The 1,153,433-nt window shown below is 43.4% G+C and overlaps 2 protein-coding genes and 2 long non-coding RNA genes across 16 annotated transcripts; 2 read left to right on the top strand and 2 right to left on the bottom strand.

Annotated features, from left to right (window-relative positions):
* Window positions 1–75,060: 75,060 nt before the first annotated feature.
* Window positions 75,061–115,168, bottom strand: LOC146030563 (uncharacterized). Its single transcript, XR_014456059.1, has 5 exons — window positions 115,001–115,168; window positions 109,983–110,202; window positions 98,913–98,953; window positions 98,084–98,196; window positions 75,061–76,250 (listed from the first exon to the last, which is right to left on the bottom strand). It is a non-coding gene; the product is annotated as an uncharacterized LOC146030563 (long non-coding RNA).
* Window positions 115,169–517,407: 402,239 nt separating this feature from the next.
* Window positions 517,408–519,567, bottom strand: LOC146007675 (uncharacterized). Its single transcript, XM_083146199.1, has 2 exons — window positions 518,870–519,567; window positions 517,408–517,953 (listed from the first exon to the last, which is right to left on the bottom strand). The coding sequence occupies exons 1-2, from the start codon at window positions 519,287–519,289 to the stop codon at window positions 517,408–517,410; spliced, it is 966 nt and encodes a 321-aa protein (XP_083002325.1). The 5' UTR covers window positions 519,290–519,567.
* A 54,167-nt stretch (window positions 519,568–573,734) lies between these two features.
* On the top strand, window positions 573,735–1,109,792 carry FBRSL1 (fibrosin like 1). Of its 13 annotated transcripts, none has more exons than XM_083149993.1 (20): window positions 573,735–573,878; window positions 639,952–640,964; window positions 788,737–788,937; window positions 844,773–844,874; window positions 855,521–855,556; window positions 980,224–980,253; window positions 1,061,380–1,061,428; window positions 1,084,743–1,085,139; window positions 1,085,681–1,085,943; window positions 1,087,855–1,088,063; window positions 1,089,035–1,089,085; window positions 1,092,013–1,092,108; window positions 1,095,422–1,095,493; window positions 1,095,875–1,095,904; window positions 1,096,821–1,096,892; window positions 1,100,681–1,100,813; window positions 1,104,831–1,104,914; window positions 1,105,724–1,105,807; window positions 1,106,553–1,106,778; window positions 1,107,848–1,109,792. In XM_083149993.1, the coding sequence occupies exons 2-20, from the start codon at window positions 640,677–640,679 to the stop codon at window positions 1,109,100–1,109,102; spliced, it is 3,678 nt and encodes a 1,225-aa protein (XP_083006119.1). In that variant the 5' UTR covers window positions 573,735–573,878; window positions 639,952–640,676; the 3' UTR covers window positions 1,109,103–1,109,792. The 13 variants fall into 13 exon arrangements, with proteins under 13 accessions (XP_083006119.1, XP_083006113.1, XP_083006100.1 ...); XM_083149987.1 differs by having other exon boundaries at window positions 1,087,855–1,088,084; window positions 1,100,684–1,100,813; window positions 1,104,831–1,104,908; XM_083149974.1 differs by having other exon boundaries at window positions 1,087,855–1,088,084; window positions 1,100,684–1,100,813.
* A 38,494-nt stretch (window positions 1,109,793–1,148,286) lies between these two features.
* LOC146030552 (uncharacterized) lies at window positions 1,148,287–1,152,019 on the top strand. Its single transcript, XR_014456048.1, has 3 exons — window positions 1,148,287–1,150,305; window positions 1,151,577–1,151,664; window positions 1,151,752–1,152,019. It is a non-coding gene; the product is annotated as an uncharacterized LOC146030552 (long non-coding RNA).
* The last annotated feature ends 1,414 nt before the right edge of the window (window positions 1,152,020–1,153,433 follow it).

Raw genomic sequence — 1,153,433 nt, 5'->3', positions numbered from 1 at the left:
CCCTTCTCCTTCTATAGTGAATACGGAGCAAAAGTAATTATTTAGATGATCTGCAATTGCCTTGTCTCCCTCAATGTCTGTCCGCAGTCTTATTATTCCTCCATTTGATTTTCTCCTTTCACTTATATACTTAAAAAAAAGTTTTGTTTCCTTTATCTACTGACTGAGCCATTTTCTCCTCAGCTTGTGCCTTGGCACGCCTGATCACTTTCTTAGCCTCTTTGCGTCTGGCAAGATACACTTCTTTGTCATTATTATTTTGAGTCTGCTTGTATGTCCTAAAGGCCATCTTTTTTGCTTTTACACTAGTTGATACCTCTTTAGTAAACCACACTGGCTTCCTTTTCCTGTTACTTTTCTTAACCCTTTTGATACAAAGGTCTGCTGCCTTTAGTATTGCATTTTTTATTTTTTTCCACCTATCCTGCACTCCTTTCAAGTTCCTCCAATCCGCTAATGAGTCGCTTAAACATCTCCCCATTTTTGCAAAGTCAGCCTTCCTAAAATCCAACACCTTAGTTTTTGTGTGACTGGAGTTGGACCCTGCCTTAATACTAAACCATACTGCTTGATGATCACTGGATCCCAGGTTCTCACCCACATATATGTCTGATATTTTGTCACCATTTGTGAGTATTAAATCTAATATTGAGTCTTTGCGAGTAGGCTCCCTCACCAATTGCTTGAGAGAGGCTCCCTGTAGGGAATTTAGAAATTTGCCACTTATAGATGATCTTGCAAAAGACTCCTCCCAATTCACATCAGGTAGATTAAAGTCTCCCATGATTATGACTTCCCACTTTAAAGCCATTTTAGTGACATCAAGCAATAGGCTCCTGTCCAAATCCTGCCCCTGGCCTGGTGGCCTATAGATGACCCCAGTATGAATAATGTCCTTCTCCCCCATTTCTATGGTCACCCAAATGGCCTCAGTTTTTTCTTCAATGTTTTGTATTAAAGTAGCTTTTATGCTTTTCTTTACATACATTGCTACCCCTCATCCGATTCTTCCCATTCTGTCCTTCCTAAATAAATTGTATCCTGGTATAGCTATGTGCCAGCCATGGTTCTCATTACACCATGTCTCTGTGATAGCCACAATGTCTAGGTCATCCCTTGTCATTATTGCAATTAGATCAGGAATTTTGTCTCCTAGGCTTCTAGCGTTTGCACACATAGTTTTAAAAATTTTGCCTGTGCATCTGTTATTCCTAGCCATATTCATACAGTACAAAATCAAAGTCTAAAGTTGAAATTACCTGTTTGATGATGTTGTTCAATGTCTGTTTTTATTTTTTACTGTTCAGAAAGCTGCAGGTCACTAATTCTAAGAATATAGTGAGTCTGTTCAGGTCAGGCTACACCTGAACACTAATGGCCAAATGGTCAAAGGAGATAATTTGCACTGTGTTTGAGTAGACATCAGGCAGAATGCAACACTAAACTATGCTTCACTGAACAACGTCCCCAAACAAGTAATAACAATTACAATCAATTCATTACATCAGAACTTTTCATACAAGAGTTTGCATAACACAGAAATGAAGAGAGCATATTGGAGATGAATTACATACTCTTGAGGTATCAATGCAGTCCATGTGTGTTGTTGTTGATTTGTAGTAGTTTGCCTTCAGTTTTCCTTCGGTGTAACGCAGTTATAATGCTCGTAGTTATGACATCGTTTTCCCACTTTAAAACGGCCCACTTTAATACACAGCTAAACTATGGCCACAGCCTATCCCTCCACAGCCGTATGCAATGACAACTAATATACTCTAACAATGCCTTGTTCCCAATTTCCAATAATTGGAATCTACACCCTCAGTCCCCACCCCCTGCTATACAGAGCAATAAAAGTGGCTTACAAAAACAGTTCTGGCATTCCAGGATACTATATCTCATTTAGAATAAAAAATACATGCCTCACTACACACAGGCAAGGTACTGTTGTTATTTACACAGATCAGATATTTGGTTGCTTTTACCTATAAGACAATCCCACACACAAGGGATGCAATGTTCTGCAGTGAAGTCACTTGGTTGCAAATGTATCCTGGCAGCTGTGTGCCCATCTACGCCAGGAGAGGTTGTCCCTACCTGAATCACATCCCTATATTATACTATAGCATACTTTCTTTATATACTGTAGCATATATAATCTACAATACATGCAAAGACTTGCACTCAAGAGCTAGCCTTTACCATGTACATATATGCTTGAGTTTTCAGTCTGTGGTTTTCTCTCAGTACATCCATCTAATGAAGACCTGTTTAATATTATATCACCAAACACTGATATAGTATATTTTATAACTTCTTGTGTAACTGAGTGGATGTTAGACTCAGAAATAAAAGCACATAAAGTTACAAGTATTGGCTATAATGACATGTTTACAGTAGAAAGAAGTAAATGAATCCTTTTTGTGATGGCTATAAATTGCAATGATGGAAGCTAAGTGCACATATGCTTGTATAATAACTAAAAATATTCCAAATGCTCCAGTCTTGGCTGTTAAGTTAATCACTGTAAATAGATGAATGCAGAATCATATAAACCCAGTTCTAATTTCCCAAGGGGGTTTTACCAGACAAAACCTGACCCCTCGATCACCTTAGCTTTGCAACTTCCATTTATTTTCATTATCTCTGAGGTTGTATTATGCAGGCTATTGATCTACATGTTTAATGAAGCTTGTAACAAAAGAAGTTTAATGATAAACACAATGGTGCCATTTGAGCTGCATAGAGGAGATGTGGGAGAGGTTCTTGTTATTAGATAAGAGGTTACAGGTGAGGCCACCTTAAATAGCATCATGTGCTCCTCTTGTCAGATTTGTAATTGAGAGTTCTCTACTCTGTTTTATTTAGGAATAAACAGCAGTGTTTACAAGGTAAGCTTAACTCATTGTGCAACAATGTTATAAATAATGGCAAATCCTACAGAGAAGTTTGACTTGTTTTTCAAAGAATCAATGACAAGAATGGAAATACACAGGGCAATATTTCAGATGGTGCAACCCCCAGATCCTCCCTCCTATTGGCATAACTATGGAGGGTGTAGGGCAGGCATGTCCAAAGTCAGGCCCAGGACCAATTGCGTACCGTGCTGTCATTTCAAGCGGCCCGCAGCCTCCAGCTGGAAGCGGGCAGAGCATCAGATGTGGGAAGCACAGCACAGGACACTAAGGGTGGGGCCCGGCGAGCGCAATCGTATATATCACCCTACTCCACAATCACAGTGACAGTAGTGTTTGGGGAGGGGGGCAGCAAGGGGGAAGCTTGCTCCCATAACATGCAGAGTGGAGGAGGGCGGCAGCGGAAGCCCAGGCATCTGCTGTCCTTGCAGTGCCTGCTTTGCCTCTCCTTCCTCTGGCTCACACACGGGGCTGGGAAAAATACAGAGAAAAGAAGGGGGCAGAGTGGGGGATATACAGTGAAGGAGGGTCAGGCTGGGGGACATACAGTGAATGGAGGCAGTGATGGCCATTCAGAGTAGGGGGAGTGTGGGAAGACTGGGGGACATGCAGTGAATGGGGGCAGAGTGGGGTACCTAGTGAATGGGGGTCATACAGTGAATAGGAGTCATACAGTGAATGAGGGTCAGGCTTGGGGACATACAATGAATGGAGGCACTTATGGACATTAAGAGAAGGGGGGCAGGCTGGGGGACAGAGTGAATGGGTGCAGAGTGGGGAACATACAGTGAATGGGGGACATACAGTGAAGGAGGGGCAGGCTGGGGGAAGTACAGTGAAGGGGCAGGCCGGGGGACATAGAGTGAATGGGGGCAGAGTGGAGGACCATTCGGTACTTATGTATTATCTGGGCTCCCATGTTAAATGCACCCCATTTTTTCATACCCCTACTATCCAACTACACATGGAGTTGATTTTATATAGTGTGGCGAGCGCAGCGAGCCACCGTGCCCGAAGCGTGGCGAGGGGACGCAGTCTCATAAGAAAAACGGGAGCCCAGATATTACATAAGTACCGACCATTCTGATGTGATTAATGATTCAAAGAATGTCAGCCTGAATGGTCGTCCCCCACACATTTACACTTCACCAAATCTGGCCCTCGTCGCAAAAAGTTTGGACACCCCTGGTGTAGGGGACGCAGCTGCTATGGGGCCCAAGCCCTTGGGGGGGCCCAGGGACCCTGCATGCAATTTATTTTATCTCTATTTAATTAGTGTTGAATGGGGAGGGTTATGAATAGTTCCCCTTCACCCGAACAGGCAGCGCAGTGTCTGCTGTGCCGTCCCATGCCCCCTCCCCCATTAGCGACAATGATTTTCTTAATGAAGGGGGAGGTGGTCTGGCTGATCCAGCCGCCCTCCTTCACCCCCTCCCCCTCTGATGCTGTCAGGGCTCAACTAAACGTCACTATCAAGTGACCATCCCCAGCGTCAAACCAGCTGCCACCAGCGCTGTGCGGTAGACCCAAAGTTGCCTCCAGAAGGCAGCTGGAGACGGCAGCAGCGGCCAAAACCCAGCGCTGATGAGAGGAAGACCCAGTGCTGATGAGGAAACCCTCCCCCAATGCTGCAGGTATATAGCACCACTTATATTTAGGCGTGATGTGTGTGGGGTAAACAAAGGGCAGCTTGTATTGAGGTGGTGGAGGAGATAGCATGGGATTAGGGCTATAAAGTGATACAGGTCTTTACCATTTTAAACCCTTGCTCTCTGTCGCCACCCCACCTCTCTCTTATTTTTCTCTCTTCCCTGCTCTCTTCCTCCGCAGCCCTCCTCTCTCTCCAATCTCAACCTCTCTCTCTCTCCTCTTTTTCCTCTCTCCATGTCTTCCCCCCATATCTCTCTCTCTCTCTTTCCTGCTCTCTCTCTGTTCCTCCCCAGGCCCCCACTCTCATCCCTCCACTTCTTCTCTCCCCCATATCTCTCCCCTCTCTCTCCTGCACTCCCCCCGACACCCTCTTTGACTGTCCCTTTTTTGTATTTTTTTCTTTCACCCTGAGAGGCAATGTAGTGACACTCGTGGAAGGGGGGGGGGCTATCAAAGAGTTTGCAATGGGGCCCAGAAGATGCTAGTTATGCCCCTGCCCCCTCCCCCCCCCACACCCCCTTCCCCAAAGGAAGGCCATTGAGAATGTGGGCCCAAATGTAATAGGGTGTGAGTATCAGAAAGTGAGAGATTTTAGGAGAGCGCCAATCACTTAAAAAATCAACCTGCTTTAAAAAAATGGTAAAACTCTCCCAAAATCTCTCACTTTCTGATTCTCACGCCCTATTACATTTGGCCTGTGATTTTAAAAACCTTTAAACCTTAACTATACTAATGGCTTTATATATTATAATACACATTATATTGTATTTTTATGTTGTACTGTTAATTTTACAGACTCTTTTAGAAACCTTTTTTTTTCATAATTATGTATTTGTTGTTGCGTATAAATTGATACCTAGAAAATAAATTTTGGACTTGCAGCTTTGATTGTTCTATGATTTTGTTTATGTATTTACCACGTTCTTGTTAAAAAGTTATTTTACACTCATATCACTGATCAGTGGCTCCTTAAATAGAAACAATGGATAGGCTATGATTTATTCGCTTTGTCGGGTTTATATGATTTCTATTTTATGCCTCCTAATAAATTTGAATTATTATGGTACTTAAAACCTAAAGAGTGTCTGTGCTTGATTGAACATTACTGTGTTCTAGGATGTATCTGTTTACAAGTGAATTTATTGCATTCACCATCACCCATCCATTTTAACAAAAGCCATTAATATTATACACAGTATTAGCGCTATTGGGACTCTTTCTGCCTATAGCTTCATTTATAAAGATAAAAGCTTGGGCTGTAAATATATTTTAAGAATTTGACTTTAGTCCAGTAAGTGACAAAAATAGCCAAGATTAAAGAAGAGTCAGTCTTCAGCAGTTCAGTTTCCATGTTGATTTATGACAGTGGGCCCGGTTATATCATATGCGATCCCAGCAAGTGCTACTGGAGGCTGTCCGATGTAGGGACTTTGATCTAATGTGCACTGGACCATACATCAGACGGAACTAAAACACATGCAAATTGCCCGATTTCACCCACTTTCTTGTCCCGATTTGTCAAAATCGTGTAAACTCTTGCCAAATCGCACAAGGCAGTGTGTGGCCACCTTCTGAGCAAATTAAAAGTCTTCAATCTGGAAAAAATATTAAACCATACTGAAGATGTGGTCTCCTGATCCCAACCGTTGTAGTAGTGTTTAAAAACATTTATAGGCTAATGTTCCTGCAACAGACCTGCAAATACACCTACCATCAGACATGGTCACGCGTGTGTCTCACGCATACGCACGTCCCAGTCGCTGGGCGGTGGGACTCTACCCGTCTCCGCTTCGGGGAGACGGGCAGGGTTGGGGGGGGGTCGGGGCGGCGAAGGGGATCGCCGGTGTCGGACGGCGGCAGGGAGCTCCATTGCCACGGGGCGTGCGAGGGTCTAATTTACGTGCGCCCCTTGGCGGGAGCGAGAGGTGCTCCATCTGCAAATAATTGTTTTATTTGGATGTTGGGTGATCTGCCCATCGGTGTGTATTCAGTTTAAGAATCAGAGAAATGGGTTGAAATTAAATGTTACGACTGACACATTGGGAAATTTACTAAGATGGGAGTTCTATTTCACATGGGATGTTGCTATGGGCAGCCAATCAGAATTTACTTCTTCATGTGTATGAAGAGGCAGTGACAGGGGGAGGGAGATGCCTGCGGCCAGAAGCAGCCCCCCTCCCCGAAGGAGGTAGGAGCCGCCACTGCTTCTGACCCTGATTCATCATTGCCCTGATATGATATCAAGCAGCCCACCTAGAACCCTTGTAGGGTAGGGGAGGAGAATATGGGATCCCTGGGTCATTTTATGCTCTCTCCACCCTGCTATCTCTCCTCCAATGGGAATGCTCCATCAGTAGCTCCTTGATACTGATAATCCTGCGTCTCTGCTTGGACTTGCACTGTCGTGCCTGGTTCTGCTGCATAAGAGGGACAGCTAGTGATGTCAGGGTGCTCCAGTCTGGGGTCCCCCTACTAAAGGGCAACCCTGGGTACAGTATGCCCTGTGCTCCTCCCTAATCTGGCTATGATCCGCTGTACACTAAACCACAGGCTACCATAACCATGATGTCAAAACATAAAACCTAGAATGTGGAGGCTGCTGTCACTTGGAAGCAGAGCAGTACCGAGAGCTCTGAACAGCACTGTAGGCCAACTGGGCTAAGCCTGCTCGTCCCCAGGATGCTTCAGGAGGCTCTGCAGTATTGCATGTGCAACATTGCAATCCCCGACACCTTGTGTTCAGGGTGGAAACATCTTAAATTTCTCCTGTTCTTTTCTTTGTAACTAAATTAATTTCTGAAGACTTAAAAATTGGAAGATTGCCAACTAATAATTTTGTGCACATTCCTAATATTAGTATACAAATACAAGTATTTATTTATTAAAGCCATGTATTGGTGTGTAATTTAAAGAACAATTCAAAACTAAAACCAAATGGGTTTGAGCTAAATATTCCGGACAGCTAATGAATAAGGTCATCTTTAATTATAATAATTATCGATTTGACTAAATAATGATTGTTACATTTTTGGCAATCTTAAAAAAATGATTGGCGAAATTAAATAGGATGAGAGATTCAGAAAGTGAGAGATTTGGGAAGAAATCGCCAGGTTTTTTTAAAGCGGCAATCATTTACACTACAAAATCAAACTGATTTTGATTGCAGCTTTAAAAAAAATGGAGATTTCTTCCCAAATCTCTCACTTTCTGAATCTCTCATCCTATTAAATTTCACCCTAGATTGGTAACTTTATATACATATAAAAAAACTATAAAAGCCCTATAACAGGGGAAATCTAAAGCTATCGAGTTTTTCATCCTTCTGTCCATTTCCTAACCCACATGCATAACCATTTTGACCCCACACACCCAGCAAGTGTATCTTACTCCTTTTATTATAGTTGAGTGACAGCATAACAACTGAGCACTCAGTATGTCAAAATTTAAATGTGCTTAATTTAGATATTTTAAAATAAGTTTTCTCATTATTTTATCATAGTTGTGAGAAAATGTATGTAAAATTATTCTAAAGTGCAAAGGAACCCTCCAGAGAACATTACTTCCTTTGATATGTACCAATGACAGAAGGTCAAAAAGAAGAAGGATTCAAGAACAGAAAAGGAAGAAACTGTCCTGTACTATGGTGACAGAATGTGACATTTCCTGCTCTAGAAAGTTGTAATTCTGTATATCATATTGATGTTTTATTGGTGATATTAAGGATAATACTAAAGTACTATATAGATGCAAATATTACAATTATTTAAAAGCAAAAGAAAATTAATAAAGAAAAATAATGAAAATCTTAAGTTTTACATAAAATTTTAAATATCACCTCCATTTAATTTTGATTAACCATGGACTGCATATAAACCTACATATACTACAACAACCTCCTTAAAGTTGCAGCCTGGGTATCCCAGATTTCATAATATATTACAATAAAAAAATAAAATAAAGATATATATCTATATATAAAGATATATATAAATATATATATATATATCTATATCTATATATATATATATATATATCTATATCTATAGATATAGATATATATATATATATATATATATATATATATATATATATATATATATATATATATCCTGGGCCACCAACCTGAGGCACCCCTTCAAAAGCCTTGCAGCACCTCAGGATGCCTAGGCACACAGTTTGGGAACCACTGATATAACGTCTTAAAGTCAAGTATCTAGAAGACTTCCTGAAATAGAAGGTCATTCTGGTGGTGATGTTTATGATTTTAGAGTGAATTTAGTCTCACACAACATATGTTAAAAAATAATTCCTTATAACTATTTTATATTGCATCACACAGTAGCACAATTTTATTCACATTATAACTCATGTAATGCCCTTGATTCATGTAATGCCCACAGTAGTAGCGCCATGTACGCACACAATTCTCACAGTAGTAGTACCCATTACGCACATAATGCACACAGTAGTCCTGCCACTTATGCACATAGGGCCTGATTCAGCTACAGTGGTAGTTTTGCAAGAAAACACTAAAATGGGAATGCTTCACTGCACAATGAAGCACTCGCATAATGAAGCGCTTGCATATCTAGGGGTAGTCCCGTGCCTGTACATTATAGCTGTGAAGGCAGATACCAGGCCACCATGTTTTGGGTCGCAGCGGCTGTGTGTGATGTCATTACGGCGATCATTACTTTAACCATAACCTTTTTCCGTCTTCTATTGTATCAACTTCCTGGGCTCCCGATTCCACAGCATCTATGGTCTCCTAAAGAGACAAAATACAAACCTGAGGCCATCTACAGTAGGGTGACTGAACATTGTGACCCGGGATCTACTTCTAGTTCACGTAATTAGTGGGCATCTACCATTGTCAATGGGTCTGATTCAGAGGTGGCCCATATACTGATATTTGCTCAGTGTTGCTATTCCGCATGCATGAAAGTGCCCGAAAATTCTTACCGGACACACATAAACCTAACTATATGATGGCGTTCATAGTTGCAAATTACATCGCTGCCAGTGTATATGGTGACAGCATATTGTTGTAGATATGAATACATAAGAATCAGATACTGCGCATACAGTACATAGCATCCAGCGTTGAATCAGGCTCACAGGCGCTATGCTTCTTATGCTTCCCACAACAGGTTTTGTTGTGCTAAACGCTCTTACACACATAGAGTTGCTTCAGATTTGCAAGCTCTTATTTCTCCCCCCTACCATACCGTAAACTTGTAATATACTGTATATATTACACAAGAATACAAGGGATTGTTTTATTGAAAAACATAAATAAATGAGGGTGGAGTTTATTAAATACAAATTGTACATTGTACTATGCCTTCTGTGGAAGAGAAATGGGCATTGTTATTGGACCTATTAGTCAGTCTGCAGTTGACAACAAGTACACAAGCATGGTACCACGTACTCAGGGTGGCATATGAACACAGCAGGAGGGGGCTGTGCTTCAGCAGCATCGCCCAACAGCCTCTGTACCACACATATCAGGCAATTAAATCCCACCCACTGTGTCCAGGAGCTGTGAGGAGCCTATGTGCTGGTACAGAATGATACTGTAAGCCCGGTATTACAGTCTGTGGTTGTGGGGCCAGGCTGATATATAGCATCTGCAGAGGACTCTTCACAGCACTCCAGTAACATAATGACATCAGGGGCATGCTGCACTACTGGGAGCTGGCGTTCTGGGACTTCAGATGTCAATTCAAGTGTATTTTTGTTCATTTGGTCATGGTCTACTAGCAGATGCCCCGAGATCTACTGGTAGATCATGATCTACCTTTTGGCCATAAAACAAGCATTCATGAAGATGACCTAGATTCTAGGTCACCTTCATGAATGCTTGTTTTATGGTCATTGTATTCACTACTGCCTTTTTTTTTCTGTTTTAAAGCATATTCAAGGGGATAAGCTTACAGAGGTCCAGGTTTTCAGCTGACATTTCCCATATGTTTAAATCGGCAATAATTTACCTTCGCTAACTCGGACACTATCAAATTTCCCCATAGGTACTGAACTGTGTATTCCACTGGAATCCTTCATATTAAAGTGTTGAAGAAGAACAGTCTGGGGTCAACTAAATAGGATTTCCCAAGAATCTAAAATAAGTAGTTGGATCCCTCTGTAGATGTTTGCATATAACAGGTTAAACATGAAGATCTTCAACTTATTGTATAAATATGCCATTGATGATTTAGGGAGGTATTCAATCTGTGTCGATATTTCCTAACAGGAGAAATCTCGGCACTCTCCTATTCAATGCTGCCATTAATGAATAAATGACAGCTTGGAAGGGTGTCAGATCCAACATTTTTTAAAGTCAGATTTGGTTTGTCTAAAAACGACCATGAATTTGTCCGTTTCTGCATATCCATGGAATTTCCGACACTCAACAGTCTGAACAATAATTTTCAACTGTCAAGTTACTGTCGGATTAAATTAAAATGGCCTGGAATTCTGACTGTCGGGATGTTCCGACAGTAGGAATCTTGGATTTAATACCCCTCTTAGTAAAGGAAAACACTTAAATACCAAGATAAATGTATTTACAAGTGGTAGTAATAATAATAATTAGAAATATTTAAAGTTTAGTCCACAAAGGTCAAGTTATGATGAATTTTGGGGATGGAGATGGTGGTGCACCGACTGATTTATAACTAAAAATAGTGTACAATTACTATGTATTGTAATTCACTACTCTAACATATACAGTATTTGTCATTACTCATTAATGTATGTCTTCCAGCTATTCTGTTATTGTTCAAAGCATTGTATGTGAACATGACTCTTGATGCTTCAATAAAAAAAATATATATATAAAAAAATAAGCTCACAGATAACACAAGTAACAAATATGCACATGCCAAATGGTGAACAAGTCAGCAATGGTTTGCAAGAGATGGTGTCCACTGAGATAGAGCACAGTCCATATGCTTTATAAGGAGATGCCAAAGCGTTTCGAGTTGTGCACTTCAACCTGACAAAAAACTGTCACAGCACAAAATCCATTGAATGCTCCTATTAGTCATGTAAAATTGGGTCCAGAACCATCTAGATTGCAACCCAGGGCTGCTGTTCCCCTTCTATTCTAGGTGCACATGACAAATCCGATAGAATACAAATAACTTTAAAAGAAAACTTGTTCCCAAGGATCCAGTAATAAAACATGTACTGTACAGAAATCTCTGCGTTCTCAGCTGAATTGGGAAATAAACTGAATGTTCTATGCACTGGGAACTCAGCTCCTGGGGTTATTTTGCTAAAAAACACATGGAAGCTGCAAGAAAATAAATATATTAAAGATAGACAAACATTTCCCCAATCATCTCTTGATTCTGTGTGTATTATTTTTGAAACTGGAAGTTTATCTCAACTGGTGCTTCTCTGCGTTCTTTCATGTGCCATCACATTTATTATAGCTAGAGGATGTTTTTGCTCATATTATTTCAGTGGATGAAATTTCAAAGACACAGCATCGGGTTTTCTTTTCTTGCATGTCAGATAATATCACAGAATAATTCCACAGGTAACTCTACACTTCAATCTTTTTCTGTCTCTCCTGACCTGAGGCTCTATTTCTATGGCTACAATTGGCATACAGTGTAACTAATCATTTCTCTCTTGCTGCGTTTTATGTGTTTGGTAGGTCAGTGGAAATCAGAGCTCCCCACTAGTTCGCCTTTAGAAACCTAACATCCGTGGAGAAAAATCTGTTGATAGTTGAAGATATGGCATTAAAACCATGTCTGCTACACGTATTTTCCACTTAAGTTATCAAGTGTTGTGTGATAAAATAATATTCTGTACAGGAAGCCAAAAGGAACATTTTATGGAACCTTTTTAATAATGCAGCCTTTCCTTGGCATTGCTATAATCCATAAAAATTATTTGTATCCATTATTGTTTGTAAATATGTTATTGTTGAAGAGGTTTCTAAAAAGTGATAAATATTCTTGATCAATTTTTTATTTTTTTTTGAATGGGTCTTATCATTTAAAATTATTTACCACATTTTCTCACAATATAAATGGCTAAAGTAGAATGCAAGTTTATCGTTATCAGGCGGATATAGGGAAAAATAATTGGAAGGGATGAATGCAGTAAAAATGTTCTGCAAACAAATGTGGGGGATGCTTTCTCCAAGTTGGTGTAATTTGCAATAGAATTTAAAAAATGTTGTTGAATTGTCGTGATACAGTATTTTTTCACAAATATGATGTACTTTTATTGCTTTATCTGAGGACATATAATTAACACTTAAACTCAGCAAACAAAAAAGTTCTTAAAATATAAATAAAAATTACATTTAAAACAAATAGTTAAGGGCCAGATGTATAGTGATAAAATGGAAAGTGATAAACCACCAGCCAATCAGTTCCTAACTGTCATGTCATAGACTGTGTTTGAAAATGAAAGGTAGGAGGTCATGCCTCCCAACTTTCATTGGTGGCTCAGCGGGACGTGGCCGTGCGGAATTTTGGGGGCGTGGCCTCACAGGAGGGGGCATGGCCTTCAAGTCACATCACTCGTGCGAGGCCATGCCCCCGTTTTGCCGCTGCTACCCCTCTGCCTGTGGGAATAGATGCTTTGTGCATGCGCACAGCGTCTATTCATCGCTGACAAGCGGGTGGCAGCAGGGACACCCAACTGCCCCCACCGCGGGAGCGGAACACTGCTGGTCCCGGGCGGGACGTGGGAAAGTCCTGGTTTTTGGCGGGCGGGGGTGCAATTGGAATTCCCTGCTGACACCCGGTAAACGGGACAGTTGGGAGGTATGGGAGCTGATTGGTTGGTAGTTTATCACTTTTCATTTTATCAATTTTAAGGCTGAGTACATCTCACCCTAAGTTAAATTATACAGTACAGTACATCTGGAGATTATATCCATTGATTTTCACTTCTCACTGTAGGAAACAAAAGCATATTGTAATCACATTTACAAAAAAAATGCTATAATTATACATATGAACTGTGCTCTGCAAAAAAAGTCGCACATAAAAGAAAACATGTTTACTAGTATATTTGGAGTCCGACACAAGATGCATCCAGCTCAAACACAGTAATATGTACCCCCAGAGGCACGGTGTTCCAGGCTTTAAGAGTCGTGTTTACTTCTGCCCTACAGTAAGCATAAAGATACAAGTTGACAGTGTGAGTAGTAAATGTCATATTTCTTTGCTTTTTTTTCTACATTATTTCAAGATAATAAAGTGTAGAGAGAATATGGTCAGTCATTAATAAATACAGCAGAATTTTCCAATATAAAATGTAATTAAGAACTAACACCTCCACATCTGTTGTTTACACCTTTAACAATCCAACGGCAATCTTCTACCCAGCAGCAGTGGTGTAGCATGAAGCTACAGCACCCGGAGCAAGCTCATGTCACGGCGCCCCCACCCCTTTCATATTTTCATGCGTGGTGCCAGCGCCTAGGGGCAAATGCAGGAATTTTATAGGGGAGTTTCCATATGTATGTGTGTAATATATATATATATTATATATATATATATATATATATATATATATATATATATATATATATATATATTACAGAGCAATGATCTGTAGTGGGGAAGACGTGGCTCATAATCCTTCTCAAAGGAGAGAATACAGACAGGGGTCAGGTAAGTATACTCCACTTCCCCCTAAGCAGCCTAACCCTAACCCTCCCCCCTGCAAGCTATCCCTCCCTGCTAGTACTTAACCCTAATGCCCCACTGTCTAATCCCTAGCCCCCCTCTTTTAAGTTGATGAACCCCACTCTCCCCACAGCCTAGATCCAATATCATATTAAATTCTAAAAATTAAAGGGTCATTGTTTTTTGCATAAATCACTTTTTAATAATATCAGGTGCACAACATAATTTATTTATACATACCCAACACACAGCATACATAGATACACACACACACACACACACACACACACAACAAATACATACATACATGCATACATACATACATACATACAGTACATGCATAACACACATACACAACACACCACACATACACACAAGACACACAGCATGATGCATACATGACACATCATACATACACACAACATACATACATACATACACAGCACACATATATGATACACTCAGCATATATACATACATAGCTTACAAATAAGCATACACAAACAACATAAACAAAGCACATACCACCAGCAGATGATGAGGACAGGATGAGGTTTCTGCAGCTGCTACGTAGCTCTCTCCCTGCTGTGTCACCCGGAAATGAACTCACTGCAGAGAGGAGCAGCAGTCAGCTGTTCTCTCGCAGTGTATATGTGCCTCGGAGGTCTCCCCAGCCTGTCTCCGACTCTGGGGGGGGGGGGGGGGGGGGGTTAGAGGAAGGAGGGCTTGGGGTGAGTACCCCCTGGGCTCCCCCTTAATCCATGTCTGGAGGGCAGCCACAGCCAGTGTTATAGACACTGAGATAGCGCTGGCTTTAATCTCAGCTCAACAGGGGAATTCAACTAAGCTCAGCCCGGCTACTGCCTGTCACTGCTCCGCATCAGGTGGTTTGCTAAAGGAAGCCACCTGACGCAGAAGCGCTGAGAGCTGTACAGGCAGTAGCCGGACTTCCACTGTGGGTAAGCTGCGATGACAGCCAGCGCTAGCTCAGTGTCTAGTATAACACTGACTGGCTGCGCTAGGTTTTAAGGGACATAATGGGGCTTTCTTGTGGCTGCAGGCAGCCACAACATTAATTGAAATACCCTGTGTGCGCCAATGCGAGGTGCTGCCGCCCGGAGCACAAGCTCCGCCGGCTCCACCTTAGCTACGCCTCTGCCCAGCAGTAGTTTAAAAAGAAAAGAGTGCAATGCTGATATAATCTCTGCTATAGGTATCAATATAATAAGCTATATACTCCACCTCCCCAACCATCTGGTGCCTAATAATATAGCAGCGTAACAATATCCCTCCAGGTGGTGCCTAACACTCAGCACCGACATCCTCAGAATGTCAACATATCAGTTTTCAACATTGCGAACATGTCTACAATTTGAAGATGTTGACAGTTTGTTCTTTGTAATGTTTACATTATGAGTGTCAAGGGAAATGTGGAAACTGTATGTGAAATAGGGCTATGCACCAAAAGTTTATATAATTAACTATGGAATAACTATGAGCATAAAATTAATTAGGGCACTAAGTCGCTTCACTGCTGTGCTGGGGGCCAGGACAACTAGCAACTAGCATGTAAGACCCCTGGCAATGAGCATGTAACCGCCCTGGCAACAAGCATGTAACTCCTTGGCAGCAAGCATGTAAACCACTGGCAATGAGCATGTAACCTTTGGCAACAAATAAATCACCTGTGCCAAATGGGATTCATCCTAGGGTACTAATGGAATTAAGGGAGGAATTAGCTTCCCCTCTACATTATATCTTTGATAATTCACTATCATCAGGAAAGGTACCAAAAGACTGGAGAATAGCAGAGGTAGTGCCATTATTCAAAAAAGGAAAAAAGGAGGATCCCGCTAATTACAGACCTATAGTGGGTAAACTATTTGAAGGATTTTTAAGAGATGAATATTTAAACCTTCATAGTTTACTCAGTAATAACCAGCATGGGTTCGTTAAAAATCGTTCATGCCAAACTAATCTACTTGGTTTCTATGAAGAGGTTAGCAAAAACCTTGATAATGGAAATGCTGTAGATGTGATTTTCCTAGATTTTGGTAAAGCCTTTGACACAGTACCACAGAAGAGGTTGATAAATAAAATGGAGGACCTGGGATTAGGGGCAAATATCTGCAGATGGGTAGGGAAATGGCTGTGTAATAGAGAACAAAGAGTGGTTGTGAACAGTGCCGTATCTAATATGATACCAGTACTAAGTGGAGTGCCCCAGGGTTCGGTTCTAGGGCCCATTTTATTTAAAAATTGTATTAATGATATTGGGATGGGGTTACTCAGCAATGTATCCATCTTTGCGGACGATACCAAATTAAATCATCAGAAGATGTCACCACGCTTCAAAATGATCTTGACAATCTAGATGAGTGGGCAAAAAAGTGGAAGATGAGGTTCATGCACCTTGGGAGACATAACCAGTATGCTAGTTATAACCTAAGCGGGGAGGAATTGCGTAATTCAGTACTCGAAAAGGATCTAAAAGTCCAAATAGACAACAAACTGGGGTGTAGTGCTCAATGTAATATAGCAACAAAAAAGGCCAACACAATTCTAGCATGTATTAAAAGGGGCATGGAAACTAGAGACTCAAAAGTAATTATGCCTCTGTACAAATCATTGGTTAGACTGCACCTCGAATACAGAGTACAATTCTGGACCCCACACTATAAAAAGGACATCATAGAATTAGAAAAAATCCAAAGAAGATCAACAAAGCTTATTAGGGGAATGGAGAATTTAAGCTAAGAGGAAAGATTAAGCAATTTGGGACTATTTACACTAGAGAAGAGAGGTTTAAGGGGGGACATGCTCAACCTGTATAAATATATTAGGGGCCAATATGAGGAACTGTCAAACACCATTTTTTCTGGTAGAAAGGAATCTAGGACGCGAGGGCACGAGTTTAGATTAGAAGAAAAAATATTTTGTTCATATAGAAGCAAAAATTTCTTTACAGTCAGAGCAGTCAAACTTTGGAACTCTCTTCCTGGAGAAGTGGTGCCGGCAGACACTATAAATACGTTTAAAATAAGGTTGGATAAACCATTGGTTAAAAAGATCCATGGGTACGAATGAGTCTTTAAAATAAAATATCAGAACACACTATACAACTAACACTAACAAGGGATAAACTGTTATAAACATAGGTTGAACTAGATGGACACAAGTCTTTATTCAGCCTCACCTACTATGTAACTGTGTAACGAGCATGTTAACCCTGGCAACGAGCCTGTAACCCCTGGCAATGAACATGTAACCCATGGCAATGAGCAAGAAACCCATGGCAACACGCATGTAACCCCTGGAAATAAGCATGTAACCTGGCAAAGATCATGAAGGTAAGCAGCACTTCAGGGGGAATTATGTGTGCAAGCGGCACTAGTGGGAGCATTATGTGTGTAAGTAGCACTAGTAGGGGCATTATGGTTGTAAGCGGCACTTCAATATGAATTATGTGTTGAATAATCACTAGTGGGGGCATGATGTTTCTAGGTAGCACTTCAGGGGGGCATTATGTGTGTAAGCGACACTTCAGGGGGCAATGTGTGGGAGCGCACTAGTGGTGGCATTATGGGTGTGTAATAGGCACTAGTGAGGGTATTATACATGTAGGCAGCACTAGTGGTTGCATTATGTGTTTAAGTGGCACTACAGCGGGCATTATGTTTAAGTTCCAGTTAAATGCCATGGTAGGGAACAAAGTTTATAATTACGCCATTTTGTGTACAACGTTACCTGGAAGTGCTGGAAAGCTGATGCTACAAGGAGAACATGCAGAAAGTAGCATCTTTTGCAATGCAACCCCTGGCAATGAGTAATTGGAAGCCTTACTGTGGGGTAACATTTCTAAGGGGAATTTTTATGTATGGGACATCAATTGGTGTCAGTGGCATAATATGTAATAGGCATTACAATGTGTGGCATAAAGGTAGGCATACAGTTAAATAAGCATTATGGTGTGTGGCATAATATGTAATGGGCATTATGGTGTTTTGCATAAAGAGAAATAGGCATTACAGCATGTGGCATAATGTGCAATGGGTATATTGTGTGTGGCATAAAGTGAAATACTGTAAGCATTTTTAATGGGCATTAAGGTGTGTGGCTTAATGTGTAATGGGCAATACGGATTGTGTGGGTAATTTAGACCTGACCACTGGCTCCTGATTTGCAGAAGAGCCCTGCGATCAGGTACTGTATACACCTCCCAGACAGAATGAAGTACCGCCCCTTGCAAGTCTGCAATTTGCTCAGCATGGCTAGCACTGCAATTAGCTGCATATCAATTTGCAAGCTCCTCACCATGAAATGATTTTTCCAGTGTGTGCAGTCTTTGCATAGCCCTGGACTTACTCAGCAGCTGCGATAGAAGCAGTCAGATCCGGGCCAGAGCTGACGTCACATGTTTTCCCCTTAAATTTCTAGGTACCACTTTTAGGTGCTGGCATTCTGTCTATCAACTTGCATATGGCCAGCAATAAAAAAAGTAGCAGGATTTTATCGTAGGAAGGCCTGCTTTAAGATATTTCCCGGGCTGGATTTAATTCCCAATCCACCCCGGGAAATATCTTAAAGCAGCCCTAATGGGGGAGGAGGGACCCTTTGTGTGCCGGAGGCACGCCCAATTTTTCAGGGAGTGGCCTAGAAATTGAGGCGTGGTCTATTTCAACGATGCCACGCCCCATTCTCACTGCTGTGGGGGCATGGCTAGTGGCTCTCTGAGCTGCTGGCTATGTCTCCAGCCCCTCAGGCTGCAGATAGGTGCATGCGCATAGCGTCTATTCTGCTGCCTGTGGGGCTGGGGAGATAAAGACAAGGGGTGACAGGGGGACCACCAACTATCATATTCTGAGCACTGCAGTGCTCTCCTCCTACCAGCACATTTCAGCAGGGACCCTGCCTCCTCTTCTGTGCAGCCTGCTCATCACTCCAATCACAGGGCCGCAGGCTGCACTCATCACAGCCATCGTGCAGCTCAGCAGCAATTAATGGCAGCTGTGACTGACGCTGGAAACCGGACGCCGCGGAACTGGGGGAGCTTTCAGAGAGGGGGGCCCGGGCATACTGACCCCTGAAGCCCCCACCTTATTCCGACTCTGGGCAGCAAAGCACTGCGGGAGGAGCTGTGTGTGCCCGCACATGCGCACCAGCCCTCCCGCAGCCATTTTAACTTTGGGAACAGCCGTGGCCATCTTTAATTAGAGCATTTTCCCGCGGCCCAGCCAGGGAGGGGGTGCATCGCTACTCCTCTAAAATTTGCCAACCCACCTGGAAACGGTCCAGTTTCCCGGTGGGCCAATCCGCCCCTGTTCGCGCATGTGTACTAAAAGCTGTACGTGCGGTTGTTCAAATATTGCCCAGCCTGCACATTTGCAGCCCCGTGATCATGACTGATAATCCCCTGTGTGGCATAATATATAATGGCCATTTTGGTTTGTGTGGCATAATGTGAAAGGGGAATTATTAAAACATACCCTTATTCTGGGCACCATGTCACTAAGCTACACCTCAGTCCGTGACATAGACTTTGTAACTTGATGCTGATTTTAAAAAAATCATTAAGCAACTGCTTGAAGAGATGGGGTACTTTAAAAGTTCTAATGACAAAATGCAAATACAATAGTACATCAGCCTTGCCTACCCTCCCACAATCATTGGGAGGCTCACGATTTTTACATGAGCCACCCGCTGCCCCATAAATCTCCCTGTTCTCCCAGTTTTTGGGGTCCTACTATGAAAATCCGGACTGCGCATGCATGTGTCTGGAAAGTCAGGGGCAGAGCCTGCAGGGGATACATCACAGATGGCCACTGCAGGATTGTGGGCAGCGGTGGCCATCCCGCTCTGCGTACTGTTATAGAGGCAGCTTCAGGGCATTATTGGGAGGAGCCTGCTGCCAGGAGTTCCATTCAGTGAGACTGGCCACACCCACCACACTGACAGTGGCTCCATGCAGCAGCCCAGCCCTGCTCTTTCTGCTTCTCTGCCTGCCAAGGCTGTCTCCCACCACCACACTCCGCGGGGGGGCTAGGTTTATGCACTAGGTATGACAGGGCTATGGGGGAAGGTTAGGATTAGACTGCAGGCATGGGGGGAGTGTTTGGGTTAGACTGCAGGAAGGGAGGGGTAGGGGGAGATGTTAAGTATACTTGTCCAGCCTCTTTCAGTGTTCTGTTCAGCAGGATGCCACTGTCTGTCTTCTGACCGTCCGGTGGTCATGCATACTGGGTATACTTGTTGTGATATGGGGAAAGGAGGCTGTGTCTGGTAATCAGGGTTTAAAGCCTAATGAACTTGCTCCGGTGTCTCCACAGAGAAACCCTGATATTTAGCCAACATAGAAAGGTTTTCTATTTGTCTTTGCTTTTAGTACTATAGTTTTCACCTGCCATTGCAGGACACACCCCTGGGTGGCAATGAGAAGGTGGATCTAGACACGCCCTTTGGGTGGAGCTTGACACCAGTGCTCAATTGCACGTGGCATTCATCTAGCACCTGGAATCTCTCTGAAACTGTTTTTAAAAAGTAGGCAAGTATGTAGTACATATGTGAGTCACACGGCCAGGAACTTGACCAGAAACATTCATTTATTTAAACAACTGACTGAGCTAATGAATCAGACTAAACAAATAAAAAATAATTGACAGAAGCTTACCTACAGTAGGCTTTGGAAAGTGAAAGTATTGTCCACCTTTCCTATAAAAGCAATGCATATTGTATATTGTATTACCCATGGGGAAGTGGTGCTGAGAGGGGGGTGTACGTTCTCTATACCTGGGCCTGTTGTATATAACGGGGAGAGAGAAGAGTGACTGCAGCAGCAAGTAAGGTAGCCGTGGAAGCAGTCACTTTTTTCTCCCCTTAGGAATGTGTGTGTGTGTGTGTGGGGGGGGGAGGGGGGGGGGTGTTGCTGATATTGATCACTAACCTGCTGCCTGCACATCTGCTACCTGTACATCGCATGTGGATGCACTTTTTTTTATATTACCTAAGGAGGGGGCTTGCCACACCTCCCTGCTTTGACCGTGCCCATTCCTAGTACCTGGCTGGGCCCAGCTCAGATTGGGTCAAGAGGGGGGGGGGGGGTACTAATTAGTAGTGTCCAGGATTAGTGGAGGGGCAAGGTCTGCTGATGCTTCCTCTCTTCCCCCTTCTGAGCATACGTAGGAGAGGTGATCGCACAACAGCATCTTACCATGAGTTAGGAAGTGGATCTCTCCTCTTTGGCCAGTGCCATCTACCCAGTGATATTCAGGAAGATGGTGCATGTGCACTAGAGAGCAAAGACTCGGGCACAATGTACCTCGATCCTGGCTGGGGTCATGGAATTGGACCTTCTTAACATGCTTAATATCGAGCCGCCGACAGATCACCGTTCATCACAACATTTGCATTTTCAGGTTTATTATATATTATAGTATCTGTTATTTATATAGTGTGCACATATTCTGAAGCAATTTACAGATAAATGTGGCCATTCACATAAATTCCTTTCCCGGAGGAGCTTACAATCTATACTTTCTGTCACATGTTTATTTTTGTCACATGTCTTACCAGAAGCCAAAGCCGACTGGTATGTTTTGGGATTTTGGGAGAAAACTAGCGTTCCCAAATAAAACCCACGCCAATATGGTGATAACATACAAAATCCATATACAGATATCAGCTTGGTGAAAATTGAACCCAAGACCTCAGCTAACCATTGCGCCTCACTGCTGCCATTTTATACGTCAGCACGCAAAACATATTTTAAAATATTACTTTATTATTTATTTATCTGATTATACTGTGTCATACATTTCGAAAATTGAAAAATTCACAAATAATGGACCTATCCTTTTCCTTTAAATCCAAAATGTGAAAGTTTTGAAACAACGTTATACTGTAGGTGTCAAACTATTTAATTTTTTTTCTAAATAGCTGCTTCCTCATCTCCTTGAAGTATCCTTCAATGCTATCACGGGTGCTCCTATTTCTTCCCTAGGCTAAGTATTTTTCTCTTATTATGTATGTGATTTGGCAGCCAGAAGTTCAAAAGTGTTCTCTTGGGTACAGCTCAGTTTAATTTCTGACGGCTTCAATATACAATTATTTCAAAATGAAAGAGGTAAGATTTGAAAAAACTTGCAAGAAGTGACGTGGCTTAATGTGTAATGGATAAGTATGTGCATTAACCAGAAGTTGCTACTTTATATTTGATAGCATAGTTCAACATCATGCAGATATCACTGAAATTTCACAGCAATTTACTAAATATTTTAGCTTTACAGGCAGCAGATTAAGAATCTGACAAAAACTTCAGAGGAATATAAAAAATTAAATGTTGCTTCAATGTCTTTCACAAAAACACATTAAACCGATTTAACCCTACTCAGCGAGTCGAGGAAAGTGAGAAACGTTATAACCATATTTGTTATTTGGTATCATTTTGTGGCATGTCTCCAGTTATTCCCTGACATACTTCTTGTGTTATTTCCTTCAACAGAGAATTGTATATTAAAGAACCTGTTTATTTCCTAAGTTTATAGAAGAGTAGGGGTTCTAGACTCCAATTGTACAACCCGCGGGTCATGTTTTTAGGATTTCATTAATAATGCAGAGATGAGTTCATCTTTTTTGCTACAGTAGATAAGTACTGTTTTCCTTCTGTTTTCAAATACACACATTCAGTAAACATGACATGGTGGTAGCATAAGAGAATTGGAGTTTAAAAACCCTGGTATTGCGTATTTTCCATATAACAAAATAAATGGTTTTGATGTATTGCATTCGGGGCTACATTTAGATTAGCATGCACTTACAATCAAAAGTTGTAAAACACTCAATCAGTGGCGTAACTACTGTAAGGCAGCCCCAGCTGCCGCTTGGGGGAGAAAGCCACAGAGGGGTCTATGTGGGCGCCAGTACCCGCTGGATGCACTGACATGCTGCTGCATGCCACTGCCCACTGGCTGAGCAATGGAGGCGAGTCAGCCACAGCACGGGTGCTGCCATGGCAGAGACTAAAAATCCCACCCACTGATTCAATTGACTGCACACAGAGCCGGCTATTGGCTACTGTGTACAGGATGGGCGTGCTGGGGCAGCCTGGGATGCGTCGGAGCCAAGGGAAGCAGCAGTTTCTGCGGGTTTCTCTTCCTCTATCCTGCTTCAGCTACTCCATTATGCATGTGACGTCATCACGTCACATGCTGGGGAAACACGCTGGAGAGGAGGTTGGGGGGGTGCCACAAACTTTTTGGCGGGGGGGGGCAAAATTTATAGTTACGCCACTGCAATCAATTGAAAGAAAAAAATGAAACAATTATTTTGCAGTGAATAACATAAAAAGGTATAAAAGTAGGGAATAAGCTGATATCGGGTAAAAAAAAAAAAAAATAAGAACTCTTAAAAATAAATAATAATAATAATAATAATAATAATAATAGAAATAGGTTAAGAACTTTCTGCTGTTCTGCAGTAATAAAAAGAGATGCTTACCTGGCCATGAAGCATGATCATTGGACTGCTAAAGACTTGAAAAAGGTCTTATGGTCAAAAAACAAATCTGAAATCTTTGGTTCAAAATGCAGAGTTTATGGGCCTAATTCAGACCTGATATCATGGCTACAAAGCTGCAAGCTGGGCGATTATCGATAAACTGTGGATATGTACTGTACGGCTCACATGCGCAAGGCCATCCTGTGATAAACTCCTCCTACTTTTTTATCTTTAAGTTAATTGACAGAAAGCCAGCATTTGGGGGTGTTAACCAGCCATTTTCTGGGAGTGTCAGGGAAAATGTAGATATGCCCAGCCATTTTAGGGGAAGGCGTGTGACATCAGCAACAGCCTGTTTCTATTGCATCTGCCAAGTAAGTCATCTGCTATGCACAGAAGGCACACACTTGAAAAATCATTCTATGGTATGTGGCCTGCAAATGGATTTGTATCTATTGGCCAATCCAGTTCATTTTAACAAGCCCTGCTAAGCAATTTGCAGGCTTGCACGAGGTGGGATTTTACTGTGGAAGGCAGCTTATACCTGATCTCAGGTCTCCAAAAATGAGAAGATCAGGTCTGAATTAGAACTAATGTATTCTGCCAAATAGGCAATATAAAGTTCCTCACTGTGTGTTATTTATTTACTAAGCAGTACCTTGTAAGACATGCCATGTCTATTGTGTTTAAGCCGAAAATGTAAAAAACCACAATGCTTTTCATTGTTTTGCTTTTCATAGCATTGTCATTTTAAAATGTTGGCTTAAACATGCTAGGAAGCCGCAGTTTTGCAATCCACCACTTTTGAAACTAACCCTCAAAGATGGAAGTGGCAGCATGGTCTGGAGCTATTTTGAATTGCCAACTTGATTGTTCCTCTGAACTAAAAAGGATACCACAACATTTTGCTTTACTATGCAATAACCTGGGATCTAAACCTAGTGGGCCAAGTGTAATAATATAAGATAATTACTCAAATACCTGTATTCTTCAGAACTGGTTTTATATATATATATATATATATATATATATATATATATATATATATATATATATATATATATATATATATATATATATATATAGATACTGACGAACTGGCTGACCGTTTCCAGGACAACAATTGGCCGGGGTGCAATCACCAAATAGGGATGAATAGACAACAGGATAGCGGCACTCCACGGGCTTCACTCAAGTCGGAAAAAATACCAGCACACCAGGTATTTAAATCAAAGCGACGTTTCGGATTTTACTCCTTAATCATGCAAAGAACACCAACCACAGAACAATACAGTTAACTCACCTAAATAGCAGAGGGACACAGCGTCATGCTTACCCGGTCCACCGGCCGAGCGTCCTCTCCCAGTTCCCGCACTTCCGGGTTGTGGTGCGTGCGTCATCACGCCCACCCCGTCCTTCCGTGCGTCTTTGGTTGCTAGGAGACCCCCCGATGCCGGGACTGTGGCGCCGACACTGTGAATCAGAAAACAAACATAAGTGTCAGGGAAAACAATCCGTACCCTACGAGAAAGGATTGCTAATCATCGGACTGCAATTAAGTCGGCTATTCTCAAGAACAATACGGTCCATGAACAACCTGTCGCTCGCCATTTTGTGGTAGCCAAGCACCCGCTGACCAGCCTGCGGTATACTATTATTGACCACGTACCTCTGGACATTCGGGGCGGCGATCGTGCCAGACGTTTGCTCCAACTTGAGAGCCGTTGGATATTCAAGCTAGATACCATGTTCCCTCGCGGACTCAATGAACAGTGGTCCTTAAACATGTTTATGTGATATTGCCATTTACTCTGTGCTTTTTCTATAACTGCATTTTCCAGTATGTTTCACTTTGTTTCTTTCTGACACTTATGTTTGTTTTCTGTTCTGATTCACAGTGTCGGCGCCACAGTCCCGGCATCGGGGGGTCTCCTAGCAACCAAAGACGCACGGAAGGACGGGGTGGGCGTGATGACGCACGCACCACAACCCGGAAGTGCGGGAACTGGGAGAGGACGCTTGGCCGGTGGACCGGGTAAGCATGACGCTGTGTCCCTCTGCTATTTAGGTGAGTTAACTGTATTGTTCTGTGGTTGGTGTTCTTTGCATGATTAAGGAGTAAAATCCGAAACGTCGCTTTGATTTAAATACCTGGTGTGCTGGTATTTTTTCCGACTTGAGTGAAGCCCGTGGAGTGCCGCTATCCTGTTGTCTATATATATATATATATATATATATATATAAATACAGTATAGACTATAAATCATGGAATGGCTAGCAGAGTTTCTAGAACTGGTTTGATGTGGATTGAACAAAAGGGTAAAAATAACTTCTGGGAACATCTGCAAAGGTGTTGAGAAGAACATTTGATTTCTAATGAAGAAACAATGCCACTAGTGTGTCCGGTGTTAAACATGTAGTGTGTCCTAGTGTTAAACATTTAAGTTATACTTTATTAATATGATTTGATAATTTGTTCAATAATTGTTTATTTGTTTGTTGCCTTATGTCAAGTGCCACATGGATGCAGATCACTCTTGCCAGCTATGGTGAGGTGCAAGCTCCTTTTTCCATACTAGGCAGCAGTGCTTGCTTTGGCAAATCCATGGCTTTCGAAGGAGAGTGTCTCACAACAGCTGTCTAGAGATATTTTCATGATGGTGTAAGGTGAAATGACTTGACCAATGACAGTGCACCTCTGGTAAGGTGAGCTGACTAAGCTTGCCTGTGTCTCTCATTTACTGTCAGATCTTCCTACTTTATCTCTATTGGAATATGACCAGGATTTGGTCTGTCTCCATTTTGTCAGTGTTCCTCCCTGTGTTCCAGACTGTTGTGCCTGATGTTCGTGTTTGGGTCTCACACCTCATAATGTTATGATGCCCAGGAATAAACACAATAACAAACAATATCTGGCTGACAAGACTGTTGTGGGTGGATATCAGTCTGCATAGTGCTACTGTGACCAAGGTGTTAAGGCCACAGAGGCACCTGAGCCTACACTAACTCTGTTACCAAACTCTGAAGTTGGTTAGAACCTGCACATTAATGTCTTCGCATATACTAGCTGCCTTTCAAAGGTGAATTAGGTCCATCCCGTACTTGGATGCCACCAGGTTTTGCAGGGTGTCAAGGTACCAACAGAAATAGGGTTAAAGTAAGAGGAAATCTAACAAACAAAAACAAAAGAAACAAAACTAGGCTTAGAAGAATAACGAAAACCAGATATGAGCAGCTCACAGTAACCATCTTTCTGTCTACTTTTGTCTCTCTTACTCACAGTCATCTATTGTTAGTAAGTAACCTGAGCATAGCATGTACTCTGGTCCGGGTTTTTGCTGTTGCAGTGGTGACAGGCTATCTGTTCACAGCAGGAACTCCGGCCCTGGTTTTGGTGCTCACAGTCTGTGATGTCTGAGTGGGGGCGTGGGCAGAACCTGCTTTATAAGTCTTCCTTTCTGGCTAGACAAGTGCTGCTGAATTTGTATCACAGCTTCCAGTCAGTGTTACCTTGAATCTCTGCCAGTTCAGTTAGAATCCTTTCTAGTTAGTCAGGATAGAAACTGTTTAGCCCGTGTGTGTTTGTCTGTCAGTTAAGGTGCCCACAGACGCTACAATTATCGAATGCGTTTTGTACTTTTTAAGCACAAATTGCATCTTATGTACAATTATTGGATGGTGTTTATGTTCCCTGGAGCCCGATATTGTATGTCTAAAAAAGTACGTGCTGCACGTACTTTTTAGACTACATCTGAAATTTAACATTACAAACATGGGTTCATCACATGCATCCAAGTGCACATCTCATAGCAAGCTGGAAGAAAAATTGTATAGAACCATTGTACAGTCAAAAACGCATAGCACAGTACAATTGTAGCGTCTGTGGGCACCTTTAGAATCCTTGCTAGATAGCTAGGATAGAAACTGCTCAGCCTGTGTGTTTGTTTGTGTGCCTCTGGAGTTTGTCTGGTTACAGCTTATGCTGGCCACACATCAGACCAACTTTTCTCCAACCATCCAACTAGTTGGTTGGATGGAACAGAAACCTGGTACTGGATAGGAGCAAATGCAATTTGTAATTAAGTAATTTGTTTCCCAAACCGGAAAACGGACAACAACTGTCACTCAGGCAATGTACTGTAGTTGGACCTATTTGATTTAAACAATTTCACTGAATGTTTTTGTCCATTCTTCTGAGTTTGTGAGCAAATTGCTTACTGGCATTTGCCCCCATACAGTACCAGATTTTCAGTCCAACCAACCATCTAGTTGGATGGTTGGAGGAAAGTTGGTCTGATGTGTGGCCAGCATAAGGCAGGCTGCTGGGATCTGTGGTGTCACCTTACAGACCCAGAGCTTGGCTGTAACTTGGCAGCTCCCACAATAGTCATTTACCTCCTCCAGTGTATTGGGTATTCCACTTAGCCTTTACATTGGAGAGGTCATTGTGTGGCTGTTTCTCCTTAACCCCTTCTGGGCATCAAACAGTATCATTTATTTTGTGAACCACCTTCTGAGTATTGTTACTCCTGTGTATTGCACTTATTAACACCTTGCTACACCATATACATATTGGTACGTCGGCAGTTCATGTGTCGACACCACCACTGTCATAACATCTATTTTTTAACTAGAGTCACTTATTTTGTGCCTCCTGCATTCAGTTATCCAGTCTACTCTGTGAAATTCAGCAGCACCTATTCAGTTAGATCCATGTCAGCATCTTTATCTAATAGTGTTGCATGATAGTAATATCTGGCCACATAGATCCTGCATGAAACCAAGTTTGAAAATAGAAAGTGAAATTTCCTGGCAGAATTCCAGCTATTGATGAGACAGTGGCGTAACTATAAATTTTGCTCCCCCCAGCCAAATTGTTTGTGCTTCCCCCCCCCCCCCCCACCCTTCCCAGGCATAACGGAGAAGCTGAAGCAGGTGAGAGGAAAAGAGACCAGCAGACACTGCTGCTTCCCTTGGCTCCGACACATCCCAGGCCACCCTAGAACGCCCATCCGCGCCCATCCTGTACACAGTAGCCAATAGCCGGCTCTGTGTAAAGTCAATTGAATCAGTGGAGGGATTTGTTGTCTCTGCCATGGCCGCACCCGCGCTGCGACTGACTCGCCTCTGGTGCTCGGCCAGTAGGCAGCAGCATGTCAGTGCATCGAGTGGGTGCCGGCGCCCAAACAGAGCCTGCTGCCACTTGCTCCCCCAAGCGGCAGCTGGGGCTGCCTTACAGTAGTTACGCCACTGTGATGAGAGTAGGATCTTAAAAGTACTATTCACTTTGAAACAACCGGTGCAGTTGAGGATTGCTTTACATACAGTTTGGAGGAAATGGTCTTTACTGAAGCCTCTAGCCCTGGGGTAGCCAACCCTAGTCCTCGAGAGCTACCAACAGTGCATGTTTTGCAGGTCTCCTCACAGAATCACAAGTGAGCTAATTAGCTCCACCTGTGGATCTTTTAAAATGTGTCATTCATTAATGAGTGCAGGTGTGCAGCAGCTAGGTTGTCTGGAAAATGTGAACTGTTGGTAGCTCTCGAGGGCTAGGGTTGGCTACCACTGCTCTAGCCAGATTATATAAGATTTACCTTGGCACCAAATGCACTCACCCTATTTGGATTGACCATTTTACAAATCATCTCATGGTGTCCTCCTTCTTTTGGGCAATGCCTTTAGTATCTGATTCCTTTAGGAGCAGTACCTGCATGTACCTTAAATTAAATCCCCTTATAAAGAATTTTGGAACAACAAACTAAGCATACAGTATACTGGATTCAGTATGAAATCCCGTCGGTCGGGATCCCAGCGTTCAAAATCCTGACGCCGGAATCCCGACCGCCGAAATCCCGACAAGGGGGGGACGTGGATCGCCCCCCCTTGAGGGCTCGCTGCGCTCGCCACGCAGCGGGCCTGGTGCCTCGCTACGCTCGGCACGCTAATTTATTCTCCCTCCAGGGGTGTTGTGGACACCCACGGAGGGAGAAAGTGTCGGGATTTCGGCGGTCGGGATTCCAGCATCGGGATTCTGAACGCCGGGATCCCGACCACTGGGATTAGAACTGCATCCCAGTATACTACCACATAGAACTTGAGACTGCCCAGTTGAAGTAGTGACTGGGAAGATCTCTCCCCAAGACTCTGCTTAGGATGCAATCAATATCCATTTGAAAAAAAAACTTTAAAAGGGGCTTGATCGTCCATTCATGACTTCTTGATGAAGGCAGAAAATGTTTAATGAGGCCACATCTTAACATACAGCATCCTCAACACCTTTAGAATTCTCCAACCAGTCAGGAACCCTCCAGTTATTTTGTGGACATTTAGATTTAGGCACTTGGTACATAAACACTGTATGCTGTATAAATAGTGGTCCTCATAATTTGGTATAAATATGAACCTAGAATTTTTTTATTTTTTTATTTAAGTACAACACAATAGAACATGAAAAAGATCTGTTTAACAAATGTAGATGGATACAAATCATTTTAACAAATACTTGGAAAGCATATTAAAACATATAAAAAAAACATAGATGCCTTTAAAAGGGAACAATATTTAGAAAAGTCAGCACAATTAGCTGGCTTTTAGAGGAACAGAAAATGCCAATTACCGGATCGCAGTAGTGACAAAAATATAACAAGGTGATTATGCTTTAAACATTTTCTTATTTTGTTGACCATCTCTGGTATAAAAATCAAATAGGACGAGGCAAATTCTTTTGATTGATACTGAAACATACAGTAAGGAACATATTAAGCAAAGGTGCCAACAATATTGCACAATAAGCCACAATAAACAAACTGTATGTCAATACACCCAATGTATTGAAAAAAACATATAGATCTAATAAACCTGTAATTTAAACAAAGAAAAGGGAATAAAATAACATGGTGCACTAGTAACCCGAACAATATAAATACAAAATACAGAAGTAGAGATGTAGATGCATCCGCCAGCGTTAAATGAAGGGGTGATTACCATTATAAGGGTAGAGATATGGCCCAGGGACAAGGAATCAGATAAATAATTCATATGTCACAGCAGGGAGACATCAAATGTTCACTTATGTTATTCAGTAGATCTCTAAAGTGAAATCATTTGTGCTTTGCTACAGTACATTGTAAAATAAAAATGGAAATAAATGTAAACCACAAATATATAATATAGACCATACTTGTCTTCTTTTCAAAACTAGAATCAGGAGATTACATCAGGATGAGCCTCGCAAAGTTGTCAAGGGGGCATGTCATACTTTCACAAGGGGCGTGTCTAGCTCCACATATGGGTGTGTCTATGATTAAATGCTTAATGTCTCCATAAGATGAGATCCATAAGATGCGATATTGTACATACAATTAAAAATCTTTTCAATTGTATGTGATCGCATAAGATTGTATGCCTTAATTAAGGCATACAATCTTATGCGATGGGCGCCGTGCTAGGAAACAAGTACCGCCAAATGTCTCAGTGCTGGACCTGGTAGTTGTGTGTACGATAACTGCCTAGCTGTAGTTATACAGTATCTCCCACATCCAGCAATGGGGCTAGGATCTATAATCCCCTACAGTATGGTTTGCCTATTCTGCCTGATCACAGTGAAATCTAATATACTGAAAGTGGTATTCTTACCAAAGGACATTGCATTGTTCAGAATCCTTTTCATTCGCCTCCAGCCCTTTGTCATTTTTTTATTTGAAACAAAGGATACAAATAGAAGAGGAAATTGCTGATAAGGTTCCTTTCAGCACAAATCCATAATTCATCCAGCGATCCTTATCGGAGAATGATTAAGCAAAGGGAAGTCAGGGTTGGCTTGAATTCATTCTCCTCAGGGAAATGTAGGGCTTTAGATTGTAGATTTAACCATTCATTGTCCTTTTCTGACACCATCCTCCTCCCAGGAGGCTCTTAGCTTAACCTGGCAATAATTAATAACATTTTAGACATGTTATAATAAATTGAGATACAGTATGCATGGCTCCCACGTGCTTAGAACTGTTTCCCTATGGTGCACTTTTCATGTCTAAAATTTCACACATATTATTATAGAAGGGTTATAGTATCCACAATATGGGCAACATTGAAAAAATGGTAAATTAACTATATGAAAATGCTAAATAATTGGTAAAGATGAGCATTATTTTACTTTCCTAAAATGTTGTGCAATGTAACCGCAGTTAAAACTATTGTACATTTCATGAAAGAACGCTGTATATGCTTTCTGTAAAACAATGCTCCGGAACAAGTACGAAATACAGTAGTGTGGAACAGTTGATGTAAAGTACCGTAAATACTTAAAAAACGAGTTGTTTCCTACTGGTCTTTCCCATTTCTATATCTTCTGTTTCTACAGAAGTCATGTCATTTTTCTAATGCTAATCTAAAGGAAACAATAAGGATGGTATACCCTTTTCAGTGGGGGCACCATCTTTTCAGCTTGCTATCCCTCTGGGGTTTTTAGCTGAAATGCGCAAATGCGTGGTTAATCCGGACCATAATGAGCATGAGATGTGCAAAAAAATAGATCAATTGATTATTGCTCTACGATCACCCATCATTTTAGATGTAAGATCGGCCATTATATAACAGTTGAATACCACCCTAATTGTACAGTAATTATGGGACTGCTAAAAGGAAATTGTGAATTTGTAAGAATCAATTTAAACAGAAAAGCTGATAGGCATTCTGCACACATAGCAGATGTTTGACAAAGTATACACAAAAGAAGAAACATCTACAGCAGGCATATAGCCAGACACCTAGATAATGCCAGACACCTTAGTATTGCCAAGCAAAAACATGACAATCTATGCAATACAGTCACATCATGATAAACAGTTATATTACTGCCTTTCTCAATGTGCTTAAGTTAAACATTTTAAATGGAATGAATATTAAGTGCCCAGCATAAATTTTATTACCATTCTGTAAAATATCTCATCATTTCAAATATTTTATGGTCATTTGTTATTTAGAACATTCAACATTAAGGAGGGGTTGTATTAAACTTTGCAGAGAGATATAATGTGTATTCACCTATATCACCTGCAGGGACCTGTCTTCCCCGACAGCATTGAACAGGGGATCTTGGCAGAATGAGCCCAACTTCACAAGCAGTCGGGCTCGTTCTCCCGAGAACGGCTGGGAAGTGACGAGCTCCCAGCTGCAGCTCGCCTCAGCTCACGGCCACGCCCCCTTCTCATCCCGCTGCAGGAGAGACATTGAATTCTGCCTGCAAATTCTCAGTCGAGCAGACCGAGAATGGGACAGGGTCACGGCTGTTGGGCCAGCTCGACAGCTGTGACCCAACATTGAATACCCCCCCATAGTGGAGAGATAAAGTACAAGCTAATCAGCTTCTTATTGTTTTTGTAATGGATGTGTTTGAAAAATAACTGATTTGATATTTTATCCCTCTCCACTAGATCTCGCTGCAAGATTTCATACATCTGCAAGATAATGCTTTCCAGCCTAACACAAATAAGTAAATAGTAATCATATGCAGCGGCGACTCCAGAGGTGGGGCTGCAGCACAGTTCAACATTCAAACACGGGAGCAATACCAACTGCCAGTGAGTCAGCTTGGAATGGCAGTTAGTGGGAGTTGCATTTTGAACTGTGTCACTGTCCCTCCTGGTGTAACCACCCCATGTCATATGTATCTCAACTTAATTTGTTCTAAATAAAAATTATTTACAGCTACATATGTGAAATTGTCATAGCAGTGTTGCTATCATTTGTTCCAGAATTTGGGACACATTACAATAAGTAGTACTTTAGTGTATAGAAATATAAAAATATTCCTGGAAAAATATTTAGATCACTTCAATCTGCAGGCAAACATTTTTCTGTCTATAGTAGTTACTATATAGATTTTTAAATTACATTTTAATCATTTGTATTATTTTCATATGTTTAATAAAATAAAAAGTATATTAAAAGCACAGAGTGTAATATTCCTATGCATAATTTGGAAAACAAAGCATTGGTTTTTATATATAAAGATACCATATCTGCCTTAGTTATAAAGGTGCATTGGCTGTGTGCACAGAATAGAAAGGTCCTGTACACTTAGTGCCTGATATCACAAAGGACACACAGTTAATTGCTTCGTAACAGGGAGCGTATTGAAGTATGAAAACAATCTGCCTGGCCTGATAACTATCCCATGTTCACGTATTGAGATATGATTAGTTTTTTATCACTAAATTAAATTCCCCCTATTGCCTGTCGTCTTGTATTAGATCTCTTGAAATCTTAATAGACTTCAAGCTGCAAGTGTAGGAAGAAGATAATTCACTTGTAGACCTGCAACCGACAGAGAGAAATAAAGCCCATTGTGTTTAGCAGATGATACATGTAATCAGTCAGAATTGTCCATACTTACAATATGATGTAAATAGAAACAGTGATTCAATGCTACTGCATTTCATAGACATATCGCCATGTACATATCTAACCTTATGTTTAGCAATGTGGATAGTGGATATGTCTCCATACATCTACCTCTGTAGAATTCTTGAGTTAACTACTAAGCGGTCACTCATTCACTTTCACCTTGATATGGGTCAAGCCCAGGATATTGTAACGTTTGCTACATACAGTAAATTATTTTACTTGGTGCAAGAGCTGACAGCTTTCCAGAGTGGTACTGACACTTTTCTGCCTCTACACCTTTAGGTCCTAGGTGACTTCACTCTTGTTATCTCTTGTCTTACATCCTATAATGTTATTACAGGTCAGTGCTCGAAGACAGTGGAGCGGTTGATGCCTCAAAAAAGTCCAGAAATTTGTAATCTGCTAGATGTCACACCTGGCAACGGGTAGTAAAAAAAACAACAAAAAAAGAAAACCTACAGTAGGAACCGGAGTAACTAAAGTAGAAAATGTGAAAACTTTCCACTATTGTTATTCAAAATGTACACTGAAGGGGAAGACATAGACATACAGAAACAACAGAAGAAAGACAAATGGACGGGCATAGTTATCCAGTGCCTTGGACTTGGTGATGATAACACATTCTCCAGATCAAATCTGAACAAGTCAAGAGTTTAGAGTCAGATCGAGGTCAATTCAAGACAGATAGATCAATACAATCTCTAAATATAGTGCACAGTCTCTGCTTGTCCCTACACTCGCTCCACTTAAACCCCTTCTGAAGTAGAGTGCTTACAGTTTGCAGATTCAAACATGAAGTGTTTATGATGCTTAAGTACAGTAAGAGCCATACAAGTTGAGTATCCCTTATCCAAATATCCATTATCCAAATTATTCCGAAAACCATAGTCTCCAAAATATACTTTTATTTTTATATTTTTTTGCTAAAAACCTACTGGCACTACTTGGGAAATGATATGCAACTGTCAATAAATATGTGCAAGAATATGATTGCTTGGCAGTAAAATTCAGTGTCTGTGATTGTACACAAACTTTGTTTCATATTTTCAAACCTTGTTTCATTCACAAAATAAAATATATTTGTGTGTATTTCATGTGTTTGATGTGTTTGTAAAACATAACTGCAATTTACCTCAAGATACATAATTTAAATATTAAAATATTCCAAAATACTGAATAATCCGTTATCCAAAATTCTTCTGGTCCCAAGCATTTTGGATAAGGGATACTCAACCTGTATAAGGTATAGTGGCATCCGTAAGGTATAAGGTATCATTTATGAGGGAAAATACCTCAGACCAGAGCATCCACAACAGAGGGCACTCCCAGAAAATATGGAAAATAGTTCCAATGCAGCCTCAGTTTCTCCAACAAAATGGAGACGCAGAAGGACAAATTCCGACAAGTCCCATTCATCTTCTTGGAGTGTTTTAGAAAGATATTTTTCCCATGGAAGATGAGCATGTAGCTTCCTTTTCATAAAATGTAACACCAAATATTTGTACCATCTAGATATGCCATCTTTATGGGAAATCAGAGACAGTCTAGAATACAGAAGATTAGGGAAAGAGTCATTCCAAGATAAGTATGTAACCAATGACATCAAAGATGATATTTGTAGAAGTCCTGTTTAGAAACATTACATTTAGTTAGAATATGAGAAAAAGATACAAGTCTACCCTCTTTAAAATGTGCAATTGTGAGAGACCCAGTTAAAGCCACGAGGCTAAATGTGAATCCGGGATACATCTAGCCATGGCCAAAAGGGAAATATTGGAAGAAGGCAGTGAAATACTTGTGTGAGCAAAAACCACCTTGTGCCATATTAATAAAGTGCAGTGGTGCATGCAGGGGGGGTTGGTTATTTTTGTGGGCTGTCAATGGACCTCAGGAAGAGACAGCTTAAGAGCTCTCTGTACTTTGCAAAATACGGCAGGTAGCTAAGGGGAGCAGCAGGCACTGAGCAGTGGCAGTAACTTGGAAGGGGCAGCGGTGGGACGTTGACTATGGCTGCTGCAGAAGGCACTATGCAGTGGAGTGTGAGCTGGGCACTCAAGAAACTGCAGTAGTATCAGGACCTCAGCAGAAAAGGTAGCCAGGCAGCAGCAGCGGCTGAGAGGGGTGGGTGCAGATTATGTAATGTATGTGCAAATGTGAATATGTGAATCTCATTACTTTTAGTATGTCCCCTGTACTAATATATATATATATATATATATATATATATATAGAGAGAGAGAGAGAGAGAGAGAGAGATAGAGAGAGAAGAGATAATCCGGCACTCCACTAAAGAAATAAAAAGGCAGCTTGCTCCGGTGCCTTCCCAGAACCACGCAGGTCCAACACAGGTAAATCAGGCAACAGGCGTCACTCAGAGTCTTGAAGTAAATAAAGTACTTTATTGCATATCAGGTGACCTACACCAGTGTTTCGAGCCAGTGCTCGTCCTCAGGGTACCCTGAGGACGAGCACTGGGCTCGAAACACTGGAGTAGGTCACCTGATATGCAATAAAGTACTTTATTTACTTCAAGACTCTGAGTGACGCCTGTTGCCTGATTTACATATATATATATATATATATATATATATATATATATATATATATATATATATATATACACAGCAGGTAATTCATGGATGCACTCACCAGGACTTCACAAAAGCTTTTTATTTCCCTGGCCGCCGTTCAGTGCTGAGAGGAAGCTGACCATTGAATGTTTTCCCCTGCCTTCGCAAACATTAGTCAGCTGAGGCCAACTTATATTTGTGGCTGCCGGTACGAAGACAGGGCGGGTGACTGACGTCGTGTGGCGACAAGCACCCACCCTCGGCAGGCATTGGCCCACCCACGTACCCAAGGGAATACCCAGCATTGTCATGGGGATGTCCAATAAGTTCCCATGACCCAGCGCCTCCATCGCCACTGACCGCCCTTGACCCTCCACGCTGCAAACTGCCCGGTGAGTGAGCAACTCGTCTGGGCCTTTCACAGTCGAGGATTGCACATGCACAGAAATGACATGAATAAAGGGCTCTACTGTGTATCATAAAGTGAATAAGGGTGTGATGTAATGTGAATCAGTGGCACCATTTGCAGTGCAAATGTGAATAAGTTTGTCTTGTGGCTCATGCCCCTAGTGTATACTGTCTCTTTTATAAAGGTATGGGGGGGGGGGGGTGCAAATTTAAAGTTTGCAAGGGGAGGGCCAATGGATACATTGAGTAAATATATACATACACTAAGTGAGTAGATGGATTCTCACTTGCAGCTGAATTCTAATGTAATACAGAGATGTGTGGAGAGGACAAATTCTTTATATTGCATCATTTACATCAAGTAAAAACAATTTTCAATTTACACTAAAGCAGAAATAAATGTAGAATAATGAAATAATTTGGCGACAAGCTTTTGACACAACATTATTCAGAGTAAATAAAAAGACGTGCAAAGAACCCATAAACAGAATAGTTACCATCAGACATTAACCATGTACTCTGAATGTGTGGCACTGTAATCTTTTAAAATGTCTTATCTGTGATAAGTTTAGTTTTTGTTTCAGCTGCAAATTAAAGCACTTTTAGCAGATTAGATAATGATGTCATTGGATAAAAACAAAGCGCTAAAAATAATAAAATGGTTAAATGCAATACCAATAAATGTTTACAGCTTTTTTTTTTTTTTTTTTTAAGTTTTACAGGAATAGGAGTTTGCTCCAGGTATTATTTTGCCCTAGTGCAGTGGAAAATAGCTAAGGCCAGATGTATCAAGATTAAAAAAGGGATAAAATGGAGAGTGATAAATAGCCAGCCAATCAGCACCTACCTGTCATGTTACAGGCTGGGTTTGAAAAATGACAGCTAGGAGCTGATTGGCTGGCTGTTTATCACTCTCCATTGTATCACAATTAGAAGCTTGATACATCTGGCCCTTACTATGTTGACAGGGTTCAGCGGGTCTCCACATGCTCTGGCTACCACATCTCCTGCTTCAGCTGGAGCTCCGGCGGCTTGTGTGGCTACTTCCAGTAGCGGCTATACGGACTTCCTGTCTCTCCCATCCCTGCAAAACGTTTCTAAAAAAAAAATGTAAACCTTTATTAGTAGTGCATTTAACTATTTTATTATTTTTAGCGCTTTGTTTTTTACCCGTATACTTATTTACAACCTTCAGAGCCGCTGTACACATACTTACCTACTTTCTAAGTCTCCACTTTGGGGGCGGAACTGAATGGTTTCATTGGTAGTCCTCTACAAATGGAAATGCATGTGATTTACTGGTCCGTGGTGAGGGAGTGGAGCTAAATGACTTGATTCTCTTTTGGGTAGGGGGGAAGTTGCCAGTTTAATCGCAATTTTTTTTTAACTTTAAATGGCATTGTGTGCATGGGTACTGTCATTATTACAGATGACAATTTTCCATGTAAAATGTTTTTTACATTGTTGTGAGTTTACCTCAACAGCAAATGTAGAAAATAGAAGAATATTGGGGAGATAACTGGGAGAAATAGGACATAAGGAAGACAGATGATTATGGGAAGACAGAGGAGAAAAATTGGAGGAATAGGAGGAGAGGTAGGTAAGATATGTTAGTAATAATGGGGCAGATGTATTAAGCCTGGTAATGAGATAAACTGGAGATAAAGTGGAAGGCGATAATGCATCATCCAATCGGTTAAGATAAATATCTGTAGATGTGGAGAGAGATGGGAGAAATATGGGGAGAAAAAGAGATATGGTAGAAATAGGGGGGCATGGGGGATAGAGATGGGAGGAATAGGGGGATAAATCTGGGAGGAAAATGATAGATAGAAAAGAGAGATGGGAGCAACATGGGGAGATAGAGGAGATAAATGAAAGGAATAGAGGCAGAGAGAAGGGAGGAATAAGTCAGAGTGTAGAGTAGTAAAAGAGTACAGATGGAAGGAATAAGGGAAAACAGATACTAAAATTGGGGAAGTGAAATGGGAGTAATGATTAGTGGAAGAGAGATATGCGAGGAACAGGGGCATAGAGGAATGGTATGTATACATGAGTTTGTCTGAGCCTGTGTAGACAACTGGTAGAAATAGAGGTAGATTGTGGGAAAAAAAAGGACGAATAGGAGAACAGAGATGGGAAAAATAGCTTGGGGGGGGGGGGGGGAGTTGGCTGAAAGGAATATTTGAAGATGGGAGAGAGAGGTGGAAGGAATATGGGAAGTAAATTAGATTTTAGGAATAGATATATGGGGGGAAATGGGGCGATAAGGAAGATAGATGAGTGGAATAGGATATATGGGTGGGACAGATGAAAACAATAAGAGGAAATGGGGAAAGAGATCCTCAGAGAGAACTAAGGGGAATGCTTCAGTGATCTATTTATGACTCGGGTTGACCCTTTCACACAAGAAAAGGACCGGTGTTAATCAGCAAATTACCGGGTAGAAATGTTGAACCTGGTGATTTGCTTTACTGTGTGAAATGCATAACCTGCTTTGTATATAATAATAATAATAATAATAATAATAATAATAATAAATAAAAAAACAAAACAGCATAAAGGGTACAATAGCATTAGCTTTTGAATTAATGCTCCAAGTTAAGGGTTCCTTTGGCAGTAATGTTAACAAATGAAACTGATACTGTGGCTGAGTTAGTACAGATCGCAATGTATAAACCTTTAGACCTGAGCTCTCCTGCAGGTCTTGCTTCTCAATGGTGTTATAAGCAAGAGTGCAGCCATAAACGAGAACAAACAAAATCTATTTTTCTGTCGCTCCGGGGAAGCCAGTGACCGAACACTCCTAATAAATGTTTCCTTTGCAGCTGTGTGTAAGTAAAAAACAATAACTATAAAAGAATAAAATATGTGAAGCAGTATACAGTGATTGTTACTTTATGGAGGTGATGAGAATAATAATAAAAGTGATTACCGTGTCTTGGGTTCAGATGCATGGAAATTTTAGCATGATCTGTCCTTCACTTTGTAGTGAATAAATGATTAAATCAAAATATGAGCGCTAAAAATGTCTACGGTGGCAGCCATAAGGAAATTGATTAGTAGTTTTGTTTATCGCCCTTTTGGGGTTAATTGGAAGGAGCCAGTACTCAGTGGCGCAGCAATAGCCCCAGCAGACTACACAAGGACTACATGCAGTCTGATCATTCGCATGGAAATATGATAATAATGTCCCTCCAAAAATGGCTATTGTTTTAATGAGCAGCATCCGCAAACACAGAGGTATTTATTTTTTATAACTATAACATTTTAATAATATTTTTGTTATGTACAAAATATGGTAAAATGTCTGTGGAGCAATTCAGCGCAATTAATTAAGTGGGGTGCAGCTATTCAAACAATAGAAGGTACACCACCTTCAAGGGTACAGATTCAAAGAACAGATTTGTTTGAATGGTAGCGCAACAGCCTTAAAAAGATGTGATATACACAATAAACATTTATATATTGATTTATTGTGACAAAAAGTGACAGAATAAGACAGCACAAAAAAGCATAAAAAACAGATAATTACAAATGATCCAAGGGTGGATATTGATTTCCTTTTGGTAACACCAGGCAAATATACAATGAAGACTCTCTCTCACCATAAAATGGAGTTGCGGTGGGCTATGCTCCCATGTGAAGTCCTGCGGCCACACCGCAGATGGCTTACTGTAGGAAAGTCCTCTGGTAAAGTGTTGGTGCGTCCTTCAAAGTGTCTGGTCGTTTTTAAAGTGCAAGATGACAGTGCACTGTGATGGGCAGTCTGTATCCAGAAAAGCTGCAACGCGTTTCGGAGAACTAAGTCCCCTTTTTCAAGCTGTGTAAAGGAAATCAATATCCACCCTTGGATCATTTGTAATTATCTGTTTTATATGCTTTTTTGTGCTGTCTTATTCTGTCACTTTTTGTCACAATAAATCAATATATAAATGTTTATTGTGTATATCACATCTTTTTAAGGGGGTTGCGCTACCATTCAAACAAATCTGTTCTTTGATTATGTACAAAATAGCCATATTCTACATAATACATACTGCAACGGTTCTGAAATAGAAAAAAAATTACAGAACATCATCGATACATTACATTGTCATTAATACATTTCTTTTATAGCTGGGTACACACACAATGTGATAAAGACAAACAATATGCATGATAACAATATCGTTAATGATGTTACCGTGCATATCGTTTAGTTTGTACCCACTGTAAGCCTGATTCAGATCTGAACGCTGCTCTGTGAAATTGCAGAGCCCTGTGACATCATGTCAACCTTTTGACTGTTGACCTTGCCTTTGTCGACCATAGGCTTGTGTCAACATGTTTGCAGTGTCAACTTTAAGGTATGTCAACCCTTTTTTCAGCAATCAACTAGTCACTGTCGACCATTGGTGTTTGACCTTTGTGACCGTCGATCTAGAAATTGTCTATTATCTATAAGGTTATCATGCCCCTTGGGGGCGGGGAAGCAAGAGAAAAAGAGGAGGTCAGGGAAAAAGATAGAGAAAAAGATAGAGGAGTGATGGATGGTCCTTCCTCTCTCTCACTCTTCCTGACTCTTTCCCTGAGGCTGTTGCTCTCTACCTTATGCTCCCTATCCCTGATGCTGTCACTCTCTCTCTCCTTGATGCTTTCCCTCCATCTGTCTCTCCCTGATGCTGTCATATTTTTTCTCCCTGACACTCTCTCTTCTTGACACTGTCACTCTCCCTGATGCTCTCTTTCCCTCTCTCCCTGATGCTCTCCTGCTTACTCTCCCTCACTCTGTCACTCTCTCTCCCTGACTCACTGTCCCTCTCTCCAACCCTCTCTCTCCCTGATTCTCTCTCTACTTGACACTGTCACTCTCTTCCTGATGCTTTCTCTCCGTCTCTCTCACTGACACTCTCCTCAATTATTATATTATTATTATAATTTTATTTATAAGACGCCACAAGTGTTTTGCAGCGCCGTACAAAGGAACAATACAGGGAGACAAAGCTTGGCATAACATTGAATAAATAAAAAAATACAGTACAAATAAAGAGCGCCACAGATCAATACACATTACAGCTTAAATGTAAGTAGTGAGGACTCAATCAACATACAACTAGAGGCTTGAGGCCAATGATGGAGATGAGTATGCAGACGAAGATGGTCACTGAGTGTTGGAGTAAAGGAGAGCTGTGAGTGAAATGTGAAGAGAAGTGGGCTTTGACAACAGGAGGGAAGAGGGCCCTACTCGGAGGAGCTTACTATCTTTTGTATATTACTCAATGTTATTTTTCCCACACTCTATCTCCCTCCTTCCATGACTCTGTCCCTGTCATTGTCACTCTCTCTCTCTCCTTGACGTGGTCACTCACTCTACCTAATGCTCTCTCCCTTGCTCTCTGCCTCCCTGACTCTGTCACTCTCTCTCCCTAATGCACTCTCTCATTGACATCCTTTTTGTATATTACTCTGGTCACTTATTTCTCATGCAGCAGGAAGGGGCTTTCAAGATTTTGCGATGGGGCCAACAAATTCTAGTTATGCCCCTGGAACCTGCCCCTAGCATTAATTGTTATTTCCCATTAAGGAAGCCCCGTATGGTGGAAGGGGCACCATAGCACACATATGCTCCATGTGCCGTGGCAACATGTCTTACCTCTGACTGAAACAGCTGCATTCACTTAAGGCAGTGGTTCCCAAACTTTTTTCTCTCCCGTACCCCTTGATTAGGCTTTTCATTTATAAGTACCCCTCCTCTCAATTTGAAATTTCCACAGTACTGATGAGTGGAAGTCAGCAGTATGCGTGCCCTAATATTAAGGAGTAGAGGTGGACTAGTATATGGTCAGGAATCAGGTCCGTCTTTGTCTGGCCACTGGCTGTGTATTGTCTCCAGAGTTCCCGCTAACGCATGTAGGATTAATGCTTCTTCCACCCATGTCAGTGCAGGGCAGATGTTCACAGGTAGCTCTCAGTGAATTGCTGGTTGGGAAAAAGCACGAGGATACGCTGCAGATAGAACTGGAAATGACACAACGTGGCTTGTTTCCATGTCAATGGTAGACTTCTTTTGCCATTGGGAGACTTTTTCTTCTTCCGCCATTACCAATATTATTTCCAAGTACCCCCAACTGGTCTGCAGAGTACCCCCAGGGGTACTAGTACCCCATGTTGAGAACCACTGACTTAAGGTATTAACCAGGTTTCTCACCGGAGATAAATAGGAGACATCTTTCTACCATCTTGTCCCAGTGTGCAAAGTTTAGACGGTGTCAGGATGGATCCCATACATTCTCAGTTAAGATCTTGGCGGCTATCACTAGAGATTTTGGCAGGAATGCTCAGCAGAGTTTTCTTTGCCCATATTGAGGGATAGGATGTGAAGCCTCCCTGAAGTCTGTGCAGTAGGGAACTTCACTTTAACAGATGCATGGTGCTTTTGGTCTCCTATAGGCCTGCATGTATGGGCTTTGGAAGGCCTGGAGTGTTTCTTTTGCAGCCCCCCTTTCCCCTCAGCATGCTCCACAGTCTTGTACCAGCAATATATATATATATATATATATATATATATATAAGGGAAGAGATATCCTGCACTCATGTGAGTGACAACGTGCCTGGTGCTGCTATTCCTTAGCAAAGGAAAGATATATGAACAATGTTCTGAAGCACTCAGGACTCAAACAACATGACAATTCTCAGAAAGAAAACACCAACACGGTGGTCTTATGCCAACGTTTCGGACAATGAAGTCCTTTATCAAGACATGAAGAGATGAATGAAATAATACTTACATTTATACAGACAAAATGTGAATGAACCCCTGGTGCCCCCTCCACCGATTCGTGACTGCGCCGGGTGCCGGGTGACGTCATGAGAGCGCCGAAGCGCTGGCGGGTCCGGACACCCCCCTGGGCGTGTCACTCGTAGTGCATTACCGTCACCTAGGTGATATAAACAATGATGTAATAAAGTTAAAAGAAACAGACAGAATGCCCCAGCAAACTGGCGCTCACTGTAAGCGTATACAGAGTACATGCAATATTCAGATCATGCTGTAGACTGTAATGTCCAATGCAATAAACGGCAATACTGTGCTTAGGCTATGTACTGAGCGCTGAACAAATCCTGTGAATGAAGGAGTCACGTTACTCAATGGGGAAAAATCCGCAATAATAAAACATAATGTGGAGTAAATAATTACAGAAAGCAAGAGAGAGACAATTGTTCATTAAGACCCAGTGGTTGCACCGTCTGTAGCCGGTGTATCCACCTGGCCTCTAACTGCAACAGAGCCTGTCCTCTGTCACCACCTCGCCTGTTGGGGGGGATATGATCAATGATCTTATATCTGAGCGAAGGTAAAGTGTGGTTGTGCAATTTGAAATGGCGAGCTACGGGCTGGTCTGACCCCTTGCCTTCCAGCGCAGCACGGATGCTCGAGCGATGTAATGCAATGCGCTCTTTAAATTGTCTTATCGTTTTACCGATGTACAATAGACTGCACGGGCATTTGATATAATAGATCACGAATTTAGTACTACAAGTCAATGCATATTTGATTTGTATTTTGTCACCCGTTCTCGGATGAAAAAAATGGTCCCCAATCTCTAGATTGGAACAAGTGGTGCAGCCTAGGCAACGATAGTTGCCTTTCTTGCGTGTCAGAAAATGTGGTGGAGCCGTGTTGCTCATGGCTGAGATGTCATTATGCACAACAATATCTTTTATATTTTTACCTCTGCGGTATGATGGCAATATAGTGTTATTGCGCAGAGAGGGTAAATGATGATCAGTGGTTATTATGGGCCATACCTCTCTAGCTGCTTTCATTAAAGAGCTGCTGCAGTTAGTGAACCTTTGCGTCCACACAATTTTGTTATTCATGTTTTTGAGGTTGGTGGTATTGAGGGCAGTTGTTCTATCAATTGCCAAAACTTTGGCTTTAGTGTTTTTTAACAAACGATATGGGTATCCTCTTACAAGGAAGTCATTTATCATGATGTCAATCTCTTTGATTGCGTCCACATGATTGCTGCAAATCCTCAATGCCCTTAAAAATTGAGAGTATGGCAACCCCCATTTGAGCGAAGGTGGGTGATGGCTGGAGCCTAAGAGTGTGGTGTTTCTGTCGGTGGCTTTTTTAAATAATGTGGTGACCAACTCTCTGTTTTCAGTAATGGTCACACAAACATCCAAAAAACTAATGCTACACGGACTGCAATTGTATGTGAATTTGATTGATTGGTCTGCTTGATTGGCCATTATCATTAATTGATGGAAGTCTTCCTCTGGTCCTGACCAGAGGATGAACACGTCATCAATATAACGAAAAAACGCTTTAATATGCTTAACAATGGTCGAGTTTGAGAAGAAGATGTCTTTTTCAACTTCATGCATAAATATATTAGCCAGGCTCGGGGCGATGCAAGAACCCATTGTGACCCCCGAGCACTGGATGTAAAAGGCATTATCGAAAATAAAGTAATTGCGTGATAGTGCCAAATCAAGCAGCTCAATGAAATACATGGCATCAGGGCCTTGGTACAAATCACTGCTCATAACTGCCCTTTTTACAGACTCAATGCCACGAGCATGCGGAATGCTGGTGTATAGAGAAACTACATCAACAGTGCACAGAAAACATTTAGTTGCTAATGGAGACAGCTTATCAATTTCAATTAGGAAGGTGTTGGTATCCTTTAGGTAAGTAGACTGTTTCTGCACAATAGGTTGTAAAAACATGTCCAAAAACTGCGAGATGGTATAGTATAAAGAATCTCTGGCGGAAATAATCGGCCTTCCCGGGGGATTTACAGGGTCTTTGTGCAATTTCGGAATAGTGTATAACACTGGTATTTTAGGGTAGTCAGTGGTTAGGGCTAATTTGATCTTGGTAGGAATAATCCCAGACTTCACTCCTATTTCTAGGAGAGTGTCAAGTTCAGCTTTGAACCTTACCCCGACCGAAACTGACGTTTTACAAAAAGGGTTATCCTTTATTCCTACAACCATCCCGAATGCGTTTGATGACAAAGTTGACCTTTATAAATTCGGAAGACGTCTGCGACTGAGGGAGCATTTTGGTACCACCACTGCTCCAATACAGCCCACACCTACGATCAACAAGAAAACTACATTCGATCCGCAATCACACAACATTGCGATTAAATCGTTTTTGAATTACATGGATTACAAATTCACTGAGACCAGCAACACCGACAACTCCGTCCACCGCAACCTGTCCGCCGCTGAGACCGAAGCACTGAGCAATTTGGGTTCGTATCAAGATATTGTGGTGCGGGCCGCAGACAAGGGGGGAGGTATAGTTGTGCAAGACTTATCGGCATATAAAAGCGAAATTTACCGCCAACTCAGCGACACTGAGGTATATCGCAAACTTGACATTGACCCTACCAGTAAGTTCAAAGCTGAACTTGACACTCTCCTAGAAATAGGAGTGAAGTCTGGGATTATTCCTACCAAGATCAAATTAGCCCTAACCACTGACTACCCTAAAATACCAGTGTTATACACTATTCCGAAATTGCACAAAGACCCTGTAAATCCCCCGGGAAGGCCGATTATTTCCGCCAGAGATTCTTTATACTATACCATCTCGCAGTTTTTGGACATGTTTTTACAACCTATTGTGCAGAAACAGTCTACTTACCTAAAGGATACCAACACCTTCCTAATTGAAATTGATAAGCTGTCTCCATTAGCAACTAAATGTTTTCTGTGCACTGTTGATGTAGTTTCTCTATACACCAGCATTCCGCATGCTCGTGGCATTGAGTCTGTAAAAAGGGCAGTTATGAGCAGTGATTTGTACCAAGGCCCTGATGCCATGTATTTCATTGAGCTGCTTGATTTGGCACTATCACGCAATTACTTTATTTTCGATAATGCCTTTTACATCCAGTGCTCGGGGGTCGCAATGGGTTCTTGCGTCGCCCCGAGCCTGGCTAATATATTTATGCATGAAGTTGAAAAAGACATCTTCTTCTCAAACTCGACCATTGTTAAGCATATTAAAGCGTTTTTTCGTTATATTGATGACGTGTTCATCCTCTGGTCAGGACCAGAGGAAGACTTCCATCAATTAATGATAATGGCCAATCAAGCAGACCAATCAATCAAATTCACATACAATTGCAGTCCGTGTAGCATTAGTTTTTTGGATGTTTGTGTGACCATTACTGAAAACAGAGAGTTGGTCACCACATTATTTAAAAAAGCCACCGACAGAAACACCACACTCTTAGGCTCCAGCCATCACCCACCTTCGCTCAAATGGGGGTTGCCATACTCTCAATTTTTAAGGGCATTGAGGATTTGCAGCAATCATGTGGACGCAATCAAAGAGATTGACATCATGATAAATGACTTCCTTGTAAGAGGATACCCATATCGTTTGTTAAAAAACACTAAAGCCAAAGTTTTGGCAATTGATAGAACAACTGCCCTCAATACCACCAACCTCAAAAACATGAATAACAAAATTGTGTGGACGCAAAGGTTCACTAACTGCAGCAGCTCTTTAATGAAAGCAGCTAGAGAGGTATGGCCCATAATAACCACTGATCATCATTTACCCTCTCTGCGCAATAACACTATATTGCCATCATACCGCAGAGGTAAAAATATAAAAGATATTGTTGTGCATAATGACATCTCAGCCATGAGCAACACGGCTCCACCACATTTTCTGACACGCAAGAAAGGCAACTATCGTTGCCTAGGCTGCACCACTTGTTCCAATCTAGAGATTGGGGACCATTTTTTTCATCCGAGAACGGGTGACAAAATACAAATCAAATATGCATTGACTTGTAGTACTAAATTCGTGATCTATTATATCAAATGCCCGTGCAGTCTATTGTACATCGGTAAAACGATAAGACAATTTAAAGAGCGCATTGCATTACATCGCTCGAGCATCCGTGCTGCGCTGGAAGGCAAGGGGTCAGACCAGCCCGTAGCTCGCCATTTCAAATTGCACAACCACACTTTACCTTCGCTCAGATATAAGATCATTGATCATATCCCCCCCAACAGGCGAGGTGGTGACAGAGGACAGGCTCTGTTGCAGTTAGAGGCCAGGTGGATACACCGGCTACAGACGGTGCAACCACTGGGTCTTAATGAACAATTGTCTCTCTCTTGCTTTCTGTAATTATTTACTCCACATTATGTTTTATTATTGCGGATTTTTCCCCATTGAGTAACGTGACTCCTTCATTCACAGGATTTGTTCAGCGCTCAGTACATAGCCTAAGCACAGTATTGCCGTTTATTGCATTGGACATTACAGTCTACAGCATGATCTGAATATTGCATGTACTCTGTATACGCTTACAGTGAGCACCAGTTTGCTGGGGCATTCTGTCTGTTTCTTTTAACTTTATTACATCATTGTTTATATCACCTAGGTGACGGTAATGCACTACGAGTGACACGCCCAGGGGGGTGTCCGGACCCGCCAGCGCTTCGGCGCTCTCATGACGTCACCCGGCACCCGGCGCAGTCACGAATCGGTGGAGGGGGCACCAGGGGTTCATTCACATTTTGTCTGTATAAATGTAAGTATTATTTCATTCATCTCTTCATGTCTTGATAAAGGACTTCATTGTCCGAAACGTTGGCATAAGACCACCGTGTTGGTGTTTTCTTTCTGAGAATTGTCATGTTGTTTGAGTCCTGAGTGCTTCAGAACATTGTTCATATATATATATATATATATATATATACATTGCAGGCACAAAACATAGTGAAAGCTCTTGCACAGTGCCAGAGTCACCTTTCAAAATGTGTCATAGGAAAGATTAAGCCACTGTTTGAGTATACATTTCAGGAGTAGCCACAGTGGAGAATTGGTCGGTGCAGGGTGTACATCAACTCGATAATGTAAAAACAAAGTATGTAAATAATCATATTATAAGGATAAAACAGGTTGCTTACCACAATGTCACCCTATAAGCTTAAACAAAGTATCTTCCACCATGTCTGAACTAAAAAATGATGGCAATCATACATTACCAGGGAAGTCCAGGAACAGAGCATTTTCTCCCTCATGGAGAGGGTCAGGTAGGCAACTATGGGGTAGGTATGGGACAATGGGTAGATGTAATAAGCCTGGTAAAGTAATACAGTGGTAAAGGACCTGGATCAGCATGCAAGAGAATCTTCCTTAAGGACTAAATACATGTTTGACTGGGGATCTTTCATTTAAATCATTGTGCTATTTTTTTTTTACCTGTTGCTAAATTAAGAACACATTGTTCTATAGAATCATTTTTTAAAGATATATTTATCAATGACAGTGAAGAAATGTTCATTGTATCCATGACAACGTTCTGAGCCAATCCAAATGAGCTATTTGCGAAACATCCTATTTATTTACAGCACCTTTGAACTTTTCTGAAAGGAGCAATCTGAGGGATCAATCCACAATCAGTACATCTGACAGGCTCCTTGTTCTGACATTAACTCAACATATTCACTATGTAATGATCGCATCAGGTGTCATTAGGAAGATGAAATCTTCTCTGACTCTCAACTTTGTCTTCACACACGCAAGCAATATTCAATCCCCTGTATCTCATTTATATAAATATTTAATAGTATGTCTGTCCTTGCTTTGTTGAACAGAGGAATTGTTTATTACACTCTATGCCTTACAAAGGAGATTTGTGTGATGGAAAAGGTGTTCTCTTCCTACTTCACGTTCTGCACAAACTCTGGTATTAAGGATAATGAGGACAGATGGTTCTGTATAAGTCCTTGTTTGTCATCTTTGAGATGTCACAAAGGATTTAAAGCGGCTTTTAAGTGGTGTGCCAGGCTGTAATTTCATTTATATCAATTTTAGTCCTGTGTTATTCATGTCATCCGTAGCCGTATGTCTGCTTGGCGAATTCCCCAAATACAGCAGTCTACAACATAGATTGGTGGAGGTGCTGCAGCCAGTCAGAACAGAAATCAGACATAGAATCACCACAGCTCTAGGCAGGTTTTCAAATTATATTTTCTTTAATGGAATTCAGACAGATTCATGGGCCACATTCCAGGCACATAGCACACAGCCGAAATGCTGAGGCATAGTAGCTTCAGCTTGTCATTTAATATAAAGGCAAGAAATGGATGTTCAAAGTAAAATAACACCTGCATATGCATATAGACAAAATGCAAATATATTTACATTGTGATGGTCACTCCTTCTGTGCCAGATTATGGAGACATCTGCCTACATAATAAGGAAAGGTAAATAAAAAATAGCAGAATGTTTACATTTGCATTTTCCACGTGACATCATTCTGTAGCGGGACCGTGATGCGAATTGCGGGAGTTGCGGTATGCTGCTGCGTATGTATTGCTAGTCATTTCCCATTAGAATGAATGGGATCCCATTAAAAGGCCAGCATAGCATAGTGTAAGGCCGCTTTGCCGGGACTTGTGTGCTGCGATAAGTAAACATCTGGCACAGCCACAATGTAGTAGGACATGCTTGCAGAGCATTTGAGTCTATGCACACTGTCCATAAAGACTGTTTCTCAGTAAAGTGATTTACAGATTCAGTGGGTCATTGATCAACTTTGTTACTGATCCTCACAGTCTGAACAGAACCTAAGCAGCAAAGCAGCCATGAGAGGGGGATTGTGGGCACTCCAGTCGCAGGCCCGACAGAAAGGGGGCACAGGACTGGAGTCTATAAATTATAATTTGTCATCATTTCACTTGACACAATATACAGTACCTGTGGAGTTTGAGTAGTGCGGCCAGTGCTGCGGACACGGGAGGTCTCACTAGACACGCCAGGGGTTCAACAAGGGGAAGAGGGGACCCTGCCTATTTTGTCATTCCCGGACCCTACAATTTTTGATGGCAGCCATGCTAAACTATATCTAGCCTTCTATAGAGGAAAAGGGGTGCATGTGTCATTAGCAACCAATAATGTTCTAGCTATTATTCTATAGAATGTATTATTCTATAGAATTTGCCGATCCCCACCGACGCTGATATTGGTGGCAGCAGGGGGCCGGCATCGGCAAGTGCATACACACTTGCCGATAGTGGCCACAAGGGGGCAATGGTGGAGGGGGAATGACGGTCATGCTGCAGCTGGAGCTGCAGCATGACCAACATTAATGAGGACTCCCTCGTCTGAACTTAACGATGTACAGTGTACACACTAGGCAATATTGCCTAGTGTTTATGGGGCTTTAATAATGCATGGAAATGGGATGATTAAAGGTACATGCATGTTTCTAGTTATGCAGATGGCGTCGCTCTCATTAGATCGGCTCCTGGTGACTCTATCACCATTCGCCGTCCCCCGCAAGCCACCGGACTCATACTGTGTGGCATAATGGGAATTTTGGCTCATTGTGTGTGGCATAATGTGTAAAGAGCATATTGCACTGGGAGGGGAATATTTTGCCCAGGGTCAGATTTTGCTAGAGCAATGATAAGTGTTAAAAAAGTAGATCCCGGTTTACAAAAGTCCGGCTAACCCCTGTTTTCATACATTATGCTGATTTCTGGGAGCAGCGAGGCTGCCTGGGAATCTGCACTAATGCTGGCAATTGGTGCCTGCAACACTGTACACCCACAGTAGGCAGTGATAGACATGCCCCCTCCAATTGTGCACCCTCTAATAAAATGGGGTGCGCACATCTATACACACACACACACACACATATAGAAAGAATTTGACGGCAGATAAGAAACACTTAGCACATCTAGTCTGCCCCTTTTTTTAAACATGTTACCTCAAACCATATTTGATCCTTCTGTTTTTGTAAGGATATCAATATGCCTAACCCAAGCATGTTTAAATTGTACTACTGTATTTGCGTCTACCACCACTGATGGGAGGCTATTCCACTTATCTACTACTCTTTCTGTGAAGTAATTCTTCCTCACATTTCCCCTGAATCTTCCTCCCTCTAGTTTCAGTGCATGTCCTCGTGTTCTGCTGCTCCTCTTCCTGTGAAGAATGTCTCCCACCTGTACCTTGTTAAAGCCCTTGATATATTTGAAAGTTTCTATCATGTCCCCCCTTTCCCTTCTCTGCTCTAAAGTATACATACAGTATTAAGATATTTTAGTATTTCCTGGTATACAGTATATACCTCAACCATCTTCCTCTCACACACATATACCCAGCTACCTACTTCTCACACACTTATAACCCATCCTTCTGACCACAGGTCAGGATGAGAGTTCTCACTGGAGAACACTGGCCCGGACAGATCACTCAGCACACAGCACTGACACATTGCTGTGCAGAGCTGAGTGCTGAACAGGGGCGGATTGGCCCACCAGGAAACAGGGCCGTTTCCCGGTGGGCCGGCACATTTTTAAGTAGTAGCGGCCGCCCTGCCTCCCTGGCTGGGCCGCGGCACGCCGAACCGCCATCTCCGTGGATACCGGCCGCAGCATTATCCTCTAGTCAAAGATGGCCGCGGCCATGGCTGCGGCTGTGACCACAGTTAATATGGCCGCGGGAGGGCTGGTGCGCATGTGCCGCCGCACGCAGCACCTCCCGCGGTGCTTTCGGCCCGATTCACCTAAAACGGGGGCGTGGCTTTATGGTAGCCGACATTCCATCCTTTTTTGGGAGCACATCTGCCGGGGCCACCAGGAAGTCCCACCTCCAGCCAGGACAATGATGAGAGGTATGATATAAGTACAGGCACATAATGGCACTGTCTGGTATTGCATTATGTTTCACCCGGACTTTGATCAATTACAATTTTCCTGGCAGTACACTTCCTTCATTATTTGAGGGGTCAGGGGATCCAGTGAGTTGTCACTTGTGCGGCTTGCTGTGTTTTTCTCATGTGTCTCCTGAATGGCAGCCTCACCTAGTTACGTGATTAATCATAAACACTTGAAAGAAGCAGTTTCTGAAAATAGGTTACATAGTTACATAGTAGGTAAGGCTGAAAAAAGACTTGCGTCCATCTAGTTCAACCTGGTATAGATATCCATTGCTGATTTGGTAGGTTCTGGTATTTTACAGACAAATTATATTTCTTATTTGTACCCATGGATGTTTTTCTCCAGTAAATGTTTGTCCAACTTTGCCTTGAACGCATTTAATGAGCCAGCCGTTACCACCTCTCTGGGAAGAGAGTTCCAGAGTTTGACTGTTCTGACCGTAAAGAAATTCTTTCTACTAGCTGAATGAAATCTTTTTTCTTCTAATCTATACTCATGCCCTCATGTCCTAGATTCCTTTCTAGTAGAAAAGAGGGTGTGTGACAGTTCCCTATATTGGCCCTTGATATACTTGTACATGTTGAGCATGTCCCCCCTTAAACGTCTCTTTTCTAATGTAAATATATAATGGGCATCACGGTGTGTGGCATATGTATAATGGGCATCACTGTCTCCCCTCCCAGCATCCTCCACCACTTATTGACTCCCCTCCCTGCATCCTCTGCCACTCTGCATTCCCCCTCCTACCCTGCATCCTGTGCCACCATGAGCCCTCACACTCTGCGTCCTGTGCCACCGTGTAAGTCCTCCCTCCCTTCGTTCTCAGCCACCCTGCATCTCCCCTCCCAGCATTGTACGCCACCCTCCGTCCCCCCTCCCTCCCTGCATCCTCTTCCACCCTGCATCCTCTTCCACCCTGCATCCTCTTCCACCCTGCCACTCTACTCTCACCCCTCGTCACCCCCTTCTCACCCTTCATTACCAACCCTTCTCACCCTGCACCAACCCCCTCTCACCCTGTGTCTTCTCATTCCGTTGCATAATGTGAACTTTAGCTTTTTTTCAGCGGCAAAAACTGGGTGTGGCCTCGTTGAAATAGGCCACACCCCCATGCTGATAGGCCACACCTCCCAAAAATCGGGCGCGCCTACGGTGCGCAACAACCCCCTTCCAGTTGGGGCTGCTTCAAGATATTTCCCGGGCTGGTCTTAATTCCCAATCCGCCCCTGGTGCTGAGTGATATGCACAATCTACATTGCTGTCACCCCGTGTGTAGGCCAGTATGGAATCTCCCCCTTTCTCACATATATATACCCAGCCCGGCATCAGCCATCTCCATCTCACACATGCACTGGCATGCATTTAAAGGGGAATGGATTCAAGGGATGCCAATGTGATAGTGCCTCTTTACAAGGCATTGGCGAGACCACACTTGGAATACTGTGTTCACTTCTGGGCACCGCACCTTAAAAAGGACATAAAATTAATTGGAACATGTATAGAGAAGGGCGACTAAGCTAGCAAAAGGTCTCGAATCACTAGAATACAAAGATAGGTTAACCAGGCTCAATATGTTTTCACAGGAGAAATGGAGGCTGAGAGGTGATATAAGTAGTATGTTCAATTCAGGATTGGGAATCATATGGAACTGGGAGATTATTTGATCACTAACAGGCCTATACTTAGGACAAGCGGGTATGTACTGAGGCTCGAGGAAAATAAATTCTGTACTGAATTAAGAACAGGATTCTTTACCATTACAGCAGTAAAGTTCTGTAACTCATTGCCGGTGGGGGTTATTACAGCAACTACTGGTAATGAATTTAAATCAAAGCTGGATGCATTTTTGGCCATTAAGGGAATTCTTAGCCAGGGCTCACCAGAATGACCCAGCTGCCCCATCACCAGCGAAGAGGCAATCCATCTGACAGAACCGCGCAAGTGTCCCACATGCACATCCCAGTTTTCGGACAGCGGGGGTCTCCGCTTCAGGGAGATGTTCAGGGGGTGCGGGGAGGCAGTGGGGCCATGCGGACAGTGACGGGGAGGCGGCAAGGACTGACGGTGAGCTCCGTTAGGAGGGGATGCGCAAGCGTCTACTGCGTGCACGTCCCCTTACGGGGGCTGGTGGATAGTGATCCGACCGCCAGACCCCTGCTGAATGAGAAGGGCTGCATCTACTCAAGTCAGTAGTTACAAGTCAAATGGACTAAGTAACCTCCTTTTTCAGCCTTCATTACTATGTTACTATGGGCCTTATTCTAGTTCACTGTTTCTGACAAAATCCTTCTTAGATGGACAAAACCATGTGCACTGCACGGGGGTAGATGTAAAATGTGCAGAGAAAATTAGATTTGGGTGAGTTATTTCGTTTCTGTGCAGGGAAAATACTGACTGCTTTATTTTTACACTGCAATATAGATGTAATTTTGAAGTAAAACCCCACCCAAATCTAATTCTCTCTGCACAAGTAACATCTGCCCCACCTGCAGTGCACATGGTTTTATCCATCTAAGAAGGATTTTGTCAGAAAGAGTTAACTAGAATAAGGCCCTATGTTACTATATATAGTACAGCTCTGCCCCAACCACCCCTCTTTCACACGTACATATTCCCCAGCCACCCACTATACCTTAGCCCTATCTCACTGTTGTTATCCGGAGTGTGCTACTTGGTCTACCGTGATCCTGCAGACAATGTTGCCTTCTCTCTGACTTATGTTAAACATAATGGTAACATGTGTTCCTGTGTATTTGTTCATTCATATTGTTGTTTTGTTTGTTCTCCTCCATGGTGGTGGCAAGTTCTCATTTGCAGCTGCAGAGGTTAGTACCCTCTCTGTCCAAGCCGGGTACTGCAGTCCTTGTAGTAAACTCTCTAATGGGGGCCCTGCACAGGATCATCACAGGAAAGGGGGCTACTGAGATTCAGTGGCGTAACAATAGATGGTGCAGGGGATGCAGTTGCTATGGGGCCCGGCGGCTGGGGGGACCCTGGGCCAAGCAAACATCCCCTGCACCCTATTAATTTTTTAAGTAATGCTGCTGGCAGTGGCAGGCTGACAGCACCACTGTCCTGTGCCCCAGGGACAGCGCAGCACTGTAAAAGCGGTAGTCCAGATTCCAGCTAGTCTGTCCTGGGGCTCAACGTCACTCCCTAGTAGTGAAAAGCACCAGCGCGACATACAAAAGCACCTGTGCACAGTTTCCGGCACTGATGCGCGGTGTGCAGACCGGCGCGGTGGTGAGGACTCGGGAGACCAAGCGCGTGTGCAGCTCCTGGTTCATGACGCAGAGACCCAGCACGGAGATTATCAGGTGGCGTGCTGTGGAGCCCCGATGCTGCGGAGACCCGGCAGGGTGAAGGGGTGTAGAGGGGGACACACCATGCTGCCAGAGGTACCGTCATCTGTCCTGGGGGGTGGAGCGTACACAGTGGCACCCTTACTGGGTGTGTGTGTGGGGGGGGGGTTAATTACACAGCGGCACCTGTAATTAATGGGGGTAAAGAAGCAGCCATTATATATAGTGCCATCTATGGGGGGGGCCTGTCCTACTTTCTGTCCTGTGCTCGCTCACGATCTTTTCCCCTGCTCTCTTTCCTATTGCACACTTTTCTCTCAGCCCAAACTCTCACCTGTCTCTCTGCCCCTAGTCTTACTCCTCTCTCCTCCCCACGATTCCTCTCTCTCTTTCCTCCATCTCCTCTTTCTCTCTCTCTCTCTCTCTCTCTCTCTCTCTCTAGTAGTCTCCAACCCCTTACCTGTGGTCTCTTTCTAGCCCTATCTTTTCCCGGCACTCTCTCAGTCTTTCTCCCAACTCTACCCAGCACTGTTTCTCTCCTGACACCCTCTCTCACTCTTTCTTCTGGCGCAAGGCCTTGGGGGGGGGGGTGCATCCAAGATTTTGCTATGGGGCCCACATTGTTCTAGTTACACCTCTGCTGAGATTCCAATGAAAGCTAAACAGAAATCAAAAGTAAGTTACACAGTATAATATACTACATAACTTATTTTACATATAGACAGTGAAGCAGAGTCATACATTTGTATAATGCTTTGAAATGCAGAAATAAATCCAGAAAACAATACTGGAAATAAAACCTTGAGAGTATAGTAATGAAAACAATGCAATGCTTATTTATCACACTGAGCAAGATTCAACAATAAAGAATGCTGTAATTGGCTATTCCCAGGGTTACTTTACTACAAACCGTTGCTGTGTTGAACAGGCGGCTCATTAACTTCACCTGCAGCTGCAAAAGTAATGTACGTACTGCCCTGGAAATGGAGTACAGATCTAATTCTCATAGCAACATCTCTGCTACATCATTGCCAGAATTTCCTCGGTTCAGTCTGCAATGCATACATGGCTATGGTGCCTGAGGGACCCACTCAAGCAGCAAAGCATTAATTACCTGAGCCTTATCTACCTAACAAAATGGGGTTCTATGAAGAAAACTGATAAAAGTCTTTCTGCTTCAATACATTGCTGTTGGCAAAAATTTTGTACATTTTACTGAAATTGAAGACAAAAAAGGTTTACTCTACGTAATCTTAATACTAATCTCAATCCGCATATTTGCCATGCATAATAAAATGTATTTACCCCTTACTGCTCCGGTTTCGGTTAAAAAAACAAAAATGATCTTACTCTACTTTTAGTTGTTGTTCTTTGTGACCTTACTTGTTTTTCAACCCATTATAAATAATTACTTTCTAAAGCTCACTGCATGGCATGCTTCTGTTATTCATTATGGTTTACTAACAGCCACTGCACTTAATAGTGAAAGTATGCTTACTCCTTTTGCATCTCCTGCTTAACGATCTCTTAATTTCCAACTGGTCCCTTTAACTGGCCTGTACTGTTCTATGCAACTGTCCGTGCTCCCTAATTTGACCTCTGTAAAACCACATTTCTATTCCCTTTCATCATCCGTTCATGCTCATTCATTCACCCTTCTTCTACTTGTATAAAACTGACTAAAATATTCCCATTCTACAAAAATTCATTACTTATTATTTATTTTATTTATTCTTATATAGCGCACACATATTCCGCAGCGCGTTACAGATATTTGAACATTCACATCAGTCCCTGCCCCAGTGGAGTTTACAATCTATATTCCCTACCACATGTACACGCACACACAGACATTCTAGGGTTAATTTTGTAATTTTGTAAACCCAAGCATATACCAATTCTGCACAGTTAGGCCCATGGTGGGGTTTGAACCCATGACCTCAGCTCTGTGAGGCAGTAATGCTAACCATTACACCGTCCGTGCTGCTTCAGCACTTTTTTGCCTTCCTGTATCTTTTAACTGCATCTAGCCACAGATTACCCAACTCTAATCTCCATACAATTCCCACCAATATCTTATGCTCCTACTTACACTGATTAACTTTCCATTCACTGTGTACAATCAACCGGTTTGCCACAACATCTAATTTACCCACTTCATAGTTTGCTCTCATTTGCTTAACTCTCTTGCCTTTACTGAAACTTTCCTCTCCACCACTGACACTGGTCCCTCTACAGCCACCTCTGCAGTATTTTCCTCATCTCTACCCAGGCTAGGAGATGGGGTTTAATACCTTCCAAGTTAAGCTGGGAACACACTGGAGCAATAGGGGATTTGCTCCAATGTCAGAACGAATCCCTGTAAGCCCAGATCACCCGTACACACTGGAGTGATCACTGTTCCGACCTTCATTAACATACATGGTGTCGCTAGCAATGCCACTAGGTTTCATTTATTATAGGGTCTCACCAATTCCCATCAACAACTTTACTGACACTTACTGTACCTCTAAAGCTTTCTCCTGTGGTCTCTCCCAATAGTCATCTACTACAACATATTGCAATAAATATCCTCAACTTGTCTAACCTTTGTTCCATAGCTAGATTTTTCAACTAGGCACTCCCATTAGGGTAGATGCTAAATTGTAGTGGGCTAAAGGACCTTCCACACCCAGGGGGAGGAGCAAGGCTTGGGGCCTTGCTCCTTCACTATCCACACCACCACTAGTTGCCTTTAGTAATCAGGTGGCGACCGAAGCTGAGCGAGCAACCGTGCCCGAAGCATGGCGAGCAAAGCGAGCCCGCGAGGGTCCGTTTGGGACCCTTCTTCTGACCTTGCTCCTCCTCTCTCCACCCCCTCTCCTCCCTGAGGTCCTTTAGCCCACTACAATTTAGCCCTAACCCTCCCATTAGCCCATTCTATGTTGCCTTGTCTCCAGCACACATCAACACCTAAATTCCTTATGCCTGATCCTCTTCTTACAGTGGTCCAGGTGTACTAAGCTTGAAAAGTGATCATATGGAGAGGGATAAAGCACTAGCCAAATACAGGATTGGGAATCATATGGAACTGGGAGATGAATTGTTCACTAACAGGTCCATACATAGGACATGCGGGTATGTACTGAGGCTTGAGGAAAATAAATTCTGTCCTGAATTAAGAAGAGGATTCTTCACCATTAGAGCAGTAAAATTCTGGAACTCATTGCTGGTGGGGGTGATTACAGCAATTACTGTTATGCCCCTTTCCCACTGCAGCCTTAAAACGGTATATTGCCGATTTTGAGGGCAAAATACTGTTTAAGGCTGCAGTGGGAAAGCGCCAGAGTTGAAATACCGTTTAAAGTTAAACGGTATTTCAACCCGTTTTCCAAGCAGGGTTTTAGCCGGTAATCTACCGTTTAAGAGGCAATGGGAATGCATCTTAAACGGTATTCTTACACACTTGACGATTTTCAGCTGAAAATCGGCTAGTGTGTATGCCTCAGAGATTGCCGACTAGCGATGATGCGCGCTCCCGCATCATCGCTAGCAAAGTGGGCAGTCTAGCAATGATGGCTGGTTTTTCTGCCATCATCGCTAGGTGTGTACGGCCACCGGGCTGAAAGATAAGAGACTTTCAGCCCAGCTGACCGCCCTGCACACTCCCTCCCTCCCCCTGCTCCATACTCAACGCCGCTCACCAGCGCCGCCCCGCTCGTCCGCACCGCCCCGCTCCCTCCCTCTGCCAATACTCACCCGGCCCCGCTCCAACGCTGTTTGCTCTGGCTCACACTGATGCACGGAGAGCAGGCATCTGACAGGACGCCCGGACATGGCACACATCTGACAGGTCGCCCCGCCCCCCGGCTGACTGGCCGCTCCCTCCTCCTCCCTGCTCAGTATCGACACAGCCACTGCCCACCAATGTAATGTATATGCCAGTAATGTATACATTGCTGGCATATGCCAGCAATGTATATATAACTGGCACCACTGCCCACCAACGTTATGTATTAGCCAGTAATGTATACATTGCTGGCACATGCCAGCAATGTATATATAACTGGCACCCCTGCCCACCAATGTATATTTTGTTTCTACCTATGTGCACGGCAGCAAATGAAATCGCAGCCGTGCAGGTGGGTGGGATTTCACTCTGGCGGTGCGGCATGGGGTGGTGTTTACCCAGGGCTGTGCCATACACCGCAGCGCCCCAGGCGTCGGAGAGGTGGCCTCGCTTCTCACCGGGGGAGGGGGGAGAGGTGATGCGGTGGCCACCGCCAAGTCTGGGGGTGGGGGGTGTGAAGAGGCCCCTGCGGGGGCCGAGTCCGGGGGAGGGGGGGGGAACAGAAATGCACTGAATAAAAAGGTGGGTGTGCACCTTTTTAACCCTGAAAAGCCCATTAAAGTCACAGGCACTCATTTGTGCTGTAAAAACGTTTTGAAGAGCTAAAACGTTTTACCTGCAATGGGAATGGTACTTAAATGGCATTTAAAACTGTAATCTGCTGCAGTGGGAATGCTAAATACCGTTTAAGATTACCTGTAACTTAAAACGGGTCTGCAGTGGGAAAGCAGCATTAATTTATTTATTTACAGTTTCTTATATAGCTCAGCAGATTCCAATGCGCTTTACAATAGTAATAGTTAATGACTGTTACTCAAATCATAATCCAATCAGTTCTTGGAAAAGTCAGTCAGGGAACGCCCCGCCCACCCCCACTGGAGCGAAGGGCTCAGCGAGTGTGAAACCCAATGAAGCCGTTCACTCCTGGGGTCTGCATGTGCAGACAGCCCCCCAACAGAACGGGGTCAAATTAGGCCCCCTTTCAAAACAAGCCATTGAAAAGTTACTTTTATTTCCGCTGCTGTTTTCCAAAAAGTGCTGACATCAGCTGCCCACCCAAAGCAAGCATCGGGCCCCCTGCATTCCCAGGAGAACACCCAGCATTTTCATGGGGTTGCCCATAAAATGCTGGGCGTTCCCTTTCTCTGGCCCGGTGTCTGCTCCAGACACCGGGCCAGAGCAAGGGAATGCCCTGCTGAAAAAGAAACCCTGGATCTCCTTTCTTAAGGCCTGAAAGAGGTGGTGTGGAGTCTGATACCTCCCCTATGACTGAAGGTGTAAGCTAAATGTGGGATAGACAGCTGTTTCGCGGAGGTCCCGCTTCCTCAGTATCCTAACCCTGTCTGGCAAGTGCTGGGTTTTATCTAGTGGTCAACCAATGGGACAGTGGGTGCGTAGTGATGACATGTAGTGGGTGTGTCTGTTGCCTAGGTGCTAATGAAGATTAGTAAAAGCCCCGTCACCTTGTCACGTAAAGCATAACTTACTATGTTTTAGCCAGGTGTCCTCCCTTACACTCTGACCGAAACGCCGATGTTTGGCATAGTATCATAGAATCCATTTACATTATCTAGAGTGGTGTCTGTTTTGGCATTTCTAAGTTCTCACATATGCATATGAACCAATTTGTTATCCTATATAGTGGCGCTGAGAGAGGAGGGTTACTATATCCCTAGACTCAGTTCGATGGAGGGGATCATTGAGGTCCCAATTACCTGGTAGCAGCTCCTGCAGCAACTTTTCTAAACCCAGCACAGGGAGGTACTATTTTCTCTTTTATTCTAAGGGTGCATGGCCACGCACCCCATGATTAAGCCACGTCCATGAAAAGTGCCTGGGCCCAGCCATGCTCTCTACTTGGCTGTATATTGTGCCAGTTCTTCATGCCTGCATTCATCTTAGCCATATTGTGTTATATTTATGTATGACCAAACTCTTACATCGATAATAATATATATGTCTGAAGTTTAGGACAACAGATCAAAATATTACTGTAGCTGAATCATTGAATGCAACATAATATACAATGCTCCAATATTTAAAGTCAGTTAAATTAAAAGAACATTTCAATCACCATTGGACAATTAAATAACCATCACTGCATTATTACAGTTTAACGCTACGGTATTATAGATAACGTAGCAGCTTGAAATGTAGCAAAATAGCATAAGCAAAATGAAATTAAACCAATATCAGGTTCCCTAATGGTGCTTCCATGAATATGTGTTAGGTTTGTTCATGTGGGAAGTCTAATGGTACATGGAGTGAGTACAATGAGAACATCAACGTAATTAAATAATATAACTAATAATAATAATAATAATAATAATGAGAACAACATGCGAGCAGCCAGAATTGCTGTAAACAGTAAACCTCCTCAATTCCTTCCTGATTCAGTAGCTACTTTTGGCCTAGGGATTATTTGTATACAATAAAAAAGGATTGAAAAAGGACATCAATATAACACACTTAATTTATCCCCTGCACAATTTACTGCACATATTGATTCATTTCCATTTAGAGCAGTCTCTGCTTCATTATATATTAAGAATGTTCCTTAGATTCCATTGCTTCTGCCAATAATTTATTCAATGCCATAATTGTATACATCGAGCCTGAACTATAATAAATGCCCGTTTTTGTTTTTTATTGGTTTTTAAATGCATAACATTATGTGATATAATGCCAGTTATTACTTCTCTCCTAATAGACTTTTGTCAGTGTTCTTCTTCTGCAGTATTTACGCAGTCAGGGCAGGCGACAGGGGGGGTCAAAGTGGACACCTGTACCAGGCCCCAAGCTTGTGAGGGGCCCCAAAGTTTTGAGTGGCTCAGGGGCTGTAAGCATTGCAGTGCCTAGCAACGGTTTACAAAGGTACCCACCTGGATTCCTGTAAGGGTACTTACCTGGAAACCTTTCCAGTATTAGTGATTATGAATTATGTTTCTTTTGTAACAATAGAAAAACACATTTAATATACAGTATACTAAAAATGTTCTGCTCAAGTGGATGTGGTTAAGGGGGGCCCCCAGATATATCAGTGTACCGGGGCCCAAGATTTCTGTTGCCAGTCCTGCATACAGTCAAACAGGTAATAGCGCTCTTTCTTATTTTGTATTGGTAGTAAGCAGCTACCGACCTGTAGGGTGAAATGTAATAGGATGAGAGCATCAGAAAGTGAGAGATTTGGTAAGAAATCTCCAGTTTTTTTTAAAAGTGGCAATCATTTACACTGCAAAATCAAACTGGTGGTAAAAACCTGGAAATTTCTTACCAAATCTCTCAATTTCTGATTCTCTCACCCTATTACATCCCCCCCAAGTGTCAGTTGGACAGTGCCCACATAGTACTCTCGTAATTTAATTATTTTGATTCATTTAAGAGATACTGCTAATGAGACTGGAAAAAAACACAATGTTTTTTTATTGTATTTGCACAGTGGAACTGATTCAGAATTGATCGCTGATGTGCGAATTTGCAAACCGATCGATTATCAAATGACTGCGCATGCATACTATTGCATGGATGTGCAAGTCAAAATAGCAACAGAAATAGCGAACATATCTAATCGCCATCCCATCACAATTTGACAGACAGGTAGTTGGTGTTGGGGCTGGTAACCGGATGTTTTCTGGGTGTGTCAGCTGAAAGGCAGGTGTGCCTAAGCATTTTATGGGAAGCTTTGTGACATCATCGCCGGCCTTGATTAGCCTGTAGTTGACGCAGAGTTGTGGAAGGGTCAGACTTAGGGCGGTATTCATTCATAAATTCTGGTCTGTTTTCACCCAGCTCAACAAGTATTCAACAGGCGGAATTCAACGTCCCACCTGATTTGACAATCCATGGCCTTTTCAACAAAACAGATCCAGCTGTTTTAAAAGTCAGATCTGTTTTGTCTAATTCCGCCTTCAATGCTGTCGGAAATGGCAGCATAGAATAGGCGGCGGACGCTATTTCCCATATCAGAGATAGCGCCTGGGATTGAATACCCCCCTTACTTACATTTGCACAGACTGGGAAAATCATCAGAGATTGAGTGAATTACGCATAGATGCGTGACAGGATACTGAATTGTTAAATATTTGCAATTCACCTGCAGATTTATACAGTCATCTGCAAATTTGCAGATCAGTGCTCAGGTCCTGTATGTGAACAATCCAAGTGTTTCATGTAATGAAGGCTGCTTCTCTCTGGAACACCATTGCACTCTTCCATTTGGAATCCTTATTGGGCTTCTCTACAGTGTACCGCCAATACCCGGACCAGACCTTGGAACCACTTGAGGTGAACAGAGCCTTCCATTCTTCTTCACTCCAGGGAATCCATTATGCAATCAAGGAATCTTCCATATACAGTAGGATCCTGTCAATCGTGAGTGTTGAGATTGTTTTGGGTTACCCACCTTTCATCAAACACAACTTCCCAATGCAATGGGGACCCCAATACTTTAAGCTCTGAAATATCCCCTGGGTTATTCACCCTTAACCAACCTATCCCCCCCTCCTAAGGTCACCATAGGAATGGGACATTGTCACTGCTTTAAGTGAGTGCTTCTATAAATAAGACTGACATGGTAACCATTGACCATTCCAAAGTTTATTCAGCTAATCAAGCTATCATTGATATTTTATATTGTGTATACTGTATTAATAAATGTTTTAAAATTTTCCATCCCTTGCGTTATTCTTGACATCTCTCCAGAAATCAGCGCTGTTGTGGTGAACCTAATGATTGTAGACTTAGACAGTAGACAACCTTATGACCGCATACCATGTACTGTACTTGCCTTCACTTTTAATATCAGTGCTGCTATAAATTCCAGTGTTCATCACAGCACTTAGTAATGCCCTCCTTTGCCATCTCCAATGTTCTCTACTGAGGCATTATCTGGTCTATGCTCTAGGCAGACCGGGCCCTAGCTAATTTCATGCCTTAGGCAAGATTTTGGTTGGTGCCCCCTTGCACTGTTGCTAGTTCTGCCCCTGACCCATTGCTCATTATTCACATTACACCACATCCTTTTGATCCTTATTCACTCACCTTATTATTCACCTTATTCATATGCTGTGCAATCTTATGACTGTGTGTTTGAGCGCCACAATATTACACGGCTACGTATAGGACTCATCTCCGGATAGACCTTCTATATCCTGCTACCACTGCACATATATATATATGACCGGACAATGCGGGTTATTCAGTCCTAATCACAGCAGTGCAATTTTGCAGAGCCCTGCAAACAGATAGACGACGCCCGGACAGAGTGCAAATCCCACCCCCTGCAAGTCTGTGAATGGCTTGCAAAAATCATGCCGATCGGCTTCCATCTGCATATCCATCACACCTCACTCACCATCTAATTATTTTCCAAGTCTGTGCGATAGAAATAGGCTAATCTATACTTGTGCTGATGTCACACACACTCTCAGAGAATGGCATCTTATTGTCAATTTAAATTGCAAAGGGCTTGCTGTCAGAAAAGCCGCTGAATTTTTTCGCTGAATGGCCTTGCGCTTGTGTGCTACGATCCGTATACATGTGCCGTCATTTTGATAATCGCCCACCTCACTAAAACGCAGGACTGCAATCTGGTCTGAATAACCCCCAGTATGCTATATGGCATGGGTCTTCAAACTGTGGCCCTCCAGATTTTGTGAAACTACAAATCCCAGCATGCCTTGCCACAGTTTTAACACTCCCTTATAGCAAAACTGTGGCAAGGAATGCTGGGATTTGTAGTTTCACAACATCTGGGTGGCCACATTTTGAAGACCCATGCTATATGGCTTGCTTCACCTTCACTACCTGACATTGTGAGTACTACTGTACATCTGCACACCACAATAAACCGAAATCCCTGGTTAAGTCTCAAAGCGTGACCCACTTCATATGCTGATTCCGCTGGTGTCTACTATTAACAACCTGTGCATATCAAAAATAGTACACACGTATGAACAATCACATCATTACTCTACAGCCAGGTAATAAGAAAGGCCACGTTTCCATATTGCAATTCACATGAAACTAAATACTGAGAAGGGCATAAATGAGCATTGACATTAACAATGTCATCTTGGATTCAGGAATTAAAAGCAAAATAGAGTATGTTACATGATCACTGTGTAATATTGATTTTCAGCATTGCTCATTTAAAGGATAATCCTTCTAATTTAAGATATGCAGCTGCTTAAGTTTAATTCTTTGCCCTAGATTCACTATATCCTAAAATAATTATCTCACTACATGATACATTTAACTCTGCAGCATCTATTGTGCACTGCTTTCAGATTGATGTAATCTCTTGTTGAAGAACAGCACAGTATTTTTTAAACTGCATGTTAATATCTGCAAAAACACAATTATCGCACCATCGCTGCTATAAAAAGACATGCTTTCACCAGCTAGTTTGTAACAAACAATGCTGCAGAACAACCAGTAAATACACTCCTGTTGTGATCCTCACATGAAGCACAAACACATATATTTTCCTTCCACTGAGATTTTTAGAGTAGAATTTACAAGCTACGGGAAAATGCCTATGACAGTAGAAAACCAACGATACATTAGTCTCTTACATGACCACAATCACATACATACAGTATCTTACTAAGGAGTAAGACATCATTTTTGTATATCTAATTCTCTCTGCACATTTTACATCTGCCCCCCTGCAGTGCACATGGTTTTGTCCATCTAAGAAGGATTTTGTCAGAAAGAGTGAACTAGAATAATGCCCAGAATGAGGTATATGGTCTTAAGCAACATACACCATTATAGATTATCTCTTTCTGATGCCTAAAGATTTTGTTTATATATAAACTGGCTTTTACTATATCTTATTATTGTATTATTATATTATTATATTTTTATGGCTGTCCGTCTTCCTATACTTTTCTCCTTTTGATTGCTATCTAGTTTGAGATTGCTACTCACTATTATGATGCTTTGAATATGTTCTACATATGTGAAGATCATGTATTGATAAGAAAATACAACTTGAGCGGCTAGAGGTCTGTCCCCCTAAAAACACTATGGAGGAAATTTACTAAGGCAAATACGCCTAAAAAATTTGTATTCGTATTAGTAAATATAAATATTTTAGGCGTATTCTTATTTTTGGCATTTACTGTGCCAAAAATACAACATTTTTATATTCCTATTTATGACATTCGTATTTATGAATACAAATGCATATGTCTTCCACAGAATGGACCTCCGTCCATCCATCCGATGGTCCAGAAGAAATCCATATGGGTACCTGCGGAAGGAATCCATACTCACAGGGGTCCTCTGGCATAGATTGCGTCCTCTTGGTTCCATGTAGGCATCCAGGGGACTTGGCAAAAAATAAACCGACCATCGCGACCCCAAACCGGACTGAGGAGAAGCCGCAAGATGTGTTTGTTAACATCCTGTGGCTCTTCCTCCCGAACACTGCTATTGTCCGTCTAGCAGCCTAGCGACTCCTGATTGGTCACTAGGCAGCCAATTGCGGTATTCGGGAGGAGAATTCCCAGGATGTAAGCATATCCACTGGCTTCTCCTCACAGTCCATTCTGTATGTCGGGTTTTAGGTTTATTTTTTTGCCAAGTCCCCTGGATGCCTACATGGAACCAAAAGGATGTGATCTACGTCGGAGGACCTCCATGAGTATGGATTCCTTCCACAGGTACCCATATGGATATCTTCTGGACTATCGGATGGACGAAATGGAGGTAGACATACCTACGGTGTCAAGATAGGTACGTATCTGTATGAAAGGGCTTTTCTAGTGTGTTTGTGTCTAATTATTTAACTATTGGCTCTGCTGTGGAACTAAGAGTCCCAGCAAGCACATTAATGGGCCACATGTGGGGACTTGTAGTTCTCCAAGGCCCAGTATGTGGGCCAGGCTTGCTGGGACTCATAGTTCCACAGCAGAACCCAATAGTTTATTCTAACTTTTACACAATCATCAGCCCGGTACCCACAGCCCAGCGGTAGCGGGGAGAGCCCCAGGCTTCAGCCTGTGCAGGAAAGTTCTAGAGGGGGGACCCCTTCATTGGGGGAGGCCCCACTACCCCAGGACCCCTGCCCAGGCTGACTGGTCAGTGGTTAAATGCTTTGGCCGTGGGATCTTATATAATAAGTGTTTCCTGGCTGTGGCATTACCCTGCTGGCTGGTTGGACCTGGTGCTGGTTCTTGAAATACGGGGGAACCCCTACTCGTTTTGTCCCCCATATTTTGGACGTTGGGAGTTTTGCTGGTACAGGGAACCCCTACTTGTTTGTTTCCCTGATTTATTAAAACCAGGACCGGCTCTTTGAGCCTGGGGCTAGTTACATCCATGGGGGGGACCCCACACCGTTTTTTAAAAATAATTTATTTTTTTTTCTATTTTTTTTACACTGCAGTCTACACGGATCTGAGTGAATGGTAATTCAGTCTCTCCAGTAATGGGATATGAAATAAATAAAAAAAAACATATAGTGCATAACTTTTATAACATATATGTTTAATAAAGATGTTCACAGTGTGCAGAAGGATAAAAGCATATAAACAAAAACCCAGGGCAATGCAGGTCACAGTGTTGTCCAATGGGATGGCATTGAGATCAAGCCAATCACTATGTATGTGGTATCCATTTGCCCTCCTGAGGCGGCATAAATAGGAACGGGACTCTATATGGTGCTGAACATTTCTTGCCAAGTCCACTCTTATTGATTTATCAATTGTTTTTATGAATATTACATTTTTATATTAATACATTTTTTACTATTACTTTCCTAGCACCACTTTCCTATTTATTTCTTCAGTAGAAAGTCCACATGGGTACCTGTGAAAATAATAATACTTACCATCCATCTGGTGTGATAGGTCCTCTTCTGTCCATGTAGACCTCCAGGAAGTTAAAAATAAGAAAGAGCATAGTTCAGGCTATATAAATACAGGAGGAACCCATGACTTAAATTTTTTTTTTTTTTTGGGGGGGGGGGGGGGGGGGAGATTCATAGCTGAATTCAGCAATATGTTTTTAGAATGAGTCAACCACCATATGCAAACTTGTTTATATATTTATTTACAATTTCTTATATAGGATAGCAGATTCCGTTGCGCTTTACAATTGAAAACAGTCATAGAACAAGCTGGGTAACAACAGACAGACATGGGGGTAGGAGGGCCCTGCTGCTTGCTTACAATCTATCTACAATCATGTCCATATATGGGCCAGTCCTATCGATGGTGTACTCATTTGTACATCCGAATTCAGCTAATCTCAATCCCCGGTCCGGCGCTTCCACATTAAACCCGGACTGCCCATTATAGATAGTGCAACCCAATTTAAACCCTTCTTAAAATGTTTGTCAAGGGTTGGTCGACCCGGGTTATTCAGTGTGTTGCTTTCGCACGACACCTCAACCTGAGTCGACCAGGCAGCAACCCGGCAATTACATGGGTTATGGGTTTTCAATGCAATGTCATATCTCTCGTGAACTCTGACTCCCCCAATCCCCCCCCCCCCCCCCCCCACACACCTCTGGACGGGGCAATCTCCAATATGCAGTGTTGTTCCGCTGTAATTAGGACAGTAGGGAGGTATGTAATGTGAAAGGGGTATAATTCAGTCCTAAGAGCAGTGAAAGGAGGTTCAGTTGGGAGGAATGATACCAGTCAGAAATAGCAAGCACAAATGATTTCATACCATACAGCTTTCTCAGGTCCCCAGCCGGGACTCCTGTGTAGCCTGCCATGTACGGGCCAGAAAAGTGGTGTGGCTTTGTGGGATGCCTGTGATCGGAAGTCACAACACCCTTTTTGCAACTGTGTGGGGCATGGCCAGTTTTGTGTGAGCCTCTGCCTGCCATAAAAATCTATTCACCACTGTGGTCCTACGAAAATTGTGACAGTTGAGAGGAATGTGATTTGCACAGCTCCTTCATGCTATAACAGTGATCTAATATTTATTTGTAGATGTTTCCCTATCATTTATATAAAACCTTTACACATTTCTGCAGTTTCTTTTTACAATATAATTTTTTATTAAGGGTTTTGTTCCATTTCACACGGAAGGGGAGAAGGGTACAGAATAAAGGAGGGGGGAGGGGGTACAATCCAACATACAACAGATTTTTCAATTGCATACATAAGTGCCAGTACTTACAAAAATTACAATGAGATAATAGATCAGAACAATGCAATACCGAGAATTGTTTGGCGGTGGAGTGGAGTGGGTTAGGTAGATTTAGCAATTCATTAGGCCATGTCCTATATTAGTGTTGCCCCTTCTGGAGTGGCCACATATTCCCGCCAACAGGACCATGACACTAGAGGAGAAGATGGTTTTGATGAGGAGACCAGCCCTATAGTTTCCATTTGGAATAAATGGTGGAGTTTCCACATTTCTGCAGTTTCTATATATTATAAGTAAATTATTCACATTATGGGTGGAAATTAAGTCTTGAAAGAGGTAACATGGAGGCACCAACTTATCAGCTTCCCACTGTCATTTTTCTGGGAGAGCCTGTAAAATTACAGTAAAAAGCTCTTTGGTTGGTACTTGATTTCTCTATACTTTATCACTCTGAGTTTTGATAAATATCCCCATATATAATTTTTCCTTATTTGTCAGTTATATCATGAAATACAGTATATTTTCAAGAAATGACAGAAATCTGTAATGTAATTGAAAGTAGTAAACACTAATTTAGTAAATACCCTTACTTATAGTACAGTCAGTCTGCCAACAATGCTTTTAGACATTGCAGCCTATTTGTTCCTGAACACAGTGTGGGTCATTATCTTACAGCATTGTTGCAGAGGGAGGTCAAGCATCATGATTTAGAGCAAGCTGGAACTCTAAACACATGCTTTCTACAAACACCCACTCTGCCCTCTGATCTATTATATACATCCATACAGTATAACTTTTCATTCTTCATTATATGCCCATATTGTCTCTTTATATCCTGTTGGAACCAGTAATGGATTTCTTAGCTAAGTGCAATGCAGCTTAGATACTCATCTGTAAGGGATGCAGTTAATATCCCGGCGGTCGGGATCCCGGCGTTCAGAATCCCGACGCCGGAATCCCGACCGCCGAAATACCGACACATTCTCCCTCCGTGGGTGTCCACGACACCCCTGGAGGGAGAATAAATTAGTGTGCCGAGCGTAGCGAGGCACCGGGCCCGCTGCGTGGCGAGCGCAGCGAGCCCGCAAGGGGGGGCGATCCACGTCCCCCCCTTGTCGGCATTTCGGCTGTCGGGATTCCGGCGTCGGAATTCTGAACGCCGGGATCCCGACCGCCGGGATTCAGTACTGAATCCATCTGTAAACCTCCAGTTCACATCGCCATTGCCTAATCGGTTATAACACATATGCACATCATTTAAAATAATTATAGTAACTAACATCACAGTAAAATAGCATGTATAAGTTGTAAATAATACAGTACAGGGGGGTCTGAGTACCTGGGAATTCCCTGATAGACATTTCTTCTTTCTGAGACTGAGAGGTTTATTGATGATGTGTTGAGTTGTAAATCCAGCACTTCTAAATGTGTTTATGCCCAATATTTCAAAGGTCCTTTCTGAGCGGTAAAAGCATTGCCATTTTAAATTCTGGTCACAAAACCAATCAAAAGAGCCTTGTAATAAATATAAGAAATTCTGATCTCTACACTAGTCCCCATACATACAGGATGTACTGTATGTGCATTATCACTTTAATCCTCCTGCCCTTAAAACACACATTGCCCTTCATGCCATACGTGGGACTCAAACTCTCAACCTCATATACCACAGACAGACACTCAGCACATGAGTTGGAGCTGTTGGCTCCTGCACAAGAAGCCTTCTAATTTTATGATATGACGCTAGATGTAAAGGCCAGCTTAAACTATTGCAGCTAGACTGATCTATGTAGTGTGCAGCCATAGTACACTAAATGCAGACAGATAACTCTGGTCAGTGGCGTAACTATCGCCCCGCAGCCCCCGCAGTGGCGGGGAGGTGCTTGGAAGGTGAGAGCGCCAGGGGGGGGCTGCGGGGCTATTGTTACCCACTGTGTCTGCCCTTTCGCCGGGGAATCAGTCTGCGCTGCGGCTCTCCGGCTCCCTGCTCTCCCGGCTCCTTCTGCAATAAAAAATGTGAAACACAGAAAATGGCTTCCCCCATAATGCAGACCATTTTTGAGGATGCTAGAGGAGGCGGAGGCCTCCTCTAGCATCCTTAAAAATGGTCTGCTGTACGGGGGCAGCCATTTTCTGAGTGACATGTTTTTTATGACAGCAGGAGCCGGGAGAGCAGGGAGACGGAGAGCCACAGCGTAGACTGATTCGCCGGCGGAAGGTCCCGGGGCAGATGCAGCGGCACTATGTGGAGGGGTAAGGATGTCGGGGAGGTCGGGGGGGGGTCGTGCTTGGGGGGGCGCGCAAAAGATTTGTGGCAGGGGGGAGATTTTTTCATAGTTATGCCACTGACTCTGGTTAAGCTCAGTAGTGTAGCAGTAGCTCTCACAGACCACAGGGTGACTTGTCCATGCAATTTTTGCCATCCACATGGCAATCTGCTGAAAATGTCCCTCCAAAAATGTCCACAGCCACTAGTGTCTGTCAGGGAAGCACAGCACATATAGCATTAACTGGAAGAATATAGCATTTGTAATGTAGCAATATCCAGAAATGTTGACATCCCCAGTGAGCATGAAACCCCTGGCACTGCGTATTATTAAACCCCTAACAACAAGCATAAAACCCTTGGCAACAAGCATTAAACCCCTGCAAACAAGCATGACTAGTGGCATCACTAAGGGGATACGTGTAGTGTGGCCCGCACCTGGGAGTCACCCTTCAGTGGGGGCACACCAAAAAGAGATGCACCCCGCCTCTGCTAGTACCATCGGCACACTCCTGCTGACAGTGTCCGCTCAACCCCATCGGCGACGTCTGCTGGCCCCCACTGGCCGCATGCATACACATGTGTGCAAATCCCACTTGCTACGGTCTGCACACACACACACACATACCTCCCAGCACAGCCAGGAAGAGAAGAAGCTCCCCTGCTGGCAGAGTCTGCACACCCCTGCCAGCAGCATCCGCTCATTCTGGCCGGCTACACCTGCACCCCTTCCCCCACTTACCATTGCCAGCATAGGTGCTGATTTATGTTTCCGTTGGTGGGTGCTCAATTCAAAAATATAAGGGAGTGGTTTCATGGGAAAGGGGAGTGGCCACAAAATAATACTGATTTATATTACGCAGCACAGTCTCCAATATTCAAATTATGGCAACAGTGCCAAATACAAAAATTCCCCCACAGTGCAGGTACATAAATGCCCACACAGTACCTGTGCCAGCGACGAGGGAGGGGGAGTGCAGTGGGACACGGGCGAGTGGGCCACTGCTGAGCGGGTGGGTGCTCATCAATTTCCGTGGGTGCTCGAGCCCTCAAGCACCCACAGAATCCGCACCTATGATTGCCAGGAACTAGGCGCTTCACTCTCCTACTTTCTGAGACTGCCCGCTGAAACAGGGGTGTCCCAAGTGGTAAGTTCTACTGTAGATAAAAAGTATAAGCTGCACCAGGGGGGGGATTGTATGTATATGCGACACCACAGGGGTCATTATGTGTATAAGTCGCACCCCAGATGGCATTGTGCATAAAAACAGTGTATGGCAGTGGGGGCAGTGTATGTAGAAGAGATACCACAGGCATTATATGTAGAAGCGGCATCACAAGGGAGAATTGTATGTATGCATGTATGTATAAGAGGCATTGTGTGTATAAGCAGCACCACAGGGGGCATTGTGTGTTTAACCAGCATCACTGAGGCATTATTCGTATAAGCGGCACCACGGGGGAAACAAGCATGTCATTTAAGAGAAATTAGAAGCTTTACTGTAGGTTATATATTATACCACACACAGTTAAGTCAGTGGCATTATGGGCATTATGATGTTTGCATAATGTGTAATGGCCATTACGGTGTGTGGCATAATGTGTAAGGGGCATTATCGTGTGTGGCATAATATATTATAAACATTATGGTGAGTGGCATGATGTGTTTTTTTATAAATGTTGATGGGGTGGGGGCACATTTTAAACTATTCCCACTGGGAGACAAATTGTCTAGAAAAGTCACTGTTTGTTTCACCAAAATGCCAAAAGGTCAGAGTGTTTAGTTAGGCTGTGGGAGGCTGTGTAGATGATATTGTTAAATATATTTTTCATTTTGTTATGTTTATATCACTACTATTGCCATTACATTCAGTGATATACAAGAATTATCATTTACAGGTAAGACTAGTACAAAAATATTACTAAGGATTCTGTGTGGTGTGATATGGGAGGAGGGTCGTGGGGGGATATCATGAGTTACTACACCAGGTGTCACCAATCCTAGTGACGCAACGCCTCTGAGCATGACACCATGAACATGAAATCCCTGACAACAAGCATAAAATCAGTGACAACAAGCGTGAAATCCCTAGCAATGAGCATGTAGGTAAAAGATTCTAATTAATGATTGTGGGAACTTTTATGGCAGGGAGCATAAGCTTATCTGTAATTATTTCAATTGAAAATACAACTTTCTTAGCAAAGTTACATTTATTAGGCTTCCTACATATTTCCATTGTCTTACTGTGGTGAATTTATTTGAGAGTTGGAGTCCTGTGCACAGTATGGTATGAATATTATTGAAGATTACAGCAAATAATTCTTTGATTGGTGGAAGAAGGTCCTAGATTAACTATCAAATAAATTCAAGCTAACCTTCAGACACAAACATCTATAACAAACTCAATGAAAAGGGGATTACATGGTTGGAGGCCAAGTCTGCCCCTCTGCTGATAGAGACAAAATGAAATTTGACTGGAATTGAGAGAATCATCCCTGTTTACAGAATATATATGTAAGCTTTCAGAGAAAAAAATCAACTTCTCTACATTCAAACATGCAGGAGGTTATGTGATGTTTTGAAGCTGCTGTGCTGCATCTGGCACTGGATATATATTGCTGATGCACTGTGGGCCTTATTCAGATCTGAGCTCAGTACAAATTTGTTTGGAAAATGGCCAAACCATGTGCACTGCAGGAGGAGCAGATGTAACCTGTTTAAAGAGAGTTAGATTTGTGTGAATTCCTTTGTTTCTGTGCAGGGTAAATACTGGCTGCATTATTTTTACACTGCAATTTAGATTTTAGTTTCAACACACCACACCCAAATGTAATTATCTTTGCACTGGTTACATCTGCTCCTCCTTCAGTGCAAATGGTTGTGCCCATTTTCCCCAAAAATTTGTACTGAGCTCAGATCTGAATAAGGCCCTGTATGTGTATATGCAATATCTCACATAACCAGGTTTAACCGCACATGCATGAGTCAGTTTATAACCTGCGTTGGGATTGCTGCTAAGTAACACATAGTGCCATCCTCAGATGGTGGTTTGTGTTATGGGAACAAGTGATGACAAGGTCAGTTTTTCTTCATTTAATAAGTGTACACACACACCTCCCTGTGACCAAGCGCATCGCGAAACATACGTCAGGAGGGATTGCCGATCACATGGTGTACTCACGTGATCGGCCGCGCAGGAACTCACTCGGGTGACACGCTACAAAGAGACGTCAGCGGACCTGATACCCGTCCTTCATCTCAGGCTGGTCAGGTCATCAGGTAACCACTGGCTTAGTCCAGTGGAGATCTCTCCCATATATCTCTCTCTCATTAACTATCTGCCCCTAATGGGACCTGTATTATTAGCGCCTGTCAAATATCATAATCTGCCAATTGTTTATTAGATTGTGGCAACATACTGCCCCCTTGTGATATACAAATATATTACAGCACTTAAGAATAACCAAATTCTTGTGCAGTTCCTGCCTGATAGGAGACTACCGTTTTTTAGGAAAAAGGGTCCAATGATTTAAATCCTTATATACCTATACCAATACCATGGTGATAATATAGGACAAATGAGGATCACTAACTCCATAACTACTAAAACCTGGTTTTCTCCTCTCCCCCAAGTGGCAAAGTACTGCCCCCCATTGAGTTATACACAAAGGTGATATTGAATAAGGAACACATATTTTAGAGCATATCCATTAAAGATTTATCATTTTAACTTGTATCAAAAACACTTATAAATAACTGTGACATAAGGGTGCCCCAACCCAGAGTTTTCTTTCTTTCTCCTCCTCTCTTGGCAAGCCCACAAAATATCCTCCATACTCACCAGACCTACTGGCTTCAATCAAGTAAAATCTTTACTCATGGGAACCCATTTTGCATAAGAAAGAGAACGACAGAGCTGCTGAGAGTGGACAGCTAACAATGAAAAATAAGAATGCAGCAGTTAGTGGATGCAAACACAGTACAAGGGAAACAAAGATAAAATGAACTTAAGATAATAAAACAAACTATAGTGTGAGTCTTGTTATTTAATAATCACACCAAAGAAGCAAACTCTATGCCTTTGCCAGTGTAAAAACCCTATTTGAAAACTATTTGTACTTCTCTGGTACTTTCATAGTGATCTTTACTTTATGTTTCCACACACGGACCACCCAAACTGACTGATCCCCATACAGAAGTTTTATTTTATCCAGAAGCGACTGATGAGGCTGAAACATGCAAAGAATAAAGATTCCTGGAGCAGGTCTCGGGAGACTGAGGCCACAGATTCAAATAAAGTAACAAACTTAATAATCTATCTTTGAACAGAAATTGCTGCTTGTACTGTATGTGCCCTGTCACTGCTATTTCTCAGCATCATTTCAGCAAAATCTTTATGTCACTCTGAGGTCTCAAAGCTTCAAATAACTTTCATTACTGTTCCTGCAAGGTTTTATTGGGTCAATGCTCATGTCAAACTTTGTTTAGGTTCATTGATGAGAAGTCAGCTGGAGGGATAAAAGTGCAAACCAAGAAAGCAGTGCATGTTTAATTGAAGGCCTGTCTGCTAAAACAAAGATTTTATATATGTTAGACGTTTTCTGTAAATAATTAATTCTACAATTTAGTGCAGATGTCATCCCTATAGTTCATGCTGAACATTGTGAGTGATGTATATAAAGCGAGAATTGCATTGCATTTAAAAACATAGACGTAAGATAACATTTTAGACTTCAAATAACAGTTCATATACTTTATGTACCATTACTTGGAAATGTAAAGCAGATGATTATTTTTATACTGTATTAGTGGCTTCTAATATTTTATTATTTCATATTAAGGACCAGATGCACTAAGCTTCTTAAAGCTATAGAAGGCAGTCCTCTGCCTGGGCAGTTCTCTAACTGAGAAATCTACTAAGTGGGAAATATACAAAGTGGATTTACTTATAAAGAACAGTTATAAAACAGTTGAAAAACATTGAACAACATCAACCAAGGTAAATACTATACTTATTACACACTTTCTCAAACAATCTCCCCTTTACCTGGTCACCAACAGACAAACTATCACATCATGCTCACCACAATGCTACTTCTCATTTCATTACATGGCATACTTACCAAACTTCAACCATCCTATAATCTCCCTGACACTCACCACTCTGTACACATTGCCTCTTCCATTATTCACTCCCCTCTTCTAAACACTCATGAGCTCTTTAATTACTTCTCTACTTGTACTTTCACATCCACTTCCCATCACCAATACAAAAAACTGCAAACATCCACCTATCTCTATCTCTCCTTTCTAATCTTATTAGCTGGGGACATATCACCTAATCCAGGCCCCAACCACCTGACCCACCCAGATTTAATGGCTTCTAAGCCTAGAAATTCAGCTAATCTCATAAATATCACATGCCTCCCACCACACACCAAACAACTTACATGTGCCCTATTGAATGCACGCTCTGTTTGCAATAAATTAACATCCATCCATGACCTCTTCATCTCCCACAACTTCAATCTGATGGCAATTACAGAAACCTGGCTCACACAATCAGACACGGTCTCGCCTGCAGCACTGTCACATGGTGGTTTCCACTTCACTCACACCTCTAGGCCTGGTAACTGTAAAGGAGGTGGAGTTGGTATATTACTGTCACAAGACTTCACATACTCAGTTCTCCCACCAGTTCCTTCACTCACATTTACATCATTTGAAGTACACTCCATTAGGGTTTTTTCCCCTTTCTCTCTGCGTGTTGCTGCTATCTATCGTCCACCTGGGCTTCCCAAATCTAAATTTCTGGAAGAATTCTCTGCCTGGCTCCCCCATTTCTTATCCTCTGACATCTCCACTATCATCCTGGGTGACTTCAACATTGCTATTGACAGTCCACCATCTCTGCATGCCTCCAAACTCCTCTCTCTAACCTCCTCTCTTGGCCTCTCCCAGTGGTCCGACGCCGCTACTCATGAGGAAGGCCACTGCCTTGACCTCGTTTTCACCAGGCTGTGCTTAGTCTCTGATTTTACTAACACTCCCTTCCCTCTCTCTGATCACAATCTCATTACTCTCTCACTCTCCTCCATTACCTCAAGCTCACTGACACAGAAATCATGCAAGCCTACTCTAACCCGCAGAAATACTAATGCTATTAATTTTCCACAACTTTCCACCTCCCTGCAACAACAGCTCTCACTAATTTCTACATTTACCTCTCCTGACTCTGCTGTTTCCCACCTCTACGAGACTCTTGAAACAGCCCTTGATGAAGTGGCTCCAGCTACCCATTATACCCCACGTAGGCTTAGATGCCAACCGTGGCACTCCAACACAACAAGACAACTACGAAATCAGTCACGTAAAGTTGAACGCCAATGGCGTAAATCTCGTAATATTACTGATTTCCTCACATATAAGACTAGCTACCACTCCTACTGCAATGCTTTGGACACGGCCAAACAAACATACTACCAATCTCTCATCTCTTCTCATGCCACCAACCCTAGGCGACTTTTTAACACATTTAAGTCTCTTCTGTACCCTCCCCCTCCTCCCCCACCGGCTACCATCAGTGCACAAGAACTTGCCTCCTACTTTAAGGACAAGATTGATAACATCCGAGATGAAATGGTATGCTCCACAATCTCTAACCCTCTTTCTGCCACACCTGAACCCTCTGGCACTTTCTCTTCGTTTGAGCCCACAAATGAAAAGGAAGTATCCGCACTCTTCTTATCCTCCTACTCTACTACCTCTCCTCTTGATCCTATACCTGCACAAGTCATAAAAAATCTATCTCCTGTGCTTATTCCAACCTTAACTAAAATCTGCAATCTCTCTCTTGCTACTGGTACTTTTCCGTCTCTGCTCAAACATGCAGCGATTACTCCCATTCTGAAAAAACACAATTCTGACCCTAACTCTCTCTCTAACTATCGTCCTATCTCTCAGCTCCCATGCCTCTCCAAGCTACTTGAGAGACTTGTCTACTCTCGCCTAACAAACTTTCTAAACTCCAACACCCTATTAGACCCGCTTCAGTCAGGCTTTCGCTCTCAACACTCCACTGAGACAGCACTGACTAAAGTGGTTAATGATCTGGTAACAGCTAAGTCTAAAGGCCATTACTCACTGCTTATTCTTCTAGATCTTTCTGCTGCGTTTGACACTGTGGATCACACTCTCCTTTTACAAACACTACACTCCCTAGGTCTTAATGATACAGCCCTTTCCTGGTTCACATCTTACCTATCTGATCGCTCTTTCACTGTTCGCTTCTCTGACTCTACTTCCTCTTCACTACCTCTGTCAGTCGGAGTTCCGCAAGGCTCAGTCTTAGGTCCTCTGCTTTTCTCAATCTATACCTCCTCGCTTGGCAAACTAATCAGCTCCTTCGGATTTCAGTATCACTTATATGCGGATGATACTCAAATCTATCTATCAACCCCAGAGTTGTCACCAGTGGTTTTGGGCCGAGTCTCTGAATGTCTCTCTGCCATCTCACTTTGGATGTCTTCTCGCCAACTCAAACTCAATATTTCCAAAACTGAATTACTTATATTCCCGCCAACTAAGAACAGTTACCATCCTGATATCTCCATCACTGTTGACAACTCGACAATCTACCCTACCCAACAAGCTCGTTGCTTAGGGGTCACCCTCGACTCTGACCTGTCCTTTGTTCCCCACATTCAATCTGTCTCCAAATCATGTTACATGCATCTAAAAAACATATCCAAAATACGACCGTATCTCACACAAGACACTACTAAATCTCTTATCCATGCACTCATTATATCCCGCATTGATTATTGCAATAGTCTCCTAACTGGACTTCCCAAGAACAGACTCTCACCACTGCAATCCATTTTAAATGCTGCTGCTAGGCTGATCTTCCTTGCAAGACGCTCATCGTCTGCTGATCCGCTCTGCCAGTCCCTCCATTGGTTGCCTGTATATTACCGTATTCAATATAAAACACTTCTACTTGCATATAAAGCTATTAACCATACTGCACCAGCATATATCTCTGCACTTATCACACAATATCTCCCATCTCGACCACTCCGCTCTGCACAAGATTTGCGTCTCTCATCTGAGCGGATCACTAGCTCCCATTCACTATTACAGGACTTTCATCGGGCTGCTCCCATCCTATGGAATGCCCTTCCATGCACAATTAGACTCTCCGCTAGCCTCCAAACTTTCAAGCGTTCCCTGAAAACTCACCTCTTCAGGCAAGCCTATCATATTTAAGTTCTACACGCATAACCCTCTGAGGCACTTATGTATTATATAGCTTCCCTTCTGGACTTGTAACTTGTTGGGACTGCTATGCTATTACTGGTGCCTGTCCTTGTGTTTCCCTCCTATATCCCTATAGATTGTAAGCTTGCAGCAGGGCCCTCCTACCTCCATGTCTGTCTGTTGTTACCCAGTTTGTTTTATCACTGTTTACTATTGTAAAGCGCAACGGAATCTGCTGCGCTATATAAGAAACTGCAAATAAATAAATAAATAAATAAATAAAATGGAGAGTGATGAACAGCCAGCCAATCAGCCCTAGGTGCTATGTCACAGACAATTGTCAGGGGTGCCGGATGTAGTCGTGCGCAGCACATTTTATTAGGGGGTGCACCGTCATAGAGGTGTGCCTATCACCACATATTGGGCATGTATAACACCCCCCATTGGGTGTGTCTAACATTGCCAATCAGGAGTGTCTACCATCATCTATTGGTACTCGCTACAATATAAAACGTCTCTCAGTATAATAATACATGCAAATAAAGTAAAAAACATATATGGATACAAGTAACAATGCAAAACACACATAATTGATTGATGGGCGCTTCTTTCAATGGAATACAGTTCTAAAAAGTAAGTCCACTGGTAGGGAGGTGTTCATAAGGGTGGGCACAGCATTAGGGGGTGCCTGTGCACCCATAAGTCTCAATGTGCGCACACCTATGTGGATGAATGCTACAACAGTGGGGATCCCGACAGTCAATATCACTATGTCGGGCAGAGCCGGCCCTAGCCAATCTGGTGCCCTAGGCAAGATAAAGTTTATGTATTTAATTTATGTGCAGGGGTGAAGCTGTTGATAGCAAGGTCCTGTATCCATGACCAATTTCACAACTACACATGAGAGATATATATATTTGTGTAGAAACCTATTAAGTAGTTACACTAAGATTTGGCACAGATGGCATACGTCTGGTTACATGTCAAAAAGGGTTTAGCACAAATTAATATGTTTAACACTGCAATTAATGTATGAATGCAAATTTTTTTTATAATATACCATTTGCAAAAGGTTTAAGAATAACACCTAGGTTTTGTTTAGCTTTTGTACAGGTGTTGCTGTATAATATTGCACCGTAGATATATATTTTAATTAAATATATTCTAAGATTTATACACTGGTTAGTCATCTGTACCATATTTTAGGCAGTGTTTTCCACATTAATTAATTAACTTAATGTTATATAGGGGGAAATGTTTTACCGAAGCTAGGCCGAGGTTGATCAGTATCAATATTAATATGTGGGAAACGCTTGGGGTTAAAAATAGAATGCAAATGTCTATTCTTGTCTCTGTGCCGTGATTATGTTTTACATATACTCAGTTCTCTGTACCCCTGGGTACTCACAAGAATAGCTCCTTCAGTGTGTTGATAATGTCATGTAAGGAGGTGCCTCACTGTCCACCCAAAAAAAATTTTTTCTTCTTTAAAATGTGTGTACATTGAACTTTTGTCAAATATTCTTGTCTATTGTGCAATTCCGCGCTGCCATTGTGTATTGTATGGCACAAGTGACGCACTGTAACGGCATGCAATTTTATCTCTTAAAAATAATAAAAAGTATTGAAACTAAAAATAATAGAGAGAGCAACAGTGGTGTCCATATTGTATAATGCAGATAGTATCACAAACCGCCATATAATAAAGTGAGAATCAGTGGGGGAAATTTACTGACAAAAAAACTTATAAAATAGGCATATTCAAATCCCAAAATACGCCTATTTTATACGTATTCGTATTTTCGTTATTTACTAGCGGCCTAGCGACTCCTGATTGGCCGCTAGTTGGCCAATAGTGCTATTCTGGAGGAGCCGCACAATGTAAACAAACTCATCGTGTGGCTTCTCAGTCCGTGGGTTTCGCGTGTGCCAGGATGTTGTTTTGCCTGGATGCTACATGGACAGAAAAGGACTCAGAGTGCCAAGTCAGAGTGAAAACCTGCCCTGTGCAAGGCAAAAACTAACTGGATCGGGGATTCGCTGCAAGCTGCTCACCATCGAATAACCACATAGCCCAGGACTCAGCGTCTACGGTAGAAGCAGTCGGAATGGGGCCAGAGCTGACATCGACTTCCAAGCCTCGTTTCCCCTGACTGGCCGGTCACCCCCCCCCCCCCCCTTTTCTGTCATCTTTCTGTCAGAATAAACCCCATTGTTACAATTTTGAAATAGGTTTCTTGGTACTTATATGTTAGTTGGGTGCCCACTAGGCTATTTGCTTAGTTTTCTGAGTCCGCTCGCCACGCTTCGGGCTCGGTGGCTCGCTGCGCGCGCTACAATATATAAAATCAACTCCATGCCGAATGGATAGTGAGGGTGTGAGCGTACTAACTATAGTGGGCGCCCAACTAACATATAAGTACCAGTTTCTCTTTATGTATTTACTTAATGGCTGAGCACCATTTGTAGTAAATGTAGGTCACATCACTGTGCAAACCATGATAATTCTCCACCGAGGAATGTATGGGATAACACAAAATTTCCCTGGATTATCTGTATTATCACAATGGTTACATTTTCAGTTCTTGCCACATCTAAATATGCACATACAAATGATTTTCTACTTTCTCTTTCTGCTTTATTAACAATGCTTCCGTAGGCATAAAATAAAAATGTATATGCTGTATCTGCCCGTTAGTATATCTTTAATGAGATATACATGTCAGTTCAAACCTCACTGAGGCCGTCCATAGCCCAAGTCTAATCTAGAAAGACACATATTAAAAAATAATGAGAACATATTATTATCCCAAGTAAGCAATAAATAAAAGATTATTCAAAAATGTACTGTACTGTAAATTAAATGACAGCATCTGAGCTCCCAACTGCTAATGACTCAAGTCAAATGGCCAATCATGGGTGCCACTTTAGGTGTTGCCAATCAACAAAGGGTTTTACATCTTCTGTAATCCTATGCGAGCCTGCAACACATAATTCACACAGCAAACCTTAGAAAGAGTGTGGCCTATTTTACTGACAATTGTGTGGAAGACCCGGCAGTGCTGTAACCTTGCTTGACCCCTTGAGTGGTGGGATTTGCTGGGGCAGGACAAACCTACCAGGGCAGGTTTGTCCTGCCCCAGCAATACTCACCACTCAGTATTTGTAATGTCAACACTATATATGATGAAATGTTCATAATTTCAGCATTAACCAGGTCAACATTCATCACCTCAACACTGATGTAATGCATACTTGCCTACCCTCCCGGAATGACCAGGAGGCTCCCAAAAATCGGGTCACCCTTCCAGTAGGATAAGCACCCAGCGCATCCTCCAAACCTGCCAGTTAAATATCAACATTCATGGTTCGTTGCGGAGGGGGCAGAACTAGAATGCCACAAATTGTAACACTTTAGCCCCACCCTTTCCACCGATATTTCCTGCCTTCTTCTCCTGGTGAGGAAGGTATTTTTGCCAGTATGGTTGACAATGCTCTGTTAGGATAATTATATCCCTAATGCTAACCCTAATCCTAAGCAAAGTATCAACAAAATGACAATGTCAACATTTCATTCTATCAATACTCAATTATGCAGATGTCAACATTAATGTTGTCGTCATTTTAAATATAGACATAATAATTGCATACCCACAAAAGTGATTGTGATCTTGAATTAGAGTCTAAAGCCCCATACACACAGGGTGAAAGGACCTTTGCGCTGATTGATCTAGCTAAGCACAGATCACTCAGCACAGTTTGTGCACCACACCGCACAGCACCAGCGATATGTGCTAAACTGTCACCGGGGCCATACACATGGAACTAACCGTGATTCATTTCTCAGTGATCTAATCAGATTGCTTACAAATGGGGCTAAAATTTCCCAGTGTGTATGCCCCTTAAGACACACAAGCATTAACCTTTTTACCTGATATGTAATGCCCTGCTTCTGAAGATAATTTATTATTGGACGTATCTGTGCTTCAGAGACAGACTGGTCATCTGGCACTTCTGGCAAATGCCAGAAGTGCCGATGGCCTGATAAATCGATCTGGTCGAGAAGTGCAGCCTCACTTAGATCTGTCCGGCTGCTGGGCACATGGAGACGGGGGAAGGCTGTTGCCATACAGAGACATGTGGGCGCCCATAAGCCTGTTACATAGCAAAGTCAGGCACTGCTGTTCAGAATTTCTTACTTTATGAAAATTGTGTTTGTTAAAATTTAAATAAAATAAAGCCCTGGAATAAACGATAGTGAATTAGATGGGATAGTGCTTAGTTGGGTAGTTTATATTGGAAACATGGGATCATGTTGGATTTTCTGCAGCTCTGCACCTGCTGTATTTACTGATCAATATGTTGTGTATATGTTTGTGACGGTTTCTCGGGCACTATTTACTTGCTAACATGCTGTGAGGCTGCAGCACATAATTCTCCTGGAATTGTTTATTTATTGAACAAGGATATTGAGCAAATACTAAAGAATCAATGTATAATTTTTGAAGCTGCAGTTATAAAATGATGTTTCCCTCAGACATCCAGTGGGGGAAGGCTGCTGAGAGGCTGCAGGTTCTGTTAATCAGATTTCAGTCAACATTGTACACTGGGGAATGAAGTGCTGGGGTGACATATTTCTAATCATTACATTCCTCATCCATTGCAACAGTGCATAGTCAATCATTTTATGCAGCCAATACAAATCTAGTTTTAGGTGCCAGGTGCTAAAAGCATCTCACTAAAATGGCTAGTCTACCATTTAATAGGGAAATGTAAAGTCACTATTTAGCAATAAATTGTGGAGGTCATTTACGAAACGCAAAGCAGGTCTGTCAACAATAGTAGACCCTAATTGGTGCTTATGTCTTGCTGCCTTGCACCAAAATGAGCTTATAGATTGCATCTATAGAGGAGACCGAAGCATAGGTTTAATCATATAGAAGAATTACATTTCAGTTTCAAGCAAGGTTACAGCATTGCACTACACCAATAACACGGGTCGACCAACCCGGCATTTCAAGCCGGGATATAAGAAGGGTTAAACCCAGGTTGCCCATTATACTCTCAGGAGGTTATTCTGGTTGATTCGCAAAGTAGCAGTAGGCTTTCTGATTCCCTTACCTCCTTCAAGCGCTCCCTCAAAACCCACTTTTTTCGACTAGCCTATCCCTCCTCCTAACCTCTTTTGATCCTTCTATCCTGCCTCCGTTCCCCTCCGTTCCTACTTATCCTGTTGTTTTTCATCCGTCCACCCACCTATTTTTAGTATGTTAACTCTTATGACTAGGGCCCTCCTTCCTCACATACTCACCCTACCTCTTTACCTCACCTGTGCTCCTGTCCTGTTCTTCTCTTCCTCTACTTCATCTTCAGTCTCCTCGACAATTTTGACACCTACTTCTGAACTGATGCTGATTTTATTTCTATCCCTGTACGTTACCTTGTCATTTGTTTTTTGTTTGCTATGTACGGCGCTGCGGACACTTTGCGGCGCCTTATAAATAAACGTACTACTACTACTACTAGCAAAATTCGCAGCTTTGCGATTCAACCAAATGTCGCCCGCATTACCATCTGTCCCCCCTCGCATGAGGAAATCATTCGATGGTCGCTGACCATTGAATGATTTCTACAGCTCTCACACATGTAAGACACCTCTCTGGTGTCTTACATATGTGAGCACCCTGTGCTGGAAGCGAGGGGGGGGGGGGGGCTGCTGATATCCACTGATGTCACCAGCCCGCCCCCTGCATCCACCTCATGGGCGCATGTACATGGGAATGCCCAGCTTTTCATGGGGAAGCCCTTGAAATGCTGGCCATTCCCATGTGTGCAGCCCCTCGCTACCGCCCCGCTTCTTCCGTCTGCACTGCTAAGTGCGAGCGGGACAGCGAGCAAGCAGGCTGCACATGTGCATAAAGTACGGATTCTTACCCGTTAATACGCTTTCCTCTACTCCACCATGGCAGCTGCACTATGGGTTCTTCCCCTCATTAGGTAGATCTGGAAAGGAAAAAAAGACACAACACTGCCCCTATATAAGGACCGCCCCTACAGAGGCTCAGTGTCTTGATTATCAGCGAATATGCACTCATATAACTTAAATTAACATCTTATATTGCATCATATATCCCAAGGGAGGGAATAATGCTGCCATGGTGGAGTAGAGGAAAGCGTATTAACGGGTAAGAATCCGTACTTTCCTCTACCTCCCCATGGCAGCTGCACTATGGGTGATACCATAGCAGTGTAAAAGGAAAAGAACAATTTTGGGTGGGGCCGAATAAGGGATAATACCTGATGCTGAAGTAGGTTATAGTCACCTACATGTAGGTCCCCTACCTTTCTTCCCCATATTTTGGAGTTTTTATGTTTGTCCTTATATTACTGCGCTCAATATCTTCCTGCCTAGTTTTGCGTCACTGGAGGACTCGATATCCAGACTGTAGTGTTTAGCAAATGTGTGGGCTGATGCCCAGCAGGCTGCTTTACAAAGTTCTTCTAGGGAAGCTGCTCCCTTCCTGGCCCAGGAAGATCCTATGGCTCTGGTGGAATGAGCTTTTAAGCTTTGTGGCACTTCCTTGTTGTTTAGTTTGTAAGCTTCCCCTATACATGTCCTGATCCATCTGGCGATGGTAGTTTTTGAGGCTCCAAGCCCCTTATTCTTGCCTTCTGTTACAACGAAGAGCCTTTTTGTTCTCCTCCAGCTCTCAACCCTTTGTAGGTAAATGGTTAGCGCCCTTTTCACATCTAGCTTGTGAAACCTCCTTTCTTTGTCATTAGTTGGTTTTGCACAAAAAGATGGTAGTACTATTTCTTGGTTGATGTGGAACGATGAGACTACTTTGGGCAGGAAGTGAGGGTTTGTCCTTAGGACAACTTTGTTCTCAAAAAAGTTCAGGAATGGCTCTTCTGCCCAGAGGGCCTGCAACTCCGATACCCGTCTTGTGGATGTTACTGCCACCAGGAATGCCACTTTGGTCGTTAGCCACTTCACCGGCACCTCTTCTAGGGGCTCGAAGGGGCTCTCGGTTAACGTATTTAGCACTAAATTGAGATCCCATGGTGTGGTTGGGCTACGAAATTCTGGCCTTATCCTCTTGGATGCCTGTATGAACCTTTGTACATACTTGTCTTCTGCGATTCTCCTGTCTAGGATGGCGCCTAGCGCAGATACCTGGACTTTTAATGTACTAACTGATAACTTCTTATCCAGTCCCGACTGGAGGAAGTCAAGTACTGTTGGTATGGCCCTATGATCCTTCCTCTGGGTTATACAGAACTGTGTGTATGTCTTCCAGATTCTATAATATGTGCCTGATGTTGAGCTCTTCCTGGCCTTTAGCAAGGTCTTCACTACTTTAGAAGAGAAGCCCCTATTTACCAGGGTTCTGGTTTCAGCAACCATGCCGCTAGGTTCCAGTCTCTGGGTTGATGTTGCGCATATCTTCCCTGCCATAGCAGGTCTTCTTGGTCTGGTAGTTTCCAAGGCTCTGCTACTGCCATCCTGACTAGTTTCTGAAACCAGGCTCTCCTTGGCCATGTGGGCACAATGATTATTACTGTTGCCTTTTCCTTCTGTATTTTGTTCAGTATCCTTGATATAACCGGGAAGGGTGGAAACACATACATCAGGCCTTGTTCCCACTGACACGTCAGTGCGTCCGTGTCCCAGGACCCTTCTTCCCAGTGTCTGGATATGAACTTCTCCACTTTCCTGTTGCTTCTGGTTGCCATGAGATCTATCCTTGGATAGCCCCATCTCTGAGCTATCTTTTCGAATACTCCTTGGGATAATTCCCACTCCCCTGGATTTATCTGCTTTCTGCTCAGGGCATCTGCTTGCTGGTTTTCTCTTCCTGCTATAAAAACTGCTACGAGACTGTTCGTCCAGGCTTCCGCCCAGCTCAGCACCATTGCTGCTGCTGTCATCATCGCTCTGCTCTTCGTACCTCCCTGCTTGTTGAGGTACGCTACTACTACTGCATTGTCTGTTCTGATTATTATGTCTCTGCGATATAGCTGGGATTGGAAGTACTGACACGCCTCCCTCACTGCGTTCATCTCCCTGATGTTCGAGTGAAGTGCTCCTTCTTGCCTTGACCACTGTCCTTGGGCTGTTGCCCCCTCGCATACTGCCCCCCATCCTGCCATGCTGGCATCGGTTGTTATTAGCACCTGTTCTCCTGTGGTGAAGGACTTGCCTTGTCCCAGTCTTCCTCTTGACCCCCACCAGAGCAGGTCTTGCTTGGCTCCTCTTGACAGTGTGATCCTCTGTGTGGTCCTCTTGCTGTCTCCGTTCCACTGAGACAGAAAGCAGTTTTGTATGCCTCTTGTGTGGAACCTTGCCCAGCTTACAGCATCTGAAGCTGCCGACATTAGGCCCAGTAGCCTTAAGCAGTCTGCTGAACTGACTGTTCTTCTTGCTAGGAAGTAGCCTATTTCCTGCTTTAGCTTGGCTATTCTTTCCTGCGTCAGCATAGCCTTCATTGTTCTTGAGTTTATGACAACCCCCAGATATTTCACCGCTGTTGCGGGCTGAAGCTGGCTTTTGTCTAGATTTATGATCCAGCCATGTTCTTGGAGAAATTGCATTACTCTGTGAGTGTGGCTTACTGCTTGATCCTCTGACCGAGCCATTACTAATAGGTCGTCTAAGTATGCCCATACTGTGATGCCTTCTTCTCTTAGCTTTGCTACCAGCACCACCAGGATCTTGGTGAATGTCCTTGGGGATGTTGACAGGCCGAATGGCAGAGCTGTGAACTGGTAGGTTACGCCTGATAAGCGGAATCTTAGGAATTTTTGGTGTTCTAAGTAGATAGGTATGTGAAGGTAGGCATCCCTGAGGTCTATTGTAGCCAAGAATGCGTTTTTCTTTATATCCGGGAGTATCGACCTGAGAGACTCCATCTTGAATTTCCTTGCTACCACGTACGCATTCAGCCTTCTCAGATCTAGAATGGCCCTGAATCCTCCCGATTGTTTCTTGACCACAAAAAACCTTGATTGCCAACCCGTCATCTCTTGTCCTTTTGGGACCTCCACCACTACTCCTTGTGCTACCATGTTTTGTAGACTCTGCTTCAGCGCCCGCCTTTCTTCCCTGTCTTTTGGTATGGGTGATTCTTCCAGCCATACCCCAGGGTCTTGTATGAATTCTATTTTGTATCCTGATGATACTGCTTCCATCACCCACTTGTCTTTGGTAGATTGGGCCCAGACTGAGTGGAATTTTTTTAGTCTGCCCCCTACCTTCTGCTTGGCGTCATTGGGTTTGTCTGTATCCAAACCGTCCATCTCTGCCCCTTTGGCCACGAAAGGAGCTCCGCCCACCGGACCAGGGTCTCCTGTACCCTCTGCCCGGCCTGTATGTTCTTGCCTCCTTGAAGTCTTGGAACTGGGGTCTTTGTGATCTGTTTGGTGGTTTCTTAAACCCTCTGTCTTGAGGAAGCCATGTAGATTTTCCCCCTGTCGTTTTTGATATGATGTCGTCCAAGTCTTTCCCGAATAGGTAATCCCCTTGAAACGGGAGTGAAACCAGTTTGTTTTTGGACTGGGCGTCCGCCAACCATGACTTGAGCCATAGAGCTCTCCTGGTTACTGCGGCATTTGCGTTTGACCTAGCTGCCAGCCTGACCGCGTCTAGTGATGCATCGCATATAAACTCAACGGCGATTTGAACATTCTGTATTATTTTAAGGAGTTCTGACCTCTTCACTCCATCCAGTAAGTCAGACTCTAAGTCCTGGCACCAGGATCTCAATACCCTTGAGGTCACTGCTATCGCCGAGGATGATTTAATGGAGGCCCCTGACGTAATGTGCTGCTTACGCAGGCTCATCTCCATCTTCCTTTCCATTGCGTCTTTAAACGCATTGGCGTCTTCAAGTGGTAGGGTAGTTTTCCTTGCCAGTCTGGCAATGGCTGAATCTACTTTGGGAGCCGTCTCCCATTTCTTCACTTGCTCCGTGTCAAATGGGTACATCTTGTTAACCCTAATCGGTACAGCTATTTTCTTATCTGGATTAGTCCATTCCTCCTCCACTATGTCTTGTAGTGGTTTGGATAGTGGAAAGGACTTGGGCTTTCTCTTCTTATCCTTGAAGAGAAGGTCTTGTAACCTCCCTTCCTCTTGTGGATCTTCAATACTGAGTGACTTGTTTATTAGGGTAAGTAAGTTGTTAAGGAGATCCGGATTAAAATCCAGCTCCGCTCTCTCCTGTGTCACTTCCCCTTCTTCCACTTCCTCTTGTGGATCAATGGCGGGCCCTTCCCCTGGGTCAGAGTCCTCGGAAGGTGGTTCCCTGGGCCTTTTGTGCGACCCCTTCTTCAGATCTTCCTTTGTAACAAAGGTGTCTGCTAGGGAAGTTTTTAGCATGGCTACTAGGTCCGCCATCTGTTCTGGCCTCATTATGGGGGCTTTCTTGCAGCTATCACACACCATGCCCTTGCATTTCTCTGGCAGGGGCGTATCACACACCGAGCATTTGGACGTATGTAATTTTTTATGCTTCTGTTTACACTCCAGTTTATCCTTGCTTGATTCTGACCTGTAAACACATAATCCCTTGCTTAATGGCATTTCACATGCATTCCTTTCATTTTCCTTTAGGCTTACCCCGATTTCCCTTGCTGCTTTTTATCCTCCTCCATAACTGCAATCACTGTAGCACAAGATAAGGTAATCAGAAATATGCCTGATAACATTGCAGTATAGTGCTCCGTTAGCAAGCTAACATTGGAGCCTTACCCGGTGTCAGTCTGGGTTGGTGAGTATCAGCAGCGTTTTCCGGCTGTACGCGGCGCCATTTTAAGTCCTGGCGTTGTTTGTCATAGAGGCGCGCCCTGCGCCTCCTAATGACATCACATTCCCCATAAGACGGCAGTGTGCGCGCGCGTCCTCATGCACCTATTGACGCCAGACGCCGCGTCTGACGTCGCCTCCGGCGCTTCCTGTGCCCGTGCTCCATGTGGGGGAGAGATGCTGCGCAGCATGGCGCGCGAATCCCGCTGTAGCTCCCCTGTGTTCCGGACATGCGGCAGGTATTTTTCCGGGGATTCTTCACATAACCCCCAGCCACTTTCAGCGGAGGGGGGTTCACCAGACAGGGGTCCCAACTACACTGGGTAGCGGGTAGCCTTCTTTGCCTAAACCCCAACTGCACTAGGCAGCGGGGAAGGTAGCAGCATTGTGGGGTAAGCCTCCTCTACCTGGAAAGGAAAAAAAGACACTGAGCCTCTGTAGGGGCGGTCCTTATATAGGGGCAGTGTTGTGTCTTTTTTTCCTTTCCAGATCTACCTAATGAGGGGAAGAACCCATAGTGCAGCTGCCATGGGGAGGTAGAGGAAATGTTTATGCGCAGTTGCTCAACATCGCTCCTCTGCGGGAACACAAATGGGAGGGTATAATACAATCTAACTGTGCCCAGTTTGTGACCTGGAAAACATGAACGAAGGACCAAATACTTCCAAGGTTTTGCTCCATCTTCTGGAACTCCCTCCATCGCTAATCATACTCTCCTCACCATTAAACATATCCTTTTATTAAAGGCTCACCATCCCCACAGAGTAGTTGATACTATTCTCCCTGGAATGCAGTCCCTATGTCAGAATCTTGACAGTAATAATGTCGACAACAAATTGGCAACAGTTATGATGTTGACATGTCAGTCATGGAACATGTCAGCATTTGAATCATTGAACATGTTCGCAATGTCAACATCTGAAATGTCGACTAAGTAATTCTGCAGAATGCAAACATTAGGTTTTTGCTGCTGTGTGTGTATAGGTGGGGGTATAGGTATAGTGGATAGTAATAAATGTCAAAATGATAAATGTCAACAAAACAGAACCCCACTCAATTATACCCCTTCCAAGTGACCCTCCCACTGTTCTCACTGTCTTCAGTGATTTTTACTGTGTCTGCCTAGCCATAAAAGGGGTATAGGATCACTAAACAGTGATTTCTGCATGCTCCTGACAGTTTATTGAGTTGCCCGACCCTGCCCTTGTAATCTGTCCTGCACAGTCCCATTTGTGGTATTACTAGGGTGGTGCGGAGCGCAGTAGGTTTCACAATCTGAGGGCGTGACACCAAAATGTTGGACCAGGGGCTGCACTATGACATGTACAGCACCCAACTCTCACTAAGGAGGAGCTGGCATTGTAGGGAGTGTCTCGGGGGGAAGTCCAGGCTCTGCAACAGTGGCTGCACACCATATTTTGCAGAAGTATGGGTATTACATACCACCCAACATATTGCCTGGCCGAATAGGGACTCCTTTGCTTGCTGCGTGCTCCCGATATTGGGGGTGGCCTCGGCAAAAGGGGTGTGGTGTTGCAGCAATTCTGTAATCACAGGTCACGCCCAATGTTCCCGCTAATTTTACGAAGGCTGTGTGCGGCAAAAGATTTTGGTTGTGCAACTTTGGAAGGAAATTTAAATTTTTGTGCGTCACTTATATATAACTGGAAAATGACGTTCAGCATTTGTGTTAACTTTACTTCAAAATTATATTTAACATTTAAACATTCAAAACACAGCGCACATTGTAGTTAATGGGTGAAACACACATTAATTGAGTCCACAACTGCAAAAAGGGACCACTGCTGCTTTGTGCGCTCTGTTGTAATGTCTGTGCGCGCGCTCGTCAAGTTGTGTGCGCACGCACACGCGCACAGCTTAGAGGGAACACTGGTCACACCATAGTTTGCCGTCTCTATGAGTGCATGGGCAGCACTCTGTGACCTGCTAACCATGCCCTCAGCATCTGTTTTTCCTGTGAGTACCTCTCCTTACAATGTTGTTAAAAATATCCATTTGTCTTATTTTACAGACTGTTCCCTTATCTAATTATATTATATAACTAATATACAGAACAACATTTCCATCCCCACATATATTTTTTTCAGTTCCTTTACTGTAAAAATATTAGATATGTGACACCAAACTTCACCTCCCACCTCAGCAGCACAGTCCTAAAAAAATGGGATGGTTCCCCAATATGAGAACAATTGGGATTAATGGTATTATGATATTATAAAGAATGGCTTATACTTATCTATTGTAACAACATAGATGAAAAAATGTATATATTTGTAAACTTCCCCTTTTTTGTTTGTCTCATTTATTTTGATAAAAAAAGTCTATTATGTCTTTTGAGCTGACTGCATTGTCCGACCTAAACTGATTAGAGGTACAAGGTTACAAGATCTAGGGGTCTATTTACTAAGCCCTGAAGAGAGATAAAGTGGACAGAAATAAAGGGTCCGATTCAGCCCTGTACGCTTGTTTGCAAATTCACAGCCCGAGAAATTACCAAATGAATGCGCATGCACACAGATCGTAGTGGGGATGCGCAAGGTCCCTCTGTGATTATTTTTATCGTTGCCCACTCAGGGAGATTGACAGGTGGCTGGCATTTGGCAATGGCAACCTACCAGTTCCCAGGAAACTGTCCAGTCAAGGAAAAATTACGTCAGCCACTTTCAGCCAGTTTCTTTGCAGCCGCCAAGTAAGTCCTGGGATACACTGCACACACGCTGGCAATCATCCGATGGTGAGTGATTGCGAATGGATTAGCCATTCACAACCTTGCACATGGGCAGGATTTGACTCTGGTGGGGCAGCGGCTAAATGATCGCTGGGCTCTGCTTTTTAGCAGCCCTGCGATCAGGTCTGAATCAGTACTAATACTAACCAATCAGCTCAGCAAGTACAGTATGTACCTCACTTGTTAAAATGATTAATTAACAAAAACAAAACTATTTCTAGGCTTTTTATTCCTGGTTTTGTAAACATACCTTTAAAATATCAGTCCTGTAAGAATATTCCAAACATTCTATTACATTAAAATACACTCAGCCTCGTAGTGGTCACAATAGAACACACTTCACACTTCTTGCAACGCTTTCTCCCCTGCCCACTATCAATTTATCTTAATGTTTACTTCTTTTGCCTTTTGGCAGGCACTTAAACAGATCCAATAAATTTTACATGGCTTTGAAAGACAATCAATACTTCTGCAGACTCTTTGGAGAAAGCTAATTAGTTTTTTTTTCATTGTCATGTACTATGTTCTATTGTAAAATGTTGTTTTGAGAGTTGTGCATGAACCAATGACATACAAGGCTTCAATAGATGTAGGATGTATAGATCCAATATATAGATTGTGTATGTCCTATGTATGGACCATATTACTTAAATTACTATATTGATGTTGATATTAATTAACATAAATGGGTTTATAAAAACAATATGAATAATTGCCCCCAAAACAGAGCTGTCCGTAACCAAGTTGATGCCCTAGCACTGCTGTTAGTTCCGTCTTCGACAATATTGTTCAGTGACAATGCGGGTCGTTGGCTATATGGCCAAAATTGTCCCACAAGTTCAGTAGATGGAAGGGATCATTAACATTGCACGGGGTGCGTGCATCGGTAATGATATTGAGTGTACACTCCACACTAGAGAATATTTTAAAAGATATCGCTCAGAAGGCCATATCTGAGCGATATCTTTTAAAATATCCTCTAGTGTGTGTAGAGGGCTATCAACATTTTGGTGCTCTCCAAAGTGGCCAAATGATTGGTGCTTTAAAAATATGCGCAGACTCATACATAGGGGCCAATTCAGCAGCAGTTGTAGTTTTGATAAAATAGCCATTTTGGGAGAGACATTTTTTATGAGGGCTGATGTGACAAACCTGCAGCTGTGACCAGCATGGTAGAATCCCCTACTACAAGAAGAACATCTGACAACGAGCAGGCCATTTTCAATTGGGGCAGGCACAGAATCCCCTGACAAAGAGCAGGTACCATGGGGAGATGAAGGCACCCACTCCTAAAAACTTTCAGTTTGACCTCGTAGTACCTGCTCATTATCCCCTCACCCCAGCCACCAGGGCCGGACTGGCCATCTGGCACTTCTGGCAAATGCCAGAGGGGTCGATGGCCAGGTGTGCCGATTTCTTGGAGGCTCTGCCTCCTGATCGGTGCACAGAGGGGGGCGCTGGACTCGTGGCGGGTCCAGCAGCTCTCTCTGTGCACTGCTGAGGTCCAGGAGATAGGGGGAATAACACGCCTCTATTCCCCTCTCTCCTGCAAGCCGGGAGAGGCAGTGCATGTGTGCGTGCCACATGCGCACACATGTCAACACTCCACACTGACAAATTGGAAAAATACAAATATTGATAAATAAGGCAGGCATGAAAATAAACACAAAAACGATATATTAATAAATGCAAAAACTAATGTTAGTTTTCGTGTTTATTTTCACGCCTGCCTTAGCGGAGTCAGTACCTTAAACTTGCCTCCAGCTTATGACTGTGTAGGTCATAAGAAGAGACTCCTTGAGTACTGCATGAACTTTTCGTTCAAGCACCTCATGACAAGACATCTAACAGTTAAATTCCTGGATAAACTGAGAATATTTTGTTATCCTTGTGCATGTGTTTGTCATGTTTAATAAATAATTGATTCCTTTGCATTCCAATTTTGTGTCAATCTGCCTAATTAACAATTTGTATAATTGAACCTGGTCATTTTTGACAACATATACAGTAAATGATGATTATTATTTCTACCTCCTATAAAGTTCAGAAATAAATTGCAACCTAGTAGACATAATTTGGGAAATTTAATAGAATGAGAGGTTCAGAAAGTGAGAGATTTGGTAAGAAATCTCCAGGTTTTTTTAAACCAGCAATCGTTTACACTTCAAAATCTGTTTAAATTTGCAGTGTAAATGATTGCCGCTTTAAAAAACTGGAGATTTCTTACCAAATCTCTCAATTTTTGAATCTCTCATCCTATTACATTTCACTCATTGTATTATTAAAAAAATAATGGTTACATAATTCATATGTTGGCAAAATATACATTTTGCTCAATAAACACATTGACATAAAGTTTTGTCTCAAAACGTTTTTTTTTTCCAGTTTAATGTCCTTTAAAAACTAAGTATTACGGTAACTCATCATTTGGATATTATTATGGATGGCCAAGAGAAAACTCATGTATTTACTGTAGCCACATTAATAAACAAAGGAATGTCAAGATGTGTTTTTAATGCTGTGGACACACAGTACAATTTGACATTCGATTTTGACTATATAGTCAAAATCGAATCGTGATCACATAGACATCGAATGGAGATAGAACATGTTTTTAAGCTTTCTATCCAGATTCGATGCCGATGCGAGCTCCCGTTCTGCTGAAATTGAAAAAAGCCGAATAGACAGTGCAGCAATGACTATATAGTGCAGACTGAATGTAGATAGCATGAATTGTATGTAACTAGCACTTGAGTTAGCAAAGATTGCATAGCAATCAAAGCTTGGTTGAATGAATAGCAAAGGAATCTCACCGTGTGTACACACCTTTAGAAGATATACGTTCAGACAGTAAATAGTAATTCGGATGTTTTAAGTCAACCATAATCTTTAGCTAAATGTAATTATTAATACATGCTTTGAATGAGACTGTAGAAAAGGCTGTTCTTTATTAAATGACAGCATTAGTATTCATGTCCTGGAATAGCTCTGTACTGTACCTGTAGAATTAATAAATCCTGCTGCTTATTATAAGATGTTAGATTGTTAGTCACAATAGACCTTTGAGTGCCAAAACCTCTGTGGGCCAGATGTACTAAGCTTCAAAAATAATAAAATGGTGAGTGCTAAGCAGTCAGCTCCTACCTGTCATGTCACAGACACTGTTTGAAAAATGTCAGGCAGGAGCTGATTGGCTGGTTGTTTATCTCTCTCCATTTTATCACTTTTGAAGCTTAGTGCATATGGCCCTGGGAGAGATCTTCAAAATATCTGCTAAAAATGCCATAATCACTCACATTTGTTATATAAAATCAAATAAAAAATGTTGTGTAAAAATAGTTTATAGTTCCTATATAAGGTACACAGTACAGGTCATTATGATGAACACAAATGTTTGCTTGGCAATTTTCACACATATTTTGAAAAATTCGCTTGGCACTCAAAGGGTTAAGCTATATATGCTGCTATTTCCCTGAACCTGCCTGTTGTTAGTCCAAACATTGGGTATCACCTAGACATGTGAAGGACAGACCACACCATCCCCCACCATAGATGTCTATGAGGGATGTGATGCTGCTAGATTTACCAATATCAACCACTCATCACTATTAGGCATATGTGACATCCTGCTATATGGTCACAGTAAATGTATATAGAAATGTACACGTCTGTAAAACACTGGTTGTGTTGTTAACACTATGTTATTAGAAATATGTGACTGCCTAAGTAGAAGGGGAAACTTGTGGTATTAACCGTGTACTGTTCAGAGACTGGAGTAAAGATGGCTGGAGCGTGAAGCTTGGGCTGAACGGCAGCTTGGCGCGGGGAAGGAGATAAGAGGACTGGCCGTTAACTGCTGTGGCTCCGTTCTGCCGGAGAAGTGACACGGAGCAGAGCTGTGCAGCAAAAGGTGAAAGAAAGCGTTGCTGAGTACAGGGAGCCAATACTTACCAAAGTCCTGGTATGTGTTCCTGAGCGTCTGCACGGCAGTGTCCTGGTGGGCGTCTGGCGGAGACACGGAGGCAGAAGATCTGGCGGTTTTATCCGGTGACGGAGTTGAAGTGCTGGAAGGAAGAAGCCGCTGCATCATTGAAGAGGCGGTACGAGGCAGAGCAGACTACATTGAAAGCGCCCTGGGGAGTGGAGAGTGCAAACCCCGCCCCGGCCAGCCTATATGCTCACATCATCCCCTAACATATCCCGTAGCTTGGAGGAACTGTGCTAGGGGAGGGCTAAACCCGGCCTATCTGGTCAGGGGATGCCATAGGGGAGGGTATCTTAACTACGCAGCTTGAGTAACTGTCACAGCGGCCAGTTAAACTCTTGGATGCAGCCAGAGGCATAGGGCTAAACCCGACATGAAATGTCAGGAGACGCCCATTAGTCATCAGAGCTAAATTAAAGGAGCAGCTAGGTTCATAGACATTCTGTTCGTCACCGATAAGAGAAGAAGAGCTAAACCCGGCTCAGAGCCAGGGGACGCTCACAGGGAAAGTAGGATGTCAATATAATCAGCTACCAGGACACGGACGAAAGTTTAAGTTTAGGAGGAGAGTCAGCTATACTGTCATCTACAGCTTCAGGGAGATAGGAGTTAACCGCAGACTGTGCATAACAGGAGGCATAGTGAATGGTATTAGAATCAGCTGTGGCCTCTGCGTCAGCTTCACCAAGGGAGGAACATATTTACAGGGATACAAAGTTGTTACATGATACATTAGACTGAATTGCTGGAACTTAGACAATTTATAGTTTATGTTGATACATTGTGTACACTTACTGTGGAATGTATTGTAGTTGAGTGTAGAGTTGATAAGAGATCTGAAAGATAAAACAAGTAGAGTTTACTCTTTTATTACGATAACCTGCTAATTATTGCGCAATAATATTGTAGCTTTGCAGAACAGATATTGGTGAAAGGCCTATCACTTATTATTATTAGTTAAATAAGAGTATTATTTATACTTGTTCTTGAGCAACTAAGGTAAGATTGATTACTGTTAAATCCTGAAGTATCGAGGAATAGCTGAAGCTTTGTTGCCTTTGTTGTGAAAGTTTAATATTGGCTTTGTATGCCAGCTTATTGTTAATTGTTCTTATATATGATTTACTCTGATACCAGACTGAAAAATAAAGTTTATTAATCAGCATTCACGTGTGTATACCTGCAAAGAAGATAACCTAAACCCACCTTTAGTACGTCTAATACTTACCAGCTCCGGAGAGGGTGACACATACTCATGGAGTGATCCGTGCTTAATAACTAAGCAATCTAGACAGATCGTTTAGAAAATGGGCAATTATAGCCCCATGCGTATGCCCCCTTAAACTATAAGCTCCAGTGGGGCAGCAAACTTAAATAGAATGATGTGAATAATACACTGGCATCAAATGGGGTGATACGAAAGTTCTGGCTTTTCTGCAGTGGAAGGAGTTGGTACTGCAGTGTTATACTCTCCTGCAGCTCTCAGCTCCTGTCACAGATATAGAGATGGCACTGGACACACCCCTGAGTGACAAAAGCAAGGTCTTCATGAGACCACACCCTTTAAAGTAGACTACACATCTTTTTGGGCATCCTTGCCTCCAGCTCAGCGTAGGGTGAAGGTGGTCAGTGCAGAGTGGTGACACCTCTGGAATTATGACAACAATATTGTGTAAAGTATTTCATGTTCACTATGAAAACACAGGTCCAGTGAAATCTGTGTGTTCTCGACCACTGCAGCCCCGTTTTTGTGGAAAACAAGGCTGCTTTTGTGGATTTTGCTTTGTCTGCTTCAGACCAGCAAAACACAATCCCGGATATGCGCTGGCTTACCAGGCCAAATAGGTATCCCTCAGAAATTATCGCATATCGCCCTTGCAGTGGCAAACACAGGTGGGGGGGTTCTAAGTACCCAGAACCCCCCCCCCCAGGAGTCTAAGGGCCCTAGACTGAAATCTGTGGGTCCCCTCTTTCCATGGGTACAAGAATTTTAAATATCGGTTCTGGGGAACCAGAGATATCTGACTTTAAAGCAGTGGTCCCCATCAAAGCCTGTTAATTGCTATTCCCAGTCAGATATTTCAGGTTCTGTCTGACTTAGTTTTTCTGAGGTATATTCCAAAAGCTGGGATTTTCCCCCTTTGACGGACACTAGTAGCTTGTCTCTACTGTGCCCAGAACCAGAGATATCAGCCTTCCAGTAGCTGGTTTCTGCTCCAGCTCCACACACCTGGTATGTAGTTTTATATGCTCACTGGCAGATTGCTCTGCCTCCTGAACTCTGATCCCCTAGTCCCTGGATATATCTGCAGTCAAGCAAGCTGTTCTCCCACCAGAAAATTATGAATAATAAGACCACTCCACTATACACCCCTCCTCCAGTGGCCTTACTACTGTAAGGCAGCCCCAGCTGCCGCTTGGGGGAGCAATTGGCAGCGGGGTCAGTGTGGGCGTCGGCACCCGCTCGTCGCACTGACATGCTGCTGCCTGCCACTGCCCACTGACTGAGCACAAGAGGCAAGTCAGCCGCATCATGGCAGAGATGACAAGTCCCCCCACTGATTCTATAGACTGTGCACAGAGCCAGCTATTGGCTACTGTGTACAGGATGGGTGCGCAGATGGGCATGCTGGGGTGGCCTGGGATGCGTCGGAGACAAGGGAAGCAGCAGTGTCGGCTAGTATTTTTCTTCTGGCAGTATGTGCATGTGCACATATCTGGGAACACGGAGTCTCGCACCTTGTTCCCAGGGACATTTCCAGTGTGCATGCACAAATCACTCAGAAACGGCTGTGGAAGCCATTTTCCTGGAGGTATAATCAATGGGTGCCGTGTGTGTGTATGTGTGTGCGCGGTCTGCTCCCCCTTCACTCATTATAGAAATGCTTATGATCTGTAGTTTTCTTTGTCAAATATTACATCTGCCACTCATTGGAGGTCATTCTGATCTAATCACTCCCCCGCATGTTTGCATGAGGGAGCAATGTTTTGCTACTGCGCATGTGCATAACCATTTATGTGCACGTGTTGGCTCTGTTTGAAATTGGGCGCAGTGACTTGTATAGTTGCCGGCTCGTTCACATGGAGCAGTGCAGGCATGGAGCGTGGGGGCGGGCACCTGATGTCACCGGATGTTAGCTGCCCGCCCTGTTCACGTAGCAGGGCGCCACAAATCTCCAGAGAGTGACTTAGATTTGGAAATCCAAAGAAATAATTCAAATGATTTCGGCCCGCACGCAAGCTGGGGACATTTGCCGTGTGTGTGTGTGTGTGTGTGTGTGTGGGGAGGGGGGGGGTGGCATTCATGCGAGTGGCAAGTGGCGTTTAGTTGGCTCACCAAGCTGCTAAATAAGCAGTTTTGCGAATGAACCAGAATGACCCCCATTTGTTCTTTGTATATTCCCAGTTCGCTCTTGCAGAGTATTGACCCTGTACTCCACAAAATTGACATTTTTCAGTCACTTTTTAAACATTCGCTGGCTACCTGTATCCTTAAACACACATTCTGATTAACTTGCAAGGATCAAAAGAAAACTCACTTATTGATTTCTAATCACTGGTCTCATGGTATTTCTTCTATTTGACAACATCAATGTCAAAAAGTGTTTTCCATTGATTGAACACTGCTCTCTTCCTTCACTTTCTATTTCGTAATTGTTCCTGGGCTTTTGGCTGTTTTTGTGAGATGTTTAATTCTTAGAGGCCTGTTTATCACAAACTGCATCCTCAGATGCGAATGTGATGTGATAATATCATCCCAATGTGCAATGCAATAATTGGGTATATCACATGGCAGTATCAATTATCACATGCACGGACAGAGCTTTCTAGAAAGCTCTCTCCCTAGTATATTTTCATTAAAAAAATAGCTCTGATCCTATCATGCGCATGGGCCACTGCTGACATTGGCGCTACCACCGCCAATAACACCCCCTCCCTGTCGAAATGACCACCCCCTGTGCCACAACCCCCATCACCACCGGTCATCAGGGCTTCCTGCTTCTATTACCCACCTACCTCTAGACGCTGCTGTAATTTACTGTAAGCTGACACTTTGCAGCATCATTTTACTGCAGCAGGGGTCACAGTTGCATCAGGAAAACCCAATGAACGGCAGCCCTCGCCTTAGCACCAAACCAGACTCTGGTTAGGCAAATACATTTTTTTTTAATTTATTCATTTTTACACTGGGGTCAGCTTTTGAGTCCATTGGACACACATAGCTGATCACTCTGGTCCTATCCCTGCACTGCTTGCTCTGACGAGACTGCACAGCCAGGAGGCGGCCCATCATGTGTGAAATATTGTACAAAAATGGTTGTTAGTACTAGAATGATCATGGACTGTACGTACAGGTCTTGCACACCTGGAAAGCCAAATTCTAGTTGTGATTTTGCAGCCAAATGCAAAATGCCTTCAATATTTGATGGGATGGGTCCAAAAGTTTTACTCACCCTAAAAAAACTAAAAAATGCAAATGATAGCATATGTTTAAATGTCTTTCCTAAAAGAAAATCCATAGAAAATTTTCTTAATTCAATTGTTCATTACATACATTTTTTTAAATCTACATATGGTCCACTCTAAACCATAAAATAAGCCCATACCTCTGATCAAACATTGCAGCTAAGCTGGACCATTTCATTTGTGAGATTCTGAACCATGATGCATCTGCTCTTCCCAACTGAGATACCAATTTAGCAATCCACAAATGGGATTTAAGTACTTGCTTTACTAATTAACACTGCTAGATAGTATGACTTTTTTTTTCTAACATATATATATTTCCCAGAAGGACTCGAGCTGTAGCTATCCCACTGTGAGAAACGGAATGTGTTCTGTAGATTTACCAAGTCCTCCCAGTTGAAAATCCAACAGCAACTATCCTGCTTAAAAAATGTAAATGTGATTTGATTCCCATTAAGTGCATTTAACTTGCAAATCTGAGCATCACATTGCAGGCTCTTCTAACCTCAGCTCTGCATTTTGATTAGTCTCAGGCTGTGATGCCTCTGATGAATTAGTAATAGGAGTAAGAGGAGGTAATAAATAAAGGTTAACACTAATTGTGAGAGTCAACTATGCTTTAACCTGTTCACTGCTATCATAGCTCTGAATTTTAGGGGGAGGTTGTATTCCTTTCTGTGTTTTATAAAAACAAAATTCTGAGGTAAAAAATACTTTATTTCATATACAGAAAAAGAACAGATAATCACTGTTACAGGAATATAGGCATACACTTACTATGCTGTGAATGTCAACATATTCTATTAGAGTGTCAATATGTTCATGATGTTGATATGCAATATGCAACATGCTGAAAAGGCCAAAATGTTGACATGTTCAAAATGTCAAACAAGTCAGTATTATGTTATTGTCAATGTCAGTTGTCAACATTGATGCCCTGTTGACATTGTGAATGTTGATGTTGAAACCATATTGTCATTCTCATGTCAACATTCTGAACTTCCAATTTATAAACCACACATATTATACTGCTTTCACATTGCAGAAACGGGTATTGACCCTGTATTCTTAAATGGGACTTTAAAACGGGTCTGAACCTTAAGACCTTTCACATTGCAGGTGAAAACCATTTTAAAAAGCATTTAATACCATTCACACATTTAACCCGTTTAACCCCCAAGGGACACGTTTCAAGCCATAGACATAGAGCCATTCACACTGCCTAAAAAACGGCTTTGAAACGTGTAGGACTCTGCTTTTTAAACATGTTGAAATACCAGTTAACTTTAACCGGTAAATCAATTGTGGCACTTTCACACTGCAGCCTTAAACGTTTTAAAATGGAAAAAAAAAACGGCAATATACCGTTTTAAAAGTGCAGTGTGAAAGGAGTATTAGATATGGGGAAAGTACAGTAATTCATAGGTGTATGCAATTCTGTCTGTGTACAGATCTAATCATATTTAACAAACTGCTCATGCGCTGGGGCCTGTATACTCAATTGAATGCAAGTAAACTGAGGAGAGGTGGGCCACTCAGATCTCTGATGTTTGCTATGGACAAGCTATGAGCATGTAGATCAGGCAACATCATGTAACTCTGGCCTTCAAGCTGCTGTGAAACTACACATCACAGCATGCCTTGACATAATTTTAGCATTCCCTAATAGCAAAACTGTGGTAAGGCCTGATGGGACTTGTAGTTTCACAACAGCTGTAGGACCATAGTTTGGACATGCCTGATGTAGATGGAAGTGTGGCCTATTTACACCCCGTTCTCACTGCCGCAAAAACCCGGGTTTTGCCAGGGCAAGCAGTAATTTCCGGTGTCCTGTCTCAGTGTGAAAGGGTCTTTGTGAAATTCCCGGGTGTTATGCCCTGGGAATTACACACAGGTTTTTTGCAGGGTTTTTTCTGGGTAATACATGGGTGTATGGCAGTGTGAACAGGCTAGACCAGGGTTTTTCTCATAAAATGCAAAAAAGCAAGTTCATTGCATTGCTCAAAGCTGCTTTTTAAACAGCCAATCAAAGATACTAAGGAAGTCCATTTATTTATATATGCAAAGTCTATCTAATTTATTCATTTCGCACGCAACCAATAATTGAATTTCCAGATTTTAATCAATGAATATTATTTATAAGTGTAACCAGATGAAACTGTATCATGGATAATAAATATAACAATACAGGTATTATACATAATGATTATTGCTCCAGCATCCTTTAATAAAGCTAACCTCAGTGATGTATAAATATATAAATGTGAATACAGAGCTGGGGGGGGGGTGGCTATACAGTAGCATGAAAGAGCTTTGATTGTCGGCCATTTTGGCCAGAACACATGTAAATCTGCAGCATGGCATTCCGCCATCTTAGATTCCACTACATAGCAGACAAAGGAACCTTAACAATCTTTTTGCTCAAACAGCTGCCTGGCAATCACACATATACTGCCTGTACTTTCCTTTGTCTTTCCACAACATTTACTCCAAATTAACCTCTAACCTGCATCATGCAATACTCACAATCCTATTATATAACTTGCACATTCATCAAACACACTTAAATGGCACTATACACTTCTAAGGACTAATCATATCATAATCACATCACAAGCTATTACACACACACCATCCGAGCATCATGCTATCAACATTTGTTACATATAAGTTGGTTCTATCCGATAGTTTATCTAGATATTCTCACTGGATATCACACAAAGTATTAACACTCTCCAATAGAAACAACTCAGGGCTAATCCATTCTGGGACGCAGACACACACACTTCAATACAAAGAATCCAGACAATATATTACAGAACTCCATTACAACCACACTAAGACACACATGGGCCAGTCCAAAACTCCAATGTTAACCATTTACCTGCACCAAGGACACACTGCAGGCCGGGCCTGAGCGCATGTCTACAATTGATTCTAGGCCTCATTCTGCTTACATAGTAATAGCATCCACCATGCTCAAATCAGTATAATCACTACAGCTTATCCTTACAAATACCAATCTATATAATCTACCGACTGCTGCTATATGTAGCTATTGTGAACCACAATACAATCCATGATGATAGCACGTGGCTGAGCACATGGCACACAGCCGATAGGCCGTCCACATGTAAACGTACACAGCTATCTCTACTAATTTAAGCATATCCTTGCTCACAAATCATAACAGCTACACATACCCATATATATCAGATTCCAATCCTCACTTTATCTCTAACAGTCACGTTTCACATACCTTCCAATCATTTGACCTTCTCAGACCTTCAACACTCCATACCTGAACCATACTCTCATGAATAAGCTCTATCCCTTATCAATATTCCGAGCCATGCCTGATACACAGAAAATTAAACATTTGTTACTTATCCCTCACTCATGTCCTGGCGAGTCCAGTCCCATGCCTCCTTCCGTCTGCTGCTAAAATCACACACTGAACTATTTGATTTTCTCTTGCTTTCAAGAGAACTCTCGGGGGAGGGGAGAATCCATTCATTCACCTGGTTTCACTAGCCTATAGACACGCCCCTTTGTTTGCTGTATCTTGTATGGCTCACTGGTGTTTGGGAATGCTAATGACTTCATCTCTAATGCTGGTTTTTCAGTGACTAACTTATAATTTGTTATAACATGTGAGTGTGACATGATATAGAATTCTAATAACTGTCATCTGATGGCCATTATAATTCTACACATTCAGAGACTAAACATGACATATATGGGATAAAAGATTATTTATCCCTGACTATTAATGTTATGGGCATGGTTATAATTATAATTATGGAAATTATATGCTGGGAAAAATTAGGCATTGACAATACTTTTTAAACATCCAATCAAAGCAGCTGTTAGATGCCACAAACTTGATGGCAGGCATACCAGGGGAAGCAGTGTGAACGGGGCAGACACAGGAATTTCCCGGGTCTAAGGTGCAGTATGAATGGAGTCTGTAGAGCTGAGATGATCTATGCCCTGCCAAAAACACGGGAACAAAAACTTGGGATTTTGCAGGGGCGGCAATGAGAACGCAGCATTAGAGGTAAGGGTATGATGATATCCATCCGACTTTAGCTGGGTCTCTGGAAACAAGGATAGGAGTGTATACCATTGACCCAGAGGGCATTCCAGGGACCCATGTACATTGCATACCATTTACCACTTATAGATATGCCACTGGCTTTGTAGCTGGAAGGCAAAGTAGGTCAAATCACAGGATTTTGCAGAATATGTTGGTCTACTTTTAAATATACTACATATTTTCATAAATTACATTTTGTGAATCTATACAACATTAAAAATTTCCCTCAACATATTTTGGTTTAGTAACATACTTGCCTACATGTTCAGACTTCATAGGAGACTCCTGTACTCAATGGGGCATGTAGCGATGGGGAAGATGGAGCTGTGGCTCCAGGCCCACCATTAAAATATGCCTTCAGGCTATTTCGAACACTCTGGCTCCTGACGGACGGCGATATCCTGCACGGCCAAAAGCCGTGCCATGCAAAGTAGTTGTCAATGGACACTATTGTGTCCATTCACACGGGATGGCCACGGCCCCACCATCCGGTTGCAGACGGATCCCACCACTGTAAGGGATGGCTGCTGGGCTGTGGCCATCCCCTCCATTCTAAACTTCTTAGTGCGGCACGGCTTCCTGGCCGTACGGGATTTCGCCGTCCGGCAGGAGCCGGAGTGTGTGAAATAGCCCTTCAGGTTTTGCTGTAGACAGGAAAAACATGTTTTTCCTGTTGCAGCCTGTCAGCAGCCATCCTTTCTTCGTCTATTTCCTACGGTTCAAAGCCAAACCCTAAGCATACTGTCACACTGTGACACATACATACACTGTAGCAGCTGCGGCAAAATGGAAGGCTTAACACTAACCATACCTGCATAAAACAAACAACCGCAAGAATAAAAAATAAAAAAGTGTTTCCACACAGAGATGGGTTAGACCAAAAAAACTCTTCCCCTGCTTCTGGACCAGGGAAAAGAGAGTTTACCAGATGACAATAGATAAAAGGTCTTACCATCTCCTGTGTGCCCCTCTTCCACCAACGCATTTCAGGCTGTAAGAAAAGACACCTTGAAAAAGGGCTATATTCTTACAGCCTGAAGCGCATTATTTTTAATTCTTGCTGTTTGTTTTTGTCCTGTCAATATGGAATAAATATTTTTATGATTGACTTTTTGGTGACATAATACGTGCGTGTGGAGGCGGTAGATGTACCCAGGGGTGCCGAGAGAGGGGGGGAGCAGGTACAATTTACCCGGGCCCGGGCCTGTCAGGGGGGCCCTGGTCTGGACACACAGGTTTTTTTTTATTTGCTGGCAAGTACCCCCAACATGACCTATTCCATTATGTACAAAATGCTCTGTTCCTGGACTTCCCTGCCATTGGTAGTTACAGAGGTTGGACTCCAGCACAGTCCAAAATTCAAAGAGGGGCAGTCACATCAACTGCCAGTGAGTCCAGGACAGTAATGCTTGGGGTGTCAGTATATATGACCCCCCCTTTTTGAATATTGGACTGTGCTGCAGGCTCACATCTGTAACTAGGGAAGTCCAGAAACAGAGCATTTTGTACCTAATGGAAGGGGTCATGTTGGAGGGTATGTGTAAATCCTTTGCAAAGAGCATGTAACCCATGGCATGTAAATCAGGGCAGACAGGTTAATCCCTGGCAGAGCAGGTTAACCCCTTAATATGCAATGAGCATTACGGTGTGTGGCATAAAGTGTAATGAGCATTATGGCATGTGGTATAATATGTAATGGGTGTGTGACATGTGTAATAGGCATTACAGTGTAAATTGTTGTACGTGTATCCACCTTGGAAGCAGTGGCGTAACAACGGGTCCGTAGAGTGTGTACGGGAGCTCCGTCCATGGGGGCCCCAGGAAGTTGTTGTACCGGGGCCCAGGATTTCTCTTGGCGGCCCTGGATGTACCACCAAAGAAACCTTATATGAATATTGGGCCCATATAGGAGGTCAGTGCTCTATTGAATTGAGTGGTTTGTAAATCACTTCATCATGATCCTGACCAATGTTGCACAATACCAAAAATCATGGAATTCTTAACATTCTTGATATCACCCTGGATCTGTTTCTGCCTAATGGGGGGGAGGGTAATTAGGTGGCATAGAGAAATGAGTTCCCCCACCTCTGCATGACCACTTTAAGCCCTGAGCATGACATATTAGATCACACTATATCTAGGCACCATCAGGTACATAGTAAAATAAACTAAATTAAGAAGGGGGAGTTAAGATATGCTATATTGACACACAAACGAAAACTAAAAGGCCCACAGAAACATATAGAATAATACTAGGGAATGTAACACGGCCAATTGTGATGGTACAGCAGAGGTGGCAGCATCTGTGGCACGAGGGCAGGTATTGCACTATCGGGGAACTGAATGACAGAGTGGGGCAGAACCTACTGGGTATATTGAGTGCCTGTAGGCCAAGTGCATCACAAATTGAAGTTACAGTAGGTCTTCAAAATCTTTAGGAATATGGAGTCGGCCTTCATGAGTTTACTTCAATGCTTAGCGAAACCCCCATCATATTTCAATGTAATTTAAGTTCATCTGCAACAGGTCAAATAATCTGTTGCTGTTGTAAAGTGCTCCAGGAGATATTTGGCAAGATTTGTGCTGAGTATACATTAAATTCATTGGCCTCCAGATATCTTGCATTCCAATGAAAATCTTCCTTGACAGTGTAATAGTGGACTAGAACAATGGGTTTAGAAAATAATATCATTGTGCATACAGTGGAAGCCCATAAATACCTAGAAGACAGAACACCAGATACAGAATATGTAGGACTCACAATCTCATAAAAAATTGCAAGGTGATGGCCCGAATTTAAGAGGAATAAACAATTTTATTAAAACAAACCTGTAGAAGGAATTTACTAAAATGCAATGCACGGATTCTTCTACCTGTGGATGGGATTTGGATATTGGAATTGGACAAGTCTGTTGCAGTGGTTCCAAGCTGCCCAGCCCGGGACCCCTCTTGTAGTTTCTTACATAGGCCCACCACAACTACCTTTGTTGGGTGAGATTCAGTCTTCCATCCCTCCACTTTCTGCACAGCAATTCTTGTATGCGATTATTTCCAGGCACATGGGTAATTTGATTGCTATACTCCTATTCTACAACATTGTTTGTTTTAATGGAATTGTTTATTCCCCTAAATTCGATTGTAATAGTGGAGACTACAGATGATATCTCTGGGCTGTTCAGATTTGAGACCCCGGGGTCGGAGTGCTTTATGCGCCGTATCAACCATAATCTATGTATCAGGTTCATTATTTATAAGTTCATTAAATATTTTAGAAAGGGCATCTTCAATCCCAGACATACCTTGCACTCGAAGATTATTATGCATCCAGGCGACTGGTACAATTCATTGAATATGTTGACCAGCCAGTATCTCTTTCATTTTATCCAGGCAGCCCACAGTTGATTTCTCTTTCTCTTCTAATGCAACCACTCTATCTGCAATATGAGATAGAACTGTCCGCAGTGACTCTATTAGAGATTGGACTGATTCATCGATGTGTTTTTCCAATTGTTGAAGATCCTGTTAGATATATTTGTCGAAAATGATTTGAGATAAGTTAAATTCAGTTATTAAGCTTAAAATGCCCAAAGATGCAGCCTAGAATGCTGATTATAAGTGTCACCAAACTCCAATATACAAAATGTGCATGAAAGAATACAGTAGGTAAGCACTACCAGATGCTTCTCTCTGCCATTCAGAAGTACAGTATAATGTAAGACAATGAGTTAAAAAAGTCTCAAATGCAAGTGGAGTTCTATGTTGTCATTCCAAGAGGTTTCCAGACCTGTTCACTTACCTGAATTCTCTTTCTCCAAATTCAATTCCATATTTTATAAATTAATTATATGACAAAATTGTCTTTATTTAAATTACAATTTACCTTTTCTTTATTATTTTTTATTTATTGCACTTGTCAATGGTAGTAACCTAACAGAAGAAGAACACCCATGCTCCTGGGAAGATGTAGATAATTCCAAATATAGTATATTTTATTTAATAACATTTGTAAGAATTTTTAAAAATATATATTTGTTGACTGGTACAATAAACATATATTGGTACTACTAGGTGATTCATCTCGCCCTACGGGCACTCTTCACACCGTCGTAAGGGGCTGCGCCCCCTTTATTTGTGAACGTTTGTATTGTGAGAAATATGGTTAGAATTGTATGTAAGATGCCTGTATTGGTGTTATAGGTGAAATGTGTTAAATAGAGAGCATATGATTTGGAAGGGGGTGTGTATTGTTTTGTTTTGTTTAATTAAAAAGCGGTTACAGAGTAAGATGTACATTGATAGTGTGGAGGGTACAGTGACATTTGCGGATGTGGGGGGGGTATGTGTGCGTGTTGTTTAGGTGTGTGTGTGCAATAGTATAGTAGGGTGTTTTTGAGTAAGCGGCTCCCCACTGGCGGAGGTCACGACACAGGAAAACAGGAGGCTGGGTAGTGATAGGGGTGTGTGGGCATACGGGGGCATGAGGGTCCATCGTGGCAGCACAGGAGTACAGGACGGTGCCCCTGAGTCAGTGTCTCCTCCTACTGGGTTGGAGTTAGGGTGCATGAGAGCAGGAGGGTGGGTGGTAAAGCATGAAATTTGAAACTTGATCGGTTCTTTTTTGCCATCGATGTAGGGAAACCATCTGGTCCTCCCACATCGATGGCAAAAGTATTCAACATCGGCCATAAACCATCAATGATTTGAAATCATTGATGGTCGATGGGCATCCCTAGAACTGGTGGGGGACAGGATGCAGCTCCTGGCAGCTGGTGAGCGTCTCCTCCCATTGGGAGGGAGTAAGGGGGTGCATGAGAGCAAGAGGCTGTATAATAGTGGTATATGGGCAATACATTGATAAAAGTTGTGGCGCTGGTGCAGAGGACCGTGGGGACACTTCTGGCAGTGGGGGAACCTGCAGCGCATCAGCCAGGGCCAGATTTCCCACCATGGGGTGGCACCTGCTTGTAGCGGTACCATTCTCACGGGGGTACGTGAAATGCGGGAGCGGGGTCGTGGGGGTCCGCTGGGGGGTAGAATTGCCAAAAGGGGGGCAGGGGGGTCTGCAAATTGCGGGAGGGGGGGTGGCACAGGGGTCCGCGAATTGCGGGAGGGTGTGGGGGTCCGCAAATCGCGGGAGGGGGGGGGTGAATCACGGTAAGGGGATCCGCAAATTGCAGGAGGGGGGTTGTGGGGGTCAGTGAATTGCGGGAGGGGGGTTGCGGGGGTCCGTGAATCGCGGGAGGGGGTGCGAGGGTGGCTTGAATCGCGGGTAGGGCGTGGGGGTGCCGTGAATCAAGGGGGGCGGGGGGTGTTTGGCGCAGGTATCCGCGAATCACGGGAGGGGGTCCACAAAGCGCGGGAGGGGGGCTCGGGGGTGTGTGTTTCGCGAATCACTCGAGGGGGGTTGCGAATCACGGGAGGGCGAGCACGGGGGGTGCTGTGAATCCTGGGAGGGAGGGCGTGAATCGCGAGGGGCGGAGGGTCCGCGAATCGCGGGAGGGGGGGGCGTGAATTGCGGGAATGGGGGGCCGCGAATCGCGGGAGGGGGGGTCGCGGGGGTGCCACGAATCACGGAAGGGGGGGAGGGGTGGCGTGAATTGCGGGAGGGGGGGTTGCGGGGCGTTCTGCGAATTGCCCGGGGGGGCGGTCTGCGAATCGCGGGAGGGGGGGTCGTGGTGGGGGGTGCCGCGAATTGCAGGAGGGGGGGTCTTGGGGGGGTGTGTGTGCCTGGAATCGCCGCGGTGGGGGGGTGGGGTGGGGGGGTGCCGCGAATCGTGGGAGGGGGGTCGCGGGGGGTGTTTGCCACGAATTGCGGGAGGGGGTATTCGGGGGGTGTGCCGTGATTCGCGGGAGGGGGGTGGGTCGTGGGGGGTACCGCGAATCGAGGGAGGGGGTCGCGGGGGTGTGTGTGCCGCGAATCGCGGGAGGGGGGTGCCCCAAATCGCGGGAGGGGGGGTCACGGGGGGGAAGGGGGGCACTCATCTGGTGGCTGTGGAGTAGCAGTGTCTTTGCTGGGCAGCATGGGGAGGCAGAGGCTGTCTGGCACTGTGGGCTCACTGGGCTGGTTCTCTGAGTCAGACGCTCCACCCAGCGTTATAGACACACTCACACAGTCTGAGTGACAGATGTAGCCAAATATATAAGAGATAATGACAGAGAATAAAGCTGGCCAAATACTAGACCAACTTTCATCCAACCATTCAGCAAGATGGTTGGATGGAATAAAAATCTAGTACTGGATGGAAGCAAATGTAATTTGTAATTCAGTAATTAGATCCCAAATTCTGTAAATAGACAAAAACTGTCATAAACAAGGTCCTGTAGCAGAATCTGTTTTAGCTATTGTCCTGGGTTTGTGAGCAACTTGCTGATTGTCATTTGTTCCTATACATTTCCAGATTTTAAATCCATCTAGTTGCATGATTGGATGAAAGTAGGGGTGAAATGTAATAGGATGAGAGAATCATAATGTGAGAGCTTTTGTAAGAAATCTCCAGTTTTTTAAAGCAGCAATCATTTACACTTCCAAATCAAACTGGTTTTGCAGTATAAATGATTGCCGGTTAAAAAAAACTGTAGAATTCTTACCAAATCTCTGACTTTCTTATTCTCTCATCTTATCACATTTCATCTTTGGTCTAGTGTATGACCAGCATAAGAATTTCTACTTAATAATGTATTGAATAAAAAAGTGTGAGTAATTACACTATGCAGGTACTGAAACATATGGACATTTTTAGGAACACTATGGGCAGTATTCAATGACAAAGTTCTCCGTGCATGGAGAGCGTTTTATTTCGCTCTCCATGCACTCTCCGTGTTTTAGCGGAGATTCTTCCTGTTCCGGAGCCTCCTGCTCCCAGTATTCAATGTATTTAAGACTCGCCGCCACTCGCGGCGAGTCTTATCCCCTGCAGCGGACGAGCGTCCGCGGCAGGGAGCTTTCAGGGAGCCGGGGGACGGAAGCAGCCAGAGAGATTAAAGTCTCCCTGGCTGCTCCAGAGGAATGTGGAGGGGAGGGGGCTCCCCGGGACCCAGGCAGCACAAGCTGCCCCCCCCTATAGCCAGCGGGGGACCCAGTATTCACTGCACCCGATCGTGCATATTAACGATCGGGTGCAGTGAATATATGAATATCTAATGAGCGGCTCGAGCGCTCCGGCCCCCTGCTGGCTGCACTGTGTAAAAAAAAATATATATATATATATTTTTTAAATTAAATATATATGCATGTGCTATAAGCACATGAATAAAAATAACATGCCCCTTCACAGAAAAAAAAACCTGATTTTTTGACACCAAAATAAAAAAAAAAAACCTTTTAGTTTAAAAGTTCACATTCCAGATCTCCATCAAAATATGGAGAATTGCTACACGGAGAGAGACGGAGAAAATCACTTAGAAAAACGGAGAATATTTCGCATTGAATAGGGTTGCTCGCTTTTGGAGAGCAAAATGCTCCGTCCAAGGCGAACAAAGCACAAATTTTCCATAAAACACGGAGAACTTTTCTCATTAAATACTGCCCTATGGAGTTTATTCACTAAAATAGGAGTTCTATTGAAGATTAGATGTTGCTATGGGCAACCAACCAGATTCTATATATAATCTTAATCTTGAACTACTCTGGGGTAAATGTATGAAGCAGTTATAAAGGTGAAGAAGTGTGCCAGTGGAAAAGTTGCCCCATGTAAGGATTTCAGAGATATCCTTGCATACTGTTGTATAATATAGTCCCTGTTAGGATTCTGTCTGTTTGCTCAAGTGAATGTTGAGAACCACTGGACCCATTTTTATGTGGATTTTATAATTCTATAGAGCATTTGATGAAGAAGGTTTAGTTGTATGAAATATTAATCTAAAACAAATCCGGGTTCTCCAGAAAGATTGATGTAATCCCTGTTTATTGATACAAAATTTTCGTTTTTCCCTTTTTTTCCATTCCTATTTAATTTATTTGAAAAACGATTATTTTTCCTCAAAACAAAAGATTTTCATGTCCACGTTAGGAGGAAAAACAACTAATATCGTCTATGTCCACGTTAGGAGGAAAAACAACTAATATCGTCTACAATTAAATCTTATAATACCTCAATTAAAAAGCCTACCACCATAAATTCAAAATGGCTCCCAAGCAAGGCAGAGCTGGTTCGCTAATATTAAAATAAATGTTAATCCTGAGTATATTTTATATACTAGTTACTGATGGTTATGTGTACCCCTCAATTTTGAGGTTATAGCAATATTATGCGGTGTGTTACATTGGAGAGACTGAAAGTCATCCATTCACACATAAAGAGAAAGTGTTAATACAGACCCAGCGCTGTGAGTCCGCCAGCAGAAAGTCACTACAAAATATACATGAATGAAAAAGCTGTTCCTCAATAGGCTGCAGTTTGTAAATCCATTTGTGCTTGAAAGTTGTGTCACCACTTCAGTCCAGAGGGGTTTCAGATGTGTTTCTTGCCCTTCTGCCAGCAATGAAGTGAATGTGTATGCCCAAGGCATTCAGGAAATCCTAATGAATAATGAGTTACATGCAAACTCTTCCCAGACCTTGAAGGATACAATAAAATACAGGACATTCTGTGCCTGTTAGTCAGCTGTAGAAAAAGTGCACTTGATGCCTTGCCAGATTAAATGAGCTCTTCCACTCAGCTGTGTAGAGATCTCCATAGCTGAGCCTCAAGGTGCAGAGAAAATCCAGCATATGCAGTGTTTAATTAACCTTTTCTGTGTGCCGCAAATGCAGATATGCATAAAATGCACATTAAACCCTATAAGTGTGTTATTGTTACACATAACTCTGATTGATATGAGGTTAACATTGCAGGGATTATTAAATAAACAGGAATTCTTGGGTGAAATATATGGAAAAAAGTCAGCTAAAAAAGCATTTGGAGAAGCACAAAAAAAAAACCTACAGTATATGGAATCATGAAACATGTATTAAAAAGCCAGACGAGATGTGATAAGCATGAATAATTTCTCTTTATGTTACTGCATGAACTGAGGCTTCAAATGTGGTGAGATTATTATCACAGAGATTTTTCTGTGATAATACAATACTGATATATGGCGCGTTCCCTGATTGTACTAAGTTGAACTCTACAATGCCAGAGAAATCAGAAGCCTATTCCACTGGGGGTTTAATAATTTGGCGGTACTTACATGTTAGTTGGGCACCCACTAAGCTATTTGCTTAGTTTTCCGCGTATTTTCCCTGCACAGAAACAAAATAACTCACCTAAATCTATTGTAACTCTCTCTGCACATGGTTTTCTGCATTTGAGAAGGAATTTGCCTTTGCGATTGATCCAGAATAAAGGCCTATGAGTCAAGAATCAGCTTTGCATGGCTTAGAGGTAAATTTACTAAAATTTCTAATGGGGTATTCAATGATTCCCGTTATTTGCGATCCCCAGAAATAATAGGTTTTGAGTATTTAATGACAGAATTTTTTTCCAGAGAAATGACCTGCAGATGTCTTTGAAATGGTGTGGTATGTGCTTGCCACAGGTTCTATTCTCCATCTATCGACCCCCATGAGCCCATGAGGGAGAAAAGCCCCTGTCAGTCGCGATCCCGACTGTTGAATAGACGGAATGCAAATCTTTTTTTTGGGGGGGGGGGGGGGGAATGGACCTATTTTACCGTTTTGACACAAATTGGCAACATTGAATACCTCCAAAAAAGGTAAAAGTGGGAATGTTGCCCATAGCATCCAATCAGATTCTATCTATCATTTTCTAGGATGCAATAGAAAAATTATATCTAGAATCTCATTGGTTGCTATGGGCAAAATCCCTATTTTAACCTTTTAGAAGCTTTAGTAAATTTACCCTAGGTATGCACTACATCATATGTGTGTTAGATGACTGCCCGACAGTCTGGATTCTGACATCCCGACTGTTTAAATGCCTGACAGTTTTGATCCCGGCCCCCATAAAGGGAGAGTAGAACCTGTGGCGAGCGAGCCTGCAAGGGACTTCTTTGCGTTCGCCCCCCCCCCCCCCCCCCCCCGTAGTAGTACCGGCAATCGGGATTCCAATGTGGGAATACTGACTGTCAGTATCCTGATTGGCGGAGTACCATACCACACCTCATATATGGCATCAGATATTATAGTACTAGACATTATCCAACTACTAGTTCCCATCCCATCAAAATTATGAACATCATAACAGTAACATCTAGTGGCCGCTGACTCATAAAAAAAAGAATTCCCCACATAGGGTGGTATTCAATGCGGCTAGTATGGGGGTTTCTGTGGCGTGAGTGGCTTGTTTTCGGCGAGGATCACCGAAACGAAGCCATCTCACATCTGCTGTATATTACACAGATGCTGTATATTATGTTGTTTTAATTTAAAGACTGATTATGTTACTTACTTATAACCCTGGATATTTTTAGCCAATAAATGATTGTCCAACCTTATTTTGAATGTATTAAATGTGGTCGCTGATACCACCTCGCCGGGAAGAGAGTTCCAGAGTTTGACAGCTCAAACGTAAAGAAAAACTTTTTTCTTCAAGTCTATACTCATGCCCCCGGGTCCTATTTTCCATTCTCGAAGAAAAAAGGGTCTTAGATAGTTCCTTGTATTGGCCCCTAATATATTTATACGGTACTTATGTACTAACTGGGCTGCCGATTTTGAAATCGGGTCCATCGCATCGCATCGCATCCGACCATATCGCATGCGATGCGATGCAATGCGATGCGATGCGATGGACCCGATTTTTCCATAGGATTCAATGTTAAAATGGACTGAGTCCATTTTAACATGGAATTCAATGGGAAAAGGGGTCCTTTTCATACCCCTACTATCCAAGTGGGCATGGAGTTGGATATAAACCTGTGGCGAGTGTAGCGAGCCACCGAGCCCGAAGCGTGGCGAGCGGACACAGAATACCGTCCAGGGCCGGCACTGGCCGCTCAGCAGCTCCTGCAAAGCAGGGAGGCGCCATGGTGAAAAGGCGCACTCTCCCTGCTCTGCTGCTAAAGCTGCCTCAGCCGGCCCCTCGCCTTCACTGCCGCCCGCAGCGCTTGTCTGACAGCGCCGGGCGGCAGTAATATGGAGAGTATAAATACAGAGTGACACAGACTGTAATGAGGAAATGGATGCTGCCTGCTCCAGTCCCTGCGCCGGTTGCGCCCCGCTGTGTGCGCCCCGCTGTTGCGCACACAACACAAACCCTCCAAGTCCGCCTCCGAGTCCTATGTAACCAATAGCAAAGACGTCACTCACGGTGCCTGGCTGTTTCCCCCCTGTCTCCTAGTACAGCCTGCGGCGCAACGCATCGCGCTCGCTCGGCTTCAATGTTTATTTTAATAATAGGCCATGGTGGCTACTAGTACTGACTGCTAGTTAGCTACTGGCTGCCGCAGCCTGTCAAATATTATGACAGGCAGCCAGCGACACCAGTAGCTCCCCTCATTCACCGACACAATGCCTGCAGCCTTGCTTGATGACGTCATCATGGCCGCCCCCGCCCCCTACCCATTGCTCCCCAGGCTGTCAATCAAATGAGCAGCACTGCAGAGCCTTCTGGGTCTATGTGTGGAGTGGCCAGTGTCAGCCATCTACACTCCGCCCCCTCTATCTCCTCCTTCTCTCCCCTCTTTTCGCCCTCAGTCACGAGAGGGGTGTAATGGCATCCTGGTCCTGCCTGCGCAGATAGAAGAGGAGGGACTGGTCTGCAGCCTGCTGCACAAGATTTAAACAGAAGCACTGTAAGTCTTTTATAATACATGTTATAACATATTTTTAATAATTGCATATTTTTTTTATATTCATTTAGAAGGATAAATGATGTACTTAAATGCTCTGCTCCTGGACTTTTCCTGGTAATGTATGATTGCCATCACCTGTGGTGACACCTTTCTTATCAATTACCTAGCTCCCCACAGGTGATGGCAATCATACATTACTAGGGAAGTCCAGGAACAGAGCATGTTCTCCTGCATGGAGAGGGTCAGGTAGGCAAGTATGACTTAAATAATGGGCTGGGCAGGGCCGGCGCTACCCGCTCAGCACAGCCTGCAAAGCAGGTAGGCGCCGGCCCTTAGAGGCGCTTCTTCCCCTCCTCTAACACTGTAGCTGCCGGCTGCTGACAGGCAGTAGCGCCGGCAGCAGGCTTAGCGCATCAGCAGTGGCGTAACTATAGCACCGCAGCCCCCGCAGTCGCGGGGGGGCGCTGTGCATGTGGGGGCGCCGGGGGGCTGCGTTGCTATAGTTAGCACCCTCCCGTCCGCCCATCCACCGCTTGCCGTCCGCCCGCCCATCGCCCGCCAATCCGCCGCCCGCAGCCTTACCTGTCTTCAGTTCTTCTGCTAGTGAGATGGACCACGATAAAATGTCCGCCCCATATAGCAGACTGTTCTCTGAAACTGCTGTATGGGGGCGGACATTTTGTGTTGGTCCGTCTCCATAGCAGAAGAATGAAGCCAGCAAGGGAGCCGGGACCAGCGGCAGCAAGACAGTTAAGGCTGCGGGTAGGGGATGGGGGAGGGTGTTGCTGGGGAGGGGGGGTGCTGTGGAGGAGGGGGAGGGGGCGCCCCCCCATTAATGGCGGGGGGCGCCCAATTCATAGTTACGCACCTGCGCATCAGACAGGCAGCCGGGCTTGAAGCTGATCCAGTCCCGCACTGCTGAGTGGCGCTACCCGCCTCCTGTCTGGCGTACATTTTCGGATCAGTGCTGTGGAGGTGGGGGGGGGGACTCAGGATTCCTTTCTCCCTGTAAAGCCGGGATGGTAACATGATGCTCCCGCCACGCACGTAGTGCGCACACATGCCTGCTGGGGGGCAAGAGCCGGCAGGCGATTTTGTCTGGAGCAAGAATCAGGATGACTTGGAGAGGCACAGAACACACAGCAGGAGGCCACGCTGGCAGGCACTGTTTGTGTGACAGTGTGTACAACAAAGGTGTGTGCCGCTGTAACGGGGGGCCAAAATGGGGGGCCACTATAATAGACACAGGGCCTTCCCCCTTCATGAGGTGAGAGGCACTGTCTGTATTAACACCGACTTGGCAGTGGCACCCTCAAAATTAAGTATATGAAGAAACACTTGCATATTATAGGGATGGAAGGTGCATTGTGTGGGCACAACTCTGAGCATTATATGCAAACAACACTACAGTATCATTGACATTTTGGCTAAGTGGTGCTACTATGGGCATTATGCTTAACCCACTACTCTGGGCATTATTCGTAACACTACTCTGGGAATTATGATTAACTGTCACTACTCTGGGCATTATTCATAACTGTCACTACTCTGGGCATTCTGCATAACTGTCACTACTCTGGGCATCATGCATAAGCAGTGCTACCTTGGCCATTTTATATAAGCAGGGCTACTCTGGGCATTATGTTTACGCGTCTTTACTGCGGGCAGTGCCACTGCTGTGTACATTTGTAGTGTCGCTAGTCTGGTCATTGTGCGCAAGGGGCATGCGAAACCAGTGCTTATCTGGGCATTATGTGAAAGCTGTGTTACTGTGGACATTATTTGTAATCGCACTATTGTTGGCATTATGTTTATGCGGCGCAACTCTTGACATTATGTAAAACGGCACTATTCTGGGCATTATGTTTAAGCAGCACTAGCCTGTGCATTATGTGTAAGTAACATTCTTGTGCATTATGTGTAGGCAGCACTACTGTGGGCAACCTGCATTACTCTGGAAATTATGCATAAGGGGCACTACTGTGTGTGTAAAGGGTACAAATGTCTGACGTAGCATAAATAATGGACTCTACTGTGTTTCGTAATTGGAATAAGGGAAACTGATGTGTAGTATAATGTGAATCAGTGGCACTACATTTGGTATAATGTGAATAAGATTGTGCTACTGTGTGGTGTAATTTGAGAACACATTCCTTGTGAGAACACAACTCCTTTTTTATGGCACATGCCTCTAGTGTGCACTCTTTCATAAGGTATGGGAGGGCGCAAATTTAGAGTTTGCAGGTAGGCGCCGAACACCCTAGCACCGGCCCTGATACCGTCCCTCGCGGGGCTCGCTTCGCTCGCCACACTTCGGGCTCGGTGGCTCGCTACACTCGCCACAGGTTTATATCCAACACCATGCCCACTTGGATAGTAGGGGTATGAAAAGGACCCCTTTTTCCCATTGAATTCCATGTTAAAATGGACTCAGTCCATTTTAACATTGAATCCTATGGAAAAATCGGGTCATCGCATCGCATGCGATATGGTCGTATAAGCTTTGTTGCCCTTCTTTGTATTTTTTCTAATTCAGCGATGTCCTTCTTGTAGTGTGGCGTCCAGAACTGTACTCCATATTTGAGGTGTGGTTTAACCAATGACTTGTACAGGGGCATAATGACTTTGGTGTCCCTAGTTTCCACATCCCTTTTGATGCATGCTAGAATTTTGTTAGCCTTTTTGCTGCTACATTACAATGGGCGCTACACCCCAACTTGGTGTCTATTAGGACTCCAAGATCCTTTTCGAGTTCTGAATTACCCAGTACCTTACCACTAAGGGTATAACTTGCACACTGGTTGTGTCTCCCCAGGTGCATGACCTTACATTTAATTACGTTGAACTTCATTTTCTACTTGTTATCCCATTCCTCTAGGTTATCTAGATCCTTTTGAAGTGTGGTAACATCCTCCAATGACTTGATAACTTTGCTTAGTTTTGTATCGTACAGGCACTTCCTGTGAAGTGCAGACCTGCTGGAAGCATAGAGAGAAGCTCCGTGGAACCTGCCTCCCAGTCTTCATAAACTATACGTGTAGCAGGAAGAGGGACAAGCAGGAGGAATCCTAAAGGCGTATATCTGTGATTGGTTGGAAGTGACCCCTATTCTACGCACTAATTCTTGGCCTGGTGATAGGCCAAAACACGGTACGGGCACATCCTTCTAGAAAACCTCACTTAATAATTGAAATTGTATTGGGAAATCCACACCATGAAATCTTGTTTGTTTTATCTTTGAGGTGGTACGTTTTGGACTAAAGATTTTTGAAGAAAAGGACATTCACATAAGGAAAACATCATTGTAAATTTTAAGATCCCAATAGGATGCGCTGGTTTACCCCTATTTCCTTTGTCTTCTACATTGCTGATTAACCCTATCCCAATATCATTAATAAAAATGTTAAACAAAATGGGCCCCAAGACTGAACCCTGTGGCACTCCACTTAGTACCTGTGTCGTATCTGATACTGCCCTTTTTACCGACACTCTTTGTTCCCTGTTACACAGCCAGTTCCCTACCCATTTGCAAATATTCTCTCCCAAACCCATGGCTTCCATTTTATCTATTATCTTCTTGTGCGGTACCGTATCAAATGCTTTAGCAAAATCTAGGAAAATCACATCCACAGTGTTCCCGTTGTCAAGATTTTTGCTCACCTGCTCATAGAAACATAGTAGATTGGTTTGGCATGAGCGATCTTTTACAAACCCATGCTGGCTCGTACTGAGTAAACGATGAAGGTCTAAATATTCCAGGATACAATCCCTTAAAAATCCTTCAAAAATGTTACCCACTATTGATGTTAAACTAACCGGTCTGTAATTGGCTGGATTCTCCCTTTTTTGAATATTGGCACTACCTCCGCTACTTTCCAGTCTTTGGGCACTATACCTGTTGACAGGGAGTTGCTAAAGATATAATGTAGTGGGGTAGCTAGTTCTTCCCTTAATTCCATTAGTACCCTTGGGTGAATCCCATCTGGCCCTGGTGATTTATTTTTTTAACATTGCTAACACTAACTAAACACTGACAAGAAGAACTAATTTAACAGTATTGCTTTCCCCTTTTCCTCTGTAACTTTTCTACCATTAGTGTCCGTTAGTGGACCTATGTTTTCCTTAATTATACACTTACTATTTATATATTGAAAAAAAATGTTGGGGTTGGATTTACTTTCGGTAGCTATTCATATTTCATATGATCGTTTAGCTGTCTTGATTACCTCTTTACAAGTTTTGTTTGATTCCTTATATTTGGTGAATGCCTCCTCATTTAAGTTACTTTTATAAAGTTTAAATGCTATTGTTTTGTTGCTGATGGCTGACCTTAATTTTTTGTCTAACCATGGCTCTTTTTTTGGTTGAATTTACCCTTATTTACTCTCGGAATGTATTTATTGGTTAGTGGTATGAGTACCTCGTTCAAAGTACTGTATTCCACATCTCTTCTGCATTTTTTCCTGCCATAACTGTTTCCCACCTAATTTCTTTAAGGGCTTCCCTGAATAATTGACAGTTCGCTTTTCTGAAGTTTAGTATTTTTGCCATCCCTTTTTGGTAGATTTTCTTGAAGTTGATTTCCAGGGAAACCATATTATGGTCACTGTTCCCAAGTTGTTCAATTACTTTTGTATTTGAAATTAAATCTATGTTGCTTGTTAATACTAAATCCAAAAGTGCCTCATTACGAGTTGGTGCTTCTACCATGTGTGTAATAAATTGGTCTTTAAGCGTGGTTAAGAACCCAGTGCTTCTAGCTGATTTACATGATTAATTTTCCCAATTAATGTCTGGTAGATTGAAATACCCCATAATTATTACCTGACCTTGGTTTGATGATTGTTTGATTTGATTTAAAAGAAAAGACTCCTCCCGCTCACTTATGTTTGGTGGTCTATAGCATGCCCCTATTATTATCTTGTTATTCAGTTTGTTACTATGGTCTGTTATCTCGACCCACACTGCTTCTGAGTTGTCTTTCTCTGTATCTATGCTCATTTTTAACTCACACGATGATAAGTTATTATTTACATATAGGCACACACCCCCTCCTCTACTATTTTTCGTCTTTTCTGTATAATATAAATCCCTCCATATTTATTGCCCAGTTGTGCGAATCATTACAGCATGTTTCTGTTATACCAATGATGTTGTATTCATCCCTACTAACCACAGATTCTAGCTCTGCGATTTTACCCGATAAGCTTTGTGCATTGGCTAGTAAGCATTTAATTTTGTGTTTAGTTTCAGTGTTTTTATTATTATGTATGATTTTATTACTTGAGTTGTCAGTATTCTTGACAACCTTCCTCTTTCTTACATCCCCCTCTTTAGACTCATTAAAGTTCTCCCCACCTTGATTGTTACTCAACCCATTTGTATTATTGGAACTACCTCCAACATCTATTACTCCATTCTCTAGTCTAATATCTGCGACACAAGAGTCCAGTAATGAGGTATCACATCTAGCATAACATGGCAGTGATGAGTCACCCTTGGAATTAACCCCAATTATACCCTTGTTGACCCCCAGGACATTGCCTATGCCTATCTCCTCCCCCCATTCTCCATCCCCCAGTTGTTTCTTGACCCCATTGAAACTATTCTCTCTACCGGTCCCATAATGACTGGCAAACCCCCCCCCCCCCCCGTTGCCTAGTTTAAAATCTCCTCTAACCATCCTTCCCCTCAGCACCGCAGCCCCCTCCTCATTCAGGTGCAATCCGTCATGACAGAAAAGATGGCGAATCGAATGACCGAGAAGTCCGCCCAGGGTTCCATGAACACGAAGCCCTCTTTCCTACACCAGTCCCTGAGCCACACATTTACCTCCCTGATCTCCCTCTGCCTACCTGGGCTAGCGCTTGGCACAGGAAATATTTCCAAGAAGATTACCCTAGATGTCCTCGTCTTAAATTTCTTACCTAATTCCCTATACTCTTTCTTAAGGACATCCCACCTACCATTAACTTTGTCGTTAGTGCCTATGTGCACCAAGACCGCTGGGTTGTTCCCAGCCCCTCCCAACAATCTGTCTATTCGGTCCGCGATATGCCGCACCCGAGCACCTGGGAGGCAACAGACCGTGCGGCGATCACGGTCCCGTTAGCAGATTGCCCTATCTGTTTTGCTGATGATAGATTCCCCTACCACCAGTAGTGACTTGGTACCTCGCTAGCTGCCGTCCCGTTTGAGCTAGAGGGACCGCTCCTCTGGGTGCTAGAGGGAGCAGACTCCTCCAGCTCCGTCATTTTGTCACTATCATCCTCCGAAACTTCATCCAGTCGGGCTAATTTATTTGGTCATGATAGATCCGAGATGTCATGCCTATCCCTTGTTAATGCCGTTTTAATACAACCAAGAACAATAAGGTAACCAGCGTACCTCTTATACCTAGCTACGTGCGAACGAAACGTAGCGCAGCGTAGCGTACCTTTATCGTGTATTATACACCAAAGAACCAATACCTTAATAAGAGATCCCTTCGCAGTACTCTGTCTCTAATCTGCGAATACACCTTTAAGGACAGTGTCCGTGATATACCTTATCGCTATATGCGAATAACTGACGAGACCACAGTATAGAAGTGAGGAGATAGAAACTCCGTTAATGATGTATTTAAGTCCCTAATGGACTAAAAGGGGGTTACAGAAATAGAAAATAACAGGTATAACAAGTAATACAATCGTCTAACAATGAGTACAATAATCAAGCTCTACTAGGGGAAGAAAAACAGACACAGGATACAATCAGCCAACAATACAATAAAAGTAAGTACAGTGAATGCAACCGTTTACCGTCTCATCAAATATGCGCAGCGCAGTCCGGTCGGAGCTCGCTATGTTCAGGTTTGAACTATAGCCCGGTCAATGGTCAGGGAAAAGAAGATGTGCCGAAGTGACCAAGGCCGCCCTGGGTCACCTATCTTATAGGGTCAGAAGGGGGAGGTCAAAGGCCATTCCTATTGGTCAGGGGTCGTATGTCAAGTCCTCTGTGATTGGGGCATAATGATGCACCTGGTTTGGATAGGTGCAGGGGAGTGAACTTTGGAGTCCTTTGTATGTTGGCATCGTCGTCAGGGGTCGTAAATAGCAGTAAGAACCGGTTACAACTGGATTCTTTTGTTATACACAATTTAACAGAAACAGTCTTGGGAATATGGATTTTGTCCATAACTATCGGACCGTATGAATTGCGATTTATTCGCAATGACCGGAATACTGCGCATAAGAAACGTAACGTAACGGTACTAAACATTATACAGACGGATGTATGTAATGCTAACTAAGCTATGTGTGGTGCTCTAAACCTTTACCTATATTTTATTTAGTGTGAATATGGTATTATGAATTTATGTGTAATAGTATGGCTGCGCTTCTGGTCCACTTTGTCACACAGACTCGGGTATGGATACTTTATTTGCGCAACTCTGCGAACCAAAATGGCGGCCATACTATCCTAAAATGGCGTGTGTGCAACTCGACTTTAACAGTCCACCCTTTGACAGTAAATATAAAACTGTCACAGTACAAACATTTTTCATAACAATACAGAAATTCATAATCCTAACAGAGAAATTGGGATCCGTGAATTAAACATATAAGGGGAGTAAACCATCTGCTCTTTGGCCGATCCAGGATCATGGATAAACGATGGGCCGCATTTATCGAACAATCTACTCAGGGTGACGAAGGATAATGTACAATTTTTGGGATAAAAATAAAAACAAGGGAGGTTACAACATATACACTTTCACAAATATGGTTTCTTTAAAGGGTGGTGGTTTCGATTCTAGGGTCATATACCAAACCCTGGTCTTCCTCTGCATCTCTCGTTCTTACACTCATGATTTCAGTACGTTTTGTCTTTCCCCGGGTCACCACTTTTAAACATTTAAACAATAACACAAAGACTATGATTGCACCACCGATACAGAGGAGGAGTTTTCCGATGTTAGCTATGATTCCTTGCGCCCATTCTCCTAAACCGGAGAACCAGTGCATTGGGTTCAACCAGGAGGTCCATTCACTGACCTTATCACCTATTTCTGCCAGGCTGATATTGTGTTCCCTTCTAAATTCCCATTTAAGCTGAAGAATCTCATCCATCCGATGATCTATGATTTCTTCTGGGTCTTCAGTATTGTTGGTGATGTATGTACAACATTTCACCCCAAACTGTGTGGAGAGGGTGACACAATACCCTCCTGTCATGGCTGTCAGATAGTTCAACACCATCCGATGTTGTACTAGCTCTCTTTTATATGCTTGTAACTCTCTCCCAGTGTATCTGAAGGTGTCATCATAAATCTCAGTGATGTTATCTACCAAGCTTGCTAATGCTTGGATATACTTAAAATTTATGACTCCTCTGGCGGTATGGGTGATATCTAATGCAATGAGGAGTTGGATACCGAATGATTTGTGTATCAATTCAGAAGCTAGGGGTTCTTTCTTGATTGTTAAATCCCTTTTATGGATTTGATCATAATGGGTATGAGTGTAAGGAGGAGGTATACCTCTGTGTATGCTTACCATTTCATCATGTGTAAGGGTCATCACTTCAGGTAACACTCTACCTAAATAACAAATTCCCACGTAGTTCATGGAGAGCCATTTGTACGCCCTTCTACCACAAATATAATAAACATCGTCAGGGAGAAAATAAGGGACAGAGTATTTCATGATTTTGTCACACATTATCCATAAGAACATTCCCGTCCCCTGCTCCCTAACTTGTTCCTCACAGGTCTCTGGCTGTAGGGTCATATTACAATAACCGGCTGATACTCTGCCGGCCATCATTTTACTTTTCTTCACAGTGTAGACATATTTATAGTGTCTCCCACTGGTGCGGATCTTTAACAATAATTCCTTATCAATGGGCTCTCCATCTGGACGCTGGGAGTAAGTTATTGTCTGGTTGTGCCATGTCACTTCCCAAGTACCAATCATTCTGGAACTAGAGAAGTTCATACATACCAGGGACTTGTCCACTTGGTATGGGTGTAATCTAAGACTAGGGGACCTGGTATACAGGTATCTCTTATCCAGGGGCCTCCCTTTATTTAAGACGCTTATCTCTGAGATATTTAGCGGGTATGGGACTAGGCCTACACTACTTCTTTTATGTAGTACTTGTAAACACACCCAGCATTCTGTTTGGTTTAAGACCTTACCCACTAGTGAGTGGTAATCACTCAAGGGATGTCGGCCCGTAGTTGCCTTACTCATCGACTGACATCGCTGGATGCATTCTTCTTCCATTTTCGGCTGACAATATCTACAGACACAGTACTCACCAGACAATAACTCATCACATTGCCCTTGAACTACGTTTTCCTCATACCTTTTACCTTCTCCTGTTATGGGTAAAGTATCAAGCTGGTTTAGGGATTCTACTTCACCCATATCTGGGTCCATTATTACACTGTCAGAACTCCGCTCCGATCGCTCTAGAGTGTGGCAGCCACCGAGTATCCTTGAATGAGGAAGAGGAAATAGGAAGAAAACAAGGAAATAGATATATAACTGTGAACCTGTTGCTTGGAGTCCTTCCATCATCTCTACCAGGGGACTTTTATTTGCTCTGCTCTTTGACCTTCGCTCGCTCAGGTTGCTTGACCTCGGCTGCCTTTCAGTCTTCCCGGAACAATGCTTCTAGCGATACTTCTTCTCTTTCGCTCTCTGCACACGGGAACTCTGGGTTACTGGCTTTCTTGTAGTGGGACGAATGTATCCAAGTCTCTCTCTCTGCGACTTTAATTGATGTAGTGCTGGTCAACAAAACTTGGTACGGTCCTTCCCAACGGTCTATCAAACAACCTGAGCGTAAAAAATTTCGGATCATAACAAAGTCTCCTGGTTTAAGATTATGACAGTTCTCGATAGGCATATCAGGTGTCAATAAATTCAGCTCCTTTTGTTGTTTCCTTAGCTGTTTGTTTAGCTTTAGGATATACTGTACAGTTAGCTCATTATTACACTTGAGATCATCCTGTGGGTCTATCATGACGTGTGGCTGCCGACCAAACAATATCTCGAAGGGGGACAAGTTGAGCGGAGCCCTGGGAGTGGTCCTAATGCTATACAGCACAATAGGCAGTGCCTCTGGCCATAACAACCCTGTTTCAGCCATAACTTTACCCAATTTGTTCTTTATAGTACCATTCATTCTCTCAACTTTGGCGCTCGCCTGGGGTCGGTATGGAGTATGAAGTTTACTATTAATCCCCAGGAGTTTACACATGATTTGGAAGACCTCTCCTGTGAAATGAGTGCCTCTGTCACTCTCAATGACCTTTGGGATACCATATCTACAGACAAACTCTTGACATATTTTCTTTGCTGTAAAGGTAGCAGTGTTGGAGGCAGCGGGGAAAGCCTCCACCCAGCTGGAAAACATGTCAACACATACTAATACATATTTCAAATTTCTACAGGGTGGTAACTGTATGAAGTCGATTTGTATTACCTGGAAAGGGCCTTCTGTAGGAGGGATGTGGGATGGCTCTGTTGGGATGGCTTTTCCAATGTTCTTCCTCAAACAGGTGAGGCATGACATTGCCACTCTACCTGCTTAAGGAGCGAACCCTGGTGCACACCAGTAGGCCTTTACCAGCTAGCACATACCTTCCTTCCCAAGATGTGTCAGCCCATGGGCCGCCTCGGCTAGACTAGGAAGGTATGCCCTTGGGGCCACTGGTTTCCCGTGTCCATCTCTCCAAAGTCCGGTGGACTCTTGGCCACATCCCTTCGACTTCCATACTGCTCTTTCCTGTGGGGAACACAAATTCTGCATGTCTATCAGTTTGGATGTGGATACCATGTTTAGTGTACAGAGGTTTGTAGGATGGGTGGAAATATTTACAGGGCATGCGGCCCTTTTCGCTGCTTCATCAGCGCGGCTGTTACCAAGGGACACCGGGTCCTTCTCTGATGTGTGAGCTTTGCACTTGATAACAGCCACTCTGTCTGGAAGCTGGATAGCTCCCAGAAGTCTTCTAATGTATGTCGCATGCGCCACTGGTGTGCCAGCCGCCGTCATGAAATTTCGGAGGCGCCATAGGGCTCCAAAATCATGTACTACTCTGAAAGCATATCTGGAGTCGGTATATATGTTAACTGATTTTCCTTTGGCCAGTTCGCATGCTCTGGTCAGTGCCACCAGTTCCGCTACTTGTGCTGAGTGAGGTGGTCCTAAGGGTTCAGCTTCCACAATACCTTCTTCATCTACTACCGCGTAGCCTGTGCACAGCTCTCCCGTCTCCGTTTGTCTATGACAGCTACCATCAGTGAATAGGGTTATGTCTACCTCACTTAATGGGCTGTCGCTTATGTCAGGACGTGCTGTAAAGGTCTGATTCAGGTAGGTCATGCAATCATGTTTGTCCCCACCTTCACTAATCTCTTCCTTACCATATTCAGCAACATTCCCATCACCCTCCACCCTTTGTGCCTTGGAGGGCACATGAGGAAGGAATGTGGCTGGGTTTAGTGTGTTGCATCTTTTGATGGTAATATTTACTGGGGCCATCAGCGCCAGTTCCCACTTGGTGAACCATGCTGAGGACACATGACGTGTTTGGGCAGAATTTAGGAGGGCAGAGACAGCATGGGGAGCATGAACAGTTAAATCGTGTCCTACCACCACATCCTCACTCTTGTTTACTAGTTGTGCTATCGCAGCCACACTTCGTAAGCAAGTTGGGAGTGAGCGTGCTACTGTGTCCAGCTGGCCACTGTAGTACGCTACTGGTCGATTAGCATCACCATGCTTTTGAACAAGTACTCCTGCCGCACACCCAGCTGATTCAGCTCCGTACAGTTCAAAGGGTTTCCCATAATCTGGCATTCCCAGTGCTGGGGCCTTTGTTAGGCTCACCTTTAGTTCCTCGAAAGCCAGCTCAGATTCCTCAGTATGAGAGACCCGGTCTGGCTTAGTTGAGGAAACCATCTCTTGTAGTGGTAATGCCAGAATAGAGAATCCTGGGATCCAATTGCGACAGTATCCACACATGCCTAGGAACGTACGGATCTGGTGCTGGGTCTGTGGCAGTACCATGTTTTGAATCGCTTGGATTCGGTCGTCGGTGAGGTGTCTCAGCCCTTGGGTAAGGCAGTGGCCCAGATACTTAACCCTGGTCTGACATAATTGTAGCTTATCCTTTGATACTTTATGTCCTGTCTCTGAGAGATGCATCAGCAGCTGTCTAGTGTCATCCACTGATGACTCCAGTGACTCAGAACACAACAACAAGTCATCGACATATTGTATTAGTATCGAACCACTCATGGGTTGAAAGGATTGTAAACAATCATGCAAGGCCTGGGAGAAGATGCTGGGGCTGTCTATGAATCCCTGAGGGAGTCGAGTCCAGGTATACTGTACTCCTCTGTAGGTAAAGGCGAACAGATACTGGCTGTCAGGGTGTAAAGGGACAAAGAAAAACGCAGAACACAAATCAATGACTGTGAAATGGGTACAGTGAGGTGGTATTTGCATCAGGATGACAGCTGGGTTTGGCACTACGGGGAATTGGCTCTCAACTACTTTGTTTACCCCTCTTAGATCCTGCACTAGTCTGTAGCCCCTCCCCCCGCTCTTTTTCACAGGAAAGATGGGACTATTGGCCGTGCTGGAAGTTCTAACTAGGATTTCTTGTTGGAGCAATCGCTGAATCACTGGGTATACTCCTAGTTCGACTTCAGGTTTTAAAGGGTATTGCGGTATTTTTGGGGCTATCCTGCCTTCTTTTACGCGGATCTCTACTGGAGCTACATTTGCCATCAGCCCAGCATCCTGTCCATCTTTAGTCCAAAGGGAACTCGGTATTTGTGCTGTAATTTCAGCTACCCTAGATGGATTTGACTCTACAACAGTTGAATACAACATTAGCCTCTGAGGACTGTCCAGCATATCTTGCACTTCTTGTGCAAGATCTCTAGGAGTGTCCAGAAATACCCCATCGGGGGTGCAATAGATGACACATCCCATTTTACATAGTAAATCTCTACCCAGGAGGTTAGTCGGGGCCGCTGCAGCCAACAGGAAAGAGTGTTTGGTATGCAGAGGCCCGATTGTAACATCTGCTGGTTTCGTCAGTGGGTAATGTTGTATTTTTCCTGTTACCCCAATTGCTGCTACTGATTGGTCAGTGAAACCCAAGTGAAGAGGAGTGCTGAGAACAGATCTGGCCGCCCCTGTATCAACCAAAAAGGTTTGCCTTACTCCAGCTATATCAACCTTTACCTGAGGTTCCTCTCTAAGGTGTTGAGTTAATCTAACTGGCTGTAGGATACAGGTATGACCTGTTTCCTATTGTCTTACCTGGGTTGCCCTTAGTACAGTGTCAGCCATCAGATGGGGAGGAGGCATGTTGCGTGACCTGTCTGTCTCCTCCCATTGTCTAGGGGCTGGGTATCTCCGTGTCTCATCCTGATGAGATTCCCAGTCTCGCCTATGTGTTCTGTAACTCCTGGGGTTTCCTGATTTGCATTGATTTGCAATGTGTCCCTCTCTATTGCATTTGTAGCAAATTATTGGCTTTCTACCTGTGTCTCTGGTGTTTTGTTGGTATGTGGTCTTGTTAGGGGCCTTACTGAAAGCTTGGATGCTAACCATCATTATTTATCGGTTTGCAGCTCTCTGTGTTTCTTAATGTTACGGTCGTGGTCCATGGCAGATTCCCGTAGGGCATCCACTGTCATTCCACGCCAATTTGGGAAAGATGTTTGGACTCTGGCTCTCAGATTTTCTCTAAGCCCTTCCACTAGCACAGAGACAATCATCTCCCTCAGGTGGGGGTCGTCCTTAGGCTCGGAGACACCAGTGTATTTTGATACCGCTTGCAAGGCCTTAGCGAAATAATCAGCAGCAGATTCACCATCCTTTTGTTTGATGGTGAATATCTTGCTATATTCCACTGCCGCAGGAAAATATACTCCCAATTGTAAGTTGATTAGGCGTATATTTTCCTGGTTGATCTCATCATTTATTTCCTTGTCCCCTCTCAACCCACTATCCTGAATGAATTTCGGGATGTCTATGTGGGTAGGGAGACAGGCCCTCAACATTATTCTCCAATCCTTGTTGGTGGGTTCATCAGAGTTTCCCAGATCCCTTACAAATTTCCGGCTCAATGCCAGCTCTTTCCTAGGATCAAATCTGTAATGATGGACTGCAGCTCTAACCGTGTCCATGGGTTTAGCATGGTCATCTTTCTGGTAGGTATCACACCCTCTCTGTCTGCCTTACCATAGGGAACCTCCAGTGTGCGTACAGGGTATGTTTGTACCACATCCGCATTACTGGGACCTGGTGGGGAGTCGTCTGTGTCTGTGCTGTGTGGTGCTATCTTACCTGAGTCCATGACTATGCTGTTGGCATCAGCCGTCTCCTCTCCCTGTGCAGGGGCCCCAGCAGCGGGTTTAGCCGGTTCAGCTTTTCCCTCAAGCATATTAATTGCATGGGAGACGGCCAGTGCCAACAGCTGCTCGTTTTCTTCTCTGGTTTCCTTATAAGGGGATAAGACAGGGTACAAGTTAGCAACGGTTAAATTTTTACTCATGTCTTGTTTATCAGTTATTAACCCCTTTGGCACATATGGGGGTGGGGGAGCTGTTGCGGTTGCGGCTGCATTCCTATTGTGGCTGATTGTATCTGGTATTGTCAGACATCTAATTCCCCATTGTTCCTGTCCTTCCTTCTGTTACAATTTAAGAATTTATATGTGCTTCACTCTCTTCTTACGACAGGAGAGTAGACATATTTCATCTTTTACTGCCGATAAGATTTCTGGATCAAAGCTACCAACACTGGGAAATTCTAACTTGCTGCCTTGTGTCATCTTTTTCCATTTCTTTTGGTCAACAACTGCTCGTTCACCGTGCTTACAGCACATAATGAAGGCTGCCGACCCTTTAGGTCGACTAGCTTCCTCCCTAACTGACACGTTATCACTGCGTGACCCGTTATTACCCATAATTACAGGAATAAACGTTCACAGCTAGTAGACACCGGTGGGTTGTTTACTTTGAGAGCTCCCCAAACACTCACTTCTCAGCGACCTAGAACACTCCCACAACCAAGTGAGGTGCGAAGGCTACGAGGCAATATACTCAATCACTAAGCTCTCAACTAGTAGCGAACTTCTAGTTGACCTACAAGGTGCGGCCAAATTTTTCCAGGACACAACAAAACTGGTTTTTCCTGTATCCCCAAAAACTGGTTTTTCTAAAGCAGCTGATCGGATCACTGGGTTCCGATTTAGCTTCTTGTACCCTCCTAGTGGATCAAAATAGGTAGTTCCACGGAAGGGGCAGTTCCTATGGGCACGTCGTCACGTGCACCCTGTCCTACACCGGACTGTCCTACACTGGACTACACTGCGCTTGAGTCGTGCCGTCACACACCCGTTCACCTCAGTTTTGTTTCACACTGGGTGCTAGTTACACCTAGGTCTTATGCTTAAACTTGAAATATTTCTGTACAGAAAAATCTTACCAGGTTGGTAGCTTCTCACTAGATACTTATGCAGGTATAAATCCCTTTTATGGCTATAGGAATCTATTAAAATAATGCTTGAGTTGCTTGTTTTTGGAAAAATGAACACTAAAAGAAAAACTGATTTTCTCTTATTAATCACCGCTTTATCCACAGTATGTTACTATACTGTTTTAAATAAAGCTAGTGATCAATACCGTTCACCTTTGAGTTCCTATGTGTGCTGCATGTGCAGTGCCAATGAACAGCCACGTGTGTACGTGCGTTGTTCACAGGCCGCCGATGAATCGGCCACCCACGTGTTCTATAGTGTATTTGCAAGGTTGCGCTCGGGTTTCGCTATACGCAGTAATTGCGCCTAAATGTGGAATAAATCCCTTAACTTAGTCCGAAAGTTACGTATCAAGATGCGAAATAAATCCCGCACTTAATCCGTAAATCACGTACAAAGATGCGAAAATTTCCCGATGTGAGCACGTGCGCGCGCACCTTGCATAATACACAATAGACGCTTTACGTTACTGTAAAAGGCCCAGAACTTATCGCCACGTGGCGGAGTCCCTGGCCCTGCAGTAACTAACGCTAAAAGTTATAGTTTTGCACAGAAGGGATCCTCTATGTACTATAATAAAACACAGGCCTTTGTCTCCACGTGTGCGAACCTTATCGCACGTGGCACATATACTGTAATGAACAAGCAACTCAAGACACTATACCCCGTTAAACTACTTGTAGCAGGCAGAAGTACAGTTTACTAAACACTTAAATATGCTTTAAAACACGTGGCTTAATGTTTCCTTGGATTTCACTTATTGTACTTCGAGTTCAACGCTAGCACCTCTCAAACCCCGCACTGCCGCGGACCTGGCCTATCCAGCAATGGATAATAAATACTTCCACCCTTTTGCTGGTATAGGTCAAGCCGCGCGTTTGGAGTGTGAAACGGCCGGACGCAGCCCCCAATTGTTAATGCCGTTTTAATACAACCAAGAACAATAAGTGAAAAGCGTAGGTTACGTATTATGTCTGTAACCAGCGTACCTCTTATACCTAGCTACGTGCGAACGAAACGTAGCGCAGCGTAGCGTACCTTTATCGTGTATTATACACCAAAGAACCAATACCTTAATAAGAGATCCCTTTGCAGTACTCTGTCTCTAATCTGCGAATACACCTTTAAGGACAGTGTCCGTGATATACCTTATCGCTATATGCGAATAACTGACGAGACCACAGTATAGAAGTGAGGAGATAGAAACTCCGTTAATGATGTATTTAAGTCCCTAATGGACTAAAAGGGGGTTACAGAAATAGAAAATAACAGGTATAACAAGTAATACAATTGTCTAACAATGAGTACAATAATCAAGCTCTACTAGGGGAAGAAAAACAGACACAGGATACAATCAGCCAACAATACAATAAAAGTAAGTACAGTGAATGCAACCGTTTACCGTCTCATCAAATATGCGCAGCGCAGTCCGGTCGGAGCTCGCTATGTTCAGGTTTGAACTATAGCCTGGTCAATGGTCAGGGAAAAGAAGATGTGCCGAAGTGACCAAGGCCGCCCTGGGTCACCTATCTTATAGGGTCAGAAGGGGGAGGTCAAAGGCCATTCCTATTGGTCAGGGGTCATATGTCAAGTCCTCTGTGATTGGGGCATAATGATGCACCTGGTTTGGATAGGTGCAGGGGAGTGAACTTTGGAGTCCTTTGTCTGTTGGCATCGTCGTCAGGGGTCGTAAATAGCAGTAAGAACCGGTTACAACTGGATTCTTTTGTTATACACAATTTAACAGAAACAGTCTTGGGAATATGGATTTTGTCCATAACTATCGGACCGTATGAATTGCGATTTATTCGCAATGACCGGAATACTGCACATAAGAAACGGAACGTAACGGTACTAAACATTATACAGACGGATGTATGTAATGCTAACTAAGCTATGTGTGGTGCTCTAAACCTTTAACTATATTTTATTTAGTGTGAATATGGTATTATGAATTTATGTGTAATAGTATGGCTGCGCTTCTGGTCCACTTTGTCACACAGACTCGGGTATGGATACTTTATTTGTGCAACTCTGCGAACCAAAATGGCGGCCATACTATCCTAAAATGGCGTGTGTGCAACTCGACTTTAACACCCTTCTGACCCTCTTAGGTCTTCTTCTGACAGTGACCCAACTTTCTGCCTGGTTAACCTCATCTTCAAGTGGCCCCCAACTGCAACTCCTCCACCGTTCTATCTAGGCTTGCTCAAGATTGGAAATGTCTCTCAGTCGCTGAATGGCCCGCTCTAGATCAGTGACCTGGGCTTCCAGGGCGGACGTTCGCACGCATTTTATGCAGATATATTCGCACTGGGACTTTTGCTCCAGGTGCGCATACATTTTGCACAACATGCACTGAGTGATGTATTCAATAAGGGCCCCACCCATTTTATCTGTCTCCCTGTGACTAACCCCAAGGACACAGTAAAATAAAATAAAATTACACTGTAATAGAAAAAACTCTCTTTAACTTGAACAAATTAAGATGATACTTATCTGGTCCTGGAGCTCTGGTGTACTCCCGGCGTCCTCACTCCTGACGAGCATTAGCTTTTATTATATAGGATAAGGGTATTGTTACTGAAGACCAGAAGTGTGATTTTTGGATGTGATGAGGAATGAGACTGCTGCGATTTGTGTGAAATACAGTAGGCCTAAAATGTGGTGTCAGTAATGCTGTGAGCTCTCCCCTTTTCAACAATCTCCTACAGAAATAAAATTCAGTTCTGACTGACTATTATTACTGAAGGGAGAGAAATCATTAGATGATCGACCACCCCTGTCCCCTTCGGCCACATGCGAGGGGATGTGCAGTGATGATATAATCACAAAGTGATTGACAGGAAAGGATCATTTTGGTTGATGTCGGGGAGTGGTGGCAAAAGCATAGGTATATTGCGGCCATGATTGTGGCATGTTTCTGCCTTTAGCTGCAATCACACATGCAAAAAACATGGCTGCAGCATTGATGTTTCCAAGGGTAGACTGCATAACCATATACTCAGGGGTCAACGTTCCTTGCTTCTGCATATATGCTGAGCATGTGCATGTAGTTGATGAGGACATTGTGATGGGCCTTTTTTATTTTCTGGGTGGCAGCTTCACCTGTTTTGTTTTGCATGGCCATAGGCTGAAAATCAGAATTTCTTTATTCCCAAATTAAAATGAGGCCCCCAGTTTCTCCAAGCATGCATGCCAGCAGGCTTTTTTCTAACCATTATTGTAATTTTATATAAGGTTAGGTAGTATAATTTCATTCATTGACAGTTTACATGTCTTTTTTATTCACAGAGTCTATAGGATGTGTTGCAGAGCTTTTGGCTTTACAGTATTGAAAGGGGGAACATGACATATGTCCTAGGGGAGTAAGAAATGTAATGTTGTTGCATGTCGCTCTCTGTCTTTCAGAACCCACACTTCCTTTCATTTACAATAATAATGAATTCAAAGGTCATTATGTTTGGCTATAGTGTTTCTAAAGAAAGCATTTTTTCTCCACACAATTAATAATTAAATATGAAATTAATAATATGTGTCCTTTTACCTCACCTCTGTCTTAAATGATGCATCACAGGCAAGATTTTCAGTTGTCAGGCCTCAGTGTGGGCTATCAGTATGGGTTGTAATCTCTTAAAGTGTCACATTCCTTCATGGCGACAGAAACAACCTTGTCCTCAGCTATTCCTAGCTATTAAGATTAGTCTTTACTTTAACTTCAAACGTGACATTGTAACTTATTAAATACGTTGGACCTGGGAATTAGGTGTATAATTGAAATACCCTTCAATATAAGGGAAGTAGAAAAAGCAGTAAGATCAATGGATTACTGGGTTTTAATAATGAAATTGACAGAAATAAAAGGATTGTTCTAATTGAAATGAATAACGCCATCTTACAGCGATGTAAAGTGGTGACAGTCGACATTACACAGTAGCTATGGAGATATTTTTCTTGCTGTCGATCTCACTCTAGTGGTGAGAACATCCCGGCCTGGTAGGGAACATGTAGCAGGAGGATGGGCCTCATTAACCTCTGGAATAGATATATTATGGTGGTGATATGAAAATCTGTGAAGCTTACTAGGACTCCAAGAAAATGGGAGTTTAATGTTAACTTAGCATGTGGTTTCCTTTCATGTTAGAAATATTTCACCATTTCCTGTCACAGAGACAAGCATAATTAATTTTCATTGAGTTAAATGCTGTATAACGTGAAACTGCTAGATTTGTATTCAGAAATATACATTCTAGTTGCAATCAAGGCAGTGCACCCAGCTATATATAATCTATCACAGGAGTGTCTTTATGTGTATTTAATTCTTGCCAGACTTATTGCTAAAATCCATCTTACTCAAGTACTCACTTGATATCAAACAGTAATCAGACCATTGTAGTACATCATTAATCATTGAACATCTTGTTTTAGAATGAACACATGCATTTTGTCACATTGTATTAAAGCACATCAGTGACTTTCAAGTAGTGCTGGGTCAATGTGTATTGACACACAAGACAAAGATACCAAGCGCTACTCCTATCCCATGTTGCACATTGCTTGGTGACCCTATAGTAAGGTTAGAATGATGCCATTTTCAATGTGTGTGTTCTAGAGTATAGAAACTAGTCTGATACAGTGGCAAAGCAGGAAAAGTGAAGTTCTTCCATTGGATCTATGTATTAAAGTGAAAATTGTGCAAAAAATACAGGGTCCGTTTTTATAAAGATTTAAGGGGAAAATTAGGGTCTGGTTAATTGTTCCATTGGGTCCTGCCCTCCCATCTTATATTGGAAGAGGGCAGGGTTATAATGACACCCATAAGTATGATCCCCAGATAACTTACAGCAGGGGTGTCCAAACTTTTTGCGACGAGGGCCAGATTTGGTGAAGTGTAAATGTGTGGGGGCCGACCATTCAGGTCCCACTCGTGCATATGTAATGAGCGAGACCAGTGTAAAGTGAATATATGAATATTTAATGTGCAGCTCCCAGCTCCCAGCTTCCGGACCCCGCTGGCGAATGTGTAAAAAAAATGTAAACTTTTTTTTTTACATTTTGAGGGTGAATCAGATTTTCAAAGATTCACCGCAGGGAGTGAAAACAGCCCGATTCACCCCCAAAAAATGGTGAATCAGGAGCAATGAATACTGCCCAAAGATTGAGCCACATTTGGGTCAAAAGCCACTGGTTGGCCGCTGCTGTGTTTAACCATGCACTATAAACAAATGTGCTTATTAGACAATCGTCAGGACAACCAAAAGCCTAGTTTGGTTATGTTCTTTGAGAATGGATTCCTAGGGGGTTAACAAATAGAGAGATAAGGTCTGTTAAGTGTGCTACAAAACAGACCGTTCCTCTCTATTTGTTGTTGTAGTATATTTGTCTGAGGCTGCACCCCTTAAACAGTTACGGAATATTCACAAGTTAAACTTAGGGATATGATTTAAATATTATATAAATAGGTCCTAATGCTCTAGCTCCCCTCTCGCGATATTCCTTGCATGGCTGTGAATCCGCAGGCCGGGCAATAATAGAACAATTGCGCATACATACAGCTCATAGTACGCATGTGCAAGGCCATCCTGCAGTGAAATCCTGCTTCTTTGTTTATCACTGACCATACGCAAGTTGATTGACAGGAAGCCGGCGTTTGGGGGTGGTTACTGTCCATTGCCTGGAAGTGTCAGGGAAACACAGATGTGTCGATGTGTTTGAAGTAAAGTTTTGCATAGTAAAAAGTTTTGCATAGTAATTCACAGGCTTGCACCTGGTGGGATTTCACTCTGGCTGGGTGGCGATTACCTGATCGCAGGGCTCTGCAAATTAGCAGCCCAGTGATGAGAGGTATGAACCCCCCCCCCCCCCCCCCCCGCATGTTCCAAGGAACATCTAATAGGTAGCTCTGCGGAAAAGTTATGGTAGTCAGTGCAGACAATGATAACAGTGGATGCCGATTATCGGAGGACTGAGCATGCACGCGGTCAGCAGTGTACATGAGCGAGCCCTCCGTGCGGCGATGGCCTGTGTTTGCAGACCATAGATCACCATATGCTGGCTGATTGATAGCCGGATGGCATTTGTGGCAGCACCCATCAGCAAACGCAGGGGGAGTTTTCTGGTTCCCCAATATATATAACAGAGCTGCCACCACATCATGCAGTGTAAGGGACAGAGCAGAGCTGATGCACGTGCCTAGTGTACCAGCTTCTTCTAACACATTTACCTTATGTGAGGATCTGAGTGGTCAAACATTGCTATGGACCAGAGAGTAGCTACCAGGAGGAAGAGACAGGAGCCTTACCATGAAGTGGGAGATTGTGAGCTTAGAAAGTGCAGCACTGGTTCTATTATGTTTGTATATTTACAGTTTTTATTATGACATGTTTAACCTTTTCCTGACCACTTATCTTATTTAAAAGTTTGAAACAGCCTATACTTTAGACCATCTCTACTGTTACATATTAATACTGTATTCCATTCAGTAGCCAGTGTATAATAAAGACCAATTTTCACGGCTGTTACAACTCCCCCAAATTTCTTAAGATGAGTGCCAGATGGCTGTGCCTATGTAACTAACTGATAGAGCCTTCCCATGTTACAAGTATCAGATTGTACATGCCAGTTGTATAACCTTCCTTACATGCAGATGAGCAGTATGAATGGCGAGTCCCTTAGTGCCCATACACATGAGTTTAGCAGCATTACAAGGGGAGCTACATGTGTATTAGCCTAGGGCACCTTGAGCCTTTTATCAGGCCCTGGTGAGTGGTAATGTACTGCAAGTGAGCAGTAAGCAGGTGCATGTTCTGTTAGGTGACACATATTCAGTGCTCAGACTACTGCATTTCTCATCTCTTCAGTGCTGCCATACCTTCACATAGCTTCCTCATTTTCTGTCCTGACACAAATGAATAGCATAGGACATTATATGGGAACGAACAATAGAGACATTCTGTGGATCTGCAGGCATAATAGTGTATATGCCTGTCATGTATTGTTATGTAAGTATGCTTCAATGGCAAGGTCTTTGTGCCAATATTGTGGTGATTTCTATGCTATTCTGATCATTAACTCTATTCTGATCATTTCAGCTCACTTTGCAATGATGACTTTCCAATTTGCATAGTAAATAAGTAATAATGTCCAGTCATGTTTTGTTCAAAATTTCCACAACACCCAAAATTCTGTGGGAAAATGGTTTCATAGTATCTACATATTTCTGAGAAAAATACATTAATGTAATTTATTCTGTCACTGAAAAGTAAAATACTACCACCTTGTGGTTGTAAGCATTGCAACAATCATTTATATCTATATAAACTACAAAATGTCATAGGAAAAGTAAAGCAAAGCAATAGTAATATTTTCACATAAACATTAAGCTAAACATAATGTTATTTGTTTTAAAATGTATGATTAGTGCCAAATTGTGGACTTACGTAGTTGATGAATGGCTTTCAGGATGTAGGGAGGTTTATACACAATTAACAAATCACAAGGCAGATAATAGCATTCTATTATACTTATACCCCTTTCACACAGAGATTTATACCTAGCATATTGCTGACACAAGCTAAGTCAACTTGGGTCCTTTCCCTGCTTTACCTCCTTCACATCGCAAATGACGGGTCGCACCTGGAATATGTACACGGGTCCTTCCTGGGAGCCACCCAGGATTTGCGAGGTGAAACCCCTTCTTTAATCTGGGTCAGATTGCCGGGTTGCTGCACCTGGGATTTTTCAAAAGGCCCTTTCACACCACACAGAGATCTGGGTTGGTGAAAGGGGTATCAGAAAGGGTCTGGTCGTTTCCAAAAAGGCGGATTCTCTACCCTGGTCGCTACCCGTGTTATTCCAGAGTCCAGGTTGCCTGCATGTTGTGACCCAGGTATTTTGACCCGTGTTACCAATCAATGCTGCTGATTAGCTGTGCATCTGGAAGCCTGGGTGCAGACCAGGGTTCAGCGTGAAAGGGGTTGAATTGGGAATAACCCAGGTGCATGGTATAATGGTTATAGAAGCTGTGTTCCATAACCTGGCTATATTCTGTAAGCAGTAATAGAAAATGGAACACTGTACTTAAAAACCCCACTAATACCTCTTACCTAGTAAACGTTTAACCCAGGTTATTGCTGGGGGTAACCAGGGTCAAGGTTCATGTGAAATGGTAACAATGCAGTGCGAACAGAGTCTGACCTGGTTTAGACACAGATCGGAACCGTCAGGTTGGTGGAAAAATTATATAACATTAACCTGAAAAATAATGCCATTTTGAAACAATTACATTTGAATAGCAACATTTGTTAATATTATAATTTCATGTTTATTGTGGTATAATTGACTTATATAGCTGAGCCTGGGGAATTAACTGCATGTAATTAATGTATTAATTTTAGAAAATGTTGTTTTATATTCAGATCTGACTCTAGTTTTATGATGGGCAATTAGTTTAACATGATTTATAGTTTTGTTTTGTAGATTAATTATATGGGTTAGAGGAGAGCGTAGATGCAGTATTTTTTTTTATCATTTGCTAGTTATGTTGGTATATTATTTTTCAGCAACAATAACGAGTCCACACATTAATTATATAAACAACTTTGTTAGGGATTAGTATTTATAATTAAATACAGCAAAGCACCATCAGACCATCAGACCGTTTATAACACCATCAGGTAAATCACCATTATTTTGTGACCAGGACAGCATGCTCTTCTCCATCCAACCAGTGTACCTTACAAAGACGCCACATCTGATTACTGTTATACAACACACAGTCCATCAACTGGTAACTATATACAGTACTGCACATATAATTCTATTATCAATCACAAATTGCACAGTAATACCCCAATTCACATAAACTACACAATGACATCTCCATTGACCTTAAAGGTCAAAATTACACCCCCAGTGTCATATCTATAATGGGTAAAAGAAGTGCAGTGGCAGGCAGCTGGGTCTGGAGGGCCACACCAAATATGCTGCAACCATTGATCTACTTACCTCCTGTCTAACACATGCACACATCTTCTGCAATAGCTTCATAAATATGGCGCAAGTGCAATATTTCTGAAGAAATCAACAAAAAGAAGTTGCCATGTTTTCGAAAATAATGCCAGAAATATGCATTAAGGCAGGAGACCCTGCCATAGTGCCAGAATCTCTCCAAATATTCTCATCCATACATTGTATAGACTTCCCTATTGTCATCCTTACCTGATACAGTGTTTCTTATATGCCAAGGCCACCTACTGGAAAACTGGGAGACGCTACAGTGAGGAAGTAGCCTATGTTTAGCTCTTTGCTTCCCCTCACCTGAAGTACTCTCTGATCTTCTGTTGACCACTACCTCCAGACTGAATGGTACACTTGGTGGTGTCTTGCATGAAATGCCATAACATGAGCATTTTAACAGAGAAGGGAAGCCCACGTGCAGGCTCCAGGTGGGCCGCTCTCTCCACCATTCAGTAGTCTATTGTGCATGCCCAGGTCTCCGGACACATGTCGCCCGCCATGTTCCAGAGACTTCTTTCTCTACTCCAAATGCGCAGTGGCCATTTTGGATCCTGTTTTTGCAGAGGATGCAACACCCGATGCAGAAGTTTTAAAACATGGGTGCAGTGTATGAACCACACATATTGCACTCATTATAAAAATGCCTATGTACCATGAGAAGACAGAGCTATGATGTGGTGAGCCATTAATGACTCATCACGGGTGCATCTAGAAAACATTGGTTAATTACGACTGATCCAGAACTATGTGCAGGGCTGAATAAGCCATATAGTCCGGAATTGGCATGGAGCAGGAGCTCCATTAGCCTCTAAGTTAATTCAGCCCAACTGTAAAGGTGACCATACACCTACAGATTTATCTTCAGATCTGGCTGGTTGGAACAAACACCTTCTAATATCTGAATGACCGTTTGTCAGTTTTCCAGCATTTCCAAGCAAATGGTCAACTGTCATTTGCTCTCATCCATAACCATGTTTTTGTTCCAACCAGCCAGATCTGAAAATAAATCTGTAGGTCTATGGGCAGCTTAAATGTGACACATAATTTACCCAGTAAAAAACAGGTACAGAAAATGCTGTACAAGCATCTGGCAAGTATAGTTGTTAAGTCACTAAAATCTATTTATGTCACTTGTACCCCTTTTACTTCAAATCAATAACTCGGGTTGTTGTCGGGTCAACCAAGGCCAATGCTTGGTGCAAATCGGGTAAAAAAAACCTGGGTCCTGTCCCCGGCAATTCAACCCATGAAATTTTCTGTATTGAACACGGATGAGACCCGGGTTCAGAAGTATCGTAAACGGTAACACGGGTCATCTAACCCGGGATCCTTTTCTACCAATGAGGGAGCCCATATCTCCTGACAGCAGTGTCCTGCGGTTAGTCAGTGTCAGGACTACCATATATGTCATTGTTTGGTCTGCAGTGCCTCTGGTTTGCCAGAGATGCTGCTGTTGTCAAATTCAGCTTGCAGTACCTCTGTGTGGCCAGAGGTGCTGCTGTCATCTCTTTGTTCGTCGGGAGGCTTGCCACCTAGCAACAGCTGGTGGGTTGTAGTGCAAGCCTCCCGACGATCGCTGGAGAAGGAGAAGTGAAAAGAAATTTCACTCACCTTCTCCACAGCCGGGGGAGCGGGCTGATGCCGCCGGAGCCTGTAGGCGCGCGCGCGCACGTAGTAAATGGCTCTGGGGCTACTGCGCATGCGCGCATATCAATAAGGCGCATGCAAATGAGCTCTGTGACGCGCTCACGCTGGCCACGTGAGCGCACAGAGTCTAGCAGCTACCAGCCCGCCCCCTGCTCAGATTTTACCTCAGCGCTGAAGATGGAGGACACTGTGTCTGTCTCTGCTACAGACACTCTCCCTGTGTCCCCTTCAGCCAGCGCTAGGAGCCTCAAACACAGAAAGAGGCTGCCTAGTGACACTTCCTCATCTGAGGACATTATTTTTAAGAGAAGAAAGCTGTTTAACCCTGTCAGGTCTGCAGACACCAGGGACAGCTCTGAGGCAGACAGTACACCTCAGGATAGCGATTCCCCCTCCAGCTCAGCATCGCTACAGGGGAGGAAAAGCACAAGTAAGAGGAGACATGTGAGCAAAAGCTCCAAGAGAGACGCCTGTTCAGGACTAATCGTCTCATTCCCAGGTATTGCCCGAAGTAGGAATACCTCAGCGGTACGCAATAAACCGCAGTCTCCTGCCCACGGGCATACTCCCCGAGCCTCAGAAAAGTATAAGAGGTCTCAGGGCTAGTAAGTAAGCATCGCCCCTTAAGTCCAACTGACTTACAAGATGTACGCAGCCAGGCCTCAGTAGACTGGGAGTCTGAGGAGGTGACTAGAACCTCTGCGTCCTCTAAGAGAGGCGAATATAGTGACCTGCAGATGGCCAGGGTGGCACTAGCAGGAGTCTCACCCCCAAATAAAATGTATTCCTCCCACTGGGCCTTACAGGAAAAGTCCGAAGTCCATAACTTTGCACAGTTAGCCTTCAGGACATCCCTCGTTAAAGAGGATGAGATGGTTCTGCGTAACCATACAGGGATCCCAGATATCCCCGCCCTGTTCGCCCCTGATATTGACCCAGCATTATCTTCACTTATTGGTGATAAGACCCAGAGCGACTCAATTGATAAGCTGCTCAGGAAAATCCAATTAAAGGTTTCCGACGCTGCGGGCCCCCTGCTGTTCGTACTGAACAAGGCGGAGAAAGAGGGCACCGCGAGCAGCTCCTTAGATTCCCTAGTGGCATCAAAGGCAGCGCTCCTGAAGGCAATAAGCAGAGCCACCCTTATGGTTGGGCAGACTTTTGAGTTCATATCCAACACCCGCAGGTCCCGTTGGCTGTCCAGAGCAGGTCTAGCCGACTTAGCGCCCAAACCAGCGGAGGTCCCTAACCTTACTGACTCCGATTTATTCGGCCCTGACTTCATAGATGAAGTCAAAATCCGGTATAAGGCACGCAAGTCGTTTGCGGATCTAAAAAGCCACCAGTCTTCCAAACGGCCCTTTCGTCAGGAGGGTCGTTCTGCCACGGCCAGCAGTGCGACCCGTGACTACCGAGACTATAGAGGCTCCACCCGAGGCCACAGAGGAGGCTACTCCAGGTCCCGGAATTCCAGAAGTGCGGCTCCTTCAACCTCCTTCCCCAGGAGAGACAGAGGAAACGGTGAGTGTACCAGAACCACAGCCGCACCTTGGCCTCTCACAGGCCATACACCAGTGGAGAGAAATTACAACAGACAAGTGGTTGTTAAAAATTATAAAACAAGGTTTATCCCTTCCGCTGCTGAGATTTCCTCGCCAGAGAATCCCATGCACAACAAACGCCAGTCCTCTCTTAGACAAGGTTTTAGTCACAGCCTTGTCTCAGGGAAGGATAGAATTGGCGGACACGTCCAAAACAGGTTGGACAAGTCACCTCTTTCCCGTAAGGAAACAGGACGGCTCCTACAGACCGGTTCTGAACGTCAAATCTCTGAACCAGTACATAAGACATCGTACGTTCAGAATGGAGGGTCTAACAGAGGTACCCTTCATTTTGACACAGAACGACTATTGCATAAAAATAGACCTCAAGGAGGCCTTTCACACTGTACACGTACATCCCAATCACAGAAGGTTCCTGAGGTTCCTCTGGAACGGCTCCCTTTACCAATGGACCGTCATGGTTTTTGGTTTGTCCAATGCCCCTTACACTTTCACACGACTTATGAAGGTGGTGATAACACACCTTCGCCAGAAACAAGTCCGATGCATAATTTATTTGGACGACCTCCTAGTCGTACATTCAGAGCAGGAGACACTACTCTCCCAGAGAGACACAATAATATCACTCCTGCTCGGCCTAGGCTTCTCAATAAATTATCCCAAGTCAGTTTTAACACCTTGCCAATCAATCACATTCCTGGGATTCGTAATAGATTCCCGTTCTTTCTCTATCGCAGTGCCGGCAGAGAAATGGACAGACATCCAAGCCTTTGTCTCCCACATTATAAAACGTCAGCTCAGCCTGAGAGACCTCGCAAAGATCATAGGCAAAATGAGAGCTCTAGACCCCGGGTTCCTTCATGCACCCCTTATTTGCAGACACGCTCAGAACCGTCTAGGATTCCTTATCAGGATAGGCCTTACCTGGTCACACAGGATCAGGCTCACACCGGTAGTTCGCGAAGAGATACAGAGGTGGACAGTGCTACCCATTCCTCCCCCCAGACCCCTGCAGGATCCTACACCGGTTATCATCATAACCTCAGACGCGTCACTCACGGGGTGGGGAGCCTTTACTCGCGACAAAGCCGTGAGGGGCAGGTGGTCCAGGCAGGACTCACAGGCTCATATCAACCTCCTGGAGCTAAGAGCAGCCAGACTAGCCTTAGCGGCCCTAGTTCCCCCGCATGCTCATCATATTCCTATTCAAGTCCGTCTGGACAACAAGACCGCAGTATCTTATATAAACAAGATGGGCGGCACAAGGTCCTTGCCTCTCTGCCAGGAGGCAATAGACATCTGGGAGTGGGCGGTTCGGAGATCCATCCAGTTATACTAAACGAGTTGGCAGACTCTCTCTCCAGAACTCGTCTCACACTAGACAGAGCAACTCTAAGGCCAGAGATCTTTCGCAAGATCGTGACAGCCTTTGGGCAGCCAGGAATAGACCTCTTTGCGACACCATACAACAATCAGGTTCCGACTTTTGTGTCCAGGATATGGTCCCAGGCGGCATTCCAGACAGATGCCATGTCATTCCCCTGGACGGACCTAGTCCTCCCATATGCCTTCCCTCCGCCAGCCTTGCTGTTGAGGGTACTACACAAGATCAAGTTGGACAGGGTACCCCAGATTATACTGGTATACCCGATTTGGCCATCCAGAATTTGGTTCCCCCTAATCAGCCAACTACGGAAGGGCCCCAAGATCCCCTTAGAGATCTCGGGAGAATGTTTTCAGGGTACCCAGGACTTACTACAGAAACTGCCACAATGCATGTGGATGGCGACATTGCTAGGTTGTTAGCACACTCAGATCTCTCAGCATCATCAACCGCGCTAATCAATGCTTCACTGAGACCCAGAACCAAAGCTAGATATAGCGCCATAATTAAAGAGTTTATTTCCTGGCAAAACACCAGACCCAATGCTCGTCCCTCAGCACCAGTGAATTCAGCAATTGATTTCCTATCCCATAAATATGATACAGGCTCAGCCTCAGCCACCATACGTTCGTATGGTTCCGCGCTCACCCTTCTAATCCCAGGGTTTTCAGAGAATAGGTTATACTTACGCTTACTCAAAGGTATCTTCCTATCTAGACCATCACGACCACGTTACTCAACCACCTGGGACATTGAACCCTTTCTCAATCACTTAGCCACCATTCCTTCTACATCCGAAGCCCTTAGCCTATCGAGGAAACTGGCTTCCCTGATGGCTTTAGCTTTCGCGGCAAGAGGTGCCGAATTGTCGTTAATAGACATTTCCGACCCATGGATGACCGCAACCCCAGCGGGTTTCCACATTATACTCAAAGGGCACACAAAGACAAGCTCTATCCTCAGGCCCTTAGTAGAGTTCGACCTAGTTAGAGATCAGTCTGACCCCGCCCTATGCCTGGTAGATTGTTTGTCGGCATATTTAGCCCTGACAGCACCGATAAGAGGTGAACTTTCCCAACTGTTCATTACGTGTCGTAAACCCTTTCGCCCAGCCAGACCGGGAACAATCCGGGGTTGGATTGTGTCGGTCATGCGGGACGCGGGTATAGACACTTCACAATTCAAAGGGCACTCCCTCCGCGGAGCAGCAGTTACCTCTGCGGCAGCCAAGGGTTTGCCATTACAGTGTATTATGCAGGCGGCTAGATGGTCCTCCACGCGTACCTTTGTAAGGCACTATTGGAGACCATCTGATCACCAAAAGGTGGAGTTCCTTAGAGCAACCACCAGGTATGTGGTAGTCTACCCACCAGCTGTTGCTAGGTGGCAAGCCTCCCGACGAACAAACAGTAGTTTGCAGGAATCTATGACCTGCAAACTTTCTTTGTTCTAGGGAATAGGATTGCCACCTAGCAACAGCGACCCACCCTACCCGCCCGATGCCTTGCTAGGTCTGGTGGTTTCTCCTGCTGCAATGCTAACTGTTTCCTTTCTCCTTTGGTTACAGGCGCTCCAAAGAATCAGAGCAAACAGCAGGCGCAGCCAGCTAAGCAACAGAAATGATCCCAAGAAATCCGTTTTGCTTCATCGAAGCACTGCTTGAAGTTTCCATTACTGATCATCGTACCTTATAGTATTCCCGTTGGTTGTCCAGTTACCCTATGGGCTAGATAATTCATCGCGCTCTTGTTGTCGAGCAGCAGTTATTAAACACGTTTATTCAGCATCATTCAGTCTCTTGTCTCTGATTGGGTACAAGTACTAGGTGGTGTTATATTCTATTTCATGTTCTAAGGATTGCCATCCGTAAGCTTCTGTAAAATCTGAGCAGGGGGCGGGCTGGTAGCTGCTAGACTCTGTGCGCTCACGTGGCCAGCGTGAGCGCGTCACAGAGCTCATTTGCATGCGCCTTATTGATATGCGCGCATGCGCAGTAGCCCCAGAGCCGTTTACTACGTGCGCGCGCGCCTACAGGCTCCGGCGGCATCAGCCCGCTCCCCCGGCTGTGGAGAAGGTGAGTGAAATTTCTTTTCACTTCTCCTTCTCCAGCGATCGTCGGGAGGCTTGCACTACAACCCACCAGCTGTTGCTAGGTGGCAATCCTATTCCCTAGAACAAAGAAAGTTTGCAGGTCATAGATTCCTGCAAACTACTGTTTGTCTGTAGTACCTATGCGTGGCCAGAGGTGCTGCTGTTGGGTTCTGCCTGCAGACTTTTCTGAGAACGTTTCTGAGAGAAGTTCCAGCTGGTGTTATCAGCTGGACTGGGCTGTTTTCAGAATACCATTCCCAGCTGCAGCACATATTAATAATTGAGGGGCATGTTGCTGTGTGCTGCAGGGATTGGCTGTTTCTGGTTTTAAAACTGCATTTGCCCTGCTATGGGGCCTGAGCTGATTGAGGATTGAGGAGCCACATCTCCCCCTGCACCCAGTCACTGTCTGCAATGAAGCTCACCGCTGCCACCTCACTGCCACAGCACCCTCTCCTCGGCACCTGAAAGCTGCAGCTGCAGGGGATGTAGCAGGGCCCCATCCCCACCTGAACCTACTAAGGCAAAGTATTTCTCAGCCTGGCTGGCTCTAGTCAGTGCCAGGGTATTTAGAATTCAGAAGGCATTAAGTGTCCGCCCCATCAGATACCTGTGTTGCTGTTCTCAAACTCAAACGGTGCTGTAATAAGATAGTGCTCACTGTTCCTCACCCCTCTCTCTATCCCCCTCTGTCACTCACTCCACCTGTTTCCTATTTCTTTCTATCTCTCTCCCTCCTCACTCCCTACTTTACCTCACTTTCCCCCTCCAACCCCTCTTCCCCTTCCCTCTCTCTCCATCTCTGTCACTCTTACCCCCTCTCCCTCCCTCTCTGTCTCCTCCGCTCTCTCTTCCTCCCCATCTCTGTCTCCCCTTGGCAATCTCTTGCTTTATTCACTCACTCTCCACTGCCTCTCTCTGCATGATTCTGTCTCTTTCACTCTCTCTCTCTCTCTGACTGATACAGTCATGGTCTCTCCCTGACACTGCCTCTCTTCATCTCTCTCTCCCCTGACATTGTCTCCCTCTTTGACAGTGTCTCTTCCACAACCCCTCTCCCTCTTTCTGACACTGTCGGCCTGCATCTCTCTAACCCACTATATCACTCTCCCCCCCCCTCTATCTCTCTCTTATACTTCTGTTCCGTTTCAGAATACCTCCTAACTGTCCCACTTTTCAAGGGAATTTCCCGCTTTTTGGTACATTCCCCCATCCCGCCCAAGCCCAGCAGTTTCCCGCAGTGGGGGGTGGGGTGGGGGGGCAGCTGGGAGTCCCGGACCCCCTTTCACCTGTAAATATGCGCTGTACGCATGCTTCTATTCCTGCAGCCAGAGGGGCTGGGGCATGGCCAGTAGCTCACAGTGGTGCTGGCCATGCCCCCACAGCCGCAAAACCAGTGCATGCCCCTTGCCATTAGGCCATGCCCCCAAAATTCTCTCTGCATGCCTAAGGCGTGCACATTGTCCCTCTTCCCATTAATCCAATGTTAGGAGGTATGCTTTCAGTTACTTCCTTCCCTTACGGAGACCCTCAACACCATTATTTATCCCCTTGATACCTTCAGAGTTAGGTTGCAGGCACCATATTTCTGCAGTAATCACTACAAATATTATGCTGGTGCAATATTTAGAAGCATAATGCTGGATTATTATGCACTGCTCAAGCACAGGGATCAGTTTTCTTTATTCACAGGGGTGGAGGTCCACAAACATGTCCACAGGGGCCTCCTCCAGTCTTAGAATGTCTCTGACTATAAAATACGATCATGCTGTGATTTGTGCACCATATGCTTTCCTTTATTTGCTGTCCCTATTGAATTAAATGTGCTGTTGATGTAGTTGTTGTATAGATATTTATAGTTGGTGACAGCTATATTTCAACATATTCGGTACACTATATTGTTCTTCATCAAGGCCTCAAACCTGAGAATTACCAGCATCTAAATGGATGACCTGAAACATATACCATCTTTCTGATTTGTATGTCTAACCATTTATACTGAGAATCCATGAGAAATTACTAAGGGGGAGATTCTCTAAGAATCTCCGCCCCCCCTTCGCCACCCATCACATTTATAATTATCGCATATGTTCTAACATATGCGATAATTATAGCAAAGGACAGCTCTTGCATTAAGAGCTGTCCTTTGCGGTGAGAGTCGCCGGGTCTCAGCAGGTCCCGGCGGCTCCCCCCTCCCTCACACACCCGGCGCTGCTGCTGCTGCGCCGGGCTCTCCTCCTCCCTGAACCCGGAAGAGGATCAGTGCAGGGAGGAGGTCACAGGTCCAGGCAGCACAGCTCTGTGCTGCCCGGAAACAGGTGAGGGGGGAGGGGGCGATGTGGGGCGGCGGGCGTCCGTGCGGGGCGGCGGGGGGTCATTCTGGCGATGCCCCCCGCCGCGGTAACCCGGTGGGGGATGCTTAAAGCATCCCAAAATGCGGTAAAAACCCGATAACGGGGTTTTTACCGCATTTTTAGCTTAGAGAATCTCCCCCTAAGTCTGTACTTGGATGAGTTAAAAGCACAGATGGTGATACAGAGATGGAAGCAGTGCAGTAGCTGCTACTACTAAATTATACAAATATAGTAGGGAATGTCTTCTGTTAATAAAAGCCTATTGCACGCTTCTGTGATCAACTGTAGATTGGCATCCCGCAGTTTGCGTTGGACGTTCACTCTAGCAGGACCAGGAAGTCTGTGTCTGAAGGTGCCACCATATACTCAAATGGCCGTAGCCTGTCACTGCAGCTCAGGTACACCATTGTAAATTATTGGGTTAATAATATTTATCTTTGAACCAGGCCAACAGTTAGTACTTAACCACTTTGTATCAACAACAGGAAGACAAAAGATTTTTCTTAATTGTCCATTCTTAATGGTCCATTTATATTTTAAATGAGCTGGATTTGCGTACCTCTTTGATGGGACAGTCTAAAATTTGGAGAACTGTGCCATGATTTGGATGGTCATCTTGATTTTGGGGGAGATGGGGTTTTGAGAGGGGTTACACCAAACATCTACTTTATCAGGAGAAACTCAGAGATGAGACACTGCAGGGCACATCATGGGGCAGGGCTGAATGGTCTAGTTATTAGACCCTACCACCGACATAGAGAAACACTTGCAATTTGCAGGTCCACAGCGAGAGGGCAGAGCTAAATGACACAATCCAGTCATTTAGCCCAGCACCTTCCTGTTACTCAGGTGAGTAACATACAATCTAGCCCGCTTCACTAAGGAGCCAGTAGGATGCATGAGAGCAAACTACTCTTCCAGGGCTGTGGAAGATCTCATTCCCAAATGGTGCACATTTTGAGACACTGCTGTAAGTATACCGCTCCCAGTTTCTGAGGGTTGGCAAGTGTGGGATACACTACCGCATGCTCATGACGCAGGTCCTCCAATGGTGTGAGGCTTATAAAATGTCATAACTCTGTAATAAGTATTTGTATTACCTAGGAGACTATAAGCCAGTGATAATAGATACAAATGAGTATTACTATGAACGTACTATACCTATTTTTATCTTCCTTTTTAGAGTAATGCAAGAGAAATGTGCTGTGCTTTGTCCTACACAAATAAAGATCCAGGGTCCATTTATTATTGGGATTTTGGTCCTAATTTTAGAATTGCTTATCAGTGCTACCCTGGTCAATAAGAAATTCTATCTGCTGGCATATACACAGGCCCGCCAAGAGAAATCCTGGGCCCCGGTAAAACAATTTCCTAGGACCCCGACGGACAGAGCTCCCCGCACTGTGCCGGTGCTGCCTCCCCCAAGCCATTGCAGGGTCTGCGTACCTGTTGTTCTGCCCTGCTTCCAAGGCCTATACAGGGACAGTGCGTGCCAAAGGTGCACACCAAAAATATACGCAATAATGCCTATTACACATGTCACGCACCCATTACATATTATACTACATGCCATAATGCCCATTACACCTTATGCCACACACCATAGTGTCCAGTACACATTATGCCATACACCGTAATAGCTAATACATATTTTACCACATGCCATAATGTCCATTACATGTTATTCCATGCACCATAATGCAACACACTGCAACACACTGTAATGTCTATTACATATAATACCACACATTTTATGCCACATAAGTTCCGCTTACCCAAATGCTCGTCGCTATAGGTTTAGTGCTTGACGCCAGGGGTTAACATGTTCTGCCAGGGGTTAACATGCTTGTTGCCATGGGTTTACATGCTTTGCCCGGAGTTACATGCTCTGCCAGGGGTTAACATTCTCTGCCAGGGGTTAACATGCTCATTGTCATGGAGTTACATGCTCTGACATGGGTTACATGCTTTACCAGGGGTTAACATGCTCGTTGCCATGGAGTTACAGTACAGGCACTGTCAGGGGTTACATGCTGACTTCCGGAGTTGGATCTCAGCCCCAGCAGCGTGCAGGGAGGTAGCAGACACAGAGCACCCAGGGCCCCATCTTCCACCTTGGTAAACAGTGACCTGGACATGGGTGGGGAACCAGGTCTGGGACTGCTGGACTGGAGACATGGCACGGGCACTTGCTGCAGCTCAGCTGGCAGCAGCTGGGATGGGAATGTGGGGAGTAGGGCAGGCTTGATGCTATGGAGTGGGCAGTGGCGTAACGAAAAATTTTGGGTACTCTTTACTTAGAAGGGCGCCAGCGATGTAGATCGCGGTCGTCGCGGTTAAAAAAAAATCGGGGGCATCGCGGCCAGTACATTAACGGCCGCGATGCGACCGATGCCCGCGATTTCCCATAGGGTTCAATGTTAAATTTTTTTTTGATCGCGATTTTGCCTTCAATGCTTCAATGGACGCGATTTGGCCATAGGAAACAATGTTAAATGGGCCACAGAGGCCAAATAGACACCCTTACCACTTAAATGTCCCCCACAATTTGTAACGCCACCCCACGATCCACGCGAACCCGAAGCGCGGCGAGCGCAGCGAGCCCGCGAGGGGCGGCGGTACGCGTCCTCCGACCTTTTCATACCCCCACTATCCACGTCGGCGTGGAGTTGAGAATAAATTAGTGTGGCGAGCGCAGCGAGCCACCGAGCCCGAAGCGTGGCGAGCGCACGCGGATACCTTCCCAGATAAACGCGTCCCCTCGCGGGCTTCACAGGTATCCGCGTCCCCTCGCGGGGCTCGCTGCGCTCGCCACGCTTCGGGCTCGGTGGCTCGCTGCGCTCGCCACACTAATTTATTCTCAACTCCACGCCGACGTGGATAGTGGGGGTATGAAAAGGTCGGAGGACGCGTACCGCCGCCCCTCGCGGGCTAGCTGCGCTCGCCACGCTTCGGGTTCGCGTGGATCGTGGGGTGGCGTTACAAATTGTGGGGGACATTTAAGTGGTAAGGGTGTCTATTTGGCCTCTGTGGCCCATTTATCATTGTTTCCTATGGCCAAATCGCGTCCATTGAAGCATTGAAGGCAAAATCGCGATCAAAAAATTTTTTAACATTGAACCCTATGGGAAATCGCGGGCATCGCGTCGGTCGCGTCGCGGCCGTTAATGTACTGGACACGATGCCCGCGATCCCCACGACGGGCACCCTTCTAAGTAAAGAGTACCAAATTTTGCTCCCCCCCGCCGGGACAATTTCGCCGCCCCCCCCGACAATTTAGCCGCTGCCCCCCGTTAAAAGACCCCCCTGGGGAGCTGGCAGGGGGGGGGGTCCGTGCGGCGCGGAGGTACCTGTATTCAGGGAGAGCCTGAAGGTCCCTGCGCCTGCGGCGCTGAGTATGATGTTGCCGGGGTCCCTGCAGTGAAGTGGAAATAATGCGCTATCTCCGGCGGAGATAGCGCGTTATTTCCACTTCACTGCAGGGACCCCGGCGGCGGCAACATCATACTCAGCGGCACAGGGACCTCCAGGCTCTCCCTGAATACAGGTACCTCCGCGCTGCACGGACCCCCCTGCCAGCTCCCCGCTGCACCCACAAGCAGTGGGGAGCTGGCAGAGAAAAAATAGCGCCCGCAGACCCCCGGCGCCTCCCCGCCACCGCGGGGGCTGCGGCCTTATAGTTACGCCAGTGGGAGTGGGCGATACTCCCACAAGAGTTGGCCTCTCTCTGTTCCAGCACCTCCCAGCACCCAGGGACTACATACTACATACCCGAAGTATTTAAGTATCCTCTTGTCGCCGAGCCACGGTAAACTCCCATCACGTGGTGGGCTCTCAACTGGCCCTGGAGCCAGAGAGCAGAATGACCTCTGTAATGCTGCCACCCCCATGCCAGCCCACGTCCGTGCTCCCTCTGCTGCCGCTACACAGCTCTGGCGCACTCGCCACCAAATAAAAAAAAAAAACTGTGTGTGTCCGGACCCGGGCCCACCTGACAGGCCTGGGCCTGGGTGAACTGTGCCTGCTCCCCCCCTTCTCGGCATCCCTGTATATATAGTATAAGGTGTGCCAACTGAAAAGGAGACTTTTGCTTTTGTATTTAATCACAATGGGATAATGCCGATAGATGGCGTGGCGTTTTTCTCAGTTGCGCATGTGTAGTGAACAGCTTCACCTCAGTTCCGTCATTCCTGGGAAGTTGTTTTACGCAGCCGGATGCATAATGGCCCTGGTTTGTTACTGTACACACCAAGCCTGGTCAATCTGACAGGTAAGCAGACCCTATAGAAGGCTTGGGCTGCTTCTGCTGGAAATAGAGGGACCACTGCAGATATGGAAGATATATATGTGTAATATGTGTTGGTATCCTCTGATAAGGGTGTTTTCTGGAGTTACAGTATCTAGCAAATATTATTTATTAAATAGGCTCCTCGAACACATAACATAGTAGGTAATTGTGTATTAGTGGTTTTGCACCTTCCAATATCTGATTGTCCATAAACATGACATACAATACAATGTTTCACCTGGTTGGTTTTGTGTAGTCTCTGTAGTGAAAAATAAGCTGCATTACACAGTGTAGGCACAGCAACCAACCCCCCTAAATGATCCAAATCAATCATCATCAGTGGTTACAAATTTTCAGTGATCTCACCCAAAAGATCAGGAAGTCTTTATAATCTTTCACTGTTATTATTTGATACTTGTTTCCTAGCACGGCACCCATCGGGGTGCATTTAACATTGAAAGCACCCATCAGGGTGCTTGTACAATTAAAAATCACATCGCATGCCGCTATATTGCATGCGATGCAATTGTATAAGATGTACTACAATCAAAAGATTGGACGCCGTGCTAAGAAACAAGTACCGATTATTTTATTTGCAAATAAACATCTACACTTCAAAAGCTGTCAATTCACCTATTAGTTTAACATTGCACGAACACGTGCTGAATCAAAATAAGTCCCAAGCTGTCTGAAACAGCTGTCTGTAGATGTAGCTGTGTAGCTATGATTCTCCAGCATCAATTGCCCGTGTCATGCTTAGAACCATAGCTGACAAAGACAATGATTGTCCTAAATTATGTTCTTGCAAGATGCATAGTATAACTGCGCCTGAGTAAATAAACAATTATACCACTAGGTGGTGCTGTTGTTCTTTCAGCTGAACATTTGCATTGCTGCTACTTGTTATTTCATAAACAAGGACATTTTTTTAAGTGTTTAGAATTGTGTGAACCATGAGCATATGTCAAAGATAGTGACATTATATTCACCTACATTCACCCTAGGGTATATCTTCCAACACCGAGGCTTGTAGAATCATGAAAAATAAGCCCTGCTTCTCATCCTCCAGCCCCCAACCTCTACACACAATCTATTAATTTCATTGACAGATGAGGTTTGCCCTAAAGGGATATATTAGTACCGTGGTTCCCAAACTGTCCCTGGGGTGCCTTGGGACACTTGCAGGGGTGTCCTGGATTGGTGGTCCACAACCAATTAAAATTATTAATGGTTAGCTATTTATGAGCAAACACAGTGCTGTTGGCTGCCAATCATAAAATGTGTACAAACAGAAGCAAATCCTGTTCTTTACCACATAACTGACCCCCTGAGTTAGTTGCAACGTTAACCTGATGGGTGACATTTGATGGGATGAGATATCTCGACTTTTGCGATTTTTAGTAAAACATATTACAATACGAATTTCGATAAAAGTAGCACTTTTTGCCATGATAATCGAACATTCTGACCTTCGATTATTAAACACACTTTGTTACTTATGTAATATCTGGGCTCCCGGTTTTCTTATGAGACCGCTGCTGCGCTCGCCACGCTTCAGGCACGGTGGCTCGCTGCGCTCGCCACACTATATAAAATCAACTCCATGCGTAGTTGGATAGTAGGGGTATGAAAAAATGGGGTGCATTTAACATGGGAGTCCAGATAATACATAAGTACCCACACTTTAATTCCATCCAGGTGTTTTCACATTAAAAAGTATACAACTTGCAAAATGAATAGGTTGCATTTTTGGGAAAACTTTACCAAAATCATAACACAAATAGATCAGGTCCTGGCAGACAAATTTGACAGAACCATGCACAGACCAGTGCGATCTGTGCATAGTTCTGTCCAAAAAAAAACATGCAAATGTAATAAATAATTTAAAAAAACAGCATGGGGTACCCCCTACTGAGCATAACCAGCCCCGGGCTCAAAGAGCCGATCCTGGTTTAAAAAAAATCATGCGGCAAACAAATAGGGGACCCCTGGGTTTTTTAAAACCAGCACCAGGCTCAAGGGCCGGTCCTGGTTCCCAAAATACAGAGGCAAAATGAGTAGGGGTCCCCGATATTTCAAGAACCAGCACCGGGCCCAACCAGCCACCAGGGTAATGCCACAGCCGGGGGGAGACTTTTTATACAAGTCCCCCCGGCCAATGCATTCACCCCCTGACCAGTCAGCCTGGGCAGGGATCCTGGGGAAGTGGGGACCCCCACAATGAAGGGGTCCCCCCTCCAGAATTTATTTGCTCAGGCTGAAGCCTGGAGCTGTCCCCGGTGCCCCGTGTGGTGGGAAAAGAGCGGGTGTTTGTGTAAAAATAGAAAAAACTATTGTGTATTGTTGTGGAACTATGATTCCCAGCAAGCCTGCTCAGCATGCAGGTACTTGGAGAAGCACAAGTCCCAGCATACGGGGCATTAAAGGGCCCACTGGGACTTGTAGTTCCCCAACAGTACAAATAGTGAAATAAAACATGGACATATACCATACTTGCCTACTTTTTGAAACTGCTTTCAGGGAGATTCCATACCTCCCAACTTGTGCATGGTTAAAATTGTGACCCGCCGCGCCAGAGGCGCGGCCGACCCAGAATGGGGGTGGGGCTACAAAAAGTGGGTGTGGTCTCCAGTAAAGTGGGCGTGGTCTAATGTAGAAACACCCATTTTCATCATTTTGGGGGCATGCCTCCTCCCTGCACTGAAGAGATGCCATGCACACAGCATCTCTTCAGCGATTACCGGTGATCTCTGCCCCCCTTAGGTACAGCGGGACAGTCTGCAATTAGCGAGACTGTCCAGCTGTAATTGGGAGGTATGAGATTCTAGAGAGTTTGCGTGGCCCGCAGATGAGGGATCATGTCTTGCACAAAGGGGTCGTGGGCCAGCCTACACTAGCCAAAAAACAAGGGTCACCTGTACAAACACACACACAAAAAAAGGGGATAAATGGAGCTGCTGAGGAAACACTAACCTGCATCCCAGGCACTCCAGCCTCTCCTGTGGGCTCCCAGCTGTCAGCCTCCGCACCAGTTGCTCTCCGTCTCTCACCGTCCTGGATGTCTCCAAGGTGCAGCTCCCACCATGCATGGGTCAGGGCAAGAGGGGAGGATCTTTTGCTACTGCCACTCCCACTGGCGAGAGAAAGCTGTGATGTAAGGTCTCCCCAGTGGCTGGCCGCCAGCAGGCTTTGCTGGCCTGGGCAGCTCTCATGCTAACTACTGCCAGGGGTGCATGGCAGGCCTATTAGGCCTGATCATGCCCCCATGGCGGACAGACTTGCACTGTGCGGTCTGGATTTTTAGATGGGAATTGAGTATTCAGGGGTATTGGGAGGGCTTTGCAGGGAATCCTGCAAAATCCGGGAGTGTCGGCAACCTACTATCAGCCTACACACACACACAGGGGTCACTACCAGCTTACACACACACACACACACAGGGGTCACTACCAGCCTACACACACACACACAGGGGTCACTACCAGCCTTCACACACACACACAGGGGTCACTACCAGCCTACACACACACACAGGGGTCACTACCAGCCTTCACACACACACACACACACACACACACACACACAGGGGTCACTACAAGCCTAGACACACAGGGGTCACTACCAGCCTACACACACACACACACACACGGGTCACTACCAGCCCACACACACACACACACACACACACACGGGTCACTACCAGCCTACACCACACCACACACAGGGGTCACTACCAGCCTACACACACACACACACACACAAGGGTCACTACCAGCCTACACAAACACAGGGGTCACTACCAGCCTACACAACACCACACACAGGGGTCACTACCAGCCTACACAAACACAGGGGTCACTAACAGCCTATACAAACACACACACAGGGGTCACTACCAGCCTATACAAACACACACACAGGGGTCACTACCAGCCTATACAAACACACACACAGGGGTCACTACCAGCCTATACAAACACACACACACAGGAGTCACTACCAGTCCCTGCATATACACACACAGGGGTCACTACCGTCCCACACACACACACACAAACCGGGATCCTACCTACACATGAACAAATGCTCAGTGCCAGCCTAAAATTCATAGGGAACACACACACACACACGCACACAGACAGAACAGTGTTAGGCTATACACACACAGTGCATTCACACACAATGACATGGGTCAGTACCTGACTACACAAACACACACACTGCCAGCTGTAATAGATACAACCATAGGTCACCTAAATACACACATTACGGTCAGTGCCAAGCTAAGTAAACACAAACAGTTACAGTTACAGAGCTGCCTACACACAGTTCCATCCAGTATGGAGCTTCTGTGGCAGAACAACATGCACTAACCTGGGACGGAGCACTAGTCCTGCTCCTCCCCCAGCCTCTCCTCCGAGCTCTCAGCTGGCCTGGTCAGCCAGTCTCCACACAGCTGCTTTCTGTGCAGGTCCCCGTCTCTCCCCCTCCTCTGTCTCTCCAGCGTGCAGCTCCTAGTTGAGGCGGTGAGGGGAAGAGGTCAGAGGGTCGGGCTTCACTGCTGCTGCTCGTAGTCTGAGCCTTCCTGCTTGCTGATTCTGCTAACAGGGCAGGCTCTCTCACGTGCGGCTCTCACACTGATGTTGCGACTTGCACGCGTAGTAGTTCCAAGTCCCGCCCACATCGCGCCGGACTAGCGCATGCGCAGTCCGGTATTTTTAGCTCAGCATTGAAATTCCGGGGGATTGGGGGGGCTTTGCGGGGGACCGGGAGAATGGTGGCCAAAGCGGGAGGCTCCCGCAAAATGCGGGAGAGTCGGCAAGTATGACATATACAAACAGTAAAACTTTATTACATACTACAATCATCCACTCACACATTACCTATGGGTCCACCGATGGCCTGTCCTCTTCTCCATGAAGAATCCATTTGGGTTCCTGTGGAAATAAACCATACTCACCCTCTGTCTTCTGTGCTTCTGTTTACATCTGTGGCTCTGCCCACAGACCGGGAGTTACAGTAGGCCCGCCCACCAGCCAATCATGATCAGAAAATCATCTACATATCATATCAGTTCACTGATTTCACTTAAAGTTTCCAGAAGATTTGTCTTATGATTCATCCTTCTGTCCCTCCAGAATGCACTTAAAAAAATCACTGAAACAGCACTCCTGTCAGCATTGTGGTGTTTTACTGCTTGCACTTATATCTTACATAAGCCTGTAAATGTCATCAATGATCCTAACATAGGGCCTTATTTTGGTTCACTCTTTCTGACAAAATCCTTCTTAGATGGACAAAACCATGTGCACTGCAGGTGGGGCAGATGTTACTTGTGCAGAGAGAGTTAGATTTGGGTGGGGTTTTACTTCACAGTGAGATCTATATTGCAGTGTAAAAATAAAGCAGTCAGTATTTACCCTGCACATAAACAAAATAACTCGCCCAAATCTAATTCTCTCTGCACATTTTACATCTGCCCCCTGCAGTGCACATGGTTTTGTCCATCTAAGAAGGATTTTGTCAGAAAGAGTAAACTAGAATAAGGCCCTTAGTCCACAACCTATACACAAGCTTCCCATTTTCTCCATCATCCTTCTTGCGTCAGTGCATAACTTCCCGAGGCAACTACTTACTATTGTCCTAAATCTCACCCTTGCTCACTTATTGCTCTATACTTAACATATCTTAATTTCTTAATTTATAATATTATCTTAGCTCCGAATGTCCTCTTTTCTATACTTGCTCTTGAGCTCTCCTGGCACGTCTTTTCCACGTTGCAACTGGATGTCTCCTGATATCTACTCTGAACTTCGAAGTCCAGTGCCTAGGGCAGTGTTGCCATCATAAGAATGTATGCACATGGTGGTGTGTATTTATTTTAAGGTGGACTATGCATATAACTACAGTATAGTTGCTTAAATTATGTCATTAATGTCCAGGTTATAAGGATATCCATACATGGGTCCACATGGTTAGATCAAACTGACTGAGATACTGAAGACATCTGTGCTCAACCATGGATATCCTGGTCATGGCCGTTTCTATTGGCGGACAAGCCGTGCAGATCTTCACGGCATGTCCGCCACTGCATGGTACACCGGGATGCCAACTCCCCCGCCACCGCTTCCCTTCAGAGGGGAGAAGAGCGCATCACGCGTCTCTCCTTCCCCTCAATATGTCCCTGTGACTGGGCCATCAGCTTGTGGGCTGGCTCCTGATTGGCTGACAGCCCGCAAACCAATCAGAGCTCGCATGCTGGCAGCCAATCAGGAGCCAGTTCATGAGGTATAATTGGTTGACAGCCCAGTCACAGGGACAGTGGTTGATTTTATATAGTGTAGCGAGCCACCGAGCCCGAAGCGTGGCGAGCGGACGCGGAATACATGTAAAGTAATCCTCGCCCCCTCGTGGGGCTCGCTACGCTCACCACGCTTGGGTCTCGGTGGATTGCTGCACTCACCACACTATATAAAATCAACTCCCACCAATAAATTGTCTAGAAACAGCCCTGATCCTGGTGCACATGGGATGGCCGACGTGGGCTTAGGTTGATATGTCAAGAGGTCGACACTTTTTTATCCCGAATGTCGACACACTCATCATGGACACTAAAAAATTGCACTTCATCCCCTCTCATGGCTCTCTGTGTTTGCCATGTTTCGAGCATGGCACCTTGCTATGCTCGGCACACTATTTTATTCTCCCACCACGCCCTAATGCATGGTAGGGCAAGAAATATCATCTGTCAGCACATGTCGGCTCAAAAAAAAGAGTGAAAAAACCCATATCAATCTTTTGACCTAACCCATGTCGACCTAATGCTTATTTCAACCTAATGACACGGCGACCTAAGCCCACATGGACTTTCCCATGTGTCAACCTTCAGTGGTCGACCCAATGCATGTTGACCTAATGACCATATACACATACAGTATAAGACTATTTAAAATAAGTGAAGGCAATGTGCGATTACACAATTGTACCAAGGACAGACTTGTTTTGTCTACTGGAATAATATGTCTGGTCAGCTGCTGGACCTGTAGATACAACTGTCACTGCTGTAACCATCGCCCTGTTTTTAGTGATCTATTGCACCAGTCCTTCTTGGTGACAGCAGCTGCTGCCACTGCTTGTGTGTGACAAGTGTCCTGGCTCGGTATCCAGCAGCAAGCATGATGCCAAAGTAAAATATCAGTCGCACAGTTAGTCCAAGCTGGCAGATGACCACAGGGAAGTCCACACAGCACAAGAGCAAAAGTATTTTCCAGAACTAGAAGAGGAAAGACATTTGGTTGACACATTATATAGAGAAGGAAGGTCATGGTTGCCAGCAGCTGTCTGGATATTTCTATAGTGACTGCTTTATCTTTCACATCACCACATTCCTCTATGTCTCATCATTGCAACCGGATAACATCACTGGTAGCTGCAAAGCAACATGTCTGTCTCAATAGCTGTTGTAATATTGGTGTGTGAGAATGCTTTTGCATTACAGTTGACACACACAAACTCCCACCAGAAGCATGTTTTCCTTACATTATAAATCAAGCATCCACACATTAGATAGTAAGCTCCTTTAAGAAGTGCTATGTTTACCTTCTGTTTCATGTCACTGTACCCATGATACACTGGGGTTTATCACTGCTCTGGCACTCACTTAAAAATAAATAGAAGGTACTGTATTAACACCTGTAAACTAGGTAGCAAATGCCTTATAACCTCTTCTCCTTCCTGCTAGTCCTGTAGTGTAGTGCATAGTTGTCTACCCTTGTGCATTCTGCAGGAGGCTCCCTAAAATAGGAGCAGTCTCCCTCTCCCCCTGAAGAGTCCCACCTTTTTTTTGGGGGGGGGGGGGGACTTAAGCATCCGCCAACTCCTGGACAGTCTGTGGTGCAACGTGGGGTTAGTGGATGGAGCGAGACATGATGTCCCAATTATGCTCAATTGGATTTAGAGCTGGGGAATGGGTGGGCCAGTCCATAGCATCAATGCCTTCGTCTTGCAGGAACTGCTGACACACTCCAGCCACATGAGGTCTAGGAGGAGCCCAGGGCCAACCGCACCAGCAGGATCTTATATCGGTACCTAATGGTAGTCAGGCTACCTCTGGCGAGCACATGGAGGGCTGTACGACCCCCCAAAGAAATGACACCCCACACCATTACTGACCCACTGCCGAACCGGTCATGATGGAGGATGTTGCAGGCAGCAGAACTTTCTCCTTGGCGTCTCCAGACTCTGTCACGTCTGTCACGTGCTCAGTGTAAACCTGCTTTCATCTGTGAAGAGCACAGGGCGCCAGTGGCGAATTTGCCAATATTGGTGTTCTCTGGCAAATGCCAAATGTCCTGTGGATGTTGGGCCCTCATACCACCCTCATGGAGTCTGTTTTTGACCATTTGAGTAGACACATGCACATTTGTGGCCTGCTGGAGCTCATTTTGCAGGGCTCTGCCAGTGCTCCTCCTGTTCCTCCTTGCACAAAAGCGGAGGTAGCGGTCCTCTTATGGCCTCCTCCGTGTCTCCTGATGTACTGACCTGTCTCCTGGTAGTGCCTCCATGCTCCGGACACTACGCTGACAGACACAGCAAACCTTCTTGCCGCAGCTCGCATTGATGTGCCATCCTGGATGAGCTGCACTACCTGAGCCACTTGTATGGGTTTTAGACTCCGTCTCATGCTACCACTAGAGTGAAATCATCGCCAGCTTTCAAAAGTGACCAAAACATCAGCCGGAAAGCATAGGAGCTGAGAAGTTGTCTGCAGTCCAGTCTTTGGTTAATAGTGTCGGCGGGCGATACTGCCGTGCTGAAATCCCCCCAGCGGGGAGCTGGCGGCACGGGGGGGGCAGCGTTGATTAACGGGCGGGATGGGGGTCGGGGAGGGGAGAGGGAGGATTACAGACTCACCTGCTCCCTGCTCCCTGCTTTCTGGTACCTCTCTATGGTACCTTGGTGGCTCAGTACCACCCTCCAGTGGCCGGCGCCCTAGGCAAATGCCTAGTCCTGCCTAGTAGTGGCGCAGGCCCTGAGTGTCTTGCTAATTGCCTATAATTTTTACCTGTTGTCTATTCCATTTGCACAACAGCATGCAAAATTGATTGTCAATCAGTGTTGCTTCCTAAGTGGACAGTTTGATTCTACAGAAGTGTGATTGACTTGAAGTTACATTGTGCTGTTTAAGTGTTCCCTTATTTTTTTGAACAGTGTATCTAGGCTACTAGCGCTTAATGACGGCCCTTACCAACGAAATCATCACATACAGTCGATGATATACACGCACAGTTTCCATCACTGCTTCTCCTACAGTGGCTGACTGCTCACCTTCCCCACCGCTGCAGAGGTCCCGCAAATTCATAGCGCTCACCTTTTCCACCGCTGGCCACTGCAGAGTGCCTGCTGCTGCATGCGGACATCCCACCGCTGATGCTTTTAAGTGGCCACTGTTGGTCAGTGACTGGTTCACCCATTTGCCATCTGCTGCACTTTGCAATGCACAATAAACTTTGAAAATGAGCCCCCGGGTACTCAGAAGCAGTAGCGGCAGGATGTCGGCCGCCGATAAAAAAACAACAACTTGGCCTTTCAGGGGGGTTTCTGGGAAATGCCAATGAAGAAAGCCCAATGCAGTTGTGCTGTCAGAGGGATCTCCAGTTCGTCTGTTTCATGGTTCCCTCCTACGCTTCCCCCTTCCCCCAGTGAATGCTGTACTGCTGATTGGGCTGCAAGGCAGAGCCCCACACAGCAGCTGCAGAGATTAGCAGCCACTGGGGAAAAGTAAAAAAGCACCTCGCACCTTTCTGTTGGACCCCAGAAAGGAGCAGGCAGCCTCTGGAGGTTCAGATGTACCAATGGGGATAGCTGATGTTCTGGTGTTTTACAAACTCAATTTTTAGAAATGTTAAGAAACAAATGATTAAATAAAATAAATTTGTCTTAAATAGGTGTTTTTGACCTAATTCAATTGTAAAAAAAAAAAAAAAAAAATTTCTTACCACTTTTTGGAAAAAACATAAGCCAGTTAAATAGTTCAGTAACCCTTCATGTTACACCAATACCCTTCAGCTATGAAAAATAAAAAGGAGGTTTACGCAATAATCTTGTTTGCATTTAAGTTCTGTTTATATTAAACGCTATTTACTTATGAAATAAATGTAAAACTGCCTTAACAGCAGTAAACTAGTACAATAAGGATAAATAATAATAATAAAAGCACAATTTATACTCTTAAAACAAGACTGTGTGTTTTCTATTGAAAAGAAACTTAGGGGGGTATTCAATTTCGGGGCACGACAGTCAGGACATCTCGGCAGTCGTGACCCTGACCCACTCTCAGTCCGCTCGCCTGTTATTTTGAACAACAAAAAGGGGGCATGGCCATGGATCGTCGAGATACAGCTGTTATCTCGGCTATCCATGGCTGTTCTTGGCAAAATGGGCCCGATTGCTTTTAAAGTCATGTCCGTTCTGCCAATATGCCTCTTCAATGCTATCGGGAAAGACAGTATTGAATAGGCACCAGCCGCTATTTCCCATCTACTGGGTATTGTGTGCAGTGCGTCACTGTATTGTAGTCATGATAGTGAGGTATGTGTAATCTGTGTATAATGCCTTTTTAGATGGTATCGATATTCCGGTGGTTGAAATCCCAATGTCGGAATCCAGAGAGCGGCATCCCAATGTTCAAAATCCTAAGTGTTTTAACCGTAAACCTCACCCACCCCATCCTCAGCCTAACTATAACTGTTCCCGTTCACAGGCTAATAACCGCCTATCCCCAGTACTGTCAGAATTCTTACTATAGGGATGCTTCCATAGATCTTGTGACATTTGGGATTACAACCATTGGTATTGTGACCACATCCTATAGTTGTTACATTTTGTCAAAATGTGATTCAAGTGCAATGTGGCATGTGTATTGTAAAATAGCAGTTTATAGGGTTTACAAATATATATTTATACAATGAAAAAAAAAGAAAGAAAAGAATAAATAGAAAACAAAACACTGAATGATAAAACAAATACAGGACACATATTGTGCTCTTTTGGTAAAAAAAAAAATTCCCCTCAACATTTCAAAGGGCGAGGCTGCAGCACAACCCAAAATTTAAATAGGGGAGCCAAACCAACTTCCACCCCAAACACTGCCAAACTTCACCGACTGAAAGTCACTAACAGTTGGTATGGCTCCCCTATTGGCTTGGTTGAAAGGTTCAATCACACCCTGAATCCATTTTGAAGAAGTTTGTTGAGACACAGAAAAGGTAGGAGAATCTTCTATCCTATTAAATTGCAGTCAATGGATACTTTGGGCCATACATCCCAACATTTAAATCTTGCCGATTGGGATCCTTTACAGCTCCACCGCACACACCTTAAGAGGGGTTTGGCCTCTGCCAAAGAGGGCATGGTCTCATTAAAAGGCAAGCCATGCCCCCATTTTACTGTCACTATGGGAGCATGACCAGCGCTGTGTGAGCTGCTCGCTTTGCCCCCAGCCCCTCTGTTTCACTTAACAGGCGCTGTACGCATATGCACAGTGCCTATTCTCCGCTGCTTTATGAAACAGAGCAGTGGCAGGGAGGGGGACTCCCAACTGCACCCCCACCGTAGGACACTGCCAGTCAAGGGTGGAATGTGGGACAGCCTAAGAAAAGGGACTGTCCCCTGAAAATCAGGACAGTTGGGAGGTTTGCCCCTTTGAGCTTCTCTATAGGAGAAATCTGTGAGGTTTTCTCAATCTTCATCGAGTAGCATGGGAAAAACAGTAATTAGAGTGATGGCACCTCATTCAATCTTTAATTAAGAGGAGTTAAGATATATACACCTGCTTTTGTGGGTCATTTATGGGAAGAGGTAAGAGGACATACACCTCTAGTCTATATACTGAATCTTGCAGTCTTCAGTCTGCAGTGGTAGTCTGAATCTACCCACTCCACCATCTCTCACATAACACATAGCATTCTGTACAGCACAATAAACCCCTTCGCTTCCAGATGCTCAGCCACATCTGCGATATAGAGGTTAAAGCATCTGAGAGGACAGAGGACCCAGTAGCATATGGTGAAATTGTGGAATCTCAAGAGCCATATGCGTAGACATACAAACCCGCCGCAATGTTACACACTGGAGATAATATCCATGATAAATTATTCACTTAACCAAAATCTCTGTATCAAACCTCAACAGCTGCTGAAACTGGCTTGTTGCCCAGCACATTAAGGAAGTTTGCTTCCCCAAAGCTGTATTGTTCTTCTGGGGATTTAATTATGCATGTTACCATGAAAGCTAATGCTGTACATATGCATTCTGCGTTATTATTAACCTCATCAGGCAGAGGGGGGGGGGATAAGGAGAAAGCAGCTGTTTTGCAAGTATTGTCTGAAGAATGTAGAAGCGTTTGGCGAAGGACACAATGAGATGACCAGATGGCTATTACTTTACCAAAACATTATGGGATTTGAGGCAAATTCTGTGGGCTGGAAAATGTAACAGCGTGTTTGGGGTGAACTATGGATACTGTAGCTCATTAAATTTAGGAAAACTGGAAAAAAAAGAAAATTGGACATATAGAGGCCGATGCAGAGTTTGAACGTAATTGCGCTTCCCAAATCCTAATTCAAATGTGTAAAATATGTTCACTAAAATGAGTGTGATAAAACAGCTACTGAAAATCATGTAACAAAGCTTAAAACAGTATGTGATGCCTGAGGGACTACAAACCTTCACCGTCTCATCTAAGCGGTACTGTATATCTTAATTGAATTTGATTATCTGATCATGTGACACCTTCTATTCTATATGAAAAGACATTTGCTGCAGTATGCCTGTTTGATTCTCACGTGACAGTATCATGCATCTACAAAGGCAAATTTAGTTGGGTTTCCATTTGGCGGGAAACCACCCCTTTGCCGGCACGTCCAGTGGTTTAAATCATTACCACAATATAGCAGTAGTATCTCACACTGAATGATTTTATAAGTGCTGCTGCGGCAGATTAAAGAGATGAAGTAGCAACCAACAAGAATAGAGGGTATGGGTCCACTTGTCGACAGTAAAAAGCTCAACAGTCAATAGGTCGACGACTATTGGTCAACAGGCCAAAAGGTCGACACACCAAAAAGGTTGACATGCATTAGAGTCGCCATAGACAAAAGGTCGACACATGAGTTTTTTAAGAAACAATTGGAAAAACTCATGTCAACCTTTTTAGGTTTACTTTTCCATGTCGACCTTTTGTCTATGCCGACCTAATGCAGATGGTTGACCTTTTTGGTGTGTAGAACTTTGGTCTGTCGACCAATAATGGTCAACCTAATGACTGTCGACCTTATTACTGTTGACCATACGACTGCAATCCATAGAGACAAGCGTCTTAACTTGAGGTGAAAGAATGTGTGCTTAGAAATGTCAGTTCTGTCTCCTACAGGTTATATTAAGTACTAGTAAGCTCGCTCTAAGCAAATGCTTCGAAAGCTAGTCTTCTACCTTGTGATTGACTCTGTGTTTGCGCATGTGTGAGAGAAAGATGTAGTTTTACTCGCTATATATTATTGAAGATTATTGTGATCCTGATTCCTGTTTGAAAGTAAAGCAAATATAAAGCAACTGGACAAAACTGACAAAACCATGCACTGCAGGTGGAGCAGAGATAGCAGGTGTAGAGCGATAGAGAGATTTACTGTATATTTGGGTGGAGTCAAGGCTTACACCACCATTATGCAGATTTAGGTAGCTGCCTATGGACACCAACCACTGGAGGGCACATAACATCTGTTATACCAACAACAACAACAACAAAAAGTCTTCTCTCTCTCTCTCTCTCTTATGCTGTGTACACACTAGTACAATCTGCATAAGATCCAGATGCGATTACAATTTAGACTATCTGCATACAATTTAGACTATCTGCATACAATTTAGACTATATAGTGCAGATCTGCACTATATAGACAGGGCAGCCAAGACTTTCTGGTTAAGATATGGGAGCGCGCATCTTGAACGCATCTGGATCGCTTGGGATAAAACCCATACAATCTGCATGAGATCCAGATAAGATTTTGACTATATAGTCAAAATCTTATCTGGATCTTATGCAGATTGTATCAGTGTGTACACAGCATTACTCTCTCTCTCTCCCTCTCCCCCTCCCTTTCTCTCACATCTGAGCTCAGTTGTTCATATTTAGGTTATAAAAATAAAGTAAATTAAAGAAAAGTATGTTGCAGTATTCCATGGGGCAGGCATACTTTCACCTTACTGTCAGGAAAAGGGACAATTTGTGGGGGGGGGCAATGGACTGAAGTTTTGACTATGGTGCCACTAAACCTTGCACAAGCCCTGGGTGGGGTGCATTCTAGCTGATATCTACAGTATATTGCAGTGTAAATCTAAAATGTGTGGGCTAAGTGCAATAGCGACTAGTATTTACTATGCACAGAGACAATTAAATCAAATCAAATTGAAATCTTTCACCCAGTATTGAATTCACCTCTGTACCTGAGATTGGAAAAATGCATTATTATGGGTCTCTGGGTACAGTGGCTGACCATCTATGGGCATGGGTGTATCGAGGATGGTACCGGTGGAGCATAAGAGGGCACATGAAGGCCACTGCCAGGACCCTAACCCACTGCACAGCTCCCTTGTAGCCTGGCCCGGCCAACGTGGGGCTCTTTACAGATTTGGCTCAGTGTGAACCTACAGTTGGTAGCACGGCAGAGTGATACTAAAGGACACATCACAGCACATAATTCCATCTGCGCAGGAGCAGGCTCAATGGAAGGTGATAGGGCTGAGGAAAGTGATGGGCTAGGTGCTGAGGAAGGTGATGGGGCTGGGGGCTGAGGAAGGTGATGGTACTGAGGAAGGTGATGGGCTTGGAGTGAAGGAATATGATGGGGCTGTGGCTGAGGAAGATGATGGGGCTGTGGCTGAGGAAGATGATGGGGCTGTGGCTGAGGCTGGTGATGAGAGATTGAGCTAATGATTTCATGAGTATGGGGTGGGGCCTTCTAGGATCCTGTTTATGTCGATATAGAGGCATGTTCTTGAGGGAAGCACTACAAGTCACATCACTCTGTGGGCATACCAGCATCCTTGAAGAAGCTGGACTACCCCCTGGAGACTAGAGTCTGCACTGCCGGCTCCTCTTTAGTGACAGCTCCCGGCTTCTGTCACTGTTGAGGAGCCAGCATTGAGACATGTTCCACAAGACCTGTGAATATGTCCTTTAGTATTTGGCACCAAGATGTTAGCAGCAGATCCTTCAAGCTGTAAATTGAGGCCTGCATGTTTTTTTTTTTTTGCAACACATCCCACAGATTCAAGTCAACACCTTAAACTCATTCCTGAACAATGTTCGCAGTATTACTGGATTCCTGCTTCTCTAATATATTTATTATAATTGCAGTCATTGTTTGAAATGGGGCGGTATACAGCAGTAGAGCCCAACGGCACTTCTGCACTGCAGCCTGATATAACAAAGGCGATCAGGACAGAGCAGACTGCCAGTGTAACTAGTACTCTGCAATGGGCAGTGCCAGCTCACCCCATCCCCTCTCTCTGTGTCTACTCCTCCTCCTTTACACAGGTTCTCTAGCCATACCTCCCAACATTGTCCAGCCTTGAAGAGGGACCCGTCGCATGCCGAAGGTGCACGTCCTAGTGGTATGGACGTGGGGCTCTCTGAGCTGCTGGCTATGTCTTCAGCCTCTCAGGTTCCAGAAGAGAAGCATGCACACAGCGTCTGTTCTGCAGCCTGAGGGGCTGGGGAGATAGTGACAGGGGGGACTCCCAAATGCCCCCCCACTGCGGGACACTGCCGGTCCCCAAAAAATGGGACATTCCTATAAAAAGCGGGACAGTTGGGAGATATGCTCTAGCTTACTAAAACCAGGTGAAGCACAAGCTTGAAGTGAGCCAGCAATTAGTATTAAAGGAATGGTATGGTAAGCCTATGTACAGAGAAGGATACAAGTGTAGGTCTTTCCAGGAATGCAAAAGGAGCTTTTAATCTTTTACTTTGGCCTACTTGTTCATAGTGGTATTACATATATTATATTTGAATTTTAGTTTTTTATAGTATTATTATGTGCTATTTTTTATAACACTGGTGTTGCTTGTGTTACTTAGTTATTTTAACCTATGTTCATTACTCTCATGTAAATTTCCCTTCTGTTGTCCATCGTCTGCTGTAATGCAGGCATTGTAAATCTTCCTTGCATGTTATCTATATCCCTTTCAATGCTTTGCATGGTGCTCATTATTCTTTCTATACATTTTATCTTTTGTGCTGAAAAGATATCCCTTCCAATTTCCCTGCCCCATGTACTGTCTGTTCCTTCTTTTATATGTCCTGTCATTTTTCTTCTAATGTTTATCTGTCTGCGCCTTTGTAGCACACTACTGTATGATTGGTTTTCCAATATCCCTGTGTTTTCGGAACCTTATGTTAACACTGTACCGCAACACAGACAGCCTGTCAGTTTTTTTTAAACAAGATTTCCAATTATCAAATCAGGACATATTCAGTATTAGTGTTAATTAGCTGCTGATGTTCTCCATGCGCAGCAGCTTGTGATACAGGGATTGTCATTAGAAAGAATTCTTGAGGATTTATCTACAACATATATAATATAATAGCTAACAGCATTGCATCTGTGACATTATAGGCCTGCCAGCTCTGAGGTGACATACGATAAATACAGTATTTGGCAGCAAATTTGTGCCAGATGTCTGGGAGTTGATTATGTAGCATCAACTATTTCATGCAATTATACTGTACGTAGTGTAGTAATCATCACATCTATTTAAATGAAAATAAATAAAACCCCAGTTTTTAAACATAAAGTAAATGCAGCTTCCCAAACATATGAACCTTATAAATTAACATTGTGGGTGTCATTTACACATTTGCACCTGGCTGCACGCATCATGATAAAGTACCAATTTACGGGTGCTGCAATGTGATACTCTCCAGCAGCACTTGGCTCCTATCACAGAGTAAGAGCCAGCACTACAGCCAGCCCAGTGGCGTAACTAAGTTTTGGCCCAGCCCCCCCCGCCGTTAGGCCAAGCACCCCCAATCCCCCGCCGCCCATGCAAACCCCCCCCCCCCAATCCCCCGCCGCCCCGCCGCCCATGCAAACCCCCCCCCCCCCCAATCCCCTGCAGCCTTACCTATAGCGCTGGTCCCGGCGGCTCCGTTCTTCTTCTGCTGAGGACCACCACAAAATGGCCGCCCCCATACAGCAGACAGTTTCAGAGAACTGTGTGCTATATGGGGGTGGCCATTTTGTGGTGATCCTCAGCAGAAGAACGGAGCCGCCGAGACCAGCGAGATAGGTAAGTCTGCGGGGGATTGGGGGGGGGTGTAACTATAGCACCACAGCCCCTGGCGCCCCCACATGCACAGCGCCCCCCCGCGGTGGCGGGGGCTGCGGTGCTATAGTTACGCCGCTGAGCCAGCCCCATCTCCAGAGGCAGCCAGCATCTACCACTGCATTCCTCCAGTTTGCCCTTCATGCCCCAGTTCTATACTGATAGTGTTACACTCACCAGGGAGTGTTGGTGAACCCTAGCAGGGTTTTCCTGGGGAACGCCTGGAGAGTGACAGAACAGAAAGGGTAGGACCACTATGGATACTGGACTGCAGGTCTTCAGCCGAGGGACCTCTGGACATCTTCTGGGTAGCCACCCAGGACACCCAAGTCTAAGTCCACAGAGCACACAAGACCACAGACCACACCTAACAAAGGGGACACTTATCATCACAGGATCCGGGAGAAAAAGGTAACATCCACCTTTTGGAAAACCTTGGTTCTTTTCACGGCCGGATTGACCAGGTTTCGTGTCTACCTGCCCCTCCCGGATAGCTGTGACCCCTTTTTTGTTAATTTTTTACTCCACGTTACCTTGTTGGGAGGAGTATTTCACGGAATACAGTGAGTACCAGTACGCCATTACTTGAACGTACTTAAAGAAACCTTGATGCATCTGAAAACACCTAACCTGATGTGAGTTAGGTGCGATACAGAAAAGCTACCTCCCTAGATGTTCCCTCACTTACTTTTTAAGTGAGGCAAGATTCCACCAATATGTTCTATAAAGTGATTTTATTCATCCTTTGAACCTAAAACAAATTTAATTCCTTTTATACATCCATCAATTGGGATGAGAGATCGAGTGAGAAAGAATTCCGCCAAGGAGCCCCAGGACCTTAAAGACCACCAGAGCTAAGTATTCCCCAATAGTATCATCTTCCATTTGCACTTGATTGAAAAAGGTGGAACGCCATTCCACTATACGAACCCTTTCTTTTGTTCTCTATAGAAAGTGGAACTGACAACTGTAACGAAAGCCACCTTCAATTCAATAATCCACGACACCTGGGGAGAGCAGAGTAGCCCAGGTGAGGAGGTTGATAAATCTTTCAATGGCAACCATCAGGTCACCCGGAAAGGCTGTAATGTCAACAAGCAGGATGCTGGCGGCCATTGCTAAATGATGGCTACTGGTACTAACCATAATAGCCATGCTTCTTGTGTCTGGTGGTTTTAGAGCACCACACAGAATACGGGCGTATGTATAAATTGCAGGCAAGATGAAGTTACTTGAAAAATATTTTCAAGGGCCACTTTACATTTTCCATCCATAACTGTTACTTCAGTATATAAATAACTGTTACTAATTATGCTAACCTTAATAATGACCAGTCAGGCTTGCATGAAGCATGCACAGTACAAAGCAATATGTTCAACCATTTGGTTAGCTTAAACCACTCCGCTCATCCGCAAAGCAAAAACTGATGAAAAAGAATCTGGTTAATCTTAGGTGCTTTGTGAAACTATGTCTCCTGGATTCTTTGACTTATCATGTTCATCTGCCCAAGTGTAATATTGACCTGCAATTCACCCCTTGTAAATCTAGAAGATTGACTGGAAGCAATAGTTAATATCTATAGAACATGACTGGAACCATTGAACTACAAGTGACCTCCTCCCATTACCCAGTGTCAGTGAATCAAATAGAACTTGTGTAATATTGTTATCCTACTGTAAGAAAAGCAGCTGCAGAACATTTGTTAATATGTGATATGTTAAGTCCTGCATTCAGAGGTGCTGACAACACAATTTTATAGAGGATATAGGTGTAAGGCACAGGTCACAGACTAGTAGTATTCCCTCTAAGCTTCTTTTGCAGGGTGCCGCACCCTGCCCATTTTTAAAACCTCAAAATGCTCCCTTTTGTGTGTGGCACTGTGCACTCTTACGCTGCACCCCCCCCCCCCCCACCACCACCACCGAGTTGACATGCCGCTGAGAGCTTTCGATGTGTGCCATCATGTGTAATGGGCGTTATGGTGTGTGGTATAATGTGTAAGAGGCACTACAGTGTGTGCCATAATGTGTAATTGTCATTATGACAGAATATGTTAAGACATAACAGAGTATAACAATGTTTAATGATGTTTAATGGGTGTTATGGGTGTAATCCTAGTGCAGTGTGCAATTTTTTATATATTTTTTTATTTCTAATGTCAATTTTCAATATAAAATGTGCCATCCCGATTGAAAAAGTGCCCTGCTTGGTGGTCAGCACCCTGCCCTAAACAAATCCTAGAGTGAACAATAGACTAGTGTATATTGAATAGTCTTATTATGTACAAAATAATTGAAAAGAGTGAACAATCAGGCAGATCGTACAAGGGCTCTGAAACAGATGCCATTTTGTACCATTTTAGAAAGAATATCATACCTCCCCCAACATGAGTCATTCCAGGAGGGACAAAATGCTCTCTATCTGGAATTCCTTCATAATATTTGATTTGCATCACCTGTGTTGAACTATTTGATTGGTAAGTAAGGTGTTCTAACACAGGTGGTTGCAATCATAATTTAAAAGGAAAGTCCAGGAACAGAGCATTTTGTCCCTCCTGGAATGGGTCATGTTGGGAGATATGGTATATTGTGGTGGTGACATACATACCTGTGTGAGCCATGTTCCATTCCCCTGAGTGAGTGATATCCCTCCCCTTCCACTTGTGTGAAACATATCCCGCTTACCCATTGAAGTGAGATCCAACTAGTTGTTTAGTTGGTTGAAATGAAAATATGATACAGGATGGGAGAAAATCACAGAAATGTGCTCACAAACCAAGGAAAATATACAAAAACACTCAGTCAAACTTTTTAAATCAAACCGATTCCACTACAGTACCTTATCTAAACAACAGGTTTTGTCCACTTCCAGATTTCAAAAGCAAATTACTGAATAAAACATTAGGTTTGTTTCCATCCAATGCCAGATTTTTATTCCACCTAACGAACTAGTTGAATGGTTGGAGGAAAGTTAATCAGATGTATGGCCAGCATATGTCCAGAGGTAGTCAATACCCCGTTAAAGGTCCAGAGAGACCCATAGTCAAATCCAGAAGTCTAGACTCAGCTCATAGGTCTAGTGAATTCCCAGAATGATTCCAGTTTGGTGCTGAGTAATTCATTTATTTTGATTATTCATGTGCATTCTTATGCTACTATATCTACCATATGGTCTCTCGAGAAACAGCCATCCAAACCTTTTATCCATACTGTATTTCTAAAGCCAAGCTGGTTTTCAGAACTAGTCAGTGTCCACGGCAAGTGTAAAGCTGGGTACACATATATACAACGGTCGTTCAATTGTATAGGTGTGTACGTTTTCCCAACTCCCTCTGTACGAGCGATAAATGGCCAAAAACAGTCTTGTCCGTCCATACTCGGTCGGTCGAAGGTTCAGTGCTGTTTAATTTTCATCCGACAGGACGGACCCATATCGGAAAAACAAAAGTGCAGTGTGTACGCACGTTCGATCGATATGCTGGCCGTTCTTGCGACTATACTGCCAAAGCTGGAACGCCCATGTGGGCGTTCCATAGCTGCATGATGTCTCCTACAGCACAGCATGTAGTCACTCTCTCGATTGTCATTGCATGATGGTTAATACCCCTGCTGCACAGGTACTTGTAGTTCCAATAAAAAAAGGTTAAGTCCGGCAAACCGCTCTGAAGAACGGTGTATCTGGCCGTCTAGAGACAGCCAGCTAACTACATCTAGACACGCACCCCGGCTATTTGCCATATGTCTGTCTCTAGTCACACTGCCGGCTGACTACATCTAGACGCACACACCGGCTATTTGCCGTGTGTCTGTCTCTAGTCACCCTGCCGGCTTTTACGTGGCACTACAATACCTGTGCAACAGGGGTGTTAACATCATGCAATGACAATCGAGAGAGTGTGTACAGTGGTACAATCTTTTTCTTGTGACTGTTTGGATGGGAGTACATCGGCCGTCGCAAGTAAAATTGTACAGGTGTGTACGCGCGTATCGGCTGTTGTTTGTGGACGGTCGGACGCGTCTACGTTAGGTCGAACGGTTGCAATAAAACAGGGATTGTATAGATGTGTACCCAGTTTTAGTAACCTGCTGCATTCTGCACAGAACAATATAAAGGGTTAAACAGCAGCCCAGCTAAACTAGAGGTCTTGCCTTGAATGTCCAACACAGCTGGGAATAGCCGTGTCAGATTATTCCTTTAATGAGGTACACATACGAATTACACAAGTTCTGTTGCTGGCTGACTTCAAGTCTGCATTTCATCTGGTTTAAATCAGCCATATAAGTTTTGTAATTTCTATGCTTCTTTCTTTTACAGGATGATCTGGCAACCCTAACTGGGAATATTTGTCCCATCATCCCCTGCATATACTCTATCTGTGCTTATACACAAGCTACAGTCTCTATCATTATCTTTGTAGAGTATTATTTACATTTTCCTGGCTGAGCATACTGCAGGAACGTGCTCTCCCATAAAAATTTCTGGGCATACCATGGATATGGATAGTATGCAAACTTAAGGGGCACCCTACCCGCCTGTCGCTACCCTACCCCCTGTCGCTTCCCCCCAGTCCTGACTCCCCACCCCAGCTCCCCTGCCGCTGCATCCGCCACCATTCGCAGCAGTGAGCAGCAGGCGCCAGAGACAGGCCCCACTCGGGAAAGTTTGGGGCTGCTTAGGAGTTCAGCCGTTCCGTACATCCGCATAGTCGCTGAGCCGTACGCAACCATCAGGGTGGGCGAGGGGCAGAATGCAACGGGAATGGGGCTCACATATGGGAATGCCCAGCGGTTTATGGGAGTCCCCATGAAAATGTTGGACATTCCCATGGGTATGGCGGGAGAGCCGGTGTCTGCTGGGGCGGGCGGCTGACACCCCATCTTCATCTGGCAACACGTAAATAAAAGTCAGTTTTCACTGACTTCTATTTGCGATGGCAGGAGAAATCATTTGATGGTCGACGACTGATTGGAATCGGCGGCAGGGGGGGTGGGTATGCTGCGGGGCGGCAACTCGGGTGCTTGGTAAGCTGCAATGTTCGCAGCTTACAGAGCAAACCTGAATCAGGCCCCAAATGTGCTGTGCAAATCAACCTGAATCACCCCCTTAGTGTCAGTCATGAAATAACATACAGTAACATCTGTGTATATTTATGTTACTGCAAGTTTGTGGAATGTCTAGGGGTAAGTGTCTCATTCACATTAACATATATTTTAGACAGCTGAATGTTTGACAAGGGATAACATTTGTCAGTTATATACAATCACGTGTCTGTGTAAATGTCACTGTTCCATGCTATACAGTATGTCAGGATAAAATATGGCTAGTAAGTCCCAAGAAAATACAAGGTTTTATAACATATCCAAATTAGCTTTAGGTGATAAAAGTTGTGGTGTCTTCCAAGAATTAGCTTTTTATACAGTATAGTCAGAAGTGTTAAGGCCCCCGTACATTAGGCCGACTTGTCCTAAGGACAAGTCGGACCCAATTCTCCTCCGAGCCGCCCGGCAGCTCCCCGAGAGGCTCACATACAATTTAGGACTTGATTTGCCATTTTTTACATGTGATAAATCGCATGCGATTTATCACATCTAAAAAAAATTACGGGGAGCTGCAGGGCGGTGAGGAGCAGTGGGGGCAGGCGGTGGCGGAGGCTCTCAAGTGAGTGGCCGGCTGGGGAGGAAGCAGTGGGGCCGCAGCGTTAATCAGATCAGTTGTGGTGTCTTCCAAGAATTAGCTTTTTATACAGTATATCATCAGAAGTGTTAAGGCCCCCGTACATTAGGCCGACTTGTCCTAAGGACAAGTCGGACCCAATTCTCCTCCGAGCCGCCCGGCAGCTCCCCGAGAGGCTCACATACAATTTAGGACTTGATTTGCCATTTTTTACATGTGATCAGGTCACCACCGCCAGCCCCAGCACTGATCTGATTACCACCACTGCCCGTGGCAGTGACAGAAAGCTGATGATCACCACCGCGGCTGGACGTCTTCCTCACGGCACTCCCCACGGCGTCACTGCCCGCCCGCTGCAGGAGGTCGGACATGATCGTACATGCTCCTGATCCGGTCCGATGTGCACGGGACCACGCATTGGATCGGATCAAATGTCAAACACATGCGATTTTGGGCCGATTTCACATGATTTATCGGCCCAAGTGCTCAAATTGTGCGGAATCGGTCCAAAATCGCATAGTGTATGGGGCCTTTAGAAATTAAGGATGGACATTTGCAATATCCAACTGCTTTTTATATAAAAATGTTACCTACAGTATGTAAAAAAGAAATTCTACGGTACAATGATTACACATCATATTACATATAATACAACAATACTATTATAGGTATATTTTACTACAATGAGCCTTAAACAGGGAGGTTTTAGGAAACAAATTAAGATTTGTAATTTATTAACAGTAACAGACTGCCGAACTTTAACCCCTTGAGTTATGAGTTTTTTTAGGGCACAGGGCAAATTTGTTTTTGGAGAACGCTCCCTAGAAAACACCTGCGTGTCCTGGGGCTGGGCAGCGCTGCTGTGCCCCGCAACCCAGCTGTATGTAGCATGACGTTAGCAATGTCATGCCGCACAAAACCAAGAGGAAGTTTCCGGCCCAAGGAGGGGAGACAGTGGCAATCCCGGAAATTTTCCAGCAATGCCAGTGTTAGCACTGAAGCATAGCCCAGAAAATTTCTGGGATTACGAGTGAAAGGGTTAAGGCAGTGCCGGTGCAAGTCACCGGAGCGCCCCATGTGGGATGGGGGGGGGGGGCACCATTCGGTCGACACCACTAGGTCGACATGACTTAAGGTTGACATGCAGGAAGGTCAACATGACTTAAGGTCAACATGCAGGAAGGTAGACATGACTGAGGGTCGACATGGCGATTAGGTTGATTTGTGGAAGGTCGACAGTCAAAAGGTCAACATTGTTTTTTTTACAGTTTTTTGAGTGGACATGTGCCGACAGGTGGTATTGCATGCCCTACCATCCACTAGTGCGTGGTGGGAGAATAATATAGTGTGCCGAGTGTAGCAAGGCACCGTGCCCGAAGCAAGGCGAGTGGATGCAGTGTTACGTTTTAGTCTTTATGTTGACTGTGTCGACATTCGTGTAAAAAAACAGTGAAAAAGTGAAAACCCCATGTCGACCTTTTCACTGTCGACAATCCCCATGTTGACTTAATGACCATGTCGACTAATCACCCTGACGACCTAACCCGTGTCAACCTTTAGTCATGTTGACCTTCTTGCATGTCGACCTTAAGTCATGTCGACCTAATGCTTGTCAACCTACTTGCTGGTGACCCAGTGATCCATACCCTGTGGGTAACCCTGCAACTGCCCCTTGGTGTGTCTGTCCCCTGGAGGGTGACCATTTTTTCAGCAAATTCTCTATTGTGCATGAGTAAAACGCCACCACATTGTTTTCCCGGAGATCTGTGCATGAGTATAAAGCACCGTGTACACTGTGAAAAGCTACTCAGTTTTCTCGTCTGCGCACTCCCGCATCGTCGCTGCCGCTCATTTGCTGGTATGGATGAGCGGCTTTGTGGGCGGCTTTCCGTAGCGCTGCAATCTATAAGAGACAAAGTGAGATTGCTCTAAATATGTTTCACAAAAGATCTTATGCCCCCCATACACAGTCCGTTTTTGCGATCCGTTCTGTACTTTTAAAGTACACATCGTATCGGATCGCATCCCTTGTGCAATAGTATTCACTGTATGTTGAGAGAACCGTACTGACATTGGAAAGGTTTTTTTTGTTTGTTTTGTTTAGCAATAGCACTGCAGCAGGGAGGTTGTTGCAACAAACCTTAATTACAAAGGGAATACCAAGTGTAAAGTTGTAGTTGTTACATTGTTGCAATACTGTTTTTCCATAGTAAGTAACTTAATAGTGATAAATTGTTGCCAGTAGTATTATAGTAAATTCTGGATTATAGAGTATAACTTTTTCCTTTCCGAAGAGAGAAGTGAAGCAGAAAAGTCAGACGGATCCAGTACAATAAAACTATTTATTTTCTGTGCGATATTCAGTTCCGAAATTGGTAATGTGATTAATTTGTAAATATTGTGTTCTTGTGCTTAGAGTGTGATTGTTTGAATACCAGTTACTGTATTCTGTAATTATTTGTGAAATGTGACTTCTTGTGCTGCAATTCCTAGAAGTTAACCTGTAATAAAAGAAATTGTTAACAATCAGAAGATTGTGTATTTACCTGATATCTTTACCAATATGAGAATCACACAGAAAATTGAAGATGCCAATTTCCATCAAATATAATTGTAAAATCCCGTATGCCATTAGTTCAAATGGATCTCCCAACATTTAAATACGTGAATCGAAACTCCAGTGCGTGACAAGCCACCCCCCCCAAAAAAAAAATATGGCGTGTGGCATTGGCAAGTGCAGGCTCTTGAGCCATGCCTCTTCTTTTCTCATTGTCGGGCATGCCTTGCTGCTGGAGTGCCCTAAGTCCCTCTGGGTGCCGGACAGTTCCCCGACAGTCATTACCCCGATGTCAGGATCCCGACAGTCAAAACCCTGACACTCGGGGTCCCGACGGCCACCGGCTATTCTCCCTCATGGGGGTCCACAACCCCCATAGAGGGATAATAGAATAGTTTGCAAGCACAGCAAGCCACCGTGCCCGCAAGGGCTTTTTTGCGCTCGCCATGCTGTCTGAGTCCGGCCAGCCTGGATCCTGACATCGGGCTAATGACTGTCCAGACCATATACCACACCCGCCCCTCTGGCCTCCATGAGTAGAAGCTGTGCGCACAGCACATACTGTACTTGGTACTCTGGTTTGAAGGCTCCTTAATATTGGGCAGCCCTCCAGCACCCTGGAAAGGTGGGCAAGTCTACTGCTCCCCCCCCCCCCCCCAAAGACCCGCCACATTTCTATCGGCTGCCCACTTACAGAGCACAAGTGGGCAGACTGAGGGGAACCCAGAACCCAATGACATGATATGCACTGAATCACGTCATCAAAGCCCTTTTACCCTACCACTATCACTTGCAGGGGGTTGAACAGTGCTGGTTGGTAGAGACACTCTACACCAGGGGACAGATCAGGTGACAAGCCGAGTTTAGGGATAGCCATTGACCATTCATGATTCAAAATCATCAATGGTTTATGGCCAATGTCGAATACTTTTGCCTTCAATGGGGGGGAGAACCAGATGGTTTGCCTCCATCGATGACATGGCAGGACCAATTTTTTCCCCCCAAGGTGCCAGGACATGGAGCATAGCTCCGCCCCCTGGTAACCCTGAAGCCCTGCCCTCACATTCTGATTGTCCCAAGGCCCAGTCAGTCAAAGAAAATAGATGACCATCAATAGCTAAAACTACCAATGGTCATCCATGACATAGTTTATTACCATCTAAAACATTGATGGTGATGTACCAATGGCTATCCCTGGCCGGATGTACACTTCAGGACTGCTGTCAGTGACAGCGTCCCTGCTGACTGCAATACCGCTGGGTGCCTCTCTCTCTCTCTCTCTCTCTCTCTCTCTCTATCTATCTATCTTACCATATCTTACCCCTGCGTATCTGTATCTGTCTCTGTCTATTGTTACACACTCTCTCTCTCTCTCTCTCTCTCTTTCTTTCTAGCTAAGCTATCTTTCTATGTAGGGTGTGGTTTCCATGAAATATATATACTTTACAGGTGTCCGGTTAGTATACATACCCTCCCATTGTCACCCCCCAAACCCTAACCTATCTTCCAGAAGCCTAAACCTCCCCCCAGCCTGACCTTATCCTTCCAACCCATGTACCTAAAATCCCACACCTCGCCACCTAAACCTAACCCCCCACCATTCCGCAGCTGTATCCTATCCACCCTTCTAAGCGTCTAACCCTAACTCCCCTCCCTATTGCCTCACCCTAAGTCCCCCACAAGTGCCTAAACTCATCCCCTCCCCATTTCCCGGGCACATACTTCTCGTTTGGCATCCCGGCATTCAGGATTTCAGTCCTAATTGATTTTGTGATTCTGGCGCCAGTCTCCAGGCGGTATGATACCATATGACATCATGATGCCATTGAGATATTGAACACCGGTGTCCTGACCACCAGGATGCTGATTGCATCAAATACTGTATATACATAGACGCCCGCCCCCCCCCCCCCCCCCCATCCCTTATAAATCCTGTGTGTGCCCCTGCCCTGCTATATAGTGCCTGTTTTACAGCTCAGTATAGTGTGGGCAGATGTACAATGACACAATCATTCAGCCACACCCCCAACAGGCTTACATTCCTGTCGCCCATTAAAGTAGGTAAGTATGGCACAGCATCTATTCAATGTGCTGAGCAGAGCAGCAGGGTGACAGGTGGTCTGCCAACTGAACCTTACCACCACCACAGAGGGACACTGCTGCCCATGGATGTGACAGTCAAACACAAAAAATGTAAATGTCCTGCGGAAATTGGGAAACAGTTGGGAGATCTGATTTGTGAACATTGGGGAGGGTGCCTCTTGCTACTTTTGTTATCTTAGAAGACTTCTTTGGTTATTGCTGCTAGTAAGTCATAATTATCAGTCATAATACATGGTTCATTCTTTAGTGTGTTGCTGCCTAACACTGTGGATTGTCTGTTTATTCTGTGAATATTTTCATTGTGATTCCTGATTCACTCCCCTTTCCCTTCCCTTTCTATTTCTTCTGTAACCCCCCTTTTTTTCTTTTTTACACATTCAAATTTCTACATTATTGATAGAAAAAGAACAGGTAAAATTTAATAGGATGAGAGACTCAGAAAGTGAGAGATTTGGTAAGAAATCTCCAGTTTTTTTAAAGCGGCAATCATTTACACTGCAAAACCAGTTTCATTTTGCAGTGTAAATGATTGCTGCTTTAAAAAAACCCTGGAGATTTCTTACCAAATCTCTCACATTCTGAATCTCTCGTCCTATTAAATTTCACCCAACATGTTGAAAGAAACAGTATTGTACTGTATGTATACAGTGCTAGGCTTTTCAAAATCTCCAGCAGGTGGAGCTGTGTATTTATTAATACAATTCATTATCTGAGAATATATTCTATACTGAAAACTCTTTCGCTGCCGCAATAATTTTAGAGTGCATTTGCATGAAGATGTGTGTATTCTGGCACTATACACACACATATTAATGAATAAATAATGTATTATAGATAGCCTTGCGAGTCAACCAAACCCCACCTTGCGAATGGTGGCCTGGCCACCACCCATTCACGAGGGCGATTCCCTTGCAGGGCCTGCGAATATCCACCCACATGATTTGAATGATGGCGAAGGTGGACCCATATAAAGTGACTCTCAAGTCACTTAGATATGCGCGGACGCTCGGGAGGAAGTGGGCGGGTGATGTCAGCTAGCCGCCCCCCAGCACCCGCTTCATCGGGGCATTTGCATGAGAACGCCCAGTGTTCTCATGGGCGTTCCCATATGCAAATGGCCTGGCCTGCCATCCCATGCCCCTACACGACCCCCGCCCACACACTTGGGTGCATGCGCTCAGCGAACACCCTGTTCATTGTCTCCACATGCACCTGGCGTATGCACATGTGCAGAAATGACCCGCCGCCACCATCAGAGCCCCTGCGAATATTTGGGTCCGTGCGGATGGATCAGAATAAGGCCCATAGTGTCCAACTGAATAGGAGGTATACTCGAGATTGGAAACTCAGAGTAGAAATAGGCGCCCTATGGGGTGTGTCGCTAAGCTGCTCCTACTTGAGGGGTGTAAAGCCCTCTTGTGGATACAAAAGTGGGAAAAAAAGGTGGAGCGCTAAATGGATCAATTGGATATCACAAATTTAATATATATAAAATATTAATTAAAAAACTCGTGAGGACCCTTCATTCAGAAGGTATTCAGATCTTCCTCTAGCGAGAAAATTAACCACAGCCTTCATCTATTACTGGGATCAGCGCAACCTAGTGAGGACCCCAATTTTTGGGAACCAGATCATCCTCCAGCGTCTCCTAATACCATCCAGGACGGCAACTTGCCAACCACCAATTCGGTAGTGCACTATCCGGAGAGTAAAAAGCCCCCCTTATTCCAAGGGACACAAAGGCAGCTACGCAGAGACATAAGTATTGTCTTCCTTGTCCTATTTATTATATATGTAATTTCTTATTGTTTTTTGTCACCAACATAATATTATTGTCTTGTTATAATTTGCTTGTTTTTTAATTAATATTTTATATATATTAAATTTGTGATATCCAATTGATCCATTTAGCGCTCCACCTTTTTTTCCCACCATAGTGTCCAACTGCACTCCCCAGCTCATGTGGTCATAGCTTACTCATGCAGCCAAGGGAAGCTCATTTATCTTAAACCTGTGACAGCTGCCCCCTTATTGTTAATTCAGGAATTGTGTTGGTGATTGTCTTACCTTTAAAAGCCATAAGGTATTTGGCAGATGAGCTTTAGATCAGGAAACAAGCACATGTTCATTGTATTCATTATGTAAAAGGGGTTAACCCGTGTCCCTTTACACAGGACTTCTACCCAGGTCCTGACCAGGTTAGAACACGGCAGGACCTGGGTAGAGGGCAGTGTAAACGGCTCCTGTTTACATCAATATGGGAAGCCCAACCTCCGGACCGCAGTGTCCGCAGGTCGGACAGGGGAAGGGTGCACACAGCCTCCCCTGCTGTCTGCTGTACTCTGCAGACAGCAGTGGAGGCAGGGAAAAGGTGAATGGATGCCTGTGTGCAAAATCCATTCACTTAGCGGACGGGGGCTGGGGGGGGGGGGTACAGGGGGTTGGGGGCAGCTCAGCTGCTTACCTTGATGTTGAACTTGCCCCCAGCATAGAGATCCGGGCCCGGCTCAGTGATAGGCGGCCCCGGCGCTTGGGGATGAAGTCATCTCCAAGCGCCTGCTCAGGAACCGCCTCCGTGCAGGAGAAATTTGCCAAAAACTCAGGTGCGACCTGGCGTTTTGGTATAAATTGGGTATTAGCTATGATGTGTAAGCAGTCGCCGGGTTGCTTAAGAGACCAGTTGTTAGTGCCGGACTTGCAGTGAAACGGGGTCCCTTGACCGATGGACAGCAAGCTTAAATGCATTGATCAATTCATGAACCAAAACCCCTTTATTTATTTGATTATATGTACAAGGTGAGTTAGTTTATCATGGTGAGTATTGATCCCTCTGTATCTATCTATCTATCTGGTGGGGGTGGTGGTGGTGGTGGTGGGGGGGGGGGGGTTTTGACACCATGAGTTTCTACACCAGCCCTAGTGATGCCTCTGCATAAGCTGTCCTATTTTCGACACACTTACAGTATGTGGTGTAACTTAGGCTCAACAAAAGAAAACACAAGTATACTGACATAATGAAATGTAATTTCTCTTAGTTATAATACATAAAATGTTTCTCTTCATTAAAGCTGTGTATACCTTACAATAGTGGTTCCAAAACTTTCTTAAATCATGGTGCCCTAAAGAATCAGCACCCTAGCATCCCTAGGATAAAAGTTTTTTATTGATAGATTTGGGAAAAAATATTAGATTAAGTAAATTGAGTCTACATGTCTTCCTTAGGGTCTGTAATGAGGTGGTGTACAGTTGTGCTTCTTATTATGTTATGGCTAGCAGCAACTAGCACTGGTTTTGCTTATCAACTTAACCATAAAGTATTTGATTTGGTCATGGACCACCAACTAGAGGTACTGCTGCAGGAGTCTCGTGACATACTTGTCTACTCTCCCGTATTGGACTGGAGGTTCCCAAAAATTGGGTGGTGCTCCCCAGATTGGTGATCAAGTTTCTCGCTTTCCTTGTCTCCCCGCCTTGGCCATCCACTTACAAAGCATACAAGTGGGCAGTCCGAGGGGACCCACTGACACAATTTGTGCTGAATCGCATCATCATAGCCCCGCCTCCCAATAAACAATACCAGATTTCTCAGCACTGTATAGTAGGGGGCGGAGCCACATGCCCCCTCTGCATCGACCTGGCTGTCCCTTCTCAGAGGAGGGGACAACGAAGTTGGTAACTAGGCCTTACAATGTTTGCTAGCAGGGCACTACAGCATGGTTACATACTGTAATATCTATAAATATCTATGGGTAGGAGCACTAAATGTACTATATAAAGAATTACATTTTTATTATGAAATGGTTTTCAAGAACTTTTTCAATATAATTAGGGGTATATTTACAGGTTTTTAGAAGTGCAGATGTTGCCCATATCAATCAATTAGCATTATCTAGCACTAGAAAAATGCTAGAATCAGATTGGTTGAAATCGGCAACATCTCCACTTCTAAAAACCTGCACTTTAGTACATATGTAATCCCCTAATAGTCTTGAAAATGTCTCTCAAGCTTAAACCCATCAATTAATCTATTTAATATAGGGTGGGGAAAGCTTAAAACCATAAACTCTTCTTGCTGCCTGACAGTATTGCTTGGTAGCTGAGTATCACTCAGTTGCTCTGGTGACAAATTTTTATTAGTAAATTGCGGTGATAACAGATTTTCTATTGCCTTGATAAATGACAATAGAAAATATTGCTATCACTGGATTTTGATAAATAGACCCATAAACTAACAATAAGTAACTTGAGTCTTTCCAGCTGTGCATATCGTAACAGCCAATGATGAGATATTATTGTCTTGACAACTAGACAATGACTGGCATGGAATGTTGGAACATGGAGCTCAGTAGCAGCTGGAGAGACACAAGATACCTGGCTTTGTACCATAGACAACATGCTTCTTGGCTGGTTAAAGCCATATTTGCCTAGTCTACTGGAAGGCTACCGAAGTTGTGGGCATTCCCCGCCACCCCCTAGGCGGTCCTCTCACATCCTAGTGAAGTGGGCACTATAAAGGGGTATAAACATTCCTCTGTGCTTTTCCCTTGCCAGTGTACAATGTATATTTCATTTTGATTGTTCAAATATCTAATACTGCCCATACACTTATGCGATCGGATTCGATGCGACATCGAAGTGGATGTCCATCGACTTTGATCGCATCTTAGGGTGCAAAACTTGCCCCCTTTCAGCACCCAATGTCGCATGCCATCTTGAGATGGCACATTGGCTGCTGGAAGAGGGTAGGCAGAGGGCAGCGGAGTTGTGTAGCACTAGAAGTAGTGCTAGCAGGAGGCAGAGGTCAGCGGTGGGGGCAGAATTGTTTAAACCATTACCAGCCAATCAGAGGGCTGCCCAGTGTTTTAAACAATTCTGCTGCCACTGTTTACCCCCGCCGTCCATTAGCGTTACGCTACCCCTCTGTCCGCCTTCTACTTCCATGCCGCCAGCGACCCCTCCCGCCCCCTCCCCTCAAACCCCACGCTACCACAAGCGTTCCCTCCGCCTCCCCGCCTGCGGATTGCATTTGAGCAATCGCAATTCGCTAGATACTATGTGCAGCACATAACATCTATCAATGCGACATTCAACGGCGTGCCCGCGCATTGCGGTGAATGGTCCCTTAAAAGGCATGCAATCATTCGATTTATCGGGCAGATGTGGTCAAAATCGAATGATTGCATGCAAAATCTCACAAGTGTATGGGCAGCATAAGAAGGATACTGTATGTTGCTTAGGAGCATATTTATTAATATTGTTAATACTAAAAGAATAAATAAATGGTGTTTTCCCTCAGGTAGCCAACTCCATTCTATCTTCTCACAGGCATAGCACAGCCAGGAGCCGGAGCCTTTGATCAGCCATGTGTGTCTAATAAGACTCCAGGCTGGCTGATGATAACCATCACATAAAAAATGTGCTTACTGTACATACCAAGCTGGTGTCGGTGGCTGTGTCATGCCCCAAGAAGTCTGTGGAAATCGGAATAACATGGACGTGAGAGTTTTCTTGCATGCTCCGTCCTTGCTTGCCGTAATGGATATGCATTGCGGATTGGGGCGATGTTATCAGATCTGCATCTCACTTACTGTATATTTCAGATTCAAAATGTACAGATTCGCATATAGGCAAAAGAACATAACAATATGTGTAAAAACAAAGCTACGGTACATGGTACGGCTCCATAGATTTGTCTTTGAAATAATCTCATCTTTAAAAGCTGAAATTCTTTTATTAAATTTTGATTAACTGCACTTCACTGAATAAAATCTCCAATCGCTTGGACTTCAGGGGTGCGGAATACCAAGTCTTTTGTGCGTAGTAAAAGATTTTGGGCTTGATTTAAATGGCAATTTCTGTGCAGCTGAGCAATCCTCGCAGACTCTGCATGTGTCATGCTTAACCTACTGTACATATGTGTTCCTATCTTTAGAAAACATGGTGCTAAACATGGTGATAAAATGATGCAAATCGCGTCATTTTAGCCTCCTCTGAGACCCGTGAATCTAGGTATTTGCAGTACTGGGGCAGGGCTTGATGACATCGAGATCAGGCCCCACCCCTGAAGCTGTGCTTCTCTCGAGAGGAGATTCTAAAAGTAGGTAAGCCTGGTGCATGGCCACACCGTCCGTGATTAGGCCATGTTCCCAGAAAAGTTCCTGGGCCCAGCAAGGCTGTCTACTGCCCTGATCTCTAATTTAAATAATCTGCTTCAAAAGAACAGCACTCAATCTGTATATACTTAGCAAACAATGCTCTAATCTCATCCACTGTTGCAGACATCATTTTTCCATCCATATAGATGTTGTAATCTTGATCTACAGATCTGTGCAAGTCCCCACAGTACTAGGCTCCCGGGTGTGAATCGGATTGTCGACCCGTCCTAGGTCGACAGTCATTAGGTCGACACCGTTGGGTCGACAGGCAACTAGGTCGACAGGGTTCTAGGTCGACATGGGTGAAGGTCGACAGGTGTCTAGGTCGACATGGGACAAGGTGGACATGGGTTTAGGTCGACAAATGCGTTAGTTCGACATGGGTTAGGTCGACAGGTCGACATGGGTTTTTCACTGTTTTTTTACCCGAATGTTGACACAGTCGACATGGAAACAGTAGGAAGTCATCTGCAGCCCCCCGCATTGCTCACTTCACTCGCAATGCTTCGGGCACGGTGCCTCACTGCGCTCAGGACACTATTTTATTCTCCCACCACACCCTAGAGCAGGGCTGGGCAACATCGGCCCTCCAGATGTTAATGAACTGCACATCCCAGGATGCTTTGCATTAGGTTTGCTATGTGGCCATGCTGAAACTGATGCAAGGCATCCTGGGATGTGTAGTTCATTAACATCTGGAGGGCCGGTGTTGCCCAGCCCTGCCCTAGAGGATCGTAGGGCATGAAATACCGCCTGTCAGCTCAAAAAAACTGTGAAAAAACCCATGTCGACCTCACGACCTAACCCAAGTCGACCTGACGCATTTGTCGACCTAAAACCATGTCGACCTTATCCCATGTCGACCTAGACAACTGTCGACCTACATCCCTGTCGACCTTGTTGCCTGTCGACCCAACGGTGTCAACCTAATGACTGTCGACCTAAGTCGGAGCGACAATACGACTGTATCCCAGGCTCACTTGCACAGTAGGTAAGTGACATCACAAAACAGCATTTGTGTTACAGGCTGCCCTTGTGCAAATATCTGATGCTACAGTTGTTTGCAAAGATGCAAAAAGGCAGTCTGTAACACAAATGCTGGTCACTGTTGCTAAATAATTGAAAAGTCTATTTTTAAGATTAGGGTAAAAGAACAAATAATAAAAATAAAAACCTCCTACTGTATATCACAAACTGGCATTGCTGCTGATGTGCCTTGCGATTAGCACTTTTGGAGTACATATTTGGCTACCGTGCTGCAGGTGGGAACACTTGCATTTAGACTGAATTATGTCCAGCACAGCAAAAACCCAAGGGCCCTAGTTTATTATGGTGTCTGTCACTGCAGAAGTGATATTTCTGGGCAGTTGGCCCAGCCCTGGTCAGGATTAGTGAGAGCCTATTAGTTGTTGATGGCTTTCCATTACAATACTGGTTTGAAAGAGCACTAAACAAGAAAGCTGTGTTTTTATGTTCACATTTAATAACCTCCATCAGGGCCATAAATGAGCTCATTACCTGTAGTGGCAGTAATTTGTACAGACAATGGAATTATTATTGCAGTTCCAAATATTATTCTTACCTCATGGGTTTCCAAATAAGTAAATACTTACAGTCAGAGCTGGCCCTAGGCATAGGCATACTAGGCAATTGCCTAGGGCGACAGCCTATGCATAGGGATGGCAGCTTTCCCGGAGGCGAATCTAAGGGCCGGGGTGGTCTGGGGGTGCTGGTGCACCAGACCACCCATTAGACTGCCGGCCACACACAATTTAAAGAAATGACAGCGGGCAGACAGATGTGTCTAATTGTGTGTGCTGTCTGGCTGTATAGTCTAAGCAGGTCCGTCGATATCTTCAGTTTTCCCACTGGACCGCGAGCTCCTATTAGCTCAGGGGGGCCACCAATACCACCAATGCCGCTCCTGATTGGCTGCTGGACCACGAGCTCTTATTGGCTCGTGGTCCAGTGGGAGAATTGAAGATATCGACGGACCTGCTTAGACTATACAGCTGGGTCGCGCACAGCTCTCTGCCCAGCTGTCATTTCTATAATTGTGTTCGGTCAGTGGCTTTTGGACTCGGTTTCACTCCCCCTTGGCAATGAGCAATTCCTTCCCCCTTGGCAATGAGCAATTTACTCCCTCTTGGCAACAAGCATGTATTGCCCCTTGGCAACGAGCAACCCTTCCCCCTGGCAACAAGCATGTATTCCCCCTTGGCAGTGAGCAATTCACTCCCTCTTGACAACAAGAATGTATTCCCCCTTTGATAACGAGCAACCCCCCCCTCTTGGCAACAAGCAATTTCACTCCCCCTTTGCAATGAACATTTAACTCCCCCCCTTGGCAACATTCCACATTGCTGGAAAAACTTAGCTAGGTGGTAACAGCGAGTGGGCGATCAGTTGAATACTTGGAGGTGGTATCATCTGTAAGTGACACTCCCACTGTATAATGCCAGTAATTTCATCAATGAACAGCGGGAGGGATGGGGAAACTTTGGACCTCCAATTGTTGTTGAACTACATATCCCAGCACCAACCAGTTTTGCTATTTGGCCATGCTAAAACTGTTGCAGGGCATACTGGGAGGCATAGTTTAACAATAGCTGGAGGGCCAAGCGTTCCCTATCCCTGTTCTACTGTGTTGTCCTGGACACTTGGCTGTCCTCTCCTCACAGAGAGGGACTTATATTTTAAACTTACTTGCCCCCCAATCAACAATGCTTTGTGTATGGAGCAAACAGCCCCACTAAGCATCCTTTTCCATTATGATCTGGGTGAGCCGATATGCAATGTGTTAAACATCTATTTTCAATATATATATAATATATATATATATATATATATATATATATATATATATATATACGCCGCACAGATAGGGCCAAGGTTAGAATCAAACCCATGGTATATTTGCCCCAGGTTTCTCACCTATGTGTTTAAAAATCCCAGGAAAATTTTGTTGGTTCTCCTGAGAGCTGGATAATAGGTCCTGTGTATATACTGCTGCACCTGTGTGTATAATGCCAGCATGTACCCCTGGGCTCATATATTGTGTACAATCTGGCTCTGGTACTTGCCAGGGACTCCTCAGCCATTTACCTCACCGCTCATCCCTGTCCCTCCCCCTTCCCCTATATCCCAGCATCCTAGGCAACTGCCTAAAGCTGCCTAATGATAGGACCTGGAGCTCTATCTGCCCCATTGGTAATCTGGCCCTGGGTATGGTCATTACTTCATACTTGCCTACCTGACCCTCTCCATGAGGGAGAATGCTCTGTTCCTGGACTTCCCTGGTAATGTATGATTGTCATCACAAGTATGCATTACTTTAATTTTAGCACAAGAGCCAATTAGAACAGAAGCAGTAACAAACAATCTTTAGCGTGAACTAGATTTGTAGCACAAGAACAAGATGACCTAAATGTTTGGTATTTAATTATTTTCTGAAATGATTACTAGAAGACTCAAATCCTTTAGAATAAGCGGTTTCTCTCAGAAGTGCTTAATGAGTAGGGGATAACGACACACAGGCATTTAACATTTTCCGAGGGGCTCTCAGCTCTCACCCTGCCCTAGCTGCTCGTAGAGCCTTCACAAGATGCCTGTGTATTTCTTGGTCCCATCTGCTGAGCTGGCAGCCGCCCACTCAAACTGTCTCCTGCCTGCATCAACTACATCTTTCCCCACTTCTCATGCAGACAAGCAGCCAAAACAAAATGGGTTTGGAAATGTCTGTGAGCAGGGTACAGCAAACAGCAGTAGATCCATCTGGTGCCCACAGCCGTGCAAATAAAGCGTGAAGCTAAAATGAATTGAGTCAATATATCAGAATAAAAAAGAGCAGTGTATCCGTTCTCCAACAACGCACCTTCCGATCAATACAAAATTGTTATTATCGATCCTTTAAATAAATCTGGCCATGCTGCGCTGGATTTAATGTTGCTTTACAGACATCGCCTCTCCATCCGCCCTGTTCATAAATGGTAGTAACCTAGAGTCTCATGCCTGGTTTCCTTATGGGCTGAGGTTAATGAAACATGAGAAATTACTGAGTGCTGCACTTTATTTTCCTTTTCCCGAAGCAGTGATTTGAACAGCCAGGGAGGAGGTCATGTAGAACACTGAACAACATAAAGCAAGGCCCTTGTTCTCAGAGCGCCAGTTGTTCTAGCACTTAATAAGTAGTAGCTCTTCCTGGCTGCTCATATTTCTCTGCCGTTACTAAATAAGTTAATCACTTCACGAATAGGGAAATCTGCAGGTGCCTTTGAGGCTTTGTTAACACAGTGCATAAGCCAGCTCTGCGCTCCCTCCTAATCCTCTCTAAGACAGTATGAGTCAGTGAAGTAAGCTGTAATCAGTTTTTAATGTTGGAAACAATATCCCTACTCAAGCTGGTTGCCTAGAGCAACAGGGCAGGAACGGAACGCCTGAAATAAAATGGGATTGCTGCACTTGGCTTGCGCAATCATCCATACTCGCACAGTTATTTCCCTTGGCTCTACCGCTCGTGGATAAAGTGCTTTTTATCAGCAGGGGGCTCCTTCAGCTTTATGACAGCCAGCAATTGGTTACAGCCCCTGCTATGAAGAAGGCTTCTCATGATAGGAAGATTTAAACCTCACTTAAGTGAGTAAAGGGAAATGATGATCATGAATTTTTATCTTTTCTGCCCTAGGTTATATATAAAAAAAAAAAAAAAAAAAACAATTTTTGTAGCAATATACATTGATTTTACCATGATGAGTCACAAAGAATAGATGTGTAAGGGAAGTCAGATTAGATCGCTGGAGAGATGGAGTACAGCTGCGATGCGGAGCAGGGAAGACGGTTATGCAGAAGTAGCTGCTGACTGAAGTGGATCAGATCTTGGCGTATGGATTATAGAGTTGACACTATGAAGGTGGACAAGCAGGTCTACCACTAGAGGTCGACAGGGCTAAGGTAGACGGGGTTGAAAGCTCAATACAAGCATTAGGTCGACAAACGGCTGACAGTGAAAATGGTCAACATGAGTTTTTCACGTTTTTCCCCCCTGAATTTCAATGTAAGTTGACATGGACAACTACGCTCGCCATGCTTCAGGAAAACTATTACATTCTCCCTCCACGCCCACCCCTAGTGTAGTAAAGGCTAACCTTGATGCTCCAGCTGTTGTTGAACTACGCATGGCCATGCTAAAACTGATGTGGGGCATGCTGGGATCTGTAGTTCAACAACAGCTGGAGTGTCAAGTTTAGCAATCACTGCCCTAGTGGATGGTAGGGTATGAAATACCGCCTGTTTTGGAAAAAATGTGAAAAACTCATGTCGCTCTTTTGACTGTCAACCTTCCGATTGCCGACTTAATGCTTCTGTGAAAGTTGTGACCCTGCCTTCCTATTTCATGTGTCAAAAGAGTTAGATTTGGGTGAGTTATTTTGTTTCTGTGCAGGGTAAATACTGGCTGCATTATTTTTACACTGCAATTTAGATTTCAGTTTCAACACACCCCAACCAAATGTAACTCTCTCTGCACATGTTACATCTGCCCACCTGCAGTGCACATGGTTTTGCCCATTTTCCAAACAAATTTGATCTGCAATCAGATCTGAATAAGGTCCTATGTGAGACTGACCTTGTTACATTTCCATGAGTAGGTTGATTTAATTTATAAATTAGAAAAACTTGTTTACTCAGGGTCGGTGAAGAGTGTGTTCTGGGTACCCTAGAGACTACTCTCTCTTTGAGCCTAATGCAAAGATGGACACCATTTTTTTTTGCCATTACACCTGTGTATAAGGTGCACTGGGTATGTGCATCAATTGTTTTATGACAGTGACTGCAGTGATAATCTCTTTGCAAAGTGATTCACAGATAGATAGATAGATAGATAGATAGATAGATAGATAGATAGATAGATAGATAGATAGATAGATAGTAAAGCTTTTGACACTGTCCCACATCGCAGACTGTTAAATAAACTTGAAAGCTTGGGATTGGATTCTAAGATAGTTGAATGGATAAGAGCGTGGTTGCAGGACAGAAAACAGAGAGTTGTAGTAAACGGAGTACAGTCAAAGGAGGGAAAGGTTACAAGTGGAGTACCCCAGGGATCTGTACTTGGACCAGTGCTTTTTAATATCTTTATTGGTGATATTGCAAATGGAATTGAGGGTAAAATGTGCCTTTTTGCAGATGACACAAAGGTATGCAACAGGGTAGACACATCAGGAGGGGTAAAACAAATGATTGAGGATCTAGGCAGATTAGAGAAATGGTCAAGAGAATGGCAACTACAGTTTAATGCCAAAAAATGCAAAATCATGCACTTGGGTTGCAAAAATCCAAAGACTAAATATAGTATAAATGGCACTATAATGCAAACTACTGAGGAAGAGAGGGATCTAGGTGTCACTATTTCAGGGGACTTAAAGGCAGGTAGGCAATGTAACAAAGCAATGAAGAAGGCAAGTCAGATGCTTGGTTGCATAGGGAGAGGTATCAGCAGTAGAAAGAAAGAAGTAATAATGCCACTGTATAGGTCATTGGTACGACCTCATCTAGAGTATTGTGTTCAGTTCTGGAGGCCATATCTCCAGAAGGATATAAATACATTAGAGACTGTACAAAGAAGAGCAACTAAAATGGTGCATGGCCTACATCACAAAACGTACCAGGAAAGACTAAAAGATCTTAATATGTATACTTTAGAGCAGAGAAGGGAAAGGGGGGACATGATAGAAACTTTCAAATATATCAAGGGCTTTAACAAGGTAAAGGTGGGAGACATTCTTCACAGGAAGAGGAGCAACAGAACACGAGGACATGCACTGAAACTAGAGGGAGGAAGATTCAGGGGAAATGCGAGGAAGAATTTTTTCATAGAAAGAGTAGTAGATAAGTGGAATAGCCTCCCAACAGAGGTGGTAGACGCAAATACAGTAGTACAATTTAAACATGCTTGGGATAAGCATATTGATATCCTTACAAATCTATCTGCGGTGCCGGACTGAATGCGGGGCCGGCGGCGGCGGCGGCATGCGGAGGGGTAAGGTAATTTTTTGGCGGGGGGGCGCCACAATATTAGTTACGCCTCTGGCCAAGCTAGTTATACCGGTCCGCACAGTCCTTCTCACCCTGATGGCCTCATATACAATATGAGAGATTGGTACCAGTATCCCAATCTGCACTTTGTGGTTAATGCTATTTATACAGACGCAACAAATAAAGGTTCAATTGTCGCACTTCTTCATTTTTTAATTCAGGTGCAAAATGCATGTAGACAAAATGCAATACATTTCACAACATAGAGGATGAATATAGCTTTATTGTTTCAAAAACCCACAAAAGTGCCCAAATTGCACTAGTGGATGGGGCCTTTCCAATTAACTGTAAAAACTGAGGGAGATACATGCTGAATTATAAATCATGGGCATATACCAGGGGTTCACAAACTTTTTTGAATCACGGCACCCTAGAGTATCAGAATTTGTTTACGCCACCCCTAGGCCCCCCAAAAGGTAGAAAAATACATAAAAATAATTAGATTGTGTTTATATGTGATCCTGATGTTTAGTTATGTGGTAAAGGGCAGGATTTGCTTCTGTTTGTACACATAGTTTATGATTGGCAGCCACCAGCACTGGTTTTGTCCATAAATAATTTGAATTGATCCAGCACCACCAACCCGTGGCACCCCTGCAAGTGTCCCGAGGCACCCCAGGGAGCCGCGGCACACATTTTGAGAACCACTGGCGTACACAGTACATACATCAAATCTAGCTTACAGTATATGGTGGGACTTGTAGTTACACCACATCTGGACAGGTGCAGGTTGCCTTTCTAGGATGGGGATCACCTGTCTAAAGGCCCCATACACTATGTGACTATGCCCCTTGAACCGCATACACTATATTGTATGCAATCCCATTCCCCTCTGCCGGGAGGCTGTCCGAGTCATAGGTCAGATGTGCAGCAGGTCCGAGCTCCAACTCCATTCTGATGCTCAGGAGAACATGCATCAGATCTGTCAAACACGTGCAATTTGACCACTTTTCACCCAATATCTGTTGGAATCTGGTGAAAATTGGCCAAATCGCACTAATGTATGGCCAGCTTAAGACAAGAACTCTGGCCACATCCTGCTGTCTCCAGTGAACCAACAAGGACTGGGTGAAGGAAGTCTCAGTTTTTCAAGCTCTGCAGTCTGAGACCACCAGTTTCCCCACCTGTAATAGTTGTAGCAGGCACCGTCTGTTCAATGAGGAGCATGCCATGCTAGTAAAGTGAGGAGGGAAGTGAAAGAGAACAGAGGTGGTGGACCGTGTAGTTCTGCCTCAGCTGCAATTACTGAATGTGCCCCTACATTTTTGTGTAAGCATGTGCGGTACAAGACATTTCAGCAACCAAATGGGACATATACTGCTCCACCCTGCATGGGAACATTTGTAAGGTCATTATCTTTATGATTCTCATGTCAGTAGCAGAGCCAAATGGGTTCTTGCTCGGTATTAGCCTCAGATGTTAAGTGAATTAGAAGCAGCAGTAGGTTTGACCATTCCAGGCCAGTGCTCTGAGTATTACAATAGAGGGAAACAGCTGGAGTTCAGAAAACGTTCTACCATTGCTAAGAAATTAGTCTCTCTATATTGAAAGCTTTAAGGTCTGTTATGCATTACATAGATTTTAAAATGAGGTAATATAAGGACGTGTATAAACGGCGTAGGTGGGCCAAGTGCTTCTTATCTGTCATATTACACCGTATTAACATTTTATTATGCCCCACATAACACTAAACAATGCTGCTAGAGAGATCTGGGTTTTACAAGCATTCCATAATACTTCTTGTAACAGCCGTGGGTGATAAGTCAGCAGCACAGCACACAAGTCTTTATACAAACAGTAGCCTATTACAGTGACCCAGAGCGGGAACTAGTAAGGAGGGAAAGATGGTGTTTGGGATACGTTAGATGTAATGGTGTCCTTGTATTCTATGCCATACTTATCAAGTCATCTTTAATTATCTACATAATTGAACAATGTGTGTGTGTGTGTGTGTGTGTGTGTGTGTGTGTGTGTGTGTGTGGAGGTGTTCCACGATAACTCTGGAACACTTTAACTAATCGTCTTTAAACTTTGCAGACTACCTTATCATCTTAAGGGACAATCTAAATTCCAAGATCAGTTTAATTGGAAGAGCCCTTAAGGGTGCTGTCATAAGGGTCCATGCTATTTCTGTTGTTTTCATGCATTGTGATATGTCATTGGAAAGCTTATGACTGAATACAACACAATAAACAGACTCCCGTAAGTGGACCCTAAAAAGACCTATAAGGGTCCATTAAATGAAAAAAAACATTTTCCCTTTACAAAACTTTTCACAAACTGAAATTAACAAGCGGCAGAGTGGTCTGTGAATCGGACACTATAGATATCGTTGTGAAATCTATGTGAGATTGATCCCCAATCAGTTATTTTTTCTCTTCATTGTTTGCTTAGTCATTGAGAGTTTTCAGGATCTTCTGTTCCTGTTGCAGCAGCTTCTGCCCTGCTGTGGTTGGGAAGAGAAGGTGGATAGTTAGAGACCTGTTCTAGCTGCTGCAGAAGTTTCTGCTGTGGTTAGGAAGAGAAGGCTAGTTGGAGACTTCCTGTTGCAGCATCTTCTGCTCTGCTGTGGTAGGGTAGGTGAATAGTTGGAGACCTGCTGTGGCTGCTGCAGCAGCTTTTGCCCTGCTGTGGTTGGAAAGGGTAGGTGAATAAAGAATTGCATAAACTTAAATTTTCACCCATCTGTCAGACAGGACTTAAGAACAGTGTGTTTGGAATGCCTCATCTGGGACAACCTACACTCTTGGAGCACCTTACGATTGCATAAATTGGCCAATTTCTACAGCAAGATCATTGTTGACCAGGTCTGAATCATAATGTTTCATGCTGGATACCTTTAATTTCTCTGTGCCAATAATTATTATAATTATTAATAATAAATATTTTGTTTATATAGTGCTGTCTCTCCAACAGGACCCAACGTGCTTAATTAAAGAAAACAAATGGTATCATCTGTCTGGTGACACACAAGCAAGGCCAGTGTAAGGCTTATTGGCATCATAGTTAAAACTTCAATCCACTGCTGCCCCTTCCCTCCTACACAACACTGCAACCAATACCCATTTACAGCTCCGCGATTGAAAATGTGATGGCGGCTTCCTAAAAGTACCACAGCTGCCACCTGTATTATGTACAACAAGGAGGTATTCCTCATAAGCATCCTTCATTTTTTGATAGGCAGACTGGACGGCAGGAACTCCCCCACACCAGGTCGTTGCACCCTAGGCAGCTGTCTCAAGTTGTCCAATGGTAGAGCAAGCCGTGCACAAAAACCATTGCAAACCATGGCCTACACTACAGTACTTAGATATACAGCCCTCCACCCAATTGTATCATGGAACAGCAACATTGTGGAGGAATAGGATCACATGGTAATGGCCCTACAATTCTTATAAAGGGTACTATTATTTCACCCTTTCCAAGAGCATGTTCTTCTGATATTAGTTGTCAGTGTTAACCCAAATCCTATAATTTTCGAAGTAATTTTTCTCAACGTTTTACATTTCTGTTATTATTTCCAGTAGTACAGTGCTACAGCACTTTCTCCATTCTCTTTCCCTTGTCCTCGTCTGCACTCTTCACATCTCTTCCATTTTGCTGTGATCCGCTCACCTTTTTCCAGAACACAATTTTTTCTCTTTTTATATTTGCTTTGAGTCTACGCCCCCTCCCTTCTCTGCCCACTAAAACTGGAAGAACTGGTTTCCTATTTACCATCCGCATTATAGAGCAATCTTTCTTTCAGTGCACAGCAGGGTCGATGTTAATCTGGCGGAAGCTCTCAGTAGCATTAGTCTTCATCCTCCAAGTACATTCCTCTGCTAACCACAATCGCCACAAAAGCATGTTCATACCTTGCAGATTTAGTCAGCTCTGAAGTGATCTTTTTAACATGTAAATAGCTAAACTAAATGAGAACCCTCAACTTCTTTATTAACACCGCTATGGACGGATAAGAAGAATTGATCGGTTTATCTTTAAAATGATTTTGCAATATAATAAATAAACTGTCGCTCTATTTATCAGCCTCTTCATATTCATAACATTGGCTTTGGGCAAGATTCAGTAAAGCAAAAAAGCAAGTCATTTGTGTCTGGGACAAACCATGCTGGGGGCAAAGACACTTATATTTTTCTGCAGGGTAAATACTGGCAGTTTTTGCATGTAGTTCACAGAAATTAGACTACGTTATTTTTATACTGCAATTTAGTTACTGACCATGTAGTAGAGGGGGGGATCGCTAGGCACATACAGTATATATATACATACATGTGATCATGTATGTATGTATGTATGTATGTATATACATATATATTAAATAAATATCCCCAGGGATCGCCAGCATTGAGAGCACCCTACTCCTATTAATCTGCAGTAGGCACAAAGTTGAAATTCTGTTTCTTTGCTGATTCTTAAAGTGTCTTGTTTTATGTGCATGTTTATCAACATCTACTTTATCCCTGGTGGTTCTACATCAGAGTTGTAGCAGAGCCCAGCCCCTGAAGAAGCACATTATCATGTTGTTACACCCAGGCTGCAGGACCAGTAGGATGTATTGGTACGGGCAGAAGTGCCTGAGGACAGTTGACTCAGTTGACAGTTGACTCAGTTGACATGGACACCGTATAAGTGTACCATATACGTGTAGACCCTATGACCCACACCTGTATGGGCTGTAGGTTGTATTCCCAAAGCATCCACCACTCTGCAGCAGTGCTACTGAATGCAGGGTACTATTGCAATTTGTTAAAAGCCAAATGCAAATGCTGTGGGCACTGGCGCCATGGGTGGAGGTGGCTACTAATTTCCCACACTTGGTGGGACCCCTGTTTGCGGTTACTACCCTTTCCCCCACCTATACTGGTCTGGCTGGTGATATCTTTTCGGCGACACATCGCACCGTATATATATTGAAAGCAATGACTCTGGCTGCACATGCCCCATCTACCCAAATGTAACTGTGGGAAAGATCTGCTTTCCATAGTAAGCAAAGTAGGAAGCAGGTGCCCTCCCCCACACCCCACCTGTCCCATGCTTCCCCACCTATATTAAAATGGCTCTCCCCTGTGGAGCACACAGGGCTGATTTGCAGGACTGCAATTATTATTTATTTAACATATAAATATATTTTACATCAATGTGAACGCGCACCCTTTTTACGCCAAACCTCCATTCATTAACATAACATAATTCGCCTACATGGCTCTCTACACCTCTGGCCTCAGGTGATAGCTGAGGAATAAAATTAAGACCAAATGTATTCCATGCTTGTTAGCTATCACCTGCCCCAGTGTACTGTGTGGGGTAAAGTTCTTAAGAAGATTGCCAGGTGGCTGTGCCAATGTAACTTACTGATGGTACTGTACCATTACTTTATGCACATTGTGCTACAGCACCAGCTGAGCAGCCTAAAGCCAAAGCCTTCTTCACACACCACAAGTGTGTGAAGGAGGCCACAATAGATCCTACATGGCAGTTGTATAACTTTTGTTACACGCAGATGAGTATGTACAGTAATATGAATGGCGAGTCCCTGAGTGCCCACTGCCTATCCAAGGGCAGCCAAATGTGTATTAACCTGGGGCACCTAGAACCCTTAATCAGGCCCTGCATAGATGAGTACAATATCCTCTTTTAGTTATGTGCACACAATTGTCATGACTTGCATGCAACTCTAGATTGGCTGCTTTACAGTACTGTATGTTCTGATTAACTTCAAATGAGAATAGCTGGAATGGCCGCCAGACATGCATATATCTGTACATTTTCTTTATGGGATGTAGTAATGTTTGTTATCCTGCGGCTGTCACTGTTGTTATTACTGCCATATAGATAATTTAGTCATAGATAATAGATCATATGTCTGCTGGATGTACATACATTGTAAGTGTGTTCAGTCAAACTACCATTTTTTTTTAATCCGAAATGTATTTAACAAATTTGTAGTAACCGTTAGTAAAAAAAAAAAAAGTACTTACGGTTGTTCCCTTGGTCCAGTCACAACTGCTCTGGTAAATTGCATAGCCCTGCTATCGGATATATGCCACTCAGTCACAATGGAATCCAATCCTGTTCAAGTCTGCGAATTGCTTAGCATGGTTTAAAGAAATTAGCCGGATTGGGAATAAGTTGTAAATGCACTGCGATAGACACGGTCGGATCAGAACCAGAACTGACATCACACGCATTCCTCTCAAACACCTGGGTACAACTACGTTTTCCCTGACACTCCCAAAAAACAGCTGGTTACCACCCTCATATGTCGGTTCCAGGCAATCAGCTTGCGTACAGCCAGCGATCAAGATCTCAGCAGGATTTTGGGCCTTATTTTGGTTCATTCTTTCTGACAAAATCCTTCTTAGATGGACAAAACCATGTGCACTGCAGGGGGGGCAGATGTAACATGTGCAGAGAGAATTAGATTTGGGTGAGTAATTTTGTTTCTGTGCAGGGAAAATACTGACTGCTTTATTTTTACACTGCAATATAGATCTCACTTTGAAGTAAAACCCCACCCAAATCTAATTCTCTCTGCACATGTTACATCTGCCCCACCTGCAGTGCACATGGTTTTGCCCATCTAAGAAGGATTTTGTCAGAAAGAATGAACCAAAATAAGGCCCTTTATCACAGGAAGGCCTCCCACGTTCGCGTTATAGTCCGTACACGAGCACAGTCATTCTCTAACTGCATGGCCTGTGAATTTGCAGTTGTGCGATCGGATATGAATAAACCCCATTATTCCTGAATTGTCCTTCCCATAAAACTGTAGGTCTGTCCTCAACAAATATTACATGTAGCATGTACTAGCATTCTAATCATGGAGGCTTCAAGCTGCCACAGACTCCACAATGAGCTTGATCTTGTACTAAGACCCAATCGTTGCGGAGGTCCTTCTGGCTGCAGGGGAGAGGAGGAAGCACTGGGGACAACCACTGAAGCCCGGGGATGTGATGGATACTCCCCGCACACCACATCACAGGCCTCCGTCACCGCATTACTATGCTAGTGGTATATGTAAGTACATATGCGATAGCATCGCTGTGGTAGCATGAGGAGGGGCGGCAATGTATTTTATTTCATCCCGTCCACTGAATCAGTAGAGGAGCCAGGATGACTTAAGCCAGTATACACGGGGTTACCCATCGCCCGCACTGAGCGACGGGTTTAAGCATGATAGCTCGGCACACATCGCGGTAAACCCGCGGTGCACCCCACGATACTGTGTGCCAAGCGATCATGTTGAGCTGGGCTTTGCCTATTGTTTATAGGCAAAGCCCCGCAATATAGCTGGAAACAGTGGCGTAACTAGATACATGTGGGCCTGGAAAGCAAGTGACCGCGCACTGCCATTGCTGTAGGGCATGCACACGATCAGTGCTCCATTAATAAGCAATCTAGTCAGATTTTAGCTATTTAGAGACCAGACCCTGGGAGTTACTATAAGTACTTTTTTAATTATTGTTTTACATATTGTAGCTACTCCGCACATTAAAAAATATATGAATTATGAACATGGGCTAAGCTATGTATTAGAATGTTCTTTATGTTTTCTCTATGTTCCCTGTTTGCCCACTGTGAAACATCTACTGCCACTGAAATACCAATACTCCTTAATAGGTACTAACAATAATACTGCAGAAGGGCATCATAGCTACGCAATATATAATAACACCTAGAAATTGTAGTCAAACAAACATTTACAAAGATTAATTATACAGGGGAAATGTGACCATGCTTGGTAGCAAATAGGAGCATAAGTATAGTCAAAAGAGGATGTGGTACAAAATGTAGACATTCAGAATGTATCATAGCAGTGTAGAACATTTCCCCTTGTGGTCACTGGTGAACATCGGCTTTGGGTTTACACCGTCAGTATAGGTACTGCCAAACTGAACTGACAAGACCACAGATCCCGTGACTAGGTTAGTGGTTAATATAACAACACCCACCACTTTCATTATAATGCCACTACCTTTATTAAAGTTCCTCATCCTATTTATGTTTCTTTCTATAATATAATGTCTGTATTCCTTCGTACATTTCACTAATATGAGGCAAAGTGTATACAGTCTGTTCGTAGTGTGTATATATTAGGGATGTGCACCGGCCACTTTTCGGGTTTTGGGTTCTGATTACCTTGAGGTTTTGGGTTCTAATGGGTTTTGCCAAAACACCTCCTAAGTGTTTTGTGTTTGGATTTCTTGGGTTTTGGGTTCTGTTTTTTTTTTTGTTAAAAAAGCATAAAAACTGCTAAAATCACAGAATTTTGGTGTTTATTTTTTGCTCCTACGCTATATTAACCTCAATAACATTCATTTCCACTCATTTCAAGTCTATTCTGAACACCTCACACCTCACAATATTGTTTTTAGGGCAAAAGGTTGCACCGAGGTAGCTGGATAACTATGCTAAGCCACACAAGTGTGCGGCACAAACACGTGGCTCATGTAAGAGTGACACTGTATTTTTTACAGTCCCACACAGCACAAGTATTATTTTTTAATTAAATTAGATATACCTGTAGCAGCCTAGTATGTACTAGGTAGGTACACTAGGTAGGCAGTAGCACTGCCAGTGGCAACAGTGGACTGAGTAACTAAATAATACTGGCAGATTCAGTGCAGGCAGCACCAGTGGACTATATATAATATAATTAATTATTCATATAATATATATTACAGCACAGCACCAGAGGTAGGCCCCAGCACAGAGGAGACAGTAGTACTACAGGTACACAGTTAGACTGTCCTCCTTGCTAGGGAGAGCCCACCCTAAGCAGAGATGAGAACAGAGTACACAGCAGCACTGAGGCCGGGATGTATCAACGCTTACCGTTGCGCTGACATCCCGTTTCCGCATCCGCAGTGCCCTCCCTTAATGTATTAATAAAGTTTCGCAGTTTTGAAGAAAAAAAAACTCAGCCGGTTTTAAGTATCGCAGAGTTTCCGGCGCGGCTAACCTTTGCATTGTGTTCAATGCAAGGTGATGCGCTGTGGAATGTATTAACATTCGTAGCGCAATGATCAGCCCTGGTTTTGTTCGCCAAGTCTTTGTGGCGTTATACACTCTTGTGGCATATTGAAATTAAATATATAAGGTAATTTTATTGTTTATATAATATATTGTTGGGTCGGAGGAGTTGGGAGGCACCAGAAGGTGAGGGGGGAGGCGTAAGATGGTGGGATGGGAGGCACTTTGGGTGGAGGTGGGAGGGGAGAGGCAGTTTTGCTGGAGGTGGGAGGCACCAGAGGGCAAGGTGGGAGGCATGTTAGGGCTTGGTGTGTGGCTTGGTAGAACGAGGTGTGAGGCTTATTATGGTGCAGCGCATGCAATTTTAAAAACAGAAATACATAAATATATTTTAGTATATATTTGTTGAATATTTTTAAAAATATACATGTGCGTCCCCCTGCATCCTTTGTGGATTTATGGATTGCGCATGACAGGAAAATCAAACTACATTGCGCATGTGCAGAAAGGGAAAAAAAAACCCGATAACTATCGCCTATTTCGCAACATATTAGAAAAGTGAAAAAAATCATGCATGACACGGACAACCACGATAAATAAAAGGTAACTGCACCTTACACCCGCAAATATTGATACATCCCGGCCTGAGGGAGACAGCCCCAGCGAATAAAATAATTACAGCACAGCACACCAGAGGTAGACCGCACAGAGGAGACAGTAGTACTACAAGTACACAGTTAGACTACACAGCAGCACTGAGAGACAGCCCCAGCGATTAAAAAATATTGCGTTCAAGGTCAAGCTCAAGTTTAAGCCCCAGCAGCAGCACCCTCTCCCAACCCACTACTAGACTGGAGTGAAGATGGCGGGCACAGCAGCTGCTATTTAAAGCCTTGTGAAATCCGGTGCCGGGAGATGACGTTCTGACCACACGGACCACCCGAGTCAGGCGGGAATCTCTGAGCGCTGCTCGGAACCGGGCTCGGAATGATGACGTTCGTGGGGGCTCGGATCTCTGGAATCCGAGTCTGCACATCTCTAGTATATATATATATATATATATATATATATATATATATATATATATATATATATATCCATCCAGGATAGCTGCTGTGTGTGTGTGTGTGTGTGTATAAGCAAGATCAATGTGACGATGATAGCTGTTTTGTGTGTGAACTTGTGTGACGTGTCAATGCTATTTGTTGTATGTATGTATGTATGCATGCATGTCAACTGTAGCTACTGATCTAATGTGTGTGTCAGGGTAGCTCAAATTTCTAACATCCCACAAGAAAAATACAGGGGGTGTCCAGTTGCCCAGAACACCTCCACCCCCCTCCTCTTGGCAAGTGGCTCACATTATGACAACAATAGCAATGGTATGTAAATCGATTGCTAGAGCTGCCACCACATCATGCAGTGTAAGGGACAGAGCAGAGCTGCTAGACACACGCAGTGGTAGCAGCTTCTTCTACCAAGTTTGCTGTGTATGTGTGGATCTGAGTTCTCAATCAGTGCATGGGACAAGAGAGCAGCTACCAGGAGGAAGAGACAGAAGACTTACCATGAGGTTGGAGAATGTGTGCTTAGAAAGTGCAGTACTGCTTCTATTATGTCTGTGTGTTTATGACCATTTATTTATATTAATTAAATGTTTGATATAGCCTTTACTGTAATGTAGCTTTCACATCACACTTTTAAAACGGTATATTGCCGTTTTTTTGCCTTTTAAAACATTTAAGGCTGCAGTGTGAAAGTGTCATAGTTGAAATACCATTTAAAGTTAACTGGTATTTCAACACATTTAAAAAGCAGAGTCCTACCCATTTTAAAGCCAATTCAGAGCCGTTTTTTGTGCTGTCTGAATGGCACTGAAATGGTATTTAGTAAAAAATAAAGGTTAGAGCACTGTGATAGGCTGTCCCTTGTCTTGTGTCCCTTCCCTGAACCAGGAAATAAGCTGTGGGTAGAAACGTGTTCAGAGGTTAAACGGCTTGACTGGTGATGTGAATGGAACTTAAACGGTATTTTTAAATGGTAATCTGCTGCAATATGAACACTAGACCCGTTTAAAATACCATTTAAAATTACAGTTTTTCAAAACGTTTCAAAATGTTTTATGTGATGTGAAAGCTACAATCATCTATATTGTAAAACACTAATACTGTACTCTATTCCATACAGTATCCAGTTAATAAAAAGACCAATGTTTACCTTAATATCCAGGGTTGTTACTGGGTTCTTCTACCTCTCCCCCAGACTTCTGCTCTTGTTCCAATGTTCCGCAGAGTAGGAGATTGTGGGCTGCATCTGAAATTCCCTTCTAGAAATCCTGCATTTGCCATGACTACATCATTGTGTGTGTGATCACATGCCACTAGAACATATTTCACATAAAACACTATTTTTAAAGTGGTTTCAATAAATTGCATTAATATTACCTTAAATTAGAACAGTTAAACTGAATAGCATCGATTGCCCCTGTCAAGGGGTTTGATATATTAGGCAACAAGTGAACAGTCAATTTATGAATTAGATGTGTTGGAAGCAGGAAAACTGGACAAGCAACTTTAAAAAGGCCCCATTTCTGATGCCTAGAAGACTGGGTTAGAGCATCTATTAAAAGGCAGGACTTATGGGGTGTTCCCAGGAAGCGGTAGTTAGGACCTGCCTAAAGTGGTCCAAGTAAACATGACTTGTATACCGGCAACATGGTCATAATAGCCCAAGAATCACTGCTGTGCATTGGGGAATTAAGACCAGTCCATCTTGTCCAATCCCACAGAAGAGCTATTGTAGCGCAATTTGTTAATGCTGGTTATGATAGACATGTCAGACACAATACATTGCTGCTTATGTAGGCACAGACCAATCAGCTTGGGCATGCTTACCTGTGTCCACCACCCAAAAACTTCCAATGAGAGTAAGAACAGGACCATGGAGCTATGGATGATGGTGGTCTGGTCTGATGAACTCCATTCTCTTTTACACCATGTGATTGGTTGGAGCTTGGGTGTCATTTATCTAGGGAATAGATAGCACCAGGATGCCCTAGAGGAAGAAAGCAATCCAGCAAATGTATTGGGATGCACTGGCTAATGTTCTGCTGGAAAACAATGGGTCCTGCATTCATATGAATGTTACACAATATTAGGCAAGAGGTTTAAATATTATGGCTGATGTCATGTGGTATGGCAGGGTACTATCTATTTTCTCTCCCTCTCTCTCATCTTGTATTGTCTTTTATCCCTCACCTCTCTTTTCTTTGCCTGGTTGTTGTTATTATTATTATTATTACTTGCCTGACTCCATCTTATTAGCAAGCAAAGAACACACAGAGGCTGGGATCTGCGTGAAAGGCCCCAGAGAACCTGCTATAGATGAGGGACTAATGATCTGGGGGGAGGATTTGCAGCAGTGTGTCTCACAGATTTGTATTAGAAGCGTTAGAGAGTAAAGGAGCTCTGCTGGGCTGCGGTATGAAGGATTAGCTGTTCTTTTCTTTCTGCCACACACACAATGAACAAACAGTGAGTGAAATAGAAGAACTGTTTTAGAAAAAATAAATGTGATTGGTTGCAGTGGAAATTTTATTCTTATTGATGCTCAGTATCAATGTTTTCTTCCAGATTGTATTGTCAGCAACACCATGTACACTAAGTTGTAGCAGTGGTGTAATTTCATACCTGTTGCCAGAAAGCAAGATAAATATTGGTGCCCCCCCCCCCCCCCCCCCCCCCCCCCCCCACACACACACACACACACATACACAAACACACCAACTTATATAAATATACTTTGTGTGACGTGTATGGACCTACTAAGAGGGGGAGTCAGCCACATGACTGTTATTGACTGCTTTCAATTAATTGATTCAAACTTGCAGGGGAGGAGAGGTGCCCCCTTAGGAGCAGGAGCCCGGCAGCAGATAACTCCATTGCTCCCCAGTTCTGCCTCTGGCTTGTAGTAATATTTGTGTAGATGGTCAGTATCTCTTGTTAATTCCGTTGGTTCACAACAGCTTCTATTGCATAGTAAATCAGTAGTAGACATTTATAAATGAGGGCTCTGTATTTTAAACCAATTTATTTACAGTTATTTTTCCAATTACAATACTTTGACCATGTGTTAACCTTTTATGTTCCTTTATTTTCTCCTATAACTTGTCCACAAAGTGAACCTTTCCGTTTTCTTACTATGATGTCATTTAAAAAAGTGTTTCATGGATTCCTGGACAAGTTGGACAACTTCCAATACTCCATCCCATTCCGAATGAAATGGGCAAGGATGGGGGCATGATGTTGTCCACCCAACAAACACACACACGCACACAGCCAGGGGAAGAGCAATACTAACTGCTGCCCCGTACCAGCCACGCCCAGGAGCTGCAAGGAAGTTTCAGCCTGGTTGCTCTACAGGCTGCAGGTTGCCTGGCTGGATCATTCTTACAGGTTGTACATGTTACACCTGCCCCACCTGCAGTGCAACATGGCTTAGCCCATGCTTATTTTTTTGCTTTATTTACAAACATGAATTAGGATGGCCCAGTGCATGTGATGCAGATGAGGGAACTTGATAGCTGTTGTGCAATGTGCATGCAGAACACAAAGCTGCAGCAGGCTCCCACAACACAGTCACTCCCACAATGCTGATTAATGACAGTATCTGTCTTATGACAGGATGCTGCAGTTGCTCTGAACTGTGAAACTTAAGCTGCCCATACACTACTGCCATGTACCCCAAACCCCCATTTCACTCAAAGAAAGATCTGGGTACGACCCATCGGATTAGAATCTCCAGAGATAAGCAAACAGGCATACATTCATTTCTGCATATACACAGTAGGCTAAAACTTGCTATTTGTAGCAGTGAAAAGAGCTGCATCCGCCTCAGAATCATGTCCATTGTCTGGAGTTCCCCTTGAAGTCAAATTAGAAACTATTGTTTAAAATAGGCCAACTATGCATACGACACAGTGTTTCCACATGTGATAACTGGCCAGAACTGGAAGTAGTGATTGCGGTGATAGAACATAATAAGAAGGCAATGATTATTTTAGTACTGGCTGATGGCCTTCCATGTGTGATGCGAAATCTTATCAGACAAGAGGATTTCCCATCCTGCCAGAGCAAACACACTCCAATCAGTCTTATTCAGTATTTGTAAGATGAAGAAGCACACTGTGATGTCTAGTCTGATCATAATGGCCAATAATCATAAGGGGGCTACACTGGAATGTGACCCAGCTGATTGGTTTTATTGTGTGTCAGTAGATTAAGACTTTCTGCAGGCCAAGGCTTAAATTGGAGTGTCAGCTTCTGGAGAAATTGGTTTGTTTATCCATGTCTTAAGCATAAAATACCAATCACGTAAAACTTGACCGGCTATGAACACTGCCCAGGGGTACTACCATGCCCCCTGTAAAATAAATATAATTTACTGGTGGTTAGCAGACTGAATGTTTTTAAAATATATATGGGACATGTACTAAGCCATGAAAAGTGATAAAATACCAGCCAACAAGCTCATATCTGCTATATTACAGGCTGGGGCCCTAATTCAGGTTGGCTCCATAAGCTGCAAACATCACAGCTTACCGAGTGCCTGAGGTGCAACCCAGCTGAAAACCCTTCCCCCTCCCGCCGCCGAATCCTCTCGTATGCCTCCGCTAGCAGGAGAAATTATTCGATGGTCTCCGACCATCAAATGATTTCTCCTTCCTTCATAAATAAAAGTCAGTTTCAACTGACTTTTATTTACGACAGCTAGGACACGTTCTGCGATGTTAGTCGTCCACCCCCGGGAGGCATTGGGTCGTTCGCTGATGGGCTTTGCACATACGCAGAAATGCAAACACCGACCATTGGTGCTGATTTCAGATTGCTACAAGCGATCCTGAAATGTCCCCTATGTTTTAAAAATGACACAAAGGAGGCCAGATGCTCTAAGCTTCAAATGTGATAAAATGGAGAGTGATAAACAACCAACCAATCAGCAATTGCCTTACATTTTTCAAACACAGTCTGTGACATAGCAGGTAGGAGCTGATTGGTTAGTTGTTTATCACTCTCCATTTTTTCACTTTTGAAGCTAAGTGCATCTGCCCCAGTATCTGGGTGGTTTCTGGCCCATACTGTAGCAACAGAACTGGAAAGTTAAAATGAGGCTCCAGTTCCACATATGCTCTAGATCCAGTGGTCTGTACAGACAAGCAGAAGCTCCAGAGCAGTAAGTGACCTTGCCATGGCATTAAAATAATGGCGATTTGACTATTAACTGGTGACATTTTTGTCGTGGAATAAATGGAACATCAGTGTGACATTTTGACAGACCATATATTACAGAATCTAGGTTATTTTACCTGAAAGTTCAGCTGTCGACTGTGAAAAACACATCGTTCTAGATGAGAAGTCTGTAACAAAGATTTTCCCATATAACAATAATTATTTTAACAATCTTTCATGTTCTAGCCTCAGGGCATGTACACAGCTACACTCTAGGACAACAACAGCAGTAAAACGCCAGCAACAGAAGAAATAATCACCTCAAAAGGAAAGAAAAAACAGTATCAAGTGTGAGAAAAGGTACTACTGCCAGGTAATAACAGTTATTTACTGTCCATGCGGCTCTAGATGGCTAAAGCCCATGAAGAAATTTCAGCCGAGAGTCATTAATAACTAACATTATTCCCCTAAAATGATAGCAAGCCAAATCCACCCCAAAAAAAGAGCTTTTTCACTGGGTAAATTGATATTTTAATGCTGTCAACTGTCAGGAATAGATTTATTGGCATTAATAATAGTGATTTGCCACATTTCGCTAGTTAAATTACAGTGCTGCATAGTTATTCCCTCAATAAAGGTCTGGAGCTGTGCCAGCCACTTGGGCTGTCTGTGCAGGATATTGGCCTGCTGCCCAACCTGGCATTAAAACCAGAGTCAGAAACATAACAGATGCAAAAACAAAACACAAGGTCGCTCCGGGGATCATACAAAGACGATTAAAGCAAATTACCAGCTATGTTAGAGCTGTGTCGTGAGCAGGGAAGAGCCACGTTACTCTCTTGTAAGATGCTGGAAAGCCAATTAATATACCTGTTTACTCTTAGCACACCTCTCACAAAAGAGTCTCTATTGTATAATGCACAAAGGATTTTAATTGAATGTAGTGAGGTATATTTACTAAGGTATCCAATAGGTTGACAGTGTCTAGGTAGGCATCATATGGTCAACATGGATATGTCAACATGGTCATATAATAGTTGTGGCAATGGCCAACATGTGAAAACGCCGACATAAGCTCTTTAGCCCAAAACATGGCAAGAGAAGAGAGCCTTGCAAGGGGATGTGGTACAATTATCAAGGTATCGATGTGATGAAATCTACAAAGTGACTGTCAGCCCTTTCTACTGTAAACATTTGCTAAGCATTGGGCTTTCAGAATCGATGATGGTTGTCAACAAGACATAAAACTGCAATAATATTGAATGCAAAAATGGGACAAAGTGGAAATGTCGACATCAATCAACATTGACAGTTATGATGTTGACATGGTTAACATTTTTATAATGTCACTAGGTGAAATGTTAATCTTGTCACAAGGTCAGGATTAGATTGTGGGAGGTGGTGGATAGTGTTAGGAACTAGAGGGATGGTTAGGGGAAGGGATACTTCAAAAATACTGTTGACCTGGAGTGATGGTAACATCACTGACATGACCCAGAAGATGACACTGGAGCCACTGCAACCTTCAGGAGAAGGTAAGTCACCGCTGGGCTACCAGGGAGACATGTCAACATTGACAAAATTTACATCATGACCATGTTGACATATGACCATGGTATGGTATGACCATGAGTCTGATTCAGACCTGTTCGTATAGCTGCTAATTTGCAGCGACCAGCCCTGGACTATAAAATCTATTTGCAAGCCGCTCACCATCGATGATTTGCAGTCTCTGTGCAGGCTCTGAGTAGCCCTAGACTTACCTGGCAGCTGTGAGGGAAACAGGCTGAATATGGCCAGAGCTGACGTCACACACCCTCCCCTAAAACACTTGGACACACCTGAGTTTTTTCTGGCACACCAGTTTCTGGTCGGTTTCCGCCCCCAAATTCTGGCTTCTTGTCAATAACTTTGTGAACGGCTTGCTATCAAAAAAAGTAGCAGGATTTCATCGCTGGATGGCATCACGCATGCACATTGCGGCCCAGACGCATGTGCAGTCTATCGATAATCAGCCGCTGTGCGAATTCAGTCGTGCGATCAGGTATGAATCAGGCCCAATGTTCAAAAGCCCATGTTGATGTTTCATACCCAACTGTGCAAAAACAAGTGTGGTCTGCATTCAGTATTATTAACTGCCAAAATTCTGCAGCATTGAAAACCTGCCACTTAGGACCTTATTCTGGTCCATTCACATCGGCCCCTTCATTTGCATGCATGTGCAGACGCAGGGTGCGGGTGGCCACAGCTAACAAACTGTTCCTCGGGTGTTTCATGGGCGTTCCCATGGAAATCATCAGTGATGTGGGTGGCGGGGGGTGGCCAAACTGACATCACCGGATGTCAGCTGCCCGCCCACTTCCTTCAGAATGTTCATGCTCGTCTAAGGTCACTTCAGAGTAACCTTAGATCTGCGTGTGCCTTCAACATAATTCGATAGTCTGCGACCATCGAATGATGTGGGTGTTCTCCTGGGGAAACACACAGACTCAGAATTTTAGGAAAGATAGCAGGTAATCTGCTGCTCACCTTTGCCGAATAACAATCGCACTGGTATTTTTCAACATAGCAGTGCGCGCATCTACGGGTCAGGGAGCGAACAAGGAATGACCAATAGATAGATAGTGTGTCCAGGAGTAATTTAGTAGTTAATAAGTATCCATTAAGCTTATGATTGAAATGGATTTTAACTTAACTGTTTACATGCTGTGGACTCAATTTGTCTGCAAGCTACAGTATTACGCAAAATCATCAGCACCAAAAGAATAAATTATAAAATATAGCAAAATATTGCTGCGATACTACAAACCACATCAGTAATTCAAATAGACACTTAATTGCACGGTACTAGCAATTATTCAAAGTAAATATATTCTCTATAATGAGCTAATTGGTGAAATGTATTTAGATTGCAGTGACACTGTGTGGATATTCCTTACCCAAAATCTGCTTTCTTTTCATCATAGTGTAGCGGTTGAGGGATGAGAAAAAGATAGAAAAGAAGTGAGCCTCCTGCTGCTCTTCATTCTCGTGTTCCCCCGTACTGGTGCTGTTGGAGCATTGCAGTACGTATGGCCATAATCCCGGGAGTGAGGGGGGCACGAGTGTACCTGTCAGCAATGACGTGCACAGTGATTCGTATTGACAGTCCATTCCTAGGAATAGGCCTAAGATGGTAGCGCCCTTCAGACTAACAAGAAGATCCCATTCAGACATCGTTCAGAGCCGGCCTTAGGCATAGGCAAACTAGGCAATTGCCTAGGGCATTTGGAATGCCAAGGGGCATCAGCAGCTTCTGCTGATTAAAATGATATGCAGCATGCCTATACTCTGTGAGTGAGGCTGTATCTGCATATGAAATGGGGACTGCAGACTGATGGGGCAGCCGGAGGCTGCTGGGGTCGGTCCCACGCTCCCGCTCCATTCCTCGGAGCTCCCACCCCTGGAGCCCCCCCTCCCCTTACCGCAAGAGACGGGCGAGCTGCGAGCAGGCAGTGGACCAGGATCCCCCCAGGCAGCAGCGGACCGGGATCCCCCCCGGGCAGTGGCAGTCCGGGCCTAGCAGAGGCCCCACACCTCATCCACCAAGCAGCCCCGGCCAGTGGACCACGGGCACAGCGGCAGAAGAGAACCCCCGTCCACCCCACGACCTACTGTGAGGTGAGGAGGATCTGGCTTGGACACCAGCAGTGCCAATTCATGGCCCCAGGCTCCCTGGCTCACCCCCTCGCAGGCCGGTAGGAGAGGAGGCCTCTGCTCTGGAGGACACCGGCATATGCTACCTTCCCTGCAGGCCCACACCCCGGCCCCCTGCCTCACCTAGGAGATGAGACCCCTGCCCCTGGATGTCTCACCAGCAGCTAACAGCAGGTTCGAAAAGACTATTGGGGCAGCAGCATGGAACTCAGCACCGGGAGGGCCCAACTCCAGCCCCAGGCCTCACTGACTCTCCCCAGGCCTCACTGACTCTCCTCTCCCCTCCCCCACCCCCACCACCGTAAATGGCGCCGCAAATGGCTGCCTCGGATCTGTGCACTCAGCCACATGTAACCTCTTATCCCCTGTCCCCCATGTGATAATTGTACTGTCTCTGCTATAACTGCGATGTCTCTGCTCATACTGTTACCTTCCAGGCTGCTGTAGCGACCAGTGGCGCCGCTGATGGCTGCCTAGGCGCTATGCAGCCTGGCGGGTATATGTTCTGTGTGCCAGTATACTGTCCCTGCTTATATTGTAACCTACCTGGCTGCTGAAGCGACCAGTGGCACCACGGATGGCTGCCTAGGCGCTGTGCAGCTCGGCGGGTATGTGTTCCTTGTGTGATACTGTTCTGTACCTGCTTATACTGCTACCTACCTGACTGGAGCAGCGACCAGTGGCGCCGCTGATGGCTGCCTAGGCGCTGTGCTGCTTGGCGGGTATGTGTTCCCAGCATGTAACGTCTCAATGTAATGTATGTAATCCCCCCCCCCCCCTTCATCCCTGCTTGATGCTGCACTGTATATCCACAAAAAATTCCTAGTGTGCACAAGCACACATGGCCAATAAAGTTGATTCTGATTCTGATTCTGAAATAGTGTATTCATGGAAATCACTGTAACATAGCATTCCGTATGCAGGTACAGCCACGGTTGCACACAGAATATAGGCATGCCGCATATCATTTTACTCATTGGAACCTACTTGTGTGTGCTGGTCATAACAATGCAAATAAGACGAATTTTCAGCAAAAAAGGCATCCAGGAGCTGCATGGCCTATTGAGGCGAGATGTATGAGGAAACATCTGTATCCAAGCAGAGGCAGAGGTCACAGTGGGGGTTATTCTAGTCCATTCTTTCTGACAAAATCCTTCTTAGATGGACAAAACCATGTGCACTGCGGGTGGGGCAGATGTAACTTGTGCAGAGAGAATTAGATTTGGGTGGGGTTTTTCTTCAAAGTGAGATCTATATTGAAGTGTAAAATCATGCAGTCAGTATTTTCCCTGCACAGAAACAAAATAACTCACCCAAATCTAATTCTCTCTGCACATGTTACATCTGCCCCCCTGCAGTGCACATGGTTTTGTCCATCTAAGAAGGATTTTGTCAGAAAGAATGGACTAGAATAAAACCCCGTGTTAGCGACTGTGCGAGTGCTGTCTGCAGGTGGGTTGGTTGTGCAATAGTGTTCTGCATATGTGTAAGGGGCATTATGTGTGTCATGTATAAATGCATTAATAATGTGCGACATATGTGTAACAGGCATTATGTGTGTCATGTGTATAAGGGCATTAATAATGTGCAACATATGTGTAAGGGGCATTATGTGTATGAAGGGCATTAATAAAGGGGCATTATGGTTATAAGGACATTAATCATTGTGTAAGGGGCATTACTGTGTGGTATTAAAAGGGGTGCCGAGAGAAAGGGGTAGGGGGTACAAATTACCCAGGCCAAAGTCTGATGGAAGGGCCCAGTGGGTGCCCCGGGCCCACACCCCTTAAGTGACAGCAGCAGCTGCAGCTCTTCTCCTCTGCCCAGCACACATTGCTTTGTGCTTTGTTGCAGTGTGGCCATGGAGGTGCTTACAATACAATATTTTCTCAGGATTTTTTTCTAACGGTATAATGTGAATAATGTGAGGAGTAATGTATATAAGGTAAAATGGGACACCATCGCATGATATAATGGGAATAAAGTTGCACTACTGTGTTGCATAATTTGAATTGGGGGTACTATTGTCTGGCCATGCCCCTTCCCAGCAAGAACACACCCCTGTTTGGGCTGCACACCGAATGTGTGCGCTGTTTCTATTTAAAATATTGCGGGTAGGAGCACCAAAATGATGACTGCTATGATGAGGGTTGATGGTGCTGGGAAAGGGGAGCAGGGTCAGAGGCGGAACTAGTGGCGGTGCTAGGCTGCACCAGCCAAAATCTTGCCTAGGGCGTCATTTAGGCTAGGGCCGGCTCTGACACCGTTGGTTGTAGCTCTCTGTCTCAAGCATGGGAAAGCAAGGTGCTGTTGGGTGTGGCAGTGAATAAAGCCATGAGTGATTACTCCCGTCTGTCCGCTGTGTCGGCTGGGAGGTTGCTATTAATTAATCATAGCTCTCGGTCCAGGGTCAGAAGATACCAAGTACAAGTGGAAGAAATGTTTCGCCCGATATGGGCTTGATCATACCTCCCAATATGACCCTCTCCAGGAGGGATAATTGCTCTGCATCTGCACTTCCCTGGTAATGTATGATTGCCATCACCTGTAGTGAAGCACCTTTCTTATCAATTGACTTGTTCAACACAGATGAAGGTAATCATGCAATAAGAAGAAAGTCCAGGAGCAGAGTATTGTGTCCCTCCCGGAGCGGGTCATGTTGGGAAGTATGCTTGATCAAATCACAATATTATCACCAAAATGCTCTTCTTCTACCAAGCCTTCTCAAACCCATAGCAACATTAAACGTTATTCATCTCCAGCAATTTTCCACCTCACTGCAACAACCACTGTTACCAATTTCTATAATCACAATTTAACCAAACTCTAAAAAATATCCCTTAATGAAGTGACTACTGCTACACATATACTTATATGTATACCATGACATTCTAAAGTAACAAAGCACCTATGGAAATTCTCACATAAAGTGGAACATCAGTGTCATAAATCTTGTGCCCCATCTCTCATATTAGGTTATCTACTTCTCCTTTTGTAAGGTTCTGGACACATCTCGGCTCAAGCTTCCACATCAAGCATCTTTTTAATACATCTGATTCGCTACGTACCCCTCACACACCAAATCCAGCATCTACTCTTAGTGAAAAAGATCTGGGTATGGGTAAAAACTGGACCAGGACAAGACCCCTGGACCGCCGGACCGGACATCAAAATCTGCAGTCCGGAGCTTGTAGCGGGGGTGTCCTGTCCGGGGGTGTCCTGTCCGGGGGGGCTGCCTGTGACACCTGTCACCAGGGAGAGGAGGAGGGAAAGAAAAGAAGCCTTGACGCGGCTTGGGGGCATAGCATACACCTGCGCAGGTATATGTAACCAATATCTCTGAATTCTATTATCATGTAGTGTTCTAGATTGGTTACTAGCATTGCTCAGTGTGTTGAGGGGAAAAATGTCTTGTTTTACTTACCCAGTAATTAACCCCTCCCTCATGCACCTGGGTAATGCTACTGAACTAATTGAGCATCTACCACTATCTGTATGTATGTTGTTAGAGGCAGAAGGGAGCCCATATTCGGAGGAGATGTGGGTCCTGATATGCCACATGGAGTAGTCCGGGGTTGCTCCAAGGTAGGTAGCTCTTAGTTTGGATATATCAAGTAAGGAGCCATTATCATGTGGCTCCTTGCTGGTTAATCGTAGACCCAATTTAGGGTAACGGTGGTGTGGGGTGCGGTGCTCCTGGACTGGATGGGCTGGGTGGCTTTAGTGCGGCATGCCCTTACATTCTATTAACACTTTTCCTTCACTAACACTATCTCTATCCTATTTTAATTACATTCATTTATCTCTCTCTTTTTATATAGCTTCGGCTTCCTATTACTAATTATTAACACTTAGTATATCACTGGCATGCCGCGCTGGGCTTCCCAGCTTATGATGGTTTTTTGGGGTGCCGCACCCTGCACCTAGATATAGCGCTAGGGACCCCCAATATACAGAGAAGCCTTGACGCGGCTTGGGGGCATAGCATACACCTGCGCAGGTATATGTAACCAATATCTCTGAATTCTATTATCATGTAGTGTTCTAGATTGGTTACTAGCATTGCTCAGTGTGTTGAGGGGAAAAATGTCTTGTTTTACTTACCCAGTAATTAACCCCTCCCTCATGCACCTGGGTAATGCTACTGAACTAATTGAGCATCTACCACTATCTGTATGTATGTTGTTAGAGGCAGAAGGGAGCCCATATTAGGAGGAGATGTGGGTCCTGATATGCCACATGGAGTAGTCCGGGGTTGCTCCAAGGTAGGTAGCTCTTAGTTTGGATATATCAAGTAAGGAGCCATTATCATGTGGCTCCTTGCTGGTTAATCGTAGACCCAATTTAGGGTAACGGTGGTGTGGGGTGCGGTGCTCCTGGACTGGATGGGCTGGGTGGCTTTAGTGCGGCATGCCCTTACATTCTATTAACACTTTTCCTTCACTAACACTATCTCTATCCTATTTTAATTACATTCATTTATCTCTCTCTTTTTATATAGCTTCGGCTTCCTATTACTAATTATTAACACTTAGTATATCACTGGCATGCCGCGCTGGGCTTCCCAGCTTATGATGGTTTTTTGGGGTGCCGCACCCTGCACCTAGATATAGCGCTAGGGACCCCCAATATACAGAGAAGCCTTGACGCGGCTTGGGGGCATAGCATACACCTGCGCAGGTATATGTAACCAATATCTCTGAATTCTATTATCATGTAGTGTTCTAGATTGGTTACTAGCATTGCTCAGTGTGTTGAGGGGAAAAATGTCTTGTTTTACTTACCCAGTAATTAACCCCTCCCTCATGCACCTGGGTAATGCTACTGAACTAATTGAGCATCTACCACTATCTGTATGTATGTTGTTAGAGGCAGAAGGGAGCCCATATTAGGAGGAGATGTGGGTCCTGATATGCCACATGGAGTAGTCCGGGGTTGCTCCAAGGTAGGTAGCTCTTAGTTTGGATATATCAAGTAAGGAGCCATTATCATGTGGCTCCTTGCTGGTTAATCGTAGACCCAATTTAGGGTAACGGTGGTGTGGGGTGCGGTGCTCCTGGACTGGATGGGCTGGGTGGCTTTAGTGCGGCATGCCCTTACATTCTATTAACACTTTTCCTTCACTAACACTATCTCTATCCTATTTTAATTACATTCATTTATCTCTCTCTTTTTATATAGCTTCGGCTTCCTATTACTAATTATTAACACTTAGTATATCACTGGCATGCCGCGCTGGGCTTCCCAGCTTATGATGGTTTTTTGGGGTGCCGCACCCTGCACCTAGATATAGCGCTAGGGACCCCCAATATACAGAGAAGCCTTGACGCGGCTTGGGGGCATAGCATACACCTGCGCAGGTATATGTAACCAATATCTCTGAATTCTATTATCATGTAGTGTTCTAGATTGGTTACTAGCATTGCTCAGTGTGTTGAGGGGAAAAATGTCTTGTTTTACTTACCCAGTAATTAACCCCTCCCTCATGCACCTGGGTAATGCTACTGAACTAATTGAGCATCTACCACTATCTGTATGTATGTTGTTAGAGGCAGAAGGGAGCCCATATTAGGAGGAGATGTGGGTCCTGATATGCCACATGGAATAGTCCGGGGTTGCTCCAAGGTAGGTAGCTCTTAGTTTGGATATATCAAGTAAGGAGCCATTATCATGTGGCTCCTTGCTGGTTAATCGTAGACCCAATTTAGGGTAACGGTGGTGTGGGGTGCGGTGCTCCTGGACTGGATGATCTGGGTGGCTTTAGTGCGGCATGCCCTTACATTCTATTAACAATTTTCCTTCACTAACAATATCTCTATCCTATTTTAATTACATTCATTTATCTCTCTCTTTTTATATAGCTTTGGCTTCCTATTACTAATTATTAACACTTAGTATATCACTGGCATGCCGCGCTGGGCTTCCCAGCTTATGATGGTTTTTTGGGGTGCCGCACCCTGCACCTAGATATAGCGCTAGGGACCCCCAATATACAGAGAAGCCTTGACGCGGCTTGGGGGCATAGCATACACCTGCGCAGGTATATGTAACCAATATCTCTGAATTCTATTATCATGTAGTGTTCTAGATTAGTTACTAGCATTGCTCAGTGTGTTGAGGGGAAAAATGTCTTGTTTTACTTACCCAGTAATTAACCCCTCCCTCATGCACCTGGGTAATGCTACTGAACTAATTGAGCATCTACCACTATCTGTATGAAAGAATAAAGCTTCCCTGTATGGTCCAGGCATGTAGCAGAAAGCAGACGGGACGGACCACACGGGGAGGCTGTAATCTCCCCTTCCCTATGTTCCTGATGATGGCTATTACAGGGACCCCCCCCCCCCTTCCGGATAAGACACCCCCCCCCCTCCCCTCCCCCCGGATGGGACACCCCCTGGACCAGACACTACAAGCTCTGGACTATAGATTTTGCTGTCTAGGCCGGCGATCCAGGGTTTAGTCCGGGTCCGGTTTTTACATAGTCCCAAAAGATCTTGTTTCCTATTTCAAGGGCCAGAGGGTGAGATGTACTAAGCCTTGAAAAGTGATGAAATGGAGAGTGATAAACCACCAACCAACCAGCTCCTACCTGTCATTTTTTTAAACACAGACTGTGACAAGGCAGGTAGGAGTTGATTGCCTGGTGGTTTATCACTCTCCATTTTATCACTTTTCAAGCTTCATACATCTGACCCAGAATGAGAAGTTCCAAATAGAAATGGTATGCTCTTCCTCAGATGAATTCCTCCCCTGACCCCTATGGCACCTTCTCTTTATTTAATCCCATAAATGAAGTGGAAATATCTACAGTACACTTTTCTAACCTTCCTAATCTACTACCTCTCTTCTTGATCCTATCAATTCACACATCTGTAGAGCTCTATCTCCTGTGCTTATCCCAGCCAATAAGTAACCTCTCTCTAGTGGTATTTTTCTAACACTGTTCAAGCATACAGTTAGTTTGTCCTATTCTTAAAACAGAATTCTGTACATATTCTCAGCTCCCATGTTCCTCCAAGGTACTTTAAAGATTTGCCTACACCTGCCTCACACATCTTCTTCGTTCACACAGAGCCGGCCCTAGCCTAAATTATGCCCTAGGCAAGATTTTGGCTGGTGCCCCCTAGCACCGCCACTAGTTCCGCCTCTGACCCTGCTCCCCTTTCCCAGCACCATCAACCCTCATCATAGCAGTCATCATTTTGTTGCTCCTACCTGCAATATTTTAAATAGAAACAGTGCACACATTAGGTGCGCAGCCCAAACAGGGGTGTGTTCTTGCTGGGAAGGGGCATGGCCACATAATAGTAGTGCAACTACTACACAGTAGTGCAATTTTATTCACATTATATCATGCGATGGTGTCCCTTATTCACATTACATCATACAGTAGTACCACTTTACCTTATATACATTACTCCTCACATTATTCACATTATACCCTTTGAACAAAAATCCTGAGAAAATATTGTATTTTAAGCACCTCCATGGCCACACTGCAACCCAGCACAAAGCAGTGTGTGCTGGGCAGAGGAGAAGAGCAACAGCTGCTGCTGTCACTTAAGGGGAGGGGGCCCGGGGCCCCCACTGGGCCCTTCTATCAGACTTTGGCCTGGGTAATTTGTGCCCCCTACCCTTTTCTCTCGGGAACCCCTGTTAATACCACACAGTAATGCCCCTTACACATGACACACATTATTAATGTCCTTATAAACATAAAGCATAATGCTGCGTATCATTTTAATCAGCAGAAGCTGCTGGTGCCCCTAGGCATTCCAAATGCCCTAGGTCAGTGGTAGCCAACCCTAGCCCTCGAGAGCTACCAACAGTTCACATTTTCCAGACAACCTAGCTGCTGCACAGCTGCACTCATTAATCACTGACACATTTTAAAAGATACACAGATGGAGCTAATTAGCTCACTTGTGATTCTGTGAGGAGACCTGCAAAACATGCACTGTTGGTAGCTCTCGAGGACTAGGGTTGGCTACCCCAGCCCTAGGTATTTGCCTAGTTTGCCTATGCCTAGGGCCGGCTCTGCGTTCACACAATTTACTAGACCTACTGCAATAAGTACAATTCAGGTTTTCATTCCCAACACACCACAGAGACAGCACTGACTAAGGTAGTGATTGATCTGGTCATTGCTAATAGGGCCTATATGCTGCTGAGCGTTCTGAGCGATGTTAGATCGCTCAGCAAGTCATGCTGCACCTGCACCTATTGTTAACGATATTCAGTGTACACATTGGGCAATATAGAAAAAGAGACCCTTCTGAGCGATAACTTTTACTACAGTGTATGGGGCTTAAAGGCCATGAAGCACTACTGTACTTTTTCTTCTGGATCTCTCTGCTGCATTTAACACGATGACTCTCTTCTCATACAAACACTTCAATCTCTATGTCTTCAGGTTACAGCCCTATCCTGGTTCTCATCCTATTTATCAAATCGCTATTTAAGTGTTTCTTTGTTTGTTTACCTTTGTTCTACTGAATACATTATAAAATACATGTATGGGGGCTACTATGCAAACTACACTAATATTTATCTTTTCACTTATCTCAAAATATTTTGATCAGCACAAGATCTGCATCCCTCATCCATACTCATTATCTGTTCCCAATCACAGTTACAGAATGCCCTCCACACACAATAAGATATTCCTTTAGTCCCAAAACCTTCAAGAGTTCCACCACGGCTATCCAGAGAAGGGTAGTTGAAGAAGGCTCCATCTGTATGCATGACCCAGGACCTACGTGAGCCAGCAATGTTTTCAACTGTTTTGTCAATGTGCTTGGTCCATCCAGTAGATCTACACCAGCGGTTCTCAAACTCGGTCCTCAGGACCCCACACAGTTCACTTTTTCCAGTTCACCCGACAGGTGCCCTCATGGATCCGATATGATATCCCGGCGGTCGGGATCCCGGCGGTCGGAATCCCGACACTGGAATCCCGACCGCCGAAATCCCGACAAGGGGTGGACATGGATCGCCCCCCCTTGCGGGCTCGCTGCGCTCGCCACGCAGCGGGCCCGGTGCCTCGCTACGCTCGGCACGCTATTATATTCTCCCTCTATGGGTGTCGTGGACACCCACGGAGGGAGAAAGTTTCGGGATTTCGGCGGTCGGGATTCCAGTGTCGGGATTCCGACCGCCGGGATCCCGACCGCCGGGAAATTAACCGCATCCCGCCCTCATTACTCACTGACACATTTTAAAATATCCACAGGTGGAGGTAATTATTTCACTCGGTTCTGTGAAGAAACCTGCAAATCATGCACTGTGTAAGGTCCTGAGGACCAACTTTGAGAACCAGCGATCTACACAATACTTTTTACACAGTCCATCTCACGCTCATACATGCAGAGACTGCTTATAATAGCATTTGCATGTTTTAGCATTTTAGATCTATTTTGTAGCAGAATTAGCATACAAATTGGAATCAGGGCCTGTGACTTAACCGTATGATAATTCCACTATAGACCCGAGGCAGTTCAGCAGGATAACAGCTTTGTAATCACAGATCATGGGCCAAATGAGAATCAGAAAGTGAGAGATTTTGGGAGAGATTTCCCATTTTTTAAAGCAGCAATCATTTACACTGCAAAAAACCGGTTGCTTTTGACATGTAATTGATTGCTGCTTTAAAAAAAGGGAAACATCTCTCACTTTGATTCTCACACCCTATTACATTTGAACCAATACAGGTTGAGTATCCCATATGTGAATATCCGTTATCCGAATTTTTTCCGAAAACCATACATTCCAAAAAGTGAACAAAATAATATTTTTTTGCTAAAAACTTACTGGGGACATGTGTAACACTACTGAGGGAATGATATGTAACTGCCATTATATATGTGCAAGACAAGGATTAATTGGCATTCAAATTCAGTACCTGAGATTGTACACAAACTTTGTTTCATGTTTTGAAACCTTGTTTTATGCACAAATCTCCTATATATTTGGCTACATCTGTCACTCAAAGTGGGTGTCTGTGTCTATAACGCTCTGTTCCTGGACTTTCCTCTTAATGTGTGATTGCCTTCATCTGTGCTGAACACCTTTCTGAGAAATTAACCTGTTTAAAACAGGTGATGGCAATCATACATTAAGGGGAAGTCTAGAAACAGAGCATTGTGTCCCTCCTGGAGAGGGTCATGTTGGGAGGTATGTGACAGAGAACCAGCCCAGTGAGCCCACAGACAGTGCCAGACACCCACTGCCTTCCCATGTTGCCCAGCACTGCTACTCCACAGCCACCAGGTGAGCGCCCCCCTCCCGCGATTTGCGGCAAAACCTCCCCCCCCCGCGCGCCCCCCCCCCTCCCGCGATTCGCGGCAAAAACACCCGCTCCCCCGCGACCCCCCCTACCGCGATTCGCAGCAAAAACACCCCCGCGACCCCCCCTCCCGCGATTCGCTGCAAAAAGAACCCCCCCACGACCCCTCCCGCAATTCGCGGCATAACCACCACCCCGCGACCCCCCCCTCCCGCGAATCGCAGCAAACCCTCCCCCGTGACCCCCCCCCCCCCCCCCCGATTCGCGGAAAAAACACCCCCCCCCCCCCCCGCGACCTCCCTCCCGCGATTCGCTGCAAAAAGAACCCCCCGCGACCCCCCCTTGCACGATTGGCGGCACCCCCCCTGCGACCCCCCTCCCGCGATTCGCGGCACCCCCCCCCTCACAATTCGCAGCAGCCCCAGGATTAAATGGCACATGCAAAACACTGACATGGCTATGGTCGACAATGAAAAAGGTTGACATGAGTTTTTGAAGATTTATTTTTAATTTTTTTAATGGTACTTGTGAGTTATCCGGGCTGCCGATTTTTTCATCGCGCCCGAAATCGGGGGCATCGCGTCGGTCGTGGCCGTTATAAGGAGCCGCGACGCGATGCCCACGATTTCCCATAGACAGTAATGTTAAAAGACGCGATGGACCCGATTTCCGACACGATTTCCCATAGACAGTAATGTTAAAAGACGCGATGGACCCGATTTCCCATAGACAGCAATGTTAAAATAAAATTACAATGTGAAATTGGGCAATATGTTTTTAAAAAAAATGTTTCATGGCCCCCCACCACCGTTAACGCCACCCCGCTATTGACGCCAACCCGAAGCGTGGCGAGCGCAGCGAGCCCGCGAGGGGCAGCGGTACGCGTCCTCCGACCTTTTCATGCCCTACTTTCCACTAGGGCGTGGAGTGAGAATAGAATAGTGTGGCGAGCGCAGCGAGCCACCGAGCCCGAAGCGTGGCGAGCGCAGCTTAAGGACAAAATCGGCAGCCCGGATAACTCACAAGTACCTTTTTAATTTTTTCATATTCATTGTCATGTGTCGACATGGACACCAATGAAGTGGCACACTTATGTCAACATTTACATATGTTGACCTTTCTGTGTTGATTTTTTCTTGTGGCGATTCGCGTCACACCCCCCGCAACCCCCCCTCCCGCGATTCGCGGCACCCCCCGTGACCCCCCCACCTCCCGCAATTCGCGGCAACCCCCCACCGGAACCCCTGTGAACCCCGCCCTCCCGCGATTCGCGGCACCCACCCCCGCGACCCCCCCTCCCGCAATTCGCGGCACCCCCCCCCCGTGATTCGCGGCAGCTCCAGAATTAAATTGCACATGGAAAACACTGACATGGCTATGGTCGACAATGAAAAAGGTTGACATGAGTTTTTGAAGTTTTTTTGTCATTTTTTGAATATTTTCATATTCATTCTCATGTGTCGACATGGACACCAATGAAGTGCCACACTTATGTCAACATTTACATGTGTTGACCTTTCTGTGTTGATTTTTTTTTTGTGGCAATTCGCGTCACACCCCCCCCCACAACCCCCACTCCCGCGATTCACGGCACACACACACACACCTCCCCCGCGATTCTCGGCACCCCACCCCGTGACCCCCCCTCCCGTGATTCACGGCACACCCCCGCGACCCCCCCTCCCATGATTCGCCGCAACCCCCGCCCCGTAACCCCCCCTCCCACGATTCGCGGCACCCACGCGACCCCCCCTCCCGCAATTCGCGGCACCCCCCCGCGATTCGCGGCAGCTCCAGAATTAAATTGCACATGGAAAACACTGACATGGCTATGGTCGACAATGAAAAAGGTTGACATGAGTTTTTGAAGTTTTTTTTTTTCATTTTTTGAATGTTTTCATATTCATTCTCATGTGTCGACATGGACACCAATGAAGTGCCACACTTATGTCAACATTTACATGTGTTGACCTTTCTGTGTTGATTTTTTCTTGTGGCGATTCACGTCACACCCCCCCCCACCCCCGCAACCCCCACTCCCGCGATTCACGGCACCCCGGCACCCCCCTGCAACCCCCCCCCTCCCGCAATTCGCGGCAACCCCCCACCGGAACCCTCATGAACCCTGCTCTCCCGCGATTCGCGGCACCCACCCCCCGCAAACCCCCCCCCTCCCGCAAATCGCGGCACCCCCCCGCGATTCGCGGCAGCCCCAGGATTAAATGGCACATGCAAAACACTGGCACGGCTATGGTCGACAATAAAAAAGGTTGACATGAGTTTTTGAAGATTTATTTCATTTTTTGAATTTTTTCATAATCATTGTCATGTGTCAACATGGACACCAATGAAGTGGCACACTTATGTCAACATTTACATGTGTTGACCTTTCTGTGTTGATTTTTTCTTGTGGCGATTCGCGTCACACCCCCCCGCAACCCCCCCCCCCGCGATTCGCGGCACCCCCCGTGACCCCCCACCTCCCGCAATTCGCGGCAACCCCCCACCGGAACCCCTGTGAACCCCGCCCTCCCGCGATTCGCGGCACCCAACCCCGCGACCCCCCCCTCCCGCAATTCGCGGCACCCCCCGTGATTCGCGGCAGCTCCAGAATTAAATTGCACATGGAAAACACTGACATGGCTATGGTCGACAATGAAAAAGGTTGACATGAGTTTTTTAAGTTTTTTTTTTCATTTTTAGAATATTTTCATATTCATTCTCATGTGTCGACATGGACACCAATGAAGTGCCACACTTATGTCAACATTTACATGTGTTGACCTTTCTGTGTTGATTTTTTCTTGTGGCGATTCACGTCACACACCCCCCCCCACCCCCCCCCGCAACCACAACTCCCGCGATTCACGGCACACACACACCCCCCCCGCGATTCTCGGCACCCCACCCCGTGACCCCCCCTCCCGTGATTCACGGCACACCCCCCGTGACCCCCCCTACCATGATTCGCCGTAACCCCCCTCCCGCGATTTGCGGCAACCCACCCCGCGACCCCCCTCCCGCGATTCTCTGCAATCCCTCCCCTCCCGCGATTCGCAGCATCCAACCCCCCACAACCCCCCCTCCTGTAATTCGCGGCACCCCCCGCGACCCCCCCTCCTGCAATTCGCGGCACCCTCCGCGACCCCCCCTCCCGCGATTCGCGGACACCTAAGTTGCAATACAGGGCATCTTTCATACAATTCTAACCATATTTCTCATATACAAACGTTCACAAATTAAGGGGGCCCAGCCCCTTACGACGGTGTGAAGAGCGCCCGTAGGGCGCGATGAATCACCTAGTAAAATATATTTGTGTTTATTTCATGTGTTTGATGTATATGTACAACATAAATGCAACATACTTCAAGATACATCATTGAAATATTAAAATATTCCGAAATACAGAATAATCCATTATCCAAAATTCTCCTGGTCCCGAGCATTTTGAATAAGGGATACTCAACCTGTATCTGATAATTTGATCACTTTGTTTTAACCAATTAAGGACGACATTCTGTCCATACAACAGAAATAGACACAAAGGGGGAAATTTACTAAAGGAAATTTGTAAAAAAAAAATAGGTGTATTTGTATCCAGAAATACACTTATTTTTGACATTTACTATCCCGAAAATACGGCAATTCGTAGTCTTATTGATGTGGTATCAATACGAATATGAATTGCTGTATTTTCGGGATAGTAAATGTCAAAAATAAGTGTATTTCTGGATAAAAAAATACACCTATTTTTTACAAATTTCCTTTAGTAAATTTCCCCCAAAATAACCAAAAATGGGGGTATTTTTTTTAGGAAGTCTTTTTCACTTATAAATGACTAAATCTGCCAGTCTGTTCAGCGGGACCCTTACCATACGTGGCCAATGCATCATTTATATTATAGTTATTTGTAATATTTTCCATACTTAATAGGAATACTTATACAGTAAGTGAATAATATAGCAAATAATTATGAAAATGAGCACACTTCCTATTTGGTGCCTTCATTAGTAATGTGAATTTTCATATGCTATCATTTTCATGATATAATATTGGGCATAATATGGCATGTCAACATAACACAGGGCCCGATTCAGGATGGATAGCTAATCAGAGAGTTTGCAGTGGACTGCAAGCAGAAAGCTTCTGCCCAGACAGAAAGAAAAGAAGCCCCCCTCCAAAATTTGGAATGTATCACAAATAGCAATGTTTTTTCAGATCCATTCACAATGGGGAATGCGCATTCCATTGCATCGGAACGCACGGAGCGTGTATGGGCACCATAAGTCTAATTTCATAATGATGACACGTTAATATATTAACATTTTATCAGTATTGACATTGTGAATGTTGATGTGTTAAATGATGACATTCGGATTTTTGACACAATGTACACATTTTGAGCAGGATGTACTAACCTATAGTGGTACATTTTGCCACACTGTGCATTTATACTCATTACATTACGTGTGACTCCCGTGGCGATTGGCTTGATCCCATTGTCATGTGGGTGCATCTAATTTGCTCCTGCGGCTCACAGAAACGCATTGAGTGGTGATATCACAGAATGGCAATTCCACACCATAGGTGCAAATTTGGTGAGACAAACAGGAGCGAATGGTGGTGATGGAATAACGATGAGCGCAGCTACTGTACCACTGTATTTACTAATACAGTATATGGGAAGAGTATCACTAAAGGACAGTTCTTTCAAATAGAGCTGCTTTTGTGAAGCTGGAATTTCCATCTTTCAGCCCTAGGAAGTTCCTCTGCACATGAAGCAGCCGCAGGGGGTGCTGGAAGGGATCCAACTGGATCCCATTCATAAAGAAAGCAGAAAGAAGCCTGTGGCACCCATGGGTGACTGAGGTGCTCTTGTTCCAGGGGATTGGGAGGCAATAAATGAATGCAGGCTTGAGCGCAGATATAATTAAACAGGTGCAGTTTTTATTTCTCACCCACTAACAACCACAAGGATAAAGACACAAGAATAAGTAGCAGTAGCACTCGCTCTCAACAATTACATCTAGATCAGAATATCGACTGTGTTCTCTGTATAACCTGCACAGGACTAACCAACAGTATCAATACAATTACCGTAATGGAATGAATTACCCACTGGTTCTACTTAACCTCTCTATGCCTTTAGCTTGAGACTAAACGGTACCGGTACCCACCTATGGTCCCTGGAACCGAGTCTAGGACTCAGCCTGTGCATATGAATTAATGTACAACTCCACAGGGAATGATGTCTCTAATGTACAACCCGGCCTTCCTGCGGATCAGTAGCCTGGGTTCCACTTGAATCAGGCCTTCCTACGAATAACTAGCCTGGGTCTCACTCGAATCAGGCCTTCCTATGGATCAATAGCCTGAGGGGGAAACACTTGAATCAGGCACTTAAGGCCAATGCACCTGTACAGGCTTGGCCCGGCGATGAGGTCACTACTAAAAAGTTAAAGAGTTCCCTAGTGTAGGGACAGCTGTTTCTACATGCTTTCTTCCTATTTGCGGATAAGAGGGAGCGTCTCTTCTATCCTGCCCAGCACTGTCAGGGCCTCCCAAATCCCCCCCCCCTCCTGGAGGTGTGCTATGTGGACACCCAATGGTGGCCACTCAGGCAAAACTCATGGTTCTGCAGGGGTTGTCAGTTGTAGGGCTTCTTGCCCAGGTGGGCCCCAGCCAGCTCCTTCCAGCCACCTCCGTTTTTCTGTATGCTCCAGTCAGCCTGCCCCTCTTCCAGGGGTGGCTGGTATCATGGCTGCTCCCGCCGCACCCTTCTCCAGGGCTCCACGCTGCTCTTCTTCTTCTCGGTCAGTCCTTCCCACGCACCCACCAGTGACCTCTCACCCCCTGCAGCTTCTGGCATCAATCTCCTGTCCTTGGGCCTCAGGCTCCTCCAATCCCTGCTGGGCTCCTTCCCCTGTCCATCACCCAGGGGAGTCCCGCCTCCTGTCCCCTCGGCACCTAGAGAGGGGTTAACCCCATTTTCTGCCGGAGGATTCGTCCTCCCTGCCTCGTCTTAGTGGGACCCGCTGCGGGGTGCCACAAGCCCATAGACATAGAAGAAAGAGTATGCTGAATCCCTCTCGGGAAGAGCTATTAGCACATACCTCCCAACTGTCCCAGCATCTATTCCTGCAACCAGGGGGCCAGGGGCATAGCCAGCAGCTCACAAAGCTGCTGAGCATGCCCCCACGCGGCAAAAACAGGGCCGTGGCCTCATGGTAGGATCGCAAGTGCAGACAATGCCCCCTTTTCATTAGGCCACACCACCAAAAAAGAACTGTCCCTCCTGGCTCCAGGGAAATGTTGGGAGGTATGTAAGTCATACTTGCCTACCCTCCTGGAATGGCCGGGAGGATCCCGCAAATTGGGTCCCCCTCCTGGCCCCCCGGGAAGGTGGGCAAGTCTGCCGCATTGCCCCGCAGCCCCAGCACCCCCCTTACCCGCTGCATCAAATGTCCGATTTTCGTGGGTGCATGGGAGGGGGTGGGGCTAAAATGCTGCATTTAAGTCCCTCCTCCAATCCGCGGGCCCGCAAATTGTCATGCGGCGGAGCTTGATGATTTCAGCCTTGTCCCGCCCCCTGACAAGTAGCCTCGTCCTGCCCCCTTTCACTCCTCTCTGGGCTTCTCCCGGAGAGGAGTGTTCAGAAGTAGGCAGGTATGATGTTAGAATTTATTTAATGCCAGTTATTTATATAGCGAAAATTTTAACATACATATCAGTCCCTGCCCCATTGGAGCTTGCAATCTATATTCCCTACCACATGTACACGCACACACAGACATTCTAGGGTTAATTTGTTGGGAGATGACATTTGTTGGGATCTAATATACGGTATATAATTGAACTAGTTGGTATATAAATGGAAATGTATTTAAGCAATTGACTGGTTTTTCTTTACATATTTGTAGATTTAACGCCTACATATCTAAACACCGAAGCATATCTAGCCACCTGGCACCATACAAAGATAGCTATTCCTCCACAATAATCTGTTGTCAGATGAAGAGACTGCCAAGACTACATCATGTAAGAAGAATGGAAAGTTGTGACATGTAATCACTGTTATGAGATAATGGCAAGAGATTCATGTGATTCACTACAGGGTGCTTTCCCTTTTCCTCCACCTCATGCAAAGTGTCCAGTAGATGGCACTTTTATCTCACATTGTGCTTCATGTCAGACAATGAATAAAGACTGAGCGTGTAACACTACAATGCATGCAGTGTACAATTGACAACAGATGATGGTCACCATTTCAAAACCTGTCTGACCCCTTCATGGCCTTCTTATCATAAACAATATCTATGCTTCTTCTAGTGCTAATTTACACAGTTACCATCAGGGTTGCTATTATTGTAACCCCACTTCATTGTGCAGCTTAGTGCAAGGTACATTTGGAGTCATACCATATCTCCCTATTTTGAAATAATGTCTGTCGGAATAAAATAATAATGTCCGTTGGGACAAAATTTGGGGGTGTTGCCTATGAATCGTGTCAATCCCGAGGTAACGCCCATCCCTTTTGCTGCTGTGGGTGCATGGCCAGAGACTCTGTGAGCTGCCAGCCATGCCCACAGCCCCTCTGCATGCGGGAATAGATGCTGTGCGCCTATTCACCGCTGCTCTGTCGGGTTAGAGGGGTATTCCAACTGCCCCCCCCCACACACACACACACACACACACACTGCGGGACACTGTCAGCAGCCTGCGGGAAGTGGGAATGTCCCCAAAAAAATGGGACAGTTGGCAGTGGGAGGCATGGTACACTATCGCCGGGCGATTAATATTCTGTATGCTGGATACATTTAGTAATATAACCAGACAGGGCCAGGGTTCCCACCAGAGAACACTGGCCCTGACAGATCGCTCAGCACACATCGCTGACACATTGCTATGTACCGAGTAAATTTGCTTCGCTCAGAATGCTCAGCAGATCTCCCTGTGTGTAGGCCCCTTAAGCTTTGGCGGGAGAAAAAGTACACAGAGAAAAAGTACCAGCCAATGAGCTCCTTACTGCCATGATACAGGATCTGGGGCAGGTGCATTAAGCCTGGAGAGGAGATAAAGTGGAAGGTGGTAATGCAACTCCTAATTGTCATTTTTCAAACCCAGCTTGTATCTTGATAGTTAGGTGCTGGTTGGCTGGTGCATTAACATCTTCGACTTTCTTTTCTCTAGGCTTAATACATCTGCCTCTGTGATCGACAAAATGCCAAAGGCTTGTTAGTTGGTAATTTACATCTGTATACTTGGGGGGAAATTTACTAAAGGAAATTTGTAAAAAAAATAGGTGTATTTGTATCCAGAAATACACTTTATTTTGACATTTACTATCCCGAAAATAAGGCAATTCGTAGTCATATTGATGTGCTATCAAAACAAATATGAATTGCCGTATTTTCGGGATAGTTAATGTCAAAAATAAGTGTATTTCTGGATACAAATACACCTATTTTTTACAAATATCCTTTAGTAAATTCCCCCCTTGGGGTGAGATTTAATAGGATGAGAGATTCAGAAAGTGAGAGATTTGGGAAGAAAGATCCAGTTTTTTTAAAGCGGCAATCATTTACACTGTAAATCAGTTTGATTTTGCAGTGTAAATGATTGCCGCTTTAAAAAACTGGCGATTTCTTACCAGATCTCTCACTTTCTGAATCTCTCATCCTATTAAATCTCACCCTTGATCTCTCTCTGGGTTTATTACATAGATCCAATAGACACAGGTATTGCTTAAGCAGCATTAGTTCTTGTTGAATTTATTTAAGTGCTTGACCTCTTGTGAAAATTAGGGGAAAAAAAGTTGTCAAGAATATTTTGAATAAAATGCACATACTGTAATACTCCAGGGGGAGCATGCAGCATGCCATAAATATAGTCAAAGGTGTAACTCCACAGTCCACACCTACTTTAGGACATCAGGCTCAAACAGCCATATGAATCCATTGTGTGATCAGCAATTGGAAAGGTCCAGGAAACACTGGGGTAGATGTACTGTATTTAGCCTGTAGAAGAGATAAAGTGGAGATAAGGTAAAAGGAGAAAAAGCACCAGCCAATCAACTCCCAACTGTCATTTTCAAAAAAACAACAGTTCTCTGGCTGGTGCTTTATCTCCTTTTACCTTATCTCCACTTTATCTCCAGGCTTAATACATCTGCCCCAATGTATGTCATTTTTGTGAGATGCTGCTGTAAGAGGGTAAATCTGTTTGATCCATGGTGAGACCCCTTACTAAATTGTATAGTAACCATTTCATCACACCTTATGCAGGTTAGATGTAACGGAGCATTTGCTTCTCCCAGAGAGGAGTACAAAAAAGAAGGCAAGATGGTGGCAAGTGTCTGTAGCGACATGCAGGGAAAATACAGGGTATATACTCAGGGGCAAACGCAGGATTTTCAGAAAGGGGTTTCCAGAGAGGCGGAGCAATGCACGGAGATGGACACTTAGGTGACCAGTATATGCCGAGTCAGTTAAAGTATTATATATAGACCAAATGTATATGAATAATAATATAAATATATATATATATATATATAAACACACTGGTCCAATCCCTGCAGGGAAATAACGGCACTCAGGAGACGTTTCTTTGATGCAATAAAATTTGTAATGGATGATAGGGGAACGTTTCGGGGGGTTTAATCCCGTCTTCAGCCCCACACCTACAGCCTGAAGACGGGATTAAACCCCCGAAACGTTCCCCTATCATCCATTACAAATTTTATTGCATCAAAGAAACGTCTCCTGAGTGCCGTTATTTCCCTGCGGGGATTGGACCAGTATCTTTTTCACTTTTCTGGCACCTGGGGCAAGTTGATTTTGAATATTGAGTGCCGGCTGCATTGGAATATATATATATATAAACACACACACACACATACACATATATATATATATATATATATATATATAGATATCGATCGGTCAGGCACAACCCATAAGTATCGGCTAAAGTCCCGGTGCCAGCTGTAACCTTACTGAGAAGGCAATTGTATATGATACTCACGCTGCATCCAAGCAGCTGCAGCAGCACACGGAGAGTAGAAGAAGGACACAAGGAGCAGGAACTACTGCAACGTTTCGATTCGATCGTCATCAGGCATAACAAACAACATAAAGCACTCACCTTATATCCCCGTTCACCCGTGTACGCACGGTCGCGTTTCCCACCAGGAGGCACACACACTGCGTCATCAACGTGCGTCCGCCGCGTCATTGTAACCATGGCCACCACCACCAACAAGCGGGGCGCGTCACCATGGAAACCACCACGCCGGCGTGACACGCAGTCACATGACCGCGAGACCATCCTGAACGGGATAACAAGTCCGTGCATAAGCTAAAAGGCTGTCAGGGGAGACAAGGAGCCGGATCCCCGGGCGTATCAATAAGGCAATATGAAAATAAACAATATAATGCAAGTGCAGAGATACATCCCGCATGAAAAATACATATGAGAAAAGAAAAAAAGAAAACAAAAAATCACAATAAACATTACGCAGGTAAAAATACAAAAAGGCATAAATACAGAATGAACAAGACAATAGCAAATAAGTCTATAAAAGACATGTTTATAAAAAGCATTATTACTGTGGAGAAACATAGTGGAATTATAGAAAAGCATGAAATCCTAAATGGTCATTCAGGCCAAAAGGTGTCATAGTCTTCAATCGATGAATCCAACGTGATTAACATTGAAGTAGAGCCAAGGACCTGTTGCCACCTCTCAATCTAGGTGGAATATGGTCAATGATAATATATTGTAGGTTTGCCATGCTGTGGCCTGCCTGTGCGAAGTGCCTCGCAACAGGCTGATCACTCGTCCCCGAACCAATGGCTGCCCGGATGGCCATCCGGTGACCAGCCATCCGCTCACGGAGAGTCCGGTCGGTCTTCCCGACATAATGCATGCCACACGGGCATGAAATAAGATAAACAATATATTTAGTGGTGCAAGTGACCCTATGTCGAATTAAGTATCTTTTGCCACTGAAAGGATGGCTGAAACTATCACTCCTAGTCAGGCTCCTACAAGTGATACAATTTAAGCATTTATAGCAACCATTCTTTCTTCCAAGGAAGGAGGCTTGTGCCGTGACATCAGGGCGAGGGGTGATGTCCGTCCGGACCACCCAATCCCTCACATTTTTGCCACGGGTGTAGCAAGACATCAAATCAGTATTGGCCAATCCCAAGTCTTTATCAGAACTGAGGATAGGCCAATGACGCCTAGCCACAGAACGTATGGTGTCACTCTGGATGTTATAATGATTGACCCAAGGCATCTTAGTTCTACCATGTTGGGTCACTTTAGTTCTGGGCTTTAAAAGATCTGCTCTAGGGACAAGCAATGCTTTGTCCTTAGCTTTAGTAAGAAGCTCAAGATCATAACCACGCACCAGAAAGTTTCTAATCATGAAATCAATCTGGTTAATGGCTTCTGATCTATCACTACAAATACGGCAAGCCCTAAGGAACTGAGAAAACGGCAAACCAAACTTAAGAGGCCTAGGATGGAAGCTAGTGCTGTGCAAAACAGTGTTACGGTCAGTGTCCTTTCTAAACAAAGCTGTCGAAATGACACCATCCGCAAAACTAACGGCCACATCCAAAAAACTGACAGTAGTTGGACTAATCACATAAGTAAGTTTGAGGGGTGACATAGATAGGTTGTGACGGGTCAGCACATCAACAAACTGCTGTTCACTGCCCGTCCACACAAGGAATATGTCATCTATGTATCTGGTATAGAAATGTACCATACCAGATACATAGGGATCTTTGAAGAAAATCTCCTCAGCAGAAAACATGTACGCATTGGCATTGGTACATTTCTATACCAGATACATAGATGACATATTCCTTGTGTGGACGGGCAGTGAACAGCAGTTTGTTGATGTGCTGACCCGTCACAACCTATCTATGTCACCCCTCAAACTTACTTATGTGATTAGTCCAACTACTGTCAGTTTTTTGGATGTGGCCGTTAGTGTTGCGGATGGTGTCATTTCGACAGCTTTGTTTAGAAAGGACACTGACCGTAACACTGTTTTGCACAGCACTAGCTTCCATCCTAGGTCTCTTAAGTTTGGTTTGCCGTTTTCTCAGTTCCTTAGGGCTTGCCGTATTTGTAGTGATAGATCAGAAGCCATTACCCAGATTGATTTCATGATTAGAAACTTTCTGGTGCGTGGTTATGATCTCGAGCTTCTTACTAAAGCTAAGGACAAAGCATTGCTTGTCCCTAGAGCAGATCTTTTAAAGCCCAGAACTAAAGTGACCCAACATGGTAGAACTAAGATGCCTTGGGTCAATCATTATAACATCCAGAGTGACACCATACGTTCTGTGGCTAGGCGTCATTGGCCTATCCTCAGTTCTGATAAAGACTTGGGATTGGCCAATACTGATTTGATGTCTTGCTACACCCGTGGCAAAAATGTGAGGGATTGGGTGGTCCGGACGGACATCACCCCTCGCCCTGATGTCACGGCACAAGCCTCCTTCCTTGGAAGAAAGAATGGTTGCTATAAATGCTTAAATTGTATCACTTGTAGGAGCCTGACTAGGAGTGATAGTTTCAGCCATCCTTTCAGTGGCAAAAGATACTTAATTCGACATAGGGTCACTTGCACCACTAAATATATTGTTTATCTTATTTCATGCCCGTGTGGCATGCATTATGTCGGGAAGACCGACCGGACTCTCCGTGAGCGGATGGCTGGTCACCGGATGGCCATCCGGGCAGCCATTGGTTCGGGGACGAGTGATCAGCCTGTTGCGAGGCACTTCGCACAGGCAGGCCACAGCATGGCAAACCTACAATATATTATCATTGACCATATTCCACCTAGATTGAGAGGTGGCAACAGGTCCTTGGCTCTACTTCAATGTGAATCACGTTGGATTCATCGATTGAAGACTATGACACCTTTTGGCCTGAATGACCATTTAGGATTTCATGCTTTTCTATAATTCCACTATGTTTCTCCACAGTAATAATGCTTTTTATAAACATGTCTTTTATAGACTTATTTGCTATTGTCTTGTTCATTCTGTATTTATGCCTTTTTGTATTTTTACCTGCGTAATGTTTATTGTGATTTTTTGTTTTCTTTTTTTCTTTTCTCATATGTATTTTTCATGCGGGATGTATCTCTGCACTTGCATTATATTGTTTATTTTCATATTGCCTTATTGATACGCCCGGGGATCCGGCTCCTTGTCTCCCCTGACAGCCTTTTAGCTTATGCACGGACTTGTTATCCCGTTCAGGATGGTCTCGCGGTCATGTGACTGCGTGTCACGCCGGCGTGGTGGTTTCCATGGTGACGCGCCCCGCTTGTTGGTGGTGGTGGCCATGGTTACAATGACGCGGCGGACGCACGTTGATGACGCAGTGTGTGTGCCTCCTGGCGGGAAACGCGACCGTGCGTACACGGGTGAACGGGGATATAAGGTGAGTGCTTTATGTTGTTTGTTATGCCTGATGACGATTATTAAAATCGAAACGTTGCAGTAGTTCCTGCTCCTTGTGTCCTTCTTCTACTCTCCGTGTGCTGCTGCAGCTGCTTGGATGCAGCGTGAGTAATATATATATATATATATATATATATATATATATATATATATATATATATATATATATATATATATATATACATACATATACATGCAGGGGCGTCAACAGCAGTGTAGACGCCTGGGCATAGCAATGTATTGGGGGCCCTACTGATCCTCCAGTATTTCTTACTCATATACTAATAACAGCATATAATTAGTGATGTATCTGATTGATAACTGATAATAAAAATATATGTATATATATAAATATACCCCGGGATGGTACTATTCCATTTTTTTATATATATATCTGTGAAGGAATGTCCACTAGAATACCGGTAAGATGCTATCCAAGTGTCTTTGAATGGGGGGAAAGTTTCCCCCATATATTTTTATTATCAGTTATCAATCAGATACATCATTAATGATATGCTGTTATGATTATATGAGTAAGAAATAGGTGGCCACTTTAACTATGTACAAGCAATAGCTTATAATATATTTTTTTTATTTTTTTTTATTGATTCAAATTGTGAAACATGTTTATTGTACTTTGATACTTTTTACAAATTCATTAAAAATAATAATCGATTTAAACTGTGTGAGGCAGTGATTCAGTCATATTGCACTGCATGGTATATTAGCGCAGACATTGGGATGTTTATTTTAGGATCATTGGGTCGACACAAACATTGGATCAGCATTCAGGACAAACATCGCTAAAAACACATGTCTGCCTTTTGTCTGTCTTTGTCTAATGCTTGTGTTGCCAATTTAGCAATTTTTTTGTCCAGTGCATGTACCCCTTTGAATTACCAATGGGGGTCACATTGAGAATTCAGAGAGTTACAGTCATTGTGTATTTCGGTAACACCAAATGCAGGCATGTCTCCGCATGCAGCCGTAACCGAGAGTACAGTTGAAATGGCTCCAACAACTTATGGTGTGTACACACGGGTACAATCAGCATGAGATTTTGACTATATAGTCAAAATGTCATCAGGATCGCATGCAGATCGCATGGGTTTTTAACCCTTGCGATTCCGATGCGATCCTGATGTCCCGAATCGCATCGCATTGTACTCACACCGTGTGTACACACTGATACAGTACCAGTACCTCCAACTGACATTCAAAACAACCATTGATGGTATGATCTATGTGTGACCTGATCATGCATCTTTGCACATAGACAGTGGGCATCTCTGTCCCTGAGCAATTAACCTTTTTCTCAGCTGAGGACCCGAGCCGTGACTGTGCGGTGTGCCTGGAGGTCCTGAACCTGCCGACGAGGACTCTTTGTGGGCATGTGTAAGTCCTGCTGGGGTGATAACTAGGCAGCAACATGGCTGACCTCTGGTACATAGAGGTATATAGTGCTGACCCCATATAGTGCTGATCCCATTTACAGCCGGTGTAACCCCAGCTCTGTCGCAGCTAGCATCACACAGGCTCGTCTTTGTTTTTATAACCACCATTATATCACTTTTATTGACAGGGGCCCCTACAAGTTTGTTGTCCGACACCGGCCCTGCCTACCATTCAACTCAAAGAACATAAAATGCTCTTTTAAAAATGCTCTAAATCTTTTCAAGTTGACATTAAGGGGGTGATTCAGGTTGGTTTGCAAAAGCAAACTCCTTCTTTAATGGACAAAACCATGTGCACTGCAGGTGGGGCTGATGTAACCTGTGCAGAGAGAGTTAGATTTGGGTGTTATTTTGCTTCTGTGCAGCGTAAATACTGACTGCTTTATTATTACGCTGCAATTTAGATTTCAGACCAACTAGAATCATCCCCTAAATTTTGCATAAATCAGAGCTTAGTAAGCAGCAATTAAGGTCCAAAGATATGTATAAAATCTGGTATTGACGTGGCTATGAAGTGACTTCTCAGTATTCAGATGGTGAGCTGAAGAAACATCTAGTGCTGGAAAAATACATGAAAGGTTTCTGCTGCAGACAGCTGTAAGTCTAGCCGGTGTTAACCTATTTTACAAGCACCCTGGTGTGTGTGTTATTTCCAGTGGCCAGTTATTTTAAATATGAGGGTAATTCAGAAAATAAAGATTGTTTGGCTGTTAAAAGAAAAGAAAATGTTTTTTTTTTCCTTTGTATTTGAAACACAAAGTATCTTCATCTATTTCACCACATAATCATCTCCTTCATTTAAGCATTTATAATATCTGTGCATGAGCTTTACACAGTAGAAGATACATTGTTAACAGTATGCACGATAACTTGATCATTAAAAATAAAGTGTTCATATCTAGTGTGTACGTACTTTTGAGTCATAAACAACCCCCACCCCCCCTCCCCATTGTCTGAACACGCAGCTCAATGTCGACTATATCGTCAACGACTGTATGTTTAGCCGGGAGATTTCACTGAACAATATTATCAATGATATCTTTCTATATCTATTGTTTTACCCATAAGTGCCTGTTCCAGGCTAAAATTTGCTTGGCAGACACCTGAAATGGAGCTTCCATTGTGCAAGAGATGAGGAGTGATAACTTCTTAGCTGACTCTACATTGAAATTTGTGCTGAATGCCATAGCGAAGGTGTAAGTGTAAAATGGGTACTTGTTTCCTAGCACGGCGCCCATCACATCGTATACCATAACACTGAATAAGGTATACGATGGTATGCGATGCAATGCGATGCGACACGATGTTGTACAATAAAATATCGCATCGCATCGTATGCCATACAATGGCATAGGATGCGATCGTATACAATTTTTGATTGTACAAGCACCCTGATGGGTCCTTACAATGTGAAATGGCACCCCATAGTCAACGCCACCCCCAGGATCAACGCCAACCTGAAGCGTGGTGAGCGCAGCGAGCCCACGAGGGGCGGCGGTACACATCCTCTGACCTTTTCATACCCCCACTATCCACGTCGGCATGGAGTAGATTTTAGATAGTGTGGCGAACGCAGCAAGGTACCGAGCCTGAAGCGTGGCGAGCGCAGCGAGCCCCGCAAGGGGAAGCGGAATACGAGCCTGAAGCGTGGCGAGCGAACGGGCAATACATGTAAAGTAATCTGTGTCCCCTCGCGGGGCTCGCCACACTATCTAAGATTAACTCCACGCCGATGTGGATAGTGGGGGTATGAAAAGGTCGGAGGACGCGTACCTGTTATTTGCACACAGGACTTAAAGTGGTCCTGGTCCTGCAACTTAATTCCTTCCCCTACCACTATATTTTGTCCACAGCTGTCCACCCCCACAAGTATTTGAGGGAACTTGAGGGAACACCATACCCATACTATACTCAGAGGAGAGGAGAGAAACTGTGAGGTAGTGTACCATACTACACCTTGGCACTCCAAGTACAGTGCATCTGTATAGTATTTCCACATTTTTGTTATGTTACAGCTTTATTCCATAATGGAATAAATACATTTTATCCCTTAAAATTCTACACACAATACACCATAATGACAACGTTAAAAAAGTTTTGGGGAGATTTTTGCAAATTCATTCAAAATAAAAAACTAAGAAATCACATGTACATAAGTATTCACACCCGTTGCCATGAAGTTTAAAATTGAACTCAGGTGCATACTGTTTCCCTAATAATCTTTGAGATGTTCCTACAGTTTAATTGGAGTCCGCCTGTGGTAAATTTAATTGATTGGACATGATTTGGAAAGGCACACACCTGTCTATATAAGGTCCAACACTTCACAGTGCATGCCAGAGCACAAACCAAGCATGAAGTCAAAGGAATTGTCTGTAGACATCCGAGACAGAATTGTCTCAAGGCAGAAATCTGGGGAAGGGAACAGAAGGGTATCTGCTGCTTTGAAGGTCCCAATGAGCACAGTGGCCTGCTCCAGAGTGCTCTTGACATCAGTCTGGGAAGATGGCTCAACCAAGATATCAAAGGAGTGGCTTCAGGACAAATCTGTGAATGTCCATGAGTAGCCCAGACTTGAATCCAATTGAACATTTCTGGTGAGATCTGGAAATGGCTGTACACCAACACTTCCCATCCAATCTGGTGGAGCTTGAGAGGTGCTGCAAGTGGACAAAACTGCCCAAATATAGGTGTGCCAAGCTTGTGGTGTCATATTCAAAAACTTGAGGCTGTAATTTCCAAAGGTGCATCAACAAAGTATTGAGCAAAGGCTGTGAATACTTATGTACAAATCTCCCCAAAACTTTTTTCACGTTGTCATTAGGGTGTATTGTGTGTATAATTTTCTGGGGAAAATGAATTTGGTTCTTATATGTTAATTGGGTGCCCATTACGTAGTTTGTGTAGTGGTGTATTGAGAATACCAATACACCACTATGCTAGTTACGTAAACTACGTAACTTACGTAAACTACTTAAGTTACGTATTTGGAGCTACGTTAATGCATAATGTTTCATATCCCCACTATCCACGTCATACCTCCACTATCCACGTCATACCTCCACTATCCACGAGGCGTGGAGTCAACATTATAAAGTGTGGAAAGCGCAGCGAACCACTGAGCCCAAAGCGTGACAAACGGACGCGTATCCCCTTGCGGATGTATCCGCGTCCCCTCGTGGGGCTCGCCACGCTTCCGGAACTTTATAAAATTAATAGTGGGGGTATGACGTGGATAGTGGGGGTATGACGTGGATAGTGGGGCTATGCTCTCCGTGGGTCCGCCATGACAGTCCCAGCGCTTAGGGATGGCCATCGACCATCAATGTTTACAAAACATTGATGGTTTATGGTCAATGTCAAATAGTTTTTACATCGATGGGGGAGAACCAGATGGTTTCCCACCATCGATGTCACCATCCCTGGATGACCATCGATGTGTAAAAACATCGATGGTCATCCATTGCACTTATACACCATCGATATTCAGTTGCCCGTTTGCCTCCGATGGTAACCATCGATGGCAAAAGCAATGATGGCAATCCCTGGATGACCATCGATGTGTAAAAATATTGATGGTCATCCATTGCATACTTATACACCATCGATGGTCAGTTGCACTTTTGCCATCGATGGCAACTATCGATTGCAAAGGCAACGATGGCCATCCCTGGATGACCATCGATGTGTAAAAACATTGATGGCCATCCATTGCATACTTATACACCATCTATGGTCAGTTGCACTTTTGCAATAGATGGCAACCATCGATGGCAAAGGTGGCTGGGGTACCATCGATGGCAAAGGTGGCTGGCTAGTGCTGCTGGGGGAGCTGGGAAAACATGTGATGCTCCCCCAGCGGCCGTATAGCGTCACCGCCGCCCGCCCACACTCCCACGTCACCGCCGCCTCACCGCCCTCCCTCCCACCTGGTGCCTCACCACCTGCCCACTGCTTAGCCAGAAGCCCGGCAATGGCTACGCTGACAACGTAGCCAAAGCTAAGTTGTCAGTGTAGCGTAGCCGGGCGCCCGGCTAACATATAAGTACCATGAATTTATTCCATTTTGGAATAAGGCTGTAACATAACAAAATGTGCAAAAAGTGAAGCGCCGTGAATACTTTCTAGATGTACTGTAAGCGTCCACAGCACTAGAGGATTCACAACTGGAAGAATTGCAGAGAGGTGCTTTTCAATCATCGTACTCTAATGCTCTTCATGTATTGCTTGTACTATACAGTGCTTAGAGCCAGCAGCTGGCATTACATCTCCACTAGACTGTATTTTTAGCAGCTGGTATTTTACAATTCCTCCATTGTTAACACCATGGGTCCATCATGTAGAATTCTCCATATTGCTATCATTCTCTCAACATGAAACAGCAAGAATCCGTGTTCTTATGATCAGGAAATGTTTTTCCAATTCTCCAGTGCCCAAAATTTGTGTTCCTTAATCATCTGGAATCACCCTTTCTTGTTTTTCACTGACAGTAGCAGAATTCAGTGGGCTTGTCTGCTGTCATGCCCTATTTGAGCGAAGGCTAGATGCTGTGATGTGCCGTTTTCCCAGGGTATGCAGAGCTAGTGCGGGCTCTTTAATAATAATGGTGTAATATGCACTTGGCAAACAGCATTTTCTCACCGCATTAACAAACAATGGGGCAGATGTATTAAGCTTAAACAAGAGATAAATCCAAGGGTGATAAAGAGAGATAAACGTCCAGCCAATCACCTGCTAACTGCCATGTTACAGCCTGTGTTTGAAAAAAGTCAGTAAGGAGCTGATTGGCTAGACGTTTATCTCTCCTTATCATCCTTGCATTTATCTCTTGTTAAGGCTTAATACATCTGCCCAAATGTACGGGAGTGAGCAGTGCCAAACAAGCAAAATCCATTTATTAACATTATTATTAATATGTTCTAGCATATTCCATAACACTTTAATTTACATTTATCCTCACAGAGCATAATAAAACCCTTTAAAGCATCTCTTATGCTATATACTTATAAAAGAATTGATACGCACAATCAGTTATGGTGGGATCACGGATCTAACCCCATGTCCTAGTATATTTAAGTCCCTAATGGACAAAGGTTATAAGAGGGTAACAATCAATATTCAGGAACAATTCTACAATACAAAATATACAATGAATAGGTATTACATAAATGCTTTAAACAAACGCAGTGACTATAGAACACAGGTACCGCTAACAGTGCAACAAACACACATATAAAGATATAAATTACCATCACAGACACAGAAATGCATTTGCATGTGCTCTCCCCCCAGGATCAGGATCCCGGGAATGTGCTCTGTAAGATCACGTGTCCGTCCTTTTATAGGAAAGGGGCTGGAGGGTCAGTCTTGATGAGCATTGGGTGAGACAAGGAGACCAGGTGTCTTCTCATTAGTTCCTCCTTACTTCGGTTTCAGATATCCATCTGGAGTTCTTCATAGCCATGAGTTATAGCTGGTTTAAACCAGCTACATTTACAGCCCTTTGTTACTTGATTGGAATTATTTGCACATGTCTCTATACACATACACATCTATACATACATATCTCTTTGGATTTGTGTATCTATTCGCATTGCTATTAGTTTAATGAACTTGTGTCTGTGATGGTGGTTTCAACAGTACTAAACAATAAAGTATGGATGATCATATTCCAATACTTTGGGGAATACATTATGTGCATATATCGGGAGTACCACAATGAATAGATATTAATGCATCACGTCCGTCCTTGATCGTTTTAAGATTCTTTCGATTTAAACTAGATCTACGCAAATAACGTAGTTAACTGGCATAGAGGGCATTTGCAATACATTAATACCATAGAGGTGCAATTTCGGCTTCCACAGCCTCTAATCGCGAAGGGGCCCTGATGCAACTATTTTTTGAACGATTGAATGTTTTTAGTGTTTTTTATCAAAATGTGTTTATTTTAGAGAATCAGAATTTTAACAAGAAAAATCAGATTTTTAGCACTTGTTTTTATGCACTGTACGGTTATAGCTCGTCACCAGTGACCACTAGGCTGCTAGTACAGCATAGCTGCTATTCCAGCATGCATGTGTGTCGCTTAGTACCACAGGAGATGCTGAGAGCTGTAGTCTAGAGCTGTGATTTGTAATAAACTACAATTTCTATTTGTGACATTTTGCAGTAATGGTGGAGCGGCAAGGCTAGGAAGGAGACTGGGAGCAATGAAAGTTAAGAAGGCATCTAATAAGGTTATTATGCTGGCGCTGAGCATTGTGTGAGGTCAGGTGTTTAATGAAGAGAGAGGGGAGAGAGAGTGCTGTGAGGTGATTAATGAATTGGGGATTCTGTGAGGTGATTACTGAAGGGTGCTGTAGTTAGCAGGGCATAAAGTGGTCATGCAGAGGTGGGGGAACTCATTTCTCTATGCCACCTAATAATACCCCCTCTCCTCCCCCCATTAGGCAGAGACAGGGCCATTGGTAGGGCTTTTGGCATCCCCCTTACAAACTAGAATGCTTTTCTGTGAGAATTACTGTGCAGGGCCAATGTGGAGATTAAAATGTTCCACCTCACCGTTCCACCCTGTTCCCCCTCACTTTAACCCCTGGTTGTTTGGTTTTTATTGAAGGAAGATGAGTGTTGTAAGAGGTGGACATTCGGACCTTATTGAATGTTGCCCTATTGTAGCTGGTTGCAAAGGGACCCCCATAATAGTTCAAGCTTTAGGATCCCAAAAATGTAGGTCCACCACTGACTGCACAGCAGAAATTCCACTTAACTTATGTGTAGATTTCTTCACCTAGAACAGGAAATATTTAATTGAAAGCATTAGTGCTAAAGGAGATATTGCCAACTGCTCCTCTCTGGCACCATATTGTTTTGCTATTTTATAGACACATCTCATTGTACACAGCATCACTGTATTACCCTGCAGCACACAGTGCCCCCTATTACCCAGGGAGCTTCATTATGCTCTATATACAGTGCTACACACAATGCATTCTTAATACCGATCAGAATACAAAACATAATGCCCTACAATATGTATAGCGCCCTTCAATATACCCTCAGTTTTCATAGCAGCCCCCATAATACCCCTATGTATACACATCCATCCACATGTTACCCCCACCCCCAGTATTTCCAGGGCCAATGACACACAAGTAGATAAATCATCTCTCTCTTTCTCTTCAACTTGCACCCCACCCCCCCCCCCCCCCTCCATGGATAATGTTCCTGTCTTCACTCCCTGCTTATGACATTCTTGCATTTATTATGCTATTGTTTAAATATATATGTATTAACAACAAGCTATTGTAGAACATACATGCAGTGTACACACAGGGCAATTCCCAGCACCGCTGAATTTGTAACTATGTTGGTGGTGCCGCGGCAGTCACAATATAGTGCACACATTCCATACCAATAGCAGTAACTACATCGGTCAGTGACATCACCCATCCCCACTCTGTACATGCAGTTGTTAACTAGATTAATCAAGATTGAGCTGCATGTATGGGCGATGGTGAGTGGTTGTTGCACATCGTTAATGGCATTGAGCACGCATACATTGAGCATACACTGGACGATTTCACTATATATTGTTTACAATATTGCAAAGTGGGTACCCAGCATTAGAGTTCCATTTTTTTTTTTAGGGGGGGAGGGGTAAATTGGGCTGCACGCACAGATTGATTGTGCAAAATTGCATAATCGTAGCCCCACACAGTGGTGCAGCGACAGTGCAGCAGTCCCGGGAGCCATTTTTCTGACACTAGGAGTCCCAGCAGCAGGGGCGAATTTAGGGGTCAGGCTGCCCCTAGGCTCAACATTTTTGCCCCCCCCCCCCCCCCCCCCTATTTTAATGTAATCGTTATTAAGATATAAGTCCTATATTTATTTATATATATATATATATATATATATATATATATATATATATATATATATGAACAGGACCTGGTTTTATTTACATATATATATATATATATATATATATATATATATATATAGTTATTTGTAGCTTACATACAAATTTAACTGTAGCCCACCTCAAAAAAATGTAAAGCAGTCTGGACTGCTAACTGTATGGAGGACCCGGAGGGAGGGTGAATTAACTTTATTTGCAGTCTCAGTCAGTCTCTCTCACACTGACTGACTGAGTGCAGCGAGCCAGAGCAATTCAGCTCAGCTCACCCAGTGGCGGAGCCGGACGCACAGGGGGACCGTAGGACCAAGGAGATAGCCGGTGATGTACTGTGCATAGCAGAGCGGGTGGGCAGCGGCAGGTGACGAGCGGCGCTGCCACCAACATATGATGGATCCTGACGGCGGCGGCGCCGCTTGTCACTTGCCGCTGCCCACCCGCTCTGCCATGATGCTATTTAAAATAATGTCAGCCTGCCGTGCCGCCCTTAATTGGTGCTGCCCTGAGGCCCATGCCTCACGGCCTAGGCACAAATCCAGCCCGCACAGCAGTCCCTAACTGATGACAGCCTCAGTGTTGCTATATAATGACTAGTGTAATGGCTACACAGGTGCCGGATGACTACCCGACAGTCAGGATTGTGACTAGCCAGTACTCCGACATTGGAATCCTGACTGTTTAAATTACGACTGATCGGCTATTCTCCACTATGGGGGCCCACGACCCCCAAAGAGGGAAAATAGAAACTGTGGTGAGTGAAGCAAACCACCAAGCCAGCAGCGTGGTGAGCACAGCGAGCCCATAAGGGGCTTCTTTGTGCTTGCCTCCCTATCGGAGCACCAGTAGTCAGGATTCCGATTGTCAGACCGCCCTACACACCCCACTCAGGGCCCAGGCGAGTCGGGGTGGGGGCGCCCCGGTGCGGGGGGGGGTACCTGTCCTGCTGCGGCGCTGTGTATTTAAATCTGGCGGCGGAGGCAGCGGGGGTCCCTGCAGTCCATTAGAAATCACGAGCGCTATCCGCCGGGCTATGCGGAAGCGCTTCTAGTGTGAAAACACTGGCAGCACGCTGATTGGCTGAGATCAGCGTGCGCCGTGCTGCCAGAGTTTTCACACTAGAAGCGCTTCCGCATAGCCCGGCGGATAGCGCTCGTGATTTCTAATGGACTGCAGGGACCCCCGCTGCCTCCGCCGCCAGATTTAAATACACAGCGCCGTAGGACAGGTACCCGGGCGGCACAAAATGCCGCCCTCCAGTGGCCGGCGCCCTAGGCAAATGCCTAGATTTGCCTAGTGGTGGCGCCGGCCCTGACCCCACTGTATAAAGTCTGGAATGGTTGTGCTTCTCAGCTGATTGTGGCACACCCGCATCTTTAACTGGACTTTTCAATCCTGGTTGCATACAAATATTACAGAATATACACCCAGAATATCCACAAAGAAAGACGGATGATGGTAAGAATCAAGGGAAGATCACATGATGGAAGAGGGCCTTGCTTGTGAGAGTTGACAATCTGTAGGGCAGAGTATTGTGCTATCTCACTGTACATGACTAAAATATACTCATTCCTTTTTGTGTGCCAAGGATATTTGCATATGAACACAACATGGTAAACTTGTTGTAATTATTTTAAATAGTCAGGATATAATCACATGTATTCCTTATAAAGCACAATGTACAATATCTACTTCATCCTAGCTATGGTATTAATTTTACTGCAATAAAAACTGCTCCATATATAAGTGTTAATATGGTAAATTAATGTTAATAATAAATACAAGGGCTGAATAGTTTCAATGGATGGGTAATTTAAAATAGTAGTCAGAAATATAATATAATTCATTATTTTAAAATGATAACACTAAAAGCAATCAGATAACCTATTGTCTCTGTCAAGGGAAACCCTAGTGTGTTCTTAGTTTGCATACTGTGAAGTTAAGGTCTGATATTCTAACAGCAGGAACACTGGCTGCCTCTGCTCTGTTATTGTATTATCCTCCACGGCTTCACTGTGACAGAATCCCTGGGACATTTGTGCATATGCTTAGCGTGCCGTTGGCAGATGTCAAGGTACATTCACAGACCTGTCACTCAGAGCTGAAAGTCTCAAACACTTACTTTATGGAATTAATTTCACAGTGAGGCGCTGCCCTGTTGTTCAACCACAGGCATTTTTTTCAACACTACAATTACAGTCTACTTGGTAATACACAATGGGAAACACAGACTAAAGATAAAATAATTTTCTGTGGTTTATTTTGTTTTTGATTCATTTATTATATATAATATGTGTATCTGCATACTGGTATTTGGACCACTAGGCTTTAACAATACAGTTATATTTGTACCATAAATATATGATTTCTGCATAGTTTAATTCATAGCCCGGATTTAATAAAAAAAAAAATTAAAACTAAGGGCTTCAACAAATAACGTGTTTTCCGCCAGACCTGTCACACCACTATGTGTGAAAATGAATGGTGTTCTCAGGACTGCGCCAGAGCTGGAGTCTCCGTGCACATCTCACGATGGTGCCGAGGATTCTGGGGCAGATTTATTAAGCTCAGAGAAGTGCTAATGTTACTGTTGCTTTATCATTGGCCAATCAGCTCCAAGCTGTCATTTTTCAAACCTATTCTGTAACTTAACAGTTAGAAGCTGAATGGACGGTGATAAAGTACCGGCCACTTTATCACTTCATTGAGCTTAATACATCTGCGTCAAATTCACAAATTCAAAGTGCCCTGTCCACCATAAGTGGACAACTGCTGGACATACCCCCTTCCCACACACATGCACGGAAATTAAAGTATTTAATGTGTAACATCTTTTAAATTGCATAACAATAACAATAAAGATTGATGTAGAATAATATCAACAATAAATAAGACTTAAAATAATAGACAAACAAAATATGAACTTTTGATAATTATCACAAAAAAAATTGTTGACAGGCATTCGTTCAAGTAATGACCATAATGCACAATCAAAGGTTAAATAGAAGGATATATAAACAAAACACAAGCTCAAAGAGATAGAACTGATAATCAAATGAAATAACACTGTGGCTTTCTAGTAGCTAAGCAGCAGCATCCGGGTGAAGTCCATACAATAAATCAACATTTTGTGTAGATCTCTGCACGTAAAGCTCCTTCAAACTCCTGATCTTGACTACAGATCACCTGATAAGGGTTCCATGTATCATTTTTTTTAATATCCCTGTTTGTATGTTTAGTGCATCAATAATAGAGATTACCCAGTACAAAAATAAAACCCAAAGTATCTAACTACATGACACATTTTATCTATGGAAAGAAACAGCACATTTTTGTCCTAAGATGTGAAAAAATGTAACTGCACCTATTTGGCATTCTCTTATGTGCTGTTCTACTACTTACAAAATCAGTCAATCAGTTGGTCTGACAGTTTCAGCTAAACTGGGTCTTCTCTGGAATCCATCTGGAGTTTAATTGACTGTGTGGCTTTGTGGTCAGATATATAAAACCTCTTAAATAAACAAAAGGATTAAATTATCATGGTAAAGACAAAGAGGGAAAGACAGGAAGAGATTCTAATATTTGTGTTAATCTAATATTTGCCTGTCTGTGGATTTTTTACTTTGACCTTTAATCATTCTCATTAGCAAGATAAGCATGACAGAGTGCAAGGTTATTAAAGAGATGATGGCATGTTATTCTTACCTCAGTCAGGGAGGGAACAAAGGCCCTCCAGAGAAACTAGATTCTCATCATGGAAGCTTAAATGCCCCCATACACTAGGCAGTGGCATAACTTGAAATATTGCGCCCCCCCCCCCCCCCCCCCCCGCCAAAAGTTTCTGGTGCGCCCCCCCCACCTGCCACCTGCCACCTGCCACCTGCCACATATATACTTACATACTCAGGAGCTGCAGGTGGGAGCTGCGGGTGGGTTGTCACTGCTGTGGGCGAGTTCACTGCGGTGGTCCCGGCTCCCCTCCTGGCTTCATTCGGATGTTATAAAGAACAGACCATCACAAAATGTCTTCCCCCATACAGCAGACAGTTTCAGAGAACTGTCTGCTATATGGGGGTGGACATTTTATGATGGCCCGTTTCCATAGCAGCAGAATGAAGCCAGGAGGGGAGCCGGGACCACCGCAGCAAATACAGGTAAAGCTGCGGGGGATGGGGGGGGCATCACAATAGCACCGCAGCCCCCTGGCACCCGCACTTACACAGTGCCTCCCCACGACCGCAGGGGCGGCGGTGCTATTGTTACGCCACTGACACTAGGCCTCAAAGGTTCATAACAGGTGGCAGGCACGGGGATGTTCTGGGCGGCTCGGGAGGTTTCAGGCGCCCGAAATCCTGAGTCCCCACGAGCTGCACCGAACATCCCTAAGCCTGCCGTCTGCTTACTAGAACTAATGGAGGCGTGGGCAGGGGAGCTTTGGTGTATGATCGTCGGAGAGGTGAGGGGGAATGATGGGAGGGAAGGGGAGAGGAGAGCGGCCACTGGGGGGTGTCTGGACAGATGATGCACACCTTGATATTAGTTATATGTCGGGAAATTTTCCGGGACAGCCCGCTGCAGGAGCACAGCTGAGCCGGGAAAATTTCCGGCCATACCATTTAAGTGGTTAAAGAAGGAATTTGCTTTTACAAACCAACCACAATCACCCCCTGTATGCGGTCATTATGCATATAATGTATCGTGTGCGGTCCCATTCCCTGCCCTGGAATATTATTTATTCTGCTATCATCTTCAGGCGCCCACACACTAAAAAATAATTTGACGATGAGCCGATTATCAACCAATTTTGGATGAAAATGGTCTGATTACAATCAGATGCACGATAAATCTTTTGCTCTTAAGGCCCCCATACACTGCGCGGTTTGGCCCCGATTTCACCCGATTCTGGAGGATTGGGCCGATAAATCGGGTGAAATTGGGTATGACATCTGATCTGATCTGATGCGTGGTCCCGTGCGCATTGGATCAGATCCAGATGTTGGACGGTCTGGACATAAGATAAATCATGTGCAGCCACCTGGGGGAGTGGCAGGAGCAGGCTGGGAGTGGGGACCGGTCCGGGGGAGTGGCACGAGATATAGCGGCAGGCAGGGCGCGGGGACCGTGGCGCAGATGCAGAGCAGAGACCGGGCGCGGCGGGAGAATAGAAACAAATCCTATTCAAAAGACTGGGCGGCCACTGATTGGCTGGGAACTCAGCCAATCAGCGGCTGCCCAGTCTTTTGAATAGGATGGTTTCTATTCTACTATTCTACTGCTCCTGCGGGAGAGCAGGGTCTGGGGGGGGGGCTGCAGGAGAGGGTCCGTGGCAGGGGGCGCCGCGGAGAGTCAGCAGCGGCGGGAGCATAGAAAAAAAATCCTATGCAAAATCTGGGTGCCCGCTAATTGGCTGAGCTCTCAGCCAATCAGCGGCCGCCCAGTCTTTTGAATAGGTTTTTTTCTATTCTCCTGCTCGACGCAGGGTCTGGTGTAGTGGCGAGCGGCGGGGACACTGGTGGGCTGCGATGCTAGATGGGCAGAGGCAGCGTGCAGGGGTACGCTGCGGGGGACAGTGACAGTGACGGAGAGCCGGACAGGGGGAGGTGGGAGCTGTCAGTGCTGAGGGAAAAAAAGCCCATACAACGAATGGGCAGCCTGTGATTGGCTGAGCTCTCTCTCAGCCAATTGCTGACTGGCTAAGAGAGTGCTCAGCCAATCACAGGCTGCTCATTCACTGTATGGGCTTTTTTTTTCCAGCACTGACAGCTCCCGGCTCCCCCTGCCCTGCTCTCTGTTACTGCCGCCTCTGTCCCCCGCAGCATCCGCTGCCTCTGCCCTACTAGCAGCATCCCCCAACATCCGCCCCGCAGCGTCTCAGCCACGTTGCTCCCTCCACCTTCCCGGAGCACAGCTCCCTGCTCCGGCTGCACATAAGATTTAGCAAATCTTATGTGCAGTCGGTCCGACCTCCCGACTCCGATCCGATGTGCACGGGACCACGCATCGGGTTGGACCGGGTGTCTGGACATGCGATTTGGCCCAATTTCCCTGCCCGATCAATCTGAATCGGGTGAAATCGGGACCAAATCGCATAGTGTATGGGGCCTTTAGGAAGGGCTGGCCAAACCGGTCCTCAAGATCTACCAAACTCGCTGGTGCACAGTTTTAGTCATTACTAACTGTAACATTTTTAAACATGCTGCATTCATTCCTACTATGGATCCACAGGTTTCCTGAAATACAAGAACTGTTGGTAGATCTTGAGGGCAGGTTTGGCCACCCCCGCACTAGGGTGACTTCCTTAAAGAGGGAAGTCGCCCGTGATCCCCCTTGAACCTCCCAGACGACAGGACTGCATACGTATGCAGTCCTTTTGCATACAATGTATCATATATGATCCCAGCCAAGCCTGCAGGAGGCATGGCAATGCAATATATCTATAGTGCAGCACATGCAAGCTTCAAGCTCCGATGTGATGCTCATGGGACCAGGCATCGCATCGATCCTGATGTCAAATACGTGCAATTTTGACACTTTTCATCCAATTTCTCGCCCGAAACGGATGAAAAGTGACCAAATCACTGTGGAATCACCCAGGTGTATGGGCACCGTAAGATTTCATAGGTCCACTAGATCCCCCAATGCAGTAGCTAGCCCAAATGTTACATCAAGAGTTCAGTGTAATAGCAGTGGATGGCATAAGAATAAAATAATACACAAAACTTGCTGTTTGCACAGTGTGTTTTGTAGACTATGTACACTACAGTGTACATATACTCTGTTGCCTAGTAATCCACACACACACACAAACCCATTTCTTTCTCAGCTGATATAATTAGCAACCAGAATTTCAATATTAGAGTCTTAAAGTGATGCTTAATTAGTTGACTGAGTGCTCTGCTTTTATCAGTGTTGACAGATCGTAATTAGAGCAAGGCTGCCGAGAACTAGTTTAACAGCTGATACATGCTCCAGCAGCTAGTATATCTCCATCAGGACAGTCAGACACTCAATATGCAAAGTCTGTTAACCTTCGCACTACTCAGAATAAAGGCCGTGGTGAAACATAAGAGGATTATGAAGAAATGGTTAAACGAAGAGAGTGAGAAATCACTCTGACATAGCAATTATAGTTGCAATTTGCAGAGATTGCCCATTCTAAAAATGGAGCTCTCTCACCACAAAAACCAGGGTCTACTTCAGTCCTCATAAGTGTCAGGGTCTAGGTGTACAGTAGCTACATATTCAACGCAGGTAAATTTGCTGAATTTCCATATCCTGTAGTAATCAAAGGATAATTATCCAGACATATTTAATTTTTTGCAAAATGAAGGAAGTGAGAATAAGAGCTATTAGTGAGTAATTATGCCATAATTACTGGGCAATCAGCAGGTATTACACGTGCCCTGTGCGAAAAACGATTCTACTGACCTCCAAATTAAACATGCGTTTCCATATCGGATGCAAAAGGAAGTGCTCTTTAGTTGGAGCATGGAAACAGACAGACACAAATTTCATATTCAGTAATATCTGAAACATAAAAATAAAATGGAGTACTTTCATGTCTTACCAATACTTACTGAAGTCCAACATGTGAGACTAAAAACAGGTCTTCTTACAGTGTATTTGTGCAGCAGTTTTTCAAGTTTTGAAATGGAATAACTGTTGCAGGGCACTCATCTTCCAAGGAACAGAGGAAGTACAAAAAGCAGGCAATGTGCTACAGCATCACGTGCGATGAGGTCTAGTACAAAAGTACAGGCTGCACATACTTTATGTGCTGCACAATAAGATGTGCGCGGGAGCACATCACATCGCTCAAGTAGTTTGGAGGCAAAAGGGAGTAGAGAAATTGGTCAGTAGTTAGAGATGGAGTTTGGATCAAGGTTAGGGTTTTTAAGAAGAGGGGTGATGAGAACATGCTTGAAGGCAGACCGTTTCTGATCAGAGGGAGAGGTTGAGGAGGTGAAAAGATGGGAACAAGTAAAAGGAAAGAGGTAGCACAGGAGGCGGGAGGGGATACAGTCAACTTGGGAGGTGGGTAGAGGATAAACAGATGAGGGCCATGATTTCTTCAGCACATGGAAGAATGATGTCAGATTTGGTAAGAGGGAATGAGAGGGATGGTAAGGGAAAGGAGTTGACCTATTTTTTGGTCTGAAATTATCCCCCCGTCCTGGTTTCCCAAATACGGGGGATGAAAAGTGATGCCTCCACCCCAACCCGCGCATTTAAGAAACCAACAACCGGTTCTTGAACCGATCCTGGTTACAAAAATACGTAGGACAAAATGAGTAGCGGTCCCCCATATTTTGGAACCAGCATTGGGCTCCAACAGCCAGCATTGTAATGCCACAGCTGGGAGACACTCTTTGTATATGGTCCCCCGTCTTTCACATCACCCCCTGGCTGGTCAGCCCTAGATGGGGTCCCTGGGGGATTGAGGACCCACCAATAAAGGGGTCCCCCCTAGGCTTCACCTATCCAGGGCTGAAGTCCAGGGCTGTCTCCGCCACCCCTGGGCGGTGCGTGGCCGGCTGATTTTTGAATTTGTAATGTCAGTGACATCAGTCACAGGCTTTCCTTAAAACCAATCAGAACTGTCTCCATGGACAATTTGTGGAAAACCTAAAACATGAGGTTTGGCCAATTTTTGACCAGAAAACATGTTGACGTTTAAAAATCGCTACCCTGGCCAATATGCAAACGAGAAATGCATCATTACGGCCTCTCCCCAGCAAATCCACTGTGCAATTCACGGCATCACACCCACTGCTTTTCCCATTTCATTAACTAACAGGAAGGATTTAGGAGGGTTACCTGCTTTTGATGTAGCCTGTAGGGAATGCATAAAATTCTGGAGACTCCTGGATGTTCCAGGAAATCAAGTTGCATTGTAAAGCCCCGTACACGGGGCGATTTTCCCTAGCCTGAATGATGAGCAATGCAGTCTAGGCAAAATACCCTTGTGCTTCCCAGTGGCTAGAACGCCCATACATACGTAGAAATGTGTGTATGGGTGATCTGTGCAAAACAGTGTTCTCTAATTAGAACACTGGTTATCTGACTAGATCTTTTTTTTTTTGGACTACTAGAGCAGACAGGGCAGCACCTCTGGACTGATACAGCAGACAGGGCAGTACCCCTGGATATCCGGGTATGCGACCCGTTCACTGCAAAAAAAAACAAAAAACGTGTTAAAAGTGCAGTGAGTACGGGGTTTTAGTAAATTTTCTCCAAGGTGTTGCTCCGCTTATTGCGTCCTTCCACGTCACCTCTCTTCCCCTGTTCACGCTCAACAACAAAAAACACATATTTTTGTCTATGTGGTGTTTGGTGAAGGTTGTTTTTGAGAAACCTTAGTGGGAAGTTTATCAATTGGCAGCTGGGTGCGCAATAGACCCATTATTTTACTCTTGTCTATATTCCTAGCTAGTGACCTTCAAGTTCAGTCCCCGGTGGTCACCTGACGACAAGGTAAGGGGCGTTAACCCCAGGAATGCCAGGTTAGCACAGTGGCACTTTTATATGTACCTAGTAAGGGCAGGGACACACACGAAGCTTGCAGTGGGGTGCCACAGTTAGCCAGAGGTAGATTTATTAAGCTTGGTGAAGTGATAAACTGTCTGGTTTTTATCACCGGCCAATCAGCTCCTACCTGTGAAGTTACAGGCTTGGTTTGAATAATGACAGGTAGGAGCTGATTGGCCGGTGATAAAAACCAGACATTTTATCACTTCACCGAGCTTAATAAATCTACCCCTCAATCTCTTATTTATATAGCCAGATCTGTCAGTCTGTGACTGTGTATATAACGCTGGGCAGAGTAATAGAGTGAAACTCCTCCCAGCGTTATACACACAGATCTGGCCAAATATATAGTAGTTATATATTCTAGGGAGCAGTGGGGCATAGTAGAATGTACAGACAGTAAATAGGTGCCGCTGTGTGCCCAGGATTATGCTACTGCCGCTGACAGTGGGCAGGGAGGTGGCGGTTCCTCCTGCCTGTTATTGGGCAGAGATGGGAAGGTTCACAGATTTTTGATTGGCAGCCGCCCACCTCCCCTGCCTTCTGTCCCTCTTCTGAATCTACTGCCTGCTGGAAGTCAGCACCACACCAGTGTGGCCAGTGGTGCCCGCCGCACCCCCCCCCCCCCCCACACACACACACACACACACACACACACACACACACCCAACAGACCTGCCAAAGCGTGATGAGCGTGGGCAGCAACGACCTTCCACCCCTCCGTCCCCCACCTGCTAGAAGTCAAGTCAGCACCGCACCAGTGGTGGCCAGCACCCCCCCCCCCCCACGTACCAGCGGCAGCGCACTGAATGGGCACCCCACCTGCTGAAATGTACATCCAGCACAGCCACTGCTGCCCAACCACCCTCTCCCCCTACAAATAAACCAGCACCAGCACCAGAGGGGAATCTCATTGTTGAGGCTTTGGGGGTTATTCTGTTTAATTAGCAAGGCTGCGAGTCCACCAGACCCTGCCTGGTTCGCCCACACTGGCTGCGAATAGATGTTTAACATTGCAGGGTAGCGGGAACCACTCCCATCATTCGATGGTCACCAACCGTATAGATCAACATTTCAAACTGTAAAGTGTATGGTTGTGGCTAATTATACAACTTGTCCTATGAGACACTGTAAAGAGATCACTGTTGTATCTTGACATACTGTACTACAATCCCTTTCTCTGATATACTGTAAGACCACTTATGCTAAATTAAGAAAGCCTAACTTTAGCCTTCCTTCAATTTATATTTAGCAGCACCTAAAACTCTCAAGAGCATGTTGGGTAGAAAGTCCACTGTCTATTATCAGAGCTCCGCAGTATGCAATTTCTGAGCTATAAAACCATAATATATGCGAATTCTTTATCTAACCAACTGTTTAATTAAAGATTTTCTTTTACAATTGCAAAAGCCACCCACTCATGAATCTGTCTTACAGTATTGTAGCTTTGATAGATGTTAAATGGAAACATAGTCTAATACTATGGTTTATTTTCACATACTGTACTGCACTGGTAACACTTAGAAAAACATATGGACATTAATTATTCTGCAAATAAAACAAATTTCTCTGAATATTTGCATTTGTTAATGTGATACTTGTCATACATAGTTTGTTGAGATAATCATCGATTGTGGTAGGAACTTTCATAAAAAGTTTTTTTTTTGTTTAGGTTTGAACTAGGGTTCAGCGGGTTTTGGCAGGTACATAAATAACGGGCACACTGTGACAGGAAGGTAGCAGCTAGGAGGCTTCAGAAGCTAAGGGACTAAGTATGAATGTCCGAGTCCAGATGGCTGCAAAGTGGTGACTGCAGCAGATTAGCGAAAACATGAGCGGCAGAGTAGCTGGGCAATGTCCGACGAGCGACTAGGAGGTGGATAGCGCCTGGTGAGCATCTGGTAGATGGACATTGTCCGGTAAGTGGCTGAGAAGCCTTGCAGCATCCAATAAACGGGAGGGAGATGGACAGCGTCTAATAAGCAGCTGGAAAGCCAGACAGCATCTGGTGAGCTTCTGGTAGCTGGACAGTAGCAGGATTCCGGATATGGCTTGGAGGCCAGGTAGGTACAGGTAGCGCTGGTGCGGCTTAGAAACCGAGCAGCGGCAGATGGTAGACACACGCTGGCAGCACATGGGAACCAGGTAACTAGAAAGACTGGAGACCTGAAACAGACGTCTGGATACGAAGACAACGTCTGGTCTTGAATGTTTTTATCAGCTCAGCCAACTATGACCATCTTTTTTTCTTGCTTAGCACCTCGTCCTCTTTGCCAGCTTGTACAAAGATGCAGTGACATTATCTCCTTTCTAGTGCCTGCATTCATCACCTCCGACATCTTTTTTTTTTCATATTGACAATTCCATCTTGCACCTCTATTTTATTTTTCATTATGTGCTATTTGGAGCATTGGCAGCTTGCTTTGTGGGGTAGAAACAAAGTAATAATTTCAGCAACAGTTGTATGGCAGACTCCATGGCTGCAATTATTGGTTTGTTAAAGTGTGCACGTCCTAATTGTACACCATAATGGAGGGCCCAAGGACAATTTCATTTTTGCTCTTTGTTTCTAAACTGCCATCCTGTCTTCCACTGCAGCGCCACTCCTAAATGTGCCTCATGTTTGTGCCTATATCGGAGCAATCTTTTGCCCTTAAAACAATATTGTGAGCTGTGTGGTGTTTAGAATAGGCTGGAAATGAGTGTAAATGAATGCGGGTGAGGTTAATAATACCGTAAGAACAAAATTCTATAACTTTAGCATTTTTGTCACCAAAAAATACAGATCCTAAACTAAAACAAAAACCTGTAAGGGTGGTTTTGGCAAAACCAATCCAGATCCAAAACTACTAACTTATGCATGTGTATTCTTCTTCACATGTGATGTTGCTATAGGCAACCAATCAGAATCTACTTCTTATTTATTTAGTACCCTCTAAGATAGTAGACAGGGTCTGATTGGTTGCCCATTTCAACATCACATGTGAAGTAGAATACACATCTTAGGAAATTTCCCCCAAAAAGTGTATCCCTAGATACAATTGGGACAAAGAGACTTAAGGAATGAAGATAATGCTACAGATTTTAAAACTGTCGGAGTAAAATATCCCTAAGAAATGTATGAGGTACTGTAAGTGCTTACACAAAAAAGGTGCATTACTTTGTTCCCTGGAGTTTAAATACTCAACACCCCTACATTAAAGCACACAAGGAATTTAAATCTATGGCCATATTACACTGGATGCATCAATCATTGCATCTAGAATACAATGCATCCCGCCACTCACCGCATGCATATCCGCATTTATTAACACCATATCCATGAAGATTTTTAGCGAAGGACAGTTCTTGCGGTAAAAGCTGTCCGATGACCCACAGTAATATATACGCATATGTCTAGTGATGCAAGCTCCTCTAGGGGTGCTGGGAGGGATTTGATGGCATCAGTTGACCTGTCCGAGTGGACAGAAGACCATTGCATTCCTGCATTTGATTCATAAGAGGTGAGTGAGCAAACTTCCAAATATTGCATTTTCAGAGATTTGGTGACATTTTTCTCATTGGTGTAAAATCTAAATCAAAATATTCAAGTTTTCTTTTTTGAATGTTTATTTGGAGATTTGCTTGAGACACGCCTTGCAATTAGAAAATTATTCAAGGGCTAATTTATGAGACATTCATTTTAGGTTTTATAAGTCTTGAAGGTAGCTTGGTTAGAGGTCAAGCCGATAGTGAGTCCACATAACCTCTATATACAGAAGACAAATCACGAGGCATCCAGGGAGAGGACCCCTTTTATGGTAATAGAGAGCAGGGACCCAAACTGAGAAGGCTCATACTTATCGCCTACCCAGTGTGGAATGATGACAGGTGAGGGACCCAACACAAGTAAACATTTTAGTTAGGCATCTATAATACATCTCAAGTCCCAGCATGGTGTGAAAGGGTCCCCAAAAAAATAACCCAGGTCCAGTTATCCAGGAATCCAACCAGAAACTTCTGATTGGTACCCAGCATGGCCAAGTTTAATGGGCAATGTGAGCTGGCAGTCTTGGCAGACCAGTTCCATTCGTCAATCCCAACATCGCCGTCCGAGACTCACTAGCCGTTGGTGTGGCTCCCCTATTCGAATTTCGCACTGCAGATCCACCTCTGCAACTGCAGGGTCATTTTAGCAGATTCTATGCTGACGGTCATAACGCATGGAATCTGATACAACCATGCACCCCAGGCTTCCCCCGGCCACCGCTAGGTCTGCAGTACCCCAGCTACACCACTGAAAGATGTAAAAATAGCAAAATCCAATATGGAACTAGGAAAAACACACAGATCCATCTGCGCTCTTGTTGTGTTGGAGAGGGTTAAACTAGAGGTTTTTGAAGAGGGTTAAACTAGAGAAAACATACCGGCCCATCTAATTTGTAGTCTGTTGTTGGAGTGGGTTAAAATATTTTAGTATAAATGAAGTAATTTAAATGTACTGCTACTTACTTTATTGCCCACGTAAAAGTGCTTTCAAGTCCCTTTATTTGTGAAATAATTTAAAAGAATGACTGCAAATGTAACTGTCCTTGCCTCACAATAAGGACTGCAGTGCAATGATACTAGTGTTCTGATAGAAGCAAGGCCTGGTGTGTGAAGAGTGATGGAAAGAACATTGTTAAATTGTCCCTGACAAGTGCAAGCAAATTTTCCAGCAAGCATTTGCTCCGAGTGCCCTTTTTGTCTCACTTGATAAATAACTTACAAAGTGTCTTGCTTGGATTTGAGGCTCGCTAATCTTCTGTAATACAAGGTTGCCTGGGAATAAATCTGCATCAGTTAATCAGGGGATAAAGAGCTGTGATTGAGCAGACAGCTCCTGGGCAATGCTACAGTCGTTTTAAATGATCCCACTAATTGTGTAATCCATTAATCAGACTCAAATATCATGATAACTCAATTGATATTCCACTGAGTTTTCTTTTTGCTAATCTAGGTACTGTCCCATTTGTACTCTAATCACTCAGTGTAGGCAACTAAACACTGATTTTGTATGGATTCTGATTACTTTTTGTTACACAATAAATAGCTCTCTTTTGTTTACCCTTTTTGCTACTATACGCATCCTTGAAACTTTGACTTAAATCAAAATAATCCTGTTAAACAAAAAACATAATTGTTACAATCTTCTAATTAATTCAATGTATTCACTTATGCCAGTCCGGTCCGATGCTGGTCTAGTGTAACTAAACTTTACTAAATGGCCCAGGAAAGACCATTTGGGCTTTACTGCCGGAAGGGCCAAATGTGTCAGTGTAAGGAAGGAAGGTAGGTCATGTCTGGTACACAAATGTACTGCTGATAAATCTAATGGATTGTCAGAAAGATATGTCAGGACAGGCAAAGTCAGATCCAAATGAAGCAGGAAACAGAGCCAAATTAGCAGACATGAATGAGATGTGATAACACTGGAGATCATTAGGGTACAGCAGGGATGGGGAACCTTCGGCCCTCCAGCTGTTGTGGAACTACACATCCCAGCATGCCTTGTTACAGTTTTGCTATGTGGCCATGCAACAACTGTTGCAGGGCATGCTGTGATGTGTCATTCAACTACAGATGGAGGGACGAAGGTTCCCAATCCCTGGGGTACAGATATGCTGGATATTGGAAACTGGAAATGCTGGAGCACAGGAAGTGAGACTAAAGGTGCACTGCATACACACAGTGGGATTTCAGCCTCTGATTTTGAGTATATAGTCAGAATCAGAAGAAAAGTTAGCACAAATCATGCAGTTAGTATACAGCTTGCGATGGGTGTAGCGCACAGGGTTTGGGGGTGTAGCACACAGGGTAGGGGTGGATGCAGTGGAGGAGTGCACTGTGAGCACACAACATCTATCATCAACAAATATACATTTAGAAATGGGTGGGGAAGCGGCACAAAATTATTAAATATATTTATTTTATGGGGTTAGGCAAAATCTTTAAAAATAAATAGGGGAAAAAGTGGGGAGGAACATTTAGTGGTTCGTAATACCTTGCTTTGTGCTTTGTTTTATTTACCTGATCACATCCTCCACACATACTAACAGAGGCGTAATTCTGTGAGGCAATGGAGTCATCTGCTGCCGGGCTCCTGCTCCCCTGCAAGTTTGAATAAGTTAATTGAAAACCATTGACATAGCTTCCTTGGCTGACTCCCCCTCCGACCAGGACCATAGACATCATACTCTCTTTATTTTAAACATAATATCCATAACATACATACACACACATACATATATTTATATAAGGTTGTGTGTGGAGGGGCACCAATATTTATCTTGCCTCCAGGCAACTGGGACAAACTTATGCCACTGCATACTAATATACTGTATATACTAACATCCAATGTCCAAATCATTAGACAATGGTGTCTGGGGCTGGTTCAGACAATGGTCAAGGAGTCGGTGAACAATATGGTGCAGAGCGGTAAATCTCTGATGTGTTTCGCTTTGTCAAGCAGCTTTATCAGAGGTAAATTTCAGCTCTCCATCATGTTTTTTTTTTACCCGTCTAATTAGGAAGATCATCATCACATGACATCAATCCAATCGTCACATAAAATGCGCAAATGAATAAACAGTTAAAACCCATTCCTATTTAGTGGTAAATATATATATATATATATATACGTATACTGTACTGTATATTATGATGTTTAATGGGTATGGGTAATGTGTTTACATTTTTAAGACATTTCATTCAATTGTGCGTATAGGCCCTCATTCAAATGTAGTTGGAGGTGTTGCATGACGTTCATTGGAAAATACCGATTATTTGTACCTTGCGAACGCGCAGGATCCTTTCTGCACATACATGTACGGGTCCTTCAACGACAGATGCAGACTAGTTTGGGGGTGAGTATAGGGCTATAATGGCCTCCGTTTGTTCCAAAACTGCATTTTTTGCATGCTGTACCAGGCTGCAACAAGGAGGATTGGGGTGGGAGCTTTCAAGATTTTGCCATGGGGCCTACAAAGTTCGAGTTACACCTTGCTTGTGTGAACTCCTTGCTGGCAAGTTTTGGCTATAAAAGTGATTTAGAATAATACAAATAATTATAATGTTATTGCTCTAGCGCACTTTCTCAAACAGGATACACAGCATTTTACAGGCAAAAAAATCAAAGCACATAGTACAAAAATGAATACAGTAATACTGAGGTAAAAAGCAAACATATACAGGGTTGGTGTAGACATTTTCTGGTAATAACTACCATGCGCTACATATGGGACGATTCAGACCTGTACCCTCAGGTCCGACTGCTCAATTGAAGAATTTTTCAGTAATGCACATGTGCAGCACCCGTCTGCTAGAGCCTTTGGCCAATTTCTCCCTTGGCAAGATGCTCGCAGCCTTATTGACAAGCGGGGGGAGTGTCTGGGTGGGTGCGCCATAGAAACGCTGGGCAGGCTTGAGCAAACACGTGTTCCTTTGCCCATCGAGTGACTCCTGGGTCATACGGTAGCTGCAAGTGCTGGGGATAGGAGGAAAAAGCCTTCAATGATAAGTAACCATCAAATAATTTCTCTGCTGTGCGGGTGCTAGAGAACAGATTTGTATCCATACACATCCGTTCGCAGCCCTGCAAAGGTCTCATTCGGGTCAATAATCCAACTAAAGGTACTAGGCAAGGCAGCCATCTACTTATGATTACCCTGAGTGGAAAATGTCACATCTACAAGAGATGACTCAAAATAGGGTGATCTAACACCTAGACTGCATTCTCAACATAGCCGTCAGCTACTTTTAAATTCAAGATGATATTTAGAAATTATAATTTGTATAATCTAATAATTTTTATAGTCAAAACTCTTGAGTGTACATGACAGATGAGGCTCCGCCCCGTCAATCCAGACTGCACATCCCTAAATTGCAGCTGTAGCCCTTTGGGATTGTTCTACACAAATTTAAAACAGTGGGGTACTGTAGGTGTATGAATATGCTCTTCTTTTTCCTTACTTGTTGGGTATCACTCCACCACACTGTGAAATGGGTAGTTAGTAGTGTCGATATGGGAGTGCATTATGCCAGAAACAAGGTGACCGCCAGAGGGAAAAATCCACAAGTGGTAGCAGAAACGATAGTCTGACCTGGCATTATCATAAATAGTAACCTACAAACTGGGCGGGAGACAGGGGGAGGGGCATTATGAGTGTTGGATACATACATTTACCACAGCAGAGCTGGATTAAGACTTTGGGTGGCCAGAGGCTGCCTGTGTCACACAGTTCGGTAGTAGAGCAAGGTCTGCTCTCCATGTTCCTCATCTGAACACCCCTCAGGCCTCCTCCACAAGTGACTGTGGATACCACTTTCTTCATACTGTAGCCTGTACTCCAGTGAGTTCCTGGGCCGCAGGCTCCAGATGCTCAGTTCTACAGCCCCGATGGCATGCGGCATCCCTACACTGCGCCCGCGGCTTCCTAATTCATACCCCTGTCACACTGCAGCTATGACACGGTATACAGTTTTTTAAACGGTTCAATATGGTAGCTGCAGTGTGAAAGGGTCAGAGTGAATTTACCTGTTACAAAAACCTGGTATTTGAAACCGTGTTAAAATAAGGATCCTACACATTTCAAAGCCAATCCATTTGCCGTGTGAAAGCCTCAGACCTGGTATTTTGAACACATTATGAGGTGATAGGCTATCTCCCTCCCTGATGACACAATCCTGAATCAGGAAACAAGAGAAATAGCATTGAAAGTAGTGGAGAAGCATTGCTGGCATATTTGTACACTACAGAACATAGTTATAGCAACATAGACTGATGAGGAGAGGGAGATGCTTAGAATAAGAGGGGAGGCAGACCTTGCCAGGCAATTCACTGGCACTGTAAAGGATTCTCTAATATATAACTAAAGGCATTTGTAATTGGTCCAGTACATAATCATCCACAAACAGGCTTATTTTTAGATATAATACAAAAATGTGAACCGTAAAACTCCATTACAAATGACATCCACTGTTTGCTATGGGTGAAAGGTACCAACCCAGTAATATACTGGTAACAACTGTTGATGTGAAAGGGGTTTTACTTGCTCTGAAACATTTCAAATACTGGGTCAAAGCAGGTTTTGCGATGTTAAAGCAGCATCATAAGTGAGGTGCTCAGCGCCACGGATTGCATGTGAAATATAGAGGTTGTATCCGTGGCAGGGGGGACCCTTCCAGACAGGGGAGGGGCCAGGGGTACCAGAGCCCCCCCCCTTAATCTGGCTCTGTACCACAGTGTCTCTGTTTCCTGATTATTCCATAACCTCACAAGACAAAAAGGATTATTATCAGACCAGATTTTTAACACTCACACTCAGATCAGGGAACACATTAACATACTGTATAGGCAGATCTGGCTATGTATTTCATGCATTCCTAGACAATGACTACTGTACACTGCATGGTGTAATGGTGGCAGTTGTAGGTCAGCTTTTCATCTTTATTTATTCAATTTTTTTTGATCTGTACATCTGCAGTCATTGCTGCTCAAGGCAAAATGTGAAAATACCTCAATAAGAACATTGGTTCATACATATAGCTTCCTATGACCTACTGTAATCCCTTTAGGGATATGGGGACTTTCACTCTTTTCCTTAAAGTTAACAATCTTTGTGCAAACCCTGCCACTTCCTATGTCTTTTATATTTTTATGCTTAATAATGAGATTCATCCTAACTTCTTGTGCTCCTTTGCGAATAACAGAAAGACTGGGGAAGCTCCACACAATAGAAGTGTGCCTACAGGCATAAAAATCATAAGAGGCGCTCTATACAAAGTGTCAGTTTCACTTCTGTGGGACTTTTGTACCATCCCTGACAGTAAAATAAGCTTTTCTTTTTACTAAAACACTGGCTAATTTAGCCTTATTTAATGCAGACCTGTAAGTATCCAAAGATACAATAGGGCGGCACTCGGATTTGCAATGAGAAATGTATCTCATTTCTATAATCTTGAAAAATTACATTTATTTTCTGCGCTACTACACAAAGGACACTTCAGTGCTTCTACACTGCAACATCTTCATTCCCCTGCGTCCTTCCATTTTGGCTTTAAAGCTCGGGTTCACTAAGTGTCAGGTTGGTAAGTTGTAAGTTTGTACTACACAACTATTTATATATATATATATATAGATCTCCATTTTGCACCTAAATACAATGTTAGTAAATAGTTTCTAAATTGACTGTCTTGGTTACACTTACCAGCTGTATTCATTTTCTCTGCACAGTCCAGATTTGACGTGATTGTAAATTTTTGCTGACTTGTTAAAAATATATGTCCACGTTTGTGCTGAAATAAGAGATGTGTGGATAGGTTCTCTAGAAATCTGAATTTATTGCATACGTTAGTTTGAAAAGGATAGCTCTACATAACATCTTTTTGCACCAGTGCATTAAGTGCATGGCTGTAAATGAACCAGCATTTTACTCACAAGCAACTGCCATATACAGCTAGCATTTGCAAGTGTTAAAGTTGCTTTTTATTAAAAATAAAAAGGAAAAGGGGGAGCGACACTTTAAAAAAGTGTCACTGTCAGGGCGCTTATAGAACAAAAAAAGGGGATGTTTGTATATATATATATATATATATATATAATCCTGTGTACCGGCTCTCCGTCTAAAGTCAGCTGGTGCGCCGGGTGTCAGCACATAACACTCGTCGGAGCGAGTGTGAAGACAAGGTAGCAGGGGGGGTGCTGCACTCACGGCGTCTTGTTCAAATAAATACAAGCAGTCTTGTTGAACTTACAACGTTTCAATGCCTTTATTCTGGCATTTTCATACCTGACGAAAATGCCAGAATAAAGGCATTGGGTACTTGTGAGTTATCCGGGCGCCCGATGTGGTCATCGCATGCCATTATAATAAGGCATACGATGCGATGCGACGCGTTTTCCCATCGCGTCGCATCGCGTCGCATCGTATGCCTTATTATAATGGCATGCGATGCGACGCGACGCAATGTTAACACTTCCCGCCCATTTTTAAACCCGCCCTCTGGCACATCTGGCAGAAAATCAGTGTGAGGTAGTTTCCAGAGGAGAGAGCAAGTGATTTACAGAGAGAGCAAGTGATTTACAGTGTTGGTGTATATTTGTGAGGTGAATTTTTGGACATTTGCCCCAATATTGCCCCATTTGGCCCCTTACACCTGCCCCATTTTGGCCCTTACACCATAATTCCCAAAATGGCTTTGGTTGATGGCATCTTCAGCCTCCCAAAAACTGAGGAAGAGACAGTCGTATTCCTGCAGGAGAAAGGGCTGCTCCCATCGTCAGCCACATGCCCAAATGGCCACCCTATGCGCCTGTCCCTAAAAGAGCGCAAATGGCGCTGCTACATTAAAAGTTGCAGCAAAAAGCAGAGTCTGCGGGCCTCCCTATTCTACCCTGGGTGCAGGCTGCCGTTCATGACTATCCTGCGCTTCATCTACTGCTGGTGCGATGAACTGACGTCAATAGAGTTCTGTGCTAAGAACTTAAAACTATGTAACAAAAGCACCATATTTTATAACGCATTGATGCGGGAGGCATGCCAATGCGACTTGATGGCACAGCCTCAACGGCAGATTGGAGGACCAGGGCAAATGGTGGAGGTGGACGAAACACTGTTTGTGAAACGCCAAGCCAATGTTGGCAGAGTTCTCCCACAACAGTGGGTGTTCGGAGGAGTGTGCCGGGAGACAGGGGACTGTTTCATGGTCGCAATTGCCAAGCGAGATGCTCCCACTCTCCTCAGTGCAATTGTGGAGCACGTGGCGCCTGGCAGCACCATTGTCAGTGATTGCTGGCGCGCCTACCAAACTCCTGAACTGGAGCGGGCTGGTTACAGCCACTTGCGGGTGAATCATCGGTACAATTTTGTAGACCCAGAGACTGGTGCACACACCCAGAACATTGAGAGACTGTGGGGTTGTGCAAAATGGCGCAACAAACGCCAGCGGGGCACAGCCCGCCATCACCTTGATTCCTACATGCAGGAGTTCGTGTGGCGAAAGTGCCTGGCGGGAGACAGCGCATTTGACCGCATTCTGCATGCGCTCACGTTACTTGATAAATAATGATGTTGATTGATTATTGTGTGCTTTGTGATTGATTGTTATTCTAATTTATTTTGTTAATATGTTAATTACACAGTTATTCCCTTTAATTCAGTTGTCCTTAATGTGTCAGATATGAATGATATTGATGAATGATATTGGATGCTCACAGCCACTCCACTATCAACGTGAACCCGAAGCGTGGCGAGCGCAGCGAGCCCGCGAGGGGCGGCGGTACGCGTCCTCCGACCTTTTCATGCCCTACTATCCACTAGGGCGTGGAGTGAGAATATAATAGTGTGGCGAGCGCAGCGAGCCACCGAGCCCGAAGCGTGGCGAGCGGACACGGATACCTTCACAGGTAAGCGCGTCCCTTCGCGGGCTTCCCAGGTGTCCACGTCGCCGTGGACACCTGGGAAGCCCGCGAAGGGACGCGCTTACCTGTGAAGGTATCCGTGTCCCCTCGCGGGGCTCGCTGCGCTCGCCACGCTTCGGGCTCGGTGGCTCGCTGCGCTCGCCACACTATTATATTCTCACTCCACGCCCTAGTGGATAGTAGGGCATGAAAAGGTCGGAGGACGCGTACCGCCGCCCCTCGCGGGCTCGCTGCGCTCGCCACGCTTCGGGTTCACGTTGATAGTGGAGTGGCGGTAACAATTGGGGATGGGACTGACATTGTGTCACTTTTTGTGACACTTTATGGGGGTTTTGCCCTGCTAAAATCGGGTGCTGTCGCATCGCATCGCATGCCATGTGGTTAACATGCGATGCGACGTGATCACTTTACATGGTACCCGATGTAAAATCGGGTCCGGGTGCTGATCTCGTCGCGTCGCATCGCATGCCATTTGGTTAACATACGATGCCATGCGATGCGACGCGATGCGTATACGACCAAAAATCGGGTTCGGGTGCTGATCTCGTCGCGTCGCATCGCATGCCATTTGGTTAACATACGATGCCATGCGATGCGACGCGATGCGTATACGACCAAAAATCGGGCGCCCGGATAACTCACAAGTACCAGGCATTGAAACGTTGTAAGTTCAACAAGACTGCTTGTATTTATTTGAACAAGACGCCGTGAGTGCAGCACCCCCCCTGCTACCTTATATATATATATATATATATATATATAAATGTTTTGAATAAATTTTCTTTTTAGCTGCAGTTTTTTAGTGTACAAGTGTATGTACACCACAACTAACCTTATCTTGGACCGACGAACGTGTGTCCAATTAGGTAGCTGGAGAAATGCAAAACAGACAGATAGGGAAAAACTGCGCTATTGGTATGGCACCATGTAAGAATACACTTTCACACAGGTTACTTTTTGAAATTATGGTTTTGTATATCATCAAAATTTATTAAAGTATTAAAAAAAATTATTCAGGTGGCCACCTTTAAACACAACAATAGTATACACACTAATGCTGTGTACACACGGGGGAGATATATTGCTCAGCCATATATGGCTGAGCAATATATGGCTGAGCAATATATTGCTCAGTTTCTACTTTACATCAGCGACCAGAGATGGTCGCTGATGAAAAAGAAACTGCCGGGGGGAGCCCGGCAGTGGTAATCAGCTTGTCGCAGGAGCATGTTCCTGCGACCAGCGATCACCACAGGGGCAAAAACGGGAGCGCGCACCCAGCGATATATCGCCGGTGCACACTCCCATTGCGGGCAATATGGTCGCTCAGCGACCATATTTCCCGCGATTTTGCACAAAATCGCCCCTGTGTGTACGCACCTTAAAAGATATTTTCTATACACAATATATCTTTAAAATTACTCCACTTCAAAAGGATTAAATTAGCACCTTGGATAATTATTTGTTAGTAGGACAAATGGTGATAAGTCTTTGTAACTGTATATTTTGCAATAAATGTAGCAGCTGTAGATTGAATATTGCACAGTCTGTTGCAATATCGCAATATCGCCAAATGCGGCGTTTTTCACCTGCGCCTCCGGAGCTTCAGCGCACGGAGGTGCAGGTGAGAAACGCCGCACTTGGCGATATTGCAACAAACAGACTGTGCATTATTCAATCTACAGCTGCTACATTTATTGCAAAATATACAGTTACAAAGACTTATCACAATTTCTCTTACTAACAATTAATTATCCAAGGTGCTCATTTAGGGCCAGATTCTTTAAGCTTCAAAAGTGATAAAATCCAGAGTGATAAACAGCCAGCCAATCATCTCCTACCTGCTATGCACAGGCTGTGTTTGAAAAATGTCAGGTAGGAGATGATTGGCTGGCTGTTTATCACTCTCTATTTTATCACTTTTGAAGCTTAGAGAATCTGGCCCTTAATCCTTTTGAAGTGGAGTAATTTTATATATATTGTGTATAGAAAATATCTTTTAGTGTGTATACTATTGTTGTGTTTAAAGGTGGTCATCTAAATATTTTTTTTTTTTATACTTTAATAAATTTTGATGAAATACAAAACCATCATTTCAAAAAGTAACCTGTGTGAAAGTGTATTCTTACATGGTGCCATACCAATAGCGCAGTTTTTCCCAATCTGTCTTTTTTATTAAAAATATAAGCATAGTGCAAAAAATAATGATAAAAATATATATTTTATCTCACAACAAAGAATACACATTATTGGGAATCCTTATGGAAATTCTGTCATTGTGGGATAAATGGCTGCTATGTCACCTGTTTACCACCAGGAGGCGTCTGTCCTCTACTTATCTAAGTTACTTGGTCATGTGACCAAAATGGAGCTCAGTTCCATTCTTAGACAGAAGGTGCAGTTTCCATGCCAACCAGAGCCCAGGGATGCCATCCTGCTCATACCTGTAACAAATTGCCCTGGTAATTATGCCTATATAGACCGTGGACATGATGCAAATGTGTTAACCACTTTTACATTGCAGTATCTCTTTAACTTTCTATTGATGAGCTGCAAAAGCTTTCCCAGTTCTTTTTAAAAGCCATCTACTATTTTTCTGCTACACTTAGAGATGTCAATAAGTTATATTGTATTTTGTTTATGTATTTCGGTACTTATGTATTATCTGGACTCCCATGTTAAATGCACCCCATTTTTTCATACCTCTACTATCCAACTACGCACGGAGTTGATTTTATATAGTGTGGCGAGCGCAGCGAGCCACCGTTCCCGAAGCGTGGCGAGCGCAGCGGTCTCATAAGAAAAACGGGAGCCCAGATATTACATAAGTACCTGTATTTCTTATCTTCACAAAATGATATATAAAAATCTAATTTTATGTCAAGTGGTTTATATACAGAGTTGATATAGATTCATTGGACAGCTATGTCATGTATAATAAGAAATATTAAGTATTTTTTTAATTATATATAATATTATTTATGAATAAAATGATACAATCTATTTGCTGCAATGCCTGGTACAATGGCACTATCCTATATTGTACCTGTCAAACGTTTTGCAGGTCAGGCTCGGTTAGAGGGGACAGTTCCCAGCAGTTGGTGTTCTTGCCTTGATTCATGATAAGTTTAGAGACCATAATGGGCTGGTGGCACACATAACGGAGGCAGGTGCTTCTGCTGTGTGTAGCAACTTTATGTTTTTAAAGTTAACAAAAGGAAAGTTGTGGGGAACCATGTACTAAAGTAGTGGACCATTTCTACTACATATGTCACATATGTGCCTACTCTCCAAGAATGTCTGGGAGACTCCAGAATTTCTGGAAGTTCTCTCTGACTCCCAGTAGAGTAGATCAGCCTTCTATAGCATGTCAACTTCACTTGAGAAATATAGTCTTATTGGCCCTTATTCTGGTTGGTACGGATATGTCCGCGTGCGTTCGTTCCGCCGCATGTGCGAAAGGGACATACGTCCAAATTCCGCATGAATTGTTTACACTACGAACAGGGGGAGGAGAGGGGTGTGAAGGGCTGTTTGGCCTCATTAACATATGCATACGCCCCACGTTTCATGGGCGTTCACATGAAAACGCTGGGCGTACGTATGGTAATGCGGCCGTGACGCACGTGTAGGGGGCGGACATCTGACATAGCCGGATGTCAGCTTGCCACCCATATCCCTGCTTTTGCACGGAGAAATGCCCGAGTGGTCTGAGCTCGCGGGAGCTGCCTGACCACTGGGTCGGCAACCGACGGAGGATGGGGCAGGTTCCCACAGATGGAGGAAGTGTTCACATGAAACATCCACTCGCGGTCCGTTTGGTCGGTGTCTTACTGCATTCGGAATGTGTGGACGATCCGTACGTAAGTCGGGGCTAAGAACACTCAGTTCCTGTCCGAAAATATGCATTCGTCCGATTCAACTAGAGTAAGGATCGTAGTGTCACTGCAGATATTTATCCTCAAGTATATAACATCTCTCCATTGCAAGTTTACAATATGCCTCCAGTATACAGAATAGAACATGTAACATTATACAGTAAGCCTGCTGTAGAAGAGGGCATATCATTGGTATATTTGTGTGTATTTCATCATGTTATGCCAACCTCTACAACAATGAATGTCCCCCACAGATGCAGCTTATGTTGAATAGCAGAAATGTTTTTTGGCTGCCTTATGGTGGGGTAAAGATTTGTGCTGATGATAAACATAAGCAGGGAAGTATCAATCTCTGTACATGCTGACACAGTAGGACAGGTTCCCCTGCAGTAAGTGGTATGATCTAGTGCTTATCACACAGTCATATATCTTAAATGTGTATAATTTTGGTCTGTTCTATTGATATTGCAAGAACTTGCCGAGGATTGTGTTATCCGATAAACGGCTAATAACGCTCCAGTAATAGCCAGAATCAGATGGTCAAATCTTATGTTCAGGCTTGATTTTTAAAGGTCTGACCAGCTGGTCCCATAGAAGTCCATACACACTGTGCTATGTCTGCACTGTGTGTGCGGTGCATGCAGGCAACTGATGGGTCATGCCGGGGACACACAGAGTGGCTGATTGGGAGAGTTTACCCTTATCAACCTCTGATTTTATACATGTGTACCCACCTAAACACATACACTACCATTCACAAGGTTGAATATTATCTATCTGCATTGTGAAAAGGATTGAAAGCCAGGAGAACATTAGGGGTTAAGCATAGATAGCTAAATCTCGGTGACACATAACTTTCCAGCCAGATTAGCGGAGCAGAGACCTCATTATGCAGTGTACAAGAGGCAGAGAAAACTGAATTATTAAATTCCCTATTAATCCTGTTCTGTGAAATGAAATGTGTAATGATACAGAAACCAGATGCTAGGATGTAGGTTCTGATTTAGGCTAGATGTAAGTCCTACTAAGGGCTGCAAAAATCTGCTATCTACACAGTAAAACAAAATGTTTTATTTAATCTTGCTGTACCTACACCTAAATAAGCATAGCATGGGTATAAAAGATACAATTTACTAAGCTTAGGGCAGCACGGACGGTGTAATGGTTAGCATTATTGCATCACAACACTGAGGTCATGGGTTCAATTCCCACCATGGCCCTAACTGTACGGAGCTTGTATATTCTTCCCGTACTTGCGTGGGTTTCCTCCGGGTACTCCGGTTTCCTCCCACAATCCAAAAAGATACCAATAGGTTAATTGGCTTCCAAAAAAAAAAAAAAAACCAAGAATGAATGTGTGTCCGTGTACATGTGGTAGGGAATATATATATTGTAAGCTCCACTGGGGCAGGGACTGATGTGAATGATCAACTATTCTCTGTAAAGCGCTGCAGAATATGTGTGTGCTATATAAGAAACTAAATAAATAAATATGCAAGTATAACAGAGGCAGACTAGGTGCCTGCCTAGGGCACAGCAGGCCCTGATGGGGACACATAAAGCTATCCTGGGCAACCAAAATGTTGCCAGAGGAGAATTGCGCGACGCTCTTAATGTCATGACATTGCATTGACCTACTCAAAGTCCTTTTGCTAGGATAAAAAATGTTTGGACACACAAAATTATTTCAACCAAGTCAGTTTACTTTACATGTCACATAGGTATTAGGCCTACTTCCAAAAGACTATACAATAGCCTGATTCAGATATATACTCAATGCTGGTGTTCACGCAGCAGAGTATTTATTGGTAGACTGGGCACATGTATAGGTACTCGATCGATGCCACCTGTAATCAGCAGCAAAAATATAGTGCTATGAATTGTTTGAGGGAGGAGGGCCCCACACCAGTATGTTGCCTAGGGCCCCATGATGTCTAAATCTGCCTCTGTATCTATGTGGAGTAGCAAGTGATTTTGTGGCACCCTAAGGCCCGGAGAAAAGTCATGTGCTGATGATAATAAGGATCTTCACTCTTAGAAACTCTTAGAGAATGTGAATCAAGGCAGGGTATGGCTGCTGGATGCTGGGAGTTTGACCACATCATAATAATAATAATAATAATGCATTTTTCAGACTGTATCATGCTACTCCCCAAATTGATAAGTAACCATTTCCAGTTCTATAACCTTGCTATTTACCAGTAGCATTAGTGCAAGAAAGTGAGGTCACCAACAAACCTACAGCCATTGGGCTATGCCAAGCCCGACTGATCATATTTTAGAAGGACCAACAGATCTGGATCCTCCTACCCCAATGTAATGTCATGCAAGCTTGATCAACACATGCCGTAATTCTCCAGCGCAATCAGGCTTCTCCTAATCTGAATTTCAAAGGGGTGTTCCTGGGACACGTGATTGGTCAGTGCCAGGGAATATGCTTACATACAGTATATATCACATTAAACACATTTGTGAAACTGAAGTATAAGCACAATCATGCCTCGCCAATCCATCTGACTTCTTAACGAAGAGCAAGATTCATGGACAGATATACAGAGTATGAATTCTAAGCAAAGATATTGTTAGCTGACAACAAGTGGGTTAATTATTAAACTCCTGCTGTGGAGTCAATGAGGTCTTTTCTTCAGGCTGAAACGAACCCTGGAAGGTGGAAAGGGTTGTGTGTGTGAGCGCTCTGATTGTCCTTAATGTTCCATTAAACACAATTACACCTCAGATTAAACTCTGCCATTTGTTGTTATTGCAAGTGGAAGTGAGGGCAGAAATGAAGAAAAGACTGCAATTAACCCTTCTAGATTGTCGGCTCTCGTAATGCAAGAATTCAAATTAGACTTCATGGTAATTGGATTTTTGCAATTTTTTTCATGTATACACAATTCCCATGGCGAATGCAATGCATTGCTTCAGTGATTTTTGTTTAATTGTTGTGTTAATTATACAAATCATTTACAAAACACATATAATTTATCTACCTTATTTTCACAGATACTGAAATGAGTCTATGAGCCTGATTCAGGCACACATGCATTCACACGTATTTCTAATATTCACATAAATAAGTGATTATTTGCAATTGCATATGCAGAAAAAATTACAGAAAAAACCCGGAGAGCTGCAGACATAGGGCAAAGATGTACTAAGCCTGGAAAAGTGATAAAATGGATGATAAACAACCAATCAGTTCCAACCTGACATTTTTCAAACACAGCCTGTGACATGGCAGTTAGGAGCTGATTGGCTGATGGTTTATTACTCTCCCTTTTATCACTTTTCAAGTTCAGGACATCTGACCCATAGCATGGTCAGACAGAGAACGTGCACCTGTCAGAGGGTTGATGTAATTTTTATTGGTGCAGCCATTGATGCAGGGCCGGTGCAAGCCTCCCCCACCCCAGGCAAATCCCCCAACGCCCGCGTCAGCAGGCAGTACACGCACTCTGGGGGGTTCGGAGACGTTACTGCGCTACGGGGGGTGCGAGCGATTTTGCTGCAGGCACCCGCACCACCCCCACCCCCCCCCCCCCCCCCGGGTCCAGGGGAGTTTAGAGTTGATTGACGGGCGGGATGGGGGGGGGAGAGAGGGAAGCTCACTGTCTCACCTGCTCCCTGCTTTCTATGGTACCTCTATGGTACCTCTCCTCGGCGACTCAGTACCACCCTCCAGTGGCCGGCGCCCTAGTCAAATGCCTAGCACTGCCTAGTGGTGGCGCCGGCCCTGCATTGATGGTACATAAGGATGCAAAATGATGCATGAGCCCTAAACCTGTGAGTCTCAGTCTTTCCACATTTAGCGACACTGATGTAAAATAGAGGAGGAGTTTCTAGGACATTTACACAAACCTGCACCGACAGATTGGTGACCAGCAATACACGCTGTTGCATCCGCATTTGCGTGTGACTCACAATCAGGCCCTCTGAATGGCTGTTTCTGTACATGTATTTTTTGTTGGTGGGGCTCTTATCTTTAATATCAGATTATACTCTTTTTGTTCAATTCTACAGGGAATGTATTCACACTTTCCATTTTACATATGGATTTATTATGGAACCATTGAACAAAATTCCCATTGAACCCATTTAATCATTGTCACCTGAGAAAAAAATAACCTCTTTTTCATCTATAAACTATCTGTGTTTTCCAACCAGTAAATCAGAACTGCACCATACTGTAGCTTAATAGTAAATGTGATTAAGCAATGAAAAATATATAAGAGACTTGTAGTAAAATATGCTACTGCAGCACAGTCCAAGATCAAATAGGGAAGCCACACCAACTGCCACCCCAAATGATTCTAGGCATCCTTGGACAGTTGTTGTGACTCCCCTATTTGAATCTTTGACTGTGCTGCAGCCCCACCTCTGAAACCGCCACTACAAGTAAGCATTTTTCTGCATATAGTATGCCCAGAAAGCAAATGTATGCAAAATCTCACTTTAATTTTACATATAGAAAATATACAGGGCTTATTCATGTACAGTGAATATACAAAATGCACCCTTTGCACACCATCATATTAGTGGATATATGTACAAAAGAAAGCATATAATATGCACAACCCTTACACAGGTGCAAATACAACATGATGATGAGGATGACGATAAAGACTGCCAACAGGACTGATTTGTATTGGGTGATAGCCCAGTTGTCAGCACAGTTGACAACACAGCTATACTTAATCACACCTATATTAGCTGATCTATCATTGGATTTATGGGTGTGGGGGAGGGGGGAGTTCATTAAGTTGATTAGGAAGCGTCCTCATGAGCACATTAGCTCATGCCTGGACCTTTCTCTAATCAAGCATATTTAATTAATAATGATAATAGTAAAATGCTTGATTAAACAGCAATGTCTTGCTGTTTATTTTTGAAGGACAAAAATAAAGGAAATTAACACACGGTTAATTACAGAGCGCTTGTCATGAGATGCTGCCTCAAAGCAGCTGCTGGGAAGGAGTAGTCAGCTCCTTCTATAACAAAAGTACAACAAATAAATCAATTAAAAAAGCAGCGCTGGACAATTAAATGTCTAAACGATTGAATCAATTTAAAAGTTAAATTGAATAACACAATAAAAGATAATAATAATAATAATAAAGCAGCAGAAATCAAGATAAAGATGGACCATGTGCATTGGTGTATACAACCCATTAGGTAGATGGATGACCTGCACTGAACCAAGCCCTTCTGCTCCACGGGAGGTTTCTGTCCTCCCTGAGCTCGCCTTAAGTGTGGAGTCCAGATTTGGTGGTTAGAAGAATGAGCAAGTGATGGAGTCCAAATCCAAAGGCACAAGTTTGGGTTGCACCTACATGTTTCACTGTCAAACTAGCAGCTTTATCGAAGTGTCTCACTGCTGAAAAGGTACTGGTATTTATACCTAGATCCCTTCTTAGATCATTTGTATAATTGATAGATTCGTCGTTTAATTTTCTTAATAACATAAAAGACTACTCAGAGACAGAAAGGTGATAAATCAACCGCATACTCATGTATGTGGTTGATTTATCACCTTTCTGTCTCCCCATATTCCCTGATGTCACTGACGCAGAAATTCTCCCGTGTTTGTGGGTGTGAATGAATAATATAGCACCACTGCAGTGTGGGTAATGTTGCCCATACAATAGTGTGATTTTATCATGTGTTCAGATCTGATTGCAATCAGATGCACGGTCCCATGGACATTTGATCAGAGTCTGAGTTTGCAAGGCCTGCGCTATAGATTTATCGGATCCCGCAGGCTTTGCTGGGATCACATACGATACATCCTATGCAATCCTGCTGCCCGGTTCAATGGGGATTGCATGTGACTACTCCACTTAGATAAGTCATATAGTGTTTGGGGGCTTTTAGCCAATTAGGTTTATTGTCACATAGTGTATAGTGTTGAATTAAAGTTGGTATTAAGCAGGCTGATGACACATGATACCAAGCGTCAACAATGATCTTATGTAGCAAAATAGTCCCAGAATGAGTAACTCACTGTTGTAAATAAGTCTACAAAGAGGTGACTGGCGGTCTTCCCAGTAGGTACGTCAAGGCTTTTTTTGATCAGTTGCACAGGAAGGGAGATGGATATGCAGTTTATTAGGAATTGGCCCCCTCTTGTAGGGATAAACATAGATTGTGGTAAATCTAGGGGTGTGCTACCACCGACAATTATAATGCAATGCTTTTATTGAGAGAAAGAAAAAGGATTGTCATATGGTGGTGCACCATTTATAGAAAATTGAGTCATAAAATATACCTTTTATTAATTTTGTTTTAAAAGAAGGACACGAAATATGACATACGACATAGAACATAAACACGAGTGAAAACAGTGTGTTTTTAAAAGGCACGTGCGGTTTCCAAGAGCAACTACCTTATTAAAGTGTTTTTTATATTATTGATTGACGCCACTATTAAACTCCTTCATAATTTGTTCGAGGAGAGGGGTGTCTATTGGTAATTCAAATCTGTGTTATATGTGTTTTATGTATTTTTCAAACAGCCATATAATTAGCTACCTATAAACAGTTAATTGGTGTATTGTTAGCACTCAATATGTTACAATAAGCTTGTTAATTAAGTATCAGAGTGGTTTGTCACTCCTGTTTGGATACAGAGTAGATATAAGTAGCTAGGTGTTGTCAATCATATATTTGTATCACATTCAACTGTGCTGATATAGAGTAACAGTGAGCGATTCTGACAACACGTAGGTTTGAGTGCTAAGATAGGGGTTTGGTACTGGTTCTATCGTCCTCCTCTGCGCCGTATACCTATTGGTATTAATATCACCGCAGTCGCAGGGGGACACTGGGACCAGGTCTGTACCGATATACCCCGTATTGAGACAGACGCTCTCAAGGAGGGAGATAGCTGTTGTGGTGCAAACTGACGGACGTAGTCAGTCAATCCCCGTGCTGCCGACCTCTCACTCTGGTCGTTCTGCGGCTAACGGGGAGACTGGCTGTGTCCCGTCTGACGGGTAACTGTATGCGCGCTATCCCCGTGCTGCCGACCTCTCACTCTGGTCATTCTGCGGCTAGCGGGGAGACCGCCTGTGTCCCGTCCGGCGGGTAGCTGTATGCGCGCACTCCCTGTGCAGGGACAAGTGCCGCAGTGAGCTCGCCGTGCGTTGGTAGTCCTGCCCTGTGCCACTGTCAGCTCGTGCTGCTGCTGCTGTGGTCTGAGGGTGACTTCTGACGATAGGCTGCTGATTACATTAGAGTCCTAAAAAGGACTGATAAATACATTTCATTAAACACAATAAACAGGTTGGTAGTGCTCGAGGAACGTGCGCACGGCTAGGTCGGCCGGCGTACGCTTCGTAGGTCTTCCTCAGGGCAACCGGTATAGGTGCCCAGGGTAGGTTTATAAGGCTTGTTCTCATTTGAATTGTCCAATGGTGATCCACTGTTTGTCAGTGGTCACGCCCCTGTTCCAGTACACCTATCATTCAGGGATATAAGTTATTTCTGTTGTTAACCTATACAGTGTACCTAATGCATTTATATTATCATTTACCCATGATTGGGATTATGTATTGTTCCTACTGAGTGCCAAGTATGTATCAAATATATTAGTTAGTTATTTGTTATTCACTTGATATTTTATTAGAGTTTAACATTTAGTTGTAAATTGATAAATATTATTTGTTTGCTATCCGATTCCCTATATGAGAAATCCATGATAGCTGAATGCACTGCTGTGTCGAAAAGAGGGTGTATAACGATTAATTTTATATAGTGCAGCGCGGAGCTAGTGCTCGTACTTTCTAGATTACACAGCTCCGTGTGAATGATCGGAGTCTGTGTCCTACTGTTTAATTGTGCTGTGTCGTAAGAGTGTGTGTGTCGACAATAAAAGTGCACATTCCAGGTCGTGAGTAGAACCGATGTGATTGGTCATTGTATATATCGGCATCCACTACAGATGTAGGTATGTCATGGGGGTCCGGATATTTGTGTTAGTGAAGCGAATATCGTATGATAATAGTGACATTATGGTGTATGCCGTGAGTAGTGATTATTGATAGTTGGATAAACCGTGCATTACTAAGTGAAATCTGCTTTGGTGAGGAGTTTGTATTAATACGGGAAAGGGGAAGAGAAACGAAAGGTGAAAAAATCGTGATAAGATAAACTATAAACAAAGGTGCCACTCAGATTGTGTAGGGGGATGTGTACGTGGTTTGACTAATAAATGAATCCTTGAAAGGTTATTGTTTCCTTTCTCCTTATTCACCTACCCACCTATATGTGATGGGATTGTCAGGTGTCTAGCAATTAGAGAATCTTTTGGTATGTAATCAAATTGATCAAAGGTGTCGACATGTCCTGTCGACTTATTGATTCTGTTATTCCTTTTATGATAGTTGTTCTTTTGTATCGAGTTACACCAAAGTAGGTTACTAGGGACACTGTAATGTTACGTATTGGGATTATTATTGTACATATACTTAGTATGCGACTTCTTAATAAATGAGTTTGGCATTTGTATCCTTTTGATATCAGACCAAGAGAGTTGCCTAGCCCAATATTGGGAGAAAGGGAGGTACAGAGATCAATTGTGTGTGGTCTTCTAGTTGTTTTGCTACACTGTTGATCAGATTTCTGGGTATGCTTCAGAGAAAGGCAGCATAGCTCATGTCCTCATTTAATCCATTTGGTGTCATGGTGTTCAGCAAGAATATGAATTTAGTTTCTTGTTGTAGTAGTTCCTTGTCCACATTGCCCCTTCTGATGCCTTTATCCACCTGCATCATGCCGAAGGCTTGTAGCCCTTTGACATTGCCTTGGTGGCATCTGAGAAAATGTTTGGCAATTGGGGTCAATTTCTTCATATTCTGTTTGTCCCTGCTGGCATTTTTAATGCTGGATAAGTGTTCCAGCAATCTGTGTTTGAGAGGCCTGATGGTTTTGCCTATGTAAGTGAGATTACAGGGGCACCGTAGATTGTATACTACCCCTGGGGTAGTGCATGTAATCTTATTTTTAATCTCCCATTGTTTGTCAAACTTGTCCACAAAGGTTGTTGTATTCTTCATATACGGACATGCCTTGCAGGTACCACATTTATAGGAGCCACTTTTCTGTTGGTATCTGTTGTTGGTCTGTGGTTTTTCTAGGTGGCTATGGACAAGTAAATCCTGCAGGTTATTGCTTCTCCTCCAGCTGATCTGGATTTTATTGTCCAGAATTCTTGCTAGATCAACATCTGTTTTCAAGACATTAATGTGTTTGTTAAGGATCTCATGCACTGTCCTCCATTCCCGGCAGAAGGTGCCAATGAATCACACTTTATCATCTGGTACAGAGGTGTCCTTATTTTTTGGGATGAGGAGTTGTTCTCTGTCATGTCTTTTAACTTCTTTGCTGGCTCTGTTGATTGCTCGCTTGCTGTAGCCCCTTTGCGTTAATCTCTCTTCCAATTCCTTAGCTCTTTTTTCATATGTTGCCCCCTCGGAGCAGTTCCTCTTTGTTCTTAGGAACTCCCCTTTGGGTAGGCCCTTAAGGACTGGTGGGAAGTGGAAGCTGTCATGATGAAGAATGGAGTTTGTGGCAGTCTTTTTTCGGTATAGATCAGAGGAGATGTGGCCATCTGATTCTACAGTGAGTTTAAGATCCAAAAAGGTGATTGTCTGCTGGCTGATGTCAAAGGTTAGGCGGAGTTTAAGCTGGTTGTGATTGAGGGTGTTTATGAATTCAATAAACAATTCTTTCTCACCTTCCCAGACGATGAGCAGGTCGTCTATGTAACGCAACCATAGGAGGACATGCTGGGTAAAGATGTCATTGTCCTCACTGAAAACCACCTCACGTTCCCACCACCCCAGGTACAGGTTTGCATAGGTGGGGGCACAGGCACTGCCCATAGCAGTCCCCTGTACCTGGAGGTAGAACTTGCCATCACAGGTAAAGAAGTTCTTGGTGAGTACGAATCGGAGGAGTTTAATCAGAAAATCATTGAATGGGTCCTCTCGTTCCATGCTTAAAAAGTATCTTGCGGCGTTGATGCCATGTTCATGGATGATACTAGTGTATAGGCTTTCAACGTCGCATGTGATCAGCCAGCAGTTTTCGTTCAGAATTATGTCTTGGATTCTGTTGAGCACATCCATTGTATCGCGGATATATGAGGGTAATGTGTACACATATTTACGTAGCCAGTGATCTACGAATTTGCTGGCGTTTTCTGTAAGTCCTCCCACTCCGGAGACTATTGGCCTTCCGGGTGGGTTCACCTCGTCTTTGTGTACCTTTGGCAACAGGTAGAGGGTTGCCACTCTTGGGTGCTCAACTTTTAGAAAATCCATTTGTGTTTTGGTGATAATTCCATTGTTTCTGGCCTCACTGAGAATTATGTTGTATATTTCCAGGAAGTTGTCTAATGGGTTAAATGTCAGCCTATGGTAGTATGATTTATCAAGCAGTTGCTGTTCAAGTTCCAGCAAGTATTTATCATGGTCCCATAGCACTATATTGCCCCCCTTGTCGGAGGGTTTGACAATTGTATCTTCCCATCCTCTTATCTCTTTGAGGGCCTGCCTCTCCTCTTTTGTAAGATTGTCCTGTACGTAGGAGGTTTTGTTTTTTTCCAACCTATCTAGGTCACTGCTAACCAGATCAAGATATGTTTTGACCTGTGGGCAAAGGTGAAAATCTGGATAAAACTGGGATTTCTTTTTGAGAGTCATTGTAGAATCTGTGGCTGTATTACATGTGCTCTCTGGATCATTCTCTTCTCCCAGTTCTTCCAAAATAGAAATAGCTATTTGGTCTTCTCTGGTAAAGAAGTCAGTGAGCAGAGGTTGACCCGGTGGTGGAGACATTGTCTGGGAATTGTCCTCCATTATTGATGAGCTCTCTTTCTTTCGAAAGAATTTTTTTATGAGTAGTTTTCTCCCAAAGAGAATAATGTCTCGTTCTAGATTAAACCGATTAAATGTTTGAGAGGGGCTGAAGGAAAGGCCTTTGCTCAGTAGTTGGCACTGTGCGGGGGTAAGGTGATGATCGGTAAGATTGATGATACGTAAATTGTCCTGTGAATCTAGTATCGGTGTCGTCGGTAATCCCTGTTCTCTTCTCTCCAATCCCTGTTGGACCTTTTTCCTCTTCTTGCCCCTCCTGATCTTTCTGGGGGGCCTCCTATATTGTCTCTCAGTTCTCTTGGGGTAACCCCTAAAAAATCCTGGGGTGTTCTGCGTACATTGGTCTGATCATGAGAGGACTCACTTCCTGATGAATCTATATCTGAAGTGGTATACTGTGTCTGACGGTTTACAGGTGGTCTTTTGTTGATGTGACTCCACCTATAGACAGTATTGGTAGTGAAATCTTGTATATCCCTTTGTCATTTGGATTTTTTTCGGCTGATTGTTTCTCTCTCTACATTGTCAATTTCTGCCTTAAAGCGTTGATACATTTTTTGGAACTTATCTAAGCCCTCAAATTCTTTGAGTTTGGTACTTAAATTGGCTATCTCTAAAGCATGTTGTTCTAGTTTTATCTCTTCATGTTTCGTGAGGATGCCAATTAATTTGAGGGAACAGTTTGTCAGGGTTTGTTCCCATTCTGTTTTAAGGTTTTCAGACGCCAACTCAAAAGAGGGAAAGACTCTGGGACGAAGTCCCCTTGGTGTCACACGTTGTTTGGAATAACTGTCAAACGTCGCTTTATTCCAAAAAGCTTTGGATTGTTTAATGAGCACAAATTTAAGGGAGTGTAGATCATTTACCCAGTCCTCGCTTGTCTGTATTTGAGTCAGATCTTTTGTTAATAAACTGTCCATACAATTCTTCAGTTTGGTCTGTCTTTCTGTTAAGTCACGACTCAGACTGAAAGTAGGTGTGGATATCACAGGGACTTCTGTGTTTGGATTCATGTTGATAATTGAATGTCTATCCTGGATTAACTATCCGGTTTGGAATAGATAGTGTGTTAAAAAGATAATTTATATTCACTCCTCCTGTTTCCGTGCTAACTGATCGAGAAAATGATCATAGATCATATGGGGTAACAGGTACGTCAAGGCTTTTTTTGATCAGTTGCACAGGAAGGGAGATGGATATGCAGTTTATTAGGAATTGGCCCCCTCTTGTAGGGATAAACATAGATTGTGGTAAATCTAGGGGTGTGCTACCACCGACAATTATAATGCAATGCTTTTATTGAGAGAAAGAAAAAGGATTGTCATATGGTGGTGCACCATTTATAGAAAATTGAGTCATAAAATATACCTTTTATTAATTTTGTTTTAAAAGAAGGACACGAAATATGACATACGACATAGAACATAAACACGAGTGAAAACAGTGTGTTTTTAAAAGGCACGTGCGGTTTCCAAGAGCAACTACCTTATTAAAGTGTTTTTTATATTATTGATTGACGCCACTATTAAACTCCTTCATAAAAATAATTTGTTCGAGGAGAGGGGTGTCTATTGGTAATTCAAATCTGTGTTATATGTGTTTTATGTATTTTTCAAACAGCCATATAATTAGCTACCTTTAAACAGTTAATTGGTGTCTTGTTAGCACTCAATATGTTACAATAAGCTTGTTAATTAAGTATCAGAGTGGTTTGTCACTCCTGTTTGGATACAGAGTAGATATAAGTAGCTAGGTGTTGTCAATCATATATTTGTATCACATTCAACTGTGCTCATATAGAGTAACAGTGAGCGATTCTGACAACACTTAGGTTTGAGTGCTAAGATAGGGGTTTGGTACTGGTTCTATCGTCCTCCTCTGCGCCGTATACCTATTGGTATTAATATCACCGCGGTCGCAGGGGGACACTGGGACCAGGTCTGTACCGATATACCCCGTATTGAGACAGACGCTCTCAAGGAGGGAGATAGCTGTTGTGGTGCAAACTGACGGACGTAGTCAGTCAATCCCCGTGCTGCCGACCTCTCACTCTGGTCGTTCTGCGGCTAACGGGGAGACTGGCTGTGTCCCATCTGACGCGTAACTGTATGCGGTCTTCCCAGTAGCACTGGAACAGATGCTGAAGTAATATTGAAATAGGTTTTCTGCAATGGAGCTTGAACTTAGAACTGAAATCTGATGAACAGAACTCAGAACCGACACTGGTCTCTGAACGGGAGCATGAATTCAGAACTGGAATCTGATGCAGGCAAATCAGAACTAAGGAGTAGATGTATGAAGCAGTGATAAGAGAAGTGAACCAGAGGAGAAGTGGCTCATGGCAACCAATCAGCACTGAAGTAAAATCTATAATATGCATAATATAAAATCAGAGCAGCTGGTTGACATGGGCCACTTCTCATTTGGCTCACTTCTCCTGCGTTGTCACTGCTTCAGTTCATATATCTACCACTGACTGTTCTCGAAACTGGAGTCTAAAGCACCCAGGAAAGGAACCACCTACAGAGCACCCTGAACTGGCACTAGCTACAGAATATTCCAAATCAAACTCTCTTCAGAAAAATCCTTAAATTCTATGTTTCTATGTAATTGCCTAATGGTAGCATCAGTCCTGCCCCTGAATATCATAATTTGTTTAAGCCATACATAAATCTAAACAAAGCAGTAGTCTAGTAGAGACATTTTTTAATTGTATTCATTTGAAAGGTGGGTTGCTAATGTGAAGGGTCTTTGATATGACGCTACACTACACCTTATACAGTAAATGTGTTTCCACTAATCTTCACAAGTTTGCAGAAGACTCTCTTGAGTGAAGAGGTTCAAGGGCCTTGGTATGTGGAATGCAGACCATCACAGCACTGTAGTACAAAACCAAGGTGTTCTGTAATGTGTGTCAGCCTAGATATGCCTTGCAAATTACTGTAGACCAGCTGTGATTATTATGTCTTGGTACTATGGCTGACTTTACCTTGCTGTTGTTGATCTGTTTCATAGTAATGCAACACTTTTTATATTAAAGCTGGATATAGCTGCATTTTTATATTCTGAATGCTAGCATAAATGACAATGTAATTATGTAGTCATTTCCTTTTTATCCTTGTACATTGATGCTAGTCGGCCAATATGTACTATTAGAATAATTGACTTGTATAAGGTAGTTATTTAATTTGCTTTATGTTCTGAAATTGGAAAATGATGATCTCCAATCTCCAATGTCAAAGTTGATTTTATTGAAGCCATTAGAGCAATAACCTCTGCATCTCATACAGAGCCTACAGGAAACCCAAAGACAAACATTTCCTTTTCTTTCCGCCTATTAGAAGGTAGTTCTAGCTTTTAGCTTCACAACAGCACAGAAAAAACATAGATGCAATACTCTGGGAGATAATAAATCTAATGGCCCTGAAATAGGACCCGCAAGGATACAAATGTTTTCAGAGCCTATAAAGCAGACGGCAATCTCAATCTGTTCTAGGGCAGTGACAGCTAAAAGGTAATTCTAAGCATTAATGTTATCTTCTTAGATGCCAGCTAGGTACATGTACCAATATAGTGGAAGTCAATGAAATGTAGCTTTTATTATTTAACCCTTGCCTACTATCCAGCAAACAGTGTAGCATTACAGCTCGATGGTTTCAACTTTATTTTGGGCAAAATGACAATTTAAGTTAGAATATTATTTTGTATGCTAGGCTTAACTTTACGTAAAGGGCTCCCCCCCCCCGCCGGCCTCCCCCCCCCCCCCCGGCTGCCGGTGCCCCCCCGTCGCTGCAGGCTTATCTGTCTGCGCGTCTCGGCTCCCCTCCTGGCTTCAATTAATAATTCTATGCAGATGGACCACGATAAAATGGCCTCCCCCATACCGCAGACAGTTTCAGAGAACTGTCTGCTTTATGGGGTGGCCATTTTATTGTGGTCTGTCTCCATAGAATTGATTGAAGCCAGGAGGGGAGCCAGGACGCGCAGACAGGTAAGCCTGCGGGGGATGGGGGCATTACTATAGCACCGCAGCACCCCGGCGCCTCCACAAGCACACCCCCCGGTGCTATAGTTATGCCCCTGGCTCTTACTAACTGCTTTGGGGCTCATCTACATTTGGATATAAGTCATTTTAAAAGATTTCTCTCCGATGAAGCAGTACACACCCACGCTTCTAGGTGCCACATTCACAATCCCTTTTCCCAATCTCTCCATATATGGAGCCCTTTGAGTGGAGCATGACACGCCTCCTCAATGGGGCGCTTTGCAAAATTCTACTACCAACTATAATCTCCCTAAAACTGGTTTTCAAAAGTAGGCAAGTATGATTTGTATACAAAAAGAAGCTCTATGACATATATGCCAGTGTGATAAAAATAAACAACTTTGCTTGATGGTGTACTGTAAATAAAAGTGTGATAAAAATAAACAACTTTGCTTGATGATGTACTGTAAAACAAATGGGATGGGGATCCTTTGGCCCTCTAGCTGTTGTTGAACTACACATGTTTTAGCATTACTTGATGCTGAATGAGTTGTGTGGACTTCATCCTGGCTTCCAGTAGAAGAGGATTACACCTAGTGGTGCCAATGTGGGGGTTTACAAATTGCCTGGGCCTTATTTAGGGGCCCAGGTTCACAGCTTGCCCGCTCACTCACTCCTTACCTGTCAGCTCCCTTTTACGACCAAAGTCTGGAATCCAGTGGCTGCAGGGAGGCTGCTGCTGCCGAGCAGCAGCAACAGTGCTTGTGCAGCAGAAGGGGGGAATCAGCTCCTGGCCGGGGTGCACAGTGATGCCCCCCCTGTAAAGCGCACAGCCATAAATACTTTTTTAACAAATAATAATAATAATTATCTTTATATATGCTTTACTCCCGCAAGACTCAATGTCACTTTACATACATAAAAAATATGGTACATTGTACAAAGGCATTAGAATTCCATCAAACTAAAAAACGTACAGAAATAATTAAGAACAGATAAACCTAGAGAGCGCAATAAGCATTATGCAGGTTGGTGCTGACATATAAGCTAATAACTGCTAGAGGTTATATATTCCACCCATGAAAAGTACCAGGTGAGGCAGCCATCTTGGATGCACTACCTTGGAATACCCTGGGTGTAATATCTCGCACCCAGAAGAGATGACACATAACTGGTAGATCCATGTCTTTTTTTATTCTATCCACGGGCATACCAGGTGAGGCAGCAATGTTTTGCGCAATATGAAGGTTACACTGGGAAATAAGCTATACACAGACCCAAGGTATACATGGCAAACCTGTCATGTGTGTAATAGTATGATATACCCTGTATGAATAGATCCTTATATAGTACATACTGCACAGATGGAAGAACCATCCGACACAGCCATCTGGGACACACTGCATTGGGCCAGTGGCGCAGATGGGGGGCGGGTACTCTTTACCCAGGCCTGTTGGACGAGTCTGACTACCCCTCCAACCGGCCCGGTCACTGCTTCTGCTGGGGAGATTCCCTAGAATCGGTGCACAACCAGTGGAAGTACAGTGTACTGTATAGCATACAGTGGGGACAGAAGTACAAGGTAAAAATCAGTAAACAACAAAGTAATACAGTACATAGCTTTCACCATCTCAAAGACTGAGACAGAGAAAAGGGGAAACAGTGGGGCCTACCGGGGATTTCCCGTGTACCCTGTGTACCATTCCAACCCTGGGAGGAGGTTTCCAAATGTTTGATTTTAGACTGACTGCTGCCAGCCCAAGAAGGATGCATAATTAGCATGAAACAAGCTATAGTCTGCCTCCCTCCCCCCAAAAAAGCAGTTTATGTAATACATAATTTTAGACATATGTAGGCCCCCAATGTTGATGTTAAGCAGCTTAAAGTGTCTTCCATCCCGTCCCCCCCTCTGCATCACTGGCTACGCCCTCCTTGCTGTGCTTGTGCTGCTTCCACATTGAGCTTGCAGTGGGGCATAGCCTGGCAGAGAGGTGCAAAGTGTACTGGACCTAACATACAGATGGAGCTGATCTCTTTAGACGGGGACCTGGCACAACTATAGACAGGGACCTGGTGCAACACGAGCGCCAGGGGCGCTGTCCACTAGGAATGGGGTGCGCGTGCACTAGATGCGTGCACACCCCATTCACGACCATTCAGTGGTACATTTACCAGAGCAGCAGAGCTCTGCCAGCTTTGCTGCACACCTGCACCAGCATCCTGCACCGACCCCCGAAGCCTGCATTGTGACCGCCAAAGCCTGCACCAAGGTACACCCTGCCACCTAGCAATGGGATGCCTGAGCAAGTGAGTCGCTCACTCGTTCCCACCCCCGCCATCCACCAGCTCCACCAGAAACTGCGAATTGGCGAACTGGCAGGCTGGCTTACAGCTGCTCCATCTGTAGGGCCTAATTGAATATAGCGCAAATGCAGGACCCATAATGTGGGTGTTGGGGAGGCGCGAACCATATATCTGCACTTGAGCCCACAATTCGCTTGTTCCGCCTCTGATGCTAGTGACAGCAGTTGTAGTGTTCTTCACGAATCTTCACAAAACTACAACTGAAGGTGAATTAGGCCCATAATTATGTTTTTAGGTCAATCTGATGCAATGTAGAATTATTTTTATTTTTAATGTCGATTGCAAATGACACTACTTAAACAGTTCAAGTTTGTATTTGTTCAATGAGACCATTTCAATTAGCAGATAGCATTTTTTAATATATTAAAAAATGCTAAGCAATCAGTTCAAATTACTGTTTTTATCCCTATAAATACAAGCACATAACAAGCTGGTATGAATGACAGCTTTAAAAATGATACAAGTAAGCTTTGCAGATGGCATAACGGAAATTACAAGAAATGTGACACTAGTAATTTTGTATATCACAGGCTGCACCTGAGCGCTGGAGTTATCCTGTTAAATCATTATGTCTAAATTACATTTGTTCTACTTGTAGGTTGGATGTTCCAGGATACACCTCCCCCTCGCGCATCCTTTTTTCCTGTCTGTGTATTGTGAAATTACACACTCTGATATTGTTACCTGATGCCGGGAAGATGTCTTTGCTGAAATCATCCAGCTGGAGAATAATCTCAGCCGTGGGCGGCATTGATTGTGATGCTACAAAGTACCAGGAAGATAGGTATCCAGGCATGGCACAAACTGATAACTTAATTATCCAGCACTATGATTGTAGCTTTTTCTTATTCCACGGAAGCAGCAAAGAATAAAAGTGCATTATTAAGTGAACAAAATACAAACTACAAAGACAAGCAATGTGCATGATAACCTAAAGCATGTGTATATGTATAGTCTCATTCACTTTTCCACCTAAACATTATAAATAGCTAAAAACTGTAACATGTAACAAAGAAAGAATATAATATATATTTATAAAACAATGATGGTTCTGGCACTAATATGTATGGTCGACTCAGTGATTTATAATTATCATACAAAAGTGTGTATAAATTAGCCACAAATATTCAATGGGAAATGGCCCCTCAGGCTTTTAAGAGGACAATCAAACTGGCAGCAGCAGCCTCCTCTTCTGTGTGTGGCTTTTTCAATACAGTTGGCAGAATATGCTAAGATCCAGATAATAAATACCCCAATTCACAACTTAAGGGGCATACACATGGTAAGATATTGGCCTTGGTCGATTTTGACTATGCGATTTTCCCTTGAAGTGCATGCAAGCGATTTTGTCTATGTGCACTTGCAATTTTGACTATGTTCAAATTGGCCTATGGCCAAAGACACTATAGACTTTATTCAGTTCTGCTCGCAGCAGGGCTGCCTTTGCACGGGGAGTGATGTTGTTTTACTGTGCATGCGCATTTCTGCTGATGTGCATACGCAGGGTAAAAATGCCCAATTCATTGATCATGAAATAATAATCTGTCTAATTTCAATCTCAGCAAAATAGGAGCAAATAATAAAACAACATTGCTTTCTGTGTGAAGGAACTACTGTAATATTACTATTCCAATACCACTGCATCTCTATCAGGTTGAGCCACAGGATTGAAAGAGCCAATCACATTCAGGGCCTTATTCTGAACAGTTCGATCCCCCGTTCACACGGGGTAGCAATGTTTTCCTAATGCGCATTTCTACGCATGTGCATACGCTGAGTGCAAGTGGGCACGGTAAACTACTAGATCGCCGCCCCGTTCACACCCACCAGCGCAGGCAGGTGGCATGAGGTGGCAGCGAGTGGACACCCCCCATGGTTATGTCCAGCTTTTCATGGGTGTTCCTGTTGGGCGTTGCAATGGAAATTTGGGGGTGAGCAGCTGACATCACCTGAGTGTGTCTTAGTTTTGCGTGTACATACCAAATCATTTGATGGTCCCCGCACCCAAGGCAGTGAATGGATGTTTATGAAAAACATCCATTCACAGGCGTGCAGGGAACATGAAAAGGGGGGGGGGCTGCTGGATGAGCGGTGTTAAAATCACACACAGTGCTGCAAAATTTGCAGCACTGCGTGTGAACCAGAATAAGGTCCACAATATCAAACATGTCTGGTTTTGTTTTCAATATAAATGTCCCTTTAAATCTAGCAGCCTAAACTGTGGCAGCTTTGAAAAACAACATAAGTGTAAGCCAAAGAGTTAAAATTGTTATTTTGTAAAATAAGGGAGCTATACAGCCATTTCCCAACCTCCAGTATTTTATTCTTTATTCTTGTGATAAATACCGAAAGTGAAGAAATACTTCCCAGATGAAAAACAGAGAAAGTATTCTTTGAAAACAATGCGTGTGATTAAGGCTTTGTAGCATTGATTTCATCATTGCTGGGAAAATTTCCTAATCAGCTGGAAACCCAGTTCTAGAGCAGCAACTTTGTTTGAAGTGCTCTAGACAGGCTCCTGCTATAGCAAACTCTGGAATCAAGATAGAACGCTGATATAGCAAATAATATATCGGTGTTATTAATTTACTCATATTGTTTAACGAAATAGGGCACCATGGATTTTACGTACTGCTTTTGGTAATAAAAATGTTTTTAGATCTTGTGAAGTTGTACAAACAACACCAGTTCCTTGAAGTCTTACTTTTTTGCATGTTGTTCTATTTTCTGCATATAAGTGTGCAGCTCTCTCTGCAGGTGCTGCACCTCTTGCTCACTCGGGTCCAGCCAAAGATCATAGGTAGGTGGAGAGTATGATATCCCCATATTTATTCTGTTCTGATCAGGTGTATACACATACACAATAGTAGAAGCGTCACTAGGGTGATGCGAACTGCACCCGGGTGTCACTGCAGCAGAAATGCCAAATAGCCTCTTTTAGTGTGAGAGGTCCTATGACTCTACTAGCTTTGGCCATCTTTTTTGCCAAAAATGCATTTTAGTCAAAGGGCAGTATTCAATGAAAAAAATTCTCTGTGCATGGCGAGAGATTTTTTCTCTCGCCATGCACTCTCCGTGTTCCGGAGCCTCCTGCTCCCACTATTCAATGTATTTAAGACTCGCCGCCACTCGCGGCGAGTCTTAACCCCTGCAGCGGACGAGCGTCCGCGGCAGGGAGCTTTCAGGGAGCCGGGGGACGGAAGCAGCCAGAGAGATTAAAGTCTACCTGGCTGCTCCAGAGGAATGTGGAGGGGAGGTGGGCTCCCCGGGACCCAGGCAGCACAGGCTGCCCCCCCTATAGCCAGTGGGGGACCCAGTATTCACTGCACCCGATCGTGCATATTAACGATCGGGTGCAGTGAATATATGAATATCTAATGAGCGGCTCGAGCGCTCCGGCCCCCTGCTGGCTGCACTGTGTAAAAAAAAATATATATATTTTTTTTAAATTAAATATATATTCATGTGCTATAAGCACATGAATAAAAATAACATGCCCCTTCACAGAAAAAAAACCCTGATTTTTTTACACCAAAATTAAAAAAAAAAACCTTTTAGTTTAAAAGTTCACATTCCAGCTCTCCATCAAAAGATGGAGAATTTCTACACGGAGACGGCAAAAATCACTTAGAAAGACGGCGAATATTTCACATTGAATAGGGTGGTTCACTTTTGGAGAGCAAAATGCTCCGTCCAAGGCGAAAAAAGCAAAAATTCTCCATAAAACACGGAGAATTTTTCTCATTGAATACTGCCCAAAGTGTGATACAGATCGGAAGCACCAGAAGACTGAGCTGATTAATGTGATATTAATGTGATATAAGACACTTGTAAATCTGTGTGCGAATGACTCTCTGATTCTCTATACAAGTTGCTGTAATGTAGTAGTGGCATATATTTTCCAATATAAGTTATGTAGTGCTCCATATACAGACTCAGTCACACACAATGGAGGTTATTCTACGTTTGTTCGGATCCTCCGTGTGCATTCACATTTCTGCCCATGTGCTGGGTGCAAGCGGCCATAGTGAACAAAGTGTTCCCCGGGCCTTTTCCCCCTAGTCTGCGGGAGAAGGGGGGTGTAGGGGGGGTCAGGGGATTCGGCCATGGTAAGGCCAAGTGTTTCATGAGCGTTCTCATTTAAATAGCCTGGTGACGCGGGAGTGGGCAGTTGACATCAACACCCTGTTGAGTGTACGCGCAAATTCTAAGCTACCATCGAATGATGTGGGTGTTTCCCTATAGGCTGCGAATGGATGTTTATGTTAAACATCCATTTGCAGATGTACGGGCGAACACGGTGTGCGAGGGGGGGAAGACTTGCGAGCAGCAGGCTGCGTCTGGGGGACTCGCAAGGCTGCAAATGTTGCAGCCTTGCGAGTTAACCAGAATAAGGGCCAATATACAAGAGTTATATATATCACATTAATCAGCACATTGTCCTTGTGTGTCCTAGTCACATCATGTTGCAACACAGAATATGCAAAGAAAAATACATGGTGCAGATGCACACTCCATATTATTAATCAATAAAATAAATTTGTGGTATATTAGTTGGCCAAGAAATATTTGCCCACCAACCAGCTTCACGGTGACCTCATTTCTGGTGGGTCCCTAATACTAAGTTTGAATCTGAGGCGCAGGACCCAAAAAGGGTTGGCATAGATCAGTCACCCCAGGGCAGCACACAAGTGAAAAACTAAGCTAAAAGGGTATTAATATGAAAAGAAGCAGGAGCTAGAGGTTAAAAAGTGAAGTGCTAGAAAGTATAATATATTAGTGGAAAATAAATAGTGCTAAATAAATGTTAGGGTGTGCCACCCCAAGAGCAACTCAGCCACACCAACCCAAGGGGAGTCCTCAGAGCAGCAGCCCTAGCCCAGCCATTCTCACTGGACACTCACACTAGCAATTAGAGCAGCCGGAAGCTTCCCCAGTTGCCTGCTACAGTGCACTGAGGGAGAGGAAGTAGATAAGACCGTGGCTCTGGGCCCAAGGCACTTCAATAATTGAATCTCCAGCAGCATCTCCACTGCAGCACGGGAGCCCGGCCACTTATACTCTCAGGCAGATCAGCCGGTAGCTTCCCCCAGCGGCCAGCTGCAGTGCACCACTCAAAGCCTGGGGAGAGGAGAGGAAGGAGATGGGACTGCAGCGCACGGCAATGAATAGCTGCTGGGGGAGGGGGTGTTTCTGGCCTCTGACAGGGCTGCCGTCCTCCCGATCTACAGCTCCCGGCTCCCTCTCCCAGCCGGTGACTCCTGAGTTGCTGGTGTGTTCCACTTCCCACCATCCCCTCAGCTGTCGCGCTGCTGCCGTCCTCCCGATCTTCCCTTTCCAGCTGGTGACTCGCCCTGCGCTGCCTGCGTGTTCCACTTCCCGCCATCCCCTCCACTGTCTGCTGCCCAGGCCGACCAATCCATGCGGGGCGCGTCCCAGGGGACCCGCCTTTTTAAAAACTGAGTCCCTCAGCATATATGGGTAAAATACACGCTACAGCACGTATTTTCGAACCGACGCCACTGCCCGGCGGCATATGATGTTAGTGTTAGGCCCCGCCCTGCTTTAAAAGTGGGCGGGGTCATAAATCAAAGGGGCCCACTGGGGAATTCCCCCAGTTCCCCGCTGGGCCAGTCCGAGCCTGCCATTGGGCATAATGCAGCTTATCCAACCTGAATGTCCCCATTATTCCTCACAAATAATCAATATTAAAATAAGGTCCACATGTATTAAATGTGGCGCCATATAAATAATGTTTATTATCTGTTTCTATTTGCATAAAAGCGTGTAATTGGAGTATCCCCAGAGAATGTCAATAATTATTTTGTATATGTTTTAGGAATTTGACAATGGCACTAGTTTGTAAGCATTACCAAAAAAGAACACAGCAGGGACTGCCAGATTTATTGAATGCCCACTTTGCTGTACCCCACAGGAGCCATGGCAACGAATTTGACAAGATACCTGCGGAAGAAAATTATACTCACCAGCTCCTCTGGCATGGATCGCATCCTCTTCGTACCAGGAAAAAATGGATAAAAACACTGACCCGAAGCCATGCGCACTGAGAGAAGTCGAGAATGTTATTGTTATATTCTCTGCTCCTCTCCCAAAATGCGTGATTGGCCACCTAGTGGCCAATCAGGAGCCGAGTTTTGCAAAATATACGAATATATGCAGCCTAGCGATCAGGTCTGAATTACCCCCAATGTGAAATATCAGATTGTTAGGGGGAGATTCTCTAAGAATCTCCGCTCCCCCTTCGCCTCTCTTCGCATTTATAATTATCGCATATGTTCTAACATATGCGATAATTATAGCAAAGGACAGCTCTTGCGTTAAGAGCTGTCCTTTGCGGTGAGAGTCGCCGGGTCCCAGCAGGTCCCGGCGGCTCCCCCCTCACTCACAAACCCGGCGCTGCTGCTGCTGCGCCGGGCTCTCCTCCTCCCTGCACCCGGAAGAGGATCAGTGCAGGGAGGAGGTCACAGGTCCGGGCAGCACAGCTCTGTGCTGCCCGGACACAGGTGAGGGGGCGATGCGGGGCGGCGGGGGGTCGGCGCGGGGCGGCGGAGGGTTGCGGTAGAAGCCTATTGGCTTCTATGGGGCATCGCCAGATTTTTCTGGTGATGCCCCCCGCAGTGGTAACCCGGCGGGGGATGCTTACAGCATCCCAAAATGCGGTAAAAACCCCGATAACTGGGTTTTTACCGCATTTTTAGCTTAGAGAATCTCCCCCTTAGTATTTAAAAAAAAGAAAAAAAGAGAGAGAAACCAGTGAGGTATCAGAGTGTTATTATGTTACTATGGGCCTTATTTTAGTTCACTCTTTCTGACAAAATCCTTCTTAGATGGGCAAAACCATGTGCACTGCAGGTGGGGCAGATGTAACTTGTGCAGATATAATTAGATTTGGGTGGGGTTTTACTTCAAAGTGAGATCTATATTGCAGTGTAAAAATAAAGCAGCCAGTATTTTCCCTTCACAGAAACAAAATAACTCACCCAAATCTAATTCTCTCCGCACATTTTACATCTGCCCCCCTGCAGTGCACATGGTTTTGTCCATCTAAGAAGGATTTTGTCAGAAAGAGTGAACCAAAATAAGGCCCTATGTAACTATCAGAGTGTTTGGTAAGTGAAAGTGCCTGCTTAGTGTAATGGGGCCTACGCACGTAGCGATTTTTTCATATTTTCTAAATGATCTGACTAGATCGCTTACAAATTAAGCACAAATCAATGTGTGTGTGTATGCCCCGCAGCGATAGCAATACGCTTCGCTATCGCGGGTTAGATATTTCAAGCAGTCAGTCATTGCCCGTGTTCTCATTATTGAGCACAGATCCCTGAGCACACATCGCTGGTGCAGTGCTACAATATGTGCTGGGGGATCCCAATGATGCTAGATCACTCAGCACAAAGCTCCCGTCGCTAAGAATGTAGGCCCCATTAGAAGTATTGTTTTCCAACACAATATTGTGTAAATGAGAGTTTCTTCTTGTTTTGTCTATCTCAAGAATCTACACAATTAACAGTTAAAATATATATTCAGGAGAAAGTGAATTAGTGAATTGAATCTTTTTATATATACTATTCAGCAATATGTCACTGAATAAACACATTATCTGTTCCATTGCCCTGGCATTATATGACACAAGCAGCTTCCACTGTGATCACACATATCCTAGGAATTTCACGATCGTTATCACAAGAGAATTAACTTCTAAAGCCTTCGCTGTGAGATCAATCTCTCGCTGAGCACATGATCACACTATCAAGGGCAAGAATCTGTCACTAATCCCCTGCTTCAAATGCCTGGGCAAGAGTTTAACACCTGTGAGCTTTTATGTGGCCCCTTGTGTATTTGTGTGTGTGTATATATATATATATATATTAGAGATGTGCAGACTCGGATTCCAGAGATCCGAGCCCCTACGGACGTCATCATTCAGATTCCCGCCTGACTCGGGTCCGTCCCGGCGCCTGATTTCGCGAGGCTTTAAATAGCGGCTGCTGCGCCCGCCATCTTCACTCCAGTCTAGTAGTGGATTAGGAGAGGGTGTGTTGGTGCTGCTGCTGGAGCTTAAACTTGAGCTTGACCTTGAACGCAATATTTTTTATTCGCTGGGGCTGTCTCTCAGTGCTGCTGTGTAGTCTAACTGTGTACTTGTAGTACTACTGTCTCCCCTGTGCGGTCTACATCTGGTGTGCTGTGCTGTAATTATTTTAAATTTTATTTTATTATTCTCTGGGGCTGTCTCCCTCAGTGCTGCTGTGTACTCTGTTCTCCTCTCTGCTTAGGGCGGGCTCTCCCTAGCAAGGAGGACAGTCTGTGTACCTGTAGTACTGTCTCCTCTGTGCTGGGGCCTACCTCTGGTGCTGTGCTGTAATATATATTATATGAATAATTAATTATATTATATATAGTCCACTGGTGCTGCCTGCACTGAATCTGCCAGTATTATTTAGGTACTCAGTCCACTGTTGCCACTGGCAGTGCTACTGCCTACCTAGTGTACCTACCGAGTACATACTAGGCTGCTATATCTAATTTAATTAAAAAATAATACTTGTGCTGTGTGGGACTGTAAAAAATAATTCCATGCTGCTTGTGCACTGACGTGTGCCACTGAGTGCCACTGCCAAGCAGTACCTAATAATAAAATTAATTATTATAAAGTCTGCTGGTGCACATACTAGTATTGCTGACGTATCTACCTGTCTTGTGCCTAGTACTGTCTTATCTACCTGTCTGGTGCCGTATCTACCGCTGCAGTGCCACTCTTACATGAGCCATGTGTTTGTGCTGCACTCTTGTGTGGGTTAGCATAGTTATCCAGCTACCTCGGTGCAACCTTTTGCCCTAAAAACAATATTGTGAGATGCGGGGTGTTTAGAATAGACTAGAAAACTGGAAATGAGTGGAAATTAATGTTATTGAGGTTAATATAGCGTAAGAGCAAAAAAACACCAAAATTCTGTGATTTTAGCAGTTTTTATGCTTTTTTAACAAAAAAATCAGAACCCAAAACCCATTAGAATCCAAAACCTCAAGGTAATCAGAACCCAAAACCCGAAAAGTGGCCGGTGCACATCCCTAATTATATATATATATATTTATATATATACACTAAACATAGCGATAGTGCTAGGACCTGCAGAAAGGTGGGGTCCCGTGACGGGGGCTGCAGGCTTAAATGCATTGATCAATTCATGAACCAAATCTCCACTATTAATTATCAGTTAATTTAGTGTGTGCAGAGCCCCTACAATGTATATATATATATATATATATATATATATATATATATATATATATATATCGTGCAGAGGTCTGGCACTCTGGACAATGAGCCAATTGATTTTCTCAATATACCGTTATATTGATTTTTCACTAAGTCCGACGAGTGCTGCCTTTTTATTCCTGGAAGCATCTAGACCCCAGGGATTATCTGCCTATATATAGATATAGATTTAGATATAGCCAGGACTGCCACCAGAAATAGTGGGGCCCGGGACTGACAAAATAGGCAGGGCCCCCCTTCTGGGTTTTCAATGGGCATTGAAGGAAGCGAGAGAAGAAAGAGAAAGAATGGGTGGCAATGCTAGAGATAACCATTATTCACATAACAATACAATGTAGTACCCATTATGGGACTTAAAAGCAGCCACAGCCTTCTGGTGGGAGAGCTGGGTGGAGAAGTGGAAAGAAACAGCGGCCCGGTGCAAGAGCAGGGAGATGGGAGAGATAGACAGTCGCTATTACACGGACTGATATTGATACATGGACGATAACACGCGTTTCTGACACGCTGGCTCACAAATGGTGACATAAAGATATATGCTGACATATGGACTCTGACACACAGACATGCAGAGAGTTTCTGACACTGACACAGACAGCCACTGACACATGTGCTGGTACACTGACAAATGGCATTTGAATGCTGACACACAGACATACTGACAAACAGATAGGTGCTGACATGCTGCCACACAGACGCTTACACACAGATTCTGCACACTGACATATGCTGAGAGAAGGATGCTGACACTGACACAAACGCTGAATCAGGCAGCAGCTGACACATGGACACTAGCAAATGCTAACATACAGAGATGCTGATGCACAGACACTCACATGCTGACACACAGGTAGACCCTTACAAGCTGACACACAGGTGCTGCAATAGATGCTGAAAAGATACAAACATACACTGACATATAGATGTTGGCACACAGTTATCACAAGGGAGACACAGGGTTACATAGGCTGAGTGCACATTTTCCTTGGCAGCCACTTGCGGCGCCATATTCCTGTAGGAGAACCAGTGTGGGAGGGGGGAGTGAGTCAGTGAGGCCTGGGGAGAGTCAGTGAGGCCTAGGGCTGGAGTTGGGCCCTCCTTAGGCTGGGTTCCACGCCGCTGCCACCTGGGTGCCAGTCGGGTGTCGCCATTTTAGGAGGACATACCGTGGACCGAGATGTGCACCTCTGGCCAGGTCCTGTGCCGCATCCTGAGCTTCTGAGAGAGGGAGCTGGGGGACTGCGGTCATTGTTTCACTGCAGACCGGCCAAGCTTCCTCCTCTGTCCTCTGGTGTGGCCACTGCCGTTGTTTGGCCGCCTGTCACCTGGGGGAGGGGGGAAGCCGCGCCGGAGGCACCCGTTATCCTCCTCCATGCAGGCTGTGCCATTCTGTGCCATTGAGAGGGGAGGGCAGCAGCTGAGACTCGCCACTGGGGGACGCAGCCGTTGTTCTGCTGCCTGTTCCCGGCCAAGGGGCTGCCATGCTGGGGGCATCCACTTCCGTCCTCTCCTCCGCCCTCCGCTCCGACCACTCTTCTTAGAGCTGCCAGCAGGACCTCCAGGCTGACCCGCTGCAGCCAATGCTCCCCCCACGCTGGGCCAATGGTGTCACCCGGCGCCAGGGACTCTCCGTCTCATTCTCCCCCTGTGTCTGTACCACTCTGAGCTCCCCATCGCCCGGGGGGCGGGGGATGGGAGCACAGAGGAAGCATGCAGGAGCTCTTCTGCATGCGACCATCCCTGGCCCACACCGGAAGTAGGTGTAATGATAGTAAATATCATTAGTGAAAATTGCATAAAAAATCGAACAACAAATCCATGAAATATGACAAAAGCATGCATCTGAAGCATACATAACATATATAACTGTAAGAATACAATGACTTCTTGTTTTCTTACACAGATCATAACCAAATTAATATTATATTTCCCTGATTATCTTGATGAAGCTATAATAACAATAGTTCATTTAAGCTATAATCCAATTTAAGCAGGCATTATTTTAGTAGTAACTCATAAAAGCACAGTAGATGTCAAATGTGTTATTTGTTCGTACTTGCCTACCAGAATGGCTGCCATACAACCCTCCTGCAGTTATGGGAAGGCACGGCCATGATTTGCTTTGAATCATGTAATCTGGACCCCGCCCCTTGCATCACAATGCCTGTAATGTCAGCATTGTGTGCCAGGGGCAGGTTCACAATGATGCAAATTTGCAGACACCCCCCAGGTCTGCCCCTTCCAAGCATCACCCCCTCCACTATGCCTACTGACAAGCCCGCTGCATGATGGGCTTCCAGCCCTACTGGGCAGTGGCGTAGCAAATGTAAGGCAGCCCCTGCTGCTGCTTGGGGGAGCGGGCAGCAGCGGGGGCTGTGTGGGCGCCGGGCATGGGCACCCGCCTGGCGCACTGACTGACAAGTAGGGAGCTTGTGCTAAGGGAGCTGGAAAGGCCACAGGGTGTGCAGCACTGCAGTGCATCTCCAGCACTTGCAATCTGCTGCCTGCACTGCCTTCTGTCTCCAGTCATACTGTGCGGTGGTGGTGCCCATCAGTGCTGCACTACTCTCCCTCCAAGTGTCCCAGAATGCTGCTGCAAGTGGCACCTGGCATTCTGGGAATGGCCTTGGGAGAGGAGAGGAAGGACGGAGGAGCACTGTGCAGACAACATCTGAGAATGCGGCAGCAGTGCTTGCTCTTAGGCTGAGCCCGCCCCGGAGGAAAGAGATGAGCTGCTAGTGTCAGGGGGAGTGGACACAGATGTGTGAGGTGTCTTTGAAGTAGTTGTCCATAGGGGAAATGCATACCAGCACCCAAAAAGAGGGGCCCCTTTTTGTCCACTGCACCTATGAATAGACGCTGTGCGCATGCTGTCAGATAGGGGGGGACTCTCAAATTTCAGCGGCTGTTATGGATGTCAGATGAACTTGGAGGTGTTTTTTAAAGGAATTACCCTTGTAAGTGATTACCCCTTTAAAAAAAATGTATATCTGTATGTCAAGGTTGGGGGGAACCTACAGATAGTAGTGTGCCAGGCCCCAATATTTCCGTTGATGGCCCTGCCCATACATGTCACCCTGAGAATCCCCCCGCCACCCAGAATATTCCCACAATCCGCCCCACACATTACTTGCCGCCTCGCTGCTCCCTCCACTGGGACCACAAAGTGGTGCCAGGGGCACAAGAGAGCCATGGCTGGTATTCCCGCTTCTTCATGTTGAAGAAGGCGTCCACCATATTGGACTTGAGACGTCTGAACAAGTTAATACAAGTCAAACCGTTCAAGAAGGAATCGGTCAAATCTATTCTTCCGGACATAAAGCAAGGAGACTACATGACGTCTATTGATGTAAAAGACTCTTACCTGTACATTCCTATCTATTGGGGCCACCAGAAATTTCTTCAGTTTTGGATCCAGGGACTCAACTATCAGTTTACAGCGCTTCCCTTTGGACTGGCAACGTCCCCAAGGACATTTTCAAAGGTACGTGCTCATAGCAAAAATGAGACGGGAAGGCATAAAGTTATGGCTCTACCAGTATGATATCTTGATTGTGGCAGATACAGAGGAAACAGTAAGTTTGCATATGAAGAGAGTTCTTTAATGTTTAAAGGATCATCGGTTACTTGGTTTGTCTACCGCTCCCCCAGACTACCGCATTGCTCCCATGTTGCAAAAAGTGCGAGATTGTGGACTGAATTTGAAAACCTTCCTCTAGAAATCCTGCGTTTGCCACTGATTAGTTGTACAAAATTTTTACACAATTTAAGTGCAGTGCATTGGTGACCATTTAATAAATAATTTGTTTCTTCCCCACCTGAACCCTATGGTACTTTCTCTTCATTTGAGCCCACAAATGAAAAAGAAGTATCCACACTCTTCTTATCTTTGTACTCCACTACCTCTCTCCTTGATCCTATACCTGCTCAAATAATTAAAACTCTATCTCCTGTGCTTATCCCAACCTTAACTAAAATCTGTAATCTTTCTCTTGTTACTGGCACTTTTCCATCTCTGTTCAAACATGCAGTGATTACTCCCATTCTGAAAAAATAAAATTCTGACCCTAACTCTCTCTCTAACTACCGTCATATCTCTCAGCTTCCATGCCTCTCCAAGCTACTTGAGAGACTTGTCTACTCTCGCCTCACACACTTTCTTAACTCTCACACTCTATTAGACCGACTTCAGTCAGGATTTCGTTCCCAACACTTCACTGAGACAGCACTGACTAAAGTGGTGAATGATCTGGTAACTTCCAAGTCTAAAGGCCATTACTCACTAATTATTCTTCTAGATCTTTCTGCTGCATTTGACACTGTTGATCACACTCTTCTCATGCAAACACTGCACTTAATGATACAGCAATTTCCTGGTTCATATCTTACCTATCTGATCGCTCTTTCAGTGTTCGCTTCTCTGACTCTAACTCCTCTTCTCTACCTCTGTCAGTTGGTATTCCGCAAGGCTCAGTCTTAGGTCCTCTGCTTTTCTCAATCTATACCTCATCTCTTGGGAAACTAATCAGCTCTTTCGGATTTCAGTATCACTTGTATGCAGACTATACTCAAACCTACTTATCAACCCCAGAGTTGTCACCAGTGGTCTTGGGTCTCTGAATGCTTCTCTGCCATCTCAACTTGGATGTCTTCTCGCCACCTTAAACTCAATATTTGAAAAATGGAATTACTTATATTCCCACCAGCCAAGAACAGTTACCATCCTGATATCTCCATAACTGTTTACAACTCGACAATCTACCCTACCCCACAAGCTCGTTGTCTAGGAGTCATCCTCGAATCTGAACTGTCCTTTGTTCCGGGATGCGGTCATTTGGTCTACTGCATTATGGTCGACAGTCATTAGGTCAAATCCATTAGGTCGACATGCTAAAAGGTCGACATGACTCTAGGTCGACATGGGAAAAGGTCGACATGATTCTAGTTCGAAAGGTCATTAGTTCGACAGGTCATTAGTTCGACAAGGTCATTAGTTCGACATTGTCTATGTCGACATTCACAAGGTCGACATGGAGTTTTTCACTGTTTTTTGAGCCAACATGTGCCGACAGGCGGTATTTCATGCCCTACCATCCACTAGGGTGTGGTGGGAGAATAAAATAGTGTGCCGAGCGTAGCGAGGCACCGTGCCCGACGCATAGCGAGCGCAGCGAGCGATGCGAGGGGATGCAGTGCACTTTAAACTGTGTCCATGTCGACTGTGTTGACATTCAGGTAAAAAAACAGTGAAAAACCCCATGTCGACCTTGTGAATGTCGACATAGACAATGTCGAACTAATGACCTGTCGAACTAATGACCTTTCGACCTAGAATCATGTCGACCTTTTCCCATGTCGACCTAGAGTCATGTCGACCTTTTAGCATGTCGACCTAATGGATTCGACCTAATGACTTTCGACCATAATGCAATAGACCAAATGATCCCAACCCCTTTGTTCCCCACATTCAGTCGCTCTCCAAATCATGTTACATGCATCTAAAAAACATATCCAAAATACTACCCTATCTCACACAAGACACTACTAAATCTCTTATCCATGCACTCATTATATCCCCCATTGATTTTTGCAATAGTCTTCTAAATGGTCATCCCAAGAACAGACTCTCACCACTGCAATCCATTTTAAATGCTGCTGCTAGGCTGATCTTCCTAGCAAGACGCTCATCATCTGCTGATTCGCTCTGCCAGTCCCTCCATTGGTTGCCTGTATTTTACCGTATTCAATATATAATACTTCTACTCAAAAATAAAGCTATTAACCATACTGCACCAGCATACAGATGGAGCCAGCCTCCCTCTTGCTGGCGAATCGCCAGATTGTCTCCACTGGCGATCCGCCAGCGGCGAGGCACTCCTTCTGACTGAGACGCGCGTGTGTCTCACATGCGCGTCTCAGCTCCCATTCACTATTACAGGACTTTCGTTGTGCTGCTCCCACCCCATGGAATACCCTTCCATACACAATAAGACTCTCTACTAGCCTCCAAACTTTCAAGTGTTCCCTGAAACCTCACCTCTTCAGGCAAGCCTATCATATTTAAGTACCACACGCATAACCCTCTAAGGCATTATGTATTATATAGCTTCCGTTCTGGACCTGCAAATTGGTGGGACTACTATGCTATTACTGGTGCCTGTCCTTGTGTTTCCCTCCTATATCCCTATAGATTGTAAGCTTGCAGCAGGTCCCTTCTACCTCCAAGTCTGTCTGTTGTTACCCAGTTTGTTTTATCACTGTATACAATTGTAAAGTGCAACGAAATCTGCTGCGCTATATAACAAACTGTAAATAAATAAAATAAATAGTGTACAGAAACTGCCTATTCAATAGACACTTACTAGTTCTTAGACACAAAAGAAAGTGGTTTGCAAGCAATATGCAAGGAAACTTAAGTGCTTGGCTTTATGTGTGGCTACATATCTTTTCCTCTGCATCAATGTACATTGATATACACTGATATACTGTACAGTAATGAAAACAAAGGTTGGCAAATTTCTATACACACAGTCAGGGACGTGCAGTGAGGTGAATGGCTCAAGAGTCCCTGGCAAGTACCAGAGCCAGATATGCACACAATATATGAGCCACGGGGTACATGCCAGCATTATACACATGTGCAGCAGTATACACTGCTGGAGATTCGATGAGTTTTGATAAGAGGTGTGCAGAAAAGGTAGCCAGGTGAGGCACTGCCTCACCTGCCGTACACTTTTTACTCCAGAGTTTTGACTATAAAATTGATTTGCAAAATAAAAATAAGACTTTTTTTATATATATATTCTTTGAATTTTTGACATACGTTACAAATTCAAACCACCGGCATATATGCTAGTATGACAGGAAAGGCTGTTCCTCACCTGCCTCACCCCACCACACGCCACTGCACACAGTACATATAGAATGTAAAGTATGCATTGCCACATGCTGCTTATATTTTATATAAATCATTGGAGCTGCTTTACAAGGAGGAGAACTACATCTATATAGATATCACATACTTTGAAGTATATGAAATTAAACACAATGAAGTACTAAGGTCATTCTCTGGTTTGACCAGGGCACAAACTTGTAAGCGAAACTTCCATCTGTCTGCGCGGGTAAAGTTAATTATCTGTAAATGGCTTCCAGAAACCTCAAATCAATTTATGAAAACAAAAATTAACTTTCCGTATAAACATAATTACAGAGAGATGGCAGTGTGCAGGCCAACGCATGTTTTAGAAGCTGGGCAGAGAGTCAAATGAGTTTATTAGGCAATGTAATTAATAACAGTTTCCCTGGCTCCAGGAGGCTGTTAATGTTCAGGGGAGTAAGGATGTAATGGAAAACAATTGACAGGTTGAGAACAGTGTTATGGTGAGAACTTGCCATGGTGACTGGCGGAACGGAAGAGATTACTTTACTTCCTTATTAAAGTGGATAGGACAGCTGACAATGCTGTCATTAAAAGTTACCATCAAAATAATTACAAATGCAAATCAATCTAGAATCAGCAAATAAATAGCAGGACTCGTTTCTCTTCTGCGCAAATAAATAACAACTCTTTGTACCAGAGTATTCTCATTTATACAACTGTGGTTTTTATGTTTGTTTATTTAACATTTTTGTTTGTTCTCTACAAAGGAGGGTGGGACTGGGTTACCATGCATGGAAGAACATGTTTCAGGCCTAGGAAAAAACACATTTTATAGTACAGTAACAGATGGTTGGGCATTGACCAAAACAAGAGACCTTATTTTTCTTGTTTAAAATCTACTCTTTTGCTGTGTCCTATCCGTGTTTTGTTCTTCGTTTCTGCCTCTATGGACAACATATATGACTGTTCCATAATTCTAAAGACAGGATGAGCTCACCGTACATGGTGTACTAATCTCGTGGCATTCTCAGATCTTGGGACTGGAAGTTTAGTGCTTGACATCATAGCCTGTACCATGTTCCCAGTGATATCTTCACTCTGTACCCATTACATACAGTATACACCCATAAAAAAAATGCATTATACCACTCATTCAGTGTTTTTGGCAAATCCAAATAATCAGTGCCTTAGGAAACCATCTAAGTTGACCCTGTAATCATAGTGGCCCTTATTCAGATCTGATCGCAGTACAAATTTGTTCTCAACATGGGCAAAACCATGTGCACTGCAGGTGGGGCAGCTGTAACTTGTATAGAGAGAGTTAGATTTGTGTGTTATTTTGTTTCTGTGCAGGGTAAATACTTGCTGCATTATTTTTGCACTGCAATTTAGATTTCAGTTTCAACACACCCCACCCAAATATAACTCTCTATGCACAGGTTACATCTCACGTTACATCTATGTGAACTCAGGAAGTTCAAACTGCCACAGGAACTCCTGGTGCTCTTCTACTCTGCAATTATACAATCTGTGATCTGTACCTCAATCATAGTCTGGTATGGCTCGGCCTCGGCTTATGACAGAAATAGATTACAGCGAATTGTAAGTGCAGCGGATAAAATCAGAGTATCGGGTCTCCCGGCGATTGAGGACGTGTATAGGTCAATGGTCACAAAACGTGCTGAAAGAATTATGAGTGGCCACTCCCACCCTGCCCATGACTTGAGCAGAAGGCTGCCATCTGGGAGGCGATACAGCTCTCAACTGGCGAAGACAGCCAGACACAGAAACAGTTTTTTTCCCCAAGCTACTTCCATAATAAACTCAAAGGTCAAAGGTCAGCGATTCCACCCCATTGCGCTAATCTCGCCACTCGACACATTACTCTAAATACAACCTTGATGCCTCCCCTTGAAATGATCCTGTTTGTTTTGGTCTGTTATGTATGTACACTGTGTGGGAGCAGTGGTTATCGGAAACAAATTCCCTGTGTATTATGTATGCTGTACATTGATATACTTGACAATAAAGTGATTCTGATTCTGATCTGCCCCACCTACAGTGCACATGGTTTTGACCATTTTGAGAATAAGTTTGTACTGCGATCAGATCTGAATAAGGGCCCGTAGGTTTTCAAGTTATCTGTATCATCCACTCATCCAACCTTTGGTGCATACACACTGGACGAAGTATGCAATAAAAGACATTGGTGACCTAATCCCTTGAACTTCCTGTCCTGGATGAGAGATGTGGGGCATACACACTGAATGATTTGATGAACAATGAACGATCTAGATAGACTCTATAGCTTTTTTCTGAAAGATATCCAAAATTGATCTGTTTGCACAGTTGATGAACAACCTTGATGAACGACCCACGGTTACATGCATCATCGTACGTCTATTTTAGCATATACAATAAACGATATTTTGACCAAAATTGTTCCGAAGGGCTAAAATGAACTATATTGGTCTAAAGTTCATAGAGTGTGTATGCACCTTTAGAGAAATTAAGTTGCAAGAGACTGCTGCAAATTGCAGGAGACTCCTAATGTTTCAGCTAGTCCTGGAAAAACAGGTGGACCACACACTCATCCTCTTCGAATTCTAGTGAAACAGGCAGATCGGGGAGAGATTTCACAGAAATCTCAGCAGATATGGAGGGGCTAGGTTAAATTATGTAAATAATGCAATTTTAGCCCCTTCCCACAGACCTGCGAATCAATCCATTTTAGCATGGTGGGGGCCAGGGATAATGATGTGCAAGCCCAGCCACCTGAAGTAGCCAACACTATCTCCTCTAGATAGATTCATTTAGTGTTTAAAATACTACTGTTAATTGCTTCTATCCTGACGTAGAATTTCAGACCTAGTGCTAATGTAGTTCTGAAAATGCTTTATTATATTTGTGTCGGCACAGTTTCACGTAAGCATTAGGCTAATATATACACACAAGCAAAGCAAAATTGGCAACTCTCCCTTAGACTGGGGCCATACATAGCTGCCAAGTGGGTCCTGTTCAGAGGGACCCACTTGGCTAGAAGGAGCCAGCAAAAGGCTCCTATGCAGCCGCAACCGCTGAGTCCAACCTCAGCATGCTGCAGTTGGACAAGACAGTGGGACGACTGGATTTCAGGGCGAAAACATACATTTGAATGTATGTGTTCACACAGTACAGCTGTTCTGCAGGATACAGCCACAATTATGTGTGTGAGCCCACACGGCCTCCTTCCGGCAAAGCAGGTCCCAGATAGGTTGGCTGCTATGTGTTGCCCCAGCCTTATTGTCAGGGGGCTCTCTATAATAATCTCTCTGTCTTCCCAAAGAGCCTAACAATCTCCCTGATTGCACCTTACCACCATCTCATGTGATCTATTGCATTTTAAATTCATAGGGAGCTGCAGGCAGGGTACAGGATAATTTTAAAAAAGCACTCTCAGCTAATCAGCATCCGCCCATTCTTTTGTATGTTTTTTTTTTTAATGTCCAGCCTTCCGTCTGCTGAACGCTGCCCGCTAGGGATGCAGAGCAGGGGGAGCACTTCCCCGCACTGCAGCTAGGTGTTTGCCAGCGGTGTCGCACTGCTGGCACACACTGAGTTTCAGACTGTATCAGATGCGATATATTACAGGTGCTAAAAAGCACATGCAGCCCGTCCAACCTCTGACGTGGTTGTGAGATGTCATAAACATGCAATTGGGTATACTGAACGGCAGAATTATGATGGCAGCTCCGTCATCCGGCACCATTTTGCAGCTATAACAGCTTCCAGTATTTCTATGAATATTTGTGTCCATTCATTCTGTAGAGCATTTATGAGCTTAGGCACTGATGTTGGATGAGGTCCTTGCTCGCAATCCATTTTATCCCGAAGCCCATAAAAAAGGTTCTCTTATAAACACAACAATAGAGGAAACAGCGTAGCCGGAGTTCTTTCAAAGTATCCTGGGAGTTTGGCAAATCATTTGTGCTGTAGTTAAGATAACTTGAAAATGGATAAAGAAATATCTGAAATGCATTGATTTGGCTGCTGCACAGGAACAGAGACACCTGTCCTTATGAGAAATGCTAATTTTTCCTTTGCAATCACCACGACTGCAGCAACCGTACCATTATTCCTGTCCACCAAACTTAGCAGTTTGCATAATGCAGTCAGCAGGGGCTGGCTGGCAACTTTTAGCCTGGGGGGGCAAGTCCAGAGCATCGGCCCATAAGTAACAGTGCATAGGTAAATTGAGTTTAAAAAAAAAAAAAATGTATTAATAAAAAAAAAAACAATAATAGGAAACCAGGCTGCTCCCCTGTATAATAATAAAGGGACCCCCACAGGCTGCTCCCCCTGTATAATAATAAAGGGACCCCCACAGGCTGCTCCCCCTGTATAATAATGGGACCCCCACAGCCTGCTCCCCCTGTATAATAATAAAGGGACCCCCACAGGCTGCTCCCCCTGTATAATAATAAAGGGACCCCCACAGGCTGCTCCCCCTGTATAATAATGGGACCCCCACAGGCTGCTCCCCCTGTATAATAATAAAGGGACCCCCACAGGCTGCTCCCCCTGTATAATAATGGGACCCCCACAGACTGCTCCCCCTGTATAATAATGGGACCCCCACAGACTGCTCCTACTGTATAATTATAATGGGACCCCCACAGTCAGCTCCCCCAGTATAATAATAATAATAATAATAATAATAATAATAATAATGGGACCCCCACAGTCAGCTCCCCCAGTATAATAATGGGACCCCCACAGCCTGCTCCCCCTGTATAATAATAAAGGGACCCCCACAGGCTGCTCCCCCTGTATAATAATAAAGGGACCCCCACAGGCTGCTCCCCCTGTATAATAATGGGACCCCCACAGGCTGCTCCCCCTGTATAATAATAAAGGGACCCCCACAGGCTGCTCCCCCTGTATAATAATGGGACCCCCACAGTCTGCTCCCCCTGTATAATAATAAGACCCCCACAGACTGCTCCTACTGTATAATTATAATGGGACCCCCACAGTCAGCTCCCCCAGTATAATAATAATAATAATAATAATGGGACCCCCACAGTCAGCTCCCCCAGTATAATAATAATAATAATAATAATAATAATAATAATAATGGGACCCCCACAGGCTGCTCCCCCTGTATAATAATAAAGGGACCCCCACAGGCTGCTCCCCCTGTATAATAATGGGACCCCCACAGACTGCTCCCCCTGTATAATAATGGGACCCTCACAGGCTGCGCCCCTGTATAATAATAATGGGACCCCCACAGTCTGCTCCCCCTGTATAATAATGGGACCCCCACAGACTGCTCCTACTGTATAATTATAATGGGACCCCCACAGTCAGCTCCCCCAGTATAATAATAATAATAATGGGACCTCCACAGGCTGCTCTCCCTGTATAATAACTGGACCCCACAGGCTGCACCCCTGTATAATAATAACAGGACACCACAGGCTACTCCCCTGTATAATAATAGGACCCCCACAGGCTGATCCCCCTGTAAAATAATAATGGGACCCCCACAGGTTGCTCCCCCTGTATAATAATAATGGGACCCCCACAGGCTGCTCCCCCTGTATAATAATAATTCGACCCCCACAGGTTGCTCCCCATGTATAATAATAATGGGACCCCCACAGGCTGATCCCCCTGTATAATTATAACTGGACCCCCACAGGCTGTTTCCCCTGTATAATAATAAAGGGACCCCCAAAGGCTGCTCCCCATAATAATAATAATAACTGGACCCCCACAGGCTGCTCCCCCCTGTATAATAACTGGTCCCCGGCCACAGGCTGCTCTGACTTACCTGATCTTGACACCAGACCGAGGTGGGCTGCCTGCAGCACGGGGATGTAGAAGTGGAACGCACAGGCAGGAAGTAGAACACACAGAGTCTCTCTCCGACTGGTCTCCAGAAACATGGCCGCCGGCCTCCTGCACTAGACATGTCCTCAGTGCAGGAGGCCGGCGGCTATGTTTCTGGTGACCAGTCTGAGACTGGTCAGCCAGCCGTGGCTGCAGCAGCAGCAGCCTAAGAATGAAAGCGGCCGCAAACAAATTGATTGAGCGGCCCGGGGGGCACATGGCAACCTGCCCTTCAGCCCAGCCCGCCCCTGGCAGTCAGATATTCTTCCAGCATCTGCCAAACCCAGACTCCAAAAAGAGAAGCGTAATTCATCACTCCACAGAACATGTTAGCATTACTCCACAGTCCAGTGTCACTTGGCTTTACACCAGCATTGGATGGAGATCCAATGCTTGGTATTGGACTTGACGATGTGAGGTTTTGCATGCCGCTGCTTGGCCATGGAGACCCATTCTATTAAGCGCTTACTGCATAGTTTTTGTGCTTAATTAATGCCAGTGGAATTTCTGAAATCCACCATGGAATAAGCAGAGTATTGGCAACATTCATGCACCATGTGCCTTAGCATTTATTGACCACACTCTGATTTAACGTGGTCATACGCTTTGAGTTGCTGTTGTTCCAAAACACTTTCACGTTCCAATAATATCACTAACACTTGAGTGTGAAGTATCCAGCAGGGATTACATTGCATGCAGTTTCTTATGAGGTTTCTCATGGCCACTTATATGAAACCACTTTTAAAGCATGATACATGAGCAAGGACTAGGAGACAGCCCCAACATTGTTAAGTTTGGGACCCATGTTCACAACAGTGGAGGTAAAATATATATACTACTTTTTGACTCAAACCTACTAGTCCTGGCTGGGTGATACTTAATGACTTGTTGTACAGTAATTATTCACTGCTATCACTCATATTCAAATAAGGAATATCAGTAAATTAAAGAAAACCGGGACACATACATATTGGATGTATCATTAAAAGGAGCAAAGGTTCCCTTTTTTTTGTTTAAATTTGCTGATTATAATGCACAGCCCCGGGAAGTGACCAGTTACATGTTCTACTAGTCTGTCTATTTATTACATATAATTTTAATCTTTTTTTATTACCTGTTAGTATATGTGTTTATTTCTAATAAATTGTCTTTTTATATATAAAATATTGATTTATTTTTCAATTATTAATTTACCACTAAGCGCCCCACGTATTTCTTTTCACGAATGATACATGAGCAAGCCCTGAAATATATAAGTGTATTTTCATCAAGTAGATGTTACAAACCACTTTGGGGTTAATTTGCATATGGATTTAAGCAGTTGTGGCTCTAGGGGTGGGGCTTCAGCACAGTTCAAAATTCAAATTTTGGATTCACACCCACTTCCACCAACTTCCATTCCAAACTGACTCACTGGCACTTGGTGTGCCTCTCCTATTTGAATTTTGAAATGTGCTGCAGCCCCTCCTCTGGAGCGGCCACTGGATGCAAGTCATTTTTATTGCACACCTGCATCTCTCAGATGTAGCGGTCCATGTCCATGCTCATAGGCACTACTTTCAAAATCTCCCAAAGATGCTTTTTCAAAAGTATGATGCAACTTCTGCAGAGCTTATAGTTATGGCTGATGCCATGACAGAAGAATTGTGCTTACAATGCCAGATACTGTACATTCAGACATGTAAGGTGAATAAGCACCAGGCCAAAACATGTGCTTAAGAGAATGCTGCTGTATTCAGAAATCATTTGCTAATCCAATATGTACCTGTCTCTGTACACTATTTGTAGCCTTGTTTCTCTAAACAAATCTCAGAAAGCATCCATGTATTGAGTTTATATATTAGCACCTGAGCTTCAGGGCAAACCCTGAGTGATTTGAAATGCATGAGTGGAGGAAATGTATAGCAATATTATTCCAGATGGGACTGCATAGTGCCTGTAACTACGAAATCTTATTATTACATGTTATAACCTTCAACTTGGCTTTATGGTTACATTATGTATTATTGCAGAGTGAAGGTTGCTGGGATGTACTGTACAGCACAACTGCAGATGCTCATAGGTTTACTTTAATGTAAAAAAAAAAAAGTGCTGAAGGACTAGTAGGGCACTGCTGAAATTACATAAGGACTAATATTATATTAATTGCTTTATGTCATTCAGAGCACCAAAACCAAAAAACACAAAAACAAGTTGAAGCATTGTACTTCTTAATAGATGGAAATTATTGAGACCCGATAAACTGTGCATGCGTAAGGATCATCGGGCGTTATTCTGGGGTTATTCTGGTTCATTCTCTCGGATGAGAATTTGTATACTTGCGAGTCAACCAGAACCCGCCTTGCGAATGGTGGTATGCCGGCCCACAATTCACACAGCGCATACGTTCGCTTGGCATGCGAATGGCTAATTTACATAGACATCCATTGGCATGCCAGTGGGAACCTCCCACATCTTTCAATGGTCATGACCATTGAAAGATGTGGCGCGCACACGCATATATAAAGTGACTCTCGGGTCACTTTTTTCTGCATGTACGTTCTCATGGAAATGGGCGGGCAGCTGACATCCGGTGATGTCAGCTGCCCGCCCCCGGCACCCACGTCACCGGGTGATAACCATGGGAACGCCCATGAAACGCTGGGCATTCCCATGGGCGAGTACCACTGCAGGAAGGTATGCTTTTTTTTTTTACTTACGTAGGGGCCCCATTGCATTGCTGTGCCTAGGGCTCACAATGCTGTTAAGACGGCCCTGAGTTAGGAGCTGATTGGCTGGTTGTTTATCACTCTCCATTTCATCACTTTTGAAGATTAACTTTTGGAGCATGCTGGCATATTCAGGATACTCGGATATTCTAGAATGCTCAGGTGTTTAAGCCATCGGTTATTGGGGCGCTTGGGTGCGCTCAGGCACTCGAGTGTTCAGGCTCCCAGGGAACTGGTGGCGGAGCAGCGGTGGGGGGGAGCGATGTGTGTGTGCAGCGGTGATGACATTGCACACCTACCTGTTAGTGGCATGCCAGTAAATCTTTCGCCACGCCGGCAGCGCAGCTCTGCCAGGAAAATTCCCAGGCATACCACCAAAGGGGTTAAAATTTTTCTAAAATCTTAAGGTAAGTCTTTGGCAAAATGTACTCTTTGCACCAAATCTTTTGTCCAGGACTGACGGAGAGTTCAAGAGAAATCTTTTGATAAATCTCAACATAACAGATCTTTCTAGTTTGTGGGCACCTTAAGGCTTGGAATAAAACATTAGGCAGCTTTAGGATGCTGGAAATGGTGAAGGAATATAAAGGGGGTGCTACTGAGTAGGCTTATAACAAGTATATATATATATATATATATATGAGGAAGACATCCTTGTTGTACTTGTTGGACTTCTAAGACTACGCACTTTGACATGGCTGGAATGTGTATATAATGTGGAATAAGTGAAGCCAGATGCAGTCCGTGAGCCTGCACTGGCTTCACTGTGACTTACAGTGACTTCTTATTGGAAGTCCAACCTGCCAGTCACCCAAGGCAATCCCATTGGAAAGTGTTCCCTCCCTCAGGGATGCCTCTATGTATTGCTTCAGCTGAAGCCCATAGAATCTGGGGTCTGTGCATGCCACGAAGACCAGCAGCGGTGGCAGTGGAGGTGGGGACGGCATTGCGATCAGCGGCAACACTATTTCTGCACTGAGGTAGGAGCTGCTGCTGGTAGTCAGTTTGCTCCACCCATGACCTAGCCCAGTGGTTCATAAACTGTGTGCCGTGCCACCCTGGTGTGCCTTGGGGTACTTACAGGGGTGCCTTGGGTTGGTGGTCCAGGACCGATTCAAGTTATTTATGTCCAATATAATAGTCAAATTGGGGACAGACAGTAGTGAATTCTGTCCATTACCACATAACTGATCCTAAGGATGCGTTATAAAATCAATTTATTTTACTTAATATTTGTTTCTGATTTTCTAAATGATAAACTTTTAGCCTAGGGGTGCCGCAAAAATATTTCTGGTGCTTCGGGGTACCGTGATTCAAAAAGTTTGGGAGCCCCTGACCTAGCCAAAATTTAAGAGGAAGGATTTTTGATCACACCCTATTTAATCTGAGCAGTAAAATGTTCACACCTCTATTTCATAATATTAATACGTGGGAACATGGCACTTGATATAATGGCACAGTCAAGCACTGTAATCCAAAAATAATAACCCTTAAATAGTTCAACACAATGTGCTGGGCCCACACATCGGGCCAGTATGTAGCCAACCTGTTCATGTTCCGTTCACCTTATGTAATGTTAATATTAATGTATGCTCCACTATTTCCATCAACAGAAAGGGGGAACTTTACTAAGATGGGAGTTCTGTATATCACATGAGATGTTGCTATCGGCAACCAATCAGAATCTACTTCTTATTAAGCACGTTCTGAAAGATAATAGATAGTATCTGATTGGTAGCCCATAGTACATCCCATCGGAAATAGGACTTCATCTTAGTCAATTTCCTCCAAAATGTTTAAATGTTTGATAAAATATACTACTACTGTTATATGTTTCTAACGATAATTAAAGCATAACGGCGTTGCTAACATATCTACTATGAAGGCAGTACAAATTGTGTAATGTCTCCATCTGTTTGTCAGGGCTTGTTTACTATTCAGTTGACAGCATAAATTAGAAGTTTGTTAATATTTAGTTTGCTATTGGCACAGTGTAAATGATTAATTCAGTAGGTGACAGGATCCTGCTGTTTGAAAAAAAATGTCCTGTGGTAAGGTTGTCATAGAAACCGTCATGCCTTCTAACCGCACTTTTTAGAAACTAGTCCTGCTTACATTTAACATGTTATGTATTCTGAATATGTTTCTTATTTTTACACTTATACAATAGTCTTTAGCTAGAGCCGACACATACATACATACATACATAAGGAGACACTGGTGGATGCATCATCCAACAACTGACAAAGTTCAACTGTATTTGGTGTCTATGCTTGTGTCTAAGTACCATCCTGCTTGTCATAATTACAAAGCGATACAGTGATAAATGCATAACATTCCCAATAGAAAATAAACAGCAAAATAAATGACATATGACATTACATGACACAAGCAGCATATTTAATGAAGAGCAGTATTGACAGTTGCTGTAATCATAGACAATTATGGTAATGCAGGCACTTGTATGTATGCTTTCTAGGTTTCAAGTTGACATCCTTATTTATCCTGCTAAAATTGCAACTAATATGCTGTAAAGGTCCATACACACTTGGCGATTATGCACAGCGTGTATGGACAGCGATAACCGCTGTCACCGTTGGGGGGAAAGCCAGTCGTGCTTACACACTGAGTAGCGCAGCACTATGCAAAGCCATCCTCAAAGCCACTTATCTGCTGGTAATACCAGCAGATGAGCGGCTTTCCCGATGAAGATGCGAGAGCACACATCACCGCTCACCACTCATTGCCGGGGCATACACAATGGGCGCCTTTAAGCTCAAAACCGCCCAGTGTGTATTGGCCTTTAGGCAATGTTTTCTATATCTTACAAACGTTCACCAAAAGCTTTAGAATGATTTAGGATGACCTTGGTAGTGTTTGGACATACTGCAAGGAGCAGATTTCAGGAAAGCAAAGTGATATGTCCTCACAGCCCCCATTGTAATGGCCTGCAATAAGCCAGGGGTGCGGGATGGTTTGACAATGCCGATATTGTAAAGTGGCAATAATTTACATGGCAAAACCAGACTGTAAGTGCAGTAGGCCCATTAGAGTACAGCGTTGCACACTGCAAGTAACAAAAAGGTGATGTGTAATAGCACCCCTGTGATCATGTAGTGTCATACCTGGCTTCCTAGCTGACGAGCTGGTTCAACTACTCAACAGCCTCTTCATCCAGATGGTAGTCTGTGGCAGAAAGATGGAAACCCCAAGAGAGCACACCTCCACACAATAACTAGCACACAACGTGACGGTGACAACAATATTTATTAGCCAGGGAATTAACTGATCACAGCTGCAAATGAAATGTTGCTTACTACCTATTGCATATATTATGTATCAATGCAGTACTCTGGTTAAATTACATATTGTAATAACTAGCATGGTATATAATCACTGGATAATTGCAATAGTGACGTATATAACATCAACCATACTCATCAAATAACAGCACAATACAAGAATGAGCTTTCTTTGCTAGGAAACATGCAACATCTAAAAGGTCCACAAGATGGTGCTGTGCTTGTTAAGTTCAGTCTGCACACGTCATAAACTGCTCTATGCGTGAATGCCCTACAGAGGGCGCTCTAAGGTAAGCTTGAACTGTGCACAGTATTTATAATCCGACCCAACAGGTGGTGCTGTAGAGTGTATACTTTCCATACATGACATATGCTTCCAATAAATGGTTACATACCAATAGAGGGCACTGTTGAATATCTACTGAATAACTTCCAATGTTAAGCAGAGGCCGCAAATAGAGGGTGCTGTGGAGTAGCTACTTGCAATGTATAGCACCAGCTTCCAATAGGGGTGCAGGGAAGGTTACAGTGGCGTGCGGTGGGGTGAGGCAAGTGAGGCACAGCCTTTCCTGTCATACTAGCGCATATGCCGGCGTTTTGAATTGATAAAGTATGTCAAAAATACAAATAATTTATGAATAAATTCTTATTTTCATTATTATAATCATTTTTATAGTCAAAACACTGGAGTAAAAAGTATATGGCAGGTGAGGCAGTGCCTCACCTGGCTACCTTTTCTTCACATCTCTTAGCAAATACAATCCTATACTTTAAGGAACATGGCACACCTGGCCACACTGTGTAACCTGAAGGCACCAGTAAGGACAATATTTTTTTATTAGAGAGAGCATTCCCCACTAGTTAGGTCACTGAGTACATCCCTCTTCCCCTGTTTCAACTCCTCTCCATCTTCCCCATTTTCTCCTCCTCCTTTCACTATTATACGCCTTCTGTTCTTCTTCTCCTGTCCCTCTACCCCTTGTTGTTGTTCTTCTTCTCCCTCCTACCCTTTTTCCACTTTTCTATGCCACTTCCCCTTTTCTCCTCATCTCACTTTTATCCTTTTTCACATCCTCCACCCCTTCTTCACCTTATTTTTTCAGAAATAACCATCATGATGTTTAACCAACATAAATATATAAATTTCAATGACTTCACCTGAACACTTGAAAGGGACCTGAAGGTACCAGTGAGGACAATATTTTTTTATTTTATTAGGGTAAGCATTGCTTCCACCCCTTGCTATGACACTGGGTACATTATGATGGTGAAAATCTAAGTAAAAACCTTCATCTTGATACATTTCTTCAACTCCTTCTCCTACTCTAACCATTAGGCTGTATATCCTTCTTCGACCTTTACCCTTCTCTATCTCTCTTCCCATTTTATTTTCTCCCACTTTTCCTTCTTCTCCTTACTTGTTTCCAGTTCCCCTTTTATTGTTTGAGAACATTCTGAAAGTATACCTTACACATTGTTTTTTAATGCCAGTAATAATAAAGTCTGAGTTTGCTGGAATAAACCACATCCCTTACACAATATCAATGCGTGCATGGGGGATAATGATTTGGTGACTTATTACAAAAACCTAGAACAGGTTTCATATATAAAATGGGATCTATATTAACAGTTGTGCTTTATTCAGTAGTTACTGTGGTGTGGCCGCAGCCATCACACAATGCACAGATACCCTGGAATGGGGCAAGCTCCCATTGCCAACTGGTCTACTGCTGACACACACAGTCTCCTCTGTGGGAAGAATGTACCCCAGCTAGCTACTGATGATCATCATTTGTCAGTATGAGTCATCTGTCTGGGAACCACCACGGTAACGGAGCTGTCTCAGCGGCAGCCGCGCACTTGATGGGACAGCATTGTTCTGCCGGATTGTCCCACTGAAGACATTCTGAGCATGATCCTGGTGATTCCACTCACACACTGTGTCTGGCCGAACTTGCAGACTACATGGTTATTGGAAAGAGCCAAGGGCATCATGCCTAGTGGAGTCCACTGAGGGATGTTTGGGGTTGCATATGGATTGTTTCCGCTGGCTGCACTCTGCAAACTAAATCTCCATACACACTAGGTGTTATTGTGAACAAGATCACTCAGAAGGGGCTTTTTGAGCAATATTGTTAAAAGGATGTACACTCAATATGGTTAACGATGCATGCTCCTGTGCATTGTTAACAACCCCCTCCCTCATGCTGCATGTTCAGATGAGGGAGGACAAGCTGCAACCTTAACGACAGCCATCCTGCATAACCATCTCTCTCCCCCCCCCCCCCCCACTGCTTCCCCCCTCCCACCATTGCTAGCTTTCCCACTGGCAAATGTGTGGGTACTTGCAGATGCCGTCACCCCGCGGATCCCCACCGCCACCAATATCGGTGTCAGTAGGGAGTCAAATAATGTGTAGGGGGCTTTACTGAATTAAAAGTGTTCACCAATAAGCTCTTCTGTAGCTGGAAAAGACCTGGGAGCTGCAAGGATACAAGGGAAATCCCCATATTGTATACCTTTGGGGCACTACAACTGTGTGTTATAATATGTAAAGGGTGCTGCTACTGTGTAACATATGTAAAAGGCACTACAACTGTGTATATTATATATAAGGGGCACTACTACTGTGTGATACAATATGTAAGGGCCACGACTACTGTGGTCATAGTATCTAAGTGGCACTAATACTGTGTTGCACATGTAAGGAGCACTACTGATATAATGGGATGCAGTTTAAATCCCGGCGGTCGGGATCCCGGCGTTCAGAATCCCGACTCTGGAATCCCGACCGCCGAGATCCCGACACTTTCTCCCTCCGTAGGTGTCCACGACACCCCTGGAGGGAGAATAAATTAGCGTGCCGAGCGCAGCGAGCCCGCAAGGGGGGGCGATCCACGTCCCCCCCCCCTTGTCGGGATTTCGGCGGTCGGGATTCCGGCATCGGGATTTTGAATGCCGGGATCCCGACCGCCGGGATTTCATACTGAATCCGATATAATAAGTAAGGCATTACTACTGCGCGTGGTGGGCAACAGTCCTTTTCCCTGATACAAATGCCCAGTTACACAGACCAGGACAAGCCCCCACCACCTTAAGTGAAATGAAACTCTGCATAGAACAGCTGCTGACAGATCTGTTGGACAAAGTTATGTGCACTGCACTGAGAAAAGCACTTATTCAGCAATACTTGTCAAGTCAGTTCAACCTGAGTTATTACTCATAATTAGGAGCTTTGCTTGTTTTTACTGTTTAGATTTTTAACCCCTTTTTTTACCTCCAGATATGTTTTCAAGCTGTTGCAGTGCTGGACACTTACTGTAATGGTTTTCTTGTGCATATCGTATTTTTTCATTTGCAAGCAGCGCAACCTGTGTCATACTGGGGTATTAAGGCCTCCCTGGGGGAATGCAATGGAGAAGGCCCATGTTTAAGAGGTGTAGTTAGCAACAAGAGGGGGTGAGGACAGCCACCAAAGACACTTTGATAGCCATTAGGTGAATTTTAGTGTCGTTTCTATAGAAGGGAACTAAGCATCCAGGTTTATCAGTGGTCCTGCTTCACCAGTAACTGTAGATTTTGAGCGTACAGCCTGGAACACAATCCTACAGGAGGGTGCTGGGGCTCCCTGGCAGTGAAGCTCACATGGAGTTTCCCTGTACTACTGTGGGCCAGTGTAACCCTGGATGCCACCACGTTCTGTCCAACGCAGAATATGACAGACTTATATGTCAAAATGTGTAGATTTGTATCTGCTCATGCACTCTAATAAACACTTACCATTTGAGTCTGTGCACAGGGATACATCAGACTCATACTACACAAGTAATGCTAATACAGGTATGCCAATAGTATCTATAAATGTTTCTTCTGATGTCATCGTTTGTAATCTACAACAGTGCTTATTATAAAAATATGTGTATTTTTCAGGAATATTGCATCGTCTTCTGAAAATTATGAATATGCCTGCTCTCTCATGTTAAAGGATTACTTGAAACTTAAATACTGTATCCTTATCATTTTCATGTGCCAATGATCACAGTTATGAACTTATTCAAAGGTGGACATCTGCATGTGGATAAGAAGCACCTAGCTCATCAGTGGGCAACCCTGTCATTCATAGGTGTGCGCAGCACATTTCATTAGGGGGTGCACATTTCATTAGGTGGTGTCTTACACGCCCATTGGGTGTGTCTAACACCACCAATCAGATGTGTCTACCATCAGCTATTCGCACTTGCTACAATATAAAACATCTCTCAGTCACACCATAATCTCTGGCCTATTTCAGTTTTAATCTTCTAATTACTCTGTGTAACAGTACATGCAAATAAAATCATTATCATATATGGATGACGCAGGTATGTAGTGATATGGATGACGCAGGTATGTAGTGATATGACAATGGTCTATTACAATTAACAATGCAAAACACACATACTTGATTGATGGGCACTTGTTTTAATGGAATACCAGTTCTAAAAAGCAAAAGTATATAAGGGTGGGCACAGCATTAGGGGGTGCCTGTGCACCCCTAACACTCTATGTGCGCACGCCTATGCTGTCATTATCAATTTCAGAGAGAGCAGGTGGTGGATAGAGGGGTTCCATATATGGAGAGATTGTGAACGTGGCACCTAGAAGCGTGGGTGTGCACTGCTACATCTGAGAGGAATCTTGTAAATCTTTTAAAATGACATATCCAAATGTAGATGATCCCCAAAGCAGTTAGTAAGAGCTACTATGCTAAAGTGCTGGGAAATGGTGCTGATGATTCAATGTAAATGTATCTCTCTCTCATTCCCTTATTCCCCAAAAATGTAACAGTGTAATGTGGGCTAGGCAAAATGAGGGGGATTGCTAGACTAATGAGGGAGAGAGGGAGATTGCTGCTATTTCAGCGAGTCTCCTGCAGAATGCTTAACAATATATATATATATATATATATATATATATATATATATATATATATATATATATATATATATATATATAGAAGCAAAAAAGACCGCACTCTCACTGTCAATATAGTAACGGCAGGGGTGTTCAAAGGGGGTTAGACGTGGATCAACACGTGCCCCAAATATAATCCAAAGGATCCCTCCCTTTTTGGGGGGGAATTGAACACTCGCCTCAATAAAGCAATTGAATAAAGTCACTGGTGTAGGTAACAATAGTACAGATAGTTTATTCCAGAAAAGACATTTCCATCATTGCCCCGACGTTTCGGTCCACATACGGACCTTCCTCAAGGAGCCTAGAATATAACATTTACATACAATAAATATCATCCAGATGTAATGCTAAAACACCAATAGAGCAAAAAACATCCAGGATGGATACAGCAAAATGAGCTTAAATGAAGATAACATACTTTTAAGATGGATCATCGGCGTTTCAATATAGCCAATACCTCAGCCCTGGAGGATCAGGAGACAGCTACACTCCAGTGCTGTCTGGGCCAGGTTTATATACCTAAACGAGTTATCGATAAAGGGGGTTGTTTTGGCGCCGATTTTCAAATCAGCGCGATGCGTCTATGCACTTCCGGTAAAACCGGAAGTGCGTAACCCGGAAGTAACTCCGGTGGAACGCATCAATGAGCCGCACATTAGCCGGAAATATCGGCAATGTGTTGAGGCTCGGAGCTGTATAAGTTAATGGAGCTGTAGAACGAGCAGGCAGCTAGCTGACAAATAACGTGTCAGCTCAAGTGTATTCAATACTGCAATTGTGGAAAGTTTAGCATTATCGTGGCAAATGAATGAAAAAATGGCCGCTAAATGGACCGCAGGTGGAACGCATAGCTTACTAGCGCCACCTGGCTAACACATGCGGTATCTATATTAAAGTCATAATAAGGGGAAAAAAGAATGCACTGATATTAAGCCTACTAAAAATGAGGTGAAGCCTGACCAGGAATCTGACAAAGCAATATAGTCATACCCCACTATCTGAATTAATATTTAATGGGCATAAGTGGCAACATTGATGATTAAAAAACATTATGTGGAAAACATTTTTTTATAAACAATTATTTTATGCTTTTTTTTACTTTTTTTATATATTTTTACTTTTATTAAAAAAAATTTTTTGTTCAAAAAAGTTTAAATATGTAATTTTTGTGGAGATCCATATTAATGACATTATTTATAAAGGCATTATGACCGTGGGGTTGCATATTGGATCTCGTCAGGAAAAGTGTCAAAACGATCGATCACATAGATATGACCTAATGATGTTGGACAGGTCAAACTCAAATTATCAAGCTAGTGGGTGGTAACAAGTATCACGCGTTTGTGGGTGGCTACTTCACAGTAGGTTGGTGAATGGGTCACATGATGAATGGAGCGTGCATGAAAACATTAGATGCAATACATACAGTCAATGACATGCTGGCGTAAGGTTAATGTCCCAGAGAGGGGGCTTAAGCGGACAACAACAGAATGGTGATTAGGGTGTCTTAAGAAAAACGGCTAAAGGGTTATTTTCATTAAGTCCGCGTGGGGACAAGGTTCCCAATTGGTATATCCATCTACATTCAGATTTTCTGAGGAGTAGTCCACGGTCACCTCCCCTGGGTGGGGGGGGGGACCCAATCAATTAAACGGCACCGAAGTGTGGCTATTTGGTGGCCTGCGGCAAGGAAGTGTCTGGGAATTGGAAGTTCGGCCTTTCCTGATTCAATTGCTGTTCTGATGGAGTTCCGATGGTTGGCCATCCTCTCGCGAAACTTCCGTGTCGTCATCCCTACATATGCCAGCCCACATGGGCAGTTTAAAAGGTAAATGACATGGTCCATCTGGCAATGTAGGCGATAACGTATTTTAATGGCTCTTCCTGAATGGGGGTGTGGAAAAGTGGGGCCTTGGACCATACTGCTGCAAGTTGTACAGCCCGCACATTTGAAGCAACCTGGACGTTTAGTATGAAGCCAAGTGGTTTTCTGTTCGGCATTGGGATTGAGAGTAGGCCGCATTAATATCTGTTTCAGGTTAGGGCCTTTCTTATAAGCTAACATGGGTGCCCTCTGATGCTGTAGTTTCAATGCTGGATCAGAGGCCACTATCGGCCAATGCCTCTTGATGCTTCCATGAATAGCCTTTGATGTATGATTGAAAGTATTCACGTAGATCATCTTTTGATCGGTTTTAGGTCTGGTGTCTTGGTTAGCTGATATCTGTTTCACACGGATGTTTTTTCTGGCCTTTTGGAGACAACGTTTAAGAGTGATGGTTGCATATCCTCTCTCCATGAATCGTGTGGTCATTTCTTGTATTTGTTGCTCCATGGTTATCTGGTTGGAATTATTTCTGATGACCCTCATGTATTGCGATATGGGCAAATTTTCTTTTAATGCAGGGGGATGTTGGCTTGTAGTGACCAACAGTGTGTTCCGGTCTGTCTCTTTCCGGAATAGACATATTTCAATTTTGTTGTTAAGTAAGGATACTTTAATGTCGAGAAAGTTGACACTATGAGTATATATATATATATATAGCAAACATATGAATATAGACTGCAGTTTTAAAGGCACATGTGCTTTAAAGTTGTGCCAAAGACAGAGCTGGAAAGACTAACAATATACATCTAGATAAAAAACCAATCAGGATTTCATTTAACCACTTTGTGTTTCAGAATTGGGCCAATTACCATGACTGTAGAAATCAACAGCTTATTTCACTTTGAGAACAAGGGACATTTGATTCTATTTTCAAGATGTAAGTGTATGTTTCTATGTTTAAGTGTGCAGAAGGGACTTTCATTTATTGCTCTGTTGTAGAGAGCAGGTTTAATTATTAAAGAACTCACGTTGGCCAAAGGCCAGGAAACAGTATAAATAGACATAGTAAATAATTAAGATGTTGTCTCTTTAACTGTGACCTTCCTTTAGTAATCTCTTCACAGACCTCATGGCTCTTGTGTGGCCTTTATATAGGAAGATCTCTAGACTATTATTAGCTGTGTTATTTAATCTTGCCAAGAAAAGCCACCATCACACAAATGAATGAATGATAACACTCCCTGCGTTATGTAGGGTACACACCAGGACGACCCGCTCACGATGCACATCATGAGCGGGTCGTCAGTGGCTCGTCCGACCCGCTCACGGTGACGCGGGGGGGCACGACCCGCTCACGATGTGCACCGTGAGCGGGTCCGATCCGATGGCGACCCGCACCCGGCTGTATGGTCGTCATTGAGATCCTACCTGCAGCAGGTAGGATCTCAATAACGACCGACCGACCCGCGGGACCGCGCATCGGATCGGTATCGGTCCACACCAGGTCAGAAAAGGGCCCAATCAGCACACAATCTACATCCAATTGATCGGAATTGGATCTAGATTGTGGGGATCGGGCCCTAGTCGTCCTGGTGTGTACCCAGCATAACACTCACTGAATATTATTTTTATTATAAGATATAGGCCAGGATGTGATAAACCCAGAAAAATGCTAATTTCAGGGTTTAGCCCACATTTTCTAAATGTACGATGCGACACATTCCAAAGCTTGGTCTTGTGGGTAACCTAATCATTGGGTGCCTTTATCCAATAGAAGCCCAATGGCTTCTTTTTGTGACTCCCCCTGGGAGGGATCCAATGGGATCTGACATCATGTGATGTGCATGTAACTTATACTTTCCTACCTGACCCTCTCATTGAGGGAGAAAATGCTCTGTTCCTTGACTTCCCTGGTAATGCATGGTTACCATCACCTGTGGTGAAATGCCTTTCTTATCAATTACTTCGCTCCCTACAGGTGATGGCAATCATACATTATCAGGGAAGTCCAGGAACAGAGCATTTTCTTCCTGAAGGAGAGGGTCAGGTAGACAAGTATGCCCTGCCCCGCAGAGATATACGTTATTTTTTATAATAGGTTTTATTAGAATTTCAATTTCAATGGAATGGAGAAAAAAGGAAAAGCAGGAGGAGGTTAAGGTACATGTATAGCTGACTGTGAAAAAAAATAATACAAAAATCTGTCACGCCACACAAAAAGAAAAATATGAGTTGCATTCATTTTCCATGAGTTACATTAGATAGATATTAAATTATTGGTACTTGTTTCCTAGCAGGGCGCCCAGATTTCTTACGTACGCAAACGTAGTGAAATCGCATCTCATCGCATGTTTTTACCATGCAATGTGTGCGATGCGATGCAATATTTGATTGTACAAGCACCCATGCCATGAGATGTGATGAGTGCTTACAATGAGATGTGATGCTGCATAGTATGTGATGTGATGGGTGCTTACAATTGTAAGCACTTGCACCTACGCCATTGTTTAGCGTCAACCCCAGTATCCACGCCACCCCGAAGCATAGCGAGTGGCAGTGGAACGTGTCCTCCGACCTTTTCATACCCCCACTATCCACGTCAGCACGGAGTTGAACTTAGATAGTGTGGCGAGCGCAGCGAGCCCCTCAAGGGGACGTGGAATACATGTAAAGTTATTCGCTGCACTCGCCACGCTTCGGGTTCGGTAGCTCGCTGCGCTCGCCACACTATCTAAAATCAACTCCACGCCGATGTGGATAGTGGGGGTACGAAAAGGTCGGAGGACATGTTCCGCCGCCGCTCTCCACGCTTCGGGGTGGCGTGGCTACTGGGGTTGATGCTAAACAATGGCGTAGGTGCAGGTGCTTACAATTGAAAGCACCCATCACATACTATGCACACATCACATAGCATCACATCTCATTGTAAGTACTCATCACATCTCATGGCATCAGTGGCGGATTAAAGCAGGGGCGATAGGGGTGGTCGCCCCGGGCCCCCACACATCAGGGGCCCCCCCGTTCGCCCATGCCCCCCTTGTGCCATGGCCGCCTTACCCCTCCGCTTAGCAGGGACCCGCACATCTTCTCTGTGGTGCGGTCCAGGCTCCCCCCTTGCCTACAGCTGCTTTGGAAATGGACTATCATAAAATGTCCGCCCCATACAGCAGACAGTCTGCTGTCTGCTGTTTGGGGGCGGACATTTTGTGATGGACCATTTACATAGCAGAAGCAGGAGGGGAGCCGGGACCGCACAGAGAAGATCTGCAGGTCCCTGCTGAGCGGAGGGGTAAGGCGGCACGAGGGAGGCATGGGCTGACTGGGGGAGGGTAGCTAGCTAACTGGGGGGGGCGCGCGTGGCATCGTCGGCATGATCTGGGGGCGTGCGTGGCATCGTCGGCATGATCTGGGGGGGCACACGGCATCGTCGGCATGATCTGGGGGGGGCCCCCACAAATTTGTTGTCCAGGGCCCCCACAGACCTTAATCCGGCCCTGCATGGCATGTACAATCAAATATCGAATCGCATTTGGTGCCATGCGATCCTATGCAATATTTCATTGTATAAGCACTCCTGTGCAGTTAACATGGACATCGCATCGCACATATCGCACAGCACTATAGATGGTATGCGATGCAATGCGATTTCCCTACGCAGAGTAGCACACTGAGGGGTGAATTTATTAAGCTTGGAGAAGTGTTATCTATCCCCATAAAGAACGTTATGAGCAAGGTGATAATGGTTCAGCCAATCAGCTACAATATGTAAATTGACAGGTAAGAGCTGATTGGCTGAACCATTATCACTTTGCTCATAACGTTCTTTATGGGGATAGATAACACTTCTCCAAGCTTCATAAATTCACCCCTGAGCTATTTGCTTAGTGGGCGCCCTGCAAGTAAACAAGTACCAAATTATTACATATCTAGCCACAAATCACTGCATGCAATGAACATGAGACCTGTCAGGGCTTGAAAGATATCAAATATTTAAATTGCTTAAAAAAATGATGCAGTACTGTGATGTCTGTGAGGCAGCATGAAAGAAGAGTCCAGATATTTTGCCACTGTCCAAAATGTCATCGATAAAATGTTGACATGCAGAGGGGGGAAATTTCTATTATTTGTGCAGCTATCAATGATAGATTGACTCCAATTCAAATTACTAAAAAAAAATGCCCCAGGATTGGTATCCCGAGTTGCAGCTAATATTCCAGTGGTTGCAGCTTTAGTAGGAGGTTGCAGCATAGCCAGATTAAAGGCCCCCATACACTAGCCGATTTTGGTCCGATTTCGGCCAGATCAGTCGGATCTGGCCGAAATCGGACCAAAATCGGCTAGTTTTGATGTCCCCTCAGATCCGATGCGCGGTCCCGTGCGCATCGTATCTGCGTCGGGTGGTCGGACCTGCTGCACGTCCGACCACCCGACTTGGGACCTAGTGGGGCGGCGCGGCGGTGGAGGGAGTAGGGGGGGCTGGGGACGCTGCGGGGGACACAGGCGGCATAGAGCCGGGCAGGGGGAGCCGGCCGGGAGCTGTCAGTAATGAATAAAAAAAAAAAGCCCATACAATGAATGGGCGGCCTGTGATTGGCTGAGCGCTCTCTCAGCCAGTCAGCAATTGGCTGAGAGAGCGCTCAGCAGCCAATCACAGGCTGCCCATTCATTGTATAGGCTTTTTTTTTCTAGCACTGACAGCTCCCGGCTCTATGCCGCCTGTGTCCCCCGCAGCGTCCCCAGCCCCCCTGCTCCCACCAGCAGCCCTGCTCGGTAGCCCCCCCCCCCCCCCCCACTCCCCGGGTTTCTTAAATGTGATAAATCGAGACGATTTATCACATGTAAAAAATGGCACATCAAGTGCCAATCTAATCAAGCTCCCCCGGGGAGCAGCAGGGGAAGCTCAGGGGGAAGTCGGGGGCGACTTGTCCTAAGGACAGGTCGCCCTAGTGTATGGGGGCCTTTAGGGTGGGAATCAGGGGATAATGTACCCCAGTCCCCTATCTCTCAAGGACCCCCTGCCAGAGCACAGTAAGTAGCACTAGCTCTCTTAATTCTTATACCAGGGTGTAAGTAGTCCCTCCCAACATCCCACACATGTGCAAATGAACTCTGGTTTTTAAACACAATTGTTGGGATTGTCCCCCGCTCCCCCATTACAGTGGGCACCACTTTTTCATTATGCGGAGGTACTTTTAGCGCCACTGCATGTCCCACGAAGGGGGCTTAATGATGCAATTACATACTATTAGTGTCATTGTTTTAGCCAATCACAGAAGATTATGCACTTGGGGTGGGGCCTAATGGCACATTTAGCCTGGTCCCATCCCATCACCACCCATTTGCTTCTCCTCTTCCGGAGAGGAAGAAAATAATGTAGGCAAGTATGCCTAGGTCTCATAATAATAATCCTCATCCAGTTGTTCATCCTCATACAATGTATGATTGGAGTTCCGTTAAAATTTTGTACATAATTATCTTGAACCAGTCATTTAAATGTGTGCTGTATATTGTGTGTGACCTCATTGACTGGACATCCTGTTTAACAACAGAGATTCGTGTAGTTGAAAAATGATACTACAATGAGCTGTGACCGGTACAAAGAAAATAAATGTGATTACAAAATGAATGTTGGAACAGACTAGACGGATTACATTTCATGAAGCATAATTGCTTTGAAGTATTCATAGACCTGAGGACTGAGCAGCTCTCTTGCCTGCAGCAAATCATTTGGGGAATTTAGCTAGTGATGTGTCTGCAGACATTCTTCCAGTCTGAACTACACCTGACCTACACAGCCACTTCAGCTCCCTGGCTGACCTTTCTTCTAGACAACAGCTGTACACAGTTTGATTTTTTTATTTTTTTTTAAGATTTAAACATTTGGGAGACCTATAATTTTGTGTGTTTTTAACTTGACAGATTTGTCTGCGAGCAAAGTGTTGCACCTCAGGTGTGTGTATCTGCACAGTGCTGCAAATGTTCTGGAAGATATGAACTTTTTTATTTTATCATTATACCCCTTTTCCACTATGCAAGCTGGGTCGCACGCAAGATATTGTTCCCAGGCATAAAGCCGGGCAGGTGACGTCACTGGGAGGCGGGGCGGTGTTGGGAGATGAGAGCGGCATTTACATTGCAGGAAATGGGACTCAGACAGCATCAACCCGGTTTACTCGTTTCCACTGCCCCTGGACTAGGCTTACCTACCCTCCCGGAATGGCTGGGTCCACCTCCCAGCCCACTTTCTGCACAGAGCCCCCCACACCCCCATTGCCCACTGATTTTAATTACTCACATTTGCGGTTCCGCGGAGAGAGAGGACGGGTCTAAAACGACGTACAGTAAGTAGCCGCATTTGAAGTCATTTAAGCCCTAGCCCCTCCCTACGGGCCCGTGAATCACAGCATTTTGTTGCTGTGGGGGGGGTGGGGCCATAGATGTCACCACCACATCCCCCCGTCCCCCCCAACAATAAAAGTAGACAAGTATTCCCTGGAACTGGGACCATCCCTGGTCCAACCCAGTTAACTACCCAATTTGGAGTCCCGTGTCAGTCGACCTAGGATTTTGCCTTGGGACGCGTTTCCACTAGTAAAAAAACCCAGGTCGATGTGCAGCCCTGCACAAAATCCCAAGTTATTTTTGCTAGTGGGAAAGGGGTATTATTAACCTTTCTGTGTTACACTCTGACCAACTTTCATTTATTTAATATTTTAATTGCAACAATGACCATAATAATACGACTGATACAGAGGTGGGTACATCTCACATTTTTTTTTTCCGCTGCAGTAATAATTTAGACCTGATTTCAGGATAATTTTGATCTCAAAGGGGCCAAAAACCATGTGCACTGCAGGTGGGGCAAATGTAACGTGCAGAGAGACTGAGATTTGGGTGGGGTATTTTAAAACAGAAATCTAAAGGCGACACACTGGGCAACACTCTGGGCAACTCTGAGCTGCTTTCAGCTCCAAAGCCGCCCACTGCAAACATCGGCATTGCATCAACCTCTAGGTCCAATACTCAGTGACAACACCCAATTTTTGTGGCAGCCCCCACAGCCCCTGGAAACTAAACAACTCCCACATCCTGCCACTTCCTAGTGAAGCAGGGCATATGGTGTGACCTTTTACCTGTGATTGCTGGGCAACTGGAATTGGGCGTGCCTAATTTATGAATGGTGTTATTTGGCTCTGCCTCCTCATGATGGAGATGGACCAGTAAATTGTTGCTGTTTTTCTGTGTTGGCGGTGGGGCTTATAATGAGCCACCACCAGTGGGCTTCTCTTTTATATTTTATTGTATAACTCTGTAAAGTATAAAATGTTGCGCACATCTTAAAGTAATGCAGCGCTGCCTCAGTGGAAGCTCCAGCAGACAGTGCATCACTGTTAATATAGAACATGATGTCCCATAGTGCTTAGCCAATCAATTGAGGTGACACACAGAATGACTAATGGAGAATGCAGGGGAATTTAACAGTTTAGCTGAGCTGCGGTTTGATGTGCATTATTTCTGTGTATGTGTGAGGAGTATCTGAGCTAATGCTCCAAGCTGATTAATCACTTGCCACATCTCCGCTAACAAAACAATATCTTAGCACCTCTAACAGACAGCACTGTAAATTTACTGTAGTCTTAAATAAACCTAATGTACAGCAATAAAACTAAATACAGTTTGTTGCTATGTCAGTTTACACTACAGTTATCTAACACTGGCATTAATTATCAATTAGTTTTTTTATGCTAATGTTGCTTCAGAAGTTAAAATTAATTAGAATTGTTAATGTACTGTATGCAGCACTGTGCAGAGTGAGCGATACCAAATGGACATTATAACAAACATTTTCACTAACATTTACATAAATAGGGCACAATATTAATGACATCTCTGATCAGAGTACATACAGTAGTATAGTGAAATAGGAAAAGGGATAGAAACAAATGTTAAATGATCATGTGGACAGATGAGACATGTAAAGCAAAGTGAATGGAGCTAATTAACGATCATTATGATCTGTTCAGACATCGTTACTGTAAAAGTGTTTAAATGGCTAATAAATGGCATTGTGTTCAACTTCAGATTTATAACCTTCCCCCGGCCAGTAGGCTTGAGGGTAAAAATGGCACGGGGTTCAACATATTTTCCAATAACCAGCACCAAGCTTAACTACTTGACTGGGACTGCAATTCCCTGTAATTGGGGACTCCCTAATACTCCACACCATCCCTTCGCCCCCTTCAAGGACAACCTGTATTTGGTTGAAACCCCAGGGCCTCTTTCTGCACCATGTGCTTTGTGTGCAGAGGTAATCCAAATTGAAGAGTTAAATATTATTGTTTTTTACACATGGACTATAGGCAAAAACACAAAAGAGTGGCACTTTCAGTTTGATTAAATTAAAATATGACTGGATCAATTGAAAACAATCTAATTAATTACATATAAAATTATTACTAAAAGCATTAGGACAATAAAATAAAGACGCATTATGCAGTTGGAGGATATCAATGAATTGTTGGATGCTTTTTGTTACTAGAGTGCTCAGTTCTCACAGAAAACTGTAAAGGGGCCCCAAAATTGAGCTCATCCACTTTAAAGGTTATACTGTACATCACCAATTTGATCCGGGCTGTTGTCTGGAACCCAAGCAAGGGTAGGTGACTGGATATTTGTAGTGGATTGTTGGAAAGCTGAGCTGGTTATAGCTGGATAAGGAAGTTTAGCATTTCGTTGGACACAGGCAACTTTTTGAAAAAGTAAAGCTGCCCATAAATCTACAGATTTATTGTCAGATCTGTCTGGAAAGAACCTGGTAATATCTGAATAACTATTTTTGTCAGTTCACCAGCATTTCGAAGCAAATGGTCAACTGTCATTTTCTCTCCTCCATTACCAGGTTTTTGTTCAGACCAGCCAGATCGGACAATAAATCTGTAAATGTTTGGCCATCTTAAGCGGGAGATGTAGTATGCTTTTAGAGAGTGAAAAAGTGGTGAGAGATAAAGTACCAGCCAACCAGGTCATAACCGCCATGTTACAGACAGTGTTTGGAAAGGACAGTTAGGAGCTGATTGGTTGGAAATTTATCTCTCAACACTTTATCACTCTCCAAGGCTTAGAACAGTATATATTTTCTCATAGATTGATAAAACACAAAGTGGTTATCAGCAGTGAAGAGAGTGGAGAGTGGAAACATTCCCCACAGCAACCAATCAGCTTCAAGTAGCTACTGATTGGTTGTCATGGACAATTTTTCACTGGTCTACTCTTTTCAGTGCTTGATGCAACAGCCCCATAAAATAATAATAATAATAATAATAATGATATTTATATAGCGCTTTTCTCCCAATAGGGCTCAAAGTGCTTCACCATTGTCTTTACAGCTCGAAATACAAAACAAGCTTAACAGTGGATGTCAGTGAAATGCTTGAGTAAATACGTACGTCTTTAGTCTATTTTTAAAGGATTCTACAGTGGGCGCTTCTCCCACTGTGCGAGGAAGAGAGTTCCACAGAGTTGTTGCAACAAAGTTGAAAACTCAACCCCAAATGAATTCAGGGAAATTCTGGGAACTGTTAGAAGTCCTTCTTCAGTGGATCGTAGTAATCGAGTAGGACAGTAAGGAATCAGAAGCTGCTGCAGGTACCTTGGGCTCGGGGCATGTAGGGCCTTGAAAGTGAGTAAGCCAATCTTGAAAACGATTTGCCATTTTACAGGTAGCCAGTGAAGGGAGTAGAGAATAGGAGTTATGTGGCTGGAGCGGGGCTGGTTAGTTAATAGTACAACAAGTAGTGGTAAATATATCCATCTTCTAAATACGCTAATTTGAACCAAGTGGAAATCTTTAAAATACCTTCTCAGTTCAAAAAGAACTTTATTGGTCCACATCGGGACTTCATCACCGTACGGCACAAATAGGACGGATCCTATTAACATTTCTTATACAGTGGCGTTCACTGAGGGCCTTGAGCTTTTACCATATATTTTATTGTTCATTTTGTCATTATATTGTTTTTTATATATGTTTAATAAATTTTTATATTGATATTCCTCATTTGCAAGCGCTACTTTATCTCTCCTTTTCCCAATATTTACTTTTTGGGGACCTACTCAGTCCCTTTAAGTAGCAGTTGCACTTGACACACACCCCACTAACAGCGCCCTCTGACCGCCTTTGGGCAGTCTCTTTCTTGCATCCCTGGTTAGTTAATAGTCTGGCGGCTGCATTTTGTACCAGCTGCAAGCGGTGCAATTCTTTTGCTGGAAGACCCAGGTAGAGAGCATTGCAGTAGTCTAGTCATGATGATATAAATGCATGTATGACTTTAGGCAGGTCTTCTGAGGGAATTAAGTGCTTGATTCTGGCTATGTTTCTCAGGTGAAAGAATGAGGATTTGATTGTGGCTGACACCTGATGTTTAAGTGTCAGGCCATTATCCAGGACAACACCAAGATTCCGCACATGATCAGAGTTTTTTAGTGCTGTGCCCCTTAGCTTAAGACCTGTCAGTTGGCTATGCTGCCGTCTTATCCTGTGATTTATCATCAGGACTTCTGTTTTATCTGGGTTCAGTCTCAGCCAACTGGCACTCATCCACTCCTGGAGCTCAGCTAGGCAGCCATTTAAGGTTGTTATTGTGTTATTGGTGCCTGGAGCAAAGGACAGGTACAGATGGGTATCATCTGCATAGCAGTGGTAGACCAGGCCATGGCGTCTGATTATGTCACCAAGTGGAAGCATGTATACTGCAAAAAGCATGGGAGATAGTATAGAACCTTGTGGGACACCACAAGACAACGGCACTGGTGGTGAAGAGTATACTCCTGATGAAACTCTCTGTGATTTGCCAGCAAGAAATGATTTGAACCAGCTAAGGACTGTGCCACCCAGGCCACAGAAATTCTTCAGGCGCTCAATTAGAATCCCATGGTCAATGGTGTAAAATGCTGCAGAGAGGTCCAGAAGGATTAGGATTGAACAGTCTCCTCTATCCCTTGCATTTAGAAGATCATTGAGCACACATACCAGAGCTGTTTCTGTGCTATGTCTTCTCCTGAATCCTGACTGGAATGGATCATCAATGTCATGGGTTGACAGGTGGGTCTCTAGTTGAGTTGCAACCACTTTCTCAATAACCTTTCCTAGAAAAGGAAGATTTGATACTGGCCTGTAGTTGGTCATGCAGTCAGGGTCTAAATTAGATTTTTTAAGAAGTGGTCTGACTATTGCTTCCTTTAGTGGTTCGGGAAAAACGTCTGTCTGCAAAGAGCATTAAACTATTTTTGCGAATGCAGGGCTGATTATTTCCATACACCCTAAAAATGACAACATAGGTTTGTGATCATTGTCATTTTACGTGATACAGCACATAAAAAATTGATAAACACCTTCCAGTTTCTGAGAACACGGTTTTAGTGCATCCATTTGTTATCACAATTTTATAGCTTGAACAGGGGCAATAATAAAGTTTATCCCTTTAAATAACAGCCACATGAGATCTGCACAAAAGCACAAAACCTGTCCTTATTCCTTAAAGATAATGATTGACAATTCTCAGCAATTTGGCAAATGTACTTACATACAGTAATCACCTTTTAGCTGACAGTGTAATCATTACACATTATGCAGCAATCAAATTGAAAATAAAAAAAATCAATAGTAAAAATGCTTAAAAGGCTCAATTTCTTATGATTAAGCTTTTTAATCCTCACACACTGCTAAAAATGAATGTACATTTCACAAATGGTTAGACATTTTAAGTCAATGTAAATAAATGTGTAGCCTTTCTCTCAAATTATTTTCTTTTTGTATTGTTGGCAGTGTTCATGTGGATAAAAAGGGAAAATATGCATTAAGGATATTATACACTTTCTCCTCCTATATGGAATGCAGTTAACCAGTGGTGTAGCTTGGTGCTACGGTTCCTGAAGCAAGGGCATGTTTATAGTAGGTGACGCTCTTGCGCAGCGAAAAGGAGGCGCGGCCTAACATTATACCACACACCATAATGCCCAATGCACATTTTAGCGAACTGTGTAATACCCATTACACATAAAGCAACATGCCGCAATGCCAATTGCACGTAAGACCACACATGATGCCCATTACATACTATATAACAAACCGTAATGCCCATTACATACTATATAACAAACTGTAATGCCCATTACACATTTGACACATAAAAGCAATTTACCTTCATGCTCGATGCCAGGGCCAAGGGGGACTTAAATAGCTTGTTGCCAAGGGGGACTTAAATAGCTTGTTGCCAAGGGGGACTTAAATTGCTCATTGCCAAGGGGTAATGCTGTCCTGCTCCCCTCTGTGCCCGGCTGAGCCAGAACTCAAGGGTCCCGCTGGACCACTAGCCAATAGGCGCTCACAGTCCAATGCTGCTTTTGATTGGCTGCTGGACTGTAAGTGCCTATTGGCCCCATAAAGAATGTTATGTCCCACACAGTATGGCCTGGGCCTGATACCATTTTATGCCCTCACAGTTATTATCCTGTATTTATATTATGCCCCACTACTTCTTACTAATTATACTACACTGCCACAATGCCTGTTCATTATCAGGAGGCTGCTGCTGCCATGGTAAATGCTGTGTGACTTTTGGGGAAACATCAGACATTTCATAAAAGGATACCAAAATCCGTTCCCATTATACAGTATCCTGGCCCATGTTTTCAGAAAGTAGCATTGAGGACCTATTGAACTCAAACACTTTTCCCAAAAAAAAAAAAACATTTCCTCTCTTCATTTCTGGTTACAATAACTCTCAACACATCATACTCCTTCAGCGCAGTGTTTGTATGTGGAACGTGAAGATAATTTCCTTTTTGGAAAACAGAAATTGCAACAGTTGGCGAGTTAAAGCTACTAACACTTTATCCCCATTTTCATTTCATTTATCCCCATTTACTTTTGTGTAGAAGCTCATGGGGGGGGGGGGGGGGGGGGATACAGTATTTGCCCAAATCTCCCTCCACCCAGTCCCTACACCCATATTTATATGGGTGTAGCAAACAGAAGGAAATCCTGTCCATTGCCAAATAACTACGATTGAGATACAATCACAATTTATTTTTTAGATTTATCTTAATATTTCTTTCTGAGAAACCTTTAGCATTTCTGATGCTTTGGGTCCCATGATTAAAAACTTTGGGAACCCCTGTACTAAGGTAAAAATATGGTTTCTGGGGTTTTACCGCATATTCAAATTCACCAAAACCCAGCCGCCCCATCTTCGTACAGGCTATTCTGCTTCATTCAGTCCTCCGTGCGCACAGAGAACTGAGGTTTCCTTTGTTCGCATGTACATGCGCCGCAGGTGGTGGAGTGTGTGGTGGCGGACTGGGGTGTTCCCATGCAAATCGCCCGGTGATGCAGGACCTTTTGTTGTTGGAGGAAGGCTAGGGGGGTGGGGTGATTTTATGTGGACACCTGATAGCAGCCCTACTTATAGTGAGTGCTAGGCTGCTAAGCCAAGGCTGCTCTCAGATTCTAAGTGATCCGTTCAAAGTGATATTACAACTCTTCTGCTAAGGACCGCATTCATCTACCTACTTGCTCTGTATCCCCTTCTGACTATATCATCCACTCGCGCGTCTGGACCACCTTGCTCCATTATTGCTACAAAGATCATCTGCTGCTCCCTGAAACATGTGAAATCTAATTTTTATTGACCTTACCACTGTCTTAATACTGCCTTTTATGCCACTGTAGTATTCTCTTACATTTTATTCCTGTTACCCAGCACCGCGTGCTGCACCTCTGCTGTGCACAGCCTGCCAGCAGCGGTCTACACTGTGTGCCCCATGTCCGTGTCCCCCATCAGAATACATCTAGCATATATCTGTATGTGTACTATATCTGTACTGTTTTACTTGTCTTACTATCTGGCTGGTGCAATCACCATGTGGCGCAGCTGAATGGCTGCCTGGGTGCTGTACAGCACAGTAATTATAAGTTGTCCATGTCCCTCATCTAGGGCGGGATGTATTAAAATACATCGCCGCCCTTCGCCGCCCCCCGCCGCGATGCTGCCGCAAATGTACTAACATATGCAGCTGGCATCGCGGTGCGGTGACGGAGGCCCCCCGCGATACCTGTACACTGGTGTGCGGGGGGTCTCCGTCATCTCCCTGCCACCACGCTCTCCCCTCATGCCGGGGACAGCTAAGCATGCTGTCCCCGGCGCTTCCTCCTCCCCCCTGCAGCCGGAAGGATGTCCGGCTGCTTCACTAGGGGGAGGCAGGGCTTACCTTCCGGGGTCCAGGAGGATCCTTCAGGAAGGTAAGCCAGAGGGGGGGTCGGCGAGGCGGCGGGTTTACGTCGGCGGGCGGCGAAAAGAAGCCCATAGGCTTCTATAGGGTATCGCCACCCTTCAGTGCGGTATCATTTTTGATACATTGGAAAATGCGGTAAAACCGGGGTTTTACCGCATTTTCCATTTGATACATCTCGCCCCTAGTGCATATAGTGTGATGTATATCTGTACTGCCATTGTTGCTCGTTCTGACAACCCTTTGTATTACAGTATGTGCACTGTTATTTTTAATGTCTGTAAAGCGCCTTGAGTCCTGTTGGAGAAAGTGCGCTATATAAATAAAACTTACTTAATCTGACATCACCCTATGTCAGATGCCTGCCCAGTTCCTGTCGAGTGTGCACGCAAATCTACTTGACCTGAAAGTCACATATATATGCATGCACATTCCAAATCATTCGATGGTAGTGGGTGTTTCCCCATAGGCGGCGAATGGATGTTTATGTTAAGCTTCCATTCATAGCTGTGTGGGCAATCTCAGCGTGCGAGGTGGGCAGGCGGACCGTCTGGAGGACTCACAAGGCTGCAAATGTAGCAAACTTGTGAGTCCACCAGAATAAGGGCCACTATCCAGAGGTGAAATTATTAATTATAATGTACTATAGTAAACTCAATTTATAATAAAAAGATGATAACCTCTTTCGGGTCATTTACACTGCATGGGTGCTATGCAGTGGGTGGCAAAGAAGGTAGACGGCGAACAGCCGAACACCTGAATAGTCAAGCTGGTCCGAGGAGGGGACACACGGAGCTCCCAGACCCAGGTAACCACGAACCCTGACCCCGGATGCCCATGCGAACACTGCACCCACCGCCTACCTCCGTGCAACACCCTGGACTGCCGGCCAGGACCCGCCACCCACCACATAGCACCCATCAGCTGCAATCCGGACCCTACATACCATCAAAGAGCAGCTCCACAACGCAGGCAACCGGGACGCCGCACCTGTGCCCACCGGTAACTTACCATTCCCACCCCCCTAAACTTCCACTCCGGACCCCACACCCAGCCATACCTTGGAATCCCCTTACCCGGAACAATCGACCCCCCCATCAACCAAGTGCACAGAATGTGCACCTTGGCGTACACCTATTCATTTATTTTATTATTGTCAAATGTCTCCCTATATATGTATGTTTACTGTTTAACTGTACCGTACAATTTGTACATGTAAACCCTTGTAATTTTTGCACTGTTTATAGTAAAGCTTTTTGAACTATCACACCTGCCTATCATTTACATTACCACACATAACACCAAAGGGGCAGAGCGCTGCACTCAAATCTACCTTAACCAAGATTTATAATTAGGCTGCAGGGAAGGGACCACATAAGGCACTAGGAAAGTGGTTCCCAATCTCGGTCCTCAAATACCCCCAACAGTTTATATTTTCAGGGTCACCCGGCAGGTACACACATTTTAAAAGATCGGAAAAAACTAGGAGGAAAAAGAAACTCAGGTGGGGTGCACGCTTAAACACCAATAAAGTTGTAATACTAATAAATCTTCGGTTATCTTCTATTAACCCCTTCCCGACATTTGACGTACATTTACGTCATGGTCGGGAAGCACTTCCCGACACATGGCGTAAATGTACGTCATGGATTTAAACTGTCACCGCGTCTATAGACGCGGTGACAGTTTCAACATGTCTGCTGTCCCTGACAGCAGACATGTCCGTGCATGCCCAGGGGGGGCTGCGATGCCGCCCCCCCCCGTCGGCGATCGCTGTGATTGGCTGTTCAGTGTGAACAGTAAAAGATTGGGGGATGTTCTGTACAGTTGCGCAAAGTAAAGCAGCTCAGACAAATGATAATGAAGTAAACACCAAACTTCAACACAATATACAGTCCAAGAAAAATCAAATGTCTTAAGCGCTAAATACAATGGAGTAGGTCGGTAAGATCACACTTACACTAAATTGTGTGGAAAAGTCCCAAGTAGTTCCTATTGTTATTTAACACGATGTTCAGTGTGAACAGCCATTCACAGCGTTTTCCTGTGTCACCGGCGAATAACGTTCGCCGGTGACACGGGATCGGAGGTGATTGGTGCTGTAAAGTACAGCACCAATCACCGCGGGGTGTAAGGGTGACACTGGTGTCACCCCACCTCACCCCGCCCGCCCCCAAAGGCCGTGATTGGTCCGTCGGACCGACGGACCAATCACAGCCATGGAGGGGGGTTTAAACTAACGGTGACTGCACTGCAGACGCCATTCCGGTCTGGAATTGCGTGCAGTGCGGTCACCGTGCCTAGCTGCCGCGATATACTGACCAGAACCTTGCTCCATACTTACCTGATCACTGCTTCATCACTGCTTGATCACTGCTTGATCTGTGCTTGTAGTGTGCTGGATGCTTCCTGGATCCTGTTGCTACTTGTGCCTTCCTGTGCTGTGAAATTGTGCTGCTGCAGTGTAATAGCTAGATAGAGAGATAGATAGAGAGAGATAGAGAGAGATAGAGAGAGATAGAGAGAGATACTGTGCTGTGAAATTGTGCTGCTGCAGTGTAATAGCTAGATAGAGAGATAGATAGAGAGAGATAGAGAGAGATAGAGAGAGATAGAGAGAGATACTGTGCTGTGAAATTGTGCTGCTGCAGTGTAATAGCTAGATAGAGAGATAGATAGAGATAGATAGAGAGAGATAGAGAGAGATAGAGAGAGATAGAGAGAGATAGAGAGAGATAGAGAGAGAGATAGTGTCAGAGAGTGCTATATTTTGTGCTGCTGCAGTGTGATATAGTTATAGATAGAGAGAGAGAGATAGAGAGATAGAGAGAGATAGAGAGAGAGAGATAGATAGAGAGGCCTAGTGACAGAGTGCTATATTTTGTGCTGCTGCAGTGTGATAGTTATAGAGAGATAGAGAGAGATAGAGAGAGATAGAGAGAGATAGTGACAGATTGTGCTATATATTTTTTATATAACTGACTGCTGCCCCCTCCTTTTGTGCTGATCAGTATAAATTAACTGATCAGCAACTTTTTGGGGGCGCAGGTTTTTTTTTATATATAGATATACCTGTCAGTGCTGCTGCTGCAGTGTCATAGAGTGATAGATAGTGAGAGATAGAGAGATAGAGAGAGATAGTGACAGAGAGTGATAGAGAGTGCTAAATTTTGTGTCTGCTGCCCCCGCCTTTTGTGCTGATCACTATATCTGAGGTGATCAGCAACTTTTTTGGGGGTACAGAGGTTTTGTTTTTTTTATATATACCTGTCAGTTGCACCAAAGGTTGTGCACCTGCTGCCCCTCACTGGTAATCAGTGTCGCATCACTGATCACCTTTTTTTTTTTTGTGGGTGCTGTGTGGTCTTTTTGAATTTTTTTTTTACACACACTGTGATTTTGTGGGTGTCCTGTGGCCACTGTGCGCTGATCAGTGACGTACATCACTGATCAGCTTTTTCGGCACAGGGTTGATCTATTTTTTTTTTTTTTATCAAATTCCTGTTGCCTTTGAGCGCTGTTCAGTGACAGACGTTACTGACCAACATCTGTGCTCAATTTTTGGCGCAGGACCTTTTTTTTTTTAACCCCTTCAATTTTTTTTTTTTAACCCCTTCAATTTTTTTTTTTTTTAACCCCTTCAATTTTCTTTTTTGGTATAAAGTATTTTTTTTTTCTGCACTACATACACATTACACACTACATTCCCCCCAGGTTGAAATAAAGTTTGTACCCCCCCCTACACTATACACGTGTTGAAACATTTCACTACCAGTAACACAAAAATAAAAATGGCATCCCAAATGTCCTCCCAAATGTCCTCCCAAATGTCCTCCCAGTCATCCAGGAGAATGTATTCAGTGGAGGAGGCATATGCCATGCTTGCTTCTGACTCTGACACAGCCAGTGATGCAAGCGGGGAATTTGAAGGATTCGTCTTAAGCTCCTCTTCCTCCTCTGGTGATGAGGGACCCCCTCAAAGACGCCCCCGTAGAGCAGCTGAGACCCCCCCCCCCAACAATTGATCTCGTATGGACCCCACCACCAGACAATTTTGAGCCCCAGGTTCCTGAGTTTTTGGCCATGCCAGGAATCCAATTTGATTCCACAGGTCTCAGAGAAATTGACTTTTTCAAATTATTTTTCTCTGATGATTTTATAAATTTAATGGTGGACCAAACTAATTTATATGCCCAGCAGTTTATTGCTCAAAACCCCACGTCATCATTTGCTAGGTGGACCCCTGTAGATGCAGTAGAGATGATGACGTTTTGGGGTCTGGTGTTTCATATGGGCATAGTAAAAAAGCCAGAAATTAGGCAATATTGGAGTACAGATGTTCTGTACAGTACTCCATTTTACCGTATGGCCATGACCCGGACTCGATTTGAGACAATTCTTAAATTTATACATTACACCGATAATGCACAGTGCCCACCCAGAGATGATCCCACCTTTGACCGGCTATTCAAAGTCAGGCCGGTCATTGATCATTTCAGTGCCAAATTTGAAGAGGTGTACATCCCTGAAAAATTTATTTGTATCGACGAGTCCCTTATACATTTTAAAGGAAGGGTTAAATTCCGCCAGTACCTTCCCAGTAAGAGGGCAAGGTATGGCATAAAAATGTATAAACTGTGTGAAAGCACCTCAGGGTACACCCACAGGTTTAGGGTTTATGAAGGGAAGGATTCAAGAATTGAACCGCCAGAATGCCCCCCCTCCCTCGTAGGTGTTAGTGGGAAAATTGTCTGGGATTTAGTGCACCCCTTCCTGGATAAAGGTTATCACCTCTATGTGGATAACTTTTACACTAGCATCCCCCTGTTTAAGGCCCTTGGTTCAAGAGGTACAGCAGCTTGCGGTACTGTGCGCAAGAACCAAAGAGGCCTCCCAAAAACGCACATTGCCCAAGTAATGAGAAGGGGTGAAAGCAGGGGAATATGCAACGAAAATATGTTGTTGGTCAAATATAAGGACAAGAGGGATGTCCTTATACTGACAACAATTCACGGAGACAGTACCACCTCCGTCCCTGTACGAGGTACCAGTACCCACACCTCAAAACCTAATTGTATCCTGGATTACAATAGGTACATGGGCGGAGTGGATCTTTCAGATCAGGTACTGAAGCCGTACAGTGCCCTGCGGAAAACAAAAATCTGGTACAAGAAGGTGGCCGTGTATATCATCCAGATGGCACTGTATAACGCTTACGTGCTATTCCGTTCTACCGGCCAGAGGGGGACATTTATGCACTTTCAAGAGGAAGTCATAAAGGGCCTAATATTTGGGAACCAGCAGGCAGAGGGCCCCAGTACTTCTAGTACTGGCCCCCGTATTGTACCAGGGCAGCATTTTCCTGATGAAATCCCCTCCACTGGAAAAAAGGGCAGGACACAAAAAAGGTGCAAAGTTTGCTATAAAAAGGGAATAAGAAAGCAAACTATTTTCCAGTGTGACACTTGCCCCGACAAACCCGGCCTATGTATAAAGGAGTGTTTTAAAATATACCACACATCTATGGAATATTAGGTTCATAATTTCACCGTGCTTCGGGGGTCTTGCTAATGCCACATAGCACCCACCATTCATTCCACCAGAATCTGAGCCGCAAAATCCAAAAATCACTCCTTCCCTTCTGAGTCCTGCCATGCACCCAACTGGTATTTTTTGGTCACATGTGAGGCATTGCCGTACTCGGGAGAAATTGGGGCACAGATTTTGGGGTGCTTTTTCTCCTTCATTCCTTGTGAAAATGAAAAATTTTGAGCCAGAACTGCATTTTTGTGTAAAAAAATGTAATTTTTCATGTTCACTGCCCAGTTTTATCAAAATTGGTGAAACCCCTGGGGGTTTGAAATGTACACTATACCCCTAGATGAATTCCCTGAGGGGTGTAGTTTGCAAAATGGGGTCACTTGTGGGGGGGTTCCACTGTATTGGTGCTTTGGGGGTCTTGCTAATGCGACATAGCACCCACCATCATTCCACCAGAATTTGTGCTGCAAACTCCAAATATCACTCCTTCCCTTCTGAGTCCTGCCACTTTTTGGTCACACATGAGGCATTGCCGTACTCGGGAGAAATTGGGGCACAGATTTTGGGGTGCTTTTTCTCCTTCATTCCTTGTGAAAATGAAAAATTTTGAGCCAGAACTGCATTTTTGTGTAAAAAAATGTAATTTTTCATGTTCACTGCCCAGTTTTATCAAAATTGGTGAAACCCCTGGGGGTTTGAAATGTACACTATACCCCTAGATGAATTCCCTGAGGGGTGTACTTCGCAAAATGGGGTGACTTGTGGGGGGGTTCCACTGTATTGGTGCAACATAGCACCCACCATTCATTCCACCAAAATCTGTGCTGCAAAATCCAAAAATCACTCCTTCCCTTCTGAGTCCTGCCATGCACCCAACTGGTATTTTTTGTTCACATGTGAGGCATTGCCGTACTCTGGAGAAATTGGGGCACAGATTTTGGGGTGCTTTTTCTCCTTCATACCTTCTGAAAATGAAAAATTTTGAGCCAGAACTGCATTTTTTTGTAAAAAAATGTAATTTTTCATGTTCACTGCCCACTTGTATCAAAATTGGTGAAACCCCTGGGGGTTTGAAATGTACACTATACCCCTAGATGAATTCCCTGAGGGGTGTAGTTTGCAAAATGGGGTCACTTGTGGGGGGGTTCCACTGTCTTGGTGCTTGGGGGGTCTTGCTAATGCGACATAGCACCCACCAAAATTCCACCAGAATCTGAGCTGCAAAATCCAAAAATCACTCCTTCCCTTCTGAGTCCTGCCATGCACCCAACTGGTATTTTTTGGTCACATGTGAGGCATTGCCGTACTCGGGAGAAATTGGGGCACAGATTTTGGGGTGCTTTTTCTCCTTCATACCTTCTGAAAATGAAAAATTTTGAGCCAGAACTGCATTTTTGTGTAAAAAAATGTAATTTTTCATGTTCACTGCCCACTTGTATCAAAATTGGTGAAACCCCTGGGGGTTTGAAATGTACACTATACCCCTAGATGAATTCCCTGAGGGGTGTAGTTTGCAAAATGGGGTCACTTGTGGGGGGGTTCCACTGTATTGGTGCTTTGGGGGTCTTGCTAATGCGACATAGCACCCACCAAAATTCCACCAGAATCTGAGCTGCAAAATCCAAAAATCACTCCTTCCCTTCTGAGTCCTGCCATGCACCCAACTGGTATTTTTTGGTCACATGTGAGGCATTGCCGTACTCGAGAGAAATTGGGGCACAGATTTTGGGGTGCTTTTTCTCCTTCATACCTTCTGAAAATGAAAAATTTTGAGCCAGAACTGCATTTTTGTGTAAAAAAATGTAATTTTTCATTTTCACTGCCCACTTGTATCAAAATTGGTGAAACCCCTGGGGGTTTGAAATGTACACTATACCCCTAGATGAATTCCCTGAGGGGTGTACTTTGCAAAATGGGGTGACTTGTTGGGGGGTTCCACTGTATTGGTGCAACATAGCACCCACCATTCATTCCACCAAAATCTGTGCTGCAAAATCCAAAAATCACTCCTTCCCTTCTGAGTCCTGCCATGCACCCAACTGGTATTTTTTGTTCACATGTGAGGCATTGCCGTACTCGGGAGAAATTGGGGCACAGATTTTGGGGTGCTTTTTCTCCTTCATACCTTCTGAAAATGAAAAATTTTGAGCCAGAGCTGCATTTTTGTGTAAAAAAATGTAATTTTTCATTTTCACTGCCCACTTGTATCAAAATTGGTGAAACCCCTGGGGGTTTGAAATGTACACTATACCCCTAGATGAATTCCCTGAGGGGTGTAGTTTGCAAAATGGGGTCACTTGTGGGGGGGTTCCACTGTATTGGTGCTTTGGGGGTCTTGCTAATGCGACATAGCACCCACCAAAATTCCACCAGAATCTGAGCTGCAAAATCCAAAAATCACTCCTTCCCTTCTGAGTCCTGCCATGCACCCAACTGGTATTTTTTGGTCACATGTGAGGCATTGCCGTACTCGGGAGAAATTGGGGCACAGATTTTGGGGTGCTTTTTCTCCTTCATACCTTCTGAAAATGAAAAATTTTGAGCCAGAACTGCATTTTTGTGTAAAAAAATGTAATTTTTCATTTTCACTGCCCACTTGTATCAAAATTGGTGAAACCCCTGGGGGTTTGAAATGTACACTATACCCCTAGATGAATTCCCTGAGGGGTGTACTTTGCAAAATGGGGTGACTTGTGGGGGGGTTCCACTGTATTGGTGCAACATAGCACCCACCATTCATTCCACCAAAATCTGTGCTGCAAAATCCAAAAATCACTCCTTCCCTTCTGAGTCCTGCCATGCACCCAACTGGTATTTTTTGTTCACATGTGAGGCATTGCCGTACTCGGGAGAAATTGGGGCACAGATTTTGGGGTGCTTTTTCTCCTTCATACCTTCTGAAAATGAAAAATTTTGAGCCAGAACTGCATTTTTGTGTAAAAAAATGTAATTTTTCATTTTCACTGCCCACTTGTATCAAAATTGGTGAAACCCCTGGGGGTTTGAAATGTACACTATACCCCTAGATGAATTCCCTGAGGGGTGTAGTTTGCAAAATGGGGTCACTTGTGGGGGGGTTCCACTGTATTGGTGCTTGGGGGGTCTTGCTAATGCGACATAGCACCCACCAAAATTCCACCAGAATCTGAGCTGCAAAATCCAAAAATCACTCCTTCCCTTCTGAGTCCTGCCATGCACCCAACTGGTATTTTTTGGTCACATGTGAGGCATTGCGGTACTCGGAAGAAATTGGGGCACAGATTTTGGGGTGCTTTGTCTCCTTCATTCCTTGTGAAAATGAAAAATTTTGAGCCAGAACTGCATTTTTGTGTAAAAAATGTAATTTTTCATTTTCACTGCCCAGTTGTACCACAATTGGTGAAACCCCTGGGGGTTTGAAATGTACACTATACCCCTAGATGAATTCCCTGAGGGGTGTAGTTTGCAAAATGGGGTAACTTGTGGGGGGGTTCCTAAATTTTAGCATCTTATGGTGCCTAGAAACCTACATGGTGCCTAAAAAATAATCTCATAAAAAGGAGGCTCCAAAATCAAGTAGGTGCTCCTTCTATTATGAAGCCTGTGGTTTGGTCAACGTGCACACTAGGGCCACATATAGGATATTTTTGAAAACAAAAGAATTGGGGGAATCAATTTTTAGTCACATTTCTCTAGTAAAATGTACTGTGTTCCTTAGAAAAATGTATTAAAATTGCAAATCTGCAAAAAAAATGAAATTTTGAAATTTCACCTACACTTTGTTTTAATTCCTGTGAAACACCTAAAGGGTTAACAAACTTCCAAAATGCTGTTTTGAATACTGTGAGGGGTGCAGTTTTTGAAATGGCATCATTTATGGGGGTGTCTCACATACAAGTCCCTCAAAGTCATATCAGAACTGAACTGGTCCCTAAAAAAATCAGTGTTTGAAATTTTCTTGAAAATTTGAGAATTTGCTATTCATATTGTAAGCCTCCTAGTGTCCAAAAAAATTAAAAGAAAGTTGAAATAATGATGGAAACATAAAGTATACATATGGTCTATGTTAGTTATTAACTATTTTGAGTGGTATGATTATTTGTCTCACAAGCAGAAAATTTAACATTTTGCAAATCGCTAAATTTTCCATTTTTTCACGACATTTTGGTATTTTTCACAAAAAAACACAGACTGTATCGACCCAAATTTACCACTAATTTGAAGTACAATGTGTCACGAAAAAACAATCTCAAAATCACTGGGATAAGTAAAAGCAAAAAAAAGTTATCCCCACTTAAGTGAGACATGTCAGATTTGAAAAAAATGGCTCTGTCAGGAACGCAAAAACTAGCTCTGTCAGGAAGGGGTTAAATCTAAGTGAGTTTTAATGTAACCCTAAATCATTTAATTAAAGTGCCCTAATAGCCTGCAAATATTCATTGCATCATATTGATTGTACCAACAGAATTAATGAATAAGTAAATGGTATAGTTGTTGACCATCATATCTCCTCATTATCGATATACCATCAATGTTATAGATTTTTCACTCCGAATTGGGTCAGTGATAAGGATATCAAATATTGGTCAAATGAAACCATAAATAAATAAAAGTATGTACATTTTTTTATGTGTGAACCTGTATGTCCCTCCAATTAGGCCTTTTATCTTTTTCTCCCTATAATAAATTATATGGGAAGGCTGATGATGCCTGTAATTGTGCATCTGTGTCTATGTTATCCTTTAGCTCAGTGGTTCCCAAACTTTTTTGAATCACTGCTCCCTATAGTATCAGAAATGTTGTCGTGGCACCCCTAGGCCAAAAAAATGTTATGGAGTAATTTAGAAAATATATTATATTAAGTAAATTGTGTTTAGATGCAGGGCAGGTGGGGAGGTTTAGATGCAGGGCCGTCGCTCACCCGCTCCGTGGGCGAAGGGTGTTGGGTTGGTGGAGGGAGATGCGGCCACAGCTTCTCGCTCCACGGGCGGGGGGGGGCTAGAGATGTTTCAATGGGGGGGGATCCAGGTGGGCTCCAGTGGGGTCAGTGCGGCTGCCGCTGCTACGCTCCATCGGTGGGGGGGGGGTTTGCTGGAGGGAGATGCGGCCACAGAGTCTTGCTCCATGGGGAGGGGGGTGTTAGAGATGCGGTGATGGTCGCAACTCCAGGAGGGTTACTGGGGGGGGTCAGTGCAGGTGCTATCCAGGGGCGAGGGTATGGCTCACTCACCTTCTCCCAGCTGCTTTCATCCTGCTCTCCTCGGCGCAGGCGGAAGCTTTGCTTCTGCTGCTCAGTACCACCATCGGTACTCTTTACTTAGAAGGGCGCCCACGATTTTGATCGTGGGCATCGTTCGTAAAAAATCTCGGGCATTGAATGCACTAAAAAATCGGGTGCGATCAACCGACGAGATGCCCGAGATTTCCCATAGGGAACAATGTTAAATGTCTCAATTGACCCAATTTTCCTGTTCAATGCCTCAATTGACCCGATTTTTCCATAGGAAACAATGTTAAATGGGCCACAGAGGCCAAATAGGCACCCTGAAGTGTATAATGGCCACCCAAATTGTTAACGCCACCCCACGATCAACGTCAACCCGATGCGTGGCGAGCGCAGCGAGCCCGCGAGGGGCGGCGGTACGTGTCCTACGACCTTTTCATACCCCCACTATCCACGTCGGCGTGGAGTTGAGAATAGAAAGTGTGGCGAGCGCAGCGAGCCACCGAGCCCGAAGCGTGGCGAGCGCAGCGAGCCCCGCAAGGGTACGCGGACAGCTGTGAAGCCCGCGAGGGGACGCGGATACCTGTGAAGGTATCCGCGGGGCTCGCTACGCTCGCCACGCTTCGGGCGCGGTGGCTCGCTGCGCTCGCCACACTTTCTATTCTCAACTCCACGCCGACGTGGATAGTGGGGGTATGAAAAGGTCGTAGGACGCGTACCGCCGCCCCTCGCAGGCTCGCTGCGCTCGCCACGCATCGGGTTGACGTTGATCGTGGGGTGGCGTTAACAATTCGGGTGGCCATTATACACTTCAGGGTGCCTATTTGGCCTCTGTGGCCCATTTAACATTGTTTCCTATGGAAAAATCGGGTCAATTGAGGCATTGAACAGGAAAATCGGGTCAATTGAGACATTTAACATTGTTCCCTATGGGAAATCTCGGGCATCTCGTCTGTCGCATCGCACCTGATTTTTTAGTGCATTCAATGCCCGAGATGGCCGAGATGGGCGCCCTTCTAAGTAAAGAGTACCCCACCCTCCAGTGGCTGGCACCCTAGGCAAATGCCTAAAGCTGCCTAGTGGTGGCGCCCTGTTTAGATGTCATCCTTAGGGTCAGGTGTGTGGTCAGTGACAGGATTTGCTTCTGTTTGTCCACATATATTATGATTGGCAGCCACCAGCACTGGCTTTGCCTATTACATTGACCATAAATAATTTTTAATTGGTCCTGGACCACCAAGCCAGGGCACCCCTGCAGGTGTTCTGAGGCACCCCAGGGTGCCACGGCACACAGTTTGGGAACCACTGCTTTAGCTTACAAAGTGTAACATATCTGCAACAATGTAATGCTGATAAGTAGCAAACAGATTTTTTACAATGTAACATTTAGGTTAGTGAATTATTGCAGACCAATTTATCTCAAAACTGCTCTTAACTAGTTATACAGCAGTGTAATACTTATAGGTGACAATGATTCAGAATATCACATTATCACACTTGGGTGCATAATTCTCTAAACACACCAGCTGTTGTGTTTTATCAGCATGTAGTGAGTTAATGCAAGACAAAAACTGCTCTCACCAGTAGATGCCTCGGAGGTGACGGAGACACCACAGTACAGGTATCGCGGGGGGCCTCAGTCACCAGGATGCCAGCTGCATATGTGAGTACATATGCGCTGGCATCACGGCGGCCGGGCGGCAAAGGGCGACGAAGTATATTAATACATCGCACCCTATATCCTTATCACTGACCCAATTTGGGGTGAAAAAGGACATATAATGGTCAACAACTATACCATTTACTTCAGTGGTCAGGGAACTTGGTCCTCATTACCCCACACAGTGCATGTTTTGCTGGTAACCCAGCAGGTGCACAGGTGTACTAATTACTCACAGACACATATTATAAGGTCATTAATAGTTAATTATTTCACTTGTGATTCTGTGAGGAGACCTGCAAAACATGCACTGCGTGGGGTAAGGAGGACCGAGTTCCCTGACCACTTGTTTACTAATTAATTAATTCTGTTGGTACAATCAATATGATGCAATTAATATTTGCAGGCTATTAGGGCACTTTAATTAAAAGATTTAGGATTACATTAAAACTCACTCAGATTTAATAGAAGATAACCGAAGATTTATTAGTATTAACTTACAACTTTATTGGGGTTAAGTGTGCACCCCACCTGAGTTTCTTTTTCCTCCTAGTTTTTTCCAATATCAACACGCTATAACTCAGGGGTGCACCAGTGACATCACTAAGCAATTAAAGGAGCTAGGGGTTAAGATTGCACAGTGATGCAAAATAGAGGATTCCTCCATAATAATAGTCAGTTATGACCTCATTTCTTAAAAAAAAAAAAAAAAAGAACATCAAATCCTGACTAATAGTGCGGATTCCCCCCCAAAATATTTATTCTCTACATTTTAAAAGATCCACAGGTGTGAATCTGTGTGGAGACATGGAAAAGTGAATTGTTAGGGTACTTGATTACCGAGGTTGGGAACCACTGCACTAGGAGGAGGGTCAGAATAGGCACCCAAACTACTGCTGCATCAGAAGTGACTGTCACATGATCACTGCGACTCTGAATATGCATGTGACCCACTACATTACATTAATAACAACAAATATGGGAGGTAGATTCCTTTGTCTGCCTCCTGCAGACTTGTGTGTCTTGTGGGTAGCTTGGACCTGTCTCACGAGTACAGAAGTATAGGAGAAAAGGTTTTCTGCATGGAGGGGAAAGGAGGAGATAAGAGCAGATGGGAAGAACAGGAAAAAGGAAAGGAGTGCCTCTGTGAGACCATCAGGGAGGAGGAACAGATCATTGTCCTTAATGGCTGTGCACTCTGTCAGCTTAGGTATGAACGCAATTAGGCATACAAGGTAAGTGGTTCGGCCACCTAAGGCATCTACATTTGGCTTGTAAGATACCTGAAACAGCCAACTTTAACCTGTAGAGCCATGGATGATCTGGGCAGTTTCCATGCAGCCTGCACAGCAGCTCAGACTTTCCTTAGAAGCTCTGGACACTCTTCCTGAAGCTTGTAGAGCAGAACAGGGATATACTTTCAATACTCAAGACTCTATTCTGCCCTGGGACACACTGTCAATAGCACAGTATTCAATGCAGGACTTCAAAGATAGGGCGGGTCCCTTAGATCCCATGACTGGCCACGTGGCTCTATTGTTCTTTGAAGGGTTCTTTTTAACTTATGTATAGAGAAGATCAATTATTAACACTCTAACACACTTGGGCAGCGCACTATTCTTCAAAAAGTCCATATATTGTGTCAAAATCTTACTAATAATAAATTAATATATTTAATCAATGAAAGAGACACTTATCACCACGCTATAACAGACAGAAATCACAACAGAAGAGGGAAAAAAGGTGGGAGTCACAAGTGAATGCCCAATGCTAGCTGTTGCCCATTACTGGGGTAGATACAAATGTATAGGAAAGCTAGCAAATATGTTTTAAGGCCAATTTCCCCGGTTTATCCGTTGGTGATACTTCTAATAAACTGTGTTTGTTTGCTGATGATGTTTTATTGTTTGTAACTGACCCAGAGACCTCATTAATTTATTTTCATAACATACTGGATAGCTTTAGTGCTGCTTCATTTTATAAACTGAATACCACTAAGTCAGATGCCCTCCCCATTAATATCCCTCCTCAGACCGCAAGGGCCTTGAAATCACGCTTTCCATTTAACTGGAAAGATACTTCCCTGCTCTACTTAGGTATTTCTATTCCCTCCAATATTCAAAATGTTCATACAGTTAACTATACTCCCTTGCTGACTACCTTAGCTGAGTCCTGGATGAACCACGAGGTCTCTTAGTTAGGCTGATTAGCGGCATATAAAATTATGATACTTCCGAAATGAATGTATGTATTCCGTGACATTCCTTATGCTGTCCCCAGTACACTGTTGATTCAGATGAGAAGATTGATGCTGACATATGTGTGGAAACGTAAGCCTACCCGATTTAGCTTATACTCGTATGACCCGCTCTCGGCCACAAGGGGGTCTCTCCCTTCCTGATTTGAATAGATATTATGAAGCAGCCTTACTTTCCCAATTATGTGATATGTCTCTTTTACCTCACTCTAAGCCTTGGGTTGACCTGGAACGTGCCCTCTATCATGGTTTTCCTCTCGCTGATCTTCTGTGGTTACCCCAACTTTGACCTCATTCCCCTCTGTCCCCTGCTCCTGTTCTTGACACCTTGAGAGTATGGGACCTTAGACACTCTAGCCATTTTGATTGTACCCTCCCTACTAGGAATGTATCCCTTAGGGCAGGGGTTCCCAATCTTTTTGAATCACGGCACCCCTAGAGTATCAGAATTTTTTTCATGGCACCCCTAGGCCAAAGAAAGAAAAGCAGAATAAATATAACATTAAGTAGATAGGGTTTCTATGTGATCCTTTTGGTCAGTTATGTGGTAAAGGGCAGGAGTTGCTTCTGTTTGTACACATTGTATGATTGGCAGCCACTAGCACTGGATTTGCCCATAAACAATTAACCATAAAAAATTTGAATTGGTCCTGGACCACCAACCTGGGGCACCCTTGCAAGTGTCCTGAGGCACCCCTGGGAGCCACGGCACACAGTTTGGGAACCACTGCCTTAGGGCCTTAGATATGTTATTGCCTCATCATATCTCCTATTGGGAAAGCCTTGGTATTGACTCCCTCACAGGCCTCTTTTCACAATCCTCTCTTCTATCAATCTCTGACCTTAGAGAAAAGTTTCCCTTGGGCCCTTCAGCTTGGTTTTATTACTCCCAACTTAAACGTTGGGTAGAAAAGGTGGGTGGAGCTCCGAAGTCTTTCCATGCCCCCCGTCCATATTTTGAAGAGATTAAATACAGATTCATCACATGGTGCCATATCATATTGATATGGCATTCACTAGTTAAGTCCCCTGCTCAACTGAATTGGGAGAATGACCTCCACCGCACCTTTACTCTGAAACAATGGGAAACTCTCCACCGGTCTTTTTACCTCTCTAAATGTACCAATCATGCTGAAATGCATGTTAAATTACTCCATAATTTGTACTTTAACCACTATCATTGCATCCACAGCAGGCACGCTTGGCGTTCCATGCAATGGGTGCGATTTATTACATTGGGCTGCAACTAGCCCATGACCAGTGCTTTCCTTTGGAGGTGGGTGCATGCACACTAGTTTCTTAGTACATGGGCACACCTGCCACAATTAGGACACTGAGCACAGCTACATCTAGAGTTGTCTACCAAGTTACCAAAAGTGACCAAACAACAACTGGGTATACAGTAGTTCATTGAATGGCTTAAATGGAGATACATCCAATGTTTTGTAGCACATATGGACAACTTATCTTTACCCATTTTCAACAGATGCTATACATGCACCACTAGACATGTTTTTTTCATACTGAAATGGTGCTGGTTATGTTGTCTGCTCTGATTGCTTTTACTGTAAAACCCTTCAATTAGAATGATGTGCCACTGTAACATCTGAAATTGGCCATTATTACACACAGCTCTCTCACACACAGGCCCTTATTCTAGTTGACTCGGACGGGTGCGTGTTTTCAGATAGCCACCGAGTGTTTTTAGCCCCGCCTACCGCACGGATCGCTCACACATCCAAATGCGGTAAAACGCCAAACGAATGGACCACGAGTGGATGTTTCATGTGAACACCTCCCCATCTGTGGGAACCACCCCCACTCTCTGATGGTCGCTGACCATCGAATGATAGACAAAGCGGTCAGGCAGTCCCGAGTGCTCCATATCACTTTGACATTTTTCCGTGTGAAAGCAGGGATATGGGTGGGCAGCTGACATCCAGCTATGTCAGCTGTCCGCTCCCCACATGTGCGTCACGGCCGCATTACCATATGTATGCCCAGCATTTTCAAGGGAACGCCCATGAAACGCGGGGCGTACGCATATATTAATGAGCCCAAACAGCCCTTCACGTCCCTCTCCACCCCCTGCTCAGATGGTTCCGACCGATCAATTTCTGCTCAGAATTCATGCCGTGTTCGGACATGCGAGGCATTCGCACATGCGCAGAAACGCCTCTGCACATGCACAAACACAATACATCAGACTTACATTTTTGTAAGTCTACAGATGTGTTCACATAGATCTAACCTACGTGCACTACAACACATGGGGTGAAATTTAATAGGATGAGAGATTCATAAAGTGAGAGATTTGGTAAGAATTCTCCAGTTTTTTAAAGTGGCAATCATTTACACTGCAAAATCAAACTGGTTTTTGCAGTGTAAATGATTGCCGCTTCTTACCAAATCTCTCACTTTCTTAATCTCTCATCCTATTAAATTTCATCCATGAGCTCTACAAGTCCCAGTGGGCCCACTAAAGCCCTGCATGCTGAGACTTGTGGTTCTCCAAGTCTCAGCATGTGGGGGAAGCTTGCTAGGACTTATAGTTGCACTGCATAATCCAATGTCCCTTTTGAAATCTATTTTTTGCACCAAAACCATCAGCACGCCACCCATCGCCAAGGGGTAGCTGGGACAGCCCCAGGCCTCATCCCTGGAAGGGTTAAGTCTGGGGGGATCCTTTTATTGGGGGTATTCCCACTGCCCCAGGTACCCCAGCCAGGGTGTTCATATTCAAATACTGATTTGGTTGCAGGTATCTATAAATATAAGCTTAATTGTTTTGATCATTTACATTTTTAATACTTTGAGTGGTTGTGTAGGTAGTGGCCCCACCGCACTGCTTTGACAGGGGGGCCCATAATGCTTCTAAAATGCTAAAATGGCCCTGACAACAAGAAGAGTGTAACTGTATATAGGAGAATATATACATTTGTTCTATGCACATGGGGCCATGCACATGGCTTTACATAATGGACGATGTTCACACAACAAAGTGATTACTGTCAGACTGCGCATGTGCTGCCATCACAATGTGCAGGCATCAAGGTGCAGCTCCACTGGGGCAGGGACTGATGTAAATGTTCAACTATACTCTGTAAAGCACTGCGGAATATGTATGCGCTATATAAGAAACTGTTAATTAATTAATTAATTAATAAATAAATAAATAAATAATACACCAATCCCTAGCGCCGTGAGGACTTTATGGAAAAGTGTCTGACAGAAAGTGAACATTTGGAGGTGTTAATGGTAAGTTTACAGGAAGTGTTGTGATGGCTGTTTTCAGGATGTATATCTCTGCAAGCTTGTGCATACAAAAACATGGCATCTTAGTCGCTACTGCTGATGGCTTCAGTGGGTGTCTTTTTTTCTCATTTCTGTCCTGTAGCTTCACTTGCCAACATGAGCTCCATAGTCAAGAAGCTCGCAGTTGCAATTGCATGTGTGTACAAACATGAATTAGGCCCACAATATAGGAATACACAACCAAATTTATCTGCAAAAAACTGTTGCCGATTTATTGCAAGTTTGCAACAAGTTTTATTTTCTAATTATTATCACTTTGTTCTGAGTCAAGCTTTTGAAAAGTCTTCTTTTGGCCCTGATAGCTAACCTTCAGGATTATTTTTTTATGTCTTGAACCAATGACATGTCTCATGAAATATAGGACCTTATTCTGGTCCACACGCAACACTGCGAATTTCCCAGCATTTCCTCCCACCACACCACCCAGCACCTGCACAGCCGCCATACTTGCCTACTTTTGAAAACTAGTTTCAGGGAGCTTATAGTTGGTAGTAGAATTTTGCACAGCACTCATTGAGGGGGCGTGTCATGCTCCACCCAAAGGGCTTGTTTAGCTCCATATATGAAGAGATTGTGAAAAGAGATTGTGAACGTGGCACCTAGAAGCGTGGGTGTGTACTGCTACATCTGAGAGGAATATTTTAAAATTAATTATATACAAATGTAGATGATCCCCAAAGCAGTTAGTTAGAGCTACTATACTTGGTAAAGTGCTGGGAAATGGTGCTGATGATTCAATGTAAATGGATCTATCTCTCATCCCTTTTTTCCTCAAACATGTAACAGTGTTATGTGGGCTAGGTGAAATGAGGGAGATTGGTAGACTAATGAGGGAGAGAGGGAGATTGCTGTTATTTCAGGGAAGCTATGCAGGGAAACAATTAAACCAGAATAACCCCCATAGTGGGAACCAGTCACCCCAAAAGTGCAGTAGAGTCACAGACCACATTGCCCAAAAAAACCCTGTCCCCTTGTATTCCTGTTATCTCATGCTGGCTGACTCCTGTCAGCTAAATATAATGAGCTCCATAATAATCCTATACAAAAAGTTAAAAACCTTGGCATGTTTATTGACCTGCACAAATTATAGTCTATGAAATGCATAACACTATAGTCGATTTATTGCACTGATAAACATAGCCTGAATTGCCTGCATTATATTACACCTGGAGGAATAAGTTGAACAATTCTAGATTTACCAATGTCTTCTTCAGATGTGTTTTCTTGATCCTGACACTGATGAATTCAAAGGAAAGCATCTGTCTGCAGGCAACTAGATTAATGGCAAGCCTTCTCTATAATGTACTTTGACAAGATGGTCACAGGATAATGCAAACTCTAATTCATAAATGCATACCTGCGATTCTACATCTTCTGTGCAGGTCGTGTTGAAGTGACCTGAGTTTATTTGTTAAATGACAGCCACACAATCAGGAGCAGATGAATTGTTTTGCAATAATAGCCCTGCTTGGCCAAGCCTACTGAACAAACTAAATCTGTCACTCCGATGGAAAGTACTGACAGACAAATTTATTACCTTTCATGCATCCAAACAGCAACTCAATTTCCATTACTCCTACTGGCAGCACTACTGACAGCCCAATACAATGCTTCTGCTAGAAAGCAAATATAGAACATTTTTAACCCGTTCTCTGCCACAAGTCAGAGGACTGAGCGTCAGAAATTGCTGTCCTCTTGGGAGCATTATGATTGACACTTGCAGTACTGTAAAACAATGTTTCTTTAAAATATAAAAGCTGCTTCTAGTTTGGTTTTACCAAGGCCTGTTTAATAAGAATTGCAGAAGTAGTTCTCCAGTTATATCCATCTCAGGATGGCAACAGTTAAAGAAAAATCGAAGAAATGTATTTAGTGTTAAATGATTATTAATGAGTATTTAATATTTTTAAACAGCTTATTGTAATTTTCTTTTCATCCATTAAATGGAAATTCATTTTCTTTGGGCTCTGAGTTACATTGTGCATGCAAAAACCAGTTAGTTGGTCAATCGTGGACATGTTGCCTCAGCAGGGCCTGATTAAGGGTTCCAGGTGCCCTAGGACACAGGTTCTCAAAGTGGCTCCTCAGGACCCCACCCAGTGCATGTTTTGCAGGTCTCCTCACAGAATCAAGTGAAATAATTAGCTCCAACTGTGGATCTTTTAAAATGTAAGTAAAACAAGACATTTTTTCCCTCAGCACACTGAGTAATGTTAGTAACCAATCTAGAACACTACATGATAATAGAATTCAGAGATATTGGTTACATATACCTGCGCAGGTGTATGCTATGCCCCCAAGCCGCGTCAAGGCTTCTCTGTATATTGGGGGTCCCTAGCGCTATATCTAGGTGCAGGGTGCGGCACCCCAAAAACCATCATAAGCTGGGAAGCCCAGTGCGGCATGCCAGTGATATACTAAGTGTTAATAATTAGTGATAGGAAGCCGAAGCTATATATAAAGAGAGAGATAAATGAAATGTAATTAAAATAGGAGAGAGATAGTGTTAGTGAGGGAAAAGTGTTAATAGAATGCAAGGGCATGCCGCACTAAAGCCACCCAGCCCATCCAGTCCAGGAGCACCGCACCCCACCCCACACCACCGTTACCCTAAATTGGGTCTACGATTAACCAGCAAGGAGCCACATGATAATGGCTCCTTATTTGATATATCCAAACTAAGAGCTACCTACCTTGGAGCAACCCCAGACTACTCCATGTGGCATATCAGGACCCACATCTCCTCCTAATATGGGCTCCCTTCTGCCTCTAACAACATACATACAGATAGTGGTAGATGCTCAATTAGTTCAGTAGCATTACCCAGGTGCATGAGGGAGGGGTTAAATACTGGGTAAGTAAAACAAGAAATTTTTTCCCTCAGCACACTGAGTAATGTTAGTAACCAATCTAGAACACTACATGATAATAGAATTCAGATATATTGGTTACATATACCTGTGCAGGTGTATGCTAATACAAGCTCCCTTCTGCCTCTAACCAGGGCCGGTGCAAGGCACCGGAGCGCCCCAGGCGAGTCGGGCTGGGGGCGCCCCGGTGCCGGGGGGGGGGGGGTACCTGTCGTTCGGCGCTGTCTATTTAAATCTGGCGGCGGAGGCAGCGGGGGTCCCTGCAGTCCATTAAAAATCACGAGCGCTATCCGCCGGGCTATGCGGAAGCGCTTCTAGTGTGAAAACACTGGCAGCACGCTGATTGGCTGAGATCAGCGTGCGCCATGCTGCCAGAGTTTTCACACTAGAAGCGCTTCCGCATAGCCCGGCGGATAGCGCTCGTGATTTTTTAATGGACTGCAGGGACCCCCGCTGCCTCCGCCGCCAGATTTAAATAGATAGCGCCGTAGGACAGGTACCCGGGCGCCACAAAATGCCGCCCTCCAGTGGCCGGCGCCCTAGGCAAATGCCTAGATTTGCCTAGTGGTGGCGCCGGCCCTGCCTCTAACAATATACAAACAGATAGTGGTAGATGCTCAAATTAGTTCAGTAATACCATTCAGGTGCATGCAAGGGAGGGGTTAATACTGAGTAGTCTGGAGTTGCTCCATGGAGTACATGGTAGTCTGGGGTAGTACAGTAGTCTGGGGTTGCTTGACGCGGCTTGGGGGCATAGCATACACCTGCGCAGGTATATGTAACCAATATCTCTGAATTCTATTATCATGTAGTGTTCTAGATTGGTTACTAACATTAAGCAGCCCATACACGTCCCGATGCGGGCGTGCGTTGTGGGCTTGAATAGCACGGATCACATTGCATTGCATTGCATGTGCATCCGTTGTGCATGCAATGCGATGCAATTTGATGAAACCTAAGTACAAAAAGTATGTGCAAGCACATACTTTTTGTACTGTGCGATGAGGTGCCGTCATGTTGGGAGGTATGTGTTAAACACATTTGTATGAGCACTCAGGGATTCACCAGTCATATTGTCCATGTGGCACAGCAATCTGGCAGTCACCTTAAGAACTTTGCCCCCACTGTACATAGTAAACAAATATGGAATAATTATGCCTTCATTTTATTTCTCGGCTGTCACTTGCAATGAGGCTTCCATTATGCAATGCCCTTGTTTGACTTTCCACTATGCAAAGACCCTGTTTTTAAAGTGACTTGCCATCCTCCTTTAGGGAGGACAGCCCTTCTTTTGTAAATTCTATCCTCCCTCTTAAATGTCCCCCTTTTTAATATTGCTCTTAATAACATTGCTGCTAACATGAACCTTTCAAAGTACTGCTGCTTTGGTTCCATCTGGTCCCCAGACTGTCAAGTGGGAGATAATTGATTTGTGTCCCCCTTTATATTGTTAAAAAGTTGGTCACCTTACTGGTTTTCCCTTTCACTATGCAAGGCCCCTGTTTTGCCTTCCACTATGCGTGACCCTGTTTTGCCTTCCACTATGCGAAGCCCCTGTTTTGCCTTCCGCTATGCGAGGCCCGTTTTGCCTTCCGCTATGCGTGACCCTGTTTTGCCTTCCACTATGCAAGGCCCCTGTTTGGCCTTCCACTATGCAAGGCCCCTGTTTTGCCTTCCACTATGCAAGGCCCCTGTTTTGCCTTCCACTATGCAAGGCCCCTGTTTTGTTTTCCACTATTCCAGCCTCTGCTTTGCCTTCCACTATGCCAGCCTCTGCTTTGCCTTCCACTATGCCAGCCGCTGTTTTGTTTTCCACTATTCCAGCCTCTGTTTTGCCTTTGTGCGCATTAAAGAAAGTAAAAGCACTGTAAAAAAGTTTAAAAAGTGCAGCTTTGATGTTGCTTGTTCAGTGTATAATTTACAATTTGCCCACAGGCAAGGAATAACCCCAAATATAGTTAAATAATTATACTGTGTAATCTGTATAATAATGTATAGTTAATTATAAGGATAAAACATATGTTACTGAAATTTGCTGATAAAATTTCCATGTCATTCAACATTAAGGCCCTGGAGAATATGATCCCTAATTTAAATTTAGCGCAATGCACAATGCAAATATTGGTATCATATGCACCAAGTGTAGAGGAAGAATTACTTTGTGGTAGCAGTAATAATTATAGGCCACGTACCCTTAAATCTCTCCCACATCTACAATGCAATTAGACCTACATAACTTGTATGTGATTATTTAATTTGAGCATATTTATGTCACTTCCCAACATCTAAACACATGACAAGTTTATCGGAGACAGGGGCGCTGGAACGTTTTTAGGTTGGGGGGGGCAAGATATAATCTCATTTTGGCGCCCCCTAAATTGCTATATGTTACCCCCGGGCACTATACACACTGGCAGCGGCATATACACGTGGGCATTATACACAGGGCAGCGGCATATATGCATGGGCATTATACACAGGGCAGCGGCATATATGCGTGGGCATTATACACAAGGCAGCGGCATTTACGCATGGGCATTATACACAGGGCAGCGGCATTTACGCATGGGCATTATACACAGGGCAGCGGCATATACACGTGGGCATTATACACCGGGCAGCGGCATATACATGTGGCCAGAGACACCAGGACTGACATTAATCCAGGGGTTGTCATTTACTCGTAAAAAGTGGAAAAAGTGGCAGTGTCACCCCCAAACAGATTTATGTGATTATGTCTGATTATGATAATCAGACATAATTACATAAACCTGTTTGGGTGTGAATCCAGGGGTAAATGACAACCCCTGGATCTGTCAGTCACTGGGGAAGGGAGGGTGAGAGTATCAGCATTTACCTTTAAGTTTTAGTTGTGGCAGCACAGCGTGATGGCTGCTGCTGCTGTAGGATGCTCCCGCGGCTCCCGCCCATGCACTGATCCACGCGACCAGTCTCCCTCCCTACGGCCCGCATCACGCCCGCCAATCACTGTGGACGCATCACATCCACAGCCACTGTGATTGGCGGGCGCTGGTTCTCAACATCTCCCCGCAGCAGTCATCCATGTGGGCGGACGGCTGCGAATAGGAATCGGATTCTTGCTCGGCGGGCGGCTGCGATTAATCAGTAATATAGGCGGACGGGCGGGAGGCTGGATCAAGCTTAATCAGCCCAACGCCCGCCCGCCTATATTACTGATTAATCAGCCGCCCGCCCGCACAGCTATATTACTGCAGTAATATAGCCAGGCGGGCGGGGGCGGGCGGCTGTTAAACAATAAAATATGCAGCTGGACGGGCGGGCCGGACAAGCACCCCTGCTTTAGCGCTAGGGTGACCAACTTTACAATGGGCCAACCCGGGACAGGTGGTCTGAGTCTGGTTCACGGACACCCCTGGTATATATACAGTATATATATATATATATATATATATATATATATATATATATATAGGGAAGCCTTGCATTGGTGGCAGTGGTCATATATATATATATATAAATTGGGAAGCCTTGCATTGGTGGGGCCGTGGGCACTTTGGAGCGGGCACCTGGAAGCACTTTGCAGAGAAGGACAAGTGTGAGTATCAGGTGGTGACACTGACAGCGGGGAGTCGGGACCAGGGAGTGAGCTGCAATGATGGCATACAGTAACACAGTAATTAACTTTTTTTTTCTCACCCGGCCCGGTCATCCATTTAGCATACGCTTGTTGTGTCCAGTCCAGATGCCGGGGAGACAGTGGCGCACGTTGAGTCGTCAGGCCAGCCGCCGCGCCAATGCTGCCCTGACTGGCGCCTGCCCACCCTGCACTGCATTACTGGGAGTGTGGGAGGGGACGCGGTCACGCGGCGGCCACACTAACCAATGGTGGGGAGGCGCCGAGGTGGGCGCTCCACACCATTATCATTAGGGATATAAAGCAATATACAAAAATATCCTTTTTCAAAATGGAGTGCAGGAGGACTCGTACCCTATATTCTGGTCTACTAGTAGGTAGACCAAACAGGCTTTGGGGGGGAGCGGTTCTTTTTACCGACAGATCCACAGGTGTTCAATTTCGCTTCCACATGTAAAACAATTAATACACTGGCATTGGAGCTAGAGCCATTGGAGCTAGAGGGGGACATACACAAGACCTTCACCGGGAAAAGGCCACAGGGACGCCTGGTTTAACCATCTGCCTACTTTGTCTGCATGCTTTGTGGACATTTGGAATCGCTTTTCTTCTCTTTTATATACATCACTGGTTGTGAAATCTGGATGAGGTCCGACGGTGACTAACCACTCCCCCCCCAAAGAAATTGAGGTCTGCCGTGAAAAGTAGACCAAAATATAGGGTACGAGGCTGCTTGTTCACTGTGTAAAAATATTTTATTGTACCAAAACGATATCACACCATGCCAGTGTATTAATTGTTTTACATGTGGAAGCGAAATTGAACACCTGTGGATCTGTCGGTAAAAAGAACCGCTCCCCCCCAAAGCCTGTTTGGTCTACCTACTAGTAGACCAGAATATAGGGTACGAGTCCTCCTGCACTCCATTTTGAAAAAGGATATTTTTGTATATTGCTTTATATCCCTAATGATAATGCACTATTGTGTTTTTACTTCTGTGTTTTGGGTACCTACCTGCTGAAAGACACATATAGGATCAGCGCTCAAGAACATTGTCGGTACTCCCTTTCCTTCACAAATTGTTTCTTGTATGTAAGGTGATACATACTGTCTGACAATAATCTAGAGCAGCGATCTTAGCGCAAGGTTAATCCAAAAAACTATTTCTCTCTTCTGCTCCACACCATTGGTTAGTGCGGCTACCGCGTCCCCTCCCACAGTCCCAGTAATGCCGTGCGCAGCAGTGTTGAGCTGCAGAGCAGAGCTGGCCAGCCCTAAAACCGGGACTTTCCGCGTCCCGGGATGGGTATGCCCGGGACGCGGGATGTTAGGGCTACAAAACGGGTCACCCTATTTAGCGCCTCAGTAATTTTGGGGAGGGCAAGCTGCCCCCTCGCCCCCCCCCGTTCCGGCGCCACTGATCGGAGATGCATGCTGTTATGTTGCCACGCTCACAGTTATTCTTTTATTGATTTTATTAACAGTTTCTTAGGTACTCTTTACCTAGAACGGCGCCCGCGATTGGAATCGCGGGCGTCGGGGGTAAAAAATCGCGGCCATCGCGGGCATCGCGGTCATCGTATGCACATAAAAAAACGGGTGCGACGCGATGCCCGCGATTTTCCCATAGGGATCAATGTTAAAAGTCAGATTGGACGCGATTTTAGTGTTAAATGCCTCAATGGCCGCGATTTTTACATAGGAAACAATGTTAAATGGGCCACAGAGCCCTAATAGTCCCCCTGAAATCTTAAATGGCCCCCACAATTTTTAACGCCACCCCACGATCAACGTGAACCCGAAGCGTGGCAAGCGCAGCGAGCCCGCGAGGGGCGGCGGTACGCGTCCTCCGACCTTTTCATACCCCCACTATCCACGTCGGCGTGGAGTTGAGAATAGAATAGTGTGGCGAGCGCAGCGAGCCACCGAGCCCGAAGCGTGGCGGGCGCAGCAAGCCCCGCGAGGGGACGCGGATACCTGTGAAGCCCGCGAAGGGACGCGTTTACCTGTGAAGGTATCCGCGTGCGCTCGCCACGCTTCGGGCTCGGTGGCTCGCTGCGCTCGCCACACTATTCTATTCTCAACTTCACGCCGACGTGGATAGTGGGGGTATGAAAAGGTCGGAGGACGCGTACCGCCGCCCCTCGCGGGCTTGCTGCGCTCGCCACGCTTCGGGTTGACGTTGATCGTGGGGTGGCGTTAACAATTGTGGGGGCCATTTCAGACTTTAGGGTGACTATTTGGGCTCTGTGGCCCATTTAACATTGTTTCCTATGGAAAAATCGCGGGCATTGAGGCATTGAACACTAAAATCGCGTCCAATCTGACTTTTAACATTGATCCCTATGGGAAATCGCGGCCATCGCGGGCATCGCAGCGCACCCGTTTTTTAGTGCATACGATGGTCGCGATGGTCGCGATGGGCGCCGTTCTAGGTAAAGAGTACCGTTTCTTATATACAGTAGCGCACACATATTCTGCAGCGCTTTATAGATAATTTTTGAACATTCACATCAGTCCCTGCCCCAGTGGAGCTTACAATCTATACTCCCTACCACATGTACACGCACACACAGATATTCTAGAGTTAATTTGTTGAGAGCCAATCATAGGCGTGCGCAGCCCATTTTCTTAGGGGGTGCACCAATAGAGGGGCGTGTCTATCACCGCCTACTGGGTGTGTCCATCAACGCATCAATGCAAACTTAATAGAAGGTGACTTATTTATATCTATGCCATTCAGAATAAATCACCCCCACCACACACACATATCAGAAACAGGGACAGTGCGCGCCTTAGGCGCACTGCAAAAATTTCCACTGTAATGCCCATTACACATAATTCCACACACTGTAATGCCCATTACACATAATGCTACGCATAGTAATGCCCATTACACATAATGCTACGCATAGTAATGCCCATTACACATAATGCTACGCATAGTAATGCCCATTACACATAATGCTACGCATAGTAATGCCCATCACACATACAGTAATGCCCATTCCACATAATGCCTCACACCATAATGCCCATTACACAATATGCCAGGGCTTAACAATTTAAAAAAATATGAACAGCTGGTACAGTGCGTACCAAAGACACGCGCCAAAAATTTACACCACAATGCCTCACACTGTGATGCCCATTAAACATTGCACCACACACTGATGCCCATTGCACCACACATGTGATGCCCATTACACATTATGCGACACACTGTGATACCCATTATATATTATGCCAAACACTGATGCCAATTACACATTATGCCACACTGTGATGCCCATTACACATTGCGCCTCACATGTGATGCCCATTACATGTGCCTCAAGTAATTACCCTGACACATAATTCCCCAGTAGGGCCCCTTACAGATTTCACATATTAGTGCAGGAGAGGAGAGAAGAGGGAAGAAGAGCGCTCACCATCACGGTGTGGTGTGTGCTCAGCTCCTGTGCTGCTGAGCGGCTCATACCAGCGCTGGCGGACATTTGATATATGGTGCTGGAGAGCCAATTGCTATCTCTGGCTGGCGATTCTTGAGCTCTGACAGGCTGGTAGACAGACACCATATTTCAAATGTTCATCAGTGCCAGTGAGTGCAGCTCAGCGGGCATGGAGCTGAGCAGGCACCAGACAGGGCCATGGCGATGGGCGGTGGTGGGTGAAGAGTAGCCAAGCACTCCTTCCCAGGACCCAGCGTTCTAGGCTGTATCCTGCTCAGACTGTTGATTTATCAGGCACCTTACTAGTTTTATTAGCATTCAACAACCACCTCCTTGTGGTTCTGTTATTAAAATTTTGGCAACCCCCCCCCCCCCCATAGATAACTTAGTTCTTCTGATATTAATGTGCCCTTAAATTAGTTTATTGTACCTACATTATTGCACTGGTTTAGACTTGCTGCTTCTGGCATCACGGTCATTTATGACTTGGGCTCCTCATACTGCTCAGGTCACTCGTGCCTGAGAGCGGCTGAGGGCTGAGTGAGTGCAGTGTCTTGTCTTCTGGCCCGCCCCCCAATCAGCCTCACGATGCTAGCCGGAAGCTATGGCGACTGAGAGGAGGAGGAACTACTACAGCCGCGTCTGTCAGTGTCCTCTTAATTTTCAGGTATCCCGCAGCGTGCAAACTGCAAACCGCGGTAACTGCACAGTGAACGGCGTGCAAACTGCACCATAGTTAGTTCCGCCCGTGGCGGCTGCCAGCCTCAGCACTGGTCAGCAGCCATCCCGGCCGAGCCGCATCTTCAATGCCGCTGCCGGAAGGTGCTGCAAACGTTCGGTGCGGTGGGGGTGCCTGTCATTAGGAGGTGCCTGTGCACTTCTTGCACCCCCCGTGCGCACGCCTATGGAGCCAATTAACCTACTAGTATATTTTTGGATTGTGGGAGGAAACCGGAGTACCCGGAGGAAACCCACGCAACCACAGTGATGACATACAAACCCCTGCAAAGTTTGAGCCATGGTGGCAATCAATCTCACAATCTAGTACTGTGAGGCAGTAATGCTGAACATTAAGGCGAAGTGAAAAAAATGAAATTGAGATATTTCAAATCGGCTAGTGTGGAAAAGTGGTGACTTGACCTGAATAAGAAACTTGCAAAAGCGTTTTGCTCTAAGTCAATATTTTCTGTTCCGGCAACACACCTAAAGTTTTGCTTTTTATATGAAAATAACAAAACGTATGGAGAAGCTCCGATCTAGTTAAAATTATGTCAGGACGTCTTAGAGTGGTTCATTAATATATTTTAGCATAGTAAAAAAAGAGTACAAGCTTATCCTAGTGCAAAGTTATCCCTGATAACTGACCCGTTTTCATGGTCACAATTGTGAATATTGTGTGTTTTTACCTGAAAGTGTTTTTTTGGGGGGGTTTTTTGGAGAGGATACTCTGTAATTGAAGTGACCAAGAAAAAACTTGTTCCCGCCATCTTTCCGAGTCCAAATCGAGGCTAAAACGTCATCATCCCACGTCGGATTCTCGCGAGACCTGGGGATATATAGTTCCCGGTGGTCTGCGCCATTTTCAAACAGGCTGGTGATTTCAGACAGCACGGATGTGTCCGTGCCGTCTGCTGAGAGGGGTGATGGGGGAAACCTGCTGGGGGGGGGGGGGATTATTAATGCATAGAGGGGGCTGCTAGTGCTTCAGAGGGGGCTGCATTATTTTAATGATTTTTTTTTTAATTACTGCTGCCAGTGCCCAGTATAAGTCCAGGGATGCTGCATCAGTCCAGGGGTGCCCGCATGTGTACTGTATTCATCCAGGGGTGCCCACATGTGTGCTGTATTTGTCCAGGGGTGCCCACATGTGTGCTGTATCAGTCCAGGGGTGCCCGCATGTGTGCTGTATCCATCCACATCCAGGGGTGGCCCCATGTGTCCCGTATCAGACCAGGGGAGCTGCCCTTTTTTTTTTTTTTATAAAAATAAGGTGTTTTTATTTATTTTTTACTGCAATGGCTGTTAAATGCGCTGTAGTCCAGGGGTAAGCCAAGAGTGCTGTATAATTCATGGGGTGTTGCTAAGTCTGCCATATAATTCCAGGTGTGCTGCTCTTTTTTATAATTAAAAGAATACAATTTTTTTTTTTTTACTGCATGAATTTGTCTGCCATATAATTCCATGCCTGCCGCCATGTGTGGCGTATCAGTCCGGGGGTGCCGCCATCTGTGCCGTATAATTCCATGTGTGCTGTATCAGGTCAGGGATGCCCACATGTGTGAAGCATAATTCCTGGGGTGAGCCAAGTGTGTCATATAATTCATGGGTTGCTGCAAAGTCTGCTGTATAATTCATGGGGTGATGCTAAGTGTTCAGTCACAGTCCAGGGGTGATGCTAAGTGTGCTGTATCAGTCCAGGGGTGAGCCAAGTGTGCTGTATAATTTATGGGGTGCTGCTAAGTCTGCTTTATCAATCCAGGGGTGCTGCCATTTTTTTATTAAAAGAATAACTGGTACTTTTGTCTTATCACGGCGCCCACTAAGCTATTGGCTTAGTGGGCTATTCTGCGTAGGAAAATCACATCGCATCTCATGGGCCATTGTAAGTGGCGATGCGATTTTCCTATGCAATTAATTCAGTGCTCTTTTATTTATATTGTATAGGGTGTACAATGCCATTAGGTATACAATAATGAAATACAATGAGGTTTTAGGCACCCCCCCCCCCCCACTATCCACGCCACCCCGCAGCGAGTCCCGCGAGGGGCGGCGGAACGCGTCCTCCGAACTTTTCATACCCCTACTATCCACGTCGGCGTGGAGTTGATTCTATATAGTGTGGCGAGCGCAGCGAGCCACCGAGCCCGAAGCGTGGTGAGCCCCACAAGGGGACGCAGAAAACATGTAAAGTAATCCGTGTCCGCTCGCCACGCTTCGGGCTCGGTGGCTCGCTTTGCTCGCCATACTATATACAATCAACTCCACTCTGATGTGAATAGTAGGGGTATGAAAAGGTCGGACGACGCATTCCGTCACCCCTTGCCAAGCTTTGGGGTGGTGTGGATAGTGGGGGGGTGCCTAAAACCTCATTGTATGTCATTATTGTATACCTAATGGCATTATACAGGTGCGATGCAATGCAATGTGATGCAATTCCCCGGGGCTAAGAGAGCAGTGAATAAATTACATAGGAAAATCGCATTGCATCGCACGGCCATTATAATGGCCCATGCGATGCGATTTTCCTACGGTGCCGTACGTAAGAAAGTTGGGCGCCATGATAATACACAAGTACTGAATAACACTTTTTACTGCAGGAGTGTCACTATCTGTGCCGTATGATTCCATGTGTGCTGTATCAGGTCAGGGGTGCCACCATCTGTGCTGTATAATTTCTGGGGTAAGCCAAGTCTGCCGTATAATTTATGGGGTGCTGTATTAGTCCAGGGGTGATGCTAAGTGTGCCATATCAGTCCAGGGGTGAGCCATGTCTGACAAATAATTCCTGGGGTGAGACAAGTCTGCCGTATAATTCAAGGGGTGTTGCCAAGTGTGCTGTATTAGTCCAGGGGTGATGCTAAGTGTGCCATATGAGTCCAGGGGTGATGCTAAGTGTGCCATATCAGTCCAGGGGCCCACTTGTGTCGCTTATCATAGTTATCCAACTACTTCTGTGCAACCTTTTAGCCTAAAAACAATATTGTGAGGTGTTCAGAATAGGTTGGAAATGAGCGGAGATGAATGCTATTGAGGTTAATAATAGCGTAGGAGGAAAAAACACCTAAATTCTGTGATTTTAGTGTTTTTTATGCTTTAAAAAAAAAAACAGAACCCAAAACTCAAAAAACAAAACGTTGAGGGGGTGTTTTGGCAAAACCCAGTAGAACCCAAAACCTGAAGGTAATCAGAACCCAAAAAGTGAAAAGTGGCCGGTTCACATCCCTAGTGTGTATAGACCGGCTATGAGCGGTGATGCGCGCTCCCGCATCATCGCTGGGAAAGCCGTTCATCTGTTGGCCGTTCAGCTGTTCATCCGCATAATCGCCCAGTGGGTACAGACTATATTCTTTCTATCAGTGGTGTCCAGCAGTACAAACAAGATATGCCAATCACTGTGTTAATTACTAGGCAGGATTAATAAACAATACTTTATTTCCTTTTTGTGTGCTTACTGACCCAATTTAACAGTCTAATAGTGGACAACCTGTTATTTTTAATCAATGTTGTTGATTTTATTTTTCTAAACATTAGATTTGTTTATTACAGCATAATGCACTTTAAGGTATTTAACTGATAATATATTGGCTAATCTTTTGCTTATGCTGTAATGCAGCCCAATCATGTTCCCAGCATAGGGGATGCAAAACAGTTTTTCAGACCAATTCATGGTTAAAATAAACTTGGTTAAAGACAATAAACAGAAGTGTTTCAAATACTGTACCTAAATAACAGAGCATAATGCATTGTTTACTGAACTTACTGTAGCCTTCAGTAAAGAGTTGGACATTAGAAGACACAGAGGTGCACTATTCTATTAAGGGCAAACAAACTGGATTTACCCTGATTTATTGCCCCAAGTTTTTTTTCTTGGTCACTTCAATTACAGAGCTTCCACTCCCAAAAATAAAAATAAAAAACACTTTCGGGTGAAAACACAATATTCACAATTGTGACCATGAAAATAGGTCAGTTATCAGAGATTTTTTTTCTCCTGCCAAAGTCAGTAACTTTGCACTAGGACAAGCTTGTACTCTTTTTTACTATGCTAAAGTATATTAATGAGCTCTAAGATGTCGTGACAAATTTTAACGTAACGGAGCTTCTCCATACGCTTCATTAATTTCAGCTAAAAATCAAAAATTTAGGTGTCTTGCCGGAAGAGAAGATAATTGACCTAGAGCAATATTCAGGTCAAGTCACAACTTTTCCACACTAGCCAATTTTGAATATTTCAATTTAAACTTTTTCACTCCGCCCTACTAAACATTACACAATCCATACTGCGCCATCCATACTGTTATCAGAGACTGCTGAGATGCTGGTCCAGGCCTGCGCTGAATCATCCTCAGGAACTTGAACCAGAACCAGATTCTGCAAGTGTATTGTGATGGCAGGCTGCCTGTCACAGTGGATTCTTTCACCACCATACTGAGATCACAGGCAGCGGTTCTCAGTGTCCAGATAAACTCCTGCTAGGTCTGCGATGGCAACAAGGCCAATATCTTCTCCAGGATCCTCCAGCACCTGACAAACTGCAGGCTAGAATCTGAAGGGAAATATATAACCAGGAAGGTGACTCTTGGGGTGTCCAGGTCCATGAGGGCCAGATGTATCAAACTTCAAAAAGTGATAAATTGGACCGTGATAAACAACCTTACAATCAGCTCCTACCTGCCTTGTCACAGGCTGGGTTTGAAAAACGCCAGATAGGAGCTGTTTGCCTGGTTGTTTATCACTCTTCACTTTTTGAAACTTGATACGGTACTTATGTAATATCTGGGCTCCCGTTTTTCTTATGAGACCGCGTCCGCTCGCCACGCTTCGGGCACGGTGGCTCGCTACGCTCGCCACACTATATAAAATCAACTCCATGCGTAGTTGGATAGTAGGGGTATGAAAAAATGGGGTGCATTTAACATGGGAGCCCAGATAATACATTAGTACCCTTGATACATCTAACCTTGAGGGTGAAGCCTTTATCCAGCAGATTGGGATATCTTTTACGACTGAATTTCTTTAAAATGAGGCCACCAGAAGTCTCCTGTTTTGTAATATAATTAAGCAGCAATCAGGACCCTGTAACTTCTTTATGGGGGTTATTCTAGTTCACTCTTTCTGACAAAACCCTTGGGCAAAACCATGTGCACATCAGGGAGAATTCGATTTGGGTGAGTTATTTTGTTTCTGTGCAGGGTAAATACTGACTGCTTTATTTCTACACTGCAATATAGATCTCACTTTGAGATCTTGTCCATCTAAGAAGGATTTTGTCAGAAAGAGTGAAATAGAATAAGGCCCTATGGGGCAGATGTATTAAGCCTTAACAAGAGATAAATGCAAGGGTGATAAAGAGATAAACATCCAGCCAATCACATCCTACCTGCCATGTCACAGGCTGTGTTTGAAAAAAGTCAGTAAGGAGCTGATTGGCTGGACATTTATCTCTCTTTATCACCCTTGCATTTATCTCTTGTTAAGGCTTAATACATCTGCCCCTATGTTCCTAATTGTAATGCCGCTATATAGTATGGTGGTGTTATATAGGTTAATATCATGTAACTTGATGCCTCGTGTCATATGGTTAATTATTTGTAGGCGATTGTACACACCTTATGTAATTAATTACAATTATCAGCAGTGCCAGATGTATTTGTGCCAATTTGCCAATAAAATATATGGCATACTTGCAGTCGGCAAGTATGATACATGGATAGTAAGATGTTTTTCTATGTTAGTTGTACTAAATACTGTAGCTGGCTACACGGAATTGTTGAATGTTGGGGATTGTTGTTTCTTGTCTTCAGTTTATCCCTCCTAAGTAAGGTCATAGCTGTCCCAAAAGCACTGCAATAAAAAGCCACTGTCTAGTAATAGAACACAGCCCATTCCCATGTTGTTCAAAATCTCTTTATGAAAGCAGCTTACGTGCCTGTGATTCATCACTGACACAAGGTTGATATGCAGTTCAAAAGGAGTTTACCAAGTTCCAGCACATAAAATAACAGAATGAAGAGCTTTAGAAACAACAGCTGTCTGGCAGTCAAGGTCAGAATCGTGATGTAAACCTCGGAATGTGATTTTAATTGGGCTAGAAATTATAATATGCAATTGTGGAAAAGTGAACATGCACTGTGCGTGTATAAACAACCAGAATCAGGTATTAATGGCTGCTATCCATGTACCCAGGTGTATTGATATCCACCAATACTGATACTGAATGTATTATGTTACTTGTTGCTGTCAGGTATATGGCACTAATGCAAATACTTAACACAGAAACTGTGGACATGCTACCGTGACAAGAATGTCTACTATGTTGGGACCACACAGCCAGATAGGGTTATTTACTAACAATGCCCAGGGCTGGATAAAGGATTGGGGGCCCAGGGGCACTAAACCAGGGGAGCCCAGGGAAAGGGGGTATATTAGGTTGTGCAAACTTCCTAACCTGGTGCATTACAGGTGGGACAAGTGCTCTCTAGCTGGACTTTCCTCTGAATATATGATTGCCATTACTTGTGTTCAACTATTTAATTGATAAAAAAGACATTTGGGATATGTTTAGGGATGCCACCTAGGGGGGGGGGATCTCCAGGAATCGATGATGAGTGAGATGGCAACCCCAGACATATTGGAAAGTATGGATTTTGTATATTCAATTTAAACCACTGGAGTATATTAGATTAAAGGTAATAGTTTAATAATGCCTCCACCTAACAGAGGGACTAATGTTTTATAAAATAGAAAAAAAAAACAAAAAACTGCCATATCATCTATTTTGTCACATGAAAGAATATGAGCAGTCCGTGCAGTATTTCAGTATTCCCTGCAGTGAAATGGCAACAAATCATTTTTCTCATTATTACATTTATATACAAGGTATTTACTTGAACAAGAATTTATTATGTTATTATTGTGGTTTTGCCAAGCAATAAAGGTATACTTGTCTACTCTCAAATAACTAAGGATTGTCCAGAATTTATCTGAGCTTATGGTGACCATACACATACGCGATCGGAAACAATGCATGGTGCTCAAGTGCTTTTTTTTTCAGCACCCAATGTCGCATGCCACCCCAGGTGCTGGAAGAAGCCTGGCATACCTCCCAACTGTCCCGTTTTTCGCGGGACCGTCCCGCTTTTTTGGGACGGTCCCGCGTCCCTCTTAGGGGCGGCAGTGTCCCGCGGCGAGGAGGGGCAGTTGGGAGTCCCCCCAGCCTAATGAATAGATGCTGTGCGCATGCGCACAGCGTCTATTCAGCACCGCAGATGGAGAAAATGGGGGCATGGCCTATTCACAGCTTTTCATCTATTGCTGGAGATGATCTTATTTCCTTTCAGATTAAGAAAATTTAAATGTATATCACAGCAAGCAGTGATATTGCTAGTGCTTTGAATTACCTTATGGTCAGTTGATTCACTTAGCACTCCCTAGCACTTACTCCAATATCCCTAGTCCCATACCTTCGTTACAAACACTGGCTTTAAAAGCCAGAGGAGGATTATATGTACTAACAAAACTGTGCTCCCACTTTCTCCTAGCATTTTAAAAGCAACTTGAGACTCGTGATATCCTCACTGATCTAATTAGGAGTTTTTTTACAGTTATTTCTAGACTTGCAGAGCCGCCTCTGACCAGGTTAATCTATGTTCTATATTGCTCTGAGAGCATCAAATACACAGAGACTATTCAACAGCAACATTTTGTAAAACAGCTTTGGAATTGTTCACGCGGCTGCTTTTCAAAACCTCTTACAGTTTAAACACATAATGCTATGCATAACATGTCCACTATAGCCATGTTTTAAAACCTATTTGCTTTTTAAATGTGCAATAAACTAAAATAATTTTGTAAGTATAAGTTATGTCTGATGCTCCCTATGCATGAAGGGGAGGATTAGCGATATGCAAGCATTCTTCTACGGCGTTACTTAAGGTCGACACACACTGGGCATTTTTGCCCAGTGTGTATGGATAATGATTATGGGGAAAATCGCTATCCTGATAAAGCAGCACTCCCTCGGTCATCTGCTGGTAATACCAGCAGATATGCGCCCGGGCCAGCGATGGTGCAGCAGCATGGATCACCGCTCATTGATTCCCCGTACACACTCAAACTAGTAAATTGAGCGGCTTTCAGCTGAAAATCACGGCTTTCAGCTGAAAATCGCCCAGTGGGCCTTTAAGATTCCTTAACCAAGCTTCCTTAACCAAGATGGCCACCAGGGATGTTGTGTGCGGCGGGCTCTGTGCACCGGACAAGGCAGGTTGCTTAGCAACCAGGCCGGCGCACAGTTTCCGGGAGTTCAGGAACTAAGCAACTGTAGACAGCATTGTGGCTTGTCCTGACTGTTACTAAGCAGCCAGGACGCCGCTCTCTATTGTCGCACAGCCGCCCTCAATTAATTATTAGTGGGCAGGGCTGTAGTGGTGGATCCCATTGGTGAGGGACTCCTTTTAAGGAGTCCAGACAGGAAGATCCACGCTGGTGATAGTCATCCTGTGCCTTATGCAGGATAGGTCCTGAGACGTGCTGCTACTACCTTCCTTCCTGTGTGAGCCTGCGGACTTGCTACATCTGAGACAACCATTCTCCATCTTATTGTCCGATGTCGTGAGTAGGCTCTGAGCCGCAGTTTGGTGGTTTATAGCTGCATGTCAATTGCCCTAGCGGAGGTCGGACATTATTCCTCTTGTTTGGTTGGTTTGGGGTTCTACCCCTTGGAAGTTGTGAAAGGAACAACTTCTTGCTTTGCGACGAGGTCGCTTGGTTATGGTTTTGGTTGCGACAGAGTCGCTATATTAACTTTACCGGTTTCGGTGTTTATTTACCCATACAAGTGTACCGCCAGGATTTATATGTTAGCGTTATCCTTTGTAGCTGGGGTTCCATAGTTTAGTTAGATCTTTCTCTTGGACTCATCCTCGGCAGTCATCGTGGACTTGTCACCGGAGCTTGGGCAGGCCTAACTCGCCCTTTCAGCTGTGGCGGCTACAGGCGAAGCCTAGCATCCTGAAGTCCACAGCCACCTGCCATAGGGAGCCAATAGAGTCAGCCTTAAGGATAGCTCCATTAGTCCAAGTGAGTTGGCACTCAGGTATCGAAGTTACTCCCTGGATCGTAACACTATGCATACTATGTGCAAGCGCCAAAAAAAATAAAAAATCACTCTCCTGCAAGTACACGGATTGTAAGACTGCTCAGATGGTAGAGCTATGGGTAGCCATTCTCTCTTAAAAGGTCTGCTTTGTCTTACTTACATAGTGACAGCAAAGGGATAGTTAATGAAATAAATGACAAAGGGCCAGATGCACTCAGCTTCAAAAGGGATAAAATGGAGAGTGATAAACAACCAACCCATCAGCTCCTACCTGACATTTTTCAAACCCAGCCTGTGACATAGCAGGTAGGAGCTGATGGGCTGGTGGTTTATCACTCTCCATTTTATCACTTTTGAAGCTTAGTGCATCTTGTCCAAAGTGATTAGTACAGGTCACTCTATGACAGTGGTTCTCAAACTCAGTCCTCAGTACAAGCACAAGTCATTCAGTCACATTGCACAGGTCACCTAGACACATTATACACACCCAACATCAATGGCATATCATTAAACTGAAAAAAGGTAGCTGTATTAATACTGATTATCTGATAGTGTTATCTGTACTAGGCAAGATGATCCAGGCCTAAAAGATTAGAGCCAACAATTTATTACCAGAGATTTGTACAGGCTAGCCTGCAGAGAAGACCAGGCAATTTACCAGGGACCACCATTTAGAAATGGTGGGGGACACAAGCTAGTCAAGCAACTGCTGAATAATATATTATATTTGCTGACTAACAAATGAAAAAAAAAAAATAGATCTGAGATGCCAGAAAAAGTTAGTACCACAGAAAGGGACAGGGGATAGCAGTTCCAAAGTTGTAAATTAAGTTCAATTGTTAACTCACTGGGTACACAGAATATCCTTGCTCCCACAGCAGCTTACATACATCTATGCAATACCTCATAAATAAGAATCAGGTCAATTATATCTATAATATAGGTTATGCATTACTGTTCCACTACATAAAAATAATGAATGCATAGATCTTATTCTTTCATATAAATGGACAATTCAACAAACATATAATGGGCGAAATGTAATAGGGTGCAATTTTTTTGAAAAATCGCACCTTTAAAAATCGTGTTTTTTGCCGCGAATTCGCAAATGTAATGAGATGCGAATTTGCGGCAAAAAAGTGCGATATGGTGCGATTTCGGGCGATTTGTAAGTCCTGAAAATGTGCGATTTTCAGTCATGAAAATCGGCACATTTTCAGTACTGTGCGCTGTGTTGAAAAAAAAAAAAAAAAACGGCGTGCGGTCCCCCTCCTAAGCATAACCAGCCCCGGGCTCAAAAAGCCGGTGCTGGTATCATAAAATCAGAGGGACAAACAAATAGGGGTTCCCTTGATTTAATGAAACCAGCACCAGGCTCAAGGTCCAGCGCTGGTTCCCAAAATACGGGGGACAAAATGACTAGGGGTCCCCCGTATTTTAAGAACCAGCACCAGACCCAACCAGCCAGCAGGGTAATGCCACAGCCGGGGGACACTTATTATATAAGGTCCCGCGGCCAAAGCATTATCCCCGTGGCTGGTCAGCATGGGCAGGGGTGCTGGGGAAGTGGGGACCCCCCCAATGAAGGGGTCCCCCCCCTCCAGGACTTACCAGCCCATGCTGAAAGTCCGGGGCTGTCCCCGATGCCCCTGGGCGGTGGGCATCGGGCTGATGAAAAGTGTAAAAAAAAGATTAAAAACTATTGTCTTCTACTGTAGAACTATGAGTCCCAGCAAGCCTACCCCACATGCTGGCACTTGGAGAACCACAAGTCCCAGCATGCGGGGCATTAAAGGGCCCGCTGGCACTTGTAGTTCTACAGTACAAAAAATAGTTAAATAAAACACACTGACACCCTGAAAAATAAAAGTTTAATACATACATAACACACATACTGATACTTACCTACCTTGAGCCCGTAGGTCGGTCCCTGGATCCTGAGTCCGGGGTCCGGGGCTCCAGGGCTGAAGAGTCCGGTTCCGGGGCCTTGATCCTGGGTCCGGGCTCCAGGGCTGATGTCTCTGGGGTCCAGGATCCGAAGTAATCCAAAAGGGGTACCTAAGGAAGGAAATCCTACTCACCTGGTCCCCGGTGACGACCCCGGCATCTTCTCCGGCAGACGCACTGCTCCCGGCTGGTACCCGCTCACGGACTGGAGAGGCGCAGAGATGTTTCATCTTCTGCGCCTCTCCTCAGACTGATTCTATTGGCCGCCTAGCGGCCAATCAGGAGCCGACTTTCTCGGCTCCTGATTGGCTGCTAGGCGGCCAATAGAATCAGTATGTATTAAACTTTTATTTTTCAGGGTGTCAGTGTGTTTTATTTAACTATTTTTTGTACTGTAGAACTACAAGTGCCAGCGGGCCCTTTAATGCCCCGCATGCTGGGACTTGTGGTTCTCCAAGTCCCAGCATGCGGGGTAGGCTTGCTGGGACTCATAGTTCTACAGTATAAGACAATAGTTTTTATTCTTTTTTTTACACTTTTCATCAGCCCGATGCCCACTGCCCAGGGGCATCGGGGACAGCCCCGGACTTTCAGCATGGGCTGGTAAGTCCTGGAGGGGGGGGACCCCTTCATTGGGGGGGTCCCCACTTTCCCAGGACCCCTGCCCATGCTGACCAGCCACGGGGATAATGCTTTGGCCATGGGACCTTATATAATAAGTGTCCCCCCGGCTGTGGCATTACCCTGCTGGCTGGTTGGGTCTGGTGCTGGTTCTTAAAATACGGGGGACCCCTAGTCATTTTGTCCCCCGTATTTTGGGAACCAGCGCTGGACCTTGAGCCTGGTGCTGGTTTCATTAAATCAAGGGAACCCCTATTTGTTTGTCCCTCTGATTTTATGATACCAGCACCGGCTTTTTGAGCCCGGGGCTGGTTATGCTTAGGAGGGGGACCGCACGCCGTTTTTTTTTCTTTTTTTTTTGTTTTAACTATTTTTTTACAACAGAACCATGCACAGATCTCAATGATCTGTGCATGTTTCTGATAAAATCACCAGGCAGAACCTGGTCTATTTTTTTTGCGATTTTTAGTAACCTTTACTAAAAATCGCAACCCATTAATTATGCGAGTTCTATCCTTTTTAATGGGAAAACATCTGGATGCGATTTTTAGTCTAACTAAAAATCGCACCTTTAAAAAATGTGATTTTTGACGCAAATCGCACCCTATAAAATATGCGATTTTCGGGAAATGCCCGAAAACGGCATATTTTGCGGAAAAAATTGCAAAAAAAAAAAAAAACGCCTCCCATTACATTTCGCCCATAATTTCTACAAATAGTGTGGTTAGACTAGGCCTCACTGGTTGGCAATGAGGCATATAACAATCTAAATATCACTATGATCCTCCGATTCCCAATTTATCTATTAACCTCATTAGAAGCTAAAACAGCTACATAAGATGTACTCGCATTATACTGTCCATGCAAACCAGCCAAGTGTAAAATACTCCAATAGTAATGTACTGGATTACCTTTCCCTGACGGCTGAATTAGGAGGATTAGCCATCCACACAGAAGCCATGTCCTCTCAAAAGCCATTCAAAAATAGTTACATTTCATAAGAAAGCAACCACAACAAAAACACAATGGGCCCGATTCACATGCGGTTGCAAGATCAATGGTGTTGAAACTGAGCATTTATAGGAAGAGTGGGCATGCATCACCCCAAGGTCGCAGAGTGATTGACATTGAGAGGACATTTGGGAAAGGCAACAGGGAGTGTCTGCAAAAACACTCTTGACCATTTTTGGGACATGGGGGGGGGGATTCAATCCCGAATACGACAGTAAGGATGTTCCCGACAGTCGGATTCTCGGCCATTCTTGACCCGATCCAACTGTAACTCAACAGTCTGTATTCAATGTTCTGACTGTCGAGCGTCAGAATGGCCTCGTTTTGTCAGAAACAGACACTAAAATGTTGGTAGGCCACGGCTATGATGCAAAGCCATGGATGCACTCAGAGAGTCACCAGTCCTCGCATTTTTGCCACAATTACGATGAAGTATGTAGTTGCTGAGCATGTTATGGCTTTGGTGGGTTCCTCTGTTCTGTTGAACTTGTGATGCTTCACAGTTATGCTGCGGAGGAGTCAGGGTAGAAATGTCCAACATGAAAGTGAAAAGTTTACAAACATTTAAAAAATTGGGCCTGATTCAGAGTGGATCGCTGATCAGAGAATTTTTAGTACTTATGTATTATCTGGGCTCCCATGTTAAATGCACCCCATTTTTTCATACCCCTACTATCCAACTACGCATGGAGTTGATTTTATATAGTGTGGCAAGCGCAGCGAGCCACCGTGCCCGAAGTGTGGCGTGCGGACGCAGTCTCATAAGAAAAAAACGGGAGCCCAGATATTACATAAGTACCGAATTTTAAAATTGATTATTGAATAACTGCACATGCATTCTGTATGTATTGTGCATGCGCAAGGCCAAATAGCGACAGAAAATGTGCATGGATCATAATGCAATGTAGCCGAAGTTGACTGACTGGAAGCCGGCGTTTAAGAAATGGAAACTTGCCATTATCTGGGTGTGTCAGAAAAAATACAGGTGTGTGACATCAGGGACGGCCTCAATCAGCCTGTCTTAGGGCCTTATTCTAGTTCACTTTTTTGACAAAATCCTTCTTAGATGGACAAAACCATGTGCACTGCAGGTGAGGCAGATGTAACTTGTGCAGAGAGAATTAGATTTGGGTGGGGTTTTACTTCAAAGTGAGATCTATATTGCAGTGTAAAAATAAAGCAGCCAGTATTTACCCTGCACAGAAACAAAATAACTCACCCAAATCTAATTATCTCTGCACATTTTACAGCTGCCCCCCTGCAGTGCACATTGTTTTGTCCATCTAAGAAGGATTTTGTCAGAAAGAGTGAACTAGAATAAGGCCCTTAGTCACAGAATTGTGGAAGAGACTGAGCTATTGAAATTTGCACAGACTGGAAAAAAAAAAAACATTTGATGGTTTGGGAATTGCATATGGATTGTGAGTGGATAGAAATCTGCAATAGTTTTGCAATTCTCTTCCAAATTTACATGGGACGGGTTTACTTTCTGTCTGGGCGACAGGTATCTACTTGCAGTCATCTGAAACTTTGCACAATAGTGGTCAGGTTTGAATCAGACCTATTGTCCAATATTGTTCCCTCGCATATAACTATTAGAAAGCCATATAACATGGTCTTCAGATGTGACCAGTTTTCTTCCGATAAAACATGAGAGATGCATACAAACTCAAGATATTTCATGAACTGGTTGGGGATAGCAAGAACTGTTTGTTTGTATAGGTGTGTTCCCACACAGCTTTAGAATGTTACACATGGTGCACTTTGTACAGTATATCAATGTGAAATGCTATTTATCTTCAATTCTGCTCCCCTTCTAGACCCATAATTAAGAAGTTGGGCGAAAACCCTATCACAGGGGAGACCAAACTGGTCGTGGAGATCTACCAACAGTTAATGATTTCAATACCACCTGTGGATCTGTAGAATGTGTAGGCTAGGAAGGAATGCAGCACATCTTTGAAAATGTAACTTAGTAATGACTACACCTGTGCACCAGCTAGGTGGCGTGGAAACTGTGAATTATTGGTATATTTTGACGACCGGTTTGGCCAGCCCTGCCTTATTATATTGCTAAACAGGTTAAGGTGGGAACTGGAGCCAAGTTAGGAATTTAGAGATTACAGGGAATTGAAAGATTACATAACAAGAATGTCACAAAGATTACGCAACATAAATGTTACTGTCCAGATATATTTATATACCCCACCTTATATACAAAATGAACATAATGAGAAGCAGCCGCAGGGCAAGCAAGGACACAGTGCCATAGCAGGATGCAAAGGTGCCTAGGGCTGACACTCTTGCACCCAACACAGATGACTTCAATTTGGTACAGAACGAGCATCAGATTCGGGAAGATGAGTACCAAGCATGTCATAAGAATGCCTTTCTATGTAGCTGGCTGCCTCTACAGGCATGCATGGCCAAGGACCATTGATGATTCAAAACCATTGATGATTTCTGGTCAATGTAAAATACTTTTGCTATCAATGATGACAACCAGATGGTTTTCCCTACATGGATATCACAGAATAACCAAATAGTTTTTTTGTTGTTTTATTATCCTCAAGAAGCCGGAACATGAAGCATAGCTGCACCACCGACACACATGAAGACCCGACCACAAATTCTGATTGGCCCAAGGGCCAGTTTGTAAAAAAAAAACATAGGATGATCATTGATGTGTAAAAAATGGTCACATACAGTATTACCTGGTATCTTGCCATCGATTGCTGCTTACATTATCGCCATTGATGATGACCATCAATAGCAGCCGCACAGAATAATAGAAATCTATTTAGGAATCTTTAAAACTGATTGGGTCCAATTCAGAGGTGGCTGCAGCTACAGCATCGGACGCGAGCAGCCAATGTTTTGAGTCTGCAAAGTTGATCGATTTGCGCTGTACATGATCCTCGATAGTTACTGCACTGGGATGCAGATCAAAATAACATGCAAATTGATGCAATTTCAAATCAGCATTTCTGGGTGCTAACTGGGGTGGTGGCTAGCCAGTCGCAGACGTGCTGCGATCAGCGACTGCATCTATAGACACAGTTACCCTTAACTGACAGTCAGTTCTAGATGAAGATTCTGGGATGATAATGCATGTCTGTGCGGGCAATGGCAGATAAGCATCTCAGTAGGGCGACCAATGGCTGCTGCATTAGCATAAAGATGCGGGATGGGCTGCAGCAAAGGACTGCAATAGCGTTCACCATTTAATCGGACCTATGGTCTATTACATCTATGCTTCATACTCTCATATACTGTATAAGCAATAATGGGTTAACAGAATATCCAGAGATTGGAGTGTATTAAGTTTCTCTGTTGTACTGAAATCCTGTCTTCTATGGTCCTTAACCACTTGACACTATAAGAAAAGCTCTCTAGCTCAGTGCAATTTGCAAGGATTATAATAATGGAACACGTTACACCCACGCCTGCTGAATTTAAGATTCGATTTGAGATGTGTTCAGTTCATTATGTCACAAACCCACTTCTGATAATGTTTCACTTCACAAGCACAAAGGTTCTGAATTCTAATATCAAAATATGTATAACGCATGTAGATCTAGTGTAATCCATACAGTGATATATTATATATGTAGTGTAGATTTGTCATGTCACTGGAATATCACACTTTTCACCCAGCACAAATGTTCCGCTCCCGAATTATTTATTAAGTACTGTATTTGGTTACTTCGATATTTGTAAATATTGGGGGGAATTTAAAAGGATGAAAGATTCAGAAAGTGAGAGATTTGGTAAGAAATCTCCAGGTTTTTTTAAAGTGGCAATCATTTACACTGCAAAACCAGTTTGATTTTGAAGTGTAAGTGATTGCTGCTTTAAAAAAACTGGAAAATATCTCACTTTCTGAATCCTATAAAATTTCCCCCATAATTTCATTACTAGAAGTTTGTCCAGATAACTGTAGTAGCAAATGAAGTTGAAAGTGTAGAAGCAAAGCATTTTGTTACCGGTGGAAGAGTTCTTGTTGGAAAAATGTGCAATATGTTTTCCTCATGCTCAAGTTAATTTGTGCCAGGGGTCAAAGTGGGTCGGAACATGGTGGACCTGCATTCCATCAGTTGTATATGGAGGTGGAACGTGTTCTGTCTTCACCGACCCACCTTGCCCTGGCTTCAAAGCAGGGATAATGGTTCTGGAGAGATGCAGGGAATAACGCTTGAGCGATGTAAGAGGATGTTGTTTCCCTGATGCTAAGAAACCGCTATATAGGTTTAAAAAAAGGACTCAAGCATTCATACATAGGGGTTACAAAAAAGTAACTTAAAAACTTTTGATCTATGTCCTCAGATATAAAAAAGGGGGAGGCCAAGGTGTGAGGTGCCTCACACCTCACTGGTAAAGTCAGATTTTGCACCAGTTGCTGTCAATTCATCACTAAATTAAGCATCACTCAAAGGAAATGTTCCAAGCCATAATCAAATATAGACTGTTTGTTTTTATTCATATGGAGCAGCCAGAGCCTGTGGGACATGAGCACCAACATCTTGTCTGACATCAGCTGACCACTGCTCAACCAGGTTGCCCTACACAAGTCACTCACTCCCTAGCCACTACAACTTCTGTTATATCCAGCCTACTAATTCCTGGGTGCAGTATCCAGAGTTTGGCTTCACATTTTAGTTTGTTCAGCTGCTGTATATTCCTCCAGAACTAGCAGTGTTGCTGAGTGCTATCCATAATCCTGCTTTACAGTATGTTCCAGACAGTCCTGTTTAATACTATTTGGACTCCTGTGTAAGCTGTGTGTTTCTCCAGCGCTAGCAACTTCTTCTGAGTGCTACACAGTGGGGTTATTCTGGTTGACTCTCTTGGATGCGAATTCGCACCCTTGCGAGCCCAACAGAACCACCCCTGCGAATGGTAGGCCGCCTGCCCCCCACTCTCATGCTGTGCACATTCGCATGGCCTGTGAATGGATACATAAACATACACTCGCAGGCCGGGGGAAACTCCCACATCTTTCGATGGTCGCCAACCATCAAAAGATGCGGTGCATGGACGCATATATAAAATGACTCTCAGGTCACTTATATATATGCATGCACATTTGGGGCAGCTGCCCGCCCCCGTCACCCAAGTCACTTGGCGATTTCCATGGGAACACCCATGAAATGCTGACCATTCCCATGGGGCGAGTACCGCGGACCGCCACCCCATGGCCGCCCACAATGTTGGCCCAGCGAATAGTCTGTTCGCCGTGGCTGCACGCACCCAGTGCATGCACATGCGCAGAAATGCTCATGTGCATTGCAAAAACATCAAATGCATACCCACGGCCGAAAGGACCTGAAGAAGGTTCAGGGAGTATTTAATTCAAACACACTATTGAATGAGTTCCCAGAGCTATTCAATTAGCCAAACCGTCCTGTAGTGTGAGCAGAAATTTTATTAAACTAATGTCATTACATGAGTTGCAGGCACATAAGTCAGAGATGCCATTTACTGTGCCTAAATGGCATTCTTTAGGTGCAGTAATCTGCATGTCCTGGCTTAAGTGCTATACTCAATGCGGCTAATTGAATAGCTCTGGTCACTCATTCTCAGCGCTATTCCACATAACATCTCTTATATATTTGGCTACATCTGTCACTCAAAGTGTGTGAGTGTGTGTATAACAGGAGGGACACATTGCTCTGTTTCTGGACTTCTCCCTTAATTAATGATTGCCAGCACCTTTCTAATCAATTAATACCATGTGTGAAACAGGTGATGGCAATCATACATTATGAGGGAAGTCCAGAAACAGAGCAATGTGTCCCTCCTGGAGAGGGTCATGTTGGGAGGTATGTGACTGACTCACATAACAGAGAACCAGCCCAGTGAGCCCACAGTGCCAGACATCCTCTGCCTCCCCATGTTGCCCAGCAAAGACACTGCACCAGGTGAGCGCCGCCCCACCCACGATTCACGCCCTGTGACCCCCCTCCCGCAATTCGCGGCACCCCCCCGCGACCCCCCCTCCCGCGATTCTCGGCAAAACACCCCCCCCCCTGCAACCCCCCTCCCGCTATTCGCGGCACCCCCCGCGCCCCCCCTCCCGCGGTTCGCGCCAACCCCCCCCCGCGCGCGCGATTCGCGGCAAAAAAAACCCGCAATTCACGGCACCCCCGCGACCCCCCCCTCCCGCGATTTGGGCAAACCCCCCCCATGGCTATGGTCGACAATGAAAAAAGTTGACATGAGATTTTGAGATTTAATTTTTATTTTTTGAATGTTCTCATATTCATTCTCATGTGTCGACATGGACACCAATGAAATGCCACACTTATGTCAACATTTACATGTGTTGACTTTTCTGTGTTGATTTTTTCGTTTGGCGATTCGCGGGACTCCCCCCCCGCGACCCCTCCCGCGATTCACGGCACCCCCCCTGCGACCACCCCCTCCCGTGATTCGCGGCTCCACCCCACCCTGTGACCCCCCCTCCCGCGATTCGCCGCCAACCCCCCCTCCCACGATTCGCGGCAACCCCCGCGACCCACCCCTCCCGCAATTCGCGGCAACCCCCCCCCCCGCCCTCCCTCCTGCGATTTGCGGCAACCCCCCCTCCTGCAATTCGCTGCAACCCCCCGCGCCCCCCTCCCGCGATTCGCGGCCCCCACCCCCAACCCCGTGACCCCCCCTCCCGCAATTCACGGCACCCCCGCGACCCCCCCTCCCGCAATTCGCAACCCCCCCTTGCGCGATTCACGCCCCACTCCTGCGCTTTGCGGACCCCCGCCCCCTCCCGAGATTCACTGACACCTGCGCCCCCCCCCTCCCGCAATTCTGCCCCCTCCCTCGATTCACGGCACACCCCGCGCCCCTCCCAAAATTCACGGCACCCCTGCTCCCCTCTTTAGTCCCCCGTATGCCCACACACCCCTATCACTACCCAGCTTCCTGCTCTCCTGAACCATAACTTCCACCACTGGGGAGTCGCTGACGCTGTGTTGCATACATACCCCTATCATGCCTCATAGCCCAGCCTCCTGCTCTCATGCACCCTAACTCCCACCCAGTAGGAGGAGACACTGACTCAGAGCCACCGTCCTGTACTCCTGTACTGCCACGCTGGACCCTCACCCACTGGCAGAAGCTGCACTGTGTCTCCCACCCTCCTCTTTAGTCCCCCTTATGCCCACACACCCCTATCACTACCCAGCCTCCTGTTTTCCTGTGTTGTGACCTCCGCCAGTGGGGAGCCGCTGACTCAAAAACACCCTACTATACTATTGCACACACACACACACACACCCACAAATGTCACTGTACCATCCACACTATCAATGTACATATTACTCTAACTGCTTTTTAATTAAACAAAACAATACACACCCCCTTCCAAATCATATGCTCTCTATTTAACACATTTCACCTATAACTCAAGTTGCAATACAGGCATCTTTCATACAATTCTAACCATATTTCTCACAATAGAAACGTTCACAAATTAAGGGGGCGCAGCCCCTTACGACGTTGTGAAGAGCGCCCGTAGGGTGCGATTAATCACCTAGTTTAATAGAATCCTCTACATCAAATCATGGCTATTTGACTTTCGAACAAGATTTGCGGCCTCCTCAAATCATAAATTCTGGAACTGGGATGTTGCTTCTATGAAACAAACCCCCTGTCCTGCCACAGTGTCACAGGGCTAGGGCATCCAGTCATTAGGTCTACAATTTCTAAGTCGACAGTCAAAAGATTGACCACTATTGGTCGACAGTCAGAATGTAGACATGGACAAAAGGTCATCATGAATAAGCTTGATATGAAAAAAGGTTGACATGAGTTATTCATGATACTTAAAAAAAAATAAACCATTCATACTTTATCATCCATATGGGCATAGAGTTAGATTATAATAGTGTGCGGTACACTTATACAGTGTACATGTCATCCTATGTTGACATAGACACAAAGTAAACATAAAAACTCATGCTGACCAAATTCCATGTTGGCTATTTCATGTCGACCTTTTTGATTGTGTCAACCTTTTTCCATGTCGACCTAATGTATGTAGACCCAGGGCTGGGTGGCAGGTCTCCCTGGTTTTTAGAGCACTGGCCAGAGCATCGTAACAAGGCTCTGAGCAGCACTACAGGTTGCAGGGTATCTGCATGCTGAGGTGCAAAGAGAATGCTTCTTCCAGGGACCAGAAACCGGTCTGACAGCACTGCCCACACACGGCCTTAAATTATATTACACTAATGGGGCCTACACACAGGGGGACGTGCTGCTGAGCATTCTGAGCGATGCTAGATTACTCAGAATGCTAAGCATCACTCAGCACACAGCTCTGCATAGCGATGTGCTGCTGAGCCATCTGTCAGGAGAACTGGAGAACACTGGCCCTGACATCAGCGATTATAGATTGATCCAGCGTGCTGGATATTAATCGCTGTGCAACGCTATCGCTATGGCTTCTACACACACAGTAATGTAGGGGCATTTTCTGAGCAATCTAGTTAAATTAAGTAATGGCCTGAAATACCTACGTGTGTAGGCCCCATAACAGATTCTCTATATCCCAATCTAAAAGGATGCATGTAATAATTTAGGTCAGTGTTGCTTTAAAGGTAGGTGTGCATCCTTCAGTTACTTTGGGGGAAATTTACTAAAGGAAATTTGTAAAAAATAGGTGTATTTGTATCCAGAAATACACTTATTTTTGACATTTACTATCCCGAAAATACGGCAATTCGTATTGGTATTGATAGCACATCAATACGACTCCGAATTGCCGTATTTTCGGGATAGTAAATGTCAAAAATAAGTGTATTTCTGGATACAAATACACCTATTTTTTTTACAAATATCCTTTAGTAAATTTCCCCCTTTATCTACAAGGAAAGGTGTACAGCTCACATCCTGCTGTGTCATTCTGCTACTCCAGAGACACTCTAATAATGAGCCATTCCACCGGATACAAAATGCTCTGCTACCGAATTTCTTATTTATTATCTGCAGTTTCCTGGGCCTAATTAACTGACATTTAACAATATACTCATCAATTAATTAATAGGCACTGAAAAACAACTTTTACACAGTTGCGCACGTACTCTGAACAAAGCGGTATCTCAACCACAGATAAAACATAAGGAACTCTATTGACTGGCTTAAGGCCCATACACACTAGTAGACTTTCATTTCAAAAGACTTTGACAAAATCTTTGAAAGATATATCTGTCACTAGTGCGTACACACTGGACTGTTTTCCTCAAAGAGCAAGAGATTTTCAGGAGGCGAAAGACTTTGCTGAAAATCTTTCAAATAAAAGGCTATTTACATAATGGGCTGGGTTTGAATTCCAAGGGTGGGGGCAGCGACCATTTTAATCAGTGCATTCCTGTTCTTGGTGCCTGATTCAGAACTGATTGCTGGGCTGCATATATTCGAAGCCCAGCAATCAGTAAAACTCCACCCCGTGCCGCCCTGACTGGGCAAAATCCCACCCGTGTGCAGGGTAAACTATTCATTTGTAGCCGTGCACGTAGGGAGAAACATATACATTGCTGGTCTGCAAAAAGTTTAAGGGATGGCTTTGTGGGACAGGGGACTAAACACACCATAATGCCCATTACACATTATACCACATACTATAATACCCATTACACAATATGCCACACACCATTAGGTGATGGGCAGTGGGTGATAGTGATGGATAGTGGGTGGCGTCATCAGTGTGAGGGTGATGAGCAGTGAGTGATTGTAATGGATAGTGGGTGACAGCAGCATAAGGGTGGTGGATGAGGGTGATGGGCAGTGGGTGACAGCAGCGTGAGGGTGACGGGCAGTGGGTGATAGTGATGGATAGTGGGTGACAGCAGCGTGAGGGTGATGGGCAGTGGGTGAATAGTGATGGATAGTGGGTGACAGCAGCGTGAGGGTGATGGGCAGTGGGTGATAGTGACGGATTGTGGGTGACGGCAGCGTGAGGGTGGCCCGGTGATGGTGACGGATAGTGTACTGGCTCGGGGGGCACATGCCATCTTGCCCCCCGACACAGTCCGCCACTGGAACTTGGGCCCCTAGGATTATGGGGCCCTAGGGCAACTGCCCATCAAGCCCTTGCATTAAGACGGCCCTGAATATACAGATGTAGCCGGCCACATCTTTGCAGGGGATGGCGATTCTATCGCCAGCCCCCACCAGTGGCCTGCTACCACCAGGGGCGTGTGCGCATGAGACGCTTGCGCGCCCTGTGGCAACGGAGCTTGGCGGGGGTCCCTGCTGCCCCCCCCCGCCGTCGCCGCCGGTCCCACTTGCCGCCACGACCCCCCCCCCCCTGAACTGGGCAGCGTCTCCCTGAAGCGGAGATGGGCAGGGAGACGCTGCCCAGCCGCCGCGATACTGGGACGCACATGCATGTGAGACGCACACGCGTCCCAGTCCCTAACACCGGTGCTCGCCAGTGAAAGTGATCTGGCGGGCACCGGCCAAGGATGAGCGGCGCTACATCTGTATACATTGCTGGCCTGTGCCAGCAATGTATATATTACTAGCTAATACATAATCATTGGTGCCCAGTGGTACCAATAATATATACATTGCTGGTCTGTGCCAGCAATGTATATATTACTGGCTTATTAATAACATTGGTGCCCAGTCGTACCAGTAATATATACATTGCTGGCATGTGCCAGCAATGTATATATGACTGCATTATAAACATTATTGGTGGCCAGTGGTGCCATCAATATATACATTGCTGGCATGTGCCAGCAATGTATATATGAATGGCTTGTTAATAACATTGGTGCCCAGTTGTGCCAGTAATATATACATTGCTGGCCTGTGCCAGGAATGTATATATTACTGGCTTATTAATAACATTGGTGCCCAGTGGTGACAGTAATATATACATTGCTGGCATGTGCCAGCAATGTATATATTACTGCATAAACATTATTGGTGGTCAGTGGTGCCATCAATATATACATTGCTGGCATGTGCCAGCAATGCATATATTAATGGTTTGTTAATAACATTGGTGCCCAGTTGTGCCAGTAATATATACATTGCTGGCCTGTGCCAGCAATGTATATATTACTGGCTTATTAATAACATTGGTGCCCAGTGGTGCCAGTAATATATACATTGCTGGCATGTGCCAGCAATGTATATATTACTGCATAAACATTATTGGTGGCCAGTGGTGCCATCAATATATACATTGCTGGCATGTGCCAGCAATGCATATATTAATGGTTTGTTAATAACATTGGTGCCCAGTGGTGCCAGTAATATATACATTGCTGGCCTGTGCCAGCAATGTATATATTACTCCCTTTAAACATTGGTGGTCAGCGGCTGTGTGTGCATACACAGTACACACTGTGGAGCACGGGAGGATGCAGCCAGTGAGTCGGGGGCGGGGCGTTCAGCTGGGGGCGGGGCGCTCCGGCGTGCTGTGTAGCCGGGAGGGGGAGAGGAGGATGTGCTGCCTGCAGGTCTGCAGCGTGTGACCCGGACAGCGTGGGAGCGAGGAGGGGTGAGTATAAGCAGGGGGAGGGAGCGGGCGGTCAGCTGGGCTGAAAGTCTGTCATCTTTCAGCCCGGCTGCCGTACACATTTAGCGATGATGGCTAAAAAACCAGCCATCATCGCTAGATGTGCTGGTAAAACCAGCAGACTGCCCACCTCGGTAGCGATGATGCGGGAGCGCGCATCATCGCTAGTCGGGGATCTCTGGCCCATACACACTAGGCGATTTTCAGCCGAAAATCGGTCAAAACGCCCGTTTTGACCGATTTTCAGCTGAAAATCGTCAAGTGTGTATGGGCCTTTAGATTTGTCAAAAGCAATTGGGTATAAAATAATGTGAAATGGAAAATGAAACAAACATGGTTTAAATAGTTTAAACCATTGCAATAGATAACTATAGCTACAGATGTTAAAAAGTTAATATACACTGTAACACTGTAAAGGAACTGGATGCCTTTTCCTGGGGGTAGAAGGCAGCAAGCAGCAGCTGAGAAATCATACAATTCCAGTCTTTGGGGTGCAACTGGCCACAACCAGTTTTATTCAGCAGAAAATAAAAATAAACAACAAAAGAAAATACCTTGGGGGAGATTCTCTAAGAATCTCCGCCCCCCTTCGCCACCCATCGCATTTATAATTATTGCATATGTTCTAACATATGCGATAATTATAGCAAAGAACAGCTCTTGCGTTAAGAGCTGTCCTTTGCGGTGAGAGTCGCCGGGTCCCAGCAGGTACCGGCGGCTCCCCCCTCCCTCCCACACCCAGTGCTGCTGCTGCTGCGCCGGGCTCTCCTCCTCCCTGCACCCGGAAGAGGATCAGTGCAGGAAGGAGGTCACAGGTCCGGGCAGCACAGCTCTGTGCTGCCCGGACACAGGTGAGGGGGGAGGAGGCGATGCGGGGCGGTGCGGGTCCGTGCGGGGCGGCGGGGGGTCGTTGCGGGGCGGTGATGGGTTTGCGTTAGAAGCCCATTGGCTTCTATGGGGCATCGCCAGATTTTTATGGCGATGCCCCCCGCCGCGGTAACCCGGTGGGGGATGCTTACTGCATCCCAAAATGCGGTTTTACCCTGATAACGGGGTTTTTACCGCATTTTTAGATTAGAGAATCTCCCCCCTTGCCTGTCCGGCACTAACTAAACACAGGATATTCCTAACTATCGCTAAACAAAACACCAAGTTTTCCAGTCCCTGGATAGCTTACTTGCATCAGAAAGCTTGTTCCTCTCACAGAGATTCTGCAGCCTCCCCAGGCAGTCTGCACACACTGATCAGTCCAGCAGCTCTACATGGTCCTTGCACAACTGCAAGTGCTGATTAGCCCTCTGTGGGGCCAAACACCTGAGCTGGACCTTTACTCAGCTTTAACAAAAAAGAAACATTCTCATGGAAGTTTTCCTGTTTCTAAAAGGTGTAAGACAAGATCCTGGGACAAATATACCTTCCCTCAAACACTATTCCAGTGTTCTTGTCACAACAAATATAAATATAAATTCTACACTGCCAGTATCTGCCATCCAAGGCAGTGTGGTGAAGACTGCTGGTAACCAGGGAATCAAAATACACCACCCACTATGATCTCCAGTTTACAAGCTATAATATTAACAGGTTTAGTCTCAGTTTAAAAACCCCTGTAAAGTGGTGCACAGAGTAGAGGTCTGAATGGTGTACCCAATATCTCCTACACATTATTTGTCTGTCTATTTTTCGCAGATATATTTCTGAAGATTCCCCAGTGTAAAATAGAAGAGTTTCTAAGCTCTGTAAAACAGACATAGGAGCTGTAGAGAATCAGAGGCTTGTCCTTGATAGCCCTCACCGAGAAGGCTAGGAAGACATCAACATTTTTCAGTTTTATTAAAACCACATGGGCTCCAGTTTATTCATTTATTCATTAAGACATCCCACTTTTTACTGAAAATATATGTCTTCTCAACTGCACTGAATTACAGGGGATGTATTTCACTGCTGTCTGGATGCAATTATACAAAAGCCAAAGACTCCATCTCTTTTGGGAGGGTAGGACAGGTTTGGATCATAATTTTAAACTTTCCTTTCATGCAAAGTGTTCTTAGTAAATCATTACTCATTCATTGCAGGCCATAATTCCTGCTCCTCTGGCACGGCACTAGACAGAAGCTTCTTTTTAAAGGCAAAAGGGCAACAGCAGAGAATTCTTCATACATCCAGCAGATAATTCCAGTAGGTTTTCCTCCATGTGGCTCACATTAAAATGCCTTTCATTCCCCAGTGTGTGAGGAGCCACATCTCAATGCATTAGCAGGCATGCCGTGCTGTTGAAACTTTCTCCACCAGAGGGGATTCCAACATACTGCAAAACACATGGAAATCAGTCACCTTCCTCCTTCCATTAATGGGGATCCATGTAGAGAAAATGCAGGGATTGTATATTCTAATGTCATTTCAGAGGAACAACTAACCAAGATTTGTTACCCATAGGTGCATATGTAAAACTCCTGCAATAATCTGTGATGTCATTCTTCTCGAGTAAACAATATTAAATCTTGAGCTGCGACTATGACTTCAGTTATTCTAAACTCTGCTTAATAATCATTTTTAAATTAATTTGGGGTTTCATACCTCCCATGAAAGATCCATTTATCCATCCATATAACCATGGAACTCTATGCTAATTCATTCTAATCAAATAGTTAGAATATAATTTCACCCTATGGTGCATATTTATCAAAAATATATGCAAGATATCCCCAAATACACCTGTTTTCAAGTGCTACTTGCAAATACTAATTTAAGTAGTAGGTTAATTTAAGAGGAACCACAATAGGTATTGGAGATATCTGCTTCTATCTGCCTCTTCAGGTGGCATTGACCACTGTAGCCTATGGGCTACAGGTTCCAAAAGTTTCTGGGAGAAGTTTCTGCAGGATTCATCCACAGCAATGGCTGCTTACACAATCTGATAACAATACATGATAATGGCATGACCAGGTATCAAACCATGTAGTCAAGTGACATCTAGCCATCTGCATGTGCAATACAGCTGTGGCGACATACAGTTCAGCCCAACTGGCAACACCAACATCACAGCTCGCCCTTCACTAATGGAAGGGGATTCTACATACTGGTCATACCTGGTGGCAGAGTCTTGTCCTTTTCTAAGCAACGACGGTCTTGACTCATCTGCATGCAATCCAGCATCCAATCCAGGGGAACGTCTCCACCCCAGAAAATCCCGGTGGCACCAGCCAGCAGTGAGGTGAGAGAAAAGGGTGCATTAGAAGGAGAGGGAGAGTGAAGCTGCCCACACACAGTAAGATTTTTACACAATATGGTCATTTCCGACCAATAGGAACAACCAATTGTTTAAAAACTTCTCGTGTGTGGGCATGATCATGATCCAATGTCGGTAACCACTTGTTGTTGTTCACCTAGCTCGGTGATCCCTGCATGCATGATTTGTGTAGGCCTGATGAACAATGTGGCAATGATGTGTTATATGATTTGCAGTTATTCAACGACCCATCTACCCTCTGATCGTTTACTCAATCGTTCTGTGTGTGCATGATATTGTTTGGCCAGGAGTGTTCTGGATTCTGGATTCCAAGGGAAATGGTGTTAGAGATTGAATTGATCATAAAATCTATCCATGTGTGGGCAGGTGACCCTTTGAGATGCAGCAAAAGATAAGTGATTGGGGAGATGTTCCTGCAGCAGGTGCCAGTGGCAACTTACTTTTTTTTTAGGGACAGATCTCCACTCTCTTATTTAAAGGCTGCAAGCAATATACAGCATATAGACATAAAAACACATGGGGCGGAGGCAGGACTTGGGGAGAGAGTGCAAATGGGTATATTGCCCAAGTGGCCATAATCCAATAGTGCCCCATATGTTTCCTTTTATTTCCTGTTAACTGCTACATACATGCCATACAAGCCAACTATATGGCATACTCCATGGGAAGGGAGGTACTGTACATGCTCTGGACGCTATGTCTACAAGCAACACCTTTGTTGCTACCATACATTTTTATATAAATAGGATGATAATTCAATTAAAAAATCCACAAAGGTAAGTCAGGCTTACTAAAAAGAGATTTACCAATAATTAATAAATATACCCCAGAAAACATTTCGTCATTTATGTCAGTCCCGGGCATGGTGGAGCAGACAGTTTATGTGATCTACCACATGTATATACACACAGACACAGACACACACACACAGACACAGACACACACACACATAAAAATAGTAATTTAGGGTAGCTTGTGAATGGTAAAGAAAGTCAGAGCAGATGTGGGTATTACATTGGTGGAAAATGTGTGGGATGAGGGTATCAGGGTGGATGTGGAGAGAACTGTGCCATCTGTTACAGGCCTCCTGATTGATTCCCTGTAAAGGGAACAATGGATTTTGTCTTTTTGCTACAATACAACATAACAAAAAAAAGCTGTTCATTCGGTGTAATCATGGATTGACACATTTGACATTTCTTAGTGACTTGTTAAACTAAACACAAAAGGGTTTCATTAGTAACATAAAGCGACGATGCATTTTCATTAAACGTCTATGTGTACATAATTACAATAATAAAGAATCAATCCTCTGTAACAATGTCTCGGTGACTGCATGCGCTTATTAAATAAAATTTGCTGAATGTCTAGTCAATTAGAAGCACAGAGGCATTTTGCTTCATATAGTGAAATTAACACCTGGTTTTAACCCATTTGTGTTGGCAAATAGTGGCATGCATTGTGTCGGCAAACTTGCCATGCTGTTACCTTGTCTTTTAGAATAACCATTGTATTATTTCATAATTAGCCAACATGTATTTAAAAGGGTTTTCCAACCACACACATATGAAATGGGGGGTAGCAAAGATTTATTACAGTAAATCAGTGTATGTGCTGAAAGACTAGCCCTTACCAACTGAAATAACATACATACATACTAGCAGCACCGTAATAAGAGTGAACAAAAGATATGTTAACATTTGGTAGCTGATGTAGAGTGAGAACTATGTAAGTTTGTTTATTATAATATACATAAGCACCAGTACTACAAGAATATACTGAATGGTAACATATAGGGGTCAGACCTATGTCAGCCTGCGGTCAGGGCCGCCGACAGGGGGTTGCCAGGGGTATAGCTGTCCCGTGCCCTGGGCTCTGGAGGGGCCCGGGCAGCTGCCCACAGTGGCACGGCACCACCCCCCACACAATGCATTCCCCCACCCAACGCCGACAGCCAGGCACGCACAATACACAGTGCAGTCTGCAGAGCGCCGAGCCTAGGATACAGAGGGGCTCGGCGCTCTGCAGGCTGCACTGTGCAGTGAGTGATGATCCGAGTCCCAACTCCCGGAGTGAGAAGATGCTGTGCTGCCGTCTGCCGCTGGTAAGGAATAGCAATGGGGGGGGGTGCCAGTGCGAGAAGAAGCAAAATTGACTTGTATGTTCAGCAGACAGCAAGGCTCAATAACGACGCATAGGAGCCTGCATTGTTAACGATATTTAATGTACACACTAGACGATATTGTGAAAGATATAGTTTCTGAGCGATATCTTTCACAATGTCCTCTAGTGTGTATGGTAGATGGATGTAGATAGGGCCGTTGTATTATAATTAGTAATTTAGTAGAAATGTGATACTTTATAGTAGGCAGTACTTCCATTTAACATGTTTTTTACAAACGCAATTCTAAAAAATAACATTGGTATTGCACCACTGTATCTGCAATGGAACACACGTGGGTGCATTAGCAGGCACAAATTATGCTCTGCTCATCTACAATAAATTAGCCAAAAAGTGCTTCTCTCTGTAATAAGTCAATGAACAATAACGAACGGAAAACGGGTTGGTATGCTTGGATTGAATAGTTTGAGAAGATTGAAGTGACATTGAATGATTGATTTACCTATGCTGTAGGATGAGTAAGTGCCATGGTGTGTACATAACACACTAGATCTCTAAGATCCAAAGACTTAAAAGAGAATCAACGTCAGTAACTGCTCCTTGGATGATAGTAGTGATTTTATTTCATCAAAGCGCGGTTAGAATCTGTTTTTGTCTCTATTAAAGGACATGTCTTATTCAGAACTGGAGATGAAACACATTTTATAAAAGCTTTCTTGCTCCCCCGAACAAATGAAAAATTAACGCTGCTCAATTAGTCACTGTGAAGCCTAAATCATTTTGGTAATATTTTAATGTTTCTTCCGTTAGGATCTCTGTTTTATTGTATTGTATATTACTTAGGTTATCATGATTTTATCCACAACAGTTTCTTAGAAGGAAATACTTGATAGACAAAACTTTTTAATGTATTATTATATCATAATTCGATGCTTTGTAATGGAGCTGATGCTGTTGATAAGACAGTATCAAGTGTTAAAGCGTTTACTGCTTTATTTTACACTATCGACACTTACACAGCTGTGATCCACCTATCCCAATCAATTGTATGGGTTTTTTAATGCGATAATTAGCATATAGCATAGCGAGTGGGAAACGAATGGCCAAGGACAGGCAAATAGCTTTGTTAAGAACCTTTGTGTGATTTAAAGGGTAAGACTAATCATTACTCCAGCACTTCAGGGACAATTGTTCATGTCGAATAACACGGGCATATTTTGTCATTACAAGGTGAAGATTTAAAAAAAATGCAGTTGGTTAAATCCTCTGAAAACACCCCGGGTGTATGAATGGGGGACCATGGCAGATATCGGATATATATAAGCTGCAGGCCCACACTTTGGAGGTTATTCTGATCGTAGCGGCCAAACGTGCGTACGTTCGCTATTAACGTACGCTATCCGTACGCGGCCGTTGGGGTTAAGTCCACCCACAAATCAGCCGCATACGTACGGGCAGAAACACCGTCGAAGGGGAGTGGCGTACAATTGAGCGTACGCCAACGTACACGGACGGACCAGCCCTTACACTCCGACAACTGGCGTACAATTGAGCGTACGCCACCGTTTACGGACGTCTCTCGTCCGTCTTCCCACCGACTTCTTGCGGCTATCTGAGCGTACGCCAGCTTGCACGGACGGGTCCCTATTGTTTTCAATAGAAAACTCAGCTTATGTCACCGCTCGTGAGAGTGAGCGTACGTCCGTGTACGCTGGCATACCCTTCACATATATGGACCTGCAAATCTTGCCTTTCAACTATAATTAGGAAAATTAATTAATTGATTGAATTAATTAATGTGCAAAATAGTGGGCATGGGCTTAAAACATTGCTGAAACATCCTTTGTAGGTGTTAGATGCGGTTTATGTTATTGTATCATAAATACAAAACCTATGTTTGTATTAGAGTGAACACGTTGACACATGTCGACTTGTGTAGATTGAGTCTAACTGTTTAACAAATACCTACCTTAGCATATATAAGCAGGTCTTAAAAAGATTCTTGCCTTAAATTAAACAAACCTTTAAATGTAGAGAAGTATAGAAAGAGAAGCTTCCAATGTGTTTGAGTGCTGTGTGTGGCTTGCAGGTAGTGAAATCATGGTTTTGACTTAATAGACTGCAGCATTGCTTATTACATTCAGGTGTATGTGGTTGAGTAGTAATCAGCGTAAATTAGCAAACCCAGGCGCACGCAGGCATGCGGTATCTGTAGGGGTGGTCTGAGCTGGCGGTTGGCGGCCGCCTGTTTGGTGTCCGAAATGAACGGTGCTTTAGGCGATCGTGCGGTAGTAGCACCGCTCATTTTTGGTGCACACCCCCGTGTACGCCCATGTTTACGCCCATTTTCCCTCATTATTTCGGCCGCTCCCCTCAACACGCCCCTATGCCGCCCCCAATGCCCGTACACTCGCGTACAGGTTTTTTCGCACGGAGAGACCCGTCCGTAAGCGTTGTGGAGTGTTCGCGCCTGCGCATTAGCGAATGTACGCATGCGCAGATCAAGAAAAACCCCGGAACGTACGCATACGTCCCGGCCGCACCAACCAGAATAAGGCCCTTTATCACAAAAGCACCCATATTGCTTTTCTTTGGAGGGCTGGTAAAATGCCGAATTAGCCAATCTCCAGAATGCAAACCGATGACGTAATGGGAAAACAAAATACCCTATTTGTGTTCCTGGTGGCACACACAGACACTTTTTTTAATGTCCTATATCCAGGTGTCCCAGAAAGCAAAGTTCATAATTTCAGAATTTATTCGCACTAGAAAAAAAGTCAGTGTCTCATATGTGTGCTCCACAGTATATGACAGGTGACATGCATTTTTCTATACCTCCTGGTATAAATTGCACCAAATGTTGCATAAACTCATCTCCGAATCAGCACATTTTATTGGCAAAAGGCAGACACAGCAAATATTTGACTTAGACTTATCTTATGTTCATTCACTTTGCTTTTTGGCAATTGATTAAAATAAACTATTAACATATTAATGTAGAGAACAGTCAGGATGTATGGGAGTACGGAGCAGTGGGTGTGGTGGAACAGAAATGATCAATGTTCTTAAATAGCACTTACTATTAGACAAGCAGCCATAGAGATACATACAGTGCCAAAGGCATTTGAAATTTAGTATCAGCTAATAGGAGCTGGGGGTCCCGCAGCCAATCAGGATCATCTCCAAGTGGCTGCTGGCAGGTGCTACATTTAAATGTCACTGGCCTTGTCTGGGTGTCTGTCAGACATCGCAGTGCGCATCTACAACCCCATCTGCATCCCTTACCGATGTACTGGTGCGTCCTTCGACGCAAGTCCCTGCTCAGCACTGCCCCCCAGTCATTCTCTGTGGCATGATGTGCAAGATGATTACATGGGGCCTAGTCGGTGTCCCACGCTGATCCTAAGCTGGTTCCATCCTGCATGAGCGCTGCCATGACACTGCAGTCACATGTGAGATTAATCCAATGAATTGTGACCTTGTTACTCTGACCTGTGCACTTGAACATGTGATCAAAGGGTGCACTCTGGCACTTCCTTCTTGCCTTGAACAACTTGTCTGATCCCATAGTACTCCCCAGAAGTCAGCATTCTAGGGTCCAGGTTCCCTGTTCCAGAGTTACCTGTGAAGTGCACCTGCGATCTGCTGCAGCTGCTCCTGCTATAGCTTCCAGGAGAAGAGGTCTGAGCTTTCCAGCTTCCACCAGCAGAGATCACTATTGGCTCCCTAGTCGACCCAGGCTGTCGACATCCCTCTCGGCTCCCAGGCCATCGACATCTCTCTTGGCTTCCATGGCCGTTGACATCCTCCTCTTGCTCCCAGGCCATCGACAAGCATCCCCGGCTCCCAGGCCTTCAACATCTCTCTCCTCCCGAGCTGACACAGTCCACAGCCCCCTTGCCGACACTTCAACAGTTCCCAAGACAACTCAGTCCATGGCTTCCAAGTCAAGAATAAACCACAGACTCTAGTTCACCAGCACTCAGCCGTCACGACCCATCCCTCAGTGATTGGCCAGTTAGGTGTGGGAACACTGTCAGAGGGCCGCGACCTGACCACCAAACGCAGCAAAGCCCAAACATCCTTGCGGGGTTCACTGGTGAAAAACCATCAGTGGGGTTACACTCCACGCCTCCGTTCCGAGTCACATCAACTCTCTCACCTAGCTGTGTTCTCAGTGCCCAGTGTTCTATGAACTGTCTGTATCTCAAACCTTCTGTGTTTCAGTTCCCTGACCCTTCCACTGGCTCACTACTGCCACAGCCAGGGACACCAGATACCCGAGCCCTAACAGTGTCTATGGCTACCCACCTAACCACCACAGACACTAGTGCCACCCGGGCTGTACAGTTAGGGAATGTCTTTGTCAAGTACTGGCACAAATGCACATGCAGGGCCGGTGTAAGGCTTTGCGTCACTCCAGGCAAAACTACAACCTACAACCTCTCTCCCCAACCACACACTGTCACCTATACCCACTTTTGAGCCCCTCATTTGAACGTGTGCAGGTAGCATTTTATTAGTTCCACAGCCAACACCTGCATAAAGTATAACATGGATATCTTCCTCATGGACATCCTAATTTTGTGATCAGCAGACTCTGTCACACCCCCTAGACCCCAACGCCCTAGGCAGCTGCCTAAAGCTGTCAAATGGTAGAGCGGACCCTGTGCGTATGCGCAACCTAATCTCATGAATCTCAGGTTTGGAGGCTCCAATCCTGGGATTCAAATAACAGCATTTTGGGGTCAAAATACTGGGATCCTGACAATTCCAGGACAGGCTTCCATGGTTTTTATCCTAATTAGCTTTAAAAAAAAGTTTTGTCCAGGATGAAACACGTCACTCAACTGCATCCATGGTTTATCTAGGAGTCAGAGCTGATACTGCTTTTTATAACTTCTCTTCGTGGCAGGAGGAGGTTTCAGGCAATTTTTGAGTTAAATATGCAATTGTAGGTTACAATTCCCACCATTCAGGTTAATAAAACATGAAGTTAAATTATCCAATCTCTGATATATGAGCTGTGTCTGTTTTGCCTATCTACTCGTCTACCTAAGGACATAAAATAGTACTTTCCTGGACCCTTTCCAAAACACAGAGGAGCTTGGTCTCATAGTATAAATACCATTAATAATAATAAAAAAATGCATTCAGTGCAGTCTATTAAGCAATGCCCCCAAAGTTCATGGTTGCTTTGTTGATTTAAGGGTGGATGAACATGCATAAAAAATAGGGATGTGCAACTTCGGATTGGGGGAATCTGGACACCCCCAATCTGAACCGCTTTCCAAGCCTGTTCGGGATTTCCCTCCCAGGCTCAGAGCGGAGGTCTCGGGACTTCGCCAGATCCCACCATCAGATCTCGTGAGATCCAGGCTCATTAAAAGGGCTGCCAGGTGCCATCTTTCACTCCAGTTTCGGTGAGTGAAGGAGAGGAAGTGTCCTCTCTGCCTGCCTGCTGTCCAGTCCAGTGATAGCCGTCCAGTGATAGTGCTAAAAGTCCAATGCAGTGATAGTGCTTATAGTCCAGTCCAGTGATAGTGCTTATAGTCCAGTGATTTCTTTATAGTTTAGTCCAGTGATAGAGCTGTTCAGTCCAGTCCAGTGGCACTGATGTTAAAGTCCATTGGTACTGTTGCATAAGTCCAGTAATGAGCCAAGTGTACCGTATAATTCACGGGATGCTACTATGTCTGCCGTATCAGTCCAGGGGAGCTGTCCTTTTTTTTATTAAAAGTATTTAAAATATTTTTTTTACTGCAGGAATGTCACGTATCTGCAGTATAATTCCAGGGTTGACCCATGTGTACCATATCAGTCCAGCAGTGCCGCCATGTGCGCTGTATAGTTCCAGGGGTGCCGCCATCTGTCAGGTGTAATTCCAGGGGTGAGCTAAGTGTACCGTATAATTCATGGGGTGCTGCTAAATCTGCCATATTAGTCCAGGGGAGCTGTCCTTTTATATTAATATAATAAAACAGTTTTTTTCTTTTTTTTAACTGCGAGTGCTGCCATCTGTGCTGTATAATTCCATGTGTGCCATATCAGTCCAGGGGTGCCACCATCTGTTCCATATAATTCTATGTGTGCTGCCATGTGTGCTATATCAGGTCAGGAGTGCCACCATCTGTGCCATATAATTCCTGGGGTGAGCCAAATCTGCTGTATAATTTATGGGGTGCTCCTAAGTGTGCCATATCAGTCCAGGCTGCCCACTCGGTGCAACCTTTTGGCCTAAAAACAACATTTTGAGGTGTGAGGTATAGACTGGAAATGAGTGGAAATTAATGTTATTGAGGCTAATAATAGCTTAGGAGCAAAAAAACACAAATTCGGCGATTTGTTTAACGATTTTTATGTTTTGAAAAAAGTTCATATCCAAAACACTAAACACTGAAGGGTGGTGTTTTGTAACTGATCCAGATCCAAAACACTGCCAGAGATACAGATCCAAAACACATTTCACGAAACACTAAAAGTGTCCGGTACACATCCCTAGTATAAACCAGGCGTAAACTATATTTAGTACTACTATTCTCCTCAGGAGTACAACAGGCATCATGCTACCCTTGGCAAGGAAGACACATCTTGCCTATCTAGCAGCTCAGAAAGTTAACAAATTGTACTTTTTCTGTGGCATGTTTTTTGCTTGCAAGTTAGTTCACGTGTAAATGCATTTTTGCATCAGCCCAGCTACCAAAGAATTGCATTCTGGGCTGTACTGACTAAGGAGTGGGTTAAATGCAGGTAGAAAATCTAATCTATCTTCGTTTCTAGTTTTTTCTATAAAGAGAAGCAGTTGCTTCTGCTTTTAACATGAGCTCAGTATTTAAAATGATAGTCAGAGAATAAAGGATACATTTGCACTTGTACCTGGCCAATTAGTTATTTGAAGGAGTGAAGATTGAGCTTGTGCCTCTCTCCACCCTGTAACATAATCATTGTATTTTACATCTCTGTAGGAAAATAATAAAATAAAAGGTACTTTCCAAGGACACTATCTGACTCCGGGTCGTACATCACACAAAATACATTGTAATTCATGTCAAGAGGGATGATCAAGGTCTCCCTGTTTTATCACCGATTAGGCTGGAGAGGAAGAAAGGCTTGGCAGTGAGCTAGATATTCTTTCAATTTCCATATAAGTGAAGTAGCAGGAGCAAGTGCAGCTCTCTATAGGACATTGTTACTAGATCATTATAATTGTTCTTTTATTTATAACTTTTATTTACAAAATTACATATGTACAGTATCTCATGGACACGCCAGTCATACTACCCATGTGCATATAATGAAAGATCTACAACTGGCATGTAGGATCTCATGCTTGAGCGTGCAAAGGAGATTTTGGCTTTAGGCTCCATATACTGGAGAGTACAATGTGGCTTATTGTTAACTTGAGGCAGAGGCAAAGACAGAGCCATGCCAGGCCCTGTTAAAGACCTAAAAAGTGGGCATGACGATGCCCCTTAATATTAATAATTTAAAAAATAAAATAATTGCATGGATGATTGGGGGATGTGGGGGAGGGCACCCACTTCCTACCTTACTTGTTCGGGAAGAGGGTCCCTCATCACAATCTTCCAGTGATAGGAAAGATGACACTGGCTTTGCCCTTGGATATGGATACTACTAGATCAAAAAAGAACATAAACAACAACCTTAACACAAAAATAATAATGAATGATGTTCTAAAACCTAAAGGCCCATACACACTAGGAGATTATCTTTCCAATCTGGGTGGTTGGAATGAAAATCTAGAAATTTCTGGGAACAAATTACCGTTTGCTTCCAAATGATGGAAAATGGATAAAAGCAGTCATCTGCATAAAGGCCCATACACAAAAGAATATATTGGCATCAATATTGTTCAGAAAGGGACTGGCAATATCTTCTAGTGTGTATGCCTAATATATTTAACACCTTCCTTTCTTCCGAACATGCAGGTCAATCTGCCAATATTGTTCAAGCAGTTTTCACCCATCGTTCGGTGTGGATGCACAATATCTTTCATAATCAGCTCAAGGGAAATTTTCACCAATATCCTTAATCTTTTATATCTTTTAGTGCAGGCATTCCCAACCACTGTCCTCAAGGCACACCAATAGTGCAGGTTTTAGTGATATCCAGGCTTCAGCACAGATGGTTTAATCAGAATCCCTCAGATACAAATTAAGTCACCTGTGCTCAAACCTGGATATCTACAAAACCTGCACTGTTGGTGTACCTTGAGGACCGTGGTTGGGAATGCCTGTTCTAGTGTGTACGGGCCTTAAATTAACCAATTTATCTGTAGGACCAATTTGTGTGTTTTCCATGTTTATGAGGAAATGGTCAATTGTCATTTGCTACCAAAAATTTCCAGTTTTTCATTCCAACCAGCCAGATTGGAAAGATAATCTTCTAGTGTGTATGGGTCTTTAAAGTCTCTTGCAGAATATATTTTACAAATAACACATGTTATCAACAAATTTATTTGTAACATTAAAATTAAGTGTGGAATGTTCTTTTATCAAGTGTAGCCACTTTCTCACACTGATATTGGAGAATTTTACACTTCTGTTTTGTTTTACCTTTGGGTTATTGGAAGCCATGGCCATATTTGGTGTTACTCCTTCTGAATGTATAAAATACAATCATGTAACTTTAAAATTAACTGTGGGCAAAGCTGAATAAGAACATGTAAATAGAACTTAAAGAGGTACTCTTTACCTAGAACGGCGCCCGCGATCAGAATCGCGGGCGTCGGGGGTAAAAAATCGCGGGCATCGCGGGTAAATCGCGGGTACATCAAAATCGTGTACCCGCGATCACCGCGATTTTCCCATAGGGAACAATGTTAAAAAGCCTAATTGATCGCGATTTTAATGTTAAATGCCTCAATGCCCGCGATTTTCCCATAGGAATCAATGTTAAATGGGCTACAGAGCCCAAATAGACCCAATTAACCCTTAAATGTCACCCCAATTTTTTTACGCCACCCCACGATCCACGCCAACCCGAAGCGTGGCGAGCGCAGCGAGCCCGCGAGGGGCGGCGGTACGCGTCCTCCGACCTTTTCATGCCCTACTATCCACGTCGGCGTGGAGTTGAGAATAGAATAGTGTGGCGAGCGCAGCGAGCCACCGAGCCCGAAGCGTGGCGAGCGCAGCGAGCCCCGCGAGGGGACGCGGATACCTTCACAGGTAAACGCGTCCCTTCGCGGGCTTCACAGGTGTCGGCGTCGCCACGGACACCTGTGAAGTCCGCGAGGGGACGCGTATAACTGTGAAGGTATCCGCGTCCCCTCGCGGGGCTCGCTGCGCTCGCCACGCTTCGGGCTCGGTGGCTCGCTGCGCTCGCCACACTATTCTATTCTCAACTCCACGCCGACGTGGATAGTAGGGCATGAAAAGGTCGGAGGACGCGTACCGCCGCCCCTCGCGGGCTCGCTGCGCTCGCCACGCTTCGGGTTGGCGTGGATCGTGGGGTGGCGTCAAAAAATTGGGGTGACATTTAAGGGTTAATTGAGCCTATTTGGGCTCTGTAGCCCATTTAACATTGATTCCTATGGTAAAATCGCGGGCATTGAGGCATTGAATGCAAAATCGCGGTCAATCTGACTTTTTAACATTGTTCCCTATGGGAAAATCGCGGTGATCGCGGGCATCGCGTCGCGGCCGTTTATGTACTGCCCGCGATCCCGCGATCACCCCGATGGGCGCCGTTCTAGGTAAAGAGTACCCTTAAAGACTTATATGATTCAATTTAAAGAACCACAGAACCTAAAATTCAAATATATTAGTGAAAAGTTACCTTTACAATTGTAAATGCATTATTGATCCTGAAACTCATCTTGATCCCATATAATAATAATTATTATTACTTTGTTATTTAAACAATCCTTAAAACAAAACATTTTTAATAGGTACTTACTTCAACAATTATGGCAAAATGAACTGTTATTGCTGGAGTAGTCTCTAGGAATTCCTCTGCAGACATTCTCTTACAGCGTTCCAATGATCCATGGCCATCATCTTCGCTTATTACCAAATCCCAGCCCCTCCTAAGGTGTTGCTCATATGCAAATATTTTCTTGAAGAATACACTTGAATGCATTGCCTTTTCCATTCAGAATACCCCTAAGATTCAAGTTGCAGCCTGAAAGAATGCCTCACCAGGGAATCTTTTTCAAATTCCCCAAGTACTCTGTTAATATTATGGTTTTTTTAAATTGAGATATTTCTGAACGGCGGTACATGTGGATACGGAGCCAATTTCAACATATGAGTTTGTCATTAAAGCATGTATATGCATTGTTTACATAAGAAATGTGACAACATGAGAAATATTAAATTACATGCATTAGATAATACATATTACTATTATTAATTTCTATAATTATAAAGAGGAATCATTAAGTATAAAATAAATCCATAACGACAGAGAAACAGAGGAAAAATGCATTTGCTTTATATGCCTTAACTTATTTAGTATGCTTCAATGTACGCTTGTCATGTATTACATAACATAGAAACATGGAATTTGACGGCAGATATGGACCTCTTGGCCCATCGAGTTGGGCCCTTTAAATACACACACACACATATATATATATATATATATATATATATATATATATATATATATATATATTTACATATACCTACAACATATAAACTATTCATACTGCTAAAACTATAACCACCTATATTTGCCACCAACAACTGAATGTTGGAACTAATGCATTTTTTAGCTGATGTATAACATTGCATTGTCTATGACGAAATGTAACTGTTCTCCCTGATATGGTGTAAGGTGCTGCAGACTATGTTGATGCAATAAAGAACAATAGGCGTAAGTACATCTTGGACATGTAGCTGGTTTTCTTCCACAGTACAAATGGTCTGTCAGTTTTCCCTGTCCTTCAAACAAAAGCGCTCTCCCGTCACTAATTAGCTCCGCTGTTAGAGTTGTTCAGATGAGCAGTGTCAAGCGACATTGTCTGTAATATTTACTTGCCGTCTCCACTGTGCCATATAAATCATCCCTGTCTGTATGGACAACACAGACATTGTATAGCCTACATTATTATACCTGGGGGTCAATTGCTTCATGTTACATTTTGAACATTAAAGGTCCTCAGCTTGACAAGCTCTTTCTGCTGTGTAGAGATTCAATTCTCCAACATGGTCTAGTTACCAGAGGTGTAGCTAGTTGGCATGGTGCCTTGAGCAAGGGTATGTTTCAGCCCCACCCTCCTAGTCATTTTTCCTTCTTTTATTAATGCCTTTTAATCATAATGCCATACATCGATATGCCCATTACACATTATTACACACACCATAATGCTCATCACACATTATGCCACACATCAATATGCCCTTTATACATTATTCGAAACAGTGAATACAGAGAATTGGAGATATCCGCATGAACATGGTGCCCGTGCTTTGTTTCCGGGGATATCTATCAGAGTCTACTCGCTGCCGGAGAGGAAGGGGCTTGCAACAGAGGCTGCAAGCAAATCTTCTCGCCTCCTAAGATGCCCCTAAGTATACAGTATGTTGGTTCCAGTGTAAGGCACCCCAGCGCCCCAGGCAGGGGTACCCCGTTGCTCCACCCGCTGCTCCACCCGCTCCAGGGTTGGGGGTTTGTGGGCGCCACCAATGGCGGGGATGCTACACAGGGGAGCGGGCTGTGGCCGCCGCTGACCAGTCTCACGGGGAGGGGCAGCCATATTGCTACACAGGGGGGTCGGGTCTGTGGCTGCCTCTGACCGCCGCTGACCCGTTCTATGGGGGGAATGGGGTGCATGTGGCTATATCGTGTTAATGGCGATATAATATGACCAGAGAGACAATAAGTGAAAAGCGTTGGTTACGTAATAAGTCCGCAACCAACGTACCCTTTATACCTAACTACGTGCGAACAAAGCGTAGCGCAGCGTAGCGTACCTTTTATTGTATTATGTACACCAAGAACCAATACCTTAATCAGAGATTCCTTCGCAGTACTTTGTCTCTAATCTGCGAATATACCTTTATGGACAGTGTCCGTAATATACCTTTATCGCTAAATGTGAATAACAGACACAAACCACAGTATAGAAGTAAGGAGATAAGAACTCCATAAAGAGGTTGTATTTAAGTCCCTAATGGACAAAAGGGGGGTTACAGGAATAGAAAATACAGGTATAACAAGTTATACAATAGTCTAACAAAGTATATACTATACAGGCTCTACTAAGGGAAGAAAAACAGATACAAGACACAATCAGCCAATCAATACAATAAGAATAAATACCGTTAATGCAACCGTTACCGTTCTCATCAAATATGCGAAGCGCAGTCCGGTCAGAGCTCACTATCGTTCAGGGATGAACTATAGTCCGGTGGAAAGTCAGGGAAAGGTAGATGTGCCGAAGAGAGCTTTTGCTGCTCTGGGTCGCCTATCTTATAGGGTCAGAAAGGGGAGGTCAAAGGCCGTTCTCATTGGTCAGAGGTCGTATGTCAGGTCAGCTGTGATTGGGGGGTAAGATGATAAACCTGGTTTGGCTAGGTCCAGGGGAGTGAACTTTAAGAGTCCTTTGTCTGATGGTTTCGGCGTCAGCAGTGATAAGAACCGGTTTCATCTAGATTCCTTTGTTACATACTTTCAACAGAAACTGTCCCTGGAATATGGATTATGTCCATAACTATCGAGCCGTGTATATTGCGAAATATTCGCAATGACCGGAATACTACGCATAAGAAACGGAACGAAACGATACTAAACATGATACAGACAGATGTGTGCAGGGCTAACTAAGCTATGTGTGGCGTTCTAAACCTTTAACTATATTTCATTTAGTGTAAGTGTGTTATTATGAATTTATGTGTGATAGTATGGCTACTCTTCTGGTCCACTTTGTCACACATACTCGGGTATGGAAACTTTATTTGCGCAACTCTGCGAACCAAAATGGCGGCCATACTATCCTAAAATGGCGTGTGTGTAACTCGACTTCCATAGTCCACCCTTTAACAGTAAATATAAAACTGTTACATTAAAAAAAAACATTTTACACGACAATACAGAAATTCATAATCCTAACAAAGAAATTGGGATCCATGAAATAAACATATAAGTGGAGTAAACCATCTGCTCTCGGCCGATCCAGGATCACGGATAAACGATGGGCCGCATTTATCGAACAATCTACTCAGGGTCACGAAGGATAATGTACAATTTTGGGATAAAAATAAAAACAAGGGAGGTTACGACATATACACGTTTTTCAGATATGGCATCCTTTGGTAGGTATTGTTTGTGACAACAGACCCTTGAACTCTTTGTTGTCTCTCTTTTTGGTATGCTTTTAAGTATGATGGTATTATCACTATCAAACATCCGGTCCTGGGTAATGTGTCAAGTTTATAGATTCTACCTTGACCTAAACTGGGACGGGTAACACACTCTCAGAACTCTGTATCGTCCGTCCAATGCCTGGCAGCAGTGCGGCGGCGGTATCCTTGATTTTGAAGATAAGAACGGATAGTGGGGGGGGAGACAAGAATAGGGCCCACAACAATAGAGAAAACTGAGAAAGGAAAAGATTTTTGTTAGTGATCCTTCCAACCTGTTACCAGTGGGGTGTGTCACAGTCCCTTTTGTAGCTTGTACAGGTTGCTTGACCTTAGCTGCTCTCCAGTCCTCCCGAAATGCGATTTCTTTCTTTCGCCCTCGAGTGTAAGGACCTTTTGGCTTTCTGTTCCTTTGGCAGTAGGACGAACGTACCCGAATCTCTCTCTCTGCGACTTTGTTATTGAGGTAGTGCTGGTCAACAAGATTTGGGGTGGTTCTTTCCAAAGGTCTATCAAGCAACCTGTATATGGCAAAGCAGGGGAAACAACAACATCTCCTGGTTCATGGTTATGACAGTTCACAACAGGTGTCAACAAAGTCCTTTTGCTGCAGTTTTCCAGGTGTGGATACATCACTTGCATTTGTGGTCTAGGATCTCCTTGTGGGATTACCATAACCTGTGGCTGCCCGCCAAGCAATGTTTCGATGGGGACAAATGAGGTGGAGTTCTGAGAGTGATTCTACTACTACAAAAAGAGATTATGGGATGTACCATGAGTCCCTAAAGGTTCACACCTGACTTAAACCTTTCATATATATATACTTGCATACTCAAGGGTGCTTCTGGGCTGCCATATCTATACACACAAACGTCAACACATATATATATATATATAAAAAAAAAAATAACTAGAATGCTTCTAGAGTGGACTGTACAAAGCCAATTTTTTTTTTTTTCTGTATTACCTGCAGAGGATCCTGCTGGAGGAGGGATATGGAGATGGCTCTGTGGGAACAGCCGTTGCAGTTTCTTTCCCCCAGACAAGTAAGGCATGATCCTGTCGTCTTACCTATCTGTGGGCACACCAGTAATTTCGGACTAATTTTCCACATACCTTCCCTGTCAAGACAAGTCAGGCCATGGGCTATCTCTGTCCTGACAGTTTGGCATGTTCTCAGAGTCACTGGTTTTCCTTGTCCATCTTTCTATTCCTTTCCACATCCCTTCGGCTTCCAGACTGCTTCTCCTGCAGGGGACACAAATCTTGTATTTCTATGTGAATATACTGACATTTACAGGGGGAACACAAACATTATCCGCAGAGCGCATGGCTCACCCAGCTGCCTTGCCAGCATGTTCATCATCAAGTGACACTGAATCCTCATTGAAGATGTGGGCTTTACACTTGATAACAGCCACTCTGTCCGGCAGCTGTGTGACTGTCAGGAATCTTTTAAACTTACAACGCTTGCGCCACTGGAGTGCCAGCTACTGAAACAAAACATCTGAGGCGCCATTGGGCCTAAGATCTTCTGCATTACCCCAACAAACGTACTTGGAGTCGGCATGAATATTGGCTGTTTTTTTTTTTCTCTCAGCCCGCAGTACTACTAATGAGACTGCTGTTGCTGAGTGAGACGTCCAATGGGTTCAGCCTCTACTATGCCTTTTCCATCTATTACGGTATAGCCAGTGTACAATTTTCCCCTCTCGGTGTTGTGGAAAAAACGAGGGAGAGAAAAAAAAAATGACTTACCTCTTCCAATGGGTTGTTACCACCCTTTGGGGGCATGCTGCAAAGGTCTGATTCAAACATGTCATGCAATCATATTCGTCTCGGCTCCCACTAAACTCTACCATTCCAGCAACCTCAGCACCAATCCACCCTTTGTGCCTTTGGCGGGCACACCTGGTAAGAGTGTTGCTGGGTTTACAATATTACCCATTTTACTGGTAACATCAATGCAAGTTCCCATTTAGTGAACTTGGCTGATGAATATTTTTCACATGTTTAGGCAGAATTTTAGGAGTGTCCAGACTATATGAGGAGCATAAACAGTTAAAACACACCCCAACACCACATTCTCAGTTTTGTTTACCAGTAGTGCTATGGCAACTACACTGTGTAGACAAGTATGAAGTGCACACTGCAGTAGGACATTGGTCAGGCTGGCATCACCAGGTTTCTTACGTCACTATATCTGTCGCCCCCTCAGCAGGTCTAATATTCTAAATCACATGATCTCTTGTGTCAGTCATACCCATGTCAAAGGCTGTAATCAGGCCTGTTTCTCCTTCTTTATTATCCACATCTGTCTGTGAAGACATGGGTATTGTGATTGCACCTATTTATATGTAAATGCGTTTTACAACCCTTTTCATTCTTTGTAGAAGGGGGATGCTTGTGCATTACTTGGACTGCTTTTCACAAGATGGTGGCTGTGGTTGCCCTGGGTAACATTAGGAGCAATGCTCAAAGTTACTGGGACTTTGTTCAAGATTTACTGGAAAAATATATATTTTGACTACTCGCTTTATGGGGTATTTCTCTGCTGGGAGTGCGACAGATCTTTCAAACTATTTTTCTATGATTTGTGGGTTTATGGTTACTAATGTGTCCCAGATTTCCCCCCCCTCCCCCTCTTTCTTGTTCAGGCGCAACCGCAATCCGTCCTGAGATACCTTATGTCCTGCCTCAGGAGGATACACCAGAAGTTGTCTATCGCCAACTGCTGTTGCTGTGGATGAGGAAAGGACATAACAATAGATCATTAACCCATTGTATTGGTATTTACCCATTTGTGGGCCGTAAGGACAGTGTGCGATCTTGCAAGACCCGGGGGAGGGCTTGGTGGCTCTCTGAGGTTTCTGGAACAGAAGAGTAGGGGAAGGAGAAAAAATTGGAAAAAGAGAGAGAGAAAAACTAAAAAAAAATAGAAAATATTTATGACAGTAATGTGTACATTTATTTTCAACTGGAAATTTTTCTTTTATTATTTTTTTTTATGACACCAGGATTTAGCACTATGGGGGAATTGGCTCTCAACTATTTGGTTCTTACCCTTTTCAACTCCTGTTCTGATTTGTAAGCCCTCCCTTTATTTCTGTTTCCCAGTGTGGTTGTGACTATGGGCTGTGTCTAGGGGTATTTAGTTAAAAGTTCTCTTTTGGGAACCTTGTTATTTCACTGGGTATTTTTCCAGCTCAACCTCAGATTTCAAATGGTGAAGCTGTACTTTGGGGCGCTATACTTTCTGTTTTTAACAGGGTTTCTATTGAAGCTATGGTTGCCATTGATCCTGTGTCCTTCCCATCTTTAGTTCAAAGGGAACTCGGTATTTGTGCTGTAGTTTTTAGCTACCTTAGATGGATTTGACTCTATGACAGTGGAATACAACATTAGCCTCTGAGGACTGTCCAGCATATCTTGCACTTCTTGTGTAAGATTTCTAGGAGTGTCCAGAAATACCCCATCAGGGGTGCAATAGATGACACATCCCATTTTACATAGTAAATCTCTACCCAGGAGGTTAGTCGGGGCCGCTGCAGCCAACAGAAAAGAGTGTTTGGTATGCAGAGGCCCGCTTGTAACATCTGCTGGTTTCGTCAGTGGGTAATGCTGTATTTTTCCTGTTACCCCAATTGCTGCTACTAATTGCTTGGCACAACCTAGATCAGGAGGGAATGTTGTTAACGGGTTTGATACAAAAAAAAAACTTTATATTTAAACTATTCCACTTACCCATATCTGGGGCTCCTCCCTCAGATATTGTCTTATGTTACCTGGATGTGGGGTGTATGTGTGTCCTACTCCCTGTTTGCATATATGTGTCATGCTTAGGGCGGCGTTGGCTACTAGGTGGGGCTATGGCTATGTGTTGAGACCTACCTGTCTTCTCCCATTGTGTCTCCCAGTTACTTACATATGTGTTACGTTTCCTATGGTTACTTACCCTGCAATGTCTGGCTATGTGTCCTTTGTTTCCACATTTGAAACATACCGTTTGGTTTTGTCTTTCTGTCCTAAATCGTTTGTCCAGATCAACAGCAGATTTCTTTAAAGTGTGTATTGACATTTGTCTGCAGTTGGGTTCTATGTTGGTTCTCAGATTTTCCCTAAGACCTTGTATCAGCACAGAGACAATCCCTCCCTTAAGATGTATGTTGTCCCTGGGGCTGGGGATACCAGAGTGTTTTGGCAATGCCTGTAAAGCACGGTTGAAATATCCGTTGGTGGACTCACCATCTTTCTGTGTGATGGTGAACCCTAGGGTATTTTCAACTGTCGCTGGGAAATATACACCCAATTGTATATTTATTAGGCGTATATTTTCCTGGTTGCCCTGTTCAGTTAAAATCTTATCGCCCTCCACACCACTGTCTCGAATGAACTTCTGGACATCTATGTGTGGAGGGAGGCAAGCTCTCAACATGTATCGCCAATCCTTATTGGTGGGCTCATCTGAATTTCCTCGCTCCCTTACAAATTTCTGACACTTTGCCAGATCTTTGCTGGGATCAGGGAAATTTTTGATGATTGAATGACGTTCCAATCGTGTCCATGTATTGTGCATGTCACTATCCTTTACAGGCATTACCTCATCCCCGCCTCCCCGTCCACAAGGAGGTTCCACTGTGTGCAGAGGGTGGATCTGTATCCCCCCTGCACCATTGGACAACATCCCAGGAGCAACTATCTCTGTGCTGTGTTGTGTGTACTTACCTGTGTCTCCAATTGTGTTCCTGGCATCAGCCATCTCCTCGACCAGAATGGCAGCAGCAGCTTGGGCTGTCTCAGCCTCTCTCTCCTTTCTGCTAGCTTCGCAAGGGATGGCTGATGTCAGGAATCTCCCTTCTGGATCTGTATCTTGCTTATAGGGGGTAAAAACAGCGTACAAGTTAGCAATGGATACATTATTACTCATGTTTTTTTTATGAGTCATTAACCCCTTCGGCACATATGGGGGTGGGGGAGCTGATTCTATTGTGGCAGCGGTTGCATTTTTATTGTGGCTGATTGCATCTGGTATTGTCAGACCTCTGATTCCCCATTGTTCCTGTCCTTCCTTCTGCCACAATTTAAGAATATCTATATGCTTCACTCTCTCCTTACGACTGGAGAGCAGGCATATTTCATCTTTTACTGCCGATAAGATTTCTGGATCAAAGCTACCAAAGCTGGGAAATTCTAACTTGCTGCCTTGTGTCATTCTTCTCCATTTATTTTGATAAACAACTGCAAGTTCACCGTGCTTCCTGCACATAATGAAAGCCGCCGACCCTTTGGGTCGACTAGATTCCTCCCTAACTGACTCGGTATCCCTGTGTGACCCGTTATTACCCATAATTACAGGAATAAACGTTCACAGCTAGCAGAAACCGGAGGGCCGTTTATCAGTGAGTCACTCCCAAATCACTCCTTCTCCACAAAATGGCACTATTCCGCAATCAAGCGTGAAGCCCACTATGCGAGGTAATGTACTCAATCACCAAGTCTTTCAACTAGTAGCGAACTGCTAGCCAACTTGCAAGGTGCGGCAGTTTTTCCAGGGCACAGCAAAACTTGTTTTTCCTGTACCCCCAAAAACTGGTATTTCTAAAGTAGCTAATCGGATCACTGGGTTCCGATGTATCTCTTGTACCCTCCCAGTGGATCAAAATAGGTAGTTCCACGGAAGGGGCAGTTCCTATGGGCACGTCGTCACGTGAACCCGGTCCTAACTGGACTGTCCTACACTGGCTACACTGCGCTTGAGTCGTGTCGTCACACACCCGTTCGCCTCAGTTATTTTTCACACTGGGCGCTGGTTACACCTTGGTCTTATGCATATATTTGAAATATTTCTGTACAGAAAATCTTCCCAGGCTGGTAGCTTTTCACTAGATACTTATGCAGGTATAAATCCCTTATAATACGCTATAGGAATCTATTAAAATAATGCTTGAGTTGCTTGCTTAATGAGAAAATGAACAAAAAGAAAAAAAACTTATTTTCTCTTTATTTAATCACCACCTTATCCACAGTATATTGCTATACTGTTTAAATAAAGCTAGTGGTTCAATACTGTTCACCTTTGAGTTCCTATGTGTGCTGCATGTGCAGTACCAATGAACAGCCACGTGTGTACATGCGTTGTTCACAGGCCGCCGATGAATCGGCCACCCACGTGTTCTATAGTGTATTTGCAAGGTTGCACTCGGGTTTCGCTATACGCAGTAATTGCGCCTAAATGTGGAATAAATCCCTTAACTCCGTCCGAAAGTTACGTATCAAGATGCGAAATAAATCCCGCACTTAATCCGTAAATCACGTACAAAGATGCGAAAATTTCCCGATATGGGCACGTGCGCGCGCACCTTGCGTAATACACAATAGACGCTTTACGTTACTGCAAAAGGCCCAGGACTTGTCGCCACGTGGCGGAGTCCCTGTTTTTGCAGTAACTAACAATAAACAGTTATAGTTTTGCACAGAGGGGATCCTCTATGTACTATAATAAACACAGACTCCACGTGTGCGAACCTTATCGCACGTGGTACATATACTGTAATGAACAAGCAACTCAAGACACTATACCCCGTTAAACTACTTGTGGCAGGCAGAAGTACAGTTTACTAAACACTTAATATATGCTTTAAAACACGTGGCTTTCACTTATTGTACTCCGGGTTCAGCGCTAGCACTTCCCGAACCCCGCACCGCCGCGGACCCGGCCTATCCAGCAATGGAAACAATAAATACTTCCACCCTTTTGCTGGTATAGGTCAGGTCGCACGCCTGGTACTGAGTTCTGGAATGTGGAGCGGACGGACGAGCCCTCAATTGTTAATGGCGATATAATATGACCAGAGAGACAATAAGTGAAAAGCGTTGGTTACGTAATAAGTCCGCAACCAACGTACCCTTTATACCTAACTACGTGCGAACAAAGCGTAGCGCAGCGTAGCGTACCTTTTATTGTATTATGTACACCAAGAACCAATACCTTAATCAGAGATTCCTTCACAGTACTTTGTCTCTAATCTGCGAATATACCTTTATGGACAGTGTCCGTAATATACCTTTATCGCTAAATGCGAATAACAGACACAAACCACAGTATAGAAGTAAGGAGATAAGAACTCCATAAAGAGGTTGTATTTAAGTCCCTAATGGACAAAAGGGGGTTACAGGAATAGAAAATACAGGTATAACAAGTTATACAATAGTCTAACAAAGTATATACTATACAGGCTCTACTAAGGGAAGAAAAACAGATACAAGACACAATCAGCCAATCAATACAATAAGAATAAATACCGTTAATGCAACCGTTACCGTTCTCATCAAATATGCGAAGCGCAGTCCGGTCAGAGCTCACTATCGTTCAGGGATGAACTATAGTCCGGTGGAAAGTCAGGGAAAGGTAGATGTGCCGAAGAGAGCTTTTGCTGCTCTGGGTCGCCTATCTTATAGGGTCAGAAAGGGGAGGTCAAAGGCCGTTCTCATTGGTCAGAGGTCGTATGTCAGGTCAGCTGTGATTGGGGGGTAAGATGATAAACCTGGTTTGGCTAGGTCCAGGGGAGTGAACTTTAAGAGTCCTTTGTCTGATGGTTTCGGCGTCAGCAGTGATAAGAACCGGTTTCATCTAGATTCCTTTGTTACATACTTTCAACAGAAACTGTCCCTGGAATATGGATTATGTCCATAACTATCGAGCCGTGTATATTGCGAAATATTCGCAATGACCGGAATACTACGCATAAGAAACGGAACGAAACGATACTAAACATGATACAGACAGATGTGTGCAGGGCTAACTAAGCTATGTGTGGCGTTCTAAACCTTTAACTATATTTCATTTAGTGTAAGTGTGTTATTATGAATTTATGTGTGATAGTATGGCTACTCTTCTGGTCCACTTTGTCACACATACTCGGGTATGGAAACTTTATTTGCGCAACTCTGCGAACCAAAATGGCGGCCATACTATCCTAAAATGGCGTGTGTGTAACTCGACTTCCATAATCGCTATACAGCAGCCTCCAACCTGCTGCAGGGGAAGGAAGGGGGTTTACAGTGCCGCTCACCTGGCTGCTTCACAGGGGAAGGGGGGTGCGGAAGCCCCACCACTCACCCGCCGCTGACTTGCTCCAGGTCCATGGGGGTGCCACTCACCAGGCTCCACTGAGGGGGGGTGGCTGCTCCCAAGTTCCACCTTCAAGTGGGCGGCACCCCATGCAAATGCCTAAAGCTGCCTAGTGGTGGCGCTGACCCTGCAGTATGTGTGTGCTATATAAATATCTGGTAATAAAAAAAAATAACAATAATTAATTACTGTTTTTTAGCAGCAGGAACTGGTAGACTAGTCAGGATAGAAGGATATATGAATGCAGCAGTGTACAGAGACATCCTGGATGAAAATCTTCTTGAACTCAGACTGTGGTGACGGATTCCCAGCAGGACAATGACCCTAAACCCACAGCCAAGATATCAAAGGAGTGGCTTCAGGACAACTCTGTGGATGTTCTTGAGTGGACCAGCCAGAGCACAGACTTGAATCCGATTGAACATTTCTGGACAGATCTGAAAATAGCTGTACACTTCCAATCCAACCTGATGGAGCTTGAGAGGTGCCGCAAAGAGAAATGGGCAAAACTGCACAGAGATAGGTGTGCCAAGCTTGTGGCATCAAATTATAAAAGACTTGAGGCTGTAACTGCTGCCAATGGTGCATCAAGTATAGATCAAAGGCTGTGAATACTTATGTACATGTGATTTCTTAGTTTTTTATTTATAATAAGTTTGCAAATATCTCCCAAAAACGTTTTTCAAGTTGTCATTATGGGGTATTGTGTGTATTCCATTTTTGAATAAGGCTGTTACATAAAAATGTGGAAAGAGTAAAGCATTGTGAATATTTTCCAGATGTACTGTAGGAGCTACCGGGTTTCTGAAAGTCCTGCTGCTGGGAGTCGGGGCTCTGCCATGTTTAGCACGTGTGTATGTGTGTATATTGTTTTATTTATCACATATATATATATATATATATATATATATATATATAAACAAGTCTGTTTGGAGGCGCGGTACTCACAGCAGGAAGTATATTTCAAAGGCAAAGCATGTTCATATGTCTGTTGGAGGAACCATATACACATACATACATATATACATACATACACACTGTATAGCTGTGATTGGCAGGTTATAATGATGCTGCACTATATATACCAGTACTGATATAAGCTTACCAGTTCCTTCCCAGCTCATGGCCAGTCTGGGAGAAGAGAAAGCCGGTAGCCACCAGCAGTTGTCCTGATGGGTCTGCACATGGCTCGTGCAGGGTGTGGGAGGGGCGAGCACAGGTCCTTACTGCTCTATCAGCATATACAGAGTTAGCAAAAAATAAGTTACCCACTTCAGAGGGCTCTTGAGTGTGTTGTACTGCTCTGAATGAGACAAATTTAAACTACAGATAATGCAAATGATGCGCTAGTCCTTTGTTAAATAAAAATATTTATTTAATAAATTCACATAAAGGTGGCGCTATAGCACACAAGTGAATGTTCGATAGGCTTATACATTGTAATGTCCAATAACCTACACATAAATGTGTAATATTCTTGCTTCAGGACATCACTTTCATGCAGGATGTCACACCTCCCCATATTGCTTGTATTAAAAATGTATGTGTATTATCTGTAGTTTACATTTTGTATAATTCGGGAAGCAGTAGCATGCACTCCAGAGTCCTCTGAAGTGCGTAACTTATTTTTTACTATCCCTGTATACAAAGCATCTGAACATGTTATCTGCTTCCTCCTCACCTGCATCACCTTCTCACACTGACCACAGTCCTTACAAGGCATGGGTTTTCCCTTGTAAATTATTTCTGCTTAAAAAAAAACAAGTTCAGCTGACATCCCACCAATTCAGTGAATTTGAATGCTATTACACCCCGCCAATGATTATAGTGATTGACATCAGCACCCTCTCTCCATATGCAGCAACTGTGAAATAGATGAACATTTGTAAATTATTAGCAGTAAGCTGTAACCAGGGCCAGCTCTACCATTAGACAGGTGGTACCCCTTTGTCTTACAATCACAAAATTAAGGATAACTGAGAGAGGAATCCTCATTGAACTTTCTGCAAACGGCAGGTGTTGAATTAAGTCGCCACCTCTACACTTTCACCTGAAGTTCGGGAAATCGGGTATTGCTGTGAATGTGTGTTGGGAGCAGTAAGCTGAAGTTTTGCCTAGGGTGCTGAATAATTTGCATTAGTGCTGGCTGTAAAATCTCCATGCATTATGCCTTTCAGCTGTGACACAAAAGGAGTCATTTGGTCCATTGGGCGTCCTCTAGTGGTTGCCAACACAAATAACAAGGTAAGGAGCAGCCTTAGGACCAGATTCTCTAAGCTTCAAAAGTGATAAAATAGAGAGTGATAAACAGCCAGCCAATCAGCTCCCGTCTGACATTTTTTAAACACAGCCTGTGACATGGCAGGTAGGAGCTGATTGGCTGGCTGTTTATCACTCTCCATTTTATCACTTTTAAAGCTTAGAGAATCTGTCCCAGAACCTTTTATTATATAGGATCGTGAAGTAACTCTCCAAAGAAGCAAGAAACCCACTCATTTCTTCCATACAGGGTCTCTCTGGATAGTAATGAGACTAAAACCAGGAAAAGCAATTTATTGAACTTACAGATACATATGGTTAATAATATTCAAAGTATGACCCTTGAGCAGTAATACAACATTGCCAGGGTGTCTGCCAAGCTTGGTATGCCTCCTGGAAGGCATTGACAGGAATGACCTTGAGTGTCCTCGTCACGGCAGTATCCACTTTGTCTATGGTCTGAAAACAGTGTCCTTTTAGGCCTTGTTTGATCCGGGTGAACAAAAGAAGTCAGCCGGGGCCAGATCCGGATTGTAGGGTGGTTGAGGCAGTGATGTCACGTTGTGCTGGCCATAAACTCCCTCAATTGCAGCGATGTGTGACTTGGCGTATTTTTATGATGGACCCGGGTAGTGGCAATATCCTTGCGGATGCGGAAAACCTTGTTTCTCACGTGATTGAGCACTCCCATGTAAAATGCACCATTGACAGTTTAGCTGATAGGTAGAAATTCCTTGTGCATTACACCCTTCATGTCGAAAAAGACAATGAGCATCAATCTGGTCTTTTTGGGGCGGGTCGACGATGGTGTGTGCAACTCACTTTTACCTTTTGGTTTCTCGTTCATACTCAAAGATCCAAGTTTTGTCACCTGTTTTCACTCTATCAAAAAAATAAGGCTCACTATGCACACTCTCCAAAAGTTTGCAGGAAATCACCACAAGCTTGTCTCTTTGATCATAAGTCTAAACCTTGGGAACCAATCGGGCACACACCTTTCGCATTGCTAATTTGTTTGTCACAATCTCATGCACAGTAGTTTATGGAAATTCCAACCTTTCTTCTACCATTCTAACACTCAAACTATGGTCAATGGCCCTTATTCAGATCTGATCGCAGTACAACTTTGTTCTCAAAATGGGCAAAACCATGTGCACTGCAGGTGGGGCAGATGTAACATGTGCAGAGATACTGTAGTTAAATTTGGTTGGGGTGTGTTGAAAATGAAATCTAAATTGCAGAGTAAAAATAATGCAGCCAGTATTTACCCTGCACAGAAACAAAATAACTCACACAAATATAACTCTCTCCATACATGTTATATCTACCCCACCTGCAGGGCACATGGTTTTGCAAATCTTGAGAACAAATTTGTACTGCGATCGGATCTCAATAAGGGCCAATGTTCAAAACATTGCGCACTTTGTCCACATTTTGCTCATTTTGGCTTGTTGAAGATCATCCAGAATGTGGTTTATCCTTATTGTCTTCTCTGCCCTCCTCATAGAATTTAAACCAGCGGTAAACTTGTGCATTGGACAAGGATTCCTCCCTGAAAGCCTTTTGGAGCATGGCAAGTGTCTCAGTACCAGATGTAACACAAAACTTGATTGCATATCTTTGTTCGATGTTAAGCCCCATCTCAAACCTTGACCGAGGTAAAAAAAAAAAAGAACAGGTTGTTTACAGCTCAATCCATAAACTGTAAAGGCTCACAGGAAAAGTGCCACTGACGGAAATGTGTAGCTAAAACACCCCTTCACCCATCCTGCCCTACAGCGCATCTCAATTGCTGGACAGACCATGTATTAACCCCTTCCTGACAGAGCCAGTTTTTGCGTTCCTGACAGAGCCCTTTTTTTCAAATCTGACATGTCTCACTTAAGTGGGGATAACTTTTTTTTGCTTTTACTTATCCCAGTGATTTTGAGATTGTTTTTTCGTGACACATTGTACTTCAAGTTAGTGGTAAATTTTCGTCGATACGGTCTGTGTTTTTTTGTGAAAAATACCAAAATATCGTGAAAAAATGGAAAATTTAGCGATTTGCAAAATGTTAAATTTTCTGCTTGTGAGACAAATAATCTTACCACTCAAAATAGTGAATAACTAACATAGACCATATGTCTACTTTATGTTGACATCATTATTTCAACTTCCTTTTAATTTTTTTGGACACTAGGAGGCTTACAATATGAATAGCAAATTCTCAATTTTTCAAGAAAATTTCAAACACTGATTTTTTTAGGGACCAGTTCAGTTCTGATGTGACTTTGAGGGACTTGTATGTGAGACACCCCCATAAATGATGCCATTTCAAAAACTGCACCCCTCACAGTATTCAAAACAGCATTTTGGAAGTTTGTTAACCCTTTAGGTGTTTCACAGGAATTAAAACAAAGTGTAGGTGAAATTTCAAAATTTCTTTTTTTTTGCAGATTTGCAATTTTAATACATTTTTCTAAGGAACACAGTACATTTTACTAGAGAAATGTGACTAAAAATTGATTCCCCCAATTCTTTTGTTTTCATAAATATCCTATATGTGGCCCTAGTGTGCACGGTGACCAAACCACAGGCTTCATAATAGAAGGAGCACCTACTTGATTTTGGAGCCTCCTTTTTATGAGATTATTTTTTAGGCACCATGTAGGTTTCTAGGCACCATAACATGCTAAAAGTTAGGAACCCCCCCACAAGTGACCCCATTTTGCAAACTACACCCCTCAGGGAATTCATCTAGGGGTATAGTGTACATTTCAAACCCGCAGGGGTTTCACCAATTGTGGTACAACTGGGCAGTGAAAATGAAAAATTATTTTTTTTACACAAAAATGCAGTTCTGGCTCCAAATTTGTCATTTTCAGAAGGTATGAAGGAGACAAAGCACCCCAAAATCTGTGCCCCAATTTCTCCCGAGTACGGCAATGCCTCACATGTGACCAAAAAATACCAGTTGGGTGCATGGCAGGACTCAAAAGGGAAGGAGTGATTTTTGGATTTTGCAGCTCAGATTCTGGTGGAATTTTGGTGGGTGCTATGTCGCATTAGCAAGACCCCCCAAGCACCAATACAGTGGAACCCCCCCACAAGTCACCCCATTTTGAAAACTACACCCCTCAGGGAATTCATCTAGGGGTATAGTGTACATTTCAAACCCCCAGGGGTTTCACCAATTTTGATACAAGTGGGCAGTGAAAATGAAAAATTACATTTTTTTACACAAAAATGCAGTTCTGGCTCAAAATTTTTCATTTTCAGAAGGTATGAAGGAGAAAAAGCACCCCAAAATCTGTGCCCCAATTTCTCCCGAGTACGGCAATGCCTCACATGTGACCAAAAAATACCAGTTGGGTGCATGGCAGGACTCAGAAGGGAAGGAGTGATTTTTGGATTTTGCAGCACAGATTCTGGTGGAATGAATGGTGGGTGCTATGTTGCACCAATACAGTGGAACCCCCCCACAAGTCACCCCATTTTGCAAACTACACCCCTCAGGGAATTCATCTAGGGGTATAGTGTACATTTCAAACCCCCAGGGGTTTCACCAATTTTGATACAAGTGGGCAGTGAAAATGAAAAATTACATTTTTTTACACAAAAATGCAGTTCTGGCTCACAATTTTTCATTTTCAGAAGGTATGAAGGAGAAAAAGCACCCCAAAATATGTGCCCCAATTTCTTCCGAGTACGGCAATGCCTCACATGTGACCAAAAAATACCAGTTGGGTGCATGGCAGGACTCAGAACGGAAGGAGTGATTTTTGGATTTTGCGGCTCAGATTCTGGTGGAATTTTGGTGGGTGCTATGTCGCATTAGCAAGACCCCCCAAGCACCAATACAGTGGAACCCCCCCACAAGTCACCCCATTTTGCAAACTACACCCCTCAGGGAATTCATCTAGGGGTATAGTGTACATTTAAAACCCCCAGGGGTTTCACCAATTTTGATACAAGTGGGCAGTGAAAAAGAAAAATTACATTTTTTACACAAAAATGCAGTTCTGGCTCAAAATTTTTCATTTTCAGAAGGTATGAAGGAGAAAAAGCACCCCAAAATCTGTGCCCCAATTTCTCCCGAGTACGGCAATGCCTCACATGTGACCAAAAAATACCAGTTGGGTGCATGGCAGGACTCAGAAGGGAAGGAGTGATTTTTGGATTTTGCAGCTCAGATTCTGGTGGAATTTTGGTGGGTGCTATGTCGCATTAGCAAGACCCCCCAAGCACCAATACAGTGGAACCCCCCCACAAGTCACCCCATTTTGCAAACTACACCCCTCAGGGAATTCATCTAGGGGTATAGTGTACATTTCAAACCCCCAGGGGTTTCACCAATTTTGATACAACTGGGCAGTGAAAATGAAAAATTACATTTTTTTACACAAAAATGCAGTTCTGGCTCAAAATTTTTCATTTTCAGAAGGTATGAAGGAGAAAAAGCACCCCAAAATCTGTGCCCCAATTTCTCCCGAGTACGGCAATGCCTCACATGTGACCAAAAAATACCAGTTGGGTGCATGGCAGGACTCAGAACGGAAGGAGTGATTTTTGGATTTTGCAGCACACATTCTGGTGGAATGAATGGTGGGTGCTATGTTGCACCAATACAGTGGAACCCCCCCACAAGTCACCCCATTTTGCAAAGTACACCCCTCAGGGAATTCATCTAGGGGTATAGTGTACATTTCAAACCCCCAGGGGTTTCACCAATTTTGATACAAGTGGGCAGTGAAAATGAAAAATTACATTTTTTTACACAAAAATGCAGTTCTGGCTCACAATTTTTCATTTTCAGAAGGTATGAAGGAGAAAAAGCACCCCAAAATATGTGCCCCAATTTCTTCCGAGTACGGCAATGCCTCACATGTGACCAAAAAATACCAGTTGGGTGCATGGCAGGACTCAGAACGGAAGGAGTGATTTTTGGATTTTGCGGCTCAGATTCTGGTGGAATTTTGGTGGGTGCTATGTCGCATTAGCAAGACCCCCCAAGCACCAATACAGTGGAACCCCCCCACAAGTCACCCCATTTTGCAAACTACACCCCTCAGGGAATTCATCTAGGGGTATAGTGTACATTTAAAACCCCCAGGGGTTTCACCAATTTTGATACAAGTGGGCAGTGAACATGAAAAATTACATTTTTTACACAAAAATGCAGTTCTGGCTCAAAATTTTTCATTTTCAGAAGATATGAAGGAGAAAAAGCACCCCAAAATCTGTGCCCCAATTTCTCCCGAGTACGGCAATGCCTCACATGTGACCAAAAAATACCAGTTGGGTGCATGGCAGGACTCAAAAGGGAAGGAGTGATTTTTGGATTTTGCAGCTCAGATTCTGGTGGAATTTTGGTGGGTGCTATGTCGCATTAGCAAGACCCCCCAAGCACCAATACAGTAGAACCCCCCCACAAGTGACCCCATTTTGCAAACTACACCCCTCAGGGAATTCATCTAGGGGTATAGTGTACATTTCAAACCCCCAGGGGTTTCACCAATTTTGATACAAGTGGGCAGTGAAAAAGAAAAATTACATTTTTTACACAAAAATGCAGTTCTGGCTCAAAATTTTTCATTTTCAGAAGGTATGAAGGAGAAAAAGCACCCCAAAATCTGTGCCCCAATTTCTCCCGAGTACGGCAATGCCTCACATGTGACCAAAAAATACCAGTTGGGTGCATGGCAGGACTCAGAAGGGAAGGAGTGATTTTTGGATTTTGCAGCACAGATTCTGGTGGAATGAATGGTGGGTGCTATGTTGCACCAATACAGTGGAACCCCCCCACAAGTCACCCCATTTTGCAAACTACACCCCTCAGGGAATTCATCTAGGGGTATAGTGTACATTTCAAACCCCCAGGGGTTTCACCAATTTTGATACAAGTGGGCAGTGAAAATGAAAAATTACATTTTTTTACACAAAAATGCAGTTCTGGCTCAAAATATTTCATTTTCAGAAGGTATGAAGGAGAAAAAGCACCCCAAAATCTGTGCCCCAATTTCTCCCGAGTACGGCAATGCCTCATGTGTGACCAAAAAGTGGCAGGACTCAGAAGGGAAGGAGTGATATTTGGAGTTTGCAGCACAAATTCTGGTGGAATGATGGTGGGTGCTATGTCGCATTAGCAAGACCCCCCAAGCACCAATACAGTGGACCCCCCCCACAAGTGACCCCATTTTGCAAACTACACCCCTCAGGGAATTCATCTAGGGGTATAGTGTACATTTCAAACCCCCAGGGGTTTCACCAATTTTGATAAAACTGGGCAGTGAACATGAAAAATTACATTTTTTTACACAAAAATGCAGTTCTGGCTCAAAATTTTTCATTTTCACAAGGAATGAAGGAGAAAAAGCACCCCAAAATCTGTGCCCCAATATCTCCCGAGTACGGCAATGCCTCACATGTGACCAAAAAATACCAGTTGGGTGCATGGCAGGACTCAGAAGGGAAGGAGTGATTTTTGGATTTTGCGGCTCAGATTCTGGTGGAATGAATGGTGGGTGCTATGTGGCATTAGCAAGACCCCCGAAGCACGGTGAAATGATGAACCTAATATTCCATAGATGTGTGGTATATTTTAAAACACTCCTTTATACATAGGCCGGGTTTGTCGGGGCAAGTGTCACACTGGAAAATAGTTTGCTTTCTTATTCCCTTTTTATAGCAAACTTTGCACCTTTTTTGTGTCCTGCCCTTTTTTCCAGTGGAGGGGATTTCATCAGGAAAATGCTGCCCTGGTACAATACGGGGACCAGTACTAGAAGTACTGGGGCCCTCTGCCTGCTGGTTCCCAAATATTAGGCCCTTTATGACTTCCTCTTGAAAGTGCATAAATGTCCCCCTCTGGCCGGTAGAACGGAATAGCACGTAAGCGTTATACAGTGCCATCTGGATGATATACACGGCCACCTTCTTGTACCAGATTTTTGTTTTCCGCAGGGCACTGTACGGCTTCAGTACCTGATCAGAAAGATCCACTCCGCCCATGTACCTATTGTAATCCAGGATACAATTAGGTTTGGAGGTGTGGGTACTGGTACCTCGTACAGGGACGGAGGTGGTACTGTCTCCGTGAATTGTTGTCAGTATAAGGACATCCCTCTTGTCCTTATATTTGACCAACAACATATTTTCGGTGCATATTCCCCTGCTTTCACCCCTTCTCATTATTTGGGCAATGTGCGTTTTTGGGAGGCCTCTTTGGTTCTTGCGCACAGTACCGCAAGCTGCTGTACCTCTTGAACCAAGGGCCTTAAACAGGGGGATGCTAGTGTAAAAGTTATCCACATAGAGGTGATAACCTTTATCCAGGAAGGGGTGCACTAAATCCCAGACAATTTTCCCACTAACACCTACGAGGGAGGGGGGGCATTCTGGCGGTTGAATTCTTGAATCCTTCCCTTCATAAACCCTAAACCTGTGGGTGTACCCTGAGGTGCTTTCACACAGCTTATACATTTTTATGCCATACCTTGCCCTCTTACTGGGAAGGTACTGGCGGAATTTAACCCTTCCTTTAAAATGTATAAGGGACTCGTCGATACAAATAAATTTTTCAGGGATGTACACCTCTTCAAATTTGGCACTGAAATGATCAATGACCGGCCTGACTTTGAATAGCCGGTCAAAGGTGGGATCATCTCTGGGTGGGCACTGTGCATTATCGGTGTAATGTATAAATTTAAGAATTGTCTCAAATCGAGTCCGGGGCATGGCCATACGGTAAAATGGAGTACTGTACAGAACATCTGTACTCCAATATTGCCTAATTTCTGGCTTTTTTACTATGCCCATATGAAACACCAGACCCCAAAACGTCATCATCTCTACTGCATCTACAGGGGTCCACCTAGCAAATGATGACGTGGGGTTTTGAGCAATAAACTGCTGGGCATATAAATTAGTTTGGTCCACCATTAAATTTATAAAATCATCAGAGAAAAATAATTTGAAAAAGTCAATTTCTCTGAGACCTGTGGAATCAAATTGGATTCCTGGCATGGCCAAAAACTCAGGAACCTGGGGCTCAAAATTGTCTGGTGGTGGGGTCCATACTAGATCAATTATTGGGGGGGGAATCTCAGCTGATCTACGGGGGCGTCTTTGAGGGGGTCCCTCATCAGCAGAGGAGGAAGAGGAGCTTAAGGCAAATCCTTCAAATTCCCCGCTTGCATCACTGCCTGTGTCAGAGTCAGAAGCAAGCATGGCATATGCCTCCTCCACTGAATACATTCTCCTGGATGATTGGGAGGACATTTGGGAGGACATTTGGGAGGACATTTGGGATGCCATTTTTATTTTTGTGTTACCGGTAGTGAAATGTTTCAACACGTGTATAGTGTAGGGGGGGGCACAAACTTTATTTCAATCCGGGGGGTATGTAGTGTGTAGTGTGTATGTGGTGCAGAAAAAAAAAAAATGCTTTATACCAATAAAAAAAAAAAAAATGAAGGGGTTAAAAAAAAAAAAAAATGAAGGGGTTAAAAAAAAAAAAAAAAGGAAGGGGTTAAAAAAAAAAAAGGTCCTGCGCCAAAAATTGAGCACAGATGTTGGTCAGTAACGTCTGTCACTGAACAGCGCTCAAAGGCAACAGGAATTTGATCAAAAAAAAAAAAAAAATAGATCAACCCTGTGCCGAAAAAGATGATCAGTGATGTACGTCACTGATCAGCGCACAGCGGCCACAGGACACCCACAAAATCACAGTGTGTGTAAAAAAAAAAATTAAAAAAATACCCCACAGCACACACACAAAAAAAAAAGGTGATCAGTGATGCGACACTGATTACCAGTGAGGTGCAGCAGGTGCACAACCTTTGGTGCAACTGACAGGTATATATAAAAAAAAAAAAACCTCTGTACCCCCAAAAAAGTTGCTGATCACCTCAGATATAGTGATCAGCACAAAAGGCGGGGACAGCAGACACAAAATTTAGCACTCTCTATCACTATCTCTCTCTATCTCTCTATCTCTCACTATCTAACACTATCTAACACTCTATGACACTGCAGCAGCAGCACTCACAGGTATATCTATATATAAAAAAAAACCTGCGCCCCCAAAAAGTTACTGATCAGTTAATTTATACTGATCAGCACAAAAGGAGGGGGCAGCAGTCAGTTATATAAAAAATATATAGCACAATCTGTCACTATCTCTCTCTATCTCTCTCTCTCTCTCTATCTCTCTATAACTATCACACTGCAGCAGCACAAAATATAGCACTCTGTCAGTAGGCCTCTCTCTCTATCTCTCTCTCTCTATCTCTCTCTCTCTATCTATAACTATATCACACTGCAGCAGCACAAAATATAGCACTCTCTGACACTATCTCTCTCTCTATCTCTCTCTATCTCTCTCTATCTCTCTCTATCTCTCTCTATCTCTCTCTTTCTATCTCTCTCTATCTCTCTCTATCTATCTCTATCTATCTCTCTATCTATCTAGCTAATACTAATACAGTGCAGCAGCAGCACAATATCACAGTATGGCACAATTATTGCACAGGATCCAGGAAGCAATCAGCAGCGATCAGGTAAGTATTGCAGCAAGTATTTCTGGTCAGTATGGCGGCAGGGGGGTACGGTGACCGCACTGCACGCTTTCCAGACCGGAATGGCGTCTGCAGTGCAGTCACCGTTAGTTTAAATCTCCCTCCTTGGCTGTGATTGGTCCGTCGGTCCGACGGACCAATCACGGCCTTTGGGGGCGGGCGGGGTGAGGTGGGGTGACACCAGTGTCACCCTTACACCCCGCGGTGATTGGTGCTGTACTTTACAGCACCAATCACCTCTGATCCCGTGTCACCGGCGAACGTTATTCGCCGGTGACACAGGAAAACGCTGTGAATGGCTGTTCACACTGAACAGCCAATCACAGCGATCGCCGACGGGGGGGCGGCATCGCAGCCCCCCCGGGGCATGCACGGACATGTCTGCTGTCAGGGACAGCAGACATGTTGAAACTGTCACCGCGTCTATAGACGCGGTGACAGTTTAAATCCATGACGTACATTTACGCCATGTGTCGGGAAGTGCTTCCCGACCATGACGTAAATGTACGTCAAATGTCGGGAAGGGGTTAAAAAAATAATTCTAAAATCAAAAGCCAAAATACCAGCATTTACACTAAGATGTATTTCATTTAGTTAAGCTATAAATTGTATCCTGCCATTTACTGTATTAATTTTTTATCAAGATATGAGGTTCCATTATTGAGCAGTGTTTAATATTACCAGCAGAGAGCTTGAACACTGCTGTATGTTCAGAGCACATTCAGGAAAAGTCTGTTCTCTGACTGCCTTCTGAAGTGGACTCTTGCCAAGACTGTGTTCACAAAGCCTCACTTTGTACCTTGACAGGATGCATCTAAGTGGGGCAGGAAATGAAGCCATCACTTTAGGGGAATGAGCTGTGGTCCAGAGGAACTCTACAAACTGAATGTTCTTTGCACTTTACAGAAATGCAGGCACAGGCCTGCTGAATGTCCATTCTGCTGCTGAGAGGCCCGACAAAGCCCTGCCAAGTAACAATGCTCAGAAACTCCATTTCGCACACCACAATCTATTATCACTGATCTCATCCAGACCAAAGTTACCGAACAGCTAAAGTATTTGTGTCTACAAAATAAATACAATAGCCTCTGACTGCAAGTTTTGGTTCTCAGTTATTTGTTAATTCACATTAACACAATTTTTTTCTCGTATATACAGGCACTCACATAAGGATATCAATGCTAGCTATTAGTTAGCTGCATGAAACCCGAGTGTTCCTATGAAAGCACACCTCTTGGAAAGTGGAACTGATTCATACTTGCCTACTTTTATAGTTGTCTCTCCAGAAGAAGCCCGGAGAGGCAACACGTCGAGTGGGCGGGGATGAGGCAACGTCACTAAGCTCCACCCCCATGCCATAGAAACATTGTATAAACAATACAAAATTATGCTAGACATTTTAGCCCTTGTCCTGTCTTTGTCGACCCGCAAATTTTGGTATTTGAGTCAGCAAGGAAGGGGGTGTGGGGGCTCTGGGAAGCAAGCGAGAGGCTTGCCCACCTTCCTGGGGGCCAGGAGGCACACCCAATTTCAGGAGCCTCCCAGCCATTCTGGGAGGGTAGGGATTGGTTCTGCACATTAAATTAGTATTCGTATAGCTGAATCAACTTGACAGTAAATACATATAACACATATTTAAAGTTACATTTTTATTTGAAAAATTGTCTAATATATCCACTGCAGTGGTAATTCTAAAAATGAAAGTCATTAAAGGATGTTTATATGCATGCAGAATGTGCTAATGAAGTTATTAATCATACAAATTGTGATAAAACACTAACATTACCTAAAGGCCACATATATTATTAATCAGGCTCCTAGGAGTCCATAGATAAAGAGTGCTGTATATAAATTATAATAGTAGTCCAATTGAAAATTGTATGTTTTACCAATATTAATAGTGGAGGTTCACAATTTATGAAGTACTCCCCCGCAGTTCCAGAAGAGTAGACGGTACTTCCTAGTGAAGCCAGCAGGATTGTGTGATAATCACTGTCAATCGCCGTGTTCATGGGAAGGGGCAGGGCTAAATGACCAGATAACAACATTCAGCTCTGTGGCTGCACAGTGGACCCATGAATTTTGGGTGTTTCCCTGTGCTGTGGGCAGGGCCTTATGGTGAGTCCCACAGTGACAGTAATGGTGTGGAGGGGATGGGACTTTAAAGATTTTGCTATGGGGCCCACAAAATCCTAGTTACGCTCCTGAGAACACTGACAGATCGCATAGCGGCACATAGCTGTGTGCTGAGCGATCTGAGCGTTCTGAGCGAAATAGCTCAGAATGCTCATCTTCCCATGTGTAGGCCCCATTAGAGACCGACCAGATTAGAGTTAATCTATTTTGCTACATCAGTAATTAACTATCAGACCTACTTACTCAGACAGAAAATAGCACCTGTTGGAGATATATGACTGCATGGTTACATGTTGATTGTTCAGATAAGTGGAGCTGAATGGATTGGAGTTTCAACCCTTTGAGTGCCAACATCTCTGTGAGAGTTATGCAAAATATCCACTAAAAATGCCAGCGTCGCTCACATTTGTTATTTAAATTCAAATAAAAAATTATGTGGAAAAAAATTATATTTCCTGTATACTGTAAGGTAAACTTTACATTATGATGAATACAAATATTTGCTTGACAATTTTCACACCTATTTTGATCTGAAACTTTAATGAACATCTATGGAGAATACACATTTTAGAGGGTGTTTCCAATTTTTAAGGTGTAGAGCAGGCCTGCCCTACCTTTGGCTCTCCAGATATTGTGAAACTACATATACCAGCATGCCATGCAATAGTTTTAGCATTACCTAATAGCAAAGCTGTGGCAGTGCATGCTGGGATTTGTAGTTCCACAACAGCTGGAGAGCCACAGATTGACAAGGATTGTTGTAGAGAGCTTTTCCAGTCCCACAGCACATAAAGGGCTGATTCAGACTCACACACAGCAATGTCTTTCTGTGAATGTGTATCACTTCTCCGCCACCTTTCTGATACCATCTGAATTAATCGCAGCAACACTTCTTTACTCTGTAATTTATGTAATTAATGCATTAATTACACTGTACTGTGTAATTAATGCATGATGCAATGTAGGGTTTTTCAAAAATGTGCGCATGACCAGTTAAACACTCAACTATATGAACAACGGCATTGTAAGCGAACTGCATGCGGCTTTAAATCAGGTGCCAGATGAGATTATAGCTTATATATTTATATTAGGTAATTTCGTTTAGGTTCATTTTAGAAGGGAAAGAACAATAATGTTTGTTAAAATCTATGGTGATTAAACAATAAAATTAAGTTTTAAAAGTACAAATATTACACATGGGGGATTATTCTGGTCCGTTTGGTCAGACCCCTTCGTTCGCAAAGGGTCCGATGGTGGGCGTCTGCGCATGTGCAGAGGCAGGGTGCATGAGGCCACGGCGAACAATCTGTTCGCTGAGTGCATGCACCCAACATTGTGTGCGGGGAGTGGGGCAGCGGCAGATAGTCTCACCCATGGGCGTTCCCATGAAAACGCTGGGCGTTCCCATGGAAATCGTCCGGGGACATTAGCATCACAGGATGTCAGTTGTCCACCCACTTCCTTCCAAGTGACCACGCACATCTAAGGTTACTTGAGAGTAACCTTAGATGTGAGTGTGCCTTCAATATCATTTGATGGTCAGCGACCATTGAATGATGTGATTGTTCCTCCTAGCCTGATAATGGATGTTTATGTTAAACATCCATTCGCATCTCTTGCGAACGAGCATGGTGTGCCAAGGAGGGGCGGGCGACCCGGCATTCACAGGGCGGCGTCTGGTGGACTCACAAGGCTGCAAATTCACAGCCTTGCCAATCAACCAGAATAAGGTCAATGGAACAAAGACAGTGCCAACATCCCCTTACTATCATCATCTATAGAAGATATAATGTAAATTGGGCTTCTTTGAGCAGCATATTATAAGGAAAAGGGAGAGTTGTAATTAATGTACAGGTGGTACAAAAGTGATTCAGTCACCATGTTAACAGTCATAATGATGACATCCCAATGTCGACAGTTATAATGCCAACAATATTCATGGAAGGAACATGTTTATATCCGCAGAATGTCAACATGTTCAATATATCTACATCTGAAATGTTGACATTTGTTTGCTGACATTAGGGTGCTGGAGCAGAGAGTTATGGTTAGGTAGTAGGAGGAGGGTTAGGTTGTGGCAGGGGCAACCAGGGGGGTTCCACATACATCCATTTTTTCACGGGGCATGACCACGCCCCTATGAAAGCCAAACCCCATCCATAGGCCATGCCCCCCATTTTACTAGGGCCCGGCTGACCTGTCGGTGTCCCTGGCTGCTGGCACAGAAGAGGGGGAGTGGGTGGAGGAGGGTGCACACAAACCTCCTCCTCTCTCAAAAGGCCCAGCGTGGCAGGACAGTTGGGGGTACTTGTGTATTATCATGGCGCCCAAGATTTCCATTGTAGGGCATCGTATTTGTCGCATGCGATCGCATGCAATCGCATGCGATTTCACCCGATTTTTAATTGTACAGGCACCCTGATGGGTGATTACTATGTTAAATGCACCCCCATTGTTAACGCCACCCCCACTATCAATGCCAACCCAAAGCATGGCGAGCGCAGCGAGCCTGTAAGGGGTGGCGGTACGTGTCCTCCGACCTTTTCATACCCCCATTATCCACGTCGGCGTGGAGTTGATTATATATAGTGTGGCAGCTCAGCAAGCCACTGAGCCCGAAGTGTGGCGAGCCCCGCTAGGGGACGCGGACTACTTCACATGTATTCCACGTCCCCTTGCCACGCTTCGGGGTGCTTGTACAATTAAAAATCGCATCGCATGCCATTTTAATGGCATGCGATGTGATGCGATGCAATATTTTATTGTACAGTGCGGGTCTTTGGACCCGAAAATCGGGTCCCATCGCACACCTTAATTAGTGGTATGCGATGCGATGTGATGGGCGCCGTGATAATACACAAGTACCCAGTTGGGCAAATAATGTATGTTACCCAACCACATTCTTGGTTAGTCCTGAAATGACCTTAAGTATAAATCACACAGTACATTATAAATGTGATAGGTCTCAGTGCTGTAAGGCACTGAGCGCACATTGTTTTCCTTTCCTGTAATAGTCTCCATTCTTCTGATATACCTTCACATGACGGGTATTAAATGCAAGATTAGTGAAAGTGCTTAACCAGCAATTCTCTTTAATCTCTTGGCACTCATGGTAAGCTAAATACCAAAGGCTTGTGGGGACTTTATGAATTAAATATAAACCATTTCCTATTCCCTCACTTACCTCTTCTTACAATGCAGGTATATGATATAAAAAATCTTCCACAAAGTATATATATACAGGAACATTTATTAGAGCAAAATAGTAAGAACAAGATATTGCATAATATGTCACATTGGAACTGTTATCAAAAGACTACGCTGCCTTAATTAGTAACTGATGACAGAATGTTGTATCATAAACCCTGAGGCCCTTATTCAGATCTGATCTCAGTGCAAATTTGTTCTTAAAATGGGCAAAACCATGTGCACTGCAGGTGGGGCAGATGTAACATGTACAGAGAGAGTTAGATTTGGGTGGGGTGTGTTGAATCTGAAATCTAAATTGCAGTGTAAACATAATGCAGCCAGTATTTACTCTGCACAGAAACAAAATAACTCACACTTTGTTGACCTAATGACCCTGTCGACCTAACCCATGTCGACATTAAGTCATGTCAACCTCCCTACATGTCGACCTTCAGTCATGTCGACTTTCATGCATGTCAACCTACTGTAGTGGTTTCGACCTCATGAATGTAGTGGTTTCGACCTCATGAATTTAGACCTAGTGACCGTATCCCCATACAAATACCAGGAAAAGTAAGACTTGTGAATAAATACTTATGAATGTCTTGTAGCAAATATATAAATGGTAAACATGTTTCACTATACACTTAAGGGTCTATTTAGTGTGCTGTGAATAGTGCCGGGAGGGAGCACCCAGAGCTATTCAATTCAGCACGCTGTTATGTCAGAGAATGCTGCTGCTTGCGGGTGCTTAGCAGGGCAGGCAACAGAAACTTTGGGGCCCCATACATTGTTATCTCTCAGGGCCCCCCTCAAACACTATCACCCCCTTGCCCCCCCCCCCCTTTGCTGGGACATAAACTGGAAGCGCATGCCCACTACTGGGGTGTGCTCTATCACATTGATGCGCTCCCTCACCACGCAGCTCTTGCTCTCATACTTATGCACTCCCTCATGCCCCGGCCTGTGCTCTCTCCTGACTAGTGCCAACCCTGGTATGCTGTAATCTAACCCTTACCCCCCCCCCCCCCCCCAGGGGCGGATTTAGGGATGAGGGCGCCCCTAGGCACAACAATAATGTTTACTAAGTAGGACAGTTTATAGGGGCAGTATCTGCATGTCCCATACATTTACACTCTATTTAAGATGGAATATAGTACAGTACAGTGGATATTTTGCAGTTATTGATACATTTTGGGCTGACAGTACTATCACAGGCATCCAAGTGCCGCCCCTAGGCCGGTGCCTCACGTGCCTAATGGGAAATTCGGCTCTGCCCCCCCTCCCCCCCAAACCCTAACCGTAACCCACCCCACATATTTGCACACACCACTTACAGTACACTTACCTCAGAAACACCAGCAGGGTGCAGTCTTACTGGCGGGGTGTCCCTGCCTGGAAGTTCCTGGAACTGCAGCAGCCTTTCTTCCTGGTTCCTGTTCAGGCAACAGCAGCAAGTACAACTGTGTGAGTGCCCTGTAGCTCTGCCCCCATTGAGCCCTGTGTAGCTCCGCCCCATTGAGCCCCGTGTAGCCACACCCCCATTAAGCTCCTTGTAGCTCAGTCCCTCAGGCTCGGAGTGGGGGGGGGCTAGGGCTGGAGGGCTGGAGGGGACTGTCGAGCCACACATGTGTGGCTAGCTGAGCTGATTGAGCAGGCTGCAAGATGCTGCGGGGATCTAAGCTGTCGGACGGCTGGGGGGGGGACAGCTCTGGGGCCCCTCAAATGGTCGGGCCCTGGTCAGCTGTCTCCTTTGACCCCCCCTGTCGCCGAGCCTGGTGCTTAGTCACGAGAACCGGCATTCACTTTCCTCTTTCCTACCACAATGCGGTTTGTGCTGCGCTAGGGCACAGAACACCATCATCGACCTAGATTTGTGAGGTTGCTGCACGTACCCCTGGAGGAAAGCCACTAATGGAACTTAGCAGCAAGCTGATCTGAATAGCCCCAGGAGCACTATTCACTGCGCGCAGAATAGAATCGACCCCCTAGAATTCTAAAAGCTCATTTTGGTTATTGCTATGAATTCAAAATAATTTATTAATTAAGACCTTGTGTTTTTCTCTGTACACATCCCAGCTTCTCTCTCTCTCTGTGCATCCGATGTCATAAACGGTTACGGTATAGCGGGTCAACAGGGTTTGTATTGACCATGGTATGGTCCACCACCCTTAGTCACTCTAGCAGCCGCTGACTATAATTGCGCATCTAACTAAGCCGGGCCTACTAAGGGTGGTCGACCATGCCATGATCAATCTAAACCCTGTTGACCCGGCGTCTGGATAATGTCATAAGCACATGCGTCATAATGGGTTATGCGCACAATACTGCATGGTAGGCGATAAAGGTGTGCGCTGGAGCCTGTCTAAATCCGTAACAGAAGCAGAGGTGGATTTTCCACAAAGCAACTTCGGCATCTGCCTAGGGCCCAGCAGGTCCTAATGGGCCCCATAAAGATATCATGGCCATCCAAAACATTTCCAGAGGAGCATAAAACTACTACCACATGATGCCATGACATCACATAGACCCGCCCACACTCCCAAAGTGCCTTTGATGTTCTTTGATAGGATAAACAATGCTTGGACACAAAAAATTGTTTAATTCACTGTATGGGGGCAGTCAGTTTACGTTAATTGTGACACAAGGGATAGTAAGCCTACTGTACTTCCAAAAGACCTAGAGCCTGAGATTTGTCGCAATGCCGATGTTCATACAGCTGAGCATTTTTTAGTAGACTGTGCTTACGTCAAGGTACTCTATCAATGCCACCTGCAATCAGCAGAAATGCTATGGATTATTTGGGCAATGAGGACCCTAAACCAGTATATTGCTTAGGAACCCATGAGGTCTAAATCTGCCCCTAAAGGAGGCCACATGACAATATATCAAGTGGATCCTATGCTGCGTGTTCTCCTTTATAGTGTCCATGGGTCATTCTGTCAAATCTAGGGAAGAGTGGTGTCTTTTTTGCTGAGATCACATGCTCATTGTCACATGATCATTGTGCCGCTACCAGTCTAGGCTTTGAGCACTATTGATGGTAACACTTTTGAGTGTCAAAGCTGATGCTGCTTTCCCACTGCAGACCACTTTAAAGTACTGGTAATCTTAAATGGTATTTAAAACGGTATTAGCATTCCCACTGCAGCAGATTACCGTTTTAAATACCATTTAAGTACCATTCCCATTGCAGTGAACTGTGTAAAATGTAGAATGCCTACCCCCCCCCCCCCAGTGTAAAGAGTGCCTAATCCCTCCCCCCCAGTGTAAAGAGTGCCTAACCCCCGTACCTGCCCTGTGCCCCCACCTCCCCTCCCCTTGTACTTACCTGAACAGGGATGCAGGGCAGTGGGGAGGCAGCGGGGGTCCATGCAGGGTACAGGCAGTCCCAGTGCCTGGTGAGAACTAGTAGTTCTCACTTTGCGCATATGTAATGAGTGCATGTGCATAATCATGAGCCGCTTATTACATATGCGCATATGTAATGAGTGGCTCTTTAATAGGCACGTGCACTCATTACACATGCACAAAGTGAGAACTACTAGGTCTCATCAGGCACTGGGACTGCATGGAGGCTAAATAACGTTTAAGAGGCATTCCCTCTGCCTCTTAAACGTTATTTTAAAGTGTAGGACTCTGCTTTAAAAACGGGTTGAAATACCATTTAGCTTTAAACGGTATTTCAACTCTGGCACTTTCCCACTGCAGCCTTAAAACAGTAAATTGTGCTGAAAATCAGCAATTTACCGTTTTTTAGCTGCAGTGGGAAAGGGGCATAAAATTTTTTATTTGTTTTTCTTTTAGTCAAGGTGATTGCAGTGATCTTTTGTATCACAACCTCTAAATTTTGCTGTTTTTTGTATGTTTTTGAAACTTGTATATTTGACATCTGGCAACTTTTACTGAGATCAATGAGGAAATTAGAGATAGATAGATAGATAGATAGATAGATAGATAGATAGATAGATAGATAGAAGGTGGTAAGCAAATAAGAAGTAGATTCTGACTAGTTGACCATAGCAACATCCCATTTTCAATAGAACTTCCATAAATAAAGCTCTATGGGTGACATTCTATGGGATGAGATTTTTAGACTTTTGCGAATTTTTTCGCAAAAACGGCCGAAATCGCATTTTTTCCATTTTCGCATATTTAATGAGCTCCGAAAATGTGAAAAAAATGCGATTTTTACCAACAAGTTGGACACACTGGAAATGCGATGGCTGCTTTTCGCAGCACATCGCATCCAGATGTTTTCACATGGAAAAGTATATAAATCGCATATTTAATGGTATGTGATTTGTATAAAGTGTGACTATAATTCGCCCAAAAATCAGACCAGGTTCTGATGGGCGAATTAGCCAGAACCCTGCACAGATCGCAATGTTCTGTGCAGGTTTCTGGTGAAAAAAATAAAATAAACAGTTAAAATAAAAAAAAAACGAGCGCGGGGTCCTCCGCCAGAGCAAAACCAGCCCCGGGCTCATTGAGCTGGTGCTGGTGACATAAAATCAGGGTCCCCAACAAATAGGGGTCCTCTTGATTTAATGAAACCAGCACCAGGCTCAAGGTCCGGCGCTGGTTCCCAAAATACGAGGAACAAAATGACTAGGGGTCCCCCGTATTTTAAGAACCAGCTAGGCGGCCAATAGAATCATCCGGAGGAAAGGCGCAGAAGATGAAAATCTCTTTGCCTCTTCAGTCCGAGAGCGGGTACCACAGCAGCCGGGAGCAGCGCGTCTGCCGGAGAGGATGCCGATGTCGTCGCCGGGGACCAGGTGAGTAGGATTTCCTTCCTCAGGTACCCCTGTGGACTTCATCGGATCCTGGACCCCGGACCAGCCCCGGAACCCCAGGACCAGCCCCGGAACCGGACTCTTCAGCCCTGGAGCCCCGGAGCCCGGACCCAGGATCCAGGGACCGACCTACGGGCTCAAGGTAGGTAAGTATCAGTATGTGTGTGTTATGTGTGTATTAAACTTTTATTTTTCAGGGTGTCAGTGTGTTTTATTTCACTATTTTTTGTACTGTAGAACTACAAGTGCCAGTGGGCCCTTTAATGCCCCGCATGCTGGGACTTGTGGTTCTCCAAGTCCCAGCATGCGGGGGAGGCTTGCTGGGACTCATAGTTCGCCAGTAGAAAACAATAGTTTATCTTCTTTTTTTTACACAATCCATCAGCCCGATGCCCACCGCCCAGGGGCATCGGGGACAGCCCCGGACTTTCAGCATGGGCTGGTAAGTCCTGGAGGGGGGGACCCCTTCATTGGGGGGGTCCCCACTTCCCCAGGACCCCTGCCCATGCTGACCAGCCACGGGGATAATGCTTTGGCCGCGGGACCTTATATAATAAGTGTCCCCCGGCTGTGGCATTACCCTGCTGGCTGGTTGGGTCCGGTGCCGGATTCTTAAAATACGGGGGACCCTAGTCATTTTGTCCCCCGTATTTTGGGAACCAGCGCCGGACCTTGAGCCTGGTGCTGGTTTCATTAAATCAAGGGGACCCCTATTTGTCGGGGACCCTGATTTTATGTCACCAGCACCGGCTCAATGAGCCCGGGGCTGGTTATGCTCTGGCGGGGGACCCCGCGCTCGTTTTTTTTTTATTTATTTGCGCTTTCCTGCAAACGTACGATTTTCAGACATGAAAATCGCACATTTTCAGGACTAAAGACATCGCACCACCTCGCACCATTTGGCCCGTTTTTCGCATCTCATTAAATATGCGAAAAACGGCCCAATCTTGCGATTTGAAAAAGGGCAAAGTGGTGCGATAAAAAAAACGCGCATTTATCTCATCCCATAGAATGTCACCCCATGTGTGTAGGTTATGAGGTTGCAGGAAAATTAAAATACATTTTCTGTTAAAGTGTTTTTTTTGTTTTTGTTTTTTAAACTCTTTATTTTCTAAGAGAATCAATACAAAGTATAATCACATTAGATAAGAGGAAAATATCATTCTCTTTTTTCCCATATTTATTTATTTATTATTTATTAACAGTTTCTTATATAGCGCAGCATATTCCGTTGTGCTTTACAAAGGAGACAGTGATACAACAAACAGGGTATTTACAGACAGTCAAAGGTATGAGAGCCCTGCTCGCAAGCTTACATTCTATAGGAAAATAGGCATTGAAACATAAGGATAGATACAGTATTCTTTATTGCATATTAAAACTAGAATAAATAAGAAAGTAACCATGAGGGAGGACGCAGACAGGGAATGGGAAGAGCAGAGGCGTAACTCTGGGAGGCAATGGAGTTGTTTGCCACTGGGCTCCTGCTCCCAACGGGGCACCTCTCCTCCCCTGCAAATTTAAATAAGTTAATTGAAAGCCTTCAATATCGCAATATACTTTTATATATATATATATATATATATATATATATAGATAGTAGGCCCATAGACTTTACACTCTTTTTATTTGAAATATAACATACATATACACATACTTACACACAGTGGCGTAACTAATAATTCTGCGCCCCCCCCCCCGCCGAAATTGCAGGAGTAAACAAATCCCCCCCCGCCCGCCACCCCCATGCGGCCGTTACCTCAGCCGCGATTGTGCTGCTAGTGTAGGGGAGCCAGGGAGCGCGGAGGGGAGCCGGGGTGCGGGGGGTGTGCGGCAGAAGGGGGGGGGTTTACCTCCTGCCGCATCCGACCGTCTGCGCCTGGTCCAGGTTCTCCCGGCTGCTGCTGCTACTGAGAAGTGACACTTGGAAAATGGCTGCCCCCATACAGCAGACAAAAAACTGGGACCCGGCACAGGCAGAAGGCAGTGAGTAACTAATATTAGTCCCACAGCCCCCCCGGCGCCCACAAACCCTCAGCGCCTCCCCGCCACCACGGGGGCTGCGGGGCATTAGTTACGCCACTGCTTACACACATGCATATGTATATTTATATAAGGTGCTGTGTGTGTGTGTGGGGGGGGGGCACCAATATTTATCTTGCCTCCGGGCAACTGGAGCAAACTTGTGCCACTGGGGAAGAGTAGGGAAGGGGAAATTACTGTAGGGTGCATCATTCTACATCATCTAACCATTGTAGACACAAAATCTTACAGTATGTCCTGATATTAATTGTTTCTAGGTTAGAATGTACCTCCTGGGGGATCTAACAAAGGGTTAAATTCCCCCTCACGACTAAGGTACCCTCAACAAAAAGTCTCCAAAATGGATCCCAGACATGAAATATGGTTTTCATTCCGAAAATAAATGTTGGCAAATGTGTAGGTTTTCTGAACAAATTATTGGCTTTAACAAATGTAAAAAGGCCATCTGCGTCCTGGCACACGCCACCTTCTTAAAAAAGAACATTTTCATTCATAACAATGCAAGTACCTCCGGATTTATTGCTAATATAATTGCAGTAATTGACTCTTGGATATTCATAACAATGGGGTTCTGCGTAATAAAAAGTGTCTGTGGGTGGGGGGAAGGTTTGTAGGAATTTTTATATTCACTGACTACAAATAATGACTGTACGCTCTTTCTTAGCATTTTAGTCCATTGACTTTCAGTGATTAAAGTCAGAAATTCACTTTACCAGCTGTCAAGTAGCATATGGGCATTTTCATGAACAGACAGGAGTAAGAGGCTGCAATTGTCAGAGTAGGATGGAAGGGCAAGAAGTAAAAATTGATGGAAACACATACATTTTCACATCATATCATTGGACACAGATACCACAGTTCGTTCACTTATAGCTGTATCAGAAAAACAGGTGCGTAGACATGGGCAGGCTAGATAGGCCAAGTAGTTGTTATCTGCCATTAAATTCTGTGGGGTTAATTTAATTAAGATGGGAGTTATATTATAGTATCTATTATCTTCTAGAAGTTGCTAAAATAAAATAAGTAGCTTCTGATTGGTTGCCAATAGCAACATGGTTGAAAATACAGTAGATCCTATGCAGTAAATGTTTCTGCTTTTGGGACATACCATATGAGGCGGGAGAGCAAGGGGAGCCTGAATTTGCCAAGAGGACACCCAAAGTGTACTCCCGCTGGCTCACTTCGCTCACCACACCTCGGGCCCTGTGGCTTGCTTGCCACTCTTCACTAGAAGGAGTAGATGGTGGCGTGGATAATCAAATTGGTGTTCCACCAACCTTACTGCTGCAACTGCACATGGTATCTTCCATCAGTCACGTGGTCCAAAGGTACATCCACAGCCTGGGAACTAGCTGCTACTAATGGAAAAAAATCACATCTTCAATAGAACTCCAATCTTAGTAAATAAACCCCCATGTTTCTATGTTTGGTATTTAATGATCCTGAAAACTCCTCCACTGTTACTGAAAATAATTATGAACCTATAAATGAACAAAGAGTTTTTACAGAAACAGATCTAAGAATACTCTGAGCATTCTTTTGAAGGCATACGGGCAAACTCCCCTTATTTGACATCAATTTGCAAACTCTATTAAAGAGAACTTCAAGCCAGAAAGATGGGTAGATATTAGGAGAATTCATTCTAAATCAATAAGTCAATATGAAGATTTAGCTTTGGTTTTGAGGCACCACTTCTATAGATGTCAGTCTCTAAAATACTTTTCTCTCAAGCTTACTGGCTTGTTTTTTATTTCAGGTTCTGCAAAGTGAGAGTGAAATTCATGCAGCATTAGACTATACATCTTAATGTTCCTCCATAGAGTAATATAAAGCTGTACCTATAGAAGCACTTTCAAATCTTCCCTGAAGGCTGGAGATTTGAAAATAAACGTATTAGGGGGGTATTTAATCTAGGATCATGGCTGTCGATCCCTGCCATCAGCCATGCTCCTGGCCCGTTTGTGGTCAGCCCGACAGCTGAACGACAGGCGGGATTCAATGTCCCACCTGCCGATCAGCGCAAAGGGGGTGTGGCTGCGAAAACTGCCGTGGATTGGCGATCTGCGGCCGGAATAGCGACAATCTCCAGCCGTTATTGGCAGAACGGGCCCTACAACTTCTAAAGTCAGGCCCATTCTGCCGTGATCCCACATCAATGTTGTCATTAAAGACAGCATTGAATAGGGTTCCACCACTATTACCCCATCGGAAATAGCGGTGGCACATTGAATACCCCTATCGGAAATAGCGGCGGCACATTGAATACCCCTTAGTCTTCTGATACATTCCTGTTTATCCTTTGGGCAGAACACCATTATAAGAGAGGCAATGACCTGCGTAGAATAACTTCCTTCTCTAGATTAGTTGGTCACAGTAGTGGTTTGAGGTTCCAGGTGTATTACAAATGACCAGTCATCTCTGCTTACATTTTTTTAAATACTTGATTTAAATTAGAAACACTAAAATGAAAGACCAGATTAAAATGTACATTAAAGATGTACAATTATCCAAATGCAATTACATTTTACCTTTTGTGGTCTACTTTTCAGTTTTTAACACAGGAGTGAAAATTTCATGACAGCCTGAGAGATACAGGTCACTGCATAACTGCAATTAATATTTTGTGCAGTGAGCAACAGGCTAATTTAACAACCTGCAGTAGGATAATGTTACTAATGAACTAAAGCAACATTGTACTGGACAGGTGGATTAACAGCCAATTACTCTTAATGAGTACAGTAGCAAGCACCTGATGCTCATTAATCATCCTACAGACTTGTGAACACTGCAGTTCACTCAAGGAAAGATGATTGTTGAGTTTTCCTGTTGCTGCCGAAATCCATATCCTTGACTAAGCTTCAAGGCCGGCAGTTGTCTAAGGTACCAATATTTCAGCGCTTACTGGGCAGCTGCCCTAGGGCCCCACAATTCTAGGGGCCTTCAAGCAGGGTTTTGCTGGTGCCTCTGGAGTTTCTTGTGAGGCTAGTAGAGATTGCTGCTTGGTTGCATTGGTTGTGAATTACACAAAATTAGAGCTGCCGGGAAATATTCTCTACCGGCCTGCAGCCAAACAGTTAATGGCTTTAACCACTTGAGTTGTATGCCCGGAAATTTCCGGGCTCAGCTGCACTGCCGCAGCGGGCTGTCCCGGAAAATTTCCTGGAATACCACTAAAATGAGGGTGTGTGTCAGTGGTGTCCAGGTGTGCACCACTGGCACATCACCTGTTCGGGCACCCCCCCAGTGGCCACTCTGCTGTCCCCTCCCATCAATCCCCCTCACCTCTCAGCTCAGAAAGGAAAGCCTCTTTCTTATGGATGTCTTGCACCTAGCATATACAATAAGGTGCAAGTGCATGTACTAATGTGGTGGCAGGTGGAAAACCAATGGCCACACAGTTTTCTGCTTGCAGACCTACAGAATATAGCATTAGCTATAAGATAGTAAATCTTGGGCAGTACGGACGGTGTAATGGTTAGTATTTCTGCCTCACAGCACTGAGGTCATGGGTTCGATTCCCATCATGGCTCTAACTGTGCAGAGTTTGTATATTCTCCCCGTACTTGTGTGGGTTTCTTCCGGGTACTCCGGTTTCCTCCAACAATCCAAAAATATACTGGTAGGTTAATTGGCTCCTAACAAAATTAACCCTAGCATGTCTGTGTGTGCATGTACATGTGGTAGGGAATATAGATTGTAAGCTCCACTGGGGCAGGGACTGATGTGAAAGTTCAAATATTCTCTGCACAGCACTGCGTAATATGTGTGTGCTATATTCGAAACTTTTATTATTATTATTAATAATAATAATAAATTTGGTTTCCTAGGCTTTCCAACGCTTTGTATCCGGGCCAATTCAGAATCAGCCCCTTTGTGTGCACTAACATAAATATAATATAATATACAACTGCAGATACAGCAGTTGCGCATATACATTTCTGCAACTGCACCATGAAGGCAGTGATTTCTAATTTCAGGAAGCTACAGTAGTTTTTGGGCACAGTAATATTATCCTTTGTGTGAATGTGTGAGAACAGACCACAGTTCACTGTTCCATTTGACAGCATATAGTAATGTAGGCAATTAGAGGCTGAAGCAATGGGAATGTGCTTTTATACAGTTACCCTCACAAATAGCATAATTGTGGCAGAACCTCTCTATGGCTGCTCCTAGTGCTCTGTGCGCAGGGTGAGATGTTTGCCTACAGTTATGTATGAGTCATTAATGGCCCAGAGCTGTTACAATGAGGAAAGCTTTTAGTGCTGGATTTTTCATAGTGAACATTTCTATGAATTGCTTCCTTTAGCTCAAGCAGATGTAAGTATTAATTGGCTGGAAATGAGAAGCCCAGCGCCCTATTAATAACAGTACATTCATTATATGATTGAAGTTTGTTTACTCTTATTCATGCATTTCAATGGCTTGTGTTCTCTAGTTTTGGAAACATACTTGTTGGACTCATTTCTGTTTTTAATGATGGTAAAACACATGTCAAAGCACATCCAAACATTACTATTGGGAAAGCTTGGAAAGGGAATAATACAAAGACTACATGGGATACTATTAAAAGTAGTAGAAATAAATAAATGTTACGATCCACCTCCAGCGGGTCGGTGCAACTCTGCAGTTTATTCATATTCTGTTTGTAGTTTATATGTTTCCCCTGGATCAGTACTTCGGGTTTTGCTAATCCACCTTGCCTGGGTTTCATGCACACCTTGTTCTTGGGTGTGACTGCCTGCTAGGCCTCTGGGTATTTAGGTATCCTCCCAGCATTCAGACCCGGCCGCTTATTTTTCTGCTTAAGTCTTGTCAGAGTTTTGTTTTAGCCTTGTCTGAGTCTGGTTAAAGCCATGTCAGAGTCCTGTCATAATTCTGTATATTCCAGCAAGCACTCCTGCCGGGTGTCCTGTGAAGTCCTGCCTGTGCCTGTGAACCATTGCTGCAGTCTGAGAGTCCCTGTATGAACACAGACCCTGTCTGACAGAGATAAGTGCTGGTTTTTCCACCTTCAGTATTTCAGCTGATCCATGTTAGAGTTTAGCTGTGTGGAGTATATGTCCTCTCTTATTAGGGGTTTTGCCATCCAGCTTCACACAGGTTATATATTGTTTATTATTAACATCTTCATGCATTGTTGCATTTATGCCATTAACCAGGACATACTGGGGGACATTTACTAAAGGAAATTTGTAAAAAAAAGGCGTATTTGTATCCAGAAATACACTTATTTTTGACATTACTATCCCAAAAATACATACAACAATTCGTATTCATATTGATAGCACATCAATACGACTACGAATTGCCGTATTTTCGGGATAGTGAATGCCAAAAATAAGTGTATTTCTGGATACAAATACACCTATTTTTTTACAAATTTCCTTTAGTAAATTTCCCCCAGTGTGTTTACATCCTGCTGTGTCTCTGTAGTTATAAGTGGGGGTGTGTGGAATTTTTTATTTGCATAACATCTTCTTGCATTGTTGTATTCCTTGGAGTTCCCTGGAGGATTGCTCCCATACACTTCCACTCAACTTACTACCACTCATTATAAAATGTACCATTGTCTGTTTGTTTGTTTGCACGGGTTTTAGTCAGTAATCCTTTTGTCCATATCTCAGTTTCGGTTGATGCATTGTCCTACATAAGACTTGTGGGCATCAGGGTTGGAGTTGGCCTAACCCGCTCCTTCGGACGCGGCTGCTATAGGTGAAGTCTAGCACTGCATGCATCAATCGACCACTGGGAGAGACAACAAAGTCAGGTGTTATGCGTGGTCAGTCTCCTTCCGTAATTGCACATGGGGACTCCCAAGAGTCCTAACAATAATCTACCCATTTACTAACTTATATCTCATTCCCTCACTTCTTATTAGTTTTATCCCCTCTTGTAAACTGTTCCCATTGTCCTATGAGGCAGTTAAAAATAGCAGTTGTAACAATTACAATTAAAAAAAAAAACATGGTTGATGTAGAAATAGAAGTAATATGGGAGTAAGGAAGTAAAGGAGTAAAACAATTTAAAAACTCCTGCATGAAATTAAAGTACACGTAGTATGTGTACGCTCTTGCATAGGCAGCATTTGTGGCTATATTCCTTAAAGGCGTCATCATCACCTTCCTATAGCAAGTACAAAAGATACTCCTCCCATGTGGTGGCCTTTGTAAATATATTCAGGTCTGCTTGGCTCACGTGTGTGTGTGTGTGTGTGTGTGTGTGTGTGTACAGACCCCACTGAACTGTGGCTATGTTAGATCACCTCTTCCAATCCCAGTTCTACCTCTCTCATAAGTGTCAAAGTGGGCAAATCAATTACAACTTTCCGCTCATTCTCTTTGCATTGCTACAGCCAATTAAATACTACACAAACAAACATGCATTCATCTTGCATAAACCCAAATGCCTACAATTACCATCTGAAATACAACAATATAACCTTACACTACTGTGCCAGAGCTGTTGCCCTCTTGGGGCATCACACTGAATATCAATGGGAAGTTCACATCACAGAGGAAGATGGACCTGCTTGCTGGTACAGGGTAAGATGTGGGGCTGTAGGGGGGAGAACTGCTCTGAGGAGGGTACATTGAATTTGGGCCCCTTTGGGTGTGAATATAAACCTGGGTTGAGTGCTCACATAAAGTCAATGCTACAATATTGTAACTGGTGGCCAAAGGACACAACAACCAAAAAAGGTACTGAACTGTTGGATTTAATAAAAGAACAATAGTTTAGTTTTCAGCAAGTTGGATTTCTGTTGGACAAGTATTCAGCACATTGCTTCATTCTGCCATTGTCACATTCTGGAGATTGGAATGACATTTCTTACAACTGCGGTGTGGGTCCAGGCTGGTGCTGAGGTCCTCTCAAGCTGCAGTCACACATTGATCCCGGCTTGCACTGACTGTATAGCGCTCTAAAGGCCCCCATACACTATGCGATTTTGGGCCGATTTCACCCGATTTTGGCACTTTTGGCCGATAAATCGGGTAAAATCGGCACAAAATCGGATGTTTGTGACATCTGATCCGATCTGATGCGCGTTCCCGTGCGCATCGGATTGGATCAGGTGGTCGCACCTGCTGAACATAAGATACATCGGAATCTGACCCATCATGGGCACATCGTGGGTGCTTTTTAGCACCCACGATGTTTCAGATCCGATATATCTATGTGAAGAACTCCGGGTACCTCTTTCCGGTGTTCTGCAGCAGCAGCAGCCGGAACACACATCACCGGAAGCTGCATGCACTTCACTATGGCCCTTATTCTGGTTGGTGCGGCCGGAGCCGCACACGGTGCTCCGGCCGCACAAACCAATCCCCGCCCACGAGACGGATCGCCACGGCCGTCCGTACACGGACGGCTGGCGATCCGCATAAAAATGGTGGGGCGTACGCCTCCACCATGGTGGGAGCTGCCCCCTGCATTCGATGGTCGTCGACCATCGAAGGCAGGGCCGCACGCCACAGCAGCTCCCGCAAGCTGAGACCACACGGACAATCGTCCGTGTGATAGCTTGTATGGGGGCTGAGAGCTGACATCCGGCGACGTCAGCTTTCCGCCCCCATCAGTGACGTCATACCCTGATTAGCATGCATACGCCCCGCGTTTGCATGGGAACGCCCATGAAACGCGGGGCGTATACATAGGGAAATGAGGGTATGAAGCCCCTCACGCCCCTATACGCCCCCTTTGCGGCGGACGAAATACGTCTGCGGCGAATGGGGCTGCACATGCGCAGATTGACCTCTGCGCATGTGCAGACTAAAAACATCGGCGGTACGGCCGCACGCGGGCCGTACCGTCCGAATCAGAATAAGGGCCTATGAGAGAAGAGGAAGCAGTGAGACTCTTCCCTGCTGCTGCTGGAGTTCGTGCGACGGTACCAGAGCCCGGCCCCCCTCCCCTGCTGCTGGAGTTCAGGAGACAGCAGCAGAGCCAGGCCCCCCTCCCCTCCTGCTGGAGGTCAGCAGAGTCAGACACCCGTCTCTCCCCTGCTGCTGGAGGTCGAAGTCGGCACGGACAGCAGAGCCCAAACCCCCCCCCCCCCCCTGCTGCTGGACGTCACTAGGAGTGTCTTCCCCTAACTTTTATTATGTACTTTATGTGGCTGGGATCTGGAAGTAGTATTTTCTTCAGAACTGCAGGCTAATCTTCTGGACATCAATAGGCTGCAGGGGGGAGCCGTGTGTGTTAAATGCTCTGTCTTCTTTGCACCATTAACCCCTTCCATAGTGGAGCATAGAGGCAAGGAAATCCAGGCAGGCAGGGGGTTAATTACAAATAAAAAAATGAATTTAATGAGAAATGTATTTTTTTTTGTTTTAAAAGCTCAATTATACACACACATATACGAATGTAGCGCCGCTCATTCATTCGGGATGCAGTTAATATCCCGGCGGTCGGGATCCCGGCATTCAGAATCCCGACGCCGGAATCCCGACCGCCGAAATGCCGACACATTCTCCCTCCTGGGGTGTCCACGCCACCCCTGGAGGGAGAATAAATTAGTGTGCCGAGCGTAGCGAGGCACCGTGCCCGCTGCGTGGCGAGCGCAGCGAGCCCGCAAGGGGGGGCGATCCACGTCCCCCCCTTGTCGGCATTTCAGCTGTCGGGATTCTGTACGCCGGGATCCCGACCGCCGGGATTCAATACTGAATCCATTCATTCCCGTGCCCGCCAGATCCCTTTAACTGGCGAGCACCGGCGATAGGGACGCGCGTGCATCGCACACGTGTCCCGGTATCGCGGGGGGGGGGGGGTGGCAAAGGGGACTGACGGGGAGGCAGCGGGGACCCCCGCCAAGCTCCATTGCCACAGGGCGCGCAAGCGCCCCTGGTGGTAGCCGGCCGCTGTCACAAAGATGTGATTGTGTGTGTGTGTGTGTGTGTAATTACATCAGCAGCGGTGCAAATCTTTAGGCTAAAGAGTCCCAGGGGTATAGCCAATATACAGTACTTTCTTGAAAAGAGCCCTCACCAGTCTTCAAAATATAGCCAATCAGTGAAAAATCTTTAATACATCACCATGTCAACTGAATCGCATGTCGACGTTTTGGGCTGATGTCAGCCCTTTGTCAAGACCACACACAGTGAAGGGAACACCACTACTGCCTGCTACTGTGGTGTTCCCTTCACTGTGTGTGGTCTTGACAAAGAGCTGACATCAGCCCGAAATGTCGACATGCGATTCAGTTGACATGGTGATGTATTAAAGATTTTTCACTGATTGGCTATATTTTGAAGACTGGGGAGTGCTCTTTTCAAGAAAGATAGATAGATAGATATTTGGATTACATCCAATTTGCATCAGATAAATCATGTGATTTATCTGACGCAAATTGGATGTAAAAAATGGCACATCAAGTGACAAATTGTATGTAGGCCTCCTGGGAAGCTGCCGGGGAAGTTCAAGGGAAATCAGATGCAATTTTACAGGTCAGATAAATCTCATAGTGTATGGGGGCCTTAAGTGGCTAGGTGCGGACCTTGGATGTGTCTTTGCATAGTGTTTTGGTCTTTTTGCACTCCTTCAGTATGCTGGCGCACTGGCTCCATGCCCGACTTCCCTCCAAAACCACAGAATTCCATCACCTGATTATTTCCAGCCACTCTGAGTACTGCTCTCTATCAGCTGACTGCAGCATCCAATGAGGGGACACAGGTGTCTATAAAGGGATACTCACAAACAGGGGTACATTTATTAAATCTTCTAGAAATGAAAAGAGTTGGTGTTACCCATAGCAACCAGATTCTATAATTTTTTAGGATGCAAATGAGTAATGATAGACAGAATGTAACTGATAGCTATGGGACCTCTTTTATTTTAGAAGCTTTAGTGAATTCACCCATTCATTTCTATATGGGTTTAGTTTGTCCAAACGCAGTTCAAGTTACTGGTTACTATTAGTCTCTGCTTTACCACAGTTTTCCTCCACCAGTTTTCCACCTGCAGTCTGTGCACTTCTTCAGTTCCAGTCCAGTCACAACCATTGCTAGAACACCAATGAATCTCTTTATGTCTACTAAACAAGAATTCCTACTGCCCCAGCTCTATGTGTAACAGTTGGATCAAGCCTCCCCAATTCATTCAGGCTCCATCAAAACCCACACACACCTACCCATTCTAGACCTAACACATGTACATGCAGTGGCAAACGCAGGATTTTCAAAAGGGGGTTTCCAGAGGGGTGGAGCAAAGCACGGAGATGGACACTTAGGTGACCCAGTATATGCCGGGTCAGTTAAAGTATTATAGATAGACCAAATATATATAAATAGTAATAATAAAAAAATTATATATATATATATATATATATATTTACATACATACATACATACACATACATACATACAGGGGCGTCAACAGCAGTGTAGACCCCTGGGCATAGCAATGTATTGGGGCCCTACCGATCCTCCAGCGGTAGGGGAAGCTTTGATGTCCCCCGGGTGGTAGGGGGTATTATATCAACCACTCTGCATGTAGGGCCTGGATCAGTAATTTCCACTAATTACCCCTTTACTGCACATTGGGCTGAATGATGGGGCCCTGATACATAACTTCCAGGGTGGTAGAGGATGTTTAATATAGTGGAGTGGGCTCATTATTCATAATTTTCTGGTGGGAGGACAGCTTGCTTGACTGCAGATATCTCCAGTTCCCGGAAATAGATTTCTTCGATTTTAATGGAAAAACTAGAGAATACCACCTACCAAATGGTATTGGGGACTAGGGGATCAGAGTTCAGGAGGCAGAGCAATCCGCCAACGAGTATATAAAACTACATACCAGGTGTGTGGAGCTGGAGCAGTAACCAGTTGCTGGAAGGCTGATATCTCTGGTTCTGGGAACAGTAGAGACAAGCTACTAGTGTCCTTCAAAGAGGAAGAGTCCCAGATTTTGGAATATATGCTCAGAAAAACTCTAAGTCAGACAGAACCTGAAATATCTGACTGGGAATAACAATTAACAGGCTTGGATAGGGACCACTGCTTTGAAGTCAGATATCTCCGGTTCCCAGTGTCCGATTTTTACAATTCTTATACCCATGGAAAGAGGGGACCTTCAGCTTTCAGCTGAGGGTCCTTAGACTCCTGGGGGGGTTTCTGGGTACTCAAAAACCCCCCCTGCGTGCGCTACTGGTTTGCATGGGCGGCAGCGGGGCGGCGGGGCAGGGGGGGTAGGGGTGCTTAGCGGGGCGGGGGGGCGCCCAAAACATAGCTACGCCACTGTAGGAAACGTATGTATATAGTATAGCAGTAGTATGCAAAAGACAGTGGTGTCTTCAAAGACTATAGTAAAGCAAAATTACTTCTTCTGCTTCAAACAAAGTCCTGATTATTCCATCTGCCCCTAATTTATGAGGTAGCCTGGATAGATTATTAATAGATAGGGACATTTATAGTTATGCTGGGTATACACCAGAACGATTTGGCCTCAATTCCGGCAATTTTGATAGAATCTCAACCGATTGTATATAATTTGGGCATGTTTTGGCATGTTTTAGATCCAATTTGATGGGCATCCCCACTGGTCGTTGGGTTGTTTTGCAGATCCTATCTGCTGCAGTAAGGATATGAAAATGACCCCTTCAACTGGGTACAAATCGGGATTGGATGTAGATCATGAGCAGATTGGGGCAGATGTATGAACCAGCGTTAAGTGCAAAAATGCACTTAACGCGGGTTAACTGGGGGGATTATGATTTCCCTAATGTATCACTAGCGCACCTAACGTGCACTAGTGACAGCCCGCAGAGTTATGCTCGGCGGGGCTGTCCCCTGCAATCCCCCCAGGGATTAACGGCCGGGGCGATGTATTAACAACCTTCAAGGCGTTAATTTACCCCGGCCGCTTCGCCAGCTCAGGGTTAGAGTTGTCCTATCCCCCACTGTGGGGACAACACTAGCTCTGCGTCTGGCTTGGGCTGCGCTGGAGTTCTTGCGGTTTTAGCGAGATCTTGCGCATGCCCAGAAAGCCTGCCAGGGGGGGGGGGACTGCGAGTGCGCATGTGCGGGGCGGCAAATGCGCCGATAAGGAGAGCCGTTTAGTTAAACTAAATTCCATACTGAGTATTCAATGGATGCAATATGGGCGATTTTAGGAAAAGTAAGAAACGGCTTAAGATGTACAAGTAGACAATTCTATGGCAATGATTAAAATACTGCCTGTTAGTAATCACTACAAATCATAACCTATGATGGGAGACATGACGAATGTTCCACACTAGCATGCTGTAGTTGATACTTATTTTCCATTATTTAATATACCAGACACTCACTCTTTTCTAGTGTCTGGTATAGTGTGAGATGATATAAAGCCCTATGCAGTTAATTGGCCACAAATAATTTCTAGCTGGCATAGATTTCCTTGGGAAATAAACGGAGCTTGACTCTGCAGCACAGACCAGCCAGCCGCCTGTTTCTGATCACAGTTGTCTGCAGCATGCCCACTGCTTGACAACTCTTTCTGCTGTCAACGCTGACATACTGTAGTACAGATTATCTGATTTGGATACCAATCTTGCTCTCTGACCTTGATACAAGTCTTACCTACCCTCGGTTACCTCCAGCCTGCTAACTGTCTAGTCTTGTCTTCACCTCGTTTGTTGGCAGCAATTTGCACCTAAATCTATGTGCAAAAAGCCTAGGGGTAACAGAATACAACATATTGGCAGAACCTATTGGTATGCAGGTGGTACACAATGCAGGCATGCAACAAATATAGCATTAGTTATGCAGTATGTCCAGGAGATCCATCCAGGAGTTAACAAGGTTAATGTCGGTGGTGTGCATATGGTGCAGAACACACCAGTATATAGAACTACAGTGATGATATAATAGCGTACACTGTAATGCACAGTCTCTGTTAGAAAGGGGCATATGTACTATAATGGAGGAAGGAAGAGAGAAGACAGGTGGAAGAAAGTCACATGTCCCTAGCGCACTTCAGTTGGGGTTGGAGCTCATTTCTGTGATGCTTCTCCTTCAGGTTCTGGATATTTTAGAGACCTGGTGAATGAGAGCAGAGAGTAGCGCAGAGTGCACCCCCCTCTCAACACAGCAAGCATTCTTATTTAGCAAGAAATGGGGCTACTACGGGTTAAGAATAACAATATCCTGGTGGGTGTATATGATAAGATTTGGGTTGCCAGGCATTATACCTTGTTGCTACCCACACCATCAAGTTATACAAACAATTGGAGTAGGAGGAGCAGCAGATTAGGATTAGGCTACATTTAGGTAAGGAAGAGAGCAGTGATGGCTAAACTGGCAAATGTCTAGGGGCCTACAAGGTGAAGGGGGCACACTTTTCTCCGGCTTCTCGTTAGGCCCAAAGCCGCGGCCTGGATTTCTGGACTCCCATATCATCATCTGCCACGACCATGCTGATACTGCTGTCTGTTTGTCCCACCTAACTGACCTCTTACTACTGCCTAATACCTGAGGAGGCTCTCCTGTTGTTGGGGCCTTCTTGAGGAGGTTGCTATCCCTGTGAGTACCCTGTGGCTGCCCATTAGTGTATCCTGGGAGTGCCTCTGACCAGCATTCTGCACAGATTGGCCTTCTCTGCTGTTCCCTTTTTGGCTCCATTAGTAGATACACAGCTGAAGCTGCACACGTATGCTTAAAGGTTTTAGGAGGCCCAACTTTAGAGTTTGCCAGGGCCCACCAAGCCTCTAGTTAAGCCAATGTTAGAAAACATTTATTAAGTTATACTTTCCTATATGTCCTAATTATGAGGGACTTTCCTGTTGTCCACGAAGCCAGGATTTTTTGGGGAGGTACTGTATGAAACAGGGCATTCCAGGCACTCTGCAAGTCAAATACATAAAAAAATATGTTTTTCACATCTGAAGTATCTTTTTCAATAATAGAATTCTCCTAGTAAAGTGAAAATTTCAGTATGCAGAAATAACAACTGAACAAGACAGCAGCCATGTCTTCCTGCGAGATAATCATCACTGTACTTGATTTCTTATGCTGCCTAGGGCCTTTAGTAAGCTTCTATCCAAACAGATTGGGAAAAATCTCACGAGTTTGTGAACCAACAAACGAAACAACTAAATAGAAAGATATAGGGGTAAATATAAAAGCCTATGAACTGCAAACAAAGGTGGATTCCCAGTGAGTCTGCATGGTTTGGTTTTTCTTTTAAAATCTTTCTACTTTAAAACATTGGCACACTGGAACGACAAATACCTGCAGTCAGTATTATATTACATTTACCCCATAGAAAGCTATTTTATTTATTTTCATTTTCAAGAGATGTGAACTTGTGTCCCTTTATTACAAGACTGGTAACTGTTTGTATGCCTGTATTACACAGACAGGGGAGGATTGGCCCACCGGGAAATCGGGCCATTTCCCGGTGGGACAGCCCAAAACGCTTAAAAAAGGGTCCGACCTTAAAGGAAAAATTGAATCTTTCCACGAAACACCATTTTTTGTACATTCAAATTAGGCACTTTATTTCAAGCATGCCCAAAGCATTCGAGACGATAGGATCACAAGACCCAATTGAAAGCTTGATCGCCTTAACCCGCACTGTTCCCTTTAAGGTAAAATATTATTACAGCTACGTTAATAAGCCTCCTGTCCACAAAATATGGGGAAGATCATACAGGGCCTGGAAAGAAGACATCCCTGACCTCAATAGCATAGAAGATATGCTTAGATTTATAAATAAGGGCACAAAGGCTTTGTTTTCTGCATCGTTACAGGAAACATATGTTAAAATGCTAAACAGAGCCTTTGTGTCGCAGGCCCAGAGGGCACACATGGTGCAGGATGCCACGCAGAGTTGCCCAAAATGCAAAATAAAGATAGCGAATTTTTTCCATAATGTGTGGAAATGTGGCAAAGTAGCCCTTTTTTGTAACAAAGTGATTCAATTCATCAATAAAACCTTTCACATTTCTCTGGTGAGGCTCCCTCAGGCATGTTTGTTACTCAACTTTAAAGGGTGGGACTTGGGTCCCAGACAGAAAGAAATTGAAAGGGTACTGCCACTCATTTTAGTGGTTGCTCAAAAATGTATACTACTTCATTGGATTAACAAGTCTACCCCTAGGCTATCTGACCTAACGAATATGATATTGAGAATAATCTATTACGAGAGGCAAGCCATTATGCCAGATGTTGAAAGCGGGGTTATTACCTTTTACAAAAAGTGGGGAATATATTTAGAATCACTAGATGAATCCGTCCGACAACATATCCTACGCCTTTTTGATAACACCACTTGGGCCCTTCTACGTAAAAGTAACACTGGCAAATAGGAGAAACTTCTGAGATGCGGTACTTACTAATTCTGGCTTACGATGCCAAACCATGTGATAGGATGGCTGGCACACGACACATCTATCATATATGTTAAATGTATGTTTCATGATTTTTACGTCTTATACAACATGTGTAATTAAGCTCTCTCATAATGTAATATAACACTAGTATGAAGATCAAGATGTAACACTTCGGGGCTGTGCCCCCCCCCTCCCCCCCTCCCCCCCCCCCCTATAGGTTATTGTCTCTTCCCTTTGTCATGTTTTGTCGTATTGCATTGTAAACGTACTTACGTACACAGGTTTTTGCAAGTTTGACAGTAGAAATATTACTGTACACTCCATATCTCAATTTTGTATTTCTGCCGATTATATATGGTTGCAAGACTTTGGAAAACTCTTATTACGCCATGAGAAACTCAAGATATCGCTATCTCTGTAACTGTCTGTTCCCACCTAAGATGTTTATACAATCATTGTACGCAAAATGATATGGAATTATTGTATACTTCTAACAAAAAATTCTTAATAAACAGTTATTGAAAAAAAAAAAAAAAAGGGTCCGGCAGCACTCGCCCCTGGGCTGGCTGGGCCGTGGGAAGCGGCCACAGCACTTTGCCCAAATCAAACATGGCCGCGGGAGGGCTGCTGCGCACAGCACCCCCCCCCCACTTCCTGATTCAAGATCCCCGCCGGCCGCCTCAGTGACGCCTCTATCACCGCCTAGCCGGGACCAGAGCGAGCGGCGGAGACAGCCCTCACCAAAGTCCAGATGCCGGGATGAAGCTGCCCCTGGTGAGCTGTCCCCCTAATCCCCCCTCCGGGCGCGGTATCACCATCGCCGCTTCATCACCTACTGAAACATGTAAGTGGTTGAATGAATTATATTCTCAACAATGCTTGGTTGCAATACGTGCTCATTGCTGACAACTATTAGATCACAACATCTGCCATTTTCCTGAGCACACCAATGGAGCTGTGAATTAAAATTAAAGATGCAACGGTTGCGCTGTACCACCATTATGAACATTCCGCTGGCACATAAATAACATTAACCTAACAAATATTTTAATGGCAGTTTGCAAATGCTTAAAACCAAAATTAAGAAATAAGTCAATAAAAAGAATGTACACTCATTGCAGCGCCAGAGGAAGCCTCACCTTGTTCTTGGGGCTAGCACTCATTTATAAGAACAAGCTTGTACCAGGGTATGAGTGTCAGTCCCTCCAGAAGAGTATACACTGACAGATTGCACAGTCAATTTACCCTGAAAAGTGCTGCTGTGCAAACCAGCCTGATGTTTAGTAGCTGACATCTGATGTGTCACTGTTCAGAAGGATACTTGAAGGAGTCATAATACTGCAGGCAGCAAACTAAACAATTCTTTTTTTATTCCTACTAGCTGAGCTAAATTACAAACAGCTGGTGTCGCATTTGAAGATTTCTGTAACGTATCTCTGAGGTATTTTGACTGCCTTTAGAAAACACACAAATCTATAAATAGTGAGCTCTAGTCATCCAGACACACTCCATCAAAGACGACAAGTAAAAACAACAACATATTAGAGAAAACTGCAGTTATCCAGCATGTTAAGCATGCCGCTTTGAAGAGGACGCTCTATATAAATTGAAATCAGAATCACTTACTTAAGGACTTTGGTTGTTATTTATCTAATCCTTGCCCAGAACAGGTGCAAGCAGAATTGATAGACAGACAATATGTCCGCCGGCCCCATGAGATTTACTAGGGCTAGTAAATTTTTTTGCACTTAAGGTGCTAGTGTGACACCCCCAAACCAGCAGCATTTTCCCCAGCATGGAAGGGTTTAAAGGCCAGGAGTCAGGACCCTCCAGATGGGACAGCGTCCCTCCTCCTATACATACAGATCAACTTTTCTAGGTCTGACTAGATTGCTTAGAAATGGAGCACTGATCGTGTATGTGCCCTGCAGCAATGGCGATGCCCGGTTCCACCAGTCACTATCGCCTACAGGGAAAGCCAGCACTTGCACTGGCTTTGCCTAGATAGTGAGGCTTTTCCTATTAAACATAGGCAAAACCCCGCTCAGGACAATTGCTCGGCACACAGCATCTGGCTCACCGCAGTGTGTGCTGAGCAGTGGTGGCTGTTACCCTTTTGGAGGAGGGGGGGTGCCACAATGCGCCCCCCCCCCCCACTGCCACACCCGCAGGTGCACTCCCCATAACTGCCGTCCCCTTGCAGTAACTTCATACATACTGTGCATGTGCTGGCCCAAGCCTCCATGGGCTGCCTTTGCAGCAGCCCCCAGAGGCTTAATCAGGTTCCCAAGTCCGGCGCATGCGCAGTATCATCCGCGGTACTACACATGCGCAGAACCTGTTTTGGGGCTGCCGCGCATATGCGCACAGAGAGGCATCCCGGAGGGAAGCAACACCTCCCAATAGGAATGCCTTGAGTGACTAGCAGTTCGGACTTAGGAAGTCACTGCCAGTCACAGTGAAGCCAGAGCAGTCTCACAGCCTGCATCTGGCTTCACTTTAGGCAGAGACAGCGGATTTTACCTGGGGGGGGGGGCTGCAGCCCTGCAGCCCATAGATACAAAACGGCACTGGTGCTGAGCGATTTTGTTGAAAAGGGTTGCTCAGCCAAAAAGCTGGGCTGCCACATCTGTATGCCCCTTTACATATAGTGCTTTTATACTATTATTCACCTGATCTGCTCCCTTTTTGTATCGTATAACAAACACAAATTCAACTCCAACAAGTCACACATTGTACATACTGCAAATCAAAACAAACTACCTTTACTGTACATCCTGTAATTTTAGTTTCATTACCTTTAAATACTAAAGAAGTGAAGTTGTGTGTGGCCTCTGACCATGAACATAGAAAACCACTTGTGCAGATGTACTCAGTTGTACATTCGGAAACCCTGCTGAGATGAGGTCGTGAGAACATGTTCTGCATTTTTTCAGCTGCAAGAGCGAGCCACATAATGCTCAATTCCCCATACCAAGTACTTTAGTCCCTAGCTATATGTTATTCCACATTCGCTGACCAATGTCCACCACTACTATACATACTTGGTGGACTTTCGTGGCCCATGGGACCAGCTGTAAACAACTGTCTAACATACTTTCAGTTCTCTTATTGACATATAGAAGATCCTCGGACATGTTTGCTCAGCCATATCCCATCGGCAATAGCAGCGTAGTTTACTCATTTCTGCGGTTTACATCTATGTGACATTGAAGTGTTGAGAAAACAATCACATTGTGGTCATCACACAGAGAATGAATAGTGTGTCACATGGAGAAACATTCAGCTATTGAACTGAACAAAGGTTCTGCCACCTAAAGTAAAATATATCTACGGTATGTATATATGTTTGTAAATTCATCATGGGGAAATGATTAACTCACTGTTATGGTTATATTAAGGTGAAAAGACAGTGAGGGCATTAGGGTCATGTCAACATTACATCAGTGTTGACATACTGAATGACATCAATGTCAACATTATGAACAATTCGACATGTTCAATATTGACATGACATTATTTACAATTAATGTTTACAATTAATGTTCACATTATTTTCTAGATGTAGACAGCATAGCACTATGGGACAGGGATGGAGAATATTGTACCACTGGAGAAATTAGCAGGATTACTGTGCATGGGGCTTGTTTGGAACTTAACAAGATAAGAAATACCAGTCCCAGGATAACCCATCACAGTGGTTAATTTAACTCCTACTATAAATACTTCCAGGCCCAGACAAGGCGGTCAGTCATTAGTGCTTTGATGCTCCGCCCACCATCATAGTGGGGGTGTCTCATGCAAGTTTAGGCTGGTAACTGGCCTGGACAAGTTTTTTCATGTACATACAGCTGCCTGCGGCATCACACGGGGGGTCACTCTTCAGTGAGATGACGCCAATCAGAGCCGCACTCATACCTGCACTCCCGCCTCCATGCCAGAGCCGGATTAAGTTGTGGGTCAGTAACCCCCCCCCCCCCCCATCTGAAAGGACACCCCTGCTACCTGCCGCGGATTGAATCTCTAGTACTGATCCGCGGTGCTGTGGCTGCGCTCCCTACACTGACTGACAGCTGTCGGCGATGCAGAGGTTTGAGGAACAGTGGAGCGACGCTCATCTGTCCAGTGAAATGAGAAATGAGAAACTGCGGCTTGCGTCTCAATAACTGGCTGGAGCACAAGCTGCAGGGAGAAAGAGATACTCAGCATCGTGCGTAGACTGGAGGTGGATGTACTGCTACCAGCTAGGGATGGACATCAAAAGCCCACCATCAAATGATGGCTGGGCTTCCGCCATCCAATCATTCAATGCGATGGTCACTGGTGCTGACCGTGCTGCGAAGGTTGTGCGCAAATCAAATGATTTTTGCTTTCTATGTTATACTTTTGATGCCTAAGCCCAGCCATCATTTGACGGTTGGCTACCAATGTCCATCCCTACTCAATCCCTACTGCTAAGCTCTGACTGGTTGTGTGACAAATCACACAGGGCGGGATGTATTAAAATACATCCCCGCCCCTCACACCGATATTGATCACATATGTACTAATATATGCGATCAACATCACAATGCGGTGCATCCGTCACCGCATTGCGATGTTGTCATCTCCCTGGGCTCACCTCAATCCACCAACACCGGGAAGCCTAAGCAGGCTGCCCCCAGCGCCGCCTCCTCCCCCCCAAACCCGGATGGGTCCAGGCATGCTGGAGGAAGGTATGCCAGGGGGGATGGGGTCTGTATCTGTGGCGGAGGTGGCAGGATGCGGTGGCCGGCGAAAAGAAGCCCCTAGGCTTCTATAGGGTATCGCCATCCAATGGTGGCGATACCCTGGGCGGCAGAAATGCAGCTGGGACATTTGAAATTGCGGTAAAACCCCTGAAACCGGGGTTTTTAACACATTTTGCCCTTAGTATATCTCGCTGAAAGTCACTCTGCCAATCAGAGCACAGACCCCAACCCACATACACTAACTGTGGGGATAAGAGGAAACAAGAAATTGCAATATGCAGGCACAAAAACTGCAGGATTCAGAGCATGGAAAAAAGTGTCAATGTAATACACAGTGAGGGAAATTTACTAAGATGTGTATTTTACTTCACATGTGATGTTGCTATCTGCAACCAATCAGATCCTGTCTACTATCTTTAAGAGGGTGCAAAATAAATAATAAGTAGATTCTGATTGGTTGCCCATAGCAACATCACATGTGAAGTAGAATCCACATCTTAATCATAAATTTCCCCAGTGTGTGTGAAAAAGTGAGGAACAGTATGTATGTGTGTGTGACAGTCAGTAAGAGAGGCACAGTGTGTGTGTGTGTGTGTGTGTGTGTGTGTGTGTGTGTGTGTGTGTGTGTGTGTGTGTGTGTGTGTGTGTGAGAGAGGCACAGAAAGACTGTAGAAGCCAGCTTGTCTGGCTGAAAACAGCATAAACTCACCTGGCTATTGGCAGGAATCCTTAGCTCACACACTTGATCTGGGCCCGGGGGTTCGGCTTATCTTGATTGACGGGTTGGCTGATTTGAATGACGGTTCAGGATAGGCTGGTTGAGGTCAGAGGTGGAGATTGATGGGGTGATGTTCTTGCTTCCAGAAGATTCTGTCTCTTGCTTCAGGAAACGTTGAGGAGGACTGTTGAGTACAAAGACATTATTATTAATAACTGTTACTGATATTCTATATTTCCTTTTTATTTCTCTCCTAATCTTTCTATATTCTCTCTACCCATTTCTTTTCTCTTTCACCCCAGTTATCTATACTATCACTGCTAAACTATATTCACCACTTTAAATTCCTTTCCCTTTTTCTATATCTATCCTAACATGTCACCAAGGCCTAAGCGCACTGCGGGGGCTCCCGCTAGATACGCTGCGCTTGGTGACCCTGTACAAGCGAGTAGGCCTAGAGCCAGGCCTCCGTCTAGGGGCGGTGAGAGGGGACTATCCCCTTCTCCCAGACGGAGGGCTGCCGGAGCGCAGGCGCGACCGCCCGCTCCGGCGGTTAACAGCAGTGTGCAGGGCAGGACAGGGCGGCGTGGCGGTGCTGCCGGAGGCTCAGGAATCCCTCCGGCAACCCGCTCACGCCAGTCACGCGCGGGGGGGCGGGCGGCTAGAGGTGATGTGCCGGCACCCGTCCCCGCCGTGTCGCACAGCATCGCGCGGCGGAGCTCAGGCGCTAGGCCTGAGGCATCCGCCGCATCAGATAAGAGGGATGCGGGCGCCAGGAGTCAATCCGGCCCCGCATCCGCACATAAGGCAGGCAGGGTATCAAAGTCAAGGCGCGACGGTCGGGGGACCGGAGCGCCAAATAAAGGCAGAAACGGGGGTGCAGTGATGGATGCGGGTGCCAGGAGTCAATCCGGACCCGCATCCGCAGGTCAGGCAGGAAAGTCAAGGCGCAACGGTCGGGGGACCGGAGCGCCAAATAAAAGAAAAAAGGGGGGTGCAGTGCCTATGAGCACTGGGCATGTAATGGCCGTCAGAGCTAGAAATGGCCGCAGGGGTGCAGCAGGAGATGCTGCTGAGGGTGTTGCAGGCATTTCTATGCCTGGAGCGCCCTCTGCTGGAGGAAGGGGGAATAGCAGGAGGTCCCATAACAAAGGAAACAATAGGAATGTGGCAGCAGCGCCATCTAGTGGTATTAATTATAATGGCAACCCCAAAGGGAAATTTATTGAGGATATGAGGCATAAGTTAACTGATGCCGAATTTGAAATGTTTAAAGCGGCCGTAGCAGTGTGGCAGGATAATAGCGAGGATTCGGCAGAATCCGTAGCCTCAAGCACTAACTCCGGTGAGGCGGATTCGCAAAGCAGCGAATCAGGTTCACAAGGGCAAACTCCCTTTGCTGTCTCAAGCGGAGAAGGCGAGGGTAGCGACGGGGACCAACAAAGTGATTCTGAAAGGAATCCTGTAGAGGGGGTTAGATATTCTAACGCCAGATCTAGACGGGCAGCAAGGAGAAGGTTGGTCGCGGAGAAGGCTAGGGAGACCAATATGGCGGCACAGGGGGCCAGGACGCAACCCGGTCGCTCATATGCGGACGCGGTTGCAGGAAGGAACACAGAGGGTAACACTGTGTCATTAGACACATCGGCGCTTACATCTATATGCGCAGCGGTGGTGTCGGCAGTGGCTCCTCTGTTAACCACCGGGACAGGTGGACAGGGGGAAACTGCCCCTTCGGCTACTTTGGAGTCAGTATCTGACCTCATAGCCAAGGCGATAGCTCCGACTATTACGGCGGCGCGAGGGGGAAATGCCATTTCCTCTGCTGAAAGGGTATCGCCGAATGTCCCACCTGTGATGGGGGTTGTTAACGAACCTCTATTGACAGGTCAAGATTCCGCGGAACAAGCCATGGAAGGCCCATCGTCAAGTCGAGGAGGCGGTGAACGTAGAAGAAGAAGGGCAGCATCATCTGATACTGGTGAGTCCACGAATGATCCTGACTGGACAAATGATGATAATGCAGGGTCTAGCAGTGGGGGGTCAGAGGATTCATCTGTAGAGAAGAAAGCTAAGCGGAAAAGATCTGCAAAGTCTCGGAAGAGACGGCGCAGAAATGAAACCTCGGATTCCTCATTGGCATCGACGTCTTCTGAAGATAAGTCATCTTCAGACGGCGTCGTGAGGAAACGAAGGCGGAAGAGACGTAGGGAATATAGGTCCCATAGCTCCGGGTCCTCCAATGTGTCGGTGGAGTCTGATGCGGTGCAGTGCGCGAACACCGCTGTTAAGCGGGGTTTGCGCCCTAGGGCTAGGGATAGGATCAGAAAAGGGCGCTATGTAGATATCTTTGCTTTAACAAGCAAAGATAGGCGGGCCCTTCTAGCCGCAAGGAAGAAAGGACCCGCTAGTGAGGATGCCTTTCGCACTTATAACAACTGGGTAAGAGGCATACTTATTTTTGCGGCCTGTTATTTAGAGACACATCCAGATGAATATGTGAACCTGGTGAGATACCAGTTCCTTATTCATAAACTCTACACCTCTTACGACGGTCCCGGTTGGCGGGTCTATGACGAAGAGTTTAGGAGGAAACAGCATGGCCGGGAGGTGTATGATTTTGGTAAGAAAGACGTAGAGTTATACGGCGAAGTTGCCGAATCAGCTACACCTATTAGGGCTCCTGAGAATAAGGGGTGGGTAAGGCAGTATGGGAGTAGGCCTTACAATAATATTAATAAGGGAAGTAATACGAAGCATGCCCATGGTAGGTGCTATTCATTTAATAATGGGCAATGCAGCCTGGGAAATCGGTGTCGTTTTCGCCACCTTTGTATCAGATGCGGAGGTTCACACGCAATCAAGGATTGCACAAAACCTCCAACTGGTGGGGGAGGTGGGGCTCAGTCCACGACAAAACAAAGCCGCGGTCCAGCGGCACCTGTCGTTGGATAGAGCCCCAACTCCAATAGTATTGGTCAGGATGTTACCATGGCTGGAACGGTATCCAGACAGAGAGGGAGCAAGATTTTTGCAGTCCGGATTTTCAGAAGGTTTTCAATTACCTGTTTCCGCTCCAATTAGTACGGGAACTAAGGGAAACTTACGCTCCGCCATGGAACACCCTGACATAATATCTCAAAAAGTTGAAGCCGAGGTAAAACTAGGTCGCATGGCAGGCCCGTTTACAACACCACCAGTTGAGGGACTAATTTTGTCCCCTATTGGGGTGGTTCCGAAAAAAGTTAAAGGGAAGTTCAGGCTGATTCAGCATCTTTCTTGTCCTAGAGGGTCGTCTGTCAACGACGCCATCAATGACGATTTGTGCACAGTGAATTATTGTTTATTTGAGGATGCTATAGACATCATTCGAAAAATTGGGCTTGGTGCCCTCATGTGCAAATTGGATGTTGAATCATCTTTTAGACTATTACCTTTACATAAGAACGCATTTCAGTACATGGGATTTAAATTGAATGGGGGTTTTTACATAGATAAATGTTTGCCCATGGGTTGCTCCATTTCATGTGCTTATTTTGAGCGCTTTAGCACATTTTTGCAGTGGTGCCTGCAGGAAGTGTCGGGAGCTGACAGCATTACTCATTATTTGGATGACTTTCTTTTAGTTGGTCCTCCAAATTCTGACCTGTGCCTTAAGTTACTAGAAGCAGCACTTGATTTATTTAGAGATTTCGGGGTTCCCGTGGCAGGGGAAAAAACCGAGGGACCTACTACTGATTTGGTGTACCTCGGAATTGAAATTGATTCCGAGCTAGGTCTGTGTAAGCTTCCTCTAGATAAAGTACGCCGGTTGCATGACGAAATACGTTATGCCATCGCGGCTGCTAAGTTAACGCTTAGACAGGCTCAATCTTTATTGGGCCTGTTTAATTTCGCATGTAGAGTTATACCCATGGGCAAAATATTCTGTAGAAAACTTCAGCGAGCGACCGTCGGGATTCGCAAACCCCACCATTTTCTACGTCTATCTTCAGAAATGAAGAGGGACCTGAAAGTGTGGGAGATGTTTCTGGATAATTTCAACGGCATATGCATATGGCAAGCTCCAGCCGTTGTAAATGCGGAGTTGGAATTATATACAGATGCGGCAGGATCTTCCGGATTCGGCGCATTTTATGCGGGACGTTGGTGCGCAGAGGCCTGGCCCGAATCTTGGGCACGAGACGGCATGACCAAGAATATGCTGTTATTGGAAATATTTCCAATAATGGTCGCCTTAGAGCTTTGGGGCGCAGAATTGGGAAACAGGGAGGTTGTCTTTTGGTGTGATAATCTAGGGGTGGTCCAATCCATTGCACAACTGAGGTCAACCTCTCTCCCAGTTTTGCGTATTTTAGCACGGATGGTGATGATGTGCTTGGCGAACAACATTACGTTGCGAGCCAAGCACGTCCCAGGCGTTCTTAATGAAGTAGCGGATGCATTGTCCCGTTTCGAATGGGTAAGATTCAGGCAACTTGTGCCTTTAGCCCAGAAGTATGGTGAACAATGTCCATCTTTTTTATGGCAGGTGCCTCTGGAGGGGTAGAGGAGCTGGCCCTGCGGTCGCTAGCGCCAGCTACATTTAGAGCTTATCTGGCCTCATGGGAGCGCTGGAGCGAGTTCATGCTCGAACAGGGTGGCACAGGTAAGAGCTCTAAGCGTCTTATTAATGCCCATGTATGGAACCTGTACACAGAGGGTAAGTCCAGAAGTTTTGTTGGACGCTCTCTGGCAGGCATATCATTCTTTTTGCGTCTTGGGGGGAAGAGAGACATCACCAAGTCTTTCATGCTTTCCAGGATGCTAAAGGGATGGGCCAGAGCCAGGCCGGTTTTGTCCGACAGGCGACGGCCGATTGATGCCGGCCTGTTGCGTCGAATCTCGAGGTCCCTAAGAGTAATTTGCTCAAACGATTACGAGGTTCGACTTTTCAGGCTGGCTTTTGCCATGGCTTTCCATGGGGCGTTCAGAGTAGGCGAACTGGTGTCCGCGACCAGGGCATCTCCCTCGCCTATGCTGTTCGCCCATGTCGACGTACACCACGACGGTTTATGGTGTAAGATACAGCGCTCAAAGACTGATGTAGTGGGCAGGGGGCAGTGGGTCCATTTGGGTCAGAGTGGCGACCGCCGGATCTGTCCGGTGGCGGCGGCTCTGGCTTACGTGGAGTTGCGGCCCCAACTGCCCGGGGCCTGGCTGATGCACATCGACGGGTCCCCCCTTACTAACTTCCAGTTCAGGTCGGTTTTCAGGCGCTGTATATTGCATCAGGGTCTTTCTCCAGCCGACTTTGGGACACACTCTTTCCGTATCGGCGCCGCTTCGGCAGCCGCTGCGGCGGGTTGGTCTCAGGTCGACATACGAGCACTCGGAAGATGGCGGTCTGGTGCATTTAAGCGATACATCAGGCCGACATAGTCCAGTGAGCCCATTTGAGGAGTAGCCGCTCGCCCAAACACGCTTTAGTGTTTGAGGGGCCTTGAGGAATTTTTTGTGTTATCACCAGTCTTAAATTGGGCTCTAGCCAACTGGTGGAAGATTTGTGTTTTTTGCCTCAAGTCAAATCGGGTGACCCCCCCCCCCCCCCACCATAGAATAAGAAACAACAGGAAGAGATTATACATTAATTCAAGCGGGTCAAATAATCAATTAGTCTTAAATAGATCACCCAAATCACATTCCTATTAGTTATCAACAATTTAATATAGAACTGCAAAATCACCTTTAAGGGAATCTCCCGGGCCCCCCTTTAAAATTTTGCCAGATGTTTGCCATTATTTCAAATTTTCTAACGGTATATATCACTTCAACTTACAGGTCAACGCTTGGACATCAATATGATTTGGATGGTGGGGCATTCATTTATTTATTGGTTGTCCTTGTCCCAGGTAACCACGGATACGGAACGTTTCCCTGAGACGCGATTTATCCGCTGGCTGGGGCGTAGAGGTATGAGGTGGTCCGCGTTGAGGGGTCTCTTGGATGAGTCAGTTAGGGCGTTTGGCTACCCAATCTTTGTCATCATCCACTTGGGGGGCAACGACCTCACGCATAATTCCGGTCTCAATATTCGTTTTGAGATTAGGAATTTATTGCTGGACCTGATCAGAGAATGGAGATTTTGCCGTTTCTTCTGGTCAGAGATTATACCTAGGAGGGTTTGGAGAGATGCACTCAATCCGGGTGCCATTGATTTGGTACGTAGGCGGATCAATTCCGTAGTCGGCAGGGCTATAGTAACGGAGGGCGGAGTGGTCGTCAGGCACGAGGCCATATCCTTTAGAAACGAGACCCTGTACAGGCCGGATGGGGTGCATCTCTCTTTAGTCGGGATGGATTTGTTTTTTCAGAATCTAATAGACGCATTGAGAAGTGTAGAGGTTTAGCTGAGGGAGTATTTGTAATTAGGTTGGTGGCGGGTCAGTTCAAGTTGAACTGATATGGCGGAAAGAACGGTAGTTAAATTAGAGCTGTATTTACACTTAGCTGGTGGTTGATGTCGAGATGTGGGCATCACCGATCCAGGTGGGCCCGCATCTGGACCTTAACGATCATCTACTTCGGATAGCGAAAATTCTTGCGGACATTTGTAGTTGAGGGCAGGTGGCCCAATTTTTTGATGACTCGGGCAGAGTGGTGAGCTCTGCCTTAGTGATATTTGCGAGGTCAGGGGCAGAAGCAGAAGGTCAACCCCCTGACCTTAAGGGCAATTGGCCCCTTTTGAAAAGTCCGCTTCATAATTGAGCCGTTGTCTTGGACGCTGGCAGGTGGCCGGTCCTTGGCAATTAAGGGCAGGTGGCCCTTAGATCCGGAGTTTGTTATTTTTATTACTTTGTTATTTTCCAGCAATGTTATTTATCTTGCATGCCGTTCTTTGCCCGCCACCTTAGTTAGAGCAGGGACATAAATTTTAGTTAGATTCAAATAGGCCGCCCCTGCTCAAAATAAATAAGCCGTCCCCTTTAAGCCCATTCAGTTGTACGCGTCTTTATTTCTTAGATAAGTGGGGTGAGTGTGGATGAAAGCCTATGTCTGTGTGGAGTTTAAGACTGTAGAAGCCAGCTTGTCTGGCTGAAAACAGCATAAACTCACCTGGCTATTGGCAGGAATCCTTAGCTCACACACTTGATCTGGGCCCGGGGGTTCGGCTTATCTTGATTGACGGGTTGGCTGATTTGAATGACGGTTCAGGATAGGCTGGTTGAGGTCAGAGGTGGAGATTGATGGGGTGATGTTCTTGCTTCCAGAAGATTCTGTCTCTTGCTTCAGGAAACGTTGCCCTCCCGCCCGCCCCATTTATTAGTTAGAATTAGTTTTTGAGAAGTCGTTTGCATTTAGTTGTTTAGTTGTTGTCGGCTTATTTTGTCTTGGCGGAAAGAACGGTAGTTAAATTAGAGCTGTATTTACACTTAGCTGGTGGTTGATGTCGAGATGTGGGCATCACCGATCCAGGTGGGCCCGCATCTGGACCTTAACGATCATCTACTTCGGATAGCGAAAATTCTTGCGGACATTTGTAGTTGAGGGCAGGTGGCCCAATTTTTTGATGACTCGGGCAGAGTGGTGAGCTCTGCCTTAGTGATATTTGCGAGGTCAGGGGCAGAAGCAGAAGGTCAACCCCCTGACCTTAAGGGCAATTGGCCCCTTTTGAAAAGTCTGCTTCATAATTGAGCCGTTGTCTTGGACGCTGGCAGGTGGCCGGTCCTTGGCAATTAAGGGCAGGTGGCCCTTAGATCCGGAGTTTGTTATTTTTATTACTTTGTTATTTTCCAGCAACGTTATTTATCTTGCATGCCGTTCTTTGCCCGCCACCTTAGTTAGAGCAGGGACATAAATTTTAGTTAGATTCAAATAGGCCGCCCCTGCTCAAAATAAATAAGCCGTCCCCTTTAAGCCCATTCAGTTGTACGCGTCTTTATTTCTTAGATAAGTGGGGTGAGTGTGGATGAATGCCTATGTCTGTGTGGAGTTTAAGCATTATTGATTGTAAGGGGCGTATGTTCATGTATATGAGAGGACCAGAGTATCCATCAGTATGTGAGAGAGAGAGACCTTCAGTGGGCCAGTGCAGATGTATTTTCCAGGGGATGCTCTTAATGCTTCAGTCTGTCACTGCATATTAGCCATTGGGGGAAATTCACGAAGATGGGAATAAGACTTCACATGTGATGTTGCTAAGGGCAACCAATCAGATCCTGTCTACTATCTTCTAGAGGGTGCTAAATAAATAAGAAGTAGATTCTGATTGGTTGCCCATAGCAACAACACATGAAGTCTTATTTCCATCTTAGTAAATTTCCCCCATTAAGTTTTGATACGTAGGTTCCCTACTATTTTATTAAGAGCTGCCGGGTTCTTAGAGGATTTCCAATAGTAGTATGGAGCACCAGTAACCTTTGATCCATAAATTAAGTTTATAGTTCTATGTCCTGACCTTGTCACATAGCCTATGGGCCAGATGCACTAAGCCTCAAAAATGATAAAATGGAGAGTGATAAACAACCAGCCAACCAGCTCCTACCTGCCATGTCACAGACTGTGTTTTGAAAAATGTCAGGCAGGAGATAATTGGCTGTTGTTTAACACTCTCCATGTTATCATTTTTGAAGCTTAGTACATCAGGTTTGGGAATCCCTGCACACATAGCTTTCTGCAGAGCACTTTCAGACTTACAAACCTCCCAATGTTGGCAGTGTGATGGTACACTTGAAACATGAATGTCCCCAATGGCATTTCCCCTTTCACTTACACAGTACAGTACCTAATAAAAAGTACTGTCAACTTGAATGATTTTCATTGCTGCATATGTCTAGAGGTGTGTTCTTCATGGTACTAGGATGACATGCACAGAATGTATCTGTACATTGGAGTGACTAGTTTATGTCATTGATCTATCAGATCATATGAGTGACTGGGTAGATGATGTAGGGCATTAATTAGTATAAAACAAAACTAGGGGGAAAAGTTAATTTGACATTAATTCAGCCACTTACCTCTTAACATGGTCCGTTTCACCTGGGAAGACTAACCACAGTTTCAGGGGAAAATACATAAGGAACATTTACAATATTCACTCCCTGGAAACAAGGTAAGTAATACCTTAATTACACTCTCAGTACCATAATATAGTTACATTACACAGTCTGTTAATTTCAGAAAATTTGGAAACCAATTTAGTTGCACTTAAAGTAAAGGACTTAAAACACTCTACATAAATTACTTCATTTAATACAGGTTAACTCAACTGAAATAAAGTAGGAAAACATAAGCAGAGCAATGATTGCTGGGTAAGAATTTACCATGAGCCTGCCGCATATTCCACATGAGAGCCCACAATCACAGCAGTGTGAGTGGTAGTTAATGTACAGATATAGCCACGCTCATTGTGGCTGCAACTAAGCACGAGTGTGACACATTTGTCATGGTGCGCACGCATGTTTGTTGCAACCGCAGCCATTAAGTTTACATTAGCCGGAGTTAATTGCAGTCCGGGACACGGGTATGACTAGGCTTGCCAGACATGTCTGTGCAACCGCATCAGAGCCATGATGAGCATGCTACATCCAGTGGTGGAACTTCCCCCCCCCCACCTCCACTTTAACCCCAGTTCACAATATGCAGCACAGTAGTGGGTGACAGGGAGAGGCAGAGATTGACAGTATAAGGCAGGGGGAGGGTGACAGTGGAAAGCAGGGGTTTAAAATGGGCAGGGGAACTATTGGGTGACAGAGAGAGGCAGAGGGTAACAGCATAAGGCAGTGGGAGGCAAAGGGGAGCAGGGGGGGTCCTGGGTGGCAGGGATAGGTGACCGCATATTGTAGGAAAAGGTTGACATATAGAAGAAGATAGTGACAATAAAAGGCAAGAGGGGACAGGGACAGGGTGACAGCAGCAAGCAAAGGAGGCAATAGGTGACAGGGAGAGGTTGACAGGGAAAGGCAGCTGGTGGAAGGGGTACAAGCACCATTATATGTTATTATGCCTGACTAGAAAATGTTTGCTTGCACCCCTCCTGAGGTGCTGCTTCACTACTATGATTGTGTGATTACCAAAATACCCCTGCTCCACTAGGATTGTGGCCTTGGACAGCTGCTCAGTGTGCTATTAAGTGGCCCTGTTTATGCTCTACCCCCTGTGACACAGTGTGCTTTTCACAGAATCATAAAAAGGGAATAATACCAAGATGATGCGATGCTCTGAGACATGTTATTATTAATGGGAATAGTGACCTATGCTAGCTGGACTCTGTGGAGACTTCACAAAATGTGTGAGTCCGAAGATAGTCCAGGAGAGTAGGTAAATATGCATATATGCATAATACCTGTTATACTTCAAATGATATAAAATATTTTTAAATAAATTTTGATATATTTGTAAAATCTGAGTCAGCGCTATCACTAATTTTTTCTTTTAAATATGCATAATAGTCTGGAAACCCACAGTTATGAAAACAGAGGGCATTTTATAAAAAAAAGAAAAAAAATTGGGTTTAGGAGCAGCAACAAGGAAAGAAATGGTACAGAGAAATAGAAGACCAGCATCTGCTTAAATCCTGCCTTGGTGCAAATTTATGAGCCATCCATAAATTAATTACACAAATAATTAGATGTAAGTTAATAAGCTATCTGACCTCATATTGGGAACCGCAGGATTTGAGTTATTGAGTTAACATAGAGCAATAATTCCCCACATGATATCAATTATCCTCCCTTAAGGGATGGGTTGGCTGCTTGGGCTGCTGCTGTTTCTCCTTGAGTCTTCGCCATTAACCCTTTGCATCTAAAACATACAAACCTATAATTTAGTGGTTCTTTATTGCCTCCGTACCACAGTTCATGTTTTCTGTATTTCTGCACCAAAAACTTTTGATAATAAATTGTCCATGCATATTATTTCAGCTGCATCAGTTTCTAGATAATGAGTAATTACAGCAAAAATAAGACTCTGCCCTTTACATAAAATTGTAGTTCCCAGCAGCCACAGTAACCCAGCGGGTTGTCGGCATCGAAAAGTTCATACACACTTGGCTATGCTGACAGGCTACAAACGATGGTGGCGTCATATTGCGTCATATTTGTCAAATGTATACACATTCCACACACCCCTACTATTAGAAGGCCATTCTCTGAACAACAACACCTAGATCATTTTGAAAACCAAAAGGTCTGAGAGGTTATTTTGGTTCACTCTTTCTGGCAAATTCCTTCTTAGATGGACAAAACTATGGGGGTTATTTTGGTTCACTCTTTCTGACAAATTCCTTTTTAGAAGGACAAAACCATGTGCACTGCAGGTGGGGCAGATGTTACTTGTGCAGAGAGAATTAGATTTGGGTGGGGTTTTACTTCAAAGTGAGCTCTATATTGCAGTGTAAAAATAAAGCAGCCTGTATTTACCCTGCACAGAAGCAAAATAACTGCATGGGGGCAGATATAAAATGTGCAGAGAGAATTAGATTTGGGTGAGTTATTTTGTTTCTGTGCAGGGAAAATACTGACTGCTTTATTTTTACTGCAATATACTGTAGATATCACTTTGAAGTAAAACCCCACCCAAATCTAACTCTATCTGCACAAGTAACATCTACCCCACCTGCAGTGCACATGGTTTTGTCCATCTAAGAAGGAATTTACCAGAAGGAGTGAACCAAAATAACCCCCTGAAATCCAGATGCCTTGTAAAATTGCTATAGCATACTTATTTCTGATTTCCTTATGTAATAATAATATAAGTTTTCATTATTTGAGTGAGAAAGATCAAATGTATTGTTCTCTGTCTTTGCAGAACTCTTGCTATTCCAAAAGTTTAGGTGAATTAACTAGTTAAGGTGCGTACACACGGGGGGAGATATATTGCTAGCAATATATTGCTTGCAATATATTGCTGAGCAATATATTGCTCAGTGTCTCCTTTTCAACAAGCGACCAGAGATGGTCGCTGTTGAAAACGAACCTCTGCTTGGGGTGCCGCAGAGGTAATTAGCTGGTCGCAGGAGCAAGCTCCTGCGACCAGCGATTACAATGGGGCAGAAAACGGGAGCGCGCACCCGGCGATTTATCGCCGGGGCACACTCCCAATCACTGGCAATATGGTCGCCTGCGACCATATTCCCAGCGATTATAGCCCCTATCTCCCCCGTGTGTACACAGCATTACTTGTAAATTCAAAAAGATCAATATATATCTTGCTTGATAATTCACCTGTGTTTTTTTTATAATCAGGCACTGGCAAATTGAGGCTGACGAGAACAAGGTTAAAAACAATTTGCATAAAAGAGATATTCTAAAAAAGGGTTTAAGCAAATTAAAATAACGATAATGGAAGTTTCACAACAATGTCAATCAAAAGATAACAATAAACATATGATTATTAGTATATGGCCCGAAATAAAGAAACAACTGACTGAAACAATGGGGTTTATACTAGTTCATTATTTCTGACAAAATCCTTCTTAGATGGACAAAACCATGTGCACTGCAGGGGGGCAGATGTAACATGTGCAGAGAGAATTAGATTTGGGTGAGTTTTTTTGTTTCTGTGCAGGGAAAATACTGACTGCATGATTTTACACTGCAATATAGATCTCACTTTGAAGAAAAACCCCACCCAAATCTAATTCTCTCTGCACATGTTACATCTACCCCACCCGCAGTGCACATGGTTTTGTCCATCTAAGAAGGATTTTGTCAGAAAGAATGAACTAGAATAACCCCCAATATGTGGTTATGTCTTAGGGTGTGTACACACGGCAGATCCTGCCTTAAGATGCGAGTCCCCATGCGATCAGATCGCATGGGGACTCGCATCGCACGGCATGCATGAGTGGCACAATTTACACTATATAGTGCAGATCTGCACTATATAGTCTTGCCTGCCCTTTCTATCTGGCTGCCGATTTGCGCTCACACGGGAGCACGCATCGGCAGCGCATCGAGATCGCAAGCCCTAAAAAAAGCATGCGATTTGCATGCGATATGGCTTCTGATGTTCACTATATCGGGAACATCAGAAGCCAAATCTTACCATGTGTACACACTATTAGCTTAGCAGGAATCAGAGGAAAACTTGGAAAAGCTGATGCTCTGCAATAATGTCAATGTTAAGCTACACAAAAACTGGAAATTAAAAAAACAGATAGCTTTAGGTGAAGCACATTTTAAATATATAATTCACCGGAAGAATATTTATTTTTACATTAAAATAAGTAGTACTTGCAGAATGTATTCTATAGATTATTTACCATAGTCCAGTTAACTCGTTCTGCTGCCCCTCCCCCTAAACACATGATGTGATGATGTCATGCCTAGGGGTGGGGATACTGATCTGGACCTGGAAAGTAGAGTTCTGACACAGCTCCAGAGTATTCGGACAGCGACCTGTGCTCATGAGTCTATGTAAAGAGTGATCCCATTCAAATGGAGCCACAGCGCCGAGCTCCCAGAATGAGACACAAGATCGTCCTCCCACTTGTCCCCATAGCCTGTCATAAATAGCAAGGTGAGATGCATAGGTGGAACCTATAGGGTTGCTATCTCCATAGTTGTTGGCTCCCATGAAGCCCCTGCTGACATTCAGTGGCCATTTTGTTAACCCCATTTGTGCTTGAGTCTGGCCAGCTCGTACTGTATGTCATTTCTGCTGTAACATAAATCTCTGTTCAATCAGTGTAGTGCAATGTGACGCACGGACGTCAATGCCCTTACACAAGTGGAACCTATACCATAGTTTTGGGCTCCCATGAAGCCCTGGCTGACACCCGGAAGCCATTTTGTTTACCCCCTCAGCAGGGGCGTAACTATAGCACCGCAGCCCCCGCGACCGCGGGGGGGCGCTATGCATGTGCGGGCGCCGGGGGCTGCAGTGCTATAGTTACGTTACACCCCGCCGCCCGCCGCACCATCCTCAGTCTTTACCTGTGCAGGTGGGGGGGACGCTGCGAGGCAGCTGGGGGGACGGACGCTGCGGGGTCCACAGCTGCGGCAATTACTTACAGCTGAGCCGGGCAGGGGGAGCCGGGAGCTGTCTGTACTGAAGAAGAAAAAAAAAGCCCATACAATGAATGGGCAGCCTGTGATTGGCTGCTGAGCGCTCTCTCAGCCAATTGCTGACTGGCTGAGAGAGCGCTCAGCCAATCACAGGCTGCCGATTCATTGTATGGGCTTTTTTTTTTTCTTCCGTACTGACAGTGACAGCTCCCGGCTCAGCTGTAAGTAATTGCCGCCTCTGTGTCCCCCAGCCGCCTCGCAGCGTCCCCCCCACCTGCATTGACGGCTACCTGGGGGAGCGGCAGGCGGCGCAGATGGAGACCGGGGGCGCTGCGGGAGAATATAAAGAAATCTTATTCAAAAGACCGGGCGGCCGCTGATTGGCTGAGAGCTCAGCCAATCAGCGGCCGCCCGGTCTTTTGAATAGGATTTCTTCCTATTCTCTCCCCGCGCCCCCGGTCTCCATCTGCGCCGCCTGCGGTCCTCGCCTGCCGCTCCCCCAGGTACCCACTTATATATCGGATCTGAATCTAGACTGCGGGGGTTGGTGCGGCGGGCGGAGGGGCGGGTGAGTGGCTGGGCGCCCTCCCTTTAACGGCGGGGGGGGGCGCCCAAAATGTAGTTACACCACTGCCCCTCAGTGCTCAATTCTGCTCTGCTTGTACTGTGTGACATTCCTACTGTAGTGGAAATCTATTTAGCCAGTGTAGTGTAATGAGATGCACGGACAGCAGTGCCTTTACAAAAGAGGAACCTATACCATTGCTAGCTCCATAGTTGTGGGCTCACATGAAGCCCTGTCAGACACATAATAGCCATTTTCTTAACCCCCTCAGCTTTCGAGTCTGGCCTGCTCATTCTGTATGACATTCCTATTGTAACTTAAATCTATTTACCGGTGTAGCAGTGCCCTTACACAAGTGGAACCTATACCGTTGCGAGCTCCATAGTTGTGGGCTCCCATGAAGCCCTGGCACACACCCGGTAGCCATTCTGTTAACCCCCTCTGTGCTTAAGTGTGGCCTGCTTGTGCTGTATGTCAATTCTGCTGTAGCGCAAATCTGTGTTCAACCGGTGTAGCATAATGGCACACATGGGCAGTAGTGCCCTTACACATGTGAAACCTATATATTGTTGCTTGCTTCATACTGTAGGCTATCTTTTGTGCCGCATCAACCCATCTTGGTGTACCGTTTGCTGGGAATAGAATGCACGAGCATCTCACACGTACGTGCATTCTCGGGGAACAAACTGTATACTAGCTAACTTATTCCCATAGCCTTTCTAAATAGCATAATGAGATGCACATCTATGCATTTAAATTTTCTAAGAACATTTTTTGCTACAGTGCATTTGAATGGACACTTCACGAACGCCCAATATAAATTATTTCGCTATACAGTAGCAGCTGTGTATTAGCTATCCAAGGCATGTGCAGTGGTGATTTTAAAAAGTGACATCTGGTGGATGATCACTGGTATTGCACTCATGCGGTAATGCCATTCGCCAAACAACAAGTGAGCGACTTATTGCACTGCAGCGCGACTAGGTGCGTGTGGCAAGTTGGCAAGCCAAAGGCCATAGGCAGGCTAAATGAGCATGGCTCCATCTGTATTTGCAAGTGCAATAAGTCTTGATTGCCCAGAGATGTAATAAATAAATCTGTAGCCTAGGAGTCGGCCAAAAGTGCATTATCAGTCAAAGTAGGACTTATGGAGGATACCTACCTACCCAGGGCCATAGTTGGGACGTGGATATGGGACCCTCCAACAAGCCCAGACTCCGGTATAGTCTATCCGCTCTCTCTCTCTCTCTCTCTCTCTCTCTCTCTCTCTCTCTCTCTCTCTCTCCTCCCCCATGCTGCTAAAAGAAATTGCACTAGTATCTACTTTATCCCAAAGGAAATGCCCTAGGTTCCCCTGTAACTGCACCACAGTTCATCATGATTAAATAAAACCTCTTACATTTATTTAAACCAAAAAAAAATGTTCTAAAAATAGTTTTTCCATGTGGCGTATACATTTACTTTTGTAAGACTGTAGAGAGCATTTCTTCTTGTAGGAAATACATATCATTTCATCACTAAGTGCAATACACAGAAATATGCCGTTTCTTCTATTGCTACTGAAGTAAGATAGTGTTCTACTGCTTAACAAATGGGATTAACTATGGAATTATCCTCGTTCATTATCTAGATGTAAAATAGAAATGATGAATAGTCATTTGTTCCCACAAAATAACTAAATAGATCAATATGATAGATGAGCAAATGCTTCATGAAGCGCTTGGTGGGGTGTAAATATGTTATTTACATGGAACAGATCACAGTGTTTATAAGACTGTTTTTCCTACTGGAACATTTGTGCTCACTACCCAGTGTAATTATAGATTTCCAAGCACGAAGAGCTTTGTAGAATTGATTAGTCTGAGTACAACTGGTACGTTAGATAAGAAGAAAAAAACGCTTAACAATCAGTATATGAATGACCCTTTCACCCCATTAGGTGATATTGCCAAATGACATAGAATACATGACCAAAGGCAATGAGTAGACATTAAAACATCATTATTTTTATTGACTGATGTTGTCAGTTGACTTATGCACAAAAATAAAAAGAGGCAAGCTGCTTTAATCCAGTAAGGCAAGTGCTCATGAGGTGGAGCAAATCAGCATACACTGGACCAGAAGTAGGGCCGGATTAAGTCTCTTTATAAAGAGGGGCCCCCTCCTCATACGTGTCATTACTGGCCGCAAACTGCGTAATATTACACTGTCAAAACACAGAGTAAAGGCAGTATAAACTTGGTCAATGGGTAACTGCAGGGGGGGGATAATATATATATTGTGGGGTTTTAGCATCAAACGGGTAGGCACAGGTGAGGATTTGGCACAGACTTAGACAGTGACATCACGGCTTGGGTCCAAAACAGGGCTTGCCTGAGTTTTATTGCAGCACTCAGAGCAAGAAACTAACAACAGCCTTTACACTTCAGGCAAAACAGAAAACAAAAACCTGCTCGTCTGAGCTCTAACTAAACAGAATAAACGTCCCTCTCTATACCAGGGCCACACTATGTGACACTGGACACACACAGCAGATATAGATCAAGTAATGCAGTACTTACAGCCTTGTCTCTCTCTAGCAGCAGCTTACTGCCTCCAGCACCCAGGGAGAGAGAGAGAGAGAGCCCTAAGGAGAGGGCTGACTCCTTTTTAAAGAATCAGGTGTTCTCCTGATTACCAGCCCAGGACAGAACACCCTTTGTAAGCCGGAGCTTACCACACAGATTGAAATAGCCTGCAGTCTATATGCCATAAGACAGGATTCTAGGGGAAAAGTACCTGCCGTCTATGACTTTCCCTGCCACTGTCTTACATACCCTCCCCCTCTGTTCGAACCTGTGGGGTCGGACACTGTCTGCCAACTGGCAGTATGTTCGGGATAGGGCATCGGCATTACCCTGAAGCCTTCCTGCTCTGTGTTCCACTGTAAATTTGAAATTTTGCAAATTGAGAAACCATCTCATGACCCTTGCATTTCTCTCTTTGGCTTGGTACATCCATGTAAGTGGGGAGTGGTCAGTGATTAATCTAAAGGAGCGTCCTAAGAGATAGTACTTTAGGGATTCAAGGGCCCACTTGATTGCTAAGCACTCCCGCTCGACTATACTGTAGTTTCTCTCCGTAGGTGTGAGCTTCCTGCTCAAATATGTTACCGGGTGTTCCTCTCCACCAACTTCTTGGGAGAGGACAGCACCTAGTCCCACATCAGAAGCATCAGTCTGTACGACAAACTCTTTTTTAAAATCTGGAGTGATCAGGACTGGTTGATTACAAAGGGCCACTTTTAATTCTTGGAATGCCCTTTCAGCCTCTGGGTTCCAGCTGACCATAACTGCCCTACCTCCTTTGGTAAGATCGGTTAGGGGCGCTGCTATGGTTGCAAACTGGGGAATGAACCTACGGTAATACCCCAGAATTCCCAAAAAAGCCCTGACTTGTTTTTTTGTCGAAGGACGAGGCCAGTCTTGGATAGCCTCCACTTTATTTATTTGTGGCTTTATTATACCTCTCCCGATAACATACCCCAGGTCTAACATTTTCTGGACCTCCCCAGATATGGCCTGTCTACGCGCTTCTGGTACTCTATAGGGTTTTAAGCGTACCCGAACTCCAGGTTCGGTGACAATGTCATGTTTTATGGCTGTGGTGCGCCCTGGAAGTTCTGTGAACACATCATAATTCCTTTGTACTAACTCTTTGTCAGCATTGGGGTATTGGGGCTCACCATTTATGACTTTAGGATTTTCCCTAGCTCTTAATAAGGTGGGATCTCTAAGTTGAGCAGTCCCAAAATTATCACGTGACATCTCTAGCTCAGGCATGTCACATGCTTCTTCCTGCTCCTCAGCTTCACCTGCAAGAACAGCTAGGGGAAAACGGTCAGATTCAATAGTGGTCACCCCTACCGTTTGAACCTCAGTATCCTGATCAAAAGGCTCAGGACTAATCACAGGGCACACATTCTCATTATTAACAGCATTTCTAGTGCAGTGTACATTCTGTTTCCACAAGTCCCAGAACAATGGGAAGTCTCTTCCCAGGATCACACTATGCATCAGGGTCTCTACCACGCCCACTTCATGGGACACAGTTCCACAAGTACTCTTTAGCTGGACTAAAGCTGTGGGATACTCCTTGGTGTCCCCATGTATGCAGAAGACCCCTATGTAACGTCCTGTGAGTGTCCCAGGGTCTACCAAGCTGGCATGGACGAGAGTAACTAAACTCCCAGAGTCCAGTAGAGCCCTCCCGGGATAACCATCCACCTTTACATGACATATTTGCTGTCCAGTTTCTGACACAGTCTCAGCAGAGAAAACAGAACGTGCATATAAAGAGCTTCGCCAGGCTGTATCACACTCCATTGGCTCAGAAGTAAGGGGGCAATTGGCAGCAATATGCCCAGGTCCATGACAACGCCAACACTGTATGCGGCCCCAGTCTTTTTGCGACCCAGGTTTGGACCCCACTGTCCCTTGGGAACGCCTCTCCACTGTTTGTTCCCCATCTAACAAGAAAACCAAGAGAGCGCACTGTGTTGATCCTTTTAGTATATGTTTTTACTTAGATATATTCATTTAATACAATTAAATACATTTAAAATCAAAAAATTCACAATAATAGTAATGATAAAATTCATGCAAAGAAAGCACTATAAAACTTTGTTTAATATATATTCCTGATAAAGACATCTTCTGAGGAAACCGTCAGTGACCCATAGACGGAGAAACGCGTCAAGATTCTCATCTCATCCGACTTTGTCTGCCTCTCCAATATTCCATATTGCCGCATACCCCACTACCTATCAAGCTCTGGACCGTCCCGGATCCCTGCATTAACTTCTTGCAAATTTACGGCTAAGGTGCGGTAACAGACGTCCACCCACATCGAGACGTCTGGGGTACATTCCATCTTCACCCAGCCTGTCAGCTCCCAGCGCCAGCTCTTAATCCATCGGAGCTACGCTGGTTGGTAGCCGACAAGCAGTTACCCGGACCACAAAGTCTGCTCCCGGTACCGGCTCCAATACCATCTGGAGCAACACCGGTAGAAGCGGACACCTGTGTTTAACGGAGTACACCACCACCGCATCTTTTCAACTGTCACCTGATCCGCAACGTCTGCTCCCGGTACCGGCTCTATCACCATCAGGAGCAACACCGGTAGAAGCGGACATCTGTGTTCGTCAGGAGACCAACATTGCCGCATCTTTTCTATCTTCTCATCAGCCGGTAATATACCTATTTATTTTTATCCGGAGCCTTATCCATAAAATAGTCGGTTTGACTAAACTTTTATTATATAAAGGAACTGCTATTCTTTATAACATCGGTCCAGAACTGTATCATATGGAACTGAGACATAACTAAATTCTTTGGCATAAATTAAAGGAGACACAGTCGGATGTTTATCAGGAATATATATTAAACAAAGTTTTATAGTGCTTTCTTTGCATGAATTTTATCATTACTATTATTGTGAATTTTTTGATTTTAAATGTATTTAATTGTATTAAATGAATATATCTAAGTAAAAACATATACTAAAAGGATCAACACAGTGCGCTCTCTTGGTTTTCTTGTTTTTTGGTTTATCTTTGGAAAAGGCTTTGTCCTTTTTTCTTTGGGAGCGGCAATCAATGCTGTGGACCTATTAATAATTGATTATAATTGAGTATAATTTAATTTCTATATAACCTTTTGCGCCTGATTTACTCTCTTGGGTTTTTTTCTTTATTTTGTTCCCCATCTAGGCCACCTCCCTTTACAACATTATTCACCCCTCTAGTAAACGGAACAGTCTTACCAGATGATCCGGCCGCTTTGCTGTTCTTGAGGGTGGAATGTCCAGGAGGCACTTCTTGGAGTAGATTTTCAGTAGCTCTGTACCTCTCAACCAAGTTGACAAGCCCCTCGGCATCATTAGGGTCGCCCTGACCGACCCAGCGCTGAACCTTTGGAGGTAAGGAACAACGATACTTGTCCAGCACGACTCTCTCCACGATCTGCGCTGGTGTAGACTCCTCTGGCTGTAGCCATTTCTTTACCAGGTGGACCAGGTCATACATTTGGGACCGCGCAGGTAACTGTTCAGAAAAAGTCCAGTTATGCACCTTCCGGGCACGTACACTCATGTTTACGCCTAAGCGAGCAAGGATCTCTCCCTTGAGTTTCGCGTAGTCCTTAGCATCCTGCTCACTCAGATCAAAATACGCCTTTTGTGGTTCTCCAGTTAGAAAAGGTGCTACCACACCTGCCCATTGATCCACGGGTAACTGTTCACGCTCTGCTACACGTTCAAACACCGCAAGAAAGGCCTCTACATCATCCGTGAGAGTCATCTTTTGCAGAGATTTCTGTACTGCAGCCCGTGTGGTTGGAAGCAAGGGTTGGGGTGTTTGCACACTCTGCGCCACACTCTTAGCCACATTCTGTATTTGCTCTTGTAATTGCAGATTAATTTGCTGCTGTTCCTTTAAGGCTAGTCTGTTGGATTCAAGCAGCAAGACATTGGTTTCAGCCTGGGCACGCATGGCCTCCTCATGCACCTTTTGCTGACATGCGTTTGCCTGCACCAAGTGTTTTAAAAGGTCCTCCATTTTAACAGTCTCCTGTTGCAGTGTTACAGCAGCCTTTAGCCAGGACATGCAAGTATCAGTGCACTCCAGACACTCACTTGTGGCTGGTTGCCTTTAGCAACAACTTCCAGCTTGCTGTAGCAAAAGTCCTATAGTTCGATGTATGTCTCTTTAAGTGAGATGCTTGCTCGCATTCTCCACCATATGTGGGGTTTTAGCATCAAACGGGTAGGCACAGGTGAGGATTTGGCACAGACTTAGACAGTGACATCACGGCTTGGGTCCAAAACAGGGCTTGCCTGAGTTTTATTGCAGCACTCAGAGCAAGAAACTAACAACAGCCTTTACACTTCAGGCAAAACAGAAAACAAAAACCTGCTCGTCTGAGCTCTAACTAAACAGAATAAACGTCCCTCTCTATACCAGGGCCACACTATGTGACACTGGACACACACAGCAGATATAGATCAAGTAATGCAGTACTTACAGCCTTGTCTCTCTCTAGCAGCAGCTTACTGCCTCCAGCACCCAGGGAGAGAGAGAGAGAGAGAGCCCTAAGGAGAGGGCTGACTCCTTTTTAAAGAATCAGGTGTTCTCCTGATTACCAGCCCAGGACAGAACACCCTTTGTAAGCCGGAGCTTACCACACAGATTGAAATAGCCTGCAGTCTATATGCCATAAGACAGGATTCTAGGGGAAAAGTACCTGCCGTCTATAGAGAGAGAGAGAGAGAGAGAGAGAGAGAGAGAGAGAGAGAAAGCTTGCGGCTCGGCACTCCAACTTTATGCAGCAAATTCCCAGGTGCCCTCCAGGTCCAATAGGTAGCGTGGCTGTACCTGAGTACAATCAAACAGCGGCACTCAGTGGGTTTTTCAAAGCGTGTATTGAAACTCTCAAGAGTTTCAATACACACTTTGAAAAACCCACTAAGTGCCGCTGTTTGATTGTACTCAGGTACAGCAACGCTAGTATAAGTATAATCAGTATCAACAACTGAACAATTACACGACACATCCAGTGGACAGTTATTGGATTTGTTCTTAAAGGGGAACCGTTATGGATCTGCTATATGAGAGAATGTTTCACGGGCAGAGGGACTAGAATGCAGCAAAGGATAAATATTTGTTCAATCCCCGAGGGGCTAATACATCCATACGATGTATCCACTCTGCTTCGCGCTTTAATAACGCTCTATTACGGTCTGCCCCCCCCCCCCCCCGTATAGGTTTCTCTACCTGATCGATTATACGATATCTGAGACTAGAGAGGGTATGTTGTTTATTCACAAAATGACGGGCCACCGGTTGATCACTGCTATCAGCCGCCAATGCTGCTCTGATAGTGGACCGGTGACCCGCCATTCTCTCTTTGAACTTACGTTGTGTCTTACCTATATAGGTAAGACCGCAAGGGCATAATAATTGGTATATCACGAACATGCTATTACACGTTAAGTGCTGTTTAATCAAGATTTTCTTCCCTGAATGGGGATGGTTAAAGCTGATACCACTTAGCATGAACTGACAGGTGACGCATGCGCATCTAAAACAACCTGGTTTTTTGTAATAAAAAATGTTTGTCGCTCTTATATCTCGTGACGTCAGATTTTACCAATACATCATGGAGATTGGGCCCTCTCTTTTAACAGGGCATAATTACAGTGTCCTTTAATGGCAAAGATGCGTCAGTTCTCATTATGGGCCATTGCTGTTTAATGATTTTACTCACTTGGTCGGAACTGGTGGTGTATCCGTTTACCCAAGGTAAACGCTCGCTCTTGGTCGTGCTATTATCAGATTTTTTCTTTAGTAAGTCATTGCGATCCATTTTTATTACTTTATTCTTGGTGTTAATGAGAAACTGTTTCTCATACCCCCGTTCAATTAACTTCTCTACTAGGTCGTCTAGCTGTACCTCTGCTTCCACACTCTCAGAATTGATCCGTCTCACTCGGATCATCTGAGAGTATGGAAGCCCCATTTTCAAAGATTTGGGGTGACAGCTGTTGATATGGAGACCTGTATTGCGGTCTGTCGGCTTGTAAAAGACTTTAGTAGACAAGCCTGCTGTACTGCGTGTTATAGCAACATCGAGAAAATCAATCTGGCTTTGGTTCATACGGACAGTAAACTTTATGGGGCAGCAAGTGGAATTATGGGCATCAATAAGTTGTAATAATTGACTATCATCCCTGGACCATACGAAAAATACATCATCTATATATCTCACGTATGATGATATATTAGCTGCCAACTTAGGTTGGTCAAAAAATATTTTTTGCTCCATCTGGAACATATATATGTTCGCCATTGCCAGTGCCACTGCTGCGCCCATAGAGCAACCCCTGCCCTGAAGATAAAATTTGCCGTTAAACATGAAAAAAAATTTGGTAAGCACAAAATCTAATAACATTAAACAAAATTCAATGTATGATAATTCAAATTTGCCACTGTCAATCATAAATGCTTTAACGGCCGCGCACCCATCTGAGTGTGGTATTACAGTGTATAAGCTGACTATGTCAGCACATACCAGCCAGGAGTCTTCTGTCATCACATCGATGGTGGCCAGATGTTTCAGGAACGCTGTAGTGTCCAATAAATGATATTTGTGTTGCTGGACCAACGGCTGCAACACAGTGTCCAAGTATATAGAAATCAGTTGTAACAACGATCCTCTCGATGACGTTATAGGTCGGCCAGGAGGGGGTAGTGTCCCTTTATGAACTTTTGGTAATGTATATAATAAAGGTATTATGGGATGTTCCGGGCACAATGACTTGGCGAGGTCCTCGGTTATCACCCTCATGTCCACACCAATTTGTAAGAGATTTTTTAATTCACTTTTAAATGTTAAAGTTGGGTCTCTCTCCAGCGGTATATAAGTTTCAGTATCGCTCAACTGCCACATAATTTCCTCGATGTAATCGTGGCGATCTAGGAGCACTATCACCCCGCCCTTATCTGCGGGGCGTATTATCAAGTTGTCATTCTGTGATAGATTCTTCAGTGCTATCCGCTCGTCGACAGTGAGATTATGATGACAATCAGGAGGTTCTTTAGTACATTTGCTGACTTCTTGATCAATGCATCTCATAAATGTTCTGAGACTGGGATTAGTCGACACGGGGTCGAAAGTTGACTTCGGGAGCAATTTGCGGATTTTTTGTGGTACCGCTATACTCTCTGCAGACACACACTTGGGTTCAGGTTTCTTATTCTCAGATTTGTTAAAAAACTCTTTGAGTTTTAAGTTCCGCTGTAATCTAAATTTGTCTACCTGCCACTCAAATTCTTTAAAGGGGCAGCTCGGGATAAATGAAAGTCCTTTATTAAGGATACTGATTTCAGATTTTCTCAGTTCATATGAAGATAAATTCAATATTACTTCTTTGTCTTGGGGACGGGTGGTTTCCTGCCTCTTTCCTTTTGGACAGTCTTTTGTTTTGTCCACTGCGTCTCGTCCGTCCACGTGAGGGGCTGGGTGCTTTGATCTAGTTGTAACCCCTGTCTGAGAGTTTTTTCGGTACTCGTTGTCACTCTCAGTGCTGTTAAATTCTGTGGAGGAATCAGTGTCAAGTTTATTGCCTCTATGAGGAAAGAATGGTCTCCTCTTATCATATGTGGTCTTGTTGGTGCCCGACAGCCACTGGTAGACATTGTTTTGGTCATAATCTGCTGTCACTTTGTTTAATTTTTTTTTCTTGAATTTCAACAGGTCTCTTTTATATGTGCTCAGCTGTTCATCTAGCTTAGCAATCCAATCAACCTGTTTGTCGGTGCTGAGTGCTGTCAGGTGTTTAGATTCCAATGCAGTGATTTTTTCTTTAGCAATTTTAGAGTCCTTTTTAGCTTGTTCTATGACTAACAGCATACAGTCAAATGAACACTTATTTAGGATGCCGATCCACTTTTTGCAAAACAGTGGATCGTACCTCCCTATAGTTGGACAGTTTTTCATGCGGAATCCGCGTGGAATCATCTTAGAACGGTAATAATCACTGAGGCATATACTGTGTAACTGAAAGTTAATATCTTGCTTTTTTAAGCGTAATAAATCCCTATAGACAATGTCATATACATACATACATACCACATGAAAAGCCTCTGTTTGTTCCTCTGTACCTCACAGGCTCAGCGCTGCCTCTGATTTAAAACCCCTCCCATGACGAGGCTGCTGCTGCTGTTCTCTGTGGGCCTGAGAAGCATTTAATGAGCTCCACCAATCAGAGCTCAGCACAAACCACTCTCTGCCCTCTCTTGCAAAGTGCTAGTAATGCACTGCATACTTGTGCAGTCAGTGGTCCTTGGCTCCCGATGGTCAGCAACATTAATCATTGTCACATTGGCAGATATGCGAAGCTGCAGAACTACCCCACTCCGATGCACAAAACCTTTAGCTAAAACCAAATTTTTTAAATATATATTTTTTGAAAATATGTGCAGACCACATGGGGCCCCTAGCTAGAGAGGAGCCATGCGATTTAGCAGCCGATTTGCAGCCGATTTCGCGGGCGCCGTGGTAATACACAAGTACCATAAAAATAAAGTAAGGTAAAATAAATAAGGTATAATAAATTAATAAGTAGAAATAACTAAATAAGATAAAAATAAAGTCTCCTCTCTGCACAGCGGATACGGTCAATGGGTCGAACATAAGATGGTCGACAGTAATTAGGTCGACACTGTTGGGTCGACATGCTTGAAGATCGACAGGTGTCTAGGTCAACATGGCAGAAGGTCGACATGAGTCTAGGTCGAGAGGGGACAAGGTTGACAGCTGTCTAGGTCCACACATGGGTCAGGTCGACATGGGGTTTTTCACAGTTTTTTGCGCGGACATGTGCAGACAGACAGTATTTCATGCCCTACCATCCACCAGGGCGCGATGGGAGAATAAAAAACACTGGGGCAGATGTATTAAGCCTTAACAAGAGATAAATGCAAGTGTGATAAGGAGAGATAAACGTCCAGCCAATCACCTCCTAACTGACTTTTTTCAAACACAGCCTGTAACATGGCAGTTAGCAAGTGATTGGCTGAATGTTTATCTCTCTTTATCACCCTGGCATTTATCTCTTGTTAAGGCTTAATACATCTGCCCCACTGTCAGTGGCGTAACTATATATTTTGCGCCCCCCAGCCAAATTTTTTCGGCGCCCCCCCCCCCCCCCACACACACACCCCACACCCCACACCTAGCCAGGTAAATACCTGGACGCTGTGATCTCCCTCACAGCAGTAGCCGAGCACAAGCGCAGTGAGGGGACCCCTGGGAAGAGGACTACATGCCCCATGAGCCTCCGGGAGCGGGGTAGAGGGGGAACGGAGAGCGCGAAAAAGGGAGGAGTGGAGGATCTGACCTGCCGCATCTGCGTCACTGTCCCGTCACTCGCTCCCGGCGCCGGCTCCTGCTGATAATGAAAAGTGACTCTTAGAAAATGGCTGCCAAAACTGTCTGCAATACGGGGGCAGCCATTTTCTAAGTGTCACTTTTCATTATCAGCAGGAGTCGGCGACGGGAGCGAGTGACGGGCAGTGACCGCAGATGCGGCCGGGCAGCAACGCAGCGGGTATCTATAGCACCGCAGCCCCCCAGGCGCCCATAGTTACTCTGCGCCTCCCCGCCATGGTGGGGGCTGCGGTAGCTTAGTTACGCCAGTGCCCACTGTGCCCAAAGCATGGCAAGCGCAGCGAGCCATTTGAGGGGACGCGGTGCACTTAAAACAGTGTCCATGTCGACTGTGTCGACATTCGGGGGGGGAAGTGAAAAACCCCACGTCGACCTAGACACCTGTCGACCTTGTCCCATGTCGACCTAGACTTTTTGAAAAATATTTTACAAAATAAACAAACCAACATTTTTCAATACTAACTAGTGATGTCTTTACATTTTTATTTTAAATCATTGAGGGAAGGTTGGATGGCAGTTTATCAGTACTAAAATGGACATTTTTTATGTCATCCACAGGGAAAAGCAATTTACCGTGTTTTAGCTGTAATGTGAAAGGGGTATCGTTCAGCTTGCTATGCTCTGGACTGCACAACAATGAACGTGATATATAGAGGAAGAAGAAAGCCTTGGGATCAAAGTGCAAACAGTAATTGGCTAACTGCAGAGCAGACAATAAAGCTTGTCATGAAGTCCATTTGGTAGACATACAGTACCGTGTTCTATTAAAGATTGTCTGTTTTCTAGAAGCAGTCAGATTTGCACACACGTGCACACTTGAAGGTGGCAGGTAAAACAATGGAGGCAATTCCTTTACTTGTAATGTTGGGCCACAATATGTGGCTGCATCTCTCAGAATTTGGTAAATCCCCATTGCAGATTTTCCTGTCCATCTCTATAGGGTGGCTAAAAGAAATACTGATTTAGAGCAGAAAATTAATCAGTGTAGGTTGTAATTATTGTTAATGTTTGCTCATGTCAGAAGTATTATGGGGTCTATGTACTAAACCGTGCAGAGAGATAAAGTAGATACAAATAAAGCACCAGCCAGTCAGTTTCCAACAGTCATGTTGCCGTCTGTGCTTGAGAATTGGAGCTGATTCTCCATTCAATTTATCTCTCTCCAATGGACAAAAAAACAACAAAGAAAATCAGAGTTAAGTTGAATACAACTTTGTGAAATGTACTAAAGGGATTTACCTGTCTTTTATCTGCAGTGGATACAGGAGGGTATTGAGGTCTCTTTGATGCAGGCTTGAAGTCTGCAGGCGCTAAGTGCAGGGGAACTCTCCAGCAGTGAGTGACAGCGGGGCTCTCCCTCCGATGGGGTAGACAGCGGGGCTCAGGACATGCTGCTGACTGTTCAAAAAAGGTGCACTGCATGATGGGTTAAGTGCGCTGTCAGTCTGAGATGTGATAGCCTGCGTGGACGCTGGGGCCACCTACCACTGACAATGGTGGCCACAAGGGGACAAAACAGCCTGCTGAAACAGCTGCTGGAATGGACATGGGACAGGTGCAAAGCGCACCTTACTAACATTGGTGCCCTTGGGTGCCGTGTGGGGAAGAGGGTAAATAAAAACTGCAGTCCTTAACGCGTTTCATCACTCAGTGACCTTAGGTAATATATACATCCATTTCTTTATATACTTTTGGTACTTGTTTCCTATCTGGGCGCCCACGATTTTAATCGCGGGCATCGGGGGTAAAATCGGGGCCATCGCGGGCATCGCTGTCGATAAAAAATCGGGTGCGATGGGCCAGACGCGATGCCCGCGATTTTCCCATAGAGAACAATGTTAAATGCCTCAATTTACCCGCGATGACCACGATTTACCATAGGAAACAATGTTAAATGGATCAATTTACCCAAATCAGCATAGGAACAATAGTAAATGGGCTAAAAACACCCCTGAACATTGAAATGTCCCCCCAAAAGTAGTTGACGCCACCCCGCCATCAACGTGAACCCGAAGCGTGGCGAGCGCAGCGAGGCCGCGAGGGGCGGCGGTACGCGTCCTCCGACCTTTTCATGCCCTACTATCCACTAGGGCGTGGAGTGAGAATAGAATAGTGTGGCGAGCGTAGCGAGCCACCGAACCCGAAGCGTGGCGAGGGGACGCGGATACCTTCACAGGTAAACGCTTCCCTTCGCGGGCTTCCCAGGTGTCTGCGTCGCCATGGACACCTGGGAAGTACCATACTTTTCTAATTGAGATATACTGTATATGTGTATATATATATATATATATATATATATATACATATATTTATTTATTAACAGTTTCTTATATAGCGCAGCAGATTCTGTTGCGCTTTACAATAGTAGACAGTGATAAAACAAACTGGGTAACAACAGACAGACTTGGAGGTAGGAGAGCCCTGCTGCAAGCTTACAATCTAAAGGGATATAGGAGGGAAACGCACGGACAGGCATCAGTAATAGCATAGCAGTCCCACCAAGTTACAAGTCTAGAAGGGAAGCTATATAATCAGTGGCGTAAGTTCGCCCATGATGCCCGGAGGCAAGATAAAAGTTGGTGCCCCCCTAGATAGATAGCTAGAGAGAGGGAGAATAAGAGATGGGGGGGGGGGGAGAGCGATAGAAAAAGAGAGAAACAAGCATGTCAGAGAGAAAGCATGTCAGAGAGAGGGATGAGGTGAGAGTGGGAACAGACAGAAAGAGGGGTGAGGTGAGAGGGGGATCGGCAGAGAGGGATGAGGTGAGAGGGGGTCAGGCAGATAGAGATGGGTAAGGGTGGGATCAGGCAGAGAGAGGGATGAGGTGAGAGGGGGGTGAGGCAGAGAGAGAGGGATGAGGTGACAGGGGGATCAGGCAAAGAGAGGGATGAGGTCAGAGTGGGATCAGGCAGGGAGAGGGATGAGGTGAGAGGGGGGTGAGGCAGAGAGAGGGATGAGGTGACAGGGGGATAAGGCAGAGAGAGGGATGAGGTCAGAGTGGGATCAGGCAGAGAGAGGGATGAGGTGAGAGGGGGATAAGGCAGAGAGAGGGATGGGGTGACAGTGGATCAGGCAGAGAGAGTGATGATATGACAGGGGGTTAGGCAGATAGAGATGGGTAAGAGTGGGATCAGGCAGAAAGAGGGATGAGGTGAGAGGGGGATCAGGCAGAGAGAGGGATGAGGTGAGAGGGGGTCAGGCAGATAGAGATGGGTAAGGGTGGGATCAGGCAGAGAGAGGGATGAGGTGAGAGGGGAGTCAGGCAGAGAGATTGGGGGGTCAGGCAGAGATAGATAAATGAGAGAGTGGTAAAAATCAGCCTGGTGCTGCTAAAGCCTGGATGCAGGCATTTAGAGCTAGAGTGGGAGGTGGACTGCTGCACCGATGCTGCATGAGCCCCACGGTGCTGCTCCCTTCTGGGCCACGCACACAAAGAGGGGCCACCTGGGTGTGAGGTGACTGGGAGGGATGAGGGGGTGACAGGTACCTTCTAGCCCGATGTCCTTGGGCTCGCTGAGCTGCTGCTCCCCGGGCTTCTCCTGAGTCCGGATGGTGGTTCATGTTCCGTGGTTCAGCCTTGATCAGTCCTGCGGGTCTGGCTGAGTGGGAGGGAGGCCTCTGCAGTGCCTGCGTAACAGCTGCAGTCTGGTCCTTTCCTGCAGGCTGTCTGAGTTGAGCTGCTGGGGAGGGACCGGAGGGGGCTGGCGGAGGCGATATTTGCAGTTTGGACACGCTAGTCGGGGGAAAGAGCGGTGGGGATGCTGGGGCTGGGACTGGCTGCTTCAGGACGCCGGGAGCTTGTATGCAGTGCTCCCTGAGTGGCACCCGTCCACATGGCTGCTGACGGTCTCCTGCTGCTGCGGCCTGCCCGACTCCCGGCTCCTCGTCACTGTGCTGGCTGGCTCTCATTTGCTCAGGCCGCTGTCACTCAGTGAGTGCAGCGGCGGCCAACCAAGTGACAGGGAGGACTGAGGGGGGGGCATCGCCGCTGGAGGGGGCATCGCTGTCGCATACATTAGGGTACTGCCGGGCAGCACCTCAAATGAGTGGAACACCAGGGGCAATGGAGTCAGTGCCCCCTTTGAGGCTGGCGCCCGGCGGCAGATGACTCCATTGCCTCCGGGAGTTCCGCCACTGTATATAATAAATAAGTGCCTCAGAGGGTTATGCATGTAGAATTTAAATATGATAGGCTTGCCTGAAAAGGTGAGTTTTCAGGGAACGCTTGAAAGTTTGGAGGCTAGTGGAGGATCTTATTGTGCGTGTAAGGGCATTCCATAGGATGGGAGCAGCCCTATGAAAGTCCTGTAATAGTGAATGGGAGCTAGTGATCCATGCAGAAGAGAGACGCAGATCTTGTGCAGAGGAAAGTGGTCGAGATGGAAGATATTTTGTGATAAGTAGAGAGATATAGGGCCAGATTCTCTAAGCTTCAAAAGTGATAAAATAGAGAGTGATAAACAGCCAGCCAATCAGCTCCTGCCTGACATTTTTCAAACACAATCTGTGACATGGCAGGTAAGAGCTGATTGGCTGCATTTTTATCACTCTCTATTTTATCACTTTTGAAGCTTAGAGAATCTGGCCCATATGCTGGTGCAGTATGGTTAATAGCTTTATATGCTAGTAGAAGTGTTTTATATTGAATACGGTAAGATACAGGTAACCAATGGAGGGACTGGCAGAGCAGATCAGCAGACGATGAGCGTCTTGCAAGGAAGATCAGCCTAGCAGCAGCATTTAAAATGGATTGTAGTGGTGAGAGTCTGTTCTTGGGAAGACCAGTTAGGTGACTATTGCAATAATCAATACGGGATATAATGAGTGCATGGATAAGAGATTTGGTAGTGTCTTGTGTGAGATACGGTCGGATTTTGGATATGTTTTTTAGATGCCCGTCACATGATTTGGAGACAGATTGAATGAGGGTAGAAAGGACTAGTCAGAGTTGAGGTTGACCCCTAAGCAACGAGCTTGTGGGGTAGGGTAAATTGTCGAGTTGGTAACTGTTCTTAGTTGGTGGGAATATAAGTAATTCTGTTTTGGAAATATTGAGTTTGAGTTGGTGAGAAGACATCCAAAATGAGATGGCAGAGAGACATTCAGAGACTCGACCCAAAACCACTGGTGACAACTCTGTTGATAGATAGATAGATTTGAGTATCATCTGCATATAAGTGATACTCAAATCCGAAAGAGCTGATTAGTTTGCCAAGTGAGGAAGTATAGATGGAGAAAAGCAGAGGACCTAAGACTGAGCCTTGCGGAACTCCGACTGACAGAGGTGGTGAAGAGGAAGTAGAGTCAGAGAAGCAAACTCTGAAAGAGCAATCAGATAGGTAAGATGTGAACCAGGAAAGGGCTGTATAATCAAGACCTAGGGTGTGTAGTGTTTGTAAAAGAAGAGTGTGATCCACAGTGTCAAACGCAGCAGAAAGATCTAGAAGAATAAGTAGTGAGTAATCGCCTTTAGACTTAGCAGTTACCAGATCATTCACCACTTTAGTCAGTGCTGTCTTAGTGGAGTGTTGAGAGCGAAAGCCTGACTGAAGCGGGTCTAATAGGGTGTGAGAGTTAACAAAGTTTGTGAGGCGAGAGTAGACAAGTCTCTCCAGTAGCTTGGAGAGGCATGGGAGCTGAGAGATAGGACGATAGTTAGAATATATATATATATATATATATATATATATATATATATATATAGTTACGGTGTCTGCATATATGCAGTGTGCAGTCATTTTCATCAATATGTTTGTTACTGTTTTTTACTAATTATGTTCATCTTTTTTTTTAGTTTTTTTTTATATTTATATATATTTATACAGAGTTTGAACATTCACCTGCTGGCGCAGCCCATCCAATTTGTCTTATTCACAGGCTTAATCTCAGCCAAAGCATGGATCCTGCTCATACTGTATGATCACATCATCAAATAGGAAGACAACAAGCCCTATGAAAGGACTTCCTGGAGCACCAGCCAGTTGCTAGTGAAATACTGACCTTCCACGTGCCAACCTGGTCTCTTGTGGTCTGCGGACTACTGAGTTGCTTCTGCCTACTTCCTGCAGTCGCCATTCCTGTTTCAGACTAACTCAACATTACGGTTCAGTCATCTGCTTCCAGTTCAGCTCAGCATTACAGCTCCAGTCGGTTTCAGTAATCTGGTTTTAGTCCAGCTCAGTATCCAGGTTTCAGACCAGTTCAATCCATCCACTTCCTGAGCAGTTCTTTTGTAAACCATGCTGGCTTTCTATTCCTGGTGCATTTCCTAACCCTTTTGATACAAGAGTATGCTGCTTTTCCTATTGCATATTATAGTATGGTAAGCCTAGTTAGATGTGGACTTAATAAATCAAAGTATTGCAGTCATAAATCACCTGGGCTCAGCACTGAGGGGGACTTTATGACCTCTGAAGGTCTTTTTCAGCAAGATGTCAGTGTTCAGATAGGAAAGCTTCTCTTGCAAAGATCTTAGTGGCAAATCTGAAGTAGGCTTTGTTTAAAAACTGTTGGAGGTTTGAGCAGATTGTTTCATGCATTATAATCCCAAAAATCACCTTACATGTTTCTTACAGTATAATAAATTACTGGGTCATTCCACTGAGTTATAATCTGACGAATCTTGTGGCTGGCAAAAGAGTATGCTTTCGGTAGACTGTAGTAAAATCGCTGTAGCAGCTTTTTTAGTGTGTTAGCTGCTTTGAAAGATAGTTATGTGTTTATCTGACCTTTAAGAGCATCATGGGGAAAGATCTGACTTATTCAGCATCAAAAGAATGATTAATTGTCCCTTGAGGGAGGTGATTACCCATGTGACCAGTTTTTAGGCAGATAGAACAATGCTACTAAACTGTCAATTTTTTTTAACTATGCTAAAAGTTGAACTGCCTAAGATAGGAGTGCTTGTGAGCCCCTCGAGAGTAATGAGGCCTGTCTAGAATTAGTTTTATAACAATGTTAACCCCTTCCCGCCGCAGCCTGTTTTTGCCTTCCTGACAGAGCCCTTTTTTTCAAATCTGACATGTATCACTTAAGTGGGGATAACTTTTTTTTGCTTTTACTTATCCCAGTGATTTTGAGATTGTTTTCTCGTGACACATTGTACTTCAAATTAGTGGTAAATTTGGGTCGATAAAGTCTGTGTTTTTTTGTGAAAAATACCAAAATGTCGTGAAAAAATGGAAAATTTAGCAATTTTCAAAATGTTAAATTTTCTGCTTGTGAGACAAATAATCATACCACTCAAAATAGTTAATAACTAACATAGACCATATGTCTACTTTATGTTTCCATCATTATTTCAACTTCCTTTTAAATTTTTTGGACACTAGGAGGCTTAAAATATGAATAGCAAATTCTCAAATTTTCAAGAAAATTTCAAACACTGATTTTTTTAGGGACCAGTTCAGTTCTGATGTGACTTTGAGGGACTTGTATGTGAGACACCCCCATAAATGATGCCATTTCAAAAACTGCACCCCTCACAGTATTCAAAACAGCATTTTGGAAGTTTGTTAACCCTTTAGGTGTTTCACAGGAATTAAAACAAAGTGTAGGTGAAATTTCAAAATTTCATTTTTTTTGCAGATTTGCAATTTTAATACATTTTTCTAAGGAACACAGTAGATTTTACTAGAGAAATGTGACTAAAAATTGATTCCCCCAATTCTTTTGTTTTCATAAATATCCTATATGTGGCCCTAGTGTGCACGTTGACCAAACCACAGGCTTCATAATAAAAGGAGCACCTACTTGGTTTTGGAGACTCCTTTTTATGAGATTATTTTTTAGGCACCATGTAGGTTTCTAGGCACCATAAGATGCTAAAAGTTAGGAACCCCCCCACAAGTGACCCCATTTTGCAAACTACACCCCTCAGGGAATTCATCTAGGGGTATAGTGTACATTTCAAACCCCCAGGGGTTTCACCAATTGTGGTACAACTGGGCAGTGAAAATGAAAAATTACATTTTTTACACAAAAATACAGTTCTGGCTCAAAATTTTTCATTTTCACAAGGAATGAAGGAGACAAAGCACCCCAAAATCTGTGCCCCAATTTCTCCCGAGTACGACAATGCCTCACATGTGACCAAAAAATACCATTTGGGTGCATGGCAGGACTCAGAAGGGAAGGAGTGATTTTTGGATTTTGCAGCTCAGATTCTGGTGGAATGTTGGTGGGTGCTGTGTCGCATTAGCAAGACCCCCGAAGCACCAATACAGTGGAACCCCCCCACAAGTGACCCCATTTTGCAAACTACACCCCTCAGGGAATTCATCTAGGGGTATAGTGTACATTTCAAACCCCCAGGGGTTTCACCAATTTTGATACAACTGGGCTGTGCAAATGAAAAATTACATTTTTTACACAAAAATGCAGTTCTGGCTCCAAATTTTTTCATTTTCACAAGGAATGAAGGAGACAAAGCACCCCAAAATCTGTGCCCCAATTTCTCCCGAGTACGGCAATGCCTCACATGTGACCAAAAAATACCATTTGGGTGCATGGCAGGACTCAGAAGGGAAGGAGTGATTTTTGGATTTTGCAGCTCAGATTCTGGTGGAATGTTGGTGGGTGCTATGTCGCATTAGCAAGACCCCCGAAGCACCAATACAGTGGAACCCCCCCACAAGTGACCCCATTTTGCAAACTACACCCCTCAGGGAATTCATCTAGGGGTATAGTGTACATTTCAAACCCCCAGGGGTTTCACCAATTTTGATACAACTGGGCTGTGCAAATGAAAAATTACATTTTTTACACAAAAATGCAGTTCTGGCTCAAAATTTTTCATTTTCACAAGGAATGAAGGAGACAAAGCACCCCAAAATCTGTGCCCCAATTTCTCCCGAGTACGGCAATGCCTCACATGTGACCAAAAAATACCATTTGGGTGCATGGCAGGACTCAGAAGGGAAGGAGTGATTTTTGGATTTTGCAGCTCAGATTCTGGTGGAATGTTGGTGGGTGCTATGTCGCATTAGCAAGACCCCCGAAGCACCAATACAGTGGAACCCCCAAACAAGTGACCCCATTTTGCAAACTACACCCCTCAGGGAATTCATCTAGGGGTATAGTGTACATTTCAAACCCCCACCAATTTTGGTACAACTGGGCTGTGAAAATGAAAAATTACATTTTTTTACACAAAAATGCAGTTCTGGCTCAAAATTTTTCATTTTCCCAAGGAATGAAGGAGACAAAGCACCCCAAAATCTGTGCCCCAATTTCTCCCGAGTACGGCAATGCCTCACATGTGACCAAAAAATACCATTTGGGTGCATGGCAGGACTCAGAAGGGAAGGAGTGATTTTTGGATTTTGCAGCTCAGATTCTGGTGGAATGTTGGTGGGTGCTATGTCGCATTAGCAAGACCCCCGAAGCACCAATACAGTGGAACCCCCCCACAAGTGACCCCATTTTGCAAACTACACCCCTCAGGGAATTCATCTAGGGGTATAGTGTACATTTCAAACCCCCAGGGGTTTCACCAATTGTGGTACAACTGGGCAGTGAAAATGAAAAATTAAATTTTTTACACAAAAATGCAGTTCTGGCTCAAAATTTTTCATTTTCACAAGGAATGAAGGAGACAAAGCACCCCAAAATCTGTGCCCCAATTTCTCCCGAGTACGGCAATGCCTCATGTGTGACCAAAAAATGGCAGGACTCAGAAGGGAAGGAGTGATATTTGGATTTTGCAGCACAGATTCTGGTGGAATGTTGGTGGGTGCTATGTCGCATTAGCAAGACCCCCAAAGCACCAATACAGTGGAACCCCCCCACAAGTGACCCCATTTTGCAAACTACACCCCTCAGGGAATTCATCTAGGGGTATAGTGTACATTTCAAACCCCCAGGGGTTTCACCAATTTTGATACAACTGGGCAGTGAAAATGAAAAATTACATTTTTTTACACAAAAATGCAGTTCTGGCTCAAAATTTTTCATTTTCATAAGGTATGAAGGAGAAAAAGCACCCGAAAATCTATGCCCCAATTTCTCCCGAGTATGGCAATGCCTCATATGTGACCAAAAAATACCAGTTGGGTGCATGGCAGGACTCAGAAGGGAAGGAGTGATTTTTGGATTTTGCAGCTCAGATTCTGGTGGAATGAATGGTGGGTGCTATGTGGCATTAGCAAGACCCCCGAAGCACGGTGAAATGATGAACCTAATAATCCATAGATGTGTGGTATATTTTAAAACACTCCTTTATACATAGGCCGGGTTTGTCGGGGCAAGTTTCACAGTGGAAAATAGTATCCTTTCTTATTCCCTTTTTATAGCAAACTTTGCACCTTTTTTGTGTCCTGCCCTTTCTTGCAGTGGAGGGGATTTCGTTTGGAAAATGCTGCCCTGGTACAATACGGGGGCCAGTACTAGAAGTACTGGGGCCCTCTGCCTGCTGGTTCCCAAATATTAGGCCCTTTATGACTTCCTCTTGAAAGTGCATAAATGTCCCCCTCTGGCTGGTAGAACGGAATAGCACGTAAGCGTTATACAGTGCCATCTGGATGATATACACGGCCAGCTTCTTGTACCAGATTTTTGTTTTCCGCAGGGCACTGTACGGCTTCAGTACCTGATCTGAAAGATCCACTCCGCCCATGTACCTATTGTTATCTAGGATACAATTAGGTTTTGAGGTGTGGGTACTGGTACCTCGTACAGGGACGGAGGTGGTACTGTCTCCATGAATTGTTGTCAGTATAAGGACATCCCTCTTGTCCTTATATTTGACCAACAACATATTTTCGGTGCATATTCCCCTGCTTTCACCCCTTCTCAGTACTTGGGCAATGTGCATTTTTGGGAGGCCTCTTTGGTTCTTGCGCACAGTACCGCAAGCTGCTGTACCTCTTGAACCAAGGGCCTTAAACAGGGGGATGCTAGTGTAAAAGTTATCCACATAGAGGTAATAACCTTTATCCAGGAAGGGGTGCACTAAATCCCAGACAATTTTTCCACTAACACCTACGAGGGAGGGGGGGCATTCTGCCGGTTCAATTGTTGAATCCTTCCCTTCATATACCCTAAACCTGTGGGTGTACCCTGAGGTGCTTTCACACAGCTTATACATTTTTATGCCATACCTTGCCCTCTTACTGGGAAGGTACTGGCGGAATTTAACCCTTCCTTTAAAATGTATAAGGGACTCGTCGATACAAATAAATTTTTCAGGGATGTACATCTCTGCAAATTTGGCACTGAAATGATCAATGACCGGCCTGACTTTGAATAGCCGGTCAAAGGTGGGATCATCTCTGGGTGGGCACTGTGCATTATCAGTGTAATGTAAAAATTTAAGGATTATCTCAAAACGAGTCCGAGTCATGGCTATACGGTAAAGTGGGGTGCTGTACAGAACATCTGTACTCCAATATTGCCTAATTTCTGGATTTTTTACTATGCCCATATGTAACACCAGACCCCAAAACGTCATCATCTCTACTGCATCTACAGGGGTCCACCTAGCAAATGATGACGTGGGGTTTTGAGCAATAAACTGCTGGGCATATAAATTACTTTGGTCCACCATTAAATTTATAAAATCATCAGAGAAAAATAATTTGAAAAAGTCAATTTCTCTGAGACCTGTTGAATCAAATTGGATTCCTGAGATGGCCAAAAACTCAGGAACCTGGGGCTCAAAATTGTCTGGTGGTGGGGTCCATACGGGATCAATCATTTGGGGGGGGTCTCAGCTGCTCTACGGGGGCGTCTTTGAGGGGGTCCCTCATCACCAGAGGAGGAAGAGGAGCTTAAGACGAATCCTTCAAATTCCCCGCTTGCATCACTGGCTGTGTCAGAGTCAGAGGCAAGCATGGCATATGCCTCCTCCGCTGAATACATTCTTTTGGATGACTGGGATGACATTTGGGATGACATTTGGGATGCCATTTTTATTTTTGTGTTTCTGTAAGTGTAATGTTTCAACATGTGTATAGTGTAGGGGGGGTACAAACTTTATTTCAACACGGGGGGTATGTAGTGTGTAGTGTGTATGTAGTGCAGAAAAAAAAAATACTTTATACAGGAATTTGATCCCAATAAAAAAAAAAAAAATTGAAGGGGTTAAAAAAAAAAAAAAAGCACAGATGTTGGTCAGTAACGTACGTCACTGAACAGCACTCAAAGGCAACAGGACACCCACAAAAGCAACGTAGGTGTAAAAACAAAAAAAAACAATTTAAAAAAACTGCAGAAAAAAAATGATATCAACCCTGTGCCAAAAATGCTGTTCAGTGATTGTACGTCACTGATCAGCGCTCAGCGGCCACAGGACACCCACAAAAGCAACGTGGGTGTAAAAACAAAACCCCACAGCACTCTCCAAAAAAAAAACAATTTAAAAAAACTGCAGAAAAAAAATGATATCAACCCTGTGCCAAAAATGCTGTTCAGTGATTGTACGTCACTGATCAGCGCTCAGCGGCCACAGGACACCCACAAAAGCAACGTGGGTGTAAAAACAAAACCCCACTGCACTCTCCAAAAAAAACCTGCAGATCTGTGATGCAGTGATGCAACACTGATTAGCAGTGAGGGGCAGCAGGCACACAACTGTGGGTGCAACCTGACAGGGTATATATAAAAAAAAAACCCTGGACCCCCAAAAAGTTGCTGATTAATTAATTTAAACTGATCAGCACAAAAGGGGGGGCAGCAGGGGGGGCAGCAGTCAGTTGCACATGCAGCACAACCTTTGGTGCAACTGACAGGTATATATATTTAAAAAAAAACTCTGCACCCCCAAAAAGTTGCTGATCAGCTCAGATATAGTGATCAGCACAAAAGGGGGTGCAGCAGACACAAAATATAGCACTCTCTATCACTCTCTGTCACTATCTCTCACTATCTCTGACTATCTCTGACTATCTATCACTATCTGTGACTCTATGACACTGCAGCAGCAGCACACAGGAAGTCACAAGATCCAGGAAGCATCCAGCTGCTGGCAGCACGCTACCAGCGGTGATCAGCGGTGATCAGGTAAGTATAAGGCAAGGTTCAGGTATGTATAGCAGGACAGAGTGGCCGGTGACCGCTCTGCACGCAATTCCAGACCGGAATGGCGTCTGCAGCGCAGTCACCGTTAGTTTAAATGGCGCGCCATGGCTGTGATTGGTCCGTCGGTCCGACGGACCAATCACAGCCTTGGGGGCAGGTGGGGTGAGGTGTCGTCGTCACCGATGACCCCCTCATGCCCCCTCACACCCGGCGGTGATTGACACCTGTGTTACCGAGCGTCTGATTCGCCGGTAACACAGGAAAACGCTGCGAATGGCTGTTCACATTGAACAGCCAATCACAGCGATCGCCGACGGGGGGGCGGCATCGCCGCCCCCGCTGGGCATGCAGGGACATGTCTGCTGTCAGGGACAGCAGACATCGTCCCTCTGTCACTGCGTCTCTAGACGCAGTGGCACTTTGAATTCATGACGTATATATACGTCATGTGTCGGGAAGTACATCCCGGCCATGACGTATATATATGTCAAATGTCGGGAAGGGGTTAAAATCGCATTCCATTATTAGATAGTTCTATGTAACCTGCTCAATGTGCTGTAATAATTTTGTAAAGAAATAAACCTATCCATGATTGGGCATGTTGATTGCAGCTACAGAAACTGTAACCAAACTAATTCTGCCTCTCAGGGTCAAAAAGCAATCCCTCAGATTTGAGAACAAGTTTTGTTATGTATTAAAAATTGCTTGTCTTTATTTTTCTGTCTGCAGTGATGGAAAAAGTTTAAGAATAATATTTGTATTGAGGTTGGATCACACCTTACAGTTGGTGTGTCTTTTAAACCGCTTTCACATCTAAATCCCATCTGATCCGGGATCATCAAAATGGGTTCAAGCTGTGTTGATTCCCATTTAAGACCCCTTCACACTGAGGCAAGGACCCGGAATATAGATCTGATATGATTGCCAGTGTAACCCCCGGTTTTGTGTCGATGTGAATATGGTCAACCCAGGGTAAAGTTACATTAACGAAACCCGGGTAGAGTAACCCAGGTGGCAAATTTAACACGATAGCCTACCCAGATTGGTCCCAGGTTCGACCCTGGTCTTGACTAGGGTAGAGGACATAGAATACACAAGAAGCAGACAATCCATTTTTTTCCCAGCAAGGTGTTGAGGTTACATAGTTACATAGTAGGTGAGGCTGAATAAAGAATTGCGTCCATCTAGTTCAACCTATGTTTATAGTAGCTTATCCCTTGTTGTATAGTATGTTATGATTTTTTAAAGAAAGATTTTGTTACTTATTCGTACCCATGGATGTTTTTAACCAATAAATGTTTATCCAACCTTATTTTAAACATATTTATTGTGTCTGCCGACACCACTTCTCCAGGAAGAGAGTTCCAAAGTTTGACTGCTCTGACTGTAAAGAAATGTTTTCTTATAGATGAACAAAATCTTTTTTCTTCTAATCTAAACACGTGCCCTCGCGTCCTAGATTCCTTTCTAGTGGAAAAAAGGGTGTTTGACAGTTCCTTATATTGGCCCCTAATATATTTATATATGTTGAGCATATCCCCCCTTAAACGTCTTTTCTCTAGTGTAAATAGTCCCAAATTGTTTAATCTTTTCTCATAGTTTAAATTCTCCATTCCCCTAATAAGCTTTGTTGCTCTTCTTTGGATTTTTTCTAATTCTATGATGTCCTTTTTATAGTGCGGGGCCCAGAACTGCACTGCGTATTCGAGGTGCGGTCTAACCAATGATTTGTACAGAGGCATAATTACTTTTGAGTCCCTAGTTTCCATGCCCCTTTTAATACATGTGAGAATTTTGTTGGCCTTTTTTGTTGCTATATTACATTGAGCACTACACCCCAGTTTGTTGTCTATTTGGACTACTAGATCCTTTTCGAGTACTGATTTACCCAATTCATCCCCACTTAGGTAATAACTAGCACACTGGTTATGTCTCCCAAGGTGCATGACCTTGCATTTGTTCACATTGAACCTCATCTTCCACTTTTTTGCCCACTCATCTAGATTGTCAAGATCATTTTGAAGCGTGGTGACATCTTCTGATGATTTAATAACTCTGCTCAGTTTTGTATCGTCCGCAAAGATGGATACATTGCTGAGTAACCCCATCCAAATATCGTTAATAAAAATGGGCCCAAGAACCGAACCCTGTGGCACTCCACTTAGTACTGGTATCATATTAGATATGGCACTGTTCATGACCACTCTTTGTTCTCTATTACACAGCCAGTTCCCTACCCATCTACAGATATTTGCCCCTAATCCCATGTCCTCCATTGTATTTATCAACCTCTTGTGTGGTACTTTGTCGAAGGCTTTAGCAAAATCTAGGAAAATCTCATCTACAGCGTTTCCATTATCAAGGTTTTTGCTAACCTCTTCATAGAAACCAAGTAGATTAGTTTGGCATGAACGATTTTTCACGAACCCATGCTGGTTATTACTGAGTAAACTATGAAGGTCTAGATCCATGTTCCCTAGTCCATTTTTATAACAGGGCTGTGACAGAGGCACTGGATACTATAGCCCCAGTGCGTATTCGACCCTGCAAACCACAGCATCAAGCTCCCTGGTTTGACAACAGTATTCGTGAGCTAAAGAAAAGGGGTCGTATACTTGAAAGACGATGGAGGAAGACAAACCTGGCAGAGGATAAATTAAATCTAATCAAACACATTGGAATATACCAATCAATAATCACCCTCAAGAAAACAGAGTTCCTTTCAAATGAGATCATGACAGCAAAAAATAGGCCCGCTCTGCTTTTCCGTACAGTGGAGATGCTTTGCAAACCAGCATGCCTGCAGCCTGATGTAACCCTCTCGCAGTAAAGATGCAATGAGTTTGCTAAATTCTTTGCAGATAAAGTATCTGCCAGTGTAAGACACCTGCCTTCATGGGCCTTCTTTGACCAAGTGGATGTACAATACATTGCTGGAATTTCCAGACTGTTGCGTCCCTCCTCCTGTGATCTGGACCCTGCCCCATCCAAGCTTCTTTTAGGGTGTATGGAAATAATCGGCCCTGTATTTGCAAAAATAGTTCAATGCTCTTTGCAGACAGGCGTTTTTCTCGAACCACTAAAGGAAGCAATAGTCAGACCACTCCTTAAAAAATCTAATTTAGACCCTGACTGCTTGACCAACTACAGGCCAGTATCAAATCTTCCTTTTCTAGGAAAGGTTATTGAGAAAGTGGTTGCAACTCAACTAGAGACCCACCTGTCAACCCATGACATTGATGATCCATTCCAGTCAGGATTCAGGAGAAGACATAGCACAGAAACAGCTCTGGTATGTGTGCTCAATGATCTTCTAAATGCAAGGGATAAAGGAGACTGTTCAATCCTAATCCTTCTGGACCTCTCTGCAGCATTTGACACCATTGACCATGGGATTCTAATTGAGCGCCTGAAGAATTTCTGTGGCCTGGATGGCACAGTCCTTAGCTGGTTCAAATCATTTCTCGCAGGCAGGTCACAGAGAGTTTCATTGGGAGTATACTCTTCACCACCAGTGCCGTTGTCTTGTGGTGTCCCACAGGGCTCTATACTATCTCCCATGCTTTTTGCAGTATACATGCTTCCACTTGGTGATATAATCAGACGTCATGGCCTGGTCTACCACTGCTATGCAGATGATACCCAACTGTACCTGTCCTTTGCTTCAGGCACCGATAACTCAATAACAACCTTAAATGGCTGCCTAGCTGAGCTCCAGGAGTGGATGAGTGCCAGTTGGCTGAGACTGAACCCAGATAAAACAGAAGTCCTGATGATAAATCACAGGACAAGACAGCAGCATAGCCAACTGACAGGTCTTACACTGGGGGGCACAGCACTAAAAAACTCTGATCATGTGCGGAATCTTGGTGTTGTCCTGGATAATGGCCTGACACTTAAACATCAGGTGTCAGCCACAATCAAATCCTCATTCTTTCATCTGAGAAACATAGCCAGAATCAAGCATTTAATTCCCTCAAAAGACCTGCCTAAAGTCATTCATGCATTTATATCATCAAGACTAGACTACTGCAATGCCCTCTACCTGGGTCTTCCAGCAAAAGAATTGCACCGCTTGCAGCTGGTACAAAATGCAGCTGCCAGACTATTAACTAACCAGCCCCGCTCCAGCGACATAACTCCCATTCTCTACGCCCTTCACTGGCTACCTGTAAAATGGCAAATCGTTTTCAAGATTGGCTTACTCACTTTCAAGGCCCTACATGACCAGGGCCCAAGGTTCCTGCAGCTGCTGCTGAACCCTTACTGTCCTACTCGATTACTACGATCCACTGAAGAAGGACTACTAACAGTACCCAGAATCTCCCTGAATTCATCTGGGGGTTGAGCTTTCAACTTTGTTGCTCCAACTCTGTGGAACTCTCTTCCTCGCACAGTGCGAGAAGCCTCCACTGTAGATTCCTTTAAAAATAGACTAAAGACATACTTATTTACTCAGCATTTCACTGACATCTACTGTTAAGCTTGTTTTGTATTTTGAGCTGTAAAGACAATGGTGAAGCACTTTGAGTCCTATTGGGAGAAAAGCGCTATATAAATATCATTATTATTATTATTATTATTATTAAATATTCCTGGATACCATCTCTTAAAAATCCTTTAAATATTGATGTTAAACTAACAGGTCTGTAATTAGCGGGATCCTCCTTTTTTCCTTTTTTGAATAATGGCACTACCTCTGCTATTCTCCAGTCTTTTGGTACCTTTCCTAATGATGGTGAATTATCAATGATATAATGTAGAGGGGAAGCTAATTCCTCCCTTAATTCCATTAGTACCCTAGGATGAATCCCATCTGGCCCAGGTGATTTATTTGTTTTGATTTTGCTGAGCCTCAATATTATTTCCTTAGTAGAGAATTCAATATTGAGGTCTGGCTTGTTCATTCCCATGTGGAAGGGGTGTTACAAAAAGATAATGTTACAAAAAACATATAACTTACAGCTTTTCCTTACATACAGGGTTACCATCAAAGGGGGACTTGACAATTGTCCCAGGACCAGACATAGCGAGGGGTCTATAATTGTTACTGTATCTGCTAGACATTAGAGTCAGCTGCCTATCAACTTGCTTCTGGGCTTCTCTATCGCCTCTTCCAGCCTTCCCCCTGCCTTATACTCAACCCAGCTGTGTGCACCCGCTCCCTGCCCGACCGCCCCCACCGGCGTCGCAGTGCTGCGGAGCCGAGGAGCGCCGGGAATGCTCCAGCATGTTGTCGCCTCCAGCCCCACTGATGCTGAAGCCTCAATATACGTGCCCCCCCCCCCTCCAAAACTGACGGATGCTCTGGTGCAGCAGCTGAGGCTCCTCCACTCTGCCTGCACTCCCTCAGTACAAAGGTGATGAGGTTGAGCTCTAGGTGAACCGCTGACGAACCTGCTCCCTGCAGAGACACATCCAGCAGTGCTGCTTATCTTTCTACGGACCTGCACAGCAACTTACAGAGCCACTGGTCAGGCCCCCACAGTGGCGAAAAGGGGGGAGTGACTTTGCGTGAATGATATGGTTTGCAGGCCACACCCCTTGCTGCTAAGTCACGCCCCTTAATTTCGGGCACACACAGCTGTCCCTCTTCACTTGAAAGGACAGTGTTGAATCTGTTAAATTGTTGCCGCTACCAATGGTATGGAAACCTTGGTTTAGGGCAGGACACCTCTCTCTAAAAGGTGGATGGCGTGGGGTAGAAGGGAACAGTTGATCAGGAAGAGGCAGGGCAGTTGGATGTTCTGCAGAAAGCTTGGTGTGCCTAACCATTTTTTTTTTTGTATACAGATGTAGCAGGCTTCATCCTTGGCTGGCGCCCGCCAGATCCCTTTCACTGAGCGCCGGCGATAGGGACTGGGACTCACATGCGTCTCACGCGCACGCGCGTCCCAGTAACACGGCGGCTGGGCAGCATCTCCCTGCCCGTCTCCACTTAAGGGAGACGCTGCCCAGTTTGGGGGGGTTCGGGCCGGCGAGGGGGACCGGTGGCGACGGCGGGGAAGGCAGCGGGGACCGGGGGCGCGCGACCGTCACGAGGCGTGCGCGCCCCCCGGCGGTAGCCGGACGCTGGCAGGGGCTGTCGATAGAATCGGCAGCCCCTGCACAGATGTAGCCTGCTACATCTGTATGTAAAAGTTTGATTAATATTGTTCATAACAAATTGCTTCAATGGGAAGATGCTGTTTATTTTGTTAGTTCTGGGTCCCCAAAATTTCTGATGGCAGCCTTGCTTACAAATTTTTTTGTTAAGAACAGTTGCAATTTTAAGCACATCCTTTATTTCGTTTAAGATATCTTGGATTAATATTTTTTACATTCATGCCTAATGTATAAATTACATTAATTAACTCTTACAATTATACAGGGATACTTCACATTGTGGACTATGTTTGCCACAAATTACATTCTCAATGCTTAATACATTGCGAAAACGATAAAAAACAAAACCAACCTATTATACATCTGTATGATCAGTGAATAACAAATAGTGTAACAAGCAGAATGGTCTCCTTTGTGTGAATGATGACATGTGGCTGGGAGGTAAATAGTAGACAGTCAGCACACTGGATTAATTATGGAGAATGACATCATAGTAGCGCAGACTCCTTCTGCAAACAGCGTTGTAAATCATTTTGTTAACATCATAAAATCATCTCTGCTGTAAAGCACAGGCCAGGCTGTGGTGTCCAGGCCAAGGAGGATTTGTGGGAGTGAAAGAAGCATCAAAGGAGTTGACTGGGAACAGCAGGATCTGTAATCATTTAAGGAATATTTGCGAGAAAACATAAAACACAGAAAACTTTGGGTTGTGTAAAAATTTTGTATAATACATCAGAGTGTGACTTCAATGCTGGATCTATATAAGGAATTTGTGTGCCTATAAATAAGCCAGGTTTGTCATTTATGAATCACCATCAATTTAGATAGTACGAATTCATAAGAAGCTTTTTTTAAGTATTCAGTGAAGAATTCTATATCCCTCTCAAAATAAGTAAATTATTTGGGACATGGGGCCCGATTCAGATGTGATCCCTGGGCTGTGAATAAGTTGACTGATCCCTCTCAATAGTGGATACAGTACATTGGGGTAATAACCTAAATGAACTGAGCATAATAGGAACAAAGCGGGAGCATACTATATGTTGATTTAATATGCTAATAGTAATGTCATTTTAAATAAACGACATTGTGTTTTATACTATATCCAACTGATCCAATTGTTATTAGCGCTCCACCAATTTTTCATGAAGATAAATACAGCAATATAACAGGATGTGTTCATTTCCTAATGCGAATATTATATTTATATTTGTAATGGATATTGTAACTTAAAGAAAGATTAAATGTTATTGACAAACAAACAATGGTAATTAGCTAAAGAAATGTACATTAAATTAGTAATTCCATACAAAAGATTCCTCTGGGGACAGTTTGGATCAGTGTGCCACACACTTGTGAACTGGACACACTGGACACACTGGAGGAATTATATCCAACCAAATCTCACATATATTCTAAGGGAGATGGATATTTTTCACCGGGACAGAAACTACCTTCTCCTCAATAGCCTACTTACAGTATTATTATTTCTATATCTATATATTTCTATTATCTATATCGGATAGGCAGCACGGAAGGTGTAATGGTTAGCATTACTGCCTCACAGCACAGAGGTCATGGGTTCAAATCCCACTGTGGCCCTAACTGTGTGGAGTTTGGATATTCTCCTTGTGCTTGCATGGGTTTCCTCCCAAAATCCAAAAATATACTGGTAAGTTAATTGGCGCCCAACAAAATTAACCCTAGCATATATTGTAAGCTCCACTGGGGCAGGGACTGATGTGAGTGTTCAAAATATACTCTGTAAAGTGCTGCGGAATATGTGTGCGCTATATAAGAAACTGTTAATAAATAAATAAGAGGCCTCTAAATTCTTCCTATAACTGTATGACGGCAACCTTCTAAAGACAATTATGTCTATTATGGAAGAATAAATCCCACAACAAACATTGGGATAGTTAGATCAAGAATTACTTTCTTGTATTAGGAAGCCATCAAGATAGAACTCCATCACATCAGTTATTATTGAGGATAACTTATATTTCAGACCTCTCTAATATTTATAAGAGATCTATGTACCCTAATGAAGTCTCTTATTGAGACGCGTTGGGTATGCTACATTTGGGATTACAAACAACATTTAACATAGAGATTCATTCCAACCACAAGAAGCCATCATAATATTTATTATATTTTTACAAATAAATATTTTAATATGTCTAATCTATTGAATTTTGTCTATTTGTAAATAAGGAATGATTCCTATTGAATATTGGGCACTGTTAACACTATTGTACTTGTGAGATATAGATAGATAGATAGATAGATAGATAGAATTTATTTTATTTATTTTTTATTAACAGTCTCTTATATAGTGCAGCCTATTCCGTTGCGCTTTATAATAGGATATTACAGACAGAACCCCTGTTTCCCGCTAAACTCTTTGACTAAACGATTGTGGCTGCTTAACCTACAAAATACCGTTTGGAGAGGGGATAACAAAATCATACACAATAGTTGTAGAATGGTAAAAAAAAGAAAAAGAAAGTGGCACTGGTTAGATGAAAAGATCATACAAATATTTAATAACAATTAAGAAAACATGACATAAAATATTGCAACAATCAGTTAAAAATGGTGATTGATATCTGGACCGGAGGCTGAATGGAGTAGGACCAATGAATAAAAAGATAAAAAGTCTTAGCAGGTGAGAATGCAACTGATATCTGAAATAAGTCAAGGTGCCCGTTGAGTTGATAGTTTCCACAAGGTTACAATTGATCCAATCCTGAGTGATAAATTGCAGAGTTGTCCTCAGATGAATGCGACAATGGGGCCACAGTTGGTCGGGACCCAAATGATGTGATGGGGCTGGGTGTTGATTCAGCCACAGGTTTCTCACGTCGCTAGAGGCTCCAATCTCAGGGATGGCATGTAGCAGCAGGTGTCCTCAGGGTTGGTGGGGTTTGTAGGACCAAATGGTCAGTGATTTCAAAGTATCGTGACCAACCTTGATTCCTGCATGGAAGGTAAACCGGCGTGGTAACAGGGATGGTGAACCGCAATTGCGGAGATGAAGGATGAATAGATTTATCTCTCTAGGTTGAGAGTGAGCGGCCAAGGGCACTAAAAAGTCCAGATAGTAGGGGTCCATTATCGGTCACCTAGTCCGGTCTAGGCTGTACTCCTAAGGACGAAAGCTCAGGGCGTTGCAACGTCGCCGATGCCCACCAGCCGGAAACAGAGGTAAGCTGGACGGGCGGCGGCTAACAGAGACTTCACTGGGGGTTTTCAGAAATATTTTATGATGGTTTCACATAATAAGTATATTAACAGCCACTTTGAAGCATACAATGTACAGGTTCAGAAGGCTAAGGAAGACCTGCTTCACTATGGAGATGTGATCCTGGGTCAAGCATGTTTCTGGAAACTAATATATAAGGCTTTTTAGGTCTAGATTTAAGACCACAATAAGAGGCACTATCCTACAACTGTGTATGTATATATATATTATATATGCACCTGTCAAGAGATTGTTAACAAACAACATAATGTACTTCTTCATTCAGAATCTTTAGTAATCAAGTCTTTTTTTTTCATTTCTGAGGTGCAGAACAGCAATTCTAAAGGGGGTATTTCTATAATACAGTAGTTTGTTGGAGTGAATTCTTTTTACAGGAGCAGGCGTTGTACATCTAATATAATGGGTATGAAGAAAACATACCTGCTGTGCATCAATTTTATTTATTTATTTCAGCGCATGCCCCCAAAAAAAGAATGTAGCTCTTTTATTCTATTGATAAAGAAGCTTGCTGCTAATATGATTCTGCTGCTTAACATTGTGCACAATACAAAGACTCCCTGATGCCAGTAAACCAGCTGGAAAGTCAGTTCTGAAATGTCAGCCTACCATCTCCACACTGCAACTGTATATTGCAACATCTGGGGCCATTGTGCCAGGATTATATCTGTTGAGTATATTTCTGGTACAGAAGTCATAGAGGGCAAAGTCAAGACTTTTCTAGAAAAGGGTACAGTTCAACAACAGTTTTACCATAACCATGTGTAGGGACGCCAAACACAGGAACAGAAGTGATGAGTGCGAAGCATGGGACTGAAGGGACTATACTGAATATAACATTGTATAGACAGAGGTTATCTCACCATGGGCCTTATTCTAGTTCACTCTTTCTGACAAAATCCTTCTTAGATGGACAAAACCATGTGCACTGCAAGGGGGCAGTTGTAAGGCCTCGTACACACCAGAACGATCACGATTGTGCGTCGATTGTGAACCGATTTGCTGTGAACTTCTCGGGAGCGCTCCCCCGGGCCCAGACTCACGATTTGCATAAGATGGTGTATTTTTGTACTTACGATCGTCAAACGATCGCGAGTCGTTTGCGATGGTCGTCCGACTGTCGTTTTGGTGCATCGTGTGTGCACAGTGACTGTCGTTTTTGAAATTTAAATAATGGGCAGGACTAGTTGTGGGGGACAAATAACAGCAGCCATTTTAGATCTGTGCATTTGTGCTTTGTGACTAGTGAGGCTTGGTGTATACCTGCTGAACGCTGTACATAGCTGTTTGCTCTGCTTTGTTTTTGCCTGGCATTACAAAGTGTGCTTTTCCTGTGTCCATTATGCAGTCTGCAGTGATGGATTCTTACCAGCAAGATTTTCTGCTTTCCTATGCTGTGCTCAGGGTGAGGCAGCTGAGGGCCCAGCGTAGAAGAGCTAGGTCATGCTGGACCAAGCAGTGGCTGCTGAGCCGTCAGGCTCGTTCTCACATGCCACTGCTCCTGGAAATTCGTGAGAATAATCCCAATGATTATAGGAATTTCTTACGTTTGGATGATGCCACCTTCCATGAGTTGCTGCGTCTCGTCACCCCCCACATCCAGAAGCAAGATACCAAGTATCGCATAACTATACCTGCTGAGGAGCGGCTGGTGGTGACCCTGAGGTTTCTGGCTACAGGACGGTCTCTGGCTGACCTGAAGTTTGGATCCCTCATCTCCCCGCAAGCTTTGGGCCTCATCATCCCCGAGACCTGCAAAGCAATCGTGAAGGTACTGCAGCACGAGTATTGCAAGGTAAGGAAAAATACACCACACACTTGTAGTGAAAACATATAATGTTTTATTAAAATAAATCAAACTTTGACATCCACACATTTTTAGTTTTCCTTTTTTTTTTGGATTAAATACAAATGGTACAAAAATAGAACGCATTGATACGCATAACTGCAAACTGTTCCAAAGTGCAATAACATGTCCAAAAATATATAAAACTTTTCACTTTTCTGCCTTGAGGTACGGAGCAGTAGAACACACAGTGCTTGTGGCGCAGATAATCAAAGTACCTTCATGCACACGCGGTGCATAGTGCAGAAGCAGTGGTCCCGGCCCCATTGCTCCGCACCATGCGCCACGTGAGCATGGGCTTTATCTGTGCCACAAGCATCATGTGTCATACTGCTCCATGCATGTGCAAATGGCAAAAGTGTCATTTTAGAAACATTAGGTACGCATAATATAAAAATAGACCAAAGTGCTATAACAAGTCAAAAAATTTGTAACAAACTGAACTTTAAAACCTACTGCCGCACTCACTTGAGGTACGGAGCAGTAGAACACACAGTGCTTGTGGCGCAGATAATCAAAGTACCTTCATGCACACGCGGTGCATAGTGCAGAAGCAGTGGTCCCGGCCCCATTGCTCCGCACCATGCGCCACGTGTGCATCGGCTTTATCTGCGCCTCATGCATCATGTGTCATACTGCTCCATACCAACAGGGCAAGAATTGGTTTTACAATTCGCGTAAAACCGGAGGGTCCTGCTCTCCTGTGAACTCAGGCAATAATGAGGTGTACAGGTGGGTATAGCGGGCTGGAGTTGAAGGTTGTGCGGAGGATGCTTGGACAGGTGGAGATTGATTTGGCAAAGTGGAAGGGACTGGTAAGGGTGCTGGGGGAGTAGGCCCTGGTGGTTGTTGGCAAGGAAGAAGGCCAGCTATGTTGCATTCAATTGTAAGGCGGTCTAAACGGCCAAAAAACAATAGCTCGCTGCTTATGCGTTCAAAGGCCATTTGCTGGGTAGGACTCAGCTGGCGTAAGCCGTCAGACAAATATTTCCCGAAAGCATCAAATCGGTCGGGAGGCCTACGTAGAACCTGGTCGGCCCGTATCAGTAATTCCTCCTCTGGGTTGTCTATTTTCTTTTCCTTGCGGCGCGATTTTTTACAGGCCTGTTGTGGCGGTGTGGGTGTAGTGGATATTCCTTGCGATGTTCCTGGAGACTCCGACAATCCAGACAGGTCCAGGGTCGGTGAATGTTCTGTCTCTGCACTGTGTTGCTGTGGAAACAAATACAAAGTTCAATTTATTAATCAAGTTTATTTATTATTTCTACAGTTCCCTACCAGCGTGAAGGATTGGCAAAACATCGCTGCAGAGTTTGAAGAGACATGGAATTTCCCAAATTGTGGAGGAGCCATTGATGGCAAACACGTCCGCATCAACCAGCCTGCACAGAGTGGTTCCTACTACTTCAATTACAAGGGATACTTTAGTATCGTTCTAATGGCTGTGGTTAATGCGAACTACGAGTTCATCTTCCTGGATGTTGGCAGGAATGGGCGTGCTTCGGATGGTGGAACTTTGAAGGATACCAAGTTCTACCAGAGGCTCACCTCCAACACTCTTCACTTGCCGTCGGTCCAGGAAACCAAACATGGGCTCAATTTTGTGTTCGTGGCAGACGAGGCATTTGCCCTTCATGAGCACATCATGAAGCCATATGCCAAAAGGGGCCTGGACCACGACAAAAGAATTTTCAACTACAGGCTTTCCAGGGCACGGCGGCTTGTGGAGAGTGCGTTTGGTATCCTGGCAAGCCGTTTCCGCATTTTCCATACTGCCATCAACCTGAGGGTGGACAAAATAGACTGGGTCGTCATGGCGTGCTGTGTCCTGCACAATTTACTGCGCCGCAAGGAAAGACCACAAAGGCCTACAGGACCAGCACCACCAGAGGTCCCAGAGGAGCCAAAGGAGGTAGTGCAGATATCCTCTGTGGAAACGCCGGCGCAACAGTATAGGGGGACTACACGTGCCATGCAGGTTAGAGACCAGTACAAGGACTATTTTAATGGAGTGGGTGCTGTCCATTGGCAGGAGAACCACATTTAAGACATGTGTGGACTGAACCTATTCTCCGGGCCCAAAAAAATAATGAGGAAGGACATGTGTCAATACCGGGTCTGTACTTACCGACAATGGTTGGGAACTTTCATCCACAGTCTGCAACACCTCATCCCCCTCACTCTCCACCATGAGGTACAGTCCGGTCCTCTGTGCCTCCTGACTCAGGGTGAAGGTTAAGAGATTGTAGTACCACAAGGAGGTCTCATACACGTCGCCGGCTCCGGCACCAGATCTCTTGGTGGTCTGCATTTTCTTATGCTCTTTTAGGAACACAGTGCGGAGATTTTGGATTTTTTTCCGCACCCACTCCGCATTGGCTTCAGGGTGATATGAACGGCTGAAATTGGCCAACTCATCCAGGGCATTTGCTCTTTTAATTTTGTTACTGTAGTCTTTGGACTTCGTCTTCCAAAGACATTCGTACTCCCTGTATTTGTCGATAAATGCTTCGACGAAGTCACGCTCCTTTGCCAGAGCCTGAGACATGTCTATAAGAAAATAGATAAAAAAATTTATTTTTTTCAAAATCCTATGATTATATTTTATATATTGTTAAGACACTTCTTTTATTTCAGGTTCACTTTTGTTAATATCACAATAAAGTTTAAAGTTTCACCAACCAGTTTCCTTTTTATTGTAAACAAGGTGATAGTGTACACAGCTTCATCTATTCCAGTGTTGGCCAACCTTGACACTCCTGCTTTAGTTGAACTACACATTCCAGCATGACCTGCTGTGGTTTTGCTATTTACCATTTACTAGGGTTACCACCTAGTCCCTTTAATTCCGGACACATGTTAATTACACAGGTTCTGTGGCAGTTTAAAATCAGGTGAAGTGGAGTCTTGAAGTCAGCCAGCCACAGAACCTGTGTAATTAATATGTGTCCGGAATTAAAGGGACTAGGTGGTAACCCTACCATTTACACACACAGATATATCACTGCACTGCATTGGTGGGCATCAAATGCACTGGGGGGTAATTGGTGCGCAGCTAATGCATTGGTGGGCAGCGGTGGGCAGCTAATGCATTGGTGGGCAGCTAATGCATTGGTGGGCAGCTAATGCATTGGTGGCCAGCGGTGGGCAGCGGTGGGCAGCTAATGCATTGGTGGCCAGCGGTGGGCAGCTAATGCATTGGTGGGCAGCGGTGGGCAGCTAATGCATTGGTGGGCAGCGGTGGGCAGCTAATGCATTGGTGGGCAGCGGTGGGCAGCTAATGCATTGGTGGGCAGCTAATGCATTGGTGGGCAGCGGTGGGCAGCTAATGCATTGGTGGGCAGCGGTGGGCAGCTAATGCATTGGTGGGCAGCGGTGGGCAGCTAATGCATTGGTGGCCAGCGGTGGGCAGCTAATGCATTGGTGGGCAGCGGTGGGCAGCTAATGCATTGGTGGCCAGCGGTGGGCAGCTAATGCATTGGTGGCCAGCGGTGGGCAGCTAATGCATTGGTGGCCAGCGGTGGGCAGCTAATGCATTGGTGGCCAGCGGTGGGCAGCTAATGCATTGGTGGGCAGCTAATGCATTGGTGGGTAGGGAAGGTCCAAATACCTGTCTTCAATTTGGCTGTGATCCAGGATCCTCTGTCACTGCTATCCTGTACCATCCACGAGTCTCACAAAATGGCTGCAGAGGGAGTGACCAGGAAATGAGTATAAACAAGCAGGATCTGACGACGGTCTGACGAGGCAAGTGCACACGATCATCTCGTAATCTGCATACAATCAGCCCCCAATCTGAGGTCGGATTGACAGATCTTTACTGCAGTAGGTAGGATCTTCAATCCGACCTACGACCGGCGGGTACGCGCATCGGATCGGAATTGTGGGCTTAAAACAAACAATTTTGCACCAATTCATAGAAAACGCTCGTACGACCCATCGAAATCGGCGGTTTTTATGCCAAATCGTCCTGGTGTGTACGGCCCCTAACTTGTGCAGAGATAATTCGATTTGGGTGAGTTATTTTGTTTCTGTGCAGGGTAAATAATGACTGCTTTATTTTTACACTGCAATATAGATCTCACTTTGAAGTAAAACCCCACCCAAATCTAATTCTCTCTGCACAAGTTACATCTGTCCCACCTGCAGTGCACATGGTTTTGTCCATCTAAGAAGGAATTTGTCAGAAAGAGTGAACTAGAATAACCCCCCATGAGTCAACCTATAACTCCATACTGTGCATGTTGTTTTCCAAATGGCATATGTCTCCTTTATATGAGATAGTTGTACTGCTGGTGGGTCCCACTCTTCTGTAGCATGTAATATATATTTCACAGCATATGTCGGACCTAAGTTATTGCTGAGTTGGAGATGTTTCAACACAGTTCAAGGTATGGTGTGAAAGCACCAAAGTTTATAGCTTGGCTCGACCAACCCGGCAATTCGACTCAGTTTATAGGAAGGTTGAAACCTGTTTTAATGTGAAAGTGCTGGACCGGCTCGGACCCGAGATCGAGATTGGGTCTGACTCAACTTTACAATGTGAAAGTGATATGACTCACATGTTTAGGCATTTCACCCTGCCAGAGCCGGAGGACGGCTCACCGATCTTATGCCCTGAAAACATTTGATTTTAAATCACTCCTGATGCGTGGCCCAGCGGCATCGAAATCAAATAGAAAGTACACTGTGCAGGCAAGACTAGTACAGATCTGTACTATATAGTCCAAATCGGATGCGTTTGCCTTGCCGTGTGTTTCGATCCAGATTTGATCCTGATTCAATTCTGAACGAATCAGGATTGAAAAGCAAGGCAATCGCACCATGTGTACAAGAGCTTTAGAGCTAAGTTAAGATAGATTTAAAAGTTATAGGATACAGTGGTGGCTCCTGCCTTTAGACTTAAGGGGGGCTGCAATTTCCTGGGTAGTGCTCGTTGCAAACAATCATTAATTATTTGCAGGTTATTAGTTATTAGCGCTGTACTAGTGTTTGTATGCATGTACTATAAATACATGATGTACTCATATGCACACAAATACAGGTACAGAGCAAAATACACACTTTTAATAACTTTAATATTAATTAAAGTACACAAAATTATACTCTTTATAAAAAACTACACACAAATATGATTAAAATAAAATAGACTTCCATGCACCTCTCTGGTGCAATGCATAGCTTCCTTCAGCTGCATCACACTGAGTGACTCACTGAAGTCTGGGCATGCTCACTGCAGAGAATTGCTTCTGGGCTGCACAGATAGCAGCCCATAGAAGCACTGTAGCTCTGGCGATCTGCACAGAATGGCTTCCTGTTGGCAGCTATTGCTGTCATTACTCCATGTACTGACAGCCCAAGAGGTGGAGGAGTTTCCAGCTATGTGTATGATGAGCAGTAGCAGCTTCCAATAGGAATCTACTAAATGCTGAACTCCTACCCACATGGTTGGGCTGTTGCTGTGTCTGCCCTGCTGCTTCATGGAGCCTGGTGAGAGGAGGTTACCAGCGTGTCAGAGACACAGACAGTCAGCACCAGAGCTGCGGAGGTGATCGGGGGGGGCATCGGAGCACTGGTGCTGTCTGTCTGTGTCTCTGGTGTTGTGATTTTAACTGGAGGGGCTGCAGTCCTATGGCAGGAGCCGCCACAGATAGGATTTCAACAATGTTCAATATGTAGCAAAATCATCAGACTGTGGGCCTGATTCACAGTTGATCGCTGATCTGCAAAGTTGCAGATGACTTTGAGTAGGTAGCCTATGACCAGACAGAAAGAAAACCAGCCCTGTATAAATTTGCAAGAGAATTGCAAATCCATCACTATTTACTCTCCAGCAGTGACCATTCTTACGTCTTGTATATATGTAATTTTGCTTGGCTAGAATTTCATAGCTTCTCCTAAGAGGCCTTGGCAATTTCTAGCATTGTAATCAAATGTTTTCTGCATCGCTACTACTTTGAACTTTCTCAAGGACCCATGATTCGTGGGATTTAACATGACCAGTGTGGGTCTCAATAATGTTGATGCTTGACCCTGCCCTTTGACGTGCCCAGCAACTTCTCCTCTCTGAGAGAAACCTTGGACAGGAGTATAAAAAGTTGATAAGTATGCTTAAATCACAGCACTTCGACAACAGCCTGGTAGGGTAACTGAACAAAGTGGATGGATTATAGATGGATTTGCTACTGTGAGCTATGAATTGCTGAAGATGAAAACTTACTCAAAGTGAAAATATTTTCAATTGACACTTATTGCAAAGACAGGACTAATTCTACTGTATCAATGCAAGTTTGCCAGGGCAACATAGAGATGCTGACTGGCAGTAATAAAAGAACTCTTTGCAAGCCAGTCTCGGGGGTAGATTTACTTTTGTGCGGGTTCGGTTTTACTCGGTTCTCAAAGCAGGATCTTATTGGCCATTGGCTGTCACATGTTTTGGATAGCCAATAAGATCCCGCTTTGAGAAGTAAATCTGGATAAAACTGATCCCGGATACCCAGCAATCACTGTCATCTGCTAAGAGTCTGATAACAGATACAGAATCCCTATTTTTAAAGGATTTAGGGCTTTTCTCTCTACCATAAATAGTTTCCTAAGGCCTGATTCAGATATTCTCAGAAACAGACAATATATTTTTGTGCTAAACAACCAACCAATCAGCTCCTGCCTGACATGGAATCTGTGACATGGAAGTTAGGAGTTGATTGGCTGGCTGTTTATCACTCTTCATTTTATAATTTTTGAAGCTTAGTGCATCTTGCCCTGGGTCTGTAGAATTGAGTGGCCATTTCGGGGAAGGAAGCATGGTGGTCCAAAATCATGTCCGATAGGGCTTTGCAAGTTTCAATAGTGCGTCAAAAAAAGGAACTGCACTGCTGCAAGGAGCTCCAAGTCGCAGCAGCATCTGCATGTGACCCGGAATCAGTACTCTATTCTGTATTGTCATCAGGGCCCGACTTTTCAAAGTACACTGTTCCTCCTTGTAGCAAGACTGGTTTATGAGCATGTACATAACTACAGCTGTGAGGTAATTGCAATCTCTACTTTGAATGAGGCAATGTAATGTGTTGACAGTGTGGTATCCAAGTGTAATGTGATGATAGGGAGATATGATGCAATAAATAGCAATATTGCAAGTTAATATGTTAGCCCTATACATACCTATATCAGGTATATAGATGTTTTCAATGAGTAAGTGTTCAGCACTGTGTACACTGTGAATGCTGTAGGCATTTTGGTTATTAGGTTACAGCCCATTACACACCTCCCTGGATTGCACTATTGCTTCCAATCCAAACACAAATGCCTAATATTATAAGGCGGCAACTGAGCCTTTAGGATATCTAGTAACAGGAAGGGATTAGAGGTTCCTGCACTTACTGATCGGATTGGTTTACTAATGTCAGCAAGGCGAGAAAGGGAGCTGGAGCTCGCTCTCTTCTACTGGAGGACTGAGCAAAGGCTCTGGCTGCAGAAAGCTGACTGCCAAAGTCAACAGCACTTATTCCCAGGGGGCAGAGCTGGAGAAGGGGAGGGATGCTGAAGCCCAGATAAATGCAAACCATGCTGTTTAAAGCTGCAGTCACACCTAGGGAGTGAGCTTATATTAAAGTAAAAGCAAAATGCTACAAATTGTTCACCTCAGTTAACCCTTGTAGCAGTGAAAAGGTCTTTCTAAAGGGCCCCTTACACTTGTGAGATTTTGTGAGATTTGATCCAATTTGAGTCAATTTATCTGACAAGATCTGATGTGCCTGTCTGACAAAATCTTATGTGCCTGATGTGTAGGACACAATCCACAATCCTGTGCCATTGGGTATATTCAAGAGATTGAAAGAGATTGATCCTCCTGCACATAGGATAAATCAGGTTCAATTTGTTGAACAATAAGTTGAACAAGTGTAAGGGGGCCTTAACACATTTGTTTTGTTGGCCAAGTCTAATCCATTTAAAAGACAATGTCATTCTGAATCTCTATAGATCTGCTAACGTTCCTTTCTTAACAAAACTTTGTATGGATAAGTTACTGCCTAACCTTTGGCACTATTGTAGCATCCACCTTATTATCTGGATGTTTGGGCTGTAGCCCAGGGTATGGACCAGGTAAATACCCAGAATTCACCATGTATTCCAGTGACAGTGGGCACGTGTTCCTGCTATTCATTTCAGATTATGTCGATTTGTTGCCTCGTATATAATAGATAATGAACATTAAATGGAGACTTTGCAGTGTTTTATTGGAAATGTGTAAAAACTAGCACATATATGCTTATCAGTCACAGGCGAGGTGTACTATTACGCCTTGAAAAGTGATAAAGTGTAGAGGATAAAGTACCAGCCGATTAGCTCCTAACTGCTGGGTTTACAAAATGACAGGAGCTGATTTGATCACTTAGTACATCTGTCCCAGAGTCAGATAGAATATTGTACCTGCCATAGGGCTGCCATAGGGCTTTTGAAAGTTTCAATAGTGCATTGAATAACAGGGATGCACTGCTGCAAGGAGTTCTAAGTCGCAGCTGCATGTGACCCTGAATCAGGCCTCAATCCTGTATTGTCATAAGGGCCCTTATTCTGGTCGGTGCGGATATATCCGCGTGCGTTCGGCCCGCCGATGTTTTGTGTCTGCGCATGTGCGAGCGGGGCGTACGGCCAAATCCCACATGATCTGTGAACACTCCGAACAGGGGGTGGAGAGGGGCGTGAAGGGCTATTTGGGCTCATTACCATATGCATACGCCCCGCGTTTCATGGGCGTTCCCATGCAAACGCAGGGCGTACGTATGGTAATGCAGTCGTGACGCACGTGTAGGGGGCGGACATATGACATCGCCGGATGTCAGCTGCCCGCCCAGATCCCTGCTTTTGCACGGAAACATGTCCGTGTGGTCTGAGGTTGCGGGAGCTGGTGGAGCATTCGGTCCTGCATTCGATGGTCTGCGACCATCAAATGATGGGGGAGGTTCCCTTAGATGGAGGAGGCGTATTCCGTGAAAAATACACGTGCGGTCCGTTCGGACAGCTTCTTACCGCATACGGACGGAGTTGGCGATCCGTATGGAAGGCGGGGTTTCGCACGCACGGTCCTGGCCGCATATTCGGCTCCGGCCGCACCGATCAGAATAAGGGCCTAGGTACTGAAATGCACATACATATATATGCACATGCAGATATATGCATATATGTAATTATTAGTTACATGGAGTACTATTAATATCTATGTACTAATAATCAGTGGTCGAAGTGGGGCGGTATACGGGGGTATGGCATACCCCCACTTTAATCTGAAGATTTAAAAAAAAAAGTTTTTTTTCCCCCTCAGGATGCTCTCTGATCACTCAGCAGCACATATTGTGCTTTTGTAATACCCCTGTACAACGGGGCAGTCTGGCAGGGGACGTTGATGGACAGGGGGGTGTCCGAAGGTGCGCACTATATTCACTCTTTACTTTTCCATACCCCCACTTCAAAATTTCCACTTCGACCACTGCTAATAATAATAATAATACTATTATTTATGTAGTACACTTTCTCCAATAGGCCTAAAGATAGAATGGCCATAATACAGTACAGAGACAATGAAATAAAGAAAAGCCTTTTATCAAATACAGAGGGGGAAATTTACTAAAGGAAATTTGTAAAAAATAGGTGTATTTGTATCCAGAAATACACTTATTTTTGACATTTACTATCCCGAAAATACGGCAATTTCTATTCCTATTGATAGCACATCAATACGAATACGAATTGCCGTATTTTCGGCATAGTAAATGTCAAAAATAATTGTATTTCTGGATACAAATACACCTATTTTTGACAAATTTCCTTTAGTAAATTTCCCCCAGAGTATGAAGATACTAAAAGGACATTGAGGAAATACTTGAGTAATACAGAGAATGGTCAGTATTGGACTAAAAGGTCAGTGGCTCCATCATTTCACTTTACAGAACTTGTTCATAAACTATTAAAATGGAATTTTGACAGTGGAAATACAAAGAATCAAATGTTATCATAGAAGATAGGACTAACAGATATTCTTATGGGACACTTTGGTTTGTGGGATATCATGTAAACAGAGGTTCTCTACCATTAAATGAAATGACATTACTCAACTGTCTTGGCCGGTTGGCACAATATGAAAACTTGGATAATTATTGTACATGTTGGTAAACCTGGTAGGAATATGACCTCTGTTTTGCTTGTTTGTGTAATCATCTTCTGACCACACCTGCAGGCTCCGATGGCAACAGAAGAGAGCTGTCTGCCAATCAGTGAAATATCATACCCCTTTCGGATCACTTTCTTATAACCCAGGTCAAATGACCTGGTTTGACGACACCGCACTTTGAACCGGGTCAACATGTCACAAGCCCAGCAACTACCTGTGTCTGAGGTGCAGTGTGAAAGGGGTATTAGTTATCTTGGCTCATACAACCGTGGCTACACTGAGCTCTCACCACTTCGAGGAAATGTATTTGGCCAGTTTAACTTTTGTAAATGTATTTATTTTGTTAAAGATATAGCCATACAGTACATTATGAATTGCTGTAACTCTGCTCATGTGCATTTATTCTGATGATCCATAGAGAATAGAGTGTGAGCCAGCAAAACTATTTTGTCACAGCAAATATGCTAATAATTTATATTGTGCTGGGTCACCTTACTCTTTCTATCTTGTGACCTCAGCTAATGTATGTGAAAGAGCTCAACACTACAGTACAATGATGCTGTGACAGCAGAAGCTCCTTGATACCTCTGTAGCTATTCATCAGAGGCTATAAAGAGGACTTTCATGGACTGTTAAGCACTACTAATAAAAGTGTTTTGGGCCTCCTACTTCAGGTGACTGTTTTTTTTATGTAAATGTCTTTTGCTACAATCTAATAGTCAAAGCGATATGATGTCAAAAAATCATAAAAGTAAGAACTGTCTTAATCATTGTGCAGAAATACAAGCATGGTCTCTGAGTAAGGATGGACATCGCTTTGCGATGTATCTCGATTCTCAACCATCAATTTATTTTGTTTTCCATACGACAGTAGTGGCTTACTATTCGATAGTGGCATTCAGATGTTTGCCACCATCAAATGGTAAACATTCAATGGTGTTCGGATACTTACAGTGGGTCCTACCCCCCAGTCCCATCCGCGGTTGACCATACTGCATAGGCTTTGCGCAGGATCAAACTTTTTTTCGCACACGTGCAATTAAAATTTTCATTTTTTTCTATGGAATTCTTTTGATGTGATGGTTAGTTTGGTACCATCAAATTGAAAAATTAGATGGTGAAAGCCAGGCCATTTGATGACTGCACATGCATTGTAGCACTTTTTCATGCAACTGGAGGTGACATGAAAATGGAACCCCATGAACAGCTCTATCTGTACATACAATCTACATAACAATGTGGGGAAAGAAAGTAGTTATAGACAAACCAGTATACTGCAGGGGCCCACTGCTTGACCCTCAGATACACTCTTAACTCATAACTCTTTGGGCCTGATTTTGATTGACATGCTCCCTTGCATGTACTCGCACGGGAGCAATGTTTGACTAATGCGTATGCGCATTTCCGTGCATGTGCTGGGTGAGAACAGACACGGCAATGCCCAGCATTTCATGAGTGTTCCGGCTGCCGGGGGACGGGCAGCTGACATCACTGGATGGCAGCTGCCCGCCCTGTCCTCACACAGGACGCACGCAAAGCTAAGATACCTGAGAGTGTCTTAGTTTTCTGTGCATGTTCCACATCATTTAATGGTCAGTGAATTCACCATGCAAAGGGGGACGGGCGGCAATGCGAGCGGCTTAAAAGCACACTCAGCGCTGTGAACTTTGCAGCACTGCGTGTGAACCAGAATTAGGTCCATTATCTCTTTAGGCTTCTCCTCTCTGGGCTTGTCATATTTTTGACCCTCTCCATGGCGAAATGCCTCGAATAGTGTGTCTGTGGGGAAGAGGTGGGGCTAAAATGATGCTATTCCCAGTATTCTCTCCTCATTAGTAGTGAATTGGGCAGGATTCAGGCTATCCGCCCACTCTTCTGGGGTTCTGAGAGATTATATGAAAATCAGGAGTTTCTGGCATCTATTGGGGGAGTTAATTACCATTATTATTATTATTATTATTATCCTTTATGTATATGATGCCAGCGCATTCAGTCCTTTATAAAGTACTGAAACAGTTTGAACTAAACATTAAAAAAGTGACTTATGTTGGATACACAGTATAACATTATCTTTCCAATCTGACTATATGGAATGCAAATCTGCTCATTTCAGGGAGCAAATGACAATGTACCGTTTGCTTCCAAACATGGAAAACAGACAAAAGTGGTTAGACAAATTGATTAAATCCTTTTGATTCAACCAATTTATGCAAATTACTGTTTTTGTCCATTTTTCAGCTTTCGGTAGAAAATAGTTGATTGTAATTTGTCATTAAAAAGATTTTTGTTCCAACCAGACAGATTGGAAATATAATCCTATAGTGTGTATCCAGCTTCACAGTATAGAACAATGTTGGACATAAAAATGGTTTGTAAAGATTGCTACATCAGCAGCCCTAATGCCCAAAAAGCTATAGGGTGGCAAAAATCAAAGGCCAAGAGCCGTTGTAGGCAATTGGCAGAATATAAGTGAGAGAGGGAAGACCACCTGAAGGAACAAGACATATTTAATTAAAAAAATACACTTTACCTTAAAAACACATGAGCAGCCATTTTAAACAAATGTTACAAGTAATCTTACCAGTTCTTACAGTAATCTAGAGAGTGCAGATGGGAGCTCAGAATGTCACAGACTCTCCTTGTTACCCCCCACTGTTCTTTACATTTAATAGAGAAGGTGCTTTATCTGGACAATGGCAAATGCAACATCAAGTTCGGATGAATTAACTATTTGCCACAGTATAAAGACAGCCAACATGGCTGAAATGGTATTGACTAGTAGACCCATGTGTTAGACAAATACCACCAGTACTTGCCAACAAGTACTTTTTTATATAAATGGCATGGTTACATACCTCAGGCACCACTGATGGTTTAATGCCATGAATTATAGCCTATCCTTTATTTAAAATTTTCTGGCTACACTTTATCTTGCCCCCCATCTCTTCAATATGTAAAGGTCCATACACACTGGGCGTTTTTGGCCAGCGTCTATGGATAACGATGATGGGGAACATTTCTGGGCTGAAAACCTCTCAGTGCATATACAATGAGCGTTTTTTGGCCGTTTTATCAATTTTACCGGGGGTGGACGACTTTTTCATAGCAGGACGCTATGGAAAGCCATCCACTTCGCCACTCATCTGCTGGCAATGCCAGCAGATGAGTGACCGGGCCAGCGATGGTTCGGGAACGCGCATCAGCACTCACTGCTCAGATGAGTAAACTGTCGGCTTTCAGCTCAAAGTCGCCCAGTGTGCATGGGCCTTAATTTAATTCTAGTCAGCTATTTTGCCAGGTGCTCATTAATTGCTATGCTTGGATATTGTTCTCTCTCTCTTTAAGCCATTGCGCTAGCATACCTTGGGGTATATTTACTATTGTTTGAACTGTTATTGGAATCTAAGGTCAATTTAACTCAAATCAAGATTTCAAAATCAAATTCAGTGTGTGTTCATTTTGACTTATGATTTATTATTCAGTTTTGTCAACTTGATCAAATTAATGGCCAGCAGCATGGCAACCTAAATAGAGGTAACAGAGGCACAATGCTTGAATATGGATTCATAAGCGCATACAGCACCATGTACCAAAAACGCCCACAACATGATTGAGGGTTTTTTTGCTACTGCACATAAATGTTCCCAGTCCTTGCGGCGTGCCTGATTGTCAATCACTGTGTGTAATGGTAAGCACTGCAAACAGCATCACTATTAGACTTTGGCACACTGTGCAGCGCACAGCATATGCATGCACAATTTTCCAATAATAGCTCATTGCCAAAAACCTTGCCAAGGTGTCCGTCATCTCTACTTTTATAGGCATCATAATGAAGGTTAGAGAATAGAGGGCATGATTCGAATTCATTTGGGGCGGTATTCAATGTGAATACCGGCGACGTGCAGCGAATCCTGTTTAGGATTCGCTGTACATTCGCCACTGCTCGCCGCGTTCCGGAGCCTCGCCGGCTCCGGTATTCAACGAGTCAGGGGCTCGCTGCCCCTGACCGGCGAATTTGAGCTCCTGCGGCGAACGCCGCAGGGAGCCTGAGGACGGTGGCAGGCAGGGAGATGAAAGTCTCCCTGCCTGCCCCAGAACGTTTGTGGGGGGGAGGTGGGCTCCCCGGGTGCCAGGCAGCACAGGCTGCCCCCCGGGGGTGCCAGCAGGGGGCCGCGTATATTCCCTACACCCGATCATGAATATGTAATGATCGGGTGAAGTGAATATATGAATATCTAATGAGCGGCTCGGCTCCGGCCCCCTGCTGGCTGCTCTGTGTAAAAAAAAAAGAATAAAAAAAAAACTATTTTTTTTAAATTAAATATATATTCATGTGCTTACAGCACATGAATAAAAATAGCATGCCCCTCCTCAGAATAAAATTCCAGATTTTTTGACACCAATTGTAAAAAACAAAACACTTTATTTTAAAAGTTCACATTCCACTTCACCATAAAAAGATAGCGATTGCTACTCGGTGAATCATGGCGAAAAAAACCTTGAAATGTATTTGCCATCTGGTCATTGAATAGGGTGATTCACCGTTTTAGTCAGAAATTCGCCTTACAGCACAAAATCGCCATAAAAACCTGGCGAATCAGCCTCATTGAATACTGCCCTTGGTCTTCAGCATATTCACAATGGGGACCAATGTTTCTGTACTGCGCATGCACATAAAAGCATATGCGCATGTGCAGTATTTCTGTGCGGGCACCTTCGGCAAACTTGCACAGTCACTGAGGTGATCGTAAGGGGAGGTGGGATGGAGGCCACAAAAACGCTGGGTGCGACCAGGACACCGCCGGGCATCCCGATGTAAAAGCAGGTGTGCAGCCGTTTGCCGGGGGTGGGCAGCTGACGTCACAGGATGTCAGTGGCCCGCCCCATTCTCGGACCAAACAATGCAAGTCTAAGCCAGCCCAGACTGACTTAGATTTGCGAAGATGGTAAAAATCATTCGATGTTCGATGACCATCAAATGATTTTGGCCCTGTATGCTACCATGTAAATGATTGTTTATGCAAAACATCCATTCGCAAATCTGCAGGGATGTGTGGACTGTGACGGGGGCATTCACACGGCTAGCGTTAGTTGGCTCGCTAAGCAGTGAAGTTACACTGCTTAGCAAGTCAACCCGAATCACCCCTAGAATGTTGTCCAGAGGCTTCAATCACCTGTCTGCTGTTACTATATTATTTGGGGGATTTGTATGTCAATATTATTATCAATGGATCCTTTATTTATGTGTTTAGCTAAAAGTACCAATGTTTTGCCGATGTTCGTAGTCTAAAAATGTACCAAAATGTTTTTTAGTCTGCAGATCACATTTCTTGTACTTATAATGGGAAATGCAATCTGGACAAATTTACACTCAAAACACAGGGCTCACATATGAATTCTAGATTCTGCCGAGCTTTCTCGGCCCCTAGAAAGAAATCAGTGCAGGAATGGGGTAAGACTGATCAGCTGTGTGTATACGATGGACACACACTGTGTAAAATAAAAAATGAGCACAAATAAAATAATATAAACCCATGACAGGTACAGAATTGTATCACAGGATTGTTTCTGTGTGCGGTAATTGATACAGCCATGAAATGTCATAATTTATGATATTGGGAGTTGGTCCAATGTTACCACAGCACATCCGCATCTGATGATTCGGATGTTAATAAATCAGCCCCTTTGTGAGTGCAAAGCATGTACGATATATATATTTTTTAAATGGTGTGGTCTCATAAGTAAGGATGCAGATAGTTGAGTGCCATTGACTAAAGCCTATTGTAGATGGCACACATGCGATGCACAAGCAGTGTGTGCTGAGTGATCTGTGGAGACCAGTGTTCTCACCATGAGAACACTGTAAATCTAACTAGATTTAGTAAGTAAGTTTCATTTTCATTTCACTTTCTCCAACAGGAATCAAGGCACTTTACAGACATTAAAGAACAATGCACATAATACAGAGGATGTTGGTAGTACAGTAACAGATTTATGCATGCAGTATAAATCTAGTCAGGTGATTGCTACGTACTGGACCATGCATCCACTGGACCGTGCATCAACCTTGCAGGGGGTTACAAATACTGAGCAATCTGTGCTTAATTTCTAAGCAACCTAATCATATCACTTAGAAAAGTCCCAAATAGCCCAATGTATATTTATTTATTAACAGTTAACATTATAGCGCACACATATTCCACAGCGCTTTACAGAGAATATTTGAATACTCACATCAGTCCCTGCCCCAGTGGAGCTTACAATGTATATTCCCAACCACATGCACACGTACACTCAGACATTCTAGGGCTAATATTTGTTGGGAGCCAAATAACCTACCAGTATATTTTGGGATTGTGGGGGGGGGGGACCGGAGTAAACCCGGTTTACTCCGGGTAAACCACAGGGAGAATATACAAACTGCACAGTTAGGTCCTTGGTGGGAATCGAACCCATGACCTCAGCGCTGTGAGGCAGGATTGCTAACCATTACACCATCCATGCTGCCCCATAAGGGTAAAATTATTTCAGTAGTCTCCAAGTAACAGAGCAGCACAATTACAGTTGGGGCAATTATCAGGCCAGATTTCCTATTTCTATAGCAAATACCGGGTGTGGCAGAAAAAAATGTAACACACCTGTAATTATCTGGATATATCACAAAATAGCTGGCGTGTTGCCAACTCTGCACACTTTCCATAAAATAACATTGCCACTAGAAGTGATCCTTCTTCATTTTGGAGTCTGTTTAAGTGACATGTTCATCACAATAGTAATCACATTGTGAAATTACGTCTCTCCATGGGGTTTTTTAGCACAGTAAACTTTGAGCCTCTGGGTGGTTTCAGGTTGCATATATTAAAATAGCATTTGATTTTTTCATCAGGCGGTACAGTGAGGAAGCCACAAGTACTTCTCAAAAAAAATATATATATATATATATATATATTTTAAATAAAGGCAGGACTAACTGGAAACAGAAGTAGACTACTTAAAAGTGTCATAGGTTATTGCTGAGGATGATTTATATAAGCGTTACAAAATGGTGTAATTATAGTTTACTTATGTAAAGCTACAATATTACACAGTGGTGTTCAAAAAATATTTGTCATTTACAAAATGCTCTAACCCACTGGGAAAATGCAAAACAGATAGATGCAGTTGAATTTGTCACACACCGGACTGTCTGTCCCCGTTATCTTACATGGCACTGCTGCTTTCTTATTGTACATCTGCTACCTAGATGCTCCTCACGCCATGAAACTTGAGGGAGGTAGGTCCATAGGAAACCTGAGGAAAGGGTAGTAGAGAAGTGGAATAGCCTCCCATCATAGGTGGTAGAGGCTAAGTTGAGCAGTTTAAAGATACTTGGGATAGACATAAGATATAAGAAAGGGTACTCTTTACCTAGCACGGCGCCCACGATTTTGATCGTGGGCATCGCAGGTAAAAAAATCGCGGGCATCGCGGCCATTGAATGCACTAAAAATCGGGTGCGACGCGACCGACGCGATGCCCGCGATTTCCCATAGGGAACAATGTTAAATGTCTCAATTGACCCGATTTTTCCATAGGAAACAATGTTAAATGGCCCACAGAGGCCAAATAGCCACCCAGAAGTGTGAAATGGCCCCCACAATTGTTAACGCCACCCCCACGATCAACGGCAACCCGAAGCGTGGCGAGCCCGCCAGGGGCGGCGGTACGCGTCCTACGACCTTTTCATACCCCCACTATCCACGTCGGCGTGGAGTTGAGAATAGAATAGTGTGGCGAGCGTAGCGAGCCCCGCGTTTACCTGTGAAGGTATCCGCTGCGCTCGCCACGCTTCGGGCTCAGTGGCTCGCTGCGCTCGCCACACTATTCTATTCTAAACTCCACGCCGACGTGGATAGTGGGGGTATGAAAAGGTCGTAGGACGCGTACCGCTGCGCTTGCCACGCTTCGGGTTCACATTGATCGTGGGGTGGCGTTAACAATTGTGGGGGCCATTTCACACTTCAGGGTGCCTATTTGGCCTCTATGGAAAAATCGGGTCAATTGAGGCATTGAACAGGAAAATCGGGTCAATTGAGACATTTAACATTGTTCCCTATGGGAAATCGCGGGCATCGCGTCGCACCCAATTTTTTAGTGCATTCAATGCCCGCGATGGGCGCCGTGATAAGTAAAGAGTACCGGAATTTGTTTAAGTGCCCCATACACTAGGCTGAGGAAGCACATGCTAGCCTTGCATGCCGTACCCCGGCAATTCACCAGCAGCTGGATCGCATGCGATACATCATATGCAATCATTTTGCATTAGAGATACACTTTTCACACACTATATCCACCTGAAATAGAAATCATACTAGTGTATTGCCACCTTTGGACACATGGAAAATCCTTCCTAACTTCCCATACTGGCCCGCGATTTCCCATATGGAACAATGTTAAATGTCTCAATTGACCCGATTTTCATGTTCAATGCCTCAATTGACCCGATTTTTCCATAGGAAACAATGTTAAATGGCCCACAGAGGCCAATTAGCCACCCTGAAGTGTGAAATGGTCCCCACAATTGTTATCGCCACCCCACGATCAACGTCAACCCGAAGCGTGGCGAGCGCAACGAGCCCGCGAGGGGCGGCGGTACGCGTCCTACGACCTTTTCATACCCCCACTATCCACGTCGGCGTGGAGTTGAGAATAGAATAGTGTGGCGAGCGCAGCGAGCCACTGAGCCCGAAGCGTGGCGAGCCCCGCGAGGGGACGCGGATACCTTCACAGGTAAACGCGTCCCTTCGCGGGCTTCACAGGTATCCGCGTCCCCTCGTGGGGCGCTCTGCACTCGCCACGCTTCGGGCACGGTGGCTCGCTGCGCTCGCCACACTATTCTATTCTCAACTCCACGCCGACGTGGATAGTGGGGGTATGAAAAGGTCGTAGGACGCGTACCGCCGCCCCTCGCTGGCTCTCTGCGCTCGCCACGCTTCGGGTTCACGTTGATCGTGGGGTGGCGTTAACAATTGGGGGGGCCATTTCACACTTCAGGGTGCCTATTTGGCCTCTGTGGGCCATTTAACATTGTTTCCTATGGAAAAATCGGGTCAATTGAGGCATTGAACAGGAAAATCGGGTCAATTGAGACATTTAACATTGTTCCCTATGGGAAATCGCGGGCATCGCGTCGGTCGCGTCGCACCCGATTTTTTAGTGCATTCAATGCCCGCGATGGCCGCGATGGGCGCCGTGATAAGTAAAGAGTACCTAAGAAAGAAATAGGGTTAATTGCATAAGATATAAAAAAGGGGCAGACTAGATGGGCCAAGTGGTTCTTATCTGCCATCACATTCGATTTTTCATGCTGCTGCCCTGCATTGCCTGACTCCACAAAGGGATCCCGCCAACTCCATGGTATGGGTGACAACATCTTAGTATCAGTCAGCTGAATCCTTTCCGTACAATTCTACGCCAATTATCTGCATATTACTTCAGCAGTCTACTACCTTATTTAAACTCCTGACCGTCACTCCTTGCTAGCACAACTTCTCTTCCAGTGCTTGTCTTTTCCCTGGGTTTGGAAACCTCAAACTCCAGTGCACTTTACTCTCAGCTTAGCTCATTCCCAGCACCAGTTACTATATCTAGACACTGTCCTAATGTTGTACTATACCTGCTGCTGCTGTGCACATTCCCAGTGACAGTTACCAATACTGGCCATTCTCCATCTCAGTGTTCTATTCCCACTGCTGTGTACAACCTAAGGCTGGGGCCACACATAGTGGTGCAGCGGTTCCTGTTCAGTGGGACCAACTGCGCCGCAAAGAGTCTCCACACAGGCTCCTATGCAGCCAACCACATATTAGTATCAAACACCAAAGTAACTGAACCTCTGGGCATCAGCGACCATGATATGGTTTCGCTAGAAATTAGCTTTCAAAGCAGAGCAATTCACAGCAATATAAGTGATCATCAAAAATACTAAACTTCAGGAAAGCAAACATTGAAGTGCTTGGATTCCTTAAAAGAAATAGACTGGGATGCTGTATTCGAAGGGAAAAACGCTGATGATATGTGGGAAGCTTTTAAAAATTTGTTAGATAGACTTACCAACAAATTTATCCTGAAAGGTAATAAGAGGAATAACAATGGGTCAAAGCCATTATGGTTAAGCAAGAAAGTAAAGGAAACAATGAAAAATAAAAAGAGAGTGTTTAAATTAATTTATAAGGCCAACAGGGATGAGGACGTATTACATACATATATATATATAAGGTGTTAAACAAAAAAATTTAAATGGGAAATCAAAACAGCCAAATGGAAAACGAAAAGATTATAGAATTAGAGAGCAAAGCCTATCCAATATTTTTTTTTATAAATACATCAATAGTAAAAGATTAAAAAGGACAACATAGGCTTCATAACAGATGGGGATGGTAAAAGCATTACAGAGGATAAGAAAAGGTGGAGGCATTAAACACATTTTTTTTCTTCAGTTTTTACTAGAGAGAACCAAATATGCGAAACCACAGGCATCACAAATGGGGGAGAGGGGCACGGCACGGTATAATTAAATATAGTATTCGCCGCAGAAGAGGTCCTTAACCCTTTGAGTGCCAATGTTGCTAATTTTTTTGTTGGGAGCAATTTAACCCACCGGTATATTTTGGATTGTGGGTGGAAACCGGAATACCTAGAGGAGAGTTAGGAGTATCAGAAATGGAAAAGAACCTAGGATTGCAAATTGATTATAAACTTGGGTGCGCTACTCAAATCGAAGCAGCAGCAAATATGGCCAATAGGATAATAGCATGTATAAAAAGGGGGAAAAGAATCAAGGGATGACAATGTACTTGTGCCACTCAAAGTCATTAGTTACGCCTCATATTGATAATTCTGGGCCCCGCACTACAAAAAAAAAGACATGATTGAACTGGAAAAGGTTCAGGGAAAGGCAACTAAGATAATTAGAAGGATATAGTACATGTGTTACGGAGACAGATTAGCTGAACTAGGAATGTTCATTTGAAAAAAGATGTTTAAGAGAAGACATTCTTAACATGTATAAATATAGTAAGGGGTGAGTACTTGATGGATAATAAGATTCAGAACTATTAGCAGCAAGTTATGGTATGGTGGGAATCAGCGGGTTAAAGGTGGACAATCCAACAAACTAGTTAAGTTGAAGAAGGAGTCAAAGGGGGAAATTTACTAAGATGGGAGCTCTATTTCACTTGGGATGTTGCTATGCACAACCAATCAGAATCTACTTCTTATTTATTTAGCACCTTCTAGAAGATAATAAAAAGTATCTGATTGGTTGCCCATAGCATCATCCCATGTGAAATAGAACTGTCATCTTAGTAGCTTTGCCCCAAAGTGTATAATCATGGGGGAAGATATCACATTCTGTTGAGTATGCACTGTGGTGGCACTGTGGAGGCACTGTGGTGGCACTGTGGAGGCACTGTGGTGGCACTGTGGAGGCACTGTGGTGGCACTGTGGTGGCAGTGCATACTCAACAGAAAAATCACTGGGAACATGGTGCTTGTACCATGTTCCAGTAGACCTGCACATGCACAGTAAACTCTATCTTCTCATCTGCAGAAAGAAAGTAGGGGGCCGATACACAGAGACGTCACCGGGTGTGGTCACATACAATACACACTATGCATTACCACCCCCACCCCCACTATGCCAGAGGGCAACCACCCAAAAAAAGGGCATGTGACCTAATTAAAAGGGGGGGGCTTGCAAGACCCTGTTTTCATCACTCCGGGGGTGTGTCCATCATCCCTGGAGATGCTGGATGCCCCCCATAGACAAGGCTGTTTTTAGTGTGAGCACTTTGGTGTCACTCCTTTTAAGGGTGACACCAATCGGACCCCACACATAGAAAGTGATGCCACTGCCGTAGTGAAACTACACACGGGCCCCCACGAACCGGACTGAGGGGCTGCCTATTTTGATGCTCCCGTGCCCCACAATTTCTAATGGCGGCCCTGGTCCCTGGATATGGCCATGGTCGGGTATCAAACGCATGATCCCAGCAGTAAGTAATACTATCCCACGTGTCACTATGCTAGCCATGATTTAACTAAGATTGACAGATTAGTCAACTGACAGGAAATACATTGGTTAGTATAGCTGGTATACTTAGCGGCTTTGCTGGCTGCAGCTAATTTGAAGAAATGGAGTTATACTTAAAATTTAGTAATCACTATTTGCGGCATATCCTCAAATAACACACATTTTCAGAGGAAATACCACAAATATTGATTAATAAGTAGGCCTTTTCATTTTGAACTGAAGCAGATAAGAGGAGGATTACCATGCGAGAAGAATGACTACATGCAATCTTTACAGGGAATTTCTGTACTATACCGTGTCTGATCTGAAAATAGCAGAGGTAACCCTGGGGTTCTGCCATTACACTTTCCCTTACATTCTTCTCACGTGGCTGGGATAAAATGCAGCACTGTAAGCAAAGTAATGGGAGCTGACAGCTAAAATTTAAAGGAAAGCATGCTTATTTTCAGATCAGTTCATTCAGCAGTTAGTCAGCTAGAAATGTGTGTGCTGAGAGAGAGAGACAGAGAGAGGGGGGGGGGGGGAGCGTTACAGAACTCCAAAGCTACAGATTTGTTCTATTCTCGGCTTTCTGCATGCTGCAATACAAGTTAACCCCCTGCATTGTGGAGAAGCATTACATAACAAACCAGTGATCATTAAGAAAACTGTTTTGTACAATGTTTATTGCATTAAATACAACTGGTAAACATGACAATTTATTAGGTTTGAAACAAATTTAATACTTGGATGCAGAAGAAGCGTTAATTCTGTCTTTTTTCAGTTAAACATTTTGAAATAACGCAAGACATACACTCACCTAGGGAGAGATTTAACTTTAATGTTCACCAGCTTATCGGATTTGAATTTGTCTCTCGCCTGCTCAATTGAAGGTGGATAAACGGGGCCTGTTTTTCACTTTCACAAATGGCTGAACAGGTGAGAGGTACTATCTGATACAGGGAAAATACAAGCAGAAGGCTTTAGCAAATACCTCAGAGACAATTCATCTCCATGGAGAAATACAAATACAGTGCACATAGCCATAAAGTTACCTAAGGACATGATGATGGAGGAAAATAGGACATGTTCTCCCTTTCCCTGTCCTTGCTCTGCCATCTGCTTTGGTGCATCAGCTATTTGCACCCTTGCAGTATCTCTCTGTAGAGAATGTTCTCTTTGTGAGCTAAGCCTCCCTTCTGTTCACCCCTGACAAAATGGAAGGGTATTTAAGGGGATGAAGATGTAAGAGAAGGTCATTTAAATAGAAAAACTCCTTCAGCACACGCTCCTAACCTTGACCTAATTTTTTATATATAAAAAGGTACAAGTTGCATTAGCCACATTTATACAACGGTAGCTTGGGTCCAGTTTTTACACTTACATTAGTTCGGAAAATAAAGCTTTTGACTTTAGAAACATGAAAGAACAAGTAACCAGTATCTCACACAGACTAATTCCAATTATTAGTATAGAAAATAAAGCCCATTCTTGCAGCAAATGATAATGTAGAGCAGAGATGACCATTATACCACAAAGAGCCATAGGGCAGTATTCAATGATAAATCTCGCCGTGTGCAGCGAATCCTGTTTAGGATTCGCTGCACACTCGCTGCGTTCCGGAGGGCTGGCTGCCACTCGCTCTCGCCGTATTCAATGTCAGAGGGGCGAGTAGCCCCTCGCGGCGAATCTTTAACCCCTGCAGCGGACGAGCGTCCGCGGCAGGGAGCCGTGGGACGGTGTCAGGCAGGGAGATTGAAGTCTCCCTGCCCCAGAACGTATGTGGGGGGGGAGGTGGGCTCCCCGGGACCCAGGCAGCACAAGCTGCCCCCCCCCCCCGAACCAGCAGGGGACCGGGTATAGTCACTGCTCCCGATCATGCATATGTAATGATCGGGTGCAGTGAATATATGAATATCTAGTGAGCGGCTCGGCTCCCGGACCCCTGCTGGCTGCTCAGTGTAAAAAAAATATATATATATTTTTTTTTAAATTAAAATATATATTCATGTGCTATAAGCACATGAATAAAAATAGCATGCCCTTTCTCAGAATAAAATTCCTGATTTTTTACACTAAAATTAAAACAAAAAAAACTTTTATTTAAAAAGTGCACATTCCACTTCTCCATTAAAAGATGGAGAATTGCTACACGGAGAGACACGGCGAAAATCACTCAGAAAGACGGCGAGAAGTGCACATTGAATAGGGTTGTTCACTTTTGGAGAGCAAAAGTCTCCGTCCAACGCGAGAAAAGCACAAATTCGCCATAAAACATGGCAAATTTTTCTCATTGAATACTGCCCATAGAGACAACATTATATAAATAACAGCCTATTCTGGTAACTAGTATTTCACACCCTCCGGGTTAAATTTACTAAGATGGGAGTTCTATTGAAGATGGGATATTTCCCATAGCAACCAATCAGATTCTACAGTACTTCTTATTTATTTAGCATCTTCTGGAAGATAATAGATAGCGGGTAAGAAAAAAACATTGTTTCCTTCCAGCACATTGAATGGTATTAGTCGCCAGTCTTGAACACTACATGATAACAGAATTCAGAGATATTGGTCACATATATTTGCATAAATGTATGATTTATGCCCTCAAGCCTTCGTCAAGGCTTCACTGTATGGGGGTCCCTAGCGCTATATCCAGGTGCAGTGTGTGGAAGGAATGTTTTTTTCTTACCGTATCACCCCTTACTTTAATGCACATGAGTGGTATTACTAAACGAATTCAGCATCTGCCCCTATACAGTCGTCGAAGTGGGGGTATGGAAAAGTGAAGGCTGCATAAATGCACGCTCTGAAAAGGGGGTGTGGCCACTCAAAAAGGGGCATGTCCTGTACCACGCCATATACCCCATATACACATTATGCAACACAATAGTATATCCCTTATACTAGCGAGTGTCTCTTTTACATTATGCCACACAGAATGAGCCAAATTCATATGGATTGAGACAAAATTAACATTATGCCACATAGAATAAACCAAATTTCACATGGGAATGAGCCAAAAATCACATTATGACACGCAATGAGGCAGGGACTGGGAGAGAGATCCCATCCTGCGTGCCTCATTACCATTAGAATGCCCATGAAACACTGAGCATTCCCATATGGCAGTGGTTCCCAAACTGTGTGCCTAGGCTCCCTGGGGTGCCTTGGAGCACTTGCAGGGGTGCCTCAGGTTGGTGGTCCAGAACCAATTCAAGTTATTTTTGGCCAGTAAAATAGGCAAAATCAGTGCTTGTGGCTTCCAATTAAAAATATGTGGGTAAACAGAAGTGAATTGTGTTTCTCACCACATAAGAGGACCTAAGGAAAACATTTAAATCACAACTAATTTAATATTTTTCCTGAAATTAGTAACCAACTTTTGGCCTAGGGGTGCCGTGATAAATAGTCTAATACTTTAGGGTGCCATGATTCAAAAAGTTTGGGAACCACTGCCATATGGTGATGGGGCAGGCCAGAAAGGTTGCTTGCGTGCGCCAGGCGAACAATCTGTTCGCTGTGGCCACACACAACAAGCTCATGTGCAATAAAAAACCATTGGTCCCCGTGCAAACGACGGGACCTTCCAAACAGACCTGAATAAGGTCCCTGATGTATTGTATGCTGTCCAGCCACTGGGAAGCCTGGCGGCCAGTTGCTGAGGTATCGCATGCAAGGCTGCATGCTTTATCTTGGATAAGTGTATGGCCACCTTCACACTGGACCTGGACTATAGAGGAGTCCTAATGTAGATAGCTCCATGTAACCATTTGTGTAGGAGCAGAAATCCCATAGAGTAGATGAGAAAATCTCTGGCAAAATGTCCCTGTAGAGTGACCATATACTGAAAGGGTAGAGCACAGATTCTGAGTGAGGGACGCTACTTGTAATTACCCAGTATTGTATGGATTAATCCCTGCTGTGACAATTATGTGTACACATGAGAGAAAAGTATATATTTCCAACTGTAAGGAATGTCATGCTGGTGAAGTCGGCTACACAATGCTATTAACCATCTGCTAAAGGAAGTTGGTAAATTGTGCATGTAACTCCCATCAAGTCCCAGCAGTGAAAGGGTTGAGTGGAGAGACAGCTTCTGAGAGGAAAGAAACGAAAAGTCCTGGCAACCTGCGCTGTTCAAGACAATATTTCACAGTGGAGCTCTTGATCTCATGAGAGCAGTAAACAGCTAAGAGACAGGCGGTCACAAGGCACCAAAAATACTAGTAAATGGCTCATGCCATGAGAGCAAAGCAGAGCAAAAATCTCACGATAATAGAGTAGCTGGAGAGTAATGTTGACTGCTAGCTAGAAGCTGGATATGGGCATCTAACACTTAGTATATACACGGTACAAGAGATATAGGGGGCAATTCAATTATTTTAGCACAGCTGCTACAGTCCCCAATGCACAGCATTTGTTGCTGCTGAGAGGTGCATATGCCACATTAACCTATATTTCTGCTCGCACCCTTCCAAGGTGGCAAAAGAAATTGTTGACATGTATGTTTGGAAGCCCTATCCAATACGTTAGACAGGTTTAGCTTTATGCAGCAAAACAAGTACAGTGTGACCAGATACTGCAGGGAGGAACTACTTAGCACATATAAACATACATCTTATTGTGTATGTAATATAGCTGCTTACTGGTTCCCCTCATGGATCGGGTTGCACGGCAGCCGGGAATTGGGATGAGGTTTCTCATGATGGCTATGCACTTGGACGACTTCTCAGAGGGGAGAAGTTGCCAACGCTACCCCTTGAACCGCCCGGGAGGGACTGCATACAATACACAATATGCATTTGATGTATCGTGTGTGATCCCAGCCAAGCCTGCCAGAGGCATTGTCTCCACACAATACAAAAAGGAAGTATATCTTATTCCATTCATACATTTATATATTTGTATATGCATACACATAGGGCCTGATTCAGATGCGCTCACTAGTCAGCGTAACATTCTCTGCCTAGTGAGTGTGAAAGTGCTGCCCAATGCCCCGACGAACGCCCCCCCCCTCTAGCAGTGCCGGCGTCCCATCGGTAACCAGCGAGGGGATGTGTTCGAGAACACATCCCCTCACATTGCAGCCAAAGGGTACATAAATGACCGCCAGCCATATTACGATTTCTCTCCTCTTCGGAAATAAAAGTCGGTGAAAACTGGCTTTTATTTCAGCTAGAGATGGCCAAATACGCCAGTGACATCAGCCGCCCACCCCAAGCAGGCATTGACGTACCTGCATTTTCATGGGGACGCCCATGAATTTGGCCCCTTACGATCGGGTCTGAATTAGGCCCGTAATACTTTTGATTTTGATTTTCATCTTCTTGTTTTTGTATTATGTTTGGTGGGTATGATGAGGCCCTTTCATGAATAATAAAAAGCTCACATTGGCTGTTCTTGCACAAATTCTCCGTTTGTGTTATCACTGTTTCCTATTGTAAAGCGCAACGCAATTTGCTGCGCTGTAAAAGAAACTGTAATTAAATAATAAAGAAATCTACAAAAAAAATGATTTGTCCACTTGCTCTTGGACTATGGGAGGAAACCTACTCAAATGGGGTTGGTAAATGCTACAAACTACACACAGATTCAGCCTTGGTCAGGAATGCTAACCACTATGCCATCATGGCATAGGCAGCACGGGCGGTGTAATGGTTAGCATTACTGCCTGACAGCGCTGAGGTCATGGGTTCTATTACACAGCCCTCTTCTTGCATTTCAATTACAGCTCTCTTACTACCATCTATACCCGCTTGTTTTATCACTTGTCTTCATTCATCGCTACCACTAACAACTTGCCCCTGGTAACATGCAGACGGCTCCTCTGCTTCCCTACATCTCAGCTGTTCTGTGTACTAAGAATTGTGCTGCTAATTGGTACCTGAGCTCTGTTATAAGGAGCCCATACATGCTCCATTCTGTACTATGAGATGCACGCTCCCGCGCATCTCATAGAACAGTACAAAAAGTATGTGCTGCACATACTTTTTGTACTAGCTTTACATCGTATCGCATCGCATTGCAGGTCAGTGACGCCCCGAGGAAGACGTGAAACTCACCGAAGCCGTTCTCTCCCTGGGTTTGCACATGTGCATGAGCAAACCCCAAAATTCGGGGAAGGGGCAAATTCGGCCCGCTACGAGTGAGTCGGCCCCATAGAATGCAAGCTCCACTAGTGTCTGTAAAGTACGGCGAAATCTGTGTGTGCTATATAAATAACTGATAATTAATCAATAATGCTTATTATCGGTTGTACCATTAGGAAGCTATAATGTATGCAGTTTTATTTGAGGGGCGTGGGTCATTAGGTCAACATGGATTAGGTCGACCACTGAAGGTCAACATGACTTATGCCCCTTTCCCACTGCAGGCTTTACACGGTAAAATGCCGTTTTTTTAGCCTTTTTAAACGGCTAGAGCTGCAGTGGGAAAGCTCCAGGTTGCTTTACCCGGGTAACAAATACCGGTATTTGTTAACCGGGTAAAAAGCAGTGTTTTACCCGCGTAAGAGCCGTTTTTTTGGCAATGGGAAAGGGTTTTAAACGGTATTTAGAAATAATAATAAAGGTTAAGAACATGATTGGTGCATGTGATGTTTTTAATGACAGGCAAGGTTTACTAGAGAGTTTAAACGTGTTGCTTTGTGGTTTACACGGGTAAGTGTGAATGGGACATTTACTGCTTTTAAACGGTAATTTACCGTTTAAAAGCTGCAGTGGGAAAGGGTCTTTGTGGCTCCTACCCGGGTAAAGACCCATTTTAAAAAAACGGGTCTTTACCCGGGTAGGCAGTGGGAAAGCAGCATTAGTTCCAAACATGAAATAGGTTGACTTGACTAAGGTCAACAGGGTTGGAAGTATCGACATAAGCATTAAAAGGTTGAACATGGCAAGGTCAACAGCCAAAGGGTCGAGATGAGTTTGTCACTTTTTTAGTCCCGAGTGTCGACACACCGTCAAAGTGTACAGTAGCTGTACAGTAGCCCCTCACATTGTTCGCCGCGCTCGCTTCGGGCACACTATTCTATTCTCCCTCCATGCCCTAGTTGTTGGTAGTGCATGAAATACCGCCTGTCGGCGACAAATGTCAGCTTAAAAAACCGTGAAAAACGCATGTAGACATAGAAACATAGAATTTGACAGCAGATAAGAACCACTTGGCCCATCTAGTCTAGTCTGGCCCTTAAACCTGAGGACTGTCAACCTAATACTTGTGTCAACTTCCATCCCTGTGGACCTGTGCCTTTTCAACTTTTTTCATGTGTCCACCTAAGCCATCTCGACCTTCAGTAGTCAAATCAATGCAAGTTGAACTAATATGTGTCAACCTAATGGCCGTATTCCTATTTGAGAGTCTGCTTCAAAGTGAGAACAGTTGGTCCTTTTCCTTGTATGCATCATACGCTGTGAAAACACGCTCCGATTCCGGGTAATGAACAATTGTAACTTTCCAATTTCTATCCTATTTTGACTATGTGATTTTGGCTAATTCCACTTGCGATTTTGACTTTCTTGCTATTTGGCCCTAAACAAAAAATGTGGTAAAAACCATGCCCCGCGGCCTAGAGCATCTCTGCGCATGCGCAGCTGGACTTCCCTGTCAGAAAAGAAGTCCAAGCAGCGGCATTGATCGCAAAGGGCAGATCTTATTGGGAGAGCTGCCCTTTGCGTTGCTCACCACATATGTTAGCACATGGGAGGCGGGATGTACCGCCGCTTCTTGGTACATCCCACCCTGAAAGTTTTTAGGCAACTTCAGGGAATAAAAAAAATATATAAAAATATATAAATATAAACATATAAATGCAAGTAAGCGTATAAGTATAAGCCCAAAAAAACATATATAAATGTTGGTGGCATAGTGTTCCCCCCAAACATATTTAAGCATTGGTGGCACAGTGGGGAAAAATAAAAAATAAATACTTACCAATTCCGGAGTCTTCTCCCACTGCTCCCGCCTGCTATGCTGGCGATGTTCTGAGCGAGTGCTCTGAATTAACCAGCGGGGCTGTTATTAATCGCAGGGCTGCGAGGACGCGCTTATGAATTGCTGTGTGTGCCACACATATAGCAATTCTTTGACATTTTCTGAGCAATTAATTTAAAATATGTAGAATCGCTCAGAAAATGGCTTCATATAGCCCTGTGTGTGGGGCCCTATAATCAAAATAGATTTGCAGCACAGTCTATTCTCCCTTGCGATACCAATGCTGTCGGGCTGCGCATCAGTATCGCAAGCCTCCTAAACACTGTGTGATTTTGGCTAACTTACTATCCTATTTCTATCGATTTATAAAAATCGCATTGTGTGTACACACCACTAATCCATACATTTTATCCAAGTAAATAAAAAATCAATGTGCCCATTCAATGTGTAAAAAAAAAAAAATGCTCAACGTGATGTGATTTTACTGCTGTAACAAAAAAACAAAAAAAGCTTTCTTTCTCAAAAAGACCAGTTTGACAACAGCCAGACATTCATAGATCAACTGCAATTGTACACATTGTCAGAATGCTAAATAATGAAATCGTTTTTTTATCTCAGTAACAGGACTGCTGGATAGACAAAGCCATCTCTGTTTAATATGAACACATTATAATCACTGTGAGATATGGATTAGCAGAATTGGTCATAATCTGTGATATAGTAGATGTAAATGCTGATCTCAACAGGGAGGTCAATAATACCCCTTTTACACCGCCGCAAAAACCCGGGTTATCGGGGGGGTCAGACCCTGGTCAGTGGCTTTGTAAATGGGTCACACCGTGTCCCTTTATACGGTAAAGAACACAGCTAGGACATGGGTAGAGGGTGGTGTAAACGGGTACGCCGGGTCATCCGACCCAACTCCCGTTTACATGAATGGGGGACGTCCAACCTGCGGGTAGGCACCGCAGTGTAAATGGGGTAAATCCCGGAACCGACACGGCTTGGATCCATGTTCCAAATGCCGGGTGGGATCCGGGATTTTTGGTGTAAAAGGGGTATAATAAATCACTCAGTCCATAAATCACTTTTATCTTCATATTGTTTATTTATCACTAATTATGTCCCATCCTAAAAAAAAAAGTCCCTACTTCCCACGTTCACATAGTTATTACTGTTTTAAGATTTCATTATTTCTCTTGGTGCTTCTCATACAGGGGCATAGTCATACGCTCCATCTGCCCTTAGTTCTTTGCTATCGAACTCACTTAAAAACTCCCTGGGTGTCATCTGCATAAGTATAATTGAATGATATTTATGTGTTTGTGTGTTTGTTTGTGTGTGTGTGTGTGTGTGTGTGTGTGTGTATGTGTGTGCGTGAGTTTGTGTATGGATGTTCTACGATAACTCTGGAACACTTTAACAAATTGTCCTCAAATTTAGCACACTACGTTATCATCTTAAGGGACAATCTACGTTTCGAGATGGGTTTAATCAGACAACCCCTTAAGGTGCTGTCCTAAGGGTCCATGTTATTTCTGTTGTTTTCATGCATTGGGAAAAGTTGTAAGGCGTGGTCCATGGAAAGGGCATGGCCAACAGGAGGGGCCTTGCCATGCCCCTATAAAAAAAAAACACATTTGCAAGGGTTGTGGGCTGTGTGCCGACGCACAGGATGAGGCTGCAACTGCCTCTCTCCCACGCTCAGCACACAACACTGAGCAGCGTGTGCTGAGCAAGAGAGAGAGGCAATGTTGCTGCAGCAGCCTCTGCTCTCCACTACTACAGCCCGGTCTCTGCAGCAGAGGAGGGTGGGGTGGGGGACCTGGGCCCCTCCAACAGGCCCGGGTAAAAAAATTAACTGCCCCACCTTCCCCCCGCAATCGCACTAAATACAACACAATAAACATATTCTCTTCAGTGGGTCCTTAACCCCTTGAGTGGTGGGTTTTCCTGGGGTGGGAGAAACCTACCAGGGCAAATTTGTCCTGCCCCAGAAATACTTACCACAGAAGGGGCAGCTGCTGACTTCTGCAGCAGCCCCTGCTACCCTGGGGCTGCTGCCAGGTGTTTGTGGCTGCTTGGAGAAGTTCGGGGCCACTTGGGGGGACTCGGGAGCACTCGGGCACTCATCCATTTGTCTTTTTTGGGCATTCCCGTATCTGGATGCCCACACAAATGGCTGAGCATGGCTGAATCTCCCCGAGCTGTCCTGATCCTCCATGAGTGGCCCCGATCCTCCACAAATGGCGACGGGAAGGATCGGTAACGGCTGTGGCTATGGGTTTGGATCGGCAATATGTTGACTATCAGCAACAGGGGGGTTGGTGGTGCGCCAGTGGTTCACCACTGGAGGCACCACTAGTGCACCCTTTCTTTACAGTGGCTTGCACAGAACTTTCTCGGAAGAGCCCGCACCTGCAGCGCAGCTCAACCCGAGAAATTTCCGGACCACTGAAAGGATTAAAGGCCTATGAAAATGAAACACATTTTCACTTTAAAAAACTTTGAGAATTGCATAAGCATAAACTTTTGCCCGTCCGTTGGTCAGGCCTTAAGACTAGTGTACAATATGTAACCAATTCCAGATTGCTCTGGTGCAGGGACAGCTGCTCTGACAAGAATCTGTCCCCTCAAGCCCTGTTATGCCAATAATTAGTATTGGTGTAACATGATACCATTCAAGCGCAAACATGACCTGAGTTCCCACCATACTTGCCAACTCTTCATGAATGTCAGGGGGACTCCCTGAACTATTCTGCCAATCTTCCTGATGCTAAACTGGTAGTCAAAACAATGGATGGAAATAGTGGAATGGAATGGAGGAAATAGTTGGGAGAAAAATGAGTAGGATGTGTGCTTCGAAAATAAAATGGCCACTGCTCTGTCATTTCACTGCTTTGAGGCTCATTTACAGATGGACATAACCATAAGTGGTTAATAGTATGGCATACGGCTAAGTTTGGAGAAGTTCATACATTTCGCCCAAGTTTGAGAAGAGGGCCAGCAAGGTTGAAAGCGTGACATCATGCAGTGATATCTCCTGCGTTACAAGCTGGATGAATTTCACTAACTGAATAGGAACAGTAAAAATACATATTTATGTTGTGATGAACGTGCCCCACAATGTGAAATGGATACCATTTCCTTTAATCGTTTACTTTACTCTAGGCTACATATTGCTTCTTCAACATTTTATTTCCCTGTTCAGATGGAATTGTGCAAATCCCTCTACCTTTCCTAAGTTTATATGGTGTATATTCTTTGTGCAACTCTTCTATGTGTTTTATATGATCCCTTGAAGCAAGAGCACATCAACACTGCTTTGATTAAAAACTGACATAGTTATAGTTGAAAAAGATACAGATCAAGCTCAACCATACATAAATTCTAAATGTATTGATCCAGTAAGAGGAGGTGAATCAAATCTCCAGTGTGACAGGTTCATAGTGGGAAAAATAATTTCCCGACTTCAAAGATGGCAGTTGAACAAATGCCCTGGATAAGTCATCCCATAAATCCCATAAGTCTGTATTATGCTACTGTATTTCTCCAGCGCAATATCGAGGGTGGTGGAAGTGGTGCTGCCACAGAGCCCACACTACTGAGGGGATGGCATGGTCACTCTCCTGGCTGTACCAGTCACCTGCTTGTTGGGTGCATGGAAAGTTATTTTCTGACATTTTGACATATGTTGGGGGGGGGTAGCAACAGGTGGTGGCCCAGGGTGCAGAAGTCCCCCAGTACAGCACTGCATTTTTCACTAAAAAGATATTCAATCCATTTTTAATACTTGGAGTGAATTTTAGCATCATCGCTGGTCGCAGTACAGTAAGAAAAATTCCTAAGTAAAATGAATAGCTGCAGAAAGGCCTGTGTCATGTTCTGTGTACCATTTCTACCCATAACATATCATATCAATTATATATTGGGTCTTGCATCCAGGTAAGCCACAGATGCTGTGAAACAAATGCAGATCTTTGCCTATAATTACAGTTCGAGTAATATTTGGGGCTACTTTGTCCCAATACATCAGCTTGTGAAACTAACAATCATCACTATAGTATATCAGCCCTATATCTAGCACAAGAAATTAAGAAATTAGATTGTTCCCTGCATATGTTCACAATAGCCCACAATATCATGCACTGCTCTCAGGATAATGACCATCCCTAAAAACACCCAGGTACTGCCCAGTCACACACACTCAACTGGATGTGGAGATGCATATGACTATGATCAACGTAATTGTTAACAGCTGAGTATCCTTGGCTATATTGCAAGCACAGTGTGAACAATCGCAAGAACAGACTCTGTTCAACACTGAAACTCCCCTATTATGTCCCACAAAATGAAACCTTGTTCTACCAGTTTAAAAGCATAGACCATGCTACAGAGGTGAAGACCGCTGCTCCCATCCACCCCATAAAACGTTTGCTCACTCTGACGGTACAGTTCTGTCAAAACCATAAACAATGTGTGTGATGTGTTTGCTCTGCCTGTGTCCTAGAAATTATAATGTTTAGAAGTAGAAAATCCATTGTCATTGCCAGTGTAGGAAGATTTACTATGACAACCTATGACACCTGACATTACATTTCTAGAATGAACTTCTAGAACCAGGCTAATAATGGTCTTCGTTTTAGACCCCCAGGTGTTGTGCAGACAGTAGTAAAGGTTTAAGGGGCACATACATCAGGCAGAAATCATTCTGCAGACACCAGAGAAAGATGGCTGCTGTCTGTATTACAAATGCTAGCACAGATAATATTGTAAACACAATGGCAACAGCTATGATGATGATCCAGGTGTTGACAGACCTAGCAAACATAAAAGCTGGCCATACATCAGGATGACCAACATCAGATATGAGTCATCTAACGTTTTCCCAGGCAACTTCCCAGACACACGATGTTGCTTATGTCTGTAATTTCACATAAGCGCTATCAGAAGATCTGCAGCTGCCAGCATACTGATCATTAGCAGCATGTTCATATCTAATGCTGGGTACACACCAGGACGACAAGGGTCCGATCCCATCAATCTAGATCCAATTCTGACCAATTGGATGTAGATTGTGTGGTGATTGGGCCCTTTTCTGTCCTGTTCTGATCCGATTCCGATCGAATGCTCGGCCCCGCGGGTCGGTCAGTCAAATTCAGATCCTACCTGCAGCAGGTAGGATCTGGAAACGACCATACACCCGGGTGCAGGTCGCCATCGGATCGGAACCCGCTCATGGTGCACATCGTGAACGGGTCGTGCGCTCCGCATGATCATGAGCGGGTCGGACGAGACACTAATGATTTGCTCACGATGTGCACCGTAAGCAGGTCGTCCCGGTGTGTACCCCGCATTACATGCAGCACATAAGATCTGAGTATTGGCCTCACAACCCGCGGGACCGAGCATCATTCCAAAACACCTCACGATGTGCACTCAAAACACATACAATGCATTGCATGACATATCAAACTTGTGCGTTCAAGCCTGAAATCATTCTGATGTATGGCCACCATGTACCATCCAAAAATAATAATATGGTCCATGCATCCTCCAGTCACAAGAGTCCAGGCTAAGGTCAGAACAAATAGCAAATAAGATTGGCCATGGTCCATGCAGAGTTCCGGATTACAAGCAATAGAATCAAGGCTTCTATCCAGGCAGAGATCAGGTGACAAAACATTGTTGGTCCAAAATGAAGCAAGTAACAAACAACCAGGAACGTACAAGATATATAACGTACAGAGAGTTACTGTGTACACATGCCTGCACTAATGAAGGTATACGCAGCCTCAGCAGGAGGCAAGCCCTCACATAGCTGATTTTATTGGTCTTATGTTAAAGGTGTAGCATTATGAACACATTTTTAACATTTTTGCTTTAAATATAGTGGTGGTTATTCATATTTCAAAAGAAAATGTAAAAGTATCATTCATCTCTGTTTTATTGATTTGTAGTCACTGTGTGTTGCAGGATTTTAGTATTTCTACTAGAAACATGAATAAAGCTAGTTCTCCCCTTCTGATACCTTTTGTTCCAGTTAGTCATATTAGTCAGTCAGTCGGTTAGTTAGTAATGTAACCTACATACATTATTATTATTATTATTATTATTATTATTTTTTTTATTATTATTACACAACTTATAATATTAAGTGGACAGTATTGGCTTGGGGACATAAGAGATGGGAAGTATGGGGTTAATGTACTAAGATGGGAGTTCTGTATGAGATGGGATGGTGCCCCTATCAATCAATCAGATGCTACATCTTATTTATTTAGAAGATAATAGAAACAATCTGAATGGTTGCCCATAACGACATCCCATCTTCAACAAAACTAAAAGTAGTATGTAAATTTACCCCTATGAAAGGTCCCAGCTCCAACACCACAATTCAGAGAAAAAGCAAAACACTTATTACCCATACAGTTTTAGGTTTAGGCATCAACTAAGCATTGTAGTATTTATTTCATAGATAAAAAAAGGTCACTTACAACATTAATAAAAAAGTAAGATATGTTGCATAAACTAGACTCAATTTGAAGTGTTGTATCATTTTCAGATACTACTCCATAATTGCTACAGGTATTCAGGGAGTCACATACCTCCACTCATAAAAGAGAAGATTGTCTGAATTTAAGGGAATCTGGGCGAAAGCCCTTAACCTCTTATACAGGATTGTATTGGTTCAGTTCCCCTTTCATCCATGAATTGTTCGACTTAATAAGGTTCTCTACTTAATCTAAGGAAAAGCCCACCACATGTCAGCTAGGATTTTACTGGTTCAGTTACCCTTTCATCTATTGATTGTTCTACTTAATAGGCATATAGAAGAGTTAACAAGGGGTAAGGGCTATAATTGCACCTGATCTGCATTGCTGTTAGGAGGTGATGCACAGTTAAATGTATGCCTGTATCTTGCGTGTTGTTATATGGTGCATCCTCACGTATTAATTGTAAGCAAATATCATACACAATAGTGTTCATTCTAGCACCCGCCATCCTTGAAAACCCATGCAGTTCCTCTTCCCTGCCTGGGGTGTCGCTGTCTGCTCTGGTGTTTCTAGTACAGGTTTGGTTTGCATATCAGTGCTGACATACGGACCACACTGCTAGAAGCACTACAGCAGACAGCGACACCCCAGGCAGGGAAGAGAAACTGCATGGGTGTTCAAAGATGGTGGGTGCTAGAATGAACACTACACAATTCAATCACATCTCAATGGATTAGAGCAGAAGAGCTGTAACTGACCTGTAACAAGGTCCTGTCTTACAGGCACGGCTTAGTGAGGGTGTTTGGATGCAACTGCAGCCCAGATAGGGTTGGGTGAAAATATAAATACTCACGTTATCAGGATTTTCATTGCAACAAATATAGGGCTGGTGCAAATTTCACACTGATGATCATAACTAGTATATGGATAAGGTATGCAGGGGTGGATCCAGTGTCTCTCTTTTCATTCCCCACCGCCTAGCATCTCTCTATCCAATCCCTACCACTCCTGCATCTCTATTACTTCTCTACTGCCTTGTGTCTATCACCACCACAATTCAGCACTTGTGTGGTACACCGACGCGTTTCGTTGCACTAGCAACTTTATCAAGCGTGTCGGTGTACCACACAAGTGACCTTTTATATCGCAGTCACCATCAAGCTATTTCAGTGTCCGGACCAGCCTCAGCATCACAAAAAAATGGTTCTCCTGGGTGACTATCCGGTCGAGACCCTCATCTGCTTTCAAGGGAGCCAGTGCTACAAACATCCCAGGCTAAACAAACATAGGAGGCTGCTTCCTCCATAAAACAATTTTTAACAACCTTTAACCTGCTTCCAGGATCAAGCTATACCAACCAGGCACAACTAGGAACGGACACTCAGTTACAACAGGTCATTTGACCTATCGGTGACTATACACATATATAGACCACTTCAGCAATTGGTCACTTATCGTTATTGTTTTTACCCTGTTGTATGTATATTTTCATCCATTTTATTTTTTATTAAAATGGTGCTGTATATAATTAATAAGGTATTCACTTACTCATTGTCACCAACCCACATAGCGCAGTTATACCCCCCCCCCCCTTTCTCATTACATGTATATACGGGACTGACAACCCCGTTTTATATAACTGCAGCTTAGCACAGCAGCCCACTATTCAGCGCCCCACCAGATACTTGTTATCTGCTTCCATCCTAATGTCCACATGAGCCTGGACCTGAGATTTATGAAGGGAAAATGGAGTCTAACAATCGCTACAGCATTGTAAATAGCGATGCTAGTGTAATCTTCATGGGGTGAGCGTGAATGGAGGGTATGGCTAGACTATAAGAAAATGTGTTTTGATTTTTTTGGGTGGCAGCTGTGAACTATGTATCTACCCTTTCTTGAGTGCTAGAATAGTTTAGATTAATAATGCCCCTTTCCCACCGCACCTCAATTGCAGGCAGGGCTACCTGCCGACATCACACCTACATTGCTCGGCAGGGTTACACACCGACATCATACCTACATTGCACAGCAAAGTTACTAAACTACTTCACACCTACATAACACAGCAGGGCTGTCAGAAATAATGGCGCACGTTCGCATCTGCAACCGCATCCGTGTTCCTTACCCGCACGCAAGTACGTCCTGAGTCGCAAGTCCCTGCACTGAGCTGGCCCCAAGTGTTCTCCGTGGCAAGATCTGCATGGCATTTCCCTGGGCCCTAGTCAGTGTCCCATGCTGATCCCAAGCCGGTCCCACGCTGCATGGGCGCCGCCATGACACCTTTATTCACATGACTGAATCTCCCAATAGTTTTCCTGTGAACCTGACACTCTGACCTGTGCACTGAGGCTGCAACTTGCAGCCAATCACAGACAGGCAGGGGAGAAATAGCTTAAGCCTCTGGCCCTTCCCCCCTTGCGTTGAACAACTAGTCTGATCCCTGAGTACCTCCAGAAGTCAGCGTTCTAAGGCTCCAGGTTCCCTGTTCCAGAGTTCCCTGGTTAAAATCCACATGCCAGGTTACCTTCCAAGCTGCTTAACATCTACAGCTCCCAGGGGAAGAGGTCAGAGCATTCCAGCATCCCTCAGCAGAGATTGCTATTGGCTCCCAAAGCCATTACCATCATCAACTCCCTAGTCACCACAGGCTCCCAGGCCATCAACATCCCATGTTGGCTCCCAGGACGGCAACACCTGTGTCGGCTCCCAAGCTGTCAACACCCCTGTTGGGTCCCAGGCCATCAACAACCCTGTCGTCTCCCAGGCCGCCGACATCCCTCCGGCTCCCAGGCCGAGGCCGTCCATATATACAAATCATCAGCAGTTCCTAGTTCATCCGGTCCAAGTCCCAAGTAACAATGTCTAAAGTATACAAGCACTAATCACTTACCATCTCCTGTGATTGGCCAGTTAGGTGTGGGAACTCGGTCAGAGGGCCACGACCTCGTCACCGAATGCAACAGAGTACAAACCTCCTTGTGCGTGTCCTTGTTGAAAACCGTTGGTGGTGTTAGACTCCGCACCTCTGATTAGAGTCTCATCAACTCCCACACCTAGCTGTGCCCGCAGTGCCCAGTGTATATGAACTACCACTACCTGAGACCTCCTTTGTTCCTGTTCCCAGAACCCACCACTGGCTGCCACAGCCGGGAACACTAGAAACCCGAGCCCTGACAAGGGCTACACACCAACATCACACCAACATTGCGCGGCAGGGTTACACATGGACATCACATCTACATTACGCAGCAGGGTTGCACACCGACATCACATCTACATTACGCAGCAGGGTTACACACCGACTTCACATCTACATTACCCAGCAGGGTTGCAAACCGACATCACAACTACATTATGCAGCAGGGATACACACCGACATCACACCTACATTATGCAGCAGGGTTAAACACCGACAGCAGTGATCCTGGCAGCAGTGGTTGTGGCGCTATTTGCCGGGCAGTGGGGAAGAAAGCGCTGCTGAATTTGAAAACATATTGAAGAGACTGTCCGAATGCTAATTGGCTGAATTCTCTCAGCCAATCAACATCCAGCCAGTCTTTTCCGGCTTCCTCAGGAGCAATGTTTGACTGTGAGCAAATTAGTAAGGGGTTTAACACCATGCGCTGTTAAGTGGATGTAGCACTCTGAGAAAGAACATACATTTTATATAAAGTAGTATATGATTATTTAATCATGAATAAATCATCTAAAAATATAGAAAACAAATATAAATATAAAAATAACAATACATTGAAATAGCACGTTTGCAAAGGGAGCTCTGTATGCAGGTCAGGGAAATACGGTTAATTGGGGGTTAAGTCCAGTCACTGATAGAAGTTAGTAATAACAGGTTTGAAAGCCAAGCAGGTTGTTTAGGGTGGAAGAAGCCGATAACACACACAGAGCCAATGAGCGTGGAAGCAGTACACGCATAGAGCAGTTAGTTTGGCAGTGGTACAGTCAAAAAAGAGGAATTTGGTACTTACCGATAATTCTGTTTCTCAGAGGACACTACAGTCTGGTTGACTGGTAGGGGAAATACCAAATCTTTTACTCCGGGGTGGGGAGCGGAGGGACAATACAGAGTCTATCTTCACTACATATGGTTAGCTGTTACATCTATGGACTTACCATCTCTGTGTCTTTCAGGACTTTTCCATATTGATGCCATTCAACACCTAACCGCATTTATTGTTTACCACTGTATCCGAGGAACTCTTATTGCATTTATAACACTTCGATCATCATCTGATGGGAACTTGGTTATATCATCTTCCTTTGTAAATACCTGAACTGCACACTTAATAAATTATTTTAAACGGTTATTTCTTTGATGTTGTGCGTTCGGGCGCATGTACAATATTTATGTTGCATGTCCAAGAATCCCATAATACCTTCCAGGTTTACTTACACATCTGCCCATATGTCTGAGGCTTCCCCAGTTCAGCCTCAACCCTCAGGTTTGACAATTCGTTACTTTGTATACAAATTAGTTTACAATTCCTGTGTGAACTAATATTATGTTTATTGTGTAACTGTGTATTTGGAAATACATTTAGTATTAAAGTAACCATAGCTGACGGAACACATTTAAACCAGGTAAACATGGCAGGAATGTGGCGTTCTCTGCCAGCACCACCAAAAATATATTTATTGCCTGGAGAAAATGGGTCTGTGGGTGATGTTTCACTTTCCAATCTACCACAATGGTCACAGTGGTGGCTCTTCCATGTATTTTATAATCTGTTTTTGTAATAACAAAACCAAAGACAGCTTATCAAAAGAAAAGATACACATTACATTCAAAAGTAGATACATAAAGAGAAAGAAAATACAATACCAATAAAAAAAGAAGGGTGGGATTCGGCTTCCAACGCTGGTAAATCAGTTCCGTATATATATATATATATATATATATATATATATATATATATATATATATATACATATATATATATATATATATATATATATGGTGGCAACAATAAAGAACCGATTATAAAGACTGACGAGTGCCGCATCTTCCTTACACTATATATATATATATATATATTCATATATATATATATATATATATATATATATATATAGTTCCAGGGTCTGATCCATAAAAATCAACCAAGCGTGCACACTCCAAAATTCCAGCAGTGACAATTTTATTATGTCACTTCTGGAATTTTGGAGTGTGCACGCTTGGTTGATTTTTATGGATCAGCCCCTGGAACTATATTTTGGTACACTAGTGGTACTTTAAGTGGAGCACCCCACTGATGCTGTCCTGATCTGGAGTGCGGATATCTCTCTGCTATATATATATATATATATATATATATATATATATATATATATATATATATATATATATATATATATATATATATATATATATATATATATATATATATATAGCAATCCAATGCTGCCGGCACTCAAAGTTACTCAGTGTCAATTGCTCCAGGTGCCAGAGATGCAGATAAATAACAGTCCAAGAAGTCCCACGGTGGTGGGAATGAACGGCACTCGCAGAGTCTTGGTAAATGCAAATCAAGTGTATTAAAAATACAGGTACATGAGGGACGTTTCGGGGTATCAGCCCCGTCCTCAGCCCCAAACCTACTGGCTGTAGGTTTGGGGCTGAGGACGGGGCTGATACCCCGTAAACGTCCCCCATGTACCTGTATTTTTAATACACTTGATTTGCATTTACCAAGACTCCGCGAGTGCCGTTCATTCCCACCACGGTGGGACTTCTTGGACTGTTATATATATATATATGTATGTATGAAGTAACTAGACAGTGAAAATGACAAATAGGAGGCAAATCTGCCCTTATTCTTCGTTAGATATTAATAGCAAAGCTCAGCTCTGTGTAGAATCTAAATATATTTCTATACAATAACAAAGTCTTAAACAATATAATAAGATATGTCATCCATTTAAACATAGACCTACTAAGTAGAACATATACAAGGGGAAGACACATTACTTGACAAGGGAGTACAGGGGAACACAAAAAAATTGTATAAAAAGAAGAATATTCAATAGTCTTAAGGTGCCCATACACGTTATAATTAAAGTATACAATATCGCATCTCATCGAATCTCGGTTTTGCGATAAGATGAGATCTAGTACAAAAAGTATGTGCTGCACATACTTTTTGTACTAGATCTCATCTCATCTGATCTCATCGCAAAACCGATATGCAATGAGATGCGATATTGTATACAATATTGTATACAATAATTGTAACGTGTATGGGCACCTTTAGACCTATAATGTTGATATCTAAAAGTCTTGATAAATACATTTAACAAGTATAGCTATTTGGTTATACTAAAAGAGATAAAACAACTATTCATTAATTTAAGACTCATGATGGTATAGGTCAGAAGGCAACTATTAAGCAATTTAATGGTCTATCAAAATATATATCAGGAAATAGGTTCAAATATATGTAATATTTGAGTTCTATATACAGTTCTATATACAAGCCCCATCGTCTGTGTAAATGAATAACACCTTTTTCAATATATGGTAATGAGGACCGTCTATCATAGTATAACATTTATAGAAGCAATTGTTGAACCGAGATGAGGAGATTTGGGGATGCGCTAGTCCATTGTACTAAGATTCATTTTCTAGCCGCCATCAGTATAATAGTGGAATAATTAATTTATGATTTGGTCCCAAATTCCAATTTGTATAATGAAGACATTTCAAGGGAATATCATCAATATTCCCTTGAGTCTCCACACTCCATACCATTATCCAAGCCAGGAGTAAAGAGTGGGTCCCACAAAAAGTATATAAATATAGGGGTCTCCCAAATAGTTGGGTGGATATTTGTTGTCGGAGTATGGAGCAGTGCAGACAATGAATATGGGCTCACTAGTCCTGTTTCCACTGGAAGTGAGGTGTGTTCACAGAGCGCTGTGAAAGCTAATCAGAGATATATCAAAAGAAAATAGACTGGGAGAATATCTTCAGATCAGTAACATCCAACCCTCCCCTGTTTTGTGGTAAAGTGAGTCTAGTCATGGAAATCCTAGGTTTACTATGGTTCCAAATAAATTTGGTAAAAACCTTCTGTAATGCTATTATATCATGTTTCTGTATGACAATTGGTATCATCTGCATGGGGTAAGACATTTTTGGAAAAATAACGCTTTTTAATATGGCAATTCTGCACATAATGGATAGTGGTAGGGAAAGCCAGCCTTCCAACATCTTAGGTATTGCTTGTAATAGTAAGGAAAAGTTTACACAATATAAATCCCTAAGATCAGAGGGGATATATAGGCTCAAATATTTCAACGTATATCTAGCAAGGCGTAATTGAGAAAACATAGGAATAGCTTGAAAGGCAGAAAAAGAACCAGAGAGAGGTAAGAATTCTGACTTGGAGATGTTCACCCTATATCCTGCAAAGGACCCAAATAGCTCTATAATGCGCATCACCTCTGGTGCAGTGGATTCCGGGTTGGACATAAAGAGGAACTTATCATCCGCAAATAATGCAACTTTAAGTTTTAAATCTCCAACCCGGATCCCTCTAAAATTTGACTGTCATAAGAATATAGCAAGTGGTTAACGGGCAACTTTAAATAAAAGTGGAGATAATGGACAGCCTTGCCTAGTACCTCTTTGTATAGGAAATGGATCTGAAATATACCCATTACAAGCATTCTGGGACATAGAAAATGAATAAAGGGTGGTTAATATATTTAGAAATGTAGGGGGGAATCCAAATGTCTTCAGCGTATAAAATAAGTGGTCCCATGACAATAGGGGCAGTATTCAATGAGAAAAATTCTCCGTGTTTTATGGCGAGTTTGTGCTTTTCTCGCCTTGGACGGAGACTTTTGCTCTCAAACAGCGAGCAACCCTATTCAACGTGCACTTCTCGCCGTCTTTCTAAGTGATTTTCGACGTGTCTCTCCGTGTAGCAATTCTCCATCTTTTCATGGAGAAGTGGAATATGAACTTTTACAATAAAAGGTTTTTTGTTTTAATTTTGGTGTAAAAAAAATCAGGAATTTTAATCTGTGAAGGGGCATGCTATTTTAATTCATGTGCTTATAGCACATGAATATATATTTAATTTAAAAAAAATTAAATACAGAGCAGAGCAGCCAGCAGGGGGCCGGGAGCCAAGCCGCTCATTAGATATTCATATATTCACTGCACCCGATCATTACATATGCACGATCGGGTGCAGTGAATACCCGGCCCCCTGTTGGCTCTCCGGGGGGCAGCCCACCTCCCCCCCACATACGTTCTGGGGCAGGCAGGGAGACTTCCTTCTCCCTGCCTGCCGCCGTCCTCATGCTCCCTGCGGCGTCACCTCATACGCTGGATTGGCTGATACTCGCCGCGAGGGGCGGCGAGTATCAGTCACATTGAATACTATCTAAAGTGCCGTGGCGGAGAATCTCCAAACATGGAGAATCTCCGCAAAAACACGGCGAGTGCATGGCGAGCGGAAAAAAACGCTCGCCATGCACGGAGAATATTTTCATTGAATACGACCCTAGGTCAAAGGACTTTTCTGCGTCGAGCGAAAGAATAGTAATTAAATCAGATGATGGAATGGCCCTTGTAGGATGTATTGCCGCGAAAGCCCTGCAAATGTTTTCTGTAAAGTGTCGTTCCCATATGAAACCAGTTTGATCTTAATGTATAAATGTCGGTATGGCTAGTTTTACCCAATCTGCCAGTATCTTCATAATAATTTTATAATCAACCTTAAGTAGTGAAATTGGTCTATAAGAACCAGCAGCTTCCGGGTCTTTATCAGACTTAGGTAAGAGCTTAAGGATTTCTGCATTGAAATGTGGTGGTAGGGAGTTAGCCGTAACTATTGAGTTACGACTAGCATAGGGCTCACAGCCTCCCTAATGGCTTGTACAATCTTTCCATATGTAATAAAGTCATCAGAATTACCTGCATGTCTTGATCCACAACTTACAGCAGAAGCTGAGGTGGTATTTAACGAGTCACTGGAGAAAGAGGCTGGTGTGGCAGAGCTGCATCATTCTGGTGCTGTATGCAGCTGCCGCTAGGTCTGGTATGGGATCTTGTAGTTGTGGCCACCATCTTAGATTTTTTTTCCTGCAGCCGGTTTTGCTGTTTTTCCCTGGCATACAGGCTCGTACTGGCCCAGCAGGGGACCGGGGGATTACCCGATAAGCTCCGGTAATGTTTTTGTCCCCACCCATTTTTTGAGGTGGGCAGGGTCTGGCTGAAACTTGGTCGCCTGGTCCCCTGCTGGGTAAGTGGTACACACATGCTGAGCCGGGAGCAGCCACAGGCACCTGGCCTGGAGACTGAGCAGGGGAGCGGCAGCAAAGCTGGAGTGAGAGAGCCGGGGAGGAGGCAGAGTTAGAGGGAGCCGAGAGCAGCAGCACGATTGCTGGGAGCGGGGGGAGAAGAGCCCCCACGGGTCAGCCATGACATCACATGTTGGACCCGCCTCCTAATTGTGACATCATCCGTTGGACACCCCCCACCCCCTGGTGGGCCCTTACCCCTCCAGTCCAATACTGCTGGCATATGTGGCAATAGGTACCTCTCCACACAGGTACTGAAGCACTGGGGTACAGAGCCACTGGCGCTGTGAAGGTCACGTGGTCGGCCTTAAAGCAGTGACAGCCCAGCATAACAGCAACGCTGCAGACAGACGCGGGCAAGCCAGGACCCAATGGGAGCCACTGACTCACCACAAAGGACAGCTCTTAACGGAAGAGCTGTCCTTTGCCATAATTATCGCATATGTTAGAGCATATGCGATAATTATGTATGCAATGGGCGGCGAAGGGGGGCGGAGCTGGGCTGCGGATGTTAGAACACCCCGCCCATTGAGGCAATGATTTGGGGATGATCTATAGTGTGCTATACTATCTAGTGATATAGTTATGTTTGTTATTAGTAGTGCTGAAGCATATTTTGTGCTGTCTAACCCAAAAAGAGACAGGAAACTTTTTTTGTCTGTTGAAGTCTCTCTTTTAGATTAAACCAGGCATGTCCAAAGTCCGGCCCCGGGGCCAATTGTGGCCCGTGATGTCACTTCAAGCAGCCTGCAGCCTTCAGCCAGAAGCGGGCGGCTGGAGGCTGATGTGGGACGCACAGCACAGGACTCTAGAGGTGGGACCCCAGCGAGCACGCCTTTACCTTGCTGGCTTGCTGGCTGCATTGGTGAGGGGGTGCTAGCTGCCACTGTGAGACATGTTTGCCATTTTTCAGATGAGTATGTGTCCAACTCATGCTGCTGCAATTATATATCACCCTCCACCACGATCACAGTGACAGCAGTGTGCAGGGAGGGGGGGGGGAGCAGCAAAGGGGAAGCTGCGGAGTGGAGAAGGGCAGCGGTGGGAGCCCAAGCATTTGTCTCCTGCAGGGGAATATACAGTGAAGGGAGGCAGTATGTGGTACATTCAGAGAAGGGTGGGCAGAGTGGGGGGCATACAGTGAATGGGGTACATACAGTGAAGGAGGGGCAGTTTATGGGAATATACAGTGAAAGGGGCAGAGTGGGGGACATACAGTGAATGGGGGCAGGCTGGGGGACATACAGTGAATGGGGGCAGACTGGGGGACATACAATGAAGGTGGGACAGACTGGGGGACATAAAGTGAAGGAGGTGCACGCTGGGGGACATACAGTGAAGGAGGGGCACGCTGGGGGACATACAGTGAATGGGGGCATAGTGGGGGACATACAGTGAATGGGGGCATGCTGGGGGACATACAGTGAATGGGGCATGCTGGGGGACATACAGTGAATGGGGGCAGGCTGGGGGAAATACAGAGAAAGGGGGTCAGGCAAAGGAATATACAGTGAAGGAGGGGCATGCTGAGGGACATACAGTGAATGGGGACAGAGTGGGGGACATACAGTGAATGGTGCAGAGTGGGGGACATACAGTGAATGGGGGCAGAGTAGGGGACATACAGTAAATGGGGCAGAGTGGGGGACATACAATAAATGGTGCAGAGTGGGGGACATACAGTGAATGGGGCAGAGTGGGGGGCATACAGTGAATGGGCCAGAGTGGGGGACATACAGTGAATGGGGCTGAGTGGGAGCATACAGTAAATGGAGCAGAGTGGGGGACATACAGTCAATGGGGGCAGAGTGGGAGATATAAAATGGTACATGGTCTACATCACAAAACGTACCAGGAAAGACTAAAAGATCTTAATATGTATACTTTGGAGCAGATAAGGGAAAGGGGGGACATGATAGAAACTTTCAAATATATCAAGAGCTTTAACAAGGTACAGGTGGGAGACATTCTTCACAAGAAGAGGAGCAACAGAACACGAGGACATGCACTGAAACTAGAGGGAGGAAGATTCAGGGGAAATTTGAGGAAAAGTTACTTCACAGAAAGAGTAGTAGATAAGTGGAATAGCCTCCCATCAGAGGTGGTAGAGGCAAATACAGTAGTACAGTTTAAACATGCTTGGGATAGGCATATTGATATCCTTACAAAAACAGAAGGATCAAATATGGTTTTAGGTAACATGTTTAAAAAAGGGGCAGACTAGATGGGACCTGCCATCAAATTCTGTGTTTCTATAAAGTGAATGGGGGCAGGCTGGGGGAAATACAGAGAAGGGGGGGGTTCAGGCGGGGAATATACAGTGAAGCAGAGGCGTAACTCTGGGAGGCAATGGAATCATTTTCCGCCGGGCTCCTGCTCTCAAGGGGGCAGTGACGTGCGGCGAGGTTTGTGGCTGGTGAGGCACCGGCTTGGTGGAGCCAGTGCCGCCAGGCTCTGTGGGAAGCATTGGGTTCGGGATGTTTCTGCGCTGACAGGCAGGTGCGGTAACTGCCCCCTGCATAAGCAGCAGAAACCTGCCAGAGCAGATTCTGCCTGTCGGCGCAGAAGCAACCTGGACCCAGCGCTTGCCACAGACCCATCGTTGCTGGCTCCACTAAGCCACCATGGGGTCTGTCCACATACCTCTTCACTTAAAAAAACAACAACACATGCAGCCAAATGTACTAACTAGCCTCTTTGGGACAGACTTGTGTATTTGTGTTGTGACAGAGGTGTGTATTTGTGTAAAGTGACAGAGGTGTGTGTTTGTGTAAAGTGACAGAGGTGTGTACGGTTTCTGTGTGTTTGTGTAAAAGAAGTATATTTTTTAAATGAAGTATACACTATTGGCCCAATCTACTGGCGTCTGAGTTCAGTGGCTGTGTGGGGTGACGGCCAAACTCTGAGGTTTTTTTTAAAAGGGCAATCATTTAAAATGCATGGTTTTGCCTTGTAAATGTCTGCCTCTTTAAAAGAACCTCTGAGTTCAGCCAGCACCCCACACAGCCAGTGAACTCAGAGGCCAGTACATTGGGCCAATATACTTAATTTAAAAAACAAACAGAAACAGTACACACCTGTCACATTACACAAACACACACCTGTCACTTTACACAAATACAGATACACACCTCTGTCACAACAACACAAACACACATGTCTGTCTGTCCCTTAACACAAACACACATGCCTGTCTGTCACAACAATACAAACACACATGCCTGTCTGTCCCTTAACATAAATAAACACCTACAATATGCCACTTTAAAAAAAACACAGCCCCCACCCTCCACAAATTACCTTTTAGCCCAGGCACCGCTTACATGGATGCCGAGGCAGCAGGCAGCCTGGCAGCAGGGAACGCAGCGTCCCGGGACAGGCACCCAGACATGGAACAATAGCGCCGGGCGGGAAGGAGAATAGAGACCACGGACAGTAAGGGGAGCAGACTGTGCCGGTGCCTGTTGGCCAGATAACAGCGGGAGCTGGCGGCTGAACGGCTTGGCACAGCTCCGCCCCCCACCCCCGGCAATACAAGTAAGCAGACGAGATGTGCTGCGGGTGCACGGCTCGTCCACCTTTAAAAACTAAACTGTGCTATAAGCGGCACCTCACCTTTAGAAGTGCCATCACTCAGGGACGCGCTTTCTGCCTTTATGAAAGCTTCCCCTGTCACTGAGACATCACCACTGTGTCCAATCACTTCTGCCTCAGTGACAAGGGGGTGCTTTTATATAGGCAGAAAAGCACATCCCTGTCACCAAAGCACCGCTATAGGTGCCGCCTATACACAGTTTTTGAATGAGCTTTTACAGCTCAGTTTTCAGCCCTGCCCACTGCCCGCCCCTGTGTCTTTTACTTTAATATGGACAGCGGGAGGCACCGCTCTTGGTGCCTCCTTAGCTGATAAAAAAAAAAAGTTAAAATGATTCTAATAATACAAAGCATATACTTATGCACGTCGTCCCTGCAAGGGGCCCCTCTCCTCTCCTGCAAGTTTGAATCAGTTAATTGAAATCCATTGATATCGATTCTATGGCGGACTCCCCCTCCTAATATAAGTTTTGCAAGTGTCACACCCTGTATTAGAATCCATGACCTGTGTTACTAGAGACAGATACCTTACTGATTGAGCTATTTAGGGTCACCAATATTTATCTTGCCTCCAGACAACTGGGACAAACTTACGCCACTGCAGTGAAGGGGCACGCTGGGTGACATACAGTGAGTGGGGGCACGCTGGGGGACATACAGTGAGTGTGGGCACGCTGGGGGACATACAGTGAGTGGGGGACCATTCTGATGTAATTAATGGTTCAAAGAATGTCAGGCTGAATGGTCGGCCCCCACACATTTTCACGTCACCATATCTGTCCCTCTTTGAAAAGAAGTTTGGACACCCCTGGATTAAACACATCAGCATTCACTACTGTACCTGTACTTATCCTAAGGACAGATAAGCACTCTGCTATTTATTTTATTTTATTTGTTTTGTATGGTATGTATGCTTCTTTCTATTATGTCTATATTGTTCTAAAAAAAAACCAATTCAGCTCTTAAGAGTTATACCTTTGTGGGAAATGATATCCCTAATTGTGGCTAAGTAAGGTTTTTAATATTACTTAATGCACTAGAATTGTATTAATCAGTGTACACTATGGGCCTTATTCAGATCTGATTGCAGAACAAATTTGTTCTCAAAATGAGCAAACCATGTGCACTGCAGGTGGGGCAGATGTAACATGTGCAGAGAGAGTTAAATTTGAGTGGGGTGTGTTGAAACTGAAATCTAAATTGCAGTGTAAAAATAATGCAGCCAGTATTTACCCTGCACAGAAACAAAATAACTCACACAAATCTAACTCTCTGCATGTGTTACATCTGACCCCCCCCCCCCCCTGCAGTGCACATGGTTTTGACTATTTTGAGAACAAATTTGTACTGCGATCAGATCTGAATAAGGGCCTATGTTCAGCAAAACAATATAGAATTTTAAAAAAATGGGCAATATGGTATAATGGTGTGTACACACGGTCAGATATGCCGTGCTATGCGAGTCCTGATACGATCAGATCGTATCGGGACTGCATGCAGTGGCACAATTTAGACTATATAGTGCAGATCTGCACTATATAGTCTTGGCTGCCCTCTCTATTTGACGGCCGAGTTACACTCACACGGGAGCACGCATCGGCAGCTCATCGTGCTCGCAAGCCCTAAAAAAGCATGCGATATGGCTTCCGATGTTTACTATATCGGCAACATCAGAAGCCAAATCGCCCCCATGTGTACACACTATAAATCTCAGACAAACTCTATAGTGAACAATGTGTCATCATCCTCCTCTCTAGCAACAATGTTTCACTGAACCTTGGCTGTCCAGGTCAATCTAACCTTGTTGGCTTTTCTATAATTCTGCTTTCCCTGCTTATTTCTGTATTTGACTGAACCTTGGAAGTCCAGGTCAAACTGACGTACATCCTATTAGTCATTTTTTCGAAATTCTGTGCCTTTTCTTTACATCTTGGAAGTCCAGTGGAGAATCTGCCCAAAGGGGAATTCTTACGATTACGGAGGAACTGCTCTGATAATAAGATCTTCAAAGAACAGAGTCAAGACTTAACTATCAGATTAATGGAAAGGGGATACAGTAAGAGGTCTATAAAAAAGGCCAAGAAAGCAGTAACCCAAGTCAACCGGGAAACCCTGATCTTCTCGAAAAAGAAGACTAAGGAAGACACCAATAAAATCAGATTTGTAGGAAACTACTGCAGAGAATGGAGGAATATACAGCAAATCATCCAACAACACTGGCCAGTCCTACTACTAGATGAGGACCTTTCCAAAGTACTTGACCCCAGAGTAGCCATGAGTTGGCGCCGTTCTAAAAATCTACGGGACGAATTAGTCCATAGCCACTACAAAAAAACTCAAAAACCAGATATTGCACAGGGATCCTTTGCTTGTGGGAGCTGTAAAGCATGTGAATATATGCATAAATGTGGAGAAGTGGAAGACAAATATGGCAACAAGATTCAAATCCAACAATTCATTAATTGCAACTCAACAGGGGTTATATATTGTATTATATGCCCCTGCAAAATGAAATATGTAGGTATGACAACCAGAGCTCTGAAACAAAGAATATTAGAACACGTGGGGACAGTACGGAATTCCATCTCTGACATAGCTAAATTTAAGAAATTGACATCAGTGGCACGCCATTATCACCGCCATCACAAAAACTCATTCAAGGGAACTCAGGTTATAGGCCTGGAGCGAATAAAACTGGGAATTAGAGGGGGAGATCTCCAGAAGAACCTCTTACAGCGAGAAAGTGAGTGGACATTTAAACTAGATGCCCTCTCACCGTCAGGATTAAATGAATACATAAACTATCAAGTATTCCTGTAAATACCTCTGTTAACAACTGACAATATATCAAAGTTCACATTGTATAAGCTGTTAAAAATATAATAATGGATGGATAATTATCAAACATAAAAAATCTGATCAGTAGGCAAACTTATAACAAATCACTAGAGGGGTACTCTTTATACCTCCAAGCACCCTCTTTTCACCGAATAATTTCTTTAAAAATATTTATATCACCTATCTCGTTATAGAGATATGCACTATCACTAGGAGGCTCAGATTAGTGGAACATTAAAATTCCACACATCTACGCTTCACATTCCAATTCTCAACACATTCTTAATGGTTGTGTATCAAAAACACTTTTTTTGTAACAAATCCGTTATAGGTCGGATTGAATATGGATAGACTTTCTCTCTATTTTTATCTTTATTTATTTTACACTTCACCCCTTTTTTTATATTATTTTTCACATTGATTTCACGTTGATTCACATTTCTTTACCCTCATATAAATATTTTTACTTTCTTAATTTCAATATATTTCTGTATGAAATAATTTTTCTGGATATATTGTTTCGACACTGGTCCAATATTTAATTAAATTAAATCCATTATAATTATCATTACTATAGAGTGCTACTATATAACGAGATAATCATGTAATGTGCTCTTATTAATATGATATAAATTAGCATGGATATAAACAGCTCTGACTTAGAAATCAGTCCGAACAGGGTATTATAGACTACTTGAATGACATAATTATATCCGCAAAAGGTAGAGGCTGGGAGAACTCACTGTAGTAAGTCCCCTTCTATTTTAGAACCAACTGAGTTAGATCGTTTTCCAGGCAACTATATCTATTATTAGGTTGCCCTTCACATAACTTTAAGTAGCGCGAATATGCAAACACTTGTCATAATGAAAGAACTATGTACAATGCCCGATAGTAAAACATTAGCCATGAATGAAACCTGCTTGATAGGGGAGGAACAAACACGTCAGAGCACCTACGTGTCTGAACGACAGCCCACTATGCAGGGACGCCGTCCGTTGCCAGGATACTGACGGAGACGTGATACACATGGATGAGGAAAGGCTATGCGTATCAGCTGATGACGCACTCACGTGTCTGAATGATAGCTGATTACGCGGGGACGCCATCCGTTGCCATAGTACCGACGGAGACGCAATATACACAGAGGGGGAGTGGCTGTGCGTCTCAGCTGCAGACGGGACCGCAGCCCAATAGAATCTATTTCTATATTGAGTGACATTTAAAGCGGCAAATAGAATAGCCGCTGGGATAGAGGCAAAGAGCCAATCAAACGGGAGGTGTAAATACCCGCGAAAGAGTGGTAGTATAAGTACACGCTATTCAGCCATTATTATGTACTGGTGAACAAGCCTCCAGGCGAAACGCGCGTCCAGTATCGGGGCTTTATGTCACAGATGGGAAATCTGGTGCAAGAAGGATGATCCAGCGAATATGTCTAAGTATCAAAAAACTCTTTTTTACTTTGATTTTCTTTTGCTTTGATTTCTCCTATTATCGCTTGAGTTAAGTTGCTGAAATCAAATCCAGCTTGTGATGTGTTGGATACAATGTATTGGTGGATTGGTCTCTTATGCCAGAGCAGATGCATTATAGCTTTGATTTTTTCTTACTATCGCTGGAGCTAAGTTGCTGAAATTAATCCAGCTCATGATATGCTGGACACAATGTATTAATGGATTGGTCTCACATGCCAGAGCAGATGAATTGTAGCAACTGACTCCTATGCCAGAGCAGATATTTTGTAGCAACTGACTCCATTATATATGTGGCTGTGATATAATATATCTATTGAGAGGAAAAATTCATTGTTTAAATGGAGGATGCATTATTAATAGAGACAAGTCGCAGAACTACCCAATTTATTGTGTGATGGATACAATGCATAGATAGGCTGATCTTTGATGCCAGAGCATATACATTGTAGCGATTGACTCCAACATACCTGTGGCTAGGATGCAATATGCCTACTAAGAAATAAATACATATAATTAATTTTCGTGCATAAGTGAAGGGCACATTATATGGTGTATAATATTGGTAATAACTAGGTGTATGATATCTCCTTTACCTAAGGGACTCTCATTGGTCCCGGTGACAGGGTGATCCTCTGCACTGGTTGAACTATCAGGGGTGAAACTGGATCCGGTTTCCAACAGCAGATCCCTATACCCCTTATCTTCTTCCTTCACTGATCCAACCACAGGTCTCCACATAATCCATTCCTCATCTGGTCCGTTCACTGTCCTTGAGACACACGGCCAGAAAGTAGGCAAGATTGGAGACTAAGGGAAATCAGCTAAAATTTCTATCTATTGATATCTTTCTCTGGCTAAACCCTCATGAATTAAAGCACCATTAAATTTTAGGTATTTACCTTTATATATCACAGAACTATATGCTGTGGTAATCCCTCTGTGACAAAGCACCTGACAAACAGATATTTCGCCGTTTTTTATTATTTTTTAATTCACGATAATCAATAATTGATTACACATTATTATATTTGCACTTATATTAAATTTCAGTATTGTCACTTCATCAAAAAATCAGCCAGGCCATCTGATGCCTCACGGGATGATATCCCTTTATTGAGACCATGAAGTGATCAAGGCTGATACATTCACATTAATTTGTGAATTTGTGATAAAGAATACAATTGAAAATTGTTATATACTCACGTACACTATCACTGCATCCAAAAAAGAAAAAACTATAAAAAAATTTTCCTTGTAATAGTCTCTCCCCATTGTATATGACAATAAGGTGAAGTCAGTAAATTTTGAAAGAATTATATTAAGTAGTGCCCCGACAAAAAGAGTCACCCCTTTTTTCTTCCTTTGCGATATATAGTAAATTGTGACTCAAGGGAGCACCACCAACAAATAAATTATTAGGGACATTAGATCCAGTGACTTATAATATGTTGGTTCTAAAATTTGTAATGTGATATATCCTACCGGGAGTCTGTGCTAGTCCCTCCTATCTTCTCTCAAGTCCAGGTTAAACCCATTCCAGTTAAATGTACTATTTGAATGAATAACCATCATATATACACCCTATTATGAGGAAAACCTACCTATTTAAGATTATTGCTCAAAATGATTACAATAAATAAATAAATATATATATATATATATATATATATATATATATATATGTATATATATATATATATGTATATATATAAAACTTTGACCATGTGCCCACATTGTTATCTGGTTTCATGCCCTAACCCAATTAGGGCATGAGGGCAGAGTTAAAGTAGCCGCTAATCAGCTCCTAATTGTCATGTTACAGCCTGTGTGTGAAAAAAAAATGACAGTAAAGGCTGGTTGGCTGGTACTTTATCTCTCTCCGAGACTAAAGGCTAGTTGGCTGGTAGTTAGGGCTGGTTGGCTGGTACTTTATCTCTCAAACACGGTGCGATAGCAATGTGCAATGCAATGTTTTTGTACTGTCTGCGGCAGTGGTCGAAGTGGAAATTTTGAAGTGGGGGTATGGAAATTTTGAAGTGGGGGTATGGAAAAGTAAAGAGTGAATATAGTGCGCACCTTCGGACACCCCCCTGTCCATCAACGTCCCCTGCCAGACTGCCCCGTTGTACAGGGGTATTACAAAAGCACAATATGTGCTGCTGAGTGATCAGAGAGCATCCTGAGGGGGAAAAAAACTTTTTTTTTTTATCTTGAGATTAAAGTGGGGGTATGCCATACCCCCGTATACCGCCCCACTTCGACCACTGGTCTGCGGTCAATGTGGCAGATGTATTAATGCTGTGTACACACGGCAGCGATAGGGGCTGAAATCGCTGGGAATATGGTCGCTGAGCGACCATATTGCCAGTGATTGGAGTGTGCACCAGCGATAAATCGCCGGGTGCGCGCTCCCGTTTTCAGCCCCTGAATCGTCGCTTGTCGGAGGAGCATGCTCCTCCGACCAGCGACATCCCCTGCCTCTTCACTCAACAGTGTTTAAATTTTCATCTGCGACCATCTCTGGTCGCAGATGAAAACGGGACACGGGGCAATATGATTGCTGAGCAATATATTGCTAGCAATATATTGCCAGCGATCATATTGCCCAGTGTGTATGCACCTTAAGCCTTAACAAGAGATAAATGCAAGTGTGATAAGGAGAGATAGTCCAGCCAATCACCTGCCAACTGCCATGTTACAGGCTGTGTTTGAAAAAAGTCAGTAAGGAGCTGATTGGCTGGACGTTTATCTCTCTTTATTATCCTTGCATTTATCTCTTGTTAAGGTTTAATACATCTGCCCCATTATTACGATCCAACACATGCGATGCGATGCAATGCGGTGTATGGGCACCTTTAGTACATAGACCCCCAAAGTTTTCGTAATATAAAGCTTGAATATTAGTTAACAGCGAATAAGGAGCTGTCCGAATAAGAAGTGAACCACCAAATAACATGAGCTGTAATCCTCTGAACCCGAGCACTGCTCTCCCTCCTTCCTTATTAACAAACTTATAGTTCTGCTTGCGCTGGCTGAGGACTCTCCCTCTGATAACACTGTAATTCCCTCTCCCTCCTCCTCCTTCTCCAGTGCTCGCACAATCAAGAAGCCTGAACGTGGGACTTCTTTCTGAGCCTGGTGCCGCGGAGTAATTCGACTGCCTTGTATCTTGCGGAGGTATCCCTTCCGTGCTTTCCTGTAAGCTTGTGCCCATAGAGACCTCCCGGAGCCGCCGCTGCCGTGCAGTTAAGTGACCGATTTTGTGTCTATGTAATGTGGCCTGTCCCCTGTCCTGCCCGGGGGCCTGGGGGGAGTGCGGGCTAGGGGATCTGAGAGGGGGGAGCCTCTTTAGGATCACAGCTCCAGGGTTGGGGGAGGGGATGCAGTCTTATTATTAACACACACAGGCACACTGATAGCACTGTGTTCTATGTATCATGTCATACTGTGCTAGGGTGGTGACACAGTGTGATTACAGCCTGCTCGGGAACTAATGGCTAATGTCTGCTTTGTTTTGTTTGTGTTATATATATATAATGTATGTATGTATGTGCATGCATGTATATACACTTTGAAGTAGATAACCAATTAACTAATTAGTCAGCTTTGACAGGTTTAATTACTGTCATTGATAACTTGTAAACTAAGCTGATGTGAGACTGGCATAGATCTGGTGTGCATATGGCATATGTGTATTATATATGTATGTGTGCATAGTTGTGTACCTGGTGCGCAGTACTGCATGATTCTGCTATTTAAACCCAATGTACTCTAGTTTCCTGTGCTTTTGAGATATATGTGTGTGTGTGTGTGTGTGTGTGTGTGTGTGTAAGTAGTACAGTACTTAGTGTAGAATATAATATAGATTTGACAGCTGAATTTTTTTTAAATGTCTATTGAGGTATCTTGTACACCATGAGTAGAAAACATATTTCGCAGGTCATATCATTACGAATAATACATGCTGTCATTTATTGTAAATTGTAATATGGTTTGTAATAATCGGGACTACAAGTGGTATCCAATGACCTGCAATTGTTGATCGTGGTAAAATCTTTGACCTGTGGTAAAATCTTTGACCTGTACAATCCAATTAGCCCCTATAAACTGTTGTGAAATGTGGGTTATTGGGGATTTTGCTTCACCTGCCTCATTCAGGTGAAACCAAATCCCCAAAAGCAGAAACGTTTTCACTAGACCTGTGTGTTTTTGTGGCCTAAAGAAAAAAAAAAAAAGATCCGCTCCTGATGTTTCTTTGTAAGTTATTGCATATCCCCCTGTATATGACAGACTGCAAAAAAAATAAAATAATAATATTCAACTAATAGTTTTATGCTTGAAATTGACAATTAATGTTGGAAATATAAAGCAAAGAATTGAATTCTGAAAGTGACGTTTAAATGTTGTTTATCTTTTTCTATTGATAAACAAATACTCTAAAATTACTTATTTTGCATTGTTACTGATGGAGAAACAGACACTAAAAATGAAAATCCACTTAAGGTGCCCATACACGGTACAATTGCTGGGTGCGATGAGATGCGCGCTCCTGCAAACATCTCATTGAACAGCTCACATAGTGGGGGACATTTACTAAAGGAAATTTGTAAAAAATAGGTGGATTTTTATCTAGAAATACACTTATTTTTGACATTTACTATCCCGAAAATACAGCAATTCGTAGTCGTATTGATGTGCTATCAATACGAATATGAATTGCCGTATTTTCGGAATAGTAAATGTCAAAAATAAGTGTATTTCTGGATACAAATACACCTATTTTTAACAAATTTCCATTAGTAAAGGTCCCCCAGTATGTGCTCCACATACTTTTTGTACTAGATTCTATCTCATTGCATTGCAAAATGTATGCGATGCGATCTAGTCCAAATTGCATACAATAATTGTACCATGTATGGGCACCTAAAGTGGTAATGATGTGTGCTATACCTGCCTTTGGAACTTTTGCTACCTGCAACAATCAGACAGCCCTAGTTTCTGTGTTGGATGCCTATCTAAAGGCCCGCATACACTAGTCCAACTTGTCCTGAGGACTTTCCCCTAAACTCCCCCGGCAGTTTCCAGGAAGAGCTCACTTATGATTTGGCACTTGATGTGCCATTTTTTACATAGGATAAATTGCATGCAATTTATTCCATGTAAATTCCTGGGGAGCTGCGGGGGCAGGAGAGTAATATAAAAAAAAAAACCTGGTACTTGTGTAGTTTCACGGCGCCAGCATGGCGCCGTGCGTCTGAGTCTCCTTGCGGGGCTCCCTACGCTCCCCACGCGATCTAAAATCAACTCCATGCCAACATGGATAGTGGGGGGTATGAACTATCCATGTTGGCACCCAAGTACCAAAAACCTTGGTCAGCGGCGAGGTCCTGGCTTTGTTGAGTGCCCAGGGGGTGTGGGTGCAGTGGCGGGGCGGGCAGTCTGCATTGTGCGAGAAGTGTTGAACGGACCTGCAGTGGCAGAATACATTTTTTTTATAAGACAGTCAGTCTGCTGATTGTGATAGTCCTCCCTCTCTGCCAATCAGTGGTGGAGGCAGCTAGGTTGTTGATTGAGAGCACTCTCAGTCAATCATTCATTTTTAGTTATTCTTTTATTCTGCCACCGCAGTTCCGCTCAGCACTTCCCGGACACTGCGAACTGCCCGCAGCACTGCGATGCTGCACCCACACCCCCCGGGTGCTCAGCGCAACCTGGAATCCGCTGCTGCCCGCCCCTTCACATAGGTGTGTGCCAAATACTGTTCAGACCCAAGACATCGTGGGTGCTAAAAAGCACCCACGATATGCCGCTGATGGGTCCGAACCGATAGATTGAACCTGCAGCAGGTTCAATCTGTAGGGTCCAACCCCATTTACACGGGACCGCGAATCGGGTCTGGTGGAATGACACACACACATCCGATTTGTGTTGATTTTTCGGGATGGGGCAAAATCGACCCAAATCAGGTAAGTGTAAGAGCACCTTAAGCATGGCATACATTATGCAAATTATTGACCCGATCCAGTGATGTTTACAGCAATAATCGCATCATGTATGGATCCTCCAAGCATGCATTCAAATATCAATAGTTCACATCTGTCATTGTGTGCATCGGTGCTGCTATACAGTATGTGCTGGGTGTCAGATAAAGTGCTAAATGTAATAGCCTACAAGTTGACAAGACCCATTTGTTCCCAAAAAGGGGAGAAGGTACAAATGTCTCTATCTTCCCCACCATACAACATAGAGAAACAAAGGCACCCTCTTTCAAATGGTGTGACCACATAAAGGCTAATATGTGGTGATCATACTGATCAACACATGGTAACCCCCCCCCCCCCCCCCCCCTGCACCATATGCCCTATAATAAGCCATAGCGACCAACTTTCAAGTGTGATTACCAGACAATATTGCCCTTCACTACGGAAACAGAACTTTTCCTTATATAGGCGGGATGGTATATGATTATGATTACACCTGTAAATGTGATGCCCTCATGTTTGAAAGAGGTGAGTCTCCTTTTTCAATTTATGTGGCCTCCTAAAAAGCTCCTTTCTGGTGATTACCGTAAATGGGCCTGTTTCAGACCTGAACGCATGTAGATTCCCAATTCTATTTTGTTGAATGAGCCCTGTGATCCCCTCTGTATGATTGATTGACTGGGTGGGGAAGGGTCAGGGGAGCTCTGCATTCCCAGAAATGGGGGCTTGTCATTCCCACCTTCTGGGCCGGGAGAGCCAGACAGACTTCCTGGCCTCGCTGTCCTGCCTCTTTCGGGCATTTGCATGGAACATCGCAATCCCAGCTTGCATGGTTGGTTGCAGTACTGGAATCACAGCTGCATGCAGGAGACGTGTCTTCTACTGAGACCTCTCTGGCATGCCCCTTCTAGCGATTGGATGGAAATACATTGCTGATTGCATGCAACTTTGCATTTTCTACTATATCTGTTGAAAAAACAAAATATGTTCAATAGATTGTAGAAAGGCACAGTCTTCCTACACAACAATCTAAAAAAAGTGCAGTTTTTTTTTTTCTAAATCTACAAAGAATCCTGCTTTCTGTGGTTTTGCCAAGGTGGATTATTGGTTAAACAAGACCCACAAAGTAATTCTTTATGCTGTTTTTATGAGACAAAACAAAATGATGTTTGGTTTTGGTTACCTTTCTTGACGTTTCAATAAAAACACTTTTTTGGGGGGCCATTTGAGTAACTTTTTTTTATTTCCTTTTTGTGAAAATACAAACTTATCAAAGGTATAATAATTAAACAAAATCAGTGATATTGGTGTTGGAATGTGATGAGAGTAAATTACCTCAAGGGTTAAGAGAACCATCAGTACGAAGGGATTAAACAATTTTTAAAATGCTTAAAGATGACATAAGTTTGAAATGGTCTCCTTAATATCCATGCTCTGAAATGATTTGCGTTGCTCATATTCAAGATGAATATAGACCATAAAAAATGTCTCACTGACATCCAACCATTACTAATGGCTAGTATTTATCATGTGATCTGGTCACTTAAGTGAACATTTTAACCACAGGGCATTTATCGGCAACCTACTATGCTGAGGAAATGAGGACATTGCTCTAAAGCTGGCCATTCATCTACAGATAGATTGTCAGATTGGGCTGGTTGGGACAAAAACTTGGTAATAACTGAATGACAGATTTTCGCAGTTTTCCAGCATTTCAAAGCAAATATTCAACTGTCATTTGCTCTTATCCATTACAAGGTTTTTGTTCCAACCAGTCAGATCTGACAATAAATCTGTAGATGTATGGCCAGCTTTATACAGAGGCTAATCATTTCAAAGTGGTGTGTGGAATTTGCGTTTTTTTTTATGGTGATTTTCAGATAAAGGTATTTTTTGTTCGTCTGGATTTTGCAAGATGATGGCGATGTATCTCTCTGAATATCAACATTGAACCGGTTTCTATCTATCCTGTGATCACATAAATATCAACGTTTGCTTAATAAGATGTAATGTTAAAGTTTAAATTTCCCAGAAGGTAGTATAAATGCAACAACTCTATAAGGAAAACAGGCAAATATGTACTGCAAATGTAATGAAAGCTGAAATGGTTTCCTTGGGGATTACATCAGTACTGTGGGGTCTAGAAAAGATAAATTAGACGCCTTCTCATATTCCCGGAGGTGAGAGTCCCGTGAGGTGCCTGCAAAGGCTTTCTCTAGAGAATCCCAGCCTTACCACTGAAAACACAATTGCAGGCCTCTCTCTGGCTTGCTTGCTTGGGCTACAAAGGAGGCTTTTGTTTATATAAGAATGAAAGAGACCCTGGAGCTGATGTTTGCCTTTTTTTTTTCTTTATCACATGTCACCGTGCTTGTTAGCATTAGCAAAAGCAAGTGGTTTGTTTTTGACAGTAAATAGAATGATTCATTACTCATTTTATAAATAACTAAGGGGGATTTCAGTTGAGGCCTGTGACTTTATCGAATACTTTTTTGTTTAATAGATTCCTCCAATTCTTATAATTTGCTGGATTTCAGAGATTCAAGGATGGCAAGTTAATTGCTAGTTACTTCACTATTCTGAAAAAAAATCTTGCATATGGTGGAGAATTTAACAGCAATAAGTAGAACAAACCTTCAGCCTGCATTCGTGAACAGCAGCCCCAGTCTAGTTAGCATTCCGGCTGATAACCTCTGGAAAGGGAGGATGCCCTGTATTGCTGAAAATTACCCAGTCTATCTAGACTAGAGTGAAAGGAAGGCACTGTGTATTTTCTGATTACTGATGGCAAGTGCACTTGCAAAAATGCTTCTCCAATGAGCATTAAAATAAAAGGATATTTTTCTTCTTTTAAGGGCCAGATACACTAAGGGGGATATTCAATCTCCGTCGAGCACCTCCCATCGGGGAGATGACCGCCGGGCCCTATTCAATGCTGTCTTCCCCGACAGCATTGAGCAGGGTATCTCGGCAGAACGAGCCCGACATCACTAGCTGTTGGGCTCGTTCTGCCGAGAACAGCCGGGTAGTGACGAGCTGCCGGCTGCAGCTCGCCTCTTCCCGGCCGCAACTCGCGGCCACGCCCCCTTTTCGCTCCCCGGCAGGCGGGACATTGAATCCCGCCTGCGTGTTCTCGGTCGAGCTGACCGAGAACGGGACTGGGTCACGGCGGTTGTGCAAGCTCGACTGCCGTGACCCTGACATTGAATACCCCCCTAAGCTTCAAAAGTGATAAAATGGAGAATGATAAACAGCCAGCCAATCAGCTCCTACCAGACTTTCAAACACAGCCTGTGACATGGCAGTTAGGAGGTGATTGGCTAGCTGTTTATCACTCTCCATTTTATCACATTTGAAGCTTAGTACATCTGGCCCTAAATATAGGCAGCAATTTGAAATTGGGATCACTGTTGAGGTCATTTTCATGTTTGATTGAAATTTGCTGAAATATATACATTTCAGCTAAACCTTTACCAATTTGCATAGAACAGAATTTCTAGGACCTGATAGGGTTTAATTCAATTAGAATCGAGGGGCTGTGGCACCTGGGATGAGTACCATTCAGAGCAATTCAATTAGCTGCGTTGTAAATCCATGACTAATGGTTTTCCGCTCACACCCACCTGAGGTGCAAGAAAAGTCTGCACTAAATAGTGCTTCAGGCTAGTTGTACTGTAACAGCACTGGGCCCAACACATTTGCCATTAGTTGCCGTAAATTGCATTGGAGCAGCACGGATGGTGTAATTGTTAGCATTACTGCCTCACAGCGCTGAGGTCATGGGTTGGATTGCCACCATGGCTCTAACTGTGCAGAGTTTGTATATTCTCCCTGTACTTGTGTGGGTTTCCTCCGGGTACTCCAGTTTCCTCCCACAATCCAAAAATATACTGGTAGGCTAATTGGCTCTCAACAAATTAACCCCAGAACATCTGTGTATGCGTGTACATGTGGTAGGGAATATAGTTTGTAAGCGCTGCATAATATATGTGTGCTATATAAGAAACTGTTAATAAATAAAAATGACATTTCCTGACTGAAGTGTTGTCTGCAATGCTGTGAACTGAATAGCCCTGACAGCAAGTTCCTGATTGGCTGTGACAGTTGTCTTTTTAATCGGGAGGAAGCTGTCATTTGAAGTGTCTAATCTCTCTCTAGCTTTAATTTTCTAGCAGCTTTTTTTGCTGAAGTACAATAGTATTCTCTGGGCAGCAATGATCAAGTTGAGGAAAATCTACCAATGTACTTCTGACAGTATGGGCTTCTGTTGCCACCTTGTCCTCTCATGTTTATCTGTGGTTTTACAGATTCATTTTGGGGTTCCATTTTAGCATCAGTAACTTTAGGCCCCCATACACTATGCAATTTTGGGCCGATTTCATCCGATTTCGGCACTTTGGGCCGATAACCGGACCAAAATCACAGGTGTGTGACATCTGATCCGATGCCGTGCACATTGGACTGGATCAGGGAGGTCGGACGGTCACGTCTGACCTCCCTGTATATATGCCTGACCGGGGGAGCAGTGGGGCGGGCGGTCATCATCATCTGCGGGACGCCGGGGCATGCAACGGGCGGGAAGTCCTGACCTGGCAGGGAGGTGAACTCAGATATCATCAGTGGGATGGGCAGTGCAGTGGCGGGCATTAGATTATTAAAATAACCTGTGAAATGACTGGCCGTTCTCTGATTGGCTAAGAACGGTCAGTCATTTGACAGGTTATTTAAAAATTCTAATGCCCGCCACTGCACTTCCTGTCCCGCTGATGATATCTGCGTTCACCGCCCGGCGTGGTCAGGACTCGCCACCCGCTAGTGAAAGCACTCGCCGCCCGCTGCATGCCCCAGCGTCCCACAGATGATGATGATGACCGCCCGCCCCCTGCTCCTCACCACCCACTGCAGCTCCCCATTGCATGTGATAAATCGCATGTAACAAATGGCCCATCAAGTGCAAAATTGTATGTGAGCCTCCCGGGGAGCTCCTAAGGACAAGTCGGCCTAATTTATGGGGGCCTTTACTCTTACTGATCTCGATACTTGTTTCCTAGCACGGCGCCCACGATTTTGATCGAAGTGCATTTATGCAATCGCATCGCATGCAATATAGCGGCATGTGATGCGATTTTTAATTGTACAAGCACCCTAATGGCTACAGTGTTAAATGCACCCCCATTGTCAACGCCACCCCCACTATCAACGCCAACCCGAAGCGTGGCGAGTGCAGCAGTACACGTCCTCCGACCTTTTCATACCCCCACTATCCACGTCAGCATGGAGTTGATTTTAGATAGTGTGGCGAGCGCAGCGAGCGGACACGGATTACTTTACATGTATTCCGCGTCCCCTCGTGGGGTTCGCCACACTTCGGGCTCGTATTTCACTTCCGCTTGCCACGCTTCGGGCTCGGTGGCTCGCGCTCGCCACACTATCTAAAATCAACTCCACGGACGTGAATAGGGGGGTTATGAAAAGGTCGGAGGACACGTACCGCCGCCCCTTGCTAACTCGCTGCAATCGCCTCGCTTCGGGTTGGCGTTGGTAATGGGGATGGCTTTGACATTGGGGATGCATTTAACATTGCAAGCACCCATCAGGGTGCTTGTACAATTAAAAATCACATTGCATCGCATGCTATTTGCTAGCATGCAATGCTATGCGATATTTCATTGTACAAGCACTCCTGTTAATTTAACGGGAAGATCGCATCGCACACCACTAAATACGGTATGCGATGGGCGTCGTGCTCGGAAACAAGTACCCTGATTTCTCCTGGTGTTGCTTAGCCACCTACTGTAAATGCCAACTGTTCACTAGTTGTAGGAGAGGAGTAGCTTAGAAATGGATTAGAAGGTTATCTGTAGGTCCGTGAATTACAGGTAGCAATAGGTGTCATGCAAGATCTTGTAGGAAGACTAGTGCTTATAGCTTAAAAATGTTCCTTACGAGCACTGTAAAGGTGGCAATACATTGCTGTGATGTCTCACAGCAGTGTTCGGCCATCCAATACCCCACGAGCCGCCCGGGTGTGATAGATCGCATGCTTCCCTGTTCCTGGCTTGTTGCCGGAAGGGAGGTCCCAGGTCTGGAAGTCGTCCAGCAGGACCTGAGGGGACATCAAACTGACCCGATTTGGGACAATTTGATGGCCTCATTCGTTGGAATCGGGCCAAATCGGCTCAGTGCATGGGGGCCTTAACACATCAATATGGTAGTGATCAGTTTTACCTACAGATGTGTCCTCATACATCTAGCCTCAGTATGCCATGCAGTGCGGGATGCCTGGCAAGGTCCCATGCTGCTCTTCTAATGTCGAGTGACACTTTTTTTGGCTGAAAATGCATCTTAATTTGAACACAGTGCTAGGACACACGAGGAGGCTGCTATTTCATTTGATATGATACTTTTCATATTGTGTGTGACTAACTCTGTATATAGAGCTGAACAGGACTTGTATTGGAAAAAAGCTGTGGCTGCCTAGTCACAACGCATTGCTGTTAACACACATTCTAGGCAAAGAAAGACCTGTTGCTGCAGCAAAACGTTGAGGAAACATCTGTAGATCTACACAATGATACACACTTTACATTGGAATCTTCTGCCTATTTATATACAGTTTCAACTCTCATACTAGGAAGGAAAGATCTAGTCTCCTGCCTGCCCCTTTAATTGATTGTCATATTTTGCATGGAAATCATTCTGGAAGTTCTCACATGTGCTAACAAATGTGGCATGGAGCTTTGTTCTTCTACCAGGGATGGGGAACCTTTGGCCCTCCAGATGTAGAACTACTACACATCCCAGCATGCCCGGCAACATTTTTACTATTTGCCCATGCTAAACTGTTGCAGGGCATGTTGGAATGTGTAGTTCAACAACAGCTGGTGGGCCAGAGGTTCCCCAGCCCTATTCTAGATCAGCCCACTATTCGCCTCTTCACTCTGTTGACACTACAAGTGGAGTTCAAATTGCGACACCTCTGGACTCACAGAATTTTATTTTTTTTAAATTATGGGATCCTGACCGTCAAGAGATCAACAGTGAATTCCCAATAGCCACAAACAAGACACATCCTGGAAGTGAATACAAGTGTTGCAGTCTGTACAGTATCCAATCAGTCTGGTGGGAACAAAAATCTGATAATGTATTGCAGCATGTGACAATCAACCATTGGCTCCCAGATGCTGAAAAATAGATGGAAATGATTGTTCGGATACATTTGGATTTAACCAATTCACCCGAATGACCATTGATTGTTTTCCAGTGTTTAGGTGCAAATGATCTGCTCCCGTACATTACCAGATTTTTGTTCCCACCAGATAGATTGATAAGATCAATCTTTAGGTGTGTACCCTACATTCGGTTGTGTGATGGGGTGGTCAGGGTTAGGCTGTGGAAACAGTGGGGTAGGAAGACAATACATTCTGGCCGTCAGGATCCCACTGTTGGTTTTCCCATTGGGATTTCTTACCCAACCTGATACAGTGGTTAGCATTCTTGCTGTAAGTGCAAGCTCCAGTAGGACAGTGGCTGATCATTATGTTATGTATGTATTGCACTATGTGATGATTGCTACTGGGTACATAAACAACAATCATTTTAGTATAAATGTAGAAAATGAAAGCAGCAGCGCCACATACAAAATGTTATAACCTTCCTTAACACCCTTCAGCTTTTAAATCATCAGTTGTAAAGCCCGCAAGAAATCGTATCTCTCCCCATCACCTGTACCATAGTACATACCAGGTATGGACATGGAAAATGTAGATATACAGTACCTTTTTTCCCCCCATGCTCCAATGTCTTTGACGACATCTAATCATCATTCACACAATCAGCAGCTCACCTGCATGCAGCCACTCGGGATTATATTCTTTTCTGCTGGAGATCAGCGTCAGGAAATGTTTACAGATGCTGCTTATAACAGCTCATTCTAAGTACGGAGAACATGCTAGCAATGCAACTGGACAGGATGTGGTAATTGCTAACTATACCATTAATTACATTTTTTTTATTTTCTTATGTTTCAATTCCTCTGATCCTATAAATGCATAGATGCTTTTTCCAGGGTGTCTGTGGTTTCTAATTGTTAGTACATTGCAACAAACAAGAGCAGCATTAACATACCACATGTGTCAGCTATGGTAATGGGGTTAGTGTTTTTAGAACCATCGGTCTGCACAAAGCACATTCTGCAGAGAAGATTTTGTCCTACAATGTCGCACAGATCTGTAAAATCCTGTGTTCACACACATGCTTCCTGCTATGAAGGTGTTCTAAGGGAAAGTTATTTGCCAGATATTTTATTTCAGTAGAACACTACTAGGGAATATGGTTGATTTATTCCTTAATATATTCCCTCTCTGGTCTAGAAAGGGGTTAAGCAAGAAAATAATGACTTCAGTCCAGAAAAGGGAGTACATAGCCAGCCATTACTAAGGAAAAATTCATTGTACAAAGGCTTCTAGCATTCACAGGGAGATAACCTTTATTGTTAGCAGTGTAATGTAGAAGCAAAAATATACATTACCTGACATTAAAGTTAGAACCCCGGGGACTTAAATTGTATAATAAAAAGGTACAGTAAGAATGTTTTATTACTAGAAGAAAATCTGAATTATTCTTAGCAGTGGGAAAGATTGAAGACTTATTTAGAAGTCTGTTTAAATTGCCTGATAACTGTAAGTAATTTGAACAATAATCACTGTTGGAGAAAGGTCTATTTTCCTATTCTGTCAAGTGCCAGTAGTTGAGATCTGAAGAATAATTATTGAAAAGTTAATTTCTTCCAGTTCTTAATGTATCATAGTAAATATGCACATGAACTAAAGGAGTATTTTGAATCCAATCGTTTTAGGCTGGTACCCATTTAACTGCGGTAATTTACTGCAGCTAACGGATTCGGCCAGGGCTATCCAATTAGCCGTGATACACTTATTGGTGTCTGTGTTTTAGGGGGATCATGCCTTCAGCAGCATGGGGGGGGGAGGGGGGGTTTATTAGGCTAGGATTTCACAACTCAGTTGAATACTTCCAAAAAGAGTTTAAAGGTGTGTACACACTAGGTGATTTGTGCCACAAGAGTTTAAAGGTGTGTACACACTAGGTGATTTGTGCCACCACCAATATAGGTAACTAGTGTTCATTCTAGCACCCGCCATATTTGATAACCCATGCAGTTCCTCTTCCCTACCTGGGGTGTTGCTGTCTGCTGTGGTGCTTCTAGCATAGGTCTGGCTTGCATATCAGTGGCGACATACAGACCACACTGTGCTAGAAGCCCTACGGCAGACAGCGACACCCCAGGCAGGGAAGAGGAACTGCACAGGTTTTTAAATATGGCGGGTGCTAGAATGAACAATATTAACTATATCGGTGGTGCCGTGGGCCGAACGATATAGTGCTAAACTTTGTACATTATCATTTAGTCTTGTCATCGGGAACCCCCACCAGGCATGCAGTCACTGACAATATTGTCAGACTGAACTCCATGCATAGACGATGGGGGATTGGACTTTAACGACCTGCAGGAGCGCATTTTGTTCGTCATTTGGAGCATACACACTGGTTGATATTATGTATGATATGGCTCAGAGGACATCCCTCAAAATGAGCAGTCATTCAATGTATCGCCCAGTGTGTGCATACCTTTAGAAGTTGCTCCTCCATCCATCTCTATGTTCCATACAATGTAAGAAGTAGGTAGTGCAGCAGCAGAGGGGCAGGAACCCTGTGCCAGAAGCCCTGAATTAAATACATCCCCAGAGGGCAGATAGACAAAGAAGCTTTTCTTTTTTTACATTTTCTATACATTTTTATAGCTGTGACCAAAATTTGTTATTTCACTAACGTCCTTGATGGGATACTGGGAATGGTCTTAAGACATTGGGTATTAGAGGGTATCCGCAGGAGACAGGCACATCTATAACTTTGAAGCTGGGTGTACTGGCTCCTCCCCTCTGATTCCCCACCCAGGAACCAGTTTAGAAAAATGTGCCCTCAGGAGAGGATGCACACTGCTGAAGCTCCAGAGAGTTTGTCTTCAGTTTATTTTCTTTTATTATTTTGGGGTTACTGTGTTGGACTTCACAGTATCCCTGCTTCGAGGGAGTCAGTTGAGGAGGGTTCAGCTGCAGGCCTCTTAAGGTACCGAGCTGTCCCTGCTGCAGGACCACTGTCCTGAGAGGGTGTTTGTACTCACGGGCATTGCGCTGCAGTGATACTCACCCCCAGCATGCCGCACACTCCTGACACAGTCCGAAGACGTCTGTGGTGAGCAGAAACCGGGGTCCCCACAGTGGGGTACCCCGGCTCATTGTGCGGCAAGATGGCGGCGGCGGCAGACGCGGTACCCTGCACAGGGGCTGCGCAGACCCCCTGTCACAAACTGGCTGCGGGTGACAGTCCCTGGGCTACCAGGGCAGATCCCACAATAAAACGCTGTTCAGTGTAAGGGCGCCATTAAAACTGACAGCCAGCGCCAGTATAAAGATCAGTGAAGCCCCTGCGCCATCACAGGGGGGCGGGGCTTCAGCGGAGCGAGGCCAGAGCTCTGAGCGCGCATTCACTACTTCCTGCTTCTCCCTGGGCGCCATTACTGCCTCCAGATCACTCCTCAGCGGTGAGGTGTTGGACAGAGGAAATCTGCAGAAAACAGCAAGTGTATTATAGCGCTAAAATCGCTTAATTGATCACTAACTGTACTGTGTTTGTGTGTTGTACCAACTCCTAAATAGGAGTTCAGGTTGTACAGGGTGTGCTGGTCTCCTCAGTGTAATCTGAGCGCTCCCCCACGTGCTTGTTAAGCTACACACTTCCAGTGATAGAGCTCACACATATATAGCTGCTATACACTGCACTTTGATTTTATATATCTTTATTTCATTGTGATTGTGGTGTGTTTGTGGATAAAAGGTTACTCTTTCCTTCAACATGGTGAGGAAGTTAACCTGTCTCATTTGCAGCAACAAGTTTGTGCCTAAGTCCACCTCACAGATTACCTGTGAGGAATGTATGACCACTCAGACAGGGGTTTCACCCCAGATCAGTGGTACTCCCCAATCAGACTCACAAGAGCCTGAGTGGGCTGCAGGCATTAAAACCATGCTGCAGGCAGTGTCAACGCAATTGGCTGCAAATACAATGCAGACCAAACAGGTGCAGCAGGACTTAACAGTTCTGGCCGCACGGGTGGATAATATGAACACCACCACGGGCCAGTCACGGAAGCGTGCTGCGGCCGCCATGTTGCCTGATTCAGATGATGATCTGCAGGCGGGTGACGACATGGATGATAACGTGGATGACGGGGCTCTGATCCCTGATTCACAGTCATCTCTTAGGGGCCCGGAACCTCTTATTATAGCAATAAGAGAAGTTTTAGACCTTCCCTTAGCAGACATGCAGGAAGGTGACCCGTTTTTTGGGTCCCAAAGGAAACAGCAAATTGTTTATCCTGAACAAGTTGACCTTGATGAGACGTTTAAGGAGGCTTGGAAACAACCTGAAAAGCGTTTCCAACTATCTAAAAGGTTTAAGTCCAACTTTCCCTTTGATCCCGCCACTAGAGAGGTGTGGGAAGAGCCTCCGGTTGTGGATGCATCAGTGTCCAGACTGTCCAAGAAGGTGGTTCTCCCTGTTCCAGGGGCTGCAACACTGAAGGATAGTACAGACAAGAAACTGGATACTACCCTTAAGTCCATGTACACTGCGAGTGGGGCGTCTCAGAGACCTGTCCTCGCCAGTTGTTGGATGGCAAAGTCCATTTATACATGGGCTTCTCAGATCCAGGAAGGCATGCTGGCCGATATGTCACTGGCGCAAGTTGGAGAGAGACTTCGCCATATCCAGGACACTGCAAAGATCCTGTGTGACACTCAAAAGGAGCTTGGAGCTATAAATGCTCGTTCCTCCGCAGTTTCGGGCCGCAGGGCCCTCTGGTTAAGACAGTGGGTAGCTGATCCAGAGTCAAAGCGTAGTGTGGAAAGTTTGCCTTTTAAGGGAGAAAAGTTGTTTGGTAGCGAACTTGACGACCTTATATCCAAGGCTACAGCCGGCAAGTCGACTTTTCTGCCGACAGCTTCCACTCACGTTAAACGTCCCTTTCAGGGGCATACGTCCCAGTCCTTTCAGGCGTCTCAGTCCTTTAGGCCTTCCAGGCCCAGGCAGAGGGCGAAAGGCTCCAGCTCGGCCGCCAGAAGGGGCCGTGGTAGGTTCAGAAAGCCCGCCAGCACAGGATCTCAGGATTGTGCCGCTAATGCCACCGCCTTTTAGCCTGCAGCATGACTCGGGTTCCGACCCTGGAGTCACTTGCGAGGTGGGGGGTCGCCTGTCAGCTTTCAGCCACGTGTGGTCAGTCTCTCACCTGGATTCCTGGGTGAGAGATCTTATTACCAACGGCTACAGGCTGGAATTCGAAATACCTCCTCCTCACAGGTTCTTCAAATCAGGTCTCCCGGCCCTACAGGCAGACCGGGTGAACCTGCAACAGGCAATACAACGCCTACTGACGTCACGGGTTATCACACCTGTCCCATTGGAGGAACAAGGAAGGGGTTACTACTCCAATCTGTTCCTCGTGCCGAAGCCGGACGGCTCGGTCCGCCCCATTTTAAATTTAAAGTCACTAAACCCTTTTTTAAGGTTTCACAAGTTCAAAATGGAGTCCCTCAGGGCAGTAATAGCAACCCTGGAGGAAGGAGAGTTCTTAGCATCGTTAGATGTGAAAGACGCCTATCTCCACATACCAATTTGGGGTCCACATCAGGCTTTCCTGAGGTTTGCGCTGAAAGAGTTACACTTTCAGTTCAGAGCGCTGCCATTCGGCCTGTCATCAGCGCCGCGTGTGTTCACGAAGGTGATGGCAGAAATGATGGTACTGCTCAGGAGGTCGGGGGTCAATATTATCCCCTACCTGGACGACTTGCTGATCAAAGCAAGGTCGGAACAGGTCCTGCTACAGGATATAGCAAGAACCAGACAGGTTTTATCCGAGCATGGGTGGATCCTGAATATCCCCAAGTCCTCTCTGACGCCGTCGCGGCGTATCCTCTTTCTGGTAATGTTCCTGGACACAGAGGTGAAAAGGATTTTCCTCCCCCGGGAGAAGATGGAAGCCATACAATCCCTGGTGATGGTGATTTTGGCAAAACCTCAGGTGACGGTTCACCAATGCATCCAGTTATTGGGCAAAATGGTGGCCACCTTCGAGGCCATTCAGTTCGGACGCTTTCACACCAGGGTGTTCCAACTGAATCTGTTGTCAAAATGGTCGGGCTCCCATCTTCTGATGTACAAGAGGATTTCTCTGTCGCATCAGTCCCGCCAGTCCCTTCTATGGTGGACTCAGGAGTCGAACCTGCTGGCAGGTCGGAGATTTGGCATCCAGGATTGGGTGCGACTCACGACAGATGCGAGTCTGCTGGGATGGGGTGCTGTGACCATGGACAGAACCTTTCAGGGTCAGTGGACTCGGTGGGAAGCGAGACTCCACATCAATATCCTGGAGCTGAGAGCTGTATACTATGCAGTATTGCAGGCCCAGGATCTTCTCCAAGGTCGGGCGCTCCAGATACAGTCCGACAACGCCACAACTGTGGCCTACATAAATCGCCAGGGAGGCACGAAAAGCAGGACTTGCATGAAGGAGGCTTCCAAGATCCTGACCTGGGCGGAAATGTACGTGGTGGCTCAGTCGGCCATCTTTATCCCGGGTGTGGACAATTGGGAGGCAGACTTTCTGAGCCGTCACGCCCTCCACCCCGGGGAATGGAGCCTGAATTCACAGGTGTTTGCAGCAATTGTGGACCGTTGGGGCCAGCCATCGATAGATCTGATGGCATCCCGGTTAAACCACAAGGTCCCCATGTACTGCACAAGGACCAGGGATCCCTGCGCAGTGGCAATAGACGCCCTGACAATTCCATGGGTGTTTCCCTTGGTGTACCTGTTTCCACCCATACCACTACTGACAAGAGTACTAAAAAGGGTTCGAAGTCAGGGAGTGGAAGCCATTCTGGTGGCTCCGGACTGGCCAAGAAGGGCTTGGTTCTCGGATCTACAGAGCCTGCTGATCGAGGATCCTTGGCCCCTGCCTCTAAGGAGAGATCTACTCACACAGGGCCCTTGCGTCTTCCAAGATTTAGGGCGACTACGTTTGTCGGCGTGGAGGCTGAGCGGAAAATCTTAGCTCAGAAGGGTCTGCATTCATCAGTTATCACCACGATGATTCAGGCCAGAAAGCCGGTAACAAACACCCACTACTACAAGATCTGGAGAAAGTACGTGGGTTGGTGTGAGGAGCAGAAGGTCCCCCCAGCGAAGTTTAACCTGAACAGGTTATTGTGCTTCTTACAAGCGGGATTGGATTTGGGTCTCCGTCTGGGCTCACTAAAGGTCCAGATTTCGGCCCTGTCCATATTCTTCCAAAGGAAATTGGCTACCATCCCGGAAGTACAAACATTCCTTCAGGGAGTGCTTCACATCCAGCCTCCCTTTGTACCTCCTACACCTCCTTGGAGTTTGGACGTTGTTCTTAATTTTCTTCAATCCTCCTGGTTTGAACCGTTGGAGTCGATAGATTTGCGGTATATCACCTGGAAGGCGGTGGTCCTTTTGGCCCTAGCCTCGGCTAGAAGAGTGTCCGAATTGGGAGCCCTTTCCTGTAAGAGCCCCTATCTAATTTTTCACTCTGACAGAGCGGAGTTGAGAACAAACCCGCGATTTCTTCCTAAGGTGATCTCTTCCTTTCACCTTAATCAGCCAATTGTAGTCCCGTCTGCGTCTAGTTCACCGGATATTCCGGTATCCCTGGATGTGGTGCGTGTCTTGCGTGTGTATGTCCAGAGGACTTCAAGAATCAGGAAGACAGATTGTCTATTCATTCTGTATGACGCACAAAAGAAAGGACACCCTGCATCTAAGCAATCCATTGCTAGATGGATTAGGACTACAATCCAACAAGCCTATGTGACGGCAGGCATGCCGACACCTCCGGTTTTAAAGGCTCATTCCACCAGATCGGTGGGCGCATCCTGGGCGGCTGCTCGGGGTGTGTCAGCTCTGCAGCTCTGTAGAGCTGCTACATGGTCGGGGCAACACACCTTTGTAAAATTTTACAAGTTTGATGCCTTGGCCAAAGAAGATACCCAGTTTGGGCAGGCAGTACTGCAGCAGTCTCCGCACGTACCCTCCCGTTCTGGAAGCTTTGGGACATCCCCAATGTCTTAAGACCATTCCCAGTATCCCATCAAGGACGTTAGTGAAAATAGGAATTTAATACCTACCGGTAATTCCTTTTCACGTAGTCCTTATGGGATACTGGGCGCCCGCCCTGTGCGGGGGTCTGGCTGCAGCTTTATTCTGCTTATAAAGTTCAGAAGTTAACTTATTGTCTTCTGGTTCTAAGGTCTAGTTCAGTGACCTTTGTTAAAGAAAATCCACCCAGTTGGTGGTATTATAGTTATTTTTTATTTTGATGAATGCGGGTGTGCTGGCATGAATCTCACCACACTATTCACACTTATGTTTACATAGGTGACATATAAGTTATTCCTCTCATATGTACATTCTCCTTCGGGCACAGTTTTTCCATTAACTGGTTCCTGGGTGGGGAATCAGAGGGGAGGAGCCAGTACACCCAGCTTCAAAGTTATAGATGTGCCTGTCTCCTGCGGATACCCTCTAATACCCAATGTCTTAAGACCATTCCCAGTATCCCATAAGGACTACGTGAAAAGGAATTACCGGTAGGTATTAAATTCCTATTTTCTTAGCATGAAGCTTCTTTCAATGTCAACTGATGCCTTGAGAGTAAATTCATTGCTATGTCTGTTCTGTCGCTTTCTTTTTTATTTTTCTATAATAATGACATTAAACTGAATGTAGCCCTGTTTTGTTAGTACTAGTTAATTATATGGGTGGATCTGGTTATGGGGATAACATGTTGGGCTACAATGGCTGAAATTTGGTGCGCTAATAATGTGGAGTTGATACCACAAAATACACCTTTATACATTTACATTCGCTATTGACCAAAAAAAAAAAAAAAGCCGTAAGGTGCATACATTCTTGAAATCTTGACTATATTTACTTTATATTTTGACTGTATACAGAAGCTGAAATTGCACCGTGTGTATACAACTTCAATGTGTGCATACATGTGGTAAGTAATATATGAGCATTGTAAACTCACAGCGGACTGAAGTGAATAGCCAAATAGTCTCTATAAAGCGCTGCTGAATATGTGCCATAGAATTAACTGGTCATAAATAAATAATGATGCTTTCATGCTATAGTTACAGTATGAACTGGGCTAATTGGGCATGTATGTTATTGCTTACAGTGGTCTGACCTCAAATATTCTGTACCATGTCATTTTGTTTTATAACACACACACACACACACACACACACACACACACACACACACACACACACACACACACACACCCATATTGTATTTACCCTGCACAGAAACCAAATAACTCACACAAATCTAACTCTCTCTATACATGTTATGTCTGCCCCACCTGCAGTGCACATGGTTTTGCCCATTTTACAAACAAATTTGTACTGAGCTCAGATCTGAATAAGGCCCTATATGTACTAGCATGCCCTGCCACAGTTTGCCTGTTAGGGCATTCTAAAACTGTGGACGGGCACACAGTTGTAGTTCCACAGCAGTTGGCTGGAGTGACAGAGTGACTCCTCATGCTGAAAGGTGCATACACACAGTACGATTTAGCTAACAATTTTGACTGTATTGGAGGACAGGTTGGCACTAATCACACAGTGTATGTGTATACAGCTTGCGATGCCAGTGCTCGCCCCCCGTGAGATCGGAATCGCAAGGAAAAAATAGACTGCAAAATTTGATGATATTGTATATACAGTCTAGTGTTCTAGTATAGTCAAAATCTCAAGTAAATATAGTCAAGATTTTATGGTTCCGTGCTCCTGGGAGTTCAAGAAAAATCTCATAGTCAAAACGTACACATCCATAATCTCACTGTGTGCACGCACCTTAACCCTGACTTATCAGTTAGGTCAATTTAGGTAATGGGATTTATGGTATCAGAACCTCAATTTGCAGAAAGCACAATCAGAGGCTTTCTTTTCTTTATGGTTCCATAAATGTAAGTTCTTATGTAATGAGTGTTCTCTGTATTCTTTTCGGTGTAAAAAAAGATATAGCATGGATTTTTTCTTTTAATAATGACAGGATGTACTTAAATCGAACAATTGATGATGGATAATTTGTTCTTCGTTGTTTGCTATGTAAGAAAATTCCCTGACTATTTATGAGCCCTTTGACAGTATTAATGCATATAGTAACCTCAGAAATCCGATCTATTTGATTGCTTTGATTTAAAAAAATGTTTTAAAAATCCTGTAATAATACAATATCCAATCTTAAATCAATAAAGATTACAGTGCAGTTTTAAAGAAGAGATTAGGAACAAAATCATTATGTTACTGATGACCTCTTTACTCTAGCTGGCGGCCTGTTGGTGAGGTTTTCTTTCAGTGGCAGTCGCCTTTTGTGAACAGGAGGTTTTCATTTACATGAATAGCTGCTGCTGCTGCTACATGACGTTCCAGCATTCCTGCTTAGCAGAGTTCATGTCTGAGTTTGCTCCAGACAACAAATAAATGTAACATCAGGGCTTGGACTTTATCCCATATCTGTTCACAATAAAAGATTGAGTCCTGCTCCTCCTACTCGCTCAAGCCTCTGAAAAAGATTTACTTTGGTGTTCATGAGCCAAAGAGCTTTGCTTGTACTGTAGTCCACAAGGAGCTTGGCTGTTTGCAAATCAGAGTTTGTTTTTGCCACAGAGCGATTACTAGACATAAGCAAGCGTCGGGTCCATGTTTGGTGTGGCGCGGAGGATAGCAGTGGGAGCAGCAGCTGGCAGTGTTGACATGTGGGAGGGGTTGCTAATAATCAGTGGTTGGAGGCGTGATGGAACAGAGTGTAACTGAGCACCCTGCTGACTTCATTATCCATACATTTTATTTTTATCTCTTTCTCTACAATATACAATTGATCTCTTCCAGTCAATGCATTTGTAAAAGGAACTCTCCCTTTATTGCCAGAGGAACTGACAAACACCTGGTTGTATTGGTGAACGTAGATCTACAATTAAGTATTTTGTAATGCAGTGATACTTTTAAAAGCTTTACTAGAATTCATATTGATAGCACGCTCCACACGTGCAGAACTTTCATACCTTAATCTCTCGTTCATGTCCTTTGTCACTGGATTTCCCTTCAGGTCAGTCAAAATACTTGACATAATATGCCAGTCTATAAGTTTAAAGAAAGGGAGCCCGTTTCTCTTTTTGTTAAAAGGAATTGAAGTATTTTGCAATGCAGTATAATAAATGTATTTAACCATTTAAATGCCAAAATCTGTGAGAGATGTTTGAAGTATCTGCTAAAAATGCCAGCACCAGTCACATTTGTTATTTAAATTCAAATAAAAAAAATGTTGATTTAGGAATATCGATGTGAGTTTTTCCCAATTTATTTCCAAAACGGGTAGTATTTCATACCCTACCATCCAGTAGGGCAGGGCTGGGCAATTGCTGCCCTCCAGATGTTGAGGAACTACACATCCCAGGATGCTTTGCATTAGTTTTGCTATGTGGCCATGCTGAAACTGATGCAAGGCATGCTGGGATGTGTAGTTCCTCAACATCTGGAGGGCCGCAATTGCCCAGCCCTGCAGTAGGGTGTGGATGGAGAATATAATAGTGCCCGAAGCATGGCAAGCACAATGAGCCATGCGAGGGAATACGGTACACTGATGCGGTGTCCATGTCGACTTTCATTGATATTTGGGACAAAAAATTGTGAAAAACTCATGTCGATTTCCCATTGTCGACCTTATACTTGTGTTGGGCTTCCAACCTTGTCAACCATATCCATGTCGACCTAAGCCTTGGTGACTTTTAGTGGTCAACCTAAAGTATGTCAACCTTCATATTGTCGACCCCATGCCCGTTAACAGTTGCCAGATACACACCTCTCTAGCACCTCTGTGATTGGTGGTAGATTATCTTCCAGCAGCCCCCACTCTATGTGTCTGATTGGTTGCATTGTTTGCGACCATTTCAGATAATACAAAACTGGAGTGGTTGCCAAATATGTGACCATGCCAGGCAAGTGGTTAAGGGGCGCATAAATGGGCAATCACAAAAAAAATTCTGTGATTTTTTTTTTTATTATTTTTTTACTCCCAAATTTAAAGATTTTATAATCTGCATCATTTCATTACAGATATTTTTCTGTGATTTGCAAATAATTTTCTGCAAGTGCAGATCTGCCAGTCCTGAAATGCTCATAATTATATTAGTAACGGTCTCCAAATATGATGATTGTTACCATACACTAACAATCTATTTGAGTGAAATATAACCTGCTGAACAGCCTGATTTTACCAATTCTAATTCACTCTTTGGTTGGAATCTTTGATTTGTGATACATGTAGTACATTGCAGATTTCTTTTTTACACAGCCATCTGCAAGATGCCAACTGGCCCCAGTTCATGGTCCATTTTTCAGCAGTTTTGTTACGTTGCTCAGCAAGGCACATGTAAAAAAAAAAAAGATCAGGCATTACTCATGAGAAAGGGGCATTTGACTGTACTTATAACAGTTTTTACAAATTGTAGACCAATTCTAGATGCAAAAAGCTGCGTCCATAATCCTGGAAGAACATTTTGACAAAATGTGCAGCGATTACAGCCCTTGTGCTTGTAATAATGATCAATAGATTATTTTGACAAGTTCTGCCACAATGTTTACTTTCCAGTGAGCTCAGTGTAGAATAACTGACAGCAGCTCTACACCCGCCAGGGAGTACAAACCTTTTGAGAGCCATAATCATGTCAGCCCACAGTCAGCAAAACTTGATTTAAGTCAGTGTAAAATACTTGTTTGTCATTTTAAAAGCATGAATGGAAACCTCTTGTTTGGGGATTTAAAGAAATTGTTTTAGATATATATTTTTTTTCTTTTTAAACAAGTGTGTGATAGAAGGTAAATGAATTGGACAAGCATAAAATCCAGGCAAAGAAGAGTGAGATAGAGAAAACAAGGCTTTTGCTATCCAGTCAAATGAGTATTAAATGTTTTTTTGTTCTTGCATTGACACAGAAAATTGATTCTTTGCTATATTATACTGGTAGTCAGGGCTATTTTTCAGCAGGCTCCAGCAGGAACTGAGGCCCTTCAAGTTCACTCTTTCTGACAAAATATTTCTTAGATGGACAAAACCATGTGCACTGCAGGTGAGGCAGGTGTAAAACCTCACCCAAATCTAACTATCTCTGCACAAGTAACACCTGCCTCACCTGCAGTGCACATGGGAGGTTATTCTGGTTGGTGCGTAACTTTCCGAATTCTTTCGGAGCGGACCGCACGCCACGCTGTGCGGACATTGTAAGAACAAACGCACACAGGTCCTCCGCATTCGGACAGACTCGCTCTCTAAGAAGAGGGTGTGTTTTCGGGCAGCATCCAAACCGTGCGTGTGCGGTGGCCACACAAAGATTCTGCATGGTCTTACAGCGTCAGAACGGACGGGAAGCTGGCCGTACGCACCAATGCGGTGTATTTCTGCAAAACTCACGACTATTATCTGAACTGATAAATCTGTCACATGACACACTTATGCAATTAGGCTACCTCATAAAAAAGGGATTGTTTGTAATTGTAATCAATTAAATCCTATTTGATACTTAAACACATTACTACCACTTTACATTAACCCTTACATCATGTGAAGTGCTATTCAATCATTGTTACCCCTTTAAGTAATGGTCCCTTTAGGCAGCAATGCTTCCAATTGAAGCAATGAAAAGAGTGTAATTAATGAGTAATGAGTAGAGGAGTGGATTGTATTGTGTTCAGCTGACAGTGCTTCAGGTGCTGGCGTACTAATTGGGCGAACCGAATGCCTAGCACATGAACAAGTGGTCTCCGCAAAGTGAAACTTGCTTATGAAGACCGCATATTTCATGCATGTTGGTTTGTTTGCAGTCGGTGTGCTGTCCGAATGCACGCCTACCAGAGTTTGTGCACTCCCTCGTGTACGCCCATATTTACGCCCAGTTTTTCCCACTTTGAAACCAGGCCCTTGTGTAAGTCCAAATGACGCCCAAAAACGCCCATATTTTCCGAGTCCATTCGGTGGACATTTCTGTACGGTATTAGTGAGAACGAGTACGGAGACCATGTGTGGCACATGCGCATAGCATTGCCTACGCATGCGCAGACGGCTAAAAAGCGCCCTCCGAAAGAATTCGGAAATTACCGCACCAAGCAGAATAAGGCCCATGGTTTTGTCCATCTAAGAAATAGAAAGAGTGAACTAGAATAAGGGCCTCAGTTCCTGCTGGAGCCTGCTGAAAAATAGCCCTGCTGGTAGTATCTCTGTAGCCTGAGACATAATCCAGGCTTCTGTGAGAATTCTTTACCCGATGTACATGGAAGAATATGAGGCATTGATGTTAGATCATTTTGGAAATATGAAACAATGTGAACGCTGTTTTACAAGATTAGCAGATAATACATGGATTTGCAAAGTCAAGGAATACAGATCTGTCACTTTATAGTTTCTTTTCATTTTGCCTTCTCAGTATTTTTTTGTATACATCTGTACAGTATGTAGCTGGGCAACAAAGCTTGCACTTAGTGGCCCCACATCCAAAGATGTTTCTCAACTTCCTTACTGCATAGTTAGAATATTGGCACCAAAAGAGATAAGCTTTTATTTAACTGTAAAAAGACATTTTAGAATGCACGTTAAAATTCCTGGGTGATTTAGTAGCCGGTTAGCACCACGAAAATATGTAACATACCATTTATATGGGTGATAAAACAGAGATAATTGTTCCGAATTGTCTAGCTCTGTTTTCTCGGGCAAAACATCCCCTCCCACACAAAATCACATTTCCTCCGCACAGACAATATTTTATTGCAGCTCCTTGTTCATCAGAATTTTAAATACATTTTGTCATGTAATATTCATGTGTGTGGTTTTCATGGAGCCAGTAAGGACAAGTGATGATAAAATTGCTTTAGTGATGAGCTTTGCATCATGTATAAGGTATTTAAAACTTTTTAGGGGACTGCAACAATGGAATCTTTTGAGTTCTAACTTAAATGAATGTCTGCATTGTTTCCTTTTGACTTGTTAAATATTTAACTAGAAAAAATAAAAAGTACATCCCGTGTATCACATATACTGTCATATTGCTTAATGGGCCAATAAAAGGGAGCTATTCTGTAATTAAAAGCACTGTGGGGGGAAATAGCTCATATATTGATCTGTTTGTGTGTTCATTCACCTACCAGCATCTATAAAGCCTCTATCCTCTGAGGGCAAAAGGGATCATTTAAGTCAACCTACACCTCATCTGTTCTCTATCGCTTTTAGGGCTTATTCTATTAGTACACAAATGAAAAGTCAGAATCGTGATAACTTTAATCCAAAGAGCTAAGTCATTTCCATGTGTTTTACCTTTGCTTTATTCTTGCTTTGCATTGCAGCTACAGTACTGTCACAATTTACTATTTTAATATTGTATTCCAAATTCATCAATAAATTATTTTATGCTAGGGGTGCCCTGATAAAATCTGATATGCCAGGGTGCCGAGATTTTAAAACGTTTGGGAACCACTGGTATAAGCACAAGACGTTTTACTACTGCTACACTGCTTTGCAGGCTGGTTACTCACCTGTGGGTAATTGAGGCATTGCTCTTTTTGAGAGAGTTTTTATTTGGCCCAAAATTGGACAAATAGATCTTTCAGTGGACAGCCTCTACTTCACCAGCACCCCATAAACCTTATGTGGGTCCTTCCTTCCTTTCGAGTCCCATCCAGGTGTCAAGGTGGGAGCTCAGCTTTTCTCATTCCAGGAAGCTTGAATACAGACCTCTTCTGATGCCTCAGTCCTGATCCTAGTCACCTTGGGCTACTCTCAAATAATTTTTGGTCAATTATATTGACCATAGCAGAACTGTAGTGGTAGAGTATGAGTTTAAAATGTAGAAAATCATTACAGTAGCTGCAGTGCATCTCACAGGAGGTAGCCAAGTTTGGGCAAGCAGTAAGCATTGCATCTCCACAGACATAGCTTGGGCAGATGACAGACCTGTATATATCCAGGGACATAGCTGGGGCAAGTGGCAGACAGCACATCGACAGAGGTTTAGACATGTGACAAACTGTACATCTCCAGAGACACACCTGCGGTCGGGGCAGGTAGCAGGTGCAAGATTTTTCTATTTTTTTTGTGTGCAAGTCACATCAACTGATATAGGGGCAGATGTATTAAGCCTTAACAAGAGATAAATCCAAGGGTGATAAGGAGCCAATCAACTCCTTACTGACTTTTTTCAAACACTGGCTGTAACATGGCAGTTAGCAGGTGATTGGCCGGGCGTTTATCTCTCCTTATCACCCTTGCATAACTCTTGTTAAAGCTTAATACATCTGCCCCATTGTATGTGTCTCCATTATACTTCACACCATTTAGGGCAAACAAATTGAATGTCATCAAATATTTTTTGATTCATGGCAGGATTTGGCTCTTTGTAAGCTTTTAGGTAGAACACAGGAATTTGATTATAGATCCTTAAGGTATTTGTGTGGTTTGACCACTAGAGATGCTGCTTTTTCAGATAATAAAATACACCTGCACTGTATGACAGGCATTTTAAAATTTCTAGAGCCATGTGACTAGGTGTCCCTGCACATACTGGGGAATTGTTTTCTCCATATGCATTCAGTAGGTCCAGACCAAAGTTTGTGATCTTATCATATCCGTCTATAGTCAGTAAAACATTCTGCAATTTTAGATATCTATATATTGCATGAACTGCAAGCCACAGCCCAGTTCTGCTGCAATAAATTTTGTTGTGGTTGGGTTATGATATCCCTTTCATAACAAATAAAAATGTTCTCTTTGCCACCCAGTTCAATTAAATAGTATGGATAGTTGTTTGTGTGGAAGGCTCTATATCAATGGGTCAGAAAATGACTCGTGTGCCACCTGAAGTACCTGACACTCCACCTAAAAGCCCTCATGTTTTAGTAATGCTATCTTCTTTGAGGTTTCAATTAGTGCTCTCTTCTTTTAAGTTCATAACTGTCACTCTTTCCTTATGAATAACAACTGTCATGAGCATCACTTTGCCATAACCACCCTTTATAGTGTTCCCGCTAGGCTGTTTTAGCGGGGCACTGCGCCCTGCCCGATTTTTACAGGGCAAAATGCACCCTGCCCTGCTAGCAGCGCCCCGCTAAAACAGCGTGGTGCCTGCCCTGGCTGTGTGCACGGGGAAGCGCAGCGCCGCCTTAGACGGCGCTTACCCGGCAGCACAGTAACTTCGGCGGTGCCGGCCCCGCCTCCTTTAGTGACGGAGCCGGCCGGGACCGCCCACAATTGTGACGTCGGCGGGCCCGGTCTGCCCCCCTTGCGCTTCGGCGCCCTGCCCGCCCTCATTTCTAGAGGGAACACTATTTTATAAGTAGCGAGTTAAAAGTCAAACTTTTCTCTCATGCTGTTTGCTTACCCAGTGGGATGTACAGTTGTCCTTTGCTAATTGCTTTTATATATTTTTTTTTTTTAAAGAAAACCAGCAATGATTTATTTCCAGTCATCTCTCTCTGGTAGGTTTGGTTGTATGGCTGCTTTGCATGATTTATTTCCAGTCATCTCTCTCTGGTAGGTTTGGTTGTCCTGCACAGCCCAATGACCTGCATCATATACCTGAATCTTCAGCAATATACATGTTTCTTCTGTGTCTCACTCGCCAAAATCTGGGGCATCTGCTACATGATTTTAGAAATTGATTTATTTTTTTCATAAATCCTGCAAATCTGTCCCATCCTCTCTGTACATCTGCAACCAATACATTTCTTCTCACCTATTTTATCTTCATGCTTTCTTTTGCTGCTCTGTTTCCTCTTCTGTAACTTCTTTCTTTTTTATTACCATGCATTCTCCATAGCTTTCTTTTCCCTAATAGGTCCCATGTTAGAGAAAAAAAACTAATTATCAATATCACAAGATGTGACTGCAGTTTGGAGTGTATGAAATCTGAGACTAAGTAGCTTCAGCAGCAGTGTAAGTAGCTGCATGATGTCAGCAGTAACTGAGATGCCACAAGTGTGCAACTAAGCATAGTCCCAAAGGTCATTTACATTATTGCAGCTGATTATATATGAAAGTTGTATCCTTTTTCAAATTCACAACATATTTTCACCAGTTGCAATATTTTTAGAAAGCCTAAATGTGTTTTTTTCTTTAAATCTTGCCATTGTTTTTCACCAGTCATACAAGGAATCATTTGTTCAATGTGGCTTATATCTCATGAGCTGGCTAGAATTTCTCTATAATAAATTTCCTTGTATTTAATTATATACACATACTCATCCAGATTAGGGATATCTTTTGTACACATTTGTTCTGTGTTGGTGTCTTTGAGACATACGGGAGACATAGTGGTGGTATTTTCTATTAGGCACTAAAGACAAGTGCCTACGGGTTACACTTGCTGGTAGAGGTGAGGTTAGTGTTGCTTTGTAAATCATTAAGCCCTAACATAAGGCAGGCAATGACATGATGAGGAAGGCTGATAATGCTGTGCCTATAATAATGGTAAAATCATTCCCCAGTAACGCTAAGCACACAAAATAAAATAACAGCTCTAAAATGTATACATTGTAATACAATAAAAAAAGTCCACAGCCTCACAAAGTTTGAAATCAGTCCAGTATCTAGTTGATAGATCTGTCTAGTTTGACAGTCAATATGTCAACATGCAAAAGGTCTACATGAAGAAGATAGACACATGAAAAGGTTGACATGAGTTTTTTTTTTTATTCCATTTTTTTTCCAATTTTTCTGGACTTCTTAATCCATGTGCACTCAGATTGGGATTGGTAAAGTGTGCCAAGTGCAGTGAGGAACCATGAAAGAACATGGGCTACACTAATTGGGGATCCATGTCCACATTTGTCAACATTGACACACAAATATTTTCATGTCAAACTTTTGCTTTCATCAACATTTTGTCAATGTCAACCTTTTAGTGTTGACCTATTAATTGTCTACGTAGACACTATAGAACAGGGCTAGTCAAACCGGTCCTCGAGATCTACCAATGGTCCACATTTTCAAAAGCACCTAGCTGTTGGGGTATGGGTCATTGGGTCGACAATAGGAAATCGACATGCATTAGGTTGATGACTGAAGGCATGCGTCAAGGTTGACAGGGTCATTAGGTCGACACAATCATTAGGTTGACGTAGGGAAGGTCGACAGTCAAAATGTTGAAATGGAGTTTTTCACCTTTATCCCGAATGTTGACACAGTCGACATGGGCCTCGTATGGCTGACTGTGCTCACCATGCTACGGGCACACTATATTATTTCCCCTTCATGCTCTATTGGATGGTAGGGAATGAAATTCCGCCTGTCGGCACATGTCGTCTCAAAAAGAAGTGAAAAATCCCATGTCAACCTTTTGACTGTCGAACTTCCCCATGTTGACCTAATGCATGTGTACACCTAATGACCCTGCCGATCTTCAGACATGTCAACCTTCAGTGGTCGACCCAATGCATGTTGACCTTCCTCTTGTTGACCCAGTGACCATATACCAGCTGGTGCACAGCTGTAATCATTACGAATGGTCACATTTTCAAACATGCTGCATTCATTCCTACTGTACTGTAGATCCACAGGTTGCCTCAAAAACAAGAACTTTTGGTAGATCTTGATGACAGGTTTAGTCACTCCTGCTGTAGACATTTCTATCCACACCCAGCAGTCCAGTATAAATATATGGAGCTAATGCTGGTGGTGTCTGTTCCTTATATCATCCCGTATGTTAGTAAACAGTCAATAACCAGTATTTCTAAAAATTAGTTATTTTCTCATGCAACAACAATAGTTACCACCCTCAGCAGGATGTGGACTATTTACACTTGAAGATTCCAAATGACTGGTTCAGGCACCATTCAATATATCATTCGTGCATTATGATTGCCCACTGCAATCTCATCTATGTGTGGGAGTTATATATCTAATGTGCTGCCAACTGGATTGACTTGGCTCGGGTCCAGACAGGTCTTGCATTAAATATATATCTCTCTCTTAAAGAAAATTACTTGGGAGATAAGAACTCATCCCCTCCTACTTGGCTGGAATCTGTTTATGTAGGGAGCCTGAGGGACACCAATATAGAGGATCACACGAATACCCCTTTTACACCGCCGAAAAACCCCGGGTCTTTGGCGGGTCAGACCTGGGTCAGCGGCAGTGTAAATGGGACATGCCGTGCCCCTTTACACTGGACTTCTACCCAGGTCCTGACCTGGGTAGAACACGGCTAGGTCCTGGGTAGAGGGCGGTGTAAATGGATATGCTGGGTCATCTGACCCAACTCCCATTCACATCAATGGGGGACGTGCAACCTGCGGACCGCAGCGTCCGCAGGTTGGATGGAGAGCACAGACATCCTGCGCTGCCTGACCCTGGCCTCTTTTAATTTTGCTCAACAGCATATTGCCAGGTGGGATTCAATGTCCTGTTTGGCGATCAGTGAGATTCGGCCATGATCGCGACAATTCAATGCTGTCAGACAAGGCAGCATTGAATAGGCACCTACCGCTATTTCTCCCGTCGGAAACAGCGGCGGGGATTGAATACCCCCTATATCGTTAACCCTATTATCTTGCATATTTTTCAGTATATATGAATGATAACTCCTGTGGGTCTTTTCTGTACATGTAGTAAAAAGTTGCCTATGTCATTTATGACCAGGTGTATATTGTTCAGTGTGTACGAATGATAAAGGTACATTTTTCATAAAACAAGATGGTCAGTGCTAAAGCAAATAATCTATCTTTATCGTTTTAAATCGTTCAGCTTCTATGCACTCTATTGTTCATTCTGTAGCTCTGAGTTCAATGGAAATAGTTACCTATTTTGTTGTTTGCCTTTATCACATAGATGTATAAAGCTTCAGGATCAGATCTGTTCTGCTTGGTTCTAATATGGTCCATCAGACTATTTTCCTCATCTACTTTTGAGATTTTTCAGTTTCTAACTTGATCGTCCCTTGTTACTGCATTACACGTCTGGTTCTGACCTGTGGAAGACAACCACACTAGGGCTGCAACCAGAGGGCCTGCGTATCGGATGCAGTAAATCCCAATGCCCTTGCAGGGCTGTACCACCGGACTAAAGGTGGCCATACATCAGAAAGATATTGTACCCAATCATACAATCTCAATTAATTGTAAGATGGATTGTATGCAGATTGTGTGCACATCTTGTGTACACAATCATACAATCAATCATAAGATTTATTGTATGACTGATTGTATGATGGATTGTGTGCCCATCTTGTGTACACATCTTGTGTACACAATCATGCAGCAGATGGATTGTATGACTGATTGTATGATGGATTGTGTGCACATCTTGTGTACACAATCATGCAGCAGATGGATTGTATGACTGATTGTATGACTGATTGTATGATGGATTGTGTGCACATCTTGTGTACACAATCATGCAGCAGATGGATTGTATGACTGATTGTATGATGGATTGTGTGTAGATTGTGTGTCCAAAAACCACCAAGGACTGCCGGGGATTTCAAGGGAAATTGTACACAATCATGAGCACAATCGATCTTGAGATCGATCTTTCTGATGTATGGCCAGCCTAACAGATTTTTGATCACATTTAAATAGACCCTGAGGGTTAAGATCAGGATATGAGGGTGGTGGATTTGGGAGTAGTTTACACACTGCTGCAACAGCAACTCATCCCCATCATTAGTAATTTAATTGAGAATATTGTGTTGTTAATATATCATTTCCATAATCTTCTGATGCTTGTTTGAAATTGGAAAGGGGCATTGGGGGAAAACAGCAAAGCTGCACATTAATTAAACTGGATCCCAAGTTAACAAGTCTGTGTAAGTTTTGACTGTTTATAAACTACATGCCCTGTGTACTTTGTAAACCTGTAATAATAATTTTGTATTTAGTAAATTGACTTAATATTGACTGTGTGCTTTGAACCAGAAATGAAGGGTTAGCTGATGGTAACACAAGGCCATGAGAGAGTTAAATAGATAAAATGATAAATGATTACGCTTCAGTAGCCAGAGGAATACAGCTGTAGTTTTGGTAATCAGATCTTCACATAGCGGTTGGCGTTAGGATTTATCAGTTTATTGCTAGCATGATATGACTTTGGGTTGATCTAAAAACAATTTGCAGTGTGCCTTGGCTGTGACATTTGGAGAGTGTAATAAGTGTCAGTTTGTATGACAGTACTGTGATCTGTGGTGTCTTCTCGTAATTCTACCAGTCTGCAGCATATGCTGTGCAGAGAGGAATTATCTTGACAAGATCACGTTTGTTTTGATAACACACTTGATAAGGTCACAATTTGACTGTAGCACAGGAACTTGCATAAATATTGGGACAGTTGTTTTTTTTTCCGATTAAATATGCTAAGTATATTGCAGACCTTTGTGTTAAATGTGTAAATGCTGTGACTAAAAATTCAAGAGGAGACCAACTTCCTTATGCTTTTTAACATTTGCCTTCATGGCCAAGTAAACAGCTTAAAATATGAAGAAAGCTTCGACTTCAACAGCCAGAAAGCTGATTAGCTCTGTTCCAGGGTTTAAACACTGAGCTCCGTGGGATATATTGAGATGTCAGTCTGTTATCATTCTGAAATAAGTTACCCCTGAAGAAGAGTATTTGAAGCCAAGGCCATTGAAGTCTGACTGATACTGTATCTTTGCAGGGAAAATATGAGGTTTTCCGAAATATATATTTTTTAAATTCATTCACGTGGTTTACAATTAGGAAGCTTGCCCAAAGCATGGCACACCAATTAGTGGTACACTAAGTGGGGGTCCATGAGCTAAAAGTTTAAGATTTGACACCCAGAAACCAGTGCTCGAAGTGGGCCTGTATACAAAGGTATGGCATACCGACACTTCAAGCAATGCACTCTCTCTTCTCTTTTTTCCTTTTCTTTACTTAGAACAGCTTTTTTCCAATCACCGTGACCAGCAGTGATCGGGCAGCCAGCGGCAACCCACTCTTCCACACTCGGCGTGCAGCCAGCTGCACATCCCCACCTTTTCAGCGGGCGGCTCGCAGCACTCGGCAGTGTTCCGTGGCAGCCCCTTCTGAAGTCAGCGGGCAACCCAGCTCTCATCCACATGGCCTCTGGAGTCTGACGGGCACCACTGGTCCCCTCAAAGCCATGTTGGAGTCTGCTGGGTACCTACACCCGCCTCCCAGTTCTCCTCCATGCAGATGCTGGAACTCTGTGTCTATCAAGTCTGGTAGATCTGCTGTGTCCCTGCTGTGACTTTCTGATTTACGGGTAGTTCCACCTAAAGTGCCAAAAGGAATGCCTTCTTAATTTACTGAATTCCATACAGATAGTGGTAGATGCTCAATTAGTTCAGTAATACTAAGGTGCATGAGGGAGGGGTTAATACTTAGTAAGTAAAAAAAGACATAGTTCCCCCAGCACTCTGAATAGTATTAGTAACCAATCTTGAACACTACGTGATAATAGAATTCAGAGATATTGGTTACATATACCTGCGCAGGTGTATGATATGCCCCCAAGCCACATCAAGGCTTCTCTGTATATTGGGGGTCCCTAGCACTATATCTAGGTGCAGGGTGTGGCACCCCAAAAACTATCATAAGCTAGAAAGCCCAGTGCGGCACGCCAATGAGATACTATAGTGTTAATAAATATTAGTGATAGGAAGCCGAAGCTATATATAAAGAGAGATAAAATATTTTTTTTAACTTAACTAAAAAGAAGAGAGATAGTGTTAGTGAGTGAAAAGTGTTGGTACTTATGTACTAGTTGGGCACCCACTATAGTCAGTACGCTCATACACCCACTATCCATGTCGGCATGGAGTTGATTATATATAGTGTGGCGAGTGCAGCGAGCCACCGAGCCCGAAGCGTGGCAGGTGGATGCGTAAAACTAAGCAAATAGCTTAGTGGGCGCCCAACTAACATATAAGTACCAAAGTGTTAATAGTATGTAAGGGCATGCCGCACTAAAGCCACCCAGCTCAACCAGTCCAGGGGCACCACACCCCACACCAACGTTACCCTAAATTGGGTCTACGATTAACCAGCAAGTAAACACATGATAATGGCTCCTTACTTGATATATCTGAACTTGGAGCAACCCCAGACTACTCCATGTGGCATTTACTGGATTCCATCAAGTGGCCCCTATTAATCGATCCAATTTGATTGCTCTTATTTCATGAATTTTATCAATAAATCTGTATCTTAATTTCTGTGTATTTTCCAAATTGGTTAATGCTTGTCAAGAATGAGAAGCCCCACAACAGGGCTGAACAGCAGTAATTAGCACCAACATTTGCAGTGATGTATGACTAAAAGTAATGGATGGTACATCGCACTGACAGTACACTCACAGGGTGGCCGGGACAGTAGCCCATAGACGGCTGTCACATGACAAAAGATTTTTTTTTTTTAGTCAACTGGTTTAAGCATCTTCAATACAGCAGGTCTTGTGGGGTGTTCCTGGTATGCAGTGTTTAGTAACTAAGAAAAGTGGTCCAAGAAAGGACAACTGGTGACAGGTTGATGGGTGTCCAAGGCTTTTTGATGCATGTGGGAAGCAAAGGCTAGCCTATCTGGTCTAATGCTACAGAAGAGTTAACGTGACCCAAAATGCAGACAAGCTAGAGTGCCCATGCTGATCCCTGTCTACTGCCGAAAGCACCTATAATTGCCACATGTACATCAGAACTGACTGCACCATGGAGCAATGGAAGAAGGTGGTCTGATTTGATGAATCGCGTATGGCCTCTGGGTAATGTTCTACTGGGAAATTGTGGCTCCTGGCATTCATGTGGCTAGTACTTTGACACACCACCAAAACATTTTTATTCCAGGTTACATTTGGTTACTCTATTTTCCTCCCACAGTCCAAAAATATGGTAATAGTAGAAGCGATTGTGATTAAAGAAAAATTAACCCTAGTTTATATGTATGTGGTAGGGAATATAAATTGGAAGCTCCACTGGGCCAGGGACCAATGTGAATGATTCAATATTTTATGTAAACGACCGGAGCCAGTGAGTGATTTACGCTGATGGCGGTTTCAGTACTTCTACTGTGACCGGTTATGTCAAAAGGGTAGTTATTGCCTTCTTGAAGTCCGTTGTTTGCAGCATTGCAGCACTGCTTTGGTGATTAATATACTAACAGAGTAATTATTGAAAGAAAACATGTTTGCAACAGCATAATATGCCTAGAATATAAAGTTTAGACCAGAGTATTAATGTTTTATACCTTGCTTTAGTTAGTCTGTTATAATGGGTTTTGTCTTTATTTTTAAATTTGTACCAATATTTGGGCGCAAAAGTACAAGATCGACACCATATGGTTGACAGGGAAACATGACAACGGTGAACACGTGAACTTTTAGTTTTTCTTTATTGTTTGGACTTTTTCTTACTTTGCCTTTCATGTGGACTCATTTATAGTAGTAGGTCACTATTTTGCAGCACTGTAAAAAATGTGTCGGTTTTCTGAGACCTCGGGTGAGAGAGCAGCTGCTGCAACAACAAGGAAATCGTAAAGAGGACATTTACATGCGAAAGTTTACCCCCTCCCCTCCTCCCCTTGCAACATTGTCTGCTTGTAAAAGTCCACAAAACTGTTGCTCACTTTGGCTGGCAGCATGAAACAGAAAAGGCGTCCCACATAGCTGTAGTGTCTGGCTGTTTATGTCCTAATACACTAGAAAAATCCTCCCAAGTGATATTGACTGAATGCAGTTTAGAATGTGTCCTTGGTGACAGTATTTCTGTTGGTGTACTTTGGTTTAGACAGTTTCACCTTATTTGCCTGCCATAAGCTCAGGTTGTGGTAGTGATGAAGGACTAGTTACAACCTACATAATGAAGGCTCCAGATAACTCACAGGGGGGCAGATGATTTAAGCCTTAACAAGAGAGTCTTGTTCAAGAGAGGTTTTTTCAAACACAGCCTGTAACATGGCAGTTAGCAGGTGATTGGCTGGACGTTTATCTCTCCTTATCACCCTTGCATTTATCTCTTGTTCGTGCTTAATACATCTGCCCCAGTGTTTCCTTTTGGTTTGGCTTTCTGCCATTTACCACGCTGTAATATCAGCAATTCACTAATATTAACAGTTTTCAGCAGCTCAAGTACCACCGTAGTGCCTCTTATAGGGCAGTTTCCACTTTCATTACAGTATTCTTAAAGATGTGCATTATTACTGCCCCTGGCCTCCTTTTCTGCACTGCCTTATGGGACATACACACTGGAAGATTTAAGCTTAATCTCTGCGCAGTCTAGCTAGATCGCTTATAGGGCCTACATACGTAGTGATTTTTGCCTATTTTCTAAGGGAATGAAAAAATCTCTTTTGTCATGTGTTAGAATGTGTTTTTGGATAAATGTGTGCCCCAATCCTTCAGCGCTCTGTTATGCAGGTCTTTGCAACCACTGAGCCTAGGCAGTAACAATTGGTGAGAGACTGTCCGAAGCTGCCTTGCTCGGTTTGGCTTCCATGTCCATCGCTATAAAGTCAGCGGCTATAATCTATACGAGATGCAGTTAGGAAAGGTCCTGTATATGGACATGTGTAACATATTGCCAAATGCTTCTTATACTAAGAAGAAGCAAAACTATGATTAAACCTTTTTAAATTAGTTCCAATTAATAAAAATGATCATGCACTTTTTTATAATAAATTAAAATGAAGTGATAGAATTTCGGGACCTTTGCATAACAATGTTGAATACTTGAATATTCTAATACTGTCGGATGAGCTCCTTGTACACTGTAATCTGATTTGGCTTCTCTGTAATTCATGTACTTGTATTTATTGTGCAGTAAATCTTGTTTTTAAAGTTTCTAGTGCAGTTCAATAGAATTGCTGCAGTGGTCTCAAGAACTAGTATATATTTCCAGGGGATTATATGTGGTGAAATCAATCAGCCACTGCAGGCAAGAGCAATGTGTGCCTGTAGTGTTCTTATTCCTAAAGCTAACTATTGTGTTTACTGTCTGTGTCCCATGAGAATCGTGTTGTCACATTTTCTTCTTTAGCTATCAACACTTCATTTATTCTCATTTGCCTCTAAGCCCAACTGGAGAAGGTGTGATCACAGTTCAGTCAGATATCTCTGAACACTGAGCGAGGCATATAATGCGCCATTACTAACTCGGTACAAGAACTGCTCAGAGGAACGGTGCCACCGAGCTAAGTCACATCACAAGCATTTAATGTCACAGGACGGTAGCTCCACTAATTTCTAGTACCCTTTTATAAATCATGTTTTCTTGGGCATTGTAACTTAATAAAAACTGTATTCATATCCCAATATTGTGCACTGCCTAAAGGCCCACATGTACGGGGCAATTACCGGGCTATTTCTAATACCCCTTTTACACCAACGAAAAACCCAGGTCGGACCCAGGTCGGACCCAGGTCAGTGTTGGTGTAAATGGGACCAACCCAGGTCCATTGACACTGGTCTCCTACCCAGGTCCTGACCAGGGTTGAACACTGGTCGAACCTGGGTCGTGAGCGGTGTAAATGGTCCCAACCCAGGTCGGGACATCTGGGTAGTGCTGAAAGGATACCAGAAGCATGGGACGCCTTTCCGTAAGTCCGTACCATGCGTTCCACAGTGCATTGCAGCAGCAGAAGACAGCAACCCGTGCGGACAGTGCACACAGGCTGATACCTGGCACTCCACAGGTGGACCTGCCACAACCCTATCTGGCACTAGGATGCAGCGCTGTCAGGCAGTAGTGGGACCAAGAGCTTAAAGGAGAAGTGTGCGTGATGTGCCTCCCACTCCAGTGACTCCATTTTTTAAGGGATATATACTCTACCTACAGAAATCATTTATGTTTGTTTTGGGGGGGCTGGGGGGAGGGGTATGGATTGTATGGTCGACCTAAAGATTGTCGACAGTCATAAGGTCGACAGGTGTCTAGGTCGACATGGGATAAGATTGACAGGTCATCAGGTCGACACAAGCATTAGGTCGACATGGTCTAGGTCGACAGTCAAAAGGTCAACATGGGGGTTTTCACTGTGGTTTTTTTTTTTACCTGAATGTCGACATAGTCGACATGGACACAGTTTTAAGTGTCCATACACTCGGCACACTATTTTATTCTCCCACAATGCCCCAGTGCAGTGATGGCTAACCTTGACACTCCAGCTGTTGTTGAACTACACATCCCAGCATGCCCTGCATCAGTTTTAGCATGGCCAAATAGTAAAACTGTAGCAGGGCATGCTGGGATGTGTAGTTCAATAACAGCTGCAGTGTCAAGGTTAGCCATCACTGCCCTAGTGGATATTAGGGCATGAAATACCGCCTGTCGGTATATGTCGGCTCATTAAACAGTGAAAAATCCTATGCCGACCTAATGCTTGTGTCGACCTGTTGACCTTGTCCCATGTGGACCTTGCAGTATGTCGACCTAGTGGTGTTGACCTAATGACTGTCGACCATCTTTAGGTTGACCAACTGAATGCTGCTGCATCACTGAATATAAATTTTTGACAAAATATTTTGCTAAATAAACCAACCAACATTTTTCAATGCTAACTTTTCATGTCTTTTAATTTTTTATTTAAATCACTGAGGGAAGGTTGGCTGGCAGTTTATCAGTCCTAAAATTGACATTTATGATGTCATCCATAGGGAAAAGCAGGGCTGACCCAGGTTCAGTGTAAATGGTGCAGACCCAGGTCCGACCCAGGTTGAAGTGCTGTGTAAATGGGGTATGAAGCAGGGTCCGACCCTGGAAACTTCCGTGTTCAAAGATAAGGGTCCGACCAGGGATTTTGGTGTAAAAGGGGTATAAGCGATCTCTCTTAGAAATTCACAGATCCCTCCATGTGTATACTTCCCAGCGACCGAACGCCCCCATTGCTTGACTAGATTTTGACTGCATGCATTCAAAATCTAGTCATATAACCAGTGTTCTCACCAGAGAATACTGGTCCGCACACATTGCTGGTGCATTGTATGTGTGCCAGCTATGTTTGCTGAGCGATCTGTGCTTTAAGTACGTCGCTTAGCATGGGGATGAAGTCGCCCAGTGTGTACGAGGCTTTAGAAGTAATTACAATCTTTCTGTACATATGTTAGGAATTAAGTCATGTGGCTTTATCCTAGACACCATGAGGATTCATAATAGAAAATATGATGGCCATCTAGTTGCATAAGTACATAAAGTGCCTCTTTAATCTATGCAAGCACTTTAAGTATCACTTGTTGATTTACAAGGATTCAATGTTTTTAAGGAATACATAGAAAGCTTCCAGATTAGTAGTAATAAATGTTGCGGAGTGGCACCAATAGCAGTTGCGTAGCGCAGACCTCTTGGGGTTGATGCTGAGTTGGACGTAGGTCTGTTTGCATGATTCTTCCTCCTGAACTGTGAGCAAGCAGGTACGGGCAGTGCAGTGTTGTACAAGCTTGTGACTGAATAGGCATATATAGGCTTTGTAAATGGTGTGGGCAAAGCTGAAAGGGGAAATGTTGATGGAACTGTGGGCTATGCAGCGTTGGATAAATAGCTGTTTCCGGGAATACATCCTGCACCTTTTGATAGGTTATATGCACACTAATGACTAGTAGCAAATCTAGTATACAGAGAGAGGACAGTCAAACAGCAAGACGCATACAAGTCTGTGAACAGACAAATATGCACATTTTGCATTTTTATTCTCCTCAAATATGCCAATATTGATTAGACTTAAATACACTATATGAGTTTCAATGAACACAAAGAGATCATGTATCCATAGCCACAGGAACATTTTCCTTCACTGTGGTCTACACATAAAACACACAAAGGGAAACCGCAGAAGATAGAAACAGCCATGGTGATTGTGTGTGTTTAACACAGCAGCCATGGAAAATGGGCCATATGTGACATTGTAAGCTTGTGAACTAGCCCCTGGTATTTTTTGTTATTGGGCGATGTGACCTACAGATGTGTCCTTATACAACTTTGCTGCCAAACAGACCCTTTTGGAAAACTAGGACGTGTAAGGATGTTTTAGTAAAAAATGCATCTTATTCATGACTAGGACGCAGCAGGAGACTCTGCTGATTAATTGAAATGACACTTGTATATTGTGTGTAACTGAGTCTCTGAATCTGTGAGCGAAGTGCTGCAATGTAGCAGAAGCTGCAGGATTTTTCCAATAGTTCTGTTCTCATCAATATAAAGACTCAGTTGCACTGATATGCAAGTGTATTACTTTAATCAACATAGTGCTTGTGCATCCTAGTGGCAATGGGTCATGACTAAGACACTCTTTCATCAAAAAAAACCTCCCACTTTAGCGCTGCACAGGACCTGGTTGCTCACCTACTGAGCTGTCTGGCACATTGAGGATAAATATATATATTGACGCACAATAAAGATAAAAATATATATATTTTTGTGACCATCTTGTTTCCGGGAAAAATGTATTTTTATATTCATATGAATAGTGTGTACAAATGATAAAGATAGTCATAAACGACAAAGGCACAACAAAATTTGACTGCATGTACAGATGACAGGAAAGGTCGATGGTGACTTGTGGAAGCACGCATCGTAAATTATAAAGATGGAACACACTAGACAATATGTATAATATAATTAGCAATATCGATATTGTGCATATCTCTCGTAGTGTGTACCCAGCTTTAGACTTATGCCGGCCATACATTAGACCAACTTTCATCCAACTAGTTGATTGGTTATACTAAAAATCAGAAAGTTACTCACAAACCCAGGAAAATGGACAGACACATTCAGTCAAATTGTTTAAATCAAACCGCACCTTGTCTGACCAACACTTTTTATTGGTTTCCAGATTTTTTAAGAAAATTACTGAATTACAAATGGCATTTGGTCCCATCCATTACCAGATTTTTATTCCACCCATCCAAATGGATGGTTGGAGGAAATTTTGGGTCTGATGTATGGCCAGCATTAGAGGATGAAATAATGTAAAAGTCATATGCAAGTCAGTCAAAGTAAGGAGCAACTACTGTAGAAACCTTTTTAGGAGTCAGGAGAGATTTACATCCAGTGATATAAAATTGTAGTAGTAGTATTAGTAGTAGTGGTAGTAGGTAGTTGTAGTAAGTAGTAGTTCATTAAGGATGTTGCCTACCTGCCTCCTGGGATTTATCCTTCCCTGCTCTAAGATGGTCACCAAAAAGCCCCTCTTCATTGCTTTTAGCTCAATTGTTGTGGAGAGATTTGTACATTTGTGTTACAGTCTACACACAATGGTGCAGAGGGGGGGACGTGTGTGCTTTACCCGGACCTGGGTCTGTTGAAGGGACCCAGTGGTGATCAAGTTCCTGTTACCTCCTTTCCCCGTTGCAGAGAGCCAGACAGTGAAAGAGAGAACAGATTGCTGCTGCAGGGAGAAGCCCGGAGAGGAGACTCCCTCTGGCACTTCCAGGGGTGGAGGCAGAACTGGTAATCTTTAAGCCACACCCATCACGGTAAATGGCGTAATTCACGGGTCTTCATGGAGGGGGCGGAGCTACAAGCCACGATTTGTGTCATTTTAACCCTGACCCTTCCCTGAAGAGCCCCAATGCAGGTATTTTATTGGCAGAGGAGGGGGCTGATGCGGTGGTCAGGGATGGAGGAGGCTTACCTACCCTTCCACGGGGCCAGGAGGATGACCCGATTTTTGGGACATTCCTGGTCATTCCAGGAGGGTAGGTAAGTATGCTTGTAATAGGCCTTCAATCTCTTCACTACTCATTTGCATTATACATAATGATTGTGTAATAATGATTTTATTTTAGTTTTTCATTTTTATTTTAAAATCCCTTCACTTTTAGAGTTAACTTTTTTTTACCACATTCACAGCGTTAATTGCTAAAAACCATCACTTCCCATGGCTCCTGGCTGTCCGCTTCCTGGAAACCTTTTGAGGAATGACAATGTTTGTCTCTACTCTGTCTGGCTATGACTGTGCCAGTACAATATACTGAACTGTGGAGCCTCTTATAATTTGCTGTAGTTCCACAGAAACTGTTTCTAACTCCCCACAATATTGCAGTAGCAGACACAAGTGTACCAGAGCAATCCATATTGATTACAGGACAGCTACTCTTCCATGCCCTCCTTTCATCTCTAACTAGCAGCCTCAACAGTTTACACTGCTGGGTACAGACTAGGCAATTTATTTGAATGATTGCTAATTTTCTGATGGATCTGAACAACAAATTATTCACATCGTCCAGTGTATACACGCTATCGCGCTCTAGTGAGTTTGTCACATCTTCAGATTGGTTGTGTATGCATGTCAATCTGGTGATATCGTCATTGATCTTTAGAAAGTCCTGCAGTGTGTATGCACTACCTGATGCATTGTTAATGACCAAACTACCAAACGACTCAATATATTGTTTAATTGTTTGTAATATTGCACACTGTGGTATGGAATAAATGAACAGCTGTGGCGCAAAACCATAAAAAGATTTCATAAAATTTAAGTTGAAGAAGAACAGTTATTTATTAAAACATACAAATTCAAATGAAATAAAATGCTGGATTACCAGGACCATACATACAATTCATGCAGGATAATGACACCGGGTTTAAAAACAGTAATACCTCACCCTGAATGTGAGCTGCGGTGCGCTATGCTTGTATCCAAGTCTGCGGCACCGCCGCAGAGAGCTCAAGGTGTCTGGCTCCCGGTCAAAAGTGCTTGTGCATGAAGGTGCTGGGTCCTTTAAAGTGCATCAGTGTCCAAAGATAGCAACGCGTTTCGGAGAGGTCCACTCTCCTTCCTCAGGCAACACAGAGATATAAATCCGGTGCATTAAACAGTGTATTATGGATTTTACCAATAAAATATCCCATCTGCTCAGTTTAGATAATTATTTGATCAGGCCAGCCAAGTCATATAGTGCAAACCTATATAACAATGACAGGCCAATTTATAGCATCAAATTGGCTGCCGAAGTCATTGTGTGTATAGTCAGCTTAAGGCCAAACAGAATGACGTAGCAGAGTGTTTTGTTCTCTGATTCGGGTGCAAATGAGGGATCAGAGAGGAACTCTGGCTGGATATCTGTCGTGTGGTGTTTGAGCTGCTCACATGGTTCCCTGTCACTAGCTCGACCATGTTCTGATGGTTATCTAGATTATGTACAGACTTGGAGCAGTAATTCACTGTGTCTGACATGCTGGCTTTCTAAGCCCCTGGATAAATAATCATCCCTCTGATACTAAGCCTGCTGTCAGAAGTGCCTTTCTGCCTGTAAGTCAGACAAAGTGTACAGCTGAGTTTCAGGTAATAACCTCTTTATAGGTCTATGTGGGTGTAAAATAACAATGTTGTCAAATTAACTGCATATTTTCAGGAATAGGTGGTATTGCAGAGCTGTGTATTGCTGAAACAGTTATTCATGAAAGGTAATGACTTGAATTGCATGTCTGTCTGTCGTGTAATATCATCCATTTATACACAACATCAGAGAAGAGGTTGAAAGATAGAAGTAGGACATATAATCCAAGCCAAAAAGACCCCCCCCCCCTTGCTATAATTAGAATGGCAACAGTTAAAACCCAGTGGGCAGTATTCAATGACGCTGATTCGCCTTGTTCTACGGCGAATGTGTGCTATTTTCGTGCTGTAAGGTGAATCTTTTTAGTGAAAAAGTGATTTGCCCTATTCAACCTTCACTATTCGCCTATGGCGAACAGTGAATGACGGACAATTCGCCGTCTAATAGTCACCGGGTTTTTCAATGTGAATCGCCGTGATTCGCCCTGAGTGTATTCAATGATCAGATGGCAAATTAATTTCAAGGTTATTTTCGCTGTGCTTCACCGTGTAGCAGTCGCCATCTTTTTAAGGTGAACTGGAATGTGTAAAAAAAGCAGGAATTTTCTTATGTGGCATGCTATTTGTATTCATGTTCTTACAGCACAGAAATATATATTTAGCTTCCTTTTTTTTTTTTTTTTTTACACATAAGCCAGCAGGACTGGGAGCCACTCATTATATATTCACACTGCTCCTGCTCATTACATATGCACAAGCGGGAGCAGTGCAGCGGCTTCCAGCTTCTGATGTCTGTGTCCCCGGGGGACTTGTTCCTGGCATACTTGTTCCTGGCACTGTGGGGGCAATGCGGGGGCACTGTGGGGGCATTGCAGGCACTGTGGGGGCATTGCAGTCACTGTGGGGGCATACCTACCACCATAGGGGTCATACCTGGCACCGTGGGGGTATTCCTGTTTCTGGCTCTGTGGGGGCATACTAGGCACTGTGGGAACATATTTGTATCCGGCACTATTGGGGGCATATGTGTATCATACCCCCATTTTTATTTGACGCACCCCATGTGGCTACACCCATTTTTTGGCATGCGCACACAGTACGGTATGTGGCATAATGTGTCAGGGGCATTACAGTGTGTGATATAATGTGTAAAATGCATTATTTGGTTATTAGGCAGATTTTTTTTCTTTTAAATTTTAGTAGCTCTTTGGGTGGTTTATTTTGCTGCTTACACCCCAAAAACGGTAGGAGACCACTAGTCTAGTGTGTATGCAGTGTGTTAATGACCCGCCTTCCCGCGGGTCATTAACAAAATCTTAACATGCAGTGAAATGTTTACTATATCATCAAAGACTGCATGTGCAGGTGATGTCAAGGTGCCCACACACGCACCGATCCCGGCGGTGCGATGCTGTACGATGGGGTGCGCGCTCCCGCGGCACCTCATCGCACAGTACAAAAAGTATGTGCTGCACATACTTTTTGTACTAGCTTTTTCTAGCATAGCATCGCATCGCATGCACATCGTATGCAAAAGGCATACGATGCGATGCTATGTGTGCTAGTTAAGCCCACAATGCACGCCGGGATCGGTGCGTGTGTGGGCACCTTCACTGAACTATATCCTTCCCCAGGTATCCTTAATGATCATCGGGGAGCGAATAGTATAGTGCAGTGGTAGCCAACCCTAGCCCTCGAGAGCTACCAACAGTGCACATTTTCCAGACAACCTAGCTGCTGCACAGCTGCAATCATTAATCACTGACACGTTTTAAAAGATACAGATGGAGCTAATTAGCTCACTTGTGATTCTGTGAGGAGACCTGCAAAACATGCACTGTTGGTAGCTCTCGAGGACTAGGGTTGGCTACCCCAGGTATAGTGTGTATGCACCTTAAGAATAAAAAAAAAAAACATAAGTGTATTACCCTAAATAAGAAAATTAAAAAAAAAAATTTTAAGTTTTAAAAAATTGTAACTTAAATCCGTAGTTACCAAACTTTTTGAATCACGGCACCCTACAGTATGAGAGTATTTTTCTTGGCACCCCAGGTTACATTTTAACCTTAGGTCCATTTATATGGTGAGGAACATGATTCACTTCTGTTTACCCACATATTTTATAATGGGAAGCCATAAGCACTGATTTTGCCTATTTTCATTGACCATAAATAATTTGAATTGGCTCTGGACCACCAACTTGAGGCACCCCTGCAAGTGCTCCGAGGCACCCCAGGGAGCCTAGGTGCACAGTTTGGGAACCACTGGCTTAAATGAAGATCTCTTTTTCTCAAGCTTCAACCCCATCTTCCAGTAATTATGGATTGAATACTCTTACTTGGCAAATGCATGTTACATGCTTATCATCAAGACTTTACAATGAATGCATCACATCTTCATGATGTCATGCAAAGGATGCTAATAACACAGCTACTGTGACTTTGTACACAACAGCGGTGCAGGAGACATCTTAAGTAACATGATGCCTACTGCAGGCTTTAGTAATCGCCTTTTGCATCCGAAGATGCAGCATTGCATTATCTTCACAAACATTAGACATCCGAGTAACCCTGAGGTTACTCAGGATCTTTGGGGAAACTAAAGCTGCCACAGACATTGAAGCTGGAACATGGTCTATCGCCACCTTCAAATGCCGGCAACATGTCAATCAATCTTTTTGTGCCACTGCAAGGTACAATACAGGCCCAGAGCTGCAAATGCACAGTTTCTAAAACATTGATGTTTCGCGTAAACCGCCTAGTGTGTACGCACCATTACACTTAAAAACTTAAAGAAAAAAAAAAGATTCAAAGTAAAGTCCACACTATAGAAGTTGGGCAGCCTAGTAGAATTGCTGAGGAAGTGGACGGTTATAGTTTGTGCTTTAGTTTGAACTGCTGCAACCTGTGCTCATACTGTGGATACGATTCCCAGCTCCCCTATTACCTACCAGTCCATTTCTCTGTATGTGCCTCGTCCCCTGCCCTTTTCCAGTTCAATTAACGTCTCCCTCATTCTCCTCCATGCTTTGCGTGCACATTCTTACCATCTGCCCTGTGCCATATTCCATGCCACTGTGCCTTCACTGTGTTGGCTTGCTCCCTGGTTCCATTACAGTCCACTATTCTCCATCAAATTTTCTGTGGTGTATCGGTCTAGCACTAAGGGAACATAGGTGGAAGTTCTAGGAGGAAGACCTTCCCCACAGCTCTAGGGGTCTTACACAATTGTACCGGCACCCCAAACAACCACCATAATAATTCTCCTAGCTTTTATGTGCAATGTCTTTTAAGGAAAATGTCCCGTATACTTAGGGTTCATACTAGTGTTGTTGAGAAATATGCATTCAACTGAGCAGTGAGCGGTGATGATTTTGATGGGCTTTGAACTAGTTGATTCTAATAACCATCAGGTGTTCCTGTAACTCTTCTTCACTGAATAACCCTACTGGAGAAGCACTGTTTCACCAGTGTTATAGCTGCAGCCATGTTTTACGTCTCTTCTGATCCACTTGTTGTTTATTTTTCTTATTTGGTTTATAAATGTTATAAAAGAATATCTTTATATCAAAACCAATTTAAAAAGACATTCTAATATATCCCCTTGCATCATAACTTATCTTAGAGAGACATAAATGAATACAGGTGATAACTATAGTGTATTGGTTGAAAAGAATATATAATAATTAATAATGAATATTTAGGACATGTCGGGGCAGAGCCGCTAGCTATTGTGTTTCAGCTTTCACTGCTCTGTGCATCAGTGCATACTAGCTGTGAGGGAAGGATGGGGCTTCTCTCCAGTTTATCCCTAGCAGCCAGTGAGAGCTGTGAGGGGGTGTGCTGTTCTTCAGCTTTCATTTTCATTCTTTTTGATACCGGTGTATGCCAGTGTGACTGGGGAACGGGTCCCCCCATTAGCTTATCCCTAGCAACCAGTGGGGTCTGTGAGGGGGATTGGACAACCACTACTGGGCTAGACAGTCACTTAAGCACATTATACAATAGGGGCCTGATTCAGATCCATAAGCAGGGTTGCAAATACACAGCCCTGACTATTATCGATAGACCACGCATGTGCACGGTGTGCATGCACGGAGTCCCCTTGCGAATGGACTATGCAGTGGTTAGCCTTTACTGCCCACTTGCAAGGTGATTGACAGGGGTTGGGGGGGGGGGAAGCTCAGCGGAGCGGTGTTTACCTGCTCACTGGGTTCATCATACTTGCAGCCCAGCGAGTAGGTCTGAATCGGGCCCAATAGATCTGGTCTGTTCACTCATATGGATGTCTACATAAAAGTTAAAAAAATTAGGGATACGGTCACTAGACAGACAAGCATTAGGTCGACACCACAAGGTTGACATGACTGAAGGTCAAAATGGGGTTAGGTTGACATTGGGAAGGTCGAAAGTCCAAAGGTCGACATGGTTTTTTTTTTTGAGCCAACGTGCTGACAGGCGGTATTTCATGCCCTACCATCCACTAGGGCAGGCATGTCCAAACTATGGCCCTCCAGCTGTTGTGAAACTACATGTCCCATCATGCCTTGCCACCGTTTTGCTATTAGGGAATGCTAAAACTATGGTGGCATGCTGGGATGTGTAGTTTCACAACAGTTGGAATGCCACAGTTTGGAAATTCCTGCACTATGGCGTGGTTGGAGAATACGCGCGGCACTGTACCCGAAGCATGGCAAGAGGACGCGGTTCTACGTTTCAGTGTCCATATCGACTGTGTTGAAATTCAGGACAAAAAAAGAAAAACCCCATGTCGACCTTCCCCATGTCAACCTAATGACCCTGTGGACCAAATGACTGTCAATCTAACCCCATGTTGACCTTTAGTCATGGTGACCTTGAGGCATGTCGACCTTGTGGTGTCGACTTAGTGACTGTCGACCTAATTCTTGTCAATGATCCCATTCCAAAATTTGGATGGCACCCACCACGGCCATCCAGTCTTAGACGACCTGTCATTACTGCCACTCTCACTGTGACTTTTGTTTACTTAATGTGATTAAAAAAGTGTACTTTGTTGCATTTTAAATACTGTTTTAAATAAGTTTTAACTTCTGAAGCATAGACCACAAAATGAAGCATTACTTTAAATGCGGGAAAAATAGTAATTTATTTTGCAGTTTGTTTGCTGCTGAAAAACAACAATTTAAACCTGGGACTTGAATTAGTACAGTTGGTAACAATGTATGAATACACTGTGGCCATTACTCTTCTGTATGAGTTACCAGTAAAATGACAGTTGCTATGTAAACAGTTTCTTGCCATAGGCTATAAACACGTCTGTTCAAAATAATCACACAACGCACAAATAATCCTCCCGATGGATGAGATGTGCACAGTGCAGGCATATCCTACTAGACGTGAGCTTCAGCTGACTCTCAGGGGTTCTAACATAGAAGGGCTTGGTGCTGGATGGCATGTTCTGTAATTAGTAATGCTAAAGAATACAATTGTTCTAGTAAGAAGCACTACATTAGCAATGAGATCACATACCAATATCTAATAACATGGCTACAGATCATCTACTTCCCAAAGCTATTACAGTGTTTATTTTAGAAGAGCGCTCTTTAAACACCAGATGGATGATGAGTTTGCTTATATTATTATTGTTCACAGCTATGCAGATGCGTCAAGAGCGCTTCTCTTTATTGAGGCAATGAGACAAGTGCAGAAGGGAAAGCGCTGAGAAATGATGTGACATATGTCTGACCCAGGCATGCCCAGCAGTCTATAGCAAATCAGCGTTCTTTAGCAGTAATAAAAGGTGCAGCACATTTACAAACTAGATGTATAGTGAGCTGTGCGCTCTCTCATCACTGCTAAGGGGCAGATTCAGATTTTAGCTGTGCTAACATACAGAAAAGCAACAGCAGGCATCTGTAGTAGACACATGCTCACGATACACAGTCACTAGGTTGACCTTGAAAAGGTCGACATGCGTTAGGTCGGCCACTGAAGGTCAACAGGCCTTAGGCTGACACTCAAAAGGTCGACATGGTCATTAAGTCGACATGGGTTTTTCATGTTTTTTTCTGTGCTGCCATCCACTAGTGTGTGGAGGCAGAATAGAATAGCGTACCGAGGCTCCGTGCCTGAAGCATGGCGAGTGCAGCACACCAATACCTTGTCAATGCCGACTGTGTTGACATTTGGGACAAAAAAAATTGAAAATCCCATGTCAACCTTATGCTTGTGTTGACCTAAAGCCAGGTCAAACTTTTGAGTGCCGACCTAAGGCCTGTTGACCTTCAGTGGTCAACATAATGCATGTCGACCTTCCTGTGGCCAACCTAATGATCCACACCCATGCTCACTATGTGCTTATGTGAAGGCTGCTCGGTGGGTAAGACACAGCATCAGATCATCTGAATGAGCATCTGTCCTCTGAGTTAAGGCCCCCATACACTTGTCCAAGTCAGACCAGTTCGCCCTTGAGAGTCCCTCTGCAGCTCCCCGAAAGCTCACTTCCGATTTGGCAATTGATGTGCCAAATTTACATGCAATAATTGCATGTAATATCCCCCCAGCAGCTGGCAGCGGAGTCCATGTGGTGCATGGCGGGCAGTGGGGTCTGTGCAGCGCTGGGCAGGAAGCGGGGTCTGTGCGGCGGCTGAGAACTAGTAGCGATTATATTCCAGGGGGCGGGACGGTAAGTGGATGCTAAATGGGATACAATATTTTGAAAAGACTGACCGGCTGTTGATTGGCTGAGAGAATTCTCTCAGCCAATCAGCGGCTTCCCATCTGTCAGTCAGTATACTAATATGCCTATACTAATATAATCAATTTATATCAGTCACAATCTATAGAGAAAAATTATATTTACATAAAAAGACACTTTAGATGATTGCTCCATCAAATGCTGCTCCCAGTGAGTATTGGATTCCTCAAAAGCACAATGAACCATTATTATAATGCTGAATACTGTTTATTCGGTCTACACTATCCTGACAACATCATCTACATAATTAGTATTATAAGAAAAATATGCTGCTGCGTATATAACTGTAAAATTATTATTTCCACAAACCAGTTTTTGAAATACCTCTATTTGCAAGTGGTTCGTCTGTATCTATATAAGAGTCAGTCTGTTACTGGAAGAGTACACATTTAGAAAGTATCTTATAGCACTGTAACAAAACGGTTACTGTTTCTAGTTTTCTTAATCCCTTCGTCAGAATTCACTTTGTGTATTCTGATTTCTTGCTTTCACACATTTACTCATATGACCACTTGCAGCAATACAGACTGATCGGGAAATGCAATGTGTATGACATTATGCATCCTAATACTCGAGAATGTTTCCCTACATACATAAAGACAATACAAAGTCCTCAATATGAAGTCAGTACAAATTGATTTGATATGTGGCACATACTGATTATAAATGGTTTTAATGAATAAATAATGAAGTTACATGTGACATCATTCAAATGACTCAATCTAGTTTGTGGTGATTTTCTTTTGCAATCTAGTTTTTATTGTGCTTTATCATGATTATTAAGTTCACTAGAGACTTGTGGTTTGTGTACATTTCAACAGCCAATATGTTTGTTCATTATGCCCATACATAGCTTTAAATGTGCCCAGTTTAGTTTCTTGTTCTTTGTCCTATACAAAACAAAACAAGCTTAGATGAACATGAAATGACTGGAAGGATACCGTTATGATGTGTCCCTATTCTTCAGATATGGTCTACAAATGAATGGAGAATGGCTGTTCTGATGGTTTACTGTTTTGCCAGCAGTGGCGGAGGTTCCATTGTTTTCAGTTTATTTATTTTTTGTGTATGCACTATAGCTGGGGTAGCCAGCTACCAACAGTGCATGTTTTGCAGGTCTCCTCACAGAATCACAAGTGAGCTAATTAGCTCCATCTGTGTATCTTTTAAAATGTGTCAGTGATTAATGAGTGCAGCTGTGCAGCAGCTAGGTTGTCTGGAAAATGGGAACTGTTGGTAGCTCTCGAGGGCTAGGGTTGGCTACCACTGCACTATAGAGTTCTCCCGTGTCACCACCAATATAGTTAATAATATCAGTAGTTCCGGGAATAGCTTAGTGTGTAACCAGCATTCGTCTCACTCCCATATTGCTGCACTAAGTTCCACCCCCAAACCTGATTGACCCATGCCCCACAGCAAGAATAACCATTCAGAGTGCAAATCCGTGGCTTGCTGTGGGTTAATCATCGACTGATGCCTTACCCTAGATGAAAGGCAACAATATTATCTCTTGATATACTATAAACAAATCCACAAAGCAGTATTAGCTACTATGTACAAGTTTTTTTTTCATAATTGTGTATCATGTAATTAATATTATGTAAGTGAAGCTGTCTACATCATTTTGACATGACATTTGTATGGCTGAACAGTGATTATGGTGGCAGCATAGACTGAAACAGTTTTACATTTTTGCTTACTGCAGATTATTTATTGAAACTATCGGTGACTCCGCATGTATGATGGACTTTGGAATCTTTTTCTTAGTAAACAAGAGGTATATACGAAACAGGCAATGCAGCTCGCCACACTTTACAATATATCATCATTTTTAGATTGATTTAGTTCCACTGGTTTTAACTTAGTGACCAACTAAACTAGGACTGGCAAACCTGTGACTCTCCAGCTGTTGTGAAACTATACGTCATAGCATGGCCTGGAGGGTCTATGGTGAAGGCCCACCAGTGCTGTCTGTGAACACACGGGAATCCATAAAATGCTGGGCGAGCCCTGGTTTTGGCCCTGTCTGCCCCCAGCCCTCCCTCCCTCCCTGCATTGAACGGCCCACTGAGTGTGTAACTCGCCAAAGCCATTTGCTGTTGGCGTTTGCACATGCGCATTTGCAACCCCCGTCCATCAGGGCTGGGGACTATTTCTGGTGTGATCCTGAATCGCCCCTGTATTCCACATTATGGGGTCAATCCAATTCTATGCAGTGATCTTGCGGGTGCAAGTCATGGCGTCAGCGGCCGTACTTTGCAGCTGCATTAACTCGCACAAAAGTGCTCACTGCCCCATAGGGCTCTGAGCAATTTGAGCAAATTCCAGCTTCAGCTCGTGAAGGGTGCTGCTGCTGCTGGCATTCAAATGCTGTGTCAATGGCACATTGAACCCTTGGCACGTAATTGAATTAACAATTTTAACTGAAGATAGGCAAAATGTAAGGCTCGTACTGTATGTAGTTGTACAGAGTATAGCTTTATTTCTGGAACAATCCACAGGGGCTCCAGGTGTCATATTATAGAGTAGTCCTAATAAGAAACAGATTAGATTGTATCTTTTTTTGGTACTTGTTTCCAAGCACGGCGCTCCCGATTTTGATTGTATTACATCTTATACAATCGTATTGCATCGCATGCAATATAGTTGCATGCAATGCGATCCGATTTTTAATTGTACAAGCACCCTGATGGGTGCTTTTAATGTTAAATGCACCCCCATTGGCAACGCCACCCCCACTATCAACGCCAACCCGAAGCGTGGCGAGCGGCGGCGGTACGTGTCCTCCGACCTTTTCATACCCCCATTATCCTCGTCGGCGTGGAGTTGATTTTAGATAGTGTGGCGAGCACACACGGATTACTTTACATGTATTGCGCGTCCCCTCACGGGGCTCGCTTCGCTCGTATTCCGTGTCGCGCACCACGCTTCGGGGTCGGTGGCTCGCTGCGCTCGCCACACTATCTAATGTCAACTCCACGCCGACGTGGATAGTGGGCTTATGAAACGGTCGGAGGACGTGTACCGTCACCCCTCGCGGGCTCGCTGCGCTAGCCACGCTTCGGGTTGGCATTGATCCTGGGGGTGGTGTTGACTATGGGGGGCCATTTAACATTGTAAGGACCCATCAGGGTGCTTGTACAATCAAAAATTGTATACGATCGTATGCCATTGTATGGCATACGATGCGATGCAATATTTTATTGTACAATATCACGTCGCATCGCATTACATCGCATACCATTGTATACCTTAGTTAGTGTAATGGTATACGATGCGATGGGCGCCGTGCTAGGAAACAAGTACCCTTTTTTTTTCTAAAATCTTTGATAGATGGTTTTACTTAGCCAATCATCTGTTGACCATCTTATAGCATGTTTTAGCTTTGTCATATTGACAGAAATACTTTTTAGCATTACCTGTCCTGAAAAATAGGGGATGAAATATGTTGAAAAATATATAAAAGTATTTTTTTTTAATCAAAAGGTAACAAGAAATTGTAGGTCAGAAGAGAGACACTTTTGTAACTTGTGGATGTATAATGCATTGTAAACCAGCGCAAATTGCATTGCTAACTGTTCCCCTGGCATCAGTAGTAATCTCAGTGCTTCTCAGTGCTAGAGGCTTGCATCCCTTATCATGCATCTCATTTTACAGCCTGTGATCACTTAGCATTTGCATAGAATTGTAATGCATAATGAACATAACTGTGGAAAGCCATTGGATGCAGAATCTAACCCCAGATGTACTTTCTATTGATTTGGCAAGGGAAAATGTACATTTGATTCTTACAATCAATGTCTAATGGAACATTATTGTTTTTCCTGTGTTCTTTGCAAATTGCTTATTATTTATGTTTCAATTATGATTTTCAATCCATTAAATATAATAGGTGTGAATGCAACACATTTGCCTTTGACTCAAATATTTTTTTTTCTTCTCATAACAGAGATTTTAGTGCTGTCTACTGACCATGACTGATTTAACAATACATTAAATCCGACAAAAACTGAGGAAATCTAAGCTGTATTATATCAATTCAAAAGTGTTCCAGTTGTTTTAATTAGAACAATTTAAGTGATTAAGGATTAGAAATGATTAAAAACATTTCCGCTTTGAATCATGCAAGTGTGTTAAAGCTGTGAAGGGTTCAATGAGATTACCTTTTTCACACTAACATTGTATTCTCTTAAAGGTGTTACTATTCATTCTAATGCATAGAGATTCCTGCTAAAATTGCATTGTTTCTCCTTGTATTAAGGGGAATTGAGCTAACTCAGTGGCACCCAAACTATGGGCCTTATTCTACTTCACTCTTTCTGACAAAATCCTTCTTAGATGGAGAAACCATGTGCACTGCAGGCGGCAGATGTAAAATGTGCAGACAGAATTAGATTTGGGTGAGTTATTTTGTTTCTGTGCAGGGTAAATACTGGCTGCTTTTTTTTTTACACTGCAATATAGATCTCACTTTGAAGTAAAACCCCACCCAAATCTAATTCTCTCTGCACAAGTTACATCTGCCCCACCTGCAGTGCACATGGTTTTGTCCATCTCAGAAGGAATTTGTCAGAAAGAGTGAACTAGAATAACCCCCAATGTGCCTTGGAACCATGGGGTTGCCACAAGGCTGCCTTGTGTTGTGGTCTAGGACCAAATTAAAGTATTTATGGTCAAAGTGAAATCAGTGCTAGTGGCTGCCAATCATAAAGCACATGGACAATCAGATGCACAACTGTACTCCACCACATAACTGTATCTAAAGCTGTGCACACACGGTCATTTATCGCTGGCAATATGGTCGCTGAGCGACCATATTGCCAGCGATTGGAGTGTGCACTGGGTGCGCTCTCCCGTCTTCAGCCCCCTAATGGTCGCTGGTCGGAGGAGCATGCTCCTCCAACCAGCAACTTCCCCTGCCTCTTCTCCTGGCAATGCCATTTTCATTAGCGACCATTGCTAGCGATCATATTGCTCCGTGTGTACACAGCTTTAGGCACAATACACATTGCGACCACAGGTAGGCACAATACACTTCATTTTATATTTTTGGGTACTTGTTTCCTAGCACGGCAAAGGGAAAATCGCGGGCATCGCGTCGATCGCGACCATTAACATTGGCCCCGACGCGATGCCCGCGATTTTGCCATAGGCTTCAATGTTAAAATATTTTTTAACATTGAAATCGGGAGCATCGCGTCGGTCTTGTGCCATTATAATGGCACAAGATGAGATGGACTTGATTAAGTCCATCTCACATAGTAAAAAATGTGAAATGGGCCAATATGACCCATTTCACATTATATATATCCCCGTCGTCACCCCACAATTGACGTGAACCCAAAGCGTGGCGAGCGCAGCGGTGCGCGTCCTCAGACCTTATTATTCCCCTACTATCCACGTCGGCGTGGAGTTGAGAATATAAAGTGTGGCGAGCGCAGCGAGCCTGAATCGTGGCGAGCGGACGCGTATACCTGTGAATTTATATGCGCCCCCTCGCGGGGCTCGCTACACTTTATATCTTCAACTCCACGCCGACGTGGATAGTAGGAGAATGAAGAGGTCGGAGGACGCGCACCGCCGCCCCTCGCGGGCTCGCTGCGCTCGCCACGCTTCGGGTTGGCGGCAATCGTGGGGTGGGGTTTACGGTGTAAAATTGGGGGTCTAGGGAATATTTTACATTGAATCCAATGTAATATCGGGTCCCAGGGACCCTATTCACATTTCATTCAATTAAAAAATCTGGTCGGTCGCGTCGGTCGCATCGCATGCGACCAAATCGCATGCGATGCGACCGACGCAATTTTTCCGACACGACCACCCCGATGGAAATCGGTGTGGCCGTGCTAGGAAACAAGTACCTATTTTTGTACAAATGTATCAGTTAAACACTTTTATCATGTGTAAATATGGAAAATTGGGCAGAGTTTCGGGCGTTTCGTCCGGTCTTATGCTGCCTCAACCTCACCAAATAAGGACTATTCCTTTAATTCCCAAACAGATAATCAAAAAGAAATGGTTGGTGGGGAGATGGCACTAGACTGGGAAAATCATAGAATAATTAAATACTTATCCAGTGATGGTCTTTTTTTCTCGATGTGCTTTTCTCTTAACTTTATTGCCACTGTCATGTTGGGTCTGGCGCATAAAGCTGTTTAACCATTTATTTTCTACTTTTATCATGTGGGTGCCGTGAAAGAATGCTGATACTGTAGGGTGCTGTGAATCAAGAGTTTGGGAAATGCTGTTCTAATGGTGTCCATACACACATATGCGATGCGACATTTCAATGCAATGTTCCATCGCATCCGATCACATCGTGGTGCCCAATTGTGTTTTTTCCAGAACCCAATGTCACATGCCATCTGTGATGCCACATCGGGTGTGTGAAGGAACTATCAGCGGCGGGGCTCAGCGGCAGAATAAAAAATAAAAATAAAAATAAACAATTTGAAAAACACTGGGTGGCCCTTATGATTAGCTGAATACGCGTCCTCCGACCTTTTCTTACCCCCACTATCCACGTCGGCGTGGAGTTGAGAATAGAAAGTGTGGCGAGCGGACGCGGATACCTTCACAGGTATCCGCGTCCGCTCGCCACGCTTCGGGCTTTCTATTCTCAACTCCAAGGTCGGAAAAAGGTCGGAGGACGCGTACCGCTGCGCTCGCCACGCTTCGGGTTCACGTTTATAGTGGGGGGGGGGGGGGGGGGTGTGGATTTAACATTGTAAGCACCCATTAGGGTGCTTATACAATGTTTAATCGCATCGCATTGTATGGCATTGTATGCCATATACAATGTCATACAATTTTAAAATTGTATGGCATTGTACAATATCCCACGATATCGCGTCGCATCGCATACCATCGTATGCCTTATATACCATAAGGCATACGATGGTATGCGATGCGACGCGATATCGTGGGATATTGTACAATGCCATACAATTTTAAAATTGTATGACATTGTATATGGCATACAATGCCATACAATGCGATGCGATTAAACATTGTATAAGCACCCTAATGGGTGCTTACAATGTTAAATCCACCCCCCCCCCCCCCACTATAAACGTGAACCCGAAGCGTGGCGAGCGCAGCGGTACGCGTCCTCCGACCTTTTTCCGACCTTGGAGTTGAGAATAGAAAGCCCGAAGCGTGGCGAGCGGACGCGGATACCTGCGATGCGATGGGCGCCGCCAAACTACACAAGTACCAAATAGTTTAAGGACCCCTGTTCTATAGCCTCACACATGTCTTGAAAGCATGGCTTATTCCACCTATGTAGTGTGCCCAGGATAGCTGCCTTCCATTGTACCTTCTTCAACTGATGACCTAAAATTGCTGTCTCACCTCTGTATTATGTTCTTAGTGCCTGTATGTTTTGCAAATGGTTTCTCTTAAAGTATCAGGGATTCATTTGAGAAATAAAGCTATGTAAATCAATGTATTATTATTATTATTATTATTATTATTGTAGTTTATAGACAAAATCCAAAATCCCCCCCCAGAAAATAAAACCTAAACATTAAATGTGCAATACTTAAATTCCAATAAAGGTACATTTTTAAAAGCTCTAGCAGTGCCACTAGACCGTGTTCCATGCTTTGGGATTTGTGGTGGCTAAAACTTGTACTTGTAATATCACAAATGTGTAAATGAAAGGGGCAGCAATTGGGTAGATACAAGCCCCAAATTGATCCCCACCTCCCGCACTGAAAATTTTCACCTTACACACCCCTCCCTTGTCCCTTCATTGTACTAAATTAAATATGGGCCAGCTGCTGTAATGGAACAGGGAGAGAGGGAAGTCTGCTGTGGTGCCCTATGGCATGTGACTCGTGTCTAGATGGAAATTCCCCACAGTGATGTAATTTGCATAGACATAAAAAGACTATTTGTAGTAGAGGCTGGAATTAAGTGTAGGTAGAACATCAAGTTGGTTCCCCTCTGTTGGGACATATTTAGTACTCACTGCCATAAAAAAAAATTGGACACTCATTGAATGCAACGAGGTCTTGTGTCATAAAGTTTAAGGGGGGTATTCAATCCCAGATTCTGACTGTCGGAACATCCCGACAGTTGGAATCCTGGACCTTTCCCCCCCCGTTCGACAGATATTCAACAGGCGGAATTCAATGTGGAGTGCTGAAAAGTGGGCCACGTATTGTCGGAAAACAGCAGTGAATTCAACAATCCACGTCCATTTCAGACAAAACAGATCCAACTTGTTCTAAATTCTGATCTGCTTTGTCGGAAACTGCATTCAATGGTGTTGGAAATGGCGGAAATAGGGGCCAAGATTAAATACCCCCCTAATACTGTTACTGTGAACACCCCAAGTTGTCACTTGCCATGAAAGGATAGTGTCTGAATTACATGGTTGTTTCATTGCACCATACCAAACTGAATATGTACTCACAAAAAGTCCATGTCTTTCTTCATTAGCATGACTCCCTATACAAGAGGCTTCTGTCTTGGGTTATCTAATGAATGGCAAGTTATTTCATTGTGGCCACGTGCTGATACATGACTCTGAGAATGTACTATGCAGAGAGAACAAAATCCACCAGAATAAACACTGCTATAACTGAAAGGATTACACAATGTAAAACAGGCAATTAACCAAACACACGTTTTAGCTAACAAATGACATAATTAATACAAACTGTAAAAAAATATAGAAAATTGGATATCTAAAATGAAAATATCTTTTGCCTGATAGCATCATCTAAAATTAAATGGTGGCCAGCAATGTCATAGTTACCCTTTTATATAAGCAGCTAGAACTAGCAATAGCTCAGGCGACCAAACGCCGCCCGATTCCCTGCATTAGCATGCAAGGGGTTGTGTATGCTAAAACACCCTCTCTCATTCCAACGCACGAGTGAAAAAACATTAGATGGTCGACCATCGAATCATTTTTTCCCCCCTGTTCACAGATAAGTCCGTCTGAACTGATTTTTATCTTGGCCGAATTTCGGGGCGGGTGCTTAAGTTGTGCGACGTCAGCCGACCTGTCCTGAGCAGGAATGGACATGCCTGCTTTTGTGGGGGAACGCCCAGCGATTTACGGGCCCGCCAATAAACTGCTGGGCATTCCCCCTGCTCCAGCCCCTTCCCTCCCCTCACAGTGTGAGCGCCTTGACGAGTGTGATACTAGCCAAAGGCGTGCGCACAGGGCGTTTGCACATGCGCATATTCACGCCTGCTCAGACCACCACCATCGAAAAAAGGGCCCAAATTCACTGATCGCCTATCTGGTCTGAATCGGGCCCGCAGTTCCTTTCGTATAAGCTGCAGGCAGTTCCTAAGGCTAAAAGATGTTGGTGGATAAAGCAATGGGACACTAGCCCAAGGGCTTGTTTTACATGTAAGCATTAAAACCACATGTGAAATGCGCTATTATTGGGACTTGAAGACTGTAAACGCTGCTGCAGTAATATGTATATTAATACATGTTATGCTGGGCTGCATTTACAGGAGAAGGAGACCATACGTTTATGGCAAATTTGCCAAGCTTAGAGTAGATACAAACTTGTACTAAGATTTACCTTTATATGAAATGCAAATTCAATGTCCTCTTCTGAGGCCCTCTTTATTATTACATTTATTTATATAGTGCCATCATATTCCGCTCCCCCTGTAGCCTTATTCAGCCCTGATGGTAAGGCTGTGAATTTGCAGCCCTGGCGATTATCGGACTACCGCGCATGTGCGAGCTGTCTCTGCAAACAAAGCCAGCATTTTCTGGGAGTGCCCTGGAAAACGCAGGCATTTACCGGCCATTGGGAGGGAGGGCCGCTTAAGACAGCAGCGGCCTCCTTCTCCTCTTTGCAGTGTAGACTTACTCAGCAGCTACACACAGGGAAAACCATTTGCTGGTGTGTTATTGCAAACGTATTCACTGGTCATGCATAGGGGCGTGGAGACACTCTGGTGGGGTAGTGTTTATCTGATCATTGGGCTCTGGAGATTCAGGTTTGAATCAGGCTTATTCTCTCCATTTTTCTAATACTTTTCCAGTGGCGGTAGGAGCGCTGGAAAAAATTAAGCGGCAAACATTTTTCTGGCGATCTGCACATGCACAGTGGAGAATGAGTGCACTTATGCACTTGTGTGTATTTGGCCATATGCCATAGCCCAAATACACACAGATGTGTGGCTAGTCAAAATGTACTTTCTTGCACTGTCTTTATCGCCGGTGATAGCGGGGCTGCGAATCGCTAATACACAGTGTGCATACGGTGCGATTCTGGATAACCTTCTAGGTGATTTTAACTAGTAAAAAATCACCTGGCCATATGGCACCGTGTGTACAGGGCTTTATGCTTAATCTAGTGCTCCCACTAGGCCTTTTCAGCCTAATGTAATTAAACACCCTCAATTTTTCAGTGGACCCTGTAGTATTTAATATCCTCGAACCCAGGGGTCAGGGAACTTTTGTATCTTTTACCCCAAAATATATTTATTTATTATTTATTTATTTATTAACAGTTTCTTATATAGCGCACACAAATTACGCAGCGCTTTACAGAGCATAGTTATAATCAAAAACACATAACAAATTACAGTACAAGACAGTTTAGGACAAGTACATGGTTAATATGGATAGTTGCATCAGGGGACAGGACACTGAAGCAATCATCAGGGTGGCAGTGGTTTATATATTCTAAGAAAGGCACATGAGGAGAGAGGGCCCTGCTCGTGAGAGCTTACATTCAAAAGGGGAGGGTGGGAAGAGGTCAGCTTAGTCTTTAATATTTTTAGTCTAAAAAAGCGCTGGGTCATCCAAGAGTAGACAGCAGAGAGACAGTTGGAGATATGAGTGAGGATAGAGGGAGAGAGATCAGGAGAGGAGAGGTAGATTTCAGTGTTATCAGCATAGATGTGATAGTGGAAGTCGAGTGAGCACATAAGCTCACCCAGAGAGGACGTATAGAGAAAGAGAAGAAGAGGGCCAAGAATAAAATGTTGGGGGACACCTACTATCAATGGAAGAGCAGGAGAGGTGAGGTCATTAGAGCATACTTGCCGACTTTGGCATACTCCTTTCCGGGAGAAGCCCGGATAAGAGTGAAAGGGGGCGGGTAGAGGCTTCGTTTTGGTGGCGGGGCACGGGTGATGTCATCAAGCCCCGCCCCCATGACGGGCTGAAGCCCCAATTTGCGGGTCTGTGGGTGGGGGGAGGGGCTAAAAATGCAGCGAATTGCGTCCCCACCCCCTACAACACATAGCAATAAAAGTAGCTTAGTAAAACAAAACTAGCATTCCAGGATACTATATATCACAGAATAAAAATAAATTCCTCCCTACACACAGGCTATGTACTGTTGTGAATTACACAGAGGAGATGTTCAGGGTTTTAGTTACGCTGACGTGACCTCCTTGATTTGAAAGGAAGGAATCATATAATTGTAATACACACTGTACTCCCAGAAATTGATGATATATCCTGCTAGTACGGTACATAGACTGGCAGCAATTGATGATGATTATAATGATTACCATGTATGGCTGTGTGTGGTACAAATACATAGTCATCATCATCATCAATGGCTGCCAGGCTGTGTGTGATATAGCCATTGATAATGTGACATCCAGGCAACTATAGCGTCATATGGGTATACCTTGACAGGAGCCTATAACCTCAGCGGCAGTACAGACTGCGTGCTGTCAAGATGGCGCAGCAACTATTCGACTCTACTGAAGAAGCGGGTGGACTTGGAGGCAGCGAGCCACCGAGCCCGAAGCGTGGCGAGCGCAGCGGATACCTTCACAGGTATCCGCGTCCCCTCGCGGGCTTCACAGGTATCCGCGTCCCCTCGCGGGCTTCACAGGTATCCGCGTGCGCTCGCCACACTTTATATTCTCAACTCCACGCCGACGTGGATAGTGGGGTATAAAAAGGTCATAGGACGCGTACCGCCACCCCTCGCGGGCTCGCTGCGCTCACAACGCTTCGGGTTCACGTTTATTGTGGGGGGGTGGGGGTGGCGGGGGGGTGCATTTAACATTGTAAGCACCCATTAGGGTGCTTATACAATTTTTAATCGCATTGTATGGCATTGTATGCCATATACAATGTCATACAATTTTAAAATTGTATGACATTGTACAACATCGCGCGATATCGCATCGTATGCCTTATGGTATACGATGCGATGGGCGCCGCTATAATACACAAGTACCGGCCTTTTTTCACCAGCACACTGCATAGATTTTATCACGGCTATTACAACATTTAATAAAATAATAATAATAAGGACAAGACATTTATGTTTTTATGTACATATTTTATTCATATGTACATTTAAAGTGATTTTCACTATATACATACTTGTACATAGATAAACAATTTGTATATCACATGATTACATCCCCCAATCAGCTTGTTTTTTGGCATCATGTGTGAAAAAACAGGTCTGTGCTGTTCATACTGCTGTACACCCGTGTATTAACCAGGAAAAACCCTGCAAAAAACCCGTGTCTAATTCCCAGGGCATAACACCCGGGAATTTCACAAAGACCCTTTCACACTGAGACAGGAGACGGGAAATTACTGCTTGCCCTGGCAAAAACCCGGGTTTTTGCGGCAGTGAGAACGAGGTATTAATTAACCTGTTCAAAAACAGGTGATAGCAATCATACATTAAGAGGAAAGTCCAGCAGCAGAGTGGTTTGTCCCTCCTGGCATGGATCATGTTGGGAGGTATGCAGTTCCGTGACACTCCCGCACATGCCCATAAACTAGAACAGGGGTAGCCAACTCCAGTCCTCGAGAGCTACCAACAGTTAAAATTTTCCAGGTCTCCTCACAGAATCACAAGTGAAGTAAATAGCTCCACCTGTGGATATTTTAAAATGTCAGTCAGTAATGAGTGCACCTGTGCACCTGCAAGGTGAGCTGGAAAACGTGAACTGTTGGTAGCTCTCGAGGACTGGAGTTGGCTACCCCTGAACTAGACCATCTATGCATCTCTTTAGCCACCTACCAGTTACGGCACAGGAACACCTTTTAAACCAGGCATGTCCAACGTTGGCCCTCCAGATGTGAAACTACACATCCCAGCATGCTTTGCCACAGTTTTGCTATTAGAGAATGCTAAAACTATTGCAAAGCATGCTGGGATGTGTATTTTCAAAACATCTGGAGGGCCAACGTTGGACATGCCTGCCTTAAACCCTTGATCGCTAACCTTGACACTCCAGATATTTTTAAACTACACATCCCAGCATGCTCTGCTTCAGATTACCTATTTTGGCCATGCTAAATCTGATGCAGAGCATGCTGGGATGTGTAGTTTATAAAACATCTGGAGTGTCAAGGTTAGCCAGCAAACCTAAACCATTTCTGAAACCGTGCTGTACAATTGCACAAAATGAATGTACCAGGCTTCAGCACAGATGGTTAAATCAAAATAACTCTGGTACTAATTAAGTCTTCTGTGCTCAAGCTTGGATATCACTTAAGCAGGGATGGGGAACCTTTGGCCCTCCTGCTGTTGTTGAACTACACATCCCAGCATGCCCTGCTACAGCTTTGCTATATGGCCATGCTAGAACTGTAGCAGGGCATGCTGGGATGCGTAGTACAACAACAGCTGAAGGGCCAAAGGTTCCCCGTCCCTGCATCAAAGGAGCGTTTTGAGCTTGCAGTATGATGCGTGCACATCACATCTCATAGAACAAAGAAGTATGTGCAGCCTGTACTTTTTGAACTAGATCGTATCGCATCTAGTAAAAAACGCATGCGGCTTTGCATGCGTTTTTTTTTTACTATATGCGATGCGATCTAGTCATACTGTGTGGATGGCCACCTTATAACCTGCACTGCTAGTGTGCCTTGAGGGCCGTGGTTGGGAATGCCGGCTGTAGAGGGTAACTACTGGTGGCTTATTTTTAGACTGCAATTTAGATTTTAGTTAGAACACGCACCATCCAAATCTAACTCTCTCCGCACGTTACATTTACCCTGCCTGCAGGGAACATGGTTTTGCCCATTTGAGAGAGATTTTGTTTTTGTGATCAAGTCTGAAACAGGCCCAAAGTCGGCAGATGTAGAATGACAAAAAATATTGAATGATATTTAGTCACGGTAAACAGCATTCTCCACTTCACGTGGGAGGAGTGATGTTGTAAGCCTGCAACTCACATCGCGCACTAGAGATGCGCAGCTATTCGATTTTCCGAAACTGCTAAAACCCATGTATTAATTACCAGAGGTTGCACTTTTCCTTGCAGCCACCATCAGGAGCTACAAGGAAAAGACAATCTTATTATGGTCTTCCCTGAACATTACACAGTATATTATTTTTTAAATATTTTTTTACAGAGTCTGTGTGATGGTTTAAAGTTCAAATCATTAAATAAACACAGGTTGGTTTTGCATTTTAAATGACTGCTACTTTTAAGCTGTGTACACATGGGGCAATTTGAAACACATATCGCTGGCAAATATGGTCGATGAGCAATCATATTGCCAGTGATTTGTATGTGCTGTGGGCGATAAATCGCTGGGTGCATGCTCCCGTGTTCAGCCCCTAATGGTTGCTGATCGCAGGAGCTATTTCTCCCTGCGGCTCTCCCAGCAGAGTCTCCTTTTCATCAGCGACCATCTCTGGTCACTGATGAAAAGGGGACACTGGCAATATATTGCACCGTGTGTACACAGCTTTACATTTCAGCCAGACTTGCTGGAAGTCCATCATCAGGCTGCTGGCCAGATACAGTAAGTGATAAACAGCCAGTCAATCAGCTCATACCTGCCATGTCACAGACTGTGTTTGAAAAAAGTCAAGCAGGAGCTGATTAGTTGGTTGTTTATCACTCTCCATTTTATCACTTTTGAAGCTTAGTGCATGTGGCTCTGTTTCATTTAACCCTCAGAATGTCAATAGTATTAATGTTCTGAATGTTGATGTTCAGGGTGTAGAGCAGTGGTGTCAACTGTGGGTCCCGACCTTCTCAGCATGGGGTTGCGACTCCATGTTGCTGACCATCAAGCTGATTACTTTTCTAATCTCAGTCATACCCCTTTCAGATATACGGCAAAATCTGTCTATCTGAAAGGCTCTACCCGGGATTTAAATCCCGGGTCCTGCGCACCTGCAATGGACCCGGGATTTTTAACAACCCGGGTTTGAACCGGGTCTAAAATCCCGGGTAGTATGTCTGAAAGGGATATCAGTGATTCAAGGAGTCTAAAAGATCTGTTGAATTGTCTGTTATGGCTCCTCACATCATTTTGTGCCCCCATAATGCTGCCATGTATGTGCTGTCTGCTGACTACACGCGATGTGATGACCTGCAGTAACTTTCTGGGGTCCCATAATTATTTTTATTGTCTGATGGGGTCCCAGAGCTAAATAGTTTGAGGACCCCTGCAGTAGGTGATATATGTTGGCCATTAGCGGGTCGCTGTGTGTGTGTGTGTGTTGCGTGCATGCTTAGGAAAATGATAATGTCAGTACATGCTGCAATATACTTCAGAACAAATGATATCTAGCTGTCCTAAGTTTATTTTGGGGGGGCTGGAGGTGATCTTCCACCATTATCATCCACAGATACACCTACCAAAATCTTGTCCCCAGCAGTGATTTCTTGTCATCTGTCCAGCTCTGTCTGGTGTAAAGGTCTGATCTCCACCATAATCCCCCGAATGTGCAAACCTATACTGTGCCTGTGCATTGTATTGCAGCTGCCTATGTCCCCCCATACTAGCTAGTGGTGACCCTGTGTATGAGGGCGCCCCGATACAGCTTTTATATCTTCCTGAAATAACATATGAGCACTAGTTTTAATTTTCTTTTATATTTGACTCAATCACTAGCATTAGATAATGAATGATGTGGGCGATATTTAGTGCTGCCACAACGATCACGATTGTGTGGCAATATCACGAGCCAGGCTGAGTGGGCAGCGGGTGGGCTCTGCCCTCGGTTTCCGACACTCACGGGTTAAGCCGGGAGCAGCAGAATGTAAACTCCAATAAAGTGGCTGCTGACTTCCTCTGGTAATTACGGGCTGGCGGAAGTACGTCAGTTATCTGCTTTGGGCTTTTTTTTCTGCTGCACTGTACTGAATTCAGTGAGGAGAACATTTGCTCCCCCTCCGATCGCTCATCTAACATCTCCCCCATCTGCTTACAGGACCGGAGGATCGGTGACCCGGAGGAGGTCCAGCCGCCAGGAGGAGAGACGGAGAGAGAATGGCAGCATCGGCGGTGGTGGTGGCAGCAGCGGCACAGTGGAGGCAGGGGATCGGCAGCAGTCAGCGTCTGTGATTCCTGCTCTGTTTCTCCTCTCTCCCCGCTCCCCGCTCCCTGCTCTGCTGCAGCAGCAGCTCATACACCCCGGTACCGGGGCCGGGAGACACCGGGGTTCCTGTGTGTGTGTGGAGGGGGGTGCTGCCCTGACTTACCTCCCACTACCAGCACCATAGCACCACATGAGGGATTTCTGACCCCCCTCCTTCTCCTTCTTCACCAGGATGCTGCTGCCTTTAAAGGATCTTGGTCAGGGTCTGAGCCGAGCAAATGGGAAATATTGTGGCAATTTAATGGCACGGAAAAGTTGCAATGCAAGTGGTCACTAAGCAGGATTGTCACCGAGTGCGGGGATATTACCTACAGAGCAGCAGTCTGTATTGCTGAAAGACCATCCGTGGGATACTAAAACAAAGTGCAGTTCTTTACTGGATTATATATTTATAAATATATATATACTTACATATTACATAAACCTTTCCTTTTACCCAAGTAACCATTGCATCCAGTATCAGTTGTGGTTAGTAATTGGATTTGTGTATTCAAGGTCACTCATTGGAATTTCCTTGTGGATTTATAATTCGCATTTTTTTTCTGTATTGAAAGAAGATGGATGTCAAAATAAAACAGCAAAGCAGGAGATCTAGGTCTCAAAGGGACAGGGTGAGGAGAAGAGACCCATCTGTCAGGGATCCCCGAAACCAGAGCCCCTCCTCTGGCTCCGAAGCCGAAAGGGGCCTGGGAAAGGAGAATTCAAATCAGAATGGTAAAAATCCAGCTGCTTCAGCCAGAAATGCCAGACCGCCCAGACGTAAGAGGAGAGAATCCAGCTCTCAGGAGGAGGATATAATTGATGGGTTTGCAATTGCCAGCTTCAATACCCTAGAAGCCTTAGAGGTAAGAATGGGTCCTGTCATCTTATTTATGGTTGATGTGCTGGTTATCTGCGTTTAAGTTGATGGTAATCCTTGTGGTTTCTGGGTTAATGTATCGCCCTGTCTATTTTTTATTAAAGCCTAATATTCTAATGTTCCTATTACAATGTTTTATGCGCTCCTGATGATACACTAACATGCATTACTGTTTAAATCATGTTCTGTGTACATCAGGGAATGAATGTGTTGTGTTCTTTGTGTTTTCATTTGCTTCAGTGGCTTTGCATGTTAGCAGTCTCTTTACTTGTACAGGATTGTTTCCTTACAACAGTAAATATAAGCTTTTGTGGAAATATTCATTGTTAAATGGATGAAACACTATATAAAGAAGACATGCATTTATTATACCTAGTCTATAGGAAATGTCACTTTAACTGTCCATTTACTTTACTGGTTTTTCCTATTTTAGACAAAGCATAATTGTGGATATTTGGTCAGTTACATGGCTAATATACTAGGTAATGGTGACAAGTGTGTGTCTGTGTATTTCTAGAGGGTATGTATCAAAGCTCAGAGAGAAAATTGTGAGAGATAAAGAACCAGCTGATTGGTTCCTGTCATTTTGTAAACATCGACAGAAGCTGGTTTGTACTGTATCACAATTTTATCTCTCTCCAGACTTTGATAAATACTCCCCTAAGTGCTTATATAGATATATTTTCAATGGTATGTATAGGAAATGATACATCATCTTGTGTGGTGACTGGATTGCAATATCTGTAATATAACTCAAAGGATTTTAATTATTAAATTAGAAAAAATGGAAGTTTCTGTATATGTGACTTTCACATTGCACTCCTTAACAACATTGTCATAAGCAATCTTTTAGTATGGTAGAACCTTGTATTACCAGTTTTTAATACCGTATGGTTTTATTCACAGAATTTATGATGTAATTAACTGATAGTGTATGAGTAAAGCATAATACTCTTGGTGGCATATCTGTGTAGTGGCCATGTCTTTAGAGAGAGATAGGTACTTCTGTCATAATGTTTAGGATATCACTCTCTCCTAGCAATCTCTACCCTACTACAGTGTATCTGGAATGTTAATGGCTAATGATATGTGATCCAAACCAGGAAACTGTGTACAATAGAGTATCCTGGGTGTTTGTTGTTTCATTATTATGTTTTGCTAACTGTAAATGGTGTTTCTCAGATTGGATTATTATTAATGATGTCTTCTAATGGTGTGTGTGCACACAGTACAATCCAGCATACAATTTTGACTATATAGTCAGAAGCGCATCAGGTATGAGGGCCCTGCTCGCAAGCTTACAATCTATAGGGAATGTGGCATTGATCCACAAGGATAGATATTCTTTATTGCATAAAGTCCACCAGATTGCAAAGTTTCCTGGTGTTGCTGTAAGACACGGTGACCCAGCAGTTTGGCTATGCCATGCGATTGGCTATGCCATGCGATTCGATCCCAATGCGATCTGATCGCATCGGGATCGATTAGCAAGCCTAATTGACCGTGTGTACACACCATAACACTGGAATACAGTATGAACCATGAGATTATTAATGTACATGTATACACAAAATCTTCAAAATTCGTAATACCTTTTTTGTTTCACAGATAAAACTTTGCAAAATGTAATTATTCTGTTTCAAACATCATTGCATTTATGTATTATTCTGCCATCAGTGTGGGTTTTTTCTTTTTATTGTTTTTATTTTGCAATGCTGGTAAGCAGTTGCATACTTATCTGTAATCTTTCCGCATGGGAAACTTATGACTGGTATATGACATTTATCACTTATTCAGTTTTATTTTTAGTAAGGGGAAATATTTACAGTTAATGACATGATTAACAGTAACAGGCATTGTATATATCACATGTGCGTTGTAAACCTACTTTCTGACAGACCTAAATCTTTAAGTCCCATATTTATACTTGACACCTGCTGACTCTACCTAATTGTTGCGGCCTGTGCTGATTTTTCCACAATCGTAGTGGCAAATGATAGGAAGAGACATGCAGCCATGATTTTATTCAAATAAAATTGCTCCCTCCCCTGTCATAAAATCTGTTTGTTCAATCAGTTGCTGTAAAGCAGTGTGTCAGTGGGGCTTTACATAACTGCAGCAATGATCAATCGTCCAGATATCTGCTTAATAAAGTAGGACATACTTGTTCTTTTTAACTAGAGCCTTCAGCCATGATGCAGAGCTTACCTGAGTGCTTAGTAATGTTAGGCAAGTCACTGCTACTTAAGTAAACAGCATTTGCTAAGTAAACAGTACTTGCCTCTACAAAGTAGAGGGGAGTGTTTATTTTTATTAAACCTTTTCTGCTGTAGGCTACAAGCAACGATTTCTTTTTCACATTAATCCTTCTATTTCCTCAACATCATACTCCTAATATACAAACTCTGTGTATGTTTTGTCACCCCTTTAACGTGTATTTGCAAAGACCTAAATCATCTCCTTATTATCTGCTTAGCTGGAAACATGGGTTGTTGCATTCTTACTATAGAGCTCCTCAGCTAATAGCACTCTGTTAAGTGGAGTCAAACAATGTTCACCAAATTTGTCGATTGGTTGTCACTGATGTTGTTGGTCATTATGGGGTGGATTTTTAAATTTGGCGCTTGCTACGTCTGAGAATTTGGGTATTTGTGACATGCACCGCGCTAGGGCACAGAACGGCATTGTATACCAGTTTTGTAAGATTTCTGCTCTCACTCCGGTAGGGGCGCTATGAGCAATACACTAGGTGGACTTAAGAACACACTGAACTAAATAGATCTGGGAGCCCCTTCCCAGTGTTATGCAGCGACCTCTGAATTGAATAATCCTCTGTTTTGCACTTGTGATTGCATAGAATAATGCTGCACGAGATATGAACAGCTAACATGGCAAATACACTGATATTAAATGCTGCTGTTATCTAACTGGAGGGAGGGCCCTAGCGGTTAACTAGGCTATATGGTCAGTACTAAAAGTTAATTTATTTCTTATCACTGTATACCAGTTGGACTCATTATTGACATTCCAGGTATTGAGTTCCATACAAAATCCGTTCCTTTTCGTCCTTGAAAATTCAGTTTTCTGATGTAAAACACTTCAATGTGCCTTACACATTGATTATTCACATCCTAAGACTTAATAATACTGATCCTGTGGTTTATTTGATTCTTTTTGCTCTGAGCGGTTGATTTTGTAGTATATGAAATTAGCATGGTTCCTCCTTTTTACAGTCTGAATACTTTGCATCCTTTCTTGGCTATAAGTGCCTGGCTATCAGAAGTACTCCTCTCAATGAGTGATTGCAGAAGTCTTTCAAGCTGTTGTGAATATACCCTTAGTATCAGAGTGATGAAAAGTAACTAGGCCTAGAGTCCTGTGGCACATTCCTCTTCAGCCCATAAATAAATATGAGCATAACCTGGGGAAAAACTGCTCTGCACCACAGTTTCATTTGGTGATGATAATATGAGGGGGGAGAACACTTGCGCATCGGATACAGATATAAGCACAGCTGAGACTGTTTAGTAAAAATTCTTGTTTACTTTGCAGTGTATATCGCAAACCTGCTGGAGAATAGGGTCATTGGCAAGCCTTGGCATTCTTAATGTACCCATTAAAAGCGCTTAAACAGCCAGTCTTGTTTTCCTGGCCAATTCCAGCGTTCCTGTTCTGCCTTCTATTTTTATTTTTAATTGCAGACTTAGGAAAAACATCTAGTTGGGAGTTGTAACCACTCCGTTGTTTCTTTGCTTCAAGTAGTTCTCCTTTTGTACTCCATTCACTTTTACAGCAGTCAATGATTAGGAGAAATTGGCCTTCTCTGCTCTGTCTTTCTTGTAGTAATTAAACACAATAAAAGACCCTTTTTGGGGTTTTAGAGGAGGATAGTGAAACACAAAAGCATCTTCAAGACAGGAGCATATTATTCTTTATTAAGTCTCTTGTTCTGTCACAGAAAAAAAAAATGTAAATAATAGACTGCAGCAATAACTCACACTTGTGATGAGCTGAGCCCCCGTCTCTCATTTCAAAGAATTCTTCCTGTTTAACACCTTAATTGTCGCTTTTGTTTTTCATCAATTTTAAGCTTCATACAGCTCTTAATTCACAAACACAATGGGAATTCTGTGCACTAGGTAATATGCAGTGCCACAGTACAAGTCATTCCTGCACAGTGTCATAAATCTCCTCTTGACACAATGCATTCATATACCATTCCTTTTCATCCATGTGTCTTAATGAATTGTATTTGGCCCTCTCTAGAAGTCTGTACCTATTAAGTGGGCAAGGAGAACACTGTCTAAATGTCACTGGCAAACAGCAGTGATGATGGTATTACCTGGATTCTCAAGCTTCCTGAGCATGTTATTAGATTGATATGTTATTTATAGTGATTTAACGGTTCTACATGCTTTTTTTCTATTTACCTTTATGGGATGTATTCAATCCTGGTCCCTATTTCTACCAGGCTAAAATGGCAGCCTTCATTATTCAATCATGGACAGAATCAGCCAGGCCTCCCCTATGCAGGTGAATCTGTATTGTCTGAAAAGGTCGCTGGATTGTCAAATCCGCAACCGGGATTGAATACTTACTAAAACAAGTAAAATGTTTATATTCCCAGAGAGTATGCTTTGGTCCCATTCCCCTAATAGTGTGTACACACAGTGCGATATGGCTTCCGATGTTGCCGATATAGGGAACATCAGGATGCCATATCGCATACTGATTGTGTGCTCTTTTAGGGCTTGCGTGTGTACACACCTTAACAGACACCACCTTGATATTTTTTTTTGCCGTTTATACTCACCCCTGATTGGAGGTCCCAAACTGTTGTAAATAAATGACCTGCGGTCAATGTAACATAAAATGCACTGGCAATGTTTTTATTAGCTGGGTTATATATATGTTCAAACCTGCTGGCACTCACATTAGAATATTCAGCCAGCCCTGGTGCCCGAAGAGAAATAATAGACTCCACAAATAACGGCACTCAGGAGGCGGTTTAAACAAGCTGTAGGTTTTGTGTCCTGATGACGGGGTCACACCCCGAAAGCTTGTTTCAATACACACCTTTTATTTTTTTCAGCTAAAAAAAGCCTATTGAGTGCAGTTATTTGTGGAAAAAATATATATCCAGATGGCAACAGAATCTGCTGCGCTATATAAGAAACTGTAAATAAATAGATTACCAAATTGGACTCATTGGCCCTTAAAGGGCTCACTGAGTTTTAGGCCTGCAATGTTATCTTTAAAATGTTTTTGGTGAGTTTTCTTCATTTGACTTATCCTTACTATTAGTATGTCCTTAAAGATACTGTTGTTTTAAGTTGTTCTCCTACCTTATCCTATGCCTAATGATGTGGCATAGATTTTGTCCTAGGGATACTGCTTTATATAATGATACTCTTTGGTTTGTGACATATTCAATGCGTTGTTGCATTTTTTTTATCTGTGTTTATACTTTATGTGCATCTGCATTTATTGTGTTTGTATTATGTTATTTTAATGTATTTTGCTTTATTTAGTGTGTTATATTTTGATCAGCTGTTGGATGATGTCACCCCCATTGGATTTGTGCTGGAAATGGGAGGTGCTGTGAATGAGATCATTTAATACCGCTATTTAACTAGGTCTTATTGTGTTTCGTACTATGACTTGACAAAAACCCCAATAAAGGAGTTGAAACGTTGCATTGAAAAGACCGGAGTGACACTGATTATACATACCTATGATAGAGCACACTCCACGTGCTCATTTCAGAAGGCATCCAGCAAGTACGCAACTTTGGAAAAAGGACAGAGATACAGCAATACATCCAGCTCCTTTTCCCATACGTGGATGTATTGCTGTACCTTTGGATGTTTATATATAGATACATACGTGCACATGCAAAAAAGTATTTGGTGAGGCAATTACAGCAACAATGGGCCCGCTATTGTCCAAGGCAGTGGCGGACATTACTGCACAACTGCAGCACCTCACCCACAGAGTTGAGGTGACAGAACATAGGGTCGGGGAAATCTTCCACGATGTATCCCGACTTAAGCAGGAAGTACCACGGTTGGACAAAAGCAACTACCAACTCTGGAACAAGGTTGACGACCTCGAAAATCGGTCCCGGAGAAATAACATCCGCCTGGTGGGCCTACCCGAAACAGTTAAAGGACCAGCGCTGGCTCATTTCGTCCGAAACACCCTACCCGCCCTCTTGAACATTGAATCAGACTGCCGAGATATGATAATTGAAAGGGTACACAGAGTGGGCCAGACTACACCTTCTGCATCCAACCGCCCTCGCGTTGTGCTTTTTCGATGCCTCAATTATCTTCATAAACAAGCCATCTGGTCCGCCTCGCGGAACAAAAAAGAAATACTATGGGAATCGTCCAAATTATATTTGTTCCAGGACTTTTCAGCAGAACTGTCCCGCGCCCGAAAAGCCTTTTCTCCAATATGCTCCCGTTTAGTGACAGAACAAAAGAAATTTGCACTGATTTATCCTGCCCGGCTAAGAATCTTTAATGGCACGTCTTATAAGGACTTCAACACCCCGGCTGATGCTGAAGCATTTCTGAGAGAGGAACGAGGTCATGCCAATTTCTCCTCCGACATTTCGGATCCCCCCTGAGTTTCAAGTGGTATCTTTTGATTTTATATACGTCTAGTTAACCAATTTATCTCCCTTGTTAGATAAAATTTGTTCATCGGAAATCTTTCCGGAGATAGATTGTAGAAACCATCCTATATATTTCAGTTTACTAGTTAAATATATTAACATGTTAAAATACAAGTTTTCTTACAAAGTACTTTAGGATCGTCCTTACCTATGCATAAAATAGGGAAAATATTCACGGCCAGAGCGTGTTAGATAATTAGATTATTAGAGAGATTATTGTTTTCATTAAGTGACTAGGGTAGAGGTTTACTTCTTAGAACCTGGCCAGTGAACTAGTACTGTCTAGATTTATGACAATAACCGGTTTTTCTTATCGCTTATGTAATATGTTACAGAATTTTATGATTAGAGTCTTGTTATATTTGCTAATTTCTTCCAATTATGTGTCGTCTGACCCTTGTCTGTCTGTACGTCCCTTCCCCCCCGTTCTACCCTCCCCCCCTCCCAGTGAATTAGGGACTGATGGTTCTTACATCTTGAATATCTATTGGCACTCATACAACCCACCCATTACTTAAATGGGTATAAAGATTGGGACATGGAACGTGGGAGGGATTAACTCCCCGGCCAAAAGAAGGAAACTTCTCACCTACCTCACCAAGTTGGGGTTGGACGTAGTCTGCCTCCAGGAGACTCATTTAACAGCTTCTGAGACTCTTAAATTGCAAATGATGGGTTGGAAGTTATTGGCGGCGGCTCAGTTTAACTCCAAATCTCGTGGAGTAGTAATACTAGTAAGACGGAACCTAAATATCTCTATTACAAGCACGGAGGTTGATCCTGAGGGGAGATTTCTTATAGCTGATGTGATTCTGGATAGCCTACCATATGTCCTCTGCACAGTATATGCCCCTAATGTCTACAAAAAAATATTTTTCTCTACCTTGATAACTAAATTACTGTCTTATAACCTGTCCTCTTTAATCCTACTAGGAGATCTTAATTTAATCTCCTCCCCTACTCTAGATAGATCATCCCCACCAAAAACCCCCATAACACTGCCAAAACTAGGTGTCCCGGCCCTATCTAAACAACTTCAATTAATAGACGTATGGAGAGCCATCAACCCAATAGAAAAAGACTATACTTGTCTTTCCGCTGCCCATCAAACTCTGTCAAGGATTGACTATATCCTTTTAGCCACCCCACTTTTCCCTAATGTACAAAAAATTGTAATTGAACCAATATGCCTGTCAGACCACGCGTTAGTGTGGATGACGCTCCAAACAAATATACAAAAAGGGCCATCTAGAATGTGGAAATTTCCAAACTATCTTTCACAATCCATATCCTTCCGTAATAAATTAGATGCGGCCTGGATGGATTTTAAACATACGAACTCAGATAGCGCGGAGTCAAACCCAGCTCTGTTTTGGCAGACAGGGAAAGCAGTAATGCGAGGAGTCATTATTTCCTACGTCGCAGCGGAAAATAAAAAAATGGCTGATATCTACCTTGAATTACAAACAGCATTAACTAACTCATATAATGCTTTCAAGGATTCTCCATCTGCAAATAACAAAATAATATATAATACTGCAAAAATTCATTTTGATGAGTACCTAAAAACTAAAAGTGAGCGCTATCTGTTTTCTTCTAATTTTAAATTTCATCGATTCGGAAACAAAACGGGTAAACTACTAACCAATATATTACGGGGTTCACAACCCCCTACATTAGTGCACCCATTACGTAAGTCCGATGGGACCATGGCAACGTCGAGCGGCCAGATCACTGACATCATGAGGAACTTCTACGCCCAGATATACACAGAACCTACCCAGGAAACTCACACCCCCCTGGAAAATACGTCTCCCTCGACCCCTTGGGAATTCCCCCCTCTCCCTCAATACCCTGAGGAATATGCTGATGGGCTGGAGGCCCCTATCACCCTAGAAGAGGTTACTAGAGTAATTCAACAGTCAAAGCCTTCAAAGTCCCCTGGTCCGGATGGCCTGTCCGCGGAATTCTACAAAATACTCTTGCCACGGTTGGGAGATAATCTAGTGGCCTTTTACAATCATATTATCACTACTCAATCTATTCCGTTGTATTTTAACTCTGCTACTATTAAACTACTCCCTAAGCCGGGCAAAGACTTATCGTTGCCAGGATCTTATAGACCTATTTCACTGCTGAATTTTGACTATAAAGTACTCACTAAAATCCTGGCAGACCGCTTGAAATATCATCTTCCGCGGATAGTTCATCCGGACCAGACAGGCTTCATTATAGGGCGCCACTCTGTAACAAATGTGAGGAAACTACTGGGAGCAATTTATCACACATCCCGTTCTTCAGATAACACCCCTAAGCTGATAGTCTCCTTTGATGCCGAGAAGGCGTTTGATCTGGTGAGGTGGGATTATCTTTTCACAGCGATGCGCCTTTTTGGCTTTACACCCGGCTTTATTAACATATTACACACCCTCTATAGCGTCCCTATGTCTCAAATATCATGTAATGGCTCCACCTCCCCACCCTTTGTGATCACCAGGGGCACCAGGCAGGGATGTCCTTTATCCCCTCTCCTATTCGCGATTGCTATGGAACCCTTGGCGATTGCTATACGTAATTCAACTTTAATAGAAGGTATTAAGATTCAAACCAAAACACTTAAAATATCTCTATACGCAGATGATATGATATTATTTCTCTCCAACCCGGTCACCACTCTTCCCGCTGTTCTCGATTTGATTTCTGCATTCGGCTCTATCTCCGGATATAGAGTCAATCTGAGCAAATCAGAGATCCTCCCAATACAAGGCCCATCAGCATACTTCTCTTCATCACCAGTACTCCAACCTTTTCATATCTCATCCACAGCTATTAAATATTTAGGTATTCAAATTCCCTCAGACCTTACTAACTTATATAAACTAAATTTCACCCCAATCATCGACAAAATTAAGAACTATCTAGATAATTGGATGTCCCTGCCTATTTCACTCTTGGGAAGATTAGCAGCCATAAAAAGTGTGTTGTTCCCAAAAATATTCTATGTAATGCAGATGCTACCAGTGGGAATCTCACCCAAGGATTTGAAGCGGCTAAACGCTATGTTCTCACGCTTCCTATGGCAGGGGAAACGCCCACGAATAGCTCTTGCCAGATTGAAACTACCCCGCAAAAAAGGAGGGCTGAGTTTTCCGGACCTAGCTCAATACTCTAATGCAATATTCTTCAGGTATGTCAGTGACTGGCTGCTCGACAATAGTTCCTATACTGATACACAACTGGATGCTGCATTATTTGCTCCATATTCCCCTAATGGCCTACTCCACACCAAATGGACTGATATCCCAACAGATATTAAAGAACATCCCCTGTTCAGAGACACCTACCGTGCTTGGCTAACCGTCACCAAGAAATTCCACTATAACCCGCTCTATTCTCCATATATCTCACTTTGGGGGAATCCTGCTTTTACCCCGTCACTATCCAACTCTACTTTTTCCCAATGGAAAGAGAAAGGCTTGGCCTCTATTTCCAAAGTATATGATCCTGGAGGCAGACTACTCTCATTCGCGGATCTTCAGTCTCAATACCAACTCCCCTCTCAAAACTTCTACATGTATCTTCAAGTTAGACACTACATTCAATCCCTGCCCAAACCCAACACCACCGATACCACACCAAATCTTTTACTATCCCTCCTTAAACTTATTCCCTCGGCCCCATACAGAGTTAGCACCCTATATATACCATTAACATCCCTAACGGCCGACACGAGCTGGGCACCTACTTTACAAAGATGGACATCGGATACCCCTAATATCACCTTATTGCCTGACCTATTATCACAATACGACTCCTCCCTTAAATATCTACAGTCCTCCTACCTTCAGGAAGTTCATATTAGAATGATCCACAGGGCATATATCTCGCCCGCTCAGAGGAAACATATGACGAGCTCTGAAACGGGTGCCTGTGTCAAGTGCTCTGTATCTCATGCTGATTTCTTCCATTGTATATGGGGGTGTAGGAAAATACGGAAATTCTGGCACAAAGTAGTTCAATTCATTAACTCTATGCTTTCCCTGCGCCTAACCCCTGACCCACTAGCATGTATCTGTGGGAATTTCAGGAACTGGAACCTAGGCCCTGATAAACAGTATAAAATACGGCTATTAGTCACATTAACCACTGTCGCCAAGAAAATTATTTTGATACATTGGACGAGTCGTTCCGCCCCGTCTCTCGTGGAAGTAAAACAAAAAATGGTGCAGATTCTGTACTGTGACAGGAGATCCACTATACCAGATGTGGAGATGGGTGTTGAAAAATTCTACAAAAAATGGGAATACTTTATTAATACCCTTGACAACCAGTCTCAAATCCATATAATGAAGTTATTTGAAAACACCTCCTGGAACCTGTTGCGCCAGGTAGCGGCTGGAAACTGAGGTGTATAAATGATTGTCCAATAACTACAATAATGTATTTATTCTTTTATAGCGGACCGGAAGCCCCTTCTAGTCCAAGGCACTCCCCTTTTATAGCTTCCCTCATGTGTGTCCCCTTCCCCCCCCCCCCCCGAACACTTGGATGCAATCTCCTCCAATGACATCATCACATAGTACTTCAAAACTACAGGTGCACTGGCACCTTTCATTCTTTCCATAAATGTATACTGAAGTTAGTTAGAACTGTATTTTTAGGAATTTTTGTAAAAATTATTCTTTATCATCTCCAAGGTACCAGGAAATGTCTGGTTTCGGATTCTATTTGTCATGCGAGATGTACTGTTTGTCAATCTTCTCTTTTGAAAATCGCAATAAAAATATATTTAAAAAAAAAAAAAAAAAACACACATTATATATCATCATTATATATGAAAAATGTAATCTAATTTGTGTAAAATGTTTCTTACTATTTTGTATACATTAATAAAGAATACATTCTGAACACTATATAATAAAAAAAAAAAAAAAAAAAAAGTATTTGGACCGCCATCAATTGTGAGAGGTTTGTAATTGCCATTATAGGTACACTTCAACTGCGAGAGACAGAATGTTGAAAAGAATAAAAAAAATAAAAACAGGAAATCACATTGTATGATTTTTAAACAATTTATTGTTATATTCTTGCACAAAATAAATATTTGGACAATCAAAAAGTTAAACTCAATACTTTGTAATATAACCTCGGTTGCCAATTACAGATGGTTAAACGTTTCCTGTAGTTCTTGGCCAGGTTTGCACACACTGTAGCAGATATTTTGTCCTACTCTTCCATGCAGATCTTCTCTAGATCTGTCATGTTTTGGGGCTGTTGCCGGGCAACACGGACTTTCAACTCCCTCCACAGATATTCGATTGGGTTGAGGTCTGGAGACTGGCTAGTCCACTCTAGGACCTTGATTTGCTTCTTACGGCGTCGCTCCTTAATTTCCCGAGTGGTGCGTTTGTGTTCATTGTCATGCTGGAAGACCCAGCCACATTCCATGAGGGAAGGAGGTGTTTGGCTAATACCTCACAGCCCCATTCATCCTCTCCTTAATATGGATAAGTCGTCCAGTTCCCTTTGCAGAAAAGCAGCCCCAAAGCATGACGTTTCCACAACCATGCTTCACAGTGGGTATTTTGTTTTCACTCTTCTCCCTCCAGACACAGTGAGTGGAGTTTATACCAAAAAGTTATATTTTGACCTCATCTGGTTCATTCAGATGGTTATTGTCAAACTTTAGATAGGCCTGGACATGTGCTGGCTTAAGCAGGCGGGCGCTGCAGTATTTGAATCCATGACGACATAGTCTGTTACTAATGGTAACATTTGTGACTGTGGTCCCTGCTCTCTTGAGGTCACTGACCAGGTCCCCCCCCCATGTAATTCTTTGCTGATTCCTCACCGTTCTCAAGATCATTGATACCCCACGAGGTGAGATCTTACATGGAGTCCCAGGTTGAGGGAGATCGTTAGTGATCTTTTATTTCTTTCATGTTTTAATAATTGCGCCAACAGTTGATCTCTTCTCACCAAGCTGCTTTTGCATACTGTCACGTAGCCCATCCCAGCCTTGTGCAGCTCTACAATTTTGTTCTTGGTGTCCTTAGACAGCTCTCTGGTCTTGCAGTCTGACTGTGAGGGTGTGGACAGGTGTCTTTTATACAGATAACCAGTTCAAACAGGTGCCATAATACAGGTCCCGAGTGGAGGATAGAAGGGCTTCTTAAAGCAGTAACAGGTCTGTGAGAGACAGAAATCTCGCTGGTTGGTAGGTGTCCAAATATTTATTTTCCACAAGAATATCCAAATAAATTGCTTAAAAATCATACAATGTGATCATCCTGTTCAGCACGTAGTGACCCAGAGTCACATCACACAGCACGGAGGCCCTAGGCATGACAAATGCCCTAGCAATTGCCTAGTTCGCCTATGCATAGGGCCGGCTCTGCATGTAGACGTGGAATTAAATGGTGGTCCACCAAACACAGATATGCTGCAGAGATTTAGGGGGCCTCCCTTCGCCGCCCATCGCATATTTAATTATTGCATATGCTGTAACATATGCGATAATTAAGGCAAAGGACAGCTCTTGCGTTAAGAGCTGTCCTTTGCGGTGAGAGTCGCCGGGTCCCCAGCAGGTCCCGGCGGCTCTCCCCTCCCTCCCACACCCGGCGCTGCTGCGCCGGGCTCTCCTCCTCCCTGCACCCGGAAGAGGATCAGTGCAGGGAGGAGGTCACAGGTCCGGGCAGCACTGCGCTGTGCTGCCCGGACACAGGTGAGGGGGGAGAGGGCGATGCGGGGGGTCGGCGCGGGGCGGCGGAGGGTTGCGATAGAAGCCCATTGGCTTCTATGGGGCATCGCCAGATTTTTCTGGCGATGCCCCCCACCGCAGTAACCCGGCGGGGGATGCTTACAGCATCCCAAAATGTGGTAAAACCCCGATAACGGGGGTTTTACCGCATTTTTAGCTTAGAGAATCTCCCCCTTAGTAACTAACATAATTACTGGTCATCAACTGCAGTCAAGCATCCTGAACTAGGACATTGCCAACAGCATGTTCCCTTGTGCAATACTACACACAGCAGCCAATGCAGTATATATGTCCCTACTCCCCACACAAAAAAAAAAGAATATATAATTATATATAACAAAGAATTATGAGGACACTCACCAGTCTTCTTTAAACTTCTTTTTTACTCCATCCCACCAATTCAGTCTAAAGTGCAATGTGCATGACAGTGATTTATTTATTATATCGGCAGCCAGATAGAGAGGGCAGGCAGCACTATATAGTGCAGATCTGCACTATATAGTGTAAATTGTGCCCCTCTGGCATGCCGAGAGATGCGAGATCTGATGGCATCAGGACTCTCATCTCACGGCATATCCTGCCGTGTGTACACACCTTAAATGCCATTGGCTATGTGCAGGTGAATGTGCAATCACAATTCTCCTTCAATGACCAGAGAGAGGTCATCTTTGCTATTCATATTATAGCACAGATAATAGTAATATAATTTCAGTGATTGACTTGCTGCTTATATCCCAACAGGAAATGTGTGACCAGGATCTGTATTAGGCTTGTTTGCTGACCAGAAGGTTTAGGTGTGATAAGTGAACATTAATGCAAATTATGCAATGGATAGTGTTCATTCTAGCACCCGCTATCTTTGAAAACCCATGCAGTTCCTGTTCCCTGCCTGGGGTGTCGCTGTCTGCTCTTGTGCTTCAAGCCCAGTGTGGTCTGTATATCAGCACTGATATGCAAACCAGACCTGTGCTAGAAACACCACAGCAGACAGCGACACCCCAGGCAGGGAAGGGGAACAGCATGGGTTTTCAAAGATAGCGGGTACTAGAATGAACACTGAATGGATATGTACTTGTTTGAGTAGATCATTAAAATAACTTTGTTTTTTTTTTCTTAGTATACTATTTTAGCTATTGAAATATTTCAACAGGGATGTACAGTATGTGGCCTAAAAAGTGTAGTCTATTTCAGCATTAGAAGTTGTGTAGTGAGGATGAGTGACTGACTCATGATGTGGTGTTTGATGCAGTAAATGAAAGTATTTAGTGTTGGGGAGATGACTGTGTAGAGTGTTAGACAAGACTGACTTCTGTGGTAAGTGCAGTACTATATGATGAATCTGAAATGACACCTTAATTAGCAACCACATTTGAAAGCTGATGAGGCATTACAAGACACTAACTTTTGTGCATACACCATATTCATTATATTCAGCTGAAATTAATAATCGTTCTTGACAATGTCTGAGTCACCGTGATCCACAATGAGATAAAACGATGGTATTTAAGTCATGTTTGATCTTGTGTGCCACATTCAAGTATTGAATGTGCACTAGGGTGGTCAGTTGCAGCAGTAAATGAGATTTCCCCGCATTATAGTGTCATTTTCATACAGTAGGTAAGAGAAAGATGCAAAGTGAGTTTGATCATAAAAATTACCAGGTACTTCTGGGCCTATGAATGATTGTTGCTTATGAAGATGTGCAACTAATGAGAATGATTCCCTTTATCTGTGGCAAGATCTGAATTACCTGGGGCAGCCGCACATGAAAAGTTGAGTAACAGCTTGAGGCTTTGTGAGTGCTTGCAGCTGTTTGATGTTGGCGTGTGCTTGCATAGTGATTAGAGCGTTACAAACCAGTATTCTTTCCTAGGTATGTGTAATCTGTCTGATCATTTCCACTCTATCTGTTTTGTTCATTCTATGACGAAAAATATTCACTGTTTTGCTATGTGACCGTGTACAAAAAGCCAGGCATTTGTCTCTTGTGATCTCACAGTACAGAATGTATAACAGTCTTTAAAATTACATCGTTAAAGCGCCGAACACATAACAGTTCATAGTCCATTTGAATGGTAACATATGAAAACTGTAAAAAAATAATAATAAAACAACCTTTGTGGACCTCATGTGTCGACCATTAGTGTCAGCACATTTTCCATTTCAACCTAATTCATCTCGACTGAAAAGTTTGGATCCCTCTTGTTCAGAACCTGCATTTTGGAGAAAGGGTTGTAAAGTGCCAATTTTTTTTGGTACTCTTTACTTAGAACGGCGCCCACGATTTTGATCGTGGGCATCGTTAGTAAAAAATCTCGGGCATTGAATGCACTAAAAAATCGGGTGAGATGCGAACGACGAGATGCCCGCGATTTCCCATAGGGAACAATGTTAAATGTCTCAATTGACCCAATTTTCCTGTTCAATGCCTCAATTGACCCGATTTTTCCATAGGAAACAATGTTAAATGGGCCACAGAGGCCAAATAGGCACCCTGAAGTGTATAATGGCCACCCGAATTGTTAACGCCACCCCACGATCAACGTCAACCCGAAGCGTGGCGAGCGCAGCGGTATGCGTCCTACGACCTTTTCATACCCCCACTATCCACGTCGGCGTGGAGTTGAGAATAGAAAGTGTGGCACGCGGACAGCTGTGAAGCCCGCGAGGGGACGCGGATACCTGTGAAGGTATCCGCGTCCCCTCGCGGGGCGCGCTGCGCTCGCCACGCTTCGGGCTCGGTGGCTCGCTACGCTCGCCACACTTTCTATTCTCAACTCCACGCCGTCGTGGATAGTGGGGGTATGAAAAGGTCGTAGGACGCGTACCGCTGCCCCTCGCGGGCTCGCTGCGCTCGCCACGCTTCGGGTTGACGTTGATCGTGGGGTGGCGTTAACAATTCGGGTGGCTTTTATACACTTCAGGGTGCCTATTTGGCCTCTGTGGCCCATTTAACATTGTTTCCTATGGAAAAATTGGGTCAATTGAGGCATTGAACAGGAAAATCGGGTCAATTGAGACATTTAACAGTGTTCCCTATGGGAAATCTCGGGCATCTCGTCGGTCGCATCGCACCCGATTTTTTAGTGCATTCAATGCCCGAGATGGCCATGATGGGCGCCCTTCTAAGTAAAGAGTACCTTTTTTTTTTTTCTCTTCAGCTGATGCATGCAATGTAACAGCTAGCACTTATTAAAAAAAAAAAAAAAATACTTTAACATTTTAAATAAAATAATGACAGTACTTATTTCTACTACAACTTAATTCATTATATATGACTGCACACATTTGTCATATATGTCCGTTCCAACATTTGAAGTTTTCCTTTTCACAACTATTGGATGCGAAGGAAAGCTTGTGATGCCAGTGGCAGTGACATGCCGTTCTGGAAAGGAATTCACCCATGGAGTCTCCAGGGATGCGGTCATCTATTAGAATGAACTTAAGCTGGCCATACATCAGAAAGATCGATCTTAAGATCGATTGCACTCATGATTGTGTACAATTTCCCTTGAAATTCCCAGCAGTCCTTGGTGGTTTTTGGACACACAATCTACACACAATCCATCATACAATCAGTCATACAATCCATCTGCTTCATGATTTTGTACACAAGATGTGCACACAATCTGCATACAATCCATCTTACAATCAATCATACAATCCATCTTATGATTGATTGTATGATTGTGTACACAAGATGTGCACACAATCTGCATACAATCCATCTTACAATCAATTGAGATTGTATAATTGGGTACAATATCTTTCTGATGTATGGCCAGCTTTAGGTCTACAGTTATTAGGTCGACCCCACTAGGTCGACTGAGAGGAAGGTCGACCTGACTTAAGGCTGACATGGGCCAAGGTCGACATGACTTAAGGTCGAATTTGCATGAAGGTCGACATGAGGAAGGTCGACTGGTCATAAGGTCGACATGGGTTTTTCACTGTTTTTTGAGCCGACATGTGCCGACAGGCGGTATTTCATGCCCTACCATCCACTAGGGCGTGGTGGGAGAATAAAATAGTGTGCCGAGCGCAGCGAGGCACCGTGCCCAAAGCATTGCGAGCGATGCGAGGGTCCGATTCTCATTGCCAACTGTGTCCATGTCGACTGTGTCGACATTCGGATCAAAAAACGGTACTTGTTTCCTAGCACGGCCACAATCGCATTGATCTTGTGCCCTTAATAGTGGTATGCGATGGCCCCCGACGCGATGGACCCGATTTCCCATTGAAATGCATTGAAAAGTAAAAAAATCGTGTCGGTCGCGTTGCATGCGGCTAAATAAGCATTAAATGGTCCCGACGCGATGCCCCCGATTTCCCATAGGGAACAATGTTAAATGCCTCAATTTACCCAAATGAACAGGGAACAATGTTAAATGGTCCAGAAACAACCAAAAACACCCCAGAACAGTGAAATGGCCCCCCAAAATTAGTTAACGCCACCCCACGATCAACGTGAACCCGAAGCGTGGCGAGCACAGCGGTACGCGTCCTCCGACCTTTTCATACCCCCACTATCCACGTCGGCGTGGAGTTGAGAATAGAATAGTGTGGCGAGCGCAGCGAGCCACCGATCCCGAAGCGTGGCGAGGGGACGCGGATACCTTCACAGGTAAACGCGTCCCCTCGCGGGCTTCACAGGTAAACGCGTCGCCACGGACACCTATGAAGCCCGCGAGGGGACGCGTATAACTGTGAAGGTATCCGCGGGGCTCGCCACGCTTCGGGCTCGGTGGCTCGCTGCGCTCGCCACACTATTCTCAACTCCACGCCGACGTGTATAGTGGGGGTATGAAAAGGTCGGAGGACGCGTACCGCCGCCCCTCACGGGCTCGCTGCGCTCGCCACGCTCCGGGTTCACGTTGATCGTGGGGTGGCGTTAACTAATTTTGGGGGGCCATTTCACTGTTCTGGGGTGTTTTGGGGGGTTTCTGGACCATTTAACATTGTTCCCTGTTCATTTGGGTAAATTGAGGCATTTAACATTGTTCCCAATGGGAAATCGGGGGCATCGCGTCGGGACCATCGCATGCGATTTTTAGCACGCATGCGATCGATTAGATTTTTTTACCTGCGATGCCCCAGATTAGAATCGGTGTGGCCGTGCTAGGAAACAAGTACCCAAAAAACAGTGAAAAACCCATGTCGACCTTATGATCAGTCGACCTCCATGTCGACCTTTATGCAAATTCGACCTTAAATCATGTCGACCTTAAGTCAGGTCGACCTTCCTGCCAGTCGACCTAGTGGGGTCGACCTAATGACTGTAGACCTAAGTTCATTCTGACAGATGTACCGATTCCGTCTCCAGTAGTTAGTCATCTTTATGTCTTGAAAAGACTTATTTCCCATTAACAATGTGGTTGTCAGGCCTCTTCCCAATTATATTATGACTAAGAAGCTTCCGATTCAGGACAGAAAGGGGTATTTCACACAGCATCCTCGACCTGGGTTTTTGTCAGGTTGATGATGTATTAACCCGGGTCTAGGTGCAGTGTGACAGCCCCATTTTAATTTCCTGGGTCCAGGAACCCAGCATTCCGACCTGGGTTAAAAGAAGTTCGGAGCCAGGTTACTGTGCAGTGTAAACAAGTACCCCAAGCTCTGCACCTGATGACACTCCGCCCCATCTGACATTAGAGACCCAGCTTATTACCGGGTTGCTGTTTGGGTCTAAACATTGCAGATCCCGGGATGGACCCGTTTCCAAATCCGGGATGTGACCTGGTGTTTGTGAAGTCAAAGGGTGTATTTAAATGTTCTGAAGATGTACAGGTCAGTTTTAAGTTTAAACTTGACCCTACAGGCCCCCATACACTAGTGAACTATGGTCAGATTTGACCCGATTCCGATAAATTGGACTGAATCTGAGTGGGTTTACTCTGGGTACTCTGGTTTTTTTTTTTTTTGCAGCTCGGCTAATCTTTATCTCTCTTCAAGCCTTAGTAACTAGCCTCAGTCACTGAAGGAGCCTACACACTGGGCGACACTGCTGAATGATCTGAACAATATAGATCGCTTTGCCAGATCGCTCAGCACACAGTGCTACACAGCAATGTGTCAGCACTGTGTGCTGAGTGATCTGTCAGGCCCAATGGTAAATTGGAAATATTAAATTATTTATTAAGCATGCTGGCTATTAATTGCCAGATGTTTGGGGCTGCACATCGCTCTGGACCCTAGACACGGAGCCATGTAGGGGCAGATTCTAAGCGATCTAGTCAAATTGCATAGAAAATACCCTGTGTAATCTAACCAGGTGTGGGCCCCTTAAGACCGTACAGCTCCGAATTACTAATGTCATGAACAACCGTGTTTTCAAGGAGCCATAGCACATAGGTAATCCATATATTAAATTGGGATGCGGTCATCTATTAGAATAAACTTAGGTCTACAGTCATTAGGTCGACCCCACTAGGTCGACTGGCAGGAAGGTCGACCTGACTTAAGGTCGACATGGGCCAATGTCGACATGACTTAAGGTCGACATGAGGAAGGTCGACTGGTCATAAGGTCGACATGGTTTTTTTTACTGTGTTTTGAGCCGACATGTGCCGACACGCGGTATTTCATGCCCTACCATCCACTAGAGCGCGGAGGAGGTTATTAAAGCTGTGGCGAGCGAAGCGAGCCACCGAGCCCGAAGCATTGCGAGCGAAGCGAGGGTCCGATTTTCATTGCCAACTGTGTCCATGCCGACTGTGTCGACATTCGGATAAAAAAAAAACAGTGAAAACCCCAGGTCGACCTCATGACCAGTCGACCTTCCTCATGTCGACCTTTATGCAAATTCGACCTTAAGTCACGTCGACCTTCCTGCCAGTCGACCTAGTGGGGTCGACCTAATGACTGTAGACCTAAGTTCATTCTGACAGATGTACCGATTCCATTAAATCAGTGGTCAGGGAACTCTGTCCTCATTACCCCACGCAGTGCATGTTTTGCAGGTCTCTTCAGAGAGGCCGATGTATTACGCCTTAAAAAGAGATAAATGCCAGAGTGATAAAGAGAGATAAATGTCCAGCCAATCACCTGCCAAATGCCATGTTACAGGCTGTGTTGGAAAAAAGTCACCCATGTATTTATCTCTTGTTAAGGCTTAATACATCTGCCCCAGAATCACAAGTGAAATAATTAACTCCACCTGCGGACCTTATAATATGTCTGTGAGTAATTAGTACACCTGCTGGGTTACCAGCAAAACATGCAATGTGTGGGGTAATGAGGACCGAGTTCCCTGACCACTGTATTAAGTCATATGTTTGGTCATCTGATCTGAACTTAAATAAAAATTTATTAGATGTTTTGTAACAATTCTGAGACTGTTTTACCTCACACTGTATATGTATTCTGTGAGTTGCCGAAAAGATGGTAGTTTTTTTACATGCATTGATCTGAAATGGAAATATATTCAATCCTAGCTGTTTTTTTTTCCGGCAGGTTGAAATGTTCTGACCTGCCAAAAACCAGGTGAATTGACTAATCCATCTGGTTTTCCTGGAAACCTGGTCAAAAATGCCAGATTGAGTTAGGGATGACTGCACCGGGTGAGCAACAGCAGCTTACACTGCACCCGCACCCTCCCTCACCCTCTGGCCGTCACCAGTGCCCGGTCTGTTGCACTCACCTGTCCCGCCGCTGGGCTGGGTGAGAGCAGTTCACCCAGCCCCATTCTGCTTCCTGTCGCTGCGCTCACCCTATCCCAGCGCCGGCCAGGTGAGCATCACTCAGCGGGCAAAACCGACATCCGGATTTGGCAGCTGATTGAATAATGGATGCCTCATCCATTCCGGCAAAAGATCGTCGGAATGGATCCAGCATCAATTGAATATACCCCATAGGGTTTAGTGTTCATTCTAGAACCCGCCATCTTTTAACCCCATGCAGTTCCTGTTCCCTGCCTGGGGTGTCACTGTCTGCTGTGGTGTTTCTAGCACAGGTTTTGTTTGCATATCAGTGCTGATATACAGCCCACACTGTGTTAGAAGTATTACAGTAGACAGTGACACCCCAGGCAGGAAAGAGGAACTGCATGGGTTTTAAAAGATGGCGGATGCTAGAATGAACACAAGGGTTCAGCTGAATGACAGTTGCCTATACTATACACCATTCCACACCATATAGACCCCGTGCTGTCTGCACATGATGGCACAATGCCCTTTTTAGCGACTTTGACTTTGTAGGGCCACGTTTACAAAGCACATTTCTAATCCTTGCTTTTGCAGGGGGTGGGGATGAATGGAGTGATCAAATTAAAATTGTGGTTTATAGTTCAGAGGAGGTGCTTTCTAGCTCATCTCTAATTGCAGTGTTAAAGTAAAAGCTTGCAGTAATTGTGTACTATGGTGAGTATTTTCACTGCTGGATTCTCTCCTCTCTAAAGAGAAGACCCTTTAATGACCTTTTAAAAACCAATTTGTGAACTGTAGCTACTGTATGTTTATAAGGCTATAGCACTTCCTGCTACAACTGTCTAATTATTTAACCATTTAATGTCCTTTAAAATCACACCTTAAGTAAATCTTAGATTATTCATAAAAGGAAATTCTGTTCATGTTTAAGAACGTGTATTAGTAGCCTCACATGATATAATAGAATCTTCCTGATAGTGTGTACGCACGGTACAATTTGCCTTCCGATGTTGACGATATAGTCAACATCGGATCAGCATTGGATGCAGATCGCAAGGGTTTTAACCCTTGCGATCCCGATGCACGGTCACGTATCGCAAGCCAGAAAGTCTTGGCTGCCTTGACTATATAGTGCAGATCTGCAACCCGAAGCGTATGCGTCCTCCGACCTTTTCATACCCCCACTATCCACGTCGGCGTGGAGTTGATTTTATATAGTGTGGCGAGCCAACGAGCCCGAAGCGTGGCGAGCGGACGTGGAATACATGTGACGTAGTCCTGGGGCTCGCCACGCTTCGGGCTTGGTGGCTCGCTGCGCTCGCCACACTATATAAAATCAACTCCACGCTGACGTGGATAGTGGGGGTATGAAAAGGTCGGAGGACGCGTGCTGCCGCCCCTGGCCGGCTCGCTGCGCTCGCCACGCTTCGGGTTGGTGTTGATAGATCTTTTATCTTATGGCATCTTATGGATCTTATGCATCTTATGGATGCATAAGATCCATAAGATGCGATAGTGTACATACAATTAAAAATCTTTTCAATTGTATTTGATCGCATAAGATTGTATGCCTTAATTAAGACATACAATCTTATGCGATGGGCGCCGTGCTAGGAAACAAGTACCCATTAAATTGTTTAATCTGTGTCCATAACACCTTTCACTTTAGATGGGTTAATAAGCAATTATTTGCGCACCCATTGTGTTGTTGTGCTGATCGCACCCTGCAGTGCCACGTTACACTGCGTAAAATGGTTGAACCCTGCAAAGGTGTGCTAAAAATGCTGTATGAGCACGCAAATGGGTCACTTTTCCCCACATTTTCTTCTCATCTTGACGGGGCGCTGCAAGCAAAAATTCTGTGCCGCCAGCTATTTGCAAACAAATGGAGGAACAATTAGGGGTAATTCTATGGTCGTTTACTGCAACCTCCAAAATACACATTTTAGCTTGCAGCTCCATAAGGTGAAATGAGTCAATGTAACCCATTTGAATAACAGAACAACACTATTTGCGGCACACCCTGCACTGTGGTGGGTTTTAACTAGGATCTCCCATCACTTTAGATCAGGCATGTCCAACGTTGGCCATCCAGATGTTTTGAAACTACACATCCCAGCAAGCTTTGCAATAGTTTTAGCATTCTCTAATAGCAAAACTGTGGCAAAGCATGCTGGGATGTGTAGTTTCACAACATCTGGAGGGCCAACGTTGGACATGCCTGCTTTAGATGGTAGATTTGGTGTGCAAAACAATTTAATTCCTCCCTTTGGTTTCACTATATATTAATCTTTCTTATAAATGTAACCTGTGTCGGATGGTTTGTTTTTATAAGAAATATATGTGGAAAGCGATAAAGTACCAGTAAGCTCCTAACTGCCATATAGGCTGTGTTTGAAAAAGGTGAAGTACATCTAGATATCCCAAGGATCAGTGCAACCTTATTATCCTTTAGATCAGTGGTTCTCAACCTCTGTCCAACAGTTTACGTTTTCTAGGTCTCCACACAGAATCACAAGTGAAGTTATTAGCCCCACCTGGGATCTTTTAAAATGTGTCAGTAAATAATGAGTGCACCTGTAGGGTGATCTGGAAAACATGAACTGTTGGGGGGTCCTGAGGACCGAGGTTGCGAACCACTGCTTTAGAGAATGCTTATTATACTTTGAATAATGAATAATTTGCTTTAAGTTTATTTGATGAACTACATACTAGAGCTGCAAATATATTTAGGGTTTAAAGTGCAACTAAAATATAAGTACCAATATAAAAATGAATTGCCAGCTTAAAGTTCTGTAGCCTGACATTTGCCCTAGAATAAGTAGCGATCACAGTCCGTGTAAGCTCCCCACCCTGGAGTAAATCTTAGGCCAAGCTGCCAGGTCACTCCTAGGATTATCAGTCAGTTGGAAGAAGACCCAGACATGAAGACCGGTACTAGTTATCTCCCAGTTGCATCTACTAACGTGTCTGACATGGCCCTATCGCTTTTGGAGCCAAACACCTGTCTTCATTGGGCAAAATGCCTAATGCCATCCAATATCACAGCGTGTTTTGTAACTAGAAGGGCTAAGTAATAACGGATGGTCAAATGACTGTAACATTCAGGAGCTAGTCATTCATATCTAGGAGCTAGCCGGCTCTTTAAAGGAGCCAGTGGAGGTGCGCATCCTCTCGCATCAATAGATGTAACCTGACAAAAGTGTTTATCTGTGGCAAAATGGATTCCTGGCTCCTGGAACTTGTCGATTTCTGGTTATCTGCTCTGACATATGACTGTTTCTGTACATACAGTATAAAACATTTGGATTTGTAGAAAGAATCAATTTTCAATAATCTTTCTTTCTACAAACACCTGTGTAATACTTGTACTGTGTGTACTAAATACGTAATGCTAAATAATTAGCCACTGGAACACTCTGCCTTCTTCATGCATAATTTCTATTTAGGCTTGCATACAAAACATGTATTGTCCTGAATTGGCGAGAGTAATTTATGAAGAATGAAGTGTCAAGGCACAAGAATGACAACAATGGCGTGTGTGTGTTTTTCAGTTGTTTTCAGAAAACGTATAAATAACAATAGCATGTGTAACTCATTCATTCATTAACCCGTTTTTAAGCCCAACTGCTAAGCTTTCTGATGACGTTTCCATAACTAAAAAACAAATATAAAAATGTGACCTCTCATGCGCTCCACATTAAGATGTTATGTTTCCATACAAGTTTTTTTTGGTACTTGTTTCCTAGAACGGCGCCCATTATACATCGCATGCCATTATAATGGAATGCGATGCGATGTCCGCGATTTTACATAAAAATGCATGGTAAAATGTAAATCGCGTCAGTCGCATCGCATGTGGCCAAAAAATCGCATGCGATGCAACCGGCGCAATTACTGATTTTACATAGGGAACAATGTTAAATGGCCCAATTGACCCGATTTCACATAGGGAACAATGTTAAATGGCCCACAGACCCCAAATAGCCACCCTGAAGTGTGAAATGGCCCCCCCAATTGTTAACGCCACCCCACGATCGACGTCAACCCGAAGCGTGGCGAGCGCAGCGGTATGCGTCCTCCGACCTTTTCATACCCCCACTATCCACGATGGCGTGGAGTCGAGAATAGAAAGTGTGGCGAGCGCAGCGGATACCTGTGAAGCCCGCGAGGGGACGCATATAGCTGTGAAGGTATCCGCGTCCCCTCGTGGGGCTCGCTGCGCTCGCCACGCTTTCTATTCTCAACTCCACGCCGACGTGGATAGTGGGGGTATGAAAAGGTCGGTGGACGCGTACCGACGCCCCTCGCGGGCACGCTGCGCTCGCCATGCTTCGGGTTGACGTTGATCGTGGGGTGGCGTTAACAATTGGGGGGCCATTTCACACTTCAGGGTGGGTATTTGGGGTCTGTGGGCCATTTAACATTGTTCCCTATGTGAAATCGGGTCAATTGGGCCATTTAACATTGTTCCCTATGTAAAATCGCGGTAATCGCGTCGGTCGCATCGCATGCGATCCGACCGGCGCAATTTTTTTCCTTGCGATGCCGAAGATCAAAATTGTGGGCGCCGTTCTAGGAAACAAGTACCGTTTTTTTTACTGCACCTGATGAATAATGTATGTCGGTGTACTTGAAAGAAATTACTGGCTGTGTCTTGATTTGCGTATAAAGATTTTGACCGTTTCCAGGGTAAAAAATGAAGGCAGACTACTTTCTTAGTTCAGCACAGAATATGCTGCTAATAGCTGAGAAACATTATTGTAATACATGTGTTCAGCACTTGTAAGGCATTATCTGTAACCTCATCCAGCTGTTGCCAAAAGGAAATCTCTGTAATTATTGTATACATTTTTTTTTTTTTTGACTATGCTCAGAAAATCTTTTTTTTATAGTTTTGATTTCTTAACATTTTGGTTAAAGCGCATCATGTACGAAGTTACCTAAGAGACCTATAAAAAAGAGTTGAGCAGTATTTATGAATGAGTTTGGTTCGAGGACCAAATAAAGATAGGTGTGTGTTCACTGTAGGTACAGGGAGCTGATTAGTGAGAAGGTCTTATTTTAATTGTAAAAGTGCCTGATTGTAGACGTATCACTACAGCTACTCTAGTTTTGCATGTGCTGTTATGTGCTTGAAAATGACAACGTAGCCTCCTCATTAAACCGCATCCTGTACCTACAGTGACCACTAGTATAGTAAATGTTAGGCTTTGGAGGTGCAGTCTGTGGTCCTCGTCACCTGTGTGTCTGTGCCTGTAGCCTAGTATCGCATCACAATGGTCTAATGATCAGAAAATAAAGTTTTATCATGACACCATGGGCCCTTTCATCCAAATGACATAGCATGGGCATGGCCAAACTGTTGTAAAACTACACATCCCATCATGCCTTGTATTCCCTCATAGAAAACTGTGGCAAGGCATGATGGGACTTGGTGTTAGTTTCACAAAGGATGGAGGGCCATAGTTTAGCCATACCTGACATAGGAAGAGACTTATACATATGGGATCTATGGTCACATGCCATGAACTATTTCTTACATGACAACAATGTGTGGTCACAGCCAAAGCAACTGCACAAACCTTTGTAGTCAAAGCCATACATATACAATACATTTGGGACCATTTAATTATTTTTGGGGTGTGTGTAAGTAATGGGCACCTGACATGACCATATGAAGACCATACATTTGGCCAGAGTGTCAGTCATTAATTGCAATATTTTGCCTTTTTTATTAGCCAAAACGGCATTGGAGCGGATAGGATATGACACTAGAGTTAATATGTGATGCTAACAATTCCATGCACATATGAAATGAAATAGCCGCATGCTAGGATTGGGTTATACCAGTACCTTTCTCAAGTTTTTCCATAAACCCTGTCTTGCATGACCTATTGTACATGGGTTTTTACGCATCTTATTAACATACTGATTTTTCTCTAAACCCACTTAGATGGAAAAATTAGCGTAACAAAACCCAATATTCTTTTTTACAAATTCAGAAAAAAAACTGCTTGTGATTTACACATTTTGCAGATTGTTGCACAGGAGTAAACTCCCAGTTTTTGATGGTATTAATATCACCTGTCACAACCTGAAACTAATGACAGTGCTAAAGACTTTCCTTTACAGAAGTTCCAGTCAAAACATCCTGCTACTTTGAAATCATTGGCTGTTGTGTGAGCAGCTGAAGATACTTTGTAATGTAAATGTGTGAGAGTGTTCCATGAGTGCCAGGTCTGCAGAATACTTTGCATCTCTCTTATTAATGCCTTCATATAGGTTCACAGCCACTTCTGTGCTAAACAAATGATTTATAGCAGTTTAAGAAACCTATAAAATGAATACAGCTACTCACACATATGATCTTGTCTCAAAATGTCTTTATTATCAGGTCTTTTGTTTTACCTGCTGTTTGGTGTTACTTGTCGTCTGGCTGTAGATATAAATGTAACAAGTCAGTATATTACATAATGTCAAAGGACATGCCAGTTTCTTAATCCAATTATGAATACGTTTCCAGATTTGTCTGGTACCATAAAATAGATTACTGGTTTGCTGGCAATTTCTCTCAGCTCACAAATATTCCCTGCCACTGTGGCGGTCTGAGTTGTTTCCCGCTGTATACTGAATGTTGCGGGTGCTTCATATGAAATATTGATAATTGCTTGCTGCGAAATGCACATTGAATTCATAGCAATCCGTCCATGACTGAAATAAATAGTACTAAAATAGGGGTCATAATCTGTTTGTGTATCAGTATGGCTGCACTGTGAACTACTAACAAAATTCAGTTGGGATTCGGTAACTGAATGCAAGCAGTGTGAGTATGCAGTAAACTGCACAGTGTCAGCTACTGTTATTTTTTTATGTAGGTTATTTGTGTAGTGCATTGATTCCCAAACGGTGTGCCCTCCAGCTGTTGCTAAACCGCATATCCCAGCATGCCCTGCAACAGTTTTAGCATGGCCAAATAGCAAAACTGGAGCAGGGCATCCTGGGATGTCTAGTTCAACAACAGCTGGAGGGCCAAAGGTTCCCCATCCCTGGTCTAAGTGATGGGCAAAACCAGTGCTGATGGCTGCAAATCATTAAACATGTGCTCTAACAGAAGCACAGTTGTACACCCCATACCTGTCTCTAAGGATGACAGGCAAGCACCTTTACTTTATTTATTTTATTTATTTATTTAAAATTTATCAATAAGAACTTTTATCCGAGGGGTTCCATTAAAAAAAATTCTGATACTCTTGGGAGCTATGATTCAAGAAAGTTTGGGGATCACTTTCTTATGGTGTGTACACACGGCAGGATATGTCGTGAGATGCGAGTCCCCATGCGATCAGATCACATGGGGACTCCCACACACAGCATGCTAGAAGGGCACAATTTACACTATATAGTGCAGATCTGCACTATATAGTCTTGCCTGCCCTCTATCTGGCTGCAGATTTGCGCTCACTCGGGAGCACGCATCGGCAGCGCATCGGGCTCTCAAGCCCTAAAAAAGCATGCAATTTGGCTTCTGATGTTCCCTATATCGGGAACATCGGAAGCCAAATCTTACCGTGTGTACACACCATAGCACTTTCTTAAAGACTAAGAAAAAATGGGTAACTTTTGATCTGCATTACCATTTGACCGCTAATGCCACTTTTTTACACTGACCTGAAAATACCAGGGTTTTTTTTTTTACAGGAACTTCCACCTACCCAGAATTTTTGTTAGTGGAAATGGCTACAAGTAAAAAAAAAAAATAATAATCTCTGTTAATGTGACCTCGCAACGGCTCCTAAGGTGCATTACCACAGTGCGATTTGAGGTTCCGATTTTGACTATATCGGAAATTAGCACAAATTCTACAGTGTGTGTATGCAGCTTGCAATGCCGATGCTCACCAAAGTGGGATTAGCATCGCAAGAAAATAAAAATGTGCAAGTCAATTTTGACTATATTGTATAAAGTCTTAATGTGTAGGCAAAATGGGGTGTTCACATGGAGCGATCCTTCTAAGCGATTTTAACTAGATAGTTAAAATTGCTTAGATTCAGAAGGTAATACCCCTTTCACATCGCACTTTTAAAACGGTAAATTGCCGATTTTTTTTTTCATTTTAAAACGTTTAAGCCTGCACTGTGAATGCACCAGAGCCGATTTACCGTTTAAAGTTAACTGGTATTTCGAACCGTGTAAAAAGCAGAGTCCTACACGGTTCCTTGCCGTTTTTTGAGCAATGTGAATGTGTACAATGTGTCTGAAACGGTATTTCAGGCAAACAACACAAGCTACAGAGCAGTGATAGGCTGTCCCCTTTAAAATGACAGGCAATGTTGACACTCTGGCTTGAAACGTGTTCGGGTTGAAACGGTTTGACTGCTATGTTGAATGAGACTTAACCGGTATTTAAAACGGTAATCTGCGGCAATGTTAAGGCTCTGACCCGTTTTAATTACCGTTTTAAAATACCGTTTTTTAAAACGTGTCGGCGATGTGAAAGGGGTATTAGTAAAGATAGTTGTCAAGGTTAGAAAATCACCTTATAATATCGCTTCGTAAAAAAGAGTTGCCATGCAAGGATATTTTGACTAGATCGCTGGCTGTCTAGTCAAAATCACTGGTATTCACTGCTGAGGGTGATATTCACTATGTATCTGCAATTAAATACCAAGGAAGTGTGTTAATTCTAGTATAGACAAAATCGCTTAGTCAAAGTCGCTCACTAGCAAAAATCGCTCCTGGTGTACCACCCTTTAGTGAAATCATGAGCAAATTTAGTCAAGGTTGTATGGTTCTAGGTTCAGGGAAGTTCAAGGGAAATTCCTAGTCAAGATATTACACAGCCAGAATATCACTGTGTATGTACCTGTACCTGGGAATTTCTATAAAGCAACTGATTGGTTCCTCCTGGGCTCTGCAGCTGATGTCCTCACCCAGGGATCAGAGAAGAGGCTGTTTTCATGCTGGGTGTCATACCTTGGTATATATAGTGCAATGGAAACTGGGACATTGGAGAGCGAGAACCGACAGAATCCCAGGTCTGACCCAGGATTTTGTCAGAAAATAAATAACATTTCATCTTTTTTTTCTGTGAAAATCTGAACCACAGCTTTTCATAGATATTGATGCATTATTATTATTATAAACTAGCTTGCTTTTGAGGGCACCATCGCTACCACATGTTTTTTGTTATTACCAATTTTATTTTTTAATCTTCATAGACGTCTGAATAACCTTTTTAATAATCACTTTCACAGAGTTTTATAATGTGTGTTAATTTTTTGGTTCTCTGTCCTATGTATATATCCATGCAGTTGCAAAGCTGTAATGTAGTTGACAGGTTGTTCATATATTATAATTCAGTTTGGAGACTAAATATATTGCTTTGTTTTTAGAGCTGGTGCTGGTGGCGGGCATTGTTATCTGCTGAATGAACAAGTTTCATAATGTTCCTATCATTGCAGTGGGCAAGGAAATGCATCAGGGTAGCATTCTACCCTCCTACTCCTAGATAGGTGTCTCCTCTTCAGCCTGGACCAGTCTAGATAATTTTAATTTGAATGAGCTGACCATGAATTATTCTTTCATCATATTAAGGATATACTGTAGCACAACAATCATGAGTTTGGTATAATATATATATATATAGATAGAGAGAGAGATAGATAGATATAGATATATATATATATATATATATATATATAGAGATATATATAGAGATATATATAGATATATATAGATATATATATATAGATAGATAGATAGTGTGGAATGGCGCACTTCTAAACTTCAGTCCATAATATATTAATCCAAGTCCATAACTTAGTGTTGTTCTCTTTATTAAAAGTCTTTTAAGACAAAACGTGCTGTTTTTATCAGACGTGTTTCGCCCAACAAGGGGCTTTCTCAGGGGTATCTGCTTTTATAGCATAACATTGTAGTAAAACTACAAACAAGGTGGAAAGTGTGTGATTCTTTCCTCTAAGCCGAAAGGAGGGCACCCAGCCTATGCTACTTTCTCAATCAGTTGATAACTGGCCCGAAATGGCCCTGCCTCTGGGAGTAAGAGTTGTTTTGGGGTAATAAATGCGGGCATTCAAGTGGATCGCCCATACAATTGGTCACCTGGATACGTGTTCACTTGTCTGGCTCAGCAAGAATTTTTGTGAAGAATTTTGGAAACAGGCAGCAAACTAATAATCTTTCAGAAATTAGCGTGAAAAAGAAGGGGTTTGGTTTATGTATGTATGTATGTATGTATGTATGTATGTAATGATTTTAAAGTTCTCTGCAATGCATATTAGTGTAATGAAATGGCTCTGCATTGCATTGTGGTTATCAGAAGAGGCTCAGCATTGCATGGTGGTCAGACTGGGCTGTTTTCTGCCGGATCAGTCATTTATTCCCCAAGTATTTAACTTGGCTGTGGAAATTTATACCCACATTAGCCAATCCAGCATGTAGTGTTTTGGTAAGGCCTATTTTTCATTGCTATTGCCTACACCAGTTGTTTGTGACCCAGTTACTCCCTAAAACCGTAGACTTATGAACACTGTAATGTTCTTCTGTACAACATCTCTCCACTCATAGATTGACGCATGTTGTTCTAAGAAGTGCTTTTGTCACTACTTGGTATGTTAATTCAGTTCTAGTGACTTAAACTGTGTGTCACAGATGACATTTGTGTGACGCTTCTATTTATTAGATTAGCCAATGATGGTGTGACATAATCTAGCTTTGTTTTCTCTGATGTTATATTTGTTCTATGTGTGCTGTCCATAATCATCAATTAAAGAAAAAACGTAAGAACAAAACACAAATGTACTGTTATCTTTTAGCCCGAGATTGTGAACGCAGTCTTTTTGGTGTAAGTGTCCTATGTAGCTTTGTTTAGGGTCTCTAGAGCACAGTCTGACTGGAAATAAAATGTTCCGCTATTCAGCACATACAGAAGATGGGTCTCGCACAGCAGCCACCAGACATGTAAAATTTTCTAATAAGATCCCAGAGGACGTTGAACTGATCTCAACATTATTATTGGTTTTTAGATAACTCTTTTATCCAAACAACTTCCAACCTCTCAGCTGTATCTGTGAATGTCTTCAGCCTGCAGTTATGAGCTTCGCACACAGTTTGGAAGGTTATCACAAATATTTACAGTTCCTTCACTCTAAATTATGTTCCTGTGGCTTGCTATCAACCACAGGAACACAATTTATCTTTATATGTGTGTGTTTATGTATGTATATAGGCGCACAGTAGCAATGTTTAATGTGTAATACATCGTCTTCAGACACATTAGACACAGAACACATATCAAATCCTAACTTATTTCCCCGAAGAGGCACACATGTGAAACGAGTGTGATTTATTCATTAGACTGGGTGTATCAGTGAATGTAATCTGGTGATACTTTTTGTATTTTCTAAACCAAAATGGTTTTCTGCAAACTAGGCTCAATCCAGCAGCTGTCATTACCTACTCTAATAGGGGTCAATTATATTCAAGACGGTGTGAAAAGCGTCAAGAGGGAGCTCCCAGAACTATTGTAAACAGCTCGCTGCTTTGTTGGAGAATGCCGTTACATGTGGCTGTTGAGTTGTGAGTACTGACATTTTCTGACTTGAGTACCCCACAGTGATTCTGTCTGCGCCCCACTAGGGAGTACCCCACAGGGATTCTGTCTGCTCCCCACTACGGCACAAAACTGCATCGTCATCCTAGTTTTGTCATATTTCTGCTCACACCCCAGGACAGGTGCGAGCAGAAATCTCCTAGTCGGCAGTAGCATCACCCTGATTAGAATAGCCCGGGAGCTTCCATCTGGTGCTTTTCATGTTTTGAATATAATCGACCCCATAGTGTAGAAGTTTAAACTGAGAGTAGTATGGTGAAGCTAGGTACACCCTATACAACCGTAGGGATTTGCTGCACCAAGGCCAGAAGCCTTTAGAATGGTCTTCCAATGTAGTGTGTGCTGCACCCTTTGACATTCATATAGTTTTTACATTGTTCGGCAAATGTATTGTGTACAGAGATTGGCCTGATTTCTGCATATTGTTGTATGCAGACACTGATAGGCACGATGGTTTGGAATCAAAGCGATTTATTGGGTAGTGTGTACACTGTGTATGAGCTATTTCTGCATTATTTTGTCTGTCATTATAGGTCTACCAGTTATCCTCTCTTGTCAAATGTTATTGGAAGTTTGTTGACTGCCATTTTGAATAGTGCATGGAATGACTTCTATTTTATTGTCCATGTATCATGGGTGAAATTTAATCGGATGAGAAATTCAGAAAGTGAGAGATTTGGTAAGAAATCTCCAGTTTTTTTAAAGCTGCAATCATTTACACTGCAAAACCAGTTTGATTTTGCAGTGTATATGATTGCTACTTTAAAAAAAACTGGAGATTTCTTACCAAATCTCCTCTCACTTTCTGAATCTCTCATCTGATTAAATTTCACCCCTTGTCTGGCATTTAAGTTGGGAGATGCAGTTTACCAGTCTACTTGCACCTCAAGAGGGTATGCGCAGAAATTCCCTAGTCATGGCTCATACCGCTGCCAGTTGAATTCTTTGCAGTTATTCAACATCACATTAAATAGAATTTCCTCCATGGTATGTAGCAAGATTAACTCTTTGAGGGCCAAGCCAACGTTGCTGTGATCGATCCTCAAAATATCCACTAAAATTGCCTGTGTCGCTCACAGCGACTGTTCTTTTTTTTGGGTGCAATATTTAACTAAACTTCAATTAAGTGATTTGGCTGTGTTTGTTTTATTTATACTAAAAGAATAGTCGCTTTGAGCGACGCTGGCATTTTTAGGATCTCACAGCAACATTGTCGCTCAAAGGGTTAAGTCCTTGTATAATAAAAAAAACAGAACTCTTATCTACAGTATTTACTTTTATAAAGATGGAATTATCCATTAAAACTTGTATGAACACATCACACTTAATTAAGTCACTAATAACAGCATAACATCCAGTGTGTGTGTGTGTGTGTGTGCGTGCATGTGTGCATGATTCTTGTGTTTAGCATTGCTGTAGTATGAATGTGCCATTGTGAGTTTGATAAACTGTTTGCTGACACATCATGTACTACATTGTATTCCGCCTCAAGACATAATTTACCCTGGAAGTGCTTCATTTAAATCTAGTACTTAAAGATATTAGAGTAAGCTCCTGTCTTTGAGATACAGATGTGTATGGAAGATGCAGATCTGTTTGCTGCAGCTGTACTTTACCATACTGGACAGCACAGGAAACCCATGTGCATCAATCCTTGCCTTTTCATACCGTCCTCCTACGTGAGGGTGGGCAGCAGGTAAATCTACCCAGGTTCCTCAGATGCTGTCTGCCCACAGTCATCACCAGGAAGAGAATAATGAGGGCTGCCATGGCTATTATGGCCCCCATACATAGAGCCGACTTGTCCTAAGGACAAGTCGGACCCAATTCTCCTCCGAGCCGCCCGGCAGCTCCCCGGGAGGCTCACATACGATTTAGGACTTGATGTGCCATTTTTTACATGTGATAAATCGCATGCAAAAAAAATAACAGGGAGCTGCAGGGCGGTGAGGAGCAGTGGGGGTGGGCGTCGACTCTGAAATGAGTGGCCGGCTAGGGAGGAAGCAGTGGGGCAGCAGCGTTAATCAGATCAGTCGGGGCGGGCGGCGGTGACAATCAGTCTCCACTGTCCAGCGCTGTAGCGGGCGGGCAGTGGTGGCGGCTATTACATCTTTAAAATAATGTGTCAAATGACTCTCCGGCTTTTGATTGGCTGAGAGTGCTCTATCTCAGCCAATCATTAGCCGGGCAGTCAATTGACATGTTATTTTAAAGTTGTAATTGCCGCAGCTGCGGTGCCCGCCCGCTACGGCGCTGGACAGTGGAGACTGATGGTCACCGCCGCCCGCCCCAGCACTGATCTGATTACCACCACCACCCGCTGCAGTGCACATAGAAACATCGCAGGTACGAAAAAGCATCTGCGATATTTCACTGATGTGTCCGTTTGCAACACATCTTATGTCCCGCCGGTCCGACCCCTGGGGCCGGGTCCGATACGCACCGGACCACGCATTGGACCCGACACCATGTCATGAAGAACCGATTTGGTTCGATTTATCTGGCAGATTGATCGCAATCAGCCGAAATCGGTCCAAATCGGCTCGATGTATGCCCACCTTTACACCTGCAAAGATTCATGTCCAGCAGCCTGTAGTAGGGTTATGTTATAGTCTTTTGTTTTATGTTGTCTTTTTTTCATTTTTTTTTTTTACTTCTAATAACTGGGTGACTGTTATGTTGTGGAGAGGGTTATTTACATATTTATAATTCCTGCTTTATGAGGCTGTAACACTTGCTTTTAATAAAGGGGGGGGGAGGGGGTGCTTCTACAATTTAACAAGGAGAAGTAATTAGAGTACCAATTCTGCTACAAACATGGGTAATCTATTGTATCCCAGGGCGAAATTCAAAAGCATTTCCTTTTACCATTCATTCATCAGCACGGATCCTGTTGTATAATTAATTTTACTCCAAGAATATGGCTATGCAAGCATCTGTGCAAACAAGTCACAAGTGTTGATTTGACAGGCATATAAAATTCAGTAATTACTTTGTTGGAATTGTGAAAAATGAATGTAATTTGTGTAGGATATTTTGATGGGCAAGTTGCAGCAGTTCTTGACTGGCTGGAGATATTATAATCGTATAAAGTATTCTTAAAGTAGATTTAATCAAGATATAAGGCTGGAATTGTAGAGGTTGTATGCTCCCCTCTCTTAGTATAGACCAGTATTGAATTACTAGAGAGGAGTCCATCATTGTGACCGGCAGCCAAGATTTGATGTTGTACAATAAACTCCTCTCACAACGCTGTTGGTTCTGTTTTATTTTTTGCTCCTGTTCCTATCACAGCTAATTGCTTTGCTGTTCCCTGCCAGGGATAAATGTGGCTCCCGCTGTACTTAAGTGGGGGCTGTGGAAGAAATGGATGCAATCAGAAAACTGAATGTGTCCTCTCCACCTTCATAATTTACAGGCTCCTATAATTACAAGCACATATTCCATTCGGATATTATTATCCAAGCCCTGCAAGAATCACAGGTCGGTCAGAAGAGAGTAATTTATCTTGCTGCTACAGGCCAGGTCCTCTGTTGGCTAAATTGTGTTCTAAATGAAATGCATAGGGACAGCAGGATGGAACTTCCAGGAACCTCACACAATGCACGTCCTTCATATGATAAACAATCACGTGCAGCTGACTTATTACTGTGCAGCTCCTGTGGTTGATCATTAACCTCTTTTTATGATTACTTCAAAGGGAGGGTAGACAAAGCATGGAGTAGGTAACCCTTGCTTTTACGGGCTGTTGCTCAGTTCTGTGGTGTCAGATCTTCTGGCAACTGTGAGCGTTCACATGCACAGTTGCAATTATGCAAATAGATGTGTGTGTATTGCAACTTGTCATGAAATAGATGCGCAAATATATATAGTGGGAAGCGCTTTAGAACAATACAGAAATACCTGTGTGTTTTCAGCTCCCACTCTGTCCTTTACACAAATATACTCCCCCCCCCCCCCCCCCCCCCCCCCAACTTTGTGCCATTAAAACACAGATGACTGGGATAAAGGTTTTTTTTAATATATATAAAAAAATATATATAAACTATATTTCTGACGTTTAATTGGCACACTGAGATTAATATTCTAATGTATTTGGTAAGAACCACAAAATGAGTACATGAAGAAGACCTAAAAACAAATGTAGTAAACCAAATAAATACAATAATTGTAAGAGCATGCATAGCAAAGAACCAGTGGGCAGAAGGCTTTCAAAGGATGCTGTACATTTTACCAGTATTAATGGTAAAGTGTTGTGTTGTGAAGGCTGGGAGAAAGTCATGGTTGTTGAGGGAGTGCGTTCTGCTGGAAGAAGCTCAGCAGGAGAGGTGGGCATATGAGCAAGTGACCCAGGTGGGCATTCGAGTAGTCAAAGTGACAATATTTAAATAAGGAACAATGGTCGGCAACAATGAATTGTCAACCTGAGAGTGCTTTTCAGGGGTTGCCTACTTACACCAGCAGCTGCTTGAAGGGGAGGGTCAGTCCCCAATTGGAATACAAGAAAAAAACAGACAAAAGAAGCAGCGCTCACAATGAATAATAGGTGAATCAATTGGTATTAAAAATAATTGATTATTTAATTATAGGACACTTTATAAAACACAATTAAAAGACATATATTAAATTAAACATTGATTTCCAGATCATGGGGGGGGGGTCGGGGTCCAATGTGACAGCAAATTGGCCGGTGACTTACAATAGTTAGGGACCCAGTGGTCAGATGAATGAGCAGGAAAAGGATTTCTTCAATATTCTCCCCGGATCTGGAATCAATAAGCACCACCCAATTGAATCACCTATCATTCATTGTGAGCGCTACAATATTTAAATAAAGCTGGTTTCACATTGCAAACCTGCTTTCAACCCATTTTTGTAAACGTGTCTTAAAACGGGTCAAAAGCCAGTTAAACCCCTTTCATATTGCATGTTGTAAACGGTATATGCAGTTTAAATACAGTTTTTGTACCTTTCAGATTCAACCCGTCTCATAGAAAGCCATACAATGTCATTTTAAATGTCCTTTTCCTGCTTGTGGGCGGGGATCATGCAGGGAGATAACCGATCACCCTTGTGTGATTATCATTTGTAGCAAATACCGTTTCTGAGCTGTTCAGACTGCAGGGAAAACGGCTCAGAAACGTGTAGGATCCTGCTTTTGACACGTTTCAAAATACCGGTATTCTGTAATCGGTAAGTTGACAATGGAGCTTTCACACTGCAGCTGTACCCGTTTTAAAATGGTAAAAAAACGGCAATATGCCGTGTTAAAGCTGCAATGTGAAAGGGGTATAAATGTCAAAGAATTAACTTCAGATTATTTGCTGGCAATAACTAAAATGATCCATTTTCCTCAACTACGACCCTGCCGGATATTTGGCACATATCTCACAGCAACCAAGTTGGCACTCAAAGGATTAAAGTAGAATCGGCACCTCAAGCCAAACATTTTTATTGAAAAAGTTAGAAAAAAATAAATGAATTTGGGTTGGTGTCACTTTTTGCCTCTGGAGGGCTGCAAACAAAAATGTTGGTGTCGGCTGATGGTCACACCCTAACGGAGAGAAAGTAAATTGCTTTGTTGGGGGTTCATCACTGATAACCACCAGCACAAATAATGGGTCTAAATTCCATGAAATACATGGGAGATCTGTAAACTGGAATGAGCAGCCACCTAGGTCAGTATTGTAGGTCTCTGGTCTGTCAAAAATGAAGTATTTTCTAAATCTTACACTTCCTTAAAATACTTGTTGACTTGTACAACAGAATAGAGTTTGACAGGTTGTTAAATGTCTAACAGTACAGATAAGAGGCCAGTGTTCAAGGAAAGTGCTCTGTAAACCTGAGCCAAACATTACAAAACCCCTATCCTTATCTTATAGCAGTGGTTATGCTTTAAAGGTGCATTCAGTGACAAAAGTGTTGGTATTGAGCGCCCAATAAAATCATTTATGACCTGTGCCAGACTTGTCACTTGCAATGGACAGATGTGTAATAAACTGTAGAGAGAGCTGAGCTGTAAAGCCGTAGAACAGTGACTTATTGTGGTTTACAAGGAGCTGTGAGCCTGTAAATAATCATCCTTCCACACCCAATTTTTTTCCCTGTTTTTCTGCTATTTATTGCTAGATCTTGATAACTTAGGCTTGCTCTATGTAATTATTCACCTTGCAAAAGTGGAAATACTTATTAGTTCCCAGCTTAGAGTTTGCTTCAAGCTTGACATATATCAGACCAACCTACTCCAAGCATCCAACTGACCAATCACCCAACTTTTCTGTCCAACTAAAGTGCGTCCCCACATACTTTTTTTTATTGATTTTTTTTTTTAATTATTTGAGGCATGTTATTTCACATTACAATTTACCATAATGTCAAAAGCATACATTACAATGTTTAACACTTGCTCCATAACAATGAAAATAAAGGTATAATATTACTTTAACCGTGAACCATTTCTGAGTGGTTACTATTACATTCAAACACAAACTATGATGTATTTTTTTTTTTTTGTTCTATGTTCGTTTGTCTATGTCTTGCTAGCAGAGTTATCATACTATTTCACAATATTGGTGCAGAAATCATTTCGTCCCCACATACTTATCTAACGTTATTCATTAGACTTCATATCACAGAAGTTGGTGAACAGTGTCTGCCTGCTTCTGCATAATTTGAGAAATGATTTGGTTTTCCATTCTTTCCTACTGACATGGCCAGCACCCCTCTCCCTCCCATGGCCAGCACCCCTTCCCTCCCATGGCCAGCGCCCCTCTTTCCTCAGATGCTAGCTGTACGTACTCCCAGCTCTGGGCTTCCCACTGCCTCTGGGCCACTGCATATTAGCTGCAGTTAGCTCTCGCGTTGCCAACTGTCCTTCACCCAGATGCAGAACACTTGTACCTGTTAGTTCCTGTACCCAGAAGCAGTCTCCTGGCAGCCTGACGTCCGCTCACAACAGCCCACAACTGCCCTCCCCCTCTCACTTACCCTTCCTAAGGGTGTGTCTAGGCCAGGATCCAGACAGTGCAGCTTCCTCGTGGGTGGGTAGAGGACGAGAGTGCCTGACAGGCATGGGGTCACAGTCCTCTACCTACCACGCTATCTCCATCTACCCTTCTTACACACTGGGTTAAGGGACAGAGGGGATATGCTACAAAAACAAAAATACTGAGACACTGGTTAGTGTATCCTGTCCCTTTGCATGACTTCACTTGCCATGCTTCAGGTCCGGCACCTTGCTCCGCTACCGCTGTGCTCAGCACCCTTTGCCATTCCCAATTGGACTTTACATGGATGTATGGATAAAGTATGAAAAAGTTCCAAAAATTAAATACGCTGGTCAGCAGTTTCCATGTTGACTTCATCCATGTCGCCTTTTTGTATGTCAACCTGTACATTATAAGCCATCCGGATACTGCTGCAGAGTTAGCAATGCAAATAAACCAGTAGAAACCAGTGACATTCCCATTACATGAATGTGCCCCATTGTACTTTGACTGCTGTCTGACAGCTTAGCCCAATTTATCTCATCAACATTAGTCCACACTGCAATATAGCAGCACACCGGTATATCGCTCACAAGAAGGAATCCTCTTCTTACCTGGCCCACACCGCTGCAGTGTTCTACACATAATCTGATTATTTGTTATAAGAAATGACTTCCGTAATAGCCTGAGGGTGGTGGGAACTAGTGTGCTTCCAGCGATTTTAGAGGCAGCAGCTATGCTCTCTACTACCGCACCCGCGTCAGGCCCTTAATCTTCAAATGACAGATGTGACTAGGTGCACACTCCAAAATCCTGATATTCATGTTAGCGACTGCAGATTGTAATATGTGGTGTGAGCTTCCAGTTTCATAAGAAAGGAAAAAGTCTGGCAAGAACCCCACAGATCGGGTTAGTAAAGGGCAGTTTCCATTAAAAAGGAAGACCCAAGACAAGGTCGAGATGAGTTTTTCATGTTTTTTTTAAGCGGCCTAGTTGTTACTTTACTATCCCATGTGGACCTTTTGGGCACCAATGTGAAAGGTACAAAAACAGTAATTAAACTGTAATATACAACATGCTACTGTATGTGAAAGGGGTTTAACTTGCTCTGACACGTTTTGAGAAACGATTTAAATACAGGGTCTAAGCAGGTTTTGCAGTGTGAAAGCAGCATCAATTTTTATCCCATATATATCAAAATAAACAGATCTGATGTTTCTGGTTAAAATGAGTCAATTATAATGCTTAATAAGAAACCGCAGGCATGGTAAGTCGTAAAAGCTTATGTGGCCGATATTATGAAAACAGGTACTTTTCCAATCTGTTTTTGTCTCTCTTTCTTTTTTTTTCTACTTCAGACTTCTTCAAGGGTGTGTGTGTGTGTGTGTGTGTGTGTGTATATATATGTATATATATATATATATATATATATATATATATATATATATATATATATATATATATATATGCATCTATGTGTAATTTTACAATAAAACACCTTTTTTTTTATTTATTTTTTTTACCTGTTATTTGGTGGCATTTTTAAGTTATATAGCTCTAGCATATTCTGCTGTGCTTTTACAATTGGGAATAAATCAGTAATATCATCATACTGAGTAATAACCTAGAGGTGAGAAGGTGTTATTAACCAGTACTTACCTTTTAAAGCGATTTGTGATGTGCTGCTGATTTTGTCCCCTTTTGCACAGACACTCTTACAGAGGTAAAACTTTGCTATTTAGAGGGAGAAATGCGATTTCATTCAGCTTATATTGCCAGTACAATGTCACACCATATGATTATTACTAGCTTAATGAAATACTACTGTGCGCGCTACGCTGGCATTTTGTCACAGCTCGTATCACTGTCGGTTTTCAATAAAACATGATTATCTGATCAGTCAGCGTGGTTACAAAGGGTGCTGATTGATTTATTTTCCCCCTCCCTCTCTCCTGCTTAAACGTTGTTTCCTGTCAAAGTGATATTAAGCTGTGACTGATTTTATCCCTGCCAGATTTGTGCTACTGATTTTCATCTACCCTATTTCTATTATATTGTAAACCTTTCACTTAGTGGGCAATAATGCCACCATCTTTTGTGTCTGCAGCAAACCTTTTGTACGATGTATCTGTATCTTAACTGTTAAAAAATATTAGTCCGGATTCAAATGTGTGATTGCGCCTGATCTCCCATCTAAAGTTACTGGAGATTGCTTCAAGAATCTTCTGGATTGAATATAGTGTGCTTGGAGTGATCTCATGGCTGTATACTCTCCCCGACCTTGCAAAGCTTCAAACGGGCACTGAAAACTCACCTATTCATCAAAGCGTACCCTTCCACTGCATAAACCAGCTGGTTCTCCGACCCCTTGCCTGTTTACATCCTGCTATCTAACCACCACCCCCTCGCTTGCACCTCTTGTAATCTGTCTGTCTCCCCTTCCTACTAGATTGTAAGCTCCTCCGAGTAGGGCCCTCTTCCCTCCTGTTGTCAAAGCCCACTTCTCTTCACATTTCACTCACAGCTCTCCTATACTCCAACACTCAGTGACCATCTTCATACTCATCTCCATCATTGGCCTCTAGTTGTATGTTGATTGGGTCCTCACTACTTACATTTAAGCTGTAATGTGTATTGAACTGTGGTGCTCTTTATTTGTACTGTATTTTTGTTATTTATTCAATGTTATGCCAAGTTTTGTCTCCCTGTACTGTTCCTTTGTACGGCGCTGCAAAACACTTGTGGCGCCTTATAAATAAAATTATAATAATAAAAATAATAATATTCCAGGACCAGTGATCTTTATTGTATACTACATGCACATTGCCATTGGGATGCTTGGTAGGTCAAAGTGTTTGTCTCACAAATCATTCCAACACTCTGTTCTGCTGTGCTGTCTTGTTAATGCAGTTTGTCTCTAAATTGTTATTTTTACAGGGCCAGACATTGGTAACTTTTTTTTTTTTTCTCTCCGCACTTAGTGCTCCCACCACCAACACTTTAATGATTTTCTTAAATGTTAAACCTAATACACACCGTTACCATCATTGAGCTGCACCTACAAACAGATCTGGATATAAGTATCCACCATTAGAGGTGTTTCCTAAAGAGCTACCTAAAGAGCAATATTGTTAAATTTAAATATGGCTTCCTTAAAATAGAAAATATTGGTGAGTTCGGTTTTGTCATGGTCAAGGTTTTCATACATTTATAGATCTGTGCCTATGTCTTGACAAATGTTTGCATCAAAAAAAGTATACAGCCATTAATAATTCTGGAGCTTAGTGTATGCATAGTGTTCATTCTAGCACCTGCCATCTTTGAAAACCCATGCAGTTCCTCTTCCCTGCCTGGGGTGTCACTGTCTGCTGTGGTGCTTCTAGCCCAGTGTGGTCTGTATATCAGCTCTGATATGCAAACCAGACCTGTGCTAGAAACACCACAGCAGATAGTGACACCCCAGGCAGGGAAGAGGAACTGCATGGGTTTTTAAAGATAGCGGGTGCTAGAATGAACACTATATGTACCTTCAATGAGCCTGTTAATCTTTCGAGATGTGTACACCAGACCTTATTCCCATACTGTAAGCCAGACATTCCCAACCACGGTCCTCAAGGCACACCAACAGTGCCGGTTTTAGTGATATCCAGGTTTCAGCACAGATGGTTTAATCAGAATCCCTCAGATACTAATTAGGTCACCTGTGCTCAAGCCTGGACATCTACAAAACCTGCACTGTTGGTGTGCCTCGAGGACCGTGGTTGGGAATGCCTGCTGTAAAACATCAACTGTTGTATGAATATTTAATCTAATATCCTATTAACTGTAGACAGCCATGAGGTGAACAGGGGATCTGTACTGAAAAATCTTGTCTTTATAACTTTTGCAGATAGTTAATCTGTAATTAGACAAATATGAAATTTTCCTGTTTCTCCTACCGCAGCAGGGGACACTGCAGTACTGACGTATGAGATAGAGTGGGTGCGTAGGAGGAGTCGGCACTTAAGTGAAATTTTGTCTGTGGCTGGCTCCTCCCCCCTCTATCTCCCTCCAGACCCCAGTCTTAAAAAAGTGCCCGGAGGAGTCGGTCTCCTGGGCAAGGTCTCCTCAGGGAGACGAGGTTTTTTTATTTTTTTTATTTTTTTAGTGTGTTTTCACAGGCAGTCCCTGAATAGGGTGCCTGCTTCGTGGGAGGCTCTGGTCGACACTGCGCGCAGTTCCCTTCCAGTACCCAGCCTCCGGAGCATCGGCTCCGGGGACCCGCCGCAGCTGCTTGCAGCTCGCGTTACAGGTCCACGGCTATATCCCCCTCAGTCCAGAGCAAAAGAGGCGCGATGCGCCATGTACAGGGGGCGGCCAGAGTAGAGCGCTGGCCAGGCAGTATCGCCGCAGCGTCTGCGCGGCGGTGACGTCATCATTCTCCAGCGGGCGCGGGAAGAAGTGGCTTGTGGGAGGTACTTCACCCGCACGGACGCCATCACTGAAGGAGAGGTGACTACTGCTACAGAGGTCCGCAGGCTGTTTCTACTTTCCTGCGCAGTCCTCAGTGAGCGCTATCTTCCGAATCTACAGGGTACTGTAAGTGACGGAGGATATTTTACACACACACACACGCATTGGGAGGGTTGTGGCTCCTCTCTCCCTATTGACACCCAGGCCCTAGGCTTTTTCTCTCACTCTGAGAGAGTGTTTCATTAAGGGGTGTTTAGTGTTTGTGTGTGTGTGAGTGTGAGCCTGCGTTGTCCCTTGTGAAATTATCTGTGGGACACCTGTGCAGTTATGGCTGGAAAGGGTACTTCTTCTAAGGCAGCTGTTAAGCTGTATGCTTGTAAGAGCTGCAAGGGGCAGTATACCCAGCACATGAAGGGTGTTTCACTTTGTGCTCCTTGTTATGATTTATCAAAGGCTGCTACGCCGGTACTTTCCCCTCAAGCTCCACAGCCACCTGTGGATCCTATTCACAGTGTGTTAGCAAATTTAACTGCTGAATTGGTGGCCTCTAGGAAGGACAGGGAGTTGATGCAGTCTCAGCTCTCCAGCATGGCTTCAGCAGAGCCAGTTTGGGCCAAGACACTTATTTCCTCTGTGGATTCCCTATCACAGTCATTGGCAGGTACATCTCAGAGGAAGCCTCCTTCACCGGTAGCTTCCAAATGGAAGGCAAGGGTGTCTTTGTCTTTCCCTCATCATTCAGATGATGATGACGGGCTAGATGTCTTAGAGGACGGTGAGTATGTAACAGAGCAGGTTCAGGATCTCCCTCAGGAGATTTTAGATGAGGAGGACGCACAAGGTGTGGACGGCCTAATTAGAGCCGTTAGGTCTACCTTAAACTTAGAAGAAACAAGGGCTCCGCCTCAGGTTTCTATCTTTGGGCGTATTCAGAAGACGCCGGTGTATTTTCCAGACTCTGCAGAAATGGATAACCGCTGTTAGATATCTGGAAGGTTCCTGACAAGAAATTTCAAATTTCTTCTCGTATTAAGTTTCTCTATCCGTTTTCCCCTGAATCCAGGGAAAAATGGGAAGCTCCGCCTACTCCGGATGTTTCTCTGTCTAGGCTTTCAAAGAAGACGACTCTTCCAGTTCCAGGGGCGGTCGCCCTTAAAGAGGCGCCAGACCGACGGCTAGATACTACCTTAAAAACTATCTAAACCACAGCGGGGGTTTTGTTAAGACCCGCGTTGGCCTCCGCCTGGGTGGCTCGGGCCATGGAGGTGTGGGCCTCTCAGCTTGTGTCTGGCTTAGAGCAGGACAGTCCTAAGGAGGATTTTTTGTCCTTAGCTGAATTCATCAGAGATGCATCCACTTATATAGGGGAGGCATCTGCGGACGTGGCATCCCTGGGAGCAAAGGTTTCGGCTTCAGTTGTCGTGGCCAGGCGTGCCGTTTGGCTGCGGCCATGGCAGGCTGAGGCTGAAATTAAGAAGGCAGTTGAAGCCCTGCCTTTTTCAGGTGATATGTTGTTCGGTTCGGAATTGGACAAGCTCATCGCGCAGGCTACGGGGGGTAAATCAGCTTTTTTACCCTCTTCAGCTCTGGCTCCCAAGCGCCAGTTTATGGCGCCTTCCTTTCGGGCCTTTCGTGGCTCCTCAGGTTTCAGAGGGAGATCGAGAGGAGGTTTCTCATCATTCAGAGGCCGTAGAGGAAGAGGTGCCAGAGTGGCCCCAACTGCCGCCGCCACTGCCCGCAGACCAGATCCCAAGGCCACTGACAAGCCAGTGGCATGACGGTCTCGCAGCTCACGTGGGGGATCCCATAGTGGGCGCGCGCCTGTTGCAGTTTGTAGGAATCTGGAGGTCCCATTGCAGGGATGCATGGGTTCTGGACATCAGGGATACAAACTGCAATTTACGTCGCTTCCCCCCTCAAGATTTTTTCCGATAGGTCTTCCAAGGAAAGTGGAAGAAAGACAGGCCCTGTGCGGATCCATCCAGGGTCTTTTAGAGGCAAGAGTAGTGGTCCCGGTCCCTGCATCACAGCAGGGCAGAGGGTTCTATTCCAGCGTCTTTGTGGTGCCCAAGCCGGACGGCTCGGTGCGCCCTATTCTAAACCTAAAGGACTTAAACCTTCATGTTTGTTATCAGAGGTTTAAGATGGAATCCATTCGGTCCGTTGTGGCGTCTCTAGAAAAGGGAGAATTTTTGATGTCTTTAGACATAAAAGATGCTTACCTGCACGTACCAATTTGGGAACCCCATCAGTGTTTTCTGAGGTTTGCAATAGACGACTGCCATTACCAGTTTCGGGCTCTTCCGTTTGGCCTGTCATCGGCCCCCAGGGTTTTTACAAAAATTATGGCATGCATGATTGCAGTGCTCAGACTCCAAGGAGTAACAATAATTCCGTATTTGGACGATTTGCTGATCAAGGCGCCAAGTCGGGAGAAGCTGGTAGATCATGCCACGGTGACTTGCAAATTTTTGGTAGACCATGGCTGGATTCTTAATTTCAAAAAGTCACATTTGACACCGTCAAGGAAACTAAAGTTCCTGGGACTCATTTTGGACAAAGAAAACGAGACTCTCTCGCTTCCCATGGACAAGGTGCAAGCCATTCAAAAGATGGTGCGACACGTTTTGTCTTTGCGAAGAGTATCAGCACACACATGCACGCGATTACTGGGAATGATGGTAGCCTCTTTCGAGGCTCTACCGTATGGGTGTTTTCACACAAGAACTTTCCAAGAAAACCTCCTGTCCCAGTGGTCGGGATCCCACTTGCAGATTCACAAGAGAATTCTTCTATCAAGGGAAGCGCGTCTGTCTCTGAACTGGTGGCTGTCAACTTCTCATCTTTTGAAAGGCCGCAGCTTCAGACCCTGCACTTGGACTATTCTTACGTCGGATGCCAGCCTGAGAGGTTGGGGAGCTGTGACCCAAAATTACACCTTTCAGGGTCGTTGGTCTGTTCAACAGCTATCGATGAATATTCTGGAGTTCAGGGCCAACAGGCTAGCACTCCTTCAGGCCCAAGACCTGCTCAAGGGTCTGCCAATAATGGTCCAGTCGGACAATGCAACCGCGGTTGCTTATATAAACAGTCAGGGCGGGACGAAGAGCAGGGCGGCGATGAAAGAAGTCCGCCCAATTCTGCAGTTGGCAGAAGCTTATGCGTCCAATTTCACGGCAGTGTTCCTCCCGGGGGTGGAGAACTGGCAAGCAGATTACCTAAGCCGCCAGGATTTCCATCCAGGAGAATGGACCCTAAATCCGGAGGTTTTCCATCTCATCACGCGTCGGTGGGGGACTCCTCAGATCGACATGATGGCATCCAGACTAAATCACCAACTTCCTCTTTACTGTGCCAGGTCGAGAGATCCGGAAGCCTGGGCGGTGGATGCGTTGTCAATTCCTTGGAATTTCGACCTCATCTACATCTTCCCTCCATTTCCCTTGTTAGCACAAGTACTCAAACGGATAAAGGGAGGGTCAGCTTCAGTGATATTAATAGCCCCGGATTGGCCGAGAAGGGCTTGGTATTCGGACTTGAAGCTTCTTCAGGCCGATGTTCCGTGGCGTCTTCCTCTCAGGGAAGACCTTCTACAGCAAGGACCGTTCGCCTACCCAGGCTTGACGCAGCTACGTTTGACGGCGTGGCTGTTGAGGCCGATTTGTTAAGGAGGCGGGGTGTTCCAGTGTCAGTAATCCCCACCATGCTCCAGGCTAGAAAGGCTGTAACCTCGAAGCATTATCATCGTATTTGGAAGTCTTACGTGGCATGGTGTCAGAGGAAGAAGGTGGAGAGAGCGGTTTTTCAGCTGCCTCGCCTCTTGGAATTTCTTCAGTCGGGTTTGGACAAGGGTCTTCGTTTGGGATCTATTAATGTCCAAATTTCCGCCTTGTCTGTATTTTTCAACAGAAAATTGGCACTTATTTCGGAAGTGCAAACTTTTCTTAAAGGAGCTTTACGTTTGCAGTCTCCGTTTGTCCCACCAACTGAACCATGGGATTTGGGACTCCTGCTGGAGTTTCTCCATTCTGATTCTTTTGAACCTCTGGATTCAGTGGACTTAAAATGGTTAACATGGAAGACTCTGATGCTCCTGGCGCTGGCTTCGGCCAGGAGAGTTTCTGAACTGGGGGCTCTGCTATGTCGTCCTCCTTTCCTGGTTTTTCACAGAGACCGTGCAGAGCTAAGGAGTCATCCTAAATTCCTTCCCAAGGTGGTTTCTTCGTTCCACGTGAACCAACCGATTGTGGTTCCGGCCCTGTCTGGGTCTTCAGGAACGTTGGATGTCGTAAGAGCATTACGCATCTATGTGGATAGAACCGCTTCTTTTCGGAAGACGGAATCTTTATTTATTTTGTTTGGGGCAGAAAAGAAGGGATGGCCAGCGTCAAAGCAGACTCTGGCCAGGTGGTTGTGCCTTACTATTAAGGAAGCGTATGCGAGAGCCCACGTTCAGGTTCCTCCAAATATCTCTGCCCATTCTACTAGATCGGTCAGTACTTCCTGGGCGGCTGCCAGGGGAGTGTCGTTAACGCAGGTTTGTAGAGCTGCCATGTGGGTAGGCTCCAACACCTTCGCCAAGTTTTACAAGTTTGATAGGTTTGCCAGGGAAGATTCTTCTTTCGGCAGAGCTGTCTTAAAGGATCCTCAGCGCTCGCCGTCCCGGGTGTAGTGGCTTTGGTATCATCTCATACGTCAGTACTGCAGTGTCCCCTGCTGCGGTAGGAGAAACAAGGAATTTGGTACTTACCGATAATTCCCTTTCTCCGAGGCAGCAGGGGACACTGCACGCCCACCCAGCGCTTTTGTTCCTATTCAGCAGTCCCGCTCCTGCCATGATTGTTCAGCGGTCCTGCTAGTTCTGTAATTTTGCAGAATGTTTTACTTATCTGTTGGTTTGAATGATTGCCTGTCAGTTAGTTGGGGTTTTTATTCACTATTCTTTGTTTCTAGTCTGTGGTTCCGCTTTGCCTGTCCCCTTCCTCTCTCGGACATGTTTTTTAAGACTGGGGTCTGGAGGGAGATAGAGGGGGGAGGAGCCAGCCACAGACAAAATTTCACTTAAGTGCCGACTCCTCCTACGCACCCACTCTATCTCATACGTCAGTACTGCAGTGTCCCCTGCTGCCTCGGAGAAAGGGAATTATCGGTAAGTACCAAATTCCTTGTTTTACATGTATAGGTCATATGATGATATTCAGCTGATCTGTCTGTTCATATGTTCCCTGTAAACTGATCTTGATAGTCTGTGATGTCTGCCTTTAATACAACAAAGGGTACACCCTTCCACTAGATGAACATAACTTTCTAGTAGTAGCATGTTTATCTTTACACCATTATTCTGTTTGGGAACTTCTGTACTATTTTTTTTTTTTTGCATTATATTACTCATACTGCTTTTACATCGCAAACCCTGCTTTGGTTATTTCCAGGTTGGTGCCTTTCACACTGAACCCGATTCTCCCATAGAAAACAGTGTAATGTAATTTGTAATGGACTTTTATAGCTCACATATTTGTATTATAGCTAAAAATAAACCTATTTGTTGATATACTGTACCAATTACAAAGGTTATGTTATTAGAGAATTTTTTACAACAGGGGTAGCCAACTCCAGTTAATGTTTTCCAGGTCCCACACATCATCACAAGTGAAGTAATTGGCTCCACCTGTGGATCATTTAAAACCTGTCAGTGAGTAAAAACTACACCTGTGCAGCTGCTAGGTGGCCTGGAAAACATGAACTGTAGCTCTCGAGGACTGGAGTTGGCTACCCTGCTTTACACCAGTGATTTCCCTGGCAATGTCTGCCTCCCCTCTTTTTCTAAGCAACTCCCTCCCCTCCTCATCAGTCTATGCTGAGACAGCCTATCACCTTCTTTTGTAGAGTCATGTGTTAAAAAAACCAGGTCTGAGTCTTTCACGCTGCAAAATGAATTGCCTTTGAACGTGTAGCATTCTTCTTTTAACGTAGTTTGAATTATTGGGTTCTTTTTACCCGGTATTTTGACTATGGAGCTTTCGCACTGTACCTAGAACCGGATTGACACGATTAAAAATCGGAAAATATACTTTGTTATAGCTGCGGTATGAAAGGAGTATGAGTCAGAAGAAAATCCATAATTGATAATTTGTAATTAATAATTCATGCAGGAGAAACAATATTGTGTAGTTACAATATTTGCGTTTGGAATGTATAACACAGAGTGTTTTTTTTTGTCTCTACTTATTAAAATAAGGGTTTTATTCCTTCACCTTCTAATTGAGCTGCTGTACTCATCAGGCTATATTTAAATCTGGTTTAGCTGCATTTAACTCCTTCCCCTGAGATTGACTGCAGAATGCGTCTCTGTAATATAACAGGAGTCTCCTGAGTAAGTACAGGCACTGATATAAGGCTTGACGTTGAACATGAAGTGCCACAAGGTCTCGAGGGCTGCCAGAGTGTGTTTGTAAAGCAGATGGGAAGCCTTTCTTTTTCAAACCCTCTTCAAAGCTGTCTCCGAATCTAAGAGCAAAGAAAAACTTCTTGCAAACACAGTAGAACAGAGCAAACTCAAAGGAGGAGAACATCAAGCAACATCTTAAAAGCAACAGCAGCAGTATATTAATTTGCTGGAAGAATACAATTACCAGGGAAAGCTAGGTGCCCACATATGAAGAAAAAAGCACAACCTGGATTTCCAGGTCCCGTGTTCCTCAACATTAGATGTATTATTGGTCCATTTAAATGTGACAACATGATCTATTTCTAGGTTGACAGAACATGTTTCTAAAGTGACCATATGACAGTCCCTCTCCTATGTAGCATATGACCTACTTACCTTGGAATGATTTAGCCAAATTCATATCCTTTCATGTTTAGTAAGAGACGCACCCTCCTGTCTTTTGTAACCTTTTTGCTTTGTCTTTATAACCCTGTATGTGCATTATTCATAATTTGGAATTACTTCCTCAACCAGTAACCAGTTTTTCTGTCTTCTGGAGTGGTATTTACACCTAACTCTATTTTGTATACTAGAGCAACTTAGGTGCTGAGTATAATCCCTAAAGTTTTCACCTTGACTTAGAAAGCAGGCAACCTGTCCCTGCTGTTTAATGCAGCCAGTTTTCAAGGTACTACAGTAGTGGCTGACTCCAGTTACCATTCCAATTTTCTGAGTGTTTTTGATGATTCCTCAGTGATGTGTATACAGTTGGAATGCTTCTGCCAGTGAGTGATGGATAGTACAAGCTGCAATAGCGAATACTGCACTATTTTTATTTAGTCCAAAGTTTGTCACACAATGTTTGTTTTGGGAAACAAAATTCCGATATATACTGAAGATGGCCACATTGCGCACCTCTGATTTTGGATTTTTGTTTAAATGGCCCTCTGACACAGAGTGGTATACATCCCAGTTGAATAATGATTCATTCATAGGTACTTTATTAGTACCTATGAATGAACTTTAGGTACTTTAGGTATTTATTAGTGAGCGATTTCGAGCAGACATGATGATCATTTTAATTGCCCACATCAGTGTGTCTGAAACAACAATGTTATCCAATTAGGGCGTAATTCAATTGTTCCACCAACTACCCCAAGATGATTCCCAATCCAAATTTGTTCTGGTGGAACAAGCATGCAGCAAGACGACACATATTCGCTCGCAGTTTGAGCTGAAATGTGTGATAAATTAGCACTTGTCGCACCAAGCAGTTATGAAGATGGGTATGCACACGTGGCATGTGTGCCCAAGTGGGGGATCAATACAGTTGCTCCCGTGGGTGCCCACAAAACCAAGGAAGTGCTACCACCTCCAGAATCTTACTGTATGTCAGCTATTTAATCCAGTTGTCTTTTTTTCTACCAATTTGCAAGTAAATTCTGTGGCATTGAATTGGTTGGTTTTGCATATGCTGGTAAAACACATTAGGTTGAAGTAATGGAAATGAACTCTCCTTATGATGGTGGCAATTTCAGAGTACAAGTTGCCATGGAGTAATGCCCAATGTGTAGAGTTAAAGACTCCAACATAAAAGGGATAGCTTGCAATGTACCTAAGTGAATGTCTTCCTTTCACTGTAAATGTACCCTTTTTGATCAATATACTCTTTCATTCCCTTATAGAAGGGGTAGGCAATTAATAAAAAGTGTTAGTTTTGATGCTGAAACTTATACTACATTCCTTAAAATGTTAGTATAAGTTCCAGCACCAAAATAATCTAGACCAGGAGTGGCCGGACTTTTGTAGCCCGGGATCTACTTTTTGTACTCTAACCAGCGGTGATCTACCGGCATCTATAAAATATTCCCTTCTCAGTGCAATACGCCCAGTTCATATTATGACAAAATTCACATTATGTCACACAGTGAGCCAAAATCCACAGTATGCCACATGCACCGCAGTATGTGCCAAAATTTACAGTATGCCAAAATTCCATCCCATTCATCTGAGATAAGCTACAGTACTACTTTGGAGAGACCCCCATTCCCCTCCCACTGCTCAGCAGCCATTAAATAACCCAATACTCCCACCATATATAAAATCTTACAGGGAGTTGGCTGTCATGATCCCCGCTGCTCCCTCCTGCCGGGTCCTCATGTCGTCGCTGCTTCCTCCTGCCGCCACATCTCCTGCTGGGCCTTCCTGTCGGCACTGCGCCCTCCTGTCGCTCCCACTGGGCCTTCCTGCCATCACACAGACTTCTCGCCAGCACTGAGGCAGCCTCACCGCATAGCGCTGACTGAGCTCCTCACTAGCGGCGCGTGGTGAGGTCACCCGCGCACCAGCCGCAATACATCACTGGGACCACGGCTGATAGTTTCAGGAGTTAGACGGTCCACTTTTCTGTCTTTTGCGGATCAGAGGTGGACCTCAGTCCGCCAGTTGCCTACCGTTGCCTTTATAGTCTGAGATATTTAAATATTTTGCCACCTTTTTTACAACATATTTATTTATTAACAGTTTCTTATATAGCGCATACATATTACGCAGCGCTTTACATACATTCAGTTCATCAAAATCAATAAAATTCTGCTTGGTATTCAAACAAATAAAATGCAGGCAGAGAAGTGCTGATATTTTCCTTGATTCACAACTGCATATGTTACCCATAAATTGGATGGCAACTTTCCTATAACTACTTTAGTGTCATTGGGCCTTATTCTAGTTCACTCTTTCTGACAAAATCCTTCTTAGATGGACAAAACCATGTGCACTGCAGGTGGGGCAGATGAAACTTGTGCAGAGAGAATTAGATTTGGGTGGGGTTTTACTTCAAAGTGAGATCTATATTGCAGTGTAAAAATAAAGCAGTCAGTATTTACCCTGCACAGAAATAAAATTACTCACCCAAATCTAATTCTCTGCACATTTTACATCTCTCCCCCCCCCCCCCCCACATGGTTTTGTCCATCTAAGAAGGATTTTGTCAGAGTGAACTAGAATAAGGCCCATTGACGGGTCCTGTCGGTCCCTGAGTCATTGCTAGCTTTTGCCATAGAGAAATCGGATTTAAATGATTATACCTTGCATACTATTTATTTGAATGGACATTTATTACAGCAATTTGTCTACTGTTTGTTTTTTTCTAGGATTTAATTAACTTTTTACCTGGAGGCTTTTAAACCTTGACTAGGGCTATCTGCTAAACAGTCTGCTTAGCACACCAAAATAATCTGTCAATTAAAAATTGTTTGCCTGCAAAGGAAAATAAACAATATTTTAGGCATTTCCAGTTCTGAAAGACCTCTTTAGAAGAGTCTGACACCAGCGTTGTGAGCTCTTTTTTCAGTCCTTGTTGTCTGGAGCAGTTCCCAGTCCCAGAACTAGGCTGACAAACTGGAGTCTCCTTTTATTGCTTCTAATGGAAGCCCCGCTAATGAGTAAAATAAGGAGTGTGAATGTGTTGTACCTGGTGATGAGGGCTGAGTTTCCTAGCAACTCGGGCAGACTGAGCACCAGACAGCTTTTCTTCATCTGTCTGTACAGTCTGCTTGTATCGTTATGTAGTTTAATGTTTTCCAGCTAGTGATTGCTGCACTTTGCATTGCTGGAGACTGTGTGGAGTGTAATATTTGTCATTCTCCAAGTGTTTTGCTTTCTTCTTTATATACAGTGAGGTATGCATGTATTTTCTGGTTGATTATCCCATTCACTTAATAGTGTTTCAGCAATAAATGAGTGGAGTCTTTAGTTTATCATTATTACCCTATGTACTTATGGTGCCCAAAGTGCTTTTTTCCAGCACCCAATGTCGCATGCCATCTGTGATGCCACATTGGGTGCTGGAAGAGGGCGGGCGATGGAGGGTCAGCAGTGTTGGAAGAATTTGAATAAACCATTGAAAACACCGGGGCGGCCCTCTTATTGGCTGAGAGAGCTCTCAGCCAATCAGAGGCCTCACATAGAGGCGGCCCATAATTGGCTGAGAGACTTCTGCTGCAGCTGACCCCCAGTGCCTGCGTCTGGTGACTAATTTCATGAGTATTTGCTTCAATTAAGAACTACTATATGCAGATAAAGTACTGACACTCCTAATTGCTTACATTGATGAGACTTACTTGAAACTTCACTAACTGCGATGTCTGCCTAATTTTGTAAATATTCTAAACTCTAGTGAAATGAGAACGGGGTTTCATTATTCTCTGAAATTTTCATCAGTAGACAACAATCATCTTTCATTTGTTTATGTACCCGAGTTGTACGGAGAAGAAAATATTTAAAAGAAAATATCAAAACCATCTATCCCTCTTTTCGAAATCAAGAGAAGTGATGTCAATTTTTCATATGTTTTATATCCTTGGCTGCTTTCATGACATAATGGTTCAATATTTATAATATATATAACCATGCATATGGATCAGCAATCCTTAAGGTGCATACACACTGGGTGCTTTTGCCCAGCATGTATGCCCAGCGATGAAGGGGGAAATTGCTGTTCTGAAAATGGCTCCATGCATAAATACTAAGCGATTTTTTTTTTTTCACCCGTCCAAGCGATTTATCCATGGGGTGGATGACTTTCCACACTATGGAAAGCCGTCCACCCCACTGCTTATCTGCTAGTATCTGCAGCAGGGTCCGGCAATGATATGGGAGCGTGCATCAGCGATCATCACCGGGCCAAACACACTAGGCCGCTTTTAAGCTTAACACCTTGAGTCAGGATTGTCCTGCCCCAGGAAAATGTAGCACTCAAGCTGCAGCCACTATCTTCTGCAGGTAGTGTTGCAGCCAGAACAGCAGCAGCCCCGATAGGCCACTCTGCAAAGTTAGGGGCTGCGGCGTGGAGAGGCCTGACCGCAGCAGTGAGTGCTGGGGGGGGGGGGGGGGGGGGGGCAGGAGATGATGTACAATGTTTAGATCTGATTGCAGTACAAATTTGTTTGGAAAATGGGCAAAACCATGTGCACTACAGGTGGGGCAGATGTAACATGTGCAGAGAGAGTTAGATTTGTGTGAGGTATTTTGTTTCGGTGCAGGGTAAATACTGGCTGCATTATTTTTACACTGCAATTTAGATTTCAGTTTCAACACACACCACCCAAATTTAACTCTATCTGCACATGTTACATCTGCCCCACCTGCAGTGCACATGGTTTTTCCCATTTTCCAAACAAATCTGTACTTCAATCAAATCAGAATAAGGGCCAATATGTAGGTATGCACCAGTGCTGGAAGCACCACTAGCACACACCTACATACTGTATGGTGCTATGCCCGGAAATTTTCTGGGACAGCCTGCTGCGGCTGTGCAGCGGAGCCTGGAAAATTTCCGGGCATGCCACCAAAGCGGTTAAAGCAGCTCCAATGGTTAAAGTGAGCTGCTTTATCACCCAGTGTGTATGGGACTTTAGTCTTGCAATGGTCTACAATAGCACTGGTTGGAGAAACTCCTATAAGAAGGCAATGGAATGTGGTCATCAAACAAGTGATGTTAATGTTCTGTTTACTCAAATTAATGTAGGACAAAGTGAATATTGAATGTAGTTGTCTTTTGCATTTGCTTTGTTCTGGGCTGATTGCTGTTTAGTCAGTGAAGGATTGCCCTGTTTGACAACCCAGTTCTGTGCAGCCATCTGATAGTTTAACCCTGCTGGAATTAATGTGGCTAAGCTCTATAATTCTCCTTGTCCCTGGGGCTGCACATTCTTTCCTCATACTGACTGCAGCATATCAGGCTCTCAAAATATTCACAATCTTTCACTTAAACTTCTGTTTCTAATTTTATTCCTAGCTACGCGCAGGCTAGCTTCTGAACTGGTTCCAAAGCTAATTTCCTATTTTCAATCAGGAAATTGCTTTGCCTTATTTTTCCTTAACCACAAAATTCCAGAAAGAAGGATCCCTGAATATTTGAGACTGTAGGAGGGTTTTCCATAAGGTGCACAGATTACCGAATGCTAGTCCCAGAGAGGAATTTGCTTATTATGGCTCTGCAACAAAGCAGACCTGCATAAAATGCCAGAAACACTGCTTTATCATTAGTGAAATTAAATCCTTTCAGGAGGGTTAAAGCAGGGTTAAACTATCACAGGGGTTCTCAAACTGTGGGTCCTAACCTTCTGATCCTGGGGTCGCGACTCCATGTTGCGGACCAACAGGCTGGTGACTTTTCTAATCTCAGTCAGTGATTCAAGAAGACTGAAAAATCTGTTGAATTGTCTGTTATTTTACACTCCTCACATTAATTTGTGCCTCCACAATGCTGCCATGTATGTGCTGTCTGCTGACCACACATGTGATGTGATGACCTTCTGCAGTAACTTGCTGGGGTCCTGTCATTATTTTTATTGTCTGATGGGGTCCCAGAGCAAATTAGTTTCGGAACCACTGAACTATCAGATGGCTGCACAGGAACTGGGTTGTCAACATTTGGTTAATTCATAAGGAAGGTAGGTTCCACAAGAAATGGTTAGATATTTTTAGCCGTTTTATGTTCTGTTGAGGAGTTCTGTTCCTTTTTAATTTTGTCTTAATAACGATAATAGAAATTTGGCAGGGAAATCAAGAAAGATGTCTCAGAGAATGAAACACACCTTTGAAACACAAAGACCTTTTGTATACAAGCAAAAAAAAAAATAGTGCGACACCACAAATTCTCTTCTCTTCTACTTTTACCTCCCCTAAAATGTATTTTATTACTGCTGTCGAACATGCCTGTAGGTGTTTACACATTGATGTAAGTAACAGGATTAAACAGCTTTTCTACTAATCCCTTCCAAATAGCAGAAATTTCCATCCATATTGATGGCGTTTATGTAGAAGGGGAACAGTATTCAACCGCAGGGGAGTTGTGTTGAATGCACAGACTGCTCAAGAGTCAGACAATCGAATAAAAGCAGTCAAAATATGCCTCTCCAAAGCCGTTTAAATCATAATAATACACAATGTGAATTTATTATTAATCTCTCCTGCTCAGGGGACGTTCAGCAAAGAAACATAAGAAAAAGGGTTTGCATTAAACAATAAAACAGTAAAGGTTTCCTGCAGATCGTTATTGAGTGGTGTCTAGAGTCTGAGCTTGCTGTACGCTTGACACACACCTCACCTGAGGCTCGGTCTTGCTGTAGTAGTGATGTCAACTTGCAGCACATTTTAGAGTAAAGGGTATCTCTACACAGAACCATAATTTAGAACAAAAAGAAACAACTTTCTTGTAAGTTTAGCTCTAAACTGTCTTTTATAGTTTCAGATAGAGTTACATGAAATTTTATATATATATTTTTTGTTGTTTTGTTATTGTGTATTAGGTATTATGTCAGTTTTCATGATTTATGTTACAGGTTTGCAAGCTATGGGGTCAGTTCAGTCTGGCGCATAGTGAATAGCGGTGGGAGCTCTCTCCATTCTAATTAGCATGCCGCTAGCTCCAACTAGGGCATTTCTGCTTGCATCCGTCCTGGGTGCGAGCAGAAATCTGCCAAAACTAGAACAGCAATGGTGTTTTAAGCCCTAGTGTGGCCCACACAGCATCACTGCAGGGCACTTAAGTCGGAAAATGCAACCCGCGAGTATCGGCATTCTCCATCTTAGCAGGGCACTGATTAAAAAAGCTCCGTGCTCCTCCCAGCGCTCCATATTGATTCCAACCCTATGAGTCCCTGCACAATGTATTAATCCGAATGAACAATTTTGCCCATTTACCCTCTTATGGGAGGAAATGGTTGGTTGTCATTTGCTCCCATACATTACCAGATTTTCTCTCCATCCAGAAAGATTGGACAGATTATCTTGTAGTATGTATTTAACAGTATCATCCTCATGAGTAGGGCCCTCTTCCTTCAAACTTTACTAGCACTTTATCTGCCACTAGTTTGCATCCCCAGTCTCCTTTTATCCCAGCCGATGACTGATCCCATGCGCGTACATGAAAGGCACAGTGTGTAAACACAGAGCCACAGTAGCAATTTAGATGTATCTGTGTGTGAAATGTATTGGGAGATATCTATTCAGATGCATTTTGTTATCAGCATGTTAAGTATGTTTTGTATAACTGGTTGCAAACTCAGCCGCTTAACACTTTTATTGGAGACCATACTCTCATGGAGACTCTATACCTAGTATAGAACTAGTGTGACAAACATTGTATCTAATACCCCTTTCACATCGCACAAGATTACTAAACGGGAATTACAGTACTAAACCGGACTAAACTGTTTAACAGTCCCGGTGTGACCCTGCATGTGCGGTCTGATAGCAGAATAAGTACAAACTGGATGGCTCAGGAAAGGCTTAACCTGGGAGTGAAAACCTTGAGATCCTCCTCTGTGAGTCTCTCTAGCCTACCTGTTTTTTTTTTATTTTTAGGGTTATCCTATTTATGTAGAATTATACCTTAGAAAATAACCATAATTAGTGTCCAGAGTAGCCAAAATATTGCAGAAGTTGATTTACCTTCTGTGTGTCTATGAAGATGTGAAAGATCTTTGTGGTCGCTGTAGAGATACAACCCACGTGTGTTGTTTATTGCTTTTTGTTTGTGGCTGCTTCACACTGCTCTGAACACAAATAACTTCTAGTTTTCTGGTAATGAAGTCCTGACTGTGGCACTGAGAACCATCTGTCTGACATGCCTCCTTTAGCAGGGTAGCTGCTACTAAAATTGATTAATATGTACAATACATTACAGATTGTAGAGAAGTTGTATCAAGCCTTGAAGCCATATAAGACATAAACCAAAGCTACGAATCGGCTCCGATTTCTATAGCACAGTGGGGCAGATGAAATCGTGTTCTGAGGGAGAAGGGTTATCAGCGTACGTTATGTGTGCTGATACCGCTTCTCCCCCACGTATGCAGGCGCCGCTGGTTGGTAAATATTGGGGCACTATGCACCTCTGTCCGTATCAGCAGTGATATCTAAAAGCTAGCGGGCCGATATGAAGGACAAATGTATGATGTCAGCAGCGCTGACAGTACCGCATCCTGTATCTATAGACTATTGACCACTGCAGCATGACAATGCCCTATACCCACAGCAGGGACAACTTTTGTCACTAGCGACATCTCGTGCATATCCAGAAGAGTGGGCTGGCCAGGCAGAAACATGCTGTCCACTGCCACTGATGCGCTGTCTGCTCAAGGGGACATTGCCAGAGGGGGAGGTTTTCATTCCCCCACTTTGGCGGACATGATGTTCATACATCTGGTCCGTGTCCATTCCTGCTTTGCCTCAGTAATGCGGCAAAGCAGGAAGTGTTCTAGCCGAGCGATACACACCACTGTAATACATCTGACCCAGTGTTTGAAATGTAAGGGAGGATTCATTTATCTGTAGCGGTGGCTGTCCATGTTGAGATGAATTATGTTATTGCTCTGCGAAAAGCAACCTGTTTTGGCCAAACAAATGTGGTTGTTTTTTTTTTTTTTTTAGTTACACTCAGCGCTTTAGTATGTTTATAGCTCCAAGGATTGATACATCTCCCGCTCTGAGAGAAGTAAGTACACTCAGAGATGGATGAAATAAAAAAAAAAAAAAAAGAAGTTCATGTTAATCATTAGTCTTTCATATTAATTGTAACTAAATCTGAATCGTAATACAAAATGTAAAATGCAGAATTCACTTTTCACATACATACATACATACATACATACATACAGTACATGCATGCATACAAACACAGAGTTCAGCCTTAGCACTGGGCATAAAGATTTTGAATAAAAACCATCTTTTTTTTAGTATATTGGTCTTTTTTTTAAAGACGTAGCAGCACTCTGCTATTACATAGTAATAATAAAAACCAAGGTGGTTTAAGTCCGCGCACGTGCACTGGTAGAACTGTATTCGTATTGCTGTTCATTCTCACGTGTATCACCGTTTTACGACACCTTGCATATATCTCTAATTTTCCCTCAATCCATTTTTTGTTATTGCTAAAACTAGTAATAATATCATCAAACGTCAGTTTGTCCTATCACTGCTAAATAGAAGGTGGTGGAACCTTTGTGTGTGAGTTCTGCAGAATACCGTTGTCATTATTGTGAAGGCTCCTGTTTCATTAGAAAAGAACATGGCGTATCTCTGTGCTGCCACTCAAATCTACAACGTTTCAATTACATCTCCCAACGCAGGGGAAAATCGCTTCTAACAACAGGACTGGGCACAGTTCAGTTGAGGCCATTCCTATGGCTCTTCTCCAAGCTGTAATCCTACCACATAGATCAGTGGCTTAACACCTCAAACGAAAAAGTCAAACACAAAGCACACTTTGTATTTAAAATAATAGATGAAAGCAGCAGTTTATCTTTCTTTTTGTCATAATCATCTGTTGTGTGCATCTAAATGCGAATGAGGTATGTGTTATAGAATATGAATGTATTATTTTCAATAAAGTAAGGGATGCAGCATGGAGAGATAGACTTGGGCTGTGAGCAATGGATTAGAGCCTATTATTCACACTAAGATTAGTCCATCAGATACTGTGTATTGTCTGGAAAAGCGTAAAACACTTTTGTAATAAAAAAGGCACAAGTGATTTAAAAGTGATGCACTTTAATAGCTGCAAATTGAATAGGAAAATACTGCAAGCGTTAATGTCTTAGTGAACACATAATCACTCTTCATTTATGTGGTGGCTTAGGGGGTTATTCAATGTCAGGGGAATGGCTGTTGAGCAAGCTCGACAGCCGTGCCCCTGTGCCGTTCTCGCTTTGCTCGACTGGAACTCGACGGTCGGGATTCAATGTCCCGGCCGCCGAGCGGCGAGAAGGGGGCGTGGCCGCGAGTTGAGGATGGAAATAGATGAGCTCCGGCCGGGAGCTCGCCTATTTCTGGCTTTTCTCGGCAGAACGAGCCCGACAGCTTGTAATGTCGGGCTCGTTCTGCGGAGAAACCCTGTTCAATGCTGTCGGGGAAGACAGCATTGTATAGGGCCCGCAGCCATCTCCCCCGTCGGGAGATGGCTGCGGGAGGACGACAAGGAATGAATACCCCCCTTAAACTGAGTACACAACATATGATCTATCGGAAGATCTATAGCTCTGGTGCAGGTTGAAATATCACACACATCGTATATATTGTGTACCCCAATCTGTCTGTCTTAACCGCTGCTCATTAAATCGTTCCTTTGGATGTGTAGCACATACAATGATACTGTTCCGTGGCCCATAGAGTGTTACATGCAGTATATAAAGATACATCACACCATTGTACAGCAGATTTTTTAGACTGCAGGCATGTCCAAACTGTGGCTCTCCAGCTGTTGTGAAACTACACATCCCAGCATGCCTTGCCATAGTTGTAGCATTCACTAGTAGCAAAACTGTGGCAAGGCATGACGGGACTTGTAGTTTCACAACAGCTGGAAGGCCATAGTTTGGACATTCCTGGTTTAGAGTGTATGGGGGATGCAATATATTAAATCGCATCACAGGGTCACACTGTTGGTCGGTATTGGTAATCCAATGAATAACATGCTGCCTATGTAGTGGTATTCGCTAAGAATTACTTGACAAATTAGTCCAAAAACTCTGTCCCAAGGACCCCAAATAGCTTATGTTTTCCAGGTTTCCTCACAGAATAACATGTGAAACAATTGGCTCCATCTGTGGTTCTTTTAAAAGGTGTCTGTGACAGTATTATCACTGAGTGAATCCCGGGAGCTGTCTGCACACACCTAAAGGGGTGACACCAAAATGTCAGCTCCTCCTCATTGACAGTAGCTGGGTGCTGCACTGTGATATTACATGGAGCATTTGGCTCCTTCAACCGTGTAGAAGCTGTCTGTGCAGCCACAGCAATGTCCATGGAGTAGCCCAGCATTTTCTAAATTGTGAGGAAAATGTGAGGTCATGCCTCTTTCCAATGACGCCAAACCCTATTTTTTGGTAGGACACAAGTTCATGGAGACTTATAGCTCACAGGTCTAGTGACGTCCCTGGTCAATGAGTAATTAATTCACCTGAGCTCCTGCTTGGTGACTTGAATACTTAAATTCAGTCCTTAGGGCCACAAACAGTTTGAGAACAAATGGAATCACATATACCAGCAAACAGGTATTTTATAATAGTACTCTATCCAATTGTTCAATATAATAGCATTCGCTTGTTTTACATTATACTTTACATCACTTTTCTAGTATAGAGGTCACGGATTCATTTTTTTAGCTACAGCAAACTCTAAAAATCTGTCTATAAAGAATGTTTTTAAAAATTAGAGATTTTCTGAAGTACAGATTGTGATTCATTTGTCTCAGCAGGAGTTAACAACTTTCCTTATTCTTTTAATTCAGGCTGTATACCTTTAATAAAGAAAAGTGATGTAGGAACATACTGTACCCTTTAACAATTTGCTGCACAAATAAGTCCTTAACAAGCAGACCTGGCAGCTAATCAGGGAGCGCCTTGCTCAGAAAGCTTTTTGTTTTCGATAATGATACTCTATCCTTTGCTTCCCTTTACTGGTTATGTGACCTAAGAGTTAGTGTTCCTGTCTAGAGACCCTTAAAATACACGGAATGGGTGAGCTTAGGAAGGTGTTAACGCCATTACTGTGGAGAATGGAGGGAAATGTATGATCAAGAAACTATGGTCTGTCAGGAAGGTCAGAACATTACTGTTTTAAACCGTGCTGATTCTGCCTCCTACACACAGAGATGATTGCATGAACATATCGGAAACTAGGCAAACCAAGCGCATTATCTAAATGCTGAACAACAGTTTTATCACTGAAATTTAGTGCTTCAGGAGATCCCCATTGTCTGTGTTGGCGAGTTGATCACTAGTGGTGAATGGCATGTGTTTGTAAGTAATGCTTCCGGTCATTGATCAGAGGATACAACTGACCTCCTGTAATAAATGCAAAAAAAAAAAAAAAAATCTACAATACGAACACTTTCAACTGCAAGTGTGTATGGGGTTACAGCAGCCACTGTATTCCAGTTTTTAACCGTTTAAACATTTTTACTTTATTGGAAAATCAATGCTCCTAAAAAGATTGATTTGTGTTGGCAATGGGTAAAGGACCGTAATATCCAAAAGTTTAGGTGGCGATGTACATTGTTTTCTCAATTTGAAAAGTTAATATTTTATTTATGTAAAGTAAATGAGTTGTACAAAAAAGCATAGTTACCTGAATGACCAATATGGAAACATCAAAAGTGTAAAACTGGCTATTTTAGGACCCTGTTTGGCTTCAGGAAGATGATAGCCATAAAGATTATACAGTGTACTTATAGAATGTGTGTGTTGCGGGTATCTTAAGGGGTGATTTTAGTTAGTTTTATAACGAACTATCTAGTCAGGCAATGGCCGAGCATTGGATGTGGGGGCCTTGCAAACAAGAATGCAAGAAAAGACTGATTTAATCTTTTTGGGGCACTCTTTTATTATCAAATTTGTGTATATATTATTGTAATTTAAGAATTAACTTTTATTTGGTATGCCTTAAAATAGAACGTGCTTTATAGTATAAGATTAATCTTTGTTTAAATTGGTGCAGATAGGCACACAGATCAATCTTTGTTTTAAAAGATACAAGTATACAAAACCATGTTTACCCAGTTTATACAGAGTTAATGAATCATATCTATAATAGATTTCATATTAATCAATGATTTCCAGTTTGGCGAAAAATAAATCAAAAGCATACATAAATATTAAGTATACTTCTGAGACCCCAAATCCATATTTAGGGTCCTCACTGCTTTCCTCTACAATGACACACCCCTTTGCTTGACTCTTGTATAAATGTATAATTAAATCACCAAGTTTCAATCTATGGAGTCTGGGGTTTGTGCCTCAGCACTATCACTCCTAGAGAAAGTTATTTAGGAATGTCAAACACACATCTGAAACTGTTGCAAGATAGACCTCTAATGGGAGTGTTCTTGATACATTGTTTCTGTTATTGTTTATAAGAACAGGGAAAAGTTGCACTTCCTCTTATACCAGGTTTATTCTGCTTTCCAGTATCATGTAACTACATCAGATACTGGGTGAGAGTAATGCTGTGTACACACTGATACAATCTGCATAATGCTGTGTACACACTAGTACAATCTGCATAAGATCCAGATGAGATTTTGACTATATAGTCAAAATCTTATCTGGATCTCATGCAGATTGTATGGGTTTTATCCCAAGCGATCCAGATGCGTTCAAGATGCGCGCTCCCATATCTTAACCAGAAAGTCTTGGCTGCCCTGTCTATATAGTGCAGATCTGCACTGTATAGTCTAAATTGAATGCAGATAGTGTAAATTGTATGCAGATAGTCTAAATTGTAATCGCATCTGGATCTTATGCAGATTGTACTAGTGTGTAAATAAAGGCATAAAGTAGTGTTCACCTCTATTGGTCAAGAAAAATCTGCTCAGATTGTCTCTGTTGCGGTATTGCAGTGCAGAGAATACAAACGGCTGATTTGACCTAGAAGGGTCTCACTGAACCTCGGTTTCGCAGAGGAGTTCAACAGAGATTGCGGTGCACCTCATAGAGAAAAAAGGGGGTCTGGAGTGTTCACACATGCCCTTATTCTGCTGTCTGGCATCTGACCTTCCGGACATAGAATGGCAGATGAGAGATAGTGGTAGGTGTCACCCAGACAGAAGGACATAGGTAGTGATCTTCTGCTGTTCTGAAAACAAAAGCCAGCACTAGTCCTGATGCTTTCGCATTTGCAGGGCATGTGTGTTCAATTGCCAGAATGAGAGAGACCCCTGAGTGGATAGATTAGTTAAGCTTACAAATGATTGGGTTTGACCATTCATAACTTCTTAAAAAAAACATTTATCGCCTGAAATGACACAATTTTTCAAATGCTATCTACACAGTGGTCGACATGTAAATAAATGTTGACTGAACAGTAAATCAAGCAGTCATATATTTATTAATTCTGAAATAACTTGATTTTCAATGCTGTCTACACAGTGGTCGACATGTGAATAGAGAGCGGGATCCCTGGCCTCTGCATAAATTTCTAAAGCCTTAAGGTTTACTTTGTCGGTAACTGTTTTGCAATCACAATTATAGGGGTGCACAGGTTCTAGTCACAAGCAGTCATGGAGAAACAATTTATTCTCACAGCTCGCACAGAAAAGAATTTATCTTTGTGCACGGGATTCAGAGAAACATCCAGTTTAGACAAATGTTATGTGTAGTTTTAAAATCACATAGCCTCTGCAGTCACACATTCCTTATGTCCTACACACCCGTTAATTACTGCCGTATATAAATTGGCTTATAGTTCCAAAAATAATTCTATAGATAGGCGTGCTGCACAAAGAACATGAATAGTTACTGTGTTGAATCCTTTTAACGTATACAGCCGTAGTGGATGTGAAAATTACCGTGCGGCAAACAGTTTGATGCAAACAGACAATAAGACAAAAAGAATTTAGGGATCACCGCAGCCACACCGTCCTCTGTGTAGCGATACACTAGGCTGTGCTGCTGCACACTCACAGACCGGCTCTCAGTTCAGTCTCGGCGGGTATGGAGTGGCGTGCTGGGGAAAGCAGTGTAGTCCGTGGCTCACCTCTCCGGTAAGCGCCCGGACCGGAAGTGATGCGCGTTTCGCTCTGGGAGCTTGGTCACACTGGGGTTCTGACAGATAAAAGTAAAACGCTTATAAGCATTTTTTGTGTGCGGACTCTTTCACATCTATCCTAGAATGGCCGAGCATTGCCTGACTAGATCTTGACTACAGTTAGTCAAGATCTAGTCAAATTGCCGGCCTGCGCTAACCAGAAGAGATCGGCCATGCGCACATCGCTACGTGTGTATGGGCTATCAGGTGATGTCGTCCTTCCCTAGATCGCTCAGCGCAGAGGGGCATACACATCTAAACATGTTACCTGCCCTTTACTGAATCTAGCTATATTCTTTCAACCCCAGAGCATGCACAGCTGATCAGTACTTTCAGTAGTTAATTATTTGAGTTCTAAACAAACGTTTGCGGCTAGGTTCAGAGACAAATGTTAATATTCCTAAAGAGAAAACAGTAAATAGTAGTTTTTATTTAGATTTAAATCTATCGCCTGGCATATTCACTGGATCAAACTGAAAGGTCAGCATTTATTTTTCATGAACTAAGAAACGGATATATGGTCCGTTTCTTTTGTTTGTGCACACTTAGGACTAATCTGAGAAGTATTTTGTTTTTAGAAATCGCAAAAGTTATGTGCCGATAGTAAAAGCAGTTGTCCTTTTAAATATCATGCATAAATGTGAGCAGAATCGCTGGGTTTTTACAACTAGATGCTTCGTAAACAAATTACGTGTACCCCTTTCACACCACTCAAATAACCTGGGTCCGACACCTGTCTCTGCGGTGTGCAAGCACATTCCGCTCCAGGTTAAAAGCGAATTGCTGGATCGTTGAGGCAAGTGCCAGGTCGCTCCCGGGATGGATCTGTGTCCAATACCCAGGTGCGACAGCATGTAAACGGCCTGTTAGACTGAATTTGGTAATTTATAAGAATCTAATGGAAATTAATTGCAGAGAGGAGGTGGTGGTTGGAATAGTCGGTGCAGGAGATAGAGTTCAACGTATGAAAAAGTTTCCTAGTTGTATGAAACATGATTTGTGTATAGACTAAACTTGGAGAACAAAGATATATGGCAAAACTGCTTGGATTACTGCCAATACTTTATGAAGAGTTTGCATACTCTTAAAAGACCTCTTAACAACTCTTGCCCTGCATAAAACACTGACAATTCATATGGGGAAATATTGCGATTCAATCGGTTTCCCACGTGGCTGGCACTAGTGGTTCCCCGAAAGATCAATTGAATTGCTCTGTTCGGGCACATTTCTGCTTGCAGCCTTAGAGGTGGTACGCATATATGTGAAAAGATCCATAGGTTGGGCATCCTAAACAAGCTTTTAGATGGGTTTAGCCACTATACATGGCTTGAGCCTGTGTAATGGTGCGCGACAAGCATGATAATGGGTGCCTGGGAGAATATCATGGTGTAAAAATGTACACCATAATATCCATTACATGTTAAGCCACACACCATAATGCCTATTGAGCACCTTAACTGTGCCTGGGAAATATTTAGTTTATTTCCTCTGACTAGCTGCGTAGCCCGACTTGTAGGATCATATTTTCTTGGAATGTTTTGCTGTGTTCCTGGTGTATCCCTTCAATATGCACATCCAAATGTGATTTAATATGATTTCCAGGTGACAAAAAAAATAAGCAATTTTGATACTATTAAAACCAATTCCTGCGAGAATCAGCCTAATAGGGCATACTTGCCATCATTGCACTGACAAGCTGTAGTTGACAATACTATTATGCAGTTTGGTTGCATGGGAGATGCTCCAACTGGGGTTAGCATACACATTTTGTGTTGCAGCCAATACGTGACATTTTTACCTTGAAATATCAAAGCATAGACGATTATCATTATGTCTTGAACTAAAGAACTCCTATGACAGGGGTGTCCAAACTTTTTGCGCCGAGGGCCAGATTTGGTGAAGTGTAAATGTGTGGGGGCCGACCATTCAGCCTGACATTCTTTGAATCATTAATCACATCAGAATGGTCCCCCACTCTGCCCCCATTCACTCTGTCCCCCAGCCTGCCCCTTCACTGTATTTCCCCCAGCCTGCCCCTCCTTCACTGTATGTTCCCCACTCTGCACCCATTCACTCTGTCCCCCAGCCTGCCCCCCTTCTCTTAATGTCCATGAGTGCCTCCATTCATTGTATGTCCCCAAGCCTGACCCTCCTTCACTGTATGACATCCATTCACTATGTACCCCCCTCTGCCCCCATTCACTGTATGTCCCCCAGCCTGCCCCTGCTCCCCCTTCTCTGAATGGCCATCACTGCCTCCATTCACTGTATGTCCCCCAGCCTGACCCTCCTTCACTGTATGTCCCTCACTTTGCCCCCTCCCCTCTCTGTCTGTTTCCCAGCCCCTTGTGTGAGCCAGAGGAAGGAGAAGCAAAGCAGGCACTGCAAGGACAAGAGATGCTTGGGCTCCCGCTGCCGCCCTCCTCCGCTCTGCATGTTACGGAAGCAAGCTTCCCCCTTGCTGCTCCCCTCCCCAAACACTGCTGTCACTGTGATTGTGGAGTAGGGTAATTATACGATTGCAGCAGCAGGGGTAGGACGCCAAACACATCTGACTGTGGCAGCCAGCATCTCCTCACTGCAGCAGACAGCAAGGTAAAGGCACGCTCACCGGGGCCCCACCTTTAGTGTCCTGTGCTGCGCTGGAGGCTGCGGGCCACTTGAAATTACAGCACAGGCCGCAATTGGCCCCCAGGCCTGACTTTGGACATGCCTGTCCTATGATGTGATTTAAAAATGTATAAATGTATCCCCCTTTCACTACAAATCAATTAAGATAGCAAGTTCAATAATTTCAGTAATTGTATGTAGTTAAATGTAATTTTTTTCACATAACTCTCATGTGACATGGCAACAGATGCAGGCCTGGAAAGGTTATATAACAGACGTCGGTCTTTCAGTAATTATTGTGGTGAAAATATTTTGCCTTAATGGCCAGCAGAATGTGGTTATAACTGATCCATGTGTTCTGACCTACATAGCAACAATATCCCACAGAAACTCGCTGCCTAATTCCCACAGCTGTACGCTTACTGAAATGGCTGTAATCTTTTCTAAACACTGGGAGATTTTCTGTTTATCTAGTCTGTTCCTTTTTTTTTTGTTAGATTGCGACACCATCTTAATTTAGGCTATATATATTAGGTCAGTCACACATAATTCCTCCTTTATTCTCCAGACAAGCAACAGAACAGACTGCAGAATGTATTTATACCACATTTTGCATAGATCTGGTCAGCCACAGTGCTTTCCATCATTGCTAATTTGTTTCTTTTCTTAGCGCCTCTGCCCTCTATATTCTCATAGAATAATTGAATTGTATCATTTTTTTTTTTCATACAGAAATGTTATATTTCATTAAAGCCAATAGAACCATATATATTTCCTATATTTGGTGGGGGTAATTTTTTTTTTTTTTTCAATTTTTTTTTAGATGTTTATCATTATTTCTAGCAGTGATACCATCCAATACTCCAAGTCTGCTGAGTATCAGGAGACTTGTCTGATATATTGCATTCACTCTGTGTTCACTACATCGGCCAGGGTGTACTGGCAATGTGCGCACTCCCGCTGGCCTATGCGATGGTCTCAGGTTTGTAGTGCTCCACATAAAATCTGATAATATTGCTAGCAACACCATGCATCCTAATGGAGGGCAGGCAGTGCTCATTCCATCCTTTTTCAACATTGCTTCAGTGTGTAGAAGCAATCTGTGCTCCAGTGTCGGAACAAATCCCTGTCGTCCAGTGTGTACCCAGTGTAACTCTTTGGTTTTGTTTCGGGTTCTAGAACAGCGGCTGATACAGAATTGAACAAAATTCTGCTGCAATTGCACCTGCATTGTTTGTGAGTGTGGTATAGCGCACTAAAAATGTCAAGGGCGACCATAACATTTGACAAATGGAGAAGATTGACACAAGCACTTGAACCGTGCAATAAGTGTACCGCGTCACTCTCCATGCTTTGCTCTGCCACACTCATCACACATAACTGATACCAATAGTGGTCCATGTGGATGTAAAGTTTGAAACCCTTTAAAAAAAAAAAATTAAAACATTGTCTGTCAGCCACTGGATACCATTGCTTGCATGGGCAAAAATGTGATATGGCTGTATGCAGAGTTCTATAAATCTATGCGACTGCACTGCCCATAAAGTGTGCTTGGTTTCATAGCCATCATTTCCGTGTTCACTTGTACCTGCCCTTTCATTAATGCAAAGGATTAGTCCCGAAAACATTTTCTGCTTATCCACAGTTCTGCAGTACCCTCTAAATTCCCTCTGTGTACTTAGCCAGCGCCCCCTTACCAGCCCGTTATGCTAATTCAAAGGCAAATTCAGATTCTACGTCATAACATACTTAAGGCCCCCATACACTTATCCGACGATTTTACACGATTCCGTCGGATCGTGGCAAGAAATTAGCCCAAATCAGATGTGTTTGACACCTCATCCAAACCGATGCGTGGTCCCGTGGGCATCAGGTCGACCATACAGATTGAACCTGCTGCAGGTTCAATCTGTCGGATTGGACCCATCAGCAGCACATCCGGTCCGATTCCGAGGTGTGTGTGTGTGCCAGCTGTACCACACCACTAACACACACCTTTCTGCTTGTCCTACCTTTAGGCGGTGGGTGGTGAGAGGCAGCGGGCAGTGAGGAGCAGTGGGCTGGGTGTTGATCAGGTATTAGATTTATTTATTTTTTTAAATGTCAAATGACTAGCCGGCCTCTAATTGGCTGAGCGTACTCGCTCTCACTCAATCAGAGGCCGGCCAGTTGTTTCACACGGGTTTTTTTTTTTACATGTGATAAATTGCACATCAAGTGCCAAATCTTATGTATGCCTCCTGGGGAGCTGCCAGGGGGCTCACAGGAGAATTGGGTCTGGCGTAATTTAGGGGGCCTTTACTCTGAATTGCCCATATAGAAGCTCTGATGCAGGGTGGCACTGACACGTGTATTTAGCGTGCAGGATGCCTTCAATACACATCCATGTTCAATTGTCATATCATGCCTGATCTTCTAACTAAAGCAACAGGAGATAAAACAGGTGACTTTTCACGGATTTCGCCCCCTTTCTTGGTCCTGATGTCCCCCATTTTCGTTCTGTGCCCATACAGATGTTATCCTCCAACACTTTGGCTTCAGTCACTCAAAACAGTCGTTCTTGTAGCTCCGGGTCCCATATGACACAGCCACGCCAAGCATCTTTCTTGCTATACAAAAAAAAAAGCCGACCTAACAAAAATACTTTTGTTCGCTTACAGTGATCAGTTTGATTCTAAATCTGTGTGCCAATGAAAAAATAAAATCATCATTTATGTTGGGTGCTTGTGACACTCAAATATTAGAGGGACTATAGTACGCAGTTTCAGCGCAAACTCTCATCTAGACATTTTCTTGATACATGTGTGCCATTGAGCCTGGGTCTGTACAAGAAGTGCTACAATGCAGCAGCTGTGGCTTTTTTTATACAAAGTCCTGTTGTGCATCTAAAATTAATTCCTGTCCATTTAATATCTCAGCCAGTGTCTGTAGTACACAGAGTGGTGGTTTGCTGCATCTCGCTTGTGAAAAATTTGAATAAGAAGTTGTCGCTGCAGCTCAGTAGCCCTGCAGGGTGTATAGGTGTATAGGTGCTAGGTGCATAGAGACCCATCTGTATGCTCCATGTGAAACACTGAGGATCAATCCATAAAACAATCGTTGTTCCGCTCTGCATCAGTGCTTTAGGGCTAATGTGGTTCTATGCATAAAGAGTTGCCCTTGATTGCGAAGTCTGGTGAAAAACCTAAACATTCCGTTGTGGTTTGATATTGGAAGCCCCTTCTTATTTAAGCAAAGAGCATTCATGTACAAATCACCTTTTTTAATTGCAGCCAGCATTCTTTTACATAACAAGAGACTGAATAATTAAACCTCACATTAAGATTTCTTATTAGCCTTATGCAGATATCTCCTTAGTGATCTGTGTTGGCCAACCATCCTGCCCACACAGAACCCGTCATCATAACAGCCTCCAAAGAGATTGTTGCAAACTTGTTTGTTCTCATCAGAGTAGACCTAATCCTTTGCTTATCCTAGACTATGAGTGTATAGTGTTCTGTTATTTATGACTTTATCCGTGGTAGAAAATCAATGGGTCTGGACAAATACATAAGGGACATTAAGCAGTGATATCCATATCTATATACAGATTTCCTAGTGAGATGTTAATTTATTTTGATTCTGAGAGCTAATACTGTGAGTATAATACTGCTGTTTTGTTAAGGCTAAAGGAGCCCATACACGCTCCGTTTTGCGGCTCCGTTATGTACTTTTAAAGTACACATCGTATCGGATCGCATGCACTGTGATCTGATACGATGTGTAGCTAGTACAAAAAGTATGTGCAGCACATACTTTTTGTACCGTACTATGTGATGGTGCTGGAGCGCGCATCACATAGTACAGAACGGAGCCGGTCCACAACGGAGCGTGTATGGGCTCCTTAACATTGCATTACTCATACTAGATGCTGCTTCTCATTTTAACAGATTTCACTTTAACCCTAGTTAGGTACTCTCCAAGTCCTGTAATGCTGAAGCTCAATCCATGACTTTCACTTAAGAGATTTATAGGCTGAAAACGAATGGTCTAGGAGTTAGATTTTTTTTTTTTTTTAAATACTGTGCTTTATATTTATTATTTATTTTATCAACAGTTTCTTATATAGCGCATACATATTCCGCAGCGCTGTACAGAGAATAATTGAACATTCACATCAGTCCCTGTCCCAGTAGAGCTTACAATCTATATTCCCTGCCACATGTACACACGCACACAGACATTCTAGGGTTAATTTTGTTGGAAGCCAATTAGCCTACCTGTATATTTTTGGATTGTGGGAGGAAACCTACCTGTATATTTTTGGATTGTGGGAGGAAACCGGAGTACCCAGAGGAAACCCACGCAAGTACGGGGAGAACATACACACTACATTTAAAGATGAACATCCGAAAAAATGCACTTTAGTTCCTGAGCAGGTGAACAGATATTATACGTGTTGCATGGATAATTTCCAATAAAGATATTTTATAAAAAATTATCATTTGCAAGTGTGTGTGGCTCTTATTGGTTCTTTGTATAGTAGAGCTTGAGAGCATCACACTAGTCTGTTCCTTATTCACGATACATGTGTATAATAAAGTATTTCTAATTCTTGGGCTGCAAAATCCAATAAGGAAACGAGTAAAACAGGCCTAATCAGTGAATACATTATATTGTGTCTCTCATATCCTCACATACCGTTAACCTTGGGGGCCATGACATGTCGCTATCTAGAAAATCAATTGCTTAATTGCCTTTTACAGGTGTGGTCATGGGTAAGGCAAGCTGGCCGTATAATTTTCATGGTATTTTCGAACATTTTCTGAATATAGGACTAAAGCCCCGTACACACGGGGGAGATATATTGCTCAGTTTCTCCTTTTCATCAGCGACCAGAGATGGTCGCTGATGAAAAAGAAACTGCCGTGGGAGCCCGGCAGTGGTAATCAGCTGGTCGCAGGAGCATGTTCCTGCGACCAGCGATCACCACAGGGGTAAAAACGGGAGCGCGCGGTGCACACTCCCATCGCTTAGCGACCATTTTTCCCGCGATATTACACAAAATCGCCCCCGTGTGTACGCACCTTTAGTATCACTGTCCAGGCTTGATATTACGGTTTCCCATTTCTTATAAAAATGAGCCACACCTTGTTCTATATTCAGTGTGGCTTGCCTTAGAATTTTTTTTTTTGTTAATGGCTTTGAGTATATGGTAGTATCCTGGTAGAGCAGTTCTTGCTGAATAACTGGCCAGTATGGGAAGTTAGGAAGGATTTTCCATGTGTCCAAAGGTGGCAATACACTAGTATGATTTCTATTTCAGGTGGATATAGTGTGTGAAAAGTGTATCTCTAATGCAAAATCATTGCATATGATGTATCGCATGCGATCCAGCTGCTGGTGAATTGCCGGGGTACGGCATGCGGGGCTAGCATGTGATACCTCAGCCTAGTGTATGGGGCACTTAAACAAATCCCTCCTAGATCATGGCTCTTTAGGCAGGATATGTATACCAGAATATGCATTGTTCCTTCACATACAATGGATAGTAATCCTTGATGGAACACAGGGCATTTGTCCTAGAAATGAGAAACCTTGTACATGAAATTGGCAGTGGGTAAGTGATCCTCTTGGGTGAATAAGTTGAGAGAATTGTTCTCCTGAAAGCAATGAATGAGTTCTGTACTAGATAATTCAATAATCATAAAATGATAGTGTATGAGCTGCAAATCCAGTATTTCTTTGTAAGAATTCATCATACTTGACCAGGTAGGCAAGTTTAATTTAAAACTAACCCTGTATAATAGTTTCTTGATTGGACCTGGGTGCATTAATTGTCTCTTTGCTCTGCCCAGCCCTGCTACAATGGCCTATTTCCAATGTTAACAGCACATTAGACATCCCACCAAGAAGCTCCGCATGACTCTGCAGACTGATTCAGACACGGAGCAATTAGTACCACTGAGGAATGCAGGAGCGCACTGGCTTCTCAAGTATTTCAGATGCCTAACGAGGATCATTTTCACAGACCTGTGAACTCTGTGTGGTTTGTGCAGTAATCCTGAATGAAATCAGAAACTTGCTCCTCCTCATATGGATTAAATTACACTCTGTCCCATTACACTTGGAATGTTCTTTCTGCCTCCTGGAAAACAATAATGTTTTCCATTGCACTTGCGTACAGGACATGCTCTGTTTGTGATTAAAATTACATTGCAAGGGTTCTCGTTTGGCACTCGAGAAGTAACATCTGTAAGTGAAACTGGAGCAGACAAATCTCCTGATATCATGCAGTCGGATTGTCACCTGGTATCACCTCGCCCAGCACATGCAGCCATGGAGTCTGGCCTCACCAGGAGTTTTCATGAATAAATGAGAATTTCTGTCTTAAGGGATTTAATAACAGAGCTTAAAGTTCACATATTGAGTAAGTGCTTCAGATATTCTTGATGGGGGGGGGGGGGGGGGGAAACAGCTTCTCGGTCTTGTGTTTATAGTAAATTACAATGTAGTTAAAAAAATAAATAGAAAAACTACATCAATGTTTAGAACCAGAATTTTTTTTTAAATTTATTCTAAAGAGTTCCTGTACTACATTTATAGTATGAACAGCGTTGATTGGCTGTTATGAATAAAACCAAAAGGTTAAGTTTTATTAATTATCAAGTCTAAACATTGAATGTGCCGTGTCACCTTTGTCGTCTACTGCCCCCTCACTCCATCCCAGCTTATTACTTACCCCCCCCCCCCCACACCCTTTTTTTTAAGTCTGCAGACGGATTTTTTTAGGGCAGGGCAGCCAGAGGTGAGCAACAGCTGAAGTGGAGTTCAGCAATCAGCTCAGCATCGGAGACGGTGGCAATCCCAAGAATTTTCTGGGTTTGCCAGCAGTCTGGGCACTGAAGCACTGGAAAATTCTCGGGAGTGCCAGGGAAGGGGTTTAATTTCCCCGTGTGTATGCTTCTTCATACACAGCCACAATGGTAAGGATTTGCTGGAAAATGGATCTCAAAGTACATCAATGAGAAAAATCACCAGAGCAGCCATTTCGGCTACATAACCAGACTTTATGTCTTTATGACTTTATGTGAGGATTAAAAGGTCTATAGGGTCTAGGTTGACCCCAAAAGGCACTAATGTGAGAAAGGGTCAACCTGTTCTTTGTTGACATTGACAAAAGCTTGGTCGACAGACAAAAGGTTGAAATGAGTTTTGACCAATTTTTGTTGTTCATGTCGACCTAATTGAAGGGAATTAACGTTAATTTGCCACCTGTGATATTGGTTATGGGTGTGGTTTACAAGGTAGCTAGTCAAAAGGTCACTATTGCTAAACAGGGGAAAAAACTGAAAATGGTTGACCTGCAATAGTTTGACGAATAAAAAAGTTGATATGTTTTTTCATGTGTTTTTGGTGTCTGTCGGCATATGTTGACATGGACCCCCAATTAGTGTGACTCGTCCCATCGCATGCTTTGTGTCCCATCATTATCAGTACACTTTTATTTCCTCCCTCTATAAAAAAAGTAAGAATGAATCCTTAAAAAATAATAATAATTGAAACTCATGTCGACCTTTTGACATCAACCTATTGCCTGTCGACAAGTAGCGGTGGCCAATTTACAGATTCACAACCTATCGACCACGTTACTGGCACTTTTGTATTCCAAAAAACAGTTTGCTTTTTTTCTTGGATTCATTTCAGTTAAAGCTCCCACTGCATTAGGACTGTAATCAGTCACCGTTCAGATTCATTTTCCCGCTATTGCTGTGATGTGCATATGTGGTTTCTCAGTGCACATTTGCAGAATTAATTTATCCATTCCCCATGTCCTTGCCCCCTGCTCCCTCGACTAGGTTTGTTGGTAATTAAATCCATAGACTTGCACCATTTGGTATGTGATCTGTAATGGAGATTTGAGACTGACAACAAGAGCTATTAATGTGTGGAACATCTCTCACACTTGCTGAGGTGGTATACCAAGCCTTTTAAGGGGGGGGGGGGGGATTCATTTGTTTTTTTTTGGGTGCCCAAACAAGCTATACAATTGTTCCCGGTACCGTAGTACCAGGTTTATCCGTGCATATTGTTTTCCCCCATCTAACTCCAGGTTAGGGCTTAACCCATTGTGTTTTTGCATATTTTACTTGACAACTCAGGAGGCTGTGAGGTAAAATATTTCCCCCTGCTGCATGCAAGCAACAATCGAATGGCTTTGTTTGGCACCATAGAGTGGCAGCTGGTGCGATCAACATGAATTGCACCCATTGTGTCTAAAGGAGCCCACACACGCACCGATTCCGGCGTGCGTTGTGGGCTTAACTAACACACATAGCATCGCATCGTATGCCTTGTGCATACGATGTGCATGCGATGCGATGCTATGCTAGAAAAAGCTAGTACAAAAAGTACTAAAATTATTATTTCTCCTTCATCCTATAGGGGACACTGAAGTCTCTTTATACATTTAGGGATATAGTTGGCATCCAGACTCCAGTCTTCGAAAAGTGCCCAGAGGAGTCAGTCCCCAAGTAGTAGACCTAGCCCAGGGATCCTAGTTTAGCTTTTTTAAAAGTGAGGGCAGGCAGACAGTGGAAGACAGCTTTACTGACCCAAGCCACCAGCGCACCCACGCAGGGGCACTGCTGCATGCGGCTTGCATTACAGGACTGCAGGGCCTCCATAGGAGCTGCTGTACATAGCGTGCGCAGGGGCAGCCCACGCTGCAGTCCTTCTCTCTATGGCTGGGTGCTCCTAAGACCAGAAAAGTGAAAGCGCTTCCTCTCTCAGGGATACGGTCATTGGGTCTACAGCAAGTTGGTCGACAAGTAATGGGTCGACAACGTTAGGTTGACCGGTCATTAGGTCGACACAAGCATTAGTTCGACGGTGTCTAGGTTGACAGTCAAAAGGGTTTTTTTGTGCTGACGTGTGCCGGCAGGCAGTATTTCATGCCCTACCATCCACTAGGGCAGGGCTGGGCAATTGCGGCCCTCCAGATGTTGAGGAACTACACATCCCAGGGTGCTTTGCATTAGTTTTGCTATGTGTCCATGCTGAAACTGATGCAAGGCATGCTGGGATGTGTAGTTCCTCAACATCTGGAGGGCCGCAATTGCCCAGCTCTGTACTAGGGCGTGGTGGGAGAATAAAATAGTGTCCCGAGTGCAGTGAGGTACCGTGCCCAAAGTGTAGAAAGTCAAGCAAGGGGATGCGGTGCATTGGAAACTGTGTCCGTGTCAACTGTCGACATTCTGGTAAAAAAAAAGCGAAGAAAAAAAAAACCCATGTCAACCTTTTGACTGTCGACCTAGACCCATGTCGACCTAACGGTGTCGTAATGCTTGTCGACCAAAGAATCCCAACCCCTCTGCAGAGAGTGTATGGGTATACCTGTGTTTGTGTGTGTGTGTGTGTTTCTGTAAAATGGCAGCTCATGCCATAGGAGGTGTTTCCTTGTAAACAATGCAATTCACACAGCACGTCCCTTTGAAGCTTGTTATAAGATGCCTGAGAATCGTATTGATTTTAAAGGAAGCTGTTTGGAGGCTACTTTAAAGAACATTTAAACCACTGCAGGGGTACTATTATGTCTGGCTTTTTTGTTAGCTCGTGGGTTACCAAATGGGTGGTGTAACTCAAGGAGGGCCTTGAAAATAATCACCCTAGATCAATGTTGATTTCATTGGCAGAACATATAAAATAATCTACACTATATTTAGGTGAACTTCCAAGGACACAGCAGACTTGGGTTCTAGGATTTGTGATTTACTGTATCTTTCACAGCCAAGACGTTCACTATGGCTCAGGTCTTGGCAGGATGAGGCGGAGATCAAAAGGCGATGGAGGCTGTTCCGTATACGGGCGATGTCAGTCCTCTTTCTCAACCTTAACAGCCATCACCACAGATCAGGAGGCTAAGCTTGTTGACAAGCTAGTGGCATGACAGGATTTCAGCCCACCTGTAGGACCCCAGAGTGGGAGCTTGCTTGCTAGACTTCTAAGATAGGTGGGTAATCTCTTGCAAGGCAGTTTGCATTGCTTCCTCCAAAGGTTCTTCACAACAGGGTTTCCTGTTCTATGTTCAAAGCAAGAAGTTATCTTGTCAGCGGTAGAGAAACTATTGACGGCAGCGGTAATAACCCAGCTAACTTTGGAACAAAGCAGACAAGGATTCTTTTGCAATCTTTTCATAGTATGCATACCTACATGTGCCCATCTGGGAACCTCATCTGAGGTTTGAAATTAAAGATCACCAGTATTAATTCACAGCACCACCATTCGGCCTGTCTTTAACATTGTGGGTGTAGAAGTTAATGGTTGCTATGATTTCGGCACGACCCATACAAGGGATAACGATTATCTCATACCTGGACAACCTTCTGCTGAATGCATCTTCCCTGGACTGCCTGCTCCAAGATGCTCAGAACGTATTACTTCCTACTTCAACACAGCTGGGTCTTGATTCCCTGGTCTCTATCTCCTCTCGGACAAAGTTTTCAAAGACTTGAGTCTGGTAGAGGGATAGAGGGGTAAGAGCCTGATTATTTATATATATATATATATATATATATATATATATAAATAATGTGTGTGTGTGTGTGTGTGTGTGTGTGTGTGTGTATATATATATATATATATATATATATATATATATATATATGTGTGTGTGTGTGTGTGTGTGTATTGTGTATATATATACCTCTCAATATTATATAATAAGTTAATTGTCTGAACACATTTTAGTTGTGTCTATTAAAGCTTATAAATAATTGCTTCCACAAGAACCATTCAGAAGAAAGTCCATTTGTGGCGTACCGCTCTTCTCACTTGCCCTAAAGTTACAGGTTATCCTCGATCACTAAACAGTTAAACAAAATTGTCATGATGTTATCATCACAAGCTGCAGGTTATGTTTTCCTCATTATCATGTAAATCATATTCCTTCCTTCCCCTGTGTGTGTGTTTCTCTCCAGGCTGCCTTCCTCTGCTCCTTTTCATATCATTTATCGGCGGCCGCTGCAAACCCCTTGTGCTGGCATAAAGCATTACAAGGATCACACGCTTCCACAAGGTATAGCTGCTCCCTTCAGCACAGTCCTTTCACAGCAAACAGGATAAGAAGCAGGCAGTGCTCTGATGTGTCTGGTGTCTCTGGTGAATACTATGAACTTTGCTGCTGAAATTAGCACTTTGATTTATTGCAGCGAACCAATCCCTCTACTGTCCGTTTTGTTATTTAAAAAAAATAAAGAAATCTGATCTATTTTGTACACCATCAACACTTGCTATAATTGTCACCGCTGCTCAGGGTGTGTGTGTGTGTGTGATTCGTCTCTGGGTTGATGTGAAAGGCAGAAACCAAACCGTTGGAAGAGTGAGACCAAAATGTTGACCGCTTCGAAGTGACAGTGCTGCAGATACATTATCCTGTATCACCCAATTTCCATCACTGAAAGATTGCAGCAGTACTTAGAGTCTCCATCCAGAGTGTAACTACCATAGGTGCAAGGGGTGCAGCTGCTATGGGGCCCACAGCTGAAGGAGGCCCATCATTACTGTCTAAGTAATAGGTTTTACAAACATTTATCACCATCAGTTGCTAAATAGGGAGCCCTTACAATCTTTTGCTATGGGGCCCCATGAATATTTAGTTATGCCCCTGGACTCCAGGGCTGCCCGCACTTCCTCAGAGTAAGTTTATCGGACCCAAACAGGTTGTATCCATATGGTGGGGGCATGTTATGGTAAGTATAGAATAAATCCTATATTTATTCTTCCTATGATCTTGTTTTCTGCCTTGGCTGCATATATCAGTTATACTGTGTATATACTAATCCTGAGTTTTTCTGCCATGCTGATACTTATGTCACTGTTGTCTGCTGGTGCAGCTTTGTTTATGTACCCTGTACTTGTCCTCTACTATACTCATCTCTAAATCACTGTCTTACTTATTCACTTATGCACTCTGTAATTGGGCACTGCAAACCTGTGACCCTGGCTCATTACTATAGGATTTGGAAGCCTTAGATGTTTTGGTTTGAGTGACATCAGCTTCCTCCCATGTCTTTGCAACTCGGGACACCTTCTTAAAGGTTTGGAGGCGGGGTTGTGTCTAGAATCCCTGAAAGTGTAGGAATCTGCCCTTTCCATGTTCTTTCAACGCCGTATTTTCTGCAATCTACATTAACCAATCTATTGTGGTTCCGGTTTTCATTGCTAATTCTACAACATCTTGTTTTTTTTGTATGTGGCATTGGCCCTTCTTAACTATGTAGATAGGATGGTTCTCCTGCTCAAAACGGACTTCCTCTTTGTTCTGTATGGTTGGCTTGCTTTCAAGCAGTCATTCGTGTGCCGGATTTGGTTATCTATCTGCCTTGCATATTCTTCTTCTTCGCAAATTCTGCCATCTTTCATTTTGGCTCATTCCATCCATTTTGCTGGGTTCCTCTTGGGCAGCTGCTAGAGGAGTTTCTGTGTTAGAACTTTGTTGAGCTGCTACTTGGTTGCTTTGTCATATGTTTGGCAATTTTTTTTTAAGTCTGACACCTTGCAGAGTCTCAGTTTGGATTCTCTGATTGCAGGGTTTACAGTACTCTTCTGCCCATGTTTGGAGCTCTGGTATATCCCCCTCGTGAGGACTCTCCATTGTTTCCTATGGAATTATAGAAAGGGATTTATTGCTAAGTACCGATTTCTGTACTAACCAATAAATCGTTATGTTCCTAATTCTTGTATTTGGTGAAGGTTTGAGGGATGAATTTTGGCACATACACCTATTGGCTGCCCTTTCATTTACTCTACTGATTTGCACACAGATTGTGTTCTGCAAGTTACCAATAAATAGCTCTCCGATTCCATAGAGGACACTAGAAATTTGGGAACCACTACCCTAGTTCTTAATTAGTTAAGAGTAGCATAAAGTATACATTTCTCTACCGTCCAATGGGATACTGGGCTTCACTACTATGGGGATTGAGACCTCCGCAGGAGAGACAGGCACATAAAAGAACTTTCAGTGTGGGTGCACTGGCTCCTCCCCTCAATCTCCCTCCACTAGTCAGTTTTGAAAAATGTGCCTCAGGAGAGGCAGTGCTTCTGGATGCTCCAGAGTTTTTCTACATTTATTTTTAAAGTTTGTTATTTTGGGGCGCTGTGGTGACCACACAGCTGTCCTGCTTCGTGGGTGTCAGGGGAAGGGTCAGTCCCCGACCTCTTCAGGTGCAGAGCTGACCCTGCTACAGGACAATTCGGTCCTGCGTGGGACTTGTCACCGCACAGCATTGCGCTGTGGCGAGCAAGTCTCCTAGCCGCCGCACACCCCTGACAGGTCTGAAGACTTCAGTGGTGAGTACAGGCTGGGGGTCCCACAAGGGGTCCCCGCAGCCATTTCTGGTGCCGCAAGACGACGGCTAGTAATGGCGGCTCTCCAGCAGGGACCGCGTGAACACCGCGTTCTGGTAACTGGCATAGGGGTGCTGCCGCTGGACCACCAGGGACACCCCTCAGGTTATAATGTATTATATATATATATATATATATTTTACACCTTTCTTAATGTCAGTATAAATATATAGAAGCGCCAGCTCCGTGTACAGGGGGCGGGGCCAAGCTCTGCTGGGCGCGCGCTGTCACTTCCTGCTTCTTCAACACGCTGCCAGACTCCATTGCAGAGGGCTCCTCACTGGCGTGGTGGATCTGGGTACTTGCAGCACGGCAGAGACAGCAGGTTTTTCATAGCGATTTAGCGCTGCTGCGCTATCTGGCTTATTAGACACTGTGTTGTTCATATCACTGTGTAAGCGTTACCAGCTCACCCAGATCTGTGAGTTCAGGTTAAGGGTGTACTTGGCTCCCCAATTGCTCTGTTTTTTCCCCACTGATTAGTTACAGAACACAGCATAAAACAAGCACATAGTCTGTTTTTCATATCCAGTGGTGCGGTGTGTGCACGTGTGTGACTGCGTGGGGGTTGTGTTGTACTGCAGATTGTACAGCAGACATTGTTAGTACTGTCTCATCATGGTGAAAAAGTTCACTTGCATGGTGTGTAGCACCAAGTTTGTGCCCAAGTCAGTCACAGGTTACTTGTGAGGCTTGTATGTCACCTCAGCCCAGCAGTGCTGACACCCAGATCAGTGGGGTGCCCCCACAGCTTGTGGGGCCGTCGCAGGCAGACGAGCAGGAGCCTGCTTGGGCCTCCAACATAAAGACCTTGTTGGATTCTGTGGCTTCACAGCTTTCCACTAACACTCAGCAAACACAGAGGGTTCAGAGGGAATTGTCCATGTTAGCTGCCAGGGTGGATATTCTTCATACCCTTAATGTACCTCCTCCTCCCGCACAGCCTCAAAAGAGGCAGGCTACTGCAATGGATCCTGACACAGATGATGACGATGAGGACATATTGGAGGAGGGTGAGGAGCAGGGTCTGCAGGAACCAGCTCCTGAGGCGGCAGTGCATGGTCCCGAGCCACTTATCAGGGCCATTAGGGATGTTTTAGATCTCCCAGTGGAGGCATCCGCAGAAGGAGATCCTTTCTTTATGACTCAGAGGAAACAGCCAGTATACTTCCCTGAGCAGGCGGAGTTAGAAACTGTTTTCAGGGCTGCATGGCAAAACCCTGATAAGAGGTTTACCCTTTCAAAGCGGTTCACAAATGCTTATCCTTTTGAACCTTTGGGCAGAAAGAAGTGGGAGGAGCCACCGGTAGTGGACTCCTCTGTCTCCCGCCTTTCTAAAAAGGTGTTGTTACCAGTCCCAGGGGTATCCACCCTTAAGGACGGGGCGGACAGAAGGCTGGAAGCTACTCTCAAGTCCATATATACGGCTAGTGGGGCATCCCAGCGTCCAGTTTTAGCCAGCTGCTGGATGGCCAAGGCTATTCATACCTGGTCAACCCAGATTCAGGAAGGGTTGTTGGGTGACATGACTGTGGCCCAGATAGGGGACAGCCTGCGTCACATTCAGGATACCGCAAAAATCCTGTGCGAGGCACAAAAGGAATTGGGCGCAATAAACGCGCGCAATTCAGCCATGGCGGTTTCAGCCAGACGGGCCTTGTGGCTGCGTCAGTGGTCTGCAGATGTAGACTCAAAGAAGAGTGTAGAGGGTATTCCCTTTACAGGAGAATGGCTGTTTGGCAGTGAATTAGACGGTTGGATTTCCAAAGCCACGGCAGGAAAATCTACCTTCCTTCCATCAGCCCCCACGGTTGCAAAGCGTACCTTCACAGGTGCTTCCCAGCAGTCCTTTCGTGGGAACAGGTTTCGCCCCAAGGCTAGGGGCGCCTCCAATGCCAGCAGGGGCACGAGAGGCAAGTTTAGGAAGCCTAACACCTCCAACACCCAGGACCGTCCAAATGCCGCGACTTCCTCTAAGCCTGCAGCATGACGGGGTTTTCCCGCCACGAGACTCTCTCGCGGTGGGAGCGCGATTGTTGCATTTCAGCCATGTGTGGGACGCCTCGGGTCTGGATTCCTGGGCCAGGGGTCTCATTTCTCTAGGTTACAGGCTGGAATTCGACAAACCCCCTCCCAGACGATACTTCAGGTCGGCACTTCCAGCATCCCAGGAAGATCAGGTGCTCCTTCAGGGGGCCATTACCAGGCTGCTTCAGTCTCAGGTAATTGTACCAGTGCCAGACACGGAGCAGGGCCAGGGATATTATTCCAACTTATTCCTGGTACCGAAGCCAGACGGCTCAGTAAGACCCATCCTGAATCTAAAGTCACTGAACCCCTTCCTGCGCGTGTTCAAGTTCAGGATGGAGTCCTTGCGCTCTGTGATCGCCAGCCTAGAAAGAGGGGAGTTCCTGGCCTCTATAGACGTCAAAGACGCCTATCTACACATTCCTATCTGGCCCCCACACCAAATCTATCTCAGGTTTGCCTTGGGGAACGACCATTACCAATTCCGGGCGTTACCTTTCGGCCTGTCGACAGCCCCGCGGGTTTTCACAAAGGTAATGGCGGAAATGATGTCACTACTCAGGCTCCGAAGGGTGAATGTAGTGCCATACCTGGACGACCTGCTAATAAAAGCAGGGTCAGCGGAGGCTTTAAGCAGTGCTCTCAATCTGTCCATACAGGTTCTAAGAGACCACGGGTGGATCCTGAACATGCCCAAATCATCGCTGGTTCCGACCCAGAGGATGGTTTTCTTGGGCATGATCCTGGATACATCGGAACAAAAAGTCTTTCTGCCGATGGAAAAGGTCACTGCAATACAACAGCTGGTCAGGGAGGTCCTACAGTCACCTCTGGTACAGATCCATCTTTGCCTCCGGCTTCTAGGCAAGATGGTGGCTTCATTCGAAGCAATACAATTTGGCCGCTTCCATTCCAGGACTTTTCAATTGGATATTCTGACAAAATGGTCCGGCTCCCCCCTGCAGATGCGCAGAAGGATTGGCCTTGCAACAAGAACCAGGATCTCGCTACAGTGGTGGCTAGATTCATCCAATTTGTTGGCAGGCAGACGGTTCCAGATCCAGGACTGGATTCTGGTAACCACGGACGCCAGCCTGAGGGGCTGGGGAGCTGTGACACAGGGAGTCCGCCTACAGGGTCGATGGTCTCCACTGGAGTCGGGCCTTCATATCAACAAGCTGGAGTTGAGGGCGGTCTACTATGCCCTGTTACAGGCAGCTCCATTGTTACAGGGCAAGGCGATCCAGGTCCAGTCGGACAATGCCACCACTGTGGCCTATATAAATCGGCAGGGTGGTACCAAGAGCATGCCTTGCATGAGAGAAGCGTCAAAGATTCTTTCCTGGGCGGAACAGAATGTCCAGGCCCTGTCTGCCATTTTTATCCCGGGGGTCGACAATTGGGAGGCGGACTTCCTGAGTCGTCACGATCTTCACCCGGGAGAGTGGGGCCTTCACACTCAAGTGTTCGATGCCATAGTGGATCTGTGGGGGCTCCCTCAGATCGACCTGATGGCTTCACGATTGAACCACAAGGTAGCAATGTACTGTGCACGGACCAGAGACCCAGGGGCGATAGCGGTGGACGCTCTCACCTGGACCTGGGATTTCCAATTGGTGTACCTCTTCCCACCTCTCCCATTGTTGGCTCGGGTGCTAAAGCGGCTCCGGCATCAGGGGACGGAGGCCATACTGGTGGCACCAGACTGGCCAAGAAGGGCCTGGTACGGGGACATTCAGGCCATGCTAGTGGAAGACCCGTGGCGTCTGCCCCTAAGAGAAGACCTGCTCCTCCAGGGCCCGTTCGTCTTCCAGGACTTACAGCGGCTACGTTTAACGGCCTGGAGGTTGAGCGGCAGATCTTAGTCCACAAGGGTCTCCATCCCTCTGTCGTCACTACAATGATAAAAGCCAGGAAGCCGGTGACGGCGTCTCATTATCATGTAATATGGCGCAGATATATTGCCTGGTGTGAGAAGAATGACTTGTCTCCGGCCAGTTTTCGATTAAACAGTCTGCTACGTTTCCTTCAGGCTGGCTTGGATAAGGGACTCAGATTGGGTTCCTTAAAGGTCCAAATCTCCGCACTATCTGTGTTTTTCCAGAAAAAGATTGCGGCCTTGCCGGAAGTGCAAACCTTCTTACAGGGGGTGCTGAGGATTCAGCCCCCCTTTGTGCCTCCCACTGCACCATGGGATTTGGAAGTAGTTCTTACTGTCTTAAAATCAGCCCGGTTTGTTCCACTGGAGGAGTCTGAGCTGCGACACCTCACTTGGAAGACTGTTGTTCTGCTGGCTCTAGCTTCGGCCAGGAGGGTGTCCGAGCTCGGGGCCTTATCTTGTCGGAGCCCTTACCTTGTGTTCCACAACGATAGGGCGGAACTCAGGACTAGACCACAATTCCTTCCAAAGGTGGTGTCAGGGTTCCACCTAAACCAACCTATTGTGGTTCCTTCTAGCGCGACACACCCAGATATACCAGATACCTTGGATGTGGTCCTCACCCTTAAGGGGTATGTCAAGCGCACAGCTAGGATCCGTAAGACGGACAGCCTGTTTGTGCTTTATGATGCGCAGAAGAAGGGTTTACCTGCTTCAACGCGTACCATTGCCAGGTGGATAAGATGTACTATCCAGCAGGCTTATGCATCAGCTGGTTTGTCGCTTCCTTTTTCAGTAAAGGCTCATTCAACCAGGTCTGTAGGTACCTCTTGGGCGGCTGCTCGAGGGGTGTCGGCAATGCAGCTCTGCAGGGCCGCAACTTGGTCAGGGCAACACACATTTGTGAAGTTCTACAAGTTTGACACCCTGGCCAGGGAGGATTCCCAGTTCGGGAATGCGGTTCTACAGCAGAATCCGCACGTTCCCACCCGTTCTGGTAGCTTTGGGACCTCCCCATAGTAGTGAAGCCCAGTATCCCATTGGACGGTAGAGAAAATAGGATTTTGGGTACCTACCGGTAAATCCTTTTCTCGTAGTCCATATGGGATACTGGGAGCCCACCTCAGTGCGGCTTTTTCTGCTGTCAGATCCTACTTCATTGTTAGGCTTATTGCCTTGTTTTCTATAGGATTAATATGACTATAGATTTGTTCTAGTTACAGGTGTCCTCTTAAATTGTTAGGATTCACCTCTTTTATATGTTTTTTGTTCGTTTGGGTGTGCTGGATGAATCTCACCACAATACATTATCACATACTCCTCACATGCTCTCCTTCGGCACAGTTTTTGCATTAACTGACTAGTGGAGGGAGATTGAGGGGAGGAGCCAGTGCACCCACACTGAAAGTTCTTTTATGTGCCTGTCTCACCTGCGGAGGTCTCAATCCCCATAGTAGTGAAGCCCAGTATCCCATATGGACTACGAGAAAAGGATTTACCGGTAGGTACCCAAAATCCTATTTTTTAAACAGTTTATTATTTTACATGTGCTTCTGCTCATATTTATTATTTAATTTGCCACAACAAATCCAAAGCTGGGTACTTGCATATATCAGTTGCAATCTGCAATGGATCTCAACAACCTTGGTACAGTGTGTGTTTACATCAAATCCACTCAAGGCATCATTTGTCCTCATCATCCCATTGCATGTTCTTTACGTGCAATGGAAATGTCACAGATTACATCGTTCTGTTACAGGAATCTTGTAATGATGTATCGAGTCATTGAGGAATGTTTAGTATTTAAGGTGATGCAATATGTTCTTGCATAGCGATGTCTTGACATTGGGTTGCACGGTCATTTCTTTTTGTACTCAGTTTGTCACTGATTTGTATTTTTTTCTGCTTTCTATAAGAGCAGTGTTTCACTGAGGGTAATGATCATCACAGGCTCCAGCTAAATTAAATTGATACAAAGCTACAAACAGGCTCTCCCACTTCTTCATCAAAGCCTACCAGCTGTCATCCTAATCCACTGCTCCATGCTCCTTGTGTGTGTGTGTGTGTATGTATGTATGTATGTATGTATGTATATATATGTATGTTTCTATATAGGTTGTGTTCCCCAGTCCGTAGATTGGAGATGTGGGGCACTCTCCACAATCAACACTTATCCAAAGTGTGTTGTCAAGTACATAGTCCAAAGGAAATCCAAAGGGTCAAACTCAGCACAATAGACAATTTATTTTTAATCCAAAAACTAATGCCCCGACGTTTCGGTCCGTATCATAAGGACCTTTCTCAAGTAACTAGTGTGGAGTCAATATACAGCATCAGGCTAATAAACGGGAGTAGACACCTCATCCTGGAGGGGACAGTCCTTTGGACTATGTACTTGACAACACACTTTGGATAAGTGTTGATTGTGGAGAGTGCCCCACATCTCCAATCTACGGACTGGGGAACACAACCTATATTTTGGGTATACATTCCCTTTTTAGGGCACCCCAACTTTGTTACATCCTTCAGTGCGAGTGCGGTCTCTCCCCCCCACCCTATGTTTCTATATATGTATATATAAAATCCACAATGAGACAGTATTCCTCAATTGGTTTACAGTAGCGTGGGGTTCAAGGTGCTCCAGGTCAGGAACCCAATATACACCCACCACAACTCACTCTTAGTCGGCCGTCATAGTTGACGTTTCAAAGCGTATTTATTCATGCTTCTTCATCAGAACAAACCTGATTAAGCGTGAATAAATAAGCTGTGAAAAATATATTCTAGTCATGACACTCTTCCCTCCGTGCTTTTTTTTTTTTTATTTGCTTATTCCATTATCTTCTCCACGCTGCCTGCAACAGCACTAAACTGCTGGGTTCAGCCCCACGCTATTTGTTTAGTATGACTGCCGATTTAGAAGTGTTTTTGAAAATCTTGTAGTTCATCATCTGCAATGTTTTATACTGGAAGCCTTCTTGCTTTGTTAATATTATTTTATTTTTTTTCTAAAGCACAGTGGAACCCTTATGGCACCATAGAAATAAAGGATAATAATAAGTTGTTGTTGTTGACGACCATGCTAAACAAGCACACGTTGAGGGGGGTCCCAGGGACAAATCCTTAATCATTTTCTTTTTTGGGGGGAGGGATTTATCAAATTGTTTAGTGGGAAATTCCCTCTTTAGTTCATACTGGAAACAGCGATGATGATCAGCTGCTCCCCTTTTTTGAGTTGAATACACGATGATCGTATGAGAGTTGCCACAGCATAGCTTAAAGATCTGTTGTGAATGTTCACTCATGACATTTTATATCTCCTACAAGTAATCCCTGTGATTATTCCTATATTCTCTACACCTACAATATGCTACCATTCTAATTTGTAAAGCAATCCATTCAACCTCATATATACGTGTATATAGATATAGATAGAGGAAACAATGGACAGCACCCACAGAGACATACAACGTCTATTTTGTACGTGTCCATGGGTGCTGTCCATTGTTTCCCTCATACATTGGACTGGGCACAGTCTTTTGGACGGGCATCGGAGCCAGTTATTGAGAAGACAGGAGTGCTACCCTTACTTGTCCCATTTCTGTTTGTAATACGGGATGGATATGTCATAATTCTACTTGGCATAAGTATTCATGGATGAGTCAAAGCTGATTTGCCTCGTATACATAGTGAGCAGCCCAGAAACTACAGCTCTGCCCACAGCTTCACCCATCAGTGGGTTTCACATAAGCTGTCAAAATGATATTCTTGGAAAAATACTCCTTTGTTTTGTTAAGAAATTAAGTTCAGTTCAACCCTTACTACTGCAAAACTGGCAGGATTACGTCCTCCTTTACTAAACCCTATCTGAGCCATGGAAAGTATATCTTTTTTTAAACGTTTTATTGGTTCAATGCATGAAAGAAAAACAAATGCACATAACATACAATGTTCTTAACAATTCACTGTGGGTTAGGTGTTGCATACAATTTGTATAGGGACATACATTTACAGGTCATGTTACATTTAAGTGATACATACTTTTTCTCAGATATATACACATTGTCATATGTTAACGTAAGGCCATTCTCTCAGAAGGGGGGTGCACCGTTTGCTACCATCTCCAAATCGTACCAAGTTGTTGACTTGAGGCTATTTCTTAGGGCATCTTTTAGCATTTGATTTAAAGTTAGTATGTAGGATAACCATGAGCCAACGCGGAAAGTATATCTTAATGAATTCTTACTTACAGGAGTTGTCCATCCACTTACAGTACACAGCCGTTGTATAGGGGCAATACATCTGCCCTAAATATGAAACCTTTTCTTTACTCCTCAAATGAAGTGAGCTGATTGCTAATAAAATAAAACTTTAACTAGCCTTAGCTTTACGTGGCTAAACCCCAAACTGTGAGCCACCTAAAAAGGCTAATGGCTGTCTGATCGGAGCAACAATTGAATAGGGGGCAGCAAAGTTTAATTCCTCCCCCCCCCCCATCATATACTTTTAGTTTTATCTTAAAATCGTATGAGACTCTGTGGATGAGGAGTGCATCCTAGCAAAACTGATTTTCTTTTTTTCTTTGCTTTTTGAGACCTAAAACAAGTTGCCCCTGTATCCATAAGCAAAACCAGAAATGTTTTCACATATCTCTTTCAAGGATGTATGCTTCAGAAAACAGTTTTATTAAATTCATTTCTACAGATGTCTTTAATTGTTCTGTAATGTGCCCATTACCTGGAGAGTTACAGTACAGATTGCATGCTTAGGTGGTGACCATTCCTTGGTAGGAACAGTACCTATGTTGCCATGGAGATAAGTAGATATTTCTTTCACTGTGATGGCTTTTTGTATCAATTAAAATTTGTCACACAGATTTCCAAGGATGTCTAAACAAACAGAGCAACAATAAATTGCCATATCATGTGTTCTGGAATATTTGTATACATTTGAATTGCATTAATCAAATGAACACTTAAATTTACATTGTACATTATGCAATGGTCCAAAGTATTCTGAAATACAAAGGCGGCAATTCAATTCAGCTCAGTGTTAATAACGCTGGGAAGAAGGTTCCAGAGCTAATCAATTATGAATGTCGCTCCCTGAACTTAGTTGAGAGAGGCTAGTTTCCACGCCTTAAACTGGGTGTTTTGCTGCGATAAGCAGCATTCTTAAGTACTTGCCAAAGTGCTGCATTGCTGCACTAGTGGGTGTGGTATGCCTGGTCGACAGCCTGGACTCCGACGGTTAGTATACAGACATCGCAATCCCAATACATTGGGGAATAGAGGTCATCCGACAGGAGACAGGCATATACATTTCTACAACCAGGGTGTGCTGGCTCTTCCCCTCTAGCTCCTCCTACCAGCCAGTTTTAGAAAATGTGCCCTCCGGAGAGGATGCACACTCCTGGAGCTCCAGAGAGTTTTTCTTCAATTTCCAGGGGGGACACAAGGGGTGCATTTTCAAGCGAAGTGGAATCCTTTGGAAGCGCAGCTCCATATCAACATCTTGGAGCGGAGAACGGTCTATTACACTCTATTACAGGCTCATTCCCTCTTGGAACATCGGGCGATCCAGGTCCAATCGGACAACGCAACAACAGTTGCTTACATAAATCGGCAAGGAGGCACAAAGAGCAGGGCCTGCATGAGGGAAGCCTCCAAGATCCTTGCCTGGACAGAGCTTCATGCAGTAGCGATTTCAGCTATCTTCATCCCCGGGGTGGACAACTGGGAAGCAGACTTTCTCAGCCGCCCCGACCTTCACCCCGGTGAATGGGGGCTACATCCCCAGGTGTTCGCAAGCTTTTTAAATATGTGGGGAGTACCACAGATAGACCTGATGGCCTCCAGAGTCAACAAGAACGAGAGATCCCCACACAGAGGCAGTGGAAGCTCTGACTACGATGTCGGTGTGCGATCTGGTGTACCTGTACCCCCCTCTCTCGTTGTTGGGAAGAGTGTTACAAAGCATCCAAAGCCAAAGGGTTGGGGCAATTCTAATAGCCCCAGGCTGGCTTTGGAGGGTGTGGTACGCAAGTTTGCAAAACATGCTAGTGGAAGATCTGTGGCGACTGCCTCTCAGAAGGGATCTTCTGGTTAAAGGCCCCTTTGTCAAGCAGGACTTAGGGCAGCTTCTTTTAACGGCCTGGAGGTTGAGTGGCAGATCTTATCTCAAAAGGGGTTTTATTCCTCTGTCATTGCTACTATGACCCAGGCCAGGAAATCGGTGACTGCGTCACTCTACCACATGATTTGGCGTAGATACGTGGAATGGTGTGAAAAAGCGTTTTCTACCAGCCGACTTCAAACTGGAACGGTTTCTGCATTTTTTGCAGGTGGGCCTAGACTTGGGCCTCCGTCTGGGGTCCTTAAAAGTTCAGGTGTCAGCCCTTTCTATCTTCTTCCAGAAGAAGTTGGCTGCGTTTCCAGAAGTCCAGACATTCTTACAAGGTGCCCTATATAGCCTCCATTTGTGCCCCCAACGGCACCTTGGAACCTGGATGTGGTTCTTGAGTACCTGCAATCATCGTGGTTTGAACCATGGGATGCTACAGAATTGAAGCACCTCACCTGGAAGATGGTAACGTTGTTAGCTCTGGCTTCGGTCAGAAGGTGTCGGAGCTGAGCACTCTTTCATGTAAGAGCCCCTATCTGATTTATCCTCAGGATAGGGCGCTGGAGCTTAGGACAAGACAACAGTTCCTGCCGATTAGTGGTGTTCCACGTGAACCAGCTGATTGTGGTACCTTCCAGCTTGGGACATACCAGAATCCTTAGATGTGGTCAGAGCTCTGCAGGTTTACGTCAAGAGGACTTCACGTGTTCGTAAGACAGAGTGTCTTTTTGTGCTTTATGATGCACAAAAGAAAGGCTGCCTGGCTTCAAAGCAATCAATTGCTAGGTGGATCCGATCCACCATACAACATGCTTATGTGGCAGCACAATTGCCTGTGCCGGCTTCTGTGAGAGCTCACTCCACAAGAGCAGTGGGTGCATCCTGGGCGGCTGCTCGGGGTGTTTCTGCATTGCAGCTTTGTAGAGCTGCCACTTGGTCAGGTCAACATACCTTTGTCAAAGTTTGACACTGTTTTGACACTGTGGCCAAGGATGATACCCAGTTTAGGCAGGCGATGTTGCAACAGGCTCCGCATGTTCCCGCCCTTTCTGGAAGCTTTGGGACATGCCCAATGTATTGAGATCTCAGTATCCCATGGAGTTCATATGGGATACTGAGCACCCGCCTCAGTGCGGTGCTCTTATTGCAATTAGTGTAATCTTGTTCCAGCTGTCCTTGCAGGTTGCGAGACAGTGGCTTTAGTACGCTGTGGTACCTTACAGATCTGTTGACCTGAGGTGGAGCATCTGAGCTTTGGTGACTTTTTGCTCCCTACAAATCACTTTTGTGATTTTCAAAGGTTATAATGTTATTATGACACAATAATTGGGTTAACAAAATTTAGTTGAGTGTTGTATTTGTTGTGGTGTGCTGGTGCAAATCTCACCACATTACTTGTCCATGTTAAATCCTTCCTCACATACGTTATCCTTCCTTCGGGCACAGTTTCTTAACTCGCTAGTAAGGGGAAGTAGAGGGGAGGAGCCAGCACACCCTGGTTGAAGAAATTTATGTGCCTGTCTCCTGTCGGATGACCTGTATTCCCCAATGTATTGAGACCTCAGTATCCCATATGAACTCAGTGAAAAGGATTTACCGGTAGGTATTAAAATCCTATTTTTTGACAGGGGGCAAGCGCAATGAAGCCCCTTGTGAGCTTGCTACTTTTTATATTCTTCCTTTATGAGGGTCACTGACCCCCATGAGGAAGAATAAGCCCAGTAAGTCAGGATCCCGACTATCAGGCATTTTTAACAGTCAGGATTCCAATGTCGGTATACTGACCATTGGAATCCCGACTGTAGGGAGGTTATTTAGCACCTGCAGTAGTTTAGTCAGATCAGCTCATACCTCAGCAGGGGGTAAGAGGAAATCCTCACGTCTGGCTTAACAGTGTTTAAATTGTTCCATGACCTCCTTCCAGGCTCTATTAACATTGCCCTGAAATAACATCACCCTTAAAGAGTTGTGAAAGAGGGTTGGACAAGTACATAGGGCCTAATTTAGCCCCGGATGCAGTCCTGATTCTGTTACAAATGTCAGATTCCGGACTGTGCAAGTGCCGCGATGTTGCTGTGACATCGGGCCAGTTCGCTGTATGGCGGAGCTTAGTTGACCCAGGTGCAGGCATTTGGGAGTGGGGAAAGGGGCCCTTGCTCAAAACGGTGGTGTTGCCTGTGTTTTGGGAGAATACTGCAGCCAAGATCTGCATCTTAATATACAAATTTACTGCCTTTACCAACTTAGCTCTGGCAGACATTCTTATTTCAAGGAGCAAGCTTCAGCTACCATTAAGGACTGGTGCAGGAATGTGCTCCTTGCTATTTACTGTCCTGTACACACAAAAAAAGATGATCTGGTCACTCGGTGACCATTCAGCCAGCGATACTGGCTTATGTTCTGTTGTGCTTCATATACAGACTCAGTCGCACACAGGTAGACACGTATTGCATATCAAATGAATCAGCACAGTCTATTGGTGCCACCAAGTAATGTTTAAGGTACGTGGCTTGCAAAAGAAACCTAACACTAACATATTTACACAGGACCAGTCAGCTCACTCATACCAGACATATCCAGCATTGTGGTGTATTGAGGTTAGATTTATGAAAGCACATCTGTATATAAAAACATTTTATATAAAAATACAATCCAGCTATACAAGTATTGATTTTCTGTGTTCTGTGCTATCTGTATTGGTTTTTTGCAGTATTACATCCTCTGTGCACAGTGACCTCCCTTTCACTTGTTGTTATTGCCAAGAGCTTTTCCATTTTCCCTTCTCACACTGGGATTTTCCAGCTTATACTTTACTTTTCAGGGACTATCTTTTTTCCTTTTAACGTATTTTTGTAAATGTTCTGTTTTGGGCTAGTAATAGAACCGCTCGCTTTTTATGGTGTGAATAAATCTTCCAGTTTTTTTGACCTGTAGTCCAGCACACATGTAGTAGAGCTTAAGGTGCCCATACACTGTACAATTATTGTATGCAATTTGGACTAGATTGCATCGCATTGCAAAACATATGCAATGCAATGCAATCTAGTTTAAATTGCATACAATAATTGTTCCGTGTATGGGCACCTATAGATTTACTTGTGACTGAACATGCCCTGATTCCCAGTGTTTTATACTGATCTGTTTCTGCTTGTTTGAATTTGTGTTTCCTTATGTTTCCCCCATATATCCCTATAGATTGTAAGCTTGCAGCAGGGCCCTCCTACCTCCGAGTCTGTCTGTTGTTACCCAGTTTGTCTTATCACTGTCTACTATTGTAAAGCGCAACGGAATCTGCTGCGCTATATAAGAAACTGTAAATAAATAAATAAATAAATAAATTTGTAAACTGTTTGCTTCCCTTTATGGCCCTTTAAGCACCAGCAACATCTGGGAGGTAACATTTGGAACAAGTGAGAAAAACTATCTTTACTTATTGATATCCCATGCATGCAATATATCAGGCTGCACATTTTCAATGTTTATTGTAATTGGGCCTATTTAAAGCCTCATTTTTTTATATTTTTAATGTTATTAATTGTCTTTTGTTTTTTTAAAGTGAAACAATAATCTTTATAATAAATTAATTGTGATACCCAATTGGTCACTTCTTGATATTTTCTGAGCGCTCCACCACCCCTATCTTGTGTTTGTTCTTCTCTTTTTGGGGGTTGACCTCCCCTTGGTGGTAGCAGCTTGCCAAACAACTCAATCTCAAAGCGCCTGTAATATTGTTCCACCTAGGTGGCACAATAATTCTTAAGCACCAGCAAAGGCTGTGATTGTAGAATTGATGTAAGCGGGTAATATTTTATATTTTTATACCTTTTGAAAGCCTTATAACCTCAATGGGTTTAAATATATTTTGTTAAAATGAAGACATACCATAGTCTCTTCCCATGTGGTGTAGCTTGCGTTACTAGGTATAAGGGTGTTTGCACTTTGCTGTTATGTTACGTTAAGCTTTGAACAAATAAAGTATCTTTTTAAAGTAAAGCTATGTGTTCAATGGAGCGATCTTCTCTTTTGTTTGTAGGCATAATAGAAAGCTTAAGTCAGTATGTGTAGATGTGAGGATCCATTTTTTCCCTCCCCTGTATTATGGCCTGGAGGAAAGCCATTGTATCACATTGGTAAAAGATGTTTAAAACCCAAGTGTTTCATGTTCATGTATTCCTCTAGCTCTCCACAGTTGCGGAGTGCCATTTAGAAGTAGCAGAAATGTTGTAAGCTTCTGTAAAGACTCATACACGTCGTGATGTGTATCAGCCCGGTGTGCTGAGCGATCCAGTCTAGTCAGGTTGCTCAGCACACAGGACTTGCTAGATCGCACGCACATGCATAGCGTTTTTATATACTGTATGTCGCCATTCTAATCTAAAATGCATAAAAAAATATATGTATGGGGCATTACAACCCACAATCTATAAATATTTTAGTGCTTATACTCCCCCCCAAAAAATCATGTACACTATCTAACTTTTATAGGGGGGATTCTTGGTGATGCACAGGACAGCTACACAAATTCAAGAGACAAGGACTGATGTGACTGACTGAAAATTATCTGTAAAAGTCCATGAGAATATGGGTCAGACAATAACGAGATCTATTCTTAGCACTCGTTACTAATAATAAATGTCAGCTCCTGTCATGTGTTTTGAAAACTTTAAGTTAGGAGCTGATTGGCTAGAGCACAATTTATCATTCTGGAGAGTGATAACTAGAATATCACTTGTTAAAAGCTCTAGCTGGATCTTGAGATGGGGATCCTGAAAGCACAAACTCCAAGTTTGATCAACATACGCCTTTTTATATTTTGTTTTTCACATTAAAAACTAGAAATGTCAGGTAGGCCCATTTTCATGTGAATTGATTTGTCCAGTATTTTTTTCTCTTATATTGTGCAGCTGTGACTTTAGGACACACATAAGCAGCATCAGGTCAGATAAGCTGATGGGAGTCTGCTGACATCTTCCAAACAGGAGGGGCTGATGTTATACGTGACCTTGTGTGAGGTAGGATAACCATAGGCTGGCAGAACAGTGACCCTGCCTTTCACTTTCTATACTGGAAACTTTTCTTCTGTTGCTTAGCAATGAGTTGCTGCTGCTCCAAACAGGCTTAAACAATGTGAAAACTACACTTAAGAAATAATTTATTTCTCGTATGTAACAAACTCCCTACTCCAATCAGTCTCCACAGTGCCCTTACCTCATTAATCCCTTTCTGAAGGTAGTTCTTGATTTATTTTATTCTAGAAATAATAAGCATGCATTATTTGACATCTTTTGCTGGTTGGTATTTTTTAGAAGTCAGTCACATTGTCACATCACATCTGCAGTGAATATATCCTACATTAGAAGAAACGTAAGGGTTAAGCATTTAAAATACAACTCCTATGTGTTATCCAGGTATTGAGCAGTGTTTGACAAGTTAACCCCTGTGAAAAATGGATTTTAGTGTAAATCCAGATGTCGCTACAGAGGTTCCCCAAATCAGTCCTCAAGGTTCAGAAAAGGTCCAGGTTTGAACCCTTTGCATGCCAACGCTGCGCTGCAAGTGATGGGCAAAAAATATCCGCTAAAAATGCCAGGGCCATGGTTGAGAATTATGAATCACTTAGTTATCGCCGCAAATGATCTGAAGTCAATTAATTGAAGTTTAGTTAAATATTGCAGCCCCAAAAAAACAGTCGCTGTGAGGGAGGCTGGCATTTTAAGTGGATATTTTGCACATCTCACAGCAATGTTGACACTCGACTGAGGTACTAGTCACCTGTGGCCAAGCATGGATATACTTAAAACCTGGGCAGTTGGGGTGCCTTTAGGACCATGTTTGGGAGTCTCTGAGATATGTGATTATATAAAACTAATACGAGGCTGGATTGAAAAGTAATGAACGTATTCCCCATCCCTTTTCACGCATGTGCGCCAATGCTTGATGAGTCGGGCAAACACGTCGGAGAAGAAAGCTGGTGGTTGTTGTCATCACGAACGACCGACAGTTTTCGCCTCTTTGTCAGAGATGTAGTGTGGACACTTAAGGGTGCTCTTTCCTCTTTTGGGAAGAAGGGTGCAAGGGTACAAGGTCGGGGCTGCATGACTGGTGTGGCAGCACCTCCTTGAACTGCAGGTACTGCAACCCTCTTTGCAAGGATGAAAGAGCACCTTCTGGGTCAACACTTCAACTCTGACAACGAGGTGAAAGCTGCTGTTAGTCCTGATGTCGACACTGCTCAGTCACTCAGCTCAGGCAATAACAGGGCACTGTATGGCAGACTAACTCGAAGATTGAATGAAACAGCAGAGTATATCAAAATCAGTATTGGTACAGAGGTTGACACCAAATGGTCAACATGCAAATGGTTTACAGACTAAGGGGGGTATTCAATCGCTGTCATGCTCCCGCAGCCATCTCCGGGAACCCCAGCATTGAACAGGGGTTCTTTGCAGAACGAGCCCGACTTCAGAAGCTGTCGGGCTCGTTCTGCCGAGAAAAGCCGGAAATAGTCAAGCTCCCGGCTGGAGCTCGAGTATTTCTGGCCTCAGCTCGCGGCCACGCCCCCTTCTCGCCGGCCAGGACATTGAATCCCGACTGCCGAGCTCCAGTCAAGCAAAGCGAGACCGGGACAGGGGCACGGCTGTCACGCTAGCTCGACAGCCGTGCCCCTGACATTGATTACCCCCCTAAAAGGGCAACATGGAATGGTCGACATGAGTTTTGGTGTCAATTTCTAGATTTCATTATATGGACCCCAAGTTGATGATGTACCGCATCTCCTGGCATGGCTCACTGTGTTTCAGGCCAGGTGTCTCAGTCAGTGCGCACTTGGCACACTTTACCATTCCCAATCAGTGTCTACATGGATGGTAAAGCATATAAAATGTTAAGAGAGATAAAATCCCCCCAAAAACACATCAACCATTTCTTGTGCTGACCAGTGACATCTCGACCTTTTATCTGTTGGCTTTGTCTGAATCAACCATATGGTGTTGACTTATAGACCAGATATGCCAAAATCTTCAATACTATATTTAATATACAGTACTGTCATAATTTTCCTCCAAGTACAAACAAACAGTGAAAGCAGCTCACCTTAAGTAACCCAGGGTTGCCTTGTATAAACTTACAGGAGCTGCGTCATAAGTGTAGATGGCGCCCGGCACTGAGCTCTCATTGAATGAATTCACTATCCCCTGGGCAACCAGACCATGCACAATTCAGATCGTCTGTCCAGTCCATTGTGTACAGGTTGCCAAGGCAATGTGACGAATGTAAGCAGTAATGTGAAAATATGAACAACGCTCGTGACAAAGCATAGACATAAGTGCAGTACAAACAGATAATAATATTATTGATCCAAATCTCAGTGTAGGGGCACCCATATCAAATAGGACTTACAACCCTAACATCTTAATGTGCCAGTATCACCCACAGCAAACAGCCCAAACCTATATATATTCTAATATGATAGAACAAACTGGGTAATAACAGACATACATGGCGGTAAGAGGGCCCTGCTGCAAGCTTACAATCTATAGGGACATAGTAGGGAAACACAAGGACAGGCACCAATAATAGCATAGCAGTCCCACCAAGTTGCAAATTCATAAGGGAAGCTATAATATAAATAACTGCTCAGGGGGTTATGTGTGTAGAACTTAAATATGATAGACCTGCCTGCATTTTCAGGGAACGCAGGCAGGTGATAGACCTGCCTGCATTTTCAGGGAACGCAGGCAGGTGATAGACCTGCCTGCGTTTTCAGGGAACGCTTGAAAGTTAGGAGGCTAGTAGAGAGTCTTATTGTGTATGGAAGGGCATTCCATAGGGTAGGAGCAGCCTACTGAAAGTCATGTAATAGTGAATGTGAGCTAGTAATCCGTGCAGAAGAGAGACGCAGATCTTGTGCAGAGTGGAGTGGTTGAGTTTTGGAGATATTTTGGAGCAGCCAGGCTCGCCATCTGACTGAGACGCGCGTCTCAGTGTCCGTGCGCCGGGGCAACTGGACCCTGTCCGTCTCTGCTTCAGGGAGACAGACAGGGTTAGGGGGGGTGCGGGGAGGCGGTGGGGACCCCGGGTGACCGCCGACAAGCCGGCGGGGGGGAAGCCGTCGGAAGGGGACGCGCCGCATCTCGTGCACGCGCGTCCCCTTTTGCAAATACAGATGGCGGATGGCATCGCCATCCCCTGCAAAGAAGAGCCCGGCTCCATCTGTATGCTTGTGCAGTATAGTTAATAGCTTTATATGGGAGAAGAAGTAAATACAGGCAACCAATGGAGGGACTGGCACAGCTGATCAGCAGACGATGAGCACCTTGCAATGAAGATCAGAGTAGCAGCAGCATTTACAATGGATTGCAGTGGTGACAGTCTGTTCTTGGGAAGACCAGTTAGGACACTATTGCAATAGTCAAGGCGGGATATAAGGAGTGCATGGATAAGAGATTTAGTAGTGTTTGTGTAAGATAGGGTCGTATTTTGGATCTTTTTTTAGATGCATGTAACATGATTTGGAGACAGATTGAATTTGGGGAACAAAGGATCATTCAGAGTTGAGGATGACCCCTAGGCAACGAGCTTGTGGGGTAGGGTAAATTGTCAACAGTTATGGAGATATCAGGATGGTAACTGTTCTTGGCTGGTGGGAATATAATTAATTCCGTTTTGGAAATATTGAGTTTGAGGTGGCGAGAAGACATCCAAGATGAGATGGCAGAGAGGCATTCAGAGACTCGACCCAAAACCACTGGTGACAACTCTGGGGTTGATAGACAGATTTGAGTATCGTCTGCATACAAGTGATACTGAAATACGAAAGAGCTCTATACAACTAAACAAAAAAAAAAAAAACGCTCAAAGCATAACAAAAGATAGTTAGTATATTTTAATTAGGGGATATCTAGGAAGCATAAAAATTGCATAAATATTCTAATATATGTGGAATATGTATGCGCTATATAAGAAACTGTTTGAGGATAGCATTTAAAATGTAAGTTGGATAGGTTTCTAAGCTGCACTGCAGTGGTCACCTGATATGTTCTTATAAACAGTGGTTATAAACTGGTGTGCGTGGAGTGCTGAGGAATAAGCATATAATTTCACACACTGCTGTGATACATGTTTCCAGGTTTGCAGATGGTTTTCCCCTCACACCCGTCATTATCCTTTGTGTGTTTTCCCTCCCCTGTTCCTCCCTGTCTCCCTTGGCCATAGAATTCAGAGGTTTTGTGTGAGGCAGCAGTACTCAATGTTTGAAGTAATCTGTCATTAATTTAGATAAATCACACCGCTATAACAAGACTCTAGCAAGACTAACAACTACAATCAATTAGGAGTTACAAAATTGGCTCATAGCAGATGAAGATAAATGACCACATGGCATTTTTCTTAAATTATGTTTTTTCCCCTTATATACACACTAAAAGGGGCATTCAGTGTTGGAACATTGGCCAATCTTCCGATAATTCAACAGTCGACATTCAATTTTCCGACTATCAGAAACGTGCCAGCAGTTGGAATACACATGGATTGACGAATCAGTGTGTATTTTGTCAAAAACGGGTGCAGATTTCACAAGCCAGCAGCCATTTTCGACAATGCAGATTCCACTTTTTAAGTGGAACCTGCATGGGCTTCAGTGCAGTTGGAAGAGGCTTCATTGAATAGATGTGTGCCAATATTTCCTACCTTTTTAATTTTTGCAAACCGGATCGCTCCCGTCATGGTGTCATATCGTAGCTCTTTTGTTTTGTGAGAGGATTATTTCATGTGGGGATTTACAGGATAAAGAATGACTGTGTCCTTTGGTAGGTTTACAAGGAGGATTTGTAGATGTTCGTTCATTCATTCATTTATTTTTTAGGCTATTATTTAAAGGCTGGCTGATGAAATATTATAGCATTCCATATTACAGTTAGATACAGCATTGTCACTATATCATTGTCTAATTTATATGTCGTCATGCAGGCATTAGTATGGCTTTTATTGTATTTACCAGTATTTTATTGGTGTTCACAGTACAATGCATAGTGTGCATCTCAAAGCATGGTTTGCGTGCGCCAGTCGTTGAAATACGTTCTGCAGGATCCATTTTGGCATACCGTTGCTATGAATGATACCGGAGCAAAAGAAAGGACATGATGCCATAAAGAGTGGAGTGTGCTGGTCTGAAGTGTGAACAGAGGGTAGGAAATTAACCCCTTCCCGACATTTGACGTATATATACGTCATGGCCGGGAAGTACTTCCCGACACATGACGTATATATACGTCATGACTTCAAACTGTCACTGCGTCTAGAGACGCAGTGACAGAGGGACGATGTCTGCTGTCCCTGACAGCAGACATGTCCCTGCATGCCCAGGGGGGGCTGCGATGCCGCCCCCCCGTCGGCGATCGCTGTGATTGGCTGTTCAGTGTGAACAGCCATTCACAGCGTTTTCTGTGTCACCGGCGAATAACGTTCGCCGGTGACACGGGATCGGAGGTGATTGGTGCTGTAAAGTACAGCACCAATCACCGCGGGGTGTAAGGGTGACACTGGTGTCACCCAACCTCACCCCGCCCGCCCCCAAAGGCCGTGATTGGTTCGTCGGACCGACGGACCAATCACAGCCATGGAGGGGGGTTTAAACTAACGGTGACTGCACTGCAGACGCCATTCCGGTCTGGAATAGCGTGCAGTGCGGTCACCGTGCCCAGCTGCCGCCATTTACTGACCAGAACCTTGCTAAATACTTACCTGATCACTGCCTGGATCTTGCTTCTTCTTGTGACATCCTGTGCTGTGTTGTGCTGTGTTGTGCTGCTGCGAGTTATTAGATAGAGAGATAGAGAGGCCTAGTGACAGAGAGTGCTATATTTTGTGCTGCTGCAGTGTAATAGAGTTATAGATAGAGAGATAGAGAGAGATAGAGAGATAGTGACAGATTGTGCTATATATTTTTTATATAACTGACTGCTGCCCCCCCTTTTGTGCTGATCAGTATAAATTAACTGATCAGCAACTTTTTGGGGGCGCAGGTTTTTTTTTATATATATATATACCTGTCAGTGCTGCTGCTGCAGTGTTATAGAGTGATAGATAGTGAGAGATAGAGAGATAGAGAGAGATAGTGACAGAGAGTGATAGAGACTGCTATATTTTGTGTCTGCTGCCCCCATTTTGTGCACCCCCAGCAACTTTTTGGGGGTGCAGGGGTTATTTTTCATATATATAACTGTCAGTGCTGCTGCTGCAGTGTCATAGAGTGATAGATAGTGAGAGATAGAGAGATAGAGAGAGATAGTGACAGAGAGTGATAGAGAGTGCTACATTTTATGTCTGCTGCCCCCGCCCTTTTGTGCTGATCACTATATCTGAGGTGATCAGCAACTTTTTGGGGGTGCAGAGGTTTTTTTTTTTATATATATACCTGCCAGTTGCACTGTCAGTTGCACCAAAGGTTGTGCACCTGCTGCCCCTCACTGGTAATCAGTGTCGCATCACTGATCACCTTTTTTTTTTTGTGGGTGCTGTGGGGTCTTTTTTTTATTTTATTTTTACACACACTGTGATTTTGTGGGTGTCCTGTGGCCACTGTGCGCTGATCAGTGACGTACATCACTGATCATCTTTTTCGGCACAGGGTTGATCTATTTTTTTTTTTTTTATCAAATTCCTGTTGCCTTTGAGCGCTGTTCAGTGACGGACGTTACTGACCAACATCTGTGCTAAATTTTTGGCGCAGGACCTTTTTTTTTTTTTTTTTTTAACCCCTTCAATTTTTTTTTTTTTAACCCCTTCAATTTTTTTTTTTTTTAACCCCTTCAATTTTTTTTTTTTTTAACCCCTTCAATTTTTTTTTTTTTTGTATAAAGTATGCACTACATACACACTACACACTACATACCCCCCGGGTTGAAATAAAGTTTGTACCCCCCCCTACACTATACACGTGTTGAAACATTTCACTACCAGTAACACAAAAATAAAAATGTCATCCCAAATGTCATCCCAAATGTCATCCCAGTCATCCAGAAGAATGTATTCAGCGGAGGAGGCATATGCCATGCTTGCCTCTGACTCTGACACAGCCAGTGATGCAAGCGGGGAATTTGAAGGATTCGTCTTAAGCTCCTCTTCCTCCTCTGGTGATGAGGGACCCCCTCAAAGACGCCCCCGTAGAGCAGCTGAGACCCACCCCCCAATAATTGATCTCGTATGGACCCCACCACCAGACAATTTTGAGCCCCAGGTTCCTGAGTTTTTGGCCATGCCAGGAATCCAATTTGATTCCACAGGTCTCAGAGAAATTGACTTTTTCAAATTATTTTTCTCTGATGATTTTATAAATTTTATGGTGGACCAAACTAATTTATATGCCCAGCAGTTTATTGCTCAAAACCCCACGTCATCATTTGCTAGGTGGACCCCTGTAGATGCAGTAGAGATGATGACGTTTTGGGGTCTGGTGTTTCATATGGGCATAGTAAAAAAGCCAGAAATTAGGCAATATTGGAGTACAGATGTTCTGTACAGCACCCCATTTTACCGTATGGCCATGCCCCGGGCTCGATTTGAGACGATCCTTAAATTTTTGCATTACAACGATAATGCACAGTGCCCACCCAGAGATGATCCCACCTTTGACCGGCTATTCAAAGTCAGGCCGGTCATTGATCATTTCAGTGCCAAATTTGAAGAGATGTACATCCCAGATAAATTCATTTGCATAGACGAGTCCCTTATACATTTTAAAGGAAGGGTTAAATTCCGCCAGTACCTTCCCAGTAAGAGGGCAAGGTATGGCATAAAAATGTATAAGCTGTGTGAAAGCACCTCAGGGTACACTCACAGGTTTAGGGTATATGAAGGGAAGGATTCAAGAATTGAACCACCAGAATGCCCCCCCTCCCTCGTAGGTGTTAGTGGAAAAATTGTCTGGGATTTAGTGCACCCCTTCCTGGATAAAGGTTATCACCTCTATGTGGATAACTTTTACACTAGCATCCCCCTGTTTAAGGCCCTTGGTTCAAGAGGTACAGCAGCTTGCGGTACTGTGCGCAAGAACCAAAGAGGCCTCCCAAAAACGCACATTGCCCAAGTAATGAGAAGGGGTGAAAGCAGGGGAATATGCACCGAAAATATGTTGTTGGTCAAATATAAGGACAAGAGGGATGTCCTTATACTGACAACAATTCACGGAGACAGTACCACCTCCGTCCCTGTAAGAGGTACCAGTACCCACACCTCAAAACCTAATTGTATCCTGGATTACAATAGGTACATGGGCGGAGTGGATCTTTCAGATCAGGTACTGAAGCCGTACAGTGCCCTGCGGAAAACAAAAATCTGGTACAAGAAGCTGGCCGTGTATATCATCCAGATGGCACTGTATAACGCTTACGTGCTATTCCGTTCTACCGGCCAGAGGGGGACATTTATGCACTTTCAAGAGGAAGTCATAAAGGGCCTAGTATTTGGGAACCAGCAGGCAGAGGGCCCCAGTACTTCTAGTACTGGCCCCCGTATTGTACCAGGGCAGCATTTTCCGAACAAAATCCCCTCCACTGCAAGAAAGGGCAGGACACAAAAAAGGTGCAAAGTTTGCTATAAAAAGGGAATAAGAAAGGAAACTATTTTCCACTGTGAAACTTGCCCCGACAAACCCGGCCTATGTATAAAGGAGTGTTTTAAAATATACCACACATCTATGGATTATTAGGTTCATCATTTCACCGTGCTTCGGGGGTCTTGCTAATGCCACATAGCACCCACCAACATTCCACCAGAATCTGAGCTGCAAAATCCAAAAATCACTCCTTCCCTTCTGAGTCCTGCCATGCACCCAACTGGTATTTTTTGGTCACACATGAGGCATTGCCGTACTCGGGAGAAATTGGGGCACAGATTTTGGGGTGCTTTTTCTCCTTCATACCTTCTGAAAATGAAAAATTTTGAGCCAGAACTGCATTTTTGTGTAAAAAAATGTAATTTTTCATTTTCACTGCCCAGTTGTATCAAAATTGGTGAAACCCCTGGGGGTTTGAAATGTACACTATACCCCTAGATGAATTCCCTGAGGGGTGTAGTTTGCAAAATGGGGTCACTTGTGGGGTGGTTCCACTGTATTGGTGCTTTGGGGGTCTTGCTAATGCGACATAGCACCCACCAACATTCCACCAGAATTTGTGCTGCAAAATCCAAATATCACTCCTTCCCTTCTGAGTCCTGACACTTTTTGGTCACACATGAGGCATTGCCGTACTCGGGAGAAATTGGGGCACAGATTTTGGGGTGCTTTTTCTCCTTCATACCTTATGAAAATGAAAAATTTTGAGCCAGAACTGCATTTTTGTGTAAAAAAATGTAATTTTTCATTTTCACTGCCCAGTTGTATCAAAATTGGTGAAACCCCTGGGGGTTTGAAATGTACACTATACCCCTAGATGAATTCCCTGAGGGGTGTAGTTTGCAAAATGGGGTCACTTGTGGGGGGGTTCCACTGTATTGGTGCTTGGGGGGTCTTGGTAATGCGACATAGCACCCACCAAAATTCCACCAGAATCTGAGCTGCAAAATCCAAAAATCACTCCTTCCCTTCTGAGTCCTGCCATGCACCCAAATGGTATTTTTTGGTCACATGTGAGGCATTGCCGTACTCGGGAGAAATTGGGGCACAGATTTTGGGGTGCTTTTTCTCCTTCATACCTTCTGAAAATGAAAAATTTTGAGCCAGAACTGCATTTTTGTGTACAAAAATGTAATTTTTCATTTTCACTGCCCAGTTGTATCAAAATTGGTGAAACCCCTGGGGGTTTGAAATGTACACTATACCCCTAGTTGAATTCCCTGAGGGGTGTAGTTTGCAAAATGGGGTCACTTGTGGGGGGGTTCCACTGTATTGGTGCTTTGGGGGTCTTGCTAATGCGACATAGCACCCACCAACATTCCACCACCAAAAATCACTCCTTCCCTTCTGAGTCCTGCCATGCACCCAACTGGTATTTTTTGGTCACATATGAGGCATTGCCATACTCGGGAGAAATTGGGGCACAGATTTTGGGGTGCTTTTTCTCCTTCATACCTTATGAAAATGAAAAATTTTGAGCCAGAACTGCATTTTTGTGTAAAAAATTTAATTTTTAATTTTCACTGCCCAGTTGTACCACAATTGGTGAAACCCCTGGGGGTTTGAAATGTACACTATACCCCTAGATGAATTCCCTGAGGGGTGTAGTTTGCAAAATGGGGTCACTTGTGGGGGGGTTCCTAACTTTTAGCATCTTATGGTGCCTAGAAACCTACATGGTGCCTAAAAAATAATCTCATAAAAAGGAGGCTCCAAAATCAAGTAGGTGCTCCTTCTATTATGAAGCATGTGGTTTGGTCAACGTGCACACTAGGGCCACATATAGGATATTTATGAAAACAAAAGAATTGGGGGAATCAATTTTTAGTCACATTTCTCTAGTAAAATGTACTGTGTTCCTTAGAAAAATGTATTAAAATTGCAAATCTGCAAAAAAAAAAAAAATTTTGAAATTTCACCTACACTTTGTTTTAATTCCTGTGAAACACCTAAAGGGTTAACAAACTTCCAAAATGCTGTTTTGAATACTGTGAGGGGTGCAGTTTTTGAAATGGCATCATTTATGGGGGTGTCTCACATACAAGTCCCTCAAAGTCACATCAGAACTGAACTGGTCCCTAAAAAAATCAGTGTTTGAAATTTTCTTGAAAAATTGAGAATTTGCTATTCATATTGTAAGCCTCCTAGTGTCCAAAAAAATTAAAAGGAAGTTGAAATAATGATGGAAACATAAAGTAGACATATGGTCTATGTTAGTTATTAACTATTTTGAGTGGTATGATTATTTGTCTCACAAGCAGAAAATTTAACATTTTGCAAATTGCTAAATTTTCCATTTTTTTACGACATTTTGGTATTTTTCACAAAAAAACAGACTGTATCGACCCAAATTTACCACTAATTTGAAGTACAATGTGTCACGAAAAAACAATCTCAAAATCACTGGGATAAGTAAAAGCAAAAAAAAGTTATCCCCACTTAAGTGATACATGTCAGATTTGAAAAAAAGGGCTCTGTCAGGAACGCAAAAACTGGCTCTGTCAGGAAGGGGTTAAAAAGGAATTGGTAACCTTGTTAGAGAACTGCATCAGCAGGGCAAAACACACTTACTATGTGTTCCTAAAGCTCAGTACCACTGGACAGTCCTTAATAAGAAATTATATTAAAACAGGTTTATATATAAAACAGATGTTAGAGAGGGAGGCAGTGACTCTGGGGAAAATAGTGAATACAGTTACTTGATGCATTTCCTTATCCTTCAGAGTAACCTTGGGAATACAACTGTTCTGCGTGCATAAATGATTAATGGACGGACATTGAGCAATTTAATTATCACACTTCTTGCACCTAAGAGCACTGGGTGTTTTATATGCATTTTTCATGGACTTTTTCATATATATCTGCTCACCACTTGTGGAAGTTTAGAGCAGAAATCTGGGTGTCCCTGGCACTTGCCACTGATCAGAGCAACAATGGAATTAATTTGTCAGTACCCCAAAAAATAATGGAATTCCCTCATTAAATATTTTTCAAACTCTCATCTTCAGTCTAATAATTTCCATACAACTTTATATTTATTGTCTGATCTGGCTGGTTAGAACAAAAATCTGGTAATATCCGAATTACCTTTTTTGTCAATTTTCCAGCATTTCAAACTGTCATTTGCTCCCATAAGTTACCATATTTTGATTCCAACAAGCCAGATCTGACAAATCTTATAGATGTACGGCCAGCTTAAAGTGACAGAAGATCGCGGGGCGACATTCTATTGATGCTGGATATTGCGCTCATTATGGTTTGTTTTAGACCAGTGGTAGCCAACTGCTTGTAGTCCTCGAGGACTGGAGTTGGCTACCCCAGGTTTAGACATAACCTGAAAAGTCCCATATAGTCACATTCCACCTATGTCTGCTTGCCACCCTCAAGTGGACACTGTCCGCTATGGATTATCGGAGCCTCTATTGCTATGACGTGCCCCCAGAGACCAGGATACAGACAATGCCGTCTTTTAGTTACACCACCTCTTTCTCTCTATTCTCTTCTCTCTCCTTGACACTTGTTTCCCCTTCGTCTTGCAAACTTCTTTCTTCCCAACACCCTCTCCCTGGTACCTCCCTGTCTGTCACTGACTCTCTCTTTCTCTCCCTGATACCTCCCCATCTGTCACTGACTTGCGCTCTCTCTCTCTCTCTCTCTCTCTAGCTCTCTCTCTGATACCTCCATGCCTGTCACTGACTCTATCTCCGATACCTCCCTGCATGTGACTGACTCTCCTCTCTCCCAGACACCCTCTCCCCTGTCTCTCTCTCTCTCTCTACACCAGGGGTCTTCAACCTTTAAGACAGCGTGGGCCACCTAAAAAAATCCAGTGAAGCCCGAGGGCCACTAAAATTGCCTACGGAATTTCGGACAGCCCCATAGAATCACAGCTCCCCTATAACGTCAGCACAGTTCTTCATAGATAGTTGGCACAGCCGCCCATACTCAGCACATAACCCCACACACACACACACACACCCTAACAGTAAAATATGTGCCCCCCCCCCCCCCCCATATAATTTGATATTGAATAAATTGCACGCGCCGTAGGCGCGCTCCCAAAACCGGGTGTGACCTAATTATAAGGGGCGTGGTCTAATTATAACGAGTGTGAACTAGCAGGAAAACAATTACCTGACACCTCTTTTGCAACCTGCATGACCAGACATTGGTTACCGCAGGAATGGTCGTTGTCCTCACACGCTTAAGTTGACTGAAGGCTGCACAATGACATATAAACATGAAGGCCCACACAGTGAAATAGTATGCCTCACAGATCAAACCCAAACAATGAAAGGCTATTTAAATCAATATACACTGTTACACTGTTTATCCGTAATGCCCATTACACATTGTGCATCACACCATAGTGTCCATTAGACATTATGCCACACACCGTAATACCTGTTGTACATTATGTCATACACCATAATGCCCATTACACATTATGCCGCACCATGATGCCCATTACACATTATAACACAAAAAATTATGCCCATTGCACATTATGCCCCACACTGACGCCCATTATGCTACAGACCATAATGCCAGCAGTACGCCTGCTTATACATATGATGCCCCAGCAGTGCCCCTCACCTAATGCCCCAGCAGTGCCCCTCATACAATGCTCCAGCAGTGCCCCTCAGACAATGCCCCAGCAGTGCCCCTCACACACAATGCCCCAGCAGTGCCCCTCACACACAATGCCCCAGCAGTGCCCCTCACACACAATGCCCCAGCAGTGCCCCTCACACACAATGCCCCAGCAGTGCCCCTCACACACAATGCCCCAGCAGTGCCCCTCACACACAATGCCCCAGCAGTGCCCCTCACACACAATGCCCCAGCAGTGCCCCTCACACACAATGCCCCAGCAGTGCCCCTCACACACAATGCCCCCAGTAGTGCCCCACACACAATGCCCCCAGTAATGCCTGCAGCTTTGCCAGGTCCCCTGCTCCCGCCAGATGTACCTCCTCATCCTGCAGCTTTGACGGGTCACCTGCTTCCACCATCCATGCCTCCTCCTGCAGGTTCGCTGGGTCCCCTCCGCCAGCTGTGCCTCCTCCTCCTGCAGTTCCAGTACCAGGTCCCCTGCTCCCGCCAGCTGCGTCTCCTCCTCCCGCAGCTTCGCCGGGTCCCAACTCCCCAGCTTGTGACCAGACGTGCCTCCTCCTCCCTCAGCCGCGCTGGATCCACTCCTCTGCCCTGCCTGCAGCCAATGGAAATCGGGTAGGCGGCACCCAAGGGGACTCCATTACACTGCCTCCCTCGGCAGTATTTTCTTTTACTTAAAAAAATAAAATCCTGTGCATGGCGGGCAGGGGGCCACTGAGATCAGCTCCGCGGGCCACGAGTGGCCCGCGGGCCATGGGTTGAAGACCCCTGCTCTACACCCTTTCCTCTTTTTATTGGAGAGGGGGCTACCTTGGCTACATCACAGCTTAGTTAGGGCCCCCACCATCCCTAATCTGGCCCTGACAAAACTGTAGACATTGTGTACTCCACTTTAAAGCAGTCGTTACCCTTTCTATTCAACACATTTTGACCATGTACAAATTTGCACACTAGGCTGGATTTGCTCCTAACTGAGGCTCTGGTGTGCTGACAATGCATTTATCATAGCAATGAATGACCCAGTCAAAGGAACAAGTGCAGTGGGAATGCTAATGTGTACATACCCTTATTTAAGCTTGCACAACGCTTGCTAATTAAGACCAATTAGCATTTGATTAGGAGCTGTCACAGTAATTCCCACCTAGGATGTAGATATTGCCCAGAGCTGGCTCATTTTAAGTGTGGCATAATTTCAGTAAAGTTGGAGACAAGTTGATCTTGTGGCTTTCAGTTCATATAGGTTTTGATGATTGCTGGCAGAGCACTGTGGTGTTTCTCCTGGCAGTTGGTACATAATGGTTAACAGTCCAAGCATTGATATGCCGTGTGGCGGCCTCCCGCACACTTGACATGGAGAGGCCTCTTTGTGCTTCTAACTCCCGTGTGAGCAGCAGATCAGCCAGTGAGCGGAGTGCGAATGAGAAGCTCTTGTGTCTCCTATCCTGCTCAGAAACAGCATGCAAAGCTCATCCAGGGAGTTAGACAGGAATCCTAAATGTCGCTGTAATGTCACCCACATAGTGTATACAGCGGAATACAAAGCTGTGCAATGTTGACAGAGCTAGAGTTACTAGAACATAAGCTTGCCTAATTATGCCTCAATTTTAAGTGTTTAAAATGGATTTGAGGATTAGTATTACATTGTCAATTGTATATGTTAAAGGTAGATGTGCATTTAATTTGTATTAAGGGTTTGTTGTACAAAATTAAACCTTTCTACTGCTATGGCACACAGGCTGAATAGGAGAGGAGAAACAATTCCTGTGTGAGCAGGGATTGTGTCGCACATTTGTGTGCAGCCTATCATCGTCACCTTTATGCTTCATAATGCAGAGCGAGACTAGATATCAGTGAGATCGTTTCTCCAGCTCTTAATACAGTCTTCAGCTATTTAAGGCTTTCTTTTTGCATCAGATTCTTTTATCTTTTTCATGATTTTGTCAGAATGTGAGCCTGAGATCTGTTCAATTGTAGTCAAACAGCAGTTATTCTCCAATCACATTTACCAGTATGACAGATAATTATCCAGTGTCAATTGGATTATCATCACGCATTGGGCTCCTTTTGTAAAGAACTTTAGCATGTGTATTTGAGCGGTATTTCTAGCTCTTTAATGTGACACAACTACTTGTTACAGTTTATTGGTTCTTATACACCATTTTATTTGCTCCCCTAAAATGTTATACTTAATATGAAGTGATTGGAATACCACACCATAGAACTAGCATGCAGTCCTGGCTGTTGACCTCTACCCAGCTAGATGTTGGAGCTAATTCTGACTTGGAAAGATCTCTTAGCATGGGCGCAAATAGCGAGTTTTAGCATATCGCCATGCACTAAAAGGATTATATGTATTTCTCTAACATCCAGCAGGGGACACTGGCAATCTACTGTGGGTAATTAGAGCTGGCTTGCTGGGAGCTGGCACACTATAACTTTAAGAAGCCGGCTCCTCCCCTCTAATACCCCACAATCCCCAGTTAGAAAAATTGTGCCAAGGGAGCTGGACACGCAGGGGCATTGCTCTTGCTCTATTTCTCCTTAGGTCTTTTCTAGCTTTGTTTTGTTAGTGCAGCTCCTTATAGCTATTCTAATAGTCTGTGGAGCTGGGCGCCACTGGTACTTTCCAGCTGTCTGTCAGGGCCTCTGTCAAAGGCACCTGCCCAGACCTTCAGTGTGCCTGCGGTCTCCCACCAAAGGGACCGTCATACACTGCCAGCTTGCCTACACCAGCCGGTGAGTACTCATCCCCCAGCGCGGCGTTCTGAGCGGGGCCGCGTGCGCTAATAGCAGGCATTGCTGCATGGCCGTCGCCTCCCGCCGGGGGCTCAGCTGATTGTACACCTGGCGCGGGTCAGGGGCAGCTTGTGGGCCTAGTGTCTGTGCGGCGCCGGCGGCAGCTTGAGTGCGGTAGCGCTCATGTGGCGGGTGCCATGTTTGATGTTTAAATGTAGCGCCGGACTCTGATAGCAACATTGTTTCGAGTCTGGAGTCTGGTGGCCACTGGGGGGAGTTTAAAGGGAAGGAGATATATATATATATATATATATATATATGTAATTGAAAGACTGTGCTTAGCTGTTAGTCCCTCAGGGTGCCAGTATAGAAAGTCCCTTATATATCACGAAGGGATGGGGTACACCAAAGTCCAGTTTTCTAAGGACCTGCAAGCTCTTCTTTCTCTGGAGGCACAATGCTCTGGAATCCACAGAGCCAAAAGATATCTAGAAATGGGCAGAAAGAAGGCGCTTCATGGTGTAATATTTCAAAGTATGAAATTTATTAAAAATATATTCCCGGATGTAGGCAAGATAAGACTCGAAGTGACGAAGTCCACTAGTGACGAAACGCGTCAGGGCGTGGCTTACGACGCTCCAGCTGCCCTGGTCACCGGTGTCCCCGACGTGCTGTGAATCTCTGCGCTTCCCTGCAATCCAGCTCTGCGGCGTTTGAGTCCAAGCAAGGTCCTGGTCCTGGTACAGTGTGAGCAGCTTATGCCATTGGTTTTAAAACCCATGCTTTGTGGTACCCAGTCCACAGTGTTTTTATATGTGGTACGAGTCTTATCTTGCCTACATCCGGGAATATATTTTTAATAAATTTCATACTTTGAAATATTACACCATGAAGCGCCTTCTTTCTGCCCATTTCTAGATATATATATATAATTATATATATATATATATATATATATATATATATATATATATATATATATAGCACAGAGCGCCAAGCACTTCCTCCGTAAATGTTGCTGTGTGGGTGCCCGCACTGGGGGGTACCTTGGCTACATCACAGCTTAGTTAGGGCCCCCACCAACATGTTATATTCCTGACGGCTTTTATGTTTTGTTATTGTTGCTTCCATGGTTACCGGTGATGTAATGCTCACTGTGTCAGTGGGGGTGTGTCGGAGATAGACGCTGACGCTGTCTTTGGACATGTTTGGCGCGAGTTTCCTGCACGCACCTCCAGCTGACACAGATTTCACTGTCTATTTAAAGTGTCTGTTTCATGATGTATTTTAACCTGATGACAATATCGACTAGATATTGAAGCTTATTTTCAGATGATTTTGACTGGAGTGCTGCACATCTTGATCGACTATCTATATATATATATATATATATATATATATATATATATATATATATATATATATATGTCTCAGCTAAGTAACAATCAGCGGCACTCCAACGGACTTCAAAACAGCAAACTTTTAATGCACAATAGTGATCACTATTGTGCATTAAAAGTTTGCTGTTTTGAAGTCCGTTGGAGTGCCGCTGATTGTTACTTAGCGGAGACCTGCATTTCCCCCTGCCAGAGGGCACCCACGGCAGATGTACCAGCACGCCGGGAGTGCCATGCTGACACCTTGAGTATATATATATATATATATATATATATATATATATATAAGATGCACGTCACTCCGGGTCTGGTGTCAATCACAAAAAAGTTTACTGCGCAATGTCTACGCCGTTTCAGGCTGAGCCCGTCTTTGTTTTAGGAGTGTACAGCTGATTGTGTGGAGACGGTTTACCCCTTCAGGTCCTCCAGTGCAGGGGACTTTGCTTTCACTGTGTGACAGTGTTAAGGGTGAAGGGGATTTAATTGAGGGGTTCGGGCTTAGTCTTCCCTCTGGTACCCTACCGTCTCCAGTGCCCATCACGTCTGTTGTTGTGTGAGTGGGTTTGGGTGGCTACCCCTGGTTGTGGGATTTTCTATACTGTGTGCCTTACGATGACTGGCAAGGCAGCTTCCACCAAGTCATGTGGGTCTAAATTTTCAGATGTCGCCTGAGGGTAAGGCCACCGCCTGTGATACCTGTCTCGCGGCGTCCCAGGTGCAGTCTGGCCCTTTGGCGGTTACCCCGCCGTGGGCAGATATGTTGGTTGGGGCCATGTCGAAGTTGTCCTCTGAGCTGGCGGAGACCCGCTCAGCTCACCCTTGCTAGGTCCATGGACACCTTGGTCAATTCTATGGTGGCCCCTGGGGCCCAGCCAGTGCGTCATAAGCGTACCTTGGCCCAGTTACATGATTCAGATGATGACGACCCTGCTGATCCAGACAAGGATCTGGATCAGGGAATGGACTTGGATGATGATGATGATGATGATGCTCCTCCACCAGAGGCGGAGCATCAGGCGTCTACGGTTGGAGTGGATGCCCTCATTGTAGCGGTTCAACAGGTCCTTAATTTTCCAGATGAACTGGAAACGGTTTCGCAGGAGCTTGTCCTGATAAGAGATTTCAGGTTCCAAAACGGTTCCTTTCGGTCTACCCTTTTCAACCATCTGCTTTGACGAAGTGGGTAACTCCGCCTCCGGTGGATGCTTCGGTTTCAAGACTGTCCAAGAAGACCACTCTTCCAGTCCCGGGAGCTTCCACGCTAAAGGATCCGTCCGACAGGAAGCTTGAGAACACCCTTAAAGCTATTTATGTGGCTGCGGGCACTCAATTGCGGCCGGCAGTTGTTTCAGCTTGGGTGATTAAGGCCATCTCCAAATGGTCTGCTCAGCTTATTCAAGGTTTGGATGATGGTACTCCTCGTCAGGATCTTTGTTTACTAGCAGAACACATTCATGAGTCGGCTGAATTCTTAGCAGATACCTCTAAGGATATCACTATGTTTGCTACGCGCATTTCCGCCAATTCCATTGCTGCACATCGGTCACTGTGGTTACGCTCCTGGCAGGCTGATGTGGAATCCAAAAAGGCGGTGGAGGCTCTGCCGTTTACATGCTATTTGGTCCGGAACTGGACAAGTGGATTTCCCAAGCAACGGGTGGTAAATCGACATTTTTGTCGTCAGCACCCCCTCCAGCCAGACGTCAATATACGGGTCCGTCTTTCCAGTCCTTTTGTCCGCAGCAGTCCTTTCGTGGCCATGGTAGAAGCTCGGCCTTCTCCATTCAAGGCGGCAGAGGCAGAGCGAGAGGTCAGGCTGCTGCAAGACCCCAGCAGCCTAAGCCTCAGGATAAACCAGCAGCGTGGCTATCCTCCAGCGATGCTGGGAAGTTCTCAGGTCAGGGCCCGGTTACTGGATTTCCGAGAGCAGTGGCTGTTCACGACTTTGGATTCCTGGACTCGACTTCTCATTTCGGAGGGTTACAAGATCCAGTTTTCAGGCCGATCTCCTTCCAGGTTCTTCAGGACCGGACTTCCGCACGCTCCAGAAAAGAGGATGCATCTTCAGCAGGCGATCCAGAAGCTCTTGCGGTGTCAGGTGATTACTCCAGTTCCGTACGAACAAAGAGGACAGTGCCCAAGCCAGACAGATCGGTCAGGCCAATCCTCAATCTCAAGGCCCTCAACTTGTTCGTACAGTATGAGCGGTTCAAGATGGAGTCTATTCACTCTGTGATAGCCTCCCTGGAGCCGCAAGAGTTTTTGGTATCCCTCGAAATAAAGGATGCTTACCTTCATCTTCCCATTTGGATTTATCATCAGTCTTTTCTCAGGTTTGCAGTGGGTCACGAACACTTCCAGTTTCGGGCCCTCCCGTTTGGCTTATCAGCCCCTCGTGTAAACAATGGACCTTTATCAAGGAGCGTTTTAGGTGAGTAAAGTAGAGAACATCAAAGCCATAGGTGCGCTGCATGCAAACCAGCATGGAGCAGTGGTGGATACACGTCTGGTTTGCATGCAGCGCAACTATGGCTTTGATGTTCTCAATTTTACTCACCTAAAACGCTCCTTGATAAAGGTCCTTTGTTTACGGACCGAAACGTCGGAGTATGGTGATGTTATCCCTTTGACCTACTGGCTTATTTGAATAATAAATAACATTTGATTTTTATCAAAAACCTGACTGTTTTTGGATAAAGTGGCGAGTGCCTGTGTCTCTGTCTCAGAGAAACCACTTTCTGTAAATTGGAGTTCGGAGTACACTCTGCACCCCTTCACAGGACACCCCACCGTTGACTTTTGTCTTCCCCAGTGAGAGTGCGGTCTACACCTACAATATTATATATATATATATATATATCAGTGTTGCTCATATTTATCTATATAACTAACCCATACCTCCCAACAATGCTCTGTTTCTGGACTTCCCTCTTAATGTGTTATTGCAATCACCTGTTTCAAACCGGTTAATTGATAAGAAAGGTGTTTCACCACAGGTGATAGCAATCATTCATTAAGGGAGAAGACCAAAAACAGAGCATTGTGTCCTTCCTGGAGAGGGTCATGTTTAGAGGTATGCTATCACAAAAGGGCTGAAGTGCATAGCCCCTCGCTCCTTAGTTCCGTCTTCCTCCTCAGGCATGCGGATTTGCTTCCTCTGCTGTTGCTGTGGAGCAGCAACCAACAAGAATAGAATACTGTGATCAGCAATAGTTAGTGTTTTTGGGCTAGGGTGGAGGTAATTGGTGGAGTATGTGCGCTTCAGTGCTGCTTGAGTAATTGTAATGTAGGTGGTGGTGTTATTTGGGTGTTTGTAGTGAATGTGAGCCCGGTAGATCCAACAACTATCTTGCCTCCGGTCTACTGTTATGAATTCATGCCCCCGGCAAGGACAGTGTAACGGTCTAGTCCAGCAGATGAACAGGACTGGTATTCCAGAACATAAGTGAAATAACCCTGTAATTGGTCTAATATTCCTTGGCACCTCCTTGCCGTTTTCCACTTTCCCCCCCATAAACATCTAACAATGATTTGCCTCCAATATTATTAATTGAAGCAATAGGAATTAAAGCGAAACGTTCTGACACTTTCTGTTAATGCCTGTGATTTCTCTTTCCTATTTTCCTACTTAAAACCAAATTGATGTGTTCAAATATTTGTCAAGTTGATTCTGTCATAAACAGAACATTTTCTTCCAGTTACTACTTGTTTCTCGCGTAAGATAAGAGGCACAAGCTGTCTTCACTACGACTAATGTTTTCCCTTTAACTGTGTAGATTGTCAGTGACAATAGAAACTGTCAGTACATGGAGAGAGGAATAGATAACAATGAGCATGTGTAGTGCGCTCTGGGTAACGTCAACTTAATATGCAAAATCAGGTCAACACTGGTGATGTAGAATGATATTAATCCTTTTTAATGCAATCAATACTTTATAATCGTTTTGTGGCAGAGAATATACCTGGTGGTGTTTTTAATAAGGTAGTTTCGAGGGTTCTGTTATAGCGGTAGCAATTAATAAATCCTGGTGATCTATCGCGTTTTATCAGTGGGGTCTTATGACAATGTGTCCTTAGATGACAGCTGAATACAGATATTCAGGCTGTTGTAAAGATGTCATCAAGTATAACTTGATTACGGAGAACAGAGCTAGTTTTGCTACCTCTGCAGCAAATACAATAGACTGTTCAAATAACATATGCTAGTTACACTACGAATGCCAAGTCCGCTGTCCCCTGGATAAATGTGTAACCTTTGATCTGTTTCTTATGGCTGTTGAATGTGGCAGCCGCCCATTGTTTGGAGAGGATTAAGAAAACGTGTCGCAGCTCTTACAGCCAACTTTGATTTCTGCAAATTACTCAACTGTAAGTAGCATGCGTTGGCTGTGCATATGCTTCTGGATGTATTTTCTTTTGGGAAAACGTGTCCAGATTCACTCGGCTTCATTTATTCATCCTCGGCCCCTGCAGCTCAGTGTAGTTATTGAAAATCCTTTATTTTTTGGACAATATTTTTTACTCTTGTGCTGCTCATACATTTTTCTCAATGATTTGAGTGTTCGAAACTTTTGACACATGACGGACCAAATTATTCCTTTCTGTGCTAAAAGATGTCATGACAGAAAGTGAAAGCAATTTTTGCAGGGACACCAATCTGTTTCAAACATGTTGGATATGGAGAGAGGGAGCTGTAAAGACAGATTGGAGATAGGTAGGAAACTGTCCGTATTCAATCCTGTCCGAAAACTAGCGCAACTCTCCTATGCAGAGTCAAAACCGGGTGCAGATCTCCAGTGTCGGCGGTCGTTTCCTCTGATGAATGTACTTTCCAACTGTTGGATATTTTTAAAACAGTCGAAGATACAGATCTGAAATTGAATAGTTCAAATGAACATTCAACCTATTCTTGTAAAAAACAATTTTCAACCTGGCGGTAATGTTGCCCGAGATTGAATGCCCCTAAGAGGGGCATTCAATGCTGGTCGATTTTCCTGTACTCTGAAATTTCATCTGTATTCAGACAAGATACACCTTTTGCAGATTCAGGAATTTGTAAAAACGAATCTGCATTCACGTAAAATGGCCACTTTATTTGCGGATTAGCGCCCGATTCCACGAAAAAAAGATGTGGATTCACAGATCAACGACTTTGCCGACATTTGGAATGTTTCTGAAAGTCTGAAATAAAAGTACATTGAACAGATCAAGGACCTTATTCTGGTCCACACGCAAAGCTACGAAACTCGCAGCGATGCATGTGGATGTAATGGCGCCCACCCACATGCCCCCCCCCCCCTCGCACGCAGAGTTCCCCCACAGGCATGCAAATGTACTCAGCTTGCATACAGGGAAGAAATCAATCGATGATCGCCAATCATCAAATGATTTATATAGTACTCGCAGATGTAAGACACCTCTGGTGTTCTGCATCTGCGGGCGCCCTGCGCCGGAAGTGGGCAGCTGACATCCGCTGACCGGCGCATTTACATGGGAACACCCATAAAACACTGGGTGTCCCCTTGGGCATGTCCCCTCGCACTGTGCCCCACTAAGGTGTGAACTGGATGGCGAACTAGCGTGTAAATTAGAATAACCCCCAAATGCTAATTCGATCTATTCTACACAAAAATGGCTGATATTCTGAGGATAGGAATTATCTGCTGGGATTAAATACCCCTTTATGTGGTAAGGTATTAGTAATAGAATTAATATACACTGCTCAAAAAAATAAAGGGAACACTAACATAACACGTCGTAGATCTGAAATATTCTTATTAAATACTTTGTTCTTTACATAGTTGAATGTGCTGACAACAAAATCACACAAAAATGATCAATGGAAATCAAATTTATTAACCCATGGAGGTCTGGATTTGGAGTAACACTGAAAATTGAAGTGGAAAAACACACTACAGGCTGATCCAACTTTGATGTAATGTCCTTAAAACAAGTCAAAATAAGGCTTAGTAGTGTGTGTGTGGCCACCACGTGCCTGTATGACCTCCCTACAATGCCTGGGCATGCTCCTGATGAGGTGGCGGATAGTCTCCTGAGGGATCTCCTCCCAGACTTGGACTAAAGCATCCGCCAACTCCTGGACAGTCTGTGGTGCAACGTGGCATTGGTGGATGGAGCAAGACATGATGTTTAAGATGTGCTGAATTGGATTCAGGTCTGGGGAACGGGCGGGACAGTTCATAGTATCAATGTCTTCGTCTTGCAGGAACTGCTGACACACTCCAGCCACATTAGGTCTAGCACTGTCTTGCATTAGGTGGCACTCAGTGCCAACCGTACCAGCATATGGTCTCACAAGGGATCTGAGGATCTCATCTCGGTACCTAATGGCAGTCAGGCTACCTCTGGTGAGCACATGGAGGGCTGTGAGGCCCCCCAATAGAAATGCCACCCCACACTATTACTGACCCACTGCTAAATCGGTCATGCTGGAGGATGTTGCAGGCAGCAGAACATTGTCCTTGAGTTCTCCAGACTCTGTCACGTCTGTCACGTGCTCAGTTTAACCTGCTTTCATCTGTGAAGAGCACAGGGCGTCAGTGTTGAATTTGCCAATCTTGGTGTTCTCTGGCAAATGCCAAACATCCTGCACGGTGTTGGGCTGTGAGCACAACCCCCACCTGTGGACGTCGGGCCCTCCTACCACCCTCATGGAGTCTGTTTCTGACCGTTTGAGTAGACTCATGCACATTTGTGGCCTGCTAGAGGTCATTTTGCAGGGCACTGGCAGTGCTCCTCCTGTTCCTCCTTGCACAAAGGAGGTCCTGCTGCTTGGTTGTTGCCCTCCTACGGCCTCCACGTCTCCTGCTGTACTGGCCTGTCTCCTGGTAGTGCCTTCATGCTCTGGACACTAGGCTGACAGACAAAGCAAACCACCTTGCCACAGCTTCCATTGATGTTCCATCCTGAATGAGCTGCACTACCTGAGCCACTTGTATGGGTTGTAGACTCCATCTCATGCTACCACTAGAGTGAAAGCACCGCCAGCTTTAAAAAGTGACCAAAACATCAACCGGAAAGCATAGGAGCTGAGAAGTGGTCTGTGGTCACCATCTGCAGAACAACACCTAAGTATTTCACATTTACACAGAGCTACTGAGATTCTATGATAGCCCTAACAGAAAATCGGGGTTGGGGCAACGAGCAGGTCTTATCAGAGGACCTAGAGCCTGACTGGTGTGAATTTGCAATCTGTTTGATCATCGAATGACTGTGCATGCATACAGATCGTTGAGTGCATGCACAAGCCTAGCGTCCAATATAGCGAAAGCCTCTATCTGCAATCCCCTCGCAATTTGACCCAAGAAGTTGCTCTTTTCTGGGAGTGTGCCTGGTGTTTTATGGGAAGATGTGTGACATCAGCTCTGGCCTCGATCAGCCTGTCGCTTTGCAGAGTTGTGGAAGGGGCGACTTACTCACATTTGCACAGACCAGGAAAATCGTTTGATGGCTTGTGAATTGCGTATTGATGTGTGACATGATACCGTATAGAGATATTTTCGCAAATTCACCTTCAGATTTGCACAGGGTGGGTTTTCTTCCTTGCAACTTTGCAGATGCGCAATCAGGTCTGAATCAGGACCATAATCCTGTTTTTCTACTTGCAAAGCCCCCTCATCTGTCCCCACTTCCACAATTTTATGTTCCTTAACAAAATGAATTTGTTTCCGTTATACAGAACATTCAGCGTACAGTGAGAAACATCTGTACATCCCTGGTAAAAGGAAAACCATTCTGATAATTACAAGCATACAATTCCGCAAATTAGTCTTGTAGTGTGAGGCAAGCAGAGGCCATAACCTTTCCTGCCTTGTCACTTACAATACAAGTTGTAAAACCAGTCGGTCTGAAGTACAGAACATAAGCAGCTATAGCTAGCTGTGCAGCGAACACTGCTTTCTGTGGCACAACATTATGTAACCTGTACTGTTCAGACTGTCCCTGAGGGCGAAACATGGTTACTTAACAAAGAAAAGTGCTCTGCACAAGGACTGTTTTATGCTCAGCTGACCCTGCTTATTGTGTGCACATCTTGTATGCTATGATACTGCTCTTACTGCATTCTGAATGCTCACCTTGTAAAACCTTACAGACCATACTCTGGAGCATAATTTGTCAATGAACGAGATGAACTTCAAAGTTCACAAATGAAATATAAATAAAATAAATATAGAATATAATAAAATACAATGTACATGTTCAGTAATATATTGTTAGATTTTTTTTCCCCAGAATTATTATATATATATATATATATATATATATATATATATATATATACAGGTACAGAAGATCGGCACTGCTGCTGACAGGATTAACTGCCCGTGGTGCCTTCCTTAAGGTAATGATACTACTGGGTCCCCTTGTAACTGACGGCGCAGCTCCAATGAGGTAGGCGGCACTCCAACGGTTAAAGTCAAATAGAAACGAAGTTTATTTCAGTGAGCCATTTGCCTACGTTTCAAGACTTTCGTCTTATCATCAGGGCGTGTAGCTGAAAAAATAAAGTGCTGTGCTGTGATTCTGCACAGCACTTTATTTTTTCAGCTACACGCCCTGATGATAAGACGAAAGTCTTGAAACGTAGGCAAATGGCTCACTGAAATAAACTTCGTTTCTATTTGACTTTAACCGTTGGAGTGCCGCCTACCTCATTGGAGCTGCGCCGTCAGTTACAAGGGGACCCAGTGGTATATATATATATATATATATATATATATATATATATATATATATATATACATACAGTCAACATTTTTACAGGATTACTTTTTTCAAAATGCTCAGTGCACTTGTAGAAGAAAAGGAAACTGCTATCCATTCCTTCAGCAGCTGGTGACCATAAAGATGACTGACTGTGCCTAGAATGCTACATTACATGACATAATAATTGCCATGGGCACTGCAAATTAAACTGGCCATACATGCTCAGACTTGTACTTAATCACCAGCCAATCAGCTCCTGACTGTCCCTTTTTAAACCCAGCCTGTAACTTAACAGTCAGGAGCTGATTGGCCGGTGATAAAGTACCAGGCACTTTCATTTCTCCTCCCTTATCACTGCTTCATAAATCTACCCCTGAGTGGGCAAATTGAGCCACATGCACAGACAGGGGGATGTTTGAGAATGACTTGCAGAAAAATTCATCATCCCATCATCCCAAATGAGCAATATAATTTAAAAAAAAAAAACGGCCAGTGTGTATGTACCTTTTAGTTTTCTCAAAGTAAATAGAGATTTGGCAAAGCTTCTTATTTTTTTCTGATCTAAAACACCTCACTGTGAACAAACTATGCTATGCATTATATGCCTTCTCAGTTATTCTAATTTATTACCCTACCAATGCATGTGCATTTCACTTGCTGGAGAGCTGCCATATCAGTCCTGGTTTCTTTCAGGCCTTGCAGTTAGAGGACGGGTTAAGAGCAGCTGCTCCTGCCAAGAGGCCAGTGCTGTGGTCAGTAAATCACCCAGGGGATGCTGCTGTGGCTGAGGGCTCCCAAATCAGCCTTTTGTTCCTGTCACACAGTGGGGTCTGGAAAGGAGCCAAACCTGCAGGCGCTCTTTGTGTGCCGTGCCTGGCACATCTGCGCTGGAGGAGGCCGGCGTGTCGGCTGTCTACAGAAAGACACACAGCTAGATTTTGTGAGAGGCTGGTGGAAAGTAGGCTTTAAGTATTGTACAAAGGCATTGCATCAGAGTGCCTTATTCAGATTTAGCTATTTGTAGCATCCACGCACTGATGAAAAATACGCTATATTAGTTTTAACCCTTTGAGTGCCAACAATGCTGTAAGTGATCCTCAAAATATCCCCGAAAAATGCCAGCATGGCTCTCAGCGACTGTTCTGTTAGTATAAATAAATACAAATGCACTGAGCGATGCTGGCATATTTCACATATATTTTACGGGTCTCACAGTAACAGAGGCAGAACTCTGGGAGGCAACGGAGTCATCTGCCGCTGGGCTCCTGCTCCCAAGGGGGCACCTCTCCTCCACTGTGAGTTTAAATCCGTTAATTGAAAGCCATTTATATCACTTATGTGGCTGTCTTCTCATCCTAGCAGGACCATAGATGCCACACTCTTTATTCTAAACATAATATCCATTACCTACCTACATACATGTATACATATATTTATATAAGGTGATGTGTGTTTTGGGGGGGGGGGGGGGGGCGGGGGCACCAATATTTATCTTGCCTCCGGGCAACTGGGACGAACTTATGCCACTGCACAGTAACGTTGGCACTCAAAGGTTAAGTGCAATTATTATACTTCAAAACCTTATACCATGATCCTCTTATATTGCACAGACAGGAATAATGCCATAGCTCATTCCAGTGTGAAATAGTGGTACATAATATGTGCTTGAAACTATAGCTACAATGTTACTGTCCATAGAATTGCAGGAGTGGAGTATTTTTCCACTTCACACAGGTATGTTTTTCTGCTTTGTATAGGATGACCTGTTGTAAATTAGTGTAATGGTGGGTACCCACTTTTTACAAAATTGTTGAAAATAGACTGGTCAAAATGACAAAATCTTAATATTGTATCGAATGTATGCTCTGTCGCTGACTATGCTCCCGCGCAACATGCAGTACAATGGCTAACATTGCAAGTGAGTGCCATGCCCCAGCCGCGTTGCTGTCGGCATTGGGGAGTGTGTATGCACCCTATCACTAACAACATCGTGCTGTGATTTTTTACCCAGCTTAAATGGAACCAGTGACCTGTAATCACATATATGAAACCTACATACCAGTATTATTCTGAAATTGATCACCCATATCTCAGATGGAAAAATGTTATCTACACTTTTATGTTGTCAGTTTATCTACCATGTGCACACAAGCACTTCAGGCATTCTAAGAATCAAATGATAGGATAGAAGACACAAAAACAAGGATACAATCTATGATACAAACAGCCCTCGCAGCCTGACACATGCACCTTTCCCAACAATTCACAGGCTCAATTTGTTGCTATTGCTTCTCAAAATACAGGCAATCTGCAGACACTCCAATACAGTGGAGTCTGTTGCATCTAATCTATAATTTATGATATGAGATACCAGTGAGGGAATATATCATAGTGTTTGTCAATAAAATGTGCTAAAGTTCTGTATATTCGTTATTGGGAAATATTGCTATCCACTTCTATGTACGGCCATCATTTCACCCACAGTAATAGGTCTCTGTAATGACATGATCCAGATGCTCAGTTCCGCGTGTCAATGGCTGGGACTTCTCTAATGAGGATATCTTTGTGTCTGGACAAACTGGGCACTGACCCTGTCACTTGGTATTCCTGTATATGAGGCGCTCCAATGCATATTTTGTATTTACTTGTAGTGAGATCTTGTATATTTTCTGATGCTGCTAGTTGTGACAATCCTATTATTGCAGCCACACTTTCGCTGTCTATTCATGTCCCAGCTTGTTCATGACAATGTGCTGCTGTCTAATAAGTGTACTTAGTGCCCTCAGTGAGGTGCTAGCAGCTGTGACTCTGCTTTTGTGCAGCTGTTTAGCACATTGGGTCACGTACAGTAGGATTAACACCAATGTGGGGTTCTAATAGAAGAGCTCTGTGTGAATGGACTTTAGGACAAAACAAAGGGCTCATAAATTGAATCCTGTGTAGCTGCTAGTGCCTTCATTGTGTGCGGTTTACTCAAATGTATACTTTCCACAATAAGGCACTTCATACTGCATAGTTTTGGTGTCTGCAGTGGATACTTTTTATAATAGAAATGAAATACATTTTTTTATGGTAACATTATTCATGTACAAGTGTAATTGTTACAAGTGTTTTGTAAAACTGTGTTTGTTACATTTATGTTAACAATTCTGTTATAGATAGCACCTCTGTCCCGGGTTATTGCCATGTTGGCGGTAGACCAGAATGAAGGTACGGTGTGAAAACACCACAGTTTATAACCCGGGTTGACCAACCTGGCAATTTCACCTGGATTAGGAGAAGGGTTAATTAGGTATAAGCGCCAGACTTGGGATAGTGACCCTGGGTCGGTGCTGGGTTGAACTCGGGATCGCGATCCCGGGTCCGATTTGACTTTGCCTTGTGAAAGGGGTAATAGAAGTAGATCTCAGCATGCCCTGAATTACATACCATTCGATGTTTTCATTGACAACAATATAAATGTTGAGGACTTGATTTACTTTTAGAACCTGTAGTCCATAGGATACATCATACATCCGTACAGTGTAGTGTCATTTCGCAAACTGTTGATGTATAAACTAGAGCACAATAAAGTTGTTAGATGTATAGCAGCTGATATATATTCAGTATTGAGATGTAGGGGTAAATATACTATAGCTCCTATAAATGCTGCCCCATAACAAGCAATCAGATTCTGTCTATCATTTTCTAGGATGCAAAATAGAAATGATAGCTAGAATTTGATATTGTGGTCAGCACTAACATATTTCATTTTGAGAAGCTTAAGTAAATCTACCTATTATATAATCAAATTTCCCAATGCATACAAGACCTGTGAAATCCACTGGGGAAAGTTCCTTTTTTTTTTTACTAAACTAGTGGGCGCAATGCCAATTGTTCCACCCATAAAAAAAAAAAATCCTCTTATATGACACTATAAAAATCTGTAGGTGTGTGGGTTTTTTTTTTTAGTGGTTATTATACTTTATGCTGACAAGTTAAATTCTAGCTCTTTCTCTTATCTGTTCATAAAACAATACTGTTCTTTGGAGTTGAGGGGAATTATCAAGTATAAGTTTAGTTTTTATCGTGCATATGTCTTGGCTTGTCATTATATATATATATATATATATATATATATATATATATATATATATAGGCGGGGGGTATAGCGCGGCACTCAGGGCGGAATGAAATCAAACAACAGGAGCCATACCTTGCGGTTGACGTTTCAGCCTTTCGGCTTTTATCAAAACAGCTAATGCTATGTTAGCTGTTTTGATAAAAGCCGAAAGGCTGAAACGTCAACCGCAAGGTATGGCTCCTGTTGTTTGATTTCATTCCGCCCTGAGTGCCGCGCTATACCCCCCGCCTGCATCCAGCGTCCAGCGCAGCTGCCCGCTCAGCGAAGGCACCAGGCACCTAAGACGCAAGAGGACTGGAGTGCCGGCATCGCCCTGTACCTATATATATATATATATATATATATATATATATATATATATATATATATATATATATATATAATGACACTTTGTGATATTGTGTTGGGTGTAATTGAAACTTTTTTCCTTTTTTTTACCTTAAAAAGGCACTTCGATATTTTATCCTTTTGAAAGGAAAAAAACAAAAACACTTAATAGCCACGGCTGTTAAAGCGCGAGGCTACCATTTTTCACCCGTGAAATCTTTATATGGCTAATTGAATTCCCGTAATATAAAAGTTACAAGAAAGACGAAAATAAAACGTTACTATTATATTTTTTTTTTTTTAACTCTGCTCTAATATACAACGCTATATAATCAATACATATAAATAATTTTGTCATTTTGTTTTCATTGTGACATTTAGGTGATTTTTATTTGTGTATCATTTATATGGTACATAAACCGAATTAACCATAGTTAAGTCTGTTCTGAGTTAACTCAATTAAACCGATTCTTCATACAACCATCACTATTTTGTTTGGTCTATATTGAAAATAAGAGGTACTTGTTTCCTATCTGGGCGCCCGTCGCGGGCATCGCGGGTACATTTATGTATGGCCGCGACGCGACCGACGCGATGCCCGCGATTTCCCATTGAAACCAATGTTAAACTTGGAAATCGTGTCGGTCGCGTCGCGGCCGGCCATAAATGTACCCGCGATGCCCGCGACGCGATGCTCACGATTTCCCATAGGAATCAATGTTAAAAGCCGCGATGGACCCGATTTTACTGTTAAATGCCTCAATCCACCCGATTTGGCCATAGGAATCAATGTTAAATGGGCCACAGAGCCCATTAACCCTTAAATGTCCCCCCAAATTTTTGACGCCACCCCACGATCGACGCCAACCCGAAGCGTGGCGAGCGCAGCGAGCCCGCGAGGGGCGGCGGTACGCGTCCTCCGACCTTTTCATGCCCTACTATCCACTAGGGCGTGGTGTGAGAATATAATAGTGTGGCGAGCGCAGCGAGCCACCGAGCCCGAAGCGTGGCGAGCGGACGCGGATACCTTCACAATTATGCGCGTCCCCTCGCGGCCTTCACAGTGAAGGTATCCGCGTCCCCTCGCGGGGCTCGCTGCGCTCGCCACGCTTCGGGCTCGGTGGCTCGCTGCGCTCGCCACACTATTATATTCTCACACCACGCCCTAGTGGATAGTAGGGCATGAAAAGGTCGGAGGACGCGTACCGCCGCCCCTCGCGGGCTCGCTGCGCTCGCCACGCTTCGGGTTGGCGTCGATCGTGGGGTGGCGTCAAAAATTTGGGGGGACATTTAAGGGTTAATTGGGCCTAATTCAGGGTTAATATGGCCAAATCGGGTCAATTGAGCCATTTTACAGTGAAATCGCGGTCAATCAGCCTTTTTAACATTGTTCCCTATGGGAAAATCGCGGTGATCGCGGTCATCGCGGGCATCGCGACCATCCAATTTTACCCGCGATGACCGCGATCACCGCGATTTTTACCCCCGATGACCGCGATTTTGATCGTGGGCGCCCAGATAGGAAACAAGTACCAGATAAGATAATTTATAGATAATCATGCTCGCACTCAAGGGAAGTAAGCCGTAAATTAAAACTTAATTGTTTGCCAATTGGTGTAATGTTGCTGGTCACCTGGGCCAGTCCCTTGTTTCGACCCTCATGACATCACTGTAAGATCACAGCTATATAGGGCTGCTTGTTCGTTGTAATAATGCAGATGTTCGTTATATGTTATTCTGGCTTAAGGATATTTTATTGGTATTGCTCTCCTCTAGCTGTCCCTATCATTCGATCAGCTGAACTCCACAATGGTATCCCTGTATCTTGGCACTTTTGTGAATAGCAATGATGTAAACATACTGTTACCATGTTGTGCTTGGCTGTCAAATAATAAGTTCAATATAATCAGCTGAGTTAAGAACCATGTGTCCATGTCCAAACTACTTTTATAATATACTGCAAATAGCCAGATTTATAAGGGAAAAAGTAAAATCTGAAGAAGCCTAGAAAACCTTGGCAGAAAACTGCACTTACCTTTCCAAAAAGTAGTTTTGCATAATCACATTAGTGTGCAGTGTTTCCCTCAGTTTGTCATCCATTATTCTGAGGGCTGGCGCTGGATCGTGCACTCTTTGGACTTTGTGACATTTGTAGGGAAGACGGTTTTCCACAGCCAGTGTTATATCACACTGCTAATGTGTGTCTGATCATGCCACCGAGCAATATAGAACTCTGCCTGGTTCCCCATCTTACCCAAAATGTAATGTATATAATATAATATCAGTCCAGTTATGTACATGTAAAGATTAATAAAAAATAAACATTATAGCATGTTGTGTGGTCTGCAGTAGGGGGGGGGGCTTCTGGTATTAACTGAAGCCTTAGAATACAGATCTCCAATGTATATGGTCAAACAAGTATTAGGTGAACAGGATTTAAAGGTCAACAGGTACAATGTAGACAGTGACCTGACAAAAGTTGACTCAGATTGTAAAAACACTTTTTGGGGGGGGGGGGTTTCACATATTTTAAACAGTGAATACTGCTGGAGCTACTCTGATAAGCACACTGCTAAATAGGAGAATGCCGGTAATCGTAGTTGTTTAGTCACTGCTCCCGGCATTTTCAGGCTTAAGTACCCCTCACGGAGATGCTGTTTGCACTGCGCTAGGGCTAAAAACCACTCTGGATTTGTTGGATATCTGCTCGCACCCCTATTTAGAGTTAGCGGTGTGCTGATTAGTATAGCTGTGAGCGCTCCTTCCCAGCGCTATTTACTGTGCCCTGTATTCAATCGACCCTAGTGTAGACTGTGATTTGCTTCAGCACGTTCTAGAAAATGAGACCATGAGGTATGAGGCATTTGTGACTTATACTTCATACGTGACAGTAATTATATTATATAAGTATTAGTTTGTTGAAGGTCATTGCTTAATCTATCTCTTACGTTCTTTTTCTTTGTCTGTTTAGCTGTGTGCGCTGTGGAAAATGTACATGTGCCCATAGCCTTCAGCGTAGCATCAGTGTGGCGATTGTTCTGCTGGTCTATTCTTTTACATACAGCTCCGTTCCAGAAAATAGGGGTGATCAGCTTGAAGCTACTTTGTTATTATAAGATGCTGAACTTGCCTTCGCTGCCATGGATTGGTTTATCCTGACTGCATACACGAGTTGGGGAAATACTCCACTAAGAAACTGCATGCCAATTCCTTGTATCAATTACTGTATCACCCGCAGGGAATCCTTTCTTTATGGGAAATATAAACTCAAGTACTACCACATGTGGGAAAAAAGCTATAAAGATGATGGGAATAATGTGAGTGGTTCTGTGCTCACAGTGATTTATTGAAGTGCCTGGTTCCTATTGTCTGTCACTGGAGAGTAATGAGCTATGTTCAGGAGGGAGTCTGCAGGGCAGTGCTCATAAAAGCACCGCCTTCATGGCATCCGCTGGCCCGTTAGGATTAGACTGCACCCAGGATATGCATTCATGTGTTCACTTGTGGTATTGTATGGTGATTATGTTGCTTCACTGTCTGTCTGGGCAAGATTAGAAGTCATTAAAATTAGCAGAATATATTCGCAGCTTTCACTGGATTTGTGTTTGACCTTGTTCACTACAGGCAAAGCACATTTCTCCTACCAGCAGCAGGGGACACTGCAGTATTCACGTGTGGGATAGAGTGGGTGCATTGGTGGAGTCGGCACTTTAAGTGAAAATTTGAATGTGGCTGGCTCCTCCCCCCTCTATTCCCACCCGGACCCCAGTCTTAGAAAAAGTGCCGGAGGAGTCGGTACTCCAGGCACTGTCTCCTGTGGAGACTAGGTTTTTGTTTATTTTATTTTTGTTTTCTACAAGTTTGTGTAGTAGCACAGGCAGCACCGCGGATAGGGTCTGCCTGTGTCGAGTAGGAGCTCTGGAGAGGCTGGTCGACACTGCTTGCAGTGTTCCTCCAGTTCTCAGCCACCGGAGCGTCGGCTCCGGGGACCCGCCGCAGCTGCTTGCGGCTTGCGTTACGGGTCCACGGCAGTTCCCCCCGTTCCAGAGCGGTGTTGGAGGCGCTAGGCGCCGGGAGAGGGGGCGGCCAGGTTGGCGCGCTGGCTGAGCAGCTCGCGCCGGATTTTCGTGTGCGATGACGTCACCGCTCCCCGCCGGCAGCGCGCTGAAGACGCGAGTGGCTTGTGGGAGGATCTTTTCTGCACAGACGCCATTGCTGTCGGCGTGCTGGTGAGCGGTGCTGCTGCAAGGAGGAGAGTCTGCAGACCCGGTTCTCTGGTTCCTGCGAGGCTACTGAGCGCTACCTTCCTACGCTACAGGGGTACTGTAAGTTGTGGAAGGGTTGTTTAACACACACACACACATATCGGGAGGGTTGTGGCTGCTCCCTCCCTGTGGACACCCGGGCCCTGGGCTGCAAATTGGTGTATTCAGGGCTATTTTGTGTCTGATTTGAACTGGTGTGTGGGTGTGTTTGAGTGTCCTAATTTGTTGCTATTTGGTACACATTATAGGACTGTGGGCAGTTATGGCTGGAAAAGCTTCTTCCAAGGCTGCAGTTAAATTGTATTCTTGTAAAACCTGCAAGGGGCAATACACCCAGCATGTGAAGGGTGTCTCTCTCTGTGAGCAGTGTTATGCTGTGGCAAAATCTTCTGCTCCTGTTTTGTCCCCTCAGCCTCCGCAGATTGCTGTGGATCCTTTTCAAAATGTATTAGCAGGTTTGACTGCTGAATTGATGGCGTCTAGAAAGGATAGGGAGTTGTTACAAACTCAGCTCACTAAGCTTGCTTCGTCTGAACCAAGTTGGGCAAAGACGCTTATCAATTCGGTAGATTCTCTGTCACAGTCCTTAGCGGACTCTGTACAGAAAAAGGTTCCTTCACCAGCCGTGGTTAAGAGAAGGGCACCGGCTGCTTTATATTTGCCTCAGCATGAGGATGAGGATGAAGGGTTTGAATTTCTTGAGGAGGGGGAGGTGCTTGCAACTCAGGACCCTCCAGAGACTGATCTTGATGAAGAGGAGGCTCAGGGAGTGGATGGTCTCATTAGGGCTGTTAGAACTACCCTTAATCTAGAAGAGACACAAGTCCCTCCCCAGGTGTCTATCTTTGGACGGACTCAAAAGAAGCCTCTGTATTTTCCAGATTCTGCGGAGCTGGACAACCCGTTGCTTGATATTTGGAAGGTTCCAGACAAGAAATTTCAGATTTCTTCACGGATTAAGTCGTTGTATCCGTTTGATCCAGTGTCCAGGGGAAGGTGGGAGATTCCCCCGTCTCCTGATGTTTCTCTGTCTAGACTATCTAAGAAGACCACGCTTCCGGTTCCAGGGGCGGTTTCCCTTAAGGAGGCTCCGGATCGCAGGTTGGACACTACTTTAAAAGCTATTTTCACTACTGCTGGGGTATTACTGAGACCGGCGATGGCTTCCGCCTGGGTGGCTAGGGCCATGGAGGTGTGGGCTACTCAGCTTATCTCAGGCCTGGAGCAGGACTCTCCTAGGGAGGATTTGTTATCCTTGGCGGAGTGCATCAAGGATGCATCGACGTATATCGGAGAGGCATCTTCGGATGTTGCGTCTCTAGGTGCTAGAGTTTCTGCCTCAGCTGTGGTGGCCAGGCGTACAGTTTGGTTGAGGTCTTGGCAAGCAGAAGCGGAGACCAAGAAAGCGGTGGAAGCGTTGCCATTTGCAGGGGAGACGTTGTTCGGGTCTGAGCTGGATAAGCTCATATCTCAGGCCACAGGGGGTAAATCAGCTTTTTTACCATCCTCTGCTCCGGCACCAAAGAGGCAGTTCATGGGGCCTTCCTTTCGGGCCTTTCGTGGCTCCTCCAGTGGTCGAGGTAGATCCAGAGGAGGTTTTTCCTCTTTCAGAGGGCGCAGGGGTAGAGGGGCAAGAGTTGCTCCAGCCGCCTCTGCCGCTGTTAGAAGACAGGATCCCAAGCCCACGGACAAGCCAGTGGCATGACGGGCTCGCAGCTCACGTGGGGAGTCCCACTGTGGGTGCGCGTCTGCTGCTGTTTGTCGAAATGTGGAAAACCCATTGCAGAGATGCGTGGGTATTGGACATAATATCGCAAGGATACAAGCTGCAGTTCGCTTCTCTTCCCCCGTCAAGATTCTTTCCAATTGGCCTTCCCAAACTCGAGGAAACAAAACAGGCTCTTTTTGGAGCAGTTCAAGGTCTTCTGGATTCAGGAGTAGTTATTCCAGTTCCGGCTCACGAGCAGGGAAGGGGATTCTACTCAAGCGTATTTGTGGTGCCCAAGCCGGACGGCTCGGTGCGACCAATTTTGAACTTAAAAGATCTAAATCTGTACATTTGCTACCAGAGATTCAAGATGGAGTCCATTCGGTCAGTAGTGGCGTCCCTGGAGGGAGGAGAATTTTTGATGTCGCTAGATATAAAGGACGCATATCTGCATGTTCCCATATGGGTCCCGCACCAGAGGTTTTTGAGGTTCGCAATAAACGATTGCCATTACCAATTCAGGGCTCTGCCGTTTGGCCTGTCATCGGCGCCCAGAGTGTTTACCAAGATTATGGCTTGCATGGTTGCAGCTCTCAGACTCAGGGGTATTACAATTATCCCGTACTTAGACGACTTGTTGATCAAGGCTACAAGCCGGGAAAGGTTGGTCGAGGATGCTTTGGTCACATGCAGATTCTTGACAGATCTTGGTTGGGTCCTAAATTTCAGGAAATCACATCTAACTCCGTCCAAAAGATTAAAGTTCCTGGGACTCATCTTGGATACAGAGAACGAGACTGTTTCGCTTCCCATGGAGAAGATCACAGCCATACAAAAGATGGTTCGTCAGGTCCTCGCTACTCGCAGAGTGTCGGCTCACGTTTGCACTCGTTTACTGGGCATGATGGTGGCCGCGTTCGAGGCTCTACCCTATGGTCGGTTTCATACCAGAACTTTCCAAGGAAACCTTCTGTCCCAGTGGTCAGGGTCCCATTTGCAGATCCACAAGAGGATTCTTTTGTCCAGGGAAGCACGGCTGTCTCTAAATTGGTGGCTGTCCACTCAACATCTGTTGAGGGGCCGCAGTTTCAAGCCCTGCGACTGGACCATTCTATCGACGGATGCCAGCCTGACAGGTTGGGGGGCGGTGACCCTAAACCATACCTTTCAAGGAAGGTGGTCCATGCAAGAGGCGAAGTTGTCCATAAATGTGTTGGAGCTCAGGGCCATCAGACTGGCGTTGTTCCAGGCCCACGACTTGATCAGGGGCCGTTCGATTATGGTACAATCGGACAATGCGACGGCTGTTGCATATATAAACCGCCAGGGGGGAACCAAGAGCAGGGCAGCAATGAAGGAGGTTCGGCCAATTCTGGAATGGGCGGAGGCCTTTGCCCTCAATTTCTCAGCAGTGTTCATTTCGGGGGTGGAGAACTGGCAGGCGGACTATCTCAGTCGCCAGGATTTTCACCCAGGAGAATGGGCCTTGAATCCGGAGGTTTTCGATATGATAACTCGGAGATGGGGCACTCCCCAGATGGACATGATGGCATCCAGGCTGAATCACAGACTTCCCCTCTACTGTGCCAGGTCGAGGGATCCAGCAGCGGTGGCGGTGGACGCCTTATCAATCCCTTGGGATTTCGAGCTGATCTATGTATTTCCCCCGTTTCCTTTGATACCGAGGGTTCTCAAGCAGATAAAAAAGGGATCAGCGTCTGTAATAATGATAGCTCCAGATTGGCCGAGACGGGCCTGGTACTCGGATCTGAAGGGTCTACAGGCAGATGTTCCGTGGCGTCTACCTCTCAGGGAAGATCTGTTGCAGCAAGGACCATTCGCCTACCCAGGCTTGATGCAGCTGCGTTTGACGGCGTGGCTATTGAGGCCGACCTGTTAAAAAGGAGGGGAATCCCGTCGTCGGTGGTTCCCACCATGCTAAAGGCTAGGAAGGAGGTCACCTCTGCGCATTATCACAGGATCTGGAGGGCTTATGTGGCATGGTGCCAACAGAAGAAGGTGGAAAGAGCGGTCTTTCGGCTTTCTCGGTTTTTGGAGTTCCTCCAGTCGGGTTTGGACAAGGGGCTGCGTTGGAGCTCTCTTAAGGTCCAGATTTCGGCATTATCGATCTTCTTTAACCGTAAATTGGCACTTATTCCAGAAGTGCAGACCTTTTTGAAGGGGGTCCTGCGGCTGCAGTCCCCTTTCATTCCACCGTTTGAGCCTTGGGACCTGGATTTGATCCTGAAGTTCCTGAAGTCTGACTTATTTGAGCCTCTCGAGGGAGCGGATCTCAAGTATTTATCTTGGAAGACGGTTATGCTTCTGGCCCTTGCTTCGGCTAGGAGGGTTTCAGAACTGGGGGCGTTGCTTTGTCACCCTCCGTTTCTGGTCTTTCATAGAGACAGAGCAGAACTTAGGACTAGACCTAATTTCCTTCCGAAGGTGGTCTCAAGGTTCCATGTGAATCAGCCGATTGTGGTCCCGGTTCTGTCAGGCTCCGCGGAGTCATTGGACGTTGTAAGGGCGTTACGTGTCTATGTGGACAGAACGGCGTCTTTCAGGAAGACTGAGAGTTTGTTTGTTCTCTACGGTGCAGAAAGGAAGGGATGGCCGGCATCTAAACAATCTTTGGCCAGGTGGTTGTGCTTGACTATTAAGGAGGCGTACGCAAGGGCTCGTATGCAGGTTCCGTCACGCATTTCTGCACACTCTACTAGATCGGTCAGCACCTCGTGGGCGGCAGCCCGAGGGGTATCTATTTCGCAGGTTTGCAGAGCTGCCACCTGGGTGGGCTCCAACACCTTTGCGAAGTTTTACAGATTTGACAGGTTTGCCAGAGAGGAGTCATCTTTTGGCAGAGCTGTTTTGCAGGATCCTCAGCGCTCGCCCTCCCGGGTGTAGTGCTCTGGTATTATCCCACACGTGAATACTGCAGTGTCCCCTGCTGCTGGTAGGAGAAATAAGGAATTTGGTACTTACCGGTAATTCCCTTTCTCCGAAGCAGCAGGGGACACTGCACGCCCTCCCAGCGCTGAGTTTTGGGTTTTGTTTTTTTCCTGCCGTAGCTGTTCAGCAGTCCTGTTTAATTTCAGTTTTTAGCGGTATTGCTAAATTTAAGTCTGTTGACAGGTTTATGTGTTGTGAATTGAATGATTGTTGTCATTAATGTTGGGTTTGTTGTAAGTAGGTTCCTTCGGTGGTCTACCTCTAACTCTCTCGGACACGGTTTTTCTAAGACTGGGGTCCGGGTGGGAATAGAGGGGGGAGGAGCCAGCCACATTCAAATTTTCACTTAAAGTGCCGACTCCACCAATGCACCCACTCTATCCCACACGTGAATACTGCAGTGTCCCCTGCTGCTTCGGAGAAAGGGAATTACCGGTAAGTACCAAATTCCTTATTTAAGCTATATGCGAAATGGAGCACACCCATTGATGGCTAGTTAGTAAAGGGAAAAGTTGGTGTTCCCCGTCACAATCAATCAATTTGTCTCTATTGCTGTTGAGAAAATGAAGGCAAAGCTTCAGAAGTGACCTAAATCGTCTGCCGTTTGTGGGCACACAGTCTGACAGAAATCTACTTGCAGAATCAATAGGGGTTATCTAATGCAGGAGAAATGCATTAGTAAAAAGTCACTGTAAAAGGAGTTTACGTTAAAAAGTTCTTGTTGCTGCGGTTCAACTCAGCTATACTATTTTTTTTTAATTATGTTTTATTTATCATCTGCTCTTTTTATTCGAAGGCAATTACATGACCAGTACCAGGTATACTTTTTGTTCATCAGCTCAGAAGAGAGAGTTCCCACAGAGATGGAGAGTGTGGAATTTAATAGTCACTGGGCTGTATTTAATTGCTGCCATCTGTCCCTACTCGCTTGCAAGTATACCTGCTGGTGGTATTCAATTGTATCTGCTGTATCTGAGTTGAGAACAGAATTTCAGCTTGCTACCCCCAGGGGTGGCAAACTGAAATGCATGAACAGTCACTTGTTTGAGTGCACCAATTCGTTTAGTTGGGTTTAGCCTCTATTCACAGCTCAACCTGGCCATAATGAGCACTATATGTGCGAATAAAATAATCAATCAATTGAATATCGCCCTGCGATCTTCCGTCACTTTTAGATGGGAGATTGGGCGAAATGCAACAATGCGGCCCAATTAAAAGGCCTACCGGCTCCTACATTCGATTAAGTCTAAAAGCTATGAACACACAGTAATAGGTCTCTTGTTGGATACCTGGATGTTTTCCAAGCCCTCCACTGCTGTATATACACTGACTCGAGAGATTATTTGGTTATATTGCTCCTTAACAATGTATGCAGCTGCTGAGCGTTCAGAAACATGCACCTGCTTCCTGTACATGGCACAGGGCTTCTGGCATCCACTGCTTGCTAGTTTAACAGTAGGAAAGTAATATGCAAATTGTTGTAACAAAGCAACATTTTTAATTACCCGAGCCCTGGATTAGACACGTCTCGGTGTGCGTGAGTTACCATCAACTCTCGCTGTAGTCGGCAGCTCTGGCAAACATGTCTCTTCACATTTGATTAGCTGTCTGACTGTCAGAGCTTTCATTTGCATCTAAAAATAGGATCTAGCGTTTGGTGTAAGTGCATCCTCCTAATTATTGCACTCCTTTTTTCTACTAATGTGAGTGATTGAGAAATTTCTGCAAAGCCTAAAGGTGCCCATACACGTTACAATTATTGTATGCAATATTGTATACAATATCGCATCTCATCACGTCTCGGTTTTGCGATGAGATGAGATCTAGTTCAAAAAGTATGTGCAGCACATACTTTTTGTACTAGATCTCATCTTATCGGAAAACCGAGATGCGATGACATGCGATATTGTATACAATATTGCATACAATATTTGTAACATGTATGGGCACCTTTAGTACTTTTATCTCTCTGTAAACAACAGTTTATATTGTACTAGATGAGGTACCCATTGCTGAGGTTTGGTTGTGCAATTAGCAGTACTTGAACTTTTATCCTTTTGTTTTAAGCTCAACAGGTCGCCATGCCCATGGTGTGACAGGTATACACCTGTCTGTGTTGGGCTCCCAGATGTGACCACAGGTTTTTTGTTTTTTTTTCAAAACCCCATGTCCTTTACCCCTTTATGTTATGCAACTCTGCCATATCTTGCATCCCTGACCCACTTTGAGTATTGGCCAGACCCATTTTTGGGCCCCCATGACCCCCATGGAGGAGCTCGGGGTGACATACAATCTGGCAAAAAATACTCCAAGGGTAAGTCATATGTGTACCAAGTTTGGTGTAAATTGCTCCAGGCATTCCAGAGTTACGGATTTTGGTTATATTTCCACATTGGTTTCTGGCTATACGGTTATCGGTGTGATGATCACACATGCTGCTTGTGTTGCAGTCACTACATTGCTGATTATGAATATTTTTTGCGTCCATACTATTTAGCAGATAAAATGAGAAATATTGTTCTGTAATATGCATGCTATGCCATGTAAATAGTGAGGAGGTTTTCATTTTTCACATCATTCACCTGTTTCTGCTCTAATTTCACACTTTAAAGGCTCTCACATCTCAAATCTTCCTGCATTTGCCCTCTGATCCAAACAGACCAAGTGCAAGGAACTAATCGCAAGAAAGCAATTTCTGACATCAAAAATTCTTTAATAATTCAAAGCATGTGCTGTGTTGGTATAGAAAAGCGATGTTGCAGCACCGCAAATGGTAGTACAGTACTAGGGAGTATCCTTTAACCAATTTCTAAAGCGGTCATCTGACCATAGAGCTTTAGATGCTAAGAACTGGTCAAGTATAACAACCTTGATTTAATATGTATATGAAGTTGTTGAACTATGGGATTCAGACCTGTGCGTGGGATGATGCTTGTTATGAGTGAGGGTGTACACTAGGATATGCTATATTGTCCTAAAACGTGGTAACTGAACTTAACCAAAACAGATTTCACTTACCTTTAAATCAACATAAGTTATGTCTTTATATATATGTGTGTGTGTGTGTATGTGTTTATAGTGTTCCTTCTATGGCGGGCAGGGCGGGAGGGGGTCGGACCGGGCCCGCCGACGTCACTGTTTTGGGCGTGCCCGGGCCGCCAACGTCACAAAAGAGGCGTGCCCGGGCTGCGCTGTGACGAAAAGGGTGCGGGCCCGGTCGACGGCGTCACGTAAAGGGGCGGGCCTGGCCGGCGGCGTCACGCAGAGGGGCGGGACCGGCTGGCGACGTCACGCACAGGGGGCGCTTCCTGGCCACCCGGACGGCTGTACACTGCCGGGGAAGTGCCGGGCATCGCTAAGTACAGCGATGCCGGGCTTCCCCGGTCACAACAGAGGGGACAATGCAGGCTGTTTTAGCGGGGCGCTGCCAGAGGGGCAGGGCGCATTTTGCACTTTAAAAATCGGGCAGGGCGCAGCGCCTCGCTAAAACAGCCTAGCGGGAACACTATGTATATATATAATAGTCTGCAATGGCTGCACTCAGCACAAAAATAAGCAGGAGAGAGTATCTTTGTTGACATTCTGTCAAAAAGGCATTAAAACATTAACATTGATCAACAATGATACTGTCTCCTGCTTGTTGTTTGTGCTGAGTGCTACCGATGCAGATTTTTTTTTTATTGAGGACCGCCGGGGTATCAGGACTCCGTGTGTGTGAAGTGCCAGTCATTGCACATATATATATATATATATATATATATATATATATATATATATATATATATATATATACAGATATAGATACAGATATAGATAGATAAATCTATCTATCCATATATATGTATGTGTGTAACCATTAACAAGACTCTGTATGTATGTATGTATGTATGTATGTATGTATAAATACACCAATCAAAACCGTGAGTGCATTGGATATATAAAGATATGTGTATGTGTGTATATAGTGTTCATTCTAGCACCCGCCATTTTTGAAAACCCATGTAGTTCCTCTTCCCTGCCTGGGATGTCGCTGTCTGCTGTAGTGCTTCTAGCACACGGTGGTCTGTATATCAGCACTGATATGCAAACCAGACCTGTGCTAGAAACACTACAGCAAACAGCGACACCCCTGGCAGGGAACAGGAACTGTACGGGTTATCAAAATGGCGGGTGCTAGAATGAAATAAATATATATATATATGTGCACTTAAGTCACTGTGCATGGATATGGTCATCCTACAAGTATCTTAAGTAAAGAGAAAATGTTTCTTGTTTTATAGATCTATGTTTTCTGTGGCTAAATGTGCCTTATATATCTATTCATATATCAATTATATATCCAAGCACTTATTTAAAACTGTCTGTTCTCCTGGCTATCGTCTTTTAGCAGCACTTTCCACACTTGTCCTGAATGATTTAAAAAAACAAACATATGAGCCAGTTAGTAGTATTCTATATAACCACTTCTGTTTCCTGAAATAGAGAGGCTGCAGCTCTTGTAGTCATGCCAGAGGTTGAACAGAATTTGTCCCTTTTCATTACCGTGTTGGCCTTGACATAAAGCATTCTCTATTCCTCAGAGCATAGGCTTCCTGTTTTGATCTCTTCCTCTAAGCTTTGATGTAATCCAGTTTTCTGCACTCCATAAATAATCCCATTCTTACAAAGTAAATATTGTTTAGTGTCCGTTCGGTCTGTTCCATAATCTCCACTCCGAGCTCCTCCTCTCCTACTACCCCGCAGCCAGTCGGTGTTCCCCAAGGGTCTGTCCTTGGCCCTCTCCTCTTCTCTCTCTACACCACCTCTCTGGGCACTCTCATCAGCTCCTATGGTTTTCATTACCACCTTTATGCTGATGATACCCTAATCTATCTCTCTTCCCCCGATCTATCCCCATCACTCCTGTCCAAGGTCTCTGAATGCCTCACAGCCATCTCAGCCTGGATGACCCAACGCTTCCTGAAGCTAAACATGGCTAAAACTGAACTTCTAATCTTCCATCCCCCGAACATCCCCTCTTCTCCCACTATCTCCATCAGTATTGGTGAAACCGAGATCACCTCCACCGACCAAACGCGCTGCCTTGGTGTCATCATTGACTCCTCCCTCTCTTTCACCCCCCACATTCGTGCTCTCTCACAGTCTTGCCGCTTTCACCTACGCAACATCTCACGCATCAGACCATTCCTCTCCACTGACGCGACCAAAATTCTCATTCACTCTCTTGTCATCTCCCGCCTTGACTACTGCAACATCCTTCTCTCCGGGCTACCTCTCACCCGCCTCGCACCTCTCCAATCCATTCTTAACGCTGCTGCTAGGCTCATCTTCCTCTCCCGCCGCTCTACCTCCGCCTCCCCCCTCTGTCTATCTCTTCACTGGCTCCCCATTCCTTTCCGAGTTCTCTTTAAACTCCTCACCACCACCTACAAAGCTCTCTCCTCCTCCACCGCTCCTTACCTCTCTTCACTGATCTCTATCCACACTCCCTCCCGTCCTCTTCGCTCCATCGCTGACCGCCGACTGACCTCTCACCTAATCACCTCCTCCCACTCCCGTGTCCAAGACTTCTCTCGCGCTGCCCCCCTGCACTGGAACAACCTCCCGCCACCCATCAGGCTTTCTGATTCCCTTACCTCCTTCAAGCGCTCCCTCAAAACCCACTTTTTTCGACTAGCCTATCCCTCCTCCTAACCTCTTTTGATCCTCTTATCCTGCCTCCGTTCCCCTCCGTTCCTACTTATCCTATTGTTTTTCGTTCGTCCACCCACCTATTTTTAGTATGTTAACTCTTATGAGTAGGGCCCTCCTTCCTCACGTACTCACCCTACCTCTTTACCTCACCTGTGCTCCTGTCCTGTTCTTCCCTTCCTCTACTTCATCTTTAGTCTCCTTGACAATTTTGACACCTACTTCTGAACTGATGCTGATTTTAGTTCTACCAGCTATACCCCCATTTATACTGTATTTTTCAACACACCCTGTACGTTACCTCGTCATTTTTTTTGTTTGCTATGTACGGCGCTGCGGACACTTTGCGGCGCCCTATAAATAAACGTACTACTACTACTACTACATAAGGCTGTCGGTTATGTAGAACTCTGTCCTTCAAGTCAGGACTCATGTTGTGATGACGTAAGGGGGTGTGTGTGTGTACCCATGATGGTATTCTAGAAAGATGGCAGTTTCTGCATGTTTTCTTAAATCCCGTCCATTCTTAACCAATGCCCTATAGAATCTGGCACCTATTTAATGTTTATAACACAGGTTCTCAAACTCCGTTCTCAGGACCCCAAACAGTGCATGTTTTTCAGTCACAAGTGAAATAATTTGCTCCACCTTTTGGACTTTCAAAAATCAGTACACCCCCCCCCCCCCCCCCACCTACAGCATGTGCTGAAAGCATGAGAGCTCATGCTGAGCCTGCTGTCAGCACAGCACATGCTGAAGGTGCGTGCTGCCGCTGAGGTGGGGGGCGGCAATAACACTCCCTCCCTCGACTCTAGAGTGTTTTGTCAACCACTGTTAACATTTTGGGGGCATGGCCTAATCGCCTCCAGTGATTAGGCCAAGCCCCCAGATTTTACTGGGCCCTGCTTGCGTGCACAGGAGAAGTAGCGAGATGAACACAATTCAAGATGTAATCTTTTGATTTTTCCTAGCCAGTTCTGATCTTTACGGTTATTAAAACCTCATAAATGTAATAATATGTAAAATGTTAAAGCTGTTTCAAGAGCACAAGTAATACTTGCCAACTACCCTAATACATACAGATTACCGTCTCCCCCCCCCTCATTAAATGCAGCCTTAGGGGGCATAGGCATGGGGTGATCTTTCCTTTATTTTCTATGTGACCTGTCTAGATCATTTAGATATTAAGCACACATCGCCCTGTGTGTATGCCCCATAGCCCATTCAGATCTTTAGCACATGCAGCCTAGATCTAGATCGATTGCCTGGATATGGCTAAAGAACACAGTGGTTAGCAGAGATTGCTTAGCACACATCGTTATGTGTGTATGGGGGATCTAGCTAATCGGGAAATCGCCTACACTACATTGCTTAGCACACACATCGTTATGTGTGTATGGGGAGATCTAGCTAATCAGGAAATCGCCTACACTACATTGCTTAGCACACATCGTTATGTGTGTATGGGGGATCTAGCTAATCAGGAAATCGCCTACACTACATTGCTTAGCACACATCGTTATGTGTGTATGGGGGATCTAGCTAATTGGAAATCGCCTACACTACATTGCTTAGCACACACATCGTTATATGTGTATGGGGAGATCTAGCTAATCGGGAAATCGCCTACACTACATTGCTTAGCACACATCGTTATGTGTGTATGGGGGATCTAGCTAATCGGGAAATCGCCTACACTACATTGCTTAGCACACATCGTTATGTGTGTATGGGGGATCTAGCTAATCGGGAAATCGCCTACACTACATTGCTTAGCACACATCGTTAAGCAGAATTGCCCTGTGTGTACAGGTCCTAACACTCCTCATTAGCGCCTAACCCCAACCTTTCTACCCCACAGCCTGAACCTAATCCTCTCTTCTCTCAGCTTCACCTTAACCTCCCCCTTCCCTCTTGGCTGCCTGCTTTCTTCTGCTCTGTTTCCTTCTCTTCTGTATCTTTTTTTCTTTGTATCTCCATGCTTTCTCTGTAGCTGTCTTTCTCCTAATAGGTCCCATGTTACGTTTTGAAGACCGTAATAGGGCTCTTAGAGAAAAAAATAGCAATATCACAAGATGTGACTGCAGTTTGGAGTGTACGAAATCTGAAACTCCATAGATTCAGCAGCTGAATATGTATTATGTAGTTATTAACAATTTGTTATATATTTATTTATAGTGTCTTATATAGCGCATCATATTCCATTGCGCTTTACAATTGTAGACAGTGATAGAATAAACTGGGTAACAACAAGTAGGCATTGCGGTAGGAGGGCCCTGCTGCAAGCTTACAATCTACAGCACAGCAAATTCCATAGCGCTTTACAGTTGCACACAGATGAAACAAAACTGCATAATAAACCGTAATAGAGTAGGAAGGAAGGTATGTAGCTGCTTAATGTCAGAATTAGCTGAATAGATAAGCTCCAGTAGCTCAGACTAGCATTCCTGCATAATAAATTGGGCGTTCCCCTGATGGCACCCCCTTCCTCCCCTGCCAATGCAAACACCTCAGCGAGTGTGATACTCCCGCACAGTGGTCTGCACATATATGCACATGAGCTGACCCCCCACCATCGAAAATGGGTCAGAATTTGGACCTGTACGAATGGGTCTGTATGACCGGTCTTCTGTGTTTGTAATTCTGTTCATGCTGATGGTTTTCTGATGTCACCTTTGCTTTGCTTAGATGACTTTCTCTTTGAACGAGGTTGAGAACCACTGATCTAGATGAATTATAGGCCTAATTCTGTTTTGGAAGTAAAGCAAAAAAAAAAAAAAAACAACAAACCGTAACTGCACATAGGAAAAGCTTTGTTTCACTGCAGATGAGGCAGAGAGAGTAAGATTTGGGTGAGGTGTTCCCAAACAATGTTGTATAAAATTTCATACAAACATCCCAGGAGTTTGCCTGCTCTGACCCAGGTGTTTCACTGCTCAATAGTCTGTGAAAGAGTGTCTTGACTGAAAACACAACTGTGCCTGAAACCTGGGAAATTACCAAGTTTACCCATTCAGACAATCTCCTGGTGTTCCCTGGCACTTTACAAACCAGGCGGCTCTCATTCTTCACACACACACACACACACACACACACACACACACACACACACACACACACACACACACACACACACACACACACACACACACACACACACTCATACATACACACATACATGATATTCATGTCACACACACATATACATGTCACATTGTATACACATACATGTCATATACACATGCAGGTCATATACACCAGCCACCAGACATCACCACAATGGGCGTCTGTTGCTAGGCTGCATTGGCTACTTTTACTACACACTACAAGAACCAAAGCGGGATTCACACCACCTTTAGGCGGGTGCTGGATAGCTCCCCGTCATTACTCTGATGTCGGAATCCCGACTGCTCCCTCGTGGGGGTCCACGACCCCCATAGAGGGAGAATACCGTGCCCGCAGCGTGGCGAGCAAAGCGAGCCCGCAATGGGCTTCATTGCGCTCCCCCCGTTGTGCCGTTGGGATTCCGACGTCGGAGAAATGACTGTCGCAATCCCGACTGTCGGTGTGTCATACCACAGCCCTTCAGGCAGCCCTAAACTCCAATCAGATGCTTCTAGGTTCAGACCTGCTGGGATACTCGGGGATTGTCACTGAGAACCACTGCCGTAATAAAAGTAATGGCCTGTATTGTGTTATGAAAGGCGGATTTTCGAAACCAGAACTGGTTTTAATGTTTCACTATAGCCCCCCCCCCCCCCAGTCATATTTTAAACAATATAGCTAATTTTAGTCCTTTTGAGCAATATCGCTTGTACCATAGACTAGTGTGTACTCTCAATATTGCTAATGATGCGTGCCCCTGTGGGTCGTTAACGATGTCCTCCATCACATGCAGCTCAATTTGACTATATAGTCAAAGGCTGCATGTACTGAGCAGGGACAGGATTAATTTTTAAATGATCCCTTCCTTTTCTATAATGAAGTGTTTGATGTAATTTGTGGATGAGCTGGATAGAAGATCACAAATTAGGGCAGAATCGAATGTTGTCAGGCAGATTTGCCAACACTGCTGTCCTGCCAGAAAAACTCTAGGCCAATAAAAATATGTTCCTTTAACCCCTATGTCCTCTGCTATTGGATATGCCCCCAATGAAGTCGTAAGATGAAATGCATTGGGTATTTTGACCAAATAACATCTAAATTCAATATGGAATTTGTATTATATTTGTAAACATGCAATGTATTTTGCATTGGATATTCAGATAACTGGTCTCCGTGTTTTTTTTTTTTTTTTGTTCTTAATTGTGCAACTTATTATTAAATGATCTTATTGTACTTGTTTCATGTAAAAAAATCTTATTAAGGTATATAGACCTACACACACTGAATATTCTGGATGGCCCACTACCCCAGTACTGTGCCCTCTGGTAACTTCACATCAGTTTTTCTCTGTACCCCTCAATAACAGGAGGGATTTACTAGATGTGCTGCCTTTTCCAACTCCCCCACATAGCGCATTTATATATGTATATAATTACACATTATATAAGTATATATTTTCTATAGATTGTAAACTTGCGAGCAGGGCCCTCCTGTTTGTTTTATCACTTTTTCCAATTGTAAAGCATTTAAAATATATTGACTAGTAAGCCAGCTCAAAGCAAATCCTTCAAAAGATTGCCTCTGTGTATGTGTGCGAGAAAGAGATGTAGTTTAACTCGCTGCTAATAGATGGCAGTGTTTCACAGACACAATCAAATACTAAAAGACATAGATGATCAATCTAATTCGGTTGTTTTTTCTGTGTAGAAGCTGCAAATGCTGAGGTGCCCTCCTCCAATAAATATATTCAAACCATTGTATTGTTGCAACAGCGTTGTTGTATCCAAGCAAAGACTAGGCAGCATTCCACTTAGTAAATATTGTCTTAAAGTTGCTTAAAGATTTAAAGCCATATAATATACATATGTCAATGTTTCAAGGTAGGATGCCTATACATCAGGATGGATGACACTTGAAGCCACTTCCTATGCATTTCATCCCAATTGGACTTTGTCACCTCCTGATAAGGTCCAATCGGGATGAAAGGCATTGAGCTTGGCTTATTGTATGTGCAGCATGTCCAACCACGACTTAATGCGCACAGGACGTCAAACATGTGCGATGTGGCCACTTTTCAACTGATGTTTTGGGCCCAATCCGTTGGTATCGGGTGAATAGTTGCCAGTTCACTCTACTGTATGGGAACCTTTACCCTATTGTTCCATAATGTTGTGTCACATTCATATGTTCATCTCTATATAAATGTTATCACGTTCTACTGGGCTACTACAGTATAATGACTGCTAATTGCGTATAATTTATTACTTTTCTCAGTGCTGTTTTTTTCTTCCTTTTACAGAAAGATCTGGCTTTGAAACCGCCGGAACGAAAAGAGAAATGGGAAAGACATCCTGCAAAGAAAGCCAGAGAATCTGGGAAATATATCTGTGCAGAGCCAAGTGAGAATGGGCACATCCATGATGCAGGAAGCTCAGAGAGAGAAATGGAGAGAGGGAAAGAACGCGACAAGAAGAAATTCCCTCTGAAAGCGTTCAATCAGGTAATTCATTCCTTTTAATAAGCCAATGGATTCAAATGTACACAACATATATGTGTTGAAGGTATTAAAACAATGACAGTGTTTGTTCTAAACCCTGGGAAAAGAGTCAACCTTTTATATGGTCCAGGTAGTCAGACTATTTAGCGATTGGCTCACCTGAAACCTTAACTTGCAATGGTAGGGAAGGTGCATTGATGATAGCTTTACTGTGAGGGCACAAGTGCACTAGAATTAAGATGCCTACGCAGCAGGATAACACACTAGATGACCCACATGGGTGGGCAAATTCAGCATACACACTGAGTGATATCAGTAAACCATAACGTTCCATAACGTCACAGAGACCCACTGCACATGTGGGTCAGTGTCTATGTAGCCAAAATCTAACAGCATGTTTAGACGAATGGAGCAATTTTTAATGCTGTGCAGGAGCGTGCCTCCTTAACTATATCTATTGTGTACACTATACTTTTTTTAGTTTTAATAGATATCAGTCAGAAGGGCCCTTCTGAGGAATATCTTTTAAGTCATCTAGTGTATATGGGGCTTTATCTGTGTGTCCTGCATAATGTCGTATAGGTCTAGTACCTGAGGTGGAGTTAGACATATGCCTGTTTGCGGAGCGTATTTTGCAGCTTTGTGCGCGTGCAAACATATGCAAATATGGGTTATACAGAGTCCGGCATTGTTCATGGAGAGCATGCTGACAGAGTTGCAGGCTCTGCAGAACTGGATTTATGCATAGGTATGCATGATTTTAGATGTATAATATGCACCTAATGTAGGGCTGGGGCAAGCTCGGACTGATGATTATGACCTTATAACATACCAGTTATACAGATAGAGGGCACATTACCAGTTGCTTACAATTCAGCATCTGGGTGAATATACATTTTGGCTTTCCATGTATGCAGTGCTGGAGCTGGAAACACCCCACCTCCATACAATCTACATCCAGACCCCTAATGTGCACTGGCATGTTGTGTACTGCATGTGAAACCCTTGTTCTGATACATTCCTTAAGCTTTGATATTGTGTGTGCATAGATGTGTATATGATGTTAGCAGCTCTTTCACATAAACCATTTTATATAGAGCATTATATTCAAGTTTTGCGTATTCACCTTTTTGCACTTTGCCTGCTTTACTAGCTTTTTATGACTTTGCAGACATTACCTGCCTAACATATAGTCTGTACATTATTCATTAAAGAAAATGGGTTTTCCATAGAAACTGTAAATGCCTCTCTACAAGAAGCCAGCATACGCTCAGTTGTCTCTTGTATACAAATGTCCTTGTTTGCTTATGTCAGTAGATTCACACCTAATGAGCAAGTCTTGCAAAAGTAAAGCGAACACATTGCACCTCAGCGCTGTCAGGATGGTGAATTATTTGTGTCAGTGTTAGGGGAGAGTGAGGGGCTGCAAAGCCTTGTGGAAAGAGGGCACAGATGGCTGTCTATTCTACTGCAACAATAATCTGTGACTGCATCAAATTCACAGCTGCTAACCCAAACCACCTGGGGATCCCCCCAGCCCAGAGTGCAGAGAAGGGAAGCTTCAGGATGTATAACTGGATTCCACTCATCCCTGCCTAGAACATAGAATAGTGCAGCTCTTCCACAGGGAGAATTTACTGTCATTGTCCACTTCCCTGTTTACATCTTTACTGCCAATAATATTGGCTGCAAAAGTATTCAACTGTACCACTAACTGGGCTATGCTTTTTCTGAAGTGATTTACACTTGGGTTGATGTCAACCCACCAGGAATAACCTTTTGTAGCCTGATATTGTTAGGCGGAATGTTTGGAAATTCTTGTACATTGACAGCAAGTGATCGGCAAATCGCTGTGTTTATCAGTCACATGCCACTGTCTCCTAGTCCAATAATCCCTTAGTCTTTCTCTGTGGGAGCGGACAGAGAGAACTACTTTCTTCAGTAAAATATTCCACTGTTAGTAGATAAATGTAATATGCTGTAAATGTGTATTGACCTTTATACATCTAGAATGAATGAATATATATATATATATATATATATATATATATATACACATATATATATATATATATATATATATATATATAATATATATATATAGCTATAGCAGTCTGGGTCTCCCCTCCAGAAATGAAAAAGAGACCGCACGTCACTGCAGCAAATGAATTCTTTATTCCAGCCTCAACGGCTCGTTTCGGGGCATCAGCCCCTTTCTCAAGAAGCGGAATACAACAGGAAGCAGACGGACAAAACACTCCTGCACCAGTGCCTTTTTAAGTGTTCAAATTCGCGCCATCTCCGCCCCTCAACGTCTCTGTACGCTCAGCTGTTGCGAGTCAGCAGACGGAGAGTGACGTGACGCGACTCCCACCCGCGTCTCCGGCAACCCGACTCACACCCCCGGCCGTCATCGACAAGCGCCGCTCGCACCAGCGCTGTCATGACAACCGGACGCTAGCTGAACGTCAGATAGTAACGCTGGTAGATCATACATATGCATTCATAGACCAGGGTTTCTCATCTACAATCACAGCTAGAGCGGCTCTCACCCGCCCAGAAGGATTGCAAATCGATTAACCCCCCTACAGAGAGTGCATACGATCTTAACTGGAGGGATATATTTACATAAAAAATATAGCAAAGGCACTGTCTGCATTAATTACACTTATCACATATGTGTAAACACATTGAATACATACAAAACATATATTCATAGAGTTCACACAATACATACAAATACAAAAAATACATGAAAAATGTCAAGAAAAATCACGAAAAATAGCAAAAAGATGCATATCAGGACTGGATAATATATTTCTAAGTAAACAAGGAAGTCAATTTTAAATACCTACTCATCTTACATGAAACTGCTCCACACAATACGCTCATTAAGACCGTATGGGGCTACAGTATTTAAACGATAAATCCAGTTAGCTTCAAGTCTAAGTAATTTTTTCACTCTATCCCAACCTCGGTTTGACTGGGGTATCTGGTCTATGACTTGATAGCGTAATGAGGCTAAAGTATGTCCACACTCTTCAAAATGAATAGCTACAGGTTGATCTGCTTTTTTGCCACCCAGGGCCGCCTTGATTGACGACCGATGCATGGCCATTCTTTCCTTGAATTTTCTGCTTGTCATGTCTATGTAAAAAAGGCCACAAGGACAAACAATTCTGTAAACAATGAACTGCGATTCACATGTTAACACATGTTTGATGTGGTGTGTTTTGGATGTGTGTGGATCTTTAAATTCACTACCAGTGATCATGAAATTACATGTCACGCACCGGGGACATTTGTAACATCCTGGTTTCTTATACACGGTATTAGTGTTTACATCACTATAAAATCCAGTGATATCAGTGTGAACTAGAATGTCACGTAGGTTCCGACCTCGAGAATAGCAGGTCAGAGGCCTCACCTTTCTAAAAACTGGTAAGCTGACATCAGTAGCTACTATGGGCCACAAAGCTTTGGTAGCAATGGGGACCACAGAGCTAGATGTGTCAAACTTAGTAATGAAGGGGAATACTTGGGTTTGTGTTTTAACAGCTGGATTAAGAAGATCTTCTCTTTTTAATAATAATGCTTTATTTTTGGCTTTAATGAGCTGCCCATAAGAGTATCCTCTTTGACGAAATTTGTCTATAATAAGCTCTAATTCAGAGTACATTCTAGAAGGGGCACTGCATATCCGCACCGCTCTCACATCTGCGAATACGGCAGGCTCTTCTTTAATGCAGGGGGGTGATGGCTACTAGCATGTAGCATGGTGTTGCGGTCTGTAGGCTTTCTGAACAGCTCCGTACTAACAACCCTGTCCGTAACCTTTACAGACACGTCCAGAAAGTCTATACAAGACTTGATGGTTTTGAATGTAAATTTAATGGGCGTATCTGCCTCATTAATTTCATTCATCATGTCCGTAAACAGTTCTTCCGCACCATTCCAAAACATAAACAAATCATCTATGTATCTGCAGAACGTCCGGATATGTTGGCCAAGTCTGTGTTGGAAAAACATTTCTTGCTCAAATTTGAACATGAAAACATTGGCGTATGCCGGAGCTACCGCCACTCCCATTGCACACCCGGACGTCTGCAGATACATACCTCCATCAAACAAAAAGTAATTTTTAGTGAGTACCAGTTCAAGCAGTCTGTACCTTAAACTGCTTGAACTGGTACTCACTAAAAATTACTTTTTGTTTGATGGAGGTATGTATCTGCAGACGTCCGGGTGTGCAATGGGAGCGGCGGTAGCTCCGGCATACGCCAATGTTTTCATGTTCAAATTTGAGCAAGAAATGTTTTTCCAACACAGACTTGGCCAACATATCCGGACGTTCTGCAGATACATAGATGATTTGTTTATGTTTTGGAATGGTGCGGAAGAACTGTTTACGGACATGATGAATGAAATTAGTGAGGCAGATACGCCCATTAAATTTACATTCAAAACCAGCAAGTCTTGTATAGACTTTCTGGACGTGTCTGTAAAGGTGACGGACAGGGTTGTTAGTACGGAGCTGTTCAGAAAGCCTACAGACCGCAACACCCTGCTACATGCTAGTAGCCATCAACCCCCTGCATTAAAGAAGGGCCTGCCGTATTCGCAGATGGTGAGAGCGGTGCGGATATGCAGTGACCCTTCTAGAATGTACTCTGAATTAGAGCTTATTATAGACAAATTTCGTCAAAGAGGATACTCTTATGGGCAGCTCATTAAAGCCAAAACTGAAGCATTATTATTAAAAAGAGAAGATCTTCGTAATCCAGCTGTTAAAACACAAACCCAAGTATTCCCCTTCATTACTAAGTTTGACACATCTAGCTCTGTGGTCCCCATTGCTACCAAAGCTTTGTGGCCCATAGTAGCTACTGATGTCAGCTTACCAGTTTTTAGAAAGGTGAGGCCTCTGACCTGCTATTCTCGAGGTCGGAACCTACGTGACATTCTAGTTCACACTGATATCACTGGATTTTATAGTGATGTAAACACTAATACCGTGTATAAGAAACCAGGATGTTACAAATGTCCCCGGTGCGTGACATGTAATTTCATGATCACTGGTAGTGAATTTAAAGATCCACACACATCCAAAACACACCACATCAAACATGTGTTAACATGTGAATCGCAGTTCATTGTTTACAGAATTGTTTGTCCTTGTGGCCTTTTTTACATAGACATGACAAGCAGAAAATTCAACGAAAGAATGGCCATGCATCAGTCGTCAATCAAGGTGGCCCTGGGTGGCAAAAAAGCAGATCAACCTGTAGCTATTCATTTTAAAGAGTGTGGACATACTTTAGCCTCATTACGCTATCAAGTCATAGACCAGATACCCCAGTCAAACCGAGGTTGGGATAGAGTGAAAAAATTACTTAGACTTGAAGCTCACTGGATTTATCGTTTAAATACTGTAGCCCCATACGGTCTTAATGAGCGTATTGTGTGGAGCAGTTTCATGTAAGATGAGTAGGTATTTAAAATTGACTTCCTTGTTTACTTAGAAATATATTATCCAGTCCTGACTGGCGCGAATTTGAACACTTAAAAAGGCACTGGTGCAGGAGTGTTTTGTCCGTCTGCTTCCTGTTGTATTCTGCTTCTTGAGAAAGGGGCTGATGCCCCGAAACGAGCCGTTGAGGCTGGAATAAAGAATTAATTTGCTGCAGTGACGTGCTGTCTCTTTTTTTTCATTTCTGGAGGGGAGACCCAGACTGCTATTTACCCCAGCAAAGGCACGCAGCTTCATTACTTATTTGAGGAGAGTGCTGGTCCGAATACCTGTGTATATATTACCGGTCTGTATGGAATCCATCTTCAGCAATTCAAAATAAAGTGCAATGTCTATTAAAGTGGGCCATGGTCCAACGTTTCGGTCTGCCTCCAGACCTTTATCAAGGCCACCACTATCTCCTCCTAAATATATATATATATACATTAGCGATTAGCGTATAAGATAGCATTTTAAATTCCTGTATGTTATAATAGTGTTTCTGGGGATAATAAACGAACTGTGGTAAATTAATTCAGGAAAGAAATGAAATCTTCCTAGATTTCCTCAACTTTGCTGTCATTGTTTTCAACTCTTTGAGAGAAAGCCGCCAGGGAAGTAATGAGATCAATTGTTCTCTTTGCTGTGCCGGGATTACAGTGATACAATTATTCCTGCATCATTGTCTCATGCTTTGCGATGTTTATCATGGCTGTTACCTTGTCGCACTGCATAAGGTTCATTTGATCTCTATGCTATACTGTGTCCCCAATGGATTACTTGCTTACGCAACATATCAAAAGCTTTGACTGATACCAGCTATATTTTAGATCATGGTACCCAATATTAGTGTAAATGGTGTTCATTTGGACAGAAATATATGATCACGGTCTTAGACCTATGTACATTATGCCAATGACATGTTTAGTACCAATTAGCTGCATTTTACAGATTAAGCACTGGCACCAGGGGGTAGGAGATGGAAGTGCAGGTGCCAGCAGACAATTGTGCTCCAACTGAGAAACAAGTGAATAGTTTTGCTGGGTGCCATCTGGGCAAAAAAAATTCATCCCCCCATATGTTTGAGTTTGTTTTACAAGACTAGATAGGAAAAAAGTAAAGTGAGTTATTTTATTAGTTCTGTTTATTTCCCTTTTCAAAATACATTCATAATTATGTCATTTTTATTTAAATATTCTATGTAGTACTTGTGTTTTGTGGTTCTGTAAATTGTTGTGTGCCATGAGAAATATTTTGTTTGCAGAATGCAAAATGACCACACTTGCAAAATAATTCTCACAAAGTGGACGGGTTTTGGGTCTTTTTTGTGGTCTGCAAATGTAAAATGTACTTACATATATAAAAGTGTTGGGGGGGATCTCAGATGAATAAAAAAAAAGTCTCTGTGAAAATAAAAGTGGCAGTGTAAGTGCGCTACTGGCCAGTATATTCTCCATTCACCTACAATGCACCAGCCTGTGCACTGTTCTCTATATGAAGCACAATTCTGTGGCTCCTTCTCCCTCTCATGTCATATACCAGCCTCAATTCCAACATCTGTAAATTATCACAGCTGGTCTGCGGTGTGTCCGGTTTGCATTTGCAGTGTTTTTTAAGTGCTGTTATTGTGGTAAGTGCTACACTCCAACAGTGATACTCTGATTGATGAAGTCTCTGGGCACAGCAATTGCACATTGTAATGAAATGCTGTTTTTAGACACTCCAAACTCTGGTACCATTGCTGAGAGTACCCTGCCAATGGAACAAAAGAGCAGACTACAGTATCCTGTTCTGGACTATAGATTGCACACAGAACTGAAGACCATTCACAGCTTCTAGAATGCTCCGAAAAACATCCATCAAATAATATTCCCTCAAGCACCAATGCTACAGTAGGAAAATATAAATCCTTTTAAGCGCCACAAAGACAGCTTGTAAGTTCCTGGCTTTTATTGCCCTCTACCAGCATTTTAGTGGTTTCCATCTATGTACAATACTTCCTCCCTAGTGAATATAATGTGTATCAGTTCCAGTTCTAAGCACCCAGCTGTATAATGCAGGAAGTGTGCAGCCAGACAATGAGAGCAGGAAACAAACTCTTGTAGAGGTCACAGGAAAAGGGGTAAATCAAGTCCTTCATAACAAAGTGAGTGCTCTTTTGTCATAACATGAAAAGATAGTGTCTTTCTTGGTAGTAAAGTGGTCATCATACATTTCACTGCAGCTCATGTCTACTGTAGTGACAAGGTTAGAGCAACAAATGAATTGATTTTGATGGTATAAATTACCTTTTTAAGGAGGAATTTTATTGAATACACCTCCATTCCCCTCTGAGTTTTTGGGGATCAGAAGAGGTGATGAGTGTTTGGATCCAAGTGTCCAGGCAACACCATGTATTGCAGATTATTATTATTTTTTTTTGCTTTTGCATTCAGTAGTCTGACATTTACCTAGCGCACACAGTGTAATTACATTGTTAACCTGCAATTTGTCTTTGTCAAAACCTCAGTCATCCAAAAAAAGTATATATTTATATTGGTGATTTCTGCACTGAAAATGTGTTAAATAATATTTCAGCAGGAATCCTGAAAATAAACTAAATTTCCACTGTGAAAATTTGTGAGGTTTTGGTCCGCTCCTAAATATGTAGACGTAAGGCACATCTCATGTCTCTGCAATTATGCCATTAAATTATCATTAATAGCCTATAAAATGGCTGCCTCTCCTGAGAAGGTGGTGGGTACATGTCGTCATATATTCACCTCATTTTCAGGAATTAACACCCTGTAGAATATAGCCGTGCTTCAGTCAGTGATGTGGGAGTACATTAATTTTGTTAATTGATGACACAAGCCACGCCTTTGTTGTCCTTTGTCAGTTGTGTTTTAGTAGTGACTAGAACCAGGTTCCGTGTTGCCTAACCCTCACACTTGTTATACAGCACTGCACATTCCTGTAGAACGTGTGCCTATTTGTAAGTTCGTAAAAGAAAAAGAAAGCTTTGATGGCCGACTTGTGTATCAAACTAACCATTTTTGTATTCGAATAGCATTACACTATAGTAGTAGCACAGCATGCCGGAAGCATACAATTCCTATACTAAATAATATAATAATAAGTAATGTGACAGGTTATTAATACTGCTTTCACATTGCAGAAATGGGTAATGACACGGTATTCTTAAATAAGACTTTAAAACGGGTCTGAGCCTTGAGACCTTTCACATTGCAGGTGAAAACCGTTTTAAAAATCATTTAATACCATTCAAAATTCAACCCGTTTAACCCCCAAGGGACACGTTTCAAGCCATTGAAATAGAGCCATTCACACTGCCTAAAAAACGGCTTTAAAACATGTAGGACTCTGCTTTTTAACCGTGTTGAAATACCGGTTATCTTTAACCGGTAAATCAACTTTGGCACTTTCACATTGCAGCCTTAAACGTTTTAAAATGGGAAAAAAACGGCAATATACCGTTTTAAAAGTGCAATGTTAAAGGGGTATAAATGGAGGATAACTATATGCTCTGCAGAACGCTATATAAATATATAAATAAACATGGCTTATTTCCACCAAGCACGTAGCTTGGGAATATGTTGCAGTATGTCTGCCGTGTAATAGAAGTGTGCTTTGGCCAGAAATAGGTTGCAGTTCAGAGGAACAGGTGCAGCAGACTTTCTCTGGCCTTAAACAAAGAGCGATATTTCTCGGTGAAATGCAGTCTGGCAACTGAGGTCACCAGAGAGAGCTTTGGCCTTAAGCACAGCCCCTGGCAGCCGGCCGCCATGCAGTAAAGATGTGCAGACTGCTGCTGTTTATTGATGCACACTGTGAACATCCTGGATTCCTTTTGTTTTCATTTTACCCTTTCCTCACCTTATTTAGTTGAGAATTCTGCTGGGATTTGTTTCTAGAGGCACTCTATTGATCAGCTCTGTGAAGTCATTTGATTCTGCTTTCTCTGGTGATGCCAAATTGATTCTCTATAACTTGGTCAAAAGTATTAGCAGTTTTTACAGTACTTTGATCTGTCATATCTTTCAATCAGCATTGAGCATTAAACTAACCATGTGTCTAAGAACAGAAGATAAACTAATTGCATGTGGGTTATGAATATTAAGATGAGATGCTTTGGCTTTGCTTTCTCCCCACAAGAATCTTCAGCTAAATGAATATTTTGAGAATTGTAGTTGAACCCCATGCTTTAGCTTTAATGCCTGCAGTTATGAAGCTATCAGTGTATGAATGGTCATGTGACAACTGATGGGTGTGTCTTCTCATCCCCCAACCAGCGGTGTATATACTGCATGCACAATGCTACGTTCTTACACAGCAGGTCATATTGACCACCCCCTCATTGAATGGACACTTTATGTTTTTTTAACATTGGTTTACATTCTAATTAATACTAAAGTACACTGTTACGTGTTCATGTAAGTGTAGAATGCATTCAACTGTACTGCTTAAACCTGCTATGTAAACACTGCCGTAAATTCTGTGTTAATTGCATAAGAAACCTTTTTTATTTGAGGAATAGATGGGAAAAAATGTTTAATTACAATTTGTTAACAAATAGTTATATATAATTTCCTGTGACACATTAGTCCTTAAAATTATAATTTTTTTTTATTGCCTTTTAAGCGCCATCACAGCGCACACACACACACACACACACACACACACACACACACACACACACTCTAGCGAACCTGGGCCTTTTCTCAGCGATCTCACTAGCTCCCTTAGAAAATGCCCCTTCATTGCTCTGTGTGTATGGGCACAGCAATAGCGATGTGCGACCCTGCGTGTCGCTGTCTCCCGGCAATTAATATCCAGCACGCTGGATAAATGTAGTTAATCGCTGGAGTCAGGGCCAGTCCTGACCAATTTCTCAGCAGCACATCGATATGCAGCGTTGTGCGCTGAGCGATCTAGCATCACTCAGCACGCTCCTCTCCCTGCCTCACCCCTTGTGTATGCCGCATAACTCCCTATAACCAGCTAACCCCTACTGGGGAGAGAATGCTAACATTAAATCAGAACTTGGATATACTAGGAGCTGCTTACTTCATCCAATTTCTTGGTCCAATCTGTTGAAAAGGGCCCCAATTGCACTAGTGTTTAGGCACCTTTATGATATTCCACATGCGTGTTTTTTAAATCAAGGCTGGGATCCAGGGCAGTCATGTCGATATTTCTTTCTCCCTAAAATAACTACGGGACTATTACTATTCCCCGACCTAAATTATTACGGGTATAGGAGGTGAGGATTCGATAGACTAATGGGGATGTTCAACTGGCGGCTCTCCAGGTGTTAGGCTTCATATCCCAGCATGCCCTGATGCAGTTTTTAGCATTCTCTAGTTGCGGCACTGTAGTATGACATGCTAGGATGTGTGCTTCCGTGGCTGGAAGGCGACGTGTTGCTCAAAGGCATTGAGAACCAGCAATACTATAAATAATAACCCTTTGGCTTAGTCAAATTTGAGCAGACCTACAAAGTTTAGACAGACTTTGGCCGTCACCGGGGGCTATACATACGGAGCAATCCGTGCTTCATTTCTAAGCAATCTAGTCAGAACGCTTGAAAATGGGGCTATAATTACCCTATCTGTATACAATTAGTCAGTGGAGCTGAGATAGTGGGGTTAACTGTGAGCCATAGAATAGAGATGCAAATGCTGATTGGTCTATAGTGGAAGAGTAGTGATCCTCCAGTTTAAACAATGATATATCTACTGACTAAAGGAATAACCAGCACATTTAAAGCTAATACTTTCATCTAAAGAAATGTGTGTTATTTAATAAGTTTGGAATGTTGGAGTGAATCACTGTTCTCTGTCTGCTAGTGTAACATCTACTCTGTAGAACACTGGCTTACTGACACATTGTGTGTAACTACAGCAGCTTACATTCATAACACTGGTTTACTGACACATTATATATACCTATTGCAGCCTACGTGGTATAGCCTTACCTGCCTTAATGATACATTGTAACTATACAATACAATACCAGCAGATGAGCAGCCAGGCCAGCGTTCACCACTGCCCCTTACACGCTGGATGGTTTTCGAGCTAAAAGACGAGAAACTGAGCTGCTTTCAGCTCAAAGTCACTTAAAGTGTATGGGCCTTAACTGATACCTTGTAACTATAGCAGTCTATGCTATATAGCCAGGGCCGGTGCTAGGGTGTCCGGCACCCTCCTGCAAACCATAAAATTTGCGCCCTCTTACAAATACTGATGTGGTCAGTCTCATCTGCATTGTGCTTGTGCCTAGCCGTGGTCTGTTCATGGGAGCATACTCACCATGTGATCTTATGAATTGTGGGTGCATGGGTGTGCTTATCGAGGCAAAAGAGTCAGGTTTGCTGTAATAAGCATTTAAGCTGAGAAGGGGAGAGGGAGAAAGGGGTGACAGGCAGTCAGGGGGTGAGAAGAGAAAGAAGAGAAGGGGAGAGAATCAGCAGTTTACAGGAGAGAGAGGTGACAGAGTGGGTGAGAGGGACACAGTCAGCAGGTGACAGGAGAGAGATAGAGGTGACAGGGAGAGAGTCAGCAGGTGACAGGTGAGAGAGGTCAAATGGAGAGAGTCAGCTCATCACAGGAGAGAGGTGAAAGGGAGATAGTCAGCGGGTGACAGGAGGGAGATGTAAAAGGGAGAGCCAGTAGGAGACAGGATAGAGGTCATTGGGTGACAAACAGAGCTATGCCCCCCCCCCCTCCCCAACAAAAAAAAAATAGCAATATAACATTGACTCCCCCACACATTGTTAGTATGGCATTACCCTTCTTCCTCCTCCCTGTTTATTTGCAGAACTGACCTGAGGCATGACCTGACCTGAGGCATTGCTAAGCAGCTACTGTTCTGTGTGCAGGTGGTGTGGGAGCTCCTGCTGCAGGCTGCTACGCTGTCCGGGCTGCTCAGCTCCCCTAATGCCTGCCTGCTGGTTCCTCCAGTACAGTCATGTGACTTCCTGTTCTCATCTCACCAGGAAGCACAGAACACGCAGCACAGCATTAGGACAAGAGGAGCTGCCCGGTGTCTGCTGTTAGAGCATACAGCTGCATAGGGCTTCAAAAGAGGTAGAGTAGTCACAGCTTCCCCTCCCCCCTCACCAATCTGCCACTGATGGGATGGGTGGGGGGGCGGTGCTGCGGTGCTGCTGCCCATTTTGTAGTTTGACAGGAAAGCAGGGTGGGTATGGAGCAAAGGAAAGCGGAGGACACAGCCAGATATCGGACTAAAGAAGCCTTCATGCTGTCTGTCACAGTGTACCAGGCGCAGCAGCAGGGATGCAGAGGGAGAGGCGCCTCTAGGGCCCGGCGCCTACCTGCTTTGCAGGTCTTGCTGAGCGGGTAGCGCCGGCCATGTATATAGCACTGACTTACTGACACATTGTGTGTACCTGTAGCAGCGGATTCAGTATAGAATCCCGGCGGTCGGGATCCCGGCGTTCAGAATCCCGACGCCGGAATCCCGACAGCCGAAATGCCGACAAGGGGGGGACGTGGATCGCCCCCCCTTGCGGGCTCGCTGCGCTCGCCACGCAGCGGGCCCGGTGCCTCGCTACGCTCGGCACACTAATTTATTCTCCCTCCAGGGGTGTCGTGGACACCCCAGGAGGGAGAAAGTGTCGGCATTTTGGCGGTCGGATTCCGGCGTCGGGATTCTGAACGCCGGGATCCCGACCGCCGGGATCTTAACTGCATCCCGTAGCAGCCTACCCTGTATAGCGCTGGCTTGGTGACATATTGTAACTATTGCAGCCTAAACATAACTGGTGCCCATTGGAGGTATTCAACTGTCTGCACACTTGGTAGGCGTCCCCCATATGTTTGCCCTTTAGTACTAGATGTAGACACACAAAACGGCTAAACCCATCTAAAGTCCTGATAAAGCTGCTCATCGAGCTGTGTGTAAAATGTCACCCTTCCCCCTCCCTATCCCCGACTGCATCCTTGTCAGAACAGAGCAACAATTGAATTACTCTTTTTGGCGCCATCTAGTGACGGCCAGAACAATCCATAATTGATCCAGCACCTATATTTCTATGTATGTTTATGTTGACTGTGCTGTTTATTATGATAGCATTAACACCGTTGTATCCGCAGTTTGCAAACACATTAGTATTGTGAGGATAAGTCTTATGGAGCCCACACACACACCGATCCCGGCGTGCGTTGTGGGCTTAACTAGCACACATAGCATCGCAATGTATGCCTTGTGCATACGATGTGCATGCGATGCGATGCTATGCTAGAAAAAGCTAGTACAAAAAGTATGTGCAGCACATACTTTTTGTACCATGGTCCTCAAGACACACCAACAGTGCAGGTTTTGTAGATATCCAGGCTTGAGCACAGGTGACTTAATTAGTTTCTGAGGGATTCTGATTAAACCATCTGTGCTGAAGCCTGGATATCACTAAAACCTGCACTGTTGGAGTGCCTTGAGGACCGTGGTTGGAAATGCCTGCTCTACACAGTTAGGGCCATGGTGGAAATCAAGCCCATGAGCTCAGTGCTGTGAGGCAGTAATGATAACCATTACACCATCCGTACTGAGGAGGCAAATATGCCATACTTGCCTACTCTTCTGGGAGGTATAAAGTTGCATTTTCGTACTCTCAGACCCCGAAAAGAATGTCCAGGTCTCCTGGAGTCACTCACACTCAGTCATCCACTTGTTAGGAGAAGTAGGTAAAGCCAGAGTGCCAGCCAGTAAGTCTGAAAGTGTCTATCATTTCTACTCACGCTCCCAAAATACACTGGTATGGTAATTGTATAATAACAAGGCACTTAATACATATATGTATTTAAAAAGATAATGGATATTCTTAAATGGATTTACCCAGGTAAAACGGATTGGCCCATGAAAAATAGAATTATGTTAACACAAATCTGTGAATTACGTGCCGCTCTGGAAGTCTTGGCTGATGCAGGGGCTAAGAGACCTGTTTTAGGAAACGGCAGTACTGTTGAACTGACACATGACAACATCCAGCAATGAGAGGGAGTAGTGAGGAATGTGCTACCACACAATCTGCAGGGAAAGTATTACGTGTTTATTCCAGGGCAGTGCATTGCATCAATGATGGCTCAATGTACATTCTGACACCACACATCCAAGTAACACATTCAACCAAACAAAAATGTCAAATATTCAGGTTTTTTATTTTTTTAAGCCAATTTTAATTAAGTTATCGATGATGGTTAATTAAAACTTTGACAAATTCCCATCTATGCTGTTTTTGCTAATATTTTTTTTCACAAGTGATAGGATAAAACTATCTGTGAAACTAATGTGCTTTTTCTAGATGTTTCTAATGTGCGTGTTTGTTTATATTTTTAGTTAAAACCCTGCTCCAGTGGATCTTACCATCTATATTTTGTGTATAGGGATTGTTTCAGAAGTGTATTGACCTGATATGTATGTCTTTGTGATGTGCAAGGAGATGGAGCTTCTGAGAAAATGTATTTAAACACCCTTGACACGTGCCACCCTTCATGAGCAGCACTCAACATCTGCTGGCATCATAATTTTTTTGCTCCCAAAAGAGGTGCTTTGGAAAACTGGATTATGTGTCCGCAGCTATGCAACATGGTAGCAGATTGTGAAAAATTGAGGCACGCCCTCTCCTAAAAGTGATACATATTTTCCCCCCATAATTTTCTAACTTATGAGGCATGTAAAATACATAGATAAAGAATTTATTTGCCAGCAGAATTGCTCCTTAGCTTATTCTTAAACATGCACTTTCATTTTTCATTGCCTTATTAATTAGGCCTTCATATCTACCTACTGTGGACCCATAAGAGAACCTATCCTTCATTTTATTTCTAGTGAAACAGCACCACCTGTGTTTTAGCAAAGAATTGTGCTCGTTTATAACACAGAGATGTCTGCCTGACATTGCTGCGTCATTAGTGCCCTCTAGTGGACATTTACTTAAATCATTGGAGAAGATTAGTATGGTATTACAGACAGAACTGCCTGCAGATGTTTTGTTTAAATGATTGCTCTGTAAATTCTTCTTGGAAACTATTGTAAAGTTCTCTCAAATGTTATTTTTCTTTTAACAGCATCATCATCGGTGTATTATTTATGATGTTTTATGAAAATAAATCATATATTTTATTTACATTTCAAGTAGCGGTACATGCCCTGTAATATATGTAACGGAATGAAATGACTGGAACAAGATATGTGTGCTGTGCAAGTTGATCATCTTGAGTTTAACTACGGCACAAAGTATCAAGTGCATAGAAGGCATTGAAACTCCATTGTGTTGAGTTGGCTCTTGTTCATAGAAGTCACCCATCTCAAGTGCATTCTGGAGTCATTTCACTGTCTGGAGAACTTGATACAGTGTCTAATCCAAAGGATAGTAATTTATGACCTTGAGGTAAACCCTCATTCGTTATGCAGTAATCGCTCTGTATGTTCTCATTACTTACTGTTTGCAGCTGCTGACAGTGAGAAATATTTGTACAGATATAGGTCACAATCCCTTTATATTGTATTTCATCCCTTTAATTCAGAGTACTCTTCTGTCCTAGCATAAAAAGCTACCTTAAAGTTGTGCTAAATAAATCTGTAATTTGTAAGTCCCTGAGTGATGTCCTCAGTCTCCGTCTGCTCTGGAAGGCATAGACATTCAGTGTAAGTTGTTAACTGACAGATCTGTTGCTGCCTGCGGCACTTGTATGACTACAGAATGACGGTCAAGGATTTGTCAGTTCAGTACAGTTAACAATCCTTGACAATCCATGAACTGTGAGCAAAATGCAATAAAAGAAGCGATGAAAACACGTTCTCCCTCTGGAGACAGAGATTTGTGATGCAGCAAGAGGCATAAAACTGAAGAGACATCCCATTGTAATCTTGCTCCCTGTCTTCAGACTTGCGCTGAAATACCGGGTACGAAGGGGTATATCGAACATTATTTGTTGCTTAGTTACAGATAAGATTCCTGATGCCATATAAATATGACATCACAGAAATGCTTCTTGTAATCTGAAGTCTAATCTATTGTAAGCGCGACTTGTACAATGCTCCATGTAAGAGTAGCCGGTTAACAGGTTTTTTTTCTTTCTTAAAGTGCATTTAATAGTGGAACAACCTCTGCATAAGAGATGTGACACTGCGTCTGGTGTAAGCTACTAAATAAAGCATATGCTCACATCACTCAGGATGAATGACAGCTTTACTCCGTGTCTCCAGCAGGGTGTGATGGTAACAAATCATCATCTATATTAGCGTCATAATCATCAATTTACTAACATAACAGCTCTCATTACAGTCTGCTTAAGCAAGCTGTGATTCGTCAGGTGTTTTGAAAATGCAGATCCCATGCTTAATAAAAGAAAACGGTTAAGGCAGATATGCTTTTTTACATCCATCCATACACACACACACACACACACACACGTTATTGCTTGATATGGAAAATGTAGTAGTAGGCCTGTGTCATATTTGCCTTTGCAGCACATGGGTGACATGGACACCACAATCTGTGCAGCAGATGTCACATTCTTATTTTGTAAATATTTTCGTTCTTAATATGATTTTATTTGTAGCATAACCTGTATGCATATACTTAGACATTCACAAGTACATGAAGGAATATAAACCATATTTCAAAACAGATTATACGCATATAGTTTCATGCAATGACATGAATGTTTAACTAAATATATATTCATATCTCTCTCATAAAATTATACATACACACATATACAACAATTAAAATGATCTGTCGGGCCTCAACTAGTGGCCACTACTGTGCAAAACACTTGAATTTACCCATAGGGGTGAGGAGGAGCAGCACCATTGTCCTTTTATTATATCGGATATGAAAGTATATAGTATCTGCAGTATGTATTATTCCATTTCCCACAGTAGTACTGTAGGTAGCAATGCTAACAGCACGTCCTGCTGGACAGTGGTTACATGCCACAAGGAGTCTACTGTCTTTACACAAACAGTCCATTATTGCTACATTACTAGATAGGAATGAACAAAGTTCTGGGCTTCTGACATTCTGTAATCAGACTCTTTGCTAGCAAAGATTAAAAGGGGTTGGGCCCATGGATTGGTCTGGTTAATGTTACACACAGAGAGATAAGATAGCAGATACAAATGTCCCTGAATTCTACTACCTTATCACTTGTGCCTCATTAATACTTAATTGTTGTTCAATTTAATAACCGCCGTTTTCCAAGATAAGTTTCTTCTCAGTGTGGAGTAATCATCTTGTGAGTTACACCTTCTTTTGCAAACAAGCACTTTATAAAACCGGTAAGTATTTATTATTGTCTGTGTGAGAGAACTTCAGTTTTTTTTGTTATTTACTGATTAAGAGGCATTTCTAGTTAGGGTGTCCTTGATGTTTGCGGTTTTTATAGGTACAGGACCCTGCTGGCATAAGCTTGTTATCACATAAAACAAATCCTCTGTTAATTGTGCAGGTTAGTAGGTATATCATGCTATGGGATTTAATTTGTCAATTTGCAAAGCTAGACTTGGCAGTGGACGTGCGTGTTTGACCTGAGTAAGACTTTCCCCAAGTTTAGTTTGTTTACCTTGCTTTCATTGCAAAGCTGCAATATCTCTGAAAAGGGTTGTGTACCCTAGGTAACGATGTAAAACTTTATTACATTCACAGATTGTAAAAGTGACAGATAACAGGTGTGGATCAATCGTCAGATAATGTCCCTGATTTTACAATACAGATGGCTCATTGCTGCAATACTCTAGGGCAGGTTTAGGCAAAATGACAGTCTGTGTACAGAGTGTACAGTTCCTCACTGGTGGTTCCAGTTATGTTGTCAGACATAGCATAAATGCCAAAGTAGTTACAGTGGTTCCCAAACGGTTTGCCTTGGCAACCTTTATGACTCTGTACACTTGCAGGGGTCCCTTGGGTTGGTGGTCCAGTATCAATTAAATCTATTTATGGTCAATGTTATGGAGAACAGAAGCTAGTCTTGTCATTCACCGCATAATTAAATCTAAGGATAACATATAAAATCAATCTACATTATTTAATATTTGTCCTGAGTTTTTCAACAAGTAACATATATCCTGTTGATGCCATGTTGATGACATTTTTGATACTCTACTCTTCCTTGCTGTGACTTAAAAAAAGCAGTGTACATGTATTGCTTTAGCACCCTTTTAATGTAATGTCACACAGGACTACATAATACAATCATTTTGTAGTTAAACAATGTATATCTGTATTCCACCCACTTTTATTTGTATAGGTTGTTTTAATCTTGCCAGCCAACAATGTAGCCTAGTATCTCTATCAGTGTATTGCAGCTTTACATAGGCAGCAATGGAGAGGTAAATATGGTATACATAGCTGGCAAACCCCATTTTCTTGCTCTGTGTAACATTAACCGAGACTGCAGTAAGGTTATGGCATAACTACTTCATATAAAGCAATATTTATTATTTCAGTGCAGCAACTTGGTACTAGTAAAAAGGGCTGAGGCTTTTAAGATTGGGTTAATAATACATTGTTACAATTTAAAAATAGTATATACTGTAGTTGCAATAGATCAAAGGTTCTGTAAGCCTGCTCCCGTTGCCTTTAAATACAGTAAAGGCCTTTTAGCCGAGCAGTAAATATCCGCATACTCAGATCACTGTCAGCCACCAGTACTCTGTTCCAAGACAGAGTTGAATTTTGTGCCATTTGAGTAAAGAATAACCGATCTATCAGCAATGTACACTGCCAGGGCAGCAGTAAAGTCAGGCATTATTGCTTTCTTATCATACAAGGATGTGTTTACAAGTTCACAGAGCTACAAGTGCATTGCATTAGAACTCAGTGAGATAACGTATTTCACACAAAGGCTGCACAGTATCCCATGCCCCATGTTAATCTCTGCTGTGAGTGGCTGGAGAGTGGCAACCTCTTATGTGAAGGGTTAGAGAAGGGCGTTGAAGGTGAACTCTCGTTTCTTTCCTCACGTGGCACACAAACAACTAAATTGTTAATCATTCTGCTTCAGTTCCAATGTCCTGAAAGAGTTGTTGGAAAATATATCGAGGCTGTTGCAGAGTGTAATTTGTCCTCAACTGTGTGCAGGGAACAAAATGCAAATACTCTCCCAGACCACCCCAATCTGTACTCTTGATTTAATAATCATCATCATCATCACCACCACCACCACCACCACCACACTTAAACCAGACATATACCTGGTGATAACAAGCATAGTTATGCCTGTGCACAGCTAAACATATTCCACATACCATCTGGGAACTAGACCTACAGTATATGAAAACGCCATGTTACAGCCCATTTCATAGCATGTGGAGGTGCTGTCCGCTTGCATAAGAATCTGCTTTACCCATAGTTGTGTGTGCGCATGGTTCCCGGGCGTGCACAGTGTGAAAAGAGAAGTTCCACAAACTTAATTGTGCTCTAATCTGTGTATTTTAAATGAAGAAACAGTGAGCTCATTGGATTGAGTTTGGTGGTTCTGGTCGTCTCTTATAGGAACAGACAATGAGGTCTACAATAAGCAAGAGCTATAGTGACCAGCACTCCATGGCAGCTACAGAACCCAGAGAGGCCTTTCACACACCAGTGCACAAATGTCACAGAGGTTGCATGTTTGTGATTAAATCGGATCATCTTTAGATCACAGTCCTGGGGGCTTATGTAAGCTGTGTAGGAATTCTGACCAATATACCAGTATTTTTAAGCAGCAATAATTTACAAGACAAAACACACCTGTAAATGATTGCTGCTTTTAAAATGCAGGCATATTGCCACAATGCCTGCACTTGGCAGCCCTTTACATAAGCCCTTGATGTAAGTTATAACAAGATGTCACACCTGTCTGTACCTAGCATTATTCTGTGCTTACAATGAGAGCAGAACCAGTACACAATATAAAGACCTGTAAAACATTAATCTGTTTTACTGCTAGAAGTAACAACTCTTTTTTTTCTATTGTATTGTTATTACCTCATAATCTTTAACAAGAGGTCAGTGTAATGGCTCCATTGTTTAAGAAAATATATGCTGCTAAGGGTAGCTGCTGTGTAACATGGAGGATGTTAGGCTTGTGTTTTATAGTATGCAATATTTTCAGGCTAATTACTGAGGTTTATTGCAACTTTATTACTCTGACTGTGTTTTAAGAAGTGACCTGCAATCATTCAAGCTTCACCACCTTTTGAAACAATGTAAAGTAAATAAAGTTTCCATGATCCAACAAGGCAAGAAAAATTTCCACGGTTCAATAGTGAGCATTTTGTTATATTGCTCCGCAAAGCAACTTGCTCTGTGACCATATCATGATTTTCCATTGTTTCAGGCTGACTTTTGGTTTTATTTTTATATGATTTACATAAATGTGCTGAGTGGTAGGCAATAATTTAGGGTGGATTGTTTAAAAGAGTTATTACAACCAGGCTGACTTAAGGTCCCCAGCTACTTCTGTTATCGCTTTTATGCTTGTTCGTTGGAACCCTTTTCTTAAATTCCTGCTGGTATGATGACACAGATCCCCATCTCTTTCTTTTAATAAATGTGTTGATTGAATTGTTTACTGAGATTACATGTATTCTGTGGTCCTTTTGATAGTTAAAGGACAGTTTAATACTGTTCCTGAAGGTTATGATGTCCATCACTGATTTTAGGTATTGATACGTTACCGAAGACATTTGGCAGGTTGTAATAGTCTGGACTCAAGCCACATAAACACTCCCCAAATTTTGAAAAGACATCCAGCTGGGCCAACCTGTGACTCTCCTGCTGTTGTGAAACTACAAGTCCCTATAACGGTAACTACAGTAGAGGAAAATATATATGGTACGAATGTGTAATGGTTAGCATTACTGCCTCACAGCGCTGAGATCATGGGTTCAATTCCAACCATAGGCCTAACTGTGTGGAGTTTGTATTCTCCCCGTACTTGTGTGGGTTTCCTCCGGGTACTCCGGTTTCCTCCCGCAATCCAATATACTGATAGGTTAACTGTCTCACAACAAATTAACCCTAGAATGTCTGTGTGTGCATGTATATGTGGTAGGGAATATAGATGGTAAGCTCCACTGGGGCAGGGACTGATGTGAATGTTCAAATATTCTCTGTAAAGCGCTGCGGAATATATAAGAAACTGTTAATACGTAATAATAAATACATGTGTAGTTTCACAAGAGCTGTAGAGCCAAAGGTTGGCCAGGCCTGGTCTAGTGTGTACAGGGCTTTAGAGACTTGATCACTTTTATTTTTGAAAGTCGCCTAAAACAGCAGGTTTAAGCGGCTTTCAACTCAAAGCCGCCCAGTGTGTATGGCCCGGCGATGAGCAACATAGCCGGTAAAGCCGGTTATATCAGCAGATGAGCGGCTTTGCATAGCGCTCCGCTATGCAACACCATCCACCCACCCTCCGTCAGTGCAGAGCAGGGGGAAAGCTGCTCAGTGTGTATGCACTAAGTGGGTCTCCCCGCAACGATGAATGCGATCATCGCGGTCCATACACGCTGGGCATAGTCGCCCAGTGTGTATGGACCTTTACTCTGGAGCCTATGTGACCATTTGGATATATTACCATGTGAATATGTGACCATTTTGCTTATTCCGTATTTTACATTCAACAAATCTATTTCATTCACCATTTTAAATTAACACTGGACAATTAATGAGATTAAGCTTGTCATGAGGGATTGCAACTTTCTCTGGGTAGGTGAAGGGACAGGACACCTAAAGGGGTGTACACACGGACACAGGCACAGATGATTTTGACTAGGCTGATTTGGCCATAGGCTAAATACTGTATGCTGCAAGTCCATGTATCGCTATAACATGGTGCGATTCTGGCTAAATTGCTAGACTATTTTGACTACTTTAGCCAAAATCGCTTGGCCAAATCACAGTGAGTAGACTGCTTTAGTCCAAACTTTGTTAATGTTCTGTAAAAGAACGTGTTCAACTTGATTTATTATTCTATTTTCATAACTTCCTTATTATGTTAAGAAACAATCTGCACTATCTTGGGAATTGGTGGGTTAGAGGGGAAGGGTCTTTAAACTGTTCTCACGGGTTAGGATGTGTTGTTCAGCTTTAATTGCCGAAACTGCCCTGAAAGGCTTATCTGCTGCTGTTTCAGTGATTGTTTGTTTTAGATAAGCACTGGAGAGTGATAAAAATGTGATAACATTCTGCAGATAACCACTCTTTTGAAACTGCTAGCAGCAGATAGGTTCAACATTCCCTGTGGAGTTACTCAAGTGGTCTTTAATACCTGTTGTCTTTTTTTGTTTGTTTTTTTTCTTCCTGTTTTTGTGTCTTAGTATAACCTTCAATTGAGACCGTATTTACAGGGGTATTTATCAAATCTGGGAGAGAGGTAAAAATTTGAGAGAAAAAGTGCCTGCCAATAAGCTTCTGCATTATAATTTACAGGCTATTCTTGAAAAATTACTTGATGGTTGGTACTTTATCTCTCAATTTTATCTCTTTCTGGGCTTCTATAAATACCCAGTGTTCTATTAAAACATTGACCTTTTTGCCATTGACCTTGTTTACTGTATATAAATTGGTACTATGTGAAACTTAAGGCCCCCACACACTAGAACGAATTTTTGGCTGATTGTCCAATTTCCGACCGATCGTCCGACCGATCGTCCGATATATCGACCAATTTTTTACAGATAATCGGCCAATAAATCGTTCTAGTGTGTGGGGGCCTTTAGTTTAGTGATATCATGTGCTTTTAATTTATGCCAGTGTACCAATAATTGTGTCTACATGCCAGTCATAGGAGCTGGGCCAACAGGTGGCTGTAATTTATTAAGCATGGAGTATTGCAAAGTGAAATGATTAAAATTGGTTAAGGGCAATTCCAACGTAACAGATGTAACTCTCAGATACAATATTTGTGGTAAACATCTAGATTGCTACAAATTTAAAATGCACACAAAGACGCAAATGTTACCACAATTGTATCTACCACTGGTAAATAAAAATATGAAGTGTGAACAAGCCTCACCATTGTTGTCTGCTATAAATCAATTCATTGTTTATATGTTACGGATGTAACCAGGCTAGGATATGGTAATTTCTGAAATAAAATACATGTCTGATTTTTCTGAAACTACAACAAATATTTATTCCATGCTTTTTAACAATAAAGCATACACCACACAGATTGTTTTAGTAAAATTTTCAGGAAAGTTTTTCTTATTACCTTGACAATATTTAAAGGAATGTATGCGTAACGGATGTAACCATCAAATACATTAATCAGAAAATGAAAAAAGGCCCCTTGCATTAACTGGTACCGGGTAATTTACCTTTCTAACAATGTTTGCAGATGGGTATTATATCTCATCATCTTGTTTTGGCCATAACCACCCACCTCTGGCTGGATGCATCACACGAACACAGAACTTTCCATTCTCATTTATATCAGTGACAGTCCTACAAAAAAAGTGAACATGGTTCATGAAAAAAATAAAAATAAATTGGGGCTATTCAAAGTATGAATTTCCCAGTCCATCAGTCATAGTGGGTTATGCAATCATCCGCCGCTTTTTCCGACAGGGGAATTAGCGGAGGGGCCTTATTCAATGCTGTCTTTACCAACAGCATTGAAGAGGGTTCATGGCAGAATGAGCCCAACTTTAAAAGCGGTCGGGCATGTTCCTGCGATATCGGCCGTGGATTGTCACGATTCCGAACGTTAGATCAACATCACGGCCATTTTTGCGACCACGCTCCCTTTCGCCAATTAGCAGGCGGGACATTGAATCCGATCTGCCGATTTGCTGTTGGGCAAACGGAAAACGGACTAGGATCACGGATGTCGGGAAGGATCGAGAGCCGTGATCCTGGATTGCATACCCCCCATAGTCTATAGTTCTAGTCTATAGTAATTTTTTAAAAATCGGTCGGTAACAGTGTGTCACATGACATGCTGCCATTTTGTCTTCTTCCAGTAATGGTTATCAGGCAGAGACTGATTGTGACCACTGATTATCTATTGTGGTTTTCTGAAAACAAGGGTAAGAAACTTGGATTATTGTAGTATATAACACAAGTTGAGGACATGTACTGTCAGAAATTATATGTTGATAATCTGTATATCATGTGGTTTTAATATGCAAGATAGAAATACAAAGAAGGAAGCTATGACATCTGCAGAGTGTCCATCAAATGTACTGTTTGTGAGGCTTTTACTGTTTTTGTTAAGCAGCTAATAATGGAAGGATTGTGGTGGCACAAGTGATTTTGAGGGACTGTTGTCAATTAATGCCTCATGATTAACACCTTCTCTTTTGCGTTTCACATTTCTGTCATTCTGTTTCTTGATTTGAATGCTTCTGCTTGCCTTCTGGCACGAGTCTGGTCTTTTGGATTTTTTTCTTTATTTCTGCAGCCTTTTCTGTGTTCAGTCTGGCTCTGTATTTTCTCATTCTTTCTGCAGGTGTAATAGCTTCCTTCTTTGTATTTCTCTCTTGCATATTGTCCATCTGGGATAAGCAAGCTAACTTGTAATAACAGCTAACGGCCATAAGTTGTTAATGTAACACATGTAACATAAACTATGTTACATCCGTTACGTTAAGCATGTTACATAGGTTACAGTACAGAATTGCCAAAGGTAATGAATTGTGAACAAATGTCAAAGGAATTTGTAATCCTATCATAAACCATTAGAGATATGGTACAGATCATGCATTTACTCATCTTTTTAACCAAAATATGGAAAATAACAAAAAATGTAACCGATGTAACACTTAATATGTGCCACATGTACTCTTTGACTAACCTAAAACCACATGAAATACTGATTATCAACATATAGTTTCTTACAGTACATGTCCTCAACTTGTGTTATATACTACAATAATCCAAGTTTCTTACCCTTGTTTTCAGAAAACAGCAATAGATAATCAGTGGTCACAATCAGTGTCTGTAACCATTACAGAAATAAGACAAAATGGCAGCATGTCATGTAACACACTGTTACCGACCGTTTAAAAAACAAATACTATAGACTATGACTGATGCACTGGGATATTCATATTTTGAATGTCTCAACAATTTTTTTTCATGACCCATGTCCACTTTTTGTTGGAATTGCCCTTAAATGTTCTGCAAGGGGACCATTTGCAATGGTTGTTCTGTACTCTCAAGCAAGTAAACTGCTATTTTCACTCCACAGATGCTTTTTGATTTCTGCATTATCTGAAAGCTAATGGAAATGAAGTCTCATCTTCCATTTTAAGTTGCAACTTTCACTTGCACTTTAGGGGTATATTCAATGCTCTTTAGCGAGCTGTGATGGTGAGCAGTGCTGATTGTTTGCCGACACAGCTTGTGGGTCAGTATTCAACTGACCCCCCTGCACCCGACGTGGAAACGTTGTGTGCGGCCGCCAAAATGGTGAGGCTCACAGCTCCTGCATTAGCCACGAACCTCGCAATTTTTAATAGGCAAATCCCTGCGATCTAGGGAAAGCCATTGCAATCACTGCAGGGCATTTCTACGCAATCTAGTCAGATTGCAGAAAAGGGTGCTGAAATCACCCTGTGTGTATGCTCCTTTCTGTGGGATCAAGACATTAACAATGTGATGTGTATTCACTGTGATAAATAAATAGGTTATAGTGTGTCTGTGACCCCATGATTAAGTACAAATACATGAATAAAGAATAGTATTTACAGTGACATGATTGTACTTTTAGTTTACAATCTGATTTTTCCTTAACTTGTTAAAATCAGTATACATTGGAGGAAAAAATCCAGCAGATACTGAAGGCAGAATCTAGTGTACATTCATACAAGGAATGCAGATGTGTTCTGTTCAGTGGTAGATGGTAGTGGTATTACAAGGGTTAAGACCTCTGTGAAACAGAGCCTGTGACAGGACACCCAGCTGGTGAATTCTAATCAGTGGCAGATGTGCAGCAGAATCCATCCCATCGCTGGCAACATTTACACAGAGATAAATAGGTTTTAATCATCTATAAATAACAGCGTGTCATGTCTAAGGATCACTAACCTTCTGTGCATCTCCCTTGGGACCAAGGGCAAGGCTTAATTACTGTAGCCTAATGCAAAGGAACAAGTAATCAGGATATCAGCAGCTAGGAGGGAAGAAAGAGGGAGTCTCTCAGCCAATCTTGGTAATGATACACATGGTGAGATTTCAGTTTGATTAGCCACACTCCCAGTATCTGCTGGCAGCCCCAGCTTTGTGTCTCTCTCGGAGGATGCTTGTGCTTATTGTGCATATAAGTATGGATGCTAGAGGAATCAAAAACCAATTAAGATGTCTTAGCACCTCTATGTATCTCATCCGGTTCCTCTTCCTGCATGCAGATGGTGGGCACAGGCTGATGCAGGTAGAATATTTATGCGTGTTTGCACATCTTGATGGTGCATTGGTGCCACACTGTGGGGAAAGTGTATAACAATTCAATAGTCAATGTTTTATGTTTACATTGCATGCATTGAAAAGTGATTAAGGGGCATATGTATTAATAATTGTGGAACTGCTGAGGCTATTAACACTCATTTCTTAATGAAAATATCCCCACTATGTACGTAGGGAAACCCCATAGAAACAGCTGTAGTGTTTACTGCTGTCACAGCCAGTCTCTGCCCAGGGAAACAGCGCACACATGGAGGCTGTTGCCCATGCCTTTTTTTTATTTATTTTTTTTGTCGAAAATGGCATAAGCGAAAACAAACCCAAAATTGAGTAAAAATTAACCCTCAAATTTGACAATAGGTGGATCACCGGCACTTTTGCTGATTCACGTGGTTTGCGTCTGTGACTTTAAAAAAAAAAAAAGAGAATGGTAGAACAAATCTAATCCGCCTGTTGAAAAATTCAGAACGGACTGAATCTTTCTTTACCTTTTATCATTCAATACATTGTGATTATTTATGTTTTTCATATGTCAGAAAGTCTGCTCATTTGAAGTAAAGACAAAATTTATTGAAATCTGCCCATCTGGTGGTAACAACGAAGACTGTAATGATCATACAATGCAAAATAGTGCACATTTGGGCTGACATAGTTCTAACTTCTGTCTTTCTGTGGCTGCCCACAACTACAGCCACTTTGAACAGTGGAACTTATTTGGCTGAGCTGCACAGCTCCTAAGCAGTCATTATCGACGCCATCTTGGTCATTGTTTCTTTCAGGTCAGCAGCAGGGCCTGAGCAGGCCATTTTTTCTTATTCAGGGGTTTATGGCTGAGTCCCGATCTACTGGGAAATTGAGGTTTTCCCAGTGTGTTGGGGACGCGGCTGAGGGGTGGGCCAGGGTGCAGGGAGGGAGGTGAGGAAAGGGGCAGAGGCTGGGTCTTCGTTGGGTTCCAGACCCATCTCCTTACCTCCTCCTCTGGTGGTTCTACCCATGGGCCATTCTGTATCTGTCCAGGGGATCCTGCAGGCAGGGGTGCTCCCCCACTGGAATCACGGTCGGGGATAACGTCTCCCCGCCGAGCTGGCAGATCCTCCAGGCCACGAGACTCGTTGTATCCACTGCTAGGGGTTGCGGCTGGGATCCCATCGCCAAGGGAGCATTGTGGCATCATCAGGGCCACCAGAGTGGACGAGCATTCACTACCCATCTCCAGCTGCTGAGATTTCTGTGAAGAAGCAGTTTATATGTGTGGTAAGCTAGACAAGGTTTCACCAGCCCTAACAATCCAGTATACACACACTTTTTAAAATGCAAAAAGTATATTAAAAAATGTGTGAAATGGTCATTACAGTAACATGAGTAACAGTAACATGAGTAACTGGAGACATCATTTGGAATAACACTATAATATGATAGTCTGTAAAATGCCTCCTGTGGCTTGCATGAGAAGTTGTGCACCTCCCCCTTATCCCAGCTGTCACTGTTGTCTTCTTCTTTGGTACTAAATCAACATTTCACACAGAGTTACAACTATGGTCATATGGCAACAGCCCAACAGCAATATGAGAGCTGTGTCTGGATATTAGAGTGAGGAATAAGACAGAAGGGTTTCCCTTGAGGGAGGTCAAGAATGTTACTGGTGTCTGGGGTGACATCAGAGTTCCAATCCTTCTGTCTGTGTCTAAAGCCAGGCTTTGTATCAAGAATAAATTATATTATATGTATATAGAGAGGAAGAGCCTGCAGACATCAGAGGAATACTTCATTCACATATGTATGCTGTTACCGTTTTAAATCCATGTCATACGTCTTAGTACATGCTTTAACAGTGGAACATTGGTATAGTAAGAAGTTATTTCCTGCTGTGCATTCTAGGATGGCCTTTTATAAGCCTGCACAAACCCATCTACGTGTAGTCTGCAGCTGTCCCCCATGGTCATTCTGTCCACTATCAGGACTATCTGTATAAGTAGTGTTTGGCCTTCCAGCAGTGAACAGGTAAACACTACTGAACTTTAAATGCTTCCATATGCATTAGAATGGCTGCACGCAACACTCAGACAAATGTTTGTGTATGGCTTGTAAATTCATTTGTCTTTCCTTTCAGTGTCTGATGTTCCCAGCACCTGGGACAACATGCAGCTAATTGAATAAAGATGCCATCACAAATGACTGCAGGCAGTTCCAGATTGTTACTGTAATTTAATGGCCATTCTGAATTTTGTATTGTCGAATTAGGTTGTGTTCTTTTGTTACCAAGAAGTAAAATTGACATCACCATGTAATCCATTGGGCAGTGGCTGGCACAATATGAGAGATTACTGATCACTGTAGATAGATGCCTGGGCAGTACTTTCCATTGTGCTAGCTAGATGGATGACACCCCAGGGACAGGAGAATAATAGAACAGGCTTTACCTTCCCCTGTCAGTCATCTGTGTCTCCATAGCAAACAGTATTGGCCTTTTATCACTATTTTTCAAAGGTACCTAGATAGGTTTGCTTATTGTAATATTGCATACATACCAGGGACCTTTCTGTTGAATACTCACAGGTTGAAAGCCATATTTTCCTACAACAATCATTGTGGGGAATTCAATTGTTTTATTGCACCAGATCTCCCATCTAAAAATGACAAGGCAATATTCAATTGTTTTTTCTGGTGGGCGTTTCTAACATCAGATTTCATTCATGTTGCGCCCAAATGGAGCCGGTTTAGATGTGAAAATCTACGAAAACCATTGAGTGTACTGATTGTTTTTTTGCACATTTCTATTCCCTAGCTCAGGAGAGTGCAAGCTGAAATAATGGGTGCCTGCAGCAATTCCCTCCCTTTATGTAACGAATAGCAAGACTACATTGTTTCTTTATTAACTGTTATATATATATAGTGCGCACATATTATTTATCAAAGCGTGAGTGTTAAAGTACTGGCCAATCAGCTTCTACCTTACATTTTAAAAGCTGTCTGAAAAATGACAGGAGGTGATCGGTATTGTCTCTCTCTCTCTCTCTCTCTCTCTCTCTCTCTCTCTCTCTCTCTCTCTCTCTCTCTCTCAGCTTTGAGCTTTTTGTGGTTCTGGCAAACAAAGATTCCAAATGTTCTGTACTCTTCTCACCTTTAATCTGCTAAATATTTGCCTGCTAAAAACATATTTTCCTGTTGGAAAAGCCTATGGTGCATGGAAAGCAAAGCAGCATATTTCTGTTGCTGTAGGCCCGTCTGCTGCCTTTCTTTTAATCTGTTACAGCACATTCCCCAACTACAATTAAAATGTTGACACCTGGCTCGTCTGGGCCGATTAGGCTTTGATTCTCTGTAATTATACGTTATCGCTCACATCCAGTGGCAATATTACCTTCTGTACAGTAGGATAACACTTATTAATTCAATAAAAGAAATCAATTCACAGGCAATTTTAGATGTAACACCTTGGAAACCGTGCATTAACCAATATCCGTATGCATCAGAAGGCCTTTCTTGTCATTTAATCAGGATGGGCTGATTACAAAGCTGAGCCGTGTCGGAAGCTAATTAAGAATAGCAGATTCCAAGCCTTGCAGCTTCTGCTGCTGTTATTGTGCGAGTGTTCTGAGGACTTTGAGGTTAATGTATCTTCTGCTGTAGCTATAGTAAGTCCCGTTTTTTTGCCAAATACATCTAGGTCCTAATTCAGACCAGATCGCAGGGCAAATTTGTTTTCAAAATGGGCAAAACCATGTGCACTGCAGGTGTGGCAGATGTTGTAACATTTGCAGATAGACTTAAGGGGTATTCACACAGGGCGATTTGGCCAAGCAATTTTGACTAGCTAGTCAAAATCGTCGAGAAGTTTAGCCAGAATTGCCCCGTGTATACACTGTTGCTATCGCCCGGCCACATAGGTTGTGCAGGCAAGTCAATTTTGACTAGCCGTCGCACACTGTATTTGGCTGCACACACGGGCTGAAGTGGCAGGGGTTGTCAGCCTTCTGTTTGGCGGCTTCATCTTAATTTTGATTAAGACAAAAATTTGCCAAAAATCACAGAGCCTGAGCCCTTTAAATTAAGGAGAGTTATTTTATTTCCGTGCAGGGTGAATACTGGCTGCTTTAGTTTTACTCTACGATTTAGATTTCAGTTTGAACACACACCACCCAAATCTAACTCTCTGCACATGTTATATCTTAACCACCTGCACTGCGCATAGTTTTACCCATTTTGAGTACAAATTTGTCCTGCGATCAAGTCTGATTTAAGGCCCTAGTCTCCAGTTGGGCATATTTCTTCTCCATAGCTCTGTTGGTGAAGACTTGACTAACTGAGACCCCCTTTTTGGTCAGTACAGGTACAAATCAAACCTGTTGTATGATCCAATGATTCCATGTTGGCTTTGATCGTATCATAGAAATGCTGTTACTGTTGTCACTTCTGGTTCATCTGTTTATTTCACATGTTTACTGCACTAAGCCATTTTTTAAGATTTGTTTTTGGCATAATTCATGGGGTGCTCTGGTTTTGTTATTGGCACTTACTGTACATATCTGTGATTTTATAGACTTTACAGATGAACCCTATTTCCGCTCATTTTTACTGTATCTTTGTGGCGTTGCGTAGTATTTGTGCTTAATGGTATAAACTGGTCATTCTCGCATAATGTATCCTGACTGGAGAGGAGAAATGGCTAGATAGCAAAGTAAAGAGGCAATCACTAGTCCGTGATCAGCTTTCACAAGTGATGGGGCCAATTGACCAACTATTTGCCTGACTTGCTTGAATTGAGTTTCCATTGAAACCAATTATATGGGTAATTACTTTTTTGTTCACACAAAGGTCTGTATTTCAACTGAAAATGTAGCAGGTAGCATGTCCCATTTTTAGCTCTATAAATACATGTTAAAAATTTGGTAGTATTCTAACTAGATGCAGACACACATTTCAAAGACCCATTTTCACATAGTATTTATTCTATTCTTAAATAGCCAAGTTAAGTATTCATCTGGTATTGTTTATTTTGTTTTATTGGCTGTCCTACAAATCATTATTTCTTATCAAAGTCTCTCTGGAGAGCAATCAAATATGGCTGCCAATAAATGAATTCTTCTGTACTGAGATAGACACACAGTTCTCTATGTAGAATGTTATAGCATGGGGTGTGGGAGGAAGGTGGAGGTTGTTACGCTGCAGCCTGAGCTTAGAAGGGTACTCCAAAGCTTCTCTGTATCATCATTTGCCATTTCACTGTTTTTTAGCCATTGTAGTCAACTTGTTAATCACAAACTGGAGAGAACAAAAGAGGGTAATGGTAAATGCCAACTTTCTTGTTCTAGCACGCAAGTGATTTATGTGCTGTAACTGAAATCTTTTCATTTTTTGTTTATGATTTTTGCTTTAGATAATTTTGCTTCATACATCCCTATAATCTCTCTTATCTGTATATTATCTTTCCAACACCAAAGTGTTAAACTTTACCTGACAAATTAAAAAAGTGACAAGTGTCACGTATTTTTCCCAATACGGTTTAGTACTTCACACTTTCTTTTATTATTGGCTTCAGCAGTGAGTACATAAAGTGCCACTGAAGCTTTTAAAGTACAGATGGTGTCCCATAATCCCAAGTGTAAGAACAGACTTCACTTTTCCAACTTGGATTGTGTTATTTTTTTCCACTTTTCTGGTTCATGGCAGCCTTTGACAGATCAGAAAAAAAATTTCACAGCTTGATGCTGCTGGATTCCTCTCTTGCATGAAAGAGAAACATCTGGAGTAAAAACAGTGAATTTACCAAAGGCTCCAGCAAAGTGTTCTTGCATCTGTTGCGGTGCCACTCATCCCACTGCAAACTTTGCTTGTAAATACTTTGCTTCTAGAGATTGCTGCCAAATCTGCAAACAGTTAGTGAAAAATCATTGACTTTTTTAAATAATCTGATGAGGTATAAACCATCACTTCACATATTTGCTATGAATTGTGTTTGCCACACTGGGCATGACTGAGATACATGAGGGTTTCAGGATAAAACACGAGGAATCATGTTTGACCTGAATTGTGTTTTCAGTTGTTATATGTAAGTGCTTAGTTGCGTGCAACTTAAAATCATATGTGGGGGAGTTCAATTCAACCACAAAAGTGCGCAAGATGGCAATTCAATTATTTTTACGTTCGGGCACCCAGCAGCCACCAAGGTCACGTGTGCAAACTGCAATTTGAGCATCCAAACAGTAGTTTGGATGGGTTTAGCTGTTTTGCGCCGCTAAACCAAATTGAATTGTAACAATTGTTTGGACATCTAAACAGTCCTTTTTAGACAGGAAAATGAAACACCCAAACAATTGAATACTCCTATGGTGTCCAAATTTAATAGACCTTCCTATAAGCGTCCTGTTTTGCTGAAGGCTGCACAGGTCAGTGTGATCTCTGCATTGCTTCTGTATGTTAAGGTGTAAATAATTTGTTTTCCCTTACCCTGAACATATAACCAGCTTGGGGACAAGAACAGGGAAAAAATGTATTGTAATAAGGGTGGTGGGTGATGTCATAGTACACATCACGGGGACCCCCTCCCAAAGCATTAACTGTCCCCAGCTAGCCCAACCAACCTGGGGATTCTGTAGGTAGTATTCCCAGGTCTTCTCCAGGCCTGAAGCCCAGGATGATCACCTGCAACGCTCTGTGGTGAGTGCGAGTCTGATAGCCATCAAAATGAGACATAATAACCACAAATGCCAGCATGTCAGGGCATTAAGGACCCACTGGCACCTTTAATGAATAGGGTAGTACTTTAATGCACACTGGCACTTGCTGGAAGAAGCCCATCAATAGCTGCTTGAACAGCATCTTTTAGTCATTCGTTTTACCCTTTACCCCATCATTGGCAGAAATACTGGCTTCATCCCATTCACTCTCCACTGCTTACATTTTTCTTCCACCAACTACTCACCAATAATTGGCTGAACTGCTTGTGTCCTTTTCACTAACGTCCTTGATGGGATACTGGGAATGGTCTTAAGACATTGGGTATTAGAGGGTATCCGCAGGAGACAGGCACATCTATAACTTTGAAGCTGGGTGTACTGGCTCCTCCCCTCTGATTCCCCTCCCAGGAACCAGTTTAGAAAAATGTGCCCTCAGGAGAGGATGCACACTGCTGGAGCTCCAGAGAGTTTGTCTACAGTTTATTTTCTTTTATTATTTTGGGGTTACTGTGTTGGACTTCACAGTCTCCCTGCTTCGAGGGAGTCAGTTGAGGAGGGTTCAGCTGCAGGCCTCTTAAGGTACCGAGCTGTCCCTGCTGCAGGACCACTGTCCTGAGAGGGTGTTTGTACTCACGGGCATTGCGCTGCAGTGATACTCACCCCCAGCATGCCGCACACTCCTGGCACAGTCCGAAGACGTCTGTGGTGAGTAAAAACCGGGGTCCCCACAGTGGGGTACCCCGGCTCATCGTGCGGCAAGATGGCGGCGGCGGCAGACGCGGTACCCTTCACAGGGGCTGCGCAGACCCCCGTCACAGACTGGCTGCGGGTGACAGTCCCTGGGCTACCAGGGCAGATCCCACCTTTAAACGCTGTACAGTATAAAGGGCGCCATTAAAACTGACAGCCAGCGCCAGTATAAAGATCAGTGAAGCCCCTGCGCCATCACAGGGGGCGGGGCTTCAGCGGAGCGAGGCCAGAGCTCTGAGCGCGCATACACTACTTCCTGCTTCTCCCTGGGCGCCATTACTGCCTCCAGATCACTCCTCAGCGGTGAGGTGTTGGACAGAGGAAATCTGCAGAAAACAGCAAGTGTATTTAGCGCTAAAATCGCTTACTTGATCACACTGTACTGTGTTTATGCGTGTTACCAACTCCTAAATAGGAGTTCAGGTTGTACAGGGTGTGCTGGTCTCCTCAGTGTAATCTGAGTGCTCCCCCACGTGCTTGTTAAGCTACACACTTCCAGTGATAGAGCTCACACATAGCTACTAGACACTGCACATTGATTATATATATCTTTATTTCATTGTGATTGTGGTGTGTTTGTGGAAGCAAGGTTACTTATTCCTCCAACATGGTGAGGAAGTTAACCTGTCTCATTTGCAGCAGCAAGTTTGTGCCTAAGTCCACCTCACAGATTACCTGTGAGGAATGTATGTCCACTCAAACGAGTGGGGCTGGGGTTTCACCACAGATCAGTGGTACTCCTCAATCAGACTCACAAGAGCCTGAGTGGGCGGCAGGCATTAAAACCATGCTGCAGGCAGTGTCAACACAATTGGCTGCAAATACAGTGCAGACCAAACAGGTGCAGCAGGACTTAACAGTTCTAGCCGCACGGGTGGATAATATAAGCACCACCACGGGCCAGTCACGGAAGCGTGCTGCGACCGCCATGTTGCCTGATTCAGATGATGATCTACAGGCGGGTGACGACACAGATGATAATGTGGACGACGGGGCTCTGATCCCTGATTCACAGTCATCTCTTAGAGGCCCAGAACCTCTTATTACAGCAATAAGAGAAGTGTTAGACCTTCCCTTAGCAGACATGCAGGAAGGTGACCCGTTCTTTGGGTCCCAAAGGAAACAGCAAATTGTTTATCCTGAACAAGTTGACCTTGATGAGACGTTTAAGGAGGCATGGAAACAACCTGAAAAGCGTTTCCAACTTTCTAAAAGGTTTAAGTCCAACTTTCCCTTTGATCCCGCCACTAGAGCGGTGTGGGAAAAGCCTCCGGTTGTGGATGCATCAGTGTCCAGACTGTCCAAGAAGGTGGTTCTCCCCGTTCCAGGGGCAGCAACACTAAAGGATAGTACAGACAAAAAACTGGATACTACCCTTAAGTCCATGTACACGGCGAGTGGGGCGTCTCAGAGACCTGTCCTCGCCAGTTGTTGGATGGCTAAGTCCATTTATACATGGGCTTCTCAAATCCAGGAAGGCATGCTGGCCGATATGTCAATGGCGCAGGTCGGAGAGAGACTTCGCCATATCCAGGATACTGCAAAGATCCTATGTGACACCCAAAAGGAGCTTGGAGCTATAAATGCTCGCTCTTCCGCAATGGCGGTTTCGGGCCGCAGGGCCCTCTGGTTAAGACAATGGGTAGCTGATCCAGAGTCCAAACGTAGTGTGGAAAGTTTGCCTTTTAAGGGAGAAAAGTTATTTGGTAGCGAACTTGACGACCTTATATCCAAGGCTACAGCCGGCAAGTCGACTTTTCTGCCGACGGCTTCCACTCACGCTAAACGTCCCTTTCAGGGCCATACGTCCCAGTCCTTTCAGGCTTCTCAGTCCTTTCGGCCTTCCAGGCCCAGGCAGAGGGCGAGAGGCTCCAGCTCGGCCGCCAGAGGGGGCCGTGGCAGGTTCAGGAAGCCCGCCAGCACAGGATCTCAGGATCGTGCCGCTAACGCCTCCGCCTCTAAGCCGGCAGCATGACTCGGGTTCCGACCCTGGAGTCACTTGCGAGGTGGGGGGTCGCCTGTCAGCTTTCAGCCAAGTATGGTCAGTCTCTCACCTGGATTCCTGGGTGAGAGATCTTATTACCAACGGCTACAGGTTGGAATTCGAAAAACCTCCCCCTCACAGGTTCTTCAAATCAGGTCTGCCGTCTCTACAAGCAGACCGAGTGAACCTGCAGCAGGCAATACAACGCCTGCTGACGTCACAGGTTATCACACCTGTCCCATTGGAGGAACAAGGAAGGGGTTACTACTCCAATCTGTTCCTCGTGCCGAAGCCGGACGGCTCGGTGCGCCCCATTTTAAATTTAAAGTCACTAAACCCTTTTTTAAGGGTTTACAAATTCAAAATGGAGTCCCTCCGGGCAGTAATAGCAAGCCTGGAGGAGGGAGAGTTCTTAGCATCGCTGGATGTAAAGGACGCCTACCTCCACATACCAATTTGGGGTCCACATCAGGCTTTCCTGAGGTTTGCGCTGAAAGATCTGCACTTTCAATTCAGAGCGCTGCCATTCGGCCTGTCATCAGCGCCGCGTGTGTTCACGAAGGTGATGGCAGAAATGATGGTACTGCTCAGGAGGTCGGGTGTCAACATTATCCCTTACCTGGACGGCTTGCTGATCAAAGCAAGGTCGGAACAGGTCCTGCTGCAGGATATAGCAAAGACCAGGCAGATTTTATCCGAGCATGGGTGGATCCTAAATATCCCCAAGTCCTCCCTGACGCCGTCGCGTCGTATCCTCTTTCTAGGAATGTTCCTGGATACAGAGTTGAAAAGGATTTTCCTCCCTCGGGAGAAGATGGAAGCCATACAATCCCGTGTGATGGTGATTTTGGCAAAGCCTCAGGTGTCGGTTCACCAATGCATCCAGCTATTGGGCAGGATGGTGGCCACATTCGAGGCCATTCAGTTCGGACGCTTTCACACCAGGGTGTTTCAACTGGATCTGTTGGCAAAATGGTCGGGCTCTCATCTCCTGATGTACAAGAGGATTTCTCTGTCGCATCAGTCCCGGCAGTCCCTTCTATGGTGGACTCAGGAGTCGAACCTGCTTGCAGGTCGGAGATTTGGCATCCAGGATTGGGTGCGACTCACGACAGATGCGAGTCTGCAGGGATGGGGTGCTGTGACCATGGACAGAACCTTTCAAGGTCAGTGGACTCGGTGGGAAGCGAGGCTCCACATCAATATCCTGGAGCTGAGAGCTGTACACTATGCAGTGTTACAAGCCCAGGACCTCCTCCAAGGTCGGGCGCTCCAGATACAGTCCGACAATGCCACAACTGTGGCCTACATAAATCGCCAGGGAGGCACGAAAAGCAGGTCTTGCATGAAGGAAGCTTCCAAGATCCTGGCGTGGGCGGAAATGTACGTGGTGGCTCTGTCGGCCATCTTTATCCCGGGTGTGGACAATTGGGAGGCGGACTTTCTGAGCCGTCACGCCCTCCACCCCGGGGAATGGAGCCTGCATCCACAGGTTTTTGCAGCAATTGTGGACCGTTGGGGCCAGCCATCGATAGATCTGATGGCATCCCGGTTAAACCACAAGGTCCCCAGGTACTGCACACGGACCAGGGATCCCGGCGCAGTGGCGATAGACGCCCTGACAATTCCATGGGTGTTTCCCTTGGTGTACCTGTTTCCACCCATACCACTACTGACAAGAGTTCTAAAAAGGGTTCGAAGTCAGGGAGTGGAAGCCATTCTTGTGGCTCCGGACTGGCCAAGAAGGGCTTGGTTCTCGGACCTACAGAGCCTGCTGATCGAGGATCCTTGGCCTCTGCCTCTAAGGAGAGATCTTCTCACACAGGGCCCTTGCGTCTTCCAAGATTTAGGGCGGCTACGTTTGTCGGCGTGAAGGCTGAGCGGAAAATCTTAGCTCAGAAGGGTCTGCATTCATCAGTTATCACCACGATGATTCAGGCCAGAAAGCCGGTAACAAACACCCACTACTACAAGATCTGGAGAAAGTACGTGGGTTGGTGTGAAGAACAGAAGGTTCCCCCGGCAAAGTTTAACCTGAACAGGTTATTGTGCTTCTTACAAGCGGGATTGGATTTGGGTCTCCATCTGGGCTCACTAAAAGTCCAGATTTCGGCCCTGTCCATATTCTTCCAAAGGAAATTGGCTACCATCCCGGAAGTACAAACATTCCTTCAGGGAGTGCTTCACATCCAGCCTCCCTTTGTACCTCCCACACCTCCTTGGAGTTTGGACGTTGTTCTTAATTTTCTTCAATCCTCCTGGTTTGAACCGTTGGAGTCGATAGATTTGAGGTATATCACCTGGAAGGCGGTGGTCCTTTTGGCCCTAGCCTCGGCGAGAAGAGTGTCCGAATTGGGTGCCCTTTCCTGTAAGAGCCCCTATCTAATTTTTCACTCAGACAGAGCGGAGTTGAGAACAAACCCGCGATTTCTTCCCAAGGTGATCTCTTCATTTCACCTTAATCAGCCAATTGTAGTCCCGTCTGCGTCTAGTTCACCGGATATTCCGGTATCCCTGGATGTGGTCTTGCGTGTGTATGTCCAGAGGACGTCAAGAATCAGGAAGACAGATTGTCTATTCATTCTGTATGACGCACAAAAGAAAGGACACCCTGCATCTAAGCAATCCATTGCTAGATGGATTAGGGCTACAATCCAACAAGCCTATGTGACGGCAGGCATGCCGACACCTCCGGTTTTAAAGGCTCACTCCACCAGATCGGTGGGCGCATCCTGGGCGGCTGCTCGGGGTGTGTCAGCTCTGCAACTCTGTAGAGCTGCTACATGGTCGGGGCAACACACCTTTGTAAAATTTTACAAGTTTGATGCCTTGGCCAATGAGGATACCCAGTTTGGGCAGGCAGTACTGCAGCAGTCTCCGCACGTACCCTCCCTTTCTGGAAGCTTTGGGACATCCCCAATGTCTTAAGACCATTCCCAGTATTCCATCAAGGACGTTAGTGAAAATAGGAATTTAATACCTACCGGTAATTCCTTTTCACGTAGTCCTTATGGGATACTGGGCGCCCGCCCTGTGCGGGGGTCTGGCTGCAGCTTTATTTCTGCTGATTAAAGTTCAGAAGTTCACTTGTTGTCTTCTGGTTCTAAGATCTAGTTCAGTGACCTTTGTTAAAGAAAATCCACCCAGTTGGTGGTATTATAGTTGTTATTTTTGATGAATGCGGGTGTGCTGGCATGAATCTCACCACACTATTCACACCTATGTTTACATAGGTGACATATAAAGTATTCCTCTCATATGTACATTCTCCTTCGGGCACAGTTTTTCCATTAACTGGTTCCTGGGAGGGGAATCAGAGGGGAGGAGCCAGTACACCCAGCTTCAAAGTTATAGATGTGCCTGTCTCCTGCGGATACCCTCTAATACCCAATGTCTTAAGACCATTCCCAGTATCCCATAAGGACTACGTGAAAAGGAATTACCGGTAGGTATTAAATTCCTATTATTCCATTCACTCCTCTCTACTTAATTGGTGCTTGATGTGCTCAACTCCTCATCACACCATATAGCGTATATAGGGGGATTTTATTGAACATCTACAGAATAATACAATTTGAATTGTATTATCTCTGAGTATCTTTCTGATTGTAAAAGATTTTGTTTAGTGATCAATCTAATTATTACTATACACAGCAACAGTCTAAACACATGAAACAACTCCCAAGGAAAAGTAATAGTAAAGTTTCCATACAATTCCAGCACTGTATCTTGTCCCTATAGGGCTACTTAGGTGTTTCCCATACTGTTTGGACAAAAAAAATTCATAAAGGTAGTGTACATATGTTTGCTGTCCTTTCCCATAACATAGTGTTGATATGTGGGTTTCACCAATACACCCATTAGTGACTTGTCTAGATATTTCTCTGATTTGCCTGCGTCTCCTCCAATCTCAGCAGCATATTGCAGTTTCTTTGTTTATATAAAAGGTTTGGGAATAAGAAGGTTTAAATAAAATGTATTCAATGATCATACAGATATGTATAAAAACTGTATTTATTCTGATTTTTTACAAAGACAGAATTCAATAAAGACAAAATTCAATAAAAACTTTGTACATGATTCGATAGGTAATGCCACATTAAAATGCAATTTGTTCAGGTAAATGTCAATTGATCCAGCATCAAAGAGCAATTTTCTTTGGTTTAGTCCATTGAGACTTCATCAGGGGTAGATATGGATCCAATATGAATAGTACCGTAGGAATAAATTTCTCCCAACAATAGTTTTAAAAAAATCGCTGACCACGTCAGTCTTAGTACAACCTCTGTCGCTGACCACATCAGTCTTCGTACAACCTCTGTCCTGCAGAAGTGTAGGACTTCAATAAGCCCGGAATTCTGCCGATTATCGCTTAAAACAGCAAAAATAACTGCTCAAAACAGGGGTCTCTTCAGTGCATGTGCTGTTTATACATACGATTTGGAAGAGCTATAAATCATACTCCTGTGGGTGTGCAGCGACACCCACAGGATTGCAATAATTGGAGGAAGCACATAAGAGGACGGAACCACAAGCTATACAGGATCAGTACCTTTGGGCCCAAAAGGAAGGGACATTGCACCAGATTGAGGTGATAAGAACTTTTTATTTTTATTAACACTTTTTTTCAATATATTACCCTGGATTCAGCTTGCCCATCTTTTTTTTAAATATTCCAGGCTCAACCATTTGAGCTCAAATTTTATCTGTAATGGTACCCAAAACACCTTTTTTATGAAAAAAAATTTTTATTATATGTATTAATAAATCCACACTTCATTATACCATATAAAGTTTATTATTTAAATATTTAGCACAACCACACCCCCATTCTTTTTGCTGTTATAAAACATTTTCATACTTCTGTGCCAATGGATTGATTTAATTGGAAACGGTTTATACCTTCTCTAAAAGATCTGATGTTATATAAATACTGAAACACATCTATGTATCTATTGTGTTCCAGTGAGCCTAGTGTCAGTACATTGTACTGCTGTAATAAAACCTCAAACTGCCCAGCATAACAAATCAGAGTGGAGCATACTACATGATTACAGAGGATCTAGGGGAATAGGTAATCTCCAAGGTGCCAAGCTCTGGTCAGTCTGCGATAACACAAAGAAGCTGGATATTTCTCCCAGTTGATCTAATTAGAAGCTATGTCTGGGACAGAGCGATGCTCCTGGAATGCATTATAACTCCCACTCTCGGAAAACAAGGACACACTATAAATGAACTCCGCTCTGCATTCTGCTCCTCTCAGGAAAGACCTAGTACTTTTCTGAGCCAGGTCTCAGAGTGATATGATGCTTATTCAGTTCAAACTACAGAACATGCTGATTTCTCAGAACTAGCAATAAAGATACATCTCCCGAGTGCCTTTATGATGAACAACTTTTCCGCAACAACAGGAGGACAGTAGCATTGGCTAGATAGTCATTTTCTTAGGATTGTTTTGGTCACAATTAAACAGTAATTAAATTCTGAAGTAGTGTTCCTTAACACTAGTATATGAATAAGAATATTTTGCACATTCTTTCTTTTATTTTTATTACATGAATATGAGAATCCTGTTAATAGATAATAAGGTAGTTGGAGGTCAAGGTGGGGCTGTAGAGCTATCAGGGAGAGCAGTGTGAGAGGAGAAGGGTACAGTCATCACCTCTCATACCCCATTCACACCAGCCTAAATTCCCGGGTTGAGTCCGGGAACAGCCCGGTACTACCTCTGGTGTGAAAGGTACCCGGGACAAATTACCGGGCTAATTTGCCGGCAATCCAACCCGGCTAGGTAGCAGGGTTGTTCCCGGGTTCAACCCGGGGACCTGGCTGGTGTGAAAGGTACAGGGTATACTTACCCGGGTTGCCGTGTCCTGTCCGACGGGAATTAATGCAGGCGGCGGGTGCAAATGACGGGACAGCCGGTGGATGGTGAGGACGCCGGAGAGCTGCGTCCTCTTCATCCGCCGCCTGTCCCGTCATTTGCACCACCGCCTGTGTGGATTCCTGGCCTGTGCGGAGGACCAGCAACCGGGGTGAGTATTCTCCCCACGTCCTGTCCACCTCCGCCGCCATCCCGCCGACTGCCCACCTCCTCCCCACCTCCTGCCCGCCTCCTCCCCACCTCCTGCCGGCCTCCTTTCCGCCCCCTTCACACACCAGAAAATGCAGGGACATTTCTGGTGTGAATGGGTCCAAACCCGGGAATGTCCCTGCTTGTCCCGGAAACTGAATTCCCGGGTTTGTCCCTGCATTTCTGGTGTGAAAGGGGTATCGGAGGCTATGTGCTTCAGTAATAGGCCATCTCTGCTTGGGCCCTCCTCTTTCTCACTGACTGCTCAGCAGCTCCTGCCTCTCATAAAGATAGTGCTTTCTACTCCTGAACACAGTACCACAACAGGTGAGTTAGTTTAAAGGATAATAGATTATGGGAGGTAATTATATGAATGTGACTGTAAGGGGCTTTTGCGTTAATGTGGTTAATTAAAATAGTCAGGCTTTTCTTATGAGACCAGTGGCTCCATTTATGAAGAAACCACATGTCCTCTATTCAGTGTTTAACAAATCTTAGTAAGTTTACTTTACTGCGGTTTGTGACCACTTAGAACTTGATTACACAGCAGTCCATCATTGGCAGGGATAGGCTGTGTAGGCTAAAGATGCTCAAGAGGAACGGTACACTTTGGGACTGCACTGCAGTGGTAATTAATGTCTGCCCTGAGTTAGCAGGCAGAAGAGTGGGTGCCATGAGCAAAGGTGACAGCCACTGCTAGACAAGCACATGATGCACACCTCCCCTTTCCACCACTTTTCAGACCAGCTCCGTTGTGAAGTGCCAAAAGCTCACTGTAAAGTTGGGCTTTGGTGGTAGTGCACCTGGCTGTCCTGTCTCCTGCTTGGAATCGCTTCTGTTAGGCTTCTGAGTCCTGGCAGGCTAGGCTCAGTGTTGTGGCACAGGAAAGTGAGGTATCATTCACATGTAGAGGAGCAGTCTGAGCCCATAACCAGCAGTACAGGTCGCAGGGAGATCAGAAGAGAAGTAAAGAGGGAAAAAAATTAAAGAAACAGGTAAGTAAAGAGAGAGGACCACAAAGTCAGTAATATACTGTATATTATGCATATACACACATAGTTGGATAGAGGTGTTATCGACCAATGGTGTCACGTGTAATATAAAATAGATAATTGATATGATTAAGAGCTACTAATCACTGGCCTTTGCAACCATCCCAGAATTGCACAATGTGAACCTAGCTTTATTGTGCTGTACCCAATTGATTTAACTATATAAGCTGAATCCACATGCAAAACACTGCCAAAATTGGGTTCTAAAAGATTATAAAGGCATGCAGAACTCTGTCAGCAGATTGTATTTGTGTGGCCAATTTTTCTGGAGAATGACAAATGAGCGTTGTCAGGCTGAATATTGTAACTTTTAGGTCTCGTCTACTCCGGAAGTCGTTCCCTATGTCAAGTGAGCTAAGCTACCACTCCTGGTGCATGAGCAGTACTTATAATGCATATTCCAGTCTGCAATGATCTTCATGCTGCCAAATCTAATGGCCACTACTCTCTACTTATTCTTCTTTACCATTCTGCTACTTTTGACAATGTTGACCACCCCTCCTCCTCCAAATCCTTAACTCCCTTGGTCTGCGTGATTCTGCTCTCTCTTGGCTATTTTCCTACCTCTATGACCGCTCCTTCTCTGTCTCTTGTCACGACTCCACCTCCCCTGCACTTCCACTGTCAGTAGGTGTCCCTCAAGGCTCTGTTCTTGGTCTTCTCCTTTTCTCTCTCTATACGTCATCGCTGGGTGAGCTCGTTCAGTCACTTGACTTCCAATATCACCTTTATGCTGATGATACTCAAATCTACCTCTCCTCTCCTGACATCTCTCCTGATCTCCTCATTCGTATTTAGTAGTAGTACGTTTATTTATAAGGCGCCACAAAGTGTCCGTAGCGCCGTACATAGCAAACAAAACACAAATTACAAGGTAACGTACAGGGTGTGTTGATAAAATACAGCATAAATAGGGGTATAGCTGGTAGAACTAAAATCAGCATCAGTTCTGAAGTAGGTGTTGAAATTGTCGAGGAGACTGAAGATGAAGTAGAGGAAGGGAAGGACAAGACAGGAGCACAGGTGAGGTAAAGAGGTAGGTCGAGTATGTGAGAAAGGAGGGCCCTACTCATAAGAGTTAACATACAAAAAGGAGGTGGGTGGACAAACGAAAAACAATAGGATAAGTAGGAACGGATGGGAACGGAGGCAGGATAGGAGGATCAAAAGAGGTTAGGATAGGATAGGCTAGTCGAAAAAAGTGGGTTCCGAGGGAGCGCTTAAAGGAGGCAAGGGAATCAGAAAGCCTGATGGGTGGTGGGAGGTTGTTCCAGTGCAGGGGGCAGCGCGAGAGAAGTCTTGGACACGGGAGTGGGAGGAGGTGATTGTGAGAGGTCAGTCGGTGGTCAGCGACGGAGCGAAGAGGACGGGAGGGAGTGTGGATAGAGATCAGCGAAGGAGCGGTGGAGGAGGAGAGAGCCTTGTAGGTGGTGGTGAGGAGTTTAAAGAGAACTCTGAAAGGAATGGGGAGCCAGTGAAGAGATAGACAGAGGGGGTGGCGGAGGTAGAGCGTCGGGAGAGGAAGATGAGCCTTGCAGCAGCATTAAGAATGGATTGGAGAGGTGCGAGGTGGGTGAGAGGTAGCCCAGAGAGAAGGATGTTGCAGTAGTCAAGGCGGGAGATGACAAGAGTGAATGAGAATCTTGGTCGCGTCAGTGGAGAGGAATGGTCTGATGCGCGAGATGTTGCATAGGCGAAAGCGGCAAGACTGTGAGAGAGCACGAATGTGGGGGGTGAAAGAGGGAGGAGTCAATGATGACACAGAGGCATCGCGTTTGGTCGGTAGAGGTGATCTCGGTTTCACCAATGCTGATGGAGATAGTGGGAGAAGAGGGGATGTTCGGGGGATGGAAGATTAGAAGTTCAGTTTTAGCCATGTTTAGTTTCAGGAAGCGTTGGGTCATCCAGGCTGAGATGGCCGTGAGGCATTCGGAGACCTCGGACAGAAGTGATGGGTTTAGGTCAGGGGGAGGAGAGATAGATTAGGGTATCATCAGCATAAAGGTGTTAATGGAAACCATAGGAGCGGATGAGGGTGCCCAGAGAGGTGGTGTAGAGGGAGAAGAGGAGAGGGCCAAGGACTGACCCTTGGGGAACACCGACTGGCTGCGGGGCAGTAGGAGAGGAGGAGCTCGGAGTGGAGACAGAGAAGGAGTGATCGGAGAGGTATGAAGTGAACCAGGAGAAGACCGTGCCAGTGATGCCAAAGGAGTGGAGGGTGTTGAGCAGGAGGGGGTGGTCAACAGTGTCAAAGGCAGCCGACAGATCAAGCTGGATTTAGCCGATAGTAGATCGTTGGTGACTTTGGTCAGGGCAGATTCAGTGGAATGTAAAGGGCAGATCTCGGATTGGAGGGGGTCTAGAGTTAGCAGTAAGGTGGCTTAGGAGACGATTATACGTCAGAGGGAGATGGGCCTGTAGTTGGATGGAGAGTTGGGGTCCGGATTTGTTTTTTTGAGAATTTTGAGACAAGAGCGTGTTTGAAGGGGGAAGGGAAGATTGAAGAGGTGAGCCAGGTGAGAGCAGACTGACGGACTGAGACGACGGATAATATTGGAGGGGATAGGAGAGCGGGCAGGTGGAGGGAGAAGTGGATTGAAGGATAGAGTGGACTTCAGCGGCAGTGGTGGGGTAAAAAGTGGACAGGGGTGGGAAGGAGGGGAGTGGAGATGTAGGAGGGGAGGACGGAGAGGGTGAGGTCATGGCAGCAGTGATGGAAGTCCTGAGAGAGGAGATTTTGGTTGAAAAGTAGGTAGCAAAATCAGCGGCTACGATGGAGGACGGAAGAGCTGGAGGAGGGGGGTGATCAAGGAGTTGAAGGTGGCGAAGAGCCTGCGGGGGTTGGATGATTTGGGAAAGGATGAGGGACTTAAAGTAGGATTCCTTGGCCAGAGCTGAAGGAGGAAAGAATGAATTTGAAATGGAGATAATCCGAGAGGGAGCGTGATTTCTTCCAGAAGCGCTCAGCAGTGCGAGAGCACTTTTTAAGGAATCGGGTGATAGGCGAGTGCCAAGGTTGGGGGTTGGAGCATCGAAGGGGATAGAGGCTGGAGGCCAGGCAGGGTCTAATGCCCAAGAAGAAGGGTTTCATTATAGAGGGAGGCGGCGAGGTTCGGGCAGGACATGATGGTGTTTGGGGCGAGAAGAGGACACAGCGTGTTTGAGAAGGCAGCAAGATCAAGTGTGTTGACGTTATGCTGTGAGACAATGGGAGGGGGGTGGGAGAGGGGGAAGCAGTGAGGAAGAAGGAGATGAGGTGATGTTCAGAAAGAGGAAAAGCCGAGATAGTGTAGTCAGTAAGGGAACAAGAGCGAGAGAAGACTAGATCGAGGGAGTGTCCTTGGATGTGGGTGGGAGAGGTAGTCCACTGAGATAGGCCAAGAGAGGAGCAGAGAGAGGATGTTTGGAGTTGCCAGGATCAGCGGGGGTTATCCAAGGGGATGTTAAAGTTACCAAGAATGACAGATGGCAGGTCAGAGGAGAGGAAGTGTAGAAGCCAGGCGGCGAAGTTGTCAAGAAATTGGGAGATAGGGCCAGAGGGGCGGTAGATTGCAGCGACACGGAGGTGGTAGGGGTAGTACAGACTGATGGATTGAGACTCAAAGGAGGAGAAAAGGAGTGAGGGTTCAGGGTGAATGACACTGTAGGTGCAGGAGGCTGAGAGGAGAAAACCCACGCCGCCACCATGGCGACCGTCAGGCCTGGGGGGTGTGAGAGAAAGAGAGGCCACCGTGGGAGAGAGCAGCTGGAGAGACAGAATCAGAGGTGTAGAGCCAGGTCTCAGTGATAGCAAGGAGGTGGAATGCGCTAGAGATGAATAGCTTATGGATTGCAGGTGGATCTTGCGTTCCATAGGGCACAGGAAAGAGGGGGGGGGGTGGGTTGTTTATTTATGTGGATAAGGTTTTTGAGATTGCAGAAGCGAGGGGGACATCCTCTCTGCTATCTCTTCTTGGATGTCCCAGCGCTTTCTTAAACTAAACATGTCTAAGACTGAGCTGATCATCTTCCCGCCCTCCCACATTACCTCACCTTCCACAATTTCACAGATTTTCAGAATCAGACCCTATCTCACCCAGGATGCTACAAAGAGCCTCATCCACTCACTAGTTATATCCAGATTGGACTACTGTAATCTCCTACTTTCTGGCCTCCCAGTAAAACACCTCTCTCCACTCCAATCTATCCTCAATGCTGCTGCACGTCTTATCTTCCTCTCCAAACGTACTATGTCCACCTCCCCTTTCTTACAAGCCATGCAATGGCTCCCCTTTCCCTTCACAATACAATTCAAGCTCCTTACACTCACTTACAAAGGCATCACCCATTCTTCTCCCACCTACATTTCTGACCTTGTCTCTCTTTACACTCCCAGCCGCCCTCTCTGCTCCACAAATGCACGTCGCCTCTCCTGCAAACCGGTTACTTCCTCCCATTCCCGCCTCCAGGACTTTGGCTGTTGTTCACCGTATCTCTGGAATTCTCTACCCCTCCCTATTAGACTTGCCACCTACAAAACTTTAAATGGGCACCCTAAGACCCACTTCTTCATTAAATACAACCATCTCTCATCCTAACCCTGTTTGATTGCTTATATACCAGCTGTGTCACCCCAGTTTGTCTGCCCCGTACCTTTAGAATGTAAGCTCTAAGGAGCTCTCTTCTCATGTGCTTTTCTTCGAATATATCTCTGTCACTGTTACAATTGCCTCAGTGTCCGCTGTTGCAACTGTCTTTTTTATTTACCATTTACTTGTCCTAATTTGCATTTGTACTGTAAATCGCAATCTTTCTTGTATTGTTCTTTGCTCATCTATGTATTGTCAGGTGCTGCGGAACCCTTGTGGGGCCATATAAATAAACAATAATAATAATATCCTTTTTATTTACATAGTACTACTGTTTGATAAATGCGGAATCAAAAATACAGATGTCATGTAACCTTTTAAAACCATAATTTTCATATTGGTGTATATACATAGGGTCAGAAGCACCCACAGCTGCGCCGTTGGCAGTTGCTTGTCTGAGACTTTGTGCAGATACTGCTACAAAGTCCTTCCTTTGGGTACATCCATGCATGGCAATGTTCAAGGACTGAGATGTCCACTTTTTACGCCTGTAGGAGCTGAAGTACCGAATGGTATGTCTTTAGATGCTCCTTCAGTCACACCATTGAAACCTGCACCTTAGGCATGAACAGCTTTTCTATTCGAGTATGGCCTATGTGAGCAACTGCACACAACCACTTTCACTATTCACCCATGATATATGCAAAATACCGACCTTTCTCTCAATATGTTTTGCCACCTACTTGTCTTAGCAAAGGAATACTCCACAACATATTTAAATATGCAAACCTTTTGAGTAATCCTATGGCTGCGCATCATGGCAGTTAGCACTAAGACACCAAAGCCATTGTAACTGCTTACTGATTCACAGCGGCTAGCTGTGACATGCCCCTAAACCGGTCAGGACATGCGTGTGTTTGCCATGCCCAGGTTATATGCCACAAACATCCCCCGCCTGTTACTCACGGTGATCATTACCGCATGGCTATTAAGGCCCATGCTCATAAGAGGCAACAAATCAATCCACAGTGTACAACATTGACATTGCATGCTGTACACCTGTGAACTATATAATATACATTGTTTTGGTAGATCTGTTTCTGACTTAATTGTTTTATATTGTAAAACAATTAAATAATGTTTTATATATGTTTATTTATTTTCATAATTATATTTAATTTGCTGCTCTGTCTTCAAATGATCTGGAAATATCTAATATCTGGAATTTGAAGCAATTTTATCTCTATGTAACAGTACTTCTTTTTTTATTTCGGTCTAATATATTTGTAATTAAAATGTCCATTTGTATTTATTAGGTGGTAAATTGGCTCATAACAGAGCCGATGGTCATTAAAGGTAATTTAGTGAGGAAATAATGGAAGGAAAGTATTCGCTATGTTGCTTCCAATCATTCTAATAGAGAGGTTGTGTCCTTGGCCTGCAGTTCATGTAGAGGTGGATTGTTTCAGAGAAGGAAATTGTGCCCACTTGCGCACCAAAAGCTACACAGCAGCTAATAATAGTGCTTACTATAGCTGATACTTGGACCCCAATTGCTTCTTTTCATAGGCCCTTATAAGTGATAAATGCCTATATATGTGAATAATAGATAAATGAAAAATGCTTTGGCACTGTGAAACTACAGAAACTTCAATAATACAGTAGAAACAACTGTGTCTTGTGTGCACCCATAAAACAACAAAAAAAAGCATAGTATGTTTGAACGATCATTAACTCTGCACAGTCCATGGAAATTTCTTAAAACTGCGAATCACTAGCGGTGCTTTAGTATCTGTCTTTTCCCATCATCTAAAAAAAGGGAAAAGATAACAAGGTTATCTTAGTGGAGGCGCAGAAGATTGAGCTGTGTGGTCAAGCAGCAGCACAATAAATAGTGGGTGTCACTCCCCAATATATAAACAAGCAAAGTAATAGGGGGGTGACTGTGCTAATAAACAAAGTATAACATGGTGCTCATAGCAATGGCAATATATTTAATAAACAAAATGTAACGCATACACTGTATAATAAAAATATACCATTAATGGTTTAAAAAAAATTTGGGGTATAAAAATGGGGGGGGGGGGGGTTAAGGTGGGGCATCAAGTGGTGACTTGACTCTTTTGAGAGTCCATACAGGACCGTATTTATGAGCCAGCTGAATAAGTTGTAGTCCTTTTCCGTTTGTGATAACTCCTCACTGTTGTCTGATGGTGTTGGTGGCTCCAAGTAAACCCCATGGGCTGTCTCGGTGGAGGGTGCAAAGTCTCATGCGATTTTTGTAGCCCAATAGGATAGTACTGGGTACCTCTGGGTGGTTGAAAAAGCTCCCTATAGGAGCGAAATGTGTTCGTGAATCATCTGAGGCTGACTGATCAGAGCCATTTTTAAAGCTTCCTACCTGCTGCTAAACAACCATTTAGCCTCTGAAGAAACATTGGTTTGCTGGACTCAATCCTTCCTGGGATCCACAACCACCCAGAGGTACCCAGTACTATCTATTTGGCTACAAAATTATATTGCCATTGCTATGAGCACCATGGTATACTTTGTTTGTTAGCGCAGTCACCCCCCTATTTTCTTTCCCATCATGTACCTGCTCCGGATCACCGGCCAGTAATACATTTTTCACTTGCATACATGTGCCTTTTTCATAATTGTGAATCTGTTTGCAGTAGATTGAGCATGGCCTCATCCTTTGTTAGAACACAGCAGTATCTCTCTTCAGGGGACTTGGGGTCAGCAATATGCAAATCTACGTAAATACACATATTGCACTTTTTTTTGTGCATGCTTCGAGTGATTACACACAAGATATACGCCACCAGCTGGTCTACTCTAAGTCAGGCTCTATATTTTTGATAGTTGATATATTGCAGAGTATGTATTGTAGTTCTATATGTAAATCTAAGTTGTCAATATAGCTCTGTCCTGTCCCTTTCCCATTGTATTAAATAACCCTTCCCTTAAGGTCTGTCCTTATCACTTTCTGCAGTGGGAGCCATTGGCAGGGCCGCCGAGAGGGGGTGCTGTGGGTACAGCGGTTACAGGCCCCGGCCTCTGGAAGGGCCCGGGCAGCTCAATTTGCCCACCGCAACTGCCTCCTCTGTGCTACCTGCGCTGCGCTCAGTGCACTGAATGAAGCACAGGCTTCTTCAATGCAGGATGCCGGCAGCCAATTAAAATGCTGGACTGGCTTATGAGCCAATCAGAGCTTGTGCACCTTTAGTTAATCAGAGCAGCTGCTGGTACATGAGCTCTGATTGGCTCACCAGCTGGTGCTGCATTTTAATTAGCCGCAGGCATCCTGCATTGAAGAAGCCTGTGCTTCGGGACCTGCTGCAGCAGGAGGGGATGAGGGAGCAGGAGTTGGGCGGTAAGTGAAGGGAGGGGGAGATGAGAGTTGGGGTGGGGCCCAGAGGGGCCCATACTGGAAATCAGTCCTGGGCCCCAAAATTCCTAGTTGCAGCCCTAGCCGTTGGTGTAGGTTATGTCAGTGATGGAGCTACAACAGACCTTTCAGTGCAGCGGCACTCAGCACGTCTTAAAGAATATATGCAATCATTCTCGTCTTATAGGTCAAAGTTTCAAACGTTTAATAATTACAGAATAGGACATAAAGTATACCTTAATTAAGTCATCAGACACCCCTGATTTCCCTACATCCATCTACACAAGACACTGCAGGAATGACGTCATAACAGCTAAGTGAAAACCCTTCACCAAGAGATACACACATCCGTAGACGGGAAGTGTGTGTGTGTGTGTGTGTGTGTATATATGTATGTATGGATGTATGTAGAAGACGAGCACCCAGCACTCACTCACAAAAATAATCTTCAAAAGCTCATGTTTGCATTTGCAATGTTTCGGGTCCCTTTATTAGGCCCGTCATCAGGCAGTACAGTATCAAGAAAAACATTTACACAACATACCTTTTATACCAGGTGAGTCTATTGTCTCCACACTTTCCAGGTCCCTGGTTTCCGCCCCTCAACCGGAAGTGTGGAGGATTATCCACTCCCTCTCTCACCTGAACTTTGTTGCATTGTCAAGGTATATGTGTATATATATGTGTGTGTGTGTGTGTGTGTGTGTGTGTGTGTATATGACATATGCTACGGTCCAATATGCTATAAAAAAACATATACTTTCTTTATTTTTTTTGTTTATTTTCTATTTTTAAAATTTCCATTCCTTATATTGTTTAAATCCAATGGCTTACAAAATGTTTTCTGTAAAGAAACATGGTAGCTATAATACCTTATATGGCACAGCAGGAAAAGGTTAAAATGAAAATACCAATAGTGACACTTGCACCTTTAGCAGAGAGCAAAACCAGCCGGCTAGATAAATAAATAAACGTTCTGCCTGTTTGCAGCAGCTGTAGCTGTGGTTCGTGCGAAAAATGAAGGCAGATGATTCAATTTGGCCTGTGCCCCGAGTACATTTCCAAATGCTTCTGTGTGTGCGCAAGATAATGAACAAATATATTGAGATGGCACAAGATCAATGTGAGTTTATCGCTGCAAAAGCATCTACCTCTCCCCCCCAGTGGGGGCCAGCGAACTCTGCTGGGTTAATGGGGGTGAGGGTCCCTTCGCTTGCCACCTTTCAGTACGACTTAAGAAAAGAATTTGTCTCCTTTTGCCCCAGGCTCCCCGTTGTGCTCAAAGGCAGCGTTTGATAAATGGAAGTGTATTTATTAATAATGAGCTGGGGCCTTCTGTCTGTGATCTGAAAAGTGATGCTTATCAGACACTGTGTTCCTGTGGCATTCCAAGGCTCCAAGCACTATGAGGTATTGTAGATGTGCAGTGAGGCAAAAGCTCTCACCCAATTAACACCCTTGCTCTGATTTGTTATGTATTTTTTCATCTACAATTGTAATGTGTTTGTATGAAAAATTAACACTTTTGCCATCCGGTACTTTCTCACTTATTTGAACATGACAAATGTTTTTGTGACAATCTATACTGTTGGTTGGTCAACTAATTGCGCATTTTGTCTCAAATGTTATGCTTGAACATGTTAAACATTTGAATCCTTTTTTTATCATGCACATTAAGGTCGGATTTATGCGCACATAACGACAAACCTCAACAAAACTAATGGTCATGCAACAGCAAAATTGAAACAGGTGACTTTTGCCACCCAGAGGGGGTGTGGGCTGAAATGCCGGCAGCCATATTTATCCGAACAAAACTACATTTGAATAGCTCCCTTGGGCACCCTCTAGTGACTGCTGGCAAGGAACGTTTGAATTTACCCCATGGATTTGTTGGTATTTTTAGCCATGTGTAATGCTACTTTGTAGCTGGGCTGTCTGTGCATATGACTACTATGTATACCAAGTAGTGATATTAGGGTAATTGATGATGACGTTAGGCAGGTGTCTTTCTCAGTCACAGCCAGCAGTTGTAAATGAACATGATCTGTCACAGCCAGCAAATCTTAATTCCCTGCAACAAATAGGCCACTATACAGCTAAAAAGTCATATAAACTCAGGAAGGTTAATGACGGCACTGGTAATGGATGGAAATTTATTGATAATATTAAGGATACATTACCAGGGTTAGATCCTTTAAAATATTGGAATGTCCAATGAATTTAGGTACTGTTGGCAACGATGGGATTTTATTACTCAACTTGATAAGGCCATTAATTTAAATGTCCAGGTAACAATTGCAAAGGCAACAATCAAGGATCTTACAGCTTGGCAGATGGTTTAATTCTGAATGTGGGCTAGATAGGTATTAAGAGGAGGGCTGCCATCCGAAATTGTACTCTTACCCATGTACATGTATCCAGTAAAAATACATCTAAAAAGCAGGTCTGCATAAAGTACAATGACAAAGCCGTATCTTAATATAACACACCAGCTCCCCTCATGTGTCACTACAGCCCCCCCCCCCCCCCCAATGTCATTAAATCCACCTCTTGTTTCACTCCAGCTCCTGTGCCTCTGCGCCAGTCCTCCTAATGTGCCCATCCATCCAGCTTCCCCTTGTGTCATTCCAGCTAGCTAGCCCATCATGTGCCTTCCAGTCATCCCCCCATGTGCTACTCCAGCCAGTTCCCCCTTTCATGTTTCATTCCAGCCAGAAACCTTGCCCCCCCCAATCCATGTACTTCTGCAGCCAGCTCCCACTTGTGTGTCACTCCAGCCATCATGCATGTCATCCTCTTTGATTTTTATTCTTCTGGATGTGCACCAGCTTTTCTCTCTGTCAGTGACATTATGGGGTAAATACACTAGGGTGAGAGAATCAAAAAGTGAGAGATTTGGTAAGAAATCTCCAGTTTTTTTAATGCAGCCATCCTTTACACTGCAAAACCAGTTTGATTTGGCAGTGTAAATGATAGCCGCTTAAAATAAACTAGATTTCTTAACAAATCTCTCACTTTCTGATTCTCTCATCCTATTACATTTCACCCTAGATGTTCATGTGGCAGTAAACGCACCTGGCAGGCTTTAAGCAGTTATTTCTAGGCAGTTTTTGTTTTTTAAAAAGGAGGTTATTCATACTTTGCTATCTAACTGGGCATAGAGTGGGAATACAACAGTGTATCGAGCGCAGACATTGTCTATCATTCATACCATAACCCAATTACCTGCCGTCCCCACTTGATGTTGGCCCTGATTTAAGAGGATGTTGTTACAGATACAAAGTTTTTTGTTTGTTTTTTATCTTATTTATAGCTATGTCCCTAATAATATTACAAAATATAATTGCGGTCATTTGAATGGGATCCATTAGAAATCCCCAGTTAGTTGGTGAAAAAGAGAAACAAAATCCAATAGCCTAAAATGTCAAATGTACCGAAGATAAATTATTTGGAGGGACAAATATGCATCCCCTTGCTTGTGTAAATTATTGAAAACATGGTATTTAGACATAAACCTCAGTCTGTGCCAGCCAGGCGGTAACCTCAGTCTGTGCCAGCCAGGCGGTAACCTCAGTCTGTGCCAGCCAGGCGGTAACCTCAGTCTGTGCCAGCCAGGCGGTAACCTCAGTCTGTGCCAGCCAGGCGGTAACCTCAGTCTTTGCCAGCCAGGCGGTAACCTCAGTCTGTGCCAGCCAGGCGGTAACCTCAGTCTGTGCCAGCCAGGCGGTAACCTCAGTCTGTGCCAGCCAGGCGGTAACCTCAGTCTGTGCCAGCCAGGCGGTAACCTCAGTCTGTGCCAGCCAGGCGGTAACCTCAGTCTGTGCCAGCCAGGCGGTAACCTCAGTCTGTGCCAGCCAGGCGGTAACCTCAGTCTGTGCCAGCCAGGCGGTAACCTCAGTCTGTGCCAGCCAGGCGGTAACCTCAGTCTGTGCCAGCCAGGCGGTAACCTCAGTCTGTGCCAGCCAGGCGGTAACCTCAGTCTGTGCCAGCCAGGCGGTAACCTCAGTCTGTGCCAGCCAGGCGGTAACCTCAGTCTGTGCCAGCCAGGCGGTAACCTCAGTCTGTGCCAGCCAGGCGGTAACCTCAGTCTGTGCCAGCCAGGCGTTAACCTCAGTCTGTGCCAGCCAGGCGGTAACCTCAGTCTGTGCCTGTGATTCCGCTCCAGATCAGGGTGCCTGTGATTCCGCTCCAGATCAGGGTGCCTGTGATTCCGCTCCAGATCAGGGTGCCTGTGATTCCGCTCCAGATCAGGGTGCCTGTGATTCCGCTCCAGATCAGGGTGCCTGTGATTCCGCTCCAGATCAGGGTTCCTGTGATCCCAGTCTCCTACAATAGGGTTAGCATGTCTCTAGAATTTTATGGATCAGAAATGATTCTTAGATGGGATGATCTCCAATGCCATATTTCTTAATTTTCTAGGTCAAACTGTCCAGGAACAGAAATGGCAGAAATGATGAAGATAACAGCATCAAGGAAGCCATGAGTTCCCAGCGCAGCAGCTCCCATGATCGCCTCAGTGATGTAAGTCTTTGCTGTGCAACATTCCAACATGCTTCCATCAATAACTGTAGGGGTCGCCTCTCACCAGGCACTTTTGGAGACTTCAGACAAAAAAAAAAATCAAAACAGGGTAGACCAAATAAATGCAGGCATGAAAGTAAAGAAGAGGGGAAAGACCTGCTCAATAGATTTAATATTCTAATAGCCATACTTTTCCCAGTTGCACCTTTTGCCTGAGAGGTGCATTGCGGTAGCTGTGAGGGTAAAAATTGTATGGCAGTATGGTAAACTCTAATAAGGGGATTGGTTTATACATTTTACAGCGGTGGGACAGACTGATCAAGCACGCTAGGGAATCCATAATCAAGTTGAGGTACTGGATCTAGGTCCTTACAGAGCTACCTACCCTGATGTTTCTTCTTACTCACCTAACCTGCTGACCGATCATAACTCAGACCATTTTTGTAATTATATAATATGGAGCATTCCAAGATCAGGCTGTTGGCCGTTGTTCACACTAGATCATAATGTAGATCAGTGGATCATAATGACCTATTATTATTATCTCATATCTTTCCTTTTATACCGTTGCCTAGCCCAGGGCTTGACAAATTTGAAAAAAAATGTAGGAGCCAGAAAAAAAATAGTGACAGTGTGCGCCAAAAAGGAACACCATAATGCCTATTACACATGTCACATACCCATTACACGTACCCACATGCCACAATGCCCATTACACATTATGCCACACCGAAAAACCTTTTGCATACTATACCACACACAATAATGCCCATTACATAGACCACACACACCGTAATGCCCATTACACGGTAAATCAAACACCGTAATGCCCATTACATATAATACCACACGCCCTAATGCCCATGGCATATTATGCCACAGTGGTGCTTACCTACATGCTCATTGATATGGATTTCTGGCTTGATGCCAGGCAGGGGCAGACTGAGAAAAAAATGACAGGGAAAAGGGGGGCACCATTACAGAGAGCCTCTGGTGTCTCTGCGTAAGCAGTGGGTCCCCATGGCTGGTTATCCTATCAGCACTTACAGCAGCCTCAGGTGCCCCTGTTAAAACAGAGACACATAAGCAGATGGCCTCGTGGTGGGTTATAATGTTCAATACAACAAATACAACAGCCAGCGTAGTGGAAGCCCGTGCACAACTCTCCCGGCTGCTGCTGTATCAGAGCAGGTCAGCAGCATGCCTATTTCAAAACTCAAGCACGGAGCTGCAGTGGTAGCTCCCGATTAGCTCGTGAGCCACCTTGACTTATGTAATAGGAGCGCCGCCGACCTGCTCTGATGCAGCGGCAGCCAGTAGAGTTGTGCACCTCTCTGCTGGGCTGCCGTACTGAACATAATAACCCACGCGGTGCCATCATGCGTGTCTGATAACGGGCACCCGAGGCTGCTGTAAGTGCTGATAGGATTTCCAGCCACGGGGAACCGCTGCTTACGCAGAGGCTGCTGCCATCTCCCTGCCTCTCCCTGTCCATCTCCTGGCAGCCGGGACAGTTGTGCACTGCTCTGCCGGCTGCTGCCGCGCTGGCTCTTACCGTATATCTAAGAGTATAACCTACAGCGGGGCCCACTGCTGCCAAGCTACCACTCTGCCCAGGGGTTCTGCTTCCTGGCAAATCTGGTCGCCAGGAAGCAGAATCGCCATGGCGACCTGGCCCCCAGGTTTTGTAGAGCCCTGGCCTAGCCCACTGGGCAGTTTTAATAAGCGCTTACTTTAGATGTTCTCCAAATGAAGGAGAGATGCACCCAGATATTTTATCTTAACAGCATGAAACCCATCAGATATTGTTGCCATATACTGAGATATCTGCCAGTATATGGATACAAAAGTGCATTCCTCCTGCGAAGAAAGGAGACCTCTCCCCATTCCTCCTCTACCAACCAATAATCAGTTGGGTATTTTGGAAGATACTCCTTTTCCCATCCAGCCAACCTTTGCTGATCAGTTGCAACCATAAACTATGCAGTTATCTTCCCAATCTGTCGGTAATCTGCAGTTCGTGCCAATAATTGCATAATGTATGCCCGGATTTACAATACAGTAATCTACACCTTGCTTTGTGTATTGCTCTACTGTAGCCTCAGCAATGTTTTATTACTCAACCCCAATGAACGCTGCAGTGATAACACAAAGTGCATTGTATATAGCAAAAAAGGGGATGTTAATAAGTGTAAAAACTTGTGTAAATAACTGTATAAAAAGTTAACTCCAATGCCATGGTCTACAATTGGGGATTTTGATGTCGTCATGCTTCAATGTTTTTAGTAAAAATTCTCAGTGTGCTTTACAAAAATTTGTGTAATGTAAATTTAGTACACACAATAATTTAACCTGCTTATAAGCACTCAGTCGTGTGTTTTTATATGGTCACAGAACTGCGATTTACAATATTTATGGTAGGCATTTCTTTACTCAAACAACTATTGTCATGTGTGCATTATGTAATGGTTGCTGGTACTGTTTAGCAACACTGCAAAACTTAACATACAGTAGTGTACCACCTACACATGGCTTGCACATTTCTGATAGCACCAGTCAGAGCTGGCCTTAGGCATGGGCAATGCACAGTGACAGTGCCCCAAGCTGCTGATGAATCTAGTACCCAATATAGTGTGACCCCCCCCGGCTCTGGGGTCATAACCAAAAAGAATGTGCTGCCATCATGTAGAGAACTAGGCCGATCTTCTATAGTTGACACCTATTGCTTGACAAAACCGACCCTTTTTTCCTCTTTAACATGCTCTCTTCCCATCCATAGGACCCAGCTAACCCCGTTAAACACACTCTCTCTTTTTACTACACTATCTCCCGTCCATATGACCATGTCAGCACCCTTCAGCCCTGAGCAGGGTCTGCTCTCGCCAAGCCAGTGGAACAAGCCCTGCACACTATTTTCCTTTGCCCATACACGCTGCCTTCACCTATACCCCGCTATGTCCTGGCAGGATGACTAGGCCACACCCCCTTCTTCACCTCCGCCAATCTCCACTTACCCTCTATCATACTTTGTCCCAGGCCAGAGGTTCAGTCCCTGAACCCTTCTTCCCTTCTATCTATCTCTGCTTTAGGCCGGAAGACCAACCCCATGCCTCTTCATGCCCTTTACCAGTTGAATCTTTCACTCTACCATGCACTGTCCGGGTTGGAGACCCAAGCCCCGCCCCCTTCTTCCCCTTAACCAGTCCCCACTTTCTGTCTTCCTTGCATTGTCCTGGCTGGAGAACCAAGATCTGTTATACCCAAATCTCCAGGGACCTTACCTCCTCCATCCAGTCTACCATGTTGCAGGGTCACCTTTGTTCTTCTCTGAAACTCTGGTTGACCGGTATTAGACTTCTTCATCATGGGACGATCATGTGGCTCACAGATGTGTTGATGTTATTAATGCATTGCAGTTATGTATTACAGCATATAGGATGCAGGATCTGTAGTGAGTTAGGGGCAGATTTATTAAGCTTGGAGAAGAGATAAACTGGAGATAAAGCGGAGAAAATGTAAAAGGAGATAAAGCACCAGCCAATCAACTCCCAACTGTCTTTTTCAAACACAGCTGATTGGCTGGTGCTTTATCTCCTTTTACCTTTTCTCCGCTTTATCTCCAGTTTATCTCTTCTCCAAGCTTAATAAATCTGCCCCTCTGTGCTGCATATAGGGGGAAATGTAGTGATGTACATTCCTGGTATATAAAAAGGAATGTAGTGTAGTGATATAGAGCTGCATAGAGGGGAGATATGGTGCAGTAATAATCTGTGGTTATGTGTCTTTTGCTGGTAGACCTGTGCTTGCTCAGGGGTGGAACTTAGGGTGGCGCTATGAGGCACCAACCAAAATCTTTTCTAGGGCATCAAATTGGTTAGTGTCAAAAATTAATCTGGTATGAAAAAAAAGATTTTTCACAATGATTAACCAAAAATTTGCAGGTAAACACACAGATCAGAGAAACCTGTGAGTTCTCATGTTTGCGTCCTCCAAAAAACTGGTACTTATTGAGGATTTTGTTTCACCTGAATGAGACATTTAAAACAAAACCCCGGATGAGCTGTGGCTTACATTACCATTAATAACATTACCCATTATAAATTACCCCAAGTAATTGGATACCCGCCATACTGTAGTCTCTATTTACAGGACATATTTGAATACCATCTTATTTGATCGTACCAGAACAATAAGCAAGTTTATATGGGGCAGCACGGATGGTATAATGGTTAGCATTACTGCCTCACAGCGCTGCGGTCATGGGTTCAATACCCACCATGGCCCTAACTGTGTGGGGTATATTCTCCCTGTACTTGCGTGGGTTTCCTCTCACAATCCAAAAATATACTGGTAGGTCAATTGGCTTCCAACAAAAATTAACCCTAGAATGTCTGTATGTCTACATGTGGTAGGGAATATAGATTTTAAGCTCCACTGGGGCAGGGACCGATGTGAATGTTGAACTATACTCTGTAAAGCGCTGCGGAATATGTATGTGCTATATAAGAAACTAATAATGGTACTTGTTTCCTATCTGGGCGCCCAGGTTTTCTACGTACGGCACCGTAATGAAATCGCATCGCATCGTACACATACACGATATTGAACGATGCGATGCGATGCGATCCGATTCGATTTCCCATAGGAAACAATGTGAAATGGCTCAATTTAGCCAAATTATCATAGGAACAATAGTAAATGGGCCAAAAACACCCCTGAACATTGAAATGCCCGAAGCGTGGCGAGCGGACGCGGACACCTGGGAAGCCCGCGAAGGGACGCGTTTACCTGTGAATGTATCCGCGTCCCCTCGCGGGGCTCGCTGCGCTCGCCACGCTTCGGGCTCGGTGGCTCGATGTGCTCGCCACACTATTCTATTCTCACTCCACGCCCTAGTGGATAGTAGGGCATGAAAAGGTCGGAGGACGCGTACCGCCGCCCCTCGCGGGCTCGCTGCGCTCGCCACGCTTCGGGTTCACGTTGATGGCGGGGTGGCGTCAACTACTTTTGGGGGGACATTCCACTGCTCTGTAGTTTTTTTGGGGGTTTCTGGCCCATTTACCATTCTTCCCTATGCTGATTTGGGTAAATTGATCCATTTAACATTGTTTCCTATGGGAAATCGAATCGGATCGCATCGTTCAATATCGTGTATGTGTACGATGCGATGCGATCCGATTTCTCTACGGAGAATAGCATGGTGCGCAATTAACTTAGCGGGCGCCCAGATAGGAAACAAGTACCCTAATAATAATAATGAATAATATATAAATCATTATATTGGAGAAGGTGTACATTTTGTGAAGGTTTCAGACAAAATAATTACTTGTGAGTGACTTTCTTAAAGCAGCCAGCGGATGAGGCCACCAAACACTTGGTTAATGTTGAGATCTATTAATATAAAATATGCTGTCAAGAGAAAAGCTTTGTGCCAGCCAGATTCACCTGGGCATCTGATTGATATGTTTGGGAATATAAAGTGGTGGGTGTGTAAGTGGCAGTAAAACAGTAGCATTTTGTATAAGCCATCTCAAATGTGGCCCTCAAGACACCCTAACCGGTATCCGGACTATTTGTCTACAACAAGAAGATAGACAGCCATTAGTTCGACAGCCATTAGTTCGACAACTCATTAGGTTGACACTGCCATTAGGTTGACACTGCCATTAGGTTGACACTGCCATTAGGTTGACACTGCCATTAGGTTGACACTGCCATTAGGTTGACACTGCCATTAGGTTGACACTGCCATTAGGTTGACACTGCCATTAGGTTGACACTGCCATTAGGTTGACACTGCCATTAGGTTGACACTGCCATTAGGTTGACACTGCCATTAGGTTGACACTGCCATTAGGTTGACACTGCCATTAGGTCGACAGTGTCTAGGTCGACAGTGTCTAGGTTGACAGTCAAAAGGTTGACATGGTTTTTTTTACTGTTTTTTGAGCCGACATGTGCCGACAGGCGGTATTTCATGCCCTACCATCCACTACGGCGTGGAGTTAGATTATAATAGTGTGCCGAGCGCAGCGAGGCACCGTGCCCGAAGCATAGCGAGCGGCTGCCGTTCACTTCAAACTCGACTGTGTCGACATTTGGGTAAAAAAACTGTGAAAAAAACCATGTTGACCTTTTGACTGTCAACCCAATGGCAGTGTTGACCCAATGACAGTGTCGACCTAATGGCTGTCTAACTTCTTGTTGTAGACAAATGGTCCCGCATCCCCCTAACCACCCTAAATATGTATCCATGCTTGGCCACAGGTGACCTTATTATCACCTCAGACAATTTGATTTAAAATCTGTGGAGACCTATAGACAGCTGTAAATCCTGGACCATTGGGTTAGCTTGAGGACTGCTTTGATCACCTCTTCGCTATACGGTCATCGTTTAACTCCCCACATACAGTACCTGTCAGCCAAAACGAGGATAATTTGCAATACAATCAATTTAAATTTATCCTTGGAGCTTCAGCGTTTCATTCAATCTGATATTTATATTTTTTATTTTAGGAAGGGTTAATGCATCTTTACTTTTCAGAGATAGAGGAAGAGTTACCAGGAATCTACTACATAGTGTATCTGTACTTTTGCTCTCCCAGATTATGTTTAATGACTTTAAAATCCTATGGATAAATATGTGCACAATGGTAACATTTGAGACTGTGTAAAGTTTAAATGGTTTGAAGGATTTTGGAGATATTGTAATGTGTGGCTATACTCTTTATCACTTTACACTGCAGCACAATCATTTACTGTTCAGAAGAAGTTGGTTACAACACTATTTTCTGCTTTTAGTCTCCCTGCTTTTATTCTGAAGGGAAGGAGAGGGAGTGTGGGGGGAGGCGGGAAAGGAGATCTCTGCTGCAAATGTGTTTAAGAGCTGAAAGTATTTATTAAAAATGTCAGGAGAAAAGTGCTCCTGGCAGATTAAAGCTGTATTTGAGTTGACAGCTTTGACAGGCAAAAGTGATGGGAGGGGAAGGAAGAAAAGGGGCGGGGGACATTAGCTGCACATTTTCCTATTGTGCAGAATCGTAGGACTAGATTCTGGTTATGAATCAGATGGGATGTTAATTGAGATTTCAGCCATTCTAGAGTGGACTGATTTCAATGCTGTGAGACGAGCCCTTGTTTTCAGCTGACATTTTGTATAAAATTTCAGCAAGGGTGTGCATAGAACAGAAAACTTTGATTTTCCAGTTTTTGAGCAAAATCCCCCCTTTTTCCTTTCGTTGGTTGAGAAATGGAACGTCTTAAAGAGCTGTTTGAGTGAGGAGGCAAAGAGTGTTTCTATGGCAACAGCCTGAACCTATCAGAGTATTACGTAATAATGTGCTCAAATGAGGCTTGCCAAGTGGGGCCTTTTGATTGGTGGCAGTAATATTTCATTAGGCAAAGTTGCCAATAAGAATTTCTCATGTCGTCTGTGAGAGAAGCAACGGTGTGTCCAAAGGACAGGAGGTGTATTATTCAGTATGATAGCTCTATGTCCTTTTACAATTATGCATTTTTTTTTTCTGCTTAAATAGCAGATTTGAATTCTTTTCAGGTTAGTCCTCCTGTATTCCTTGTCTCCAATGTCAGACATGTAAATATTTCTTAATGTCCCTGTGTAATTGTTCCCTTAATCTTTTGTGGCGATGTGACCCGTGTTAAAATCCATACATGGCCCAGCATAATGGCTTTAAAACCAGCTTAAGAGCTGCCTGTGTTTTAATGGATTTTCTCCCTCGCTCATATGAATGGATTGTCCCTCATTATCATTTAAATAGAAGCCTCAGTCCCTGTGAACATGGAAAATTTGAATGTGGTTGTAAAGCTGCGATAATGTGAAATATTCTGAAGGTGAATGAAGGGTGGTGGGGGAAGGGAGACGGGAAAAGAGAAATAACTCAATATAATTGTCGTAGGTTCTTGATTTCCCTTACACCACCCACTACATGATGGGAAAATAGACTAATAATTGTCTCTGTGGCCTTGCCAAACTGGCTGCCCTAGTTAGCTGAAGCTAACACTCTAATTGTCAAGTGTGACCCCCCCAGATGAATGAAGATGTATTCAGGGCACAGCAAGGGCTAAACATGAGTGATACCAAGAGGCAAAGATTAAATTGGCAATTATTGGCTTAGCAGGAAAGGTTGGCAGGTGCACCATGCTCCTCTGAGTCACCAGGGAAAAATAGGATATGCAGCTGCATTATTCACATGAATGCTGAGGTTAACTATTTCACTGCTGTAGTCCCCTTCAGTCCGGTGAATGTGTCTCCAAATGGCTTTATCTTTTTGAAAGCGCGGGTTGCACCTTTACGAATAGCATTTTATTAAGCTGTTTTGCCTTTAACATTCTAGAAACACTCCACCTATGCTTATCAATAAATTATATTGAAGTAAACATCTAGCTTACATAATAATCTATGCTTCCATATATAACCATCTAAAGTTTTTCATTAGTTTCCATTGCCCAGTTGGGAAACTCTTATATACCTTCTCCACCAAAGTCCCGGGTGTGACCTGGGATTTGGAACCGTCGCTACTGTTTTTGGACTACTGAGCAAAAAACCCTGGTTGGTATGCATTCATGTGCAAAAACCTGTGTTTTTCAAGGCAGTGGAAAAAGGCTAATAGTAAGTTGTATGTCACAAATTACCACGGGAATGCATGAAATGCAACCACCTTGCACTTTACCCCTGCAACTACTGTAAAAACTACTGTCTATATAAGGCTGGGAACACACATAAAGATACTGTATATCTACAGATAGATTGGGAAGCGTGTTCTGCATACAAGCTACCTGATCAGTTGTGACTGCCCTCATGCAACCCGCCAAGTTGCTCTGTTAATCACTGCTGGCTTGATCAGTGGGTGAACGGGGGGTCGGCAGATTGCCTGTACAAACAGCAGGATTCACCAATATATCTTTAGATAGAGCCGACGCAATAGGTCTGAACAATGTTCCTCACAGACATATTGCCAGTACACAATAGCCGACAAACCGGCAATAATCGGCCATTCAATTTAAGGACGAGGAGGGCGATTTTTGGAAGCAGGGGCAATTTAGAGTAAGAATAATCAAGAACACTTGGGTATATTGTTTGATTGCTAGTTATGATTTTAACAATCTGGGGGACAATGGGTATTATATCAATATAGTATACCCCCATGCCTACCCAAAAATAATATTTAAAAGAAAGTTGGTTTTGTAGCAAGAAAAGGCTTGCAGCATTCTGTGAGACAACCCATGAAACCTGGTGCAAACCAACAGTTCATCATTTAAGAGGGTGCTTTAAACTATGTAGCTTGTAGAGCTGCAATACGAAATTATTTCTTTGTGTGCTTTTAGCCAGATCTATAGGGTACTGTGGTAAGCAAGTCAAATTATTTTTTATTTATTTTTTTTATTCCCTCTCATTTGTTAAAATTCCAAACTAGTTTTGTTTTGTGTGGCATAACCACTGACTTTGACAGCACTCAGATAGAGAGCATGTATTTGGTTGTTAGGTTAGTGGCTCATGGCACGGAACACTCACTATAAAATATATGTTGTTGTTTGCTTATACCAGAGGTTCCAAAATGTGGTTTTTAAGGCACAATAATGGTCCAGGTTTTAAGGATTTTGTCACAGGTGTCTTAATTAGGACCTCATTAAATCTGATTTCAGCCATGGATATCTGTAAAACCTGGGCTGTTGAAGATTTTAGTTTGTGAACCTCTGACGTAAGCCTCATACACACTAGACAAGAAAATAAAAGAGGTCACTCAGAAGGGCCCTTCTGAGCGATCTCTCTTACTAGCTCTTCTAGTGTGTACATACAATATCGGTAACAATGTGCTGCTCCACGCATTAACGATCCCCTCCGTCATCTGAACATGTATAGGCGAGGGAGGTCCCTTGCCGCATCCCTCACCATTGCTCATTCCCAGCCGGCATTGGCAAGTGTATTTGTCCCCGCAGCCAGTATCTGCATTGGCGAGGATAGTTTCAGGTGTATGGGATATTACATTAAACAGGTTTTTTACAATTTTTATATCAATGTTGTATGTAAGACAGAATATTTTCTCACAGCATACAGTGTGTCAGTGGTGTGTATAAATAAATAAGGATGATAATACTATAACCTAACTAATATTTATTTAACTACAGATATGAAATAATGATGCAGATGGGAGAAGAACAAATATTGGTCATCTCAGTCAGAATTGTATTTATGTATTCTTACTGTTGTACATTGCTGTTGTCCCATACCATAACACATCTCAGCTTGCCAAAAATCTTTGCATGTTCTTCTGGTTCCTTGTGTACTTCCATTAAACTTTGCGATGTAATGAGGACCTGTGTAATTAATATTTCGGTATTGTGCAGCCTTGAGCAAACAGGTTGTGCTGTGGCATGGTGTGTAAAATATGCACGGTTTTTACTATTTCTGCATTTGATGTCAATATAAAGACAAAACACGTGTTCTGGTATATTACGGTGAAAGAATGAACTTTTCTTCTGTATTCTCTGCAAAGATGTCTGCTAAAAGTTGATGTGACTTGGGCTCCTTGCAATACATTGGTAAAAAATAAGTGTATGTTTGGCCACTAGAAATACAGAGACTTTCTTTGTGTATCTTTGCTGACCTTGCTCTCTTTCCTCCACAGAGCTCAGCCCAGTCACTTTCTGGACGCGGCTACTCAGTAAGTCCTTTCTTTTCTTGCTGTAACTGCTAGTCATTGAGTGAAATCTTTGCTCTTGTGAGTAAGGGACTACTCTAGCACCAAGTGGTCCAGAATCCTGCAGAAAGAGTGCTTAGGCCTTGAGGGGCGATACTTGGTACCATTGCTGTACCACACTGCCTATAGTCCTAGGTCAGTCTCAACCATTAGAATCAATGTGCTACTCTTGAGTGCAGTTATATACTTGGGTCCAGTTTTATAACTGAAAACAGCCACTGTATTGTTTTTCTAACATGATATCATGGTTATGAGATTTTTTTTTCTCTTAAACCATTTTTAAAATATTTTATATACTTATGTACTGTCAATGAACGACATTTTAGTAGAGATGTAGCTACCAAGGTAGTTGTGAAAAGCTCTCACAAAATGAAAGCAAAAAATGTACTTCCACAAAAACTTTACCACCACTCCGGTTCTACTGGGCAATCTGTGATCTGCCCTTACGCAGGCAAAATATTTGTTTTAAAAACAAACAAAAACCTGTAATTGGTCCAGAGGCGTGAAGTTCTATAAATGGAGTTGCAGAAGCATCTGTCATATAATCAGTGGTAAGGCCCGATTATCCCAATATGACCAGCTTAAGTTGTATATTCAATTCAATATTGTATACTATGTAACATTCTTTAAAACCGCTAGGATTAATGAGAGTTTTAGTGTAGCATCCAGCAGATTCCTGTGACTGCCTAACATTATATTACTCTAGCCAGTATAATTGTGCATGTTAATCGCATGAATTGTGCTAGTTCTGTAATGAACTTCTGTTATTCTTGTTTGTACTGTTATACCACATGATCTGTTATACTTGCTTGGACAGGTACAATGTTAAACCACATGATCTGTTATTGCTGTTTTCCTAAACTGTGTAATCTTTGACTTGAATGTGCAAAGGTTTGCTGTTACTTATTACTATGTCAGTTTTGCTGTTATGGTTTTTTTTCTTCCTTTCGTTGCACTAAATGCACATTTGAATATGATAGTGATTTATAATGGGTTACTAAACTTCTTTACCCATGTTATGTCTGCTAGGACTTAGCTCCTCTTCCCTGATTTACTCCTATATCCATGTTGTTGTGGTCTGAGCTTTTTCCTTACCAATGCACTCCCTCCTTTGTCACCAGACATATGCTTTTCTGTGCGTTTGGCAGTAGGAATTGCCATTGGCCTGATTTTCACATAGCGGGCAGTGGTCTCGACATGTAATAGGCCCCAGTATAGCGCAAAGACTTGAAATCAGGAGCTAATGAGAAGCAGAAACCCGTAGATGGATCAAGCAGTGTGGAGTGTAAAAAAATCTCCTTCCTTGGCAATTGTTCCTCTGCTCATACGTAAGAGGTACAAAGTAAACCTGTATTCTTCACCTCTCATCAGTGATAGAGGGCTTTTGTATTACAATCCTTGAAGTTGTGGGGAGATCTGAAAGAAGAAACGCAAGACATGGGAAATGCGCGTACAGCATAATGAATCCTGCACAGCTCTCTGCGGTTTGTAGTCATTTTAATGGTCACATTTCTTCATTCTTCACTGGGAACAAAGGACATACATATAGATGCTTTGTGTTAAAAAATTGTATGTTTTACCGACATGAGCCTATTCACTCTTGGCAGCATTTGTTAATACCTTGGGTTATAAACTGCAAACTTCAATCAGGAGGGAATTGGGCGTCTCCCATGTGTTCAGTATCCTTGCAGCTTTGTCAATTCATCTGTTTGATAGAAAACATGGACAATATCCTGCTAAGCCTATTAATATGTTTGTCAATTGTTAGTGAATAATTAGCTCTTGGAGACGCTGTGGTGCCTCTACATCTTAATGTTAAAATATGGGTAACGGTTCCCATATTACAAGTTTTGTAGTTTACTATTTTAAGCTTTTAGTGGTCCATGGCCACATTTTCATTTTCATTTTTTAATGGGACACCGCTACCTCCTTTCGGGAAAAAAAATAATAAAAAAAATGAGGAACTAAAATGCAGAAATGATATAATGTTACTATTTCATGGCTCTATCTCTTCCTTAGTAGTCTTCCTGCTTCTAGAGATGTCAGTACCTGGTCTCTGTCCCATAATTCCTTTCTCCACACCAATTATTTTTGTACATTTGATTCATATCTATACACACTACACACTATACAATATAGCTAATGATATGCACGATAACCATCATTAACGATACTTTGATGCCTATATCTAGTGTGTACGCACTGTATAGTTAAGGAAGCGTGCTCCCATGGGTCATCTGCATATATTAAATAATACTTCTGTATCTGCAATTTCTGGTCGACATTCTGACTCAACAGATCAGACCAAATGGAAAAAGTCTTCTCTTTATTTTGTCAGAAGCAAACCTTTTCACTGCTAACAAGATTGTATAAAGAAGGCTAGCAGCCGTGAGGTATTTGGCTAGGGGTATTAGATTGGCATCAGGGCCATTACATTGCACAGTAGACTAGCCTACAAAGTGTCATGTCTTACTACTCTTTTAAATCATCCCAACTCAAGAGAGGCTGTAGTGACATGTGCGTCTTCTGTGATCAGCGGCTAAACCCTCAGAGAAAGTGATATCCAGTGGGATCCCATTTCCTTCGTGTGTTACAAATACCTTAAAGAATAAATACTCTAAGCTGTCTCTTTGAAGCGCTGTCACATGGGATAAGCACGCTTACCGGATCTTCACTTTGTGGCGGTAGAGGAATAAACAGCCGTAAATAATCCGCCACTTGTCTACAGAGATGTGAAAATTGAGTACAGGGGGATTTGGCTTCTGTGCAGGTGCTGGAAGGGGAGGGAGGAGAGGTTATGATCTAAGCTGGGATGCAGGCTGGAGAGATAACTGGATTTCACTCTGACACATCGATTTACGTGGCAGGATTTTTACTCCACATAAACAGTAGAAAGAATAAGAATCATTCCTGAATAGGATGTATGAATGCATGTACACATCAGGTTTCCTGCTCATGCCAGTTACTTGCACCCATGGTGTGTGATCAGTCTGTTTTCTAAATGTTATCTCTGTACATCAGCTTATCAGCTTTGTGTTTTTTTTCTATCAGACCCGTACAATGTTTTTTCTGTAAAAATGTGGTACTCCTATTGCTGTGATACAGCTGACAAACAGCAGTGATTTTTGTGCTGGGTATGCATGTGAACCCTGGTTACAGTTTCCATTATATTTAACATTGTATTTAACTACTATAACCTATATAATAAAAGGCGAGCACTGTGACTCGCTTTCAAGTGTTTGGCATCGGCAGCCACTAGATGAGCCCAATGGAGCAATTCAAGTGCTGCTCCGTTCGGGCGCGCACAGCCAATGACATTTCTGTTATGATGATCCGTCATTTTGATGGGCTGGTAAACTAGTTTGTTATACTACACAGTAATCTCTTAGCATTGGATGCTGGCCCTAAGCACATTTTATAAAGTGTTGAAAGTAAAAATATCTAGACTGTTCATCAGAAGGTAATAGCGTTCTATTAAGCCCCCATACACACTAGACGATATATCGTTCAAGGAGGTCATCAGCTAGCTTCTAGTTTGTATGAAGCTTCCGTGGTGGCTGATTTAGCCTAATTCCTTCCACCCCACCCTTAATATTAAAGTGAGTGGTAATTTGTTATTATTTCCTTATGATAGTAAAACCAGAGCAGATAAATGCAACATCATTTACGCCTTTATATATTTTCAATAGTAATTAATAGTCTAATATTAAATGTACCCATTCCATAGCATTAGCTGCTGAGGGTGTGGTTATTATGCCTTGTTTACTGGTTGAAATATAGTATAAACACCTTCACAGTGTACTGAATATTTTGGGAGTCATTTTGTTTAACCCATTAGATATAGGTGTAGTTGGTGTCAAGCTGAAGTATAATACTGTATGTTATTGTTGAGCAGAGGATTGTGATTTGCAGTTAACAGCTATGGTAATTTTTTATTCATCCCATTAACACTTGGGAGGTTTAACCCAGTGACATGAAAACTGTCAGCTAGTAGTAAGAAGTGTGTTGGTGTGACTGAGACTTCACAAGAATTTCAACGGCTTGTCAGAAACTGCAATAGAAAAAATGTATTCAGATGTATTCTTGGTGTGAGAATAAACAGTGAATGTTAATACTGCTTTCTTGGGTTCCTGATGGAGAAAAGGAAAAAATACCCTGAGAAATGCTTACAACCAATGGTTGGAAATATCAATCATTGGCGTGTGAAATATAGCAAGGTGTACATGTATGTATGTATGTATGTATGTATGTATGAATGTGTGTATCTATCTAGTGTGTGTATATAGTATCACTAATATTTCTGTACCATCAGGATGCCATGTTCATATTATTCCCCTAGTTTTGGCCCTTTATGCCATCTGTTGTTGCCTAATTCAACGCACATAACAGCCAGTAGAATTGTTAATGTGAAGGTTTTGGCAAGTCGGACGGCTTCTGCAGTTTGACCAATCTGCCTTCATCAACACCTAAGCTTTTTCCAAAGTCTCCTTTTGATTTAAGGGTTCCCTGTGGATCCACCAGTTGGCTGGGGAGCTTTTAGTCAAATAATTATGATGACAGGTGTTTTCTTTGTTATCATTAAATTGTCTTTTAATAATTTTGTTAAATCTATTTGTATAAAAAAAAAAGTACTTATTTATTGCTGGATGATTGGGAATATTCACAGTCAGCTAGAGAATGCACTGTACAATTAGTCGGTTTTACACTGTTGACAGGATATAGTTATAGCCATCAACAAATCACCCCTAACTAAAGGTACTGATGGGGCAATGATCGTTACTCTCTGAGTGATAGAGGCCCAGAAACATATTAGAAGGTTAATTGGATTTTTACAAAAATGCACCCATGTTTTTGTAATTAACACCTTCTGAGTGTCCTCAAGCAAGCGGTCTCACTCTGTAAAGGGGTGTACACATGGGCCACTAGCTGGTAAATTTTTATTAATTTTGAATTAATCAAAATCTACTCGCACAATAGTGATGCATAGGACCGTGCATCGCCTTTGCCGGGCGCCATATTCAGATCGCTTAGTAATGGAGCTGAAATCACCCTTTGTGTATGTCCCTTATTTGCCCCACCAGCCAGTGGAGCATGGTTGTGTCCATTTGGAATAAAGGGGGCTTTGCGATCAAGCACCCTTTTAAGTTACTGTTTACTTGTTACCTACCTGGCTATTCCACAGCAATGCAAAACACGTTCCTAGTGTATGCAAGTATACCTGGCCAATAAAGATGATTCTGATCAGGTCTGAATTAGGCTCTTTTTTACTGTACAATTGTGTGGCTGTCGGACAAGCAAATGCCTAATTTTCTTCTTGTTTGATATGCATGTATGCAAATGCAAGGCTTCTGCACAGAATAGACATAGGCCCTGATTCTTGATAATTTGGATCGGGCAAATTTGGGACGATATTTGGGGGGGCCGCGCAAGCGCGTATTTGCGCATGTGCAGATCCTGCCAATGAACCACTTCGGAGAGTTACACAATCGCCTGGCTGTTCGTTGCGGGGAGGAAGGGCATAAAAGCGCTGGTAACCCATGGTTACACGGGCGGGCGGCTTATGACAGACATCAGCCGTCCATCCGTGCAGAGGAAATGAGTCCGTTAATTTCAGAAGGCGGGAGAAATCATTGGATGGTCGCCGTGTTGGCAAACACATCCCCTCGCATGGTTCCGAGGGGATTTGGGGGGGGGGGGGAGGTTGGTTGGTTGGCGACGTTTCAGCGCTCGGTAAGCAGCGAGCTTCACTTCCTATAGCTATACAGGGGCTGTAGTTTACCATTTTTTTTTTCATGTGCAGCAAGCAAGCATTACTTAAAATATGAAAGATTCTCTTATCTGATTCCTCAATATACTAGCAGACAGCAGATCTGTGCAAAGGATCTATTGCTGCTATCTGTGGTCAGACTCCCATTGAGTTTTTGGCTGACCGGTCTCAAATTTGTTGCAGATAATCATCTAACACTCCCACCTGATGAAGCTCAGCCCTGAAAAGAGATGGTAGTAGAGCCCCAGGCTTTCTCACTGTGGTTTCCCCCACGCAGTGTAGCGGAACAGCTTAGGCTTGCTGAGACGGAAATCACTCGGTTATCTGACGGCCACCATGGATTCAGATAAAATCAGCCAAGCACACTTTTTTTTTTTTTACTGAGAAGACTGAAAGAAAAAAGAAGCCACTTATTATCTGTAACCTCTAGATAAGGTGTGAAAGTCAAGTGCATTTGAATGTTAAAGCTGTAATTTAAAGTTTGTGGTTTTCCTGCTGATACAACGTTGTACTTTTTACAACAAAATATTTCTATAATTGAAATCCCCCCCCCCCCCGGCAAACTATGTAATAGGCAACCTGATGCACTACAGGGGCTCCATGATTAGCCCTCTAAGTTAAGGGGCTGCACATTTCCTGTGTTCTGTAAAATTCATCAACACATTTAATCAAAGAAAGACCTACCAAATGGCATTATATGCACAAACTGTGCCAGTCACCAGTGGTAGTTGGGATGTCTGTGTCGGTATAGTGACCGCATGCATTCTGACCGACAGGATGCTGAACGCGCCTGGATACAATTTATAACAAACATTTGATGAGCAGGAAGGCTAGAGCCATCAGTTGCCCTGTGCCTTATGCCATCCTTAGAACAGTTGTTTGTATTGTTCAATATTTTCTTATTTTCTTCTACACGTAAAGAAAGAGCGGGATGCAGTCAGTATGCTGGCGGTCAGGCTGCTGGCATTTAGTGTACCAGTGCCAGCATCCCAATAGCTGATAGAACTTTAAAGGTTTGGGCAGCGTTGTACAGGTTTGGGGGGGGGGGGGGGGGTATAGATTACAAGCAGGGAAGGTTATGGGAGATGGGGGAGAGTGATAGCTTCTTACGGAGCCCCTGTCTGAATTCACTGTATTAGGTTGCTGGAGTGATTTTTTTTTTTACCTTTGGCATCCCCACATAGTATGTATCTCTACAGAGCATGTGCTAAACCCGTCATACGTTTTTTTGAAAACAGACACAAGCTGCACAGTGCAGACCGCATAGTGCCATTCTCCCAATTAATGAAGCACTGTTTAGCTTATAGGCCAGTCTGAATGCTGACTCTGGGCTCTAAGGCCTGTGAAATCCATGGAAGAGGCAAACAAATGTTATTCATGCTCCAGAGCGGCAGTAATTCTCCTGCAGGCAGTGCGTTAATATGCATGTGCCAGGCAATTACATATCTGTAAAATAATACCCTAGCAACAGAGGAGAGAAAAAACTCTATTTCTATTGCATCTTAATCTCCTTCAATAAATATAGGTTAAAGGTGAAATAATGCAATTAATGCAATCCATGGTCTAGTAAAGTGATATGCAGCTGTGATTTAATAGACATTTCCTTTTGCACTTGTGTCCTATACAACAGCTACTTTTTATTAATTGTTATCTTTACAGATTTTAATCCACAAATGTACTCAGTCTTAACACAGTACACATGCCAACCATAATCGGTGCGGCCATGCCCCTTCCAAAGAAAATAGAAAAAAAATGTTGTGTCCCCACAACAACTGTTCTCTCCACCAACAGTCACAGATAAAGAATAACACCCCCAAATACATGGTTATCACATAACACAAGGCTGCTGTCTGGAGGACTCATAGGAGGCATTCATTGGTACCATGCTGGCAGCACTATACTTCCACATGACCAAAGGTAAAATCTCCACGTTCCCAGTGCCCTCATCCTTTAGGTGCTTGGTGTGGAAGGAGTACACTTCATTGTTGCTGCTGTTTTGACAAAGGCCCCCAAGGGGACCAAAACATTAACCATCTTTGATGTAAGCAAATGTACGTGATTAAAACTTTATTCACCGAATTGGTGAGTATATCTGTGTATATGTGTGTGTGTGTGTGTGTGTGTGTGTGTGTATATATATATATATATATATATATATATATATATATATATATATATATACATACATACATCTGTGTGTGTATACATGGACACAGTGGACATCTGGAAAATGAGTTATTCCCACAATGCACAGCGAGATCTCTTGCAGGTGTTCACGCAGCTCAGCCTCTTACATCCACCACAAATTAGTAACAGAAGCTAATGGCCCAGCATGAGCCCATCAAACAACTGACAATTCCAGTCTTTTTAAAGGGCCCCTTATGTCAAAACCTCCCAGTGAGACCTGTCCAGCTGAAAAGCTTATTTGTCTGTTCTTGTGTGGGGACCTGCATCAGCAAGGCACCCTGCTGCTGGACCCCATGCTGCGGTCATGGTTGTTGCTGCTAGCAACAGAAAAGAATCACTGCTAACTGCTTTGGGGGTGACAGTACACCAGTCGTGGTCAGAATAAAGGCATTGGTCTTTAGTCCCTGCTTTATTGCTTGCTAAATCATTTCCAGTGGTTGAGCATACTATGGAGTAGGCTGGGTAATTTAGTTAAGAAGAATTAATTTGAGAACCTTTGATTCCATCCCCCATTTCCCACTCACATGGACTAAAGACTTTTGTTATCAGATACTAGTCTGTTCAGAAATGAATGAATTCGTTTATACAGCAGAATGACCAAGTATTTGACAGTATAATAGTGCTGTTTACTATATTTTGTGAATTGATTTCACACATTTTGGAGTGTTACATTGTTGATCTATAACAAGTTATTAGTTATTTTCAAAGTCCATGAGTATTGACGTTTTTGGGAGGGTTTTTTTTCTGCACATAATACACGCATAAACTCTTTCCTTTATGTGTATTCCCTGAAGTTTAACATAATTTGTCATATGCGCCAGTTGCTGTTTGAGAATATACCATGAGCAGAATAACTTATACCAGAATTAGAAATAAACATATGTTTGAATTGATTGTTTGAATTTACAGCTAGCAAAGATCTAGGCTGTATAGTTTATGGCATAGGTTCTGAAACTCGGTCATCAGTACCCCCAACAGTGCATGTTTTCCAGATTCCTCACAGTATCACAAGTGAAATAATAAGCTCCACCTGTGGAACTTTTAAGATGTGTCAGTGAGTAATAAATGTTCTGTACCAGTGCACATGCTAGCTGACATAGAAAACATAAGGCATTCTGATGATCGAGTTTCGGAACCTATGGTTTATGATGTTCCCTAGTTCCCCAACTGTAACATTTCTGGGTCAATTCATCTACTGTAGGTGTGCAAGTCCGCTCCCCAGCAAGGAAGTGCTGCTAAATACATTCAGTGTTTTGTTCACACCCTCATAGTACTGCTTAATAAAGTCCATGAGACCAGAGTAAAAGATTGGGGTGAAACTGAGCGATGTCCGCTCCTTCTGCCTTTAATTGAACTGATCCTTTAAACCGCATCTATTCAGTGATATCATTACATGCATTGCTACATTCATCACTTTGAATTTTCCAGTAAATTATGTATAAAAGTGCTATATAGTTGGGACAATAATATCTATATTCTATAGTCCTCTATTACTTGTGGATTTGGAAGGGGGTGTGTGGGGGGGTTATTGTTGGTTTAATACTTTACATGGTAAAATACCAGTAATTTTTCATGTGCTGTAATGACCTTAAGGCCATTTCATTGGCTTTAACGCTTGGACCAATAGCCATATCCTAGGGAAACCAGATCAGATTGCTGTTGTATGGTTACATCAAAATCTGACGGATTCCATGCACTAGGGAATGGGAGTTTCTGGTAACCTAGGCGTTTGGATGCCCAGATCATTTCATGTGTTGGTACCATAAGTTAGTAGTTACTACAAAGGTTTTTTTTTTACAAATAAAGTAGTAGATGATACAGACAACAAAAACATTTGTGCTCTGAATTATACAAAGTCTTTGTTTAATGCTGTGACATATCACAATGAGTGTGTATTTTCTGCTACTCACAGAAAGTAAGAGCTGCATATCTCGCTGTATTGATATGGAGCCATAATATTCACTCAACCTTAAAAATGAGCCTGTAGCAGAAGTATGGTTTGCGACGCCATGGCAAAGGACAGGTTAATAGCTGGTTGAAGCAGTACGTTTACCTAAGGAGGAGGGGGAACAAATTCTATTAATCATATTAATGCCTGTGGCTGGTAATTGTAAAGCAATTCTTTACTTTTGACAAGGACACAATATCTATTTTTTTGCCGTCACAGAGTAGCCTGTACCCAGATCCCTGCTCAGACACACAGCCCCCTCCCATTTGGCAGTAACAAAGCATAAAACAAGAAACCCAAAGGCACAGGCTCATCCTTTGATCCCTCCTCATGACTTTATTTCATTAGCCCTAAAGTATAAGGAGGAAAGTTAATGACATCATAAAAGCTAGGACTCCATAAAAGATGTTTCTGCTGATTTACTGCCCGTGTATGCACAGCGGGTCGTATAACTGCCCATTAAAGATGCTGGGCCCTGCCTTGCCTGCAGCGCTCCTTATCTGCAGTCTTTTATTTATGGCCAGAATATTGAGACTGGTTGTGTACTATAAATCATAAAACCTATTTTATTGCCTGTGTAATTAACCCCTCAATTATACGCCTCTGCAAAGAAGCTGGCGTCCTTCTCCAGGTCTTTATTAAAGGCTGCAAACTGTAAGCCGTTATTGTCTTTGTGACTAGTGCAGTCCTCCTTGCCTGCATATGTATTGTAGTTACAATAAAGTAGCAGCAATCATCGCCAGAATAGTCTGTAATTCTAGATTAGGTTACATTCTGTGGGGATTTTTCTTTTCTTTCTTAACCCTAAAAGATAGCAGAATTCACATTGTATACACTTACCATATCCTTAAAGCCTCCTACACACTAGGCCTGGGCTGGGCAACACCGGCCCTCCAGATGTTAATGAACTACACATCCCAGGATGCTTTGCATTAGTTTTGCTATGTGGCCATGCTGAAACTGATGCAAGGCATGCTGGGATGTGTAGTTCATCAACATCTGGAGGGCCGGTGTTGCCCAGCCCTACACTAGGCAATATAGTAAAATAGGCCCCTTCTGAGCAATCTCTTTTACTTTATCGCATAGGGTACTTGTGTATTTTGGCGGCGCCCATCGCATACCATAACGCATACGATGGTATGCGATGTGACGCGATTTCGTTCGATAGTGTACGATGGCATACAATTTTCAAATTGTATGGCATTGTACATGGCATACAATGCCATGCGATGCGATTAAACATTGTATAAGCACCCTAATGGGTGCTTGTACAATGTTAAGCACCCTAATGGGTGCTTACAATGTTAAATGCACCCCCACGCCACCCCCCCCCCCCCCCACTATAAACGCGAACCCGAAGCGTGGCGAGCGGCGGCAGTACGCGTCCTACGACCTTTTCATACCCCCACTATCCACGTCGGCGTGGAGTTGAGAATAGAATAGTGTGGCGAGCCACCGAGCCCGAAGCGTGGCGAGCGGACGCGGATACCTGTGAAGCCCGCGAAGGGATGCGTTTACCTGTGAAGGTATCCGCGTCCCCTCGCGGGGCTCGCCACGCTTCGGGCTCGGTGGCTCGCTGCGCTCCCCACACTATTCTATTCTCAACTCCACGCCGACGTGGATAGTGGGAGTATGAAAATATAGTGGGGGGGGTGGCGTGGGGGTGCATTTAACATTGTAAGCACCCATTAGGGTGCTTATACGATTTTTCATCGTATAGGGAGTCAAAATCGCGTCGCATCGCATGCCATCCGGTACATGGCATGCGATGCGTTCATCGTACGATGTACATCGGGGGCGCCGCTATAATACACAAGTACCTCGCATAGTGTCGATCTCCTCCCTCTTCTGAACATGTTCAAATGAGGGAGATTCTCATTAATGATGGCCATGCTGCAGCTGCAACATGGCTGCTGCTCCCCACCGTCACTACCCCATACACAGTAGACAAAAAGGTAAGATATCGCTCAGAAGGGCTTTTCTGAGCGATATCTTTTACTTTCTCATCCAGTGTGTACATTCAGTATAGTTAACTATGCGCTCTCCCATGCATTGCTTATCTAAGCCATCTCTCGTACCGACGAGGGAGACCTTCACTATCGAGGTCCATGATAAATGCTTTCCTTGATTCAGTCACTCCGAACAGGTGTCATGTAGAACACACTTTCCCCTCCCCAACATACAGGGTGCAGCCAGTGAAGCTGATCTCTGCACCAATTGAGACATTGAACAGGAAAATTGGGACATTTAACATTGTTCCCTATGGGAAATCGCGGGCATCGCGTCGGTCGCATCGCATGCGATTTTTTAGTGCCGCGATGGGCGCCCTTCTAGGTAAAAAGTACCATTTTATTTTTTTCAAGCTCAACGTGTAAATGTATTTGAGAAGCATCTTCTTGCATTCACATTAAGGATATTAGTTTTCAGATGCTGATTTGTGAGTCCGACACACTAATGGAACCCGAAGTTTGAAACTTGCGGACAACACATTTTAAATGTGTATAGAACATTAATGTGTTTTCTCCTACCAGCAGCAGGGGACACTGCAGTATTCACGTGTGGGATAGAGTGGGTGCATTGGTGGAGTCGGCACTTTAAGTGAAAATTTGAATGTGGCTGGCTCCTCCCCCCTCTATTCCCACCCGGACCCCAGTCTTAGAAAAAGTGCCGGAGGAGTCGGTACTCCAGGCACTGTCTCCTGAGGAGACTAGGTTTTTGTTTATTTTATTTTGTTTTCTACAAGTTTGTGTAGTAGCACAGGCAGCACCGCGGATAGGGTCTGCCTGTGTCGAGTAGGAGCTCTGGAGAGGCTGGTCGACACTGCTTGCAGTGTTCCTCCAGTTCTCAGCCACCGGAGCGTCGGCTCCGGGGACCCGCCGCAGCTGCTTGCGGCTTGCGTTACGGGTCCACGGCAGTTCCCCCCGTTCCAGAGCGGTGTTGAAGGCGCTAGGCGCCGGGAGAGGGGGCGGCCAGGTTGGCGCGCTGGCTGAGCAGCTCGCGCCGGATTTTCGTGTGCGATGACGTCACCGCTCCCCGCCGGCAGCGCGCTGAAGACGCGAGTGGCTTGTGGGAGGAACTTTTCTGCACAGACGCCATTGCTGTCGGCGTGCTGGTGAGCGGTGCTGCTGCAAGGAGGAGAGTCTGCAGACCCGGTTCTCTGGTTCCTGCGAGGCTACTGAGCGCTACCTTCCTACGCTACAGGGGTACTGTAAGTTGTGGAAGGGTTGTTTAACACACACACACACATATCGGGAGGGTTGTGGCTGCTCCCTCCCTGTGGACACCCGGGCCCTGGGCTGCAAATTGGTATATTCAGGGCTATCTTGTGTCTGATTTGAACTGGTGTGTGGGTGTGTTTGAGTGTCCTAATTTGTTGCTATTTGGTACACATTATAGGACTGTGGGCAGTTATGGCTGGAAAAACTTCTTCCAAGGCTGCAGTTAAATTGTATTCTTGTAAAACCTGCAAGGGGCAATACACCCAGCATGTGAAGGGTGTCTCTCTCTGTGAGCAGTGTTATGCTGTGGCAAAATCTTCTGCTCCTGTTTTGTCCCCTCAGCCTCCGCAGATTGCTGTGGATCCTTTTCAAAATGTATTAGCAGGTTTGACTGCTGAATTGATGGCGTCTAGAAAGGATAGGGAGTTGTTACAGACTCAGCTCACTAAGCTTGCTTCGTCTGAACCAAGTTGGGCAAAGACGCTTATCAATTCGGTAGATTCTCTGTCACAGTCCTTAGCGGACTCTGTACAGAAAAAGATTCCTTCGCCAGCCGTGGTTAAAAGAAAGGCACCGGCTGCTTTATATTTGCCTCAGCATGAGGATGAGGATGAAGGGTTTGAATTTCTTGAGGAGGGAGAGGTGCTTGCAACTCAGGACCCTCCAGAGACTGATCTTGATGAAGAGGAGGCTCAGGGAGTGGATGGTCTCATTAGGGCTGTTAGAACTACCCTTAATCTAGAAGAGACACAAGTCCCTCCCCAGGTGTCTATCTTTGGACGGACTCAAAAGAAGCCTCTGTATTTTCCAGATTCTGCGGAGCTGGACAACCCGTTGCTTGATATTTGGAAAGTTCCAGACAAGAAATTTCAGATTTCTTCACGGATTAAGTCGTTGTATCCGTTTGATCCAGAGTCCAGGGGAAGGTGGGAGATTCCCCCGTCTCCTGATGTTTCTCTGTCTAGGCTCTCTAAGAAGACCACGCTTCCGGTTCCAGGGGCGGTTTCCCTTAAGGAGGCTCCGGATCGCAGGTTGGACACTACTTTAAAAGCTATTTTCACTACTGCTGGGGTATTACTGAGACCGGCGATGGCTTCCGCCTGGGTGGCTAGGGCCATGGAGGTGTGGGCTACTCAGCTTATCTCAGGCCTGGAGCAGGACTCTCCTAGGGAGGATTTGTTATCCTTGGCGGAGTGCATCAAGGATGCATCGACGTATATCGGAGAGGCATCTTCGGATGTTGCGTCTCTAGGTGCTAGAGTTTCTGCCTCAGCTGTGGTGGCCAGGCGTACAGTTTGGTTGAGGTCTTGGCAAGCAGAAGCGGAGACCAAGAAAGCGGTGGAAGCGTTGCCATTTGCAGGGGAGACGTTGTTCGGGTCTGAGCTGGATAAGCTCATATCTCAGGCCACAGGGGGTAAATCAGCTTTTTTACCATCCTCTGCTCCGGCACCAAAGAGGCAGTTCATGGGGCCTTCCTTTCGGGCCTTTCGTGGCTCCTCCAGTGGTCGAGGTAGATCCAGAGGAGGTTTTTCCTCTTTCAGAGGGCGCAGGGGTAGAGGGGCAAGAGTTGCTCCAGCCGCCTCTGCCGCTGTTAGAAGACAGGATCCCAAGCCCACGGACAAGCCAGTGGCATGACGGGCTCGCAGCTCACGTGGGGAGTCCCACTGTGGGTGCGCGTCTGCTGCTGTTTGTCGAAATGTGGAAAACCCATTGCAGAGATGCGTGGGTATTGGACATAATATCGCAAGGATACAAGCTGCAGTTCGCTTCTCTCCCCCCGTCAAGATTCTTTCCAATTGGCCTTCCCAAACTCGAGGAAACAAAACAGGCTCTTTTTGGAGCAGTTCAAGGTCTTCTGGATTCAGGAGTAGTTATTCCAGTTCCGGCTCACGAGCAGGGAAGGGGATTCTACTCAAGCGTATTTGTGGTGCCCAAGCCGGACGGCTCGGTGCGACCAATTTTGAATTTAAAAGATCTAAATCTGTACATTTGCTATCAGAGATTCAAGATGGAGTCCATTCGGTCAGTAGTGGCGTCCCTGGAGGGAGGAGAATTTTTGATGTCGCTAGATATAAAGGACGCATATCTGCACGTTCCCATATGGGTCCCGCACCAGAGGTTTTTGAGGTTCGCAATAAACGATTGCCATTACCAATTCAGGGCTCTGCCGTTTGGCCTGTCATCGGCGCCCAGAGTGTTTACCAAGATTATGGCTTGCATGGTTGCAGCTCTCAGACTCAGGGGTATTACAATTATCCCGTACTTAGACGACTTGTTGATCAAGGCTACAAGCCGGGAAAAGTTGGTCGAGGATGCTTTGGTCACATGCAGATTCTTGACAGATCTTGGTTGGGTCCTAAATTTCAGGAAATCACATCTAACTCCGTCCAAAAGATTAAAGTTCCTGGGACTCATCTTGGATACAGAGAACGAGACTGTTTCGCTTCCCATGGAGAAGATCACAGCCATACAAAAGATGGTTCGTCAGATCCTCGCTACTCGCAGAGTGTCGGCTCACGTTTGCACTCGTTTACTGGGCATGATGGTGGCCGCGTTCGAGGCTCTACCCTATGGTCGGTTTCATACCAGAACTTTCCAAGGAAACCTTCTGTCCCAGTGGTCAGGGTCCCATTTGCAGATCCACAAGAGGATTCTTTTGTCCAGGGAAGCACGGCTGTCTCTAAAATTGGTGGCTGTCCACTCAACATCTGTTGAGGGGCCGCAGTTTCAAGCCCTGCGACTGGACCATTCTATCGACGGATGCCAGCCTGACAGGTTGGGGGGCGGTGACCCTAAACCATACCTTTCAAGGAAGGTGGTCCATGCAAGAGGCGAAGTTGTCCATAAATGTGTTGGAGCTCAGGGCCATCAGACTGGCGTTGTTCCAGGCCCACGACTTGATCAGGGGCCGTTCGATTATGGTACAATCGGACAATGCAACGGCTGTTGCATATATAAACTGCCAGGGGGGAACCAAGAGCAGGGCAGCAATGAAGGAGGTTCGGCCAATTCTGGAATGGGCGGAGGCCTTTGCCCTCAATTTCTCAGCAGTGTTCATTCCGGGGGTGGAGAACTGGCAGGCGGACTATCTCAGTCGCCAGGATTTTCACCCAGGAGAATGGGCCTTGAATCCGGAGGTTTTCGATATGATAACTCGGAGATGGGGCACTCCCCAGATGGACATGATGGCATCCAGGCTGAATCACAGACTTCCCCTCTACTGTGCCAGGTCGAGGGATCCAGCAGCGGTGGCGGTGGACGCCTTATCAATCCCTTGGGATTTCGAGCTGATCTATGTATTTCCCCCGTTTCCTTTGATACCGAGGGTTCTCAAGCAGATAAAAAAGGGATCAGCGTCTGTAATAATGATAGCTCCAGATTGGCCGAGACGGGCCTGGTACTCGGATCTGAAGGGTCTACAGGCAGACGTTCCGTGGCGTCTACCTCTCAGGGAAGATCTGTTGCAGCAAGGACCGTTCGCCTACCCAGGCTTGATGCAGCTGCGTTTGACGGCGTGGCTATTGAGGCCGACCTGTTAAAAAGGAGGGGAATCCCGTCGTCGGTGGTTCCCACCATGCTAAAGGCTAGGAAGGAGGTCACCTCTGCGCATTATCACAGGATTTGGAGGGCTTATGTGGCATGGTGCCAACAGAAGAAGGTGGAAAGAGCGGTCTTTCGGCTTTCTCGGTTGTTGGAGTTCCTCCAGTCGGGTTTGGACAAGGGGCTGCGTTGGAGCTCTCTTAAGGTCCAGATTTCGGCATTATCGATCTTCTTTAACCGTAAATTGGCACTTATTCCAGAAGTGCAGACCTTTTTGAAGGGGGTCCTGCGGCTGCAGTCCCCTTTCATTCCACCGTTTGAGCCTTGGGACCTGAATTTGATCTTGAAGTTCCTGAAGTCTGACTTATTTGAGCCTCTCGAGGGAGCGGATCTCAAGTATTTATCTTGGAAGACGGTTATGCTTCTGGCCCTTGCTTCGGCCAGGAGGGTTTCAGAACTGGGGGCGTTGCTTTGTCACCCTCCGTTTCTGGTCTTTCATAGAGACCGAGCAGAACTTAGGACTAGACCTAATTTCCTTCCGAAGGTGGTCTCAAGGTTCCATGTGAATCAGCCGATTGTGGTCCCGGTTCTGTCAGGCTCCGCGGAGTCATTGGACGTTGTAAGGGCGTTACGTGTCTATGTGGACAGAACGGCGTCTTTCAGGAAGACTGAGAGTTTGTTTGTTCTCTACGGTGCAGAAAGGAAGGGATGGCCGGCATCTAAACAATCTTTGGCCAGGTGGTTGTGCTTGACTATTAAGGAGGCGTACGCAAGGGCTCGTATGCAGGTTCCGTCACGCATTTCTGCACACTCTACTAGATCGGTCAGCACCTCGTGGGCGGCAGCCCGAGGGGTATCTATTTCGCAGGTTTGCAGAGCTGCCACCTGGGTGGGCTCCAACACCTTTGCGAAGTTTTACAGATTTGACAGGTTTGCCAGAGAGGAGTCATCTTTTGGCAGAGCTGTTTTGCAGGAGCCTCAGCGCTCGCCCTCCCGGGTGTAGTGCTTTGGTATTATCCCACACGTGAATACTGCAGTGTCCCCTGCTGCTGGTAGGAGAAATAAGGAATTTGGTACTTACCGGTAATTCCCTTTCTCCGAAGCAGCAGGGGACACTGCACGCCCTCCCAGCGCTGAGTTTTGGGTTTTGTTTTTTTCCTGCCGTAGCTGTTCAGCAGTCCTGTTTAATTTCAGTTTTTAGCGGTCTTGCTAAATTTAAGTCTGTTGACAGATTTATGTGTTGTGAATTGAATGATTGTTGTCATTAATGTTGGGTTTGTTGTAAGTAGGTTCCTTCGGTGGTCTACCTCTAACTCTCTCGGACACGGTTTTTCTAAGACTGGGGTCCGGGTGGGAATAGAGGGGGGAGGAGCCAGCCACATTCAAATTTTCACTTAAAGTGCCGACTCCACCAATGCACCCACTCTATCCCACACGTGAATACTGCAGTGTCCCCTGCTGCTTCGGAGAAAGGGAATTACCGGTAAGTACCAAATTCCTTATTTCTTTGTGATGGTTACTGGTTTGCAGTCATCCTGACAAATAAAACTGTAGTCATCATGTACTTCCACTACACAGCTTCTTTAGCACAATAGTGGTAGTAATGTCTTTCATTCCTTTTCCCTCTTACAGGAAATGGAAAGTCAGTTTTTGAATGTTTTGTAGTCCTGTTTTGCCCATGCAGTTTCACAAACTCATAATTTAGCACTCACAGAGGAAGGACTATACACTGGTGAAAACCGCAGTCACTTACAGGTCCTGTTTAGTAATCTTACTAAGAGAAAAATAATGTATGGAATCTAGTTCCTATGGATACACACATTTGAAAAATACCTTTTGGCATATTTGTAATACTGAACTACTGTGTTGGACTATTCACCTAATGCAATAGGAACAGAAGCCACATATTACTACTTTTGATAAACCAGTTCAAAGTTTTTCCACCAATAAAGATCACCTGAAGAAGTCTCTTTGAAGATTAAACATGTAGTATATCAAAACAGAAGCCACATGTAGAAACCAACAGTGAAAGCCCATTTGTGCAAAACTATGGATATTCCTCTATGGAAAAGGATAAACAAACTCAGATCTGTCATTCTTTATTTTATTGTCAAATGTGATTTTAAATTAAAGATGATATTGTTTAATCCAAGACCATTTGTATATGGGTCTATACTAGGGTTGTAACCTCATGCATAATTGATTCCTGGAGATACATTCCACCACCACCACCATGGTACATTAAGTGTAGCGCCTTCTCAACCAATTTGTAATTTATAGAAATACTTTTGTCTCACTAACAGGACATATTGAAAGGAGCAACTCCAACCTTCTTAAATTCTCTATGGAAGGCACAAATAAAAAGGTTATTTTGTAACTATATATATATATATATATATATATATATATATATATATTTCTTATATATATATATATATATTTCTTATATATATATTTCTGACTAGTCCTCCTGCTGACCATCTAAGCCTCAGCCTACCTCCCACTGAATCCTAATTGTTGAATCCAGATGTCTCAAGATTGAAAGAGGTGCCGTAAAATTCTTGATGGCCCACTGCTTCCTTAAGTCCAACATGTCGAAGACTGAGCTGATCATCTTCCCACCCTCCCGCACTACATCACCGTGCACATTTTTATTATTTTTTGTTGGCACATCTCTAGTCTCCAAGTGTGCCATCTTGCAGTTATCCATGACTATTCCCTCTCTGTCAAACCACGCATTCAGTACCTCTAACAAACCTTCCATTTTTCATCTAAAAAAATATTTCCAGGGTCAGATTTTTTCTCACCCAGGATCTCATTGGTCATCTTCAGACTGGACTTTAATCTCCTCCTATGTGGCATCCCTGACATTTACACTCCAACCATCCTCATCTTCCTCACAACGCACTAAGGGCCTGATTCTGAGCCAATCGCTCATATGCAAATATGCATATGACTGCGAGTAAATAATTGCCGCCCAGTCAGAATGAGAAGACACCACTTGCAAATCTGTGAAAATATCGCTAGTCGCTATCCTTTCTCAAATCCTCACGCAATTCACACTTGAATTTTTTCTCAAACTCCCAGAAAGCGGCATGTTTCCACCCCAAACGCCGGCTCTCTGCCAGTTTTATTGGGATAGCGATGACAATGATTGGGCTTGCACAGGAGCAATATGATCTTTACACACATGCAGTCAATAGGTTTTCACACATCAACTCTAAATCAGGTCCTATGTCCACTTTCCATCTCTTATAAGACCTTGATGGGCTTCCTTTCCCTTTAAGGATCCAATTCAAGCTTCTCACACTTACAAAGTTCTCACCCACTCAACTCACATTTACATCTCCGACCTTCTCTCCCTTTAGACCCCCACCCATTCTCATCTCTCCGCTAATGCATGCCGCCTCTCCTGCCAACTGGTTACTTCCTACGCCACTCCTGCCTTAAAGATTTTTCTGCTCCCTATCAGACTCTCCACCTCTCTACAAAACTGTAACTAGGCTCTCAAGACCCACATGTTCACCAAACCCAACTTTTATTCTAACCCACTGTTACATGCTCACTGTCTACCCCATCGCTGTCACCCCTGTCTCTCCTATAGTATACATGCTCTCACATACAGGGCCCTCTTCCCTCATGTTCCTTGCCTTATCTTACCTTAACCGTCTTCTACTCCATACTCCCTTCGACGGCATCTAATCCCTCGGTTTTATGGCACTTTATTACTTATGTCAGTATTGTCTGCCGAATCTGATATGTTTATATACCCTGTAATTGTTCTATATGGTCTTGAACTGTAAGTCACTGTTTTCTTGTTTTGCTTATTGGTTTATGTACTTTATGTGGGCACTGCACTGAAATATAAAATAGTTCAAGCATAGAGCTGCATGAACTTCAGATAATACGGTTTAAACAGAAGTATGTGGAATTGTGGGATACGGGTCAAGCAGATTTATGTGGAGAATACGGATAAGCAACCTATGTTGAGGGATAGAGCAATTTGGCTTAAGAGATCTATGCGGGATTGTAAGGGGAACACAGGTCAAGAAAACCTGAAAGGGCAACCTGTTATAAGCGTACAACTTGTTAAATGTGTTGACATGAACATTTTTCTGCATCTTGGCACGGGCACCTGTTTCTTACTCTCTGGCTCTCCTGCACAGACAAGTTGTCCTTGGAAGAGAGAAGCAATGTAAATATCTGCCGTCTGTTAGTCGGGCAGGATCCAGTTCCCACATGTGAGCAGACATTTGACTTCCAGCAGCAACAAGGGAAAGACTTTGACAAAAAGAAAACTTTCAATGTGATGTCTGTTTAAATTGTCAATATCCCAGCCATCATCCCAGGAGAGGAAATATTACTGCGAGAACTTGCAGGTGCAGAACTCCTTGGAGGGAATAGGGTTTTCTAATGGCTTTTTTAAAGGGGAAATAGCAGGATAAAGTATAAAAGTACATTGTTTAGTATGTGTATATATATATACATATATATATATATATATATATATATATATATATATATATAATATATATATATATATAATTGTGTATAATATAGTTGTGTATAATTTCCAACGTTTCGGGGACAAGCCCCTTTATCAAGGTGCATATATATATATATATATATATATATATATATATATATATATGAGTTATTAAATCCTTTGACACTGCATCAAATGACAATCCAGTTGCATGTTACCACTTAAACACGCACGTAAATTTAACAAGACATACATATAAAGCCCATATTACCAGCATATAACACAGCAACTGGCTGTTGTTACTTTTGCAATACAGTATGTGATCTATGTACAGTACATGGCCTGTATTGTCTCTAGTGGCACCTCTAGTTTTTTTCAGCACTTCTATATATTGTTGATGTGGGAATGCATAAGAATTGTGGAGGTGCAAATCATCTACCCCACCCGCAGTGCACATGATTTTGTCCATTAGAGAGAATATGCTTTTGCAAGTGAACCAGAATCTGTTTAGTTTCTTGTACGACAGGAGGCCCTGTTCTGCATGTGTTTAAAGATATTCTTGCAAATGTGAAAATGAATACCTGTTGCAAAAGTTTAGGGTATGGCAGAGAGACAGTGGGTGAAAGAGAGGAGGCAGGTAGTGAAAGAGGATGACGGGGAGGCAAAGGGTGGTAGGCAATGTCTGGCAGGTAGAGGCAGAGAGTGACTGTGGGAGAAAGGCTAAGGCATTGACTATCAGGAAGTTACAGACGGTTACGGGGAGGAGAATGGTGACAAGGTGGTTAGGGGGGAGGCAAAGGGTGACTCAGGGGAGGCAGAAGGTTACTAGGGAGGATCAGAGGGAGGCATGTGAAAATAGCAGGTAATGAGGCTTGCAGTAGGTTGCAGTAAGATGCAGAGGGGGACATTGGAAGAGAGGGTGGAACAGTGTCTGCATGTAGAGGCAGAGGGTGACTGGGATGGCAAAGGATGACTAGGTAAAAGCCGAGGGTGATGGGGAGGCATAGGTTGACAGGAGGATGTAAGTATGTGACAGTAGGACAGTGGAAATGGAAGAGAGTGACAGGATGGCTCATTCTCTCCGGCTGCTGCTTCCTGGACCCCCCACCCACACACCTTTGGCACCTTGAGATGAACCACCCTATGCTTCACTTACTTACAAGATGTTCTTCACAAACTCAGTCCTGAGCTGCTGGCTGCCTGTTTCACCTGCACGTTTCCAACAACTCAGATGTAAATTGCTCCATGCATTCCAGAGTATAAACATACAGTAAAGGGATGTTGGATTGGAAGTTGTGATACATAATGAATCATTTCTTGTATATACTGCAGCCCTTTCCACTAATTTTAAGTACCATATATACTCGAGTATAAGCCTACTTTTTAAGAACAGTTTTTCTGCTGAAAAATCCCCCCTCGGCTTATACTCGAGTGAGGGTCCCACTAGAGTCAATAAGTTTTCCCAGTTTTTTGTTGTAAAATTAGGTGCCTGGGCTTATATTCGGGTCAACTTATACTCGAGTATATACGGTATATGCTCCTTTCAGATAATTAACTTGTAATGCCCTAAAATGACATGTAACTTTAGCTGCATCGGGTGTGGTATGACTGCCCAACAGCGGGGATCCCGACAATCAGTATTCCAAATGTCGGATTCCCGACTGCCGGTGCTCCGACAGGGGGGGGGGGGGGGGCGTCCGCAACGCAATGAAGTCCCTTGCAGGTTCGCTGCGCTCATCACGCTGCAGGCTTAGTGGCTCGCATCACTCGCCACAGGTTGTATTCTCCCTCTGTGTGGAGAATAGCCCCCGTCAGAGCACTGGCAGTCGGGATTCCGACCGTCTGAATTCCGACCATCGGGATCCCCTCTTTCGGGCAGTCATCTGGCACCCAGCCACATCTGATCCCTTGTGTGAAATGATTGAATAACCCCTGTGATATCAACAGTATGTAGTGCAAAAGACTGTAATTTTAGAGTATTATTTTATACACATTTATAAAATGGTACACATTTATAAAAATGGTACTCTTTACTTAGAACGGCGCCCACGATTTTGATCGTGGGCATCGTTAGTAAAAAATCTTGGGCATCTCGGGCATTGAATGCACTAAAAAATCGGGTGCGATGCGACCGACGAGATGCCCGCGATTTCCCATAGAAAGCAATGTTAAATGTCTCAATTGACCCAATTTTCCTGTTCAATGCCTCAATTGACCCGATTTTTCCATAGGAAACAATGTTAAATGGGCCACAGAGGCCAAATAGGCATCCTGAAGTGTATAATGGCCACCCGAATTGTTAACGCCACCCCACGATCAACGTCAACCCGAAGCGTGGCGAGCGGCGGCGGTACGCGTCCTACGAACTTTTCATACCCCCACTATCCACGTCGCCGTGGAGTTGAGAATAGAAAGTGTGGCGAGCCACCGTGCCCGAAGCGTGGCGAGCGGACGCGGACAGCTGTGAAGCCCGCGAGGGGACGCGGATACCTGTGAAGGTATCTGCGTCCCCTCGCGGGGCTCGCTGCGCTCGCCACGCTTCGGGCTCGGTGGCTCGCTGCGCTCGCCACACTTTCTATTCTCAACTCCACGCCGACGTGGATAGTGGGGGTATGAAAAGGTCGTAGGACGCGTACCGCCACCCTTCGCGGGCTCGCTGCGCTCGCCACGCTCGCCACGCTTCGGGTTGACGTTGATCGTGGGGTGGCGTTAACAATTCGGGTGGCTTTTATACACTTCAGGGTGCCTATTTGGCCTCTGTGGCCCATTTAACATTGTTTCCTATGGAAAAATTGGGTCAATTGAGGCATTGAACAGGAAAATCGGGTCAATTGAGACATTTAACATTGTTCCCTATGGGAAATCTCTGGCATCTCGTCGGTCGCATCGCACCCGATTTTTTTAGTGCATTCAATGCCCGAGATGGCCATGATGGGCGCCCTTCTAAGTAAAGAGTACCCACAAAATGGTCTTGGCTGACTCCTCAGTCATTGGGCAGCTGTATATATAGCTGTGTCTATCAATTTCATCCAATGTAAACTTCCAAACAAATATGGGGGAACGTTACAGTACCTTCTTTGTTATATAGTATTATTTATCAATTCTAGTGAGCGAGAGGCTCCTCTTTAACTCCACTTTAGTATACACATAGTTGAGTATCTATATACAGATAAGCACACAACCATAGATTCTCTTTGCTTACTGTCCATTATGTACATACTGTCTGCCAAGCTACGAGCTGAAACTCACTGGTGTCTCCTGTTCCTGTTTTGGGCTATTTCCGTAGTGCTGATAAAATCATGTAGTGATGTTGTGCGGTGGGAGCCTTTTATGTGCTACAAATCCATCATGCTTATTAGAAAATTCTGGTGTTCAGCTGCGTCCTTCAACAGACAGACTGTCAACATGTCTTCCTTCTGCAGGATCCCATCTACTACACAGAAGCTGTGCTCCTCCATGTCTAGTCTCTCTGTTCCTGCTGGGTGACATTACAGAGCTCCAGGCATCATTAGCTTAGACAAGTGGAATCCCAGCGCCACTACTGCATCATTTAGACCATTTAAATAGTCTAAATGTTGTCTTGATGTCTTGGGAGAATGGAAAAAACATTTCTCTAATGTGTGTACAGTCATTTAAATATGTAGCTAATAAGGGATATCAGGCAATGAGGTGCATTGCCAGTTATAATGAATAATAAAAAAACACCTTAAAAACGTGATGGTTATCTATCTTGTGAGTTAAGCAGACCATAAATGTTTGAAAATACATTTGTTGTATTTTCTATTGCACCATGAAATGAAGCCATTAAATACAAATATAAAATTATCATACAGTACATGAAAGATGTTTAGTCTTAGCCGCACTTTAATTTTTAACAAAGCTCCAGTACAAAGGGCAGTATGTTTTTTCAACATACATAACCACAAAAACTCATTACACTCTCTCATTTAAAAGGATGCTTCTTATGTTCAAACACTTTAAATAACAGTTTCCCAAATTCAGCTTTTACAGTCAAGGTAAGGATATGCTTGACATCAGGTGTCTTCGTTTGTACCTCAGTCATTTTTAATTTAACCTTCTTGGCTCACGCACGGATATCCTTAAAACTTGGACTGTAATGCCAGGGTTTTACTAAAACTTTTGCAGAGCAAATCTACTATTTTATGCTGTCACATTCTGCCTTAAATGTGGATCCACTTATCTATGCAGAACCTTTATGTTGAGCAGGAGACTCTAAAGCTGGGTACACACCTACTGTATTGGCCCATTCTCCCAATAATGGGTGATTGGGCAGATCAATCACCAATTGGCTGTACGGCTGCAGGATCCTTAGCCAATATACAGACTTTAATACTCCTGCTGTGGCGGAGATCGAGAGGTCCCATCTGACGTACAGCTTAATATTTGTCTGACCAACCTTCCGTTTCCATTGAAGTACAAGCACACAGCCGGAAAGGTTGTCACGCTGGGGGCACACTGCTCTGGCGAACAGGAGTGTTCACCAGATCAGCAGTTCTCCTAAGTGTGTACCCATGTTTAGTCCTTCACTCAGGCTTGTGCTACTCCAGATTTTAAAAGTTATAAATAGATCATATATAAATGTGCATAATGGAGGGGGGCTGGAATGCGTTTTAATATTCTAATTATTTTTGATTTGTTACAAAATATTAATATCCTAATTATCCTGTTTAGTTGATTGTAACTCCTACTCCAATCAGTTTTGTTGTTACTATTCTCCTCATTTACATTTGAGAGATATACCCCTTTTATACTGCAGCCATAGCCCGAGTCACTGCCAGGTCGATCCAGGTTGCGACTCAGTGTGAAAGCATCCCTAAAAAAACAACCCGGGTTTAGCTGGAGAACTCAATGCGAGCAAGGTTAAAAAGGCAGTGTAGACAGGGGACCCGGGTCGTTCCACATACAAGCTTGACTCATCAGTGCTAGGCGGTTATATCTTTGGCAAGCAACGGCATCCGGAAGCCCTGGCAATAACCCGTTTACAGCCTATTGTGTGAATAGGGTTTCAAGCTGCTGTGACACAACCTGGTCTGGAACCGAATTGGCAGTTTGATAGGTATGTTATTGACCTCATGTCACTATGGTGCTCATCTATACATTTTATATGCAAAATGTGAAAATTGCTTAAAATGTATAAAGTGCACGCAGAGCTGTTTCACCGCACCAACCAAATGTATGGGCACAGAATATAGATCATTGAGCTTGATAACATTGCACTTCCTCAACTCACATTTTAATTCACGGTAATGTGAGGTGTCCCAAGAACGGAGCATGGCCAGGTCATGATCACCTACTCCTATTACAGTGGGTGTAAGCAATGGAAAAAATACAGCTCTCCAATGGGCTGTATGTATACATACCTACCTACATACATACATACATACATACATACATACCAACCTACATACATACACAGCCTGAGACCCTGTATAGCAGTTTTTCCCAACTCCATTCACCAAATAGCACTTTACAGTGCAAGTTTGCCAGATAGGTGTATTTATTACTGATTTCTACATAGACACAACTAATTGTATTTTATTTGTGATTCTGTGAGGAGACCTGGAAACCGTGGACTGTTAGGTTTTCCATGAGTGCTGGAGTTGTGAAATGCTGCTGTATTATCCGCAGTCATCTTTTTATCTCATAGAATTCTGGTGCAGCAGTCTGTTGATAGTTTGGAATGTGTATCTATCCCATGATCTGCCCAACAGTGCATCGGCTGGGTATATGCCCATGTACTTTGGCACGTCTGTATTTGGGCACACAATGTTTATCATGAGTACTGTGCACATTGACTGCAGGGCCTGAGTTATGGATCACTTAAGCCTTGATCATTATGCTAATTCCACAACTCCCTGAATTTAAATCTATGGTTTTTAATTACTATTAATATTTTTATACATTTGTATACATTGCAAAAGCTTTTCAATACAATATAAACCAGTGGTCAGGGAACTCAGTCCTCATTACCCCACGCAGTGCATGTTTTACAGGTCTCCTCACAGAATCACAAGTGAAATAATTAACTCCACCTGCGGACCTTATAATATGTGTCTGTGAGTAATTAGTGCACCTGTGCACCTGCTGGGTTACCAGCAAAACCTGTACTGTGTGGGGTAATGAGGACCGAGTTCCCTGACCACTGATATAAGGATTTCAAGTACTTTATTTAGTTTAGTGTATTTTGTCTCTAATATGGCCATAGACTTTTGCGAGAAATAGAAAAGTATATCCAACATCCCTTGTAGCAGTCCGAGTGCTCAGATCTATATTTTACAGTAGATATGGCAATTTCTGCTCTTCTATTATAGTTTTTAGAAAACCATGTTCTGCATAGAGGGAGTTTTATGCAAATGCACCCATAGAAATGCTGTAAGTTTTTATCTTAAAGATAAAATACCATACTCTATATGATGAAACAGGCAACTATTATTATCAAATGCAAATATGGCGTCAGATAATGTTAGTTATTTGAAAATGAATAGAGAAATGACTTTTACAGTTATGTTTACCTTTTATAGTCCTTCTGGAAGAATATCAACATGTGATACTTTGTTCGCTCTCTTTCATCTTTCAGCCATGGATACCATAACTGTTCTATGAGAAATGAATAGCAATGTATTTGATCACGTATACTGTTCTCTTGCTCAAACACTTGCTGCCATAGGTTAGGTGTAAATGAATCAGATTCATATTCAGAGATAAGAGATTTGTGTACCTGACATTTGTACCAACACCACCCTAGTTTTCTTCATTGTACCCCATTGTAAGCAGTAACATGCCTTCCAGCGTTTCCTGTGAGCTTTCATTAGGAACGCAGAAACATTCCATTCTACCGTTCATAAGACTTTCATTATTCACACCACTGCCTTCATTAAGTTAAAGTGTCTGCATTAGTATAGCTGAAACGGTAATATGACTTGGGGGACAATAATACATCTCCTTTAGTTTCTTGAAATTCCAGTGTCTATTTGGTTGAATACCTTTAGTGGCACGTAATGCGGTTTGGCTCATTGTCCCTATGCAATAGGCATGCTTTGGTACTTACGCATTTTCTGCACGTCTCAAGGTCGCCCAAAATATTAAGACTGCTCAGCCCTACCAGTTTTATTGTGACTGGTTTCACTTACTCCTTACTGAAATGAAAATAACTCCATTATCTCTGACTATTTTTCATACATTTATTTCTGCGATTAACTATTTTAATCCAGAGGTCAGCTAGCATACATCACCCCGTGTGTAGGCCCTATGCTTTGCGTCAGATCTTAAAGCAGACACATAGAAGATCATGGTCCCAACATAGAACTAAGACACCCTACAGCATATTATTTAAGTTGGACAGCAGAGTTAGTACTAATGGTTACTGCCTCACAGCACTATGGTCTTGGGTGTAATTCCCACCACTGCAAGTGTAGAGTTTGTATATTCTTCCCATATTTGCTTGGGTTTTCTCCAAGTACTCTTGTTTCTTACTACAGTCTAAACATATGTTGGTAAAAACTGGCGCTCCCCCCCCCCCCCCCCCCCCCAAATATTTTTTTTCTTACATGCAGTTGCGTCAGAAGGAGGGTGCAGGTCGCACCCAGGAGCCAGGTGCTGCAATGTCATAGAGAAGGAGCTGCCAGATGCTGGGTTGCCACAGAGTGATTTAATCAGGATTCATGTCATGTCCCTTTAACTTAAACCAGGTTTCCTTTTTGGAAACACACATTGTGCAAAACCAGAACCCCCCTGGTTGACGCCTCTGAAAACATATGGTAAGAAATATATAACTTTTTTGCAGGTTGTTGATCAAAACTCAGAAAATCACAAACAGTTGAATGCAATACCTGAATTAGGCTCATTGATTTTGCTGGCACAGAGATTGGTGTAACTGGCCAAATATTCTCTGTCACTCACTGAGGTTGAGGTATGCTATCCAAAAATAAGTGGTATGTGATCGATAATAACATTACTACCTACTGTACTGGTTGGTACCTTCTGTAACGGTTTGATTGTTTAGAGCTGTCTGGTATTTAAATATGAATACAGGTCCATACATTTTATACATGTTTTTGTATTATTTTGCACAACTTATTTTTAACTGGCCAGTTTATAAATAATAGCATGATAAATCAGACCACCACATAGATCAAATGAGGCCATATATTTTTGGGGTGCAGTTTACCATTTAGTAGTACATAATGTTTTGTAGTTATTCAGAAACCAAGCATCAGTGAAGAATTGCTGCTTGGTTTCGCACTGTCGCACTGTTAGCGGTAGTGGAAAAAAAACAAGTGAAATGGCAGCCTGTGTAAGCAAAGTGTCCACAGAAGATGGTGTGAAAACGTTATTGTCACGCACGTCTCTATTGGAAACCTCATACTTTACTGGAATTGACTGATAGCATCTAGTGAGGTTAGCCACATAAGACATGTCTGTAGAACTGATGTGTATCTACAGAATAGACTCATTCTTGCACTTACAGTACTGTATATGAGCCTCTGGTTGACATGCTGCCAGATCTGGTTATAGAATTTCACCGCCCCTTTGAAGCTCTTAACTGTCTCAAGGCACTGCCATCTGAATACATAAAACATGGCAGAACAGGGGAGATTCATAGCGAAATGGGGTTGGAGGCACTCACAGGACTTATGAGAAATAGAAAACACACAGACACAAAGTCTGGTAGCAACGTTTCGGTCAATTTATTGATCTTTGTATATGTGTGTGTATACACACCTCCTGACTAGTAATGTGGGCAATTCAATAACTCCGGTATCTCTTTCCTGGGCAATATTCTTCCTTTTGAATTGATTCAACCTCTGTGTTAATGAATTTCAGCACTTTGAAGCTTGGTCATTAATGAGTGATATTCAATTCCTCGGCGAGGGGTTTTCTACAGTGACGATGGCTTTTTTTGGGTGAGGAAAAGCCATCCTCACCATCAAACCTCCACACCGTATTCAGTGTTAGGGAGAAATCCTCTGTTCGCCACAAATGCAGTGAGACAGAGGCATTTTGTGTCAAGCCCCGCCGTTTTAATGGCCATACTCGCTGTTTCCACCTCACTGAAAAGAACCAGCGAGGTGGAAACGATGAGTGAAGGGGAGGCAGTTGAATACTCTGGCGGTGAGCTAACGGCGTTACTTGACATCATAGCTTGAATACCCCTCAATATGTGCAATTTATAATGTTATTATACTGACTACTTACTTTTCTCTCATATTCTTGTTGTTATTAAATATTCGGTACTTGTTTAGTTTCACGGCGGCCGATATATCGGATGCGATATCGGAAGATCCGATGCGATTTATTACCTGTTCATAACCCCACTATCCACTACACATGGAGTTGATTTTATATAGTGTGGCGAGCACAGGAAACCACCAAGCCCGAAGCGTGGTGAGCGGACGCGGATTATTGCGCTCGCCACACTATATAAAATAAACTCCATGCGTAATGGATCGTGGGGTTATGAACAGGTAAAAAATCTAATCGGATCGGCCGATATATCGGCCGCCGTGAAACTAAACAAGTACCAAATATTATTTTTAATGAGTATGATTTATTTTATTTTGTGTGTGTGTGTATAGTGTACATATATTGAATGTGGTGCAGCTCTGGGAAGCCTTGAAATTTGTAACCTACATTATCTCTGATTTAAAGGAGCATTACAATTAACAGCTTCCTTTTTGACAAATAATAACTGATAGCCGGTGCATTCTTGGTTTATTAAATATATCTTGAGGTTGTTGAATGCTTCAATCAAATCTTACTGAAGACCCACACTTGATTTTAACTTTTGTTTTGCAACTGTAGACATGGTTGTAATCCATGCTTAAAGTGGTTCTGGAGAGGTGGTGAACCTTATTTTTTCCTGTCTACTTACCACCCCTCTCCCCCCATTTGGGCAGAGCATGGGCTAGGATTTTCTGAACCCCCATACAACTGTAAATGTGTGCTCTACTTTCCATACTTTTTAAAGCGACAATGGTCTCACAAGGTAGGGGCTGGGTACCCCCAATTTAAATTATGCCACACACAATTTTCATTAAACTGCATGTAGTGCCCCTGATTCATATTGCACCACATAGAAGCGCCCCTTATTCATAATACGACTTACAGTAGTGCCCCTTATTTATGTTACATCACTCAGTAGTCAGGGGCGAATTTAGGGGTCAGGCCGCCCCTAGGCACAATTTTTGCGCGCCCCCCCCCCCATATGTATGTATATGTGCACCCACATATATATATATATATATATATATATATATATATATATATATATAATCACAGTAAACACAATGATTGGTACACACTTGGGTGCACACACTTAACATGGCAATTTCTTAGCACTTACTGTTTCATAGCAGGGATGCAAACAGTTAAAGTGCTTCAGAGACATTCCTTTAGCTCCGTGTAGCAGCAGCATGAGAGGACGGAGGGCTCCGTAACCTGAGAGCACTGCAGGGTAGTGTTAGCTTGTGTGGACGGGCGCTGGATGCTGTCAGTGTGCGAGCAGGGCAGGCATGTTGCCTGTATGCTCTGCTGGAAAGGAGGGAGGGAGGAACGGACGGGACTTCAGGCTGCCAGCGCTGCTGTCCAGAGAGGGACAGGGAAAGGTACAGTGGCAGCCGACAGCAGCGCTGAGCGCACAGGCACACAGCTGTGGGGATGCAGGGAGGCTAGAGAGATCCTCCCTGCACTAACGAGCAGCGGCGAGCGACCGCTCTGTAAAACAGAGTGACGACATGCCTGCCAGCTGCCGCCCTTGACAGGTGCCGCCCCTAGGCCCGTGCCTCACGGGCCTAGTGACAAATCCGGCCCTGTCAGTAGTGCCCCTGTCCCCTAAACTATGGCTGACCTTGCCTTGACCTTGCTTTTGGAAACTGATTTGTGGCTTTGTAAATATGGTTTCTGTTGAACCTGGTCTTGCTATCTGTGCATGTTCCATGTGGTTTCTTATATCTGTTTTCTGGATTCCCTTGTCCAAACAGTACTACTCTATTGAGACCCATGATTTTAGGAAAAACTCAGAGGTTCCCAAACATGCCTCAAGGCACCCCAACGGTCCAGGTATTAAGTATATCCATGCTTGGCGACCGGTGAATTAACTAGTACCTCAGTCAGTTTGATTTATTCATCTGTGCTGAGCCATAGATATACTTAAAACCTGGTCTGTTGGGGGTGTTTTGAGGACTGCATTTGGGAACCTTTGGAATATCTCTCCTTGTGAGGTGAGCAATTAAGTGATATGCTGTGAATTGCATACTTATGGCCCCACAGCACAATGCTACGAGTCTCTGTATAATTATATTTCTACTATAAAATATCCTAAAGGCTTATCCTATGAAACACTACTGTAAGAGATCATATCTATATCAATAGCATTGGATTAAAGCACATTTCTTTCACTTGCTCTATAGTTTAGTCTCCATGTTTTGTTTGCAACTCAACTTTCCGTGCCCATGCATTTTTGTGTGGAGGAAATTACACTGCTGTACAAATATTGGGGAATACCCTCAACACTGTGAAGCCTGCAATTGAGCCTATTACAAGCCACCTATGTGTGAACTCTTGATGCTGCAGGAAAGAGATGTGACTGACATACGTACAACTCTGAATTGCGTGTAGCTTTGTATGCTCAGCCATGGAGCATGTGCGGTGCTAAAAAGCTGTAGATCTGCCCCAGTCTGAGTTGGGTGACTCTGAAGCCTCCCTCTGTCCCTTATGCTTTAGCCAACCTTGCATGCCATTTCATTACATAGCAGGGCTGGCATGAATAGACAGCTAGCAGTGCTTATCGTTTCTAAATTTGTGATGACATGCACTTCATTCTCCTAGTAAGGTTTAGCAGCCGCAGGTCACAGATTGGCATTGCTCCTTTGTGAATGTGCCACACTGTTCCCCAGGAACTACTGGCCAGCGTTAGCTCTGAAATAAAGTTTACTGTCCAAATGTCACAATATGGAACACTGGTTGCTTTCATTTTCTGATCGTGGTTGCAGTGGCCTTCTAGGATGTGCTTTCTGGAACCTGGTTAGGAGTCTGGTCTCTCAGTGCATACATGAGTAGCAGCACTCATCTTATCGGCAGCAACTTGCTATGCCATTAGCAGTGGGGTGAGGCACAGCCTTTCCTGTCATACTAGAGCAAATGCCGGTGTTTTGAATTGATAAAGTATGTTAAAAATATAAATAATTTATAAAAAAAAAAATATATATATTATTCTAATCATTTTTATAGTCAAAACACTGTAGTAAAAAGTCTATGGCAGGTGAGGCAGTGCCTCACCTGGCTACCTTTTCTGCACATCTCTTATCAAAACTCAGTGAATCTCCAGCAGTACACACTGCTGCCCATGTGTATAATGCTGGTATGTACCCCATGGCTCATATATTGTGTGCATACCTGGCTCTGGTACTTGGCAGGGACTCTTGAGCCATTTACCTCACTGCACCTTCATGGCCATTAGACAATGTAATGTCTATGGGCTGTGTGTGCACTTATTCGCCCGTGCACACTACCCATGCAAAATGAATCCCAGGTGTAACTATTCACACGCCGGGTGAGGGTTACATCTGTACATTACCTGATACAATTCTAATGTAGGATAGTAAGAGTTTCCTTCTGAAAAACTCATTTTTGGTAATATATTACAGACTCTTCAGTCTAAAACTGAAGTAGAAGTGCAGTATTGTGATAGGTTGTTTTTAGCCTACTGGTCCCTTATAATGCTCATTACAGTATTTCATATATTGGTTATCTGATCTATATGTGGATATTAGTCTTTGTTATACTTCTCCAGAAGTCTGAACATACAAGGTAAATGTTTTACCTGTACATTATGCTCTTGCTGTTTAAAGGGTTAATGGTGGCATGTTGTGTATACAGATTTTTCATGTACCTATCTAGATCTACAGTATTATACAGACAATCACCCCGCACCGAGAATGCTAATATTTACAATAGTCATTTATTTTGTCCATTCATGCTGTAATATTGCTGCTGGTAATAGGTAATTGGGCCAGTAATACAGAATGTGTGGTCCGAGAACTGCTGAGTTGCAGGGAGCAGTGTGATGGCCCCGGCACTGTTGAGATAAGGGTGCTGTCTACTTTGACAGAATGAATCAAGTTTGGCACTGACAGCGGTTTTCTTTCTGGGCTATTCTATTGGGTTAAGATCATTTGGTCTACAGCATGATGGTCGACACCATTAGGTCGACATGGGTCTAGGTCGGCATGGGAAAAGGTCAAAAGGCCATTAGTTCGACTATGTCAACAGTCAAAAGTCGACATGAGGGTTGTCACTGTTTTTTTTTTACCTGAATGTCAACACAGTCGACATGGACACAGTTTCAAGTGCACCACATTCCAGTCGGGCACGGTGCATCGCTGTGCTCGGCACACTATTTTTTTTTTCCACCACGCCCTAGTGTAGTGGTTCCCAACCCTGGTCCTCAAGTACCCCCAACAGTGCACGTTTTCCAGGTCACCTTGGAGGTGCCCTCATTATTTAGACATATTTAAATAGATCCACAGGTGGAGCTAATCATTTTGCCTGTGATTCTGTGTGGAGACCTGGAAAATGTGCACTGTTGGGGGTACTTGAGGACCAGGGTTGGGAACCACTGCACTAGTGGATGGTAGGGCATGAAATACCGCCTGACGGCACATGTCGGCTCAAAAAACTGTGAAAAACCCCATGTCGACCTTTTGACTGTCGACTTAGACTTTGTAGAACTAACGACCTGTCGACCTAGAACCATGTCGAGCTTTTCCTATGTCGACCTATAACCATGTTGATATTTTTCCATGTCGACCTAATGGTGTTGCCCTAATGACTGTCGACCATCATGCTGTAGACCAAATGACCGCATCCCATTCATTTATACTTACTTTGCACTAGGCTTTCTGCTAGACCTATCTCATCCAATGCAATGATCCTGTGCCCCCAACTGGGACAATAAGTACTGTGGTGGTGGCTGCCATTACAGTACACAGTTGGCTGCATCAGGACCAGTAGAGTACCGCTGGTATAAGTTGTGCATGTGTGATGGTATACATGTGTACAGCTAAACATACTAGCAATGCAATTTGTGCTGCTAGCCCTGATTTCAGTTTCTTGCGTTGCTGTGTATATATTGTACTTGCCATCGTCGTGCTATGCATTTTCCTGTTTGACACTAGTCCTACTTGTCACTGTTTACTGTGTTCTAATTTCTCTCACTTTGTCTTCTTTATACTCTAAGTTTCTTCCCTATAAAAGTAGAAATAAATTTCAGTTGGAAATATGGAGGGAGAAGGTGTTTCTAAAAATGTGAAATGCAGAGGGTGCATCAAAGTTTTGTTTTGTTCAGATGCCGTCCTTTCTTGTTACAGCTCATTGTTACATGCAGCTATAAGATGACTGCTGTCACCCTGTGTGCACAATCGTCTTTTTATCTTGTTAGCAAGCTCCACTGACACCAGAAAATATTCCACCCAAGAGCCAAACAGCTGGGTCTCATCCATCTTGGCTACTGATGTGTAGTCAAATGAAAACAGATCCTTTCGCTTGGAACTGGCAAATGATTGGACCCTGTAGCCAGCTTTATCCGGAGGGCCTAATCTGCATAGACAACTGTGACAAGGGTTGCATTATGGGGATTGAGGCTTTGATCTTTGCTACTCCACTTTGTTTCACAATTGTTGACTATAGATGGCATGGATTGAAGGATAGGGACAGCAGGTTCTGTGAGTGATCAGTGAAAGTGGAAAGGCTGTGCACAGCAATGACGCTGCACTGCATCCCCTTTATCTCCTTTCTATAGTAATGTAGGGTACACACCACGACGACCCGATCACGATGTACATTTTTAGCGGGTCGTCAGTGTTTCTTCAGACCCGCTCACAAAGATGCGGGGGGGGCACGACCCGCTCACGATGTGCACCGTGAGCGGGTCCGATCCAATTGCGACCCGCACCCGGCAGTATGGTCGTTATTCAGATCCTACCTGCAGCAGGTAGGATCTGAATAACGACCGACCCGCGGGACCGCGCATCGGATCGGTATCGGTCCACACCAGGACAGAAAAGGGCCCAATCACCACACAATCTACATCCAATTTGTCGGAATTGGATCTAGATTGAGGGGATCGGGCCCTAGTCGTCCTGGTGTGTACCAGGCATAATACTTCACAAGGCGGTGTCTCATTTTTCCACTGCTGTGTAAAACTAGGGGCACTATGGCCCTTATTCAGATCTGATCGCAGTACAAATTTGTTCTCAAAATGGGCAAAAACCATGTGCACTGCAGGTGGGGCAGATGTAACAGGTGCAGAGAGAGTTAAATTTGGGTGGAATGTGTTGGAACTGAAATCTAAATTGCAGTGTAAAAATAATGCAGTCAGTATTTATTCTGCACAGAAACAAATCTAACTTTCTCTATACATGTTACATCTGCCCTACCTGCAGTGCACATGGTTTTACCCATTTTGAGAACAAATTTGTACTGCAATCAGATCTGAATAAGCGCCTATGTTCCTTGTGTGGAGTCTGCCCATCTGCAAGCAGCACCACCTTTCCTTGCAAGCTTATATGTGGTGTGTGAATTGTAGGCGTACCTTGGTGGCTATACACTACTGCGATGTATCGCAGCAATATATGGCCATCCAATCCCCTGCGAGCGGATCTTTCACGGGTCCTTTGACATCTGATGCATCACATGCGGCCCCTGTTTCCCGCAGCCATGAGGGGGATCAGAGTCAGAGGTCAGACCTGCATGCCTATTCCAACCTCTGACTCGGGTCCGAAGCGCATGGGTCCCGAGGGGACATCAGAGGCATGCGATTTGGGCCAATTTCTTGGCACGATCTGTCAGGAACGGGTGAAATCGGCCCAAATCTCTGTAGTGTAGCCTTTTAAAGGATTCAACACTATCAAATGATTTTGAGGTCTGGGGGTTAAGCTACACTATTTATTTGTGTGGTTGAATGAAATTGGCCAATGAAATGACGCTGTTATCATTGAATGTAACATCCTGCAGGTCACTTGGGGCTGGTTCTGTGCATAATCTGGGGCAGTTTCTGTACATCATTTGCGGCAATGGGTTTGCGGCTTTCTGACCTTGATAATGACATTTTTATCTCCAATAGCCGTTTCTTCACTTGTCACTGAAAACATATGTTGCACAGCGCATCCCAGGGGAGAAGTACCAATAATTTCTGAAATGTAAATGTAATCTTCTCTACCTGCAGTATTAGACAGGGACAGGGATCTTGGGAAGGGGCAAAGAAATATCATCTTTATGCTAACATAAGATGGTAAGAGAGCATCCTTGAAAGCAGAATGGAGTCTTATGATGGAGTATCTGCTGCTTCACTCCTCTAAATCCATAGAGGAATCTTAATCGGGGGCTGAGAGGATAAATGTATCATTATTACACATAGTCTCTCTCTGGAAGAAGAAAGAATTAAAAGCTGTATTCTGCACTGGGAGTCAATAATTATTCTCTTTGAAGTCTTCCTGCCAATGTTTTTTTTTTTTCCCTTCAGAATTAAATGAACTCAGGGTGTTTGTCATTTTGACCTGGTTTTATAGAGCACACTCACGAGCCATTTAATTTAGTAAAGATTAATTCACAATAAATTACCAGGTTTTTTTTGTTCACTCAGCTTTGCTCTTGCTGACATTCTTGTGCTACGGCCAAACAAGGGAGCAGAGCTTATTAATTCATGATCAGACTTTGTGAAATTACTTTTATTTCATCAGATTTTGTGTTTGAATATAAGTATATCGGGACAATTATAAAAAAAAGTGTTTATTGCCTTATATGGCTATTGCTGTCAGCTGAAGGCATATTGAGGTTCTCAGTGAGCAACTCTATTTTTAGGAAAAGCACCTCTCACGAGCTTTTATAGTAACAATTGATTTTGTCACTTTTAATGACAGTATAAAAGGGGGGTTCTTTAAGTGCTAGGTGGGAGGTTTTGTTCATGTGAGAAAGAACATTCACATCAGTCTCTGCCCCAGTGGAGCTTACAATCTATATTCCCTACCACATGTACACACACACACACAGACATTCTAGAGTTAATTTGTTGGGAGCCAATTGACCTACCAGTATATGTTTGGATTGTGGGAGGAAACCGGAGTACCCGGAGGAAACCCACGCAAGTACGGGGAGAATATACAAACTCCGCACAGTTAGGGCCATGGTGGGGATCGAGCCCATGACCTCAGCGCTGTGAGGCAGTAATGCTAACCATTACACCATCCATACATTGCCATCAGGTGAGTGACTATGCAGAATGCACCTTCTCTTCATCTCATTTCTAGCCTCTTGTACTTTTATTGTTAAGTTGTCCAGCACTTTCCTGTGAATATGGAATAATTACATTGTTCCATGCACTATTGGCGATCACAGGGGCTAATTTAGCATGTGTCATTATTGTGAGAATTTGTAGTGGATTGAAAGAAAAAAGCTGCTGCCCAGACAGACTGAGTAACAACTTCTTGCTAAATTGTCAGAGAATTGCGAATGGATCACTAATCCCAATCCACTTGAAAATCCATACACCATTCCTGAATCATCGAAAGGATTTTACTGTGTGCGCAAATCTGAGGCTTCAACTAATCTGAGACTGAGAGAAGCTGGAAGTGGTCATCGTTGACGTCACAGACCTTCCCCCATAATGCGTGGGGATGCCCAAGTTTTTTCTGCCACTCTCAGAAAACTGCAGGTTACCAATCCCACTCGCCGTCTTCCTGTCAGTCATATTGCGAAGGGTTTGTTGTTATGATCCATATGTTATTCCCCTCGGGCATGCGTGATTCATATGGTACGCATGCGCAGTCAATCCATAATCGCTTGATTTGCGAGTTCGTTGATTAGCGACCCAAGCTGAATTATCCCCACTGTCTGAATTTCCAATCACACAAACACACACTCTCACTTGTAAAAATGTTGCCAGAAGACAATTAAGTTACCAGCAGGTTTGACTCTGGAATTAGGGCAGAGGACACAGAGGGATCCATAGCATATAGGGCTCTTATTTAATTAGAAGTAAGGTGGGCGAGTTTCCATGCACCGGCAGCTGAGCTTGCCCCCCCCCCCAGTATGCCATTGACTCTTGTACACAATTCTGTGAGGCTGTGAACAAAAAGTGGTACCATATGTTGCGGTGCAGCATAGCCGCTCCTGATGGAAGTGCCCGAACAGACCCCAGACATATAAGGCCATTGCTCCATCTGCCTGATGGGATTTGAAGACTTGCTCTAGTGGTGCAGTAACATTTGCAATCCATCACTGTATGCAGAACTTACAACAACCAACTGATGGCGATAAATAGATGATGTGATATATTAGATCTCCTGTACTCCCACTTATGTATTACTAGACAACTGAAAGAATCCACAGTACCTGGCTGTTAACAAAAAGCAAGGAATACTAAATTGGTCATGCTAAATGAATGTACTGTTTATTTCTAGGGAGAGTTTACAATGTGTTTTGCTTACCAGTAAATATAATGTATACACAGAGCGCTAACGTGTAATTGATGTGTGAAAGCTTTGCTTCTCTCTAAGGTATGAGTCGCAGCCTGGTTAATTTCCATGATGTAATCTGCCCTTCCAGGATATAATTACCTGATTTACTTGATTGCCTTGTGGGATTTTTTTTCTTCTTATTTCTATATTCACCTCCACTGCCAAATGAACTTAAAATTGTTTATACCGTTGCAGTCTGGTAATTTCATTAAGCCTTTGCCTTCTATGTTGAAGTTATCTATTTATTCAAAGGTGGGAAATGCTGCAAGATAGACTTTATATTTAAGAAAGCTGGTTTTGGGCAAAGCCTTAAAATTACTTACAATAAAGTAATATTGTAATTATAATCATGGGAACGTATCCACACTTGCCAATGCAGGCTGGTGATGAACGACCGTGGGGGTGGGGGGTTAAGAAGTGGCCATGCTGTGGTCTGCAGCATGGCCCTCATTAATGATCTGCTCTGTAGTAACAATAGAGTGTATCTACACCTTGTGGTGACGCGCATTGGTATAGCAAGCCCCATGTCGCTGCGATTTTAAACTTCGCCTACTTTTTCAGAACCGTTTTTATGCTGATAAAGCCCCTCTCAGCTTATACTCGAGTGAGGGTCCCACTTGAGCCAATAAGTTTTCCCAGTTTTTTTGTTGTAAAATTAGGTGCCTCTGCTTATATTCGGGTCGACTTATACTCGAGTATATACGGTATATAGTCCAGATCGTAAGGTAAGCTAAGCAAAGCACCATAAAAATGTTTTTTTTTTGGGTACTTATGTAGTATCTGGGCTGCCGATTTTTTGATTGTATGCCTTAAGTTAAGGCATACAATCAGATGCGATGCGATGCGATATCGCATCGCATCGCATCACATCGCATGCGACCATCGGATGCGATGACCCGATTTTTCCATAGGAATCAATGTTAAAATGGACTGAGTCCATTTTAACATGGAATTCAATGGGAAAAAGGGGTCCTTTTCATACCCCTACTATCCAAGTGGGCATGGAGTTGGATATAAACCTGTGGCGAGCGCAGCGAGCCACCGAGCCCGAAGCGTGGCGAGCGAAGCGAGCCCCGCGAGGGGACGGTATTCTGTGTCCCCTCGCGGGGCTCGCTACGCTCGCCACGCTTCGGGCTCGGTGGCTCGCTACGCTCGCCACAGGTTTATATCCAACTCCATGCCCACTTGGATAGTAGGGGTATGAAAAGGACCCCTTTTTCCCATTGAATTCCATGTTAAAATGGACTCAGTCCATTTTAACATTGATTCCTATGGAAAAATCGGGTCATCGCATCGCATCGCATCCGATGGTCGCATGCGATGCGATGCGATGTACCCGATTTAGAAATCGGCAGCCCAGATACTACATAAGTACCTTTTTTTGTTGTTGTTTGTTTGTTTTTGTGGTTACTTTGTGATATGCTGTTGTAGAATGCCAAACAAGCATTCTCTAATTTGTAGTTCAATGCCCCAGATGTTTGTACCTTTCTATGGGTTCATGCACATGGGCAAGGGCGTAACTACTATAGGTGCAAGGGATGCCGCTGCTATGGGGCCCAGAGTTGAAGGGGGCCCATCTTTACTGTATAAGGAATATGTTTACATACATTTATCACCATCAGTCGCTAAATAGGGGGCCCTTACAAACTTTTGCTATGGGGCCTATGAATATCTAGTTACGCCCCTGCACATGGGAATAGGAAGTAACAGAGCTATCTATGCGAAATGCGGTTTGTTCGGCTTTAATAACACCTATTAAATATGTAAATATTTACCTGTGTCATAGTGGGTTCTAATTCAGAGCAGCTTACTATAACTTCGTTTTGTTGTTGTTGGCGGGTTACTATACACAGATCCTCTTCTATGCTATGAAATGTACAAAGAGGCTCAGTATGTGCTTTTATCCACAAATGTTTATCTTCAAAAATTGTCCTCTTTGGAGACTATTTTGCAAATTCCTACGTTACACTCTTAAATGTGTCTCCAGCAGATGAAATGACACACTATAAGGCATGGGTCCTCAAACTGCGGCCCTCCAGATGTTGTGAAACTACAAATCCCAGCATGCCTTGCCACAGTTTTGCTATATGGGAGAGTTAAAACTGTGGCAAGGCATGCTGGGATTGTAGTTTCACAACATCTGGAGGGCCGCAGTTTGAGGACCCATGCTATAAGGCATTATAATAGAAATGTACATTTTGAAAACTCATGAAAAAGCCATGCAGGGTAGCAAGTACTTATTAGCATGTGCTATAATGCAAGCTCAAATGGAGACTAGTGAAAGCAAGTTCAAAGCCAGGTTGGGCTAAAGGCTTCCAGCAGGCAAGCTTCCAACTGTGGCGAGATCTGGCACTGAGAGATGAGGAATAATGTTTGTTTCCCTGCTTCCTTTTAGCACCTTTCTAGTCCCACATCACACAGCTGTGAATGCATACAATTAAGGAAGAGATAACAAACGGTTTCGGCTGCCATTTTTGTTTGGACAAATTTGGATGTTTTATTGATGTGCTGCCTTTCTTGCTGCATGATAAAATTCGATATGCAAGTAGCGGATCTTGCTTCATAAAAATCTGAAAGAATATGAATAAGAAAAGTTTACCACTTTATAATCAATACATACAACTGCCTGTGCTACATTGCCATTTAAAGAGAACTGTCACTACATTGCTATAACAACATTAGCATTTTGGGGGCATAAAGCAGATTTATACAATATTGGAGATGTTGTAGTTGGGCTCCATACAGTAATAGCTCTGTGAGCTCATTGCTTCTTCCATCCATTATTTTTTTTGTTTATTTACAGTTTCTTATATAGCGCAGCAGATTCCGTTGTGCTTTATAATAGTAGACAGTGATAAAACAAACTGGGTAACAACAGACAGACTTGGAGGTAGGAGAGCCCTGCTGCAAGCTTACAATCTATAGGGACATAGGAGGGAAACACAAGGACGGGCACCAGTAATAGCATAGCAGTCCTACCAAGTTGCAAGTCCAGAAGGGAGGCTATATAATACATCAGTGCCTCAGAGGGTTATGTGTGTGGTACTTAAATATGATAGGCTTGCCTGAACCATTGACAATTCATGGGGAAAAAAATGGTAATTTATCTCTCCCAGTGTGTAGTTGTTCCTACCTATACATTATAGGAAGGCTGTTAGTGTTCACTCTAGGAGTGACAGCAGGCGGGGCGCACCGGGCACGCTGGCGTCACAGCTGGGTGCGTGCCCGGGCCGCCAACGTCATGAAAGGGGCATGTCCGGCCCGCCGACATCATGAAAGGGGCATGCCCGGGCCGCCGCTGTCATGAAAGGGGCGGCCCCGGCCCCTCCGAAGCCACTGTGCTGCCAGGGAAGCGCCGGGCATCGCCGTCTGCGGCGATGCTGGGCTTCCCCGTGAGGCTTTTTTAGCGGGGCGCTCCGAGAGGGGCAGGGCGCATTTTGCCCTTTAAAAATCGGGCAGGGCGCAGCGCCCCGCTAAAACAGCCTAGCGGGAACACTAGGCTGTTAAGGGACCTACACACAGGAGGATTTGCTTAACGTTCTGAGCGATGCTAGATCGCTCAGGGCCCAGCAATGTGTCAGCGCTGTGTGCTGAGTGATCTGTCAATGGCCACTGTTCTCAGGTGAGTTCACTGGCCCTGACTGGCGATTAACTAGATTTATCCAGCGTGCTGGATATTAATCTCCGGGGGATAGCGACGCATGGGCCGCACATTCCCATGACCCCTACCCAAGGAACTATGTAGGGGCATTTTCTAAGCAATCTAGTTAAATTGCCCTGTGTATAGGCCCCAATATCTGTTTTCCTGTATTATGTAGCAGGTCTCAGCAGTTACTGGGTCTGATATCATTGTTCTTTGCTATGTCCATCCACCTGCTGTAGTGTGTGGCACAATTCTGGCCGCTTACAGATATTTAATGCCTCTTTATCCAGGATTCAAATTTGCAGAACGTTTTATTGAACAATATTGCTGACAACACCTCCATGATTTACACAAACCTATACGTTGTATGCAGTCAGCCAATACATTTAGTGGGAAGCACCCGACATGGCAGCTTTAAATTAGTTTGGGTTGTAGTCTTTCATTCTGTGCAAACATCTATATATACACATACACACACACACACACACACACACACATACATACATACATACATACATACATACATACATACATACACACACACACACACACACACACACACACACACACACACACACGGCTTATACTTTATAAGTTATCCGGAATGTTTCTCCATTTCTCTCTTCCTTCTCCTGATCTTCACTTTCTGCCACCTTCCTTTACCACAGTCTTTGTCTGACCGCTCTGCTAGCATGTTTCCTCCTGTTTAATTTGTCAGCAGCAATCTGTTACTATCAAGCTACAGCTCTCAGAGGCCATTAGCACCAGATGAGTGTGGATTGACACGTCAGCATTGGGATGGAGAGTGATGGTTATATGTTAGATGCTACCATGGCTTTGTTTGCTGGACTGTGTCTTAATAAAAGGGTTTCCTTTTCCCTTAGCTGCAATATTCTCACGAATGTGTGAAAAGGACATGAAGGGGACATGATAGAGACAAGTCGAGCAGGCCAAGAAATAATTATTTTAAGATACATTTTTGTCACCTATTTTTGTTCCTATTCAACTTTCATCAAAAAATTATAAAACATCTACCATACAGCAGCCAGTACAGTCCAAAAACCAAAGGTTACACTGCTTATTAATGGGTCATTTACCCAGATAACATGTAAATGAGCCATTGTCTGGTGTTAACACCTGGGATCTGTGAGAAGTTCCCAAATCCATGTGTTACCAGCCGAAAAACAAATCTGCTCAGAATCCCAATAAGTGCCGGCTTATTAAACAGCCCTTGGGGGCAGTGGCGTCACTAGCCAGGTGGGACCTGTGCCTGGTTTTCACCCTCAAAAGCTGCAGTGGCAGGATCTGGGTGCTGCAGTGTGATGCTCTCCTGCAGCACTCTGCTCCGGCACTACAGACCACTCCATCTTTGGAGATGCTGGACACATCTCCTGAGTGCATCAAACTGGCTCCCATGCTGCATTTTGCCTCTGGCATTGAGTCAGTGTGGTAATGCAGAGTGCGCACAAGGGGGTAAGTTTACTAAGATTTACCACCTTCTTTGAAGATCGGATGGGCAACATCCGATCTTCAAAGTTCTCTTGAAGATCAGATGTTGCCCATAGCAACCAATTAGATTCTATCTATTATCATCTAGAAGGGTTGCTATGGGCAACATCCCATCTTCAACAGAAGTACCATCTTAGTAAATTTACCCCCAGGTGTCCCCAAACACCAGTGACTCCTCTGCTGGGAGGCTCAATTCGCTGCGGTAATTTAGCGCAGCTAATGGCATGTAGCCCAATGTCTTAATGAACTTACATTGGTATTAATAGGATGTCACTACTGTCAAAGTTTGAAACCTGTGGGGTCCTGGGTTTGGCCAGATTTCTCTCACTGTTCTGTAACATGTATGAAAATAACTTCAGAACATGTGTTTTGTTTTTGCTGTCATCTCTCCATTGGGCTTATATTGGTATTATGCTAACTTTAAAGCACACCTCTGTCAGCCATGTCTAGAAGAAAACTTGTTGGAGAGAGGCATCTGCAGAGTTTGCCGTAGCGCTCATAATATTGCTGAGTTCCAAGGGATGCTCTGCACATTTACATGTCATTGAGATTCAGCGTGGGCAGCTCCAAACGGTTTGAATTTTTATAGAGCAGAAAGGTAGTTTTGATATCAATTCAGAGATGGAATCCGTAAGGTGACCTCTGAAATGAGACTGGCAAATCTCCCGGTGTCTCATAAAGTTCTGTGGGGAGGCAGACACATGCACTGTAAGATGAAAATAATTGCTGGATCTTAGCAGTAGGAAATCTTTTAATATCAATCCATCATTTATCAAAACGACAACTGTTCCTTCAGTTCGTTGGTCGTAATTCTGTGGAAGAGCTGATGTTCAAAACAAAACTTTTACTTTCAATTCTTTAGCAAAAGTGTTCCCAGAGAACAAATGTAAGTTAACTTGACTTTTCACAGCGTAACAAAAATAGCCTGTTGCTTTTTATACATCGGGTAGGGTTTAAAGTGTGTGAAGTTGTCTTAGGCTGCTGATCCCTGTCATAGCCATTTTCCCTCCAGTCTCCCTCTATATGCTGGGAAGTCCTACCTTCTCCACTGAAAACTTTGTGTGACCAATTCAGTTGGTTCCAAAGATCGATGCAGTGTTTAAGTTGACCCCAGACGGTCACCATGCACAAGGCCAACCTGTGGGAAAAAATATAAAAAAATTTGGCACAATGAAAAGTTCAACCAGGAAATGGTTTACTCATTAAAATGTCAACACTAGTTTTTTGTTGTTGGTGTAAAATTGTATGTTTCAGCATAAGATATTCCAATTAGTGTACCATGCCCCCTCACATGGCTTATTTCACTTGCCATGCTTCAAGCAATATGCAATTTCCCAGTCGTAGTCCATGTGTATAACCCCGTTCTCACTGCAGGCAAATTCCTGGGTCTAGCATATCGACCTGGAAATTTGCCTTCAAACACGTTTTTTTTTGCGATGTGAACGGGTCGCATACCCGGATCTCATACACAGGTAAAACCCTTCTTCTTACCTGTTTGAGATCCAGGTATGCAAACACGGGTTGACCCATTATCACTGCATAAAAACCCGTGTTAAAAGGCAAATTATCGGGTAAAACTTCTTCACCCGGGAAGTTGCCTAGCAGTGAGAACGGGGGTCCATCGCTGCAGTCCCCGGCATTTTAATGCCGGGTAAAAGTGAGAACACGGTATATGGTAAAGTAGGAAGAAGATGAAAAATCCAGAACAATTCCATGTCATGTTGCCCATTTAAACCCATCGACCATGTCGACTATATGCATGTTGACCTATCCAGATACTGTGTAGTAAATAGACACTTTTATCATCTCATCGCTATTCATGTATCAGAAATCACTAGAAGGTTGCAATAGTGCAAAGCAGGCTGTTAAAATATTTCTTACCTAGGCCATGAAATTGGTTTAGGGCCTGCTCTGTACCTACCTACATACACCACACAGACACTCAACATGTATTCCATGTGTACCTTGCCATACAATGCATGTTAAGGAGTAACTTGTATCCAGTGAAGTTCTTTTGTCTAAAAAGTGTGTAATAAGATACGGTCAGTAATGGTTAACTGGTACATTCTCCATGACTGCCTGCCAAACACACAGACCACTCTGGTAGCTCATTATAGCAACATGGCTACTGAATGAATCCACCCCTAAAAAAACACGGGAGCGCGCATTGGGATCTAATGTACATCAAATGTAGAATTTCCATTCAATGCACAATCGCTTTTACTATTAGATTTTGCTTCTATAAGCAAAATCGAATAGAAAAGTAGTGCATTTCTCAATGTGTGTACCCACTATTAAGTAGAGATTTCTCTGTGCTGTGTGTTTTGTACTTCAAAGTGCCGTGCTATTTTGCCACTTGTAGGGGATGTGATGCGATGTACTGTGCGGGTGCGATGCGATTTTAGCCTTTTTTTTCTTAAAGTTAATTGTCACCTAATGGACATCACATTGCATCGCGCATACTACAAAAGTGATGCGATGCAGAACCAAAAGTACTGTACTGCCTGCACATACTTTTTGTGCTATACTATATTGTACCCGCGGGGACGAGCATCGCATCGCCGCAGCTACACGGTGCGATACTAACCAATGCGATGCGTTTTGAACTTTAAATGTTCAAAATGCATGATAAAATCGCAACATGTATGGGCTCCTTTAGAGTTGTTATTATTATTTATTTTTTCATTCATTTATTTAAACAAGACAATTCTTATTTTGGTTTTCTATTGACATATGTTCTATAAACAGTTGTTAATGCCTGTGTATTTTACCATTCCCCCTCCTTCGGCCTCCATGCATTAAGAATGTGCTACTGCCTATATATGTTGATATTTGTACGTATTGACTGTTATTACTTCGTTACTCTATTCTTAGATTCACTAAATGAATTTTGCCTGAGCCATCTATAAAGAACAGCGCGTTGGCTTTCTTGCTTTTCATGTCTTTATTCTTAAGAGGTTGTAAGTCAGTGCTCTACTGATTGGGCCAGAAAGGGGTCACCTATCATGAAATCAGCCTGCCACGGACCTGAGCAAGTGAAGTGCTCCAGCCATTGACCTTGGTCCACCTCAATATTTCCACTGAGAGGTACTGACAGTTCATACTCACTACAGCCAGCTGCACTGCCTAATAAGGCTTGTATCATTCTGATATAACAGCCTAGCTCTGTTGTACTATTAAAGGTTTAAAATATTAATGCTTATTAATGCTGTCATTCAGCCACTTTATATGATTAGTTTTAAGCCTCTCTTGGGCCAAAAAGAAGGGGAATTTTTAATGAAATGTTCCCTGCACATCTGACCTGCTGTATTACTACACGAATGCCATTTTTATGAGGCAGGTTTATAGGATTCATTACTCTGCTCTTTCAGCCACTTAATGGCTGCTGTAATTTTTTAAGAAGAGATAAAAATAAGTCAGTTCATTCCTTGCAGTCACACTCTACATTCTGGCTTTGACCTTTAAGCTGTCATGCATGGATTAAACACATTTCTTGTGGAGATTGTTTTAGGCTTAATACAAGCTGCTCAGTGATTAGCTGACTTGCCTTTGCCCGCCTTGTGTAAGGGAGGTTTGTCAGCTATGACAGGAACCATGTTTTCTCCACTGCCTCTACCTCTTTGCCCTTTGACATCCGTTATCTTCTGTTTGAGGTTACAAATCACTCTCCTAGAGCAAGTCATTGTGCATGCACTCAGAGCTTGCTGTATATTTCTGCACTATGACCACCGTATAGATTGTTTAACCCTTTGTGTGCCCAGTGGATTTGACAAAATAGGTGTGACCTTTTTATTCATCATAATGACCTGGAATATTTTCCTTTATATATGAAATATAATCTGTCTTTACACAGAGGGCAGACTGCAATTATAAGTTATCTTTATTGTTAAATAGCATTTAAAAGGGTATCCCTACTATTCCTAAAACACTATTATTTCCATTTCCCACATGCACATATTTGCTATCCATTGCCCTGCACTGCATTAATCAATATAGCGATCACTATTTTGACAAGTTTTGTGCATTCACTAGGTGAATAAAGAACGTATAATAAAGGTAACTGGTACATAAGCCACCTATAAATAGCAGTGTGAGTAGGAGACTCAATCAGAAGCAATTGCGGCTTCTGATTGGTCCTGTGATGTGTATGGAGCCCTGGGGGGTGGTCTGTGCAGCAGTGTATCCTAATGATTCTGATATGAGGAGCCTGTACTGCACGGGAAGCCTCTTTTAAAGTAGACCTATCTCATAATTGATAAAACCATATTATTAACGATAAAGGACACTTTAGAAGCACATAGCGGTAAATTCCTATTTATATCACACGACATAGGCCCTATAGCTTTAACACGGCAATAAGCAGTGCAAGCTTTAATTGAATCCATCACCCCAACAAATTCATTGGAATTGCAGGGTTTGATTTATTTTTCTATTCAGATGTAAATATTGATTACAATGGAAAAAAAAGTTGTGGTGTACACAACTGTATAAAATCTTTTTTTCTCAAAAACAATAAACAAGAGGAAACCTAACATTAGCTGAAACAAAAAGTACTTAAATTAAATGTGTTAAGAGAGAAAAAGAGATAAATATGGCATACCCAGAGTGTGATGAGAGTACTGAGAGCAGCGGAGAAAGTTGTGTGGTATGTGTGGGTTTCATAAAGTGTATCCCCCTAACTTATTTGTGCTTCTAGACAGTGATGTTTCAGTCACTGCTGCCAAGTAGTTATATACTGTAAGATTCACATGGATATGCTTAGAAAAAGGAGACAGAAGTCTACTAGGACTAGAACAGTATTCTAGCCTTCGCTGCTTGTGATATGGGAGTGGTTTGCCTATATGGGCAGGTTGACTGCCAATTTCATTATTTTTTATAGTTTTCCAATTTAAGTGCAAGTTGTATTACTGTTATTGCTGATATTTTGATATTTAGTATCATCCATACAGTATCTCATCAACTGATTTTACACCAGTTTGTCACATGGATTAGTGCTGCAAATCTGGGCATTTATTAGTTGACTATGGCACCCCACTATTGCTGTAACTATATAAATAGTTTAGCCAGTGAACGGTTAATACATTAGCCCAGTGGTTGTCAAAATTTCATAATTCAGACTGACAAAAAGTAACAGTATTTTTTCACAGCACCATTAGACAAAAGTTTTTCATTGAGATATTAAAAAAATATATATTCAATTTAGTAATTTGTGCTGATCTGTAATCCTTAAGGTCCATACACACTGCCTACACACTGAGCGGTTTTTCACAGCCCCGCACTGTCAGTGGGGTCGGACGGGTTTCCATAGCACAGCGCTATGCAAAGCTGTCCACAAAACCACTCATCTGCTGGTAATACCAGAAGATGAACGGCTTTCCTGGCGATGATGCGGGAGCGTGCATAACTTTTTTGAAGCTTGATATCTCTGGGCCATTGTAGATTGTCTGCCACCGACACTGGTTTTACCTAATTGCCCATGAAATATTTTTAGATGGTACTGTATTACCACTGCCTTTTTGTGAACATGGAAAAAGATGCATTTAAGTAGTGAGCTATTTTGAAAATCTTCTGTTTGCATTTCAAAATATTTTCTCTGTTTTCCTGCCTCATTAGTGGACTTACGGAAGTTAAGTGCTATTGTAGTACTGTAATAAGGAGTCTGTTAACGTGTTTGGTAGTTTGCCCTCAAATCTTTTTAAGTATAAACAGGCAAAGTATACTACTGTATAAACCATTTATAGACATTCTGTATCTAATTTATTTTTGCATACTAGAAAATGATAGAATCTCCTATTTATATTTTTAAAATTTTTGCGTATTTAACCCCTGGCCTCAGGGGACATCCAGCCTACAAATACTATGTCATCACATACAGTAGATGGATGTGTCTTGTAGCTGCACAGCAAATCAAAATGGCAGATTCAGTGGAAAATGAAGCTTGCTAAGGTGAAATTTGTCCCTGACAAACACAGTTTACAGTACATTTTGGATGTAAAGGTGCTTACACACTGGGCATTTTTGGCCAGTGTGTATGAAGAGCGATGATGCCGAAAATAGCTGGGCTGTGCATAAACACTGAGCGATTTTTCCCAGGGGTGGACGGCTTTCCATAGCAGGAAACTATGTAAAGCCATCCACCCCGTCACTCATCTGCTGGTGATAATGCGGGACCGCACATCAGTGCCCATCTCTGGGCCGTATACACTGGGCGTCTTTTGTGCAAAATTGAGCTGCTTTCAGCTCAAAATCAGCCAGTGTGTATGGGCCTTTAGGGTGTCCAATTTAGGGTCAAGTCATAAAACCAGGTAATAATATTTGGATACTATTGTCAGATTGCTATTGGAGTTTGCTTTAATCCATAGATTAGGTCAAATATACTTCACAAGTTTAGCTTTTGTCCCAATTAATATTTACACCACAGGTAAAAACACTTTAACCATTGTTCCACTTACTTTTTACTTACTTTTCTACTTGTACTTTCACATCCGAAATTCAGTTACTGTAACCTCATAAATATCACATGCCTCCCACCACCCACCAAGCAACTTCAATGCGTCCTTTTGAATGCATTCTCTGTTTGCAACAAAATAACATTTATCCACAACCTCTTCATCTCTTACAACTTCAACCTGCTGGCCATTATAGAAACTTGGCTAACACAATCACACAGCCTCACTTGCAGCACTGTCACATGGTGGTTTCCACTTCACTCACACCTCCAGGCCTGGTAATTCTAAAGGAGGTGGGGTAGGTAAATTATCCTGGGTGACTTCAATATCGCTATTGACAGTCCACAATCTCAGTAAACTTCCAAATTCCTCTCTAACCTCCTCTCTCGGCTTCTCCCAGAGGTCTGACTCTTCTACTCATGAGGAATGCCACAGTATTGATCTTGTTTTCACCAGGCTGTGCTCAGTCTCTGATTTTACCAACACTCTCCCTCTCTCTGATCACAATCTTATTACCCCAAGCTCACTGACACTGAAATCATGCAAGCCTAATCCGCAGAAATACGAATGCTATTCATTTCCCACAACTTTCCACCTCTGCAACAACAAATCTCTCACCAATTTTCTACATTTATCTTTTCTGACTGTTTCTCACCTGTACCAGACTCTTGAAACAGCCCTTGATGAAGTGGCTCCAGCTTCCCACTATACGCCCCGCACTGGCTTAGACGCCAGCTGTGGCACTCCAAAATAACAAGACAACTACGAAATCGGTCACATAAAGTAGAACGCCAATGGTGTAAATCTTGTAATCTGAGTGATTTTTTCACATGTAAGACTATCCACCTCTCCTACTGCAATGCTTTGGACACTGTCAAGCAAACATACTTCCAATCTCTCATCCCTTCTCATGCCACCAACCTTAAACTACTTTTTAACACATTTAACTCTCTTCTGTAACCTCCCCCACCAGCTGCCATCAGTGAACAAGTACTTGCCTCCTACTTTAAGGACAAGATTGATTACATCTGAGATTAAATGGTATGCTCTTCTGCAGCCTCTAACCTACTTACTTGCCCACCGGAAACCTCTGGCACTTTCTCTTCATTTGAGCCCACAACAGAAAAAGAAGTATCCACACTCTTCATATCCTTCTTAACTACCTCTCATATTGATCCTATACCTGCTCCAGTAATTAAAACTCTCTCTCCTTTGCTAATCCCAACCTTAATTAGAATTTGCAATCTCTCTCTTGCTACTGGTACTTTTCCTTCTCTCTTCAAACATGCAGTGATTACTCCCATTGTGATAAAGCACAATTCTGACCCTAACTCTCTCCCTAACTACTATCCTATCTCTCAGCTTCCATGCCTCTCCAAGCTACTCAAGAGACTCATCTACTCTTGCCTCACACACTTTCTTAACTCTCACATACTATTAGACCTACTTCAGTCATGCTTTCATTCCCAACACCCGACTGAAACAGCACTGACTAAAGTGGTGAATGATCTGGTCACTGCTAAGTCCAAAGGCCATTGCTCACTACTCATTCTTCTGGATCTTTCTGCTGCATTTGACATGGTTGATCACACTCTTCACATACATACATACATACATACATACATACATACATACATACATACATACATACATACAAACAAACACTACACTCCCTAGGTCTTAATGATACAGCCCTTTTCTGGTTCTTCTCTTACCTATCTCATCGCTCTTTCAGTGTTCTCTTCCCTGTGCCTCCTCTTCACTGCCTCTGTCAGTCAGAGTTCCGCAAGGCTCGGTTTCATGTCCTCTGCTTTTCTCAATCTATACCTCATCTCTTGGCAAACTCATCAGCTTTTTCGGATTTCAGCATCACTTGTATGTGGACGATACTCAAATCTTTCTATCAACCCCAAAGTTGTCACCAGTGGTTTTGGGCCAAGTCTCTGAATGCCTCTCTGCTATCTCATCTTGGGTGTCTTCTCCCACCTCAAACTCCATATTTCCAAAACGGAATTAATTATATTCCCACCAGCCAAGAACTGATACCATTCTTATATTTCCTTAACTGTTGACAACTCTACAACCTACCCTACCCCACAAGCTCATTACCTAGGGGTCATCCTCAACTCTGAACTGTCCTGTGCTCCCCACATTCAATCTGTCTCCAAATCATGTTATATGCATCTAAAAAAACATCCAGAATATAACCCCATCTTACGCATGTCACTACTAAATCCCTTATCTATGCACTCATTAAAGCCTGCATTGACTATTGCAATAGTCTCCTAATTGATTTTCCCAAGAACAGACTCTTGCCACTGCAATCCATTCTAAATGCTGCTGCTAGGCTGATCTTTCTAGCAAGACCCTCATCATCTGCTGATCCGCTCTGCCAGTCCCTCCATTGGTTGCCTGTATTTTACAGTATTCAATATAAAATACTTCTACTCACATATAAAGCTTTAACCATACTACACCAGCATATGTCTCATACTTATCTCAAAATATATCCCAACTTGACCACTCCTCTCTGCATAAGATCTGCATCTCTCTTCTACACTGATCACCAGCTCCCATTCACTATTACAGGACTGTCATCAGGCTGCTCCCATCCTATGGAATACCCTTCCGTGCACAATAAGACTCTCCACTAGCCTCCAAACCTTTAAGTGTTTCTTGAAAACTCACCTCTTGAGGCAAGCCTGTCATATTTAAGTACCACACACACAACCCTCTGAGGCACTTGTGTATCTTAAAGCTTTTCTTCTGGACTTGCAACTTGGTGGGACTTCTATACTATTACTGGTGCCTGTCCTTGTGTTTCCCTCCTATGTCCCTATAGATTGTAAACTTGCAGCAGGGCCCTCTTACCTTCATCTGTATGTTGTTACCCAGTTTGTTCTATCACTGTCTACAATTGTAAAGCGCAACGGAATCTGCTGCACTATATAAGAAACTGTAAGTAAATACCTGATGGGATTGAAACATCTGTCCCCCCAACCAGCACAGGTTTATATGCAAACTTGTCAGCTACTCATTTATCTATAGAATCTGGGTGTGCAGGTATTACTTTCATCTTGCACAGTGACAATGTCTCAAACATGCGTTTGGGACATTGTCACTCCTGGAATCCTTACCAATCCTGGTATACATACAGTTCTGGTGCTTCCACGAAGGGATCCTAGGCAGATGCAGGAGGTCTATAGTCTTAGGGGGTGAGGGCTCTCTTTCAGAGGGGCCAGAGCCACGCTTAAGGCACCCACATAGCTCTCAATGACCCAGTATAAATTAGTGTTCATTCTAGCACCCGCTATCTTTGAAAACCCATGCAGTTCCTCTTCCCTGCCTGGGGTGTCGCTGTCTGCTGTGGTGTTTCTAGCACATGTCTGGATTGCAGATCAATGCTGATATACAGATCACACTGTGCTAGAAGCACTACAACAGACAGTGACACCCCAGGCAGGGAAGAGGAACTGCATGGGTTTTCAAAGATAGCGGGTGCTAGAATAAACACTATAAATACTGACTTAAGTTGGCCCATTTAGCATTGCAAGCTAAATGCAATGTTGTCAGAATCTGTACGTTTTCTGGACTCGGAGCAGGACCCAACTGTGGAGCCATCTTTAGAACAGGAAGCTAGAAAGAATGATCCAGAAGATGATGGCCCTTATTCTGGTTCACTATCAAAGGCAATTCCATCTTAAATGGACAAAACCATATGTACTTTAGGTGGGGCAGAGAGTTAATCTTACTTTAAAGTAAAACCCCACCCAAATCTAATTCTCTCTGCACAAGTTACATATGCTTCCCCTGCAGTGCACATGGTTTTGTCTATTTGAGAAGGAATTTGCCTTTGCGATCGAACCAGAATAAGCGTAGATGTTCTGGTTAGGGAAGGACTTATAAAGGGTGCCTTTTCTTCTGATAAATCAGTGGAGTAATGTGCAAGGAATCAGGTTTGTTATTGGTTGATAAGCGACCTGCTCACTGCTTGCAGGCTGGTGACACACATGTCCCGGCAGGCTCTATGGGTAATTTTAAGTCATTTTTTCCACCAACACATAGCTGAAGACATCTTGACAACTTGAAAGAAATATACAATGCCATGAATTGACAACAACAGATACATTAATGTCCGCTATGTTACGCAATATAAAGTTTTCATTTCTTATAGAATTGTCTACATTACATTTCTTATCTAAACATACTTTTTCATCATGCTGGTATATTGTGGCAGTAATTTTGTTATTCCATATCAACATTAAACTTTTATAGCATGGTTGCTTTAAAGCAGGCACAATATGAAGAGGATGCTCTGCCTATCCTTATTGTGGTTGGGAGATCTGTCTGCTGATTTATGTCACCGGTTTACACAATCTTGCTCCAATGGTAGCACCTAACTCATGGAGCATAATATTTGTTTGCATGCACCAAGATTATCAAGTAAACAGGAGAATTTGTGCATCCCCTTAGGCGTAAAGACTTTTGACATTTCATGAGTTGGTGATCAGAGAAAGCAAATAAAGTAGAAAACAAAGAAATGCCAGAGTCAGGCCCCAAGCTAAAATAAAACCCTATACAGGATATTTTATTATCCATAGATCTGCCTGTAATCATGTAGCTACAGTACATACTGATATTTGTAATGATGTTTTTTTGTCGGACCTAGCAAATTTCTACACGTTCATATACATTGCTGAGTTTGTGAACCCAATCAGGAAGCAGAAAGCCTGGTGCAAACATGATCATATATGCGCCTTGCTCCTAGTCCGTTTCTTTTTCAGCAGGTTCAGGAGCCACACAGTTTAGCTGTTTGTGAAGAGCGCCTACTGTGACTTGTCATATTATTAGCAGTTTCTTTTTGAACCCCCCTAAGGTTCCTTGCATCACTAAATTGCAACTTTCTTAGGAAAATGCTAATTGCTATATTTACAGATCAGCTGTGCAGAACATGGAACACACACACGTGTAGCCTGTGCACAGCGTTATCCCATCTATTTGGAAAATTGGTATTTTGTTTGTTTTGTTAATTGTAAGCCTTCCTGACACATCCATATTGTGATCACGTCTCCTGCGCAGATCTTTCCAAGTCGTAGCAATCCCTTCGGTTATGGTATAAATGGTAGACCATGTCTATGTTGACAGTCACGAAGTCGACCACCAATGGTCCACAGTGACTAGGTCGACACCTTGAAATGGTTGACATACCCTAGGTCAACATTGGCAAAAGGTCAACACATGCGTTTTTCACTGGGTTTTTTTTTATCTGTCAACCGTATAAGTGTACTGCGTCCCCTTGCGTATTGACTGTCTACCTGGATATTGTTTACCCCGTGACCACATACCAATCCCTTCTCATGCTCTTTTTCTCATTATCTACTATAAAACCTTTATTTTCTTATTCCTTTTGTGCAATATGTAGATAAAAGGTCATCACTTCCTATATTCTGTTATTGGCTTCTCATTGTGGTGATTGGGTGTTTACATGCATCCTGTATGCATAGTATTTGAACTCTTCTCTGTTATATGTATACTTTCATTGGCTTCTAGCCTTCCTCCAGTTCTCAGCACCGAGGGCTTTGTCCACCCCGCAGTGCCACCCACTATTAATAGAAGGTTACAAAAACATGACCCCTTGTCTGTCCGTTTCCGGGATTTTATAAAAACAAGGAAGTTAAACAAAGCCATGTAAAAAAGGGGCTACAAAGTCTATATAAATATACTTATCAGTGTTTCATCCATGCAGATCTATTACAGAGGTGGACTGTCTGAGTCCTGTCATCTGTTTAAGCCTAAGTGCGTTTGTGTGTGTATTTCACAGCATTAGTGTGGTGTGCGATTGCTTGTATATCCTTTCTTTGCCTTATTTAGTTCCTCCTCTAAAATAATGCAGTTTTTTTTTTTATTATGATCAACCTTAAAACATGTGAATATTTAAAGAGTTCCATTTGATGTTTCCGTTTTGGTGCAATGCTATGTTTGTATGCATGCCTGCTCCCTGCTTTATATATTGGGGTTATGGCCAGGTTAATTCTGAGCTGAGATGATTAAGTATTCACACTGCGGCAGCCGCTTTGTGCAGTAAATATTCAATTGATTTAATTGATCTAAATTTGAATTTAATTATACACTAATACCTTGGAAGAAGCATCCACTAACTGTAAATAGAATAGCCTGCAATTTTATTTATTATACTATAATACCTGCAAAAAAGACTGATTTTATTTATTTTTAGTCTAATATCTTCATAAAAGGTAAATCTTTCTGGAATGTATGTAGTCTTTCTGGAATGTATGTAGTTTGCCTGTTACCGGACGCAACTTGTGTGAACCAAATTTTTATGTTTTTATAAAAAATATATTTCGTTTTTGTTTTCATGTTTGGCATCTTGTTTTGAAATATGCTTTTAGCAATGGCTAAAATTTACATGGAACAGAAAAAAATCACAGCTCTTGAAATATTTCTGTCCTATGTGGGTATAAAAGATAATATAGTTTAGTAAATATATATTTTAAGAGGATTTATTTATACCAATTTTTCCTGGATAGAATGTCTGGAGTTCTGCAAACGGATTAGGATCTAAAAACTACAAATAATAATTATTTTGTAAATGATAAAACATGTCATAACCTGACAGAAAGATCTATGGAATGAGTGCAAGCTCACCTGCAAATTCTATTCAGCGCTGGTATAGGGCTCATGACAATTTTTTTTTCATACAGCTAGCTTTTGTACTTACTTCCATAGTGCTTGTTTAATTACAGCTCCAGGAACATAAAGTCTGTTATTATTTTAATGGAAGGAGCTGAGATTGAAATAAAACTAAGCTGGGACCATGTCTTTTCCTGGCAACCAGCAATTTCACGGATGAAAAAAACACCTGTTCAGAACTGAAAATCCTTATCATTATCTTTTTATATTTGTCTATTAATTTATTTTTCAATCCCTGAGGAGCCTGAAACGAGCAATCTTCTTGTGTGAAGTTACCCCTCATAACATTCGGATTTAATAGGCAGTTATAGCACACAGTCTTATTTTTTTTTTACAAATTCACGTTCCGTTTTAGTTTTTATGTCAGACCATCATTGAAGCTCTTTGTAGAGGTCAAATCTAAATAGTTGGCTTTTTTTTCTGAATATACCCAGAGATTCCTCAATCTCTGTAATGTAAAGCATCGTTCTGATTTACAATGTACCATGCCACAGGGTCCTGAAAACACAAGCCAAAGATGTTGGTCACATGGGAGGTGGTTACATTGCTCTCTTCCTAAAGTGAAAATATAGAACATCAGTATCTCTTGACCTTCCTCAAAAACTGTTGCAAGCTATGTACGTGCTACTGTATGTGAAGGCTTCAAGCAGAACAGTCAGACACGAACTGTGCAGTGTTTATGGATATGTTTATTAATCACAACTTATAAGCAAAACCAGAAGAATGAAGATAACGATGGGAGACTTGGCGGAGAAACAAAATAGCTTGGGAGCACAGTAAAGATACCAAGCAGAACTGGCATTTTGATAGCTTGAAAGGATAAGAACAATAGGTTTATTTTATATATAATCCACAGTTGTACCATTTACAGAATTTGATGCCTTCAAAGTGTAGTGCCTGCTACTTTTTTCCTGGCTCAGCAGGAGGGGTGGCAGAAGGTGCTGAGAGGTCACCCATTTTCAAGTGTTTCATGAAATATCTCCTATTTCGTGGAATCAAAGCATACTTCCTGTTCTGATCATTTTTACTCTTAAAAAAATAAGTTAATATAGTACATAATGAATAATACCATAAAAAGTCCTTACAGAAGTTCTCCTACTCATAATGACTTTCTGTTGGAATTGTGACAGAGCACGTACCTGATTGATTGTTTGATTAAGTAGCTAGTAATAATCCTGGTAGCTGGTAATAATCCTTCAAATATTTTGTCTATAAGGTTTGCTACTTATTAATGGGAGCATTAGTCCCACAGGCGTGCACATGTCATCAGTCAAAAGTCTTTTAAAATTCCTGCCGCTTAATATAACCTTATGCCCATCAGACCACTCAAAAATGCCCCTTATATCTACCCACATGACAATAAGCCTCTGGGGCCCCCATATCCCTTTAATGTGATCAATGTAACTGTAATGTTTAATCTCTGTACTTTGGACAACCAGGCTTCATTATTAGTTCCGTATTTATCCATATGAACACAGTTGCCGTTTCAAATACTACAACCTGTTCTGCATCTTTGGACTTCCCAGGTTGATTCCTCTTTTCTGGATATTTTTCCACAACTTTGGCTTCTTTCATCGGATTGTTTCCCAGCAGTGTTTTTAGAACATATTTCGAACATATTTTGAACATATTTGAAGTAATGACTCACTGTTGTGCCTTCTTGTACCAAGACAGTCAAAGAAAACAGTTAACAAGTCTTTGAATTTGTATTTGCTTTGACATGCTTACTTCATTCTTGTTGGTGATTGTGTTTTCCAGTGCATAGACTGCTAATTCATCTCAGGATCATAGTTGAAGATCCAAGTGTCATATTTTATCACAATTGATATCGATGGGCACTGTCAAAGTTGCTTTTTTAAAGGGAAGTGTGGGGGACACTATCATAGATACAAAAAAATGGAAGCATGTGGGAGCAGCACTGGGTTTCACTCATACTTTAGTGAAACCCAGCGCTGCTCCCACATTCTTCTTTGTCGCTGTTGGTTTACCAATTTTGCTATTATTCTGCTGCTGAGTCGAAGGTCAATACAAACAATTTTTGATTGTTTTTGAGCAGGGTTGGCTGGTTTTTTTTTTTTTTTTTTCTTGTTAAACACTTTTTTTCTATTATGCTGTGGCTACATTAAAAAAAATCCTATTGTATGGAATCCCTGGTATTAGTTAACATTCTTGTGATCTTCATTTAAGTAAGCTGAACCAATGCAGTAAATCACGCACACAACAAAGATATACAGTAGGGAGGTGAATCAGATAAGAGAGGTGTTATATCTGCCTAGCATCAATCAGTGTTAACAATCACAATCTTGAGAAGTAAAGCAGGGTGCACACTTTTCAGATTCCCGGCTGAATGGGTAAACTCTCCTGATAACCAGGCTCTTTGTTTATCGAACTGTGACACTCTTTGACCCTTATGAGGTGAGGGAAGCAGGAGGCTGTTAGAGGCTCATTCTATGGGGATCAGAAGGTCCTGTGTGCAGCACATAAGGTGCGACCTCCTGGTTCCAACTGATGCAGGAGTGCTAGAAGTCATTTATCGTTTGGCGCTTCTGCATCGGCACTACATACACACCCATACAATCCAACGGCTGTTCACCTAATATCGGGAGAAATGGGCAAGAATTGTATAGGTATGTACCCAGCTTAAAACACCACCAACACATAATCAAAGTGCACAATTGTCACCTTAAAATGTAAATATTGTATGACTATCTAGCAGGCCTATTTGGAAATAGTGACAAGGTTGGTATTCTGTCCTGTAAGAGCTTTTGGGCACAGTCCTAAGTTGCTTCACTGGGAAATAACACTATAAAAACATAAGGGTAATGTCATAGAAGTAATTTTGGGTTTATTTTCTTTAACCATTATCAGAATATCTATTTTTAGCTTTCCTCCACCCTTGAAGTTGCCGTGCACAGCAGTTCGCTGGAAGTTTTTGCTATCGACTTGCATAGCTATGCAAATATGCCCTCATGCAGCATTGCGAACAGCCCTTTTCTTCAGCTCACTAGGTCCAGTGTCATTCTGCTGCTACTTTTAGCCAGGTACACCCTGGATTGACCACCAATCGTTTCAACTTTGCTAACTATTTCCCTTAAGCTCAGAACTAGCCAAATTGAACTTACACACACTGCAATCTTGCTAACGACCGAACAATATATCACATAATTTGGTCTAACGGGATATATTGTTGCTCATGTGCACATTAAAGCAACTTGTATTCCACTCCATTCTAGGGAGTGACATGAAGGTGATGTCAGATCATTCCAACGTAATACTGTATCTGTTATCCAGTTTGTCATACACAGGCACAAAGGGGTAGATTTATTAAGCTCAGTGAAGTAATAAACTGTCTGGTTTTCTCCTCCGACCCAAAACACGGTCCCGTGCGCATCAGGTCGGACCCTACAGATTGAACCTGCTGCACCGCTGGCACACTCCTAATGTGCAGGGAAGGCGGGGTCTGGGCATCAACGGGGAGCTGGTGGTAGCGGCAGGTGCCGGGGGTGGGAAGTGGCCGCTGAATTAAAGATAAAATATTTTTAAAAGACTGTCCGGCCACTGATTGGCTGTAAGAACTCATCCAATCAGCAGCTGGCCAGTCTTTTGAAAATATATATTTTTTAATTCAGCTGCCGCTTCCCGCATCACCGCCCAGCACCTGCTGCTACCAGCTCCCCGCCGTAGCCTGGATGCCACCACTATTCACCCCACAAATAACTGCTACCCAGCTCTACTACAGATCCCAGGGAGTTTACATGCAATAAATTGGCATATCAAGTGCCAAATCATAAGTGAGCTGCCGGGGGAGCTCAAGGGCAATTTGGTCACAATCAGACTCGTGTATGGGAGCCTTAAGGTAAATTTTCAAGTGATAATCTCACCAGGCATAGCAGCTCTCACAACAGGCATCTTGTTACCTGTCATATTGAGAGTAGTTGTATGAGAGCACATCTGTACAAATTTTACTTTCACTTCTGAAAAATAGTATGTTATACTACCATGCTGTATACCACTTTTAAATTATTATTTTTTTTTTAATCAATTAATTGACCTGTGAAAGCTTAGTAAATTGTTACATAAACATTCCAACAAGCAGTCTGGGTTTTTCCAATAATGTGTTATTTTTATATTTGATATAAACTTATTATTTCATATATTGAAAGCTTCCAGGTTTTAAATCTTGTTCTATTAGACCAGAATAATTACAACCCAAATCAGAGTTCAGTCAAACCAGAGCCTTATATTTTCCAAGTTCTTTTGGATCTAAACGCTCACGTCCCCCTTGTCTTCTAGTTTCAGTCGGCAGCATGGAGATAGACAAGCCTTTATCACAGTTTAAACAAATGTTTCCATGAAACACATGAAAGGATCACTGGACCAAGAAAGAGTTGAATGTTTTGATGATCGAGCCCCTAAGCTTTAGGGGGAAAAAAAAAGAAAGTAAAAAGAAATTCAGCCTGGTGGACATGTATGGCACAGACAGATGCTTTGCATAACTATTTATTTAGCTTGTAAACAAGCCACCAAAAACATTTCTCATAATGACAAGGAGACCGCAATTACATTGTTGTGGGGATTTAGAAAGGATTTGGCACACTGCTCGCTTTCAGAGAGCAGAAATCTTTTATTCCCTGTGACTGTTGAGCAAGATGCTCCGTGTGCCCTGGGAATCTGAGGCGTGCAAATAGACCACAGCTTAAAATGCACACAAGCATAGGCTTTAATTTTACTTTATCTATAGCTCCTGTTTAAGATGGTATTCCATGTAGAAGGCTTGTTATTTTATCTGTGTGTACAGTGGCTGTGCCTCTTTTTTGTTTTTTTGGATTACATTAATCTTCACAACATTTTCAATGATATTCCTATACAAAGAGGAAGACCGTATTGTAACTTTGTTTATATATACACACCCAAAATCTAATTTCTCTGCAACTGTATTATTGATAGTATGTTGTCACCAGCACACACACACACACATGTACTTACTCCATATAATAATATTCACTCCTGTACACAGACAAATCTCTCTGCAACTTGACAGGTTGACATTTCCTCAGCCGTTGTAGACCTAGGCCCCTAATCTCTAAACCATGGGTCTTCAAACTGTGGCCCTCCAGATGTTGTGAAGATACAAATCCCAGCATGCCTTGACACAGTTTTGCTATAAGGGAGTGTTAAAACTGTGGCAAGGCATGCTGGGATTTGTAGTTTCACAACATCTGGAGGGCCACAGTTTGAAGACCCATGCTCTAAACAATCAAGTAAAAAAAAAAGTGTTCAGCATACATACTGTACATGAATAGTTCATAGTTAAAGCGCACTCAATAAAAAATGCACCATATAAATATATTTTCAACAACAGCACCCATAAACCTGAAGATACTGATGTATAAAAAAAAAAGTTACCATATATACTCGAGTATAAGCCTACTTTTTCAGAACTTTTTTTTATGCTGAAAAAGCCCCCCTCGACTTATACTCGAATGAGGGTCCCACTTGAGTCAATACGTTTTCCCAGTTTTTTGTTGTAAAATTAGGTGCCTCGGCTTATATTCCGGTCGACTTATATTCGAGTATATACGGTACCAGCAATCAGATTTATGCATTTATGGAAATTGCTCAACGGGCCCATGGCTAAGTTTTAAGCCGGACACAAAGGCAGCACAGTACACTATTTAGACATATACTGTACAGTATGTATCCCATGGAGATCCGTTTGTAATGGTTAGCATTACTGCCTCACAGCACTGAAGTCATGGGCTTGATTCCCACCATGGCCCGAACTGGTAGATTAATTGGATTCAAACAAAATGAACCCTCGAATAAATGTGCGTTAATTTGCAGGTGGTAGAGAATGTGGATTGCAAGCTCCACTGGGGGCAGGGACTGATGTGAATATTCAAATTTTCTCTAAAGCACTACAGTAAGAGTGTGTGCTATATAAATAACTGGTAATAATCCAATGTACAGTATATCCCCACCCTAACCTGTACAAGGTACATGTCTTACAACCCAATAGCGGACATGTCTATGATGATTTGGCAGTTGGGAAGTGTCTCCTGTTTACTACTGATCACTAAACAGGTGCAATGAAAGGGTATTTGGAGGGGAGGTGACCAAGGGAAAGCCAACAGGCCACATTCTTATCATGAGCGTGCCCTCTGTCCTAATTCCTGGACCTGATATAATATAGCAGTGATGTTATGCTATGCAGATCACAGAAGTCCCTTCCCAACTTCAAATTAATTATGGACTTATCTGCTATATATAGCAGTGTATAGGACCCAAAAGAGTCCAGTAAGGGCACTCATCGATATAACGAAAAATAAATGTAATAGTGGTACATCATCGCAGTTTCATGATGGTCAATCCATTTAATTAACATAGTCAACGTTTTAGCCAGTTAATGGCCTTTGCAAAACACAGCAGCTTGGAAAACCACACAGCACCAGAGATCAGGATAAGCAGGATGAGCTCCAGAGATTATCCTGATCTCTGGTGCTGTGTGGTTGTCCAAGTTGATGCGTTTTTTCAAAGGTCATCTTCTGCCCGAAATGTCGACTGTGTTAATAAAATGAATTGACCATCGTGGATCTGCGGTGATGTACCACTGTTACTTTTATTTTTTTCTTTATGTTGGTGAGTGCCCTTACTGCTATTAATGGGACATGAACTATGGTGCCTTATAAGGAGCACCCCTGGGATGATTTACACTGGTCATGAGTGCGGATTTCCCTACACATGTTTATATACATCACACACACACCCTTGTATAATCCGAACTCATGTAATTACTGACTGAGATGTACAGCACTCTGGTAAATCTGTGTTCTCCTCTGTCTCTAGTAGTGTCCACTCCTAGTTTTTGTTACATGCAGCTAACCACACACCACTTCTAATTGTGGTCTCTGAAATTGAGACCACTCATGTTGGAAGAAATACAGAATTCAGACTGTATAGCCTGTTTTTATCCTCTTCTAAAGCCTCCAGCTGCTAAGGCTGTATTATCCAACCTACCCTTATTTAGGACATTTGGTAGCAGTCCTTGTAAGAACAAACACTAAAGCTAAACTTAACCCTAAGATTTGTATTATTAATGTTATGTTGAATGTCAACACTGTAACCCTGTTTACATGGTAAAATACAGTATAGACTGATGTACAGCCCACCATATACTGTATTTTCTTCACATAGAAATGTACTTGCAGTTGTTTCTGTTCAGTTGCGTGTCTCATAAATGTGCACTTGCGATTCGGAAGTCAAGCCAGAGGCATTCACATATGCACCCAGTGCAGTAAGATTATGGAAATGCAAATATGCCCCTTACATAGGTGTCTGATTTTTACTTTCTTAAAGATCTTTGCACATATAGATGTGTCCCCATACTACTTTGACTGTTTTTGCTTAATTTGGCACAAAATGCTCAGCATGCCGAAGACGTTTCACCGGGAGTAGTGATTGTATGGATTCCCAAGCTTTTGGCCTTAAAAAAATTGTATAAAATAGCAGATAATTAAAAAATGATAAGGTGTGGCTAGGTTGCTGATTAAATGGCATGGCTAATTTGGGAACATCTGTATGTATGTATGTGTGTATATATATATATATATATATCACATGTGCCTTTCCAAAGATGATGGACACATTTAAGCCACAGACACATCTGTATTTGGATTTAAACTCTCCTAATTTACTATACCATTTGTTTGCAGTTTCCCTACATATGAAATCTAATGAAAGCTCTAAAAACGTTGTAGCCCTGGGCCATTAAAGAGGACTTTAATTCATTCTGCCAGTCTCATTCCACTGAGAGTCATTGCACTGACTTGCTGAATTTGGACAGAGCCCGCTTTCCTGCGGCTGTCCTGGAGCCTCTCCTACACTTGTCGGCTTGATAAAGAGAAGCAGTCAAACCCTTTCTTTCACCCCATGCACCTTCCCCAAAGCGGTTTTAAAAGGTATCCTGAGGTGGTTTATACAGAGCTCCCTTCTCTAGAACTGATTGAATCCAGATGACACAGACCCCAAAACACAGTTCCTTTGTTAACGAAAACAAAGGCTCCGGTAATTGGATTCACATTTAGGGAGGCACTTAAAACAGTCCAGTAACAAGAACAGTCTGCGGGGTTATGTCATAACTGCCAGAGATGGTGTCGTGTTGTTTTAAAAGAGCATAACAGACTGCTTTTTATGAGCTTAGTCTGGTGTATTGCAGAGGGAGATTAAATAATAATAATAAAACAAGATCCAGGCTTGCAGTGTACACGTTATGTGAATGTAAAGCAGGAGCATATTGGACACATTTGCTTTTGATGCTTTTTTTTTGTTTTGTTTAGTCCATTTTTATTTTTTGTAAGCTGTAACATCAGTGTTGATTAAATATGTACAATTAAACCCTGATAATAAATGTTAATCTAATAACCATTTGGAATACAACGTTTATGAAAGATTCCTATGATCTATGAGAACAATAAGGTGTAATTGTTTCCATCAAATACCTATATTGAGGAGGACTGTGAGTAGTGTATTAGGTGAAATGTACCATTAGTGGTTTGCACAGCACAACCTTTGTCATAAATATTTCCAGTGCAACAATACTGGGGAATGATAATAACAAATATCTTCTAGCTTGGTCATTACATCCAATGCATCATTAACCATATGGTTTTAGAGCTAGAGATTTTTGCATCTTTATTCCAGAAAAGTATTGTTGAGGGCCTTCAGGATTTGCTCCACCTCTGTATTCATCTTTTCATTCATCTGGTATTTTAATACATACTGGTTTGTTTCTCAGTGATACATATTAGGTTACCTTTAAACATGCTGTATCGGAATATTTGCTGCACAACTTGCTACACGTTGTTGCATTAGGCTATACTGCTTCAACAGCTTTTAGAAGGGGAAGGGTAGCGATGTTGGGCATCTTCAAATGCACCGAATATCTGTCAGCTTCATCAGTGAGTACCACAGCATTCGCAGGAGTCAACCTCAGATAGCGTAAGGCAAGACAAAACATTGGTGACATAATTGCCACTAAACTCTACTAAAACGCCGCTTCCAGTCTTCAATCCAAGCCGCTCAGACATGGGAAAGCCTGGAAGGCAGTGAACAAGTAGCTTAACATTCTTTGTCATTGCTACACTTCATTATAGCATGCATTCTAACACACACCACACTCACAGACAGCCAAACAAGTAAAACTTGTATATATCACATCATCATAACCGGGTATAAATAAGAACATCAATTCTGTGGTAATTCCCCACCTATCCTGAAGAAGTCCAGTTCCTAGTTACTTGTAGTGACTTGATGTAGTCATTTAAATATAAACAATTAGAAGAGGAGTAAAGCAGACTTGGCACAGTGCATCTCAAAATGAATGCAAGCCTTTGCTGTGCTGATTTGCGTCCTGTGTTCCTGTTCCGGCCCAACACCTGTCTTGGCAGACATCAAGTTTCCACTGGGCTGCCTGTCTCGTTTAGCATGTTATGCTGTGTAACTATGCAAGTCCTTTTCTTTATTTACTGCTCTCCCACTGACCCATCGGCTCCCTACCCAATGAACAAGAGGGGGGGGGGGGGCGAATTGGCTAGAACATACTGGAAGTAGATTTGTAGCGGTTATCCGTTAATTTCTCTTGCCATGTCTAGCAATTTGTAGTAGGGGATTAAGTATCCTGCTGAGCCTAATTGGACCAGCAAAAAAAAAAATTCTATCCCAACCTATCACTCATTTTAAAGCCTAATTTGTTGTGCTGCAGTATAAACGTCTTAGCTTCCAGTTGGCTTTACCACCAGTTTTCCATTTGTGCAGCCGCCCTGGACAAATCAGTTGGGTATCAGGCTGTTGCTGAGTGTGCTGGAGCCTCCTGTAAGTGCTTAACCTCTCTCCTGCCAGAGCAACAGCGGAGCTAAGGACAGCTAATAAATTCCAGTCTTGGCAGGAGATTTAAGTGAACAGATGGTCATTATGTGAAAGTGTTTCCAGCACTTGGAAAAAGTCTGTTTCATGGAATTTAGCACTGAAATGTGGGGACATTTTTAAAACCCCCCTGTGTCATGGTTATCTAAGGCTTTGCAGGGGTAACATTTACCCTCAGATAATTTGCAGCCAGTGGATTTGTTCTTTAAACCTTATTTTGCAGACTCCACTAAGACCCTTTCATACATGTATTTAGTGGATTTGTGCATTGCTTTGCTTTTGGCAGCTGTGCAAATTTTTATTATACATATTTGAAATATGTGCTCAGGGAGCCAGGGAAAGGCGCTGCCATTAGTATTGAAACACTATAGTTTGATGCTTCTTAAGCCCCTTAAGCTGTTCACTTTTATCTTGACTATTTGTTCCAGTCTACTTAAAGGGGCAGCGTCAGCTGAGTTTGTTGTAAAAGCAACAGCTAGAAAAAAAAAAAAATTAAACTAACTATACTTCTTACTCTTAATTTAAGTAAATCACTATCTGATTTGAAGTGGAGTGCTGTAGACCTGTAAGGGAAACGTTGCGCACTTTTGCATTATGTATATTCCAGAATGTGTGTATACAAGTACCGGTGAGGCAGAACTGTTTGCATAACATTCACATCTAGACTTAATATCAAGGACGTGTAACTGGCTATAATGCAGGCAAAACTTCATTTTGGGCTTGTTATTGAAGCAGGCAGGGCTAACCGGTGTAGCATCCTATCATCCTGTCCATAGACACATTACTGATTGCTGCATCTACCCCCAGCACACAAACTACTGTCTAGGCCAGTGGTTCCCAAACTTTTTTGAATCATGGCACCCTGTAAGTATCAGATTTTTTTCAAGGCACCCCTGGGATTTGAGATTTTTTTTTAAAATTAAGTAAATTGTGTTAATATGTCATCTTTAGGTTTAATTATGTGGTAAGGGACTGAATTCACTTCTGCTTGTCCACATAGTTTATGATTGGCAGCTACCAGCAGTGGTTTTGCCTATTACAATGACCATTAATAATTTGCATTGGCTCTGGACCCCAAACCCGAGGCACCCCTGCAAAGGTCCCGAGGCACCCCAGGGTGCCACGGCACACAGTTTGGGAACCACTGGTCTAGGCTGTCCTTCCAGCCCAGCAATGCAGGCATGCTTACTCATTTTAGTTAATGTGTTTTATGTAAATATAACTCTGTAACGTTATATTAAGTCATATAGCAATAGATCTATATAATTACAGAAAATAAAAACAAGTGGACCTTAAACTTAGATAGCATTGGGTAAAAGATTCAGTTCTGGGGACAAGTCTGGAAACCTGTGGCCTATCCATGGAAATGGGAGACTTTTTTTAAGCTATGCCTATTAGGCTAAAAACAGTGATAGTGAACGTCATGAGGCTGTGATGTGATACTGCATACATCCACGATGTGCTGGGCACAAACATCTACGGCTGTAAGCGAGAGCTGACTTGCTGTTCTGTGATAGCCTGTGCTATCGATGCGTTGGTAGGTATCGTCCATTCAGTTGTGCATTTTGGGGATTATAATTGTTAATAGTTTATTTTTTTTGTGTCTGGACTTTAGAAGTTCCTACAACTCATTAGCATCAATGCCAGACCTAATACTAATGACACTGCTGTGTTGTACACATTCAGGAATTGATGGTTACAGGCACAGATGCAGGCCAGTTGTGCTGCTAAATCAGAGAACGATCTTCAGAATGCCTTCTAGGAAGAAAGAAATGTAACCGTTTTATTGTCACGCTCTTGCCTAGCCCCGACCTGTGAAACACTAAAAGATGAATGTGATGTGTTCGTCATCGATCAACAACACCCCAGTGTTTCTAGATGCTGCTGGTCCTGCTGGCAGCACTGTCTTAGTGCAGACACTCTTACAACAACAACACTGGCTTCCCTGATTACTTGTCTAAAACTAAAATTCAATTATAAAATGCAGGCAGGCTTTGCTGTGACACAGAGGGTTAGAAATTAATGTTAACACTGTTTCTGGTTAGGACTTTTTGTGTTTATAAATAATTCATGAGGCAGTTAGCTCTTTGAATCTTGACAACACAAGAATATATTAATACAGTAGACACCGTGAAAGGTCAGCAGCATACAGTGAAGCATCAGAGGCATCTTTTATTCATTTTCTGACACGGACTCATTAATTATTAGCGCATTTGAAGGTCTACATGGGAAATGTGCTAATGAGAAAAAGAATATTGCATTCAAAATCTGACACTCGCCTCTATAACAGCTTAAACAAAAATCAGATTCTCATTATCTCCCAGGTACTTTCCTAAGTTCTTTTATGACCAGATCAGCCCATATTTTCTCTTGTGCGCCATATGGCAAAGGTAAGAAGAAAGGATGTGCTGTCGCACTTTTTACCTGAATGAATTTACACCTTCACCTTTCTGTGTATATAAGCTGTTATTCTAGAATGTATTCATATTTCCAACGCTGACTACAACTTGGTTATCATAAGAAGCACACATGCAGAACTATATACAGATACATTTACCACCATGTAAATTACAGAGCAGACAATGCAAATGTAAGATTACTAACTACCTCCCCAAGGAACACTATGTATTAATCATTTCCTCAGGTAGGAATAGCAGTTCCTCTGTGGTTATGGGGGGGATGAGCTTTGTGTGAGGCAGATAGTCAAGTACTATAGCTTGTATGGTTAATGGGTATTGTAGTGACAGCAGCTTGTGTCCTACAGGAAAGCTGGCTGGCTTGCTGGCTGTGCCGCTGCGTTACTGTTCCACATAATCCAGACAAGCATTTTGCAAAAAGCAGCAATTTTTGCCAGTTAGGAAAATGAGGGCAGCCAACCATTTAACACAAACAGAACACTATGCACAGTGAAGAGTCCATCCACAACAATAGAATGCACCTACACCTAGCTCTTACTCCTAAATGCTTTGGGGCAATCGAATTAAGCATTGTAAAATCACATATTAATTTATACCTATGTGACGATTGTATACGGTTTACTCCTCCGGTCATGTGAAAAATGTCAGTCCTGTACAAATAAACATTTAGATCAGCTCCCTCTAAGGGCCTTATACAGGTTGTCTCATAAAAAGCAAGATCTCTCTCTAATGGGCAAAACTATGTGTACTGCAGTTGGGGCAGATGTAACATGTGCAGAGAGAGTTACATTTGAGTGGGGTGTGTTCAAACTGAAATCTAAATGGAAGTGTAAAAATAATGCAGCCGATACAGGTATTTAGTCTGCACTGATACAAAATAGCTCACTGAAATGTAACTCTCTCTGCACAGGTTACATCTGCCCCACCTGCAGTGCACATGGTTTTGTACATCAAAGAAGAGTTTACTTTTGCAAACCAACCTGAATTACCCTCTAAGTCCACAATCCCTTTTTATCAAATGCAAATTGCGGTTGCTTTCAGGAGTGCTCCCTGTTGGGAAGTCCTGATATAACTTGCTTCTAGTCTGTAATGAAAGATGTGGGGGTGTTTGCATACATTGTCGTGTAACGTGCCTGAGCTCCCCCAGTCAAGCTCTCTGCAGAGTGAAGAGAGAAAAAGCCAGGGCTTAATGGAACATCTCTGGGTATGTCGTGCTTGCTACAGCTGTGTATAAATTTGTTTAATGGGTCTCTAACTCACCATCAAGCTCATAAAGGCAGCCACTGTACAGGCTATTAGGCTGCAGTAACTTAATTGCTCGTTAATTGGGTAATTAGTGCTTTGTTTTGCTTTAAAGCCTAAACACTCATAAAAAGTGAATTAGCTGAGTAAACAAGAATGGGATTTTCATGATATGCAGTCCCAGATACAGTGCATAATTAATCAACCTTTTATTATGAGGCCCCCCCTTCATCTCCTTAATTATTTGATTGGGGGTGAATATTGAAACGAAAGGATTCTCGGTACACGTATACATGTCATTAGAACTTTTCCATAAACCTGTATTTTATGTATGCCGCTTTCTATAGTGACTTTGATTACATTTTGGGAAACATTGCTTGTGGCTATTTGTTTGTAATGTTGTGTAACTTGATTGTCTTGCATACCACAATAAGACTAGCCAACCAGTTCATTTGCTTTCACATAACAAAGTAATGAGATTTTCTTTTTTTTCCTGTAAAAGATTTTCTGCACCTGTAATCAGTACACCGTAGCATGCTCAGGGACAGTGTACAGCACCAAATAATATTTGCCCTGATCTGTCTTCACCAAAGGGATTAAAATGTGGGTTCTTGTGTAGTTTCACGGCGCCAGCACGTGCTACTTCCGGGTTGGGTACGCTCACCAAACTATCTAAAATAAAGTAACTTAACTCCATGCCAACGTGGATAGTTCATACCCCCACTATCCACGTTGGCATGGAGTTGATTTTAGATAGCGTGGCGAGCCACCGAGCCCGCAGCGTTGGCGAGCGAAGCGAGCCCCGCAAGGGGACTCAGACACACGGCGCCATGCTGGCACTGTGAAACTACACAAGTACCAAAATATGTGTAAGGCATTTTCTGTGCTCACAATGCTAATTCCAAATACGTTATTTGCCAAATATGCGACAGGTCTTCCTAGAACATTTCATTTACTTTGAGTTCTTAAGTCCCATACACACTAGATGTGTGAAATGAAATGAAATGAAAATGAAAAGCTATCTCTCAGATGGGCCCTTATGGGCAATGTTCAATGTACATTCAACATCATTAATGGTGCACCCTATCATGCATCTTAACAACCCTCTCTTCTGAGCATGTTGGTTAATTCTGGCTATATAACCAATGACCCATAAGTTCATTGGATCCCAGTTTTATCACAGAATGATATCGTTTACCAATATTGTTCAGTGTGTACACTGGATATAGCTTGTCTGGGTGTTAAGGAGGAAACACTGCCGATATTGCTCTAAGAATATCAGCTAGTGTGTATGGGGCTTAAGTGTGATACTAATAGTTTATTGAGCTTTGTAATAGAAACATAGAAACATAGAATTTGACGGCAGATAAGAACCACTTGGCCCATCTAGTCTGCCCCTTTTTTAAACATGTTACCTCAAACCATATTTGATCCTTATTTTTTTGTAAGGATATCAATATGCTTATCCCAAGCATGTTTAAATTGTACTACTGTATTTGCGTCTACCACCTCTGTTGGGAGGCTATTCCACTTATCTACTACTGCATGAATCCTGGGAGGGAGGGCGATGCTTTACATCAATTTCCCTACTACTGATGTAAGGCTAACTGGTCGATAGTTGCTTACCTCTTCCTTGCTTCTTAGCTACAGTCACTTTGCTTTAGGCCACGGTCCTTCAACCTGTGGCCCTCCAGATGTTGTGGAACTACATGTCCCAGAATGCCCTGACAGTTTTGGCATGTTCTCTTACAGGAAAAAATGTGGCAATGCATGTTGGAACATGTAGTTTCACAACATCTGGAGGGCCACAGGTTGAAGACCCATGCTTTAGGCACTCTAGAATCAGTGAAGTTATTAGCATTCATTTAGATAGAATACTGTAGTCACAATACTGCTGTTGGTATTTTTATCTGTATTATATGATCTCCTTACCTATCTGTAAAAATTAATGTGAGATTACAACTATATCCTAAAAATGCAGTTTAAGAGGTGGGTGACTTAGCAATAATGAACAGCTGAAATCCAGATCTTCTCATGATTTGAACTCAAAATTAATGCATCTATCTAGATAGATTTGTGCACCCCATCCTTTCCCAGATCACACTTACCCGTCCATCTTACAGACGCTGACATCTTTTTCTCCTGTATCTGGAGATGAATTCATGTCCCTCACCCAGTACCCGCAGTCCACTTCCAACCTTGACACGGGTTCCATTTTTCCCTTCATTTAAATCTTTCATCTGACTGTTCCCTGTGCATTCATACATGCCCTTGTTTCACATTCTCAGAATCCTACCCTTAATCCTAACACTTTCTCAAAATACCTACCCAAGGCTTTACTCAAATTTTCCTCCAAACTCCTCTTGAGCATATGATCAACAGCCTTTTTTATACTCACAAGTCAGCAATGACCCCTTTGCTGCCAAATACAAAGGACACTACACACTGCTCATTCTTCTTGTGCTGTCTGCCACTTGTGACATTTTGGCCCCCCCTTTTTTACTTCTGCAAATGCAGCACACCCATGGTCTGCACGATTTGCCCACTTCTGACTGTCCTTCTACCAATCTCACCATTCTTTCTAAGACTCCACTCCACCCCCCCCCCCACACACACACTTCTACTAATTCATTTATGAACAGTTTCTTATATAGCACAGCAAATTCCATTGCACTTTACAATTAGTGCTAGGCGTCCTCCAAGGTTCTAGACAGAGACCACCTATTCTTTCTCTTTACAGTGAGGACACCTGTAAAACATTAACTGTTTTATTTGTCTAGTTTTGTTAAAACTGTTACATTTCATGGTTTGGCTTTAAGAAATATCACTCTACAAAATATTCGAATAAAAAAAAAAAAAAAAATTGACACCGTGATCGAACACGGGTCTCCTTCATGAAGACGGGCGCAGCTACCCACTACACTACGCAACACAGTGATGTCTATGGTCGGTAGAGTGCTGATATAATAATCTGTGGGGCCTGCTGCCCAGTGGCGAAACCCGAGCCCCAGCAGCGTCTGAGACGGACCAGCGTCTGAGACGGCCCGCCCCTTCGCGGATTAGCGCTGCAGGAGATGGTGTAGTGTGATGTCCTGGAATGTATTTCAGGTCAATTCAACCCCCTCCTCCCCTGGGGGGAGGGGGGGGGAGGGGAGGAGGCGGTTGACCTCAGCTGCATACAGTATACTGTAGTACACATTACTCCGTGGAAGAGACAATAGTGCAATGGTACTGTAGCCAAATCAAGTCCTCTTACTCTACAGTACCAACACTTCATGAACACCTACAGTAGCTGTGGCACAGGTGTACTCGTTACTGACTGACACATTATAAATGATCCACAGGTGGAGCTAATTACCTCACTTACAGTATGATTCTGTGAGGACACCTGTAAAACATTAACTGTTTTATTTGTCTAGTTTTGTTAAAACTGTTACATTTCATGGTTTGGCTTTAAGAAATATCACTCTACAAAATATTCGAATAAAAAAAAAAAAAAAATTGACACCGTGATCGAACACGGGTCTCCTGCATGAAGACGCGCGCAGCTACCCACTACACTACGCAACACAGTGATGTCTATGGTCGGTAGAGTGCTGATATAATAATCTGTGGCGTCTGCAGCCCCATTGGCGAAACCCGAGTCCCGACAGCGTCTGAGACGGTCCTTTAAAGAATTAGCGCTGTAATGTACTGTACTGTATTTAAGGTCAAGTCAACCCCCTCCTCCCCTGGAAAGGGAGGAGGCGATTGACATACACATTATGCACAGTACCAACAGTTCAAAATATTCAGCATCGGCTACGTGAACGTGAAGGTAAATGCTTGTATACTGTAGGATCATGACACTACAGTACACGGCCCTTTTGCGCGCTTCGATGTTCACGAGCGACTCATTTGCACGAGCGTCTCATTTCCTATGAGCAGCTCATCGTGCACGAGCGTCTCATACAGCAAGCGCGCTCCGTACGGCGAATGGCGGGTTTCCATTGGCACATTGCAGTATAGCACTCCGACTCTAGCTTGATGGAGCATTAGCCACCCAGTGGTGGCGGATTGTATTGCATGGCGTGAACCCACGCCCCTTGGCGGACGCTGGCGCAAGAAGAATTTCGGAGCGCCAGAACCTCCGCCATGGCGGCCTGGCGGCAAGGATGGGACCTGCCCTATCTGTATGTCTTCTCTAGGCAAGCTCATCAGTTCTTTTAGTCTCAAGTATATTCTGTATGCTGTTCTACTTTTTCCTTCCCTCAGATCTATATTTTCTCCCCTGACCTTCTCCTCACTCGCATCTCCAACTGTCTATTCTGTTTCTTTAAGGATGACCCAGCACTTTCTGACTAATCTGATAAAATATTACCACCCTCCCACAAAACCTCCTACTTTTTTGTTCTCTATTACCAGCACAACCACTTTCAAACCACAAATGCAGTACCTTTCACAGTCCTGACAATTTCTGTAGCAGAAATATCTTTAAGGTGCCCATACACGCACCGATCCCGGCATGCGTTCTGGGCTAAAATAGCATTGCATGCAATGCGATGAAAAAGTAAGTACAAAAAGTATGTGCAGCACATACTTTTTGTACTGTGCGATGAGGTGCCGGGGGATCGCACACTTCAAAGCACAGATCCCACCACCGGGATTGGTGCTCGTTTGGTGTCCGCACCTTTTAGGATCAGAACCTTTCTCATACAGGATGCAATACAAGCCATCATCCAATCACTTGTCTTTTCTAGTCTGGACTACTGTAACCTACCCCTTTCACATCGCACAAAAAGCCCAGGTCCGACCCAGTGTTTTGCCTGGTCGACCCGGGTCTATGTGTGGTGTGAAAACACCATTTTCAAAAACCTGGGTCCAGCAACCCGGTATTCCGACCTGGGTTAAAAGAAGGGTTTTATCCGGGTCTGAGCCGAGTTGTTGGGCTGTCTGAACAGGTAACCACCGTTGAGCAACCCGGGTCCCGTTAAGTGCTATGGAGGAGACAACAGTGTCACTTCAGTGCTTCCTCCTCCTCAGGATGCGCTAAAATCCCCCCCCCCCCAGCAATAAGCTGGGATGATGACCGCAACAGCTAGCGCAAATGCCGGGTTGCCCCCGGGATGGACTCGTGTCCAAATCCCGGGTGCAACCCGGCATTTAAGCTCTAAAAGTGGTATTATTTGGCCTCCCTCTGAGCCCACGTCAAATGGTCATGTATGCTGCTGCCTGGCTCATCTTCCTCTTCTGTTGCAGCAATGTTTATAAACCATGTCATTGTTTTGTACTTTATGGTTATCTTGTTTTGTTCATTTGTCTATTTGCTTTGTAAGGTGTTGTAGAACCCTTATGGTGCCATATAAATGAAGGATGGTAATATATCCTTTTCTACTTTTGTACAAAGGTATGACCATTCATCAACAAGAAATAGATGGATATTTTAAAAATTAGTAGCAGTAATGTTTTGTAGCTTCTAATAGTTGGTATGGAATCGAATGGTACCCAAAATGCATTCGATTTGACTATATAATCCAGATCTGTACTATAAAGACCTGCCTGACAAGGAGCAGAATGAAGAAGCTGGGAGGATGATCCCAGGGAAATGCACTGAGCCTACTATTTTCCTTGCATTACTACCATAGAAGGTCATTATATGGACATCAAAGTCTCCTAAACAAGGATTTCCATTATTTATATCAAGACTAGTACACATCCATGCATCATAATCACTCTGTCTTCTAATCAACAATAAAGATTGCACATAGCTGAAAGATAAGGTTAATGATTTTATCAATTGCTCTGGAGAGAAGAGCTGATTTGTATCAGGATCTATTGTTTCCTCATAAACAATGATTATGCCCAGTAATTCAGGTTTATGAAACCCATTTTAAATGCCATTACCTATAATCATCTAATACCCATATTATACATACTGAGAAACCAGAGATTTGCGGGACACTACAAAACTACTGTACCCTGGTCGGATAATGTCTGAAAGGGTCCTTCCCAGAGTGACAGTCCCGGGTTCGTGCCCCTTCATTTATTCAGGATTATACCCAGGTTTGTTCCCCATCGTATGTCTGAATGTTGCAACCTGGGTTTCTCGCTGATTGGTTTTCTGGGGCTGCCTCCCTACTGTAGCTGTAACAGTCTCACAGGCAGGACTCGAGGGGTATTTAAAGCCCCTGACAGCGAGCAGTGCCCATAGCTCGCTGTCAGATTATGCAACGCCCTCCTTCACTCGCTGTTTTCACCTTTAATGGTTCCATTCACACTGACGCAATTATAACAGCGGCAGAGATATATTCTTAGAAAAGCACACGAGGAGAGGGGGCATCACCCCAATGTTCTGTCCTTGTCCACTTATCTTCTCCCTATCACTTCTTCCCTTAGTGAGCTTATCAGCTCCTTCACCCTTCGATACCACAAACTTACCTTTCTTCAGTTTGGCACTATCCTTCCAACCTATTCTGTGTCACCAGATCTCTTTCAATGACCATTGCTTCCTTACACTAAATATGTCTAGAATGAAAGTCATTGTTTTTGTTCCCCATTCGATCTACTGATTCGCACCTATTTAATCTATCATCAATACTTCTGCTTAAATGTCCTTGCTCATTAGGACACATTTGCTACTGTTTCTAGGCCCTACACTTGCATTCTGTTCTATCCAGCATCAAGCAGAATCTACTGTCGCACTCTTGAAAAAGCCTCCACCTGTCTTTCCCTCCCTACAGTTACATCATCATTTTTAAAAACTGTCCCTTCCATCCACTTCACTCTATCAGTAATCAGAATCCGCTTTATTGGCCATGTTTGCTTGCATGTACTAGGAATTAGATTTGGATTGCTGTGCAACAGCCAGGGATGGAACAAGTAAACGGTTACAGTAAAGTTATATCACACGTATAGATATGCAATAGACTTATCCTGATTAGGAACATGGACATGGGGAACATATATTTACTGAGCTGTGCAGAAACCAGGCACATTTAGTTGTGTTCTATCTTTTTTGTCCAGGGTGCTATGGACAATGCTATATAATGCTATGGCATTCTATAAATAAAAGATGATAATTTCACTTATTACATTGTTTAGTAGAAAGCAAGAGACTCTACTTAATTATAATCCCTTCATGACTGGCATATAAACCAAGACCTTTTCAAGTTAGAGAATTACTGAAAATGTATTTTAGTAAGTGACACCCTTTTTTGTAAGTATATATATATATATATATATATATATATATATATATATATATATATATATATATATATACACGGTGGAATTATTTCTGGGCCTTCAAGTCCATCACACCTTACCAGTGCGTGTATGATAGTATCCCTGTTCCCTTGTCTCTTATTCCTTATCCATTATAAAAAAAAAACTTCCTTCTGTTTGAATAGATCTAATTTACAGGACAAGGGTAGGTGTAAAAGGATGAGAAATGACCTTTTCAGCATGACTCTAGATATTAAAATGATCTTACAATCTTATTATCATGAGAACATTTCTCAAAGTATTAAGCTCAATAAATTACCTTTTCCCCAAGCTGCTAACCCACCATCCCTGCGGGCTGCGGGAGGAGCTCCACTGATTCATGGCCTCCTTTATTTTAGCTGAATTGCTTAATTGGTATGTGTTCTACATCCCCAATTGAGTATTTGGAGCACAAATGAAGGTTAGAACCTTTGCGCTAGTTATCGACTGAAAGAAAATTGATTTGAGCTGAAGAGTGCAGGAGAGAAAAGCATGGATTTCTCCTAGGACATAGGGATTTTTTTTTTCTATCTTCGTTATTAATGTACAGAATGTAAAATTCTTCAGTCATCAAAACACAAGTTATCTATTGCATCGGATGTGAAGCTAAATTGCAGATGCAATTTTTGTTATTACATTGAACTTGATTTCTCATCTATGTTTTATTATGGAGCAACTCATAGGGTAGTTATAAAAGATCTGATGCAGGTTTTCAGTATATCATTATTTCTGCCTTAGTCCAGTACATGTTCATGGAAAACACACATTATATTGAACGAACATATGCGTATAGAGTAATGAGCAACACTTAGGGTACCAGTGATCAGACTTTTTTGAAAGCCATTAAAATTATAAATATTATATGTCAGCAATTGTGTATAATTCCAGCTTTCGATCCATTATGTCCATATGTAGATTGCTTTATTTAATTGTTCTATAGTGATTGAGCTCCAAAAATTATATTTGTAGTCTGCTGTACAATATTTATTTCCCTCCTTTCTTCCCCTTCTCCCTCTCTGTCCTTTACCTTGCTACCCACTAAATATCTCAAATTTGAACTGTCACAGCCCATCTTACCCTCGTCATCCCATCCTTTTGTTTTCCAGCCTGCTCATCTTCCCCATCCATTTGATCAACTCTGACATAAAGGGGTATTCAATGTGTGCCGATATTTGCAACTGTTGTACACATCTATTCAATGCTAACGTTTTCGGCCAAACTGAAGCCATGTAGCTTTGACTTTTTAAAAATGTGTATCTGCCTTGTTGAAAACGGATTCTAAATGGTCAAATCCACTGCCGTTTTCCACAATCCACAGCCGTTCTGACTGTCGGAACTTTTATGCCAGAATATTGAATACTGACTGCAGAATTGGCCAGTGTTTCCAACTGTCAGAAACGACATTGAATACCCACCTAAGTCATAGCTCTAATCCAGTCCAAGCTCCATTCCACCTCCACCCTTTATCCTATCCCCTACCTGCTCCTCCGCTTTCAACCTCTTGTTGTCTTTCCAACCTAGCTTATCTCTTCAATCTTTCCCTCTCATCAGTCACTGTCCCATCTGCCTTCAAGTATGCACCCTCGAAACATTGTCTAACTACCTATAACATCTCTATCCTCACCTTTACCTCCAATTTACTTGAGCGTGTTGTCTACAACAACCTCGCCACATTACTTTGGTCCCACTCTCTGCTTGACTAAGTTCAGTATAGCTTTTGTCCAGTTCTCATGAACGGCAACACCTTGCTGTCAAATCTAATGGCCAGTACTCTCTGGTCATTATATTGAACTTCTCTGCTGCTTTTGATAGTGAACTGTAGCAATAGCTTAATACCACATATAATTGCTCTGCTGAAGTTAATAGTCTTGAAAAATATATGTTTATATTACTATTTTTTGTTATCATGCTGTCTATTTCTGAAGCACAAAAAAAGCTCTTTTTGCATTAAACAGGGCTTTTCTGCACTTTGTGCTACTCCTAGGCCCTGATTCTGGTTTGATCGCTCCCCTGCGCGTTCGTACAGTGGAGTGATACAATAAGGGTGAGTAGAGTAATAAACAGGCGCAATTCTTGGAGCTGCCGGGTGGTACTCGTTTTCCTGGGTCCCTCACAAAACCCTTCACCGTCACCACAAAAACAAAGATACAAACGTGACCTCTCAGGCGCTCCACTTAAAGGTAACCAGGGTTTCTCTCCCCAACATAGTTCACATGAAAAGAGGAAATAAAAGATGCAATGGTGAAGCAAGTTTTAGCAAGCTTCCCTCCCCTTTTAATGAATGAAATGCATAACGAAAACCATATCATAAAAACAATTTCATAAAAGCAATTCTACAGAAACTAAATCCACAAAAATTGACAAAGTGCTGTGTGCAGTCACGGATTCAAATATCCGAACGGGGACACGGATGAGATAATAACCAGGTTTGTTGGGAACTGGTTGTTAGACAGTTCCTTTCAGCGCATGCAACACAATTTGACAGTGGTGTTGACACTGGGTTCCTGGCACCTGCTCCCCGGTCCTCCGTTCACCGTCTGCCACCAGCAATGATGTGTGAAACAGCCACAGTTCACCAACGCGTTTCTTCCTATTAATAGGACTTTTTCAAGGTGTACTTGACCATAGGCACTATTCACACTTATATACCCTGTTTGCGCATGCCGGCAGGACCCTAATCAGTGTAATTCCTACAAGTCCCATGGTCCTTAGCCGACATACGCACTTCCGGCCCGCAAACCAATGCGGGCCGGGTTACCATGGAGATGCTGACGTCCTGACGCAGCAGGACGTCCGGTCCCAATACCTAGCTTCCGGGATTCTCTATAACGGTGCGTCACTTCCGGGTTGCCAGGGTGATGTTTAGACACGCTATAGTGGTCATCCTTCCCCGGATCTTGGCTTGTTTTCAGTTGCCAAGGTGATGTAGTATTGCAATACGTCACTTCCGGGTTACCATAGTAATGTTGGACGCGCTGTCACATTCTCATCCCTCCAGATTCTGGCATGTTGTCTATTGCCAAGGTGACGCCCATTGTAAATATTTTGTTCTCATACGCCCTTATAGAAGCGATATAATAAATAAACATTAGTAAACCATATAAAACAGATAACCATTATAAAAACAGACCATATCCCATTGCCACCATAAAGTGCATAATGTTTAGCTATTGCGCATGTGCATAAACTTTAAATTAATTTGATTATTTGCATTAGGGCAATGGCCACGGGTAGTGCCCATGGGAACACCAAGCGTTTTATGGGCATTCCCATGAAAATACTGGATGTTCCCTTGGAAATTTGCCAGTGAAGCGGGTGCCGAGGGCAGCAGGATGTCCGCTTCCTTCCCACTTCCCATATAGGGGTACCAAAGACTATCTTAGATCTGTGATTGCTAGAGAAATCATTTGATGGTCGCTGACCATCAAATGATTTCTGCTCCGCATGCAAGCAAGGTGAAATCTGCATGCAGGAAGCAGGCAAACCTTTGTGCGTGCAGCATTTAAATGACCCGCAAAGCTGTGAATGTCGCTGCTTTGCGGGTCAATCAGAATGAGGACCATAGAGGGGGTTATTGTGGAGAAGTTCCGGACCTCTCCATTGGCACCCCTGTTCTGCACCTGAATCATTGAATGCGATGCATGAAGGAATGGAAAGCCCTAATTTCTGCTTCCCCAGAATGTTAAGAGTATACCATAAAGATGTTGTAATGTGCAGTGCGGGAATGGCATGGAAGTGTAATGCTTCCCTGCTCTCTGCCCGGGATCTGTCCTTGCTTCACCCACTATCGAATCCTTAAAGAAACCCAGAGACGTAATGCAATTTTCTGTGAATTGTGTCATTGCATGGCGCAGCAGAGTGTGGAGTGGGGATTATGTATCTGGAATGAGCAGAATATCCATTATACATGGCACAAAAATCTCATCAGCTATACCAACTGTGTTCGGAAGTTCATGTGGCAAACTGGTGAAGACCTTTTCTAAAATCACTTGATTAGGAATTTAGATCGTTAAGCTACTTGACTACATCTGTGTCTTTCATTTTGAATTTCCTTTCCTTTGCCAAACCTCTGCAGAAGTGTTGTTCACGCAATAATACCATACTACATCCGTAACCGTTATCTGTAAAACAAACTTATTTGTATTTAAGATCATGTTTTTGTTAAGAAAAAAACTACCCATTTCCATTATTGTCATGATTCTAATTATGTTGTCTCTTTATTGCACTCGGGACACTTTGTAGTGTGATATAAATAGATGGAAGATCATAATTGCAATTGGAAAGCTCAACGAAATCTGCTGCGCTATATAAGAAACTGTAAATAATGGAATTTTGAGCTATCACTAAACCAAGTATAGTCAGTTTATCAAAGGACTACCAAACCTGAACTGCATGTGGGCTTATGTAAGATCAACTAACTCTCCCTGATGCAGAGCCTGGCGTGTGAAGCCCAATCATTATGTCACCACACTCCGCCTATCATGGTGGAGCTACAGGGAAGAAAAGTGAGGAGGATGTGTGATGCATAAAAATGGTCACCGCACAACGATAGCTGCATGAGTGGTTGTGTGCCCAAGAATGCATGATGGATTGCAGCTGATTTTGTACCCAAGGTAGTGCGCTAATTACCGGAGATGTGTTCTCCTTTACAGAGCTAGTGGGGGTAATGTAAGGTGCAGCAAATATCCATTTTATGACACTCCTCTGTCTGTGCAGCACTGTACATGACTCCAGCCGCTTTTCCATTCCTTCTGAAATATGTGAGGTTTGGTCATGCTTATGTTACCAGATACCTTTTTCACATAGAAATAATTTAGCGTTGTATTAGTTCATGAACCATATAGAAAAAGTGCTACAATTAGCATTCGCATAAGATACATTAGAAATGATACCATACAGCTCACCAGTGTTAAGATGCAGTTGTCTGCGTTAGAAAGGTGTGTGTGTCTGCAAGTGTTTCTACAGACTGGAGCCACATTACTTTGTAGTGCATTGCTTTTCTTTCTCCTTTGCCACCTACCCTCCCTTGCCTATTATCTGATTTTGCTTGGAAGACATGCTATGTCTATAGTAATCATCTCTTTCATGAAACACTGCGGTAATAGAGAAATTCTCTTCTTTATTGACCTTTGTAGCACGCTGCTTATACCGATCAATACAGAGGCGAGCAGTGGGAAGCAGTGCAACATTAGCCGTTCAGGCAGTAAACAACCCGTAGCGTTTACACGCCTCGCTCTCTGCATGCTCCTGCTGCAATCAGTTTGGCAATTCTCATCTTGCCTAACAAATAGCATTTAACCCCTTGCATGCTGGAGGCTGTGTACTTGAGTATTTAGAATAGATTGCGGGAGTTTTCTTCCTATGATTGCAGAACAAGCACACCACATTTGTTTGATCTGTTACCTTCGGAGTTATGTGAATGATATTTATAAGACTACAGTAGATGCTGGCTCATAGGCCAGGCTGAGGCATTGATGGTGGTGCCCGGAAGTCATCCTCATTTCCTGTTACTGCATTGTAAGCTTTAGGAGATCTCATCACAACAATCCTCAGTCTAGACATTTCCTGCTGTTTTATCACTAATGTCCCATTCACCTGACTGGAATCATGCAGAATTAATCAAGAGCATTTTCATCGGGAAAGTTAATAGAATCTGCTAGTAGCCGTCTGGAAAGAGAATTTTAGTTAAAGTGACAACTAGTAATAAGGATTTTTATGAAGATAGCTATGTTTTTTGTTTTTTTACGTCCAGCCTAATTGCAAGCTTAGGGTAAAGAATCTCCTTAATGTGAACCCGAAATGTAATGCAGAAATTCAAGAAGGCTTTTTTTTTTTCTAAAAGGAAAGGGATTTAGGGCTACAGAGTCGTTTCACACTAAAAACAGGCACGTTCATACTATATTGAATGGAAAACAAAGTATGCTACAGTACATGGCGAAAAGTTTGTACGCACCCTAACATTACACGCTCGCACACACACACACACACACACACACACACACTGAACTTTTAAATTCAAAACAATGGGCCTCAATATGGAATTGGTCCTGCTTAGATATTGAAACATGGATGTGGGGATTTGAATCCATTCAACCTCAAGAACGTTACTGATGTTGAGTACTTATGTTGGTAGATGAAGCCTGGTTAGTAGTCAGTGGTCTAATTCATCATTCCAAGGGTTGTCAAAGAGATGTCATTGGCGCCTTCTGAAGTATTTTTAAGTTCTTCCACACTAAAGTCTTTGGGCCTGGCTTTGTACATTTCGACATGGTCATTCTGAAACAGAAAAAAGTAACTTCTTCAAACTGTTGGCACAAAGACCCTTACAGTGGGGAGCAAACGTTTGGGCACCCCAGGCAAAAATTCATTTTAATGTGTAAAAAGAAGCCAAGGAAAGATGGAAAAATCTCCAAAACGCATCAAATTACAGATTAGACATTCTTATAACATGTCAAAGTTTGATTTTATTTCCATCATTTACACTTTCAAAATAACAGAAAACAAGATATGGCATCTGCAAAAGTTTGGGCATTCTGCAGAGTTTATAGCATGCACCGCCGCCTTTGGACAGCTGAGACCTGTCAGTGTCATGGATTGTTCTCAATCATCCTCTGGAAAGACCAGGTGATGTCAATCTCAAAGGTTTTAAAAGCCCAGACTCCTCTGACCTTGCCCCAACAATCCGCACCATGAGCTCCTCTAAGCAGTTGTGTAGAACACTGAAAATGAGAATAGTTGACGTTCACAAAGCAGGAGAAGGCTATAAAAAGATAGCAAATCGTTATCAGATGCCCATATCCTCTGTTTGGAATGTAATTAAGAAATGGCAGTCATGAGTAACAATGGAAGTTAAAGCAAGATCTGGAAGACCAAGAAAAATATCAGACAGAACAGCTCGCAGGATTGTGAGAAAAGCAAGTCAAAATCCACTTTTGATTGCACGATACCTCCAGGAAGATCTGGCAGACACTGGAGTTGTGGTACACTATTCCACTATAAAGAGATACTTGTACAAATATGGTCTTCATGGAAGAGTAATCAGAAGAAAACCTCTACCACAAAAATCAGCATTTGAATTTTGCAAATGAACATATAGATAAGCCTGATGCATTTTAGAATCAAGTTCTGTGGACTGATGAGTTTAAAATAGAACTTTTTGGCCGGAATTAGCAAAGGTACGTTTGGAGAAGGAAGGGCACAGAATTTAATGAAAAGAACCTCTGTCCAACTGTTAAGCATGGGGGTGGAACAATTATGCTTTGGGGTTGTAGTGCAGCCAATGTCCCAGGGAACATTTCACAAGTAGAAGGAAGAATGGGTTCAATAAGATTCCAGCAAATGTTGGACTCTAACTTGATGCCATCTGTGAAAAAGCTGAAGTTAAAGAGAAGCTAGCTTCTACAAATGTATAATGATCCTAAACACACCTCAAAATCCACGGTGGATTACATCAAGAGGTGTAAACTGAAGGTTTTGCCATGGCCTTCACAATCTCCTGACCTCAACATAATTGAAAATCTATGGGTAGACCTTAAAAGACCAGTGCGTCAGACAGCCCAGGAATCTTAAAGAACTGGAAGACTTTTTTTAAGGAAGAATGGGCTAAGATACCTCAAACAAGAATTGAAAGACTCTTGGCTGGCTAAAAAAAAAAAACGTTTACAATCTATGATACTTGCCAAAAGAGGCAGTATAAGGTTTTAACTCTGCAGGGTGCCCCAACTTTTGCAGATGCCATTTTTGCTTTTGGAGATTTTTCCATCTTTCCTTGGGTTCTTTTTGCACATTAAAATAAATTTTTGCCTGGGGTGCCCAAACTTTCGATCCCCAATGTATGTAATAGCTTTCAAAATGCTGGCACAGATGCCATTCAGGAGAGTTAAGTATGTATTCTTAAAAGAAATAAGTTAAAAGGCAAAACCAACATTTGGCAGGAAGCATGCTACTTGCCTCTTCCAAAGTGAATCTCTCCTGTCAGACTGCCAGAAGGTGAAGCATAATTCATCAGGGTCAGTCCAGAGATATTCTCTATTTATTTATTTATTTATTAACAGCTTCTTATATTGGGCACACATATTCCGCGGCACTTTACATAGAATATTTGAACACATCGGTCCCTGCCCTTGTGGAGCTTACAATCTATATTCTAGGGTTAAATTTGTTGAAAGCCAATTAATCTACCAGTATATTTTTGGATTGTGGGAGGAATCCGGAGTACCCGGAAGAAACCCACACAAGCATAGGGAGAATATACAAACTCCGCACAGTTAGGGCCATGGTGGCAATCAAACCCATGACCTCAGTGCTGTGGTGCAGTAATTCTAACCATTACACTGTCCGTGCTGTCTCATACTGCTTCAGAATCCAATGGCAGAGAACTTTACATGACTCCAGCTGAAACTGGGGATTGTGTGGTGCTGCTCGGCCATGGAAACTTAAGCAGTGAACCTCCATCCTGGTTTTGATTCCTCAGGCATTGGGTTTGAGTGTTGTATCTGAGGGCTCACAATTCATACAAACTTCAGTACTCCATAGACTCTTTCTGAGCTTGTGCATCTTACCATTGCATTGCTGTGCAAATATTGCTCCTAAACATTTCCACTTCACAATAACATCATTAACAGTTGACTGTGGCAACTGCAGCTTGGATGGAATTTGACAAACTGACTTGATGGAAAAGTGGCATCCTATAACACAGTCATGTCGTAGGTCACTGAGAACTTCAATATAAGCCATTCAGCTGCTGTTTCACACTGTAGAGTGTATGGCTGTTTGTTTGGTGGTTTTATGCATCTGGTAAGCAGGGAATGTAGCTGAAATGAACATGCTGTCCATATACATTATGTAGTGTAATGTAGCATACAAAGAGGGCGACGGAGCCTCCGTGCTGAGTGACGTAGTGTAACACAGTTCGCTCAGCACACAAGCTATGCACCAGCAATATGTGCTGAGCGATCTGGCATAGTCAGTGTTCTCTTGTGAGAAGAACACTGGTGATTACTAGAGTTATGCTGCCCATACATATGTGAGAGATTGCATGCAATCATTCGATTTCGGACACATCTGGCCGATAAATCGAATGATTGCATGCATTTTGAAGGAGACATTCGACGCAATGTGCAGGCACGCCGTCGAATGTCGCATCGATAGATACTATGTGCTGCATATAATATTTATTGAATTACATGAGCAATCGCATGTGGCTTTTAACCACATGCGATTGCTCAAATGCAATCAGCGTGGGGACCGGAGGTTGTGGCGGCGAAGGACAGGAGCGCTGGTGGGGAGCGGGGTACATACCTGGCTGGGGATCGGAGTTGTCAGGTGGTGGGGCTCAGCAGTGGCAGCATATGACTTTAAAACACTGGATGGCCCTCTGGCTGAGGCCGCTGAAAGAGAGCTCTCTCAGACAATCAGCGGCCGCCTGAATGTGAGGCCACTGATTGGCTGAGAATGCTCTCAGTCTCAGCAGCCTCGGCCAATTAGAGGGCCGTCCAGTGTTTCAAAAGTCCTGCTGAGTCCCGCCGCCTTCCTGACAGCTCCACCGCTTTGGTCCCCAGCCAGGTACGTACCCCGCTCCTTGCCAGCGCTCCACACAGCCACTTCCAGCACCCGATGTTTGGCATGCGACATCAGGAAGCCATGAGAGTAGACAACATTTCAGTTGTATTAAATAACTTTTGTCAAGTCTTACAGTTGTAAGACTTAACAAAAGTTGTTTAATACAACTGAAACGTTGTCTACTCTCATGGCTTCCTGAGTATTTATTAATTTCATCAGTTCCGAGTGCGGCACCTTTCCATGCGTGCTCTCTCTATCTCTATCTATATTGTACAAATATACGAGCTAATCAGTGCAAGCTGTCAATGCTGTTTTGTAGCGCCAAATTGTTTCAGTTATATGAATAAGGTGAACATTTTAAACTAGAAAGATGTGTGGTACGGCCAAGTTACATGTAACCTGGTGTGTTAGGAATGGCTATTTTGTAGCGGTTTAAGTGACATTAAGGAAGGAATTCTCTGTACAAAATCTTCAACTCTAATGTCATATAGATCAGCATTGATCTTATTTTGTGTGCCATCTTTCCAAATTTGAGGCATAGTTCGGAGGTTTATATTTTTTTCATAATATTTTACAATATTACATAGAAACATAGAATTTGACGGCAGATAAGAACCACTTGGCCCATCTAGTCTGCCCCTTTTTTTAAACATGTTACCTCAAACCATATTTGATCCTTATTTTTATGTAAGGATATCAATATGCTTATCCCAAGCATGTTTCAATTGTACTACTGTATTTGCGTCTACCACCTCTGTTGGGAGGCTATTCCACTTATCTACTACTCTTTCTGTGAAAAAATTCTTCCTCACATTTCCCCTGAATCTTCCTCCCTCTAGTTTCAGTGCATGTCCTCGTGTTCTGTTGCTCCTCTTCCTGTGAAGAATGTCTCCCACCTGTACCTTGTTAAAACCCTTGATATATTTGAAAGTTTCTATAATGTCCCCCCTTTCCCTTCTCTGCTCTAAAGTATACATATTAAGATATTTTAGTCTTTCCTGGTACGTTTTGTGATGTAGGCCATGCACCATTTTAGTTGCTCTTCTTTGTACAGTCTCTAATGTATTTATATCCTTCTGGAGATATGGCCTCCAGAACTGAACACAATACTCTAGGTGAGGTCGTACAATGACCTATACAGTGGCATTATTACTTCTTTATTTCTTCTGCTGATACCTCTCCCTATGCAACCAAGCATCTGACTTGCTTTCTTCATTGCTTTGTTACATTGCCTACCTGCTTTTAAGTCCCCTGAAATAGTGACACCTAGATCCCTCTGTTCCTCAGTAGTTTCCATTATAGTGCCATTTATACTATATTTAGTCTTTGGATTTCTGAGACCCAAGTGCATGATTTTGCATTTTTTGTCATTAAACTGTAGTTGCCATTCTCTTGACCATTTCTCTAATCTACCTAGATCCTCAATCATTTGTTTTACCCCTCCTGGTGTGTCTACCCTGTTGCATACCTTTGTGTCATCTGCAAAAAGGCACATTTTACCCTCAATTCCAATTGCAATATCACCAATAAAGATATTAAAAAGCACCGGTCCAAGTACAGATCCCTGGGGTACTCCACTTGTAACCTTTCACTCCTTTGACTGTACTCCGTTTATTACAACTCTGTTTTCTGTCCTGCAACCACGCTCTTATCCATTCAACTATCTTAGAATCCAATCCCAAGCATTCAAGTTTATTTAACAGTCTGCGATGTGGGACAGTGTCAAAAGCTTTACTAAAGTCTAGATAAGCTACATCTACAGCCCCACCTTGATCTATTACTTTAGTCACCAAAGTCAAAAAAGTCAATAAGATTTGTTTGACATGATCTTCCCCCAGTAAACCCATGCTGTTTTGGATCCTGTAAATTGCCGGTTTTGAGATATTCTACAACTCTTTGTTTTAAGAGTGTTTCCATCAATTTCCCTACTACTGATGTAAGGCTCACTGGTCGATAGTTGCTTACCTCTTCCTTGCTTCCACTTTTGTGCAGTGGGACTACATTCCTTATTAATACAATAAGAAAAGAGAAGACTGATGATTCCTTTATAGGCATAGGAGGAGATTCAGTGAGCATTTGCAAATCTAACAAGTACTGGCAAACCTCTTTGCATAATTGTATTTTAGGTCAACATTTATAGGTATAAATACTCCCCTAAATGCCCCAGCTGTGTTTGCCATGTCCTAACAAAGTCTGTGGACACGTTTACATAGTGTTCATTCTAGCACCCGCTAACTTTGAAAACCCATGCAGTTCCTCTTCCCTGCCTGGGGTGACACTGTCTGCTGTAGTGTTTCTAGCACAGTGTGGTCTGTATATCAGCAGTGATATGCTAACCAGACCTGTGCTAGAAACACCACAGCAGACCCCAGGCAGGGAACAGGAACTACACGGGTTTTCAAAGATAGCGGGTGCTAGAATGAACACTATTTACATCTATTAAGATTACTGGAGCATCATGTTACTAATTTGTTAATTTTTTATTGGTGTATTGATGCCATATGATGTCTTACCAATTTTTATATATGTTATCCTTTAATGTAAGTAACAAGTGTAGTTGGCCATCTTCCATGCCAAATCCCTGCTGACTAATTAAGTTAAGTGAGGTGAAACAAAAGTTGATGAGCATGTGTTTCTGATCTGGACTGAGGGCTTGCACGCTTGACATGATACTACTGCATGAATCCTGGGAGGGAGGGCGGTGCTTTACATCAGCTGCTACATATGTGAATAAGTGCCTATTGTAATAGTTTCCAAGTAAATCTCCATGTGTCAGACATTTTTATATGTGTGGGAACAGAAAAATGTAAAACACACATGCACTTTCAGAGCTTGCTTAGTTCGTTTTTTTTCTTTTTTGTAATACTAATCAATTTCGTGCTTATAAATTACTTTATTATTAGAAGTGTAGTACATCCTGTATGTAGAGGTACATGTGTGTAATACAACTCTATGTACCATAAAGTCACATTCTCCATCCAACATCCAGTAAACAGTAATCCAAACAAGAATAGACAGACCTAACAGAAGAAAGGCACGGATACATAACGAGTTTAATAATAGTCTGGAAACAATACAGTAATGAGTGATAACAGTACAGGAAATATATTTTTACTTAATTAATTTAGCATGTGATTGCACATGATATGTGTTTTTCATGACTTTTGAACACGTAGGGTGACATCCAATAAAGTCCTGAGCTGAGATGGATTTGCCCAGGGCTATTCAATTAGGGCCTATCCTAATGCTGGCCATACATCAGACCAACTTTTCTCCAACCATCCAACTAGTTGGTTGGATGGAATAAAAATATGGTACTGGATGGGAGCAAATGTAAAATTTACTTCAGAACTTTGCTGGAAAAGGACAAAAACTGTCACTCAGACACAGTACAGTAGTTGAACATGTTTGATTTAAACAATTTGACTGAATGTTTTTGTCCATTTTCCTGGGTGTGTGAGCACATTTCTGATAGTCCTTTGCGCCCATTCAGTACCATATTTTTATTCCATCCAAGCAACTAGTTGGAGGAAAGTTGGTCTGATGTGTGGCCAGCATTAGGCACTCAAAGCATACCCTGACAAGCAGCCTGCGGATCCACGATAACACATGGTTCCAGGAAGTTATCTTGGATCTTATGTGTTTTTGCCTGAAAATGGGACCTTTTTTCATCTGAAAAAATAAATAAAAACTTTGATAGCACAATAATGATGATCGGTCATATCGTTACCTTTGAATTAAACACCCTCAAGGGCAATGAAAACTGCCATGCCTTTACATGATATGCCAAAATGTTTACATGTGCCCAAAGTGTTTTTGATTGAGTAAATGTACACTAGTTTCAGCAGGATGTGGGCAATTTAAATCTGTGTTGATCAGATGTATATATGGATAACTAGCTTGGCACGATAATCCTGAAAAGCAAATGACACTATGACTGGTGTGAACGATAACTCTTCGGTATATGGTACTGGATGATGGTAGTCACAGCCGGAGGAACAGTCTGGATCATCTGGTTTCATTTACAGATCTGTCTGATCAAAACGACCATAGTTCAGCGAACTGTAGTGATAGAGGTGCTTTGATTATCGGGCAGTCATTATTGCCCTCTTCCCTGTGCACTATGTATAACCAGCTTAACACATTACCATTATTTACTTGTTTGTTATCAAGACAAGATCTTAAGTAGGAGATGTTTTATGCATTCAGCAAACTATGAAACAAGCTATTGTACAAGTATTCTGTTCTCTGCAGTAGAAAAAATGACTATTATGAAATCTAGTTTAGCTCCGAGCCATTTGGCTGACAGTTTTCCCTTAGTGAGCATTTGAAATGTCCTCTCTAAAGTCTGCTCTCACTTCCCTTTTCACCTTGTCTGTGCAGCTCCCTTAGGCCCTTTATGGATAATCATAAATTCCAACAAGAACTTTTCAATTCTTTTTATCCTTGCTTAATATCCTGCTCTGTTACCGATCCCCATGGAGCTTCTCCTGAGACCTGTTACAGGCTGATTACAAGGTACTGTATACTATAAGGCACTGCATAGCAGGAAGTGCCATTAAATCCCCACACCTGTAAATTGTGTTAGAGGCATAACACGAAAAGATGCAAAAGTCACAATGCTGAAGAAGACAAATGCCGAGCCAGGAAGAGGCCACATTTGTTTTTGATTCCACCCAATCCAGATATTCGTTGTTCATATTCTTTTTCGCAAATAAATTATTAGACTTTATTCAGATTTCTATGCAAACCTGATGATTTACGTACAAATCTGATGTTTGGGAACTGCGCATGTGTAGAACTCGTCCTGAGTGATCATTCACAGTTTCCCCTTAGCCGTGGCAATTTTAACATGCTGCAGCAGCATTTGGGGTGCGGAGCAGGGCTGGCGACTAGGACCATTCTATAAAACGTGGCCACTTCTTTCCTGTTTTTATAGGCATGCTGAGATTAAGGTCTGTGTCATCAGATGTAGACTTCCTGGACCTGGTTGTCGAATTAAGTTGGCTGGGAACTTCGATGCACTGGTGTCCCGAGCCACCTTCAGATGGCAAATGCCTGCAGATTCGCACAGCCACCTCCCTGTAGCTATGCAAATACCATACCGGAAATAGGCCATTGGTCGCAAAATACAGTGATTACCTGTTTTTGTCGTTTCATGTTCATTATAGTATATGGCCAACCAAATCTTATTCAAATCATCCAATTTGAGAGCTGAAATGTTTATAGCAACAGTCTAAGAACCCAGCTTTAATAAAGATATCATTGTATTGCATAACTAAGGAGATGTGAACTGTTGGTTGCTATATTTTTAAACCAAAAGGATAGTTAGCTGTCATCTTGAAACAAAGTTAATATTTACCTGGAATTAAACTTAGTCAAACAAGTAACAAAGTGTTGAAGAGTAATACAATGCAATCATCTATACTGCCAGCTCCCCTTCGGCTAAGTAATAGCAATTCCCCAAGAAAGGTATATAACAGCGTCCGTATTCTCGAATGGATTCCCATTATGCTGTGTGAGAGTTAATTTCCAATCTCGCTAATGATTTCCTGATTTGAAGTAAGTCTCATTTCCAGTTGCTTTTAATTTGGTAAGTTTATTACAGATTCTTTATAATAACCTTAACTTACCCTTCAGTTATACAATTATAGAGCAGATGGATTCCCAGTGCTGGAAAAAAATCTCCGGAGCTCTGTTTGGAAGCTTTCGCAGACTAGTTGGCTGGGAATGGTGGAGTGTGTGGTGCATCCAACCCTTGTGGTATATATCTTGTAATAATCTACCATTTGAAACACATTGAAGGGTGTTTATGAAGAGTAGCGAACAGAGATTTGTGCAAAAGTGTGTTAGCATACCAAATAATTACACATTTGACTTAATTTTTCTAAACTGCTTTAAAAGGTGCTTTGTACTTTAGTTAGCAGTATTGTATCCAATGTAGCTGGGTGCCTCTGTGCGCTGTTCTGGCACCCTACAATCCTCACACAGCAAGCAAGCAAGCTCGGGTAGGAAGATGTTGTCTCACCAAACAGCCAGCAGGCTACTTCTTCATGGTGGTGTTGGCCTGTCTCACCCGTGCACCCTGGCCAGTGGTACTGGTTGCACACCCCTCATAACAGCCATGCTGTGTACCATAGCAATTGAATTGTCATGTCTGAAAGTAGGTGCGTATGTTGTCAACCTTCAGATGTATCACCTTTCAGAAGTATCCTCCATTTAGTCAGGTTTCTGCTAATAATCAGAAATAGCTTCTGTAACTTACAGTACACATAAGATTAACAGAAATAGCCAATGGGGAAATATGTAAGAGCCAAGTAAATATCAAAATACTGTCACCTCCGTCATTAACAGCTCTTTAAACATAATACAAACCCAATAAACCAAGAAGTGAGTTTTACATAATTCCCTCCAGTAAACCCACATTCATGGAACCACCACACCAGATTTAGGCGCTGAGGGCTGTGTGGGATTTTTTTGTACTGTCAGCCATTGGTGAATGAGTAATATCTGAGCTTTGGCTTATTTCTACCACAATGATGTCTGTTCTTCTCCGTTCTACCAAGAAACAGTTAATATCACTTCGGTCACAGTGGAACCACATATGACTCAGATTGAAAGTGATTGAGGAGGGCAGAAATGATACAGCGTATGAGGAAGTGGGTCAGATGAAATGACACTACATGAGCTTAAGGTCTTTGCACTGCAGAAGTATGGCCAGGACATTGCCTTTGCGGGAACTGATTTTACTGTAGTGTACTCTGTGTTTCTTCTGCTTCTTTTCTGATGGCTCCTGAGAAATATGGCTGAGGTAAGTCCGACGCTATTCACCATTGCCTGAAAGTCAGCCCTTTTTGTGAAACATGACCGATGTATATAAATAACACCTGCAGTTTGTTCTTAAATGACTTATAGGATTACAAATATCTATACATTGCATATGTTTTCTAAAATATTTACATATGACGTTTGGAGTATTGTCTGTAGCAATTTACACGTTGTTCACATCTGTGCTTTTCGTTACTTGGGTCATTTTCATTTGCTTACAGTGGATATTCAGTTAGGATTTCAGAACGCAATGGTGTGCGCTTTATCACTGAGGGAAAACTGTCATACCTTTTACTTTCTATGCATTAAATAGTACAGCAAATACCCCATTGTAAATAGTACAGCGAATATACCATTGAAAACACTTTGCTATATGAAAACCCTCATGTAACTTTCATTTAAAGGTTAAGGTCACGACAGTGAGATATTAAGAATACTAGTTTTGAAATTCTTTCACTTTGGTGTATGCCATATTTTACCCATTAAACCCAGTCAGCCCCTGAAAGATCGAGTCACATATTCTGGTAATCGCAAAAGTGGAGAATTTGCCTGACAACTTCTTGATGTAATTATTGTATTCATAACAAAATGGTAAACTGATGTACTCATTAAGAAAAAGAGATGTGTCCTCGTACATTATTACAGCTGTCACACGAAACCGCTCCAGTTGCTGCACTAGGGGCCTGATTCTGGTTGGCTCGGTAACCTGCGATGATCACAGTTTACTGAGCGTCAGAGAGCCCGTTTCGCGGAATGATGCACACCCCCCCAATGGTCGCCGACCATCAAATGATTTCTCATGGCTTCGCAAATAAGTCAGTAGAAACTTGCGTTTCTTCTTCAGGATTCCTGGGCCCACGGGGTTAACATAGGGGTTGTAGGCAGATCCAGAGGAGGACCAGGCACCAATTCTCGAGAGCTTTGATGCTTCCCATCATGCCTGGCTCCTCTCAGCTATAACCCCACCTCCATGCTAGGTCACCTGCAGGGAAGTGTGTTCACCAGTGTTTTCTCCTGGGATTGCCTGGAGCAATCCCAAGCTTTTTCAATTTTGACTTTATTTTTTCTTCTACTTTTTACACTGAGTACTGTAGCGCTAGTAGTCATGGCAACTACAGTACCGGCGTCCATCACCTCCTGTCACCCCCAGGGGCATACACGGGCAGAGTGGACTATAGGCTTACAATAGGCTCCATTATACCGGTGGGGGAAGTCCAGCTTATGGAAAGGCGGCGCTTGGCTGCAGCTCCTCCCCCCAGCTTTAGGCACTTAGTGCTGTGCGCCTACTAGCTGCTGATTTTCGTTATTAACTCCCCTCAGAGATGCTGGCAGCCATCTTCAATCCCTGTGCAGACTCCTGAAACACTGGGCCCAGTCTCCCCTGTAAAAACATCACTCGCTGACAGGTTTTTACAGCACTCCCTGTCCTACCCTAGCTCTGGCTCATGGTGTACTGGACATAGTTCCATTTATAGTAGTTTTTTGGGCTATTTTTTGCTGATAATCTACTGTATCCTTGTGTGACTAAATGTGCTGCATTTCTACTGTATTTCTCCTGTGGATAACTATATATACTGTTTATCAAGTCCTTGAAAAAGTCCTTATGAAAAGAAAGAAACGCGTTGGTAAACTGGGCAACTGAATTCCTCACTGGTTGGTGGACGGAGAGAAGCCGGGAGACGCTGTGGTAAAGTTTGGACACTGTCACATGCGCATTTGGGACTGTGCAATAACCAGTTCCCACAACAGCTGGTAATTCTTCGTCTATACCTTTATTGAGGATTATTTATGCACTTAAAGCACTTTACTCGGTGTTGCATAAGAAGCTTGTATTTTATGAAATTTTTAAATTGTTTTATTTTTTATTGTGTATGTGCATTAAAATAGAAGTGTGGATTTAAACGTACTTCACTATTGCACATTTCATTTTTTTTCTTGCATGAATTCTATCCGTCTGGAAGACTATCTGCAAAAGGAAGGAGTGGAGCGCCTGATTATTGTGGTTTCTATTTTTGTATTTTGGTGTTGGTGAAGGGTTTTTGAGGGACCCATTGAAACTGCGTGTATCGGCAGCTCCCATTGCGCCGCTTGATCTTTATATCCATTTCAGTTATATATTGTGGACAAAACATACCTTCCCAAGCTTTATGTTCCTCAAATTTGTCCAACAAAGAGATCTTTGGATGTTGTACGGGCTCTTAAAATTTATGTGCATTGTACAAAATATATATATATATTTTGTGCTGTATAGTTTCCGCAAAAGAGGATGGCCTGCTCACAAGCAGTCTTTGGCTCGCTGGATCAGAATTGTCATCATTACACATGTCTATGAGAAGGCTGAACTGCCTTTGCCTTCGTCAATTTCTGTATACTAGACTAGGTCTGTTGGTCCTTTGTGGGCTGCTGTCGTGATTGGCGCTTCTGCTGAACAGCTGTGCAAGGCGGTAATGTGGTCCTCGGTCAATATGTTTCTGAGGTTCTATGCCTTTGACACTTTTGCTTCCCAAGATGGTGCATTTGAGCACCAAGTTCTGTTGGCCCCTCAGGCATCTACCCGCCCTCAAAATACTGCTTTCGGACATCCCAGATGTTAAACCTGTGGAACCCAGGAACCCTGAAGAAGAAACCGGAGTTATGGTAAAACCTACCTTCGGTTAACTCCCTTTCTGCAAGGTTCTTGGGCCCACAAGGCACCCATCCTGGTATGCCTGATATACGAGGATTATGTGACCTTGGTCGCCGGTCCCCTTTCCTCTTGTATGAATGAATATATACTGTGCCTGTATTCTGTCTTCTGTCCTTCTCTGCTTCCTGCTGGGACTTGTTAACTAAACTGAGTGACCTAGCATGGAGGCGGGGTTATAGGGGAGAGGAGCCAGGCATGATGGGAAGCTTCAAAGCTTTGGAGAACCCCAATGTTAACCTCATGTGACCAAGAACCTCAAAGAAAGGGATTTAACCAAAGGTAGGTTTTACCATAACTCATGTTTTTATTTGTGAGTGCCGAGAAGACCTGTACCAAGGGCGTGTGGCTGACATCACAGGTCTTTGCTCTGCCCACGTCACAATGGAAACAACCACCATTTCATGTGGGTCATCTCATGGGTGAAACCCATTTCCGTCGCCATCCCCCACCGCTCCGATCCCTGCGAATGGCTCGGCGACTATGCAAATTACTGAAGCTGTTCTCAAAGGGGACCAGCACATGCGCATCAGACAATGCGAATGTGCGGTTCCACAACCATCGGGGAATGCAAGATTAGATCACCCCCCCCCCCCTTAGGTCCTGTGCAACTCCGCTATTTCTGGCGCATTTTAGTCTGACGGTATTATCATGCTATCCAATTATAGCCCATTTTTACCGTGTGGTAAATGAACAGTCTTTGGGCAATAATGCATGGGATCTGGGATAAGTTTTCAGACAATGTGTTATTCTGGATAAAGAGAGCTGATAGGGCTGGTTATCTGGGTTTCTGCTTCATGTGTCTGAAGCACACAAAGCATAATCCCCGATAAATGCTGGCAGGGCTAATTGGATATTCTAAAGGGATTTCATTAGTCGTGATAATTTACTGCTGTTAATAAGATACTGTACCTCTGTTTGTTGTATCAGGAGACTATGTTGATTAATTTGGTATGCAACACTTGTATATCGGTGCACCATATACAAAGTACAAAAGAGAGTACCATGCAGTTTATTTTGTGGTAGTAATTTATCCTTTTGTTAAGCACCAAAAAGTGGGTCCAGATTTGGGGTGATAACTTAATTAACACCTTTGACACTTCTAATAAACTTATTAAAGATATTTGGAAGAAATCGTTGTTTTGACACCTTCTCTTAACTAAAAAATTTACATAAAAACCTGAGAGGGGTGATGGACACCCCCTGGTTGAACTAACATGGACTAACCCAGAGGATTGCTTTGTTGATTTTTAGCTGCATGCTCGTGCTCAAGTATTATGTGTGTACTTGTATAATTATTTCAGTTTTCTATCTTCAGTGATTTTTTTATAAGGGAGCAGAATGAACAGTGTGAAAAGAGCATAACTGACAGCTCTTACATGGACATGCTTCAAATGGCGGTTCAGTAGAGTGTCAACATGTTAATGCGATTGCATACAGGCAGAGTATGAAAAAGGACATATTCACTTATTACTAAAAAAGGGGCGGAAAAACGTATTGAATGCCACTAAAATACATACATGATTGCATGGTGCTGTATGAGTATTTTAAATTACAAGCATTATAATCGGGTTTCATTATTGTATGATACAGTCCTTTAAAATATTTGTCTTAGAGCATTTATTAAAACCTATGCACAGATAATTGCAAAAACATACCATAACCTCATTTTTATAGTAAGTCTGCTTGCAAAGATTTTCATAATTGCAGACTATTATTATTTTATATACAACCCACTCCTCCCAAATGTCCTAGGGATGCATATTTTTGCTGCTTCTGCTTCTAAACTGCATATTGTTTGTCAGCTTTAGACAAACAAACACAAATCTTAAGCCTCAGACACACTAGACAAGAAAGTTAAAGATATTGCTCAAAAGGGCCCTACTGAGGAATACGTTCTCTTCTAGTTTGTACACTAAAATAGTTAGCAATGCATGCTTCTGTGCATCATTAACTACCCCCTTCTTTGTCTGTGTTGTACGGACGAGGGTGGTCCACGTTAAAGAGGCCATGGTGCAACTGCTGCATGGCTGTGTCTACCACCCACTGGCATCGGCAAATCTGTATGCTATTGCCAATGCTGGCACCCTGCCTGGTGTCTAGAGCTTTACAAAATTGTTTTAGAGGATATATCAGTGGCCGCCTATTCAGTGCTATCGTTTCCGACAAAACGGATCCGACTTTAAAACCAGTCAGGTCTGTGTTGTCGAAAATGGCCATGGATTGTCAAATTCACGGCCGGATCTATACAATCCTTGCCCGTTTTTTGCCGACATGCCCCCTTTTCAAAAATGGACTGGCAGAACACTGAATTCCACCTGTTTATACACTGTCGAGCCGGGTAAAAACGGGCCAGGATTCCAACTGTCATACAAAAGTTGCGACAGTTGGAATCCAGGATTGAATACCCCCCTAAATCTTACAGAAGTGGTAACCTTTTTTTTTGCTTGTGGTGGCAAATATAAGACATCGAAAAATGTTTTTAAAATAGGTTGGAGACTTTTTAAAGTTGTGAGGTGGAGAAGAGGATTGTGGTGAGCGGCACTTGGGTTAACCGCTATTTTTGATGATTTAAATATTATAACAAAGAATGGAGAGATGTTTCTTTCAGAAAGCTGTGGTGTCTATGCTTGTATATGATTCTTGATCAAATTGTCAGACAGTTGGAATGGATTGTCTCCAACACATTAGACAATCAAAATGGTATTGCAATTGATGCTCCAGCACAGAAAATCCATGAAGCCAGAAACGTCAAGCTGTGTGCATTTGCTCTGCCTCCTGACTGACTGAGTGACCAGATCTATAGCTGTAACTTGTGTGGTTGAATTAGGGACAGATTTGCAAGATTGGCAGACAGATCGAAGGACTGGCTCTAATTAAGTTGTCACATGTGCCTCTTCAATAAATTTGTAAAACCACAAGATTTAGTCAATCTCTATGTCAACCAGCCAGGCTGGGTTTGAACCTGTGTCCTATCCAAATTTGTAAAAAGTATTTGTTTCAGCTCATTTACTATTGTGTGCCTCACAAAACAAACGGTCACTAAGGGGGCATACACACATGGTAGTTTTAGCCCTATTTCTAAGCAATCTGTCTAGATCACTTAGAAATTAAGCATGGATCACTCTGTGTGTATGCCCCAAAGTGACGGCCATCACTTTACTAGGTCTTGACTACATGTGATCATGATCTAGTCAGATTGCCATTGTACTAACCATAGAACACTGGTTAGCACAGATCACCCAAGTGTACACACGGTGCTATTCAGGCTATCGATTTTGATTATATAGTCAAAATTGATAGAGGGTTAGAGCAACACACACCATGTTTTGCCACACCAGATCCCGATTCAATCCCGATGCGCTTCCCCGCGGCATCAGAAATGAGAGTAGAATTAGCAATTCAAATTATTTATGGTTTATGTAATCGGCCAAATCATTGCTTGTGGCTTCCCATAGTAAAGTATGTTGACAAACAAAAGTGAATCCAGACCCCCACCACATAACTGAACTATGGATGACATAGAAACACAGAGGGTTATTCTAATTGCTTCGGGGGAACGATGTTGGCCGTATTCTCATGCGCAGGTGCTTTTCTAAGCATGTGCATAGGCCAGGTACGTGCGGCCATGGCGAACATGGTGTTCACCGGGTGCACGCACCTAACACTGCAGGCAGGGGGCCGCGCGGCGGCGTGTAGTCATGCCCATGGGAATGCCCAGCATTTCATGGGCGTTGCCATGAAAACGCTGGGTTTTCCCATGGAAATCACTGTGACTTGGGTGGGCAGCTGACATCACAGAAAGTTAGCTGCCCACCAACTTCCTTTCAAGTGTCCACGCATATCTAAGGTTACCCGAGAGTAACCTTAGATATGCGTGCACTCACCACATCATTCGATGATTGGTGACCATTGAATGATGTGGGTGTTCCCACACAGCCTGCAAATGGATGTTTATGTTAAACATCTATTCGCAGCATGTGGAAATGTACACGGTATGGGAGGGGGGTGGGCGGCGCCTGGGGGACTTGCAAGGCTGCGAATTTGCAGCCTTGAAAATCATCCAGAATAACCCCCACAATTTTCTTCATTTAATATGTTTCTGAATCTGAAAATACATTTTTGGCCTATTTTCAAAAGAATTCTGATACTCTAGGGCTACCTGATTCAAAACTGTTTGAGAACAACTGGTCTACATGTTCAATGTCAGCATAAAGTTCCATACACACTAGGTGATTTTTTTTCCAGCGTGTATGGATAATGACGATGGGGTAAATCGCTGGTTTGAAAAACCCTCCGTGCGTAAATATGGAGCATTTTTCCCCCGTTTTGCAGATTTTCCCGGCTATGGATGCTATGAAAAGACGACCACTCCTTCATTTATCAGCAGGTGGGCCATTTATTTATTTATTTATTAACAGTTTCTTATATAGCACAGCATATTCCGTTGCGCTTTACATAGGGGACAGTGATACAACAAAACAGGGTATTTACAGACAGTCGAAATGTAGGAGGGCCCTGCTCGCAAGCTTACAATCTATAGATGCGGGAGGGTGCATCACCGCTCACTGCTGCCCCGTACACATTTTTCAGCTCAAAGTTGCCCAGTGTGTTGACCTTTATAACAACCTAACGAATGTCCTCATAATTTACTACATTTGTCCAGTAATTATTTTGGTAGTAAGGTCTTAAAAGTGCTGTATTCTTTACACAGGAAGTGCTTGCATATCTTACCTTAAATCTGTAAGACATAGGTATTTTATGATTTTATTTTTTTTGTGGTTGCTTTGTACACATATCACAGTTGGGCCAGTTCATTATGCATATCCACATCCTGTGTTTGCGAATTGATGGTGTTGAGAATACCACCAACTTCATGCCTTCCATTCTCTCTGATCTCATAATGTATGACATACAAGAAGCCATCTGATGGTTGCTCTGTCATAACGGATGCTGGTTTCACTCTCAGTAGATGCTTATGACTCACTTTATGAGAATTGTTGGTTGGTCAGTCATTTCATTAATTGAAACCCCACTTAGGTTAAAGTTATCTGTAAAACATGTAGTATGACTTTTTACATGTGAGAAACAAATAAGGTATGTAATTAGGGTGTCACCTGGAGACATATTGCTGGAAATTTACTAAGAAAGTCGATTACGGCCGACCCTGTGCACAAACGGGATCGGCTGTAATCGGGACAAAAAATGTGAACTGAGAATAATGCTAATTTACAAAGCTGCTGTATTCTCTGGATTCTTATTTTCCGATGGTGAAGTGACTCTTACTTGGCTGCTGAGTATCTTGGCAGCCAAATAAGGACGAGCAGATCTGCACTATGCTTCTGAGCATAACCAGCCCTGGGCTCATTGAGCTGGTCCTGCGTGCAGAAATATCCAAACCCACAGAATGTAGGGTTCATGGTCAGTGTGGAAATATGCCTTCTGAGACCTTGTCACTCCTTACAGAGGAACGCATTCAGTGTAACCACTATATTCTGTCAGTATTTTAGTGACTCTTATTGTTTCCAAGCTAATAATTATGTATAAAATAATAACTAATGCTTATTTCAATTTACAGAACCTATTTCTTTCATTGGCCAGTATTCAATGTTCGGGATTCACAGCTTTTTTCAGCGAAACGGTGAATCTTTTCACTGAAAATGATATTCACTGCATTTAATGTTCACTGTTCGCCAAAAGCGAACAGTGAATGCCGGCCAGTTCTCCGTTTCATTCTCGCTGCAATTCGCTGGTGTATTTCAGTGGGGTTTTCACTGTGATTCGCCGTGAGTGTATTCAATTCTAGGATGGAGAACTGCTTTCACCGTCACTTTTGCTGAGATTCACCATTTTGCATTCAACATCTTTTTAAGGTGAACTGGAATATGTTCTTTTAAAATAAAGGTTTTCTTTTTTTTGGTGTAAAAAAATCAGTTATTTTATTATTTGAAGGGTCTTGCTATTTGGATTCATGTACTTGCAGCACATGAATATATATCATTTTTTTTGTTTACATGACATCAGGGGGGCGGGGTCCCGCTCATTGATATTCACTGCGCTTGGTCCCGCTCAGTACATATGCATGAGCGGGACCAGCACAGCGCTCCCTGCACCTCCCCGCCTGCTCAGTCTCCTCAGGCGGCAGCTTCTGCTGCCTGTGTCCCTGCCAGCCTTCCTTCTCCCCCCTGCTGCTGTGTGCAGTGTCCGGCACAGGCAGGGAGGCTTCCATCCTCCCAGCTCCATAGGGCATTCGCCAAGGAGGGTTAAAATTCACCGTCCCAGTGAGCCCCTGGCGCATTTAATAGTGGGAGAGGGAGGGCTGGTTGCGAATTCTCCAGCCCTCCGGATGCCAGCGAATGTGCAACAAATCCTAAACAGGATTCACTGCACATAGTGAACGCCAGCATTGAATAGTGGCCAATAGCAAAACAACCACAGTGAAGCTTATTGGTCTTCCACCCAGAGATCACCTTCCTTCAACCAGTGCACTAATGGTAGAATAGATGAGCCTGCACTTCATAGGCCCTGCTTGGGTAACTGCAGCAGGCAGCAGTGACCAGCACTTCCATGGATGGTGCAACTCATTCTCCAGGGGGGATAATAATCTAGTCCCAAGAAAAATGTTATAAAAATATGGCTTTTATACAGGTTCTAATATTGAAATGCCAAATGATGCTTTAGAATTGAAACGGCAATTTACAAGCAGAGCTTTTTACCAGCAATCCTAATGGGCAGCAGGAAGCAGACACCACATTCCTAGTCTGTGTATTCCTCACATGCTGCAGCACCTGTGTGACTGTCCGACATCTTGTGAAGGTCGCTTTGCTCATTTATTCAAAATGGGATAAAATCAAAGACGGCTATTCCCTCTCCTCCCCTGTCTCTGATTAATTGTCTCATTCAATTTTGACTTTATTGCAGTCAAACATTAATTCAGCAGAACCTAATAGCGTATTCTGTTATGATCTTATGCATTAATGACAAAGCTGGGTCATTTTTTTTCTTTATTGCAAAGGATGTGTGCAAGGCATTATTTGAACCTATTTATGTAGTCAAATAATTTGCTAATTAAGTTGCTTTGAACAGAACTAAAATAGAAAATGAGTTCAACATCTACAGTATGAATCGGTTTCTCCATTGAATATTGCACTGTCATATTTTAAAAGTTTTTTTTTTTTTTCCTAACTATTAGCAAAATATGAATGAAGGGTCCCTACTGGAATTCTTCCACTTTAGTCTAGTGGGGAAAACTCTGTAGATCTCTGAATTAAGCCTTTTATTATTATTATTATTATTATTATAATTTTATTTATAAGGCGCCACAAGTGTTTCGCAGCGCCGTACAAAGGAACAATACAGGGAGACAAAACTTGGCATAACATTGAATAAATAACAAAAATACAGTACAAATAAAGAGCACCACAGTTCAATACACATTACAGCTTAAATGTAAGTAGTGAGGACCCAATCAACATACAACTAGAGGCTTGAGGCCAATGATGGAGATGAGTATGAAGATGGTCACTGAGTGTTGGAGTAAAGGAGAGCTGTGAGTGAAATGTGAAGAGAAGTGGGCTTTGACAACAGGAGGGAAGAGGGCCCTACTCGGAGGAGCTTACAATCTAGTAGTAAGTTATTGTGTTTTGAGGGTACAAACCAGACGGTATAATGCAAATAGAAAGCACAGTACCACATAATAATATACAAACTAGAGGGAAATGTATAAACCCAAAGACTAAAAAGTATAGCTGGTGACTCAAGAGACCAGCCCAGGACAAACTGTATATTCACTATAACATAAATTAATAAACACTGGTTGTAAATACACATTACTGATGAAAAACAAGTAGCAAATTGTGTCTCTTTGACTGCATGCACGTACTTTCATTTTTTATTACAGGCAGCCTGTGTGCAAAGGAATCTGGGGTGGAGGTTGGAGGGGGCGTGTTGCTGAAATTTGGCCAAAGATGGCCAACAAAAGAAGCTCAAATGTGCTTTTTTTGGAGTAACACGACTTGTGGATACTAAAACCATTTTGCAAATTACCCGCTGCTGATGCTGATGAGTACAGCAGCATTTAATTCTAAGCTGGGTACACATGAGAGGAGTGCCAAACTACCAAGCCTGACAATGTAAGCCACCTATCTTCATGGACCAGCTTTGACCCAATGGACATAAAGGAAATAGCTGAAATTACCTGGATTTTGCATCCCAATACCTGTTATTTAAACCCTACCTCAACCAAGCTCCTAATAGGGTGAATGGATATAATTGGCCATTTTTTTTTATATATAGAATTGTTCAATGCTCCTTGCAGACAGGCATTTTTCCTGAACCCCTAAAGGAATCCATTTTAAGACCTCTGCTTAACAAAAAAACCTAGTTTAGATCTGGACTGCATGACCAACCTTATACCAGTATCAACCCTTCCTTTCCTAGGAAAGGTCATTAAGAAAGTAACTGGAAACCCGCCTGACTACCCATGATATGTATGATCCATTGCAGTCAGGATTCAGGAGAAGACAGCCCTGGTATACTGTATGTGCTAAATGATTTTCAGATAGAAAGAGACAGAGGTGAATGTTTAACCTTAATCCGTCTGGATTTCTCTGCAGCATTCAATACTGTGGACCATGCGATTCTGATTGAGCACCTGAAATATTTCTGTGGACTGGATGGCACAGTACTAAGCTGGTTCAAATCATTTCTCATTGGCAGGTCACAGAGAGTGTCATCTGGAGTATACTCCTCTTCATCAGTGCCACTGCCATGTGGTGTCCCACAGGGTTCTATACTATCCCCCATGCTTTTTGCAGTGTACGTGCTGCCATAAGGTGAAATAAGTAGGCACCATGGACTTGTCTACCACTGCTATGCAGATGATACACAACTGTTCTTTTCCTTTGCTCCAGGCACTGAGAACCCAATAACAACCCTAAATGGCTGTCTAGCTGAACTCCAGGAATGGATGAGTGCCAGTTGGCTGAGACTGAATCCTGATAAAACACAGGATTTGATATCAAGATCAAAAAACAAGACTGCAGCAAACCAACTGGTCTGACATTTGGAAGTACAGAATTGCTAAACTCTGATCGTGTGCGGAATCTTGGCGTGGTACTGGATGGTGACTTGATACTTAAACATCAGATATCAGCCACAATCAAATCCTCATTCTTTCATCTGAGGAACAGGAATCAAAAACTTAATTCCATCTGAAGATCTGGCAAAAGTCATATATGCATTTGCATCCTCTCGATTAGATTACTTCAATGCCCTCTACCTTGGTCTCCCAGCAAAATAATTGCACCAATTACAGCTGGTACAAAACACAGCTGCCAGGCTGTTAACCAACCAGCCCCGTTCTAGACACATAACACCCATTTTCTATTCCCGACACTAGCCGCCTATAAAATGGCGAATCATCCTTAAGATGAACTTACTGGGTTTCAAAGCCGTACATGACCAAGGCCCAAGTTACCGGAGGCAGCTTATGATTTCATACTGTTCCACCTGAGTACTGGAATCTGTAGATGAAGGACTTTTAGCAGTACCTAGAATCTCCCAATGTTCTTCTGGGCATCAAGCTTTTAGCCAAGCGGCTCTGACACTGGAACTCTCTTCCCCACACAGTTCAAGAGGTGCCCACTCTAGAATAATTCAAAAACAAACTAGACTTTTCTGGTTACTCAAGCATTCCCATAATTCCCTTAAGTATCGTTATGCTGTAGTTTATAAAAATATTTTCTGTCCTTCATTGTTCCTGTACTATATTACATTCATTCTATCTGTTAAGTGCCTTAAAACCTATTGGAGAAAGAGCACTATCTAAATAAAATGGTAACTATTATTATTATACTGGACAATGTTGTGATCCTCCAATGGATTGCAACAACCATCATTAATGTGTACCCTCAAATCCACCCAATTCATCTTTGGTAAATTGGGTGTTTGTGTTCTGCACCTCCAGTGGAACAAAGCCACAGATGACTCGACATTGTTACATGAAGCATGTAATTATATATCATATATTTGTACTAAGCATCTCTTAGTGTGTATGGCGGAGCATTATATAGTTATATAACATCGTGGGATGCCCCAACGTTTAGGTGTGTACCCAGTTTAAGACATACCTATTCATATGAATTCAGTTAAACTGCTCAAACTGTGATTTTTGTGTTCTGAATACAGTTTTCAAAAAGAAAGTATGTTTAATTATTTGGGAAGTAAACACTGCTCCTATACTTATATTCTTAAAATTAAAAATGTATATCTTGAGTTCTGTGATTTTCAACTTATCATTGACTCCTGGTCAAGCTATACCTCGTATGGCTACTTTTGTTATTTGCAGAGATTGTTTAATCTTGAATTTACTGCCATTATACATTTCTGTCCAATTCTAGAGGAGGTTACTAATGTCCTAGTCTGCTTTTGAGCATTTGTGAGCACTGCAGACTTAACATTCATTCTATGCAGTACTTTTGTAAGCCTTTGTAGAAAATGGTTAATAAACAAATTGAACCACAGAAGAAATAGTGGAGTAAACCTAAAATATATTCCTCTTTGTTGGAGTATTGGTTAGCATTACTGCCTCACAGCACTGAGGTCATGTCCCTAACTGTGCAGCGTTTGTATATTCTCCCTGTACTTGCGTGGGTTTCCTCTGGGTACTCTGGTTTCCTCCCACATTCCAAAAATATACTGGTAGGTTATTTGGCTCCCAACAAAAGTAACCCTAGAATGAATATGGGTGTGTGTACATGTGGTATGGAATATAGAGTGTAAGCTCCACTGGGGCAGGGACTGATGTGAATGTTCAAATATTCTCCGTAAAGTGTTGCGGAATATGTTTGCGCTATAGAAGAACCTGTTAATAAATAATAAAAATAAATAAATGAAAGTACAACATGGCTACTAATAATAAAACATTGAAACCATACCATTTAAAATACTCAATTTGACTTCATCTTTCTACTAGTTGTCTTGAGGTGTCATTGAAGACTTCTATATTTTACTGTGCGTAATTTTCATAATTTTCATTATAATTTTATGCACAAGAAGCTGTTATTATGGGGAGCAGAAAAGGGCATACAGTACTATATTTTTTTCACTGGAAACCAGTTTGTTGCAATAACACAGGTATTAAATGAATGTTTATTAACATATTTGAGTATTATAGCAGCTATCTTTTCCTTTAATTAAGGTATACTAGCAGGGACCCATATAAAAGGCCATAGAAGGCAAAAAAACATAAATAAGGGTAATGAAAATGGGAAAACCTTTTATTTAATTTTTTTTTTTCTACCAACAAAAGACCTGTCCCAGAGCCCTCACATCATTACTGTGTGGAAAAAAATGTACAGCCCTCTTAATAACAATTATTAACGAAGATCCTTTGTAGAATGTTTCACACTAATTAGAAGGTTTGCTTTGTTGTGGCTTTCTTTTTGTTGGATTCCTTTCATTAATTGTCTGTTTCTTGGTGCTTAAATATGGCTTCCAGTGCATAAGCCCTTCATGCTATTGTTTAAACGCACCGCTCCTATGCACAAATTCCTAGCTTTACGAAAGCTGCCTTCTTAGTTCAAGAGCATGTCAGGCCCTACCCCCTTCACACCAGTGCCACCTTTTCAACACATCTATACTTTGTCTGCAGAAACCCAAGTTTATGTGCACATAATAACCCAGTTCTTAATGATTACTTGTTATTCATTATATCTCAACTGCACATTGCTTTCTTTCCAGTCCCTGCTCAATATCAAGATGTGTGCTTTCTAATTTAAATATGCAAAATACACGTTCAATAAGACTTTTGTAAATAGTCATATTAGATTGGGTTTGCCAGGTTAAACATCACTTGAAATGTACTGTGCTGTTCTAGATAATGATAGAATTCATTTATATTGCTTTTACCCCACATTTTGTATAACATTATTCTAGTGTTACCCCTGTTTGAGGGACTGATCTATAAATCCTGGCGCGTTAGGAATAATGTGTTTATTCCTAACGCGTTATTTACAATAACCTGCATCTTTATAAATGTCAGTCTCTGAAACATAGTCCTAATAGACCCAATGACAGCTTGAAACTAGGATAATTAACTAGTTTATTTACCTTACATTATACTAACTGTATTGGGGAAAAGGAAATACATTTTCTCATTCCTTGGATGCAATGACAAAATATGGCCCACCGTGTATACCATACTTGTTTATTAAATGGCCATGTAACATTAAAAGTTTCTGTGAAATTTCCAGTTGTTTGAATTTGTGTTCAGTGTACATGATGCAAGAGTGATGTCAAGGAGCAATCTAATATTGAGGATGGTGAATACAATGTAGTGTGCCATGTAATGTGCCCAGGAACTGCTTTGTATACTGAAAGGTCAGAATCCACATGAACTAGAAGGATATTTTAGGATTTCAATAATATCACTTTTACACCAAAACTGTCGAGTTGCACCCAGGTTTTTGGACTCGGCTCCAACCCAGATATGACCCTGCAGTTGTCCCCCTTTACACTGGCCTCCACCGGCATTATGCCAGGCCGGTGACGCCGGCGAAGGTGGGCCCTTAGCCAGCGCTTGGAGATGACATCATCTCCAAGCGCCGGGAAACCCGACAGCCGGGACCCCCACGTCACCAACAGACACACTGCGGGCAAGCCCCGCAACCGGGAAAGCTGCTGGGCTGACCCCAGCCTCTATGTGCACCCAGCCTCTGTCCGTGAGGTGAATGGATGCCGCACACAGGCATCCATTCACCTCCTCCCAGGCTTCGCTGCTGTCTGCATAGCACAGCAGACAGCAGCAGCGGCTGTACACAGCCCCTGCCCAACCTCCGGACTGACCACAGGACGCTGCGGTCTAGAGGTATGGGCTCTCCTATTTGTGGAAATGGACCCCCAGTTGGATGACCTGGATTTAACATTAACATGGCCCCTGACTCCGGGTATTCCCTGTGTCCGACTCTGAACATTTGCAGGGTCGGATTCCCAGACAGGACCTGGGTAATTTGGTTTTTTTTAACCCCATTTACACCGAGCCCTGGAGTAACCGCAATAACCCAGGTCGAGGCTCTGGTGTAAAAGGAGGTAGAAGGATTGTGCATCCCTTTAAATAAACTAAAGGAAATAGTTTGTTATTGGGGGAAAGCTACAAGAGCAATTGAGTAATAACTAGTATAACAAAGTAAGAGCATATTGAAACTGTTTTTTTTTCAAGCTTTTCAGTTCTTTTTTTAATACTGGCCTTCATTTGTAGAATGTATGGAAGGCTACAGTCTTTTATTGGGTTTTCCCAGACTCCTGGCAGAGTAGGCAACCTGGATCCTACCAGTGTTGTGGGTGGTACTGATGGTGTTACAATTTGCAGAGAATTGCATTATTAAGGTCTAATCCAGTGGTTCCCAAACTGTGTGCCTAGGCACCCTGGGGTGCCCAGAGATACTAGCAGGGGTGCCTTGAGTTGATGGTCCAAGACCATTTCAAATTATTTATATTCAATGTAACAGGTAAAACCAGTGCTTGTGGCTATCAATATGGACAAATAGAAGCAAATCCTGTTCCTTACCACATAACTGACCAAAAGGATGACATATAAACAAGTTTTACTTTTAATATTTAATATTTGTGTATGTATTTAGTCATAGAAAACATTTGACCTAGGGGTGCCTTGAAAAAATGTTGATGCTCTAGGGTGCCGGGAGTCAAAAAAGATTGGGAACCACTGGTCTAATCTATAGTCTCCAGTCGTTCCCACTAGGACCTCTCCCTGAGGTAAAACATACAATCAGTTCTCAAAGTGGTGCAGTGGATATGACTTCCCACTTAGAGCACAGTAGCACTGGATAGAGTTTGTGGTGCCAGCAGAACAGCAACAGTGGCAGAGATGTTACCTGCTGGGGACAGATCTGATAGAGCCCTGGTGGTAGTTTAATCTTTGACAACAGACCGCTAATCTGCAACTCAGTTGCGACTTGTACCTCAGCAGCCAATCAGAAGCAGAGAGCTGGCCCATAGCTGCCAGTCCTGCTTCCATTGGGGAGCTGCTCTGCAGTGGGTGAAAAAGAAAATTAGGGAGAGGGGTTAAGGAGGAAGCAGCTAGTTAGAGGCACATGGAATGAGAGCAAAGCAGGCAGTGAGAAGTGCAGGGTTGACTTGTGAAAAGATAGCAGGAGAGTTTCATAGAGGTAAGTAGAGAGACAGAGGTGGTCAAACACAATGGAGACCATGTTGAAGCATGCTTGCTCAGATAACATTGCTGCCTTTTACAGGGGGAAGTAAAGAATAGCATACTTGCTTAGATAACATTGCTGCCACTTGCAAGAGGCGAAGTACAGTACAGCATGATTTCTTAGATAACATGGCTGCCTCTTGCAGGGAAGGGAAGCACAGCACGATTGCTTAGATAACATGGCTGCCTCTTGCAGGGAAGGGAAGCACAGCACGATTGCTTAGATAACATGGCTGCCTCTTGCAGGGAAGGGAAGTACAGCATGATTGCTTAGATAACATGGCTGCCTCTTGTAAGTGTGAAGTACAGCATTAAATATAAATACTCCAATTGAAATTATGTATTTCAGGTCACTAATAGACTTATGAAATATTTATGAAGATTGTCTACCATATGTAAGGGTAGTGTAGATGTTCTGACATTTTTTATATAAATCGGTTAACTATAAGCATATCTCTCTCTTTATTTACTTGCTATGTTACTATGCCATAGATTTGTTTCCACATTTTTGAGCCCAAATAGTAATAGCTGTTTCAGGATGCAGCATGAGCAGTCATTGCATCATTTTCTGCAAAAAATTATAATTTCCAAGAATGTTAGCGTAGATTAGGTTGACATGGACTTCATCACAAGGAGATAATGATATGCCTTGGAAAGAGTGACATTTAAGTCAAAATTATTCTGTTCCAGTTGAGAGGTTTGATCGACTACAGAGGAAATGGCAGTGGCATGGGATGGTGCATCTCTAATCAGCTTCTGTTTAATTTATTTTTTTTATTCTTAAATACAACTTCGTTTGGTGGAGCATATTTCATTTATATCCATGTTACAGCTTCACTACTACTTATGGAGATTGTTTTTCTTTTTACCCTTATCCTGTGCTCTGATAGTTCTGCAATAGGTAGTTAGATCTTTGAAAACAGATCTGGATAGATCAATGAAAAGCTGTAATCTCCTAACTACAGCTTGTTGTCCTTCTCAGCGCTCTGGTAGCCTTCTAGTTTTTGAGTAAGGATGTAAGAGCATTGGAGCTTTGATAAGAACGACTCTGAATGTGGAGAGAGGCACATTAGTAAAATCTATTTAATTGATGGATTGTATAGCTTTAATTGGTGCATTCTTTGTTTGTTTTCTGAAGTGGTTTAAGCGCCATCTTTGTTTCTTCCCCTTCCAAGTAGTCTCCATCCATATGGTAATTTTGCATCATACATTTATACTTATTAGACACTCCGATCCCATTTGGAAGCAACCTTACTGAGAGAAATGTAATGGTATTTTTTATTGCGTTTCTGTGGTAAGTCACATTATTTTCTCCAGTGCCCACCTGGCAGGTGAACCAGAAGTGTTCCTTAATGAAACACTTATGTCTTCTGTCCTGCTAGTTGTAATTGTGAGGACTCGGCAGAAATCAGGAGATAATTAGGCCAAGAACTAGAAATCTGTGTTGAATGAAGGTTTCCATGGGTGCCCTGTGCCGTTCCTGTACCTACTTGGCACAGCCTCTAACTCTTTGAAGTTAGCCTTGCGGCTGGGCTGTGCTCCATAATGAAGCGACCCTGCCAATCAATGTAGTCTGTTTTATATTACTTATTACTAAATTGAAAAGGGTGTTTTACAGCTTCAATAAAGAGCTGATACGGCATGAGGTACATTTTTTATACAACTGTATGAACTTTGTCATTGAAAACATTATAGCCTTGAATGTGAGAGCACAGAGGAAAGCAATATAATTTGATTACCTATATTAATCAAGTGGAGTACAACATATAAAACTGGTAATGCGAATGTCTGACTGGAGCCAGATAACAGTCTTCTGCATCTTACAAAGATTTATTTTCTGTAATATAATTTATTTGACATGAATGTATCATCATAATTGTGGTTGCTATGCAGTTTTTTTTTTCTTTTTGAGGATCTGCCTGTTGGTACTGAAGCATCGCCGACTAGAAATTAAAAACAAAGATTTGTGCGGGATAATTGTTCTATGTTTTCATTAAATGTCTGTGCTGGCAGAATAATTCTGTCTTAAATGGCGTATAGATGTAGAAAGGCATTCCGGGGCTTGTTTATGGAAACACAGCAGATGAACGTGGAAGAGGAATTTAAATTAAAGGGAAATCTAGCTGAAGGATAATATTTTTATAAAGGTTTATGCAGCTTTGGAAAAATACAATTATCTGTATATTTGATTTCTTATCTAATTTCTTTAGAGTTTTTCGAGATTTTTCAGTGTTCATTTAAAATAGTGTCACAGATGGTGTAATTTGCATTTGGTTAGAATGATCTCATGTAGATGAGGTTCTAAGAGTTACATACTGCAGTTGTATAAAAAAATGTGTATTATAGAGCTACAGTATCTTATGCGCCTAGTGCAGTGGTTCCCAAACTGTGTGCTGTGGGTCCCCTGGGGTGCCTTCGGACACTTGCAGGGGTACCCCCGGTTGGTGGTCCAAGACCAATTCAAATTATTAATGGTTCATTATTTATAGGCAAAACCAGTGCTGTGACTGGCAATCATAAAATGTGTACAAACCGAAGCAAATCCTGCCCTTTACCACATACAGTCAGGTCCATAGATATTGGGACAGTAACACAATTCTCATATTTTGGGCTCTGTACAATGGATTTGAAAAGAACAAACAAGGTGTGCTTTAACTGCAGACTTTCAACTTTAATTTGAGGGTTTTTACATCCAAATCAAGTGACTGGTGTAGGAATTATACCTGTTTCTATATGTGCATCCCACTTCTTAAGGGTCCAAAAGTAATGGGCCAGTCGACTCGAAACTATTTCATGGACAGGTGTGGGCTAATTCCTCATTATTTCATTATCAATTAAGCAGGTAAAAGGTCTGGAGTTGATTACATTTGTATTTGGAATCTGTTGCTGTTGACTCTCAATATGAGATCCAAAGACACTGTCACTATCGATGAAGCAAGCCATCATTAGGCTGAAAAATCAAAACAAATCCATCAGTGAGATAGCAAAAAACATTCAGTGTGGCCAAATCAACTGTGTGGAACATTCTTAAAAGAATGCAGTGGAGAGTTCAGCAACACCAAAAGACCCAGTAGACCAAGGAAAACAACTGGGCTGGATGACTGAAAATTACTTCCCTGGTGAAGAAAAACCCCTTCACAACGGTTGGCCAGATCAAGAACACTCTCCAGGAGGTACTGTAGGTGTACATGTGTCAAAGTCAACAATCAAGAGAAGACTTTACAAGAGTGAATATAGAGGGTTCACCACAAGAAGCAAACCATTGCTGAGCCTCAAAAACAGGAAGACCATATTAGAGTTTGCCAAACATCTAAAAAAGCCTTTACAGTTCTGGAACAACATCCTATGGATAGATGAAACAAAGATCATCTTGTACCAAAGTGATGGGAAGAAAAAAGTATGGAGAAGGAAATGAATTGCTCATGATCCAAAACATCATCAGTGAAGCATGGTGGTGGTAGTGTCATGTCGTGGGAATGTATGCAGGGTTTGCAAAAATGCGCTATAGCACGTATTTTACTCTAAATTGGTCACTGTAAAACTGAAGGGGTCCCCAAGGATGCGCTGTGCTGCACCTGTGAGCCGCCCAATCACTGCAGCGGCCGCCAAAACCCAACCATTATGCAGTGGCCGCCCGGAAGCCAATCACTGCAGGTGTTACAGGTTGCTGCGCATCCTATAGCCACACGCCCTGCCTTTTTAGCAGGTTTCACTGTGCACCCTTCTGCCACCCCCTGCCATGTAAGTCCAGTCTGCCCATGAGACTGAACGGGATGCGTAACATGTAACAGCGGCTGTAACAGCTGACTGCTGCTCTCAACAGAAGAGGTGAGAAGGCGGTCAGCGCTGCGGGGGAGTGGATTTGGCTGGAAGAGCTGACACGCTGCTCAAGTCAGAGCAGCACGTCTGCTGAGCGGCATGTCCTCTTTTTCAGCCCCCTCTGTGGCAACCAGCATAATATGCCCCACTCCGTGGCAACCAGCATAATATGCCCCCCTCCGTGGCAACCAGCATAATATGCTCCCCTATGGCAACCAGCATAAAATTGCCCCCCCTCTTTGGCAACCAGCATAAAATTGCCCCCCCCCCCCCTGCAGCAACCAACATGTAACCCCTGCAAGGAGCATATAACAGCAGCACTTATGTGTTATAATGTATAATGGGCATTACGTTGTGTGCCATAATATATACTGAGCATTACAGTGTGTGTTTTATAATGTGTACTGGGCATAACGGTGTGTGCTATAATGTGTACTGGGCATAACGATGTGTGCTATAATGTGTACTGGGCATAACGGTGTGTGCTATAATGTGTGTTGGGCATTACGGTGTGTGGTGTAATGTGAATTGGTACAATTATGTGGCCACACCACTTCCTAAAAAATCCATGGCCTGTCCCTGTTTTCAGAATTATATATTTTCTAGTATATATGTCTATATGCGAGTGGGCCAATTGATACTTCCCCCCGACCCACATGTGCCATGCTGGGGAGAAGAGGAGAGAAGGCTTTATTCAGTTGGGACTCAGAAAATGTCATGTATGACCCCAATTTTGGGGGTTTTCGCTATCACTGATGTATGGCTGCCATTGCAACTGGTTCCCTTGTATTTATTGATAATGTGACTGCTGACAAAAGCAGCAAGATTACTTCTGAAGTGTTTCAGGCAATATTATTTGCTCATATTCAGTCAAATGCTTCAGAACTCATTGGATGGCGCTATGGCCTGGCAGAGCAGATTGCTTCCATACTAGAAAATATCTTGCACAAATTAATGTAATCACAAAAAATGAATGCTTTAATTTTGATTACATTGGATGTCTTTATATTCATTAGTACTTTTGAGATCACCCTAGTAGGACTGTCCATAGGTTTGTGTTATGGCAACTGGGCATTGATGGGATGGAAATAGATGTAGAATTGCAGGTAGTCCATTTATATCTGCCGCATTTGTCCTTCTTGGACAGGCTGAGACAGAAAGACTTCATGAGGCTATTACTCCTTAGTAGTCTTTTCTGTATTCTCTGGGTACTGCAAAAAATCCACTTCTTGATTGCTACTTCACAACAGGGGCTCCTGAGAGCACACAGCAAACAGACCAGAAGATGCTTCATTGCCTCTCGAAATGAGTTCTGCCGCTCAGGGCAGTCGGGAGATGACAGAACTAATACTTGTGTTTCTCTGTTGTTTTCCTCCTAACTTCCTATCATACCTTCTTAGTTCCCAAAAGCTGTTGCTATAAACCCAGAGGCAAATTTAAGGCTTTTATTGGAAAAGTTATGCCAAAACCAATTTATCATAATATATGTTTATTAAGAGTGATTATGAATATGTAAAAACTGTTCGCACTTTTCGAACTTAAGGGGGTGTCATAAAGGCCCGTATTCAATGCGGCTGGCGAGGGTGTTAAACAGCAGGGATTGCCGAAAACAAGCGACCCTCACCGTTTAACCCCCACGCCGGCCACTTACCCAATTCTATGCTCCAGGGGAATCCTCGCTGTCAGAGGATAGCAAGGATTCCCCCAAACAACGCGGCTCGCGACTAATGCAGGGAGCCTGCTGCATTTAGCCACGAGCCTCGCAGTTTTAACGGCCGCACACGACATTTCCCCGTCGCTGCAAAAACCTAGCGATGGGGAAACGGTGTTTGCACTGCTCGTGGTCACAGCTCGCAAAAACCATTGAATATACCCCTAAGTGGTTTTGAGCAGAGAAAGTACCTTGTGCTAAGTATATATCTTGGAATTTCAGATTTCCCTTTAATGTGGAACACCATGTTTATTATAATACATACAATTAAAAATCACGTACTTTAGTCCTCATGAACTTATTTAGCAGTGCTCTTAGTAGTGTTTGCAAGGAATCCCATGGTGATTAATCCCATAATGTCACTTTTTTTTGCTATATACTATATATAACTATTTGGCAGCACGGACATGTAATGGTTAGCATTACTGCGTCATAGCACTGAGGTCATGGGGATGATTCCCACCATTGCCCTAACTGTGCAGAGTTTTTATATTCTCCCCATGCTTGGGTGGGTTTACTCTGGGTACTCTGGTTTCCTCCCACAATCCAAAAATATACTGGTGGGTTAATTGGCTCCCACCAAAAATTAACCCTAGAATGTCTGTTTGAGCGTGTACATTTTGTAGGGACTAAAGATTGTAACACAATTGCCAATCCCAACAAATTTTTGTTCAGAATCAGGGATCTCCAATATGTTGAATTTCACCAATTAGCCAGCATCAGTAGAACAAGCATTTCTGGCAATACATTGCAGATGTATGGGCCCACTATCTCTCATATGTGAAGCTTAAAAAACAATTCTAGCTAAAGGTTAGCATATTTTTCCCTCCCCTCATGTGATTCTAAAGCACAGGATATCCTTCTGCCCACTGTTCTTTAGCTGCATTAAATATGTAAGTTACTACCCACTGCATTGCAAGTCATTTTCCTGGGATTGAGATGTGGGCACATTCCCGTGCGCCTCGTAGACGCAGATCCTACGGGCTGCAATGAATATTTATTGGAGCTTGTAGCCCTTGCTGGGATCGCATACGATACATTGTATTGATACATATGATACAATGTATTGTATGCTATCATGCCACCTGGTACCGCATGCGACAACTCTCCTTAGTTGATGGGGCATTATGTAAAGTAAATAAAGCACACAACTGAGCAAAGCCATGCTTTGCAGGTGGGGCAGATGTAATGTCTATTGTAATATGTAGATTTGGGTGTGTTTATATTTTTTTCTGGTTAGGAAAAATACTGGCAGCTGGTTGCACTCACTCATTCACACTTAACACACACCCTGCCGCAATTGTGGCTGCAATGAGCGACAAAAAGTTGTCAGGGGGGGTTCAAGGAAAAACAAGGAAATAGAGAGAGAGTGTTATTGAGAAAGATAAAGGAATGAGGGAGAGTGAGGGTGTTAGATTGAAGTAAGAGAGGGAGGGGATCAAGAAAGTTAGTATGTCAGGGACGGAGTGAGAAAGCGAAAGAGAAAAAGAGAGAAATAGGGAGAGAGATGTGAGTGTGTGTCAAGCGGGAGAAGGATTGTATGTCACAGAAAGAGAGACAGTGTCTGGGAGAGAAGGAGAGAGATAGTGTCATGAAGTGAAAGAGACCGTGTCAGGGAGGGAGAGCGAAAGTGTCAAAGAGAGAGAGATAGAGGGAAGAGCAGTCACTAGAGGTGATCTGTGACAAAAGGATAATTGGTGCCGCTCTATCCCATATTAACAATTAAGGTACGCAACTTAGGGATGTGTCACAAATATAGGACTTCATTTAGAAGGGGCATGATGCCAGGCAGAGCCCCCTGATACGCATGACACAAGGCAGACCCCCTTTGTATGGTGAAAAATAGTGGTAGAGGCCACTAATTACGGCCGACAGTGAGAACACGGAAGCAGTGTGACGTTATCTTACATAATCCTCACCCACCTGAAGGCATGGTTAGTGCTTGGACCAGCCCATCTGGCCATAGGCCGCCTTGCATTTGCCTGACTCGCCAGATTAAGTTTCATCTGTTTGAAGCACGTTATATAAATGCAGTGTTGGTAAAGAAGTCCTAATCTGACTGCAGAAGCAGCACCTCCCAAATATGGCAATTTGGTGTAGAGTAGTGAGAGAGCATTATGGCATGCAATATATTTATAGATGGTCTATTTATTGCATGTGTATTAATCAATTTAGTAATTGTTAAAATGTGAAACTGCTTATGCTCTGGAGTCGATCCTGCTGTCCGGGTGCCATTCCAACGCGTTTAAACATTGGCAACGGTACCTGAATTAAGACAATCTCGCACCCTTCGCTGGGCAGAATTCACCTAAAAATGCTTGCAATCCTATGGTGGTGCCAACGCTTTTAGGAAAATTATGTCCACTTTGCACCGGGTGCCGTGATGATTCACACTCGTGGAACATCCGCACCTAGTAGGATAACTATAGAGTTTCTTTTTTGTTTCGCCTTTTTAAATGCGAAGATCGTAGCTTACTGAGCGCCAGAGTGGCCACCCCGCCGAATACCTGCCCTGTCAAATGCTTTTCCTGCCTTTGCAAATAAGACAGTCTGAACTGACGTTTATTTGCATGTGCCTACCCAAAGATTGGGCGGGCCGTCCGGCTGACATCCTGTGACGTACCCATGAGGATACCCTTATAAGTCTGGTCAATCCCTGTCCACGCCGCCAACCACCACCGGCCCTCTCTCCCCTCTACGGACAGCCCAGCGAGTGTTTAACTCGCTGCACCTATTCGCTGTCGGGTTTGCACATACGCAAACCCTGACCATCAGGGCAGGGGCCGAATTCAGATGATTGCATGTGATCCAGAACCATCACCCTTAGTGTCCTAAAGTCTTTAGGCTATGACCACCATTGACAGCTGATATAAATAATGACTCATGATGATTTTTTTCTTGTTTTTCAGAAAAGCATTGGTTTGTGTTAATATCTGTCTATTACTAGTTGTACAGTATTTTAGCATGCCGTACTATAAATCTATTTCAAAACTGTATGGTGGATATGCTTTTGATCAAATAAAAAACCTTTACATTACTTGTTTATTATTATATTGATCTGGAATTGCAGTAGTTAAAATGTGTACTCGTTTTTTCCTGAATGCTGCGGCATTAAGTGTTTCTTGGCAATATCTCTTCTGTAATACTAGCATATGGATTGTTTTGACACTGCAAAAGCATGTTCTTTATATTTGTTCTGATCCTTAGCATATCACATTATGTTTTTTGCTATACAATGTAAAATCTCGTAGAGATAGAAGAAGAAACAATTGTAGACCTCTATTCTAAGAATAGATAATACAACTGCTGGAAAATTGTAAATCTCCTACCTATATTTAAAAGTGAATAGCATCCCACACAAATCTGCATTGAAATATGTTTTAGAACGTTTTCATGACAATTCCTGTAAATTGTACATTCAGTAAGTTAGGTTTTATTGCCCAGCTCATGACTATAAACACCAAAGATGAAATAAAATAATAATAAAAAAACATAAGGGCTGCCTAAGGCTCAATCTGTTCCTCATCGCTTCAGCCTTGCTCTCCTCAGTCCGTCTGCTGAATGGCCGCAGGGAGGACTGGACTCATTTTATCAAACTGTCAAGGAACCGCTAGAGCTAAGAGAAGCCCTCTCGTGCCTGGGGCAAGATCGAGACAGCATTCAATTTCCAGCCCCATTTCATTTCCGTGTTGCTGCCGGGCAGCTTTGGATCTGAACTCGGTGGCTCTGCGCCATCCAGAAATGGCTTGTGGGACCCTCCAAAGGATAGAGTGCTGAAATTGCTGCTATAAATCAGCATCCCCTCCTGACTTGGCAGGAGCTGGAAGTTCTGGCACTGTGGCTCTGCGGCTGCTTGGAGTCCCATTAGCAGGTTTTGCTGTCAGCTTGGCTCCGGATAAAACCCTCCTCTCCTATCATCGTCTAGTACCCCTGCAGACATGAAATCTGTGCCAGGCTGAGCAAGCCATCCCACCCCTCTATGACTCAATGCAAAACTCAAGAGGAGTGAGATCCGGCAGGAGTGGAGGAGAATGTGGGGGGAGTGCCTTAATTCAGAAAATACAAAACAAAGAATGCTAATTACTTTTTTCTATCCTTTTAATGAGGCAAGAGCTCTGTAAATTGCAATTGAATCTATAGAGCTAAAAAGTAAATCCCATGGAGATGATGTTCTTTACCTATTCCCTGTACTGGAATATTTAGTTTAACGTCTTTGGGAAAAAAAAAAAAACCTCTAAACAGGTTTTTGTTGATTCTCTGGCCGGTGCAAATAGTTCTACCTTGACTGGTGGAGAGTTTTATGTAGCAGATAAGTCCAGATTGGGTCTCCCAAGAGTCATGTGCAGAAGCCAGAGTTCAGTGTCTTATTTAGAGCATACAGGAACACATCCGTATTACTTGCACTGTAACGCATACTACTGCAACAGAGTGGTGTTCTCTTCCTCTAACAGGAGGCAAAAAAATAAATGATGTTCAAAATCTATATCGTCAAGAGATAAGACACTATGCCGTGTAAGACACAATTAGTTGAAATGTTGCTTATACTGTAGGTGTACAGCAGCTACCATGATCAGTGGCAACTTTAATTGCGGTCCCCTAATTTTTTGAACTGGTCACATCTGATAGCAGACTGGCCAGCTTCCAGGTAGGCAGACTAGTCCATAAATTCCCAGCAACTACAAATATATTTCTACTGTTCTGTACTGTAAAAATGTCCTATCTATACACACATTATTTAGGATGGAGTGCGGTACAGTTGAAATATTTTGTAGTTACTAGGCTATTTCTGTACCAAAAAAAAGCACATCCACGTGCCACCCCTAGGAATGTATCTCACATGAGAAATGGGAAATTCACCACTGGTCATGTGTAAGTTACAGTACAAAAACATCTGGCAGCGCCATGTTCCTTTCTATCTTTACAGGACATTCAGACTGCAACTCCGCAAGCAGCTTCTCTATGGCAACCATCACTGGGTATCACTAATTGCTATTACGTTTAGATAGTGACACCCTGATTTAGACCTACGGTATATGCCTTCCATAGTGATGCCACATACATTGAACAGTTATTGCAATTTCGGGTCACCGATAATTCCGCAGCTCTTTGTAGAGAACTTGGGATTTAGCCAAAGTTCTGCTTCTCAGCAGCACATCTTCTATATAAACTTGTGAGGTCTCAAGTAATATTTTGCTTATGCTTTATTAGACATTGTATCCAACTTACAAAACACCTTCATGCGTGCCTGTCATGTTACAAGCACAAAGTGTCCCAACTTGAACCTGCCAAGACAGGGGTTTATTTACAAAATGAGGGGGCAATTAGGCTGTGGTTTACAAACATTCTTGGTGGAATTAAAAGGCAATTGGCACAACGAAGCAAGTAATCCCTTAACAAGCTTTTCTGAAGGAGGCCCACTGGGCTGTTTACTGTTTAGTTTCTCCTCTGGGAGTGTTAACAGGGCCCTTTGGAAACTCCAGGTAATTGAGGCTCTTGTCTTTCACTGAGCGCTCCCAGAGCTGTCATCAGTTGCTATTCTGTACATTTCTTTACCTCGATATTTTGACAAGGGCTTTTGTCCTGATGACAACAGCTGCGTGGGAGGCAGAGCTAAAGGACTTTTTTCATCTTCTTTGTGCAGGTCTCTTTCTCTGTTGTTGACATTCCTCCAAGCAAAGCCTGTGTGCAAACTCGTTTTGTGACTTGTATTGTGTTCCTTTAGCTTTTTTTGTCTTTTGAGGAAGAACAAGAATCTTCCCTTGTTTTCTTTCCAATAGCGTTTTCCAAAAGCAGTCTATGGGAAACCCATGCAGGTCAGCTTGAAAGGATGGCTCTATCTTCATGGGTAGAATTCCTACTATGCTAAAAGCTGTTTGCACTGCCTTGCACACTGCTTACCCCAGTGATGGGCACTCCGAAGGCCACACATGCATCCCTTTAATCTTCAAAAAGGACACACTTAATCTGGGGGATTAATTTTAAACAATACATTTAATTGAAGATACAATGCTCTTATCTCATACCAGCAGGTTTTGGGCATGTGTGTTTATATAAGCTAAGGTATCACAAATATAAGAAACATCTGATAGTTCAATGAGACTTTTGGATTATATTTTGAAAGTCTGCACACTTGTTTTTTTTAATATGCTCCATGATATAAATGTCTGTTCATATGTGTAAGTGGGGCCAAAATAGACAACTATGCAGCACACTATTGATTTATAACAGTGCCCTAAATATGTTGTACCTTGATTTAAGTAAATAGGGATAATAGGTCTTTCCTACAGAGGAGATCAAGTTGTGCAAACTGCAAGTCTCTCCTCCTCTTGGGATGCAGTTAAAATCCCGGCGGTCGCGATCCCGGCGTTCAGAATCCCGACGCCGGAATCCCGACCGACGAAATGCCGACACATTCTCCCTCCTGGGGTGTCCACGACACCCCTGGAGGGAGAATAAATTAGTGTGCCGAGCGTAGCGAGGCACCGGGCCCGCTACGTGGCAAGCGCAGCGAGCCCGCAAGGGGGGGCGATCCACATCCCCCCCTTGTCGGCATTTCGGCTGTCGGGATTCCGGCGTCGGGATTCTGAACGCCGGGATCCCGACCGCCGGGATTCAATACTGAATCCCTCCTCTGATGTCAGCTAAGGTGCTGCCACATGTCCACTCTGTGTTGTGTGCAGGTGATCATGTGATGCAAAAACTACATCCATATAAGGCTGTTTTTTTTATTTTTGGTTTTACAACATATGGAATTTCACCATCTTTCAGTAAAGGTATAGAGAATACACATTCATATACACACACACACACACACATATATATTATAGAGTGAGATGTTATTGAAAGCTATTTCCATCTAAATAGCTTTGTTCGCAAATTTGGATTAAAATGGATGTGTAAATGTAATGACTCTGTATGCATTTTGTCAATGCAAGATTATCAATACTGTCATCCTAATTCTTCCCTTTTTTCCCCATTCTCTACAGTGTGACAGTGAAAGTGATATAGACGATAAGGTAAGAATTAATATTCATCTTTGTTTTTTAAAAGTCATACAATGTATTTCTCTGTTGTAGACTAGACCGTGATCAGAAAGCATTTCCATTGAAGCAAAAAGTTAATGGTAGCCTTTGTTACGAACACACGATTTTGCAATCGATTGTGTGCACATTGTGAGGTATATCGGTGCGCCGTCCCGCGGGTCAAGAGGTCACTCCACCGATCATATGTGCTTTATAGCACATACGATCGCTCGTTCTTTCCATCTATCATATGACCTGCATCGTATGCAGGTGGTTCTAATATATGGCCAACTTTACCTGTCTACTTCCACTATAGCCCAAAACACAGCCTAATGTTCCAATGCCATGCCTGTTGTAACAGTCATGCTAAAGGTTGCTGGTTCATACTCCTGTTTGACAGGGTGTAGGAGTATATTGCTAGGGCCAAGACTAATGGTGTGTACACACTTGTACAATGTGCATGAGATTTTGACTATATAGTCCAAATCTCATCTGGATCCCATGCAGATTGTATGGGTTTTAACCCTTGCGATCCTGATGCGCGCTCCCGTATCGCAAGAAAGTCTTGGCTGCATAGACTATATAGTGCAGATCTGCACTATATCGTCTAAATTGTATGCAGATAGTCTAAATTGTATACATAATCTAAATTGTAATATAGTCTACATTGTACAAGTGTGTAAACACCTTTAAGTAGTTTAGTTCCTAGCCCTTCCCTCCTCCAGACTTCTTGCACACATTACTCAAAATCAGTACTACAGGTCTGATTCAGATTAAGTACTAGACCAGTTGGTGTTGAATACCTTGTTTGAATTAACTCTGCACAGAAAAATGGGTGTATGCGCCTCGAGAGGTGAGTAGATGGCATGCTAATTTAAGAATGTACATAATGCATGCTTGCCTATTTACAACATACTGAGATTGAGGCACAGACACATACTGTATATGCCTGAGATATATGGATGGCCAAGGGTTACTATGAATAGAGGGTAATGATTGGATACACCGCAATAGTGAGCAACTTATGATTGGCTGTTTGCAGATGCACCCCTGATGCTGATTGGTGCTTTTTCTTACCTTTGTTGTTAGAATTTGTTTGAATTTTTTTATGATTTGTATTTATTAGAGGCTGATATGAAACTTAGGGGTAGATGTATGAAGCAGTGATAAGGGAGGAGAAGTGAGCCAGATTTGAAGTGGCCCATGGCCAGTGGTGTAGCTAGGTTCCACGGTGGTCGGAGCAAGGGTATGTTTTGTGACCCCCCCCCCCCGATTTGTAGTAGGCGGGGCTCTTGCACGGAAAAAAGGGGTGCGGTCTAACATTATACCACACACCGTAATGCCCATTGCACACTTTAGCGAACTTTGTAATACCCATTACACATAAAGCCACATTCCGTAATGCCAATTACACATAAGGCCAAACATGATGCCCATTACATACTATATAACAAACCATAAGGCCCATTACACATTTGACACATAAGTGCCACTTACCTACATGTTCATTGCTGGGAACTTAATGCTCTATGCCAAGGGGGACTGACATTGCTCGTTGCCAAGGGGGACTGACATTGCTCGTTGCCAAGGGGGACTGACATTGCTCGTTGCCAAGGGGGACTGACATTGCGCGTTGCCAAGGGGGACTGACATTGCGCGTTGCCAAGGGGGACTGACATTGCGCGTTGCCAAGGGGGACTGACATTGCGCGTTGCCAAGGGGGACTGACATTGCGTGTTGCCAAGGGGGACTGACATTGCGCGTTGCCAAGGGGGACTGACATTGCGCGTTGCCAAGGGGGACTGACATTGCGCGTTGCCAAGGGGGACTGACATTGCGCGTTGCCAAGGGGGACTGACATTGCGCGTTGCCAAGGGGGACTGACATTGCGCGTTGCCAAGGGGGACTGACATTGTGCGTTGCCAAGGGGACTGAAATTGATCGTTGCCAAGGGGGAATGCAGCCTGCTTCCCTGGCCACCCAGCTCTCTAGCTCCCTGCTGTGCCCGGCTGAGCCAGAGCTCAAGTCTCCCGCTGGCCCGCTAGCCAAATGGCGCTCGCAGTCCAGCCAATGCTGCTTCTGATTGGCTGCTGGACCGCAAGCGCCTATAGGCGAGCGGTCCAGCGGGTGACTTTTAATTGAAAATAGCGGCGGACTCAGACGCCGGGCGCAACTGGGAACGGGGGAGCCGGTGGCAAAGTGCACGTATCTGGTGCCCTTGCTACGACCCTGCCCATGGCAACCAATCCACACTAAACCAACATCTATAATTTACATAATATCAAATTATACAGAGCAGCTGATTGGTTGCCATGGGCCACTTCTCCTCTGGCTCACTTCTCCCTTATCACTGCTTCATACATTTACCCCTTAATGCTTAAGAGCAAATATATATTTTTCAAACAAAACAATTTAGGCATAGATATACGCCTTGTGTAAGCAAAATTGTTTTTGGCTGCATATATAATGTGATAGGTGTGCCTTTTTTTTTTTTTGCACACAATTGCAGACCACTCTTCATCAGGTCAGCTGTTAAATGTGGTATCAAAACTTTGGGCAAACCTACAATTGAAAGGATAGCACCATGCAGAATATGTACATTACCAGCCCCGAAGTAGCAGAGCCACCTTTCTGATGTCCATTACTCTTGGTGCAATAATTCTTTTACCAGATTGGGTATAATAATGCCAGTGTACCAACTTTCTGGGGTTGTGAGTAAGCAGCTATATCATTTGCTCTTAATATACAGTATATTTAGTTTCTCCCATCCATACCACAGATATCACCATAATACTGAATAAAATAGGCAGTGTCAGTGTTTATATGCTGTGGATAATCCTCCAAGGGTGGTATGTAATACCAGTCGTAATAAGGATTGACAGCTTCTGGATAATAAGAATTGGCAATTATTGTTTTCATTTAGTCTTGAAGACGTAGCCTATACTACATCTCTAAAACCACTCTTTTACATAATGCTTGAAATTAATCCAGTAGAAAAAGGGGCATTGACCATTGGACCACTGGTGCACAGAAAATAATGAACACATAACCCTTTATAGTCTACATAGAATTGTAATGTATATGAAGGACCCTTGTTTGTTTTTGTTTTGTAGTGATGTTAAGAGCGGATGGGGCCAAATGGAAAAGAATTGCATTTTTGTAACTACCTCAATTCAGTAAAATGTACATGTGGCACCCCCTCTCTTTATACCTCCTGGGGTTAAAACCTTTCTTTACAATCGAATAGACTAAAAGCAATTGCACAGAAGGCTGTTTAAAAGATCTGCCTGTCAGAGTTGAGATGAAGTTGTAAGTGGCATGTAGTTTTATAATGCAGCTCTGCTATTAATGATTGTCTAAATTACAGCGGCAGGCCCAGCCAGCTGCATTACATAGGAGACTGACGTCCGCTAGATTAGGTTTGACTTCACCTTGTAGTGGAGAAATTGAAATCTGAACAACATTGATTAGCTTTCAGAATGTGAGATCGGAGGTTACCTTCAGGGGAGGCTGCATTGTGTGTGACTGGTAAGTTAGTGTCACAAGCAGAGCACAAGGTAATAGAATTCCATATTGTGATTACTCTATTTCCTTGCCGCTGTACAATTGTAGACTTTTTTTTTTCACCCTAGCAATATATCAGTCCTGTATCATGCTATGCTGCATTTTTAAAGTGTTGCTTCTTTTTGTGTTACATTATATCAAATATAAATATGCACTTAGACATTAATATACCATAACTGTCTACCCAAATTTTGGGATCGGAAACAAAAACTTGTGAAAGAACACTAAAAAATGTTTAATTAAGATAATTCCCATACAGGGAGCCCGATTCAGAGCTGCATACAAAGTATACCTGAAAATAGTCCTATTTACAGTCTTTGTGGCTGTGCTCAACTGCTCTTGTAGATCTGCTTAAAACATAGCAGCCTGTTATGACTGTCCACGCAGTTTGGCACCTGCCATCTCTCGTGTGCAATAGCTGTACCTGAAATTGCTGCGTTGTTGCATATACTACCCTCCAAGTAGGTCGCAATTCTGCTCATCCATGACACACCCACAGCAAATGCCGTCCACAACCAAATGCCATGAGTGAAGGTTTGACTTCCGTGCTACTCCGGATAGCACAACAGATCTTCCATGAGACACATGTTCGCCTTGGAAGCATGTGAAAAATCACAGCGCTATAGTTTCTACATGTATGTCTCAGCTTTTGACAACTGCGAGTTATAGCTTTGTACAGCTCAACAACTTTACCAACTGCTTTACTTTTTCTTTCTCTTCCGTCTGTGCTTTTTACCGTGGCCTTTTTTGTCTACCAGGCACATGTGTACATTTGTATTGCCTTTGCATACAAAAGTTCAGATTTATTCCATGCATGTGATACAGCACTGTCCTATTGTGCCAGCGATAGACAGCAACGCGGTGTTGGGTAGGTGTCAGCACAGTATTGGGGGGGCACAGTCTGGACAATGGAGGCATGTTCGGATTGTTTGCGGGGCGGGTCACATGCAGCTGCTGCAAAACATGGTATTGTGGCACCAGGTCCAGGGGCTAGCCTTAAGATGTGAGAGCTTCGCTGTACAGGGAAGTGTTCGTATCTGTGTGATATGATTACAAAATCATATCGCCTGGAGGGACCTGGCGTGCAGGACAGCCTTGACCTGTGTATACGTGTAAAATATTCTTGTGTGTGTGACTTTGCATCTATAACATTGGACAGAGGGAGTAGGTGCTACATCTACAGAGAAGGCTGCAGGAAATATCTCCCCCAGCTGTATTGTGATTCGTCTGCCATTTTGGCCCCATACACTCTCAACATCACTACAGAAAATATATACTTCCTTTAACAGCAACAACAGCATTAACAGACAGCAATTACCCTTCATTTTCTGGAACGATAAAGTCTCCATTAATTGAAGATTTATGTAGTTATAGCATTTAGCTCAGAAATAACACCGCCGAGAATTGGGTTATACACATGTAATGAGAGAGCTTATGGCATACTTTAGTGAGCATTAACATAATAGAGTAATATAAACCATCAACACTTCCACTTATTGTCTGATACCTGCTTCAGGATGGCAGAGGCGAGCACACTGAAAGTATTCCCCTTAACAATTTCCTCCAGTGATCGAGAGCTGTACTTGGCAGGATGTATAGGTATGGTCTTACTTTTGAATAAGGAGCACTACACACTAAAATCAGCTCTAATGTACATTTTTAGCTTGTTCCTTTTTATCACCTACTTTTAAGAACTGATGAACAATGTACACATTGCACAATGTGTACCCTGCAATAGCGATGGAAAGCCGGCATTGGCAAGCACATAAAAACTTGTCGACACAGTTGAGCGGAGTGGGTTTTTCACTGGTGTGGGGGGCATGCAGCATGGCATCCCTAGTGACCTACCCTAATGGAGCAGCATGTTCAGTTGACAGGGATCCTGCTAGCAATCTGTGTGAACATGTATCGCCAATGATGCGGTCAGTACACACGGGAGGATATTAAGAAATTATCATAATGATCTATTGTCAGCAAATTCTTTTAAAATGTCATCTAGTGTGTACCACAATTTAAACGTGAAGGGCATTTACCTGATTGGGTTTAGGGGCTCAGCACTGATTAGCATTGGGTGCTGTCTGCTCCCTTTTCTTGTGCATAGATATCAAGCAAAGAGAGCTGAAGCTATTCTTTCTTTTGCATTATGAAAAAAAGAACAAAAAGTTTGTCACCAAAACTTGGAAGCGTGGCTTTACAAACCCAGTGTCATTTGTTATTATATGATCTCAGATGAGGTACAACTGAAAACTTCTTACCCCCATCTGACTAGGATACAATGTACAAATCCAGGGGGTCACTGATATTTAACACACAAGCAAACACTTAAATATACTTACCCTTAGCTGTCCCCCCCTCAGTTATTGGGGGTCTTTGTCGAAATTGACACCACAAACAAGAAAAAATCATGTCTACCTTTTCATATATCTAGCTTTTTCATGTCGACATTTAGACCCTGTTGAACTATTCCATGTCGACCTTTTGGGGTAGACCTACTGACTGTCTATCTAGACACTGTAGATCTATCAACCGGAACCAGTATTAAATAGCAGCACCTCTAAGAAACGTGCAATGGCCTTTATTCAGATCTGATCGCAGTACAAATTTGTTTGGAAAATGGGCAAAACCATGTGCACTGCAGGTGGGGCAGATGTAACTTGCAGAGAGAGTTAGATTTGTGTGAGTTATTTTGTTTCTGTGCAGGGTAAATACTGGCTGCATTATTTTTATGCTGCAATTTAGATTTCAGTTTCAACACACCCCATCCACATTTAACTCTCTCTGCACTGCAGGTGGGGCAGATGTAACATGGTCTGGTCTGGTCTGGTGTTGGGGATGTTTGCTTAAGTGTGAAGGGCCTTTAGTAACCTGCCAAATTCCCCCTGTTTTTTTAAGTGAATGGGGTTAAGATGAGAGGGTAGATGCAGATCCAAGTACTACAGACACTTGCACCAACAGTCTGCAATACATGGGCCCTTATTCTGGTTGGTGCGGCCGGAGCCGCACACGGTGCCCCGGCCGCACAAACCAAGCACCGCCCACGAGACGGATCGCCACGGCCGTCCGTACACGGACGGCTGGCGATCCGCATAAAAATGGTGGAGGCGTACGCCTCCACCATGGTGGGAGCTGCCCCCTGCATTCGATGGTCGTCGACCATCGAAGGCAGGTCCGCACGCCCCAGCAGCTCCCGCAAGCTGAGACCACACGGACAATCGTCCGTGTGGTAGCTTGTATGGGGGCTGAGAGCTGACATCCGGCGACGTCAGCTTTCCGCCCCCATGAGTTGCGTCATGCCCTCATTACCATGCATACGCCCCGCGTTTGCATGGGAACGCCCATGAAACGCGGGGCGTACACATAGGGAAATGAGGGCATGAAGCCCCTCACGCCCCTATACGCCCCCTTTGCGGCGGACGAAATCCGTCTGCGGCGAAGGGGGCTGCACATGCGCAGATTGACCTCTGCGCATGTGCAGTGTCAAAACATCGGCGGTACGGCCGCACGCGGGCCGTACCGCATAGATTAGAATAAGGGCCATTGTACTCTGACTAATAATACCCCGTTCTCACCGCAAGTCAAGTTACCGGTCCTAGCATGTCGACCCGATAATTTGCCTTTTAGCACAGGTTTTTTTGCATTGTGAACATACCTGGATCTCATACATGGGTAAAACCCTTCTTTTTACACGTGTTTGAGATCCGGGTATGCAGACACGGGTTGACCCATTCACATAGCAAAAAAGAAACCTGTGTTAAAAGGAAAATTACTGGGTAGAACTGCTTAACCCGGGAATTTGCCTAGCAGTGAGAACAGGGGTCCGTCGCCGCCGCTCCCGGCATTTAAATGCTATGTAAATGCTGTGTAGATCACACACGCAGTGTGAACACTGCATAACTGATAACTGATTATTCAGTGGAATTCATTGGACAGAGTCAATTGTCCCCTGCATACAAAACAAGCATCATTTTATACCCAGCTTTTAGTAGTATTATCATGGAGTAACTGGGGCATCATGCCTCATTCTTCATGTAGTAATACTAAGCAGACAGTTTAGTAGAGATGGCAATTTATGTCTCTATACAAGTAATACCCCTTTCACATTGCACCTAATTGCTGGTTTCTTGCCGGTTCGACTCGGTAGTTGGTGTTATGTGAAAGGGATTACTGGTTACAGCAAACCGGTGGCAATACGAACCAATTAAAAAGAAAGTTTTTAACCGGTTCGTTGCCGTTTTGCTTTGCGGGTTAATCGGGTCGAGTAACCCATCTCCCGTTCACTTTATGGAGGAAGCAGGGCTTGGATCATCGCTAGCTCAAAGCGCTGCCTCCTCCTCTGCCCCTGATGTTGCTCTGCGGCACCCCCGAATGACGTCAGCGAACCGGCAGCAATAATTTATATATATTTTGGCCCATATGAGAGATAAATTGGAAAATTTATGATTTGCGGGTGGGGGGGGGGGGGATTTGTAAAACCCATTCTTAGCAAGCACCTATGACCTAAGGATGAGCTGCCCTGCCAAGTTTCAAGATTGTAGCTCTTGCAGTTTAAGAGATTTCATGATGAGTCAGTCTTGGTTTTTGCCTTTTATATATGTATATAGATTGGGTCCTTATCTTTTGACATTCAACTAAAGATCTGAGTAACCTGTTCCTCCTGTGATTAATGTATGTACATTAGAAATATGAATACCTAGATATGTACAGATGGTGAGGAAGGTGTGTTGACACACTTGAACTAGGATGGTGAAGTACTTCTGATCTTTAGGCTCTGCAGTGTGCATGACTCTGCTCGTTAGATTGGTGTCCATACAATCTGTTTCGCATATATCCAAAATGCTACATTTTGAGGGTAATTTTGCTTTAAATGATGACTTCAACTGCTAGTCATCTGAACGTTTGATAAATGATCTTGATGCTTTCACAGTTGTCCATAAAGCACTGGGGTGAGAAACGCAGGTCAGAATATGCATCAAACTGTTGTATAAAAGAACTCTTAAGGTTGTTCATAATAATGATGGTCAGTACTTGTCATACATCACCATACCTCCCAACATAACCCGCCCCAGGAGGGACACAATGCTCTGTTCCTGGACTTCCCTATTAATTGATGATTGCCATCAGCTGTGGAGAAACACCTTTCTTATCAACTAAACAGACTCAACACAGGTGATGGCAATCATACATTCCTGGGGAAGTCCAGGAACAGAACATTGTGTCCCTGCTGGATAGGGTCATGTTGAAGCCCTGTACACACGCTTCGATTTGCTTTATATTTGATGCTAGATTCTATTTTCTATTAGATCTGGCATTAGATCATCCCATTCGATTTGGCATTAGATCTGTACTTTTGCATTCAATTCGATTTCACAGTGTAGGCACAATGTACTCATTCGATTTACTGGATCGAATTCGAGATTTCCTTGGCTGCACAGTAGATTTTTCTATTCGATTTTGAGAAAACGGGAGCGCGCATCTAATCGAATGCGGATCGAAAGTGTCCTAAAAACCATTCGATGTGGATTCGATTTCGCTTCTATAAGCAAAATCGAATCGAAAACAGGGAAAAATCTAAGCATGTGTACACAGCTTGAGAGGTATGCATCACACGGATTTATGCCTACTTAGTAGTAGTAGTAGTAGTAGGAACTATCCAGCTTTTATGAACAACATTTTTATGCATGGCTATTTTAATCAAACCCAGCTCCACCTGTATGGAGATTCCCTTAATGTGAGAGATTGACTTCAGTTGTGGCGGTGAGTGTTATGAAGAAGTTAACTCCCACCGTCTGCTGGAAGGTTTCCTCTAAATCGCTGTGCTTCAACATTTGACAGCAGCTCTACGATGTGCTCTAGTGATCCCGACAGCTGACGGGGGAAGCAAAGCGAGGCCTTCATGTGCAATAATAAAGAGCCCACCCGCAGACGCCATGACAGGTTTAATGGCTTTTCATAGAGAAACGGACAGACTTAATGTTTGGACCGTAGCGATCATTCGTCCTGATCTTCTTAATGAAATTAGATTAGGCGCACCTGGGAAATTGCTGAGACGGCACATTGCTTTCATCACCTTCTTTAATTTAAAAGCAATTTGCAGGGAAAATATTCTCTGAAGTAAAGAGACGTGGAGAGAGAGAAAATGTGATGCAGAGGAGAGAGGCAGGGAGTAAACAGAGGGCGGAACAAGGGAGGGAAATGCAGAACAAGAACAAGTGCAGCATAAACTACCGGTAGCGATCGTACTAAAAAGGCCATATAAAGAACACGCCATAACAAGGCATTGTGCTCTGACTGTCTGGCCACCATTATGTGAATGCAAGCACTGCGGTTTTATGCGGCTTATGCTGCTCAAGTTAAAGGAGCCAGATCTTGATGCACTGGTAATGCTGACAGAAAATTACATCACCCACATGGGGTGAGATATTGCAGGCGTTGATGCTTTTGCGGGTATTATGACTGTATGCTCCCACTGTTACATGGCTCTGATGCCTTTCTGTGCACTGGGAAAGGTGGGTGGGGAGTGGAATCAGGACGAGCAGCAAGCTATGTGCCAGAGCAGGAGTTCAGCGAGAGTGCAGGCTTATTGAGGAACATTAATGCTAATTAGAAACAGCCCGTGGAAATTAAGTGCTGCTGCGATTAGCCACCAAATTTATGCTTCTGTGCATCTCCAGATCTCATCACTGCTTAAAATGATTTTAATTGTGCCTGCAGAGCTGCAGCAAACCAGGAGATGATTTCATGATTATTTTCTGCTGGTGTCTTGTCCTGAAACCCACAAAGAGGCACATTGGTCAGCACCCGACTAGAACTCCTTTCTCCTTAGGTTGGGGATAGTCTACCTTATTGTAGTGAATATTAATACAGAATTACAATGTTGTTATTAGCATCATAGTTCTCATCTAATGCAAGAAATATAGGTACTTATGTAGTATCTGGGCTGCCGATTTTTTGATTGTATGCCTTAAGTTAAGGCATACAATCAGATGCGATGCGATGCGATATCGCATCGCATCGCATCCGATATCGGATGCGATGACCCGATTTTTCCATAGGAATCAATGTTAAAATGATTCCTATGGAAAAATGGGTCCTTTTCATACCCCTACTATCCAAGTGGGCATGGAGTTGGATATAAACCTGTGGCGAGCGTAGCGAGCCACCGAGCCCGAAGCGTGGCGAGCGAAGCGAGCCCCGCGAGGGGACGGTATTCGTCCCCTCGCGGGGCTCGCTTCGCTCGCCACGCTTCGGGCTCGGTGGCTCGCTACGCTCGCCACAGGTTTATATCCAACTCCATGCCCACTTGGATAGTAGGGGTATGAAAAGGACCCATTTTTCCCATTGAATTCCATGTTAAAATGGACTCAGTCCATTTTAACATTGATTCCTATGGAAAAATCGGGTCATCGCATCGCATCGCATCGAATCGCATGGTCGCATGCGATGCGATGCGATCTCCCGATCCGACCCGATTTAGAAATCGGCAGCCCAGATACTACATAAGTACCGAAATATATTTACAATAAAATACATGGGCTGTTTCCTCTCACTGCAGTGGTGCTGCCTCCAAGTTCAGTGCAAACACTGCATTTTGCTGTGTCTTTTAACGCATGAAAATTAGCATATAAACGGAGTTGTTTGTTTATGTATTTGAATACATTTCCAAATGTGTTTCATTTGTATATATTTGTTCCAGCCAATCACATATAGAAACACACATCTGTAGGACGGATAAAACCTGGTCACATTGAAATTAGTGTTCTACCATCAATGTCAATGTGCGTACACACTGTAAGATTGTTTGACCAAATATAATTAATTTTAGCCCTTCTGAATGATATTGGTCAAAATATTGTTCAGTGTGTATGCTACAAACTGCATGTACCCACAGGTTTTTCATCAACTGTGCAGGCAGGTACATTTCGGATATCTTTCATAAAAATCTATGGATTCTATGTAGATCGTTCGTCGTTGGTCGCAATGTGTATGCACCACACATTTGTCCAGGACACTGGGGAAGTTTAATGTGGGGTACACACCAAGACAACCCGCTCACGATGCACATTGTGAGCGGGTCGTCAGTGTTTCCTCAGACCCGCTCACGATGATGCGGGGGGGCACGACCCGCTCACGATGTGCACCGAGAGTGGGTCTGATCCGATGGCGACCCGCACCTGGCTGTATGGTCGTTCTTCAGATCCTACCTGCTGCAGGTAGGATCTGAATAACGACCAACCGACCTGCGGGACCGCGCATCGGATCGGTCCACACCAGGACAGAAAAGGGCCCAATCACCACACAATCTACATCCAATTGGTCGGAATTGGATCTAGATTGATGGGTTCGGGCCCTAGTCGTCATGGTGTGTACCAGGCATTAGGGAAATTGGTTACCAATGTCTTTCAGTGCATACATTCTCCAGTGTGTTTGCACCTAAAGGTGCATACACACTAGGGGCCAAATGTAATAGGGTGAGAGTTTCAGAAAGTGAGAGATTTTGGGAGAGTTTTACCCTTTTTTTTAAAGCAGCAATCAATTACACTGCAAAACCAGGTTGATTTTGCCATGTAATTGATTGCTGCTTTAAAAAACATGGGAAAACTCTCCCAAAATCTCTCACTTTCTGAAACTCTCACCCTATTACATTTGGCCCTAGGTGTTTTTACGCAGCATGTGTGCTCAGCGATGATGGGAAAATCGTTAGGCTGAAACTAGCTCCGTGCATACACACTGAGCGATTTTTGTCCCTCTAAGCGATTTTCCCAGGGGTGACGGGACAGCTTTCCAAAGCAGGATGCTATGGACAGCTGTCCGCCCCATCGCTCATCTGAGTGCATCAGTCCTCAGTGCTTATCGCCAGGCCATACACACTTGGCAGCACTTGCCAAATGGCATCTAATTGTAATTTTACAGGCTGTGTTTCAAAAATGACAGAAGCTGATTGTGCTTTTTTCACTCTTAATAGATCATGAGCTGCACGGTATAAAGAATAGCACAGTGTAATGCATAGTGCAAGTTTCATGTGAGGTTCTAGAAGAGGAGTAAGGGCACTGCATAATTATTTTGCTTCTCAGCCATACTCCATTTATATCAGGGGTGGGCAATTATTTCAGCTGGGGGGGGGGGGGGCGCACTTAAAAGTTCCAATGGATATATGAGGGCTGCACTCCAGAAATAGGGGGTGTGGTCACTCAAAAGTGGGTGTGTCTTTGGATGTATTGTAGCACACCATATACTCCTTTTACACATCATGCAACACAAAAGTAGGCCCCTTATACTTACCCCTTACATTTGTAATTCCACACACCAGGTCCCCCTTAGGTATTCCACACACCTGCCCCCATTAGTAATGCCACACACCTGCCCCTCTAGATATTCCAAACACCTGCGCGCCAGCTTTGAAAAATTATGCCAATTGCAGACCCATGCAGTCACGGCAACTCACCCATCCTCAGAAGCAGCACTGCGGCTGTAGTGACATCAGGGGGGGGGGGGGGGGGGGCAGATGGCACGGTGCTGCTGTATGTGTGTCCGATGGCAGCTGTGTGTGCGCGCAGTGTACTCCTGCGCCCTTTCGCGCACGCACAGGCTGAGTGTTAGCTAGCTACTCAGGACTACGCCGCGCGCACACACAGCCGCCAGCGGACACACCTACCGCAGCGGCGGTCCAGTCAGGAGCACACTTGGCCCACTGGCCACCTTTTGCCCACCCCTGGTTTATATAGTGCTGGGGTAGCCAACTCCAGTCCTCGAGAGCTACCAACAGTTAATGTTTTCCAGATCGCCTCACAGAATCACAAGTGAAGTAATTAGCGCCACCTGTGGATCTTTAAAAATGTTTCAGCTAGTAATGAGTGCACCTGTGCAGCAGCTAGGTTGTCTGGAAAATGTGAACTGTTGGTAGCTCTCGAGGACCATAGTTGGCTACCACTGATATAGTGTGATGCTCTTTATGTGACTATCAAAAGTATAATCAAACTAATGTCTTCTAAAGATTTCAGTTGCTCTGACGTTCAATGAAAGGCATGGCAGTTCAATATCTCAACTATTTTATTTTTTTATGTTTAATTCCACTTTAAGAAAATTATTCTTTTGGCATTATAGCACAATCCAGAGAACTTCATGGCCCAAAAGCCTGCCAGAAAGCATTCTTCATTCAAGACTTAATGTTTGTGGGGCCCGGCTCAATGTTTTTATAATTACTGTGGATATTATATGCACATGTAGCATATTTTAAATGCAGGAGTTGGCCCAGACAGCTCTGGTGGGGTCTGGTTTCCACCATCTCCACAATATGTCTAATTAGACAATGATTAAATAAAAAACCAAGAACGAAGTATTCACCCAATAGTTCTGTGTCTCTGGCAGATGTAATCCACATGGGGACGAGAGTGAGAGGGTTGCTAATTGTTAATTTCTAGCTTCTAGCATGTTATCAAGTAATTATAAAATACACCAGCTAACAGTACTTTGTCCAGCCTTTATAGTCCTAGCACTAATTGTTTTCAGGTTTGTTGAGAGGGCAATAAAACGCAGATTTGTTTATTTTGCTTTTTTAGGAGGGGGGGGGGGGGGGGGGGCAGATTTCCTGCTTTTACTGTACAGTATGTACTACATCTACCATTGTGATTTGTATGCACAACACTGGTGAAATGAAATGGCTTTTTGGTAAGGACTAGAAAAAGATTACGGAGTTTCACCCATGAAGGTGGATGAAGGGCATATTTAATCTACACTGCAAGATATAAAACATTAATAACATGATGATGTTCCTTGTATTACTCTCCCAGGCTTGCGGAAATACCCATGTAGCATTGTAATGCACTATATGCATCTTTTACATTCCCTATATGAACACCATATAAAATACACAGGGAAGGAACATGGCAGTTCAACAGGGATTACTTTGCAAAGTGGTCATTTATGTTAACCCCACACTGGCAAATTCGGAGAAGAGGAACGGTACCCTCTATTAATGGATGCACAATTTCTCTTCCTTTCCCACCTGTGGCACTTTTTCCTTTACCGTATTTATCTCTGTGCTTGGTTTGCCCCTATCTGTATTCTTGAAACAATAGGTGTGTAAGCAGCTCCTCCTAAAATGTTTAATTAAAGAACTATTTCTACCACTGTAAAAAAAATAGGCTGTCAAGCATTGTCGCTGGAGTGTGTAAAACTAAATTAGTTGCTGTTCATAAGAGATTCTGTTTAATTGCTGCAACACTTGATTCCTTTAAACCTTCCACAGTAGAGGTGTAAAGTGATTTAAACAGTGGTGCTTGAAATGATGGTTAAGAAAACAACCCTTACCCCAGCCGTTTTCTTTTGTCACCAAATTACTATTGACTATGTAAACAAAAACAAACCATCTGTAATTTTGTGTTGGTCACACTGTAGGGAACTTCCTTGACAGCAACTGTGAATATAGCCTGAAGCACTGTTCTTGTTTGTTTGTGGAACATGACCCCCGGCATTGACCTTTCTCCTGCCTATCAGTCAAATCCCTGTTACCCGGCTCCCAGCAAGTTTGTCTAGTCAGCTACTGTGGAAAAGCTCCCACAAACAAGGCCTTTCTTCTCACAACTTTGCATTTATATTCCAGCATGAACTCCTTCCTCTGTACAGTACTGGGGAGAATAGCTTTGTGTTAGAAATAATGTCCAAATAATAGCGTGGTCCTTTGGAATTTTAGGAACTGGGAATGGCATACAGAAATCCATCTGCTCTTATAAATCTATACATTTGTTTTTCTTTGATTACAAACCACTCCAGTGAAAATCATTAGCAGACCAAAGCATTGGTCATATTTACTTGGCAATTGGCAAACTGAATCAGGGGATTCAGGTCGGAATCCCGGTGGTCGAAATACAGACGGCGGAATCCTGACTGACGAAATACCGACAAGGAGGGGCTGTGGATCCCCCCCCTCCCCCTTGTGGGCTTGCTGCGCTCGCCACATGGCGGGCCCGGTGCCTCGCTTCGCTCGCCACATTATTTTATTCTCCATGGGTGAACACGTGGACACCCATAGAGGGAGAAATTGCCGGCAATGCAGCGGTCGGGATTCGAGCGTCGGTATTTCGACCACCAAGATTTTGACTCCATCCGGAATCAATACCAGATAACGTGAGAGCATTGTGTTTCTCACATAGGTGTATGAGAATATAAATTCCTAACTGTATACTTGGAACAGATTGATCATCACTATAGATCATACAGTACTTTATTCTCAAAGTTGTTACACTTATGTAACTATGGGGTAGATTTATTAAGCTCGGTAAAGTGATAAAGTGTCTGGTTTTATCACCAGCCAATCAGCTCCAACCTGTCATTTTTCAAACCAAGCCTTTAACTTCACAGTTAGGAGCTGATTGGCCGGTAATAAAAACCACGCACTTTATCACTTCACCGAGCGTAATAAATCTGCCCTTTTAAGAGGCAAAGTTTTGACATGACATTCACCTTTAGAACTCTCAACTTTCCTTTTATATGTGATTGCCACAGAGGGATGCAGTGTAAATCCCGGCGTTCAAAATCCCGACACTTTCTCCCTCCGTGGGTGTCCACGTCACCCTCGGAGGGAGAATAAATTAGTGTGCCGAGCGTAGCGAGGCACTGGGCCTGCTGCGTGGCGAGCGCAGCGAGCCCGCAAGGGGGGGGGCGATCCACGTCCCCCCCCCCCCTTGTCGGGATTTCGGCGGTCGGGATTTTGAACGCCGGGATCCTGACCGCCGGGATTTAATACTGAATCCGCCACAGAGCTAGCTGTGAAATCCAGAGGTTAATCAGGTGCAGAATTCATTGCTAGAGATTTATCCAGCCACTGGATTAAAAGAGTACCTAGAAGTTGACAGGCATTTATGGCAAATATTCAACGTATACCCTAGAGCAGCGGTCCTCAAACTGTGGGTCCTGACATTGTTACATGGGGTCACAACTCATCACACTAATGTGTCTGTGGAGGAAGGACAGGGTATAACTCAATAGGTAAACAACGCTGCTTCCCTCTTCCATCCCCCTGTCGCCCTTTTCCACCCTCCCCCCCCCCCCCCCCCCCCCCCCCATTACCCACTGCCTCCCTGTCACAAAAGTGGTCACTTCTTCACTCCACTGACCACCACTCATGTGTCGGCCATTTAGTAGTAACTTGCTGGGGTCTTGTAATCATTTTTACTGCCTTATGGGGTCCCAGAGCAAAATAGTTTGAGCACCGCTGATCTAGAGTAATATGATTTTTTTCTCACTGCACCCCAAGGCCTGTATTTCTTATTGTGAAATCCCCCCCCCCCCCCCAAATAAAATAATTGAATACATTTAAATAAAGTACATTGTGCTTACCTGTCATCCTTAGGTTCAGTAATGTTGTGGTGGTGGTGGTGGACAGAGTTGCAGTTCTGTTTGTCCACATTTTTTTTTTCCCAAAATATATTTTATTGAAACTCAAGTACCCTGGTCAAAAACAAAGCTTGTCCACATATTTTATTATTAGCAGCCACCAACACTGATTTTGCCTATAACATGACTGAACATATGTACTATGATTTGAACCAACACCCATTGCACCCGTGCATGTTACTTAAGGGGCCTATACATGTAGAGATTTTCAGTGCCCAAATGTATTATTTATGAACAGTTTCTTATATAGTGCACACATATTGCGCACAACCTCATCGCTGTGAGGTAGTAATGCTAACCATTTCACAAGTATACTGTAGAAACCAGAATGCCTGGAAATACCAGGTATAACACATGCACTACATTTTTCCGTCCGATTCCATGCAATTCTGATATATATTAATGTTGCAGTACAAGCGGTCTAGTGGCTCCGGATCTAATGGAAACCACATACGATATGCCATTTTAAAAAAAGATATATCAGCCTGAAAGGTCATAATTTAATGAATTTGTGCAAAATCGTTGTAGTGTTAACAGAAGCTGGACAGACGTATGAATACAACACATTTTGTATTCCTTTTCTGTAACTTCCTGTGTACTGTTATAGCAAAACTTGTCATAGTGATCAGTGTATTACATGCGTTCAAACTGCACTTGCCTTCTGGTTAACGTATCGAGCTTAATAGACTGCCGCCTGCAATATATCAGGCCGATCCTGCTCCTCTGGGCTACAGCTGGTTAACTAGCAGGATTACTGTCCCATTTGTTGCACATACATGGGCGTGCGTACACTTCTTCTTATACTTCTTATCTTTCCAGTTGTAGTTGGGTCATGGCCACTTCACTATTGAGCCAGTTAACATTGGCTGCGATGTTGTAAGGGGTAAAGCCAGTATTTACAGACTGTTCCAATTATGTACTATAACAGAATAACTGAGTTTTAAATGGTAGCATTAGAAGAATCATTAGTACTCTGATATGCAAGAAATGTTTTATTTACCCACTCCTTGTAAATTATTGTTTGGACCCAATGACCCTTTTGTCAAGTCATATAAACACTTGCTTATGTTTGGTGTGTAATGCTGTACGTGGAGTAGTACAGTATGCTCCTCCCTCAGCATGACATCATGTTGAGCACACAGCAAAGTAGCGCTCAGTCAGGGGAGGCAAGAGGCAGTGCAGCGGGTGTGGGAGCCACATCTCATTAAAAAAAGAGCCACATTTGGCTCAGGAGCCATAGATTGGCCACCTCTGAACTAGTACTTTGTCATTTTCTATAGGTATAAAGAAGATGTCTGGATAGACCATACACTGCGCATTACTTTCATGTTTTTGTTTTTTTTGTTCTGGGTGGCTGTTTTCTTCACAGAGCATATCTGGTATCTTCAATGGCTGCTTCCATTAATGATTGCATTTATTTCAGTTGCTGTTGATCATCGTCATTCATTTTATTCTATCAGTTTAATCAGTTTCTGCTAAAATATAATATTGCATGCAAATGCATAAACACAATTTCTTTCTTTTGTTTAACGATCAATTATTTTTATATCATAATTAATAAGGGTCCTCCTTTTAATATAGTACAGATGACTGCATTCACAATGTGCCTCTCCTTTCCCTTCAGCTGCTTATAACCGAGGCCCAAAAGTAATCTGCAGTTATACACTCCCAGCCCCCTCCCTACACCATTTCTCTCTCCAGCCCTCCTTCCAATTCCTGTTCTCTCCAAAGAGTTGTCAGAAAATTCGTTCCACATCTGTAGAGAGAAAGAGAGGTGTAAACTGCCAAGAAGTGTTTTTAATGATGGCTGGAGATAAAAGCTGCCAGATGGCAGGCACTGCTGGGGCTGCGGTTGGTATTTAACTGCTTTTTTATTGGAAAAATATGGGGTGAAAAATTGTGTGGGACTCATTAGGCAGCCTGCTGTGATTGTGATCAGCCCTGCCAATCTGTTCCGAATGGCACCATTCCAAGCAGCCACACATTTTAGCAGTGTCTTATAATCGACAACTTGGAGCTGAATACGTCTCTCCCCCTCCCCCTCTGATTTTCTCTCTTCCTTGAAGTCACATGCGCTGCTCCATTTCTACCTCACTTGTAGCTGCCAATCAGTGAGGAAGCAGAGACATATGTGCTCATTCTGTGGCACTATACACTGTATTATTCTACCTATTTCCAGGGAAGGTTTGTGCAATAGGAAATGTTCCTATTTCTGCATTCTTTCTCTTTCCATCATTTCCTTTTACAAGGTTGATCAGTCCTTATGCTGCTCAAGGGGGGAAAAAAGCAGGTATCCATTCTCTTTGATGTAAATGGCAGCTCTGGTCTTTACCAGGCTCATTTTGTATACATGCGGCTGTTTGTTGCGTATGTGCTGCACATTTATCCAATAAATATGCATGTTCAGAGCCGGGTAGGTCCGTATAAATAAGAGAGTGAGGCACAGCAGGCTGTGTCATTGAAATGTGCAATTTCCAACCCGGGAACAACTCCTCCCGCCTGCCGCGGGCATCCCAGGAGAGCGCTAAGATTATGAAGGAATTCTCCGAGGCCATTACTGGGAAGAGGGAAAAAGGCTTCGCTACAGACAGCTTAATGGACTAATTTGTAACTCGAAGAGCAGGAGAAATGAGTTGCTGGCTGCGTTTTAATTTGACAGCGAGAGGCAGAACGAATGTGAAATGGATTGTCAGAGCAGGAGGATCTCAGAGAGGAAGCACCAGCGTGGCATGGGGGCAGGGCGGCTTCTATACCAGGCTTACTGCACACGGGTTAACCCATTCCATCCTACACCATGGCAAATGGGGTATTATGAAATGTCAAACACATTATGTAGACAAGAATATGGTGGCAGATTGGTCAAATCCTAATATTAATGTGTTTAACTAATCTAAGGTAGATTTGAATATTTCTTTGCATTGAAATTTCCTTTTCATACCATGCTGTTTGTACCCAATTCTGAAATGATGATTTTTATGTTGCTGTTCAACAAACGAATTCCATGCCTCAAATGTAACCGTGACATGGATGAAAGATAGACAGGTTTCCTATGCTCAGTTGTGAGTTTTAAGCCGATACTTCTTAATAAATCCATTGTACTGATATAGTTGGGGCTCTAGTTTATTACAGGGTGACAGAATTTCACATCGAGGCAGTGGTGGGATTCAAATAAATTAACAGGTTCTATGTCCTAATGACCATTTTAAGTATACCAAAAGATAGTCCGAAAGGTAATTTCATGCATTAAATACTCATATAAGAACAATAAAAGAGGTACACAAAACTAGATTGTTACATATTATTCCACATGCTGTAATGCCCATTACACAGTATTGCACATGCTGTGATGCCTACACATATTATGTTATGCACCGTAATGCTAATACCCATTACACATAAAGCCACACACCATAATGCCCATTACACATAGTGCTACACACCATGATGCCTGTTACACATTAAGCTAGGCACGGTAATGCTCATCACACATATATCACACACATCGTGATGCCCATCACACATTATATGACACAACATGATGCCCATGCTCTGCTACGGCAGCTTGTCTTCTCTCCTCCTCAGGGAGGCTCAGTCAGGGTGGCTGCAGTGCAGGGTTGGAGGCCAGCCCACTCCCATCACAGAGCTCTCCTCTCCTTTACCTGCTCCCGGCATGTACAACACCAGGAAGTGCTTCCGGGTTCGCGCAGCTGCAGGTGAGCTGCGCAATGGGATTGGGTGGAGTGGGGGGGAACCAAGGAGAGCAGCAATGCAATTTAATTTCCATCGAATAGGTTTAATGCAGTATTTTAGTTTATGGAATAGAAATCAGTGGTTGGATTCAGCCTCTCCCCGGGCGACGGCACGCTCATTAGCAAACGGTTCTGCAGAACCGATATTACATTATGTATTGGTTCTGCAGAACCGGTGCAAACCGGCTGAATCCCACTACTGAATGGAGGGGAAATTTACCAAGATGGGATTTCAATCTCAGATGGGCTGTTGCTATGTGCAACCAATCAGATACTATCTATTATCTTGTAGAAGGTGCTAAATAAATAAGATTTTGATTGGTTGCCCATCCCATGTAAAATAGAATTCCCATCTTAGTAAATTTCCCCCTATTTTACATGGGATGTTTATATAGGCAGCCAATCAAAATCTTCTTATTTATAAAGCACCTTCTACAAGATAATAGATAGTATCTGATTGGTTGCCCATAGCAACATCACATATCACATATGAAATAGAATTCTCATCTTAGCAAAGATTTGTCACAGTAGAATGTCATATTACTTGTCATTGCTTCTAATGCTAACCTAATATCCTAAACGGACTTCCATTCAATGTATTGTTCAGCCAATTAAATGGCTATAATATGTAGTGTTCTCGGGCCGCCACCATCACTAAAGGGGGCGTGCCCGGGCAGCCGCTACGCTAAAGGGGGCGGGCCCTGGCAGCCGCTTCACAAAAGGGGGGTGTGCCCGGGCCGCCACTGTCGCGCAAGGGGTGGGGCGGACCTGGCCCTGCCGAAGTCCCTGAGCTGCCGGGGAAGCCTAGCACCGCTGAGATTGTGATGCCTGGAGCTTTCCCGGGCACACCAGCAAGACAGACAGCAGTTTCTTTTAGCAGGCGCTGCTGGAGGGGGCATTTTGCCCTTTAAAAATCAGGCAGGGTGCAGCGTCCCGCTAAAACAGTATAGCGGAAACACTAATATGGTTGAATGTTACATTACAAGTAACCAATACTTTCATATCTAGCACACATCTTTATTAAAACCCTACTATGAAGTGAACCAATACTCCTTTTGCTCCATCCTGTATTCCCGGGTTGGCCACGACGAGCGCTGGTATGCAAGGTTCCTGGGAATTTAATCCTGCTAGATAGCAGGGTTGCTCCCAGGATCCAACCCGGAAAACGGGTTGCTTCCATCTGGGCAGCGGGGTCCGGGTGGCGAAGTCCAGACTGCGGGGATCCGGCAGAGGCGGCTGGGCGTTTGTAGCGCTATTTGTCGGGTAACGGGCGGGAAGAGCTGCTGTATTTGAAAAGACTGGCTGGACGCTCTTAGCCAATCAGTATCTTGACAGTCTTTTCAAAATTATTTCAAATTCTCCCGCCCCGCTGCCCGGCAAATAGCGCCACAAGCACTCAGCTGCCAAATCCCCGCAGTCTGGACCCCAGACCCCACCACCCGCTGCCTGGACCCCACTGCCCCCTCACACCACAAAATGCAGGGACTAGGCTGGTGTGAAAGGGGCCAGCCGGGAATGTCCTTGCATGATGAAGCCCCTGCATTTTCTAGTGTGAAATGGGTATAAATATAGCTGTGTATCTGGGATATAATGATGACCCATCTAGGTGGGAAAGCTGCTTCTGAAAAGGAAAACCCCATTGGAGGGTTTTGCTCATACACCAATATTACTACTCTAATATTCCCCATGTAAATATTTGTCTTCTAAATAGTAAAAGTCTGAAGTAAATTTGACTATTATGCCTTATTTATAATGTGGAATGAACAAACAGACTTTATTCATGATCACATAAGCAGTACTGAGAGAGACCAAAAAGGCTGTCTGTATATTCCTTGGTGCATTTCATGGTTACATAGTGTATCCCCAATCTGTGGTCATATTAATCCAAATAAACTTAAAAATTATGCGATCATCCCTACCACCAGCCTTCTCCGTTAGCATTTTGTTCACCTTGTCAAATGTCCTCTATGTAGACATGGACTACATAGATAACATTTATGTAGACCGTCTAATTCTTCCATGGTCACCATGGCAACTTACTGAAAAGCTTTACAATTTTAAATTGAAAGGAAAATGACAATGAAGCATGAGTTCAATATGCTGGATGTAGTGAAATGTTTAGTAAGGTTATCAGACCTCAAGCAAGGGTGCACATAATAAAATAGCCATTCTTGTGTGTTTAAAGCAATGATGCACTAAAGGTATATAAAGAGTTTGTTTTTCTGAAGATTTTAACTGTTGTAGTGTGCCTTATTAGAGAACAATACAGAAGAACATGGCAATGAACAGCAAAAAAACGAACAAAGTATATAGGATATATGGTGTCAACCTTGTCTAATAGGTGCTCATTTTTAATATGTAGGCTTGGTACATGATCTTGCATAATTAAGGAGACTTTGGATTAAATTTAGTGTGCAGCACCTTTGGTGGCTCAAATGGGCAATAATTTTAGATACAAAACAGGCAGATCTGATTTTATAGTGCATATTATGGCATCCAACCACCGAAGTGACTGCTTTTATAAGCGCTGCATAGTAAATCTACCGGTTTGACTCTTTGCATGTTAACTATGTATTGTTGGTGTTGGATCTCATTGGTTTCCAGAACTAATCAATGTAAACTAGTATCACTGTGTAGACACCTGTCACAGGACAATGATGAAGTGGCCTGTGGCACAAAAGTGTGAATGACTCTAAAGGGGCATACACATGGGGAGATGAGTGTTCTGAGCAATGCTAGATCGCTCAGCACGCAGCGCTGCACAGCAATGTGCTGCTGAGCAATCTGTCAGGGACAGTGGCCCTGACACTGTCAGTTATAGATTTATCCAGCGTGCTGGAAGTTAATCGCAGGGGCAATAGCATATGCTTGGCAGCGCATCGCTATCGCTGTGCCCCTACACAGTGATGTAGGGGCATTTTCTATGTGATCTAGTGAGATTACTAAGGAAATGACCAGGAATGGCTATGTGTGTAGGCCTTATTAGCCATCCATGTAAATCTCTGCACTCAAAGTTCAAGTAACAATAACAGTAAAATTCTTAGCAGAAAGTCTTTATTCAAACACACTGCTGACAACGGTCACACACAGAACAAAAGCATGATGGGGACAAGTGGATTCTCTTTAAAGTTGTTTATTTTTTTTTCCCCCTTCCTTTGTTCACCTCCTACCCCTAGGGTTCTTTGCTTCATCTTGTGTGTGTATGTTATGTCTAAATCCTTCATACAAATTGGTGATCTCCAGGAAGTCCCAGTGGGGCCCATTACTGCCTGCAGGGTAGGAAAGATCATTAATAGCACTGTCAGCCAAGGCCGCCGGTTAAATTAATCCATCTCCTTCATTAGCAGTGCCGGGTGGGGCGGCTTTGTCTGAAAGTAAGTAGAGCAGGGAAGTCTGGAAACGTGAGTTGGGGTGGAGCATTCACCCTTTAAGTTCTGCAGGGTCCTGTTATGTTCTATATTATGCATACACAATGCCTGCTATCAGTATATATATTTTTTTATCTAAAATATCTAAAGACATTTTTTATTCTATATAGAATAGAATCAACTTTATTGGCCATGTATGCTTGCGCAGGAATTTTTTGTGGATTACAGTGCAGCATCAAACAGGGGTAAGGAGGGGGGAGACATTACATACATTACATTAAGACATTACATGCATTCCATTTCTAGCTATGACTATGGTGGACAGGTTGCTAAGTAGGGTCACATTGTTTGGCTGTTAATATTGGGATTGCATTCGCTTTGATTGGATTGTTCAGATGATGGACGGCTAACGGAAAGAAGCTTCTTGCGGATCTGGACGGTTTGGCGGGGACAGACCTGAACTGTCTTTCGGATGGTAGGATGTTGAACAGGTTATGACCGGGATGCAGCTTGTCCTTCGCGATCTTCTCAGCGCGTTTCCTTACCCTGGCTGAGAAAAGATCCCTTATCGGGGGAGATTGGTCCCTATGATCCTTTCCGCAGTCTTCACTACCCTCTGCAGTTTTTGTTGGTCATTCTCGCTTGCGCCACTGTACAAGATTGTGATCGAGGAACATAAGACAGACTCCACAATGGCGGTGTAGAATACACACAGCAGCTCCTGTGGGACATGAATTTCCTGAGTTGCCTCAGGAAGAACAGGCGCTGTTGGGCCGTTTGATATTTATGGTTATGTTTAATCCCCATCTTAGGTCGCTGGACATGGTTGTTCCTAGGAATTTGAAGGATTCAACCCTTGTCCCCACTGTGTTGGCTATTGTTAGCGGGACCAGTGCATTTAGTTTTTTCCTGTAGTCGACCACCATCTCAACTGTTTTGGTGGGGTTTAGATCAAGGATGTTGCTGCTGCACCACTGTGTCAGCTTCTCCACTACACGCCTGTACGTGGTTTCGTCACCATCCTTGATTAGGCCGATGATAGTGGTGTCGTCTGCGAATTTGATGATTTTCACTGACTGCTCAGCTAAAGTGCAGTCATTCGTGTAGAGAGAGAAGAGCAGAGGGGAGAGGATGCATCCTTGGGGGGCTCTAGCACTTATTGTTCAGGTGCTGGAGTAGAAGGTGCCGGCTTTGACCGTTCCCTTGCCGTTAGAAAGTCCACTATCCATGAGTATGTTGATCCTGGGACTCCTAATGAGAGGAGTTTTAGCTGCAGGATGCCGGGGATGATAGTGTTTAATGCTGAGCTGAAGTCCACGAATAGGACTCTCGCATAGGTGCCTGGGTGGTCGAGGTGTTGTAAAATATGGTGCAGCCCGAGGTTGACTGCATCCTCTACACTTCTGTTTGCCCGCTAGGTTGTACTTTAAAGCAGTGATAGGCATCCAGGTTTAAAGTCCAGGGTCCAGGGGTCAGCAGGATTTTTAAGGAAAGATGTTCAACCAGTGACTTCCAGCAGTATTTTTGTTAGATTCACTTGACTGCCAGGGCTATGAGTTTTGTCTAGCCTTGCAAAATAAATCACATACATTTCAGATTATCTGTGAATATCAATCTGTGCAAGTGCTTCTAGGGTCATATTTCAGTGGTTTAGATTACAGATTACGTTTTTTCTCTCCATAGACTTCATGCAAATGTTTAACTTTAATCATAATGGAATGTACCCAAACACATTGGACTCCATAAATTGAAGTGTAAACGATGGTAAACTGTTATCTTGCCTTTCATTGAATCTTAAGGGCTCTAGTTATCAGGATTTCTACACATATTTTTAACCAATAAGCAACATTTTCTTGGGAATAGTATGTTTTCAAGATAAACTATTACATTCACCTTTAGGAAAACAATGCATTACCTATAATGCCGTTTTGCCCATTGATGTTGAGGAAAGGCAGATGACACGGTTGTCCAGATGCGAATGCATTTGACATGAAGTGGTAAGCAGCATTTGCAGTAATAGGGATTCGTCAGTGGAGGAACTTCCAGTGGAGGAATCTCTAAAAACAAAACAAAAAAAGCCAACACAACTGTTCCCAAATGTTCTTGGGTACGATGTATTTATCTGTTACACCACACTGATTTTACATATGTCCGCCAATAAGGAGGATAACATAGTCACTAAAAACATGGAAAATATTATACGATTCTGGATTTCCCACACAATGCAAGATATCAGGAGATTGAGGCCAACCTATCCTATAATCAAAGGTGTGTGTTAGTGCCCATGATTTTTTCACTATATCTTCCGCCACTGCTGTATGTGTGTCCGATGGCGGCTGTGTGTTCACGCGGAATAGTCCTGTGTAGCGAAAGGCTGCAGGACTATGCCACGGACACACAACCGCCATAGGACACACATACAGCAGCTCCGAGCCGCCCGCCCCCCGCATGTCACTACAGCCACAGCACCGCCGCCGAATGGGTGAGTCGCTGTGACTGCATGGGGCTGAAATTGGTGCCATTTTTCAAGGCTGGCACGCAGGTGTTTGGAGTATCTAAAGAGGGGCAGGTGTGTGGCATTACTAATGGGGGCAGGTGTGTGGAAATATGAGGGACATGAAATTATGTGAGTGGCAAGTATAAGGGGCCTACTATTGTGTTGTATGATGTGTAAAAGGGGTATATGGTGTGCTACAATACATTCAAAGACACCCCCCCTCCCCTTTCGAGTGACCCCACCCCCTGTTTCTGGAGTGCGGCCCTCAAATATCTGCTGGAAGTATTAAGTGGCCCACCAGCTGAAATAGTTGCCCAACTGTGTTCTAGGCATTGGAAATTCTTATGGAAGTTGTCGAGGAGTCTTGGAAAGATCCACTAAGCTTTGGGGCCACCAGTGCAGCCCTGAACAGTGATGTCATTTTCCATATTAAAAATAGTAGTACGTCTTGACTTGATGTTTTTATAGGGAAATATATTGTAACATAAAAATAATACAACAAAGGTGCCTAGAAAAAGCAATCAATTATTTTTGATTGTCTGTGTTGATGTGTTAAGAGAAATATGTATGTTAAATTGCAGGAAGGGTTGTGCCTACATAACATGTGTTGAATGCTGTTCTACATCAAAGTGTATGCCTCCCTGACCTCATTTCCCCCAAACCACGCAGGCTTGTCTCCTTTCCCTCCCCAAGACCTGCTATAAACAAGTAATTGTTTTCCTGAAGGAAGTGAGATAAAATGCACAGCTTTATATCTGAGCCAAATCCTCAGCAGGAGGAAATGCATATACACATTTATCCGCAGAAAGTCATGCCTCTGTCTGACCGACTGTTCACACGGCGTATAGAAGTGCTTTCACTAGTGCCAACAGACAGAAATGTGTACCCCATATGTGCGGAGACTAAAAACAGACACGGACCATTAAAAAGTAATTGTTATTTTTCAATGTCGTTTTCTTAAGATTGTTGATTCAATAAGTTTTATATTAACCAACAAATATTGGAAATTTACTCCATTTTCCATCATTTCCAGAAAATATAAGTATGTCTGCTAAAATAGTTACTGATACTGTAATAATTGGGTTTGTGCTCTGGCTGCTCTGGATAATCTAAATTGCCTAACAGCCTTTTCCCTTGTTATATGGCAGTCAGCAAGAACCATGTAATGTTCAGTTAGTGCAAATAAATAGCTTATACCTATCACCGTGACTGATCTGTAAACTAACAGAGATTGTAGTTTTAGTATATCGTCATCACTGCAGCCCTATTCATTTTGTGGACTCTTAATAATGGGTCATCATGTCTCGTTCATAAAGTGTTCTGTACGCTGAACATAGCGCAGCCTTTGTTTCAAATGTCACAAACCTTTATGCATTGTAGGATGAAAGCAAGACATAGCACCAGATTAAAAAGTTGCCCAAAGGGGTTACCATTAAGAATACCAGCTACTACTGGAAACATCAACACATTGCAGAAATGTGGTAATGTTAATTTATGAAGGTGCAGAAAATCTACAGCTCTAAAAGGGTTACTGTATTTGTTTTTGACAAGCAGTATAAACACTGTAGCTAGAACCCAGGCTTTCAGCACTGCCTACTAATGATGTGCATTTGGCTGACATATGGTTTACTAAAGAATATTTGTATTTATTCATTATTAGAAACTGACACAGTTTAATGGCTGCTTGAACCTGTATCATAGTTGCATTGTTTGTTGTAACAAAATAAATCAGTAGAGTAAATGGCAAACAAAGGCTGTCTCGTCTGTAGTAAGATTTGGAGGCCATGCAGCAGTGAAGGCCTAAAAACCCTATTGCTAGATTCACACTACATCCCCTGCTCTCCAGATGTGTAGAAAAAAAAGCAGGCATCAAAATGAGAGCCATATGGATGCTTAGAAGTTATAGTTTTACCATTGTTAACACCAGAAGCTTGTCCTTCCTGTCTGCTTAGTGGAGGAAGGATACAAAATTGGTCCCACAACATATCCAGACCAAACGTGTCTGAGAGATAGGACCTTCATTTATTTAAGTAAGGAAATAGTGGAAGATTTATTATTAGCCTCTAGTGACTTAAATAACCCTAGTGATTTCCATATGTGACCTAGAGATCAACTATCCTTTGGCCAAGTAGACTTCAAACTTTGCTGACCTTGTTGGTTTTAGCTACACACCAGGATAATTTCCAGAGGCAGGTCTTGTAAAAATAACAAGACAAAGATATATGTAGTACTTGTGCTACAACACGTGTAACCTTACCCTTGACACCACCCCCCTTCTTCTGGACATAGCAGACTATAGATTCAACTCAGTCACTGCTTTTGCCTTTTGTGTTCCAGAATATCCAAATGAATTATATTCACTTTTAGTAATATGAAAATGGGGTTATGAAATCATACCTCCCAACTTTTGTCTTGAAGAGATAGGGGGCGGGGCGTATGCAAATGAGGTCGCGGCTTATGCTAATTAGCCGCAACCTCATTTTCATACGAGAATAGACGCAGTGCGCATGCGCACAGCGTCTATTCTACTAGATTGGGGGGTCTCCCAACTGTCACCCCCCGCAGCGGGACAATGCCTGCCGCGGGTGGGACAGAGGGACAGGACCCGAAAATCGGGACTGTCCCTCTAAAATCGTGACAGTTGGGAGGTATGTGAAATAGAAATTTCATAATTCTTGCTTGGCCCTCTTTCTTGAAAGCCGGCATATATACTTGTCGTTTTCAAGGTTTATAACACGTAGTAGGGAAGATAAATTGTAATCTCCACTCAGGTAGGGATGTTTTAAAAGATTAAGTATTCATTGTAAAGTGCTTCACGATATGTTGGTGCTATATAAAAGTAATCCCATTTGTATAGATGCTGTAAGCATGCGTGCTTGTGCAGCCTTAGCTGAATCTATGGCTTCTGCAAACAGGGGGATCCCCCACATTCACTTCCTGTGCACTGATGGAAGTGAAAACTGATGAAAGTTGCTGTTGAGTGTGAGAAAACCCATATAATTGACTAGAGTGCCCTATATAACTATAATGATTATTGTATTTTGTTCCTGGTTTAAAGAAATTGTACTCGCTGTATAAATTGCATTTTCTTACAATAGCTGAAGTGAGGGAATAGACAAAAATAAATAAATAATCTTAGACACATTTCTAAAGGTTCTTACTATACATGCAAACATGTTAACCCTGCCATGAAGTAAAATTGATGTTCTCATTTTAAATATGCACTCTACAGAAATGCTAAATAGTTTTTATCTATTACCTGTGACATCAAAACAAGCAATACAAACTCCTTGGTAGAGTTGCAGATGTGTCACCTGTTTGTAGAGAGAAAGGAATATATATGCTTTTATGTATAAGAGAGAAAAATGTAATTTAATGCTGTAGCTGTCCTTTATTTAGTGATTACCATTTACGTATTCCTTGGTGCTTTACAGAGAATATTTTCACATCAGTAGATCCTACAATCTAGGTTCCCTACCACATTTATGCACACACATTCACACTTTTTTTGTGGGAGCCAATTAACCTAGCAGTATATTTTCAGGTTGTGGGAGGAAAATCATGGGAATTTGGGGAGAATATACAACATCACACAATTCAGGGCAGGAATCTGTACCCAATGGCTCATTGATGTGAGGCCATGGTGCTAACCAGTACAGGATGCATATTTTCAACCAATGGAAAAAGAACTATTTGAACAGCAAGAACATTGGGGGTTTCTCTGCCTGTTTCTTGCGAGCCCTCAAGTCTTTCAAACAATATTCTTTCCCCTCTATCTCCTCTTTCGCTCCCAGCATCTAATCAGATTTCACTCCTTGCCGACTGTATTGATCTTCAGCTCTAGAAGATGCAAATTACCCCAGCTGCCAGGATTCAGGGTGTTTTATCATCAATGCAGAGTAATTATCTTTGTCTGCACTGATATTGGATTGTTAAGCCCCGGGATAATGCACCAGGTAAAGACATTTAGAAAGCAGCCCACCAAGGGGATTTGTGTAAATTTGATGGATGGACTGAGAGAAGTGTTGCTGACGTGCAAGCCCTGGGGAATGCAGAAGGCTTCAAAGGGGTACACTCATGCCTTATAGAGACACATAAAGAACGCAGAGGCGATGAGCCTGATCATTTTCACCATGTGTACTTCATCTTTATAGTAACTGTATTCATTATTTCTACTTGTGGCAGTAACTTGAGTTTTGACCGTCATCATTGTGGTACATTTGGCGTCTATACAATTAGGAATGTGATGTGCAGTGAGCAAAAGAGCTGTATATGGTAAGCCTCTATTTGTGCATTTCCTGTGCACCCCTCTGTCAAATATTAGATATTAATATGTTCTGGCCATTCCTACTCTAGATATCCCTCAGACATGAAATGTTATCATCACCATTCTTGTTGTCTGGCTTGAGGCTCGGCTGTACACTGGTTTTTAAAAGCATTAGACACTGCAGGAAATACCTGACACAAGTTCTGAAAACTCTATTGGGTACTTCCTCATATTTGCGGCCATCGCTTATGCTACGGAACTTACGTAGTGCATCATCGTCCCCTTGCCACACTTTGGGCTCAGTGGCTCACTACGCTCTGCTTCGCTCGCCACAACTTTACTAAAGGTAATAGATGGTGGCGTGGACCCAGTGTGGTGGCCTGGTTTGTAACCATTCCCTCGCCAAAAATCCTTATGTTATGGTTAAGTAGCAGCTAACGTAACTGGCGTAGCGGTGGCTGCAAAGATGAGCCACCATATTTAGAAGTGGGTTGAAAGTGGGTTGTGACCACACTGAACAAAGCAAACCTGGATACCATGTGCTGTAAAACTATTACTAAGTCCCAGCATGCCAAGTCCATGGCTGCTGGTAAGGTATGCTGTGACATGACACTGCACAGCACCACCATGGTTTGTCAAGGCCCATCATAAATGGGAAAAATATAGTTACAATGACACCCCATCCCTTTTGCACCCCAGAATACATATGATGAATTCAGTGAATAAACTCCTTTATATTTATACAATGTGTATGGTTTATACAATAGTGGGTACTTCCTCATCTTTGCAGCCACCGTAGCGTAAGCGGTGGCCCCAAAGATGAGGAAGTACCAAACATTGCATAATAACATTTATGCCAAAGTATACATTGACTGTAAAGATTGTAATGTTCCCATGTTTTAGATGCTTGGTTTATATGACAAAAAAGTGACCCAATAAAACATATTGCCCATTGAGTAAGACTATAGTCTCAGATGTCGATGCTGAAACATTATAATAGTATCTTGCAAAACTGGATCTCACCTGCTTTGCCCAACTACTGCTGTATTGGGGAGTGCTCTGTTCACTCTTGTGACTAGTTCAGTATAGACCTCGGTCCTATATTACAGAAATATTCCATTAATGTAGGCATTCTTCTCCAGCATCAAGTAAGCGATCAAAAACATCTCCAATGTCTAGTTAATTTATCTTTCCAACACATGAGGGACATGGATATAATTGGCCCTAACTTTGCAAAAAAAATTATTATTTGCAGACAGGAATTTTTCCTCAACCCCTAAAAGAAGCAATTGTTAGACCTCTACTTAAAAAAAACTAATTATAGCACTGAAACAGCCCTGGTATACTGTATGTGCTAAATGATCTTCAGATAGCAAGACAGAGGTGACTGTTAAATCTTAATCTTTCTGGATCTCTCTGTAGCATTCAATACTGTGGACCATGGGCTTCTGATTGAGCACCTGAAAAATGTATGTGGACTGGATGGCACAGTACTAAGCTGGTTCAAATAATTTCTCAATGGCAGGTCACAAAGTGTCATCTGGAGTATACTCATCCTCAACAGTGCCACTGCCATGTGGTGTCACACAAGGTTCTATACTATCCCCCATGCTTTTTGTTCCGGGCACTGAGAACCCAATAACAACCCTAAATTGCTGTCTAGCTGAGCTCCAGGAATGGATGAGTGCCAGTTGGCTGAGGCGGAATCCTGATAAAACAGAGGCCCTTTACAATAGGGCCTCACCATCAAAGGACAAGACTGCAGCATTGCCATCCAACTGGGCTGACACTTGGGAGTACAGATTTACAAACTCTGATCATGTGGTAATATCTGATGTTTAAGTGTCAAGCCACCATCCAGCACCATCCATGCCAAGATTCTGCACATGATCAGAGTTTTGTAAATCTGTACTGTATCTGTAAGTGTCAGCCCAGTTGGTTTGACTCCTAAGTGTTTGATAGTTTCATCTGAGGAACATAGCCAGAATCAAACAATTCTGGTTAACTTGCAAAGTAGTGAATTTTGCTGCTTTGCAAGTCAACTAATGCCGCCCCCCCCCCCCCCCCCCCCCCCCCCCGCTGGACAGCGAATGTCCCCGCAGGGGTGCGAATGGATATTTTGCATAAACATCCATTCGCAGCCTTGCGTGTGGGCCTGATTGATTTCTATAGCACTCTCAAATCTAAGTCACTCTCTGGAGACTCATATTATTGGTGCCCTGCTACATGAACAGGCTGGGCAGCTGACATCCGGTAAAGTCAGCTCCCCAACCCACGGAAGGCAGTAAGCCATCCCTATTCACATGGGGACTCCATGCGGTTTCCTGGGCACACCCAACCTTTTCATCGATGCAATAGGGAGAATCAACTAGAATGTACTCCTTAATTCCCTCTGAAGATCTGCCAAAAGTCATACATGCATTTGTATAATCTCTATTAGATTACTGCAATGCCCCCAACCTTGGTCTGCCAGCAAAATATTTGCACCTTTTACAGCTGGTACAAAACACAGCTGCCAGACTTAACCAACCAACCCCGTCCTAGCCACATAACTCCTATTCTCTACTCCTACCACTAGCTGCCTATAAGATGGCAAATCATCTTCAAGATTAACTTACTGAGTTTTCAAAGCCCTACATGACCAAGACCCAAGGTTCCTGAAGCAGCTTCTGATTCCATACTGTCCCAGCCGACAACTGCGATCTGTAGATGAAGGACTTTTACCAGTACTTTGAATCTTCTGTAATGCATCTGTGGGTCGAGCTTTTAGCTAAGCGGCTCGGATTCTATGGAACTCACTTCCACACACAGTTCAAGAGACCCCCACTCTATAATCCTTCAAAAACAGACTGAAGACTTTGCTGATTACTCAAGCATTTCTGTAATTCCTTTAGATATAGTTTATGAAAAGCATTTATATACTTCATTGTTCCTGTACTGTATTACATTCACTCTATCTGTTAAGCGCCTTGTGTTCTATTGGAGAAAGATTACAGCCAATCAGCAGCCGCCCAGTGTAGAATAGGATTTTTTCTATTCTCCCGCTCGCCGTGGGGAACGGAGAGCAGGAGACCAGAAAAAATCTCGCCCAGTTTTTTGAATAGGATTCTTTTCTATTATCTTACCGCATGCCACTCCCCCCCCCCCCCCCCCCCCCCCCCCGCCTCGACTTCCACTACATCTCCTGCAGCTCCCCCAGACTGGACCCTGCTCTCTGGTCCCCGCTACCCCGGACCTCAATCTCAGAATCTGGTGAAATCGTAGTGTATGGGGCCTTTACTCTTGATGATTGAATAGTTGGCATAATAGAAAACAATCAAATGGAAATATGAACGAGAATAAATTCTGATAAGGTAATCAATAGTGTAAAAATATATCAAAATGGAGAAATCCTACCTTCTGTAATATCATGGACATTCTAGACAAATAGCAAAAACTGTATGTTGTCAAAATTGTAGCATATTTTCATTGCCATTGTTAGAATATTTTCCAGCCTCTCTACAGACCATGAAACAGTTAAGGCTGACAGATCTTCCCAGGCACCCAGTAGCACTATAACACAAATGAACACTGATGCTGTGAAATGACAGGCGAGAAAGGCCACAGCTAATGCATTCAAGAGACAATGACGTGATTTGATTCCCCAGGATCCATACATACTGCTGTTATTTAGAAGGCTTTTGCTGCCCCAGGCAAAAGCAATCAAACTGGAGGCAGCGCCCTCCCAGATCCTTGTTCCCTTTAATTGGAGACACAGCCCGGGATGCCCGCAGGCAACTGACAGTGTTTAAATGCTGCGTGCGCTGCGGAGGAATGTTCTAGAGAACAAAGCCGTGCACGCTCCTTTGTGTTCTTGTTTTATTAGATTTTTTTTCTCCCTTCAGTAGTGTGTGAAGGAGGATGAAAGGGTGCTAGACTCATTATTACAGTGACATGTAAGAGGATCAGTCGCTTTTTCTCCTTTTTCTGTGTGTACATATGTTCATACATGCAGCGTAGCGTGTGATATTTGTGTCAGCGAATAGTACATCCGCCTCAGACCTCTCACACATATAACACCTTAAGCATTATGTCTGCCTTTTCCCTCCCACTCCTATGGTTGTGTATAACTTTGGTTAAAATTGTAGTGTACATACATGCTGGTAGTAAATAGTCCACTTAAATACATGCTATTGTTCATATGTTCATAGTATTGTATCTGTGAAATGAATTATATATATTACAGATGAAGTGTATCTTCGTTAGGCATAGAAAGCATGCATCTGTATTTGAGGTAAGATGTTCCGGTCTTCCTTACATTAGTACAACCATTCTGTAGTAACTAAATTTGGTTTGTTTATGCCCCATTACTTGTGCTTTCTAATTAAATAAGAGGTGCATACCAATAACTGTCACGTCGAGAGCTCCACACCCACCTAGCATACAGTGCAGGTTATAAAGAGATGTATTCATCGCTATATACTGTACATTTGTGAATACAAGACTGTATTCTTTCATTGCTGTGCAGAATATTCTATGTGGGATCAGAGAATGAGACTGTAACAACATAGAGGAAGTAATAGCAATGTAACTAGCATGGTGCGACATGTACCAACACACAGGGCACCACAAGCAGGGCCATGTTAATGTATGGGCTTAATGGCCAGCTGTCCAAAAGGCCCATAATTCTAGGGTCCTTTGAGCTGGGGCAGATTGCGTTATGGGCATCTGCCTCTTGAGCTTCTTGGGAGGCAGTAGAGAATGCAGCCTGGTCACATTTTTCCCAGTGAATAGGTGTGGAGGGGCCCCAAATGCAATGCTGTTAAGACGGCACTGACCACAAAGCAGGGGGCACTGTTCTGTAGCACCTGTCAATTGTCTGTTTTAATCAATCGCGCATGTAAATTTGTCCTGTCTATACCCTGGCATCACCTAGCAGACCGTATTTTCCCCTCCCTGAGTGCATTCAGTCTCACACTTCTTAATTCAAGGAACACATTTCTAAATACACTCATACTTTCCATACAGGCCCAAATAGCTCCAAGAGTAAGGCCTCTTACTGTAATATGGAAGGTCATGAAAGTATTTTGATATGCGTGCTTTATATAAAGGAAGATGTGACTGTACACCCCTTTCGTTTTCATATCCAGGACCTTCACACGGGCTGGATTTTGTCTTAGCTATTTTTCGAAGTCAAAATCGTGATGTCGCTGCTGGAGATAAGCCGGCGGCCATACCAAGCAGCAACCCATGTGAACAGCCAAATAGACACTGCAGTGTCAAAATATTCTTGCCTGCAGTGTCTATTTGGCTAGGTGATAGCAATGCTGCGGGTCCGCACATCACTATCGATGCCTTGATGAATATGATAACTACTCAGTTTTTGGATCATATTCAGCTTGGTCTCATACTATTACAAAATATGGGAATTTCCAATCATTGGCGCAAAAAGAAGTGAATAAAAAAGTCTCTATCTTCTTGTATTCTTTTTCCTCAAAGCAATCTTCAAAAGTTGTTGCTCCGCCAATATGTGGGAGGAGTTTTAAAGAAGAATAGTAGCGATTAGATGTAATTATCACAAATGCTAGAGGTAGATATATCCAAAATAAGAATTTGGGCGTACCCCACTTACGGTGAGTAGGGCAATGTATAGGCTCGTAGCGGTTTCTTTATATTCTTCTGGTATTGTCCTTTTCAAGGTGAGTTTTTCCTCGACGTGGATGGATGTGCAAAAAAAATATATATACACAGCGTCAATGCATAGATATATACTACATTGATTATATCTCTTCAAATATCTCCCCGTGAGTTCAATGACTGGTAGGTGCTAGTGTCGAGTCGTACCTTACTCACCAAGACATAGAGTAAGGTGCATCTATAAAGGTTTCTTTTAACTGTGGTGTGTGAAGATCAACAATGGGTAAACGTACCCCAACTCACGTGGCAAGAAGTTCTCTTTAAACACGTAGCGGGTTCTTTGGATGGATTCAACTATTGTCAGTGGACCATTGTTTTTCTCCCGAATTTTGGTGGTGAATAAAACAAATATACAAATAATGTGTCAGATGCTTAACAAAATATTGATAAGCCTACTTTCTTTTAAAGTAGACCCCGTGCATTCATTGGTAAGTAAATAGTGATATCGAATCGTACCTCACTCACCAAAAGATGGAGTAAGGTACGTATATAAAGGTTTCTTTTTGATTCTAGGTGATTAAGAAGTATGGAGATCAACAATGGGTACACGTACCCCAACTCACGTGGAAAGAGGTTATCCTTAAGCACGTAGCGAGTTCTTTAGATGGATCGAATTATGCTCAGTAGACCATTGTTTCCTCCCATAACTCACACTTAGAAGTGCAGATAAACACCCATAAAGGTATCTTTTTAGGAATAGATTCCCTCCACCATGTGGTAATTGACTGAGAGAAGGCTCAATACCAGGAGATTTTTATGATCTTCAGAATTTGCGTACCCTACTCACAATTCTATTAATGTTACACCGCCCATCAAGGTATCTTTGTCTTTAGATAGAGATCTCTTGTGGTTTAAAAAATTTTCTTCAAGATACTCCAGCAATGATTTCTTCAAAAGTTTATATTTTATTATACGATAGAAAACAAGTAAAAATCCTCCATCCCAACAATGGAAGGATCCCAATATATTCAATATAATACAAGTCCCAAAAAATTTAAAAATAGTGAAAAAAACAGATAAAAAAATATTTTTAAAAAAATACTAAAAATACATACATTGAGTCCAAAAAGTATCCAAGGGAAAAGGGTGATGGCTGCTCACTCTTCACAGTGCTTGTCAACGCGTTTCGGTGTGTCAGACACCTTTTTCAAGACATGACTGTGAAGGGTGAGTGTCCATCTTTTATAGTGAGAGCAGCCTATCAGAATACACAGGAAATGAGCATAACAGGTCATGTATAGTACCTCATTCAAAAGTGTATATCCAGCCTTTAAATATATGATTCATACATAAAAAGTCCATCCACTTAGTGGAAATGTACAAAATTCATGTCCAGAGTCCATATATAACATGTAGAACATCTCCGATCCACAGTCGGCATAAACGGTCGCCATGGCAACCAACATATGGTATGGTCTTATACTGTCATTAAACAGAGGACTGGTGTGCATGGGAAATATTTTCTTTCCAATAAAGACTTACAGGAAAGGAAATCTTCAGTTCTACACATATTTGTGGCATTGGTGATATACTTTTATGCTCTAGTGGACCTTTAATGTGCCCAGAACATTGTATACTGTTTTATTCTGAAATCACCAGATCCCATGATTTTTCTACAATGCTTGGGGCTGTACAAGGTGTAGTAATAAAGTACAGATCTACATACTGAGATTACAAAGTAAAAACACCATCTGGAGGACTAATTGTTAGTTCAGTACACACCTTGATAACCCCAAAGCAAACAAATCCAGGCCTGCTGATCTTTATCTGTACAAAGATAAAAACACCTTAATCTGACTGCCAAAGTCTCACAGCTGTGTATTGCAGGTATTCTGTCTTCACTGGAAACTGGAGTATGTGTGAGTGGAGGAAACACTGGATCTAGGGCTTTCAGTTTGGGGTGTGTTTGGGTTCCCTGTAACAAATAACAAGACTTGGAGTCACTGAACGTGGCAGTTTAAACCTTTTAACACATAGTAAAACAGAAAAGCATCTGTTGCAGACAGATAATCTTATAAATAATTTTTACATGTATTAAGTGCTCATACCATGAGGAAACTGGTCTGTAAGTAGGGTATGGGTAAAAACCGGACACGTACAAGACCCCAGAATGCCAGAAGGACATCAAACTCTGCATTCCGGAGCTTGTAGTGTCTGGTCCAGGGGTGTCCTGTCCGGGGGGCTGCTTGTGAAAGCTGTCACCAGGGAGAGGAGAAGGGGCAGAATAAAGCCTCCTGAAAAGTCTGGACCACACAGGGAGGCTGTAATCTCCCCTAACCCATGTCCCTGGTGAAATCTATTACAGGCATCCCCCCGGTCAAGAGACCCCCCAGACCGGACACTACAAGCTCCGGAGCGCAGAGATTGGTGTCTGGTCCGGCGTTTCGGGGTCTGGTCCGGGTCTGGTTTTTACTTAGTGCCCTGTTAGTATTGGGGTTACTTTTTTCCTAGTACGGCGCCAGCGATTTTAATTGTAGGCATCGGGTCGGAAAATCGGGTCGATCGCATCGCATGCAACCAAATCGCATGCGATGCGACCGACCCAATTTTTTTACATTGGAACCAATGTTAAATGGTCCCTGAGACCCGATTTTACATTGGCCCCAATATTAAATGCCCCCCAGACCCCAATTTTCATTGTATACCCACCCTGATGGGTCAAATGCCCCCCCATTGTTAACGCCACCCTACGATGAACGTCAACCCGAAGCGTGGCGAGCACAGTGGTACGCGTCCTCCGACCTTTTCATACCCCCACTATCCACGTCGGCATGGAGTTGATTTTATATAGTGTGGCAAGTGCAGTGAGGCGAGCAGACGCGCATTACTTCACAGGTATTACGCGGGGCTCGCCACGCTTGGGGCTTGGTGGCTCGCTGCGCTCGCCACACTATATAAAATCAACTCTACGCCGACGTGGATAGTGGGAGTCGTAGGACGCGTACCGCTGCCCCTTGCGGGCTCGCTGCGCTCGCCACGCTTCGGGTTGGCGTTCATTGTGGGGTGGTAACAATGTGGGGGTATTTCACATACAAATTACCCATCAGGGTGGGTATACAATGAAAAATCAGGTATGGTGGGCCATTTAACATTGGTTCCTATGTAAATCGGGTCGGTCGCATTGTATGCCATTATAATGGCATACAATGGACCCGATTTTACATAGGAATTTAACATTGAATACAATGCTTACAATGTAAAATCGGGTTGTCGCATCGCATGCCATTATAATGGCATGTGATGGACCCGATTTTACATTTGTCGGGAAAGCTTAAAAAAAGCCCGAAATCGGGTCGGTCGGGTCCCATTGCATACCTTAACTTAAGGTATGCGATGGGACCCGATGGGCGCCGTTCTAGGGAACAAGTACCGTATTGAGTTTCTATGAATCCAGCTATGATAAAGACGTGGACAGCAAAAGGCACACACGTGTCTATGTAAACCTGTTCACTTTAGATCAGTTTTTAATCAGGGTTGCCTACCTGACCATCTCCTTCAGGGAAAAAATGCTCTGCTCCTGGACTTCTCTGGTAATGTATGATTGCCATTACCTGTGGTGAGCTAGTTAATACCCTGGGGGGGGGGGGGGGGGGGGTGTGAAGCTGGGTCCAAAAACCTGGGTGCAAAAGGGGTATAATTGATAAGAAAGGTGTTTCACCTCAGGTGATGGCAATCGTACATTTTCTCTGAAGGAGAGGGTCGGATAGGCAACCCTGGTTTTAACTATTTTTCAAATACTACCACTGTTGGTGGCAGAGGCGTAACTCTGGGAGGAAATGGAATCATCTGCCGCTGGGCTCCTGCTCCCAATTGGGCACCTCTCCTCCCCTGTGAGTTTGAATCAGTTAATTGAATGCTTTCAATTTTACTTGTGTGGCTGACTTCTCCTGCCTAACATCATTTTGACAATTCTCACCCTGTATTAGAAGAACCCATGACCTGTCTTACTGGAGACACCTTAATGATTGAGCTATTAGGGGAGGCACCAATATTGATCTTCCCTCCGGGCAACTGGGACGAACTTACGCCACTGGTTGGTGGTATTTGTAGAATATTGTCTTACTTATCAGGAAGGCAATGATTGTGGCATAATGGAAAAAGGTGTTACTTAAACATAGCACTTTTCCCCCCTGTATTTTCTCCTATATTGTTTTTTAAACTTTGGTTATTTTATTGGGGAGCTCAGGCTCCCAGTGTAGATATAGTAAAGTTACCTGCAACTAAACATTGTAGGAAGGACCACAAGGGGACTGGACAGACTACTAGCAGTCATTGGAGGTTGGTACCCAACATTCTCCGGAGAGAAGTTATAAAACCTATCCTCTTCTCTTCTTGTATAGATGAGCCAGGTATCAATCCTCATAGACGTTTATGGGGACAGCGGATAAATGGTGAAAATATCAAGCATTTCTCTGCTGTTTTCCATTTGGTTAATGGTGAGAGATCAGCCCATCTCCTCATAAACGGACCATATTTTATGCAGCTACAGAACGTTTATACGCAATGGTGCAATATTCCCGGCTTTCTACCTCGGCCACGTCCAGTCACCCGCTTTTACTATTCGTGCTGTGTGACATGGTGGTGGATGGAAACGATATTACATTTGTAGTGTACACTGTATAATGCATGTGAAAGATGTGCCCCCGGGTAAGGAGACAGGCTGTGATCCTGGGCGCATCCAGTTCCCACATCACACAGGCTGCTCAAACCAGCACGCAAGCGGTTAAATTCTCCAAGTCAGAGACAGCCTTTGAGACTGCTCATGCCTGCCTGTAGTGTTCAATCGCGTTATCTGGGCTGGATTGCTCAGGCCTGGAACAGTTGCTGCTGCTATAACATAGTAGCAGCTCTCAGTCAGCAGCAGTAGCAGCAGCTCCGTCCGCCGCCGCCTGACACCGTGCATTGGGCGCCGCTCCCTCTCCGGGCCGCCGGCATCATGGACCCCAGAACGTAAGAGCGTGATCCCTGCGGGAAGCTGCTGGATTTCTGTCGTGGTTACTGGGGTGTCTCTGCGCTCTCTGGCTGTACTTGTTGCCATGGAATATGTGTAGTGCATGTGGCACTAGGCTGACAGGGGCCACTCGCTTCCCCTGAGCTCCCGGCTGGGGAGCCGCCGCTGGATGTGCAGCGCAGCCGGATTACACGGGCAGGAGGGCAGGGAGTGTGCGCCGCTCTGTGCCCGCTGTGTGTGAGTGCCTCTGCCCGCTGTGCCCTCTCGGATTATCGCCTCCAGTGTCTCCGCCTGACTCTCTGGATTCCTTTGTGGATTATTGCTGCCGCCTGCGACCTGCCCGCGCCGGGCTGTGCGGGTGAGTAGGACGCCCGGATACCGGAGAGGGGCGCCCTCGGCCCCTGCCATGCCCAGGGGTGTTACACTGGCTGTGCCGCCGCTGTACATTGCGCCAGGTGTCAGTGTGCGTGTCACCGTGCTGCCTGCAGCCCTTCTATGGCAATGTTAGGAAGCAGCAGATACGGATTGCCCGCGGCATGTGTGCTGCCAGGTCCGCGGCTCTTGTAGGACGGGTTTTACACGAAGTTGCCTGCAGTTATCAGTCGCCAGAGCCCTGGTTTAGTGGCTGGTCTGCAGTAGACCAGGAATGTCCTTGAGTGCCTCCCACACCCTTCACTGCCCGGAGGCCCATGGATTACAAGGTGCTACTGCAGCGCACGGGGGTAATTAACCCCTGCTTTGCATGATAGGGCGTTTCTCTGCAGACGATGTCAAATCTCACCCTGAGAGTATTGTACACCACTATATCCAGCATCTCCCATTAGTCTGTCCGTTTTTGGGGACATAAAGGCTACACATGCACCTAAAGCACAAGGACCACACAGTACATTTGCCTTTGAGGCTCCTTACCGACCTGTAGCCTCACACGAGATAAGGGTCCATGTTTGTTTCCTCTTCTGCGCCATATGAATATGTAGTCACTGAGTGAATATCACAACAACATTACTAGCCTTTCCACTGCAGGTTACTAGTTATTCTCAAAATGAATTCATTTTGTGATGGACTGCGTTGTATAGGCACCGCTACACTTCCATGTTTGATTTTAAAGTGGTGCTGCCTTTTCATACTAAAATTATAATTTCTGCATTTTATTAATGGAAATACAGAATTGCAGTTGTGGCTTCCTGTTGTGTCAGTATCTTGCTGCATGTGTAATTCACAGGGCATTAATAGGTACATATATACATTTATCCTGCTTAAATATTGCTTAGTATTACTGTATTTTATTGATTAGCATTATGACTGTACACATGGTACAAATCCTAGTCTTGATTAACATTATTTGAAAAGGAAATTGTTGGTTTGGCATGCGAACCATCTCCGCATCTTGGGTCTTATGGTTATTTTTGGTTTATACCTCACTTTTCTTGCAGATGTGAGGTATACAAAAACACCTTGTGGATGTTACTAATTTATTCCGATCCTGTTGACCGACAAGACACTCCCTGGCTGTGTTCCAGAGGGTTAGTGGATTGGCAGAACTGGAACAGCCCTGTGTCATTTTTCAAGATGAAGAGAGCAACACTGCTTTGGCACATTGTCTGCTAGATTAACTCTTTATAGCACAAAGTTGTCTACTATCAACTGGTCTGTTAAACTATATCTCAGGCTTATTCTTGTTTGACAGGTCTTTATTTACTTACCATGTCACGTTGGTTATGAATTAAATGTATTTTATGTTTGGACGCAGAACACATGTAGGAATATTTGTGGTGTTCTATTAGCAGAAGCAGTATGTGTCTGCGTAGTTGGCTGCTATTAAGTGGTCCCGCTGGCTTAGTGAGCTTAGATATCGGATATAGTGACACCTCTCACCTTCCTCCCCAAAAGCTGCATGAGCGCAAAATTTTATACCTCTACATGAGATTGAAATCCAATCCTCTCAGGCTCCCACATATGAGCATTACATACTCTGTGTGGTATGTAAGCTGTTATATTCTTACCTCTCCTGGAATCTTATTTATTTGCAAATACTGCTTTGTTGAAAAGGATTTAAATCTAATTTATTACAAAATTACTGCTGGCAGAATTGCCGGTGACCCAGATTATTGGTCTTTTTTTACATTTTTGTTTTGTTTTTGGAAATAATACATTCTAAACATAGAATGTAACATTAATGTAAAGATTCTGAAACCTATCATTCATTCCCACATTGATACCTACTGTATACAGTTTGAGTATCCCTTATCCAAAATCAGGACCAGAAGAATTTTGGATAATGGATTATTCTGTATTTTGGGATATTTTTATATTTGAATGAGGTATCTTGCATTTATGTTGTATAAACACATCAAACACACACAAATATATTTTTATTTGTGCATGAAACAAGGTTTTAAAACATGAGACAAAGTTTGTACGATCTCAGGCACTGAATTTGAATGCTAAACAATCATTCTCTTGCACATTTAGTGGCAGTTACATATCATGTCCTCAGTAGTGCCAGTTACAGATGTATCCAGTAGGTTTTTAGCAAAAGAAAAGTACATTTTGGAGATAAATTTTTGGGCAATAATGTTGATATTTGGATAAGGGATACTCAACCTGTACTAATGGAATCCTTGGTGGATATACAGCATGTCTATTATTAAAAGTCAGAGGCACAGAACAGGAAAACTCTGGGGGTCATGTAACTAGTATGTTTGTAAACCCTAAAACTGTAAATTAGTTATTTTAACCATCTGTCGCCTTCTTTTGAGGTCTGTGTGACCTGCCAAAGCTGAGAAACATCTCAAATAGCAAACTGTTAACATGTTTGCGGAAAGTCTTATCACTGTATTTTAAAAGCATATAAAATAATTTATGGTTATCGCTGAGCAAGTTAACCATTAAACCTTGTTATCTGAATGGGGGAATGCTCGCTATGTTAGTAGTAGCTCCTCTGTGAAAGACGTATATAGCCTCAAGTTCAATAGCTCTAACTAGGTAAGACTTGTTTTCTAAGAGAAGTAAAACAAAAACGCTTATGGAATGTAAACTTGTGTCTTTATACATGTTGTCTTTTTTTATTTATTTTGTAATCATCAATGCAAAGGCCAGCATGTAATGGTTTGCAGGTTGCAGAAATAAACATTCAGTATAAGCAAATCATTTTTTTCGGTTAAGATAACGAATGGTCATCTGTATATCGTGTTAGTATGTCCGTTCCTGCTATTTGCTCAGTAAATCAGGCTGCAGAAATAAACAGGTGTAAGATTTGGATGTTTAAATCCTTTTAGGCATCATAGGGGTTAAATTGATCCTCTTTTAGCCAGCATTGCTAATCCCTTTATATCCCCTCTCCTGTGCAGATTACCCAGCAAGGAATAATTAGCAGTTTACAGTTCACCTGTCACAGGCAATAACTCAAGCCTTGATTTACTGACAGATCTGACATGCAGGGTGATCATCTTTCTCCAACCCTCTTTTAAAGACCTTTGAGGGACTGACTCCTCTGGGCACCTAACAGGCTCCCACAATGCAAATAAAAAAATAGATCTGGCTTTTTAACATGCTCATGTTTTTATACAAAGTACCGACAAACATCAAGTGTTGTCTTACAACCAGGATTGATCATTGTTAACCTTGGCTCCAGTTTAAACCCTTTGGCCATTATCGTCATTATACTGCACAAAATGCTTCTGTAGAAGGGTTATTGTAAAACACTTAAGTCAAGAGAAACGACAATTTCCTGTATTCTGGGGATTTATATAGAAAGCCTTTTTGTTCTATTTTTCATAAAGTATTGTAGGGTAATTAAAGGAGAGAAACGGCAGTCTTCCTATTAACCGCAAGCTCATTTCTTGTGTCTGCTGCTGTAATGATTTGGACAGCTGCTTGGCATGGCAGATAAGCCTTGAAATATCTCTAGGTTGTTTGTGAAAAGTAAAAATCAGATGTGAGCTACCGAGAAGCTGACAAGTCTGGGAGGGAAGTGCAGAACCGCAATGTGTTAACCCTTCAAGCCTTCGATGCAAGTCTTCCAGATTTTACTGCACTAGCACTTTAGCCTGGCCTTCGTTTATCCATACATGCTATTGATAAGATGTAATTTTCATCTCTCCACCATGCCGTCTCCCTAATGGTCAGTACTAAAGCACTATATCCCATATGCTGGAGAGAAAATAATGGCTTGGTATTGTGCCTTCACTAATGAGAACACACAAAGTGAATCCCATGCTCCCCAGGCTCTGGCACATATGTTTGATGTTTGGGGGAAATAGCTGATTTGTAATGGTTGTTCAGGGCTCCTAATAACACAGTGCACACATAAGCGCTCCGTAATGCACACATGCTCTTCCCCTGCTCCACATGATCTTATTGCTGTGGTATGTGAAATTGGTCTCTTTGCATGGCGTGATTGATATCTGAAAATAAAGAAAGGTTGAAAAAAAATAGTGAAATAATGGAGATATATTTCTAAACTGTTGGAGATTGTGGTATACAGTATTGGCTTTCTTTATATGTGAAGGATACTGTTGAGTTAACAAAGAAAAAAGTCCATCTCAAATGTAGATCAATTAATATTTATTGCCCTCTAAGCAGGAATAAATGTTACGGCGGTAGAGAAATTCCTGGGTAATATACCAAGTGCATCTCTTAACGATCTATAAATACATACCCTCAAGCCCCCTTTGATCTTGAGTGACTTCAGAGCATGCACTAGTCATAAAAAGTTACACGTTTTGTTACCGATTGATCAAAAAAATAACTTGAGTAATTTTTTTAAATTGTTTAGTGTCCTCCATTGTGGTCCACATCTGTTTCCATTTTCAGAGCATCCTCTATAGCAGATCATAAGATTTCAGGTGGAATAGTATGCAAGTTTACATCCAATGCAATCTTTCAGGGCATGGTATGAAATACTTCCCAAAATACCTTGTTCTAGAGCAGTGGTTCCCAACCCTGGTCTTCAAGTACCCCCAACAGTGCACGTTTTCCAGGTCTCCACACAGAATCACATGTGCTATAATTAGCTCCACCTGTGGATCTTTTCAAATGTGCCTGAATAATGAGTGCACCTGCCGGGTGACCTGGAAAACGTGCACTGTTGGGGGGTACTTGAGGACCAGGGTTGGGAACCACTGCTGTACAGTGACCTCTTATGCGCACTCTCGCATAATCACTGGTGAAACCAAAGGGCTGACTGAACCATTGATTTAATAAGTGTTCTGTACAAGGGATTTGTGCATACACACTTGGTAATCAGCCATCCAACATGCTTGGCAATAGAAACTAGTATGGGTTGGTCAGCAAATTACCAGTACACACAGGCAGATGTACTGATATATCTACCTCTGCCATACCGCTCAACCAACAAGATGATTATAAACCGTGTAGGCATCGGCTGTACACACAAGCACTTGGTAATATATCATTTGTTGGCTCTAAAAACAAAATTGCATAGCGTGTACCCGACCGGATTCAGTATTGAATCCCGGCGGTCGGGATCCCGGCGTTCAGAATCCCGACGCCGGAATCCCGACAGCCGAAATGCCGACAAGGGGGGGACGTGGATCGCCCCCCCTTGCGGGCTCGCTGCGCTCGCCACGCAGCGGGCCCGGTGCCTCGCTACGCTCGGCACACTAATTTATTCTCCCTCCAGGGGTGTCGTGGACACCCACGGAGGGAGAAAGTGTCGGCATTTCGGCGGTCGGGATTCCGGCGTCGGGATTCTGAACGCCGGGATCCCGACCGCCGGGATGGTAACTGCATCCCTACCCGACCTTATAGAACCTTGTAGCATATTTAGTCACACTTTATAGTTTTCATGCTTTTATAAATGAATTGATGCATATTCTAATTTGCTATCCCATGGAGCATAGTTCTTCAAATATGTTAAAAGATAGGAAAGCCCGATACTCTTTCATTTTGAATGTTGCAAATTGTACCTTTTGTAAGGGGTGGCACATACTGCTATGTCTGCCTGCAGGATAAGGTAGAGTGTCAAGCTGTTAAAAAATAATGCACATTTAGGTGTACTACCTGCTACATTTTCACTACCCCCCCACACACACACACACACCAAAAAAAATGCTGACGTGAAGGTAGCTTTCATTCACAAACCAATAACTGTTGTTTTAATATAGTTCAATTTAAGTGAATCTTGAAGATATTTTGTGTGTTGTTCATAATTGTTTTAAAGATATTACGCAAATCTAGTTAATTGTTGATGGCAAAAAGGTAACCCGTGTAGAATTGGATGATTTTTGGGCCTAGTCATGAAACATCTCAGACCTGGCTTTACATTTCATGCTGCAAACAATTTAGAACATCCCGATCACTTCCTAAAATAGAATGCATGTTTGCTTTATGTCATTTACTCCTTCCCTTCATTTAAATCTTCTCCCAGGGGACAGAGAGCCAGGTACACTGAAATATGGGCTGCTTAAAATGCGGGGACTTTTACAAGGATTTAATGTCCTTGGGAGCTGAGGTGTAGCAGTTTTATAGCTCAGTGTTGTGTTCTGGCAGACTCTGAGAGCCTCTAAGTCACTTAGAAATGATGTGCAGTAAAATAACTGCTTCATAGGATTCATAGAAGATGTCATTTTATTCAGTTTTTTTTTTTCCTTGTGCATGTTATTGCAAATATATTATGCAGCAAGGGCAGAAACCTTGTGTAGTATGTTAGTTTTATATAGAATTTACCCATATGTTTCTATGTTAATAGTGCTGGGAGAGCGCCCCCAGAGCTATCCTAATCTGAGCGCTGCTACCTCCGACTACTGGATTTCTGCTCACAATCCTCCAGGGATGCGAGCAGAAATCTGACAAAACTAGGGTCGCGATGCGGTTTTGCCCTAGCGTGGCGCAAACGGCATCGCCATGGGGCACTTAAGTCCGAAATTGCTGGTATTTGTGACTAAATTCCTGTGAGTACCGCATTCTTTAATTCCTTCCTGGCGCTATTCACTACATGTTCAATAGATTTGACCCAATAGACGTCGGTGGCAGCGTCACTTGGCCCTTCTAGTCTGCCCTAAATCCATGTACATGCTTTTACACTAAGGTCATTCATTGGTTCTCAACAAAAACTAACCAATCAGTATATTTTTGGATTGTGGGAGGAAATCCACGAAAGCACAGGGAGATTGTGTAAACTCCACACAAATAGGGGAATTGAGCCAATGAGATCAGCACTGTAAGGCAGTAATGCTTACCAATAGAACATCTGTGCTGCCCTGATGTTGCTGGAACTGGTGTTCTGTCAGATGTGAAAATCCTTGCCTTCTCACTTTACTGGGCTTAGCATTTTTGTTTTTTCCTTTTTTATTCATTTTAGGTAATCGTTCTGTGAACTTTTACTGAAATGTCACCAGAGGCTACCTGTGCATGTTCTTCTAGTCTGGTGAATGATCAATGTTATGTTCATTCCTGGAATAAAATTGGCTGCAGGGGCATGACCTGGAAGTGTTATGTGGCCTCAAGTCTTTGATTTCCCCTTTTGAAATGCATAGGCCAGATCACATTTCTTATTGTTAGCAAAAAAATAGTTTTTTTGTGAACATTTATATTTATACAAATGGTATAACATGTTTAGCATAGGATTGACAGAGGATACTAGCTAATGCTTTTTCCATATATACTGGCCAAGAGTAGACTAGACCTCAAACCTACTCTCCTAAAGTCACTGAACATATAGTTAAGTATTTTTTTTTCTCTCATTCTATAATGAACAAGAAAACCTCCACTTCATGGTTCACCCAGACTTGTTTATACAAAATTTTGCTGTCTCGCAGTGGCAGCACTTTCTCATCTTGTGTTGTTAGTCTGTATGCAAAGAACCCACCAGCATGTGTTACAAGTGGCAGTAACATTGTACATTTGACTCAGTTGACCTTTTTTACATTGAAGAGCAATTTAATGAATTCTCTGCAATAAGAGAGCAAGTCTTCTCCATCATTCCATAGCTGTAGCATTACATCTAAAGTGGATTGGTCATTGTATTTATCTGCTAGGAGGAGGGGAGGGTAATTAAATATTTAGGGGCCTATTCAAATTCCTCCTCATATTTAAGTAACTGGCCCATTGATTACTATGGACCCAGTGGGTCTCCTTGGTTTTCTGCATTGCCTGCAGGTACCTTCATTATTCTCAGATGGCTTTGAGTAATGGTGCCTCACTACTACTTATAAAGGATCAAGTTCAAGGTTTCAAAGAGGGATCAGCATGGATCCCTCAGCCATGCACAGTGTAGTCGGCCAAGCTCTCCATAGTAAGTAACTTTGCTACCAGTAGCCGTGTTGATCACTGCAGGGGGCAGCGGATTCTCATAACAGCCGACCCTGCACTGGGTTATTGGAATTACTCCAGTAAATAAGTCTCCACCACTGACTCACCTATTCAATGCCAATTTTTCCCTTTGACATATCTCTCCTATCTTTCTATAATTTGTTTAGTTGGTCGTGCCTAGTTAAAATGAGAGATTCTAAAGATAATAAAATACTACCAACTGGTGGACTTATTAGTAAGAATTAGTGCTTGCTATGCATAGCACATATTAGTGGACAATGCTATGTGTAATACCTTGTTATAATGCCTTAGTATGTACTATTTAATAATTAAATGACAGTACTCCCAATTACTACTCATACCAGTCGATTCTATTCAAAACTATGACTAGCACTGGGAGGGAGCTCTGTCACTATTCTAATCAGCGCACTTCTACCGATGACTAGTAGATTTATGCTAGCACCCAAAACTATGGTGTAGATACTGGTTTGTGCCCTAGCGTGGTACAAACCTCATCACTGTGGGGCACTGAAGTAAGAAAATGCTGGTACTTGCAACTAAACACCTGCAAGTACCGGCATCCTCCTACTTAGTGCACTGATTGGAATAGCGCAGGGAGCTCCCCACTGTCCCTATACACATAGTTTTGAATATAATCAACTCCATAGAGATGTATTCAAATGTTAGCACCCGTCCCTGCGCCCACTGGCGATATTTATTGTTATCGCTATTTAAGCTCCCTACCTCTGGGGGTGGTGAGATGAAGTGCTTGAAAAGTCACCTTTTTGAGTGCTCAAACAGGACTTTTAACATTGAACCAATTCGTTTTTTTTCGGGTTTAGCCTCTATGCACTGCAAACCCCAACCATAATGAGTACGATAAAAACTATCGTGTGACTATCGCCCCGTGATCTCCTGTCACTTTAGACAGAAGATCGGGCATCATTAACCACTTGAATATGCCCCATTGTGTCAAATGCGTGACTCGTGATTTAGTGACGTTGGAAATTTAAATATTATATGCAATATAGTGAGTTCAACAACATTTTGCTTCAGAGAAAATAGCAGGTGATAGGCAAGGGTGGTTTTATGCATGATGATCGCATAAAGAGAGAGTTACAAATGTCAGTCCAGGGCTTATGTTACTTGCGGTTGTTTTACTTATGAAGAAACTGTTCCATGAGCAGTATAAAAATAAGGCACTGACAGACTTCTGCAGCTTTGTATAATATGTGCTGTTTGTTTGTTATGTTTTGCAATGTTAAGCATTATAGCTAGATCTCCTGGTAACACCATCTGGTGGTTAGAAGTCTTTGCATAGACCTCAAGAGAGCTATCTTTGTCGTTAGTCACACGTGCTACAAGGTGACAATCCATTTAATCTGTTCACTGCAACTCAAGAGCAAGATGGAGTGTCGATGTTTCGCACACCTGTCGCATTGCCTGTATAGTACAGAGCTGGAACACAAACTGTTTAGGCAGCACATGCCACACATCTCTGGCATTCAGTCTGAAGTTTCTTTACTGGTCTGTCCAAGAAACTCAGTCCATTAAACACTGTGCACATTGACACACAAAGATTAACAAGCTTTTTTTTTTTTAAATTCAATGATTTTTATTGAAAGTTTTTTGTTTTTTACACATTACAAACAGACAGTACAAATAAAAAACAAAGATGGAAAATAACGTAAGAGTTACACGTTATCTGTGGCTACATACTAAGCAAGTTTACATGTTACAAATACAGATAGTATGATATATGCGTACACTATATGAATCAATACATTCTGAGTAAAAGGTGTTGCGAGCTCACTTTTACTGCAGACTCCAGTCCTAAATAAATATAAATATATATATATATATATATATATATATAGCCAAAATATAGTGAGGAGATCCAATATATACACTTGCAAAGTGTTTATTCTTTTTTTACTTTATTATTTTTTCCTTTTGTGGGGGTGGGGTGTTCATTCCTGAGCTATATTTTCAATAGTTGGAAATATTGGCCAGTTCCTATTCATTCCCGACCAGTGTCATCCAGGACTCACCACTGCAGATTTTACTATTTTGAATTTCGAATCTGCATTGTTGGAAACAGACCTAATGTCAATTGCACGCAATTTGGCCACGTTTCATGTAATTGATCACCGCAATCGCATGAAAAGTGTTCAAATTGCATGTAAATTGCCCTAGTGCAGAGGTTCCCAATCTTTTTTGATTCACGGCACCCTAGAGTATCAGAATTTTTTTCACGGCACCCCTAGGCCCCCAAATAAATAATTAGATTGAGTTTATATGTGATTCTTAAGGTCAGTTATGTGGTAAAGGGCAGGATTTGCTTCTGTTTGTACACATTTTATGATTGAAAGCCACCAGAACCGGTTTTGCTCATAAATATTTAACCATTAATAATTTGAATTGGTCCTTGACCACCAACCCAGGGCACCCCTGCATGTGTCCCGAGGCACCCCAGGGAGCCACAGCACACAGTTTGGGAACCACTGCCCTAGTGTATTATCAAGGTGACCTATCCAGTGGCCACTTGGTATGTGTGTATAATTACCTGAATTGGCCTCTCGGGTGGTGCAAAAGCCAAGTGGCCCTCAAGTTGCCCATGTGTGCTTCCAGCTTTGCTTTCATTCTTAGGGGGGGAATTTAATAAGGTCACTGTGTGAAACTTTAGTTTATTTATCTAGACTTTGTGTTTTTTTATTTTGTTGTTTTTTAATGAAACACCGCTAGTAAATTTTATATGCGTTTGGTCTGAGGATTACCGTAAATATTTTATGTTTCTTCATTTATTACTTTTGTGCACTAATAAAGGTCTAGAGAGATAATACATCAGAGAGGCCCACTGTAGTAATAAGCTCAAGTGTTCTACTGTCTTACCCCCTCCATCAAACCTACCTATTCCTCCTAGTTTTGTTATCGGGAAATCTTTCTGCTATGAACTGAAAGTCATTATCACTGGGGAAAAGCTATTGTCCGTGCACTTGATCGCAACATAGAATTTGACACATCTTTACCACAAAGATGGTTCTCATGTCTCCTAAACAGTGCGCGGCAGTGATTTAGTGCGCCCGGGTCTCAATAGTCACACCAGCGAATGCTATGGATCTTAGCTGCAAATATTGGCATGTGCCTGCAGAACAGTTATACCTGTGAATAATTGCGGGTGTGATGAGAATGCATACATTTGTATCCTTTTTGTTTAGTTTCTGTGTATTTTTTTAATGTCCTATGCTGATACTGCCACCTACTGTCTTGCCATACTGCCACATCCTGGACACCACCTCACCTGTTCTTTGTCTTTCCCACTGCTTGTTACACTTCTATGAATTGCTCACCCTGCCCCCTGTAACCTTTGTAGTGCGCCCTGGATGGCTGCCTCACCTGTTACTGTCAAGGCTAATATGAGCAGCACACGGAGCTATTCATGAAGCTGGTATCCTGGTACTTTACAGTTTATTTTATCTATATATTGCTTATATCCATGTAGTACTTAATCCCAGGTTATAACCAGTGTAGTGGTCCCAATGATGTTCTGTAGAATGTAAATACGTGGTCTGGATGAACTTTCAAAGTATGTGTTATCGGTTGCAAGCATTGCTTATTCTGACCACTGTAATCCGCTCTGTTATGTTCATACTATCTGTTCAGTGCTTTTAGTTCTGTTGGAGAAGGCACTATATAAATGTACTATTAGAACTTATTGTGATGCCACTTATTTTTGTTTTTTACAATTCTGATTCTTTAAGAGAGTTAACGGAAAAGTCAAACATTATCCTATTCAGGAATTGTTGCATTATTGAAATGACAATTTGCCTCAGAAAGCAGATTTTCTGTTTATTGGCTTCACTTTAGGAAGAAATCTTTATTAAATGACAGTTGACCTGTAGTAAATATAATTATGAAGCAAGTCAAGTCTTGCTTTGTAAGCCTGAGTGTTGGGCTCGTAAGAACTGAGTGACACTGGAAACTGCAGTCATAAGAAGCTCTGTACCTCAACCGTTCACCACCACTTACACTTCAGCACAGTTATCCCTTAGCTGGCATTAAAGATACATGAAGACAGAGGAGATAATAGGTTTTATGTGTCCTCTGTCACTATGGTGCAGCTCTGTGAACCTTGATCCATGTCTCCATTGCAAAACATTCTCTTCTCTTATGTAGTTTCCGTATCCATATTCAAGTTCATAGTTTTAGGCTTGGCATAAGTCTTATAGTCAGTGTATTGATGAGGTTTTTATATTCAATAAAGTTTTGTGGAATGTATGATTATATCCTCCATATACAGTAGGTGTGGTCAGATCTACAATAATGAGTATAATGGTACACCTTTGCTGTGCTGTTAGCTATGCTTTTTTAAGATGCCCATATAACCTGCCCAAATTGTTTTTAAGTTAAATATGTTCGCCTTCTGCCTAAGTGAGAAACGGGGAACCATCTGTTTTATTTTACCTATCTGTGGTTCTAAATTACTAGATGATTGATATATAGAAAAAAATAGGTATTTAGGGAATAAAACAGTTTCTTTATAAGTCAGGCATTGACAATGTTAAATAGCTAGCAATACATTTGTCTCCCTGAAAAACTACACGTTCCCCCAATGTGATTATACTTGTCACTGCTAAATAAGCTATACCTTTCATTAGGTAAAATAAAGCGGATCCTAATGAGGGTCCACAACTGTGTTAACTGAGAGTTGGCAGGTTCTAAGAATAGGCATTAGTAGATTAAGGTAAATCCGTTCCATTGGGATCAGATACTTCCCCAGTGTCTGCAATTTGCTTACATATTATTCATTAGTAAAAGTATTTTAAAAGACCAGTGAAGATGATTTGGTTTACCTCTTGTTAGCTGATACTCCCAAAGTGTGTGTGCGTGCATCCATTGGCTGATTTGAAAATGCAATTCCATGCAAAGGGTGCATTGTGTCAGTGCCACAGCATTTTAAAGGATCCCATACACTTAGCAGATTTGGGCTGATTTGTCCCGACCCTGACTGATTGGGTTGAGAAATCAACCTAAATCAGATGTGTTTGACATCCTTCTGACCTGATGCACGGTCCAGTGCACAGTGGATCGGAGTGGGGAGATCAGTCTGGGATCGGCTGGTGAATTTAAATATTTTGAAAAGACTAGCCAGATCAGGTGGGCGGTCGCTGATCTGCATGTAAAAATGGCACATCAAGTAAGCCAAGGCTCGACAAAATCAGGAGGCCACGGCAACCAGAATCTGCTTCCTGGTGACCAGCTTTGCCAGGAAGCAGTTCTCCCCGGGCAGAGAGTGGTTGCTTGTGATAATGGCAGCAGAGCAGCTAGGCAGAGCAGTGAACAACTCACTCGGCTACTGCTGTATCAGAGCAGGTCCACGGCGCGGTGGTTCAGCAGCCAATCAGGAGTGAGTCGTGTTGAGTATCTGTGTCGCGGACCTGCTCTGATATAGCAGCAGCAGTCGTGTGAGTGGTCCACCGCTCTGTCGGGACCTCCTGCTCTAGGCTTGGACAGAAGGAGGGGAGGGGTTGCGGCGCGAAGCAGCCCAGGCTGATTTGTGGAGAGGGGGGGGGTCTTTCTTTGATGCCGCTCTACAAGGCCATTTCCCAGCGCAGTACTGCTACTACTGATCCGGCAGCATATCCTCCAGCCTCTTACAGTAAGAATGAGATCTTCCCATGTGCTTATATTTTGAAAAGGGGGAAAGTTCCGAGGAACACTGTCATAGGTGTACTGGCAGTGTATACAGTGATGCAGGTCTCTCTCCGTGCTCCTCTCTCTTCCTTCCACTATTCTCTCTTCCCTCTTCTGCTCTCATTCTCACTTTCTCCCCTCTGCACTTCTGTCCCCCTCTCTGCACTCCTCCCTCTCCCTGGCATCACTAAAAACCCCTTTGCCCTATAATGTCATTTTTCTTTTTTTTCTGGATCTGCCCTACTAGGGATGGCCATCTTTGCCGTTGCCATCGATAGTGTTAAACTATGCAATGGATGACCATCAATATTTTTACCTGTTGATAGTCATCCATTGTATTTGACTGATTGGGCTGTGGGCCAATCAAAACAGTGGCTGGGCTTTGTGGGGGGCGGAGCTATGCTCCATGCTCTGGCACTTTGGGGGGGGGGGAAGCAAAACATAGTTTTGCTGTGCCATCGATGGAGGGAAACCATCTGGTTCTCCCCATCGATGGCAAAAGCATTCAGCATCAGCCATAAACCATCAATTATTTTGAAACATCGATGGTCGTTGGCCATCCCTAGCACCTACCTGACATCAAGCAAGAAAACCATACCATCGAGCACTTAGGTAAGAAGCACTTAAGTGTCATAATATGTAATAGGCATTACAGTGTGTGGTATTATATGTAATGGGCATTACGTGTTTGGTATAACATGTAATGGGCTTTGTAGCATGTGGTATAATATGCAATAGGTATTACGGTGTGTGATATAGCGTGTAAACGGCAGTGTGGTGTAAAACTTTGGCGTGCACCTTCAGCTCGCAACGTGCCTGTTTTAAGTTTGTCTTGCTCCTACACTTTCACCCTGGCTCCTAGATTTTGAAGAAATTTGTCGAGCCCTGAAGTAAGCGAGCCACCGGGAGAGCTCAAGGACATGGTCCTTAGAACAAGTCGGACTAAAGTATGGGGGCCTTAACACTGGCAACAGCACCTGAATTCCCACCCTTTGGACGCTGAAAGCCCTTCTTTGCTCAAAATGTTCAGAGCCCTATGGGGCAGCAAACACTTTTGTGCGTGTTTCCCTGAGTTCATTGCGTAGAATAGGATTGACCCCATTGTGGCGGTCATGTCATGTTATAGACATGTGCCAAGTCTGTTCTTTTTCTTACCTTTTATGTGACCATACAAGTAATTGTAGGTGCTCTACTTTTGCAGTATGTTTTTTAGCCACATACATACTAAACGGCAATATTAACAATAGCAGCTGTGGGTCCCAATATTATGTGTAAACACTGAACGATATTGGTAACTAGGACTTACTCCAAGGATTCTAGTTAAAACAGTTTGAACTTGATGGATGGTCTTTATTCAACCTTACCTACTATATTACTATATTACTAAAGTAAATATCGTTGAGTGATGTCACTGGGACCCACTGAACAGACAGGTCATTTGGCTATATAGCCAAATTGACCTGCATGTTCAGAAGACATCAATCATCATTTACGGCATGCGGGAGCGTGCATCATTAATGATATTTAGTGTACACACTAGACGATATTGTGAACAATATCGCTGAGAAGGCATTTTCTGAGCAATATTGTGAACTATATCTTCTATTGTGTTTGGGACTTTAGTCTTACCATGCTCATTGAGCAACTTGTATGAGGAGTTTATTGGGCCCTCAAGGATTAGTTATGGTATTACTGCTTGGATGGTGGTGGTTGCATGTTTCCCTTGGGTTTCCTCTTGGCACTACAACAATGCTTACATATTTGTGCCCCATTTAGCTTGCATGTTTGTGGTAGGGAAACTAGAGTGAAAGCAACACTGGTTCAGGTACTTATATGCCTGAATTACCTTTACATTGTATATACATATTCATAAATACTATGTTTTAGACTATGTTGACATTTTATACTACATTTCATTAATCTAAATGATTACAATACTAGAAGTCACCAAAGATTTTAACAATAACCTAAAGTAGTGGTTCTCAACCTCGATCCTCAAGTACTCCCAACAGTGCAGGTTTTCCAGGTCACCCGGAAGGTGCACTCATTACTCACTGACACATATTAAAAGATCCACAGGTAGAGCTAATTATTTAACTTGTGATTCGGTGTGGAGACCTGGAAAACATGCATTGTTGTGGGTACTTGAGAACCAAGGTTGAGAACCACTGACCTGACCTAAAGGCATAATGCTTTAAAGGTGCATACACACGGTGCAGTCCTCACCACTGTGGATATAGGCAGCAGTGGGGACCCTGCAGGGTTGCGGCATCGGCAAATGCATACACACTTGCAGATGGGGGGAAGCATGGGCCATTCAGCATGGCCTTTGTCAACGATATGCATGCACAGACAACGGAGGGGGTCAAAAACCATTCGTGGGAGCGCTCATCAGCCGTCGGGGGGCAGCAGTGTGGAACTGGGTGATAAAATGAGCAATATCACTCATAAGGAAATAAGCGAGAAATCTAATTTTATCGCACCATGTGTATGCACCTTTACATAGGTCACAATGAGCTGAGTGACTGTGATATCCATATTTAGCAATAATATTACTACTCATTTTTTTTTATATAGGGCTATCCTAGTAAACTGATCTTTCCAGCGGATATTGAGTTAGTGATTTGCATTTGCTTATTGTATAAGGACCAGATGCACTAAGATTCACAAAGTGATAAAATTGAGTGTGATAAGTCACCAGCCAATCAGCTCCTACTTGCCATGTCACAGGCTGGGTTTGAAAAAAGTCAGACAGTAGCTGATTGGTTGGTTGTTTATCACTTTCCATTTTATCACTTTTTGAAGCTTAGTGCATCTGGCCCAATATCCCAAACCGTACTGGCAGTGGCCTGTGTTTCATTGGAATGGCCAATGTTGTCAGCAATAGAGATATGCAATGGGAAGAGGGGTAATAAACTGAATGTCTACAGTTTTCTGAATGTGTCCAATTAATCAGCATTCGTTTGTCCTATTAATGAGAGTTTTTGCAGATCTTCCTGTGTAATGTGATTTTTCACAATGACTTTCCTGATGTTGCTGGATTTGTAGCCCTGAATAAGGCAGCACTGAATTATAGCATTTCATTGGCTCCCTCTTTTCTTTGTCTTGGGGAAATCTACTGGAACAAACAATTTTCAAATGGAAAGGAGATCATTACCCAGGCCGCAGGGTACCTGGCAAATAGCCATAATTTACTTCTCCGTACCCTGAAGGTTATAGTCCATCTGGACCAACATCCTTCCCAATATAAGCACATCTGAATTTTTTTGTTTAGAAAAAAAAATGATATATATATATATATATATATATATATATATATATATATATATATATATATATATATATATATATATATATATATATATATATATATATATATATATATATATATATATATATATATATATATACATACATACATACATACATACATACATACATACATACATACATACATACATACATACATACATACATACATACATACATACATACATACATACATACATACATACATACATACTGGGCTTGACAAATTTTTACAAAATCTAGGAGCCAGGATGAAGGTGTAGGAGCCAGCCATACTAGGAGAGGTGACTGGGCAAAATTGGGTGAGACAACAGGAGGGAGTGAGGTAAGAAATGGTCAGGTGATGGGGCAAAAGGGGGTTAGGAGACAGGAGGAGTTGATGGGCAGATGCTAGGAGGAAAGCGAGAGGGTGGCGAAAGGGTGTAAGGTGATGGAAGAAAATGGGTGAGGTTGAAATGGTCACTTGAAATGTGACAGGATGAGGGGACGACAGGTGGTTAGGTGGGAGAGGATGCAGGCATCCTTCTTACCAGCAGGCCTCCCATTCACTGGTGGCAGGCTATCCATACCCCAGTGCTGCCCACCACGCCTGATCCCTGACATAGGCCACTGCTTCTCCATGCTGGTGCCTTGGGTTGGATTGGAAAGAGGACTCAGGACAGAACTTTTAAAAGTCCTGCCAGTCCTCAAACTGAGAGGGGGGAGGGGGTTTGGCACCACTTCCAGCAGGAGGGGGGTCAGGTGCTGGTGCCAGTTAGGAGGTGGGGGGTGACTTCCAGCAAGAGAGGGGGTCAGGTGCAGGTACCAGTGCTGCTGACTTCCAGCATGAGGGAGGTCAGACACCACTGCCCTGCACTGCTGACTTCCAGGTTTTAGCAGGAGGGGGGAGAGAGGGGTCGGGCACTGGAGACTGCGCTGCCACTGGTCATTTAGGAGGCGGGGTCAGGCACCAGTGCCTGCGCTGCTGGCGGTCTGTTAGGAGGTGGAGAGGGGGACTGGCGCCGGTGCCTGCGCTGCTGGTTGTTATTTAGGAGAGGGTGGGGAGACAGCTGCGCACGCCGCTGACTTCCAGCAGAATGGGGAGAGGGTTGGGCGCCGGTGCCTGCGCTGCTGGTTGTCTGCCAGGAGGGGGGGACTTCCAGCAGCAGGTGGATCTGGAAACGCTGCACGCGCTGCTGCTGACCTACCCACGACCAAAATTCTGCTTCCTCCCTTCCTGTAAAAAATCTGGTCACCAGGAAGCAGAATCTGGTCGCCATGGCGACCGGTATTTGTCGAGCCCTGATATATAATATATATTTAACTTCCTGCTCTTGTGTTTTGAGAGACATTGCATATGTATATAGGTTTGAAAGATAGTGGCTGAGGTTGGTGATTAGGGCTGGTTGAGCAGAGCTACAGGTCTGCTCAGTCAATAAATTCAGTCTATATTCTGTCTGTGTCACTATGAAAACGTTTATCTGTGCTTGGATCTGCATGATTGGCTGGTTAAATTATATATTAGTGTTCATTCTAGCACCCGCTATCTTTGAAGATCCACGCAGTTCCTCTTCCCTGTCTGGGGTGTCGCTGTCTGCTGTAGTGCTTTTAGCACAGCGTGGTCTGTATATCAGCACTTATATGCAAACCAGACCTGTGCTAGAAACACCTCAGCAGATAGTGACACCCCAGGCGGAGAACAGGAACTGCATGGGTTTTCAAAGATAGCTGGTGCTAGAATGAAATATATATATATATATATATATATATATATATATACACACACACACACACACACACACACACACACACACACACACACACACACACACACACACAGGTAGCTGCTAAACCTGTTTAATATCCTGTTTAGTGCACCCGAACCATAGACCTATGACCACTTTACTTTTTGCCACCTCAGCAGGCTGCAGGAAGAAAGGTGTCACAATGCTGCATTTGCGCCTATATGGAACAATTGAAATTCCCCATCGTGTACCCAGTAGATGGCTAAGAGGGGCAAGAAATGAATTGCACCTAGAAGCCATTGTCCTTTTTATAAAGACTTAGGGGGATATTCAATCTTCAGGTCACGGCAGGCGAGCTTGCTCGCCCGTCCTGACCCAGTCCCGTTCTCGGTCAGCTCGACCGAGAACACGCAGGCGGGATTCAATGTCCCGCCTGCCGGGGAGCGAAAAGGGGGCGTGGCCGCGAGTTGCGGCCGGGAAGTGACGAGATGCAGCCGGCAGCTCGTCACTCCCCGGCTGTTCTCGGCAGAACGAGCCCGACAGCTAGAGATGTCGGGCTCGTTCTGCCAGGAAACCCTGTTCAATGCTGTCGGGGAAGACAGCATTGAATAGGGCCCGTCGAGCATCTCCCCCACGGGAGATGCTCGACGGAGATTGAATATCCCCCTTAGTGTTTTGTCTTCCATTAGAACATGATGGAACAGTTTGTCAGCAACCAAACAACCAAATGTGGTTGCTGTTGGCTCCTAGACTTTGTCCAGTTATGATTTCATTTATTTGTATTTGCTAAAAGAGCACACATTTTCACCTATAGTCATAGGTTTTATCTCTGGTCATTGGTCATTGGTTTTTAGATGGACAAGGAAGTGTTGTAAACAAAAAAACCACAGCAGCCCAGCATTAGTAAACTTCATATTAGCAGATAACCACTATCTGCTCCATATTAGAGCAATTCTCACCAGTACAGATTGTTGAACATCTGTGCAGTTTAACTTTGTGAGTACATCATGCAGATTAAGCAAGGGTTTGAAGAGCCAACACTGAGGCAGTGTGAAGAGATCTCATGGGCCCTCTGACTGAAATGTTCTGCTCTTGTTAGGGTTTTGCTTTTATTCGTGCACCTGTTCATCTCCGTAAAAGACAGACTTGGTAACCATTTAGTGAAAGGGGCGGTTTTTGCTTCTGGAATTTAAATCTGCTATAATGCACTATGTAAGGTCCTTGAATTATGTATGAACAATTTCCAGAACTCCAGAAGAGAGGTTATTGTCCTTGGGATATTTTATACTGGAGACTTTTGTCGCTCTGGGTTTTGTTTATTTTGTTATTTTGACTTGTAAATGCTGTTTTGCAGGTATCAAAAAAATTCTTTATTTCCTTTCAGTGCTTTACAGCAATGCCTATGTGTTGGCCAGGTAGCTGCTAACCAGGAATTCCTTGCCATTTAAAGGGAGGCGCATTTGAGACAATGGGCCAAATGTAATCAGGTTGTGAGAATCAGAAAGTGAGGTTTCTATTACGTTTGGCCCATTACAGGATATATGGGAAGATGGAAATCCACCATCAAAGACCATTGTCCATCTCATGCCTAAATCAATCCAGTAACTGAATGTGAAGCTGTAAACTAGTTACACTTCACAGATTTTCACAAATCCAGTTGTGATTGCTCTGAACAGAAAAAATAAGCATGTAGCGACTTTTTTATATTTTTCCTTCCCCCAGTATGCACTATTAAGAGATCACAAGCTCAGTAGTGTTCTTTAAAGTCCATAGTGAATCTCATTACCTAGAACAAGGGTTCTCAAACTCCGTCCTCAGGACCCCACACAGTTCACATTTTCCAGGTCATCTGGCAGGTGCACTCATTACTCACTGACACATTTTAAAAGATCACAGACGGAGCTAATTATTTGTGATTCTTATTAGGAGGCCTGCAAAACATGCAATGTGTGGGGTCCTGAGGACCATGTTTGAGATCCTGTGACCTAGAAGATGATTGAGATGTGTCATATGGCTGATCTTCAGTGTCAGGTCATTAACAAGAACAAGAATTTGAAACCCTTTTTATATATAGAATTATTGTGTTTGTTTTTTGGGGGTATGTTTGTAAAGAAAGCATTGACGTGTCAGGTTGTTGGATGGTTGTCACATTTTATTTCTCTTGTGAAAGATCCCAAAGCCCCATCATATCCCCACTCTACTCCAATGCTGGGAGCGAGCCTCCACTATCATTATATATGACTTTGTTGCTCCTCTGTGTCACTTTGCAGTATAGAGAAAGCACATGGATACTCTTCCTTCTTTCTTTCCTTCTCATTTTCATCTTTCTCAAAAGGCCTTGGGAGTAGGAATTACTCGCTGCAGGACAGCACATTCTCAGTGTGGAGGGCCGCTAGTATTTGGGTGATTATTTGGCTTTGCCAAGCAGCAAAGCAGAAAATAAATTTGGTATGCGTTATCTCCCTATCAGGAAATAATGCTGGCGATAGGATGCTCCAAACTGGTTGCTATTAATTATTTTTTTGACAGAGAAATATTTATTGTTTTTCATAAATAATACAAATTGGGAAGTACATTAAAAGTTGACATTGAGATCACAAAAATCCTCTTTAAAACAAATTACATTGAGATACAATCCAGAATAACTTAATGTTTCTCGTTAGTGCAAAATATTGAAGTATCATTCTTAAATAACAAACACATAAAGGAAAAAGGAAATATGAGGGTAGGGGAATGACCAGACAAAGTATGAAAGATTTTAGGTCTTTAGGGTCTGAATATATATATAAATAATTTATAGCAATTGTAATAAAAAGGAAAATAATACTTTTTAAACCTGAGCTTGTTCGGTTCTCAGTTAATCAGCCATATTTTAGGCATTATATGGTGACATCACTGAACTATAGTATGTTTTTTTTTGTCTGTATTCTGTTCCACTGTTATGGAATTGATGACTGCTGATTTAAAGAAAATGCAAATGTGCTAAACCCATAGCAACCAACCAGGATTTTAATTGTAATGTCTAATTACTTGCATTATATTGATCAATGCTAATTACGCATTAATTGCTGTGGATTAAAGTACTTTGTAACCACTAAACAGCAGAACTTCATGTCTTTGGTACAATCATGTAAGGCCACTTACAATTATGTGACTTGTGCATGAAACATGAATACTTGAAATAGTTTGATAGATTTGACATTACAACATTATAAACCATTTTAATTGTCCTCCCTCTCTAGCATGCTGTGAGCTTGCTGCAGTATTGATAGCTGCTTCCTGTCTGCGTGGCTTCCATCTATATACTGCTCTCCTGGCCGTTCCTTCTACCTCTATCACCATTTGCTGTGTTCCCAGCATGACTTGGGACCACTTTACACGCTTGAGCTGATGCAGCCATTGAAAATTTCAGCAGGAAACCTCTCCCCTGTGGAGATAGAGGGCATTTGACAGTGCTCCCTTCCCAGCATGCAGCAATCTTCTCCTGTCAGAAGGAGCCACCATGCAGTGCAGAATCAGAGAGATTAGCCCAGGCCTCTATTCTTTCATCTCGGAGGGAGTTTCTTTCCAGTCTCTGAAAATCTGCAGCTTCCAGTAGTCCTAGCACAGATCCTGATTTATTGATTTTTTTTTTGCATGTAATGTTAGGAAACTCTGGTACATATTGCATAGACCACTGTGGGTTGTAGGAACAATTTCTGAGAATGTGAATGGAATTCACAACCATAATACCGCTCGTTGACTTAGTACAATGTGAGACCCGGTAAATTTGATATGACAGACCCTTAAATGTCAACTTTATGTCATTTCATACATAATTGAACCTTTTAAATACCTACATATACAATATATATCATCTATTATCACTCCCCTTTTTAAAAGAAATAAAAAATATAAAAAATTTGGTACTTCCTCATCTTTGTGGCTACGGCAGTTACGTTAGCCGCTACTTAACCACCATTGTCCCCTCGCAGTCTCGCTTCACTAGCCACGCTTCGGGCTCCGTGGCTCACTCCGCTCTGCTTCACTCGCTAACAACTTTACTAAAGGTAATATGTGGTGGCATGGACCCAGGGTGGTGGAGCGCAAAGATCATGACCTGACGCTGTTTAGTACATAAGTTCCGTTGCGTAAGCTGGGGCCACAAAGATGCCGAAGTACCTTGGTAACTCAGGGGTACATGTATGAAGCAGTGATAAGGGAGAAGTGATAAAGTGCCTGGTACTTTATCACTGACCAATTAGCTTGTAATGGTCCCTTTTTAAACCCAGCCTGTAACTTAATAGTTAGGAGCTGATTGGCCGGTGATAAAGTACCAGGCACTTTTTCACTTCTCCACCCTTATCACTTCATACATCTACAGGGGTGTACACACGGAGCGATCCTTCTAAGCGATTTTGAATACATAGTCTAACTAAAAGGTTAGTAAGGATCTCTGTCAAGGTTAGACAAATCTCCCTATAATATCGCTTAGTAAAAAAGAGTTGCCAGGCAAGAATATTTTGACTAGATCACTGGCTGTCTAGTCAAAATCGCTGCTATTCACTGCTTAGGGCGATATTCACTAGGCGATCTGCAATGAATACCAACCAAGTATGTTAATTCTAGTATAGTCAAAATCGCCCAGAGTCAAAATCGCTGGTGCATTTAGTCAAATTGCTTAGTTAAATTGCTTAGTTAAAGTCTTTCACTAGCAATAATCGCTCAGTGTGTACACACAAACAATTGTTGTATATATACATGGCCTGTCCCCACACCCTTGCACTTCCGCTGGTGGTATTTAATTTTTTCTGCTGAGGGGCGCGCTGATCTAATTGCAGCTCACTGGGGGTAGCGATCTGAAATACATAAAAAGTCACTTATTTCAACCTGTTAGTTTGGTCGGTTTAATGCGTGGTTTAACCTGACCATTATGAGTTCAATATGCACAAAAAAACCTCCGTTTAATATTGTCACGTGGTGTTCAATGGAGACTGGCTGTTATAACAATTGAATACTACCCTTAAGGGATGTCCACATGGGCAGGCTGCTGCCAATTTTGACTACGCTATTTTGTCTTAGTGCACTAAGTGGTTTTGACTGTGTGACTTGGCCATAGGTCCTTTGTACGGTGCTGTAAAACACTTGTGGCACCTTATAAATAAAATGTAATAGTAACCAATAAGCCTAAAGTGCAAAATTGGTGTGTGTGTGTCATATGTAATCAATCATCCATAACAGGCATGTTGCTAAAGCGTTTGGACAACCATCAGTATTTGACTGCGTTCATATTTGGCCTGTGCAGACAGTACAAAATTGCTATCTTTGGTGTGTGTGCAGTATCTATCATATGTAATCAATCAGCCATAACATTAAAGCCTTTAATGTTATGGCTGATTGATTACATATGATTTAGTGTATTTAAGATGTTACACTGTCACTATTCTTGTTATCTTGGCGAAGGGGTCACGTACCCCGAAACGTTGAATAAAATGTTTCACCTGCATTAAACCTGTTTCATGGGTCCCTGAGTTAGTGTTCCCTCTTGAAATGAGGGCGGGCAGGGCGCTGCAGCGCAAGGGGGGCAGACCGGGCCCGCCGATGTCACAATTGTGGGCGGTCCCGGGCAGCGACGTCACAAAAAGGTGCGTGCCGGGTCGCGAAAAGGGGCGGGCTCAGTCACTAAAGGAGGCGGCGCCGGCACCGCCGAAGTTACCGTGCTGCCGGGGAAGTGCTGGGAGTCGCCGTCTAAGGCGGCGCTGCGCTTCCCCGTGCACTCAGCCAGGGCAGGCACCACGCTGTTTTAGCGGGGCACTGCTAGTAGGGCAGGGCGCATTTTGCCCTGTAAAAATCGGGCAGGGCGCAGCGCACCGCTAAAACAGCCTAGCGGGAACAAAACTGAGTGCTGCCAGCATCTAAGAGGATATACAGTGTCAACCATCACATCCGGAAGGCACCAGGGCAAGACACCAGGGCAAGACACCCCAGTTGGGGTATACGGAGTACCAGGAACGTGATTGGTGATATATATATATATATATATATATATATATATATATATATATATATATATATCACCAGAGTCCAATCCAGCCGGCACTCACGTAAAATGTTCCCAACGGGCCCCGGTGCCCAAGAGAATAATGCAATACACCAATTCCAAAGAAAAGATGGCACTCCAGAGGCACTTTTTTCTGCAATAAAAAGGATGTGTATTGAGAAAGAGCTAAGCTTTCGGGTTTTAACCCCCTTCGTCAGAGCATAGGCTGTAGGATTTGTGCTCTGACGAAGGGGGTTAAAACCCGAAAGCTTAGCTCTTTCTCTATATACGTCCTTTTTACGGGGGCAGCGTCAAGGGGCGGACCGGGCCCGGCCGCCGCCGTCAAAAGGGGCGAGCCCGGCTGCCGCCGTCGCTGAAGGGAGTGGCCCCGGCCCCCAGAATGATCTGCACTGCTAGGGAAGCGCCGGGCATCGCTGTCTACAGCCTACCGGGAACACTAAATAAATAAATTGGAAAAAAATATATATATATATATATTCTATAGTTGCCTGTAGGCCCATCTGTCTTTTTTTTTTTTTTTATATATTCTTTTATATGTTTTATATGTTTCTTAAAGCCCTGAGGGTTCTAGCTTCTGTCCACTACTGCAAAGAAAGAAAAAAAAAATCTTCAGTCTAGGCATATTTGGCACTGAGGCGGTTACATTATGTGAGATGTTTATCCTTTCTTCTGAAGCTGAAAGAAAATTGAGAACCTCATTTTCTAGCCCAGTTGGATTCCTTGATATGATTTCCCTGCACTCTGGTCTTGATTTTCAGTTCAGGTTTATGTTTTTAACCTGTTCAGGTCTGGAAAAGTACAGTATGTGCTACAGTGCTGGCATATTATTAATGAGTAGGTTAATCAAAATTGTAATTGAAAAAAAAAATTGGGCGAAAGGTCTTTGGGGAGCAGTAAACATTTGTGTTGTGTTTTTAATTTTATTCCAACAAACACAATATTGTAAAATTCAAGAAGTAGAAGGTGCATGGGAAGTTGTGTATGTATAGGCTTTCAATAATATCCCTTTAATGTCTGACACCTAGAAACCACACAAGTTCCAAGGCTGATACAAGGATTAAAGGGATATTATTGCAAGCCTATACATGCTTTATTATAAATGGCACACAGTTCTTGTTCTATAAACATATTTTGTTTCATTCTATGTATGTTAGTAATACAAATGGAAGTTGTGTGATACTTAAGGGGTTATTCAGTTGGTTGTTTATTTGGGGAGGGAGGGGGGGGGGTTGGGTTCTTTTTAGGTGCCGACCACTATGTGCTGCCCGCCTGCAGCAATTTGATAGTTCTGCAGTTCAGGCACGATCATCGCTGTTGTTGACATTTCTGCTTGCTGCCTTCTTAGGTGGCGAGCAGAAATGGGCTAAAAGTGTACTGTTTTGATGTGAGTTTTTGCATTTGATTACTGCATAATTTTAGTTCTGTTTAGCCATGCAAAGTGGCTAAACCTGTTGCATTCTGGTGCTGAGAAAGTAATAGGTGCCTGATCATAGCAACAGTTGATTCGGGGAACACAAAAATTTGATGCGCCTATACATATAGACTCCGACCTATCAATTCAATTGTTTCTGTGTTCTGGCACCCATTAGTATTGACGTGCATAAAAGCCAAACTGTCTAAAGATGTAGTTCAGTCGTCCAAACAAACTTTGCACTGGTCAGAGCAACAATTGAATAACATTGATAGACCACATTCATATGTACACCCAGTAGGAGGCATGATGTGCAATTGAATCACCTGCTTAGAGTTTAGAGACCGATTTTGCAGCTCATTTGAATTACTGTCACCTATATTTATGTTTAGCTCTTTTTCTATTTATATAGAACTGTTTCATGAACATGAAATCTAGTTGAAAAAACGTAAACTGAAGTCTGTTTTATGGAGGAATTGTGAGTGTTCTCTTACTTAGCATCCTCTAGTGCAGAGCTCAAGCAAACTGTTGGCGATAGTTGTATGGATGAAGAGAAGTCTAAAGGCACCCACACACTATGCGATTTGGGCCCAATTTCACACGATTCGGATGGATCGGGCCGTGAAATCGTCCCAAATGACACGTGCTGACATTCCGTCTGAGTTGGAGGTCAGACGGGCTGCACTTTAAATTGATCAGATCAGACCAATCACTGGCACATCGCGGATGCTTTTTAGCACCGCTGGCACACACCTATGTGCAGCGGTGGGGTCCATGGGGTGGGCAGTGGGTCGGAGCGGCGGCTGGGGAGGCAGCAGGGTACGTGCAGTGCTGGGAGGCAGTGGCGGCCCTGCGGTGGCTGGGGAGGCAGAGCATGAGGGGTCCCTGCTACAAATGGTCAGTCAGCGGGGTCCCTGTGGCAGATGGGAACTAATAGCAATATAACGGGGCAGGAAGGGGCTGCTGAACGTGCAACTATATTTTGAAAAGACTGGTTTATTAGCTGAGAGAATTCTCTCAGCCAATCAGCGGCCTCCCATCTGATTGCCTGAGAGAATTCTCCCCACCAATGAACAGCCGGCGAGTCTTTTCAAAATATGGTTTTAGATTCCGCAGCCGCTTCCCACTCTGCCAATACCGCTACTAGTTCCCATCCACCACAGGGACCCCGCCGCTGAGTGCCCAACCACCGCAGGGACCCCACTGACTGCCCAGCCGCCGCAGGGACCCGCTGCCCACCCCTGCCATCTTCCAGGGGATTTACATGCAGTAAATTGTATGTGATTTATTGCATGTATATTTGGCACATCAAGTGCCAAATCCTAAGTGAGCCTCCCGGGAGCTCTCAAGGGCAAACTGGTCCGACTTGTTCATAGGACAAGTTTGACTAGTGTATGTGGGCCTTAACTGTATAAGACCACAATTCCATCCACAGGTTATTGTCAAAGCTTTGCCCATGTTTTAATGCCAGCTGATTCCAAAACCACAAACGTTAAATAATTACCTATTGGGGTGTTTCAATGGTTTCATCCCCCCAAAGTACACACCTTTTTGGTAAAGGCATCCTCCGATGGTATTGACCTATTTAAAAAAATGTTTAGAAATACAGAGCAGTTCCATTGTTGCTCGATTAGCTGCTTGGAGACACATTTATGCACACTGCATCCCATGCTGGCGTGCTGAAATATGAGAAAAGTACCCAAACAGCACTTGTTTGGTTTAGCCATTCTGGCCTGTATGAGTGCAATTAAAAATATACCACCTTTGATCGCTCATCACTTCAGACAGGCAATTGGTATTGATAAACAATTGAGTTACCCCCATTTATATAGGTGGAATCCTGGTGATTGCTATTGTCCCTCTAGACGTGTCGACATAAAGCTATGCTTTGAGGCTAGCTTTAAGTGGACAAATCTGCAACATACTTAGAGTGAGTGCAGTACCATAAATTCTTATAACGCTGACTAATATCTAGTTCAGCGCTTGCAATATGAGTGCACTTTCAACCAATTTGCATTTGATTCTGCATTTGACCCATTTTGTATTCTCATTTTACTTCAGCCGCTGAATGTGAATGATCTGATCAATCTAAGGGGGGGGGGGGGGGGGTGCTATTCAATTGTTTTTTAATTGCTCCTAGAAGTGCCAGGTTAAACAGGTATAAATAAAAAACTGTTGGGCATGAAAACAGGTCACTGATCATTCATTTAATCTCATCAGCATGGGGGCTGTGCACATTACTTGCGTGGGTTTCCTCTGGGTATTCCGGTTTCCTCCCACAATCCTAAAATATACTGGTAGGCTAATTGGCTCCCAACAAAATTAACCCTAGAATGTCTGTGTGATAGATTGTAAGCTCCACTGGGGCAGTGACTGATGTGTAATTAATAAATAATAACAGTTGCATTCCCCTTCTAGTTGTGGTGTGCACCCCAGCTGGTCTCTGTACGAATATGAATCTATCGGAACTAACTATTCAATTGTAGTGTTCATTCTAGCACCCGCTATCTTTGAAAACCCATGCAGTTCCTGTTCCCTGCTTGGGGTGTCGCTGTCTGCTGTGGTGTTTCTAGCACAGGTCTGGTTTGCATATCAGTGCTGATATACAGACCACACTGTGCTAGAAGCACTACAGCAGACAGCGACACCCCAGGCAGGGAAGAGGAACTGCATGGGTTTTCAAAGATGGCGGGTGCTAGAATGAACACTAAATTGTTTCCTCAATCAGATGACCCTGTAGCTAATGGCCTGTTGATCAGAGAACCAGACCCCCAGTATGTTATGTATTCTGTGAAAATGAAACTTTCCCGGTATGTAACACACACTTAAGGGGCATGCACGGTGCGTTTCTGGCTACGGACGATTTTGACAATGCAATTTCCCCTGGAAGTGCATGAAACTGATTTTAGTTACATGCGCCTGCAATTTTTGACTCTGCTATTTGGCCTATGGCCACATACATCACATGCAGCATAGTAAAAATTGCCTTGCCTGCACAGTCTATTTTTGTATCAGATACCAGGGGAATCAAGCAAGAGAAACATTTGAGATTTTGACTAACTTTTCATACAATTTTGATTGTATGGTCAAAACTGTGAGCCAAAATCTCACTGTTCAGTCACTTAGATGCTTTGCATTATGCAATTTAATGTTAATAGTAAAAATAAAATGTGTGTATCCGATCTACTGGCATTATAACCACTGTAACCTTAAATCACCCACATTTAATACCTCACCGCTGGGAAGAGCAGACATTTCTGGAGTTTCATTAACGATCTTAAAGTAAGCTTTTAGAAAAAAAATTGAATGGAATTCAATTTCTACGATCTAAAGGTGCCCATTCATGGAGCGATGTGCTCCGTACATTTTGAACTAGATCCCATATAGTTTAAAGCGCATGCGTTTTGTTCCAAATGAGATACAATCTAGTACAAAAAGCACGGGCTGCACATACTTTTTGTTCCATGTGATGTGTGTAGGAGCACGCATAGTATGGGCACCTTTAGAGACCTGACACCAAACTACACACAAAATCAATGCTGTTCCCATTTATGTAGATGCATATCCCAAAATGAAAAGCTGTTTTGGTGTTGTAGTAGTTAAATGGAGTACTACACTTTTAGTAAATGATCACTGTGGTGTTTAAAACTAATTTTTTTTTTTGGTCAGGCAACTTACAAGGCGTTAGGGCTGATCATCCTGAATGTTTAGTGGTGTATGTTTTAAACACACATGCATTAATCTGGTTGATGTGATTATCCAGTTTCTGCACTGTGTCACTCTGGCCCCTCAGGATACAGACAGCAGATGCACAGTGTGATACTGAATACAGCCTTGGGATTCTGCTTCCTGGGCTGAATCTGTGCTGCTCTAACCCTTTCTTTGCCAGTAGAACAGAGACAACGTTCCTCCAAGCATTATTTTTATTTATTGTAGATATGTAATAGCCAATGCCTAGCTTTTCTATCTGTTGCAAGCAGCTCTGTTTTTTAAACTTAATTGCTTCTTCAGGGTTTCTGGAGCATATGTAAATCCCTCTGTACTTATTGAAATGAGAACATATATTGTATGACCTAATTAGATACAACCGATGTACATTGTTAAATCTCTTTTTTAAAGGGCCACTAATCCAAATTTTTCTATTAATGGTTACAAATCCTTACATGTGTATGCATGCTTTTCTGTGCACACTGCACTTCAAGACCACTGTTGAAATTACTGAGCTAGTGATGATTGATTATAATAGGACAAGTGTGGTCAGTGAAGGCAAATCTTATCTTTTACACATCTTTATAGTGTGCACCAAAACTCTATGTCCTTGGAGAAGTAATGTGTACACACGGGGGGCAATTTCAGCTCAAATCGCTGGCAATATGGTCGCTGAGCGACCATATTGCCAGCGATTTCATGTGCTGTGGGAGATAAATCGTAGGGAGCGCGCTCCCGCTGCCAGCCCTTCATGGTCGCTGGTCGCAGGAGCATGCGGCTCTGATTATGGCTAAAAAGACAAAATAGCTTGCAATTTTCAGGCAAAATCGCTGGTCGTTGATAAAAACAGTACACAGCCATTTTAAGCCAAAATCTCTCAGCGACCAAATCACACCGTGTGTACACAGCTAAAGAGCAAATAGATTTAAAAAAAAATTAAATAATCAAATTAAAAACCCATTTCAACTTTTTCCTGGTGACCTTTTGACCGGATCCCCACTTCACCGAGTAGAACAATAAGGGCAAATCGCCCCTTATGGATTTCAGTGTGCTAGGTGATAGCATTAAGCTGTGTACACACGGTGCAATTTGGTCGCTGGGCGATTTTGACTTAAAATCGCTCAGCAATATATTGCTCAGTGTACTTGCAATATCTCTCAGCAATATATTGCTCAGTGTACTTGCAATATCTCTCAGCAATATATTGCTCAGTGTACTGTTTTCATTAGCGACCAGCGATTTTGGCTGAAAATTGCAAGCTATTCCTTCTCATTCTGTCTCTACTTCATTTTGACTAGAAATTGCTGGTCGGTGGTGCACAGTACGTTGTGCACCAGCGACAAGCAATTTCTAGCCATAATCGGAGGAACATGCTCCTGCGACCAGCGACCATGAAGGGCTGGAAGCGGGTGCGCGCTCCTAGCAATTTATCTCCCACAGCACATGAAATCACTGGCAATATGGTCACTCAGCAACCATATTGCCAGCAATATGTGTTGAATTCACCCCATATGTACACAGCTTTATGGAACAATGTTAAAGCTGTAACTTTTTTTTTTTAATGTAAACTTTGAATCATTTAGTGACATTTAGAAGTTTTTTATGCATTTGTGAAGAATTCACATGCCTCAAATGTATTTGCTTGTAGTTTCAATCATATCAATACATGGAAATTCATGCTATTTTCTATTACACATGGCTATTCTAATTCTCCAATTTTTATATTAGTTATAACAGACATAATATGAGGTACATTTCCTGGCTGCCATAAACTACAGTAGCTCCAAAGCAAGTGTAGTATGGCCTTTGGTAGCCTGTAATACTTGAGCTACTTACTGTCCAGAGCTGTATTGTCACAGGTGCATTGGCACAGACACCCACACTTGTGTGCTTTTACTTCCTGCAAAGAATACAAACAAACACAACCAAAAGGGAACTGAGCCATGTATATTAAACTAGCTGAGGTACCCGGCATTCTCGGGTTTGCTTGTGCAATTAGCATTACTTTACTTTTGTCCTTTTCTTTTTTTAAGCATGACAGCTCTTCCAACAGACCCATGAGGTGCCTGCTTAGTGTCATCTAAAGTTCTCATCCAAATCCTTCCAGTGGAAGGCCCTGAACATGCTCCCCATGGTCGTGGTCGGCTCCCAGATCTCACCACATTTTTTTTAAACCCCATGCCCTCTACCCCCTCTACGTAATGTAACTTTGCCATATCTTGCTTCCCTGACCCACTTTGTGTAGTAGCTGGGCCCCTTTTTGGGCCTCGGGACCCACACGGGGTCGGGATTGGGTTTCTTACTGGCAGTGAACCTAATCTGGACCCAATCAAGACCCCTAGCTTTGGAGTAGTCCAAATTGGTACAACAGTGTCTGAATGCATACCGGACGCATGGTGTGCACGGCATACACATCTCTGTGGTGGGGTGCTGGATATCACCACATTTTGTTTCTTAAACCCCATGTTCTCTACCCCATCTATGTTATGCAAATTTTCCATTTCTTGCTTCCCTGACCACTTTGTCTAGTAGCCAGATTACCACAGGGTTGGGATTGGGGGTCTAAGTGGCCGTGAACCTAATCTGGACCCTATCAAGCCACTTGTTTTCGTCCAAAATGCACCCAAAATCATGAGATGCACATACAGTAGATGATTCTCTAGTTTGCAATTAATATTGGTTTTATTCTGCGAATTCCCTTTAAAGACACTTCAGCTACCTTCTGTGGAAATTATTATTTTGAATACAGCCATATCCCCTACTGAATCTTCAAATAGGAAGGTTGACATTGAATAGACATGGTGGGCTTTTTCAGTCCGGGTGCTGTCAGCTCAATTTCTCTTACAAATTGTATGAGCATTCACATATGTTTATAGGGATATATATAGATGTAAATAGGCTTTACACTGGCCGGATGTAATTGCAAATTCCAGGTATCCAAACGGATCCTTACTTCTAATACTTTACCAATTAAAAATTTAGTCAAATGCCGAAAACCCAAATCTGCTCTGCCTTTTCCAGAAGCGATTTCCTTGAAGAGACCTCTGACTGAAAGTTGGATGCTACTTTGAAATCCATCTACACAGCAACTAACGCTGGGTGTAGTATAGCTCACATACAATGTCTAGGTCAACAGCAGAAGGTTGACCTTGACAAAAGGTCAACATGAGTTTTTTTTACAGTTTTTTTTTTTTTTTTTTTTGGTGTCACTGTTGACATCCAAGCATGTAGACTTCCAATTATTGTACAATGTCCCCTGTCATAGCACACTTTGCTCGCCATGCTTTAGACCAGGCATGTCCAACCTGCGGCCCTCCAGCTGTTGTGAAACTACACATTCCAGCATGCCTTGCCATAATTTTAGCATGCCCTAATATCAAAGCTGTGGCAAGGCATTCTGGGATGATGATCATTGACGATCATTGCTTTGTCTTGCCATTGCTTGTGTCAGCCTTTTGTCAATATTGACCTTGTGCATGTTGTCCTATTGACATTGACGATTGTTGACATTGTCAGTCATCCGTATACCACAGGTGGTCTCCTCTGGCTAGATTTTGTTGGTTTCTGGGTGAATAAAGCTGTTGAAACCATATGCTGAACAACTAGCCTACAAAATACATTCTGGTCTGCCACGATCAGATCTCAGTGTGTTGGCTTATCATATCTAAGATTCAGATATATTTTTGGAAGATGCATCTAGGGGCATAGGCCTGATCGGTTCAAGAATTTCTGCTTCAGATATTTCTTCTTGACGAGCCCTTTTGGATTTGTGCCTGGCAAGCGGTGCAGTATATAAGCGAGGTGGAAGTTCTGTCATATATTGGGGGTATTTAATTTGGTCTCAAACTGCATAAGTGGATATCCCAGGTTATGGGTAGTAGATGTTCTTGCCTTCCCACATACTTGGGACCTTCCTTTTTGTGCTCCCTCAATTTAGAGGAGGATTCCGAGGTGCTTTCTCTGCGGTTCGAAGTACAAGTAACCCTACTGTGCCTTCCTGTTGTCGGGACCGCTAGCGCTCAGACAAGCCAGGGCATGACAGATTGCCTTTCCACCTAGGGGGGTTCCATGATGGGTGCTCGTCTGTTACTTTTCAAGTACCTCTGGCTACCGACCTGTCAGGATTCCTGGGTTTGCATTCCCTGTCTGGGTGAGCAACGTGGGGGGGGGGGGGGGGTTGCGAGCAGCTGTGCTGGTGGTGCTGCTTCCAGATGGTGCAACACTGGAAGCACCAGTGGCACACACATAGGAATTCGTGCCATGGCCGAAAATTTTCCGGGGTAGCCAGCGCCAGCAGTTTGTAGTGTTCTAGATTTCTATTGTATATTTTGTTGATCGCAGTAGTCTGTGAGTCCCTGAGTAACAATTTAGTGCATTTCATCTGTAAATTGTGTTAAGAAAATAATTTAAAAAAAATACAGTTTTTCTGCAGTGTCAAATGAAGAGATTTTGTCGAAGGGAAAAAAAAAAAATTTTTATCCACTAAATATCTTCATACTGATGTAGTTTCTGTCATTGAAACTCCTCTTCATCTCATATTTGTGCATAAACAAATGCTCACACAGCATGTTCGTATGGAAGTGTCTCCAGGGACTAAATCCAGGGAGGGCTTAGAATGAGAGCATTCGGGATGTTATCTCTCAAATTATTCTCAAGAGTTGCACCCAATCGCGCAGGCTTGTAGAAGGAAACGTGGTGTAATTATTAAGTGGGACAGTAAACCTGAATGTTATTTTAGCATATGTTATGCAGTATCTGTACTAGGAATCCCAAAGCCGCATCGCTAGAAATCTGTTAAACCCATTGGGTCTGAGGCCAAGAGAGCTGCTCAGTAGGATAATCATGTTTTGATGCACAGTTGACTATTCCTGCTAATGCTTTAAACAGTTTTTATGTGTTTTCCAGTTATTTGTCTAAGCCCAGTTTTTGCGCAGGCTGTTGGAACAAAACCTTACTGTGACAGGGTGGTGGGGAGGAGGGTTGAAGACGCACAACTTTGGATGCTGAGACAAGGCCCCATCCTTTTGGAGCTGGCATGGACTTCTCCGTGGGCATCCATCACAAACACTGCAACCCGGCCAGCACTGCCAAGAATTTCTCGCACCTGGTATTAAATCAGCCGGTGCCTTCCACCTCCTGCTGCCTGCAGTTATGCTCCACGCAGCACAGTTCTACGCTTGTTATTGCAATTTTGTGGAGCTCTTTTGATTTACAGCTGCTTTTACGACCGTTGAGACAGCCACAAATTGAGGAAATCTCATAAAACAGAGAGCAAATGTCTCCTTCACAGCTCAGGCAGAGTTCTGGCAACACTACTTTATTCCACTGAGCAGGATGTGTAAACAATATTGAGTCTCCCAAGTGACTGTATCAGTACAGTTAAGTGGTAACAGCTTGAAAAATGCCTTTCCCCCGAATTAGAGGTAAAACTTTCAATGGGCCCCAAGGCTAAACTAAATTGGTGACATTTTGCAGAAGGAAGGGATAATCTTATGCATATAAATAGAGAGGGCAGGAGCTGGAAAGATGTCAGGGCTTAAGCTAAACATAGGATCGGCTATGGGAAAAGGGCCAGTGCTGGATGGGTCCCCTATGTAGTGGGTCATGCGCTCTTCCTACCAACTCTTATCCTTTGTGCTTCCAAAATTCCTTTTTATTGAGTGTCCAGGGACAGAGTGCTCCAAAAAAGGAGGTCTTCAAAATCAGGTCCCATTCACACAGGCACTGGGAAAATGAATTAAACTCGTGAACACTAACATGCTTTTTAAAATGCGTTAATGTGACGTGGCTTTTGTTACGTGTACGTGACACTCTTTTGTACTGGTAGCATATGTTAACACGTGACGAGTGGTTTCCACTTATTATTGTTTAGCGTGAATCTATAAAAAACTGATCATCCTATTGATCATCCTATTTTAGTATTTTTCATAGTAAGTGGCTGAACAGATTCACTATGGATAGTTGTGAACCGGCTGTGTATATAATTATGCTGTTTTTTGGTGAGATTACTTCGTAATAAAAGTACAGCACCATAGATAAAGCAAATTAGATACTGCTGCTGTCATTTTTGTTGGGGCTTTCTCCCCAGTTATTATGAAACCATACAATCATTATAGAACTGTTCAGCTGTGTACACACTGGTTGGCCAACATGTAGCGGGTGATTGGCCAATGAGTAGCAGCAATATGTCTGTGAACGATATTGCCTATAGCTGATTATATTTAAAGATATATTGGTGGATTGTTTCTGGTTAGATCCGCCCACTGCCGTACACTAGCTGCACAAGCCGGCAGTGATTGACATGTAAGTCAGTCGCGACTGATTGGGCGCATTCAGAACACACTGCCCAATCTGTGTACAGCTAAATCTGCAGATATATCTTTAGGAGTGTACCCAGCTTTAGAACTTTTTTTACAAAAAATATTGAAATGCAGATTCATATTCTTTTCAGTTTTTCTTTTTTCTTTTCTTTTTCTTTCAATGTTGTCTTATTCTCTGAGCATTGCAGTTCTGCAGGCCCTGCTGTCTGCTTCATTCCCTTTGCTTGGTGATGTTTCCTCTAGATGATGTCTGAGGTTTTTCTACAGCTGAATGATTTCTCTCTGTACAGACACACTGCATGTAAAAGCTCTCGCCCCCTCTGATTAATCAGCTCCCATGTGGCCGGGTAGGGTGTTAATTTGTAGACGCAAAGAACAGGCAGGCATGATAAAACTTGACAGCTGGTGCATGTCTGCAAGGCTGGAATAGAGGCTGTGATGATGCTGAGTCGGGAGAGCAGCCATGAAATATTTTAAAGCTGCAGATTAAAAAAGGGCTCCTCTTGTCACTTGTGACCTGGGTGGGTAACAAAGCAAAACGTGCTTCGTCACTCGGTATACAATATAGAAGTTTATGAATCCGTTTATAATGAGAACAATAAAGTTGAACATTTGTGTATAATGGATCATGTTGAAGTGAACAGAAGTGGCTGTTTGCATGATAACTTGTTTTCCTTTGTGTAGCACTAGATATGGTGTTGAATAGATTTCTGGTTACACTTTAGAACACATTGATATAAAAGGTAACCATGATTTCACAGCAGTCTTTGCCATTTAATATTTACACATAAATTCTCATTACAATTGCATTGAAATAAACAAGTCTTTTTTTATTTTTTAACTAGCAAATGCTTCGAAAGCTAGTCTGCTACCTTGTGATTACCTCTGTGTTTGAACATGTGTGAGAGAGAAAGCTGTACATTCACTCACTACTAACAGATGGTAGGGTTATGGAGACACACAAACGGACACTAGCCCTATATATAGATATTTCCCTGTAATGTTCGTGCAACTGGAGACACAAAAGCGGTTCTAAGCACCAAATACCTCAGTCTTATTTTATTTATTTTGGCACTCCAGATTTCATGTCTGCTTTGTGAAGTGCTTCAGCCTTGCAATGAATGCTGTTGCCAGTTTCTTGCCATTCATTCGTTGCCTCTGTTTATTCATTGACTCTTTCAGATTCAAAGTGAACGTCAAAGTGATACAATATAGCAAGCAATGGATTCAGAGAAAACTGAATTCATGTGTGCTGCCCTGCCGACATTTTTTATTTTTTCAGCAGCTTAATATCTGGGGATGAATTTATTAGGTGTTGAGAAACTTTAATGTTCAACCCAAATATCATGTTGTTTGGCATAACCCAATACAGCAAATTGTGACATTACCCAGTGGATGTGGGGCTTTGATGATGTGATTCACCAAGAATCCTATCCATATAAACACCCTTCCCTTTCCACTAGGTAGTTATTGATTTCAGGGGGGTTCCCCACTATTCTGGCAGTTTGTGGGAGCTTAACCTCTGATATATTTCTTTATCTAAACCCTTTAGAATCCAGATTACAATGGTTAAGAGCTGTAGGTGTGTGACACCATTATTTGCTAGTGAATTAACAAGAAAGGCAAGCCCAAAGGCATTCTCTTTCCAAACTGGCTGGTTGGAATTAAATTTTTGGGAGCAAATGACAATTAACAATTTGCTTCTAAACATGGAAAACAAACAAATATGGTCTTTCAGACAAATAAGTTAACTCAATTTATGCAGACTGCTTTTGGGAGCAAATGGTTTATTGTCATTTTGTTCCTAAAATGTCCAGATTTTTATTCCAGTGTGTATGGGCCTTGTGAAAGGGCTACCAAGTAATCCGATATTCGATGGAGGCACAAACTTCATGTAACAGACCACTCTGATTGCATGACGTTTACGCACTCCCATGACACCCATTGTTAATCAGTTGGAGTGGTCAGCCCTTCAGGTATGGGTCATAGGGTCTACCCAATTAGGATCAACACTTAATTGGTGGACCATTATTGGTCCATAGGTTGACATAGAAAATGTCAACATTAGTGTTTTTTTTCATAGTTTTTGGTTTTCTGCCGTCTTACGTCATCATGGACATCGTATCAATCTACAGCGTCCCCTCGCATAGCTCACAGCACTTGCAATGAGCACTATAATATACTCCCACTAGGTCCACGTAAATAGTTAAGTATGGGGGGGGGGGGGACATCTGTTCTGGTGAAAAACTTGAGAAACTCGTGTCGACCTTTTCCTCTGTCAACCTAATTAGTATCCAACGCGTACCAGCTCACCATATGGCTATTGGCATAGTGCACTCAATGTAGTTACTCCACCAGTCAACCACAGAGTGCTAGCAACCTAAGCTACAGATAGCAAGTTTGCAACCAGGGTGAATTCTTAAAATGCATTTTAAATACAATTTATTGCATATATTTTTCTTTTTTGCTCCAATTAATTGGCAGCTCTCATTTTGGAGTGCACCCAGACAGTTGTCTGTTCACTTTTGGATCCTCTTTATGAATTTGTCTTGCATTCTACATTGTAGTCCAGGAGCTGCAGCAAAATAAATCCGTTCTTGTAAAACAACTGCCATCAGTTTAATATTTCTCCATTGCTAATTATGTTCTGTTTGATAGCTCAATGTTGCACCCTTGAGGACAAAAATAAAACAGCCGCTGCACAGAATAGCAAATTGTTGCTTTTTCCACAGAGTAGTAATTATTTATTTTTAAGTTGGCATAGAGTGGGGTCGATTCTAGACTGTGCAAAGTGAATAGCGCCAGGAGGGAGCACCCAGCGTTATTCTAGTCAGCGTGCCGCTAACGCCGACACATTTTTTTCTGCTTGCACCCATCCTGTGATATGAGCAGGAGTCAGGCATAACCGCAATAACACGGTGCACATAAAACAGAAAATGTCGGTACTCTAAAATAAACCCACGAGTAACGGCATTTACCAACTAAGCATGCGAATTAGTATAGCTTGGGAGCTCCCTCCTGGCGCTATTCACTTCACACCATATTGAATTGACCCCTTTGTTTAAGTAAGTTTAATTTATATAGCGCACTTTCTCCAAAAGATAGTTTTAATGAAAAATAACGATGCATACCTTGCTGTGAATTCTACAAATTAACCTTTTTCCTCTTTTATCTAGTGCTCCAATGTTGGCTCTGAGGTCCTCTTCACTCCAGCTGCTTCCACAGGTAAGCAAGTCTCAAATATATCATTTACAGATGTGCATTTTTAATTTCTGCATGGTAAATACAAATGATCTAGTTTACAAGAATGTAATCCAACCTTGCAATTCATCTAATTTATTTTGCACGCAATTTCTTTTTTTGTGTGTATTTTTTTTGTTTGTAATGTTTTTATGCCCCTTTGTTACTACTTTTATATTTACAAACTGGTTGTTTCTAATGTACAGGTAAAGGGACAATCAGGCAACAGACAACTGTGGGTCATTCCATGGTTTACGCTGCTGTCAGTATGGAAGAGTAGATACACCTACTGTAGGTACAGCGAGTGATTAATAAGTGAAGGATTCATTAAACAATAAATGGGTGTGTATCCTTCCCACTTATGAATAACTAGTGTGTGCTGCAAGCTGTTCCTGGGCACCAACCTTGAATTTGTGTAGAACCTGGGGTACAGGACAAGAAAATGTACCTAAGCGCTCATATATATATATATAGCAACTCCAGATGCGAGCACCCACGGTCTTAGAAATAACGGCAACCACAGACAAGGTATCTGCAAGCTTTCGGGCCTTTATTAGCCCTTCGTCAGGCAACACAAGATCTTGTGTTGCCTGACGAAGGGCTAATAAAGGCCCGAAAGCTTGCAGATACCTTGTCTGTGGTTGCCGTTATTTCTAAGACCGTGGGTGCTCGCATCTGGAGTTGCTGTAAGTTATTATTGCTGGAAGCACCGCGGCAGTTGCTGTGTTGAGGAGGGTGCCGGTCTATTGGACTTTGCTATATATATATATATATATATATATATATATATATATATATATATATATATATATATATATATATATATATATATATTATGAGAGAGAGAGTTAATTGTTGAGTTCATGTTTTAATTTTGAAGGTGCCTACATTAGACCCTATTCCCACATTCTTTAATAAATGTAGTGTTCCCCTGTTACGGTACTTTTAATTGAGTATACAAATGACCATTGTTTTTAATGACTCCACATCTGCTAGTATTTTTACATAAACTTTATGGACAAAAGTATTTATTGAATTCAGATGTTTGTCAGACCCCTTGCCACCGGTATATAAAATCAAGCATCTAGCCATGCAGTCTCCATTTGCAGACATCTATGATTCAAAATGGGTTGTTCTGAAGAGCTCATTGACTTGAAGTGTGGTGCTGTGATATGATGACACCTTTGCAATAAGACAGTTCCTGAAATTTCATCCCTGCTGGATATTCCATGGTGAACTGCAAATGATATTATTAGAAAGTGGAAGCATATAGGAAGAGCCAATACTACATAAAATGACAGAGCACGGACAATAATGGCCAAGATGTATGGTGTGTAAAAGTTGTGAACGCTCTAATGATACCATTGAGTTTAATGGAATTGGTTTCCATGGCCAAGCAGTTGCACGGAAGCTTCACATCACCGATAAGAGTGGTGTAAAGCACACAGAGACTGGACTTTAGAGCAGAGGAAACTGGTTCTGGGTAGTAATAATTCAGTCAGATGGGCCAGTATATTTTACCTGGCTCTGACTGCATTATGAAAACTGTGAAATTAGGTTTAGGAGGGATAATGCTATTGGTCTGTTTTTTCACAGTGTGGGCTAGGCCCCTTAGCTCCAGTGAAGGGCAATCTCAATGCTTCATCATACCAAGACATTTTGAATGAGGTTATGCTTCGACCTTTGTGGCAGCTGTTTGGGCAAGTGCCTTTTCCATTCAAACATGACTGTGTACAAAGCAAGGACTATGCAGACATGGTTTGTGGATTTCTGTGTGGAAGAGCTTGACAGGCTCGCACAGAGCCCTGACGTCACCAGACCATCTAGCACAGTGGTTCTCAACCCCCAACAGTGCACGTTTTCCAGGTCACCCGGCAGGTGCACTCATTAATCACTGACACATATTAAAAGATCACAGGTGGAGCTAATTATTTCACCTGTGATTCAGTGTGGAGACCTGGAAATTGTGCACTGTTGGGGGTCCTGAGGGCCGAGGTGGAGAACCACTGATCTAGCATCTTTAGAATGAACTGAAAAGGAGATTGTGAGCAAGAACTTCTTGTCCAACATTAGTGCCTGACCTCATAAATGCTCTACAGAATAAATGGGTACAAAATCCCACATAAATACTCCAAAATCTTGGGGCAAGCCTTCCAAGAGCGGAAGCTAGTATAGATGCAATGGAGGCACCAAATCCATACTAAAGTAGATGATGTGTTTGAATATAATGTCATTACAGTCCCTGTTGGTGTAATGGTCAGGCATCCGAATACTTTTGTCCATATAGTGTAGCTTAGTCTCTTGAGTTTCGGGCTTTGATATCCAGATTAGATTGTTGGGTAGGGAGTATTTATCCAGATTAGATTGTTGGGTAGGGAGTATTTTGGTTGAGGTGACAAAATTCCAATGCTCAGCAAATATTATTCTTTCTGATAAAGCACCAGACTTGTTATGCATTCTATACATAATGTTGTTCACCTTGTATTGAAACAATGTATTGATCAGTGATCGCGAAAACCCCAAAAAATAGTGTGTCCCTGGGACCCCTCACTTACAAAAATCGGGGTCCTACCTGACCTTTTCTGGGTCCCAATAAAAATAAAGCCTCCTCTCCCCTTCCCCCCAGCATGGCAAATACAGAAGACTTGTCCTCTCCCCCACATGGCATATACCCTGAGCCGAATGCCATCCCGAGCCTATTTATAGGAAACATAGATTTTGGTGTCCCTCACTGTGGGGGGGGGGGGGGGGGGGTGGAGAGGGAGTGAATCAATTGTCTCACTTGAGTAAAGCAAGATACACATACTAGAATATACATAATCTGAGAACAGGGATAAGTGCCAAAAATTTAGGGCATGGCTTTGTGGGGAAATAGCTGCCAGTATTATATTCAGCAGGACGTCATCTGAAGCCACGCTGACATCCGGCTTCCGGCTGCTGAGAACGGAGCTGAACACCGCTCAGAAGTTTTTCTGCCATGCGGGGGGAGGGGGGCGATGCCAGTGTGAAGTCCGGATCTCCGGGGGGGGGGGGGGGGTGTTTAACACTTATCCACCGCAGGGGAGCGGATTTAAAATAGCTGACCACGGCACACAGTAAGTATTGCATTCAGGAGGACGGCTGAAGCTGCGCTGACATCCAGCTTCCTGCTGCTGCTGACGACAGCGGAGCTGAACACCGCTCAGCAGTTTCTCCGTTATGCGGGGAGGGGGTCGCTGGGGGTGGGGGGAATCCGGATCGCCGAGATATGCAGAGAGAACGTGTGACACTTGCTACTGCTATCCGCTTTAGGCAGGAGCTCCTCAGCAGGTGGCAAGCACCCCCCTGAGAATCTTGCCAGCCAGGAAATTCTGGTCGCCGTGGCGACCAGGGTTTGTCGAGCCCTGTGGTAAAATACTCGCTATAGTGAGTATTTGTGAACCCTGAGTATGCATCTCAATTGCTTAAATTGATGAGTAATCATGTGGCGTACAATTTGTTTATTATGGTGGCTGTTGGGGGTGGGGGGGGGTTGTCAATAAGCCTCTAAATATAGATGGTGTTTAGCCCAGTATAAGGACTAAACACAGGTTGGCTAAGGTTGACCAAACCATGGGGATGCATTCTTATGTGGCATCTCAGGAGGCTGTAAGAACTACTCACACCCAAACAGAGCAAATCCTTTGAATGACACCCTCTGGGATTTTGCTTATGTCAGTCTGTCTCTGCCCTTTCCCATTCTCTCCCTGCCAGTCAGTAGAACCTTAAGATTGGTAATCAGTTGGTAATGCCATCCTTTTTACATGGGTAAAAATGTTAAGATGATTAATTCAATTACACTGCTTAAAGATAGTATAACAATCACTCATCAGTAGACCTATGATTTTCTGTTCTTTATAAAATTCTAAAATTAAAATGATACCATGGGCCATTTACTGTATTTGTTTTACTCTTCTTCCTTACCGGAAAGTGAATAACTGTTAAAATGTTGGGTGTGCACCTGCAAAAAATTAAGTACATTTTGCAGTACCATCCTTAATTTTTACTCTGTCAGTCACAGCTAATGCAGGATGTTGCTCTTCAGACAGTAAACTGTTACACTGTGTAATACCTGTTGTATGGTGTAAATGCAGCTTGTTGTTAGTCCACTTAACCCCTTCCCGACATTTGACGTATATATACGTCATGGCCGGGAAGTACTTCCCGACACATGACGTATATATACGTCATGACTTCTAACTGTCACTGCGTCTAGAGACGCAGTGACAGAGGGACGATGTCTGCTGTCCCTGACAGCAGACATGTCCCTGCATGCCCAGGGGGGGCTGCGATGCAGCCCCCCCGTCGGCGATCGCTGTGATTGGCTGTTCAGTGTGAACAGCCAATTACAGCGTTTTCTGTGTCACCGGCGAATAACGTTCGCCGGTGACACGGGATCGGAGGTGATTGGTGCTGTAAAGTACAGCACCAATCACCGCGGGGTGTAAGGGTGACACTGGTGTCACCCCACCTCACCCCGCCCGCCCCCAAAGGCCGTGATTGGACCGACGGACCAATCACAGCCATGGAGGGGGGTTTAAACTAACGGGGACTACACTGCAGACGCCATTCCGGTCTGGAATAGCGTGCAGTGCGATCACCGTGCCCAGCTGTCGCCATTTACTGACCAGAACCTTGCTCAATACTTACCTGATCACTGCTTGGGATCTTGCTTCATCTTGTGACATCCTGTGCTGTGTTGTGCTGTGTTGTGCTGCTGCAGTGTCATCGAGTTAGAGAGAGAGAGAGATAGAGAGAGAGAGATAGAGAGGCCTAGTGACAGAGAGTGCTATATTTTGTGCTGCTGCAGTGTAATAGAGTTATAGATAGAGAGAGAGAGAGATAGAGAGATAGTGACAGATCGTGCTATATATTTTTTATATAACTGACTGCTGCCCCCCCTTTTGTGCTGATCAGTATAAATTAACTGATCAGCAACTTTTTGGGGGCGCAGGGTATTTTTTATATATATATATATATATACCTGTCAGTGCTGCTGCTGCAGTGTCATAGAGTGATAGATAGTGAGAGATAGAGAGAGATAGTGACAGAGAGTGATAGAGACTGCTATATTTTGTGTCTGCTGCCCCCCTTTTGTGCACCCCCAGCAACTTTTTGGGGGTGCAGGGGTTATTTTTCATATATATAACTGTCAGTGCTGCTGCTGCAGTGTCATAGAGTGATAGATAGTGAGAGATAGAGAGATAGAGAGAGATAGTGACAGAGAGTGATAGAGAGTGCTAAATTTTGTGTCTGCTGCCCCCGCCTTTTGTGCTGATCACTATATCTGAGGTGATCAGCAACTTTTTAGGGGTGCAGAGGTTTTTTTTTTTTATATATACCTGCCAGTTGCACTGTCAGTTGCACCAAAGGTTGTGCACCTGCTGCCCCTCACTGGTAATCAGTGTCGCATCACTGATCACCTTTTTTTTTTTGTGTGTGCTGTGGGGTCTTTTTTTAATTTTTTTTTTACACACACTGTGATTTTGGGGGTGTCCTGTGGCCGCTGTGCGCTGATCAGTGACGTACATCACTGATCATCTTTTTCGGCACAGGGTTGATCTATTTTTTTTTGATCAAATTCCTGTTGCCTTTGAGCGCTGTTAAGTGACGGACGTTACTGACCAACATCTGTGCTCAATTTTTGGCGCAGGACCTTTTTTTTTTTTTTTTTTTAACCCCTTCAATTTTTTTTTTTTTTTAACCCCTTCAATTTTTTTTTTTTTTTTTAACCCCTTCATTTTTTTTTTTTGTATAAAGTATTTTTTTTTTCTGCACTACATACACACTACACACTACATACCCCCCTGGTTGAAATAAAGTTTGTACCCCCCCCTACACTATACACGTGTTGAAACATTTCACTACCAGTAACACAAAAATAAAAATGGCATCCCAAATGTCATCCCAAATGTCATCCCAAATGTCATCCCAGTCATCCAGAAGAATGTATTCAGTGGAGGAGGCATATGCCATGCTTGCTTCTGACTCTGACACAGCCAGTGATGCAAGCGGGGAATTTGAAGGATTCGCCTTAAGCTCCTCTTCCTCCTCTGGTGATGAGGGACCCCCTCAAAGACGCCCCCGTAGAGCAGCTGAGACCCCCCCCCCCAATAATTGATCTCGTATGGACCCCACCACCAGACAATTTTGAGCCCCAGGTTCCTGAGTTTTTGGCCATGCCAGGAATCCAATTTGATTCCACAGGTCTCAGAGAAATTGACTTTTTCAAATTATTTTTCTCTGATGATTTTATAAATTTAATGGTGGACCAAACTAATTTATATGCCCAGCAGTTTATTGCTCAAAACCCCACGTCATCATTTGCTAGGTGGACCCCTGTAGATGCAGTAGAGATGATGACGTTTTGGGGTCTGGTGTTTCATATGGGCATAGTAAAAAAGCCAGAAATTAGGCAATATTGGAGTACAGATGTTCTGTACAGCACCCCATTTTACCGTATGGCCATGCCCCGGGCTCGATTTGAGACGATCCTTAAATTTTTGCATTACAACGATAATGCACAGTGCCCACCCAGAGATGATCCCACCTTTGACCGGCTATTCAAAGTCAGGCCGGTCATTGATCATTTCAGTGCCAAATTTGAAGACATGTACATCCCAGATAAATTCATTTGCATAGACGAGTCCCTTATACATTTTAAAGGAAGGGTTAAATTCCGCCAGTACCTTCCCAGTAAGAGGGCAAGGTATGGCATAAAAATGTATAAGCTGTGTGAAAGCACCTCAGGGTACACTCACAGGTTTAGGGTATATGAAGGGAAGGATTCAAGAATTGAACCGCCAGAATGCCCCCCCTCCCTCGTAGGTGTTAGTGGAAAAATTGTCTGGGATTTAGTGCACCCCTTCCTGGATAAAGGTTATCACCTCTATGTGGATAACTTTTACACTAGCATCCCCCTGTTTAAGGCCCTTGGTTCAAGAGGTACAGCAGCTTGCGGTACTGTGCGCAAGAACCAAAGAGGCCTCCCAAAAACGCACATTGCCCAAGTAATGAGAAGGGGTGAAAGCAGGGGAATATGCACCGAAAATATGTTGTTGGTCAAATATAAGGACAAGAGGGATGTCCTTATACTGACAACAATTCACGGAGACAGTACCACCTCCGTCCCTGTACGAGGTACCAGTACCCACACCTCAAAACCTAATTGTATCCTGGATTACAATAGGTACATGGGCGGAGTGGATCTTTCAGATCAGGTACTGAAGCCGTACAGTGCCCTGCGGAAAACAAAAATCTGGTACAAGAAGCTGGCCGTGTATATCATCCAGATGGCACTGTATAACGCTTACGTGCTATTCCGTTCTACCGGCCAGAGGGGGACATTTATGCACTTTCAAGAGGAAGTCATAAAGGGCCTAGTATTTGGGAACCGCAGAGGGCCCCAGTACTTCTAGTACTGGCCCCCGTATTGTACCAGGGCAGCATTTCCCTGATGAAATCCCCTCCACTGCAAGAAAGGGCAGGACACAAAAAAGGTGCAAAGTTTGCTATAAAAAGGGAATAAGGAAACTATTTTCCACTGTGAAACTTGCCCCGACAAACCCGGCCTATGTATAAAGGAGTGTTTTAAAATATACCACACATCTATGGATTATTAGGTTCATCATTTCACCGTGCTTCGGGGGTCTTGCTAATGCCACATAGCACCCACCAACATTCCACCAGAATCTGAGCTGCAAAATCCAAAAATCACTCCTTCCCTTCTGAGTCCTGCCATGCACCCAACTGGTATTTTTTGGTCACATATGAGGCATTGCCATACTCAGGAGAAATTGGGGCACAGATTTTGGGGTGCTTTTTCTCCTTCATACCTTATGAAAATGAAAAATTTTGAGCCAGAACTGCATTTTTGTGTAAAAAAATGTAATTTTTCATTTTCACTGCCCAGTTGTATCAAAATTGGTGAAACCCCTGGGGGTTTGAAATGTACACTATACCCCTAGATGAATTCCCTGAGGGGTGTAGTTTGCAAAATGGGGTCACTTGTGGGGGGGTTCCACTGTATTGGTGCTTTGGGGGTCTTGCTAATGCGACATAGCACCCACCATCATTCCACCAGAATTTGTGCTGCAAAATCCAAATATCACTCCTTCCCTTCTGAGTCCTGCCACTTTTTGGTCACACATGAGGCATTGCCGTACTCGGGAGAAATTGGGGCACATTTTGGGGTGCTTTGTCTCCTTCATTCCTTCTGAAAATGAAAAATTTTGAGCCAGAACTGCATTTTTGTGTAAAAAAATGTAATTTTTCATTTTCACTGCCCACTTGTATCAAAATTGGTGAAACCCCTGGGGGTTTGAAATGTACACTATACCCCTAGATCAATTCCCTGAGGGGTGTAGTTTGCAAAATGGGGTGACTTGTGGGGGGGTTCCACTGTATTGGTGCAACATAGCACCCACCATTCATTCCACCAAAATCTGTGCTGCAAAATCCAAAAATCACTCCTTCCCTTCTGAGTCCTGCCATGCACCCAACTGGTATTTTTTGGTCACATGTGAGGCATTGCCGTACTCGGGAGAAATTGGGGCACAGATTTTGGGGTGCTTTTTCTCCTTCATACCTTCTGAAAATGAAAAATTTTGAGCCAGAACTGCATTTTTGTGTAAAAAAATGTAATTTTTCATTTTCACTGCCCAGTTGTATCAAAATTGGTGAAACCCCTGGGGGTTTGAAATGTACACTATACCCCTAGATGAATTCCCTGAGGGGTGTAGTTTGCAAAATGGGGTCACTTGTGGGGGGGTTCCACTGTATTGGTGCTTGGGGGGTCTTGCTAATGCGACATAGCACCCACCAAAATTCCACCAGAATCTGAGCTGCAAAATCCAAAAATCACTCCTTCCCTTCTGAGTCCTGCCATGCACCCAACTGGTATTTTTTGGTCACATGTGAGGCATTGCCGTACTCGGGAGAAATTGGGGCACAGATTTTGGGGTGCTTTTTCTCCTTCATACCTTCTGAAAATGAAAAATTTTGAGCCAGAACTGCATTTTTGTGTAAAAAAAATGTAATTTTTCATTTTCACTGCCCAGTTGTATCAAAATTGGTGAAACCCCTGGGGGTTTGAAATGTACACTATACCCCTAGATGAATTCCCTGAGGGGTGTAGTTTGCAAAATGGGGTCACTTGTGGGGGGGTTCCACTGTATTGGTGCTTGGGGGGTCTTGCTAATGCGACATAGCACCCACCAAAATTCCACCAGAATCTGAGCTGCAAAATCCAAAAATCACTCCTTCCCTTCTGAGTCCTGCCATGCACCCAACTGGTATTTTTTGGTCACATGTGAGGCATTGCCGTACTCGGGAGAAATTGGGGCACATATTTTGGGGTGCTTTTTCTCCTTCATACCTTCTGAAAATGAAAAATTTTGAGCCAGAACTGCATTTTTGTGTAAAAAAATGTAATTTTTCATTTTCACTGCCCACTTGTATCAAAATTGGTGAAACCCCTGGGGGTTTGAAATGTACACTATACCCCTAGATCAATTCCCTGAGGGGTGTAGTTTGCAAAATGGGGTGACTTGTGGGGGGGGTTCCACTGTATTGGTGCAACATAGCACCCACCATTTATTCCACCAAAATCTGTGCTGCAAAATCCAAAAATCACTCCTTCCCTTCTGAGTCCTGCCATGCACCCAACTGGTATTTTTTGGTCACATGTGAGGCATTGCCGTACTCGGGAGAAATTGGGGCACAGATTTTGGGGTGCTTTTTCGGTACTCTTTACCTAGCACGGCGCCCACGATCAATATCGTGGTCATCGCGGGTAAAAATCGCGGTAATCGCGGGCATCGCGGGTAAAATTGGATGGTCGCGATGCCCGCGATGACCGCGATCACCGCGATTTTCCCATAGGGAACAATGTTAAAAAAGGCTGATTGACCGCGATTTCAATGTTAAATGGCTCAATTGACCCGATTTGGCCATATTAACCCTGAATTAGGCCCAATTAACCCTTAAATGTCCCCAAAAAATTTTAACGCCACCCCACGATCCACGCGAACCCGAAGCGTGGCGAGCGCAGCGAGCCCGCGAGGGGCGGCGGTACGCGTCCTCCGACCTTTTCATGCCCTACTATCCACGTCGGCGTGGTGTGGGAATATAATAGTGTGGCGAGCGCAGCGAGCCACCGAGCCCGAAGCGTGGCGAGCGCAGCGAGCCCCGCGAGGGGACGCGGATACCTTCACAGGTAGACGCGTCCCCTCGCGGGCTTCACAGGTGTCCGGGTCGCCACGGACACCTGTGAAGCCCGCGAGGGGACGCGTATAACTGTGAAGGTATCCGCGTCCCCTCGCGGGGCTCGCTGCGCTCGCCACGCTTCGGGCTCGGTGGCTCACTGCGCTTGCCACACTATTATATTCTCACACCACGCCGACGTGGATAGTAGGGCATGAAAAGGTCGGAGGACGCGTACCGCCGCCCCTCGCGGGCTCGCTGCGCTCGCCACGCTTCGGGTACGCGTGGATCGTGGGGTGGCGTTAAAAATTTATGGGGACATTTAAGGGTTAATGGGCTCTGTGGCCCATTTAACATTGATTCCTATGGCAAAATCGGGTTGATTGAGCCATTTAACACTAAAATCGGGTCCATCGCGACTTTTAACATTGTTCCCTATGGGAAATCGTGAGCATCGCGTCGCGGGCATCGCGGGTACGTTTATGGCCGGCCGCGACGCGACCGACACGATTTTTATGTTTTCCATTGATTTCAATGGCAAATCGCGGGCATCGCGTCGGTCGCGTCGCGGCCATACATTAATGTACTCGCGATGCCCGCGACGGGCGCCGCACTAGGTAAAGAGTACCGCTTTTTCTCCTTCATACCTTCTGAAAATGAAAAATTTTGAGCCAGAACTGCATTTTTGTGTAAAAAAATGTAATTTTTCATTTTCACTGCCCACTTGTATCAAAATTGGTGAAACCCCTGGGGGTTTGAAATGTACACTATACCCCTAGATGAATTCCCTGAGGGGTGTAGTTTGCAAAATGGGGTCACTTGTGGGGGGGTTCCACTGTATTGGTGCTTGGGGGGTCTTGCTAATGCGACATAGCACCCACCAAAATTCCACCAGAATCTGAGCTGCAAAATCCAAAAATCACTCCTTCCCTTCTGAGTCCTGCCATGCACCCAACTGGTATTTTTTGGTCACATGTGAGGCATTGCCGTACTCGGGAGAAATTGGGGCACAGATTTTGGGGTGCTTTTTCTCCTTCATACCTTCTGAAAATGAAAAATTTTGAGCCAGAACTGCATTTTTGTGTAAAAAAATGTAATTTTTCATTTTCACTGCCCACTTGTATCAAAATTGGTGAAACCCCTGGGGGTTTGAAATGTACACTATACCCCTAGATGAATTCCCTGAGGGGTGTAGTTTGCAAAATGGGGTCACTTGTGGGGGGGTTCCTAACTTTTAGCATCTTATGGTGCCTAGAAACCTACATGGTGCCTAAAAAATAATCTCATAAAAAGGAGGCTCCAAAATCAAGTAGGTGCTCCTTCTATTATGAAGCCTGTGGTTTGGTCAACGTGCACACTAGGGCCACATATAGGATATTTATGAAAACAAAAGAATTGGGGGAATCAATTTTTAGTCACATTTCTCTAGTAAAATGTACTGTGTTCCTTAGAAAAATGTATTAAAATTGCAAATCTGCAAAAAAAATGAAATTTTGAAATTTCACCTACACTTTGTTTTAATTCCTGTGAAACACCTAAAGGGTTAACAAACTTCCAAAATGCTGTTTTGAATACTGTGAGGGGTGCAGTTTTTGAAATGGTATCATTTATGGGGGTGTCTCACATACAAGTCCCTCAAAGTCACATCAGAACTGAACTGGTCCCTAAAAAAATCAGTGTTTGAAATTTTCTTGAAAATTTGAGAATTTGCTATTCATATTGTAAGCCTCCTAGTGTCCAAAAAAATTAAAAGGAAGTTGAAATAATGATGTCAACATAAAGTAGACATATGGTCTATGTTAGTTATTAACTATTTTGAGTGGTATGATTATTTGTCTCACAAGCAGAAAATTTAACATTTTGCAAATTGCTAAATTTTCCATTTTTTTACGACATTTTGGTATTTTTCACAAAAAACACAGACTGTATCGACCCAAATTTACCACTAATTTGAAGTACAATGTGTCACGAAAAAACAATCTCAAAATCACTGGGATAAGTAAAAGCAAAAAAAAGTTATCCCCACTTAAGTGAGACATGTCAGATTTGAAAAAAAGGGCTCTGCCAGGAACGCAAAAACTGGCTCTGTCAGGAAGGGGTTAAGCATATAAAGGTACATACTGCTGTAAACCAATCATTTGTGTACTTTCTCAGTAAATATTGTTCACTTCAGCCTCATTTCTTCCATTAATCATGAATGAGGATACTTTGCTGGTGTACAGCATTTACGGAAAGATTGCAATGGTTTCCTAGCATTGTATTAATGAGCATCCTGTTAGCGCATAATAAAAGGGATAGACTGAGGCAACAGTTTTAAAATAAAATTATTTTGTGAGGCTAAAAAGACTTTTCTCTCTTCTAAATAATCTTTTGGTCACAGCTTCAAATTTTACTGTTAATTAATTGTCATTCACAATAAATAAAATCCTGGTTTCACATGAATATTCCTGGTCTTTACCATCTGAAAATACCGTAACTAGAACTCATCAGACCCTATTGTTTTGATACTTAAATGCTAACTTTCTAGTACCTGTTCAACGGTAAGAGTCTGTAAACCCTCCCATTCCATATTGTTTCTCGCTCGCTCTCGCGCGCGCTCTCTCTCGCTCTCGGTCCCCTGGAGCTAGTCAATAAGAGAATGATGAGTGCTGCTTAATCCCTCATCTGCAGTATCCCAGGCAGCAGGGGACTACATTGATTTTCAGATTAGTGTTTTCAGAAGTGCCAAGTCTTCCCTGGCTTTTGAAGGAACATTGCCTTTAAAATGCACAGGATATAAATATATAATAATAATAATAATAATATAATATAAATCAGATCAGCATGTTGCAGCTGTTAAAAATAAATACTGTTTTTGTTTCTTATGTATATGTCAATTTCCCTTTTAGTGCTGGTCACCATGATGTTATGTACTAAACCCTGATGACTAGCTGGCATAATCAAATTGACAACCTGTTTGGGTTATTCTCCCAGTGTGAAATCTAATTAGAGAAAGTGAAAACCATTTCAGAAGTTAAGGTGTGTACACATGGTTTGATTTGGCAGCCACCGAGATATATACGATATCGGCAGTTGCCGGGAACCGGTGTGGTATCGGCTGGGAGGGAGGAGAAGTGGGCGCCATGCTGCATGGAGCAGCATGGCCATCATTCCGAGATATTAGAAATACACTGTACAGCACAGTCTATTTGAACTTTTGGTTTAGACACCGTGGGTCCGTGCATCGGAATCAGATGCGGCTCAACATTGTGATTTGACTGAGGGCGCGATGAAGTAGTTAATGGAAAAACTGTAGTAAAAAATATTTCATAACAGATTGTGTATTCAACTTTCAATAAAATCAAAAGGTACAGTAATAGGGAATACTTTCAGAATGTTGACAGTGGTGATCATCAAGTTGGTATAGGCAGACCAACGCATTTCGTCAATAGCATGACTTCATCACGGGCAGAAATAAATCAGTTTGATTGAGCGATTTACACCAGTTTGCTGTAAGAGGTGTAGATCATCAGAACAGATCATCAAAAAAGATAAGATGGTCCAATGAGAACAATCATTTTTATATGAAGAAAACCACCAATGCAAGTTTCTCAACGGCTCACAAATTAGCTCAGGTAATTCTGTGACCAAAATCTCTTTCAATTACATAGACTATAGAGGAATGTGTGTGCACTACTGGATTCCAAAAACTGGAGAGTGTTCAGTTTTTGGAATCAAACTGATTTATTTCTGCCCCTGATGAAGTCATGCAATTGACTAAACGCTCCGGGCTGCCTACACCAACTTGATGGTCATCACTGACAATATCATGAAAGGATTCCCTATTACTGTACCTTTTGATTTTACTGAAAGTTGTATACACAATTTGTTATTAAATACTTTACTACAGTTGATTTTCCATTAACTACTTCATAGCGCCCTCTGAACCTTTCTTTCTGTCATATATATATATATATATATATATATATATATATATATATATATATATATATATATATATATATAATCCGAGGTAAACCGGCACTCAGAGTTGCTGTGTGATCTTCTAGTGCCCCGGTGCCTTCCCATAAGCCAGAGGGCTGATAGATATATGTCCGAGGTAGGCGGCACTCAGAGACGATGCAAGCCCTTTAAACCATAACACGGTTTATTGTGAAAAAGATGAGCCTCATCTTTTTCACAATAAACCGTGTTATGGTTTAAACGGCTTGCATCGTCTCTGAGTGCCGCCTACCTCGGACATATATATATATATATATATATATAATATATGTATGTTTGTGTGTGTATGTATATATATATATGTGTGTGTGTGTGTGTGTATATGTATATATATATAGGTGCACAGGCACCGAAACGGCCGTCGAGGAGACGCTGTTAAAGAACTTGCTGAGAATGCTAAGTATAGCCTCATTTATGCCTGTTGGGTGTTTTGAATTGTTTTTCTGACATTATCATGGCTGATCTATTTGTTTGTCCTTGGACATTAAACTTACATTGATTTTTTTCATTTGTACTGGTGCTGGTCATTCAAATAGATTTTTGAATATCTGTGAGCCTACTTATTTGGACCTGGCACTGTCAATTTTGTTTAAAGTGAAGCTGGTGCGATATTACATGCAAGCGCTATATATATATATATATATATATATATATATATATATATATATATATATATATATATATATATATACACATCGATTTTGACTATATAGATTCAAAATCGCATCATGTGTACACACCCTAAGATTGTGTGTATTATGTATGATCCTGCCTGCTGTCACATTAATGGTTTGTGTGCCCGTTTTCACAGCATTACTTGCACTTTATGGCAGCCCGAACTCACACAACAGTGCTAGCTGCCCCATTACGACTACTAGCTTCCTCATACGTCTGTGAGCCATTTTGTGCAAATTCAGTCAGAAATCAGGCCATGAGGGGTGTGAATTTGGGTACCATTGACAGAGTTGGAATGCCACGACAACTTGCACCCACCGCAGTATAATGGTTTGACCCTTGTGATGGTTTTTATACCCTATATATTATATACATACGTTTCAGTCCCCTTAGGATCTTTCTCAAGACAAATATGACGGCAGAATGTCAAATGCTTAGGAACATGTATATAATGGAGGTGAGATGTTTTTGTAGAGAAGAAAGCTATTCTATAAGTATTAACCCCTTCCCGACATATGACGTACATTTACGTCATATGTCGGTTGGGGGTGAATCAAGAGAGCAGGTAATGGCTGTATATTACAGCCATGTCCCTGCTCTCACGGCCACGAGCGGCGAGTTCGCCGATCGCGGCCGTTTAACCCTTTAAGCACCGCGGGCAAAGCGCCCGCAGTGCTTAAATAGCTGATCGGAGGGGGGGGCGCCCCCCTCCGGCGCCGATCGGGGCCCCCCGCAGCGCGATCGGAGGGTGCCGATCGGTTGCCATGGTAGCCAGGGGTCTAATGTAGACCCCTGTGCTGTCCGTGTATTCATACCTATTACATCCTGCCTCAGGCAGGATGTAATAGGAAGTGCAAAAAATCACTACGTTCAGCCATAGAGCTCTATGGCTGAACCTAGTACAGGCGATCGCGCCCCCTAGTGGTCAAGTACACTAGGGGGCCTTGTAGTAAAAGTAAAAAAAAAAAAAAAATAAAGTTTAAAAATAAAAAAAAAATAATAAAATATTAAAAGTTCAAATCACCCCCCTTTCCCCATTTCCCAAATAAAAATAAATAAATAATAAAAAAAATAAACATATTTGGTATCGCCGCGTTCCTAAAAGTCCGATCTATTAAAATATAACATTAGTTATCCCGCACGGTTAAAGGCGTAAACGGAAAATAATCCCCAACGCCAAAACTACGCTTTTTGGTCGCATCGCCTACCCAAAAAAAAATAGCTAAAAGAGATCAGAAAGTCGCCCATATCCCATAATGGTATTAATTAAAAAGTACACTTCAGCCCGCAAAAAATGAGCCCTCACCCAGGTCCGTAGGTGGAAAAATAAAAAAGTTATAAGCCGCAGAACATGGCGACGCGACGCAAATTCGAAAAACCGTAAAAGTTGCGATTTTTTTTTTTAGTGGTAAAACATAACGAAAACTATATAAGTTTGGTATCACCAGAATCGTAACGACCCATAGAATAAAGATAACCCATCATTTTAAACGAACTATGAACTCCAAAAAAACCGTAACCAGCGCAAAATTGTGGAATGGCGTTTTTTTTTTTTTTTACCCCACATTGAATTATTTCCTGATTCCCCAGAATATTATACGGTATAGTAAATGGTACCATTAGAAAGTACAACTTGTCCCGCAAAAAAAAAGCCCTCATGTGTCTATATAGCCGGAAAATTAAAAAAGTTACGCTTATTTGAACACAAGGAGGAAAAAAAAAAAAAAAATGACCTTAAAAGGCAATGTCGGGAAGGGGTTAAAGGGGTTAACTGCACATCTAGACTGTGTTGCCATGGGAACAGGATGTATGGGACACTTGCCATACAAATGAAGGATCTTAATTAGCAACTGGTAGCTTATTCAGTCTTGGTTTTCAGGTTGTAGGCCTTTTATTGTAGTCACATTTGTCGTGTTTTATTTTCATTCCCTGCCTTAGACATATAATGATCTGCCACTATATGAATTTAAACAATCGCTAGTTATATATGTCAGTGCTTCAAAATATTTTAATTGCCTTTTTTTTATATACCAATGCAATCTTACCCAATGAAAAAGACTGTGCTTTAAATTGCTTTTTGGGCATTTTAGAATGTTTCTGGTTAATTGGACTTCCAATTTAATTTTCATTGTTTAACCCAGGTAAGTAATTTAGTAAAGAGTGAGGCTTCTTTTTGAGGAAGTAAAGATGACACCTTATGGGAGTGACAGTTTATTAGAGTCCCTATCTTGATGGTTTGGGACAGTCATGTGACTGCGGATGACCTTGTGTATTGCATCATTTACAATCTCTAATAACTTTTTTAGCTATTGAAATATAAAGTTGCATGCGTTCCTTGCAGGTACTGGGGGTATATAGACAGACTTTGGAAACATGCAGATGAATACAGTAACCTTTTTTTTTATTGGAAAACCAAAAGCACCTCCTAGGGTTTTTATTTTTTTTACCTGTGTTAATATATAGTCTGGTTCTCCGCATATTTCTATGTGCTGGCTGCTCTCTTTTCTTAGTCACTGCTGACTGAGACTGTGACAAGCCCTGGATTTGCACTGGTGAGAGGTATTCCAGTGGGATTCCATTATTCTCCCCAAGCAACTTGACAGCAGCCTCTAAGTTGAGTATTAGATCTGTGCAGGTTCACTAAGAGACAAGAAGACACTCTAATACAGAGTTGCATATTGGTGTTAGCATTGTGGTAAGGCAGTGGTTCCCAAACTTTTTAAAATGACGGCACCCTAGAGCATTAGAGTTTTTTTCACGGCACCCCTAGTCCAAAAGTTTCTTATTCTGTAAATTGATTTGTATGTCATACATGGGTTTATTTATGGGTGAGGGACAGGATTAGCTTATGTTTGTCCACATATTTTATTATTGGTAGCGCACCAGCAATGTTTTTGCCTTTTACAATGACCATAAATAATTTCAATTGCCTCTAGACCACTAATCCAAGGCACCCCTGCAAGTGTCCCAAGGCACCCCAGGGAGCCTAGGCACACAGTTTGGGAACCACTGTGGTAGGGAATAGAGATTGTAAGGTCCACTACAGCAGGAACTGATCTAAATGGCCAAGTATTCTCCGTAAAAGCGCTGCAGACTATTTATGTACTTTAGAAATAATTGTAAGTAAATCCTGCATGACTTGACTGGATAAGGTTTATGGGCTTAATCACATCTAAGTGTACATGCTCTTCATGCGTTACAAAAAAGCATATTTAAATTGACATGACTGCAAGAAATGTGTGGCTTCTAGATCAAAGGTAGCAATGTTACATACAGGCAGATGTGAGAAGCTTGCAGTGTTACATACAGGCAGGCATGAGAAGCGCGCAGTGTTACATAAAGGCAGGCATGAGAAGCGCGCAGTGTTACATAAAGGCAGGCATGAGAAGCGCGCAGTGTTACATAAAGGCAGGCATGAGAAGCGCGCAGTGTTACATAAAGGCAGGCATGAGAAGCGCGCAGTGTTACATACAGGCAGGCATGAGAAGCTCACAGTGTTACATACAGGCAGGCATGAGAAGCTCACAGTGTTACATACAGGCAGGCATGAGAAGCTCGCTGTGTTACATAAAGGCAGGCATGAGAAGCGTGCAGTGTTACATAAAGGCAGGCATGATAATCTCGCTGTGTTACATACAGGCAGGCATGAGAAGCTCACAGTGTTGCATACAGGCAGGCATGAGAAGTGTGCAGTGTTACATAAAGGCAGGCATGAGAAGCGCGCAGTGTTACATAAAGGCAGGCATGAGAAGCGCGCAGTGTTACATAAAGGCAGGCATGAGAAGCGCGCAGTGTTACATAAAGGCAGGCATGAGAAGCGCACAGTGTTACATAAAGGCAGGCATGAGAAGCGCGCAGTGTTACATAAAGGCAGGCATTAGAAGCTTGCTGTGTTACATACAGGCAAGCATGAGAAGCGCGCAGTGTTACATAAAGGCAGGCATGAGAAGCGCGCAGTGTTACATAAAGGCAGGCATGAGAAGCGCGCAGTGTTACATAAAGGCAGACATGAGAAGCATGCATTGTTACATACAGGCAGGTATGAGAAGCGCGCAGTGTTACATAAAGGCAGGCATGAGAAGCGCGCAGTGTTACATAAAGGCAGGCATGAGAAGCGCGCAGTGTTACATAAAGGCAGGCATGAGAGCGCGCAGTGTTACATAAAGGCAGACATGAGAAGCATGCATTGTTACATACAGGCAGGTATGAGAAGCGTGCAGTGTTACATACAGGCAGGCATGAGAAGTGTGCAGTGTTACATAAAGGCAGGCATGAGAAGCGCGCAGTGTTACATAAAGGCAGGCATGAGAAGCTTGCTGTGTTACATACATACAGGCAGGCATGAGAAGCTCAGTGTTACATAAAGGCAGGCATGAGAAGCATGCAGTGTTACATACAGGCAGGCATGAGAAGCTCACAGTTACAAACAGGCAGGTATGAGAAGCGCGCAGTGTTACATAAAGGCAGGCATGAGAAGCGCGCAGTGTTACATAAAGGCAGGCATGAGAAGCGCGCAGTGTTACATAAAGGCAGGCATGAGAAGCGCGCAGTGTTACATAAAGGCAGGCATGAGAAGCGCGCAGTGTTACATAAAGGCAGGCATGAAAAGCGCGCAGTGTTACATAAAGGCAGGCATGAGAAGCTCACAGTGTTACATACAGGCAGGCATGAGAAGCGCGCAGTGTTACATAAAGGCAGGCATGAGAAGCTCACAGTGTTACATAAAGGCAGGCATGAGAAGCGCGCAGTGTTACATAAAGGCAGGCATGAGAAGCGCGCAGTGTTACATAAAGGCAGGCATGAAAAGCGCGCAGTGTTACATAAAGGCAGGCATTAGAAGCTTGCTGTGTTACATACAGGCAAGCATGAGAAGCGCGCAGTGTTACATAAAGGCAGGCATGAGAAGCGTGCAGTGTTACATAAAGGCAGGCATGAGAAGCGCGCAGTGTTAAATACAGGCAGGCAGTTAGAATTGTGCAGGGTTACATACAGGTGTGCACAGCGTGCAGTGTTACAGGCAGGCCTATGTGAGAACGGTGGAGGGTTGCATACAGGCAGGCATGAGAAGTGTGCAGGGTTATATACAAGTGTGGACAGCGTGCAGTGTTACAGGCAGGCCTATGTGAGAACAGTGGAGGGTTGCATACAGGCAGGCATGAGAAGTGTGCAGGGTTGCAAATAGACAGGCATGAGAAGCATGCAGTGTTACATACAGGCAGGCGTGAGAATAGTGCAGCATTACACACAATAGGCAATAATCTTGCTGCACTGCGTAAAGAATAAGTGTGTGCTGTGATACACAGATCAAAGTATGAGATTCCTGGCCGCATTACATAGAACGCTGGTGTTCATACAGCTTTAGCACTCTGTTCTCTAAATAATAGGCAGCTGCATTTCAGTGAACAGTAATTGCTTCTGGAGGTTTGCTGATATCGATCTGTTGGTAGGGGCTCAATATGTGCACCAGGACCATGTTCATGATTTAATTGCTGTGATTAATAACTCACTCAGAGGGCTGGATGACAATCAATATGAATAATAACAGTCAGCATGCCCTGCTCCTTACAATACGTTGGCTTGTGGTTTTCAATGGTATTCCCGAGCAGCTAAAAACACTTTGCTACTGGATGTTGTGGCAGGTTGGCTTGTTGGCAGTACTATGAGGGCTATACAAATTGCAAATGTAGTATATCCTCTTACTTCTGCAGCAGCACGTAATGCGCTAGGTGGATGCCATGGTCAATTTTAAGTCTACAGACATCAAAATATATATACAGTACAAATACACTTGCCTGACTGTGCTATATATATATATATATATATATATATATATATATATATATATATATATATATAGATATAGATAGATAGATAGATAGCAGGGTGATTAGGCACTCTCTAAAACCAGTCCAAAGTCCCTGTTGCCATCCGATATTAAGGAGACTGATCTCCAAGATACACCATCATTCGCGGCGGCACTCAGGTAAGAAGACACGATTAACAGTTGCTGGATCTAAGCCGACGTTTCAAAGAGTTTATCTCTTTTTCGTCAGGGCAAACAAATAAAATCTGCAATCTGCAGGTAATCTGCAGGTAGGTGAATCTAAACAATAATTATTATTATTGTTTAGATTCACCCACCTGCAGATTACTTATTATGGTGGCAGGGGTATCTGATATTTAAACTTAAACCCTCAGACTTCACTTGGCAGTGAGACAGCCTCCCGAAGGGCTGGTCTTTTCCTCCTTGGGGGTTGAGGTCACCCTGACACTGTACAGAGTGACACCCCCAACTACTAATTGGAGATATTTGTGCTTGGTTCCATATACCCACCTGCATATTACCATATATGGTGGCAGCATATATGAGTAACCAAGCAGGTCCTATCAATACACCCGATACCAGCACCATATTGAGCCTGTTACCTTGCTGATTATCAGACATGGTGGCAGTTTGATAGACCTATAAATAATATGCCAGGATATTAGCGACATTAAGAGAGTGATTCCCCCACTTGGAGAATAGGGTTGGTTTACCAGTGTGCACCCCCATTATATAAGGTGTCACACTTAGGTACATCTCTTCTCTTTTTTCTATCACACCTACAAATTGTATAGTGGTTAAATGTGACTACTGAGATATGATGACTCAGACTAGATGAGTTGAGACTACGATCCAGGCAGAAGGAAGAGATTGGTATTTTTATTCATAAATCCAATTCACTACTTGGATCGGCTCCTCTATACACTGTTAAACACTCCACAAATATATTTTGAATAAACGCAATAAAGAGCAATCCCTGCCCGCCACCTTGTTTTATGTGTGTACCCCAACTGTATACTGTATGTCTATGTATGTTTTTTAAACTTATTTTTCGCAGCCTTTTAATAAAAACAATAATAAAGGTTAATTTTTAAGGTTTATTAATTAGAGGTGCACCAACAAAAAGGACACTCTTTTTCTTCTCTTTCTTCTACATATGTTGTGTCCATAGGTAGCACACCCCTGTTCCTAGAAAAACCTAGAACTATAAATCGTGGACATATTTAGGGGTCCGACCAATATCCTTGTCTTGTGCGAATGACAACCTCCTCCCCCCTTTACTACTCAAGTTATATATATTTTTTTTAAATCAACAGTGAGTTTTTCTTTTTAAAGGTAACCTAATAGTGGGTACACACAGTGAGATATATTTCTATTCAATTATGCTTATAGAAGCAAAATGGAATGGGCATCGAATGCTTTTTTTTTTTTTTTTAATAGCATTGATGCAGATTCTATCCCATGTAGTGGAAATCAAATAGAAAAAAGTCTTGGCAGTCAAGATTATGTAGTGGAAAGCCAATATTAGATAGTGCATATCTAATGTGTTCACTGCTGCGTTCGAATTGATCCATATTTGATTTCGCTCTGCGGTCTGAAGGATTAGGAACACTGAAATCGAATGCACATCGAATAGTAAATCGAAAAGGAGTAGAAAAAACGGTACTTGTGTATTATGGGTAATGACTATGTTAAATGCCCCCCCATTGTTAACGGCACCCCCATATCAACGCCAACCCGAAGCGTGGCGAGCCTGCGAGGGGCGGGCGTACGTGTCCTCCAACCTTTTCATACCCCCACTATCCACGTCGGCGTGGAGTTGATTTTATATAGTGTGGCGAGCGCAGCGAGCCGCCGAGCCCGAAGCGTGGCGAGCGGACGCGTAATACTTGTGAAGTAATGTGCATCCCCTTGCGGGGCTCATAACGCTTCGGGCTCGCTGCTCTCGCCACACTATATAAAATTAACTCCACGCCAACGTGGATAGTGGGGGTATGAAAAGGTCGGAGGACGCGTACCGCCGCCCCTCGCGGGCTCGCTGCGCACGCCACACTTCGGGTTGGCGTTGATAGTGGGGTGGCATTAACAATGGGGGGCATTTAACATACTCATTACCCATCAAGGTGGGGATACAATTAAAAATCGGGTCTGGGTGGGCATTTAACATGGGAATTATCCCAAATCGCGTTGCATCGCATGCCATTATAATGGCATGCGACACGATATTAAAATTGTACACTCAGCCTGGGGAAAGGCTCAAATCGGGTCCCATCGCATACCTTAATTAGTGGGATGCGATGCGAAGTACCGAAAAAACTTAAGAACAGGTTAAATAGGGCAAAACTAATCGAAAACTAAATTGAACCATGTGTACGCACTAATGCATATTGCTATTCTTATAACATTTTTTTTTTTTTTTTTACCACAAATACTTTTATATCACTGCTGTTCTTACAGGTTTGTGTCATGGAATCAATACTGCATTTGTATATTACTCTGGGTTAACACTAGCATTTATGTTCTCTTGCCTTCATTTAGTATGTACAAATAACAGCAATGTCTTGTTTGTGTCTGTAGGTGCCCTTTTGAATGAAAAATCTGAGTCCCAAGCTACTTGCCATCCTAAGGTGTCTGGCCTGGAGCGCAGCCAAGAGTTGAACACGGAACTAGTATATATCCCTCCTGTGCATAGTCCACAGCCACCCCCTGTTGCTATTGTCACCTCTGCTTCCTCCACACCGGCCTCCAGTACCCGGGCTAGCCCTCTAGTGAAGAAAGAACCAACTCTTGTGGCGCCTGCACCACCTCGGCTTACGCCACAACCCCAGGCTCGTCCTCAGTCTCGTCCTCAGTCTCGTCCACTGTCTCAGCCTCAGTTGTTACCCCTTGAACTCCGAACTCAGAGTCATATTCCTTCACACCTCAACTATCCTGTGCATCAACAGCTGCAACAAAACGGAATTGCTAGCATCAGGTAGGTAGTGGTGTGGAAAGCTCAAATCTGTGGATGTAAAATAAGCCTATCCATCCTATGAAAGAGAAATATTTATATATAATACTAAGCCTGTGCCAAGCAAAGGCTTCGAAAGCTAGTTGGCTACCTTGTAATTGCCTTTGTTTTTCTGTATGTGTGATTGCCTCTGTGTTTCAGTATGTGTGAAAGACCTGTAGTTTCACTCGCTGCCAGCAGATAGCAGTTTTTCAGTTACACACGGACAATAGACATATAGATAGATAAAATTATTTATGTAGGAATGTGCACGGTACTGCTACATGCAGTCAATGTTTGTATTTTCATCAGGACCAGCAGTGGCACACAAAAGAGCAATAATAAGGGACCATACTGCTGGCACTCGGGGAATGCTGGATTATTTTTATTTATTTATATGTGTGTATATATACACATATACTGTACTATTAAATAAATCACACCTTTTGTGTTCAAGGTAACTTTGGAATAATCTTACACAATTGTGATACTGAATTGTATTTTTTCTCCATTATGTTCTCCACAGCCGGAGCAGTAGTGCTAGCAGTGCAGCAAGTATCAGCCTCCCCAAGCACTTTCAGTCTTCCCCCCAGATTCCTTCTCATCATCCACCTGGACCGGGTCTGGCCCTCTCCATATCCAACCTTAGTAACTCGCACTTTGCTATCAGATCTCAAGCCCAGCACCATCCGACCATGTTTGCTACCCCTCCTACGCTGCCACCTCCACTGTCTTTACCTACTAACACCCTTGTAATTCCCAGCCACCCTGCTGGAGCAGGCTACTCAGGTAAGTACCTCTGCTGCTATGTTTGAATGTTTATACACCATTCACAGCTCCTATAAAGTGGGACTTTAGAAGCTATTTGTATTTTAATTTTACCCACCTTTAGCTTTAATAGCTAGAAGGAAGCTTTATTGGTCTCTTCCGACACCAGATTAAAAGTTTAAAAAATAACACTCCATTTACATTTATAGTCAAATCTTTGTATTATATTATGTTACACATTTGTTTTAAAAAGAGTGGCAGCTAATTAGTAAAATACCCTGAATTAGTTTATAGATTGCTGGGACATTGACTTAAGGTTAGTAAGTAAACCTCTTTTCAGAATCTTGAGAAATACAAAATGCCGAGATCTCCTGTTATTTAAAAGTCTGCATCCTTGGTACTTTTCAGAGACCACACACTTAAGCCCCATACACATGGGACGACTTTGCCTAGCCTGCTTGCTGAGCGATGTGGGCTAGGGAAATCGCCCTGGAGCTTCCTGGTTGCTAGATCGACCATACACACATAGGCCCTTATTCAGATCTGATTACAGTACAAATTTTTTTTTTGACAAAAATTGGCAAAACCATGTGCACTGCAGGTGGAGCAGATGTAACATGTGCAGAGAGAGTTAAATTTGGGTGGGGTGTGTTGAAACTGAAATCTAAATTGCAGTGTAAAAATAATGCAGCCAGTATTTACCGTGCACAGAAACAAAATAGCTTACAAATCTAACTCTCAGCACATGTTACATCTGCCCCACCTGCAGTGCTCATGGTTTTGCCCATTTTCCACACAAATTTGTACTGCAATCAGATTTTAATAAAGGCCATAGTGATGTGTATATCATGGGTGATCTGTGCTATCTCACTTTCTTGATGCACATGTAGACGATCTGACTAGTTCGTGACTACATGTGGTCAACATTTGACTGGGACATGCTGCATGGAACTGCACATCGCCATCGCTCGAGGGCATACACACAGAGTGATCCGTACTTAATTTCCAAGCAATCTAGACAGATTGCTTAGAATTTGTTTTAAATATTATTTAGTAACAAACGTTGCTGATCATTTGGAGGGAAGTATGACATAAATTCATAAAAAGCAAGCATTTCATTTTTTTTGTAAAAAATAATAGCTAACAGAAAGGAAGGCAATACATATTATATAAAATGTGTAAAGGCATATCATAACATTCAGGGAACACAAAATAGTAATAAATAACGTAAAATCGCATATCTAGTGAAATAGGACAAGAACCATATAAATAAATGAATAACTCAACCAGGAGACCAAAACATGTTTGCATGTTTTTTACCTCTGTATCAAACTTGTTTTTCAATGTGCATGCACTTATATTGTTTGTATTTTACCCAGCTATGAGTGTGGTGGCATTTTTTTCCTTTAGTACTGTTTCCACTTAAATGTATTGTTACACTCATTCTTAAGTGCCACATGTTAAATGTAGTGTCACACTCATTTTAGCAATAGTTTGTAATTCTATACTGCATAATCTGCCCTTTGATTTATATTTTAAAATTCTTAGCCAGTAAACAGGGCATTATTTGTTAAGTGGGTTGGTATAGTTGGGTATGACTTGTTATATTGCTTTATAAAAAGCCCCGTTGTGTTTTCTCCTGAGATGACTCATGGTGTTCTTTCTTGTCTTTAGATACCAGCCTGTTGATAGTCAACCAACCAATCATGTATTGCCAGTCTCATTCGGGAATTTTGATTGGTGCTTGTTCACAGGCGGCATCTCTCTTACCTCCACCAATGAGTCCTCACGTAGAAAACCACCACAGCATGACCTGCAGAAACAGGGAATGCCAGGTGAATATCTGTGCTTTTTACTTCTATGTCTTTGGGGAAACTGATGGGCCGATGGGCCTCTGTGTCTTTTTTTTTTTTGTCTCTCTGTTTCTTTTAGATCACGAACTTCTCAGACAGGAGTTGAATAATCGTTTTTTGGTTCAGACCTCGGACCGGTCAGGTGCCCCCCTCGGCTCAGTGCCGCTGCTGAGGGCGGAGTTTCACCAGCACCAACACACGCACCAACACATGCATCAGCACACATTTACCCCCTTCACATCCAGCCTACCCCCGACGCAGCTTATGCCGCCAAATGCACCTCCCATGGTGCGTAACCCAGCTCGAAATGTGAGGATAAGTAGAGCACTTAAGTCCAAATCCCCTTTCCTCCCCATCCACTTGATTATCTTTCTGAAATTAGGTCCTTTTTTGGGGTCTGCACATCTTTTTTCTACACCTGATGTCTGGTCTTTGAAGTGAACAGAAGTTGCTGTTTGCATGATAACTTTTTTTCCTGATGGGGGGGTGGGGGGGATTTACTTTTATATGTCACTGTTTTATAATCCTGTTTTCCAAATGCAATGTTATATTATTTGGTTTAGAGATGCAAGTATTTGTTTTAGTTACAGTATACCATGCTTTATAGACCAGTGATGTTTGCAAGTGGAAATTTCCCACATTTTGAATGAGGCCAGAGTAAATTGTATACAGGTGTTACATTCTTGTGTTAACATGCTTGTTATTGCATACATCATTTCTTTTTTCAATAATCATTTGTATTCGAAACCTAAAGTCATTCAGGCAATTCAAACAAGGCCACGTTTCCCCCTAAACCACTGAGAAATACTTGCATCTCCTGTTATCTCTATTGATATTTGACTTTACCATTTTGACAACTACACAAATGCCAAGATATTTATTATGCTTTGCAGGAACAGTTCTCTTATCAGGCATCCATCACTTGGGCCTGGCATGGGGAAAATTATGTATTTATATGAAACACACTAGTCAAATGCTCTGTGTTTATTTCTCAAAGTTAAAATGGTTTCTGTAATCTATTTACTGTCAGAGAAGTCCACTTCATAAAGTGGTATTGCATGTCCAATTGAACATTCAACTGTTTAGTGTCATATTTTGTTAGTGGAATATGTAGGTCACCAATGGTTGAGATAATTGCCATTACCTCCATTTCATAGTGGACATCTGACACTGTTCGCAGCAAAAAGATGAATTGAAATACTGCTGCTATAACTCTGCAACCTTGTACCCAACTGCTATTGTTTTCTCTCCCATTTTAGTTTGACAAGTACGCTCCGAAGTTAGACAGCTCTTATTTTCGTCAATCCAGTGTGAGTTTCTTTTTGCATCAGCCTTTCAGTGCTTGCACCCTGCTGCTAAAGCTTATTTACTGTACTGTATATGTGATTTTCCATATAAAATGACATCACTTATTCTGCTACCGGAGTGCAAACATCTGTGATTGACAAAGCAAGGCAACTGCTGGTACTTCTGTATTATCTGGGCTCCCATGTTAAATGCACCCCATTTTTTCATACCCCTACTATCCAACTACGCATGGAGTTGATTTTATATAGTGTGGTGAGCGCAGCGAGCCCCGTGAGGGGACGCGGTCTCATAAGAAAAACGGGAGCTCAGATATTACATAAGTACCCAATTGCTTGCCTAACCTATTATGATACTGAACCTACCATGTGCGAAATGCTGTAGTTGCCACATCTGTGGAATAATCTGATCACATATGTATGAACTCTTTCCTTTGTCACATGATTTTCAGCTATGTTTCCTCTGTGGTTTTGAATCACAAATTCAGACTGTGCTAAGTAAGGTCCAACTTGGGTAGAAGACCGTAAATGTCCCTTGATACTCCATAGCTTTTTTTTTTTGATGATTTTAATAGGGAAAAAAAACTAAATACCCCACTATTTAACAACATGGGAGATATTGGAGTTAGTAAAGAAATTAAGAAGTAGCATTTACACTTTTGAGCTGCTTTGATCTTGAAAGCTGCCCAGTGTGTCCCGCATCAACACTTGCCTTGCTGTGCATCTTCTGGTCTTACCAGATGGAGTGGACAGCTTTCCATAGTGTCCTGCTATGGAAAGTCATCCATCCCAGGGAAAACTGAACATTTTTCATCCCAGCAATTTTCCCCATCTGTCAGCATACACGCTGGGCAAAATCACCCAGTGTGTATGCACCTTCAGTTTAAAATGGAAACCATTTTGTTAAGACCATTATTTTATTGGGATGCGGTCATTTGGTCGAATGCATTATGGTTGAATGTCATTACATCGAATCCATTAGGTCAAATTGCTAAAAGGTCGACATGATTCTAGGTCGACATGGGAAAAGGTCGAAATGATTCTAGGTCGAAAGGTCATTAGTTCGACAGGTCATTAGGTCGACAAGGTCATTAGTTCGACATTTTCTAGGTTGACATTCACAAAGTCGACATGGGGTTTTTCACTGTTTTTTGAGCCGACATGTGCTGACAGGCGGTATTTCATGCCCTACCATCCACTAGGGCGTGGTGGAAGAATAAAATAGTGTGCCGAGCGTAGCGAGGCACCGTGCCCGACACATAGCGCAGCGAGCGATGCGAGGGGATGCAGTGCACTTTAAACTGTGTCCATGTCGACTGTGTTGACATTCAGGTAAAAAAACAGTGAAAAACCCCATGTCGACTTTGTGAATGTCGACCTAGACAATGTCGAAATAATGACCTTGTCGACCTAATGACCTGTCGAACTAATGACCTTTCGACCTAGAATCATTTCGACCTTTTCCCATGTCGACCTAGAATCATGTCGACCTTTTAGCAATTCGACCTAATGGATTCGATGTAATGACATTCGACCATAATGCATTCGACCAAACGATCCCAACCCATTTTATTATAGAATGCCCGTCATTAGTGTCACAGAAAAGCATTTAATGCTAATTTGTGAGACAGCTGAAATGCCAAATTCTTGCTCCATGTTTTTTTTTTTTTTATATAATGCCTTGCTTTATGTAAGTGCTACCCCCTGCTCATACAGTGTGTTAGTGTTTGTTTAAAAAGATTGTTCTGCTCCTGATTTATTTATAGGACCATTAACCCATAAAATAAGTTAGCTTGTTTAAAAGAAAAAATGAACACAAATAAAAAAAAAAAGTAAATGTATAGGTAAAAACTTGTTCTAATTGATGGCTGTGATCTAAATTGACCGTAGTAAAAAGCACAGTAATGCAGAACAGCAATTGCTATACTGCAAATGTTACTAGAATGTAAAATATCTCCACTGCCATCAACATACAGATCTGTAAGTGTTAGTGAATGCTTTTGTCTTTGTAGGCAGCTTAATTTTGGGTTCAATGGTTTGATGTGATTCCTTTTTATGTGCCTAATTCTCTTGCTGTGTATTAGGAAGTACAAATGGTTTGCAGATAGAGAATACACTGACCAGGCATTACTTCTCACTTTCTTCTTAATGCTCTCCAGTGTCTTCACAACTGACTCCAGTCACCCAGTTTTATATCTGCATGAGGCTAAAAATTACCATTAAACCATTGTACAGACAAATACTGATCTGTCTAAAGAGCCATATTTTATATCTGTGCATACAGTAACACTGTTTTTGCACTTGGAAAATACTAAACCAGGCATGTATAAACTCTGGCCCTCCAGTCCCATCATGCCTTACCGCAGTTATGCTATTTTGAAATACTAAAACTATGGCAAGGCATGCTGGGATGTGTGGTTTCACAACAGCTGGAGGGCCATAGTTTGGACATGCCTGTACTAAACTATTAGACAATATGTTTTATATACATGGACAGTTGGAAGTGCAGTTGCAGTAGTGTTTCCATGGGACCAAACTGATCCTAATGGCATGTACCTGACTTCATGGCAAAGCATATTGTGGGACATAGTCGACCAATAAACCCTTGTTCCAGGCCAGTTTGTGCTCCATGCTGTATGAGAAAGTATCACAATATGTGGCAGCTGTCCATGTTGACAAGCTCTCATTGACATTTCCTATCCCTCTGTTTAGTCTAGTGATGGTAAGAGCTGTACACTGCAGATAACACTGGCAAAATAATGAGATAGGACTCTATGTAGATCAGCAAACAATTTGGAAATCACAGAAGTTGCTTGCTTTCATTTGCCTGGTTGGCTTTAGCACATCTTTCTGTTGTGCCTGGTATTTTACATTTGTTTGCTGATACCTAAAAAAAAAAAAGTTAATCTTTCTCTGTTTTTTTTTTGTTCCAGTTCTTTCCAACATATACTTCTCCTATGCCTGGAATGCCCCCAATGCTTCCACATTCAGGTCCTTTCAGTTCTCTACAGGGAGCTTTTCAGCCTAAGGTAAGCAGAGTAATGGTGTGTACAGCTGTGATAAAGTGTCATATTCCATATTGTATTTAAGAAATTAAACCTCACTGGGGCAGATGTATTAACCAGCGTTAAGTGCAAAAATGCACTTAACGCTGGTTAACTGGGGGGGATTACGTCTGTCCCTAATATATTACTAGCGCACCTAACGTGCGCTAGTGACAGCCCGCCAAGTTACGCTCGGCGGGGCTGTCCCTGCAATCCCCCCCCAGGGATTAACGGCCGGGGCGATGTATTAACAGCCTTCAAGGCGTTAATTCGCCCTGGCCGCTTCGCTAGCTCAGGGCTAGCGTTGTCCTATCCTCCACTATGGGGACAACGCTAGCCCTGCGTCTGGCTTGGGCTGTGCTGGAGATCTCGCGGTTTTTGCGAGATCCCGCGCATGCCCAGTGCGGCCGGCCGGGGGACAGGAGATCAGTATTAACTGATGCGCTATCTCCAGAAAGGGACATCGCCGAAGGGGGGAGTTAACACTCCCCCGCTTCGGCAGACAAGATGTTAATACATCTTGTCGATGTCCCTTCCTGCTTCGCCTCGCTATTGAGGCGAAGCAGGAAGTATCATAGCGGCGCGATAAGCGCTGCTATGATACATCTGCCCCAGTGTCTTGACATGGAAAGATCGATGTGAAAGTAAGAGTCTGAGAATGAATGATATTTACAGTAGGTATATCTGAACGTACATTTAAGTGGAAATGTTATGCCAAAGTGTGCAGTATACAACCTTGCCCCGGTACTGCTGCAGTTCCCTACTTATGTAGATATATTCCTTGTTGTTATAGGCCAGGGATAATTGAGAGAATGGAACAAGAGAGCTGGAAAATTGAGACTGAGCTTTTGTGCAAGGCTGAACCAGTCTATTTTGTTATATATTTTTTAAACAAAGTTCTCTTTATTGAAGCATGAATACACGTAAAATAAAATAAATAACGTGTTTATTATATTAAAGTGGGCCACCAAGCTTTAAGCAAAGAAAATACTGGTAGATCGCCCTGATAATTCTAATACCCCATTTCACACCAGCCTAATTCCCGGGTTGACTCCGGGAACAACCAGCGACTAGCGCTGGTGTGAAAGGTTCCAGGGACAAATTCCCGGGTAAATTTGCTGGCATTTCAACCCTGCTAGGTAGCAGGGTTGCTCCCGGTCCTTTCCGGACTACTGGCTGGTGTGAAAGGCGTAGGAACATGTCCCTCCTTTCCATGTTGCCTCTGCTAATGCTGATTTGCAATCAGGGCAACCTCTTTTTGTGGTGGATGCTCACAGACACGCCCAGAGGCAGCGTGCAGGGAGACACTGTGCATGTTCTGTGGCACCCCAAAAGTAGGGATGGCCATCGACTATCGATATTTTGGGCATCGATAGGCGGGAGTCGAATAGTTTTATGCCGTCGATGGACGGCATCCGATGGCGATTATTATTATTTTTTTTTTTCCCTGCTGACCGGCTACTACCACTCATTGTCTCAGTCAGCCAGCCTCACAGTCTGTCACGGACGCTCACTGTGACACTGACTGTGCCGTTTACGCCGCGGATGTCCTCCTTTGGCAGGGCCAGCCGCCAGTGACGAATGATGATAATGCGGCAGGTCTGAGTTCTTGGTCTGTCATTCAACAGCATCGCAGTTATGATTGGCCGCCCAGCGGGGTGTACGTGTGACATGTATGGCAGCAGCTCGCTGTGCTGCAGGAGTTGTGGGTGTGCACTGTAGGGCAGGCAGCAGGAGCAGATAGAGCGGTCCGGGTTGGTGCCTCGGCCGGAAGGTGCGCGCATGCGCAGAAGAAAACTGTCCAGCATCAAAGCTGGAATGCCAGCTAGAACAGTTCTACTGTGCATGCACGCACCTCCCGGCGCCGCATTCCTTTGCACATGCGCGGGTAAGCGATGGCGGGAGCCATCGATGGCCGATGATAGAATGGTTTATAGCCATTGATGGTTCCTGTCTTCAATGGGGGGTGTGCCAATGGCCATCCCTACCCAGAAGTGAGTTTTAACCCCCTGAAACCAAAGAATGCCTACATTGCCAATCACACCGCATACAGGAAGACACTGTGCAAGCTCTGTGGCACAACAGACCCCAGCAGTGCTAGTTTACCCCTGAAAGCTTGCAATGTCTGAAGAGGCCCGCCCTCTCTCCCTTTACCCCTCTCCCTAATTACCTCATCTATGTGAGCCTAAAAAAGGTCATTTTCAATGATATTCTCATATAAATGCAGGGTCATCCCCGGTTCAGTGTGAAAGGTGCCAACCCGGGTTGTCCCTGCTTCAAAAGCATGTGTGAATGGGTCCCAACTCGGGAATGTCCCTGGAATTTAATTCCCGGGTTGGTCTCTGCATTTCTGGTGTGAAATGGGTATAAATATCAGTTCTCCAGCTCTTTAAATGTATAGGTGTGTGTGCAGGAGCATTGGCCAATAAAGCCCCACAGCAAACAGTCCTATTATGGAGATATTATGAGCATCTTAATATTTAAGATGCCTGACATCCCTAACAATTGAAGAATGTACACACTGAAAACCTCAGTGTGTATGAGGTGCACATGGATCGGTTAATCACTGAAAAGGGTAGGAGCCTTTATCTGCAGAGTGCGCATCTAGCTTAAGGTGGCATAGAGCAGTCCTGTGGGATTGAGGAGGGGGTGGAGTTATCATCTCTGCTAGCTTTCTTTAGCATGGTTCACTTTAGTATGGGCATATTGCTCCATTGTGACTTATTATTTTCAGCACTCTGTAGTATTAGATTGAGAATTTAAGGAATTTTAGGGCAGTTGCATTAAGCCTGGTGATGAGGTAAAGTAGAGGGTGATAACGCACCAGCCAAACAACTTAGCCGATTGGTTATCACCTTCCGCTTTATCTTTTTCACCAGGCTTAAAACATGTGCCCCATAGTGTGACCAGTGACAAAATACAGGTTCTCTGACTGTTTTGTCCTACTTAAGAACTGAACTTTGTAAACTTGCTGCTATTCTATCTTTGGATGGTGTTTGCTGTCCTCTTCTGACAATTCTCAGTCTGTATGAATGTTTCTAATTTAGCTCTGGCAGAATCACCCCTCAGTGGGAATAGATTTAAGTGCAATAAATATTTGCTGACCAAAGGTTTCCAACAGCCAATTAGTCACACGGGCCAGGACATCGTTGTAAGAGAGTGCACCGCAGGGAAATCACAAGCTTGGTCTTGGCATAAATTAGGCAACATCGATGACTATACATCTACTTGCATGTGCTTTAAATATCAGTTTTGGAAACTATAAAATGACTTATTTCCCACCTCCCATCCTATACAGACCTCAAACACCATTGATGTCACAAGTCGGCCTGGTGCTGTACATCACACCCTCCTACAGAAAACACCTGGGGTTTGTACATGTTTAATCAACCTATGAAATGCATCTCGTGATCAGTTTTGTGTCTGAGAACTTGACAATTACACTATGGAACATATTACATACTATTTTAGTCTTCTGATTATCATAAGATTGTTCAAGATATACTTGAATAAAGAATGTTATCTGTACAGCATGTTCTATTGTATAACCTAGCCTACTCCTATCCAGCACAGCCTATCTATATAATGAGGGTCAAGTATTTATTGGTTGTGTACACAATGTTCATGTACTATGATAACATATTAATCACTGGTTTGGGAAAGTAGTATCCTTTTGTAATCCAGTAAGTTTGCTTTTGGTGTGGAGGAATATAGTGCAGCCCACTGACTGTCATTTTGGCTTCCCTTGCAGGTTACCGATCCATACAGGACATCCGTAAGGGTACGTGTACCAAGTATAAGCATAATAATTCCAGCATTAGTATGTTCAGTGTTCAATATTAATGTTTATTAAGGTCACACTCTCCTTCTCTTACCTCTGTCCCATGAATAGATTTAGTCATGGTTGGTACTGCCCTGTTAGTCACTAGTAACCCTTTAACTTTAAGGATGATATTGCAAAACAGGAATCCAGATAATCATATCAGCAAATGCACTAATATAAGGCAGAATGAATGGCTGCTTTTTAAGAGGCATTTATGAAGTCTGCTGCTGCACGTGACGTGGCCATTGGACTTCTCCACACTAATAACATAATTATCCACACAATCAGACTCTCACTTTTTTTTATTTTCTGCACTATTAAGCCACAGAATCTGATTGTTGCCCTGGGTTACGGCAGCCGTAATATAGTTACTAGTGCTTTGCATATATGCCCCATAATTATTTTTGTTAAATTCATTTAATTGATAAAGTACGGGTTGAACCAACGTGTGAGAGTCTCTTGTAACCCTTATGCATTGAGAAGTATGACCTCTTTTACCTTTTATAGTTACATTACATATTAACTGGAATGTAAGAAATTTGCACTATTTGTGAATATTGCAATACAATCAGAATTGGTGCCGTGGAGAATATTTAGCCATATTTATTTGATACTGGCCATCTTGTGTTTTAGCTTATGAGACGGAGTGGTAACGATCATTGCCCAATCATGAAACGGAGTCTTAAACTAAAATCCGTCTACCCTTGAAAGGGACAGTCGCAGAGGATTAGAGTTTTTCTTACATTTAAAGCTTCAGGTGTTTTTGTTATTGAAGAATTGATTTAGTTAAAATTATATTATTTTGAGGGCCCAATGACCTGCCTGGGGCCCTAAGCCTTTCCAGTACTCACTTCCATTTCCCTTGCTTTTGCAGAAACCAGGCAAGTGGTGTGCAGTACATGTCCAGATAGCTTGGCAAATCTACCACCATCAGCAGAAGATGAAGGTAAAAGCCATGTGTTAGGATATTTGGTTCCAGGATGGTTTGTTATGGCTTGTCCCTATACATCCCTATGTATTTAATCCCATTCATCAAAGACAAAATTACAGATGACAAATACATATTGGTTCAACAAGGATGATCCCTTCTAATGCCCCTCATACTAATCAAATAGGCATGTGTGTCACATTCATTGACTTCATGCAGGGTTTTATTTAGTCCAGCATTTATATTGCAGTGTTCATGAAACACCTTGAAAATAATGCTGGAGTTTGATCCATTGTCTATTGGTTCAGCAAAGTTTGTTGCAGGTTAAGGACCTGTGAGGAAGTTTTAAGGAGATCCCTGGATATTGAGGGAGGTGTGGGAAATATATTAGAGGACTGACTTGTCATGTAATTAGAGGCTGAATGGGGTTTATAACATTTTTTATTATCTGTTGATTAACCCAAGAATGTATGTTTATATGTTACGAAGTTGCTTATTACTAAATTGGGTACTTATGTATTATCTGGGCTGCCGATCTTTTGATTGTATGCCTTAACTTAAGGCATACAATCAGATGCGATGCGATGACCCTATTTTTCCATAGGATTCAATGTTAAAATGGACTGAGTCCATTTTAACATGGAATTCAATGGGAAAAAGGGGACCTTTTCATACCCCCTACTATCCAAGTGGGCATGGAGTTGGATATAAACCTGTGGCGAGCCACCGAGCCCGAAGCGTGGCGAGCGAAGCGTGGCGAGCAGACGGTATTCTGTGTCCCCTAGCAGGGCTCGCTACACTCGCCACGCTTCGGGCTCGCTTGCCACAGGTTTATATCCAACTCAATACCCACTTGGATAGTAGGGGTATGAAAAGGACCCCTTTTCCCATTGAATTCCATGTTAAAATGGACTCAGTCCATTTAAACATTGAATCCTATGGAAAAATCGGGTCCATCGCATCGCATGCGATATGGTCGGATGCGATGCGATGGACCCGATTTCAAAATCGGCAGCCCAGTTAGTACATAAGTACCCTAAATTGTAAATTTTGTTTTGCTCGTTCGCTAATCGCCAGGTGGGATTCAATGTCCCGCTTTCCGATCAGTGAAAAGGGGGGGTGTCTGCGAAAACGGCCTTGGATTGTTGAGATCCGGCCATGATAGCGACAATTCACGGCCGTTCGGTCGATCTGCTTCTTCAATGCTATCGGCCAAGAAATATTGTTGGAGAATGAATACCCCCCTAAGTAGCGCAGTGTTTTCTAATTGATTAATCATCTTAGACTAAGTTCTCAAAAATCCTTTTACAGAGGTCAAAGTAGATTTCTTGACCTAAATTACCTGAAAACATTCCATTATAATCAGTGGGAGCAATTAATCCCCTTGCAATGTACATGACGGGTGAAGTGTGTCATAGTGTGATCACCTACACAACTGACTCTTGCTGTTTTGCTCGCCTCTTTGCCTACTAACCCATCACACATTTTGAAGCAGTTCATTTGCTATTTTTTGCCTTCTGTTGAACGAATGAGTACTTGGCAGTTTAGCCCTTGATTGTGGTGAGAAATACGCATGTATGTGTTAAGTTGTTTCATTGTTTTTTTACATTTTAGAAAGGTTAAAATTTGGTCTGCAAGTCATTCAGCTATGATTGAGTAGGCCGGAACCGGTCATGGAACCTTTGCAGTAAATGTTGTCGTTGAACCTTGCCTTCTGCATATTTAGTCTTTGTATACATGTAGTGAGGAAACTCCATCTCTGATAATAAACTTAAGGGGGTTTAATGGTCAAGCATATGTATGTAGTAAGAGTTTGTAAAGGATGCATCCAGTATATAGGGATTATTCACATTTTGATGGAATGTGGTTGCATCATTCCTCTGCTTCCATTAACAATCTTGCCACTACTTATTGTATAGTTCTGGTGTGTTGATACTTTTTGGTCCGCATTTCTGAGACGTACAGTAAAACTGAAATCTGTATAAGGTCAGCCTGGAATTCCAAGTTTGTTTCATCTAATTTCTATAATTATTGTTTTGTACAATGTAGAATTATAGCTGCCTATTAAGAACTAATTATAATAAATGCCTCAAAGAGAATAACCCAGATAATGAGGGAGCAGAGCCTGGAAACAGCCTGGCGTATGTCGATGTAGTGGTGGGGGAGGGGTGACCTGTGCTCTAGGCACGCTTTGTAATGAAGCAGAAGCATCTAATACAGCTCTAGTGGATCAGTAACCTTTTCATGAGGCCAGTGAGGGAATCAAGTATGACGGTGCCAGGAACATTAATCAAAAGATCTGTCGGTAAAATTATTTTCCTAGGGTTAAACCACTGAAAAATGATTTCCATATACTGATCTTAAACCCTGATTTTTATATAAATTAATAATAATCGATGCGCTGTCAGATTTGTTTAGCAAGCATTCATCATAGAACAGAATAGAACTAATACTGAAGTTTACTAATAATAGATTAGGAATATCAACTAAGAAGAGGAGACAAATGTGGGAAGTGAAGTAATCATCCTTTTTGTCTAAATTGTATTAAATGTTACTGCTTTTGTTAAGATTAGATTTTATATTGCACAATACTAGTATTATTGGGTGGGATACGGTCATTGGGTCACCAGCAAGTTGACAGTCATTAGGTCGACATGCAGGAAGGTCGACATGGGTGAGATCGACCGGGTCATTAGGTTGACATGGGTTAGGTCTACAGTCAAAAGGTCGACATGGTGTTTTTCACTGTTTATTGTGCCGACAGGCGGTATTTGATGTCCTGCCATCCACTAGGGCTTGGCAAGAGAATAAAATAGTGTGCCAAGCATAGCGATGCACCAAGCCCGAAGCATGGCCAGCGCAGCAGTGCACTTTAACCTGTGTCCATGTCGACTGTGTCAACATTCGGGTAAAAAAAAGGTCAAAAACGCATGTCGACATTTTGACTGTCGACCTAACCCATGTCTACTTTCCTGCATGTCGACCTAGACGCATGTCGACCTAATGACTGTCTAACAACTTGCTGTTGACCAACTGATCCACATTGGGTATGGCTGTCCTGTGTAGCTGTTCCTTACAGCTCTCTCCCTTTGACTTCCACGCTAGGGACACATGAGTGCTGTTCCAGCCGTCAGCAGAGCTGAAATTCATGCTCAATGATTTGAGTGCCAACGTTGCATTGAGAGATCCACAAAATATCCATTAAAACTGCCAGCATCGCTCACAGCGACTGTTCTTTTAATAGAAATAAACACAAATACAGGCAAGTCATTTAATTAAAAGTTTAGTTAAATATTGCACCCAAAAAAAGAACAGTCGCTGTGAGTGGCACTGGCATTTTTGACAGCTATTTTATGGCTCTCACAGCAACGTTGGCGCTTAAAGGGTTAATTAAAAAATAATTTTTAATGCACCAGGAACACCGTTGTATTTTTTCACTTTAAAGGAAAAAATAATTTCCGTATTTGAAAAATAAAAATAATTACTGAGCACTTTGTAACCTGGTACACTTAAATATAGTAATTGTCTGTTGGAAAATGTTTTTATCCAACGGCAAAAATGGTCCCTTTTACATATAATGAAAACCTAATATTAATAGTTCAATTTGGGTGAACTAGATGCTACTCTACATGTGGCATGTAACCCTCTCATCCCCAACTCTACAGGTCTAGCTGAATGTTGTAGAATTCTTTTGATGATCAGAAGTGGTCTTGATAGCTGTGGATGGTTCTCGTTAATGTTTATTATTTATTTTAGGCTTTGTTAGCAAAAGCGCTCACAACAATTATTCTATCTGTATTTAATAGCAGATGCAGATGGATCCCCACAAGCTGGACATTTGTGGCAAACTTGACCTATTCAGCAGGCCGCCTGCCCCAGGAGTCTTTCCAGGATTTACTTACACACATGATTTAGCAAGACCTCTTTTCTCCAGCAATGGTAAGTCAAGGAATTGCAATGCTACCATTTTGTCCAAAAAAAATAAAAAATGATTCCTCTTTCTCTGCAAGCAAAAAAATTATTATTGTTGCAGTGGCACTTGTCAAGGGGTGTTGCATATTAAGCGGCATGTTAATAGTCTTGAATTTGATTTGTTGGATATAAGAAAACTTGGCAAATGTAAGGATACAAGCAACTTTGACCAGGGCCAAACCATAATGGCTAGAGGATTGGGCCAGACCATGTCCAAAACGGCAGTTCTTGTGGTGTGTTACCAGTATACAGTGGTTAGTACCTAAAAGTGATCAAGAGAAGAACAACCTGTGTACCCGATTATGGATGCCCAAGGCTCATTGTATGTGGAGAGAGAAGATCAGGCCTTCTAATCCTAAAGGTGCCTACACAGTACTATTATTTTATACAATATCTCATCTCATCGGATTTGCAATACAATGAGATAAGATGTAGTGCAGAAAGTATGTACGGCACATACTTTATGTGCTGTGCGATGAGATGTGTGACGGGATCTCATCGCACCCAGCAATTGTACCATGAATGGGCACCTTTACTCACAGTAGAGCTACTGTAGCACGTGGTAGCTGGGTGTGTCATTTACCTGGGAGAAAATGGCACCAGGATGCCCTGTGGGGAGAAGGCAAACTGGCGGTCGCAGTGTGATTATCTGCTGGGGAATGTTTGATACTTGTATTCATGTGGATGTTACTTTGACTTATTCAGCCAGGGTTCCCCTGTAACATTGAATAGGGTGAGCGACCGGCGCAGGGGTTAAACGGCAAGGATCACGAGTTTTTGGCGAACCTTGCCCTACAATCCCCTCACTGGCCACATTGAATCTGTAAGTCTGCTTTGGAGCTCATGGTTCAACTTTTAAACTAGAATGCATCTCCTTCAATTGCTGAACTGCTCTGTATATTTTATTATGTCGTAAAACATGTTGAATGAGATAAGATGTAGTGCAGAAAGTATGTACGGCACATACTTTATGTGCTGTGCGATGAGATGTGTGACGGGATCTCATCGCACCCAGCAATTGTACCATGAATGGGCACCTTTACTCACAGTAGAGCTACTGTAGCACGTGGTAGCTGGGTGTGTCATTTACCTGGGAGAAAATGGCACCAGGATGCCCTGTGGGGAGAAGGCAAACTGGCGGTCGCAGTGTGATTATCTGCTGGGGAATGTTTGATACTTGTATTCATGTGGATGTTACTTTGACTTATTCAGCCAGGGTTCCCCTGTAACATTGAATAGGGTGAGCGACCGGCGCAGGGGTTAAACGGCAAGGATCACGAGTTTTTGGCGAACCTTGCCCTACAATCCCCTCACTGGCCACATTGAATCTGTAAGTCTGCTTTGGAGCTCATGGTTCAACTTTTAAACTAGAATGCATCTCCTTCAATTGCTGAACTGCTCTGTATATTTTATTATGTCGTAAAACATGTTGAAGATGGAAAAAAAAAAATTAGTTATTGATAATATACAGGTGAAGAACTAAAGACCGTTGGTTTAGCAGCAACATCTATTAAATGTTAAGAAAATAAAGGAACACTCCGTTCATATGGTGAAAACAACTCCTTAAGCCCATTGGCCTGCATTAGGTGTATTTAATATAGTCATCCTTGTACTGTGATGACCAGAGTTTCTGTCTCTAGAGCAGGGGTGGGGAACCTTTTGGGGTCCAAGGGCCGTTTGCATTGAGGCATAATGCCTCGGGGGCCATTTAAAAAGATAAACAAACTTACAAATCGTCCTGCGGCAGCCGTTCCATGCTCCGGCGGCTGACGCAGTTTAAGAGTTCCCTGTCTGTGTGGTCCTGCGGCTGTGCCAGGGAGTCTCATACAGGGGAAATCTTGCGAGAGGTCGGTAGCTCTCGCGAGATTTCCCCTGTACTTGACTCTCTGTACAGCCATCGGGCTGGTGGGCGGGCCACAAAGACCAGCTCCGGAGGCCGTATACGGCCCGCGGGCCGGTGGTTCCCCACCGCTGCACTAGAGTGAAGTTGGGATTAGCATCACTGACTTTTAATTACATGGGTAACTATCAGTGGTGGTAATGCATCCTGATCTATGGCATTTGAAATGCCATAAGACTTGGTGTCTCAGAGCTGGGGAAGATCATTCTTTTTCTCATAAAGCTAACATGGTCATGTGGAAAGAAAGAAAAACATATAAGGGGTGATTGGGAGCATAGAAAGGGGCTTTGCATCTATACAGACTATGTTGCAATGCAAAGGGTGCATATACATTTACTACCTCTATATGCAGCCCACAAATGCTGTACATCTTTATTTTTACACCGGTATTTAGACATGCCCTTACCATACTTCACACTCTACACACTGTACAGCAGTCACACCTGCAGAAGTGCATGGTTTTTGCTAAGTTGTTTCCAACTGAAAATCAGCCCCATTATTCATACATTTCCAGAAACTGCCATGTCTGCAGGCCCCTATAGTCTGTTACATTTGTGTGTGTTTGTTTAATAGGCCAAAAAGGCCTTGGTCATATCTCTTTCTTAATAACTGCCTGTTTTATATGGACATAATCCTAAGAATCAATTTGAACACTGCATGCTCAAAGCAAATTGGTCTATGTACAGGTGAAAGCTGGGCTCTCTATTTAGGAGGTCAGAGACTTCACCGCATCTATCAGAATAAATAAAATGCCTTCCGCACAGTATCTGTGTCATCCTTCTCTCCTTATCAGACAGTAATGTCAAAGCATGAACCATTGCTCTGGCTGAGCTCCCTTGTTACTTACGGGTGCGCCATCTATCTCCAGGCTTGCCGTCCACAAGATGGATGTGCAGCCGCTTGACAATTGTTTCATTTAATAAGCACGAGACGGCTCTAAGGGCTCTGCTGCCGACTTCACTTGGAAGAGGCTTATTTTATGTTTTTCCATTAGATTGAGCTAGCAGTGTTTGGAAGCGCTCCCTGCACTAAGCAAATCCCCATTATTAACCATCTGAAATCTTCAGGGAGCAGAAATAACCAGTTTCTGGTGAACACTCCACTCTCTGAAGTGGAAAATGGCTGATTAAATCCTTTACTTGCTCGGTTTTCTTTGTGAAGCATTTTAAGGTACAGATACAGTAAATGTTACATAAAATAAGTTACTATATGCTTCTAAAAAGAAGAAAATGGTGGTTAAATCCAGTGACAGAAAACAGAATAAGTACATTGAGTGATGCTGGTTTCGTGACCACTGCTATCGGCATTTCACTAATGGGTGCAGTGTACATGTACCCCTGGGTCCAGGAGAGCCAAACCCACGTCGTAGTAGTAGTACGTTTATTTATAAGGCGCCACAAAGTGTCCGCAGCGCCGTACCGCAGCACATACCGTACATCCATATTTAGTCACTCTCTTTTCTGCGGCAGCATTTTCCCATTGATTTGCGCATGTACAGTAAAGATTTGTCTTTATGAACATGTTTTAAGAGACCCATGCATGCTCACTAGACACTGGTTTCCAGGAACGCAGCAGGCACCAGGTTTCTGGAGACATGCAGTGTCCATGGCACCGCATAGCGGAGGGGGCCCTCAGATATGACTGCACACAGGTCCCCTCCATTCCTTATTGCACTGTCCACAGCCCAACCTTAAACAGAAAATATATGTTGTAAACCTATGAAGCTTTGTACATGTAAGTAATCACTCCTGAAAAAATGTTGTCGAGACATAGTAGCCGATTTTGCATTTACAGTCAATTTGCAGGTCCTTATAGACATATACATGAAAGTCATTGTGTATAGGAATACACCCTTGCTAGGTTCAGACTGCATATGAATCGACTCCACAGGAGCCCCATAATGGCTACTTTCCCTGTTTATAGTTGGATATCAATGTAATTTTTTTTTTTTTTTTTCAAGCGGTCGTGTATTACATGCTGGTAATCCATGTGAAATATTACCCATGACTATGGAAGAGAAAGGTATTAGTTAACTGGGAAATAGAGTTGTGGTGGTAATGCAGCATTATTTATTTTCTATCCAGGTCCAACACACCCTGGAGCCTCGCCGTTTGGACCATCCCCACATCATACCAGTTTTATGCCTGCAAGCCATCTGGCTGGTAAGTGTAAGTAAACTCCACTGCCCTCATTGTCACATTATTTGTTGCGGATTTGCCAGTTTGGCGTAGTTGGGGGAAGGTAAGGCAGGAGAGGGAATTTTAAGGCCTAAGACTGAGGAGACACCACGATTCCCTTTACATGTGCTGTCTGTACTAAGTTAAACAAACTATGTTACAGGCTGCGCCACCATTAGATTACAATGGTTTACTGTTCTTTTACAATTGATATCCTTACGTTTACCAGTGATAAATGCAGTAATTATACTGCATTACAGGTTTATGTTACATTTGGTGTTAAAATAAAAATTAAGTAAATTGTGTTTTTTAGCTTATCTTGACTTTAGATTCTCCTTTGGTGTACTAGTAGCTCTGACCTGGGCTACCAAGTACCGGGCAGCAGTCTGTGAATGGCTTGATCTATCAGCAGTTTATTTTTAGGTTTTGTTTATGGGTTGGTCTTACCATGTTCTGCAAACCTCTACAGCTGTACACTACAAGCCATTTTATTATATGCTATGACTGCCAGCCAAGTCTGTATGACAGACAAGCCCACACTTCTGAACTTGTAGATAAAATAGTAGGGATTTGTTTTCATAATCTGTACCTACATTACTTATAGACTGTTCTTTTCCCTAAACAAATTCCTATGTTATAATGGCATCCCTGTATTGGCTGTGCAGCTGAAACTGCCAAATAGCTGAGACTAACCCCTTCCCAGATCCCCACCCATAGTCAATAGAGGGAGGGTCAGGAGTGCGTTTCATTCTCCAGTGCTCTTGGATAAACGCCTCTTCAATCCCTGTTTGCCTTTCCAGATCCATTTAGCAGGTCAAGCAACTTCAGCGGCCTGGGGAACTTAGGCAGCAATGCCTTTGGAGGATTAGCCAGTCATGCTCTAAGTAAGTACTGGCTGAGGGTTTCGCAGTCAATTGTAAACTAGGCCGGGCATGACAGTATAAATCCTTGTATTTTGATTGGTCAGTTTTTGCCCCAGGGGAGATGAGTAGTAATCATTTATGGATCACTTGTGCAGCTTTTCATTTGCATATCCGCTGAAGTGCTGCAAGGCAATTCCAAATGTGCTTTGGTGGCAGTGGTGCTGTGCTTGTGATTTGCATATTAGTGCAGCCAGGGAAGCACTGGTGCTGATCTTTGTTACCATTCAGGATAAAGATCTATAAATAGCTCTGTAACTGTGCAGTGCTCCTGCTGTGCAGTGCAGGGAAAACGAGGTGTGACTTTGGAAGCAGCAGTGCCTATTCTCCATCATCATTACTGTGGTATTCATGTTCCATCTCTGGGAAGGAAATGTTTCCTTATACAGTATGTTCAGATGACAAAAATTGCCACCATTGAAATTCACCTTTCCCGTTTTTGTTTTAGCTTTGTAGGAAAAATAAATTTAGGAAGCTCATACAGAAACAAAATAGCGTATGTATGCTTTCCATAGAATATATGTGGTCTGGCTCTTAAAAGCTTTTACACAAGCATTACCATATATTTATATATATGGTTACATAGCTGAGCACTTTTATTTGATTGACTGCATAGCACACTTGGTGGCACTGCTGCTTTTAGATCACACCGTTTTAAATTGTGCTCATTCATGGATTATAATGGAGTCTTGTTTCCATACCTACGCAGCTCACAACAGCTTGTTCGCTCACAAAGAGAGTCCCACTATCCAGAGCTTCTCCAATCCTCATGAGACATGGAACCGGCTTCATCGGACGCCACCATCTTTCCCAACCCCACCTCAGTGGTCCAAAGTTGGAGACCCTGAGAGAAGTTCCTCTGTGACCAACCATGACAGAGACAGGGAGGACAAGAGGGAGATGTGCATCGCAAAGGATGAAAGAGACAAAGAGAGGTAAGTGCTCATCACAATTAGCATTATCTACTAAATTAATTGTGTACGGAAAATGTATACGTTAATACCATATTATGATTGCAGTGCTAATGATTGGCATACTTACTCAGAAACCATTATGGGACAGTTTTTTTGAATTATTGAAAGTGAACGTCTTTCTTGTTATTGATGGCTTATTTTTCCTTAGTTTTATGAGCATTTTAAGCTGGTTTAGTAAGTTATTAAAGTATTATTGTATGGTTTTACATTTAAACTCATTATGAGCAATTTGAGAGCATCTTTTTCTGTATGTACATTTAAGTGTTAGTATTCCATGTGTCTAATTCAGTATGGATCACTAATCACAGAAAACACAGTGAGCTGCGAGCAGAAAGCTTCCGCCCAGACCGAAAGAAACATTTGTAGATCCATTAACAAAAAAACAAACCATTGAACAGTTTTTCCCATCTTCGCCATTCTAGGGCTTCCATTAATCTGCTGAAGAAACAGGTGTCAAGTACCATCCCAAAAAACACCTGGGCATGCCTACTTTTTCACAGCACAACCAGAAAGTGACTTGTTTCTGTCCCTAAACATCAGTTTCCTGTCAATGAAACTGCGACTACTTTGCAACTTCTATGCATACGGATATTTTTTTGCTATTTTTTTGCTAAGCGAAGTCGTTCGATAATTGCCCAATTTGCAAAGTCTCTGATCAGCAATCCATGCTGAATTAGGCCCCCGGTAACAACACACACCAAGTGAATCATCCTATGGAACGTGTTGTGGCAAAATTAAACCAAAATATTGACTATGGAATGTAAATTGATATCTGCATTTTGCAAAGACTGTTGCATTGCTATCATCAACTTAATACTTGGGTGATCTATGAACTCTGAGGCAACATGAGATTATATTAACATTCCTTTAGTGGTAATCTATTTGTAGTAGAAAGTAGCAGTTAAAAAATCCTTAATTTTTTTATAGCATTTGTGGCTTAACAATCAATTTGTAACTAGCCAGTAGCTACAGCTAATAATGTTATGTTATTGAAAACATTTAATTCTATATATCTTGTCCTTCTACTTAGGGAAATCATGGAAAAGAACCGACATCATTCTAACAGATCCTCTCCAGCATCAGCCCCAGTCAGCCACCAAATAAGCAACCTTATCCGCAGCAACAGCCAGACTTCCAGCGATTCCCTGAGACCGAGCAGCCGAGGGGATAGATCCAAAGATATGGAGCGGGAAAATTCTGAGCGGTTACGTGAAGCACCACCCACAGAGCACAAGATCAAGGAAAGTCGATCCCCAGTGAAAGAGCCCTCAATTCATGATAAGAGGACGATTGAGGATGGCAGCAAGCCAGTTATTCAGTCTGTGTCACCATATGGCAAACCAGTCCTAAGTGAGAGTTTAAAGCTCAGCAATTTAGTAGGGAAAGACAGTGAACGGAAGCCTGAGCTGCCAGCTGATCTCCAAAAAATAAAAAGTGATGTAAAAGTTAAGGAGGAACGCAAGGAGGATTCAGATGTGTTAGTAGTGAGTTCAGAGCCTCCACTTCCAGTCAGGACAATGGAACATCAACCACCTCCGCCCCAAGCTTCCTTGCATGGGTTACCTATGCACCATACAATGGCAGCCTCCATGCCTATCCAAATGGCTAGTGTCCACCAAATGAACAACTTGAATATGTTGGATCGCAGTAGGATGATGACGCCACTTATGGGTATGAGCCCTCTTACTGGCAGAGAGCGGTTTCAACATGCAGGTTTTGCATGGGACCCAGTGCGAGATTCGTTACGTGATGCATACCGCACCCTGGACTTGCAGAGGAGGATGGATTTTCACCTGCGTGCTGATGGCATGCATAGATACCAGGCGGCAACAGCTGCTGCCAGCTTTTATGACCATGAACGAGCATATCGGGACCGTGAACCACATGATTACAGTCATGAACAGCTCTTAGAGGCAAGGAGGGAACAGGAACGGTTGCGGCATGCAGATGAAAGGGAGCGAGAACGAATGCACCTAAGGGAAGAGATAGAAAGGGCACGGATGCACCACCTTCACTCTTCCCCACTAGAGAGCCATCTGGCACATATGCCCTCCTTCATGCCACACTTGAGCAGTGTGCCCTATCCCAGACTCAGCCCTTCAAGCGCCATGCACAATGGGATTCTAAACCGTACCCCGCCTACAGCGGCACTAAGCGCACCCCCACCCTTGGTGCCAGCCAGCAACACAAGGCCCGCCTCTCCCCGCAGGACTAATCCCCTCACAAGTTCAGAAACCCGGGACTTCTCACCCTCCAGAAATCCTAAAGAGGTTGAGGCTCGATAGTCTGCTGCTTAAAAAAAAAAAAAGGACCCACAGGAATCAAATACCATGAAATTTAAACTTGTCTTGTATATAAAATCTTTTACGAAAGTGCACTGCTCAAAATCTTCTCTTTCCTCCTCCTGTTTTTGTAAATGTAAATATGTAGGCTAAGCACACTTTTTCCTTTAGCCAGGGGGACAATTCAGGGGTGATAAATGTTCCAACCTGGAAACCAAGGGTTCTTCTCTTAAGGTCTCTGGTCATGTGACAATTTTTTGACTTGGGCTGCTCAGTAGCCATTGGGACGGGTTTAGTGAGGGAGGGAGTTTTTAAATGGATTTTTGTAGTTTTTACAGTATTTTGTTTTTCGCTACGGTGTTCTTAGTCTCTTCCAAAAAAAAAAAAAAATTTCCTTTTCTTTAATTTTATATTAGTTGCATTTTGCCTCTGGTGAGGGAAAAAAATAAGTAAATCTGTTCTTTCCATAAAATAACATAAGAGTTCAGCCCCTTCATTCCGGAGGTATCCTTGACACAGCAATGCATATTTATACCTACAATCTGTTAAAGACACCTCTAGCACTGAAGGGTAGCAATGATATTCTATGGAGTTTTTTTCTTTATTCTACAGCTAACAGATCAACAATCTTGCTATCATTTTTGAACAGAAATCACAGATCTATTATTAAAATAATAAGATTAATGTACAAAACTGTTGCTTTTTTGCCTTATTTTATCATATTTTTGTTTACGGTTATCTCTTTCTGGAAAACACAAATATTCTTGCAGGATTATATATATTCAGAATACACAGATTTCAAGGATCACACTCGCAGTTTTGTTAACACCTCGTCATCTTACTATGCAATCAGTGTGTGAGGCGGGTCCTGGAAGAAGGCATTCTACTATCTACAGTATCTACTATCTTGCCTAATTCTGCCCTATTAAGCCCGTATCCATGTCATAAAACTCCCCTACCGCTCTTTAAAAATATAATGGGCACATGTTGACTTGGAACACTGGAAGAGCCAAAGTTGGTGTTTCTGATTGGGCAGTAAAAAGACTGGAGCCACGTCTCCCCCTGTCATCATTGTTGGAAAGGTGTTGGGTAGCTTTCAGCTCCTAATTGTCACCTCAAGTGGGCCAGCAGATGGACCGGTTTCTTTTCCTTGAACACCGTTTGTGCTTTGTAACTGTACAGTGTTTTCATTGAAATCTATATACACAACGTGTAGAATCTTAGGAATACCCCAAAAAATCAAATAAAAATATATATATATATATATATATATATATATATATATATATATATATATATATATATTTGAAAGAAAAGTCATGTTTATACATGAACAACAATCTTTTGGTCGATCTCCCTGCTGCTCTACATACATGACCCTGAAGTCTGTTTACATTGTCTCTTTGTGTAGTCCTATTTATACTTTGAAATTATTTGTAAGGTTTATGCGACACCTAACATGCTATATTGTGTAACTTTTCCTTAGAAGATACACAGACAAATACTTTGAGTGCAGCCTTATGGCATTTTAACACAGGCATTATTAGACCATGTTCTTTGTTTTCACTATGTCACTAGAGCTGTGGTTCCCAACCTTTTTTCTCTCCTGTACGCCTTGATTAGGCTTTTCATTGGAGTACCCCTCCTCTCAATTTAAAATATCCGTAGTACTTATGAGTGAAGTGGAAGTGAGCGGTATGTGTGTCCTTATGTTAAGGAAAAAGAAAAAAGTTTGGTACCGTGTTAGCCAGTTGATAAGAAAAGTTTTATTGTTCCTCAGTGAGAAAAACAAAATAGCAATCTAGCAAATATAATACCTTTTAATGGCTAACAAAAATAAATGTTGTTAAAATGCAAGCTTTCGAGACTACTTAGGTCTCTTCCTCAGGCATGGTATAACAAGGTGTGTGAAGAAACACATATATATACACAGCAGAGTAGGAACAAGATGTGATAGATGGACATTCTTAAGATCAAAACAAAATAACAGAATGAGCTTGTAAATTGAGTCCTTAATTAGTTTGTAGATAAGTAGTGTGAAAGTTTTATTGTCTTTAAGTTGATGACAGACCAGAGTTAGAGCTCCGATGCCCTCACTCTCTCTGGGCCAGATTCCTCAGATGTTGTAGTGGGCCATAAATCCCTCAGATAGATTCAGTCCTGTGTTAAGGGTGTCAAACGTTGTCATTAATTTGTATTCCCAGACCCTCCTGTCCCTTTGTGATTTGAAATTTCCTTTTAGTATAATCACTTTCATATGATCCTGATTGTGTCCTGGGCTGCAGAAATGTTTGGCCACAGGAAAGTGTGTCTTTTTTCCTTTATTGTGTGGCGATGGGACCTCATCCTTGCCTTAAGTTTTTGTCCTGTTTCTCCAACATACAGACCCCCAATAGGACATTTGGTGCACAGAATCAGGTACACTACATTGGTAGTAGAACATGTGAATGTCCCTGGGATCTTATAGTCCTGTTGTGTGTTGGGGATCCGTACACTGTCTGTAGTGAGGATATGGGCACAGGTTTTGCAGCTTCTTACATTGCAGGGATAGGTTCCTCTTTGTGTAATGGATGGCAGTGAACTTCGGATTATAATATTTTTCAGGTTTGCAGGTTGTCGGTAACATAGTAGTGGAGGGTCTGGGAATATTGTTTTCAGGCGGTCATCTTTGTGTATGATGTGATGTAGTTTTTTTGCAGTTTTTCTTAGCACCTCAAGCTGTGGGTTGTAGGTGACTACCAGAGGTACACGGTTGTTTCTTTCTCTTTCTTTATATTGGAGAAGTTGATTTCTGGGTATCCTGATGGCTCTGATAATCTGATCGTTGATTGATGTGGGATGATATCCCTGATTTAAAAAAGTCCCTTTAAGTTGTTTTAAGTGGACATCTCTATCTGCTGGGCTGGAGCAGATGCGATGATATCTGATGGCCTGGCTGTAGACAATGGATTTTTTGATGTTTCGGGTGGAAGCTGTCCCATCTGAGGTATGAAGGCCGATCCACGGGTTTTCGGTATAGGGTTGTCTGTATTGCGTTGTTTTGAATTGTTATAGTGGTGTCAAGGAAGTTTATCTCGGTATATGAGTAATTCATTGTCAGGTTTATTGTTGGGTGAAATCTGTTAAATTTTTCATGGAAATGTATGAGTTCTTGTTCAGAATCAGTCCAGATGATCAGGATGTGGGACCTCTGGTAGTCACCTACAACCCACAGCTTGAGGTGCTAAGAAAAACTGCAAAAAAACTACATCACATCATACACAAAGATGACCGCCTGAAAACAATATTCCCAGACCCTCCACTACTATGTTACCGACAACCTGCAAACCTGAAAAATATTATAATCCGAAGTTCACTGCCATCCATTACACAAAGAGGAACCTATCCCTGCAATGTAAGGAGCTGCAAATCCTGTGCCCATATCCTCACTACAGACAGTGTACGGATCCCCAACACACAACAGGACTATAAGATCCCAGGGACATTCACATGTTCTACTACCAATGTAGTGTACCTGATTCTGTGCACCAAATGTCCTATTGGGGGTCTGTATGTTGGAGAAACAGGACAAAAACTTAAGGCAAGGATGAGGTCCCATCGCCACACAATAAAGGAAAAAAAGACACACTTTCCTGTGGCCAAACATTTCTGCAGCCCAGGACACCATCAGGATCATATGAAAGTGATTATACTAAAAGGAAATTTCAAATCACAAAGGGACAGGAGGGTCTGGGAATACAAATTAATGACAACGTTTGACACCCTTAACACAGGACTGAATCTATCTGAGGGATTTATGGCCCACTACAACATCTGAGGAATCTGGCCCAGAGAGAGTGAGGGCATCGGAGCTCTAACTCTGGTCTGTCATCAACTTAGAGACAATAAAACTTTCACACTACTTATCTACAAACTAATTAAGGACTCAATTTACAAGCTCATTCTGTTATTTTGTTTTGTTTTGATCTTAAGAATGTCCATCTATCACATCTTGTTCCTACTCTGCTGTGTATATATATATGTGTTTCTTCACACACCTTGTTATACCATGCCTGAGGAAGAGACCTAAGTAGTCTCGAAAGCTTGCATTTTAACAACATTTATTTTTGTTAGCCATTAAAAGGTATCATATTTGCTAGATTGCTATTTTGTTTTTCTCACTGAGGAACAATAAAACTTTTCTTATGTTAAGGAGTAGTGTGCAGTCAGACATTGGGTCCCTTCTTGTCTGGCCACTGGCAGTGTACTGTCTCCAGGGTTCCTGCTAACGCCTGTAGGATTAATGTCGCAGTTTCCTCCAACCGTATCATCGCTCGGCAGATGTTTGCTAATGTTTGAGGGCAGCGCGGGTAGCTCCCAATGGATTGCTGGTCGGGCAAAATCACAAGGAGATGCTGATGATACTACAGACAGAACCAGAGTGGTTCATCTCCATGGCTATTCTTCCATTACCAATATTATTTTCAAGTACCCCCAACTGGTCTGCAAAGTACTCCCATTGGTACTAGTACCCCAGGTTGGGAACCACTGTCCTTACTGCATCAAGTGAACAAAGCGTTTCTTGAAATATTGTCCATATGATGCAACCTTTTGCTGTCTGATTATATAGATCGATATATAGAGAAAGATAAGCTGTTGACCACAATTAAAAAGAATACAAATAAAAAAAGTAATAAAAAAAATGGTGTTATAATAGATATATAGATAGTGTAAGGAGTCTCCAGAGGTCCCCGCAGGGTGTCCCCAACGAACAGGCGGCACTCAAAGGCTCTTAGTGATGTCCAAGATTTATAATTTAAAAGGACAAGAAAAGTCATGTCGACGTTTCAAAGCCTAACAGGCTTTTTCTGAAGGACGTATGTCTTGTAAAGGTGCATAAGGTGCATAGGTGCTGTGCAAAGAATGTGTGTGTGTGTGTGTGTGTGTATGTATGTGTATATATATATATATATATATATATATATATATTCTAAAAATCTGTGATTTAAATGTTGCTGCAAACATGCTCTGTGACCGTAAAACTCTGCAGTGAAGATTCCTTTAGCTCCTAATCATAATGCCAGCTTGTCATTCACACCGGAGAATAATTTTGCTGCTACCTATGTTTAAGTATCAGTGATTCATACACATGCTTCATGATTTCTGTGCATAATTAAATAACCAATGAATCTCGTATAGTGGATTCACTGTGTGAACTGTGCTATTCAGAATGTTCGTTTTTTGGAAGAAAAAAATAAAACCCCTTTCCACACACACTTCCACCATTGCATAGACTGCTAATGTCAGAGCACAATCTTATTAGTATGTAATGCAGGATGTAGACCCATAATCATTGTACAATCTGCTCTGATCACATTTATGTAAATGTGACAATACTGTATATGTTGGTGCATTAATGTGACCATACCTGCTGGAGAGTACATTGAGGAAAATCAACTGAGAATTGTGCGGTTTTGTTTACGTAAACTCTAGAAGCATGGGTACTGCCAGTTTTGTTGCTGAAGTTCTTGGAGGATAGATGGTTTAGTCATTGGATGTTCTTCCTTTTTAGAACTCTCTCCTTGGGGCAGTGCTATGTTAGTCCCAGTGTGCTCTTTGTATGGCAATAGCAGCAAGGACTAGAGATGACATAAAAAGTTAAACTCAGGAAGAGGGTGGGTTTTGGGGAGGCTTGTGTCTAGGAAAGTTCCCTGTGTACTTTGCAAGTGCTGCGCTGGTTTTTATAAAGCATAGAACTCTGTTTCAGAGTAGACTCTGCCTGTATAACTTTCTTTCACCTGAATGGTCCTAAAGGTGCCTATACACTAGTGTAATTTGGTCCCTTTTCATCCGTGTCAGACGCATCGGGACGAGAAATCGTTGGATGAAAGTGTCAAATCACAGATGATTTAGCTCCGATTATGATGCGCGGTACAGTGCACATTGGATCAGAACTGGCAATCTCAAGGGCTTCACTATAGAGTTATAGGGGCTGGGATGGCATACGATATATTATGTACAAACGGACTGCATAGAGGAAGTCCTAATTCATCCTCAACATTGCAAATTTGCAACGGTGAGCGATGGTGATGGACTGCGCATATTCGCTTATGCAGGCTATCTGTGCGAGCAGATGCGGCGACTTGTACAGTCGCCGGCCCATTCGCACGGAGCAGTATGGATGTGGGGTGTTCCCATGGTAATTTACCTATGCCGCGGCTGCCGGGGGATGACAGCCGACCTCACCAGATGTCAGCTGCCCACCCTCTTCTTGTACCAAGGCGCCACATATCTAAGTCACCAGAGAGGGACTTAGATTTGCGAACGCCTTAGAAATAATTTGATGGTCGTCCAGGTATGCAAGCTGCGAATGGATGTTTATGTAGAACATCCATTCGCATTCGTTCGGGTTATATTGGTGTGCGGGCGTTTGTGGGGGCAACGTTTTAGTTGACTTGCAAAGCTGCGGATTTCGCAGCTTTGCGAGACAATCAGAATGACCTGCACAGTGTATTGTACATGATCCTGCCGCCTGGGAAGCTAGCGGACAGTTCAGGGAAAATCGCATGAGATTTCTGCCTCGGAGAAGTCACCTAAGTAAGTCTAAGGGGGCCTTTAACTTCACTTCAGTTCATTCCCACCTATGTATTTTGCATGAATTTATTTCACAGAACCCCGTGAAGCCTGACCAAAATGTATAACAGTTGAACAGTGACAGTACAGATATACATAACACATACAGGTATACGCTAGATGTACCCTGGGGGATATAGATGCAGGGAACATATATATTCGCTGAGCTGCACAGTGCCTATCAAGTCCAGACAGCTTTTAAAGTAATTTATGTGCTATGCAGTCTGCTTTTGATAGCAGCATTAGCCAAATACTATTCAGTGATACTTCAAAATAATCTTTCCTTAGCACCTCAGCTGATGAAATTGGTCACTGTAGCTATAATAGGACTTGAACCAAGGACCACTTGTAGATAGATGAGGTGTAGAGTAGACAGGGAGAATGCATCTTCCCCTACCAGTGCATACATGTCTGCGTATGGTTTATGCTGTCAGTAAACTTTACAATTCCATACAGTGCAAACCAAATCCACATATTTTTCATGATACAATATGAAGCAAACGTCTGTGTCCACAAACACACACACACTTATATAAACATATATATATATACATACACACACACACACATATATATATATATATATATATATATATATATATATATATACATACACTACACCCTTGATATAATACTCAAAATAGAACTTAAAACCAAATAATTATTGCACTAAATTGTCTTCCTTAACATGTGTAATATGCTCACCTCTCAAAGAAAGTTTGTGTCTAGATCCCCTTCAGTTTTCACAATTTTCCCATTGTGCCCTGGGTCCACTTATACCTGGAGGGGGAATATAAATCTGTGGCGAGCGAACAATGCAGCTAAAATAAAACAAATTAACCTACACCTATGTGAATTACTGATAAAATAAAAAAAGTTGAGGGCATCTAACAACTTCCGCCCTCACTGAACATCACATCCTGTAATCAAAACTGAAGGGTAGCTGCTTGTTCTCCAGTGGAGTATTAAAATCAAGCACTTGTTAATATGTTAAGTGGATATGTTATATAACAAACACTGTGTAAATGTGCATGCCACACTAAATGAATAAAATAAATGCAATTAAAGAAAATATAAAATAATAAGCACCATTGAGGACACACTTGGAAGGAGAGATACAGCCGTACGCGTACCGGAAGTACGCACCCGAACTTGCGGACACGGGAAGACATGCGGCCGAAAGGGCAGCAGGAGGAGAGAATGCTACTGAAACATACTGCCGGCAAGTGAAGACACTAGGTATGTAAGGGACAGTTAGTTAGTCAGTCAGCCTCAAGCCGTACCCACGCCACGGACTCCCGGCAAACTGCATACAGCAGGGGTGCCCGAACTTTTTGCAAAGAGGGACAGCTATGGTTACGTGAAAATGTGTGGGGACCGACCATTGAGCCTGACATTCTTTGAACCATTAATCACATCAGAATGGTCCCCTACTCTGCCCCCATTCACTGTATGTCCCCCAGCGTGTCCCCATTCACTGTATGTCCCCCAGCGTGCCCCCATTCACTGTATGTCCCCCCATAAACTGTATATTCCCCGCCTGACCCCCCTTCTCTGTATGTCCCCCACTCTGCCCCATTTACTGTATGCCCCCTCTGCCCCATTCACTGTATGCCGACTCTCTGCCCCATTCACTGTATGTCCCCCACTCTGCCCCCATTCACTGCATGTCCCCCAGCATGTCTCTCCTTCACTGTATATTCCCCTGCCTGACCCCCTTTCTCTGTATTTCCCCCAGCCTGCCCCCATTCACTGTATGTCACCCAGCGTTCCCCCCTTTCACTGTATGTCCCCCAGCATGCCCCCATTCACTGTATGTCCCCCAGCGTGCCCTTCCTTCACTGTATGTGCCCCTCCTTCACAGTATGCCCCTCTGCATGCCCCTCCTTCACTGTATGTCCCCCAGCCTGCCCTTATTCACTGTATGTCCCCCACTCTGCCCCTTTCACTGTATATTCCCATAAACTGCCCCTCCTTTGCTGTATGTACCCATTTACTCTGCCCCCATTCATTATGTCCCCCAGCCTGCCCACCCTTCTCTGAATGTACCACATACTGCCTCCCTTCACTGTATATTCCCCTGCAGGAGACAGATGCTTGAGGTCCTGTCGCCGCCCTGCATATTACAGGAGCAAGCTTTCCCTTAGCTGCTCCCCCTCCATGCACACTGCTGTCACTGTGATCGCGGTGGAGGGTGATTATATAATTGCAGCAGCAGGAGTTGGACACATACTCATCTGAAAGGCGGCAAACACGTCTCACAGTGGCAGCCGGCACCCCTTCACCAGTGCAGACAGCAAGCCAGCAAGGTAAAGGCGCGCTCGCCGGGGTCCCACCTCTAGAGTCCTGTGCAGTGTGTCCCACGTCAGCCTCCAGCCGCCCACTTCTGGCTTGGAGGCTGCGGGCCACTTGAAGTGACATCACGGGCCACAATTGGCCCCCGGGCCGGACTTTGGACATTCCTGGCATACAGGCTCAAACTTCCTAATCCTCAACCACGTTCCTGAAGGAGCTGTAAACAAGCTAAAAATCTTTGCACTAATTGTAAATTTTATAAAGTATATTTAAAAAATATATATATTTTATATTTTCTTTCCTTGCATTTATTTTATTCATTGTGTGGCATGCACATTTACACAGCGTTTATTATATAACATATCCACTAAACATATTAACAAGCGCTTGATTTTAATACTACATTGTTTCCCTACATTTATCAAGCTGCTAAAGAGCACAACCAATATTTATTATTTTTTGCATAACTTGTTCTCCAGTGGGTTTGTGTTCAACTTGAAATCTTTATGGTGATCTGGAAAAAAGGGGGTGAGAACAGCACTCCTAGTGTAGTAATTATTGATAAAATGATCCTTCATTAAAATAATAGATACACACTAACAAATGTAGGTGTACCCTTTTAAGTGGTTCCCAACCACTTGTAATTCGCATATGTATAATTCCAATGACCATGCAGTGGTAACTCCTTTAGTATGGCATACAATATTTCTCCCCACAGTTCAGGTAGGATAATTCATATAAAAGGATGGAAAAGGCAATAGTGTAATATTGCAAACACTATATTTAATGAAGTAATATATAATACTGCTGGTGCTGCATCCTGCTAGCACAACGAGGTGTCACAGTGTCCCAGGAAAAACTACGCGTTTCGTCCTTCTGCCTGTGCTGGACTTCATAAGGAGTGATTCATATGTCTATGTAGCTATATTTATACCCCCTTAATGGTTTCTAATTGATTGGCCGTTTAAAGCCGGAAGTTATGTCAGCAACGTCACCTGCAAGTCATACAATATGTAGTAATATGTAAAACCATAAAAAAAAGCAAGCTGGCTGTTAATACAAATGATGCAGAATTAGTGTATTCTTACTTCCTATAATGCTGCAGCTATTCCCTCTGGTTCACAGGGCCTATGTCCGTGAACTTCTGTGATATCACATGCGGCAGCCACCTTTATTGGGGTCTATGGTCAGCATAGTATGCAATGTTACGGCCATCTTTGTTCATTGGCTCATTGTAATTCATACCTACCGCTATGATCATGTGGGCCATTACATTAATCTCATGTGACCTTGTGCTTCTCATATAGCATTGTGCTCGCATTCAATTTGCCCGATATTGCCATCTTTAATGTGGACATTTTTTGGGGGGAAAAATCGAACCAGTTTACTATTTTATGAAACCACTATGAATGACTGTGGATAAAAAGTGAACAAACCTAATAGGAACCATATGTCTTTTTATACAATGTGTCTGGTCACAAACAGGCATTTTGAAACTGTAAGATTGGCTAGGGAGTAGAAAACTGTTGACCAATCTATCCTTGGACTGAATGGGAGTTGTCCAAGGATAGATTGCAGACAGTTGCATTCCGATGGTCATTAATCTGACATTGGAATCCTGACTGCTGGGACCTGGACAGGGGCAAGTGATGTGAAGCCCGTTGTGATCTCGGTGTCTCGCTGCACTCTCCTAAGGTTCTATTCTCCCTCTCATGGGCGTGGGCCCCACAAGGGAGAATAGCACCTGTCAGTTGGAATCCTGTCAGGCATTAATGATCATTGGAATCAGGACTGTCGGAGCGTCATCCGGCACACATTTTGGATATACTGTAATCTGTTAGAGGGCAGGTAGGTAAAATTTCTTCATTAGTGACAAGAAGCCATGTTTCTTCAAAAGGAGAGTGTAAAAGTGGGGGTTCCTGAGGGATGCAGCATTGAAGGGTAATGGAAATGAAATCAGTGACCTCTCAGATACCTGAGAGTTTACAGCAGCTCCACCAAAATCTGTAGAATGGAGCCTTTGGCGGTACAATGCCAGCATTCATTCATTCATTTATGCTTAGTATCACTAGAGCATTTTATAGACCTCTTATTTTAACACTTACAGAGCTAGAGGATGCATTCTCACATACCCCAGTTGTCCTCTTCTAATGAATCCTCTAGCTTAGATTTCCAGGCTAGTTCATGATCGTCCCATACAGGATGCAAGAGTTCTGACCCATTTGGAGTAAAGCATACTACTAGCTAGACCTTTTTGTTTAGGAGCTTATGAGTGTAAGAATCATTGAAAGGTCATTGTAAGAGGCAATGTTTATCTGTGGCATTAAAGTGAGTGGAGAATCAGATGGATGCTTTTAGTAAGGAATGTCTCAGAGAGCTACCTCCAGGAAAGGTTATTGTAGTATTTAATACAGCATGCAGTGAAGGAGAGAACCTTGATTATTAAAACAAAATTGGTATTCGAGGGGATGGGGGTACATGAATACTTCCCATTTGTAGACTTCCATAAGTTAAGGAGTAGGCTACAATAGTGTGCCCTGGCAAGACAATAGAATAGACTAGAGTGCAGACCATCTCTGTGTCCAACCTAGCCCCATCCTTAAGATGAGTGTTTCTGGAAGGGGTGTTGCTGAGGAGTGCTGAATATCATATGTTATTGGTTTGCTTTAGTCAATCATTTTAATACATCAGTGTTTTCAACCACTGTGCCGTGGCAAATTAGTGTGTCGGGAGCAGTTCTCAAGTGTGCCGCCGGACCCAGACATGCATTTTTCACTCTGCATCAAGGGGCACTGAACATTGAAACCAGGTGGCATAGGCATAAGGGCTCTCCTGTGTTCTGCAAGCATGAAAGCCTGTCACAGACTCAGTATTATACTTTATGATGTTCATTTGGGCAATAATGTGATATTTCCTACCACATGTACACTCTAGGGTTAATTTTTGAAACCCACGCAAGTATGGGGAGAATACAAACTCCGCACAGTTAGGGCCATGGTGGAAATTGAACCCATGACCTCAGCGCTGTGAGGCAGTAAAGCTAACCATTACACCATCCGTACTGCCCCATTTGACTCTTTAAATATTTTGTGACTGGATAAAAAGATAGGAAGTTGCATGTTATGGAGTGCGCTTTGAGTCCTGGCAAAGATGGTCTTCTAGGGATCAAGCTTTTGTGTTTCGGCCCCACAACCATACCTTTCAGATTTCTGAAGCACTGGGTAATCTATTGGCCAGTTTCAACCACCTTGCAATCTAGGACTGTAAATCTGTCCGCTGCTTTAGGCCTCTTGGTGACTTTCTGAAGTACTCTTCTTGCGTGAATGCTCCATTTTGAGGACATCCTGCTTAAATAAATTGAGAAGTGTACAATTATTTAGGTTAATTTAATGCTTTACTGTTATTTTTTTATTTATAATATATTCTTCCCAAGTTTGGTGCAGTAAACTCCATTGAGTTATGAATCTCATCTTGGTTGAGAGTATTTTGCGATTCTTTTCTCCCAAAATCTACTTCATTTATATTTTCTCATTTTAATTTCTAATTATGAAATCAAAGGAGTAATAACATTTTATTGCCACCCTATATAGCCCTAACATGTCATGCTCTACAACAGTGGTTCCCAACCCTGGTCTTCAAGTACCCCCAACAGTGCACATTTTCCAGGTCTCCACACAGAATCACAGGTGACATAATTAGCTCCACCTGTGGATCTTTTAAAATGTGTCTGAATAATGAGTGCACCTGCTGGGTGACTTGGAAAACGTGCACTGTTGGGGGTACTTGAGGACCAGGGTTGGGAACCACTGCTCTACAACACAGTAAAACAAGTCTACAACAAATACTTGCTTCAAGTCTACAACAAAATATTGCTTCTCTGTACAAATAAATCCTGAACAATAATCATTTTTTCATTTTTACATATTTTAAAACCTATTGTAACTTTCATCTTTGAAACCAAACTATAGTACAGTACATATGATTATTTCAATATATTTTCTGTGTTCATTGAAAGAAACAATAGGATTTGGTAGTACGTTTGTGGTAAAAATAGTCTTAGTCTTAACAATATTTCAACGTAACCATTAATCGTCTTGTAATATTAATAATATTGTATAGCGTGTATCCAGCTTAAGCGGATGATACGATTTGCAACAGATCTCAATGACTATTGTATACTATGTACCCTCCAATGCATCTGCTATTTGGTGAATTGGGTGGTCACATTGTTCCATTGGATGTCGTCCAGTAGGATAACATGGTACTGTTACATGAAGTATGTAATGTATTGCATCATACTGTAGATTGTGCAGTGTGGATGGTGATGCGATATTGTTACATCATATTGATGGGATGCATCTCATTCAGGTGTGTATTCAGTTTTAGTAATTGCAACAGTTAAATGTTCAGGGGCTGGTCATAGTTGTGATGACTGAAGATAATGTATATATAATAAAATAGGCTGCTGATAATAAAATATATGGTCATATCTGGGTACTTATATATTATCTGGGCGTCCGATTATTGCATTGCATCGCATGCAATATAGTGGCATACAATGCAATGCAATGTGATTTTTTCATTGTAAAGACCCAATTTTTAATTGTATAGTCAACCATGGGTGATTTCATACCCGCACTATCCAACTACGCATGGAGTTGATTTTATATAGTGTGGCGAGCGCAGCGAGCCACCAAGCCCAAAGCGTGGCGAGGGGATACAGAATACATGTAAAGTTATCCACGTCCCCTCACGGGGCTCGCCACGCTTCGGGCGCGGTGGCTCACTACGCTCGCCACACTATATAAAATCAACTCCATGCGTAGTTGGATAGTGGGGGTATGAAATTACCCATGGTTGACTATACAATTAAAAATCAGGTCTTTACAATGAAAAATCGCATTGCATTGCATGCTTTACAATGAAAAATCGCATCGCATTGCATTGCATGCCTTAAGTAGTGGCAAGCAATGAAAAAATCGGGAGCCCAGATAATACATAAGTACCCATATCTGAAATGTAATTAAGACCTCTCACCCTTCCCACAATGTCTGGTTTTATTTTCAGTTCCACCAGTTCAGTTTCAGCACAGTAAAACAAAAGCATACAGAAATACAGACTGGGATACACACTATAGTGTCCTATCCTCCCTCACTTTACAGACAAAGGATAGGTCACTAAGGCTAAGGACTACAGCGGTTTCATCTTTTCATATTTCCCCTGGTGCCTGTGGGAGCAATATTGTATACTACTGTATGTAAACCCATACTCCAACTTCATCAAAGTCATTTCAGCTTTTGCAGCTCTAACTTAATGGTCTTAGGGTGGTGGCTGATAGAGCGTTTGCCCATTTTCTTCATCCGCCTCTCTCTTATGTCTAGCTCTGCAGTCTCCTACATATCCTATGTTGGCCATATTGACTAGCTCTGCTGTCTCCTACATATATCCTATGTTGGCCATATTGACTAGCTCTGTAGTCTCCTACATATCCTATGTTGGCCATATTGTGGTAAGCATCTCCTGATTTATATTTAATGCATTCATAAGGACATTTGGTAATAAAATAAATGTACTGTATTTTCTTTTATCATGGATCTTATTTCAAATATAATATGTAACAACTATATCACTGAGGATTACATTACTGTGTTCCATAACATTGTAGCAAGTCAAAATACAGTGCCATCCACAAAACATTTTATCGCAGTTATTTAAAAACGTGTTGCTACATTTCATATTCACATTGTGTACTGTACCTTCTTTTCACATTTAATTTATTACAAAATTCACATTGACTATACCACACACTGGGTATGTGCATATTTATTAATTTCTCATAGTTTTAAAACTTTTATTCGGTCTCTGAGCGAAACAGACTTTTCCTTTCTTAATAGGCAAAACAACAATATAATACAATAAATTGTGGAGTATTTGTAATTCAAATGACAATGCTTAGCACAATCTATACAATAAATCCAAGTGCTGATAAAAATTACACCCTCAAGTTATTCAAGTCACACATCCTGTCTTATTGAAGAAACATTGTTACACACTGCCCAGCCAAGCCGCCCATCATAATAAGCACAAAATAAATTGAGGCCCATACGTCAACAATCTGAATAACAATTCTGTGATGTCCTCTTCATCCTAATTTAATGATTCTCCAATCCACCAATATACACTGCTACATTAATAATACAGTAATTTGCACATCATTTTCAGCAAATACAGATTTGCCAAAGGCTCATCAATTTACTGGTAGTAGTTGAACTTTACTATTCTGTTCTCGATTAGTCTGTAAAATGCCATCGTGCTTGACAGCATTTACAGATTCCAATCACTTTATGGTCAAAATCCGCAATTGGTGGGCCCAATAGATTTTTTTTTTTTTTTTATGAAATCATTAGAAGAACAGAGAATTGTGGCAATTGATTTCTGAATCATTGACCCAGTTAGACTAGTTATCCCTAAAATTTTAAAACAATCTGGTTTACGTACATTTTGGTTCAAGGCAGAGACATGCACAGTGCGCCGCAGTCCATGTTTGGTTGGCACAACCACTAGAAGAATTGAAGACTATGGCGGAGGAGGTACTGATGTCTAAAAACAAGAGATAAGCAAGAACCATATGCGACAGGACAGACCAAAGCAACAGAAGCACAGAACAGTGGTGAAAAGAGAAACATGCAAGGTTAGGAGGGGTGAAGAGAGGTGACCAGAAAGAAACATAGTAAGTTAGGTTGAAAAAACACAGTCCGTCGACTGCTTTAATCCTCTTCTTAATTTAATTTTCCTTAAGTATAGCCCTGTTACTGAACAAATTATTTCCTAGTTCCTTATGATTCCCAATCCTGTATCTGAACATACTAATCGTATCACCTATCAACCTCCGTTTCTCCAGTGAAAACATTCAGCCTTGTTGGCCTATCCTTGTATTCTAGTGACTCAAGACCTTTTACTAGTTTAGTTGCCTATCTCTGTATCTGTTCCAATTCATTTATATCCTTTTTAATGTGCGGCTGCCAGAACTGAATGCAGTATTCCAAGTGTAGTCTCATCAATGCCTTGTAAAGAGGCACTATCACATTGGCATCCCTTGAATCAATTTCCCTTTTAATGCATTCACTATTACCCAAGTTATCATCTATGATGACCCCTATGTCCTTCTCCAATGCAAAGTACCCTAAATTAACGCCAATTTGCTTGTTTATTTTTGTTCCCATATTTATTTTATTTTTTTCAACATTAAACCGAATTTTCCACCTGTCCAAGTTTAATTAGGTCACTTTGTAGTGTATCCACATCCATTCCTGAGATAATTTCCTTACTCAATTTCGAGTCCTCTGCAGATATTGCAATCTTACTCTGTCACTACCTGTATCATTAATGAATACATTAAACAAGGTGATTCCCAAATATTAAACCTTGTGGGACTCTACTTTGGACCTTACCCCCAGCTGGAATGTTTACAACCAGTTTTTAATCCATTACAAATTTTGTCTCCTACACCTAAGTTTCCTAGTTCTATTAATAACCTTTTATAAGGCACCATGTCAAAAGCTTCAGCAAAATCAAGAAGTATTACATAAACATATTCATTAAATATTTCCGCTTTCTCCTTTTCTATTACCAGGGTACCCTGCCTGTTTTTTAGTAGGACAATTTTTTATTTCCTTAACAGTTTCCCATTTTTATAACTAGAATCTTTTGGGATTAGATTTGCTGTCTGCAGCTCATTTTTGTTCTGTCTCTAATTTAGCCATCTTGCTTGTATATTTACATTTCTTATTATATTCTTTATATGCGGCAAATTATTCGGGTGTCCCATCTTGTTTAATTTCAAATTTGACTTTGTTGTTAAGCCACATCGGCTTCCTTTTTGACATTTGTTCTTTTAGTTACCATATTTTTGAGACAGTAAAAAAAAGAGACTGTTATGTGGGGAGCGCACTGAAAAGAAAGGATTCTTAAAATGTAACCTTTATTATTTTGTCATTAATATTCCCCCAATTTTACTGTGTGGGGATTGTGGTTTGCAGCGAAAAATAGAGGTTAAAAAACTTAGACACATACACACTCAATGTGCTCAAAAGAAAGCAATAAAGTGTTTTAAAATCACACTCGGATCCAATTTGAAAAATGTTTGTTTGATATTAGCCAATGGTATTGTGTAACATATAATTGTTCTCTTTATTAGTATACGTTTATAACCGTGTGGTAGGTTTTTCTTTTGCTGAACTCAGATATTACAGGATTTGTATAATGCCTGGTGTGGTACAATTTAATCCTCCACCATCAGTTTATAATAAATCTTGGGTGCCACCTACTGGTGGTTAATCAGGTTTACACCAATTTATTCAGATAGGACTTCTATTGGAAGTGTTTTTTATTTTTACACCACTTGATTATAATTAATCTTTTGGTGCCACCTACTAGTGGTTACTCATGTTGCATTGATTTTTAGTGCATTTAGTCAGAAAGGACTTATTTGCACAGTCAGGTTCCTTATCAGAAAAAGGTAATTTCTTTAGAGAGGCAAAAAAACCACACACAAACAGATATTAACACACGGAGTACAGAGTATCTCTGTTGATATATTTGTACGTTCGAGCAGAGATATTGCTCAGATGTACTGGTGCGCCTGGGTAGGTGTGCCCAGGCGCACCAGTACATCTGAGCAATATCTCTGCTCGAACGTACAAATATATCAACAGAGATACTCTGTACTCCGTGTGTTAATATCTGTTTGTGTGTGGTTTTTTTGCCTCTCTAAAGAAATTACCTTTTTCTGCAAGTTATGGCAGAGTTGAATTACTCTTATACCACCCTCAGATATTTTTACTTCTGATGGATTTACACCTAGTAGGAGATCACTACCTATTACACCCTGGGTCTTATATTATTTCTAACACCTGGGAGGTTTTGCTGGTGCACTGTTACACTAATATCACATCATTTTCAATACATTTAGGCTAACAAAACATTTCAATTGAATTCACAAGCCAACACATGCGTTTCACTGACTGACTCAGCTTTATCAAGGCCAACCTGAGTGTCCCAGCTGGCTTATATTTATTTATATCAGCCCACCAATGGATGTCCTGTTTTAGTGTCACATGTACATTGCAGCCAATCGCGTGTCCTGTTTGGTTACTAGGTTACCACCTGGGTCTGGTATATTATAATTGGAAGCTATTGCTTCCTGGTCATGTCTTCTTTTAGTTACCCTAAGAATAAATTTAATTGCCCTCCTGCAGTATTTTGTTTTAAGTTTGCCACCTTTTAGCAGTATCCATACCTCTAAATAATTATTTCCAGTTTGTATCCCTTAAGGATACATTTCTGAAATTTAAGGACCTAGTTGCTCCAATATATTTTTCTTTGTTAAAATTTTAATTTATTGTGATCATATTGTGATCAATGTTCCCTAAAGTCTCCCTTGCGGTTATGTTAGAAACAATGTTCTTTGAAGAGGTTAGCAAAAACCTCGATAATGGAAATGATGTAGATGTGATTTTCCTAGATTTCGCTAAAGCATTTGATACTGTCCCACACAAGAGATTGATTAATAAAATGGAGAACCTAGGATTGGGTGAAAATATCTGCAGATGGGTAGGGAATTGGCTATGTAATAGAGAACAAATAGTGGTTGTGAATGGTGCCGTATCAGATATGATAACGGTACTAAGTGGGTTCGGTTTTGGGGCCCATTTTGTTTAACATTTTTATTAACAATATTGGGATAGGGTTACTCAGCAATGTATCCATCTTTGCGGACGATACAAAACTTAGCAAAGCCATCAAATCATCAGAAGATGTCACAATGCTTAAAAATGATCTTGCAATTCTAGATGAATGGAAGATGAGGTTCAATGTAGATAAATGTAAGGTTATGCACCTTGGGAGACACAACCAGTGTGCAAGTTACAACCTTAGCGGAGAGGAACTGGGTAATTCCATACTTGAAAAGGATCTAGGAGTCCAAATAGACAGCAAACTGGGATGTAGTGCCCATTGTAATGTAGCTACAAAAAAGGCCAACATAATTCTGGCATGTATTAAGAGGGGAATGGAAACTAGGGACTCGAGGGTAATTATGCCACTATATAAAGCATTGGTGAGACCTCACCTCGAGTACGGAGTACAGTTCTGGGCCCCACACTATAAAAAGGACATCATAGAATTAGAAAAAGTCGAGCAACAAAGCTTATTAGGGGAATGGAGAATTTAAGCTACGGGGAGAGATTAAGCAATTTGGGACTATTTACATTAGAAAAGAGACGTTTAAGGGGGGACATGCTCAACATGTACAAGTATATCAAGGGCCAATATAAGGAACTGTCACACACCCTCTTTTCTACTAGAAAGGAATCTAGGACACGAGGGCATGAGTATAGATTAGAAGAAAAAAGATTTCATTCAGCTAGTAGAAAGAATTTCTTTACGGTCAGAACAGTCAAACTCTGGAACTCTCTTCCCAGAGAGGTGGTAACGGCTGGCTCATTAAATGCGTTCAAGGCAAAGTTGGACAAACATTTACTGGAGGAAAACATCCATGGGTACAAATAAGAAATATAATTTGTCTGTAAAATACCAGAACCTACCAAATCAGCAATGGATATCTATACCAGGTTGAACTAGATGGACGCAAGTCTTTTTTCAGCCTTACCTACTATGTAACTATGTAATGTCCCAATTTTTGCTTATCAGAAGATCCAGGATAATATTTCTAGTTGGATTTTAAATAAATTGATACAAATAGTTGTCATTCAGGGCATCCAATAAAAATTTCCCTTAGCGGTACTACTTGACCTACTGTATCTTTGCAATATATGTCTGGGTAGTTAGTCACCCATAATAATAATAATGTACCCCTAAGCTGGCCGCTTTTCACACCTGTATCAAGAGGTCTTTTTCCTCCTCCGTTCTTATGTTGGGTGGCTTATAATTTATTTTATTATTTATTTATTAAGTTTCTTATATAGCGCACACAAATTACGCAGCGCTTTACAGAGCATAGTTATAATAAAAAAAAAAAAATTACAGTACAAGACAGTTTAGCACAAGTACATGGTTAATATGGATAGTTGCATCAGGGGACAGGACACTGAAGCAATCATCAGGGTGGCAGTGGTTTATATATTCTTATAAAGGCACATGAGGAGAGATACATTGGTACTAAAAGTTTATTAGCCCCTTTATTGTTACCTATGATTATACCCATACCGATTCTAATGACTCCATTGTGCTGTCATATTTGTTTTCTCTTATGTTTGGTTTTAAGTATGGTTTAACATGTAAACACACCCTACTCCCCTTCTACCTAATCTATTTTATATATAGTGGATTTTAACCCTCTAAGTTTGCCTTCCACTCATGGGATTTGTCCCACCAAGTTTCGGTAACACCTATGAGATTAAAATGTTCCTCTGAAACTAGGGTCTCTAGTTCCCCCATTTTACTAGTTAAACTGTTGCAGAAGGTTCCTGAAATGATGAATCAGTATTGCGGACAATACTTGTATTTGGTTGTGTGGTACTCATACTCCTCTCTTCTTTCCTTCCCCTTGCTTCCTCTTTGCCCTCTATTCTACACTCATTTATTGGTCTATGGTTTCTTTCTATTCCCTCCCCCAACTGCCTAGTTTAAAATTACTCTAGCTTTTCCACCATTCTACCCCTGCGCACCACTGTCCCCTCCTCGTCAGGTGCAATCCATCGTGGCAAAAGAGATGGTGCCTGATGAAAAGTCTGCCCAGTTTTCTAGCAAATCAAATCCCTCCCTCCTGCACCAATCCTTGAGCCACACGTTAACCTCCCTAATCTCGCTCTGTCTCCCTGGGTTAGCTTGTGGCACAATCAATATTTCTGAGATTATTACCTTCAATGTCCTCGCCCTAAGTTTATTGCCTAGATCCCTACATTCTTTTTTGAGGACATCCCATCTACCACTGACTTTGTCATTGGTGCCAACATGCACGTGGGCCCTCCCTCTCTGATTTACCGTCTGGTTTTCTAGAGGAACCTGTCCCTGCCAGCTCCCCCAGCTCCTCCCTCGTGACCACTGTATTATCTACTAAAGTTTGCTAGCTCAGAGCTTGCCTGTCGCTTTCTCCATCCTCTAGATCCCCTAACGCAGGCATTTCCAACCACGGTCCTCAAGGCACACCAACAGTGCAGGTTTTAGTGATATCCAGGCTTCAGCACAGGTGACTTAATTAGTACCTGAGTGATTCGGATTAAACCATCTGTGCTGAAGGCTGGATATCACTAAAACCTGCACTGTTAGTGTGCCTTGAGGACCGTGGTTGGGAATGCCTGCCCTAATGGTTACCCAGCTACCAATCCTCTCTTCCTCGTCTGTCTCTACCTCTGACCCCCCTGGACCCCATGTTCCTCTACTGCAGTGACGGTAAGCTGCAAACTCTAATCAATGTTTCATATTTGCAGTGTTGCAATGATCCCTGACCCGGGCTTCCAGAGCAATCGCCTGCTTGCATCTAGTACAGACATATTCACCTTTGAATGTGATGTCAATCGGTGCATATATGTGACAAGATGCATACTGGAGGAGATTCTTAACCTTGTTCCCACTCATTGTTACCTAGTTGGAGAAACTGCTACTGAATCACACCGCTTAGTATTAAGTATCAGTACAATAGTATTGCAGAACAGTAATTAACACTATTCAAATGAAAATATACTTATCCATCCTGCAGTCGGTCTGACCCTCCTCACAGTGTTCGACCACTTTCTCCTCCGCAATTAGTGTGCTGCTCGACCGCTCACACTTTCGCTCAGCTGCTTCCTTGCGTCTCCCAGCACCAGTGGTCGAAAGATCCTTGATACAGCTTCCAGCAGCTCTTCGCAGATCGCTATTGTGCACTGAGCAGAACCTTTACCAGGTTTGGTACCTGGGCCTGAACAACAAACAGAAACAGAAGGGACCTACGCCTCTTGCAACCTGGTTTAACCCCTTCCTGGATTTAACTCCTCCTTGGATGTAACTCCACACTTATACAATGGCACTTTAACCAATGTCAGTTGAATTCACAAGCTTAATAAATTTGCTTCCCTCCTGTTTTATACTGATGAGACTAATCAGCTGCACATCTGACTGTAGTAGAAGGAAACATAATAGAAATGGGAGAGAGTATCTGCAGACATCATCAGAGTTAACATCTAGTCTGTTGGACTGTAATATTGGAAGGTAGCCAGAGGTCAATTTTAGGTATTTGACATACTCTATACCCCATAAAGAGATCATGTGGAATGTATAGCTGGTTATGTTGTGCTATGTACACAGCAAGAACAGCAATGCGTTAAGTCACTGGGCAGTGACTGACCGAAAAGGAAATAGAGCGCAGAGGCATGGCACAGGGATCATTATATTGTATTTAGCGCACACTGTTCTAGGGACAATCTTCTGTAATGCCATGTTTATACCCATTTTACCAGATCTTCTTCAAATGGTGCATGAGATTATGAACATACAGTATGCGCTGCAATGAGGGAGGGGGCACTGGCTCCCTGCAAATGGTTGACAGATGCCCAATTATAGGGATAGGGGGGCGCGGTTAATATGCACTACATTCCACAGGCTGTGAGCTATGGGTGAATTCTTTGGGGCCTATTTATCAAGCAGTATTTGCCGCCATAACAGGTGTTTTCCTGGCATAACTGCAAATATCAAGTATGCCCCGATGAAGGAGGAGCAGCAGCAGATATCGCTGATACCTGCTGCAATCCCTCAAGTGCCACCCTCACTTAGATTCCAAAATGGCTTGCTAAAAAAGATTGTTTCCAAAAATAGATTGTAGCATATGGGTTACAGATCGGGCATGTAGTTTAGTCAGGGCTTCCCAATAATCCTCTGCCAGAATTGCCCGCTGTTAAGTTTGTTCTGGCTGACCGCACATGCGCAGCACCCCAACAATTTGACCACATTGCAATGTGTTTTTGGGCGGGAAGATTGTGCCAAGACCGCATTGACTATGAGCTCTATGATAAATGGAATCCTTTTTCTTCTACATAGTCACTCAGATGTTCATTAGAGTTATGGTTTGGGGGCATATATATTATACACCATTTGTGGGCAATCGCCTGAAAAATTGACTGAGAGGTATTCTTTCCCATAATGCCTACTGATTCATGCACTGTGTAATGACCATGCATGTGTACCTGGTCCGCAGCATAATGTGATCCCTGACGCGATCACTTTTGTTTACACTTTGATGAGATGGGTGTTTGTCCTGGAAGTTGTTTTTTAATATATACGTGAATAATGCAAAAATGAGTTGCCTTAATAGCAACAATGAGAAATGTTATTCTGGCTGACCGCACATGCGCAGCACCCCAACAATTTGACCACATTGCAATCCTTTTTCTGGCTGACCGCACATGCGCAGCACCCCAACAATTTGACCACATTGCAATGTGTTTTTGGGCGGGAAGATTGTGCCAAGACCGCATTGACTATGAGCTCTATGATAAATGGAATCCTTTTTCTTCTACATAGTCACTCAGATGTTCATTAGAGTTATGGTTTGGGGGCATATATATTATACACCATTTGTGGGCAATCGCCTGAAAAATTGACTGAGAGGTATTCTTTCCCATAATGCCTACTGATTCATGCACTGTGTAATGACCATGCATGTGTACCTGGTCCGCAGCATAATGTGATCCCTGACGCGATCACTTTTGTTTACACTTTGATGAGATGGGTGTTTGTCCTGGAAGTTGTTTTTTAATATATACGTGAATAATGCAAAAATGAGTTGCCTTAATAGCAACAATGAGAAATGTTATTTACAGAGTCTAACCCCTCAATAAACAGCAAAATGGGGTCACTAGTTGCATTTTTCTTCTAATATATTATCTGCATTTCCCATAGTGTTAGCTAAACATTTTTTTTACATAAATGTGTGCATTTGTGTATATGTATATAGAGATAGACAGGTGGTGTGGTGGGTCAGTCCAGTTGTCCTCGAGGGGCAACATTCAGTGATTAAGGGGTGCAAAAACGAAATTCTGTCATGCCCACCCTAACTGAAAAAGGTGGTGGTGCCTATGGTTATGGATAATTAAATCAAGGACTCAATGACCAGTACACCACACATTACATTGTGTGGGCTACATAAACAAAATGACCTTCATATGTAATTCCTATCTACTGCGGGTACGCATTGGAAAGCAACAGGAGAATTCAATTGCTGGTGCAAACTGTAAAAAACTGTGATTTGCTCTTGAACCTCCCCCTAGGACTAATAAAAGTATTCAGATGCCTAACCATGCCACCAACAGGGACAGGTGCCAACTGTCTTCCTACTACTACAACTCCACCTGTCATGTGTCCCTATTACTAATACTACCACCCTCACACAGCTATCATATATCCCTACTACATCTACCCATCTGCCTTCCTATTCCCACATCCCAGGATTGTTGTGTCCCTGCTTATACTAATACTATGCCCATCCAGCTATCCGATACCACTACTACTTACCCTCATGCAGGTGTTGAATCTGTCCATAAAGATGTTTCCTTTACCATTAGTGGCAACTTGGCAGTTTATAAAAACCATGGGTGCGAGCTTATGCAGCATAGCATATCCTAGAAGCAGCAGTAATAGCTCTGCATGTAATGCAGCAGGAGGCATCATTTGCAAGCAGACTCTTCCAGCTGCAGTATTGATCCGGCCTGTATCCTATATCTCTCACTCCCCAATGGACGGCTTGTGGCACCCATGGTCTTGTGCAAGCTGCCTGTCAAAGAGGTCAGGAATTTTCTGTCCAATGACTAAGTGGAGGGAAGAGGCCATGATGCTCAAACGGCACTGACAGCCCCATGCTTCTCCATTACCTATCCCACACCTCTCCTCCCAGCATTCTCCCCTTGCTTCTTTCTTTTTCTAGCCATCCTTTCTGCTGCTGTGTTTGGAGGAAAAACAAGTACCAGCCACACCTGCACTCCAACCCCTATCACGTGGTCTAGTCCCTGTGCTGTGCTGCCATCATGACGCTGGACACTGGATGGACAGTTACCATGGAAAAACTCTGTAATATGTAAGAGGGGGAGGGGTGTTGGGACCCTGGAGAAGCTGCTGAAAGCTAAAGTGTCACTCTCGTTACCTGCCACTACCAATTGCACGCGGAAGGGACAGGGGCTCCAAAAGATGCCAGTCCCTGCAATGCGCTTAATCAGGTGCCGGGGATGCTGCATATGCGCGGTCAGCACTGTCCACACACCACCATCCCAGAATGCCCATAACCTCTGGACCTGATGCGATGCTGCTTCATATTGATAAATCAAGCATCATTGCATCCCCCATAGAAAACTATGGGCAATGCGGCTGCCAGCAGCAATGGAGGGATGGCAACATGTATCGGAGAGTCCTGCTGCAGTCCCTTCTATATACATACCGGTGGTACGTAATATATGTAGCTAACCCCCAAAAATGGGTGGTTTCAGGGGAATTAGCTGCAGCTCTGTTCCTCCCTAATAATAGCCTCATCTTCTCCCCCTCCTTTCACACAGGAGCTGCCCCTTTGGTGCTGCTAGTCTCTGACATGCTCTGTGGTGTGGGTAATGTATATGATATATTATCCTCTAACCAGGATATTACCCCACAACCCAGAGGTGGATTTAAACCTCATGGGGCCCTAGGAAAGATACAGGTTTGGGCCCTCCTCCATAAAACAATCCATAGCACTTTAGTTTTGCTGCTGATTGCAGACCGCTTTGATAGAGAACCGTGGTGCATGCACAGTCTACCGATAAATGCTCATACAGCGGATGAATCCATTTTATGTGTCCAAACATTTTTATCCTATCGGAGGGACTTTGGGAGTGCGGGCATTTCTGTGTAATAGCAGATATATAATAGAAAAAAAGATTGGGCGCTTTAAAGAGTAAGAATAATGACACACAACTTTAGATCAAACCAGCACACCTAATTGCAGCTGCTCCCACGTACAGTAGTAGTAAACTACTGGGTGTAGTATCAAAGCAAAGAGGGAGCGCTAGGTCCGTGTAATGTCATGACATCACTTTTTTTATTTTTTTGCAATACTCCTTTGGGAAAGTTTTGATTATGGGGCTCCTAGGTTATCTTGTGGAAAATCCACCTCTACCACAATCTCCAAATCCCCCCTTCCTATTATGTTGTTCTTGCAACCCTATCTCCCCCCTCCACACACACACACACACACACACACACCCCTATTATATAGTTACCATTGCTCGGATATTACCCCTACCTGCGTGAGTTTGTATACTCTCCCTTTGGGTACTCGGGTATGTGTGTGTGTGTGTATATGACGAAAATGCCACATTGAAACGTTGTACATGATACTGGTGTCTGCATGATTTATTGAAGTCGTCTGGAGTGCCGTGCCCCGTCCTGTTCTATTCTATATTTATATATTACAAACCAATAGTGATCTGAACCCTATGCCAATTGATTTACACCTTAAACTTCAATAGGATTGTCCACAATCTCCAGCAAAGTAAGAAGAGGCGTTGTTCATCCAAAAATATGTATTTATTAAATATCTTCAGATGTTGGTAAAAAAAACTTAGGAATTGGTTCTTAATCAACAGAACAGAACTATTCCAACGTGTTTCGTCAACAATGACTTCATCAGGGGAGTACTAACAAATCTTCCAGATAGGATGATTTAATTCCTATTTTTTACAAGGTATCCAATATATGAAGAGGGGCTCCTTATTCTATAGGTGACCCCTATATTCTAATCAGTACTTTAGGTCGTAAAAAGTAAGAACCTCTTTTAACCCCTTCCTGACGCAGCATGTTTTTGCCTTCCTGACAGAGCCCTTTTTTTCAAATCTGACATGTATCACTTAAGTGGGGATAACTTTTTTTTGCTTTTACTTATCCCAGTGATTTTGAGATTGTTTTCTCGTGACACATTGTACTTCAAGTTAGTGGTAAATTTGGGTCGATACAGTCTGTGTTTTTTTGTGAAAAATACCAAAATGTCGTAAAAAAAATGGAAAATTTAGCAATTTTCAAAATGTTAAATTTTCTGCTTGTGAGACAAATAATCATACCACTCAAAAGAGTTAATAACTAACATAGACCATATGTCTACTTTATGTTTCCATCATTATTTCAGCCTCCTTTTAATTTTTTTGGACACTAGGAGGCTTAAAATATGAATAGCAAATTCTCAAATTTTCAAGAAAATTTCAAACACTGATTTTTTTAGGGACCAGTTCAGTTCTGATGTGACTTTGAGGGACTTGTATGTGAGACACCCCCATAAATGATGCCATTTCAAAAACTGCACCCCTCACAGTATTCAAAACAGCATTTTGGAAGTTTGTTAACCCTTTAGGTGTTTCACAGGAATTAAAACAAAGTGTAGGTGAAATTTCAAAATTTCATTTTTTTTGCAGATTTGCAATTTTAATACATTTTTCTAAGGAACACAGTAGATTTTACTAGAGAAATGTGACTAAAAATTGATTCCCCCAATTCTTTTGTTTTCATAAATATCCTATATGTGGCCCTAGTGTGCACGTTGACCAAACCACAGGCTTCATAATAGAAGGAGCACCTACTTGATTTTGGAGCCTCCTTTTTATGAGATTATTTTTTAGGCACCATGTAGGTTTCTAGGCACCATAAGATGCTAAAAGTTAGGAACCCCCCCACAAGTGACCCCATTTTGCAAACTACACCCCTCAGGGAATTCATCTAGGGGTATAGTGTACATTTCAAACCCCCAGGGGTTTCACCAATTGTGGTACAACTGGGCAGTGAAAATGAAAAATAAATTTTTTTTACACAAAAATGCAGTTCTGGCTCAAAATTTTTCATTTTCACAAGGAATGAAGGAGACAAAGCACCCCAAAATCTGTGCCCCAATTTCTCCCGAGTACGGCAATGCCTCACATGTGACCAAAAAATACCATTTGGGTGCATGGCAGGACTCAGAAGGGAAGGAGTGATTTTTGGATTTTGCAGCTCAGATTCTGGTGGAATGTTGGTGGGTGCTATGTCGCATTAGCAAGACCCCCGAAGCACCAATACAGTGGAACCCCCCCACAAGTGACCCCATTTTGCAAACTACACCCCTCAGGGAATTCATCTAGGGGTATAGTGTACATTTCAAACCCCCAGGGGTTTCACCAATTTTGATACAACTGGGCTGTGCAAATGAAAAATTACATTTTTTTACACAAAAATGCAGTTCTGGCTCAAAATTTTTCATTTTCACAAGGAATGAAGGAGACAAAGCACCCCAAAATCTGTGCCCCAATTTCTCCCGAGTACGGCAATGCCTCACATGTGACCAAAAAATACCATTTGGGTGCATGGCAGGACTCAGAAGGGAAGGAGTGATTTTTGGATTTTGCAGCTCAGATTCTGGTGGAATGTTGGTGGGTGCTATGTCGCATTAGCAAGACCCCCAAAGCACCAATACAGTGGAACCCCCCCACAAGTGACCCCATTTTGCAAACTACACCCCTCAGGGAATTCATCTAGGGGTATAGTGTACATTTCAAACCCCCAGGGGTTTCACCAATTTTGATACAACTGGGCTGTGCAAATGAAAAATTACATTTTTTTACACAAATATGCAGTTCTGGCTCCAAATTTTTCATTTTCACAAGGAATGAAGGAGACAAAGCACCCCAAAATCTGTGCCCCAATTTCTCCCGAGTAAGGCAATGCCTCACATGTGACCAAAAAATACCATTTGGGTGCATGGCAGGACTCAGAAGGGAAGGAGTGATTTTTGGATTTTGCAGCTCAGATTCTGGTGGAATGTTGGTGGGTGCTATGTCGCATTAGCAAGACCCCCGAAGCACCAATACAGTGGAACCCCCCCACAAGTGACCCCATTTTGCAAACTACACCCCTCAGGGAATTCATCTAGGGGTATAGTGTACATTTCAAACCCCCAGGGGTTTCACCAATTGTGGTACAACTGGGCAGTGAAAATGAAAAATTAATTTTTTTACACAAAAATGCAGTTCTGGCTCCAAATTTTTCATTTTCACAAGGAATGAAGGAGACAAAGCACCCCAAAATCTGTGCCCCAATTTCTCCCGAGTACGGCAATGCCTCACATGTGACCAAAAAATACCATTTGGGTGCATGGCAGGACTCAGAAGGGAAGGAGTGATTTTTGGATTTTGCAGCTCAGATTCTGGTGGAATGTTGGTGGGTGCTATGTCGCATTAGCAAGACCCCCGAAGCACCAATACAGTGGAACCCCCCCACAAGTGACCCCATTTTGCAAATTACACCCCTCAGGGAATTCATCTAGGGGTATAGTGTACATTTCAAACCCCCAGGGGTTTCACCAATTGTGGTACAACTGGGCAGTGAAAATGAAAAATTATTTTTTTTACACAAAAATGCAGTTCTGGCTCAAAATTTTTCATTTTCACAAGGAATGAAGGAGACAAAGCACCCCAAAATCTGTGCCCCAATTTCTCCCGAGTACGGCAATGCCTCACATGTGACCAAAAAATACCATTTGGGTGCATGGCAGGACTCAGAAGGGAAGGAGTGATTTTTGGATTTTGCAGCTCAGATTCACATGGAATGTTGGTGGGTGCTTTGTCGCATTAGCAAGACCCCCGAAGCACCAATACAGTGGAACCCCCCCACAAGTGACCCCATTTTGCAAACTACACCCCTCAGGGAATTCATCTAGGGGTATAGTGTACATTTCAAACCCCCAGGGGTTTCACCAATTTTGATACAACTGGGCTGTGCAAATGAAAAATTACATTTTTTACACAAAAATGCAGTTCTGGCTCAAAATTTTTCATTTTCACAAGGAATGAAGGAGACAAAGCACCCCAAAATCTGTGCCCCAATTTCTCCCGAGTACGGCAATGCCTCACATGTGACCAAAAAATACCATTTGGGTGCATGGCAGGACTCAGAAGGGAAGGAGTGATTTTTGGATTTTGCAGCTCAGATTCTGGTGGAATGTTGGTGGGTGCTATGTCGCATTAGCAAGACCCCCGAAGCACCAATACAGTGGAACCCCCCCACAAGTGACCCCATTTTGCAAACTACACCCCTCAGGGAATTCATCTAGGGGTATAGTGTACATTTCAAACCCCCAGGGGTTTCACCAATTGTGGTACAACTGGGCAGTGAAAATGAAAAATTAATTTTTTTACACAAAAATGCAGTTCTGGCTCAAAATTTTTCATTTTCACAAGGAATGAAGGAGACAAAGCACCCCAAAATCTGTGCCCCAATTTCTCCCGAGTACGGCAATGCCTCACATGTGACCAAAAAATACCATTTGGGTGCATGGCAGGACTCAGAAGGGAAGGAGTGATTTTTGGATTTTGCAGCTCAGATTCTGGTGGAATGTTGGTGGGTGCTATGTCGCATTAGCAAGACCCCCGAAGCACCAATACAGTGGAACCCCCCCACAAGTGACCCCATTTTGCAAACTACACCCCTCAGGGAATTCATCTAGGTGTATAGTGTACATTTCAAACCCCCAGGAGTTTCACCAATTTTGATACAACTGGGCTGTGCAAATGAAAAATTACATTTTTTTACACAAAAATGCAGTTCTGGCTCAAAAATTTTCATTTTCACAAGGAATGAAGGAGACAAAGCACCCCAAAATCTGTGCCCCAATTTCTCCCGAGTACGACAATGCCTCATGTGTGACCAAAAAATGGCAGGACTCAGAAGGGAAGGAGTGATATTTGGATTTTGCAGCACAGATTCTGGTGGAATGTTGGTGGGTGCTATGTCGCATTAGCAAGACCCCCGAAGCACCAATACAGTGGAACCCCCCCACAAGTGACCCCATTTTGCAAACTACACCCCTCAGGGAATTCATCTAGGGGTATAGTGTACATTTCAAACCCCCAGGGGTTTCACCAATTTTGATACAACTGGGCTGTGCAAATGAAAAATTACATTTTTTACACAAAAATGCAGTTCTGGCTCAAAATTTTTCACAAGGAATGAAGGAGACAAAGCACCCCAAAATCTGTGCCCCAATTTCTCCCGAGTATGGCAATGCCTCATATGTGACCAAAAAATACCAGTTGGGTGCATGGCAGGACTCAGAAGGGAAGGAGTGATTTTTGGATTTTGCAGCTCAGATTCTGGTGGAATGAATGGTGGGTGCTATGTGGCATTAGCAAGACCCCCGAAGCACGGTGAAATGATGAACCTAATAATCCATAGATGTGTGGTATATTTTAAAACACTCCTTTATACATAGGCCGGGTTTGTCGGGGCAAGTTTCACAGTGGAAAATAGTATCCTTTCTTATTCCCTTTTTATAGCAAACTTTGCACCTTTTTTGTGTCCTGCCCTTTCTTGCAGTGGAGGGGATTTCGTTAGGAAAATGCTGCCCTGGTACAATACGGGGGCCAGTACTAGAAGTACTGGGGCCCTCTGCCTGCTGGTTCCCAAATATTAGGCCCTTTATGACTTCCTCTTGAAAGTGCATAAATGTCCCCCTCTGGCTGGTAGAACGGAATAGCACGTAAGCGTTATACAGTGCCATCTGGATGATATACACGGCCAGCTTCTTGTACCAGATTTTTGTTTTCCGCAGGGGACTGTACGGCTTCAGTACCTGATCTGAAAGATCCACTCCGCCCATGTACTTATTGTAATCTAGGATACAATTAGGTTTTGAGGTGTGGGTACTGGTACCTCGTACAGGGATGGAGGTGGTACTGTCTCTATGAATTGTTGTCAGTATAAGGACATCCCTCTTGTCCTTATATTTGACCAACAACATATTTTCGGTGGATTGTGCCCTGCTTTCACCCCTTCTCAGTACTTGGGCAATGTGGGTTTTTGGGAGGCCTCTTTGGTTCTTGCGCACAGTACCGCAAGCTGCTGTACCTCTTGAACCAAGGGCCTTAAACAGGGGGATGCTAGTGTAAAAGTTATCCACATAGAGGTGATAACCTTTATCCAGGAAGGGGTGCACTAAATCCCAGACAATTTTTCCACTAACACCTACGAGGGAGGGGGGGCATTCTGGCGGTTCAATTCTTGAATCCTTCCCTTCATATACCCTAAACCTGTGGGTGTACCCTGAGGTGCTTTCACACAGTTTATACATTTTTATGCCATACCTTGCCCTCTTACTGGGAAGGTACTGGTGGAATTTAACCCTTCCTTTAAAATGTATAAGGGACTCGTCGATACAAATAAATTTTTCAGGGATGTACATCTCTGCAAATTTGGCACTGAAATGATCAATGACCGGCCTGACTTTGAATAGCCGGTCAAAGGTGGGATCATCTCTGAGTGGGCACTGTGCATTATCGGTGTAATGTAAAAATTTAAGGATTGTCTCAAAACGAGTCCGAGTCATGGCCATACGGTAAAATGGGGTGCTGTACAGAACATCTGTACTCCAATATTGCCTAATTTCTGGCTTTTTTACTATGCCCATATGTAACACCAGACCCCAAAACGTCATCATCTCTACTGCATCTACAGGGGTCCACCTAGCAAATGATGACGTGGGGTTTTGAGCAATAAACTGCTGGGCATATAAATTACTTTGGTCCACCATTAAATTTATAAAATCATCAGAGAAAAATAATTTGAAAAAGTCAATTTCTCTGAGACCTGTTGAATCAAATTGGATTCCTGGGATGGCCAAAAACTCAGGAACCTGGGGCTCAAAATTGTCTGGTGGTGGGGTCCATACGGGATCAATCATTTGGGGGGGGGTCTCAGCTGCTCTACGGGGGCGTCTTTGAGGGGGTCCCTCATCACTAGAGGAGGAAGAGGAGCTTAAGACGAATCCTTTAAATTCCCCGCTTGCATCACTGGCTGTGTCAGAGTCAGAGGCAAGCATGGCATATGCCTCCTCCGCTGAATACATTCTTCTGGATGACTGGGATGACATTTGGGATGCCATTTTTATTTTTGTGTTTCTGTAAGTGTAATGTTTCAACACGTGTATAGTGTAGGGGGGGTACAAACTTTATTTCAACACGGGGGGTATGTAGTGTGTAGTGTGTATGTAGTGCAGAAAAAAAAATACTTTATACAGGAATTTGATCCCAATAAAAAAAAAAAAAATTAATGGGGTTAAAAAAAAAAAAAAAAGGTCCTGCGCCAAAAATTGAGCACAGATGTTGGTCAGTAACGTCCGTCACTGAACAGCGCTCAAAGGCAACAGGACACCCACAAAAGCAACGTGGGTGTAAAAACAATAAAAAAAAAAATAAACCACAGCACTCTCCAAAAAAATTTTTTTTTTAAAAAACTGCAGAAAAAAATGATATCAACCCTGTGCCAAAAATGCTGTTCAGTGATGTACGTCACTGATCAGCGGCCACAGGACACCCACACAAGCAACGTGGGTGTAATAAACCACAGCACTCTCCAAAAAAAAAAAAACAATTTAAAAAAACTGCAGAAAAAAAATGATATCAACCCTGTGCCAAAAATGCTGTTCAGTGATGTACGTCACTGATCAGCGGCCACAGGACACCCACAAAAGCAACGTGGGTGTAATAAACCACAGCACTCTCCAAAAAAAAAACAATTTAAAAAAACTGCAGAAAAAAAATGATATCAACCCTGTGCCAAAAATGCTGTTCAGTGATGTACGTCACTGATCAGCGGCCACAGGACACCCACAAAAGCAACGTGGGTGTAAAAACAAAACCCCACTGCACTCTCCACTGTGGGTGCAACCTGACAGGGTATATATAAAAAAAAAAACCTGGACCCCCAAAAAGTTGCTGATCAGTTAATTAATTTAAACTGATCAGCACAAAAGGGGGGGCAGCAGTCAGTTGCACAGGCAGCACAACCTTTGGTGCAACTGACAGGTATATATATAAAAAAAAAAAAAAAGTTGCAGATCAGCACAGATATACTGATCAGCACAAAAGGGGTGCAGCAGACACAAAATAAAGCACTCTCTATCACTCTCTGTCACTATCTGTCACTATCTCTCACGATCTGTGACTCTATGACACTGCAGCAGCAGCACACAGGAAGTCACAAGATCCAGGAAGCATCCAGCTGCTGGCAGCACGCTACCAGCAGTGATCAGGTAAGTATCAGGCAAGGATCAGGTATGTATATCACGACAGATTGGTCGGTGACCGCTCTGCACGCAATTCCAGACCGGAATGGCGTCTGCAGCGCAGTCACCGTTAGTTTAAATGACGCGCCTTGGCTGTGATTGGTCCGTCGGTCCGACGGACCAATCACAGCCTTGGGGGCAGGTGGGGTGAGGTGTGGTCATCACCGGTGACCCCCTCATGCCCCCTCACACCCGACGGTGACTGACACCTGTGTTACCGAGCGTCTGATTCGCCGGTAACACAGGAAAACGCTGCGACTGGCTGTTCACATTGAACAGCCAATCACAGCGATCGCCGACGGGGGGGAGGCATCGCCGCCCCCCCCCCTGGGCATGCAGGGACATGTCTGCTGTCAGGGACAGTTTAAAGTCATGACGTATATATACGTCATGTGTCGGGAAGTACATCCCGGCCATGACGTGTATATATACGTCAAATGTCGGGAAGGGGTTAAAAGGTATAAGCCTATACAATTTAGTTGGTGTCAAACTCCTATCTGATTACCTATTTTATAAAATAATTTTGTATATATACAATTGTGGGGGGCGGCAGTCCAAGCACAGCCAAGGTTGCAGACTTGAATGACAAATGACGTTGGCATATCATTCATGCCTGGTGATTATCTCCTGCAAGTGCCGCCGCCCGCACAGACATATATATATATATATATATATACATTTTTATCATTCCGAGTGGCATAATGTTTAAGGGGCATATAAGGGGGTCTACTAATGTTTTGCATAATGTGTATAAGGGGCATATGGCATGGTACACTACACTCAAGGACATACCCCCTTTTGAGTGGCAGCACCCTCTTTTTCTGGAGTGTGCACATAACTTCAGCCTTCAATTTCCCCTACCCCCACTTCAAAATTTCCATTTTGACCTCTGCATGCATACATATATATAAGTAGGGCACCTAACACACTGACACATTGGACAGATACACACAACACTGGACAACTTGGGATGACAGAAATGATATCTGGCGCAATGCTGCCCTTATGTGCCCACTCACGTAAGTGTCACCCACACTTAAAATACCGTACAAACAAAGAAAATTGTGAAATAGGTATACAATCAGGCGCAAATAAAATACTTAGAGGTACAACAAGGTGTAGTCTTCCTTTTGCTGTGCGTGATCTTTGTCAATGGAATTTTTAGGGTCCGAACCGTTTTTTCATTTGCCGGTGTTGTTCCCAAAAAATAAAATAAAAATTATATTTAAACAACGTGTATAAGTGTCGATTTTAGAGTGTTTCTTTTAAAGGATAGGCTGTGTGTGCGTACCAAACTCACGTTTGTGTACGTTGGTGTGAAGCCTATCAAGGTATCTTTCTTGGTGATGTTCACAAGACGGGAGATTTTTTTGCTTGAAGCAAACGGTGATATTTCCAGGGTGTGCTCAAGAAGAAGGAAGATAAGACAATACAAATGCCATGTGTAAGTCTATTAGTATATCTAAAAAATGTATCCAGATATATGTGAGGAGCTGGATTGGCGTACCTCACTCACCAATAAGTGGTGTGCAAAACATATGTAAAGGTTTCTTTAGTGGCAAAAATGGGCGTACCCCAACTCACGGTATTAAAGGTGTTATTCAAACGTATATGGGTATCTTTGTATTTCCTCTGGTTTGTGCAGGAAACCGGGATTTATTTTGTTTGAAGAAAAAGGTGACTCTGGCGAGTAGTGCTCGAAAGGAAGAAGAGAGTATAATGTGTAGATCCACAATGCTTTTACCATTGAGTGTGCAGAAATATATGTGAGGAGCTCAAAATGGCGTACCTCACTCACCAATATGTAACACAAATAACATCTATAGCGATTTCTTTATGGAAGAAATGGGCGTACCCCAACTCACGGTAATGGAGGTTCTTTCAAAACGTGTATGGGTATCTTTATTTCCTCAGGACGTGGTGCAGCATTCATTCGATTAATCTCGGAAAGAAGTTTTGATATACCAGGGATCAGGATTTATCACAACTATACAATCTTGATTTATCAAACTGAGAAACGTTTATGTAGGGCGGGCGTACCAAACTCACACTTTGTGTGCTGGGTCGTCCACTCATAAAGGTTTCTTTGTATTTTCCCAGGGTGTAAAGCCGATGGGTGCTGTCACAGTATATTGTCCAGGGACCATATAAAGAGAAAATATATATCCCCAATGTAGAGCTGGCCACAATAAAAAAAGGTTCTGGAGTAATATCAAGGGTACGTGACGTACCTTACTCACCACTTTAGGTGGTGGCTCTAAGCCTGTAGCGGTTTCTTTAAAGTTTTTCAGCCCCACAGATGTCAAATAGGCGAAGTTTTTTTATAAAAATACAAAAAGGCTTTATTCCAGTAAATCCATATAAGGCAGAAAAAGGCCCACCATGGGCTCGACAAGAGTTAAAAACAGTCCAATGAAAACACCACACTGGTGTAAAAAGCAAGTTAAAAAGCAATTAAAAAAACAAAAACAGAACAAAGTCTGATACATACATCCGGGGGAGGTTGGTAGGCTGTTCACTCCTCTCCAATATCATCAACGCGTTTCGGTCAAGGACCTTTCTCAAGATGTACTGGAGTGGAGTGAGAAGCCGATATTTAACTGGTGAACAGCCAATCAACAGTTCCAGGAAGTGAGGTCATGTGTAATCTATACATCGTTACAGTTTTATAATTTTACACATGCACCATACACAAATAAACTATTTAAGCTTTTTACATAATATTATATAGTAGTCCAAAGAAAATTATGAGCCAAAGTCCGTTTATTCTGGGTATGTGAATCCGTTGCCATGGCAACGGATATGGCTTCCGTGTCCGGGTATGTCCGTCCGGGATGGATAAATCATATTTGAGTTCATCAGAACGTATGGGACTCAGGCGCAAGGAGGGCGCTGACCTGAGGTATATGGAGGATGTATCACTCTAACCGCGGCGGCCGGTGGAACGGGCGATCGTTGGAACCCGGAAGTCACTATATTGCAAAGTGACACGCACGCCGTCGGAAGTCCTCCTCGGCGATAGGGTGCCGTTGGAACGCAGCGCGTGACGCTGCTTCCGATGTCTATCACGATGTGGTGGGGGAAGCCTTAGTGACGTAGTAGGTCACGTGAAGCGGCATTGGAGACCAGACTAGCGTACGGCGCCCACAATGTTGCCATGGCAGCAGATATACACACTCTGTAAGGCAAAACGGAAAGCATAAGAAAGCATAGATGCAGAGACATAATGAATACAAAGACACTGATGGCACTTATATTCAATAACTTAATATAAACCAACCTCCTAAAAATATATATAAACAGTTTATAATGAAGACGGTTATCACCTATGACAGCTTAGGTCCTCTCTATAGGAGGCTGATAAATCATGTACAGTTTGATATTGATGTTACAATAAGGATTGTATGCTTTCTATGAATGACAGAAGTTTATTGTCATGAGTGATACCAGTGGGTGAATGTGGAGCTCCGTAGTTACAAGAACCACTTGAGCTCGAAATCACTATTCAACCCATTGGGCAAAAGGGTGTTACAATTAAAAATCAAATTCATTTCTGCTTTGGCTAAGGATGTAGAGCAATCTGGTTGTCTCAAACTGCCTTTGACCAATTTCAGTCCCCCAAAGTCAGTGATCTCATTGGTTGAGCTATTGTGGACTTGTTAAATATCGGCTTCTCACTCCACTCCAGTACATCTTGAGAAAGGTCCTTGACCGAAACGCGTTGATGATATTGGAGAGGAGTGAACAGCCTACCAACCTCCCCCGGATGTATGTATCAGACTTTGTTCTGTTTTTGTTTTTTTAATTGCTTTTTAACTTGCTTTTTACACCAGTGTGGTGTTTTCATTGGACTGTTTTTAACTCTTGTCGAGCCCATGGTGGGCCTTTTTCTGCCTTATATGGATTTACTGGAATAAAGCCTTTTTGTATTTTTATAAAAAAACTTCGCCTATTTGACATCTGTGGGGCTGAAAAACTTTAAAGAAACCGCTACAGGCTTAGAGCCACCACCTAAAGTGGTGAGTAAGGTACGTCACGTACCCTTGATATTACTCCAGAACCTTTTTTTATTGTGGCCAGCTCTACATTGGGGATATATATTTTCTCTTTATATGGTCCCTGGACAATATACTGTGACAGCACCCATCGGCTTTACACCCTGGGAAAATACAAAGAAACCTTTATGAGTGGACGACCCAGCACACAAAGTGTGAGTTTGGTACGCCCGCCCTACATAAACGTTTCTCAGTTTGATAAATCAAGATTGTATAGTTGTGATAAATCCTGATCCCTGGTATATCAAAACTTCTTTCCGAGATTAATCGAATGAATGCTGCACCACGTCCTGAGGAAATAAAGATACCCATACACGTTTTGAAAGAACCTCCATTACCGTGAGTTGGGGTACGCCCATTTCTTCCATAAAGAAATCGCTATAGATGTTATTTGTGTTACATATTGGTGAGTGAGGTACGCCATTTTGAGCTCCTCACATATATTTCTGCACACTCAATGGTAAAAGCATTGTGGATCTACACATTATACTCTCTTCTTCCTTTCGAGCACTACTCGCCAGAGTCACCTTTTTCTTCAAACAAAATAAATCCCGGTTTCCTGCACAAACCAGAGGAAATACAAAGATACCCATATACGTTTGAATAACACCTTTAATACCGTGAGTTGGGGTACGCCCATTTTTGCCACTAAAGAAACCTTTACATATGTTTTGCACACCACTTATTGGTGAGTGAGGTACGCCAATCCAGCTCCTCACATATATCTGGATACATTTTTTAGATATACTAATAGACTTACACATGGCATTTGTATTGTCTTATCTTCCTTCTTCTTGAGCACACCCTGGAAATATCACCGTTTGCTTCAAGCAAAAAAATCTCCCGTCTTGTGAACATCACCAAGAAAGATACCTTGATAGGCTTCACACCAACGTACACAAACGTGAGTTTGGTACGCACACACAGCCTATCCTTTAAAAGAAACACTCTAAAATCGACACTTATACACGTTGTTTAAATATAATTTTTATTTTATTTTTTGGGAACAACACCGGCAAATGAAAAAACGGTTCGGACCCTAAAAATTCCATTGACAAAGATCACGCACAGCAAAAGGAAGACTACACCTTGTTGTACCTCTAAGTATTTTATTTGCGCCAGATACACACAACACACCACACAGTACACACACCCACATACCCTACAACACACACAAAAAAATGCATCATAAGTGCTAAATCTCAGGAGTGGATGTGGAATTCATCAACACACACAAGCTAACAAATCAGGAGTGGTGCGTTTCAAACAACAACACCACCACACCTGATTTCATTGCTGAGTATCAATGCAAACACATTCTAAAGGTGCGTACACTGTCTGATCTATCTGGTGGGAACAAAAACCTGGAAATGTATGGGAGCATATAACAATCAAAAATTTCCACCCAAATACAGAAAAACAGAAAAAATATATATACTTTGATAAATTTGTTATATCAGAATGATTAAACAATTTGTCTGACTGATCACTGTCTGTTTTCAAGTGTTTGGGAACAATTTTTTTGATTGTCAGTTGCTCCAATACATTTCCAGGTTTTTGTTCCCACCAGATAGATCAGACCAAATCTGTACGTGTGTACACACCTTCACATTATGGTGGAGGTTTTTACAAATTACGATTTTGGGTCTCTGGCACAGCATAAGATGACATTTTACAGCAATTTTGCAGCGAGCCCCGCGAGGGGAGGCGGTCTCATAAGAAAAACGGGAGTCCAGATATTACATAAGTACCAAAAAAATAAAGTTTTCCTGGGCAACGCCGGGCGGGTCAGCTAGTAACAAATATACTCACGCTGCAATGAAGTACTCAGTAAGAGTAATGATCACGAATCCAGCAGGAAAGCATCTGCAACGTTTCAAATTATTTAAATCGTCATCAGGCATAAAATAAACATAAATACAACTGACCTTATATCCCCAGTCCATCCCATATATATATTTGTCTGATTGTGTGTCTCCAAAACACTGCCATCTTCTTTTGGCAGCGAGTGAAACTACATCTCTTAATTACAAACACAGAGGTAGTCACAAGGTAGCAGACTAGCTTTTGAAGCATTTGGGGGCTTACTAGTACGTGTATGTATCTAATTTAATGGGTGGGAGAACGGTCAACACATACTTTAAACCTCCCGGCTGTTACAGCTGTTTTTCTTGTGCGACCTGCAGGCACATGCTGTCCTGTAAACAATTTAAACACCCACATTCTGACACCATGTTCAATATCAGGTTTTTTTAACTTGCAAAACTTCTTATGTGGTGTACGTGATCGTCTGCCCGTGTGGGCTATACTACATTGGGCAGACGACATGGCCTTTCCATGACCACATGGCAATGCACCGATCGGATATCAACTTGTCGAATACAGGCAAACTGATAGACCGCCCGGTTGCATGACATTTTAAAGATTTGGGCCATTCCATCTCTTCATTAAAATATTTAATTATAGATCAAGTGAAAGAAACAATGCGTGGGGGAGATAGGGCAAAAAAATTATTGGTCCTGGAATCCAAATGGATTTTCAAATTAGGTACCATAAGACCTAATGGTCTAAATGACAAGCTGAATTGGAACAGTTTGATGTAATTTGTCATGTATACCTTTACTGCTCTACTGTCTTTTGTATTGATTCATTGACCTTTGACTCTTTATTGGCTGCCCTATGTATTTTGTCTTTATTAGTGTGCACTGTATGTATTTTTTGTATGTTTTGTATTTATTATATATGTATTACAGTGAGGTCCAGATAGCAGAGTTTCCAGATAGAGTGTAGTGGGAGGACTATAGGTATCTTCTGGCATGTGAGTGTGACATCTGCTGGGGACGGCGGTGTCTTAGCCGCATTCTGATGTGCCTGAGTCTGCACTCATGCACTCAAACTGATGACAGCTATCTATACTCCTGTATTTTAATATTTTGTGTTCTTTTGTTCTAGATGCTGGTTCCGGGGCTACTGCGGGACTCTGCTCCCAGCCGCCGGGAGGTTGAGTGCATCTAAACTTCCGGGAGGTGAGACGCACGCTGGTGGTTGCTGGGCAACACAGCTGACTGGCCTAACCGGATGTAGATGATGACCACTTCCGGCTGACGGGATGGTGACGGCGGCGGACCTTGGACCAGACAGGGGACTTGTGAGTATAAATGTATGTCTTGTATATTATGCATTTGCTGTAGGTTGGAGCTGAGGATGGGGCTCATACCCCGAAACATTCTCCCACCCATTAAATTCATGCTGCAATTTAGTTAATCATCTTGCGAGTACCATTTGTTCCTGCTGCAAGGATTGGAGGTGTGTGTGTATGTGTATATGTGTATATATATATATATATATATATATATATATATATATATATATATATACACACACATCCGAATCCTCGGCACTCCTGTCCACTGCAATTGATACCGCTCCTGGTGCCCTCCTGTGGGGGAACAGATTTCCACCACCAATGTATGGGACAGACGAGGCGGCACTCAGAAGACTTTTTCAAACGATGTATTTAGTGAAAAAAAGCGTGCATCAACGTTTCAGGGTTCAGGAGCCTGATGATGGGGTCCTGAACCCCGAAACATTGAAGCATGCTTTTTTCCTCTAAATAAATTGTTTGAAAAAGTCTTCTGAGTGCCGCCTCGTCTGTCCTATATATATATATATATATATATATATATATATATATATATATATATATGTTACATTGTTGAGGCTGAATAAAGATGTAGGTCCATCAATTTCAACCTGTTGTGATACAAATTATGAATGTTGGTTGTAACCCTGTATGTTTTTAACCAGTAGATCTTAATTTAAATGCATTTATTGTGTCTGCCAACACCACCTCTTTAGAAAGAGAGTTCCAGAATTTAATTGCCCTGAGAGTAAAAAGTTTTTCCTTCTAAGGGTACAAAATCTACTATTCTCTAGTCTAAATGGATGCCCTCGTGTCCTAGAGTCCTTCCACAAAGCTAAAAGGTTGTCTGACAGTTTGTTATATCGGCCCCTGATATATTTGTACATATTTTGCATGTCTCCCCTTTGTCCAATCTGTCTTAGTTTAAATTCTCCAACCCTTTTATTAGCTTTGGTGCTCTTATTTGGGCTTTTTGCAGTTCTATAATGTCCTTTTTGTAGTGCAGGGTGTAGAATTCTCCGTATTCTAGATGTGGTCTAACCAATCTTATAAAGTGGCAAAAAATAAATTTTACTCCTTAGCCTCCATCCTTCTTATGCTAGTTTCCTGTTGGCTCTTTTTGACACTGAGCACTACACCCCAGTTTGTTGTCAATTTGGACTCCTAGATCCTTTTCCAATTCTTTTTAAAAGCCTTTAAGCCGGCATCAGTCAGGTTGGGCAGTTTTCTCTCGTCTGCATTATTTTGTAATGTAACGTTGTCAAACTTCTCAATAGCTGGAGTTAAGACCCCTCACTTCTTGTTTTTCACTACGGCTGAGTTGACGTGCAACTGCGCAGATTGACATGCGCAAAGGTCAAAAAGGTAAATATGACCCGACCTTACAGTCGATGCTACACTTTTGATCCAAATTAGTGTAGTGTTTATTATTTTGTTTTTTGTTATTTATAGGTTTTTCTACAAAAAGGAGCATGAGCAACATCAACATATATGATCTTTCTTAGAGGAATCTGATTCAGAACAAAGTGACCATTCGACAAAGTTTATTTGCCAAGAACATATTGTTCCGTACTGCAGCAAGTGTGCCAATATGCTGCAAGAAAGTGATTATTATAAGACTTTGCATTTATTTCCCAAATATCTCGTATTCACTTACACCAAAACCTACAATTTACTGTATGTGAAAAGTTTACTTTTATCTAGTTTAATAACAGTGAGACTAAGGATGTCTATTTTTGTTTTTATAATAGTAAAATAAAGTTCCTAAGATTACTTGTAAGGCCTTTTATATCACATAAATAAGTCTTTTTTTTTTTTAATATTTTTTATTGAAAAAAATGAAAAAGAATGACACATGGTACATTAAAAACATCAACAAGTAGTACAATGAGAAAGACATAGAGTGGCACATCACAGTATCTCGACAGCAGACACATTTACATATGCATTCTGAATATGAGCACAACATGTAATACCATTACTGGAGGAGGAGTGAACATGGAAGGAGCCGGGACAGGCTATAATTTCAGAGAGGGCGGTGTCCCCTCTCCAGAGTGGCCAAACTATACCATGTTGGAAGTGAAACCGCTTGTCTAATGCAGTCTTTTTCCTGAATTGTGAGAGTAGGTATATATAGCAGCCAAGTGTCAAAGAATTTAGGTGCCTTGGTCTCCACATCCAACAGACACTCTATCCAATCCATCTGGAAAAGAAATTTTAATCTCGGGAGCATAAGTTGTAAAGAAATGGGATTGGGGTGTATCCATTGGGAGAGAATGTTTTTTTTGGTGGCCACTGCAATTTTAGCCAGGAGACCCTTAACGCCTCGTGTGAGGTGTGTGTGTGTCTGGCGCATAATTATTCCACAGTGCCCATGAGTGGGTTATGGTAAAAGTTATCTTCAAAGTATGGGTGATGTATCGTTGAATATCTAGCCAAAAGGCCTGCACCAAATCACATGACCATAAACAATGAAACATGTCTGCTTCTGGGGACAAGCATTTGAAACAGTTGGAGTCGTCGGATATACCCATCAGAAAACATTGTTTGGGTGTGTAGTATGCCCTGTGTAAAATTTTAAATTGCATCTCAGCGTAGGATGATGAGACAAGCAGTTTGTTTAATGATATTTTGGCTTTGATAATAGATGTGATCGGGATATCTGGGAAAGCCGTGTTCCAATGAATCAATCCCTTTTTGACCTTTGAAAGATCTAAGGTAGTGCGGATGTGGCTATACAACAGAGAGGTTGGCGTTTGTCTACCCTTTCTGTATACAATCATAAGGTCCAAAGCTCTATCAGATCCCTCTTTGTATAGTTTAGGTATGGTTTTTGTCAAGTAGCTCCTGACCTGAAAATAAGCGAATAAGGGGAACTGGATTTGAAGAAAACGTTCTTTTAATTGTGAGAGTGTAAGAGGTTTGGAATAATTCTCATCTAAAAATTGAAATATTGATCTGAGGCCCTGGAGATGCCAAGTAGAGAATATAGGGTGTGGGTTACCTCCCTGGAAATCGGGGTTGTGTATTAGTGGTGTGTGTAGTGAGACATTAGTTGGCAGGCGGAGTTGTTTGCGCATAGTGCGCAAAGCTCTATAGGGCGAGTAAAGTAGTGGGTTTTCTTTAATGTATGT

The sequence above is a fragment of the Crinia signifera genome, chromosome 1 (assembly GCF_055691185.1).
Source record: "Crinia signifera chromosome 1, ASM5569118v1, whole genome shotgun sequence".
Classification (NCBI taxonomy): domain Eukaryota; kingdom Metazoa; phylum Chordata; class Amphibia; order Anura; family Myobatrachidae; genus Crinia; species Crinia signifera.
This window is presented reverse-complemented; position numbering and strand designations above follow the sequence as displayed.

What these genes read in the sequence shown, in the direction of transcription:
- LOC146007675 (XM_083146199.1), bottom strand. Translation starts at nt 519,289, where the DNA reads ATGTCTCAGGCTCTGGCAAAGGAGCGTGACTTCGTCGAAGCATTTATC. An exon ending in AAAGTTCCCAACCATTGTCG is followed by an intron (nt 517,954 to 518,869) that starts GTAAGTACAGAC and finishes TTGTTTCCACAG; the next exon opens with CAACACAGTGCAGAGACAGA.
- FBRSL1 (XM_083149962.1), top strand. Translation starts at nt 640,677, where the DNA reads ATGGATGTCAAAATAAAACAGCAAAGCAGGAGATCTAGGTCTCAAAGG. An exon ending in CACTCCAGCTGCTTCCACAG is followed by an intron (nt 1,061,429 to 1,084,742) that starts GTAAGCAAGTCT and finishes TTGTGTCTGTAG; the next exon opens with GTGCCCTTTTGAATGAAAAA. An exon ending in AGGGAGCTTTTCAGCCTAAG is followed by an intron (nt 1,092,109 to 1,095,421) that starts GTAAGCAGAGTA and finishes CATCCTATACAG; the next exon opens with ACCTCAAACACCATTGATGT.